We start from the raw sequence: 907,508 nt of genomic DNA on the forward strand, positions 1-907,508 counted from the left end.
TTCTATAAACTACACAGATGGTTCTAGGTCCAAACTGTCAAAGTGCAAGAACAAACATGCAAGTTTTTAAATGTAGCTCCCAATGACAAAAAAAAGGAGGAAAATAATCAATCAACCTATTTGTACTTTTTGCTTGAAATTGCATTTTACATTTAAAGGTTCAAATAAATTTGACTTCAAAACGTTGCTTGTCCGTTGCCTCTAATACTTCTATGTCTTTAGAGTAAATCGGTTGACCAAGCTATTTGGAGACCTTACTTTCACAGCAGCACAAATTGATAAGATCAGCCTTTTCCACTGGAACTCATGGCTCATCTTCAATTTTTATAATTGGTTTTGGCTCACTGTTTAAGCAGGGATTAGTTTATTTACACTTCATAGCTTTAAGTAACAAGCTTTAGCTTCAAACTGATTCAAGTTGTAACTTCTTTAAGCAATTTGCAGGTCTGTCAGCACTTTTTTTATTTTTGCGAAAAAGAAAATTCTGTATCTGAAAACTCAGCAGCATGTGATGAAAGAACTTGCCAGGATGTAAAATAGATATATGGGGGAAAAAAATAATACAACTAACACATTGCAAAAGAAGAGTAAAAAGAACATGAAAAATTGAAGCAAAACAAGAGCTCAGAAGTGCTGGAACAAGACTAAAATCTCCCAGGGGAAGTCATTACAAATGAACTGGCGAGCGGCAAAATCAGCAAAGACCAGATTTGTTACGGCTAAAGTCACAAAGTCAAGAAACATCAAGTTCAGCATATTAAAATGGGAAATAAAGTAAACCAAAGAGCATTTAATACGGTTAAAAGAAAAAAACAAGTTGGAAAACAAAAATCGACAAGGTTGCTGGAAGAAGGTCTTTCAGCTCCTAACAAGTTCAAGAGCTTTGATAGTGAGGTAGTAGGAGGAACGTTTCACATGACAATTAGTGCAAAAAATGTATCTGATAACTGGAAAATAAATAGTAGAAGTACAGGAGAGCAGTGAAGCTAGCAGATTTTAGCATGACGTCGGAGCTGGATGTTCTTCCTGCAGAGCAGGAGCCGACTGATGTATGTATTTAGGATCAGGTGCACAGCAGTGGCTGCTGATCTGATCCCAGTCCGGCTTTGAATACCAAACTGAGGCTTGATAGATTATCAGAAAATTCAGATCATCCCCTGGGCAGATAGTCACATTACATACTTACGCAACTTGGATATCACTGAAAGTAAGGAATTAACACATTAGTTGGCTTACAGTGCAAAACACACTGAGTTTTAAAAGCAAACCAAAAAAATAATTGCATTGTTTCTATCCTTTGACTTTCCTTTATAGGTTTTCAAGGCGCTAGTTGCCTTTATTCAGCAGTAAATGGACAGGAAGAAGGACAGGGAGCAAAGAGGAAGCCAGTAAATGGCCTGGGGTCAGGAATCTAACCTGGGATCATTGAATTGAGGATTGAATTTGTCTGTCACGACAAAAGATTTTGCTGGACGATAAGTAGTTCCGGAAGTAACTGTGATAAACGATAATGTTCTTTTGAGACCATTTTCAAGTAATATCATGGTAATGGCAAAATAATGCAAGAGTACGTTCTAAAAGATCTGCGAACTTTAAATTCTAATGAATTTGACACCGGAAGACATTTTAAATATCCAAAATGAATAAACAAAACAAATCAAATTAATTTTGAAGTCTTTGTAAATAAAATCGTCCTTAAAGAAAAAAGGGCTACTAGAGACCAAAGCACCAAACTGAAGACTTTTATCATCCAGTTTTTGGTAGAAAGAGGGGAAAAAAAGAGAGAAATGATAAATCATGCCAATGGAAATCATTGAGTTTGTTTTCATTTATAACGCGATTAATGGATGTATTGATTATTGTGCATATGTTGGCCCTGCTCTACCACTGATCCATGTGCCTTTCAGAGCAAGAGTTTTTTTGTGGACGGGTGTCAAAGCAAATATGCCGAATCAAAAGGCTGTACACATTGGACCCGTCTTTGGACCACCTTAATCCACACAACAGATCTGTGGATTTCAACCAAGTGCTGTTACCATAGATACCGTGGACGCAGGCTGGTGGGCCCACATTACTGACAAGAGACTCCTGTCGCTGTTTCGGCGTCGAAACACGAGACAGGTGCTGCTCCCGTTCAAAGTGCTGTTTGTTCCCCGACATCTGAAGGGCGACGTTCCTTCTTCTGATGTCCTACGAACGGGAAAAAACACAATTTAAGTTTCATTACAAGGCTTGATATAAAGTGATGCAAGTCACAACTCCATGTAACGAGATCTGAGACTTTTTGGCGAGCGCGCGATTCGTTTTCATTACATTTTCTTTCGCAGATTCATATCAGATTTACTCTCGGATTGGTTGTTGAAATCGAACTCGCGTTTATAATAAGACCACTTGACATTTCGCTTGTTTCATGTTAAACAAGTTGCTGCAACTTACATCATGAAACTGTCCCTGCCCATTTGCAACACTTTCCACGCAGTATCATTTAATTTATTTCTTTTCCTTCCTTCCTTCTTTCCCTCCTGATAGTTTTTGTTTCCGATATAAAAATTTTGTTTCTCTGAAGCATTGGAGCGTGACAATGAAAGCAAAAAGAGAAGAGGATCTTCTAGGGTGCGGACGCTTTTCCACAGCACTTTACAACAACAGGAAGAGCCAATCGTCTGCATTTGTGGTAAAGCTTCGATGTGCCTGACAGGAAAAACTGTGTCATGTACTCCAGCCTCTAAGCATGTTAAACAACCCCCCTCCTGTTCGGAGAAGGCACAGCAGGGAAGCTGTCCAACGGGTATTTAATAACGTGAAGTGTTATCCAAAAAGCAACCCTAAAATTAGTCACCACTTTCAGTTGCCATGGAGAGTATCAGACGGGGGCTTTGTCTGTGTATCTGGGAGAAGCATAAATCCCACAACTCAGAGATAAAAAGGAAGAAAAAAAAGACAACGATAGGTTAGCAACTGTGCTGCACAAGGTGTCCATCTTTCCAGTCTCCGTCTGTCATTTTTGTTTTGCTCGCTCGGTTTTTTAAAGAGCTTTCTTTGAATCTTTTTATCATTTTCTCTGCTTGCCTGAAAAAAATCGACTCCCCAAAAGTGAATCTTTCTTTTGTCGCCGTCCTCCAGCTTGATAATAGTCCCACAACCCTTCTCTTTTTTCTTTTTTAATCTCTTATTTTCTATATTACATTCTCACTTTGTCCTCTATCTTCTTCTCCTTTGATTTTCTCCTATCCTCCTTCAGTCCCTCCCAGGGCTGCATGGGCGCGCCCCTCATGAAAGCACCATCCCACTGTAAAAGAATGAGTCTGTCACACCGCAAACAATCTGCATTCATCATGCCTTATCTGCTCACGCCTCCGCGGCAGCAGTCATGATACCCGGGTCGAGTGAGTGTTTCTGGGCCCTCGGCGTGCGAGGTCAAGGTCTGCAGCTCAGGGAAATAGCGCAGAGGCTCAAGGCTTATTTGGCAAGCTGGTGTTGGATTTAAGCAGCAGGCTGTGGAGGACGGGAACAGCCGGCTTGACTTATCCTTGATCCAGGATAATATTCTTTTCTCTTTTTTTTCTTTTCCTTCCATTTGTCCAGGGACGCTTTGCTGACCATGCATGCTCTTTTCCAGCAACGCGAGGCTTAACGTTCGCGCGGCCGCGGAGCACACATTAACATCTAACAGGATAATAGGATAACCACAGCCTTAAACCTAAACATAAACAAGTTTAAGTGCCTGTCGGAGAGCTTATCATAATTAATTGTTGAAATGAGGGAGGGAAGAGTGCCGCTTAATCACATTCCCCCCCACCCTGAATCTCATCCAGTTATAACACTCTGGAGTATTTTTGATTCGCATCCACCTTTACACCAGGCTGCTCCGACGGATGAATAAAGCCCTGGAAAGTTTCTGTGAGGAGAAATCTGGCTTTTTGAGGAGCAGTGTGAAGGAAAACTGGGATTTATCTAAGCCAGCAAGGCCTACAGAATCAAACAAAAATACATAGAATAGAATAGAAATAACAGTTGCATTTTCACACAAGTTAAAGTAAACAAAAACAAAAAATAAGAGACTGAGTAGCAAAGACAAATTTACAATATGGTTATCAGAGATAGATATGCAATCTACTCTTGTTATAATTTTAAGATTGTACAAAATCTGCCCATTAAAAAAAAAAAAAGACTTTTTGCAACAAACGAATGTCTAATGAAGTTCTTACCGGGGGGCGAAGGCGATTATGGATCAGTCTATCAAAGTCCTTCAGATGGTGTGGTCTTCGGCGCTGGTACCACTCGGGAGGTCTGCCTCGGCTGTGGTGCTTTCGACCGCTTCAGGCTCATGGTGAGCATGTATCCCATGATGCCACACTGTGGATCGGCACAGCGGCTCGGCAGCCCGGAGCTGATGCAGCTTCTTCAGAGTTGCCACGGGCGTCTTTCTGCTCTCGTTGCCCGACTCGTCAGTTCTGGTGGACGACCGGGTCAGATCTGTCAAATTTAGGATGATGTACTCCGCGTGAATTATCCACAGCTTGGAAATTTGTTCCAATAAAAAATGAACACCATCCCTGTGCCTACAATTCACCAAAAAATTGTGAAAATGATCCGCCTGTTGCTTTGGAGCTCCTGGACACGATCATCCCTGCCTATTTTTATTGATGAGCTGCTCAGGTTCTGTGTATTTGTCTCTCGTCCTGTTAAGAGTGTCAAGCTGGTGTTGCGAAACAATTTTCTGTGCAAACAGACAATACAATTTCTTTTCTTATCTTTTAAAATGATGCATATGTTTGCAGTGCTGAGCAATTTGTTAGACTATCAAGTGAAATTCCAATCATATACTTTTCAAAGAGCTCTTCCAGGGAGACGAGAAATGAAAAAAACAAAACGAAACTGAAAAAGTAACTGCATACATTTAGTCAGCTTTCACCAAGCCTGTGCCAGAGACACAATGGGCAATGTTTTAGTGAGTAGGGAGTCGTCTGGGCGCAAGGCAAAATAAAATGAAGGAAGTATGACAATGATTATTCAAAGTTTGGACTTTCATGGGCTGGATCTCACACAGTGTTGTCTGCAAAGCCTCAGGAGTTTCTTTTTACAGGAGACTGAAAGAACTGCAGTCACAGTAGAAAGTAGTTTATACTTTAACACTGACAAAAATGTGCAAGGACTTAAAAAAAACATTTCACTTGTTTTAGGACTTAAAAGCATTTTCATCTTCGTCAGAAAGTCCAATTTCCAGCATCCGAGTCAAGAAAAATGTATACCAAGGCTGTGTATTAAAACAAGTCCAAACCGTTGCACTGGTGTGAAGGTCACCGTGGCAGCGCTGGTGGAGTCGTCGACTCCTCTGACCGCCTGGCTGGTGTGTGGCTGCCTGTCAGTCACTCACCTGCGGGACGGAGGAGCCCACGGCGAGTGGACAAAACCTTCCAGCCAGACGATCCTCTCCATCACTGCCCTCAACACGAGCAAGCGGACAGACGAGAGGGCATGCTGGAGTGTGTCGTCAAGTTCAGGACCCAAGTGTTCCACCAGGGGGGGCTGGTTAAAGGGGAGCAGGGCAGCCGGAGGGCGCCACAGTTGGCTCTGAACGATGGAGAGACATGAATCCACAGTGAAAATAACATCAGGAAAAGAGCAAACTGTTATTTTCAGTGTGATAATTGGAATTCCTTTGATGGATGTCTGCGGCTTATCGTGGAACACACAAAGATGCCAACACATATGTTTGACTCTGTAGTTAATACAATTTAACCAAGAAGACCGAACAGTTGTGGCCGCAAGCTGTCTAATTGAAATCCCATTTAAGTGTTGCTTCTTAATGTCACCCACCATCAAAACAAAACCAAGAGAGGCAGGGACAAGGGAGGTGGTGGGAGAGAGTCTCTCCGTGCATATTTCTTTAAATAAATTTTTTATTCCCCCCCACCCCCCTTTTCCTTTTGCCTCAGAGTAATTTATATATAATATCCTCGAAATACAAAGCAGGAGTTAATATAAGTGCTCTCGCTGTGATGTGATTATTCATTTTGTTGTGTGCTCTTTCTTTTTTTTCCCCTTTTTTAAACTGAAATGGCTGAAAGGAAGCATGAAGCTGCAGGGGTGGTGGGGGGGTCATGCGGCTTCGCACCAGGAGGCTTCCCAGCACCAGCTAATGAGCGCCTTGAACAATATTTGCCTAAACAAATTGAGTTAACTCGCATTTTAATTCCATTTGGCTTTTGACTGAGTTATCGCTGGGTCTTTGTCCTGCTGCAAGAAAACAAACAAAAGAGGGGCACACGACCCCGCCCTCCTCCCCAAAAAAAAGCTACTTTAGTGTTTTGTGAACTGCAAAATGATTCAGTGATTACTGCGCAATGAATGTCAATAAATTGTAGCCAATGGAAATACTCCCTGGCTGCACTGAAACAGTATATGTCACCTTGACAAAGTGGTTAAGTTTGTATTTATTTACTACTTGTCCCTTTCAACTCAATTTAGTCTTTTTATAGTTGGTCATAATGCTTTAGTTTAAGCATCGCTGTTAACTTAGCTTCACTTGCTAACCTGGGTTTGTTTGTTCGTTAGCATTACGTTGCAGTTTACATAGATGATGGATCTGTTTTTTAAAGCTAACACTACTAAACCATTAGGTAAGTATAAATAAATCTTCTGTTATTGTTATACCTATCATCATTTGTCCCATTAGATTCTACACTCAAGATGAACTTCGGGGGTTGTTACATTAACAAAAGAATATGATGTACATTTAACCCAATAATTTCAAACGAAAATGTGATATAACATGTTGGATAAACAAGAATTTCAGCAACTTAACGTTTATGAAATTTAATCATATTGAGATAACATGAGTCATTATAATCAAACTGGTCTTGTGTTAAAAATGACGGTCGAGATCACGCGAGATCATGGGGAATCACACGAGGCCACGCAAGATAATCGTTTTGCGTGCCCAGGAAAACTCCAGCGGCAGTTATGAGAAGACTAAATTTTCCTGGCAGCATATATGCACAATGTTGCTATGTTTGGTCACGTTTCTATGTAATTGATGTACTCAAGTCTGTGGCTAACGTGCTAACGGCGTTTCGCTACCATTTGCACCATTTTTTGCTTGTTCTATTCTTGTGTAAAAAAATTAATTGAGGTGGTGTTGAATTAGAGGATTAAAATTGTTAAACATCTTTGCTCGTTGTTTTCCTCTAGTCTCCCGAATCCGGAGTTCCGCATGTACACAGTGGAAACCACACAGAGAACAACCAGTCGCCATTCAACTTCAGACATATCTAGAGTTTTATTCAGACAATTAAATGCATAGAAAAACAGATCAGCATCACACCCAAATCATCAAGAAGTCCAAACCATAAAACAGACATTAATTACCTGAGAAAAGTAGAAAAGTGAACAAAATGCAAAAATAGGAGAAAAGCAAAGGCAGGAGAAAAACAAAGGTGCCTTTGGGAACTGCTCGTGCGGCCGCAAAACTAAGCAATTTGGCTTGCTGCTGTGAAGTGGAGACTTTTATTAAGAGGTGTATTCCTAATTTTAATATATGCATTGAAGGTGTAGGACACACCTTCTAAACCTCTTAGCAGTTTCAAATTACTTGGATAGGATGGGAGACATATTCAAAAACCAAAGAGAAAGAGAAAGAGAGAGCAAAGGTCACCCTCAAAACAGGATGTTCTCATGCCAGTTACATCTGGAGTCTTCTCCCAGTTCCTCCCTTTCTATACATTTGAACAAAGACCCTAGTTGCCAGAAAGAGATTTATTGTTCACCTAGACCTTGCTCGTTTTCCTGCCTGAGCGATTCCATAATATCCCAAATATTAGTTTTGTTTATCTCTAGATTTTAGTGTTTTTCTTACCTCATAGAAAACACCAAAGAATTTGACCTAGTATGTAAACAGACAGAAGTTATCTCTCCCACCCTGTTTTCCCCATTACTTTTGTTTCTGTGAATTGCCTAGCACAGCATATCTGTTTCCTCTGATAGGAGAAGACATTCTATAGTGAAGGCCGTTTTACAAAACCGTTTGTGATTTTATGTAAGTTAAGAAAATCAGTCGTTATTTTAAATTGAATCATTATCCAAATCTACCTAATTTAAAATCTACTCAAAATATTCAAGCTCTATCTAATATTTCACATGCACCAAGGTCAACTGTTGCTAAAATTAATATAATCAAACTTATGTCCCCAACTATATATAGTTAAATTTAAAAACTAGCATGTTTTAAATTTATTTTCCTAACAGTGGTCATTGCATTTACAAAAAAATAACATGTTGTTTTAACAAAATAATTTGATGTTTCAAAGGCAAACGTGATAAAATCCTGTCACATAAACATAAAATTCAACAACCTAGCATTAATAAAATGTATTCAAGTTGAGATAACGTGATTCAATTTAGTCAGACTGATCTCCCGCCAAAGAGGGTCTAGCGAGATCAGGAGATCACGCGAGATGCTAGCAAGATTACAGAAGATCACGCGACATAACTGTTTTGCGCCTGGGAAAACGTCGAGCGATTTTTCAAGAGAAGAGGGAAGATTCCTGCCGTACATCTAGTTAATTTGAAAAAGGTGAGTGTATCCTAGAGGTGTGCCAATCGATCGGCCACCGATCATAATCGGCCGATTTCCATGAAAAAGTGTATGATCGGTGATCGCCGATCACGGTCTCTTGTTGCTGATCACACAAACAGATCACCTGCATCTCATTTCGCAGCCTGCCTGTGCAGCAGGTCTCCTCTTTCCTTCACTCTGCGCAAAGCGGTGTGGAACTATAATGAACTGAGTGAATGGTGAAGTTTGCGTGTTGCGGCGGAAAATTGAAGCAAGTCAAAATGCATCAACACGACGAATCTAATATGTCATATAAACAATGCCACACTTGACGGGAGTTTAGCTACATCGAGGCTCAGTGCAGTAAAAAAGACATACGGAGGATCAGATAGCAGGTAAAGCAGCGCACAGCTACAAACACTCACCCGGATTAGCATGACGGTCAGAAAGCTAAACAAATAACCTGCAAAATTATTTAAGTCTTCGAGCTGCGATGTAAGACGCTGGTTCTGCTGTCGCTGTTGTACCGCTGCTATGCGCTACAGGTAGTAATATTTCACAGACAGAGCGCCGCTTCTGCTCCACCTGGTAGTGACTCTCACACCGATCCTCTGTTTAAAGCTGCAGCATCTAACTTAAAACATAAATTTTACATATGTATTAAAACTTTCGCTATCCTAAATATGAGACAGATAATCTCTGAAAAAAAAAATCGATCTGTAAGATTATTTGTTCTGCATAATTACTCCGCTCAGTCAGAAACAGTCAATCAGAACTAGCAGTAATCAGCTAGCCGCCATGCTATCAGGAAGTTTTCATTCAGTAACTCAGGATTGTTTATTGTAATGGATCCTGTATTTGCCTATGAATGTTAAGTTTTATACTTGAATTTTTTGGCAATGTTGAGAAGTTTTATTTTGACTCTTTGCATTATTTAGCCGCTTCAGAGGCTCCATATGTTTTCAGTCTGTTAAAGATAGTATTACCAATAGCAGTAGAATTTGCACAATGCCTGTTTTGTTTTTTTCTTGGAAAAAGTTCTTAAAAAGTTTTTGTCTAGGTGAATTTATGGTTCCTTTTCCCATATAATGTAACCAGTAGTGCTTATGATTAAAAAAATAATAATAATTATGTGATCGGTATCGGCAGGAGAAAACCTGATCGGCACATCTCCAGTATTTAATATGTGAATTACAGACATACAGCATCTTCCTAACGTATTCATACCCATGTGTAGTCAGTTTTATGTGGCCAGCCATGTTTTGGTCAAATTACAGTGTTTCCAGATGCTTTAAACATCTCTACAACTTTCACAACATGATACACACATGCACACAGTCGTGTTTTCATCACTTGTGGGGACTTCGTATTGACTTCCATTAACTACAGCCTAACCCTTACCATAATCCTAATCCTATCCCTAACCATTACATACCTAATCCCTACCTTAACCTTTACCATAAACCTAACCACTAATTTTTAATATCTCTTTCTCTTTCTCACTGTTTATTCAATGTCACATGTTGTTTCTATTTTAATTATGTAAAGCACTTTGAAATGCCTTGCTGCTGAAATGTGCTATACAAATAAAATTTGATTGATTGATTGATAACCCAAAAACAACAATTTCCCTCTTGGGGAGCAAGAAAATGTCCCCACAAGGTGCAATGGTCCCCATAACCCCACATTGTAGACAGAAATAGGTTCCCATAAGGATATGAAAACCTGGTACACACACGCACACACACACACACATGTTTGTTTTGCTGTCTTTGTGGAGACTTTCCATTGACTTCCATTCATTTCTACAGCCTAACCCCAACCAAAACTTAATTCACACCTTGGACCTAAACCTTACCCCTGACCCCAAAACAGCATTTCTTCTTTGGGAGCAGTGAGTTCCCACAATGTAGTATGTGCCAGGAAAATGGTTCCCACAATGCATCAAAGACAGAATACACACCTACACACACCCACACACAACAGGCTTTTAGTGGCTTTGATGAACCAGTGATGTCACTCATGCACTATGACATCACTGATGACTCTGATACATCACCCTTTAATACCAAGTTCCACAAAGCAACTCATTTGATCTACATGTCAGAAGACCAAAAATCAGTTTCACATCCCAAATACCTTGGACTTTAGAGCAATCAACGGAAAAAAATGTCTGATGGTAGAGACAAAGATGTGATGGGTGAGCTTGCCAGAATTTTTAAAGAATCATTTGTTGATGATAACATAGGCAGACTGGAGAAGGAAAATCGCGAATTAAAACATATCGTGGAATGTCTTCGATGTAAGCTCGAGCGCTCCAAGTCGAGGGAAAATGCTTGCTGGGAAACAAACCTGCAAGTAAAATACAATATGGCTGCAAATCGAAACAGAGAACTCCGTGCGGAGTATGTGTCGGTTCGTGCAGAACTTGATGACATGGAGCGCGAATACGAAAATACGAGAGATGAGGGGCGTCTTTTAGAAACCGCTCAACAATCTCTCAGAAGAGAACTCCAGGAGATTCTGGTAGATTTGAAGACGACACAGAGGATCATGGATGAGAAATCTGGAGAGCAGGAAAATCTTCATGAAGAACTGAACGTTCTCTGGAGCCTGAATGACTTATGTAGAGAAGATCTCGACACATTAAACAGGCAGAACATGGTTTTGTGGCAGAAAAATGTTCTGCTTAAGTCAAAGATAAGAGAACCAGGAGAGGAGGGCAACCAGGGACGAGGTTCAGCTCTGAGAAAACTAGGTAACTGGGTATGTACCACTTTAAAGACTATGTACCAGTCGGGAACACTGAGGTACTGGGTCCCACCGTGGCTCGTATGATTCCTCTGGTTAGTCTGGAAAACTGCTGCCTTAATTTTACTGGGTTTTTTGAGTCGCTGGCTGGTCCTGAGTCGCTGGCTGTTCCTGAGTCGCTGGCTATTCCTGAGTTGCTGGCTCGTCCTGAGTTGCTGGCTGGCTCTGAATGGCTAGCTGGTCCTGAATGGCTGGCTGGTCATGATTGGCTGCCTGGTGCTAAGTTGCTGGCTCGTCCTGAATTGCTGGCAGTCCCTGAATGGCTGGCTGGTTCTGAATGGCTGGCTGGTCCTGAGTTGCTGGCTGTTCCTGAGTCACTGGCTGTTCCTGAGTCGCTGGCTGGTCCTGAGTTGCTGGCTGGTCCTGAATGGCTGGCTGGTCATGATTGGCTGGCTGGTGTTGAGTTGCTGGCTTGTCCTGAGTTGCTGGCTGGTCCTGAATGGCTGGCTGGTCATGATTGGCTGCCTGGTGCTAAGTTGCTGGCTCGTCCTGAGTCGCTGGCTGGTCCTGAATGGCTGGCTGTTTCTGAGTCGTGGGTTGCTCCTGAATGGCTGGCTATTCCTGAGTCGCTGGCTGGTCTTGAGTTGCTGGCTGGTCCTGAATGGCTGGCTGGTCCTGAGTGGCTGGCTGGTCCTGAGTGGCTGGCTGGTCCTGAGTCGCTGGCTGGTCCTGAATGGCTGGCTGGTCCTGAATGGCTGGCTGGTTCTGAATGGCTGGCTGGTTCTAAATGGCTGGCTGGTCCTGAGTTGCTGGCTGTTCCTGAGTCACTGGCTGTTCCTGAGTCGCTGGCTGGTCCTGAGTCACTGGCTGGTCCTGAATGGCTGGCTGTTCCTGAGTCGCTGGCTGTTCCTGAATGGCTGGCTGGTCCTGAGTCGCTGGCTGTTCCTGAATGGCTGGCGGGTCCTGAGTCGCTGGCTGTTCCTGAATGGCTGGCTGGTCCTGAGTCGCCGCCTGTTCCTGAGTTGCTAGCTGTTCCTGAGTCGCTGGCTGTTCCTGAGTTGCTGGCTGGTCCTGAGTCGCTGGCTGTTCCTGAATGGCTGGCGGGTCCTGAGTCGCTGGCTGTTCCTGAATGGCTGGCTGGTCCTGGGTCGCCACCTGTTCCTGAGTTGCTGGCTGTTCCTGAGTCGCTGGCTGTTCCTGAGTTGCTGGCTTGTCCTGAGTCGCTGGCTGTTCCTGAATAGCTGGCTGGTCCTGAGTCGCTGGCTGTTCCTGAATGGCTGGCGGGTCCTGAGTCGCTGGCTGTTCCTGAATGGCTGGCTGGTCCTGAGTCGCCGCCTGTTCCTGAGTCGCTAGCTGTTCCTGAGTTGCTGGCTGTTCCTGAGTTGCTGGCTGGTCCTGAGTCGCTGGCTGTTCCTGATTGGCTGGCTGGTCCTGAGTGGCTGGCTGGTCCTGAGTCGCTGGCTGTTCCTGAGTTGCTGGCTGGTCCTGAATGGCTGGCTGTTCCTGAACGGCTGGCTGTTCCTGAGTCACTGGCTGGTCCTGAATGGCTGGCTGGTCATGATTGGCTGTCTGGTCCTGAGTTGCTGGCTCGTCCTGAGTCGCTGGCTGGTCCTGAGTCGCTGGCTGGTCCTGAGTCTCTGGCTGTTCCTGAGTCGGTGGCTTTTCCTGAGTCGCTGGCTGGTCCTGAATGGCTGGCAGTTCCACAATGGCTGGCTGGTTCTGAATGAGTCGCTCGCTGTTCCTGAATGGCTGGCTGTTCCTGAGTCGCTGGCTGGTCCGGAATGGCTGGCTGTTCCTGAGTCGCTGGCTGTTCCTGAATGGCTGGCTGTTCCTGAGTCGCTGGCTGGTCCGGAATGGCTGGCTGTTCCTGAGTCGCTGGCTGGTCCTGAGTTGCTGGCTGGTTCTGAATGGCTGGCTGGTCCTGAATGGCTGGCTGGTCCTGAATGGCTGGCATTCCTGAATGCCTGGCAGTTCCTGATTCGCTGGCTGTTCACTAAATCTCACTAAACTGCACACACTAACTGTATTTATCGGCTGATCATAATCGGCCGATTTCCGTGAAAAAGTGTATGATCGGTGATCGCCGATCACGGTCTCTTGTTGCCGATCACACAAACCGATCACCTGCTTCTCATTTCGCAGCCTGCCTGTTCAGCTGGTCTCCTCTTTCCTTCACAATGCGCAAACGCGCAGCAACACATCCTAAGCGATGTGGAACTATAACGCACTGAATGAATGGGGAAGTTTGCGTGTTGCTGCGGAAAATTGAAGCACGTCAAAATGCATCGACACGACGAATCTAATATGGCATATAAACAATGCCATACTTGATGGAGTTTGGCTACATCAAGGCTCACTGCAGTAAAAAATAGACATATGGCGGATAAGATAGCAGGTAAAGCAGCACACAGCTACAAACACTCACCCGGATTAGCATGACGGTCAGAAAGCTAAACAAATAACCCGCAAAATTATTTAAGTCTTTGAGCTGCAACGTGGTTCTGGTCTCGCCGTTGAACTGCTGCTACGCGCTACATGTAGTGATATTTGACTGACGGAGAGCCGCTGTTGCTCCACATGGTAGTGACTCTCACACCGATCCTCTGTTTAAAGCTGCAGCATCTAACTTAAAAAAATACATTTTAACTTTCGCTGTCCTAAAATGAGACAGATAATGTCTAAAAAAATTACCGATCTCCTCCCTGTTCTGCATAATTACTCCGCTCAGTCAGAAACAGCCAATCAGAACTAGCAGTAATCAGCTAGCTGCTGAATGAATTTTACTGAAAATTCACAGTAAAATGAATTTTTATTCATTTTACTGAATGAAAATGAAGTTTTCATTCAGTAACTCTAAATTGTTTATTGTAATGGAACCTGTATTTGCCTTTGAATATTAAGTTTTATACTTGAATTTTTTTGGCAATGTTGAGAAGTTTTATTTTGGCTCTTTGCATTATTTAGCCTCTTCAGAGCCTTCATATGTTATCAGTCTGTTAAAGATAGTATTACTGATAGCAGTACAATTTGCACAATGTCTGTTTTGTTTAGTTTTCTTCTTGGAAAAAGTTTTTGTCTAAATTAAGGTGAATTCATGGCTCCTTTTTCCACATAATGTAACCAGTAGTGTTTATGATTTTAAAAAATAAAAATCATGTGATCGGTATCGTTGATCGGTATCGTTGATCGGCCCTCATGGGTGATTGGTATCGGTAGGAAAAATCCTGATCGGCATATCTCCAGTGTATACAGAAACTATTCTTGAGATAAGTATGTGTAACCCCTCAGGTTTTATGTATGTATATATAACTCTTCTTAAATACAATGCATTGTGGACCTTCTCGCCTTAAGCAGTGATGATCGCCATTTACTTAACCGGGTTAATGTTTACACTCACATATTGGAGGCTTTACACACTGTAAAAGTCCTTAACATTATAATACACACAAGTTTTTTCAGTTAGCTTAAAAACACGCAGTAAATGTAGCGTTTGTTAATAACTGTTATTTACTACCGCCAGTAAATGTATTGTTTTTTACTTGTCTCTACCTTACTGGTCAGTCAAGGGCAAAATCAAGTCTAAGCAATTTGATTGGCTGTGATGGACTGGGGCGAGAACAGCACTGGAGGTGTAAGTGCCCGCTGCTACGTACTGGCAGTCGGCTGGTGGCCATTAATGGACCTTACCACAGGGCCCGCCTTTCATTGGCTAATGCCCATTTTACGTCACAGCCCAGCTATCACGTGGGTTACCGGCTCACAAACTCATGCTAATATACATTGTGGACTACCAGACCGACAGAAAGTTTTTGCGTCAGGACTCGAAAAAAAATGGTTCTCCGTCAGTGGGGTACCTGTACAGGCGATGTCAGGTATCCTGATTGTGTTTGTGGAACTAAAATTCACAGATTTCCAAAATCTGAAATGGAAAGCCTTGCTTGGATCAAAGCTTGTGCACGACCGCATTTGCAGCTCAACCGTCGTAGGATCAATAAGAACAAAGTGTCTGCTGGCGTAAGTATTATTGCTTTGCTTTCTTTGTGTTTAGTGAATGAAAAAAATAGTCAATAATAAACACATCCATTATGAAAACCTTTTAGCCAAGTACAGCATAATGGCAGTAACAATACAACTTCTACACCTTGAAGCCTGTCTGTTACAGTCTTACGTTAGCTGAACAGATCAATATGCAATGTGTACCGTATCTGACATACATTAAAGATTTTATTTCACCTGAAAAGGCATTTTACTAAACTGTAATCGTGTTAGCCACGCTAGCTTTTACTAAACTGTAATCGTGTTAGCCACGCTAGCACCGAGTGTATAAGTCCTAGGCACATTTGAACCCTCTAAACCATGAATGCCCGACTTACCCAGCCTTGCGAGAACAATAGCCATCAGTGATCTTGTCCACAGCTATATTTATGCTGAGGGTCTGAGGATCTGCTGTTTTCCTCATCGACTGGTAGCATTTAGCTGCAACTCGCACAATGTTAGAGGCATTGCGTGGCTAAAACATCTTGATGTCGTCCAAAAAAGATGACATGAACTTGTTGGTTCCCTTGTCCATTGTCGTGGCTGATATTTTGTGAAAATCCGGCAGAAATGCTAAACTAATCGACTCAGAAATACTCTGCAGAGTCAGTTGAAATGAAAAATCCCATAGAAGCTAAGCTCTGCAAGGTGGTTAATGTGAGACATGAAGTCACGTGGGACTTTTGAGGGGCGTTTCTGGGCGGAGCTTGGTAAGGTCCATGGACAAGGTTGGTTCTATACTGCTGGACTGTTATATTTTAGCTAACCAGTTGGAGCTACGAACTTTTTCCTGGCCGTTTTGCCTGTTTTTTGGAGCCACAGAACCAGACCACGCTCAACGTTATGCTTGAATTTTGGAGCTGCAGACCCAAACCACGCCCGTGAACCGGAAAGGACTATTAAAACGGAGTTGGAGAAGTTTTATTGCTGTTCGTTCAAGACTGGTAATCCATGGTGGGGTGAGTAACCCTTTCCTCGTGGTGGTTCTGGAGCCGCCATCTTTGGAACTGCTATCCCGAGGACGAATGCTAACTGAGTCCCTTCAGGCCTGCAACGTCGGTAAAGCTAACAGACTGCTTTACTAATTTCAGAGACTGAATAGTGTGGTTGGTGCATTCAGTTTGCCAGCCTTGCTTGCTTGTTTTTTATGTATATAATCTGTTTAAAGGGTTGTTTTGTACAGTTCTTATACAGCGCAGTTGCACTAAACCTATTTCCATATTCGGTAATCTTCTTTGATTCACTTATTTCCTCCAACTAATAAAAACATGTTCCGTCGTTTCTACAGTATTGCACCAATTACATAAACCAATAAGATATTTCCCGTCTCATAGAGAGTGGCTATGGGAGGGGCTGGCACAACATTTCCTGTTTAAATTGATTTATAACGTCACTGATCGCATCACTAAACCAAAATGGAAGGTTTTCTTTTGGTATTGCATTGTTTATTCTCTTTAAAGTAACCCTTTGAATTTCCCCATAATAAATGTTTTATTTTGCATACATTTTCATTTTGTATCTGGGTCTGTAAATTAAATTAATAACCTTATTCTTGTTTCTTTGTTTTTATTTTGTTGTTTTGCTTGACCTGCGTGTTCTAATAGCCTAATGAAGTTCCTGCACAACACCAAGTCCAGTCAAATCAAAAGTAGTGAGAGCAGATCCGCAGCTCAAATCAGATCTTGAATTTTCTGCTCCAATTCTGACCAGTATTGATGCATCTAAAAGTTGCATGACACCAGCTGTCGAGGATTGGACTTGAACACCCACGATGGATGAGCTGTGCCGCCAACCAGCAGCAGGATTTTTCTAACAAGAGCTAGAAATCATTTCCAATTGGAAAAGCAAAAAGTTGAGATGTGTCCCTCCCTCCCTGCAAGGTTGATATTGCAAATAAGAATTTACTCTGAACAGCTCACATGGCTAAAAGTACATTTCATTTTAATCCGTGTCATTTCCTTTCAAAACAAAATGACGAATTAAGACGCAACACTGACATCAGTCCGGCACCGCTTGCTGCTTTCCTGCACTGTCGTCATGGTTTCTAAAAGCTCACAGCCGCGTTGGATATTCTCCACTTGTGATTTATAAATGGTACACGGCAGCTAATAAACAGCCAGTTAAGTTACAAGTTCATCTTTTTTTTTCCCTGCAACCTGGTTTCAATCCACACCACAGTCTTTAAGATTTCGATCACGAGCCTCGGCGCTCTGATGTATCATAATATCTCCGTTTAGGGTTTGCATCTGGAATTAGGGCGGGCGGCGATGATATATCCCTTTTAATTGGTTTTCACCTCAACAAGTCGAGCTTCACCTCACTACGCACGTGGACCGACTGCGGCTGCTGACAGTGAGACACATTCGTCCTGACGGAGAGGCGCGCTGCTCCGCTAATGCATATTTAATTTTGTGAGCCGCAGCTATACGCTGGAATATTTCAATTACTTGCGTGAGACTTTTCCTGCGAGGAACAGCCCTCCGTTTAATTTGATCGTGTATAATTACTGTAAAAATGAATTTTTAATTGTTATGGCCCGTCTTTAAAATAAATTGGTACATATCTCCTTGCTACCAGTGAAGGTGTCTTCTTTCATGCCAGGGAGAAAAAAAAAAAAAAAAAGAAAAGAAGAGAGACTCCAATCAGAGTATATTTGGCTAAATTAGGAGAATTGAAGTCAGACTAGGTAACCGTGTGAGAGCAGGTCATGAAGACAGAGAGATCTTATTAACCCATTTTTACAAAAGAAGAGCCAAACCTTGGAAAACTCATCACAGAGGGGCCGCCGCTTGCGTTGAGGCAATTTGAATGTGAAAACAAGACCGCTAACCTTTTTTTGTTACATCGGCATCAGGCGGCGCTTCCAGATAAATCCTAACGAGCTACATTGTTCCTCCATCCAGACTTTGTTACGGGGATATTATTGGGCGTCACTGTAGCCGTATTATCTGCCACGTTTTTTTTACAGCTGGCTGCCTGTTCCTGCTCTCAAAGAACACCGGCACCTGGGTTTTTTGTTGTTCACCGTGAACCCCTCTCCCAAAAAAAAAAAAAAACAAAAAAAAAATGAAATATGCATCACTCTCGCTCCTCTGCCTCTCTTTCCCCATCGGTGGCTTCTGTTGTCCGAGTGGATCCGGCGGGTTCCGCTGGGGTGGAGATGAGCTTCGCCTATTCGAAAATCGGGAGACACAGCCGCCTCATAATTAGATTTGCTTTCTGTGTGGCGCCGGTCCCTTCAATCTAATCTATTTATGCATTCCCTCTTTCAGGCCTCATTGAGATTCTATCGCCTTGTATTTGTACCCTGCCTGTCAAAACTGCCTTCTTTTCTTCACAATTTTGGGCTCATTTCACTGGCGGAGATGGGCGATGATTGCCCGCTGGTCTCATCGCGAATGCAATGTGCTGGAACTTAAGAGGCTTCTGTGTTCTCTTTAAAAGGTGGCTCTGCTTGTGTGTGTGTGTGTGTGTGTGTGTGTGTGTGTGTGTGTGTGTGTGTGTGTGTGTGTGTGTGTGTGTGTGTGTGTGTGTGTGTGTGTGTGTGAGGATGACACATAGGCCGTGGGATGTGTTTGTGTGTGCTCATGTTCTTCGGTCTCTCTCATATTGATGTGGATGTCAATAAATACTCTGTATATATTGGTGTGTGTGTGTGTGTGTTGCAGAGGTGTAGGACTGTGAAGCCAATAGGGAAGAGAGAGAGGGAGAGAGGGAGGGAGGGCTGGAGTGTTAAAGTAAGATTAACTTTATTGATCCATGAGAGACAGAAGTGGTTATTGTAGCCACAAACACCAGGCTACGGTTGAAAATGCAGGAAGGTGAAGATGAAGATGTGTGTGATTCTCACTGGAGCCACGTTTCAGCCCCGTGGCTTAAATCAGATCTCAAATTTGCAGACTTGTCTCGTTCCTGGAATGCTAATGTGCTCAAGTTGTCAGGTCCAATTTTTTGCTCTGAAGGTAGTCTCTGGTCAGGGGGAGTCTGCGTTGCCGCTCACACCTTTTGTAGTCTATTAATAAAAGGTAAAGTGAAAGGATTTAACGCAAGACGGGGAATGTAAGGGCAAGAAGACCCTGCTCACATGGGAATCAATAGAAAGGTTTTCGAACACATGCAGAGGTTCTAAAAAGTGAGATGATTTTTCTGATTTCTTTATACACTGTTTCAAAACTTTACTTTAGCTAAGTGAAATATGCTAATACTGAAATATAATTTTATTTGATGGCTACATAGTTTCGGGATCATTTTGCTGCCAAAATTGAAGCTCTATTATTATTCCCAACAACTCTGATTAGAAAAACATCTCCACAGCATGATGCCACCACCACCGTGTTTTACAGTGGTGGTGTGTTGGTCAGGATGATGTACAGTGTTAGTTTTTTTTTACCATATAGTGTTTTGTATACCAGCTAAAATATTTCATTTTCAGTATCACAGGATCAAGTCCAGCCAAGTCAAATTTATTTGCAGAGCACGTTTCAGCAACCAGGAAGTTAGAAGTGCTTTACACTGTAAAAACATAATTCACTAACTAATTGTGAAGCAAACAATAAACATTACATTCTGTCAAATGCCATCATCAAACAAGCAAATATTTCAATCGATGATGAATTTATTCATCAATGTTGGGATTATTATGAAACATAGGCAGCTCTAATCAGGTGAATTTTTTATCTTGATTTAAATGAACACTGTTTCAACGTCTTGGCCGTTTTCTGGAAGTTTGTTCCAGATTTATGGTGGGTAGTAAATTGAAAGGTTGTGTTTATTCCAACCTTTTCAATACACTTTCTTTCAGTGTAGGGGATTCTTTTTTTTTTTTTTTACTATTAAAAAAAAAGTGTTGAATGTGACAAAATTTGGAAAAGCTTAAGCTCTACAAGTACCTCATGTCTTGGAAATGTTCACAGTTTCTCTCTTTCTGTCTTTCATCTTTGTAGTTGTGCCTCTAAAAGAAGAGCTACCAACTGAGCCTGGAAAAGAGTTGAATTTTGTTTCTTTAAAAAAACACTTGGAAGTGTTGTACAGAGAAAGAGACACTGAATGGACCTCTTTCAGCTGAAATCACTGTGTTTTTAAACCAGGTAAACCAGAACGCTTGAATTGAACCAGACTGCCACATCAGCCATTAAGTGCAGTTATTCTGAGATACAGAATGGTTGTAGCAAGCGTTGAAAAGCCTGGGGAAAAAAAAAATAAAACGTGGTTCTTAATGCTGTTAGGGGAAATTACAAGTTTATACAATCTCAGACAGCACATTACTCTTTTTGGCCTTCCCAGCTTCAAAGCTTTCCCCCTATCACCCAGTTTATGTGAGGGGACACAAACATAAGGTAATCACATACTTGGCAGTAAGTGCAACCATTATTCAAATTTTAATGCATGGAAGTGAGTCCTTAGATGTCAAATGATCCAGAGGAGAAACATGTCAACACAGATGTAATATTTTTAAGTTTGAATATTTGTTCTCTGACTGCTGTGTGTTCTAAAGTGCTGAAAGGCAAATGATAAAAAACTAATTATGGACTTATTTTGTAAGTTGGATTAAACTATCTTTTTATTTGCAAATAAGAAAAGGGGGAAAAATCAAAACTAAGATATTTTCAAGCTTTTTGTTTGATTTTCTTTCAGGAATTTCTCTTTTTTTCCTGAAAGGAGGGCAGAAAGATAAGACAAAAATTTTGTCGACAAAATCTGACCAGACCATTACATACAGTAATATACAGACCATACATCTTTCCCACAATGAAACATTTATGTTTTTGTTTTTTTTATTTCAGAAAAAGATTGTGTTATATGGGGTGCACAGTGGCACAGTTGGTAATAAGGAAATAAGTGAATCAAAGAAGATTACCGAATATGGAAATAGGTTTTAATAGGGAATTGACATGGGCTGCACAGTGGTGCAGTTGGTAGAGCTGTTGCCTTGCAGCAAGAAGGTTCTGGGTTCGATTCCCGGCCCCGGTCTTTCTGCATGGAGTTTGCATGTTCTCCCTGTGCATGCGTGGGTTTTCTCTGGGTACTCCGGTTTCCTCCCACAGTCCAAAAACATGACTGTCAGGTTAATTGGCCTCTCCAAATTGTCCCTAGGTGTGAGTGTGTGTGCATGGTTGTGTGTCTCTGTGTTGCCCTGCGACAGACTGGCGACTTGTCCAAGGTGTACCCCGCCTCTCGCCCGGAACGTTAGCTGGAGATAGGCACCAGCGCCCCCCCCCCCCCCAACCCCACCAAGGGACAAGGGTGTTAAGAAAATGGATGGATCGATGGTTTTGTTATGCCTGGAAAGGCAAGTGGAAAAAAAGTTTTTTGAGAGGTTAATTTACTGTAAAGCCCTTTAGATTGAATATTTCTGCGCAAATAAACTTGCCTTTATTGCCTTGTGTTGAATTTTTGCTATTATTTTGTGTTCACAACAAGACAGGGAAGGACGTATAGGTTATACAACGTCTCATCACATAATCTGTTGACTATAGAATAACAGCTAACTGGGATGACATGGGGTAATCTGAACCTAAATACCAGCAGCCAGGGTGTCCCGAGCTGATACTGATATCGGAAATCTGTCCGATATCCATCCAAAAAAATTGAGTTTCGGATTACGTTGACCTAAATCTAAAATCTCAGATTGAAGCACTCAGCATCTCTGTTCAGCAGAATAGAGATGATTCATGCAGACATATTGATTATTAATAAGTGGGTCATTTGTTGTCGAGTAATTTCACTTGATTGAGCCTTTTCTGACATTCCACACTATAAAATAAGTAGTAAAAATATGATTTGTGCCGACATCGTGTCGAAGGTGAAAGGTTGAATTTAGACACACGTACCAGCAGCATTGTGTCAATTTCTCCTCTGTTTCTGAGGTTCATCATGAGGCACTATTACTATTATTCTGACGCCTGTGGCCAGGTGTTACCACTGTGCTTGTGTAACCCATAGCACAATTGAATGGAAGCAGCTGAAAGTCTCACTTTTTTCTCGCAATCACCTTTTCACTCATGATGGTTTAAATACAGCTGTCAAAATATGATCCACTCAAACTCTAGAAGTTTGAGTGGATCATATTTAAATTTGGTAAATCAGCACGCAGTCAGTTTAAGCTTTGCTCAGAATGTGATTGATGCTGAGCAGGGAGGTTAATATACTGCAATACAACCAGAAAGATATCACAATAAAACACTCTTCTTCTTCTGGAGAAAACATAAACACTGGAGTTGATAATCGAGAGTGAAATGATATAAATAGCCTGGATACACTGGTTATTGATTTATTCAATGAAATGATCTGGGGCACAAGAAAGCAAAGATCATTCTGAACAAGTATTCTGGCGAAAGAAATGAATGATTTTTGAAACGCTGTGTTAGTGCATTCAAGTGGTAGAAAGATTAAACACAACCTTCATAGATTACAGATAGTTTGAGCTTCAACTGGCACCAGCCCCTTTAAAGCCAATCCACTTTCTCTGTACAATATAATTAAATAAAAAAATAATAGCACTTGCATAAAATTTGAGGAAAATATTATACTCCGTGAAGACTTTGAGTCACCCTCATCTTTATTCATCTTCAGCCAGGCTCCTCTTTCTTGTAACGAGCAGCACTGATCCTGATCAATAGTTCTCCGGGCTTTCCAAAACTCTTTCAGAGTTTTTCTTTGGACATTTTCTGTTTAATCGCTCATTTTCAGCCGCGTCCTTCTATCTGATGCTGCGACGTTCAATGTGTCCTCAAGAAACTCTGAGGAAACCAGAGAAGTGGAGGGGAAAATAGGAAGTGTCAGGTCTAAAACGCTATCTAAAATAGATGAATAGAAACTGTAAAGCCTGTCCTTAAGAAATGCTGGTAAGAAAAAGAAAAAAAAACTGACACAGGGTTGCAGCTTATATGTTGCTAAATTGCCAGCTAACAGTTCTCCGGGGTCATCTCGTTTGTCAAAGAAATCTGGATGTAAAGATTTCATTTTTGTGGTTCATCTTTAATTAAGTTAGTGGTATGAGGACTGTTTTTTTCTACAACAGTCACTATTAAATTAGCCTCTGGGTTTGCAAGTGAGGCTGATAACATTGGATTTGCAACTGTTGGATTTGCAAGTTTTAATTTGTCAGAGTGATTTTCGCAAAGCTGAAAAACTGATTACTGCTTTGTCGAAATATATTGTGGTTATACACTTACCATGGACGTAAAATAGTTTAAACAACATATTCTTACGCTGTGTTGCAGAATTATTTAACATTTTGTGTTTTTCGTTTTTAGCCAAAACCTTCAAGTCTGGTCCCGTTTGACTGGAACGCCTTTCTTTCTTACACCATCAATGGCTTTCTTCTTTTCAAGATATTGACCACCTCATACATAAATAAATACATTTCACATGATTTTGTTACAGGTTAATACATAGCTGTCTGCTTGTTTGTCTTTTTAGACCAAATTTTACTCAGCAAAATAGGCAAAACTATTCATAACCCTTAATTTTTAACATTTTTACTTCCACAGAGTGTCTATTTCGTACAGGGATTTTTCTTAATAGTCCAAGACAAAAGTTACATATAGGAAAAAGAAAAAGAAAACATATTTTTTAAAGGGTTTTGTCATGATGTATGTAAAGGAGCCTCTCCAGAAAACAGCTGGAGAGGTTGTTTAGTAACAAAACAAGGTTAAGTTACTGAGGAAAATCACTGGAGGAATAGGGCATGGCAGAGTAGCAGATAGGGTAATGGAAGAATCCAGCAAAAACAAAAATATTAAAAACAGAGAGCTTATATGCTGAGGGCAGGGGTTGGAAAAAAACTGATAAACTAATAATCAGAGGCAATGAAGAAAGAAGAACAAAATGGGAGAATGAGACAGGTCTTGGAGAACCAACTTCAAATTTACAGAGAACACGTAAACTGAGAAAGTAAGGACAAAGGAATGAACCTGTACGGCAACACCATTCTAGCAATAATGAAGAGAAGTGATGACAAATAGAAACATGCTTAAAACTGAGACAAAACCAAAACACCTGTGGATTGTAACAGGTTTTTACATACAAGAACTCTTGACGTCTTCATGCTACTCTTCCATGAAGATCAGATTTGTGCGGTCTACAATCAATAGTTGTTCTTTTGACAAATGTTCCCACCTGAGCTTTGGGTCTGTGCAATTTCTCAAACTTACCTTTACCCAATTGGTTGCTTCTCTGATTAATGCTCTCCTCTCTTCTAAACGTATCACAGTTGTGCTATTGTGTAGTTCCACTATTATCTTTCCTTTTGCAGACAATAGCTTGAATATAGCTCTCTGAGGTCTGTAGAGCTTGTATTATTTCAGAACGCTGCACTAAAACTGCCTATGGTGAGCCTAGCTAGCCGCAACGTTAGGTGCACTAACCTCTAGTTGGCAGATGCTTAATCACTAACCTCATAAAAAATTTGCAGACGCCAACCATTAAGAAAACAGCTTGTGCCACACATCTTCGTCTCCGTCCGGCTGATGACTTACTGTAAAATTTGAACTTAAAAATTGAACATTTAAGTTTTCAATTGTAAGCAGAAAACTTTCATCTTGAAATTGTAAGTTGAAAAGCATATAATGGGACATGATCCAAGTCACGGAAATGGGTAACATTTTATGGCAGTAACAGGTTTAAAAAAGCTCAAAGACGGCAGCCATCTTGAAACATGGCCGTCATCCTGAACTTCCAAGTTGTTCATGGGAAATATGAAAAACATAGGACGTGAGGGTTGCAATTTAATTTATCTTTTTTTTTGCTTGTACCCACATTTGAAAGACTTTTACAGTAATATGCTGCACTGTGAAAACTAAGAGTAAAATAATATAAGAAGAGTTTTTTATCCACAGCGAGGAGAAGGAGGGCAGAGGCTGGGTTATTCTTTGGAAGTGAAAAAGAAGAAGGAGGTGGGTAGAGAGAGCAGAGATAAGGTTCATTAGAGGAGGTACCCGGGAACAAAGCATAATCTCCGTTTTAACCTTACCTTTAGACGAAGGCCACAGTTGCTGCTGTGATAAAGGACTAGTACAGCCCTCAGGTATGCGCAGCATACTGATTAATCCCTTACTATTGTTATCAGGAGATGTTGGCTAATGCTGCGATGGGGAACGGCTCTTCTGCTGCCAAGGAGCACATTTTTCTCCCTATACCCTTTCTGTTCCTCGCGCTCTTTTTCACCGTCTGGGTCTATCCATCTTTCCTTTCACGTTGAGTGGAGAATAGCTGCCCGGGGCTTTTGATGGCATAAAGGGGCGTCTGTGTTTTGATAAGTATTGATATCAATCTTTTTAAATCTGAATTTAATGGCCCGATATGCCCGGACCGTGGACATTTGTCTTTCCAATTCTCATATGAGGAATCATGTTAAGTAGGCTTCCTGAATTAGCATTAACTCATTTTTGACAGGAGGTGGCTCGCATGCCGCACGGCGCCAAACAGCGCGGCGCGTTCGTTTTGTTTCGTCTTCGTTTCGGCGTCTCCCAAATGCGCACCGTCGGAGCAGGAGGCACGTCCTTTGTGAAGAAACCAGTCGAGGAAGGTGATGAAGCAAAAGCAATAAGATGAGTGAAAGAGGAAGGGTTTAAAAGAGAGGGAAAAAATACACAAAGGAAGGGGGAAAAATCCAATAGGAAGAGAAACCGAGGCACAGCAGGAGTTCATGCCAACCTCCTGTGCTCCTTCTCCTCCTCCTCCTCCTTCTCCTCCACCTCTGGCTCTTCTTCCTCTTCGCTTCCCCTCAGCCTGCCTCCCTTGATGGATTGGCCCGTCGGTTAGAAATAATTAGGATGAGCTGTACTCTGGTCTTCCTGAATGCAGCGTTACAGGGGAACAGGGTCAAGCTTTGAAAAGCAGCTCTCCACTCCGCCTTTACGTTTCTATAAGCAGAGGGGGGCTTGTACATTAAATCACATCATTCCATTTGCTCTCGTTCGGCTCATACACATAAATATTGCAGTTATGGGCTGAGGATTTAAGCCTCCGCCGCTCCCTGGAACTGCAAAGATGACTTGAAATACTTGTGCATTAATTTTTGAATTCGTGTCCGCTTGTTTGTGCCAAATTATAAAACCATCAGTGTTGCAGCACAGTCGTTGAGCCGCCACATCTCCCTCCTCCTCCCCCCCACTCTGATCTGATCTGCGGTTTCAAATTCAGCTCGTCCTCCTGTCCGCGTCCACGCGCCGGATCCCTCTGAGCCTCTGCCACATGATTGGCTGATAAGATATGTGCTTTAACAAGCCGTCGAACAGGTGCGCAACTCCTGTCACATAGTAAATTACAGAGCCTGGGGGCCACAATCGCGCATGCGTCCTCCCCTCCCGTCTCTGGCTCCGTCTCATCACTATGGAGAGAGTCGCTCGCTCTTCGGCAGATGCTCGTGTCCACCGGAGGCCGACACTCAATTCTGCGGATTGCTGATTAAATCCATTGTCGTACTTGCGCGCCTCAAGTGTGCGCTGTTTATTAAACTGCGTCATACCTGTGTGACTCGCGAGGTGCGTTGAATGTAGAACAGAAAAAGATGAAGGTGGGTGTGAGATATCCGAGTCAACCCTGCTCAGCAAATCCTGTTTGTTCTCGGCTTGTTTGCTTTACAACCACGTGACTTAAAGGAACAGCGCAAAAACACCAATCAAGAGATTCATACTACAACTGATTGTTTGTTTTTTTTTTCTTGTTTTGTTTTGGGTTTTTTAATAAAGGGCTTAATATGAAAATGCATCCAACCGCCAGAATAAAACTCGGTTAGGATGTACGGAATCCTCTATGGGACATGGGATTTTTTATTTTCTTATACAGTTACCTCGCGAGACTTTCGCGTTCTCTCGCAATCCTGTAGCAATCAGTTCATGGGGCATAATTGAATACTGTAAGCATTTCTTACGGTGGCCATCGTAGTTTCGGCTGTTATATAAATTTTTCGTGAGGTTTTTCCATGCATCTTAATATCTCGTGAAATATCTGAAGTTTTACATATTTTTCTTTAGGACAGAAATACACCACAAACCTATGAAATAAACGGAAACTTTCCGTAAGGGAAGACATAAAAATACATCCAAACTATTTGGACTATTTCTGAGTTATCGCGGGGTAAATCAGTCATCTGAAAGTTTTGATTGTGTCTCTATTGTGTTGGTAGTCTGAATGGTTTAAATGACCGTTTCCATCCCAACCTCAAACAAACAGACGTAAACATGCAGTGAATAAATCGATTTTCAATCAGTGTTTTGCACCAAAGAGTTAAGAATAAACACGTTTTCGCAGAGGCTCTTTATACCTGCACATATTTGAATTTTTAAATTGACATTTGTGACTGCATACAAAATAGACCAGCAAATGTTGCAGTAAGCATATTGCGAGGGAATGCAAAACTTACTGCAAGGTAGTGCAAAAGTTTTGAGAGGGAACGAAAAACAAATTCCCCATGTCTCTCAGAGGGCTCCGTAAGAATGCACTATAAAAACAAAATTTTACCAAACATTTTGCAAAAATCTTAATACACTTGAAAACAAAAGTAACATTTCAGCAAGATGTAGGAGTTTCTTTTAACCCTTTCATTTCATGAATTATGATCCTTTATGTCAGAATTTTTTCCATTTTGTTTATTTTCTTAAGGCATAAAATAGGTGGGAAAACAAATCAAACAAATCAGTTGTAATTTTCTCCTAATGCAAAGTTGTTATTTAGAAAATTATTCAGAAAATACATCACTAGTATTAGTCTTTAGGGGTTATTTGATGTCACAATATTTTGTTTTACCTGCAAGATTCCTCTAAAGTAGAAATGGGGACTGGAACTGGGACTGGATATATATATATATATATATATATATATATATATATATATATATATATATATATATATATATATATATATATATATATATATATGACAGTTTAATAAGGTGCTTTATTTTCAAATGGAAGTTAAAATCTCCGACTCGATAACTGGAATAATTGCTCACTTTTAGCAAGTGAGAACCAAAATGTCTCCTGAGTATTACCTCAATCTTTCAACTGCGACATAAAATGTCTACCGTGCGTTTTCACGTTTGTGAAGTCGGTCAGAATGTTTAAAGAATTATGACCTATTCAATAGTATTTGCACATTGATTGCAATCATTTTATCTGAAAAAAATAAAAAATAAATCACACAAACCACAATGTAGGTAAGGTTTAGTCGCCCCGTGACATCTGGGTTCTCAGAAAGCTTTTGACTGAAGTATTTCATTAGACCACCAGGAGATTTCAAACGCTGGTAGTAAAGGCCTGGATTTGCACATTTCTAATTACTCAGACTGCTTCATCGGTAGCCATGAACTTGTCTGAACACTTTTCACACAATGAAAGTAAAACAAAACAGAGGGAAAAAAAAAAAGTAATTTCAGGTAAATGTTTTCACAGCTTTTAATGTGACTCAGACGTCGAGCGATATCGGCGAATGTGAGGTCAAGCTTTGTGACTTTGTGTTTGAGCTTTACAAGTCTCACGGAGAAAAAAACTTATTTTCCTTCTGTGCTGCCTGATTCGAAAGGAATCTTAACATTTTCTGTGCCCTCAGCGCACACATTTAGAGCACATTTTTAAAGCGAAGAGGGACACGTTTCGAAACAGGAGCAACAAAATTGTGATGAATTTTGACGATTTTAACGCGGCGGTTCGCTCAAAGCAGGCAGCACAGAAAACATTGCAGGTATTTTGTCACTTGAAGGAGTTGTTTTACAGAATATTTCATCCGTGATCCTGTTCAAGTCTAATTTTAATTATACAGTGCCACAGTTATGTGTGCAAAAAGCTTTCTAAGAGAAAAAAGAAAATCTATCCTGTTAAATACCAGATAGTGTCAAAAAAAAGAAAAGTTGAGCAGACAAACGCAGGCGTCGTATAACAGAATTTAGATTTCCTTAAACGTACCATCTTCCTCACAAGCCGAACATCCCTGAACTCCTATGGACTGAAATTGAAAGAGCAGCGCGTGCGAGACTGGAAGGAAAATGACAGTCGACTCTAAGAAGAATCAAACATGAACTGAAATGCTTTTAGCCAGCTTCCAAAAACACATTTAAAAAGAGACGCTGACAAAGCCAATCAAACCTTGGCTTCTGGCTCTTTTCCTACTTTATTTTTCAAACGAAAGAATGGAAATTAAAATAATCTCGCTTCCCAAATAAAGGAGAATATAGACATTGTCAGAGTTTGCGCTGGGGGAGAGAGTTTCGGACAGCCTCACCTACTTCTAATTACACCCGTCTCCAGCTGTATGAGGTGTTATTGCTGTCCTGGGGTCGCCTTGACCTGCCGACTGTGTGTTGTCTGCAGCTTTCCTCTCTGTTTTTTTTTTCTTGTTTCTTTCTTTTTTACAGTGATGAAGTTGGAGCCCCGAGGGTGTAATCTACCCTCACAGGTGAAACCTTTTTTTTCATCCAGACAGAGGAGGTTGGGTTTTGGCTCCAACTGGTGCCAGTCCTTCACATCAAACATTTTTGTCAAAATCACGATTAGAGTTCACTGCGAAGGTATTTAGCCCCCTTTTCCCCTTATATTCTGAAATAAAAATGAGTTAAATCTACAGGTTCACAGTGAAGGCCTCAGCGGTTTTCCAGAGAGTATCTATGAATAAAAACGTCACGTAAAAACCAGAGAACACGGCATTTTGTAGTTGGTCATACGAGGGACGTAGCAGAAGATGTTCTGGTCAGATCAAACCAAAATTATGTGGCACTACACCTTTCAACCCACAATCAGTTCAATTCAAAAATACCCTATTGATCCCAGAGGGAAATGAAATGTTGTAGATGGTGATGGGAATCATCTCCTGTAGCGGTCTGTCTTACAGTGAATCTGAAAAAGCCTCTGACTGAAGACGAAGAGGATGCTCAGGGTTGTCTGTACTTATCTAAATGTTATGCATCTCTGTCAGGTTGGTTCCACACAGTGAAACATGATAGGAGCGGTATCATGCTGAGGTTTTGGTTTTTCTAGGGACAGATGGGTTGTTAGCCGGAGCCGTTTGGAGTGTTGACAGAGCTAAATACACAACCTTAGAAGCTTCAGGTGGAGGTTATACTTCTAGCAGGACATTTGTCTAACAAATAAAATCTCCTGAAGTTCCTGCGCATAATGTGACAAACTCTGGAACCGTTCCAGGGTTGTCTGCAGCGTATTTCTCACTTCCTGTCACTTATTTATCCTGGGAGGAGACGACGAAATGTCTTTTTCGACTTCCCCGTTCTGCTGTTCCTAAATGCTTCTGACCGCCGCTGACAGACAACCAAAGCCAACGTTCACACTCTCCGACTTGAGCCGTAGTCCATTCCTCAGATTCATTATTCAAACACGACCTTTCTGCCTCTTCCCTGTCCTCCTTTTAAAGCGGTACCTGCACGCACTTAGTCAGATAGAAAGATTGGCTGGCACCCTAAAAAAAAAAGAAAGAAAGAAAGCAAGGCGGTGGCGCTGCCGCAGACAATCTCTTCTCCACACTTCTCCATTACCGAGATGAATGGGATCCATCAGAGGGGGAAGAGATGGCTGGGAACTGTTTTGTGTTTTTGAGCCCTTTTGGTGAAAACAATGGGGGCGGGGGTGAGCGTGTGCAGGATGAACGCGTTAAACAGAAATAATAATAATAATAATAGTAATAATAATAGTAATTAAAAAGGGACTGTGTGGATGAGTGGCAAGCTTCTCTGAGAATTTGTGTGTTTCTGTTTGTTTTGCTTTTCATGTTCACGGCGCCGCACCGTGTTCCTGTCAGGCTCCGCTTGCTGATCAAACTTTGAGCCTGAGTGGCTCAGTTGTCTGCAGGGGGACAGTGCAGGAAGTCTGCACATAAAAAAAAAAAAAAAAGACTGGTCACAGCTCTCTGGGCCGCTTTTATGTCCCTCGGTTTTTGTTTTTTTTTGCACCAGGTGCAAACTCGGAGCACTCACCAGATTTAAAACACTTACACTTGATCCGTCAACTGCCCTCTCTCCCCTCGGTTTGTCTCATCCTCCTCCAAGTGCATTCATCCAAAAGCGTGTACGCTCAGAGGACAAAGGGAAAAAGGCAACATTAAAGCAAGTGAAAACGTTACGGCTTCGTGCCTCGCATCCAGCCCACGCGCTCCGTCTTCAGTCTCATTTCAGCTTTTTCCTGGGAAAGAGATCCAGCTAATAAATCTCAGCAGTTGTGTCATAAATACATAAGTACAGAAACACGTTCTGTTGTAGATAAGTCTCGCCTTTATATGTTTAAAAACTGCTTGAGAGCGTATCGACTTTGACCTTTAAGACCCGCGTGCGGCCCCGGAGCCACAGGTTACACAACTCTGATCTAAACCGTTTCACCTTTGACCTTTTATCCAGGGTCATTGTCGTGTTGGAAGGATTCACCAAATTTTGGTGACATCTAACGAGAGGATCTCCCCCACATGCCTTCTGGGAAAAAAAAAAAAACTTAAACAGGACTTGCTATTCACAAATAAAATCCCAATAAAATTGTCTACGGTGTGACAAGAAAAGCGTGAAGTTGTTTCGTCTCGTTTGCCAGAAACACTGATTAGGAGAACTATCCATACGTTTTTCTATTATTTAAAAAAAAAGGAAAAAGAAAGATCTGCTTGAGCGATATGGGGCAAAATGTTTTATGAAATCAGTGCCGAGCTGAGTGCGCTGGCATGGATTTAATGGGGGCTAATACGAGCACTCAATCACTTTTGCAGTTAAAGTACTTGATAAACTTGGATTTTGCCAATTCCTTTGTTTCATCTGCTGGTGAGGTTAAATAAATCAAGCTCAAATAATGAGGTAATCCAACGAGTCACATTCGGAGTAATAATTTGAAATGATAAATGTGGCCGTTTAATTCTCAGATAGCGCTTCCTGGAGAATAAAGGAGAAAAAAAAAAAAAGCAGGCCCTACATCAAGTTGTACACATATAAAACCAAAATGAGATCACGGCATAGAAAGCCCTCTAAATCTAAAGTGGATCTTCCCGACACACATTTTTCACTTCTATAGTTCTCCTTTTGACTAAAGCTGCTCTGCAATCACGTCCCAGGCTTCACACTGAGAATTTCCCCTCGAAATATCCAAGACTTTTACACGTGAAACACAGCCTGACACACAGGCACCGAGTGGCTCAGTCAGCCCAAAGTTCACAATGTCTTGGATGACGGATGTTTCGTGTACAAGCAGACAGAGAGCATGTTGTGTGTCTGAGCAGAGCCTTGACATCAGCCTGTCCAGCGTCGTAAGACAGCCGGCGATTCGGCTTATAGATGTGAATTTAACGCGCTTGAGAACGCGTGGCCACATCATGTGAATGTTGACCTGCTCGTTTTATGCCAGCCCGCTGCAAAGCTGCATCTACTCGGTGTAGAGCGTTCACGAGTTGCTCCTGGATTTATTTGAACTTGCTCTGAACTTCGGCTAAAGCAGAGAGCGTTTCCAACGGCTGTCGAAGGTGAAAAAGAACGGCGATGGAAAGATAATCGTAAGCAAAATTATATATTAATGTTTCGCCGCGTTGCAGACTTTAAACAGCACAGCAGCTCGCACATGTATTTATATTCCCCCGACTCTTTTTTTTTTTCCTAATGTCGTGAAAAAAAAATCGGTTTATTCCCCCCGGTGTTTTATGGGATATCTTGTATCAAAGCAGCAGACAGTTGTGAAGGGGAACGACAACAGTACATAATTTGCAGCATTTACACATGGAATATGTAAACCATTATACATATTTATATTTGCCCCCCCCCTCCCTACATACAGCTACTTAGTGGAACCACCTTTCACTCCAATTACAGTTGCAGAATTTTCTACCAGATGCTGATATTGAAAGATTGGAAATGTTACTCTTTTTTTGTTGTTTTGCTAAAAAAAAAAGAAAAAGTAAAGTCAGATTGAATGTACAAGTCTTGACATTAACTGTCAGTTAAATGAGTGTCTGGCTTTTGGCTATGAAGCTCTGTTAAAGTAAACTAAAGTTTGTCACTTATATGACAAAACGTGTGAAACTTCAAGAAGAAGAGCTTCTTGCTTTCCTTTTATGGCGCAGTCATAATATGCTGCTGTAATTTAAGGATGACAGAGTTGACTGTGAAATGTTTGTGCGTGCCTTTTATTCCATTTTGCAGGAAGCCTCAGCAAGGAAGGAGCAGAAGGAAAATAAAGTCAAGGCCAACGATTCGCCGCCGAACTAAGGAGCTGTATATGTCTGACAGCATTCTTGAAGGTGTGGGAGCAAGCTGTGAACGTTGCGGCCAGTGTGAAGCCTCAGCGCGGCGCTCGTGGAGGGTTCATGCGTTCCTGAATCCTACTGCTAAGCTGCAAACAGACAGCTTGGAGTGATGTGAGGAGGCAAGAGTTTTGTGGAGAGTTTTTTTTTTTTTTTTTTTTTCCGGAGCATGTGGCTCTGAAGTCTGTCCTTTAAAGCCCGGTGAGATTTTCAGACTGGGATCGGATCCAAGAGAGACTTCAAAATCCATCTTTTCTCTTTGGTTTCTAATTAGCGGTGAACAGATGACGCATCCTGAAGAGACAGACGGGATGAGGGCATGTAGCTGTGTACAACAAAGCCTCTGGCGGCTGATATCAACCTCGCACGCCACCAAAATGTTCACTTTTTTTTTAATATCTTCCTAATACATTTCTTCCAGGTGAAAACTTCTTTTTTTCTTTTTAGCCTTTGCCTCGGAGAGGCCAGATTTCAGGTGATCTGAGGTAAACTTATAATAAGCCCTCATTTCGTGACACGTAGCCAAGAGATTAGATCCGACAGGGCAAGGCGCTGGCTGCTGCCGAGGCTGCAGATCTGCAAGCTAAGCTCTGGGATTGGAAGCCTTCCAAAGCATGGGAGCAGCTCGCTTGAAACCAAGAGCTCCGCTGCTGCATGACGATCGCAGGCGTGCGACTGTGAGAAATGGCACGCTTCCCTTTTCACCAGCCCACCTGCTGCTGTGACACACTTTAACCCAAGCCTTCGCTCTCCTCCCACAAGGCGCAGCTCCGGCAGGAAAAGGTGTTATAGTTTATACAAGAGAGAGAGGAAAAAAAGAGAGGAAAATACCGAAACTTTCTTAAAGTTGGATGGTGGTGGAGTTTTCCCCCTGCTGACCCAACATACCTTGCACTCTGCAGAGCTCCCTGAGGGGGAGGAAATGCAACCTCGTCTTAGGCGTGAGCTGTCAGCTCGAGCTGTTCCAGCATATGAATCGCGCACTATAGCAGAGGACGTGTTCTTGCAGCCCTGCTTGTAGGCAGGTGAACTGAGCTTGCCATATGGCTTAGAGGGAAGCTTATTAGGCTCGGAGCAGAAAACACATTACCCACAGCGGGCCGAGGCCACTGAGGGACGATTTCCATTCAGAAAGCCTTTAATTCTGGCCATTGTGTGTCGTATAAAGGTGTAACGAGTGGGGATGATGGAAAAGCTTTCTGTTTGCATGTTTGTTTGTGCGCAATGTCAAGGGAGGCGGGGGGGGGGGGGGGGGGGGGTTCTGATTTCACTTAATTGAAGATTGAGAGTAAACTGTGAACTACTGTAACCTTTTCCTTTAACAGACTTCAGGATTCCTAATTTACAAATAATGCACTCATTGTTTTGTTTATATATATATATATATATATATATATATATATATATATATATATATATATATATATATATATATATATATATATATATATATATATATATGAATTTCAACATGGCACACGGATGCTAGCAGTGCAATAAGTCGAGTTGTGAAATATTCCACAGTCGAATGTCAGTTGTGTTACGACCAGGATGAAGGGATTTTAATTGACAGCAACAAGTGTTAGGCCATCGATAATGAGAGTGTGTGTTCGGTGGATGCTGCGCAAAGGTCGGCAACTTTCTGCAGACCTACAAACGTCAGGTGACCTTCAGATTAGGCCAAGAACAATGCTGGGAGCTTCCTGGAAATGGTTTGTATGGTCAAGTAACTTCATTCAAGCCCTACATCACCAAGTACAAATGCAGAGTATGGTAGAGGTGTAAAGCGCCTCTTTGAAACCTGATCTTTTTGCCCATGCGTGACCCATATCCCAATTTTTTATGGCAGTCTGCCCAATTCGGCCCAATTCCAATCTTTTCACTACCCCATAAAAAAAATCGGATTTGTGCGACTTCCATATTTTTTGCTAAATTGTTTGGATAAATATCGGGTTGTTTTCAAAGTCTGAACACATCTTTACGCCACTGACTTGCAACATAATTCTGCACCAAAAGAAGCCAGAATTGTTTAGTTATTCTGTAAGAGCTTCCAGTTCATTTGACCAAAAATTTTTGTTACATTGCTGGACTAAGGGGATCCACCGATTTCCATTAATTTGAATTAATTTCCTTTTTTCAGTTAAAATTTCATAGGGAAATAATTGATCACTTGTTTAGCTTTCAATGTGGCTAAACTACTATGCTGAACTAATGAGGTGCCTTTATATAAGTGGCTGCTTTATCAAGTCAAAGGACTCCAAAGCTCTTCAGATTCCTACATTCAGTAATGTAAACAATGATGATGGTGGTAAGATGTTGTACTGACAGAAGCGAGGCTGCAACGCAACTGAGACCAAAGAACGACAATCCCCAGCAGGCAAAGCGGGGGAAGTGTCTCGTTCAAGGACACAGAAAGGCGAATACTTTTAACAATATGACGTACCGTACGTCTGGTGGTGTAGGGCTTCCACCTAAAGCGGAATTATGTTGTGTCTTGCTAGGCCATGGCATTTCACCTCAATAAAACACATGTAGGCAATTAGTGAAGAGGACTGAAACGACTACATGTCAATGTCAAAGATCATTAGCTACCATTTTTGAGCAGAGATGCTAAAAAAAAGAACATGCAATCTGTTTGACGTGAGACTGTAATTAGATTTTTACATCCCAACCATGTTTCCTGCATAACTTCTGTATCGTTCACTACTCCTGCTGTAAAAGATTGCCAGACAGCCGTGCTTATGATGAGCCCGATGCAGCCAGGTAGCTCCACCTTGCCTGCACATGCCCAAGTCAACACAAAAGGCAAGAGGAAAGAAACCCCATCGCCTGCGAGTCAGAAAGTGAGAGGCTGTTCTGCTTAGCTAAAGTGATGTTAGCTCAGACTGTATTCAGTGCCACAAATCATCCCGTCTGCTTAAGGTGTTACAAGTGAAATCCAGGATTTTCTCGGTTTTTTTGCAGTCATTGTCCTCATCGCCATTCGGCCGTCATTACTTAGGGGTCGTGAGATTCTAACTCTCCATCAGGTAGGAAAGGCCAAACCTCTTTCACCTCAAATGCAACAAGAAGGCATCGGAATACAGGATGGAATCCGTCAAGTCACTTGTCTGCCATTTTGTTCACTAATGCCAGCAGCTGATCACCTCGGATTCTGAGCCTCTTGTGATTTCATTGACGCAGTAACACCCAAACCAGAATCATCTGGGCTTTTTCAAGGTACTTTTTTAGAGGGATAGTATTTTGTGGAAAATCTTGCAATAAAAATCCATTCCTCATCACCCTATATTTGTTCTCAGTGAGCATTTCTTAATGAAATAAACACACCACCCCATTGTGTCTCTGTTACAAGTTATGGTAATTATTGTTGTCTTTTTTTTCACAACTAGTTGAATAATGATCATTGTTGCTCTAGTCGAGGCTTGTTTCAAACTCTGCACGCTGAAGCTCTGCGACGCCTTACCAAGAATGCGTAAACACTGACCCCTACAGGTTTACAGTAGAAACTGCACCTCAAATGAACCTGTTGTCTTCGTGTCACTCTTGTGGTTCTTTAAATGCCACAGTAAAAAGCCTGTTTAATCATGTTTATCTCACACTGCACAAGTTTTAAATTTGTGTAGCGAAGGACAAGTCGAGAGATGCCTCTGAGAGGACGTGTATCACTTACCTGCATCAGCTGTTGACGTGAAGAGCTCTCAGGTGGAGCATCAAATTAAATCTCCCTGATTCTTGATCCCCGAGATCATTTCGACTGTTCAACTTTGCATAGCAAAGAAATGTTTGTTTTGTAATATGCCTGAGAGTCCCGAGTATCACTGGCTGGATTACACAAACGTTGCAGCTTTTAATCGGTTTGCGACTGCTGTGTTTAACTTTGACAGTAACCATGGATGTACTTAATCCATTTTGCACCTGATTAAGAACAGGTGCAAAATGGAACCAAGCAAGGAACAAAATGACAATATGTGGGTCTGATATGGATAACAACAAAAAAATAAATTGTGACTTGTGAGGGCTTGACAAACGTTTTTCAACAGTTACAAAATTTTGCAGTAATCTGTTGGTTGATTGTTTTGATATGTGACAAAAAGAGATGTAATTAATACACTATGGCATGTAGTAGTGAGTGTTGTTTTCACATCTGATGTTGCTGAGAATGTGACCATATCATTTGTGAAATTAGCCAATATAAAAAGTTTACATAGGACCGAGGCGCATGCTGCCACGGTTAAGATGTTGTTGAGATTAACGTTGCTAAGTTAGCTGAGTTTCTTGCCAGCCAGCAAAGGCATAAAGAAGCTGAAGTACGGCAGTCAGAACCTCGAGCCAGAACTAGGAAGAAAATTATTTATGAAAGGGAAATAATACATTAGACAAGAATGGAAGTTCCTGTCTATGCTGTGAATATTTTCAAGATGTAACTACAAAGGAAGCATCACACTATCAGAGGGAGGGGGGAAAAAAACAAAAAACGGTACATTGAGTTGAGAGATTGGCTCTGCTAATGTCACATCATCACACTTTGCACAGCTGTAACTATTTTCCCCACAACAAAAGAGAAAAAATGAGACCTGGGAGACTTCCTATAAAGATATAATTATCCCTCTCCTCTTGCTCTCCCAGAGTCACTCTTGTTGCCTAGTAACCACCGAAGGTAATAAAAAAAAAAGAAAAAGAAAAAAGAACAACTCTGCACAGCCCTGTTCTGCAGCTTGGTACAGTGTCTGCAAATCATCACCATCATCATCATCATCATCATCTCACTGCATTTCATGGCTGCTGATAAACAGAAGCTAGCAGGAGCTGCAGCAGGGCATGTTTTCAAGCCTGGTGTGTCTCTGTTGGTGTATTAGCTGTGGACTGGCTGAGCAGCAAGGCTCATGCAGTGAGGCAGGATGATGCAATGAGGATGAGGCCGACATGTTCACTCTAAGGAAGGTGCCAGGAGGCAGCAGAACGACAGAGAACAAGAAGCTCCTGCTAAAGCCCCCGACTAACCGTGAAGCCTTGTGTGTAGAACGCAGCTTCAACAGACGTATAGAAAGACGAGCGGGACACCGTAAGGAGAGGATTTCAAAAACAGATGGCGTGCAGATCATTTATTTGGGAGTGGGAATTTAAACTTAAAGGAGCAGCATTGTATATTTTTCCAGCCACATAGTGCCACTTTATGGCATAATCAAGTAAATATATTGAGTTCAGTTGTTTTAAAAATACTGTGTATATCAAATATGACTTTAAAAATTTTTACTTTGTAATTTAACGCCTTGAAATTGGGCCTCTGTCTCTTTAAGAAACTCCTGCTCTTTCTGAAACTCCGCCTTCAGGAAGTCATCACAAGTTCTCCTCTATTAACCCTCTAGCAACGTTTTTTATCAGCGTTGCACTGAGAAGGTTATTAGCAACACCAGGTGTTGCTAATTGCTGCCGGTCTAGTCTGAAGGAGCGGAGTGGGGGAGACAACAGGGAGCTGCATTTTCTGCACCTTGAGGACAAAAGTATTGTTTGAAATCTGAAAGAGAATGACTGTAGATTGCAATTTGTGTTCAAATAGCCTCCAGGAAAAGTAAAACAGCTCAATGCTTTACTTAAAGGATCAAATCAATGGCATGATCAACAATGAAAGGAAAAATTTGTAAAACATTAACAGGGTTTACGCATATGTTTAAACAGCACTGCCAGAATGCACAAATCTATATGAGGGTGCAGAAGAAAATCAAAGGAAAACATAACACACAAAAAAAAATGACCTGAACTTTTGTTCTGAATGTGTAAGTATTTTGTTTTGATTGTTGTTTGTGCTTTTGGTTGCTTCTCTTTCTAATGCTCTTCTTTCAGCTTTCCAAAAAAAAATGACTGGGCGGTAATCTCTGTGAGATACCCAAGTATTGTTTTATAAAGTAGTCCTGCTTAAACTTCTCCTGTTCGGTGTTCCTTTGTCCTCATGATGTTTGTTCGCTAGTGTTCAAATCTCTGAGGCCTTCGGAGAACATCTGTGTTTATGTTGAGATAAAATTATCCAGCGGTGAACTGTATTTACTGAACAGGTGGCTGCTGACGGCAGCTGGTTGCACCAGCTTTCAGAAGCATACGCAGTTGTGACCAGAAGTTTACATGCGCCAAGTAAAAGGAGATTCACATTTTTCCCACTATTTGAAGTTAAATTGTCCCTATTATATGTATATATGTATTCTGATCTCCCCTAATATTATTTCACTAGTGCAATCTTTTTCCAGTAGGTGGCAGGGCAAACACAGAGTTGCAATATCATATTTTGAAATATCAAATAAATTCTAATCTAAGACAATGATATATTTTAGTAAATTGAATTATGAAAAATTAATAAAAGGTAAGATTATAAACATGTTTACAGCCTTTGGGTTAGACTTACCCATATATCTTATATATTTTATACACCTAGTTTAGTTAACATTTTATTGGACGTGAACTGAAACACCGTCACTGAGAGGTGTGTTAAATATAAACGTGTTCTGGTGCGGATTCAAAAGGACAGTACGGGAAGGCATCCCCCCCCCAGAGTTCAGAGTTCACCAGCTCGCCTCTCAAAATGGCCGAGCCAGCACGGGAGTGGAGCGATGAGCAGCTCAAAAGTGATGATTTGCCTAAAAAAGACATAATAAAGTTCCTCCAGGACAATGCGGCCCACTCGGTAGGGTTACCACTTTAGCGTTGCCTCGGTGTCGGTCAGAATAGCTTCTTTGTAATTCCCCCGCGTTGCTCTGCGAGCATGCTGCAGAGTTAGCATAGGGGGAGCAGAATGAGAAACATGCTAGCGTCCAAAACACGCCGTGAAGTAACAGAAAGTGTGCTGACATTCTCCTCTGTGGTGCGTGTTGTCTTTCAGTTCCTCAATGAGCACAAACTGTTGGGAAACATTAAAAATGTGGCCAAAACTGCAAAGAAAGAGCAGCTGGTTATTGCGTACAACCAGCTCTTCGAGAGCAAAGTAAGTGAACGGTGAACTTTTTCATGTTGCCAATTCTGCATCCTCCGCTGGCTGAGTTAAAAGGTTTTACCTCTTTTGTGTGTGTGTGTGTGTGTGTGTGTGTGTGTGTGTGTGTGTGTGTGTGTGTGTGTGTGTGTGTGTGGGTGTGTGTGTGTGTGTGTGTGTGCAGAGGTTTAAAGGCACGGACCCAGTGGAGGACGTAACCGAGCAGGTTAAAGCTGTGAAAGTTGAGGAGAAGCCCAAAGAAGTCAAAGCAGAAGTTGTGGACGAGGTGCCCAACTCATGGTTTATAATAATGTATTTGTATATATATATGTGTATTCCTCCTACCTGGTTTAAAGCATCTTTAAGACATCACTGCTTGTTTCAGGGTCCACCAAAATATACCAAAGCGGTGCTGAAGAAAGGAGATAAGAGCAACTTCCCAAAGAAGGGCGACACTGTGAGCTGCTGGTACACTGGTAGCCTGGAAGACGGGACAGTCTTTGACACGAATATCCCCGCAGGTATGACTGCTTCCTCTTGTAGAAGCAAGCACCCCATTAGTGCTTTAATATCACCAAAGTCCAATAAAGGATGTTAAACCGACACTTTTGTCCATCTGCAGGTGCAAAAAAGAAGAAGCAAACCAAACCTCTGAGTTTTAAAGTGGGCCTGGGCAAAGTCATCAGAGGGGTGTGTCATTATTACCTTTTGTATTTACAGCTCCAAAGGTTTGCACTTACTCACCATGTTGACAAATACATTAATTTTGGCAACCAAGACAAAACAAAACACCTGCTCCGAAAGTCCATTGAAGAATGTCTGAAGGAGTCGAGGTTGAGGCTTTCAGATCTAAGAAGTGTGAAGCACAGTGGTGGCACCATCATGCCTAGGGACCATTTTGCTGCTAGTGGTAGTGGTGCTTTGCAGAAGTTGGGAGGGTAATGAAAAATAACTTCCACCATTTTTCTTTTTTATCTTTACCTCAGAACAGTTAGATGGTAGAAAGTGGGATAAAAATAATAAATAACTGATCCCCACACATCAGAACTGGTTTTGTAATGAGTTAAAGCTTAAGGATCAGTTCTGATCTGATCAAATTTGGCTTTTTTGCAACTGGAAAATTGATATTTTTCCAGATAATATTGGAAGTGTATTTACACAGTTTAGCCTGCATGTATACCCGTGATCTCGGGTCGCTTTGGAGAACATGGACAGTTAGATGTGATTATTTCTGTTCTCACCACAGTGGGATGAGGCCCTGCTGACAATGAGCAAGGGCGAGACGGCTCGGCTGGAGATCGAACCCGAATGGGCTTATGGAAAAAAGGGCGTTCCAGATTCCAAGTATCCTTTTCTCTTCATCTGGGAGGTGACGTGGCACTCAGGTTTTGACAGAAGAGGCTTTGTGTCGGCACATGAGTTTGTGCTGTTGGTGATATGCAAATATTTCCTTAATTCCTGCTCCATCAGAATTCCACCTAATGCAAAGCTGATTTTTGAAGTGGAGTTGGTGTCCGTGGATTGAATATTTCCCAACATGCACGAAATGTCTGTTTCTTCCCTTCCCCCGTAAAGATTTTAAGTTTGCACCGTCTTTGGACTGTATTTGTCAGTTTACTTTAAGAACAAATAGTTGCTGAATGGAAAATGGATGATTTTTCAGTGTTTATTTTTAAGAGGTGGAACGAGTTCTGTTTTTTTTTTTTTGCATGTACATTATGAATAATAAACCCGTTTCATTGAACTCTGTGGTTTTTATTTCAGAGGTTACCGAATTGTTTTCAGGTTAAAAAGGACAAACCTTAGTGCTCTCACCAAACTGAGTAGTTCTGCTAAATGTGACACAACGTGCATCAGCTGGTCTGAATTTGAAGATGCAAACCCCATCTTTGAAAAGTAAAATCAGATAATGATCACCCAGTTTTCCACTATTTGCAAACAATTTGATGTGCTACACTTAAAGTATCACTGTGGAAACTGTTTTGTCTGCCAGTTAACGTACGTCACTTGTTCCACACATAATTCACCATTTCAAGTTTAATACAACTTTTTAGGGCAATTAAGTTTTTTTAGCTCCATATGCAAATGAATTAATGGCAACATTACTTTATCTTCAAGGTTTTTCCACACAAAGCTTTTTTTAGTGACAAGTTTAAACCAATTTATGAAATCCTTTCAAGCTGAATCTCGCTATACACTCATCATGGATCATGGTTAGTGGACGGTAGTCACTGAGGACATACTGATTTTAATTACCTGAAGAAACAAATCTGGTTCAAGAGTAGAATATATCAGGATTTACAGCAAAAAGTCTTGATGCTCAGTGTTTAATTCCTCCAGATGAATGTTTCCATTGTAATAAAACCCTAATTCTTCATCTAGAATGTGAAATGCCATAAACTAAAATGAATACTACCACATTACTTTTCAAGTTACCATAAACGGAAACAGCTGTACAGAGAACAATGGAAAACTTTCATCTAATACCACAAAGAAACCCTGTGAAGAGCAGCTGGTTTTCTAGAGAGTCAAGTTTGTGTAACTAAAGACATTACTAGATGAAACCAAGTCAAATATCCTTTATTCTGTACAAGACAACTTTCAACTTGGTAAAAACTGATGGTGTTACTTCTCCATTAGGGAATTGAAGCAATTAGGAGTTGGCGTTGGGTCCCTTCTTCTTTCCAAAGGTGGGCACAACGTTCACAAAGCGCCTGTTGTACTGGATGCGGCGCTTGGCACGGCCAGTCTTCTTTTTCTTCTTCTCCTGCTTGTCAACCTGGAAAAAAGAACAAAAATACCTCAGTTTCTTGAGATAATTTTTGACAAACGATTGCACAGTTACTTCTGCAACAAAGAGAAAAGAATACGGGACACTTTACCTTGGGAGTCTGTCCCCTTACTTTTCCAGCACGGGCAAGAGAACCGTGCACCTTACCTGAAAGAAACAACACACTCATGACTCAACATTATACTGTGATTGCATCAACAACTACAAGAATGCAATTTCAAATTACCTTAATGTCAATGTATCAAACTACAGTTGAATTTAAACAAAAAGCCAAATATTACAGTATTACAACTCCATATGGTTTTTAAAACCTGTTACTGTGGTTCAATATTTGAAGTCATGCTTTCGTGAAGCAAGAAAATGTCTGGCAACAATGTACTGACCTCCAAGCAGCCTGCCAGCCACCTCCAGGGTGCAGTGCTCAGTCACGCCGCAGGTTGCCAGGGAGGCATCGTCCTCCAGTGGGCAGCCAGCGAGCAGCAGCACCTGGTCCTCAACCAGGAGTCCTTCCAGAGCCTGGACATGGGCCTGGAAAACAACCAGAGTCAACACATCTTTAAAATACTGTTCATACAAAAAAAAAAAAAATTAAAGAGCTCAGTTCAAAACAAATCATTCTGGAACCTTACAAATTTCAGCTTGTAATTGTACTGATTGTTGTTTTTTATTTACCTTGATCTGGCCAACAGTCTCCTGTCCGGTCACCTCAAGGGTGTGAGTGTTCTGGCCACGCAAGAAGAGCTGCATCTTTACTCTGGGACAGGGGAAGAAAGCCACAAGGTTAAGTAATTATTGTATTGCTGGCATGTGCCAGTCACTGCATTTGCAATCAACCTCCTGATTGTGCCATCCCCTCAAACTATTTTATATTTGCTATTGTGGGTTAAGGTTTCCGTTTCATCAAGTAAAATTAAATTCACTACGTATTACTTCCTGTGACCAACATAAGGCGTATTAAATGTTAGCTCTGCAAAAGCCTTTATCAGAAATTCTTTGATTTTTTTATTTGATTTTAAGAACCAATAAATTTTTTTTAACCTATAATCCAAAATTCCGTTTATTTATGAGTAAATACTTTACTAATCCCAGAAAATGTGTCCATACCAATAGAGCTAAAAGAATAATGAGGTAAATTGGTAAATTCTAAAACAGTTTTGATTGCTTAATAGATAAAAAAAAAAATCATTACAAAGACTTTCAGGAAGCAATTCAAATTGAATTCATTGTTACATACCAATGTTCTGTTTTAATGGTGAAAATATGCACTTTATATAATAGAGGATTCTGATGAATAAAGGACTCAGTCGATATTTTTTACAGCTGAAATATAAACATCTCTGCTGCTTAAAAATAATAGTTTTAGAGATAAACACTCTGGGGCCACGATTTTTTATTTTATTTTTTGCAAATTGAGACACAACATGCTCCCAATTTACAGATTTAAAGATTCTATTGCTTAATCATTAACAGCATGACGTGGTCTTTGTACGGTCTGTAAAGCCATTTAATGTCATTACACAAGAAAGTTTTTTTTTTTTGTTTCACTTTCTTACAAACAGCTGTTATAACAATTCTTAGTTACAATATTTTTTTTGGATGCTGCATAAAACTAAATCCAATCTTAACACAGTTAGTTAGTCTAACTAATTTCAAGCCATCAACGTAGCTTTTTGGTGCAACTCAAGACTAATCTACGACACAAGAAATTCGTTTCAGCTTTAGCAGTGTTTGAAAATCAACATGTCGGCCTTTCGATCGGAAACTGCTACTGTAGTGGCGCGTTATCCAATAACGGAAAGAAGCATCAATTTGACCACATCACTAAACCTCCACATTCGGGTTTTTTCTTTATAGAGGGCAAAATACACCCTCTTAGAAACACCAGGTAACTAAATTAAGAGAGATGTATCTGCTAGCAAGCTCTATGCTAGCTTAGCTTAGCCACATGGTGCATGCGTTTGAGAGAAGTCGGTCTAAAATATGTTAAATACAGATTTGAAAGAAAAAAACTAACCACGACACACTGTGGCTATTGATTATAATGCTAAATTTGCAAAGTAATATGTCACTGGAGACTTCATAACAAGAAATAATGTCAGAAAACGAAGGCCACTCACCTCGTTTGATGCTAGTCGTTCCACGCTAAGCATAAAAAGGAATGTCTGAGGGGCAGAACAGCGCATGTGCAGATTTACGTAAGGTTTAGCGGATGTAACTGTTACGCCCAGGATATTCAGAGGACGGACAAGTAAAATAACTTGAAACCAATACAGAAAATTTTATAGATATCGAATTTAATTATAAGTATCTTGTATTTTATTTACAAAATATCTATTATTAAAAATTATCCCAAGCTCTTAAGTCAAAATTAGGTGTAAACTGTAAGCTTTTATCGTGTACTGAGCAATAATTCAATCTAAGTGATAATTGGGAGTACAATTGAACTATGCTCGGAGGTGAGCCGTTTTTTATTTTAATTTGATCATTCATCACGTGACTTCACGAATGAAATATTTTTCCATCATTAAAATGATTACTGGCTTATGTATACTCCAGCTAATAAGGAACTCAAACTTTGCTTCCATAGAGAAACATGCTTGACTGGAGGACTGCGTGCAGGTGTGGGTGTGTTGTAAGCAGCTTGTGACATGGTTATATATTGAATACTAAACTGATTACTTCTTGCCATTAAACAGTAAGCCTTGAGGATATCAATTTCTTTATTAGGAAATCAGGTCAAAATAATAAAAAAACAAAACAAAACAAAGAAAACGGGGAGCTCTTCATTTAAACTATGACATTTTTACAAGTTTGGAAAGAAGAAACATGACTCAAGAAACATACAGAAATGCTTCTCTAGCAACCTTAAAGCCGGACCACAAAGAAAAACCAAACTAAGTCATTCGATCTAAAAAAATTAAAAAGTTTGTCTTATACAGGACAAAAAGAAAGAAAAAAAGTCAATTTGCCTTCAACATTTATTTCATCAAAACAAAATTGCTTTGACAACATCTCTAGCAATTGCTGTTTTAAAACCAAATTCTTACATTCCTACCAAATTGTGAACCAAATTTGTTCTTACACAGGGATGTAACATGAAATTCAATTAGCACAGAAAACAGCAGTAGTGGAAGAAGAAGAAAATAAAGGTTATCCTGCTCAGTGTGTGGCTGAATTAAAATCTTCTAAACACCCAGGTAATTTGCTCTGCTCCAAGGTTTAAAGTCAGGGAAAAAAAAAAAATGCAACTCCATCTTCAAGTGCATCATGTAGGAGGAGGAGGGTAGTATTGGTTGTACTGGGCATACTGGTTGTACTGTCCCCAGGAATTTTGTCCCCAGCCGCCATACTGTTGCTGATAAAGAAACAGAAACCCATTAACAACTTCATTTGTTTTGGGGTGGGGGAGTGAGGGGGATAAGCCAACAAGGCATTCTACTCAAACCTACCTGGTACCAGTTGTAGTTGTATGCAGAGCTGTTCGCCTGCATGTCCGTCATCGCGTTTGCTGCGACTGCGGCAGGATCGTCTAGTCTCTGCCTTTTGGCGTCAGGTTCTTGAGAGCTGGAGAAGAAAGATTGAATGAGACAATTCTGGTTTGAACACCATTTAGCTTTAGCGGTTAAACAATGGTTGGTGTTTGAGAGCAACACAGTGAGCTAATGTGTCGTTTCCTCGCCCACCTGTCATATCCATTTTCAGCCGTTCTCTTTAAAGAGTCGCTTTCCTTCTGTAGTTTCTGTTGTTCCTCGTACGCAGCCACAAGCCTAAGTATGGGATTAAAGGAACGTCGGTGAGACGGAACGCTTAACATGTCGGTAACCGTCTACACATTAACTCCCGTTTAACTTACGCGTTGATGTCACTGCCAAAGTCCTCTAAGAATTCAACTTTGCGCTGGGAGAAAATGATGCGGGAGTCCAGGGACAACGGGCTCCTTAGGGCCCGGTCAAAGCAAGCCAAGATCTCCGCCTGGTTCTGCATCACATCGCCGCTAAATTCCAGCTCCAGCAGGTTTAGGTATAGTCTCGAACTGGTCTGCAAAGGCAAACATGCATACATATGTTACACACAACTGATAGAGCGAGTGACGTCTGATGTCCTGAAAGAGGAAACGTTCAACCAAGAAAACAAAAAAGCGTAATGTCCATATTCACTGCGTCGTCCAGTATCGACGGACCCTCACCTGGTCTTTGTCAATAGCATCAAGAAGGACCTTCTTCGCTTTGCTCAGACTTCTCTGCACCTTCACCAGGTGTCTCGCCAGCTTCACGGCGTAGAACGAGGACTCCATGTCGTTATTTGCGGTCTCCATTCCCTCCTTCAACAGGGCCTCCGCTTCGTCCAAGTTGCCGCGGCGACGCTCCAGGCTGACTCTGCGGAGACGGACCATGGCCAAATTCGGGATCGTTTCCTCCAAGGCCTTCAGGATCCCACGAGCCTCTTCCACGTTGCCTAGACAACGACAAGAGTGATACTTTGACCCGAGATCGTTTACTCACATGCCATTACTTTAAATGTCGTTTCACTTTGACCCTTTGAATTCCTAATGACATACATTACTTAAACCTGCATGACTTTGAACACCTTTATTCTGGTATTTCTCCAATCCTGTGGCCAAATTAGACAGACTCCGACATAAAGTTGGGATTAAGGGATCAACACTGGAGTAGATTTAATCTTATTTCAGAGGGACAGAATTGTCTGAGTTAGACTACGTTCAAGTTCTCATCTCTCTTGGTGTCCCTCAGGGATCAATTCTTGGACCTCTCCTTTTCTGCCTGCCATATGCTCCCTTTGGGTTCTACTTTAAGAAAGCGTAGCTTCACATGGTGCAGGTACTTCTTTGAAATGCCTTCTTTCTTCAATGGAAATTACGGCACGAATGGCGCCACATCTTCTAAAACTTAATGAACTCGGCTTTAGAATGGATAAAGCTGCCCAATGTCAGTCTCAGGCCATAACCCCGTTAAAAAGTCTGTGGACTGTGCTAATACTACATTCTATAAAGTTAAATTGACCGGCTTGCTGAATTTTTTTTTTTTTACCTTGCTGCTCCTCAAATGCTGCCCACAGAAGGTGGATGGCAGGTTTCTTGGGCAGGTGTATGGAGCACGCCTTCTTGTACACATGTCTCGCACCGTCAGTGCTGAAGCCTTCTAGATACTTAGCATACTTTAGAATGGAAAAAAAGGAAAGCAAGTTGGGAGAAAGGCAAGAGGACAGAGGAAAACAAAAAAGAAGAAGAAAAGAAGAAAGGCAAGAGAAACAGAACATTTTTAACCTGTAAATACAGTTCGTACACTCAGTGAATTGCTTCATAGACAAGATCGTTTTGAGAAATTTTCTGTGTAAACCCATCAGCACCTTCATGGAACCAATTAGATAAGTTTCTGTAAGGTAGTGGGAGACGAAGAAGATGCAACGTAGTAGTTGGCAAATGCTGCAGTCATATCTTGTGTGGCAAGCTGGCCATCCCCTAATACAACAGATACAGTCACATATCAACGTTACACGCAAAGAGAGTGCAGGACGTTTCTTTGTTTTTTTTCTTTTCTTGTTGTTTTCTTTTTTTTTTTAAACTGAGTCGATGATGTGATTATCAACGTTGATGGGGAAGTGCAGGGAGGCAGCAGCAACGAGTCGCGAGTTCAAGCCCAACAAAAATACCTTGATCCAGAACTCCTCGTAGAGGGCGCACGCGATGAGGCATCGCTCAAAGAGGACCACCACGCGCTCCGGGGTCCCGTTCTCGATTTCGAAGTCCAGGTACTCCTTCCAGTTGTTTAGCTGCGTTCTCTCCAACGCTTTGACATGGAAGTAGGGTCGCTTAATCTGACAAAGGGAGAAATCGTTCAGGAAAATGCCGCTTTCACGAGCTAAACACAGAGGGAGGAAAAGAGAAAAAAAACAATAAAAAAACTTACCCCTTCTTCAAAGGACCAGCGCTTGCTGACTTCATGCTCGTTGTGATTGAACACTTCCTGCCGAACCTCGATCACTTTGTGGCGCATGTTTTCAATTTCTGTCACCCTCTACAAAAAGAAAAAGACAACACACCAAGAACCAGATCAGCACTTTTATGGCTTCTCTCCAGCACAACATTGTCCACTTGTTGAATACTGCTAGTCCTGCAACCAAGGATTTACATCACCATGATGTTGCCAGAGACAAGAAGCCTGTAGAGGGGACAGGAAAGTTTGCACCCTGCACAGCTGGGTTCAAAGGAGCCCCGGTTGATCCTTTTAGTTTAAGGGCGAGTCCCTTACTGGATCTCCTGGCTTGGCTGGTGACATAGAAAAACTTCTTCAAACCTGAGCATTTTCTTTTTTCTTTTCTTTTTTGTTTTTTAACCCTATGTTATTATGGACAACAGGAATGCTCCTGCTAAACCTGCAAGTGGAATGTTGTCAGTTTTGTCCCTTACCAGGAATGGCGGCGATATTCTTACCTTGGCGGGATCGGCGAGATCCTCGGTTCCCGGTGGCAGCTCCTCCTGAGGAACGTTCGACTCTCCGTCTTCGCCGACCATTCCAGACAGGCTGGACTTAGAGAGCTCGAGTCTGAGCTGAACAAACTCCTCTTCTGACAAAAAGTATTTGGGGTGGTTGCCCTGCACGTGATCTTTGAACCTGAGCAAACAAAAACCAAAATGTCATTCAGTCTCAGAGGCGTGACATAAGTAGTTTAACCAAAAAAAAAAAAAAACATGAAATAAAAATTAGCTGCTCGTCCTTCTGCGTACCTCTGAAAGTGCTGGGAGTACAACTGCGTCGGTATGCCTAAGACGCGATCGTAGATGGTGGTGACGTTAGCCAGCTTCTGCTGCTCCGTCTCCCAGCTTATGTAGGCTTCCCAAAGGCGGTCAGATCGGAAATCTGTGCCTGCTGCGAGCACTGCGTGTTCGTATGAGCTATTAAAAAAAAAAAGGAAAAAAATTGATGTTTATTGTCAAAGTCGTGGGTTTTAAGTGGGTCACGTTTAGGCAAAGAAGCCTCTACTCACGCTCGGATTCGTCCCTCCGTCTCTGGATCGTTGGGGTCCGAGTTCTCTTTGATAAAGGTGAGGTAGTGAAGCCAAAGGTCCACACTAAGAGGAATAGCCTGCAAGCCTCTTCTGTACACCTTGGTAGGAGAGTGTTTGAAAGTCATTTGTCAGAAGCTGAAACGGTTTTATGATGCTCTGTAAAAGCTGAACGCTTTGGCGCGCTCAACCAGATAAAGATTTAAGTCCAACCACAAAGTTCAAGAGTTTGTCTGTTTTTGTTGCGCGACTTTTTTCTCCAACTCTGGCATTTGAGGCACTGTCCAGCACGTTTCAGGTTTGTTCCCACTTCTGGACACTTTAATTTAAAGTAATCGGTTACCTCAAGAGCTCATTCATGTCACAGCCAGGATAATTATTAGTCCAATGCAACTGGGTGTTTCAGTTAACCATCTACAACATGCATGTCATAATGGCATGTTGGGGTGGAGAGACACCATGATGCAAACTGTGATAATACTGCTTTCCCTGTGTAGCTTCCCCTCAAACTATATAAAATCATCAAGAAAAAAAAAAGTACTTTTTTTCTTATTATTACATAATGCCCCCACCTTCTTTCTTATTAATGAACCATATTAACAAAAACACTCCACTATAAATACCTAAAGGACTGCACTGGACTCTGTGATTTATTTTGTTTCTGTCTGCTGACCCCATTTCAGTGCCTTTGAAAAAAACAAAACAAAAAAACGACTCAGAGGAACTTGTACCTCTTCTGAAACCTGTAGGTTGCCGTGTTTTTTCTCCATGTCTGCATATTTCTTCCAGTAGCCGTAGCAGTAGGGATAACGTAGGAAAAAGACATCAAACGATTTCCTTGCAGGGAGAAGAAGATTCTGCAAAAGACACACAATAGAAACACAGATTACAATTCTGTTTCTAAATGAAAACCTCAGGCATTACATACAAGCACGACGGAGGCGAGTTGCCGTATTTCAAGTATGTTTTCTTACTTCTTGCTCGACATACTGCAGCAGTGAAACCCAAGCGTTGAAGTCCTCTGGGCTGTCTTCACAGATCTTATAAAGCTTTTCGAACTCTGAGGGTGGGGTTGGTTCTGTTGGAAGAGAAATTTCCTGTGAACCGTCTCGGGCTGGTTCTTCCAGTTCCATGCCATCCTCCATCTGTGTGGCTTCAGTAGCATCTAGAAAATATTTGTAGAAAAGTAAATAAATAAATAACAGAAAAACAGAATATTCAGTTTCAAAGTGTACAGTCTTTTCATTCGATCCAAGGCTTGCTGCCTAACTAAATACCCAAGGATGTTAAACTTAGATTAGCTATTATTAGTTACCTTGACTTCCATCTGGCACAAAAGCCTCTGGCTGAGGCTCAGTAGCAAATTGCAGCGGTTGGTCTGGATCCTCTGCAGGTGGCGGCGGAGGGGGCGGCGGCGGCGGTGGAGGATGCTCTTCTTGGAAAAGAGACGCGCTGGCGAGCTGAAACTGCTCCACAGCCTTCTCCACGGATCCCGGCTCAGAGGAGTTCGTTTGTTGGCTCAGCTGCTGCTCTTGCGTCAGATCGTCCTGAGAAGAATCGGAGCCCTCCGGTGCTACGCTGGCGGCCGGCTGTGGAGGAACTGGCTCCAAGGACCAGTCCGCTGCCTGAGCAGGAAGGTCAGGAAGAAATTCGTTCCCATTACTCTCCATGGCTGTGGACTCAGTGTCCAGCATTCCAGTAAAAGTGGCACCTTTAGAATCACAGACCTGTTGAGGAAAAAGAAAAACAAATTGATTATTTTATGAGTAGTAAAAATACAAGATGCACCTTTTATTTTACAAGCTAGACCAAGTAAAAAGAAAAAAGAAAAAAGAAGTGAAATCCATTTTTTTTAAATTAAATGCTATCTGCACAAAGTCAGAGGATAGGCTCTTAATAGAAAATAATTACACATTCCTAATTATTGATCAAGAAAAGTAGTTTGAAGCAGCCAAAGCACATTTCCCAGAACTCGACTGACGGCGTTCCACCAGGTGAACAAAAACCTAAATTGAATTCCAGCACCCATTCATTACATCTAAAGCAACAGTAAGCTTCAATTTAGCTCAACGTTTACATTAAGATGGATTACTGTACTTTTAAATGATTGGGCGCCGAAAATAAACCCCATGCAGACAGGTGACAGAAGCGCCAGCTGGCGGTGCAACAAGATACTTCCTAGTCCTAAATTCAATTTCGATACAAGGTTCAAGCTGACCTGCTAAAAATAATAGCGGAGATGTGTTAGCTTCATAACATGCACAATAAAAAAATAAAATAAAAAAAAACTTCAAGTAAAAAAAAAAAAAGAAAAAAAACATGATACCAGCGTTACGACTGAGAGGGTTTGCTGAAATGAGGCGATGTCTCATCCGGGTGATCGCTTACTCAAAGTTCAGCGATAAATTGGGCCTCTAAGCCTGTCTACTTGACGCGAATGTTGAGCTAACTAGCTAGCAATAGCATAGAGACATTTTTCCCGATTGCGTTGTTTCCATAATTGCTTTTATACATAATCAAATATCCTCTCTAATAACTGGTCTGAAATACTGAGATAACAAAGCAACACAACTATAAATCTTCCTTTTTAATTTCGTCCCCAGTTGGTACTACACACCAGACTGGCTAGCCGGTTATCGTCTCCACCAGCGTGGCTAGCATTAGCACAATGTCTAATCGTAGTCATTGATTGCAAAGTAGGATGAATGTCGTGGTTGAAAATCTCACCTGCAGCTCCCAAGTCACTGAAGTCAATCCTCTCAAACGGTAATTACTCTCAAAAGTTATAACCGAACAACCGACAGGCGCGCGTCATCCACCATACCTATCAACTTGGGGGGGAAGAACAGACCCAGAGTGCGCATGCCTGCTCAGAACACCATGGAGACACGCTGAACGGGGTTACCAGGGGAAAGCGCAGGGGCGAAGACTTTTTTTTTTTCAAACAAACTTTATTTACACTAAGACAAAATGTATACAATGATATTAAAATGTAAGTACATATATTAAATTAAAACAAACAAGTAATTAAATAAATAAATATATAAAAATAAGAGAGGAAAACAAGCCCAAACTAACTACTGGAGTTACATGGACACTGGTTGGTTAATATCATCTGCCATAATCGTTGGCAGGAAACCTGTGCATGTTATTCTGAGTTATGTTTTTCCTTATTCCTGCTATTACGATATTGGGAAACGTTCGCGACTGTCTGAACTGCTACTGAACAACCTACCTGAAGAACTGAACAATTAGTTTGCAACCAGAAAGCAATATTAGCAAGTGAATAACTAAATGTGTGTTAAATCACATTTGCTTATGTGATTTATTTATTTGGAGAGATCTTGAGATAATCTCTGCATATTGGAAAAAAAAAACATGTAAAGATAAACAGAATATACACACCTTGATTTACATTTTTTTTTACTTTAAAACATTAATTCAGATGCTTTTCACAGACCTAACTTATTTTATTCTGTCTTGACATTCATAAGTGTCTTTATGCATGACCATTCAGTTGTTTATGCGACTTGGACAGAGTATAAAAAGAAAACCACACTAATATTAGCCTGTTCAGCAACAAAATATACTAGGAAACATTTTTTTTTATTCCTTCTATGTTGACTTACATGTAATATTTTAGATATAATGGATCAAATGAGTTATTTAGTCAAATTGTGTCATTGTGCAAGATATAATTAGTGAACTTTCCTTGTGTGACATTGTGGCCCCCTGTTGACCTAACAACTGCTTAGGGACTGGGTTAAGAGTAGCATTTTTAGCTCTTCAAATCCTTGTATAGATGTAAAGTGTCCAGTCTGTGAGTACCTTTAGCCATTTTTATTTATGTTTATTTGTTGTTTTGTTTTTTTAGTTGACATCATGTGAAGAGTTGCCATTAAAAACTGAATAAATATTTTACTCTGGTTGATCAAATGAAACCATGATTATATAAATCACTGAATGTTTATGTTGTAGTTTAAACATAGAAACCTGCAGCTTCAGAGGTCATTTAATTAAACCATGCTATATTGTCCTGTTTTGTTTCATTTTGTTGTATTCTTTTGTTCTGAACTTCCCATTAAAAAAACACTGATCCCACTCTTGACCCCCTGGTAAATTGTTCTGGAACCACCATTTATGGCAAACTATAGCAACTCAAAGTCGGCTTCATCATAGGACACCCAACATTTTTCACGCAGCTGTTTGGTGTGGGTGCTTATACACCATTTCTTAAGTAAGACATCTAAAAATGTAATTTTGACAAGTCCTAATTAAGTTTGAGATATCTTCAGTTGTAATTATGTAGGTGTGACCCTTCTAAATGACAAATCCGGTGATGTGATTTAAATGCATTTTGACTGGTCAAAATGTAACTAATGGGAAATATATTGAATTCCTCTCCTTAGTGGACACAATTTAAATGAAGATATCTTAAAATACCATTCAGGCTGCCGAAAATGTAGTCGTGTCCATTTTACATCTGGAATGTAATTAAAGATTTTACGTTAAAACGGCCTGCCATACCCCACTGGCATTTTGACAGAACAGCAGCGCTGTAGTTTCCCTCACTCACCCCCCGCCCATTTCATGCACAGCCTCCACGTCACGCACTAATCAAACGGAAACTGTTTGAATGACTGATCGGACATGTTGGAAAGAACCGCTTGTAAAACCCATCTTGAAGTCCTTGTGCCGCATTAACTATTTTAGTAGTTTTACTAAAAAAGGTACACGTCACATTGGAGGTGATTGCGTCTGATATGAGCGCTATAATGGCGGCAACACGAGCTAACGGGCCGACTTGCAACTGAGCTGCCGCTTTCTTTTTTTTTCTTGCGCGCATGCGAAATGGCTACGGCGCCTTTAGGGGTAATCGGAAAAATTTATTTCCCATGTCCACATGGCTGTACATGCTGTACAGTAGATAAAGAGTAGTAAATAATAAATTATTTATCATGTTAAAGAATTAACACATTTTGAAATATTGTTTCAGTCTATGTTTGTAGTTTTATTCTAAGATAATTATGCATTGATTTTGACGAATAATATTAACTTGATCTAAATGAATTAGCCTTTGGCTTTAAGGTCTATAGACCGTGCTCAAATAAATTTGAAATTATGAATACAAGTGAAAATAAAAATAGCATATGAAGTTCTGTAATAACAATAAGATTCCATAAATAAATATCCAAGCTTAATATTTTTTAAAGGTCACCCCTGTATTAGTTGTTGATAATTTCAAATTGAATTTATTTTACTTTTGAAGTTATTGACCACTTTATAGATTTACAAAGATACGCTTACCTGTATTTAGTTTTTATATTAAATAATTTACTTTATTTCATGTAAATTAAATTCAGTTAAATATTAATTCCTTTATGACTCTATAGGTGTTCAACTTGTAAGCTAGGCAAATTAGCTAGGGTCTGTTTTTTTATTATTTATATTGTTTTATATCAAATAAAGTACAAGAAAGCAAAGCAAGTGAAATTGCTTTGGATGCTCCACTATGTTCCTTGTCTGACATGTATTTTTATTTTACTTTTTAAGGCCATGCTAATAGTCTTAGCATTATTTCTTCATAATTTCAGATGACGGAGCTTCACTCGTGTTCCTGAACGCAGCATTCCTCTGTGTGTGTGTGTGAGTGCGCGCTGCAGAGGAAGTGGCGGCTGATCTCGGTCCGCACCTTTTCCGGTAACAGCCCCGCCACCGCTGTGCCTGACTGAACGGCTGGAGACACAGAGGGAGGAAGACAAATCGAGAGCGGCAAGAGTGGGGGAGAAACGGCCCGGGGGACTGGGGAATGGTCGCCGCAGACGCAGGTATTTATCCCGCTTTTGCAGTTTTTTTTTCATCTGTTTTCCGTTGAGCTTTTAGGTTTCAGCAGAGAGAGTATTTTCTTTTTTTGTCGGATTCAAAGTTGTCCTCTGTACTAACACCCCTCCCTTCTTCGGACCGCTCCTATGTCACAGGGGGAAGGAAGAGAAGAAAGTCGGATGAATCAATGACCTTTTGAGCGGTCCTCCTGTGGTTACCCCGGTACTGAAGCGGACTCGGAAGGCTCTGAATTGTCGCCGCCGGTTAGCGAAGAAAATCGGCGTGCTTCGAAATTCACCGAGGGGGAATAAGCTAAGTGTGGACAGCCGGCGGCCAAGAAGGAAGTGGGATCCCCCGGCTTGGCCTGGGCCTGATTTATATTGTCCTTAGGTTGAAAGAACTCCTCAAACCAGACTCTGCTCGGTCACCTGGGAGGAAAAAAGGATCTTGTAAGCAGAGTCGACCCATATTTTTGTTGGTTTTGGGAGGGAGTGTGTGGTCTAAGCCGACTTTGAAAGAAGGGAATGCCGTTTTTTCGTCTCACATCGGAGGGCAGTGGATCATGAAAACATATCCCCACCCAAATCTACAAAAGCACCCCATGAAGTCCCTCTGATTCCTCAGGTCAGATTACCTCAATCCAGCTCATTGTACTGTAAAGACCTAAACGCTGCTGCCAGCTCTCAGATTTTTTTTTTGACACTTGTGTCAACCCACTGTTGTCACGTGTGTAGCTTCACGTTGAACCCGGGCCTTCTCTGTTGTCCTGAAAACAAGCTTGGCTCTAATTAGGAGTTCCCCTTCTTCTTCTAACAAAGTATTTATGCACAGTAAACAAGATGGGGAAGATGCTGTCAAAGATCTTTGGCAACAAGGAGATGAGAATATTGATGCTTGGACTTGACGCTGCCGGGAAAACCACCATCCTGTACAAGCTGAAACTGGGACAGTCGGTCACCACCATCCCCACGGTGGGGTTCAACGTGGAAACCGTCACCTACAAGAACGTCAAGTTCAACGTGTGGGACGTGGGCGGCCAGGACAAGATCCGGCCCCTCTGGAGACATTACTACACGGGCACGCAGGGCCTGATCTTTGTGGTGGACTGCGCCGACAGGGACCGGATCGACGAGGCCAGGCAGGAGCTCCACCGGATCATCAACGACCGGGAGATGAGGGACGCCATCATCCTGATCTTCGCCAACAAGCAGGACCTGCCGGACGCCATGAAGCCCCACGAGATCCAGGAGAAGCTGGGCCTGACCCGGATCCGGGATAGGAATTGGTACGTTCAGCCCTCGTGTGCGACGACAGGGGATGGACTATACGAGGGCCTGACCTGGCTTACCTCAAATTACAAATCCTAATGTTTCCTCCCACCCACCAGCTTGGACGTTTCGAGACACACACACACACACTCACTCACAAAAAAAAGTAGCAGAGAATTAAAAAAAAACAAAAAAAAACAACAAAACAAGGATGCAATTTGAAGCAATTAATTCAATTCAATTATCTCTTTGCTTAATGTGTATTGAAGAGAGTCGTAATTTACTTATTGGTTTATTTTTCTTTACGACAAGTATTTCACTTTAATCCCAAATTTTCAGTTAAATAAAAAAAAAAGTGTCTTTAGTTTTCTTTAGTTCTGAATCTGTGTAATCAGTTCTGTTAATCTACACATCTTACTCTTGTGCTTTTTACTGCATTTTGCTTTTGTTTCTTCATGATTGTATCATTTCTTTTAAAGGGGGACTCACCTGAACGGTGCTGCCTCCCACCTCTCCTACTTAGTTCACGTCCTGCGCTCTCACAACCCAGCTACATATCCAAAGGATGGGGGGGGGAAAAGCCCAGAAACCGATTCCTAGATCAGCATATCACTTTTGAAGGCTCGGGGGTGGGGGGGGGTGGATGCCTCCGTTTTCTGTCAGAATGTGTACTATGGATGTGTTATTAGGACCTTTTTAAAAAGTTCAACTGATTGTACTGGGATGAATGAGATGTGGAAGCTCCTCTCTCCTGTGCAGTGGTTCCATCCGTGATAATGTCCAACATGGACACTGGATATTCACACTGTGATATGGATATATAAATATATATATATATGTAAGTTTTTTTGGGTGGGGGGGGTTGTTTCAGGGTCAGAATCTGTTACCAACCAGTCTCTTGTCATCTCCACTCTCGTTTCTCTCAGAGCTTCCATTGAGTGTTTTGTAGTTTTCAGCTGCCTTAGGCCGGACCAGGGTCCCAGGTGTCCCCCCCCCCATCTCTCCCCGTCCTCCCCGAAACTGAGACAGTCGCAACGGCGAAGGGTATTCTCAGCCGCTGAGTTTGCACTTTGAATGGGAGAAGGGAGGGGGGTTGAGCAACTTGCTGGTAGTGCATACTTTTTTTGGGGGGGGGGATTTTTTTTAACTGACTTTTGGACTCCAGCAAGGTTTACAAAGTTCTCCCCCCCCCCCCACTCGCCTCCAAAACAGGTGCTTCTTTACTTTTTTTTTTTTCTTTTTGTTTGTTTTAAACATCACCAGCCCGTTTGAAGTCCTGCAGTCAATTCTGTTAAAAGTTTAAAACCATATTGCTGTTTAATTCTTTCCCCCCAGTACCTTTTTTTTGTTTGTTTGTTTTTTTCTTATGCTAATGCTGTTGAAATAATAAAAGAAATATATATCCAGATCAATATGGAAGTGGTGCCTTTTCAATGACCGGTTGCTACTTTTGCATTACCAAAAAAAAAAGAAGAAAAAAAAAGCAATATTTCCCGTCTGAAAAAGGTTGAGCTCATAAAAGAGGAAATGAGAGCTTAGGGCGTTGCGATAGTTGAAAGAAGGACAAACCGAAGAGAAGTGAGCCTCGGCTTGTTTCCTTTCTGCTCCTGTGAGTCATTTGTTGTGAATAAATGATGAGATCTCTAGTTTCCGCGTAGTGATTGCGAGGTAAAGCGTGCTCCCGTCAAAAGGTCTCCGAGTATCACTTCGTCCAGTCCGGTTCAGTCCAATCCGGGCTGGCAGACTCTTGCATCGGTTCTCGTGTTTTCTTTTCTACAGACTTCATTACTAAGAGAGCGTCGCCGCCAAAAACGCACGCACAGCGGAGAGGAAATCACATGATGATGATGAAGTTTATTCATCACCGTCCTGCCGCTTCGCCTCTTGAGTAAACCACTAATCCTGAGGCACAGATCTGAAGTCGGGCTATACTATTTCAAAAGCCATTCAGTCTTTGTTTGCTTTCCTCTGCCTGCTTAACACTTGATATCGCCGCTTGGAGCGTCATGTGTCACCCATGCCATTCAAAAATAAGGAATAAAGTTGCTTGTGAAAATGCGATCTTAAGAAAGAGGGTGTGCAATAAAAGCCAGGAAAGTTTTTAGTTTTTTTTTTTTTTTTTAGCAAAGCTGATTGTTGGCACTGAGATCAGAGTCACCAGAAGGACAGGTGAAATCCTATAAAGTGTTTTTGTGTGTGCGTGTTTATGTGACTCCATCTCGTAAAAAAAAAGAACTTTCCAAAGACTCAAAAAAAAAAAAAAAGTCTGGATTCCTGTTCAGGAATGCTTGCTTTGTGTCTCTCTCTGCTGCTCTGTTTGCTTTTGTTGTGTTTGCTCTGCAGATGTCGATGTGAAGCTTGGCCGAAAGCAAAGCGCTACTCCGCATGTGTCCGGCTTGAAGGACGGAGCTTGTTCGCCCGAGATAGTCACACAAATGAGACGGGGGCCCAGTTATCTCTCACGAAACCGCCGTCGCTTTTTCTCCAGCGTTTTTGTTGTTGTTGTTATTTAAAGTAGGATCACCAGACACAAGAATTTCCTGTCCTTTTTGTTGTTGTTTTTTCTCGTCAGAGCAGTTGGGTGCCAGAAGAAGTGTCAAACATACCCCTTGTTTTGCGACACTTTTCTTATTGTTTTGTTTTGTTTGTTTTTTTTTTTTTCCCATTCACGACCCTTTTTGGTTTTTGGATGTGGAAACTTTGACCGAAAACGTGGCTCAGAAGGGGGAACCTGTGAGAGGAAATGTGTAAAAGGGAGAGGAGTTTGAAACTACTCCCGATGTTACGTCAGCGCTGGGGCCGGTGAATCATGCTGCATGTGTCACAGGCCTTTTGTACCGCTGTCAATGTGCTCACCGGCACATGCTCCGCACACACGATAGCTGGTGTCAAACCCTGTCAGGCTCACCTGTGGCCCCTCTGTTTAAACAATACAATTAAATGGACATTTTCTACATTTTTGTTTGTTTGTTTCTATTCTTTTTCCCCGGGCGGAGGCTGACTACTCTATTGTACGCCTTTGACGGGGTCGACTTCAAACAAAGCTCACAAACCAAGCCTACTGGTAGTTCCCCTGTCAACTGTTTACTCAGGCGTTCCTCTTTGATTTTAATCTCCCTCCAGTTCTTCATTCAGCTCATCGGAAAGCCACCAATTAAGCCTTACAAGTCGACACAAAAGAGAGCTGACGCCGAATTGAAACTGCACACGAATGTCGACGTTCTCAATGAAAGATACGTGGATGTGGAAGACAAAAACGAGCAGACATGTTTGGGGTTTTTTTTTTCCTCACACCTCGCTGTCTGTGTCGTCCTACAGCTGTTTCCATAGAAGCGAAGAGTTAACACTTGGTAATGCTCAGGGGCTAAAGTAAAAAAAAAAAAAAAGTTTCAATTTCCGAGCTTTTACTCAAGTTTTACTGCCAAACTACAGCTGGTTTGAGAATCCTTGAGTTAAAAATATAGTTATTATCACTGCATTTGTATTATGATTTAAAACAAAGCAGTTAATTGCTTTGGTATTACAGTTATCTATGCCATGGGTTAATTATTTTTGATAAAGTGGAAAGCAATAACTTAAAATACGCCCTTGGTCAAGTTAGTAGCAGTAGTCAATTAAATTATTTAACAAAATATCTCTTTTTGTCATTCCAGACCTTGCTTCACAACTATTTGCCTGCAAGCTACAGTACAGTTAATGGTTGTTTGCTTTAGAAGATGTACAATATGTACCTTGTCAACTGCAGTGTGAAAACAGTTACCTGTTAGGAGTGAGGTCAGATGCTAATTTTGTTTTGACATCATGACTGTCTGAGCTTTTTGTGACAGAAAATATCTTCGGAATGCATCATTTGTCCCCCTTAAGAGTTTGCGGGGAGGCGCGGCCTGCTTTCCAGCAGTGCGTAGCAACAGGTGGAGGAGGGGGGAGCATTATGTTTCTCTATACATGTCACTGAGTTTGGGAAAAGAAAATCCTAGTCTCTCCAGCACATTTTAACGCACCTCGTTAAATAGACTTAAACCAAAAGAACAGGAAGAAATGCTATTGTTATTATGGCCTTCTATATAGCGCTCTGCTTGATATATAGAAAAAAAATTTATTAGAAGGTGCTCTGGGTTAAATGGGACACGAAGACAGAAAAGAAAGGGGGTAATAAGTTAAAAAGCAAAGAGGAAGATGATAGAGACAAAAGGATGAAGAAAACACCCTATAAGTCTTCTTCTACACCTGCAGAAAGTGGGTAAAAAAACAGAACTGAGAAAACAAAGTGACAAAACAACATTCGTAGGATAGAACATCAACAACCTTACTGAAAAAGCACACCGTCCTAATTATTGCAAGATGTATTTTAGTGGCAACTGCAGCCCAAGATAGAGGACTGAATCCAAATCTCTGTCTTAATGAAGCCATTACAAACATAGCTTAGTTTAGTTTTCTGTTCTTTTCATAAGGTCAAATGTAAGAAGAATTGTGCATATTTAAATGAATAGACATCCTTATCCAACACAGAAATCAAGGCCTTGTCAAGTGTCTCTGTTAAATCTCAACTCCTCTGCTTCTTATGTTCATGCGTGCAGCAAGCAAGGCTTCAGGTTATCCGCATCATTTTATTGATCAAATAAATTTAGGTTTACCTTTGTAATGTAAGCACCTTATAAAACCTTCTTAAAACACTCTTCATGTTCTAAAGAGAAACTGTTTCGATCTGCTCACTTATGTGCAGACGGCTCTCTGATTGGAAAGCAGAACTGCACAGAAAGCTGCTGAAACGCTGGTCGTTAAGTTGAACAACGCTCAAAGTAAAGCGTTACGTGTGTAAAGTTAGAGAACAGTTTTGCTCCCGGAGCAGTTAGTCAAATTAAAACAGATTAAATATGTTAGCCTAGCGTTAAGCAAACTGCTTTGCACAAGATGCAAATTTTTTTTGCAAACTGTAGCTGTATGCGTTGAGTGCACTGTGAAACAAAAGATAAAGCTAATCACTTTTAGCTCTTGTGTTGTTGTCAAAACATCCTTGTAACTTTCTTATGAGAGTTAACCCGTGTTTGACCACCGCACTACGACAGAAGTCCAGTTGGGATAAAATATCTGTTGCTGTGGAAAAAGAAACTAACACTGGAGCATCCAGAATATCACTGATAAAAGTGTGATACTGATGAAATTGGTAATATTTCACCAGTAATATTTTACATACTACTTTATTACCTTTAATACAGTATCACACAGGAAGTTGAGATCAGCAAACGCTTTACCAGAAACGACTGATATCGGTGACAAAAGAAATCCGCACCTTTCTAATTTACTGGATACTTTTTGACTGTAATACTTTTACAAAGTTTTAAAAAAAAAGATGATTCGTGCGAAACCCCGCAGCACAACAAACATTTGCTGTGTGTAATTCAATGAGCTACTTTCTGCAGTTCTCTTTTCTCCTCAGCATCTTACCGCTTGTATCTCTCTGGGCCTTTTAAGCTAAAAATTTATTCCTTTGTCACTCGCTACAGGGCCAATAAAATTCCTCCGCATCGACATAATTGTTCTTTCCAGCAGATCCCGCTCAAAAGGACAAAAGCCATGCTATTATTGGACGGGCCAGAGCTTCGCCGTCACAGTTGCAGCACAAAGGCCCTCCCCGCTTAAACGGCGTCCATTAAAGCAACACGCGGGGTGGCATTCAGCTAGCATGGCACTTTTGAGAGCTCCTCCTGAGTCTGTTGCACACTCTGTTCCCCTCTGCTGCGGACAATGTGCTAATAATTATAGGGAGCCCAGAGCCTGCGTTCGCCTTTTTTCGAGGAGAGCTGTGCAATGGGAGGGCGACGTGCTTCTGCCGCAGGCGGCACCAACGCAGCACCAACGATTTAGGGCACACAGTTGTAATTAATGGAGGCGGTGCATTAGCGGCAGTGTTCGCTGGATGAAATCCGTCTCATTTAATCTTTATTGAATGAAATGTATAATTAGACGCAGGCACAGAAAGCTGCAGAAGTATTTATACTCATTTCTGTCATTTTCAGACCGCAAACGGCAACGTATTTTAGTGGGATTTTGTGTCGTCGACCAACACGGCGCTGCATAACGAGAACTGAAAGGAGAACGGTACATGGTCTTCTGAATGTTCCACCAATAAAAATGTTGAAATGTGGTGTGCAACTGCTTTATTATCACACCCATTAATACATTTAATCTTGTGGGAACTATTTCATTCAACTGGACATAAAAGGAGCACGTCAGAACCGCAAATCCGCCAAATCGGACAAAGTTTAATGATCAGAGCACAAATCCGGAGGCCCACTTTGACTCTGGAGGAGTTGGAGAGAATCACTTTGCATTTTCCGACAAAAAGTAGCAAACAAGTGGAAGAGGATTTCTGGTCAGAAAAGATCCAAACAGAACACACTGAACTCGGATTCACCCTGAACACACTGTACAATGGTGAAACATGGTGTTGGCCCTATCAAACTGTGGGTAAAGCTGTTTAGAGACGGTGTGACGATAGATGGCAATCTTAGAAGATGAAGCGATTAGAGGTCCTCCTTCCAGTAAATCTCAAAAGACTTGAGATTGTGGCTAAAGTATTGACTCTAAGTTGACTCAAAGTTTGTAGCATTTTCCTTCTGCGTTAAAATTGCTCACACCATAGAAGCCCATTGAAGTAAATGGAAGTATGTGACATTAACGTGACAAAATGTAAAAAAACAAAAAAAAAAACAAGTTAAGAAATGCAAAGCACTGCACTTGTTTTGTTAAAACAAATTCTCAGAAGCCATTTGAAGAAGCTAAGATACCTCAGAAAAGCCTAGCAATAATGGTTACCTCTACCGATGCCTATCTGAAATAACAGGAAGCTGCGAGAATTTTTAATTATGACAAATCTTTTGTCTTCTATAGACAAAGGCACGATGGGGTGAATAAATGTTGAGTTGTGTTTCGGTTGTGACAGGAACTGACATGTGCTGCAACCTTCCTGTGTGACACATGGCACACCACAGTGACAGATGGACAGACTGAGATAGCAAAAGGAAAAAGGCAATATCAATGAAAGAAAAAGGCTGGTTATGAAGGCATGGGCCCGAAAGGGCACAATGCACTGGCTTTCTGTAAGCAGAAAAAATAATATGGACCTGATTCCGCTTCATAATGTCAGTGAAACAACCCATTCGTGCATCAGTACACTTTTTTTTTTTTTTTTTTTTTTACCAGAGGAAATAAAACATGTCAGAATTAAGTAAAAGGTATTACAGTTTACGTTCTGTGTGATTATTAATATATAAACTGTCGAGGTCTTAACTGACAAGGCCGGTTCTGTCTCTGTTTTCTTTATTTATGGATGTGTTATTTACATCCCTAAATAACACATAGCACAAAATCCCAAAATAACCCACCCCACACACTTCACACACACACTTCATTCACACTCACACACACAGAGCCTCCCCACTGGTTCTTACAAACGTCCCGTCTGAAGAGCCATCTGCTTTAATGTGAAGCACTCGGCAAAGCTTGGACCAGCAGCTGTGTGTGTGTGTGTGTGTGTGTGTGTGCGTGTGTGTGTGTGTATGCTTGGGTCATGTACATGTACAGCAGGTTGTTAGCAGGTGCCTTATTAAAATTGTTTTAACAGTTGTAGAAGGGCTCAGCAGTGCAGGATTAGAGGCCTTCCACACCTCGAGTTAAAAACCAAGACAGTGCCCCACAGATCATTTTAATTCCGCAATAAAAATAGATCTCCTCGCATGTGTTCCTCTTTTTCCGAGAGGCCACGCAGACTTGAACTGCTGCTTTTACGCTCTGCCCTTTTCCCCCGAATACAAAGGTTAATCCCGTCACATGTTTATGAGCTTTATATTTGGTCCGTTTTGGCTGTGATTTTCTGTCCACGAAAAGCTGTTATCTCCAGTTTCTCGTGGTCTTCGGCTTTACCCTGAGATCTGTGTGTCTGTTGAAGCCGCTACGTGCGGCATAGACCAGACAGTCATTTGCTACCACATTTGTTTATTTGGTGTAAAGTGACAAAACTTGCTTGCGTATGCAATTAGATCGCTCCCCAGGGGGGGGAGCAGGCTGAAATCACTAGCAGTAGCAGAGGCTCTGCTACCAGAGAATGGGAATATGCTGAGCCATCTGCGGCATCGCGCCTGCTCATAAAATACATAAAAACATAAAATATGGACACACCCAGCAGGTACACACACTACGGGCAGAGTCGTTTGTTGCTGTCCAGTTTCGCTTGCGTCGTGCTTTAATGTCTCAAGTTCTGCTTTGTTGGTTGCCTTCAAGTTTTCAACACAAACAGGGGAGACGAGACAGTTTGTTTAATGACAGACATACCTTTTCTTTGTTTGCTGCTGTCTCTATGGCAACAATGACAAAGAAACCAGCAGCAGATGGCTGAAGTGTACAAGTGATCTAAAATGACAGTTTTGACTCTCATCTTTTTTTTTTTTTTTTTGCCATTCCCCCACCAAATATTCAGGTGGAAACTTCAATATACAATACAGACTAAATCCAGATTAAGAGATGTGTTTTATTTTTACCCGTTTCTACAATTTACAAGCAGCATTATTTTCAGGTGGAAACTTCAATATACAATACAGACTAAATCCAGATTAAGAGATGTGTTTTATTTCTACCCGTTTCTACAATTTACAAGCAGCATTATTTTTGATCCACATTTGAATTTGATATGGTTTGAAAAAATGTTTTTGTCTGCTTAACATTCAAAAGCATGTGAGTTTTTACAACCTGGCATGCGTGTCAGTCGTCTGATATTTACAAAAGGGAGAAAAGAAATGGATGAGAATAACCAGCTCAGTTGTGAGCTTGAATAAAACCTACGTTTTCTTTGGATTTGTGTTTCATACAAGTAAAGTTATCCTGGAAATATCTATATTTGTGCTCATTTTGCAAAAATTCTAAAAAAAACATCCAATCTTCGCAGGCCAAGCGTCCTGCTGTGGTAGCATAAATAATTCATCCCACATGCTCAAACTAAGGCAAACAATCTAACCTGTGTTTAGTTAATTTAATATGACTTCTGGCTAAATTGGAGGATTTCACATAGCTGTTTCTTTCCGGTTTCGCTGCTTCAACCCTGTATTATTATGAGAAGTTATGCAGACAACATAAATGTCATGGTATGCAAGCTATGCAAACAATCACAACTGAGAAGCAGCCAAGATATTATGTTGTTGTCATTGACTGATAAGGTACTAATACTTTCACGCACATGTTTTACAAAAAAATAAATAAGTCAATAAAAAAAATGCTATATGGATGTTGAAAACTAAAGTACAGTGCCAACCTGATTACCAACAGCAGCAGCAGTGATTCAATCACTTCTTTGTCAAGACCACTGTGCCGGCCAAATATCAAGTCAGACAGAGGGCAGATGCTGCTCACACAAATCATAGCACTGTACTAAAAACAGCTGGTCCAGATGGAACTGTGCGCTGTGGACGTAGCCAAAGTTTTGTCACCATCCTCTGCAGGATCGACCTCAACAACTGCAAAGCATAACTTCAATTTTGAAGAGGCTACACTCTCTTAAACACCAGTCTAAAACTCTTTTCTTGTTGCTGCTTTTATACAGAACAAAGATGGTTGAGCAAATGCCATTATATTACAGATCTGGAACCCCATCAAGTGGTGCAATATATTCCCAAGCTTAAATCATATCCTGGGCAAATTGTTGTCTGTATTTTGACTCTTGGTGGGAACCTTAAAACATCAATATCACCTAAAAGTCAGAAGAAACATGTTGGTAAAATAAAGATGTTGTTTAAAACCAAAATCTGACGAGGGTATAGGTTTGGGCTTTGCTATCAAGACTGATCCTCACCGCTGTTGTGTTTCCCCACTTTGCACAGGAGTCCCACAGGGCTCTGTTTCAGTCTCCATTTTATGCATTCCCAGAACTGCTGGATTAGAAACAACCAAGATTGAGTTATTTTTGCCAAATACATCCTGGATCAACGACGAAGTGCCGAAGTTGATTTACAACAACATTTTGTGTTATTGTTTGCTGAGTCAGCAAACTGCGCAACCCCAAGAAATGTGTCAAAGTGACTAAATCAAATGTCAATCTTACCAAAGAGTGGCTTGAAAGGAATGAGCAATAACCTAAATTACTAGAAAAAGTACTGTTTGAGTTACATTTTTTTTTAAACTTATTTATTTAACTTTGCACTAGAAATTATATACCACCTCAAATTATGTAATAGCACTTTTATTGATAAAGAAAAGTTTAATGTAACACTGCGTACATGTTTATGTTTTCTTCCAAAAATTTCATAAAACATTACATTACCACAGCTAAAACGTCTGCACAATATATGAAATTGCAATTGGAATCTGTAATTTTATAACATATTTCTAACAAATAGCCTACTTGAATCATCTTGTAAATTCTGCATAAACATATTGGACTTTGGACTTAGATGCTCAGTGAAAAACCGGGTTTTCTACAGTGTTTACATCAACCTGCTGGCAATAAGACTACTATATATCATTTTCTTATTTCTTACCACATCCTGGTAGAGGTTCTGAACGATCTGATTTGTTCTTTGTTTTTGTTCAAAATGCTGGACTCCCTTTAGTCTCTTCTCAAATCAAACAAAACACTGAATGATACGTCCAATCCATAGGTAGACGAAGTAACCCAGCAGGGTTTTGTGTGCACCCTCTTTGCACATTCAGCTGTGTTCGTTCTCATCCCACAAAGACCATTACTGAGTTGTCGGAAAGCACAAAAGAAGCTGGGCTGATCAATGAAGGAAGCCAGCATGCCAGCAGAGTGAAGGGCAAGAGGCTAAAAGACCTGAGCGTTAAAAACATCTCAGCTTTAAAACAGAGGAAACGTCTGATAATTTAATTAAGGGGGAAATCAAATTTTCACTTGCCAATGAATATTGGCGTAGAAAAATGGAGGTGTGGGAGGCGGGGAATACCAAGTTTTAGTTTTGGGTATACATATTTAAAAAACAAACAAAAAAAAAACATTCAATGAAAAAAAAACGCCCCTCAAACACTGAATTTCCTGAGAAGTCTGAGGGAAAAAAATAACTCTCTCAAGATCTGTTTATGTCCTTCTGCTGCAGCACCAGTGGGAGTATCCTCTGTCAGATCAGCATCCTGTTAAGGCGTGCAGCTCTGCAGCTGATAAGGGAAGGCACTGTAGAAAGGTGCAGAAGACTGCATTAAGGACATTATCAGCTGTCCGCACTTAAAGACAAATACACATCCCTGTGGGCTGCAGAAAAGACTCTGGATGCTACTGCCACCCCATTAATCCGTTTGTCTAAACTTCAGCACCAAGGCAAACCTCCCAGGGCCCAGCGGAGCATGTCCTGCGAAATAAGGAAAGAAAATCTCAAATTGTTACCACAGAAAGCTTACATTGTGGATGAAAACGTTGTGCTCTTTACGGGTTCATCTACTGAGAGTGACGAGTGCCACTTTACAATAAACAAAGAACTTATAAAAGAAATCATTTAAACGTGTCATTAATTTATTGAAATTGGATATTAAATGCAGAAATAATTCAGCAAATATAGAATTGATTATGTGTGGGTGGGGCCAACGTCGATACTGTCGGAAGTTTGTGGCAGTTTCCTCCACAAGTGAGCTTTCTTGGGAACTTATTAGCGATATTTCAGACCAAACTAGAGACGTAGAGGTTGAAGTTGCTCGCTCGGTGAATAACCAGAAGTTATTTTCACACTTCTAGTTGAAATATTGTCCCAGAGTCGTGGCAAACTTGGAGGAAACTGTCTTGACTTGCCGCCAACCAAACGTCAGTGGGCGGGGTTTGACATATTAAATTAATTTATGATGTGCTTCATCTCATGAAATAAGTTATTAAATGATGGAAAATAAAATCCATGCATTTAATTGAGGCACACATGATTAATTTTATATTTAACAAATTATTTCTGGACTCATTTCCACTTTTGATGACACATTTAAGCAATTATTCCACAAGTTATTTATTTGTATAAATAAATAACTTCATATCTATCACTTACTGACCGACTTTTTATGATCAACATTGACAGTAAGAATTGGTTCTGAACTAAATGCTACTCCACAAGCCAGTAAGTCCTTCCTGCTGCTTTTCTGCGTTTGCCTTCTAAATATGCTCTTTAGCAAAAACAGGAAGTTTTGATGCGCAAAGTAAAGGGAAAATGTTCCTCTTGGGATTACTGCATAGTCTTTCCATACGGTCTGTCCAGCAGAAAGTCCATACATTTGTTCGGGTCATGCTTTAAATTCCTGAGCCGAGAAGTGAAATAAACAACTCCAGCTGTCCAAATTGGATCTCTGTCCTTATGTCTCAACAATGTAGCTATAAACGTTTTATCAATTAAAAGCTTGGAAGATCGTTTGCGTCTTAGTGTTAAAACTCAACCCCACACAACCACGGAAAAGCAGACAGAGACTAAGGCAGAGTAACACAAGGGTGTGACCTTAATCCCACAGTGGGAAAGAAAGAAAATCATACACACACACATACGCACACACACATGCACACACACACGTACACACACACACACACACGCGCACACATCTGGTCTAGCCAGTTTCTACTTTGTATCTCATAGGAAAACTATGTTGGACGTTAAACAAGTGATAGATCCAAGGCAGCTTGTGTAATCTTCTTCTTTATACCCAAGAAGAAGTGAGTCATCATTAAAGGCGGACACTATCTCTGCGGGAGGCTGTCATTCATAAAATAAGGGTGTGGACGCCTGCTTCATTTATCCTGAGTCTCATTGATGAGTCATCACCCATTACCCACGGACGCTACCTTTCACTTCTCTGATTAACACAGACATTTTGAGTGTTTTCCAGCATTACCACTTGCTGCAGAGGACTGTGCAGGGCATGCAAGCCTTTACATGTTACACCACTTTTAAGTCCTCCGTTTCAGCTAAAGGCACTTATACCCAGCTGGCGGACTGAAGAGATTCTGTTACTGAAACTTTGGATTCTATCCAAACAGTCTGTAGTCAAAGTTGAACACTGGAGTGCTTAGAGGCAAGACACGGGACATACTCACAACAATAAAACTTTTCATATATAGTCTGTTGCAAAAAAAAAAAAGTCAAACCATGTGAACCTTCTCCAGTTTTTTGCATCATTATACAACCATAAACTTCTTAAGAGACCATGATCATGCAGATCAAGGAACAAACACCAGCAAGGTTGGGGATACAGTTGTTGGAAGGTCTAAAGATGGTTTGGTTATAAATCAACAAAGCCACGTGAGAGGCTTTGAACATCTCACACGACAACGTTCAAAACATCAACTGTAATTTGAAAGTGTATGGCACAACTAAAGACATACCAAGGCATGGCAGAACTCCTAAACTGACAAGCTGGTCAAGAAGGGCATTAATCAAAGCAGCAGTAAAGACGCCCATAGCAAGGAGGAGCTGACATCAGAGAAACTGCGTTGCACTCCACTCTGGCTCTTATTAAGACCTAAGGAGAAAAGAAGCCAAATTTACCTTGCTGTGAACCCCTCCAGTCAAGTTAAAGATTCAACGATCTGCACTGTGTCTGTTGTTACTTTCTCAAGATTTGGACACAGGTAGTTCCGAAATTGTGCGCGTAAGCCAATGAAATGAATAGATTAACAAATAAATAGCAACAGTCACGTAAAAGAAAGGCATAACCATTTAGATTCAAGAAGAAAAGGGTCAACATTTTAAACGAACAGTTTCTAAAACTCATTGACTGAAATGTCAACTTGCACGAATATGCTAAATGTAAAAATGGAATTTTTGCATAAATGTCAGTTGTTGCACCCAGTAAATGAAAAATAGTGAATACATGCATAGTTAAATCAATAAGCCTCAATATAAATGATTAAAACCAAATACTTCTCATCTTAAATGTTTAATGAGAAAATACAAAAATGCACATTAATAATAAAGAATAATGAATTTGCTTGTAATTACTTACACAATATTAAAATAATAAAACATGACAGCAACCAGAAACGGAAAACACAATCATTTTTAAATCAATTGCAGTAGCCAATCAAACGTTAAGAAATACTTAAGCGAAAAACACCAAAACGTAGTCCCAAGTAGCTTACCAATTATTCATAGCAACAAGAATCAACTAATTTAATAGACTGGCCTGTTTATTTCGCCTCTACACTGCCCTCATGTGGTTACAACGCAATAGTTTACTACACTTTGTGACAGAGCACGAGTGAAGTGAGTAAGTGTGAAAAGGAGAGGAAGAAATGACAGAGATTCAAAGCCTCAAGCTGGCTTATGTTTGTGTTTCAGCTCCCATATGAAATACAGCGAAGAGGTTCTTTCTGGAGCCCGCTAATGTTCACCCACATCTCGCCTCTGCCCGCAAAGAGACTCATTACGTCAGACTTTATAATGAACTACAACAGTACTAACGCTTTATGGTCGGATATTAAATTAGAAGACGTATATCATCAGCTTAGAAACTGCAGAATCCATCAATACGCCTTGGGACACAAGTACTTCCTGTAAATTTCCAAACGCCTCATTTTATTCCATCAGTGGGAGCCAGAGTCTCTCGATGGAAGAAACCATTTGGACTCAGGAAGGTGGCTTTCGCTTTTCAGCTCACTCACTTTTTAAAATACCAGCAGGTCTATCTTTAATTCGTACGAACTAATAGCATTTAAATACGTTGTAAGAAATACGGAATTAATATAAGCGGATAGAACGATGGTTTATAAAATATTTAAAGCCCACTGTGAATTCCTACCCTCCTGAAAAAGTTGGTACGTCTTACACCCTGCCGTTAGCCGTTGTTGTACCCTATGCTACTGAACAGGTTTACCGCGATACAAACTAGCTTTCCCACTGGCCTTAACCGCCAGAAAAGATGCTTCTTCACAGGATTAAAACGATAAAACAAACACCAGGACGTCTGGGAAAACTTTACCCAACTGTGCCCAAACTTTGATAAGACTACCAACCAAATATAGTTTAGAGTGTGATAGCTTTGTTTTATTATCTCCTCACTATTTTTTTTTTTGCCACTGGTCGAGGTTTTCTGCTTCTTTCTTTTCTTTTCTTATTTTTCCTTTTCATTGGAGGAGTCCAGTCTGATGAATTCGCCGAAAAAAGACGGAGACGATGATGTGCCCGTTAAAGACCCGGTGAAATACGGAGAGCTGGTCATTTTAGGGTAAGTCCTTCTGTAACGTAACGATTGAGGGGGAAAAAACGCTCCAGCGGCAAATCATATTAAATGCGTGGGAGCCCCCATTAACACAGTAATCCGTGATGCGACGTGTTAAATCCGGTTTTACTCACAGTATGTCGCTCTTAACATTGTTTTTCGACACCAGCTGTATTGTAGTAACATAGTTAGGCTCATTTATTACACATGCCCGTCGGTTCTGCCAACAGTCTGACAGCTTAACAGTGATATAAAGTAGGTTTAGCGAATAAACCGAGCAGCATTTATAAATAATATCCCAGCACTTAATATAACAATGCAGATTTCAGTGGAAATGATGCAAAATCTGCAGTTGCTGTACTACATTAGAAGGCTACTACGGTGATAGCCGCTTATTCATCAATGGTTGTAGTGGGGGTGAGCAGGCTGAAAATCCCAATGATGTCATCCACTGCTGGATCCGTGACTGCCTAAAAGTAGGTCTGAGGATCAAACCATTGTCAGACATATGCGTGCACCTCACTTTACATACATATATATATATGGGTCTGATTATTAAGAATTGATAGAAAATCGTCTCAGTCTGATTCATGCCAGGGATGAAGGCGGAGGAGGTGAAGTAGGAGGATGAAGAGGAAGAGGAGGAGAAAAGCCCCTTTGCATCACTAGCGCACACATGCATGCAGTGGGCAGGATGTGCTGATGACAGCCACCGGCTTCCACAGCAGCTCCAGCCCCTACAGCTGCACGCTGTGCGGAGGTCTGCAGGGACCATAAATGCCACAACACACAAACACATATGTACACACACATATGTACACACACAGATGCACCATCTTAACCAAACACTGCTAATGCAGGCTTCCTGTGTCTGCCAAAGATAAGTGACCTAATGGCCTATCGCTTCCTTCCTTCGGATGAACATAGAGAGGAGGCTGTGGTTGCTCTCATCAGCATACCGATTAGTTGCCCCCGCCACCTTGTTATCTGTCTGTTTGAACAGAGCTCCCCTTTACATCCTTAAGATCAGGACGAGTAACAAGTGAGAGCCTTTCTCAGTTCGAGCGTGGCTATCTGCATCCCGTAATATAAAACCAGAGGGGGACAAATCAGGCTTTTGCTGACTGATACAGATTTTTAGCGGCCGTTAAGGTTCGACCTGTAAATTCTCGATTACTGTTCAAGAAGTCGCAGGGTAATTCTTTTTACTGAAATACCTACAATGATTAACAAGCACCAGTGGTGAGTTTGCTCTGTGCTGAATGCAGCTCTGTTGGTCAGTTGCTGGCTTAAAAATGGTGTTTCTCTTATCTACAAAAGACAATTTAAGCTTTCAGGAAATGTTTCTAGTCACCAAAAACATTACATCTCCACCAAGCCCTCTTATGAAGTAGTACTGTTTTAAAACTAACAACATAGTTAATGTTATATATAATGATATATTTTTGGTTTTAAAAAATGTGAATACAATGAAACAGTTTTTTTTTCTCAAATTATGCTACTGTGAGCATTTGAAATTGCTCAATTTCAGATCCTGTTATCTTTAATTCAGTGATTATAATCTGTTAATGCCAGGAAAGAAAACATTTGTAGAAGAATATAATAGAAGAGCCGGGTTCCCCCCAGAAAACCTGCTAATGCCGATGGTAGGGGTCGCTAGGCTGGTCATCTCACCGTGTTTTTGAGTTTAAAAATGGTCAAAATGGACAGAAAATTTGAAAATGTCTCCAAGTAATAATTATGTGTTATTGGAAGAAATTACTAACATCAACTACAAAGTGTTTAAAAAAGCCAAACATAAAAAAAAAAAAAAAAGCTAACATAAATAAATGAACAATTCTTTGCCTGGTGGTGGTACAACTATAGCCTGGAGGCCTGCCAGGCTGATAATACACTGAGGGAAACTCTGAAAAGTATAGAAGATTTTATTGCCCCGCGAAAAAGAAATTCAGGTGTAAAAAAATTTCTTAAAGCGTTAAAAACAATTTACTATACAATATTACAACAGAAAATATTGTGCGGTTATTATAGGTAATAATGTTTTTACTAAATCGATCCTAGAATATGTTTTTGGTAGGACTTGTTAGAGACCATTGGTCACACAGCAGCCCCTTTAAAAGTCAGATGAAATATGTTTAAATAGGCCTTTCTTTCTTCTGCTTCCTGTCTGATATCATTACTCCCAGGCCTGTTTTGTGCATGTGTGCTTTTACATGGATAAGGTCAGCCGCTGACGCTCACATGCCCTCTGCAGTTGATGTCTGCCTCACTGCGGTCCATGTGCTCTGTGTAGCCTCGTCCTGCCTGCCAACACTCGTTGTCTTTACTGGTCTCCGTACGATGCGCAACGTCCAGCAGAGTTCGCCCACACTCGTCAGCATTTCAAACGTCTGCCTCCGCGCGCGTTCCCGTCCACAACCCCGTGGTGCCTTCCGACCCGGTCCCCTCGCTCCTGGCCCTCCAGTGTTCTGCTGAGTATCAAACTTTGACGGAAGCAGGCTCCCGGTCTGCGGTGGCTTGCCCTTAACAAAAATAAACCCCGTGTTGAGGGGCAGAAGGAGTGAATATTTCATACGGTGTTTGCACATGCGTGTTGCGTGGTCCACAGTTGCACCGTGAGGATCTGGATCTCCCTGTCTGGTTGTTGTTTACGATTTATGCTTCTGGTTCTGATTTTTTCAAATTAGATTCTGGCTGCTTTTATGCCGTTTCTGTCTTATGTACCCCATTTTCTCTTGTCCATTTTCTCTAGATATTTTCTCTTACAATCTCTGATGTACACATCTGCATCTTGTTACTCAGGCCCCATAGAACTTTGTCCTTATGTGTCCTGTTTTGTCCTGACTCAGAGTAGTTTGATCTGACTGGGCCGGACACGAACACCTCAGGTTAACTTTGAGTCATGCTCCTTGATTTAAACAATGCTGCACTACTGGTGACTTGTTCAAAATGTCGTCTTGGTAAATTCACTTTGATTGGTCTGGTTAAAATTAATTCAATTTGTAAAAGAGAAATAAGATAAATAAGAAAGTTTTGCTTTATTACACTGATCTGAGGAAATGTGTTTCTGTTTAGGTGGAGTTGTTTTTAATTCGTTGCCATACGATGAAATTATACTTCCACTAGAGCTTTAACTGCTTCAGCGCTCATTGCTTCCTTACAGTACAAAAAAAACCTCCTTATTTGAGCTTTTTCATATTTTGCAAAAACAAAAACAACCCAAAACAACTTCTATATATTGTTTTGGAATTTTATCTGATAAACCATCCCAAAAACAGTGGATAGATATTCAGTAAAAAAAGAAAGTGACACTTGAATTTCCAAATTTATTACACATACAAGCACATAGTTTGGTATCCATTTGTATTTGACCCCCTGATTCAACATTTTGCTTTTTATCTTCTAGTTGTAATTTGCCAGTTTATGCATCAAAAGGCTGAAATTGTTTTCACATTATTCCTTAAAGTTAGATAGAAGGTAAACCATCTGTGTACAGCGATTTCAAAACATTTCCACAGACTGCAAGTTTTTTTTTTTTTCTTTAACTAGGTCATTCTAACACACAGGAATATGCTCTGACCTAAACCATTTCATTAAAACTCTAGTTGTAGGGTTAGTGTTGTTTTCCACATAGACAGTGAGCCTCTTTGCCAGTCTCAAGTCCCTCGTAAACTCTGCTTTTTGTTGGTCTATCCAATGAAATACTGAAAATTGCAAAGAGCGTGAATACTTTCCCAAGGCTGGTATCTGTGGGCCGATATGGGTAGTTGATGACTCTTTTGACAGTCTTCTGGTGTGCTGGGTTCCCCCCACCTCAAGTGGTTTCGATAATGACCACATTCTGCTGATTAGCGAAAGTAGCATAGCGCCTTCTGTGTGAACCCAAACCGTGAAAACGATGTTTTACGCAGCTTAAAAAACTGCGAAAGCCGCTTTAGATTCGTCTGTACCAGCGCTCCAACAAAGTTTAACATCACACCAGGCTGGTTTATATTCAGACAAATGTACTTTTATTCTGAAATATAACTTCAATACAGAGAATATAGTAAACATTTTTTTAGACAGTTGATCAGTCAGGCAAAAGTAACGGAGTTAAAGTTTCAGTTTAAAGCACATCTTGATTATTGTATTGGTTTCAGACGGCTGTTCCAGCTGAACGACTCATTGCAACAGCTAGCTGTTTGTCTCATTTAATTAATTTCAAGGGAATAAAAAAAATATACACCACCAAAGATCTGTGTGACTACTCAAAGTTGGCAGCATCACATAGAAAGATGCAGTAAAACAAGAAGAAAACTTGTTTCAGTTACAAATATGTTTGAATCTACGCTGTAACAGATCAGTGAACTGGCCAGGCTGTATGTTTGGCCTCTCTTGTGTCCTTTAACACTGCAGATCGTCTAAAAGAACAGCGATTTATTGCAGTGTTCTGATTTCCCTGTCCTTCTCCAGGTACAATGGCTCTCTGCCGAGCGGAGACCGCGGGCGCAGAAAGAGCCGCTTCGCTCTTTACCGGAGGGCCAAGGCCAACGGCGTCAAACCCAGCGCCGTGCACATCCTCAACACGCCACAGGACAGCAAGGTATGCGTGTGTGCACGCTAAAACGGCTTGTAAGTTTCCTGCCTTTGATCGTCTGTTGACCTTTGTTTGCCTGTCAGAGGCAGGATGTGAACTTGTGAAGAACGGCGTTTTTGTGCCCGGTCCTTTATGTCTTCCTACTTGGGTTTCTTGGGAACTTACATGATAAAAGATTTACCATTATTTGGCCAAATTACAGTAGATATATATATATTTTTTTTACCAAATTGAAACTGTTAATTTTGTTTTCAGTGGTAAAAGTAAAAGTTTTAGCGTACTTATGCTGCTTGTTGCTGCTTCCGTGTTGCAGGCGGTCCACAGCAGAGGGCAGCACAGCATTTCTTTCACACTGTCCCGTAACCAGACTGTGGTGGTGGAGTATTGCCATGACAACAGCACAGACATGTTCCAGGTAAAACAGACAAAATAATATTTTAAGACAAGGTTGTGTTTCTTTTTGAAAACATCCTGTACCTGATGCCTACCGCAAACGCTGTTATGCAACGTCACCGATGCAACACGAAACTAGGCAGATTATTTCAGTTCAAAGTTGTGATGATTAAATGTTAAAAATAATTTTCAAAGAAAATCTATTTTTGTCTTAGGCAGATTTTTTTTTTTTGCCTTATTTCCTGTAAATGATTAAATGGATTGCCATTTCCTTTTTAAGAATTAAAAACATAAACAATCATGGTTCAGATTCTCAGTAAACTTCAGAGACCTAGGCAGAAACTACAAAAGATTATTTATTAACCGATTCGGCAGTCATGTCACCCACTTTTAACAGAGACATCAACAGTAATAAATTGTAGGTCTGGTTTATTTTAACATTATAATGAAACAGCAGCGAATTTTGTTTCTCCTGCAGATCGGACGGTCCACAGAAAGTCCCATTGACTTTGTGGTGACCGATACCTCCGGAGGGGGGACAGAAGGAGAAGACCCCTCCATCGCTCCCAGCACCATCTCCCGATTTGCATGTAGAGTGGTGTGCGAGCGCAACCCGCCCTACACCGCACGCATTTACGCGGCAGGCTTTGACTCGTCTAAAAATATCTTTTTAGGGGTGAGTGTGATAACAGTACGGCACAGAGGCGCTTTCTGTTCGGAAATGCTGAAGCGGCGCTCTCATCACTAGGAGAAAGCAACCAAGTGGAAAAATCCTGACGGTCACATGGACGGCCTCACCACCAACGGGGTGTTGGTGATGCATCCAGAAGGTTTCCCCCAGGAGCCCAAGCAGGGTCTGTGGAGGGAGATTTCTGTGTGCGGAGACGTCTATGCCCTCAGAGAAACCCGCTCTGGGCCCAGTCGGGGCAAACTGGTGAGTCACCTCAGCGACGGTTTTGCTCCGTAGATCTGGTTTGGGTTGAACTGTAGGCATATCCCTGTCTGTATGTAGGCAGAAGGGGAGAGCAGCGCACTGCGGGACGGCTCGCTGGTGGATCTTTGCGGCGCCACTCTGCTGTGGCGCACCGGGGAGGGCCTGATGCGCGCTCCCACCCTGCGTCACCTGGAGGCCCTTCGTCAAGAACTGAACGCGTCCCGACCGCAGTGTCCTGTGGGCCTCAGCACGCTGGCCTTCCCAAGCTTACCACGCAGCCACAGGTGAGACTACTGTCACTTGATTTAGTGTTAAGAACTTTTATCAGGAGTTTATTATTGGATTTCCTGTTTGCAAAAGGTGACAGTATAAATTATTAACAGGGTGTCTGTGCATCCTTAAAAAGTCTTAAATGTATGTATCTGAAATCAAGGTTTTAAAATGTTTTAAATTCATTTTTTTTCCCATTTGGCCTTAAATATATTAATCACAGGTCTTAAATTTTGTTGTGTCAGCACTATTTAATCTCACAAATACTATGTAGTTTGCAGACTTTAGCCTGACTTTTTCTGTCAGGCTAAAGTCTGAGTGACTCGAGGTGGCAGAGGCCACAGGTAACTAGCAGCTAATACACCTTTGTTAGCTAGCTTGCTTTTTGCATTTATCATGGGCAAGAGCAAGTTTTCACAAAATAAATATAAATATATATGCATATTGTACTTTTACTATGATAAGGTAAGGTAAGACTATTTAATCTCGCATATGTTATGTAGTTGTTGTTTTTTTCTCACGTGACTTTTCTATTTGGCAAAAGTTTGAGTCGCACCCAGACATATTCAGTGAGTTGGGTGGTTTTAGGCGGTTGCGGCTACAGGTAGCTTGATGCGTTTATCATGGGTACAAGCAAAATTTTTGCAAAATAATATGCATTATATATATGTATTTAGTGCATTTATAGCGATACAGATCTTAATTTTCATTCATAATAGTCTTATAAGGTCTTAAAAGTCTTAAATTTGAGTAGATGAAACCTGCAGAGACCCTGATTAACACCAATACTTGCCAGTACTGCATTGTTACAAACATACAAGGAATTGCGTGACATTACGTCGAGTTGATTTGTTGCCACAGCCTTGAAGAGCGTCAGCCCTGGGTCTACCTCACCTGCGGCCACGTCCACGGACGCCACGACTGGGGCCAGAGGTCTCAGAGGGTGGAGGACCCCGGGGAGGGTGAGGGCTCCACCAAGCGCCGAGAATGCCCCCTGTGCAGAAGCGTGGGCCCCTACGTGCCGCTGTGGCTGGGCTCTGAGCCTGCCGTGTACGTGGACGCCGGTGCTCCCACTCACGCCTTCGTACCATGCGGCCACGTCTGCTCGGAGAGGGCAGCCAAATACTGGGCCGAGACCCCTCTGCCCCACGGAACACACGCATTCAGGCCTGTCTGCCCCTTCTGCTCCGCCGCCCTCGGTACCCCCGGCTGGATACGGCTCATCTTCCAGGGCCCCATCGACTAGCCGCGCCCTCAGTAACCACCATCCCAACCGCAGGAAGCTACTTGAGCCTCATTCTCGTGGCAAACGTCAATGAGCGATGAATCAATTCAGTGTCGAGCACGGCTGTCAGGGCAGCACGTGCATTCTGAGTTTTCGACCGCGCTCTCCAACGTTGTGTTACAGAATGCAGCTCAATCCGTCCCCTTGTTTATCCTTCAGAGCTTCAAGATCAGGAGGACCTGACAGACTAATCCGTGCTAACAGGTAGATAGTGATTTGTGTAATCTAACAAAAACAGAGTGAGCTAATTTTCGTTACGTAGAACGTAAAGAGAATCTCTGGTGATGCTGCTTGACCTTTTAAAAACTCATCACTATAAGATGACTCAGCCCCGTTGTACTGTAACTACACACTGTCAGGTTCAAACATCCTTTTTAATTCTCTTCAGAGTGTGAAATCTTAAGTAGCTTTTTTGCACATGCAAAACGAATGGCCTTGACCGTCACTTTTCCAGCATTAATTGCAGCTGTGTTCATTCAGTCCACTAGCAGAAGTCGCCACATTCTGAAGACCCTTTTAATTGAAATGGTCTCAGCTTCACTGTGACCGTAACTTTTACTGCCTTCAGTTACTTTCGTCATCTTCCCCAGTTTTTCATGTCAGCGCCTGAAACAAGGAAGGCTTACCCCCTTCACTAAACTAAAACATGAACGTTCCAACTGATCCATTTAATTGTGCACGTCATTCTCCTTTGTCTTCACCAATACTTTTAGTGTTAAATCTATGCACAGATACTCCTGTAAACGAAACCCCTTGGTGACCTCTTAAGCGGCAGAGTGAGCATTACGTACGGCGCCTTTCAAAAGTATTCACACGCGTTAAACTTTTTCACATTGTCATTTAAAAAAATAAAAAATAGGATTTTATGTGACAGACCAGCACAAAGTAAAGAATAATTGGGGAGTGGAAGAAAAATTATGAATGGTTCTGGCTAATTAAGTTATTTTTTACAAACCAGAATTTGAAAAGTGTGGTGTGCTTTTGTATTTACTCCGGTAACCCCATATCTAACGTCCAGTCCCACCAAGTGCCTCCAGAAGTCATCTAATCGGTACGAAGAGTTTAGATGAGACAGTGTGTCGACTGCATATTTGTGTACACCACAAATCTGGCCTTTGTGGAAGAATGTTGAGAAGAAACGTTGGTTTGTGTTAATGTCAGAGTTGATGGAAGATGGTTGGAGCTAAAAACAGGTCAATTGTGGCGCAAAAAATAAATATCAGGCGCAGTAGGGCAACTACCTTCAACATGCAGTTAGAGAGCCATTGGAATGGTTTAGTTCAGAGAATATGCATGTGTCTAAATGTCAATTTAGGCCTCAATCTTTTGCAGTACTTAAAAATATATGATCAGAAAACCTTCCAGTTTTAAGAAGTTGAATGTGGAAAATGTAAGTGTAAAAGGGATCCAGCTTTAAGTGGAGCAAATGGTGGTTCTTCAAAGTATTCACACACAGAGGGGTTAAATACAAATTCATACCACTTTTTTTTTTTTAAGAAGTTTGGGGAAAAAAACTACTTTGTGTAAAACCCCAATGAAGTGCAACGAAGCTCACGGTTGTAACCAGTTGTGAAAAAGTTGAAAGTGTATTAATACATTTGCGAGAAGCCGTACCGTAACCTCAATTATGAAGCAGAATGAGGATAAACAAAGGCAGGGAATTAAAACTGGGTTCACCTCACTTCACAACTCTCCAAAGCAATAATAGCACTTGCATAGATAAGCTACGTGTTTTTTCTACGTCTAGCCAGGCGTTCGATCAGCTGTTCCTGGAAGCTCGAGGGGGGAGGGAAAGGGTTTTCCAGGTTCAGAGGTCAACCAGAGGTGGGATCAGTTCACCAGATTCTGCGAAGCGTCCTCGCCATCTTAAAGGAAGTCAACGGATTCTGAACTGCTTCGGTTCTGAACGCACCTCGGGTCGCTGTACTTCTTCTAACAGGGTCCGTGTTGGTGTGACGGATGGTTCGTCTTGTATGACCTCAAAAATAACAAAAACTTTTGTTTCAAAGGGGGAAAAAAAACAACTATTTTGCTAAGAAAAGGGGGAGGGCTTTATTTTGGGGGAAGCGGGACGAATTCTTTTAGATGTTCAATGTTCAAAACAAACACAAAAAAAATCTAATAACTATTTTTCTACTCGCAGTGGGTCTAGTTAATTATTCCTCTATGGTGTGAGCAAGTTGTGCCCAGCTGTAACTGTGCGGTAGATTAGGAGAGCCCGTGAATGAGAAGACATTACCAACACTGTGTCCACTTCCACACTGCTACCATGAAACATTGCCCAGACAATGAATGTAGCCAAATACTCGGGCTATGTTTAGCCTTCGCTGGTGCTCATACTGAATGGTCTATATTGTGATACTATTTTTGTAACTGAATATTATGGTGTAGCTTGGTGAACTAGCTTGAAAAGATGTGGTGGCTTCAATACATAGCCGCAAGTGTGGAAGACAGTTATACACGCTCACATGGGAAGCCGCGTCCAGCTCGCATGCGCTGGACAGTATTTACGCTACATGGACACTTATTCAGAAACTTTGCACGGTGGTTTGCGAATTCGTCACTCACGCTGAGCGAGTATGTCACAATTAAGATTGTCTTCCGAGTCCTTAAGTTAAACCGCTTTTTTTTCTTTTTTCATTTTCAAAGTTTTGTGCTGTTGTTTCGAGGGAAAAATAAAGAAAACGAGTCTTAAAAAAACAGGGATGCACGGAAATGAAAATTTGGGCCAGTAACGATATCCAATTAATATCGCTGTTACCAATATTTACAGATATTATTTATTATTTTATTACCCTGTCGACACCTTCAACAAAATGACCACACTTTCAGTTAAAATACCCACAATCCTGCACTGCATCACTATGAATGTCACATGACCAACTTTCTCCTCTCCTCTTACCAAAACAAACGCAACAAGATGGGGAAAAAAATCCTCCCAGTTTTATTTATCGCACCAATATGTTATAAAATTACTAATATCAGCAAGTATCGATGTTAGTGCCAATATATCGTGCATCCCTAAAAAAATAATGTACGTAATACTTGATATAACTTTATAAATGACACCTCTTGTACTGCTATGCTAACATTTTCCAATAATTCTTCTGCAGGATGTTGACTGACTTGGCACATGTTTACATCCATCCGTTAAAAGAACGCGTCCTGAAATACTTCAAAACGTACTGTTTTTCGAATGTGATGCGGGTTTTTTGTTTTGTTTTTTGATTTTTTTAAATTTCTTTTTTACCCATTTGAAGCCTGAATGCCGGATTTATTGTGTGGTGGATAAGTGATGTTGTGGTGACAATAACAGTAGCTCAGGATTAGCGATCTCAAAGTCACAGCTGGCAGGGCAGCCCTAGTGAAACATGGAGAGAGCAGAAAATTAGTGAAAATATTCAGCTGTTTTGAGGTGAAGAAGGCTTGATGACCAGTGGTGTCCAGCTCATGATGCATAAATCAAACGAGGCATCAAGCTTTGTGCAGCCTCTGATTCATACCACGTTTGTTAAAACACTTAAAAGAAAATGGAAAACAATTGAACCAAAAATGTTACCTTTTTTTTTTCTTTATATTTCTGGAGAAAGATTTACAAAAATCAAACCACTTGGATTATTTCACTAAAATATTGCGTGTTTAGTTTAAATATAAGCAGGTAGAAATTAAAAATCGTGTGAGTCCTTTCAACTTGAACATTTTAGCTTGTGCGGCAAAAAGTCTGGACACCCCCAATCCAAGTTGATTTTGTGCTGCAGTGCCAGCTGAAATTCATATTATATTGATAAAAACTCCTTTCACACTGGTCGTGATCGCCAAAGACGAGCCTTTCAACAGCACCATACTCAGTTATTGGCATCTCTGGTAAAACCACGTGCAAATCCATTGTGTGGTTGCTTTGTTTTTCCCTGTTTCGAAGAGCGGCTTACAGAAACGTGCCTCTGTGTCGCAACCAGTTTATACCCCAGAGAATCATAAATTACTAATTAAAATGTTCCTGATCAACTTATAAAGTCTAAATGACAAAACTGCTTCAGTTTACAGGAATCCTTAGGAATTCAATAATTGTGTCACCAAAATAAATAAATCTATATATATATATATATATGTATATTTTTTGTAAAACGAATGGTTTCATTCTTTTTGAAGCTATCCAAAAGTCAGAACTTTGGTGGGTTTATTTTCAGGCTCTCTACGCATCTACTTCAATAAGTATGGCCAATAGGTATGAACGGGCAAATATCAGCTGACTGTTATGAATCGTGTCAACCTCAGTGAATTGTGCTCTAGATCTCCGCCTGTAGTTGGCATGTTGATGGATGAACTGTTGCAGCACCCTCATTTTGCTTCTTTCTTTTTTTTTTGCTCCTTTTTCTCTTCTGTAATATTTGCTTACATTTAGTCGTCGTTGATTTATTGTTCGTGTGTTGTTTTCTTTATTTCGTTTAGGCATTAATTTGTTCAGTACCACCTGTGATATCATAAGCTCTTCACAAATGTAGTTTTTTTTTAGTTTTTTTTTTACATATGTGTTCATTGACCCTTATTCCAGATGGCGAAACCTCAAACTCCCCAACTTCTAAGCTCTCCTTAATGTAGGTGAGTAGTTGACGTGTCTAATACAGCGAAAAACCTCACAAATAACAATGCATTCCTTTGACTATATCTTATGTACAGCTATTTTGTATTATTTTATATCATGTTCTTCTGTAATTGTCCGGTGCACAGACAATCGCTATACACATGTCAATAAACCAGATTAAAAAGAAAACAGTTTTTTTCTTTCTTCTTATTTTTCACTTCATGAGGTAGACGTGTTTCCAGCAGAGGGCGCCCTCTGCCAGCGCTGAGGTTTAGGCAGGCACGTCTGCGAGGGTTGCTTTGGGTTGCATCACCGCTTTAAAACACTCATCTGCTTTAATGAGCAGTTTTGGCAGTCAAATACGGTACATCGGCATGGAAATATGATAAGAAGCTGAAAATTACAGAACGCCAGATTCTCAAAAAGCTATTGAAGAGACGGCAAAGAATCCAAGAAGTGAAAGACTCGCTGCGAGTCGTTTCTTTCAGAAGTTTGTTCAGAAATTACGTGACTTTTTGAAGCCCGAGGAGGAGTCTTTTCTTTCAGAGAGGAGTGCGTCATGGCATCTCAGTGATGCATTTAAAGTATTTTAGAGCCATCTCAAGCTATGTGTAGGAGAAACTATCTTAATTTTAAATTTTTTTTAACTACGCGAAGCTGCTGTGTCGATGGGATTTACTGCTAAGATCTGGACCAAGCATGATATTTTCCCCGAGACATTGCCTTCTACTAGAACATAAAAAGACAGAAATTGTTTTAATTTTTATAAGGAAGGGACTTTGGTCAAAACCTGAAGAAGAAGAATTATACGCCTGCTTGCCAAGCATTTTTTGTAAAAATCGACAAAACTATTTTTATATGTAGTAGCAATCAATAGAAATAAATCTCATGATCAGTTTTTATATTTTTCTTACCTTTTCAGCTTTTTTTCTGGTTTATATACTTGTATTGTAAAGCTTGAGTCATATTTCAGGAAAGTCAAAAACATTTGCCAACAAGAAAACCCAAATGCAACTCGAATGCTTCAGAAATCATGTAGTAAGTGGTCAAAAGTTGTTCATCAGTACCAATGTTTAAGCTGACCAGTTTTGTGCACTTTGTGATGTCATTGACCTAAAGTCACCCAAGGTATAATTGTGTCTTTTCTTTTTTAAGTATGTATTTTTGGGAAGCCCTGTAATGGGAGATGATACTTCATTACTCATCTGCGTTTTTATCGTCAGAAAACATTTGTTGCAGAAAAAAATACATTAAATGACCAGGTACTACTAATCGTTTTGTAAATAAATATGTAAAAAATGTTAACATCACATCAAACTAAAATGTTCTGGTAATGTCTTACTGAGTCTGAATAGTGTGGATTAAATCAATCCTGAACCTTTTTGATTCTCTAATTTTTAAGACCCAGCAGATCTCCTCGGATGAAAGAAGTCATACAACCAATCAAAACAAAAGTCACAACTTTCCAATTCTAATAATCAAATGTTTCTGGTACAAAAAGCCCAAACTATTGTGTGGCCTTCGGGTTTGAACAACTTCATATTTATTTTAATAAGACAATTAATGATCAAATATAAACTTCTTGAAAGATTTACATATTATTTATTGAGCGACATCAATAATAGTATTTAAATCCTTATTTGGAAGCTCTTATCAGTAGTTTTCTGTTTACATTATCTTAAAGTGCACAACCCATGTGACGGCCATTACACACTGCTTATTTTAATTCCAGGCCCCCTTACAGTCACACTAGGAAATATGTTGTAGCTTTTATGTATCGTGTTGCGCGTTTGGTGGAGGTACTGTGCATAACAGCTGACGTCTCAGTGGATGGATTCTTCGGTTTTGATCCAGTTAATTATTCTGAATCCCTCACTGGGAGCAACGGAAACTAGAAGGTTTCTGTTACGGGGACTGTTGTGTGTCTTATGTGTGTTAATCAAAGACCCTAAAATCTGAACCCTCAGCGGACTCTACTCTGTTACAGAGGTAGCAAGGGAGGGCGTTTCTGCAATTGTTTCATCTATCCCCCCATTACCTCCATACACTGAGAAACTTTAATTAAGCTGGGGCCGGAGACGATTAATTAACTTTAAGACTTTCATGTCCTTTTTTCCCCTCTTTTTTTGCTTCTACATATTTTACTGAGCCACTGGAAGAAATTAGCTGCGTAATTTCCAAATCCAATTAATGCCAATATTAATGCATCGCAATCTGCTTTCCTGTGTTCTCTTGTCTTAGGGAGCTATTCTCTTTTGTGGCTCCACTGTTAGAGGATACCAGACCAAGTAAGCTGAGTCGGATGTATTAAACAAGGGTTAGGTTGTAATAAGTTTGATTATTTTAAGGAGTTTATTATGCTGTGTTATCCTGTTAGGGTGATGATGATGTTGTGGCTCCGAAGTGGTAATCCAGACGGTCTCGTAGCTCGACAAATGGAGCTTCCCCCTGTGGATTCTGTCATCCCACATCATCATTTTAGTTGGACAGACCCAGCATGGATGTAGGTGGATGAGATTATTACAGACAAGGTAATCTGTTTAGCACCTGTCACACACGGCTCATCCGCTGTCATGGAGATACCTGTTCACTGAGACAGTTGTGGGAACCTAAACCTGACCCATCATCTGTCTGTTTGCTTTATTACTTTAACATCTTAGACTTTATATATGGAAATGTATATAAGGGCTTTAGGATTCCAACAACGTACAATTGTACCTCCATTTGCAGGTACAATTGGAGGTACGAGCTCCAATTAGCAATTTCTCTGAGCATTTTTTTCAAGTTTTACTTTGTTAAAAGATAACAAACATACACAATACATGAATGTGCAGTGGGGAAAATAAGTATTTGATAGACCACCAATTTCTTAAGTTTCAGCACTAAGTTTTATTCTAGCCACACCTTAACTATGAGACAGAAACTAAAAAAGTCATCCTAAAAATTTACATTGTATGAATTTTAAATCATACAATGTTGGACCGGAGAGTTGGGTCGGACTCTTCGGTCCAGGACTCAACTGGTTCGAATCTTACCTGAAGAAAACGGATTTCTTTGTCTCAATATGTAACTTCTCATTGAAGTGGACCTCTCTTACTCAAGCCATGCTCCCACTTGCTCAGGTTATAACAGGAAACAAGATTAGCTACCATAACTACGCAGATGATGCGCAGCTCTATATTATGATGTCACCAGGTGACTCAGAACCCATCCAATCAGTGAACAGATAAATGTGTGGATGTGCCAAAACTTTCTCCAGCTGAACAGAAACAAAACTGAAGTTATTATTTTTGGACCTAAAGAGGAACAATCTTGAGTCAATGCACAGCTTCTGTTATTACAACTGAAACCTAGCGATCAGGCCCGAAACCAGGGAGTAGAGATGGACTCTGACCTGAACCTTCAGAGCCACATAAAGACATTTACAAAGACGGCCTTCTACCACCTGAAGAACATCTCCATGATGTGTCAGCGCGATCTAGAGAAACTCATCCATGCGTTTATCTTTAGCTGCATTGGTTACTGCAACAGCGTCTTCACAGGACAGCGTCTTCACAGGTCTGACTAACAAATCAATCAAACAGCTGCAGCTGATCCAGAACGCTGCGGCTCGTGTTCTGACTAAAACCAGGAAGATAGAGCACATAACACCAGTTTTAAAGTCCCTACACTGGCTCCCTGCAGCTCAGAAAATAGACTTTAAAATATTGTTGTTGCTTTATAAGTCACTGAACGTCTTAGCACCACAATGCATTAAATATCTGTTGTTAGAACCTTCCAGACCTCATAGGTCTTCTGGTTCTGGTTCTGCTCTGCATCCCCAGTACCATCTAGAGTGAGACTTGACATTGGAGAATGGGCTTTAGAAAGCTTGCACAAGTACGGGACATGGCCAGTTTGATTGGTGATCTATGAATGACCTGAGGCAGCTTAGACAAGGGCCTGGTCTTTGCAGGTTCATTACAGAATTGTTTTACAAACGAGATAAGCGGTTCTCATCTGGCCACCCCCCATGAAAACTTTCTGCAGGCGCCTAAGTAAATTCAGGCCAAAGTGAGCCTCTGTTCTCACATCTTTCCCCCTCTTCCCCGACGCCTCTCTCACTGCGTGACCGACAACTGCCTCGAGGTGCTGTTGCTGTAATTCTCTGTAAATGACAGCTAATGAAGATGGTACATCCTCTCATTACTTTGTGTCTTTGAGGGCTGTCAGATGATGCAAGCGCGTGTTCTGGCTTCGCTTTCCCTTGTTTGGGGAAAACTCCTTTTCCATCCCGCAGGCACCTTCAGCGGTCAGGGAACGATAGCGCTTCTCTCCCCTCTTCTGCCGTATCAAGCACACACTCAATTAACACAGCGTGAAAGGTGAGAGCCGTTTTGAAAACATTTCTCATTACACCTTATCGCTGGGCCACAGAGGGGGGCAACACGAAGCAAATTACGAGGGGCGGGATGAGAGATGGAGAGCGAAGAAAGGAGGGAGAGTGCCGGAGACATCAAAGTGTTCTTGCTCTATTTAAATTGAGTGATCTTGTGTGAAAAGATCCACACTACACAAAGATTAACCCCATCCACCCTCCCACTTGCACACACAGCTAATAATGCACCCACATACCCTTGGATTTATGTGTCAAGGGTTAATAGCTGTGAGCAGGAGGACACTGGGGGGTTTGTGTGGGGTGTTACTGCAAAATGTACGTGTGTGCTTATGTGGAATGCGTTCATGTGCGAGGCAGAGATGTTTGTGTGTGTGTGTGAGAGAGAGAGAGAGAGAGAGAGTAGAGTTGGAGATCAAACAGTGAGAGCATGAGAGGCTCAGTTTCATCATGGAGTGACAGACTGACACCAATCCCACGAGCAGCGCCGCTGGAACAGACCTGCCAGCGCTCTAACAGGGAACACACACAAACACTCACAGAGACTGGGAGCTGATCTGTCGCCTGTTTCCTGCCAGTTTCATCATGTCCTTTACCGAGATGCAAATTTGACTCATTTTCATTACATTGCAGAAGTGTTAAGCTGGTGGACTATTTGCATATGTGGGCTTTTTTTTTTTTTGGTTTGTTTGTTTGTCCTTCTGCTGGGATGTGTTACCTGTTTGTTGTGCGGCTCGTAAAGAAAGAGTGTGAGTGCTCCCTCTGTCGCGACCCAAGTCGTCTTCCCCCCTGTAGGTGTGTGCCCGCTCAATCCCGCCCGGTGGATTAGTGACGTCGGCGGAGCTCACCCTCTCGCTCCGATAAGGGCGTGCGCCATTGCCTCCCGCTCCCTGCTCCCCGTGCTCAATTTCAGATAGAGCTAATGGAATCTGTCCCGCGCGATTGTAATGCGAACGAGACTCATTTTCCACGGAGCTTGGAACTGTCAGCTTGGCAGGGTGGTGTCGGGTGGAAGGTGGGCTGTATGGAGGGGGGTTGGTGTACCAACAAGGAAAGGGCTGATGGGATGGGGCTGTAGGAGGTAGAACAGGATGAGGTGTTGTGTTGTGGTGAGTCTCTTTCTTGCGAAAGTAAAGGGGCGTCTCCAGAAAGTTTTCAAAGGGTGGTAAGATGCATTTGACTGATGATCCACATCAAATCACAACCGGTTACAGAACCATTGGACGATACGACGGATTAACTTGGTTTTAGTCTCTTCTGTGAAATGGATGCAGAATTTCCCCAAGAGGCAAAACAAAATCTATGTTTCCTACAGTATGTTGCTGGCTCTATGTTTAAAGTTATTGGTGACTCCAGTGAATCACAGTGGGAGTCGTAATCCACACATGGAGAAAAATATGGAGCAGTTGAAAACTTTCTCAGGAGTGGCCAGACCAGCACAAATTATTCACCAGGAGGTCAATAAGAGCCCTGGACAACACCCAAGGGTTGGCAGGCCTGTTATCTATTAAAGAAAAAGCAGCTTTTAAGTAAAATATAGAGAAAAAATTAAGCCTTGAACAAACTAGTAACAAGCAAGGAAATCTACATGTTTATATGTGACATAAAGTTTACCAAAAACAGCCTTTGATCTCTGCCACAACGTCAACTTAATTACTTTCTCCTGCTCTGCATCAGTTATGATTACTAAACATTTCTCTGCACGTTTTGACAATTTTATCATTCCATTTAATGAGCATTTTAAAATGTTTGCTACACAGAAGTGTTTTTACATGTTGCAATGATTATTTTTATTATTCTAACAGATTTTACTGTAATCAGAACTTTTAATTTTTACATTTAGTTTTATTGTCAGCTACAGTGTCTATCTTTGTACTAGACACACGCTGAGGGTCGTTGTTTAATGATTTCAGACTATCTAAATTATCTGTCTTGATAATTAATTGAACGGAGTTTATCATTAGTGGAGGAGCCCACGGCTGTGTATTTCTCATAGCCGCCTGTAGGTGGCAATGTTTCCACAATGAACACTTCACGAATAAGACCGACCGCTGGCTATTTTTCATTCCTGGACTTTTCTATGCATGCAGCTTTGTTTTACTGTCCTTTTATAATATCTGATCACCTTATTCTTCCCTCTCATTCATCCTATTACTGCTGGTTTTTATTAGGTTTATTTACAAATCACGTCAGCCAGTTTCCTTGTCAAAGTTACACAGTTCCCCATCATTTACAATATTTGGAGCCATTTTCTTTTAGAATTTGCAGGATATATTGCGTTTTGGTGAAACACCAAATAAATGAACGTACAGAGTGGATAAATTCAAGTTGGACCGATGCTTTTTGACACCCTCTCAATCTCTGTGATGCCCAATTCAGCAAAGGGAAAGGAAGGAAATACCAATTTGGCAGCATTACTGGGATTACGGCGGCTGGCCTCTTTAATCTGGGACAGACTGTGGCATTTGTCAGCACTTAAAGCTGTCATCAGTCGCCGTCTCCCATCCAGTAAAAGCAGCAAACGCTGCTGGTGCCGATTAGACTCTGTGAAATAAATAAATGACCAAACAGCAAAAGCTCACAGCCAAGCTTTAAACCTCTGGAGAGACACTCTCCTTTTAATTATTCAACGCTTTCCAAAAGCATTCACACCATTTGTAATGTTTTCACATTTTTCTAGGTTAATACCAAAAACAACCAATGTACTTTATTGGTATGTTGGTTTATATTGTAGACCAGTGTAAACCAGCATGGTTTTCAACTTTTCTTATGAAAAAAAATACACTTCTTAGAATCATCTTTTACTACAAAAGCCGCTCTTCTGAAGACAATCAATTCAAATGAATTTCATTTCAGAGTATCACTGAAATATTTTTGAGTTGATGGGATTAACACTCTGGATCACGTTCTGGGTCCACCTATTACCATTAAACAAAAGGCAACCAATGTGTTGTAACAAGCACGTCCAGGAAGTTATGATGCTGCAACTATTAATGCAAATTCACTCATCAAATTTTGCAATTTTCACCAGTCAAAACAAACTTTTTGCAAATCTAACCAATCACCTGAATGTTTTTTGGCCAATCACTGCACCCGACAGAATTTCAACCAATCACCTTAAAACCTTACTAACTAGCAAACCTGCATGATGAAAGCATGTGTGTGCTAAGTTGTAACATTTTCCTTTTTTTTTCTTTTGCAGACTTTCATGTTAACTTTTAACGACCAACATTGAATTCTTACTTTACATTTTTAACAACTCCTTAGGACACAATTGTATTAAAGGGTGCTATTTCAAGAAGGTGCTTGAAAATATTATTTTCATGTTAAATTTTAACTATTTTGTGGGCAAGAATTTCATCTTTTTTTGTAAGACTATCATGTTATGGCAAAAAAGAGAGTAAAGTTTTAAAAAAACTTTGATCGCAACTTTTTTAAAAAAGTGCTGCAAAATCAGTAATTTCATAGGCTGCAGCAATCACAAAAAAAAACCCTGCAACATCCTAGAAGGACTGTCTAATTACACTTTAAAGAGGAGGAAGAAGAATGTAAATATGCTTCTGCAAACACACAAAAACCACTGCACACATGCACCTATTCTTAACCACTGCTGGAGTTTCCCAGGAAATATTAAAATAACTCGCTGGATTAAAATTCTTTAAACTGAACATTAAAGAAACTCAAAGTTGAGCTTTTATAGAAATAAAAGGCAAGTCATAATATTCCGCAGCGCGGAGGGAAGAATCGGAGGCTGAAGGTGGCAGACTGTGATATCGAGGTGGAAAAGCGTAACGTCGCAAGGAAGACAGACTGATAAAAGAACGAAACCATTAGTGGAGAAAGAGAGAAAGGCCCCCACAAATTGGCAAAGGGAAGTCAGGGTCTCTCTGCTTTGCATTTCATTTACATGGCTGGCCGTATCGACCAATCGGATTGGGAGCAGAGCCCGAGGCTTAGGAAAGCGAATAAAGACTCCAAATGCCTTCACTGCTCTCATCCCTCTCGCTCATAATACCCTGTCTGCCCTTCTTTTCTGTCGCTCCCTCTCTTTCCTCCCCTCGCTGTCATAATACCCTTTCTCTCCCCATTCTCCTCTCCCTGGCGTGGTACTATAAGTAGACCCTGTCCGATGTGATAGCGGGATGAGGAGAGGTGAAGAAGAAGAGGGGAGGGAGGAGGGAGAGCTGCTTTTTCAGCCGCACATCGCAGGTGAAAAGCAAAGCGGAGTGGGTTGGCTATTGAGTGTTTTTAAGTAGAAGCTGTGGGAGCAGATCCACTGTCATCGTGATGTTTTTCTTGTTTGGCAATATTTTTAGTTTTTTCACTTGATCAGGATGTGCTCTTCTTCTGTCACAGTGCAGGAGCAGATACTGGACAATTCAGTGACCTCAGCTCCCCTCACTATCCTTCGCAGGGTCTCGTTGTCTACTGCATTAGCAGCGCATAAACACAACAGGGTTTCTAATCAATCTTCCTGTCAGTCCATTTTTAGACATCTCCATCTTGTCTAAAGTTTTAATACAGTTTTTTTTTTTTTTTGAAGTTTTAATACAGTGTTTCAGCATATTATGGAAGTTTGTTTAATTAGCCTTAATATTGTACAATCTGCTGACAGAAAGTCTTCCAAAACTTCGCAGAAGCCTGTTTTCTATAGATGGTGTTTGGTTTTGGCCAGAAACAAAACTGCCAACATTTTTTATTTTTTTGGACTCCATTTGTTGAGATACACAGATTAAACCAATTCAAGGCTCCAATTATGTGTTTTCTGTAAATTTCACACACAAAAATTGCCTATTTATGATGAACAAGGATTTTTTTTTCTGACATGCAGACGCTGTAGCACGCACACACGCGTACACATTAATTACTAATTGACGCTACACACTTAAACTCATTTTGATCTAAATATGTGAGAAGAGATACTACAAAAACCTAAGAATAACCTCGGGCATTTTTTACAAGACACACGTAATTACTAAACACATGCACACACTTTCATGCAGACATTAGGGGCTCAATTTGAGGCATATTACAAGTTTAGCAATTTACCCCCATCCATGCGTGACAGACGAGTCAAAATTGGAGGAAAGTCTTGAAGAACAGGTCAGTAACCAAATTCATGCTTTTCATGGTCATTCCAAAGCTAGCTAGCTAGCTTTGTAAATTTATAATGCAAGCATGTAGCCCCACCCACATATTGCTCAGACAACACTGTAAGGTTCCCACCCTCCCTCACTGTCCCGCCACACACCCCACCAGCTTCATTTACCGTTAACCATCCATAACAATGACTTATTTGTCGGTGAGGAACATCCACAATGGGAGCCCCCACCCCCAGGCGTGTCAGCACCTCCCCCGACACCACAGTGAGTCAGTATGCCGCCAATTACTGAGCGCAAACTAAATGAGGTCAAAACGGGACGGGGTCATTAGCAAAGTAAACCCGTTGACTCCTTGGGGGTGGAAGAAAGCAAAGAAGTGAGAGAAGGTTGCAGAAAATCTTCCAATCATAATAAAAACTCGCATGTCACAGTTTTAAGGACTCATCACTTGGGTTGGTTGGGTTTTACGTCTGGATCCCGGCACCCGTCAAGATCCATTGCAGTTTTCCTCTGTCGCTTTATTGCATTTCTTCGAATAGAATTGAAATTCTTAAAAAAAAACCTGCTTGTTCAATCTTCAAATCATTGCGTCATTCGTGCGCATCAAGAAGCCATTTTCTCATTTCTGTGAACGCGCTGAAAATCTTTCTGTGTATTTAATCAAGCGATTGTGTGCAGTTTTCTCCTTTTTCGTACATTTTTAACTGTAGGATGTTAATCAAAATTTAGGATATGAGTCTCGGTTTGTTACGTAAGTCTTAACATGAAAAATGCTTGAAGAAGTTATAATAAGTAAAGCATACTTCTGTGCATTTCCATTAGTCTTTTGTTCTAAATCTGTCCTGAATTGGTAAGTTGCTCCCCGGTGAATCCTGACTTTCTCCAATTGGTGAATGCGTGAACATTTAACCATAAAATGTTGCATTTTATGTAACTTTCAAAGTTACATAACACACATTTCAAAGTAATTCAATGGAATATGGAAAAGGCAAACAAAAGACATTTTCTGTTAGGAAATTTGGTTTGGAAATCTGTAAGGTAGAAATTGCTCATTGTTATCTTAGCTGGATCAGAAATGCGAGTCTCTTATAAAAGGAAAGTCGACAAATCAGCACCAGAATCTATAAAAATATGTTGAGGCATAAAACCTACAAAATAATATAGAATTACATTAAATCATACACAACATTTGAGGTTTTCTTCTTTTTTATTTCCTTTCATAATTCATCAAAAAAAAAAAAAAAAACTACCACGAGGGATAAACTGATGCAACTGTTAAGTGTTTATGTCCAAGCTGTTTTGTTTTCAGGTATGAAGTGAAAGTAGGCCGGGAGGAAACGACAGCGCACTGATAAGAAATGGGGGTGTGAATTGGCAAATAGACAAACTGGCCCGTTGCCAGGTGACAAACCGCTTGTTTATGTTGTCTGTTCATTATGATCGCGTTTTGTTTTGTTCACGACTGCCTGCCGGTTTCTCCTTCTTAATGTTAGTGTGTTTTCATGGTTGAGAAAGTGGGACAGACCTGTGTGGGTCACAACAGGAACGACAAAACAATTTCCTAACATCTCCAAAAAAAAATACCCTACATCATCCAAAAGTAAATCTAAGCCCAAAATGAACTGAAAATATTTTCACGTTCACTCAAAAGTGACGTTTTTTTAGCTCAGGTTGCAGATTTTTGTCGTAAACTTTGAAAACCCGGGGCGAAGCTACAAGCGATTAGCGAAAAGGCTGTCTGGTGCGAGAGTGTCCTTTGTTGGCCGGCAGCATATTTGTATTTGTGTATCTTCATTGTGACGCGTGTAATCCGCATGCTCTCTAATCCCGGAGCAGGTGGCCAGGCGTTTGCCGACTGCAGGGGGGGAGTGTGGAGAGGGCACACTTCTCCTGGTCTCCTGAACACACACAGACCTTTACACACACACACACGTACAACTGATCCACACGCTCCCACCGACCTACCACCGCAACATTCAAGGAGTTGTAACGGGAGAGAAACCTGCGAGAAGGCGTTTCCGTTCTAGCTTTCTCTGGACACCCACTGTCTCTCTGCGGGTCCACAACAGACACGCTCCCCTGTGGGAGCTTACTCACCGCTCTGAACAGGTGGGCTGAGACCGGGTGGAGCAGGGAGAGAGGCATCTGTCGACAAACTGTGCTGCCATCTCCTCTGCTGCACCTTCCCACACGCAGTAATGAGGAAAGCAAATAAAACCAGCAACTTATCAACCCCAAAGAGGTTTTTTCTCTTAGTTGTGACGTTCCTTCAAGAAACGCCAAGAACACATTAGACCCTCAAATCAACTACGCATTTCAGCAACAAGTGCTTTACATCATAAAACCATCGTACAGTCACCAGTTATGAAACAACAGCAATAAACATGTTTTATCAAATGACGTCATCAAAATCATGAAGCAAATACATGTCAAGTTTGCTGATCAATGTTCCACTTGTTACAAATCAGAAGCGACCTTAAACGGTTTAACCTCGATTTAAAGGAATTCAGTGTTTAGTCCGTTTTGCAGTTTTCTGGAAGTCTGTCCCAGACTTGTGGTGCACAAAAGCTGAATGCTGCTTCTCTCCATGTCTGGTTCTGGTTCTGGGGATGCAGAGCAGAACCAGAACCAGGAGATCAGACAGGTCTGGAGGGTTGACACAACAACAGCAGATCTTTGGTGCTATAAGCCGTTCAGTGATTTATAAACTAACAGCAGTATTTTAAAGTCTACTCTCTGAGCTGCAGAGAACCAGCGTAGGGACTTTAGAACTGGTGTGATGTGCTCTAACTTCCTGGTTTTAGTCAGGACATGAGCAGCAGCGTTCTGCATCAACCGCAGCTGATTTTATTATATCGATCACCTGTTTAACCAGCTGAAAATAATCTTCAATGTTATTTATTACTTTCCTTCATGAACAGCTCCCCATTTGGGTAAACGCAAATATAATTAAAATAATGTGCAGTGACATCAAAAATAAAATTTCCCGATATAATTCAAATCTGACTCATAACCTCTTATCATGAGTAGAAGGGCAGTTTAAAATCTGAGCTTAGTTCTGGCTAAAAAAAAAAAAAATTGCTTCGCCCACACTGCAGTGGACATCTAGCCGGCGTTCCAGTTGTTTCTCTTCCGAGTGGGAAGTCGGGATTTCTGCGCTCCGAAATGCAAATCGAAGGCAACGTTTCTACCCTGCAACGTTTAGATTCATCCCTGCTCCGACGCACCTGCCTGAACGCCGTCACCAGTAGCTCTTGCAGCTCTGCAGAGGCCCGGTGCCGAACCGTTCTGCTGAGTCAGAGCTTTAAAGAGAGTTGGATATTAAAGTGCTGTGCAGCACTTTAATATAAATGAGATATCTAAGTATGAAGGTCTTTTAAGGGATGTTTTTTTGTCACTTGCAGATAAGAAAGTAGTTAAAGTTGATTAAAAGAAGGACTTTCTAACATGTTTATAAGTGTTAATGTGGGGGTTAATCTGTGTTTAAAGCAATTTAACTGATTAAATTAAACAAGTTGATGTTATCATGGAAACTAGTTCAAACTGAAATAAAAAAACAAAACATTACTTTGCATACCAGGGCCACTAAACTGATACAATCATTGATACTGTTGTGAAACATGTCACTATGATATCTTACGGACATATCTGTGTGACTATAAGATAAAATATTGTTATGACATAATCTGGAAGGTTTTATTACTTGTTTTATGACCAGTTGCTACTATTTTATTACTTGGATGATACAGGATAAAACCTTAGTTCATGTTTTACGCAGCTTTTGTTCCCGTCGTCTCCCATATATTCACTTCACCTCTCAATCATCTCTTCATGTCAAATGCTTTTGGTTTAAGCCTATGTAAATGTGACCATTAAACGCCCGTAATCTCTTATTAAAACCTTTCTCTCTTTTTTTTTTTTTTTTTTCCTTTATAAAAGGAGATTTACAGTTTTTTTTTTCTAATGGTCTGTTTGCAAAAAAGGCAAAATTGCTTTGCTGGCTGAATGTCCACTTTTGGCATAATCCAGGAAGCTGTGAGTCTCAAGCTAAATGGATGCTTTGGGGAAAAAAAAGAAAACATATTAGAACGGCTTTAAATTTATGTACAGCACTAATACTTTAATGGCAAATCATTCTTTTACATATGCTGTATTTTATGTCAAATCTGTAATCAGCTTTCTGCTTCATGTGATATATATATATATATATAACATATTCGCTTTTTTACAGAAATGTGCTACAAAAAGAGCATTATGTGCATTTCAGATTGCATGTGTCTCTCCTTAAATAAATATTATATTTGATATTTTGGTTTTTGTTGAACAAAAACTTCAACCACAGGTGAAAAATGATTTAACTGCAATTAAGCCAAGAACAGATCAAAAGCAAAGTTACTAACATCTGCAGTCTAGAAAAACTGTAATTATTATCTCGCACATGGCCAGGTTGGTTTGGATATTTGTTTTCTCTCTTGCTCTCTCTTAATAATTAAAACCATTGGAAGAAGCCTGATTATTTACATTGTTGTGTAAAATTAAAAACCTTCCTCTGTTGTTGCAGCCACAAAAATATCCTGAACAGAAGGTGAAAACAACAGGGTGTGTTTTTTTTGGGTTTTTTTTTTTTTTGCAACAATTCCTAAGGTAAAGCGAATTAAAGCCAAGGAGATGTTCTGTGCTGTGTCTGGAATCACGAGGAACGTATCTTTTTATCACGAACAAAATAAAAAGGCAAGCAGTTAGAGATAGTTTTGTTCAAACCGTTGAACTTTTCTACATTTTGCCATATCAGAACCGCAGACATTACTGCATTTTATTGGAACTGTGCCTCATAATCCTACAAAATGTATTGTGTAACTGTAGAGGGGAAGAAAAGGGACATAGTTTTTACTTTTTTTTTTTTACAAAAAAAACTGTTAGGCAGTCACTTTTTGTCACACCTTCTTTATTAAAGTATCTTAAAAGAAAATCGAGAGCAACCGATCATCTTCAGGAAGTGTTTGACTTGTAAATCGATTCCATGATGTGTAACTTAATAGTATAAATTGATCTGTTCATTGAAGGCCTCAGATGTTTGCTAGAGCAGAGTTTATGGGAGAACGTTCTGGAGAAGGAAGAAGGAAAAAAAAAAAGTCTCAAGCTTTAAACGTCTCATAGAGTCCTGTTCAAATGTAAAATGAAAAGAGTGTGGAACAAGCGCAAACTTAAAAAGTACATAGTCATCCACCCAAACTAAGTCTTCAAACTGGAATTTATCTCTAAGTGCGCCTTTAACTACTTTTTTATTTTATTTTATTTTTCTTTTTGGAGCAATTACCCAAACATTGGCTCTACTCTCCGTCTTCTTAAGCCTCTGCACGGCATCATCATTTAACGTTTGCACGACGGAATTTGACGTAATCTCACTGGGGTGAGATTACGTCAACAGCAGTAATCCGTCATCCAAAGTGTGCGTCCTTCCGTTTCACCGTGGTCAGTGAGGATGAGGCGGAGCTCGCCGCCTGTCTGACGAGCGCACAGAAACGCCATTGTTTCACTTATTTAAATGAGATTCCACGACTGCTGCTCCTGCCGCAGATGAATTATGTATGCGTTGGTGTGCTTATATGCGATCGGCATCGGCTCCCTGGGAATGTAGGACACATGCTTACGCATAACAATGCTGCTCGGTTGTATTCTCACCGACGGGCCGTTGAGCAGAAATGTTCTTGTTCTTTCTTTCTTTCTTTATTTTTTAAAAAATAAAGTCCATTCTGTTCACCCTGATGCGATGCAGCAAGTATCTGCATCAGCTCCGTGTCTGGCATGGCATTCATAGAGGAGAGGAGAGGAGAGGATAGGAGACCCCGCAGCACTTTCTCTTGCTCTTTTTATTCCTAAAGAACCAACAGAACGAACACCTGCCAGTCAGGGCTGCAGATGATGGGGTCGGGTGGGGAGCGGGGGGGGGTTAAAATGGCGCAGTTCGGAATCGGTTTTGTCTGTCTAGAGACAGAACATCGAGTAAAGACAGTTTATCTTCTATGCAGCAAGCGGGGCGAATTTGAGATATATCTGAGGTGATTAACAGCAGTAACTGCTATGAAAACTTTGTGATCAAACAGCCTCTCCTCTTCCCCCAGCTGGGAGGAAATCCCGGAAATCCCCGGTCTAGCTGAAGTGATGCCGCTTGGGGAAAGCCTCGCCTCGGGGCCACACAAAAAAAAGCGGTCTAATCGGCCGAAAAGAGGGTCTCTCTCTTCCTCTCTCTATCTCTGACTCCCTATATATTTTTTTCATTATTAGTGTTTAACATCCTTAAATGCGATGAGAGGATTAATAAAGCGCGTCTGCCTGCGTGGCCCATATGTCCTCTTTGGGCCGCTTGTGCGTTAATAAAAGGAAACCTGGGAGGGCCTCCCGCTCCAAATGCGGCAGGAAATCTGACTTACTGCTCTTTATTAACATTTATTAGAAAACCCGTTGAAGGCTTAAGTATAATCACCAAGTGATCTGCGGATATTAGTGGAGCCATTTTTTCGCATTTCTTTTTCTACTTTTATTTTATTTTTTTTCTTTCTGTTATGTTGTTATTATTATTTATGCTATTACTATTGCTACATGAATTGTTTTGCCTGTTGTTTATTGTTATTATTAATTTGAAGATGATAAATTAGAAGATGATAAATTAATGTGTTGAGCTGTTGTTCTTGTAGCTTCAGTTCATTTCAAAGGCTGTTGGGGTTCCGCGGTATAATTGGGTCAATTGTTGCTAATTGGCGGTCAGATCGGGACAATGCAAAGCCCTTCAACGGCAGCAAAAAAATAAAATAAAAATAAAAAAAAGTCACGGCTCAGATCCGAGAGGACTCGGTCACGTTTCCCGTTCAGTCCTAATTAAAGTAATATGACGTTCTGCTCGGTGAAGCTGCTTGGGCCACATGCTCTTCAAAAGCTACAAAAACGCGTCCTGACAACTGCAGTTTGTACTTTCGTCTGAGTTAGATATTAATATTAAGTTAATTCATACAATTATATTGCTTTTTTTTTGTTATCTTTCCCATTGAAGACGATTCGATATGTTCCTTGCGCTTTTGCCGCGTGATTTTGCGCGCGAACTGTTCCAAAAGCATGGCCAACGTGTGTTTGTCATTTTTCCGTATTAACTGGGAATATCAGATTGACCTCCTGCGTGAGTGAGGATTAACGTGACCCTTTGATCGGTCACACTTTCCTCCCCACTCAGTGGATGCTGCCACAAAAAGTTAAGGGTTCGAAAATTCCTTAAACCAAACTCTAAATGATAAGGATTTAATGTGCGCCAAGAGGATTTGCGTGAAAAATGTAAATTGAGCCATAGTAACTAATTTTCTGACATTTTGAGCTGCAGTAAACGAACAGAAACATCAAATCTGAGTCAAAAGGTCTTTATTGTTTCATAGTGGGTTTTGTCGCTCTTTACAGTTTTGAATGGACCTTCAAATGCAAGATGTACACTGTTGTTATTCCTGATTTATCATGAAAGCTAATAAAATCCTTCTTTTAGTTAACACTGGGAGCATGGAAATAAAAATGTGAAATTCACAGCTTGCTTTTCCTGCGCATTTTACGCAAGGCAGAATTGCATACAGGTTATACAAAAAAAGAACAACAACAAAAAAATCACAAGTCGGGTAAAAAGAAATTTTACAAGGGAAGAAATGAACATTTTAAAACACATAAAAGACATTTCGGCTCACGCGCGAACGGACTGATTGTCAAATATTCGTATATTTTTTTCTTCTTCCATAAATTAAGTAGTGCATCCAAGTTCGCGTCAGAACTCACTCTCTCTCTCTCTCGCTCTCTCTCTCTCTCTCTCTCTCTCTCTCTCTCTCTCTCTCTCTCTCTCTCTCTCTCTCTCTCTCTCACACACACACACGCACACGCACGCGCGCTCCCTACAACACAGACACTCATGCACATCGCTTTGATCAAAGGGGCGCCCATTCAGCGTGCCAACAAGAAAAAGAAAAAGGAGAGTCTTTAAGGAGCTTAGCAGGAAAAAGACCTGACCAATCCTTCAAACTCCTCCAAGTTAGTCTCTCTTGATCCTTTTCTCCCTTCTTCTTTTCTGGTCAGCAGATTTGTTCCGTGCCCCTGATCAAAGTTGAGTCTCGATGGTCAATAAGTTAGTCCAACAAGTGTGAGACAGTCCTGCGCTGCTCGACCCGAGGTAGAAGTTAGGGCCTGAATTCTTGTGGAGGGAAGAAAAAAAAAAAAGAAAGAAACTTTATTTTTGCATGAATGCAAAGCCGGGTCAAGGCAAGAGCGAGACACCGCTGCTTAGGACCCCCCAGCATGCCACCCCCAGCAGTACCTGACTTTTTCTGCACAGAACATAGATCCAAAGATGTCTGTTAATCGAGAATGAACCAACTTTTAAATTTGGCCAGTGATTTCTCCACAGTTTTACTTGTCGGTATCCCTTTATTTTTAAATACATATGAAATATTATATCGTAATTGTGTGATGTGATCAATCTAACTGTTATGTTAGCAAACTGTGTAAGTGGGAATTTTAAAAAAAGCCCAATAAGTTAATATAAGTGGTGGTGTGGTTGCTGGTGGTGCCAATTTCCGCTCAGGACCGCATTCAGTCTTAGACCGGCTCTGCATGGGTTCATAAAAGTTCCCAATTTCTTCCATTTTCTTCTCTCACAACACTTGAAACTTCCAAGCTGCTTGGTCTTTATAATCCAGACAGTCCGAATTGAAATTTAGCTTCCACGATGAGGCAGTTTGGTCCTTATAGTCCAGACAGTCCGCCGCACCGGTGAAACCGAGCCCCGTCGCTCCGTACGCCGACGAGGAGAGCGAGGACGCCGGACTCAGGTGGCTGGACACCCCGCTGCCGCCCATGGGGCTCATGGTGGAGCCCGCGGCGGACAGCTGGTGGTGCATGGGCGACAGATAGGAGCCGCAGTCCATCCCGGTGAAGTAGGACGAGGAACCCGTGTAGCCCTGGTTATAGCCCGTCGCCTGGGTGTAGGTCATCGGGTAAGACCGCTGCATGCAGGAGGAAGAGGAGGAGGAAGGTGTGGTGGACAGCGGGTCGGAGAGCGGGGAGATGGATGCCGGGCTCCAGATGGAGACAGGCGCCGCGCTGCTGCTGCTGTTGCTGGTGCTGCTGCTGCTGTTGCTGCTGCTCACAGCCGGCATGGAGGTGCTGGAGGGCGGCGTGAACTGGCCGCTGGCTCCGCTCTCAGAGCTGGCCTCTCTCACCGGGGAGCCTTTCTTTTTCACCGGCCTGCTGACAGACTTGTTCTGCACGCCCGCCTGAGTCTGCTGGGCCTGCTGGCGATGCTTGGCTCGTCTGTTTTTAAACCAGACCTAAAAAAAAAAAAAAAAACAAACATATTTAAATTAGAATAGATCCTAAACTACGAAATTAGTACAACAGAAAATATAGTTAACGTAATTTAACCTGCAAAAAGTGGTGTTTTAAAATCTTTGGATTTCGTTACGATAAAAGACTAAAACACGTCTTGGTGGCGTTCAAGAAAATCAGAAAATTCCAGACAGATTCAACGAATTTAATTGCGTTTCAAATATTATGTGCATTTTTAGGACAGAATCGTGTAATTTTAGGACTCACTTGCACTCTGGATTCAGGGAGGTTGATCTTTAAAGCCACCTCTTCCCTCATGAAGATGTCAGGGTAGCGGGTCTTGGCGAACAGGTTCTCCAGCACGTCGAGCTGGGCCCGGGTAAAGGTGGTCCGCTCCCTCCTCTGCTTGCGAGGGGTCCCTAATAACGACACGACAACAGAAGGATGTCGCTGTTGCAATTTAAAACCACCATATCTGGAGTAACACCATCGAAAATCCTTCAGATTGGAGGAGCAAATGAAGAAAATCGAAATAAAAGTCGTTACTTTTAAAGAAATCACTCTGTTACCTTGGTATCCCACTGAAGGATGCAGTAAGTCCACTCCTGAGGTAGATAAGCTCAATCCGTTCACCGTGTACGGCGGTTGTTTCAAATAGGACATCATGTTTGCCTCCGGCAACCCCGATCACAAAAAGTAGTAAAGAAAATGGCGCAAATAATAATATTAATAATAGCGTTCCCCCCACTGGCGTCTCCGAATTCTGAAATGGTCCAGATGAATCTGAAGGAAAGCATAAAAATATTAACAGTAGTGGCTGTCGGCCGGGTTTTACGCGTAGCCTTTACGCACACGCACACACACACACACACACACACAAAGTGGGCGTCCTCAAACTCGCGGGGCTCTTAAAGCAGAATGGAGACCCCCAGCTGATCCCACTGGACTGAAGATGCTCTGTCTGGCTGACAGACGTTTACGCCATCAACGTCGCCGCCCCTCCCTCCAACAGCTTCAATAACCCCGCCTAAAAAAAAAAAAAAATCGCTTCCACCCGTTCCTTCTTTCCTTGAGCCACCAAAAAAAAAGCAACAACAAAAAAAAAAAACATTGTAGTTAAAATGCGCACTCTCGTTGGGCCCCAACTGAGCACTCAATTAGCATATACACCCACAGGTTGGGGACGAAGCAGCTGATTTGCAGAAACAAAGCGCAGTGTTGACCGATAAGTAACGCTGATAACAAAAGACTTTAAGGGAACAAACAATGAGGCTGCAAACTGAGCGCGCATTTAATCACAGCTCTGCATCGATTTTGGTGATTTTGTTTGTTTCCTTAAGGAAAAGTGCTTAAAGATTTCAACTGGAAACTTTAGGGAAAAGTATGAAACATAAAGATTTACTCATTCTGATGCATCCGCATCCTCCCCCTCCTCCTCGTCCTCCTCTTTCTAATGTATTGCTCCCGGTAATTAGATTTAAGAGGTGACACTTTGGAGAAGTGTTGATTAGAGAGGAGCGGTTAATCTAAACAAACGAGGAGATTGATCACTATTTATCTTCGAGTATACCAGGAACAATAGCTACATTTTAAAATGATTTCATGGCACCAATTGAAGATCGAGACGGAACAAATAAAATATAACTCAAAAGCAATAAAACAAATGAAAAATACCACATTTTTGTCTGATTAAGAGGAAAGGTTTTTTTTTCAAAGCTGAATCTCTGTTAACGAGCATAAATTAATCAATCCGAAGCTGTTTTTGAAGGACTTTAAAACCTTTAATAGGGCAGCATGTTCTAATTGTAACATTTCACTGTTGAGTACACTGTTAAAACAAACTGTTAGAACAATTGATATAAATCTGTGTAACCGTCTGCTTGCATTTTCGCTAACGAACATGGAGATAAAGTAGTTCCATTGTGACAAATTAACTTTGTAACTATAAGCAAAATTTCCTCATATGCAAACAAACTACTAGCATTTAACCAGCGGCACTATTGAAGCAATTTGCATGCATTTTATTTTTGGATGATTTTAATTATTTCTTTCTGAGTAGAAAGTGTAACAGAAAAAAAAACACCTATAAAAATAGTTTTGCTAATTAAAACTATTTTAATTAGCAAAACTAAAAAGTCTTACTTTTTGTTAAAAATAAGTAAAAAGTAAGACTTGGTTTGTGACAATTTGTGATAAAAAGAAATTATATAAAGAGTGAAAACAATGTAAATAAAATAAACACAAAAAACATTAAATGTTAACGACTAACAGCTATAAGAAGCTCAGCTAGCAAGTTTGAACGAACATTAGCATTGTTGCTATTAGCTAAAGCTGTGTCATAGTTTTACTAAGCTAAATCTTGCAGTTCTCTGTTACAGGTCAAATAGCTAATGCTTAGTACTGTATGGCTTGTGTGTTAATTAGAATGCACACAATGTAGCTTTTTTTTTTTTGCAGTGCATCAATAAAATATCAAGCCCTGACTTTTTTTATCAGTTGAAACATCTTCTTGTTTTTTTTAGCATCTGCCGACAGGGACCTGCCTGGCATTAAAATATGCACTTCTCTATTAATACTATTATTAGCATTAGTCGCACTCGTCGTTTCTTCCGAAGCCAATAACGGCCGCTCCTGTTCATCCCAAACTCAATCTGTCACTTTTCTCCTCCTCAGTTCCTCCACAATAATAAACACCCCTCCCGCCCCGTTGTAGGCTAATAATTATTATTGGCTCAAATCTTTTTTCTCTCTCTCTTTTTTTTTTTATTTAACCCCCCTCTCCATCCCTCTTCTCCTTCTTTCTGAGAGAAATTAACGCGATAATCCGGACGGCACGCGCTGGCCTGATTACGGGACGCCATGCAGCCGCGGCTCCGCGTACGGGCCTCGGCAATTTTCAGCGTCATGAAAATAAAACAAAGAGTGGCATTGTGTTTATAGGAGCAGCTGACTGGCAGACGACCCGCACACACCCCGACCCCCCCCCCTCTAAAAAACAAAACAAAACAAACAACCAAAAAAAAAAAAAAAAACAGAAAACAGGATTATTATTAATTTTTTTTAATTTTTAATTTTTTTTTAACTGGAATCAAAAATATATTTTAAAAAGAAAACAAGTGCTATAATTATTAAGAATAATTTAAGAATAATTAAAAATAAAATACGTCCTGTTTTCAATTTTCTAAAATAAATAAAGACTTTTATTTTTTAGGAGAAAAAAATTATCTAAAATATTTTTGGGATTTTTTGGGGGAAAATGTTCTAAAATTTCTAAATTTTAGGAAATTTCTCTAATTATTGAACATTTTAGGTACAATAAAATTATACCTAAAATGTATAATTTTTGTATAAAATAAAATTATAAATTTTTTTTAGAAATATATAATTTTATTTTTATATATATATATATTTTACTTTTTTTTTTTTTAGCTGACAATTACTAGCCTTCACTACTTAAATACAGCATATGGAATTAGCTAAGAACTGAATAGCCAGCAATTTGTAAACTGACTGCATGGCCTGCTTTCCTCTCATAATGACTAAATCCTTGTGAATCCTATGAATCCTGCTCTCTCCTGAAATTCATTGCCTGAATGCTCCTTTGGTTGGAAAAGGGGAGAAAAGTTCCCCCCACCTCCCCTCAAACACGCCTCCTCAATTATCTACCCTGTCTGACTGTAAATTAAAAGAAAATCCTAAAAAGGAAAAAAAAAATTTAAAACAAAAACAAGGATCCTACTTACTTCAGTCTGCTGTTAATATAAAACGATCCTTTGGTTGGGCTTATAGACCCATCAAACGGCTTTGATTTGTTTCCTTCCGGATAACCTCGTTGGATGCGGATTAAACTGAGAGATGCTCAGTATTTATTGGGGGAGAGAGAGAGAAAGTGTGTGAGTTTGTTTGAGAGGGAGGAGAGGAATTTTAGCAACCAATGGAAATGAGAGTGAAATTTGATTTGCAGAGGTGGAGGATAGAAACATGTGGCTGCAACACAACTAAAGCAACGATAAACTGGATAACAGCGAATGTTAGGAAGAAAATCTATAAATCTTTTATCTCCTATGACCAAAATTCATCCATCTGCAAAGTACCACAACTTGAAAAGCACTTACTCCAGTCATTATATTTTATGCGATAGAAGTTGGTTCTTTGTGTGAAATGAGAACAGGGCATACAAAAAGAGCAGCTGCAGTTTGAGATAAAAAATAAATGTTCATAAAGAAGCTTAAAGTAAAAGTTTTCATCAGTTAAAATAAAAAAAAATTATAGCAAGACAAAGTTGACAGGGATAGTGATAGAAGTGGCAGACTGACTCACACAGAAATACAAATTTTAAAAAGTGTTGGTCTTATTACAGAGCCAAGAGGGACACCTTTCTACATGAAGGTAACAAGAAGAAAGGCCACTGAGTTTAGCACATTTCAAAGGTCTATTTTTTTTTACTTTGCCTTTTTGGCTGTAGAAAATGACTATTATAATTTTGATCTGTTAGTTCATTAAGCTATTAGAGAAGTAAGTTGCTGCAGAGACATTTCATCTACGGTTACTGCAAACTAATCAGAAAACAAAACAAAAACTTTCACCTCCTTCTTGACATTTTTGTCTACAATTTATCTTACAGATCCAAACTGAAGTTTGAGGTCAAATCAAAGTCCAAAGGTACTGAAGGCTGAAGGCTACATGGTTAGAGTTTGTGTTACCAACAGGGAGCAAAAAGTGGCTGATCCAAAAGAACAGAGACCAGAACCAATGGAATGTTTTAAACCGGTTTTATTCCTACAGAGTTGAGGTTTAAAAAGTCAATAAAGTAAACTTATAAAAGAAAAAACTAAGGTTAGACTAAAAACATTGTCAAAAATCACATTAATTGCTATGATAAAAAGCAAAATATCCAAAGAAGCTCGAGGTGGAAATTTGACTTCTTTTGATTTTGTTAGAAAAATCTACATCAGCTGGTTGAAAACATAATGTCTGATACGGGAAAATAAAGTTCATGCAACATTAGCCCCTTCACACGGTCTCACTGTGTTTTGCATGTCAGGATTATATAAACGCATGCACCAGATTATCAGAAGCTAATTCCACTTCTTCTGTTTCCACAGAGCTTCACTGCTCTGGTTTAATCCAGGTTCAATCTCATTTAGATTCTTTGTCTTTTGTGTGATTCTAGTCGGCCAAAGCTTCAGCCTCGGCGGCGGTTTCAACCGATGCTCTCCAACAAGCAGCAGGTTAGGGAACTAATTAGGAGTCTGCATGCCAGATGAACAGACTGTGAGGCTGTTGGCCTTTTAGTCGAGATGAAAATCAATGAGACCTTTGTGAGCAGACTGTACTCCATGCAAGCTAGTCCTCCAAACTTCAGATTTATATGCTCATATATATTTATTAAAAAAAAATTAATAAATAAGATGTGTTATAGAAAATAATCAAGATATGGGAAAATAGGTATAAAAACATTAATGTCACAGATTACATGTTTTTTCAATATGCAGTATAATGGTAAAAATATATACATCTATTTAATTAAAGCATAGGATACTACTGAAATTGGAACAAACTTAAAATGTGGCATGTAATCCTTTCCTCTGAGAACAGATATAATGTGCTGCTCAATGGCAATAACTGCCTCAGTGTGATGATGTAGCTAACCTAGCTGAAGGTAGATACCAAGTTAAACTCTTGTAAAAACACACTACCTCAACCACAAGTCTTTTGACACTCTATAACAGTGGTCCCTAAACTACGGCCCGCGGGCCGAATCCGGCCCGCCTCCACATTTAATCCGGGCCCCTGAACAATACCAGAGAGCATTTACATTTTTTTTCATATACCGTATTTTCCGGACTGTAAGACGCTACTTTTTTCCTAAGCTTTGAATCATGTGACTTATCTGTGTATTTTTCTTCAACCACCAGGGGGCTCTTTAGCAGGAAGTGAATCATTGGAAGTCAAAATTGGAAATAAAAGAAAAAAGCGCCCATTAAAACGGAATTAGGTTTTAATAGGGAATTAAAATTTGAGAATGTTGTTGATCAGTTAAATTTTTTTTTTTAAATAATACTGGGATTATTATGAGAATTTGAGGCATAAATATTAGGATCCATTAGATGGCAGTAGTGCAACAATAATGGATGCAAGCTGCCATAGAAATCTGAAGAAGAAGAAGAAGAAGAAAGCGCCCATTTTCATTTAGCACATGCTGGTAGCAACACGAAGGATCAGCACTTTTACTGTTAGTTACCGTTCGGAAACTACTGTAATCAGTTCAGTTAAATCTAAACTTAAGAACTTTTCTTTTTCAACCATAATAAATGTGATATTCAATTGACCTGTTATGACTCAAATTTTGGGTATCCGCCCCCCTCTACTGCTGCTGCATCGTTGTGGAAAACCTGGAGCGTCAGAGATATCTGCGGTTTATATGTGAATGTTTACTGAATGTTTACTGTTTTATTTTTTTAAACTTTGGGGTTGCGGCTTATAGTCCGGAAAATACAATATTTATTTAATAAATAGTGGTATTTCCTGGGGTTTTTTCTGTGAAGAACCCAGAGAGGGTTATTTGATTGTGCTTTCTGGAAAACAATACATTTTTACATTTAGGCACTCCTGCAATCGTCACACTTTTTCTGTTACAAACTGACTCCGGCCCCCCACCAGAGAAGGGAAAAGTTATGTGGCCCTCACAGGAAAAAGTTTGTCGACCCCTTCTTTATAACTTCTGTCAAGGTTACATATTCACTCACTCATAACACTACCCTTAGTAAATTATTAGACTCAATGTCCCCAGTTGGATATCGCATCCAATTAATCATAGAAGCATTTTTATCGCGTTAGTAGCATATGAAGGTTGCTAGCAAACTTCACTTAACTCAAATTCTTCAGTAAAGAAAATTTCTCAATCACAAATCTTATAGCTCTTAATGTTTCACTAAGTTGACGTATTAATTCATAATAAATGCTATGTAAACATATTAGCTTGTAGCAAGACATGGTTAGCAAGACATGGTGGAAGAGCCTGAAACTTTTAGCCCTCTAGGGTTTGATTTCCAACATGTCTCACTGCTCATTGCCTAACTGCTGTAAGTAAATGCTACTTGTGGTGCAAATAAAAACAATTGCTTTACCATTACCTCCTCTAAACTTTATGAATGAAAATAGCTAATATTGACTTAACCAATATCTCCAGTTAAATTTCAGTCCAAATATTTAGAGGGAAAATAATAAAGTGGCTAATATTAGAATATGTTTGGTTAAACACATCACAATTTTGATGGCTAATTTTAATACCATTAATAATTTACTTTTATAGAGTATGTATATATATATATATATATATATATATATATATATATATATATATATATATATATATATATATATATATGTATATTTTTAGCATAGTGATGCTAATATTCCCCCTGATTGCAGTTTTACTGTAGCCCCCGAGTGGAGTTTTCCCATTTTCCCTGAACGATCAGAAAACAAACAGCCTAACCAGGCTTAAAAAATCTGCTCCCCTTGTTGTCCCCCCAGCTATGTTCTTGGCTCACACTGAGCGCTTTCATCTTCACCCTCTGATATATAATTCATCGGAAAATATCTAATAGCCCAGGGGAGCGTTTCAGCTAAACGGGGCCGTGCTTGTTAAAAGGTGAAGACGCTTGTTAATGTCTGTGGCAATGTGCCCTCCCCCTGACTCCCGGCGAATCGACGGCGTCACGCTTCTCCTGCTGTCAGGGAGACGAACCGAAGGCTAAGGATCGTGGGACTGACTCTGCCACTACAGAGCGGGCCCGGCTGCTGAGGAAGGCGCTCTCTGACTTTAATTGGTAAACTTGATTATTTCGTCAAATTGAGCAAAAATAAACAGAAAACTTGAGATCAAGACAAACAGCTCCTGTAAAGTGTTGCTTTATGAGTCCAGTTTCTCCTTCATTCACTTCAGCTCAGCTGTCTGTGTCAAGGTCAAATCAATGGCTTGGCCTGCTTTACCGGGCCCATCTGTTCCACGCTGACACTCTCAGAACTGTATCGGACAAAGGTTTCTCTTTAGCCATATGCATCTAAGATTGATAGATTTATTGACAGGAAGCATGTTGGAAGAAGCTGTAGCTACTTTTTGGTGGATGGTCACAAGGATCCAATTGGAGGATGCTGACCCATTGTGTATCTGGATTAGCTGCTGTCACTCTGGAGAGCAGGTGCTTCAGAATATTCTAATCTTTGAGAAGTCTAATTGATTTAGTTCAGATCTAAATTGGTGGTAAGGTAGTTCAGCTGACATGCTGTGAAGTTTTAAGGATGGTGTTCTACCAGTAGAATTTATTCTTCACCTCATTCACTAGTCAACCAAGATGATTTCATCCAGCCACATTGGGATTTGTAGCCCAACAGAGGTGGCGTTTTGGATTAACATTGAGCTATTGTTATGCTCTGAGCCTGATGCTTTGAAACAAAGGTAGATTGAAAACAGGAATAGTCTGCTTGATCAAGAATGTGGCATCGTGACGGTGTATGGGTACAGTGTCACACATCAGTTGTGATTTTAGTTCCAACTTGGACTAAAATCACACTGCAGATATGCTAATCTATCTTGAATTAGATTATAAATAGAGCCTTGAAATGCCAGTTTGATTACTCAATGACTTCTACGGTAGGAGCAAAGGAGTCTGCCATTTTAAAACTTATTGCAAAACTCATCAGATGCTACTGTAGTCCAATCATGTACAGTACTAGTTAAGTTTTTTAATGAAACATCAGACTTTTTCTTGTTATTTATGAAGAAAAGCCCTTCATTAAATGGCTTGGTGGAAGATTACCTCCAGTAACTCTTTATTTTCTACTCCATGCGCTCTCTACTGCTGTCTTATATCTTATTCATGCCCTTCATTGAGATACATCCACCACTTGTGGTTTACCCATGGGAGGGTTTAGTGTCTTGTGGCTGCTGGTACCTCGTTAACCTCCCACAGCCTGTGGCTAGTGTTAGCCAAGCTGAAAAGCCTCATACCTGGGTACTGGTCAGCAGGGACGCACCCCGGGAGCTCGGGACCCCCCACCGGCCAGGGGGAGGGAAGCAGGCGGGACAGAGGAGGGTCAAACAAAAACACAACCTGGCATCCCCACAGCAAACAGCCCACCTACTGTCAGCCGGCATCTGGGGCACAGCACACAGCTCCTCTATTCAAATTCTGCCGATGGCAAACACACAAGTTTATCTATAAAACCCCAAATTGTTTTATATAAATCATCACCACATGAAAAAATGCATTGTTTAAGTTCAACATAACAACAACAACAACAAAAACTCTACAGATGTTGCTTTTTGGGGCCCACCTAAATGCCTTGAATATGTGTCCTTCCAAGAGAGTAGATTGCATGTGGAGAGTAAAGTTCGGAAACTCCACAATGGAAAGAGATCGTGGAGAAAGAGAGAGAGAGAAACAGAAATAAGGGGGAGGAGTGTAAAGTTAATCCCGTCTGAATTGCTAGGCCCGGCTGCAGCACTGCCACTGAAAACAGTTTTTCTTTTCTTTCTTTTCTCTGCAAATTTGCTCTCCCCTCTCCCTCTCTCTTTGCTTCCTCCCGTGCCTCTCGCTATTTCTCTGCCTTCTTATCCTTTTTAATTAGAGGGGCTATTCTGCTGCACAGAGGACCTTAATCCCCAACTGACCAACATTATAAAAAGCCAGCCTTTGAACAGCCGACCCCTCCAGCCCCGCTTGCCCACCACCACCACCGCCAACACCAGGGCCGCCAATCATTACAATATCTCAGCTCACGTTGGAGAAACTTTCCAACATCTTGGACAAAGCATGTGAAGAACTACTTAAGAATAACTTGGCCAATCCTATTTCCACCATGATTATTAGAGATCTGGTTTGAAATAGCGACAAATCATTGACTGAGTGGTAGGTTATTGACTCAGTCAGCGATGCAGAGATTGCTAAAGGCTACCAAGATTGTTCTTAAGTGAATGGAAACAAACCAACTAAAAAAGCATCATTAACATTAGCAGAGTAAAAGAGTGCTTGACGTCAATGGGTACACACTGTGGCAGGTCAACGAGCCAGCAATGTCTTCAAGGGTAAGGTTATTTAGGGCTACAAATGTGAGAAGTAAGATTATAAAATCAATGTTGGCTCTAACTAGGAGGAAATCATCAATGTTTCTGTACTAGTCATAAATCAGGTAAAATTATATTGAACCAGTCAAAGGCAACAGAGAATCCTGACTGACACTGCACTGTTCCCTTCACCTCAGAAGTTGACCTTAGGGTCATTCCCACTTTACTAGTGTTCTAGCTACAAAATGGAAAACTAGTGAAATTTGGTAAATTAAATGTCTTTGCATTTTAAGTATTTAAGCACTGTCTCAACACAGAGACTCCTGGAGCTTACCGTTCAGCTGTTTTAAACCATCAGCATCCAACACAACAGCCATGTTAGATTTCAATACCAGGGTCGGTGAGCTCTTTAGGGTCTGTATTCCGACTTCAGGTGTTTACCTTCAGATGCTTTTAAAAGATTTGCAGGTTGTAAACTTTGTCTCCAAACGTTCTCTGAGCATCACTTCAGACTGAGTTTTAGGCCTGTAAAACACCTAAGACTGGTGCAGAGGTTCATCCTCCCAGCAGGACAACAGCAATATACAAATGAATGGTTTACAGTAAAGCACATTCATATGTTGTAATGTCCTGGTTGGAGTCCAGACCTAAATCCAGTAGAGGATCTGTGAGCAGATTTGAAATGTTGTGTTCACTAGAGGTGTGCCGATCAATCGGCCACCGATCATAATCGGCCGATTTCCGTGAAAAAGTGTATGATAGGTGATCGCCGATCACGGTCTCTTGTTTGTTGCCAATCACACAAACTGATCACCTACTTCTCATTTCGCAGCCTGTCTGTGCAGCTGGTCTCTGCGCAGCAGCAAATCCTAAGCGATGTGGAATAACGCACTGAGTGACTGGGAAAGTTTGCGTGTTGCAGTGGAAAATTGAAGTAGGTAGGGTGAAGCACGCCAAAATGCATCAACACGACGAATCTAATATGGCATAAAAACAATGCCATACTTGCGGGGTTTGGCTACATCGAGGCTCACTGCAATAAAAAAGACATATGAAGGATCAGACAGCAGGTAAAGCAGCGCACAGCTACAAACACTCACCCGGATTAGCATGACGGTCAGAAAGCTAAACAAGTAACACGCAAAATTATTTAAGTCTTTGAGCTGCGATGTAAGACGCTGGTTCTGCTCTCGCTGTTGAACCGCTGCTCCGCGCTACAGGTAGCAATATTTCACAGACAGAGCGCCGCTTCTGCCCCACCTGGTAGTGGCTCTCACACCGAACCTCTTAGAGTTGCAGCATCTAACTTAAAAAAATACATTTTACATATGTTTTAAAACTTTCGCTGTCCTAACATGAGACAGGTATCTGTGATCGGTATCAGTGATCGGTATCGGTGATCGGCCCTCATGGGTGATCAGAATTGGTATCGGCAGGAAAAAACCTGATCGGCACATCTCTAGTGTTCACAAATGCCTACCACCCGATCTCGATGAGTTTGTGCTATTTTGCAGGAAAGAATGGGGAAGCTTGTTAATCTCACATAGCGAATCAATAAACCACGATGATGTTAACGAAAGAATCTCAGAGCTACTCCCAGAGGTGCACCATAACTCTGTCAAGCCATTTTAGACATGTGGCTAATGGTAAAGGCTTTATTTGAAAAGTATGAGCTTCTTGTGGTTGAATTGCATGGAGTCTATTGGAAGAGTCATGTTGTTTTGTAAGATAGCAATACACAGCTGTTGTACATAAATGACCAAATAACTGAGTTTATTCGCCAGAGTGAAGGAGACCATAACTCAGCCTCTACTAAATTAACCAGCCCAGTTATGATGAGTCACTTTGTCAATACTGGCAGCACCGACGTTCAAATTATTACAAACACAATAAATATGTTTCTAATAGTGACAACATCTAAAGCAGCTGGGACTCTTTTACCTGTGTCTTCACTTCAAGCATTTTGCAGGCTTGCCTCCTGAGCACAATGACAGTCCGCAACGGTCACATCCCTGCCCCGTGCCCCAAATGAATTTCCATTTGCTGCTGCTGCAGCTTTCTATTTTTACAACACCGGTTCAACAGTTTCCCTCTTACAGACAGAGGGAGATGCAGGCCAGCCAAGCCCAGTGCCTGGGTAATCACAGGCCCGGTATTTCCACAGCAAGCAATTAGCATCCTGCTTTTATGTGTGAAATGACTGAGGCGAGAAGAGGACTGAGTCGGAGAGAGAGACACTGTAGAAACACAGAGAGAATAAAAGAGCAATTAAGATGTTGGGTGAGCGGCAGACTGTCTGCTGCCGTGTGATTTGAGGCTTGCAGGCCCGGTAATTAGCCCTTCATTGTGAGATAATGGACTTGGCCGATCTTCCCGGTTCCTTGAGCTGCCTAGCTCGAGTCGACCCACAAGAGGTCAAAGGCCACAATGTGCAGTTTGCTCCTGCATTGTTGCGCGCCCGACCAAGCCGCGCGCCGTTTGATGTTAAAGTTCACGCTGGAGAAGCTTGGTGTGGTTTGCGAAAGCGTGCCTGTGTTCAGGTAAGCAAGTTATCTCCTGAAGGAGGCAGCGAAAGCAGCTTTGAGGCGTTGGATCCATAACTCCCTTGGCCTATCGCTCCTTTCTCCCAGGAATCTTTAAGGGAGCGGTAATCTGTGAACCCTGAATCATCAGCTTTGGGCAAATCTATGTAATACGGCTAATTCGATGAAGCAGTATTTTCCTGGTGAGAGGCAAAATCCTGTTGACTATTCAGGGATTGAATCATCCAACAGTAATGCCATTAGACCAGAGCCGCGGATTCCTCAGAAAATGCTGTTTAATTGCCAGTAACCAGCCATTGTTCGGTGACGGGTAAACACTGGCCGGGGGCGTGGGGGCGGCGGTGGTCGGGTGGTGAGTGTTGAAGCGTGTGAAAAAAAATAAAAAAGATGGCCGCTGAGAGACGGATTTACTCGGGCTGGAAGAGGCCCGCGCTGCAAAGTGGCAGCAGCACCGGCTTAACCAAAGTCTTCAAGAGTATAAATACAGAGTAACCCTTTGCTTTTAATACAGGATTTGCTCAACAATGCGATTTAGGGGGCTGTCTATTCAAGACAGACATTTATTTTCTGCAGTGGCAAGGTGTTTAAAGATCAGGCCTTGTTGCTCACGTTTATTAGAGTGGGACTACGCAGCTCAGGGATTGTTTGATGTAATCGCTGTGCAGTTTATCCGCGCTTGTTGTCCCTGTGCATGTAACCCGACACAAAGTCTCATTCTTGAGATCCTTACAGCACAATGCCACTACCTACACTCGGCCGTTTATCCTCACTCATAAGGATTTCGGCTTTTGAGCAACACAGACTTGATAATATCCGTCAAAATCAACATGAGCCCATTTAAAGACACTGAAGGCAGTTTTTTTTTTCTTCTGGTGGGGTTGTGTTTTTTTTTGGGGGGGGGGGGGGGTGATATTTTTTTCAGCTAATCCAATTCTCACCACCCGGGGACGTTTTATGAGAATGCGAAGAATCTGCGCTGCTTTCAGGCCCGTCCTGGAGGAGGCAGATTGGAAGCGAGAGGTGTAGCGGCCGAGGCTGGGCTCCATTGTGAGCCGGAGCCTGGGAGACGAGCAGCAGTGCCAGAACAGACACTGATTGGGTTTGACACTGCGTCCAGGAGGCGAGAAGAGGCTTATCTTTTGCTCTTTTTTTTTAATTCCCCAAAACTAAAAGAACTTCTTCTTTTTTTTTTGGAAGAAGTGCTCCTCCTCTGAATCCCCCTGCCTCTGTTGTGTTTCTCGCCCTCCTTCTTTCACTCCCCTCTTTACATTCCTACAACTAACTCATTTTCAATTCCCAGATTAAGTCCAGGGCACTTCTGTTTCTTTTGTCTTCCTTCTTCATTGTCCCTCTCACACGGATTTGGACAATAAATTTGATCCCCAAATGTCGACATCACAAAACTTTTTTTTTTTTTTAGTTTTGTCTCTCATTCCTAGCAGAACATTGTAACTTCATCTGTCTTTCTTGGGAGATATGCTAAAACTAATCCTGCATCCTTGGATAAAGTGCCTTTTCAAACATCCCTGTTCTCAATGTTTTGTACATGCCACTTTTTTCCCCCCTCAAATATTAATTTGCTTTGATGGGATTTTCCCACCATATTTCTAAATCCAAAGAGTTCTGCTTCAGTCTAAAGATAATTTTAAATCATTATTCTGTGGAAAGAACCACTGGAGAGCAATTTTCAGTTCTGGTTAATCGTATCATGCTCTTCAGTCTCTTCAGTCACAAGAAGCAGGCCCACAGCATCACACAACCCACACCAAACTTAGAAGGACATCCAGTGAGATTTTCCATATCATCGTCCCAAAAAAGCTAAATCCCAGTCCCAGCTGACCACACAAACAGTAGAGACAAGCTCCACATGTTTACATTTGTGATGGTAGGACAAAAAAAAAAATCTTTGATTTACTCTCAAAAGACCAGTCACCAGTCATAGGCGGCAAGTAGACGGCATCCGATGGTTGTTGTGGAGACTTGATGAGTCCACAGTTCCACTTGTTGCTGCTTCTTTACTGCTTATTTGTCCATCTTACTGCAAGGTGTCAATTGCTTCGACTGTAGATGTGGGCAAGAGTAGATGAGTGGAAAATGTAGAAAAGCATTTTTTATTTTCCTTCTGCTTCACGATTATATCCTAAGGTTTGGTCTATCTTGTTAAACACCCAGGAAGCAAATCAAATCTAAAGCATTAAATAGTCCTTAGCTTTCAAGACACAAATTAATGTCCACCGTCGAGTCTTCTTTTTACTAATTGCTTCTGGTAACAGTTGCATAAATACCCGTACTGCCATCAAATTCCTGTTGTGTTACGTTTTACAGGTTACTTTTAGACAGCAGAATGCTTAGAGGAGCTCATGGTTAATTACTGCTAAAAGTCACCAGGAATGAGAGTTGACGTAAAACTCAGCTTTAGATAAGTAAGGCATATTTTAAGACAAGACAAATGCGGAAAGGTAAAGACACTTAAATGTAGCTGTGTGACCTGAGGAGGTTCTGTTCGTTTACATGTTTGTCCCTTTCAGCTTTTTTATGTAGGTGAAAAGTTCTGTGTTCACCTACACAGTACTTTTCTGTGGAAAAGAGGCTGTACTGGATATTTGTTTCATGTGGATCACCAAAGGAGAACACAAAAAATCTCAATCCTCCTAATAGAGCCACTAATGATGGCCTCCATTAGCTTAATGTAAGCTTTTATCGCCTCGCCCTTAGATGACTGTAGCGTTTCATTAGACATGTCTGCCTCATATCTCACTTTACACCCAGAGGAAACTGTGAAGGGATTAATTTTTTGATAGACCCCCTGCCTCTTCCTGCCTACCATCCCTCCTCCTCCTCATCCCTCCGTCCTCTTCTCTCTTTGCCGCCACATCGAGTTTGGGAAGGAGGAGAGGGGGGACCCAGGAGGAATAAGTGTCTTTGTCGTCCTGCCGTTTTTTCGGAGTTGAGGAACAAGAGGAGTTTAATCCTCATTGTCCAGGAGACTGCAGTGGGTGAAGGGGGGGTCCTCCGGCTGTAAAATGATCCAACTGGCCTCGGCTAATCCCTTTCTAGCCTCCCGCCGCTCCCCCGCCTGACCCCCCTCCTGGCCTTAATTCACGCCCCACAGTAGCACACTGGAAACACACTGATCTGTGCGTATAAAGCCAGTTTAGATCACTTTGCCTCAGAGGTGTGCGATTCGGCATTTTTTTGGTATCAGTATGACACCAAACGCATAAATACAGCATGAATATCACCGATATGATATAGTATCGCCGATACAATACCAATATATTTTATTCAACTTTGAACTTCAGACTTTTTTTGTGGACACCAATGCCGTTTAGTTGTTTTGGTGGCTTTTCCTTTAAAATGTTTAATAAAACTGAACACAAATGGCATTGGTGTCCGCAAAATACTTCCATAAGATTTTAACATGATGAACAGAAACAGTAGAAAAGAAAGATATATCTTTTCCTGAATAAACAAAGTGCAAGCAAATTATCCTTTGAGAACAAATCAAAACAAAACCTCGAGTTAAGACACTTCAATATCAAAATTAAAGTAAACTTTAAAGGGGGAATCTGAAAGTAAAGTATCAATCTTATCGATACTGATGTCAGCTTGGTTTCGATGCTGTCGATATTTTTTCCACCTCTACTTTGGCACTCTTCTGTACGTGTGTATAAGCCAGCCGCGTCGTTCTTGGTCATGCACATTTAAGCGGGGATTTACCTTTAATCACCTGCACGAACCCCACCGCTGGAGCTGTCTGATCGACTCAGCTCCTACACACACGTTACAACGCGGCGAGCGCAGATAAGTGTGAATTACAGTGTTGTTTCACATGTCAAAAAGCTTCATTTGGACGGCTTTGACGTCTGCACACATGTGACAGGAAGCAAACAGCCTTGTGTCACCGCGTGCTTGATAAGGAGTCGTGCAAAACGTGGGCTGAAGGCGCGTAAAACCAAACAAGCAGCCTGGTTTTTTTTTCTTTCATTATTATTATTATTCCTCCCATTAACTGGGGGATTATTCTGAGATCAGACGGGACAGGGCCGGACATCTAGTTGACGTTAAGTCTTTAACAAGAATCTGCCACAATCTTCTCCTTTCACTGTACCTACCTTGTACACCCCCCCCCCTCCGTCACTCCCTCCCTCCGCCTCTCTTTCCTTCATCTTTCCAGCTCTCTCCCATTCTGTCTTCATTTCTCCTCCGTTTCCCCTCCTCTCTTCTTCTGTCTCCGCACTCCTCCCTGAGTGACAGTTCAATGCACAGCTCTCCCAGGCTTATCTAGCCCCAGCAGATGGTTGACTTGGATCACTGTTCGTACGCCACGATCTGGGCTGGCGATAAAGACTGCTACGGAGGGAAATATACGCTATCTGTCCCTCGCTGGCGCGTTCGTTCCTTTGACTTCTCCTCTCTTCGCCTCATCCTGATTGTCTCTCCTGATTCAGCACTCTTCCCGCTCCGGCCTGTAGACCTTTCCACGCCTCAGTATCACTCCGCACCTCAACACATCCCTCCATCTCTGTGCATTGAATCTGGTGCTGGGTGATTGTCTCTGATTCCCCGCTGGGCTGGCGCCTGTCTAAAGGGCCCTAGGATTCTCAACCACCGAGGGGGCTCCAGCCATGCCAGAGGGCCCTCCTCTCCTTCCCCTCTCCTCCGCTCTTATATCTCATCTCATCTGGTCCCTCGTCATCTCTGCGGGACAGATTATAAAGGTCAAGCCGTACGTCTTTTCTGCCTCTAAGCGCACGCCCCGTCTACTCGTTGCGGACGCATTTGAGAGGAAGAACAAACAATCCTCAAAGTGAAGCAGCATTTCATTTCTGTGATCACCGCACTCGTGCAACTGATGTACACTTCACAGGCAGCCTTCGCTCGTTTTATGTACACTTCACTAGCTTGGATTGCTCACATGTAGGCTTCTTTTTTTTTCTTTCTTTCTTCTTCTTTCTGCAGGAGCCAGGGAACAAAGGAGAGAAGAAGCGTTTTAGCTGCCACTCGAAGATGAAGAAGGGAGCTGGGAGTGATTTGAACAAGGGAACACCTTTGTGTGGCGATGGGGAAGTGGAACAAAACGTTCCACGGATCCACTCTGTGATGTGGGAGGGAAGAGCGTGAAAGCTAGCTTGAGTTGGGACTACTGCGATTGCGATTCGTTCTGAGAAGTGAGAAGAAAGACTGTTGAAGTTTGTCCTGCGATAAGAACGGCCATGTTGGCATGGACGCTCCTCTGCCTTTGACTTGTGTAAAAGTGTTCATACGTCTTCAACTTTTTTTACTTTGAAATGTTGCAACCACAAATATCACACTAACAGCCGTGATGAAACGATTATTGAAATAATCGTCAACTAATTTAGCAATCGATTAATCGCTAACTGGAGTACGTGTGCCCAAACAAAGGCCAGCTGCCAAAAGATCAACATACTTAGCAGTAGCCAAGCCAAACCTAACAAGCCCAACAAAGCATGGTCTAGTCAAAGTGATGACCTAAGTCCAATTGAGACTTGAAAAGTGATGAGCATAGATTCCCCATCCGATCTGCAGCGTAGTAGAAGTTCAGTCTTTAGATGTCCTAAGAACTACAAAAGATGGTTCAATAAAAGTATCAACTCAGGAGGGACTGATACAAATCCATGCCACATTGTCCTGAATTTTATCGACAGTAAGCTGATACTTTGTTACTCCACTGCATAAAATCCCAATAAAATACATACAAGTGTGAAACAAAATGGGGGAAAGTTCAAGTATACGTTCAAAGGCCATTGTGTTTCTCCGACGCCCCAGATAATCCGCAGCCATCTTAATCTGAACTGTGGAACCTGGCAGCCACTCGGGAGCACCTGCATCCGTCCAGCCTGACCCGCTTTTGTTCCGGTGTAACCCCCCCCCCAACTTTGTCCCTAATTAACCCAACAGAAACTAATTAAACACAGCTATGGCGGACCAGATGCCTGAGTGAGAGAAAGAAACAGGGGGAAAAAAAAAACAGGAGGACACGGGGAGATGAGGAGACCGGACCGGCGTCACAGGCGGAGGAAGGAGGTGGAAACCCAAAAACCTGGGAGGCAAAAACTAGATTGGAGTGTCAGTCCGTGTTCTGACTCTCTGCTTGTAGCGCCTCGCTGACCTCATACCCCTTCACTGGCTTTTTGTTTTTCCAAGGTATTTTGGGTCCTCGCTCGCATGCAGACACGTCTGCCAAAAAGCTGTAATCACAAGCACACCAGTCACATGATGCAACCGACACCCCGGAGATATTTGGAAAACGGTAGAGGCGGTATGGAAACAGCGGCGAATAGAGACAGAAGCGGTGTATAATGAAGGCGGGAGGGAGGAGGAGGAGGAGGGGGGTAACCGGAGGAGCGGGTACAGTGGCGGGGGGTAGGAAGAGGCAAAGGACGGGCATGTGAGAAAGAAGATAGGCCTAAATAAATATAGGCTCAAAGCAGCCAAATGACTCTGGCAAGACACTTTCTGCTCTTAGTCCCAAGCAAGCGCAGCTCTCTAAGTGATAGAGAAAGTAATTAAGAGAAGCCTGCTCAAGTAGATAGGCCTGCAAAGAAGATTTGAAGGGGAACTGATTGTGCATGTCTGATTCCAGCTCTTCAGTTAGTTTTCAGCCCCCAGGCTTAGCCCGTTCACAGATTCGCTGCTCTTTCCGTTCTGTCTTTGTGGTAATTCTTTAGAGACACTGTGTTGCTTTTATTTTTCTCAAAATATCCCATTGTAGATATGCAAGAACATGTCAGAAATGGTTGGGAAATATCTCAATCTAGACTGTTTTTTGTTGGGGGTTTTTGTCCGTGATTTGTAGACATAGGTGTGTGGCTTTGAGGATGAAAAGTTCTCACAATGTCTTTACCAAACTAAAGCAGACTAAAGCAAACAACCCGAGGACAAGTAGAGCAGCATTGCCACCCAGGAAAAACACAGCTATACTGCAAAACAAGGAATAAAACCAGATGAATTGGACTGTTAAAATAAGGGAGATCTTCCTTGATGAACCCAACAACACCAAACATTGCGCTTTTCAGTTTCTGTGCCTTAGAAAAGCCACAGTTTATGCCCAAAGTGCAATGAGTGAAAGGATTAAGGATCAACATCTGATCATGCTTAAAGAAGCATTGCACTGTCAGAGGAGTACTGGACATCAAGTTCACAAGTCTGAGATTTTTCAGAATTTTCTCATTTTTAAGAATTGAAAACATAGAAAATTACATTCAAGTAAAACCTGTGAAAGCCGTGGCATGGATTTGTGCACCAGAGGCTTTTTGCTGCAAACACAGCTGGATGTTTTTAGATCATCTCAACCATCTTTGCCCATTTAGTCTTTTTTTACAGTCTTTTTAAAGTATTTTTGCTGCATTCATCTTTCGTCGCCCGACTTCTCTCCCCAGATGAAAATAAAAAGCATATCCACAGTGTGATGCTCCCACTTCGATGTTTTAGCTTCAGTGTATCATGCTGTATTATGTTTTCAGCAGGCCGAAAAGTTACTCTTGTCCATATCTGCGCTGCGTCCTCTGCATGGAGCTACTACAAATGGTAGTTCTAACATCTTTCTTCCAGCATTGGCTTTTATTTTCTCTATAAAGGTTATATCTCATATTCAAAAAAACTTTACTGAAGGCCAATTAAATAATAATAATAATAATGGTAGACCTCACAGCTTTTATAGTTAAAAGCATTTCCAGAGTTACTATTACCGGTCTCTTGGTTGCTTCTCTAAATAATGCTCTCTTTGTCCTTGTTTATGTGTAAACATTTCTTAAATAAATCCATTTTTGTTCCACATCATAATGATGCTCTAATCTGTGTTGGTCCTTCGCATAAAAACCAAACAAACTGCATTAGTATTTGTGGTAGAATACAGAAAAGATTAAGAGGCATGACTGGCCTACGTTTGCAATGCACGGTACAGGAGGATTTTTCTGTGTATATTCTTTTGCTATTGGCTATGACAAAAACAAAAAGCAGGGTTATAAGCGTTTCAGTTTCTCTCCTTGCCAAGGCTGTGGTCTCTGTCCTCCGCAAAACACTGGTGAAATCAGATACTTACTGTATATATTCTTTCTTCTTTTTTTTTTTTTACCTTAATCTGTAAGGTTGTGTATTTAAAGGTCTTAAAACTGATTCAGATACAGCACGCATTACAGTAAGTTAAACTTTAAACATGGATTTATTTGTGTCAAACAGATCTACTAGTTCCATCTGCTGAAGAAACTGGGGTATTGTAGTAATGGGACTTACAGTGTCAATTTTTCGCCCTCTTGTGGTAAAGAGATGGATACCAACAGTTACGCTGATTTTTAAACCTCTGGGGAAAAAAAATTAAATACATATTCTTCACGAGGGCCAAAAGTCCTGCAATTCAAAACATAAACAAGTAATTAAAAAATACCTATGTATGTGAAAGTTTAAATAAAACTGAAAGTAGATACACTCGCGTTTCAGTGATTGTAAACTTAAAAGTGAAATCATTCACTAAATCTGAATACATAAAAGCATTTTTTAAACTTATTTTACAATGTTTAGGTATACATTTTTTACGTTTAAAGTTAAAAAAGTTAAATTCTGATTAAGGTTAAAATGAACAATATTGCACTTGGAGAAACTTCTGTTTTATTTAAAACAACCTTATGAAGACACTGGTGTTTGAATAAAAGTTGTTTTTTTTTAATGGCAAAATATCTTCTTTGCACAAGAAAATGTATTCAAAAATAAGCTTAAATTGCGCTTCTCTTCAAGAGTGTTAATTATAGTCGGCCATATCAATCATTGAAAAATGTAGTTTTGTAGAAATTCGACTGTAGTCCAAAAGGAATTTTTGTATCTTTATCTAGAGAAACACAGGGCGAAAAAAAACATTTAGATATCTCAAATATGTATCTTGTTACATGTTATGTTTAAAATATATATCTTTTCTCCAGTTGAAAGAAGTGTTGTTTTAATTAAGTCGTAAAAACTACAACACCCATAGGTTACGCAACTGCCGTAAAACGTCTTCTTCTGTTGCAATGGCGTTTGCGGCAGCAGGGAAATCGAGGGGAGAGCAGTGACAAACGTCGCCAACGGTCACATTATCTCCTCAGAAGTGCTCGGATTTTTTACAATATTCGGCTCGCTGTTTCAGATATTGGTTGTGTAATTCTTCTCTTTGTGGATGAGATTGTGTTGGACGTTTCCGAAGCGCGTCTCTCCACTTTAATGCGGTGGGATGGCCACAGTGCCGCCTGGGCCTAGTAACGCACTGCCTTCATCCCCGGTTGAAGTTGCTCCTTTCTCCGGGGCAGGGAGAGCGGAGCCGGCGGTGGAAGCCGGAGAGGCGACCTACCGCGTGGAGGACAGCGTGTCCGCCTGTACGGGCAAGAAGTCTCAGCCGGCGAACGAGGTCAAAGGGTCGGCCAAGAAGAAGCATAAAAACATGCTAGCCCGGGCTAGCCCGGCGGCGCTCCACTTGAAAATGCAAGCCGGAGAGCAGCAGCAGCTAAACGGCTTGGTCAGCCCTTCGGAGGACCCTGACGACCACCAGCGCTCAGGGGGCCGACCCGACAATCTCAAACCGTCCGAGGACAACTGTGACAGCAGCTGTGGCAGCGAGGCTGCGGCCGCCATGAACAGTACGGAGCACTGTCAGCACGAAGGCCACAACCCCTTCTCCAAAAACGGCAACCACTCTCCTGTGACTAACAGCAGCGTGAACGGGATGCCGGCTTTCAGGAGAACCGAGGCGGCCCACGAAGGCGAGGACCAGTTTGACCATACGCAGCCCACAAGAGAACCGGGTGACAGCGACGGGCCCGGCGGGGAGGAGAGTCCGGCCGAGCCGCAGCTGCAGCCGCCTGCCGTGGAGCTGGCCCGGCTGGACCTGAGCGGCTCTCCCGGTAGAGCAGAGGGAGACAGCCACGGCATCCGCTATGTCCGCTACGAGTCCGAGCTCCAGATGCCGTGGATCATGAGACTAATCACCAAGGACTTGTCTGAGCCTTATTCAATTTACACGTACAGGTACTTCATCCATAACTGGCCGCAGCTTTGCTTTCTGGTGAGTACGACCCTGAAAACCTTCCACAGAGATTTTGTCCTCAACTCACAAATGTCTTAACATCCTGTGTTACTGAGCATTTATCACCTGTCAGTTTATTTCATGCGATGCATACAGTGACTTATCTGTTAACAAAAGAGATTATCAAGGTATGATAACTCTGAATAAAAATACCACAGTTTTACAGGATACAAAATATAATTGCATTCACGTAAAACAGCACAGCATTAAGTATTTTACACACATTGATCGCTAGAATTGTAGAAGTTGCAGCAAATAATCATTAATCAGCCGATACTGCAAAATCCAATTTTTATTTTGTAATTTTTTTAAAGATAAATACATCAACCACCAACATTTGATTAATTTTGTTTAGTTTAGTAAAGCTTGTGTATAGTTTGGTGAAAAGAGTACATATACCTATCTGTATGGTTTGAGCATAAATGAGGAATGCCGTTGTAGTTTGTTTGTCCTCTGTTAGGATTACACAATATATATTCAACATTATTAAAATAGGGGCTATAAGTGTTTTAAAAACTATTGCGGAGATTAATATTTGCTGTCTATTACATTCTAATTATGAGTATTTCGAAAGCTTGCATACCAAGCTTTCAAAGCTTGGCATGCAAGCTTTGAAAAATCTGATTATTGGTAAGATTGATAAGAACTCTTTTCCTCATTTACTATTGGTCTTAAAAAAAATTCCCACAGTCAAAAAAATCCAGTTCAAGAAAAATAAAAACCGTTAACGTTCGAGATGCACCAAGTAGAGATTGGTGCATCTCTACCAAATGGTATCTAGATTTAGTAGTGATTTTGAAATGCTTGATGTTGGTTTATAGCCTCCTGCTTTCCTGTTCTGCTCTTTGGAGCGTTAACACACGGTCAGCCAGCTGATATTAGTCGGACTTTCTGTTCGGATGCAGCTGCTCCAGTAATTTTCTGCGGGACAGTTTGAGTCTGCTGGTGGCCGTTGGGGTCGAACCAGGCCTTTCAGCTGCTGCTGAACAGATGTGCTGGAAGCCGCTTGCTAGCTGTAGTTCTAAAACTACACTTTGTTCAGGCTGATGGGTGGTGCTCTTTTGGTTCCTCCACCATGATAGTAGAGTAATATCTCCTCACACGTTTCTCGTTCTTTTACATGAATGAAAACTTCTAATTTCAGTCAGCTAACTTACAATAGGGAAGCAAACAAAGCAAACAAAAAGACATCTTTATTACTAGCTGAAAGTCACGTGTTGGGTTCCTCAGATGTACCATCAGACTCTTAAGTTCTGGACTTTCCCTTCCCCGAAAGGGTCAGAACCGCCACATGAGCTGCTAGAGGAAGCATGATGATGAAATGACAGTCAGAAGGCGACTCGGGATCTGACCGGATGACTGATCCGCTGACCCCAGCTGACACTCGGAGGAGCAAAGTGCTTACTCTGCGCCTCTGTTACAGGCCATGGTGGAGCAGGAGTGCGTCGGGGCTATCGTTTGTAAGCTGGACATGCATAAGAAGATGTTTCGTCGTGGCTACATCGCCATGCTGGCCGTGGACTCAAAACACAGAAGGAAAAGTATTGGTGAGTGGCTTGAAACGCTCAAAAAAAAAAAAAAAAAAACATCTAGTTAACTTCATCCAGACATTAATCACTGTAATTTATTTTTTTGTTTGTTTGTTTGTTTTACTTAACTGATCTTCTTTGTTGGCTCACTCTTGTTTAAAGGTACTAATTTGGTGAAAAAGGCCATCTATGCCATGGTGGAGGGGGACTGTGACGAGGTAACACCAGTCAATCTCTCTTTTAGTTTGAGTCCAAATTTTAAAATAAATCTGTGGGGGGGGGGAATACAGTTTTTATTTAATTCTCACATTTATTGTATTTGTGCAGAGCTAAGACAAAGCAACACATGGAAAATATGATTTTTGTAACATTTGGTAAGAATTTATTAGTGTTTAAAAATATAAGTTCCTACTGAAGTCTGTTTCTGCAATTCTGTTAAATATATTTGTTGTGAAAGCACAAAAATTCAAACTAACTACTTGCATACACTTCACAAATATTTTTTGGAGTAAGAAATGTAATACATTCTTGAAAACACTGTTTTTATTTAATATGGACAGTACTCTACTACACTGTTTTAACTCCTGCATTAGGTTAAACATGCTCATTCTGAAGATCTTTCTTAATGCTTTGAGACATCTTCTGTTCTCCCTTCATCTAGCTTCATTCAATCAACTTTGCACTCCCACACCATGATTCTGCCACCACCGTGCTTCACTGTTGGGACAGCATGCAGAGCGCATTCATTTACACTCGTCTGTGCTACTAGCTAGCTGCGTTTCCATTACAGATGTGCGCAAATCTTTGACGATATTCTGCTGATGATGGAAGAAAAAAAACCACACAATTTCGCAATTGCAATGCTTCTATAAGTGAAAAGTTCAATTAAAGTCACTCATGAATAAGCTTGTTCACGTGATAAGGTATTAGGAATAATGGCAGTCAGTGGTAATTTGTGTGATGCAACAAAAAAAAAAGTGTTTCCAGTGCAGTCTTGCGAAATCCATCAATTTTGACCGACGAACCCAGGGCAGGAATTTTCTATCAAAAGACACAAGTCTTTTCAAAATTGCCGTGTTTCCATTAAGCAAAGCTATGTTCATAATTTCAATTTGCGAGGATTGAAATGACTAAAAAGTGGTGTGAATGTTCCAAAATGCTAAAAAGTCGACGCAGCATGACGTGCTGTACTTGTGAAAATTCAGTTCCACTTTTACCTTCAAGAGCCCCCGCTTACTAAGCGATCCTCTGTGTTACCCGCAGGTCGTCCTGGAGACGGAGATCACCAATAAGTCGGCCCTGAAGCTGTACGAGAACTTGGGTTTTGTCAGAGACAAGCGGCTGTTCAGATACTACCTGAACGGGGTGGACGCGCTGCGGCTCAAACTCTGGCTCCGCTAGAGGGGGTGTGGGGCGGCGGGTCTCCAGGTGCTGCTCACCTCTAACACTAGGAGCTCAACAGCCTGAGCTCTGCCCTTGGTCATTACACACACACACACACACACACATACACACACACAAACACCCCCCCGCCCCGTTTTGAAACGCGAGGAGTTAGCATCGACACAGGCACACCTTCCTTTCCTCCTCGACGTCCGAACAACTATCGCTTAGGTGGAGAGAGACTGAAACGCCAACAGACGTGTTTTATTTTTTACAAAGAGGGGCGGCCTGTTCTCCTCCTCTGCCACCACTTCACCCCTCGTCTCCCGCACTGTGACATGACAGGATCCACGAGGACAAGCGGCACCACACCAAATCATCCTGCAGAACACTGGACCAAACAGACCTGCAGGAAATGACACGCAGGGAAGCAGGAAGCTGCGACCGGGAGGAAAATATTTGTGAAGTTTTTAGTTTTTTTTTTTTCGTTTTGTTTTGTTTTTTTAAGCTTTTGTTTGGTTGGGGAGGGTTAAAGATCCAGTCTGGCTCATGTGTTTGTACTACCACATGATCTTCTTTTTTGGGTGTGTGCGTGTGTGTGTGACTTTTGGTTGTATGTGCTGCTGTTGGTTTCACTGAGATTTAAGCGAACATGTTTTGGGTGACTGCTTGGATGCGTACTGTATGGTTCAGTTTGTTTCTCGTTCTGGCCCCCCTTCTGCTGTCTCTCCCATCACCTGGACCAGAGCCTGTAAACACTTTTTAATGTGAGAGAAAAACAAAGCTCCTTTTTTTATTTTTATTTTTATTTTTTGTCCGGAGCAGTTGTTCAATTCAAATCAATCCACAATCACCTCAAAGTTTTTGCCCAACTTTTTTTTTTTTTTTTTTGATGTCTTTCACGATATCCAACCCTTTCAGGGTGATCTTAGGGAGTTTAATTTCTGTTGTTTTGTTGTTTTTTTTTCTTTCTCTCTTCAGTACACTGCCAGCCTCTGCAAAATGCCCCCAAAAGAGACTCTTTGCCAAGGATGGTGTGGTCATACATGTCCAAGCTGTCTCTGTTTACTAACTGACATGAGCAGTCCCATTCTCAAGTGCCACTCTATCCATTAGGACCGACTGTAGTTAGATCTGCACTTCTGTTCCCTATGCTGGATTCCTGTTTGAGTATGCTGTGTGTATTTAAACTGTTGATAAAAAGAAGAAAAATAGGCAAGTATTCTTAGCAGATAACATCTTTATTCCTTTTGTTTGAGCTCAGTTTATTTAGGATTCGTCCACAGTATGCGTCAGAAAAGCAGCTGGGTCCACAATACTCGATGCACGACTCGCCCCCAGAACCTTCAGAGAGCTCACACTGACTGGCAAAGAAATACTGCTTCAGCTGCTTTGGGGTCATTGTCATTTCCTTTACAACAAACAAACAAAAAAAGTTAAATGAACAAGGTCAGATGCACTTCTTTTTTAAATTGCTGCAGTGTGTACGAGTAAAGAAGAGAGTGTGTTCTGCGACTTTAACGGCAGCGTGGGTCGGTTCTGTTCAGATTTTCTGCATGGCTAAGTCGGCTTTCAGTGCGTGCTTCACCTCGACTTCCGCGGTTTAATCGACAGTATTCAAAGCACCGCAGGAAGCTGGCATGCGGCACTAGTGGAAATGTTTTACCCGTTATTAACTAGTAGGCATGGGCTGGTTTCACGTTCTTCAAGCGATACGACACGTTATTAAACCACATGATTTTTCTTACTTTCTAAATTTCCCTAATTTAGACACCACGACAAGAGTCGATCAGCGCTGTTGAAAGCCGACAACATTTTACAAGAGAGACAAATTTGTCTCCTGGGAAATATTTCCTACCACAAAGAAATTCTTGGTTGCGAAGGTAGAAATGTGCCACCCATATCTAATTAATTGTGTTTTAAAACCACACCTTGCTAGCTCCTAGCTATCCAGTATGGCTAGTCATATAAAACCTAGCAGAATTAGCTGTTTATTAGCATTGTCAGGCAGTTTTTATTACATTAAATTAATGATGGAGTTGTACCAACAGTGTGTCTTGTTTATGTACTCGACAGTTTTGTTTTTCAAAAGCAAGCACACCCCTTGACAAACTCTGTCTCCATTACAGCTACGCGCATCTAAACTATTGTAAACTCTTAAATTATAGTGTTGGCTCTCTTGAGTTAAGCATTTTTTCTTTTATGGTTGGAACACTTTAAATAGAGAGAGTTGCCAGTTGTCGATAGTAGCCCAGTAATTTGCAAACCTCACTGTTTTTCGGAATTAAAACCCGTCAGCTGGGAAGCTCCAACTTCCGACGATATTTGAAGGCATCACCTAATGCCGTCTTGTTGCACTTGTGTTACTCTCCATATAACAGAACAGCACAAATAACAATACCCTGTGCACCAGGAGCACTTGGAATCTACAACTAAATTTAGTAGATGTTTATTTTAAAATGCTCTGCTAATTCCATTTATTCAAACGTAAGATGATTAAAAACGTCTTGAGTAATAATTTTGCAACTTTTAGCAGGTGTAGGAACAAAGGTAATCAGAACATGTACATTTTTGTTCTAAATTAACTTATTAACACGGTGAAGTGTTTATTCAGACCGGCCCATGCCTATTAACAGAACACGTATGTGATCATTTGAAGCTGTCATGACAGTCTATGGCTGAACGCCTCTTTCAGATTTACACTACATGCATTTGTGGCGTTTCAGGTTTATTGTAGATGAGCCTAAGAACAGAGCTGCCACCCTGTCTGTGTGAGTTTGTGTCCGTGTGTATTTGAAGCCACTGATTGGATTACCTATTTTCCTTTATTCAGATTTGTTTAATGGTGTTTTTTTTATCATGTGTGGGGTTGGGGCTGAGTTATTTGACTAGATTTCTTTTTTTCTTTTCTTTTTTTTTAAATTTCTGTGCTGCTTTAACCCACTCGGAGGTTCAGTGAGAATGATGAGCAAACAAAAAAAAATCATAATAACCTACACCCCCAGAAGCAAGGTGTTCCTGCTTGTCTGACATCCTTCAGTTTTATTGGTGACCCTCTCTCCAGAGCTCCAGGTTCATTCTGAAGGTTGACCTTTCCTCAGCCTGTCCAACGGGTTGGTGTTGCTTTTTGACGAAAACGATCCACAACTCTCTCTCAATTCTGCAAATATCGGTCACTTCCTGGAATTTCAAGGGCATTACAGCCTCCATTCAGGCCATGATCACAGACTGAAGGGCTTTGTCATCATCAATTCATAGCCACTGACTGGTGTTGCATTCGCTTCATAAAGCGTCAGCCAGACGAAGTAAGGCGTCCGGCTGCCTCCCAACGGTTCTGACTATATTCCAGCTAAAACCGCCCTCGTTTTATTGGCCACATACGAGAGGTTCCTGCGTCTTTAGGACGCACCACCTTCCAACGAGAGACCCACGCGGCAGGAAGAAAGGGGGAGAGCAAATAGTTTATTTTTGCATGTCTGTTCCACACACACACACACACACACGCTGCTCCTCTCCCCCTCATCTCCCCTCTCTCCTTTCATTTTCAATCTGGAAATGTCCAATAGCTTTTATTTAATGTGGAAAAAGAACACAGAAATAAATTATTTGATTTCTTTTTTTAATGCTGTAAAACTGAATTGTCTTGTCTGCTGTCTGACCTGATACACACACACACACACACACACTTATCCACACACTCGGGGCCATTTCAGTGTTTAAACGAGTGTTATAATTTGGGTCTTTTCTAAATCTCATTTGAACAACAACTAGTTGCACAAGTTTTAATTTATGGCAGAGTTATGCATGCAAGCGCAAGTCTATACATGCTACCCTGTTTATATTTGGATTAGTATACTTGATTAAGTTCCCACCAACAATCGTTTTCCTTATTTCTGGTCATTTCATATCTTATGAGACATAGCATAGCTTTTTCTGGCATATTCCTTACATATTTAGTAGCATTGAGTTGAGAACCGCAGGGAAATCACTCGATAAGCTCCCAGAACCAGTCTGAATTTATGTGTGGAACGTACAACTGTGCTGAAGTCTGTAAAGAAGTCGAACGTTTCAAAGGAATCGAGTTGCATCGTTTCTTTTTAAAACCTTCGGTCATGCATGGAGGTGGTAGTGTCATGCTGAGGGTGTGTTTTCCTGCTACTAATACTGAAACTTGTACATAATTGGCTCTTTAAATAAAAAAAAAAAAAACCAAAAACAATGATTTCACCCAAAACTCATTTGATATGATGTGAAATCATAAACGCTCTGGGGGGGAAAAAATTGGTGGAAATGCATCAATAAAGGCCCATCTCCGTGGTAGCGTATTACTGGACTAGATTTTTATTCTTTTTAAGTACATTTTATTTACACAGCACAATAAAATCCTATTTGCTTTGAACATTACATCTAAAACATTTTAAAAAAGGTGGCAACAAATTAAATAGTCAAATATTTTTTTATTAAAAACAGGTTTGTTGTGGTCAATAAACAAAAACGGACATCTACAAGAAATGTGTACTTGATCACCACTCTTCATATTTACAGACCATAAGCATTTTACATCACGCTCACATCGAAATGGAAAAATATATAAACGGGCAGGAAGCAGGTCACACCGACAAAAGTTTCCACGTGTTTAAATTAGACCTTATTGGTTATTGCTTACAATCATCCCGTGTCTTTAACCCCAGTTCACAATTCTGCTTTTTAAAAGCAGGTTAAGAAAATAAACTGAATCTCCAGAGATTTGGAAAGATCTAATCTTCTCTCTTTACTCTCCCTCGGTGCGTCAAAAAGGTCAAATATGAGAAAATAGTCCAGGAGATGAGACGAGTTTACATTTTAGTTATTTTGTACAATTGAGTGTGTTTTATGCTACATGTTGTAAATAGGATGACGATGTTCGGTGTGTTGCTTTGTTCCAGCAACTTCTGTCAAAAGAATTTGATAGAAATTGTCTTTGAAATAACATTCAAACTAGACATCTTTTATTTAAAATAGATCACATAGCTACAATACACAACGGATGTCATCACTGGAAATGACACATAGAAATTAAATTCCAGTTATTGACACTTTAAATCTCATCATGAATAGAAAGCAGCAGAGAACCCCGAAGGCTTTTATTTTTATTTTTTTAGGTCCAACATTTTGCTTCTATAAGCAATAATAATAATAATGTAACAATAAGCTCATTTCATCTCCTCGTGATAACATAAGGGGATGAAATGAGCTTTAAGTGTTGAAAGATTAAAAACAACAATGTCGAAACTGGCTCAAATTAAAGTTTTTTACAGCAACCTTAACGTCAGGCGGTCACCGCCGACCAAAAGTTTGATCCTCACAAAGCAGCAAATATTTATTTTTACAGAGCAGTACGGTTTCTTGCAAAAGTATTCACACCCCTTGAGCTTTTCCACAGTTTGAACGTCACTGTGTTTTACTGGGGCGACAGAGCAACACACTACAGTGATTATAGTGGGCTGAACACATATATGCACGCTTTTCTTTCATTTTTTTTTTAAAAATAAGTTTATTTGTTCAAAAAAAATTCAACAATTCAAATCTGCATTGAGGTTTGTAGCTGAAACATGACAAAGTGTGAAAAAGTAACATACATGTATGAATACTTTTGCAAGGCGCTGCGTGTGTAAACATTGGTGTGAATATAATCTTGAAACCAAATTGATCTTAAGGGTTTCATATTTTGGGAAATAGCTTTCTAGTGTTTTTTTTTTATATATACATATATTATTTTCTTACAACGGCCCAATTGAATGAGACATCATTCTAAAAGTGTCTAGGTGAGCTATTTACAGTCAGCTTATGTTCTGACTTCGTTTATTTGCACACATACAAAACCAAACTCGCAATAAAAGATAAAAACTGATTAAAGTAGTTTCTCTCATAAATCCTAAAATGATAGGATTAAAGTAGCAGTAAGAATATCTGACTTATATATATATATATATATATATATATGTATATATATATTTTTTTTTTGTTGTTATTCCATGACTGCTTCAGCTCTCAGCTGCTAAACATCCGAGCCTTTCGGAGGCCTCCTGATGTTTTCAGCGTCCAAAGCCCTTCAGGTCGCACTGCCAAGGCCTTCCTCGGTGAATCTGAACTCTGTTTTGGCGTCGGCGTCTCAAGGCTCCGATTCCAGCGGCGCTCTTCGTGTCGGGTTTATCTCTGCAAACTGGACGGCCTCCGTTCCTCTCAGCCAGGCAAGCAAAAGTCTCACCTCGAGTTCTTAAACGCTTTATCGGGACAAACTGCTGAGCAGATGTTTTGGACACAAGACTGTTGCGTAAACCCCGTCAAAGAAAAGGCTATCGCGAGTAAAAAGATTCTGGAGGTAAACATCACACTGTGCGCAGAAATGCTTAGATGGGGGTTTTCTCCAAGAAAACAATAGATAGGAGCATGCAGAAGTTCTAAAAAAACAAAACAAGATGAACATTGAGGGAAAAGTCGTAAATAATTCTGAACTAAATGCAAAAAAGGATGTTTTAAAAGTCTCCCTTTTTGATGTTTCTTTGTCGTTTATTTATAGCCGACAGAAATATATTCTATGAATAGTTCTTACCGCTAATAAATGATGAGTATGAATAACTTTGGGCTGGACTGTGAAAGACTCTGTTGGGTATATCTTGGTTTCCGATTCAAGCTTCCGATTCGGGAAATGGCTAAAGGGCGAGCCCACCTAATTATTCACTACCTTCCGTATCTTTAATCAACTCTAGTTTAAAAAAAAAGTGGAATTAGAGCAGTTCCAGTGTGACCAAGATAAAAAAAAAGGACAAAAATTGTCCTTAATTGAAATTTCACAAATCAGAAAAAGAAATTCACAAGTCCCAAATGTGGTTTTAAATATTCTGCTATTAGAGCAGAATAATTCAGTCCAAGTCTGAAGTATCTAGGTATTGTAGTTTTTTTAACTTGAGTTGATTAAAGATGCAGAAGGTAGTGATATAATTAGGTGGAATCGCCCTTTAGCTACTTCCCGAATCAGAAACTAACATCAGTTTGGTAATAGGTCATGTGAACGAGTGATACCGTGACTCTATTTTAGCCTCATCTTTGCTTTAAAAACTGGGACAGAGTGGAAAATTGATGTGTGTTTCTGTACACTTAAATACCAAGAACTGAAAGTTTGTGCACCTGCTTTCTACAATGACTGTATATAACTTGAGGAACTTTCACACACACACACACACACACCCTGTTTACATTGCAAACAGTGTGTGCCCTTCTTCTTCTTCTGTGTGTATCAGATGAGCCGTGCCCAAACAGACGAGACTGATGGGGTTAATACTGACGGAGACATTTTCCAGACCGCTCCTACTGGAGAGCATCTGCTGATGATCGCTCACAAAAACAAGCCTGAATGGTCTCAGAATTCATCCTCGGAGCTGTCAGCCAGCAGCATGGCCTGATCCTGACAGCTGGTGCCAGGCTCCCGGGGTTGCTGGGCAGGAAGGCATAAACAAGTGTTAGAAAAGTAGGAACCCTTCAGTCAAAGACAAGAAACGACTGGAATACCAACCTCCGGCTGTCTGGCCTTCCTCCTCTGGTGTTTGAAGCTGTTCCTTCTTTTGCGGTGGAGCATTCGGATGCTGTAGAGGGCGCCGACGATCAACAGGGCCCCGGTGATGCCGATGCCCACGGGGGCCAACATCCCGGACACGTAGCCGGCCTGGAGAAGAACAGAGACTTAAATACTTGCCCTTTCTTCTGAGTAAAATAAAGTTCAGTCAGATTGAAAGGAGAGTTTGTGAACTACAGTTTTCAAGTTATAAGGGTGTCAAACTTTCATTTTGGGCCAAATCAAAAATCTGAATGTTCTTAAAGGGCCAGTTGTGCCACAATGTATTGATAAAACCCATTAAATTGGTGTGAGACCAAAAGTTAACTTTTGGTCTCATTTAGGTGCGAACAACAACCTTTCTTGTGCACCAGTACTTCCCTCTGAGCTGTGGATTTCTGCGGCTGTTCCTGGATTTGTATGGATTTCATGGCTGATTCTCCGATTACCTGTCTTCTTCAACATCAGTTTAGGTTAGTCTTTCTCAAACTGGTGGTCCGCGGGCGCCCCTTCCTGGTCTGTGAGGTACTGCATGTAAACGACCGTTAATTTGCCGCGACGTCAGCTCAATGTGCGACGCTACAGTTAGCTTACCAAAGGATTGTGCTAAAAAATAATGATGGAGAACTGGCTTCAAACCGGGTTATTCAAAAGAAAAGCTGCAGAAACCGATGGAAAGAAGACAACTGATCAATATTATATGATCAGAGGAAGCTAAATCGTAGCTGCTGAGCGTTGACGTGTCGTTCACTAGCGATTATATTCCTTTGAACGGTTAGCGGTAGGAATCGCTCCAGTTAGTCAAAACTGTTCGTTTTTTATTACTTTGCTTGGTAATGAACTTTGCTCTGCTTTCAGGTCAACAGCTATTGTTGTTTTTATTTAATAAAAAAAAATATTAAGTTAAATAAATACAATTGATAGAAATGGGTTAATTATTTATTTTTATATTTAATGGTGCAGAAAAGGATTTTTTTGTTTCTGCTAAAGCAACTCAGGTCTATTTTTCTTTAATTGTGCTTCTAAATCACAAATAGTCCTAAATGTTATTAATACACAGCACTTGGTAGTAAAGAACAACTTATTTTTTTATTTCTATGTGTTTGACGTCATTAGAAAGCTTAAGACTCCACACTTTCAGAATCTGTAAATAACTCAAAATGTCCAAGTAGACGTGTTCATGGCGTTGTGGTGGCCAGTAACATTTACCAAACAGTACCACTCTTTTAATTAGGATGAACAAAGAAAACAATAATACGTGAGTTAACAGACTAATATTTTCATTTCTGGTTGAATGATATATTAAGATGTGTTATCGCAGGGGCAATTTCAAGTTGGTCCGTTACTGTTTGTTAAATGGGTTAAGTGGTCATCGGCCTGAAAAAGTTTGAGAAACACTGATATAGATGAACACTCAGCAGGTGGGGGGGTTTTTTTCTGTGTTTTTAAATGTTCTCGTGCAATTTAATCTTTAATTTTTACACTTTGAACTGTACTGAATTAAATAATTAGTTTAATTAACATGCATGGAGACCTAAAAACCAGGTGACATATGAAGACAGCAGGGGGCAGTCTTACCTTTTCTCTGATCAGCTCTGCCCAGCTGCGCACTAGAATAAAAAAAAAGAAGAAGACGATGCTTACATGATAAACATATCCTGGGGCTTTTTTTTTTTTTTTTTAGTTTTGAAAAGGGTGCGTTCCTACTCAGCCCTTGGTTACGCTGGACCCAGACCGGCGGCGGAGGGATCAGGCTGTACGGTGGCTGCGTGGAGGACGTTTCTGGCGCTTCTGTTAGGTCTTCTTCACTGTCTTCTTCCACCGATTCCTCAGAGTTCTCGTCGTCTTCATCCTCATCCAGCTCCTCTGAAGAAAAATAAGCAACGACAACCGTAACAATTTTGCCAATTAAAAAATAAAAATAAAAAATAGAAGTAAAGAGGACTTACCCTCAGAGTCCATCTCCTCTATTCCCGTTCTGGATTTGTGCCGGAGCTGATGGCTCGCTATGGTTGTCATTGTGTTATGGGGGGATGTTCCTGCTTCAGAGTTTGTGGTCCTCACAGTTTCTGTATCAAAAAATAGGCCAAGTAGACTTTGCTTGATGTTTGCGTTTATTGTTAGCTGCTCTTTTTCTGAATATCCAGGGAGATTTCAACAAGAATTACAATTTGCAGTTGATAAACAGCAGCAGTGCCGGATCTAGAAATGTTCACATGGTGGCTGGAGAGCGAAGGGAATCCTCCTCAGTGAACTATGTGAAAAAAACCCTCATGTACATAAACGGAGACAACAAAATGACCAAAACACAAGAAAAACAATTTATTGTACCACTGTTACTTGAAAGTTTTAGGCATAAATGTTCTTTTCCTTTAGTTATTTCATGATTGTTTGAATTATTTTTTTCAAATTTCAGCCTAAAATACCAGAATATGAACATGTCTTTCTACTTTTTCAGTCTAATGACATCATTTCTAGATATTAAATTAGGCTTTGTGATTGAACAAGTACTCATTACTCTTTCTAACATATACTTTTTGACTCAAGTAATTTCTTGGACGGCTGCTTTTTACATTTATTTGAGTAAAAATATGTCAAAGTACTGCTACTTTTCATTGGGTATAATTTTACCCACGTCTGTTTGTTTGACTTGGTAGATTCATTCATTGAATTTGGAATTATAATTACACCTATAAATACGTATTTTTGCAGAATAAATCTTAAATTTGAAGGCTACAGGAGGCTTCTGGACAAAAAAAAGAGTTTAGATTTTTAAGTGTCATTTTTAAGGTCATAAAAGTTGTTAGTTGGTGGTGGTGGAGAGCGCGAGGTGGCAAGGCTTTGCCCCCCACGGCCTCCCTGTAGATACGCCCCTGGACAACAGATACTACAAGCATTACATCCTTTCAGCGAAATGACATTCTGGTGTTTACTACATGAAGTTCTTGGTTTTGTTGACCTTCAGATTAATTTATCCTTCCTCACCTGTCCCTGGATGGTCTTCCTCCTGCTCAGTCTGGACCTGCCGCTGTGAGGCAGCGGTACCAGCGCCCACCGACTCCAGCAGCTCCGAGCCAGACGCCTGCCAAGGTGAAGTCCATTCGGATAGAAGAGCCGGTGGCTCTCTGGAGGGGCCGTCACTGTCAGAGTTCACCAGCTGGTCGGAGTCCGCCTCTGACGTGGGCGGCAGCCTGGTTGCCACGGCACCAGGAGACCCGACTGGTGCCTGTGAGACTACTGCCACCGCCGCTGCTGCTCCGGCTGGTCCCTCCTCTGTGGCGTCTTCGAATGGCTCGAAGATCAGAGGCAGGGCCTCTGAAGACATGGTGGCCTCTGTGGCTTCATCCTGTGAGAGCGGGACCGCCGTGTCTGCTGGAGTTAAGGCAACACAAGAGCAGAAATACAGGGCTTTGCAAAAATATTCATACCACTTGTACTTTATATGTTCACCTCTTACAGCCCAAAAAGTTTAATACATTTTATTTGACACACCAACAAACTGCAGCCCGTGAAATGTAAAACAGATAGTACTTAACTGCGCTCATACTGAGTATAAGTGCACAACTCACTTTTCAGATTTTTGGCATATTAAATGTTGATAGTTATGTAAAATTTGCCTTCATGTTCACAATTATTCACTCTGCTGTGTTGCCCTGTCACATAAAAACCCAAATAAAATGGGACAAAATAAGAAAAAAAAAGTCCAAGGGGTTGTTAATACTTTTACAGGGACACCATAGAGAAGGTTGTTCACATTTAAATCAACATTTAATATACAAAGGTCACATGTTTTTGGATCGTTAAAATAAATAATGCAGTCTGATAATGTGTTGTGATCATTCTAGATTTGACTCTAGAAAAAAACAAAACGAAGTAGCAATGTTCACTAATCCTGCAGTCTGTTGAGCAAAAAAAAAACATCTGACGGCTGAAATTACATATACATGTTTCCTATTTGAGAAGAATAAAATAACTGTAACGATCAGCAGATACATGTTTAGTATTTATGATAGAGTGAAGGCGCTTGGAAAATGTTTCAAAGCACTTTCTACAGGTTATGGCACTCCATCATACACAATAAAATAAAAACTTTAAAATTCTATTTGAGATTTTTTTTTAAAAATAGTGAGCGTAATTATTATTTGCATGTCTAATGTAGCCCTAACATCCATATCATATCCATAATCCTTTCACATGCTGTCACTTTGGGGATTGGGCCATTTTGTCAGCTTCGTTTTGCTTTTCTTTCCCCCCCTTTTTGAAATAAATCTCTCTCAAACAATACAGAAGTGTAAAAACGTATTTACCCCCATACAAATTTCTCTGTTTTAGGTTTTCTCAAAATTAAATGTTTTAGATCGTCATCAAACAAATAAAACAAAATAAGGGGGAAAACATCCAAACCAACCTGATTCTATATAAATATAACTATACGCATTGACAAATCAATCAATTAAAAGTGGTAAATCACATTTTCACAAGCGGACGTTCAGGGGAATCACTAACAGCACCTGTCACACAATGTGAAGTAGACGGAAAAGCAACACACCATGACCCAATCTAAAGAAATTAAAACCAAACTCACTAATGCCTATATATTTGTAAATATCTTATTACATCTGGTATTAAACTTTCGATTTTTTTTCAAGGAAAAAAAAACATGTTTTTATCAAATAGAGATACTGTAACACTTTATCTCAATAACAGTCCCTTTGTTCTCAAAGAAACTTCAAAATAAGGGTGAATTAAAGCAGAAGAAGAAGAGGGGAACACAATTCCTAACGTAAAAAAAAATTAATTCTCTATCAATTCTTATCAATGGTACAACAAGAAGGGGGATTACTTCTTGTTGATTTGGGTGTCATTTTCCCCGCTAATGAACCAAATCCACGTGATAATAATAACAATCTGCCTGGCTCTTGTAACAAACCCTGCCACTAACCCTCTCCTGGCTGTTGTGATGTTCTCTCTTTTCTCTTTTTTTTTTTTTTCTAACTTGAGTCAGGAATAGAAAGTAATTAGACCGCCATGAGTCCCAGCTGGGGTTCAAAGTGGAGCGTGGAGAAGCAGCCGCTTTCTTTGCCAACCATCAAAGCCAATCTCTGCCTCTACACACACTTTTCTTTTATATATTTATTTTCTGCCACGTTTTTTTTAATGAAGCTTCTCAGAGAATAATGAAGCAAGTTGGAAAATGTCTCGTCTCTCAGTGATAATGACTGGAAGATGGAAGCTTTGAAGGCGACTTTAAAAAGAAAAGAGAAAGTTTGACCCAAACTGAAATAAGTTTTTGGGTGTTTTTGCGTCACTTTTGAAGCGTGTTACCTCCTGCAGGTCTCGCCGCCTCGGTCCACAGACTCTCCAGGCCGTCGTCTCTGGGCATCATGTTCAGCGGTCCGATTTCAGGTAGAAGGAGATCTGAAGGGGAGGATTTCGTTGGTGCCTCGTGACCCCACGCTGACGGCTGTGTGGAAGTCCGAGGAGTGACCAGCAACAACGGAGGGACGGGACTAAGGGAGACCGGTTTTGGGGACCAGAAGGGAGTGTTTGGAGAAGACTGCAAGGTCGCTTCAGAGTATCCATCCTGTCCAGAATCAAAAGCGGACGACTTGGTCGCGTCTGTCCCGCCCTGTTTGCTCTTTTGGCTGTAGGAAGAGTCCGTCTGCGGCGCAATGGAGGCCCAGAAACTACCTGAAGTCCGCGTGTGGGTGTTCATGTCGGTGTCCACCTGTTGTCTCCCATCTGTTGGACCCGCAGGCTTGTCCTCCTTTACAAAATCTACATCTTCCCCCTCAGGTTCGCTCTCCGTCTCCTTTCGACCAGCCTTGCTCAACCCAAATCTTCCACGAGCGCTGACCCCGTTTCTCGCCTGCGTCACTGGACCTATCCCCTCCGGCCCTCCATGTGGGCCAGTCCCTCCTCCCGCGCCTACATCCAGCATGAAGCTGGCAGCGAGCTCTTTCTCCAAGGGGGCAGACTCTGTGGTGTGCGCCAGCCGGTCCGTTGCGCAGTGCTCTTCGCAGGAGCTGCCCTGCATCCGGCTGAAGCCGGGGACGTGCGTGGGGGCCCCGCAGACGTAGAGGCAGGCCTCTGCCAGGAGGAGCGTCCGGAGAATGGAGGACATCATCTTCTCTGTGTCTTCTCAGCGCCTGTTGAACAGACAGCAGTGAATTAATAAATGCTAGCAGGCTTGAAGAGAGGTGGGAGGAACGGCTGTCTGCTGGTCGATGGTGGTGTTACTAGGCAGACATGTGGCTCCAGCACAAACCAGGGATGACGAGGCATGACATGTTAGAGCAGGGGCGCAACTACATACTTTCTGAGGTGTATGCGAACATGTCATCGGCAGCCGCCCCAATGACATAAACTTGGACAATTTATCTTTAATTAAAGTATCAATAATAATAAATGTGCATATATGTGACTAGATTGCTGCCTACAGGGCAATTAAAACGAATGAAACAAAAACAGGGCAATATTTGATCATTTAACATATAAGTGAGCCAAAGAGCCACTTCTGTTGGCCTGTGTCTAGAACGTCCTGTGGGCTGCAGGTCTGAGGCTTTTTGTCAGCATGTTTTCTATCATTCTTAGGATACCAGCTCATTCCATCTCCATATCCACCTTGTGTAAATTACAAGCTACTTCTCTCTTTATGTATATATACACTGCTCAAAAAAATAAAGGGAACACTTAAACAACACAATATAACTCCAAGTAAACCAAACTTCTGTGAAATCAAACTGTCCACTTAGGAAGCAACACTGATTGACAACGGGGACCCTCGACGGGTCAATAGATAGATATCTATATATAGATTGATATATATTTATAGAGAGATTGATATATATATATATATATATATATATATATATATATTAAAAAAAAATTCCCTTCTCACCCTCCGCGGGTGGTCTGTTTCATCCTCTGAGCTCGGGTCCTCTACCAGAGGCCTGGGAGCTTGAGGGTTCTGCGCAGTATCTTGGCTGTGCCTAGAACTGCACATTTCTGGACTGAGATGTCTGATGTTGTTCCTGGGATCTGTTTAAGCCACTGCTCCAGTTTGGGGGTGACTGCCCCGAGGGCCCCGATGACCACAGGCACCACTGTGGTCTTCACCTTCCAGGTCTTTTCCAGTTCCTCCCTGAGGCCCTGGTATTTCTCCAATTTCTCATGCTCCTTTTTCCTGATGTTGTAGTCACTTGGTATTGCTACATCCACCACAACGGCTTTATATATATATATATATATATATATATATATATATATATATATATATATATATATATATATATATATATAAGTGAAAGAGAGATCGATAGATATACAGATTGATATCGATATGTAGATATCTATATATATATAGATATCTACATATAGATTTAAATATATATTTATTGAGATATAGATTTATATCTCAATAAATATAAAGAAAATGAGAATTTTAGAAGTCTAAACCTTTACATATGTAAAGGTTTAGACTTCTAAAATTACCTTTACATATGTAAAGGTTTAGACTTCTAAAATTCTCATTTTCTTTCTCTAAATCTCCCTTTAATTAATAAATGTGGTTGCCTGATTTTCTGTTTCGAATTAGAAATTTAAATCTCACAATAGTTGAACATGAGTTCTGATGTTGAACGTGGGGGAAGCCGGAGCACCCGGAGTGAACCCACACCTGTACGGGGAGACATTTCCCACCGTGAAATTCTGTCTTTTTGATACTAAAATACCCAATTAATGCTAATCACCCAAAACACACGTGGCTCCACCCTCCTTTCAAATCTAATATACTTCAGACATAAGGTGATGTCTATGCTGGACAGACTTTACATCTGTCTTTAAATTGCCGCAGAGGTGTTGGAGTTAAGGCCTTTTTTATTCGCCTCCACAGTGAAATCTTTGTGGGTCTTTCTTCTGGTTCAGACATAATGTTCTCTGCTGACTCTGTTCTAAGTTCTTCTGTTATGTCACTCTCCCCTTCTATGGAATCTACAGGAGCGTTACCTGGTAGGTCTTCTGACGGGGTGCAAAGTTTTGTCTCTATTGTCGGGGGGGATCTCTGGTATGATCTCTGAATCTGTAAATGGTGTGTTTGCATTGGGGACTGAGTTTTTATCTGTCTCTGTTTCCTGCTGTGGTTTCCCAATCACTGTTTCGTTTTCATAGAATTCAATTATGATGGTGGCTGTGTCATTCCCAACTGCTTCTGGGGTTGAAACTTCTTCAGTGTTTTCAACAGAAAGGTTTTCCCTATTCAACGGCTCCAATTCAGATGTAGCTCTCAATGCTGCCTTTCTCTTCTTCTTCTTCTGCTTATATTTCTTTGACCTTTTGTTCACTTTTTCATTCCCACTTTGTTGCATTTCAGAGATAATAACCTCTTCAGAGATATGCTGGTGGGTCGAGATTATTGTTTCGATCATATGAATTTCATTGATGGAGGCTGCCTGATCCTCAACTGAAACTTCCTGTTCAGTGTTATCTGCAGAAACTTGATCATTGCTGATGTTTTCCAGCTCAGACATTGCTCTCATTGGGCTCATTGCTGCCTTTCTCTTCATCCTCCATTTAGATTTTCTTGATTGCTTTTTTTTTCTCTTGATGGTCCCCATTTGAATGTGTTGTGGAGGCTGTCTCTTCTCCATTGATCTGCTTAAGTTTACTGATGTCTGTGTCATTTTTGTGGATCTCAAGGAGGTTTATTTTATTTTTAAGTTTTACAAATCGAGTATTACACACACATAGATATTTTTACACACGCACAAATCTTTTTACACACGCACAAATCCTGTTACGCACGGACAGTGGCGCAGCTACACATTATTCAGGTGGATGCGAAAACATAGATCGGCGCCACCCCCCCAGCGAAGGAACGTCAGGGTGAAGGAGCGACGCTCACTCGCTCTTCTACCCCGCCCCCGAGACGACGACACATGAAGGGTAAAACTCGCTACTAATTACCTTGTTATGTGCGCGAGGTGAAGGAGCGTAAGGCGCGCTGAAGTGTATGGAAAAACTTCATCGGCGCGGCCCCTCCAGACGGGGTTTTGGCGCCCCCTCTGGTGCTGCGCCCCTATGCGTTGCACACCCTGCATACCCACCTTTTGCGCCACTGTGTTAGGGAGTTAGGACGCAGAATAAACTTCATTTGAAGGCTCTTTAGTAAGAAGAATAAAAACAAACAGGATTGAATTGCTTTACGACTCAGTTAGCCACAGAATGAGTCTTATTTTTTATGCAAATCCAACCAGTGGGGAAGTTAACCTGTGTCGTCAAGGTGCATACATACTTGTCGCCTTTTCACCCGTCTTGAGGTGACACAATATGCCATTTTACAATTGTTTCTTTGCGTCTACATTCACCATAATAAAATACTTTTGCTTCAAAATCGTTAAGCACAAAAATATTGATTTGTTTATATATTTGGGGAAGGGATTTGGTTCTCCGTTCTCTTAATTAGACTAAAGACAGTAACAGTAAATGTCAGTGTCGTCACAACTCTTTTTTTAAAAAGCACAACACCTATAGTCAAGCTAATTAGCTTGACTATATATGTTTTAGTTCTGTGATTAGTTAGAAATATTTTTTTGTGCGATGAGGTAGAAATCTTAATTTAAATTTTTCTTTCATGGCTTCGCCCAGGTAGTGGCGGTGGGTGTGAGTGAGTGAGAAAACAGGGTGAAAATAGAAGAAAATGAGAAGGAGGAAGAGGAATAAGAAGAAGAAGAGGGAAAGTGGCAAACAGATGGAGAAAACGAGAGGAAATCTGACACAGCAATCCTCAGCCCCGCTTCACTTCTGCTATAAATAGCGCCAGGTTTCCTCTCCTATAGGATCCACTTAAGATGCTTCGATGCAGATCGTTGCAACATATATATAAAAGAAATACACCCTATACCAAATGCAAACGCTAACCCTGCATGATTTGTGCAATAACAACATAACAGGTTGACACCCATTTTTGCTGTCTAAGGCAAAAGAAGAAAATATATATATATCACCCCCATTCGATGCAGCATAAGATCAATGCTTCAATCACACCCACTTACTTTCCATGCCCTTGCAATCGATTGGATCAATATAATCGATCGGCCCTGTCAGAGTGCGCGTGCAGACCACCTCCCACCACCTGACAACATGACCACGCCAGCATCTGGACTGTAAACAAATTCCCCACTGCGGTACTGAGTCACATTTCTCCAGTGTGACAGCTCAAAATCAGCCTCCTCCCTCCCCTGAGACCGCAACACCCTCAACATCGCGAGTTGCGTGTCGAGAGTCGCATGCAGGGCTACAAATAAAACCAGAATACCTTTCAGAGCTCATGGTGGGTCTTCTTGCGCATGGACGCCGCTGAGGTTTCTCTTGCAGTGTGTAGGAGAATGCCAAATTGATGCTGCGTTACCAAACAGGGGCTGAATTCAGTGTGGTATAGGGTAGAAACCAAGCTGGAGAGAGGCAGACTGTCTCTGTCCGTCTGCCTCTCGAGTGCTGCTGCCACTAAATGGTTTCAACCTGCGAGGGAGGGGGAAATCCGCGTCTTTGATTTTCTTTTCTTAATTCTTCGAGAGCACATCTCCCTTATTTTGTGGTCATTCTTCGATACGCCCCTCAGGCGGACTGTGGTGCTGAACGGACAGCTCCTCCACCTCAAATTCCAGGTGGTGGTGGCAGCATCACGCTGCGGGGGGGTTGACCTATCAACAGGGATGTTGAGCGCTGTGGAGAAGATGGGTGGAGCTAAATACACGGGCAACCGTGGAATGAAGCTTAGCTTAGCAACATGTAAAACACTTTGGACAGCCGCTCCAAACATCCAATCAGAGCAGTGCATGGGATGACGTATGACATTGAGTCGTAGTAAAACATAGAAGTCTGTGGTTGTAATTTGACAAAATTACAACCACCTATGGTTGTAATTTTGACAAAATTACAACCATAGATTTAGTTATAAACTAAATCTATAACTAACATTCTTTTTTAGTAATTTCGTTGGACCTGACTGTAAGCTGACAAATAGATTAACATATCATGATTTTATGCATATTATGGCACATGCAATCAATTTGCTCAAATATCTGAGTTATTATCTAAAGTTCAATATTAGGAGGTCAGATACAATTAAGTTTTATTCATTTATTTTGTTAATAAATAAAACTTGCCTTGGCATTTGTTAAATGATAATAAGTAGTTGTGTCTGTGTTTGCGTCTGAAAGAGGTCAGCTCTAACCAGGACACTAAACAGGTGACGTAGCAAAATAAGTCAACCTATTTGAAGGTGTGGAGCTGTTTCTACTGATCCCAGGATTACATCTTAATTACATCTCTAAATCAGTTTTCATGGAAATAATAGTTATCAGGGAAAAGGAATCAATAGTACTTCCTTTTTTTCGACAGATTGTAGAAGAGGAACGTTGCCAAGACAACAGATGCGTTTCAGTTCTTCATGGAAACTAGAGATTCATCGAGTAGGATTTGCTCTTTAAGTTTAAATCTGTAATAGATTCTCTTTTTTTTAGATGGCACTTTATGAAATTAACAATACTATTGTAAAGTGTCATTGCCGGACATAAAATTTACCCTGACTCGTGCCTGTTAGAGAGTTTCTGTCTCCCAGTTAGACTTTTTTCTGCAATCCCTCCGGTCTGTGAAGAGGCAGCCCAGGCTAAGAGGAAGACAATTAGTTTTTTATTATGCGATGTTAAGCCGCGACTGCTAGGCGTTAATAGCTAAAACCATTTTCTGAATTAAATTAGTAAAATGCCAATATTTGATGGGTTGGGAAGTGGAGGAGAGAAGACTGCCATTGTGATTGATTTGGGAGCAGCATACACAAAGTGAGTATGCATTGTTAGCAAAACAGGCTACCGCTACCAGGGTAGCATGCTAACATGTAGCTTTTTTCGCCCATATCGTTGATTCTCTCGTTATTACGATATGTCAAAGATAAGCTGAATTTAAACGTTTGTGGCTAACAATGGAACTGGGTCGTACATATTCAATTTACAGGGTAGAGAGTTCCTTTAATATGCTAAGCCTATTAGCTAATGCTAACGTAGCTGTAGCTGACAACTTTAGCTACAGCTAGGTGGAATTATAAGTAAGCAGAAAACAAAACCCTTAAAAACGCTATCAGTTTTGTTTAAATTATATGGTATGTTGGTCGAAACGTTTTTAATTACGTATGTTTTACACATGTAAGCTCCGTAATGTACTGGCAGTTTTTCCAATTAACCTAAGCTAACACAGCGCCCCAAAAATGTTATTCACATATTTATTTAGCAGAGAAACGTACTTAAAATCACATGCAGATCAAGTGGGCTGCTCTCCTCTTTTATACAATGATTTTCTTTGTGAGTCCAACAAAATGGGGCACAGAGACCCAGTGTTAATTTGTCACTAGCAGATACTTTTTAGTGTTGTTCTGGGTATTTTTTTATTTATTTGGTAATGTTCAACTCCCATTTCAATATGTTTTTTTTTTCCACTGGGTGCACACAGTACTTTAAAAATTTGTGGGAAACTATTACTTCATTATTTTCAATCATGATAATGGTATAACAGGTTAAGGCAGTGAACACATCTTTCTGAATTGTTGTAGTGTGAGATCATTCTACTGCAAGAAAATGTATTTTAAAATGTTTTTATTTACATCTTTGCAATGAGTGGCAGAAGATTTGTGCCATACATCCATATTGTAGTCAAAAGAAGGCTCAGTTGTAAATTTTACAAAATTTCTAACATATATAAACATACATACCAGCTCTGTTGAAAGAATTTGTTTTTTGCAGATGCGGCTTTGCAGGGGAAACGGGGCCCAGGTTCATAATTCCGAGCGAGATCCGGAAACCGGGACAACAGCAGGTAACTCTCATGATTTACTGTAACTAATCGGTGTGTGGGTGGGTTAGCAATGTGTGTGTCCTAATGCTGTGTGCTGTCTCATGCAGGCCACCAAAGTGGTCCAGTACAACATCAACACAGAAGAGCTTTATGCCATCCTCAAAGAGTTTATCCACATATTGTACTTCAGGTGACGTGTTTTTCCTGCAACGAGTGTGCCTATTTCAAAACTGTTGTGTCGTTACAGTAACCAAACACCATAGATGATTCCCAGCAGTCATGATGCATTGTAACTGAGTAATGCAGCCTCATCAAATTAGAATCTGTCCCCCATCAGGCACCTGTTGGTGAACCCTCGCGACCGAAGAGTGGTGATCATCGAGTCCATCCTCTGCCCATCCCACTTCAGGGAGACGCTCACCAAGGTCTTCTTCAGACAGTTTGAGGTACCACAAAAGACAACGATTGTTGTTACAAATGCTTAGTGTAACAGTTAAGATTGTAAATGTGCTTGCTCAGTCTCTCTGCTTCACAAAGCTCACTTATATTAATGAATGGAGTGAAAACATATCTGATGCTGCTGAGTTGCAGACATTTAGACTCGAGTTTAACTCTTTGGCCCAACAGTTAACGTTCTGTTTCATTGTTAATCCAGGTGCCCTCTGTGCTGTTTTCTCCCAGTCACCTGATGGCCGTCATGACTTTAGGCATCAACTCTGCTCTAGTGATGGACTGTGGGTACACAGAGACACTCGTGCTGCCTGTATCCTTTTATTTATTTTTGGTGTTATTGAATAATCCAAAACAACAAACGGCAAGACTGTGAAGTGATTTTTATGCAGATTGTCTAAAGGGAAACAATGAGATTTTTGATATTTGTTAAGAGATTGTTAGTAATCTTGTAATAAGGATTAGTCAGTCAATCACATGTTAAATTAAAATGAGCTCAGAAATTTCCATTCTGATGATTAATTGTTTTTTAAGGTTAATTTTGCTTAAATACATTTTATTCATTGTTTTTGGTTGTGTTTTATTTTGGATATTTATAATATAGTTACAGTGTTGAGTTGTTGTTTTTTTCCATAAAGTTAAAGTTTAGCCGTTTTTGAGAGAGAAAACTTGCATTGTTATGCCGTTATCAATATACTACTTGAAAGTAGTCTCAAATCAACAATATTATCGTTTTAAGTACGATAAACAATAACATTATCGATTATCGTCCAGCAAAATGTATCATGTCAGTAGATCATTTAGGATAAATCCAGTTTAGTTTTACACTTTGACAATTTAATTTTATGAAATATAATTTACTTGTAACATTAAACAATACTCTACTTGCGTTTTGCCTTTCAGCGGCATTTTCATTGTAAGCGTGAAGGCTGGGATTAATTCATTTTCTCTGTTTCTTTTGTGAATAAGGTTGTACTGTTCTCTGTTTCTCTAAAGCAATAACCACGATTTACTAGTGGTGCTTTCCTGAGAACAACCTTAACTTTGCTGCATTAGATTTACGAGTGTACTCCGATCCTCCCGGCCTGGGAGGCTCTGCCTCTCGGAGGGAAAGCCATTCATAAGTCAGTACCTCATTGTCTGTTAATATTTTATTTTGCACTTACTTCACTGTGGCAGTTTTGCCTGTCGGGGTTAATTTAAAACGGCACTGCTTGTTGTTCCCGTTGTGTTTTCTTATTGTAGAGAATTGAACGGGTTTCTGGTGGAGCAGTGCACAGTGGACACAGACACCACCACCGGGCAGAGCGTACCGGCCGTCATCGGTAACGACAGGCAGCTTAGACTAAAAATGTCTGCGACCCATAATGCATCATTCACTATTCATACGAAGAGCTTGTTTCCGCTCAGCGTCCCCGTTGAATCCCTTTCTCTGTTTTTAAATTATGCATTCACAAAGTTTGTGTTAGCGTTTCCTCTTCAGTTTTTCTTAGCAAAGGTAACCAAACTGTATTGTTCAAATCAACAATAATAATAAAAAAACAAATGTAGCATGCTGAATAATTTCTTAAGTCTAAATCGCAACAGATCTCGAATAAATGTATTGATCCTTTTTTATACTATAAAAATAAAGACTAACACGTACTCTGAAGTCCATCTGCTACTATTTAGGAAATGGCAGCAGTCCCAGCTGTTTTTGAATCCTAATTAAATATAACACCAAGTAGTTGTAATTAATCTCCACAGCAGTGTCAGCTTAGATTCTCGTCATAGATTTAAATTGGTGATGCAATAAAAAGTGACGCATTTCTGTCTTTTCCTCAGGAACCATCCCAGAAGAAACAGTGGAGGACATAAAGGGTGAGTTTAATTGGCACTTTCTACTTTTCCTTAATGAAGACCATTGACCAACTACAGGAGACAAAATATTTCAGCCCCAAAAAATCAGAATAACTCAACATCGAGGCATTGCTACTGCTGTAATTCTATCACTGGGTGGTTTATACTGATCATATTGGTATTATCAGTATGTTTCTGCTTAATTCTCTTCACAAATTCTGCTAATAGATGACCTAACCTGTCTGCAAGTTACACCTCAGTTCAGAAGTCTGAGTAGATTGTTGATGTTCACAGAAGTAGTGTGTTGATTTTTGTGTGCTGCTTTGTTTCTTGCAGCCAGAACATGTTTCGTCAGCGACTTGCAGAGAGGCCTCAAGATCCAGGAGGCCAAATTTAACCTGGACGGTACGGCCGAGGTAAGAGGAGTGTTTGCTGCGCTGGTTTCATTCTACTGTTTTGGTTCCTCAGAAAGTTTGGATGCAAAAAACGACCAAAACTAAAGGGGCCCTAAATGTCGTGAGGTTGTACTGAAATCTGTGCAACTTGTGTGTCTTTGCAGCGTCCAGCTCCTCCTCCGGATGTCGACTATCCTCTGGATGGAGAGAAAATCCTGCATGTTCAAGGATCTATTAGGTAATCTGAAGATCTTTTCATCTGCTTTCGGTTTTTGCCGTTTTATAACAACTTAAGCAAGTTCTTGTGGCATTTCTCACTGAAGAACATGTAAATTACTGTCTGGACCGAGTCGTTTTACAGATGCAAAACTTTTAGTTTCTAATGATTTGATCATGATTTTTAGGATCACGATTCGATTCAGAAACATTTTTTTAAATTCAGAAACCAATATTTTATGTTTAGTCTAGAAATGATGGTTAAATTATGTGACTGACAAGGGGAAAAGACTACAAATAAGCGTAAAGTTTATTTAAAACAATTATGAAAAGTTCCATTTGTTTATTTTTAAACAAAAATAGGTTTGTGCATAAAATTCTGCAACTTAAATTGCCAGTAATAGGTTGGCTTGGCTGCCTGACTCTTCCCTAAATTAGAAAAAAATATCCAAAAATAATTTTTTTAAAAACCCCACAAAGCAAGCTAAAATCTAGTTTTGAGTGTTTTCAATTGATTCAGAATTCCCAGGACGAGCAATTATTTTTTATAGAATCCATTTTTTCCTGCCCCTCTGTTTTGTTAACAGTTATTTTGTCCGATCTTGCAGGGACTCAGTGATGGAGATCCTGTTTGAGCAGGACAACGAGGAGAAAAGTGTGGCGACTCTGATCCTTGATGCTCTCGTGAAGGTACGCAGTCATTTAATACATGCAGTTTATTAAACAGATGTTGTAGTTTTTATTTTTATTCATCTATAACTTGTGGGAATCTTTTTATTTTTTGTTTTTGTGTTCAGTGCCCCATTGACATGCGTAAAGTGCTTTCCGAGAACCTGGTGGTGATCGGAGGCACGGCCATGCTTCCTGGCTTCCTGCACCGCCTGCTGGCTGAGATACGCCTCCTGGTGGAGAAACCCAAGTACAGCGATGTTCTGGCTAGCAAGAACTTCCGCATCCACTCCCCACCGGCGAAACCCAACTGCACCGCCTGGCTCGGAGGTACAAAAAAGCGGTTTCAATGTTATTTCCTGCTGACTCTCTGAATGAGCAGATTGGAAAAAAATATGGCTGTGTGGGATAAAATATTTCTTCAAAATCAGCACTTGGGAGAAACAATCAGTCAGCTATTTTTTGGAGTTTCAAATGAGTTCTTTTTAGCATCTGTTTTCCCTCTCTAAACTTTTGTTTTGAATTTCTCTTGACCCCTCCAGGCGCCATCTTTGGGGCCCTTCAGGACATTCTGGGCAGCAGGTCGGTGTCCCGGGATTACTACAACCAGACCGGACGCATCCCAGACTGGTGCTGCTTGAGCTCCCCGCCTCCAGAGTCTTTCTATGAGGCGGGGAAGACGCCCCCTCCACTCATGAAGAGAGCGTACTCCATGGAGAAGTGAAACATAGCCAAATAGTTTTTCACTGAACAGTTCGGTAATCTTTAATTTAACATCGCGACACTTTCTCAGACTGATGATGTGTTGACTTCACACAGATTTTTGAATGTCAACTAGGTAAGACTTTAAACGCTAATTCATGTTGTCCTGGTTTGCATGTGTGTTATCTATAAATTCCCACCATGATGAATGAAATATCTTCACTTAAACAGTAAATGTAGCAACTATCCCTTATTGATTTGCAGTTGCATATACTATTAATAATTAGATGAACACAGGCCTGAGATATCAAATGCAGACATGTCATCAGTCACAACGCTGTACGTGTATCTTCACACTTCAGTATTTTTATTGGCAGTGAATCAGAGGAAATTCTGCAGAAGTCAGCGGAAATGTTGAAGATGACGTCTTACAAGTCATCTGTTTATAACTAAAAGTGTTGCTTATGTAATCATACTGTTATGTCTGTTGAAATGAAGAAGTTACCCATGGAGATTACAGTCAAAACAATTTTCACTTATTTATTGTTTATACCTAGCTGCTGGGAGGTTTTGGATCGTTTTTACCCATATATTAAAGCAATTCTGGATGGATTATAGTTTAGATAGAGTGTTGACTGAAGGTCAAATGTTTGTTTTGCACAATCACTATCATTAAAGGTGTAATCCACAATTTAACCACTCTTGACAAGATGTGTAATTCACTTATGTACCTGGTAATATATTTGTGTCTTGTTTTTGGGCTATTCAAAATGTTCCTTTGAAAATTGCTCTGTAAACCATCATAACTACAAATAAATGTCCAGAATTGAGTTTGCTTCTGATTGGTTGATCGGTCCCTGATGATGACTCCTTCCACTGAATTGCTTCTGAAATAAATATCTCATTGTTTGCATTGTAAGTAGTCCACGTTTGTGTAAAAGTAATCCAGGATTTTGGTTCCCCACCATAAACCACAAATTTATACTCTCAGTAAATGTCACATATGTTTACCTTTCAAAGTAGACAGAATATGTATTGAACATACCGAGAAAAGAGATGGAAATCCAAGGATTCAGATGAAACTATTGCTGCTGCAGAGTGGCAATTAGATCAGCTTGTTTAATATTAAATGATGGATTATAAAAAACAGGTTCCTCACTACCAAAGTATTGCACAACCAGCGACAAACCCCTAAAAGTTTACTGATTGTAATAGTTCCAGATTATTTCTCTAAACTTATGAATAGCTGTGTTTTATGACAAATGTGCACAAAACTTTAATCAATATTCTTCTAATGTAAAAAACAACACAATGATGTGTGATGTGTAGATGTTTCCTTTAAATAACTGCAATTAAAATCACACGTGGATAGGTGTTCAAAAACCACTTCCTGTTGTCTTCTTCGTCTTTTCCACCAGTAGCAACAGACGGTTGTTGATCACATGACTTGTGTAACAAAGTGTTTCCATCGCTTTTTTTTTTTTTTTAATTCGTCATGTTCGGTATTTCCAATTTGCGCTGCATATTGTTATGGTGCATATTGTTTTACACAGTCAGTGGTGGGGGAAAAAAACTGCGCTGCGTTGACTGGAGTTAATCTCCGCCTTCACGAACAGAGTTGCACCTGTTTGGGCCCTTTGGGTCAAGTAAATCACTCGGCTCTGTTACGTCAGACTACTGTGGGCCTGGAAGCCAGTAGCATTACCCACAATGCATCTGCAGCAGCTTAAAGTGTGGGAATTTGGTTGGTTTGGAATTTTAATCGCGGACATAAAAACAATTAACAGAGCATCACAGTGGTGTAATTCTGATTAGGACCCTGTTTGGCTCTTATAGTCAGAAAGTGAGGTGTTTCTGTCATTTTTCTCCTAGACTTCTCAGTGTGGTCCTGTTCAATGCGCGCCCTTTTTCAGGTGATTGCATTTGTCAGCCATGACCTTGCTTTCATACAGCTCTCCTGTCCCACCTGCTGCTCAAGCTGAGGACAGCCGTCCTCCGACTGGAACTGGGACCTGATCCTCAGTGAGGTTCCCAGAGACGGGAAGCAGCAGCTGTCCGACTGACCTCTGCTTCTCCGGCATAGATGGAGATCAGGAAGGAGATTTCCTGCTATGTGGGTGAAGAATAAGGTAGTATCTTTTCAGAAGACTATGAAGATTGTTTTCATGATTCATAGTAATCTGAAATGGACTACAATTTTATTATTAAATATGTTCTTTTTCCATCCCCGCCCCCCAAGCAGTAAGGGACTTTTTCAAAATTGTCATTCCCCTGGACTTTTTCTACATTTAACTTCTACAATTCTTTTCCATTTCAGCTGACCGGAGTTGGGGGAAAAAAGTGAGTGGATTCGTGAATGTGGTGGGTCTGACCCAGAAAAGCTGCGAGAGCTAAAGCAACTTAAACGCACGCAGAAAAAGGCGCCAAACTAATCCAGTATGTTTACCACACAAACTTCAACCTCGGGAGCAGATTACCCCCGACAAAGAAATGTTTAGTTGTATGAAAAAAAACTACGGTCCCCATTATGTTTCATGTTTGTTCTAATAAGCAAATTATTTTTAATTTCTTAAAAGTCTGAGTGACAAGTGACTAAAACCATATGATTGTGGTAGAAGTAAAGAGAGACATGGGAAAGGTTAAGAACCCACTGCACTGAACCCCATTGAAAACCTCATGGTTACTCCACAAAATATTGATTTCTGAACTCTTCCTGAGTTAAACATTAATATTGTTGTTTCTAAGTGAATATGAACTTGTCTTTTTGCATTATTTGACCTCTGAAAGCATCTGAAAGCACTGCATCTTTTTCGCTATGTTGACTGCTTCTCATTTTCCGCAGATAAAAACGAAATTTTTGCTTGGAATTTCAGAGACTTGTTGTCAGTAGTTCATAGAATAAAAGCACAATGTTCATTTTACTCAAACATTTACATATAAAGAGTAAAATCAGAGAAACGATGGCATCCCTGCCACACCATCAATCTAGAGGCTCTTTCAGCGAGTCATTTGGAAATAACAAAACCTGAGATGGGCTCTTCAGGGCAGACTGCCATGGAAAAAAACCCTGTGAACTAATTTGCGCTGTGAGTAGACCTGGTCCACTGGTCTGGCAACAAAACCCACTGCTTCCCTGCGTGAGATTGCACCAGGCTCAAATGCCAAGTCGTCAGAAAACGTCAACAGGGCCACGAACCTTTTGGTTCAAGCAAGATTTGAAAACCTGGTTACTCTTTTTTTTTTGTTTTGTTTTGTTTGTTTCCCAAAGTCAGAACAGGCAAGAACATGTCCAGGTTTGTGGCAATAAATTTTTACAAGCGTGGATTTTGTATAATGAGCGCGCAGCTGACTCAACAGCAGAGTTAACGGTGATTGTGATCAGATGGTGCGCTGCTTCCATCTTTGTTTTCGTCCTCACTGAGATGGACTGCAACAACAAGTCAGTCCAATTATCCAGTAAGCAGCACTTAAACTAATCTGAGTTCATTCTTAGAAATGTGAAAGCAGAAAGAGAGAACAATATGTACACTCACGCAAACCGCACGATAAATCTCGACAGTCACGCACGCCGATATCTCCAATGGAGCATCGCTGGATATAAACATGTCAAAAGAGGTAGATGAAGACTTGTGGGGGGTTTTAGGAACATTCTGATCATTCCTGTATTGATAACCTCAGGTCTTCCGTGCAGGAGAAGAACAAAAATGCTTGAACTAACAACCAGATCCAGATGTGGAGCCTGATCGGCCGTGTGCAGACAGATGTTCCTGAGATCCAGGATCCGGTTACGAGCTCGAAACGAAGAGCTCGAAACGGTTTAAACTCATACTGTGCAAGTCAAACATTGCATGGCGTCTTACGTGTTGTTAGAAACATCGGCGCTCTTTTTTAAATTTTTTATATGATGATTATGTAAGAATGAAATAGAAGAAAGATGATTTATCGCTAACATTGAATCAGGCAGTTATTAAGTGATGACTTCATAGAAACACACACGCCATGATGACCATTTTACAGCTTGGACTAGTCTCAACAGACTCTTACCTGGAAAAGGAAATAAAACTGGTTGAACGCATCTCAGTTTAATCCACACTTGCACATTTTCCATCACCCAGGAGGTGCGTTGCTTTGCAAAAGTAGTGATCCACGGTTAAACAAGGAATAATTTGGAAAAAAAGAGAGAGGCTTATAAAAGAATGGGGACAGGATTAAATAAGTTTATACTTCTACCAACCTAATTTTCAAACAAAAATAAAAAATAAATGATATTACAGTATATGTTTGAAATAAATAAATAACCAAACCATTTTCACATTTTGTCATGTTGCAAATTGTCAGATTTTACTGGGGAGGGAAAAAAAGCCAGAATTAAAAATACCAATAAAAGCATAATCTAGATTTCCATTCAGTCCCCCTTTACTCCGATACCCTTAAATAAAATTCAGCTGAACCAGTTCACTTCTTTATATTCGTAGGGAATATTTGTAATTCAATAAATTGCAAGTCGTGTTTGTCCTATTAAAAGGTTTGAGGATAGCCTTTGAGCATGTGTGAAACATACTTTTTTATTTTAAATATATATATTTTTTAATTAGTCAGATGCAATATTGTAATTTTAAATGTCGTGTCTACATTAGCTTTAAGCAGAAAATCATCATAACTAACAGAAATGCTTACAAACTTACAAACATCCATTAGCTAATAAATAATCTATATAATGTGTTTCTCTTAGTTTCTCTTAGTTCAGGTTCCTGGATTATACTGACTTTTCAATAGCATTGTAATGTTTTTAATTAGTCTGTAATGTCAGTATTAGAAATCTCCCAAAGCAAAACACCTGGCAAACTTTGGCAGAAGAAAATTAATCTGAATAAAAACATATTTTCAGCACAAGCAGACCATCACCGATGGTTGATTGGCTCAATTTTATCCAAACTTTTTAAAGCTGTTTTTGAGTCCCACGCTCTCAGAAACGTAGATTTCATCTGTCGTGAGTAAATCGATGGAAGCTGATGCAATCCCGTCTGAAGAGAAGTCATTTGCTGAAATTTCTGAGGAATTCTGACGGTGGTTTCTGCTTAATCACTTGCTGTCCATATAAACCCTCTTGCAACTGCGACGGCTCCATTTTCCAGCGGCTCCACGCCCCGTTTGTTTATTGGCTTTTCATTTCTTTCTGACTGCCTGAAAGGCAGAACGGCGTAGACTCGTCCTCTTCAGTGGCACCATGTATCTCCTGCTGGTTCCTCTGCTGCTGGTTCCGGTCCAAGTAAGAGTTTTGTTTTTTTTCTTTCTTTAATTTGTAAAGCTCACTCTTTTCTACATGTTTTTGTTTTTTGTGCTGTCGACTGTTTTCCCCATAGTAAAGTAGACCTCTTCAGGTTCTCCGGGTTGTATAAAGCAGCAGTACGAGTTTCTGCAGGATTATTTATTCTGCATGATTTCACACATTTTCTCAGACATTTACAGTTTTCATGAGAGTACAATCACAAACTGTATTTTTGAGCAGATAAAAAAGTCTGACCTGTGGCCCTTGAGGCCCTTCATAGTGGCTCTCAATAACCAAAAATAAGAACAAATTGACCAATGTTTTATTGAACAATAAGGTGATTAAAATAGCTGGTTTTACCAGTTTTTATGTTTTGTCTGCATAGACGAATTATAACGGAGGCTTAATAAACATTTTTCTTGTTCTCTGATTTGTTTAGTTCTGCAATGAGAATGGATTTGTTCTCTTTTTTTCTTCTACTCAAGAACCTTAAATAGAAATAAGATTAGACTTAATCAGAACACATACTGCTTCTTTAGTTTCACAACAGGCATCTAGAAAACAATGAAGAGAATCCAGAGCACGACGCCTCAGAAGAGAAAGCCCACAGCATCACAGATTAGCTACCGTGCTTTACAGTTTTTAGCTTTTATTTCAGTGTTTGTTGCCAAAAAACGCTTCATCTTAGTCTCATTTGACCAAAAGATTTCCATTTGAAGTCCCAGTAACGCTCCGCAAACTTTATGCTTCTTATTATTTTAACATGTTTTCCCCCTACTGAATAAAAGATTAAATCTCCACAGAGACACTGAGTCTCCAAAATGGTGCTTAGGGTTTTCTACTTTGATGCATGATAGTATTTTTATTTTTGCAGCGTTTAGGTGAAACGTGTAAAACCACACCGCTGCTGGACTGCATGCATGTGACGTCTGGTTTTTACTATTATCATGAACGCAGCTGTCACACGCAGCTGGTTTAGGTTCTGTTGCGTCAGACTTGAGCACGATTTCCTAAATAGCCAGGAACACATCGCAACTACTCACAAGAAGTCCCTGAGAGCAGCAAGTACAGGAAGAAATTATGATTTGATTATATGTTCTGGTTAAACAAACAGAAAAATCCAAATACCTTTAATTATCAGATAGCTAGGTTTACCTGAATGAACACTTTATTACATTTTATTCCAATTTTATAGTAATTTTTGGTATATTTAGGTTGGAAGTAATTTTTTTATATAACTAACATGTTTCTTTGACTGGACTTTGTTTTAGCGTTTTGGAGTAAAGAATGACAATTTGATATGCATATTGTATATATTTTTTAAATGTGATTTCTTCTAGATATAACCAATGCGTATTCACAATCAATGCTCTTTTTACAGAATGGTGTTAGTTTTGAGAAAGCGGCCTTGTTTGATTCTCTCTCTCTCTCGCAAAAAACAAACTTACTGCTTGATTTTAAAAATTACTTAAAATCCAAATCTGCTGCGGGGTATGAATAACTTTGAGCCCAACTGAACGCAACAACTTTTTGTATTTTTCCTTTTTTACCCCCCTCGCCCCCCGTAAAATTCCCATTTTGAGCGTCGCTATTCCACCACCGCTAGAGGGAGCTGTGAGACTGCTAAATGCTATTCCTGAAACTCCCATTTGCTGCACATTCGCTTTGTATTTGTAGCCCGATCCTCGCAGAATTGAAAAGCGACACTCAAGTGTATTGCTCTGTAAAATGATCTATTTTTTGTTTATTTATTTATTTGTTTTTATTTAGATGCTCAATCTTCCAGGGAAGGAAAGGCCAACGGGTAGGAATAACACGCTAATTTAATCTTGTTGCTATAACTGCGTATTTTTCTTACCATAATTTACTACCCAGCGTTTATAGTTGTTTTTTATTGTTGTAGTATTTTATGCCTTCTGTAATAGATTTTAATTTGTTTCAAGTGTTTCTGTTCTGTTCTATATATGATCCAAAGTGTCTCCTAACTTTTTTTTTTTTTATGTAGCACTGGGATTCACGGAGGTGCTAAACAAGAGCCTTTGTCGACCGATTGAGCAGTATGTGGACGTGGAGAAGGAGTTCCCTAAAGAATTTGAGGGTTTCTACATACCTCGCTGCGTCTCACTGTTTCGCTGCTCCAGCTGCTGCCTCGATGAGTCTCGGGAGTGCTCTCCTGTCGTTGAACGCAACATAACCTTGGAGGTGAGGAGAGGTCACGGGCGCTTTCAGACGCAGTTGATTGCATGAGACGTTCACTTCCCTCCCCTCCCCTCATGTCTGCAGGTGAGTTGGTTGCATCAGGTCATCAACCTCACGTTTGTGGAGCATCTGGAGTGTGGAGTGAGGTAGACTAATGTCAGACACACCTGGTTCAAATCAGCTGGTATAAAACTGGAATATTAAAGCTGTTCTCCCTTTTTAGGCCGAAACAGTATCAAAATAATACAAGGTCAGTAAATGAAAGGTTTTATCTTTTGGGATCTGAACTTATCTTTGACTTAGTAATATTTTTGTTCTTCACAGCAACGAGGACTCTCTCAGGGACAGACCTCAACGGAGGAAGAACAGAAGGAGAAGATGTGAAAAGTAAGACTGATCTTGCCTTGTCTTGACTCAGCCTGATCATGGTGAACAAAGCGTCCAAACGTCCTCTAGTCCAAAGCCGTTTCCGGAAGGTTGCAGAAACTTTGACACATTAAACCAAGGACAAACATACAGATTTAAAGTAGGAAGAAGAAATCAACTAATTTCTGTCTCTGAAAATCTTGTTTTGGATCAGATCCCAAGATACTCCAGGGTGACTGTTCGTAGAGTGACTGCAGAGTCTTTAAGGAGAAACTTGACTTTTGAACAATCTCCTTTTATCCACATTTCAACCATCTACTGTCTGGAGAAATTGTAGGTAGTTCTAGTTTGTTTTTTTTGTTTTTTTTGGATGACTTCCTTCCTCCTCTTTGTGCAGTTCACTAGAACCGCTGGGACATAGCAGAGCTGCCCCACTTGTGGGTCACTGCAGATTTTCGTCAAGTCTGTTGAAACAGAATGTGGCGAGAGCAGAACAGAGGGAGTATTTTCAACCATAAACTCAACAGGATCTATTTTACAAAGAAAATAAGTCAGTAATACACAGAATCTAATAACTAAAACTTACCTACCAGTCATCCCTTTAACAATACTGTATATTACAGACGCTCACATCCTCAACTCTCAACACGAACTATGAACCATCTGGCAAACGGTTTAGAAGCCGTGCAGATTTAAAACTTAATTGATCCCTGCATCAGTCAGGTTTTAAATAAAGTAGACATGCGGTGTTTTGTCATGCTGCCGATGCTATAATCTGATTTCTTGGTTTGTTTACTCGCTGGGATGTATGTGAGAATGTGCGATATTTCATTGAGTAGTATGTGTTTTTGATTTTATTGTGTGTGGTGTATTTTTTTTTTTTTAAGAACTTACAATTTTATTATTTTTACAGACCAATTACAACAGCCATACATCAGTAGTACATAATACAAGTGTTGACAATATGAAGTTTCCCATAAAATAAACATCTTAGCATGACATCTTATGACCTGAGCATCACATCTGTGGACTCATCACCATGCAACCCTAAAATAAGGACACACTTATTTACATCAACAGAGCTTCTGCTGGCCGTGTGCTGAGTGTTTTAACGCCTTTATTAGCGTACTAAGTCCAAGTTAAATTTTCCCTTGGGGACAATGAAGTGTCTCTGTGTTGCCCTGTGGCAGACTGGCGACCTGTCCAGGGTGTACCCTGCCTCTCGCCCGGAACGTTAGCTGGAGATAGGCACCAGCAACCCTCCTGACCCCACTGAGGGACAAGGGTGATAGAGTGGGCTGCACAGTGGTGCAGTTGGTAGAGCTGTTGCCTTGCAGCAAGAAGGTTCTGGGTTCGATTCCCGGCCTGGGGTCTTTCTGCATGGAGTTTGTATGTTCTCCCTGTGCGTGCGTGGGTTTTCTCCGGGTACTCCGGTTTCCTCCCACAGTCCAAAAACATGACTGTCAGGTTAACTAGCCTCTCCAAATTGCCCCTAGGTGTGAGTGTGTGTGTGCATGGTTGTGTGTCCTGTGTGTCTCTGTGTTGCCCTGCGACAGACTGGCGACCTGCCCAGGGTGTACCCCGCCTCTCACCCGAAACGTTGGCTGGAGATGGGCACCAGCACCTCCCAACCCCACTGAGGGAAAAAGGGTGCAAGAAAATGGATGGATGGGACAATGAAGTATACATCCATGCAAGTTCTTTATCTTGATTAAATAGCAGACTTTTTTGGAGGTATTTTAGTGGTCTCTTCCAGTGCTAAGTAACATCTGTATCTGCCGTGTCACCACCAGCGATTTTCTTTTTGGGGGAACGAGAGAGAGAGGGAGAGAGAGAGAGAGAGAGAGAGAGACAGAGAGAGAGAGAGAGCTTGAGGAATCTGGGTCAACAGCTTGCAGCACTGCCTGCAGGGCGTCACCAGCTCCTCTGCTTCACAAAAGGAGAACGCAGCAGTAGAAACACACGCATTTTCCAAACCACTTCACCTGGAAGCCGGTTATTTTGGGCTTCGGGTCACTGGCAGGGTACTGCTAAATTCAACTGCATGTTTGGTTTCCCAGGAAACGTATAGATGTGTTATTTCATTTAGAGTGATCATTTCGCTACATTTAAACATGATTTAGATCCATTATCTCCTCATCGGCTCTCCAAAACGTCAACAAAAAGTACATTGTATTCACACACCTTGTAAACCTTTTCGCATCTTGTCACGACAACTCCAAACTTCAGCGTAAGACTCTGTGAGATAGATGAACACGAGGGATTTATCAACAGTGAAGAAGAAGGGTTTTGATGTTTTCTATGAATCTGAAAAGTGTGGCCTGGCTTCAGATTCATACCCTCACTCAGAACAGCCTGTTTGCATATCTAGAGAACCACATTTCTGCCCGTCCTTCTCTGCAAAATAACAATGCACAGGCACTATATAAAAAAGCATCTGAACACGTTTTCTATCGCTTTTCACTATACATAACTCAACAGGATCCTGCTGAGAAAACAGAGAATATTTTACTTGATTTGTGCAGGAATACACTGGATGTTTTCCAACCCCCGAAACTTGCGGGGCGGAGGAAGGAAATATTCCTAATTCTGAACGAACCGCCACTTGCTCCATCTGCCTCAGTGTCCAATCTGACCAGTTTCCCTGTCCTGACTGAGCTCTGCCATTTTGGGCCAGAGTCCCATTTCAACTTTTCGTTGCTTTATAGATTCATTTCAAGCATTTCAATGCATCAAACAAATCGAAAGTGTGGCAAATGAACACCAGGTGTTTTCTAAGTGAGTAAGAATCTGAAATTCAGTTGGAGTGAAGGAACAAAAGATGTTATCATGCAGTTCAAAGCGATTTGAATTCATTTCCATGTACTTTGTCTTTCCAGGTGCTAGTTCTCTCACTAGAAGATACGTCTTCATTGACGGAAACGTCTTATGGGATCAATATTTCCGTCCTCTGTACATAGATAACTTCCTGCATTCGTCCCACCAGAGGCCAGTTGTTCGTCTGCAAGCTGCTCTTCATTATTTATCAAAGAAAAAGGATCAGCCTTTGATCCTGGCTGCTGCTTGTTTTGGACCAAAGTCGACTCAGTCTTTCATATTCTCATGTGAAGTTTGGACAATGTACCTAAACTACAGAACACAGAAGACGTTTATTTAAACTTTTTTTATATATATTTTTTTTTATCAGTTGTTAACACAAAGACAATGAATAATACACAATCGGCAATGTGTGTATTTTTAAAGATTTATTTAATTGATAATGAGTTCAGTGAATAAAGATATATGTAAACAACAGCGATTCTCTATGGTCTTTGTCTGAGTGTCAGTAAACACTCTGAGACATTAAGAGTATTTAGACAACCCTTAAGCTTTTTCACATGTTACACCTCAAGTAACAACACCAAACTTTAATGTATGCTTGCGATTTCAGGTGATACGCAAGCAGAAGGTGGGCATAATTGAAAATAGGATTCATAGTTTTCAAATTCTTACCAGTTTAGCACATGTAGGAGCAAAATTTGCATATAAAATGCAATTTTTGCTCATTTTTATAAGCTGACAAGCTCAAATCTAATCAGATCAGATTACTAACCTCAATGTCTTGCCACATATTCCAAGATTTAGGTTTTGACTTTGACTGGGTTAGTCTCTGTGTTCAAAACGTCGAATATTGTTTTGTCCTGGCTGATTTGTTGCTTCGTCTTGATGTGCTGTGCTCACTTATGTTGTCTAACAAAACTTTTGAGACCTTCACAGAAAAGTCACATTTAAACTGAACAGTTGTAGCTCGGCCAAGAGGAGAGGATACTTTTGTGAAGCACTTGGTTGCTGCTTTCCATATGTTTAAAAAGCATTCTCAGTCATTAGCACAGACGTGAAATGCTACAGATGTGGTTAGATTTAACAGCAAGGATGTGTCTAAATTAGCATCACAACAGAGAGAACTTGGTATAGCTTTTTTTTTTGTCAAAGTCAAGCTATTGTTTGATTTTCTGTTTTCAAATGTGGCATCAGTTTAAACTTAAAGAGATTTTAAATATGAAAGACTTTTTCTTTCCAGAGTACGCATTCATAATTCGATAATAAGTCTGCAGTCTTAACCTCAGCGTAAAGACATGCATAAAGGTTGATGCGTGCACGTGTTGCCTCCTTGTTTTTATGGGCAAAGTAAAACAGGTTTATTTACTCGGCGGGACACGCTGCAGCAGAGAAGACTAGTAGCTCTGCTTTGGATAGCGCCAGGTCAAGCAATTATGTAATACACCAGACACTCTCACGTCACTGTTCTCTAAGTTGCCTGCTCTGTGTACAGTTCAAATCCCGATGGCAAGACAAACGCGTAGTCCTTAACTTGCCACACATTTGGCTGCTGTCACGTTTTTCAGCTGCTGGCGGCTCCAGCCAATCAGAGACCCGGAGTGCGGTCACATGGGAAGGGGTGGCGGCCAAAACAATGTGACGTACCGGATGCTCCTGACGTGGCCACGCCCTCAAGCACCAAATATGGAGCCACAGCTGAACTAAAAATATATTATTTTATCCCGTTTTGAGTTTAAATAATTAAAAAAGGTGGACTAAAGAAGTGGAAACAATTTCCTATTATTAACAAATTATTCGTTTTGAAACAAACGGGACAGTTAGAGAACGTCTCCCATCGACTGTCGCCACCGTGCTCCGCATGTGAGCTAGCGGGCGGGGGAGGAGCGCTGGGTCCCGTGTACTGCACCGTGGAACAGCCCCGTCCAGACCGTGAAGCTGGGCGGCTGCAGTTTACCACTGTACTGAGGAAGAAAAAAAAGGTCAGCCGTAACTTCAACCCGAATGAAGGTTCCTATTTTGGTGTTTTTCATACCGCCTCTTTGGAAGAACATCTCGACTAAAAGTACGTGTGTTGTTTTGTTTTCTCTGTTGTGTTTTTCAACATTTTAGACGACACTCACTTGGTGGGAGTCGTCCCTCATTAGCATGTCTTAGCCTCTGCACTGTTAGCTTTAAGTCGCTCACTACAGTTCCGCGAAAAAAATAATGCTGTCGACTTTATTAAATGCTGATTTGTTTGTCCTTGTTAAGTCACAAACATGGAGTTTCACACCGCTTGGTAATTTATGTATGTGAAGTTTGGTTTTCTGCCAACGTTTACACTACCGTCAGGCCTAGTGAAAGACTAAAGACGAGCGTCAAACTTGTGTCCAGTTTCATACGTCAATGTCGGATTATCCAGAAAATATCTGTAAATTAAATAAGGGTTAAATTCTTCCTACATGAACAGTGCCTTGCTTGCGTATGCATTCCTTTTGATGTTTTTCATATTGTGTCACGTTACAACGTTTTATTTGATGTATCAAGACAAAATTTTCAAAGAAAAAGTGGGTACATTGTGTTAAAAAATTGATTTAGAAAAAAAAACACATCTTTTCACCCTGATACCTCTAAATAAAATCCGGAATCCGAGAAGCAGCTAGGAGCTTTGCTGCAGCTTTGGAGGAGCTGCAGAGATCCTCAGCTCAGCTAGAAACAATCAGAGACAACAACAACAATGAAACCTGAAACCTTCTGACATGCCTTTGAGCTCTAAAAATGGTTGGAAAAATGACACATTCCCACTAAGAACCGTGATATTGACGACATCACGCTGTAGTGACGTAGAAAACCTGTTATATCTTGCAGAATAGTTGAGGTAGGGCCAAGGTACACTTTTCAGCAGCGTAAACATCCAGCTAGAAATGGGTTCAATCAAAGCATGTTCATGTCTGAAGAGTGTGGTTTTTATTTTTTCCATTTTATCTATTGTGTGATTTATGTCTTTCGGCTGTCTAAATTATCTTCCGGTTCCAATTCAGTATGTCTCTTGAAAATGATCTCAAAATAACAATATTATTGTTTATTACAATAATTTCTTTGACAGTTTATCGTCCAGCAAAGTTGTTTATTTATCGAGACAGACGTAGCAGTGCTACCTTAGCAGTTCACTGTAAATGGAGATGATAACGTAAAGCGTTCCCAACTGAGCATGGAAGAAAGTATTTGTAGTGTTTTTAGTTTGTTGCTTAGTTGTAACCACCGATATTTACATACAACTTTTAAATGTTCCTGCATGTGTTTTTAGCTACTTGCCACAGTATCATGTGCTGCCTGTTTGAAAAGAGGGTTTATTTAGTGTTGTTTTGTCCACAGCTTTGGCTTTTGATATGCCAAACTAGTTTTGTGGGAGCTTGTGGACAAGAGGACAGCGAAAAAGATGAGCACCAAGAGGAAGGCCGAGAGTCTCCTGAGGGCGACAAACCGACCTTGCATCATGAAGTGCGGAGGCTCCCAGGTGGATTCAGAAAGAGACTCCGGATTCTCAGGTTCTGTCCCCGACCCGTAGGGCGTGTTGAGGAAAACTCCAGATGTCCCGGTGGAACCACAGCTAACCTCTCTTTCTGCCCCACAGACGCCAGCTCAGAACACCTGAGCACCATGGACACCACGGACTCTGAGGACTCTCCTCAGCCTGGAGGACGGCAAAGGGCGCAGGCTGCAGGTTCAGGCCCAAAGCCCTCCCCGCTGGCCGTGGTTGGAGGCTCCTACTCTGGACTCTCGCCTATGATCATAATGAACAATGTTGTGCTCAAGCAGGTAACTTGATGAAACCTCTGCTCTGAAATCTGCAACTTCTGTAGGGCTGAAGCAAGCAATTATTTTAATAATTAACTGATTATTCTATCAGTTAATCAGATTAAAAATTGGCACATTCTGCAGATTTTTTAAAATTTATTCACTTAGACTTATTTAATCCATTATTGGAATTACATAAGAAATACCAATAAACACGTAACTGTCTAAAATGCAATAACATTCTTTTAGTGAACACTTGATCATCTGTAGCAAAAGAGGCATCTGCAGCTATAAAAAATATCAACATATGAAAATCTCTGCTTGACTTTAACATCAATACCGTGTAGGGCTGATCTGTTGAGTATTTATTGATTAGCTGGAGAGTAAAAGGAGATTTTTTCCCCCAGAATTTTAACCAGATAAAGGTAAAACAGCGCCACCTATATATACATATTTGTACAGTTTTGGCTTAATTACTGTTCTAAGTATTTTGTTCTTATGGCCTTTATTGGGTCTTTATAATCCAGTTAATAATCGATTAATCAATTACTAAATCAGTTGACAATTATTTCAGTAATTTATCACAATTGATCCAAATAATCTTCTGAAACTTTTATGTTCTTAATACTTCTCTGCTTTTTCTGAAGGTCTCAACTTTGATATTCAGATCAACTCTTATGTTTTTGTTTTATATTGGTATTTGTGTGACTTTGAGAGCTCTTAAAGATAAAATGTATTAAAATAAAAAACTTTTTATTATGGTTTAGCAGTAGCATGAATGCTCGGCACCCTGAGGTTCAACGTAAGAGCCGACTAAATATTGCATCCAAGGAGTCCTTTGCAAATGCAAGATCAGTTATAATAACACTGAACGACTGTTTGATATACTGTTCAACATTTCTGGGATTAATTTTGAGTAGAAAAAACAGAGATGTCGATGTCGCACATGGAAAATGTATTTATAAAATTTTACTGATTTAATTCCAGTTTGCTGAAATGAATGTGATCAAAATTATTGGAGCTGTTCGGAGGAACAGAAGCCACTTGGAGTCAAAAACTTGTTTAGCTTAATGTTGTGTCTTTACACTGGTTTTAATGAAATATCCTAAACGAGTTATTCGTCCCCAAACATCATCTGGTTTAATTTAGCATTTAAAGATTTTGAAATGAAATGAAGTGTAAAAAGGGGATCTGTGTGTAAACCTGTCGCCCTCCTTCCTCTGCAGCCTGTGGAGAACCCGCCCTCTCTGAAGCCGTGGGGCTTCAGCCCCGCTGTGGAAGTGGTGCAGCCCGTGGGGCCGCAGCCGCAGGTGGTCTTTCTGCAGCCGGTGGTCTCCCGCCAAGCCTCCAAGGAGGCCGCCTCCAAGCACAGACGCTCTAAAAAGTATCTTCCAATCTTAAAGTCCTACCCTAAGATCGCCCCTCATCCTGGGGACAGCTCTACTTCCTCAGGAAGAGGAACCGCTTCTTCTTCTTCCTCCTCCTCTTCATCTTCATCGGGTTCAGAGAAATGTAGCTCGTTGACCTCCAACCTTTGGGAACAATGTCAGAGGGAGAAGGTGCAGAGATCTCTGTGTAGCAGCACCAGCAACTCCGGAGCTGCTTCCCCTAGTCTTCCTGGTACTCCCAGTACTCCCAGCACCATGTCCCCGCTTCTCCAGAGCAGACTCTCCCTGCCCGCAGCAGAAACCAGCAGCGCCACGCCCGCCGCGGAGAGGCCTTCGTCGGCTTCCGATGCCCTGCCCTTCGGTCACTCAGAGAACCAGGCGCTCACGCTGGACTGCATCTCCTCTCTGGAGTGCAGCGCGAGCGACGGCAACCCAGACACCAAGAGGAAGCGCTTCTGCAACACGTACAACATCCTGAGCAAGTCGGGCCTGCTGGACATCACGCTCCGCACCAAGGAGCTGCTCCGGCAGAACCAAAGCACGCAGAACGAGCTGGACCGGTTGAAGAAGCACACGGACCTGTTCCTCCAGGCACTGCAGAGCGGGGACACCAGCGTCTGCATGAAGCTGCTCACCAGTCTCCAGGAGGAGGACAGGGACAGAGCTGCTCAGCTGTGAGCCGGTAGACTCAGGAAGACCAGGACGTGCGGGGGAGGGGAGGGGAGGGGAGGGGGGTGAGGCACTGCGCGGCAGATGGGCTGAAAGTAATGCGCTCTACATTAGCGACCCCTCCCCCAGACGCACAGACACACTGTGGCCTACATTTCAGCAGTCATTTGCCTTCAGGTCGCTTCCTGATGCACCAAACTAACCTAAAAATCATCAAAGCACTTGTCCGCTTACACTCTACTCATACAATGTTCCGTAACACTGTAGCTGGATCCCGCAAATTTCTTTCACTAATGCGTCTGAGGAACAGATTCAGTCCAAAGTCTTCTTGCAATGCACAAAAAGAATTTCTGATATATTTAGTTAATTAAAGCATCAACAAACGTTAATTACTACAGACTCCAAAACTCAACTTTCTAGAACCTTTTTATCTAACCAGGTTGTAAAAGAATTCATTTTAACTATGTGCTAAAAAACTGGGTTGTGTTTATTAGGGATGCACCGATCCACTTTTTTTCACTTCCAATACAGATTCTGATATGAGATTTAGTCGAGACCGTTTCTGATACAGAAAATCAGATGGATTGACTTAAAACATTTCTTTCTTTTAAACATAAACATAAATATACTGAATTACAAATTTATTAGATAACTCTGTACCAGCACATCTCACATAAATGCATCAATAGCTTCATAATTTTAATTTGTTCAGTTAGTGCAATTAGGAGTATAACTGATGATGTAAAATAAAGAAACTTATACAATAGGTTGACTACCTTGGTCAAACAGGTAAAAATAAATTGTAGCAAACCTTTTTTTTCTCTAATGGTTCAGAAAGTGCTATTAGGAATTCTAAATATAGTGTGAAATAAATCCAACATGAAGTTGCGCAGAGCACAAAACATAGAATTAGATTGAATAGATCTACCATTATGGATTAGACACATTTTCACTGATTTCTTTTCCTTAGCGGACCAAATACAAATATTAATAAGGGATCGGTTCATCTCTAGTGTTTATAGATCATGTCCCCTGCTCCTAAGTTGTGCCTCCTCCTGCAGAGATGGTCACAAATGCAGTGTTTTTTTTATTATTATTTACTTTACATTTTTTTAAGATTAACAAACCTTTACAGCTCTAATCGCTTTAATCTGAATGCCAGAATATGAATGCTGGAAAATATTCCAACTTTTATGAGTTAAAATCTCTTTTTAAAAAAGGCTTTGAGAAGAGCTTCACTTGGTCTTTGTCTCCATGGAGACGCTTAAAGAGGAAGTCCACGCTTCCAATGATTAAATTTGTCCACGTCTTAGTGGATTTTGTCAATGTATTTGAATTAGCGTTCTGTAAAACACTTAAGTTGTTTTGAGTCAAATGTTGACTCCAATCAAAACTACAGAAGTTGACTGAAAATGTGAACTTAAAGGAGCGAAAACTGAGAGATGACCGAGTAAAAATGCTGAAAATATTCAGCTAGTATGTAACGATTAGCAAAATCTGCAGTGAACATAAGGGGAGAGGAAAAACTGACGCAGAAACACCTGATATTCTGATAACAGGCCATCTTGTTACATTATCTCTCATTCATTTGACTTTGTAAACATGATTCCACAGGTGTATTTCACTGACTCCATGTAAAAAAATTTGAGCATGTTGAAAATATTACCAGCATTTTGCCTGTTTGTAGCATAAAACAGCCAAACGTGCATAAAGTGTACTTATCCTCCGCTTGTCAGGAGGTTCTGTTTTGGCTGTTTTACGTGTTTTAGTTTTGTGATCTCATCAGGTTGGCAGATATTCATGCTCAAGTTCACTGGAGAAAAAAAAGCGTTTAATAACCAGTTAGATTCCTCTGTGATAAAGGTTCGTTGTCTTGGAGTTAAAACGTGTTTATTGGTCACTTCTGGGACTGTTTTCAGCTTTATTGTTTTTAAATATTCAGAACAGTGTAATGTAAGGTGACTGAGTCTGTTTTTGTGTTGTCTTTTTCTTCTGTATTTTTTATTTTTTTTTGGTATATTTTTTTAAGAGTGTGTATTTAAATTTATTTTTGTTCAAAATGAGAGAAGTATTAAGGCAGCTACTGATGAAAGCCAGTAGTTTTCAACCTCTTTAATCCAGTTTTTTTTTTTACTCTAAATTTAAATTTGTTTTTAATAGATCATGGCCTTAAAATTTTAATTATGTGTAAGTTGAAGAAGAAATGTGCACTAAAATCTAAGAAAAGCTTTGAAGCAATTTGTGGCAGAATTAAATGGCAGCTGTGGCGCTGTAGCTTATTTAAGACGAACATCATTTTTTACTTTTTTATTTTTACACTTGGTGCATTACCAGACATTACAACTGCACAGCCTGAACGGTGTGGTGATTTTTATTTTTATTTTATTTAGCTAATTGTAATCACGGTTTGATATTTGTTGCTTATACTGAGATAAAGTGGTCCATATTTAACATCACGAGTAAAATATGAGTTTTGTAATATTGCCATCTAAACTGCTGTAAATAGAAAAAAATGTTTGTGATGGAGAATGTGAGAAGATATTTTTTTCAAATCTCGAAAGTCATTTTTGTTTGTAAAATACACATGTTATCCCATTTTAATGACTTTTTTGCTTTAATAGATGCGTCAACAACTGTGTTCTCCACACTGTCATTTAATATATGAGGCACAGTTCACACTATGAAATAATTTTTTTTATTAAATATAAAGTGGATGATTTGTGGCTGCTTCACAAAATCGATTCAGCGTGAGCAAAGAGGAGCTTTGCGTTAAAGATACTGGAGGTCATCGTCACTCCTCCCATTGTTTCTCACTGCAGTGCAGCGTTTCCACCATCAGCAGACCAGCTTTATGCTGTACCGTCTTTAACGTTTTACGGTCTGTCCCAATATTACATCTGTTGATCTGAATTGATCTCTATATGTTGATGGATATCCGGAAAACGTCGTGAGTTGAAAGGTTTTCACCTTCTGACACAAAGAAACAAACTTTTTCTGTTTTTCTTTCTGATACTATTTACTTGTCTGGTATTTGTCTACAAACAGTCCTGCAGGTGCTTCCTGACCTTTGACTCTGCTGCTCTAAAAGGCCACAGCTTAGATTGTTTTCCCCGTCTCAAAGCTAAATCAAATTTCTCATTTGTCATTTATTCTCTTTAAAGCCTTAAAATGTCCAAGGTAGAGAAGTAAAGCTTTTCCTTTTGTGAAAACATAAACAGGTTTCACAATTTCAGATTAGCTCAATTGGGTAATTTGTAGAATGTTTATGAGATGGAGATTAATAATCTATGATTTAATTTACTTTATATAGTTTGATGGCCTTTAGCTGACTCAAAATCTTCCAGTTGGGATACAGTATATGTGCTCTTGCAATTTAACGAATAACACTAGTAGTCAAAAGATCGTTGTAGTCGTGGTCGTATTTGGTAACGAGAATTTGCAATGTCGGCTTCTAAAATGTTGATTGAAACAAAGTAGTTTTCATGTACAGTGGGATACTTTTGAAGTATGTTTGAAAATTGGCAGCTTTAAATTCTTTTGTCTGTGTATTTTTAAAATGTTAAGAATTGGGATTGTTCATTAAAAATGCACAAATGGCGATGTAGATATTGCGAGCTAACATTTTTTAAATGCATAATAAATTTATCGAGTCATTCTGACTTGCAAGCAATAAGTTCTTGTTTTCTAACATTTGTGGGTGGTGAACATAGAAAACTGACTAAATCATAACTTTGAATGGGTTCTTAATGTGAACTCACTTCAATAAGACAGTTATGGTTTGGGTCAATATCCTGTTTTGTATGTTTACATTTAGGATGTAATTGCCTGTGTAATAAATATTATTTAAAAATATATCCAGATGAGAACGGTTTCTTATTCCATTACTTTTTCCAGATTTTTCTAAATATTAAAAAACAAGGTGCAACAAGTTGCTAAATTGCAAGCTACAAATATCTAAATATTTTTTTTTTCCTTTCTGCCCGTACTTGGATTTACACATTTGACCGCTGGATGGCGATAGTGAGATGCAAGAGTTTTGCGCGGATGATCTGGAACATTGTACCTCTGGAGCCTCCGTAGATCAAAGCTTTCTGTTTTGAGAACATTCTTAAGCTATTTGGTTGTGTCGCAGTTGCAGCGCTATCGCTATGAGGAGCAGGTAGCTTTCTGGCATTGAAGAGTTAAAATAGTTAAGCAGACACACAGTCAGTCGGTGGCCATGTTTCACAGGGAAAGGTAGCTGTTTTTTGGAAAACTTAGCCCCGGGTAGCTAGTTTTCTCCTGCTAGCCAAGCTAACAAGGTAACCTGTCAGTTTTATCCAGCGCGGTTTTCATTAAACACCGCCGTGGCTTCCTCTCGCCACCAGTTTTGCTGTTAATTTAAAACGTTGAGTGTATGAAGCTGTTTGTTGTTGCTGGTCGTGGGATGAGTCTGACTCAGAGATGACCTACAGCTGCTGACCCACAGGAAGTCTCACCCTTTCACGGTAAGAATCAAGCTTCGCTCTGTTCCTCCATCTGAGCTGATCTCATGCTTACAGTCACTATGTCGGCTGATTGGTTCCTGTTGTATTTGTATTAAACAGCTGAGAGCTTCACACAGGCTGACTCATGCTTTCTGATGAGCTGGACTCTAAACCAGAGGTGGGTAGAAGCTAGCTTTGTCATTTACACAGACTGAAGGGAGTGTTGGAAGAAGTACGTCAAACTGTAACAGCCAAGCTTACAGGTTGACATTATTGTACTATCATCATGATGGTGATGTTTGTTTTTGTCTTGTCAGCTGCTGGTGCAGTTTGTCCAGAATGCCTCCATCCCATTGGTGCAGAGTCTGGAGGACTCGGAGTCCAAACACTCCTGCCTGCCTCTGCTGGCCCCGGCTGAGAGCTCCCTGTGCTCTCCTCTGGAGCTCACAGGTTGGTTCACAGTGTTGCTTCATTGTCGGACATCTTGTTTACACTTAAAGGGGAATTAGAATGCTGCAAAGTTTAACTGCTGTTGTCAATGAAATACTCTATTAATGCTACCCCACATTTAGAAACATAGATTTTAACCCGGTTGTGTTGGTTTGTTTTGTTTCCCCATTAATACTTACCTTTTTTTTTCTTACTCTAAAATAGATCATAATGCACAAAAAAAGGGACTAATAAAAGCACTCACATGTTTCTATCATTCTGACACTCATGTCAAACATATTCTTTGTATTGGGAAAAAAAACCAGAGCTGAAATAGACTAAATGTTTTAGCAAATACACAGAGATGCACCCGTAAAGCTTTATCTGGCATATGCCCGTTTCTATTTTTATTTACTTTATTTTTTAATTGTTCAGATGTTCTTTTTTTTAATGATTATAATCACTGCATAATAATGTTAAATGAAGGTGGAGAACTGTTTTCTCTAGTTACGACTAAAAGCATATAAATTTAATTTCATAATTCTCATAACAGTTGTTCTGAGGTCTTCACATTCAACAATATTATTTATGAAATAATGTAACTTATTTATCCTTATTTGTTTTTGTTGTGTTAGTAATTGGTAGTAATTTTTTTTTCTCCTCTTGATAACCAAAACAGGTGTAAACATACTAAGCACTAAAATGTCACACTTTACGCTTGAAATAGATTTTTGTATCTGTTTAAAATAAATGCAAAAATAATTCAGCAAGTTTTCTAAATAGTAACTGAATATTTTTATCTGCTATTTCAACTGTATGTTCAGTTTGCACTGGTACAAAAAAACCCAATCATATAACCAGAGTTAAATCACAAATTTCAACTAGGAAACACTTTTTAACTTAAATGTAGTTTTTAAATCTCACACTTTTAGAGGGGAATCCAGCCACTTTGACTCGGTTGAGTGAGGCAAATCCAGTAAATCTCTAGCATCATAACAAACTCATTTCCTCCCACTTTTCTGTTAAACTTCAACAGAGCAGCTGCTCTGCAACTTTGTTTTTTTGTGGAACTTCAAATCGTTCTGCTGCTGGCTTTTAGAAAAGTAATTGTTTCTGTCGACGCTTTAAAAACCACCAGCACGCTTTAGAGAATTATCCTCGACTGCAGCAAACGAAGCAGGTGCGGTGAGGCCGCTCTGCAGTAGTGACGCGGGTCTGACTGTGCAAGAGGAAGAAGGTAAATCTGCTCAAACACGCAGCTTTTTTGTTGTATCTGTTTTAGTGAATCAGAGAGAAAAAAAAAGGCTTGTTTTTCTCTAGTAGGAAGCTGCAGTCGTGGTTGGTCTGCTTGTGGATCTCCTCGTTTCACCACGTCCCTGCAGCAGTGCTGCATTGCTTACGCCCAATTATTCACATCGGCTTCTTCTGACTCTGCTTGGTCTAATGAGCTGTTGGAGAGAGAGAAGCGCAGAATCGGGCCGGGATGTATTCAGAGATTCCTAATTTGGTTTAAACCCCCGAACGCCACATTAATAGTTTGCATTCTTGAACCTTTATAACATTAAAGTAGTAGTATTATTAAAACCTGACATTCTTATGGTTTTACAGCCGAGAATAATCAAACATTTATGATTAACGTAGTTAAAATACAATTATCTATACTATAATTATAAGCTCAGAGAGGTAAAATCGTCTTGGCTCTGATAGTTTTATGCATCTGTCTTTTTTTATGAAGCTGGCTCTTAAATGTGTTGGCAGCCTCGTCCCAGAGGTGGTCGTATTATTTTAAAGCCACCCAAAGTAAAGCTACAAACAGAGACTGTAATTAAATAAGACAGGCAACATCTTCTAGAGAACTCCATATTTGGAACAGATGGTCACCAGGAATTATTGACTAATTTCTTCTTCTTTTTTTTTTTTACATCCCAGATGAAAAAAAAAAATGCTTGGAAAAAAAGCAAATCTGTGCGCTCTGAAGTCTAGCTCAGAATGATCGGACGTGTTGTAGATTTAATCTTTTAGTTTTGTCAGCATGTTTCTCCTGACGGGAAGTAAACTCAGCTAGGGCTGCGTGACAAATCATCATTAACTCTGGTATTGGCTGATGGCAAAGACTTGGAGCTAATCCCAGCATTTGGTGATTTCTCTACAGTGTCCACTGGTATTTTGAGCAGTGGGATTTTATTTTTGCTAAGCAGCTTAGCAAGAATAAGAAGAGTTTAATTGCAAAGGTTTCACTCGTCACTTCCTTATTTTCAATTAAGGAAGTGGAAAATCAGCCACTGTCCCTTTTTGTTCTGCTGTGAGAGAGAGCAGCTAACAGTCGTCACCCCACTACTGCCAACTTGGCAAATTAGCAAACTGTCACTTTATTTAGCAACTTTTCAGACAAAAAAAATGGCATCAACCAAAATCAGAATCAGGGTTTTCAAAGATCAGTGATGGACAGAAAACTGAAATCTGTTCAAACCAACTTTTTAGAACCTTTGTGTGTGATTTTCTAATGCCACTATATTTACTTTTGTACATAATATTATCCCTTTATGAAGTTCATCCCTTTATGTTGTAACACGAGTAGAACAAGCTGACATTAGCTGGTTATTTAGCTGGTGTTTCTGTTCAGAAGGAGCCTGCAAGCTTTGTTTGAAACATTCGTTTTTAATTGAACGTTTAAAGAACGATGGCGGCGCTCGTTTTGTTTCCACTCAGTTTCCGTCTCCACTCTTTGAAACTGGGAATATTTCATTCAAGTACTAGAAGCTAGGTGGTATATAATGATTTTTTTTGTCTTTTTCACAAATGCATTGCTTCAATTTCCATAGCACAGAGTAAGATTTGGCTTGTCTTATTCTTTGAATTCAGGTTAACTCAAAGATGAGATGGTTGGAATAAAATCTAGTTTTTGAACACATTCGCTGTCATTTATAGTTTTATTTTTAAGGAAAAAAAAAGTGATTTAAAATTGAGTCTGATTTTATTTTTAATCCACATCGCTTTTATTTGTTGTTAAACCGTTTCCCAGATGGAGGCCTGAGCCACGAGCCGGACAGTTCTTCCACGCTGCCAGAGTTCGGCGGTGTGCCGCAGCAAAGCCCGCTGGTGGTCCAGTCCCACGCTCAGCCTCCGGCGCCGCAGAGCCCCCCCGCTATGCTGCACGACCTGCAGCAACCCGACAGCACCTCCTACGTCCTGCTGAACCTCGCCAAAGGTAGAAACGCCCAGAGCATCGCTCACTGCACTGACCAGTTAATTAGTTATTTACTCGTAACGTTTCCTGGTCGACTCCCAGCTGCTGCATCTGTGGACTTTTAGCGAAGGAAAAAAAACCCCGGGAAAGTTCAGTTCTGAGGCTGACTGTGAATTTATCATCTGAGGCTCAAACAGGTAATTAAAAATGAACAAGAGAATACATAATGAAAGGAATCCTTGGCTGCGGTCCACATCCAGCATAAATAAGTTTCACTGAAGAGGCTCCAATCTGAGCTTGTTTCTGTTCTTCATGTTCTCAGCGCAGCAAAGAAACGAGGTGACACATTTTACGCTTAAAAAAAAAAAAGAAGGAATTTGGCGAGAAAGAAAGAAGATCTCTTTAAGTTCATTAGCCCGTCGCGGTAGAGTTTCTTCACTTGTGTGTATGTGTTCTGATTTTAATGTAGAGCTCTGACCTAGAAGGATACCAAACTCTGTTTTGTGTTTTTTTAATTTTTATTCTCCTCTCACTTCAGGCATCACAGCCTCCTCCGAGTCGCTGATCTTTGCCGCCGACGGCGGCGTGGACGACGAAGACGAGGGCGTCTCGTCGGGAGACTACGGGATGGACGGCAGCGCCCCGTGGTACCTGAGGGTTCAGGAGCTGGCGCACGACAGCCTGATTGCGGCGACGCGGGCGCAGCTCGCACGAGACGCCAAGGCCAGCCAGGACGCCAGAGCAGCGGGCGTCAGCAACGGTGAGGCGGTGGAGCCGTCGCTAAAGCGATTTTCGGTCCCGTTGGTGATTATAAGGGAATGAAAACAAAAACAAGAAGCTGCCCCGCGTTGCTGCCAGCTTCTAAGACCAAGCAGGAAACGAGGTCAGGGAGATGAAATTGTTGCGTAATCAGCAGTGACTAAAACTGAGCTCAACACTTTGCCATCACAAAGGCACCAAATCAGACCGAATTAGTCTCTCTCTCTCTCTATGCTTCTGTCAGTTTGACAGCAAGTATCCCGCGGACTCGTAAATACCGCAGCGTTTCCAGGCATTGATAGTCAGCTCGGCAGCTGCGTATACGGTGGGGCTCCGCTGCTCATCCATCTAATCAACTCGGCGCCGACCACACAGTCGTCAGGGTGCGTTCACGGCTTTTAACTCTTGGCTCGGAGAAAAAGACTTTTTTACAAGGGAGTCGTGAAAACGAAGCGGGGATAAAACAGACGCTTAAACTCTGTCGAGGTCTGAGCCCTAAAAAAGTATGGAGACGATCATGCGTGATTTGACTTTTATATTAGTTTTAGAACCATATTAACATATTTAACCTTATTTAAGTCTCTCAATTTTTATATACCTCATGTAGATGCTGGCTGAAGCTGGTAGGAAAATGTTATCATCCACAGTGAAAAGTCATGAACTGAAAGGCCAATTCGCCAGGAAGAAACATTAAAAGGCAGATTGCAGTTTGCAAATTCTCACAGGGACGAAGATGTTCGTTTTTTTTTTTTTTTTAGACTTGTCCTGTGGTCAGATGAAACTAAAGTGGAACTGTTTGACTGTAAAGACCTTTGATACATTTTGAGGAAAACCATCCTAACTCTGAAGCATGGAGGTGTTGTGGGGTTGTTTTTCCTCAGGAGGAACTGGTGCATTTCTTATGAAAAAGAAAAAGACATCATGAGGAAAGAGCGTGGAAAGATTGAAGCAACGTCTAAAGACATCAGCCAGGAAGTCAAAATTTTGGACACAGATTGGTCCAAATGGCCAATAACCTTATAAGCATCCAGCCAAAGTGGTTACAAAGTGGCTGAAGGACAAACAGTCACATGTTTTGATGTGGCCATTAGGAAGCTCTGATCTGAATGCTATGGCGAAGTCGCAGGAAGGTCTGAAAAGGCATGTGGGGGAGTGAGTCAATCCAAACCTGACCCAGTTCCATCACATTATTGTAAATTGAAAAAAAGTAAAAAAAAAATAAAAATAAAATAAAAAATGTCTGTGCTATATTTCCTAGCATTTAGCAAACATAAACAATTTCAGCAATTCTAATGGTTCTAAAACAAGAGAATTTGGTCCAAATTTTTAAACTTTTGAAAGTGAGGAAAAAAAAAAATGTGTGGGCGTCTCTTAATTTGGTTTCAACTGTACGTAATTATGATTGGCGCCCAGTTTTCTGACTCTTTACTGTTACACAATGTTCCCATCACTGTCTCGGCTGCTAAAAATACACATTAGGTGGGAACATTCTGGACATTTCCTCTGTCCACCGTCTAAAAGTGTTAGCGATACGCAGAGCATGAATGCATGGCACGTGATAAGTAATATACGAGAAAGAAGCTTCGATTGTGATAAGGTCCACACAGATGTTGCAGTGACTTCCTGACTGAAATGGACTCCAGTAAGTCACTCGCCAATAAAACATTCGGATGCTCCTGAAAGACTTTTGGGAAAATATTCAGTTAAAAAAAAAAAAAAAATCTTTTGGATTCATTTCAGAAAAAGGGTGTCGGTGAAACATGGTGGTGACGGTATGCTAGTCACACTTTCACGTTCAAATCTGAAAAACCGGAAAATGAAATCTGTGAGGGGTAAAAAAAAAAAGAAAAAAAAGTCTCATCATCATGTTGCATCTGATAAATGTTTTAACATCTGGTCACAAAAAGACAGATATTAGTATAAAAAATAAAAATCATTTGCTAAGCAGCTAATAAACGTCAGAAATGAGCTGTCCGCCTTTAACTCCTGCTAAAAGCGAGAAGCGTGATGAACGGGCGTCTCTCCCAGAATTTATGAAGCCCATAAAATCGTCAAAATACACGCCAGCGTTCCAGCGCGGTGTCACTGCTGCTATCAAACTGTTTACACAGTCTCTTTCTCCCGTCTGAATCCAATCCTAAGCGTTTTTCTGCGCATTATCTATTATTTATGGCCGCATCAGTCTGCGCATTCATCTCCTCTTGCTGTGAAGCCTCTGCTTTGATTTGAAACAGACCTTCAAGTCTTGCAGCACGCAGTGCCGTTGCAACCTATTGACTCACACCACAAGTCAGCACTTCATCACATGCCGTCCTCGGCTGCCTCCGCAGGCCGCCGTTGAGAGAGTTTACCCGTGACATTTCGGGGCATTATGACTCCCAGCTACATGTCTGATCTCTGAACACCTCCTGAGTCAGTCTGTGGCTGGAGGTTGTGGCGGAAACGTAACGTATTAGGAAGTTTTCGTCCCCTCTCTCCTGCAGGGTTTTTTTTATTTATTTTTTTATTCCCCTCTCCCACATTTTCAACCTTGGATGTTGCTTTTTCTTAAATGCTGTTTCTGATCATTTGCACATGAAACATAGAGCAGAGCGATGCATGTCTTTGTCATACTTGTGTTTTAAAATGGGAATAAATAGTATAATTAATCCTAGACTTTGAAGCTAAACAGCAACTTCCAGATAAAAAATGAGCAGGAAATTATTTTTTTAACCTTTAGTGGGGGATTTTCAAACTCAATTTATTTAGAGCCAACTCAGTTTTTCATTGCGTGTACAGATAAGTAGAACTCAGTATTGTGTACAAAAGAAACTATTTTTGTCACTCTTGTCAAAAATACATGAGTGACATGTCATCTCATCATTTTCATGATTGTGGATGATAATGAAAACCCCAAATTCAGTGCCTCACATTGAAATGTTACAGAAAGTTTTATTAGTACTTTCTTTCTGCAGGTCTATTTTGTTATAGGAAAGTATTGCAATATTCAAACCCGCAATTTAGCAAGATTTAAATCAGAGCTAGACCACCAGACATATTTTGTCTTTACAGAATTACACTATTAAAAATATTAACAAGGGCACAATGCAACCTTTTAGTGGACTGTAATCTATAAAACAAAGAGCTTTAACGATGCAGGGAAGAAGCTTTTTAGTTATCTTGCTTTTCTAGCAGCTAGCAAATAGCACAACAACAACAGCCTAATGTCTGTATGATAAAAATACTGAATTGATAGATAAGAACAGTTTTTCCTCACCTGGCTGTCTCCTCCCGCTCAGTAGTTCATCAGAGAAAGGCAGACGCAGAGGCCTGTAAGTGTCTGTTGTATTTCATTACCTCTCTGCTTAAACCGCTACTCTGTGCTGAAGCAGAAACGATACAACGTTCAATGTTTTCCGTCATCTGACAAGTAGCAAGTCTACTCCACTTTATTCACCAAAAACGTTTTTTTTTTTGTTTTTTGTTTTAATTCACCAAAAACTGTTCTGTAATCTGGAACGTTCGCTACATTGAGCTCCAGTTAGCCGCCTTATCTCACTATGCGAGAGGCAACTGCGTCATGCGTCACGGGCAAAAGGTCAAAGGTAACAAGGTGACCGGAGGGCTTATGTTGTAAAAAACGAAAAACAAAATAATTTTAGTACATATTATTACGTGTCAGAAGAGGGCTTAGGAAATAATAAATCAAAAAAATTATTTGACCAAAAGGGCACTTGGGGGCAGGAAGCAAAAGGGCCCCACCCCCCCTCTCCACGTGTCTGGGGAGAAGTGGACCTGAATGCAGCTAATAAAGCAACCGGTGCATTACTGCAGTAATTCATGCAAAAGGAGCCCAGAAACCTGAAGTTTCTGTTTAAAGTGCCCATTTTATTGATCTTTACTAATCTTGTTTTCAGAAACGCTGCATTATCCAAAAGCCATAATAATCAAAACTGCACAAAATAAATGTCCAGAGTATTTCACTCTGCTTAATGAATCTATATACAAGCTGTACCTTCTGAAACGAGGGAGAAAAATCTCAAACTTTTTCATCACATTTATATATATTATTTATTTATTTTTTTTCTTTAGCAGCACCATACCATATGGTGATGTGCGGCGCTTTTCCGTGCAGTGTGGAACTAAAATTGCTGGATTCAAGCTGCTGTAATTGACGCCCTCCCACTAACTTGCATTACATTAGACAAGTTCCCATCAGCTCGTCACTGCCTGAAAAGTAAAAAAAAAAAAAACACAAAAAAACGTGGTCTTTTAGAGCCGCTCGAAGCGGGGCGCCCGGTCCGGCTAAAAGGGAGTGATTGCATTCAGCTCTGAATTGTTTTCTTTTCCCTGCAGCTGTTCAGCGGGTCGCAGTCGGTGGCTGGTGATTTTATAGAGTCGGGGCTCCAGAGGCCAGCCACCTCGCTCTCGTGGCTTGATTACTGCGCGGCCCCGCTCACTCGTTCCCCTTTCCCCCGGTTGCCTAGGTGACCACCACACGCACGGCTTGATCGACGACGGGGAAGACAAGCGGGAGCTGCCGCCTCGGCCCGGACGCCCCCTCTCCAAGCAGGTCCTGCGCTGCTCGTTCGAGGGCTGCGGCAGGACGTTCACCTGGCGGGCTCACCTCAAGTATCACCTCAAAACGCACAGGTAACGTCAAAACAGAGGAGGAGCGAATAGTAAGCTGGGAAAGCAGGAAAGCTAGCTACAGTGCAACGTAGTTAGCTTTCTGGGAGCTGGAGCACGTCACGTGACTTGTTTAACACTTTTTTGTGTGTGTGTGTTGTGTTGAAGTGCAAGCATTACCGGACTCCAGACTTGTATAGTTTTATTTTATTTAGAAGTTTCTACGCTTCTGAATAGGACAGGTTCATAAGGACTGCTGGGGCGTCCACTGCTAGCAAGACGCAGGAAATGCGGGAAGCAAGTGTTAACACCGCCATTGTCGAGACTGAACCGGAGCGAAGTCAGGTTTATTTTTGTAGTTTAGTTCTTTGCATCGTAAAGACATAATGTATTTAGGAAACAAGCAATAAGCATTACTTTTTGTCAGTCAAGCAAATGCACATTAAAAATGTTGATTGATGTTCCACTTACTACTACTGAAAATTTGTTTCGGAGGCTAATGACTACATATCTAGCCAAAGCTTTAATAATGGAACATTTTAGGACAATGCATATTTGTGTATTGAAACGCCCTAGTCAAATTCCTGACCTCTATCTCACTGAGAATCTTTACTTTGCAATAGAGAATGACGAACTGAAGAAGTACAAAGATGTCAGACATTAGCGCCGTGTTCGTAGGTTTTCCCTTCGCATTTCCTACCAGAACTTCCGGTTATATTTCAAAATAAGAGCAACATAAATCTCACTGTTTTATTAGATACGGTCGTAATTTTTTCTGAGATGTTTAACAGCAGGGAGGGTTAAATGTTGATATTTTGCCATTAAAAAAAATCCAGATTTGTAACTGACATAATGCAAAACTCGAATAAGTAGTTCAAAACAAATAATTAAAAGAAAAAGTTGCATAAACTGGTCTTTATTGTGCCCTTAACTTCTCATTTCTTAAACTTTTTAAAGCAGTAGCTGCAGATGAGAGATTTGTGTCAGTTTCTGTAAGATTTCTGCAGATAGAATTAGCTAATCAGTGTTAGCGCTGTGGAAACGCCTACATTTTTAGGTCAATATTCCTTTATGCTGCAAATTTGTCTGAGTTTACAGGCATCAGTCACACTCTGAAAGTTGTTTATGTTGGATCTAAGCTGGACAGGAAATTGTTTCTGTATTCTAAGTTGAACGTGTGTGTTCCTTGCGTTTCTGCTTATTGTCCAGGAACGACCGGATGTTCCAGTGCAGCGCCGAAGGCTGCGGGAAGAGTTTCTACGTGCTGCAGAGGTTGCAGGTTCACATGAGGACTCACAACGGCGAGAAGCCCTTCATCTGCAAGGAGAAGAACTGTGGCAAGAAGTTCACCACCGCTGGAAACTTAAAGAACCACAGGCGCATTCACACAGGTGGGCAGGCGGGGAGATGGACGCCTTAATAAGTTCAAAGACGCTGCAGGCAATAACCGGCTGAGGTCATTTACTGGTGGAATGCTTTCTTGGCGCAATTAAGCTGCAGATTTGAAGAGTCAGCAGTGCTGATGCCTCCGTTTCACTGCTGCACTTAATTCAGGGTGACATTTAGATCTTTGATGGTCAGTTTTATAGTCTGAGTCTTCTAGTGATTAGTTAACAGACCACATGCAGCAAATAAAGTTCCAAGATGCTGCTTTCTCAGGGGTGTGCTAGGGGTCACCGTTTTATGAAGCATCCTTCTCATAAGCATTTTCTCTTCGAAATGAGGCAAAAATGACTGGAATATGATCAAAAGATCCATTACCGTAGTAAAAGGAGCATTCCTATAGGCGTCAATTTTCTGGCTGGACCCAGAAAAAACAAGTTTGGTTTCTTGCTATTCACTTCAGCACATCTGATTTTTTTCCTAGCTTTTTACAGTGATCACACGGCTGCACCGCATTAGAAAATACTGCTATGTATGCCTATTTTCTCAAATCTGCCTCTGGACGTTGTTTTAAACATGCCAAACCTATAGGGGGCAGTGTAGCACAAAGCTAAAACCTATGTCAACCAATCAGATTGCTTAAAAAAAGGAACACAACTTCCTATTGAGAATTAAACGTAGTGCCAGGAGGTTCCTTTGGTTGAACTACTTTTAAATAGCGTATTGGAATATAAAGTTATGAAAACACAAGATAGGGTCGATTGGGAGTCGTGTTAAATCGTGGCGTATCTTTTGTCACAAACTGGACCCCAAATTTCCATCTTTTATAAATGTTTTTAGTGATATTAAACTGAGAGTTTATGTGGCTGAAAGACCAAAACACATATAAATGTAATTTTACCAGATATGTCTTTTTCTTTTTTCTTTTTTTTTTACTTTTTCACCATTTGTTTAAATGGCAGCTTTCTCTTTTGGTTTTGAGATCATTTTCTCCTCTCTCATGTTTCCCTCTTTACGTGCTAACCAGGCTATGCTGTTCTCTGCTCATTTTCTTCCGATTTCCGAAGAGGAATGCACAACAAGCAGCATTTACAGAACAAATGACCTCAGTGATTGGATTGAACGTTATTACTAACACGTCCCTTTTAATTAATGATTTAATTACACGGAATCAGCTGCTTGCGTGCCACGAGTGTCGGACCCGTTCGTTTTCTGTTACCCCGCTACACCAACAAGCTAATTATTTACCATGTAGAAATAACGTTTATCAGAAACGGCGATTTGTCTCGTTAGCGGTGTTGGTCTGCTGTTATTCTGAATATTTGCTTGCACTGAGTGACACTTGTTAATGTGTTAGTTTAAATTAATTCTAGAAACTTTAATTAGGTTTCCAGTGTTCACAGATGTGGTATTTTTGTTGTCGTTTCTTTCTTTCAGGTGAGAAGCCTTTTCTGTGCGAGGCAGATGGCTGCGGGCGGTCCTTCGCCGAGTACTCCAGTCTACGGAAACACATGCTCGTACACTCGGGTGAGCGAGGCCGCAGTTGTTTCTCCGTGTAATCCTTCAGATGTTTCGCATGAGGCAAAGAGAGAGATGGCATCACTTTGAAACGCCTCCCTGCCTCCCAGGTGAGAAGCCTCACGTGTGTGGGATCTGTGGGAAGACTTTCTCTCAGTCCGGCAGCAGAAACGTTCACATGAGGAAGAGGCACGGGGAGGAGGAGCTGGCTGCTGACGGCAGAGAAACAGGTCTGCATTTCACACATGGTACACACACACACATCCACCCACTCAGTGCAATAGGTGGATATGCTAATGGCTCGACTGTGTCGCTCCAAGCAGCTCATACTACCTGCTCCAAGACGGCATTAATTCAAGCTTAAAGTGAGGAACGGCGTTTGATTTAAGGACTTTTACCTCGTTTTGTAAATCACAAAAACGACACTGTTATTTAGAAACGTGTCTTTAAATCTCCAACTGCTTTATTTAAACACCCTTTTTTATGGTTTCTACAATGTCTTTAAGTTTTTACAAGAATAATGAAGCTAAATACTTTGGCCAATAAAATAGTGTATTCAATGAAGGGAAGAACAAATAAGTTGATAGATGCAATATTTAGGTAATCCAGCACATCCTTACGAAGTTGTAAATTTGTGCATCTAAAATTAAAACCTTAAAATCTCTTAATTTGGCTCTAATTACATCAATTACAGGACTTAAGTCTTTTGTCCTGGCAAGACTATTTAATCTGTATGCAAACGGATTAGGACTGCTGAAAAAAAAAAAGTCAGACTTTTTTTCTCCGAATTTTGACTTTTATTTCAGAAGTCAAAATTCTGAGGAAAAAGTCAGATTTAAATATTTTTCCCCTGCGGTCCTAATCCTCTTAAGTAAATCTTGTATCTTCTGTGTGGTTTTATCTTTTTTCTCGTGGGACCTTTTTGTCAGGCAGAAGTTTGAGTCGCTTACAGTCATCTTCATTACGTTCTATGCTAGCTGCTAACGTGTGTAAACCCTAGCTAGCCAGGTTTTTTGCATCCATCATGGGCAGTTCATCTTCACCATTGGCTCTCTTCTGTCGCCAACCCATATGAGGCTAAGTGAGCTCTGTGGAAAAATCTCTATACTGCAGAGAGCATCTAAAAAATATGCAGTTTTCTTCTGTACGTTTCTGTTGTAATACATTCATAACAGTCTAAAACAGCTCAATTTGAGTTGGTGAAAGTTACAGAAACCTTGTAACAGGAGAGGAAATAGACTGGAAATAAATGTTTCCTCTCTCCATATTTACCCAGACTCTGAAAATACCTGAATCGCACTCCTCCAGTCTTCCAGTCTGTGTGTGTTCCCTCCGCTTTGACTTTACAAATTGCTGACACGTGTATCGTGTTTTCATGAATCTACCGTTTCTCAAGCGTCAGCCGTCACAGATCAGGAAATTCTGTTCCTGGCATCATTTTCACCACCTCTTCAGGATCAAAGCGTCCCACAGTGAGCTCTTCGCATTTTCAGACCAATCGCACAAGACGCTGGAAATTCATGTTTAGACAGAAACAATGACAGCAGACAGCGCATCCTCTCGCCTGTCATATTCGCTCGGTGGCAGCGGGGGGGGGGAGCGTCGCGGCTGAATCACCACAGGAAACGCTGCCAAAGCTCTAATTATAAACAACAGATTTATTCGGGTCACCCTCCCCAAAGAGGCTGGTCGTTTGTAAGAGCCGAGCCAGGGAAGACGCGGTTACACAACAGACGGGTAGTCTCTCCGTTCTACATAACACAATTACCGGATGAATTATTAAACCGACTTTCCCCCGGCTCTAAACAACATGGAGAGGCTAACTCGGAACGACAGTGAGGAGCAAGTTCGTTTCTAAACGCTTACTAAGAACTTACGACTGACTCACTTTGAAGAACGATTCGTTTAAGAATCTGAATAGTTTGTGTAAAGTAAAGTTTGTTTTTCTTATTTTTTTCTTTTCTTTTTTTTTACTGCCTGTCTTGCTCTCCACAGGAGAGGCTCTAACACAAAGCAGCCTGCTGGAGGCAGATGGTGAGAATGGAGGTGGTTTGGTCACCATGACAACAGCTGTGGAGCCCATGAATCTTCATCATGCGATGCTGAGATCACCAGGTAGGCATTAAAACATGAGGGAGAAAACACACACAGTGGGAGGAATTACAGTCAACACGTCCGACAGCGTTACCGTTAATGCACCAAACGCTTATTTGGAGTTAGATCATAAATGTCCTGTTGCTGTCAGAGATGCTGAGTCAACTTGTTACCAGCGTGTTGTCAACGGGGAGTCTTAGTCATGCCCGCTCCTTTTTAGCAGCCCAGATTTAAAGGCTTCTATGACCTTTAATTTGATCAGCAGGCATTCTTTGTGGCATTCCTGGTTTCATTTCATGTAATTTTTAACCACCTGATGTAAACGATGTAAATGTTTTAAAATCTTAGGGGGGGGTTTGTGTAAAAACAAGATTCATTGTTGGGTAAAAAAGTGGTGAGAAATTGTCATCTTTTCATGAGTCAAACAAATTGTCAATTTTTTCTACATTTTGAGAAAGTATTCATTTTTGTACACTTCACACTTCCAATTTTATTGGAAATGTGAAGTGGTAAAGTGGTGTATAAATTGAGAAGGGGAAGGAAAAGGATGGATTTATAAATCTCAAAAGTGTGGCATGCTTTTGTCACAAAGATGAACGCTACCCTTTAAGAAAATCTAGTGCATCTAATGATCAAGCAGCCAAGTGGTCCACAGCCACAAGTAGTTTTTTTGTATCTATGTTGATACAATATGGAGGTAAAATGTGAAATAGGGGAGTGAATACTTTTACACAACAGTTGATCCATAACTATGAGGTGGTGATTGGTTCAAAGATTACTTGACTGATGTGGAATTGTTAGTGCTACTCAAATGTTTTCCATCTTGTTTAGCTTTGCTTTTTTTCTTGTTTCTTTCATTGCAGGATCTGCAGACTCAGTGGTAGTCCTTGCTCAGCCGCATGAGCTGGTGACCATGACAACGGAGGGCCACGCTTACGGAGACGATGTGGTTGCTCTGCTTTAGTCTATTTCAGCAGCGTTGGACTGACAGGCTCAGTGGGATAAACATAGACATGGCGTTTTGTATAAAAAAAATGAATCAGTCTTTAACGCTTGTAGATATTTGTAATTAGCAAACAGTTTTATTTTGACACGTGTGACATGGTGGTGTGTGTGTGAGCCACATTTTTTTCCCCTCATGATTTCTAAAAGCAAATGCTCCCAAAGAAATGCTGAAACGGGTTGGAAACAGTTATAAAACTACGACGGAGGAAATGCAGTAACGCTTGCAGATGTGAAAATGATTACTCGCTAACCTCAGTGGCTGCCCCGACGGTCACACTTGCATTGTAACACACTCGTACCATTTTTATGATAAAAATGTAACTTTTTAAAATAAAAACAATCATGTTTTGCACAAACAGCCAAAGCCCCCTGGAGTAAACATCAATATGAAGCTAAAGTAGTTGTGTCCAGTTCCAGCTGACAGCCTCCACTTAGCATCCAATGCTTCACCCGCTCTTGCTAATGCAGATTTACAGCAGAATATATTGACACCCGAGTGTTTGAATTTAGTCAACGTTATTTCTATCGCAGCAGCTGGTTAGAAAAGGCGGTAAAAACTGAATCAGTTTGAAGACGAGCACCATATAAATCGACCTCTGTTCATTGCTGCTCCTTAGTGGATCTTCAGGTTGTGAAAATGGTCCAACATGGCACCTAGCGCCCAGCTAGCCTCGACATTCTTCACTTTCTTGGTTAACTAGAAGGGGAGAAAATAATCGAGTCACTAAAATATCTGCATTTAGAATACAAAGAATAACGGTTTGAGCATTTTTTGAGGTAAAGAAAGGAAACTGTATTTGAACTAATGCAATGAAAGAAATGCTTAATTTATGCAAAATCACGGTATTGAATTGGAGTTTAAATTTAAATCCTGAGCCGAGTAGGGACAAAATTAAATTTGCTTGATGGTTGGGTTGGCTTCAGGCTTCTGCAGCATGTTTATTAAGTTTGCAGAAACCTAGACAAGAATGCACAATATAAAATCGTGTTAATCTATTTCTTTACATTATAATAAATAAAGTTGCAGAAGCTCATTAGACAGTAACAAGCACAGCCCCGCCCTGTTCTGCTCTCATCAATCACACATCCCAGAAGATTTGCGCTCGACTCACCCTGCGGTTACAACAAGCAACAAAATGGAGCTGGATGTTAAACAAAAGCTAAAAACGGGAGAAGTTAAACTGCTTGCTAAAATTATAGCCTAAAAACAAAAGCGGTAAAAGCTAAATAAAAATATGTCTGGCTTATTTTCAGGCTCTGATCAATAATTCAAGTTAATTAGTTGGATTGGGCCCTGAACAGGTCTGGTTGGATTTGTTTTACACCCAAATCTAAACTATGCTCAACTAAAACACCAACTAAATTCACAATGCTTCACCAGCCTAAAAGAGACTGTTGGGTCATAAAACAAGGCTCACGTTGCTCCCTAACCTGCAGGACGGTGCCGTCCTTGAAGCCAAATCCATCCTTCAGCAGACAAGTGATGTAGGTCAGGTCCATGCACAGGAAAGGACTGACAGCCGGGTACTCGGTCATCTTATTGCACGCTGAGCAGGAGACAAGAAACATCATCTCCGTTAGCTTGGATAATCACTCATTTGTATTCTGCTGACAGATGAGGGCAGCATTTCAGATAGAAACCACTCAGGGTCCATTGAGATGCGCGCTGTGTGTCAAGTGCAGGGAGCAGCAGATCTGTCATCGTAATGATGTATTCCTCAACCGGTCTCACCCTCTTTCGCTCTCTTCTTGAAGTCTCTGACCCGCACCGTTCCTCCTTGGACATTATCTGCGATGGGAAGAGAGGGACAAGGAGGGGATCATTATTTATTTAAAATGCCAAAACAGTAATTACAACATCTCATCTACGCGCACATTTATATAGTCCTAATAACAGAGCTGATGGCCTTTCAGTGCAGACTGGCAGCGGGACGACAATTTCTATAATAACCGCACAACTATGGCTCATCAAATCCCCTGATACAGGAGCAGATGACTCACATTTTTCAGCCTCTGTCTCGCATGCAGGCACTGTATAATTATGTAAGGTGTGGACAGGAAAGTGTGTGTGCACACACTTACTGATAAGGCCCGCATCCACAGCTCTGTCAAAGTAATAGGAGAACGCGTAGAACACGTTGCTGTCTTCGAGCTCGTGCGGCTGATGAATAATCCCCTTCACCACCTGGAGGACTTCCTGATAGCAATGCTTGTATCCCGCACGACCTGAGGGGCAAAACGGAGGCAGGCTTGCAAATGATGTATGTTCTCTTTGAACAATGTTTGCTAAAACTCTTGGAAATGTCAAGCTGGATAATGCTCAAATTTATCACACGCCCCGTTTTAGCCAGTTAAAATAATTAAGGAAAATTAAGAGCAGGATCAAAAGTTCCCGCCGACATCTTCAGTAAGAATCAACATGATGGATTCCAAAAGCTTTGGAAATGCTTTTTATAACTTATGCCTGACCTCTATCTTATGCCCTACTACTTTACTATTAATTAGGGCTGAAATGATTTGTCCAATGATTCGAGTACCTCTGTTATTAAATCATCGAGGAAAATTTATCTACCTTAAAACTTCGATAAATTATGTTTTACTGTTCATTATTTATGGTGGGTGGCGCCACAAGAATGCGCCGCGCTTAGCCTATGAGTTGTTGCTAAGCGCTAGCAGCATGACACTGAATTGTCCGGCTTTTTTTGAGATTTTGGGGGACAAATAAGTAAATAAATGTTAAATTGTGTGCGGCGATGCTTGGAATATGACAGCTTTTCTGCACTTGGAACCGCGTCATCAGGGTTTTGGAGCGAGAGAGAGATCTGATTACTCGATTAATCGTAAAAATATTCTATAGAGTACTCGATTACTAAAATATTCTTTTACAACAGCCCTACTATTAAGCCTCTCATCTGCTCAGGAGAGCGGCAGATGTCACGGTTGGACAGATTAGAAGTAGGGTGGTTGAGTGTCCCATCAGACCGTCAGTTCCCAAAACCACATAATCAAAAAAAAAAAAAAAAAAAAAACCTTGTAAAAAGAGCATGCAGGGTCAGAGGGTACAAAGCTAGCAAAAACTCCAACAGGGTCAAGGTGCCTTCAATAGGCAATTTGCTGCTATGGATTTATATAGGGATAATCTCTCACATTTCAAACCGATCTTACCATCTTGGTCTCCGCTCACTTGGTAGGTAAGACCACCGAAGCTCCAGTCGTCCCTGAACTTACTCGGCAGGCAGGAGCTTTTAAAAACCTGCCACTCCAACCCTGGGAGAGGGAGCACACACATAATTAATCTCCTCAACGGTCCAACAGCTTCACACCAGCTTATCACGGCCCGAGCCCGCTGATACCACACCGCTTCTGCAGAAGCGCTTCCCTGACTAATCTCCGGTTATAACATGAAATGTATATTAGCATGGAAACTGGAAGTACACCCTTTATCTAGATGGAGTGAAGGAAGACTCTCATGAGTCCCTGCAGCTCTGAGAGGCAAAGCGGTGACAATGAAGCTCGGTTAACCGTTTGTACCTTCTGCGCCCAGAGCACCCAGGGTGGAGAGACGGGCAGCCATTAGTCCATTTCCAAGATAACTGCAGGAAAAAAAAAGATACGAAACCAACCAAGTGGATTTAACCGGTCATTGTGAAAATTGTATTGTAGCTAAACTAGTGATTTCTGCTTGTTACCAACATCGCTTTAAGAGGGCACTAAAAGCTGCACTAATTACATCTACATCCTGCGACTAAGATATCATTTGAAGCTTTTGCATATATTGGCATTTAAAGACAGAACAAATCTCATCTGCATAATGAGATCTGTTACCTGTGAGTGTACAGCTCAAACGTTGAGTTGAGGAAATCAAATCTGGCAACATAATTGCCGTCGGGAGCGCTCTCGATCGTTTTCTGCAGCAAATTATAAATGTGATATTAAGATGGTGTCGTTTTTTTCCCCAAAGAGTCCATCAAAAGAGCAGAAAAGTAAGCCGACCCTCAGTTTGGGCAGGAACGTGATCTGTGTGGATCCTCCTCCCAAGTCCAGGATTCCCACAGTCTTTGTGGAGTGAGCGTTCAGGTGACCTGAAAAACAAAATGAATCATCTTAATCCAGCATCTGCAGCTGGGAGCAGCTAATCGCTTCCCACCTGAGATGCTATCATCAAAAGGCCGGCTTCGGCAGACGCGCACCGTCTGAGAAAACATTCTGGCTCAGCTCGGTCCGAGAAAGATCGCAGAAGTTTGCTTCAGGGAACAAACTCATCCTTGTTCTCATCGGCTTCTATTTATGGACGCCGGCGTGTAACGCAGTACGACGGCCGGTTAGGAAAACGCATGCAGTCTGGAGGAAACACAAGTCATCTACGTAACGAAATGTCAGTATTTATAGAGGTGAATGCGCCAGTCGCATTTTTCAGTCAATATTTGTGTTTATTGCACTTTTAAGTTTATCCCGATTCTCATTTTTATCATTTTGCAACAAATACCAAAAACATATTGTTAAAAAAGACTAAACACATATCGACCGTTCACATTGTGAAGTGGAGGACAAAAGACGCATCGTCATTTTGGCAATTTTTTTAAACAAATATCTGAAATCTGAAAAGTGTGGCTTACATTTATATTCAGCCCAAAACCGTGAGTGAGTGTGTTTTCGCTACAAGTACAGCTGGACGTGTTTGGGGTGGGTCTTTACCAACTATACACATTTAATACTGGAATACAGCATGATGCTGCCACCACCGTGCTTCAGCTTGGGGGTGGTGTAGTTTAGCATTGTGTATGTTGTCCAAGAAGTCAATTTAGGCTTTACCCTACTACGCCTGTGCCAAATGGCCATCTTATTGCTTTTTATTATTATCATTTTGCATTGCTTTCTTCTATATAACAATTACAGGTCACTTTGTGTCGGCCTGTTTGTTGTCGCAAGCGGACAAATTGTCAAAATGTTCAAGCTGTATAAACACTTTGATTTACAATACTTGCCTGTTAGAAAGTTCAGAGAAATCCAAGCCAGAATGCCTAGGATTGAACAAAACAGGGACATATTTAAGAAGCTGTCATTTCAGAAGACAAAAAAAAAAAAAAGCTCATTTTGAAACAAATTTGTGAAGTGCAAGCTCATGCAAGGAGAGCCGAAAATGCTGACAAACCAATTACCCGGCCGTACAACAGTCTCATAATTACTGGCTTTTAGGGCTTGAAACGACTCTGCTGAAAAACTTTTGTTGTTTTTAATGCGTCATCGCAAAAAAACATCTATAATCTTCTGTAATTTAGTTAAACGCCTTCATTAAGCGAAAGATCCTGACAGAAGATCCATCGGGCGCATTGTAAAGATGCAGACACCTTCGAAACAACAACAACAACGCAGAGGGGGGAGGAAGTGCTTGCCGGGGCAGACGCTGTACCTTCGCTCGTGCCGTTCATAATGCTGACGCTGTTGTCTGGCACCAGAAACGGGGATTCGTCAAACATGAGTTGGACCTGAGAGGGAGGAGAGGAGGGAGGCGACGTGAGGAAGAGGAAGCGGGAGCCAAATGGGCCGAACATTATCAGCTGTAATGGCAGCTCATCCAGAGGTGCCCTCCGCTGGATGGGATTAATTCATTCCCTCTGGGACAGATTATTAAAAGTATCATTCATCTTCCAAGTTGCCCCAGGGCTACCCCGTTTCCCCCCCCGCCTTATCCTTATAAACGGCAGCCTTTGACACTGAGCTTACAGCTGCGTAAATTTCCCCTGCGGCACCGACGGATAAAAACGTACCGTCCGCACAAAAAAAGGTTACAAGGCCAAACAGCCTCTCTATGTTGAGGAGCTGCTGCCAGCTTTTGCCGAGTCATTACGGTCTGACCTGGTCCAGAAGCGCCTGGGCTTTGGCTGCGGGCAGCAGGCGGAGTCCGGCCGTGGCTCGGAGGACCAGCGGCGTTCTCTTCCAGTCCAGGCGAGGAACCGTCTTCTTGGCGACCTTCAACAGCATCCTCACCGTTTCACCAGCCTGTGAGAACGGAAATATTCACCGCAGAGCAGCGGTGACCCGGGAGGATCTTTGGTGAAGTAGAGAGACTAAACGCGACAGATTTAAGTTGGGGCAAAATGCCGCAGGTTAATTTGGTAGGACGTCCTTTGTTGGGAATTAATGACATAAAAATGATGTTTTTAGCATGAATAATGAAACAGCACCATGAACTTAGACATTTTAGAGACAGAAAGATGGTGATAAGTCAGAGGTGTCAATCATTTAAAAGTACTATACACCCATCTTACAAACGGGACAATTTTAGGTAAAGAATATTGTAGTAAAGTAAAAGAATAAATAATTCATCTATACTGAATATTTTTTCATAGGCAACGGTTTGATTCTCGTCATCTTTGTCAATTCAGTCTTTGATGACATCAACTGCTCCAAATATGAAATAGCCAAACCTCTAACATGTTTCCACTTGCGTATCCACTAGTGATAGACATACTAATATGTACAAGTGACATTTTTGTATTTACTCATAAACAGCTGCATCTGTAAAAAAGCATAATCTAATTAAGCCGATGAAACCGGAGCGCAGTTCAGAGAGGTCTCCTTACTTCACACCTCATTATTTCAAATTTCTCTCCTCTTTATTATTTCCAACTCCCGGTTTTGCTTGGAGGCCATTCCTGACCTTTCACCTCGACGAAAGTGTCGCCGATCACATTCCGACGATGAACTCACCGTTTCGGGGTGGTCGGCGTACGCCGACAAACCCGGCTTTATGGAGTGGAACATCTCATTGTCCAAAACAGGCAGCAGCTCTGGAAAGGCACAACATCCACCCACATCATCAAATATGAAGCAGCTGCTAAAAGCCCTCAAATGCCTCAAACCTCTTAGCATGCATATGCATGATTTATCAGGCAAATTAAGCCCTATGTAACTTATGGCCTCTGAATTTACAGGTTTAATGAAGTATGAAAATTGAGTAGGTGCCAAACAAACTTCTATTAGTCAACCAAAACACACATTTTGGGGAAGAGCCGGAGAGAGAGGGAGAGAGAGAGAGATCTCCTCATGGTTTTACCCGAGTTGCTCTGGATGAAGGTGTAGACGTGAATGCGCGTCCCCGTGCTCCCCGCGTCGAACATCACGGCGTAGAAGATGCGGCTGTGGTTGGCCGGTCGGCTCAGGCTTGGCAGGATCCCGGACAGATCCAGGAGGGACGTCCTGAACTGGGCCTGGCTCGGCCCGGCCGCGGCGAGGAGGACCAGCAGCAGGAGCGGGCCGGACGACTTCATCTTCCCTCTGCGGCATAAGAAGAAGGAGGAGGAAGGGGGAAAGAAAAAAAATGGAGGCTGATAAGTAGATGTTCTGAACAGCAGAAAAGCAGCTGAACTGGCTGAAGACTTTGTTCCGAGGGTTAAATTACAGGTAGCGGAGGCGCGAGAAGACATCGGGTTATTTACGCCGTCGGATCCGACCACGCCTCAGGCGAAGATGATGTCCAGCCAACCAAAAGCGCTGTTTACAGTCTGTGTCGGCTCGCACGGAAAGTTTAAACACGTCGCTTAACAATCAGAGGCGGCGGCTCGCCGGGTTTCAACAATGTATCATAAAAATGTTTCAATTCCCATGGACTCCAGTCAAACACTGCTAAAATTACACGGGCGCCTCTTACGGGATTCACAATTACAGGGTTGTCTAATAATCGCTGCCAAAACCCCTCTCCCTGTACTGCTAAACCCTTCACTGAGGCGTTTGAGAGTTGAGAGGCTTTTTAGATCAATTTCCCGTGGACGGAGTCACACCGGCTGTGTGACGATAAAAATTTTACTTTAAACGGCTTTTCGGTCTATACGTTTGCTCATTAAAGCTGCATCTGCAAAATAAAAAAAACACACGGGGAAAAAAGAGCCACAACAACAATATCCAATTAAATCTGACTGACTGGGAATTACGCCATCTCGCATGTAATCACATAATTTGTCTTCTCATATTACGCCTTTCCATCCATTTTGAGCATTTAGACGAAATTACACACACGGAACGGAGACAGGGGTCTCTGCAGTTTTTTCCAAGACAAAATTTCACATTTTCACTGAAAAACGTCTCCACAGTTCTGTCGCTTTTTTATTTTTTATTTTTTTTTACAAAATTTCCATGTTGAATATGCATCCATGCTGATTCAGCTTAAAAAAAACAACAACTTAATTTTCACACGGCTGCATAAGAACTGTGAAAAATAGACAGAAATGTTTAACAATGTCTTCGCTCCAGCTGTGCAACCTCAGTCCCCTGCAAAATGTGTTGGTGTAAATTAAATATGTGGCTCCGTAGCAGCAGAACACGCTCAGCCAAAGGTCACAGACCAGAGACCACAAAGTGTGTCCAGCCTCAAATTCTTTCGCTGCGAACCGAGCCCCAGAAACGCCAGGCGCTCCAGGATTATAAATTGATCAGATTAAAAATGGTGCCCACAGTGCAATAGGAGGGTATTGGTACTGTATCCGTTTGGCCCCTTTGTTGCCGAATCACTTAACGCAGCAGCGTAGGTAAGGACGCTTTCGTTTTGGTTCTTCAATTTTAAGTCTTTCCCAGAGGTAAATGCATTTTTTTTTTTTTATGTAAATGAAAAGCACCACAAGTCAAGATATGGTTTGTCTACGTTTGCGACACCCGACTTCGACATTTCATAGTTCTCAGTCCTTCGTGCCTCTGTTGTGAATTAGCGCTATATAAATCAATCTAACTGCATTCAGTTATTATCTACAAACATTTTGTAGTTTGTAGTCACAAAAATTATAATTTTCTGTATGTCATACTATGTATAAAATCCAATCTAGAGTCCAGGTTTTACTTGTAGAGTTTCACATTCCAGGATTGTTCTGCTTACTTTATTTCTATGAAGATTATGACTGAAACTACTCGGCTGGGATCGCTAAGCTAACCTGCCAGCAAGCATGGGGGGGGGAAACCAATTTAAAAGAAAAGTGAATCTTTAAGAGGAAACATGACAATTGGATTACAAGCGACAGATATATTGAAGGCAGATTACATACACTGAGATTATAATTACAGTTTTTACAAGCTAACAACTAAAGCAGCATGAAATAACATCAATCAAGAGAGTATTAATAGCATGCTGCTGCATAGCAAATGAGAATTTTGTTTCATTGTGCACTAATATTTGCCAATGTAAAACATACATAAATGTTTATTTAAATAAATTTGCCTTAGTTATACAGTAAATTCATGAATTAATATAATTAGTAAAGTAAATGTCAGGTACCACTTGAAACAACATGAGATTGGACATAAAAAGCGTCCAGCTATAAATAAATTGTTAGCAAATAAAATATAAACTATTTTTGAAATGTGCAAGGCCACAAAACACATAGGAGTAAAAGGATCTATTTATAAAGCTGCACCTCCCTGTAAACCATTTACTTGTTTTCTTTATTTACAACGACACCATACCCTGCAGTAAAACACATTTATGTACACATCATTTAAGAAAGGTGTTATTGAGCCCATAGTTAATTTGAACACAAATTATATTAAAAGTGCAAACTTATTTTAACCCGAGTGCCCCCCTTATCGCCCGTACCCCTCTTACAAACTTCGGTCGCCTCTGTCTGTGAATATCTGTTTACAATTTAGCAAAGGTAGTTTAACGAAAACTGCCTCTAAATTACTCAAAAGAGATAGTCACAAGATAAATGTAAACGCACTGTACACCCTCAGTTTATTTACTTAACATAATTTTATTGGCTACAGCTGTAAGTAAACAGCCATGGTGGTTAGCATCCTTGCTACATTACAGAAAGCTAAAGGTTAAAGTTTGACGAGCTAACATTAGGTTGTTAGAGGTTAAATAAAACGACGGGTTTACCAAACTAAACTTTTAATCATAAACTCTTTAAAACAGTGAAATAACAAAGGGTTAGAGTCTGTAGCTAACGCGACAGAGTGGTATTTAAAGGCTAAACACTGCAGCCTCACCATGATGTCCGACTGACTCCTTCTCGCAGTGGTATAAGGAGTAGTTTGGGTTCGGTGCCGAACTCAAATCGGAACCAACTCCGGGTTCTAAGTAATAAACTCCTAAAGTCCGGATCATCAGCTTACTGAGTCTGTGATGGTTAATATTCCGCCGGAAGTAATTCCTCTCTAATCTGTCATAAACGAACAAAACATCAACATGGGATAAAGTGATTAGCTAGATATATGATAGTTTTGCACTTATGGAGAGCCATAAACGCCTCATGGTCAGGTTATGCCATCTTGTTTTGCTTATTTAATTAATATTAAATCTAAAGCGAAACAAATTCGGGACACACCTTTAGTGACATCACATGTGGCACAAAGTAGAGGGACAGTTCTTTAGCATGCTCACTTGTGTTTTTTCTTATTTGTTCTTAAAAACTACTCCTTTGATTCGGTTAGTTAACCCCCTTCACCAGTTTATAACTGTCACTTAGTTATTTATTTTTTATTTATTTTGCCATTTTAATTAATTGTGGGGCTAAATAGTTAGAAAATGTTCAAAATTTGTGTGCAATTTAGTTTGGTTCTGATCTCCGTTTGGGTCAGTTGAGTCCTATAAAATATGTGAAATCAGAAACTTTGTTCAAACCAAAAAACCTACTCAAATAATTTACTCATTGCCTTTTTACTAATATCTGACCAACTGGATTTTTTGTGCCTCTTGTGATGTCATTGGCCCAGATACAGTCAAATCGGGATTAGCCGTTTCTCTTTTCTTCAGAGGTCCTTTTAAAAACTTTTTAAGTTTTTGTACTTCTGCAGTGGGAATCCATACCTCATTACCCAGCTATGTTTTATTACCAATGTACAATATTTATTTTAAAAAACAGCACTAGATGGTACCTTTAAATCATAATCATCCGGATCGTCAGCTTGGTCATTCCTTGGTAGTTAATTTTACTCCAGAAATAATTTCCATCTATTTATAATTCATAAACTGCTGAAACAGGAGTGTGCAACATTGGTGTGCATTACAGCATGGTTCAGAAGAACAAGTAAAGCACAATAGTGCACAGAAATCAATGTTCACTCCACTCAAATGACTGTTTTTTTATTACAACAGCTCACAGTGCCATCACTGTTTGCTCTCACAAACTCAAAGGGAATCAAGGGTACAAGCTTTTAAAGTGGCTACATGATTAATGTGTTGCTTTCAAAAACTGTAACATGAGTAATAACAGTTTCCTCTCAGATATTTTATCATAACTGGCTGATTTAGATTCTTATGGTTCAAGTTCACGAGATGCAGTACAGTCCGATCTAACCGTAACACCATTCCTGCTACGAACTGAATCTGACAGTAATGCAAATCCGACCCGCAACATGAGACACTATTTAGTGCACTTACAAGCACTTACACTACACAAAGCAAGATTTCCTTTTAGTTTTAATGAAGTAAAACGGCAACTTAGGTCAGTTTTGTGTGTAACAGTTTTTTTTTCACATTTAAAATCAGATTAATGAAACTATTTGTTCATAAACCTGCACAAAGATTCTTGTTCTCCAGCTGAAAACCAGAATTTCTCTCTTTGTAAGATAATAAAACCGACTGGCCTTGACTAACTGACCAACCCCGAGGTCTGTTCAGGACGAGCAAGAAAACAGGTGAGGAATATAACCTACACCTGTGCGTAGGTGCACCATGTGTGAGGAAATAAAATGGCTGTAATTTGTTGTTTTTCAACAAATTTAAAAGTTAAAACATTCTGCATTTAAAAAAAGAAAAAAAAAGGAGGGTTTCATTTTCCCAATCAGTAAAAGAAAGAAGTAACCAATAATAGATTCCTGAACTCCACTCGGTCTTCTTGTTAAGGCAGGTAGGAAGTCAATGAGGTATAAACTGTCTCTTTAGCTTAGCGTCCCATGGTCGGCATGGTGACAGCCGGGCTCGTTACCGTGGCGTCCTCTGCCTTCCACTGAGAAGTCACGGTCTTGATCTGAGTGAAGAACTGAATGCCCTGCAGGGAAAACGGGGCGAATTTGTCGACAGGAAAATACTTTTGAGTCTTTGAGATCATTAATGCAAAGCATTTTGGAAAAAATAAATAAAATTAAAAAAAAAGAGAAAATGTGTCTTTGTCTTTTTACCTGCTTGCCGTAGAAGTTGGTGTCTCCTCTGAAGGAACCTCTGGAGCCGGTGAAGGAGAACATGGGCAGAGGGACGGGGATGGGTACGTTCACCCCAACCTGTGGAAATGCATAAAACCGTCCATGTTTCACTGCCAAAATGACTGGAAATGTCTAAAGCAGCAGGGACAGACAACATACATTTATACCAAACGAATCTCTTTATTCCCAAGCGCTGAAATCTGGATTTAGGGATTTTGCAGAATCTAAGAGGATTTGTTGCAAACATTGACGAGAACCAGACAAATCTGAGAACTCCCATTTATAAAGCCGCGACAGAACAAAACAATCCATCTTCCTGATAAGGGGTCACGTTGGATAATTACGACTGCTCACTGGAGCTCTGCTGAGCCGTTTTGCTTGGCGCCACGTTGCACATTTTGTCGCTCAAATTGGTTTTTTTAGGTCTACCCAACTGCATCCGTAGGCAATTTGGTCCACGTTATTAATAACTCCGCCTAGGAAACCGGCAACAAACGGTGAGGTTCCGCGGCGTCGTGCGTATACAAATTCATCAAGTAATGACAGGCTGAGATGATGATGCAAATGAGCTTCAAGTCATAAACCACTGATGCTTCAGAAATGTTTTCAGCCAGCGGGAAAGCCGATTATCAAGACACAACAAACCGCGGCTTCCAAGGTGCGCGACTGAGCTCGACATCGCTAATTCAAAAGCAACCGCATCTCCATTAAAGCTGAAACGCTTGTTGATTAAACTTAACCCTCGCATCTTTTTACAAACACCTCTCTCTTTCTCTCACCTGGCCCACATCCACCTCGTGTGTGTATTTGCGCGCCGTGGCTCCGTTGGTGGTAAAGATGGCCGTGCCGTTGCCATAAGGGTTTCTGTTGATCAGCGATATGGCTTCGTCCAAGCTGTCAGCTTCCAGGATTATGAGCACCGGCCCAAAGATCTCCTCCTTGTAGCATTTCATGTCCGGCTGAAAAGAACAGGCATGATCAGAGTGTGGGGAAAAAAAACAAAACAAAAAAAAACAATCCTGAGCGCTATTAAAGTGCAAGACTGTTACTAGTATGCTCATTTTACAGAAAATAATGATGCATTAAAAAAAACTGCACAGCTTCCCTATTTTAGGAGGCTTGGGGGGTTTCATTAGTCTGCAATGTCTGTCTAATAATAACCATGCTGGAGAGAAGAAAATCTGTATTCTCCTCAACTTAACGTTATAGTCGGGACTTTTAGGCTGAATCTCCACCATCGTTAAGCTCTGTGAATTTACCAATTCATGTAAACAGAATCAGGAAAGAAATGGGAGGAGCAGGACAAACTTTCTGATTCCTCTGATGAGCAAAGAGGCTGATGGGAGTTTTCTTTCACTTTAGCTCTAAATAGGTTTTGCAGAAATGAAAACTTCTTCCTTGGTGATATTATTCCCTTTCCATTTTCAGAACGCCCTGCAGGGACATGCAGCCCCAGAGGAAAACTGTTCTTCTGTACAGTAAAGAATAATTACAGAGACAGCTGAAGTCCAGTTCATCTATTTTGTCCAACCGATAATGACTTAAAAAAATTATTCAATTATTCACACCCTTAGGACCTTTTACATTTTGTCTTGGGCTGCAACTAATGATTATTTTAGTAATCAATTATTGTGATTTTTGGCTAAAACATATTTGCATAAAAAAGAGTTTTTATCTTAAATGTAAAATTTGTATTTCTTTGTACATTTTTGGCTTAATTGCTGCTCCGAATATGATTCCCCCCCCCCAACAACGGGCCTTTTTTGAGTCTGTATGCTTCAGTAAATTAATCAATTATTATTATTTAAATAATTTATTAATCAATATTAATCCAAATTATCGTCTCAGTCCTAATTTTGTCATGTCTTTTTTTTGAGGATGGAGTGTGATGGACGAAAACAAAGCAGTGCACGATTGTGAAGTGGATGGATACCAAATATAAACCCAACTACCTAATGTTGGTTCATAGCATAAAACTAGGGGTGCAAAGATTTATTGTTGCTGATTTCCTTAATTTTAGGAGATCGGTAATCGGCCGATTTTTACATGTGAGGCCGATCTTATCCACCAATGTCATCAACCTCGGCAAAGGTCTAAAAATCAACCAGTGTGATTTTCTTTTCTCCCGTTAGAGATGTTTGACTGACGAACCGGCCGACCAGGTCATGTCTGCACACTTACAGTTAACAACATTCACCCCATTGTTGCCAATTCAGCAACGTTCTTGATATTTGAGCAACATTTCAGAAAATAAAATGGTAGCGGCCAAAATCAGAATCAGTAACTTAGGTTTCTTAAAAGATCGGTAATCGGCAATCGGCCAGAAAACTGCAATTGGTGCAGCCCTACAGAAAATCTAATGGGAAAAAAATAAAAGCTTAGGGGGGTTGAATACTTTTGGAAGACTGTAAATTCAGATGGCCAGCTCACCTTTACGTTGCTCAGGATGGTGGGTCCGACAAAGTTTCCGTTCTCGTATCCTTTGACGTGAACATTCCTCCCGTCTAGCAGCAGCTTGGCGCCTTCATTCACACCGCTCTGGATCAAATACTCCACCTTGGCCCTGGCTTCAGGGGAGATCAGGGGCCCCACGTCGGCCCCGGGCTGATCGCCTGGAGCAAAACAATTTGTATATTTGAGCAGGGAACGGGCAGAAAATGCCCTAAACGGGCATTTTCTGATAAAATCTGTAATAAGTGGTTATACTTTAGGCTGTTTTGCAGATATAAAAAAAAAAGACACTAATCTTCTATTGACTGCTCCTGAGGGGGAGTTACCTGCATTTACGCGCAGCGATCTGGAGCGCTCCACCAGCTCTGGGAGCCAGTCACGAGACTCCCCAACGAAGATAGCAGTGGAGAGAGCCATGCATCGCTGGCCGGCTGCTCCGAAAGCGGCCCCCACCAGCTGGTTGATGGTGTTCTCTTTGTTGGCGTCGGGCATCACCACACCGTGGTTCTTGGCACCCTGAACGACAAAATTGAGGACAGTTCTCCGATGTGCGAATTATCACTGGAAATAATTGGCTCTTTAACGTCAGAGTGGTGCGATTTGAGAGCGTCCAGCGAAGCAGTGAGAGTACCATGTTGGACTGAACCCTCTTTCCGTTCTTGGAGCCGCGCTCGTAGATGTACTCTCCTGCTCGGTTGGATCCCACAAAGCTGATGGCTTTGATGGCCGGATGGTCACAGATGAAATTCACAGCTACACACAAAAAGAAGAAAAAAAACAAAGTGGTTTAAGGCTTTTTTCTTTTTATCTGTGCCTCAGCTTTAAATGAATGTGTCCAAATTATGATTTACACAGCTGCAAACAAGCATTCCCACCTTTCCACAAGTTGTCCTATTACAGCCACACAGTTTAATTTATTAGGATTTAATTTTGCAGTTATGAAGCCAAAACTGTCCAAAAATAAATACATGATTTATACCAGGTTAACAAATAATAATTTGTAAATATACTTGGAACTTCTCAAATGGTATAGTGTTAACCTGGCTAAAAAAGAAAAATCTATCTAGCACCTTTTACTATTCAATTATTAATTGATTAAATCAAAGAAAAAGTAGTCAATACTGATATATTTTCACTGTATTATTGCATTTTCGGCAAAAATGTCAATTTTCTTATTTAAAAAAATTCATTGAATTGTTTATTTGCACTTAACAGTTTTTAATATTGTATAAAAAATGCCTATGCATTTAAATCAGAAATCTGCAAAATGAGACAATTTTTTAAAATCATGATATTTTATAACCGTTACTGTTTTTCTAGTTAAATGTACGGCTGTAACTGTGTGTCGCAGTTATCTTAGTCCACAAACACAAATATTTGAAAAACATTCCCATCTTTAGGACACGAGTCACATAAATAGTGTTTTTACCAAAATGCACAAAGTTACTTCATTTAATCATATTTTCAAATCTATTAATACACCTTTATTGAACAAAAAGTACAAGAAAATAATTTAAAAAAACAGCAATCCAAACAAAACCCAAAGTTTTACGATAAATCAAAAATCTTATGATGAAAACTTTATCGTGATAAATGACAATTCGATAAATGCACATGTAACTCCAGTTTATATGATTTCGTGGAAGGGAGTTATTATTGGACTCCTCACTATTGTTTACCACAAACTCGCACCGGGAAGCCGTGACGGAGCAGACACTCACCTGCATGCTGCCCATGGATGATGTTCAGAGTGCCATCTGGTGCGCCCGCGTCCTGCAGCAGCTTGGCCAGGAGCATGGTGCATCCTGGGACGCGCTCGGACGGCTTCATCAAGTACGTGTTGCCGCACACCATCCCGACGGGGAACATCCACAGAGGAATCATGGCCGGGAAGTTGAAGGGGGCGACGCCGGCGCAGACGCCGAGGGGCAGGCGGTATGTGTACGTGTCCATGTCCTTGGTGATGGAGGGGAGGGTTTCGCCCAGCATGAGGGAGGTGATGCTGCAGGCGTGCTCCACCACCTCTGAGGGGAGCAGATGAAGAATTAAACTGTTCTGGATTGATCATTTATATAAATACACTGCTCAAAAAAATAAAGGGAACACTTAAACAACACAATATAACTCCAAGTAAATCAAACTTCTGTGAAATCAAACTGTCCACTTAGGAAGCAACACTGATTGACCCGACGAGGGTCCCCGTTGTCAATCAGTGTTGCTTCCTAAGTGGACAGTTTGATTTCACAGAAGTTTGATTTACTTGGAGTTATATTGTGTTGTTTAAGTGTTCCCTTTATTTTTTTGAGCAGTATATATTAAAAAAAATTTTCATGAAATGTAACGAGACAGCCAAACCGCTCTTGTTCTGCTCAGTTATTTACACTTGGAACCAAATCAAAAGCGTCGCTGCTCTGATAAAACGTGTTCTTCACGTTGCATTAGTATTAACACACACGTTAATTACCACACAAGCTACAACTCGACTGTGATTGGAACCAGACGGCTTTGGCAGCCAAAAGTCTTGCCCCCCTCCACCGCCTACCGACCTCCGCTGCGTATTTGTATGCAGATATCTGTTTAAAGAGATTAACCTGCTACCCTGAGCCTGATTGTGTTCATTAGGGACAATTAAGAAGGCTCCCACCTGCCTCTGTAAGCTGCCGTAATAGATGGTGCATGTCAGGGATAAATCTAAGCTGAGACACGGTGGGGAATGTCAGCAGACTCGTCAGACAGGATTGCATTCACTTCCAGGGGTGAGTCAAAATTTACAGTGAATTGCAGAAGTATTCGTACTTCTTCAAATCGAGATTTTAGGTGCATAATTGTGGGGTGCATAGAAAAGATGCAAGGTTTTTGTCTTTTCAAATAATCACTGGGCGTTTGTTTTAAATAAATAATTCCTCCATATTGATTTTACAACTTTTTCCATCAATATTAAGGAATTACTGACTCCTATATCTTGTAAGTCTTATTTCAAGTGTCCTAACATATTTGCACTAGAAAGTAAACCAAGAAATTCTTAAGATTTTTTTTTATTTTTTTATAACAGCATTTAAAAGTTAACCAACTTGTATTCAGGTTCTCCCCTGTGTGTAATTTAAATTCATAATAAATTCAGCTGTTCTGTGGAGGCTTCTGGGGTTTATTAAGAAACCGCTGGTGAACAAACGGCATCGTGAAGATCAAGGGACGCAGCAGGCAAGTCGGGGAGAAAGATGTGGAGAAATTTAGAGCAGGGTTAGGTTATAAAACACTATCTCAAGCTTTAAGCTTCCTTCAGAGCATCTTTCTCTGGTAGTTAATCAAAGAAGCAGTCAATGGGAGAAGTGAAAGGTTTACAATAATGACACTGTGGTTCTTTCTAGTTCATTTCCTGCATCGCCCTGCTATCCAAAGTTTGTATTTTAACTTCTACAGAGAAAAAAAAAAGTTCAATTTCCAAGTAATAAGCTGTGATAAAAACTTGAACAAACTTCAAGCACCAGTGCCCCCCTGTTCAGGAGAAAATCTCTACTCCAGGCAGCGGCGCTCCAAATGGAGCCTGTCTTTCAGCTGATAATGGAAAAGTTAGCACGCCAGAATAATCTGAGCACACAAAAACTGGGATCTCCACCAAGTACCGAAAAAATAAATACTTTTTTTTCCACAGCTCTATCTTGTAGCTACTGAAATAGCTCTTTTTTATTTTTTTAAAGTGGGCAGGACTCTCTCAGCTTCTCAATATGTTTCTTCTTGATGCCAGAAAGACTCAGTGAGGTGAGCTAAACAATTTCTTTTATTCCAAACAGAAACACAACCTGGAAAGACTTTTTCACATGCAGTCAAATGAAATATCCTAAGGCTGCACCGGTACTGTTCGCTGTAGCGGTTACATTTCAGAGATAAAAACCCTGCGACCGCTTGATCGTCAAACTTTGAGCTTTAAAAACGGACAATATTTGATACAGTTTCAGCTGAGGGATGTGAATTTCTGCTGTTTTTCCTGCAGCTCTTAGTAAAAGTTCTTCCAGATTTTTAAGAATGGCACATTCTACAAATTTTTTTTAATCAACATTTCTTTTGTAAATAAGAAAACTTTTTTTGCCTAAAATGCAATACCACAGCATCCATTTAACAAATCTGAACCGGGTGAAGCTAAAACTATAACATTTGAGGAGTTTTGACCTAAACATGTTTACATGCACAAGTGTGTCTTTATTTTAAATGCAAAATATATATTATTACTGCTTTGAATGCGTTGGGATTTTTTTGAGTCTGCATACTCCAGCTAACGATTAATCGATTGCTAAATGAGCTGCCGATTAATCCGATTAATCGTTCCAGCCCTAAAGTGAACACTATACTCACGGAGTCCTCTGAACACATCTCCCTCTGCGTCAGCAAGCGTTTTGCCCTGCTCCAAGGTGATTAGCTTTGCCAGTTCTTTCTGAAACATTAGGAAAACAAGTGATGGTCAGCTCAGCAGATGAGATGAGCATCTAAGAAGGCGGCCATTTTCCCTACAATGTTGTCCTTGATGAGCTGCTGGTAGCGCAGGAAGATCTGCTGCCTGCTGAGGATGGACGTCTCGGACCACGAGTGGAAAGCTCTGGAGCAGGAATCCACAGCGGCCAGCATCTCCTCCTGAGTGGCTTTGGGAACGCGTCCCACCACTTCGTTAGTGGCCTGAGGGGAAGGAGAGACGCTGTTCAGAGCTGACAGGGAGAAAAAGAAGTGATTGCTTGGCATAAAATGCAAGACATTATTCCATTAATATTAACAATAGATTAGGGTTGGGGTTTTTTCTCCAGTCATTTACAACTTTTGTGTTTTTTTACGTGATGAGATGGATCTGTTCCAAGGCAGTAATCAGACACAGCTTAGCTAGAGGCTAATACTTGACAAGCTACAAACTTTTTCTCTTGCTTAACAAATCAAGCAATAACACAAAAGCAACTGGAGAGACTAATTTATCCACATGTAGCGTCTAATGAAACCCCTTGAGCCTTTTCACATTTTGAGAATCACTACAAAAACAACAAAACAACCCTTACCAAATAATTCTGGTCTAGTTTCTAGAGTATATCTGAAATAGGACAAACCTAACAGATAAGTAACTTTTTACACTATATATAGGAGCTTGTTTTAAGTCCTTAATACTGGTGAAAAGTAGCTCCACAGGCAGTTTAGCTCACTTATAATATGGGGGGAAATGTCTTGTTATACAGGGTCTCTGCAGCTTTTACCAACTCAAATTTAAGACCTGTATCTCCACAGAAATGCACAAACTTCGTCCAGCCAACTGGATTTGCACTTACCCAACATAGAAGCAAAACAAAGCTAGCTAGCCAGCAAAGTATGTTAGCAGTGAGCTACCAGTAGCCTCAACCATTCAAAGTCACACTCAGTGTGGAAATCTAAGTGCATCTCAAACCTTTACCTTTGACACAGAGTGCCAAATTAAATAGTCCTGTCAAGACACAATGTTAATTTAAGACGTTTTATGGCCTTAATTTTAGCTATATGAATTTAAGACTTTTTAAGGATACACGGACACCATGTTATAAGTAAAACTAGTGCATTTTTTTGTCAATGTCAGGGAATTGTTTACTTAAAACTAGCGCCTACATCTTGCTGAAAAGTTATTTGTTAGCTAGCCTTTGTTAGCTCGCTCCATTTTGAGAAGTGGAGTGGAAACTATTCATGGTTTATTTTATGCAAGTAATAGTCAATAATTTGTAACTCGTCTGGACAAGCTTTTGGAGTTTGCCCAGAAAACTTGAACTCATTCCAAAACAGCCCAGACTTTATACCTCGACCCAAACCCTTCCATCATAGCTTAGACTGTATATCTGTAGCTGCTACTCTGCCTCATTCTCAAGTCTTTTTCCTCATCCAACAGATTTTCTTGCCACATTTAAAGTGACATCAGCCTCTTCATAACCTGTTATTTTACCGCTGCGCTGCCGTGTCTCCAGACCTGTATGAACACTCACAGGGTTGTGGATGTCCAGCCACTCAGATGAGCTGGACTCAACAAACTTGCCGTCGATGAAGAGTTTGGTCGTCGGCTGGAAGATAAAAGCAGCGTACAATTAACGCCCCTTTCCTGCATGATTACATTCTTAATAACTCTGCTGACAACATCCATCAATCACTACAAAGTGAGCCGAGAATGTAATGTCTCCTTGAAGCGTTTCATAGCTGACTGACTGCCATTAATTGTGCTGACCACGATAATTTGGCTTAATGGTGTGTCTATTTACCTGCTATGTGTTTTATTAAAGAGTGCAAAGCAGCTAGAGGTGAACAAACCAGGTCTTTGTCGCCATCCTATTTTAAACTTGCAACCTGGCGATGGACTCGTCTCCTGCAAATAATTTAGTAGGTTTAATTCAAAGCTTTAATTGAATCTGAAATACTCCAAATATGTTACAAGGTTTGCTTCAATGTCATCTACTCTGATTAAGTGATTTAGCTTTGTGCTTCTATTTGCCAATGAAACATAAAAGCACATCTGGAGGGATGGAAGAATTATGAATAAATAAACATTAAAGACATAATTTATGCAATATTTTTAATTAGATTGAGTGCAATAAATAAATCATTTGTTTAGAAAAGAAAGTTTTTTTTTCACCCTTATAGCTGCAGCTCAGCTCCATAAATCCTAATTTCCAGCAATTATGCGAGTATAAAATATGAAGGTGTTGATAAAATCAAAGGCTGGCCGACTAGTTTTCAATGAATGTTTTTCCAAGGCGAGAAAAAAAATAATAAGTTCAGCTCTTTTACAGCTTATTAGTTTCTAACCATGCATTAGGAAGAAAAAGCTTTGCTTTGCCTACAAAAAAAAAATCAAAGACAAACTGACTTTGATTTATTTGTGCTTCCGTATGCATTTACTTGGTAACAATACATTTAAATTTTCCACGCATTTCCAGACAATCACCTAAGATTGTTTCATAAAACGACACAAACCATAAACAATCAGCAAGCACGAAGCAATCACTTACATGAAACGAGTGAACTCCATTTCGATCGCTTCGTAAGGTTTTCTCAGCAGCTGACGACGCCGCGTCATTTCACTGCGTAAAGTTCTGAAGACGAAGAGCTTTGATTGAACGGAGCCAACATGGCCACAGCTCAAAAAACGACTCAAACGCCTCAAATTAGATAATAATCGAAAATAATCTCGTGAAAGCGATGTTGTTGCTAAATATTGCCATGACGATATCGGTCGTGATAAATCCACTTCTTGACTTTTCTCTAAACTTTAGCCATTTTAAACCCTCTTTGTGGCCTTTAGCAGCGCGTCATCTGTGTCAGGAAAATTAACTACTGACATCTGGAATATTAAACAACACTTACTGCTTTCCAAACAATCCTTGTAAAATCCCATATTAGTGTTGCACATTATGGAAAGGATAATAAATCTGTGATGTATTATTTAGCTCTATCTCACAACCTCACCATGAACTCCCTGAACTATTGCCATCAAGAAAAAAAAATAAAAATGTACCACAGCATCAAACGCGGAATCGTCTGACTGCTACACAGCTTTCCGCCTGAAGCTGATAAACCGCTGTGATTTTATTACCCTTACTTTGAACATTGCTGTTTATATTTTGTATTTTATCTCCTCAAAGTTTTTCTTTTTTTTTTTCCAGAATAATATTTGAAGACCCCAGGGAAACTGTCTCGCTAAGTTGTACACCATTAAGTAAACAAGAACATGAGAATAAACTGATTTGATCTGATGAAGCATTTGACTCAAGATGCGTCTTTGCTGCATTGATTGTTTGATGCTGCGTAGCAGATATTTATAGCACTGCTTTTCTATTATGGAGTGGTCTGTTGCAAGGTGTGCAGGGCAATAAAAAGGTATCTGCCTGCATCTGTTGCTGTCCTGTTGGCTTACCTGTCATACTTAAATGTCCCACATCATGAAACAAATATTGATATTACATTAAGTCGGTCCTAATCTAAAAGGTCTCTGACTTTTAGAATAAAGAAAATCACTTACGTCTGACAACATGTAGTCGGTGAAAAAACGTCAAAAAGCAACACATCAGGTTCCCGATCTAAATAATTTCAGGCCCACACGAGAGACAAAGTCACTGACATTTATCTGTCCAGGAAAGGTTACAAATCCATTCCTAATGCTTTGTGAGTCCAGAGAACCTCCACGATCCAGATGCCCACAGCTGACCAAAAACAACACAAAGACACGTCTCTTGTTTTCTAAAAAGAAAACATCTGGATGATGGCAGAGACTGATGGGAGAATTCTGTATACCGACAAGACAAATTATGGGACATTTTGGGAGGCGAACATCCTGTTAGATGTTGAGTAAAACTGAAGGAAGCATTTATACCAACAGCCAAACATGTTGGTTCTCCGTCATCAATATTCTTTTCAAGATTCGAAATATGTAAGAGTGACAAGAAAACTAAAGAAATCTAGTTTCTCTGCTCTGTAAGGCGCATGTACTGAAAGGCAGGAGATGCTTTGCAGAACACGTGATGTAGTTGGATTTATTTCTGTGTTATAGCAACAGCTGGGTGTCAGTGTCACAGCTTACCACTGAGGAAGAGGAGTAGCACATGCGACCAAGCTGCAGAGGAGCCTGAAGGAGAAACAGTGCACATTAACCAGCTTAAACTTCATTTATCGCCAAAACACAACAGAAAAAATAATAGTCTCTTCTGAATAAATCACAGGTTTGTAATTATTACCCACATGTAGCTACATGAAACCTAACTATCTAAAACTAGGATAAGAGGAGTGAAGGTCTAAGGAGCAAGACTTTGTTAGCTAAATAGCTTCTTAGCTTCGATAGGTTAAACATGCATTAAAAAGCAAACTTCTGTATTAATACTAGCTTTACCTTGTTGTGTAACAGTGGCCGGAGGACAAGCGCTGCCATTGTGTTGAGCCAGGTGTCTATTTTTTCCTTTAACCGACCCACAGTGAGAAGGAAACTTTATCTCCAATGCTTTCCAGAGGACAGGACAGCGTACCTGGAATTTAACCGATCTACAATACATTTACAAGCGTTACAAGCGAAAAAGAGGGTCGCAGATGATTAGTTGATCTGTGAAAACCATGCTTTGCGCCCATTCGCTGGTTTCTCTACATATGGGCGGGACATAAATCGTTAACTACCAATCACTCTATGGCTTTTAAAGCTGTAAAATAAGAAGGCGCTGATTGGATGTGGATCCAAACAAGCTAAAGTTTGTTGATTTCTATGCGATTTGCTGGAATTAGGATTTAGATTTTAGTTTTACTTCTTTGAAATATTAGCTAGATCAAATTTCTTAAAGTCTACGAATCAGATATTTTTGTAAATATGTTAATATTTGCCTTTGCTGCCGCAAATACTATATTAACACTCACGTATCCAACCGTTTCCATAGCAACATTTTTCAGAGGAGACATGGAGTTCCTGAAATGGGACACTGAAGATGTTGCAAACTGGATTGAGTCTATAGGATTTTCAAAATACAAAGTTGGTGAAACCTTAGCTAAAACCAAATAACTTCACTGTAAAGTAATACTAAGGAAATATGAATCAAGTTCAGCTAACTTTCTAATGGATTAACACTATTAAGTCTCTAAACTCTGGCACTTTATTTCTGTTGCAGGCTTGTTTCACCGAGAATTTCATCACCGGAAAGAAGCTCATTCATGTCAACTGTAGCAACTTGCCAAAACTTGGAATCACGGATTTCAGAGACATGCTGGTATCGATAATAGGCAGAAAAGCATGCAACATTTGTGTCATTATAAAAGTGTGTTTATATGATAACGATACTGTCCCATCAGATGAATTTCAACTGGCAGAGTTGATTCAATATAATATTAATGACGGCACTCCTAAGTGCACTTTATTAGTCAATGCTGAAACATCAATGCGTCCCATATCATTTAGTCTAATCTCAGCAAACAATTACAAGTCTCCTCTGAGTGCACTGGCAGCCATCTTCAGGTGTCTTAGTGTCGGCTTGGCACTGTCACACATCCTGCTCGACTCTGTTTCTTTGCATACGTGGCATCCAATTAAAGCTGTAACCAGAGTTTCTTTTTTAGCAGCAATGCCTATACATTCAACTCTGCTAAGAATAGTTTTGAGAATAAGCTGTTGGGATATTTGAGCTGACAATGAAAAGACAGTGAAATTCCATGAAGAAATTCCCAGCATATGCTTTCATTGTTTATATCAGTTTAAAATGTATAGTTCCTCGCATAGATATCAATATCTCCTTAATTTGTTTCACATTTTTTCACATCAGAATCTTAAACTTTATATTGAGATTTTATGTGGTGGATAAAGTGGTGCAGAACTGTGAAGTGGAAGGAAAATATTCATGTTTTAAAAGTGTGACGTGCAGCTTTATTAAGCCGATCTGAGTTAACGCTTTAAGATCCAACTTATGTTGCTATAATATTTGAAAACCTTTGGGGGTTTGCACATATAGCGGTTGAAATTTCTGCCCATCCTTCTTTGGATAGCAGCTCAACTTTAGTCTGAATGCACAGAAAGCATCAGTGGGCAAATCTTGCCACTGATTTTGATTGGGCCATTTGAGCAAACAAATTGATCTACACTATTTTATTGCAGTTCTGGCTGTAAGTTAACAATCATACCGGAATGCGAATCTCCTGAATTTCTCTGTATTTTCCTCCATTCATCCTTCCACAAACTCTGCAGCCTATCTATCCCTGCTGAAGAAAAGCTTTGCCTCACCAAGATGCTGCCAATTCTATGCTCCACCATGGTGGTTGTCTGTATCGAGTTAAATGCATCATGTCGTGTTATTTTATTTGGAGAATTTTGCATCTTAGCGAAAAAGCTAATTAAAAAAACAAAAACAATGCACACCACACTTTGCAGATTTTCATTTGCATTGGCCTGTCACATTAAATTCCCAACTAAACATACCAAAGTTTGTCAATGTGATGTGACTAAATGTGGAAAAGTCCAAAAAGTATGACTTTGTGCATTGCCTAAGGATTCACTTGTGTAAGTCCATGTACTAAACTGAGAGAAAATGATTCTTTTCCCTGTGGTTATGAGGTCTCCTAGTCCCTCCATTCCCTCTGTGGGGGGGCTGCTTTATTAAATAGATTTAAACCGTGTAAAGCCTGCATTTTCAAACGCCTCATCCCTGCTGTGCGTCCTGCAGGTCATCTCCGCTTGCGTACGTGTGCTGCTGGGGATCACGGAGACCCCGTGGAACAACAGCATCGCTGACCCCCGGCGGGACACCATGGCCCTGTTCTTGGAAGTAAAGAGCCGCACGGGAAAATGGACTAACTCCCTCACCTACCAGCAGTTTTTGTACTACTTGGAAGACCCGGACTACACCCCGGAGCCCGAGTCGGAGCACGACGAGAACGAGGAAGCCGAGGACGACGAGGGCGACGAGGACGACGAGGACGACGAGGACGATGAGGACGACGAGGGCAACAAGGGCGACGAGGGCAACGAGGGCAATGAGGGCAATGAGGGCAACGAGGACGACCAGGACGGTGAGGACGTCGAGGACGACAAGAACGACAAGAACGACGAGAACGAGGAAAACCAACAATAAAGAGCAAAAAAAAAAATGTAAATATATATAAACAAAAGCATCTCTGTGTCATTTCCTATCAGTCTCATCTGATGACACAGATGAGACACTTACAGTAGGTCAGAGACGGGCCCTGACATTAACACTTCCCAGCAGCAAAATGCCACTGTTGTCAGTGCGGCCGATAAACAAAAAGAGAAACCTTTCAAGCGCGCTTTCTGCTGGCTGTCCGCGTGTGTTTAACATCGCTTCAAACAGGATTGAGCCGCTGGAAATTTACCGACTAGTGGGTGATCTCACGAAATGAGAGAAACAACAAAGACTGACTGCATTTTTTTTCTTTTTTTCCCCCAGATCTATCCATCAAATTTTGCGAACGTAAAACAGCATAAATCAACTGATCAAAGGGGCTCCTGCCAGCCTGGTTGTGGAGAAATCCCCAAACCACCTGTAATTCTCATTGATCTTGGGTGAATGTCATGGAACTGGATTAGTTAATTGATTCCTGGCGATCCTTGGGGTAATTTTCAGGATGATGTCAACAAACGGCTGTTTCACAGGAAGCCCCATTAGTGGTGACTCGATCGTTGTTCTCTGAAAACACACACTTGTAAAAGTATTTAGACCTATTAAAGGTTTGTCACATTTTCGTCAGACTGACTTTGATGTGTTGTGTTGGAGTTTTACGGAAAGAAAATGACACATGGTTTTCAAAATCGTCTACAAATATTTTACTAATTGGCTTCTTTTAATCTGATACCCCTAAATCACTAAATTAAATCTATTTCCTTCTAAATTTGCCTAATTACTACAACCTGTGTGTAACCCCCCCATGAAATTTCACTCTTTTAGGCCACATTTCCTGTTTATACAGGGCTTACGAGGGCAGTAACCCAGGGTCCTAATTTTGGGGGTTGGCCCAAAAGATCTTTTTTTTTTAAATGAATGCATGTTTTTCAAACATTTTTGCTTTATTTAACACTAATAGGCCCACATCAGGTAAGGTCTATTAATATTTTGTAATTTTTATGAATGTAAACAATACTCAAATACTTAAAAAATGTGAAGTTATGCTTAATTTTTATGTAACAACATGAAGCTGTTAACCAGGGGACGTATCAAACCTGCATCAATTCACAGCTGCTGATGTGAAGGACTAAGGACAGGGCACCAAAACTGGCTCCGGGCCCAGGGACCCACATCCTTCTAAATCCGGCCCTGCACATGTTCAAATTATACAAGGAAGACATTGAAAGTCATGTCTGATTAGACATTAACATTTCAACTAGGCCTGGACCATATTGGGGAATTATGTGTGGCAAAAAGTACACACTTTCCTCTCTCTCTCTCTCTCTGTGCATCCAGCACTCTGTGTGACTTTTGGCACCTTGGGGACTGTCACTCGTGTCAGGTGTGGACATCTACGGCTGCGACACTCTTCATCAGCAAGCAGAAAATGACACTGACAAGGTGTGGGCTCATAACACTTGGAACATTTGACCCAGCAAATTATTGTTTGGCGATATTTATGCTGTTGCATTGCAATTTTTTTTTTCTCCACATTTTTACTTTTGAGCCACAGCTTTGCATTGTTAAAATGGAAGATTTTTATTACTTCATCAATATAAATTATGCTGGGAGATTATTAGCCATGCAAAGGTCTGGTCTTTATTAGAATGAGTCAAGAAGAAAGCCATTGTTGGAAGCAGCGACTTTTAGAGACATGGAGAAGATGAATGAAGCTTTCTGGAAGAAAACCCACACTATCCTTTAACTAGTAGTTTAGATCTAAGTATGTTCAAAAGATAGGATGTCCTACTCAAAGTCCATATTGAGAATTGGAGCTAAGAACTGGAAATGACACACTTTAGCGATCCACCTCAACTCAATCTGAGCAATTCGCAAAGGCAAATGGGAAGAAATGTTGGTTGATGAGCAAAGGTGGATACTTATGTGAAAAACTGAAGATGGGAGGGGAAAAAACCCGCTTCAAGACAGCTACCTTACTGTCTACTTATGCACTTATACAGGCCCATACTTTGCCAACTTGCACAAAAGGCTACGGGGTGGGTGCATCAGATAATGATGGATTCGGTGCCAAGTAGACCCTCGGGGAGCCAGGCCTCTCTGTTTTAGCCAACTCAACACTTTCTTGCCCAAAAAAAAAAAAAAAAAATCTATTGAATACATAAGGGAGTGTTCAGCTTTACAGGCTGCTATTTTTGGGTTTATCCATGAATAAAAAGAAAGAAAGAAAGAAAAACACAGGCAGAGGTTTCATGCAAAAGAAACTGATGGATTTTCAATACAGCTCGACTCATGTTTCATCTCATGTACGTGTGAATCTGATCGACAACCCAGCTTTCTTTCTTTCTTTATAAACGCTCATAGATTACAGGTCGGCTGCGTTTTCTTTCTTTTTCTTTTTTCTTTTCGCGCAGCAGTAGTTCAGTCTACATGAATAAATTATGATGCCTGCCTGCGAGATAGGCTGCGAGCTTCTACTGCTGCTGCATCTGCCTGCTGCACACAAATGGTCTCTGTGCGGCTCGGAGCGCACGAATTACCATTCCGGGCACAGCGCTGCTGCTGGTCAAGAAATGGAGCCGGGTCGGTGGCAGACAGCGGTCCGGGGGCAAAGCGGGGACTACGCCGCCTACAACGGCAGAAAGCTCTCTGTCAGTCTGGATTAAGTCGCTTCTGACTGAGCCCCTGCGTCGCGGACTGGGAGAGAGAGAGAGAGAAAAAAAAGCCTGTGAAAGCGAGACGAACATCTGGTCGGATTGAGCGCAACACCAGCCACCCAGCGCCGCTTATTAAAGCAAGCCTATAAAAAAAAAAAAGAAAAGAAAAAAAAAAGGCGTTTTCTCCTCCTCTGGATGCGCAGTAGAGGCGATCCACACCGGGACCCCTCACGCAGTTTGCGCCCCCCCCTCCCTCTCGACCCCCCACTCTCTCTCTCTCTCTCTCTCTGTGTCCCTCTCTTCCTCCTCCTCCCCCCTCTCCGTTTTACCTCCTTCTAAAAATGAAGACATTTTTTTTTTTTTTTTCCTTTCTGAGTGTTATCTAATGCGAGAGGATCGCTGGAAGGAGGAATTGCCCTTTATCCGCCGGGTATGGATTTCTTGAAGGGCATCGCTCGTTTCGCAGGCCGTCACACATTATAGGAGCCAAGACGCATGCTTCGGGATAGCTACCTGAAATATCTCCAAGAGGCGCCGTCGGTCCCATTTTAGGCGAGCCGCTCCTCAGTATGCCAGCGGAGCTCCTGGGAGGAAATAAGATCGCAGCCAGCCTCCTCTGACTGGGCTTGATGTTTCATTTGCAAGGTAAATTTGAAGATTTTATATCGCGGATTTGAACTCTTTTCATCTTTTTTTTCTTTTCTTTTTTCTTTTTTTTTGAGAGAGAGAGAGAGAAAAGGAGAGAGGGAGACTTGAAGTAGTTCTCATTTGAATGTGACAGGGATTCTCATGACAGTACACTTGTACCGCAAGGTCACAAAAAAAAATCTCTTTTCTTCGAGGCATGCCATCAGATATAACGGTTTTATTTATAGTATGCTCTTGGATGCATTTCGAGCTGGGCTTCTTTCTTTCTTTTTCTTTTTTTTTTTTTCTCCTACAGGTGAAACTGAGAATGGTGCCTCGTTATTCAGTCTTCTCTCAGTATATCTGCAGGAGGAAAAAGAAAAAGGAAAGATTTGTTTGATGGTGTTCTAACAGCCCAGAGGACAGAGTGATGCAGACTGTCTTTTGTGATTATAGCTGATATGCTAATTGCACTCTTTCTCTAGCACGGGATGAAGTCCCAATTAGTCCAAATAGCAAAACTGATGAGTCTGAGAAGAGGTGCATGTTGCCAGGTGACTGAAGCACCAGTGGAACAAAAAAAGAAAAGAAAAAAAGAAGAAAAGACAAACAACAAATATGATCATTATTGACAGATAAGGGTCTTGCCCTCTGTGGAGTGTTAGTTGTCCATCTCGTATTATTCATGAGAGCCCGAGGCCCCCATTGTAACTGCTACCCCAGTGAAAGCAAGCCCACGCCTCATTTTGATGCCAGTGTTTGCTCTCGCTGCTCTATGTGTGTGCTCAGTGTTTTCTGTGCTGCTGCACCTTCCACTGATGGCCGGGATGTGATCGGTGGCTCCTCGGCCGTACCGGCCTCTCGCGTTCACTGACCCAAATTTACACTCGCTTCGAAAACGGGCCGAAGAAGGGCTTCCTTTAAAGAGAACCCTGGGGCCAGACTTCTACGTGGAACAACTTCATCTCCTTTTAGATGTGATTTGTTACATGTGGGGTATTTTGTGGTCAGGTGTTGTATTTTTGCTGTTGTAAGTTGCTATTTATTTGAGGTGAAACGGACTCCTAAAGACTAGCTTCCGAGCGGGTGCCTGTGGTGTGACATCGCAGAAGGTATTTGTGATTTTCTCTTGTTCTTGTTTCAAATTAAATTCCTCCTTCAGAGATCTGTAATTTGCATCAACAAAACGTTGGAGATAAAAGTGTGGATTTCGTGAAAAATGGCAAAAATTTAAAAAACGACATGGAAGCGGTTTGTGAAAACTACAATGTCATTACCAAAGATCTACACAGATCACTCTTAAAATATGTAAAACCGTTAAGTCTAGTTCTTGGAAATAAAAAAATATTTCATAAGAATACTTTCTGCAGATCTGTTGCGTTCCTGGCGACTTTTTCGGTCGAAATGTACTTTTTTAGGAGCCCCCTGCCACCAGGTAGGCCCTACCTCCATTCACCTGCAGTTCAACTCATCCCATCATCATCGCTTTAACAAACACGACAGAGAAGAAATGTGAAAATAATCCCATCATCAAGTAATCGGAACAAAGGAAATTTGTTGGACTAGCAAGAGCAGTTTACACTGCAAGTTGTGTTTTTCACTGGAAAATCAAATAAAGGTGTTTCTGTCAGAATATGGCATTTACAAGTACATTTTATGAGTGGTGAATATACACAGAAACCAATTAGAATCAACAAGAATATAAACAGATCTACACCAGTTATGGTTCCGAAGCTAACTATCGTCGTCGTCTCCCATTTGCTCCACCGTCCGTCCATGGTGGCCTGGGGGTCATCGGAGTCAAACTCTGACTCAAGACACGTAAAACTGAACCCCGTCGTAACTGAATGATGCAGAATCACAACGTCAGAATCTGTCAGAAGTTGCTCATTCGACACCGGCTGATCAGTTCAGCCCCCGTGCCTCTTGTGATGTCGTTAACCCACATAAACACAAAGCACAGTTTGCTGTTTTTGTCTTTATTGTGCTCTATTCTTTGTGAAATCCTGTAGTGGAAATCCATACTTCATTAACCAGGCCAGCTGTGTTTTTTTGTTGTCGTTACTGTTCTGTTCTTAGAGAAAACACACACACACACACACACACACACACACACACACACACACCCACACACGCACGCACGCACATGCACAGACACACACACACACACACCACTGGATATTATATTTTAAGACTTTCACTGGATATGAATGCATGTGCACTTGCTTGCCCATGAGCGTGCATTATATGATATGTTTACAGCCTATTATTATTAAGCTGTTTTGTTGCTGTGCGAGGCAGAAACAACAGTACCCCAAAGGTCTTTGGCATAGAGAAAAATAAACAGTAGGTGCAAAGATGGTTTCTGTTTGCCCTTTGTCTTCTCACATATAAAGAAAACCATAGAAAATCCTACGTGTAATACAGCGTAGCATATTATCCAAATTCTCTCATCTACATACCAATAGAACCACGTTCAGCATGTCGCAATTACGCTAGCTGGCTGCAGTCATTTTGTGTATTCTTTTAAATTGTCTTTAGTCATCTATATGATAATCAGCTGGGTGAACTTTATAGAAATATCATATTTCTGTTTTCACTTAATTTTCAAGAAATTTGCTCTCCTGTCTTTAGCTACGGTTTAATGGCACCGACTGTTTATCTTGAGGCATTCGACTTCAAATATTAATCCGACTGCATTCCGATGGGCATCTACTGACATTTACTTCACAGCGACGCTATAGCTTCATCTGGGGGTTTGAGGCAAATGAAAAAGAAGAGACTAATAACTTAGAACCAATTTGTCAGATTAGTCCCCAGTGAGTTAGGGATAGATTTCAAATTGGGAGACCCAAATGGGTCCATGTTGACAGGGAAGAACTAGGTGTAAAAACTAGCCGAGCAGAAGGTTTTTTTATTCTACTGGGAAAGATCTGCCACTGGTATTCGTCATTGAAAATACCAGTAGATCATGCCTTTCAGTTACTAGCCATTAAAAAGGTGATGTTTTTTTTTTCTTTGTAGACTTATGTGGAGCATACTTTGCCAAATATACCTTTATATATCATGGTGGCTAACTATCAGCAATCATAAAGTACTCACACTAATATTGAAAACTGCTAAATTCATTCACTTTACATGTTTATGTGGACATGAGTGTAACATAATTCAGCCTCACTTTGAAGCCACTGATATTGTCCCAACTTCCCACTGTAGTTAGCTTGTCTGTGGTGCTAATGCTAGCTTGTCTGCAGTGCTAATGCTAGCTTGTGTGCTAACAAGCGCAAGTGGACATTCAGTTTCAGCTGTGTGATTTTTATTTCTGTGCTCTATGCCAACACCACAACTATATTTTTGTAAGTTTATCTTCTAATAAATAAACAAAACATTCTTTACTGCTAATTGTGTAAAGTCTCTCTTAAGCTAGCAAATCTGTCAGCTGCCAACTAAAATACATCGTCCTCTTGTTTACCTGGCATACCAAAAACACTGACCGTTTTCTTTGAGGCATTCAACTACAAACGTGAACCTGACTGCACTGTGTTGGGCATCCACTTCACGCCAATGCTATGGTCTCATTTGGGGGTTTAATGAAAAACAAGAGCCCAATAAAGAAGCAATTTGTCAGATTAATCTCTGACGGGCTAGGCATTGGTCTCAAAATGAAAGACTAAGACAGGACCCTGGTGGATTTAGACAAATATGAGAAAGGAAACACACAAAACAACAAAGTCCAACAGACAATAATTTCCAGGCATTTCTCAATTCAAGGATATGAGTAGTTCTGCTTTTTATTAACATATTTATCAAATTTTGATTCGGTTTAGGACAGCAGTATTGCATGTTTCTTTACCCATTTTTGTCAGTGGAAAGGTACCCCAGACCTCTAGATGCTCATACGAAGTCAATTCAGACAATGTTATGATGCCTGCATATCCAATAAGCACTGCACATGTGCTCTGTTGTGCTCCTCCCCTTGTGCCTGTTCTCCGTCTTATTCAGTAGGCCAACAAAGTCTCGTGACTTCCATTCATTCCCACTTAATTGCTAGATTGAGTTCGTTCTTTATTGTCACGACTGTGTTGCCGTTATTAATACGAACCATCATCTGTCACTTTTCTAACTTCCTTTTCCAGAAGGCTGTGCTGCAGCAACAGCATTTTGTATGCAAACAAGAGCAAATGGAAATTCAGTTTCCAATGTCTTCTTTGTCTATGTTCTCTACAACACTACAGCTGAGTTTTGCTAGAATCTTAGCTAATGAAAAAAATAAAATAAAAACTGCTGCTAATAGATATATTATGTGCCACAAGGAAGGCTGTAGCCTAAGCAATTCTGCAGGTCCTGCAGCAATGAGATCCAAACACAATGAGGCAGCTTACATTTTGGTCAAAAATGAAACCTGAGACCAATCTCACACAAGGCATCATTTTATTACTGCTTAGGAAATCTACATAAAAATGGAGTAGAAAGTCTGGAGCTGCCAAAACCACTGGTGAAACTAATAGTGGTTGAAAATGCAATAAAAACACTTAACTTTGATTGATCTGATTTGCAACAATAGCTGACAAAAAAAAGGCATGCTAATTATCACATCTCTGCCGTTGGGCAAGCAGTTGAATGTTATTCACAGGGATTGTTCAGAGACTCTCCATTTGTCAACCTTGAAGCAAATTCCAGGTTACATCAGGGTGTGTTGCAATGGTGCATCCAAATCCCATTTATAATTCACATTAAGATCCGAACGCAATTTTTTTTTCTTTCCCCCACCCAAACAGCTTGGCTTACACATGAAATGAAGAACAAGAGAAGAGTTTTGACCTACTCTCCAACTGGGAAATATCCCGCAGATCGAGTTAACACAGAATATCTTGTGATGCCGTGTGGAGTAAAACACTTGGAATTACAAGGAGGAAATGTAGATTCTAATGAACAGCACTTCTATTGATGCAGTGGGCTCTGCTTAGTATGCTATCCCCCTGGCACACGCAAATGCCCATGCACACACACGTTCACACACACGCAAGCCTTTCTCACCGGAAAAAATAATTTCAACTGCATCAGGTTTCCCATCAAGTCATTTAAGTTTTTTTTATTATGTGCAAGACTGGGAAAAGCAATTGAGACATTAAATCTAATACAGAATTAGCTGAGTTTGCAGTCTCCTCCTGTCATAAATGGTGCAGCGGGTCTCCGTCATGGCCTTCGACCCTAACCTTTGCTGTAGATCATGTCAGGTCTGCTAGCAAGAAGGAAAAAAAAATCAGCTGCTGATTACTTTGCACCCAAAACTGACGTTTTCTGTGTTGCCATGACATCAAGGCTGTCACCCAGGAGTTATCGCTCTCTAACACTGGCAGACTTATTGCTGATAAACAGGCGCCACAGCACATGCACACATTTACACTAAAAAGTGGGGGTGGAAATGTATGTATGTATGTATGTATGGTAGAAAGTCCACAACAACAGCAGTGTGTGGTCAGAATTTCTCCCAGCTCAGTGAAAACATGATCCTCTACTCGGGGATCCATTTGGCCTCACGAAGCAGAGTCGTGTCACTGCTGCGTTGATGCCGTTTTGCCATCACCGTTGCAGCATCGGTTTACCTCCTTGACGTTCGCGACACTTCCTTCCGGCAGCAGGAGGCCGCGGGGGCCGCAAATCACCGAGTAACCCGGGGTTACACACCGCCATGTGCCGCCATTGCGTCGACCGATCTCATTAACGCACCCCGGCTGCCTTCCCTGATTTCCAGTCCAGAAGATTATACGTCTTCGCATGATCTCCACCATAAGTTAGACCATCTGAAAACATATCCCCCACCCTCTTCCCTCGTGACCTCGCAAGGCTGATTGGCACGCGGCGTGCTGCATAAGGATTTTCTTGGCAAATGCCACCCGAGGGAGACCATGGATATCCTCTGCTAAAGCATGCTGCTGCGGCGCACGAGTGTGTTTCTGTAGCTGGAGGTTGTTGTTGTTGTGTGTGTGTGTGTGTGTGTGTGGTTAGCTTGTGCCTCTATTAGAGCACAAATCCACCCACCAGTGTGCATATGTGGGTGTGGGCTGTCAGTCTGCTCTGCTCTCTAAGGGCGGAAGTACCTGCTCGGAGGTAGTAAGCGAAAGTTTGATTGACAAAAAGCAGGACTTTTGCGGTCCACGCGTTGATACGTTGTCTGCTTTCCCTCTTGTTTATTCCCGGGCCTCCCCGCGTCGCATCGCTGTAATGAAATCCGCAACCTGGACGGTAATGATTTTCCGGGCGGGGTGTGACATTTAAAGATCAAGTGTGTGATTGATGAGAGCATTAATTGATTATCTACCTATTTGTTCGTGTACCTGATGAGTGCAACCTGTTATGCAAATCTCCGTGGAGCAGAGCGGCCATAATTAAATGCAAATTGAGGAGACGGTAACAGATAGGACTATTTCCTGCCGGACCCTCTGCGGTGAGGCCGGGCGGGAAACACGTGGCGTCCTTTTTCTTTTTTTTTCTTTTTTTTGTCCTCGCAGAACAAATCTTGAAAGGATTACCATTGCAACAGTTCCCTTCACGTTCGGCTGGGTTTTTAACAGCAAAAGAAAGAAAAAAAAAAAAAGAAAAGAGAGGGCCCAGTCTCTGCAGAGTGAATCAATATCATGTCTTCAGCGCCATTTGAGACTGGAAATAGCAGGTTCTCTTTGCCTCAGTGCACAACCAGACCATTCAGCAAGGGGAAGAGGTGTTTGGCACACACTGATTACACCTCAGCTGTTGAAGCCGCTTTATTCCCCCACACCCCCTCAGATACATATGCACACATAGATTAAAGTGGGAAAATATTGTGCTTTGCTCACAAATAGCTTCAGCTGTCTTGTTAAAGCCACACACTTGAATTTTTTTTTTTTTACCGGGATTTTGTGTAACAGACCAAGCTGCATTTGGATTTGCACCTGAATCAAACCAGTTCCCTTCAAAAATCAATTCATCTGTAACCAGTTCCAGCTGATTTTTTTCATTTAAATCAGCTATTTTGTGAAGGCCGTGTAGTTTTGTTGGCGCACATTTGAACAAACGGCAAGATAAAGACCAGGAGCACAAGAGATAAACACTAAAACGACCAAACTGTTAAACTCGTCTGACTTCAGCACAACGTCCAGACTCCAGACCACAAACAAACTGGCTTCGCCACAAACCGGCACGTTGGTCAAAGGGAGTATTGATCAGAGGGGAAGCAAAGCGTCCCTCGGCAACTCTAGAGGAGCTGCAGGGACCAACAGCTCAGGAAATAAAACCTGCTAACTGGACAGCTATTGGCCGCTCGCTCCACAAATCTGGCCTTTATGGCAGAGCGGCAAGAAGAAAGCCACTGTTGAAAGGACATAGACAGTCTGGTGGGCAGTTTGTAAGAAGCCATTTACACAGAAAACATTTCAACTGAGGTTTTCTGGTCAGATAAAACCAAAATGAAACTTTCTTTGGGGCTACATAATGATAGCAGCATTAGAATGTGTTTATAACCACGTTTTATAATACTCCAGGTCACTTTACTATGGATGGAGGTGAATAAAAGGCAATTCTGATGGAAATCTTGTAGGATACTGCATTCGTTCATTCGTTATTGTTTATTTGCATGGGGATAAATGTTAAATTTGAACAAAAACAGCTGAGTATAGCATTTATACTCTTAGCTAATTTGAAAAAAAACAACAACAAAAAAAAAACAATAACAACATTGCAAGATAACATATCACACACTATATTTAAATCCACAATGAAAGAAGAGCCATCAGGGAAAAGACAAGGCAAAGTTGGAGGTTTGCCTTCTGGCGTGATGAGTATGTATATCAAAGTCCATTCAGGTAATGGAAGGGAATATTAAAAGTCTAGATTATTCCACTGAATCCAGGAGTTTACAGATGTCAGTCATCCAATCTGACTGAGCCTAAACTCCTTCAATCTCAACCATTTACAGCTACAATTTAAGCAACATACCATGAGATTATTGGCATGCCACACTTTTTAGATAGCCATTTGTAAAAGAAAATTTAAAAAAATCCATCTATCCTTTTAATTCGACCTCACAGTGCTTTGCTTTGTTACATAAACTCCTGACGAAATAGGTTGAGGGCTTGTGGTCTCGGTGTGACAAAATGAGAAAATGTGAACGGAGATGGGATACGAATATATTCCCAAGGCCCTTTAAGAAGAAGGACCCTGGCAGCAGTCAGCGCCGTCTCCCCACTCCATTTCCCTCCTAACTCAAGTCCACGCACCGCCACACAAAATCCACAAATCTTGAGCGATCTGCTGAAGTTGTCCCACATAAAAATGGGTCAGGGGAAGACGTTTATTCCTCGCCGCTTCATCAGCAGCGCCTCATAAAAATGTCAGCATGTTCTCCCCAATAATATTCCTCCCCTCGCTATTATGTGCCATTTAAAGGCGACCTCGTTCCTGCCTCCTTGTCAGGCTGCGCTACTTTTTACCCAGCTGTCAGCGGCTGCCACCGGGCTTCCTTCTCTGCCAACCTCATGTGAGGTGGAAGAAGAAGAAGAAGAACAGGAAAATAAAACTCAAAGCGTGCCCTGGCTTGGCGGAGTGTCACTCTTATCCTGTGTACTGTTTTCTTTATGAGCTTTTCAGCGTACTCAAAGGGGTGAGGTTATTACACTGCGAGCTGTGCGTCGCCACTCAGGTGCAGAAGTTGCTTTCATAGCCTGACTCTTTTTGCTGAAGCGAAAATTTTTATTTGCTCCATCTGAGGGCCAACATTGATATCACGGGCGGGGACGCAGCTATTCTTTCTTAGGTGTATGCAGACACGTTATAGCGTTTGTGGCTCTTGATCGCACAACAAAAATGTCCCAACTTTGATTTTCCAACTTGAGGTTGAAGATTGATGTGGACAGAAAAAACTAAAAGTGAAATAAAAAAATTTTTTTTTAGATGAATTCAAGTTAGATTTTTACTTCAAGTTCACAGTAAGTAAGACAGCAAACATTCAGTGAAACTCAGCTAAATAATCCAATAGTTTCTGGAGAAAGAGGGACCCAAATTATGTTGTTTTATTTTTTTTTGGTGGTCAAAATGACAAAAAAAATCCAAAGATATTAGAAATAAATGTTAGATTTGAAAAAATCCTTGTAATTTTTTGTGTCCCTTTTAAACAAGGCAACCAACGTTGGGAGATTTTATCACATCTACATTGATTTACAGCTCCATTTCATACATAAATCAGACTCTATTTAATTAAAATAGTACAAATAAAACGGAAACATTTACCAAAAAAAAAAAAATCTACATTTTGTTACTCTTTATTAGTTTCAAACTGACAATTTTGACCCACAGGTCTAAAATTTTGGACCCCTCCGCATTATAGGCACAGTTACTGGCATAATTATTACCCCATTGTTTTGGCGCCCCCTCTAGCAGGGAGCCCCAATGCGTCTCAGAAAGTGTACACACCCAGTTTTTGCGCCACTGATTGTAGGTATTGATGATAAACTCTGGAAGGTTTTTAATAATAAATCAGCCGTTCCTCTCTGTATTTAAAGGTTGTCTTTTGGACTTTTGATTAAACTCCTGCACCTTTTATGTGCGCCGCGGGGGCTACCCAAAAGGCTAGGACCTCCGTAATATAATCACTTGTAGTGTCACTTATGCTCTGATACATTGTGGCTCACCTCCAAAGCTGTGATCTGATCTCCAAGGTCTTAGTTTTATGACATTCCACATCCCTGACAGCTTCTTCGGATTCATCAAATGGATCTCATCTTATCCTCTCGTCTCGGCTGTGTCATAACTAAAAGAAGCAGCAGAGAGAGGCGAGAGAAAATCAATAGAGAGGCATAGCACACACTCGCCGATGCTCCTGGCCCAATCATCCCTTCCTATTGGCGATATGATCCGGAGAGATATCAGTCTAATTTTTATGAGGCCCCCAAACTGCCAGTCTGGACTTTCATCCTTCTGTACACAAACATAAAAGCGTTGGCATTATCATATCAAAAAAAAAAAAGTATGTTGAGGGGAGCGGGGGCTTAAAGGGAAAGCTGCCGCAAAAAAATAAAATAAATAAATAAACAGAATCATGCAAGGTTACTAACGATGTTTCACTCACAAGTCAGCAGGTGATTAATTAGCTTAATGTGTAAATGAGCAGCCTGTATTTGTTTGTGCAGGCGTTGACTCGCTTCACTTCTTGCCCACTGTTTGGGCTCCCAGAGCTTCGAGCTGGCGTTCCAAATGCAGCGGAAAAGCTTCAACTTTCCGGGGCAGAATTCCCTCTGTTAAAAGGGAATTATCTCACCATGTGGGTGATTGCTCCAGCAACAAATAATCCACTTAGTTAATGGTGACACAAGTAATATTTCCATAGGTTATATGTTGGTCTGCTTCAGAAGTATGGGGTTCCTACAAATGTCCCAGTTCTCCTTAATGTTCAAATTGGAATAGTTCACCACGAATGGTGAATATGTCTGTAGTGACAGTGTTTAAACAAGAAAGGAAGGAAGGAAGGACAGTAGAAGCAATGAATGGGAGATTGGAAAAGAGAAGAAAGTAACAAACGGACAAACTAAGGGAGTTAGGAGCAATGACGGAAGGAAGGAAACTCGGAACAAGTATCACAAAATGTACACAATCTCACAAGAAAGAAAGTTCAGAGTATATAAAAAGGGATACATCAATGGATGTAAGGATGGAAAGAAGGAAGGACAAGGACACAACTTAGGTAGGGCATATGAGGACGCTAAGAAGGACACAAGCAAGGAAGAGAAAAAAAGAAATGAAACGAGATAGGATGCAAGGTAGTATGGAAGGTCACATTTAGGAATGAAGCTGTTGAGGTAGGAAGATAGATAACATGAGAGAAAAGCACAAAGGGCATTATAAAAAGGGTTAAAGAAACAGCAGAAATGAGAAAACCCAAGAAACACTGAAATCCAGACTCCTACTTTTCCTTCCTGCATATAAACCCTAGAAATAGCTCACCTTCATTGTTTTGCATCTCTTTTTTTAGGTCTGGTAACCTGATTTCAAGTCAAATGGAGTCATTCCTGGTCTACCTGATCGTCCTCGGCGTGGCTGTGAAGGCGCACAAGGTCCAGATCTGCCCCAAACGCTGCGTCTGCCAGATGCTGAACCCCAACCTGGCGACGTTGTGCGACAAAAAGGGGCTGCTGTTCGTGCCCCCCAACATCGACAGGCACACAGTGGAGATGCGGCTTGGCGATAATTTCGTCACCAGCATTAAGCGCAAGGACTTTGCCAACATGACCAAGCTGGTGGACCTGACCCTCTCTCGTAACACCATCGGGTCCATCGCACCGTATGCCTTCAGAGACCTGGAGAACCTACGAGCTCTTCACCTGGACAGCAACCGGCTGACCCGCATCACCAACGACACCTTCAGCGGCATGTCCAAGCTGCACCACCTCATCCTCAACAATAACCAGCTCACCCACATCCACAGTGGGGCCTTCAACGACCTAACAGCGCTGGAAGAGCTGGACTTATCCTACAACAACTTGGAAAGCGCCCCGTGGATAGCCATTCAGAGGATGTCCAACCTCCATACCCTCAACCTGGACCACAACATGCTTAGTCTGATTCCAGAGGGCACTTTCTCTGGGCTGCAGAAGCTCAAGAGGCTGGACGTAACCTCCAACAAGCTACAGAAACTCCCTCCTGACCCCGTTTTCCAAAGAGCCGGGGTCCTGGCGACCTCCGGCATAATGGGGCCCTTGTCGTTCGCGTTGAGCTTTGGCGGCAACCCGTTGAGGTGCAACTGCGAGCTGCTGTGGCTGCGGAGGCTGCAGAGGGAGGATGATCTGGAGACCTGCGCTTCCCCGCAACACCTGGCTGGACGTTATTTCTGGACTGTTTCAGAGGAAGAGTTCCTGTGTGAGCCACCTCTTATCACCAGACACTCTCAGGTATAATCTCCAAATTGAATTGTTCACTGTTAAGACATAACACACTCTACTGTTACAGGCTCTGAGCCAGAAATGGCTTTAGCTAATCCAAGGTGCCACGTCGGGCTTCCCAGTAACTGTCTCAGCAAATACTAGCTCCAGAGCACGAGAAGTCTTAGAGAAACTGCTGGATTCAGTTAGCAGGGTTTGGTCAAATGTTTACCTAAGTGTTAGTCTGTTGTAAGGCTTTTCAAAGAGGCTCTTTTTAAAGAAAGTGCTTGTCTTGATTAAAATAAGAACATGGTTGTAGCAGAATCATGCGGTATGGATGCTTTTTATTCTACAGGGACAAAGAAGCTGGTTAGAGTTAAGGAGGGAGCTAAATACAGAACAATCCTGGATGAAAGCTTGCTAATGGCTGCAAGAGACATGAAACTGATGAGGTTCACTTTCCTCTAGGATAATGAACATACAGCCAGAGATGCAACTGAGTGGTTTAGCTCAAGAGTCTCAGACTTCAGTCCTTACTGGCTGATGTTCTGCAACTTTTTAATGTGTCTCTAGTTCAGCATGCCTGAATCAAACAGTTGAAAGCATGTAATCAACTTTGACAGAGTCTTACAATGACCTGTATATTTGATTTACTTAAGCATCACTGGAAACCGGCCATAAACTCATGTTTTAGGTTAAAGAATGTTTATGAGCTAAAGTCCAAATATAGAGCTAATTCAGAAACTGTGGCAAAATTTGATGCACACAAATTAGATGGACAGACGGACAAAATGCAAAGTTTAAAAAGCACATATCCTTTTCCTTCTGTTTCACAACGATGTGCTATTTTGTGTTGGTCACATAAAATCCCAATTAAATCCTTTGAAGTTCGTGAAGAAGTTAAAAGCATATGAACCTTTTTAAAGTGAAACGTCTTCAGCAAATCTGTGCCATCCAAAGCGACAGAAAATTAAGATTTCCATTTTGAACCATCACAGTTTTCAAGTTCAATTTTACGGGGGGAAATGGAGTAAAGCGGCACCATCACTGACAATAACTCAAATGTAATATCGACTCCATGTGTGTGTGTGTGTGTGTTTACATAACGTATTCCTCTCTACCTCGCATCCCTCTGACTCAGGAGCTGCATGCTTTAGAGGGCCAGAGCGTGACTCTGCGCTGCAAAGCCAGGGGCGACCCGGACCCCATCATCCACTGGATCGCGCCAGACGCGCGGCTTATGTCCAACTCCTCCAGAGCCGTGGTCCACACAGACGGCACGCTGGAGATCCTCATCAGCACCGTCAAGGACTCAGGTCTGTTTACAACCCCCCCGTGGCGGCGCTTGTGATGTTGACAGAATGGAATGACATGTTTGCTCGCGTCACACAAAAAGCCCTAAAGATGAAGTATGCGTCTGCACGGCTGAGATGGCGGAGACTCGACAAAAGCAAAAGGAAGAGCGACTTCGTCTCCACCACAGTACAGTACTCCCGAGCATGTTTGCTCTCGCAACTTAAGCGAACATCATAACCCAGTTTAGAAGAACCCAACTCCTCCCTTGTGGGGCTTCTCCTGTCTTTTAGTTTTACACTATGTAGCTTATGTAATTAAAAATCCCAAATTAGACACCAAAGGGAGTAGTTACTCCCAACAAAAGACACAGTGCTGCTGAGCTGCTAGAAAGCTTTGTCATATCGCCATGAAACACAAGTGCCTGGTCTGGCAGCCCTGAAGAATTACAGTAGAAAGTCTCTTTGAAGTTTTAACCAATTACCTGACCAATCAGAGGAGATTTGTGTTTTTGTTGTTTTGTTTTGTGACCCTTAAGAGAGAAGAGCTAGTATTTCACTTTTGATATGAAAATGTGCAAGCATAATACTCTTAACTTTTAAACGAATTTGCAATTCAGATGAGCCTCCTTAAGGCAAAATACACTGTGTGCAGGAAAGATTTGTAGTTTGGGAACATCTCATTATAGATACAAAGCAAAAAATCAGTTTGATCTTTTCTGAAGATAAAGACTCTTTCTGAAGTCACAGAAAGAAAAAAAAATCTTTTCTACACATTTTCCCAGGCGATTTGTTTTTTTTTTTTGTTTTGTTTCTTGCAGACTTTACTCTTCAACGATTGGACAGCGAGCTTTCAAACTGGCCAATCAGAGAGATCATTGAGTTGCATTTTATAGACTTTTTTTCACTCAAAAGTGTAAAAGAATAAATTTACCAACTTGTTTTGATACTTAATTTCTGTATTGATTTTTCTCTTCAACTAATTTTATGACTGTAATCACAAGAAGGTAAACATATTAGTTTGGCATTGGTAAACGATCTTAAAGGTGCAAAAATAAATCTGTTATGTCTAAAATTGTATTAATCTCTAACCTAATCCTGACTGAGGAGTCATTTACACGTAAAAGAAAGGAGAAAGGAAGATTTTAACAATAACATTTTAATTGAAAGCAAATTTAGAGACTACTTATTAATGAAGGCTAGTAATAATTGAGAGGACTCAAGCTGTAGGGAATAATGGTGACTAAGATTTTAAAAGTTATGGTGACAAATTTTAGAAGCCAAAATGAATAGCATTTTATGGTGCAGTGTCTAGATAATGGATGAGGATTGTGACCAAACCACCAGCAACATTATATTCAAAGACACCTTACTTTGGTCCAAAATGTGTGGAAGCAAAGGATGGAAAACAAAAATAGAGCCATGCAGAACTTCATTCAAAAATAGAAAGCATAGAAAAAAAATATTCTGTGACTAAATGTGGGCTGTGTTTATGCCGTCTAAGAGAAAGAGCTGGTGCAGAGCAAATTATCAGCAGTGACTGTTGTCACAACTGCACAACGGTCAGAAAAACTTTCTATGTTTTGTTAAAAAAAGCGTATTATTTGAAGAAAACTGCTGAAATGACTAAACTCTTGTCTCATTTTATTATAATCACACAGTCTGCTGACATGGTTAAGAGAACAAAGAGTCTCCGGAGACAACCGGTCGAAATTAAGAAGGGCGTCGCAGCAGCGTTCATCCTCAGCTGAACCCTTATTTCTCCTGAGTTAAACTTAATGACAAAATACTTTTTTTTTGTCTTTTTGCATGAGCTAGTTTGATTAGTTGCTGCCCAATTGGTTTTATTGTCCATGCCAAATTTGTCTCATTTTAGTCACACACAGTGGGAAGATAAGTTTATAAGGACATCTACTGCATATCTCATTCACAAACCACTCACTAGAGAATCACCATTATAAATCTTTTCTACACATTTTCCAAAGCATTTCATCTCACAAGTTTGAATTACAAGTATAATCTGTTTTGCCACCTCCAGATGTTGACTCCAGAAACACCTCAGTTAAAAATATAAATAAATAAAATAAGACAAAATAAACTCAATTTACTTCTTAAAAAATGGTAAGTATAGAAATTTGTAAAAACATATTGGACTTGTGAACCTGAGATATGAGACAAATGGCGACTAGTTATTTAAGTTCCTTTATAAGAACCCAAATGTAATACTAGCTTTTCTTAATCTTGTTTTTGCAACAGACTTTAGCTGAGCCAATGAAACCTGCAGAGCTTTAGATGTATTTTTATGTTGTCTTGCGAACTCCTGGTTGAATCGTCTTTGTGGTCCTGGAATAATTTAGCTTGATTGTTCTCTTTTGGAAATCTTCACTAGTGCTTCATGCTTTTCTTGCCCAATGACTCTGAATTTGGTTTGCTGATGTCCCAATGTTTTAGGAATAGATTTGTTGATGTCAACTGCTTTGTACTTCAACTGTGAGATGTTTTTAAGAGTATATGTTGCTTCTTTTTTTTTAGATCTTTCACGTTGTCAGAGAGAGATTATATTTAAATTACTTATCAGCATGTGAGGTAATAAGTACCGTGTTTGGCTTGTGAAACTGAGCTCTGTTCTTAAAAATCACAGTTAATTTATGATTTAACAAGAAGAGCCATTCCCTTTTTTAACAGATAGTTGTATTCCACTAATAAAAACTGCTTTTGTGTATTTGGTTTATCTTTTTTCAATCAAATTTACTTGATCACCAAAAACATTTAAGTGTGACAAACAAGCAAAAACAGAAGAAATCTGTAAGGAGTCGAATTCATGTTCATACCCCCCACACTGAGCTCTCGTCTTGACTGACTGAAATCCCACATTAAGTTAAAACTATTGAAACGCAGAATTTTATTGAAGATATAAATACACATGTGGTGAGGTAGCTGTGCTCTTACATAATCTCCCATTGCTCTCAGTCTTTTGTAGAACTGCCTGAATCTTGGGTCGTACACAAAACAGTCTTGTCGTCAATGCTGAACATATTGACTTTACGTTTTTTTAAAAAAAAAAAAGCTGCAGTCTTTCCCACTTGTAAAGGAAAGCTACATTCTGAAGAATAAACCACACCGTTTTGGGAAAGCCGCAACGTGACGCTATGTTTTCAAATGCCGGGTTTATCCACATTTGTTGGGATTATCTGGTTCTTGTGGGGCGACGGAGGCTCAATGGGAACACGAGCCCTGTTTTACCGGTCTGTGAGTGGATGTGTAAATGTGTGCAGGTTTCTGAGTGCGACTGGGTAAAGGCGGCTTAATGTGCAAAGAGCTTTAAGTGGCTAACCTGAAAGGCGCAATATAAAGCCAGTCCATTTACCATTTTCATAAGGTTCCCTATTCTGTCGTCTTGTGAGACTCAAGAATCAGTCCTCGGGAGTTTTTATCTATCTATCTATCTATCTATCTATCTATCTATCTATCTATCTATCTATCTATCTATCTATCTATCTATCTATCTATCTATCTATCTATCTATCTATCTATCTATCTATCTATCTATCTATCTATCTATCTATCTATCTATCTATCTATCTATCTATCTATCTATCTATCTATCTATCTATCTATCTATCTATCTATCTATCTATCTATCTATCTATCTATCTAATCTATCTATCTATCTATCTATCTATCTATCTATCTATCTATCTATCTATCTATCTATCTATCTATCTATCTATCTATCTATCTATCTATCTATCTATCTATCTATCTATCTATCTATCTATCTATCTATCTCTATCTATCTATCTATCTATCTATCTATCTATCTATCTATCTATCTATCTATCTATCTATCTATCTATCTATCTATCTATCTATCTATCTATCTATCTATCTATCTATCTATCTATCTATCTATCTATCTATCTATCTATCTATCTATCTATCTATCTATCTATCTATCTATCTATCTATCTATCTATCTATCTATCTATCTATCTATCTATCTATCTATCTATCTATCTATCTATCTATCTATCTATCTATCTATCTATCTATCTATCTATCTATCTATCTATCTATCTATCTATCTATCTATCTATCTATCTATCTATCTATCTATCTATCTATATCTATCTATCTATCTATCTATCTATCTATCTATCTATCTATCTATCTATCTATCTATCTATCTATATATATACACGATGTACAAGAGGACTGATCAGTCGTATTACTCGAGCAATGCTCTTTGCCCCCCGTTTCAGTCTGGCACCTTCCAGATGTAAGATTGAAACGATTTATTTCAATTTTTTTTTTTTGCGCCAAGAGCTTTATTTTCTATTAAAGCTTGAAGATTGTGTTTTTCTGCCCTCATGATGCTTATCTTGACATCTGCTGCAGGGCCAAACCTCCTAGGTTGTTGTTATCTCTGGCTTGGAGATGTTTAAAAAAAAAAAAAAACGTGCATAAATATCATTTATATCAATTGTTAGAAATGTAATTTTTAATAATTCAGATAAAATGTAAAGTAATGAATAGCGCAGATCAGGGATATGATCTGCATGCTGATGAGTTTGGTCAAATTTAGGCTGATGGAAAACCTCATTATATCTACTTCTCCGTTATCCAAAGATGACAATGTGTGGATTAATCAGCCTCACATGTTGGAAAGACTAGAACAGCGACTAGAAGACTGTATTTCGAATCTCTGGTATAGAAGATCTGGTGATCTAGACAGTCCATTACAGAGTAAATGTAGTCAGTGTGATTAAACCAACTCTTTTTTTTCCCCCAACTGCTTTAAAGTTTCAGCTTAAATATGCGAGTGAGCTCAAAGGAAAGAAGCTGCTGGTTATCAAATCCCCATCAGCTGTGAGTTCACGTTGCCACGGTGAGGTTAAATGCAGCGCTGTTTCTGACTCAGATAGTCAGGTTTGTCCTGCTCTGCAGCTGCTAGCAGAACAAAAAAAAAAAAAAAAACTGCTAATAATTCACTTTTGTTACTGTGATAAAAAACCAGGCGCTCACTAGCGCATTTTGGCGGCATAAAAAGGAGCCAGGCACGGTAGAAGCAGACTGCTCAGTTTTTATTGGACTCAATAAGGAAGGCTTTCTGTCGTTTAGTCTTCTGGTGCAAAAGGTGACTTTTATGACATTTCTATAGAAACATGTGTGTGTGATGGTAAATCTCTCGGCATTGTGACAGATTAACTCGACCCGAGTTAATCTTTTTATGCAGATCGGCTCAAACAAATTGCATGATGGTTTGGCGTTTAAACTGCGTCGTTATGTGTAAAATCCCAATGCAGGTTAGTTGACAAGAATAGTAAAAAGATATTATAATAATTGCAGTAAGCCTTTTATGAAACAACAAACTTTACTGCACATTAAACTGTCCCAGTAACGATTGCTATGAACAAAAATATTGTTGTTTTAAGACTATTTTCAAGTCACATAATGATAACGGCTTAATATTGCGAGTTTGCTCTCTCAAAGACCGATAAACTTTAATTTTGTAAAGGACACTTAACACTGGCACTGATAGGTGTTTTAAATATCCAAAATAAAACACAACCAAAAAGAATTAAAAAAAAGAAATAAAAACCACGCACAAACAAAGGCAAAAATAAAACGGATCATCAAGACTGGATAAACAAAACTTCGCTTCAAACATGGAAATTAGCAAGTTCATTTTAATTTATCATGCGATTAATTGATTAATTGAGTAATTGCTTATTGTGACAGGCTTAGAAACAACTTCACACTTGGGCAGCAATCTCATTGATAAATTAATTATTCTTTAATAATAAATTAATTCTTTGTTAATAAAAAGTTGCATAAAGTTTTAGAAGCTAATTAAAACAAAGTAATGCACACCAACAACAAATAGCTTTCCAATAGTCTATCAGAAAAGTACCATAAATGTTATTAGCCCAATTTTGAATTTTATGGAACATGATAAATTTGAAGTCAGAAGTTTGTTCTAGCTTGTAAGTGGGTAGCAATTTAAAAAATTTGAAGGTGGAAGGTTTGTTGTTTTCTTTTTTGGTTTAACATATAGAAAACAATACCTGCCAGGCAGCATTGTAGCCACAGACATCTTAATCCCCCTCCGAGTGTTAATCTCCTTGGCTTGTGCTTCAGGTTCCTTCACCTGCGTGGCCTCCAACCCGGCCGGAGAGGCCCACCAGACGGTGGATCTGCTCATCGCTAAACTCCCTCACATCACCAACGACACGATCGCGGAACAAGAGCCCGACCCTGGATCATCAGATATCGCCACGGTGACCAAGACGGGAGCCGAGGCAGGAGGGGTGCCCCTGGGGAACGCGAAGACGAGCCAGGAGAAGAAGGTGGTGATAGCCGAGGCCACCTCCACCTCGGCCCTGGTGAAGTTCAACTTCCACAGGAGCATCCCTGGAATCCGCATGTTTCAGATCCAGTACAACGGCACATACGATGACTCGCTGGTGTACAGGTGAGCAAAAACATTGAACTCGATAGGAGGTTACAGAAGGTGTAGGACGTTTCCTTTGCAGTCATAAAATCGTAATCATTTTCTAATGTTTCACATTGAGCTACGAACGCCTGAAAGTCTTTGGCTGTTAAAAGCCGGACCCGACTGTTTGCATCATTCGCCATATCACTCAATCCCATCAAGAAGACATGAAGACTAATGCACTGCACATGAATTTATCTCCTTTGACTCCTAATCCCCCTTGTGTATTATTTACTATATGCAAGGTCTTGATAATGCCTAATCAACAAAATCAAAACAGAATGTCAGCATTAAGCTGCAGACCCATGGGGAGATGAAAGAGCCGTCTTCTATTGTTTCACAAAGAGCATCAGATGCTTCATGTGAGCCTATCTGAAGACGCACAGCACCCAGCTTTCTCTCATCCCAGCCTGCTTTCACTCCAGATTTACTGTTAATCACTGAGATATGATGGGATCATTGCACCAACTCTTTTTTTCTTTCAAAATGAACTTAAGGGTCAGCATTGCATATGGTCTTTCAGCGGTGGCTGCTAAACAAACAGTCGTACTGCACTCGCAAGCAGGTTTTTACCAGTGATATTGATGAAAGAATAAGTCATATGTCAAATAACAGATTTTGTTTATAAAGATCTTAAGTAGCCCCGTGAGAGTCGTTTCATCCAAACAACAGTCGGCTTAATAATCTGTCTGCTCCCCTTTGCAGAATGATCCCCCCGACCAGCAAGAATATTCTGGTGAACAACTTGGCGGCTGGCACGCAGTACGATCTGTGCGTCCTGGCCATCTATGACGACCAGGTCACCTCGCTGACCGCCACCAGGGTGATAGGCTGCGTCCACTTCACCACCGAGCCGCAGTACCTGCGGTGCCACTTCATGCAGTCGCAGTTCCTCGGCGGGACCATCGTGGTCATCATTGGAGGAATTATCGTGGCATCCGTGCTCGCCTTCATCATCTTCCTCATTGTGCGCTACCGAGTGTGTAACCAAGGGGATGCAGACAAGGTCAGTATGGCAGTTGTTTAGGTTTGACCATGCCCTACATGACTTCCTCAAAGAGCAGTCTCTCAAGAGACTAAGGGGCAATTTCAAGGCGTTATATTACAAAGTCACATTTGATATATTTACCACATTCATAACAACTGAAAGTAACATATTTACTTGATTGTGCTAAAAAATGCAATGTTAATTTTCTGTTGCAAATGGAGTTAGGTGAACCCTGATTGATGACACCCATGTACTTTATGTTGGTTTGTGATATAAAATCCCTATGAAGCACATGCTTGTGGCTGCAGTGCAACAAAATGTGGAAAAGACACAAATCACAAAAGCACTTTTGCAAGGTATCCCTTTGACCAGAGCAGCTGGTCAAATTTCTGCTCTGGTCAAAGAGCAAGGTACTGTACTGCTTTTAAAATGTGGCAGTCTACTAAATGTGTCATTGTTTTTCCCTTCTCTCTTGTGTTAATCTCATGTCGGACCAGGCCCTGGAGATGGGGGATATCCGATCGCTGAGCAGCGATGGACAGCTACAGGGCTGTGGCATCCCCAAGTCCCTCTCTAAACAGGTCCTCCGTCCAGAGAAAAATGACAAGGAATGCGTAAGAGTGGCCCTCCCGCCTCCGGAGCCGACCAAGCAACGACCACCCGTTTCCGTGCCAACCACGAAACCGTCTGTTCCTGACTGCACGGTATCTACCTCTGCTGGCAGCCATAGCTGGCACCCGGCCTCCCCAGGAGCGCCGAGGCCCAAGCGTTCCGGCGCTCCACCAAAACCCTCGGAGGGCCGGCGGGCTGAAGCTCAGACGGACGTTGAGCTCAACAACATGAACCGCAATAACTCTTCGGAGGTCAAAACGGCCACTGCCGTCTCCACCGCTCCCCCAGGGCCTGGCCAACCCCAGAAATGGACTGCTGCTCCGAGAGTCCCGCGACCCCACCAAGCTTCCCGACATTACATGACTGTCCCTGCAGGAGCAATGAGAGTGAACCGCAGGCACTCGCTTAACGCAGACTCGTCGTACAGGGAGCGCTGCTACGTAGCCTACCCCAAAGTCGGGGCCGGCCTGCGCTCCAAGCGCAGCCTGTCGATGAGCGGAGAGCTTCCGCAGCTCGAGAGCACAACAAACATTCATCGAGCCAGGGACAAACTATCCAGGTCTGAGTGGCTGCTGGAGAGCACTTTATGATTTCAACTTCACAACCTGTGCGTCCTTGGCTTTCCTCGGATTGGGCTGGGAAGTCTGCTGTGGAACATACTGAGAATTTTCTGCCTTGTTTCGACATTCCTCTTTGGGGGACATGAGGAAGGCAGGCACACAGGGGGTCAAGGGAGACGGTTCACATTTGTTTTCTACCTTATAACCTATCAGAGTCTTCTTTATATCAACTTCAATGAAAGGCACAACAATGTATAAAACCAACGCCATGTACAAAAATGTTTAGTTGTGTGAGATACCATATATCTCAGTGCAACCATAAGTGTTCATGTGGTTGTGAATGCAGTAACCTGAACATGCTGTATAATAAGGAGAGCATCACACAGGGGGCTTGTGTGATGGTATTACACCGCCTCTAACCTGAGGTGACGGAATCTCTGAAGACTTTGAACGTCGAGACTTTTCAAGAGATTAGGAATGTGCTTTACATCCCGGAGATGCGGGAACAGAATGTAGTAGACAAGAGAGCGCTCCGGCTCCTCATCCCAACACTCCCAGATCCAGCACAATGCAGCATTTCTTTATCCTGTTTTTTTCCTTTCTTGTGGCACAAGTCGACTCAGCCTAATACTGCCGTCCGGTTTGAATCGATACATTTTTATCACGTAATTACATAAAGACTCCGCTCAAATAGGATTCCTGTCACGAGTGATTCGAGCGGCAACCTGAACCAGCACCGGTGGCATGACAGGTGCTGCAACTAATCTGATATTACGTGTGGGTGAGATCCAGAGCAACGTCTCATTTCCATATTTTATACTCGCAGACGTTTATCTTGTCACGCCGACAACCATTGTAAATTAACTTTGTCGATGTAAGAGAGAAAGGGAGAATCACGAGAACGGGAGGCTGACCGCTCTTGATTTTTGCTGTTGTTTCTGTTTGATGTTTACCAGTACAAATAAACCAGTGATAAAACAAAAAAGGGGGAAAAAACTGACTTATCTCTTTTCCAGCTTTCCTGTGAGCTGCACACATCAAATTAGCGAGTAGCTATACAGCTCTCTTTGTTCCTGCACCCCTCATCTTGCAGAAGTGGTTGCAATTTGGGGATTTTCTGTCGTCTTGCAGGAGCTTAATTCCCTTCTCTCTGCAAGTGGCGGACCTCTGACAGATCCCCGAGCTCCAGTGTTTGTTCAGAGAGAGCGGGGAGGCAGATGATGAAAAGAGACCTCGCCAGCCACGGGGGACACCCTGCTTGCTCACAGATCTCCTTGCTCATCTAACTGCGGCGTGTCTGTTCCTCTCTGAAGCCTGCAGCCACTGCGGAAACCTGCGGCAGAAGAGGTTAAACGCAGCCTCCCACAGTGGGAACCCGTGCGCGGCTAATTGTAAGGCTACAGTGGCGGGATTGAGGTGGTATGTGTTATACTCCGGAACAAGATCTTTAAGACCGATTGCTCGTTGGCTTTTTTTCCCTTTTTTTTCCCAGGGAAAACCTTTTAGGATCAGCTACCTAGACTGTAAGTGTGAGACGTGAATTAATTCCCGTCATCTGAACTGGATGCATTCATCATTTGGGTCCTCATTACAGGTGATTAAAATGCCAAGGAGCTTGGGCCAGGCCTTGGTTTAGCTTGTTGGCAGGATCCTAAGGTGTTTGTTAATAATAGATGCTTTTCTGGAGCGGAGAGGCGTAAATGGAAGGTTTTGTGAAACAAATACACCGAGGAGGGTGGGAGGCTGAGGCACAGGGGTTGTGGATGAAGAAGCAAGAGTGTGGAGAAGATAACTCAGAGATTTATAGAGAGACAAGACAGAATGTAGAGCAGGGGAGGCAGAAAATAGCTGCCTTTTGTGAGGCGGCCCCGCAGCCTCTTAGGTATTCTGCACACTTTCTCTGAGATGGTGAGCATGGGGAGGAGGTTGCAGCGGGGTGAGAGACCTCGACTGGAGGTCAGACGACAAGCACAGCTGAGTGTAAGCCTGCGGCAACATCAAAACCGCATGGTTCCCTTCACCAAAGTGCATGAGCCTGACCCACTTTCTAACCCCTGTAATGTGTCTCCAGGCCCCTGGGTGGCCTCTCCCCTCCTGGCATCACCTCATGACCCCGCACTCTATTCAGCTTACTGTCCTGCCTCGTGCCGACAGCTGAAAGGTGCTGTCATGTTTCTGGGGAACACTGAAGGCAACTACCATCACAACTTATAATCTTTAATAGAAAACATTCTGGAGTCGTTCCTCGCGTCTTTAAATGTTGCTCAGGATGAGTCAGGTTCATGTTTTCAAGCTTTTTGAAGGTGCCAATTTCTCGTCGATGTCGTCAGTTCAGTATTTGACTGAGTTTGTCAACTGGGCTAGGTTCTTTGGTTGAGTCGCTCCAGACTTATAAGAATGGATCTTCTGTTGTGTCTCTGCAAAAAATTATGAAAGAACAAATATGTAAAATTAGAGATGTCCCAATTGGGTTGCTGTCAAGACGCTTTTAAATGATCGATATCAGACTGCCTGACTAAACCCAATTTAAAGTACATCAATGTTTTAAAAAGTTTGATTAGAGAAATTAACAGAGCACTGCACTCCTCTCCACCAACTATTAGAATCCTTTCTAACTGCAAGCTCTATATAATCCAATGGCCTAATTGCCCTCATTAGACATAATTAACTGGCTAGTATCAGCTTGTTTTACTCTATAAAAGACAGAATGGCAAATAGATGTTAAAAGTATCCATATTGAAACAATTGAATTGAAGACTACTGCTAATGTTGGCTTGTGTTCATTCTCTGTGTTTGGCTTAGGTTTATGTATCAAAAATCAAAATTACAAGAAGTATTATGGAAGGTATTGTCAGAACTGTAAACATCCACATGTTGATGTAGTTATTTTTGCAGCAGTAGGAATAATTTTGTAATGTCCCTTTTCTTTTTTTTCAACAAAAGCTCCTGAGGGAAAACCAATAATCCAAACAACCAAAACAAAACTGTCATTTTTCACTACAAATTATGGTGCTAAATGTGGCATCTGTTATGCAGCCCTAAATAAAAGGCTCTTCCACACTGCAGTTGATTTATCTGTAACATTCAGACAGGATAAATGTGATTTGGGTTATTTATCATTAAAAATAGATTTTTCAAACATAGCTTAAGATTCGTGGAAGCTTTATTCTATTCTACTTTGAAAGAGTTTCTCAAGGTTTTTTGGTTTTTTGCTTGTTTGTTTTAGAATTACCTGACATTGAGACAAACATAAAAAGTCCTATATAGTACTCCATATACAGATTGGTCAAACCTGGACTGAGTTATTCTACTCTGATTATTGGATACATAATTAATTTTTATGAGGTCCAATACCTAGTGTCATACTGATCAATAGTCTTTCAGTTCCACATTGTTCTGTGGGTGAGGGCTGCCAGAGTGCTGCCAAAAGAAGGTACTTCTCAACAAATCTCCGCTGGTCCCAACAGCCGTTAGTGCTGCTGTAGTGGAGAGCAGCTGAGATGCAAGTTGTTAAATTCTACAGCGTTCGAAGCGCTTAATTAATGAAGCAAGAGAACGGCTTTTTATGTGTTTTGTCTGTACAGAAACAATTTGAGCCACACGAGATATGTTATAACTGAATCTTTAGCAAGTCATATAACAGAGAGGAGACGTGCTAACGTTAGCCAAACACTCCAGCTAGCTGCTACGCATGAAAGCACTGTCAATATAGCTGGAGGAGCAAGATCGTTTGCGAAGAAAAAACAAATTTCATTGGTGTGATGAGGTTATACCGATGAAATTTAGTGCGTTACTGAGATTTAAGGCATATAACATTGATTATGTTTCATATTAGTCTAGGAGTCAATATTGTGGTGAACAAGAAGGCTTGTTGCTACTGTAGAGAAGTTGACCATATTGAAAAATACCTAATCTTATGTGATTCTGAACAATATCTGGAACAAAAATGTCCTACCTGGGAAGTTAAAAATAGCATTTAAACTCCAACATAAAAAGAAAAGCACTACAAAACACAAAGACTGGCAGTTAATGGTCCATTAGCTGACAGTACAGTATGTTTTTCTATTTATTATAGACCTGACTTTCAGATATCGCTTATCTATCACTTTTCTTTTGCCATGCCATCTATTTCGTCTTCCACGTGTTCACAATTGTTCTGAAAACGAGTCTAAAGAAAAGCTTTTAAAAGGTCTGTAGATCAAAGGTTTCATTTCAGTGTTGCTAATTTGGGCTTTTCGTTCCCTAATGGGATTTCCATGGTTAACTTCCACCAACATGGCGTCTGATAACACAGCTTACTGTCGTTAATGGCAATCGTGTTGTGGAGAAAAATTACGTTGGAGCCCTGATGTGTTCACTTTGCGGTCAATTGCTTTATTTAGAGAGATCATCGCGCTCACTTCAGCGAACTGAAGAGCCTTTTACTGGCCCGGTTCGAGGGGAGTAATGGGAGAACTGAGCTCCTTCAACAAGTGAGTTAGCACGTTCCACTGGCAATGTTTCATTATCTCCAACCCAGCAGGCGGTGTTAGTCAAAGTCACACATGAGACATCATTTCTCTGGCAGGCATTGTTCCTAGGAGAACACGTAGAAAAAAAAAAAGAAACATGAGTGTTGAGCACAACCAAAACATCACCGGTATCGCTCTGGAGGAAGTGGTGCCGTTGAGTAAAATATGCACAGGCAATTCCAAAGACTATGCATTATTGAGAGGAGTAAATGGGTCTGGAATGAGCATCATGGCTCATTAATAGTGAATGTGATTACTGTTTCTGGGAACACAGCAGTCTGGACAAGAAGAAAGATCATTTAAATGGTCAAATCCAAAAACTAAAGGTCTGCGTGTTTACTCAGCAGCCAACTGTCGGCATCAAACCCATGACTCAAGCCGAAAACTCGTCCCTGCCAAGTGTCCTGTTGTGATTACTAATGTCTCACCGTGAAAAACCACTCGACTGGTGTTTGCCAGGAGAGTTTGGAGACAGGTTGGAGCCGGGTTTTTTTATTTTTTTGACAAAGCTGACTGCAAACGAGCGAGCAGTTTCATAACATGGAGTCGTCGGGCTGAGTGAAGGTGACACTCCGGTTGGTGCCTGCGGAGCGACTCCCCTCCTGGTTGACAAACAGACTAAGTGACACATCGAGATCCGGAGGCACATTCGGAAGATCTGATTTGACGTGAACTCAAATTATCGTGTTGCCCCCCCGAGGGGTTCCCACGCTGAACGAACAGATGCCTTCCTCGCTTACTTTTCCTCTCTCACAGCCTCCAATCTTTCTGTTACATATGCTTCAGGGTGATGGACGACTGGAGAGGCTGGCTGCAGTTTGCGCCAGGCAAACCAGGCACCATTAGGAACCATTTTCTGCCCATTTCCCTGATAGCTGCTATCTCTTATGGAAGTGATTTGCTCTCCTTCTCTGGACTGTGTGCTTCTCCGCCAATGATGGATCTCCCATTGATTCCCCAGTGCAGGAGATCACTAAAGGAGCAGTGCAGGCAGCCAGGCAGATGTGCCAGTCTGCTCTCAACTATTTATCAACTGCTGGTGAAGGGGGACGTTTAAAGCTTCAATCACAGTGATTTACTTCGAGTGCTAATCTTGTTATCACTTCAGGCTTATGATACCAGGGAATACGCTGTTATTGGGAGGTCTTGGGTCAATATTATTATCTTAAGGGCACTTACAGTGTCTCGCAAAAGTATTGACACCCCCACCCTTTTTCCACATTTACAACCATTTACTTCAGTGTATCAGTGTATTTTGGGGGACTTAATGTGATCAATGATTTTTTTTTTTTTTTTTTTTTAAGTGTGAATTTGCGTTCAAGTTTTTAACTCTGATACCACTAAAAAAAGATCTGAGACGATCTACAATCTAGCTTTAATACAAGAGAGACTAGGGGGTTAAATGAACTAAACAAAGCTATATTAAATCCTGTTTTCAGCCCTGTAGGAGACACAACAAAGAAGATGGCCAAATGAGACTGAACTTAAATTCATTGGCCAACTTTCAAAATACTATTTAAAGGAGCCTGTCTCGCATAAAATATAGTGGCAGTATTGCGTTGAGAGATTGTTTTCTTGGCTAGATTTTCATGGGTGGAGCTAAACATGATGGGAAATTTTGAAGAAAATTTGTTCTATTCTGCCAAATACTAGAGACTGGGGTCAGATTTGATGTTCTGACAAGACAGCAATCCTAAACATACAACCAGAGCTGCCATATTGCTGTTTCGTATAGAGAGGACTCAAATGCAGGCAAGTAGATGGGCAGATAGAATGCAGAGTTATTTTATGAATGACTACATTTTAAAGACAAAGTCCAAAGTAGAGCAAGAAAATCCAAACCTGAGACTTTGTCCAGTAGTGGAGGAGAAGGCAGCAGTAGAATCCAGCACAAAATGAAAGGAAAGATACTGGGATAAGGTGTAGGTGAGACTAATTATTGAGTGAATACAGCTGGGAGAGAAACTTCAGAAAATAGACAGCAAAGGGAACCTTATGGAACTGATAGCTAAACAGAAATAAACATATGGAAACTAGAAAACAACACAATCACACCAAGCAAAATGAAACTCGGCACAAGAACGAGCCAGAACACTAACCCTACAGGTGACTAACAAGAGCAGAGAAATGATTAAACAAAAACTTGAAGTAAATTCAGTAAAGTTCACAGATGAAGTAAAACATAACAATCCACTTACTGGGAACTGAAACTGTAAATGGAAACTTTAAAGGTACAGAACATATAAGATCAACACAGAGTCCTTAACATGATGCCAATATTGGCCCAGTCGTGAAAATGCGACAGCGTTATAAGGGGTACGAATACATTTGAGTACATTTCCAAGGCTGTTTACTCTGTGTTTCTCCTGTTAATCCGTGTCTCCGTTTCACTTGCATATTGTTGAATATCCACTCGCAGAAATCAGCATGGCTTCAGGCCCTAAATAACCAGCTCATGGGGGGATTATGAAAAGGCCATGTTTTTGAGCGTTAATCTTATTTGTTGCTTCGAGTGGAGTGAGTGTGCCTAATAAGATGATACATGAATCCTCAGCGTGACATTCAACGTGAATTGTGCGCCGACTGGGATCTGTCCGATCAGCTGATCGAACAGAGCAGCTGCAGATGGTCCGCACGTTTAGGCCTGCGAAGGCATCTTCATTAAACCGGGAGTCTATTTTTCAATATGAAGTCTGCAGGCTGATCGTATCGCTGCACTGCCACACTGTCATTTGAAATGCAGATGCAGAGGCCTTCGCTCCCTTTTGATGCAAGTTCACCTTCAGCGACCAGCTAGAATGAGAACGTGACGGGGATGCAGAAATACAGCAATAATCAAACAAAGGTGGATTTGGGAGTGACACATGATTGCCTGATGTCAGACTGATAAGGAGAGAAGAGGAAAAACAGAGCGCAGAGATAAGAGCCAGTGCACGGCATGCACATGACATGGATGAACAAGTGCGGACGAACGGCGGCGTTCGAAATGTTTGCACATCTGCAGCAAATCCATAATGTAACCTAATGAGTTTTGGAAGCTCCGAGCAGCACATAAACAGACGAGTGCCTGTTTCCGGGTGTGACCACAACTTTTAATTCAGAGAACAGTTGTCACAATGTTTTCTCTTACTCTCATCAGGGCTAGAATATCCATAAAACCGCTCTCTGAATCCCGTTTAAATAACCGATATCAGTTCTACTGCAAAGAGTGAGTCAAATACCCAACCAGAATGACACCAGGGCCTTGCTCGTGGCCCTTGTGCAGATAAGAGAGAATCTGTAATCAATTCAAACTTGTGCCTCCAACTTTTGTTTTTAAACTTCAGTGAGGTTGTTTGTTGTCTGTTATTCCACCCTGGAAAAAAATAGCTCAGATTAAATATTAAAAAGTCAGAAAGTTACATGATATGGTGATAACTTGTGACTGAGGCTGTGCTAACAGAGAGAGCAAGGACACAGGATGAGGCAGTGATTGAGGAGAAGCTCCAGCGGAGGCAGGAAGACAGGTAAGCTTTCTATTTTTAGGCCACAGACAAGTTCTGGGAGAACCGATAATGGGACCAGAGGTGAGACATTCAGACAGGACGGGAAAACGAAAGGGTAACTTCACAGCCTCTTCTGTAGAGAGAAGAAAACAGCCTAGAAATAAAACTTTTAAGTGGGCTGACATTTTAATTTGACTCAGAGACGTTGATGTTTGCATGTTAGCAAGGTGGAGTACTGCACTCTAGCATCTGCAGCAGCAGTGCTGGTGTTGAGGGAAGGTGGTGATGGTGGGGGAGGGAGGGAGGGCTCACTCAGTCTCTTTCTCTCTCTCTCACTCGCACACACATGCTCTCACTCCTCTGTTACCTTGGCAACATACTTTCTGCATAGAAATAGCATCCCTTGCTGTGCCACACACACACACACGCACGCACACACGCATGCACGCACGCACACACACACACACACGCGCACACACGCACACACACGCACACACACGCACAAACACAAGTATGTCTTTCTATTTTCACAGGGACTTTGCATTGACTTCCATTAATTTTTTCATTCATTTCTGTAGCCTAAATCAGACCCAAACTCTAAAACTTGCCATTACTGCTACATGTCTAACCATAAACCTAATCCCTAATCAAAAACAGCGCTTGTTATGGGACCCGGGCTTTTGGTCCTATGAGTAGTGGGTCCTCGCAACATTGTGTGTGTTAAGGAAATTAGTCTTACAATATATCAAATACAAGACTACACACACACACACACACACACACACACACACACACACACACACACACACATTCCTGTACTTCTATACAAACTGAGAACTTTGTATTGACTTCCATTCATTTTATTAAAGGGGCAATATTATGTAAAGTTGACTTTTTTGAGTTTTACATCACGTTGTAATGTTATGCCTTCATCAAAAACATATCTGAAGTGTTGCCTTGATTCTTTCATACATGTGTAAGAAATCCTGTAATCTCCCATGGCAACCACTCGACTGTGCAAAAATGTCTGGGTGGACCAAGCATCGCCTTAGAGACGCAGCTCCTCATTGGAGCAGTTTCAAGGTTTCTCAGCTTCTGCTTCACAGAGCAACCCTATACCCCAACTCCTTCACTCAGCTCCTTAAGACTAGTCAGCAGTAATTAGCAAACACCAGGTGGTACTGTGCTTTAGCTGAGACCATTATATGAGTTACTTCGCAGTGCAATGCTGGTGGAAAACATTGTTAAAGGCTTAATAGAAGAGCCATGTTGTGATGACTTCCTGAAGGCAGAGTTTAAAAAAGAGCAGGATATTTTTTAAAGAGACAGAGGCCAAATTTTAAGACGTTAAAATACAGTCTATTTTCTTTTAAGTCATATTTGATATGTATATCTTTTTTATAACAACAAAAGATAACAGTTACTTGATTGTACTATAAAATGATACAATATGGCTGGAAAACACATAATACAACATTTATGCCTAACCCACCCAGACATATTCCTTAACAGCAACCAGTACTAGTCTATTCCTAATCCTAACTTTAGCCAAAACTTAATTCACACCAAACCTCTAAACCTAACTAATATAATGCAGTAGCTCTGCAAAAATTAAAAATAAGTGAGGAGTGGAAAAAGGTCCTTGTTTTCCACGAATGACCTCCCTTTGTTGGTAAACATCATTGAAGTGGTCCTCTCCATGCAGTATATACAAGTACACACACACACACATGGGCACACATATACTGTATGCCTTTTCATCTTCACATAGACTTTGTGTTGACTTTCATTAATTTTTCTCTAATTTTTATAGCCTAACCTTGACCTATATGTACCTAACCTAGACTCAATTCACCCCTTAATCCTAAACCTAACCCTGAACCCATAAATTACACTTCTTCTTATGGGGCCCAGTATAGCAGACACACACACATGCCCCCCCCCCCTCCCCCCCACACACACACACACACATGCACACACACACACATAAAGCACACTTCAACAGTTTTAAACGTGTGAACAGATTTGACCTACAGAAATAGAGTTATTACAGTTCAACTTGTCTTACAAGCAATTTGGCTGTGAAGAAGCAATTTAGAAGTTAAGGAGGGATTCTCACTGGCAGCGCCTCATCTTATGTCGAGGAAGGTGTAACCTTCAAAGAAGCTCAGCATTTTAAGAGTGAAGATCTCTCTCTCTCTCTCTCTCTCTCTCTCTCTCTCTCTCTCTCTGTGTGAACCAAGAATCAAGTGTAAATTATTTGAGTGTTAAAACCAGACTGTGTGCAGCTGGAAGCTTCAGCTTTGCAAGGAGGAGGCAGATCCCTTCAGGGGTGTTATTAGGAAGCGTAAGACAAATGTTAAACCACCGGAGAGAGAGAGCTGCAGTGTCTCCACACCACACAGACAGAAAGAGGTTTAGTCTTATCTCCCTCGCTCGGCTTTGGTGTGATAAACCAGCGTTTGCTCGCCGTCAGAGCGGCACAGGAGAGGCAGAGGAACTAATGAAAGAAGATTCGGGAGCTAAGATTGCTGGCAAGATCCCACTCAGCTGCAAATAAGCCAGGACTTGACCAAATCAGAGGATAAGAGGGAGAAAGAAAGAAAGAGAGAGAGAGAGAGAAGCAGAGTGATGGAGATAACGAAAAGAAAAAGAACAAAGGCCAGGTAAACATGTGGGACAACTTCTTTTGTTTTACCTCTCTCTTTAAGAAAAGGATTTGAACTCCTGGGAGAGAGGGAAGCTGTAATGAAATAAGCATCTGAAAGAGAGCAGGTGTTGAAGGCTTGACAGACTTCAGCTGCATAACAAGTAGCGCATTCACTCGTCTCCCCCCGCTTTTGTCAATCAAAACATCCAGTGCTGTAAATAAATGCTCCCTCAGAAGAAGAGGAGAAGAAGAGACAGATATCCCCAAGAGGAATCAGCTTTACATACTCTGACTTGCTTTCTTACTCACGAACGAAAACAAGCGGCGGGAGGAGGGGCTGGGCTCGAACGTCACTTCAGTCAAAAGTTAGTCCCAGGTAGAAAAGAGAGCGAGAGAGAGAGAGAGTGAAACAAAACAAAACAACACTAGGTGTGAATTTAAAGTAGGAACACCGAACTCCTACTCTGAGGTTAAGAAAGCCAATAAGACATCCCAAATGCGCCAAGGTGAAATTATTTGATTTCCTCATCTGGCAGGCAGAGAGGGACAGGAGTTTTCTAACAGGGAGAAGCTCAGGAGGAAACTCTTCAAATATTAACATTTGCTTTTAAAAAAAAAAAAAAAAAGTATTCGTAAACCATGAACTTTTTTTTTCACGTTTTGTCTTGCTACAGTGTGTTATAGTGGAGTTTAAAGGGATTTTTTACGTGACACATCGGCACAAAATAAGACACGAGTGAAGCTAGGTCCCGCCCGCCTCCTTCACGTCAAACAAAATCTGTCAAAAGTGTGTGTTTGTGAAGCGCTGTCATTTTAAAGATATTAATAAATGTTTCCAGAGGTCATCAAAGGTCAACCAGCAACACAGACATTTACAAAATCAAGCAAATGTGGCGTCAATCAACTGTGCTACGAAAGTTTTAGCTGCACAAGTAATTTATGTCAATTTCTTTGGACTAATCTTCTTTGAAAACAGCTATCAGACTGGATGGAGAATGTATGTAAACAGTATGTTCATGTCTCTCCAATTAGACTAAGATCTGGACCTTGACTAGGCCATTGTAACTCATGAATATGCTTTGATCCAGAACCGTAAAACAGGTTTTCTTTCAGGATTACCCTTCCTTCAACTCCAGGTATCTTCTCATTAACTCTGACCACCATCTCTTGGCGGTGCTAATTTAGAAATATTTGCAAGGAATTTTGCAGTATTTGCGCTTATGTGTGACGGTATATGTGATCTTTTGCTACTCGCCACATCGGTCATGGACTAGAACTTGACAGAAACTTGTCAATCAGAAACTGATTTGATGGATAAAATAATATGTAAGCACAAAACTGTTATCTTGAAAGTTTGATTTATGTGTCCTTTTGGAGTCTGGAGGACTACATAAAAAGCTAGTTGGCCCCCAGGTCTCGAGTTTGACCCATGTGACGTCTACTTTTCATGTCACTTAAAAACCTTCTCCTCGTTTTTCACCTAAAAATCCCAGTGAAATAAACTGAAGATTTTTGCTCGCATCGTGACAAAATGAGAAAAGGTTTGAGGGGCTTAAATACTTTTCAAAGCACAGGATGTTTCTCTTTAAACACACACAGAGAGTTGGTGATTAAACATCCAGAGGCTGCAGATCAGCACCACGGATAGTAGCACTGCCGCCGCTGTTTGGGGCCCGAAGGGGGCCACGGGAGCAGGTCTGGAGTCTGCAGCGGGAGGGAACCAAAGAGCGGGATCTTAGCGGGACGCTGACATAGCCGGTTCGTGCTAATCCTGCTGGCTGAGCGGAAAAAGGAATGGACTTATGAGGCGAGTCAGAAAGTGCCAATGGAGCCCCGAGAGAGGGGGATGGAAATCCTCCTGAAGGGATATAGCTTTTAGGACGTTATCCTGAGCTTAAAACGAATTAAAACTGATACAGTCTGTCCTTATGGACGGTTAGATTTAGTTTGGCTTGATCCCAAAAAGAAACACACAGATGCAAGATGTCGTGCGGTGTTCTAATTCCCGCTAATAACCTCTGCTGTTGCACTGTGGAAAAGGCCAGCTTTATAAATTCGTCTGTAAATCTGTTTTCACCCAATGCGGATGAGGTTAGCTTGTTTTATAGCCGGCCTTGTATGAACTGCATGTTTAGGATGTACCTGCAGATTCCAAATGATGCCTACATCAGGAGAGAGCTGCTCCAAAGCCTGCAAGATGTTTTTTTATTATTTCTTTTTAAAAGTCAGCCTTCTGGCTTTAATTCTCTCGACTTACTGCGTGACATTTTCATCTCACCACAGTGAGTCAGTCTGCTCCACCTGCTACAACACATGCAGGAAACTTTGATGGATGCTTTTCACCGACCGGTTGTCTTTTTCTCTCCAAACCTGTGAGGATTCTCGACTTGGCTCCATATTGGTTTAGTACGTGTCAGTCTAAAGCATCGACTCCCATTCCATTCAAGCATTTAAGAGTGCAAAAATACACTCTTAAAAGTTTTTTGCAGTTAGCCATATATCTAGTTATGAAATAAAAATGTAATCTTGCAAAGTTTTCATCAGTTCCTGAAGGGTGCCATAACTTTTTCCTCAGATATATTTTGTTTAACAAGGTTATTTATTTTTAGTGTTTACGTGCAATTAAATGCCCTTCTTCTCTCAACATGCCACATCAATTTTTTAACATCTTTTGTCAAAGAACTAAATATTTAATAGACTGTCAGGTTAGTTACATAAAAGTATGTAACTTTTATTAAATTTTTTTTTTTTACATATTTGCTGAAACTACTATCATGTTGTGACAGTATGACATGAGACAGATCATATTAAAAGGAACAAAAAAAAAAAGAAGCAAACTCTGCTTCCACTTCCCTATGGTCCTACACTCAGTCAAAAACGGCCAATCAGAGCCAGAGGGCGGGTCTTAGTGCTGTCAATCAATCTTCTGCTAAATGTGGTCATGTTGGGGGGGGATTACGTTACAAGAAAAGATGTTCATCCTTTGTTATTAGTAGCCATGCTAACTAGCTGTATATTACTAGAGAGGGGAGAGTGTGGGAAACGTGTACACAAGAATGATTGACAGCGCCAAGACGCTCCTTTTAGCTCTGACTGGTTGTTTCTGACCAAAGGGGAAAAGGCAGAGGAACTAGATTTTTCACACCGTATGTCTCATGTTATACTGTTACAACATACTGAGTTTTTCAAAAATGCTAAAAAACCATATTGTTGATACAAGTTACATACAGCAGTTTTAATAACTTTTTGAAAAATCTTCCTTTGTGACCAAGCCCCTTAGCAATTTGTGCCAACACCTACTTAGAGACCCCTCGAAGAAGATGCACAGAGAGAAACTGTAGTGTAGTTTGACAGAGTTGGAATGACCCATTTTATTGTGGGCAGTTGAAATACATGGGTGTAAATACCAACAAAAGGAAGATAATGGCTGACCTCTGTACATTACATTCTAACAAAGAAGTGATGGTCTCGCAGTCTTTACCACGTACGCGTCAGACCCTTCAACGCGACCGCTGCCGAGTACGATTATATTACTCATTCATCTGTGTTAAGACAGTTAATATAAAATATAAAGCAACTCATGACTAAAAGTTTAATTGGTTAACACTTTAAATCACACCTCTATCTATGTCTACTTAATTTTAATACAGCCATACAATACAAGTATACAAGGTTATTCTGTGGTCAGAAAAAAGTACAACCAAAGATGGCGGAAATGCAAACGTACAGTTGGTTTTTTGACTCCTTCTATGTGTGATTCGGGTGGAACGTGTCATCGGTATGATCTTGTAACGCAGGAAAATAAAAGAGAAAAACTTATTCGCTAAACACGGCCTGAGACAAGTGTACAATATGCACACTTGGAGGGAAATAAAAGCAAAAATAAAAGTACTAATATATACCACTGTTTCTCTGACTTCTCAGGTAAAAATAAATCTCTGATGTTTGTCCTTGGGTTCCATCTTCTGGTAGCAAAGTGCCAATAGAGAAATGGGGACAGGTGGCTGGGAGGGTCGTCTCTGTGTTCCTCATCCAACGTGACAGCAGGGGGGAAAAAAAGGAGGATTTGGGGAAAAAAAACAAACAAAACAACGTAATTTCAGTGTTTTATGTCTTTTAAACTGTCAGAACTTTTCGTTTAGTTTTTTTTTTTTGTATAAATCAATGAGTCTCAAGGTTTTCATCACGTCTTGAAAAGAGGTTGTTTTTCTCGCCTTCGTGGCTCGACGCTGACAAACGGGCTCTCATTGGTTGTTTTTGGCTTTGGCGTGTGTGAGAATGTGAGACTTCAGGTTGGTAGACTGGGCGAATTTCTTATTGCAGCCGTCGAACGGGCACACGTAGGGCCGGTCTCCGGTGTGGATCCTCACGTGTGTGCGCAGGTTGAAGTCCAGAGAAAACCTTTTCCCGCACCCTTCAAAGGTACACTGGAGAAAGAAAAACAACATGATTAATCTGTTGATGCATGGAAGTCCCTCGACTCAGTTTCTGTTTTTTTTTTTTTTTTTACTGTAATCTTCTGTGCATTCAGAAATTGACAAATTGATGGGATAAATTACTGCAAAGTAGTTACCATAAAGAATGAGCAACATGGTCTTATTGCTCATTAGCTTAAGATAATCTAAACAGCGTTTCCTTAAATTAACTGGGTCTTTGAAGGTTTCATCAACTAAACTTCAAGACCATTCTGAAAGAATTTAAGACACGTTAACACAACAGAAATGTGTAAACACAATTGCAAATAAATAGATCATACGGATTGGAAACAGGAGTCAACTAACGGCAAAGACGAACATCTTCCAGCAAACTGACAGTAAATATACATATACTTACCCATGATCGATGTAAAAAAAAAAAACAAAAAAAAAACTCACTAGATAGCTAGCAAAGGGATATTGGCAGCTAATTAGCGGTTGCTGCAACCGCCTCGAGTCACTGAACGCAATGAAGATTCAATTCAATTCAAATTCAAAAATAGTTTATTGATCCTAAAGGGAAAATAATGTCTGTCCAAGACTCAAACTTTCACATAACAGTAAAGTCCCATGAGAAGAAAGAAAACAGCATAAATTATATTATTGCCTTCCTAAAATAATGGCCCAAGTAATTTTGTAAAAAAGAATAAAGGAAAAAAAAATATCACTTTTTGCAAAAGGAAAAAAAAAATGGCTTAGGCCACTATTTTTGACAATATGAGAGTCATTCCACTGCAAAATTTAAGACACATTAACACATTGAAGGCCAACTTATGTTTTGTAATAAATTCAAGACATTTTAAAGCCTTAATTTTAGATACATGAGCTTAAGACGTTTTAAGGATGTTTGGACACCGATTAGTCCCAATACCGACCTGAAAGGGTTTCTCCCCTGTGTGGACGAGCTGGTGGCGCTTGAGTTTGGAGCTCTCGACGAAAGCCTTGCCGCACTCTGCGCAGACATGAACGCGGGGTCCGTGGGTATGCAGATGCTTCCTCATGGCCGAGTTATCCCTGAACATCTTTGTGCAGCCCTGTGGGGGGAGGAGGAATAAAATGGAAGCACGGCGCTGAGTTGACAAACAAATAACGGAAGGTTCGTCGCAGCGACAGTGTCGATATTTTATTGATGTGCGAGCGGGGTTACGTTTCCTTTCATACAAATGTCAGCGACAAGTGCTCTCAGCATCTTGTCGAGCTTTCGGAAAGAGGCTCTGAAAAGAGCAGAACAACAGATCTATACCGCACTGAAGAGGCGATGCTCTGCTAACAGCCCGAACGAAAAAGAGCAGACTGCTCGCAGAGCAAAGAAAACCATTACATTAGCGGCTGCAGATAAAGCCTGATTGTAATTGTGCATCAGAGCACTCAAGTGCTATCAATGCTTTTCAATAGCCTTCAGTAAAAAAAAAAAAAGAAGAAAAAAAAAGAGAGCAACAGGCAGAGCTAAACCTGCGTGAACAGTGAATTTCATTTCAAAAGGGTTCTTGAGAGAGGCAGCATCTTTAGACTCACTTTATGGGGACAGGCTATCGTTCGGGGAGCGTCGTCTTCTTTCACCTTCCTGGGCTTCATTCTGATGAGAGCGGAGGGGGAAATAAACACAGATAAAATCATTCTGTTAAACAAAAGGTTTAAACAGAAGTTTAATGCAACCTATTGAAGTAGAGACGCACCAATCAATAGACCAAAGATTGGGATCGGCCGATTTCCCCCCTGAATTGACTCTGGTCTGTTCAGCAGGTCAAATAAAATCAGATAAAGGGAAGAAATGGACGCTTTGATGCACAAATAAGAATGCTGGTGTAATTATTTGTTCTTGATGGCTTCAAAACTACTCTCCCTTATCAAAGAATATGCAGTCTATAGAGGAAAACCAGAATTTGGAACTGGGAAAAAAAAAAAAGATTGACTGTTGCATCTGCTGAGAAATCAGAGTTCAGCCCTAGATTATGCCTGTTGGTAAAAGAACCAGTTCAGGAAACTTTCTAAAGAAATGTCAGTCATGGTTTTCAGCTGAGCTGATGCTCAGTTCAAAAAATGAGAACAAACTTTACTTTAGACATAAATTGATTGTGTTTTGATGTGACTCGTTCAAAACTGAAACACAATGGACATTTTGAAATGTTTCTTTTTTTTTACTTTACAAAAAAAAAACCCTGAGAAATGTCCACTGTGCTTCAGTTTTGAATAAGTGTGCATTTATCTTCTTGTTGGTGAGAATTGTGAACAAAAACATTGGTGCTAAAACCCCCTCGCACCTTAATTTTGTAAACATGCAGTTGTGGCCTGTCTAAAATTAACTCTACTTGCACTACCTCACACATCAACATCTTTGGTCTCTATGTGTGAAAGCAGGGCTTAAATTCTTTCACACATAGCATTTAGGAGCCGTTGCGCTTAAAACTAAAAACACAAAAATAGGCTCTGATCTCAGTCATGTACCACGTTGTGTGCACCATCAATTTCACCTAACAGGGCTTTTTGTTCGTCTAACCGAAACATTGGATCAAAATTAAAGCGTAAAATAACTCCAACACTTCCAAGTTAATATTTAAAAGGCAAGTTTTGACATTTAAAACTGAAGCAACAGAAAACAGCGTCTTCAGCAGCTGCCTGCTTATTCACGGGCTCTGTGTTGACAGTGTAAACACGTCTGTTTACCGCCGGGAGCCGCTGACGCAGAGACGCTCTCACCTGGCAAATTCAGCCAGCTGTTTGGGGTCTGAGAGGTCGATCCCCGGGATGCCACCAGGGGGCAGCTTCTTCCCCGTCATGTACTCGGAGTAATCCGGAGGAGAGTTCTCCCCGACGATCTGCTCCTCCACCACTGACTCATGGTCAATGTCTTTATTGTCATCTAGGAACACATTACAGAGACTGAACCGATAACATATTGGTGGAACCCTGGCTACAAGCCTCGGGAGTCGAAGAACATCTGCTACAGCATGCAGGCCACCTGATTATGCTAACAAGCACTTCGGTGCGGCATAATTAGTGAATAACATGAATACGTTTATCACTTCCTCACTCTTATAGTAATCACAAAATTGCAGTTTGATATTACACAGCAATTATACTTACCACATTGTTATTTAGATTTTTTTTTACCATTCAACATGATTTTTTTTAAAAAAAAAAAGTAGGGTACATTCTACTAAGAATTGGATGAATTCCAACATAACATTCAAATTAAAAGTGCTGTAAATGAGAACTATATACACATAAGTGTGACGATTTAAATCAAATGCCTTCCGTTATGAAGGTATTGTTTCACTAATTGTTTGATTATAGATTGATAAAGTTTTTTTTTTGCACAATAAGAAAAGCCCGAGCAACAGTAAAATGCTGCATTTAATGGAATGTCTGAGCAAAAATCAATATTGCTTTCTGTTCAAAATGGTCAGTTTTATTTTATTTTTATTTATTTAACACTTTAAAATACTATAAAACAGAATTCGTTAAAATAAATTAATGACAAAATGTATTAATGAAATTGCAAAACATGTCAACGATTTTACATTCTCTATTATATTTACTAAAACAGAGCCATGTAAGGGTAGTTGTTTCCACTCGAGTCATCTATGCAACATATTTTAATACGGGCCTTTAAGCACAAACGTCACAAAGTTTGCAGTCTCTTAATTATATTATTTTTATATTTTATAAATGACATTTGACGTTTATTTCCATCCTCAACATTCGACATTTTTAAAAACAGTTAGGTCAGAAAATGCATTTCTGCTAACATTACTCTTCACCAGCCAGCAGAGAGCACTAAAAATAGAGTAACACATGAAAAAGGTATGGCTCTCACTAAACGGGCTAGACAACTTGTTTTACCAATGTGTTTGATTCAGTAATGGACCTGTTAAATACTAGCTCTGGAGTGTTTTAGAAAGATAATTGTATAATATTGACTGATTACTGACTGCTGTGTCCCTCCGCTGTGTTGCTTTTAAAGGCTTAAGCCATAAGGAGTGGTTAACTGTCAGCCGCAGGAACCAGACAAAGCTAACGGCTAAATAATATACTCAAGAAATAGTTCGTAATTACAAGAAAATCGTCTGTATAAAAGTTAAACCTGAATTAACACAGTCGCCAGGAGCTACAGTGGCTATAATTGAGCTGAAAGTGCGCCACAGTTTTGAGGCCTGCAGATATGTTAGACCCAGCTCTCTCCCGACCCGGAGCACGGCCGCCATCTCTGCCCGGCCGCGTCTATCGCCATCTTTTCGGGGCCGCCGCCATACTTACGAGTCTCGGGGAATATGGCGGCGCCCAGCAACACCTAAAACATGGCTTCCCTTCAAAACAAAAACATTTCCATATGGTATAGCAGGGTTTTGCATCGAAAAACCGGACTAAACGTCGCTTTTCACAACGGCGCGACGGAGCACTCCAGGAAATAGTCTGGTGCAGCAGGACAACGCCCTGGTAATGAGGCCTCATTGCAACGGAGCTTACAGACACTGTATGGCTAAAGTTACTTACCCGATGCCCACATTGTAACAGAAAATTCTCCCTCCAGAGTCTTTATTTGCACCTGCTTTTGTTCCCATTTCCTCCCACCAGCGTCGGGGCCGCTTAAATAGCTCTTTTTGCCTGCTTTCTTTCCACCGGTGCCGCCTCCTCGCTTCACCCGACCCATCGCGCTCTTTCCAGCCACAGTCACTAAAGTCTGCTCGATGTACTCATCCTCGACCCCAGGTGCTGGCACTGGGATGAGGATCTGATCCTCGAATCCACCCCCGCCGTCTGTGTGCAGGTCTGAATCGTCTCCGCCGACCACCTCCTCCCGGGTCTGGACCAGGATAACCTCCTGGTGGTGGTGGATCGAGCTGGGGTCGTCCGTGACCAGAGGCTGCAGCGCAATCATGGGCTGCCCATCATCGTCGTCGTCGTCGTCGTCGTCATCCCCGCCGACCACCGTGGTCTCGATAGTCTCCACTGGTATCGTTTCTACTTCTATTTCGTGCAGCTCCACGATTTCGGCCGGCATCTCCGAGCCGTCTGTCTCAATGTACAGCGTATCTCCGGATGCCATGTTGAAATCCGCCAGTTTGCCTCTCTCATTCACGCCGTGTTGTGCTCCTTGTTTTTGGACCTCACAAACACTCTCACACACACCCCCCTTGGTCCGCTCCTGCCTCCGTCTCCTCTCCCTGTTCTTCGATAACAACTCTCCTCACTGCGTTCCAAGCCAGTTCTCGTCGCCACTATGCTCTGTCATAGGCAATCATCGCGAGATTTCAGTGAGCTCAGTGAGAACGCTTTTGCTGTGGCATGGGGTTCCAGGGGGGATTCCAAGCTATGTGGCTGTAAAAAAAAAATCCGACGAGTTTCATGATGTTCATAATTCATTTTTAAAATATGTGTAAATAAAGTTAACTTGCTTGGCATACCATGTTGATCACACTTCACATCTTCTTTCATTTAACGCAAATAAGAAAAAAGATTTTTTATTTTATTTTTATTTAACTTGGTCCGCCCAACATGTCTGGGATATTTTTTTATGTATTTAATTTTATATATATGTAATTTATGCTTATCCGATATATATGCAGCATGCCAATAAAAATGATCTCTTTTAATCAAAAACATAATTATAGTTAAACGTCCAATGATTTAAAAACTTTCTTTAATTAATATATGGGAGACCATAAGTGCCACACATTAAATAAAAATAACTAAATGCACGTGACAATTTCATGAAATCAGAAATGGATAAATTAAATACACCAATAACATAATTAATAAAGATATTTTTGTATTTTAATGTTGAAGTTTATTATATTTTAAAATCACATAATTATTCTTTAAGAGTTTCTTAATTACTTTGCAAAATATGTCTGCACTTTGCACAGTGCTATTATTTAAACTTTTACTGTTCCTTCTTAAAGAAACCATAACATCTGACTGCTTAATTTGCACAAGATAACAGCCCAGTTACGTTAACAACCAGAGTTTGCACCACTCACTCGACCAAATCAAATCACATTTTCAGGGTCAAAATTGTCACAGATGAATAAATCACTGATTAATTACTTTATTCTATCTTTAGAGAATAAACATTTGACATAAATACATACATTTAATTAAAGATATACTCAATAAAATGTTTTTTTGTTACAAAAACAGTTATTTTGTTGCACAGCATCATTTATTTGTCTGCCAGACTAACCCCTGGGTGGAGCTAAGACTGCTAGTTAAAGGTGATTGGTCTGAAGTGCATGTTAGCGAGTTAGATTTGAGGATTCATTAGTTTATCTTTCTAAAATAAAGTTTCATAATCCACTGCACCCACGTGCACTGTATAAAATTATCAAATGAATGCTGAGATAACTAACATTAAAATATGCCTTTAACATATTTAATGTTCAAATGATTTACACAATTATTTTCTTACAATAAAGTATGTAAGAAAAATAATGACAGATAAATGATTATGGACACACTTGTTTATTTATTTCTTGCATGTGTCCTGTTCCATTTAAATCACCAAGTCACTTTTGTTCCTCCGTACTGGATTGAGTGTTGTTTGTATTTGACTCGCCTTGCCCATTTCTTTATTTCTATTTTATGTAAGTTATTTGCATGCTACTGCATTGTAACGGTTTTCAATCTTAAATATTAAAGACAAAAAGGCGAGTAGCTCAGTTGTTGCCTTCATTGCTGATTTACACCAGGTGTAATTTTGTGATACCCGTTTAATCACCAAAACAAAACGCACAAAAGAACAAGACACTCTGATTTATCCAAGACATTGTTCACAGTTTTATTTGAATTCATTTGAAACTCACTTTGTTTTTTCCCCCTCCTCAAACCAGGAAGCACTTTGTCATAAAGGGAGACAATAAAATTAACAATACTTCACCATATCTTTGCAGCCAATAAACATTTTTTATTAACAACATGATCACAAATACTCTGGTGTTTTGTTTTTATTTTTTTATCTCAGAAGATTGCATTATCAAAAGAAGTTTATTTTTGTTCTTGGTTTCACGTTGAAGGCTATTTTTCTTCTCTCATTTTTTAAAAAGTTTCTGTGGTGGTTCCAAATGTACATGGTGTTGGTGAAAGGGAAAAAGAACTAAAAAAGAAAAATTGAACATAATTATAATATTTCAGGTCAGGTGGTGAAAAGCAAAAAAAAAGAGGGACTGCTTGTGAATGCAACTCAAGCGAAACTTAATATAAACAATGTATAAAATTAAAAAAAAATCCCAGTCTTACATTGATGTGCAATAAAACATCGCTACCATCATAGTACTGTCATAACGTCTCCGATATTACAGTTGTTTTATTTCATCTCATTTTATCATTGGAATGATAGAAATAATATTAATGGAAAAATTATATTATTAACAAAAAATATTTAAAATAAACTCCAAAAAAAGAAAAAAAAATAATTCTAATAAAATAATTTTATATTTCATAAATTTCCTTTGGACCAAAGGCCAAAGAGAGGAGAGACGGGCAGACAAACAGACGAAACATGTTAACAAAACGGAGCAATCAGTGCGAGAATGTGGCCCTTTTTTCACGGTAGAAACAAACAAACCAAATGTTACGCAGACGCGGCCGAGGAGTTACAGAAACGGCGCCGCATCGCCGAACACGACGAGTGGATGTCACAGTTTGGGCCTCTGTTCCTGACTTCTCCTCCTCCTCCTCCTTCTCGTCTTCAGGGCCTCAGCAGCGGCTGCAGGGGGCAATGGTTTGAAAAAGCGATTCAGCTCTCAAAGTTTATGTCGTGCTAACTCGACTGAGTTCATTTCTAATGGCTGTGTGGAGAGAGAAGACGGGGAAATAAGTTGGGGTTAAACTGCAGGCAGGCAGGTTACAGTAAAGACAGACACAATCTATTTTAAAGGGACATTTCTCATGTTTTGATGCGGGACGTCATGTGCAGTCAGCATATTACGATCTTGCTCTCCGAGAGGCTTCGGTAAAAATTAAACAGTTTCCCTTGCATCTGGAGATGTAGTGAGACTAAAGGGAACCCGTTATTCTACTTCCAATCTAAAGAAAAAAAATCCTACCTGTTTATGCAAACACTCTCTAATAAACCTCTACGCCACTGTAATCACTGTTTGACTTTAGGCATTTATGGAACAATGTTTCATATGAAAACATGTTGCAACATGGATGCTGATGTGATGGCAAAAATCTGCTAGGCTTGGAGAAGCAGCTAACTTCAGCCTCCAGGAAAAACAACATCTCTAATTGTTCTTGTTGTTTTTCTTTTTTTTTGTGGCCCCATTTCTTAACAGAAATCCATATTTCTATTATCGGTAAAGACAAGCGAACGCACCACTGAGCGAAAACACTTATATTGCTCTTCAGGAGACTGGAAAATAACAAGATAGTCACTCATCTAAACCTGTCCATATCTGGTGTCGATGTAATTATTTTCCAAAACTTAAAAATGGCTACAAACAAGGCTGGATGAGGCCCTAAGTCTGTGTTGCCATGACGCTCAGTGGAAGGACGACAATGGAGATGAAATCAATCTCCAAATCTCGCTTTAGCGAACTGGGTCAGTTTTTCAGTGGGAAATACAGCTGGAATAAAGCAAATACCTTTGCAGCTTTTTACACGTCTTTACTAAAATGTGCCAATATAATAGGTTTCAACAATAATTGAACAATATTGCTTAATCGCCCATGTTAAGTCTTGATTAATTATGTATTTATACAGATTTCTCGAACATGTTATACTATTTATTATTTATTGCTCATTACAAAAGCATATTTTCTGTCTAACTACCACAACTCAGCTCAAAATAACATCTATTTGATTTTATGACATGAACTGGACTTACTGCAAGCATTTAGACCAAGTTATTAAATTGTTACATTTACTTTTCTAAGTATCTAGCGCAACCTAGTGGTTATAAAAGCACATAACCGGTTAGACCGGTGCAAACCAACCGAGTGTAACATTCCAGCAGCATGGGTGTAAAAATGAAACGCACCATCAATGATTTCATCCTTCACTTTGTGCAGTTCACGGAAAACCTCGTCCAAGATTTCCTGTAGAACAAGAAATTGACAGTCTCTTTATTTATTTTCTGTGAACAGAAGTTCACAGAAAACAAATGAGAACACGTCATGTAATGGAGGTGATGCGTGGATTATCATTTGGCTTTAAAAGTAAATACTGTGGCGAACAGACCGTTTTTACTGTGAATATAAACCAGCGTATTTAGCATCGTGTCGGTTTTCCCTTTGTGCTGCCATGCAGTTTGGTTTTACTTCACCTGCTTCATCCTGTCGAGATCTAACGAGTCTGTGTCGCTGACACTTCCTGCTGTTCGTAACCTGTGGGACAAAAAATTTTTCTTTTTTTTAGGAAATCATCTGTTTCACTGACAGATACTGTTTGAGCTTCCCCGGCTCTCACCTCGAAACCATAGACCTGTCTGCAGAGTTCGCTCGGTCCCAGGGCTTCTTTGCACCGTCTGTGAGACAAAAGCAAAATGTGATTTTTTTTAAAAAAATTTCTCCGCTGCAGGACAATCAGACGATTGGCGAATGAGCAGCTTGTGCAGCTCTAACGTTTTTTTCCTACCTGTGGAATTCTGCGCACCCCGAGTGTTGGGTGACGAAGAGTTTGCATCATCCTGGAGTAAAACGTGAGAGAAAAAAAATATGGCTTTTCAGCTTTGTTGCACTGGAATTACATTTATCTTCATTTAACTCAGCAAGCACTGACAAGTGAAGCCGTTTTGGTTGTGTAATCACCACCATCGTCATCGACTGTATAGCTTTGACCGACATTTAGAACAATTACAATCCATCACTGCTGCTGCTGCTCGTCCACTTACGTTTTGGCTGTCGTCAGGCTTCTCTGAAGCCGCTTTCCTTCTGGGGGAAAGAAGAAGCCTCAATTAAGAATGACATATTTCACCTAAATAAATAAATGGCAATTTTGTTTGTCAAACAGACCGTGGATACAAAAGACAGAAAGAAAGGAAGGCAGACGGACAGAAGAAAAGAAGGACAGAAAGAAAACTATTTTTTATTATTATTATTTTTTAACAACACATTTACTTGTCAATAACTATGATTTATGACATCACAATTTTACGCCCTAAGAGGCATTCACATAAGCGCAGGGTTAAAATCTAACTGTCCATCAACCAACATCATTAAAACCACACTGAGAGAAAAACTCAGTCAGGTCATCACCGGAAAAAACTAACACTTTAACCATTAAGGTGAACATTGTGTCAACTTTTTTCTCCGCATCATCACTTATGTTGCGATTGTTTGATGTTTTGTTAAAAAAAATGTAACAATCTGCAGTTTGCTTCTTTTTTTTTGTATAGACTGCACCAAATTTAAAAGCCACTAGAGACCAATGAACTGAGAAAAAAAGAGAGAAAGGAAGAAAGATAGAGAAGTAAAGAAAGAAAGAAGGAAGGGTAAAAAAAGAAAGGAGGATTTTTTTCGGGTTGATTGCTCTGACCTTCGAGCCAGGAGAGCGTTCATCTCCTCCATCAGTCCTCCACTTCCTCCACTCGTTCGATTGGCTTCATTTTTGGTACCTGAAGAGCCGTCCTCAGGCTGACATACAGAACTTACTTCAGACGGCTTCTCGATCATGACCAAAAGAACAATTCATCATATGTGTCGTCAAAAAACAAAACAAAAACACAAATACGTCACACTCTTACCCTTTGGACACGGCGAAGTTTGGCTCCGGCGATCATTGCGGCGAGGCCGGTTGGCGCGGGGCCCTCGTCTCCCTGGCTGCCTCCTCCTATAGGCAGCGGAGGAGGAAGAGGAGGGGCCACCGCTGACAGCGGCGGGGGGCCCGGTGGCGGCGGAGGAGGGGGAGGGCCGCCCATGTTTACAGGTGGAGGTACTACAGGTGGGGCTACGGAGAGCACAGCAGGGTGGCCTTGGAAAGGAGAGCCTGGAAACATCAAGTCAAGGGTGAAGAAGACTTTTTATTTACCTCAGGATGATGATATTGATGGTTTCAATTCATTTGTTTTTGTGCGAGTGAGAAAGTAGAAACTTTAAGTGTCTTCGGTGTGCGCATGTGTGTGTACCTGAGTTGGAGGACCGTCGTTCCCGCTCCATGTGCGCCTGCATCTGCTGCTGCTGTTCCATCATCTGCCTGAAGGCAAATGGAGAAAACACAGCTGCTAATTCAGCATCCGAAAAAAAAAAAAAACAACATAAGCATTGAATATTTGATTCAATTCCAGTAACAAAATAGTTGAGAGAACTACTTCACACAAACAGCTGAGAATCTGTAGAGCTGAACTCAAGCCTCTTGAATTTTTTGCTCCAGTGCAAAAGAGAGGCATCCCCATAGCATGATGCCTCCACCACCATGTTCTACTGCGGGGATGGTGTTTTCAGGGTAGGTCTGCAGTTGGGCTAAACTCTACTGAGTTTGATGATAATACCGGACTGAGCAAAGCTCCACAAGATGTTCCAAATTTGGATTTTTATTTTCCTATCTCAGATTTAAAGTCTCCACTACTTCCTCCCTGACCCGTCTACTTTGTTTTATGGCCGCCATGACGCTTCTGTTCTCCAACAAACCTCCGAAAATAATTTCCCGGTCTACCTATTGTTGATTTTATCCCTCTATATCTTTTGATAAGTCGATTTAATGTGAAAAAGACATATATCTTTACCCAATGCCACATTGTTTTGGCATTGGGTTAAAGAAACAAGTTAAAGATGAACAACTAATATGTAAATCGTGCATTTGAAACAAAACAGACATTATTTAAAGCAGAAGTGTTTTGAGTAAATCCAGGTATTTCTGCGTCTTCCTGATTTTGGTGTTTAAATAATAATAATAATAAAAAATCTGTTTGCAATTTAAATAAGCAAGATGCTGTCTCGACCATTCTGGAGAAAACATTCATTTAGGTGATTTAAAACGTCCAGTCGACTGGACATTTTTGGAAAACATCTGCCAGCCAAGGCATCGCTCTCCCCTTCACCTCCACAGTTCTTCCTTGTTAAAATCACATTTTCATTCACTCTTTTTGTGACATGCGCTCTTTTATAATGCACAAAGCATATGTATGTCACACCCCAGGAGGGAAGGGAAGGAGACGGCTCGTGGGGAGGAAGCAGAGTCATCCAGCTGCGAGTTGGACGGGAGACGAGCTGAGACAGCAGAGCGTCTGATGTGACAGCAGAGACAATCTCCCGCCACGATCGCAGCTCCGATCCTGGGAATAGTTCGGCAGACATGGAATCTACTCCATTTTCTACAATGTCAGTGTCCCTCTAAAACCTGGAATCTGGCATTCGGATCAGCCAGCGTGCTGGGAAACTGAAACTGAAACGAAAGAAGAGCCAGTTGTGCTTCTGCGAAGAGAGAGAAGAAATCTCTCATTTGCCCATCCATCTTTTTTCTCAATTGCGATTATTACAAGTCAGCGGCGGTGCACGCAGCAGAACACATGAGCTGCGACTGTTTCTGATGTCGGCGCCTCAAATGTCACAACGCTGCTGCAGAGCTCTAAATATAGCCAAGAATCCTTTCTTCCTTTCCAGTTCGGTTTTCTCCGCGTCACTCTGACTGTTTTCCTCTCCTCAGGAGACGGCAGCTTCCTATTAGCAGAGCTGAGCTGCAGCACGAACACAAAGCTGAGGAAATGTCACCGCTGCTCATTTCTGGCAGCAAAATCAGATTTAATTCAGTTTGCGTGATATCAATATTTTTACTAATCATAATGCAAGCTAGAGTCACAGGTACAGCTGGAGCATATTTTAGATCAACCATTTTGTAATCCAGTGCTGGTGTCTTGGTTCAATGTAACTGTTCCCGTTTAGTTTTATTTTAATGTGTAAATTTATACACAAGTAACTGAAAGGATGAGTGTGCACAGAACATGGATGGATAACCTGATCAGGTGTTGAGAAACTAACTACTCAGGATTGAATGGAAGAATGCACACTTAAAGCTGAATGTGTTTATTGTTAAGAGATTGAAAGTGAAAATTTTTTTGTGACATATCTTTTTGCTCTTTTTCTGTCGCCTTCCTGTTTTAATAGTGTGAAATGAATCAATCAGCATCTCAAAAAACGATGATAAAACAAGTAAACGCATCAAAAAAACAGACTCCAAGTTTCCTCTTATCAATATAATCCAGTGAAATAAACAGATTGTTTAACTTTAAGATTTCATTTACAAGACAGACCTGTTTTGATTAAACAGAGGGGAAAAAACACTCAGTAACATTTCATGTAAGTAAGAAATTTGACTCAATTAAACAAGCTAATAAAACAGGACCTAAAAACAAAGTGCAAGTTTTATAAGATTTTTCTTTTTGGTTTTTTGTTTTAGCCTCAAGTAGCAAGTCCAAACCCAGAGGTGTTATTTTTTTGACGCTGCAGCCATCGCTGCGCTGAGGTCGGTGTGATGTGTCCGAGTGAATGTGTTTCACCTCGCTCTCTGAGCGTCGATCTCGTCCGAAGTGGGGCCGTTCTGGACCTGCCGCTGGAGAGCTGGACCTGCAGAATCAAAGCAGAGCAAAAAGACAGAGAGAGAAATATGGATAAGGCAACAACGCTGTGCTCAACAATCCATTACCAGCGCCTTGGATGTTCATAATAATTAGTGCCAGTCGAGACAATTAACCACCCAAGTGACAGGGGAATTAAGCAGGAGTTAACCATTATGTCACCTCTTTGTGGGGTACTGACTAATGCCGGGTGAAAAGCATGCTAATCCGCAGTTTAAATGAGCGCAGATTGATTCATCAAGCTCTTGTGAAGGCAAGTTAAACACCAGAGGGATGTGCTCTTTAGCTTTTTGTTTCACAGCGCGAGACGCCTTGCAGAAGGATTTCGACGTCACACCAACAAAACTTTATTTTGTTCCGCTGGGATTTTCTGCAACAGTCCGACACAAAGCGGCAGATGATTGAGAAACGGAAGGAAAACAATCCGTGGTTTCCAGTTCACGTGGAGTGTGACGGTACGGGGTTTGGCACAACTGCAGACTTACGAAGACGCAGCCGTCCACCTAAGCCAACAGGATATTAATCAGAGAGGAGTTTACCATTTACTTTCCATTTTATATAAATGCACAGCCTTGTGTTGGTCCATCACATAAAATCTCACTTGAACACCTTGAGGTTTGTGGTTGTACATTACTGAAAAAAAAAAAAAAAAACTTCAAGCGGTATGAATACGTTTGCAACGAGCTGCATCGTAGGATGAAAATGACTAATAATTCTGTTTTTCTTTTTACGGTTTGCGCTGCAGGGCCCCTGAAATGTAATCCCTTTAACACCATTAGGGAGATCTACAGATGGAGAACCAGATAGGGTGTGTGATTACTTCAAGACGCGATAAGACGGGAGCAAAAGCCACTTCAAGCTGAGGGATTACAACAAAATCAGAGGGATTCGTCGTCTTTTTACAATGAAGCCTCCAGTTTGACTGAAGTGCCTCAGCGGTGTTATTAAATGTGTCACTGAAGAATCAAGAACACGTTCGTATATATACGTAAAATGCTTCTTTAAAGAAATAAGTATTAGGATGAAGTACGATTGTGATCATTGGATCTTTAAAGTTTTTCACAGTTTCTCTTTTGTGACCTCGTGGATTTCTTTTTCAACAGAGCTGTGAAACAAAGCAGAACTAAAAAAAAAATGTTCACATTCGCCACATCCTGTCCTCGTCTAATGAAAAGTGTTGCTTTACATAATAGCGCTGCGGCTTTCAGGGTCACTACTCTGATGGAAGCGGCTTTGGCTAATGGCTCCCATTGATCAAGTAACACAGATCCGAAAATAACACAGGCCGAATTAAAGGACGCGAGTCATACCTGGTGTCAGGTGATTTACCCGATTGTAGACATGTGAGCACGGTAGGTCTGGTGTTTACCTTACAAACAAACAGAGAACTTTGTTTCCATGTATTTATTCATGCGGAGTCATTTTCTTTCTTGTTTTTTAAGACAGAAACACCACAACATAGCGTTAACAATACATTAAATCCCTTAATTTAATGTCCAACAGAATACAGACGCATCAAGCGATTTGAAAGTGACGTGAAAACATCAAACATCTATTGCCACAGTCATCTCAAGCATGTGTCGCATTTTCCCTTAAAATACTCAGTTTTATCATGCTGGTCGTGGACCCACTGACACCAGGTGAGTCCCATTGCACCAAGACTCAGCTCTTCTCCTTAGGTCTGCATGTTAAGTGCAGCAGTGTGCCAAACTGTTTATTTTTAGATACACATATTCAGTTAAAGGCTAAAGACTTACTATTAAAACACACACAAGAAATGAGTTTCTAACTTTTACCGACACGTTCTTCATTTTGACGCCCTGCCTGATGTACCCTGCTCTAGTCTCTTTGGTATCTCTCTCAAAAGTATGAAAAAATAAGGTTGCATGCTGATGACATGCTGGTTTCTTGATACAACGTTTAGCACTGGAATATTTTAATCTGCCTCCGTTGGTCCCTTCGTCAGCATTTTGAGCGAACGGCTGCACATCTTCTGTTGCATTTTGAAGGATATAGCTTTCTTCCTGCCAGGACGGACTTCTAAATCCAACATGGCTGCCTGTGTTTAGCTACATCTTATTAATAACTTTATTTAAAAAATATTGACTTGTTTGTATCCCATTTTCACAAACAGTACCGTTTTGTGAACATATGAGAAGTGTTTCCAAGAACAAAATCCAAAAATCCAAAGAAATGATGTTGCCTGTATTGCTAATAGTAATTATCCTGCTCCCAGAGCACATCAGATAACTAATTCCATTGTTTTTTAAACAGGAAATTATAATCTAATTAAACTGGGTTTGACGCTATTCTCTGATCCATTTTAGCAGAACTTGTCACCAGCTTTGTCCCAATAGTTTTCTGTTCCCTGCTGCTGTTTTAAACTGGAAGTTCTCGTACTTTTCTCCACTAGACGTCCTTTAATCTTTGTTGAACCAAACATAATTTTCAAAATTTATCTGAGCAATTCATCTTTTTGGCTGTGGAAGCTTACCGACTCTACTTTTTTTTTTCTTTTTGTATTCACTTTGCAAATCATTGATAGTAATAATTACTTCTTGCAAGTTTGAGAACTGTAGTTTAACAGATTTAGTTCAGGCTTGAAAATGTTTCTTTTACTCAATGTCAGTCATGAGAGGCTCAAAAAGAAATCAGAGGACTTCAAATTACTACTTTCTAATTAGGTAACTATAACATTTATCCAAATGTTTTGCCAAATGTTAACTTGGATCTATTGGCATTTTCCAGTAAATAATTTCTGCTCTGGCTCTTCACAAACCAATGTTTTGTTTTGTTTTCTCCATACAAACACAAGCAAACTCAAAAACACAAATCAAGCAGTTTTAACCACAGACAGAAACACAGCAGACACATTTTTTTTTACCTACATGACATCCTGAAGAAGAGGAACCGGCCGTAGCAGAGACAGAGACACTGACAGACACACTCTCCTCTGACCATCTCTTGCCTTAAGCTGCCTTTACTCCTCCTCATCATCATCATCATCTTCGTCCCCATCCATCACCTCCCTCCCCATGTTTCTTCCTCTCCTCACCTGCCCTCCTGTCTACTCCACTGAGTCAACGGTATCGTCTGTCATCTTCATGTAAATGACACCGGCAGCGACAGCAGCAGCCGCGTAGCGAGCAACTCTGGTTAATGTTTCAAAAGGTCGAATTTTCTCTCTGCTGCACAGTGAAGGCGCACAGAGACCCGGCCTCTCTGAATGATATCGGCTTCATCTCACTCATCAGCAAACTACTGGATAATAATGTTAAGAGTACATCATTCTTTTGTTTGCAAAATTAAATTCAACCAGCTTAGAGTAAGAAATATAATGTATCAACATCATGATTCTACGCATACTTGACAAACTCAGTAATATTTCACAGTGGTACAATAAAATGCACATCTTAGCAGATTTGAATGTTAAAAATGTATTACGTAAATTAACGTAAGAGTACAGAAAATGTTGAGAACTGAGAAGTGATGGAAGATTGTTTTATGTCTTTCATCCACAAACAACATTTTTTTACAGCTATATTTAGCACACAATACTTTTGTTGTAATTTTAGAAAAGTCTTAGTCACAACTACCAGTATTATTTTTCTTATATTCTACCAGTCAAATAATTCTTTCAAACTGATTTATAGTCAAATGCATTATATTCATTAAATACACCCAGTTTAACTTATATACTATATTGCAAAGCCCTGACACATTCTCGAAATTTGAAATTGCTTGCTTCATGAAGCGGACTGGTTACTGGATATTTTTACGGAAGTGACCAGGTCATTACTGGTTTTCTTGAATTACAAATCAGAAATGTAACCTTTAAGTTCCTTTAAAGTACAGGTTTCAATATATTCTGCCATCTTTTCTTTTTTTCTTAGTCTGAGCTAATTGTTCTATAACATGAAAGAAGAGATCTTAGTTATTTATACAGATAAGCTTATAAAGGACTAGCTGTAATTTAATTCAGATCATTTACATTTTTGTGGTATCTTATTTGAATAAAATAAAATCAAGATGTCTGTGTGGGTTTATTAAACTTGACTCATGAAGTAAATCCATCACAAACTCAGTGAAGACCCAAGGTCACGCTTGAACCCACCTCACCACTAGAGGGCGGAGTAGACACACCTGTTTAAACAGCAAAGAAACATCTCGTTTTTCTAACTCTCGTATTATAGCATTCATGCTAGGTCAATGAGTTTATGTCTTCTTTTTGCTTCCAGTGCGAAAATACGACTATAAAAATCAAACTTACTCATGTTGTGCTTTCTGTATAGTGCGTAATTTCTATCGGTGGCTGCTGCCACTCGAGCCTCTTTACGCCGCCGCCCCACGTCATTAGGCAGATGAAAAGGTCCGCTCTCTAGCACGGGACCCAGGGGAGATCTTCTCAATGACTCATTCAAATTAAGAGGCTGGAGGGGGACGACGGGGGACACACACTGCTACTGCTGCTGCTGCTGCTGGGGAAATGAGTGGCAAGCTGTGAAAGTCACTCTGTCTCCGTCTCGTTCTACTTGCCTCTCTCTCTCTCTTTGTGACTAACTCAGGCATGAATAGTGAGTTACTGCAGGACAAACTTGCACATCTCACAGGCTCATGCTATGCTAACGAAGTGTTTTAAAAATAGGACTTAACTCCAGCTCCAATGAATTCCTGGTGACTCCCAGTGTAACCAAAGCTTGTATTAATGTTATCAATTGCACTCTGTTCTGTTATGTCAATAAGAAAAAACCCCATTAGCCAGAGTTTGTTAGACCTAGAGGGCACTGTTGCCTAACTTAGCTGCATTTTGACAGATACTATCACACTTGAACAGGTTGCTCTGAACTGCTTAGGTCAGCATTTATGGCCCATTTGCTGAGGATGCTGTGTCATGATGGAGGCAGCAGTTAGGAGATGGTCTAGGAGTTTCACTGATTTATACTTAAGGTCTCAGGATACTGCTGATAACAAATAAAAGAGACTTCAGCTGTTAAAGAGATATAATAGACTGAAGAACGTGTGTGTACTTGAAGGATAAAAGTAGAGCCACATGCACGAATCAGCATGAATCAGACTTTAAAATATAACTTTTTAGTATTTGTGTGTCTCCATGACGACGTATGAAATCTTGCAATGACCTAAGCCACATAACTGCAGCATTTTAAGACTAAAAACTATAGCTATAGTTCATGCTAACATAGAAATAATGGGCTATGCTTTTCTATGTAATATAGAAGAGTTTTTCCCTATTTAGGGTAATAAAGTTATTGTAGGCAGTTTTAAAATGTGGGTTTTTTTTAAATCAGAAAACCAAAAATTCAATGTGGTCCAACAATTGATAAGAGTCTAATATTTCCTAACTTTGTTTTGTCCAGACTACGTACTCCTAGAAAAACATCCTCCCTCCAGAATGAAAAGTTTATCTGGGCACCGGCAGCGAACCCATCCAAGTGCAAAGTGCACGCGTGGTGCAGAGAGGGGTGACCACACCTCCATCCTGAGCGCTGAGTACATTGAGGGCGAAGAGCATGGCGTTGGAGAAGGTGGTGGCCTCCTCCTTGCTGGCAAAATTGAGGCCGTAGACCTGCCTGGCGTCCCTCCATTGGTGAAAGGTCGGGGTGGCTTGGTTGTACTTGAGGCCTTTCACTATGGAGTAGTTGATAACCACCTGCAGGGAAAAGAAGGAGAGGAGTGGAAAGAAAGTTATTTATGAGAAACATCGGAGGAGTGGGGAGTTGAAAACAGAGCATGTAAACAATCTGGCCTGTACAAGTTCCTAAAATAATTTCAATCTAAGATCAAGTGTCCAGAGCATTAGGTTTATGACCCTGACTCATAAACCTAATGGTGGACTCCACCACTGCAGAAAAGATACAACAATGTGGATCAATGTACTTTTTCCATCTTTACAAACACATGTAAATATGCGTTTATGGTGTCTACAATGCAAATTGTAGACACCATAAACGCACAGCAATTCAGAGGACTCTCGGTGTGAGTCCAGGACGGTCTAACTGTGTTGCGTTCCTCCCGCAGCGTCGGAAACGTCACTCCCCGGGCTACCTGCTGGTCTTGCAGCTTGACGCCCACCACTCTGAAGGTGTTGCTGGCAGTGTTGTGGTAGATGTTGATGCGGCTGAAGCCCTGCTGGCCCGGCTTGATGGGGACCCACTTCTTGCTGGTGTCGTCGTAGACCATGACAGAGGCCCGCGCCTGGCAGATACTCTGCTCACTGGCAAGGACAAAGGGACGGAGAGAGGAACGAAAGGCTTAGGAATATTTAAGTGCTTCTGAGTCTCCTTATTAATATGCATGAGGCTGAATCTAATTTGGGAAGATTCAGAGTTTTCAAGGTCTATTTTGGCCAAATGTCGTCGTAAGTTGTAGTATATCTGCCATGTGTGTAGTGATGGACTTCCTAGTGATATCTGTGAGCAAATAAAACAGCATCCAATGCTACTAAAAAAGAGTTAACATTTCTAATTATTTCAATTTCGAAATTAAAGGTGTGTCTTAATCTCTTCCTGACCAAAAACTGCATTTTTCTGAAAAAAAAGTTTAGTTTTAAAAAATTGGTCGTAACCTTCCAAGCATTGTTGAAGCCAATATTAAATATCCACACGTATCAAATATGTTGGAAAAATTAACAGGCGCTTGAAAGGTGTCCTAGAAAGGTGAAAAGAAAAAAACAAAATAAAAAACAAAATAAAAACACTGATTCTCTCCGTGTCGTTTTTTTTCCCTTCCAGACATAACATCTGCTAAGCAGACATATCAGGGGGATTGGGTCAAACACAGTCACATGCCTGAATTAAAAACTTTTATTTTGACTGTAGGATTTAGTCTCATCTCATCTCCACTGCCGAGAGCAGATTTAAAGTCTGTTACGGTTAAAGCTACCAAAAAAATAAATAAATAAATAATAGCTGAAACCCATAGTTAGCTAGTAGAGAGGGAGGACAAAAGCAAACGTTCTTGGCTTCATAAACCTGTAGCCTGTGGTGAAGCTGTACAGAATAAATGTGCCAATAGACTAGTAATAACCACACTTATTTACTTATATTACTATCGCTATATCAGTATCTTTTTCATATCTCCGTGTTTCTATCATGAAAACCATTTCACTAAAAACTATAAAATAGGTTTGAGGCTACCTAAATGATCCAAAGTTTGGATCAGGACTGCATTTTGGTTCTAAAAACAGAAAAAAAAAAGTTTCAAAATACAACAAAAATGGCAGCTTACAGCTTACTTTCTCCCTAAAATTTTAATACGTCAAAAACAGTTCTTATAAATACAAGAAACCGGTTAAATATCTGAGTCTGTTTCATTGGATTACTTGCAATACTCATAGGTCAGAGAGGTTTGGCTTTTGGTAATTTGAAATCAAAGTGTCGGGCCACTTTCAGTACTCCTAGTCTGCTTTTTTAAAACATGTATAAGTCTGTTCAATCAAATAGTGAATGCAGTGAAATTTAAGGTCTGGTTTTTAAACGTTTAAATGTAAAAAAAAAAAAAAAAAAAGGCCCGTTTTCACCATTTTTGTACATCTTTACTGGGGTTGCTAAATGATTTGGACGTTGCTTTATGACTAAAAAGAAAGCACAAGCTTTAAATTGTGAACAAATTATTTGGTTTTCATCTGCAAATAACAAGTAAAGCAGCTGAAAAACACACAGAACCAGAAACAAGCACAGCTCAACGTCTCCTCATCAGTGCACTCGAGATTGGCTCCAGCAGGGCAATGGTGTGTTTAATTTATTTTGGTTAAGTCGCCGAGTCCATTCATTTTTTAAACAGCGTTCGAGGCAGCTGGCTATAAAAAAATAAAAAGTAGGTGCTGCGGACCCGGAAGCATGAATAAATGAGGTTCTTGTGCTAAAAGAGACTGGAGGTGAAGAAAAATAGAGATGAAGCAGAACGAGAGAGTTTGATTCTGACTGACAGCTGCAAACACAAACAGGAACGCTTCGTATATCGCTATACGAGTGCGACGTTCGTCAAGCTGATGTGCAGAGCATGAATAATGAATTAAATACTTATGAATTTACCATGACGCCGCACATTAGCGCACTCGCACATGCATGTGAACTCAAGGCACAACGAGCTTAAGCCGCATCATCCGAGATCAGTCCGCTGCCAAATGGTGCAACAGTAAAATCGAGCCTACTGAGACAGAATCCTTTCCTCCAGTCCGATATATTCAATAAAAAAAAAAAAAAAACAAATCTCCTTTGCATAACAACAGTTTTGAGAGAGCGTGTTATTTTCCGGACTGGATTAAAACGTAATCTGCTTCCTCTGAGAGTCTGAACGCCATAACCTTGAGGGCAGAGACGACGGTGACACCCACAGGCCACAAACACACACAAAACAATGAAAACAGAAAGCGGCTCCAAGAGGGAATCCATTCACAGTCTCTAATGCTCAAATCGCTTTCAGATGATCCCGATGTAGTAAATGCTCTCCAAAGGGAAGCGTCGATCGATCTCTAAAATGAGGAAGGAATTTCAGCATACTCCGCCAAATTCACTAGCCAGTATGTGAAATGTCTTTAAACATTTGATTGTTTCAAGACAACAGAAGGTTTTTTTAATAGCAATTGCGTGCTTATGATTATGTGAAAGTTTAGGAATTGCTAAACTTTCAGATCTTACATATTACAGAGAATAAAAGATGTATAACTTATTTCATCATAATGTTGATTTACTTCTGAAAGGCGTTCAGAGATCTTTGTGCGTTTTCTTGGACTCAAAATTAATCCATTAAATACCGGCGCTGCGAGTATGTCTGTTTTCACAAAGTATTTAATGAGTAAATATAATCAACATTTGAATCTGAACTTGTTTTAATGAACCGACAGATTTTTTTAAAGCATGAAACAAGTCAACCCGCTTCTCCAGAAGTCTGGAGTTTGGTTAATGAGGGCTTGTGATGATAAATATATGAATTATTCATTCAGATTGCTGAATTTTAAACGATTCCTCAAGTTTGCACTTCATTTTCAAGCAGAAGCAGAAACATTACTATACATACACACACAACAGGTCAACTGAGCTTCTGTTTTCCTCGTTTCAGGGGATTCCAGGTGTTTTGTCAAAACCTTTTTACTTTTTTACATAAATTATTCCTGCTTATGGCAAAAATGTTGGTAAAAATAAATATTTTTTTACCCTCAGTCTCTGATTATGCCACCTGGTCCCGCTCTAACCAGTCACGTCAAAGCGTTAGCTTCTTCTCTGTCTCTTATTTCTGGTGCTTCCTGTCTGGTTGCAGTAAAAATGTCCTCTTCCGGCGTCATCTCCTGATTTGAAACGAGCAGCGCAGCCATGAGCTGTCAGACTAACAGGGATATGCTGTTGATTTACAGAAATCACAGGAATGAAAAAAAAAAAGATGTAATTAAAACCTGCATGCATAAAAAAAAAAAAGAAAAGAAAGAAAACCCTGAGGCAGGAGATATAAGTAGCACTTTGATCTTCTCTTCTGTGGATGATTAGGCGGAATTTGAAATTCCCACAATATCTGGTTGGTAATGGTCTGACTGGAGGCTGATTCTTCTTTCACGTCTGCTTAATTTAGAGACATCGACTGAAATCGCACTCGTCTGGGAGTTGTTTTGAAGCCGAGAGCAGTTCTGTTCAATTTTTTTTTTACTATGTAGTCTCGACTCATACAACTACGGCAACTTGCAAGAGTATTTATACCTTTAAAAATGATCAGATTTGGGAGTTTGTATGATAGTAAAGGCCTGTACATTTGTCAGTCATGTTTCTTGCAGTAATCTGCGCTGGTAGGAGGCTCGGCCATCCACTGGAGGACTTGCAGCAGATTTTACAGAGCACTGCCCTGCAGACATCATGGCATCAAAGCCACTCTCTGTTGTGGCTCCACTCTCCGAGGGACGTGCTGCTCAAGGCAAGCGGCGCACAGACAACAAAGACGAATTGGACTAAAATAGCAGCACACACCACTGTATGCTAATTTCTGTTCTCGGCCAAGTGGAGATGCATATCTACACACTCCGGTTCTGGTGCATTAGGACTGGCAAGGCATTGAAAAGCTGGTAGGTGTTGTTAGCTTAGCTGCGAGTTGAAACAAACTTCCAGACTAAGATAAAAGTAGAGACTTAATAATGATTGAAGAAGTAATAATGCAATCTTCGAGATTCCAAGTATGAAGCCGGTTGATACCTGAAAGGACTTTCAACAGGTAGAACATGGCAAATCTACGTACAGTTTTAAAGTTAGCAACTTTATTTGAGTCTAGACAACCCAGAAATGTGCTACCTGCAAATTAAGATATATTAAAAAAATTATTCAAATTTAAGATGAAAACAAAGCAAATTTTAAAAGACAAAGATTTTTCTGATGTGGTTGTATTATTATTTTTTTTTGTCATCCAAAACGATTGACTGTTGCCTTATGTTGCAGCCGTTAGCTAAACTAAATAAATCAGGGATGTGTTTCTTTAGACACAAAACTAAACAAAATTAAAAACATGGAGGAAAAAAAAAGAGTAATTACATTCTTCAACAAAACCTAAAATATGAGTCACTGGCTCGAACAAACCCACTGAGACATTGTCCACAAAACAGAGCAGCAATTCGTTAGAAGTGACACGACCTTTACAAATACAGAAACCTTGAGGCCCAGATATTCACAGCCACCATGAACTGCAAAAACTCAAGACGTGAAGCATCGGACCTCCAAGTCTATCCGTTCCAAAACCAGATAGTTGTTTTATGTGTGAACTGCAGCCATGAAGCCTTGAGTTGAGTGAAGCTGTTGGAGCGAGCGGCCCGGTGAGTCACTGCAGCACGCTGCTGGGGTTAATGAGTCTTCCACAGCTCAAAACAAGCTTATGCTGCATGGTTATGCAGATTCCTGAGTAGTAGTGGGATTCATAGACTTTGACCCATTTCACACAAACAGAAAACCAAAAAGATCCCCGTCTCAAAGAAAATGGACTTTTAAAGAGATCATTTCACTCCTATATACAAGCATTGGAAGCACTGTGCAAATACATTGAAGGGTAAAATGAAAGTTCGATCATCCAGATCAGTTTTCTCTCAATCCCAATTCATTGGGTTTAATATGACACCCTTTAAGAGCTTCAAATGTTTTCACTTTCCATAGAGAGAGAACCGTTTACGGACATTGTTTTAAGTTTTATTTTCCATCAGCAAACATCACTTTTAATTTGTTCAATTTTTAGTTACAGGCACTACGTTTAACATGTATTTTAGATGCACTCTTACAAGTGTGCCTTGTAAAATGAAAAGGCTCCTACCATAGCTTACTACTGTCGATGCAAACATATACGACCTAAAAGGGAATGCTAATAACATAGCAAGCCCATCAGTATAGCAATGAAAATGGACACAAGCATAATGGAAACAAACACTCTTAACACTCTAGATTTGTGAAACTTACTCTGTCTGGCCTACCACATCAAGGCTGAGTTGCTTTTATTCACTTAGTTGCAACAATCCTAACAACTGACTGGAATATGGAGCAGAGACAGAAGCTCAAGACTGAACTTATTGCACAACTACGTTGAAACTCACTGAGGTTTGAAAGTGATCCATTCAATTTAATTTATTTATATAATGCCAACAACTTGGATGATCGAGAGAATATCCCAGGCAATATAGTGCAACTTCTTTTATCAATAGTGCTCTGTCAGTGCATTTTTATTCACTACAGTTAACCTCTATACATCTAAACGCATTAAAGTTTTTCTTTTTTCCAGAATTTGTGGATGAGGAGAAAAAGCCAGATCACAGAGGGGCCCTTTGTGCCCCCCCCACCCCCCGGCTGCTTATAGGGAAACAGCGAAATCTCCAGAGTGAGCGGACAGAACAATCGGCACCATAAATTGTTTGTCTGTTTATCTCAGTCCCTCACAAAATGTTCTCTGTTTTTGCAGACGGCAGGACAGTGATGAAGAACCCTCTGCGCTGGGAAGCAGCCAGAAAAGTGGCGCAGTGAAACTTCTTCTGCATGCCAGCGAGTATGCGTGTGTGCGTGTATTTCTGCGTTTGTGAAGAGCCGACTGCATAAAACATCAAAGCTGCATAAAGCAGGAAGAAGAGCAGCTGACAGCTTAAAGATTTATAAGTGTGCAAAGGCAACAAGACAGAAACCTCAGCTAAACCTGCAGAGAGTGGGATAAATTGTGTTAAAATGTGTCTGCAGTCCCAAACTTTGGGGCAAGTTGGTAACATTTAAAAACGCCTTGATTAACTTCTGAACCGAACATGAATTTACATGAAAGTTTTTGCAGTTGATGCAAAAGTAGAGCTCACTTTCAGAACCTTTCCTGCATCTCTGGAATGAACAATGCCTTGAGGAAGTAATCTCCCAAGTTTTTCACATTTAGAATATTTTAACACGATTTTTACATTATGCAGTTACCAATTATGCACAGGAGGTGCATAATTGGTAACTTGTAGCTGCACCTCTTCCGGCTTAAGTTTCTACCAGCATTTTTCTAAACAGCTCACACTCAGTCAGAGTGTACGGAGTACCAAACATTACACACAGATAGACTTTATTTACTAACTGTGTGACTTCTGATGGCAATTAATTGCTCTAGATTTTCAAGTGAGGGGGAATACAGATGTATGCCATGTTTTGTACATTTTATATGTTAATATTTTTGAAAATTGTGCATTTTTTTTCTTTCCACGGTTTATTCCTGACCTGGTAAAATAAATAAATAAAATCACTGACGTTGTTTGAACTAAAAGGCAACAATACCCAAAACCAGCTTCTCAGCCTCTGTGAAACGCATACACAAGCTGATAAATTGGTGCAGCATAACAGCTTGTGTTTACATGTTCCTGTCCTGTGGGACGAAACCATCCCGTTGTTCATGAGGCCAAACTTAAAGAATGTAAACCATCACGCAAAATGGTCGCCTGTAACATAAGCAGTCTGCCTGCTGTGTTGTATTTCTGATGTTTAGGTGGTGGTGCTGATCTGTGGGAATGAGAGCAACACGGAAAACTCCGGAGAGACAGGGGAGGAAAAAAAAAATATATATATATATATAAAAATGTGCCAGTGCTGACAGCCTGACTTTTACACAGCCAGTCTGCTCTAGTGCAAACAGTTATAAAACAAACCAAATGGGTCAACTTGCAGAGAAGAAGTCTAAAAATAAACTGGCCCCAGCTGAACCAGGTTCCAGGCCTGCAAATCATGCTGGGTAATTTTCAGAGCTACGACAGGAAAACTCCTGAAACGTGGACAGGCTTGTGCTGCGAGCAAAGACTGAAAGAGCGTGATGAAGCAACGCTCATTAACGTTGGATACGATCCCACAGATTATAACAGTGTTTTGAACTGACTCTTTAAGGTTTGCACGGTTTGGACCACTTTAGAGGACACAGATGCGTCTTTTGGAGTGTCAAGTCCATGTTTTAAAAATGGTACATTGCATATTAATTAACATTTACATATAAATACATGTTATTATTACTATCCGTAGATTTTCCTGTCTTGTTATGAGTCAGTTTGTAACCATTTTGTCTAAATAATTTATTTGTTGGCTCTTTAGCATAGTATGTTGGCACATGGTAGTATAACATGGTTTTAATTACAAATTTTGATAATTATTGAGTCAGTAAGGAATATTTTTCATTAAATTGAGAAAAGGGGTAGGATTTGTGTTCACTTCTTCTTACTCCATTTCAAACAGAAATGTAGCGTTAAATTATTTTGTTTATTATTTTGCTTATGTATGAAAGTTTTCTCTGTCCTACTGATTGTTTTTTTCTTGTTAAAAAGCTGTTTGCAATAAATGAATCAAAATTACTATAGGCAAGTGGATAATTTCCGTCTAGTCTAGCAGGCTACCTGCTAACGGGATGTTAGCTAAAGCTAATGTAACGGGATGTTAGCTAAAGCTAATGTAACGGGATGTTAGCAGGTTCGGGCTAACCGGATGTAACTGGCTAACTCTTTAAATAAGATTTTTTTTAAAGCCTCATTATGCTATTAAAAAAATCTTCAAAAAGGAGAAAAGAGGGTAAACAGTTGGTTGCAATTTGTAGTCTCTAATGGTTCGATAATTTTGACTTTAAGTATGTAAGTTGAATAGAGTTAGCATTAGCAGTGCTAAAAATAGATTTCTAAACAGTTCAGCTATGCTGAGGTAAACAGAAGTAGAAAAAGTGGCTCGTGCCCCTAAACCACTGGAACAAACAAATCTACTGCATAGTTTCCGCATGCTAAACAGATCCATGTGTTTTGTTTGGGTAAAATAACAGACATCAGTATTTCCACGGTGCACTGCATGTCAGGCTGAATACGAAAACTCCTTTAACATCAACTTGTGTATTTTTAAAGCCCGGTCCGATCATCCAGGGAGGAGAAACACTCACATTCATGCAGCGTCACATGCTCCCAGTTTCTCCTGCAGCCTGGTGGAACCGCGCTACGGCATGCTAATCTGTTGGCATGACAACTCGAGTGGGATATTAGCTTGGCCTAGAAAATATGGCTATGCAGAAAAGATGAATGAGCAGCGAGACATGAATAAAAGACAGCCTCAGACGGCGTATAGCCTAATTATAGACTCCGCTGTGTTTCTCACAACACTGCACATCGTCATGTCTCAATAAATAACTGTTTCTGCATCTTTGCGTGGCTGTGCTGGATGTGTTGCGGTTCTCCTCTCCGGGTTTTGCTAATCGCCTTAGAGGTTATCTAGGATAGCCAAAAAGGTACAAGATCCCATTTCGGCGCCATAAAACAGATCTGAATTTATAGTTTAATTCCAGCTGAAAGCTCGTGAAGAGTGTGCATCTAGACAGGGTGGGTTTTACTGCTGCTGCGCTTGATTGCATCAGGCATTTGGGAGAGTTCTTACCTCATAGAGCTAACGCTTAGCATCCAAAGAGCTGTGGCAAATCATTTCAAGTAAATGTTTTTTTGGGGGGGTTTTTTATCCTACATGTGGCATATATTCTGCACATTTGGAATCATGCAGGATGATTCCAAGAGTCTGAACACCAACACAGAGGAAACAAGTATTAGTGGTCTTCTACTACAGGTGAAAACAATTTACTGTACATCTGGAGTAGGATAGCAAGACAGAAGCCTTTTCTTTCAAATAATAAGAAAAAGGCATGGATACATTCTTCCAAAATCTTGTGGTTGCATGGTCTGATAAAAATGATCCTTTTCCTGACGCTAGACCTATACAAACCCTGCATGATCCTCTCTGCATATCTGCTTGTTCTGTGACCAAACTAAGCCTCGTAGTGATAGACAAACATATGGGCAGACTGAATAATGGCAGTGTAGAAGCTGACCAGCAGCTCCTGTGGTAGGTTGTACTTCTTGAGTTGCTACAGGAAGTACAGTGTCTATGTGTGAGGACCATCTCAGGCTCCCAGGCAGTGATCCACTGTGTTGCTGAGGATGGTGAGGGGAGGCGGCGTTGAGTTAGTTCTGTGGACGTCCATTGTCAACATCACCAAGATGGACCAAATATAAAAATCTGACCAAAATGTTCTTCAGAAAAGTATTAATTAAAGGGTGTATTGGCTTAAGCATTGATATTACTACATAGCACGGTTTTCAAATTATTTATCATGGTCTGAGCTGTTTACATCACACAAACTTGGGTTTTTAAAAGAGTTGCGTATACTTCCAAGAGCCACTACCCCATTTGGGATTGTTTTTAACAAACTAAAATACAAGTTTTTGTTGTTAAAAACATGTATTTATAGTTCTAGTTTTTTTTTCCCACTTTCACAAAGGGAACCAAGCTTCTTTGTTAAATAAGGTTCCACTGAAGACAGAACCAGGAAGACTGCTGACGGTTTCAAAACAATGGAGGCCTGCTGTGAGCATAAATGCTTCAATAGGAAAACGTCCTCGGGGCGTCGTGAGGTGTGGCGGAGGAGCGGTCTGCCCCCATTCTCTCTTTGCCCATTTCCTGTCTAGTAACTGAATGAAGGCTTCTAATACATCTTCTAGAGTTTATTTATGTCCAATACGTTTAGGGTAAAACAAGTTGACTTACAGTAGTCCAGCTGGAGAATTTATTTATTTAAGACTAACAAAAGCAGACAAATGTTGCAATACTGTATGAACTTAAATGCACCAATCTTCTCAGAAACCCTACTTTCAAATGTTAAAGCAAAGCAATTTCTCTTCAAAAATGCTAAATAATACACTTTCATGGAAATTTGAACGTCACTTTTCGTCGTAGCCAGACATTCCTCTGGGTTGTTGCTTGTGGCAATTTTGATCTTGTCTGAATTAGATTTCAGCAGGACGTTTTATACCGCGTCCAGACCCCTCAGGCCGTCCTCGTCAGTCCAACCGAAGCAGTGACGTCTTTCTACAAACGCATCACAGAAAAAAAAAAATCAAACCTGCCCTGGTGAGCGTACATCGCACAAGTCCAGAATGATTAGTCGATTGGTCCCAATCAAGCCACGCATGGGTTAATGAACCAAATGAACGGGCCGACGGATGGATCATTTTTATTAGTTGAAGCAGAGAGGACAAAACGAATGCACGTTTGTTTTGAAAAGAGAAAAAAACGTCCCAACCATGAACATAGCGGAAGCAGTAAACTTGGATTGTTTTTAAGAAAGAACATGAGGAACAAATGTAGAGTGGGAGCAAATAAAGCTGGGAGACACCCTGAGGCCTCGCTCCTCTCTGGGAGGCCATTTAACTGCTGCTTTTTACTGTGGAGCCTCACACACACACACACGCACACCCCCACACACATGCACACACAAAATGCAGACAGTTCCTATATGGTCTGTTTTACACCTAAACATTTTCTGACAATTAGATTGAGTGTTTTCCTTCAAGGAGCAAACACACAGTCCTTGAAGGAGGGGCTTCCGACCCCTCCTGCTCCGAGAAGTACCCCAGTGTTGGACGCGCCGGCCTTCCTGCTGGTGCTACAAACCATCGGTCAGCGCATCGAATGACCCAGAATGTTTCACAGATTCCCAGCAGTGCTCTCTTTATGTTTGACATACATTCATGGCAGCCTTCATCTCTAATCTGTCAGACCACGGCGCAGTGAGGGGTGAGGAATGATAATGCGGAAATTTCGGTCTCCTCTGGGAATCCTAAAAACCCAAAAGCCCCGGCTCTCATCCTAAAACATAATCCTCAAGCAGTAACTCGCATTGTATCGGCTCTTGAGTTTAAGTCAAAAGCTTTTAAGGTGAATGAGCAGAAAAGGCCTCGCAGGGTAAAATCCCAGGAGCAGCGAGGGCGTTTTGTCCTGCAAATATATGAAACAGCGCTATGGTTGTGTTTTGATGATGCTAAAGCTAATGTAGCACAAGAAGGAAACAATCCAGAGCAAAATATGATTGAGTCTATCAGGAAAATAGCAGCCAAATAAATAACCAAATCTGAAAATTCACCTAAAAAGTATCCTGCTATGTTGTATAATCTTAATCTTTTTAGACTTTTATGAGTAAATCTGAAATAAGCAGTGAGATAAAGTTACCTTTACAGGTAACTCAATTCAATTCAGTTTTACTTATATGGCACCAATTCTCAAACAAAATGCTGTATCAAAGCACTTTGCAAAAGAAAAATCTTTTTAATTAAATCATACAAACATTTCAATTGATCCCAGTTATCAAACAATAATTACTCAAAGTCATTAATTGAGCTTAATGCTTTTATCTAAGGAAACCCAGCATATTTTCCTTACAGAGTGCTTGTTAGTTGAAGCAGAACCAACAAAAGGTGATTTCAGTCAAAGGAAACTGGATGAAACTGGTTTGCCGAGCCCTAAACCAGTGACTGGCTGGTAAGAAACAATAAAATCAGATCTTTTTAATAATTAAAGACCACTCACAATAGCAAGACTGTAAAAAATACTACTATTACTATTCTTATTTTGCTAAACAAAGCATAAACAAGAGCCAATTTGGTGACATCCTATGGGGATTTATTTACTATCGTGAGCTTCTTCGGACAGCAGATTTGGACCTAAAGGGCTTCCATATAAGGAACTAAAATCAACCATTCTTTGTCCAACACGCTGCTGATTTTGACTTAATTATCAACACAATATCAACCTGTTAAAGTGAATTGGACATGTTTGGCAGCAAGCAACATAATGAAGAACATAAAGACAAATTATGATTATAGATAGTAACACAAGGTGATAGTAGTCAAGGTGATGTTTCGTTTCTAAAAAAAAAGATGCAACCTGGATACAACACCGTGTTACAGTTGGATTGAGCTTTTGTGTCTGTAAACGGGTAAATCCGATTTCATAAATGGATTCAACTGGAATAAACTGAGCCGGTTTACATGAAGCCATTTATATCTGGACCTGTTTGAAGATGTGTCATGTTGCTAATTTGTTGAGTAAATTTAATTGATTCGACTTGAAATAAACAGAGCCATTAGCTAGACTAGAACAGAAAAATGGAAAATCAGTTTCATTTAACTAAATTCAACCTAATCAATACCAAATTTCAAACGGACACGTTGCTTTATTTAATGTGACTCAGTCTGGACAGAGCCAACACCTTCGCTGCTGGTAGAGTCCCTGTGTGACGTTTTGTACTTACAGCCACCATATGTTGAGCTGTGGTTGAGTGGATTGGTTGTCATGGTTTTCAAGCTATCATGTGGTGATCCTGTGGTAACCATGGAGCCCCTGGCTGGTGCAAATTTCCCAGCATTCTCCCAAAGCTTTTTCTAAGACAAATGGCACACCCAAGATCCATGTTTAAACATCTATTTTTTTTTCCCTCACATTTGAACCATCCTCTTTTTTCTTCCTTAATTTCACCTCTGTCTGTCTAACGCAGCAGCGCCTTGTAGATGTTCTTTCTCTTCATTTTGCTTGGGTTTTCTCACCATCCAACCCCCTCTCCTTGTTTTCTTCTTCCCCCCTCCTCGCTCTCATGTAATTTCCATCATCTGCTCTTCTCAACCTCCCCGTCTCGTTTGATTTCTCTCGAGAATTCGCAACCAATCTGAATCCCACAAAAAATAAAACCACCCCAGAAACACGTTTAAGAAGGAAATGTTGAAAAAGTATCGTATAGCATTAGTCTGAGGTACAATATCACACTCTTATACAATAACATCATACAGTTGTGTGAAACATCTCCATGAAAGCAAGATATGAAAAGTTGAGTGGAAGGAAAAAGTGTGGATGATGCATAAGGATTAACAAGTTTTAGTTAGCTGTAAACCATATCAAGTAAATTAACAGAAATGAACACTTGAACAATATCAATATGTGCCATGAATCTTAATAATTTATCTGTATTATATTGGTCCTGCTGAATAAAACTGCCCAACTCTTTTTATATTTACACAGCAAAAAAATAAGATCACATATTTTGCAGATAAAGCACAAATGTGATGAATCTGCCTAAAGGATCCATGTGAATTAAAACGTCTCTGCTCCAAATGAGTATCCGTTGCAGTAAATCGGATTTGCTAAACGCGATTGCTTGAATTAGTTTCGTGGAATCAGATATTTAATCTCTGCAGAGGCGCACAAATAACTCTCAGTGTGTTCGTGTGGTGTGAGGCGCAGCAGGAAATGTGAAAACCTTGAGTCCATACAGTCACACGTTCAACGTTGTGATCGTTTGAAAAACTCCACTGAAGGTTACGAATAAGTTCTCAGTAGTGAGTATATTAGATTTTTCTCCTGAGATCGCGCAGATATGGTTTGGTATTGAAAGATGAATTTCCGTCAAGCTTACATCCCTCCCTGTTTTTGAAATCCTGACTCATTTTGCAGACGGCTTCCCTCCTCCTGTTGGTCCAGCTGTGACTTCCACAGCGCCATGAGGGAACTCTGCCAGGCCGTGACAGTGACACGCTTTAACCCAAAATAGCTGCTTTAGCAGCAATGAGGCCTGGCCACCGTTAAAGCTGCTTAGTGGGGCAAAACTCCGGCTGAGTCCCTTAAAGCTGCACTAATCAGAGCTGTTAGAAGAGGAACAGTCAAATGTATTTCGTATTGGATTACGAGGACATCCCAAAGCTGTCGATGCAAAGATTATTCTCCAAAAATTGTACTCAATTGTAAGCGCGGCACCACAACGACGTATTTTTACTTGCGACGTCCAAGAAATTACTCAAGTAAGAGTAAAAAAGTATTTGGTAAAATGGCGACTCAAGATCAAAACAAATGACATCATCAGACGAAACGAAATGTAAAGCTATGTTAAATTTTGGGAAATTTTAAAGACCAAAATGAAAATTATTCATGCAACATAATTACAAAAATAACACAATCAAACACTGTTCCAAATCAAGTTCTTTCAATATGGAACTAACAAAAATTACAGATGTTTGTGTCTGGTGAATCTTTGGCTAAAACAAGCTTGTTTGTCATTCAGTGAAGTTACTCACAGAGCGTAGAGTATCCAGAAATTTATACTCAAGTAACAGTAGCTATGCTTCATAATAAAATTACTTAAGTGAAAGTAAAAGGTGCAGCAGTAAAATACTTCTAAAAGTAGTTTGTCAAAAAAAGTTACTTAACTAAAAGTAACTAGTCACAACCCAAAATCTAGATTTTTGATCAATGCTAACAAAAATATTTTTTTCCAATCAGTAAATTAATCAAACCTGACAACTTTAACCATTTTCAATCTATTGACCATTGCGTACCAAAGTTTTTTTTTAAGTTTCATGAAAATCACACAAATGTTGTAATTCCCTCATTTTCTGTTGGATTCATAATTAGCATCAATCAGTCATCAATCACTCTGCCAGACCTCAAAGAAAATCATAAACCGATATCGGCCTGATGGGTGCATCTCTAAAGAAAACCACCGGGTTTTTTTGTTTTTATTCCCCCTTTCGTCACAAAGCATGACGTTTCAGCAACACCTGAGCGCAACGGCACAATTACATCCCGACAAGACAAAGAGAGGGGAAGCTGTTGCTGATCTGAGCATGCGTGTTCAGCAGCCCTGCGAGCATGACGGCAGCCGTCGGACGCAACAAGCCGCCCCGAACACTTCCAGCTTCGATTGGAGAGAAAGACTGACAAAAGAAGAGAGAGAAAGAGAGAGAGAGGACAAAAGAGCCTCACAGGCTCCCCAAAAAAACGGAGGACTGCACGTCCATTAATGGCAAATCTAACCCAACCGCAGCACTATCTGCCTCTCTGTTGTGAACTTGGCCAGCTCCCTCAAAGGCGATCAATGGGCCCCCTGGTTCTTCCAGGGCCCTGACACTTTTCTGCACAGCTAGCTTATACATAAAAGCATCCAGCCCCATCCCCCTGCAAGGCCAGTCAGGCACTCACAGAAGCACTCATCACACACAGAACTGCCTTATATGCTGCTGCAGCAGCTGGAGGATCTGCTGGAAAAAAAAAAACAATCATGTGGCATTAACTAAATTCTGCATGGAAATGAAAACGGACCGGCAGCGACGAAAGCCAAAAGAAGGGGGGCATGCGGAGGATTTATCGTTAATAACTGACAGATTTCTCATTCACAGAAAATCAACGTCTTGCGGTTTGGAAGCCTACCTGACTTTGAACTCGGCGAGCTGCGGCTGCACGCCGGGTTCAGCGCAGTAGATCTGGGGGAAGTAAAATCGATGCGACTGAAGGTTGATGTCCATGGCGAAGGATGCAGGTAAAGTCCTGTTATGTGCACAACAACCAAACCAACAACAACCAAAAATAAAAAAAAGGAGAAAAGAAACGTCCGGTCTCAGGTGCCCTCTTCTTTGTCTGTCCTGAAATCAGTCGCTGACACTCCCACTGAAGGTCGGGAACATTCCAGTCACCTTCTCTGTGAACGGCCGCAGAGGTTGGAGAGCGCTACCGCCAGAAAGGCAACCCCTTCCTCTTCATCTCCTCCGCGCACTGAACACGCAGTCACCTCTGCTGTCTGCCACTGAACAGGCACACTAACCTATTTCCCCACTAGCAGCTACTGTACACTCAGCAGCTGTGAGCGCAAGAACAAAGATAGCTCCTCTACAAGAGGCTGTCTCCCAAAGAATCGACACAAAACGTCGGATTCCAGTCACCGAGTCATCCTTTAGAGGGTAAAGATGCAATCGTAGGACGAGACAGGAGGAGGGGAAAAAAAAGCTGAATTATGGATGAAAGAATTGCCTGAAATAGGAAGGCACTCCTCAGCCACATACAGAAGACTGGATGGGGAATGAGAGTCCTTTGGGTTTCTTTACGCTTCAGAGGCAGAAGAAAGAGGAGGGTGCAGAGGGAGGGGAAGAAGTGGAAGAGATGGAGACCGAGAGAGAGATTCCCGGTGTTGTGAGGCGTTGCCCTCGCGCTGTCTCTCCCCTCTCTGTCTCATTGGATTACCTCCTCCCTTTCTGTGCCCCCTCCCCTCCTCACATCCCCTCCCCTCCCAGCTGTGACAGGAGGGGGAGATGGGCTACCAGCCCCGGAGGCTGCTGGCCCCTGATTGGCCAGGGCGTGGATGCGTAAGCCCGGACGGAGAGAAGGAGCAGGGGCGAACAGGACGAGCAACAGATTTTAATTCATCTGATGGGCCCTCGTCGCTTCCTCGCGTATGATTTGACGTGGCGTGCCAGGCTGGAGCGGAAAACACACACGCACACACACACACGCAGACACACACACACACGTTTGCATGGCTATCTTTGTGGGGACTTTCCATTGACTTCCATTCATTTCTACAGCCTAAACCTTACCTCTACCTTTATCCTAACCCTAACCATTACATATCTAACCCTAACCCTGCCCAAAACTCAATTCACACCTTAGCCCTAAATCTGAACCCTGTCCCAAAAACAGCGTTTTCCCTTGTGGGCACCAGGCTTCAGTCCCCTCAAGGAGCAGTGGGTCCCCACAACGTAGTGTGGGGAAAATGATTCCCACAAGGTATTACAAACAAACGCACCCACACACACACACACACGCGCAAACACGTATACACACACAGTCACAGACCAGTATGTATGCACACACTGATCCAGCAGCTTATGCTTGAGGTTCATTAACCTAAAGTGACGCAAGTGGAAAGGGAAAACTAAACACGTCCATCTGCTCTGCACATATTAAGTGTAAACAATCAAAATCATGTCGGATATCGCTTATATTAATACTAAGATACATTAAATTAATTGATCGGAACTTAAAAAAAAGAGGAACAACGCTTTCAATATTCTGTTGCGTCTTTCTGGATGAATTCTCTAATCTCCTTGACAGGTACAATTATAAAAGCAGTTTACCAACAAATCCCTCCCACATTAACTGTAAAGCCCAGAAAGTAGACCCAGCTGAGGTTTGTTTCACATCACCAACATGTGTCCCGCTCCGTTCAGCCGGAAGGAGTTTCCATTGATGGCGTGGAATTGCTGGATGACACGTTTTGTGCTGTAATCGATGTGCAGCGAACAGCAGTTTAATACTGTGCCACCGCCGACCCCCACAGCAGTGTCTTAAATTTTCATTTGTGTTGGAAATCCTGAGCGCATCAACCAGTCTTGGATTTTTTTATTTTTATTTACATAGACGTAATTGCAAATGCCTGAATGCCAAGAGTTTTGCTGTGAATGAAGTTATTATAAGGCAAGTTCAGAAATTACGAAGCAAGGTCATTTGCTTCGTAAAGTCATTACGATTTGTGTTGTGGGGCTTTTTAACTCAAAATTGTGGTCACAAAAAAACAAAAACATTAAAACATTTAACCTTTTAGTTAAATGTTTTATTTTTTTTCCTCCCAATCCAAGGTTCCCACTGGAACTTTGGTGTTCCTGTTTCTCGTACGTCAGTGAATGTGACGCACAAGCGACATCCAATGGGCGACAAAAGCCGCTTCTTTTCTCTTGATTAATTTTTGCTTCAAAAACTAGTCTGATGATACGCTGGAAAACACTATTATGTTTGAATTGTGCTAAAAGGAGTTAGCCTATCAGCGAAGATACTACCTAAAACAGAATCTCATTGCTAGCCATGTAGCCGCAGCACAAACGTCCAACGGTAAAGTCAGTGTCCACAGTCCACATTCCTAAAGACGTATCAAATAAGTTACAAGAATAATCTGCAACACTTGAATTAAAATTAAGAAACAAAAATCTTGAGCTCACGTCTCTATTCAATAATTTAACAGCAAATGCTAAATTACCATTAGCTGCTAATTTAGCGATTTAGTTTCACACATCCTGGATGCTGAGGTGAGTGGAGCGTCTTTATAGTGCAGCGAGAGATGATAGCTAAGGTCATAAGTGGATCGTTGTTGTGATATTTGTGTTTCAACTGTGTGGGTTTTGAAGCAAACGTTTGGGGTATTGATGGTGTGTGTTGAGTTTTCAAATTCTCCAAAACAAATACAGCAGCCTGCCTTAGTTTGGAATCAAATTATTTATACTTCAGCGTCCAAAACACACAGCAAGGCGATGCTGTGGTGTTATTTTTTGCTTTTTTCCATGGCGTGTCTTCCTACAGTATTGAACGAAATGAGATGGAGTCGTTATATTGAAGCCGTTATATTGAAGCCGTTATATTGAAGCCGTTCGGTTAAACTGATTTGATAAGCATAAGCTGTGAAGAATATATTTTATATGTGAATTTGGGTTTGAAATTTTTTTTTTTATAAATACTAATGCAATCCTAATTGTGAAGTGGTTGAGTATTTTCCATACTCACCAAGCAAATTAAATGAATTCTGTTGTAACAGTTTAAATTCTCCAGGTCTTTTTCTATCCCGATCACATGTGACACTTTTTGAGCAGTAAACAAACTCACCAAAAAGCCCACTACCCATTTACAAGGCATCCAATTAAGCTAGCAGAAACTCACTCTGGATGGAGGTAACTTCCTCTTCAAACACACAAACTGAACCATTTCTGGCCTTCTTTAGGTTTTTGCCAACAGGGTTGATGCTCTTCAAAATACGATGCTCTCCTGATGGTTCTGTTTCTCCATCCTGCTGACCTCTGGTTTAATCCAAACGACATGAACACAGATCGCCGGTCACAAACATACTATACAACAGGGTAACAAGAAAGGCAAAAAAATGCTGTTTTCTTATCTTTTGAAAAACCAGAATACCACAAGAAAATCAAAAATACAAAGACTAAATTTTTGAAATTGCTGAAACTTTAACAGCAGCACTTCACCTGTATTTATCTTATAAAATGATCCGACTGTTACAACAGCACACACTTTAAAACCATACAGGCCAGCGGCTGAGCTGCAACTCTCCTCAAAGTAAATCATTTTACTTCTTTTCCTCATGAAGCGATGTATATCATATCACAGCCTATGTCTAAGAAGCAGAAAAGCTTGACAGGAAGTTGAGGATGCAAAACGTATGTTGGCAGACAGAAGAGCAAACACGTCTGATTTATTATTATTTAAACACAACGGTTAAAACAAACTAAACAAAGTGCAGCTTTGGAAGGACAGGTCAGGAGACGGTGTAGCGCCTCAGCGAGGAGGAAGTGAGTCGCCTGGAGAGAAGAAGTGGGAGGGTGAGACCAGAAAAACGGAGAAGCAGATGAAGGTAGAAGGGACGTCCGGCTCAACCGGCGCACGCCCATCCCCCACCGTGCGCTGCCAGGTCAGAGCCAGCAGCAGCAGCAGGCTGGGGTCTAATATTAAACTGCACAACTCTGATGGAGTGAGTAAACACAACCTTCTGAGTGAGCATGTGTGCACTGCAGCCAGCGACTCTAACCTGCCTATTAGCGCACGGCAGGGGGGGCGGATGGCCTTCTGTCTGACACACAGCGTGGGTGGGATGGTTCCCCACACAAGCAGAACGTGATCGACCTTCAGGTGAATTAATTTATGAATCATAATGAGGTTATGATGCTGCAAAGTAAACAAGTTTTGTATATTAAGACAAATGAAATAGTGTGCAAGACCCTGAAAGTGGATACTTCAGGGTCTGTTAAAGGAATTATATGTTTTTGGGGGTTTTCCCAAAATTGTTAGCCCCAAAAATTGCTGACCTTTTCATTGAGCACCAGCTGCAGTTGTGCAATGAAGCTTTTAACTTGCTAAGGGCTTGTAAAATTTTATTCAACCTGAAAATTTTCTCCTAGTTTACGCATAAATTAAGACCTTTATCAAGAGTCAGTTGAGAACGAATCATGCAAAGAAGCCGTAGGAATCAGTTTAGTCTTGAGAAAATAAAAGAAGTTATTGCTCACGAAGCAGGAGAAGGACATAAATAGCGACAGCATTTTCAAGTGTCGCAAATTGGAGTATCGACAAGAAATCGGAAGAGCCTTGCAGAGGTAGGAAGATTTGTCTCTCGAGAGTCCAGAATAACTGCCGACGCTTATCCAAGCTGGAAATTAAAATATCAATAGACTCTTAATTTATATCGAGACTCCTGCAGAGACTGGAATCTTTCTTCAAGTCAGATTGAAGGATAGCAACAACAGCCTGGAGAGAGATTATGCAAACTGGAAGAATGTCCTTTGGTTAGATGAGACCTACTGAAACGTTGCTTGTGTTTTGAAGGAAAAAATACAAATCTGCAGAACATCGTCTTCCTTGTGAAACATGGCTGTGATTCCTGTGAGGCTGTACTTGGGATCATAAAAAAAAAACATGAAGATTTTATAGCTTTTCATAAAAGAGCAGGTTGGTGTGTGTAGCTTTTTCTTTCTCTTAATAAATGAAATCTTCAATTGGAAAACTCCTTACTTAATTTACTCAGTCTATATTTGTATAACATTCAAATAAACGTGATGATCTGAAATGGAAGAAATCTGTAAAGGGGCAAATCCTAAACATTGTATTTCACATCTCTAGATGTCGTAGCTGATTTGATCAAATATTCTTAACTACCTCCAGCTGCTCTTGATGGAATAGACAAGAACTGGTTAACACTGTAAGAAGATGCAAAACCGAAGCATCTTCTAACCCCAGGCTGTGACTGGGTGACCTTTAGGCTGTAAATTAAAATCCCAATAAACACAAAATATGAATTAAACGACTGGATGTTCCATGCAATTCGACATGACGTAATCTGCCTTTCATCCCTTCATCTCTGTGAATCCACCCGTAAGCAAAGTGATGAGGAGGAAGAGGCGGATTAAATGATGATGAGAGACGATCTCTGACAATTTCTGTCACACACACACTCTTCACGTCGCGCCTCGGGACTGAATGCGAGTGTGAGCGAATATAAACTCTCTGTGACTCAGAAGAGATGTGTGTTTTTTAATAATTACACCACACACCAACAGGGGGAGAAGCAGAGAGGGGAGATTGCTGCAAAGGAGGTGGGAGAGCTTTCCCTCTCATTCACAAAGATTTGATTATCCCTCTTTGAACATCACAACACACACACACATTTGTGTTGATCGGCCTGCCTATGGATGCCTCAGCATGCCGAATTATGACTCATAAACTAGGCTGCTATCAGCCAAAATGAGCCGTTTTCATCCGAACAGAGGGCAGGCACGTGTACACACACACACACACACACACACACACCCACACACCTGCCGCCGGATGCAGGATAATGTGAAGCATCCTTCTCTATTTTTGGGTATGCCAGGCTGATTTCGGACAAATGTGGCTGATGTTCCTCACAGGTGTGTTGTAGCTTCAGATTCATGCCCAGGTGTCACAGAGAAAGCACAGAAATAGAACATCTGACACAGTTTGGCCTAATTATCTTTCACAAACAGTTCTTTATGAACAACAGTAAAACTAAAAGTGTTTAAAGTTTTAAATGTTTTAAGTGTTTTTAAAATGTCTAAGAGTGCTGTGTGGGAGACGGAGATGACAATTTTCCTGAGGGATCTATCTACACAGCTAGCTAACTTGATAGATAGCTATGTTCTAGCTAGCTAGATAGAAGCTAGCTATTGATCTATCTAAATTAACAGCTATGTTTTGTGAGTCATTATATCACCTCCCTGATTGAACATTGAGTTAATATTTTTTCAATTAATATTCAATATGTCAAATGTATAATGTTTGACGCAAAACTTTGCATCTCGGAGTGAGAAATCTGATATGGTGAATATCAAGACAAACAGCATTATTTCCTGCAATTATTGTTCATATTTTGCCACGTACTAACCACAAATTTTGATTATATTGGTATTTTATGTGATAAACACTAAGTAGAACATAATGTTGTTTGTTCATTAACAGTCAAACATCTGAGGGGTGTTGATCTCATCGGATTTTATTTATGGATATCATGGGGAGGACAGAATACAAATGAGTGTCAGACTTTTCTTTTTTTTTTTTTTTTTTGCTTAATCCCCGCCATCCCAGTCATCCTACTGCAATAACTTCTATTTACAGCCGCTTACCTCCAGCCCAGAGCCTGTCAGCAGCGGCTTTAACCCGCCTGGTAGAAACGTTAAGGAGAAGCAGAGCGAACAGTCAGCAGGTGGTACCGGGGCTTTGAGCTGCATCGCAACTTGAGGGGACAGTCTTTTATTGTGTCTTATATCAGGATATCCGATATAAAGACAGACATTCTTTATATCTGTCAGTGGGACCGACTCAGACTGCCTGTAGAGAACCGGGCATTTAGCAGCCTGATTAAGTTAAAGTCAGAAGTTTTCTCTGCAGCCAAAGTGTTTCTGTGTTTAGGGGCGGAGGCAGGTTTTTTTCCCGTTGCAAGGACTATTACAAAAATAAATAGAAACACCTTTTCTAACTTCATCATTTTTATTCACTAACCAGTGTATAAAAAATATTCTTGCCCATAATTTGATAAAGGGTACAGATCTGCCCCCCCCTCGTCCTCACCATGGACTCCGTGTCTGAACAACATGGAGGCTCTGAGAGTCTGAGGGCAGCCAGAATAGTTTATTTTTTGCTAAATTATTATATTTAGCTAAATATTATTGCTGAGGGGTGTAAGCAGGCCTCCTGACATACACATTTTTAAAAAAGAAAAAAAAAATTGAAAAAAAAGAAAACTTAAAAAGGGCACTAGAGCATAAGGATAGAAAGGGGAAGGGACTCAAGCCCCCTTCACCTCCCCAACCCCTCTGCATGTGCCTGTGTTTATTTATGAGGATGTACAGGTGTTGTCCAAGTGTGCCATTCGAAGTCTCCATTTGCCATCTCCAAATGGCACACTTGGACAACACCTGATATACAAACTTCAAATGACTCTAACTCCTCAGTGCTTCAACATACAGTCATCAATGAGGCTCTAATGAAAGATAATGACCAGAGGAATCCTCTGGTAGACACAACATTACTGATAGAGGAAATGACTTAGAATTATATAAATAAAATAGCATATCTGGAGGGGAGTCAGAGGGGAGTTAGCGTAAAGTCAGACCTCCTCCCCCTTCTTGCAATACACTGTCCGTTTGTCCACCACATCCGTCCGCCCCCCTACACAACAGTACGCTAAGGAGGCCGGTCCTGACCTGGAGGACATTCCTGACTCGGAGTCAGGTCCTGACCTGGAGGACGGTCCTGACTCGAAGTCAGGTCCTCACTCGTAGGCAGGTCCTGACTCGGAGGATGTTCCTGACCCAGAGTCAGGTCCTCACTCGGAGGACGGTCCTACCTCTCAGAGGCCAAACTAAGACTGGACAAAACTCAACATTTGTTTCACTCTTAGAGGGTTCTTGAGTCTGAGCATTGTCTGAATTATCTCCACAACAGAAAGCTTGTTGAATGTACTTCCATGCCTTTCTGAGATAGTCTTGTGGTGGAAGATTAATTTTCCTAGGACATGCCAGGGTTCTTTTGAAACACTGTATAACCTTGTAAATAACTATTGGGTTGTCATTTTTTATCATCTTAAACAGCAGTTCTCTAACTAAATCCTCATTGCCTGAGAGAAGTTAAAATATCTCCGCAGAGTTTTCTTTCCATCTTGTCAAAAAAGACAAGTTGGAGGCAACCTGACTTGGAGGCAGTCCTGACCCAGAGTCAGGTCCTGACCCGGAGGACGGTCCTGACTCTGAGTCAGGACCATCTCTGGGAACTAATTCCCAGAGTTATGGAGCAAGATTTTTCTGGACAGGTACAGGGTGCTTCATTTTGTAAGCAGCATATCTAGGTCTATGACTGGACTTATTCATCAATTGCCAAATAATTTTTTCCACCATATTTCTTCTTTCCTCTTCGGTTCCATGTTTGAAATCCATCTCTTTCACGTCCCTCAAAAATTGTTCAGGGTCCATGCCTGCCTCATGCCTCCCTGGTGAGGTATTCCGGGCACATCCCACCGGGAGGAGGCCTCAGGGAAGACCCAGGACACGCTGGAGGGACTATGTCTCTCGGCTGGCCTGGGAACGCCTTGGGGTTCCCCCAGAGGAGCTGGAAGAAGTGGCTGGGGAGAGGGAAGTCTGGGCCTCCCTTCTGAAGCTGCTGCGAACATTTCACTAAAGTACCAGAACCATGCCTGTTTTTGTGCACAGCTCTCTTAAGCTCTTCAGTGTAGTTTATGCCTCCGACCCTGCAGATCCAGTTCTGCTCAGACCTCCTACCATCGGCTTCAGTTCTTCGGTCCGCTCGGTTTGTAAGCCTATCCCCGGCACACTGTCTCTGTGCCACGGCATCGGCTACCGGCGTATGTGGATCCCCAACCTGCTCGGCCACGACTCCCTAAACGAGGCCCAGCAGCAGTCGACTGCCTGGCTGCCGGCTACTTCACTGGTATTTGTGCATCTCTACAGAGCGCAGGCCGGGCTGTCTTTCAGAACAGGACCGATATCAATTCAGCAAACACTTACCAATTATGGTCGCTGGGCAGTAGGTCACACACACACAGATACCACCAACTGCTTCCGTCGATACGCATCAAGCACCACCATTGAAACCGGCTCAATACATTTCACTCTTTGCTTTTAGAGTTTCATGAAACCGTCCAGAATGAAACCAGTTGGGGGCATCGACAATGAGAGGAGGCCACCGCAGGAGAAGCACGGCTAAATAAAACAGAACGCAGTTTTTATCTTGGTTATTTAAAAAAGAAACAGACCTGAAAACCATTGTGCGACACTTTGTCAATATATATACTAACTTGTGAAAGACAAGGCACGCGATAAGGTATAAAGTCAGAGTCATATTAAGCAGCAAAACACTGTATAATGCTGACATATACACCGAAAAAAGGCCCAACGCCTCAAACTAACAGCTCCTTGTGTTCGGCTCAAACTGAACAGGATTTCAGATGACCCACATGAAGCTGTGTTTTGTTTGGCGGCGCAGTCGGTGTTGCCACCTAGAGAACACCTGCATGTAGTACAGACTGCCATAAATCACAGCAGCCTGCTGCACGGAGAAACACTTAGCAATTTGTTGATGGGTTTTATCAATGCATTCTGCCACAACCGGCCCCTTTTGGGAATATTCAAATTGAAAATGAGTTTGACACCCCTGGTACAGACAACGGATGGATGAATTATTTTCCTTTCACTTCCTACTTATGAGTTTTCTAAAATGTGAGAAAATTCAAGAGGCGTGGATATTTCTCGCGAGGAATATGATACTTCATCCATGACCTTTAGCCTTCACAGTTTAGACTCGGGACAAGAATTCAGAAATACGCCTTTGCACGACTAAACACCAATTAAACAGTTCCGTCCTTCAATTCCACACCTCATGGTGGCGACTCCTTCGCAGTTAAGCTCTTCAGCCCCACCCAACGTCCGTGCAGCAGCACTGCAGCTGATTGGGTGGAGAATTTGGCTCCCAGTTATATTCCAGCTGATAGGTTCCCATTGGCAACCAGTAAACCCAGCGCTTGCATCCCAGAGACAGAGGTGTCTCCGTGCACGTAGGAGTATACTCCGAGCTGATTGGCTGCCAGCCTAGGAGGTGTGTAAAGAGTCCATGCATGCGCATATGATGTTTTTTTTTTTTTTTTTTTAGTTGATTAGAAGCGCTGGCGACTGCTTCTGCAAAGCCATGAAATGAAAATGGGCGTGCATGTAAGCAATCCCAGAGCAATCTGCACGTGCTGACTGATTTCCACGATATTAATCGGTTTCTGTGTGCAGACAGCCTCCACGTGACACACAACAACAGCTGATCTAATAAAAAAAATAATAGTAATATTTAAAAAGAAAAAATAACCTCCAGCTTGTTGCCGTTTTCTGTTGGCTAAAAGGTCGACGTGCTGGTCAATAAACTCCGGTGATGCACCTGTGGCGATGCGGAGACAGGCCTCCGAATAAACCGCACATATATTTCCGCACAGATTTCATCTGATTTATGTTGCCAAACAATCTAAACAATATTTGATGTCTGTGCAGTTGAATTGTAACTCCTTACCTCATCTTCCGCCGCTGTCCGACTGATTTACGTTCCTCTGTTTCAAGTTATTTGAGTCTTTATTTTCGCCTCTAAAAAAAAAATAAAATAAAATAAAAAAAATTGTAGTAATAATGATGAAAAACGATCCGGATCCAACAACGGCCCCACGTCTGGTTGTTTTGAACAGAAGCCGAGAAGAGGAGCGCAGTGTGTGCACAGATGTTGGAGGATGTCAGGGTGTGGGGAGGGGGGTGGGGGGGAAGCGGCTCTGCGCGGATCTCCACGGGTTTTCTCCTAGAAATGACGGCTCATGGCGCGGGCGTGTGTCAGGAGGCTGCTCGGTCGGTGGGAGCCATTTCTCAGAGGGAGGCGCGCCGCTTTCCCAGAGACAAGGAGCCGGGCGGAGTGGCGGACAGCGGCTTCTGAGGTGCCATCTTTCCCTGCCTCCGACCGCTGCGGGAGGGAGGCTGGATGGAGAGGGGAGGGTGAGGGTGTGGTGAAGTGGTGGTGGTGGGTAGGGGAGCAAAAGGAGCTCAGCGTCTGAAATATTCATGGCAGGGTGGGTTTGTGTTGCACGGAAGCGCCCTCTCTCCGCCGACGGAGGAACTGCATGAAAGCGGTGGCGCCGCCAATAGGTGGTAAAGGGGGCATGCTAGTCCTCCTTGGCTAGATAATCATATTATAAAAATATTAATTTCAGTATATTTAAAATAATAAATTGGTTTCAGCATTTATTTATTTTTAAATAGAAATATATATTTACATGTAATGCTGTCGTATCCTGCCAGTGCATTAGGCTGGCAGTCGCCTTTGTGGAAACACCAAAGTCGATGTCTTTTATGTTTTTTATTTGTTGTTGTTGTGAATTATGCGTCTTTGTTTTTGTATGTCTATGTGGACCATGAGTCTATTGACTCAATCAATCATATTTATTAAATATTTTTTAGATTTTTATCTCTAGATCAGGATTCTAAGTTTGTTCACATTTTCTTTCTCTTCTTCCCATCTTTCTTTCTAACTTGATATACTTCAAGGATGAATTATAAACTTCTTACTAAAGCCAATGCAGGACAGGTTTACTCTTCATATGTCTGTTTGAAAAAGTGCGATTTTCACTTTTGCTAACAGATTAAAATTTTCTGTTGGTGGGAAACTCTTTCTCCTTTACTCGTCCTTTGCTTTCATTCGGCTGAGCATATGTAACTTTGTATAACTTCCAAAGGACATATCGGCTTGTTCAGCTGGCTATTGTACTGAACAGTCCTGCTTTAAAAGTCATCAGATATGCATTGAGAGGCTTTTCTTTTCTGTTTAAGAAGTTGAGTCACTTTGACACATTTTAATCAGGCTCTCTATGAGACACCTCACACAGAGACCAACACTTTTTATTGTCTTTTCTGAGTGAGAACAGACATTTTCAGGTGGAAACTAACATCAAACACGCGGAAAAAAAGACATTGGCGCACACAGATAATCCAGTCGTCTTGACAATAAATTGTTTCCTCGTGTACGTCACTGAGAGTGCTCTCATGGAGGAGGCAGAAGTTCAGGAAAACGATGCACAGATCAAAGCACATGAGCAGTGAAGCTATCGCTAGGATGTGGTATGCAGGGAAACTAAAGGCAGAAAAATGTTCAAAAGAAATAAACATAAATCACAATACTTGATGTGGTTAGATGGGATAGTTACAGGTAAGTGGTTTGGTGAGCCTCTTTAGGAGTTTTATGAATTCAGTTGCAGGGAGATTGCCATAAAATTAGTCGCAGATTTTGAAAACTGAAATCTCTAACCAGCGTGAACTTCTTTCAAGACGAGTGAGGAGTGTCCGTCTGCGTCAGTAGCAAATCTGAAAGTACTGGCTGGGCGACTTGACCGGGCTGATGTAGCTGGACATTTCCTGCGCTGAGCTCTGTCCCGTTACGGTTTTCTGGAGGTTCAAGGTGAAGGACGGGGTTGACCTCTTCTTTTGCGACTGGCCGCCCCTTTTGGTCAGCGGGGGCCCGGGGCCGGCCACAGGCCCCCTGTAGGCGGGCACCGCAGACGCCGACTTGGCCTCCTCAGAAGACCCAGTCTTTCTTGCGAGAGGGCTCAGATAGATCTGCATAGTCACTAAGTGAAGTGGTGAAATGTGGCGAGGAGGCCCAGAGAACGGACAGAGGTTTGGGATGAAAAAGAAGGAGTTCCAGGGGATGAAAGAGAGAAAATGGGGAAGAAGAGAGACAGAAATGGATGCAAGAAATGGGGTGATGGTGCACACAGTTATGGTATGATGTGACCAAAAAAATGAAAAACAAAAAGAAAAGCTCACACACAGTTCTGTTGACTACGACGTTTTCTTCTAAACTAAAGTCTTTTTGCTCCAAGAGACAAAGCCTACCTTTGCAATGTGTCACCCGCCTTGTTCCTGCACCAAAACGCCACAAAAAACAGAAACGTCGTTAATTCTGTGACATGTCTTTTGAGTCAATTCTTCTTCTATTTGTCCATCGGCGCTGTCATTTTATTGACATTTCTTTTTTTCCTGATCAGATAGTCAAGTGTTTTCTTACCTACGCTCACAGCAGGCTCACTGGATTGGTTGCTTCTGGTGTTTTTAACATAGAAAAAACGAGGAATAGAAGAGAAAATTAGGGAAAAGAACTGAGAATATCAGAAAAAAAAACTGATTGAAGATTGTCTCACAGACACGTATGTTATAGAAAGAGACAACAAGAACAAATTTAAGAAGAGGGAAGAAAATGGTGGGCAGAAAACGATGCAAAGTTTCCTAAATAGTTTTTTCAAGAAACAATGTATCCTTTTCCTCCCTTTTCACAATTGAACGCTACTTTGACTTGGTCTAAAATCCTAACAAAATGCACTGAGGTTTCTGGGTGCAACCTGACAAAGTATAGGAAAGTTTAAGTATTGCGCACGTTTAAGTGCAAAGACATATTTGGCTGCAACTCAAATTACATGACCTCACAACGACTGATACTCTCTTACTCTTCAGGAACTTTCTTGCAGACCGAGGCTGCGGACGCGGGCCGCGGCTTGGTGATCTTACACGGACTGTCCTTCACACCGCTGGAGAGAACAGAAAGAAAAGTCCATCAGAAAAGAAGTGACGTGAAATCCCAAGAAGAGGGGATGAAATCAATTTGTGGTTGCTAATAAGTTTTTTTTCTCCCTCTCTTTTTTTCTTCCATCATAATTAGACACTAAAAGCCTTAATTGAGTGGAGATTTACCTCTCTCTGTGTAATTATTCCAGAACAGCACAGATACAGCGACAGCAGATTAAGGTACCGCGGAGAGAGGCCATCAGGCTTTTCTGACTAACACTATCTAATGTCAGTATCGCTTGAAAGGTAATTGAGAGGAAGAGGTTGCTGCTTGGAATTAAAGGCCAGGGTAGGGGATAATCACCGAGCCTCCGTGTGCGGTGTCTCTGAGATAATGAAGGGTGTCTGCTGATTGCACCTTCCATAATGAAGAACGAAGCCTCACTCTGATTGGGGCGCTTTCGAATCAGTTATGTATGTTGCAGCTTCCTCTCTCTGCTCTAATTGTGTTCATCATCTGCATCATGCAGCTCTGAAGGGGAGGAAATGAGCAGCTTTACCTCAGTGGTGGCGGCGCGGGGCTGTAATTCCTCGCCGTGGCGCTGGAGGGCACTGTGGAGCTCTTTTTGAGGGAAGCGGAGCTGGAAGTCGACATGGTTCTGGGGGGCAAAGCCAGGGAGACGGGCCTGGCTGCGGAGACACGGACACACAATTATTCATCACAGGTCATCAGTGACGAGTAATTATTCACTTTTCGATTTCAAATTAAAAGGTGAATAGTCTGCAGGTATGAATAGCATGTAAAAACAGAAATTTAGAAGAGACCTCAAGTGCAAATGTACAACATAAAAAAAATGATACAGTACACTTCTTAAAAATGAGTGATGAAAAGAAATTTGCAACTGAGAAAAATGTTACAACATGTCCATGTGTATTTTGTGCATAAAAAAGAACAAGAAATGACAACAAAAAAAAAAGTGAAAAAACATCTCTAGTGTGTCATATTTCAAAAATGATGCCTGGATAAGTTTGGCAAACATAAGTCGATTGATTTAAATGTGAATTAGTTTCAGTTTTCAACTTTCTCCCAATTAGTTACAATCATTACTATTGATTATCAGTGTTTATTGCAGCAGCATAGAGAAACATTGTTTTAGAGAAACAATAGAACTTTGCTCAAACTTTAATACTATTTCTACCATGATCTAGTTACAAATACAGACAAAAGTACACATGTTTGCCTCAACATGTATAAACGTCAGCACTTTCGGCACTTTCAGCACTGCACAGGAGGTAAAGAGATGTTGTGTCATATTGTATGTATGGTATGTAGGTTTAAACATTGGTCCTGAACTGCTCCATTGTTTTGGATGAGCAGGGCAATTTGGGGCTTTTATGGAGAGAGGGTCTTAAAGAGACAGGAGTTGAAGTCATGGGTTTTCAATAGTGGACACTTAATATTTCAGGCATGTTTAAAAAAAAAAAAAAGCAGGGAAGAAACACATTCTTTAATCATGAGAAAATGTAGGAATCTTTTTAAAATGGGTTTAATTGCTTGCAAATACATGCTTTAAAAACTAGATCTCTGTGCGGTTCAGTCCCACAACAGTTTGTCAATTTCTGACAACCTTTAGAGCCTTCATCTTAAAGACCAAACACATGTCTCTGCTCACCTTTGGCGCCCGGTGTTTTCCTTCCTGCAGCGGCGGCGGCAGCGGCAGCTGCCTGGTGCTCTTCAGAAATGTTGAGCCTCTTGAGGACGTCAGCCAGCGCCAACTTCAGCAGCTGGATCTCATCCTCCTGCATCTGCATCCTCTGCTCCAGGTAGGTGAGCCGGTCGGCCACGTCCAGGCCGCTGGCTGCCGAGCTGCGGTCGTCTGAGAGGGACCAAGGGAAATCAGGAAGATGAATGCAAGATTGCACGTCCAGAGAGTGTGCAATCTTTAAACTGACTGAATGAGATTCACGCATTTTCCATCATTTGTTATGTCTCGCATAGCAAGACAAGAGAACGACTGCATTAGAAAGAACATTTGAAAGCATGCAAAACGTCTGTTTAACCAAAATAAAAATCAAACTTGCAGAATTTATCCTGGAGACTTTACCAAATGACTTTTCCAAAAAAGATCCATAAGGCGTAAAATCCCTCAATTCAAAATGTCTGTTTGACTAAAATCTGGACAATGATGTCACAAAACATTTGGACCTTAGCGCTGTCAACACTCAGCAGCACGGAAGCAACAATAACATCAAGCATCAAGCAAAATCTCTTTCCGTCGCTGACATTTTTCTGCTACAAATTCCTGCTCAGGTCAGAGTCGGGTACCATATGAGCTGCTGGATGCCGATGAGAAGCTGGGGTATCTCGGCTGACCGCTGGCTCTGTCCTCAACCAGCCCAGATGTCCTTCTCCTCTTCTTCTCCTCTCTCGAACAAACCCTCTCAGTCCTCTGCACTCCTCTGCCGCCCATCAGGTTTCCCTGTTGCTCCTCCATCTTATCGTTTTACCCTCTAAGGTCTCATCTCTCTCACTCCAGTCATGTGGCATTCACAGATTTCTGCGTGTACGGTTTTCAGGTTCCAGCATCCGACTTTCGCTACAGCTAAAAGGAGGGTACTGCCGTCCCGGTGCCTGGCTTACTCTAGGACTCGATGGTGATTTGGTGAGGCTTTAAGCCTCCAGCTCAGGATGTGTGTCTATGAAGGTGGGGGTTGGTAATGCTTAAAAACTAAGAAGTCACCCAATTCGACCTGAATTGTCCCTGCCCTTGAGTACACAGATTTGCATGAGTCTGATTGTGTGTGGTTGTGTGTGTGTATGGTGTGTGTGTATGGGAGTGGAGAGTACAATGTTAATCCCAATCCCAAAGTTAATCTCTTTGACCCCGCCCACACAGATAATCCCATGTCACTATATGAGGGAGGGGCAAAGTAGAAGCATCGGAGCTGGACCTGAAGCTACATTGAGGGATGTAAACAACTTGAGATTTCACATCACAAAGGTTTTTGAAACATTGCGTGGTCATGAAGGGGAGCAACATAAACATTTAGAGCATGTTCTTATTGATTTGGGTAAAAAAAAAAAAAGAACCACAGTTCCTTTTTCAATTATCTGAATCAGAGCTAAGTTTTATCTACAGCTGCTAAACAGCAGCAAATCCACTTTGTCACCAAAGTTCTCAAACTTTGGAACAAAGACCACCTGGTGCTTGGGGTGGTGATTTACAAGATATTTTTCTTATTAATTATTTGCAAACTAAGTACATCTAAATTGTGAAGAGGACAACGTGGTGATCAAACCCAAATTAACTGTATTCCAGTAGTCTGAAGAGCACTCAGGTGGGCCAATTGTCCTGTGATCACACCAACTACTACAATGGTCCCCCCAGTATCCATTAGGCTTAGTAGCTGACAAATAGTTAAAATTCATAAATGTCTTAATAGCTCAGACACCAAATATACACACAGTGGAAGCGGAGTTAGCACAGCTGCTGAATGTAAAATCTTCAGTCTCTTATATTTCCCGGATACAGCCAATCAGCACCACGAAAAAATGATTGGCGCTCCTGGATTGGCTGCTTTGCAAACGCCAGCTGGTAGCAGCCAGGCAGCTTTGCACCACGCATTTTCGTTCAAACATTTAAAAATATGCGCTACAACACAGGTGCAGGCTTCTAACAGGTGAATCTGAGCAGCAAATATGTGATACAGAATCATAGCAATTTATGTCTCCAGTGTAAATTAATTATTATTATTATTATTATTATTATTATTATTATTATTATTAATCTGTACCGCACCTAAGACAAAGTTTTATAATATCCATCCATCCATTTTCTTCCGCTTATCCGGGGGGGGGCAGCAGCTTCAGAAGGGAGGCCCAGACTTCCCTCTCCCCAGCCAACTCCTCCAGCTCCTCCGGGGGAACCCCAAGGCGCTTTACGAAGCTTTATAATATCAGCTTCGTAAAACGTGAATCTTTCAGTCAATTAACTAAAAAATATCAGCTTGTCAACATTAATGTAACGCAGGCTTGTAGTAAGAATATTTTCTTGGTAGTTTTTGAAAAATGTTTGTATTTACCAAGGTGGTACTTGCTATAAAAAAGTTTGACATTATTAAACAGAAAGTTTAGTTTGATAAAAACTACATAATTCGGTCAGCGACGCCCTGAAGGTTGTTAGCCAAAGTAGCTATTTGATGTTTAAACAGAAAGCTGAATATTAAAACTAAAATAAATAATTGGATACATATTTACAGTAAATGGATAAAACTTCAGATTATTTTAAGAGTGCATGCGTACAACAGTATTAAAGAGATAAATGTTAATTAAATAAAAAACAAAGTTAGTTAAACAGCTAGCTAAAGTTGTTAGCTAAAAATCCGCTGAGATTTCAAGTTTAAAGCAAACATCTAAACTTTGACAAAGTGATACAAGTGGATTTTTTTAAACCAATAAATAATGTGTACATAAAAAATAACACTAGGAATAGCACAATAACACCTGAATAAAGTAATGTGTGCAGAAACAGTCATGGTTCATTGCTAATTGAAGAGATTTAATTACTGTATGAATAATGAGAAATATGAAAAGATAGATGTTAGATCGTGGGATTGGGATTAGAATCCTAAATGTTAGAAGTCTTTCTATCCACCCTCTTTGTGCCTCTTTTTAGACGTAACTTTTTCCTCCCAATAATAATCTGCTGCGTTTGAGGACTTCACGTATAATTACTAAAGCATTCAGCCAGCAGTAATCTGCCTCTCACTGAGGCCTGTGATCCTCTGCTGGCCCGTGATCTCCTGTGTCTGTTCCTACCCTGGCCGTGACTTCATCCTCGTGCCGCGTCCATACTCTCCATATGGGATTGGGATTAGAATAGCACAATAATCCTGCTGCTGTAAAAGAGAATTAGCGAACCCCGTGCTCAAACTCTGCTCTATAACTCAGCAACAAATAGCATATGGTCGGGCTTCTCGGGTGCATTTCCTGCAAACGCAATGCATTTAGGAAGAGATGCATGTAAACATTTGTAGATGTGGGTTTCCTTTAAAAGTGAGTGTTTTAATCCCTGTTTGCAGATGGTGTCATTTAAATGACAGAACATCTGTCTTCCCACATCAGCTCTGCACAAAAACAGACGTTGTAGGCAGCTTTGCAAAAGCATCCTTCATTTATCACTTCACTGATATGCAATTCCTGGATCTTTTAAAGTCATCTCATCTGACACAATTTCTTTGGCTGGGTGTGGCACATGAGACGAGACTTATCACCAACGAATTAAATGCAGAGTATGAAAATGTCAGGAATTTTATGGTTCCTGCTGATATAAATCAATATGCAGGGAACAAATAATACGATTAACCATATTCAGAGTAGAAGTGTTCAATCCTCTCTGTTGAGGACTTGAATTTCAGGAGATTTGACCTTTTTACTTTTCACCTTTTAAAACTCATGTCATTGATTACTCCTTCTTTTATCCCTCTTAAGAATCACAACTGCAATAAACCAACATGAAAACTTCCAGCCACATGCGCGTGCAACTTTTGCAAGTATGAACACGTCGGTTATTTTGCCCTCTTTGACGATCCTAGAAACAAACCAAAGCGACTGATCTCGCGTCCTTCCACGGAGGCGCAGAGGAGGAAGGAACCAAACGTGTTTCATTTATCTGGCGGATCTGAATTCCCTCAAATCCTCTCAGTTTTTACCTGTCATGAAATCAGTGTCGCTGTGATAGCTCTCCTTCAGCGAAGGCGTCCTCAGCAGGCCCTGGGCCGTCTCCTCCATCTGCAGGTTGTGGTCGTCCAGCTCCTCCATGCTGGCGTCCTCTTCTGCTATGATTGCCTGCATGTCCCCGACTGAGGATGCGAGATTATTTTGGTCTGAACTTCCCTGGAGAGTTGATTTACCTTCCCCAGTCCAGCAGTGGTTCCCACCTCCTGCTTCCCCCCTCTCCTCACTGTCACCTAATATCCTGTAAGGAGTATGAGCACAGGGTGATGTCACTCAAAGGACAGATTAAAGACCTGCTAATCCACCTGAAGCTCAAAGGGAGGATAGGAGTGTGCAAGAGTCTTTATTTTCTTAGTAGGTGGAAAATGCTGGTGGGAACGACAAAACAAACTCTCCCATCAAGAGTTCCAGCTGCAAACACACAACTGCCGGTTCAAGGAGGCGCCGAAGGGTCCTGACCTCCGTCCTGAAGAACGGCATTCTTCCGACAGAAAAATGAAACGTGGCAGAGTGAAGCTGGAGAATCTGCTGTTGCATGCAAAGTTTACGACAAGCACACAGTCACACACTCCCCCAAAAAGAGCTTACACAAGGCCGCCATCCGGTGTGGTCAGCCTGGGCCTACTGTAAGGATGACGAGATCCAGAGATTAGGGAGCAGAATTTGATTAATTACAGTCATCAGGAGGACAATAAGCCGGATGTGGTAATTAGACTAACGGGAAAGAAACAGTGCGAGATGAAAAGCTAGATAGGCGATTAGGTTTGCCCCCCACCCTGGTGTGAGACAGGTTTTGTTTTTGTTTTTTTGTGCCTCTTTTGCAGTTTATTGGATTGATTCCTTCTCCAGCAGATGTGTCCGTTTGCTGATGCGTCGAGGCTTTCTGGTCTCACAGAGGAAGTCATAAGTCATAAGAACGAATTAGAAACTTTAAATGAGAAACAAACATGTTCATCTATTGAGTTTAATCCAATAAAGTCTTCGCGTTCTAACACGCTCGCGTCTTCTCATCCGCTGTGATGAATGTCCGTTCTCCCCAGTCATCATTTCTCATCATCAGACTTCCTGATAAGTCAGCTTGCAATCTGTGGTGACAGAAAACGGTTTCGTCGGGAAATATTCCGATAGCACGAGCTTCCAATTTTGACAGTCAGACGATGGCTTACAGTTTTGCCATTCTGCTTTCAATCTTCATATGAAGGATTTAACTGTCAAAGCTTGGGATCTTTGTTTCATCAACCTTTTAAATCTCTTCACCTGTCTGCTGTGTTCCCTGATTTTCATTATTCTGAACTAATGTTCTCTGGGGGAAAAAAAACAACCCTGGGATCTTCAGAGTTTTTACACGATTTTTGTGAAAACCGTGTCTTTGTCCACTTCACAATGATTTCTTTCTTTTAGATATACCTTAATAAAACAGCAACATAAGAGACCAGACATTTTAGTCTGAACATAGAAACGTGTGTTTGGAGCCATCTCAGGCCAAAGGGTGTGTCTAGATGTGTTATTAAGTCTAATTAATGAACTGCTCAGGCTGTTCTTACTGCTCGAAAACTTGGAGGTCAGGAGAGAATTTAACAGCCATCTGGTGCCAATGTCTCACTACTGCCCTCACGTGGACATGATCATTATTACAGCTGATTGGAAGGAAACTTACCCACTTCCTGTTGATATTCACGCTGTGACCTTTGGTTCCCTTTTCTGTCTACATCCACAGTCATGTTCCGATAATTACAAATAGCAGATTTGCTTTTTCAAATAAAAGTAAATTGAATAAACTAAATACAGGTACCATTTGATCTGATCTGCCAAGTTGGCTGTAGGTTAAACAACAAGCAACATGCGATGATTAAAACAAACAAAAAAACCCCGCAGAGTCACCGTTTTCACAAAGGACTTAAATTTTATAAATATTCTCTCAACATTACATTAAATCAGTTGGGATGATATAGTCTATCAAATAAAATAAAATAAAAAAATCCAAGAAATCTTCAGAGAGCATGACAAAGTGACAGTGATCTGATACACATAACTCTTTCTACTCCAAAAATATCTAAACTGTATATCCCACATTTTCCAAATATATCAAAATATATGCCAACAATAAGCATCAATACAGGCCACAGAGAAAGCTGAATCTCACAGGTTGGTCGGGTGCTTTTGTCTAATGGAGTGAACACGCACACACACAGAAGCGCACGCACGCCCAAACACACACACACACAGACCCACACACACCCACACACCTACACGCGCACGCACACACACACACACACACACACACACACACACACACACACACACACACACACACACACACACACACACACACACACATCAGCGAAGGTTACTCAGTGTTTCACATCATAGTTCGCTGAAACTTCTTATTCCTGAGTGCTCGCCCAACCTTGTTGCCATGGAAATAAGGACACAAATGTCTCCATGCAAAAAGCCTGTGGCTGATTAGGTTACTGAATGACAGCAGGCTATCTAAGTCCATGCGTTTTGCAAGGCTGGCCAGCACTTGGGAGGGAAACACATGGCTGTCTGAGCTTTCCTCGGCTGCTTTTCCAGGAAGTGCCTGCATCTGGCTGGCGAATAGATAAGGGACGTTGGTGTGACAGCATCTGTAATCTTGCTTTGCCTGACCTCTAGGGGGCAAAAAGACATCTTTATGATTAATGATTAAGCTAGCATTAGCTTAAAAGCTAATTCTCACTTAAAAGCTAAAGCTGACTTGCTAAGTGGAGTTAATGCTAGCCATCCAGCTAGCGAAAGCCAACATGATAATGATACAATTTATGCTAACGTTAGGATAATGTTTCCTCTATCCACCAATTGACCTGAACAAGACAGACAAGGGCAACCGTTTTGAAATACTGTCAGCCTACATCCAATAATACTTTCCATCTTTCGCAAGTGACCAGGGTTTCTGGTTTCAGCTTAGGACCTCAGAGGAACTTCCTGTCCCCTGTTTGTCTCGTTTTGACTACAGCTTGTCAGTGAAAGCTCAGGTGACCCTTCTCCCAAACTACACGCTAGTTCAGGATCAACGCAGAGCGGATTTGTTGAAGATCGCAAGATATGAACCGCTTCTAACATTTACAGAACCTCAGTTAGGAAAAACTCCCAACCTGTCCCGTTAAGGTCGGTCTGGTTTCGGGAACCAAATGGAGGTCCTCCAGAGCGAAGGTGCTTTCGGAGAAAATTGCTCAGGTCTCAATGAAGCTAACCTATGGTTACATTTCTGCTATTAAGATTACAAATAAACAAAAAAACTGCTTTCTATCCTGAAGCACAAATACGCAGGATCTACATAATTAGTCCCAAATAACTTAAAACTGACATCTTAATATATTCAATTGTTTTCTCCATTTAAATATACTTTAAATATAATTATTACAGATCTTGGAAGGGAAAATAATAATTTCTACACTGTGCATTGGCTGTCTGCTTGTTTAAAGATTGCCCGGTGCTGGCTGGGGTTCAGATATGTTCTCCTTATATTTCTCTTTCGTTTGGTCAAACATCGACTCTAGACCGACCTGATATCTACTGAAAAAAAAGAAAAGAAAAGCAAAGCATATACTTTGTCAAGATTTCTTAAGTTCATTCTTCAAAAATAGTAATTCTAAAAAATATATTGCATGTGCCATCTTAGCAAATCGACATAATAAAATATTCTTTAGGAGGAGGAGAAATTGTAAAGTAAGGAGAATATATAGACATATCTATTTCCTTTTTGAAGATTCCAGCGGGGTAGAGATTGGGATGTAGGGTTTGATTTAGTTTTGAGTCAGGATTGATGCGCTTCAAATAGAAGAGGGAGAGAGGAGATAAAGATGGCTTCAGAGAGTGGGGATCTTTTACAGCTGGAACTCGAACGCACGCAGACGGGGAATAAAGTCGCAGGTTTGGAGGCAATGAGAGGGCGCGTGGTTTGTAATCGGCAAAAGCTTCATCTGAAAGCCTGGGACACCCCACACCTTCAGTCCTATCACAGTGCTACGATTGCCTGCACAGCAATTCAGGCCTGAATCCCGAAGCCTCCTGCACATCTAGCCACATTAACAGTGTGGATACATACATAAATATATACCGAGTATTTATAGGACTATATGTGAGGGGAAAAAGAAAAAGGAATGACTCTAGATCCATACCGATTTCATCCAGTACGAAGAGCGTCAAGTTACAATATGGCAAACATGTCTGCCGACTCGTCTCTGCTCATCAAAACGAATAGTTTGCACAATAATGTCTACTTCGCAATAAAAACGGCAACAAATGCGCTACACTAAGCCCCGTCGCTCACATCCCGCCAACGCCTCAGCAGCTCCGATACGAAACAAAGAGGTGATCGTGTGTTTTCATGAGGGATTGGTTTTAGTGCAACAAAACGTGGGGACAAGTGCTGACGACGAGACGGAGGTTCGGGGCGCTCATCCTCTGGTTCGAACTGGACGGGCTGCGGGGGTTAAGAATCAGGCGAGAGTTGGCGACATGAAAACTGTCCTAAACACGGAGACTTGAAAGGAACTGAAATACAGCACGCTGCAAAAGTGTTTGCAAATTTTACGTCTCGTCACAACCACAAACTTAGATGTGCTTAACGCTGATTTTAAGTGGAAGACCAACACGCAGTAGAGCCAAATAAGTCAAATTTATCTCACAATAGAAATCTCAAAAGGTGACAGTTTGTATTCACCGCCCTGCAACAAACTGCTTTCAGAACACATCTGGTTGAACTGAAAGTTACCCAATCCACAAACGAAGGAAGGAAGGAAAAGTGACAAAAAAAAAAAAAAAAACATTAGCAAACATTAAGGAGTAAGTGCTCTGGTTAGATTAATTTAAAATGAAGCTTTTTAGAATATTTCAAAAACACTTTGTGTTAAAAATTGCATTATATTCACTGTTGAACACAGTAGTGGAAGCATCATAATAAGCAAAAACAATACATGCCAAAATATTTAATCTGATTTTAGTTCGTAAAAAAAACACAATTTACATGACAGCTTTTCTACTACGTGCAACTTTGTGTTGGTCTAACGCATTAAAACCTGCATAAACATTAAAATCCACGGTTGTAACACCGTGGATTTTAAGTGGGACACGCTGATTTTAAGTGATTGCTTAAGGGGAATGAATACTTTTGAGAGGTACTGTTTCTGCTTTCTGGTCTCTTATATTAAGTGCATAAAGTCAAAACATCGGTCTTCATGTGCAACCTGACATCAGCGTGGTCTCGCCATTTACCTCAAATAAGGACAACACCCTTCCTCTTCAGACGGTCGATTAACAAACTCGACTGACTGGGATTTCTTTTCTCACCCTATAAGTAATAATCATATGTTATCAGAAATACACGGTGATCTTTGCCCTCAAGCCCAATCAGTTGCTTGATGTGAAACTGTTTAATTCAGTGCCAGGAAAAAAACAACAAAAAAAAAACGCTCCACTTCCTCTAAAGCTGCTTTCTTACTTGGTTTGATTACCTAAAAGCCTCCTAAATGTCACTATATTTAACCTCAGTGAAAACACTCAACACACAAACACACACACACACACAATGTGTAGAGTCAAATCAGTGGAAAAAGGATGACACTCTCCATTAGCTGCTCTTTCACCCATGCTTGTCGAGCGGTGTTAACGTGGAGCTGACAGGACCGGACTCGCGTTTCCCTGGAAGCGCCGGAGCGGCGTGCCGGACCTTCGCTGTGCCGGCGGCTCTCAAACGGAACAAACATGATTGTTGCGCTAACGTGCTTCAGAGGGGGTAGGGAGGGGACACGGTTTTTCTGGCAGGGAAGGCGAGGTGGGGAAAAATCTGAGCGGATGGATGGAGTTTAGCTCTCTGACAGAGCTGAGATTCCCTATGACATTCTAACTTCTTGGTATGTAACTAAAGGGATCTGTGCTTCATAATGTGTACATGCAGTCACCCCGCTTTTCACACTGATCGCGAACGGGGGTTTAGGTGGAGGTCTTCAGTCTTTCAGCTGCCCCTCCTCTGCGAAGGCGGACGATTGCGACGACTGATTCAAAGGTGCGACGACAGGGGAGAAGAGACGGGGGAGAGGCTCCCGCTCTACTGCAGGTTCTTCAAGATGCGTCCGTATCGGAAGTCGTAGACGTGCCGGCAGAGGTACACCAGCTCGGGGTCGACGTCCGTGGGCACGCAGCGGTGGGAGGGAGGGGCGAAGTCAGGCCGGAAGGGCACCATGCTGGCCCTGCCAGGTGGGGCGCCTTCGGCATGCCGCTTCACCAAGGCACAAAATCTGCAAACGAAACGGTGAGACGAGACGACGTGAAAGCAAATCTGTGAGAGAGACGCCGAGATTCGACATGGAACAAATGACTCGTCAGTGTGTGTGTTTTTTTTTTTTTACTCACCGACAGTACTGGGCTAGAGGGAGAACATAGCATCTGTCTTCTATGCAGGCCACACTATTTTCATCCTGATGCCGAGAGGCGAAAATCTCATTCTGAAACCAACAGTGGGTGTTCAGCGTCACATCACCACAAGTGTTTTTTGTTTTTTTTTAATGCTGTGCCCTGAAAGATGACACGAGAAACTGCAACACTTTGCAGCAGTGAGCACAAAGGAAACTACAACTGTTCATGAGAGATTTGTTGGGGTGTCTTTTTGTTTTACCATGCTAGAAAAAAAAAAAAACACTCTAGTGAGCTCACACTGCCGCTGACTTTCACTGGAAACATTTTCAGAGAGTGAAACTGTTCCTCTCCTTGTTCTAGGGTTTCTGCAAGGCTGAGGTCGAAGAGATACCATCGTTTTTTTTTTGTTTTTTGTTTTTTTGTGGCAGTGTGGTTAAGCTGAGGAACCAAACAGCTATCGACAGTTTCAGGGCTGCCAAGGCAAAGATAATGAAGTCTCCAGCAACAGCCACTGTCCATGCTATTGTGTGTAAACAACATTCCCCCTCCATATCGCTGCTACTTGTAAAACGTATATTTATGCACACTTAAAAAAAAAAACAATATGTGCTGCATTAAGCTCGTCCTGTAACGATAGATGTATTCGTGGCCCAGAACAGGTTGCACAGCCGTCGCCGTCCCACTGGGAGAAATTAATTCCTAGCTGCAGTCTGCCGAACACCTCACCTCACAGTGTGCTCTGGGATCTCGGCCTCCCTGGGTGTGCTCAGGTCTGTAGTACCAGAAAAGGCTCATCATCAGCTCTCCTGAGGAAGACCAACACACACACACACACGTCAGATGAACACACTCTGCCGTACATTCTCGCACAGGACCGATCAAACCAGTCGGTCATCTCCACCTCTGTCTGTCAGATTTGTCTCTAAAAAACGAACCTCTTTACAGATGTGACACAGTCAGCTGATCTAAATTAAGTTATATGACTATTTAAATGTATTCACTTTTTTTTTTGTTTAGAGTTTTTTAATTACATTTTTCAAAGTGTATGAGAGTAAATGAATGGAATTTGGTGGAGCATCAAGACTAGGCAAGTCTTCTGAATAGTGCAGGTGTGCTGGGATGCAGGATGTGGAGTTCAGTGTTCAGCTGCATCAAGACTCGGTTCAGTTTCTGGTTGTTTATGCGAGTTGTTGTTCTTTTTGGCTCATGGCCTTTATATTTTTTTATCCACCGCAGCATCCTGACAGTGTAATTCTGATTAGAATAAGTCTCTGCTCTGTTTTTGTGTGATTTATAGATAACCTGCACCCTGACTTCCACCTGTCTACTTGTTTTTTTATTCTTACCCGTTTTGGGGTCCTCCCACAATGCCGATATCTTGGCAACATACGGCAGGGACTTCTTCCTGGGACCGGATCGCAGCAGTACGGTGTCTCTGATACGGATCACTTCGCCGTCCCTCTCGACTCCCTCGTAACACCTCCGCATTACGGCCTCATCTTCTCCCTGGCATTACAAACACGCAAAGTTTACTTTACAAAAGAGGAAGAAAGCGGGAAGATTTACAAACTTTTCTCCCGACAGACAAGCAACCTACCGCAACGAAGACCTCCCTCTCTGTTGGGATGCCAACAGGCCGCCAGCCATTCGTTGCACGTCTGCGGCTGATCTTCTTCTGCTTGCCGCTGCCGAGGCTTGTCACCGGGGTCGCCTGTTTCGTCAGGAGCCGGGTGTGGCCCACGGAGGAGCCGTTGGAGGCCTTTGTGCTCTGAGGGCATTCCTTAGCTAGCTTTAACATGGCCTGGGGCTGATCTCGGCCAGACAGAGGGGTCAGCAGGCGGCTTTTAGTCTGTGTGGAAGTGGGCACACTGGACAGCGGACACTGGGTGATTGGCATGGTGGGGGAAACCAGAAGGGAAGGGCTGTGGTCGCCTTGTGGGGTTGTGTAAGCCTCTGGAAAACAGCATGGAAGCACACATTTATCATCCGTCCCAGTGCTTTTTAATTTCACCTCAGAGTTTTATAGAACAGACTTAGGTGGTCTGGTCTGATCGTAATCCTAACTCAGACAATGTTAGCAAGAATAACCAACACAGAACCCAGATTAACCTAGAAATCATCAACCATGTTGGATCTTGACCGAAACCATTTATAGTACCATAGAAATTATCTGCCTCATCACAGATTTCCCCTATGTTTTGGCTCAATTGTTTGACTTTTGTATTTGCTCAGATTATTTATGTTATAATTTTGTTCAATGAGCTGAAACTTTTATGTCTGTGTGAAACTGATGATTTCCCAAATCTACCTGGCCAAGGTTTCCTCCAGAAAACTTAATCCCGGTGGTTGGGCGCTTGGCAGTCAGTCATCTAGCGGGCCCGTCGTGTGTTCGAGTTAAAAAATGTTTAAAGTTGACAGGAAATTTGAAAATATCACTTGATAATTATGTGTTATTGAAAGACTGGAAGATTAATACCTGAACACCAACTATAAAGTCTTAAAAAATGCTAACATTTAAAAAGACTTACAAAAATCAGTAATGCTAAGAATGGTGGGGGCACAAGTAAAGCCTGGTGGCCGGCCAGGCTTATAATACACCGGGGGAAACCCTGCTGGACCTATGTGGGAACACAATTACCCCTATTGTTACATCATGATAATTTGTGATTAGCCAAATTTGTTGTGTTGCTTACTAACAGGTCTTTAGATATAAAGGTAACACTTTATTTGATAGGATGTGCATAAGACTGACATGATACATTCATAAACGTGACATAACATCCGTCATGAAGGTGAAGGAGTTTTCATGAAGTGTCATTCAGTAATGGCACTTCTAATGCAAAGTTGACAATTTTAATGGACTTTTAATACAAGTTTTTATTAATAGTGCCATTATTTACTGGTTTAAACCAGGTTTAAAACGACCTAGTCAAAGTCATTGCTGCATTAAAATTAAACAGGTGATTTATGCTTGAAATCTCTTCGATGTGACTGAACTGAAACAGTTCTGGATTCAAGGAGTGGGACAAAATCCCAAAAGTCACGTAAAATTCTCACTGCCAGTTGTTGCCGTTGTTAGGCGTAGTGGGCAGATTGTTCTAGAAAACTTTTTCTCCTTAACTAATGAAATAATAATTGGAAACCTAATTCTCGCATTTTGAATGTGATCTCCTCTGAAGGCATTTAAGAGTAACAAAAAACAATCAAAACAAAGGTGGTAATCTTTCATCATGCTGTGTACATATTGGCAAAATATCAAAATCACAGTGAATGATCTTAAGAAGGCACTGACATCTACTTTATGACAAATAAAGCTGTTTTAATGCAATTTTTTTTATCCCTGAGCAGCTGAATTGGTTCAATCAATAAAACAAAGCAATCAGTTCTGACCCAGGCTCTGATAAAGACAACCTGCTGCCCAACATCATCAGCTAACAGGAGCATGGCCGTGAATTTGCTCAAGGCTCGACTTCCAACACAAACACGGCCAGTTGAAAGCATCTACAAAAAGGCTACTTTAGTTTTGAAGTGTGCTAAAATCACATCTTGATTTACTCGGTCGGAAAAAAAAAACCCCAACCTGACAGATTTAAAGAGAGCTTTTTATTACAAGACGTGGTGGAAAAAAACGTGGAAGATTTTGCCTCCAAGACAGCAGACTTGCAATTATTTTGGGCTCTCATCAACATTTCTTCCATCCATTTAATTTGATTTTTATCCATTAAAGATTTCCTGTCAGATTATTTTGATGATGTAAAAAAACAAAACAAAACAAAAAAACACTAGTATTGGGTTTAAATTTATTGTAAGTCTGAAAATTAGACATACAACTTTAAATATATGCCCAACTATTCACTCCCTTCTTTTTTAACTGGCTTGTTAACTTCTCTTCATTGGCCACAACTAACAGCAGCTTTCCTTATTTTATGGTGAACAATGTGGTCATGGTCAGAGAGGCGCAGTAGACAAAAAAAAAAAAAAAGAAGCTACAAATCTGCCAACGTTTAAAGAAAAACCTAGAAGGACTTTCAGGGATCCTGGAGAATTATGGAACAAGGCCACTTACTTCATCTTAAAAACGGAGAGCTAAAACCAAACACATAACAACAAGATATTACCTCTTTATCATACGAGCTTTATTATACTTTTCCTCCTTTTTTTGTTTTACTGCGATGTCGTTTTCTGGCACTTGACATATAATACAATCAGATATGGAAATATGGACGTTAAAGCTTGGGACCAAATTAGGCTTCCAAACTGTCAAGACCATAAGCACGCCGACAAATTAGCTATAAAAGTCAATCTTTTATAGCAGCCATCACAAAGCCCTGAATGTTGTGAGCAGAGCTGAGACTGGCTCGGTGAGCTACAGGGCCGATAATCAGACTCAATCACAGCCATTCTGTCAAGAGGACTGGGCCAGAATTTCGGTAAACTAATACGAGACACTTGTGAAACCAAAACATTTTCATTCAAGGCATATGTAATACATCTTAACTTCTAAATTTGAGAAAAGTTCAGTAAAAGTCTAATAAATTCTGGTCATTCTAATTTTAATAAAGCAGGAAAAGTTTAGTTTGCTTTAATGTCACCAATTGCAGTTTTCTGGTCTTTGATCTTTTAAAAGCTTGACATGCTAATCCCGATTTCGCCTGAAAAGTTAAGTACAGTGACAAATCTGGCAACAGTGGGGTGACTATCGTTAACCTGGTGACCTGGTGGGTGGGTGTGTCAGTCAGTCAGGCCTTTCTCATTACAGACTAAAAGGGCTGATAAGATCGGTGGACAAGATCAGTTTCACATTTAAGTATCGGCCGATCGTCAACCACCCAAAACTAAGAAAATCCAAGCTGTTTCATCGGTTTTCATTTTTCCACTCACCTGTCTTGATGCTGTGCGTACATCCGGTACATCCTGCACTAAAAGAACAACCCCTGCCGGTCACTGGAGGCAGCGCTCTGTAGCTGTAGCCACTGATCCCGCAGGCGTCTCCATAACAGGGGGAAGCCACAGAGTTGCAGTAGGCGGGGTGGCCTAAACCAGACGGGTGCGACACCTGACCCCCCAGCAGCTTGGATCCGGTAATGCGACTGGGGCACAAGCCGGTGGAGCTGAAGTTGAGAGGCCGCGTGGCCAGGGCTGCTGAAGTCTGTCCAGTGTGCGTTGGGTGGGTGATGTGGACGTAGTAGCCGGGGAAGCAGTGGTCAGCGGTGCAGAGGCATGGGTGGGGGGTAAGGGCGAGTGCTCGGTGTGGGTGGGAATGTGTGAGAGACGGAGAGGTTACTAGGCACTCTGGCTTCACGGGGGTCATGGCTGAGTTCAGAGACTGGTCATTGGAGTCTCCGTACGGCTGCTGGCCGAGGAAGCAGGCCAAGCGGTGGCAGTACTCCACAGAACCCTCTGGGGGACAGCAGTAGTATGGGCTCAGTTCGGTTTCCAGTTGCTCCTCCTTCACCTGCTTCAGCGGGAAACCTAGCATGCTACGAGACTGATACCCTGGTTTGGTCAGGCGGTGGGTGCAGCTGCCCGTCTCCCATTCCACCTTCGGTTCAAAATCCGCTTTCTTCTTGCAGGCAGAGCAACCGCTGGGCGGCGGAGGGGGCTTCTTGCTTTTCTTGTGTAAGTGGTGCTTGTTTTGGAGTTGGACGCTGTGGTGCTGCTTTGGGGTAGAGGTTGTGGCAGGAGCCGTAGAGTTGGACGTAATGGTTGCGGTGGGCGCTGCCTTTACTCTCTGCTTACTGGTGGCTGAAGAGCTTGTTAACTTCAGCAGGGCTGCAGCATTGAGTCCAGCTAGTCGTCTTGGTGCAGGTGCATCTAAACACTCCTGACTCATCCAAACTCTTTCATCGCCTCGGCTGGTTTTAGCCTTCTTGCTCGGCTTAGGACTTTGGCACAGTACAACCTTGCTGGGTGGAGAGACTTTACTAATGTTCCCTCGTGAAGCTTTCAGACTTCCAGGCAAAGAACTTCTGGCTGGATCCAGAGAAGTCGCTCCGTCGAGAGGATCCTCCTGCCTCCTGGCCTGCTTGGCTGCTGGTTGGGCGTCGGTGGGTCTTTCAAGCAGTAAACTATTCACTGCCTCCGCATTGAGAGACGCCAATCTGCGCTTGCGTGGCTGTAGATCTCTCAGCTCAGGATAGTCAACCAGACCTTTGTGTTTTGATTTTAGTTTGGCTTTTGGTAGTGACTTTGCCTTCATCCTGTCTCTGGTTTTGCCCGTTTGGGGTTTGGTTTTGGGCCCGTCTTTACCTCCTTTGCCTTTAGACCTGCCCTTTTCATGTGAGCCTTCTTCCAATCGGGTAAGGAGAACATGGCAGCTGAGCTCCTCCTCTGGATTCCCACCCCTACCACGCAGCGGGTACAACTTTCGGACCCGTTTCTTGTCTCGCCTTTGGTCAAGCTGTCTGCTCTTGTCCGACTTTCTTCTTCCTTCTCTCTTCTCGTTCATCCTCTTGGGCTCTTGGTCTTTCCTTTGTCTTGTGACCCCACTTATCTTCTTTGTCCTGCCGAAACGTAAGGTACGCTCAGGCCAGTCGCCGCCCATAGTGCCACCATGAGGCCAGGTGTGGCTGGTGTCCCAGCAGTCAGAATTAGTGTGGTTCTGCCGGAGGGAAGAGGTCTGCCTTGCGTGGGTCATCACATGTTTCTCCAAAGCGCCTAAAGAAAAGGAGCAGAGTTTAGGTTAAAGCGTTTTGCACATACAACTGAACATTAGGTTTAGTTGCAGTTTTAAACATAACTTGAAAAGTTGTTTTTTTTTTTTTAAAGAGAAGACATAAAAGAGTTGAAGCAAAAAAATAAAAAATAAAAAAATCAGTCAGAAACTGGATGGACAATTTTTCATATCAGTCAACTAGTACAGTAGTTATTTTTCTCAGAAAAAAATAAATCTTTGTTTTAGCTTTAAGCCACAAACATCAAGATAAAAAAAATGAAAATCATTGAAATATATAATTGAATATCACCGTGTGTAATGAGTTTATATACGGGTTTAAATACTGATTTTAATTGCTGTAATAAATGAAGTTTCAAAAAGATTTTTTTACTTTTTACAGTGCGTCCGTATTACCGTGACTCCAAAAAATATACCAAGCTAGGGGAAAGATCTGTCTTTATTTTGTTATGACACAGAACAAAAGCAAAACAAAGCCCTTTTGTACAGTTTTATGTAAACAACAGCAGCAAATGACTGAGTGCTTGAAGAGGCTTAGTAAAATTCTTCACCCGAATGATTTTTAGGACCTGACCGTATAGTGAGCTCCAGCTATTAAAGTGTTTCTGATCCTGATTTGTATGCTTATGATGCAAAAGCTGACACACTCCCTTCTTATATTTATTTCGTTATCAGCCAGAATACACACACAGCATGTAAAGCAAAAGCTTGTTAGGACCAGTTGTTTAGTCTCAAATGTTTATTTTGATAAGTGATCGACCCCTCCTCCCCCCCAAAAAAGAAAAATCCTTCCTCAAATAATTTCTCTCAGTGGAGATAATTGACACCAACAAACAAGCTGACTAAAAGCAAATTTAAGTGGTCTCACATTTCTGGTGTCAACAATTAAAATAAATTACATCCACTAAAAACTTACAAAAGATATATATATATATATATAAACAAACAGCTTCAATAACTAAGCAATGGATTTACAAGACAAATTATATGAGACTTGTTGAAAAACAGACAAATAATGCCCATTCATGAATCAATCCTTTAATATTGGGTAGAAGGTAAAGTGAAGTCATAAAGTGGAGGTTGTAAAGGTTGGTTGCCTAGCAAATAAATGGGATGTTTTATTTCGAGTGAAACCTGTTACAAAAGCTGACATTGTTAGTAACCCAATTTAATCAATACCTTCATTTCCTTTTTCATTTCGTTTAATGGCATTGTTATACAAAACACCTTCAGATTAGCAGGCTCACCTGTTTTATTAATCTTAAAGGGACAGTTCAGATTTTTCAAGTGAGGCTCTGGGGAGTTGTTACCAGAAGGCAGCGTTCAGCAAGAGTCCAGCTGAAGACTGGTCAAATCTGCAAAATGTTGTCCAAGTCATTGAAAATTTCGATTAATTTATTTTACACAACCCTATGTTTACCCAGGAGTCGAACTCAATGCGACGCCCACTGACGTACATTAAATCAGGAAAAAGACAAAAAATAAAAAATAAAAAAAAATCTATGAAATCCAGCCATTGGTACCATATTTTCTGGACTATAAGGCGCACCGAATTATAAGGCACACCTTCAATGAATGGCTTATTTTAAAACTTTTTTCATATATAAGGCACACCGCATTATAAGGCGCATAGAATAGACGCTACAGTAGAGGCTGGAGTTACGTTATGCATCCACTAGATGGAGCTGCACTAAAGGATGAATGTCTAAAGCCACTTTGTTGACATAAAGAATGTCAACAAAACAGTCCGACTCCGGTTGGCAAGGAGAGCCTTCCGCGACTGGGCCGGACGATGGTCATCCTTCTCCGTTCTCGCACAGCATGTTCGTGGAGAACGTGGTGCTCAATGGCCTGCAGACGACCTGATTATAGACGGTCGGTAGGTAGATACATAGACATAATATAAGGCTTGTTAACTTAAATAATAGTTAAATTAATATAATATATTTCTAATGTTATGTCTATGGGTAGATAGGTCAGTCAAACTTTATTAACAAACCAGGTTCTGATAACTATCCCAGCATGCACTGCGCGCTTCTTCTTCTACGGGCGAAAATGAAGTCGGTGGCTGCTTACCGTAGTTACTAGACCTGTTGTGGCTCAGTATTGGTCCATATATAAGGCGCACCGGATTATAAGGCGCACTGTCGGCTTTTGAGGAAATTGAAGGTTTTTAGGTGCGCCTTATAGTGCGGAAAATAGTAGTTTTATTTTCTAGATTTTGTGAAACAAGAGCTTAAAAAACCCCCCCAAAAAACCAAAACACTAAAACTGGCATCTGAGCTACTGCACTTTTATAAAAGATTAACTTTATCCATAGTATTCACTTAAATTTTTTTGGTTTGCAGTATAATGATTTTTGATTTAAAAAATAATCTACCTAATAAATGATGGCTGCACTGGAGCAAAAAGCTTTTTCACTGTTTTTATCAATTATGAACTGCTTTAGGACTGAACGTGAACTGAACTATTCTGCACAAAACAGTGACTTTTTATAAGACCACATATAGAAACATCAAGACTTTATTATTATCCAGTTCAGCTAAAATTCATGTTTTGCCTGACGTGCTCTGTATAAAAATAAAATTAAGCACCGAAATGACCGTTTGTTTTTTCAAAAACAACATGAATCTTTATTCTTAAAAGAAAAAAGATTTTACTTCTCTTAGCCATTTTAGATTTTGAATTAGAAAAATTTTATTTTTTATTTTAAATTACTGAGATTTTGTACAATATTGTTGATACTGAAGCCTGGAAAAATGAGGTAAAACATGTAACCTCTACCGAAAACAGAAAGCTTGCTCACAGGAAGTAGAAACAAATTAAATAATGTTGAACAATTGACTAATCTTAAACATATTGATGGATGGTTTACTTGAGTACATATTAGACCTCAGATGCTTTCATTTTAATTTCAGGTCACTGAAATCATTTCTAGGGTCGCCTGGAGTAGAGCTACTCTACAAATCGTACCTCCACAGAATCTTATTTTAAAAAACCCAAACATTTCTTTCCAAACCAAACCAGTGTTACTTCAGCCAGCTAAATCCACACATCTACAAGATTGTCACCAAAGTTCAGCACCTAAAACTAAAAACCATAAAGGAAGTCTGGGAAATGACGCAAACAATCAAAACATTTATGGCAGCCTGATATTCTTCTTATTTTCATTCAGTTGTCTTTGCTCTAGAGGGCAATTACAAAAACTGAAGTCCATCCCCTTCAAGTGACAAAGCAGAAATTGAGACAAACCTGCCAGTAAATGAATTTAAAGGGCTCGTCTTGTTTTCCACACGCAGCACTGGAACAGGATTTCATGCTCCGTTGTTCCGAACCCCATGCTGTACACCACCGCCACATTTATTGCCTCTATTTGAAAAGCTTAATTTGAGCCGTGTAAGGTCCGACTCTTATTAAAAGACCCATCTGCTCTGTGTTATGGTAAAAAGCACTAGTGGGTGGAGATAGCAGAAAACCAACTGGTTAGTAGGTGCTTTTAATATCTTGAGAGAAATTTCCAACAGCAGAATGAAGAAAATGCTTCCAGAGAGCTAGTGTGTAAAAGATTGATGTGCTTTAAGGAAACAGTCACTTACAAACACAGCTGTCAAGCAGCAGCGCGGCCTGTTTTCACAGCTCTGTGTGACCCTAACTCTTGTTGTAATGTCACAAGAGAAGCTATATTTTAAAATACCTTCCAGAAACATTCATTCCTCTTCAATCATTCAATTACACTGACTGGGGTTTCATATGACAGAATAGCACATAATTGTGGATAGAAAATTATTCATTTGGAAATCTGTAAAGTGCGGCGTGTAAATATATTCGGCCCAGAGTAATTATTCAGCTGCAGTTAGAGCTGCAGTTAGAGCTGCAGGTCTCCCGCAGTACGACTCTTTTGGCTTCTTTTTGCCGAGTCCTGCCACAGATTCTCTACTGGAATATGGTCTGGACATTGACTAGGCCTTTCTAACAGATGAATAAGTATGCTAAGGTTTGTTGTCCAGCTGGATGGTGAACCTCAATGCCAGTCTCAAGTCTTTGGCAGCTGCCAACAGATTTTCTTTAGCCCTGGAGCTGGACGATAAGACTGATAATAGTTTCATATCAGATGATATCAATAATCATTGATTAGTTTTTTTTGTTTTTAAATAACTGACATACTGCAAAAGCTGGCTACGTGATTTTTTTTTTTCAGTTTTATCCAGTCTCTTCTTGAGCTGCTGTATTAATTTTTTCACTTTACTCCATGTCATTATTTGTTTTATTTTTGAGAAATTATGACGTAAAACCTGAAGCAAGTTACTCAACAGGTTATTGCTAGGTAACCAAAGAGCGAGTGAGTTAGTTGACGCCACCAACCTTGCTTAGCTGACCAGAAGAGGTTGAGCGGCTAAAGCCTTTCCTCTGCCTACATACCCCAGAATGCTGTGCAGTTCTGGATCAGCATTCACTGAAATCATCAACTGATATTGATCACGCGTTTATCATGATTTACATTGTTATTGATTTATTGCCCAACCCTAAACTCCCCATCTATGGCTTCATTCATCTGTCTTTTTCTACTGTGGAAAAGTTAATCTGTACAGAATGATGCTGCCACTACCATGTTTTATGAAGGCTTTGAGGGGCTTTTTGCATGAAGCCCTAAAGGTTTGACTTTAACATGACCAGAGCACTTTCCTCGTGTTTCACCACATAAAACCTCAACAAAACACATCTAACGTAGAGACTGTAACATAATAAATTGTTTAAAAAACTCAACTAGTGTCACTTCTTTTTTAATTGTACTGTATATTGGCATTGAAAATCATTTTAAAAAATTATTTTATGCAAAAATTAACTAATTGGAATAGCGCCTTCCACTGGACGTTTGCAGACCTTTTACCAGACCATAAGTCACTTACAGATTTTTGAACCACAAGCAAAAACTTTCTACATGATAAAAATTTACCTTTGTTCTACTTTCTCTTGACTAATTATCTTTTTTCCCAACTTACAAGAGCTTTTTGTCCTATGTCATTATGTTCCATAATTAGTCTCAATAGGATAATGAAATCCTCCCCCATACAGGCAATTGACATGCATTTTTATCCTCACGCTCGTCTCTGTTCCCCTCTTGTTCGAAATGTGAGCAGATACAAAAGCTGCCATTAAAATTTGCTTAAATGAGCTTTAGATCACACTTCTGTTAAGAACTGAAGAGAATCGTGAAGAGGATTTCATTATGTTTCAGGAGTTTCATCTGCGGCGGAGCAGGCCGAACGCTGTCGACTGCTCAAAGTTCACAGCGGATCCAGATTTGTCTGCAGTGTAAACACATTACAGGCCAACAACTCCAGCTGAAATGATGGCTCTTTACGAGTCGAGCGCTGGCAGGATGACTCAGACATGTTAGATTCTGTCCGCCCCAATCTGACCGGGCTTGTGCAGCCTGAACAAGAAAGATGAGTCCGGCGTAAATGTGCAAAGCTGGCAAAAAGTGAGGTGAACATTTAGCTGCAGGGCTTCTGAACCAGGTTGTTTTGTAGGGTTTGAAACCGAACCGGTGAGATCCCAGACCGTCTGCGTGGTGCCCCACCTTACTAAATATTTACAAAACCAAAACGGCTTCAGGAAATGATGCCCTCGCAATCTCCTCACAAAGCTTTTCTTTTGAGTGTTTATGAGTTAAAACAAACAAAATAAAAAACAGGTAGTGTACAGATTTAAGCATTTTTGTAGCGATGGCATTTTTACCTCTTGGCCAAGATGTGGAAAAAGTATTCACACCTCATGGGATTTTGAGTGATTTTGTCATAAAAATTTAAAGTATTTCAATGCACAAAGAAGCACATTAGCATGAAGTAGAAAGAATAGAGTATGCCAACTTAAAATTTAAGTTGTTGCAGCTCATTAGGAAAATCCGTTAACAAGACAATTACTAGTTGTGGTCTCGTAAAACCTGGTCTTTATGAAAGAGTGGCAAAAAAAGTCGTTGGGGAAAAAAACACATCAGAAATCTGATTTGCAGTTTCCTACAAGCCATAGGAGAAGCTGAAGTTGAGTCCAACAGCTTTGTATCCTGCATGCAAAACAGGACGTGTAAGAAAACAAACGCTGCGCAACACGCCAAGCGCTCCACAGTGAACCATGGTGGTGGGAGCATCATTCTGAGGGGTCAATTTTCTTCAGCAGAGGGAAGACAGTAAGATCAATTCAGTTTATAAGCAAGCAAAGTTATCTGGCTTCTATAAGAAGGTAGTGCCAAGTAATCATGTGTTTGAAAGGCCTAGTCAAAGTTTTGAGACTTGAAAACCCTAACCCTTTTTGGACACCAGACACTTAACGTGTGACTTGTGTCAATAAACTACACGCAGTAACTGAACTTATTCAGATTTTCATCTTTATTGATTCTCTCACTGGACAAATGTGGGAGAAAAAAGTAAAACTAACAATCCCAACAATATGAACAGCTTTGTTTTGTTTTTAACATTATTAACTGGAATTTGTGACAATGATAAATCTAAGTTTTTATAAGACATTTATCATGATAAATGATAAACAATATAATTAATACCCACGTCTGTTTATGGGTATACACTACTTTGTGTTGATTTTTCCACATAAAATCCCAACAACCTGCCTTGAGGTTTGTTGTAAGATGACAAAAAAGTGAAATTATGAGAGAGAATAAACATTTCTGTAAGGCTCTCTAGTGGTGCGAACCTTGTGGGCTGAGAGTGACAATCGGGTCTCCAAAGACATTTTTTAAGATGCATTTCGTTTTCTTTTTCTTGTAAAAATGAATTAAATAACCTGCCAGATAAATGACTCTCAGTACCCGAACAATCAATGCCCCATCAACTTCTGCTATTTCTGAGAGCCTCTTACATATCAGTCAATCACCAATCTCCAGTGTGAGCCCGGCCCAATCAATCACTCTGTTTTTACACAGCGATCCGCCGTCCAGCAGAGCCAATCAGGATTCATATGCAGCTTAATATTTTATGCTACATCCTCCATCCCCTGCGTGGCATTCTCTCTTGTGTGGAGGCTCTCTGACCAAAATGCAATTTAGTTCTTTAAACACAGTTGGGCCTGGTGATCCTCAGGAAGTAATTTCCCTTTTATGGGAAGATCAATGACCCTGTGCTCTGTCTCTAATTGGTTAGAAAGCGGAGCATTAGATGCTCTCAGGGCATCAAACAGCAGACGCACCAGGACTCCTCTGCTGTGCTCAACGCAGTTTCTCAAGACTCCACTTGAGATCTAATGGTCTCTACGATAAATGGACACTCTGTTCGGAAAACGCGCCAATTTCTGATTATTGCAATGATAATGAAAGCCGGCAACTGCTAGAAATTGACATTGTGCTTCGGAATTGAAACAGAAAGTAACGCGACGCGACGCCAACTGCGCATGAAATGTGATAACATTAGTTCAAGGTGTTATCTGCAGAGTGTTTGAGGACGAAACTAAAAAGAATCATAACATGACTTCCACAAGCAGAGATGAAAACAATGCGGCAGAATCTCACCCCACTTTTCATTATGTCCCATTATTAACCGTTTTTTTTTTTTTTTTTTTTTTTTTACATCTTTTTATCGTTTTACTGTAACATCTACAGTTTATCTGGTACATTTAGAGAATCCATGAATATTTCACGAAGGACAGCACAATATAACATCATTAATAAATAAACATGTGGTCTTTATATGTGGGTTTCATCGTAGATTGGCAGTTATGTTCGGACAGATTGGGAGGTCCAGATTTAATCTTAGCAAAGACCAACTAACAAAAACAAGTAGGAAATTTGCTTATTATGGGGTAGAATTACTATAAACTACGAGAATTTCATTTTAACAGAGCAAGGTGTTCCGATCATAAGTTAAAAACATGGTAGAAATAATTATGATAAAGTATTTAGTATAATTTTCAGACATAAAAATCATGTTTTAACTTCTTTCTTACAGCCCATGATTGACTACAGCAGAGTGGGTAGTTTAGAGATTTCTCTAATGTCATAAACTGCGTCCCATGTGATGAAATAACAGCCACAAATAAAACAAAATGTGTAAAAAAAAATTACTAAGCGAGTTTCTGGAGATAAAAATCTTACCAAGGCCTTCTGGTTTTACTGTTAATCCTCATCTTTGCTGTTCCACAAGAACTGTCCTAGGGATTCTTAAACAAGCTGTCGACATTTTTTTGTTCCATTTTTAATATCAAAGTAACAAGTAGGCAGATAAAAGTAATTAAAACGCAGCTAACAACTGACACATTTACAAAAGCTTTCCAAAGTTATCCAACTCATTCGGGTTAGTTCTAGAGAGCTGCATTCATGCAGGGTGAAATGGTTTGCAAAAAGAGTGATTCAGGAGATAAATCTGAACACAAAATGTTAATATTTTCTGAAATTTGTTTTAATATGTTGCGGAATATAAAAAAATGGCCAGAATGGAAGAGCTTTGGTATGGTTTTGTCAATTAACAATGTCACATATTAAGATTAGACAATAGATACAAGGTTTCCCCCAGAAAACATGCTAAGCCCAGTGGTGTTATTGAATAATTTTTTTTTAAAGTTGACAGAAAATGTGAAAATATCACTTGATAGTTATGTGTTATTGAAAGATTAATACCTGAACACCAACTATAAAATCTTTAAAAATGCAAACATTTTAAAAAAAACTTAAGTAATACTAAGCCAGGTGGGAGCACAAGTAAAACCTGGAGGTCGCCAGGCTTATAATACACTGGGGGAAACTCTGGCATAGATACGATGAAACCACAGGAACATGGTCGAGGTTGTTTATGTTTAGCAATTCTCTCTTAGCAATTCTGTGCCAACATTTGATAATAAAAATCAACTTAAATCACTTTGTTGATGAAAAGACAAAGTATATGAGTTATCTCCCAGCTATCACTTAAGTCTGTTATTTGGGAAAATTATAGTCGCTTGTTCTGCTATATTGATGATTAGGGTTGGAAATCGATAAACACAGAATTAATCTACTTTCCTGGCCAACTCAGGCCCTACACACACACAAAAAAGTAATTATAAAGTTGGATTTTTCTACATTTGCAACTGCGACATTGTCCTTTTATAATGAAATAGTTTATTTTAAGCGCTTTTACCTATCTGTTCAAGAGGCTCTAATAAATGGTGCTTGAACTACTTTCCTCTAATGTTGTGAGCAAAAGCGGTCCCTCTGCACGTCTTGTTTGAAACTCCAAAGCTCGGCATCCACATTTATCTGACGCGGGTTACAAACGCCGTCAGACGTTCAAAAGACGATACTTCAAAACGCTCTGTGACCCGATGATGAGATCTGAAGCCAAACGCCGGCGGCGCGTCAACCATCCCGTCTCCTCATTCAGGTCGGATTGCGTTCAGCGAATTAAGAGAAAGTGACGGACATCTGGGCTCCACATCTGTCCAATATTGATTTGAGAGTCACCCCCGCCTGTTGGACTCATGGTGACGCAGCAGGTTGCCGTCAGCTCGTGTAGCCGTCGCTACACTGTACGCGTGATGCACCGCCGGCTCATGCAATAAAAAGGAAACGCCGTCATTTCACAGAGATGAAGAATGAAACTGAATCTGATATTGGTTTTAACATCTATCTGATGGTTGCTGTGTTTAAAATACTCGGTGAGTGTACATTTTCTGGTTTCTATGGTTTATATCTGCGTCATCTGACCTGAATATGACATGTGCACACTGAGCCTACACAGTGCATAACAGAACTCAAGTGCTTACTAGGAGGGAGGATCAACTAAATGACTAGAGCGGAGATGTACCGTGAAATCACCGTGACTTCAGGAGCAGCTGCTAAAAGGAACAAGAGTCAAGACTTGCTATAAAAAAATATTTTTTTAAATAAAATTTTTCCTCAATGTGACTAATTTCAACACTTCAAATTGAGATTTTACAGAATTGTGCTTGCACAGCAAACAAAAAAAACACATGTTGGAACATTATTTTCATCATGTTCTCGGGTTAAATCAGGCTAATCTTTTCTGTTTCGGATCAGTTAGATTTAGCAACATTTAATTCAAGAGCTAAGTGACAGAAAAATCCAACTGATATGTTTACATACTTTGTTTACATTATGTTTACATACTTTCAAATCATATTAACACAGATAATGACATCATGGTTTTGTAGGGTCAATTCACAGACAAAAAACTATTTTTATTTAATGCAGCCCTTCAAACAAACTGCTTCCAGTTTGACATAATGGAAAAGAAGAAAAAAAAAAGATATCAAGCAGAGAACTGTGGACACCCACAAGTCTTCACATGTCCGGTTTATCAAATTTCGAGAATCCTGAAGGTGCCACCTTCATCTGATCAAAACATCAACAGCATGGGGATTTCCAGCTATTGTGCTATTCAGACAGGATTCTGTTCAGAGATTAATGTGTTTTGGTGTGAATTTTGTGTATAATCCCCATTAAAAGGGCAAAAAAAGAAAAACCCTTGTGAAAATACTGACTGAAGCTGATGAGAGAAGATGATTATCCTCAGCAAAAGGAGTCCAGAGAAAGTTTAGACAGACTTAATGCCAGAATGAAGAACAAAACAAAACTGCATACCAACATCTGGTTTCAACTGCGTTGCATATTGAATTGTACTGTAAAAACTAAAACGACGATATCAACTATCAAACATTTTCCTGACTCTTTGCTTTCTTTACGCCTTCAAACGCTCCCCCTTTAAAAATATACGTTCAGAGTCCATCTGTCTGGAGTATATTATCAATATATCTGGTGTGAATGCCTGACACTTGAAATATAATATCCTAATAAATATTGCAGCCAAGCAGTCGTTTGATATTGCAATATAGCACACACTGAGAAGCGTTGCTGACTCTCGTCCCAGCTGTGAACTGCATCGTCTAACCCTGACAGTCACGGCTTAAAGACACCAACAGAACCAGAAAGCAAAGACAAAACCTTACGGTTCTTGAACAAGGCGCCCCCCCTTCTCCATGACTACATCTTGAAATCTCATTTATAAGCGCCACAAAAAGGAACAGCCTCGGCCTCATGCTGAGTAAGTCTTTGGTTCGCCCACGAACGCATCCCCAGGTACATTGACCTCTTGTAGCGCCCCCAGGCAAAGTAATTCTAAGTATTGTATCCTTAGGCTGTAATAGATATAGATAAATCAGTTCTGCTTTGTTAGAAAAGCACAACTGTCTCTTCTGGTTAGTCTGTTCAGAGAAAAATCGATCAAAATAAAAGATCTGCCGATAAAGATGGCTGACCGATCAATCAGCGCACCCCTTTGTTAGTTCTCACTCAACAAAAGAGAAAGCAACAGCAGGGGAAAGGAGAGACTAGAGAGGATATATGGAGTATAAACCACATAAGAGTTATAGTTAGAAGTCAGAGGGTAGGAGTGGGATAGCAAGAGATGCATCTAATCTCTGACAAGCGAGAGGAGAAACGCAGTCTGTGTGTGCGCGCGTTTCGCACAGAGAGCACGAGACAACCTCATGGTCACACACTTTTAATAACAGCAAGTTCTTGAGACAGACAGCAATCAGGGAAAATTTTATTGTCAGGGTAACAAGTCCTGGTCAAGCCTCGCAGACCCCGTCCTGTGTAGGTAGAGGTTGCCAGGCAACGGAGGACGGAAAAGTATGCCGGTGTTTTAAAAAAGCAAAATAAAGATTATCCGCATTTATAAATCAGTGTGGGACAGATTACGCTTGTGACTGGCCCCCCCGGCAGAAGCCGTAAGCATTAATGACACTGAGAGTAACAAGTGCTATAGATGGCAGCGGTGGAGAGTTTCCAAAGAAACATGTTGACTTGGTAAAAGTGAATTATTAAATCTAGAGAAATGTTGCACCAGGCAAACGCAGGAGGATGTGATGTGGTATCTTTGCAGTTTTGAACGACAATTTGGACAGTATTCAAAACTGTGACTGAAAAAAATACTTAAAATACAGCAACTATTCACGTATCGACTCAATGAGAGAAGATGTTTGGAGTAACTCTGTTCTCCATAGGACTGAATGAAAAACTTTGAGATGGCTTTTTAAAGGCCATTTTTCTGAGTTTATGTTCAATTTCACGCCATTTTCAAGGCATTTAAGTCTATTGTGATTTAAATTAAGACCGTCTAATCCAGCTACAGTAATCCGGAGAATTGAACCCCCCACAAATGGGCAGATTATTGGTCTGAAATCTACATTTATTTTTAAATATCTTAACCACCAACTTTGGTAGCAGATGGTTAGCACAATGACACCATGGTTTTCAACATTTTTACAGAAAAAACAATCTGAAAAATATTTGTTAGTGGTTTAATACACAAAATTAAACATTGTCATGAAAGTTATGGATAAATATTTAGAAAAGTTCAAAGCAAAGCTAAGTTGCAAAATAGTTTCCCAAGTTTAAACCTCTAACAATCAGATAAGACACAACCTAGCAGACAGGTTAGACGTTATTATAAATATTTTTATTACACTTACAATTCTGCACTACATTTTATTTATTTATCCTATATAAAATAAATCAAAACGTTAAAACATTTGAAGGTGACCTTTTACAGTGAAGTATTCCTGAAATCCCTGTATTCAATATAATCTCACAAAAATAAAATTACTGGTAGTGGCGGATAAGGCGCCAAGAAGAATTCTTTTTTATTTCAATTCCTTAAACAAACTATAATAAGCAACTTTCAAGAGCAGAATACCATCACGGGTTCACAGACAAGGTTAAATACACAGTAATAAATTCCTTCCGACGGAGCTGCTTCCTACCGTGCATCATGGGCCTTGTAGTTTTTTTATAGCATAATAACACCGGACTTCTATTTCCATAAATACAAAGCAGAGAGCAAATTAAGGCTGGCAGTGTGTTTCTCACAGTAAGCAAAGCAATGAAAGCAACAGTGAAAGAAAGATAGACTGACTGTACTTTAAAGTGTGATATGGAAAATCTAAGACATCTTAATGCCTAAAATTGAAATTGGTAAATGTATTTTGACATTTTAAATCTGTCCTACTACCAGACATGCTGCTCACTTCCAACATTTTAAAAGCAAATATGAGTTTTCTACCCTTCCTATACTTTTGCATGACCATTGTTCTGCAGGGGATTGCTTGGTGTTGCCCAACCAAGGGTGATGCAGTCCAAGAAAAGCAGAGGCGAAGGAAGACAAGCCTGCTCACACTCATACCTCCGCCCAAATCAAATCAAGAGTCGCCGATTGAGCCCCAGCCTGATTTATGTCTTTGGAGTGGAAATCAGAAACCAAAAGAGTTCAGAGGAAGCCAATGCCAAGCCAAGAGATCTAGCAGATTCTTCACAGACAGGCCCCAGCTGGTAGCAGGTTCAAACCTTAAAACCTCTGTCTTGTGAGGTAGCAACACCCAACATCCAGCATTTTAAATGGCAGCCAGTAAATTGGAGTCTAACTTAACAGATGACAGGTTTTCCCAGTGTGGGGCTAAGCTTAAAGAGTGGCTAGTGAAGGAATAGGTTAAAGGTTTGTGATGTGGTGAAGGAGCGTGGATAGATCAGCTTCGGGTTGAGTTCAGAGGCTTTCCAGGAGCTCCTAATCGTGACTTTCGTTTTTCCTGGGATGCAAATATGACAAGACAAAGAGATCCATTCTTAAAAATTGGAAGGACAAGAGAACATGACATTCACAGTCAGATGTTTGTGACTGTGAACCTCATATTACTCATAATCAGCCCATATTGGAATTGAGTTTTGTTTTTAGAAGAGATTTGGCTCTGATTAAATCCTTCTTTTACCTCTTATTTATTATGAGAGAGAAAAATCACTTTTCCGTTTAACTAAAGACAAAAATAAAAGTGCAGTATGCCACCAAATAGAATAGTTTGCACGATTAGAACAATAACCATAAAACAGTTGGTGGCTATCGCACCACCCTCATCATCACCCAGTATTACACCTGCAATTAAACCTCATCTACTCGGTTCTGCCTGGAAGTTTCAGGCTTTCATGTGGAGCCACGGCAAACACCCGCAACGCACGCATCCAAAATAAATAACCGGCCAGGTGAGGTTGCCGAGAGCTTCTTACTTCACATTTTCCGTGCCAGGCGAGCTGAACCCGAGCCGCCGCCGCCGCCGCCGCGCTGGCTGGCTCGCCTGGCACACACCGACCGAGCCTGATCCAAAGAGGAGGCAAGAACCTGAAACATTAGGTCACCGCTCCTGTTTTCTCCGGGACTGTCTCTGCAGCATTGATCCGGATTGTGCTACCGACACAGACATCGTTTGTATTCAGAGTGTAGAAATTATCCAGACGAACAGGGCCCAGTAATACAGCAGGATGGAGAGAACAGTACAGCCTGACGTAGCTGCCCATCTGAAGTAGCCAGCCAGGCTCTAAATACGGGTTAGAGAGAGGACGGTGTGGTGGTGGTGGTGGGGAGGGGGAGGAGAGCGCTTTACCCCAACACACACAAACTAAAGGGCAGTCACCCCTCTCCTGGTCACACACTTATTATTGTTCGGGTTGAGTATTACTCACACGGCGGCTGGTGCGGTCGCGGTCCTGGCGGAGCTCGGCAGCGGCAGCCCCGTGTGTCGCTTCTACTGCACGAAGCGGAAAAATGGGCTCCGCGCTCCGCTCCTCTCCGCTCCTGGCGGTCGGAGCAACTTCAAACATCCAGACAGCGACGCGATACACCGAGGTGTGTTAACTCCTTCCCCTTTCCTCCTTCTTTTTAACAAGGCAGAGGAGGAGAGTGGGGGGGTAGTGGAGGAAAAAAAAGCGTCGAGCGAATCCGCAGGGAAGGAGGGAGGCGAGGCGGGGAGGTGGAGGGAGTCGGGACTGGTGCGGCGGCGGAGCTCCGCAAACTGGGAGAGCTGGGGAAGAGTGGAGCAGAGAGGACGGTCGGTGGCGCTGCCTGCGAGATCTTCTCTCTCTCTCTCTTTCCCCTGTTTGTGTGTGTGAATGTTTGCTCTTCCTGGTTGGGCTTCCACAGAATGGCAGAAACTTAATCTAAAGGCAACCGCGCCAGCACGGACCGGCCTGGCTTTACGGACCCAACAGCTGTTCCAGGGTCAGGAGGTGCGGGGCGACGGGGAACTAAATATGTGCGGGTTTCTCGGTTCCTCTCTACGATAGCGCTGCGCTACATGATGGGAAGATTGGCGTCAGGCCATTCTCCCACCCCCCGCACAACTACACAGAGCCTCACCCTGTCATTTCGTCGCGACCAAACCACCGAGAGTCAACCACCAGTGTCGAAAACACGTCCAGAGAAAACGCATTTAGTTCAGTGTTAACAGTGTCGCATGTGGTGGATATATGGATATATGACAGCTTTAAAGGCCTCTGGTGTCTCAAGAGTGTGAAACTCCGCACAGTGCTTTTACTGTAAGCGTTAATAAAGGTCAATCCGTTCCCTTTAATTTGACCGACAATAAGCTGGCATCGAAAACAAAATCCCACGACTGGGTCTCCAAACTAGACGAGTTTCTGTAAAAAGAAAACTAAAGACTACTGTGTTGATGTGGTGAAGCTCAAGAGTTCTTTCTTTCCACACTTTTACTAACATGTCTTGCGCTGCAATAATTATCACAAGAGCTGCAACCCCTTCCAGCTCCAAGTAAGAGAGAAAACAAAATGTGCTGCAGCTTCTTTGATGACAATATCGTTTGAAATCCAACAGAAGAATAGATTGCAAAATCATCCCCATTATTTTGAGTTTTAACAAAACGTTTATTTACAATAATTTAACAATAAACTGTCCCCATTATTGCATCTAAGCATATGTGTCTAAACCTTATCCAATTATCATTCAAATAAAAAAGGCACATCAAAGAAAATTCTGCTCTTTGATGTGTTTATAGCCCAAGAATGAAGAGATTTTGTAGTTTTGATGCACTTAGTGGGTAGAAAATAAAATCTGATTTTAGTGTTTGACCTCCCAGTTGGAAGCAGAACAGGGGAACGTTTCGGAATAAGATCTTTGGTAAACTGAACGGAGCATCTGTTCGTTCCAGAATTTAAACCAATGGAAACAGCATTGCTGTCCTAAAAAATGGCAACAAAATAATAATTACAGGAGCTATGAATTTAGTTACATTTCCTAAACTTTTTCACACAAACTAAACAGACTATAACTTTTTCTGACTTTTCCCTATCTTATAAGAAATTCTCCAACAGCTGTCGTTCTTCCGTTTTCTCCCGTTTTCTCATCCACGTGTGAACCTTACACCAACTGTAGGCAAAAATGTTCAACAATGTTTTACGTTTGTCCAATGAGCAATTCAAAATGTGTTTTTTCATTAAATTTGCTTTATGCGGACACAAAATTGCATGAAGTGTCTTTTTCTTTGGGCTCAAATCATTAATTTTCAATGACTTAAAACTGAAAGAACATCTGTAAAATCCAAGACATGAAAAGCTATAAAAGATGTTCAAAACTTTTGGAGAGGTGAAACAATGATGGATTATTATTTTAAATTTGCGGCACTTTGAAGGTAAGAACTTTAGAAATTAGGAAAACCATAAACACTACTGATTAAATATTAGAATTTTATTGTCTCTAACATTGTTAGAATCTCAGCCAATCTCATGAAATTATATCACTTTCACTTAAGTTTTTAATCAATATAAAACTTTATAAGTTTAAGTAAAACAGGTTACTGAAAATTACAATTTCTTCAACAATAAGAGAGTTTTTGTGCTGGACTCAATATGGATGAAAAGTTTTATTTGTTGATGCAAACACATTTATGGATTACTAATTAAAAATTTGAAAAAGTAAAATAAAATAATAATAATACAAGTTGCATTCATAGGAATTTTTACGGATTCAGATAATTGATGCACCAGAATAGAAATAGAGCAGATATATGCTTTAATTTCCCACAGTGGTGAAATTCTGGCGTCACAGCAGCAACAACAATAATACCGTAGCCATTTAAAAGGAACATACTCAAATTAAAAGTATTGTGCAGCTGATTTGGTTAATTTAGAGAAGCTGGGAGGAAGAATCTGTGGTGATGTTACTTTGTGCACCTAGGATGCCGTTATTTCTGAACATATTTCCACTCCATTTGAATACATTTACAAAGTTACTCCAGTAAAAGATGAATTTATTTTACACATACTTATCATGACTGCCAAAAATGCACTTTAGAGACCAAGTGGTACTAATCTTTATTGAATCGTCACTTTTTTTTTTTTTTTTACCCCAAATCTTAAATTTAACCTCTTAAAACATACAGGCATTGATTATATTCCATCCAACCTGCATGTTGTTTTTGTTTTAATCTTTTACTCCTGCCACAGAAGGTTAGAAAGCCATTTCTTTGTCCATTGGTAAAAGTGTTATTTAATCTGAAAGAATCAAACCCGGCCATCAATGAAACAGCCACTTTGCCACTTTATGCAGACACCAGACCTCTTTCAAGACTAGAAATGGAAAACATCGTGATGAAAAATCAGACATGCTGAAGGGGCCAAGCTGCATACGCACGCAGCATGAACCTGAACGTATTCAGACTGAATCAATCCAAACTCGATTCACAAAGTATAGGCTGAGCTCTTAGTGCTGTGGGGGGAAGCAGTCTGAATGATTCTGTCATTGTGCAACATCAACGAACCAATATGTCAAATTCTTTACAGGAGCTGATCTAATCAGGCGTTTTATAACATATAAATAGATAAAAACAAAAGTGGAACAGTGGTTTGGGGGCCAGCGCATTGCCTCGAAGCAAGTAGGTCTCTGAACAGGAACGTTTTAAGATACGGTGCTGTGAAACAAAGATTGTGACTTTACAAATTTCTCCTGTCTTTGCTTTATTTTTTTGTCACGCACACTTTTATTTTGTTTCAGGGCATTTAACTAATTTTACAATTAGACAAAAATAATCAGCTATCCAAACCGACCTGGTCCTTTGTGAAAAAGTAACAACTTTACTTCACTGTGGAGAAATTTGCACTCAAATCTTGACTTGGACTAGGTCACTCCAAAACTTTTGGACCGTTTTTGTTTGTTGTTGGGCACTTTTAGCCATTCATTTGTGGACCTGCTATGCAACGCGTGCGTTCTTGAGCATAAAGTCAAAAACCGACAGGTATAAACCAGATCTCATTTTGGCGAACATGGAACATTTTTGTCATCAGTAGTTTTGGACTGTAGACTCTCCTGGAAGCAATTTTTGTCCTGTCTCTACATCTAACTGATGAAGGATAAACACGGGTCTTAACGAAGGCAAAGGAGGATGCATTGTCTGTGCATTCTTGCAGTAAATCTGGGCCAGTCTCTAATGAGAAGGTTCCCCACGGTTTCATGTTTTCTCCACTTGTGGATAATGATTCTCACTGAGTTTTGCTGGAGTCCCAAAGCCTTAGAATCAATCCAAACTCGATTCACAAAGTATAGTCACTTCAGCCTTAGAAGTGACTTTTCCAAACTGAAAGAAGCCAAAGACCTTGTTTCATCTGGTTTTTGTGCTGCTTTTCGAGATGTTTTAGCCTATGCCACGTTATAAGACTGATGATTTTTAAAGGGTTTCTTGACTCTACATGTCTGACTGATTATAGAGTTGAATTTGGACTCGGTTTTCCAAAAGTCTGCCATTAATTGTAGTCGAATATCTGAGAAAAAACAACTATGTCTAATCTTATCAACTAACTCCGTAAATACTTTTCCTGAGATCTGAATATAAAGAAAGCAATGCAAAAAAAAAGTTAACTATAACACATCTCCAGTACTTCTGCATTGTGAAAGAGGTTTTCTTTCACAAACACCTTGTCAAGCAAAAACTATCTAAAGGCTAAGGTTAACGTCTTTAGCAGTGGTGCCAAGAATGTTAGCAAGTACTGTAAACACGTCTCAAACAACCTTGAGTCCCAATCTGGGCGCCGGCGCTACAGGAAACACAAATCTTATCAGCGTATCTGTCAGAGGTGATTTTTATTTCATCCAAACGTTCATGTTGTCAATTTTAGAGCGTTCATAAGGAAACAGAGTCGGTAAATGTTTGAAACGGTGAGAGCTGTGCTCACTCTTGTAGGCTACGGCCTCACTGGAAATTAAAATGAACACCAGAACGTTGCGCTTCCATTAAGGCTGATTGAAACAGTCCATATGGACTCATGAGTCGTGTGATTGAAGCTGAAGCTATCCTTTCCAGATGATAGTGATTGTTGATGTTAGTTATTGACGGCAGAGCGGATGAAAACATTTCATATTAAATGCCATCATCTCTGGTCTTCAGCAGTTGTATCATTACACACAGACTGGTTTTATTTTAATTGTATTCGTAGGCTTCTTTTTTGTTACAACATAAAAACACATGGAGATGTTTTCCGTTTTCTCAGACTATTTTGGTATATGCTGTACAATAATAATGCATCCGTCTTGTCATAGTTTGTATTCACAATAGTGTCAACTCTGTCTCACTAACCCCCTTGTTTCACAGATATACACCTAGCTCAGAACCCAAACACACACACACACACACACACACACACATAAACATTTCATTCACCTCAGAATCAGATGCACACGCACGCACCCACACACAGTTGATTTGTTTAGACGGAGTTGAAATAATACACTTGCTACAAACTTCTTGAGGACACGAGCATTGTACTGCGTTTCATTTCGTTCCTTTCCAAAGAGTAAATAGAGTCTATTAAATTTTTAATTGACTTGATCTGAGACACTGGCTGATTTGGAGATGGAAATGAAATTATCACTGTGGAATTGTAGTTATTTTCCGACTGTTCATTTGAGTGCTTGTATTAGACCAGGCGATGAAATTTATAGGCACATCAGCCCCACCAAGAATAATTTTTATTATTTTTTTCCCCACTAGCCGCCTCTAGTGGTTGAAGCTGAACAAAATGCTGAAACTATGGAAACTGGGACATTTTCAACAATTTCCAGCAGAACTTTATAAGTAGTCTCTCTCTGTGTATCTCTGCTCATCCACCGAGTAAATATAGAGATGCCCAAATGCCTCAGAAAACAAACCAAAAAAAGCCAAATAGAAATGTTGACTCTTTGTTTTTTTTTGCTCGGCTGTACCAGAAAGGCTACATAACTGTTTTAACACCGAGAGAAATCCTGAATGATAGGATTCCGACTCGCTCAGTATGTGGAGAAATTGTTATTGCACTAATTGTTTGCTGAACAGTGTCATCTAAGCTTACCAAACGAACAAACAAAAAAAGAAAGACAAGAGATAACCATCCACTCATTAAAAGCACAGCTTATTTAGCAATGGACTCGCGCAATACTGAACTCGATGTCCAGCTTTGCCAGCCAAAACGCTTCATTACCTTTTCATTACGACAGACACCATCAATTTGTGTCTGGACGCCGTCTTCCGCCCAGATACTGAGAGAGCCGGAATCCTATCATTAGAGGACTATTACACCCTGTCCGATGCTGTAACGTTCCCTGCAACAGGAGGAAATAGCATCCAATCAGCCCCCATCCTCAGCTGAACAGGTGAATCCACTCTTTTCTTCCTTAAACTGCCACGTCAAAGATGCTCCTGTCTTCCTCAAACCCGGACCACAAATACGCTGTGCCTAAACTCCTGCTGAGAAAGACGCTGCCGAAACCGGCTCGAACTTGGAGCCGTGCATTCGAAGGGTTATTAACAACAAGAGGTTATAAAAGAGCAGATAATTCACATAAAAAAAGTCAACAGAATGTAATTTTTTTTTTTGCACAGCTCAATCTGTTTTTAATATTCAAGTCCACAGAAAAGTCCACAGAAATGACACTCGGGAGTTATTCTGCTGCAACAACTGATATTTAGAGGGTTAGAAATAGCTATTGGTTATGTTTTATTAGGAATGTAATGGTGTTGTCACTGCAGGCAGAGACTGTCACAAGGGAGCAGAAGCATGTTACAGATGGGGAAAAATGGTCTTCTAACAGGAAGAGGACACTGTGAAAAGGTCAGCATGACGGCACAGTTTCTCTAATAAATTAGAAGCCCGAACATGATCAAACGAAATCAAACCACAATAGTTAGACACGCGTCCTCTGTGTTTTGGTCCCTGCCACTGAAGAATCCAGCTCTTTTTTCTTCTGAGCTATTTTTTGGGATAGCCAGCCTATGAAAAAACTTTCCTACACTGTAGTATTACCTTAATAAGAGAGAATTAATTTTTCTTAAAACTTTGGTGGTACCTCGGTACCAGTAATCACTTTCTGAAAAAGTCAAAGATTTTTTGTGTTAAGGAACTCAATGGATCCAGGTGTTGAAAGAAGCCAAGTAGGCAGCTATTCTTCATTTTTTTCCAGCAGTTCCAAGTTTTTATAAAAATTTACTTGACTCTGGAAAGTTTCTCTTTCCAAAACATTGTTAGAATTTCAATTCTTTTTCCACCACATACAAAATATTGTAAAAACTGATAATTTGGGGAGAAATTTATGCGTTCTTAACCTTTTAAAATTTGGTGTGAAGGTCCAAAAGCAGTTGCTAGGCTAGACAGGTTTTACGGAGCTGCTTAACCAAAAGGGATTATCCCTCTTTTTTTTCTTCTCCAGATGTCAAGGAATGGTTTCAAAAGATAAAAGGTATAAAAACTTGTGCTTTTAATTCCCTTAAATGTCAAAGTTCACTCATGTTGTTCGAAGTGCAGATTAATGGAGGGCTGTCTCCATTAATCAACAAGGATCTGTAAACCAACGATGCAGCTAAGGCAGGAAAAGCAACAGTAGTGTCCATATTGGAGAAATAAAAAATGAATGCCCTTTTAAAAACATCATAAAAGCATAAGTTACAGATTACGCACTCAGGTATTTTTTTAAAGTCTGCTGAAATATGGCCGCTGCAGCTTTTTAGAGCTACTGATTAAACAGAGTGGTGCAGGATGTTTCATACAGACAAGACAGATTTTATAAGGAGCAGTCAGTTCAAAGCTAAGAGTCTTACTTTAGTCTGTCACTGACTCTGATTAACATATTTCCCACCAGTCAGAGCAGCTAATAGAGACAAAGTACGCCACGCTCCCAACAGCTGCTCAGCCTCCATAGACATATGCTTTCGTCAAATCCCTCTTTCTGAAAATCTGCTTGGAAAAAAATAAATAAAATAAAAATCTTTGTCTGAGCGTTTCATTATTTCACAATGGCTCATTTAAAACTTGAATTACCATTTCGTATCACAGAACTCCCAAGATTACTCAAACAGAATCAAGACGTAGACGTCTTCTTTGATGAGTTGCTTGAGTCCTGGGCCTTCCTAATTGTCCACTTGGCGGCATGAAATACACAAATCAGAGTCCAATTTTAGAGCTTACCAACAAAAATCCTTTTACAGAGAGGAATAAGAAGAATAGACAGTCTTTTATTTCCTCCCAAAGGAGAGCAAAGACACATGAGCCTAAAAAAAGTGACACACCCAGGGAAGACTCAAAGGTCCAAGAGCGGGATCTCTGGCCCAACAGACTCAGTTTAACCTCACCTACAGATCTGAACCTCATCACAGGCATGACAGCGCCAGAAGTCCCCCGGACCTGGCAGGACAATGAACATAACTTCAGCTATCAGGGCAGAGCTTTAATACCAGAGAGGCCGCGGGAGGTTAATTACAAAATTACAGCTAAAACACAGCATCGTCCCTGTTAAGAACATGACCGAGAGGCCAGCTGCCAACACTCGCAAGGTAAAAACAGGAGCTGCAAAAGAGGGCTTGACAGATGAAATCAGATTCACTTAATGAGCACGAGGGCAAACAGATAAGAATAATCTTTTCTCAATGAAATTAGGCAACTGTGACGGTAATCTTGCTCTTCATCAAGAGGTGCCTGTGTACAGAGCTGCAGCAAACAGTTGAAAGAAAATATAAAAGTGGTGTATGAAATATCTGACAGGTACTGAAGAAACCTTAATATAAAGTTATTTAAGCATAGTTTTGTCCTTGAAGCAAAAACCTTGGTGGGTATAGATGGCAGCATTAGATTTCACTGACAGAAAGTCAAGAGAAAGTTAAAAATTCTGCTTCAAACGCATCCTCAAAAATGATTCCAGACCATATTTTGTTGCAAACAGTCTCTTCACATGACTGCTTAATAAAAAAAGACACCTGTTCCTGTGTCATCATTCTGAACAGAACAGAAGAGAACTTCAAAACGACTTAAGAGACAACGATTGAACTTTATTGGTGTGAATGTTTGAACGAATTGCCAGAACCAACCCTACAGTGAAGCATGGCAGTGGCAGAATCATACAATGGGAATGTTTTGCAGCAGAAGGAAGTGGAAGACCAGACAAGATGGAGGAAAAGATGAATGCAACGATGTACCCAGACATTCTGGATGAAAACCTGCTCCGGAGCGCTCTTGTCCTCAGATTGGGGCGACGGTTCAATGACCCAAAGCACATGGAGCCGATCTTAAAGGACTGGTTCCAGAACCACTCCGTGAATATCCAGAGCCAGAGTCCAGGTTTGAATCTGATTGAACATCTCTGGAGAGATCCGATAACTGTTGCACAGATATCTCCCGTCCAACCTGATGGAGGAGGCGAAACACTAAGGAAGAATGGGCAAAGTGAGCTAAGTTTGCAACATCACCGTTAAAAAACCTGAGGCTGTAATCTCTTTTTTTCCCCCACATTGTCCTGAGTGTGACGAATAGGATGTGTGTAGAGTTATGAGGAAACAGATTAATTTGACTAAATTTGATTTGGAATAAGGCTCCAACATAAAATGTGGAAAAAGTGAAGCGCGGTGAATACTTTCCAGATGCATTGTGTCGTAGTAAAATCTGAACTATTAATGGAAGTGATGGTGTTTTACTGAAAATTTCCCTTTCCCAAACACAAAGACTTATTTTTTAATTTAAGAGCACAGTCCGTGTTTTCTGAGTCAAATGTTCTACTGCTCACAATCTAAACGTCCCTCACAGGCTAAAACATCCTTCTAGCTCACAAATATGCACTACTTTTCATCAAAGCTTTCTTCTACTTCGTTTTGTTTTTTTTACCTTTCTTGTTGGACTCAAACTTCCTGCCTTTGCAACTTAAATCTGCTTACTCAAGTCCATCATCTGCTCACCAATTCCCTTTTGCGCAAATAAGGATGGAAGGACAAACTCTTCCTAGTAATAGTCACAGCAAATTACTGCCTTCTTTAGGGTGCGTTTGTTTTATTTAATCCAGGTGATGGCATACAAACAAAGTCCAACCATGAGAACTGCTGACTGACAACAGTTCCACATTGTAAACTTTGTCTTTTTAAATTTGTATTTTTATTTGTCGTAGCTGCCTTTAGAGGGCGGTGCAAATCTGACTCACACCTGGCAGCGAACACATCGACAGACAAGAAGTAACCTTGGGTTGACGAAACAAAGTCGGTGGGACGTTTCTCTGCACAAGGCAGGTTTTGAGGGAAATTTGAGATTTAAGGAGGGAAATAAGGTGCATCTCAAATTGCAATCAACGAATGTTGCATTGAAAATGTAACCTTTTGTGTAAGACCGTTATATTCAAAGGCTGTGGTACAATCGGCTCTCTTCCTATGGCTGTTTAATCTTCTACATCTATAGAAACATAATACTTCATCGATGTCCTCCAAAGAACACAGAAGCCATTTTCTTTCATATGTTTTATGGACCGTATACAAAATGACAAATTACTTGGCCTCTTTAAAGACCCCTTTACAAAAAATGCAAGAAACTCCATTTCAGATCAAAGTAGGAACAACATGAAGGAAGACTCAGAACTTTTGCACCATATGTTCTCTACATCTCTCAACCACCTTGTATGGATAAAAATGTGAACAGTTGCCAAATTCAAACTATCGTTGAGGTTTAGAAATCTATACACAAAGATGGGGGGAAACGAAATGAAAATAAACCCATGTTAAATACCTTTAGCATAATAAGTTAGAATCGACTCTAATTACACTATTTTGTATTTTATTTGAGCTTTGAATTTGTGTGTTGGCAGATTGTCTTTATGGCTCACTCATTAGCACAGTACAGCTATTAAATGGCAGGTCTAGGCGTGAGTCATTAGAGGACTTCCACATTAAATTTTACGACACTTATGACAGCTCAGTAAAATGGGGAGCGGGCTGTTGGCTCAAAGTGAAAATTTGGTAAAGATTCACTATGTGGTGAAGAATAAGCCAGCAAACAATACCCCTGAAAGATTAATGTTCAACTACAACAGAGATGTGTGACACAGAGTCGGCCTGCCAAGATCAGTGCAACGCAAAACTGTTTCATGTCGGCTCTGAAAACTACGTTTGGCAGAAAAAAAAAGAGCTTACAAGTCAGGCTAAAAAGAGCTGAAGCTCTTCAGATTGAAGGGTTTTAATATCAGGACAGCACATACAAAGCAAAGGCTGCCCTGTCATTATTTATTAAACAAAAGCAAAACCAAAAAGAAAAGCCATAATAGCCACCTATAGCAGCAATGACTTAAGTAAGTGGATTTCTGTACAGAAAACCATGTATTTAAGATAACTCTTCCAAATTGTGGTGGAGGAGGTTGGACCCACTCTTGTTTGTGCATAGGTCACTTACAGTCCTACTCCAGGTTTTCAATCGGGTTAAGGCTGTTATGCTTGAAATAACTATCCAGCTGCATGTCCAAAGTTCAACTGTCACACAGATGGCTTTTCAGGTGACATTAGGAAACTTAAATCTATCCATCCTGGCATTGCGTGGCATACCTGATCAGCAACCTAACAAAACTCATGCGTTTATCAAAATCCTTACTCCTGACAAGTGAGCATTTAATTAATCAGGTGCATTTAACTATTACTAACTAACTGCTTTTTTTTTTTTCATTTGAAACCCCAATGAAAGTAGATAGGGTGTACATAGTTTTTACAAACACATTGTTTACATCTTGGCTACTTTTCTTTGTTTATTAAATTACATTGAGGAATCTGATTGAGAAACAAAAAAATTCAGATAAATTCAATTTACAACTGGTAAATGAGTCCGACAAGGAGAAAGGACAGAGGACACTTTTAATATAGCCACCAACTTCATTGTATTTCACTGGATTTGTTTGTTTGTATTGGCATACCAACACAATGTAGCGCATTGACGAATATCCATGCGCTCCAGCAATCTGGAATTTATGGAAGAGTTTTAGAACAATTTAAGAAAGAAAGCCATAAGAGGTACAAGAAGTTGATCTGGTCAAATAAGACCAAAAATATTCCTGGTCTAGTGGAAACTAATGCTACAGATCATCCAAAATACACCATCACCATGGTGAAAGATGCTCTGGATGTAGATATAAGAAGCTGTGGCGAAAAGGAAGCTGGTCAAAGTGCATGGGATGATTGGTAGAGCTAAACCAGAGTTGAGCAGTCACTGGTGTTTTACCCAGGGTGACTTGTAAAATGTGGGACACTGGTGCTTAAGGCCCGACTGGGTTATTACCCCTGGATAATAACCTGCTAGTGTTCAATAATGGCCCTGTCAAACCAAAATCCAAAATAGAAGAAAAGTGACAAAACCTGAAAGGTGAATTTCACAGATGCTCTCCATCAAATCTGATTGTTTGGAAAGATTGAACTGGGTTAAAAAAAATGCCGTTATTAGAAGTTAGAAGAGGTCTACTTCATGTTAATGGACCAAAAGAGAGAGGATACAAGTATGACGCACAATTCATAAATAAAGTGGCAGATATCACCTCTTCGTGGTTTAAGTGATAAAAAAAATAGTGTTTTAATAGTTACCCCATCGCAAAATAAGGATTATGCCCAGGTTCTCTCGTTAGCCCCACGTAAAGAAATAATCCTTTTCTATTAAACCTCTCTAAGGTCTTAATTTAAAAACAGCTAGAGGCCAACAAAAGATTAATTACACATAATTTTAACAAGGAGAATGTTCTGCCCCCCACCAAAAAAAAGAGCTAATTTCCTTTACAGGTCAAACCCTTTTCTGTAGAAAACCACAAAATCCACCTCAACACCTTAATCGAGCCACTATTAAAGCTAAAAGTGCCACAATTACTCAGAAATGTCAAATTTCGTTGACCGTACACATAAAATGTAATTCCTTTAGTACGTTTTGCCAAACACTTTTGCGTTTTAAAATGAATAAATGTCTGTTAGCTTTAGACAGCTTATACAGTGCTGTTCCAGTATATAAAAAAGGAATCTAAATGCTTCGGGTATTAGTTTATATAAAATAAAAATAATGAAATCGTCAAAATCTTGCTTAATCATCTACAATTTAAACTATTTGAAAATTAGGAGAATAATTTGACATCGCATTAATGCAATAAGCAGATTTCCATCATATCAAATGCATTATCCCCCACATCACAATTTTCTATATGTAATCCTGAGCAGCTGAACAGCTTAAGCGACAATCAGTTCAAACAGGAATTTCAAAGCCTGTTGATTATAAGTTCTGTATGTCTCTGGCCTAAACAGCTCCACAAAAATCATTTTGTTTCTCAAAATATGTCTTGGCATTTCGCAGTAGTTAAACGTTCAAATGTCCTGACATCAGCCAAAAAATTGAATTAAAAAGTCCACAATCAGTCTAAACATGTTGTTTTTGTCTCCCTCTACTTTTCTCTCCCATAATTCACTTGTCAGCTTTCTTTACCGAGACTAAAGCTTTTATTTAGTCATACAGTTCTGCTTACAAACTGAAACTTGTCTGGAGCCTTGCAAAGTCACATTGGCTTACATCCCGGTTAGAGACCAAACCGTACCTTGGATTTCAACTCTGTTTTCCCTAATTACGTCTGAGAAAGCCAGACATCTAACAAAGCAGGTTGAAAATGTAGCTGCAGAGAAAGTTTATGGATGTAATGATTAAGGATAGAATATTAATATGACCGCATTGAGCCATTAAAGGGATCCCACAGGGCTCGATTCTTGGGCCTTTGCTAAGTTTTTGTAAGTTCTGCTCGTCAGTTCCATTCCTTAAGCTCTGCAACAAAAAAACTGGGTCAAATACCTGCAAAGACGAACCCCACTCTGGTTTATAGCTATATAATCAATCGCAAATCAAGCCAGTGTGTCCTACACATGCGAGCTTTCAAAGAACTGGCAGAAACATGGAGTGAAAGTGAGCATACTCCACTCTATATACAGATTTTTCTGTTTCATATGTTTTATTTGTACTCCTTTATATGCTATTTTTGAATTCGCTTTATTAAAAAGAAGCTGGTTGTACTCGATAGAGGACGGAGACGGAGTGAGAGAGAGGCAGACAATTTGCTGTGGTCACTGCACAAAAGGGAACAGCCAACAAACATTAGACAAAGCATTTTTCTTGCAGGACTAAAGAGTGGGAACACCAGCAGATGTAGTCTTGCGCCGTTCAGATTCGACAGATCTCACAAAGAGCTCTTGGGTCGCATCTCGGTTTTAGTCCGGAAAGAAAACGAAGTGATCAAAAGGAATAACTCCATACATCACTTTCTGCGCTCGGTGCCGAGAATCAGCCGAGGCCCCAGGGAGGTTTTATCTGTCATGTCTCATAACAGCACAACCCGTTTATATAAGCTCACTGGCAGAACAGACAAACTAAAAATGTGGGCTAATTGCTCTGGCATTTATGAAGCATCTTCATTCACCTGAGCAAAGAGAGCTAAATCAGCATCCAGCTACTCCGGTTTTTGTTCAGTGGATTCACAATAGCTCGTTATAGGCTCCACACGAGTCACACCAGGTGAGAGCACACCACACTCTGAAAATGCCACAAACAAAGTGCCATGTGAAAACATTAGCGTCACTTCAAATTCCACCCTGAAATACAGAGTCTAGTTGTTTTCCATAATACTGCAGTTTCAAGAAAACCGATAATTAACGTGAGGTACATATTTTGTATTTTTATTTTCATTTCTGTCAACTCTAAATGAGCTGTAATGTTTTCAAATGTGTGTATTCCAAAGATTCCTGTGCAAGGTCTCGTTTTTAATGTGTCTCATCAAAATATTGGTGGGATGTTGTAACTCAAGTCTCCACCCATTATTTACAATTCGAGAAAAAGTTATTGATGGAACCACGAGTTTCATCGCCCAATCACTACAGGACAATGACCTGAAGCACACCGGCATGTCTGCCTCTGAATTACTTTTAGTTTCTCTTAATTACATCAGTTGATAACCGTTTTGTGTTTATCAATGTTACATTTAAAATTTCTTTAAGGATGTGAAACATTTAAGAGCAACAGAAGCCAAAAACAAGAACTCTGAAAGGGAGCACTTTTTTTTTTTTTTTTTTTTTACCACTCCGAGTCTCTGACACACAACATTTTTGTCTAATTTCATTTGTGAAGAAAACAAATGAATCATTTCCCTTCCACTTCACCATTTTTATGTTGGTCTACCATATAAAAACCTCAATAAAACACGCTGAGGTATGTGGTAGGAGAGGGACAAAATGCGAAAAAGTTAAACACTTCTATACAAACCACTCTGTATGCACCATAAAGTTTCAATCCCACGTGAACGTGCACCGCCTTTCCACGTCAATACTTTCCCACCACCAGCCCACACACCCACCCCCCTACAACAAGCAGAGACGCACGTTAAAACTGGAAACACGCCATGCATCCTTTCAGGTGATCAAAACATCTGTCAGAGAAGCTAGGGTCCCAGTAGTTGACCTTGTTGGACTCCTTTTTTTTTCGGGGATCCAGCGGTACTATTATTGCTTTCACTTGTGCTGGTGCTGGAAGTGGCAGCAGAGGGTAGGTGGGGGGTGGAAGGGGGTAGATTAATAACAAACGCATTCAACTCCCGATTGTGCAACAATTCTGCTCCCTGGGAATCTGCTCCATCATCCTGGATATTATCTGCCCTTGCAATCACTGTTTAGGAAAATACACAAAACTGGCCGCGCAACCCTTATCCTGGCGAATAAAGCAAACAAATAAATAAATAAAACAGCACAGCCAAGAGAGAAGGTAATGTGGAGCAGTCGCTACTTACCCGAACGTAGGTTTATGTGGCTCCACTACCTCTCCTTGTTTTCGCAGGCGTCAGGGAAAAAAATAAATAAACACCTTATTTATGCCGAAAGGTAACCCTCATCCGACTGATTTGCCCACGCAGCTCCGGTAAAGGGAATTAGCTCAGATATCACCGATGTTTCGCAGCTCCACTCGAGAGACAGCCTCAGCTGAAAAGAGCCAGCAACTGAGTTCCCGTAAGAGAAAAGAGAAGAGAAGGCAACACTCCTTTTTTTTTTTTTCCTCCTCTCTCTCTCTTCCCCTCCGAGACGAGCCGAGCTGGTGTTTCCCCCCCCCCCTCTCACACGTTATCCCGTCCACTCTTCCGACAAAAACCTTTAAAGAGTTCCCGTTTCGGAGAAGGTCGGCACACGTCGCTTCATATCCGCCACTTAGCATTAACACGCAGCTTTCAGTTTGCGCACCAGCTACTGAACAACAACTAGCAGCAGCGGCGGCGGCGGTACAACACGGCTGGCTGACAGACTGGGTGGGCTGAGTCTCCCTTCCTGCCGCGCGAAGCCCAGAAATCCATAGAAAAGGTCTTCACGCGCTTCTTTTAAAACATAAGTGACAAGCGAGTTTCATATTGCAACAACCAGAACATCAACATCCTACTTTTTTTTTTTTTTTCGTGCTGAAGCATGTGATAGCAACATGGTGTGTGTTTTTAAAGGGGAATCGCAGGCGGGTGGGTGTATCATCGGACCCTATAGATTTCCCTCTTTAGTTCCTGGGAAGGATGCGCCGTGTCAATAATTGGAAATGTTTTTTGTTTTTTTGTGTGTGAGGAAAAGCGCAGCGGCATCAGCGTGTCTCAAACAGAAATGAAAGCCAACTTTACCTCAGCTTAGACCCCGAAAACCTACAAGCCTAGGAGCCCCCGGTGAGCCTAGTCAAGGTTAGATCAGTGCACCAGATCCAAACAAACAGGTGGAGGTAATATAAATAAAAAGTTATTTTTTTGTTCCAATATTTCAAATCAGAGAGGGGAACTAGAAAACAACAATATTAAAACATTTTTTTTTCAGTCATAAGAGATCAGATGTGAGGTTTTAGAAATGACTTTGATAATCCTCCATGACTTGAAATCACAAAAGGTCAGTATTAAATAACCTGGATGATTATACGATTTTTTCACAAGTCAGAGCTTGGATCTGGGAATTACATCAATCCCAACTTCAGTTCATTTTTGCTGCAAACCAGTGCGATCGATAACAATAGATTTCCGAGCATTTTATGGGTTTCGATACTAAAGGAACTCGTTAACAAATAAACTTCAGCACACCATGTGAGCGTCTGGTTTACCGCCAGCAGAGCTAACAGCTTATCATTACAACTTTCACTATGACTTATTCGTGTAGCAAAGTGAGTAATACAGTATTACTCACTTTCTTGCTTTGTGTCTTGACACAAAGCAAGAAAACTATAGAGGCCTATATTTAAATGAGTGCAACTGTAGGAAACCGCACTGCAATTTTTTTTACATGACATTTTTATCAGGTGTTTAAAGATACAGACTTTAAAATCAATCTACAATTTGTCTTTTGAATTTACAACTGTGATCCATATTGCATGGACATATGGTCTATAAGTATGACAGCTTATGAGAATTTGTCTTGGTGAAATTAAAATAAATCATATATTTCATTTATGTCTTTTCTGTAACTCTGTATTTAATCCTCAATCCTAATTAACATCAGCAGTGAAGCTATTTACTAGCCTCCACAAAGGTAAGAAGTAATCACAAGAGTCAAAGACATATTTTATTTTCATTAATGGGTTATTAAAAATGTAATTCTTCCATCAATCAGTGACTTCTTGTACAGTGGCTGAATAGCAAACTATGTATTTAATAATGGCTTTCCAGATTAGCATTTTAATTAAAGTGTGCGTGGCAGTATAGCAGTTTCAGACCAAATTAAATATTTCAATAGATATTTAGAAAATGTCATGTGTTCCTGATTAGCAATGTAAAAAGAGGTACATGTTTCCCATTTGTCAGTAAATGTTTAAGTTGGAGAAAAAAAAATTGAATAGTATCAAGGAATTGCCAAATTTTAGGATGTTATTTTGCTAATTTAGCTTGTTAGCATTGCCAAATTAATCATCTGGATTTTGAATCTTTTTGCCTAAATGCACAAAACTCTGAACATTTCCTCTGCGTTTCAATTTTTACATCAACACCAAAGGAATTTTTGATTGCAACAGTTTGTGCAGTAACCTCGTGGCTGTTTGCGTTTCCGTCAATACAATCCATCAAATGTTGGATTAAAAAAAAGATACTAAAGCATGATGCAAAATAACAAATACTTTGGCTTATCATTGTAGTAACAAGTTTTTATAACAGTCCATTGTTTAAATCCGTGTTCAGCAGTTGCTAGATGGTGGTAAAATGATTACAACTTCCTCCATTGTCCAGGCTCATTGTGCAACACACACAGATCACCAACTTGCTGCCAGTGTGGAGCTTTTCCTTAGTTACAGGCGCTCTCTGGGATTCACAATCAAGCTGAATCAGGATGCAGGGCTTAGTTAAAGAAAACGAAGACTAACAAGACAGTACCAAACGCAAAAAGAGACAAGCTGGAACATGACCTGGTCCTGCGCCAACACCAAGGGTCCAGAAGCCCCTGTCCCATTAAAGTGCTTCCTCCATTTGTTCACAACAGCACACACAAGGGAACATGCGGTAAAACTGCCATTCTCTTTTATTCAGTAAAACTTACTAGCTTACATGATAACTTATTGTTTGTTCAAGCTATTATATCGTGGTGTGGAAGTGTGTGTTGTAATCCTATAGGAAGCATAGAATGCTTCATGTTTCCACTTAGAATAAATTGGTTCTTTCAGTTTACAAATTAAGGAAGAATTACCTGCTTCTATTAAGCTGAATCCATCCATTTATAATACCTGCTTTATCCAGGCAGACTGGTAGAGAGGCTAGTTTCTATCCCAAATGGTCAATGGGTGGGAGGTGGGATACAACCAGAACAGGTGGCATCTGTGAAATACATGTTCACTCTTTGATAGGTTAAAAGTGTAATATATGTAGGGGATGTTTTGTCATGTAAAGTATTATGTGTCACTTTTACGAGAAATGTCAAGCGGTCAAGGTAGTAGAAGACGTCAAATGATATAAGCAAGTTTTTTTTAAGACCAGTTAGTTGAAAAAACATGTCGCTCTCTTAAGTCAGACATTGGTCTCTAGATGAAGTGTTGAAAAGCTCAGAGGTAAGACTTTAATTACTCCCAGCCTTCTGGTGTTTCCGACTGCCTCTTGTTTCCCTGCCTTCATAATCAACACAGCCAATCACCAACCTAGACTCCTGCCCTCTTTGAGAACTGGATAACAAGGTTGTGACAAAATTAATTTCATGACTTTGCTTCTTGCAGGAAAGATATATCGTCGCCTCGTTTCTTTGAGAAGAGCACAGAAGAAAAAGAGAGATTTTATTGGATCCGGCACACTTTGAGCAATGTCTGACCTTTCTGTTGACCTCCTGGGCCTGAGAATGTTTGTTTCTTGCATAGGACTTGTAGGTAACATCTTCCTCATCCTTTCCATCTTCCAGACCAGAGTGTCCAACATTAAATCCTTTGAGCTTTTTCTGCTGGGACTCGCTTCAGTCAACCTAGAGGAAATTGTCATCATAAACGTCTATGATGTTATCATACTTGACACCGTTTCCACCACTACCGGTGCCTGGTGGTGTCGCTTGCTAAAGTTCATGACTACCTTTGGCGAAATAGCCAGCATCCTCTTCACCGTCGTCATTTGCATCTTCCGCTACCAGAAGCTGAGAGACGTCGACCACAGGGGCAGCCTCCCGATTTGCCTGGACAGCATCGCATCTGCGTGGATGTTGAGTGGAGTTTGCGTGACGCTCTCCACCCTCCTCAGTCTCCCGATGTTTGCCGTTACCTTTCGAGGATCCGTGGAAAACGTAACGGAAAACAGAGGAGGCTGCCCTACCGATTTCTTTCAGTGTGGTGAGAATTACTGTCCCATCCTCAACCATGTGTACAAATACCTCATCATGCTGCTGTGCCACCTGCTGCCCTTGATCATCGTCACGGTCACCAGCTGCTTGACCATTGTGGTGCTCCTGGGCCGAACAAATACATTGACACCGGCCAATGATATCATATCCCCCGATCACAACCATGGGAAGAGTCACGGTCTCTATCGAAGCACGGTGGCTGTGGTGGCAGCCATGGGATTGTTTCAGGTAGACTGGACTCTCTACCTAATCCTTCAGTGGACTTTTAGCCCAAGTGACTGTCCTATTTGGATTGAAATTGAGTTCTTTATCTCAGCTTCCTACATGTCTATTAGTCCATATGTGTATGGCATAGGGGGCCACTTGTTTTCTCTTGAGAACTGCAAACATTTGCTTAAGCGTTAAATAAGGTTCGCTCTGAAGTGCTTAATCGTTGCTGAGCTCTTCTTTTATTTTTTCTTATTATGAAATGGTAGTGAGCAAATTAGTATTTGCAGCAGCTCAGTAAAAGCTTTAACCTTGAACTTTGAACCATTAATCCTATAAGTGGATAATGAGATAGATTTACATTTACTGCTGAATTATGCCCCTGCTTGAGGAAAATATTTTCTCTGATTTGCTAGAAAGATTCCGGCCCCTATGTAGTGCATTAAATTTAGTCTAAACTGAGCAGCCTTTCCAAACAGCCCACCAGGTGTATGCGGTGCAGTTTACCTTAAATGAACTGTGTCTGCCTCTCGCCAGAAGATGCTAATTCAAACAGTGCCTGCTCTTTTAATGCAGCGCTCAATACGGTGCAGAGGCTTTCAGTGCTGTGAACAGAACATTGTGACCTTAGCGTAAATGGAGAGAAGCAAATCCTTACATACAAAGACCCAACATCAAACAGCTGGAGACAGCTTGGATGTTTCTGCACATTACTGACTCTTCAGTGCAAATAGCTATAATGTTTTCATCTAACGGTTCCCTGAAAGCATCAGAGATTAGACTCATTTTGGTGAAATTTGCTCCACATAAATGTCCCAGCAGCCCAGTTAACCTGGTCGAAACTTTGCCAATGCAAGTCACACCTAAACCCAGATATCAAGACATTATCAATCATGTTTATTCCGTACTGTTGTGTAATCCCCTGCATATTAAACATGTACCAATGACTAAAAATGCAACTTGTGTTTGAATTTGATGACTGGATTTACATGCATTGAACTAAATCTTTGTAAGTCTGTTCGGCACCTTTACTCCCAGAATCACAAAGCTTTGTGTATATAAACATGGGTGCTTCATGTTATCAGTAACTTACATTACATTTTTCTGTCTTTAACTAAAACAAGAGGTATTATGCAAAATTGACTTTTTGAGTTTTATATGAAGTTATTCCCTCATCAGAAACATCTTGGAGTGTTGCATTTCCAGTGGCAACCATTTGGTGGAGCCTGAACACTTAATCTTACAACGCACCGCCTATTTACCCAAAGCTCCATCTTGTAGATGCAGCTTCCCCACTCAACTCCTTCAGACTAGCAGCAGCAATAGCAAACACCTAGTGGAACTGCGCATCTGCTGAGCTCATCATACGAACTACTTTTCAGTCCAACGCTCCGAACAAATGACACAATGAGAAGCATTGTTGTGATGACGTGTCTGAAAGAATAGGAGACTCTTAAAGAGACAGGGGCCCAATTTCAAGGTGTTAAATTGCGAAGTCAAATTTCTTTTAAGCTATGCTTGATATACAGCATTTTTATAATAACTGAAGATGACAGTTACTTGATTGTGCTATAAAATTGAACAATGTGCCTTGAAAATACACAATATCCCCCCTTTAATTTAAATTATCCTTGAAAAAAAAAACTTATATATATATATATATATATGTAAAGGCTTTATCTACGAGTAGCATCTCAGATTAAACCAAAATAGAATATAGGTAATATTTATAGGTATAGGTAATATTTAGTGGAGTAAGCTATTAGTAATATATATAAAAAATAACCTTAAGTCATTGATTGTTAAAGGTAATAAGTGCCATGCCCATGGTTCTACAAATTAGCGTGTCAGTGTACACACACTGACTGGCTGGGTCAGTGTGTGTACCTACCTGATAGCTAAAACATGTTATTGCGGGTTACAAGAAAAATACATGACTGATGCCTGATGAAGTTTTAGAAAAACAAGAACAATCAACAATACTGTATTTAGTTTCATTAAACAAGGCAGCAGCTGCAGAGCTGATATTAATTTTAAAAATGTATTTATTTACACTCAATTTTAATACTACTGTACTAAAAGTTTGGATGAATTCTAACAGTGATTCTTGAGAATAGGGACAAAATGGGTTTTAATTTTCCCATATTTTTTGTTGTTGTTATTTCTCAACCTTATGTATGCAAATATGACAATTAATGTTTTGGAAATGTAAAGATGCTAAGGTGCAGGCTCCCAGTTGCAACATTTAAAAATAAAAATTACATTTTTAATCGACCTGACCTAGAACATTGTCATCACCATCTGACAAAAATAAATAAAAAATAATTTTTAATGACCCTATTAGTGATATTTTTACTCATTTTACAGACAAATGCTTCTCAAGAAACAAAATAAATATTATTTAAAACACAAAACAACAAAAAGTCCATCTGACAGAGTGAGATTTGACAATTTCATTGAAAGAGTCACAAAAACTCTGATGGAGTTGACATCTGACGGAGTTGACGAAATGCCAAACTACCTCAATTTATATGATGTTATTCTGAAGGAGGCCATGTTGTAGCTCATCGGGTCCATGAAATCTTTACATTTTACCAAAATTAAGCTTTTATTTCATAAAATTTCATCAAAGATTGTCAGTAAATTGTCAGTTATGGAGTTGACACATCATGGTTGTGACAAGCAATTTAGGAATAAAAAGAAGAAAAATCTAAAGAATAATATAAGCTAACTAGAGCTAACTAGCCCTCTCAGCAAAAGAAGAGAAAGGAAGTGGTCATGGGGTCCTCAGAAGTTCTGGTGCCCCCCAATAATGCCTGATTTTTTTTACATTCTTTTCATTTCTGACGGTGTTGACAAAAACTAGGGACAAATTTCAATGGAGTTGGAAAATATATAAAAATGATTTTTAATTCAATTTATTGATACCTTTATAATTATTTATATGACTACTTATACTTAATTGTCATAATATATAATTTTAGTATTTCTTTAATTGTTTTAAACTATTATAATGTATTGAGTTCTGCTCCTGGACAAGGGCTTTTACAGGCATCATCCACCGACTACAATGTTTAAAATAAAAAAATATTCAGCAAATACCTGGAAAATATACATTGTTGTGCTCACATGACCCAGGTTAGTTTAGTCAGATATTTGAAAAAATTATATTTTGTGTATATTTTATTCAAATTTTGTGCTTTATCCATAGGACCTGTTTTGTCCCTATTCTCAAGAATCACTGCTAAATTATTTTCTCTGCTGTTTTATGGTTACATTTATTGGTAGCCTTTTCCTTTTCTAAACATTGTCTTAATAGAACACCTTCAACTTTTGGAGAATATTTATGTGACTTCCTGTGTGATAAGATGGCACAGAAACAGAACTCGTCTTAGGAAGGTCATTGGTCAAAGCCCAAAAACCTTCTATAACTAAACAGGTCTATCAGGAAGGTAACAAACACTTCCACACGGAAAACTACAGCTGGTTGAGCTCATGTAAGCTCTACACAGCCTATTCTGTTTGCTAAACTATAGCTGACTTGAGGAAATCTTTAAGTCAATACTACTAGAAGGAAGTTTATTTGTTGTGTGTTTTATTTATGGATATTGCATTTCAATAAAATTGTGTAATGTGACGCCTATCATGCAAAGAACTGCGTTTAATAGTGGGATTATTTTTATGGAGTGTGTTAGCATAAAATATGTCAAAATTACGACATGCAAAGATAATTCGGTGTTACTCTAGGTGACTGACGGGGTTTTATAATATATTTTATTCTTTAAAATCAACCAAACAGAAAGAGAATTTGATATTTTCCCAATAAATAAATTTGGTTGATGATTTTGTTTTTATATTATTATTTATTTTTGCTGTATCCGCGCGCCGCCATCTTAATAAATCCCCTAGGCCAATCAGCTTTGACGGCATCTTGCTTAGGCTTAATACTTTAAATTTAATTATGGTGCCAAACGCTGACTCTTTGTGGCAGTTACTTATTTAAGATAGCATATGAATGTTTGCGCCTTTGCTTAGAATTACTTTATAAAATACGTTTGTCTTGTTTTTAGAGGTATTTACACCACGCTACAATGAAGGGACCGACGGAGTTGTCCAACGGGAGAAGATTGCCCATTGGCTACTGGAGCTCTACGGCTTTGCAGAAAGTGCGACGTCATAGCCCCGGAGCACGGATGTGTGTGTGAGTGAGTGAGTGAGTGGGGCAGTGAGGATTGTGTGTGTGTGTATGTGACTCACAGAGGGTGAGAATGGAGATGAGATCGAAAAGGTTGAAGAAGTAAAGGAAACCCACAGGAAGAGAGGCGAAGTGTCACGCCTTTTTACAGTAAAACCCGGGAAGCAATCAACGCAACTTGCACAGAGTTGTACGTACCGGCTCGCCGACCGGGGAGCGCGAGGTGAGAGAAAAGGGGAAATAGTCAGAACAACCATAATGAGCTCGTGGATGGTGCTGGACTCCCGCTTTCCTCGCTCTGGCGGGTCGGGAATCACGCGCCATTGGAGGGGGTGATACACACCGTGCATGCGCGTTTGGCTCACAGCAGCGTGCACGGGTCGATCGATGCGAGCACAGCGGCGTGGCTTTCGGCCTCCATTTGCCAGTTTGTGTTTATGTTCGAGGAATTTACCGAGGTTCGTCTTGGCGGCCAAGGCGACACTCAACAGTTGGGGTTTCGCCGCAGACGTCATTGTTGCACGGTGCTTGTTTGACACGAGGTATCGGGACTGCGCTGGGAGGTGAGGTTTTGACGAAACGTGCAACTTTTCCAACTCTGTGAGCGGCGGAGCGGGCGGCCTTCCTCCCTGCTGCAGCGTGTGAGAAAGAAAGCGCTGTTGTTTAACTACTGATATTAAAAGCCCGACTTCTTCTTTTTTTGGACGGAAAAATACTAACGCCAATACCATTTGTGAGTAAATGTCGTAACCAAGATGGTAGTAACCTGTGTAATCCTGTCTTTGCCTTTATTAACACCTTTATTGTGGAGCATTTATTTGCCTGCTGGTGTGATTACACCAGTGTTGGGGGCAGGATAACAACAAGAGCAGGTCACCTTTCTGCTTGATGACTGCCATTCACGAAGGTGATTTTATTTTTGTTTTATTTTATTTTTTATTTGTTTACGGAATAAAAACAGGCCCGCGTTTCAGCTTCGGACTTAGCAGGGTGACACCAACCAGCCGATTGGTCGGGCAAATAAAACACTTTTTGTTGTCTATTTTTAAGTCTAAAATTTTTGGAATGTAAAAAAGAAGTTGTCATTGGACACTTAAAATATTTATTTCACATCCGGTTGATGGATTTTAATTTAAATGTTGAAAGTGAAAATGTCGCCATCGCGTGAAACTCGTGGCCAAATGGACTAAGCGTAGCATTAGAGCTATGTTAAGTTCATTTCCTATATGTTGGATGTTTTACAAATACAGATTTCACATATCAAATGGTAGAACTAGTCAACACTGGCTGGTCCCAGAGGAACCCATAGTTTTAACGTTGTCGCCGTACTGATTTTTCCAATGGTGTGAACTAGTCTCTCGTAATGGCTTTGCTGATATGCATAAGTTAAAAAAAAAATGCAGTTTGAACATTTTTTTCTTGTGGGAGCACAGCATCTCCAGTTTTGTGCTTAATTTTTGGGTGTAATGTCTGCACTGCTTGGCTGTTGGGATGTCAGCCCTATCTACTTCCTGCTTTGTCATCCACCAACTACCCACCTTGTAGTTAACATTGGCTTATCATGGTAGGGTTGCTTTAGGTTTCTTGTGCTAGTTTCAGTGCCTTGCAAATTCGTTGTTGCAATTGAGCTTTTCCGCATTTTGCCACGAGAAAATGTATGCAATGCATGTCAATACTTTGTCGAACCAGCTTTTGCCACAGTTGTAGCAGCCAATCTTAAAACGGTTTCTCTCTAAAGGCTTTGTACTCCGAGAAACTAAACTGTTCTTCAATGCCAGTCAGATTGGATGGAGAGCATCTTGGAACAATAGTCTTCATGGCTTGGCGCAGATTTTTAATGTTATTTTGGGTTTGGGGTTGGTCATGCTAGCAGCTCCACTGTTGTCCAGGATGAATGTTTAGGGTTGATAACCTTGTTGAAAAATGAAACCTCTTGTTTCCTGCTGAAGAAAGCATTCCCACAGCATGATGCTACTGTCACCGTGTTTGACAGTGAAGATGGTGTGCTCAGGGTGATGCATTTCTCATCCATTTTTAACTCATTTACATATGGACTCATTTGCAAAACATAAAAAGCACAATTTAAGATAATTATTGTGCTTTTTATTGTTATCAGTCAGTCATGGGAAATTCAACTCTTTTCAGAGAACCGGCTCTTGTGGCTCCTCGTTCGGCCCCTAATTTATCATCATCTGTTGCATCATATTTCAGGTTAACTTGGCAAATGTGAATGTTTAGTTTGTCAATAAGTCCTTCTGCATTTAGTTTTTTTTTTCTTTAGAAGCCTTATCCCTGCCTAATTTTATGTATTTGTGCTGTTGTGAAAACAAGCATTGTGACTTTAATGTAATACAAGGGTCACCAAACTTTTTCCTGTGAGGGCCACATAACTTCTCCCTTCTCTGGTGGGGGGCCGGAGTCAGTTTGTAACAGAAAAAGTGTGATGATTGTAAGAGTGCTTAAATGTAAAAATGTATTGTTTTCCAGAAAACACAATCAAATAACGTTCCCTGGGTTCTTCACAGAACAAAAGTCAGGAAATAAATAATAACACTATTAATTAAATAAATAATAACCAAATAACCCTCTCTGGGTTCTTCACAGAATAAATCCTGGAAATGTTATAGTCCATATTTTCTGAACTATGAGCTGCACCGGATTTTAAGCCACAACCCCAAAGTTGTTTTTTTTTAAACCAGTAAACATTCACATATAAGCTGCAGATATATCTGCCTCTCCAGGTTTTCCACAACGATGCAGCAGCAGAGGGGGGCGGACACCCAAAATTTGAGACATAACAGGTCAATTGATTATCACATTTATTACGGTTGTAAAAAGAAAAAGTTGCCAAGTTTAGATTTAACTGAACTGATTACGGTAGTTTCCAAACTGTAACAGTAAAAGTGCTGATCCTTCGTTTCTGCTACTAGCATGTGCTAAATGAAAATGGGCACCTTCTTCTTCTTCTTTAGATTTCAACGGCAGCTTGCATCCATTATTGTTGCACTACTGCCATCTACTGGATTCTAATATCTATACCTCAAATTTTCATAATGATCCCAGTATTATAAAAAAAAAAGAAAAATCTTCTTTTTCCCCTCAATGCCATTTAACTGATCAACAACATTCTCAAATTTCAATTCCCTATTAAAACCTAATTCCGTTTCAATGGGCGCTTTCTTCTTTTATTTCCAATTTTGACTTCCAATGATTCACTTCCTGCTAAAGAGCCCCCTGGTGGTTGAAGAAAAATCCACATATAAACGGCTTATAGTCTGGAAAATACGGTATATGAAAAAATCTGAATGCTCTCTGGTATTGTTCAGGGGGCCACACCAAATGTGGAGGCGGGCCATAGTTTGGGGACCACTGGTGTTATATTTTATTCAAAATTTAAATTTTTATTCAACACTGAAACAAATAAACAAATGTATTGTAACTCCATACTTTGGCTTCTTCTTTGCTATTCCCAATATTTAAACCGCAGCCAGATGTTGCTTTGTTTACAGGCGCTGGTCATATTTAGGGTTTTTGCGACACACTCTCCTCATCACTGTCTACTGACTGAGGTGACAGACAGATTCTCCACCTGACTGTCGCGTCTGTCCCTGTCTCTGTTTCCACATAATGGTATGATCCCATATAATCAGGGACCGAAAACAAATGTACGCCACACTTTACTGGTTTCTCTTTTTCGTAAAAACTTTGAAAACCATCTTTTCCTGCTGTTCTATTAACTAAAATCATAATAAAACACATTGAAATTTGTTGTTGTCACATGACAAATTGCGAAAACTATCAAGAAGTGCGTTTCCTGTCGCGTATGGATAACCTCTGAACAAAGCCGTAATGTTCCAGTAACATTATTATCCTTGTTTTCTTTTTTTTGTTTTTTGTGTTTTTTCAGGAGCAGTGTGATGATCAAAGCCGTTGGTGATGCCTGCCTCGGACTCTGAACTCGCAGCCATGGAGGTCAACCATGAATTGGAGGAAGAGGAGGGCAACTTGCCCAATGTTCCGCTCGCAGACCCCCCTGCTCCTGTCCCTACTTCACCTCCCTCCTGTTTAACCACTGCAAAGCCCAGTTTCGCCACTGATGCCACAATGGAGGGCAAAGCCATCTCCGTGGCAAGCAATGAATGTAGTTCGGCTCTTTCTTCACCTGCTGAAGCTAAGCCTGCTGTTACGCCCCCTCCAATACTTGAACAGACTTTCGACCAAAGTCCTGCTACCTCGCAGATGGCGTCTGCACCAGACCCCCTAAAAAGCCCAGGAGCAAGTCTGCTTTCCATTTCCGATCCTCCACCGTGGGTTCCCACGTTGCCGCCTTCCGTGTTCGGCTGCCAAGACCAAGAAGAAGATTTCCCCGCTGTGCTCACCTTCAAGGGCGTTTCTGTCACGTTGGAGAACAACACCATATGGAAGCAGTTTTGCCAGTGTGGAACCGAGATGATTCTCACTAAGCAGGGTCGCCGCATGTTCCCCTACTGCCGCTATCGCCTGGCCGGTCTGGACCCTAATCGGATGTACAGCCTCGTCCTGTCCATCGTTCCGTCAAGCCCGTTCAGGTATCGGTGGAACATGTCTAGATGGGAGGCCAACGGGCCGACGGAGCACCAGTCTCAGGGCCTGATCCGAGCCTTTCCCCACCACTACTCGCCCTGCCTGGGCTCAGACTGGATGAGCTGCTTGGTGTCGTTCTATAAGCTCAAGCTGACGAATTGCTTCCAAGATCAAGAGGGTCACATGATCCTGCACTCCATGCATCGCTACATTCCTAGGCTTCACATCATTCCGGTTCTGGACGGGGCGGCGCCGACAGCCGACAAACCCGTCGTCATGGGACCCGAGAGCATCACTTTCACGTTCCCGCAAACGGAATTCATGGCGGTAACGACTTACCAGAACTTTCGGATCACGCAACTGAAGATCAACCATAACCCTTTTGCCAAGGGCTTCAGGGAGGACGGGAACAACTCCCGCCTTCAGAGAATCCATCCACCTGCTGTGAGTTCAGAGACCCAAACGAATCTCCTGAAACCTGCTGAACCCGCTGAGCAACAGGAGGAGGTGATGGATCTGAGGTGAGTTGGCATGGCTTCTCCTGTTATTTCTCTTTGTTATTAAATTAAACATTTTAGACTACTGAAAATGTTTAGAAGAAAAGCAGTCTACATGTTTGTGTAAGTGAAAGAGAAGTGACAATTATAATTCAACTCACAGAATAGGAGTCGATTACATATTATTTTGTGTGCGTGTAATTTTGTGTGTTTATTTTTAATTTGGTATGACTTGTGTATATCTTCATTATCTGTTTTGCTTATGGTTTATTCTGATGACACAGAAACATAATTGCATGTTAAAGTGACACAATACACTTCCGGAGTTGTTCACAATCCATTAATAATGAGAAGAAGAAGTTAGGGTTGGGTCTAACCCTAAGTTTAATAAAATGTTTCAGAAGAAAAAGTGTCAGTTTTGGACATATGTAATCCACTGAATGGGGGGGGGGGAATGTGGTTATGATTATGTTTTTCACTGTTTTTGTAAAACCAAGTTTGACTGAAGAGAGTTTCACCCACTATTGTTTAATTTTGTAAACTTATTTTCATCCACTTTTGAGTGTAGTACAAATCAAATTATGCAATTTGATTTCTACATGGGGACAGTCCTGCCTTTATTTCATTTTACGTTTGATTTTGCTATAGTTGGACTCAAAATCGCCGCTTCTATCAGAGAACCTGCAGGACATCTTTTGCTTTTAACTTTGTGGTAGTCTTTGGATTTTAAATGTTAAAAAACTGGCCTGATCAGTGCGTTGCTACAATATATTGAAATGGCGTCGGATGGCTGTGTTATTGGGTAGTAATCGTACAAGTTGTACCTTAAAATACGGCAACTTATTCTTGCTCTGAGGAACAAGCAATAGCTTTTGCTAACAACAATCTGATGCTGAAACTAATTGCTGAGAACACTTTCTACTTCACAGTAGTAGAAAGATCTTATGATCTTATGTGATCATAAGATCATAACCATCTTATGCTGCTTAGTTAACTGATAACCATAGCAGATTTTTATCCATTATAACTAGTCTGGAATGTACTGGCAAAACCAGGGACGCATGCGTGTTGCACGCTGTTAAAGACTTAAAATATTTGATCACATGTATACCAAAAACCTGAAACTGTTGGCAGTTTTAGACTTAATGGTGATCTTTTAATTGGGAGTTTAATGTTGAAAGCACTGGATGATTTGCAGTGGGTACAACTAATGAAAAATAACAAATAAATCAAGAAGAGGTGGCAGTGAAGCTTTCTAAATCTGTTCAAACAGCTTCATAACATGCAATTGTGTGTGGACGTAGTTAGCATTCATCAATAGTTTCCCATCATACTCTGCAGGTGTCGTCAACCTGCAGCCAACCCTTTGTATGCATGACTCAGATCATTTTACGTATCGTTTTATTTGCTTGGTATTAATGATCATTCCTTTATTTGTGTAGCACGAAGAGTCAGGATCCCTCCTCTTCATCTGCAAATGCACAAGAGACCAGACTGGTGCTGAAGCCTATAATGTCCCAACCAGCTGGCGTTGGTGATGCATATGTGCCCTGCATCCGGGGCAAACATGCCCTGGGTGAGATCGTTCTCCTCCAGAACCAGCCTGCTGTTGAACCCAAGAAAGACGACACAGCCATTGTTCTTCTGAAGGCAAACTCAGGCGTAAGGAGGCCGCCTAAAGCAAGACCCAATAAGAGCAGCTCCTCAACGGGAACCCCGGTACGATCGATTGGGTTTCGCAAGAGGAGAAGGAGGAAGATCAGGAGTCGTTGGACAATGTACTATGCAAGGGCTTGGAGAAGGGCGGCTGCGGCTCCCAAACCGGCCCACAGCCCGTCATTGACTCTCGCCATGCAGCCGGAACTGGACGAAATAGAAGGCCTGCTGTTTGTGTCGTTCACATCGAAGGTAAAACTGCTAATAGGCGCATGTTTAGAAAGAGTGGAGATGGCCGTCTCTGCCACAATGAGGAAATATTAACTAGTTGGGTTGTTAAGATTATTCTCCTGCAGGCTTAATTGTTTTATTTGACAGGAAGCTCTTGAGGTTCACGTCAAAGACAAGCTATCAAACGCCTCATCGTCAGAAGCCGCCGTTACCACAACAGAGCCGATGGAGACAGGTAAGGAATTGAACAAGCTTTTTTTTAAATTCACCTATGCAAGAAATGTAGGAATTGCTTGTGTAAATGCATTTTTGTTTTTTTTACGTTTCAGCTGTATGATCTATGATTTTATTAATGTTGATGTAGGAGACTTGTGTAGCGTTTCTGTGGAGGAGAATCCAGAGACACAGGGGGAGAAAACAACTCGGTTGGAGTCTTTCCTCCTGGATGACCTGAGCGCTCTCAGACACAGACAGGTCATCCATCCAGTGCTGCAGGAGGGTGAGTTCATCTAAACGCCTAAACAAGCTAAAGTAAGACCATGTGAATTTATTCACTGGTTTAATCTCTTAATCTGCATCCAGTGGGCTTGAAGTTGAGTTCCTTAGACCCAGCCAAAGCTGTCGACTTGAAGTATCTGGGTGTTTGTCTGCCACCGCCTCCTTCAAATCTGAAACTCCAAACCAGCACACCAGGTTCATCGCCTGCTGGTAAGTTAGACAGATTGTGGTTTATTTTTATTTAAGCGAAAGCTCCAAATTTGATTAAAGTAGAGTCATTTGAAATGTAAGAATGTCTGTAAGAATGTCCAGCCACGGCTTAAAGTGAAAGAAAACCTACATTATCTCCAGATCTAACATTACAACAACTTGACTACAGTTTGAAATTTTTAAGTTTTGTCCCTATATTCGATGGACTCCTTAAATTATCTCCGAAAGTGGAACATTTTCTTTCCTTATCCTGAATCTTAGAGTTTTTCAGATAAGAAGGAGAAGTTCATCTGTCTTTATTTAATCCATAAAACAAAACTCGACAGCTTTGGCAGGTGTTGGTAGTAGACTGACTATGACGAATAGCCGTGCTCAAGGCTGAATGGATTTATGAATGGAGAAATGACCATCGATTCACAAATAGGAATTATAATTACTTCACTGAAGGTAGCAGATTTTTTGTCCACACAGGATATAACCTGAAATGTGTGGGTGAATTACAGTTTGCCCTTTTAAATTTGTGGCTCCTAAAAGAAGAAACTGACCTTAAATGTCAGCCTATATTTTGGATATCATGTAAATTACAGCCAAAGCAAATGTCAGATTCTCAAAAGACCAATACTGTTTTTGGCACAACGATTACCTGAAATAAACTTTGTCCACTAGAAGCTGATGAGGTGCATGTGCAAAATAATCTGGCAGGGATTGAAAATAACAAGATTGCAGATGATGTGAACTAGTTTTGTCCTAGGTTTCTTTACGTTTTTTTTCTGTGGCGATGACGATGTAGCTAAGCTACCAGAACGCCATCAAGTTCAGCTATCCGGTGCTGTCACGCAACACTCAAAATCAATGAGTTATGGTCAAGAAAGAACAAATGTATATTTTTTTTCCTTTTTTGATCTCAAGTGCAGCCTTGATCCGCTGGTACTCAATGCAATCTGCTTTGTGCTTCCAGTGCAGAAACTGGGCTGATAATCTCTGCACAACACGGGGATAAAAAGAGACTGTAAAGAATGAAAATGAAATGTTGAGAATACTTGGCAGATAAATTTATGCCTCGCCAAAATCTGCATAGATGTTACAGACAAAAATCTCTCTATTAGCTGTGTGTCCTCTCTAGTTCTTGCAGGAGACACAGATAACATAAAAATACCTTTTTCCTGGAAGCTTTTATTTTCACCCTGACTGTCAGTTTTGTACTTTCGAATTGGTTTCCACAGCCTGGCAGTTGTACGTAGATTACATCTGACGCGGCGGGGGTTTGCTACCGTCTGTGGACACACATCTCGGCCCAAAAAGAAGGGGCCAGTATTCAGCTAAAACTATAAAATAAGACAGATATTGAATTAATATTGTTTCATTGTGATTCTAGTGGCTCTCTGGAAATGGGTACCTAGAATTGATGTCAAATTAGGTGTACTGATGCTCTGGGTGTGTGTGCGTGTGAGAGTCGAGAGATCCAGTTGAAGGTGAAGAAGAAAAAATTTGTTTTTCAGTCGCAGAGCTACAACTTGGGTAGTCATTCCCAATCTTATAGAAAAGTGCAACAGCAATAAACTTTAAATGCATTCTGCTGACACAGACTTCTGTGTTGTCACGCCTTTGTAGAGGGAGGGGAGGAAATGGGGCTCGGGTCGGGGCTACGTGCTGTGATGTAAAGACATAAATAAGACGGACTGTTTCATTTACTCTCAAACTGAACTACAACTTCTCCAATCTCAGAGGAAATTTGTAATAATCCGTAGATCTGTAATAATTAAAGCCTGCAAGGTCTGTCTCAAAGGAGCAGTACCTCCACACACACACACACACACACACACACCGCAGCAGCAGCATGTCGGCTATTTCCGAACCTTAAATCGTTTAATGATGTACGTTCCTGGGTGGTTGGGGTGGTTTTAATTTGTACCTCGGTATGTAAATGCTGTAAAAATAATCGCCAGTTTAAGTCAAGTTTATTTGTATGGCACGTTTCAGCTAATGGGTAGTTCAAGGTGCTCGACATCATAAAAACATAATACGGTAACCAATTATGAAACGAGCAATAAACATTAGATTTTCTAAAATGCCACCATCAAGCAAATGTAAATAAAATATGTCAGCCAATGTTCCAGCTAGTGGAAATCAAAGGGACTCTAAACAGGAGAGTGTTTAGCTCTGACTTAAAGCTAAACATTGCATTTCTTCTACTGAAAAGTCTTCCTCACATTAAACGTCTCATTTTATTCATGTAAAGTTAAGCGCTGCAGCTCTTCAGTTAGTCCTCTGTAGATTTACCGGCATGTTTTGGTCCACCTGTGTGTCAGATTTTGTTTATACTACAAATGCTCAAACCATGGACAGGTGAGTTCACGGTGGGTGCTGAGCTGACCTGGTCCTGCTGCAGCAAAGCATCCCCAAGCCATGACACTTCCACTGCCATGCTTCACAGTCGGTGTGATCCTGTCTTTGGTTTAGACTTTTTTTTTTCCCAGAAGCCCTTGTCTTCTGGCAAAGGTTCCAACATTATCGCATCAGATGCAAGGACCTGCTGATGATATTTTAGCGTTTGAGACTTTTTTTTTCAGCATTGTGCCTTTTCCTCTATGGTGAACTTCATTGTACAGCCTAACTGGGTCATGTTGGCAGTACTGCTAAATGTCTCTTAGTTATTTACCATTTTTCATGTAGTAGAACGTCTGATTTTCAGTTCTTTTGAGTTCTCTTTTACTCCTTTCCCAGGCTGATAACCTGCTACAATCTTCTACCTGAAGGTCCCAAGTGACTTTTTGAGTCTGACCACAGTGTTCACTCTCACTTCAACAGTCAGGAGCACAAACCAAGCAAACTGTGTGACACTTAAACTCATTAAAAATGGGGAGTGGCATTTGGTCTTGATGAGTTAAACTTGTATGTTGTTTAAACCACAAATGTCAAATTTTAGTACCTTTTGGAGGGGACCCCCCACAAAAATAAAATCATCTCCATTTTTTATTCTTTTTTAATATACCTGTGTTTCAGACTACTGCTAATGCTGTCTAATTATGTTATAGAATCTCAGATTTCACAGGGTTTTTTCTTTCCCCACATAATTTTGTATTAATTGGGGAGAAAGCCAGCTTAATGCCTCACTGTTTCCTGCTGATTCAGTAACCTCCATCCTGTTGTCACCCCCTCAACCAATTAACAGCACACTTAATCTCCTAATTAGTTTTACCATAAAAATCAGCTTTAAAACATGTTCAGGGTGTCTTTAGCAACTGATGCCACTGGTTTAAGGAGATTAATGGAGCCACTTATGTTTTTTTTTTTTTTTCCTTTTTTTTTTAACGTCGTGTCTGAAGTACCAAAGATTGCTCGGAGTTGTAACTCGGCGTTTTGTCTTCCGCAGATGAGGAATTGCCCTTTATCTCCAGAACAGGAAAAACAAAGGATGTGACAAAAATAAAAGGATGGAGAAACAAGTTCGCAAGAAGCCAAGAAACATCTGCTTCTAACAGCGAAGGTAAGGCTTGTTTCTCTTGCAGCTTCGGGGGTTTCTTTTATCAAGCAGCGGGATTAGCATAGTCGGTCTAATTACCAAAAGATTAACTGAACTGAAACCAGCAGCTTAATGCGTTTGTGTCTGATTCATTATTCTTCCTAAATAAATTAAAATTTCCTTTTTTTTTTTTTTTTTTTTTACTCCCTTCCTGAAGGATTACAAAAGAACATGTCTGCTTTCTGCAGCAACATGTTGGACGAGTACTTGGAGAACGAAGCTCAGCAAATCAGCGAGCGCGCTGCCGCGTTCTCCACCAACCCAGAGGACGCTGTGGCCTACCAGCTGCCCGCCAGGGGCTCCAGCTACGTCAAGACCCTGGACAGCGCGCTCAGGCATCGGAACGCCGCCTCCAGTGTCTCAGGCAGGCCCAGGAGGCCGTGCCCTCTCTCTCGTAAAGCCTTGGCTCAGACGTCTCCAACCACTTCTGAAGCCCCAGGTCAGGCCTCGGATCCAGACGCTGCTGCTGGGGCCGGTTACGCTGACAACTACTCACGAAGGTAGGAAGGAGGCATTTGTCTCCGCCTGATGCTCAATATTTTGGCACATTTTTTCTGCTTAGTGTGTCTTGAGAGAGTAGCTCAATTGGTTGTGGTGAGATTTCTCTACTGTCTTGCTTGTTTCTAAATCCTATGAGGGATAATTTATGTCTGTGAACTCAGGTTTGTTTAATACTTGCCATTAAAAAAAAGAAAAGGACAGTTTATATTTCTGTTTGCTTTAATAATAAACCTGCTGCAGCAACGAAGCTCTCTACCATATTTCTATCGTAGTTCAAATCATTTAAATATGTCGGTTTCTGAAATAATCAAAATCAGAAATTTACATTAAATTCAGATTGAAAAGAATCTTTTTTTCTTTTTTTTTTCTTTTTTTTTACATCTCGATTCCTTTTCTGTTATTTAAGTTGTTAGTTGGTACATCTAGGATACCAAGGCTGTAAAAAGTTGTGAGTTCAAAACTTAAAATTTCGAACAAACGTATGTTAGTTTCGAAGCTCATTTCATGAGCTGCTGGTGAATGACTCAGAGGAAGTGTTGGCTGGTGCAACTCTTAGCTGCACACTGCCAGTCAGCTGGCTAATGGCTACTTTGACTTTTTCTCTCTAACAAAAAGACAAATTTCTAATTTCAGCTTCTACCTTTTTACTTCTTAACTTATCAGATTCCAGTGTTAGCATATTCAGTCTAATTACCAAAAGATTAACTGAACTGACCATATAAACCAAGCTTGGCTTATATTTGGCGTTTTAATTAATTAATTTTTTTCTTCACTTCAGATGATTATTTTACGTCAAACTTTGTTCTGGCTGTACAAGTGGAACATGTTAGAAATTGAAAAGCTGTAACTTGTTGTGTCTCTCTCTGCCTCAGGCTGCCGTCCAGCCAGTCGGCAGCCAATCAGAGAGCTGCGGCGGAATTCGGCCAGAGCCAGGGTCCGACCCACAGAGCTGCAGGCTTCACAAAGATCCAGCTCAGGCTGCTGCAGATGGAAGATGCAGCGTTTAACCAGGGCCTGAGCAGAACACATCTGACTTCAGAAAGACTCTCGACGGCTCTGTCTGTCATCATGAGCAAAGAGGTAACAAAGACCGGGCAGAAAAATGTTTGACCTCTGGGGTAGAAGAGCCTTTTCTTACCACATCTCTCTCTCCTTCAAAGAGGGGATTGCCCAGTGAGCTCCCATTTCGAGATGACTCCGTAGGACCAAAGTGTGGTCAGGACTTCTGCAGGCTGGGCTGTGTGTGTCACAGTGTGAAGCAGCTGAACACACACCCCGACCACTGCAGACAGCCTGAGTGCATGTTTACCTGCAGCTGCCTCAGACGTAAGATCCTCCAGATGTTAAATCAAACCCACTCTGATTACTGCAGGGTTTTTATTTAATTATTGTACTGACCGTCGGAGTAATAGGCAGCGTGGATACTCCTTAAACATTTTCACATTGTGTCACAACCACAAACTTTAACATGTTTCAATGTTAGTGGGATGTACAAACACAAACTGGTGCAAAATTGGGAAGTGGAAGAAGGTTGCATTGTTTTTTATCATTTCAGACATGGCTCAGGTGTCAAATATAAACAGAATGCCAGACTAGGTGTAGCTTCTGTGAAGAGTAAAAAAAACAAAGAAAACATAAAATTAAAAGCTGAAATAACAGTAAACACTTGGCGTACGGTCGCAGACCTTTTCTCTGCTAGCGCTACATCTCTAGTGATAAAAATATTTTCCCTTTCTTGGAAAACAGTCAGATAGGATACAAAGTGTCTAAGCATGACTTTCAGAGCTGTGCCACAGATTTTTTTTTTTTTTTTTTTAGCATTCAGCTCTGGACTTTGACTAGGACATTCTAACTCTAGAAAATGCTCCCATCTGAACCTTTCCTTTGTTGTTCTGCCTGCCTGATCTGTTCCTTTCATGAGAATTTTTGTTCACTCTTGTTCTCTTAACAAACCTCTGAACGTCTGGGTTTATACTGAGAATAAATCACACACAGATTGATCAGTTTTCAATATTTTAGTTTCTAAAAAAATCTTTATTTTAGATCAAGTTGTATAAAATCTTCAGCAAAACAGTTTCTAAAGTAAATGCTTTTATTTAAAATGTCACATTTTCCCCTCCTTCAGATATTTACAACCTGCATTTGATTCTCTTCCTGCTCTTAATCCAGATTTAGTAGAAATTAGTTTAATTCTGTTTTCTTTTGTCCCTTGTCATCCAGCTCTGATGAACGCAGAACAACCGGCCCAGAATCGCTTTGGCTCCTCTGCTGCCAAACTGTGGAACCGCAACATTCATGACGCAGATCTAGAGCCGCTTTACACTCCCAAAGTGGCTTCGCCTCCTGCCACTGTGAAGTCGAGCAAAACCTGGACATTTTGCCCGGCACCTCCGGTAAAATAATGTTTGTTTGTTTTTTTCTTCTCTTGAAGCCAATTGAGTTCCACCAATTTTTCTTGATATATTTAGTAGTGATGGAAAAGAATAAGTTAATTAACATAATTATGATTTCAGATGCGTGAAGAGGACAAAGATCCCGTTTATAAGTATCTGGAGAGCAAGTTGACGTGCGCACGCGTCAGGGCGTACAACAGCCTGCCGCCTCCGGTCGTCACCCTGAGCACCGCCCTTTTTGATCAACGGGACAAACCGGCGCAGAACGTCGGTAAACCCGTTGATAAGCCCGTCAATAAGCCCGTCCTGAATCAGGAGAACGTTGCTGACCTGACCCATCAAAAGCCAGGTAAGGAAGTTAAATTAATACTTGGACACTTAAAGACTGCTCTGTGACTTAGTATTTCACCACCCACTGTTATATTTGAGATATTAAACGTATGAGTCGATCCATATTTCTGTGTTTATGCAGCAGATGTGGATACAAGGCCTGTTGCAGCGAAGGTGAAGCAGCAGATCCAGATCCAATCCTTGTGTCTGTGGAAGGCCGACCGCAAAATGGTGCTGGAGGGTTTGTGCGACCGCATGAACCAGAACCGGCTCCACCGGCGTTTCTACATCGGGCCCTACCGCGTCAACCCTTTGACCAGAGTCACCTTGAGGAAACCCAGCGGCACCATCATCACCTACAGGGTGGGTTTGTGTTGTCGCGTTGCGTCAAATGGAAAAGCAAGCCGAGTGTTTTGCTGTTGTTTCTATGGATGTTTTATTGGCTAAAGGCTAAAAAGATTTTTTTTCTTTCTTTTTTTTAAAATCCAAATGCTTTTAGATGAAGATCAGTAAACCGGAAAAAGTGAGCGACTGTGAGGATGAAAGCGAGGAGGAAGAGAAGTGTGATGGAGATGCTGAGGAAGAGGTTGCAAAGGACCACGGGAATCAGTGTGGGGAGACCTGGGCTGGGAGGCTGAGGGCCTGGATAAAGCAGCCAGGCCACCAACTGTCCGGACTCATCCAGGTACATCAAGGCCTATAATGAACGCTGTGTTTTGATTTATTTCCCATCATCCTCTTTTCATGTAAAGATACCTCTTTAACCTCGTGTAGTCAAACTCTGAGAAATGCAGGACTAAACGTCTGAGATAAATGTCAACATTGAGTCAGAATAATATGTCGGCCATCTTACAATAATAAAACATGGACATTTCCAATTCATATCCTATTTTATTTTTAGAAAGAGAAAAAAAAGCAGTTTATAATGTGTGAAACATTTCTGTTATTTTCACATGAGTGACATGTATTTTTGTTTATTTTGAATTTTTCAGCATATAATAATTAAATATTCACCTTATCAAGCCCTTTATCTAAAAGGTAACAGAGACTGTAAAATACAGCTGGAAAAATATGTGAGGAATAATTGTTTCTTTTTAGAGTTTTACAGAACTAAATTTATTTAAATTTATATTTATAAAGGTTTGTACATTTCCTTGGATTTAAATGATTTATTAGGATTTTGTCATGATGTTTTAAAACACATTCGCCTATGTTCCTCCATTTAACCTTTAGCTGTAATGAAAGTCTTATTTTACAAGAAATTGTAAAACAAAAATCTCTCATATTAATCTGGCATTTATGAAAGAAATAATTTTGGTAATCCTGACTGCTCCAAATCTGAGTAATGGTTAGCCTGGCAGTGACTTTTATTGGTGGATGTAATGAGATGGTTTAAACTGTACCATCTGTATGCAGTAGGTAATGAGTTTGGTAGGTTATTTATAATTGATGATACTTAAATTGATAAGTATTATCAATTCTGCATAGTTAGTTGTGTTAACAACTTAATAAATTTATGCCATGGGTTATAGCAATCATCCCTGATGGATAGATTATTTATTATTTATCTGTTTGGTTTTGTTTTGCTTTCAGGTAAATGATAAGTACTACAATCGGGCCATGCTGTCACTCGGCAGCATCGGGTCTCTGCATCCAGCCAATCGTCTTGCAGCCCATGTCACGGGTCGACTGTGGACCGATAAAATCTCTCAGGTGAAACAATCAGAGGACTTCAGCTCCACACCAGAATCCCTTCATGTAAAAGCCACAAAGATATTTGTTCCTCCGGTTGTGGATGAGAAGACGACACAGCAGACCAAAGGTGAGATTGGTCCCAACAAAAGCACTTTTCTGTGACGAGTACAGGAAGTCAGCAGTTCAGAAAGCATCAGGCTGCTCTCAAGTTTCAACCATCCTTTTGTTTTTTCTTGCGTCTTGTGAGTCAGGGGTGTCCAACTCATTTTCATATTGGACCACATATCAACATTATGAACATTCCCAAGGGCCACTGCTGCCAGAATGTAATGATGAAGCTCATTTACAAACTGTTTAAAATGTTAATAAATAACTGTTTCTGTATTCGATGAGTACTTCTTAAATAAAAATATTGAACATCTTTTCAAATGTTTTTTTGGGGGTTTTTGCTGTCAAATTATGGATTTTGTTCTGATTAAGAAATATTTTCAATTTTTCAGTATTTTAATGATGTTTAATGTGACTTTTTGATGCTCGCCATATTGATCCTTGAAATAAAGAGAGGTTAAGGCAGCAGTGTCAAATGTAAAAAGTACTGCCACCTACAGGTGGGAGGTGGCAGTAATTTAAACCCAACCCATTTTCTTTACAGCCTTGTCCCTTAGTGAGGCCGGGAGGGGTTCTGGTGCCTATCTCCAGCTAACGTTCCGGGCGAGAGGCGGGGTCACCCTGGACAGGTCGCCAGTCTGTTGCAGGGCATTTAAACCAAATATTTTTGACAATTTTTGCAGAAAATTTGCAATAAAATAAAATTCCAATTATGCATAAGCTCAAAAAACTGTAGGTAACTGTTTATTTTTACATAAATGCCTCAAAAAATTGCAAAAAGCTATAGAGACTGATTGATGTAATTTGCCATTCAGAGAATAAAGGGCGACATAAAAAGCTATGGCGGGTCTTGAGTTTCACACCTGTGTTATAAATTATCTTGTGGTTATTTCCCTAACTGCTGCTCCATGTTCTTTGCTTCCTCAGCCGATTTACACAAACCGCACTCTTTGAGTAATGGCTCCACGGCGCAGGGTTCTCAGAAGTCCCAGCCTGTCCAGTCATTTGGCCCAATCCAGCAGAACATCCACAGCAGCTCCACTTCCTCGCCAGTCTCCCTCACCGTCTCCCCCTCGCTGAAAAGCCCCAGCTTCCTGGCTAAGAGTGGGACTTACTCCTTCAGGATCTGTCCTCCCTCCACCCACGCCAGCGAAAGCCAGAGCCCCGCGGGCGTGGCCCTGCCGGGGGGCTTCACCCTCATCCAGCTCCTGAAACCCGGAGCTGACAAGGCCGGAGGGCAAGCGAAGCCCCCCGACGTCACCAGGAACCCTCCAGCTGAGGACAAAGTTTCTAACCTGAGCCACTTGGCCAAGGAGTGGGTCGGTTTTGACACCTTCAGCAAAGTCAGGACCTTACTGAGCAGCAGCGTGCCAGAGCCCGACTCCTCCTCTGAGAGGAAGATGTCGTCGGGGTGGAACGATGAAGAGGGCGACCTGGAGAATCAGCAGGGATCGCTCCATGGCTTGTCCTCAGAAGAAATGAGCTCCGACTTCTCAGACTCTGATGAATGCCAAGAAGACGTAAGCCCTTTTGTAGCCCTTTTGTTCCCCGCAGTAAATGTTTAATGTTTGGTATTGTCGATGGAACAGCTCTGAAATCTGTTTATTCAGGAGGAGATGGTGGACATTGAAACTGTCGAAGGGAAACAAGGAGAAGTCGTTTCTAAAATGAGGAAAGATGCTTTTGCGATATCACAAGCAAAGTAATGGGTTTGGACGTTTTCTCATTGAAGTTTCAAATGCTGATAAAAGTCTAATCGGGCTGATCTGCGTTTGTCTTCAGGGATTCTGCAGATGAATGTGGAGAAGTAAAGGATCTCAACGAACTGGTAACAGTTATATACTGCTAACAAACCCTTTTCTGTCCTATCAGATAGCAAATATTCACAAATACTTACGTTTCCTCTGAAAGTGAAGCACATCCATTGTCTTACGTGCATTTATTATCTCCTTTGTGTCAGATTTTAAATTATAACACTGATTCTGAAAACCAAAGGCCGAGGACACGCAAGAACCACTCGGCGCTGGAGAAGCTGAGGCGCTGTGAACAGCGAGTTCTGTTCGACAGACTGCAGAGTCTCCTCAAGGTGGAGTCCAGATCTTCCAAGCATCAGGTTCTCAATCTGGTCAGTAGTCATCCAGCAGTCCAGGTGGAAACCAGAGTTTTACCGGCATTTGTTTTAAAATGATGCCTTCAGTGGCCAGTAGTTGGAGGTTTGATTCATTCATGCATGTTTAAGAATCCTTGGCTCTCCAGTGGCAACCATTTGAGATAGCTTTACCATTTCAGTCTTGAAATTGCCTTGAAATTGGGCCTCTGTCTCTTTAAGAAGCTCCTGCTCTTTCCCACACGTCGTTTTCAACACGCCACAACAATGCTTCTTATTGGGCCATTAACCATTCTTACGAGCGTTGGACTGAGAAGTGGTTCGTTTGATGAGCTCAGCAAACTCAGTTCTACCGGATGTTTGCTAATTGCTGCTGCCGCTAGTCTGGAAATGGGGAAACTGTGGGGTGGAAACTCGGCTGGACACTGCTGCTCTGAGGTGGAGCTTTGTGAGAGCAAGTGTTTATGCACCCCAGAATGGTTGCCATGGGAGATTCAAGGATTTCTCAAACATAGATGAAAGAATCAGGTATGTTTTTGATGAAGAAATAACATTGTAACACAATATAGAACTCAAAAAAGACAATTTTACATAATGTTTTTCACTTTAAAGACAATTTCAAGACATCAGAATTCAAAAAGTCAAATTTCTTTTAAGGCATGTTTGATATATAACAACTGAAAGCAACAAAATTACTGGATTGTGCTATAAAATAACACCATAACCATAGAAAATACATAACAACCCTCATTTAAAGCCCACCCTATGGAATATGTAATGCATATAAAGAAATTATTTACTATTACAAGGATTTTTGCTTGCGACATCTACTCTTGGAAAGATCGTCAATATCTGAATATCTTCATCCTTCGTTTTCTTTTTGCTGTTTCTAGGCTGTAAAAGAAATTGAAAATCTGGGCAAGACAGCCAGATATTTTCAAGCAGAGACAACGAGGCTGCTTCAAGCTCAGTCTGTCTATTTGAAGAAGCTGTCTGTACTGGCCGGTAAATACATCGTGTTTGATTTGAGTACATGTGCAGGTATTTGTCAGTTCATCAGTAACTAACTTTCTGGTGTTCAGGGAAGCCCGAGAGCCTGATTCAGAGCAAGCTAAAGGAGATCTTTGAGCGGCAGAAGCAGCGCGAGAAGAACATGAAATGGAAGCCTTACTTTTCCCAACTTCTGCAGAGCAAGGCTGCTCTTCTTCAAGCCACCGCCCCTTCTTCTGCCCCCCAGCCCTCGTCACCGCCGAAGCCCGACCCGAGCCCCCCGGGTCAAGCCCATCTGTCTGAGGCGGCAAAAAGAAATCTACAAAAGCTGATGTCTCTGTACCATCCTTCAAAAAAGTTGGAGAAGACTCCGGAGCAGTCCGTCAATAACATATTCAAGCAAGACGTTCCGACTAAAGTGTCCATCATCGTGCCACGGCAGTTTGTCAAAGCGGCGCCGAAGACGGAGGCTCAGCAGAAAGAACCCGGAGCTTTGGATCAACCGGCTTCGAAGTCGGAGGAGAACCAGAAAGCGTCTGAAAATCCAGATCAGAACGCCGTACCCACTTCTGTAGCAAACGACCCACAGCTCCAGGACAAAATGGCCGTTGAGGGAGCGTCCACTAAGCCTGAAACGTCAGGAGCTAAAAGAACAACCATAGTCGTCCCTTCAAGGCCGCTTGCTCTTCCTCTGATTCGCTCCAAAACCGGCAGACTCATACTTCCCTCCTCCCTGAAACCACGTAAGCTAACAATAACATTTTATACTCATACTCTCATAATATGTCTGCCTCTCTTTTAATTGCAATATTACTAGTTATTTTATTTCAGTCTTTCAACAAAGTAAAACTCTTCATACATATACACAAAGAAATATATCCTGTTTGTTTATTTATGTTTGTTTTGATGATTGTTGCTTTTGCTGCTAATAAAATAACAAAATTCAGTTGAAGGTTGCTATGAAAGCAATCTGGGTTTAGTTAACGCCACAGCAGGGCTGCAAACGGAATAGGTGTACTTCTGTACAGTTATTGTGAACTATTCAGATTTTTTGATGAGACTGAATTTTGGGATTGTATTAGCAGCAAGTTGGAATTAAAAAAAGCTGATTTGAATTATAGATGGTAATCTTATTTATTAACATGTACTTGTTCTGTCAGTTTCATAAATCATATTGCATCTTCTCCCAGTTGGTCAAGGTTACTACACCGTGATGTTCATGGACTCCAAGATGAAGGGGGAGGGAGACGAGGCCAGCTCTTCAGCCACTGCAGAGCAGTCTCTGGCGGACCCTTCCAAGAGTTTAGTGAAAGCCTCCCCTGATTCTGACCAGCCATCAGATTCTGATCCAAAGAGTTCAGGCTCAGCGAGCCCCCTCGCTGATCTGGCCTTCCTCAACAAGGCGATCGCGTTACCTCCACTCGACCTACAAGTCAATGAGGCGAACCAAGGAAAGCCTGTTCCAATCTTGGTTAGAACCTCATCGGGTCACATATGTTTGAAGCCGGTAGGTCAGATCCGTCATCCTCCTCCTGCCAACCCCGAGCGAGATTCCAACCTCGACAAAAGCCGGCCGTCGAAGAGCCAGGTGTCCCGTCTGACTACAGACGCTACCAGAACCAAGTTGGCACAGACCAAGAGGAGTGACGCTTTTAAGCACAGGCTAGCTGAACTGAAGCAAGGAGACGTTACTGTGGAGGACATGAAGGTCAAACGAGGCAGAGGAAGGCCTCCGGGAAAGAAAACGGCACAGGGACGAGGTGCTGGTGTAAAGCGAGGAAGAAGTCAAGACTCCGACGACGACTCTCCGGTTAAATTCGCCATCGCGTCTCTCAAAAGATCCAGTTCACCAAACTCACAAGGGGAGGGGTTCACTTCCCGACCGCAAACGCGTGGCTCTCTGGGAAAGGACTTCCCCAGCGAAAAGAAACGCTCGTGGATAGACGTGGAAAAGGAGCTGGAACCGGACCTCGATCTGGTATAGTCTCTACAGGGTAAAGTTGGACTCATTCCTTTTGGTACCAAACAGCTCTCTGTCGCAGCAGCGTGATAGAACCTGACACTTTTACCTCCTGTACTGTTTATTGGTGTCGACATGACATGCAAGCTTCACCACATGTGCCTGTTTAAAACAAAAAGAAAGGGCCCTGGAAAGGTACCTAATGCTGCTGCTATTGTTGCTGTAGAGAAAAGTCGAATTCAAAGAGCATTACCTGACCTGCTGAATGTATGAAGTCTGTGCTTAAACTACCGCAGTCTGCTTTCATCAGGCTGTTTTCAAAATGAAATCGTCTGTAAATGTGACATGTTTTTTTTGTTGTTTTTGTTTTGTTTTTTAAATGCCTTACTGACTCGATTACGTTGTACTTGAACTTGTTTGTTAGCGTCATGCATAAGAGAATCAAAACTGAATAAAGCCTTAGGAGGGGAAATTGTACCAAACCATGAACTGCTACAATGACTTCTCATTTTTTACATTTCAAAAAATAAATGTATTTTTTTTTAGTTGCACTTTATATTTCTGGTAGAACTCAAGCAATAAGACATTTATTATTCAGCTCGTACAGAAACGCTACTGATCTCTACTGTGGGATGTTAGTCAGTGGTATTCCTTATGTATAAAGTTGATCTATAAGAAATAGTTTGTGAATATTTAGTTTCTTTGCTGTTTTTTTATGGAAGACTTTGGTTATGATTTTTTATTTTTTTTTGAAACACTGGTTGTTAACCTGACTGAGTAATAAAATATCTGATATTAAAAATGGGGAAAAAACTATGCTTACTCTTTTTAATTTTACAAACACTTGCTCAAAAATAGTCCATGTTCAGAGACACTATCTTAGAATTATATTTAGAACCCTGCTCAGTTGGCAAGTTTTTAATATTAAAAGAAATAACACTATCGTAAATAATAGGTAAACTTTTTTTTCACTCATTACATTTATGCTATAGTTCAACTAAGTAAAACGGAAAACAAAGGTGGTTGAATGCTTCAGTGAAGGTGTTTCTGTCACCTTTTGTTCTTTTTAAAATGGCGGCCATGGTTTCAGGTTTACTTTTATCAAACTGGAACATGCGTGAGTTTAAAAACCAATCAGTGAGACAGTACTTTATGCCGAAACATTGAAACAACCTCTGAATACATCCGCCAGGAAGTTCAAGCTTTCAGGTAGACGACGAACCAAAGTATACAACGTGTCTTGAGGAGAACAGATCCATTGTTCTGGTGTGATCAACACAAAGTCTCAAAATATGTACCGAGATAAAAAAAAAAAAAACGTGCGTAAAGCTAAGCTAAAGTTAGCTAAGGTTCAAAGTAGCTAGGTCTTTGAACCCTACACCTGGTATGTCAGGAGGAATGGGCCAAAGTTGTGGAAAAATACATTTGTAACACCATGAAGACATATCAATCAAAAGCCAAATATTAAATAAATTCAGAATTTAAATAACATTGGTCAACCTCCTCACATGAAATCTTTAATTGGATGCAAATATGCTAGCTACAAGCATTTTCTGTATGTTCAGATACTTTTATGCTCGAGTGCAGGTTATTCATAAAACCACATCCACCAGTTTAATCGTTTCACAATGAATAATGATAGCTTTTAAACTCTAATACCCTTTATGCTCCCTCGGCTTATAGAGAGTGGCACGTAGCCTTTCATTTCTGAAGGAAGTGCAAACATCGTGACCCAGAAAAGATCTTTACTAATCCTGAAAGGTGGTCCAACATGCCAAGCATTAAAACTGGCCTAAATTCCTTTGATTGCGTCCAAACATATTGAGTGGGTCATTACAATCATTGTGCAACTATACAGGGAACTAAATTACTTTAGTTCATTAAGGGCGGACTGATGTGTGAGAGATTAGAGCATCTTTTTCTGGCCAAAAACAAAAAACATCCGCCAATCAGCAGCAGAAGTGACCACCCCACTCCCCCCTACCACCTTTTACTCCCCAATAACCCCGTTAAACCAACAATAGGAATCCTTGACGTAATCACTGGGCCTGCAGTTTTGATTGAAACTGTGATGTGATGCCTTACGGCTCTCCATTCAAAACGCAGCGCCGAACAGAGAGGCGCGGTTCGGGCAGAAGTGAGCGCTGTAGAGCAGCTTCGGATATTTAGTGACCACACGTCCCTGCAGCAGCAGCAGCAGCAGCAGCAGCAGAGCTGTCCGACTTTGTAAAGATCTACAGATTGTTGCTGGAGGAGGATCTGTCGCTTGGTGTTGCTTTTATTACCTGCGCAAGGACTCAAGAGAGCTGCGCTCAAAATGCCCGGCGACGGCTTCACCATCACAAGTCGCATCAGGAATTTACTTCGGTCGCCGTCAATCAAGAACAAGAAGAAATGCAAGGAAAGCCTCACCAGCAAGGTGAGAAGGACTATGGGGGGGGAAAGTTGTGTAAAGTTTCAGATTTAGGACACACACATTAATTGCATAGAATAAATGTTCAAATCAAAGATATTTTCTTGTTACTGTAGTGTCAAAAAGTGTGGCCCGAGGTCCCTTCTTGATAACCCCTTAACATGTGAGGTGCAAGACAAATGATTTATAGTTTATTAATAACGTTTTATTCATTTTATTAATCTGTACATACGAGCATAAACAATCGTGTTTTTTTTGTTTCTGCTTTTTGCCTTATAAGCAAACTTTAGTGTTCCCACTCATTAAACCGAACCAAATTAAGAAAGTGTTTTATTACAGGATGAGTGACAAATGTCCTACTTGTTGTTGTTGAGATAAATAAATAAAGAAAACTTTTAAACCAGGAGAACAGCAAATGATTAACCTAAAAACACCTCCAAACTAAAAACAACAACAAATGAACAAAAAATACAAAAGTTAGGAAAATGTAAGTCTTCTTTATAGATAAGCAAACATGTTTTAATTATGCAGTGATTTGAAGATCCTTTCTCATGTAATTTTATAACATTGCTCATTTAGTTCATTATTGAACAGGGAAAAATTAGAAGTCGAAAAAGTATTTTCTTGTGTTTTGGAAATAATTTTGTTTGTGCACCCCTAGTGTACATCCAGCAGTTAGCATCTCCAAGGTACTGCTGTCAATTAAATTTTAATTTTTACTACTTTTCAAATCTGTTGCAAAGATTTCTAAAAATAAAATTTTCTGTCTCGTGCGTGAACGTGTCTAGTTCAATGAAAAAGTTAATTTATGTCAATCTTATGGCAGTCTGTTGCGTGAAAAGGTTTTAAACTGAGCCGCCACACGATGGCTGTGCAAAAAAACCCATAAACAAACATCAGGATTATGAGGTGTTTTTATGCTTTCCTGTTTGTTATGAATGCATGTGTGTTATTAGGACGTCATAAACCCGTCAAGACAGACAGCGAGTTTGGAGCCAGCCGACTCGTCCTCTACTGATAGAACGTCAACATCACACTTTTATACACGAAAGAAAAACTAAAATCACGTTTTCTCATTTATAAAATGAAAGTGTCATTTCAAAAAAAACAAAGTGTCACAAAGGTGCTACCGTACCAAATTCAGCATTTGACTATGAGGAAAGTCTTGAGTCAGAGACGGTTCTTCACTGTTTCTAAAAGTGAAACATCAGAGAAGCTCAACGAAATTAAAAGTTGTGTAGACATCCGAAATGCTTTCTAGATTTCTGCTGACTTTGAACAGGGTCTTTGTGTTTCGCTCAGCGTTTCTGCACCTCAGTTCTGTCGCACTAACTCCCATCTGCACACGTGTTGTGACCTGCCTCTCTCCTCTTGCGTTTCATTCATTAACACAGATGCTTAGTTACATCACTGTTGGCTGGGCTCCCGTCTGCCTGTCCACCAGCTGCTCTCAGAGATCTGTAGAACAGGAAAAAAAAGGTCTCCGTTATGTGTCTCTACAGGTGACTTTGGAGAAGGTGCTGGGGATCACTGCCGCAGGAAACAGTGGCCTGACCTGTGATCCCAGATCTGGACTTGTGGCCTATCCAGCGGGGTAAAGACCCTTATCCCGACATCTGCTCTTTGTCTTATCAGCGGTGCACGCATGGCCTCTTATCATATCTGCCCCTTGCAGACGTTTAGTGTGCAAATTTCTGTGATCAAGTATCATCTGTCAACTATTTGAAGAGGAGGAGGAGGAAGAGGGCCCGGCGGGCCTCCTCAATCAGAGAAAGTTCAAATCTTATTTGTGCCATCCTCAGGGAGGCTTTTTATATCCGTCTGTGATCTACAAAAGGCTCAGATTCTGGTGAGCTGGAAGAGTTTAGCTTTAGCTGACGTAAAATTGAGCCGTTTAAGCACGGTTTCTGATAATTGCTTCACATCTGCGCTGCACAAAGTCAACCAACCTGTTAAAAAAAACGACATTTTTTTCCCCTTTAAAACAAACTACATATTATTCAACCGTGTAACTTTTTGTCAGTTTGAGAAGTCTACGTGTGTCCAGATATTTGTACATGACCCACAGTGTCTGTCAAATTAAGCACAAATTTCCTAAATTGAGCCCCAATCTGGCATTCCACCTGCTGTCCCAGTTTAAAGCCGTACAAGCTGCGGTACCAGCAATGCAGTTTCCTGGCACGCATCTCAAGAACTTGCTGTTCTGCAACAGGAGGAGCGCTAATCTGCGAGCTGCCAATGGGCAAAGTGCAGAGAGAGGAAGTGCTTCTCACAGGAGGCATTGTTTCTGTCTGAGCAATTTGAATATGCAAGAGAGCATTTATGAGAGTATGAAAATTACAGATAGATTAGGCTACATTGTTTAGCTACATAGCGTGGTTTCAGTTCAATAGGCTTGATTTTACATAGCCTTAAAAAAAAATCAATATACATGACTGATCTCAGAGGGAAATTTATTAGGAGGTTCTTATTTGCTTAGTAATATAAAATTTTTGTTAGCTATTATATTAGCCGGCTCTCCCAAGAACTAGAAAGGTAACATTGCTCTACAGTGTGAAAGGTGAACTATGCTACGTATTGTTGTCTACAGATAGCTGAGCAGCATTTTTATGTTGATAAAATAAACCAAAACATGGCTGTTTGTGATTAATGTAGGTGGGGTAACAAAGACCTCTTGTCCTTTCATTCCCACTTTCAAGTCTGAAGCTTCTTTGAAGCTATGTAGCCTAGCATAACGTTAAAAAGCTCAAATGTTTCAACATAAGTTGTGATTTAGGACACTTTGTCTGACTTTGCTTAAAACTAGAAAACTCCAACACCGCTTCACAGCTTTGAGACACAGTAATTACATGAATTCAGTGACAATAGTTAATTTTACTGTCTGAACAGACAGTAATTAGCTAACGGTTATAGCTAATTACAGGAGATTTTTATGCCGAACAACTAGTGGGAAAGTATCAAGTATCTACATTTTCTAAATCAATATTCAGCATTCACGTAGCAAGTCCTTTCTAATTTTATAATTGACCATTGGTTATATTTGTGTCTATACGGTTTTAATGGTAGCTAGAATGGGAAGCTACGTTGTCAATATGACTCTCTTTAAACCATTTATTCACCTGGATTTCTTACTTTGTCTTGAATTCAAGTTTTAATATAAGTAAATCTTCAGATATAAAACTGTCCTAACTTGAGAGAGATCTTGTTTTAGTTTGCGGAAAGTGTTTTATCCAGATTTTCATGTAAATCAGTTTATTTTACTTTGTTTTAAGTGTGTTTCAGGTTCTCTTTCACGTAACATTTAGTTCTGTTAGGTAAAGCCAAACGGGTTTAACTATGTCAGCAAATTATGCAAAACAAGCGTGTGTGTTTGAATAGTACACACATAATATTAAACTTCTAATAAATATACTTCTTTAAAACCATTTTTTTTACTAAATGGTCAATCTGTAATGCTTTATAGTTTCACTTGACTTCATTTCAGTGAGAAATATTAGACTTTCTATATCTTTTATTTGTCCTTTTACTTGTGATGGAAAAGAAAATGTTGATGCCTCTGCTCGTTTTCCTTGTGTCGCTCCTTTCTTTCTGAAGGTGCGTCGTCGTCTTGCTGAACCCCAAAAAGGACAGACAGCACCACATTATCAACACTTCCAGGTGAGCTGTACAGAAATTTGACCCGCATTCACAAAGGAGCAAAATAAACTTTAGACATCTCCCAGAATATTGAATGAAACTAAATTCTCTGCCTCACTTTCACAGGAAAACTATCACAGCTCTCTCATTTTCCCCCGATGGAAAGCACCTGGTGACGGGAGAGGTCAGTTTCCTCCTCGTCGATATTTTATAATGAGCACGATTCATTTTGCAGTAGAAATGTGACTGCTTTTTTAGCTTAACTCAAACAGACTTCAGTTCTGCTCAGAGTTGGTGGTTTGCATGCTTTATCCCCTGCCAGACACAGGCTCGTTGCTGAATACAAATTCACGGATGTCGACCCATCTGTCTCCGCGGGCTGGTACGAAGTGAGCTAAAGCCTCCCCACTTTTAAGGCGTCCAGGTTGCTGTTGCTGTTGTTGTTGCGTCTCGGTCCCACATGTCCCGTCACTGAAGCGTCTTCAGTCCTCTGTGTCGGCGCTACAACGTGGGCCTCGGCTCAACTCGCCACCTTAATCCCCCCCTGCCTACCAAAGCCGATTACCGACTTCGCCGTGCAAGTGGCTGGACACGCAGTGGTTGCTATGACTACGGGAATCAAAGTTCAAATGACCAAAACGTGCCAACTGTTGGCACCTTTTTTAAACATTTTGGTACCGTTTTAATCTGGAACACCTGAAGGCCGCTTTGCTTTGCTTTGCTTCGCTTTGAGGAATTCAATCTGAGAATCTGTTTGATTTTAGGTCAAAGCCGCACAGAAGCATCACAGCTTTATTATGGGATTTGATTCAAGCATTTAAAAAAAAAAAGACCCTGAGTAAATTATCTGATGTCTGTGACAGGCGCTCATTCATCAAACAGAACTTCATTTGCATACAAGGAACAGCTGCCAGCAGATGGGCTATCTGTCTCGTTTTTTCCTTGTTTTCTGTCTCTTTCAGCTCAGATTTACTGGTTGTCTCAATTCCCATTGATTGCAGCCTTAATAAAAAAAAAAGGACAACACAAATAGTCTGCTGACCTTTTGATCCCTTGGAGGCAAAGTAACTATTCTCAGTCAGAGGACAGGGAGGATTAGCTCTTAGCGAGACAGGATAGACAGATGAGCACTGGGGTTAAGCTAGTGAAGTCAACTTGATTTCCACAGTGGAGATACCGTATAAAATGTTATATTAACGACCACATACTGTTGTTTTTTCTTCCTTATTTTTTCATCAGAGCGGTCACCTACCAGCAATCAGACTGTGGGACGTCGCCGAGCGCAGGCAGGTGGCCGAGCTGCAGAAGCACAAATACGGCGTCTCGTGTGTGGCCTTTTCTCCCAACAACAAATACATAGTCAGTGTGGGAAACCAGCATGACATGATGGTCAACGTCTGGGCCTGGAAGGTCTGTGTCGTTTGCGGTAATCCTGCTTTCGTGCAAACGTTTTCCGTGTCGGTCTAAAACGGTTTTATCGGAGTAATTGTGGGTTAGATTTCTTAATTTACCCAAATTTAATGAAAAGGACCAGGAGGGGTCATGTTCATGTTGCAACATCAAGCTGAAAAAGAAACCTGCAGCTATAGGGGAATAATAATAATAAAAAAAAAAAACATACTACAAAATTTCAACTGCATGTTTCACACGTAAACAGACATTTAAGCTGGCAGCAAGCTGACTCAGCTTTGATTCAGTGACAGCGCCGAGTCTTTCCTGGTACGAGGCAAACAGCATGCCACGTCTTGACTTGACATTTGCTCACTCTGATGTGCCAAAGCTCTTGAAATCTGTTAGATTCTGAGGAAAACCAGATTGTTGTCACACGCAGAACCCCGCAGATGTTAAAACCCCGTTTCTCTAACACTTAAATTTGCTTCTGAAGAAGCACAATTTAAAAATTTTTTTGGTTTGATTCGGAGGTAGCGGGACTTTGAAACAATCTGTCTGAAACCGACCCATTTCCTCCTACTTCCAGTCTTTGTGCCAAAAGGCCAAGTGCTTGCTGACTGCCTTATTGTTTGACACAAACACTGAGCGGGGGCCGATCTCCCATGAATTGCTAAACAAGCACGGCGGCGTCAAGTTCGACCTTTCAACCGACTGCCAAATTTGACATAAAAAAAACTTGGGTTTTACAGTCAATATGTGCTTTAAAGTCGTGTCTGGGCTCTTGTCTTGCAGAAAGACGTCGTTGTCGCGGCGAACAAAGTGTCCAGCAAGGTGACAGGCGTGTCTTTCTCTGAGGACAGCTCTTACTTTGTGACTGTGGGCAACAGACACGTCAAGTTCTGGTATTTGGACAACTGTAAGGCCAACAAGGTACGGAAGGGTGTTTTTGGTTTGTTACACTTTTTTAAGAAACCGGATTCTCATACTACATCTAAAGAGAAAGTGAGCCTGATCTAGCATTACCCCTCTCTGTCGCGTACAGACCACAACCCCCATGCCCCTGCTGGGCCGCTCGGGACTCCTGGGAGAGCTGAGGAACAACTTCTTCTCTGACGTGGCCTGTGGCCGAGGCTCCAAGTCCGACTCCACCTTCTGCATCACCTCCTCCGGTCTGCTGTGTGAGTTTAACAGCAGCAGGATGCTGGACAAGTGGGTGGACCTGCGGGTGAGTGACACCAGCGCAGGCTCGTTTTGGCCCAGTAGGTCCAAACACAGAGAATATCAGTGGTACTCTGTTAATCTGTTTGGCTAAATACGACATACTGGAGATTTTTTTTTTTTTTTAAATAATGGCAGATGCATAATTTTTTATTGATATCTGTGACGTCTTTTTCTTCCAGTGGCGGTAAACCGCATTTGCCCGTCACAGATCAATTTCTTCTGGTTTTTCTTTCTTGTTACACATGCTTAGTTTGATTAAAGTCTTTGATGGATCATTTTACTTGTTTTCTGCCCTCTGGTGGAAGATCTAAGTACATCAATTTCAGTCAACAGCCAAAAATGGCAGTGCACATTTGAAGAAGCAATTATTATGGAATGCCAAATCCCACTTTTTTTTTTTTACCACCAGTAAATATATATTTTCCATAACAGTTTAGACTTATAGAGTAATATGATGTACAGAAGGACGTAGTTTTATGTTTTACTGCTTAAAATGATGATTGGAATTTGTAATGCTGTTGGATTTCAAATGACTAATTTGTTTTTTAAAAGTGGTGGAAGTGATAAATGCTATGCAAGTTAACCATGATGTGTTTTTATGGGTTATAGAAGGAACAAAAAAGAGTGATTTTTAAAATATATTTTTATACATACATATATTTTTTTTAAAAATTTGGGGGTTTTTTTGTGTGTGGAGCAGACTATACAGGTTTAAGCAGAGACAGTTGCCAGCTTCAGGATTTGCAACTCTGGATCTCCAATAGCTTGTTCACATTGGTGCTCATTTTTTCAGCAGCAGTGCTCCGACCGCACACAAAGCTGAGTATTGAGTTTGTCTCCCTCTCAGACCGGCGCGGCTCAGTCCTTGTCTCTGTCCGAAGACGCCATCTTCTGCGGCTGTGCCGACGGAACGGTGCGGGCTTTCAGACCCGCCGACCTGCACTTTGTCTGCACGCTGCCGCGGCCCCATCCCCTCGGCGCTGATGTCTCGGCCGTCACCGAGGCCAGGTGAGGACCGGATCAGGAGCGGTGCTGCGCTCTCTTGGCAGCGATCCACTGCAGGGCCGAAATCGAAGGATCTATTTATAGAGCTTCCTGTCTCGAGTGGCATCTGTCGGCTGTCCCGACGCGCTCCCAAACGCCTCCTGTTTGTGTTGGAGAAGTCTAAGCTGAAATCTAGTCTATTGCTTCTAATTTTCAGTCTTTTTTTTCCCTTCTTCCAACTTTTCTCCTTACAGCGCTCTGTTTCACACCAAAACAGAAGACAGATACCCAGACGTCATTGCGGTCACCTATGATCCCGTGAGCCGCTGGCTCAGCTGTGTGTATAGTGACCACAGTTTGTATGTGTGGGACGTTAGAGAGGTTCACCGGGTCGGGAAGGTGAACTCTGCCCTCTTCCATGCTGCGTCTGTTTGGGACCTGGAGGTAAACACATTCAGCGTTAGGCGATTGTGTAAACGGAAAAAAAAAGAAAACTCTCCTGACACAATAATGACCTCTGGATGTCCCCTTAACAATAGAAAAACAGAGTGAATTATTAGGTTATTGATGGATAACTGAAACTTTAGGAGACTTTTCACATTTTGCCATGTTTCAACCACAAAAATAAATGTTTTGTTTTTTTATCTTTAATTTTGACTAAACCTATAGTTACAGTATCATAAAGCCAATTTCAACACTTGAGAAAAAAATATAAGTAAAATGGTGAATTATGATGAATAAAACAGCTTTATTTCCCAGAGAAAATTTACAACGATCAGAAAGAAAAATAGGATAATGCAAAATAGAAAGAATTAAATAGTAAGAAATACAAAGAAATAAATAAAAATACACAAACTAAAACCATAGCATTAAATAATGATAAACTGTATCTATTATAAGCAACTTTGATCACTAAAAATAATTTGGATCTCCTGAGTTTCACGTGATCTACCTGCCTTTGCCACCATAAACAAAATTGTTGAGTCTTGTGATCGAGGCAGGCTGTTATTTTTTCCTTTTTTATACACGTTAAATGTTGCATCCATTCAGTCTGTATTGGGATTTTACGTCATAGACCAGAGAAATACAGAAATCCTTCCTGCTGTCGCAACTTCCTGCCGAATTTGAAGTAATCCCGTCATTGCTTCTCAGGTATTTCCTGACGTTCCCGGAGGTTTGGCCTCAGATTTGTCATCAGACTCGTTCTTCACTTGCTCAGCAGACGGCACCATCAGAATATGGAGGATGGGAGACTCGACGCAGAACATCCTCAGCAACGTGAGTTCGCCTTTTTACAAGTCTCTTTTTTTTCTTCTTTTTTGAGTGGGCATTTATCGTGTGGTTTATTGTTTATTTTGATAGATTTCTTATCAGGATAAGAATTACTATTTATCGGTGTCGATTAACGATGCGTAAAATCACAAATTACGTCATTCCTTTTTGTGACTGATGTTCTATAAAAGCGTACTATAAATGGGAATGTTTTTTTAAGCAATATTTGTGATGGTGGGACTATAATTGCTATGACATACAATCACAGCCACGCAGTCGCCTAAAAAAGAAGTCAGAAAAGGCTCTTATCATCACTTTTATCGTAATCGCAAAGGCACCACTAAATATCGTGATAAAACATCAAGTCTGCACCGCCCTCCACTACCTCTGACATATTGAAGCTTTGAGGTATATAACCATCCCTCTCAATGATTGATATGGCTCTGTTCTCATCGTTTTCTCTGCAGGATCTCTTGAAGATAATTTATGTAGATGGAAACGCGGGCACGCTGCTGGATCCAGAGTGTAACGCGATCACGGACAAATCGGGGGACGGGCAGACGGCAGAAACCAGAGCAGGCGTCAGAACCATCTGCGTGAGTCCAGACGGCAAACACCTGGCGTCCGGAGACCGCAGCGGGATGCTGAGGTGATTTACGGCCGGGGACCGAACTGGCAGACCTCGAGTGTTCGTCTGTCTGTAATGTGACGGCGTTGTCGTGCAGGGTTCATGACCTCGGCAGCATGGAGGAGGTTCTTAAAGTGGAAGCTCATGACGCCGAGATCCTCTGTCTGGAGTACAGTAAACCAGAAACAGGTCGGCGCGTGTTTGTGCGTGTGTGTGTGCACCTGTGACTGCAGTGGCAGTGTGTTTTAGTCCAATCTGCCATGCATTAACACGGTTCCTTTGCTCTCAGGCCTCAAGCTGCTCGCCACGGCCAGCAGGGACCGTCTGATCCACGTCTTGGATGCGGACGACGGCTACAGCCTGGTGCAGACGCTCGACGAACACTCCTCATCCATAACAGCCGTCCGCTTCGCCGGTGAGCCACTCGAGACGCCGCCGACATCTGACGGCTAATCTTCTCCTAATCCCCGCTATTATCGCCCCGCAGTCACACATGCACACACGCACACACACACACACACACATAAAAGTCCCGCTTCTGTGAGCTTATTTACATAATTAATGAAATGTACACGCATTGTCAATTTGGGATTTTATTTGTTTGCCGGAGGAAAGTCCTTCTTTTCTCTCATACTCCTAACATATGCGCATCTGTTGCTATCGTTGATTTATTATTTAATCCGTAATTTACGATGTGCTTTATGATGCGCCCCGCTTTAGATTTTTTTATTTTTTTCCCCCATTGGTTGTAAATCAGGATTAAACACTAATAAGACCTTTTTGATAAGACCTTCCACATTTATGTTTTTTTTTCCCAATCATAAAACTTTGACCATGAATAAATCATTAAGTAATGTTTTTTTGTTTGTTCTCCAGCCAATGACAACAAGGTGAGGATGATTAGCTGCGGAGCAGACAAGAGCATCTACTTCCGCACGGCGCACAAGGTAACATCATTACTTTTTATCTGACATTTACCGTGGAACATGCAACAGGCGCTCTCGTAAATCTGATGCTGAAAGTGTTTGCTCAGCAAGCTCAGGATAATTATAATTATGCTTACACAAACACTTAGCAACAATATTTAAGAAGGGACATTTTCCCGGGAACTTTCCGTTTGTGCTGAAAACCTTCGAAAGCCCCAAAGCTCCCCAGGATAAATCAGAGAAAAGAAAAAAAATAATTGACCGAATATCGGTTTACTAATCTGCACTGATTGCTGCACAATAGGATCGTTTCTCCTATCGTGTGTTTAACAAGGATTCTCAAAGTGTCTCATAAAGTAATCGTTGTCCCTGCAAAAAGAAAAGCATCCTGCCACAACGCTGCCACTGTAACGAGGAGGGTTTGATCAGATGGATGCGCGGAGTTGGTTTCCTGCCTCAAATGCCGATTTGCTTTTAGGTAAAAGAAAAGAAAAACAAAAACACCTTGGCCCCGTCTGAGCAGAGATTTTCATTCCACATCTTTTTTCTGGCAAGCTGCAAAGAGGGTTTTCAATTGATTTTTCGTTTTTTTAAACAATGTGTATTGTTCTTGTCACTCCGCCATAAACGCAACACTTTTGTAATGTGCAACCAATACAACACAAAGCCTCACTAACTGTCTTTGGTCTAGGTTCTTATCTACGAATAAGATAAAAATGACTCACAAGTGACTTTTCAGCAAGATATAGGAGCTTGTTTTAAGTCAATCATTTCTTAATCTTGATCAAAGAGTACTTCTTCCGCTGACATTATTTTATTTATAACATGGGAAAACGTTTTGTTGTTAGTGGAATAAAATGCAAATGCAAACTAGTACTTTTTTCTATCGATGTTAAGAAATTATTTACTTAAAACAAACTCCTGTATCTTGCTGAAAAGTAACTTGTTTTGTCTTATTTCAAGTGTACTAAAACATTTACAATAGTAACTGGAGCAAAAATACTTTATTTATGTTAGTAGGTGATCTAGAGTTTACACAGTGCAGAGTTTTATTCAGTGTGGGGAAAGAATAACTGTGCTCCTTTCTTTCTTTTTTTCTTTTTGACTTTTGCAGACCGACAAAGGCACAGAGTTCAAGCGCTCCCACCACACTGTGAGGAAAACCACACTTTACGACATGAGCGTCGACGCCACCTGCAAGTACGCAGCTGTTGGCTGTCAGGACCGCTGCATCAGGTGCGTGCGCGAGCGTGCGGCTACTTCGCTTAAGGCTGCCGGTTGGCAGTTTGAAACATCCTGAGGCCTGCTCTTCTTCCCGATGCAGGATTTTCAACATCAGCAGCGGCAAACAGAGAAAGCTCTACAAAGGATCGCTGAGCGAAGATGGCAGTCTCCTCAGGGTGACTTTTCCTCCTTCAGTTCACACTGCAGTGGTTGTTTATATATATATATATATATATATATATATAGACACTTCAGGAAATAAGGAACTGTTTTTATTTGCTCTAAAAGGTTCAGATCGATCCTTCGGGTCAATACGTGGCCACCAGCTGCTCCGATAAAAACATCAGCATCTTTGACTTCTGCACTGGAGAGTGTGTTGCCACAATGTTTGGACACTCGGGTAACAGAACCAGACTGAAGATGATCTTCATCAGCTTTTGTATGAAAATGAATACGGTTAGCCCAGGTACCACGGTGCTAATGACTGGCTTTTGTTTTGCAGAGATTATCACTGGGATGAAGTTCACCAGCGACTGCAAGCATTTGATTTCTGTATCAGGAGACAGGTGAGAGGATGGTCTTTACTTGAGCTCACACAGGAAAGTGACTCAGAACCTGTTGACACTTAATATTAACAGTGAGCTGATATTTCACAATGTCTCTTTACTAAAAAGGCTGTTTGTGGCTTTAGGTGCCTGACTTGCTGAGAGATATGACGCCGTTTTTGATCTACGGGAGACAAGTCAACCCTTTGTTTTGGAAGTTATGCCCCACAGATAATCTTCTTATGATTTTTCTATAATGCCCTAAAATACATCAAAAGGTTTTTCTCCATTTATGTTTTCAAAGTCATGATATCGTCATCTGCATGTAGATAATCTCGGTGTATGTAAACATTTGATCTGATAATCCAATTTACCTTAAAAGGAAAAAAGTTTTGTCTGATTCAATATCAGATTAAGAGTTTAAAAGATTTTGGATCTTTTTGTACAGTGTATATTCATTTCTGGTTTTGGTTGTATTTAAAAGTAGATAAACCACAAATTAAACTTTTTATTTTGCAGATAAACTATAAACTTAACAGATGCTATCTTTTGTTACTGCGCAAGTTGTGACATTTTCATGCGAACTTGTATACCAATTTGACATAAAACTGTCTCAGTGCTGCCCTCTTTGGGCTGAAGGGTGGCTACTGTAGTTGAATTTTCCAGTTGCTTATAAATGGAAAGCGAACGGCTTCGTTCACATACGGGTATTTGCTTGTAATGTGGCACTGCTGCTGTTGGCTCAGAACAGTTACTGAAAAGTGATTGGTTCTTTCACAAGCCTCCAAAAACACTAAAAAACGTCGCTAGATTTGTCGCTAGCAGCAGTTTTGAACCCCTCGTTAGAAGGGGTCTAAAGTGTAGCAACAAAGATGGCGACGGCGCTTTCCCTTTCGGCTCCGCCCACTTTTATGGATTTTTTTTTTTCAAAATGGCGCCGGGAGTGGGGTTGTGCTTTCACAATCGGGTTTGGTTCCACTTTAAAGTAGCGTGAATACATAATTATTGTAGTCATGCTTTACATTAGACCGTTGTTTCATATCTGAACAAAAACTAAAGCCTAGTGGGTGTTAATCCCGTAATCTAAGCAAAACAACATAAATTGGAAAACATTATTAGTGGTCTCCTAGCACATCGTTGTCTTTAGCTGATAAAATGTCTCTTAATCTTCCGTACATTATTAAAGGTGTTTGTGAGTGCCCATTAATACTATAAAAACCTGAATTGTAGTACATGGAACCAAAACAAAATTAATGTTTACACATGAAGAAGGATTTTTGTGCATCAGGCTGCCTTGCTGCTCCTCCCGACAGAACGTGATTTTCATATTTCCTATCATGTCAAAGATTTATTCTTTTGTCCACCTAAAGCACAAAAAAGAAAAAACATTCAGAGCGAGAGTGTTAGTGCAACTCGCCTTCAGTCGCTTCATGTACTTAGAAAATAAATTATTTAAATACAAATTGCAACAACCTGCCATGTGGTAGACTGATGTGCAAGATTTAATGAGAGCTTTGCTTTTGGATCATCTACTGTAAAGAATGATAAAAATACATCCAGGAGTCACGTGGAATCAATTTCCAGCTCCTCGTGCGAGAGGAAATGACTCCGGGAATGTGTTTGAAGACGGTTTCCTCGGTTGTTACAATGAGATGAAAACCTAAATATTTAATGCTTGTATGCTTTTTCTTCCCCCAGCTGTGTCTTTGTCTGGCGCCTTGCTCCAGAACTTACAATGGCCATGAAGGAGAGGCAGCACCAGCTGGGAGAACACCAGGACTCACCTAGCTGTGGGACCTCTGGAATCAGGTGCACACACACACATGCTCATTTTTAACATCTACAGCAGAGCCAGCGACTCTTTATAATGAGTTCTGTGCTTTACATGCTGACGCTCCGCCGAGCCTCATCATTATGAATCTTTTTTTCCACAGGCGGGAGGCGTACAGCGCTCCGGCTCTGGTTGGCCTGTCGTCTGACAGCGACCAAGACAACGAGGCGGAGGAGAACGAAGACACTAATGATGCGGAGGACAGCAAAAGCAGCGGCTCCTCCAACAGCTGCCACGGAGAGGAGGATACAGGTAGTTGTCTTAATGTCAGGAGAGCAGCTTTAATAATGAACGCCTTGGCTAATAAAAGGACATGAGAGAAGCTGATCAGCTCTTGTTTTGACCTGATCCATGTGGAGGTAAAAATGTCTTCATGACATGATCTTTTTTTTATTTTTTTTAAATCCAATATTAGGTTCAGATGAAGAACAGGACTGGGAGCAGAGAAAGGTAAGAAAATCAGAGGCTTTAAAGAAACTACCAGCCACGCAGTTAAAAAATACCTTAGCATTTTTGTTTGTATCTTAGCTATTAATTTGCACAAACATTAAAAAAAGAGAATGCATTCATACCAATAAAACGTTTCCACCTTTAATCAACTCGCAACTAGAAACGTCGGTGCATTTTATTTGGATTTTCTGCAACACTAACTGGAGTGCAGCTGTGCAGTAGAAGGAAAGCGACGTTGTTTTCTACGTTTTATTGTGCGTAAAAACATGTAAAGTGTTGTATATGTTTCTATTCGCCTTTTCTTCTCTCTGAAAACTCTAAATGAAATCCACTGACTTCAGAATTTCAATAGTTAAATGTATTAATATGTATTAAAAACAATTCATGTAGACCAAAGAGCTTCCTCAGCAAACTATAATAAAACAGAATAAAACAAAGAAGTAATTAGAATTTGACAATGTATGTAAAAGACAAAATTATGAACAATGATTACTTTTAAAACTATCTTACGATGAAGTATTAGGGCCTTACTAGAAAAAAAAAGAATAAAGTCTTAATATTACGAGATTAAAGTTACAATATTATGACTCTATTCCCGTAATTTTATATTTTTAATCTTCTTAGCATGGCTCCAAACACTCTACACGACATTTACAGGACTCTGCTGTCTGTGAGGTGCAGACACGTACAGACTTTAAAGTGCATTTTGACAACATGACGGTGTGTAAAGCAGCTGCTGTGAAGCCTCGTTTGTTTCCTGGTTCCTCTCCAGCACGGAGCGGTCAGCCAGGTCCTTCCAGACCCCACCAAGCGTCCGCGGAGACGTTGGTCCCGTCGCATCGGTTCGCTGGAGCTGATGGTGAAATCCATGCTGGACCTGAGGCAACTTGAGACCTTTGGTCAAAAGAAGAACCTCAACTTCCCCACACAGAGCATCTCCAGCCTCCATGACCCCGAGGTGAGCAGATTGGGTTTTTAATTGTTCTCTTTTGTTTTGGTAGTTGTAGGAATTTGGATGCATTTTTTATTTTAAGAAAAGAACAACTTTAATTTTCAGGAGCAGCAAGTGGAAGAGAGATCCAGGAGGCGTCTGGCTTGGTTGCCCTCGGCAACGTCCAACTGTGCCGCGCCGACGGATGGACCGGTGTTCTTCCCCGAGGAAAACGAAGACGACACGAGTCCAGTGGATGGGTAACTCATCAACTCCTCCACACTGTCTCACTCAAGGGAACGCCATTTTCTCTTTTTTTTTTTTTTTTTTAGAAGTTTGACCGTTTCTCTCGCCCTGCAGCGATGATTACGTGGTGACGGAGCGGCCCTGCAGCCCGCAGAGCCAGAGGATGCACGCAGAGAGCCAGGACAGCCGCAGCCCAGACAGCGCCTGCTCGCTGGGCTACGACAGCAGGGAGTCCAGCCCCGATCGCGTCCCGGATGGTAAGAAACTGCAGAGGAGGTTCAGCAGTTTCCCACATCGCAAACACAAACTACAGAGCAGAGTAGAAATGTTCTGTATTGTCCCACAATGGGAACATTTCTGTGCAACAGCAGCTAAGTCTCAGGCAATCACAGCAAATTGACTGACGCGAAGATAGAATATAGACTACATATAAAGACAGAAATAAGAGTAAAAATACTGTCCATTAAGGGCAAAATTTCAGCATAAATATACTGTGTAGTTATAAAGAAAAGAGTATACTTCAGTCTAAATGAATGTGCAGCTGAGTTGGTTAATTAAAAAAAATGAACAAAATGTTTAAAATGAACAAAATGTCCCAATTTTTAGCTGAAAAGTTAGTTAAAAACTTCAGTTAGTTTGACTATTTGAGCCATTAAAAGACCAATTAGTGACAATAAAAGACAAACAGCGTTGCTTGGTCATACACCAGCAGGGAGGTAAACACACTCCTTGACGGTTATTCAGTGTATTTTACCGAGGTTCGATGTGATAAATGAGCGTTGTTAGGAAGTGGAAGGACGCCGTAACTCTCGAGGAAAAGTGGCGAGAGGACGGCCGTAAATCACGTCCGTGGTTTGGCAAAAGTTATGCGGGGAGCGCAGTAAAAATCCGGTTGTTCCTGTCCGACGTTTATTTTTGCTTAGATTTGCTTTGCGTTTTTGTTGTTTTGTTTGTTGAAGCAGTTTTGTGATTTGTATCTTGGCAGGTGCCAGATAAATAAAAATCACTTACTTACTTTTTGGCCTACACGCAAAACCTCTTTTCAAAAAGAACAATCCACATTTCAAAGTGAAACCTGGTGATGGCAGCATCATGCTGTGGGGTTGGTTTTCTTTACTCTTACAGGAAGAGTTGAGAAAGAGTTTATAACTCTGCTTTTGTGTGTTGTTCAATTTTACACCATTCAAATGAAACGCATCAAAATTTCTTTATCTAACGTGACACAATATGGAAAGGTTATAAAAATATAAAAGCCGTATTTTACCCAAATACCGAAGGCAATGCGTGCAGCAAAGTTAGTTTTTTCCCCGTCGTCTCCTTTGTGCTTCACTCTGAGTCCGTTCCTGGTTTTGCTCTCATTTCCAGCAGACGTGGAATCTCTGAGTCGGTGCAGCTCTGACGAGGAGGAAGAGCGGGCTGCGAGGAAGACGGCGTTGGTAAGGAGCATGGACAAAGCTCTGAGGGCGGTAAACGACTCCCAAGAGCCCGGTGAAGAGGACTTCCTGCGGCAGAACTTTGAGGCGCTGGCTGAAAGCTGCAGCTCAGGTGGGACTGAACAGACGCTGCCGAATTAGCCACAGCTCGGCCGATTCCCCTTTAACTCTCATTTATCAGAAGAAGGTGGATTCAAAGATTTCTGTTTTTGTTCTTTGTTCCCCCGTAAGAAAAGTAATCTAGATATAAACCGCAGCGTTCTTCTTTTCACACCTCAAACACTTCCAGATATCAAACAGAAAATCCCGATTCAGGCTCGGCCTTGGGGCTTTTGTGCCTCAGAATGCCTCCGTGTTGCTTTCAATGACCCCACAGTCGAGCTCAGACAGACATTATTGATTCCTCTCCTGGTCTCACTTCCACTTTCTGTTTCTGTTTTTTTTTTTCTTTTACTCCTTTCTGCAGCCGAGCAGAGCAAAGTCCCGGGGCTCAGCATGTCTTCACACTTCCTGGCCAAAGGACATAATAACAGGTAGTGCTGACCACCTCGGGTCGGCGCCGACCCTCGACTATAATTATAAAACCCCTGTGGACGCCAACAGGCTGCTCTGTTAAACCATCTGCGTTCCCTCCTCATCCAGCTAGCTGTCAGTTTGATGTTTGTCTTTACATGGAAGCGAAGAATGAACGACAACAAAAAAACTGGTTTAGTAGTTTAATATAGAAACGAAAAGAGTGCTTTTTGAATAAGAGAAGCAGAGTGTTGCGTATTGTTACAGTAAAAGTACAAACTTTTATGGTTTTTTTTATTATTTTCTCTGACAGACTACACATAAAAGTGAAAATTTGTGAAGTGGAACAAATATGTGTTTCCATTTTTCTTTTTTTAAATATATTTTTTATAAATAAGGAAAAAATCTATTCAGACAGAATTGAATTTACCCTCAGCATGATGCTGCCACCACAGTGCTTCATTCTGGGGATTATGTTTGTTCAGAGCGATATGCAATGTTAGTCCTTTTTTTGTCAGAGAATATTTTACATGTTCATATGTTTCAATAAATATTCAAAAAAAAAGGTGATATTTTATAACCTAACCCCATTTAAAGCGTCAGTTTGCTCAGTTTTTATTATGTTTCATCCTTAATATTCTCTATTATTTGTAAAAAAAACAAAAAACATTAAAATTTTACTTCCATTTTGCAATATTACACTACTTTGTGTAAAAAAGACAAAAAAACAAACAAATTAAATACACCGCAGTTTGCAGTTGCAACATGACAAATATCGGAACGTATCAAATCATCCGTAGCAGATCCGACTTTAATGGAGCTCCTTCTGCTGTCCCATAATCAGTCACAATGCAGGAAGTCGTTTTAATTTGGGGGTGACTTAAAACTGTTTGCCATGAATAAAAGGATAGCAGCTGTTCAAGGGACAACTTTTTTTTTTTTCTTAACCTGGTACTTGTTGCTGCCTTGGGCGACTGCCATTATACTCTATGTCAGAAACTGCAAGAGAAGCTCTAAATTTCAGTAACTAACACGCAATGACCTTAATATTACTTCATATATAGTCAGCTTTGCTACCAAAATGTGCACAAGGAAAATAAATGTTTGCCTCCACCGCCCGCTGTGTAGACCAGTAGCTCCACTGGCCAGAATGACTGAGTCGGGAGAAGGACAGAAATCCGCCAAGCCTCCGGTGTCAAAGGTTCGGCCCATGATGGACGAGAGGAGAAAGACAGAGGACAGGACCGCTGTCAGAACTGAGAGGTAACGAGAAAACCCAGACTTTTTTTTGTTCCTCATAGAAATCCTTCAAACTGTGACAGAAAGATTTAAATTTTTTTCTCAGTCATTTAAAACTATAGAATCAAACGTGCTTGTTTTGAAATGCTTTACTCAAAGCTGCTGTTTGTCATCTCTGCAGCGCTCCAGAGAGAAGTTCTCCCCCTAAGCTCCGGCCGCTGAAAAAGAAGACGTCCTGGTCCCCTGAGTGGAGGAAGTCCAACCCGACATCGACGACCTCCTCCATGCTGGACATACCGGCTGCTTTCCAGAAGTCCTGCTCTGCACAGAACTTATCTTCAGACTGTATGTTTTTCTTATTTGATCCCGTTCCTTAAATTTCTTTGCATTGACACTTGCTGTTTCCTCCAGGTTGCATTTTTTTTTGGTATGGATTTCTTCATCTTTAAACTGAATTTGTAACTTTGTTTGAAAAGGAGGTGGGCAGAAGTCTAAACCTATTATTGAGAAAAAAATCAGCTAAATGAATCAACATACAAATTTTAAATCATCTCCACCAGCATGTAAAATAAAAAAAAATTTCCTAGAAGAATTCATTTTATCTTTCCATTCCTCCTTTTCTAGCATCTCACTTCCCGGTGCCCCCTAGTGTCCAAAGGGAGCAGCAGACGAGACCTCAGCAACTGCTTTGGACGACCTCCACCTCCAAGCCTTCCTTTTACTTCTCGTCCCCGTCCTCCGGGTCACCACACACCTCGCCGTCCCCCCCGCCATGCGAGAGTCCCAAACTAAAGCCCCGCCACTCCTACATGAACCCCACAGCCAGCTCCAACGCCAAACGCAGCCGCTCCACCTCTCCGAGGGACTGTGTCCAGCCTGGCCAGTCGCCGCCTCGCTCCCCGGGCTTCCCCGAAGACAGGAGGTCACCCGGCGAGCCGGAGGTGGAGCCAAGCCTCTGTTTCCCATCCTCCGTCTCGTCTGAGTTGTCCATATCATCCAGAAGTTCTCCTCTGGGTCATCAGGCAGCCGGTCGGCTGACCCAGAACGCCGCGGCCTCGCGCATCCCGCTCCCGAAGCAGCCTCTGAGCTCGCGGCGCAGCCTGTGCCTGGACGCCGAGCCGACCCCAGGCTGCTCCGCGTCCAAGCTCAGGGCTTCTGCTTCCACCGTGGATGTTCGCTGTGATGTTCCAGATAAAACACAAGGTTAGACAAGAAGAGAGGCACACAACGTGGAAACTACACAAACACACAGCTGAGGGGTTGAATGTGTAATATGTTTGCATCTCTCCTGGTTTCAGCGCGATGCAGACAACTCTCCTTATGTCTGGATTCTTCGTTACCAAGTTCGCTGCCAGTGAGGCAGAAAAGAGACGCGCTTCCTGAGAGGTAAAGTTAAACTGGATTTTAAAGAAGCATAAGAATTTACGCCTCTTTTGCTTTTACATGTTTTGTCACATTACAACAGCAAACTTCCACGTTTCTTACTTGGATTTCGTACGAGGCAAATATAACACAAAGTAGACTAGAACATAATTGTGACATTCAAGACAAAAATATTCATGGTTTCAAAAGTCCAAGAAGTGTTGAGTGCTTTTGGTTTGAACAGGATTGCTGCAGGGTTGATGTGTTCAGGGTGATGAACACATCAAGCCAATGATTCAAAATGTTGAAAACTATGTATCATTTCACAGTTGTGCCCTACTTTCTGAAGGTCTGTCACATAAAATCCCAATAAAAAGAGGTCTGTGGCTGTAAAGTGACACCATGTGAGAAAATCTCCCTTTTTGTTTTTCGGTATGCTAATTCCCACGTAAGATCAGCGTCCCGTCTGTAAGTAACATGCATTTTTAACGTTTGTTCCCAGTGTTGAGGGAGGTCAGGTGGCTAAAGAGCGCCCTCTGGTGTTGGGAGAAGACCGCACATCGAGCCCACAGCCAGGTTTGCTCTCAGATTTCAGATTTTCATCATCACTGCAGTCTGTTTGTGCCCAGTCTGTTTTGTCCTTTATTTCTCACTGATGACTCTGATGATTGAACACGGACCTCGTTTATGTCAGAATCTGCACGCAGGAGACATTTCATGCCTCCTCTTTGTTTAGAGAGAAATACATTTGTGTTTAGTTTCAGATTTTAAGTGCCACTAATAGTGCTGCATATTACTGTAAAAAATATTTTAAGTGTGGATACGAGCACAAAAAAGTGCATGTTCTCCCCTCATGTTTTTCATATTTTAATCAGCAACTTGAATTTCAGGATGATGGCCATTTTCCAAGATGGCCACCATTTTTGAGCCTTTCGAATCAAAAATGGTGGATGGGAAACATCGTGAAAATGTTTCCCATTTTCACGGCATGGATGAACTTTATGTCACGTCATGTTTTCGACTTGGGTGATCCTGTTCATACAACTTTAAAGTAATAAGTATTCAATTCAGACGTCAAAACTGAAACTGAGGACTGGTAGAGTTTCACACCAGTCGTCCTAGTGGTTAGCGTTAGCTTTCGCTACATTTTTTCTGCTAATTGTTTTGCAGTTTAGTAAAAGCGGACCTAAGATTCTTGTTTAGCAAATTAATGGTTAGTGAACCTAACATGATAATATGTGGCTAATAAATGCTGCCGATTTTAGTGTGAACATATGTTCTCCATTACAAGCATGGCATCCATTTTGAAAAATGTCCACCAGAAAAATATATATATATGATTTCTATGGTTCAAAAATATGTATGATGTGAAATCAAACACATTAATCAAATTTGCGATTTTAGTGCAAAAAAGTACTTAAATAGGTAAATATTACCTTTATGGGTCCAAATATGAATGATTTCATCACAAAAACATTCATCTGTGATACACTGGCAACATTAGAAAAAGAAATTTCCCTTGACAATAATGGCGGCCATCTTGAAAAATGGCTGCCATCTTGAATTTTTCAGCAGGTAACATCCAAGCCACGTTACGTTCTTCCATCCACACGTGAACCATCTTGCTGAAACATTGAATTATCTGCTGCACTATCAGTGATAACTGTGTCCTTCTGGAGGATATTGGGTGAAAAATCAATTGTTCTCACCCTTTCCACCGTTCACACAGCCACTTCCCTCTTCATTGCACTGCAGCCTCTCTGTTCTGTTTTCTCTGCTTTGCTCAGCGGCAGAGCGTGCCTCGGTGCTTGTGCGCTCGCTCTGACGAACTTGAAAGTCATTCTCTCCATCTCCTCGCTGCAGATCACTCCATCACCTTAGAGACATGCAGGCAATCCGTCACCGATCTTCGACGGAGTCTGAGGGAAGCCGTCGTTTTGTACACTGCGGTGAGTAAGACGGTCGAAGGGACCGGGCAAAGAAACCAAACACTCGAAAAATTGAAAACGCGAGTGAAAACCTGAGAGATGGCTTGTTTTCTTGAAGAGACAAAGTCGAATTTATCTGATCTTTTCTACCCGAGTTTTATTTGCATCTTTGAATGAAAGAAGCTGATGTGCTCACTTCCTGTATTGAACACACTACAGGAAAGCTGCTTTTGAAAACAACTCACTTGAGGTTTTCAAGCTGCCTAATTTCATTGTCTCGAATCAGATTTTTGCAAACACATCTCAGCTGATTTCTATACATTTAAAAATATGACTGTCAGCTTTATTATCCCTTTCCCTAGAGGTTTCACTTGGAGCTTGCCTGCAACTTTAACACTTGTAGAGATGTACTTTGTTTTTTAAAAATTACTTTTTTTATTTGCAGATTTCCGCCTATATCTTGATTTTTATGTCATTTTTTCCTCATTTAGACTGTTTATAAAATTGTGCTTTGAGGGGTCTCTGTTTTCTGAATCTTAGACATTTTCACAAACCATTTTCACACTCAAAAGACGCTTTAATTTTTCTGCCACATTGCTGCAAGATTTAATAAGTTGAAGTGTTCCAGCACACTGAGTTTTTATTTAAGATGTTTTTCATCTGAATTTGTGAACACACTCTTGGTGTTCTATAATCTAAAAAACAAAAAAACAGAAGATATAAAAAATATTCCACCCGATTGACAGGTTTAATGTGTTTTCCTGACACAGTTACTGAAAAGCAACCAGCCGCAGCGCTCAGACCACCAGGAGATGAGGGGCCTCCTGTCCGAGGCCCTGTTCAGGGTCAAGGCCGAGCTGGACTCGCTGCCCCTCGGCTCCTCGGGGCCCCAGGCGGCCCCTGTGTCAAACAACGACGGAGACAAGGCCCTGGCTCTGCTGGAGCAGTACGCCGAGCTGCTGCTGAAATCTGTGGAGAGGAGGCTGGACACCAAGACCTGAGTGGACGGCATCGGCGTTTTCAGTAGCCGCGCAGAGACGTGACGAGACCGATGCGTGCAGGAGCAACAGAACGTGAACAGCACCTTTTTCTATTTGCACATTTGCACAAAAAAAATTTAAACAATTCACGCCAACAGTGGGGAGCTGGTCGTGTTTAGAGCTGGTAGAACGACGGCTGAATATTAAGCACTGAAATAGTATTTAGTTTTAGTTTTCTTCCGTAAAGTGCCTTGCTTTTTATTCAACCCTAATTTGTCTTTTGTATGTGTTGACTTAATGGCAGATGGTTTGATTTTTACCCAGGATAAATATGAAACATTTAAATCTTTAAAGCGTCGTGGAGTACGCCATATTTGAAAAAGGTTTTTAGGATGAACTGAAAGAAAATTAGTTTATCGGGATGTCACTGTTATTTACAGTACTGTAAATGTTTCTGCTTTTTTTTTTTTTCAGGAAAAAAAACTTAGTTTTATTATTGACTGGGAATTAATTCATGAAAAATTAGTAATGATTTCTGACTCATTTGGCAGAAATCCCTCTAGAGCAAATGAATTATACGTCAATTTTATATCTTTTGTGCCAATACAATCTTTAATATTACTGAAATATGTGTAGTGTTTAATGTCTACTTTTATTCGTCAAAATCCTGGTTATACTTTTGTTTAGATTTATTGTTTTTAATGCCCTGAGATTTTGTATTTTTCTGAAAGAGTTTGTTCCCTTTAAAATAAACTGAAAACTGAACGATTTCCTGCTCAAACCTTTATTTAAGATTCACTTTACCGAAACATCGTAGTTAGTGACTTTTTATTTAATAAATAAAATAATGTTAACAATTAAGACAAACTCTTCAAACTGAAAAATGAAGATGAAATAAAAGGTTAAATCCATTACAGAGGCTGTAATTTGCGCTTATTTTAGCTTTGTGTAACATAAATGTACATAATCGTCATGAAAGCATTATAAAAAAAAAATCAAAATATTTTGCTAAGTAAACATTGCATGGACATGCACATTTTGATGCTTTCCTCTTGCTTTTTGCAACAAATATTCAGAAAACAACATTCTTTTTTTTTTACAGTTATTCTGTGACATCATTTCAACTTTCATTTACATTTTCTATGGTTAGCTGGATTTTATTTTAGCTAGTTTGTCCGGGATTGTTATCTGTAAAAAAACAGCAAAAAAATATTTTAAAAAACATCATCCAAGTTTGTATTACTTGCGTCATAAAACCTGGAAAAAGACCTGGATATGTAAATCGTTAAAAAGCAATAAATACTACCATTAGTTCATACCGACCTCTAGAATGCTATTAGATTTTTTTCCCCCTCCCAACAGATAAGTTAAAGCTTCTTCTGAAAACAATCTAAGTTGTTCACCATTTTTTTTAGTCGGTTGTTTCAGAAAACTGCAATAAAAATGTTTAGGTTTTAAGCACATTTCTTGAACTTAGCCGGTAATCCGTGCTTTATTTCGGAGTGAAAAGTTGCACAAGAATCTAAGGAAGCGTCTCCACGTTGACGTAGGTGAGGACGACGTCGTTCAGGATGTTGATCCGATCGATCTGGTTCAGCTCTCGGATGCGGTGGCGGAACTCGAACAGCGGGATGTTGTTAACCGCCACCCTGAACGTCTCTGGAGTGCACAGGATCTTCATCTGGGGGGGGGGGGGAGGAGGAAGACAAAGCAACAACAGAGGCACGTTTTTTTTCGTGAACTCGGTGAAAGCAAAAACATCCAAAGACATCCGAGCCACTGCTTCAGTGTGTTCTGTCGTCTCTCAACGCCACAGACGGACACACGGCGTCTGTCAGGTCAGACGGCTCCTGGTTGTTACGTGTGATCAATATTCATGTTTCGCGTTACGTGAGAGCCCCACTGACCTGCAGGAGCCTCCCTGCAGTAAAGCAGCACTCTTATCTAGGATCCGGCTGCACAAACGACCTTCCAACCTTTTCCACCTTTTCCAAACGTTAGCCTGACGTTAACCATGAAAAAGTAACCTGGAGTCAGTTACATGCTGTTCGGCATTGATAGCCTGTTGCAACTTTAAGCGATAAACTCTTGCACGTTCTGCTGGCAGTTAAGAGATCAGAAGAGTATCGTTGAGTTAGATTACCATATTTTGTTTCACGTAAGCAGCGTCTCAATCAGTTTGGTATGGCTTCACAAAACAAACCCTTTTAGAGGAGTAAAAAAAAAAGATCTATAGCCGCTTAAATCCCCTGACTTTAATTTTCTCACCTCAAACGGGCTCCCAGGAGCGAAAGGGAAGGGTCCCTTAAGGTCCCTCTCCTCTGGGCCCCAGCGATCACCCAATTTGTGGTTCCGGACGACCACCTGCTTGGCCCCCTCGTTAAAGCGTGGGTTGATGTGAAAGGCAATGTCGTTGCCTCTCAGGAAGTTGACTGTGAACCTACAGGGGGGGGGGAACCAGGCCGCTCATATTCATACCCTACATTTACATTTAAGCGTTGTTGCACAACAATCATGCACGCCGTCCATTGTCACTTCAACCACGCATGCTCTTGTGTTTTACATTTGGGATTTAATGAGGTAGACCAACACGTACTAATCCAGATGCGCAGATGAAAAGTGGAATAAATGCCTTCAAGATTAGATAAATTAGTAGTGGGACTGTTGGAAGACGGGAGGATCTTTAAAGCGGTGAGAAGAAAACCATTTTTGAAAGAAAGCCATGAGAACCTTAGTTTACAGTTTGCCATAACTCATGTAGGGGACGAAACAAACAGAGGAAGGTCCTCTGGTCACGTGAGACCAACATTTTACTTGTTGGGATTTTTGGAAACAGCTGGAGAAATATTGCAAATCCCGCCAAGCACACCACCCTCCTCTGAGAAATACGGTGATGGCACCGACATGAGTTTTATTAACACTACTTTTCCTGCGAACGGGTGCCAAGTTTGGATTTTAAAGAGTGCAAATGTAGATGTGGTTAAATGTGAATGAAAAATTATTAATAATTCATCTATTTTCAGCATATTTCTCTGGGCCAAATGAAGAAGCAGTCAGCCTGAAATAGCCATTAGACATCTATGGTCATCCATACAGGTTTAAGTTGAATGTACATCTTGTGTTTGGGTGGCTATGTTGGTCCATCACATAAAATCCCAACAAAATACATTGAAATGTGTTCGTAACATGATAAAATGAGCTGTGAACACTAATCATCAGATAGAGGCTCACATTTTGGCATTGGGTTTGACATAACCCAGGATTGTCATCATCATTTTGTCATATACTCCTCGAGCCAGGTTTAAGTTGTACGGCACACTCTGCACAGTGAGAGAGAAGCATAAGAAAGCATCATGATAGCGCAGCAGTAGAACTGTGGTGCATATGTTCGCTGGATGCCTTGTATTCACTGACCATAGGTCCAGATGTGGGGGGAAGCCAGTGGGGCGCCATCATAGACGGATTCTGTCCGGGCCATCCTGACTGTCCCGGGTTATAAGGCCAGCCAGGGTGAGCAGGCCAGCCGGGTAAGCCCGGGTGTATGGTGGCGGCGGCCGGAGGTGGAGCAGGCACCTGGGTTTGAATCGGAGCCGGCTGCTGGGACGGCTGGTACTGCGTGGCTGGCCAACATGGCTGACAGGGCTGCTGGACTGCGGAAGTAGGAACCTGAACTGGCGCTGGTACCAAGGTTGCGGTCGGTGCTGGTGGCGTTATAACTTGAGTCGGTGCGGAAACTGAAATAGGAGCGGGAACTGAAACCGGAGCCGGTTGGGGAGCGGGCCAGCACGCGGTGTTTGGTTGGCCGGTCCAGCACGGCACGGACTGGGTGGGCTGCCCGGGCCACGCAGGGAACTCGGCTCCGGACCGCGGCAGAGTTGGCCAGAGGCCACCGGACTGCGGAGCAGAACCAGAGGGCGGGCAGCCGCCACACAGAGCGTCCGCATGCTGAGACGAAGGAGAGGGGGGAGACGGAGAGAGAGGAGGGTCAGGAGCCAGCAGGGAGATACGCGGAAGAGACAGAGTGGACAAGATGGAGGAAACCTACTTGGAAATGCAAACATAAGCAAACAATTAAGCATTTATTCACGAGGGGAAATATGAAAAAAGAAAAAAAAAACATGTCATTCTTACCAGTGTGGGGATCTGAGAGTTTGATGTACTGCTTACATCCATGCTTCCTGTCAGAAAAAGACTGGGTTCAGTTTATTTATTTTAGCTCGTGTTAGCTCTCACAACCAAAAAGAAAGAAAGAAAGAAAAAAAAAGTCGGTGAAGTATATGGAAATATCAATTTCTTTGATATTTTTCTGGTCGTTAAATCATGACAAAAAAAATCTCTGTCTCAATATTCTGTTATTTATGAAATAGAAATTGGTAATATTACCTAACCTAAACAGGAAGAGCTTTGTCTGTAGGAGAAAAAAAGGCCTGGTTATGTGTCTTTTTATACATTGCATGTAAATATTTGGTTTCAACAAGGCTATATTTGTTAAGTCTGTCTCTTAAGTTTTATATTTTTGCCATTCATATGCTTTGATTTAGCTGTTTTCCATTTTTACTCTCACTGTAATAATCTTAGTAGATTTATGTCGCCACTGCTTTCCATTAGTTGAACCTTTCTTCTCTGATAGCAGTATAAAGCTAAATACTTCTCTGCATATGCTTACACAACTTATTTAAGACCGACACATCGATAAAAATTTCCGTTTTGCTGGAGAATTTAAATACAACAGATTTAAAGTTATCTTCCAGACTTGTAGAAAATCTGCAACAGAACTAGATAAGAGCGTTGGTTACCTTCGTTTGGGTTTGGTCCTCAGGTCTAGATGGGAGCAGGATCTGCTGTGGTTCAGGATGTTTGGCTGTGGCCAAAGAAAAAGCCTTTTATAGCCCCCTGATTCTCACAGCAGCCGACTCCTCCTCACCCCATCGTCCAGCTATCAGACTACAACAGCATGCTGTGAGTACAAACACACCTTTCCTGTTGTCTTACACAAGTTTTACAGCCTAACAGTTGTCACATTTTACTCAAACTTAACACAAATGAAAGATGTGCGCAGGGAAAGAAAAAAAAAAGGCAGCAAAGTGGAATCTACAACTTTTTATGCCCTGATGTGAATCATATAAACATGGCAAAATTGAACTGTTCTTCCAGAAGGTTTCTCTTTCTTTCACCAAACCAAGTCTGGAAGCAGAACAATGGATTGTTTTTTTCATGCTGACGATGGTCCGTTTCTCCGTTGAGCAGTCATGGGACTGTGAAACGCTCGAAGAGTAACGCAATTACCGAAGATAGACGAGGAAGTCAGGACCCGGCGCTGGCTGCTCGACGATCACGTGGTTCACACACACACACACACACACACACACACACACACACACACACACACACACACACACACACACACAAATGCTGATGGCTGAAAAGGTCACACACTACCTCCTGTGTCACCTCCACATTCATTTCATAGTTTCCCTTCTGGTAAAACTCCCACTTCTGCTTTAATATTACCCCCCCACCCTCCTCTCTCCACCATGCAGCGCCACTCTGCTCTTCATAAACATGAGCGATTGCAGGGTCAGACTCAACCAGGTACATTTTTCCTGCGATTATCCAATAAGTCCCCATGGCAACGGCATCACAACAACACGTGGATTCACACAGTTTAATGTGCTTTGCATCACCTCGTTATTAGATTACCTGTCATCTGAGCTGAAAAATGTCTGAAACTGCAAATGCTCGGCGAATGACATAATCTGGCAGCCAGATTGCCAGATTGCTGCTGGTTTTATGTTTTTTTTTTTTTTTTCCAGCTACAGACGGAGAGCTTTACGTTACGTTTACCGCAACCCTTTTCTGTCGCTGATGGGAGTAATCTCTGAGTCCAAAAGCCTTTTGGCTTCATGTCAACAACTGAAACTTATAGTCCCACGACAATGGCCGTTTGCTAAGCAATGAGAGTAATGCACTTTTACATTGATTTGCCTGTTGTGGCGAATGGAAATTTATAGTCCCCTGAACGAGTATTCATGAGTTCTGAAATTTCATCATGTTGCAACAAGGAAATTCACTCGATTTTAGTGGGATTTTATGTGAAAGATCTACACAGAGTGCTGCATAATTACAAGGTGGAAGAGAAAGATTTTTTGCAAAATGGTTCAAGGCAGGAGAGTTAAATTGGAGGAAGAGGCTTGGGGTTAGCTCTGTGTTTAGCTGATTTAGAATGAGATGTTTTGTGAAAAGCAGTCCTCAGGTGAGCGAATCGCAGTGAAGATATGCCAAATCCGCAGCGGTCACTCCGCTAAAAAGTTGTTTCCAAAGTGTTTCCCTCAGTGACTCCAGACACACTCACCAAACCTTCCAGATGTTTAACCAATAAAAATGTAAAAACCACAAATATTTGTGTTTCTCTGTGTTGAATTGCCTCGAGAAATGACACCGACGTTCTCAAGACGTGTTGCAAAATTTGTCAAACGTTTTTACGCGGCACTGACACTGACTTTGCTGGCCGACATCGTCCAGAATGTTCCTTTCTTCTTAAGTATATTGTCGGCAGCATGTGGCCTCCGTAGAGCCCAAACCGACAACACCAACATCCTCAACCCATCTAAGAACTCAATTTAGCCTCAGCTGCACGACTAATTTGATGAATAGCTGGGACACACACACACACATACACACACACACACAACAAATATAGCTCAGTTTCAACTTGAGAGCAAATTACAGTGCTCCACTCCGGTGGATGTTTGCCATGTGGTCCTGACATGTTCCTGTCGGCGAGAGGCAGAGAGTAATGATGTCACTCGCAGGAGATGTTCTTTTGTCGCTTCAGCCAATGGGAGAAAAAGGAGGGAACCGCGAGGCACGCTGCTGTGAGGCAGAAGACGGCTCTCTGGCAGGAGAAGGGCTCTCCAAAGTGACGACGGAGGCTTTAGCCTCTGATAAGCTCTGGGCCTCGTTCCAGAAAACCCGTAAGCCCCAAACTCCTCACACCCTGACGCCTTCTATCCTATCTCTTCATCGCGTCTCTCTCTTCCTAAACGCACAATAACTGAATGAGTGTAGCGCAAACAGGCAATCCCCGCTGTGACTGGCGTTTGCTATTTGTTCTTTTTTTTTTTTTTTTTTTTTTTTTTTTTTGCTTTTGTGCGCTCAAAGACTGAGTGAAAGATGAAATCAGAGGGAGCGTGCGTGTAAGAGATAGTAAGCGTGAGGGAGATACAATATTGCTAGTTGCCATGGGGACACAGCGACGTGTGTTTCTTTCGTTCTTCTTGTTGTCGTTGCAGAAACCTGAGTGTTTACGTGTGTTTGTGGGAGTGTGTGTTTCCCTGGAGGCAGATTACTATCACAAATTACAACACAGTTGTTCTCCTCACATGAGCTTTTGTTGACGTTTCACCCATAACCATCATCATAGTAAATTTGTAAAGAAAAAAAAAAAAAAGTCATGCACCTCCATAGTCCACCACTAGATGGAGACAGTAAAATTTCCCCTGAGGTGGGATTAACGCTCTTGCTGTTGGCACAGTGAAATGTTCCGTTTCTTCTGCACGGCTGACATCTACAAGGCAAACATTGACACGTATGTATAATTCACTAAGAGGCTTGGTGATCACAATCAGTAAAAATGTGTTTTCACTTCCCAAACCGTTCTAGCAGTTTTGCCACCGCCTCCGTTCAGCCCGTTTCTCCTTTCATCACCCTTCACAAAGCTTTAAAGGAACCTGGAGCTTTTGCTTTGTTTGATCTCAGTTCAGAGCTCTTCTGTGCCAGGCTTTTGCACTGGATTTCGCTCCTTAAATCTTTTTTTGTTTTCTTTATTTTTCAGCCACAAGCTACTATATGTTTTACTGGGATCTCATGGGAGGTGTGTTGGAGCGTGTGCGAACGTCAGTTTTCAGGTTTGGCCAAATGGATTTAATTGTGGATTTAAAGGCCGCAGTAGCATATAAATACAGTTTGAGCTTAATCATTGGATTGTTGCTCTGGTTGCAGGTTCCAGGTCGCTGTTCTGCGTTGAGGTTAACCTTTTCTTCAGGTTTGAGTCCTCTGCAGTTCTCTGACAGGTTTTCCGTCCCATATTTTGATCCTTCCGTCGACTTTTGAGATGTTTCCATTTTACTGCTGAAGAAAAGTTTTCCACCACGCAGCATTTTGCATGCAAGTCAGGAAACAATAAAAGACGATAAAAGAAAATCACACCCACCTTTTTTCTTTTTTTTTTTAAGTACAAATGTATGCCACACTTTTCAGATTAAGCAAAAAGCAATACCTTCCGTCCTTTTTGCTTTCTCTTATAACCAAGCTGTGCTTTCGGTTGCTCATATCTAACAATCCTAATAAATTACGCCGTGATTAAAACTGCTGCTGCTGCAGCCAAAACCGATCCCACTCTGTAACTCACAGTGTGGGTGAGAGAACACCATCTCCTCCCCCTGACGACTCCCCCTGCGCCCAAATGTGAAAAATAGATGTGGGCGTCAAGAAAGCCCATGATAAGTTAGGCTTCAGCTGTAAATAGTTCTGAGCCAGAGGGGTGTTCCCTTTGCTAGCAGGGGTTCACGTTTCCCAGGAGATTTTTTTTTTTTTTTAGGCGGATAAAAGAGGAAGGAAGACGGTGTCCGTTTCCAAGTTGCATCAGTCCGCCGCGTTCGCACCAGAGGTTCAGGAGAGAATTTGAAAACACAACGATAACTTCCAATGTCTACCAACAAGACGAGATGATCCCAGAGTGTGTTTCACCTGGAGCTCATTGCCATTTGCAGAAGGAGAGATCACACGCGAGGAAGTTGCAGTCACACATTTCTGTGTGAACACTGTGCTTTAGAAAACCATTCAGCATTTTGTCATCCAGCACAACCATAACTTAAACATGCATGGCCAGCACTAAGTGCACATGGTATCTGGAAGTGGCAAATGCTGATTGAAACCATTTTTTCGCGTAGAAACCTGAAAAATGCAGGAGGCAGCTGTTTTTAGCATCAACACTTTCATGCCCTAAACAACTTCCAATGGAAACAAGCCATCTTTAATTTTGTTATGAACACAGCCAAGATCCAATTGGTGGATTTTAGTTTTTGTCTTCACTTGTATTGGTGTTTTTTAGTCATTTTATTATTCCGAGTTTGATTCCTATCTCTGTGTTCATCAGTGCTGTTTAGGTCTTGCCTTATTTGTTCATTCCTTTATGTTTAGCTTCTTATTTCTTGTGTTCTGTTTATTTAATTTCTTAGAATATATTTTGAATTGATTTTTATTTTTAAAAATAAGAAAGAAAACATTATCATTATTACTTACCAAATAATGATTTTGGCAAAAAAAAAAAAAAAAAAAAAAAAATTGCCATTATTTCAGTAAAGTCTCGATATCTTCTGTAAGTTCTGACCTATATGCTTTCAAGGAATTAAAACAAAATAAACACTTGGGATATCCAATTTCAGTTTTTTTTTTCCTTCTTCTTTTAAATACTTTCTTACTCTAGTAAGAATCACCACATGGTTAGCAGTTTGAACCTCTAGTGCAAACGTGAACCTTGTTGTTGTGCTGTATCCATGAGTGGAAAGTGTCCGTGGTGCTGCTGCACAGTACAGGTGCTCCACATACCCAGCCAGCTCTCCGCCCTGCTCTGCGCTCATTCGCTCTCCCCAGCAGCCCGGATGTAGCGCACAGGACCGCACAGTCCTCCACTCCAAAGAGATAATAACATGGCGCTGGCAGACACATAACGGTGCTCATCCCTCTAATAACATCAACAGGAACAGACCAAATACAAGCCGACGGGACATGTGAGCTCTTCGACCCCCAACACAAGCAGGTAGGTGCGGAGGAGGACGTTGGAAAGACGCCGTTTGACGATGCGTTTACGGTTAAATCAAACAAACAAACACACAAAAAAATAATGAATGTGTCTGCCTGCTTACTGCTGCTGCTGCTGCTGCTATCTCATTGCACAGGAGGGTTTTTTTTTAAACAAAAAATGAGAAGCAGCAGCAGCTTTTGCTGAGGTGAAATTTTTGTCCGATGATGGTTTAGTTTTGTGTCTCCGGTTCTTGTTTCCGCGGGGTTAGGGTTAACCCTCCGCTCCACGCTGAAAACAGCAGTGTCATACTGGGCTGGTTTGCGTCGCTGCTTACGACGCGTCCGTGCAGAAATAAATCTGTCATTTTCTTTTTTTTCCCTAGTGCATGTGTGTGATCATGGCTGTCAGGCGCTCCGTGCGTCGGCCGCTGTCCTTGGTGTTGAAACTGGTGGATAGCACACCTAAATGCACGATGCAAACACGCCCCTCGACGCTCTCCTTTAAAAAAAACAACCTCACTAATGCTCACTCACCAAGAGTGCTTGGAGGTCGAAGGTAAAAAAAAAAAAACAACCTACAACATTATAGTACATGTATACGTCTGTCCTTGCAGCTATATGCGTTTATTTAAGCCTAAGAGCGTCTCCTATCCTGATTCACTCTGCAGGTGGATATGACGGTGTAAGGCATTTGATTATTTTTATTTATTTATTTATTTTTTAGTGCTAAATCTCGCAGACAGCCTTGGTTTGACTGTGCTGTGGCTAATGCAGGCCAGGTAGGAGCAGGAACAGATGGCCTGTTTTTTTCCAACTTCAGCCCTGATAAGAATGTGTAGACGAAAATTAAAAGTGGTGGCTTGGCACTCTGAGCAGGGGTTCCTCTCCCTAAGCTCCTAATTGCCCTAATAGCAGCACTGATCATAGGGGAGACAATAACAGGCTGTCATGAGCCCCTAAACACAGCGGAGAGATCACCGACAGTGATGTAAATATAAAGGAGGCTAACTCAGACTTCCAGTCAGGGCTCTTTCTAAGGTGAGGGTCTTTTAACAGGAGATGATAGTACTGTGAATTATTGCAAAACTGCTGTTGTTAGGCATCCTTAAGCTCAAAAAGTTCAAGTGTTTTGTTTTTGTGGCTTTTCCGGGACCCGATTGTGGAACACGTTAGCCAAATTCCCGCACAAATTAGTCAACCAGAAATAGGAAATGACATTAAATTGGCTCTGATAAAGGGGCTGGATTTTTTTTCCCCCCTCCTCGTTCACTAAATGGGTCCAAACTGAATCAACAAGAAGTAGGAAGCATTTTTAATATATATATTTTAAAAAAAAAGCCTTGATGTTTAATTGGGGAGAGGGTTTCCCCCAGTGTATTATAAGCCTGGCGGGCCACCAGGGTTTTCTTGAGCCCCCACCAGGCTAAGCGTTTTTTTAAGTCTTTTTAAAATGTTTGCATTTTTTAAGACTTTATAGTTGGCATTTAGGTATTAATCTTCCAATCGTTTAATAACACATAATTATCAAGTGACATTTTAACATTTTCTGTCAACCTTAAACATTTTTTAACTCAAAAACATGACGCGCCGCTGTATGAATGACTGCCCTACCGCCCAACCACTGGGATTAGCAAGTTTTCTGGGGGAAACTTTGGGGGGGCATCATGTTGCAAATCTGCTGAAGTTAAACTAACTACTTTTATCGCAGTGAATTGTTTCTGGTCAATGTTGCCGTCTTTGGACACAAATTGGAATCAACACGTCAAGGGCAAACTCGCATTCCTAAAGTCAGATTCCCCCATAATTCACCATTAAGCAACCTCACCCACTGCTAGCCAAACCTCCAAATGTATGACAAGCTTTCCTTCTGGTTTAGTTTCATTTATGTTTTTTCTTTTATTATTGTTGTATCTTTGAATGCCCCTTTTCTCTTTGTTAGATTTCTGAACAGAAATGTTTTTTTTTCTCCCCCAACTTCTGATTAAAATTAGCCATAGCAAAATTCCAGTAAGTAATCTGTTCTGTGTCGGCAGGATGCGTCCGGTTTACGTTAAAGATGCCCAGTGATGCGCGTCTGTTGACGGGGTGCACGGCTGCTCTCCCTTCACATCTAAAAGAACAGAAAGTGGCATTAACAGATCAGAAAAAGCCTGATCAGGGCATCTTTAATTAAGGATACAATGTGATTAGATTTGAACAGTCAGTCAAATTTGTCCCACAACAAACCAAAAACACCTGTCTCTGAAAGCATCCAACACTGGCAAATTTCAAGTGTTTCCAGAGATTTAAAAGAAAAAAATCATTGAATGAACATGGCGTGGACAAAAAAAAAAAAAAAAAAAAATGCTAATACACGGTTTTGTGGCAGCGCAAACACACGATCTCTGGTCTTCGTTGTGAGATGTTGACATTTGCCAACAGGTAGTTTGAGAAAACCATTCAGGGTTTACCTGGGATTGAAGGTCGCCAATTTCTACACAAAGTTGTTTTCAGATTTTTCCAGTCGTTCAACAGGATTCTGCAGAGATTGAACATCAGCATCCTGTGGTTATAGGAAGATGAAGTTGCTCGGAGATGGTATTACTGTTGCACGTTTTGACTCGGGTGTCTATAATTTTTTTGCCGAGTTCTCTCTGACCCATTCCGTATGGATCACACATTGATACAAAACTACCCAGAAGCCTTCTTGTTCCCTCCAAAATAAGCTGAATGGATGAAGAAAGACTTGAGGAAGCAAAGTTGAACACTTCTAATGCGAGAAGCAAGAATCAAAGATTTGTAGGAGTGCAAGCAAATCATGCTACAGCATAGCTTTGGAAATCAGTAAATTCGATTTTCACGTTTTCTTTGGTTTACTGTGTCACAGTACTCTTAACATTTTTAATTTTTAATTTCTTTTCTTCCAGAGGAAGAAAAGAAATCATTGACCTGGAAGAGTACCAACAAACGTGACTCGTTTCTGTGCCACATAAAAAAAAATAAAAATAACGTCAAACTGATAGAAATGGCGTCGGGACGAAACTCGTCGATTTGACCGCGTGCCTCTTTAAGCGCACGGTTTGCCGTCGCTCTAGCCCTGCTGAGTCGCCAAGGAGGGATTTAAGGGCGCTCTTTGCGTCCTTCATAAAACGATTGGGTGTGTTTACTGTAAAAAAAACAACAACAAACAAACAAACAAAAAAAACCAACCTGAAGACGCTTATGAGCTGAGTCAACATGTTGGTCTGCGTTCGTTCGCCTGCTCGCCACCTTCCCTGTTGAACTGCAATCTGTAATGTATTCAGCCCCGAACGCTGAGCACAACAGCTTTACATAATGATCAAAGCTTGAGGGATGCCAGAGCATGGCTTCAGCCTGCAGTTATAATAATAATAACCTTTGAAGCTATCACAATCCCACAACCTCATCCTCATCATACATCATACTCTTCTTCTCCGTTTGCAGCCGTCGTTCTCCCTCCCTCTCTCTCTACCCGCCTCTCGCGCGCACACCCACACATGCGTGCTCGCATGGACCCACTCGACAGGCCTCTTGTGTTGAATGCTTCTGGATGTGGGGTGAGCACTTGAAAGAGGAAAGTGATAATGAACACATGACAAACTATTTTAGTCCCTATGGCTCGGCACTAGACTGCTCCGCCGGCGTCTGTGAGGAGGCAGCCTCTGCTGTTTCCACAGATTTACAATTACATAAGAGTCAGAAGGAGTCGTACATTCAGTCACCAAGCCAGGAGAAGATGAGCTAAGGCTGTTATTTTTTTCTGTGCAAGTACGGTGGTTTCCACTGACTGACAATTATGTTTTGCTCTAGATATCCTTGCACGACTTTTACATGCAAAGTAGTGCGTAGTTGCGAAGTGGAAGCAACGATATGCATGTTTTTTTTTTTTTTTTTTTTTCACAAATAAGTCTAAAAAGTGTGTATTTGATTTAATAAAGTAGTTCGTAATTTTGCTTTTAGATCGTAAACAGAGAAATGCAGAAATGCCACGCTGTCTCCACATGTCACAAACGAGCAGAGTTACAGCTGGGACTGAATCAGGGCATCTGAATGAAACTGTGAGTCACGCATTTTTTTCCAAACATTTTTGGTTGTAAATAGTTTTATGAAATGACATATTTTTCTTCAGCACCATGTCCTACTTTGCGCTGGCCTATCATAAACAATCATAACCAAGCAGATGAGGGGAACAATTTAAGTTGCGCCGATACTGATGTGTTGATCAAAAACGGACGTCCAAACCTATGCAACAAACGTTTTCGGTAACGTGTAGGAGAGCGTTAAGGAGAGGATGGTTAAAAAAAGGGAGAAGAAGAAAAAAACACAAGGAAGAAAAACGAGAGAGGCAGTCAAACATGAGCACTGATGGTTGGATAAGGTAGCTCTGGAGGTTAAAGGAAAGCAAAGATGGATGAACAGAGAGAGAACTAAAGTAGTTTACTGTGTGTGTGTGTGGAGGATGATGATCAGGAAAAGGATAATGGGAAATAAGAGCATCAGAGGGCCAAAGAATAACAAAAAGAGAGCCATCCACAGAGGGAGCAGCTGCCAGTTTCTCTTCGCGGAGGGACTCGCTGTGTCCCACTTCAGGTGCAAGCAAGTAGTCTGAATGCCAAACTCTTCCTCAGATGTCAGCTCTTTTGTCAAAGGTTATTGCATCCTGCTGTTTTTTCATTAAAAAAAAAAAGCTTGTTATTTTTTCTGGCAGAAACAAAATAGTGCATATATTTCTGTCTGCTACTATAGACAGACACAAAGTGTAGATATTAGCATCGCATTTTACCATGTTTCCAAAAAAAAAAAAAGTAGACGCATTTCTCTTCGCTCATCTTGTGAGTTTTTACTCACAAGATGTGAGTAAAAACTCACATCTTGTGTTTTTACTCACAAGATGTGAGTAAAAACTCACAAGATCTCTCTGCAAAATGACGGTTTGAAACCTCCATCTCGGTTCGTTTTGCTGTTTACGACCGGAAGAGAAGTGATTGGCACTTTGCTGGAAGTGCGTACGTGTGTGTGTGTGTGTGTGTGTGTGTGCGTGTGTGCGTGTGCGTGTGCGTGTGTGTGTGTGTGTGTGTGTGTGTGTGTGTGTGTGTGTGTGTGTGGGCCGGTCATAAGGTTAAAGCTTCAGAGGGCGCTGATGAAGAGGCCTAGTTAAGCTTGATTACCCGTTGATGCCCGGAGGCGGCAGAGTGCTGCATCTGCCTCTTCTGCTGTGAGGCCCACAACGCTGGGCCTCACAGTTTTGTCATCCGCCCTCCAGGCTGAGGGAGCTGCTGCGTTTCGGTGGCCATTGTGTTTAGGGAGTTTGTGTGCTTCATCTCTGTTTTATTTTTTAGAGATGTTCCATTCAGGATTTTCTTGTCCCAGATACGGTTATTAAAAAATTAGGACAACCCCATTAAACATCCACTTCTTGATTTATTTCTGGGAAGGAAAATTAATTAATCACAATCAAACAAAAAAATAACATCCTTTTTAGTCATTGGGCAAAAATATACCATTCTCCAGAATGAACAATCTATCTTAGTGTAACCCTGGTTGGTTTAAGTATTTTTGGTCAGATCCTTCTTGTAGCCATCTACCAATCTCACCCAACAGCTGCGTTTCCCTTACAAATGTGTGCAAAACTTAGTCAATGTTCTGCTCGTGGGGAAAAAACAAACAACTCGATTAAAATCACACATGGTGATCCTCCTGCCACTTTCCTGTCGTCGTCTTCGTCTTTTCCGCCAGAAGTAACGTCCATTTCTTCTGGCACATGTGACTGGTGCGACATGGAAAACGTTTTTCAGTCATACTACTTATCCACATCCTGACAAACGTTACAAAGACACAGTTTGCTGTAGGGTGTCCTAATTTGTTAAGCATAACTGCGTTTGGCCCGAGGAGATTTTCTGCTAATCAGATTTCTGTTTCTGAACATATGTCTCTCTCGGCAACGTTTTGATTCTGAAAAGTTAGCTGAAGTGCTAATGCTAACATGCAACACTAGTTTTTCATCTTCGTTGATTTGTTTTATTTTTCAAATCTACCACAGATTTTTTTTCTTCCTTGCACTTAAAGGAAAATTGTTGTCAGCCCTTCTCTGTTTTTCCTGTTATGTTCTCTGCGACGCACTGCGCAGTGAGCGACAGAGGACACTGCGATCAGCAACACGACACAATAAAATACTTTTTTCACAATGAGCAGAGGCAGTGCAGGTAGTTTGACTTATTTATAAAACTTGATAAACCTCAACTCCTGTTCCAGATGATATCTGGCTACAACAGACTGATTATGTCCTTGGGTTTGATTTTAAACCTTCAAAAAGTTTTGATATTCTGAATTAGCAGATTTTAAAATCCTTATACTACAAAAATGAGAAAAATACATCACAGAAATATGGAGATACACAAATTTGCTCATTGACATTGGGCTCAGACATCAAGTCGAACATTACAAATGAAGTAAGTGCTGCAATTTTTATGATTCTTTAATGCTTGTATGTTGCACATTTTAGCAGCTGCACAGGGACTTCCTGTTACTGACTGAAATGTTGTCATCAACTCTAGGTTGCCAGGCAACCAGATGATGTTATCATCTACACCTGGGCATCCTGACAAAGAAGCATAATTCTCATGATGCTGAACTTCTGCTTGAATAAAACAGGACTGTAGTTTAAGGAAGTTTGTAAAAAAAAAAAGACAAACTTCATGTAAGCACACTCCTTATTTTGTAATACATCGACTTAATGTTTTCTTAACCTATTATTTTTTATTTATAAGCTGAGTTTTGTCCTCACAGCACTGTTTATTTATTTACTGTTACTGTTCTGGTAAAAACCCAAATGCTGCATGTCAAGTTGAAACCTAAAGCAGCAGGGCGGCTCATGGGTGGTATACTTTGTCTACATAAATTCCTAAAAAACACTTAAATTACTTTTCTATAAAGAAACGCTCCATGTTGGTAACTCAGGGCAACATAATGTGTTCACAGCTTATTCAACCTAATGTGGAAAAGTGAAATTTCCCTCATTTTCCTAGCCAAACTCATCCCTCTGGGAGTTTGTTTTGCATTTGGTTGCTGCATTTGTAATGATTAACGGCTGCAAAAGTATTCATGTCCCTTAAACGTTTTTACAGTTCGTGACATGAGAATCTCAAACCTCAATGTAACCTGATGGGATATTATGTGATAGACCAAAAGAAAGTGACGTGATATGCAAAGAAAAGCGAACATGCCTCACTAACAATCCTGCAATTTAGATTCATAAATAAATGCTGTTCGTCTGTCTTCAGAAATATTTGTTCACTTCACATAGGCGTGTCACGATAACAAATTTTACTGGACGATAAGTTGTTCCAGAAGTTATCACGATAAACGATTATATTGTTGTTTTGAGACCATTTTCAAGTAATATAATGGTAACAATACAAGAACAAATTCTAAAAGATCAATAAACTTTAAATTCTAATTGACATTTAACGCTGGAACTGGAAGACATTTTAAATATCCAAAATAAATAAACAAAACAACAAATAAAATGAATAATGACTACTGTAAACAAAACTGTCCTTCAAAAGAAGGGCTGAGTGAGACAAAAACACCAAACTGAAGAGTTTAGTCATCCAGTTTTAGGTAGAAAAAGAGAAAAATGATAAAACATGCGAATAAAAATAATTGAGTTTGTTCTAATTTATCATGCGATTACTTGATTTATTGCTTATCGTGACAGGCGCAGTGCTCTATTTACGACAATTATTTGCATCACTTTTTATATAGAGAGAGTAAGGTTGTGTTTGTTTTAACATACGTCACAATTATGCACAACTCTTTGTGGGTCTATCACAGGAAATCCTGCTATTGGATGAGTTCAAGGACACTACATGATTTTTTTTTTTGCTTTGTCAAATGAATGAAATGGCTAAGCTATTGTAAGAAGGATCACTCCCCAAATTACTTCTCCTTCTGAACGACACTCTGTTGCAGTTTAGCAATGTGTCATGTTGTGTTCAGGGTCTGAAAAACAAATCAGTCTGGCCATTTATTGCCTTTATTTAACGTTTAGTCATTTAGAGCCACACCGACTATATTATCTGGCCAAATTGATGGTCGGCTGTGCGTAGAGCGATGAACTTTCAGCTCCAGACTGTTAGATGATCAAAAGGATACAAAGAGATAAGAAGCGCTACTCTCGAATGAAATGTGTGAATTCCCACCTTTTCGTGGACAAACCATGAGTCACTTTTGCTCACTTTTTTGTTACGGGTGACAATCGGGATTAGCTGCTGCGAGTGCAGTGCGGCGTGTGCTGAAGATGCAAGACGTCGGAAGCTTTTACTTTGAAATGCCAATCTAAAACCAAAGACAAAGCGTCTGATTTCAGCTTCAAAAAGTGATAACAGAGTAAGAGCGGAAGACGCTAGGATGAAGCTGAGAGAAAAACGGAGAAAAGTGTCCTGGGGGGATCTTTGGAGTTGCTCGGTATTCTCCGTCGGGTTGTGAGTCAGCACGGCGTTGTCAGCGGCCTCTCACTGTTTTGTTCTGTGATTTGAGATCAGTCAGGTGGAATTGCATCAAAGCAGACATGAATAGGGACATTCATTATGGCTCAGCTTGATTCATCACCGACACCCATATCCCCACACCCCCATTGGGAGACTTCAAAGGTTGATGATGCAGGCTGCAGTTGCAGGAAAGTTTGCATCGCAGCATCCTCTGCGTATCCACACGGCATCTGCCATCTGGGAGGTACTCATGGAAAAAAAACATGCAGCAGCAGTGGCTCAGTGTGACCATCATGTATCTGATCCTGTGCAAACCAACCTTTGGCCAGGACGATTTTGAAAGCTTAGAAGTGACTATTAATTTCAAATGGATGTAAAAAAAAAAAAAGTAAGAATAGCAAGGGTGAGTCACTTCAGTCACATTTTAAATAGAACTGAAAAGACATTGATGGAGCAGCAGTGGGCTTTTACTGTTTTATTCAGTAATCTCCAGTCACAGAGCGAAATAGTTGCGTGCTCTGATTTTGTTGCACAGAAATCTGTGAACCCGTTACAGACGTTGTCTAGTCTGTAATCGGCTTTTGGGGTGTAGGATTCACAGCGGTTCACTTTTGATGCTTGCTCCCCATTTCCTTTTATATATATATATATATATATATATATATATATATTTCAGGATGAAATACCTGATGGTGAAAGTTCACAATGTTTTCTGAGTATCCGAAATTGGTCATGTGATTATCAGCTGAAATAATCAGGAAGTACGGCCGCTCTCATTAGGAGCCACTTCAAGCAATCCAGCTTTTGGGGGAAATCTTCATCAGTGCAGACAGAGTGTTTGCATATCTTAGCATGAGTGTAAATTGTGTTATTATTGGGTCACTGCTTTGACATTTGAACTGAACTCATATAGTTTATCTTGCAGTGGCAAATATGGCTTCTCTGAATATTTCAACATGTCCAAAGATTTAGGACTGCCCTGCTTAGTTGGATGTCAAAGTTCATATTCTACAGTTTCACGTTTAGAAAACCAATGTTTTAACATTATTGACCCAATGGTCTGTGTTCCTAAATGCCTGAAATCCAAGACATTTATAATTTTTTGATTTTACACAAAGGAAATATCCCAATTACATTATTCTAGATTTGACTTAATTGTAAACTAAAGCAATATTGTGTCCTCTGACATGACGCTGGTATTAAATAAGCAGGTATGATTTGACATTTGCTGGGTCAAGCACAGATACAGTTATGGATTTTACATAGATTGAGAAACCTCTTTTGCAAAACAACAGCTGAGACTCGACAAAAGCCAAACATTGCTCTCACACTCACCAGAAAGCTCTTGGAATCCCATTTGTACAGACTAATAGACTAAAATCCTTACAATCAGCATTACAGGCACCTTAGAGCTCCATTTTGGTAAACTAATTATGCAGGATAGATTACCCTCTGACTAGATTAGGTCAGTGGACAATGATTTATTTGAGGAAAAGCAATCAAATCTGCCCTAACATTTGATTTGTGGCTCCATAAAAACAAGTTCCATTCAATTCCCAGTTTGAGCTTTCAATCAGGATTCCTGCCATGCTTCTGGTCAAACACAGAGAGGACGGGTTCACATGTCAACACCGAGTCGGCATACTGGACAAATGCTCTGACACATTTATGATGTCGGTATTTGAGGGTGGAGAATGTTGCAACTTGGATGGGACTCATCTCTCGTCTTCAGATGAAGAACGAATGTCTTGATTTAGTGTTTAGCCTGGAAGTCAGGGGACATAATAGTCCCCCACTGGAATGTTTTGTCATAATTTGTGTGAACATTTTTGTGTGCTGCATAATTGCTGCACAAGTAGACGCATAAACTCACGGGCCAGTGTTGGAAGCGTTGCAAGACTAAATAAATATGCACCAACATGACACGCACACACTTTTAGGCAGGCAGCTTATGGCGTTCTGTAAGAACAGAGCTCTCGTACGCACTTGCTCAGTTGATTAAAGCATTCAACCAATGGCACGGCATTGCACGCCGATGTTTTCATAGAAACCTTCAGGAAATTTCTCAGGGCTAAAGATTAAAGCAGGGCTAGGTTATGAGAGAATATACCACACTTTGAACATCTCAAAGGACATCTTCGAAGCTATCAGATACAGGAAGAGTGCGAAACAAGAACAAACCTTGAGATGTGTGGCAGTCTGCCTGACCAGACAGAGGCAGGTACCTTTGAAGAGCTGCAGAGATAAACAGCCGAGGTGAACAATGTCACTTTTAGGGATACGCTCCACAAATCTCAATGACGTACTGGCAAGAAGGGACGAGCTGGACAAAGATGTAAACATACAGCCATGTATACAGGTCATAGATAACGTATGTTAAAATGGCGCCTGAGTGAAGTTGACCCCTCCACCTTCTTCAAGTCAGACAAAATTGTGCTACGTTTTCGTTTGTGCCAGTATCATTTTAAAGATGTTAAGAAAGGTGGTGCGACCAACTTCACTCGGGTTAAAAACACAGATCACCCAGACACACAGATCAGATTTAAATCTTAAAATATGTTGCCAGATTTGAAATATACAACTTACAGGCAGCTTTTGTGCCATCTGATATAACTGGCGCTATTTTGCACAGAATTGACAAACCTTTTAGTTTATTAGCAGCCAGTTTGTACTTATAAAATGACTTATAAAACGTCATTTTGCCCCCAATAAGATGCTAACAAACTGTATTCTAGTTATTGATTGTAACTTTACAAAAACATAAAATCCATCTTATTGTCTGAAGCAGGACAGTCCAGGTGAGATGGTGTCACACTGATTGTCCATGTTGACTTACACCAGCTCTCTGGAAGTGTGCTTTAACAGGTTTATTCACTTGTTAGCTATTTGTACTCCAGGGGAGTTTGTTTTACACCGGCTTTTGGTTTCATTGAAGCCGCTTCATTGTTGAGCAGCTTTAGTTGTTGAACACTCGCATGTAGCTCCAATTAATCCTGGCAAGAGCTTCCTTTGAACCCCCTGGCGTGTTTAAGAGGCGCAAGTCCTCAATCAGCATTAGAGAGGAGAAGTGAAGGAGGAAGGAGGAAGGGGAAAGTGTATGCCGCTGTAATATAAATGGGCTGCTTTTCTTTGTTTTACTTCTTTGGCTGCCTGCTAACTGCTAATGAGAGAGAATCTACTGAGAATTGGAATAAATCACTGGAAAGATGCATCGCCAGAAAGTTGATTCAGATGGTTTGGGTGTGGTTTGTTTTGTTGTACCAACAATTTATCAGTTTTACAACAAACTAAGGCTTTTTTTTTATTAAAAAAGTTCATAGCAGGATCAAGGTCTCTTGCCCTCGTTACCCTTGCAGGGAACCGTCTTACTTCTTTTGCTGTGCTCCATTTATAAAACAGTTCTCCTAATTGTGTGTTTATGCAGCACGCTACAATGCAATATGAATTATTTGGGTTTGTTTTTCCCCTTGAAGTACTATTACCCTTCCAGCTAAGCCTCTTTATTTCCTCTGCCTCGTGCGACTGTGCCACAGAGTATTTCATTCCCTATAATTTATCCATCTGCAGAAATGGATCATGCGTCAATGCATGTGTGCGTATGAGTGTATGTGAACTCGGTAATGGGAAACATTCTGTTTAAGGGGGTGTGATTACTCTGCCCCTTGTGGTTCACAGGCAGACGAGGCAAATATGGCTGCTAGTTTGTCAGCTATCTTCACTCGGTCCTCTTGGTGTGAGTCGGTGTGTGTGTTAGTGTGTATGTTTGTGTCTCTAAGTAGTGCAAAATGAATTTCAAAGCTTGTGGGTGTTGGTTCGCGTCTTCACAAGCAAACATTGTCTCTGAATGACAATAAATGACTAAGCCCATTCAGTGGCTCAGCGATCTACAATCATTTGTTTTGCTGACTGACTATTAATTTACATCCTCGCTTATTAGTTAGACACGTCCCAATCACAATACCAAGCCAACTCATTTAGGAATAGGTGATGCCAAGTTCCACTGCTTTACTTTATTCCAATCAATGCTTTGTATTTACTGTATACTAATACTACTTTCCAGCAGTATTCACTGGACCACTTTATGACTGCAAAACTGCGGCACTTAAGTTCCTTGTTGCATGTAGACTCTCCAATCGTTTTTTGTTTTTTTTCTAGATGACAGGTGTTTTGTCCCAACCAGAGTTTCACATCTGATAGTCAGGTAAACTCTGTTCGATTGGTCACCAATTGCTTTAACACTGCACTGTTTCAAACAACCTGAACCACTTGGAAAAACCCTGTTCTGCACCAAGAACCACTGAGGGAAACGACGTGAAGAAATCTCTGAACTGTGTGTGCGGGCAAAATTGAGAGAAACATATTTCTGCTTTATAAGTATATTGGTTTAAACATTATAATTTTTAACAACTGGTGTGTCAGCTGCTCTCTGAAAAAGCCCACATGACACAACTGGGCAGCAAGCAGGTGCAGTCTCTCTGTTTTTCACCATTTGTCCTTGTGGTAACCCCTGTGGCCCAATCTAGGATCCAATAGGGAATCTAGTTGACCTGATCTATGATGCGGTTTGGCAAGGCGTGCACAGAGGAGCAATCACAGATAGTAGACGATAAACTGGTATCTGGAGTTTCTAGAGGGACCTTCATGCTGATTATTTAAAAAGATTTGGAACTATGATGAATCCAAACATCACCCCCAATATGTAAAAAATCTATTTCAGCATGAAATTTAAATGACAATTTTTCAAGCACAGTGACACTTTCTGATACCTCGTAGAGCTTGATATTAATGACAAAGCAGAGTCTTTTGAAAATGATCTTTCTCAGCGTATTGAGTTTGAGATATAGGTGGCTGAACTGCAAAGTATTTACAGCTTTTACGTTCAAGTATCTGATGAGCATTAAGGATCAATGAGTGTGAAATGAATGGACATAAATGGAAGGATAACAGGCAGCAGTTGAAAAAGAGATTGTACCTTGGTGTACAAGTTAAGCAGCAGAGATGGCTCGAGAAAGTGTTTCACAATGTCAATGAAGAAAAAAAAAGAAATACGATCACATTTCAAGAGTTCTTGGAGTTTCCTATCTGGGGTAGAAATGTTTGGGATTGAGAACAGACTCGATCTTTCTGCACCCCTCACATCCAGACCCACCGTGGTCCTAATTCCGGTATGTTATCAGCAAACATCAGCGTGGGAAGTCATGCGGAATGGTATGAGTCTGCGGCTGAGCCTCAGATGCCGCGCAGCTCCGATCCGCTGATGGGAGCGTCTCCGCTGGACGCACGTCCTCTTTTCACACCAAGGCCCACCACTGCCTGGCGGCCCACATTAGCTCAGAAGTTGCGTGCTGAAGAGAGAAGAAAGGCTATATTTAGTTGTGCATGTAGTCAAGAGTCTGTGTTGTGAAAAGACTAGTGAGGAGTCAGATGTAGTTTTCCAGCTACACTCTGCACCTAGAGTTTCATCTCAGAATTTTTTCTTCAGCTAAACGTGCTGCGTATGTTTTCCGTCCAGAATGGAGATATGTTGTTTTGTGTTTATTGATTTATATTAATGACATCAAGCGAGGGGTTGACGCGTTACCTACCACGGTTCTCCATTATCTTACTGTGTGTAGTTTTAAATTATTCAGCACGGGAAACAGCAGATCTAACTCAACTTGTTGTCTCTGCCTCTTGGACGTAGATTGGTTGTGAGAAACACGACCTACCTGATACCTCAATAAACTCTATTACAAGGTGTTGTTCATTTAAGATAGCAATGTTTAATGTTGTATTTGTGCCAAATTTCTTCTATTTTTTTTATTTTTCTATGAATAACCATCGAAAGGTTGGTGGTTAGTTTCATCAGACCATATAGCCCGAAGTGGATGTTTTCATTCTGTCTTTCTTATTTATTCTATTTTCTGGAAGTGTGAAGATTACAGAAGCTCCAGGTTACTCCACGAATTATTGATTTCTGAACTCTTCCTGAGTTAAAACATTAGCATTGTTGTTTATAAGCGAATATGAACTTAGATGCAGAAGCACTGCATCTTTTTAGTTTGATCATTTCTCATTTTCTGCAGATAAAAACAAAATTTTTGCTTGAAATGTCAGAGACATGTCAGTAGTTCATTGAATAAAAGAACAATGTTTATTTTACTCAAACATATACCTATAAGAAGTCAAATCAGAGAACCTGATCACTTTTAGTGGTCTCAGTTTTTTCTAGAGCTGAAGATATTTGAGATTCTAGTTTGGAAGTTCCTGCTTGGCTTCATATGGACATAGACCGCTCATGTTGGCAGCATTTTGGGAATACTGGTATATGCTGTGTGCTAGCTGCTAACGACACTTGAATTCTTTTCTGCACAGAATGTGATCGTCTACTCTATTTTTCTAACGTTGGGAGCGTTGTGTATCGTCTTGTCTTGTGAACTGGTCATTGCTGTGTGAAAACGTCTCTAACTAAATTAATGTTTTTTTTTTTCACATTTTAACCCCCAAACATATTTGTTTGCTGTTCAGCAAAACTGTGCAAGACATATTAAAGGTGGTAAATTCGGGGTTTCGCGTGGCGTAGCGGTCGAGCAGACGCCCCGGAATCGTCCGATGATCATTTCCTGCATGTCTTTGTTCTTCTGTCTCTACCCATTTCCTGTCTAATATATTGCAAATAAAGGCCACTTTTACCACAAAAAACGTTTTTTTTTAAATTTATTTATTTTTAAATAAAAAAATCAAATCCACTATAAATGAAAATCAACAGTGGAAATCAAATCCACTGTAAAATCAAATCCACTGTAAATGCAATCTGTAGAGTCCTGCTGAGTCAGGGGCATTTGCTTATTTGGACATCTTGAGTTTAGATGTAGATTGTTGCCCATGTTGACCATCTACTGTATATTGTTTTTGGGCCTGTGCCTAAATTGAATTGCCATTTGTCAGATCAATACGACTGACACTCTTAACCATTCGGTGCTGATTTTCTCTGCCTCGTTTAGTACAGTACTTGCCTCATGCATTGTGTGTGAGACGCAGCGTCGAGGCACCGCAGATATTACCGCCTGCAGAGAGATAAATATTGGCCTACATGCATTCTGAATCCCTATGTATCGTTTGTCCTGTGCAAAAGCTGCAAGAGGACCTTGCAGAAGCCAGTAACATTGTGTAAAAAGTGCACTTTAGTCAGATTTCAGATCCAGCCTATGGGGAACACTGTTTATACTCAACCGAAAGCAACGAGCATCGATTATCTGCACATAAATGGCAGTGAAGCCTGTTTTCTCACAGGTCTGAGGGATAGTTTTCCCCTCGGCTGTTACCAGTGAGATACGCAAGGCCTTTTCATTTCCCCACAATTTTTCATGTTACAGCCACAAACTTCAATGCATGTTGGATTTTGTAGTGGTGGATATAAAAAGATACATGTTTTTGATTCCTAACAAACAAAAGTCTGGATATAGTGGCAAGCATTTGTAATTAGCGACCCCTTTAATGTAAAGGAGTCGAAGATCAATAAAAGAAATCTATACTACAAATTGCCCCTGGAAGTGACCTAATCACCTGTTTTGTAATTTAATCTCAGTATAAATTCAGCTGATCACTGAAGGTTTGTTGGACACCATTATTAACTTCTAAGGACAGGAAATTTGGGTCGTTGTAAATAATGTCCAAATAAGAAAATGGACGTAACTAAATACTGACCGATGCCTGTCAGCCTTCAAAAGGTTTGAGACTGGGGTCAGAGTTCACCTTCCATCGTGACGACAACCACTAAGCGTAAAGTGAGAGCTACAATAAAATGGTTTAGATCAAAGCATATTCATTTCATATCCATTTTAAAATACATGGCGATACTAAAAGATTGCAGTTCAGGTTTACTCTGAAGCCAAGTCTGGCTGAACTTGAGCTTTGTTTTAAAGATAAAGTGCCATAAAATCTACCTAATGGTATAAATATAGCTGGTTGATTGATTGAAGTACTTATTCGGGAGTTGCTGAATTAAGTTCACACCAAGGTTTTCTGATTTCTGTTTGTATCTATTTTAGAAGCGTGCGATGCATTGTGTCGGCCTGCCACGTTAAAGTCCAGTAAGATATATTAAAGGCGTACGACAAAATCCTAGGCAATACGTTTTCAATGCAATGTAGATCACATTTCGCACCACCCTTCGTCTTATTAGAGGCGCCGTTCCATCACAGGAAATCTGTGACAGAGCAGGCGGATGACCTGCTTGATTTACCTTCATTCAGTCAAGAATAGCTTATCTGCGTCCTTTTTACCCTGAACCTTTGACACCTTGCTGTTTTACATAATCAACACAATCCTTTGAATGCAACACTATACAGACCTTCTAACAGAACTGCATGCATTTTACAGCTAGCCTCTGTTCCCGTCGCTCAAGTCTAGCCGAGGGCTGCTTTCTACACCATATTGTGTGTAGAAGTGACCAGCGGCAATGTAGGTCACCAGGTACACGCTTCCATCTACTATCTGTAGCCACAGACAAATGGAGGGGAAGTGAAAGTAGTCAGATGTTGGCTCTGAGTGACTGGTTTAAAAGTGTGCAGCAGGGGGGATGATTTCACGTGATTGGTCCACTGCAGCGCTACTAAATCAATGTTTTATAAGTATCACTGCTCCGTTTGTAGGTTAGACTTATCTCTCTGCTCCCATGTGTGGTCTATTGTTGGAGCCGTGAGTCACAGTGGGCTGTCTTACGGAGATAACTCCCCCCCCCCAAACTGCATTGTGTCTGCGCTGCTGTTTGTTTCCACTGCAATTACCGAGCAATGCTATTAGCAAACCTCGCTTTTAATTTGGAGCATGAAACTATTGTGCTTGCTGAAATTTAAGGCAAGAACGGCAATCGTTGCTGGCAGATTCGTTTACGCTGATATGCTTGGAGTTCAGCTGTGATATAGAGCACGCATACATGGGTTTACTCATGCCTTCCTGCTCTCGTGTTTCTATTTTTTGCCCTTTTTTTTTGGCATTAGCTTTTAATTCATTTTGAGAAATAGCTCAAACCTTTGCAAGCGAACACGGCACACGTCGGCGGCTCTCGCAAAACCAAACATGTCTGACCCCCGATTGCTGGACTTTCTCATCCCTTTTCCTTTCTGTCCATGAGTGCAGGGTCACATGGCCTTTTGCTCTTTAAAACGAGGCCACACTTTGCTCCATCACTGCGTGCGTGCTTCCTCGGGATTAGTTGTGACACTTGAGGTGGCTCCAAGCAGTGGCATAAACAGCACAGTCTACTGCTGTTATCTCGAAATATTCCGACCAGCATTATCTGCCAAAATCTCACATTCCCCCCCACTCCTCGATGCCCTTGACTGATTTGTCGTTGGAATCACGTGACCAACAGCAATCCTTGTCACAGCTTGACCTGGATGAAGACGTTTTCACACACCTTTATGCGTGGCTTTGCAAAGATGTTAAGTGATGGTAACATCTCCATGCTGCTAATCAGAGCATCGAGTCCCAACGCTGTCATTGTACAGCAAGTTTTCACTGGATTTAGACACACACACACACACATACACACACACACACACACACACACACACACACACACACACACACACACACACACACACACACACACAAAACACTGAAAATGTGAATTTAGAAATGTAGAGTGTCTCTGCTTTTGGTTAACACAGGATGCCATCGGCAGAATCATTCATGTGTTTGGAATAAGCAAAAAAAAAAAAAACACCTTTTCATATTGGCTGGTGTACAACATGGAGTACTTCTCTGTTTTGTGGAGTCTACTCTGTAAAAGCTCAGTAATTAGCAACCTGGTTAGCTTACATTCCTGCAACCAATCCAAACATTGCCTCCAATAAGCGTGTCATTTACCAGACTTGGCGCTTTCTCCTGCTGAAGGGCATTTTTACTGTAACGGCTAGGCTAAAGCTCAGTACTTGTCTGTTTTGAGTGATGTCATTTTAATTTTTTCACTTAAAATATAAAGGCTTCATAGATCTAGAAAGATTTGAAACCTTCACAATGGCGTCTGGATATTTTTTCCACCTAGATCTTCATCCTTGCGATAAAGATGGAAAAAAATACAATCTGAAATAGTTGACTGTTATCTTGGTGTATCTCAGGGATCTACACGGGGTTCTCTGTATTTTAGCATTAATATTAATGATGTATTAATACATTCATGTCAGCTGAACGCAGGTGGCTGTTTTCATGAAAATAAAATAGCCGCGGGGTGCAGAAGAACTGTCTGTCGTGATGGTTGTGATATCTGACTGGTTGCATAATGCAGTGTTTATATTGCTGTGTGTGTGTCTTCTTAAAGTCTGTAAATAGAGACCAGATCTATACATAACATTGGAACCTCAATAGTACAGGGTGATAAGTGTTTTGGTGTAACAATAGATCGATGGATTGCTTTTAAAACACATGAACCAATAAGGATTAAGTTTATTTTGATTCATTAAACCAGTTCTGTAAATGATTTCCTGAAGCAAAATCTAAACTTGTCCATATGAAAAGGGACATGCGGAAAATGTCCAAAGTGCAGCAGAGATTTTTATTTTTTTTTTTACTGCCCCTTATATCCGTTTCCCACACAACACTGATTCATTTATTGCTTGATTACAATAATTCAAGCTTAATTTAATGTTGAGCAGGTAATAATTTATTGTCTTGCTAATATAGTTATTTAAAAAAAAAAAAGAATTATGGCCTACAGGTCTTGAGAAATTAAAAAAACGCGACAAAAGGTTTGAGGAACGCTGTGTTTGGGAAACTTTCTGAATACTGTACCAACAGAATGAAAGAGCATGTTATTATTATTATTTTTTATTTTTATCTTTTAAAACCTGTTATTATTCTATAATTTAACAAATTGTGCGCTTTAATCTTTTTATGTAATTTATGCACCACATTTTGTGGACTAAACATGAAAATTAGCCTCTGTGACTAATTCCCTACCTTGAAGGGTCTAATTTCCTTAATATCCATAGTAAGGTTTCAATAAGTTCTTGATATTGATTTCTCTGCGTGGACTTTCACCACTGTTTACGGCTGTAAAACACACATTCCCACTCCCACTTTGGAGCAGCGACGTCTCCTTTAAGGCACCGCTGTCCCAGCCTGCTGCAGCTTCGCCCTCTTAAATTCAGCCACACCACGGAGCGGCTGACTTGACAGATCCTTAACCTACATTTTTACATCTCACCGTGAACCATTTTCCCATAACACCAGGAGGAAAGGCTTCTTGCTGAGTTTTCAATAATGAACGATTAAGTCAAGGGTTTAACATGCTTTGGTGGATAATGGCCTGCAAAGGAGAAGGCTTTTAAGCATTTGAGTGCTTTTAGCCTAGAAAAGCACTAGTACATAAGAGCTGAACACTGTTGGGTCCGGTCTATTGTCCAAGAGACATCCGTCACGTTACTGTTAAAGAACCGTTTCATATTATGATAATTATGTTCAATTTACATTTTTCTAACAAACTGCGTTTCTTTAAAACTTCACATTTAATTTGTTTCTATAACTTGTGGCCTTAAAGGGTATACTTTCTGTGTGCTGTCTATCTTCCAGGCACGTAATCCCGTTTTATAGCACAATCAAGTAACTGTTACCTTCAGTTGTATAAAATGTTGCATATATCAAGCATGACTTGGCTCCAAGGTGGAGCTTTGTGGAAACAGACGGCGCTTTGTGAGAGCAACCCCAGAATGGTTGCCACGGGAGATTCAAGGATTCCTCAAACAAGCATAAAAGAAACATCTATTTTACATAATTCCCCATAATACCCATTTTAAAAATTTGAATCAAGATGAGGAACATACAGCAATGAATGTTCTTGATGTGGCTGTATTGTCAACGCCTTAGACACACACACACGTACAGCTGGTAACACAAAATTGTCAATGTTTGCCCTCCAGTGCTGTCTATCAATCTCTTTTTTTTATCAGGCTTGTACTCTGAAAAACCTGCTCTTAGATTCAAAAGAAGAAACATTTGTCTCTGCAATCTGGCAGCTGACGGTGTCTGCATACAGATGTTAGCCCTGGAGCGCTGAAACTAACACCATGCGGCTCAGGCTTTGTTTGACATGCAAGTTAGCTTTTGCTATATGCTTTTATCCCCCACTACTGTTCACGTTCCATTGTTGAGGTACGTCATCTGACTGTCCACTGCTACCGCATAATGGATGCCAGTTCTTTTGTTTTTTTTTTATTTAAGCGTGGGGTTTTCTGTTGGAGTTCTGCTTTTCAAGAACAAAATGCTTTGCAAATCCACTGGCTTATGTTTGCAAATGACTGCTAAGGGAGCCAAATATTGCCAACTGTCATATACTACTGATTGTTTTTGGGCTTTCAAACAAATACGTCCAAGTAGTTGGGTTGAAGTTTGCAGATTTTTACTGATATTGATTCGTTTGTTTGTTTATTTGGTTTTGCAAGCAGAACTAATGTATAGTCTTCCAATGTTGCAACATGGACTACATATATACTTATATGTATGGTCGTGTTCTGATGCAGTCAGACGTGTGGCTTGTAATGATTCTCTCGAAGAGGGGAGGAGGTTTGCAGAGTCAAATCAGCCTCAGCTGCCATAATTCTAGATGTCTCTTTCTGTATTTAGTCTGCAGCTCCCCACCTCCACACTGCTTATCTAAGTCCTCTGCATGTGTGTTTCTGCTCACTCAGAGAGGGAGAGAAACCCTTAAAAGTGGTGTGTGTTGTTTTTTTTTACGCAGAAGTGTTTCTTTTTTTTAAAGGGTGTCTCCCGATCATTTCATTTCTAAGACATACCCTGACTAAATTCAACTCCAGTAGGTTGTGTGACCAACTTTCTGTGATATTATTTTTAGTCGTTTATTCACATTTTAAAATGAGTGCCCTATTTCAATGTGCAAAAATTGAACAAATCTGGATTTCCATAACAAAGTATTTTACGGTGATCTTCATAGTGAAAGAGAAACCTATTCTGAAGGTTTATGAAGCAGAAAGTCAACTGTTTATGTGAAATTTGTCCACAGTAGCTGGAGTGACACTGAAACGAGATTTCAAAACCGAGAAGAAACTTGCTAAATGTAGCTTAGCACTTCAGCTAACTGGCCGAGGCACAAACTCTTGTATATGTGCTGTGTGTCTGTTTTACCTGACACTTTATCAAAACTTTATAGTAGCTTTCTTAACTTTGTTGAGAGTGAATGAACTGTGTCACCTTAGTGCACTTTAAAACTGTGGCGTTTATATTTTGCACTGACTTTACTGAAGTATCTGGGACTTGGTATGTGTAAGTGCTTCTTGTTAAGTGGCTGATGAGCATTTTGTGTTATTAATACTGGGTCAGTACAGAGTTACATAATAATTGCCTCACACTGTAGACAAGAGTGATGCATTTCTTGTGGTTTTAATTTAGACTCTGTGCTCCAATGAGCTGAAGACTGTTTAATGTAAGGTCAAAGTCTGAGTTTAAAGTCTCATTTACTTTCTTAACTCAGAAGTTTGCATCTCCTTTTAGTTGAATAATTGACAGGATCTGTTTGAACTGAATAAATGATAAATGTTTTCACCCTCGTACAATTAATATTTCAAATGATTTAATAATTTACTCCTTTTTTCCCATGAACCTAGTGGCTACTTGAACCTTTCACACCGTGCTTCTGTGCTAACTAGACCTCTGACTTCATCAGCTGGAGAAATGCGCGATTCTGAAAGTCTTTTTCTGCTTTTTGTTGGAGTGTTTGTCCTCAGCTCAAGGCCTGTCTCTGGCTGTCCTCTCAACGTGGGCGAAAGGCCAGACTGCACCAGCTGTTTCTTTCTCTTTCTTCCAATTTATCTTCTCTCTCACACTTCCCGTCACCTTGCCTCGTGAAACAGGCTGTGATACCCCGACCCAGTGGCGCAGCTTGTGACACTAGAGTTGATATCCACACATGTTGGCATCAGAGGAAGACCGTTTTTTTATTTATTTTTTTGTGCAGTGTGTCTGCGACAGACTGGCGACCTGTCCAGGGTGACCCTGCCTCTCGCCCGGAACGTTGGCCTGGAGATAGGCACCAGCAACCCTCCCGACCCCACTAAGGGACAAGGGTGTAAACAAAATGGATGGATGGATGGATGTGCAGTGTGTGTGTTTGACAAGAAAGGAGGTCTTATATACTGTCCTATAGATTAGGACAGTATATAACTGTCCTGCTCAAATTCATATGTGTATATGAATTTGAGCAGCACATTGTAGTGCTGCTCAAATTCATATACACATAGTCATATCAGCAAATTGTCATTTTATTGTGTGCCAAATTGCAAACAAATTAAGCAAAACAGCATTTCTGCTGGATGTAAAAAAAAACAAAAACAGTGGAAGGTTCTGGACGATATCACCATATAAGCATTTCATATCAGTCGATAATAATTAATGATTAGTTTTTTGTTTTAATTATCTGAAATACCACCAAACTGATGACATGCTCCTGTTTTATCCATAGTTTTCACTCAGTGTTGTTCGTTTTTAAGCAGTTATGAGGCGCGGTGGCAAAATATGAAACTGCTGCTGCGCCACTTACTCAACGGGTTGTTGCTAGGTAACCACGGAGTGAGAGAGTTGCTAGGTAACCAAAGAGTGAGTGAGTTAGTTGCTGCTAACAACCTTGCTTAGTTTGCCGTGACAGGTTGAGCATCTAAAGTCTGTCTTCTGCCTACATCTCCCAGAGTGCTGTGCGGTTCCAGAGCTGAGTGAAATGTTTTAATATTTTATGAGACATTTTATCTATTGATATTAATCATGTGTCTTAATTTACTGTCCAGCCCCTAAAAGCAGATAAAAGATAAATCAATAAAACACAAATAGATAAAACAAGTAAGTCCAAAAATAATATTGCTTCTGGTAAATAATTTTATTTAGTCGTATAAATAAAATAAAAATAATGGCTAAAAGTAACATAATAAAGTTAACAGAAATAAAATAAGTTAACAAACCCAAATGATGAAAAGAAAAACAAATACAAGCTCTTATCAGTTCTAATACTGATCCTCTGACGGACTCATAAGTGAATAGTGAAGGTCTGGCGGGGTGTGGGTCACAGCCGGTCAGACCCAGTTAGCCAGTGAAAACAAAACGGGCTGGGTCCAGGCTTAAGCCGCCTGGCTGTGCGTCGGCACGGGCTGCTGGCGTAGGCAATTTTTTATTATTTTTTTTCCCCTTTCTGTGAGGCTCACATTGGGAATTATCAGAGCATGCAAGCAGGGTAGTAGTGGCAGCAGTAGCAGCTAACATTTGGGATTGTAGTGGGTCGTGGACTTGACCCGATTTGTCAGTTTGATGACTATAAACAACCGTCGCTCCTCCGGGGATTTTATTGGCTCGCAATTCAAGGAAAGGACAGTTTCCTTGTTTGGCCGAATGAAAATCAAGATGCGTAATTGCTTTATCAAAGGAGACGTTTGACATCAAAGTGCAACATCTGTGGAGGCTCTAATTATCCCAGCTTCACCATGGACAATCTAGAGCACTTTGATATCTCAAAAGAAGCAGGCAGTTTGTTTCCAGGTAAGAACAGTGAGCGCGTTTAAAACAAAATTAAATAAAATAAAAAGAGCGAGATTAGACACATTCATCATCAGGGCCTAAATCTAGGATGCTAAAGCTCCCCGATCATGTCGAGTCTTCAAATGTAATTTAAATACGGGATGCTGTAAACCTCCCAGCGTGTTGTGGAAATTGTGCGAGAATGATAAAAAGCCTCTTCATCTGCTAAAGTTGTTTACGACTCTGCGGATCGTCTACAGGGAGCGAGGGGTGAAAACGCGTTTCTGTGTAAACAGTTTTCAGCCAATTAAATCATCTGAAGGAACGGGGTCTGGAGCGAGCAAATGCAAATGGGGAGGAGATACGAGCTGACGAATAAGCTTGGAGTAATGGGATACAAAGAGCTCACCTGATGATGATAGAGAGACAAATAGGTGCATGTTCTGTTGCTCGAACCAAATTAAGTTGCCGTAAACGAGCGCTGACCCAAAACTCTTGACCTTTATGGCTCCCATTCTTCTCTCTTCAAAGGAAGATGACAGCCTACCCCCAGCTCGTTTGATAGAAGAACTATTTCACTTTCATTTTGCTTTCCAAATTATCCAGGAAACCTGTTTTGTAATTTTTTTTTTTTTGCGTCTCAACGTCAAAATCGTGCCTCTAAATCACAACGCCGGGCGTACAAAAGGAATATGCCATGTTGTTGCCATGGCGTGTTATGCGCGCGTGTAGCAACCAGAAATAGACAACACAGATAACCGGAGCACACACATGTGCAGAGTTCATGTTCTTACCGCAGAGTGTGTGTCGAGGTGTTGTCACACACAGAAGGGGAAGTGCCTGTGGAGGCTCAGATGGTGACAGATGGTTTGGAGACAAATCAGCCTGGGAGTCAGGATCTCCGTCCTGGGACCAGTAGCCCCTTTAAGTATCTTTGGAACAGCATTTATTATTATCTATAGAAAACATTACTGTTTAATAATCCCTTTGTATAAATTCCCTTAGCGGGCGAATGCTTGCTTTGTGTGTGCACAGGGTGTTAAATGTTATGTAAGAACAGAATATTATACAAGTGAAGAGAAAAAGGTTTTTTTTTTTTTCTTTCTCCATGTTGTACAACACAATGCATTTTTAGCTCTTCAAGCTGTACTTAGTGCCAAGGCCCTACAGCTGTGATTTATGACTTAATACGTGCACGGTTCAAAGATCTACAGGATTTTTCCAGCGCATGTTGGTTTGTTTGAGCTGTACTGTGAAGAACCAAAATGACATGTATTTTTTCTGCAGCCTAATTGGAGCTGTGCAGGAAAAAGGGCATATTTTTACTGCATAGGGACTTTAAAAAAAAAAAAAAATCTTTTTACCCATTAAACAAAAGAAAGTTATGACATCCTACCAAGTTAAAGCTAGTGTTTTAGGTTGAAACAGGTTTAGTGAAATACTTCTCGTAGACATCCGCTAGTCGAAGGTTATATGGATCCAAAAGGGAAGTTTGGCCCACTTCTCTTATTCAGCAATGAGATATTTAGGGGTTTCTTGCACATACAGCTTAATTCAAGTTACCCGGTAGCATCTGAGCTGGATCAAGATCCGGACCCGCAAGTTTCCACTCATCAATTCTCAGCCAGTCCCTTAATCCGGCTGACATTTTTGGAGACTTTTTTCAGCGTCATGTGGTCTGCTTTTAGGGTAAACGTCCATGGAAAGCCAAACATAAGCATTTTGCAAAGTCCTCCACTTGTTAGCTATAATTAGTCAAATAGAATGATAAATATGGTATTTTCAAACACCTCTTCTCGTTGTTTATCAGATTCATGAGCGGCTGAAGTCCCAAGCGTACCGGGGCTCTGTTCTCAGTGGGACATGAAGAGAAAACCTCCAAAACGAGCAATTTTTGCACAGAATATCCTTTTTTTGTTATTCTTTTCTGTATTAAGTATCAGGAAACGTTTATGTTAGCTAGTTAATTAGCATGCTATCTTCTTGAGTAGCCAGTTTGGAGTTGGCTATTCAATAGACATGCTACTAAAAGTACCAGCTGTACTTTTAGCCTTGACTGATGCTCTTGCAGTTTCCATGTAACGACTGTCCGTGTTTTACATGACTGGATATATCATATTTACAAACAGCCAATTTTTTCTTCTTTGCAGCAAAGTGTAGAAGCAATACAATGTCTAGCATATCATTAAAAGGCTTTTCAACTTTTAAGGACTACGATGGGACATTTCCACCATCTTTTTGTTAATTATGTGTCTGTTTCAAGTGTTGCTTTTTGGTGCATTTTTGAATTTTGTTTTTTTATTAATGTTTTTGTTGCTTAAGTAATTTGTTGTTGATTTATTGAAGTAGTTTTTATGAAATGGCAACAACTTTATAGCATTCAGTATATGCAACATATAAAGATTTTCAAACATTTTATGAATCCTGGTGTAAACCTGCAGACTTTTAATAGCTTACTTACTTTTGTTATTAAGAAAATAAGTTATAAAATGTTTTCCAAATTGAAACATGTTGGGGGGTTTTTTCTCCCCCTTTCCGTGCTGTTCAATAGAAACTGCCTGACTAATCATTACAGTTTGCTGATGCTGTCACAGCTCACTCCAGCTACACGCCCATAATTATGGGTTCGCAAATCTCTAATCCCGTCTACGTATGTCCAGACGCAGTGTTATCGATGAAGTGACATTGTTACTCTTCCGTAGAAACACCTCTCAGGCATTAGTCTGAACTTTGCAAAAATGTTTCTTACAGTCCGACCATAAACTTAACCTCAAGAGGTGCTTGTGTGGCAGAAGCTGTGGAGTTAGTAGCTCCTCCCAGAGGCCTGCACAGTCAAAGTACCGCCTGATAAATGTTTGGACTGGTGTGAAAGAGGAGCTGCTAAAAGCTCTGCAGGAGTAAATTTGGACCGGGCACGTAAACAGGATCACCAGTTGTGTTACCAACACTCAGATGTACATTTGTTGTTGTGTCTCCTTGCAGCTGAGCTTGGACAACAAGACTTAAGCTTTTAATAATCTCAGCCTCATGTAGGTCAGGGGTCACATTCTCGCTCCGGATGCTTACAGACCACAATCAAATCTTGTTGCACTGAAAGCAAGGTGTTGTAGGTTCTGGTGTAACATGAAAGTTTTCTGAAAGTCTTCCTTTTTTCTTATTCCAAGACTCCTACCTTTTTATACGGTTTTATCTTGTGTCTCAATTGATAGATCTCACTTTATGCCATATTGCTGAGTGGCTGCAGAACATGCCATTTGATTCAGATCTCCTCCTCTCATCCTGTCGTATCTCCCCAACACGCTGCACGCTCACTCCTTGCTACAACCCTTTAGCTGTGGTAGTGCCACATCTCCGCTCACCTTTACGTTCCTGCTGGGCATTCCCAATCTGCAGCCGTAGATCCCTCAGTCTAACAAGACAATATAGATCTAAGCTTCTTTTCTGCCATTTTAAAGTTTTACTTATTGTTCCTTTTTGTTTTTAAATAGGTAGGTAACTTTTGTAAAAAAAAAAAAAAAAGTGTTTGTTACACGTACACAAGCATGATTGATAGAAGACACTCGTCCTGGCTCTGATTGGTTGTTTATGACTGAGCGGTGTATTTCTGCAGATGGCAGTAGGATGACAGGGCGGACTCAGAGGAGATTGATCTTTTTACATATTACCTGACTCATCTTATAATGCCATGACATGAATATGTAAAGAACATATTGATTATATAATTTACATACTAAGGCTTTAAGCGAAAACTGCTAAGAAAAGTGGCTCAAACGTTCTTCACTGCACTTAAAAGCAACATAGTTAGTTATCATAAACTAAAGCAGTTGTTTTTTTTAACTTTTTTATTGATCGTCACCCAATTTTCCCCCCTGATATAAAACTGTGTGTGACACTAGTGTGACTTGAAAGCAAAAATAGAAGAAGTTTGAAGAGAGCGAATACTTTGACAGAACTCCGCATGCAGAATAAAAATCTATCCCCGGCTGAAGGTTTCATCTTTCTAAAACATTATCTTCATGCACAAGGCCTTCGTCACGTTCATTGTTAATACTCACACATCCTCACTAAGATCTGGCAGTCGCTGCAGCAGCAGGTTATTTTGGACCATTTGGTCCCCAGAGTTAAATTTTCTCCTGCCGCGGTCCGTCTCACCCAACTTCTCACCTCATGATCTGGACTATTTTAATAACCATCACTTATCACTCGAGAATCTTCTTTAAACATGACCGTTCGCACTGCTGACGCCTTCATATTCACACTGTCAAGGTGAGCTAATCTACACCTTCCATCTTTACTCTTCTTCTTGCTTGAGTTCACATCCTCAGATGGTTGTCTTTGAGAGCTTATTTGATGCAGGAATTTGGTATTAACAACCCCCCCCAACAAATTCTTTAAATTTATAGCGTAAGTGTTTTAACACTGTGCCAAAGCCGCGGGTGTCATGAGGAATTAAGCCTTCAGTTTGCTGATCATCTTACATTCATCGGACGTAGTGTTGCATTTTGAAACATTTTGAAATTTTAAAACAATAAGAATTTTTTTTACAGGCTTTCCTTTAGTCTTTTGAAGGAAATGCTATAGAAGTGACTGTATTGAGCCCAGAGTAGCTCAGTGCTGCCCCTTCCTGGTCTTTTGCTATCATATGGTTAATAGCAGCCCTTTGTACTTTTCATTCAGTTAAAAGAAAGGCTAATAAAGCTGTTTGGAAACACTAAATACTGTGAGAAACATAGACAACCATGAAGCTAAAAAAAAAGCCAGCCATGAATTATTGAAGCAAAACTCTAGCAGGTACACTACACCGGCCTTTACTGCTGAGCAGCCAAGTTGTCACTGCTCAGTTGTCTAAAATCCATTTTTCACTCCTGAATCTTTAGCGATTGTAAATTGTGATGGTTGTTTTTTTTAAGCGCACACGTCCAAAAATGATCCTCAATCTTAAATCCATCCATCCCTTCATTTATTCCAGGTGTGTGTGACCCACTCAGGACTCAATTCTGTCCTTTAGACTCGAGTCGTACTTGAGTTACAAAAACGAGTTGCTGCGTCTCAGACTTTTGCATGCCTTGACTGTTCAAATTCGAGTCCTTGCGTCCAATCTTTACCTCGGGTAACCAAGAGGAAGTCGGTATGTAAGCAACAGATGCAGGTCTAACTGCATGTTTTACTGTGAAGGGACTTGATTACAAGCCGTATTCCCTTCTGATTCAGTTGTAGTGATTCACTCCACAACTTTGTTTTAATGCACTGACTATGAAGGGATGCCTGCAGAAGACTCCTCCTAGCTTAAATCACAGCAGTGTCTAAATGTCTGTATTTTATTTAGCACAGTACACCTCAAGCACAGGCTCTGAAAATAACGAGAAGGTCAAAATCTCTGGGTCCGTTTGTGGATTTCAGCCAACAGCCGAAATGGCTGCATATGTGTCTATATCACATTTTTCATAGCTAAATGGATTGAATTAATAAAAAAAGTGTCACATTTCTTTTCTTTTTTGGAGCTACAGTTAAATCAGCTTCCAATATAAGTTCTCTTATGCTAATGATCACTTTTCACACGGATGATTTGAAATTATAAGTAATTTTCTTATGACTCATAAATGTATGGTGAAAAGTGGCTCATTGTTTAAATGAACCCTAATGGATTTTTTAAAATTCGAACTAAAATAGCAAATTTTTACTTTAAAATGATAATTTTACTGTATTGAAACCGAGGATATGTAAACATGCCTGTGTGATAACGGGTCTCTCCGTACTAAAACACCTTTTTGAATCTGCATTGAATTCTTGAAGCAACGTTCTGCATATTCATTTGTTGCCGCTCAGTTTTGTCTCCTCATTTTCTTTTTCTTCTTTAACCTCCTGCTTATGTTCCTCCTCAGCTCTCATGTTCTGTCTTCATCAACCCCCCACATCCTGGTGCTTTCCCATCAATTTATCTCTCCGTCTTTCCTGTTTGAGGCCACTAATTTAGCCTGGCTGGCTCTCCTCCCCCGGCAGCAAAGGAAACGACAGAGAACGATTTACATGATTGCATTTTTGCCACGTCTGTTTAAAGTTGCTCTGAGAACTTTACTCGGGTGACTCTGCAGTATGTGCATCTCTAAGAGAGTCCCTGCCAAGGCAGAAGAGTTAGTCATTCTCTCAAAGCAGATTTAATGAACACTTCGCAGCGAGTGACCTCTCTGTTACTAAGAAGGTTGTTGCTAAACTCTGTTTACACTCAATTGTTTCCTGGGTCTGCATATGTTTTAATCAGGTTTTATAAAAGCATAGATGTTTTAAAGAATGCAATTTTGTAATGTTTAAAAACGGAAATATTTGAACAGTCGTGCAGTTATCATCAGTGTCCAAGAACTTCCTGGGACTGTTTGGAGTTTTAATGAATGCTGTCAAAACTATAAAAATTAAAGATTAAAAATAATTAACCTTAATGGTATTGTAACCTTAAAATGCCATTAAACCAAAACCGACAAATTGGAAAGCCCATGAAAAGTACACTTTTCTCCTGCCAGTGTAAATGTTTCTGGTTATTTTTTCTGTCTCTTTATAACTCAGAGTTATGAGGAGAGGCAGGAAAAAATTTTATATTTGCAATAAGTACATATATTTTATGTCAGATGCTAATCTAACAAATAAATTCTTAAAGATTTATTTGTTTTAAAACAAACAATTTACCTGATTTTCATTTAAATACTGGAAGATGGCGACAGAGGGGGCAGATGTTTTTTATGAGGATTAAATTCCAGCGATGTGCCAAAGCCGTAGCAGAGAGCGAGAGGGAAAACAAGAAGGTGGGGTGGACTGTTGTCAGGAGACAGGGCTTCCTTGACCAGACTGGCACAATAGTTTTCTTTCACAGCTGCAACAACAGAGTCATGACATTTTGTTCTTGTGACCGGGCACTGCGCAAATTCCCAAACCAACAGAATCACAATAGGGCACACACAGAGGTCCCAATCACAGACAGGACGCTCTGAGAGCAGCGTACTTTCAACCTCAAGCTGGATCCAAATGTGAATGGTGGAAAATGTTATCATTTGGTGGCTGCATTCGCCCATATGTGAAAAGACGGTAAATCTATTTCCACTTGAGGATTCGTTGGTTTCAGCTCTTGCATTGTTGCTTGGCGGTTTCCCAACATCAGCTTTGGAATAATCTCCAAACCTTTTCCCTGCCAAACCGATAAAATTTGTTCAAGAGACAAAGTCTAACACTTAAAAAAGAAATAGTTTATTTTGCTGCCTTCACCTTTAAATCCTCACTTTTAACACAAAATGAGGAATTTTTCCATTGAGTCAAGCAGTGGCGGTTCTAGCATCCATCTGTCCTAGTGCCGCCCTGGGCAACCGCCCACATGACCCGCCACTAGAGCTGAGTATAACATTTTCACAGAATTGTTGATGAAGGACGCAGGTTTTACCCTTTACCGTCCGTTGTTATTTCGGCGCCATGCTAACGTGCCTTTCCTCTGGGTTGCCAGGTTTGCCAGGGTTTTCCAGCATGTTTGGGAAGAAGAAGAAACGGCTGGAGATCTCAGCCCCGTCTAACTTTGAGCACCGGGTCCACACGGGCTTCGACCCGCGGGAGCAGAAGTTCACCGGGTTGCCACAGCAATGGCAGAGCCTGCTGGCCGACACCGCCAACCGGCCAAAGCCCATGGTGGACCCCTCCTACATCACCCCCATCCAGCTGGCGCCAATGAAGGTACAACACGAAAGTGCAGAGGGCATCTGGCCTGGGCGCCGAGGACAAGTCATTACCAATGTCTGCGTCTGTTGCTGTCATCGCCGTCTCCACTCACTCATGTCCCTCCTCTTTCTGTCTCTATACGCTTTTCGTTTTTGCTGTGTTTTCTTGTTCCTGTCTTGAATCTTTGCTCTCTCTCTTTGTGTAGGTGTCGGTCTGTTCTCACCTCTTCTCTTCCCACCTGTTACCCTCTTCCATTAGAGAAACAAAATGGATACTCCTCCAATCTGGCCACCATAACCAATCAAATATCTGAAATTGTAGCAGTGTTGTCTCCATTTTAATGTTTTAAACCTTCACTAAGTAGTTTCCTCTGACATTATGCGATGCACATTTACAGATCAACAAAGCCATCGAACCAAATATTTATTAAAACGTGTGATAAGACTCCTGCTAAAACTTAATTCTTGATTTGATATTGATGGAAACAATTTCCCTGCCTCTCAGTGTTGATCTAAAACTATTTTTATCTCTTCGATTTAGGGAGCTGCTACTCATAGAAAATTGCTGATGTTTTCAAAAGTCTCTTAAAGAGATATTGCCACTACAGTGCCTTGCAAAACACTTAATCGTAGAGTAGAATTAGAAAAGCCGTGGTGGAGACTCTTCTTCCTATATCTGCTCAAGCTCAGTCAGATTAAGTGTGGCGTGTTGGTGCACATCAGTTTTGTCTTGCCACAGATCCTCAGTTTGACTTTGAGCTGGACTTTGACTGGGCCATTTCAGGATTGCCTCTGTCCATCTTCCCACCAAGTCTAGCCAGTTTCCCAAAACTGGGAAAACAAAAACCAAACATGCATAATTAAATCAAAAAACCAAAACAAAAGCAACAGCAAAATAGTCCAACGACAAGAGTAAAGTCAACGTAACATGTCCGAAAGGGAGTAGGAAGAAACATGTGCTTAGTTGTTCTTATTTTCTAAACTACCAGTTACTAGTTGACATCAATATCCTGTCTCTTGAGCAGTTTTACTTCAGCCTTCACAATTATACACTACCTTATTGATCTTTTATAAACAAATCTCAGTTTTAAAGAAGTTTGCGGTTGGCAAGGCACTGCACATGGCAGACGACGCAGCGCTAAATCCGGTGGCACTTTTGTCCCAAAACATCTAAATAAAACCACTCTCAAAAAACCAAATTTTCTGGAATTGATCTGATTTACTTCTTTTTTTCATCTAACATTTAAACCTGCCGTCATGTGAAACCATCTTGCATGCCAATGCTCCTCTTCAGTCTGTGTTACTCCTCTGTGAACGTGTTGTTTCCTCTCCTCTCTCTGAGTGTCTCCTCTGATGTGTTGTTGTTCATTGGTTTTCCGCTTAATACGTCACTTTGACACGTTCAGTCCATTGAAAACAGTCAGTGACTATTTATGCCTTCCCCGCCCTCCCGTCTTACACATGGGAAGATTTCTCAAATTGCACCTTGATGCTTGTGCTCAACTTTCAGTCGGTTGCACCAGAACAAGGTTTTTGTTTGCTTAAATTGAGCCACAGTTTCTCTGCTAACGTAAATCTTGTGTCATTTGTAACTGAGCGCTCATACAGGAGCCCGTATTGCTTAGAAGCACTTTCTCCCACCACATTGTCTGTTAGTCCTAGAGGAACCGCTTTCGGGTCCTCCTGACAAGAACACCTGAACTCAGTGAAAATTCAGTAGCGGAGAACAGCAATATGCCACAGGAGATATCTCTGAAGAGGGGGAAACAAGAAAAATAATTCTCTTGCTCTCTTCACAGATATCTCCCCAGAAAGTCCGGTCGTCTGAAACGCCGTTGCCCAAAGTATGACCTCCTCTTTCCTTTCTGTTTTCAACCCCTACCTCCCTCCTGCTCCTGCTCCTCCCCTCCTTTTATTTTAATTTAATTTTTTTCCTGTCCTAACGGCCACCTTCACACAGTCCAAACTCAGCCGTTTTGTTTCCACATGTCTTCCCCTGCTGCCTGCTGCCATGCATTTTCAGGTGGAGGTGGAATGTCAGCAGGGACAGGGAAGAAACGGAGAACGACTCCACCCATGACATAACCACATCGCTGTGCCGAAAGTCTTTTCTTAGAACTCCATCCCCACTCCTCCTGTGTTGTCTTGCGCATGTAAACCTCCGTAGGAAAGATAAGACTTAAACTCCGGCGGCATGCTTCCCTTTTGTTTTCCCAATTGCTGCAGAGCACCATTGAAAATGATGATGAAGATAATCATGATGATGATGATGATAATGATGGTTGCTGTGATGTGAAGTGCATGTTGTCATGGCAGCTGATTCTGCTCTGACGGAGGCCAGAGCTCTGTAGAAAATGGGTCACGGAGGGTTTGCATGTGTTAGAGGAACCCTTCGTTTCATGTCGTCTTTGAACTCGAGCTGCTCAAGCTTGGGGCGGGCGGAGGGACATTTCCTGTCCTCTTCTTTTCCTTTCTCTGCTGTTTCCAACGCATTAAAACACAGTTAGCATGCCGGATCATGACGGCACACGACTGTTTGCAAGTTGAGGGAACCATCGGCAAATTTGTAAAAGGGGGGGCATCAGAGATGTTTTTTTGTCAGGCTCCACTTTCTTTTCGGCATCTTCAGGTGATGATCAGACTGACCTCAACTCCTAAAACCGAATGAACAGGTTAGGATGAAATCAGAGCAAAGCATTGCTTACTCCAAGCAGATGGTTTGCTGAGACATTAATTGTTGTCCAAGCTGTTTCACAAAATGAAGGAATTAGTTTTAGTCCAAAATATTCTCCCAAATCTTGCAAGTCTTTGGAGCCACTAAACTTCAAATGTGTCTCAAGATGAGCTTACTTGTCTTTTCTTTTCTCCAGTAAAAAAAATCATGTTTTTTTGTTTTTTTTTCACACCGTCACTGTAAATTTGGGAGTTGGACCTTTGCAGTGTAAAGCCACTCAAGATAAAGTAACATCATTTCTGTGACGTAAATTCATTTTAATCAGATTCCAGAGAAAGTGCTGGAAGTTTTAACCAGCTTTCTCTTTCCAAACCATAAAAAAGATAGCAAACAGCTGTCCTTGTCCTGTATTTGTGGTTTTATATTCCTTGCACTTGCCATTTATTCCCCAGTCTTGCCTCTTGAATTTCATTTGTGTTTTTTGGGGTTTTTTTTTTTACTGTTTTTTGTTAGTTTATTTTATTTTTTGGACTAAGTGTTTTCAAGGTTATCACTTACCTTACTTTGTTTTTCTCTTCCAGGTAAAACGATCTTATTCTCCCCAATAAAATTCCCGCACATTGATGTAATGAATATTTTACATAAATCATTCATGCTTTTGTTCTTCAGGGCGATTTATGCTTCTTTTTTTTTTTTTTTTACATTTAGTCATTATTACATCATGTTGGTTTTCAGGAAGTAATTATGTGTAATCCCGTAAAATCTATGTAATTAATATCTATCCTTTAATGCGTTCATTGTCATCTTTAGTCAGTTGGTTGGATGGTTAAACTAACGCTGCTTAAAAACTGTTAACAAGCCGGGAGCGACTTATCTCTTAACCAGCTGACTTCAGGTTTGCTATCAGCTTTTTATACTTGTTGCTCTGTTAAAGTAAGAAGAACAAAAAGGTGTGAAATACAATTATAAAAACTACTAAAAAAAAAAACTAAATTTAGCAGTGAGTTATTTTCTATTTTTGCTATCATACCACAAAATAAGGTCAATATTATTAGAGCAGTTGTAATAAATATGTCACAAATTAACAACAGTTGGAAATACAGTTAATATTTTTGCTTTAAATAAAAACTATCATGTCATGTTTGAGTTTCATACTTTGAAACTCAAATGAGTTGATGGCTGTTACAGCCTGATGGCTACGTGATTCAATTTCACTTAACTTGCTAAAGGCTGAAAAAAGAAACTGCAAATGCTGGAAACAAAATATTATATCATGTCATCATTAAAGAAGTGCCAACCAAAATGACTGATTTATTTCTACAATGGGATCAACAAAACCCTCAGTGGAAAACCCTCAGTGGACTTACTTTAAAAGTGGCGAAATGTATGCTCACATTGTGCCCTGAGGATAAAAAAAAATCTGGAGAAATATTCTGATCCTCCCAAAAATCTTGAAGAAACAAGGAAAAGTAAATGTGAAAAGATGCATTTGTTGGGCGGAGAAAATGGTCAGAGGAAAATAACAAAATAACTTACAAGGTGTGAGATTTGCCAAGGTTATTCCTTTTATAACCTTGGCTTTCCCTTATTGACTTTCCCGTTCCCAACATTTTTTTTTACATTTTTCATTTCAGAATTGTAAACAAGGGGAACATAAATGCAATCTCTCAGGAAGCATCAGAAATACATAATATTCAGTTTAATGTCATGGTTGGATTTTGTTCTCTTGGTCTGACAGGTTTTAACCCTTAAAATATTAAATCTGGGTCACTCGCATCTATAACCACCTGCTACCAGGAAAAAAAAGTATTGACCAATCAACATTTTTTTAAAATCCCGCAGTCTTTGTAAGGTAATTAGAATACTGAAAATATTTCTTTTGAAAAAAAAAAGGTTTTATTTTTGAAATATGATGCGTCCACTACAGAGGACAATTTTTCAACTTTTAAATACTACAATAAAATACAGTCAAAACAATTCATAGAATGTTTTTAGTATGCTGCTAAAAGACTTATTTAGAATATTCCAACAAAATTTTAAACCAAAAAGCCATATTTATGAATGAGAAAAAGGTATGTACCAAAGTCCCACCCCTTCACATGTATCATTGAAAAGCCCTAAATGTCCTCTCTAGATACCAAAAGGAATTAATTCAGTAGAATGCAGGGTGTGGGAGATATTCAAGTTTAGAAATGTCCTCTACAGAGGACAAAAATGAACTACTGGTAGTCAGGAGGATATGGAAACCCACAGATTCGTGGGTCAGTGTACAAGTTTCACTCTACAAGATTAATTCTTGATCTATATTTTCGAGATTTGTTTTATTAGATGTACGGACGGTTTTCAGGAAATCAGTACTGGTGTGCGTGCGTGTGTGTGTGTGTGTGTGTGAGACCATGGCTTCCAAAGTGGGCTCTGTTATTTATAGTGTCCCACCCGTGGCTCGATATCTTCGCCTGGATGCTGTGACACTTAATGTTAGCTTGTTCTTCGTGGCAGACTCTCTCCCCCCACTGCCTCCAGCTCTTTCTACGTCGGCTGTGTGTGAAAGTGTTTATGCTCACCCCAGGAGGGCGTGAATAACGCCGCCTCAAGTCTGGCACACCTCCGGAGATGTCTTCATTCAGACAAGGGGCCGTAAAAGGCTGGCATATTGAATGCGCATATTAACCTGTCGGCGTGTAGATGCTACCGTTAGACGATATCTAATGAGCATGTAAACACGGTCAGTGTGGCCTCAGGCTCCCTCGCTCGTTGTTTATTCGCAGGTTTGTAGTTTTTGTCGCCGGACTGCTCACCTCAGCCGATAATTTGTATAGCTTAAAGGCCTCACTCTCTCGCATCTACTCTTTCACCCAGTCTCCGCCAGCCGTTAGCACACATGCTAATCCAGAACTCAGCAAACTAAGCAGCCGCTTAGGGCCACCAAGGGGCCCCCCTCAGTGGAGCAGATTTTTTATTTAGCAACGATTTCTATGCCATTATAATAACAAAAACAGACAATTTCACCATGAAGTGATTTGTTTCACAATAACATATTTGATAATGTATGTAGAAATTCTTATTTTATGGACAAAGGGAAAACAATTAAATTGCTCTTGGGTGCCATCTGGTGGCCGCGGTAGGTACCGCACGCTTCGACGGTAACGAGCTCGTGCAACGTCGACGTAGAGTATCCAAACGTCCACAGCTCCGGTCAGAAGTTAAGTTAGCAAAACAATGCCTCAAAAAGGACATATCCTTCAGGGAGGGAGAAAAGAGGGAGAATAGAAAAAAAGCCAAGATAAAGGTTTGTTTTAATATGTCTTCGTAATGTTTATAAAGAGATTTGTGTAGCTACTAATAGAAAATTAGCTTTATAGCTACCTTGAAGGGTTCATTTCAACAGCCAAACATTTAAGCCAGCGTCTTTGTGTGAAGCCGAGTTTTAACTTGAAATGAGTCGATTCTCCTGCTTGGCTCTGTATAGTTCTGAGTTGTTTTTTTGTTTGTTGTTTTTTTGCTTCAAAACGGCGTGTTTGATAACGTTTGATAAGAATAATTAAAACCTCTCAATGTTTGACATTGTCTAGCAAAATGTTTTCCATCAGGCTACATGGCTGCTGCATTAATATATCAATGAGCTATTCTATGCAGTGGTTGGAGATATGTTGTTTGCTGCTGATAATTTTGTGGCTAAAACAAACAATATTTTTACATAAATTTCTAAGTTATGGTAAGTTCTGTTAAAATCTTTTTAAGACTCAGAATCAACCCGGTACCGGTCCACATTCTCAGGGGATTAAAAACTCCCCTGGTGTAAATTAATTTTTTTAACTATTGGAGTTACTCTTAAGAGAAATTAATGTAATCATAAAATGTCATAAATAGTATGTGTGTGTATTCCATCTTAAAATGGGCTGCACTGATTGCAGTTTTCTGGCCAATTACCGATCTTTAAAAAGCCTGACCTGCCGATTTTGATTTTCTCTGATAACAAATTTTTTTTTTATCTGAAATGTAGCAAGAAAGTCACTGCGTTGGCAAAAGAGGGGTGAATATTGTTACATGCAAACATGCAGACCTGACCTGGTGGGCCGGTCTGTCACTGCAGAGCAGAAGAGGACAGAGGCTGATTTTTGCAATGAAATCGGGATAAGATGGGTGTAAGTATCGGCCAATCACAATCCCCCAAAACGAAGGAAATCGGCACCCAGAAATCGACTGGCCAATAAATGTAACTTATATTACACATGCATAAGACATAATGCAGGGGTGTCCACAGTCGGCCCTCATCATGTATGTTTTAGTTCTCTCCCTGGTTTGACACACCTGCATCAAATGATGGCTCATTAGAGGCCTAAGGAGAACATTGACTTGCTGAGGAGGTTGTTACAACCACTGGGGAGAGAACTAAAACATGCAGGATGGGGGCCCTCGAGGACTGACTTTGGACATCCCTGACATAATGTAAACAGCAATGCCAGAAATGCAATAAGTTTATAGCAGGTGTGTGAATGGTCTAATGATCGGACTGCTGACTGCTGCCAGTCCACATTGCTAGCAAAACTAGAGGGCCCCAAAACCAAATTTCACTTAGGGCCCCATGGAGGCTTGGGCCGGCCCTGGACAGAATGCCTTAGCAACGTCTCTGTGTGTCTCTAAAAATGTCAGCAAATGTTTAGTTAGTGCAACCCCCCCACCCCCAAAAAAAACCTACTGCATAGTGTGATTTATAACTTAAAGTGTTATAATTTAAATGTGTGTTATAACTTAAAGTGTTTTAACTTAAATGTACTTGAGCTAAAGGCCTGAAGCAGATGTCCACACACTTTTTCATCAGGACTTTCTGGTGAAGAGCAAAATGTTTGGCTAGATCGATGTCAAAGTTTGTTTGATAAACTATAAACGCCAGTCTCACTAGCAAGGGAGAACTTGAGTTAGTCGTCTACTCCTGGGAGAGCTCACAAGGGTGCCAATGTGCATTACAGCTCTCAATTTGGCACAAATGCATCCTAATGCCTTAGAAATTGCTTGGTAGTCCATTCCATTGTTATAAATGTTATTAATTGTGCTGCTTGATTCTTCAGCCTGGCAGAAATATTATGCCTACTTATGGCTAGTGAAACTGAACAAATAAATGTGGTCAAAAACATTTAATTTCTGAAATAACAGCAGAGGGGATTGCTTTTTCCACATAAGGTCAAGCCGGTCAGGTTTTTTTCTTCTTGGTAAATAAAAAATCATTAATTAAAGACCTCAAGATGATCTCTGCCTGATATTAACACTTTAAAGGAACAGCACCGTAGCAAGCCTGTAGGTGTGTGCGTAGGTAGCTGCGTTAATTCGTTGCATTCATTAGCACTGCAGGTGGAGAGCAGCGTCTTATATCAATATCAGGTTTGTGTTACGCTTTGGCTTTGGCACCTGTAAATCGCAGGCTCCTTTGGAGCTGATGAGGCATTTACCACATTGACATCTGTGTTAGTGTTTGTCTGTGCTGGTAGATTGATGTGTTTGTGCATGCCTGCACGGATATTTAGGGCTATTGGCTTGTTAATGCCGTCTGCTGGACCCTGGTATCTCGTGTTTCCTCAACACTAAGCTTGTATTACATTTCTTGGTTCGTTTAGGCCAGTGTTTCCCCAACCCTAGCCCTCAAGACACACAGGGCAGCGTGTCTTGAGGGCTAGGGTTGGGGAAACACTGGCCTAAATCTTGAGGGCTAGTGTGAATTGATGGTTGATTAATAGGCTTTTGTTGAATTGCAATCATCTGAATCAGGTGTGTTAAAGCAGGTAAACGTCAGAAATATACAGTGACTTAAGAGACTGAAAGATGGGTAATCAGTTTAATACAACTAACTAGTACCGTTTGAATAAATCTTTTAGATTTGAGATGCACCAATCAGCATTCTCTTACTTACTTTTTAACTTATTCTTTTTGAAGTTTCAACCTGCTGATGCCAGTTTGGGCTGATCAGTTCAGCTTGTCGTTAAGAACCGTAGTATAAAATTATAAAAACGGCATTTTAAATAGTCATTATAGGTGTGCGTCCAGTCTATAATTAACTGTAGATGTAGACCTGTAGAGAAATGCAGTGTGTACAGTATATTACCTAGCATTTTTTTGATTTGCAGTAATGTCATTGTGAGTACGTGAAAGCTGTGCTTTCAGACTTGGAGCGAGATCATAACAGGTAATTTTCTTTGAAGGTCATGTTGGCACAGCTTGAATGAGGCGGTATTCTCAGCTGGTGCTGCTTAGCGCTGATGACAGTTAAGGAATGAGACCGATTGTTGCCGATTCTCATGGATTTTTTTCTTGTAGTAGAAAATAAAAAGTTATTCTTAGTTTGACACATCAAGATAGAGACCGTCTCCTGGAAGTGCTGACTTGATTTCCTTACGGACGCCTGCTCTTTCCTTATATTCCCCACTCTATGTGCAATCTTTTAATATTTTTTAAACAATCTGCTGCTGCTCCCCAGATATCTGAGCTGTAGGTTTACATGTAGTGCAGGTAGAGTGTAGGTGGAGATGGTGGGGATATTTTAGGGAGCTGAACAGCTTGCTGCAGTAAGACCCATTATAGCTCCACTGAAAATATCTCGACTTACATCACGTCAGAAATATGCACTTGAATGCAGAATTTTGAGGCAAATATGCAGAAGATCTTGTTTACGTGACACATTGATGTCTGTTTTATTTTAACAATGTAAAAATATGAAAGGAACAAGACATTTTCTTGTTGATGATCTCACAACCAAGGCTTTTAAAAATAATTTGTGGCCTAGTCCGTGTCTGAATGAGTTCTTCTTACCTGTTAGGTCTACCGTTTGCCAATTTTGTCAAGTGTCTTTCTGCTTATTGCACAACCGTTTTCAAAACAACATCCTATTTTGAAGTGCAGGAGCAGCGTACAGGGCTGCACCAAATTAGAAAAAGAAAAATGCAATATGTGAAAATAATTGTGACTGTTATGACTGATAACAAATGTCTGAAATATTCCACAACTAACAGTCAGTTAGCTCGACATGTATAAGTATCCTTGGTGCTGCTCTAAATGTCAGTGGGTCAGTCGTCCAGCTTCCCCCACCAGTTTACTGGCAGGTTATGGAGAGGGGAAACTTGATCATTAGGTTCCTCAGCAGATAGTTTCAGTGGGCTTGGGGCCCGGTTTACAGTAAGCTCATGCAGCTGCAGACAGACTTGGGGACTTATTAGGGCAGGTGGGCCAGGGGTGGCAGTTTTTTGGGGTTGTGGCATGCAGGGGGACTCGGTGGTTGAGGGGAGCAGTGGAGGTCTGGTGAAGCTTTAAGGCTCGAGACGAGGACAAGTCAAAGGAAGGATGAAGACCGAAGAGGCAGCAGTGTTAAAACGCCGGGTCCACAGGCAGCTACAGGTGGGCTGTTTGACGTGCCAGATTTCCTCTGATTCCAAACTGCATGTAGGCGTGGAGGCTATACATAGCAACAGGTGCTTACTGCTAGCAGTTACGTGCACACCTCAAGCCAAATGGTAGCTGCAATGGTGAACGTTTTTATTTGCATTTGCTTCGAAGGGTTATTTGTTTTTTTGTGGTTGAACACAAATGTTGCTCTTCATCTTGGCATTTTTTGATTTACGGTTTCTTGTTCTCGTGTTTCGCGATGCGGTGCAGGCTTGAGCCCAGAGCAAAAGCAGTGCAGATGTACGTATGGCCAGAGAAAGGGGAGCTTCTAAAAATAGCCTTCCTGATTTCCGAGGGTCACCCAGTCCTTGCTTCAGAGGTTAAAATGCAAACCTTTGTCTCTACAGAATAAGGAAGGAAGAATGAAGTCGCTGATGTCGACATCTGCTAAGCATTTTATTGGAGTCTGTGTTGCAAACATTGGGAGAGAGCTCCAAGATGGTACTCTGTCCTGAATGAGAATAGAATGAGCTGAAGGAAGTCCAGAATCTCCTAATACATCTTGATGCAAGGATGATTAAAAAAAAAACCACAACTTTTTTCTTGAACACAGCACTAACCACATTTAATAACGTATGTGCAAATTATTGTATTTTAAAGAATAACATGAAAAGTTAGTACATTTAATTAACATCATTATAAAATAATAAGAAACACATCTTCAAGCCTATTTTTTCCACAACATAAGGCCTTTGGATACAAAAATCTGTGCAAGTTAGAACAGTGTAAAGACTTTTAGTGAAGTAAGTAAAAATGGATAGAGTAGCCAGAGATTGGACTCAATTTGAGAAATAATATTACTCAAGCAGACAAAAATATAGTAAAATTACTCATGGAAGACAGGTAATCTTTTTTTTCAAAACGTTATTCCAGTAAATGAATCAAGATTTGCTAAAGGCGTCTTTTGTTGCTGTACCTTCATCTCACACAGAAAATTACAGGAAAACACAGTCCTTAAATTATCTGTATTTATTTGGTGGGAAGGGAAAAAAATCTGTTAAAAAATAATAGTTTTCAATAAAACCAGCAGTGGCATTTTTGCCTGCATGCCTAATTATTCTCAGAAAAGATGATTGCATACTTGAATAATCAGACTTTCTAGGAACTTTTAATTAGTCATACATGACTTTGAGTTTCCCTGGGGTAAGTAAATAAAGTGACATAAAGGCCATTGCTTTTATACACATGCCACCAGACTGGTCTTATCTTGCCACCACTAGTGAGCATGATGGTGAAGTAGGTCAAAGCTCAGTGCTTGTTGTCAACGAGTCTCCATGACGACCATTACAGGCTATCTGCATGCCAACCTCTAGTTTCTTTTTCTGTCCTACCAACACAAAAACAAGCATGTTCACAACACCAGCTCTACCGGGACTATAACCGGACTCATGCAGTTTGGCCAGATTTTGAACAGCAAAACACTCCAAGTGGCGTTGGCATTGAAAGGAATATAGTGGAGGATGTGTGATGCTGTGGGCCTGATTCTTTAACAGGTTACTGGGGAACATTGTTAGTCATTGGCTCTTTGAAACAAACGAAGATGTTGTAAATAAAACATCTGCCGGTCTCTGTCAGATAACTGGAAATGGGTAATCCCTGGGTCTTTCAGCCGCACAATGTTTTTTGTTTATTTTTAGTGTGGGATTATGCTACTGCACTAGACTGTGAGCTTATTATTTATTTATTTATTTATTTATTACATCTTTACCAGAGGAGCCGAGGAATGTGACCAGCGCTTTACATAAGAATGTAATTCTTGGTACTTCTTTGCTCCAGATCTGTCAAACACACCGACTCTTTCAGCTACTGAACTTTTTTATTTGACTAAACTTTGGGGGTCGGGGGGTTGTGATCAACGTGCATTTCATTTCACGTTTAATTCGATTTGGTCTCCCTATGTATCGCTTTCCCCACTCGCATTGATCCGGGATTAAATTGGTCGTAGCAGAAATAGACTAGAAGAAGGAAAATAACTCCTGATTGATGTGTGTGCGTGTATGCGTGTGTTTGTGTGTGTGTGTGTGTGTGTGTGTGTGTGTGTGTGTGTGTGTGTGTGTGTGTGTGTGTGTGTGTGTGTGTGACATCCCCTCACACAGACAGAGGGAGCATCTGTCTTGCTTGGCAGTGAGCCGCAGTGAATGGCGTTGATTTAGACCTCACTTGTTCCTTTCTCCGCTTCTCTCCACTCGTCTCTTCCTCCTCCTCCTCCTCTTCTGCTCCGTCTCTCAGTGTTGACATGCGCCTGCCACTCATGGTCACATTGTACCAAAAAAAAAAAAAACAATTTTAAAATGCCTTCACAGAGGCTTCAGAGCCAAAGTTGGCAGTGAGGCTTTTGGCTTTCAGCGACGTGCTCTGCACTTTGCCAGGGGAGCTCAAACTGTCCTGGCACTAATGCCATCCCTCAATGTCTCTGTGTAGACTTTTTGGAAGGGCATTTAGGCGGTGAATTTTAAACAAGCGAAAGTGTTGCTTAAGATGATGTGTCAAGAGTTTAAGCACTGCAATTTGGTAGCGGCTTTACGGCGCAGCCCAAATTTTCTTTTTGATGAGAAACTGCAAAGTAACTGCTAATCCTCTTGAACGCGTGACGGCAGCTGCCCAGACAGCTCGGAGGAAGGCAGCTTTTAATGGCCGAACCTGTGGTATCCTCATGTGGCCACACTGCAAAGTGCAGCTCCTGATCTTGAAATGTAGAAGACTTAAACGTGACCATTTGACTAATGTCTGTTGCATAAATTTACTTCTTCTTGCAAAAACCTGCAGTTTATCTGCTCTCTCTTTCACGTTAGATTAGTGCAGCTTTGACAGCATGACTGCAGCAGGTTGCTGGATCAGGATAAAACGTATTCAGAATGTGTAAAGCAGGAACGAACTCGCGTTGAAACGTTTGATTTGAAGAAAAGCAACTTAAGTCTGGGATTTTCCAGATTTGCAAAAGAAACAGCTTCCTCTTTATTTAATGAAGCATGTTTGCCGTCTTGCAAGAAACAGACAATATTGTGGTTATGAATAAACAACAGGTGATTGTTGTGGTGTATAGCTACAAAGTATTTTTTGGTTACAGCATTGAATCATAAAATAAAATACAATAAAAACCCTGCACTGCAGGTGGGGCAAAATATTAAAGAACATTAATAAAAAAAATTATAGTAAGAGAAGAATCTATGAATTGCATATTCCCAGGTACATATTCCACGTTTATCTGTTAGAAGACAAATGTAAAACAGTCATGCGTTTTATTTATTTATTTAAAATTAAGAATTATATTGATACACATTATATTAATAAATTTAAGTTGTGCCCAGTTCATTCTATTACCCAATATTTCAGAGTATTAATGACATTTCTGAGATTAATCTAAATATTTTGGGGGGGGTTTTGTACAAATTTTTTCAACTTTTCAAACTCAGAAATGTCCAAGTCATTTCTAGTTTTTTGCCAGAAATTTTCTCCTCCTTTTTTTTTTATTTTTATATCTATAATGGCCCTAATACATCGTCAAACAAAAACTGCCCTTGTTGGCTTCAGGCAAAATAACTTTATTCTTTCTTTTTGATTATTTTCTTCTTCTCTTGTGAGTAGAGTCAAAATCAGTGCTTTATTGCCCCCTATGAGATATTAGTGGTAACTGCATGTCTCTGAGTGGAAATTTGTTGGTTCAGATCAGCAAAAAACGGTAACGAGTACAGGTTATTTTGTGTTGGAGTGGATTTATTTATTTATTTATTTAGATTTCTGACCATCAGAGTAAAATACGGCTCCACGTACATGTGTGTAAAACTGTTATGTGATAGTCGGGAAACGGAGTCGAAGCTGAGAAGCGGGTGACGGTTTTCTGTAGGGGCTGACAGGACTCAGATTAATGAGCTCTGCTGTGTAATTAATCTTTGGGCAGCTGTCTGTTTATCTGTCTCTAAGTTGACAAGAAGATAAGTGCAGGACAGACAGTTTGATCTCCACCTCTCCCTTCCAGCTTTCTTCTTCCTCTCCCACTTTTAGATCTAAAACTTTCTCTGACAGTAACACACTTAGAGCCTCCTCAGAGAAGGATAATCTCTCTGACTCATTGGGATCATACACATGCTCATACTGTCACAGCAGATGAATTTCTTGGCTATTATTTCTAGTAATTTCTGAAGGCTGCACAGTGTGAGTCTGCTTGAACTTCTCTCAGACGACCAGATCAAACGACTCGTAGTCCGAGATTTGCTCCAGTGATGAACTAAAGCAGGATTTGGTTAGACTCTGTGTTTGTGTTTTATTTTGCTTTTTCCACTAATCCTGTTTGCTGGAAATTGCTGGTGGTTCCAGCCGCTGCTCTCTGTGCGATTTGTTCACCGTAGCCTTGTAGCTGAGCCACTGCCCGACTGAGGTCAAAGGGGACCGGGTCACGCTCCTCTAAACGGCCAGCGATGGAGATCTGGGCATTGCATGAATCATATAGCTGAAGGAAACGGGCTCAGCTTCCAGCAGCATGATACATACAGCATTCTCTATCCAAACTATAATATCTAAGAGGATTACTGCATGAAATCTATCTATCCCACATTCTGCAACCAAAAATGTATGTAAAAGATGTAAAGCACACTAAATGTGTTGAGACAAACACATTTAGTGTGTTTGTCACCATAGCCTTGTAGCTGAGCCACTGCCCGACTGAGGTCAAAGGGGACCGGGTCACGCTCCTCTAAACGGCCAGCGATGGAGATCTGGGCATTGCATGAATCATATAGCTGAAGGAAACAGGCTCAGCTTCCAGCAGCATGATACATACAGCATTCTCTATCCAAACTATAATATCTAAGAGGATTACTGCATGAAATCTGTCTATCCCACATTCTGCAACCAAAAATGTATGTAAAAGATGTAAAGCACACTAAATGTGTTGAGACAAAGATGATGAAAGAGGCATAAATAGTTTAGTTAATTAATAAATAAATGCTACCTGTAATGTCACATATTGCTTTTAGTTAAATTCTCAGAACATTGACCTTTTCAGGTCTAAGCAGCCTGTAAAAGTTCCTGCAATCCTGGTGTGCTGCTAGCTAGTTAGCTCTTTTTCTGTTTCTGCTTTGTTCATTATGTGACTCACCAACAAAAAATTAGCCAAAATTAACTAAGTGCATAGCAACACATTTTTTTATTCTGGACGACGTATTTTTAGAAGATATTTGATATTATCCATAATTAGAAATTTTACGTGAAGTTGTACCATGAAAACACGACACCCCTGGTTTAAGAGAGCAGATAAAGTTGTAACCCTTTCTTTAGACACCAGAGGTCGCTGTTGTCTTAGCTACAAGACTGCAAGACGCTGATTTGTCTTTTAGCAACCCCTCTTAATCACTTTATTTCTTATGTTTATGATTATTTTTCAAACATATACTGTTATTAAGCTTTGCAGACTTCTCTATAGTTAAACCTATCTGTTAGAATTAGTAGTGTTTGGTTTACAGCAGGATGACGTTGTTTAGTATTGTAGCTAACAGCTGTTAGTGGGACAGCCTGAGGAAACGGGTCAGCAGCTCGAAGCCTTTTAATCATGAACATGTAGCTAAAGCCTCTTCTCTGTGTTGGGTAATAACATTTAAAGGAATCTGACTTTGTAAGTCTCTTTCAAAATATTACAGGCGAGCCTCGTTATCAGGCAGTATTGTAATCCAAAGTCTCTATTTTACTGCATCTGAATTAGGACTTTTATCAATAATTTTAATGTAAGGCATGAGCTCCAGAAATCTGGCTGTTCTGTATTCCTTTGTCAGTAAAGTTATTTCACCCTTATTATTTTTATTTTATTTTCAGCTTTTAACTTTTACATATATATTTTACTGTAATAGATTATGTTTTTATTTGAATTCGACAGAATATATGTGTTTGTGGAAAAAGACTGGAAGGCATTCATGCTATTGTGTTACATTGCAAAAACCTGGGATTTTAACGTGTGTGGAGGCGTCGTAACTTCAATCCGGGCAAACAATTAAGGAAATACTGCGCTTGACCAGCAGAGGGCAGCAAAATACAAAACATCGGATAACAAGTCAATGGCCTAACCTCTGTAATTTTGCCTTTTAAACTTTTAAGAAGACTTGATGTATATTTGGCAAACTTCTCTGGTTTGTTTGCTGATGATCCGCTTTTATATCTTATTTTACCTTCAAAAATGTTAAACAACAGAAAACATGATACTTTCCCTTGATTTTATGTTAAGAATAAGCTTTATAGCTACATAAAAATTTAGCTTTTTTTAATAGTATAAGAGTAACTTCGTATTATATTTTAATATATGAGCTAAGAAAAGAAAGTATAAAGTATAGAAATGTGTTATTGCAGCATGTTGCAGTACAATTTCTGTTCAGCAGAGGGAGGTAGAGTACATCTTAAATCTTTTGAAATGAGTCAAGTTTTCATCTTAATCTCGTGTTTTTTGTCAAGTCATGCATAAGAGTCATTTTACTATCTAAAACTACTTGAAGTCTAATACACATTTGCTTCTGACATGATTTTTCTTCTGTTTGTGTATAGTCACAGTTTGATCTTGTATAATTCCTTCTTAATCAGCAGTGTAATATGTCTGCTCCCGTACATTTTCTCTCTGATATCATCTTAGTCATGAAGCAGTCAATGAGTTTCATAAAACGGTCACTGGTGCAGTAGGATAGTGCACTACAGGAAGAGCACAGCATAGTAGCACACTAGTGTTGTTTGTGTGCGAGTAAAACCCCATGCGTGCCTTTCCTTTCTTTCTGTTTTTTTTTCCTCTGCAGCCTGAGTCGTGACAGAGAACCACAGACTTGTGCCTGCGCTGGGTTTATTACACAAAGGCTGGGAGAGAGAGGCAGAGTTGAGATGCAGATGGTGGTGGATGAATATTTTTGTTGCACCAACGTTCACTCGTTCCGCTTAAGTGCATCAGATAATGTCAAAAAAAAAGAAAAAAAAAAGAAAACATGGTGTGTGCAGCTACTGCTCCAGCAGGACTGTGAGAGTTGGGAGTGGGTGTACTGAGTGGGCAATGTTCCTGCAGTGTGTGTGTGTGTGTGTGTGTGTGTGTTCATGTGTAACTATCCAACAGGGGACATGCGTGTCATTTTACACTGACCAACAGGGGACTCACCGTTGAAGAGGGGACATTTTGTAGGTCCCCTCTTGGAAATGACCCTGTTTTAGGGTCAGGGGTTGCAGTTAGGACTAAGGTGTGAATTGACTTTTGGTTAGGGTTAGGAAAAGGGTTAGGTATGTGATGGTTAGGGTTAGGAAAAGGGTTAGGGTTAGGCTGTAGAAATGAATGGAAGTCAATGGAATGTCCCCTGTTGGATAGTAGCGTACGACTGTGTGTGTGTGTGCGTGTGTGTGTGTGTGTGTGTGTGTGTGTGTGTGTGAAGCAGAGATAAAGGCTTGAGGTGGGGTAGGTGATGAGCTTTAAGAGCATGATCACACGCTAAAAAATATCTAGCCACTGAATGATTAAAGCGAAGCACAGGCATTGTTGTAATCCATTTTAGAGGCGCAATATTACACAAATTTGTGGTGCTTATAAATGTATTTAGCTTTGGAAGCCAGTACTTTAGATTCACTGTGTTTAAAACTGCAGCCCTAATGACTGCGACTCAATGCAGTAAGAACTAGGTCATCAAATTATATTACAATCCACTTTCTTTATATGTCCCGAGTATGGTCAGCTGGATGTTGATTTCATAAAATATATTGCTTTTTTAATCTTTAAACCCCTGCGACAGGCTGGCGACCTGTCCAGGGTGACCCCGCCTTTCACCCGGAACGTTAGCTGGAGATAGGCACCAGCACCCCTCCCGACCCGACTAAGGGACAAGGGTGTAAGAAAATGGATGGATGGATGAATCAAGTACATATTTATTCTAGTATCAGTCATCACAGCTTCTTTTACTTTAGTGCAAGGATTTATATTTGATGTATGTTTAATACATAAATACATATTAAATTCACAATCTAGGTTCAAAAACGATGTGATTTTGGAAACGTTTGTCATTTAAATTAATGATCAGTACTGCTTATTGTCCACTTTATAACTCTTTAAGCAAACAAAATGTTTCCCCCACACATTTATTTATCACATCTGGGAGCACAAAGTGAAAAATAAATAGGAATAAAAATGAACTAGTTAGCAAAAGAATAAAAATAAACAGTTACAAATAAAATTAAATAAATGTGAAAATATAAATTCAAAATTTTAAGCTCAAAGGACACAAAGTGAATAGATCTTTATTGTTGGAAAGACGATCCATAAAACAGGAAATAGATGCCAAAGTCTATTGTTTTTTTCAGTTGGGATGAAGTAAATATTTTCCCAAAAGTATATGTGTAAGTAAAACAATCACAAAGTTCTTCTGCATCATGTCTGGTTTGTAAGAAAATCTAAAGTAAATGCTTTGAAGTAAAGCAAACTAAATGATTAATGTACATTCATAAACATAGATTTTAATCAGACGCTTCTTAATATTCACCTCCCGTATTCATTTCCGTCGTACTGAAAGACTTTGGAGCAAATTGAACAAGGTGTGAGTGAATCTTCATCCATAAATGGCCTCCAGATCTTGTAGTGGTGGACTGGGTCGCGTTAGAAGCTCAAACAAAAGCTGCAGTGCGGAGGATCTGAGCAGCAGCTCTGCCGATCGGCTCCTCAGCTGTCCCGGGACCCTGCTGGCCAGCCAGGCGCGTCCGCCCAACCCGGGTTCTTGGAAGGAGTCACGGGAAGGGCAAGCTCATTAATTATCTCCCCCTCTCTGCCTCCCTCCATCTTCTCGTCACACCCTCCCTTCATTACCAGCAAGGTTAATCCCCCTCTTATCTCTCAACGAGCCTCATTTTTCATGCTCTCTTTCTACGTCACTCCCTCCCCTCACCTCCATCCTTTCCTATCTTTCTTTCTTTTTTTTTATTGTTTAAGCTGACTCAGTTTCTTCCAACATCTCCTCCCTTTGTATGATTACCTTCCTAAAGAAAGTCAGTATTTTTCCTTCTTTTTCCTTTCCGCCTTTCCTTTCCGTTCCCGTGAAAAGGCCGTGCTGAGTTGAGAGAGTAGATCTATTACAGCTTATCACTAAAGGACAGGCCAACGGCGCATGCTGGTGAAATATAGCCGCTGTCACCGCCGCCGCTGAAGGCGACCCGTTCACAAGGCTCGCCAAGCTGTAAGGACGACGAAAGACGGCGACGGAGGAGGAGGAGGGAGGGCGAGCCGAGCACAGGAGCCAATATCAGACCCTTAATTCAAATTAATGGGAAGATTTCCAAGCTTGATGCTGGCGGTTTGACAGTGATTCGGCACACAATTAACCTTGTCTCTCCCTCTCGCCTTTGCACCTCGGTCCTCCTCTCGGTTTTAGTCGCCTGCCTTGTTCGTCTTGACTCTTTTCTCCCCCCGTTCGCCACCCCGTACTTGTCATGCTCCTTTGACACGGTCCTTTTGATTACAAACCAAATGGGGATGATTATGTCTTATGAGATAACCGGCACTCCCTGATCTTGTTTGCCAATTGAATTAGTTCTGAATCACCAACATCCTCAAGTAGCGTGACTCGATGCGGTAGCCTCATTTTGAAGATTTTCACCTAAGTAGAGTTGAGGCGAGAGGTGAGACTCTTAGTGTGACAAAATTTTAAGAAGCACTTTTTGATCTCTGACCATTGTGACTTCAGTCCTTATAACGCATATAGTAATACCACAATACGTAATAACGTAAAAATTTTTTAAAAAATGTAATAAAACTATTTTGTAATATGATGTAAAATGCACTAAAATCCTTTGAATCTTTTTGCCTTGAATGGCATGTAGGTTTAACACCCAGGGTTCTGGCTATGAGTGTGAGAAGGCAACTAAATGACCAAAAGTTCAGCATTTGATTTAATTGTGTATAGAATCTACATCATGATTGTTATGATCGCAGTATGATGGCTAAGATGAACACAAACCGTTTGTGATTGTTCATTACATAATGCGCTACATTATTACATTATCATTTCTAAATAAAAAAAAAATAGACATGCCTCTGAATTTTTTAATAATCGACGCAAAATGTGATGATTTTATAGGATTTGTTGCAGAAAGTATAGCGCAATGCGTTCAAGGATTTTAATGATTTTATGTTTTATCTTTATTACGTTATTACATAACTTGACGCTACAGACTCATGTTTACCTTGTGTGCTCCCTGCAACATCTGTACCCAGCATGATAGATTTCCATTTGGTGACCTGTTTTAAAGACCGTCCGCCCTGCGGCTAGGTTTTACTCTCTGCTTTTATGGCCCTTTTCACCTTGGGTTGCAGTTTACGACGTCATGCAGCCTACAGCTGTCAGGCAGGAGAGAACAACTGGACTGTTAAAGTGAGGGAGCGAGGTTTGCAAAAACAATGAAGCCAAAGGGAGAGGAGGGTGTGTTGTGGAAGCACAATTTCTGTTGGATAAATAATGACTTGTAAATATCGAATCCCCAGTTTGGCTCGTACCTAGAAGAATAAAGCACAGAAATTCTCCCTGATGTCTAAAAACTACACTTCCATTGACATTTTTAAAGTTGAGTGTCCTTGAGCTCAGGAAACATACGCTGAAAATTAGATATTTTCAACCCAGAGGTCTCGTCCAAATTGACTAAACAAAAACACTTGTTGAACTCAACCCCCTTTAAACCACTTTTAGACATGAATAGACGTCTTCATGTTTATACCGTTTACTTTCAACCACAATTTCACGTTATTTGCACATAAAGCAGTACAGTTTTCTAGAATTTGTTGTCTTATTTCAAGTCAGATACTGTAATTTGATGAGCTTCTTGTATCATTGATACTTCACTGCTCTTTGCTTATCTGGATAAGCCTTATTGTTGTCTGCTGATGCATATGATCCTTAAAAAGCTTAAAATTCATGTATCTGAAATCAAGGCCTTAAAATGTCTTAAATCAATTTAAAAAACGTAAGTTGGCCTTAAATATGTAAATAATTGGTCTTAAGATTATTTAATTGTTTATTCTATGTTTTTTTTTTCTTGTGGGACTTTTCTGTCAGGCAAACTCAGAAATCTACGCCGCGGTAACTGCTAACATACCCTTGCTAGCCAGCTACACACAATTCATTACTACTGATTTGCATTGCTGCCAAAGTAAATTGTAAATCCTGTCAGATTTCTGACTTACATGTAGAATTATTCCCAGATCTGAACAACATCTTTGTAAGTGAAATCAGGCGTATCCTTTGTGCAAAGTGTTGGAGTTACTGGCAGGGTGTGTTACCTGGTGGGAAAAAGATCAGATTTCAGGGTTTCCAAGTAATTCCAGAGTTGAGTTCATGGTGACTAAGAGGCTAATCATGAAGGAAGTGGAACGAGACAAAAACGCCACTTCAGGAGATGCCTGAGATCTAATTCAATACTGAGATATTACTCGACTGATGTTGACTGATATTGTCTAAAATTAATTTCTATTTCCCCAAAAGTAATTTTCCACTTTGATATTGTTCTGTAATTTAATGCCTTTGTGATTTATTTCTTAGTTACTTTTTTTGTAACTTCAGTGTTTTCTGTTTCTTTTTTTCTTTTCTTTTCTTTTTTTCTATTTTTATTTTTGTCATCGCAATTAATATGACAGACATGAGTCTGTGAGCTCAGAGTCAAAACCATCCCGCCACAGATGAATGAGACGAGGAGAGCGGTGTGCGTTTGCCATGACCACTTGCAGTATCTGTGCCAGTAGAATACTGTTGAGGAATCGTCGTCTGGGGTTTTCTGACACTCTTCCTCAGCACATGTGACATGAGACGCCACAGAGTGACAGCTGCGTGACTGTCAAAGAGTAAAAACTTGCTGATGCGACGCTCCTGCACTGAGAGTTGGGTTTAACAAACACCTGCATTAGAGGAAATGATTGACAAACATCCATGCAAACAGTTTAGGCTGGTTTGTTGCTGTAAGCAAGATTACGGTTGCTGTCCAAAGAAAAATTACTTGGTTTAAGTTTAGTTGATGTTGAGGTTTTCTTTCCAAAGACAGAGTATTTCAAAGATTATGAAATGTCGAATATAAATCAGGACGCTAATTATTTTGACAGCTCTGATGATTAAGCCTCAGTCTATTTATAGTTTAGTTAGCTGAACTTTTAAATCTGCTCTGCAATCACATCAAGGAGAAATGATTTGGGTGATTCTGGTGATTAATGGGGAGATTTAAAGTTTTGTGTGGTTGTAGATACTCAAGAAAAGAAAAATTGGAAAACCCGTGACATGTATAGAATTTTGAAGTCACAGTTAAATAAATACTTTTGATTAAACACAATTGAAAGCATAGTGTTGTGAACTAATGTGAATATCCTGTTTTCCCTTTTTTTGCATGCTTGTCACACTTATTTTTTTCAGAACATCAGAAATATTTAAATATTAACCAAAGACGACAGAAGAAAACACTAAAAGCAGTTTTTAAATAAATGTGTTTATTATTAAGAGAGACAAAAGTCCAAACCTACATTTTCAGTTTTATGGCAAGTTTCCACTTGTGCCACCCTTTTTGCATTTCTGAGTAGCAGTTTGAACAGTTCTCTTTGAAATGTTTCATTTTTGGGATACCGTTTTATTTGAGCTTGTCCTTATCTGTGTCTCCACCCAGTGTGGTGCGTCTCTTAGTCTTCATCATTATGTTTGTTCACTGAAGTTCTCTTATAAATTTCTGGGGTCTTCAAAGAACATCAACATTTTTACTAATTTTGTGATTATGACTCCTGAAGGAACGCACCTCTCGATAGATGACATAACAGTTTAAATTTTTTAATAATCCCCACGGCTCAATGATTCCCTAGTCATTTGTTGTTCAAACATACTGTTTCATGAAATATTGAGACAAATTGAGAGAAGTGTGTGAACAGGTTGCTTTCATGAAGTGAAAGTACTGAGACTCAGCATTGTCACTGTATAAACTGTGTACAGGCACACACACCATGCATGCACGCAGATTACATTCATAGGTGCAAGGCTGCAGCTTCGGTCCCCACATGACTCACGGCACAGCCTTGTAAAAAAGGCTTAGCAAGGTAGGAGGGGATAAGCAGCACTCTTCCTGCGCTTTGAAGCAGATGCAAGCATGTCGGCCCTTTCTCCGCTCTCTCCCTGACTTACTCATTTCTTTGTAGGTGCATGTTGGTGTGCTCATTTGACTTGTAAGCATGAAACCCCACTTCACGATTATTAATGTAACCTGATCAGCCCACTGGAAATGAAGCTAATCTGTTGCGAGGGAAATGGAGCAGGAATTAGCTCCTTTAATCCACAGAGCCTTTTTTTTTTTTTTTTAGCTCATGAGGTATTTCGCCATTTATCTTAATGCACTTCTTAGCATGCTATTTTAAAAAATATATTTTTTATGTTATTTCTTACAATTAGTGGTTCCATAAACTGATGCCTGCCGTTCTTTGAGATGACATTTACTGCAAGTGATGATTCATTTCATACTTGTTACAAAGCCCCGACACAGATGAATTGAAATTCCATCTTGAAAAATGTTTGCTGTAACGAAGGTTGATTGAACAAGGATTTCAATTCATTTTATTCACTTTCCAGTTTGGAATGAATTAATTATAACTTTATCTACTTACCCAATGGCTGTGTCCCTCTGCTTTCAGGCTCTCTTGTGTGTTAAATGTAAATGTCTTTGTTCTTCCTTTAGACCATTGTTCGAGGGAACCGGCCACCCAAAGATGCATCTATTAACGGCCTGCTAGAGGAGTTTGACAACATTTCAGTGACACGCTCCAACTCCCTGCGCAAAGAGAGCCCACCGGGCGTCCAGCAGGCTGGAATCAGCTCCAAACCTCTAGGCAGCGGACATCTCGCTGCTCTAGAGGAGAATGGATTCAACCACTACTACTCCCGCTACTCGTGCGATCTGGATACCTCCAGCAGGGACTTTTCCCTGGAAGCCGGCAAGCCAAGCTTCTCCATAGATGGAGACTGGGCTGTTGGGAGGCATTACCGGTTCACCAAGCAGAATGGCCATTCCCACCCCATCCGCAGCCCCTTCTACCCCGACGCCATGCCTCAAAAATCTGACTATGGGAAGCTCCCGCCAGACTACCACACCTATTTGGAGAGCAAAGGGCGCTCGGCCGATGAGGTGGCCTCCACGGTCGGTAGCGGAGTGGGCTCCAGCGGCTACTACCGAGCGTCAGTTGGGGGCTCGTCCAGTCAGGACTACCGGGACACTTCAGTCGGCACGCCTTCCCGGGCCTCTCTCCACAGCGAGCAGATCAACTACCCGGACAGCGAGTGGAGCTACGGCGGCTTGAGGGACGAATATGACAAGAGACCTAAGAGCTCCTACGTGACCCAGACGAGCCCGACACCAGCTATTAGGCAGCGATCTAGGTCAGGGTCCGGGTTGCAGGAGCAAAATGTTCCCTATGCCACCAGCGGGACTTTGAGGAACCCTCCTCAGGCCCACCCGTACAGCTCCTACACCTACCCTCGTCTCTCCGAGAGTCTTGCCAACTCACAAACGATAGGCAAGGTGAGCGTTTAAAAACACAAAAGCTGAATATTCTCCTAGTGAAAATCTTAAACATTGACAGGGATTTAAAAAAAAATTTTTTTTTATGGTGTTTGCTTTAAATTGTCCAGCGATCAAATTATAGGAAACACGTTTCATCACGCCCCCTGACGAGCCTGTTGCAACATTTCAGAGAAAATTACACAGAAGTTTCCCTACAGTTAGTTCCATCTCTCACCCACCTCCAGTTCTTTTGAAAATCCACTCCTTCTCACTTTCCTCATTGTGATCCTTAACTGTAGTCCCTAGGCCAGATAGATGGTGTCAGCTTTAATTTACTCTTCCCTGAAGGAGGCAGGAACTGACACATAAAGAATTACTCCTCTGCAGTGGCCGCTGTCGCTGCAAACAGATCAATTAATGCTGATATCGACTGATTGGACAGGAACGTAGAACAAAAGGAGTGGAGGAGAGTCGTTGTTCTGGACGGAATCAGACAGACATGAACGTACGAAGGGAGAAATCTCAATACAGAGAGTAAGACTGATCTTTCTATTCTTGTCCAGATACATTTGGAAAACTGTAATAAGTTCAATAATGCTGCATGATGGGCCTAAAGGAAAAATAATTCCTCTCAGCACCGAGTAGAAAGAACCGACAACTTGCAGAAAAACTTTAGATTAGGTTGATTGTTTTTTGGTCCATTCACACAAGCATGTCATCTGCAAAGAAGTGGCACAATAGCAATGCAGTTATACCAATGTCATGTTGAGATTACGCAGAATTAGAGATGGAGCAGATATATATTTACATTGTAGTGAATATAATTGTCAATAGGAAATGTCCACTCATGTCTGAGTACATGAGTGGACTCAGACTCATGTATACAATCGACTCACAAGACCAGACTATACAGGATGTTAGACTCAGGAGAACAAGGCCAGACACGAATTTAACAATATTATTTAAACAACAAAAAACCAAGAATACCTTTTTTTTCTTCCCTACAAATATTCAGTGTTCATCAAGCTACTTCCAAAAGTAATTAGTTACTAGTTTCTTTAAAAAAACTGGTAACTATATCTAATTTACCCACTTAGTAACTGAGTTACTATACTGTAAAAGAGTAACTACTGCATTGCTTAAAATGAGAAGAATATGTTTAGATAACACCCAAAATGCTTTTACCTATCTTACTAGAACTTGAAAATGTATATGTTCAAATGTTTCTCATAAAGCTGAATCAATTAAATTGACACTGAAGAGAAGGGACTAAAACAGAAAACTCTGCTTGGACGGCGTCGCCCATTCTGCATCCTACACTGAGCTTATGGCAATCAGTTTTAACATACAATTTGTTTCAACTCACTACACGTAATTACGTTCCAGATATCTGACAATGCATTTTGAAGCCACACTTTGATTCTCTCCAATGGTGACTTAAGGTATCGGCATTCACAGTCTGACTAGTAGGAATAATAATTTAAGATATCGGTTATATTTTGGCGAGTCAAAATCGGATTCTTCATTTGGAAGATATTCAAAATCTCTTGAACGTAATTATGATGAATCAAAATTACCATTTTTAGACATTTGAGCTTACTACCTTCATATTCATAATAATAATAGCTTGAACTTACAAGAAAAGGTCACCTGCTGAGAGCAACAGGATAGCGCTTTGCTACACAGACTTCACTTTGACAAAGAAGTATTCTTGCGTATTTTTTATACTTCTAAAAATAATGGTTGTAAACTGCAGCAGCAAATCCAGAAATCGCCTTTCACAAATAACAAAGTATCTCAATATTGGGTCCAAAAATAACCGTCTTTTCCTTGAATGAATTGTCCTAAGCCAATCTCTCGAGGAGTTATGTTTTCCTTTAGTACAAAACAGTCAGATAGTTGCAACATCAGGGGGTAAAATATGATTATGAGCGAGAGAAAAGTGGTCATTTTGTAAGGTGTGTGAAGTCTCCGCATCACTCTTCGGAGCCATCGAAGCCTCATTAAGCTCATTATTATCGTTATCACAGCTCACCACTTCGCTCCCTTCCTCACAGTAAGTCGGGCGGCGGAGAGGGAAAACTGGGTTTGCTGATGTAGATCCCAGGGTGCCGCAGTGAAAACCCATTTAACCTGTGTGCCTCAGTAAATAGCCACTCTGAGAAAAAACAGCCACAGAGAATGCAAGAGTAGCAGAAAAGTGATTCGGGAGAAGGTCATTTCTCCGGGTTTTTTTGTTGTTTTTTTTTGACGCAGCGCAAGTTTGGCCATTTATATTTATCTATTTATTTTTGCACAGACTCACAAACTGTGCAGCAAAGGTATAATGTTTCTAATTTCATTTGAAAGCACAAAATATTGTTTAAATGTTTCAAAGGTTCCATAGATATAAAGGCTTATTATAAAACTGCTGACGTGGCATTTTCCTTTTTAGAGCATTATAGTAGCAGCATTTTTAGTTCTTCTCCAAATGATGACAATGTGAGAGTTAATGCGCTTAATGTTTTCTTCGATTGTTTAAGATCCTGCTCAAAAAGGAATAAAGAGGTAAAAAAAAAAAAGAGTAGCGCAACCCAACCTTTTCTTCCCTCTGCAACCATTTTTTCGTTTTCTCTCCGTCAGCCCACTCACACCCCCACACACCCTTAAAGTAAATCCTTCTCTTTCCCCGCTATTGTTGGGAGCTGTTTGGGATGTAATCGTAGACAGCATGGAGTCTCCTCTCCCCTCTCTCTGCCTCAGTGTTTCGTGCCGGAGTGCGAGAGCTCGGTGCGGCAGCTCTCGGTGACAAATTGATGTTGCGGCACTTTCCCTTTCTGCAGCCTTAGCATAAAACTGGCCGAACGATGTTCCACCGCGGAATTCAATTTCACAGTTGAGTTGGGTTGTTGATTACCCTGCCAAACTCAGATTAATGTGCGTTTAACCAACATGGATCAGGAGACCCTTGGCTGACAGCCAGCTTACAGCGCCGGCCGACTCCGGGTGAGGCTGGGGAGGAGACCGAGGGGGGCAAATAAGTAACGGGGGGCTCCCGGCTCCCCCTCCAACACCTGCCTCGCACAGATTGATTGAAAGAGTCCAAACCATGTAATTATACACCATCCCAACACATCAGGACTCCTCCTCCTGCCCTGTCTGTACACATGTGGGAGTGTATATGTGTCAGGGTAAAGACAAATGGCACAGAAGGAAGCCAATAAAGAGGAGGATAAAGGGGTTTTTAATTTACCCTCAGTATACTTGTGAAGAACAAAAAAAAAGAAAAGAAAAATGCTGGTCGAGCATCATTCCTGGAAGGTGTGGCGTAAGTAATTTAATTTAGTCTGAGACTCACAGCGCCTTCATTTTTTTTACACAGTGCGGTTTTTACGGCTGATATTTGTCATATTAATTCCTACATTTTTTCTTTAAACTTGTACACGAACGTTTATAACACATCACACTTTTATATATGCTTTACATTTTCTCCATCTATCCATATGCTTACATTTATTAGGTAACTTACAATAAAAAAAAAAACATTTCACTCTACCTCAGGCTCCAATGAAATGCTTGTAAGTCATGTAATCGGCATCAGTTTGTAACTCGATACTTCTATTCCAATACTCATTTTCACATTTTTTTATTTAATATTTAAACATGTCTGACTGAGTCAGTCAAACATGAAGATCCCGACTATGAATTGTCTTTTCATCTGTGTGTTAGGTTTAAATCACCGACACTGGCCCTTTTCTTTCAGGGTGATTATGAGCGTTCATCGCGTGACGAAAGTCCCCAAGTTGCAGGTGGCGACACCTACCTTCGAGGGCCTCTCAAGCTACCTCAGAGCCACACCAAACCGCCCGGCTACCCACCAGCACACCTTCCTTACCCCCCCATGTTTCACCATTACAAGCCCTCTCCGTACCATCATCCCCCCTCCCAGCCCAGCCCACCGTACACCCCGCAGGTACAGTATGGTCCGGTCTTCTGACAAAAACATGCCTTTCTTCCCCACATATATAAATAACATTTACTGGCTGTATAATAATAATAACAGCATAAACTGAAATAACTTTTTCCCTTTTTTTATGTGATGATCATTTTCTGCCAAATTAAGACCGGAAATGAGTTTTTATTAGGGTGTCCACACACATCCTTGAAGAGTTTTTAAAAGTCTTAAAATCGTGTATCTAAAATGAAGACCTTAAGATTCAAATTCACAAATGCTTTATTGATCCCAAAGGGAAATGAAATCTTGTTTTAACTCATGTCGATTCAGATTCTTCAAAGAGGGTGATGGCTGTTTGTACGAAAGATCTCCTGTAAAGGTCTGTGTTACACCGGATTTGGAAAAAGCCTCTGATTAAAGACACTCTGGTTTTCTCAGATGATCTCATGAAAAGGATCAGAGTTGCTCATAATTCTCTTGAATTTAATCTATATAAAATCAATCCCAGAGGTTTCACATTTAAATTTCTTAAATTTATAAAGAAAAGCAAGTTAGCCTTTATTATGTCAATTACAGGTCCTACGTTTTGTCTTGACAGAGGTATTTGATCTGTATGTTTTTTTTTGTCTGGAAAAAAAATTTGAGTCGCAGTCAGACATCTTCATTGCATTCTTCTGACTCGAGACAGTTGAGGCAAAAACATTATCTAGCTAGTGTTTTAGCTAGATACTGTTTTTTGCGTCTACCATGCTAAGTGTAAATTTGCCACAAGTTGCCTGGACAAAGTTTGCACATTTCTGTGAAGATATATGTTTTAAATTTAATTCATAATGATCTCAAAATTGCCTTTAAAGACACTTAAAAGTGAGTTGGCGAAACCTACCAAAACCCTATATTAATAACCCCTTCAACCCTATATGGTATCAGCTCACAAGTCTAATTTTGGCTTTTTTCTTCTTTTTTTTCTGTGCTCAGAACTTCCTTTAAAAAGAGAATCTCACCAAAATTACAAAAGCGAAACGTCTTTATTCTTTCTGTTTTGTCTCGATTTGCATGTGTCTGTGTTCATCCAGGGGGCCTACTCGCAGCCTTCATCCCCTTACATACCCCCAGGGGCTTATCCTCCTCCTTCGTGGGGGTCAAGCTCCGACACGCAGCCTTCCAGAGTCTCCCATGAGCAGTTCAGAGCTGCACTCCAGCTGGTGGTCAACCCAGGTGAGAACGGCAGAAAAGAAGCACGGAAGCACAGGTGGATGCTGTGGCTTCCTTCGGAGTGGGATTTTTTTTTTTTTTTTTTTTTTTGTTAAAGAAAAGGCTTTGCTCGCCAACAGGCGACCCTCGGGAATACCTGGACAACTTCATCAAGATTGGCGAGGGCTCCACGGGGATCGTGTGCATCGCCAGCGAGAAGCACAGCGGCAAGCAGGTGGCGGTCAAGAAGATGGACCTCAGAAAACAGCAGAGGAGAGAGCTGCTCTTTAATGAGGTGAGGGGGGGAACTAATACTGATGCAGCTCAACCTTACTGCTGTCTTTAATGTTCATGAGGGATTATCCCGGTAGATTTGTTTCCAGGAGGAATTTAATGGTTTCATTTTGGATTCCTGCACGGATATTATTTGTCACAGATTGTTGACGACTTCAATAAGCAGCAGCAGAACTGGAGCTGGTCTGTGTAGCATCATTAAACATGCTACTTGGTGTGGAACACACAAAAAATAAATCTGTTTTGTCAGGTAATAAAAAAAATAGTTAATCTTGCCACTTTTTTATTTTTTTAAATAGCGAAGGCAATTCAATTACTAAGACATTTCTGCATCTGTAATTGCACTTATTTGCAAATTGAGCAAGTGTTTACTCCGATAGCATTAAGCGAGTAATTTATTCAGAGATGTGCATGCACACAGTAGACGTAACTGGAAATTTTAGTTAGTTTTTTTGTTGCTTATATATGTACAAATTGGCACAAACTGCTCAGTGGTTCTAATGTTACACGGAGGCTGAAGTGGACCTACACACAGGTTCTGGTTTCTGTGTTTTGGAGAGACAAAAAGACCGGGTGCATGGATGAGCAGCGCTTTGAGGCAGTGGTTCTTCACTTGGGAACCAATTTGCCTCATGTAATCCCATTATTTCTGAATGTAATCCCATTAAGGTTAAGCCTGCATCAGAAGGGAAACGTTACATTTTATCCAATAAACAAGTTATAATTATTAAATGGCGAAACTGTAAGATGTTTTGTAGAACATATTTTATTTTAACTTGTGAAAATTCAAACAGATTTTCTTTTAACACAATGGATTTGACATTGATTGTTGAATATGTGACTTCTTTAGTGTTGCAAATTGGATTTATTTTTATTTTTACAAACCTTTGAACAAACGAGCAATTTCTGAAACATTAATTTACATTCAGCTTTTTCCATCCTTCTCTGTTGAAGGTGGTGATCATGAGGGACTATCATCATGAAAACGTCGTGGACATGTACAACAGTTACCTGGTGGGAGACGAGCTGTGGGTCGTCATGGAGTTCCTGGAGGGCGGGGCGCTCACCGACATTGTGACTCACACCAGGTGACCAAACACGCTTCACAAACATGGCTTAAAAATCACTGCTGACATGTGAAAAGCTTTGGTCTGAGGCTTAATATCAGTAAAGACTTGTGGGTTTTAAATATACTCCACAATCTTTTTATTTCTTTCTTTATTTTTTATTTTTGGAGCCAGAAAAGTGAAATATTTTGAGTAAAGCCAACAGAATAATTGGTTTATCTGCACTTTTAATGCTATTAGTAACAATTGTAATAGAATAGTAGTAGAAGTTGCATCTTGCCTTTCCAACCAAGGCAAGATGCCTTGGTTGGAAAGGCATCTTAGGCATCAAATTAAAAGAAATCTTTTAATTTCGCTAACATGTTTATTTTACCTGGAAGTAATTTTGAACTTAAGTGTATAAATGTTCCTATTGAGAATAGGAATATGAAAATAGAGGAGGTAATATGTACAAATATATATTTGTCCACGCACGCACGCACGCACATATATATATATATATATATATATATAAGTTAATCATATTTTGTATTTTTGCTGTCCTACTATAAGCAGATAGTCCTGAAAATCAAAGTCCTTAGACATCTGGCTAAAGGTTAACTGACTTCAGATTATGTTACATATTTCATTTCATTTCCATTGCAATTTTCTTTAATTTGGCAATAATAACTACTGGAAATTTGATTATGGTTTTCAATCAAATTGGTAATTGTTCTATAGTACTTTTTCCACATAAAAATGTAAGAAAACAACAACTTACAAAAAGAATATAACTGAACTCTAAAAGAAACTGTAAAACAAATGACGGGCTCAAACCATAGAAACCTGAAAACGTCCGTCCAATCTATTTGGAGGAAACATAACAAAGATGGATAAGTTCAATCCAAAACCAGCTCAACAGTTTAAGATGATTTTTTTTTCCCACTCACCAACTTTCTAAATGGTGATAGTGTAGCTGAGTTGTGTTTCTAAGCGGCTCTTCCTCATTGTTTTAAGCTTACTTTGTGCTCGGTGTGTAATTACAGTCATTTGCGTTGAGTGTCAGCAGTAACGCTGCGCGGTGTCGACTGCTAATAACACGCTTTGTTGGGGCCGAGCGCCGCTGCTGCCGTGAAGGACTTTGAACGCTCTCCCACGCAGATGTTTGCCTGTTTGTGTGTCGTGTGTGCGCACCCGCGTGTGTGTGTGCGTGCGTGTGTGTGTGTGTGTGTGTGTGTGTGTGTGTAAGGGAGAAAGTTTAGGCACACATGAATGCTTCTGGAAATACTGATGGAGAGATTGGCAAAAAAAAAAAACATTACCTCACTCTCTCTGAACTTTATTTTTGGAAGTTGTTTCAGTGAACCAAACCAAAAATCTCAACAAATCTCATAAATCTGAGGAATTATTTATCATTCTTAGATTTACTGCCCTCTCTGAAATACTGAATGATTTCGCCTAATGGAGTTTTGCTGAAAACTATAAGAGTAAATAAAAAAAAGATATGTATATTATAGTGTATTTTCAGTCCAGCTGAAATCTTGCCAGTGTTTCTGTGAAGCTCTTTGTTGCTTTAATAACAGCTGCAGGTTGCACATTGTGGCCTTATCAGTTTCTTCTGCTCTTTGCAGCCAGCTTACACACTCAAGTGAAACACACGCACACACACATTCTTTCAGACATGTTACCAGTGGCACAATTAAATGTCATAGTGTAGATTTCAATTAGAATTTACCTCATTTAATGAGATTTTTTTTATTTTTTATTTATATAATAAGCTGCATTTTTTTTCGTCCATGTGTCATTCTCTTTTCCCTTGACAACCTTTCCAGGCTCATTAAAGTTGTTTTCTACATTGTCAAACAATTTCCTTTTTCAGTGAACATGTTTTTCCACTGTTCACCTGTGTGTTCGTGCATGCGTGCGTGCGTGCGTGTGTGTGTGTGCTAAAGAGGGAGCGTATGAGTGGAGGCTGGGGGGGAGATTGCAGAGGTGATTTGTTTTTGCGTACTCCTCTCAATCCTGTTCATTTTAAGTTAACCAGATGGTGTTTTTTCCCCCCTCTATTTGCTGAGAGCTCATTAAACTCCTGTGATTGGAAAAGCATACATGTGTGACTGAAATACAATAACAAAAAAATAATAATTAAGAAGGAGGAAATCTGCACCAAGCGATGATGTATATGTGTGTGTTTCTGTGTATGTTTTTGTCACAACAAAACTTTTTTTTTTTTTTTGAGTAAACCCTTTTACAGTTGGAGGAGAAGAGTGCACGCTGAAGGATTCGCTGCATTTGCACGCAAACATACAGGCGCAACGCATCTGCGTGTCCCTCCGTGGAGTTTTTCACAAATATAAATGAGGAGAGATCAGCATACAGTCTCTCAGAAAATGCACAGGATGGCCAGGCCAGCTGGGTCTGGATGTTAATGTTCAGTCAGGCTGTGTGGGCTCAGTCAGATGAACTGCATCGCCCTGTCTCTCCATATGGGACCCTCCTGCCTGCTTGAACATCATGGCTGCAGCCGCTCTAGGCTACAGGGGGATGTTTAGCAAACTGCATCTCTTTATTCGGCTAACGTTCGGTTTTTACAGGACTTTAAAATTAAGACTTTCAAGTCTGGAGATGTGTTCTATAGTCACTAATTCAAAGAATGGTTAAAATGTTTGCTTTGCTATAAAAAAAAGTGTAATTTTTCTGATGGATTGCAATGTGAGATTCTAAGGGTATGATATGACTTGAGTAAAAAACAACAAAATTGTTGCAAAATTGCTGGATTCACATCTAGGACCTTTTTCCTACAAGGCAACATTATATGCAGCCTGATAGCCTGATACTTCACACAGTTATGCCCAAAATTACATTTACAGGGTTTTGTTCTCAAGAGAAAATGCATACAGTCAACCCATGGCAGATTATTTTTATTCAGCAAAGATTCTTCTTTTGGAAAATCTCGCGTTTCTCAAAAAAAAAAGTCATAATATTCATATTATGTCACATGGCATGTCAAAACTGATTTATATCCTTATCAGTAACCAATATAAAAACATTTGTTGATTTTATAGCAATAGATAAATTTCTCAAAACAAAAAACAAACATTAATATTACTTTTAGTCAAAAAAAAGTAATGATTTCCTTGGCAGATTTCAGTTTAGCTGTAAAATAATAAAGTTAGTGCCTCTGCAAGAGGTGTGGAAGTTATTTGTTACTCAAGATGGCAAGACCAAGTTCATCCAAACTCAAAACATGGCAACTTTTCAGCTTCTGTGCATGCAGCGTGCCCACTTCAAATGTCTGACCCATTATAGCTGTCCGACATCACAAAACAAAACGAAAAATGACTTGATGAAATGTTCTGCTTTCTATGGAATACATAAAGGTATAAGACGATGAAATTAGCAGGTATTAGCTCAGGTATTAGCTCACATAGCCAGCCTTCAGTCACCTGTGTAGCAGAAATGTAGATGGTGGCTTTGTCAACTGAATCACTTGGCGTCTGATTCAAAGGGCTGAAATCTGCAGAAGTATGACGTAAAACCGATAGAGTATTGAATGCGTAGCTTTTTTTCTTTTACCTTTGTGGTCTGGTGGGTTACCTACCCGCGCCTACAGCTGCGTTTGCTTCCTGCAGGATGAACGAGGAGCAGATTGCGACGGTGTGTCTGTCGGTGCTGAGAGCTCTGTCCTACCTGCACACACAGGGCGTCATTCATCGAGACATAAAGAGCGACTCCATCCTACTGACCAGCGACGGCAGGGTAAGTGCAGTGCACACGATCTTTTTAGGCTATCAGTTTGTCCTTAAAGGTACTCCAGGCTTTGGCCACTTATTGACATTAATGCACTCTGACCCTTCTTTGTGGGTGCAGTACAGGCAGTGTGAGAAACTCACTCATTCATCAATTACAACTCGTGCCCGAGTAATTAAATCCTACATAATGCCTCCTAACTACTTGATAAGACATGATTAACTGAGGCATAATTAACTGCTAATAGGAGAGATTAGTGTCTTCTCTCGAAGCTCTTCATCACATGGGGTCAGGATAATTCTGATCTAATATATTTCCCACTACATGTCCTGATGGCATATCTGCGTGTGTATGCGTGTGTGTGTGTGTGTGTGTGTGTGTGTGTGTGTGTGTGTGTGTGTGTGTGTGTGTGTGTGTGTGTGTGTGTGTGTGTGTGTGTGTGCGTGTGCGCGCGTGGGTGTGTGTGTGCGTGGGTGTGTGTTTTGCAGATCAAGCTGTCAGACTTCGGCTTTTGTGCCCAAGTTTCCAAAGAGGTGCCGAAGAGGAAATCTCTTGTGGGCACTCCCTACTGGATGGCACCGGAGGTCATCTCAAGAATACCTTACGGGACTGAGGTCAGAACATGTGCACCCGTGTTACCATATCCTCACAGAGGTGGTTAGTGGTGAGAGGGTTTGGTGAGCAGTAACACATCGGTTTCTTTGGGTGTCCAGGTGGACATCTGGTCTTTAGGCATTATGGTGATCGAGATGGTAGACGGAGAACCCCCTTACTTTAACGAGCCCCCTCTGCAGGCCATGAGGAGGATACGAGACAACCTTCCCCCACGGCTAAAGGAATCCCACAAGGTACGGAAAGAAACAGTTCAGGGCTATTCAAGAAAAGATGGAAGTATGTAGTCGTAAGTTCAATGGTTGTTTGGTTTGTTTACAGTTTTATTCGGCAACATTTAGCCATTGGGTTAGCAGAATTTGACTCAAACTCAACAAAAGCGGGAATAACAGTAACTAGAGTATGGTAACGGTAATCAATATGAAAGGGATTAGGAGAAAATGGAATGTGACGCAAAAATATGCTAATCAGTGCACAATGGAATTATTTAGCCACATTCATAAACCTTTTCAGCAGTCTTACAGACATTAAATAACATATCAACCAAAGTAATGTAGCAATAGCTCACACTAAAGAGTTTAATGCAAGCTATGACAAGATAAAAAAACAACTTGCTAATGAATGACTTTTGGCCACATTTAGCAATGCTTTTGGCAGTAAGGCTTTGAAAATGTGCAATTATGAAAATAGAATACTTATAAAAGAACATTTAAATGTTTTTGGAAACTGGTGGAGGCTTTGAGACGAAGTAAAAGTAGGTGAGTTCAGTGGAAAACGTGACTCGGTCGTATTGGATGTCGTCATCGCAAATTGCAATGTAAAGTTTACCTTAAATCGTGCAGCTCTAGTTGTTAGGTGAACGATCAAAACTAGAACTTCATCCACATTCGAATTAATCTTTTATTAGCTCTACTGTTTGTTCCCTACTTGTTGAGCTAAAACAAATCTAAGCAGCTCTTTTCTAGTCACTGAACATTCTCTCGCAAGTGTTTCTAACTTTTGAAAAACGTAATTAGCCTACTGCAGTTTACTTTGCAGTAAATCAAAAAGCTAAGAATAAACACAAGCGTGTCGCATCCTGCAGGTATCGTCGGTGCTGCGGTCCTTCCTGGACATGATGCTGGTGAGGGAGCCGTCGCAGAGAGCCACTGCCCAGGAGCTCATCCAGCACCCGTTCCTCAAGTTGTCCGGACCGCCGTCCTGCATCGTTCCCCTCATGAGACACTACCGCCATCGTTGATCTCCTGGCCTAATCGCGTCCTCTTCCACACTAAAAAAACAAACAAAAAACCACATGCTTACTCACCCCCCGTTAAGGGTGGCACCGCCCTCATCCAGTCAAAACAACCTACTGCGTGATGGCCCGCCACTAACACCTGTAACCGTAAACGTAGATTAGCTCGAGGAATATTTAAGAAGTATGTTTATAAAACACATGCACACAGAAAAGAAGAAGGAGAAGGAGCTATCGGGACGTTCTGTTGAAGCGTGAGCCGGTTCGCGACGCTGCGCTCTTCTTTCTTCCTAGACTCAAGAGTCTCCAGCTGCACGTAGACTCATAGTAGCCATCAGCCTTCCACAGCTTCTGAAGGGTGCACTGAGTTGCTGGCGAGGCAGAAGGACCTAAGTGACCCCCGCTGCTCCAAAGCAGAGCAACAGAGGGCCAAACAATCAGTGTGACGAGAGAGGCTTCTGACCGCCATCGGTCCATCATTTAGAGAGGGACAGGCTGCGTCCTAGCAGCCGAGGCTAGCGCCGACAAGGTCACTCGCATCCCTCTCTCTTCTCTCTCACACACATACACGTCAAAACGCGAAAATGTATTTTAGAAAAACCTGTAACATTTTCTGTACAGTTTTGATAATTTGCAGTATTTTATCGTGTCGTAACTATTGTGATATGAGCAGTATTAAATAGAATTTCTGCAGAGATCTTTCCTACTGTTTATAATCCAGTTTTTGCTTAAAGATATAAGAGATATTCCAAATAAATCCAGCTAAACCTAACTGTTACTAAAAGTACTTAATATATTTATGATCTCAACATTTGTAGACAGAACTTCCATTAAATGTTTGAAAAAAAAAAAAAAGGGTAATGTCAGAATTTTCTATGACATTTTGAAGTATTTATTTATTTATTGGATTTGGGGTGATATTTTTTATTTGTAGTGTGGCCTTTTTTTCTTTTTTTTCTGTTTTTTTTTTTTACTTCATGTTTTCTCCACGATTCTTAATGCACTCGAGCAAAAACAGTGATATCAGTTGTTATGTAATCCAAGCAATACCCCAAACCTATTTGTAAAACTATCAAGCCCAGCTTTTATGATACTGTAACACCATGAATTTCAATGTAGCACAGATTGTGTGGATTTGGCAACAAAAAAAAAGAAAAAGAAGGATATTCCTTGCCTTTTTTTCTTCTTTCATATTAGCTTAATGGGTTTCCTTAACTACTACTTCGAGTTAGCTTCACACAGAGATCAGGATGCTGACAAAAAAAGTCTTACTTTTCACTCGCATCCTCATCCCACCTCTGTCTCTTGTCGTCACTGGAACCGTGCTGCCATTCTCATCTCCAGTCGAACCAGAGCAACAGTGTAATCCTCCTCCCTACATCCCCTTTACCCATCAGTCACTGTGATATGTACATATGACTGTGAGCGTGAGTCTGTGTTTGTCGGAGAGCAAAAGAGTCGTGTCTCTGTACAGCATCTGAAAGCGTGTGCCTGCGTGTCGTGCGCCCGCCCGCTAATCCTCGACACTGGGTCAACATCTGAATGAGTATACACTGATTTGTGGTTTTGGCTTGTACAGTGATATTGCATGTTTGTTTTCAGTGAAGCTGGTTTCAATTAAAAAAAAGAAACGCACATAAAAAAAAACAAAAAACATCAAGTTGTGTTGCATGGATTTTTCTTTCATCGCCTTTTTCCGATCTACCGTACTTCTCTCTCGGTGTGTCATATCAATCAGAGCTGATTTTTGTTGTCGTTTATCAGCACACTTGTCGGTTTGCTCCCGGGGAGCTTTGTTCAGTCATCATCAGTTTTGCCTCTTTTTTTTTTTTTTTTTTTTTAAGTCTTTCATGTTCTCTAAATTCAAAAGTTCTCATTTCAAACGACTCCACCCAAACTTGGCCGCTTAGGAGAGAAGCAAAACGACACATTCATGGATTGGTGTTGCTATAATATATTATGTTTTTGGTCTTTCTTTCCTATAAGCCATTTCCCACTGAAACACAGTAATGGGATATTGATTTAGTTCAGACAAAGAATGGAGCTTCTTTTTCAGAGAGGAAGGCTTGAGCCCAGTGAGCGAAAACGTGAAAAGTATGTGGGAAAGGGTGGCCACAGCGAACCTTTTAAAATGTTGTTAAACACGTTTAAATGTGTAATTAGGATAAAGCCAGATTGGATTATGCAAATATTCAGAAACCATTAATACGCTCCGAATCAATCAAAAGAGTGAATTGTTTTCCTTTTCAGGGAGCTATCTATGTTAGACTGAAAAGAAATTACTATGGGAACGACTCATGATTCAGAACTGATGAAAATCAACAAAAAAATGTGACAGTTTCATTAAAAAACAAGTCATAAATCCACAAACAAACTTAATTAATACACTACTTTTAACCCAACAATGTACGTATTAAAATAATACTGTATGAAACTTATGAGTTACTCTGAAGCTCGTAAGAGTATACCTAAAATTAATTAAAGAATGACGATTAAAAACCCAAGCTGACAGGCTGGGCAAAGACTAACTGGAAGAGCTGCTGAGATTCGTATTTCTGGGTTGTGAATTTAACAGACGAACTACTTGAATGGAGGAGAGGCAAGAGGAAAGCCATTTCCAACCTGGAAATCTCCAGTTAAGGTGCTTTGGTCATACGAAACCACAAGAAAACTTTCTGGCCCTCATGCAAAACACTTTGTGGAGGAGAATTAACGTTACACATCAACTTTGAGACATCACCTCTGTAAAACACGGTTGTGGCAACAGCAGGCTGTGGGAAAGCTTATCTTCAGCAGGTAAAAGGAAGCTGGTTGGAGTTGATAGAAGACGGATGGGATGGAGCTAAATATGCAGCGCAATAATGGAGATAATAAACTCTTTAAGAGTCCTAAAGGCTTGAGACTGGGGTTAAGGTTTACCTCTACAACTTTCCAGAACATATAGCCAAAGACACAATAGATCAAAGCATACACATGCATTAAACATGAAAAATCCAACCAAGAACTTTTGTCATAAATATTAAAACTGAGGGTCATACATGATTTCTGTCCATTCTAATCTTTAGCGATTGTACAAAGAATGATGGTAGAGATCCACGTTATTCTCGTATCACTTTACAATTAAGTTATTTGTTTATTTTTAGGGTCTTTGAGGCGAAGAACTCATTTCGACGCGTGAATCCCAGTGAACATCATCTGGTTATCGGCGCAGCGCAATGACGTCATATTAATTAGATGACGCCTGTGAAGTTCACTGTGAGCGAGTCAGACGGAAAACACCCAATATGTCGACATATGAATTGCAGCAATATTCTTTTAGCAAAAACTATTTAATGTACAGTCTCTGCCGCTTCATTAGTATACTTTTGAGTGTAAAGATTTTACGTGTTTTTCAAGAGAACCTGCTCTCAAGGTGAAGGAAGTTGAAGGTGAGGCTCTTGTCTCTGTTAAGATATTTAACTTTTTTTTTTAATCCAGCAATTGACGCAGTCTTGTATTCTGGACACATTTACAGTGGGTTAAACAAACGGAACGTCAATTGGAGGCTAAGCTACTGGGTGAAACCCGTCCGCTGGACCACAGGTGAGGTTAATTGCTCTAAGGCAGGGGTGTCCAAAGTCGGTCCTCGAGGGCCGGCGTCCTGCATGATTTAGCTTTCTCCCTGGTTTAACACACCTGCATCAAATGATTACGGAAGAGGATTAGGGCCACCGAAAAAAATAAAAAATAAAAAATTCTGATTTTAAAGTCAGAATTCTGACTTTAATGTCAGAATTCTGACTTTAAATCGCAGAATTCTGACTTTAATCTCAAGTCAGAATTCTGACTTTAATCTCAGAATTCTTTTTTTCTTTTTTCGTTGGCCCTAATCCCGTAAATGATGGCTCATTAGAAGGCCTAAGGAGAACACTGACTTGATGAGGAGGTTGTTACAACCACTAGGGAGAGAACTAAAACATGCCGGCCCTCGAGGACCGACTTTGGGCACCCCTGCTCTAAGGAATGTGCAGTTTTGTTTTTGCTACATTTATGGCTACATAAGAAGGACGTGAAGCATGTCTTTTGTTATGAGGTGAAGGTGGTGGCTGAATTAATATGAGTTGTGTTTGTTTGTGTCTCATTGTGTGCAGAGCCCAGCAGTGCTGTTTAGCGCAGTGGGTTTACCTTTAAATGTTGCCATAGCAATACTTTAGTTTTTAACTATAAAAACGTCAATTAGACTTTATGTTCTTTCATATCTATTACAGTATCATCTTTAGTTGTCTTTTTTAAAAATTGTTTCCTTTTGCATGAAAGACTTGTACTCTGCTAGAACAGTGATGTTTATTATTTTATTCGATAAAGGAATGCTAAAGTTCTCGTGTCAGAATTTAGATCTCTATTGTAGACGTAAAGGAGAGTCGTCCCACCAACTGCAGTATTTGTCAGTGTTGTAAGCATTCCTATACTCTAAATTTCTTACAATTATACCATCTCTTAGACACCATAAACAAAAACAAGTCCTGCCTTGTTGGTGTGTTAACAAGCTGCACAAACAAAATGTCCTTTCTTTTTTCTTTCTTTCTTTTAGTTCTGGGACAGAAAACAAAATGTTCTCGTCCTGTGGGGTATAGATTATGAAATTTTATTGAAGGTCATGATCAGAGAAGGCCCCTCTCATGTAAAAATGGCTATTTGTAATTTGTGTTTCCAATAGTAAAATATTCAGTGAGTTAAAAACTTTAGTAAATGGCTTGGTGGATATGTTGCAATTAAAGATATATGTGGTTTATGAAACGTTCAATAAGTCTTGGTGATAAACATGGTGTTTTCAGTTAGACTTTTCTTGGCTTATATTTTCTCTCAAGACACAGATTTAGAGGAAAATCAATACCGTGCTTTCCGCACTATAAGGCGCACCTAAAAACCTTCAATTTCCTCAAAAGCCGACAGTGCGCCTTATAATCCTGTGCGCCTTATATATGGACCAATACTGAGCCACAACAGGTCTAGTGCGTCCTGATCCACACTCCATACCAGTAGGTGGCGGTAATGCACACCATTAAGTTGCTTGCCAACCGCCATCAAAACAAAAAGAAGAAGAAAAAGAAGACAACAGGTCTAGCAACCATAGACATAAGATCAGACGCCTCATGGACCGCTCTCGCCTATTGTCGCTGACGAGATTTAGGGCGGCCATCTTGGAGCGGTCCACCACTCCACTCAGCGTTATGTGTTTAGCAGGCACAATGACGTATTTGCGCATTTAATCGATCATAACACGCTTTTTTGTTACTGGAAACCATATTCAAACATCTATCAAAGCTACATTTATAAACAATGGTATTATTTAAGTATGTTTTTAATACATAGTTCAGCATATTTAAATATGCTTAGTGGCTATAACAATAGAATAGGAATGGAATATTCTGGTATTGATGTATGATGAGCATATTACAAAGCACACAGCCGTTCATAATTTATTTAATACATTATTTAGTAATATCGGAAGAGAGACAGTCTGCGGCGGCAGCGTGTCAATTGGTCTGTGTTACCCAGAAAGCAGTTGGGCACAATATTGCAACACCAACACTGTGAGTGAAACGATGACTGGGGCAGCCTACTATATAAAGTACTCTGGGACCATTTCTTTATTATTTCACATCCACATTTGTATGGGACGGGTGGCAACCCTAACTGTAGTGTCTATTCTTATAAAGCGGTGCACCTTATATATGAAAAAAGTTTTAAAATAGGCCATTCATTGAAGGTGCGCCTTATAATCCAGTGCGCCTTATAGTGCGGAAAATACGGTACTTCATCCTGGCAGTGTCTTCTCTGATATATATATATATATATATATATATATATATATCAGTCAACAATTCCAGTTAACCTGCATTATTTATTAGCTAGCTGTGTCAAAGATCTCGATCTGATAGCTGGGCTTTCTCTCTCGTGGTTTTCTACTTGATGGAAGAATTCATGGATTCATTAATTACATTAAGCAGCAAAGACGCGCCAAAATATCACTCTACCACCATGTTTGGCTGCTGGAGTAAAGTTATTTTTCTGATATGTCAGATTTATGCCAAGTTTAACATGACACACAACTGATGGGAAGTTTCACTTTGTTTTCAAGAAGTCTTTTGCAAATGTGAAGTGGGTCAGCAGTGGTTTTGGCCTTTGACCTCTCCCATGGTTGCCATTTTTACACAATCTCTTTGTTACTGTTGAATCATAAACACTGACCTTAACTAAAGAAGTGAAGGCTGCTTAGTTGGTGTTGTTTTGTGAGTAATTTTGATGCTGATAATTCTTGGGAAGGTTTTACAACTGCTCCATGTTTTCTCTCGTTTTTTATAATGGCTTTCACCATGGTCAGGTGCAATCCCACAGCTTAATTGCTACATAACTTTTAATAGACTGATGGGTGTAATTGACTTTGTGTCTCAGATCGGAACATCATGGGATCTTTCAGCCTGCTTAATGTTGTCTGTCTGGTTCTATTTATGTAATTTATTTATGTATTTTATTCTAGAGGTCTGGCAGTAAAGTCCGGGCAGCAAATTTGAAAGTGGAAAAATGTGAATCGAAAAAAAGTCATAATTTAAAAAGAAAGTTATGACTTTCTTTTACATATTGTGGTATTGTTTTGTTTTGGACAGCTTTTTCCCCTTAGTTAAAAAGGCATGATTTGAAAACTTTCTGTAACTACTCAGGTTAACTTTGTCTGAAAATAAGTTATTTGATGTGAAACTACAACTGTCAAGGGAGAAATACTTTTTTTTTTACAACATTCCATTGAATTAAAATATATTCTATGCAATAACTGACAGTTTGAGTAGTGTGTAGTGTGATAAATGCTGAAATAGAATAATTTGGTAATTGTGTATCAGCAATTTATTTCAAACAGAACAGAGTACTGCACATGATTGCATCAGCAGAGGTTTATGCATAGACTTTCACTCTAAAAATAATATACACACATTTTTATTGACCTCTCCACATTTCCATAAATACTTATTCTGACTTTTTTCTCAAGTTTTGTAAGTTTTGTATTTGACTTTTTTTTAAATATCTTTCTTTCTTTCGTTGATCTGTGCCAAGAAAAGGGTCTGATGCCCAGGCAAAACTGCACTGTACACAACAAAACAGTCCACTGTCAACACTATGGCTGCATTCTGGATGTATGAGCACAGAGATGGGAACCAAAAGAAAGGAACAAAGTTTACAAATACAGATGGATTCCAATAGCAGCAAATTCAAACAGAGAAAGAGGGAGCAGGGTAACAAGGAATTTAGAGATGTTTTGAAAGACAAGTTAGATCAAACATTGTGCAAGTTACAAACCATCTTCGTTAAAGTTTTTTTGGGGAAAAAAAATCCAGAAAATTCAATTCACTTTATTTGAAATTACCTATGGCACAATCCAGCAGTCAATTTAACTAGATTTGGGTGGGTTTACTCTCCAATTACACTCATGCTGTGTCCCAAACTGTCTAAATAACTCGTAATTTTAACAGTACAAAAGCTCCAGCGGGCAGTGCAGACTATTCGCTTTTTCCAATCAGGGACACAGTCCAGTGTGGGGGACGCAATCCTCAGGCCCAGAACTTTGAGGAGACAAATCTGTCATGAGGAGAGCTTTGGAGGGAGTCGGGGGCGCCGCCGATGCGTCACTTGACTACATGTTCTTGTACATAGAGCGATCTCTTGGGAGCTGTGGCTGATTCGCTGTCAGCTTGAGGTGGAAGTGGTAGATGGTGAGCGTGATGATGATTATTAGACCAAGAATGAGGCCCAAGATAAGGGGGAGGATCTCCTCTAGGTGCTCCCGCTGGTCTGTGATGCACTTATAGGCTGCAAAGAGAGGAAAACACAGGAGCAAAATGTAGAGATGGCAATATCTGTAGAAATCTAGTGCTTTGAAAGCTTATTTGGATTTCCTGTGTGACGGTTAGAGTTGGGCCAGGTTTTGGTTTCTGTGTTTTTTCACACGTTGAAACAAATTTGACTGAATTGCAATTTTTTAAAAATTGGTATTGAAAGATTGTATCCCTATAAATTATTCAGAAACTTCAAGTTTCTTTTAATCGAACCAAACTGATAAGACATGAGGCTTGGTAGTTAAGGGATGCTTAATCTCTGCTGTATTGACCAAAGTAGTAGGCCTGTCACGATAAACAATAAATCAATTAATCGCATGATAAGTGAAAATTATCGACCTCATTTTAATTTATGGGCTTTATCGTTTCTTCCTGCCTTTTTCTCTTTCTATTGATGACATTGAATGAAAATAGGGCTCAACTCCGGTACTCTCCACTGACCCCTTCCTTCCTCATTTCCTTAATGAGGAATGCCCTCATTCCAGCGTAATGCCCAGTTCACACTACACGATTTTGGAATTGTCGGCTGATCGTCTGCCCATTTTCAAAACCCGAAACATACACTAGCTGATGAAAAAAATCTTAAGTATAACGAGTTCGCTCGGGTTCGGTCGTGCCGAGTGTGGTGTCCAGCCACACAGCAAGAGCAGTACACCCACACACGAACCGATTTCTCTCACCGACATTAGATTTCAGACAGAAACTCCCGTAAAAACCCACTATATCACACGTGAACTGAATTGCCTTATCATAATAACCTATCTATGTCACGTTAACGATGAACAGCTGAAAAGTTACCGGGTATATCAACTGCGGTAACAATTTCACTCCATCTTGTCATTTCTGTGGCTATTCCTCTCACGAAATGTTAAATAAATATTAATGTTGTTTCCAATGTCCGCTGGACTCTCGTTGTGCCGTGTCAGCTGTTTGGGATTCCCCTCCGTGTTTTCCCCTCAGAAAGCACGGAGGGGAATCTGCGCTTTCTGATTGGCTACCTGTCACATTCAACAGGCTGCGTTCTCGCTCCCTGTCTGGGAAAACCACACACGCTGCAGTGATAAACTGGCCAAGACAATCCAACATGTTGAATATGCCTGATTTTAGATCGGAGCGGTCCCGACGTTCTACCGACTGGACCCGATCAGTCGTAACACACCACACACTACAGGATGATCGGTTACGATCGTTGGACGTTCTAAGATTGTCGTAAGCGGAAAATCGGGGCAAAAAAACAAAAAATTGTGTAGTGTGAACTGGGCTTAAAGGAGGAGCGAACTATTGCATCAGGTAGTGGGATATGCCGTCTTCTCTATCTAAATCCATTATTGAAGGGCAAGATAGTGTACAGACTTCATAATCTGTACTTTTTTGGTTGAATGTAGTTTTTATTTCCAATTTGGTTTATGTTGTGTTTAGTTTTTATTGAAGTGCAGTTTTTGTTAACAGAGACAGAGTCCATTTTACTTTAGTTTTTGGTTGTTTTATATAGTTTACAGACGGACAGTTCCAGTGTTTAGTGTTCTTTTGAAAATAAAGTGTATCTATTTTGGCAGGATGTTGCTTGCATTATTATGTCATTACCATTACATAAGTTAAAAATGGTCTTCAAACAATATTATCGTTTATCGCAATAATTTTTGAGACAATTAATCGCCCAGCAAAATTTATCGTGACAGGCCTAATTCATAGTACTTGAACTTTTCTATTTCGTCATGTTACAACCAATGTTTTTTAAATTTTAATTGTATTGTAATTGTGTGAAAGATGAGGATAAATAATGGAATGCACATAATCCATGGTTGTGGATCTTGGTACTTCCTTCAATTACCACAAGCCTCTTGGCTGCTTCTCTGATTAATGCTTGCAATGTTTAGGTGGAGGTCACCAGATTTTTGTTTTTAAAAGAATTTGAAAACCTTTATGTTGATCTGTCACATAAAATCCCAATAAAATACATTCAATTAGTCAATTAGTCTGGGCTCAGAAAAAGCTTAAAAGTTATTTTGCAACAATATAATGCATCTTCTCCTTTACACAGTGCATTTTTAAGAACTGCTAGGTGGTTCAGAGTAAGGAGGACACTTAAGCTCTGCTGAGAATAGAGTACAGTGTGCATATGGGGTCTGAAGTTGAAGGTGTTTCTCCCCGTGGACAGCTGTAATGCACACAAGGAGAAAGGCAGTGAAGCTTAGCCCAGTATAGTTTACTGCAGCTGAGGCCACATGATTCCTCCAAGGTGATTGGATGATGAAATGCACGCAGTGTTCCTAAAAGCTGCATCCAGGGCACAGATACCATAAAGTCCTAATGACCTCAACCTCTTTCCTTTCAGTCGTCCTCCCGCTGCGCCTATTGTCTCTTGTGCATCCCCAGCCTGTTCTTTTTCTCATTTCACCCTACATGCTCCCCATACTGCAGCAATAACCTGCCTCTCCCCTGCGATTTGGATGTTAGGAAGAGACGTACAGCTCACCCCCCAGGATTTCTCATTACCGTCTTCATCTGTTGTTTGCCTACAACACGAGCAAACAAAAAGCTGCTGAATGTCTTCGTCTGTCCTTACGTGCGCTGAAGATGAAGTCCGAGGCGATGTCAAAGGGCTGGATCTGGATGTCGTACATGGAGAACGTGATGCCCTTCTGGTGATCGCTGGAGATGAGGGTGACGGTCTGCTGAGCCGTGCACAAATAGGAGTGCCCGGCTGGGGTCACCAGGGCTGAGAGCTTGTGGGTGCTGGCTGTGTGCTTTCCGGCTATAGACCCAGAGAGATGAAGGACTTTTTAATAAAACAAAACTAATGGCACTGATGCGTGTTTTAAAAGTGTTTGTTTCAACAGAGTGTTGAAATTTGAAATAAAGTTGTAATAGTTTAATGTCAAGAGAAAAATATGGGCTTGATCAGTTGTATTATAGACGCAACAAAACGATTCAAATAAAAAAAAATTATACTAAAATTACTACTTCAATTTTTCTGTTAGACATTTTGATAAAAAATAACGATGATGATAATAACTGTAAAATATAAATTAATACAAAGAAAATTGTTAAAAATTAATGTTTCACATTCAAAAGCTTTTATTAAAGGTTTTTATGTTCTTACACCTTCCAGTGGTATTTAAATAAATATCTGAGAACTTCCTAAATCTCTGCATGAGTCCGTCCTTAACTTCACCCGATGGACTAGCAGAATAAACGCGGCCAAGCTGCGATCACAGCTGTGGGACCGGAAGCAGTAAAGGAGCCGCTTCATTGTGCTGCTGCGGAAGGGACACTCACGGTTGTATGCGTTGATGAAGTGCGAGGTCTCCGAGGTGTCGTAGACGAACTGGATTTTGTTGATCTTCCACACCTCGATACCCTTTTCGCGGAACTCCTAGATAAAAACAGCCAGAGTCAACACGCTGGCGTGGATTGTGTCATCCAGGACCTGACATTCCCAAGTGCTCAAGGATACAAGTCCAGTTGCTTCCTGCTCAAGCATTCGGGAATGCAGGAGTGGAGATTGGCGTGCAGAGATTTCTCTACAGGTTTTAGTCAGGAAATTTTTTTAAAAAGTAACCTTTTCTATTTTTAATCATATCATAAAAAAGTTCACTACTCAGTTTTATAGTGTATTTTCTGTTTGCCGTTGATGCACCTTGGAGAAGTAAATGCGGAGGATGTAGGCGTTGTTCTTCCAGGAGATGTGGATCTCTGAGTCGGTGCTCCCACATTTCCCCTCGATCTCTGCCCCACGGGGCAGCGTGAAAGAAGCCTGCTCTGTGATGAGCTATAAATAAATAAAATAAAGACAAGTTGCACGCTGGTACGTATTAATAAAATTGGTCTGTAATCTCTAAGTGGCATAAGTAACCTTTTTTTCAGCATTTTATGCACTGCTGCAAAAACTGCTTTTCATGGTTGCAATTTAAATGTATCCACAAATTTATCTTAACATGAATTAAGATAAATGTTAATATATCATTTTAATATATAATTTACTCCAGGTTTCAGTGCGTCAAGCTTATTTTAAGCACAGCTTGATCCAGGGAAAAAAAATAAAAAAAATAATCTTGATCAGTTTTATGCAACGTGCATGTTGTTTTTCTATCTTATTTTGAGAAGCTAAAACGAGAATTAAGATGCACGCGAGGGAAATCCTTACGTCTATCCCATTAAGCGCGAGCACGTCATATGGCACGAGGAATCTGGCGGCGAACTCCACCATCAGGCACGTCGTTCCGTTCTCGCGGACCGCGAAGATGGCTTTGTCCGGGTTGTCCGAGAGTCCGGACAGGTTCTCCCCCTCCTGCTCCGCCAGCGCCGCGGGCAGCGCCAGCACACCTGATATAACAGCAGAAACACACCCCGTGGAGAAACGAGCCTGGTGTTTTGCCGGGCAATAAATGGTTGGCACACACTCATGCGCACAAGCAGCTGCAGAACATGCAGAATCAGCAAGAAAACAGAAGGACTGATCAGAGGTTAAGAGAGGGGTGAAGTCAACGTCTACATAACACTAAAAGTAAAACCTGCAACGTCAGGGGAGCAACAGCTCACCCCTCAAACGTCAGTTTGCAACACTTTACACTTTAGAAAAAAAAAAATAAGCCAACTCATGAAGATGAAAGAACACATGCACCTTATGAGGCACGCATACATGCAGTTGTTGCATGCGCGTGCACGTGTCCGCTCTGCAGAGAGTAGTCACGACATTCCGACAGACACTCAACACACTCACGCTCTTACCACACACACAGAGCAGCAAAAGTCCAGCGCTCTCCTTGGTGCTGAAACTGAGCCGCCCCATTGCTACCAGCTTCCCCGGCGCTGGGAAAAAAAAAGGGGGGCTGACTGACTGGGCAGTCTGGGCTGAACCCGCGAAAAGAAAAGAGAAACGCGGACAGGGAGGAGAGATTGTGAGAAAGAAAGAAAGAGAGAGGGGAAGGAGAGAAAGTGAGGGAGGAGGGCTGTCTCTTCTTAGCGCCAAGAAGTGACGCTCAGATGATCGTGAATGCACCAAAAGATGCCCCGAGATTGGCTGCGAGATCCGGCGCCAGCGAGTTCCATCTGTCCTCACTCCTTCAAGGTGGACAGGTGTCAACCCGGTGACAACTGCAAGTCCGAACCACCTCTACATATCATCAGCCACAAATAACGATCCTTCTTCGTCGAAAGTCAGAAACTTATCTCCTGCGAGGCGGTGGTGGCAGCTACTCCTGCAGTGCTGTAGTCTCCATCTCTACGATAGCAGCTGGAGGTTCAGCTGAAATGATGCATGTCTAGAGGGAAACGCCGACAACTCCCCCTCTCTCCCTCCCCTCCACTGAAAACCTCCACTCCCTCAAGGTTGCAGCTCGGTGTGTTAGTGAGGGCTGACACCAGATGGTTAGACTTGCATAAAAAAACAAAGTAAACACTAAAGCCTTAAAATGATGTTTTAATGAATGCAAACGACTAGGTTTTTTTTATTTTTTATTTTTTATCACACCATATTGTATCATTACTGACTGCTAACACAAATCAGATCTTTATTTTCAGCTCTTTACTACAGTTGCACTAATCCATCTCGCAGACCGGAACCGACCTATTTTCCGTAAATTTGCTCTGATTGACAATCCACTGATCAGATCCAGACAAATACCGACTTCGCGCTTTTTTGAGCTCAGTTAAAAATTAGAGGTGGTCGGCACGTTTTGATGAATTATGTAAATTATGTAAATCATAGATGTATTCCTCTATCAAGTAATAGCCGCTCATATTTACGCTGTTATGCATTACAGTTCTTCAAATGAAAATACGTTAGACTGGATGAAATCACAATCATACCAGAATTAAAAGAAAAAAAAAAACTCCACAGAGACTGATGTGTCTCTATGGGTGTTCAATAACTAATAGTATCTATCACTATTATACATTTATTGAACACGAAGAAGTTACCAATTTTTACTAAAGTATGTTTTTAAACACAAACTTTTCCGCCACTTAAAGATGGATGCGTAAGTTACGCAAAAAACATTATTACGTAACATAGCATTCCTTTCCTCCCTTTTGCACATGGCGCGCAGTCTTAAGAGTTTGTCTGTCTGAACTGAAAGTCAAACTCGCACTTAACGGAGCTGATGCTGTCGATGCTGGGCGAACTGTCCACCTGCGGATGCCTCGTCTCCCGAGGGAAGGTTTCTGATCGCGGGATGCAGCCTAAAGTCGGCAACGGATTCTGTTCCAGATCTCCAACGACTTTCTTGAACTCCGGGGAGGTAAATCTTCGGAAGAGTTTATTAGTCAATGCTGAGAAAGTTGTTGGAGTCGAGGCAGAAGCTGTTGTGGCAAATTGAAGCGGTTCGGTGAAGCTCATCGACTCTTTGCGCCTCCTCACCGTCCTGGATTTACGCACAGGCACCAGAGTGCGCTCTGGAGGTGTGGGGCTAAGCATACTGGTTGGCAGACTGCATCTTTTCCTGTAGTAGCACTCGTTAAATCTTCCCACGCGGAAAGATTTCTCCCTTCCCCTCTCAGCCTCACATTTGTTGGGAAGAATGGGAGTCAGTAAGATGCCAAGAGTGGATGGCGCACAGGGATGCGGCATGTTTCTGTTTGGCTGGGGGGAGAAGAAAATGGACTTTTTAGCATCAAGGCCGTTTAAGAGAGGGGGCAAGTAATGAGTAGAGCAGGGCATCTTTTCCTGGGAGGTGCATTGTTTAGAAATGGGTTGATTGTAAATCCCTGGTCGGGGCACAGGAGTGCGTGCTCCAGAGAAGATCATATCCTGTGGACTCAAAGAAGATTTATTATTTTCTCTTTCAAACTCCATCGGTGGCAAACGACTGGGCTTTATCTGAGGCATTGATTGCAAGGTACAACTGTGAGACATTTCTGCACGGCCACTCATTTTGAGGACTTCAAGTTTACTGGCCAAACTATCAACTTTTCCCTCAAACTTGCCTTCATCAGCCTCACGGCTCCTCTTGGAGATATTGGTAAGCGCAGAAATGCACTCTGTGTGACCGAGAAACTTTGCCACTTCAACAGCAGAGTTGCCAGCTTTGTTCTGCCTGTCTATCCGCAGACCTAACCTCTTGAAGGCTCTCACCAAGAACTCAACAACTAAGGTGTGATCCGCTACAGCCGCGTACATCAACGGGGTGTTCCCCCACGAGTCCAGGTTCTCTGGATCTGCGCCGTTCTGGACCAGGATCTTAACCGCGTCCAGGTAGCCTTTCTCGCAGGCGTAGCTGAGCGCTGTGCGTCCGTTCCCATCTTGATAGTTGACACTGGCCCCCCTGTGCAGCAGAAGCTCTATGAACTTACATCGGGTCTGGCTGTCGGGCAGCAGAACGGAAGAGATGAGGGGCGTCTGCGCGCCGTCCGCTGTGGAGTCAACGATTTCTCCATCCAGCGCGTCCAGAACAAACCTGGCCAAGTGGACTTTATCCTTGGACATCGCATCCAGGAGGATTTTTGTGCCTGTCTGCCCAGTAGTTTTGAGCATGTTTCTTCAACAAGACGAAGATTTAACTAAGAAAACTCATGTCTGCTTGTCTGCTTCCGGGGAAAGCGTCCCGACAGACCCAGCGATCCTAATATATAGGCTAGAGAAAGCGAGATTTCCGGGGGCAACTCGAGCATAATTATCGGGCTTTGTTCTGCTTTCTAATGGAAATACTATGTTTATAATAATAAAGAGACTCTGCGATGGAGCAGCCGGTGCTTGTGAGGGGCGCTGGCATATAAATTCACTCCACACTTGTTGAAGGAGATGAAGGAACATAAATTTGGACAGTAAATAGGAGCGTGTGGGTTTGGAGACATCAGGTCACCATCAGCTTGAACTGTTACAAAACAAACTTCGGTATTTATGTTTTCAATTTTACTTGATGCAAAGTAGTGCATAGCTGGAGTGGAAAATGAGGCACTGTACAAATATTTTTTATACTACATACTAATCTGAAAAGTGTGGCGTGCATTTTTTTTTAAAACCGATCTATTTCAGACAATTTTGCAATTGCAGATGGAAGTCTTTGTCATGTCTGCAGCTTTTCACATTTTTGTTTGAAGATAGTTTGGGTTCAGTTAGATAAGATGGATTTTCTGACATTAAACACCCACATCTTCCTACTGATTCAGACTTAAAATAAATCACACATAGATATGCACACTCATTCTGCAGAGTTAAGTCAACACTATGCCGAGTTTATTTTTTTAAAATTTCAGCAGGAAATCTAATGTTTTTGATTGCTGATTCAATGTTGCATGACTGTGTTTTTGTGTTTAATGATGTAAAGCAATTTGAAATGCCTTGCTGTTGAAATCTGCTATACAAATACAATTTGATTGATTTGGTCCTCCTCAGAATTAGCATTAATTTAACTCTTACAGAATTATTTCAACAATAGTTTGAATAGTTTTATAACCATTTCAACTATTCAAAATTACTCTATTTCTTGTTGAAATAACTCTGAAAAAGTTAAATTGACACAAATTCTGATAAGGACCAAACAGACTTGGCATAGTGTTGATTTAACTCTTCAGAATTCCAGCATTTTATTGTTTCTCTCAGTCATAGTTTTTTTTTTTTTTGCAGTCACCAATAGGTTTTCTTCCTCGGTGCTTTCTGAAGAGAAGCTTCTCATCAAGCTGAGGTGGTGTGTTCAACACTACCAGTTCTAGTTTAGTTGCAATACAGGGAAGAAAGTCCTATGTGGGTCTGTAAAGGTTTTTCTGTCATTCTGTTCTCCTTTCTGACTCGTGAATCTCTCCAGCTCCTCCAGAGTTACCACTGGCCTCTTGGCTGCTTGTCTTAGTTTATAGGTTTGTGGTTGAGCCATGCTGTTTTCAGATGATTTGTTAAACACCGCTCCATGACATCCTCAGATTGGATATTGCTATATGCTTAGCCTGATTTTCACATCTTCCCTTTTTCTCTGACCTGTTCAAACCTCTGAGGGCTTCACACAAGATCTGTTTTTATAAGATTAAATTAGACACAGGTGAACTCTATTTAATATAATTAGGTGACCCCTGACTTGCAATTTTCTTTTATTGAATTTATTTTTGGAGAAAGGGGAGTTTGATTACAAATGCATTCCTCAGTCCTCAGTTGTAATTAGAAAATGTATATAGTTCCACTTCACAAATATGTGTTAGTTTCATAAAATCCCCACATTGCAGTCTGTAACTTAAGTGTGATAAAATGTGGAAAAGTTATGCGATTACTTTATCAAGGCCCTGTAAAATAGACAAATACACAAATCAACCAAAGGTAATTGTCTCTTTTTTACACCTGGATTTATTGATACACGTACTATAAAACAGTATTAAAGGAGCTGGATAACAACAGTATTGTTAATGCTATAAGTCCAACAGTACAATATAAATACAAAAACACACACACAGAATGTCTGTTGACAAGCTACAGTTCAAATAGAAAACAAAGAGATACAGTAGAAACTAAGGAAATGAAATCAGGGATGTTGCTCTGCAAAAATAATGTGTTTTTTTCTTTTAGGACAAACTCAAAATCCAAGGTTACAAGTTTTCACACAACAGAAACAACTAGTGCAAAAAAGCCTCTAACATAATAATCATAAACTACACATTATCTAATATATATATAATATATATTTATTTATATATACCTTCATACAAATAACCCCTTAATTTGGCATTTTATCATTCATAAAATAATTTAAACATCCTAGCAGACACTGAGTGGCACATCTGAAAGCGATGGAATAAACTTTAAAAGCACTTTTTACTCATTTTTATCTCTGTTCTAGATATGTGGTGAGCTTTAGATTGTGTGGTGTGGTGCAGTGAGAGGAAACAAAACAAAAGGATAACAAAAAAAAAAGAGGCCAGTGCTTGATAAATGTCCTTCCCCGACATGACAGTCTGTCCCCAAGCTCTTAAAAGAAAGAACACTGGTCAGAAAGACAAGTCATTTAATTACATTCCATCAGAATATATACATAAGCATCTCTTCTACCATTATTTATTACAGCAGAATAAAACAGAAAAAAAACATTCTCTATAAAAGGCCAAAATCCCAACAAGTGCCTTTGTCCCCCTTTAACATCTTATATTAAGTCTTTGTATTATTTGGGTAAACATTTGGATGCTGTTTCTTTTCTGTATTCATGTTGATCAGGGTTGTAGATAAAAGCCATCTAAAACCCCCAAACAGTATTCTGGTGCAATTCGGCTCAATTTTAAAGGGAGTTTTAAGTCTACAAACTAAAACAAGTGTGTAATGCAAAACAAAGTTCCACTTTATCTTGAAATAGCTTTTATTGCCTCTGGTCATGTAAAAACAAGTATAAAAACACACCACTTTTTGGTTACTTCTTTCTGTATTTGACCCTCTGTTTGGGTCACCTTTATCTATCAAACTATCATTAGATCTTTTTTGGGGGAAAGATGAATTTACTTTTGCATAGTACGTATGATCCTGTGGCCCCAAAGAATTTATACAGACATACTCAATAAATTAGAATCTGTGATACAGCAAACCTCATTTGACAGATTGAAAGTAGCTTTAGAAAATTAGCAACCTTTTAAGCAAGTATTAAATTATTCTTTTCATTAAGCCCACTTTTCTGGATTAAAGTTCTTTTATTGGTCCAACGTGATATTCTAATCTTAAATGTCACGTTTTGATTAGCGGCAGGTGGAAAATCATCATAACTAACAAAGGTTTAAGCTTTAGTGCGTCTCACTTGGTGAACTGAGTTACTAAAATAAATGAGCTTTTCGACAATATTCTGATTTACTGAATATGAGAGAGATGTATTCAGCTGGAATATGATGAATGAAGTCTGTGCGAAAGTTATTGCACCATCCATTTGACTTTCTGTATCAAATAGTAAATCAACAAAAAAATCTGACTGAATATTAGCAATAACTGATTACCCGTCATCCCTTTACAGGTATCCAACTCAAAAAGACATCAATATTGGTGAGGAAGGGGTCCTCTCTCTAAGAGTTACCTTTTAAATAGTTTGGTTTTTTTAAGATACATTCTTACTGAAAGACAGAGAATCATACAGTAGTGCACTGCTACATTTCCCACATTGAACAACCTATCATATACAAAGTGCTCAGGACAGGACTGGTGGTGTGTGTACAGTGTATTTCACAAAGTTTATTCACTTCTGCTGGAGTAACAGACTCAAACACCTCCTCTCCCCTCTTTACACACTGAAACTGTGAGTTTATTGGGTGCCAATTAAAACAAAACAGGAATAGATATCTGCTGTGTGTGAACCATGATGCGTGTGTGTGCTTGATTCTACCAACAGCTGAAGCTTTTGCTGTGTAGAAAACTCACTGAAGTCAGCGACTCACTGAGACCTACGTGCTGCAGAGGAGGAAGGGATGTGTCTGTTTTTGTTGCTTGATCCGTAAAGTAACGTTTCCTGTCCCCGATAGAAGGGGTCGCGCCCCCGGTGGAACAGCGACAAGCAGTGATGGCTCAGTGGTACAAAGTTGATTGGCAGGATAAAAGGTGCAGAAGACACGGGGCGTGGCTGGAGTGAACAAAGGAAAAAAGCTTCCACGTGTTTGAGTCAAGATTAGATTAACATTAGACTGTTTAGAGAGAATAATCTCTGCACTGTAGAGGTTGTCCTGTAGGGGGAGTGTTTCTGCACTGCTCTGTGTGTGTGTGTGTGTGTGTGTGTGCGTGCGCGTGAGTACGAGTGTGTGTCAGTGTACATGTGTGGGCCCGTGACTCGGTCAGTCGCTCAGACCACCGTGGCAGGTCTGCGGTCCATCTCCTCCTCCAACTTCACCATCTGCTGGATGTCCTTGGCCTTTGGGGAGATAGAAAACAGTGACTCAGACGCAGATGTGACTGGAATGTGGAAGCTCAAACATTTTGCAGAGAATTCATCCGTCTTATCCTGCAAATTCCCGTTTGCAATCTCAGTCTGCCGTTTACGACTCTCGAGTAAGTTGTTTCGCTGTGCAGATTATCAGAGTAAAACAAATCCTTTCATGCTGGTGATAGTTGTCACAAAATGTCAACAGATGGATGTTGTCACATGCTATGAATGTAAATGATTGTGAGCTGGAATGAGAACGCATCACATCAGGTTGTGAGCTGGCTTTTTTTTGCTTCGTAATGGCTGGTGAGTCATGGTGATAAATGAGTCAAGCTGCTAGTTGGCATGCCTGACACCTTCAAGTGCTACAGACTGAAAAGCAGGATTGGATTTCACAATAGAGAAGTTTCTTTTCTTTTAAGCCGTGCCTATTTTCTGCTTTAATTTGTAAAGTCATTTCAAATAGTTGGGAGAAACAAAAGCTATATCAATGAAAACAAAGTCAAATTTTGAGAAGGCTCTCCAGATATCACCACAGAGAGACAAAAGAGATGCACAAAGGGAAACATGTCCATGAAATGAAGCACAAAGCTGGTATCAGAGGTAGAGCTGACAGATGATGATGCCTACCTTGAACCTGTTTGTTTGCATGGTGTGATTTCAAAAGCTGTGACGGAAGAAGCAAATCATAAAACAAAAAATGAGCATACATGTTACACATGTACAGATATTGTGACAGATGGTGAAAGAAAATGGGACATGACCTCACACAGCCAGCATCCCTCACATTTTTGCACAACCATGGTAATAATGTATAAAAAGATTAAATCTTGACATGCAGTAGCACAATTTCACAATCAAATTACAAAAATCCAATCTCTTGTATTACATTTATCATTAGGGCAAGTGTTAATGTTTTTAATCACTGATTCCAAAAACAATGACAATAATTCTTACAAAATTGATGTAGCTGTAGTATTTTTATGTCGCCTTTATAAACTGATTAGATTGAGAATCTTAGATTGACATGACAAAATCTGGACGATTTATAGTAATCATCTAGCTTAACCAAAATGTTTCTTCTGACAATAAGTAAAGCTAAAGTAGGGTGATACCAGCAGAAGCATGCAAAACGAGGTAGTAAGCACTTATTAGAGGAGTTTAATTGCAAATATAAAAGCCTTGTTACTGAAAACACACTGATATCCTTTCCACTTAAATCTATGTGAAATTCAGGCTCCTTTAGTTCATTATCATCTGCTTACCTGCTCGTTGTGCTTCTCCAGTTTTTCCAACTGCTCCCTCTGATTTTTCTGCAGCTGCTCCATCTCCTTCTGTTGTTTCATAGCCAACTGGAAGCGAATCAGAACACAAACGTTTCATGACTGGAATACAAAATTATCTAGAGACTTACTTGATAGCACTGCTTTAACTTGTTAGTTACTTATGAACATTTTCCATGATGTTATAAATGTATATAAAGTTGTATTTTTTACTAGCGTTTGTTGTTAAGAAAGTAGTTTATATACATCATAGCAAACATACCCTCTTCCTCTCATCCAAAAACTTCTTGGTGTTGCTGCTGTTTAACTCCCGCACTCTCCTGAATGTCAAAAGCATTCATCTCATAAGAAAAACAAGTAATCATACGGAGCTTTGCAAAAATATTTCTACTCCAGATAATACTTTTATAAGGCTTTGTATTGTGACCCACCTCTCTCGCTCTGCCTTGTTTTTGATACTTTTGTCTTGGCTGATTGCTTTACTGTTCTCCATGGACATCTTGGCCTGGTTGGCACGCATCTCTTTGCTTTGCCTAAGTCGCACATTTCCAGAAAAAAAAAAGACTAAATGCCACTGTTGGTCCTCTACTGTGTTTGGTAGAATTCTGAGACTATAGCAAGTGAATGCGCAGTGTGTGTGTGTGTGTGTCTTACCTTTCATGAATGAGTTTGAGCTGCAGGGTCTGCTGCTCCTGAACACTAGAAAGGAGCTTCTTGAGGTGCTCACACTGCTGGGTAACATGACTGTCCTTTATCTCGCGCTCTTCGTTGCTGTGACTACTGATCAGCTCTGACCACTCCTTGGTGTGTTGTGCTGTGATGTCTTTCACCTGTCCACACACACACACACACGCACACACAGGCAGACAGACAGCACGGTTGAGTATTGATTGTTTTCCAAGTATGGCCATCTCTAGGAGACGTATTAGTTTTTGATACCTTTGCTTTATGATCTGTGGTGAGAGTTTGGGTCTTATCTTCTGTCTCCTTCTTCAGCTCTTGACAGTTGTTCTCCCTGTCAGTAAACAACACAGAAGTGAGAATCAAAGTCATCTGGAACCTGCAGATTCACACTGTGCAGGTTCCAGAGTGTGAATCTGGAACCTGCACATAATAATGTTTTTATTATGTGAAAACATTATTATGTCATTATGTTTTCACATAATAATGATCTTGCTTGTCTCGTGGTTGTTTCCTTACCCTCGTTTCTTGATGGCTTTCTCCAACAGTTTCTCCAGATTAGTCTTTTCCTTTTCATGGAGGGACACCATCTTATCCACCTGAGTGCAATGGGCTTTCTGCATTGCATTTTGATCCTGTTGTGTACATAGAGTAAAACCATAAGTGGATGGATGTTTGCCTTTTGCACCAATATAGCTTTGATTTAACAACATTTGAGACAAAACAGGCAAGTTGTCATCATCTTTATTAGTAACAGATGTTGCTAATATTCATATGTTGCATAACAAGAGTAATACCGTGATAATAATTAATGAGGTAGCGTGACTGAGCTAGCATCCACCATGGTCTCCATGGAGATAGCTGGCCAAAACAGAACTTTAGCAAGTCTAATTTCTTCCTAAGCATTCGTCACGTGGTTGTCTTCTGTTTGTTTACAAAGGATTGTCTGTGTTTATGTGAGCAGGCATAAAATGATGAGGCAGAAGATGAAAGGTTGCAGCATTTCCCTTGTTCTGCTTCTGGTTTTCTGAGCTTCAATCGCCATCAGGAATAAGCAGCAGCCACTTTGCATTACCAACAAACTCCCACCTACCTTTGAGTGTTTCTTCTTTAAAGCGTTGAGCTCCTTCTGCTGCTTTTTAATCAGCTTTAGGTAGCTCTGCAGAGAGAAACGCAGATGTAAGGTCGTCTTATGCTGGCCATAATGAGGGCTGACACTGAACAGCATAGTACTATGTACAAGGTCTTGCAAAAATATTCCTACCCCTTAATCTTTCCCACATTATAACCTCAAACTTCAATGCATTTTTGGTGGGATATTGCAGCTGTTTTTCCACTGTACACTTTTAAAAAATGCATTTTCACTTTCACCCTCTCATACCCTTTTAACTAGAAAAGCTTGAATACTTTTCGTCGTTTAAGATGCAAATTTAGGCCATCACAACCTCCCAGGTTTAGCTTTCAATGATTTTAACTGCAGCTTCCTTAGGTATTTTTATGACAAGACACATCTGGTAGGCTCTAATTATTAGAGTTTATCACAAACGTAATTTGAGTTAAGTGATTTTATTCCCAATAAAGCCATAGTATTTATGGCTCAAATACTATCTATAGTATTTGAGATAGTATTTGAGCCATAAAACACAAATAAAATTAACTATGGATGATTTGATTCCAATTTTTTAAATCACATTCTGTACTCCTACATAATAACCTGGGTTTCATACCAAACTATGGAAACTTGACCTAGGTAGATTAAATATTCAGGTTAGTTAAGCTGTGGAGAAAAAAACCCTCATTAACCCAAAGCACAAATGCTTCTTAAGCAATAAACTAACACAAAGTAGGACATAATTGCTGGTTCTCAAATTTTTTGTTGTACTAAAAGATCTAAAATGTGAGACATAAATATGTAATTTGCTTCTTTTATACCAACATTCCATAAAATCCGATGCATCTAATGGCCTTCAGAAATCAGCTGTGTGTAACTTGATAAATGGTTCTGTTAAGGCATCTGAGGTTTATTAAGAACAAACAGCAACACAGAAGGTGGGATTGGGTTATAAATCAATACTCTAACAAAACACTTTGAAGATTGAGGTAACGTGGAAAAGGTTAAGGGGCAAAAATCCTTTTGCAAGGTATTTTTTTTATTTAATTAGGCTTTTTTAAAATAATCTTAAACCCTGAAATCCACATTAATCACAAATCTTTCAAAAGTGAAGCAGATGTTGACTAAACCAATACAAACCTTCATTTGCTTTAATTCATCAATGCTCACATTAGGCACAAGCGCAGCATCTAAAACAGCCGCAAAAAAACTCAGTGTTTACAATAAAAACAGGGTGAGTATGTTTAAAAAAATTGATAAGAATTCAGCGTTTACCCTTCTTGTTCTCGTTTGTGTTGTTCTGGACAGAGTTGGAGGTCTGGGCCATATCTGAGCTGGCTTGTTGTGTCACACTGGCTTTCCCTGTGTCTCCTTTTCCCTTTCCCTTCTTGTCGTTCTTTGAGCTTCCATTGGGAACATCTGCTATGTCATTCTGTGAGACGATGGGTAAAGTTAAAATAGGAAGGTGTTTTTATTGTGAAAAGGCAGTTACTATTTCCATTTGTTGTGTGTACCGTGTCGATCCCCAGGGCCTTCATCTGGTCGGCTCTCTTCTCCGCTATGGTCAAAAACTTCTTTGGATCTGATAGAGCATCCACAATTGCTGCATGCAAAAATATTGAAAGAAAAATGCAGTTGTAAAAGTTCACTATCCTTCAGATAAAACAAGTGAATAAACAGGGGAGGGGGAAATACAATCATATCAAATGAAGAGGATTCAATTTTGAGCAGTGCTGTACTGGATAGGGAGAGAAGCTAATAGTCTCAGTAATGGCTCCACACTCAAAGCCTCTTGGCTTTATTTAATGGCAACTCCAATTGTCCAACTCATTTGTATGCTTGTGCCCGTATGAAGCAGTCTGCAGATTTACTGTCGTCATCATTTGTGCCGTGCCATTACTGCAAATGTTAAAGCTAACCCACCCGGGGCACAGGATGAGAAGAGACTTGCTAAACTTTCCATTTCTCCCCTGCTCTCCCTGTAGGCTACAGACGCCTTTTTATTATCAGCCATGAATAATCTGAGGGGAGTTAAATACTGCAAGTCAGAATGAGGGCCACCTGTAGTTCTCTGTTAAAAAATAAAAGACTTCAAGTGAATAAATGCACATGTCGCTGCGAGTGTGTGCGAGTGTAGTCCTGCTGCCCTCACCTCCAAAGCCGTCGGGCACGTACGTCTTGAGGATGATTTGGCAGAAGACGGTAGGCAACGACAGAGGGTTGTTGCCTTCGTTCCTCAGGGAGATGTGACGGTAGCCAGCCTGCAGGCCGTCCAGAGGCAGGATGCGCTGGCCAATCAGCTTGTTGTTGTCGTCATACACCGCGATGCGCAGCACCGCCAGATCTGGTAAGATTACCTAAAGGTAGGGATGTTGGGAAAAAGGTTGGGAGGGAGGAAAACATTTCTTTATTTAAATAACGGTGTGAGAAACACAGAGCGCAAATAGTGAATCAAGTCAAGCAGCCAAATTTAATTTAAAGTAGTGAGTCAAGGATGAAACTGGGGGCATTACATGAAGAGATGTAGAGCAGTGCGCTACCGATGAGGCCATGTGTTGTGATCAGTGTGTCTTTAAAAAAAAAAACTAGGGAATAAATGTGTTAACTGGTTCTGAGTTGGGAGATAACTGCACATAATGGGAGGATAAATGGATACAACGGAGATGAAGCTGGACATCAGTGGTTGGAGGCACTGTGTGTGCGTGTGTGTAGGGGTGTGTATGCTTGCATTTCCATCGACGTAGTACGAGTACTGCTGATGTGTACTGTTTGCTCAGTCATCTTGACAGCAGTATGTAAGCACTGAATTGTACAGCAGCATCTGCAGGCATTTGTAAGCGTGGACGCAAAACGAGAGACCCGGCAGCAGCTCCGGGTCTGATGGCCCTGCTTTGATAGCAGTGTGTGTGTGTGTGTGTGTGTGTGTGTGTGTGTGTGTGTGTGTGTGTGTGTGTGTGTGTGTGTGAGAAGGAGAGAGTAAAGCAGCACTGCGGCAGGGTTTGATGGATGGTGTGTGTTAGAAAGCTGGAGTCACAGTCATGGCTGAGAGACTTCCTATTCTGCTGAGAGCAGCACTATTATCTACACATGGCTTTCTGTCTCAGGTCTTTCAGTTTCTTGTTTCTCTTCTTTATCTGTAATAATTTTTTTCTTTCCTTGTTTCTATGTCATTTATTTTACCCTCATTTCCATCTTCATCTTTGCTCAGACACAAACTAATGTACACCTCACAATTTGCCCCACGTTGCCCAGCGTTGTTTTAGGATACTAGAAATAAAGACTGTTCAAGCCTGCAAAAGGCTCTACTACAAAATTATGAACCATTTTGCGTTGGTTTATCACAAAATCCCCCAAAAATTCATTGAAGATTGCCCTGAGAATTGGAGGATTTTCAAGGTCTGGATATGAACTATTTGTATTTATGCCCTCTCTCATTGCGTAAATGTTGTATTCATAAGTAAACCAATCCTTTTTTCATTCTTCCCCTCCTTTCAATTTGATCACAACTGGACAAGTCTGCATGCTTAAGGTGTTGGATTTTATGTACTAGTGGGAGATGAAGAGTTTGCATAAGCTGAATTCATGGATGTAGTGGATCAGGAGTAAATTGATAGTAAACTTTTTGATTTTTATTTTAAAAATGGACAGAAAAAGTTAATGTTTTTGCAAGAGCAGTGCAGTCTAATTCGAGAATGACAGCATCTAGTCTTGCTTCATACCTTTCTGAAAACAAAGGGCTCTTCATTGTAGGCTGGATTCAGTCCATTGTTCATCACCATGCGTGTGCGGAACTCTTTCCGGATTGTATCCGTAGGCAAGCCGTACATATCAACTTCAACGTATGTGCCAATTTTTTTGTCAGACAGAAACTGTCCTGAGAACACCTGAAATTTAGCAGGAAAACACAACTTAATGCAGATTTTACAAAGAAATGTTAGTGAGGATAAAAATGATAAATATGCTGCTGTTCCTGTTGTAATAACAGCAGCCGGTATTCTGATGGACTAACCTGGACGCTGCAGGTTGCTGCAATGACGCCATCCACCGGCGTCTCAGAGAACGGGTCAAACGTCCTGTCTGACCGACGCATGAAGTCTGGCTTCAGCAGGTACCTGAGCACAGGAACAACAAAATCACCTATGGGTAAACTCATTGAATACTAATATTTTGAAAATCACACATTTCTACCAATATCAGAGAGAGAAAAACCATTAGACACTCCACATTAGAAAATATTAATAAAGATGGTTGTCTGCAAATGCCCTGCTCTCCTCACAGATGACATTCCTAGTATTAGCAGTACAATCCCTGCCCTCAGGGACAGTATTAGCCGAGGAATGGAGACGGCAATGGGAGGAGGAAGATGTAAATGAATTCAGAGACGAGTGAAAGGGAGCGTCCTTTTCCAAAGCACTTATTGGCTCTCAGGGGCAAGTAGTAGCTACTGGCAATAAGTAATGAGATGTGACAAGTTGTAATTGATGAGCCTTAGAGAGAGGGAGACGGAGGGTGTGTGGGGGGTTTCTGCTCTCACCCACAACAGCCGTTGTACTCAAACTTTCCTTGGTTCAGCTGCATGGCCAGATCTGAAAGAGCATAGGGGAGAAAGAATAGATTTTACTAGCAATTTCTTACATTAGAACCACAACAAATCTAAAATTATGAAGATAAAAACCCAACATGCAAACAATAAATTAGAGTACTGGCAAATGTTTTAGATTTTTGTCTGAAAAGCAGAGAGAGATTTATTTCTTTAACATCTTTGCTCTTAAATAATCTACTTCCAAGAGCTCCACCTCCTGTGTAAAAGGCCTCCAGCTCTGAACATGCCCTGCACACAGCGGACCATATGGTCAAGCCGCTTTCGCTTCCAGATACAGAGCAGCAGCTGCTGTTCAATAGGCATAACTCACAATATATATGTGTTTGTGCACAATTTCAAAATGTTAGTTTCATAAGAGACTTGCGCAGTCAAAAGCTGAAAAATAAACAGGAGCAACTGTGGAGATGAGACAAATATATAAAGTGTCAGCAGGTTGGTTGTGTTAATATTTGCACAAGAGACTCAAACAAAACGCTGCTTGTTCTTCCTAGCTAGGAATGTAAACCTGAAAATAAGTACTGCATATCGATTCATGCAACAAGAAAATGAAAAACTTGACAGTGTGATGCAAAAAAACGCTCCTCTTGCACTTTTCCATATTTCCTCATGTAACAAGTACAAACTTCAAGAATTTCAGCAGGATTTTTTGTAGTAGACTGAAACAAATTAACATGTAATTGTGAAGTGGAATTGTGAAGTAAAATTATATATTTTTAACCATGGACTCTACAGCATCTATTTGTATTCACCCTTTCTGAGTGACTATTTTGAAGGAACACATTTTACTGCAATTACAGTGAAGCTTTGCACATCGAGAGACATAAAGTCGAAGACCATTGACCTGCTGGAAAATTTACTTAAACCCCAGTTTTAAATTTTGTGCATCCTCTAAATGCCACTTTTTTCCCATGTGTTAGTTCTGTTTATTAACTGACCAGGTCCTCTGTTGCTTGTATAGACAAGCATCCCCACAGCATGATACTGCCACCACCAGGAGTGAAACAGAACTTCTTAAGGTTTTCTTCAAAACCATTTACTTTTCCCCACTCTTTCATAAATAGATTTTATTCATGGTATCAAAGTATAGTGGACTTATGCTGCACCTTTTAACTTGTTTTTTTATGAATAAGGATCAGAAATCTTGTCATTTTTCTTCCGTTTCACAGTTATTCACTGTTTTGCCTAAGTTTGTGGTTGTAATGCAGCAAAATGAAAAGTCGAGGCACTGAAAATCAAGTAATGTGATTTATGTGAAAGTGATAATACTGTATACACTATAATACTAGTACATATAATAAATAACATGCAGCATAAAACATTAGGTTCCATGTGACGTCTGAACAAAAAGTGTTATCAAACAGATTTTAATTCAAACTAGGTGCATGTCACGCTCTTATTCCTTTCTATCATCTTTAGCAGCTGATTAGCGTGTCCTCCTTCAACCATACCATAAGATCAGAGGTGCTTTTCTATATTTCGGGAAAACAATAAATACACATGTGTGTGTAAGAGAGGGAGAGGTCAGAAGTCCCATGTTGGATGGTACCTGGGGTCTGGAAGTTGAGGGAGACCATCTGGCAGCCTGCGTTCCAGAAGATCTGAGGCATGTAATTACTGGAGTCCACCCTGCCTCCTTTGGGGTAGATACGGCTCATCTGACGCTTGTTGTAGCTGCACTGATGCTCAGGAAAATTTCAAAAGGGATTAAAAAAAAGAAGGAGAGCATGTGTGTTTCTGCACATGTGAGTGTGTGATTAAAAATGTGTGCATGTCTGTAACGGCAATGGAAAATGCACAGGATGGTCGAACAAACCAACATAACTTAGCAAAGACATAAAGCTTGAGACGCTGCATGTTCTGTTTGAACAGAAAACACAGAAAAATATGCAGCTGTAGTAACCAATGATTTATGAGATCTCCATTTAGTTTAAAGAATGAAGGTGTACTTAGTAGCGCTGATCATGATATCATAAGGTGTGTCCATTAAGTTTTTCAAATCGAAAGGAGCAGTAATCTCAGTGGCTCAAAGGATACTTGACAAACTCGATGGCGTTGGTCTTCAGATAGCCCAGGCCCACTGACTCGTTAAAGGATGACATGTTGTGGTGGATATTCCTCTCTGAAAAACACAAAATAGGACCAGAAATGGTAAAATCAGGCTCTTTGTCTTGGAGGCTGTTTTTCTGCTCTCCACATCAGTGTACAGAAAACAGACAATTAACCTACAGAAGAGGGACAAACTGTAATGATCCTCACCTTCTGCAACATCAAAACCCTGGAACTTCACCGGCTGTGCATAGTTGACCATGGCTGAGAGATATGGGTGGATATTTGTGGTGGCTGACTCATATTTATATTGCGCTATTAGAGCCTCCTCAGAGTCCTCTGCCACGTCTCCGCCCTGCACACAACACAGCAATAGTTACAAATTACTTACAGTGTACTTAAATATCTTCCAAAGAACTCTACACAGTAAGGAGAAACATCGGCGGGTTCTTGCCTTCTTGTTGTTGTCTTGATCAGATGCCTCAGAAATATCTGTGGCGTCTGTTGCTTCAGAAATCTCTGTGACCTCATCATCAGGTACCTGGGAGGGAAAAAAGGTCAAATCATGAGAAGCCCTGTAATTTTTACAAATATGGCTAATCTGACTTCATTAAAATATTTATCAACATCATTTGCTGCAACTTCATGTAATGTTTACCGGAACTAAAACTGAGGCAGGAAACATTTTAATGACATTTTCAAGATACAATCAATGGTTTGTTTTTTTTGTACCTCATGAATAATTTAACATAAATGTGATTTCCTTCCCCCTATTAGCTACTTTTCTGCAGTGGAATGTGAACAACTTCTGCTTTCAAAATAAGAATTTGAGGAATTAAACTGGAAAAAAACGGCGTAAAGCTGTATAATCCGTGTATCATTTGTTCTTTCCATTTTGAAAACAAATAAAAAATTAAGCGATTTGTTCTTGAATTGTATACACAAAGTAATTCAGTTGGCGTTTAAATGAAGTCAATATATTTAACACATTTTTTCTTCCAGTTTTTAGACAATTTTATTCCAAACTGCTGTGAAGTAAGCCCTTAGTTTTATTTTGAAGTGTTTGATAAATGCAAAAGCTTACTGTGAAAATTTTGAAAAATGTTTTCAAATCAATTGAGGAATCAAAAAAAACTTTGACAGAAAACCAAATCAATATTTCAAAAAGTTGATTCTACAAGAAATTTGTCAGCATTCAGGTGAGGAAGAAAAAATAGCTTACCTAAATATTGTTTAATGCTATGAACTTAGTATGCATTATTTTCTAAATCAGCCACAAGCACACAAATATTGAGACAAGCATGTTGTACAATAGTTGCAGGTATATTAAAAATCACAAGAGTAACATCATAAATGTTTAAGCTAATTGCTTTTGCTTCTGTAAGATTTCATTTTGGTCTATGAAATGATCTGAAAAGTGCAAACTACAAACAGCTTTTTGATCCTCAATCTACAGACTGACCTTTTTGATGCTGTTGCTGCGCTCTTCCTCTTTTCCAGAGCTGATGACGTTGCTCTGGGAAACACTGTTCGTCTCTTTGTCACTGGTGACTTCTGACAGAATGCTGGGGGCCTCTGAATTCAAATCTTTATCTTCAGCTTCTTTTTCCCCTAAACCAAGATACATAGTATGAAAAAAAATGTAGTTACTCAAATGTATATCAGTCCCTTTTCTTTTAATAAACAAATTAGCTATATGGAGTTTTTCTTTTACACAGAATCAGACATTTTTTTGGAGAACTGGTCAGAAGGGAACATACAATTAACATGGCTATAAATGTATTAATTCAATTTCAGTGCTACAACGTGTTGTATAACTCCAAAAAATGAAAATTTAAAAAAGCTAAACTGATTTAAATACATTCTGGAGAAGCATTTTATATTCTGACAAGACATATTTTTTAAGAGCAATGTGAGGCTATAAATCTTAGAATACTGTAACAAGCATGGAAGGGGAAGCATGATGCTGTGGGGCAGACTTACATGTGGTATTGGTACATTGCACAAAAGAATTATTGCAATTGTATCATTATGTGACTGAAACAACTACTCAGCTACATAATTAGAAGCTGAATATAACATTTATAGCCAAGATAATCAGTTATATCCAACATATTGACTATGCCTGTCCAATTGATCAGTTTACACAAAAACAGTTAAAGTTGTATTCAGCTGACCGTTCTCTGCATCGTCCTCATTCTCCTCTCCCATAATGATAGCAGGAGTGTTGGTCTCGCCGGCCTCCATGTGCTTCTTTAAAGCTTCAAGTTGCCCTGTGTCACACATTCACAATGTTTATAGTTTCCAAACTTAACAGCACATGATGATGAAGTTAAGCGTCTGCACTTTATACGTACTCTGCTCCACTTCAGGTTTTAATCGCTTATTCTTTATTAGGATTTTTCTCTTCAGGTCGTTTGGTGAAGGTAAAGGATGCCCAGGATCCATCTGAAGACAGGCAGAGAGAGACATGACACAATCCCAATTCTATGACTGCTTGTTTTATATAGTGGGAAGACATTTCAGTGAGAGAAAGAGGAAAACTTTACTGGGTAGTTCTCTAGAGGCTGCCTGAGAAGGAGGTCGCCAAAGAGCTCCTCACAGTACTTGGCCATCTTATACTGCTGTAGTTTACTGGAAATAAACAAAAATAAAATACAGTGAATAAACTGACATGTTATTACAGTAGATATGCTAAAAACATCAATGGAGAATGTACCTGCAATGATTTTCAAAGGATAAAATAACAGGATAATCAGATGTGACAAACGCCGTCTCCTTGATTGCTTGGATCACATCCTGTGGGGATGAAAACAGACATTAAGGAGTTAGGATATGCAGTTTCACAGTATGAGCACCAGGTGGCAGACAGCTATAATAAGCGAAAACAGCAGCACTCATTTCTTTTCTGTCTCCTCTGTGTGCACATCATTTGAAAGTCTTTTTGAGCTTGGCTGGCTTGATACATTCTTTTATGATGGTCAAAACCAGATATTTGTAAAGACTTTTATTTACCAAACAGAATATGTTTGGTAATCCTAACTTAAAGCAGGAAAAGTTTAATTTGATATGATGTCAATGAGTAAAAAGGTTATTCATAGTTTTACATAAGTAGAAGTAGTTACCTGTTTATGCATGTGACAAAAGTGGATCTCTATGTTTTGCCCCTAAACATACTGGAGGATACAGTAAACAAAAAAACTTTCTGAAGAAATGTAAACGGGGCCTGCCAAAGTGTGCCCGTCGGTTGGAACCCAGCCTACTGATGCTAATAATTAGTAGAAATGCTAAAGAAAGCTACAATGCACTCAATAGCATGTGGAGAGTCACAAGCATGTTGAAAAAAAATATGGACTTAGTCCATTCAGTATGTTAAAACTACTGCCAAAATTAGCCAAAATGTTAATGTTAGCCTAAGTGCTGCCAGTGGCATGTGGGGTATAACTAGCATGTTGTCTCCATTCGGTGTAATAAACATGGCTAATAAATAAACAAAATAGCTAAAAAGCTTATTTTAGGGAAAAAGATACTGCCAATGTGGGCAGTAGCTACTGCTAATGTTTGTGCTGATGTTAATGCACTGCCTTCGGATTTTTACTTCTGCGAAAGTAAAAATCTGATATAATTACTTTGTGGCACGTGGTTACCAGAAAACACGCTAATCTCTTAGCAACAGATTAACAACAAATACGGTTATTGTAAAAAAACAACATAGGATTTCTTCTGCTCTTTTGAAATACTACTTATTGTATACTGCTTATCAAGAATTGTGCAGTTGGTGAATTTTTCAGAAAAGTGAAAATGTCTTCTTTTTTGTCATTGGTGGTAAATATATTATAAAACAGACATTCAACACAAAAGTAAAATTTGGATTTATAATTCGTGGCAGTTTGTTACCAGAAAAAAACACTCATCTATCAACACTAAATTAATTATCGTTTATGAAACATAAGCTCTTTTGAAATACTGCTTATCTGCTTAGACACAAGAAATTTACAGTCTATTAGATACAGAAAGCAGAACTTATCTATGAACAGAACTGACTCTTGAATATATTAGCAAGTTCTCCACTGCTGTGGGGATTTACCTTGAACAGGATGTCTGTGCACATGGCCTTGCCATGAGTAATGATGGGTTCCTGGTCCTCCCCTTTGCCATCCCAGCAGTCCAGCTCCACACATCTGATGAATAAGCAAATAGAAATCTTCCTGAAGTACTCAAATTGCACAACGGGCCCATTACAAATTATAAACAGGACATTATGTACATGCATAACCAGATTTTAACTTATTTTACATCAATGCAGTTTATGAAGAACAATAACTTTTTCTGCAAGTTGTGTTTATGAATGACTGACTGGAGCTGTATAAAATATGGCCCAAGTCAAACTATCAGGTCATATTGAAACAGAGTGAACATGCTAGCATTAGTCTAGCATTTCAGCAAACTGCTCTCCATATTTAGTGTGTTTCTTACACTGCTTTGAAGTTCAGCTCTGGAAAAAATTAAGAGGCCACTTAACATGATCAGTTTATCTGAATTTACTTTTATGCCATGAATTACTGAAGTATCTGTGAAATTCAGTATTTAGTATGTATTTGCAGAAAATGAGAAATGGCCAAAATAACAAAAAAGATGCAGTGCTTTCAGACCTCAAAGAAAACAAGTTCATATTAATTTAGAAACAATATTAATGCTTTAACTCAGGAATAACTCAGAAAAAAATATTTGGTGGAATAACCATGGGGATTTCAATGGGGTTCAGTGCAGTGGACTCTTAATTTTTTTCAAAGCTAATGTAAAATCAATACATGGCATTGATTTTAATGCGTCAGATTGAGACTCTGAATCAGAAAATGCTTATTTTTAAATTTTATAGGCAGAGAAACATGCCTATTCGTTATGCTTAGACTGTGTCACTGTGTAATACCTGCATCCTGACAGCAGGACCTGGCGGTACATCTCCACTGATGACTTCCCTCCAAACTGCCTTCCTGTCAGGTATGTATTGTGGGAGGAGCTGATAAAGTAATGAGCCAAAGGCTGATCCATGTCTTGGTACAGCTCTAGTCTGTCCAGGAACACCGGAGCATTTTCGTCTGACATTAGGTACCGACAGAACCCGTCACTCGACATGCGGCCTAGGAGGAGAAAGACGAGATGAAGATGGCTTTGTGATTATAATAAATTAGCCAGGTTTAAATACAATAAATACCCGTTTCTGTAGCTTCAAGATTACACAGGCAGATGGCAGCAGAGACAAAGAAAAGGCTGTCTCCAGATTTCATTCATACATTGCTTTTACCTTTTTTCTTCAGCTCTTCGTCCCTTTCATATTTCTCGATGATCTGCATGGCTCTTTTGGGGTCGTAAAATGGAAACAGAATCTCATTTAACCTCGGGTCACGTTGGTTCTGCAGAGCAAGACACGAGCACAGGTGTACATCACATCATCACATGTACCTTGCGTCCAGATCCTCCCAACATAAACGCTTCTTAAAAAAAAACTTGAAACTACCATGCATGTCAATACTTTCAGTAGAATTTAAAACTCAAGTCATATTAAGAATTAATTTTGTGCAAATGCTTGGAGAACTTCTGACTTTAATTTCAGATATTTCTAACACTAGCATGTCTTCAACAGGATGGCATTTAGATCGTAGGGCAAAACCAATCACTACAAAAATAAGTGCAGAGTTAAAAATGATTCATAACAAGGCAGTCATATGTGCTGGAAGGGTTGAAAGGAGCTCTAACAAGACGTTACAGTGACGGAGCACATTCTTGTAGGCAAAGCGGGAATGAATCCAGCTGAGTCCAGAGCATGGAGCAGCACAGACATGACTGGACAGCAGATGCAACAAGCAGGTACTCAGCCACACACAGGAGAACGGCCGCAAAACACAGACACACAGCAGGAAGCGAGATGAACCAAGCCGGACGCAACAGGATGGAAACCTCTCCTCCTGTTGTCATGACAACACCAATCAGACAATGGAAGGCAAACCTCGCTAAGGGAGAGCAGGAGGAATGGGATGAGAGGGGGCATGCAGAGTTTGGTAGCTGGTGGAAGTTGCCCCTCCAGGCAAGCTAAATGTTGTTTAATTGGGTTTTAATGATGGCCGTCGTGTCGGAGGGCAACTTCTATCCACAGCAGGAAGGGAAGAGGAGGCGGGGAAGGGGGGCAGCAGAGAAGGGCTGGCTGAAGCCAAATACACAAAGAAGTTAATGAATGATAAAGAGCTTACTTCATTCAGAAAGCTGACTAACTGGTCTACAGTTAAATAATCTGTTTTGTTCCCATTGCTGCAAAGGAATTATTGGAAAAGAAAAAAAATATTGTTATAATTCTTAAAACGGACATCCACACACTCATCCACACAGTTAAAATGAGAAAGTGTTTTGTGTTGCACTTTTTAGTCCAAATTTGTTAAACATATCTCTTTATGTTCGAATGTTGCCAGTAGGTTGATCCTAATTCAGTGCTGAACTGAAAGCAGGTTAGGCTGTCCAGGCGTAGTTAGTGCAGCAGGAGCAGAAACATTTATCCAAATCAAACCCAATGTCACCTAACAGTTCTCACTTTTATTTCAGAGTAGATTATTGAAACAACAAAGTGTTATTTTTTATTTTTCTGTTGATCCGTTCTATTCCTGATTATGCTCAAAGCCGGTGAACTTATTGGCTACACAAACAAGCATGCAGGAGAGTTTAAAGCAGGACAGCTTACATTTTCTTGAAGAGCTCCTCTATGTCTGTGCGAGGGCAGATCTTCTGTGTCAGCGCGTAAAAAATGTCAAAGGTGAAGTCTGACGGTTCGATCTCGTCATTCTGCAGCCATATACAGAAACACCACAGACTTTAAGATTCATTGCATAAGAAGTGATCAAATGGAAGTACCTGGCTTTCGCTTTTACCTTTCCACTGGGAAGACCTAGATCCTTCAGAGCCTGAAAGATCCCTTTCTCTGTCTTCCCTGATGCAAAGGTTCTTGTGATACTAAAAAGGAGATGAGAAAGTTAAAAGTAGCAAATCAAAGAACCAGTTCTCAGACACAAGTGATGTAAAAACTGTGGCAGAGGTTTGTTGGCAAAGTTCAAACCCTCCAAAAGATCTCTCAGGGAACAAATGCTCTATAACATAAACAATGTTTAGAATAAGCTATTCTACAAATAATTGGCAATTATCTACTTTTTTTTAATAAAACAGTTTGAAATACAAAAACAACTTTCCTTCCTAGTCTATCACATGAATTCCCAATAAAATAAACATTAGGGCTGCAGTGATACAAAAGGTAAAAATAGCTAAAAGTTTAATAAAAATACTTAAGCAAGGCATTGGAAACAGGTTGAGAAATGCATAAAAATGATTCTTACCCTCTAACAGGAATCTTCCCGTTGACATTGGTCAGGAAACACATCCTCATCCAACTAAATAAGTACATTTAAAAGCACACAAAAACAAAACCAATCAAAGAAATGTTCAAAAAGAGGTCATGGGTATAAACCCATAGACTTTGCAGGCGGATCGATTTCTCTATAAACACTCCAGTGTAAAGGGTTTACAGTGTTTCCCAGTATTTGGAGCAGCATAAATACACTCACTGTTTCTTGAGGCATGTCATTGGACACACGTTGTTGGCCTTAAAGTTGTGGATCACCGACCTCAAACCCTCAATCCATTTCTGAAAATAGTCAAGTATTAAAAATTACATATGAGCACACCGCTGCCCCCTACAGACAGTGACCCGCAAATAGAAGACACTAAAGGTCCTAATTGTATTGTGTTGAGAAAAACTGTCAATAAAAAAAACTCAGTTTACACAACATGGGCAAAACATCCTAGAAATGTACTAAGTAGTTTAAATTAAATCAGACAATTTTCTCGTTATTAGCTACTTTTCACAGGTTGAATACTGAAAAATAACAGCATGTAATGTCACACACCTGTCCTGAGTTGAGTAAAAATCAGATGAATGTTTAGGATTTATACTTTGATGTTTCATGATTCTCTGGTGGATTCAAAAATCACATTCTCTGTTAAGGAACCCACATTGCTCTCTTTTCTGTGCTACAGTCCAGAGAACAAAAAATGAGAACCAGTCCAATTGGATTTAGCATGCCAGACTTTTAAAAAAGATTATATAGTGGTACCTCTTCTTCATGTACAATAATTTCCAAATCACAAAATACTTAGGCGACAGTTGGCGCCCATCTAAAATCTAAAACATAGCGGTAAAAATAAGTGAAAACTATTAACAGATAGCTTGGTGGAAGTTGCTCCTCCAGGCTCTTTTGTATCGCGCCTCAACAAGATACAGAAGAGAAGCGACAGAGAAAACGATTCATTCAAATGCATCTCTATCACAATGACTCAAGGCCGTGTGTAGGAGGGGGAATATACATCATCCTGCATTCCCTTTCCCTTCATTCTTAATTAAATAGTTACTCTGTGTGGGTGCTGCTTTGGCCTTTATGTACAGTAGATTATTGAATTAATTTAGGCTACACTCCAACTGCTGAAAAGCCTTTAGGATGTTTTTGTTGTTGTTGTTTTTTTGCAACATGCTTTGTGACCCTTAGAGAATTTTTGCTTTGTGCATTATTAACCAAAGTGCCATGCAAAACAGATCAGGTGGGATCCCAAATATATTTTCTAATTGACTGAGACAGGATTATATTGTTTCCTGTTCACTCCTGTATCTGCACCGTTTGTGTAATACGAATGTTTTGAAAACAACATTTACCCTGGCTGTGTCGGGGCTCTCTGCCACCATGAACATGAAGCTCAGGTTGACCAGGTCAGTGCCACTGCAGATGCAGATTATGCATCCCTCCAGGTCGGCCTCCGTCTTTCCTAAGGCCTCGAATGAGGACAGGATCTTTGGGTCCTGGGGAAATAAGGAAAGATCAACAAACTGAATACTGAACACGTCATCGAAGGTAAGCAAAGTTAAGAACGTGACAAAGAGGGGCAAAGAAATATCCTTAAAAAATAATTTAATGTGCTTATTTACACATTCTAAATCATAATAAATTACAAAATGCATACAGGCAGTCTCACATTTTTACGTCATTATTGTGATGATTTTCTTAAATTTCTATTAACTGCCTCCTAATTTTATGACAAGGTTGCAATGTAGCTCATAAGTTTACATGTTCTTATAGGAATGAATGTCACTAATTGTGGCCCTTTAATGATGACTTTGAACAGTCATTTTAAATGTGATGATAACATCACATTTCAAAACATTAAAAGTTGCATCACCAGGTTGAATTTTATGTATATTTTCCTCTATACCAAAAGTTATGCACACAACCTCAAGTATATACATGCACCCCCACTAATGTCTACATAAATATTACATCTTGAAAGCTATACTTTTTGTAGCAAACATCAGGTTTCTGCCATAATTCTGGCTGGACATCCAACCCTGACTTTTAGCATAATTAGTAGAGTTAATATAAACTGGTTATGAACTCTTTATTTTCAACAATATTGAAGTTTGGACCAATTTAGAATCTTAATGTTAGTCTGAATTATGCATTCCACAAACCAGTTTCAATGCACTTCAGTCATTGTCCTGTTGGAAACACCCAGCTACATCCAAGTCTCCACAATCTAATTTCCACCAGTTCCTGGAAAGTACAATCTCCAGCCAGAATTATACGAGGCAGCATGTGGTTTCTCTGCACCCAGCAAAGAGACATTTATCAAAATTGTGCAGGGGTATGCCTATATTTCTATGCATAATTGTCAACTTGAGTAGATTAGACGAAAAACTGGATTAAATTCAAACATTGGCAACCAACTTTACCTCACTGTTTACAACAACTCCAAAATTAAATAGCTAAAATATGTAATTAAACTGCCAAATGATAACTGTTAATACACCAACAGGCTGGGAATGACTATCCTTCCAGTGGAGAGTAAAATCCATCCACAAAAAAAGAGAGAAGAAAATCACAGCATCAGTTGTCCTCCTCTCATGGTTTTAATCAGACATCAGCTTTGTCACCGCAGGAGAAACTAATGTGCATTTGTTGTATGATTGAATTAACAGCAACAGGCGTTGCAGCTTTAAAATTCCAGCCGGCTATCTCATCCATCTCCTCTTCCTCATTGGATTATTTGGAACAGCTGTGCTGTCCTTTGTGGAGAAGCCCCGCTATCGCCTTCCTGCCACTTATGAAACACCATGCAGCGTTTGAACAAACACAAGGTGCTGCTATCGAGCTGCAGCATCTGCATACGTGTCCACACATACGCAAGGTGACCGTGGACCAAATAAACAGGTTAACATCAAAACGTCTGCACCCGATCGGTAACGTTTGCAGCACTTCTCTACGCAGTCTTTAGCAGACTTTCAGCTGCTTGATGAGTTTGTATCCAGATATTGATATAAAGCAGGAACCCTACCCCTAAGTTTAGAAGCATCTAATAACAGCGTCCATAATTCATACAGTTGGAAACGAGTCAAATATTATATTTGATAGTGCAGCGAATGAATCAATATTTAATATACAGAGAGACCCTAAAGGTTTATATGTGTGTGTCTGGCTTGCTGATTGGTTGCCAGATGCAGTGAAGAAGCCGACTACTGGTCAGAAAGTCTCTTCAGAATCACCTCCTTATTATAGGACGAGGATGTTTTTTCCTTTTTTTGTCCTGACAGAGACAGAATGTCTTATACCTGTGAGCTGTTGATCTCCTTAACCCAAAGGTTCTCTGGTAGCGTATTATTACAGAGGCATCATTATCTATTTTTCCTCTGAGGGTCAAACAAACACAATAAAACATGATTCAAATACAGCCAGTGGCCGAACTCGTCCAGGGTTGTATCAATATTGAACTGTTAAATATTTAATGTTTATGTATAAGTCATCAGTGAGAAGTCAGTCAGGATTATTAGGCAATGCTGAAATGCGCCACTGAAGCATTGGCTAATTTTAGACATGAATTATGACGCTTAAAAAGCGGCCTCCCCAGATTTGTTTTAAACATGAGAGTCGCAGTGAGAAAACAAGCCTGTGTCGTGGGATGAGAGTGCAAGTTTCAGTGAAAGCAGAAGTGAGAAGATTGTCTTTCCAAAACGTCTCACCTTAGGGACGGCACCAACACGGATACTGTTGATAAGAGAACACTCGAGAACCTGGCCCTCCTGCGGGACACACACATCGTAGGAGGGTTAAGAAAAAAACAAAATAACTGCATTCCGATATTTTAGCTTCAAATGTAAGCTAACAAAAAGTTACTGCCTAAAATTTAAATTAAAACTGTGTCAGAGGAAACGAGACCTACAAAAGTATTTAGCTAAGCTTAGCATCGTCTTGCTGTGCCAATTGCATTGTTAGTGACGCCTAGATTTTACAGGTATTACAATATTTTTGACAGGAATCCAACTGGCAATTTAAATTGATTTTTTTCTAAACTCGAAGAAAAAAACTTTTAAAATTAGAATGTCAAATTTGGATTTTTTTTTTTAAACAATACCCAGAATAGTGTAGAGTCGTAGAACAAGAAAATTGCTTATCAGTGATCATATAGGACTGTGTAACATTAAGAAAGAAATAGTAAAAGTAAGGATTTACTGTGGATTTTGTTTATTTCTGTCAAATATAAGTCATACCTTTATCGTATTAGTTAAGGCTGCAACTTTCCGTACTTTGCCAGCTTTTCTATTGACTTTATTTTTTTCAGGAACCAAAGTGCGGTCTGCTTCAGGATGGTAGACCATTTCTTGAAACATAATATAAGAAGCTTTATGACTGAGGACAGAGTCTGCAGTGTCTCCTGACATAAAAAAAAATATAGTTGAAAGACAGATGAGAGGAAGATTGTACCTTTCCCTCACTCTTCCATGTGATAAAGAAGCCATATTCATCCACCTTCATCTGACAGTTGGGCTCAAAGAGGTATGGGTCCTGAAAAGGAGAATTGGATTTTCATATTAGAGGCTTCATTGATCAAAGAGTTTCATTTGATGTAGCCTCACATTACACAACCTGTAAGGATTATACAATCAGACAAGAGGATTAAGCCCTAATATATTCTATAAGGCAAAAACCTTACACACACACACGTTTGCGTGGCTATATTTTTGGGGACTTTCCATTGACCCCCATTCATTTCTACTGCCTAAACCTTACCCCTATCCTAACCATTACATACCTATCCCTAACCAAAACTCAACTCACATCTTAGTCTTAAATCTAACCCAGGAGCCAAAAATTGCAGCCTGGTCCCCACAAAGAGCAGTGGGTCCCCATAATGTAGTGTTAGAAAAATGATCCCCACAAGGTGGTACAAACAAACAAACAAACAAACAAACAAACAAACAAACAAACAAACAAACAAACAAACAAACACACACACACACACACACACACACACACACACACACACACACACGCACACACGCACACACGCACACACGCACACACACACTCACACACACACAACCACACACAGGTAGAAACATTTCCTTCTAAAATAATGCACAAAAAGTAGAGATGTGACGATCAGGTTTTTTCCTGCCGATTCCAATTCCAATCACCCATGAGGGCCGACCACCGATACCGATCACCGATACCGATCACATAATTATTTTTTTTAATCATAAGCACTACCGGTTACATTATATGGAAAAAGGAACCATAAATTCACCTTAATTTAGACAAAAACTTGTTTTTAATAACTTTTTCCAAGAACAAAACAAAACAGGAATTGTGCAAATTGTACTGCTATCGGTAATACTATCTTTAACAGACTGAAAACATATAGAGGCTCTGAAGCGGCTAAATAATGCAAAGAGTCAAAATAAAACCTCTCAACATTGCCAAAAAATTCAAGTATAAAACTTAACATTCAAAGTCAAATACAGGTTCCATTACAATAAACAATCCAGAGTTACTGAATGAAAACTTCCTGATAGAATGGCGGCTAGCTGATTACTGCTAGTTCTGAGTGGCTGTTTCTGACTGAGCAGAGTAATTATGCAGAGCAGGGAGGAGATCGATTATTTTGTTTAAGAGATTATCTGTCTCATGTTAGGACAGCGAAAGACGTATGTAAAATGTATTTTTTTCATCCACCTTAGATGCTGCAGCTTTAAGCAGAGGTTCGGTGTGAGAGTCACTACCAGGTGGAGCAGAAGCGGCTGTCTGTGAAATATTACTACTTGTAGCGCGTAGCAGTGGTTCAACAGCGAGAGCAGAACCAGCATCTTACATCGGAGCTCGAAGACTTAAATAATTTTGCGGGTTATTTGTTTAGCTTTCTGACCGTCATGCTAATCCGAGTGAGCGTTGGTAGCTGTGCGGTGCTTTACTTCTGCTGTCTGATCCTCCATATGTCTTTTTTACTGCAGTGAGCCTCGATGTAGCCAAACTCCCGTCAAGTATGGCATTGTTTTTATGCCATATTAGATTCGTCGTGTTGATGCATTTTGACGTGCTTCACCCCACGTGCTTCAATTTTCCGCCGCAACACGCAAACTTCCCCAGTCACTCAGTGCGTTATAGTTACACATCATTTAGGATTTGTTGCTGCGCATTAGCGCAGTGTGAAGGAAAGAGGAGACCAGCTGCAGAGGCAGGCTGCGAAATGAGATGCAGGTGATCGGTTTGTGTGATCGGCAACAAGAGACCGTGATCGGCGATCACCGATCATACACTTTTTCACGGAAATCGGCCGATTATTATCGGTGGCCGATCGATCGGCACACCTCTACACAAAAGCATTCAATTTGTATGAATAGATAGTTTAATCTAGATAAAAATGATCAGTACAGTAAGTGAGATGTACAAATGTAAACATTTGGTATATAGGATTAGTGCTCCACTTCACATAAAGGAAATATAAATAGGAGCATACCTGTATATGAATAATTTCAATACTGAATATCCAAGGCAGAGCATATTAACATTTTTATTCCCTAACCCTCTGATCTGAGATAGCCAAAAAGATTAAAAGGGGGGCAGGGGGAAACAGAAGGGGGTTGATGCTGAGAGGTCACTCTTCTTCTAATATTAGCAATGGGGAACAATGCCACACACAAGTGCACACGCACATCTACACGTAATGCATTATTTTAGGATGTCTGCTGCCGCTATTAGATACGTGGCCACAAATGGGACGACGCTGGCCTGTTTAGCTGACGCGTGTCATCTGAAACCACCAGAAAATGAAGAAAACATTCAATCTTCCATCCAGGAAGCAGCGAGGCCTCTGAGAGCTCGGCTAAAAGCTTTCAATTCACTTTCATCTGAATTAAGGCCGACAGGGACTTAATTTTACAAAGTAGCCAGTTCTTTGAGGGAGATGGCAAAAGGGTGTGCTACTGCAGTAGGACTGGAATACTAGATCTTATAATGATAAAGGAATCAAATATTCAAGGGGTTGACTTTCATCTCTAAATGGATGGATTCTGTCTTTCCTGTCCAAGATGCCACATCAATGTGTGTGTAGGTGTGTACGCACAAAACTACATTTAAAATGGAAAGCACAAATCTAGAAAGTGTGGCATGCACTTGTATCCAGTCCCTATCCTTTCTGCTGTGTTTCTTGGTCTCCATAATGCCGTTTGTGCACTAATGTTCTCCAACAAACCTCTGAGGCCGTGACAGGACCAAGCATTCGCCAGAAACCCATGCTTACGAGTTTTCTGCGTCTCGCAGTTCTGGCCTGTCACTCTCTGCCTCCAGCAGCTGTCAATATGAGGCTGCCTGGTCCCATAGAAACCAAACACCAGCCACATCTTCAGCGATTGATTTCCTATCAGCGAGATAATGAAAGAAATACGCAGAGGGAAGAAGCGCTTTGGCTCTTAGCATGATGAATTGCACTCCATCTCTTTAACCTTTCACTTCCATGACTGTGGACTGTCAGAGAGGGGAAAATACATTTGAAATGTCTCTCATAGGCAAACACTTTGTAATTACTGCAGATCTATAACCCATTTAAAACCTTTCCATTGTACTTCAGAACCCTTAAATGTTGTCAAAACAGGGAGGCAGAACCTCTATTAAAGTGGTGGAACTGCATTCTAACTGGAGTGAACATTTGATTAAAATTCAACAAGCCACTTAGAACATGTGCGCATTACCTGCCTCCACCATCTGTCGCTCAGTGAGGTTTCAGTCAGTGGGGAATGTTTTTGTGTTGAAACAAAAAAAAACAATCTTTGCTGTTTAGCGTGGTTCTGTGCCCTCATCAGTGACATGTTTATGTTGTTTCAGTCGACCTTAGATGTACCCTGCAATCTTTACAAAGTTCAACTTTCATCAGTTTTGTTTTTTCAGATGTAAATAATCCCATTCTAGAATATAATTAGTCCTTAATGAAAAAGAAAAAAAAGCAGAGGTGAGATGAAAAGCTGACCTTATTAACATTCAGGCCGGTTCCATCATGTTCTGCCTCTGCTTGGCTCAAAGTTCACAGCAGCAACACACTGAGGACGCTCATCAAAAGTACAGCGACCCAGTTTTAATTGCTCTCTTTGACGTGACCGTGGATATGATCATGGCTCTCCACGCACGCTTTCATGTTTTCCACTGTGCTCTGAGAGGGATCCTCCTCCCCTCTCTGACAGCTGCATGGATGGAGAGGACTGAGGGAATTTCCTGGTGCATGCAGGGCGACACGCGTGTCTTTCTGCCGGGTGGGTGACACACTTTCCTCCCTTTGCCTGTCAAATGTCCTACCTAAGTGCCCTCATTAAGTTAATCAGAGGAAATAGGAGCCAAAACAAGATGTTTTTTTTTTTTAGTCTGCTGTTATAATTAAACTCGGAGCATGTTTTCATCCAACTAGAATTATTTGCAGATAAACGTTTACCTCATCAAACCTGTCGAAGGAGGCACCTTCTTGCATGAACTCAGGCAGGTGCTTCTGCCAGTTGAACTCATAGGACTTTGTCATGGCTGCTCACAATCCTGAGACACAAAAGAAAAGAAAAAGAACAGGTTAGTCTAAAAACAAAATGTGCATGACAACTGGTAGTTCTATCTTGCCCCTTTGACTGACACACAATCTGTCCAAGGTGAACCTCACCTCTGGCTCAATTACTGCTGGAGGACAGTAAAAATAAAAAAATAAAAGCATCTTTAAGGACTTTGAAATTGCACTAAAACCAGTGTTTCTGCAGGTTTCACCAACTCAAATTTAAGACTTTTTAAGACCAATTTAAGCCTTGTATTTCCACAGAAAAGTACAAACTATGTATAGCAAACTGCCGATACTTCTGCACTTACCATGACAGACTCAAAAAAAGCTATCTAGCTAACTAGCAAGGGGATGTTAGCAGTGAGCTACCAGTAGCATCAACTGTCCAGTCACATGCAATGTCTGAGTGCGACTCAAACGTTTGAAGCCCCGCAAGAAAAAAAATACATATGATTATATGAGTCCTGTCAAGACTAAATTTAATACCCGAGATAAACGTATTTAATGCAAACTTATGTTTTAAAAAAGAAATTTAAAACATATTAAGGCCTTAATTTTAGATAAACGAATTTAAAACACTAAGGATGGGCAGACACCCAGTAAAAGTCCTGACCAACATGACCACACAGTACAAACATCTGCTCAAGAGAAACAGCTTTATAATGTCAATTGTTTGCTTAAGGTTGGTTTATTAACATCCAATCAGGAGTCTGAACTCATAGGACTGCACCACGCTGCACCACTCTCAACAGCAGCGACGTTATGCCCAGACTGTTAGTACAAGGCCTACAAAGGTTATAAAGTAGCTGAGAATCGATAACACCAAGGATTGACTAGTACATCCATATTGTTCCCATGTGAATGACCCAACTGGGTTTACTTATGCAGTTAGTCTGAGAGGGGGCTTATTTGAAGCCATGCATATTGAACACAAGAACAGCACTCATGATTCCTGCAGCAATTCATCAGGTCAATATAGAGCAATTAGGGAGCCTTTTTTTCAGTCTATCAGGCACATAGATCTATTGTTAGGTAATGACAGAAGCAGGTTGAGGAAGCAACACTCTACATCTTAATCTAATTCCTGGATGGGATTTGAACAACATGGTTTATAGCTTTTTTAAAATCTTATTTTAAATGTCTGCATTTTAAAACAGCAGCAACAAAAAAACAAACATCAAAAAGCCATTTGTTTCTTGTTTTTAATACCCATTTATAACAGGAAACTCAAATGACCTGGGTCACTGTGAAAAGACACAGTGACCCTGAACACACACCATGCCCTTTTCCAAACACAAATCAAGTCAGTTTTGATTCAAAAGACCACAACTCGTGTGCCAATTCACAGGATATTGTAATATTGTGGATGACACTACCCAAATGTGGTTTTGTCTTACATAAGTCTTAAATGTAACAGGCAAAACTGTGAAGGAGCCGCTCACATGAGGACGTGACATGCTATGCAGTCTGAGAGCTCAGCTAATATTAAATTATTATGGGAATACTGAAAGGTTTGGTTATATTTTGATCAACTGTACACCAGTATCATTTACCAGAAAATATACTGCACTACTGTAATATATTATTGAACAGTCATACAGAGTGATTTCTATAATTTAACATTATGCCTTCACTATTTGTTCTAGAAGTGTAATATGTGTACACTTGGTTGAGTGTGGATCTGTTGGACTTGTACACATGCATGTAATGCAACATTGCTTTGCTAGTTTAAACGATAAATTAATGGAAACGGAGTTCAAGAAATGCACAAGAAAAGGCAAAACGTCAGAGATGAGATACAGCTTCTGAAAATAAAGTGTTGTTCAGTTTAAGAAAATGTTTATTAAGTTGTTTCTAAATGTACAAAATGAATGAGCAAAAAGGACAATAAATTTTATAAAACAGAGTACTTTATTGCATCTCATGTGTTTTTTTGTTGTTTTTTTAAATCACAGCACAACTTATGGCTAACTCTTGAAAAGATGATTTTCAGAGACAGAATATCCAAGCTAGATCCTTTTCATGGACTGTTTTCTCACCATGTCATTAAGTTAGCATGCCTTTATAATGGATTATTTTAATGATCTGTGATAAAATACATCCTCATCTGGAAAAACAATTATAATCCCTGAATCAATATTTAATTTTTGCCTGTGCATGTGCTCTGAAAGTCAGAACAGCCAACTCTCCAGGTCTTTGACATTACAAACCCTGATGGAGAGGCACTTTGGAAATTAGCCAAGGAGTTATCCAGAAGAGGTCGTCCTCAAGTGTGCCATGCACCAAACACAGGGTGAGGCAAAATCATATTGGTTTTTCAAGCTTGAGAAATCCGCTTTTGTTGAGACATACATCTATTACGGAGGGTATTGACGAAGAGAAAGATAGGAGGTAAACAAGAAGGCTGAAAAAATTACAACTCTGTAATCTACTCTATCCTATTCTTTTGAATGTCTTTGGAAAACATTTTTCTTCCTTTCATTGTGGCATTAAAATTTTTTTGGTGTTTTACTTTCCGACTTCCAAAATCTGTGAAACCCTCTGAAGTCTTTCTTGGATCGTCTGGAAAAAAACGTTCATGTTTGCTTGTTCCCGTAAGAAATTTTAAACAAACATGACGGGAGAAAACTGATATGTTTTTGCTGCCCTCTAGTATGCCTCACCTTTTTTAAGTGGTTACATGATCTGCTCAACAGCTCCAGCTGACAACTCCTATTGTAACCACGTTTCCAGCCAGTCAACAGAGAGCAAGTTGTCTGTAACAGCTGACTATCAATCTATTTCATCCTCTACCTTAGCTAAGATAATGGCAAAAACAAACATTGCTTTTTTAAGTAGAGGACAAAATTCTTAATGACCCCTAAGAAACGTATTTTTCTGAATTTATGGCGTTACGGAGAGATACAAATCTCTATTGGAAAATGAATAGAGAAAAAACAGCTGTTTGTGACTGGAGAGGCTGTGACTGATGCATTAAAGGTAGTAGGGGGGCATCTGGTTTTGATGTGTGAACACTGATCAGACAACAACAAAAGTCAGAGGAAATACCTGCTGGGTGGGCTACGGCCTCCCCCACCGGCAGATGAACTGAGAATGCTGAAACATCTGAGTGCCGTCATGATGAAAACACAGAATAAATCTGAAAGGCTGAACAACTGGACAGCGGGTAGTAAGAGCTGATCTCACACCTACATAATGGCTCCAAATATAAAAAAATAAAAATCTGCATTGGAAATGTTCAATCCTCCAGTGAACCAGAATCCAAGTTTAATACGCCCACTGATTACCAACGAGTGAGACTGAATGTTAAGACCACAACAAACAGCCGCCGGATGAAGGGAATGGAAAGACTGGGGACAAAATGTCGCTGATCCCAAATTCAGACAGAAAGCTGGTATAAATAGGCTGCATGCTGTTGAATATTACTGAATAAACAAACTTCAAATAAGTCTTATTAATTGAAACATTTTATTATGAGTTTGATTGCCATATTCATCACCTGCGGCATGTTTTTTTTTTTTTTGTCCCGCAGTCCATGTTTTATATGAACATCTGAATCTGAAACTTGTCCAACAGGCATAAGACAAAACTTTAAGCCTCTGGCTGCAATCTTGTATATTTATCTTCTAAATGTTTATCAGTATACCCCGTCCACATTTTAAATACATAAACTTAAAAGAATCTCCATCATTTCGCCAGTTTTTTCGTGTTCTGTGAAAATCATCAGAAGTGAATTGCTGGCACCATCACTAATTCTTATCACAACAATTTGTTATTTTTTCTCCCTGGTGGACTATGTAAACAATCCCATAGAGCCCAACCCTGCTTGTTTCCCATCCACACAGTAACAACTCCAAAAACAAACGACACGATTGAAGGAGCTTTAACAGCTGCTCAGTGCTACGGAAACAAAAACAGACAAAACGCAAGAAAGTTTGAGTCAAAAGACCCAAAGGCAAATGCAATGAAAATACATGAAAACGTTTTTATTCTGATAAAACGATGAAATTATAGTAATATAATTACAGTAATTAAACATTACTGAAATGTTAGCTGCATAATTAGTTTTTTTTTTTTTTTTTAGATTTGCTTCTTTGACAACATTTTACAATACTGATGCTGAGAGATAGTTCCCGTCTCTAATTCAAACTAATTGGGTTGTGCCGTCCTGTCTGCCGTTAGCCTAGTTCTCACCACGCTGCACAGTATGCGTTAGGTAACATTTTACTCAGCGGGATCAAATCCGTCCAATGGCAGTGCGGCGACTGATCCTCTGCCAGGCTAGCCTGCGCACCGGGGCCTCGGAGCGCCTCGATGTGCGAGTGCGCACGTGAGGAGCCAAGGGAAGCAGGTAGAAGTCGCTGAGGTCCGAGCCCCCTGTCCAACCCCTGACAATGAGATAATTACGACAGATCGGAGCCCCGCGAGGACCTCGCCTAAAATTGCAGCTAGGGTAACACCCAGCGGTCCCACACCTCATAAACTAAAATTAGGTTATAGCTACATCAGTTAGTCGGTGGTGGAAGGGTTGACTGGGGACATGCTCAAACGGACACATGTGACAACAGAAAGAGCGCGCCAATAACCAAATGTATGTGCATATCATACAGTAAAATACAGATAAATTAGTCATTAAGCACAAAGTCAGAACAATGGAGCAAGATAAGTCTGCTGTTGTAATACACTCCAAGTCTGCTCCTTGTTTATCTTTTCTCATGTCTGAGAGTCTGAAGGAAAGTGGTTTCCATGTTTGCGGCTCACGTCGCCTTTTGCTGTGACATTAATGAGCGACTGAAAAGTATCAGCTCTAAGTTTTACAGACTGTAAATCTATTTCGGGAGTGTAGAGTATGGTGAGATTAGATGAAAGCAGATGTGTTTCAGAAGCCTCTGCACACTCACATGAGTATTTTTAGTTACGCTGACTCATTAGACATCTCTTCAAGTTTGGCTTGAATGTAGTATTCAACAAGGGATTGATAGTCAATGAATTTAACTAAAAACCATGTGTGAAGTCGGACTTGAATAGATTTTGGGCCTAAAAATAACCTTCTCAAGAACAGGCTAAAATATTTCTCGTCACTGAAAAAATTCACCTTATATGACCTTATTGTAATGATCTTAATACATGCTTAAGGAATTTCCTTGACTCAGTAATGCAAAATCACACATTTTATACACTGATTACAGATTTCTTTAAGGTCTTCTTTGTAAGTGAAGCTTATTTCTTGAAAGATATATTTTATCTTCAATCCTTACAGATAGTTCCCACATGACGTCACACTTCCAACATCCGGGTTCCCTGTCGCCATCTTGATAGAACGGAAGCAGCATTTTACTTCACTGATTGAACGTAAGAGAACTGCGTTGGTTGGATATTGTGGGATTGAAGGATGTAAAAACAAAGGCGATAAAACAGTACAGAGAAACGTTCATTCCATCCCGTGAATGTGAGCAAATGTTAATTATTTTTGTTTTGTGGGTTTGTTTTTATTGATCTGTACAGCAATTTGAGCTGCTTTTAGTATGAAGGGTGCTTTGTAAATAAAATTGATTGATTGATACTAAGCATTGAATGTCTACCTCGGTGGCTGGCTGATATCCAGAAGAGACAAAAGCCATCTAATACAGTACAGATTTGCTCTGATCACTTCATTAGAGGTAAGGATATTAGAGGTGTGCCGATCATAATCGGCCGCCGATCGATCGGCCACCGATCATAATCGGCCGATTTCCGTGAAAAAGTGTATGATCGGTGATCGCCGATCATGGTCTCCTTTTGCCGATCACACAAACCGATCACCTGCATCTCATTTCGCAGCCTGCCTGTGCAGCTGGTCTCCTCTTTCCTTCACTGCGCAAACGCGCAGCAACAAATCCTAAACGATGTGGAACTGTAACACATTGAGTGAATGGGGAAGTTTGCGTGTTGCGGCGAAAAATTGAAGCATGTGGGGTGAAGCACGTTAAAATGCATCAATACGACGAATCTAATATGGCATAAAAACAATGCCATACTTGACAGGAGTTTGGCTACATCAAGGCTCACTGCAGTAAAAAAGACATATGGAGGATCAGACAGCAGGAAAAGCAGCGCACAGCTACAAACACTCATCCGGATTAGCATGACGGTCAGAAAGCTAAACAAATAACCCGCAAAATTATTTAAGTCTTCGAGCTGCGATGTAAGACGCTGGTTCTGCTCTCGCTGTTGAACCGCTGCTACGCGCTACAAGTAGTAATATTTCACAGACAGCCGCTTCTGCTCCACCTGGTAGTGACTCTCACACCAAACCTCTGCTTAAAGCTGCAGCATCTAACCTAAAAAACTACATTTTACATAAGTATTAAAACTTTCGCTGTCCTAACATGAGACAGGTAATCTCTGAAAAAATAATCAATCTCCTCCCTGTTCTGCATAATTACTCTGCTCAGTCAGAAACAGCCACTCAGAACTAGCAGTAATCAGCTAGCCGCCGTGCTATCAGGAAGTGTTCATTCAGTAACTCAGGATTGTTTATTGTAATGGATCCTGTATTTGCCTTTGAATGTTAAGTTTTATACTTGAATTTTTTGGCAATGTTGAGAGGTTTTATTTTGACTCTTTACATTATTTAGCCGCTTCAGAGCCTCCATATGTTTTCAGTCTGTTAAAGTTAGTATTACCGATAGCAGTACAATTTGCATAATAACTTTTTCTTGGAAAAAGTTATTAAAAACAAGTTTTTGTCTAAATTAAGGTGAATTTATGGTTCCTTTTTCCATATAATTTAACCGGTAATGCTTATGATTAAAAAAAAAAAAAAAATCATGTGATCGGTATCGGTGATCGGCCCTCATGGGTGATCGGAATCGGAAGGAAAAAACCTGATCGGCACATCTCTACTTTTGTGCATTATTTTAGAAGGAAAATATTCAGAATCGTTTTATGCCACACGTCCTAAAGAACAACTCAAATTGGCTAAAAATTGAGTGTTTACAAAAATGAGAAATCAGTCCTAAAATGATTGATCTATTGCCAAAATCAGATCAAATGAGGTATTATTTATATCAGCATATAATAATCCCTTTTAAGGATTCAGTCCTATGATACATATATATATATATATATATATATATATATATATATATACACTGCTAAAAAAAATAAAGGGAACACTTCAGTGTTCACTTAAATGTTAAAGTGTTCCCTTTATATTTTTGAGCAGTGTATATTCTAAAAGCATTTTTTTCATGATTAAATAAAAAAGACTAATTATTAATTTTATCACTAAAACCTATTGTTACACAAGCTGCATTTTAAAGAGAGGAATTTTGATATCTTAATTAATGACACTGCTGCTCTTCCCAGCTAAATTCAGGATGAGAAAATGAAACATGGCAATGAAGATAAAGATGGAGAACACTTTCAGCTGTCCGATCAGATGATTCATTTATTCATGCATCTGCATAGCGCTTGTCTACTTGTGCTTATGTAAACAAAGTTATTGCTATCTGGAGTAATGTGTTTGGAGGGATGCTTGTGTTGTGTTTACAGCAGTAAAGTGCATTTTAGCCGCAAGTGTACAGATCCACTGGTCAGAGCTGGTTTCCACTGAAACACAGGCATGTTGCCTTGCAGTAAGATGTACATTTTATTCTGACTCTGTTTGTGATGCCTGAAAAATATCAAACCTGCAACAGCATGCTAATGCTTGCACAATGCTCTGGGTGGGCACACTTAAAATGGAGGAGTGTTAGAAAATTTGAAAAACAATAAAAGTCTTAAAAAGAATTAAAATAGAACGTGTTCTACAAAAAAAGCACTGTTTGGAAGTAAGCTCTGTTTAGCTAAAACAACCACTTGTTTTGATGGTTATGGATTAAAAATTGTTATTATAATTTCTGGTAAGAAAGATGGGAAGCTATTCTGATTTAGTCAGAATTTCTATAACACCACTAACTAGGACACACACAAAAAAAAGAACACAGTGCTCTATGTCTTCCGAGCAAAGTACGACAAGCTGCTGCTCTGAAAAAACAGCTTCAACATTCAAAATCACAAGCAGGTTATAAGGCCTTCTATTTATTCAACTCAATTATCATGAATTAGATTCAACCCTAACATCCACTTCAGGACAGAATCCATTGAGTATTCACTTGTTTTCACATAGTTTTCTGGATACATCAACGACATTGCTTCAAGTATAATAGCATAAAATTGGAGTGTTCACACTGGATAAATGGCAGTCTTAAATTCAATGCCAGACTTGGAAGACTTGTATTTTTACTACACCTGTTCCCTGAACAAACAGCACAAATGAAGGTGAGATCATTGCAAATATCGCTCAAGTATATTTTTACATTGACTTTTAAGGGATTGGATACGAGGTTGGTGTAGAGAGAGCAGTGTAAATAAAGACTTCATCAGGATGAACATCCTGTCTGGTTTGTGTATTCACTGCAGAAGATATCTAATTTCACAGGCTATCAAGTCTCGCAACGCCTAACAAAACTCAATGAAGCATGCAGACCTGGGAACATTTACTCAAAGTCAGGTAGTGAAAATGATGAAGCAAACATCATTTACTGTAAAAATGGACATCAGGATTATCTTTAATACATAATAGCGGATCGACAGTTTAACCAGCAGGATCTGATTGTACAACACACTAACAAAAGTTTTAAAACCACCTGAAGTTTTCCATAAAATTGACCAGCCAAGCAAGAAGATTAATTATCAGAAAAGCAACGAATGTGTGCAGAAAAACTGATACTACACATGTGCAGGGATTCAAGGGATTTGCAGAAAGACTTAAAATGTATGTTCCTATAGTCTCAATTCAATACGTTTAAACTTAAGAGATTCTGCAAAGAAAGGCAAAATATCATGTTTCTATGTGTGTAAAGATGGCAGAAACATCCTGAAAGATTTGCAGCAAATGGAACCTCTCTAAGACCTGGAACACTTTTCAGATTCGTCTTCTTCGTTTGACCGCCAAGTTATGTCCAATAGCAAGTTGGATAACTTTATCTGCTGTTAAAAGACAGCTAACGTAAAATTAGCAAATTTTGGGAAAAACAAACATTTACGAAACCAAGAAACAAGAATGACTCTGTATAACTTAAGCCTTGCTTCAAATTAGTGAGCAACTTACTGTGAGATGTGAACATAAATTGTTTAATTATTGAAGTCATTGACTCAACATAATTCAATTGTGCAAAAATAAATCTAAAGCAAAACCAACTTGCAGATCACTTGATTCAAATTAGAGCAACGCGCTCTACATCCTAACTTTGGTTACATCCTCACTTTCATCTCACTATGTTTAATTTCAAATTAAACTCCACTGCTCAACTGCTTTTCATAAATGTTGAGCTTTATTTAACCTATCCTAATTTTCCACATGATTTGAAATTAGTTTAAATTGCTTGTAAATGGCCAAAAATCAGGGTAATTGACGATGAACATTGGTCTCCTACAGTGATAACCAGCTCAGTTTTGCAGTAAAAATGTAGAATTATAAACTGATGTTTGCAACACAAAATGCTTTGTCGAAAGCAGCTTTTAGTCAGATAATCTGTCTGCAAATTATTTTGAAATTTAAATTTCATGGAAAGTTTAATTCTGAGGATTTTGTTACGACATACAATGTAATTACTAAATAACTGAATTCTTCTGGCTTCGGGCTGTGTTTTCACTCGACTACAGGACATGAAAAATATATTAGTTACTCTGGTCAGACGGCTAAAGTAGTATCACACAGCTGAAAGTAAAGAATGTGTTTTCCCCAAAGTAGAACGACCCTCTTCTACCATCCTCTTTCCCTTTTATAGTTGAGGATCACTGTGCTCACTCACGCTCTGCGGCCACAGGTTACATAATTAGCTTAAGCCAGAGATGGAAACTCGCACCACACAGACTGCAGCGCCCAGCTGTGGCCTGACACAACACATATGCACTAACAAGCATTTGGATATGAATGTCAGTGGTAATATATGATTTTCCTGAGGCAAATATTTCTCATTACTTTCAGCTAAATTGTTTCTAGTTCACTTTCCAAAGTTAGCAATGAAGGACTGCCATCTCCAACAAAGTCGACAGGCTGTTTAACAGGTACAAATGTATTTTCCTGCAAACTGTTTAAACTTACATAGGGTTAGATGTCGGCCAAGTTTCTTGTTTTAACACTTTCTGATGCTTGCAACACTTTCCAAAATGGGACAGAACCAACAAAAAGACAGGATAAATTATGTAAAACAATAATATTACACTTGATCAAACATATTACAGCTTATTAAATAAGGGCTTAAAAATCTGTGTTTTTACCAAGAGAAAATGAGGACTAGTTTGTAAACTTTGTGATGAAGAACTACAGACGAAAAGTTTGAACATAAAAAAATGCGTCTCTTAATAAAATGGAAAAGAATGTAAGCACCCTTTGAATGTTGTGCCCTGCCTGCATAGCTCAATACTTTCACTCTTGGGGACTTTCTTGTCAACCGCAGCTATAAGTGGCTTCTTTGTAAACTTTCACAAATAGTGAAGCTTATTTAAATCAACTTTTAAGGAATCTGAGATGAATCTAAATCAAAACATTGCTTAAACAGTTTACTTCTGTGCAATGGCGAATAATGCTAAACAATAACAGTGCCATCAATGTCCTAACTAGGACTTAGTACCAGTCTAAAATTTGCTCTTTCCTTCACTCAGAAGCAAATTACAGTATGAAAATATTTAACTCAAACATTTATTGTATTTTTGAGCTGCTAACTTTTACAATCAGGATGCTTTTCAATAATATTGCAGTTCATAACTGTCCCACCAGGTTTAGTTAATTTGACTTTCACTCCACTCGTTATTTACCTAAAACCATCATCTCTTTCCTCAGTTTTCTTCTGACATTAAGCAAAAGGTCATCTGATTTATTTCAGATATAAAGTATACTCATTTCTCAATGAGACTAAAGAACTTCCCTACTGTAAACATATGAAGAATAACTTATTTGTGCCAAGACACAGACACACACCTCCAAAAAGCAACAGCTTTGGTAGCACAAATGTGGAAGGAGACAGATTTAGAGATTAAATCTAGATGCAATAGGTTTCATGTCTTTGCAAATGCTAATATTCATCCATCCATTTATTTCTGCCCATTTATTTCATCTTGTGAGCCAATTGTCTTGCTATCCGATATTCTTTGTTAAAAAGCAGTGAGTGCCTCAAGAAGCACGGGTAAGAAACTACAAGCTGAAGATGATGGAGGCAGGAGAAATACATGCACTATCCAACTATAAATCAACATAAGTAACCTTATCACACACTTCAGACTGGGGCATGCTGTGAATGTGGAGGAGTTCATCAACCTCGGGATCAAGCGTGTCGAGCAAGGAGCACTAATGGAGAGCAAAGTATTTACACTGTTATGATGCCTTCCTTTCTAATAGCTTTGTTGTTCATAATATAGAAAATGGATTTTGCCTAACGAGTGATAAGCACACTGCACAAAGCCTTGTTAGTTCTGACTAAAGTAAGTCAGAAGTTACACAATTAGACAAGACCTGTTTGTGAAAGGTAGTTATTTTATTTGATTATTAATTAGGTTTACTGAACTATATTACTAATATTACTATTACTAAAATATATGTATTTGAAACATTTTTGATTGATTGAAATGATTTGTGATGTTATGAGAGGAATTCAAAACACAAAAATGATAAGGAGTGTTTATTTTAAATTTCATGCAACGCACAGTAAAGAACACAATAAGTTCTCCCTAAATACTAATTACTAACATTACAGCTCACCTATTGGGACTTAATTAGAGGTTGGGGACACATATTTAGCTCTTAGTGGGATGTATAAATCCCTGTTGCTGTAATTAACCTCTATATTAGGCGATGCACAGCAGGAAAACAGGATAACCTACCGTATATCTCCCACATCAAAAGCCAGAAATCTTTGCAAACTACTCAACCTTTAAACTCTTACATACCACAATGATCAGCAAGTCTTGCATTGCTGCCATTATGAAAAGTAATTTCATCTGAAAATGTTGTTATTGCTTTTAGCACAATGCAATAGAGAGCAGCAAAGATGTACCATTACATCTTTCCATCTAGCACGCTGGCTTATATCGCTATATTGGTCAGTCATCTTCTATAGCGGCTGATCTAAAGCTGTTAGCAGCAGAGAATCACAATGGAGGTATAATCCTCCCCATTTTTTCTGTTGGATGTGTTGTCATGATTTCATTTGCATCTTCTAATATTACAGATTAGTCATGGAACAGTGACAAACCGTGATGACGTGTTTGTTCAGAGACCTAACTGGTTACGAGGAGAAATAACAGTAAAACAATGGCAGAGGCCAACAATTTTTTGTGAACTTTTATATGGTCATCTATCCTATGGTAGCAGTGGTTGAAGGGTTGAAGCTGCCTTTAGGTACACATTGTAATTTCTTGGTTACTCTGACGTGCACAAGAGGGAGAAGTGGACCTGTGTCGCCACAATATGATAAAGGCAGGCAGTGATCATGAAAGTCTGATTTTTCGCCACTTAGTCCGTGTTTCACTCAACATCTTAAATACAATATAGTTGCATTATTAAAATGCTATAAGGACACAATAGGCTACATTACTAAAACACTATGTATTTGTCTACAGTTTAGTTGCTTCACGTTAATGCTCCAAATGCTGGTTGGAAGAGAAGTTAAAATTATCAGACAATCAGATCTCTTCTTTATTTGGATCAGACACAGAGATAAAAACGATGCTGCAAGAGCCAATAAACAAGCAGGACAAAAGTTTAAACAAAACAGATATTAATCTGTTTTTTTAAGGTGATTTGTGGACATCAGGAGATGCTTTCTACTAACATATAAAAAGTTTAACCAAAGGAAAGAAAAAGCTTGATAAACATTATGTTCACAAACACAGGTGGTTCCTCACTGCTGTGGCTGCCAACTCAACGCTTGAGGCGTTTTGTCCAAGTTGTGGCATACACTGTGTTGTGTCCTCTTCCTCGGTCTCAGGTTTTTCCCTTCTTTAAATATGAAATTTTAATTTCTCAATAATAAATCTGAATCTCTGTTTCTTCCAACAGAGAAAATGTTTTTAGTGGATAAGGACAAATTAAAACCTCTGTGCTTACCCACGTTTCCTGTGTAGATTATCTTTGTAGCAAAAGATGCCTAAAAAGGTCTTGGTTTCAGAACATTACAAATTAAAAATTACTTGAGAAACAATAAACCACCCATGATCATGATTTATTTATGCTTCATACTTTAAATATTTTTACGGTCTCCAGCTATGATTTTAGCTGAACTTCACTGGTAACGTTTGCTGCTTGAGGAATGTGGGGACACAAGCACTAAAGCTTTTCCTAATTTTGGAATAAACGTGGCTTGAGATGATGACGGCAAATGCGGAATAAGCTGGGAAACAAGAGTTAAATTTTGGACGAAGTTAGATAACTGGCATTTGGGAAGAGATGCTTGCAGAGTGAAAATAAATTATTTCAAAATGACTAAGTTACATCATGGGGTCAGAGATGCACTGCTCCGTGCACCACTGTGCTGTGACAGGATTATGAGGTTAGGGTTCATTTTACCGGGACACACATGCACCACACAAGGCTGTTCGAGGTAAGGTGTACCCAAATATGGTAAAAACAAATAGTAGGATACATATACACACAGAATATGCTACAGAAGGTTAAAAAATCTATCTACAAATTATATAGATAGATGCAAATAAGTATTAAAGAGAGCTAGTTGGAATACCTTAACGTGGAACAATGCTTCAAAGAAAATGAAAATTAAGAGTGATAATATGGGACATTTTTGGCTTAGAGATAGTTTTCTAATCAGGATATCCATCCATAAAGGGGTTCCAAAAGCAGATAATTTAACCAAAACAAAAATATGTGCAAAATAATTAAAAAAAAAAAAACAGAAGGTTGAACCAGACAGTAGGAGGACAGACGGAGAGAGTGGGGGCTGCTGAAAATTAACAGAGTTTGCTCATTGCCCAAATAAGTACCTATCAACAGAAAATCTGTGCCCCGCTGAGTTGTGGATAAGCAGCCAGAAGAAAGAAGCTGTGGAAATAGAACATGTCCATATAGAGAGGGAAACCAAGGAGAGAGGAAAAGGGAAGGCCAAGGGGTTAAATGCTTCCCCAGAATATGAGCTTTCCACTAGCATGAACCCAGTGAAGAGCGTCCCCCCCAGTCCCAGATGACTTACACCCTGAGGGTCCGCTATGAGCATGACTGAGCACGGGCAGCTGAAAAACTGCCCAAAAATAATACAGTTTTACATGATCCAACTGCCATGTTTACAAGTGATCTAAGCACTAACGACAACAGACATGGGAGTTTTATGAACCCTAATACAGAATTTGTCTTTTTTTTTTCCTGTCAGAAGTAGTGACTTTTTAAGTACTGGTCAAAGATGGGAAAGGAGGAAAACCTGTCTTGACAAACAAAACACCCCACAGATGTTGCGCTCCTCTTTGATGCCCCTGGTCTCCATAGCAACCCTGCCGACCAGTAATAGCCTCCAGCCCGGCCGACTGCAGTGGCGTCACGAAGACGCGCACTCACATTAATCCTCTGAATGGGATCCCAGTGTGTATTTATAGCGACACAGGGACTTGCGAGGACCCGCAGGGGACCCACCCAGTCCCACCACCCTCCCTGAGGCATTACCAGAGAACATCCATGTGTAAAAAAACGGACTCTGAACTCCTGTCATTAAACAGCTTGGACCAAAGAGACAGACACACACACGCAAACAGAAACACGCCCTTAAAAACAGATCTGCCAACTCCCATGGTACAAGTAAACAAGCTCTGTAATTGGCAATAACAGATAGCGGGAATTAAATATTAAAGCTGGCTTGTGTTTTGTCCAGTACATGCAAAGAACACCGATCGAAAGGGCTTAAGAAACCTCTACTCTAATCCAAGGCTCTAGCTCGTTTTTCCAAGTCAACATTTCATGCTTTCCCTATCTTACATTTCCAGTATTCTCAGGCAATCTTTAGCCAACGTTAATGTAATGAGCAGACAAGATAACAATGAATTCACGGCATATTTTTTTAGCTAGCTATTTTGGTAACTAGACTTTAAATGTGGACCCTTCAAAAAACATAAAATAACAATGATGGACGGATGGATGGCCCAGAAAACAATATGTCATCACTGCAATATCAGTGTGTACAATATCGATATCGCAAATGAATGTTTGGAGAGCAGTAATTTTGTAATATATTCTAAGTGTAATAAGCACACAATTTTCTCATGTTAATGTAATATTTAGGCAGTTGGACAGTCCAAATGATATTGCCCTAAATGCTAAAGGTCACAGAGTGATTGAGGCACAAAAGATGAAAATAGGCTTGTATTGATTAATTAATCACAATTTTTAACAATATTATCGCCATAACACTCTAATATCACACAGTCCTAAATAAGCTAAATACCTTATTTTCAAAACTTTTTCAAATAGGGACAGGTCCTTTTGACCTATAATCCATCAGAAATACCAAACGATCAATTACTTCCTTAAATACATAAAATCTGTTTTATTATAAGACATGTTGCATTACGTTCCAACCACAGAACGTATATAGTATACCTTCTCCACCGTCGTTCGCTATAATATATCCACTTTACATCACGGCCTTTCATGGACATTAGCAAGAAATTCTGCTCCATTTTGTAAAGGTGAGAGCAATTTGCAGTTCAAGCCAGGCAGTGAGATGATGATTACATAAAAGACTGAAATACACTGAGAGCATCTGCGATGGAAGCAGGAGGTGAATCCGAGAGTACTTACCAGGTGACAGACAGTAGGACAGAACACTGAGGGGAGGGGAAACACTGGAAGAGAGCACTGGTCCACTCTAAAGAAAAGAGAGAGAGAGAAAAGGAACGTGTCAAGTCATTTGCAAGAATCTGATGTGCTAACTTCTTTATTAAGCTTCACTTTATACACTTACAAGAATATTACAAACAGTTGCTAGGCCCTCAGGGGAGAGAGACTTACACACAAGCACACTTGCAGCATTGTAATCACTGGCTCAGAGAGATTCTCCTCATCCTATTTGGCCAGAGCAGATTTTTTAATTATTCTTCTGGCCTCTCCTAAATAAACCTTTAATAGGAGGCTGGTTTCCTTAAGAAAGGCAGCCTTCATCAAACCGAGAGCTGGAAATGAGCTGGCAAATTACACAAACCGCGTCCGCCTCCGCATCTGGCCTGCTGTAACTTCTGAGCGACAGGTACGCGAAGCGAGAATTACAGAGTCTGTTAAGAGCTTAATAAGCAAAGGCGAAGGCAAAGCGGGGGGTATAAGGAGGGGCAGAGACACAATATGGTTAGGCAAAGAGTGGAACAGTACAAATGAGGGGGGGGGGGGGAAAGACACAATCTTCTTCTTAGTAGGACAAGGATTTTCTCAATATTTCCGTTAATTTGCAGAGATCTGGATTTGGCTCTCCTGAACTCATTGTCACTGTTCTGCCTGGGTTTACACGAAGCAGGACCAGAACAAGTCAGTTATGGTTTTGTAATACAATCGCTTTGCAAGATAAACTTAGTCAGATGGTCATCGACACTGCACAAAACTGTAATTTTTTTGTGTGTGTCTTGAAATAACCTTCCTTATTATTATTAAAAGTGAGAAAACAGTTCTGTGCCTCAATATTATTTGATCAATCAAATCAAAGCAGTTTTTATTTGAACACTGCCAAATTACATTAATGTAACAAGATGCTCAATATAATTTAACTTTAAGTAGTACTAACTGAATTTGTTTATATTTTAACTGTTTAATGGGTAATTTTATCAATACATTTTGCCACAACTAGCCCTTTGAGTGCATTCATGATCTTGATGTGACCTGGAAGAAAAACGACATAAAGCATTTTCCACTGGACTGCTATGAGAGAAATACTTTATAATGACCAGATCCATTCATATCAACCAAAAAAGCTGCAAGATATATTTGATGTAAATAATGTCATTAATAACTGCTACTTTTTTAACATGCTTTCAGATGAAATAAACATGTTTAGGCCAATTGACAGGGTTGGGAACCACTACGAAACATATGACTTAAATCGTACACTGTGCAGCAACCTGAACTGAAACTGTTAACCCAAGTTAACAGCAGATGGTAAAAAATAGTAAAGCTTAATAAGACTGGCTTGTTTTTTTCTGGTATAAACACAACTTTTAAGCATAATGCATAAATTTGTCACAGGATTGAGACTGGGATCATTTCAGAAATTTAATCGCTTTCCACATGTTTGGGAACATTGTTATGTAGGTGCCAACTATCATGATGACAAACTTGTCAACTGAGAAGCATGTGCATTTGAGTGTGAATTTAGGAGAATGAAGAATATTTTATGGAAAATAAACTGCAACTGAAACCATTTATTTTGCAGCAACACCCATTAATACCGACATAATGTTACTCCCACCTCTGCACACATAACACCACGAAAACAAATCCTGCACTGTCATTAGGATCCATCATTGTAACAACAAAACTGTGATATTTATGCTGCAAACCCTGCGAAACCTAAACAACTTGGACTTGTTCTGGATGCTGAATGTAATTTAGGAAAACAGACCTATAAAAAGCAGGATCCTTTTGTGAAGAAAACAAAGCTAAAAATGAAGGAATAAGCTGCTTTTTATGATGTTCGCCTGCTCCTACTGCCTCTCCATTTCCTTTTTGTCTGGACCAGCCTCTCCCACAGCTCATGCAGATCAAGTATTCCACATGTCAAGTGGTTCCACTAGACGAGAACTGTTCACAGGCCTCTCCAGCCAGAGCAGAGAATGGCTGGGTGTACTACTCTGCGCCAAAAAAGGTAAGCCATGTTTTGTATACACATAAACATATAAAAATATACTCAAATAGTGATACAAATGCTATTCTGTTGCTCTGAAGGGACCAAACCAGAGTGAGGAGGGGACGACTACCTCACCAAAAACACATCTGGCGGGTTGGAGCTTGCTTATTTAAACAGTAATGCTTGTTCTGCATCCAGTGACCTGGCAAATTGTTTGCAATTTTTTTGTGAAACAAAAAAAGCCGATCACACAGATTTCTAGTGCTGAGGATTCATCATTTTTCTATCTTTTATGTAGTACTGGATAGAATTTTAAATACACATACGAGCCAGGTCGTATTAGTCATACTAATTTTGGACTTCAGCTGTGCAGTGATTAGTCTATCAAGTAAGAGGGGGGTAGGGGGAAAAACACATATTCATTATTTCACTCTCAACAACATGGTTTCTGGCTACATTTGCTGCTTTGACAATGAAACAACTTAGTTGGAGTTTCTTACTGACGTCACCAGAACATTTTAATGCCCCATTAAACAAGACTTTCCTTATATTTCCAATACAGAAAGAATAAAAGCATGGTACTTACCCAAATGGGCTCATATTTATAGCAATTTAAGCAGTTATTCGTCTGTTATAATTCACTTGCATACGTTGCTTTTCTTGCACAAACTCAGCTTTATCCATAGTCATTAATTCTCACAAGGTCTTTATAGCAGCTAAATATCTGCTTTATCTAAAAAAAAACTGAGTTTTAATGAGTTTTGGGGTGAATATACTCTTGTATAACTAAGTTTCAAATCTCTGACTCACCCTCACAGTAAAGGAAGCTGGTTGAATTCAGGTAACCAAGTGACCACCAAGGCACACAATTATCATTAACCGGAAGATGCTGAAAGATCCGCATCACTGGCAATGAAGAAAATTTGACAAACATGAACTGAGAGGTTGATAACCAAGAAAAAAAAGCTCATGCTCCAAGACAGACACCTTCAAGTTTGACTCAAATCTGCAGTTATCCAATCTGGATAAAGCAAACATCTTCTGGAGAAATGCTTTATACTTAAACGAAACAAAGACTGAGGTATTTGACCAAAACAAGAGGAAGAATGCTGTACCAACAGTTAAGTACGGTGGTGATAGCATCATGCTGAAGGTCTTGCAGATAGTAGATGGCATATTAAGTCAGGATGACAACTCCCAATTCTTCAACTTCACCTCAAACACAGTTGGGTCATTCAACAAGACAATTGTTGAATGACCTGTTAAGCTATGCCACCTTAACAGGTGGCATAGCTTAACAGGTGGCATAGCTAAACCAGGCCAACACTAAACCACTGGAATGGCACAAAACTTAACCCAAATGAAAATTCATATATATGCCTACAAACAAGTCTGTGAAAGGAAACAATCCAATTGAAATTCACAATATCCAGTCCTGCTGAAAAGAGCAGTCAAATCTTAAGCCAGAACTATCAAAATCTTGTGGTTTCTCTGCCTGTTGGTAGACGCTTCTATCCAAAAATTACTGATGAGCAAGATATATATTTGAGCCTATATGTGTAGTTATCATCATGAGTGGATATGAGCAGTAATCCTTGTCCTCAGGGCTCATCGTCCTGTATGTTTTACATCAGGAAAAACTACAGAACAGTGGTCTTTGGGGACCAGAATAAACTCTGAATTAGTGAAACTACTGAATTATTTAAAACTGTTTTCAAAAACACTATAACTGTATGTTATGTCATCATTCTACCACCCATAAAAGGAAAGTCAAATTAATTAAAACCCCCAAATTATAGTATTTTCACCTAGGATGAATGTACATGCAAAATTCTCATCTGAACTATATCTAACCTTTCAAGCCCAGGTAGGCATTTATAAAATGTCTATAGACATCTTATAAATGTAGTTCATGGGAACTCATAAAATGTCTTCATATTTCAACAATTACTATTCAGTAGCAAATAAAAATCTAAAGATTTAGCTACCCGATAGAATTGGCCCCTTTTCTACCGTCTGTCGTGCATTTTTAGAAGGTTCTATTCCCGGTAACACCCAGCAGTGTTGTAATAATACCTTTTGATCTGAGCAAGAGGTAAGAGTCTAGTAATCTCCCCCCTACCTTTCACAGGATTTAAATGGCACAAACAGTGGCAGGTCTACCTTCGTCACTCAGCTAAGTAGGGGTAATACACAGGAGGGCCTGATTAAAAGGATAGCAAGTACACACAAACCCTGTAGTATCACAAGATGGTATATGGCAAGGGAACATACACAACGCATGTTGGGTAAAAATATCCTTAAAAACAAACCAATGGCCAAATGTTTCATATGCAAGATTACTGAGTGGCGTTTGTTTTGAATCTAGAAAGGTTGGACTTATCAATTAAGACTTTTGACACAATAAAGAACACCGTATACAATTGAGCATATAGTTTAAAACTGTATCAGTGAAATAAAACTATTTTGGTGGATGTTTTCAGCAAATCCAATAAATATATTGGTTGAGAGCTCCCTCCAATCAAGCTTAGGGGTAAAACCAGTTTTCAGATTTGCAGACATTTTTATTTTTTCCTCAGGCAAATGCATTGCTCAGCTGTCTAGACTACACTGTTCACACAAATCTTATAAGTTCTTCCTGCAAAGTTTCTATGAACATGAGCTCAGGAATTTGTGATAATCCCTCCCAAATATATTCTTTATATCCCTAAGCCACTTGTAACCATCTGGATGGCATGCTTTACGTCATTTTCCATTTGGAACCCGTTTTTTGCCCAAGCTTCAATTTGGTTTCAATACTGTCTTTTCCTTTTTTCTGGGACCAATACACACATTTCATATAAAAACACTTTCACCATTCAGACAGAAAACAGTCTCTTTCCAGAACTGTATAAAGGCTGGGCATCTTTGTGGTGTTTATATGAGCATATATTAGTCAGCAACTTGGATGTTGTGTGTTTAAGAGGTTGCCTTAAAAGTCTGACTCTATTTAACAGAAATGTGGTGAAATTACAAATTAGAAGCTGACAAACTATAGAGTTTTCCCGAATGGTTTAAAGGGCTAGTGATCTTACTGTTTGTAAATTTCTGACTTTGAAATAATAATCTTTAAAACAAAGTCAAAAAGCTTTCTGGCTTCATTCTGCAGACTTTTTTTTTAATCCAAACTAATTAAAAATGAGAACAAAATATTTCATCTTCATATACTATAAATGTTAAGATGTTATTTCAACTGTATAAAAGAGAAAAATGTTTATTGTGAAAAAGCAACACATGGTGAGCTACGATGTGCCATAAAAACATCTATTTTTATGTTATAAAGTCAGAGTAACTGGAATTTTCACAGCTTCCAGGATGTGTTTTATAGGCTGTTTTTGAAGTGAAGAAAATGACAGTTCAAGTGCTAACAGCATATGTTCCCTCCTCAGGAAATCGACCCAACCCAAAGTCTGACGCTAGGCTCTCTGTGGGTTTCACCATGAGCTGCTCTGATGCCATCAGCAGCACCTGCCAAGGTACAGAGAGGACATGATCATTTTGTCCCCCACGTCAGCTATGTTCATCCTCAATACTGCTCCTTTGAGAGTCTCAGTGAAAGCACATCAAACAACATCAACTCCCTGAGCAGTGGAGCACTATGAGAAAACCCCTCCCCTTGTTTATCATGCAGCTGTGTCCCACAGAGTGGAGGGGGTCTGGCTGGAATCTGAAGGATAAACATCATAGGAAGCTTTGCCCACAAATTACTAAATTATCCTATTTGAATCTCTTGAATTTAGAGCTGTGTAATAATATCGATATTGTGATGTATATCGATATTTTCTTTCCTAGAAAAAAAAAATCTATATTCATCCGCAAGTATCGTAACATCCAACTGTCACCTTGCTCACTCACTGCTTGCTTCACCAGGAGTGTCAAGGTTAAAAAGGTATCAAACTATTCAGAGCAGGGTACTTGGTGCACTTTATTTACTTTACAAATGCATGTAAGCTACAGTTTGTACTGTTTCAAATAAAAGAAACATGTTTTCTCACCACTTCTTTGATTCATTTTGTCCAGCTGTCGACTTTAAGTCTGTGTCCATGTCCAACCAGAGCCAGGTATTATGTAGTTGGTGCTTTTAATCAGTTTTCAGTTAAATTAATTCAATCCAACTCTATAACAGTCACAAAATGTCACCAAAATCACTCTGTCCCTCTAAAATATTTCATAAAATTGCAAAAGTGTATTGAATTGTATTGTTTGCTGAATATTGCAATATATATCGTATCGTGGGCAGAATATCATGTATCGTATCATGAGATTATTGTATCACTACAGCCCTACTTGAATTCATATATTTAATCATGTTTCTTTTAAAAAATATTTATACCAAAGCTACCATAAGGAGATTTACCTTCGACTACATCCAACTATTGCTTTTATGCCACCAGTTTTTCAGCCAAGCCCTTTTCTATGAAAATAGTTTTTATCCAAAGCTAAAAGACAACTTGAAATAGCTTAAAATTTAGTGCCAAAAAGCAGTATTTGTTTCAAAATTGTTTTATTAGTGTTTGTTAAATGGAACCAAATTGGATTGAATACAATAAGGATCAAAAATACTTGACAGATGATTGGACACATCTGCCTTCTGTTGTCAATCATATTTGAATTGTGCAATGCAATCGGACTCATTTTTATCTATACCTACGAGTGTTATTCACGAAGGAAATAACACCCAATACACGCAGGAACAATTCCACCAATTGTTTTGGGAGCAACAATTTTTCCATCAGATTGCAGTTGTCACTATAGCAATAAACACAACAGTAGCAGAAGTGACAAAAGAGATAACAATTGTTTGGATGAAATATTGTTTTAAATTAATGATTGCACAGCAGGTACAAAGAAGCTTTACTAGCCTACCCCCGACTGGGCTAAAACTAGTTTTATGGCTGATGCATCAGCTCCTTTTCCCAGTTCGTTGTAATATCGCCTGGTTGTGCACCTCTAAATTTATTTTGCAACTCTACATGAATCAAATACGCCACTTTTTCCTCAAAACGGCCCATTTGGAAAGTGGTCTTGCAAAGCAGGTTCTCCTGCACCAGCCATTATGCGACGCCTCTATGAAAGCGGTCTTTTTGACTAGAACTTCTCAAACGTAGAAGTCAAAAATAAAAAACCTTCACCGCTTGCTCAGCTCGCACGCGACCAAAGCAAACTTTTAAAAGCATGGCTATAATTCAGCCTTTAAATGTTTGTGTTGAGCATGCAGTGAGACTGAAGTGAGCTTATATCTGTGTGAACAAAAAAATAATGTGGGGCTTGTATTCTGGCACTTGCTTGGCTCTGAGGGTACACTTGCAACTTTATAAAGTGCATTTAAATTAACCACACCACCAGCCAATCACAGACAGGTCTTTTTCATCAACAATATTCCTGTGAAATAACAGCCAATCAAAGCCAGCTAAGCAAAATATTGCACCAAGCGGCAGATATTACTAAACAAAATGCTAGGTTTTAAGGAAAAACAAGAAAATGTAATATTACTTTAATTTTGTACCCTGTGAACATTTTGTGAAGTATACAAATATGCTGACTCATCATTGTCCATTTTAGTATCTATTTCTTTTATTTTAATAAAGCTTGTTCTATGAGCCAAGACTCATAGAAATCTTGGCTCTATGAGTTAAACTTGGATTAATCCAACTTAATCCAAGTTTAAGTTGGATTTAATTCCAACTTAAACTTGGATTTAAGTTCAGTAACTTAAATCCAAGTTACTGAACTTGGATTTAAATGAAGTGCATAAAATGTAATTTTTTTTATTTTAATTGTACAATTTCTTATTATTTTTTTGGATCCTGTCATTGGTGTTTAAGTACTATCAATAATTTCTTCCAGCAACACATATTTTTCTAGTCATGTTTTCAAATTTTCTGTCAACTATACAAATTTTTTAAACACAAAAATGTGGGAGCCTGCTGGTGGTTTACCGGGTAATCGGTAAATCCTAGTTTAGAGCATTCATTTTATGCAGGCAACAGTAGGGAACCCTTCAACATACTATAAACATGCACAACCAAGTATTTAAAACTGAGTATTGTATTAATTAAATCACCAATCACTTAAAAGCTGCAACTTACAGAGGTCACACAGGTTAAAGCCTGACAAGAAACATTCTCTTATGATGTTGATCTCACACATTTTCCAGGAATCTAGCTATATCTCACAGTGTTGAATGAAAAGTACGCTGCGAGACCAAAGAACGTGGGAGAAATTGAAACAGAGGCAGAGTCAAGCGCGAGGTATCCTAAGCGACGCAGACAACAATGCATGAAGAACAAAAAGCAGTCGAACAATGGGAGAGATGCACAGACAGCAAAACATTTCACATACACTTTGACTTTTCAATTTTATCCTTTCTGTGTGATGCTGTCAGGAGCCAGCTCCCCTGAGGGCTAAAGAGAGACAGGCAGCCAGAGAGAGTAAAAATGCAGGCAGAGAGAAAAGGTGAGAGGGAGATTTTTTCCTGCTTAGTGAGTCATAGAGAAAGAGCTCAAGAGAGAATATTGCTTCTTTCGCCTTGGAGAATGATGGACGACTGTCCTTAACGAGGACAAAATTAGGTCAGGGTCTCTTAGGACATGCACATCTCTCACACACGGGGAGAGCACTTCTCCCTTTCCACCATTATTCTGGCTAATTAGAGGATTACATTAGCGGGAACCAATAACAGGAAGCCATTCAACCCCAGCTAATACTTGTAGCCATTAGAAGGTATAATTTGTGCTGGTATGACATGAACACTGTAGAGATGTAGTCTCTGAACAGAGCTGCAGACATGCACTACTTTAATGTTACTTAAACCCTTTGCAGACCTTGAATCTCTAACACAGGATGAAACCAGTAATTTCATTTTGGATGAGTGTGCTATACATATTCCAATTATGACTCTTTGCATATATGAAATGATGGCCATACAGCAACAGCATTTTCTGTTATGTTTATGATCTGGATTTATTTTCCCAGCATCCATCGTCATTGCATTTACAGTTATGGGCAAAAAATAATTTATTTAAAAAGGTTTTAAATCCATTAAACAAGACTATTGCTTAAAGGCTTGAGTTTTATACAGAGGCAGGAGTTTTGGTGAGACACTTGAATAACATTTGCTGTTTGTCATTTCAGCTGCTCAACGTTGGTGCTCTGCTGTTGTGCAGTAACCTTTTCATGCTGTGTGCAGAACGAAATCAGATTGCAGATGCAATTATTTTTCGCTCACTATTCAATCCCAATAACATGCGGTTCGTTACTCCAGATTTAACGCCTTAGTATAAACCGAGAAACAAGTTGCTTGTTGAATATTTCCCATGGCATAACAGAATTGTAATTTCACCACCCTAAAAATCCACCAGCATTATAAGATAGTTTTTTTTCCAACTTTACTAGATATTCATAAAACGGAAACAGATCTCCAGGTTGATTCCACACCTTTTTATCCAAATTAAGTGTGACGGCTTTCTATTGCTAAGCATTGATGTGGGTTAGGAGTTCTAATCAATACTCTTTATTCTTAGGCCTAAATTCAACACCTGAACGATGGCAGATATCTTTTTATCTTTCAATATTGTTAAATATTCATCAATAATTTTCTTAAAATTTCTGAAAAAATAACTCTGGTGCAAACAATTACTCCATTAGTAACATAAATATGAATCTAAGTTCAAAACAAAAATGATAAAACAAGATTTAAACCTGACAATGTCTTATAGATTTAAAACTAACAGTAAGGTTAATAGTAAAATGTTCAAAGTGAGGCGCAGAGAAGAACAGACAACAACACATTTTGATTGTAATCCTTTCACAGCTTTTAGTCTGTGTGACAAGCTAATCATCAAGGGCAATGAAACTTGCGAGTCTCAGGTCTTTGTTTTTGCGACTTAAGTGTGACTCAAGTCTGATTCACGTTTCACTTCCTGTAGTCACTGTTTATTTATTTGTTTCAGGTGCAGAGATTAGTATACAACTGTATTTTTGTGAATTCAGAGAAGAATGTAGATCCATTAAAAATAAATTATTTTTGACTTTTCAACTGTTTGGTCACCAGACAGGGACAATCAATTGAACAGCATCGATCAATTTCTCAGTGCATATATAACATTTAGAATAATTGTCCCCACAAAAAAGGTAATAAGTACAGAAACGTAAATTGTGGTTTGAGCTATAAAGGAGAAAGCTGGGGTCAGTCCTGTACACCTCTTAAGTCCTAAGTATAAACAGAGTTGATGACGTACTATATCTGTATATCTAATTTTATACGACATTATAATGTCACTGTAGGAATAACGTCCTGCAGCATCTGGCAAAGTAAGATTTAAAGCACTCCTCTTATGATATACTTAGACTGTGACACTTTTCTAAACTTCGTCTTACTCCCACAGTTTGTTATGATGGCCCATCTAATGGATGTCAATGAAAAGCCAAGAGGTCTGTTGACCGGTATTTGAGAAGAAGTTTTGCGAACTGTGGAAGGAGTCCTATTGCGACTATCAGATGGTGGTTAGAAACATGTGTGTGCCTGGTTTTTCTGCATGTTTATTCTCTCTAAGCAGTTGTTTGTTTCTCTGTGTGCAATTTTTACTTTATGAAGTGTAAACGTTAAAGAACGCCTGACAAAAACAACATTAAAACTCACTTTGTCTTTCAAGAAATAAAACAAATAAGACCATAAATAAAATCCAGTGTAAATACTCAAGCACATTCCGCCCGGCGATTTCTGCAGGAACTCCCCTCGGGGTTATTAGATCTTGCATTGAGAAAAGTGTACAATGCCTTGTACTCATCACTTCAACTTAGCTGAGCAAAACTGTATGGCGTAATTATCGTCTTGTACACCAATTGGCTCATTGCAAGTGCTGCTCTGACAGACGTGCACAAACTATGTTGCTTTCTTTTTAGCAGATGTTACATGCAAACGCTCATTTCTGCGATCAAAACTGGATCTGAGGCTCAACTTCCCCCAACCGTCACCCATCCAGCCTTAAAAATGCCAAAGCATAATCGATGCAATTTCACAAAGACACATGCCATCTCTCTCTGCCTTCCCAAACAGATGGGAACAATGCTGCAGAAAGAGGAAGAAGCAACATTCCTGCTGTTTATCTAGTCATCTGATCTGGCCAGCGAGTCATGTGTCGAAGGAGAGTTAGAGGCTTGGCAGGACGCTTTGGGCCAACTCTGGCCAGCGTATTCTGTTATGTTTTCAGCATCCAAGCTTATTTTTTAATGGCACCCTTTGTTATAATCTGAAATGGGTTCTCACATTCATAAAGTTGTCAAAAATATCTCACGTAAATTTAGACAATGTACAAAAATGCTGTAAATGTGCTGACTTCAATGATCCGGTGTTTTGTAAAACTGCTATTTATACGTCTTGCTGTGCATTAATAGCTATCCCACAGAGGACAGTACCAAGCCAAGTATCGCATTCTGGAGCGAAGGTCAACAGTTTAATTGGAAGTGCAAATTATGTTCACAAGTAATCCCAAAGTGGATTGAGCCACGGGTAAAGTGAATGTGCACATTGCAAGAGTGTGTGCATTTAGCAAAAGGCAAGGGAAGAGTTCTGATGTATTTTTAGACCTGCACGTGTAGCCAAACTCTGACTTTTATTACCACAGCATTGTTTTTGGTCGTCAAAGCCTTTTTCAGTCACACCAGGGTACTTCAGCTTTATGCCTGTGATTCAGCTAAACTACCACTGCCAATTTTTTTTGTAAGAAAAGAGTTAACATTGATTTGATGACTATGGCTCTCATCTGTTGGCTTAACAGTGAGTATTTCCCCCCCTCTTTCTGTCCATGCTGCCTTCATTTGTCGTATCTCTCTCCCTCTGTCTCTCTCTTCCCTTGTTATTCCAAATCTGCTGCAGGCTGATAGTCTGCAAAGAGTACCCTGTCACTATATTCTCCTTGCAGCCACACTTACCCTTGCAGAGCAGACACAAGCTCTCATCATTGATCTTTCTCTGTGTCTCTGAGAGGCAAAAAGTGATGCTGCATATCTTATAATCGTCAACATCCGAACGAGTCAGGGTTGGAGCCGGATTCAGTGCAGAGGCTGTTAAGTGGAGCCGAATAGAGTGGGTTATCGGTGCAAAGAGCAGGGGGCGAAACTGAACCTTTTAGCTGTGTCACGGGCCAGTGGAACTACACATCCACAATGGCACAGTGTTCGTATCTTAGATACTTGTCAGTTTGAGTTCACAAGCCAAATGACCCCGTTAGCTATGCCTGATATTTCTTGGCATGGATAAAACTAAGCCTGCATTTAGGTATTTTTAAAAATAATTTCTCCTCATTGTAGAGACTGTAATAATTCGATATGTTTGACATAATACTTTTATAAATGTATGAATTGAATTGTGACACTATTCAATTCAATAGTGTCACAATAAAAGCTGTTCAGCAAGACGTGTTCTTGATCCTGTCTGCTTGCACCATTAAGTGAGACTCACAAATACATTTTCTGCCAATGTCAAGGTCTGGAAATTTATCTGCGGGTGGGACAGAGTTCCAGGGTGTTGGATCTATGCAAATATTTGCAGTGCAAGATTAGGTGTGTTGACTCTGTGGCAGGTCCAGCCAACACTGATGCAACATTGCAGCTGCTGCAGATAGCACTGGCATCTCAACTGTTCAGAACGTCCTCAAGTTGTCTGTTTTTATATGAAGGACTGACCTTCATTAGTGTTTTTCTCCCCTGTTTCTTGAAAGTAGGGCTATGCCAATTGGGCTTTTCTATTTTTCTATGGTTTTAAAGAATACAAGATGTTCAGGAGTTTGTTTTTTTTGATAGAGAAGTAGTTTTGGTTCAAACAGAAAAGGAAGGAATTAGATGGTTCTTTCTATTTCCACATAAAAGCGTGTTTACCAAAGCTTTATCTGATTTTTGTTAGTCAAAAAATTTGCATTAAAGTAGATAGTGGTGGTTGATTTGTTTATATATTGAAAATCGAGGGAGTTCTCGGCATCCGTGCATTGAAGGGAAGATTCCTTAACGATCCAAAATGTTTGCTTTATCGCTTTTAGCAACAAAAAATATGTCATTCCATTGATTTTGACAAATGATTTTTGGATAATTATTCTGCACAAAAATGTGATACTCCACTCAGACCTTCCTCTTTATGAGTGCTGCATTGCAGAAGGATTGAGTTGGTTGTTCAGTGGGTTTCAATAATAAATAGAGCTGGTCAAAGAAGCTTACAAGACTAGCAATCACCTTTTACCTTGGTTCTAAAAATGCACCAATCAGGCTTTAAACAGCCAATACTGACACTTTTTTTCTTTTCCAAATATAAGGAAAATAAAAAAATATGCAGTGGAAACAGAAGCAACAACCAACCAACCAAAAATAAAAACAGGTCAAGATAAGATTTGCATAGTAGGCAACAGAACAACATACTGCTTGTTTTCTGGAGGTGGATGTGTTGATGTTTCTCATAAAATCGGTATTGAACCTGGTTAAATTTTCATAGCAACCTGTGCCGTGTTAACTTTACCTTTGGCAAGTGATTACAACATTTAAGAACAACAGAAATAAATTCATACATAAGAAGTCCTCCAAATGTTTAGTTGACTTTGTCGAGTTGGATCTGCCGACACTAAAACACTAGAGCAACCAATAGGTTTTCAATTTTTAAAAAGGGATAACCAATTCTAAATTTGTTACCACTTGAAACAGGAAATGCAAAAAGGAAAAACATTCACAAGATGTATTTTATGTATTTTTCATATTATGTAAAATCACATCTTTTGATCTTTGTATCAAGTTATAATGTTATTCCCTCATCAAAAACATGCCCAACGTGTTGCTTTAATTTTTTCATGGATGTTTGAGAAATCCTAGACTCTCCTACGGCAACCATTCAGGTGTCCCTCAGTGTTTGCTCCCACAATGCACCACCTATTTTTACAAAGCTTATCCTTGGAGTTGCAATCTCCAGCTGAGCTTCCTCCTCACTGAGTGCCGGAAAGAGTCAAATTTCTTTAAAGTTATGTTTGATTTATGCAGCATTTTTTATAACTGAAGGTAACTGATTGTTCAATAGAAAACATATAATACCTTTAATTAGGCAACTGTATTGCCTAATTAAATGGGCATTTCAGAATACAACAGATTTGAATTGAATTTGGATTGATTTGTATTCAGTATAACTGGATATAAATTGAACCACTTTGTCTTGTAAAGTGCTCTGCAATTAAATTAGTTGTAATTTTGTGTTATATGAGCAAATCAAATTGAAAATCATTAACTAAATTATGTTTTTGAAGCAAACCAACATAAAAATAACTCCATTTCATTTAAAGAAAAAAAAAAAAAAGAAAGATAAAAACATAAAACACATCTAATGCCAAGTTAGTATTGGGACTACTATTGATTTTTTTTCTAAGGTTTATTAGATAAACATCTAACCCATTAGACAATAAGAAGATTCGAGCTACTTTCTCAAACAACTAGTTGGAACAGGGAGCTCAGGCAACTGATTGAAGCTGCTACTGAAGGAGACTGTTCCTTCTCTGAAAGGTTCTCTGGGTTCTGCTTGTAGCTGTTTGGCCAACAAGAGGCTGTATCAGCCCATGTTTCAAACAAACCTCATAGTACTTTATCAGGATTTTATCTGCTAGACCAACACAAGGTAGCACATAACTGTTAACGAGGGGAAATGGGACAATTCCTCACAAAAACATGAACAGTTCAGTGTGTTTATTTATCCCCCCTTACTCTGATGATTCACTAAATAAAAGCTAGTGCAGTCAATTTATAATCACAAAATAAATAGTCAACTTGTGCAATTTACATAGTGACTCTCTGAAAAGGCAGAAGGTTTCTACCTTAAGCAAGCTTAAGGTACAAATAAAAATTACACCAAATATGAAAGACATTATGCAGCACTGGATTGTTCAGCATCTGTATGCAACCCTACAAAGATATAAATGTCTACCAAGCTGACAGGCCAAGTAAGGACATCTTTAGTCAGAGAAACAACCAACATGCCTTCGGTAACTCTGGGGGAGCTGCAGAGATCCGTAGATCAGTTAGTTCTGCCCTCCACGATTCAGGTCTTTATGAAAGAGCGGCACAAATAAAAGTAATCAGCAAACAGGTAGTCAAATGGACACATATTGCACAATTAAAAAACACTACAAATCCCACTTAAGACACCATGTCTACAAGGCATGAACCGATTGCAGTGTTCTGTCCAACTTGCCAATTCATATTTTGGCCTATACCTATTTCTTTTATAACTCAAGACCTCATGAGTGGTTAAATGGGTTTGAGGTGTCTATAAATATAGTTGGCAACAGCAGGGTGAGTATTGTTAACTGCACCCATGCAGCTATGATCTGGAGGGCAGGTCTGTCAATCAGTTTTTTCTCATGGCAAAGCAAAAAGAGACTGGCTGATTTTTTGTGGAGTTAGATAAGATCAGTGGGCAAAATCACATGCAAGTATCAGCCGATCACACAACGTTAAGAAAATTGGGACCAATTGATTGGTGCATCATCCCTAAAATCAACAGAGAAACATGGGGCAGCAATATGCTATGGAGATGCGATTCTTTGGATAGTTTAGTTGATCCGAACATTAATAGAAGTAACCCTGGCAGAAAATCATTTTGAGGCTGAAAGCACTTTCATAAACCTTGTAAAAGTTTGCACAATTTTACCAAAAGATGTCAAGCAAAATTAACATTTATTACTTTGGCATATTTAAGCACAACATGCCTCAAACATGTTTTAAATATTTATCAGCTCAAGTGATTTACCCTTTCTACGTTAGAAGTATGTAACAATATTAAACTTTTGTGTTTGCAAAGACGTCTAAGTTATAAGATTACCTTTAGCAAAAACATTTACAGTCAGAATGTCTAAGATGATCTGTTCAATACACAAGCAAAAAAGTAAATGAAAATGGTATACATTATAATTATATTCATTTTATTTATTCACCCACCCTTAGGACAGAGTTTCACCTCCATAAAAATCCATTTCAATGCACCGTGTGCTCAGGAAGAAAATATTGGCCTAATTTATCAACAGGCCAATATATTGACCCACCTCCAGAGGAGATACTTTTTTAATATAGGAATATAAGATATTTTTTTTAAAAACAACCAAACACTGATGCAGTCACATTTCCCTCATTGATCGCCTCATTGTAGTAAAAAGGCCACTTTCCACGAACCCAGCACGATTTTATTCCCTGCTTAAAATAAATAAGCACTCGAAGCATGTAACAATTAATCAGAAATAGCATTCATGCTACACACCATTAATGTAGATTACATCATTAATTCCAAACGCATTACAGAGCACAATCACATCTCAACTTCAGCACACTGAGCTTGGCACGGGGGAGTATACAGAGGCATACAGCAGCAACAGCTCTCATGCAACCTACTTATCAGTGAGTAATGTCTGGCAGTGGATCAGCAAATGCTGCACATCACCCTCACATGAATGAGACTGAGAAAAATGAGCTTTGTTGCTTTCATCATTCAGTACAAATGTAATAAACAGTGCGTTGTCTCCAGGATGTTTAATGCAGAAGAGCAAAAAGCACAATAATTAGTTAATGGGATCTCTGGAAAAGAGTGAGTAAGATCAGAGGGATAAAGTAGATGGTTTTAGCCGTAGAGAAAAGGATGAAGATCTATGTTACATCTATATTATGCATATGTTTTAATCAGATGATGACTGATGCAGACTGGGTTCTATGCTAAGCCATAGTAGAAGAAATTAATGTTGCAGAAGGAGAAAAGAGTCCTTTAGTCAATTGTTACCAGATGGCTTGAAGCCCTAACCAGGGCTGAGGGGAAATAAAACAAGTTCTCACCAGTTCAGCATTAATATTCTTCAGCGGGAGAGGTTCATGTCTCGGCCTACAAGAGACAAAAAAGGGACATACTGTAAGATTCGGAGGGACTTTTCACAAATCGCATTAACCTAAATCTGGTCAGGCTTGCGACTGCACTATGCAATGTCCTGGTATTATCCCTTGCAAAAGAAAACACAAAGGGTAGACCTGACAGACTCAAAGTCTGTAATTCAACGTGTTTTTAAAATACTACTCCAACACTGAGTATGTCAGTCGGCGTGCCAGGCTGCTCGTCTGCCGGCCTTTTCCTTCAGCTGGCTGTCGGAGCTTCTACAGTCCCAGATCCTTTGGCAAGGTGTTAACACATCCATAAGGACGACTGGCAAATTTTTCAAGCTTCTGCTGAGGAAAAACTACGCTGATGATGCGCTTTGCTGGATTTGTGCCAGTGTGCAGCATGCCAAGATTTTCACACTTATTGTGGACTGGAACCAATGTTTATACTGATACATGGGCATACTTTTACAACATGATGAAAACAGAATCACATCCACGATTACGTAAGCTCTTACTGTAAAAGTAATGTCATATTTCCTGGGCAAAGACCCAGTTTTGAAGCACAATCCATACATTTCCAATAGGTTATTCTGGACCCATAGACTTGGCCCGCTCTGTCTGATATTAAATCAGATTTGATGTGTTTGGGATCACAGTCATGTTTGGAACACCCAAGTTGGTCCAAGTTTCAACCATCTAGCCAATTTAAATATATGCTAAAGAAAAAGAAAAACTTCCACTTTTGTGAAGCAGAAAATACTGGTAGAAAAACAAACCATTGGATGATGCCACCATGTGAGCAGTGATCTTAGGTGCAAAACCCATATAGCTTGATTCCTCCACACAGTTTCTGCGATTGCTGCCAAACATCTTTTGTCTTATTTGGCGTATCCATGTTGGTAGCTACAAATTGTATCTATTAACGTCTTGAAAATCCAAGCTTTAACTTCCTGGCTGATTTGTTAGTTTTCTGTGTAGCCCACAGACTTTCAACAGGGCTGAAGTTAAACCTTATGGAAGATTCCCCAAGCTTCAGTTTGGGGAATGATCTTCTGTATAAAAGCCTGCTTCTATGCGTTTTCATCATCTTTTGAACTATAAGGATGGAAAGGAAAGATGATTAAGAAGTTTAAGCACAACCACTGAGGCTCAAATATGAAAATTCAAGTGTAAATCTCTGACATATCCTTTGACTCATTGTGGCGTTTAGCAAATAGAAAGTTTGGTGATGACCTAAAACAAGAGTAGTTTGGCTTCCTTTATCTTCAGATAGTGAGAAAAAAATAAAGTATGCATTTTTATTCAGTGTATGTATTCTTTTGTTTTCAACTATATCTGAGATTTCATATTAAAAATTTGACTCAGATGGTTAACCAAAAAACAACAACAACCAAACACTCAACTTTTGCATTATCTTTAAAGCCAAATCTAAAATGCCATTCATGTGTATGGCAAGATTCTGACCATAACTATAATTTGGTTAAAATGTATGTTATTTATATATATTCATATGCATACTTGGACATTCACAAAATGCAAATTGGGAAGGCTAGATAAAACGGCACAGGATAAATATTGAAATCAACCAATAGGTGTTGTCAAAGGAGAGCCTGTTTTGACTGAGCGCTCCAACTCATAAAAGAAGCAGTGCGATATAAAAACAAGGAGAGGAAATGAGCAATAGAGCATCTTCTGTAAACTGCCATGAAGTGGAATTCAATTTAAGTGCCACCAGTAGAAAAACCTCCTGGCGAGCAAATCAATAAAATGTTGGCAAGCTCACTATAGCGTAACCACAGAAAGAAAAATTATTTCCCATCTTTTGCAGAGCATATCCCTTAAAGCCATTTTATAGTACAAACTCTAAAATATCTTTAAATATTTCTCAGCTGTCTTTTCATCAGTAAAACCCGGCCTCTAAGTTGTACTGTTTGGTTTGTAGGCAAACAGTACTCAGACGATAAGTATTGTTAATATGATTGGCTGAGTGGAGACGGAAACAACCAAACTGCAATAATTGTTCAATCTGTACTGCTGTAAATTAGGTTAGATTGCATCACCGCCTACTTTGTTGCACTCCAATTTGATATATCTCTACCCTGATGTGCTGGGGTTATTACTTTCTCTTTATTGTACAGATGCAAGATGCATATCTGTAATCACATCAGTCAGATGGAAATTGACAACAACAACAAAAAACCAACAACACAGAAAACATTTACATTAACCAAAAGCTGTCTGCTTCCAGACCGTGTTGCAAGCAGAAAAAATGTAAATAACCAAACCTAGAGAAGGTATAAAGTGAGCAAGACTTTCAGCAGATAACAGGAAGGCTGAATGGAGCAAAGCAAAGTTGAGGTTTCATCCTTTTGAGTTGTAAACCTAAGTCTTTGCATTTGGAAATCTCAGGATTAAAGTAAAAATCGACATTCCCCAAGGGAGAAATAAAGTTAGCTGCGCTAATAATGGTACTTGCTAATATAAGATGCTAAAGGCTAGTTTAAAAGGTCAACGTTGTTGCCATTTTAGAATTGTTGCACAATGTTAAAATCCTGTTTTTCCTGTGACTGCTCCCTCTCCCTCTCTTTCTCTCATGCACACAGATTGTGATGTCAACTCTGCTTATGATATAAATAATTAATCAGCACTCACATCAAGTGAAGCAAAGAATATTAAAATCCAAAACACATGGATGTTCAGTAAATCCAAAACACTCTCAAAAGGCATTATGTACATTAAGGAGAAAAAAACAATTATAATGCCATCTCCTCTGAACAATAAAAGAATATAATAAAAACACATGAATGCCCTCAGCTAGCTTTTAAGCTCCTTAGTCCACCTCTATTCATCAAAATGCCTCCCAGTCTGGTTATAAGCCACAGGTAAGGGATTGGGATTGCGTGTGTGTGAGAGCGTAATGTTTGCCTCTGTAATCACCGGCGAAACGTTCATGTGGCAAAGTCAATATCTCTGAGAACAATTTGTTTTCCTTCACATAATCATGCCAGGCTTCCACAGGTAGAGAAGGATGCACGCGCTTTTCAAGGCTGGCAAGCGGGAGGCCGTTTTCAATTTTACAATAATGGCTACCGACACGGTCTGCGCCACTTGATTAAAAGCCTGTTGCCGAAAACGACATTTATGACGCTCCGTAGCGCACCTGTGAGCTGCAGTTTACGAGTGGGGAACCGGGTCCCTCTGCAAATATGGCTTATGGCTCGTAATATATAGGTGGACACAGCAAATTGGACACAACATGTGGAGAAGTCCTTTAGGTGTCCTCTGCGCTCGTTCATCAGTTAATTTTAGGAGCTGCCAAGCCGGGTCAAAATGACGCAGTGTGTTCTATTTGCTCTGCAAATAGACAAATGGAGTTACCTGCTACGCATTTCTGGACAAATAGGACTGTACCTTCAGCATGCGTGTGATGGAGCTTGTATGGAGAGAAGAACACTGTTTTCTCATTAACTGAAAACTAAAAACAGTGGTGACTATGGTTCTGGCATCAATAAATAAATTCATCTTCCCTGAACTAAAAATGCTTCAAATAATAATATGAAACCAAATGAAGACAAATCCTAATCATTTAATTAATGCAGAGAGAATAAAGATAAAAGTTAGGGGCATGTGGTGTGACGTATACATGGAGAGAATCAAACCTTAGTCTGAACCTGAAAAGAGAAAATCTAATCTGCAGCACATTTTTCTGTTGTATGTTTGTATAGTCATAAAAAAAAGATAAGAATCAGGTGGTCAGACCTTAAAAAAGTCAAGAAAAAAAAGATTTCTAATCATCTCTATTGTGTGTGTATAATTAAAGTGAGCAAAGTCCTCTTGTTCCGTCATCAGTCTCAGGATGATAAAAGATGTGGCGGACAATAGTTTTGATTTTTTCAGCTATATGCAGTGTAGAGCGCAGCGCTGCCTCTACACCACCTGTTCCTGTGAGCTGACTATAAGATGGCAAAAGCAGAAAAAAGAATGCTCCTACATTTTTCTCACTTACAAAAAACAAAAAACAATTAATTTGGAAATATTTACCTTTGCAAAATCCATGTAAAGTCATGACTTGAAAACTAAAGGAGTGACACTAATCAGTTTTAATGTATTAAGTGTTGTTTTTAAATTACATCTGGCTAAAAGCTCCATGTAACTGCAGTGATTAATGTAGTGTTTTTTTTAAAGATTTAGGAATAAGCGTTTCTTTTCTGTTTCAAAAATAGATGCAATTTTGTTTAACGTTTACATGTAAATGAGTATTTTCACTCAAGATTACCAAACAAGCCAACACATCCCAAAAATTTGACATTAGAACATGTTATCAGGAGGCTGATGTGAAAATAAGATGAAAATACAGCACAAATTCACAACCTTTAAACCCTTGAGGAAAACCGGAACGTTTAGGAAATGTGTAACCTGTTGACCTGTTGTTCCTCAACCTTATAATTTCACATCAGTATCTTGCTGATTAAACACAACCTAAAAATAGCCACCAACATGTGTTTAAAATAAAAGAAGGAACCCTCTTCTTGTAGTTGCTGCAGCAGCAGCAGCACGGAACAGCATGCAGCCTGGGATGGATGCACAGCAGCTGCACAGTCCTGACTCATTAAGCAGTCTTGGGACAATTTCTGCAGGTTATATTATTATTTAATCATATTTCTAACGGCTCGACATACAGTAAACCCTGAGAGGGAGCAAAGTCTGAGTTTTATATGTGTGTACATGTAAGAAGTAACCCGGGCTCTGCCTGTCCATTAGTTGTCCCTGCCTGAGTGCGCTGTGCTTGTCGTCCCTCTGCTCTGTCCCGCTACAGCTAGCATCTCTGGCTAGCCTCCCAGGCGCTGGAAACATCAATAAACCCCTGCATTTCATTTCAATTTCAACCCGCAGCGGCTCTCTGCCGTATTTACCTGGAAGAGGGGCCAATTCCGCTGAACATAACCAGAGTAAATTCGACATGTCCCAGCTAAATGTTCATTTTAATGCGTCTGGCTAGCTAGCTGTGCGATGCTACAGTCTCCAGCGGTGTATGTGACAGAGTTAGACAGACAGAGGATGAGTGGTGTCTGAATGAGGAGAGCAGGATTTGGAGGGAGCCTCGCGCAGCCAGTGTGATGGAGTTCAAATGAAGGATACATCATTCGCCTCGTATTTAAACTCAACAGTTTAACGAAGCAGACGACACACCATTAACTCTTGAGTGTTATAATAACAGACTCGAAATACATTTCGGAAAGCCTCATTTGTTCCTTACGTGATTTCGGCGGTAGACACTGAGTTTTAATCCGTCGGCGGACAGAGGATGTTGCGTGGCAGAGTCCTGCTGGGGATTTCTCTCTCCCTCTCTCTGTGCCTGTCTGCCAGTGTGTCCTCCAGCTGCTGCTCTATCCCGTCTCTCCAGCCTGCCGGAGAGTCCCGGTGCTCTTGTAGCACTCGCCCTCCAGTGGAGAACGCTTTGATTAGGGGAGCCTCTTCTGATAGGCAGCGCGCTCCCCCCCCCCTGCACCCACAACCGACACCGAAAGACTGAATGAGTGTGTCTCTGTTTGACAGAAGAGTGAGTCATCCAGCAGAACCACATCCAGCTCCTCCCACTGTTTCTAACAGCTGACTACTGTAGCCTCCATGCGCTGATAAAAGACAAACAGTGCCTCCCTCTCCTCCCTTTGTAAAGTCAGTAACACGCTACTATGTGAAGCCACTACTGTGGCTGAATGCACATAAATCTACGAACTGTTCTTTTCAGCATATAACTTAATTACTTTATTCCAGTTATAAAAAAAATTAGATGGACGGGGGCTGACATCTTCAATCCCCTCTACACAGCAACACCCCAAACTCATTCTGGGAAAACGTAATGTGTCCCTAGCTATAAAGGACATATAATAGTGTCATGTTTTGCTATCCAGTCATGAAATATGACTGTATCCAATTGTTTAACATCACCCTGATGGTTCAGTACCAGATGGTTCAGTGTGTTATTTCACTGCAACTTGCTGATAGATTTATCCAAGTCCTATATTTCGGATGAAAATTTGGAATATTGATTGTGCATGTAAATAATCTTTCTTGTTTTCATTTATTATCTACAGACCATCTCACCCAATGCCCCATGTCAACAAGAGAACGTGTTTACCTGTAGATTAGGTATAAATAAAAAAAAGCAATTCTGAGACAAAGTTTTCGGAATTTGAATTTTTCTCTCATTTGCAGATCAGAGAAAATTCACAAGAAATTCAAACTGGTGGTTCCACAATCTTGCTTTAAGATAATTAAATCCAGTTGCATGTTGCTATCTGCCTATCCTGAAAAAGAGAGCTGATTAAATAATCTGCAAGATTAATAACGTTCAGGGACAAGACGACTGCATGTAAGCTTCTGACCCGATCTGTCAGTACTGTAACAGAATCTCTGTCTACAACAAAAGCAGCCTTCACACTGAGCCCCTGGCAATGGAAGTGACATCACTGCTGATTTCTATCAGAGCTTCACAAACCACTAAGCTTAAATACTAAACTTGAAAGGTATTAACTAATTTGTTACTGTTTAAAATCTAAATTCACCAACAACAAAAAAAAAGTATGTTAAGCTGTAAATACTAATGAAGTCTGTATATTAAATAATATTGTTCCATATTATTTAATAGTCCTGCATTGTCAGAAATAATGTGAGTATTATGGTTTGAGTTTTGTCCAACACAGATTAGGGATTTTTGCGTTGGCATTCTTGGCTTTAAGATTAAGGTTAGATTAAATTCACATGTCGGTGGTTTGGGCAAAGATTGCATTTAGGGACCAAAGGCTGGACCACTCACGTTCCCGTGTCTCCCTCTGTGTGTAAGTGTGTGCGTGTTTGCTTAGTGTACCTGCCCAGTAGCACTCCGCGGTCCTCTCCTCTTCTGCTGCCCTGGTGTGCCTCATTAAAGCTCGGTTACAGGACGCCTCCTCCTCTTCATCCCCGCAACAGATGGACAGACACGGGGCGACAATATTCCACGGAGTTCCATGGAGGGGCGTCACTGTTTATATAACTCGACGAATCTTATTAAAAAGTCGCCCTCCTTCCGTTCTGAACTCGAGGTTAATTAGCTCACTTCCTAGTTGCCGGCGTGCACAGAGGCCTCTGACTGGACACAGCGGTTGCTACGGGCGACTGGGCTCGCCCTTATCTCCTGTTGCCTGTTGGGATTCGAGTGAGGAGCTGCGGCTGAGAAGGAGATAGTGTTTATGAAATCTGAAACACGGCAAACGGCATGCAGTGATAGACACAGCTGAGGAGCATGAAGGACATGAGCTGCAGGTGCAGACAGACCTATTGGGAGAGACTTCTCCCACCTAAAAAAAGAAGATAACGTGTTTAACTCTACCCTGGTATTAGTGTAAAGATAGCGGGTTTGCATTATATACGTGTTTAAGAAGGTCCCCAAAAACAGAAATGTACCGCTTCTCAGTTTTTCATAGCTCTGGCACTTAGTCCTCACATTGTTACCTTGGAGTTAATAGAAAAGTAGGTTGTGAAGACTGTCCCCTGCTCCTCATTGCCCTTGAATGTGACACACATGTATCACAGACATGGAAACACTACATGCAGAGTCTATTTGCCTCAGACTGGGTACTGCCAAACTCTCCATAACTGGGTTGCTTACTGCTTCATGAATGCCCTGCTTTCTTTAAATGTGGCCCAACTATTTCATCATTTCCAGCACATACTTTAATGTGTTGGAGACATGTTCCAAACAGAAGTACCTCATCTTTGCCGTGCTGCAAAGACTGAGGGAGTACATTTTATGCCCAACAATATTTTAAAGGGATAGTTTTGGATTTTTGAGTGTTATTATAAGGTTGTAAGCAGTAGTATCTTTTTCTGCGGTAGATACCGGCATCTTTGTTTTGTATAAACCCACGTTAGTTTTACTTATGGCTTCTCAGAAGTGGATTTCACTCAACAACTTCAGTCTTTAAAAAAACATTATAGTGAAGAATGGAAAAGATATTTTTAGAACATTTGCAACTTTACCAAGTTTGCATTGGATATATACACAGAAATTGTTGGTTGTTTACACAGGAAAAGTAGTTATGAGATCATGCAAAACCAATGATCATCCTGAGTGAAATTTGGTTCCTGAACAGAGAACAATAAAACAATTTCGTATTTGATTTAAAAACTAAAAATTTTTTTTTTGCATTTTACACCACTTTACTTTTAGTTACTCTGAACAGTAAATACATTATGTTCTGGGTACTTCTTTCAGACAGAAAAATAATTGCTGGTGCAATACCTCCGGCATCCATTTCCTGTGTCAATAAATCATGATGTCTGTGTAAATTAAAAGCCAATCCAAAAGTGATGATTGTTTCAAAGTTTAGAAAATTGCATTTTCTTAAACAGTTATATTTTAGGTGTAGGAGTTGGTTTAGGATGGTACAACTCCACCTCGCTCTGCACCATCTAATCTGGATTTATCCTAAATAAAGATGCCAAGAGAGTTATTTACTGCAGATAAGATTAACTGCTTCTAATTTCTTTTAGCAGAACCTCTCTTCAAAAAGGCTGATCTATCCCTTTAAAGCACACAAAATGAAAACTCTGGATCTGTTTCTCATTTGAAATCAGAATGTAAATTTATGTATGCAACTGAAGCACAAATTGCATACATAAAACACACGGCTTTAGCATAGAAAGGAAATCACAATACTGAATTGACAAACTCAAAAAGACACACAAGTCCATTCCGGCAAAGTACGATAAAAGCCACATTTATTTTAATTACAAGCAACTTCCCTTTACACTATTTTTTTTTCTCAATTCCATGTTTATCCTGAAAGTCATATACATTTACATTTTCTGAGTGCATACATTTAAGTTAATATGGGCCCTGTCAAATAAAGTGGTTCAAGGCATAAAAAGAAAAATGTCCCTCCTTTCTTTTGAGACACTGGTCAAATACTGCTCATCACAAGCATCATCAGTAGTGGAACTTTACTAAAAAGTGCACACGGTCTATTCAACACAGCTTAGAATGTCAATTTAAACAGTGATGGATGTCATACAATCAACATCAAACATGACAACCCCATTCAAAGGCACAGGACTCTCACGCCAATCATCTTTTAAAAACTGAATCAAATGTTCGATATTTCCTCACTATCAGTTTGTTTTATTTTCAGCTGGGGAAAAAAAATCATTTAATATCATATGACACACTTGAGAGATGAATGGCACCGGGCAGATGGGAAGTCAAAAGATACTTCCTCCATGTGTACTGAATGTGCATACTTTACATGTGAAACAGGAGGAAGCTGAGCCTTACAGAACAGGTTCAGGAGTTGTTTTTTTTGTTTGTTTTTTTTTGTTTTTTTAAGTGAGGTTCTGGCAAATAATTGTGATCTATTCTTATTTTAACTGCATTTGGCAATTCTTACTTCATTTCCATCTTCATTAGCATAGGTCCATATTGCTAGCTCTCAAAGGCTGAAGCTAATGTCTGACTCAACAGGAGCAAAAAAACAACAAATAAACAGTAGATTTTGTAATCTTTAAACGAAAAGATTACGAAATACGAAAAAAAATTTTGTATCAAAAAATTTTTTTTCGTATTTTTTTGATACGAAAAAAAAATATCTGGGAAAAAAATTGTTTTCAAGTTGTTATGAAGTGATCGCCTGGCGGGCATGAACTGAGGCATGGTTGATAAAATTTAGTAGAAGCTGACAAATATTTTCAAGACAAATGGAAGTGTGACACCAGTGATCTTCCTGTGTGAAACATGTCAAGAATAGAATGTGTAACGCATTTCAGATCAGAGTAGCCATCAAATAGAAAAGGTTGTGTAAAAAAAAAATCTATAAAAAATGTTTACTAAAACCACAAATATATATTTTCCAGTTTCTCTGACTATTAATAAATATTCAGTTGTTGATCTGTGTTTCACACAGGACGATTACTGGCGCACAGTAGCCCACCTCCACCTGTTTGCCATGCGATTAGTCGCTGGCTGCTGTCTATAAACTCTTCTATTGCAAACCTTATGAGAATTTAGAGGTTCCGAAAATAGCAATTGCACAAACTTCTACAAGTTTTTGAGATTAGAGTTATTTTAAGACCGCGAAAGTCTGCTTTGTTGCAGGTCACTCTCTGACGTGCTTCAGCCACTTCAGTCATTTCATGGAAATCGGGGAGAGAGAGATTCATGCTCATGTGATCCGCATGGTTTTGCTTGGAGTTCCCAGGTCAACAGCGTAGCACCATTACATAATTAACTAAATGTTCTGATGTTATTGGATTTAAAAACTGTAATACATTATCGCCAAGTTACTATGTTGTTTGCTGCATTGCATTTAAAATGGTCAAATGTAATTTGTTATTGGCAGGCATCACGTTACTGACAGTTATTACGTTATTGATTTCTACGTCGTCTGTTGGGACAAAATGAAGCCATTTCTCTACTGTTTCCTTATTCCCAGATAAAACCCCTCAAACTGGGTGAAGATTAAGAACGGAGGCAAAGGGACATGTTCTCTGTAGTCTGAGGCGTCTGCTCTGAGTTTTGAGTAAATACAGCCACAGCACCAAATTATAGGAAGACCACTTGTTTTAGGCTAAAACTGCATCTTCTTGTGATAATTTTTCCTTGGTTTAACAGCTTTAACTGAAGGGGAGCAGGGGGAAATGTAAAGAAAACAATAAGCAATCTGTTTACTTGAAAACTGCAGCCGTTGGATTTTAGACACAGTCCCATTTCCACAGTGTTAAAGCCACAGCTATTTTGCAAGTTCAATCAAAAACGTACCAGGAAAAAAAGTTGTTTCACATAAATAAACATCTGTGCTACACCGCTATTGTAACATTTACAGTTGTTCAAATGCATGCACACACTGTACAACATCCTATCCCTTCTCATTCTGGTGCGACAGAGTTGGCAGTAAACAATGTAAAACTCATTAAAAACTGGCCAAAACATAAAAAAAGAATAAGAAATGACTGCATCGTATTAAGCAGAAGTTTACATTACACAAATAATAGCTAAAATGCTGAGTAAAAAAACAAAAACAAAACATAAATCATAGCAGCAACACAAAGGCTTAGTTCTGTGAGAACAAAACAGCAAACCAGAACGCCACCAGTGCTTCTGGGTTAAAGTAGAGTTATGTAGTTTTAAAGAGTTATGTAGTTTTATACAGGGAGGCGTCAGTGCAAACATGAAGGGATGAAATTCAACCTTCTAAAGATAGAAACTCTAAAGATGTTTAAAGTTGTTTTTTTTATGGTTTTTTTTATGTTTTTTTTTTTTTTTTTTACAGTGCAAGTCGACTCAACTGAAAATCCACCCTAAGACAAAGCAGATCTTGGCACACCAAACCTCTCTGACTGTCACAGCATCATGATAACATAAACGATAACAAAAAAAGGAAACTACTCTGTCTGTGCAATAGTTCAAGTAAGTTATTTCCTGCAAATAATTAATGTCCAGTAAGACGTCCTGTGGTCGTACCGAAAGAGAGAACAACATACAGGGTTAGCATACAAATACACAAAAAGAGATATTTACATGAAACAGTTTTCTGGACAGGACTTCACGGTAAGCTGAGAGGACCTCTCTACTCACCCGTTCAGGCTTAGATTTGATCTAATCCTCCCATTGGTTACAAGTTGGAGCAGTCTCATCCTAAGTCTGTGGTCACAAACGTCAGCGACCAAACAATGTCTCGGTGTGAAGCAAGACGTCAGAACCCTAAAGGGGCGTGTCGAAAGCGTGTTCCGACGAGCCCTCCTCCATGTCGTCCTCAGACTGTGACGCCTTGTGGTTGAGCCTCTCCGTTGTCGAGGACGAAACGAGGTTTCCAGGGAGGCTGTCGTCGCAAAGCTTGGTCTTGCTGCTGTCCTGAACAAACTCCTGGATCTCCACAGGCAGTCTGCGAAACTTGTCCTGGTACTCCTGGTCCAGATCACTCTGCAGCTGCAGAGGAAGAAAACGAATGTCAGGTAAGAATTTGTGCAAGGGCAGAAAAATGAATTTTGTCAGAGGACAGCATGTCTGTGGCTTTACTGTTTGGTGAGACAATCAAACCCTTTTTCATCCGTCTGAAGTTATTGCCAACATCACAGCTGCAGAACTTTGCTAAAGTATTCACACTGCTTAATCTTTTCCTAATGCAACCACAGACTTTCAGGGATTTTGCAGGGATTTTATCCAAACAGAGCAGCACAGCACAGATTAAAGGTACGTTCAAGTCATGACTGGAAGTCGTAGGTCACCAGCCTTCTCGAAAAGACAATCTAATGATGCTGACTTGCGTTACCGATGCACCAATCTGCTACATACTCCTTCCTCTTTCTGAGTAATAGAAAGAAAATGTTTTCTCCGAGGCATAGACGTCCCAAATGATTACAGATGACAAGATTGTATTCATTTCATTGTGAGCCAATAATTGCCGTAATGCTGATTTCTGTTTAACTACCCAGCAAGCTCCCAGGGGAGGGCAGTAATTAAAAGAAAAAAGAAAAAAAAAAGCTCCTAACGTGAATGGTGTCAGCGTCTCCCAGTTCACACCAGGATTCTGAGGAATCGAAAATACCTGAATGTCCTCAGAACCTTCGGACTAAACTCTGACTGTAAACAGATTTCAGTACCTGTTTGAAAGAAAAATCTGCTTCTCAAAGATCCAGACATGAACATAAAACTCTGACAGAGAAACAATTATCACATATAACCGCAAAATGCTTAGTGAAATGCTTTTTCACAAGACAAACCTGAATCTATACCACAGGTTCTCAATCCTGGTGCCCAGGATCCATAAATCTGCATGTTTCAGGTGCTTCCCTGCCGCCACACACCCAAATTAAATAAATGAATGACCAACAGGCATCAGTATTGTGATATTTTTTCTTAACTTTTTCTAAAAATACGTGAAGGACTGCCAACAAAAAGAAAATCCTTTTTATTCAATGTGCTGGTGGGTAGGTGGCATAAAGTTCATCCAAACACACCAAATTAGATTTAACAGGATATTTTTGATCATTTTCCTTTAATGACTCAGTATGTTAAAGCAAGATGGGTATTTTAAAAGTCAAATGATGACAGCAGAAACCGGCTCTCTACCCTCCACTGTCAGCTGTCTCACATGCCGTCTGACCTCATCGCCCCTCGGCGCAGGTGATGGGCTCACATACTTGTGCAAAGCTGCAAGGGTGACGGACGGCTTTTCTAATTCTGAGGCCAATGTTCTTTTTTTCTGGTTTTAGATCAAGTGTAAAATTGGGGTCCTGTCTGATAATATGGGTGATGCTCCTGTAAGTTGGACGTTAAAACAGGATGCTTGATTTATTGGTCCGCCTGCCAATGTGTGTCACAGATGTTATTCTGTGACACACAGAATAAGATCCCAGATACAAGCGGGTTCGCCGTATTCTACAGCGAGGCTCACCCTTACAGATCACAGGAAGAGCTGCATGATCTGAGGAGCCTCTCCGGATATTTTCAGTTTTATGACATGCCCTATTAGGAGTTTAGTTCATGTGCAGTCAAACAAGAACATTCACTAAAAATCAAGGGAGAGTAGTGTGAGTATGTTTCTCTGGTTTTTGAGCACCTTAGTTTGAGTACAAATTATTTTTCCTCAGCACACCAAAACATTTTGCATTCTAACATTTTGGACAGCGATTGCTTCTTATTGTCCCAACATAACTGGGCTGGAATGCATAAACATGGATGGATGAGTCTGATGTGGGCTTGACCTCGAAAACTGCCAGCCAAGCCTTCTCGTCCAACATTAGTGTCTGGCCTCACAAATGTTCTTCTTGGGAAAAATGGTGCGAAATTCCTTTGAACACAATCTACATTAAAACATTGTGGAAAAGCACATCTTTAAGCACTGCAGCGGGGCAAAAAATGTAGCAGGAAGGTTGGGCCCATATACTATTAAACCTTGTGAATTAATAATAGGTTAAAAGGTCACTCCAGTTCATGTGAGTGAAGGCAGACAGAAAATAACTTTTTGGCAATATGCAGTGCTTCAATAATTTTAGTTGGTAGATCAAATGGTGCAGCAAAGCTTAAATACTGCTGTGCACTGCCTGTTGGAAATTCTATTAAAACCAAACGGTAATTAGTAGTAATGGCTAAATATCCCATTTTTCTGGCAGAGAGTCAAATTTTAGTGAAATTTCCTCACTTTGCATAAAAAAAGGGATGCTCTAATAATATTCCTTAAAGCTCCATTGGGCATTTTCACATTATTCCCTCTGTTTGATACACTAATCTGTCTGAAAAAAAAAACCCCTGATGCATCATTAATACAATATTTTTAAGCACAGGCAGTAAAATGTAATCAGGCAGATGATTCAAACGTCTACAATATACATGGTACAGATTGGCTTTGAATCAAGGCAGCTCTTGACTGGAGTGTCCCTGATGTTTTGGAGTGGCTGCTCAAACTCCCACCAAGCACTGCATTTCAAAGTCACCTTCTCCATTTCCTCCTCCTTCTTCCATGCTTCTTTAACTCTCTCTTTCTTTCTGTCTTTGTCACTCTCTCTGCGGGTCTCACGGACCGGACATACATCATGTCAAAACCAGATGGGCTAATCGCGCATTGCAGAGACACACGGTTTCCCTGCTCTGCAACGTGTATGACCTACTTGAGCGTGGGACTGTGTGCGCACACACACACCCGCGCACAAAACCTGGAGTCTTTTATCTTTTTCTGATGAGGCACAAACAGCGTCTGATTAAAAGCCGTCACCTTCCTCCCAGCTGATTCCACCCTGCCTTATTAGAAGGAGCCGGAAAGGAGAGGCTGGAGAAGTCTGGGAATATCTCTTAAAAAAAAAAAAAGCCAGTGCTCGTCTTCTTTGTGTAATCAACAACTCAGGGGGAAAAAAAATTGAGAGTCTTCTGTTGGAGTTCGGATGCTGAGTGATGAAGACAGCACTTTTCTTTTTCCAAAGCAACAGCTTGAGTTAAAAATAGTCTCACTGAATGACACGGAGACGGCTGGAGCAGGAAACAAGCAACAAGAGCAGCAACATTTAGAGTGTTCTCATGATGTGCCTAAGCTTTCTAACTGACATCTTCTCAGTTTGGTGCTTGTATAGATAAGGAAAAAGACAAAGTGAGCATGTGAAACATAATCTTTGATACAGTTTTTTTTTTTTGGAAGGTTCAGCTTTTTTAAAACTGGAAACAACTTACAACATCAGACATTGTTGTTTTTGCATAAATGATGCATATTGAAAATGTACAAAATATGGTGGCTAGCAAAAGTTTTCATACTATTTAACTTTGTCCACCACCTTTCTTGTTTTAATGACACCAACATCAAAACTTTAGCAGGAAGAAAGCCCTAAGAAATCCCATTTTCAGTTTGCTAGAAGCCACTCATGTGGAACATGTGGAAGAAATGAGACGGTTTTAAACACAGCAAACAGAGAGCAGGAGTCACAACAGCAGTCGTTTCCATTTAAAGCACGCTGAATTGTTTGTTTGTCGTCAGAATTTAAAAGGCTGAAAGTGCTTTCAACTAACAATCGCTTAATCATCGGCTTCATCAGCTCACACGGGTTGAAACTTTTGTTGCTTTAATGTGTTATTCATCATCTGCTGTTTTTTAAAAAAAATCTATTTTATGGGTTAGTAGTTCTAACGGTTTCACTTTTGAAAGGTCCAATCAGGAGCAAGATCTCCAAAATATAGGCCAATGTAGAGAAAAATAAATTAAATTGGTGGCAGAAAACTGATACCATCTTCAACATGAAACCTACTGGATGATGTGTCATGATGTTAAGATGTTTTTTGTTTTTTTTCCAGCATGGAGAGGGAAGCTGGTCAAAGGTGATGGAAGGTGCTAAACACAGGCCAAACTGTGGAAAACAAAAGTTTGAGGCAGCAAATAACTAGGGGTTTGTCAAAATAACCTCCTGAGGTCATACCATTATACTTTCATGCTGAAGATTCTAGTTCAGCAATAAAACCATAATGTTTGAAGGAGTAGGGACTGCATGCTGGTATCTGAGCAGGGATAAAACATAAAATAATATTGCATGTAAAAGAAACCGGTAACCCATATGCAGGCTCTCTAGTGAAGGACTAATTTGCAGAACTAGCCTCTGATGAGGCTTTTATAAGTTAACCTTTAAATACAAAGAACTTACAGCAGTACAAGACTTCAATGAGGTTTTGTCTTATTTTCTTTCTCTGTCTAATCAAGAAGAAAATTGTAATGATGGAAAGTGTAAATTGTAGGCAGTAAAAAAAGATTGTTTTTTAATATAATTCTGTGGAATTAATCATTACTAATATCAAAAATGAATAATGATGAACAATGGTTTTTCTTGAAGTAAGTCTGTGATTTAAATGAATATTCAATTAGAAATGCTTAAAATGTATAAATCGGTAAGATAGGGACAGGATGTGACTTATGTGGTCAAAAAGAAGAAGTTAACTGAGTCAGAGGGGAATGAGGGAGTGGATAGCAAGGTAAAGACAGGTTGTGTTGAGTTATATGCAGTTCATAAAGAAGAAGTTCAGCTGATGTCAGGGATAATGCACCTGGCAACAGGTGCAACAGGAAGGCAACAGCGAGATCTTGCAATAATGTGCAGAACAGTTCTAGTGTGATGCAAAGGTGGGCAAAAAGGCAGAAGGTTGCACAACCACAAAAGAAGAAGCTAACAACGGTTGAGCTAAAAGCAGAAACAAGGTTCCAGTAAAACAGGTGCATGCTTTAAGGTCACAATTATTTGTGATGGGGTTAAAAATTTCAAACAGTCACGTATGCAACAAACCCCAACCTTTTGAATCATCTTGATTCAGAAGGTATTGAATAGAGATGAAGTAGCATTTACATAGCTTTCAGAGAAGAAATAATCTCGGCCAGACTGGAGCTGTGAAGTTTTGAGAGGTGAACCTGTGGGTTTCTGAATATGGACTGTATGTTTCTACGCTCCTTCGTGGGGGGGCGCCGATTTATGTTTTCGCATCCACCTGAATAATGTGTAGTTGCGCCCCCGCCCATGGCACTTCAACAATATTATTTTACCTTTTATCTGGAAATAGTGTCTGTTTATTCTTGCCATACAGTCCTCTGTATTAATTATTGCTCTAAAGGTCTTGCCATACCAGTTTATTCCTCCGTATTTACTTTAGTTTCTTAGTTTATTCTTGCATTTTGTTCTTCATTCATTTCCATTTAGTTTCATTTGATTCGTATTATCCTCTCTCGGTTTATTGCTATGTCCACTTTAGTTTCTTTACTGTTGCTAGATTTATTTTATTGTTTATTGACGCTCAGTAATTTTCACTCATCACCTGCTGCACCTCCTAATCGTCATGTGTTTCACATCATGTGTTGATTTTTCACTGTTCAGCGTCGGGTTCTCTGTTTTTATGCCGTAATTCACATCTAGTTCGTCTCTCCGTTTTATGTCCCGCTTCTCCAGTTTCAGAGTTTTGCGCAATGTGCGCGTCGTTTTTTTGTTTGTTTTGTTTTTTTAACCCCCTAAGGTGCAGGGCGGTCGGGAAACATATCGATGGTGAAAAGGCAGACTGACATAAACCTTTTAAAACAACGGAAACAATTTCGATGTTCTGATTATTGAAATTTAAAAGTGCTGTGGTACCGTTGTTCCATCAAACCCGTTTCATGTCGGACCCCTTACAGCACCGGTGTTAACGCTATAAAATGAACGCTCTCTATCGTGGTATCACCCATGGAGGGATTTCTTTATTTAAATGGGTTCATTTTTCAGAGGGATACAAAGTGAGGGCATCGTGATTTTAGTAATTACATGTTTATAAGAGCGATTTTCGGTTGTCCTTCCATGGAAGCGGGCAGCCTTCAAACGGACAAAAAAGAAAACACTTTTTAATATAAGTTGCTGCTTTGACATGATCACAGAACTGCCAAAACATATGTACCCTACATAAATACCAGACAAAGTGAATCATAGCAGCGTCATCAGCCGGTGAAACGCTGAACTGATGAGGAGCTGCGCTGCGCCATGAAGCTACAAACACTGAATAGAAGAAGAGCTGCCATCGTTGCAGCCAAGCATGATTTAATGTTACACAATACAGTTTTACCAAGTTCCTCAAAGTCTAAACTGGCATTGTAGTGGATTTAAGGTGTAAAGTTTACCTTCGACTAAACGCCCCCCAAAAGCATCCCAGCGCCCCCCTTTTGTAAAAATGTCCGCCAGCGCCCCCTGCCGTCCTCTGAACGCCCCCTGGGGGGCGGTACCGCCCACGTTGAGAACTGCTACTCTAGAGGGACAAGTTGAAGGATTTTTTGTTTGTTTGTTGGATTGCTGGACTTACAACCAGCAGTTGTGGGACGCTGGATTTCCACGCATTTTCCCGTCCTTTGATAGACGGGTTATCAAAGGACGGGACGAATCCCTGTCTCTGCCTTGGATTAAATTTAATACATCCAAAGTTAAGTGAGCCCCGGTTTTAGGAAAAAATGCTTAAAATAAGTCTGAACTCTTTAAATGGAGAGCTGATTTGGACTGTGCAAGTGAGGTAAACTCACGGATAACGAAAGGCTGTGATGGAGATTCAGTCTGTTTATATCGAAATGTGACACGATGTGAAAATCTTCAAAGTGTCTAACACTCACATAATAGCTTTAAATATATGGTAATAAAAAAAACATTTTAGAATATTTAGGAGGTGTATAAAGCAAGCTTTAAAATGTTATTAATACTTAATGAAGAAACCCTAATCACATGGATTTAAAGAGAATAAAGTCTCGGTTTACCCCTGACGAGTGAGTAAAAAAAAAAGAAAAAAAAATGAACAGATCACAATTTTATGAACAGCAGGGAATTAAACAAGCAAATGGCAAATAAATACCAGAAGCCCCCTTAACTCCCTTATCATCTCCAGTTTATCCAAACCCCAACTCGCAGACGTCATGTCAGTGATGTGTGCAATATTTGTCTGAAACTTTGGTGAGCTATTAAAAGGACAATGCATTTATTCTGTGCAGTATTTTGACCACTTTGCACATGCTTATGTGATAGAGATGCTACAGTTTGCTGAAAAAAGTGCAGAGTGAGAGGGTTAATCGCAACAACTGTCATAGAAAAATAACCAGCAATAATATTATGTTCCAGTGCACTGAAAAATCTCACGAGACTGGTAATCATTTGCAAAATAACTAAACAAATATAATTTGAACAATAACTACACTAGACCCTTTGGCGGGAACAATAAAGATTTAACTGGCCACCAAGTTGCCCCAATATCTCATGCAGTAGTTTTTTTTTGGAAATGAGGTCATCATCAAAGCTTTTCCCAGGAACAGAAATTTTGACCAAACTTTTCTGTTTTGTTGCAGCGGCGCCTTCGGGTCAGTTTCCATCCTCTACGCCGACCAGCAGCTGCAATTATTCTGCCCGCTTTTTTGAATCTGTATCTCGTCTCTGGAGACTCGTCATCTGTCAACAAGCCGTGTGCACACCCTCACAAACACACGTCTGTGCAGGCGCGTGCGTGCGCATTTCTAGTTTTCTTAAAATACAACACTCAGTGACCTTCTTCACCAGCTGTCCTCATTCTGAGAAGCTATCGAGGGAAGCAGGGAAGGCCTCCGAAGAGCCAAATTAATTCTTTGCTTTGAGCGGCGACATGCCGCCTGCTGTAGCACCAGTAAAAAATTTTTTAAAATTGTTATAGTTAACCTGTGTTAACTATGCTTTGTCTCAGGCCAATCAGCTCACAAACTTAAAGGTCTTTAGAGACATAAATTAAAATGTTTAGGCTGAGAATTGTCCAATGTGATGTATAAAGGTGTGAGCTCTCTGACCTCGAGACGAACTAAGAAACCTAAGCAGACTCCAATTAAGCTGAACACATGTCCAAGAGAAGAGACGTGGTCACAACCTTGTCAACGTTACAGGCTTTTCAAAGAAAAAAAAAAAAAAAAAAAGACACTTTGGGACGGTTGCAATTAGGAGATGTGTGAGAGACCAGCACAGGCAGAGAGCACCATCTTTTCATTTATATCGTCCTCCTGTAGTGGTGATTACTCAGAGATAGCAATAAAAACAAGTTGGATTCTTCTTTTTAAACTCCTGTCTCTTGCCTTGTGAGTGCGCGTGTGTGTGTGTGTGAGACACTGACCTTTCCTGACACTTTTCAGATATTTTATCTGCAGCTCTGCAGGCGTTTTTCTTAGGTCCCGCTCTTCAGGTCCAAGAATGTCAAAAACACTCTGCCACGTAGGTGCAGTAATGAACGTTTCCCCTAAAAGGTTTCCTTCCAAAGGGAGGCTTAGCTATAAAAATCTGCTCCTCGGTATTTCAATGTTTTTACTTCAGATGCCGTTTTAAACGGATGACGTTTTCATCTTACTTATTCAACTAATTCTTACATTTTTAAATATATCTTAACATGTTGCATGCCTGCAATCCTAAATAATATTATGGTAAAACTCCTAACACCCAGTTAATGACACATTTATTTACAACTTCAGTAACTCAAGCTACTCTTGATTACAGGGTTTATGCAGGTGGATTTTGAAATAATTTCTCCTCCCTGACGATGTCCAGGTCTTTTAGGTATTCCATGCATCCATCTGATTTTTAATTCCTTTCTAAGAGTCTGGCAGAGATTCAAGCTTAAGTTCAAAATACTTTCTGTTATTCGTTTTGCTGCATGTTTCTTATCACTGTTTGATTATAGTAAGTCCAGTGTTGCAAAGTGTCTCGAGACAGCTCATCCAAAATCATAATATATTCCATTTTCCTCATCACAGCAATAACTCGGGTGCCTGGATTAACTGCTGAAAAAAAACAAAACTGTAAGTTGAAGGTCGCAAGCTGAACACAGATTTAACTGTAATTTCTTTCCATCCTTAAACTTTCATCTTATTGAACCATTAACAAAAGATTTCCTTATTGCACATGAAATGTTTTACTGAATCTACTGCCCTGTTTTTTGTCACGCCCATAGGATCCAATAATGTGGAACGTCTGCTACAGTGTCTGCCTTTATGAAGGCCGATCCATCGCAGCGGCCTTGACGATGTACCTCAAAGCTTAAATGGCTGGGAGTTCACGAGATTTAAAAATTTTTTTTTATTGAGAGTAATTATACTTTACAGCAGGAAGAGAAGATGTTGACACACAGTGTCTTTCAAAAGTACTCATCTGCCCTAAATCTTTTTCACAATTTGACAACTTGCAACAACAAACTTTAGCATATTTCAAAGGAATTTTACGTGAAAGACCAAAACAAAATAGGACATTATGAAGTAGGTGAAGTATTGTGATTCTCAAGATGTTTTATAAACCAAAAATTTTAAAGAATGACATTCATATTCAGAACTTGTCCAACAAGGTTTCTGGTTGTACTCAGAGGCGGAGCCAGAGGGGGGTTCGGGGGGGCCAGTGCCCCCCTGTCATCTGATTGGCCCCCCCAGCAGAGGGGGGCCAATCAGAGGTTGCGCTAGAGTTTTTTTGTTGTCCGTCAAAGAAAATAATCATTTTATTTCCAATTTGTAGTCATCAAACGAAACATTTAGTATCTCTCTGCGAGAACGTTTTTGAAATCGGGTAACATTTCACGAAATGACGTGATTAGAAGACGGCAGAACTCTAATCGTTTCCTGATCCCGCTCTCACTTCCCTCGACCCGCGGGAGAAAAACCCCGCAGAAGCGGATCAGCTGCGCTAGGCGCTTCAAAGCCTCTGGTCCGTTAAAGCGCCCAGATCAGAGAAGATTCTCTGATCTGGGCAGATATTGTTCTTAGATATTGTTCTTAGTTTGATTAATAATGAGCTCCACGATATTCTCTGTGCGTAAAGTTGAAACTGCCTGCGCACCAAGTGGTCAGCTGCGCTTGATCACAGTCTGGACACGAAACCAGTGGACTGCTCTCTGTTCTTATCAAGACGAGGGTGAGGAGGGAATCTGACATTATTAACTCAGTTAAGTTTTTACAGGTTTTGTTTTTAAAACACCATTAACGTAAGCAGTGTAACTATATATTGTATATTTGGCGTTTGTCATCTCACGTGTGATTAATTGGAGCGTAACAGTGGAGCATTTATACGCATTTATTGCCCAGAGCACTGCGCTTGTTTCTGCCAAACGGATCTGCACTTTAATTTCTTTCCTCCCTCAACAGTCAGCTGCTATTCCTCTACTTAAACTACGATAAGTAGATCAACACAACTAGATCACACATTCTGTGTGTTGCAAACTCATTAAATGTAAACTCATTAGAAGCCTACCATGAGGCAAATAATTCTGGTCCGACCCGAACTATTTTTACCTGTCAAATTACCTGTCAAAACATATCAACATAGACTATTTAGCCACATTTTTATGCGGTTTAGTTAATATTCACCTAATTGAATCTAGATCCCATCACACATAAAGCAAATAAATGCATCTAACTTTTTCTCCGTAGTGACACAAACTACTGACTGTGGCTCCAATAACTTATAACAAATGAAATTAAGCGACTCCACTTAAATTACCAGCACTTCACCCGCTGTGATCTGAACGCTCAGCTTCACAAATTCTTCCTTGTCGCATCTGCAGAGAAACCTGTTTAGACTATAAATGGATTAAAACAACGTTGCATTATCTTTAGTTTTCTCTGTTCTGTACTGGAGACTGGAGTTAAAGGCACCATTTCAACTAAAGATTTGCAATGAGCTTCTTAACCAAGGTGTCTTCAACACGCTGTCAGCTCACCGAGACGCTGTCACCTCGTCTCGGTGAGAAAGACGCATTTAGTTCAGTGCCCATGAGTTGATATTCAGAAAGGATTTTTTTATTGATTGATTTTAGTTGCCTCTGTGATGAACTCTTTGCGTAAAGTCCGTCATATCTCCATGTGCTCCAGTCAAAAGTGTTAATTATAAACTGTCAAATGACAGAGGGGCTTAAAAAAGTAACCAAATATTCAGTTTGGTTATTTTATTTTATATATATATATATATACTAGATAGATATATAGATGTGCGCGCACACATTTTAAATTTTGCCCCCCCAGAGGTAGTCCTGGCCCCTCCTTGGCCCCCCCAACTTTAAAAGTCTAGCTCTGCCACTGGTTGTACTGTGATGAAATGTGAAACATTTTCAGGTAGATTAGCATTTTTTTGCAGACACTGTGTAGAAGTAAACTGAAGAAGTAAAAGCAGAGTTGCTAAAATTAATGTATAACACTCATTTTATTCTTATAACTTTTAAATCAGACATAATAGATTTATTATATAATGGTTCATTAATTGCAGTCTTTCACTGTATTTGTTGTGTTTAAAGTTAAGAAAAAGCCTGAGCTTTCTGACTAACAGGTCAAAATATCTATCACCACTTTTTGTATTTTTTTGCTGCTTCAAGTCAGTCTGCCATCCATTTTCTTTCTATTTACCCCTTCATCCTCACAGGCGCGGATTGTTAAGTGCTCTTACCTTTTCATCACCCTCTCTCTGCTGGTGCATTGAGAGCAAAAACCGCCTCTACGAGCTGGTGGCAGAATTCTCAGAACCAAACTGTGTTTTGGGGAACGGATTTTAGCAGGAGTTCAGCAGCGGCTGTTTCTTAGATGGAGCGCAGCCCAGGAGAGTGTCATTAGCACATGTGGGCATACATAATGAACACTCATGCACGGATCTAAAATAGCAGCTAGCATAATAGAGCAGAGGCGCAACCAAGCGTGCCACATGCACGCGCGCTCGCACACGCACAATGGATTTCACCTCGCCGCCTCTGGTTTGTACTCGGTGTTCCCTGTGGCTAGCCGGTGTGTGCGTGTGCAACACAAGTGCATTATTGATGCAATTGCACACTGGGGAGCGCTGATGCAGATCAAAGTCTGTGATGGGGGAACATGGTGGCTACCTCTACAGCATCCAGTGGAGATGCAGGGAGAAGGTCATATACCTGCTCAGTGTGGGTTCCACTTGAGACCCCCCCCCTAGTCTGCTCCAACCTGTTTGAGCTCCTTCTGCTCCTACTCGTACTTCGGGTTTTCTCTACTACCAGTAACCGTCCCGAAATCGCGTCACATGGACTCGGCTCCAAATTAACAGATTGCAGAGAATCATGAAGGAGAATGTGAGAGGTGGTGGTGGTGGGGTGGGGGAGAGATCAGAGTTTCCATGACGACAGCACAGGACTCCTGCTTGACGAATGAGGCGGTGTGTGCGCACCTATATGGGTGTTGATTTGAGGCTTTCTCAGCAGGGAGACACCATGTTTGCCTTTTTACCGTTACAACAAATACACAGGTGAACCCACTGCAACCCCACGTGCATTCAGACAGCACACATAGCGGGATGCAAGACCCAGAGCCGTGTCACTGCTGCATTTTACACCTTTGTCAAATCTATAAAGATATGAAAGGAAATTATTTACAAATAACTTTCTCTAGGGAATTCACAGTTTTGTTTTGTTTTTAAGAGTCTAGCATGTATTTTTCAGTAAAGATCCATTTTTAGATTGGATTTCCACCCCGTCTGAAAAAACTGACTTATTAGGTAATCCAACCTTTAAAATCTGGCCTGAAACGAGGCTTGAGGAGAACAACACACCATGACATATGGTCCTCAGGTACAGCTTGCATCGTCATGCTGTGCTCTGTTGATTCCTACGGGGTGTTTTGATTGGCTTATTAACAGGACCTGAGAGCACATCCTGTGAGTGACAACCAGCCGTGCCATCTCTCTTTATGTCCAGCTCGGCTTATCAAAAGAGTCTTAAAAGTAGAAGATGTGGAAAGTGAAGAGCTTTCTCAAGATCAATAGTGCTTTGCAAAAGTATTCCTACCTATTAAACTGTAACATATTTTCTTTTGGGGGTGTTTTTCTACCAGAAAGTGAAGTGGTTGTCTATCACTATTTGAAAGATAGTTCTACCTCAGTCGGACTGAATGGAGATTGTTGATAGACATCAATTTGTTTTGTCACAGAATCTCAACTGGATTTAGTCCTAGAATTTGACTGCCCCAGTCATTCATAAAATGGCCCATTTAGAGAATTTAAACGTGGCATGCTTGTTGGTCGCAGATTGGCTATGTTGAGTATTTTTAGAAACTGATCTACTGGGATTTTTATGCACAATAATCACTAAGGTTAAAAGAGAATGGGCCAAAAAAAGAGAAGATATTCAGTAAGTAGCAGCAGCTGTGTGGACAAAAGTGTCCTGCTGGAACTAGAGGATAACGGGGTTGATTTGACATGGCAGAAAGGTAACAGCTGCTCAAATAACCACTTTGTTACAACCAAAGAATGCGGAGTACAATCTCTGAATGCACCGCATGTTGAATCTTAAAGCTGAGGAGCTGCAGCAACAGAAAATTACACCTGAAACCCATCCTGTCGGCTGATATGAGGGAACTGGGACAGTTCACACAAACTGAGCAAAAACAACGCTGCCTGTCCCAATATACAGATGGTATGCTGATAAACTCCACAAAATAAAATGAATTTGTGGATCCACTCTGCTTTGAATCAATGATTCAGGATGGGGTGGTGTAATGGTGTGAGGAATATCGTTTTGGGACAATCTTGGCCTTTTACTGAGAATTGTATAAATGTCACAACCACTTGAGCAACGTTGCTGACCATGTCCACCCCTTTAGGAACACAGTGTACTTATGTCTGATGGATAGTTTCAGCAAGGTAATGCAACAGGTAACAGAGTTTTAAACATGTCAAACTATTTTCTTGAACCGAATCTCACATAGCACAAACTTTGGCATGTGGTGAACTGGGAGATTCTCATCATAGATGCACATCTGACAAATCTGCACCAACAGTGGGACGTCACCATGAAATTTCCAAGCTATGTTTCTGAAACACAACTTGGAAATATCAATTTTTAAAGAGTTAAGGCAGTTCCAAAGGTAAAAAAAAACACAAAAAGAAACGGCCTGTGTGTGTGTGTATTATATGTTTCTGAATGCTAGTTTGTGGACACACAGACTATGCTGCAAAGGGTGGTGTCAGACTCAGCTTCCACCAGAAGTCCATTAGTGGCCGCTATGAGTTCAGAGAAGAAAATGGGTCAGAACTTTATGTTAAACTGAGTTAATCTAATATGCTATTTAGAAAAACTAATACACAACAGAACATTTTAAATCAGCGCAGCAGCTTATATCATAAAATTTACTATTTGCTAAAACTCCCAAAAATCTACATCTGTGAATTTTTGCACTAATCTAAGAATAACATGACAAATATGTTCTTTCCCACTTAAAATGTCAATTAATTAGAATATATCTTGTTGATAAGATTAGATTGTTACCTTGGACAGATGTTGCTGTCTCTTAAGAGGCTCTTTTTAAATAACAGCAAAGCTTTCCATAATGCATCTTGCCCTCTGGGGACCCACATTCATAAACAGAAGGAGAAGTCAATGAAGTTCCTCAAAGAAAATGGTTTTGGAGTCAGTGACTCTCACAAACACATTCACGTCAATAGAAAGCAGGACTGAAAACGCTGGAAATAAAGTTAGCATGGCTAAAAAAATAAACAACAAGCATATGAACAACCGGTAAGAAAGCAAAATGGGAAATTAAGTCGGGCAAAAAGGGAGCATAATGTGAGTGGCGGTGGCAAAAATGCAAAATATATTAAGTCTTGTAAAAGATATTACAACGTAAAAATGAAAACTAACACTAGTGTCTACACTGGGGCATTTTAGCTCTTTAATGACAAGGTTATTATATTCTTAACATTTTTAATTTCAAAGCTCCTTGATTTTACAGATTCACATTTCTCACAGTTTGGTAAAAATTTCTTTTTAGATGCAAATACATTCAATCTAAATTTATTTCGGACGTTAGTTTGTACAGAATTTAAGTTCTACGCTGTTAAAGATTTTACATGCAACTTTAAAAAACCAAAGTGTGATCCTGGATGGATTATATATATATATATATATATATATATATATATATATATATATATATATATATATAATTGGAGCAAACTATGTTTCTTTCTCCTTTTTAATTTAGATAAATATCATGTAGATGTAGACATGTAGACACAGAATAAGGAGTTCAGAAAACAGAACATTTTTCCCATCTGGTGTTATCGTTTTCCATACATTTCCTGATCTGGAAAATTAAATTCTAGAATTTTCAAGTATTTTCAAACTCTACTACAGGAACCTGCCTTTAGGCTAAATACTTCTACCACAAACGCTTGCTTCCCCGCGGCTGCAGCTCTCACGCTGTGGACAGCATTCTGAGCTCCATATTAACATAACCGCAGGATATCTTTGCTTGCTGTCTCCAGAGTTGTGTCCTCTGACACCTGCCCATTTTGCCTGCTGATGACTGCCGTTCTGCGAAAGCTGGAGAGATTGTCGATTACTATAACAGCCCGAGTCAGGTGATTTAAATTCGCAACGGCCTAGTTTTTGATTTAAAACTGTCTGAGACAGATGGCTAGGTGATGGATAATCAATTCAGTGGGGAAACAAGAAATGCTAACAGGTTGGAATTTCTCTCCCTGATGAAAGTTACAAGACTGGGATGAATAGATTTTTATAACTTTGATTTATACAATTTATTGCCAGTAAAGATAGTGCCATTAAAGCACTACAGCAGTCATAGGAAGATTACGACCAACAGGAAATCAATAAAAACAGTTAAATAGCTTCATTCATTCACGGTTGACATCAAAAATCAGTCGAAAGAAATCCATGATCACTTCACCCTACCACTTTCTATAGAACACTTTATTCCTCTCCAGTGCACTTTTATGGAAAGACATAGACAACTGAATGGTTGTGAATTATTGGACTGGATGTCTACTCTTCACCTCCCACACTCGAGTCCAGGTGGTTTCAAAGAAATGAGGAGCTGTCACTTGGAGTGTGGGAGTTTATGAAGCTCTCTTCAGCAGAAGATTTGAGATTTAAGATTCTCTTTAAAGAGGAGGAGGCGGAGGGGGGGGAGCAGTAACTCACGAGTTGAAATGGTGAGCATGCACTCTGCATCACATCACGTCTCCAGTTCGTTGTAACAGAGCTTTATGAAGCACTTGATCGAGTGCTTTTTAAAGCGAATAAATCAACACGGGCAAAGGAGAGGAGAATAATGCAACAATTCTTACATTAGTATTTATATTTAAACAAAAGTGAAAATTACGTGTTTGACTTTGGTTTTTTATGTTTGCTGCATTTCTAATTTAAAATATGCTGCAATACTCAGATCCTTTATTCTGTTCTTATGACAGACATTGAGTTTGACCTCAGTCTCTATACATTGTTTCTACACAGTCCAGCACTATTTACGAGAGTTAATACTTTGTAGAACCACCTTTTGGTTATTTCTTTACCAGCACTGCATGTGAAAGATCAAGTGCACGATGATAGATTTGTTTTATATAATAAAGGGCTCAACGTTGACATGACTCTTTAACCCTATAGTTCCAGTGGTACCTTCAGGGTTGTTAACAAAACCCTTAACAGGTTTTGTTCCTCCATACATACTCTAATTAACTCTCCTCTTCGCAATTTTCCAGTCTTTTCCAGCTGAAGAAAAGCAACCCAACAGTATGATGTTGCCACCCCCATGTTTTACTGTGGGGGGCCGTATGTTCAGTGGGATGATCAGTGCTGGCTTCCTTCAACAAATGGTGCTGCACTTGCATAGACAAAAAGTTCTGTTGTCTATTCTGTGGTCTGGTCTCAACTCATCATGTTTGCTGTGTTTCCTACATGTCTTGAGTTAAACTTAACAAAACCTCCTGCAGCTTGCTTTCAAGAATGATCCATAAAGTGTGCAGTTAATAGTTGTCCTGTCTATTTATCTGCCAACTTGATTTATTTTGTCAGGGCTGTAAAGAAACACATCTACACTGTAAACGTTTTTAGGATAGAAATTACATTGATACAATTATTCTTATTCCAGTAAAAACAACAAAAAAGGACTGACAAGTAATTTAAAATGTTAGAAAAAAACCAATAATGTCTTAAAAATACAATCTATGCCTTTTTAAATGTAATATCCTGATTCGGCTTCCCCGAGCAGACACACTGGTAGAACCTGACGAACTGTGTTATTACAATAACAGCATCAATTCCAGCACATTTTTAGGATCTCATTAGAATCTGGAAGGTATTGGACATTAGCGTTCCGGATGTTTATGGAAATGTGTACAGAACAGAAATTATATGGTCAAAATGATTTGACTAAAGGATTTTTCTGCCAAAGTAGTGTGAAGGATGTTGCCAAAGGAATCATTAACAGGGGCAGCTGAATCCAGGCACTCTGCTGGGTTGTGATCTCACAATACACAGGCCAGTCTGCTGGTCCTTATGGTGAAAATCTGCCATGATATCCACTACAAATGCTGCAATTAATAATAACTCGTAATAGCTCATAGAATATTGGCAAGATAAATAAAAGTTGTAGTTGCAATTGAACTGTTGCTTGTTTGCCACAATTTTGCTGAATTGGTGCTCAACACCAGAATGCACGGATGTTCTTACCACGCTCTGCAGAAGCACAACCGTCCTACGGGGAAGGTCACAACAACAAGTGAAACTGACATGCTGACCACTGCATGTATGAACCAGAGTAACAAACCCAAACACGCAGAGAGTAAATCAATAAGTATCACAGCATTAATAACCGACTGCTTTCATAACAAGGGCCACAGACGGGCCACTTCCTCTTCCACATCCACTTCCTACTGCAGGGAAGTGGATGTTATAAAGCAATAACCCAGTTTTCAGCAAACATAAACGGAACATTTACAGCCCTACAATAAAACATTCACAGACATAATCTGATGCTAACAATATAGCATAAAACAAACCAGCAGTGGTTAGTAAATGCCCTGGCTGGGCTCACTTAAGGTACACTTTCAGCACAGACAGCGCAGCAGGAAAATGTCTGACTCAGATCGCCACCTAGTGGTTGAAAGGTTGAACCACCTTTTATTTAATTGAGTAGAGTCACTTATGAGATAAATACTACACAATATTGAGTTTTTATTCATATATTTTTAATCTACATAAATAAAGAAAGCCAAACAAAATGATACTTTTGATTGGATTATTTACATGTTATGTTCTTTTTAGAAAGTTAAAGACTATTGTAGTGTCTCTGCAGCCATATTTGATATATTAGGGATTCATTATTTTTTTTACTTATGAAATACCTACACATTTGCTCCACAAAGTAACCTAGCACAGAGGAAATCCTGATGAGTGTTCATGCTGTCCAAGAGTTGTGTCCATCAAACTCTACTTTGCTACTGTTAATTAAAAAAAAATTCCAGCACATATACTAAACTTTTTTTTTTTTCTTTTTGGCGTCCTTGTAAAACAAACAAAAAATAAATCCAAAGCTGATTCATTTCTCCTTTAAAAGACACAAGTGTACTATGATGAGAAAATAGCTTTAACAAACTCACCTTTGGTTTCTCATCCAAGATTTGCTGCCGAATGTCCTTGTGCTTCTCTTGTAGCCTCTCTTGTCGTTTATTCTGAGCATCTTCCATCTACAAATGCAAACACACAGTTTGAGATCTTTAATCTACAGTACTCTGAAAAAGTTACGCAATAAAAAAAATCTGTAAAGTGTGGCATAAATTTGTATTCAGCCTCTTCATTCAATACTTTGTATAACCACTTTTTTCAGCAATTATAATTACAGTTTTTGGGTATTAATCTACCAACTTTCCACATCTAGTGTGTGAAATCTTGGCCATTTTTGTTTGGAAAAAGCTTCAGCTCAGTCACACTGGACAAACATGGTCTGTGAACATCGCTATTTAAGTCTTGCCCCAGATTCTCCACTGGACTCACATTTAGGCTTTGAATGAGCCATTCTAACACACACATGCACACTAAACCCTTTTCATTGTAGCTCTGACCATACCTTTACAGTCATTTCCATGTTGAAAGATGAATGAATGAATAAAAATGTGAATCAGAAATAACTGGAGGATATTGACTGTAACATGCCTGCTTACCCGTTTAATGTACTGCACCACCTCGTTGACAAAAGATTTGTTGATCTCTAACTTCTCTCTTTAGGGAACAAAACATTTATCAACACATTTAGTCTACAGCGACACCTAGTGGACAATAAATTATTACATCCCGTTAAAAAAAACACTTAGAAAAACGTACTCTTCTGTTAAATTCTTGTCTTTGGCTTTCGCCTCGTTGATCTTCTCTTGTCTTTTCTTGTCCATTTTCTTTTTCAGATCCTTCTTCTCTCTGTCGGTGTTGGAATACAGTCGAGAGACGTCAAAAAGAGAAAGGGGTCGCACTGTATTTGTTTAAGTACGAGTGATAAACCCAATCTTACTTTTCACAGATGTCTCTGATCTTTTTAAGCTGAGCGCTCTGGCACTCCTCTGCTATAGTCGTCAGCTTCTCGACCAGCTGGGGACAAACAAACACATCCATTCTGCGACACTAAGAAAGCGCTAAAACATCAGATTTGATTCTTTCAGATAAAGCTGCACATGTTGCGTTTCTGATTATAATCAAGCAGCAGAACAAGTAAACAACTGCTGTTAGACTTGTTGCTCATCCTCTTCACTTGGCATAACCGTTCCTGTCTAACACCTCAGCTGTGTTCACCGCGCAGATGCACCGGACCTGAACACATTCGGTTTTCCACATCATCCAACAGAACACGAGCAGAAGCAGCAAAGTGATGCCTGTCAAACCCTTCAGGGGGACGACCTGGAGCTGATTGCAGCGTTCGTTTATTCACTTGTTTGTGCTTGCTTTTTCCAAAGCTTCGGGACAGCAGGAGGCTGTCAGCACATTGTCCGTCGACGGCAAGTCAGGGCAGGCTGCGGTCTGAGTGTGGCGCATCTGTTTATCCCAAAGAAAGTAGCTGCTTGTTCGTGTTCACGCTCTGCATGTCGTTGCTATATGGGATCAACGACTTAAAAACGCTGGTATTATCCACTTTAAGAGACACGAGAACATATTTGTATGTGTTTTATATATGGTTTTGTTTTAATCTACAACAGCTTGATGAGAAAAGCCACCAAGCTGATCATTTTACAGAAGCTTAGATGCTTCTTACAATGTCTATGGTTGAAGAGCGGCCTAACAAGATGAAGTGGGAGTTGTAGCCCAGGTCTTTATGTGGAACTACAGCTGAAGTCTCCTTAAAACTCATGAGCAACTTTAGCTTTATAACATTAAGGCTTCTCTTATCCGTGATGCTTGTGTAACTTTTTCTACCTTATATTTTTTTATCACTCATCTTTCCATTACTATTCTTTCTTATGGCACTCTAATGACCTTTTGAGGCTTATCTTTCTTATACAGGGTGTTAATGACTTTGCTGTAACAAAGCAGTCTTTGTTATGAAAACTCCAACAATTCTGGGTTTGATTAGACATAATCATTAATCATAAAAGGAATAAATACTTAGAATATATCATTCTGTGTTTAATCTATCATGTTTGCCTTTTGAACTGAATTACTGGAATAAAGTACTCTTAGATAATATTCAGATTTGCTGAGATGCGCCTGTATGCGTGGTGTGTGTTGTGCGGGGTGCGTACCTGTTTTATGTGTTCTCGTTTCAGGTATTTCTCGCTGTAGTATTGCTCTTGGCGGAGTTTAAGCAGCTGCTGCTGTTGCTGCTCCTTCAGCTCTGCCAGTCTCTGGCCGCAGTCCTGGTCCAGCTCACACAGTTCTTGGTCCATAGTCGACAGGGAGTTTTCAGACCGACTTCGAGACAAACATAAAACAGAGTGAGACACATAAACAGACTCTAATTAGAGTCCCTGCAAAAATCTTTTAAGGGGGGATTTTACTGGTAAAACTAGAGAATACATGCAAACATACAAAATCAAACTATTGATTTTGATGACAATATTAGCAATATTAACAAAAAAAGCTCAAATAGCTGCATTAGAAAAAGTCAAGAAAAATTTTATATTTCTTCTGGAAGTGCCTGAAAAAAACATGTATGAGAATAAACTGATTCCAACATGTATTAAACTGAAAAAGTTCATCCATAAATCTTCATAATTTCTAAAGGAAATAATATTTGGACATTATTTTAATACACACAGTGTATTAAAATAAAACAGTTTACCAGTTGTTTACTAAATGCATCACATCTTTCTTTATGCTGAGATCTTACAAATTATTTAATTGGGTAACAATTCAGAAAATAATTTCTTTACATTAAAAACGTCCGTCATTATAAACTTGAAGCCAAAGGTTACAACGGGTTGGAAATTCAGCTATTGGACGTTTAAATGAACTTGATCGTAACTTAATCAAGTTTACATGAATTCAAACAACAAAGCAACTAGGAAGTAAAACAGAAGGAGAGCGTCACCTACCTTTTCTTACCGTCACGTTTGTGGCTCTTCTGCAGGGTGGAGCGTCGCCTCTGATGCTGGCTCTGCAGCTCAGAGACGCGGGCCGTTTGCTCCTTGATCAGCTCGCTTGTTTTGCGGTGGTGTTTTTTGACCAGCTCCTTCATCTCCTTGTACTGCTTCCGCTGCTCCCGGACAAACCCCTTCTGCTGCTTCAACTCCTCCACTGTCTGAGCCTCCAGCTCTGGAACACCGCCAAAACGGTGACGGTGACAATAAAAGTAAAGATTAAAATTTGTCCGTTCGTGATGATGTTTTTGGATGAGTCAAGGAAGGTTTACTTACACGAAAATAACAGGAATAGCATTGATTACAGATTTAAGCTGAGAAGTTACTCGTGAGCAGTGGAGATCATTTTGAACCCTACCAGTGAGGACGCTCTGTATGATGTCCTCTGTCTTCACTGATGGTTTCAGTGAACCTGTTCCCCCAAGCACATTAAGTAAGTGGCAGAAGACCTTCAGTTATTTGCAAATGGCTGAGGAAGTCTCGTACCTGCAGACTGAGGCTGATGTCCAACAAGTGAAGGAGGTTTGGGGGCGATAATGGGAGTGTGACTCACTCCGTTCTCCGCAGGTATTGCTGCCCCCTGGTCCACTTTAGATTCCGAGGGTGCATCACTTCCTGCCTCCACCTGTTTGTCAAATTAAGCACAAACATGCAGATCAGCTTCATTTCAAAAGAGTCAACTGGATTTCAGCAGAAAACTATGTACGGATAGCAGTGAACCTAAAAACAGCTTTAGATTTTTTTTTTTGGTGGGGTTTTGGGGCAAAAGTGAAATATTTATCTCCCTTTTTCTTTCTATCTTCAGAGTTCACTTGTTTACCAGTGCTGAGTGGGCCAGTCTGTAGACATAGCGTTGGTAGCCCACTCTTAGCATTGCAGATGGTATCGAGTGCCAGCAGGTCTTACTTTGCTCACACGGAGAACGTACCACCTAAACTTTGATGCAAATCACTCAAGCCTGATCTTTGCTCTCTTTCTGTTCTCTCGTCACATTTATGCCCTGCCTTTCCACGCTCTAGATCATAAAGTCCCTGTTGCCATGGTCACAGCATGAAACAAGAAATCCTCTCGGGTAATCATATCAGCTGGCAAAGCAGATGAAAGAGGACCCTTAGGGACAGCCGTCCGTTGCAGTTCCCTTTGCTAATAATCTGGGTCCTGCCTCATCTCGCATGATAAATGTGTCCCCATTTTAATATTTTAAATTCTCATATTTCTCTCAGAGATAATCCCCCTTTTCCTGTCTTTTCCCCATTGCTCTGCTTCTGCAGCTTTAAAATTTCAGAGCTTGAGCTTTAAACTACAAAGGCAGATGTTACAAAGCTGCACATATTTCTACAGTCCTGAGATACATGGTGAAACAAAGAAGCAAATCCAGTTGAATAAGTGAGACGTTATGTGTGAGCTATGCTGACACAGAACTTGCACATGAGCAGCAGCCTCAACAATCCCTGGTTGCTTATCCTCATTATGTCAGTTCAAACAAACTACATCTACACGCTGATTTCTACTTGTTTCTACCCACAAGTTACTCTAAGCGCCTGATTTAATAGTTACCACTTTTAGTTTAGTTCTAGAATACAGAGACATGTCTTTGGTTCAGCTGGACAAATTAACACATTTTGTCAAATGTGCACATGTAAAGTGTTTTGAAACTACTCATCACATGAAGTTATTTGACACAAACAATCAAGGGATCCACTAATGAAATTAGAATTCATTATACCCAACACTTAAATTACAATTAAATTCAGGTTTACAGTTTTAAACTAGATGACCTCGTAAGATTTTATATAAAAGTCACAACAAAGCTGCTACATAGCTGGCTAAAGTTCAATTTATCATGGATGGCCTGGAATTAAAGTGGGGCAGACAGCTGGCTAATAGTATCCGTAGGTATTTGTGGTACGAATAAGATTAAGATTAATTAATTTATTCTTTCATTACATGGTTTAGAACAGCTTAAACTCTCCTGGTGATAATAAAACACTTCCTACATCATTTCGATCTAAAGTGCATCTTAACAGTGCTTATTTGAAGAGGAAAGCTGTTCTCTCTATAGCAAATTTCCAAAAATGTGCTATTTGCAGAGGGAGAGATAAATATTACTCTGTAGCAGACTCGAGTTCCTAACAAGATCAAAGTACTCCTCAAAGACTGCAAGAATAAAACCTCTCTGTGGGAATCTAGATCAGGATGGTAAGGATGTGAACGACGACATTTAAGTCAGTCTTAAATATAAAAGAACAGAGATTGTGTTTGAGGGTATTTCTCTGATCCTCAATTAAAATCATACACGAAAGAATTTAGAAAATTGACTTTAACGTGTGACTAGCTTCACTCTGAGCGGTTTGCTATGCATATACACAATTTCAAAAGAAGTTTAGAAAGCTAAAACATCACCTAAATGTTTCCTGTGCATCATAAATATATTATGAAGAGAACGAGAGAGCTAAAGGCGTCAGCTAGAAGAAAACATTTGAAGTACCTCTATATATTTTATCAAGCTAAATTTTAGCATATAAAGGTTGGATGTCATGTGAACTGTCTAACAAGTCAAAACACAACTCAAAGCTGCTTTATATCTCCTTTCTTGCTTATCTCAAATTGTTATCAAAATAGTCAATTGTATAAAAACCTACATAAATCCAAAAATATCAATAAGACATTTATGTAAAATAAGTTGTATGTGAGGCAAAGCGTTTTTTTTTATATTCACATACCTCTTTGTCACCCTCCTCTTCTCCTCCTTCCTCTAAGGTGAGAACAGCCAGCTTATTGGCTCTCTGCTCCATCAGGTTGACATAGCGGATGGGATTGGATAAGGCTTCAATGACGTCTGAGGAGCAGGGAGAGAAAAAAAAAATTGGTAATCCCAGATGACAAAACAAGATTTCTATTTCCTTTCTCTCCCAATGACTTACCTGCAAACGTGTCTGGGACGTAGTCCTTCACTTCAACGTAAACAAAGAGGGCGGGCAGCATCAGCGACTGGTTCTTCTCGTTCCTTAGACTGATATATCGATAACCTGAAACACAAATGAGAGATGTTACATTTCTGCAAAGGAAGAAAATGATGCGCTTTAATGTCTTGTTCATTGTTCATGACCCAGTTTGGTTAATTCATTCACATTTGAAAATGTAATATTCTTACGCATGTTAATATGTAATGTTTACTTTATAGCATTTTTAAACATGGCAGCATTTATTATGGTTTGAAATGACATTGAGAAGAAATGAGTTTTGTCACCTGGACGGATGGCTGAAACAGGCATGATGCGGTGGCCAATAAACTTTCCTCCTTCTTCAAACACTGCTATCCTCAGTGAAGCCAGTGTAGGAAGGACGACCTAAACAAAACAGCATATACAGCGTCAGATGACATCATAGGAATAATAAAAGGTGATTTAAAAAAAAAAATGTTCTAGTCCAGTTTATATTAAGATCGAGCTCATAATCTGGTTTTTCACTGTTTACTTTGATGCATATGCCAGCATTTCTAAACAGAAAGCACTGTACTGTGCTAAATTAAATGATTTTCCCCAAACAAAAAAATATGCTATTCTGGGATATTTAAAATTACTCTCTAAAAGTACATGTTATAGGTGTGAAAAAAAAAAGAAGATAAAAGATAAAACTGAGTTGTAAAGGTGATGATGAAGAGAAGTCTATGAAAGAAGTCTTACCAAATACCTGTATGGTACTTAGAACATTTCAGTGAATAAATAAATAAAAATAATAATAATAAAAAAGAGTATGCATTATTAAGCATGATCTATTATTTATTATTACAGATTAATAAGACCCAATTCTATGGAAGTAATTATGTGCCATCAGAATTTGAATAAAAAATGCATCTGAAATTTGAATGTTGTATATTTGTTCTTACTTTTTCAATTTAAAAATTAATTCAGAATATATTTTTGACCTAAAAAAAATTTCAGTGTCATTATTTGTACATGTATGCAAATTTCATTTGTTAAAAAAAATTCACATTCCTATTTCAGAGATCAAATTTTCAATATATATATTTTTTCAGTGTTAAAAAAATTCAACATATAAAAAAATTCAACTTTTAAAAATTCAAATGCAATATTTTCAGTGTCCTACAAATTCAACTTGCTCAAATTCGCTGTCTCAAATTCAACATCTAAAAATTCGCTGTACAAAAATGGCGAGGTTACTTCAGGTCACAGACATTAGCAATCGTTGTCAGATTTCAACACTGAGCTAATCACATGACCTAAGCGTCATATTGAAGAAATACCAGCATCACCGAGGCCAGCGACTATGGAGGCGAACGCAAACCCAACGGTGAGTCTATGCTTTCATATTTCTGTAGTACATTTTATTTTGCGCATGAACTTTGATACATGACATTAAAGCTTGATTTAAAACACGGGTTTGGGCCGTTGTTAATCTTACGCCATGTAATGCTGGCATATTAGTTCTCGCTACCCGCTAGACCTCCACCCCCTTCTCTTGGCTGTCCTACGCCCAATTTTCCCCTGTTTTATTTAAAAAAGGAATATCACTTGCGCCAAGTCTAGAATCTTTAAAGATAACTGAAGGGTGGCGACTTTCCGGGTTGTTTGTATGTTGTCTTAGGTGAGACTGATCAGGCGGTCTTAGTAAAAGTCGTAATTTTCCAGGAGATGCTACTGCTAATGTAGAAGCTAATATGGCTGCCTTGTGTGCTTCAAGGAGGGGCTGTGAACTCTTCCGACATTAATTATAACCACAACCCCATTCTGTTCATCTACGGTATTGTTCATGTGACTTCATTTATGAATAAATTTATACATTTATGGTCATTATAGCGTCATCCAAACGGCTGCTTCTCTTATCTGACAAGTGTTGATATATATTAATTTACATTCTTTTACTTTGCGTTACAAAACGTCGTTCTGTTACCTAGCAACATTACAAACAACCTCCCTTGTTTTTTCATTTGATTTTAACTCATTTTGAAGAAAATATATGCTTGCAAGTACAGCTGTTAACTTATTAAAATCATTTTAATCCCCACTACTTTGTATCTCCAAAATATATCTTTGGTTACAAAGAATGTTTGAGCTATGCTAAAATTTGTGATTAATGTTGTAATTAAAAGCAAATTCTGATTAAGTTACACACCATTCAATTCCTGAACCCCACAGTGCCTTGATAGAGGTACATTTTAATTGGATAATTTAATGTGTAGCATGTATACTATCATTCATTTAATTTATTACATAGGAATCTGCAATCAAGTACATTTTGAGTTCTCTTGATCCCTTCTTTGTGTTTTCCAGGGTGTAGATTCCCGAAATTGAATGGGAGGAGAGCGGGCTTCCTCTTCAGGAAGAGTCAAACGTCACAGTACCAAATTCAAGTTGTGCAACTGACTGACGAACAAATGGACTTAAGAGACGCAGTAAACCCAAAAGGCACATCACTGTCTTTTGGTTGTGACATTTATATTGGTGCAGTTCTGTTTTGTGAACAGTTCTTCACTCTGTGAAACTTGTCCAGTTTCAAAATTCAGCATTTATGAAATGTAAAGCTAAGTGCTGATCATATTACCACAAAGGTAAAATTTGTGATTTGGAAAAGTGAGTCATAGTGCTTTTATGGTAGACATGTTAAAGAACTAAAATGTTCTAAATTTGTGAGTTGATTGTTCTTTTTTTCTCAAAAGGAACCTAGTGGGTACAGTTGTGTAGGACCTTAATTTTCTTGCATTATAAGAATGGAAAAGTTAAGTTTGTCTTATGTCATTTATTTTCTAATACTTCAAGCATAGATGAATATTCAATAAAATATTGCATAAAAACAGTTTCCGTTTCATATTTCCTGTACAAACAGTGCTGACTCAGAAACTCTGAACATAGTTACTCTAACATTTAAGATTTACAGGGATGCTTGACAAACATTTCAGGTACTTAGTCGTCACTTCAAAGAACAACTTAATGTCAAGACTGCGGTGAATGATGAACAGTATTTGTAAAAAAAAAAAAAGAAGCTAATAATAAAACGACTTTGTAATTTTACTTAATTGCCATATTGAAATGCAATTATTGAACAAATGAAACACCAATGCACTGAGTTCTCAAAGAAGACCAAAGCCAGTCCCAACCGATTTAAGACACCATCATGTCAGCATACAGAGCCTGGTAGGTAGAATAATGGCTTGGAAGGCGTAAACGTTCACTGCAGGTGGATGAAGTGGGCATGTGGTTTGGTCCAGTTGACTGCACTACTTCAGGCTTCAGTTCCTGCCATGGAGCCTCCCAGCCAACCCAAAATCTCATGAGCTGGTGCAGATTGTCTGAAAATGCTAGGAAAAGTATAATTTTTTTTAGATACATGGTGAGTTTCCTGTAGATGGAATCATTCATAAAGCTGACTTTGAGATATGACTTTATGCGAATGTCTTTTCCATCTAAGAAACTAATGAATATGAATGTGATGTCCTTCAAAAATCATGCTGGTATAATACCAGCATAATACATTTGTTATTTATCATTCTCAAAATAACAAACATTGGCCAAATGTTTATACAGACATTTTACCTTCTTTGAGAAACTGATGGAGAAACCCTGTCACCTGCAGTTTCTGCTTCCAAGACATCATCGCTGTTGTCACCGTCATCACTTTGCTTCTTCACCTGTGGCCAACTGATTGACTGCAGGACCATCTGTAATTGTAGAAATAGAAATGGCTCCAAACGATCATGGAGTCTATCAAAAATATGATCCATATGTTCCTTGAAAAGAAAAAAGAAAAAAAAATGTCAAAAACATTGTCAGTAAAATAAAAAAACTATTTTGAAATCAGTAGGTCGGAAATCAATTAATGTCGGAAGAGTTCACAGCCCCTCCTTGAAGCACACAAGGCAGCCATATTAGCTTCTACATTAGCGGTAGCATCTCCTGGAAAATTACGACTTTTACTAAGACCGCCTGATCAGTCTCACCTAAGACAACATACAAACAACCCGGAAAGTCGCTACCCATCAGTTATCTTTAAAGATTCTAGACTTGGCGCAAGTGATATTCCTTTTTTAAATAAAACAGGGGAAAATTGGGCGTAGGACAGCCAAGAGAAGGGGGTGGAGGTCTAGCGGGTAGCGAGAACTAATATGCCAGCATTACATGGCGTAAGATTAACAACGGCCCAAACCCGTGTTTTAAATCAAGCTTTAATGTCATGTATCAAAGTTCATGCGCAAAATAAAATGTACTACAGAAATATGAAAGCATAGACTCACCGTTGGGTTTGCGTTCGCCTCCATGGTCGCTGGCCTCGGTGATGCTGGTATTTCTTCAATATGACGCTTAGGTCATGTGATTAGCTCAGTGTTGAAATCTGACAACGATTGCTAATGTCTGTGACCTGAAGTAACCTCGCCATTTTTGTACAGCGAATTTTTAGATGTTGAATTTGAGACAGCGAATTTGAGCAAGTTGAATTTGTAGGACACTGAAAATATTGCATTTGAATTTTTAAAAGTTGAATTTTTTTATATGTTGAATTTTTTTAACACTGAAAAAATATATATATTGAAAATTTGATCTCTGAAATAGGAATGTGAATTTTTTTAACAAATGAAATTTGCATACATGTACAAATAATGACACTGAAATTTTTTTTAGGTCAAAAATATATTCTGAATTAATTTTTAAATTGAAAAAGTAAGAACAAATATACAACATTCAAATTTCAGATGCATTTTTTATTCAAATTCTGATGGCACATAATTACTTCCATACAATTCAGTTCCACACACTCATCGTATTTTACATCAAGGTATCTGTAATTTTATCCTTGAGTAAATTTGTACTTTGTGATTTTGTACGTCAGGAAAATCAACTTTATTAAATTTCTTGCATATGAAATGAAGTTTTAACACAAAGTTCACCTTTTTGAAAACAATGGCCTCTTCTTCCCAGAGAGGGTTGATGGCATTGCCCTGAGATGTCTTGGTCTTGAACGCTTTCCTCTTGGTGTCCACTGGCAGGCCAAACATGTCAATCTCCACGTATGTGCCTACTTTCTTATCGGTCAGGAACTGACCTGAGATGATCTGCAATAAATGAAAATGAAGTTACTGCATAGACGAAGGACATTCAGGATCCAGAACCAGATCAAAAACATAATCGCATTCTACAAACCGGTCGTGCAACGTTTTCATTGAACCCTGACCTGATTTCGAGTGACACAAGCACAGATAAATAAACCGCCCTCTGCCACATGTTATTCAAGCAGGTAAGCATACACAGCCAAACCTACAGAGGTTGAAAGGGATCAATATGAACATACACACACCTTGACAGACAGTGTGTTGGCGACTATCCCGTCTACTGTGCTCTCAGTAAAAGGATCGAAGTGTTTATCCGGCCGTCTCATGAACTCTGGTTTCAGTCTGTAGCCACATTTCCCATTGTACTCGTACATGCCCAGGTTCAGCTGCATCGATAAGTCTGAGGACGACAGACAGGATTTTTGTTTTCTGCACGCTGTAGACGAATAAAGCTTTTAGCCAATTCGATTTATTAAAAAAGATGTTGCTGTCCCTCACCGATGGTTTGGAAGTTGAGAGCCACCAGCTGACAGCCGGCGTTCCAGAAGAGCTGGGGGTTGTAGTTGGATGAATCTACTCGGGTACCTTTAGGGTAGATCCTGCTCAGCTGCAGCTTGTTGTATATGAGCACAATCGGTTAAGTAAAGAACAGCTGCATGTAAGTGCACAGCTTAGTCATCAAACTACAAAGCACTCCACATTGAATTGTAGGAATAAGTTAAAATAATAATAAAGGAGGAGGAATGCCATCAAAGTCCTCAGCTTCACCTCAAAACAACAACTAGACCCTAAAACCTCATCCGAATGCTGAGTCTCTGTGATGGCTTCAATGTAATCTGCGTCAAAGGATTTTGGACCGTGAGACACAAATTTAACCACACGCTTGTTCATAGCTGGAAACGGTCAAAGAGACATACGTTCACATAACAGTGAGGTATGTAGATATTTGAGCCTATATGTGTAATTTTGACCTTCTTTAAAGTGAATCTACCATAAAATCAGACTTCTGCACCCAGTTTGTATTTAAAAATAATTAAAGTTGTATTTTGCATCATCGGTGCTCTCCAAAACGAACTGCTAAAATTAATAATTCAAAAGCTAAATGATTATGACTATCGCGTCACAGATGCACACATGACCTGTCGTTGCTGCTGATGATGTCACTGTTGCTGTTATGGAGTGAAATCGCAACACAGAATAAAAGGGAGATGAAAAAGCACAGAAGCAGAGCGAAGTTGGCCTCTATCTGCTTTAAGTCATTACCGTCAGAGCGGAAACCAGACGAGCAAAACAACAAATGTTTTCCAGACGGTAAAAAGCAGAACGCTGTGCTTAAAGAAGGATACTCCACAAACTCGACTGGAGACTTTGTCAGTTGCTCCAAAGCTTTGGTCTCTACGAAGGAGGACATCTGGAAGCTCCGGTTGATCTCTGCAGGTCAACGTAGGAACATTAAATAAAGCAGCAGCAGTTTTTAAACGCAAATAGCTTCTAATTGTGAGAATAGGCATTTAAACTGCATTATTTCCACACTTCTTACAAGAAACATTCATTTTTATTTAATTATCTTCTAGTAAAGCAAAACATATCACTGTTTACAGTTATATAATACAGAATACACGAAAAGTTAACATGGTTGGTTTTTCTCAGTATGCCTAAATGAAGGCATACTGAGAAAATTGTTTCCATTTACTATTACACTTGTGAAATGTTGATGGATCTCGCTTACTTTTGGAAGTCTCGAAGCAGTAAAACTTGACAGGCTGGATGTAGATGACCAGGTTGGACATTTCCTCTGTGGCGAACGCCTCACTGCCTGCTGTGCCCTGTGCATGAACAGACACGACATCTTTAAGCTGTTCTCACACTCTTTTGTATTTGCCAAGTATAACAGAATATTGAAAATGTCGTTTTATGTTAATTATTCGCAAAGTTGGTCTGGCTGCCACATCGGCATGCTGAGGTGCCAAGATCTTCATCGCTGCAGACAGAGCAGCTGCATAGTGTAGCATTAGATTAAGTTGTGTTCTGATGAAAAGTATTTATAATCCAACTTTGTGGCAAAATTTTGGATGTAGGTGTGTTAATTCTGAAGCAGTGGCGCTTATGTGTAGATATGGCATACTCTGGCTTAATGTTGGAGTAGTAGGAGGGCAACACTTGAGTGCTGGAGAAGCATCCAGCTAAGGGAGTGTAGTCACCATGGAAACGCAAGGTATAAAGTAGTGTGACGAAGGTCAGGAAACAATAGAAAACAGCAAATCTGCTCTACGCAACAGGGGACCAGGAGTTCACTTCAATTCAAATAGGTAAGCAAAATAAAACTCTTTATCAATTGGAGTTTAGCTTACATTGATTCATTTTGCTGTCATTTTAAAGGATTGAAATCCAGCTAAACAACATTTCTATCTCGGTAAACAGACAGTTTTTAAAAAGTACAGCTACACTGGTGTTCACCTGTACAACAGATTGAACTGGAAATAAAACTGATTTGTTTTTTCCCCAAGTCGGCTTTATGGAGTTATGAATGGTGAAACAGCAAAGCCAGTGGTTCAAAGAAAGTGAAGAAACCAATGAAAAGAAGTGTGGCTTTGAGTTAGGGACCCCTCTGAAGCCCCTAAAGCTGTTGGCAGAAAATTGCTCAGATACTTCTTCTAGTCCAGTGCGGTAAAGACCAATACAGAAGGTCACTGTTGCACACTGCAATAACCTTCAACAAAGCCTCTGCGACGGAAGAGGAGACCCCTTGGGGCTGAAATGCATCACCTCCCTGCTTTGGACACAATCTTTTATTTGCTTTTCCTTTTGGTTAACAATAACCTGCACACATCTTTTTTTTTCACTTTGGAAATATTGAAGTATTTTTCAATTTCAGTTTGAACTATCTTTTAAATACAACAATGACTTATTGAAAAGGGGTTTTACTCGAAGTAAAGGGAGGCAAATATATATATATATATATATATATATATATATATATATATATATATATAAAATCAAACATTTGAGGACAACCTCAGATGTGCAAATAAAAACCTATTCAAACAATTATAAATTATTAGCACTATTTAAAAACTGATACAGTGGCTCACAGAAAGATTTACACTCCTTGAAACGTTTCATGTTCAGTCACATCACGACCATACATATTTACATCCTGGTAAATATTCTTGAAATTTTGTAGCTGAATGTAAATTAGTGCAAACATTTTTAGAAATTAAAATCTGAAAGGTTTGGCATTGCTATCCAATAACCTCAATAAAATTTAGTACAAATAAAATAGTAAGTAACTAAACAGAAGCCACATGTGTATAATTAAGTCTCTGACAATATACAGGAACAGTATCATGAAGTTTTTTCAGATAGAGTTAGATTATAAAACAACTACATGCAAAACAAAGTGTGTTGCAGAAAATCAACACTGCACACAGTTTCATCCAGATACTTGAAAAAAATAAATTCATTACTTTCATTAATGAAAGTAATGAATTTTTTTTAATGAAAGTAATGAGGTACTTTTATATTTGCTGATAATTAAAAGTATTAGCAAATATACTACAGGCAAAAAGAGCCTGAATGCAAGGTAATTAAATAAATAGTTAATATTAATTGCAGTATCTTTGCTATAAAGACATTGCAGAAGACATAGCATCCAGTCAGGCTGAGCTTGAGCTGTTTAGCAAAGAAAGAATGAGCAGAAGTGTTCCTCCATCAAAGTGCAAAGATGTAGAAACGTCACGTCGAAGAGCCGGTCGTGATTCAGTTGGAGATGAACGCAAAACGTCGGAACAATTTTAAGATTTTTATTTGTGACATGTGTGCCACGTCCCCCCATACACACCTCATCCATGGAGCCCTTTTTACAGTCATCATCGTCGTCATCCTCATCTTCGCTTTCGGCCTCCACCTCACCTTAAATACAAGTTACGGTTAAATTAAAATTAATTGCTTCAGTTTGTTTGGCATTGCCACAAAGACCAAGCAAATGTCTCACTGACCTTTTTAAATATTGATCATGTTTTCGTAGCTTTATTTAGTAAGAAGTTCTATCCATTAACCTTAAAATAACAAGGCGAGTCTTCCACCAAGAAGCTGTAACTGATGGAGCTCAGTGACAGATATTTATTTTAATATCACTAAGCTGAAACTCACCCAGCCTCTCTGCATGCACAATGAGCGACCAACTCAGTATCTTCATATATATCTTAGCTCACACTGAGACAGGAAATTATGTGCAAGGTAATGGTCAAAGTGACCTACAGCTCCAGCCTAATGAGGACCACACAAATGATTTTAAGCTTAGGTCATCACTCACCAATAGACTTCCTGCCATGTGGTCTCAGGTTGAGCTCAGCGCCGTCAGAGGGTTGTGACGAATCGGCCATCTCTTCTTTAGTTGAACCTGGGAGGAAAAAAACCCCAAAAAACAAAAACAATTTTAATTTTTGTTGCTGTTTTTTCAAACTCCATTTATTGTTTTCACTTTATTTTTGATTCGCTTGCTAAAATAGATAAAAACTGAGTTATTTTATTCTTTCAATGCCACTACACAGATAAAAATATTTGTAGTCTTTACAGATTCACCTAATTATTGCTTCTGAATGTACCGGTTAAAATGATCTTGGATTAGGTGCTGCGTTGGCACAGGAGTAGAGCACAACCAATGTGTGGAAAGTCCTCAATGTGGCCATCACAGGTTCGAGTCCCGGATGTCCCCTGATGACCTTTGTCGCATATCTTACCCCTCCCTCATTACCCACTTTCCTGTCTGACCACTCTCAAATAAAGACTCACTATTTAAAAAAAAATAAATAAAAATATTTGGTGCTGGCATACTCATGTTCTATCACTAGGGGGCAGTGTGTGCAAGAAATACAGCACGAATTCTAGGAATAAGAGGTGGACTTTACAACAAGGCACCAACGCACACACACGCACGCAGCCCCCCCCACACACACAAACTTGAAAGACCAAATAAAATGTGCGGCACACTACAGCCTGGCTGTTAACAAATTTGAGAAACCTCAAGCCAGGGAGCAGCTGTGATACAGTTACAACATAATGCACACACAGCTGCATGCACACACACACACACACACACACACACACACACACACACACACACACACACACACACACACACACACACACACACACACACACACACACACATGCACACACCAACACACACATTGACAAGTTGATGGCTGCCACTGGCTAGTGTTTAAGGAGCCCCAGAAGGTGTGTGCAGCAGCCAATAATATTCTGGACTGATGGAAAGAGCCATAAAAATGATAAAATGCAGAACAACAGTAGGGTTTTGCTTCGCTGCTTCAGTCTCTGAGCACCAAAGAAGTTTTGGTCCACAGCACATTTTGAGCCAGATGGTTACATTTTACATCATAAAACATATGCGACGGTGTCTCTTGCTAAGAATTTTTTTTTGGTGATATCTGAAAGCTTGTGTGCGGTATCAGGTGTGCCGTACCTGCGCTGGGGGAGGACGGCTCACATACGCTGGAGGAATCACTGTAAGTGTTGGAAACCTGTTCAGAGAGCTTTTTCTTGGTGCTTCCTTCGGTTTTCTGATGTTTCTTCTTATTCTTCACCAGGATCTTCCCCATCAGCTCCATGGGGCTGGGAAGTGGGACTGCAGCGTCAAGCTGAAAGGAGCGGAGACGAAGAGACAGAGAGATGACTGTGAAAACGGGGGAGTGTGTTTCAGTTCAGAATGCCTAAAAATTGAAGTGAAAAACCGAAACGTAAACAAAGTGCAAAAATCACTTATGATGTCTTATTTGAGGTTGTTCAAAAATGTAAATTCATGTTAGTGAGAAGAAAAAAAAGTTCTCTGGAGATCCTAAGAAGCTGTGTTGATCATTACAGATCAACACCTCAATCAGCGTCTTGGGAGGAAACTGAGCATTAAACCCAAACTCATAAGAGAGCGAGCCTGAAGTCGGCAGAGTTTTGAATTATTAATGGGATGCACTGCTTTAGGATCACTGTGTTTAGTCTTATCAATAATTAATTTCTTTAAAAAAAAAAAAAGAGAAAGAAGTTTGCAGTAATGATGAGTACATGTACACATGCACAGCTACAGTGTTAACAACTTATCAGTCATGAAGATATTCTTGTTTCCTCAGTCTTTCTGAATGTTTACAAGAAAGGGGAGTTTGGTGATTCACGCAGCATATTAAGACAAGATTTAACAGCCTAATAACCTACTTTCTACTCGATACCTCTCTGCTGTTGTTGAAGGGAAATGATGCTAAAACGATTAAACATCCTGTTTGCATCGGCTTCAAATGGTTCTACTCACACCACTGGAAGATGCATTAAATCTTGACTCCAAGCAGATGCAATAAAAACATACAAAAAAAATATAACTTTATTGAAGTAGAGCTCAGCTGTAATCAGGTCAGCTTTCTCTAGAATCCCTAAACAGTTATTTGTGCGCTCTACTGGACGGTTCTCTCCAAATACCAGACACTTTTTGCTTTAAAACGTCATAAGCTGCATCTCTTGAGAGACCGTTGCCTACTAGCTTTCACCTGTCACAACATGCCATGAATAATCGTGGCCACAGTTATGAAAAATGCTGTATTTACACTGTGAAGGATCAAATAAAAGAAATATTTGGTTTTGCTGCTCTAGGTTACTGTTTTCCTGGCTGAAAAATTGGAATCAATACTTATGCACAGGTTTGAACTTCTGTGGTTGCAGACTCTGCAGGTAGCAATTTACATAAGCCAGTTAAAAAAGGGACTCTCATTATATAGATTTGTTTGCCAATTGTAAGACAAAGTGATTTAAATTACAGAACATTTAAAACCCAAATTCTTACTTTGGACAAATAAAGAAGGATTTTTAGGATGGAAATGGCAATCGAGTGAAATCATGGGTGGGTTTCCTTTTGCATGAATGACTGGGTCATTGCAGTGTGGCGTGGAGACGGTCAGGATCTGGCTCTGCTGACGGGTTAAAGAAACTCAGGTTGCTTTGATAGGAGCTTTAAGCTTGTCTGCATTGTTTGCACATCTTCCTCTCGAGAAAACCCCTTTCTTTGTGGGATTTAGTTCAGGAGAGTTTGTTGGCCAGTCAAGCAGAGTGATACCATTCTCATCAAACCGGTTTATGGTACCTTTGGCAGTGTGGGCAGCTGGCAGGTCTTGCTCAAAAAATGAAATCAGCATTTTCATAAAGCTCATCAGCTTTTCCTGGTTGAATGCCGAACACAGCGGACCCACATCAGCAGACGACATGTCGCCACAAATCATCACCGAGGTCCAGTGCGATGGATGACCACTCATCCATCGCACTGGACCTTCAAGCAAAGTGAATTCTGGGCCCCTCCGCTCTTCTCCACTTAATTTGGACCTTGATTTCCAAATTAAGAGAACAATTTATTGTAAAGAAGAACTTTGGACCACTCATCCAGAGTCCAGTTGTTTTTCTCTTCAGCCCGGAAAAGACATTTCTAATGCTGTCTCTAAGTGATTTAACAGAGTGGATGCGACAGTCTGTGTTTGGTAACTCCTTCAGCAGCGACTCCAGCAGCAGTCCATGCATCATGAATCCCCTTCAAGCTCTTGAAAGGGATTTGGTTTATGATTCTCCCAATGATGTTATTATCTCTGAAGCTTTTGGACCATGTTTTTTAACCCTATGTCAACATTCAATTGACGTACTCGGATACATCCTTAACTGAACAACCAGCAAATCCCTTTTGAGGCTTGCAATCTTAGTGGAGAGCGTTACAGACTGTCAGCAGAAAAACTCTTAAGGTGCCATCTTCCTCTTGATTGTGAAGACTATGTGACATATTTGTTCTGTATTTAAAGGCTTTTTAAAATGTGCCTTCTGTTGTATTCAGATTTTCTGAGAAACTGAATTTTGAATTTAAAATCTCTCTCTCTCTATGTAATTAATGGCTCTATATAATTAACAGGTTACTTTTTGACCCGGATCACAAAAATAAAATTAAACTTGTAACAATAGTCGCTTATATTGATTTTTCACCCGGAGTTTAACCTTAATTTCATTTTTCTGACATAACCTTTATACTGAAAAACAAGTTCCCCTTTAACTCATATAACAAAACTAATGTCAGATTCTACCTTTATGTTGTTAGACTTTGCAGGAAAACAAATAATTCAATCAAAAGCCAGGTGATATACAGTGTGGCGAGTCAGACCAGTGGCAGTGATGGAGAGCTGACATTTCAGCTTGAAGCTGCGTCGTCTTCCTCTTCGGTGGGTGGAATATTGTTTTGCAGTCTTCTGTCTGCACTCGCTTCCACGTATTATCCTCAGTCCTGTCTGCTTTCTGCCTGAGTGCATCGCTGCTTGCCAATTCTGGTTTGTCGGCTGCTTCCATCAACAGGATTGAAAAGAACTTCAAGACAAACACTTTCATTTCTAAAACAACGAGGTATATTTTTCGGTTATTGTGACGAAGATATCTGCACTACACGACCTTCACGAGTATTGTAGCTAACTTAATGAAGCACCATTGTTGTTTACTGAGCAGACTGCTTATAGCTTCAGTGTAAAAAATTAATAAATGTAAAAAAATTAATAAATAAAACTAATAGGCAGTGATGAATTTGTTGGAGTTCATTGAAAAGATGCAGAATTTCTTCTGAAAAGTGATTCAAATGTAAATAATTTTCTCATGGGTATCTAAAAGCCTTTGATATGTTAGATGCATCTACTAAAAAACACTGTAAAATGAGATTGCTTGTTTTAAAAATATGCTAAATACTATTTTTTGACATTGTGTCACATGTTCTAATTCAGAGTTTCAAAGGACTTAACAAGCTGCTGGGTAGTTTACGCCACACTGAACATGGATAAGAGAAGGCAAAGCTGAGAGCTGTTTGAGCATGAAGCTGCTCTCCAAGTAACTTCATGTTCGTGTGGCCATAGCGGCTAATATAATTAAAATCTTTAAGATTCATGGAGCTACAGCCAATCTCCTAGAGTGGACCGAAGAGGAAATGCGACCCAGAATGATTACATGGATAGTGCGGAAGATAGAAAAACCACACCACTAATGGCTCCATGGAGGAAGACCATGGAAGTCTGACCCTAACTGGTTTTAACAACACCCAGAAGAAAATGGATGGAAAATGTAAATCTAAAGCGAAGTTTTATTTGTGTTAAATACTGAATAATCCACAAAGGGTACAAATCAGCTTTAAGTTTTCAGCAGTACAGAGATAATTGTGCTTTTTTTTGTCTCCTGCTTTTGTTCATCGTGGAAGGAAACCAACAAACTAGTCTGCATCTGTAAATGTAGTGAAAAAGATCTTTGCAAAGAGGAGATGAAGGAGGAACTTCAGTTCTACGAAATCTTAATCCTCTTTATCCTCACCCTTGGTTGAGCTGGAACCAATCTAGCTACATTACCCTATCTGACAGTGCGCCTACGGACTCACAGAGCTGATACTCTATTCGATATGCTGTATACATGGCTGCCTCATGCCAGAGGGGAGTGGTTGTCATTGCTCTCACCTTTCCCAGTTATTACAAACTCAGTGGTAAAAAAAATCTCATTCTTCAAAGGTACGTTCGCTCTCTGTTCCTCCGGCTCCGCCTTCGGTGTGCCTCTCGTTTTCTCCCTCCCCTTCACTTTCCCTCCTCCACCACTCTATTCAAAAGGCTTCTCCCTGATAATACTTCAATGTCAAACCCTGTCAGAGGGCTGTAATTCTCAGATGGATGTGTCTTTGGCAGGCGGCAGGACTGGTGGAACTCCCTGCGTGTGTGAGATAATGCTGCCTCAGAGTGGTGGGAACTTTCGCTCCTCCGCGGTGTTATACCAACAGGGACAGCAATTTCACCGCTGAAAAATGTGAGGGGAATAACTTCTGTGCTAAAGTGTGTGTGCTGCATGTGTGTGTTTTCAAGTTCGGAGAGTGTGTGCGTGTGAGAGTTTGTACGACAAGTGTCTATATTTGCCTCGCGCGGGATGCCTGCGTCATCACACACAAAGACGTCTTTTGGGTGGAGGGGGTACTGGAGGGAGGTTTGAGCATTTGGCCACAAAGGGACAATGCAAGCTTTTCTCCAGTAGCCATGGCAACAGAGGGAAGGCTGATAAAGGGCTGCCAAGGAAAGCCATGTTGTGATTACAGCATAAAACACTTTCATTTAATCTTAAACGCCCGTCATTTCCAGTCTCAGTGATGGCACAGAGGTGATGCAGTCGAATAGGAGTGATTCTGCGATGAGTCATCTGAAGTTGGCGTCTGTGGCATGTAAACAGTCGCTGGTGTGTGCGAGCGAAAGAGACAGACGTTCTGGAGAGGCTATGAGAATTTGCAGTAATTTCTATATTTCTGCTTAAATAGATCGGTCTACATGTAAACACATGTTGCTTGAGTTCCTTTCACAATAATACTCATATTGGCTTGAATACATGTAATACTTGGAATAACTGTTTGAAGGAGTTGAAAATCACTCTAGCAGGGATGCATTCGATTACCATTTCCATGTTTTCCTTCAGTTACTTTGAGTTGAAAACAGTCAGCTCTTACTTTTCACCTCAAAATGCCACCTTCTAAGAACCACATGCAGACACTCCTCTGGCTCCTGAGTGCACTCTTCCGTGGGTTAATACCTTCTGAACACTTCACTGCATGCCATGTTTTATGTATCGGGGTGCGTGTTAAGAAGAGAAGGAGCTGCCGAAAGTGTGAATGTCAGAGTGAGAATGTGCACATGTAGAGTGTGTTCGAGCATCCTGTGTACTCACAGGATATTTCTCCAGTGGTTCCATCAGTAATGCGTCTCCAAATATTGACCGGCAGTACTCTGCCATCTTCGCCTGCTGCTTTGGCCTGGGATTCATCCCACACACGCACACGCACGCACACGCACACACACACACACACGCGCACACACACACACACACACGCACGCACGCACGCACGCACGCACACACGCACACACACGCGCACACACACACACACACACAAGCACAGAGAAACAATCATGATTTCTCTGCTAAATGTCAATACACTGAATATGTATGTTTCTTCCCTGACATCCCTTAGGAGATATTAAAGATAGAGCAACCAATCAAAACATTCTCCTCATCCCCGTAACTGACAGCTGGCAAATGCTCTGCGCTCATCAAAAAGGTCAAAACTGGTAGGTGCCGACTCGAAGCAGATCGCCGACTTACGAGTCCACGTGGTTCTCGAAAGACAGGATGACAGGAAACGGCGAGGTCTTGAAGGCACACTCTGCAATCGCCTCGATCACTTCCTGAACACAAAAGAGGAATAAAAACAGCAGTGTGTCAATTTACCCAGGTTTACATGTGACTTTATTTTAAAGCATTCTTGACAGTACAGTAAATACAGTACAGTCAATACAGTAAAAGGGAATCAGTATCAATAAAATAATTTTAATTGATTTCCCAATCATTAATGTCTGTTTTATATGACTGATGAGGTTCTGTCACATTCAGAGGAACCAGGTCTGGAATCAGACTTCTGAACCACCGATCAATTACACCGTTGTTAACAACAGTGTCAGTTAAGCTAATGCCTTCATTTCCATTTGCACCATGTCTTTCAATAAAATCAGCAGCCTTCTTTATCTTTAGCTCTCCTCCATCTTTCTCAGCTCCCCTCTTTTTGCATTCCTCTTTAATTCCATTAGGCTCCTTCTCTTAGTCAAATTAGATTTGAATTTCCAGTATCAATCAATTCACCCATTTATTTTTTTTCTCTTGACATCTATCAATTCTTAAGAGTTTAAAGCTATATTTTTTCTCCTTTGAAGAATTGTTCCTTATTGTGCTCTCCCCCTCTTAAGACCTTGATAAATTGCTCCCTGGCTCTTCTCTTTAGGATGATTCAGTGCATCTGTGTCTCATGCAATTTGCAGCATGCATGTCCCACTTTTTGTTTTTCTTCATATTTTTAAATCCAACTCTGCCTTTCTTTGTCTACTCTTGACCCTTATAGTGTTTGTTGATGCTGTCAGTCTTTCAATACCAGCTGTATGCAGCCAAATGGTATAATACAATTTCTTAAAAATAACGTTAAGTTATGGATTTACTGCATTTTCCAATTTAAATGTGTTTTGGTCACATAGTTGGTATATTTGGAGTTAGGAGTATTTTACATTTTCAGATTCAGACAACTAAACTAAAAATAAGACTTCATGGATGTTGCAAAAGAAAAGAAAAAATGTTTTTACAAATGAGTGTTCAGAATTTACACTTCCACAAATCATAAAATGTGTTTTATTACTGTGTATTATGTCTAACAGAACGTATTTACTTAAATCTATATTTAAAGATATTCAAATAATACAACTAGACATCACAAAAAATGTTTACAGATTCTTAAAATGTACAGTACTGTGAGAAAGTATTTACTGTGTTAGAGATTTAATCCGATTTTTTTGTTGCACCTAAAAGCTTCACATTATCAAATTATTTTTACTATTGGATGAAGTTAACTTGAATAAATACAAAAAGACTTTTGAGGTGGCCTAGTTAAAGTCCACCTTCGTCCTTCTTCCAATTAATTAACTGTTGAATATGTCACATAACGATTAAAACCGTGTATTTGTTTAGGGAGGTGGGTCAATAACATTTTTAATAAATGAACACTGGATTTAACAGTTTTTTTTATTAATAAATTCAACTGTCATTTGTATTTCCAGTAATCCTCTACTCACACAAACTGTGCAGCGCCGCATTCGCAGCAGGAGTAGTGCTTGAGGTGGAAAGAAAGACATGCACGGACAAATTGTGTTCGAGTTTGGTACTTGTTGCTTGGAGACCAGAGGAAGTGGTGTGTTTTTAAGACTGCGGTTTGATGCCGCATACATCTGTCAGATGGTCAAAGAGAAGCCTTGAGATTGCATTTACAGATGATGATGACAAGGAGGAAGAGCAGCCTGCTGCTAGAAGGAAAGAAGGTTCATAAAATGCTCTGATTTAACAGTTTAGTGTCATTCAGAAGCGTCGTTGACACAAATGTTTCATTTTTCAGAATAAGTAAAAAGGGATTTGAAAGCTGCAGAACCTTGAACTGATCAGCTCATAGTGACCAGTCAGCAAATTGATATTTATTTACTCTTTCCACAGCTTACTTTCAGTCCGCTTTCTCAGAAAGTCAAGTCAGTTCCTATAAAAGTTCATGTTAATTTAATTAACAATGCAGGATTTTTTTGTTTAAAGAAATAACGCCAAATAACAGGAGCTGAACATACTGATCCTAAAATGATGGAAAAACTGATGAGGTGCAGCAGTAAGGATGAAGTTTGGACTATTTTACTCTTTTAGTTCAGTTGATTTTGATGTTTTTCTTATCACTCTGTGTGTGTACTTTCTCTGTGCACTTTGTAACATATGATTGTGAGGTAGACATAAAACTCACCAATGGTATATCAGTAGAGTCATTTTACAAATTTAAAAAGGTGTTTTCTTTGTTCTTCAGTTTATAATAATTAATCATTAAAAGACTGTGCATGAAATAAGTAATTTTTAGGGCCTCAAGCCGTGTTTAGAAACATACATGAGTCTGTAGTGAAAAGCACAGCAAGGGGGCTTAAGTCTCAAAAGAACATGAATCATACAACTTCTTAGGAGGCCCATTAGTGCAGAAGGCAAAGTTTGCTTGAACTTCTGTGAAGATAGCATTAATAAGGAATGATAAAATGGCCTGCCTGTGTTGCTGTTGCCCTTTTCTAGCAAAGCTCATTTAATGCTTTTCAGCACAAAACACGAAAAGCAAACGTTTTTCACAGCAGAGACCACAAAATAAAATAAAAAAATTCACTTTATGAATATGTTTCACAAAGCAATTCGGATCAGACCAATGCAACTCAACACATTTGCAGTCCTTTGGCAAATATAAAATTGGACACAACTTACATTTTCAAATCTCAATAATTGATCTCAATGGCATTGCAGTAATTGATAATGCAGCACAGTAGTGTCCTGAAGTACAAGCTGAGGATGGAGGAGCTCTAAAAGGTTTCTCCGTGTTAAAATGAGGCCATGATAAAAAAAGTTTAACTCTTCTTTTATATTTTTTTTCAAATATCATAAGAATATTTTTCCTGTATAGATTGACAGAAAACTAATTTGTTGGATAGAAAATACTACAATAACTAAGTTATACTGATTTAACCATATAGCTATTTTTGGGGCTTCATAACACCAGCCATCAGTTACAGTCAATTTGACGAACAAGAAAGTTAATATAGGATTTTGACCAGTTCTCATTAGATAAAGCTATTGTTTAAGCACAGAAACAATCTCACTGGATAAAGGTATGAGACAGGATAAGGGTGCAAAAATTCATAATGATATACAGTGGCGGATGCCAGCCTTGTTGTGCTTGCCACCAAAAAAAGGTCACAATCTAATGTTTCATTGGACGATCACCGAATTTGCCTTTCAGCAATCATTAGATTGGTTGGGGTGAAATAAATTGGTAACGATGCTTGTTCCTATTTTCTTAGTTAAATCCAGGTGGTGACTCTGATTCCAGGTATTGTCAACTTAAACACAGAGCATCTTCTAGTAAAAAAGCATTTAGGTAACCCAAACTGCACTGACAGGAACACATTTCAAAATCATCTTCTGCTCCTACCCCTGCATTAAAGGTTTCAGCTTTTTCTTTTTCTTTTTTCGTCCGTACCTTAAAAGAGATTTCAGTTGTCATTGTAAACCCATGAGTGATGACAGGCTCTTCCTCTGTGGTGCGTCCTTTCCAGCAATCCAGTTCAATACAGCGGCACCCAGACAGGAGGACCTGTTTGTACATCTCAACCGAAGAGTTTCCTGCGAGCTGGCCCGCTGCACAACACACACAAACACACACACACACCGGCTCATTAATCCTTTCAGTTCCTGGCAAGAGGTAAAAAAACAGAAAAAAACAAAAACAGTAGAAGTGTCTAATGCAGGCAAATCTATTTAACATGTCGCCATTAGTGAAGCAATTATCACTTTGCATTAGCGCTTTGCTTTCTTGCAACATTAAAAGCAGCTATGTGAAAGCGAGAGGCTCTCACTTCGTTATGCTGATCTTTTCCAGAAGCTCTTTTTCCTCAATTGTTTTATTTTTTCTTTTTGGTTAATATCCTTTTAAAACCAGCAAGGGAGGTTTTACCAAAACGTTATTGCATTAGTCACTATCAAACACATGATTAAGATGCCTCTGCAGCAATGACACAAACCTGCCCTTTAAAGGTGCACCTCCATGCTCCCCACTTAAAAACAGCAAAACTTGTTTGAAAAGAAGTAAAGGAAGCTGTGTTCGTTAGAAGAAAGCCAAACAGCCCTTGTTTGTTTTTCTCATTTCTCTATTTCGTAGCCTATGGGGTTGGGGCATTACAGCAATTCCATTTTTTTTTTTTTCCACTGCTCGAGAGGTCTGATTCACTTGAAAGATTCAATGCACTTCGGTTTCCTCTCAGAATAGATTTGAATAGATGAATTCTAATATCCATTGAGGAGAAAATGCCCCCCCCCTGTATCGCAAACGCCTCCCGTGGCACGCTGCCAAGAAGCAGCTACTGTGACTACCAGTCGGCAGAAATATTTAACTCATGAATGACAATGAAAGGAGTCTCGGGCTATGACTTGATTGGATAACCTCTTGAGTGGTAACACGGGAAAGGAAGGCTTTAGCTGCACCACCAGATTTGATTGACTGACCTGCGAGGTATAAAGTTGAATGTTCTTGCTCGCGGCACTTTAATTTTGCTTCTCAATGCATGACTGATCCGCTCATTTGTGGAGAAGAATAAAGGATGCACCTGTTGCAATTAGGCCGACTGAGCGTCTTGCTCTCTGACTCGCGTCTCCGTGCACGTACCTGTGAGGTATGTGTTGTGTGAGGAGTTGATGAAATAGTGAGAGAGTGGAAAGGTCATGTCTTCACTCTGGTCCAGCTTCTCTGGGGGAATGATGCTGTTCTCTTCCCCGTTCAGATACCGGGCAAAGCCTTCCATCGAGATCTGACCTGCATGAGAACAATACATTGGAAGTAGTCAGGGTGATATATTTCAATCATTTTCTCTCTTTCGTCTAAATAACGTCAGAGATCCCGGAGTATAAACTGTATACGTAAAATTTTAGAAAGTGATTTAGATTATAATATATTTGATGAATTTGGAAAAGAATTTACACTCTTTGAATTTTTATAAATTTGTCCCATAACCACCACAAACGTCACATGACCTAATTCAGGTCAAGTGGACTAAATCTATAGTGAGACATGAAAATGGTTGTACGACGCACTGACACGCAAAGGGAGATTGTAAATCTCATCACTCTGACAACCAAATTTAATTAGCTTTTTAATTCTCAATTGTCATAAAATATATTGCAATAAAAGCATTTAAAAAAGAAGAAAATCAAGTAGTATGAGTGATTTTGCAAGGCAATGCATCTATTCTTAGACAAGTTACTCAAAACGCCCAACTCATGCATTTTACGTCAACTTCTTTGGACTTTGAGCGGGTGTTATTCTGAATTAGGAGAACGATCGCCCGCTCAAATGTGTGAAATGGCCTCTTTTTCTAGCCGTAGATCAGAGCACAAAGGTATCTTTCTGTATTTCAGGCTCCACTGACTTAAACAAACATTGTTACAGGTTGTAGGTAACACAAAGATCTGTCACAGAGAAGCTCCCCCCTGACTCTGTTCTTTCTTTGCTTTGAGTCACTGTCGACGACACGATTCTTCATTGAGCTGAAGGAAGCACATAAAAGCGAATCTGAGATTAAGTGAAAACCAGCTGTTGTCATCCACTGGAAAGACTGTGATCTGCAGCTACATGACCACAAACTCCACACACAGAACCTGTACTGATTCAATGCCGAATTCAAAGCGACCGCTGTGGCGAACATGCCTACTCCACCTACACACTCGCTCTCCCATAACGTTATTCCAAATATGCTAAGTAAAGTGCGAGTTGGATGGGTGCAGCAGGTCCCTCCGGCCACTTTATGCTAATTAATGCGGTACCACCCTCTGCAGAGTTGCTGAGCTAATTAACGCTGGCTGCTGTGCGTGACATCTGAGTTCGGTTGCACTGGGTGTATCACTCCTCTGTCGACTGCCGGGATGTCTCTGTGCATGACTAAGGTCTGACCTGCGTCACACCGACAGTCCCAGTCAAAGGGTTTCCTCAGCTCTCAGGACATTTGTGGACCACAGGGTGGAAAAATATGTTAACTTAGCTGGGATCACGTCTGTAGTAGAGTGAGACTCTACTGGGGTTACAGCAAAGGTGAGACTTAAAGGTGAAACTACACCCGGGTGGACAGGGATACTGCTATTAGACTGAAATAATGACTTGAAACACTCATCTTTCAACATCTGAAAATGTGACAACGGGCCAGTGATGCTCTGTGAATGGATAATACTTTAAGAGTCTCTTCATATTATATTCAGCATTCTGATCGTAGCATTAAAGTCAGCATAAACTGAAGAAGTACAAAATAATGAGAGAACTGAAAAGCTGAATGAAGGATGCAAAATTCAAATGCATATTCATTAGTTTTAGATCATCTGCAATGAGCGTACACATCTTTATACAATCTCTTGCAAACATAAGTCATCCCAGGATAATGGCAGTACAAATAAAGCGGTGAAAAGTGGAGGGTGCGTCCTTTGACTAGGGAAAACACCAGACAGCACAGTGATAAATCTGGAAAAATGTTTAAACGGGGTTAAGTTATAAAACAATATACAAGCTTCGAATATGAGAACTGTTCGGTCCGTTCCCTGAAAATGGGAAGCAGCTGCAAATTTCCACATCTCAGGTGGGGAAGAGCAGTTTTTGGTCAAAATGAGATCAAAACTGAACTTTTTACCTAAATAGGAAATGTTAATGTGTACCAACATATTAAGTTGTGCTTTTTGTCAGCAGTGACAGTGAAACTGGTCAGAGTTGATGGGAAGATGGATGGAGGTAAATATGGATGGAGACTAGAATGACTTCATCTTCTGTAAACCAGATCACTTGGGTATGATTGTTTTGTTTTTTTCTGTATTGCTTAAGTAATTCGATATTTTGTGTTTTATACGTTATCAACATCTTTTGTCCAACAGTTTAAACTCATTTCCTGGTCTGTTCCTTCACTTAAAGCTAAATTCTGCTCCAGTAGTCGTTGAACCGTACTGGATATTAGCATATCCAGGGGCTGAACACATATGTATGCTGGACTTTTTGTTTGTTAAATGAAATATAGAAAGTCATGCATAATTTCCTTTCCACTTCTTAATAACGCACTACTTTATGTTGCCGTTTTAAATAAAACCCATGTAAAATGTATTGCAATTTATAGTTAAAACATGCAAAATTTGAAAGAGTCAACAGGTTGTGAACACTTTTACAAGGCACTATATTAGCTTTAAATCCTAATATAGGATTTAAAGCTATATTAGGATTAAATTAACTTTAACAAATTAATTTAATTTGTTAAAGTTATGACACACGCACATATATATATATATATATATATATATATATATATATATATATATATATATTCATTCAGTGATATATATATATATCACTGAATGAACAGTTTTAAAAATGGAAATGACCTTAAGAGCGATAAAACCATGTGGACGAGTCCATGAAAGTGAATGTGAAGGTAACATGTGGAGTTCTGGACGCGTCTGCAGAGCAGATGGCAGCACTTCCTCCGGCTAGATAAATACTTCACAAGAGGAAATCTGTCACGAGGAAGGGGAAGGGCACGCTTCCAGAGAGTCCAGGACAGGATGAGCACACAAGAGCGGATCGCCGCGATCAGAGTCACTAGCTGGGCAATGAAGCTACAAATTCAAGTATAGTTTAAAAAAAAAAAAAAAAAAAGGATTTCCTGTAGTTTCAGCCATGCTCAATTATGTTGGAATAAATGTAAAGTAGGTACTTTACTCTGGAGAGATTATTAAAATCACACCCAATTCTCTGCCTCAGACAATTAGGGCCAATTTATATTCAGCGAAATCCGAAAGAGAACATGCACATCAGATTAACATAATGTTGGGACGGTGGAGAGATTTGTAGCTAAACAGCCTCTTCTGGACAGATTAGCATTTTTTACATCCTGAAACAGAAACACCATTTTTCAATGGAAAAAAATTAAATAATTTGTTCTTTAAATATGATCAAAAATGAATAAAGCCGTGTAAATAGGAGAGGACACGGTAGAATTACTACTTTGAGAAATGAATTAAGGATAAAATGAAGAGGCAGTACGGAGTAAGATGACCAATTCAACATGATGTTTTGAGAGTCTTAATAGGAAAATCGACTGTAAAAACCTCCATCACAAATAAATTATATGCAGTATTATTCTGTGAATGTAAAAATAAATAAATAAATAAATAAATAAATAAATAAATAAATAAATAAATAAATAAATAAAATGTAGGAATGATTTGCTCGACAATAAACAGAACATGGTGTAAAATAAGTCCCTCGTTTTGGCACAGTTATGCAGCATACTTTCCAGCAGAGATAAAATTTGAATTGGCATGCATCCGAGCTTGTTGCCTGATATCTGGGGTGGGATGTTCTCCAGTTCTGGCAGCGACTGGTCCACTGACACCTCAGAGGACATGAAAGCACAGCATGTCCATGAATGTTGGCTCCTCGAGACACATCCGGTCCTACATGAATCATTCTGCAGTTCCTGATGTTTTCATTTTACCCCTTAAGCTCGTCTTTTTCAGTAATTTTGAAATAAGACATTTTTTTTCTGAATGTATTTATTCATGATGTATGTGTGCTTAGTAGAGTTTCGTCAAGCATCCCACTAGTTTCCTGCCTCCAGTACTAAAGTTGTCTTATCAGCACCTAAAATGTAGTAAGACATAACGACATTTGAAAGCAGCGTTTTGACATCGGAACCATAAAAAAAGTCCAAACAATGAGGGTTAAGTCATTTCTTTTTTTGTTGTTCATTCAATAATGAGAATTTTCTAAAATTCCCAGTGACTCCTAGAGTGTAAAGTTAACACGTTTAATTGTCAGCTAGTACTGATGTGTGTAAAAATGGGAAAAATAAATGTGCTGAAATTGAGAAGACAATGTCCTGAACATAAAATCTGCGTAATAGTAAACTGTTGTTTAGTAAAATTTGTGCAATAAAACAGGTGATATACAGCAGCTTTAGAAGAGTTTTCAATTCTGTGGGGGATATTTACTGAAGTATTTGAAATTGCATGTGTGCATTGACGCCGTCTTCCCACAGTTAAACGATGTGAAGGTCCACATGCTCACACTGAAAATGTTCGGTGCAGGAGTCTGTCACGCTTTTTTGTGGGACCAGGGTGAGATTTAACCATACACAGGTGTACCCATTTTATTTTATTCTCGAATAATCACAAGCAAGTACCCTACATTTGTGGAGATGGTATCTAATTGTTATATATTTTGATTAAGATTAAGCTTCAATCAGTGTTTGTTTGTTTGTTTATCTCTGAATGAATCGGTTAAAGAAATGCATCACATTTATTGTCTCATACATATCATGGCCTGGAGTTCTACCTTCATGACTAAAATAGCCATAGAAGGAAATTTGTTTTTTGAAAAATATGAATCCAGTGCATCGATAAGGCAAACAGTGGAGGCAAAACAACTTCAAGAAATGGAGGACATGGCAACGTGTGTTGAATTCCTGTTAGTATAACCCTAACGAGTTATGTATATCTTTTCAGAAAGACGTTAAAAATATATTTTGCACTCACGAAGAAGGCAAAGCACTGAGCTGAGTGATGGGTGTGTAGACCCCCCCCACCCTCCCACCCCAGGCTTTAAGCCATGTAAACAAAGAGATGGATTCGAGGTTTATTAAAGATTTGTTTCACACTCGTGTATGCAACACCAGGAAATTTCCTTCACCGTGATTACTTTGGGCACCTAATGAGCTGGTGAAATATTCTGGTGATAAGGATTTCCTTGGGTGTATCCCTGTGATTATGAGGTACTGTATGTATAGAGAACATTTTGGTGTTGAACACAGTGGACAACATGAAAAGATAAGAAGAGATTTAAATCAGCAAATGCACTTTTTAAAGCAATTTAGTAATTATCTAAATAACTGACTTTTAAAAGTAGGAAATGTGTGACCTTTCTGTGCAAGCGACATGTTGGGTTCATATTTGTCCACCAGCAGCTGAACTTGCTCTGGTTTGAGCGGAGGGTAGAGGATCTCGTTCAGACGAGGGTCTCGCTGCTTGCTGTTAATGAACTCTGTCATCTGCTCCACTGTGAGGTATGGCCGACTCTTTGCTCCACTGTGGACATGAAATCATCAAAAGATTTTACAAAAAGTTGTGCTTGGGCAAAATGCAACAAAAAAAGAATAAAAAAAAAATAGAGATGTGAGCAAAGGACAAAAGGGAACATCATGAAGGGCAGGAGCAGTTATAGCAAAGTTATAGCATTTATCTTGATTAAATTGTTATTCATATCTAAGAGTGTGAAAGTACATTGTGTTCCCCGTCTCCTTCTGTCTTCTTCTGTCTCCTGTCCCCTCACTCTTAAGGGTAATAAAAACCTAGATTAAGTGACACTGTTTACTGGCTCATCTAATGCTCTGACTAACTCGAGGTCAATTCACAGCCCGCAGCTTGGGACACTCCAAGCTGCGGGCTTGGAGTGTCCGCAGCTTGGACACTCCAAGCTGCGGACACTGCGGCTTTGGACTGGTTGTACGCATTTCATTTAGTAAAATAATGAAACACATGTATTATTAATGTATGAATATTGGTAAAAAGAAATTTCTGAGATATTCATTTACTAAAATGAAGTGAGTAGGAAGGCAGGAATACAATATTAGAAGATCATTTATGCAGATATAAGCCATTTAAAGTCTGATAAATAATTGGCAGAAAATGTATTATTTAAGCTAACTTTTTTGGGGGGTGTAAAGAAATAGCAACATATCCTTAATATAACAGGATTTATAGAGTAACTGAGAAAAAACAAGATCTCAAAAACATGGATAACAAATTAAACATTCGGTACTGATTGATAAAGTTTTTTTCCTCAACTGTGAATTAGAAACAATAAAGTTCTTACACTTCAGAGAAGATGTTGTCCAGCTCTGGTCGAGTGCAGATGTTACTCAGGAACATGCTGTAAACCTCTGGAGTGAAATCCTCCTGGGGGACGGAGTCATTCTGCAGACGACAGCAGCAGCAGCAGGGTCACATGAATGACATGCACATTTTATGTATCAGGCAGGAGGTGGGCTACTTTAAAAAACCTGCAAAACAATTAGCATTAAATTCAGACCCACTAACTTTAAAATAAATACTGCTTTGCTTTTAAATGTGCTGTTTTGGAAACGATAGAAAATAAAGATGCATTCCAAATTGTCCTTAGAGGGTAAGCTACACATGTAATGTTTATTGTTGTTTGTTTTGTAAACAAGATGTAAAAGTTGTATTTTTGATTTTTCTTTTTAACAATTAAGCAAAGCACACAGGTTTTTCCTAATAGCATAAGTCTGGGGTTGAGATCGCCAGGGAAGAATGTCGTTGAAGGTTAGTTTTCATAGAAAGGCCAGCAGATGTTTATTTAAAATACTCTGGATTTTATAAGAATTCACGATGCCGTAAAAACCAGAAAACAGGTTTTCTGAGCCTTAGGAAACGAAACATGCATCACAGATTACTAAGAACAGCCATGAGTTGCTTTTCACATTTTCTTTCTACTCCTGATCCACCTGAAGTGTTTGTGGCCTCTGTTTTAATCTGTTTTCTTATCTGACTAAAGCACACAAACTCAGTAAAAGTGCCAGTAGAGTCCAGCCAGTTCACATGTTTACATTGGTGATAGTAGTAGAGGTTTTAGTTTTGCCCGTTATCACTGTCGAAAAACCAATTGGCATTAGATAGCGTCTAGTGGTAGTAATGGCGAGCATGTTTGAACATTCGGTGAATTATTTACACAGCCAATCAGCAGCAAGGAAAATGAATGACGCTCCTGGATTGGCTGCTTTGTAAACATAATTTGAATTTGCGCTTCACCGGAAAAAAATGGGTAAATCCCTGAATACTAAACAGTGAATAGTCAGGGGTCCATTGAAGTACTAATAGTAACAGGCAACAGGGAAATAGATGAGTTATTAAAAGACACTAATATCTGCTTCAAACTGAAACTCCTCAAAGAGAGGTGAGGTGGAGAAAATTCAAGAATTCCAGGTCGTGGAACTGGAGCAACTCCTGTTCCAAGTTGGGAAACCAGTGGGTTTTAATACATTTATGTACAAATGTGTTAGAAAAGTATACTGAAATTTATATATACAATTCAGCCATGTTGGATTTTTAGGCCAGGGTTGGTAAGAGAACAAACAAATCTTAAATTGTCTTTCTTGGAATTTCAAGCTGTAGGAACCTTTCGGTCAATTCTTCTCAGTCAAGCAATGTCAATGAAAAAAAAGTTTCTTTAATACTCTGTTTGTTTTGTGATGTAAACAAAAGTCTTGTTCCAATTCTGTATTAAAATGTCTGAACATGGACGTACATGGACGTAATGTCTGTTTTGTTTTTGTTTTTGCTTGAAGTCCATCGAGTAATGAAGAAAAACTTTCAAACAGAATAAATCCTGCGTGTGCCGATCATTAAATACCTCAGCAAATTAATGAGTACATTCTATATGAGTCATGCTGTGTGGACGTGCCAGATACTTACTGTACCGTTTCAATAAAATTCTTGTGTCCAACTCCCTGATGTGTCTGCGGGAAACGCCGATCTCTTACTCATCCATTCAGTTTTCTTTAGAGGATCATCTCCACGTGGTCGCGGCTTTGAGAATTCAAAACATCAACAGAACCGCTTCCAGTTTGCACCCACAGAGCGGGCACCTCACCGAGCTATCGCAGCCGAGCAGGTACGATAAAGACAGAGTGTGCTCGGCTCTGTCTGCTGGCAGGCGTGCCAACAGGAACCGGAGCAGAACCGGAGGGTATTAGAAAAGAGTGGGAGAGGAGGGAAGATGCACAGGGAGAGGGGGTGGAGGTCAAGCCTTGCTAAAACTCACTGAGTCATTCAGGAGACCTTGATGTGAACCATGTTGTGAACGCACCTCTGCCTGTCGGGGGTGTGTGTGTTTGAGGGATTAACAGCGATACCATTTAGCTGTAATTACTTGCACTGTGGAATAACAGCAAATCCCAGCAGACCTGCACTAAGCAAAACACCCCCCACCCCCTCCCCGTCTTGATGCTGTTCATTGTGCTAATTATGTATATCTTTTGGTGTGTGGGTGCGTGTCTGAGTGTGCGTGCTTTTATTTTCAGTTTACATTCAGAAGCCAATTATTACAGCCTTATTGCCTGCTCTCCTGTGTCCATATGTTTCGGCATGTGTTCAGAACTTCATTAAACAGCATTTTGCCACTTTCTGGGACAAAAACTGCTCGCTGCTGCACCGTCGGAGGGCAGTGCTGGTGCTGTGGGACGGCTTCCATGAGAGGGCAGCTTTTGTCGTGCAAAGTCTGAAAACGGGTGGAAAGAAAGCAGCTTTTGTCGTCTTTATTGCTCCCGCTGGGTCCGTTTGTTGCATCACAACAATCGGTTTAAGAAAGTATGACTCCAAACAAATGAGCGATGCAACAATCGGTTACCTTTTCGGGAGAAAACGGGCTAAATAGTGACAGACTGATAAATGAGGGGGAGAAGATTAAAGAGCGTGTGGCTAAAAACAAGCAGGAGGGGAGATAAAGAAGAAGCAACACACGTGGACGTAGATTCGTGTGACAGAGGAAATGCGTGGACCCAGTCATAAAAAAAAGGAAACTCATGTATTTTGCCGTCTTACTCTGCCAGAAGGGAGGTTGCAGTTTTCCAGTGCTGTCTCCACTCGCTTCCTGTCTGCTGAGAACATCCTGAAGATACTGCAGGCGGACAGAAACAGCCTCTTATGAGTAAAAACAGAAAGTGTCACTGATCAGAGAGGCTTCCTCTCTGATCAGCTGCATGTCAAATCACAACACTTTCAACCAATGCTCATTCAGGATATTCTTCGAGAGACTCCCATTGTCCTGTGGGGAGCTTCCACTGCAAGAATAAGTCACAGTAAAAAACCTAGAGTAGAAAAAATATAAATAAAAATAAGCAAAGAGAAATAAAAAATTCCAATGAGCGTCTGCAAACTGGAGGGGAAAAAGTGGGGCACAAATAACACTTGAATAAAAAATGCAGAAGAAGACATAGAAGAATATGAGAGGAAGGAGAGTAAGAAAAGCTGTGAGCTTTCCTGAGTGTAGCCTTGCAGTAAAGTTGTTATTTTTGTTACTGATTCAGTTTTTGAAGCATAAGAGAAATTTCACCAAGCTGCTCTTCAAAAGGTATTTGGTAGATCTTTAGCACATATACCAGATTGAAGACTGTTGCCATTTCAATTCAAGATTTCACAATAAATATATTACTGTCAAAAACAACTCTCTATTTTATTTCTGAGCAAATGTGAACAAAGACTTAAAATGTTTATTACTGATGATATAATAGCACAGTGACCAACTTGTAACACCAACAATGACAAATTAACTAATAAGTAACTACACTGAATGAGTCTTTAATACAAAAGGAGAATAAATCAATTATTGTTTCAATATTAAGTCTTTTGAATTACACACATCTCAGCTTAATAAACATGCAGAAATAATTCTACGATAAGCTGACATAAACATGAATAAAGATTCAGAATATTTTAGCTTTTCTCCTCCTTTATAATTGTTGCTGCTGTCAAAACATTCTAGTGATAAACCAATAAATAAAAATGCAATACAGTGCAATCAGCTTGAATGGCTCTGATAGATAAAGTGGTAAATATTCCAATTTTACCAGTAAATTAAATTGATCAAAATTAAGAAATTCCACTAATGTATTTTCATTTTTAAAGGGGCTGCAGCGTCTTTCTGTTCTCTTTTATTAAGATTTTCAAATCCAGCATTATATTACTCCAATGTCATATTATTGAGGAACCAGTTAGCCATTTAGGCAAGTCAGCTCTTTAGAAATGTTCCTGATCAAATGACCTCCTGCTGGTAGAGTTTATATCTTGGAGGGATATAGCCACATTTTCTGTAGCGGTCTAGGGGCAAATGATAGATATTTGAAATAAATGATTAGAAAATTGATAGAAATTACAAATACCCACTACAGACTTTATATTGCCTTGTTGCTGAAAATGTGCTATATAAATAAAATTACCTTTACTTTTACTGACATATTTTTATTTTTCCACAACACAACGAGTGTACAAGCATCACACACAAATAGAGATAATAAAAAAAAAATGCAATTTCCTAATTCATTTATCTCTCTAACAGCACATATCAGCCATCTGTGACTGAATTAGTTTTTATCAACGCTGTTGAGTTCTCACCTTCAGTTTCTTTTACACAGATAATAAATATGATTTACCGCAGTGAAGTCTGCTCCATTACAGGTGGCACATGAGTGTTTAGACATGTTTTCATATGCCCATAGTGTGTTTTATTTATTGTTTGACGTATGCCTGTGCAGATCTATGAGGACACGCTGTATGCTCAGTGGGAGAGCACTGTCAAGCTGACATTACTCAAGCAGACATGCCTCCCCAGCCAGGAGGTTAATTCCCTAAACGGTGAGGAGTGTGTCGCTGGCTCTGTGTTTTGACACCCGCCGCTTTTCCATGGTGGCTCTGAGGGAGGTTATCACAGAAGTTCACCATTGCTGCCTGAGAGCTCGACTTGAGTAATGGCAATGGAGGGAGTTCGTTTTTCAACGAGCTGATGACAAAGTCACAGACGAATGAAACTAACCGGACAGACACAAAAAAGATTATTTTTCTGCACCCAAAATTGTGGTTGTGTGAAACATGCAATCTAGAAGATAATATGAGTTGCGTTAAAATATCAAGAAATATCGCAATGGAAAAGTATAGGGATAATATAGTCCAATATATGCAGACATCCACAGTGGATCCGCTGTGGATGTCGAAGTGCACTAATGCCCAGAGTAAAGTGTAGAGGCAGAGCAAGCTACAGTGTGCACTGATCAAAAGAGCTGAAAGGTGCCAGGGGAGAGGAGGATGAGTCAGAAAGACTTACTTCTTGACAGGAATTCGTCCCTCTGGGTTGAGCTGCAGCTTCAGTCGAGTGTATCTGCAACGGACAGAGAACACGTTTCAAAACCAGTTGCAAAAGCAGTTTCTCTGTGCGAAATTTCTGCACTGGTGTGTTGTCTTTCACTGTGTGCTTGTTTTGTCACCAAATGTTTGACAGCATGTTTTTAGTTTGATATGCAGTGGAGCTTTCCATCAGACACAGTTAGATTTGGGTCTAATCTGATCAAAGAATCTTCTTCATTGTATCATTTGGTAAATTCCTTCATATTGTAGCAGTCAGACTTGCATTGAATCTGAGGAGACCTCTGACTGAAGACTGTTGCTGGATGACAGTATCATGGCTGTCATGACATGTTAACAGGGCATCAGAGACAATATTCCACAGTAACACATCCTGGGTTTTTGGTAAGCACTACTAATCCACCTCTTTAAATCTTAGTCCGGCTGCGTGGTTCGAAAGCCAGACAGGGAGATGTTGGAGTCGAGGTTATGATCCTTGTCCATCATGATTGACAGAAGTGACAATTTGATCTTCCTCCTTCTCTTTCTGCTCTTGTCTGCATCCTTTTCAGCTCCTCTGGGATTTGGGGTCAGAGTTCAGGTATTATTTGAACTTTTGAGATGCTAATCAGCTACTCCCAGTTGTAAACACAATACCCTGATGCCATGGTTACACATCATCATGAGCACAAAGAGAAAAAAAAATCCCTACACCTGGACAGCATCCAAAACCATAATTTTTTAAACATGCAATGCTTCAAGAACAAAATAGCAAAAGTCTACAAAAAGAAAAAAAAATACGCTCAAATGTAACAGAGCTAATTTAACATGTTGTAACCATAAGCGGTGCAATTCAAACAAACAAAATAAAAACCACGTCAAAACACATACTCTACAAACACTGTTTGTGTGCACATACAAGCTCTTCTATCAGCACAGCCCCCAGTGAGTGTACTTTGCATGCCATGAATGTCTGCCTATGTTTACACTGCAGGTTTGAAACGCGGTTAATTCCTGGAAGTCTCAAGAGTTGGCAGTGCAGAGCAGTGCAGCGGCAGCAGCCACGCGGGGCAGAGTAACCTGGGCTATAAATAGCTCAGCTGCAACAGGAGCTATCATTACAGCTCGGGCTTTAAGTGGCTGCTGGCTAATAATTAATATCCATTATAGTGTCCACTTCTTAGGGCAGACTGGCTGCCTGAGGGAAAGTCACAGATGACTTTAATGGTTAATAAGGGACAGACTTGTTTTGTCATGCATTTTTTTCTAAAAAAAAAAAAAAAAAAACGGGAACAAAAACGTCAACTGAGAATAAACTTTATCCAAACAGCTAGAAATGGCTGGCATAGGAGGAGAAACAACAGAGACAACTAAATAAAACAGGAGGAAAATATTTATATGTAAAGTTCAAGTTTCCATGTGACTGTCCAGTTTTCATTGGATGTGATCCTATAGTCAAACATGTTACTCCTTTGTTTTATTTGTATTACATGTCCACCCACTAGGGGCACTGTTATGCCAGGAGCATATGTAATGGGTTTGTGTTCTTCTTCGTTGCTCTCTGCATGTCTGTGCGGAGGATGCACATGGCGGAATAAAGCTGAGTAAAGAAACTAGTTGTTTCTATGATTTAACATTGGTAGCAGAGGATGGTTAGTAACTACAGAGTTCCGCCAACGTTTGAGGAAGGAAAGCCTTATGAAAGCTGGAAGAATGAAGTCAACATTTGGACGAGAGTTACAGATTTGGAGTCGAAAAAGCAAGCGCTGGCTGTCGCCCTGGCCCTGTCTGGAAGAGCGCGGGACACGGCGATGGAAATTCCGGTAGATGATCTAAATAAAGACACTGGAATGACAACGTTGTTCGCTAAACTAGATGACTTGTTCTTAAAAGAGGAAAAGGACAGGATCTATGAAGCATACTCAAATTTTGATCGGATTATAAAAGAAGTTAACATGTCGATGGCGGACTATATTATTGATTTCGAGCAGCGTTACTCACGGATGAAGAAATACAACATGGAGCTGCCTGACCCAGTTTTGGCTTTTAAGCTTTTAGACACCGCGTGTTTGGATATAACGGACAGACAGTTGGCTTTAACGGCATGCCCAGATGTAACATTTGCTTCAATGAAGTCCGCTTTGAAGAGAATATTTGGGGGGGAAAAAGGTGCGGCAGCAGAAGGCATTAGCCAGGAGTCCGTGTTTGCAACAGAGCAATGGCGGCAAAAAGGAAAGTTCTGGCGGCAGAGTCCCCATAAGAAAACTTCACAGCTCAACACTCCGCAGCCCGGTACAAACCCGCTGGATAAGTACGGACGACGGTCAAAATGTGCAGTGTGCCAAAGTACTTTTCACTGGGTTAAAACTGTCCGCATAAAGCTGATAGTGTTAAAATTGCTGATGATACAAAAGACGTGGAAGAGTGCAATTTAACTCTGTACACCAAAGAATCAGCAACAGATGCAGAAATATTCATGACAGAATGTCTTGGCTCAGCAATAATAGACACTGCTTGCACTAGGACAGTTTGTGGACAAGAGTGGCTGGACAACTATAGTACTGTATTACAAAAGAAAAGTATGAAGTCTATGAAAGAGACAGAAACACAAAGTCACAGGCCCTTCAAGTTTGGAGATGGAAAAATCGTCTACTCCATAAAAAAGGTAAAGATACCTGCTAAAATTGGCAACACAAAGTGTAATATAGAAACTGAAGTAGTACCTGTTAACATCCCGCTGCTACTGAGTAAGACCTCATTGAAAAGGGCAGGGACTGTTTTGGACATGGAAAGGGACAGTGTAGTGATGTTTAATCAGCCTGTCAAACTGGACTTTACTAGTTCAGGTCATTACTGTGTAAACATTGTGGACAGTGAGAATAGAAGTTTCATTCACTCTGATAAGCTATTGCAAGCTAATGAGGAAGAAATACTGACTACAACAGACAAGATGAACACAAGTGAAAAGATGAAAGTTCTGGAGAAACTTCATAAACAGTTTGGACATGCCTCTGCTGACAAAATACAGAGACTCTTGACTAATTCTGGCAACAAGGACACAGAATGTGACAGTCTGCTGAAAAACATTGTGAACCAGTGTGAAGTGTGTCAAAAATATTGTAAGACCAAACCAAAACCTGCTGTCGGCTTACCATTGGCATCTACATACAATGAAACTGTTGCTGTAGATCTGCACGAACTTGAACCTGGGGTTTGGTACCTACACATTATTGACCAGTTTACCCGTTTCAGTGCTGGTAGTGTCTTAACCACCAAGAGGTCTTCTGAGATAGTCAGACGTTTTATTCATGATTGGATCAGTGTGCATGGCCCACCACAAAAGTTGTTCAGTGACAATGGTGGTGAATTCAATAACGAGGAAGTGAGAGACATGGCCGAGAACTTTAATATTGAAGTCAAGACAACACCTGCTTACAGTCCATGGAGCAATGGACTGTTAGAGCGCCACAATCAAACTCTGACAGAGATTTTGCTAAAAGTCAAAGCAAGTACTGGATGTGACTGGAGCACTGCCATGGACTGGGCCCTGATGGCAAAGAACTCTATGCAAAGTGTCCATGGATACAGCCCACATCAGCTGGTGTTCGGGCAGAATCCTAACCTGCCTTCTGTATTAATAGACAAAGCTCCAGCTCTAGAGGGCACCACCAAGAGTGAATGGGTTGCCAAGCACATTTCAGCCTTGCATGCTGCAAGAAAAGCTTTTACAGAAGCAGAATGTTCAGAAAGGATACGGAGAGCACTAAAGAAACAGATGCGGCACATAGACGAGCGATATGAAACTGGAGACAAAGTTTTTTACAAAAGAGTGGATTGTCCAGAATGGAAAGGACCAGGAGTGGTGATTGGTCAAGATGGTGCAGTCGTTTTTGTTAGACACGGAGGCACCTGTGTCAGAGTCCATCAACTCAGATTGAGGAAAGTTACTCATGAGAATGAAGAACCTCAGATTACCTGCGTTGAGAAGAACAATCGAGGACAACACACAGTGGACATCATTGAAGAGGATGTAGAAGGAGACACTATTGCAGTAAATCCTGAGAATCATCATTTGCTTGCTCCTGAAAATACAGAGGCTGAGAGACCGCACTCTGAGAACACCATCATAAAGACAGGTCAAATTGTGACATTCAGAAATGCAGAGGGTGTACCACAAAAAGCCAAAGTGTTGGGACGTGCCGGCAAAGCAACTGGGAAATACAAGAACTGGGTTAACTTGGAGCTGCTTGAGCCAGCAGAAGTGGCTGGCAACAGTGAGTCAGCTGACCTGTCACAGTTGGAGGATCTTCACATCCAGGCAGATGCTGAGGTTACAGATATGCACGAGGATGTTTTTGTGAATAAGGACATATCGTTTGATGAAGCAAAGGAAAATGAAATAAAAAGCTGGAAACAAAATCAAGTGTTTGAGGAAATTGAAGACAAAAGACAAAAGTGTGTCTCTACTCGTTGGGTGTGCACTCTGAAAGAGACTGAAAATGGAATAATGCCAAAAGCAAGACTTGTTGCACGAGGATTTGAGGAGCTAAAGGTTTCTGACCTACAAAAGGACTCTCCAACCTGTGCCTCGGAGTCACTGAGACTCTTGGTGGCAGTTGTATGTCAAAAACAATGGGAACTTCACTCTATGGACATTAAATCTGCCTTTTTACAAGGAATGCAACTGTCCAGAGACATTTTCATCAAGCCTCCTCGAGAGGCTAATAGCACAGGTGTGCTTTGGAAACTGAAAAAATGTGTGTATGGTTTAGCTGATGCTTCACTGTATTGGTATAACAGGGTAAAAAGCATCATGATTGAAGCAGGAGGCATCATGTCTAAGGTTGATCCTGCAGTTTTCTATTGGCTGGATGAGCACAAAAATGTAACTGGTGTACTTGCTTGTCATGTTGATGATTTTATATGGGGTGGATCACACATGTTTTCAGAGTCAGTCATACCTCACCTGAGGTCAAAGTTTAATGTCGGTCGTGAAGCACACAATAGCTTTTCCTATGTGGGTGTAGATCTTGTTACTGAAGGTGAGAAAGTACAAATACACCAAGAAACATACATTCAGCACCTGCAGTCCATACACCTCTCACCCTCACGAGCAGCAGAGTCCGCTTCACCTCTCACTGAGAAGGAGACAGAGCAACTTAGATCTAAGATAGGCCAACTTCTGTGGGTGGCAAGACAGAGCAGGCCTGATGTCATGTTTGATGCTAGTAATTTAGCATCCCGTCTCAAACATGCTACAGTACAGACCATTAATGAAGCAAACAGAGTTGTGTGTAAGCTCAAGGCCAAGTCTGTTGAATTGAATTTTCAACACCTTGGGGACGACGGTAACTTAAAGATGGTTACATTCACTGATGCATCTTTTGGAAATCTTTCAGATGGAGGTACTCAAGGTGGCCACTTCATTGTTTTGATGGGTGACAACGGGCGGTTCTCTCCCATTGCATGGCAGTCAAAGAAAATTAAGAGAATTGTCAGAAGCACACTGGCAGGTGAAACACTCGCCATGTCTGAGGGGATTGATAATGCCATTTTTCTTTCCGCACTCTTTTCTGAACTCAGTGCTGGTAATACTGCTTGTACTCCACCTATAATCTGTGTGACTGATAATTTCTCTCTTGTTGATGCACTTAAGTCAACTAAGTTTGTTGCAGAGAAGAGGTTACGCCTGGAAATGAGTTCAATTAAAGAACTGATGCAAACTAAGAAGGTTCATCAAGTGGTGTGGTCTCAAACAAAAGACCAACTTGCAGACTGTTTAACAAAGAAGGGAGCATCCACAACCTCACTCCTTAGGGCTCTTTATGAAGGACTATGGATTCTTCAGTAAATTCAGTCATAAGATGTTTCACATTCTGTTACTTTGAGACTGTTCTGACAAAAATCTTTAATTGCTATGCTTTCTCATAAGTTTTTTTTTTAGAAAAGTGGGAGATTGTTACTCCTTTGTTTTATTTGTATTACATGTCCACCCACTAGGGGCACTGTTATGCCAGGAGCATATGTAATGGGTTTGTGTTCTTCTTCGTTGCTCTCTGCATGTCTGTGCGGAGGATGCACATGGCGGAATAAAGCTGAGTAAAGAAACTAGTTGTTTCTATGATTTAACAAAACACGCCGCTCATGATGTGATTAAGTCGTTCTCTTTGTGCTATACAGAGCATAAAAGAAAGAAATTGAAGGAAACACTCATTTAAAAATCTGCTGGATCCTGCAGTTTCCTGCTGCTTGTAACATGTCTTATTCCCACTATTAAAAAAAAAACACAAAAAAAAACCTCTCACAACCTTGAGAGCTGGAGAGGATCGACCGCATGCGGAGAAACATCAACATCATTTCAGGGATAAAGCCTCCACATGCTGAAGGAGTGGGAGTAAAAAACTATTGCCCGATTTGTAAGCAAGCGGTGCACAACAGCCGCTGCTGTGAGCAGCCGTCGTGACAGCAAAAGCCGCTCTCTTCAATTTTATTCAACCCTCTCCATGCTATGTGGTCGATGGCCACCTTTATTGTCTCATAAGTCAATTAGCCTCCTCAGGGGTGCCAGTTAATGGCTTCCATTCGCTGATAATCATCCGACAGCAGGGAGATGTCACCAAACACAGCTCTGGGTATTTCACTAAAAGCCGTGTCTCACATTTATGTTTAAGTTCACTTTGCATGAACATCGCTCAGTCTCGCACCGTGCACAAAAATCAGCGTCGACGCGTGAGTGTGTCTCGCGGAGACAACCGTGATGTAGTGAGCCGTTTGACACAAATAATCCGCAAACATTGGTCAGTGTGGGAATAACTGATTATGAGTCTGTCGTACTGGAGGCGCAAACATTTACAAGGTCAAGTGGTTATTTTTCTACCTTTGCAACTTCAAACTAAAGCCCAGATGCTCCACAATATTTGTTGCTTGTGTTTTATTAACGTCTTTCTTTCTGGTGACTATGTGATAAATAACTTTCAGAAGTTTTAACATAAAAAAACCTATCTAGAGTCAGGCTGAGATAAGGTCTGAGAATAATGACGATGCAAGAGATAGAAAAATAATGTAAATTAAATATTTTTTTCAACAATGAACTAAGTGAAAACTTCATTAAGTAACTCAAAACCAAAATGGGTTAGGGCTACTCAATAAGAAGTCTATTGTTGAAAGAAAGCTTTAAGAAGTTCAATTTCTTCTTAACCACAAGAAATATAGAGGACACAGCAAACAGGTGGTAAGAAGAAGCTCTGTGGTCCTCGCTAAGCCAAAGCGTCGGCTACAAATACATGCCGCAATTTCCAGATTTTTATTTGGAAATTGCTTTGAAACTGACGTTTCTCTTTCCTTCCACTTCAGAATTGTACAATACATTTTATGTGTGGCTGTAAAATAACAAAACATGCAAATGTTCAATTGATATGAAAACTTTTACGTCGCATTTTACGCAAGTAATGAAAATGCAAGCGTAAAGACCGTGTAAATGCCATTTACTCTTCTCCACTGCACAGCTCATAACTTCAGTGGCATTAGAAATGTCTGGCATCTTTGTGGCACCAGAAAACCTAATTTTCATGTCTGTATTGGGAGACACAAGCTTTTACATTTTCTCTGAGGCATGCTTGCGGGTTCAAATGACGTACGCTTTCTCAAGGCAGGCCTCTCTGGACATGTTCTGTGCCAAAAGGTTAGACGCCAGGCTGAATAATTCCTCTGCCCATTCCTGCAGAAAGTAAACCAACAATACATCACGTTAGCATATTTGTATCTCGTAATTTTGCTGTTTCTTCAGTTGTTTGATTTGAAAAAATAGCAACCTTTGCAATCTCCTCTTGAAAAGCCATGAAGTTCAGGTAGGTGATGTTGACCATGTCAGTGCCGCTAACCACAGTCAGCATCCTGTTCTCCAACTTCCCTGCCAGTGTGTTGACGTCCAGCAGTTCACGCAGCTTTGCATCCTTTGGAGAAGAAACACACAAGGAAGAAGAAAAGAAAATTGTTACGAAGACCTAAGAGAAGAAAATCAAATCAATGTTTTAAGGTGTAAAATGCATTTTTATTATCATTTTTTTTTTTTTTCAAACACTGTGGGGGAACCGGTCAGCCAAACATGCATCCAAAGTCCAGCAGGGATAAACAAAGCTTCAGTGGAAAAGAAAATGATGCTAAGCAGAACACGGAAAAGGACGAGGAATGTTCTCTTGAGGAAGTGAGAGGCAGTCCTGTGCTGTGTCATAAGATTTTGGATTCCAGAGTAAAAAACCCCAAACGCTGAAACAAGACCTGTCAGCTTTTGGAGTATTCGCCTCATCTGAGACTGATTTGGCTGATTAATGAGAGCTCTGCTATCCGCACTGACACTGTGGCAAGGTGGGAGGCATCGAAGTACAAGAAGCAATCATTTGATGTTTCAAAGCACTGAAACCAACAAAAAGCTAAGTCATAAATGAAGAATAGTATGACATTTTCAATCGGTCAGCAAGGATTGGGCTCCTGTGATACGATTTTCCTATGATTGGCTTAGATTGGTATCTGGCTGGTCAAGAAATGAAAATCATTTTTCTTTCCCTGTAGTCAATAGCTGGATCAACACAAATAACTCATAACATTTTCAGTTCTTTTAAGGCACTTTATTTTGGGTTTAATGAAAGTCTGATAAATATATATATAATATTTTGATGCATGAACAAGGGTAATATTGTAACGTCTTTCCTTTTTTGTTGGATTCAAAACTTCAAGATCTATCAAATAATCACGGTTTTATATTGTACCTCTCATAGAAGCTGGGGGAAAAAATCAGATTACTGAAAATCTGAATAAAAGAACGAATCTAAAAAATCTGGGGCATCTTTTCCTGTTTTTTTCCTGTCATTCATTCATTCGGATTTATGGACAGAGAGAAAAATATTTCTCTGCACTTTGAGAAAAAGCAGCACAACACTTCCCCGTGACCAGCAGAGCAATACGTTTTCTCACAAGTCTTTTATTTTTTTAAACAAAATCTTCAAGCTCATGAGAACAGACAGTCTCCACCTTCAGCAAAGCAAAGTCCAGACTTAATTCGCCTCCACATTTATCATCTGACAAATTCAGCAGCTTGTTTCAAGAAATCTCCTCTCTGCCAAAACAAAACAGAGGCTGATGGCAGCAGTTCAACTTGCAGAGACAAATACTCAGAAGGTTTGTTCTTTTTTTTTTCCCCTCTAAGAAGGGAAAAACTAATTTTAGCAAATATACATTTAGGTACCTAATCTACGGTGCAAATTCTAAAATACAATCTACAATGCCTTAGAGGTACAAGAGATGAGAATAACAACCTTCTTCCTCTCCCCTTTGTGGCTTAGTACGCAAGAGGCATGCATACTGGGTGCTCTGGCTTAATTAACACAACAAAAAGCTTTGTAAAGGATTCTGCAGAGAAAGCAAATGAGCTCCCATTAATTTAAGCAATCAAAAAATGAGCATTGTGTCCTGTTGATAAATGTCCTCTACACGTCCCTCACGTCCACAAATCAAAATGTCCCAGAATCACCCCACCCCATCCAGCCCATTATTACATTTTAAGACGAAACATTTCTCGATTCGCAGGAAAAAAACCAAACAAAAATACAAATATTTTCTATGGCTACCTCTCGTTTCTAAGCAAACCACTGCTGCTCACAAAATGTTTGTTGATCATTATTTTGCATGCTCGAATTGCATGGTGTTAAAGTGTTAAAGCGATAAAACAAACACATGTTCTCATTCAAATAAGAATCCAACAACCTCCACTTAGATATTCTGTAAGCCACCAGCTGCATGCGACTGTGTAAAACCCACTTGCAATTTGCTTCGGCAAACAATGCTAAAGCACACATTGAGGAGCGCCGTGGACGGCTGCCAAGTATGAACGGCTTCTGAGAACAGACAAGATGACAGCAAGATGCATATTTCATTTGTTACGGCACTCGAACGTCAATACAATGCGATTCTGTTTTAAATCTACTTGTAGCCATTAGCCGGACATGCTGCCCGTCTCCCGGTGTGTGCAGTCAGTGCAGAGTTAGGACTGGCAGGAAGCTGCAGGCACTTAAGGCAACCTGAGAAACCTCAACAACCGTGATGGAAAAGATGAAGTCAGGCAGGTGGACCGTGCGGGGGAGGAGTGAGGCAATGCAGAAAACCTCGGATAACGCTGTGGTCTGAAAGCAGCAAAAAGAGAGAAAGGGGGGGGGGCTCATTCATGTGAACGAAATGTAATTTCCTACTGGTGCATTCGTAGAGACTGTGGAGGCAGGCCTCAGGTCCCAGTTACCACAAGACTGGAAGTTTGGATCAAGCAGAGGGGGAGTGGGTGGGTTGGGAAAATTTCTTTGAGCGCTTTTTAAGACGCATCCATAAAGCTTTAAATGTCCACAGTCTCCAGAGTGCATGTGCACGAGTACGTTTGGTGCATCTGTGTGTCCGTGGACGCCGCAGCGCAATCCATCAGGTGCTCGTGACGCGGGTTAGCAGCTGCTGTGCTTCAGCGTGTGAACTCCTTTCAGAAGAAAACAGACTTCTTCCGCCTGCATTGGTTTGTCACAAGGTCCCACCTGTCGCCAGGTATGCACTCAAACTGTGTCAAGCTCTATCGAACACAAGGAAGGGATTCAGACCGGCAACGGGAAATCGGGAACACAACAGGTCACTAAGTCCGGAGCGCGGCACTTGTCTAGACTCACACGCAGATACACACGCACGTTCACAGCAGCTCTGACACACACACACACAGAAACAGTCACACACTTTCAAAAGACTAAAACTGTAACTTCAGAGAAAGGCAGTCACACACACACAACTGAGGATGCTATTTGTGATGCTAAATATACACACAAAGGCATCAGATCAAAGGAAATGTCAACATGAATGATTGATTGACCCATCTTAGAATACATATGGCACATCAACAAGAGGAGCACACATATAAAATGGCACCAATTTCAAGTTTTTGTGTTAAACTTTACAGCATCTATTCAGAAAATATAGGGTTATGAGGTGTTATTTTGAAGTGCATTGAAAATGTATTGCTCTTCCCTTAGCAGGAACGCCTGTTTAAGGCATGAACAAAGTGTGATCACTGCGGCTTATTATTGCAGTGTCTTGATTGGTCATGCTGACCGGTGCTAAAATGAAAATCCAATTTTTTTTCTCAAAAAAAAAAGAAGCTCTACATGGCACAGGGTTACTTCTAGAAAGGAAGAGAATACACTTCCAAATTGCAAATAATTTATCGCTGGGTTTTTCAAGCTGCAGCACAAGTGCAAAAAAAAATTGACATGCTGTCACCAAGAAATCCAGAGCTGATATTTAGTGATGAGAACGGAAGAAAACTACGAGGAGGAATAAAGGGAAAAAGCACAAGCAGCGACTTCCAGGGTTTAGAATTATGCAGAAATTGGAGCGCGCCTCAAAACACAACAGACCTCGAGGCGTGGTGAGATCAACTCAGAGTGATCAGCACGCAGATAGGGATTTTGTGTTTATGATTCTGACTACTCTATCCAATATGCACACTGTGCAGGATGAAATTAATCACACGGCACATTCTCCTTGTGCTGCTGGAAACCTAATAAAAGCTGGTAGAAATACAAATGTGCAAATATTTACTTGGAACATTCCTGGACTGCATGAAAAAATGTTTTCATGCAGATGTGATGCCAGTGGTGATACCACTGCTGACCAGGAAAGCAGCAGAAGATAAATTGAAATTCTGAATGCTGTGAGTGGGGTCACAGTAATCTCCATAAATTTGCCACAATCGAGCATTGTTCAAACAACTTTGGAGGTCCTGCAGGCTGGAGGCTGGCTGGAATCTGGGGTCAATGGGGCCTCAGTAGGTTCAGCGTAAGGAAAGCTGATTGTTTTTCCTGGAAGTTTTTCCCAGAAGGTGTTAGTTTTGATTATTTGCAGTGAGGTTCTAAAAATTACCTTCCTACTAGTAGGAAGATGTCATCTCTCAGTGAGGGAGCTGAAAGGAAGGAAATCCTCAGAGAGGTGCAAAGATATTCAAAAACTGTCTGATTTTTAGTCAAATGAAACTGTTCATATTAATAGAAAATAACCATATGTCGTTGAACACGAGCAATTTATGGTTCCGCAAGAGCTTGTGTTTACCGGGATAAGCTGGATAAACAATCGAGCCTGCTTTGGTTGCCATCCAGATCAGCTGCAACTTGCCAAGAACAGAGGCAACTTTTGGATTTTAAGTCAGATGTACAGCAGCATCGAAAACATATTCCCGACTGCTAGATGTCATGACAGCTGATTTGGCAAATTAGCATTTTGGTAAAAACTAGGTCTGACTTGCAAATTAGCTTCCACTAGTCTGTGAATGTACTTATGTTCTCCAGAAGGTTAACAGAGGTGATATCGTTCTAAAACTCGTAACAGAGCAAAGCTGTACTTGTGTAAAAAAAAATTACATTTCTGAAATTGAAAACAGTATGAGTTCTACAAAACAGTTTTTTTTAAAGAAATATTTTAATTTGATTACCCTCTAGAAAAAACAACAATCTTAAATGACAAGAAAGCGAAGCCGCTTTCATGCATCTGTGTGGCGTTTTGCATTGCTTGTTAACCAGCCTGCGTGACTCACAGAGACTACAGAGCGTTTTGCACTCTGTAAAGCTAATCCTAAAATGACTCCCTCTCTTGGTGATGCAGTCATTTATTTAAGAGGGTTATGCTGCATCTGCAGAGCATGTTTTAAACATTAGCCACATCATAACTTACACAGACAGAAAGCACTGAAACACTAATCCCATTAAAAAGACAGAGCCCCCGTTTCTGCCACCATACCGAAGCTGGCCTTCCTTATCATGCACATGAAGCCACATGGACGACCAGTCATGTAGGTGTGTCCAGTCAATGACTTCACAATGTCCATGCACGCGAGATGCAAATTGCTGCATCCGAACTGCATCATGTGCTGCTTTGAGTACTCTGCTAAAATGCAGAGCTTAGCAATAAAAGGTCAGCGGCATGTCGCATGTAAGGAATTTGCAATGCTTCAAACGTTAAAAAAATAAATAAAAGCCTAAATGCAAACAAGTTGCTCGCATAAAATAGGGCGTATGTCAAAATTAGACAAAACAAGACAGAACTGAGCGTTTCAGCTGCGAAAGGACACCATGTGAAAAGCATTTTGCTGAACAAACAACTCTGCGGTTCAGCCTCCGTAGTAGCAGCGTTTTGTACCAGAATGCTGCACTTTTCCTACCGTAAACTTTCTCAGTGTGAAAATCACTTCGCTAACTTTTTGTGTGTCAGGGGTGGAACTCGGGCATAAAAAGCTGCCTAAGGATAAAACACAGATGAGAGGCTCACAAACAGCTGTGTTGTAAACACGATCAAAGAATATGCATGAGAACGAGAAGGGGGTGCAAGGGAATCAGAGGAAACCGAATCAAAGACTGCCTGTCTTTGATTTCAGGGCTTTCACCTCTTTCTCTCCGTTGCTGCCTGAATCCTGTATTCAGTCCCAGCGCCTTATCTCTGAGGCAAATTGTTTCTGCTTCTTTTCATTATTTGCGTGTATTCATAATTCATTTGAGCCGTTGAGAGTCAGAGGAGGCTGACCACCGCAGTTTTATGAGGCGGAGAATTACCCAGAGGGCCAGGAGTAAAAGGTCAGAGCCAGTCAAGTCATCAGTCAGTTTCTCTGGTGATGCATTGCTGACCACAGAAGCGGCCACTGGCTGGCTACGTGGCCGGCTACGTGGCCGGCTTTGTGCGCGAGTGCTCTGCAGACTTAAATGACAAAACGTCTTTTCTTTTCAGATTTTTTGAGTTTTTCAGATGTGTTTTTGTTTAGCAACATTGTGGAATTTGAAGTAAAATCTGCTTTGAAGTAGTAAATTACTGAATTTTGCAGAGAAGAACAAACATGGCTATTTAAATTACCCATCATGGAGGTACAGTGCCCGGAAAAACTATTTACGCTATCTGACAAGTCTTTTTCAGGAATTTAGTGCAATGTACCAACACAAATTACTGCAAAATTATAGAGAGATTTTTTTTTTTTTTACAAGTAAAAATCTTAACAGTGTTCAATACATTTGTATTTGCTGTTTTTATTCAGTTCTTTGTCAAGCTGCACATGTTTTAAGGCCTGTCTGTGAAATTTGCACACTAGAGGCTGAAGGTTTTGCACGTTTGTCACAAATTATCAACCTTCTCTGTCGCTGTTGAAGAAAATCACCTCCCCCCACAGTATGAGACTTTCACCACCATATTTCACAGATATGTTCAATTTTGGTCTGAACCAACTAAAACAGTTTCTTCCACCTCTTTTCTGAGCCCATATGAGTTATGGCAAACTGCACAATCTTTCTTTCAACAGTGTTTTTCTTCCTGCCAGTCATCCAAAAATGATAGATTAGTTAAACACAAGGACAGCTGTTCTGTCAAGAGATTTGGCCACCTGAGCTATAGATGTCGCCTCTCTTTTCCTGGATGGCAGATTGAACATTGAAAATCTCAAAACTTTTATTATTTCCTGATAATTCAAGCCCGTTTTAAACTTCTCAACTAATTTCTCTGTGACCTGTCTGGTGTGTTCTTTGGTCTACATGTGACTATTTGCTCTCTGCTCAGCAATACTAGTTAAAATCCCAGTAAAATATATTTGCAATTTGTGGTTGCAATGTGACAAAAATCTAAAAGCACTGCACATACTTCCTCTTTCTTTGCACAAAGGCAAAATGAATAAGGAGGCATTTAAAATAGCATTAACCCAATCATAATTAAAGTTACCCTCTGTCTCATCATGAGCACTAAAGTTGAATGCGTTTGCTCACTGTGGTGTGTTAGTGGTGCTCAGTCAAGCATCGATGCACAGGTTGAGGAAATGCGTGGGAGGCGGCTGGAAGCTCATATAGACTTAACAATCCCTCATTGCGGCTCTTCAATCGGGACATTTCATTAACCCTGGCCCACCGAGACATGAAACATGAGATGGAGGGGCGGACAGACAGGGGCGCTGGGGGCAGATAAGCACACTATTTTCAAAATGACAGAGTATCAGCAATAAGTTGTCCTGACAGCCACTCATCTACATGTGTTGGGGAAAGATGCCTAATGTTCTCCTCCTATGATAATCAACTCGTGGCGCAGCGGAGCCGAGCGTCGCAGACTTTGATGTTACAGTGGAAAGCAAATTTTTTTTTTTAAAAAGACGAGTTAAAAAGCTCAGTATATCTTCCGCTATCATGAATATTTCAATAACAAACTCAGCGAACTTATTACAGTCATCTCTCTTGCAGATCAGACTTCATTCGAATGTACCGCCAGGCTTCGGTCCCACTTTCATTACATCTGCAGTGCGGCTGGACCAAACACTCTAGGTAATAAAAGAACTGGTGTCGTGGCTCCAAAGTTTTACTCCAGGTGCTTATGAATTTGTAAATCCACTTATTATTCCACTCTGCGACAGAGGGAAAGAATTTATTGCACGATCATGATAGGATAATTCATCCGTTTGAAGCTCTCTTCTCCTTTCAGATTCCTCTTAGAAGACGCTGTGAAGCAGATTCATCTGCTTTGAGTGACTAAAATAGTAAATATCATACTTAGTGTTACTACAAATGCAAGAATTATGACCTCAAAGGATCAATGAAGATCATTAAGCAAAAGAAAAATGTAATAACAGGGGATAAAAACATAGCTTATCACTTAAATCCAGGAGTCGACCTTAAGAATGTTAGAAATATTGATATGGTGCATAAACAAGAAATAACTAATAATTTACTAAAATTGCATTCCTGTGTAAATAAATAAATAATTAAATTTAGAAATTAATAAATAAAATTACTTATCTGTATTTCTCAAGATCAAGTCTATGAAACAGAAAGTAATATGAGGCTTAATTTGGAGAACATGTAACATCAGTATAAGCGCAAAATGCAGAGAAATACGTTGCTGTTTGCGGTTAATTTGGAGCAAACTTCAAAGGTAAATGATCAGAGCACAAGCAGCTGCTTCTCGGGTTGCATGAGGAGTTGTTCTGTTACAACTTCTCAGTGAATTTCAGTAGAAAAATGCAAAGACCGCAAAAAAAATCCAAGCAGACAGCCCCGGACGGGGATACAGAAAATGGACGGTTTAACAAGAAGCACAAAAATGAACAGTGCAAACACACGGCAGCACAGAGAAGAATCGGAAGTTTGAAAAGGAATCCAAAAGTCACCTGGTTTGCTATCAAAGTGTTTCAGTGGACTCAAAACGGCTCACGTCTGACAGCCGCTGACAGCTGAGTGTGCAGCCTTGGCAGAAACTCTTAATTCAGACTGCCGCCTCACATAGAAAAACCCTGACGTCTCATTCAGGCAGCTTTGTCACACAAGAGAAACACATTCTTTAATGGAAGCACAGAGAGACGCCTGACAGCATCTGATTGCAAATCACATCCCCCTCAGTAACGACCATATCTGACTGAACTGTCAACCAATGAATGCTGCTGAGACATGATGGCCAGTATGGGCTTTATCTCTTTGTTTGCACGTATCAGTACCAAGGTAAACCCACAGCGAGATCTAACCCCATCATTCACACTGTTTTGTAAATATGTGTGACTGAGTGATGCATAAAATGAAGAAAGAACAAGAGCATGGTTCAAAGTCCATGTCCTAGTTTTTTTTTTTAAAACAAGTGCGTCAAAGTACAAACTGTTGGTTGTTAAATTATATAGAAAAAAATAGATTTTTCAGAATTTGACCTGTTGAACAAGGTAAATTTGGCCCATCTTTTGACAACTGATTGGTTAATCGCTAGTAGCTCTGTTGAAAAACTACTAGAAAATAAAAAACAGATTAACAAATATTAGCTAGTTATAAGTGTATGATATTTAACACCAATCTGAAAAATTCTTAAAATTGTATTATAATTTAGTTCTTTTAGCAGAAGGAATATCTCCTGCTTTTCTTTTTTTTAAAAAAAAAAAAAAAAAAACAGGCCATTAAATTGTGTTTTACACTTTTAATTTATAATTCTGTAAAACACTGATACTGTGAATCTGTGTTTTTATATTCAAAGCTATCACACTATGAGAATCTCATGCCTACCTTAATTCAATCCATCTGTGCATGCAGCTCTACAACAAATTAGCGTTTTAAGATTGTAGCTGGTACAGCTCCAGAGATCTGTAGGAAATCAGGCTGCCAGCTCACATTAAGACACAAGCTTGGAAGTCAAGATGTAAAAATAATGAAACAGAGGAGAAAACTGTCATATATGTGACAATGAATCCCGAAGCTCTTCTGTTCTCGGGAATGCCACCTGCATGAAAACAAAAAAAAAAGCTGTGACAATGCTTCTTGAGTGCCGCAGCAGACCAAAGGCTTTCTTTACACACACTCAAGCATATGTTCACATAAAAAGCTGCAATTATGTAGGTTTGTGTTCACGGCGATTCGCAGGAGAGAGAATAAACAGAACAAAAGCTGGAGGACGACTCCCACTGCGTGCGAATCACTTTGAGGGAAAGACGGAGAGACAGGAGGGGGCAAGGGGCAAGCTTGATGAGGTGGAAGAAGTCTACCTGGCATGCACTCTTCCTCTATCTGACTGAGCTCACATGAGGCGGACAGGAAGGGAAAGGCAAAGACAGGAGAGAGCTGACCTCAGACATGCATGCCACACAAACTCCAGCAGGAAAAAAAAAAATCAGCTGCTGTGATTCACAAGTTTAGCCACTCCTCATTAGAACAAGCACGGAGCAGAACTTGGAGTGCAAGCAGCACACAAGTCAAACAGCCAAAAGAAAAAAGAGAAAACTCTTACACCTCACTTGGGTTACATTTTTAATGAGGTATGAAAAGTATAATGTGCAATCAAATCCGGTTATTGCCAGAAAATTGTGAGACCTTTAAAAAGACAGAATGGATGCTGAAGTGAGGGAATGTTTAAAACAGCTATAATGAGTTTCTCCACAATAAAAGACAAAAAAAAGGGGGGGGGGGAACTTGAGTTAAGTACGTTTTTAATTGCGTCTTATACTTTTTTAAATTTGTGTTTTGCACGTCGTAGGTATTCTGTTCATTTTTCACCCACTCTGTCGAATGCAGTCCCATCACTTTGTAAGGTGGATGAACCCCATTCTGTTCAGGCTGTCCACGGCGCCCCGCTCCATAAGCAGGGGCGCCAAAAACGTCTCCCAGGTGCCAGAAACCGGCAGGTATGCAAATATGGCAATTATCCTGTAGTTACACAGAAGCTCTAATTTTGTGAAAGCAGACTTCAGTGAAGGTAGGGAAACGCTAACTGCTGGTGAGATTACATACGGTGCCTACACATAGGGAATGACACATGAATGGCATTCAAGAAGACGCAGATTCACGCCCACAAGAAGACTAATGAACACGCTCGATGCAGAAATAGATATGCAGCAGAAGCAGCCAAGTTGCTGGTGAAAAAAATCCAAATTTCTGGTGCCTCGTTTAGCCCTCCCCAGAAAAACAAAATGTTCACACACAGAATGTGTGTGAACAGAAAGCTACTGAAATTCAACATTAGTAGATGAAAACCATTTTTGTGCATCCAAATGCACTAATTTGCCTGCTGTTACATGAATCCAATTTTCCCTTTAGAATATCTACTACAATAAGTACATACTCTTTTAACGCCTCTAGAGTTTTTAAGAATTATAAGCACTTTTTTATGGCCTAATAATGAAAAACAAGACTTAAATTGTAAATCATATTTGACTTTAATACAAGGATCTTTCCCGGAAAAGTTAAAATAATCCATAATTCACACAACCAGTTTGCATTACAGTTGTCCTGATAAAATCCCTATTATGTTCTTTTGTTTTATTCATAATTGGTATTAGAATCCTTACACCTGAGAGAACGTGGTAACTGGTTAAAGAATCTGTTTTTTCACTATTTCTAATGACTGTGATAGTGACTCCTAAGACAAAATGATACACAATGTTGGATTTATGAGAACAAGATGATATTTTTGAGGGACTACCAGCTAATGCTTTCGACAATTGAGCTATTTTTACCGTTGTTACAAATCATTCTTACCCTGTATTAAAGATAAAAGACCCTAACTGGAATAATCTGTATATTACAACGCTACACTGGGAAAGTAACGAGGGGATTTAGGTGTACAAAACAGAATTTTCAGAGTTGTGAAGAGAAAGAAAAACACAAACATCTGCACAACAAACAAAGACCAACATCACAATTTTGAGAAATGGAGCCAACAGGCTCGTTTAAAGAGCATCTCTGGTTTGCGTTAATGTTATTGAAACAAGTCAAGTGTCGTCACACCCCTCCATCAAAAATACCTTCTATTCTGCTGAATGTCCTGGAAAAAAAGGGGCTTTTGCAGCATTTGTTCCTCCCTCTGGCACTGCGCTAGGGGCCCTACCACACAGGGGTCATGTAGAGTCAGTCCCACCAGGGAAAATGTACACAGGGAGGTCGGGGAATTAATAATTCATGAGTCCCTTGCGCTTCGGTTCAGCCTTAAGGCTATGAATGTTCTGCCATTGTTGCTGCAGTGACGAGGAGGCATATGTTTTCCCCCTTTACTCGTTTATTTGAGCTACACTTCTCCATTTTGCTCCATCTTACCAACAGCAAAACATGAGCTGTGCCCTTACTATGCAGAGGACACTAAGCAGATTCCAGACCCAATGACAACTTCAGTAATTCTGGCCAGAGCCAATTGGGTTTATTTGGAAACATTCCTGCAGGGATCTAGTGGAGGGCTGCGCAGCATCAGGAAGAGTCGGTGTTCTGTTTAAAGTAATAGTGGAGCTGAAGAGAAGGAGCTGTGCTTCGTCTTTCTGCTGACGGTGAATTTGGAGGTTTCCTCTGATTTGTACTATTGTGCACAGTAGTGCAATAGTGCAATAAAAGACCAGTAATTAATTTAAGATATATTTCAGTAATGGACAAGTTGATTACCAGTATGAAGATATACAAAGATTTTTTATCGAGTTATGGTTTTGAAACGGCAAAAAAAATAAATATTTCCACGGCCCCAGCATTGAGAAAGTGCCAGAGTGATCAAAGTGGTTTATGAATCAAAGAGTGATATGACACTGACAGTCAGCTGGCTGAAAGAAGACCAGTACATTTTCCCGTTAATTTAAAAAAAAAAGCAAAAAAAAAAAAAAAAAAGCGCAGTGTGCCAGTATTCAAGGTATAAAACACAGACTGATAATCATGCAACATTCTGCCTAACAAGTACTTCATGAGATCAAGTCAATGTTCAAAATGCAATAAATAAATTCTAGTGACAACATTATAGCAGTAAAAAAAGTATTTTCTTCAGATTATATTAAACAATTTTATTTTAAATTTTAATGTTAATATAGTACTGTGCAACGTTGGTATTTTTATATAAGTTTATCATAATTTTACACAGATAATTGCACTCATGCAGGCCTGTAATTTTATACAAGCTCATGGATTTTGTTTGCATTATTGGAAACAAAATTGTGTTTTCTGGTGTAAAGTTTCATTTTAACAATGTCTGTCAAGCATTTAAAGTGGTAATTATTGTATTGCACTTTTTTCAAATTACATGAGTGCAAAGAGGAACCTTAATCAAAGCTTTTACATTTCCAAATGGAAATGTGGACGTGGACTCGGAGGACGACAGTGCCATGTTGATCTCCACACATCCTTGGCGTTGTTAAAATAAGACAGTCACTGCAGGCTTTTGTAATATGAAGTTCAATTGACAAAATGATGAGCTGCGATATCACCAGTGCAGATACAACCTCTGCAAGACAGCTCAATTCGATTCAATTTAATATTATTGGCAGCGTACACTTCTGCTCGTAGTTGTTCAACACCGAGGACAAATCCTTCACTCGGAACTTTGAAAAAGTCACCAAATCTCCGAATCTGATTTCTAGTCGCTATTTTTCTAACAAATCCTGCTGAAATTGTTTTATGTCAGAAACTGACCCGTAGATATAAAAAAGAGGGCGGTTTAGAAACGCACAAGCCAGCTTACCCACTACAGTTCCACGTACTGGTGAAGACATTTATGATGGGATATGCACTAGCTCTACTAATTTGTCCTCAAAATCCCTGACTAAACATTTGAGAGTCCTAGTTGAGAAATGTGCAGCTGCAATTGTAGTCCTTTGTCTATAGTCATCGTTTAGCCTCTTGCCATCATTAGCTCCCCTGTGACACAAAGAGCCTGCTGTCCTGATATCCTCAGACCATCTGCCAGCCCAGGCCATGCCAGCCGCTAACCAACCAGCCACCTTCCACCCTCACATAATGCTCCATTTGGTGTGGCATCTGTGTGCTCCACTGATGCGCCAACAAGGACTTACTGAATGTTTAAACAACCCTTTGGATATTTTTACGACACTCAAGGGTCACTTTATCTGTGGTCTGCGTTTGGGGGAAATCCTGTCGTGACGACGCATTCCATGTTGAAGAATCCGTCATTTCTCATTGGTCACGATGCTGGGAGTGATCTTTGATCAAATATGATTATATTATGTGTAACATGTGTTTGTTCTCTGTGAGACACAAGAGAGACTCATGGCACCAGTCTGAAAGTCTCGAGAAGTCGACATGGTCATTCTTTGGTGCGTTCCCTTATAGAAGTCATTTCGTTGTGAGAAATAGTTTCTCACACAGTGGAATAAAATGCTTTCTCTCCTATTTCTCAGTTTCACTAATATACGTGGAAATGGCTGGTCTAGTACTGGATAATGGAACAGATACTGACAAAAAAGGAAAAAAGAAACACTAAGAGAAAAGAAAAATCCTTTTTGGCGTGTTGGCTTTTCTGAACAAAATAGGAGCTTAAATTTCCAGGAAGTAATCATGTTTTTTTTCCCCTTTCTTTGCAAAAGAAAGCTGTCAGACTTTCTGCAAAGTGCTACATTTCAGATAAAGAATCTTCAGTCTCTCAGCTTCCACAACACGTGCTGTCCACAATGGAAATGGAGCTATTCTAACAAAACAAATGGCTGCACAAAAAACTGCAAGAGCTTTCAAGAAAAAAAACAACAAAAAACAACATCACCTGAAAGTAAAATCATTCAGAAGAAAAACAACCCAGTATTGAAGTTCTTGGATTCAAAACTTTCTTAACTTGGTATTTATCTAGTTTTAAAATGAGAAATTCACAAAAAAAGGCAAATGGTCTTCCACCTTCTTTTACCGAGGACCTCCAGAAAGGAAATAGTTCAAGAGAGCTTTGTGGTCTCTGGGGCAACAGCGATAAAAGCCAGACATTTTCTTTACAAACCCTTTTGAGATTTACTATTGAAAACCAATTAAGTCTTTGTGCTGATGTGGTTGGAAGGGACTGTTGGTGGGAGTGAGAAAGGTCACCTGTCGCTACACGTCTCGGAACCAGAGAGGTTCTTTCTAATTGCACGCACGCACGCACGCACGCACGCACGCACGCACGCACGCACGCACGCACGCACGCATTCCTTCACATTTGTGAGTAAAGCCATAAAATGATTATACAAGAACTCTTTCCCATGTGTGCTACATCTAACAGTCTCACTTGTGTGATTGATGAAGTTAGGGAATGACCTGTGCGACAGAGGCAGCAATTAAAAATATTCCCCCAAGCTCCTTTCTCATCTCTTCCACAGTTCATTATCTGTGCACATATCTGTAATTCAGAGATGGAAGATAAGAGTATAGATGAAACCGTGGTGAAGATATTGATCATTGCAATTAAATCTGAACAAATTAGAGGGGAAAAGAAAGAGAGCAACCTGTTTTTGCTTACAATATTACGTTATCTGCCATTGAAGTCTGGTTTTCAAAAAAATAATGAGATATTTGCAATTTTACTGATTGCAAATGTTCTTTCATTAATGCTGCTTTAATAGTATTCATAATCATTGCCAGAATAATTTAGATTACAATTCTCAGATAAAGATTTGAACCATTTAAGTTGTTTGCTTCTCAACACTACTAACATCTAGAGATTATTTTTGGAAACATGAGACAAAATGTAAATGACAAAGTTCAGTCTGGAGAAGACTGGAGAATTACACAGACCTGCATAATAATGATCCAGAGTGACCAGTGGTTTTTGTGGGAAGAAGCTGGAGTACCCAGAAAGAACCCAAGCACACGTGGAGAGAGCATGCAAAGTCTCTGCAGAAAGACTGCAATGAACTAAACCCAGGACCGTCTTGTTGCATGGCAACAGTGTGACCACCCAGGATAGAAAAACTCCTAATTTGAAGACAGACATATGCACAAAGAGTTAGTCAGATGACATTTTGTCTTTAATTTCTGTCTAGTTTTATAAGCATAGGTTGCTAAAATCACAATTCACAATATTTGAAGTTTTTTAAAATTATTATTCTAATTTTCCTTAAACCAAGACGTTTGCCTCTGATAGATAATGATAATAAAATTATTTAAAATGAACTCCAATTAAAAATGCACATTTGACCTATTTTAGGTAAATTTCATAACAAAAAACTTATTTATACCCTCGTTTATAAAAACAAAGATGGAAAAATTGGCATTACAGCAATTGAATCCCTCTCATCATTACTGACCAGCATTTTGAATGTGTCCACTGGAATTTTTAAAATGCATCTTTGGTGATGAAGGCTTCTGTACCATCACCCTAATCTTGAATACATCCACAGATTCTCTACCAGATTGAAGATGGTACTCTGGTTAGGCTAATACAAAATGTGATTTTATTTCTTTTTTTAATTCAGACAAAACGCATTGATAAAATTAAAAATGACTTTAAACCTAAAAGATTCAGCAGTGACGCCGTTAAATTAGATGAAAAAAATTACAACATTACAAAGTATTGAAGGAACATTTCTTTCTGCTCCTTTGAGGGCGAACCTTTGGGCACAAACCCACTTTTAAACTCTTCCTAATACTCTCCTTAGACAGGACGCCTGCCGAGTAATTCCCTAAAAACACTCCAGCTGATCCCAAATACATCGGCACACATATTCATATTCACACTAGTCACAATGAAATCACATTTTTCCAATGAAAACTTAATTCCGCTGTAAAATTTACAATAATGTTCAAATGTCCATCCATCCATCCATCCATTTTCTTGCACCCTTTTTCCCTCAGTGGGGTCGGGAGAGGTGCTGGTGCCCATCTCCAGCCAACGTTTCGGGCGAGAGGCGGGGTCACCCTGGACAGGTCGCCAGTCTGTCGCAGGGTGTTCAAATGTCCTACATGACTAATGATCAGTTCCTTCATATGTACTAGATGAAAACCCTGAATCACAACAGCTTTTGTTTAATCATCAATAAATCCATCAAATGTCAATAACTTTAACTTTTGTATACTGTCAATCTTATTTGATTTTTCTCAATGCTAATATTTACTGATGTGCAGCAGCTGCTGAAAATTTTAACCTGTTCAAGGATGGCTGACAAATTCATTTTGATTTTAGGTGTCAGTGCATAAAAGATCCTGAGATGACATAAACGTTTACGTAGAAACAAAGTGTAGAGATTTGTACGTGAGTTCGTCTTAGAGGTTAATCCTCTATTTTTGAAGGAAAAGCTCCCTTTTACCTCTGGTTAGCTCTAATAAGATCAGGCCCAACAACACAACAGGCAGGCTGTGAATATTGATGCGTCCATTGTTGTTTTGGTGTAATTTTATCAGCTGTTATTACAGAGGGATAATTATCCAACATAATTACATTGATTGACCTTTTGAAAAGCTCATTTAAAATCAGGTCCTCCCAGTCACAATGTGACCATAATAAAAACCAACAGCACAGAGCTGAGATGTTATTTATCAAAAGTTTGTAAGGTTAAATCACTAGGCGCTCACATAATCAATTAGGAGCCCCACCTGACTCAGAAAACACTCAGTTGTTCAATATATTGATGATGACGTATTGATCGAACTGCACGGAAGAACATTCACATTGAGACCAGTCAATAAAATGTCCCCCAAATGCCACTGATGGTGTATTTTTAGAACATCACCTGTCTGAAGACAAGACCACACAAATGAATGGTAAGATTAATGTCTGTTCTAGTCTGCAGGACTGACTGCCAACCTAAAGAGATAACTAACCTAACTTATCTGAGGTTTGTTAAAATGAAAGGAACAGTGTTTGAACATGGCGACCAGAATGAATAATAATAAAACAACATGACCGGGTTTGTTCCATCTAGACACCAAGTATGGACCGAAATGTTCCTGCCACCTGGAATTTAACGAATCATGAATTTATGTCTGTATTAGTTTCTTTTTATGAAACAAAACGGCGACTTTCAACTGGCATCAAACTTCACGGTCTAGCCTGAGAGCTGCTGCCTTTCCTGGTTCTTATTTGATCAGCTCCTCTTCCACTGGGATGACTGTTTGCTGGGTTAACAAAATGTCACATCTGATTTTACTGCAGGCATCAAGTGACTTGAAGAAGGGTACCAAGTCCCACTAGAACAGACTGACGCCAGCATGGTGACTAAAGAAAAGAACGATGGCGTACCAGGAGCCCAACAGACCGGCGCTGCATTTGTTTAAACCTTAATATTGCACAGTTGTGTTCAATAATCGAACAGATGCTCGCAGAAAAATAAAAAGTGAATAATTTAATTGTAAATAAAACCTTTTTTGTGTGTGAAAATGAAAAAGGGGAACTCTTAGATCATGTAATTTAAGCCTCATGATGAGCTTTAAAGCATTGCATATAAGGTGTTTGTTCAATAATGTTCCCCCAGAAACTTCTAAAGCCTTCACACACACAGCCGCAGTTAAATTATACACACGTAATCTCTTTACTAATTTGTTTCACTTCTGAAGACAGCTAAGTGCCTTGGTTTTTATTTGGGGGTATCAGAGTGAAGGAGACTAAACTGTGCATTATTTCTGTTCCACTTTGAAAGGCATTTCTTTTCTATTAGAGGCAGCCAGAGTGCAGAGTTGAAAAAAAAAAATCCCAATGTGGTTAACAAAGACAAAATCAAACACAATTGTGAGAAAATCTTAAAATTACTTCTCATTTCTGGATGTTACTGCGCATTTGTAAGGTTATACAATTGTTTTTTTAAATCAATGCAAAACAAAGAATACATATTTGCAGAAGACTTCCTTCCATGCTGGATTTATAGGTGATACCAGCCTCCTTTTTCATCCTTCTTAACTCTTTTTCAACCGCTCATTCATTCTATCAAGATTTTGCTCATTCATCTTGATCCACCAGCTCACTGTTGTGTTTTGCTGAGAACAGAACAGCTCCTTCAGAGGTCCAAAGAGAGGCTGCAGACGTCGCCTTCGATTTCTCAGTGGGTGATAATGAGATGGCCTGCTTCACACTTGGGGGAATTCATCTGTGTGTGGGAATTACCTATGTAATTGACTGAGGAATCAAACCCAAACCCATCAGGCTCCATCACGTTCGCCGCTTCTTTTCTTCTTTGCAACATTGCCTCTGCTCTTATCCTCTGCTCACCGGGAGCCGACATCAATCCGTGACGCTGATCAATTTCCTGCCCATGGCTGATGACGAATGGATGCAGTTTCTTTAATGAAAGTCCATCAGTCAATGTGCCCGTTTACTTTAATCACCTCTTACTGCAACCTGCCATTTGCCCTGTGGCCAGACCCGCAGATGGAAACGATGGCAAAGAGCGATTATATCCAATCTCTTCTTCACATATTGGCACCGACTGAACTAACTCGTGTGTCAGATTGAAAGTGACAGACTAACTATGAAGCGGTAAAGACGGCCAAATGGGATGAGACGATACATATTTTTACAACGCGACGCATGCTTGTGATGGTGACCTTCACCGCCAAGAGACGTAAGTAGGGTTGTGTCTGTGCCACCTCGTGGGTGGTTAGAGCAGAGCATGCAGACTTGCAAACTCTCAGAAAGTTTAGTGTGTTTATCTCCTAAAGTGTTTCGTGGCTAAATACACAAGTAGAAAAACAATAAATGATCTATTATTCATTCATATCCCCCACAATTTCTTTCCCTCCTCATAACCTTGGAGGCCTTAAAGTCTTAATATTTTTTTATAACTTAATATGATTTTAATTTAAGGAGCCACCAATATTTTCTCATCTTAAAAACTGTATTCATTGGATAATGTTGTATTTGTTGCACTTGTGATAAAAAAAAATGGACAGATGGCTTTCTTTAAAGAATCATTTAAAAATTTAATATCACAGTGTTTACCATTAGGGAACATTTGTAAAAGGTTTCTTACAAAATATAATAATTACACTGAGTTACCTTGTAATTATTTATGAAGGTAAAGAGAAGCAAGCATGTTCAAATTAAGGTGTATAAATATTTGAACTATAAGAGTGTACAGAAAGAGAAAATTTGCAGCATAAGCAAAAAGTTATCTAACATTCAAAAAAAGATGTGCATATTTGTGCACAGAGAAGAGCAACACTATTTACAAGAAATGTAAAAACTATGCAAATACTGTATCAGCAAGGTTGTGCAAACTACAGCAGCAATGTTACTTGAAATAAAAAAAACGCTCTTTTTTTACACCTAGGATGCAGCAGTCTGCCACTAAAAATGGAGAAGGGGGAGGAGAAGAGGAACCCTCATTACTCCTCTATTGAGTAGTAGAGGAATTAGCTAATCTTAAACATAGTATTGGTAGAAGAAATGTTATAGAATCTCTTTAAATTGTTTTTTTCTTGTAGACTCAAACTGATGTTGATGAGCATTAATCAAAAGTCTATCCAAAACTCAGCAAAAAAAACATGGTGCAACATGACCAGAAACACGGAACTTGAACCAGGCTGTTGCTGAATGCATCTGAATCGACTAGATCCTTTTGCCAAACCTGTTTCCCAATTAATTATTGAAATTATTCCAAGATACAGACTTCGATCAGTGATATCAACAGTTCTAGAAAGTATTATGTTATCTACTAGCTTGCAATGCAGGAAACTCTTTATTAATCTAAATAGATGCCTATCCCTTAGTTTAGCCTTCATTAAGACAAAACTGTCTCTTGCTGTTGTTGTTTATATTTATCTGATCTTTAATAGGAACAACCCAATGCCTTGAATTAGATCTGTTTTATTGAAAATGGTTCTGGCTATCAAATATTTTTTTTCTTTGGTTGTGTTTTAAAATTTAAGACAGTCCTAATACAAATATAAAGATAACCTCATCACTGCTGGTAGAATGGATCAGAGCTGCATTTATGTATCTTATATAACTGTGTCTGCTGTGTGAATGAGACCAGGAACTGGAACTATTTACATTTATATTAGTGCTACACATTACATTACATTTTTGGCATATACTGAAACACATGCACAGATACAGTAAATCAATCGTCATCTGAGTGGCTGGTCTGTAATATGGCCCTAATGGATTTGGTAAAAATCCATCATATCGTATAATTTGGCATCAGCAGCACAGGCATAATTTTATAGCAAGAGAAAATAAAGCATGATTTTTTTTTTCTTCTTCTTATGACAGGCCGTTGCAAAGCATATCTCCCCTTTTCCCTATCAACTACACAACAACGCTCATGTTTTCACACATTTTCATGCAGTTTGAATTTTTTTTTTTTTACAGTGCGGTCTTGTCCAGGGTCACACAGAGGACCTGCCCACTCTTTAAATCAATGAATATGAGAGGCTGTGATTGTTGCAGCTGAGGCTCGTGCTGTGACCCTCTTCCCGGTCAATACACACTGGACTGATTAGATGATGGAATAAACAGGCACACAGAGAGCTTTGTGCATCTTAAAAACACGAAACAAAGAGATTAAAAGCATTTATGTGCTGGTTCTTGAACATGAAAAGGAAAATAATTATTTGATCTTGTTGCAAAACACGGGTCTCTGAGTGGTCGACGGACCAAAAAGGAAATGCCAGGACAACGCCGTTTCACCGTTGCATGGTTACTGCGAGCATGTTTTAATCACTATTCAAACATTTGATAAAAACAGCTACTTTGGATGTGAAATGAATCGGCTTGTTAGCTGCAAACCCGACAGAAGCTTTTTGTATTTTCAATAAACTCCCTGGTACTTGTTGCTGTGGTGGATTGAGCTTTAGTTGGCTGGCCATACAGAGCAGGAGTGATAAAGACTTGCTGGCCTCTCCCAGATCCTGTTACATTCTCAGGGACACACAAGCTGCTCTCTGTTAAGAAGCAGCCCTTGCTGTTGTAAGGTTAGACTGCAACAAAGGTAGCAGCTACTTTCTCTTACCTCACAGTCAGAGACGAAGGAAACTAACAGCTTATTAGAGGAGGAGGCTTTCCTGCGTGGCATGGAATGCTTCTTTAAAAAGGAATAAAGAACGGCATTACTCATTTTGGATGTTTTTAAGTTTTTCTTCAAAGAAGGCACTTTTCATCCTTATTTGTTCAACAGTTCTTCACCAGAACTTAATTTCCAGAAAGATTCGACTTTACGTTAACCAGTTTTTATATTTTCCTGCACTGTGTGGGGTGAAAATCTGAACTGTCAATGTATTTTACCAGTAATGCTAAGGTGGTACTTCCTCCTACTGCAGACCTTTTACTGATCTTGGGGGTAACTTGGGGGTAAGGTATTAGTCGTATGCCCGCATGCAAATAGCATAAATGTGTGCCCTAAACAACTACTGTACCCAGGATATTAAAATGTTTGTTGTCTTTTTATCCTCAATTCATGCAGCAGAACATCTCCTGAAAGCAGAAGGGTAACAATACCCTCACACGTGTGTAAAATACCACACTGATATAGCAAAGCTAAGCTAGCTGTAATTAAGACGTTCATAAAAGCTCGGAGATGTACTTTATGGTTAGCGCTCAAGAGAAGGGAACATGTTGTGCAGGGACAGACTAATTTGTTGATTTAATGTAACGTCACATAACCTCTCGGGCATTTGCAGACTTTTCTGAGCTCTCACCCTGACTTTAACATTATGGCCTGAAATTATTTGAAAAATATCGAGGAGATGCAACAACATTGCTGCTTTTCTAAGATCAATGCTAAAGGTTTCTATTTCTGGCATTAAAATCAACACACTGTTAAAAGCTGCCAGTGTGGAGGTGCTAATACAAAAAATCTTTAATTGGCTACTTTAGTGAGAGTGTAATTAGTTGACAGAAAAGTGCTTAATTAAGATTTTCATGTCATAAAAAGTTAACATCCCAAACCAAATTTTCAGCATTTTTTGGAATGTTTTCCACCAACTCTTTGCGTCTACATGAAATTAATGACGGGTGGTGCTGCGCTTTGATCAACCAACGTAAGCATGTGTGCCTTATTTAGGAAGCTATCAAATATAAAGCTCCTCTCTTTTTGAAACTGGCTTTTTAATCAGCCTTAATGAAGACAGAGGGAGGACACATGCTAATTAGCAGCCACAGCCACTGCTTTGTTAAACAAAGGACTCCAATTTTCTCCCAATTTATTATTTTCCCCAGCCCACATATTTTTGCTCCCTGTGTAGGAAGAGCTTCTGGAAGCGTAATCGGAGTGGGGATAACAGTGAGCATTTCCTGCCGTGGAATGCGTTTGCGTTGTTTGCCAGTCTTCATGTGGCGAACGCATGAATCACAACGAAGCCGAAGCTGCCGGTGGGCAGGGTGGCGGGAGTTCATGTGAGGTCAGGCGAGATTTTCACACACTGCGACAAGCCAGTGAACGCACTTGTGCATTCCAAATCACGATGGTGCTCAGGCAGAAATTCAGATGTTGCTCAAAAATAATACGTGATGACTTGAGCCTCTGGAGACGAAGCTCTAGAAGACAGAAGATCGATATAAAGAGATGTAAACAAAGCAAGCCTTTTCATGTGGAGCTCATTTCAGGTTCATCTGTTGGTAATAACGGTGCCCAAGTCTGGCGGCAGTCAGCTGAGACACAGGACCCTCGAGAGGCACAATAAAAGCCCTTCTGAAGCTTTCTGTCGACATGCCATCATAAGTCAAACCTCTCATCTCGCTCCAGTGAGTGTGGTCCTTTTCTGTAATTTGCATAAATAAATGAATGCTGCTACAGCAGCTCCTAAGTGAAATCAGAGAGAAGCAGATGGTGACAACAGAGCAGGGGAAAAAAAAAAACAGTCTCTTAGTTTCTAATTTGTCTATTTTTTTTTATTTCAGCCGAGTTTTTTATGCCTAATTTCTGTTTTTATTGAAAGGAATGGATGAAGATGTTCTTTCTATATAAACTACTTTTGCTGCTTTGTAATTTTACATTTTAATATCAGGAGAGTGTTAGCTTGGCAGATGGGGATAATTAGGGATACTCTACAATACGATTTTTATTCAGCTCAAGAATAAATTGGGCAAGTCAGCAATTTGTAATCTTTGCCATATGGTTAAAAATAAAGAGAAAACAAGAAAGGTGTAAGAGGATCCAAACTGGAAAATGGAGTCTGTATCTTTTCTTCCTAAATGACACTTTGGACACCAGGACAGTTTATGTCAAACTGACTTACTATAGAGAAAATTGGATTTTCCTTTTAACTGTTGCAATTTCATCTTATGAAGTCAGCAGTCAGAGCGCTACATATATAATGTAAATGAGATACAATGTTTTTGTTTTTCAACCATATTTTTTAAATATCTATGCCTGTATCTATGTCTGGGCTTTTTCTAACACTAGTGGCTTCTATTTGCAGAAGAAAAGCAATAAATAGGCAGAGAAAAAAGGGGAGAGACAAGTAGCAAAGGTCCCATCATCAAATCTGTTTTAAGGTCCCACTTCTATGTGCTGATGATGATGGTGTCTTTGGTCTGTTAACTAAAAAACTGAATAATCATAGGACTCTGTCAAGTCTCTGATTTAGGCCTGTGGCTGAGAAACTGATGGGTTGTTCAAGGGAAAGTCATGTGAAGATGAACAATGTCCGTGCTCCTCCACTGCCAAACAAATCTGTTCCAGTTATGTTTCCAAATGACTGACTGAAGATCTGCACTCCTCATTATTGTGTCTCTGATGAAAGCTAAAAGCTGTAGCATGGAATTGACAATGATGTTAAGAAGGAGACTCATTCTTTTACGGTACTTGTTACTCCTGCAATACAAGTGTGAAGTTCAGCAAAGCTGGATGATGTGCACCTATGTGACAACCAGTGAGAGTATTAGGGTAAGATATTGTTGGAAGAAGAGTGAAGTGGTTTATTGTGCCTCTGTATCTACTGGAAGTGTTGATTCTAGGTCTTCTAGAGAAATCACAATCTTGGGGGGGGTGGGGGGAGAAGCTGAAATGGAATAAGTTAAGCTTACCTTCAAAATATCTGAAGTTACTGTGATATTTGTGCATCTTCTAGTGTCTTAAATTTCGCTGTTTCACTTTTCTAATATGTAATATTGTACAACTAATAGGACCCACTTCAAAAGGAAAATGTGTAAAGGGGTCCATCTCTCCAGTAATCGTCTCACAACCTTCATTTTAACATGCTTTTTAAGAAGTGTGAAGGAGACGTCTAAAAAAAAAAACACCATGAAAGTGTGCCACATGCTCTCACTCATATCTGTTTTTGACCTCACATAATCTCTCTGTGTCCGTCCTTCGTTCCTATAATCCTTCCTATAGCCTTCTGCTGAGCCGGCACCCAAAGGAAAAATCTCTCAGCCTTTGCTTTGACTCTTTGAAATTGCCTTCATCTTCAACAATCTCCTCAGAAGTCCCCCTTTTCTTTCTTCCTCCTCCTCTCATGAGCTCCTGAGACACTGTCTCATCGGTGCTCCCATTTCAATGGGTCCACAACTGCTTCATCTCCTAGTAATGGATTTCCAATGCTTTGACAGTGAAACATGTCACATGGTCATGCCTTCTCTCTTGCAGTATCTCTCCGTAAGCTGTTTAGAAATGCATGAATCTTCTCATTCCCTCAAACTTCCCCTACACAAAGTGCTTTCCAATCAACCTCCACTCACCTCACTTTCATGCAGAGACAACCTTATAAAGCTGCTGCCATCCAGTCTCAACCTAAGAATGCAACATCCAAACGCTTTCTGCAACTTCATTTTTTTGGGAGGTGGGGATTACGTGTTGTGAATTGTCATGCTGTGCCTCTACAAAATGGGTTTGTATAGGTTTATGGTACTTACGATCTACACACAAAGCTATGGACATAGCGAGAAGATTCAAAATGTATTTATTTTTTTCATTATGCACTCCAGGAAGTCACAATCTTTAGTTTCATTTCAACACCACCACCAGCAGAGTAGCGCTATTTCCTGATTTAAACCAGGAGCTCCTTGTTAAATATCAGTTATTACATCCGCTTGAACCTATTTGAGTCTCGTCTTATTATAACTCTTTGCTAGATATAGATGCAGACAGTGTGTGATTCATGGTCAGACTGACACCTACACATGAAATTCATTTTCTCTGCAAAAATAACCATGTCAACAATGTGGTTTCACAGGGAGACATTGGAAAAAAAGTTTTAATCTCTACACATCATCACTGTAACATTTGCACCCGGAATAAAAAAGTCTGCAAAAGTCTTAAAAGAAGTGGTTGTTATGGCAACTGTGCAACTTGAAGATGCCATTTTTTGCTGCAGTTTGTAAGGGGGAACTTTGGAGAGCTACTCACTGGCAAGATAAATTGAGATTTTCCTGTAGTTTTTTTTTTTATTTTTTAAAGATTTTATTGTTTTCAAGTTTTTAATTAATGCCCTATAATAGAAGTTTAAGTCAGTACCTATTTTCCCACACTAATAAAATGGCATTTTCACTCGTCTTTCCTATTTTGTTATTGAAAAAAAGAACAGTTACATCTCAATAGATGTAATCAAACTGCTTGGTTTTTCTAAAACTTTCATTGGGCAGTTATCTTACTACACTGAAGGATTGGTCGATTTTGAAGGCTTGTTACAAAGGGTGTTTTGGGGTTGTTTTTCTGGCTTTATTTAGTAGTTTAGTGCAAAATAAAAATACATAGACATGGTAAACAACAGAAATCATTTATCTTACCTTTGGTGTTTTAGTGCACTTTCCATTTCTGGCATCTTTTATGTACGTAATATCCAGCAGGTCTGTATCCTGAAAAGTAGCAGAAAACAGATACATACTTTAAATATGGATTTTTAAAGGTTTCAAAGATGTTTTAGAGTAAAAGGAAAATGTTATATGTATTAAAGATACTATGGATGGTTGAAATCATTTGAGGAACCCTTGTCGAATTCACCAACCACCTGTGCATGGTGTCCGTGTGTATGAGTGTGTCCGTGCATAAGTAAAGAAGGCAGTTGTATTAATCACGTAGTTTCAAAATCCTAAGACATATGAGAGGAATTCAGTGAAGGCAGACACTGCTCAGCAAATGCATAAAACAGAAATAGAATAAGCTTCCCAAGTTCTACAAATACTCCCGAGTGCAGATACAATGACGTGCAATAAATATTCCCGTTAACTATGCAGAAATATAGATAGATGCAAAATATTTTAAACAAACAATGTTCAGTTGCTGCATGAGGCGTTGATGTAGCAACAGCTTGGTTGGACTCAGCTGTGCAAGTGGTTGTTTACACTCGAACCTTAACGAAGTCCGCTCTAAACGTAAACTGTAAGATGAAATTAAAAAAGGTCACTCATGGTCCCATCTTGGGCCCTCGGAAGCCTCGCTTTTTCATCTTCCAGAGTTTCTTAAGGACCCTTCTCACATAGCTTTTCAAAGAAACAAACCCTGGTCCACTGCAGCAGTTAAGAGTTAAATAACTTCCATATTATTTAAAAATAACTTTTTCAGCAGGTGGCTTTTTGTTGGGAAAGCAGTGTTTCTTTTTTTGATCTACACATTTTTTTTCCAATACATTTTTAGCTGACGACACAAGTCAGAGTTCCATTTTTCATCTCAACATTGACCCCACATATAATTAAATTACATATTTTAAAGCAATGTACTAATAAAAGATTTTTTTTTACCACTCTCACATTAAATAAGACTAAATCTTTCCTGTCTTACTGCCAAAATAGAGTTAATATGTTTTAAGGCTTTCTTTAAAGTCTGAAGTTCAAATACTTTTTAAATATTTAACAAAATTTTCTTTTCACTTGGTTTAAACATATTATCTACACATTAATACGATTCGTAATTGGAATGGTGCTTTCCAGCTTGCAATTGCAATTTTCTGACACTGGTCATAGTAGCCAAACATGTCCACTTTAGACCACTACTTGATTTAATTTTGGTCCTTAGCAACACTGGTGAACAATTTGTTGCATTGGGATAATGGTTTTGAACGAACTCGAGCTTTAACTTTAATTTGAAGACTATCCCTCCATAAATTAGCTACCAAGCTTTGAAAGAATGAATGCTAATATCTCTTTTAATGCACCATTGATCTATCTATTCACCCGTACTCTAAATTTGTTGGCATTTTTTCTGGCACTGAAAATACCCAAAGTGCAACCGCCAAGACTGCAGTGTGTACCTTCCTCCAGTAACCACTTCCTAAATCAGTCTGAATTATCATAGTCTCCATCTCTCCAAAAGGAAACCAGGACATGAGGTGGAAAATTAACCAGAGTCAACCATGAGTTCCCTTAGCATTAGCTGACGAGACAAGAGCCAATGGAGGGGCGGCTGACTCTATTTCAAGCCACGACATGTTTATCTGATGAACTGTGTGAGGTGGGTGGAAAATTGCACCTGACCATACTTCCTTATCTGCAGATGCATATGTAGTGCGAGTCCTCAGCACATAATTTCACGTTTCTATCTTTTTCACATATCAAAGTGCCTGGAAGATATGAAAAACACAAATAGTTGCAGGTATAACAAACGTCACTCAATCATTTTTCTTGTTACAATATCACAAATATAATAAACCCTGAAGTAATACTGAATAACTGCGAATTATTATTATTTTTTTATCTGCATAACAGACATACAGAGGAAACAAGGTTTCTAAGGAAAAGTTTCCAGTTGGCCTATTTTAGATGCAGATATTTAAGATGATATGAATATTTGCTTCAAATGATGCGATGTAAAAGCTCTACCGTTACTGCAGCATGTTTAGCATCAACTAATCTGTTCCCGTTTGACCAGAAAGAGCCTTTGAGTCAAAGGTTAACACCTACACTGGGCCTGCCTTTGAAGTCTCTTTAGAGAGATGAAGCTCCACAGGGGGTCTTGGTGCAACCGTGGAGCTTCAGGAAGTATCTTGCTGATAGAGTTGTTTTTTTGTGCTTTCTAGCCCCGTAGAGTTAACACAGCCTTTAATCTGGTCAAACGTCATCTGTTAGCCTCTAAAGTTGACTTCAAAAAAACGGTAAACAACCTGTATGGGTCACAAGCATCTTGTGTGGGTGACCACAATTATATTCTTTGCACCATTTCCAGGATATCAAGCTCTGATTTTTGATTAAGGGTGTGAACTCTTACTAGTCATTAAAAACTAAATCTTTTTACTTGACTTTGTAGTAGGTTAATTAAAGCCAAACTTGATAAAAATCAAACTAGTTCAAACTTTGCTTCTCGGAGATGGATTTTTTATTTATTTATTTTCCAGTTTCTTGAACATATGTTCTTTATGTTTTCATTGAAGTCATCTCTATTCATCACTCTCCCTCTTGTGGCACGGTCTCTGATTTCCTTTCAGCTCTCTGGGCCTTTGTGTCTGTAACAAAAACTGTGAGCGCAGTTCAAAAGCCTATTAAGAACCACGGCACGTCCAGGAAGCGAAGCAAGGCCAGTGGGGAAAGAAACAACAGAAATTAATGAACATGCTTAACCTGCAATGGCCTTAGGCGCTGTTTTCTACGCCTGTTTGTGTCTGCAGCGGTACGCACCGTTTGCAACGAGCTTCCTCCGAAAATGCAACGCTCAACAAGTGGCAAGACTGTTTCCACTGACCCATTTTGAGACAGAATGTTCCTTCTATTCGAACTCTTTGTGTATGTTTTCTCTTCGTCGGGATGAATGCCATACTAATTTTTTTTACTTTAAAATACTGCATTTTCTTGTCTTTGAGGAAGGAACTAATTAATGAACAGATGTGGACCTTTAATGCGCACAAGATTAAAATATTCGGCTAAAATACACACACACAAATGACAGTGAAACCGCATACACTGTTGTCATTAACACAAGCAAGGCATGACTCACACTTAGTTTTTTTTTTAGAACTCTTCTCGTCAGAATTTGCCAAGCTCATTAAATTGGTTGGTTTTCTGGCGCAGACAAAGCTTTTAAGAAGGGCTGTGGTCAGGGTTATTCCAGAAACCTATTGTTATTACTATCTATTCCAGAGACACTGTTGATGTGCATATGAGGTCATTCTCATGCTGAAAAACATCCAAGTGTGTCCAAGCATGTAATCATAGATGTCCCACTTTGATGAAAGGAAATGGATGTCAAGCTGTCTCACTATACTGTAGAACATTATGAACCAAGAGGGTGGCATGCACAGAACAAACCCTGGCTCCAACATCGACAGATTAAATCTTGACTAAAAGTTTCAGCTCTCTCCATGGACAAGCTGTTGCACTGTGGATGAAGGTGAGAGGAAAATTAAGCTATTTAACCACAATGAGAGGATGCTGGGCCACTGTACCATTTATCAAGCACGGTGGTGGCAGCATAATGCTACCAAACTGATTTACTGCCAATGGTGCTGGTGAATTGGGCAGAGCGAGTGAAATAATAAATTGAGAGGACTACCTCCAAATTTTCTAAAGTCACTTCAATTCAATAACTAGATTGTCGGAACTTGTCTACTGATTGTCTGCTGGGGCAAGGATCCCAAAAACATACAAATTTATTTCCTAATGGATAATTCTGGATAAAATAAAGACTCTGAAATGGCCCCCATGCTCAATACTAACAGATATTTGGGATCTATGTCGAAAAACTGAACCTGTAGCAGGTAACTTCCCAATTTCATTTAGCTCTACCATTATTGACGGCAAAAGTTGTCAAATAGATATAATTAGATCAAAACAAGCAGTTTCTTTGCAATTTGCTGAAGAGTGTTGAACCAAGCAACAGTGAGGGTGTATGTTGATACTTGAGCTTAAATTAAACATTTTGACTTTGTTAAAAGTATTCATTATTTGTTGTTATTTTTTCTGAAAAATGAACCGAATCTAAAGAAATTTGGTGTAATTAATTTGTCTCCATGCAAAAACTACAACCAATCGCTTTAAATAAATCTTGTCTGACAATATACAGTGGTCGTGCAAGCTTGATAGTTGGATGACAGAAAGTTTATCAGCCCTATGAAGCTAAAATTGTTCACAGCTTTACTGGTACAAGTGGTGAGTGCATGAACGGATGGTACAGAAAAGGGTAGAAAACGTCAAGAAAACATGAGGTGGAAGTCTAAGATTTAGAGAATTATACCAGAAAAGTAGGGAGAATGACATCTACTGGTCAGCTTGCTCATTTGCCAACAGCAAGACTGACAGCCTGCAGGTTCAGGATGTGCTGAACAGGGATCTAAAGCTCTGCCGAGAAAAGAAACAGACAAGACGCAAATGCAGCAAGGGCAGGAGGAAGGCAAAGGTGAAAATACGTGCAGAAAATAAAGGGTTAGATGTCTGCTCCAGAGTCGGTGAGCCCAACGGTACACACAGCTGTCACACCGCCTGATGTCAAAACATAGCAAATCAATGCGCATCGCTTTAATTGCATTTCTAATTAAAAAACGATATTATCCATCAGCTGGTTAATGTTCATGTCTTGAATTAAATAAATGCACTAACTACTTTATGCAAACTGGTATAACATAAAGAGGACCCCTAATGCCCTCATGCTACGGCTAGGAACATAATAACATAATAATTTGTAAATGAATTATTCAGACAGGGACTGCGTTACACAGGCAAGAATATATCCTACAACCATATTTCAATATAGATTATTTTCACAGCTTCTTAGTCAAAAGGTCAAAAGATCCTTGCCATGGAAGTGACCCCCGTTATCATAAACAGAGCTATTACTCTTATATAACAAAAGACACTAAAGCTGTGCAGGTGCTGTGCCCGTCTCTGTAAGTGGTCCTCCACTGACACTCAGCTGCCTGGAAACATCCTGTTATGAGGGGAAGTGGCTCATGGAGAGTTGTACTTGAACTTGTTTAAGAGTTGCATCCTCTCTGCTACACCACTCATAGATTCCTATAGAAGTGGGGTTTGCAAACTTTATGGTCAGAGATCAAAATGTGATTTCTGGGTAAGGCTAAAAGTCCCAGAACCCTGGTGATGAGCAAATCTTTTTATTATATTTGTTTACAACTCACAAGCAAAGCAAAAATTATGCTTGCCTGAGCTGTTTAGTTGTGACTCAAAGCTGCACTTATTTTTGGCAGGAAAATGCAATGAGAACTTTTAACTTTCTAAGAAATTTTTACTTAAAATTAACCACCTTAATTCATTTTCATCCCTCAACATATAAAAGTGTCTTATTATTTAGTAAATTCTATTTTTATCTTCAATAATTCCACGCATTACAAAATAAACGCCAATGCCTTCTGCACATAAAAGTGGCAAAGACAATGGATGGATGGATGGTTTAAAAATGAACCCCAATTTATTGGGAATTTAATACATTTGCAAAGCTCCCAACAACACCCATCACTTATTCCTAAGGATTTTTTTAAATAAAAGTTTTACATGAAAGGAATGAAAAAAGTTATTCTCATAAAACACAAACTTTCTAGACATTGTTACGTGATCCACAGTTGTTTAATAAATCTATTATAATTTGCAGACAAACAGCAGTAAAAGTACGAGGGTTTTCTTTTCCCTTGTCCTTTTATTTCTTCAGAGTTTCTGGACATTGTTCTTTGCTCAGGTAACCAACACACGATTAACTCTGTGTCACAAAGCCGTTGTAATGTTTCAGCATTTTTATGTCAAATTCCACGATTCAGCTCGGTTTCTGCACCGTCAGCTGGGCTTGGATTGACATGCTGTTCAGAGCGGACCCAGACCAAAGTCCTGACTTTGAGAAATGCTGCTGTAGAGCAACTCCAACAACCTGTCAGTGATAAAGTTACATACCTGATGTGCTTGAGTAACATAGGCCAAAGAGCATTTATTTTGTTTACTTTAAATTTCTTCTATTTTGCCTCAGGTTTTGGTTTCCTGACTTTTGAAAATAAATAATAATATAAAATAACAAAGCATGTACTGCTTTTTATTTTCAGGTAGGGGTTATGTGCTGTATTCAGACTACGTACATGTGAAAGCAATGAGACATCATGAGCCAGTTTTATCTGCCTCCGCTGAGTCTGATTCTGTGACATTTAAAGAGGTGGGAAAGGCAGCTGCTACTGTCTTATTAAAAGAAAACAGAACTCGCATAATCTTAAGCAACCTTAAGCATACGGCAATAATCAAGAGCAATGTGCATTTAGCATAAATATGCTTTTTTACCTGATTCTACTTGTAGTTCTACAATACAAAAAGTCTCATTCCTTGTAAGGATTTTCAGTTTAAGTTTTAGCGTTTACATCTTTTTTTTTCTTCTTAAGAGTCTTTTAAAAATTCATATCCTTGATTCTCTTCTATTGACAAAATATTAACATGACATTTTATCTACAAGAAGAGCTACTAACTTGACTGTATGAAAATAAGTCAGCTTTGTTCTGAATATTGTAGCTGCAAGGACTTGTGGGAGTTATCAATGTCCCTTTAATGGTTGACTGTTTTGTGTGTAAAATGCTAAAGTAATTTAATCAAAAAGCAACACTGTGGCTCATTTTCATAATATCTTGACAATTTAAAAAGCTTTTACTGTGTCTCTTACTTGGATCCGTCAGGGTCACTTCATTTAACTTGACCCGTTTCGACCTAGAAACAGTTATGCAGCTTAATAATAATCCTGATTCTTGTTTTCAATAGCTTATGATTCCGAATTAATTGGAAACGGCTTTTTAGCAGAAATAGACATTTGTGATGTTAAAAGATCCATCCATCCATCCATTTTCTTGCACCCTTTTTCCCTCAGTGTTGTCTATTGTTAAAAGATCATTATTGGCACATTTAAATAGAAGTATTCATACCACTTGAACGTTTTTTTTTTTTTTTTTTCCAGGCAATTACAAAGTTTGATCAATCAATGGTTACTGTTACTACATTTGGGCATTGTTTGATGTAGGCACAGTGCATAATCTCAAAAGTGTGGAGAGTACAGGAGCAATCCCATGAATGCAATGATATTAATATTTGACTAATATGGATGCAGTCTTACAACCCTTACATACTTTTCAAAATTTAATGTCACAGATCATCAGAACATCATTCATAACTGTGAATTGGTTTAAAATGTTTAACACTGAAAAGCCAGAAATCTCTGGAGAATAGCTCAAACTCAGTCAGAGAGTGTTTGAAGAGGAATTTGTAAGACTTCTCTATAAGAATCAGGTCTGGACTTTGACTGGGCCATTTTAGCACCCATAAATGCTTTGATGTAAATCATTTTCTTGTAGCTGTGGTTGTGTGTGCGCAGGGTTATTGTCCTTTTGGAGGAAAACCTGGGACAAAGATCTCAAGTCTTTTGCAGCATCTACCAGAAACTTCCAGTGCAGTTCCCACAGAAAAGCCTCCCCTCGGCATGATGCAGCTACCAAAACGCATTCACTTAAAGGAACAACGTGTTTATTGAGGCTATGCAGCTTTTGTTTTCCACAACGCAGTGACATAAAAGATTGATTTTGGTCTCATCTCGCAAGAACAAGTCCATCCAAATGTTTGCTCTGTCTTCCACATATTAAGGATTTTATTCAACAATGGCTTTCTTCTTGCCACTCTTTCCTAAAGGTTAGACTTCTCGGTTGTTGTCTCATCTCAGCTGTGGAGATGGGATGTGGGAGCTGCCATACTGTGCCGTATTCTTTCTATGTTGGATAATTGATTGAATCGTGCTTTGCATGATGTACTTGGGAAATGTTTTGTAACCAAACCCCGGTTTAAAGAACTGCATCTCCATTCAGTCTTTCGTTTGATTTGGTCTTCATGATGCTGTGTGTTCGCTAAACCTCTGAGGCCAAACGTTCAAGGAGTATGCATACTTTTGTTTGATTTGAGTTTTTTTGTTTTTAAATGTAGTGTGCAATATAGTGCTTTCATGTCAATTTAGACAGGGAGAAGAATAAACATGTATGCAGTGAAGATTGTTCTTTCACTACCTGTGTGTGTACCCTCAAACTCTAACAAACCACATTTCAGGCAGTTTTCATGAAATATTCCCCAGAAGAGATTTTTTTAAAATATTAAAATGTTTTTTCACCACATCTCCATTGTTTCTACTGTCACATCATATCCTGTAATTTAACAGCAGCACATTAGTAGTTAGTGGGAAACAAAGGCAGCGCACACTGCCGTGCCACTCATTCACTTCATCAGCAAGAGAATCTCCATTTACCGACAGCAGAAATAATGAGGTTATTAGAAAATTTATCTTGGCGGAATTGCAGCAACTCAGTTCCATTACAGTCTAATTGTTATGAAACTTGCATATAAATGCAGATTAAATTTTGCCGTTCTATGATGCGGTTCAGTGCAGATAAAAAGACTTGGGTAGAAAATAAGGCATGGAAAGGTAGGCTCGCTTGACTTTGCTAATCAGTTTGAGCTTTTACTTTCTTAAGAGAGATGAGAACAGGACAAAGAGATTAGGGGTCAGAAGAAATGAAGACCAAAATGAGAAAACCTGGAGAGGAGGGACTGAAAAGAGGAATGGTCGAAATAACAGAGAGGCTGAGCAAAACAAGAGCGTGGCCACAGCTGATAATGGCTATCAGCAGCCAACACGCTCCACAAAACAAACCAGCGTGAAGATAAAGGCTGCAGGAATCTTTGTTCCATACATAAGAGTACAAATTCCCGCTCTCACACATTCACCTCGGTAGGTTTGCTTGAACTGCACACATACATACACACCCACACACACCACCTTATCTCTATCATTAATCTGCAGTGTCCTCAGTGCTCAGTCACTGGAAACACCTGAAGACTGAGAGCGATGATGTGGGCTCGCTCTGGTCACACTTTTCCTTACTTACCAATCAAATCTTGGACACACACTTGTATGCGCAGTGACGGATGGAGTGTATTGAGGTATGAAGGATGGATTGTGCTCCTCTGACAGATAAAACTGGGATCGAGAGTGGGACGACAAAGAAAGCAAAGCCGTTTGATTCATCTGCCCATCATCGCTCACTGTTCTCTCCTGTCCAGTCTTTGCTATGATTTTAGCTTCCTCCTCCTTCCATGGCTTCCATCATATTGTTTGTCACATTTCTGCTTCCACTGTCTTTGAACGTTTGCCTCTCTTCCTCATTTGGCTCACATTTCCTCTTCATGGATACGTACCTGCTCAGTTTCTTCTCATTTTCTCTCCCTCCTGTCTTCTCACATCTTAACAGCAACTTTCTAGTCTGCAGATGGCAGTTTAGATAACACACACACACGATTTCTCCCTCCATCTTTCTCCATCCGTCTCCAGTGCATCGTTTAATTCTGCTCCTCATCTCCTCGGCATCCTCCAGGCACAACAGGGAACGCTCTTATCTGCTGCAGTGGAACAAACATCTGACATCCCACCTCCCCGGTTCAATAGTGGGTGACACATGCAGGAATGTATAAGCTGAAAATACATGCACAAAGTCCCCAGAGAAAATCAATCAGAGTAATTGAATGACAGATCAGATACAAACACAGTAGGTCCTCATGTAGGCCGTTTCATTCATAAGTGCTGGACCAGTTTCTACTTTCTTTCATCATAAAAAAAACAAAAACAGAAGATCCTGGTGGCATCTGCACAGCGTAGCTTGATCTTTCTGCCTGTGCCTGAATATTTTACTCTCCACAGTAAAAGATCACAAACAAATGAAAATTTCCAGATATTTGTAATTCTATCACATATATAGTCACTCTATAAGCTGAAAGTGAGCAATGTGTCAATGTGTTACTCTGCTCGAATCCGGTGGCATACACAGTACAGTGTTGGCTCTCATCCTTCACATAACCTCATTTAGATGTGTTTTAAGTGCAAACTGCAGGGCCTTTGAAGTCAGGACAAAAGCAGGCTACTAAAAAAAATGCATTCTTATTTTCTTTCTACAGGCAAATCTGTCTGTCTTTCTCTTTCTCTCTGCGACTCTTAAACATTTTTCTTCTGATCCTCCCCTTCTCCTTTTACTTGCCTTTTCTCTTTTTTTAAATCAGCACCACACTGCTGGAAGGATAAAGACAGAGAGCAGAAGATAGCGCGTTGACTGAGTGAAAAGAAATAAGACATTTCTTACAGCACCAGAAATGCAGTAGTGTTGTACCGTTTCTGATAGAGGCCTGTCTACGTTTAAGACAGCAAGACTGAAGAAAAACAATGGAACATACATAAAAACCTAAATCTAAAGTGTACAACATAACCTAATAGCTTTTACAATTAATTGTATTGTTCCTAATGGTTAGTTTCATACAAATGTATTTACTGTGGACACAGAGTCAGTAATCAAAACTCATGCTTGTTGTGAAAGAGATTATTCACAGTTCTAGTAGAAATGTAGTCTTTTATAACAATGTATTAAAGAAGATGGATTCTGACAAGGCTCCTAAAATGATATGAGGGAGAATCTTGCTTCGGTTCAGGAAGCTAAGGTTCTTATTTTAGAATTATTCTGACCATTAAATAGACATGGTTAAGGACACCTATAAGAAAATTGGATATATTACCTTATTAAAAGAAAAAAGGGAATGACATTGGACGCTTTCTTCACATTTACCCTGCCTCTTATGGCTGATGTTGACAGGACTGTGAGTTTGCCAAGCAGCTACAGAGGCAGTGATGAGCAGATGGTTAAACTAACCTGCCAAAAATCTCTTGAAAGTCATTCAACAAAATGTGGTGGAGCAGCAGACCGTCTGGCATGACAGGATATACACGGACGGCAAAGACGGCTGCTTTAGTCAGCACATCAAATCATTTTAAAATTGCTTAAGGTTCTGTAATAAACACATCTACGATGAGGCAAAAATATTCCCTAACGTTGGTTGCATAAACAAAATAACTAGAGCAGCACCAGTGGAGCCAAATACTTCCAGTGTGGTATTACTTATTCAAAAGAAAAAAAAACATTTAAGTTATCCTTATAAGGTGTGCTGTGGTGGTGCAGGGGTTAAGCACAACCCACATATGGAGGCCTTAGTCCTCAACACAGCTGTCGCAGGTTCGACTGCCAGCCTTGGCGACCTTTGCTGCATGTCTTCCTCCTTCTCTCATTGCCCACTTTCCTGTTGATTAACTATCAAATAAAGGCCACTAGAGCCAAAAAAAAAGAAAAAGAAAAGTTATCCTTATAATTACCAGTGGTGGAGAAAGTACTCAAAAAATGTACTTAAGTAAAAGTACAAATACACAGACAAAAATGTACTCAAGTAAAAGTAAAACTACCACATTAGCATTTGCACTTAAGTAAAAGTAAAAAAGTACTGGCTTTTAAAAATACTTAAGTATTAAAAGTAAAAGTGCTTGCTGAATGGATTACCTAATCGCTAATATCATTAAGTGTACCAATCATATTTAATTTTAATACATTACAAAACAACCTGCTGAATACTATTAATCAATCATTAATCATTTTGTCTAGATTAATGTCAAGTTGTCAAAACAAAGACATTTTCAATAATGTCAACTTTGTATTAAAAGTGTCATGATTTACTGAATGACGCTTTATGACAACAGTCATAAATATTTATGAAGACTTATTCATGTCCATGACAGATGTTTATGACGGTGTCATGTCAGTCTTATTCACCTGCCTTCAAATAAAGTGTTACCGGCTGGGTTTATGCAGCATTTGATTTTTAACAAAATATTTATACCTGTATTTCATAAAAATAATGGTAGACTTTCGGCATTTATTTTGAAGTATGCTGATCCTGTTTACAACTATGATTTTCATGTTCAAAAGCAATTTTTTATGTTCCATCTTATAGTAATAACTTAACAAAACTGTTTCTTTGACTTCAAAGACTAGAGTCAAAATTGCTTTACATTTAATTTATACGTTGAAAATTTGTATAGTAAAATGCAATAAATTAGTTGTGATGTACAGAAGATAAACAATAGCAAGCTCAAGAATATGTTTAGCTCTTAATATATAATAGTAAAGGTTAGTTATAAAGACTAGATGATGTCAATTTATAGTCTTAAATTGCAAAATAAAGTCTGCAAATTGATTGCAGAATGGTTTCATTTTTACATCACTTTGCATGAGCTACTTTCAAACTGTTTTGTGTTCTACAACTACATTTCCTGTGGACTTAGAATTTAATTTTGTTTCAAAATTATGTTAAGAATATATTAAATACATTAACTTTAATATATTTTACACTATAATTAACATATGGTATAGAATACAGACTTCAATGGTTTGGAGGACAAAAGTATTTGGAAATGTCCAAGGTTTTTTAAAAAAAAAAGTTTGTGAATGCATCACAAAAGACAGAGTAAAAAGAGAATTTCTGTTTTGGATTAACAAAATATTGGTAAATTTGACATAAAAACTGTTAAATTATGGAAATATTTTTGATGGAAATTCTGAAAAAAATAAATAAAAAATAAAAAATACAGAAAATGTCCTGGTAATTCTCTGCCATGATATTTTCAGTGTTTTTTACAGAATTTCCATCAGAAGTTTCCCGTAATTTAACAGTATTTTATTTCAAAGTTTTCCATAAAAAAACAGGGAAATGTCCTGGTAATTTCTGCCAGTACACTTTCTCGTTTTTTATGGAATTTCAGCAGAATTTTTCCATAATTTAACAGTTTGTTTCCCCATAATTTAACATAAACAAACTGTTAAATTATGGCCCACCACCACTTCAGGTGACATTTCCCATATTCTCAAACTCAAAGCTTGACATGTATGGGGCAACGTGAGAGCTCATCTACTGACTGACTACATAAACTAAAAGCTGGATCATAGATATTTTTAATAAGCGTATTTGTGAGCCTGCCTCTTTTTATTAAATTGAAATTAATTTAAAATTTTTGTATGACTTTTTCTCAGATTAACTTAGAAAACGAGTTGTTATTATTACAGGTTAGTTTTCTAAACAACAAAAAAGTATCTGTTAGGGAAGCTCAAAAATGAAAAATTGGACTGATATTGATATCCGATAGTAACACTGCTGTTATGCCAGATTTACCAATTCGTTATTTTGTCAGTTTTTTTATATGATTACTCGATTAATAGTAAGAATAATCGATAGATTACGCGATTACTAAAAGTTTTGCTTACAATAGCCCTAATTATATAAATAAAATAGCATTTATAGGTGGATCGGGGGGATTAATTCTCTCCTTCACCCCCCTCCTTCTACACCCAGACCTCCTCCCCCTTCTTGCAATTCGCTGTCCGGCCGCCCCCCCCCCACCCAGCACTCAACGGTACGCTAGACCGGCCCCACCCTCTTTGACCCCTCACATATACCTCTACATTGAGGGGGGACTAGTGTACCTCTCCTGGTACACTAGCCCCCCAAATGTCTCTCCTTCACCCCCCTCTTTCTACATACAGCCAGACCTCCTCCCCCTTCTTGCAATTCGCAGTCCGTCTGCCCCCCAGCACTTAATGGTTCGCTAGACTGGCCCCACCCTCTTTGACCCCTCACATCTACCTCTACATTGAGGGGGGGCAGAGTACCTCTCATGGTACACTAGCCCCCCCGAATGTCTCTGCTTCGCCCCCCTCTTTCTACATACAGCCAGACCTCCTCCCCCTTCGTGCAATTCGCCGTCCGTCTGCCCCCCCCAGCACTTAATGGTTTGCTAGACTGGCCCCACCCTTTTCGACCCCTCACATCTACCTCTACATTGAGGGGGGGCTAGTTTACCTTCATGGTACACTAACCCCCCCAATGTCTCTCCTTCGCCCCCTCCTTCTACAGCCAAACCTCCTCCCCCTTCTTGCAATTTGCCGTTCATCCGCCCCCCAGCACTCAACGGTACGCTAGACCGGCCCCACCCTCTTTGACCCCTCACATCTATCTGGTGCATCTATCTATGTGGTGCATGGGAACTCTGAGCTGCCAGTTGCTCTGCAGTTTCTCATAAGCTGAGAGAAATTGGAGTAACACAGACTGCGTCTCCCGTGTGCTAATTTACTTGAGGTGAGAATAACCCTCAAGTTTATTTTAACCAGTGGTGGAGAAAGTACTCAAAAAATGTACTTAAGTAAAAGTACCAATACACAGACAAAAATGTACTCAAGTAAAAGTAAAACTACCACATTAGCATTTGTACTTAAGTAAAAAAGTACTGGCTTTTAAAAATACTTAAGTATTAAAAGTAAAAGTGCTTGCTGAATGGATTACCTAATTGCTAATATCATTAAGTGTCCCGATCGTATTTAATTTTAATACATTAGAAATGTGCCATTTTAATGAACAATGCCACAGATAAAGCATGTTTTTATTATGTTTACTCTCTGTAACATGGCTTAGACTTAGATATGTGATTCTATGCATCATAATTTCAGGGATGGAAACATCTTGTCTCCTGTCCTAACATAACATGAACTTCACTTTTTTTTTTGCTACTAGTGGCTTTTATTTTTTAAAGAAATCCAACAGAAAAGGGATGGAAAGAAGGTGGGTGGGAGAGGACAGGCAACCAAGGAGCCAGTAGCAGAGTTGTACTGCTACTGGCAGAGTTGTACAAGTCAAGACCAAGACCAAGTCTTGGGTCAAGACTTGGTCTTAGAGCTTAAATAAATACAATCAGTAAAGATCCGTCCAGAAGAATTGGATCGTTCCTGAATGTACCAGCGTTGTCCCATATTTGCAACACCTCAGTCAACACCTCCACACAATAATTCAGTGCATGAATGACAACTTTTTTTCATCGCAGATGCAACAGGTGTGTCTATGTCAGTACAGCTAGCTTTGCTAGCATCACGTCCACAGATCTTACTTTTCTTTAAGCTTTCCTTCCAAGTGACGCTAAAAGTTGGACGAAGTCCCCACCGTCTGTGAAAGCGAAGCGCTCCTGATTTTACTTGTCGCCATACCAATTTATGCAGCGCCATTATATTACTGACGATTAGACTCGCTCAGAGGAAACCACTGCGCATGTCTGGAGCTTCGCGTGCGAGTAAAGGTGGAGGCGATGGGTGACAACAGACATATTGCTCGGATTTTACGACATATTGCTCGGATTTTACGGCGCCACCTTAAGTCCCTGAACTTCACATTTTAACGTAAAAAAAGAACAACGCGACTTGGATGTAACGAGTAACGCGACAGTTTTGTAGAAATGTAGTGAAGTAGAAAGTACAGATACTTACTGTAAAATGTAGTGGAGTAAAAGTAGAAAGTATCCATTATTAAATCTACTTAAGTAAAGTACAGATACACGAAAATTGTACTTAAGTACAGTAACGAAGTACAAGTACTTCGTTACTGTACTTAAGTACAGTAACGAACTGTACTTACCACTGATAATTATTAACTCATCAAAAAACTTTTGCAAAGAGAAGTTATCATTCTGTTAACTTTTAGCAGAGAAACTGAAGAACGGTGGCTTAAGAATGGGTGCTGAAATTGAAAAACAAATAAAATGTCAATAAATCAGAATGCACATTAGTCTCTAGTAATCCCTATGCTCATGTAGCGGCCGTGCTTCATAGTCCGCTTACCGCCACTCGGAAGCCGGATAAAGTTTATTTGTTTTCCTGTCAGAGAAACCACAGATAATTATGTGTGGTTGTCATCAGATTCATAGGAGACAGAAACCTCTGATACACACAGAGTAATTATTAGAAAACCGTGATGTGGTTATAAAGTGAAATCTGCTAGAAAGGTTTTAATGGCCCTTTGGTTTTTTGCTGATGTACAGTTAAAAAATGGGTTTGTCCAAATCCGTCTCTGTCTCCGCTATAAGGGGGCAGGTGTTGTTCCTCTTCCTCCTGTTATGCATCTGTCGAGGAAGGCTCTCAGGGAGGAGCTGGTATTTTAAGTGTGGCCGTCTGCTGTGCCTTTTGTCTTGCCCCTGAGCACCTCAAAGCTGTTTAAATTTGATACCTTCATATCAGTTCACCAAATTGAATTGACTTTAGTGAGGAGTGAAGACAAGTGACCCACATTTGTGACACACTTAGCTGCTCAAGCGGAAATGGAGCCGCGCTCGGAAAAGAGGGGCATCCAAAAGAAAAAGTAATATAGAGATGGACCAACAGCGTTATTGACAGAAATAATTATTATGTCAACCAACACTGAACCGAAATGTCAAATCTTACAGAGCGTAAGTACAGAGAGTAAGTAAGAACTTTTGCACATTTTGTGACAGTACAACCCCTAGCTGCAACGTATAAATACAGTTATGTGCAACAGGTTTTCAAAAGTCGATCTGTGTTTAATTTAAAGGGAAAGCTATTTGCATACAACACTTTTACATTCTTATTTGTAGAGATAAATAAAACCTTGGTTTGTTTTCCTACCACTTCACAATTGTGCACCATATTGTGTTGGTAAATAACATAAAATCCCAAATAAATTCACCGAAGTTTGAAGTGTAAGATGACAAAATGTGAAAATGTTCAAGGGCTTTGATTACTTCTGCGAGATGTTCTTTAGTACAAAGCCTAGTACCGTAAAGCTGTTTAAGCACATTTAATTATTTTCAATAAATTTGGTAATATATCAAGGTTTGTAGATGCTATGTTCATCTGTGGCATTAAATGCAAAAAAGAGAATTCTGGCATGTTCTTAAGCATTTTAAAAATGAGAAACTGCATGTATATGATTTTATTGAATTTTTCTTCAAATGGAAACAGCAGATGCGTGTAGCAAGAGGACATTATGGCCCCATTTGTTACCTGTGGTTTTCTGTTCTAGCAATCGAATTGACCACTCTAGGTCTTTGCAATGCAGTTAAAACCTCTTTTCTTTGTTGCTCATTAGAGCAATTGGTCATTCCTTTATGTGCAGGAAGCCCTGAAGATTGTTCAAAAGCAAAAAGCCTGTAATTGCCTTATTAACAAATTGGGACTTGAGTGTAAGCCATCAATTGTACTGATGCCTCCAGCAGAATGAATTCACTGAGGCCTTGCAACGAATGTGGAAAAGCATGTCTTACACATCAGTTAAGAGTGGAAAACATTAGAAAAGAGAAGGACAAAGAGGCTAAACAACAATAGCACCAAGGGTAACGAATCAGTGCAGTGTGATCATCTGCACGACAAACAGGACAGCGAGAATAAAGTGAAACTCAGAAAGGCTAAACATGTTCATCTAAAATTATTTAAGACTTTTTTCATTTTCCGGATAAAGCTTTTGAACTTAATGAAATCTTCATGTTGACTAACAAGACACGTTATCAGTCTCATTTTGCTCATATAATAAGGTTTACGCCGGCCCTTGTAAATCAACAAAAGGGAAATTTTGTCATTAAGGAAGTAGTTTCCTAAATGAAAACCACCGGGCCCCTAGAAGTAAAAATAAAAATAGAGGTCAGACAAAAATGCAAAAATGCTGCTCACTTATTCGCAACTATTACTTATTCTTTCCAATAGTTACTCTATTGAATATCAGATTGCCCATTATTCAAGTTTAATTAATTGTGAATTTGTTTTTGCCATTTTAACTCCAAAACAAACAAGGAAGTTATTGTAAATCCCCAATAATTTACAAAAAAAGCATCTTCAATTTAATCAGAACAAAATTACAAAAAATTTTACTTTTCAATTTAAGACTTTTATATGAGACATAAATGTGATTTTGCTGATGCGACAGGGCACAGACGATACAAAATATTAAAGTCAGCTGTAAACATTCCCTATAATGTGTTAAGCAATTCCTGCCACTGATTATCCTCTGTTGGATGTTTCCCTGCTTGAATCCACCTGATTTAAAAGGATTGGTCATTAGCAGACTCGTGCAGTGCTTAGTGACAAACTGCGAGGATAATGCAACCATTTACATCTGGAGTGTTTAGGCATAAACAGATCTAAAGCACGTACGTAGGTCGGAGTCCTATGATTGGTTTACTCTCAAACAAAACATCTATGCAAAATTATTGCAAATCTATATTTTTGATTTACTAAACCATGGAACCTGCTGCAAGAGTGTCTGAGGTTTTGTCTCCTAGACGTTGATGAGGTCTGTGGAAAAGAGTCTTAAAAATAAAACAGTTTGAACTATATCGACAAACTGAACTGACCAAAAGCTCATTTTCCATCCCCACAAGAGAATGAAGGGAACTATTCTTTGGGAGGGACTGGTATCTTCAGGGATATCTAGATTATTTTCAAGCAAATATCCATCCATCTGATGATTTTACTATGTTCAAGAACCCATCAAAAAAAGCTTGTGGGTCACAACACTCACATTCACTCCTCTGGTCAAATGCTGTTCCCAAAAGTCATTTAAGCAAGTGATCAGACAAAAAGATAAAACACAGAAACAGCTCGTGAAGGGGTACACAATATATCACAAAAATATCATCATCGCAAAGTCAGTGTGCGCAGTATTCATATTGCACACTGGCTAATAAATTCAAAGTGTTATGAACTTGGATTTTTCATGCTAATGTAATATTTAGCCAGGTGGGCAGACTCATACCGACACTTGATTCATCTGAAGATGTGCCCAGATTAATGTGCAACACAATTTGTAGAAACTCTGGAATTTTACATGCATTAGTGTTGCTTCTAAACGCTCCTAAAAATTGGGTTTCTTCTTCTTTATTGGATCCTTCCCGTAGCACAAAGACAAAAGCAGCAAAATTATTTATACTGGTATGAAACAGTAGTAACATTAATGATGAATTTCCCCAAGGCTTCCTGCAGAAGAAGTGTGGATAATTGAAAGTATAGGGTTCTGACGACAAGACTCCTTCAATTCAATTTTTCATCTTTTTCCCTGTGACAGCGCAGATGAAAAACTGAGAGAAAAAAATAAGAATGGAAGAAATTAATTACTGAGACAGAAGTGTGGTCCACACTGCATAGTTTCAATTACAACAAAGGAAAACTGAATTGCGTAACAAAACGGGGAACATTTGCTTCTCTGCTTAGTTTAAAACCCCTTGAAGAAAAAGGGAAAGAACATTGATACTTGTTTTAATTGAAAAATGAGCAGGATACGCATTTAAAGTTTCTTTTTAAGTTTTAAGAGCCACATTAACACAAAAACAAACTGATGAGCAACGGAAGCCATTAAAGGTCTCCATCAAAGCGTCAGATAAAAGAGAATGGAAGTTTGATCTGGGCTTTAAAGTCTTTCCACTGAATGCTTTAATTTGAATGGGCTCTCAGAGGAAAGCAGCCACCTGGTTTGGAGCAGGGATGGCAGTAAAATCCTTGCCGGGAGGAGGTGTTACGAAAAACAAGCTGTTGGATTGTCATAGCAACTGGGCTTGGTTATTGCTTTAAGTAGATAGGAGGAGAAGGACGATGGAACAATTAAACCTTACAGGATTCTTGTATCTTTTAGCTAAATGCATTGAGACGTAGGGCTGCACAATATATTTCAAACATATCGTCATCGCAATGTCAGTCTGTGAAATAATCATATTGGAAAGGACTGTTTGGAGTGCAATAATTGTTGGCCACTATAGTTAGACAGTCTCACAGCAGCAGATGCTTACAGTGAACAAATTACATTGTCCAAAATGCTAAAGGCTACAGCAACATTTACTAATGTTGCCATTCCAAGATTTTGTACACCCTTATCCCTTAGTGGGGTCGGGAGGGTTGCTGGTGCCTATCTCCAGCTAATGTTCCGGGCGAGAGGCGGGGTCACCCTGGACAGGTCGCCAGTCTGTCGCAGGGCAACACAGAGACACACAGGACAAACAACTATGCACACACACTCACAGCTAGGGAGAATTTAGAGAGACCAATTAACCTGACAGTCATGTTTTTGGACTGTGGGAGGAAGCCGGAGTACCCGGAGAGAACCCACTCATGCACAGGGAGAACATGCAAACTCCTTGCAGAAAGACCGGGGCCGGGAATTGAACCCAGGACCTTCTTGCTGCAAGGCAACAGCTCTACCAACTGCACCACTGTGCAGCCCACAGACTAACCATTAATGAGTAATTTAATCTTAGTATAAATCCAGAGAAGGCCTCAGAGGTTTGTAAGAAAACAGTGAAGACCAAGAAATGCATCAGACATGTCAGGGTCCTCAGTATACACTTTTCCAGGCATGGGTGTGTAATTCGCTGAGTGAGAGAGCGGTACACTATGAACAGGTTGCCAGATCATTGCAGGGCAACACAGGACAAAAGACCCAGCGTCCACACACAAACCTGAAAACCCTTCTCCATTTCTGAGGTGCAGATCACACAGATCCCTATATTTACAATACATCTACATGTGCTTTGCATCATGCCTTTAGACATAGCTTGAAGATAAGTTGAAATATCAGATAAGGATTAGCATGAGACTTGTTCAGGAAAAATTTAACAGCTCCAGTAATTTAAGTTATTATTTAGAACTACTCCTGTATTTATAATATTAGCTGGGTGAAACCCGCAAGACAACAGTCGCAGAAGGACAATAAAGCAAAGAAGAAGCAAAGAGGGAATAACCCTGCACAGGCTGAAGTCGACTGGTAATGTACAGTTCTGCTCACAGATCAGTTCTGTCTCTGCCATGCAAATTTATAATCAACAGCGACAGGAGCAGCTTGGGCTCCGTTGCACATTTAAATCTATTCAAATCAAGCTTGGTTTGGGGGATTTTTTTTTTCAGTGTGAAAACTACAAACTTGGGCACAGTTAGTACATGGATGTTTTTTGAAAGTTCATGTTGGTTTAATTTATTTACGTTCTACAGGGTTCCTAGAACCCTGTCGGCTTTAAACTTAAATAGTTGTATTCCTTTAACACTGTATTCGCGCAAAAAAACAAGTTTGCTTAAGTGTTGGCAAATATTTAATAGTTTTTAATAAAAGCTGATGTGGTAATCAGCTTTTATTAGACAATAATAAGAAACTAAAACAAAAAAATAGAGACAGACAGAAAGAGAGGAACAGAAACAGACAAAATGAAAGTGTATCAGACCTTTCAGTTGAATCAATTTACCGTAATAACTGTTAACGATGCATTTCAGGGAGCAAGATCAAAAAGTCCTTACAGCGCAAACAGTGAGGCATCCTTAGAGAGGATTTTCTACAGATACAGATGCTATAATCCAGAAAAGACGGTTTATGAGAGTTGTTTGCATCTGAATCAAGTCATACTTTCTCATTTAATTCTTTCTTTTCCATTCCCTTCCTTGCCTCACAGTGGGCTTTTATGTCATTATAGAGCATTAGATTTTAGCAGACAAAGTCAAACTGCAATTTTTGTGAAGAGAGATGGCTGACATGAATCCACATATCAGAGATTATGCATAAATAAGTGGTGAAAAACAGGCCAGTGTAAATGTTATAAATACCTGGACTCATGAGATATTGAGAGGATTAATCAACCTCTTCATTCTTCTGTCGTTTTTAAACAAGCAGCCAAATATGTTATGCTTGATTAGACTAACACAAGCTGTTGTCTTACAACAAACAGGCCTCTAATCCAGAAATATGATCTATTTATGTAATAAACCTGTAAAATGGCTTGGCTGATTTAATTTTAGGAGTCTAATTTTGTTTGTCTGGAAAAGGGTTGATTTTTATTATGCACGACATGAAGGGAGGTTTCTCCTGCAGCTTGTGCTTTATTAAGGTTATTATGATGGAGAATTTCTGGATCAATTCAGACCCCACATGGAAATGCTTAATATGAAAGTTAAAATATTCTTTTTGTTCCATCTCACCTTTTAAATCTCTAATTTTCAACACTAAACTCCCTAAATGTTAGAGGCAAAAACATTATCAGTAATTTCAAGTTGGGAGATAACAGGTTCCTGTTGTTACTTGGATTCGGTGTCTTACTGTTGGTGCTGTTCTTTGCTGCCAAGCCTGAGCTGCTTGACTGCTGCAACACCTTTGTTTCTGTTACCGTGGCAGACTTTGCTGAAGCTTTGGGAATCACATTGAACAACTTTGGCAATGGGAACCGTTTAATCAACCAAAGGACTCTAAGACGGCATAAAAAAAAAGACTCCCTTATGCAGCTGCAGCACAAGGTTTTGCGAACAAACTCTCGTCCTTCTCTAAAGTGTTTCTGTGTGGCTGCCTGTTTGAGCATGTATTGTTCAACAACCCAATAGAGGAGAAAGCTCCTAATCTGCATTCAGGGAGAAGTTGTGATGCAGACAAAGCTTGCTTAAGGCACTCAGGAAGTTTTTGGTCTAAAACGTTTGATAATGTTTTCCTGCTTTTGATTCTGCATTTTTCAAAATGGCTTTTCACTCATCACAGCCAGCAATATGACGAGCTATCCAAGTTTACAGCTCTTCACTGCAAAGACATTAAATGATGTTTTTTAGAATGTTTTTGTTCAGAAAACTTAACCCGACACTAAACTTTAAGACATAAAATCTTAATCTTACACAATTTTTTTTTAAAGTTCAAGATTGAATACTTTTCATCCAGCAAACAAGTATTGTCTCAGTTTGTTAACAAAGCAACTCTATGGACAGCTGTTACTTAATGTTTGGGTGTGGCTAATATCAACTACGCAACACCAAAATAATAATGTCATTACAAACAAGGAAAAAAACAATCACAGTCTGTTATTTCAAATAATATAACTACAAGCTTTAGTAACTAATTACTGAGCTACAAAAGACAGAGGAGGTTTTAAATGTAGTCCTGGTATCTTTTAAGTACCTGATCCAGTCATTCTGAAAACAAAATGTCAGACTAACTGACGTCACCAAAATGTGAAATATGATGACGTTTCTTTTCCAAGAGCTTTGTCATATTCATTTCCCTAATATTTCTTATCCACACTCACTCCCTTTCGCTCACTACCAATACAGGTGAAATATGGCCTTTGTGTGCCCAGCTATAATTTGGCAGAGGCCGCAATTCACTTTCAGTCGATTGGCTGCAGATTTATACCTTGTCTGTCCACCCCATATAGTTGCTGACCGAGGTGGAGGAGCAGCAGCCTCTGTAATCACGGAAAATTGCTGTGTGGGTAAAAAACAGATGTGTGAGCTCTGCTATGACAGAGCTGGGAGGAAAAGGTGTGTGGTTTTGTTCAAGTGTGCATTAAAGGGCTGGGCTCTTGCTGTGCATTAGCTCAATTGGAGCTACATTCAAGAGTCGGCCGTCACATACCAGCTGCCAACTGTGTGAGTCTGGTTTTGGCCCAGATTGGCCTGTGTTTCACCTCTGAACATCATTCAGTGCCATACGCTGAGTGCTTGTCAAGGGAACGTCCTGAAATTGGCACACTCCCGAAACATAAATCTCCCGAGAGAAAGTGTTTAACCTTTTGTTACAACCACAGCCTGCTTAGCGGGATATATACACGCGCGCGTACACACACGCAGACGGAAACAATGATATCAGTTTCCAAGTGGCAATGTTCCTCAGAAAATGAGCGGGCGACGAGAGAGAGAATGTGACATTTCCAAGGTGTATGCTGTCACAAGGCAACCATGGCAACTAAACTAAAAGGCTGTTAATTTAACTGAGTCACTCCACCTCTCGGTGTTGTACTGCTCCATTGCTCCTCCCACTAACAGCAGCCACAACCATTAGACGTACGAGTGTATTTTTAACCTGTGCAGCCACCTGTTCGTGCCTGACATTACCACAGCGTGATTCCAAACAAGTGGAGGACTTTGGGTTTACAGCAGCCTCCGTCAAGCTAAATTTGTTAAGCTAAATATAAGTGTCCATCTTAAAAATGGTGCATACAAATGTGGTCATCTGAGCTGAATCAGAATATCTAAGAAAATACTTCCTCTTGTTTCCATGGCTGTAACTGCAACAAAGTAATAAAACAAAAAAAGAAATCGAATGCAGCTTCAAATCCAGATAAAAATTAAGTGTGAGGGTTTTGTTCTTAGCAAATTTTCGCTGGTTTTGGATGAATGCTTTATACACCTTTTAGAGCTGCACAATAAATCAAACTATAATCCTCGTCACAATGGCAATGTGTGCAATATCAAAGTCACAAAAGACAATCCTGATGCAATTTGTGGCACATCAAAATATCGTGAGCGCCATGCATTTACATTTTGTATACTGATATATTTGGCCAGATGAATGGATTTGGCCAAGATGTCATCCAACATAGAAAATAACATCTCCTGGATAGTGATGGCTGAGAAGAAAAAAATGCAATCTATTACTTTTCTAGGTAAAAACCTTTTTTTTCAGTCACAGAAGCAGAAAGGGCGAAACGTGGGAGGAAGTATTTTATTAAGTTCTTAACACTGGCCCCCAAAAATATTCCTGTTTCTGGTTTTCTAACTTAAAAACGACTTCTTTATGAGGAAAAAAAATCATGAGTTTTATTAATAACTGAGAAAACTATTATCTGTGAATACACAACGCTGTTAATACATTCCTTATGTGTGACGGGACATCATCTATTTGCTTTTTCCACTTGTGAATTTGTGAAAATGTTTACTGAAGCCAGTCTTTCAAAAGAAGAAAGAGAACCTGCAGAAACTAGAAAGAAGTTGTCCGGATGAACTATGAACCAAAACACATGCAAACGTGGAAAATTTATTACAGCAATAATTTACATAGCCGTGTCCTGAGTGAGAATTTAGCAGTGTGAAGCATAACAACACAGATAGCACCACACTCAGCTCTAAACAGTTTACACCTGTTACCAAGCAGAGAAAGTGAAACACCTTGGAGCTACATCAGACTGCTGCATTTGAATTCTCCGCAACAGAACCAGCTTTGTCAGAGGTTTTGTTTTGGCAAGAGTCCAATAGCAAAGGGAGGGACGTGAAAAATCAAATTAAGCTTATCATTAGATCCAGGCTCTTTAAGCTCATGTGGTGAGTTGCTACCATTGACAGGTTAACTACATTTCCTTTACAGTTACCTGAAAAGTCATATAATGGCTGAATATATGTGTGTTTTTACACTTCGACAGGATTTACCACAGGATACTTGAATACCACAGTACTAGAGAGAAAAAAAGAAACACTGACGATCAGAGATGGGAAAAGACGTAACAAGACCAAGTATTCAAATATTTAAAAAACTCTGTAGTTTGGGAATGGGACTTTTTTTTCCTGCCAAACTGGTTTTAGTACTGGTTTAGAAAAGTAACCATCAAACTTTCACTACAAAACCAGTCCTATCTTGGAACCAACTCTATGCTGGGCCAGACAAAAATAAATGTTTATGAGTCACTTGAAATGTGTCCGCCACCACATCCAAGTAAAGATATTAGATTTATTTCAGCCATTGACTTTGCAGGTGTTTTGAAAAAAAAAAGAGGAAAAATTCAGATTGAACATCTAAAAACAAAACTGAGAAATATTCAGCCCTGACTGCACTCACTTTTCCATATTGAGACCAACCATATCAGTTCTGACAGTCAGTAAAAACACAGAGTTGTACGTTTAACTAGCTGCACAAAGCCGATATTTCTATAAACAGTGTTTGCATTTACAATTCTAAACACCGTAGGGTCTTTCAGTAGCAAGAGTTAAGAGTCAATAAATCCTGCCTAAAACTGTGTTTTTAACATCCATTTGCTTTGATGTATTAATCTACCAATCAGGATTTTAAACAACCTTCAAAAACACTGACTAGGTCCTCAAATCTAGGATTGAGGATCCCAGGTATGACTGCAAATCATACTAAATGACAAAAGTAATAGCAGCAACCCATATTCTAAATTTTAGAATGGGTGAAACATAGTACCGTATTTTCCGCACTATAAGGCGCACCTAAAAACCTTCAATTTCCTCAAAAGCTGACAGTGCGCTTTATAATCCGGTGTGCCTTATATATGGACCAATATTGAGCCACAACAGGTCTAGCAACTCCGGTAAGCAGCCACCAACTTCATTTTGCCCATAGAAGAAGAAGCGCGCTGTGCATGCTGGGATAGTTGTCAGAATTATGGTTTGTTAATAAAGTTTGACTGACCTATCTACCTACCGACCTGATAATCAGGTCGTCTGCAGATCATTTAGCACCACATTCTTCACGAACATGCTGTGCGCGAACGGAGAAGGGTGACCATCATCCGGCCACGCCCCGGCCCAGTCGCAGAAGGCTCTCCTCGCCGACCGAGGGGGGGGGGCGGGTTGGGGCATGTAAGAGAGACAGAGACTGCGGCAGCAGCGTGTCGGTTGGTCTGTGTTACCCAGAAAGCAGTTGGGCACAATATCGCAACACCAACACCGTGAGTGAAAAAATGACTGGGGCAGCCTACTATATAAAGTACTAGGGGACCATTTCTTTATTATTACACATCCACATTTGTACGGGACGGGTGGCAACCCTAACTGTATCGTCTTTTCTATGTGCCTTATAATGCGGTGCGCCTTATATATAAAAAAAGTTTTAAAATAGGCCATTCATTGAAGGTGCGCCTTATAATCCGGTGCACCTTACAGTGCGGAAAATACGGCACCTACATTACTTACATTGTCACTAAGTCTATTTAATTAAGTCATAACCACTAGAAGAAGGATTTTTAGTGACAAAATGGTCTAGCACCAAGTGGGTTATCTAGTAGTGGGAAACTTTTTTTTTCATACTCTAGCATCAGGTTTGGTTTAGCACTGGAACCACTTTGGTTGCCCTAAATGAGTGCTGCTTCAAGACGTTCATAACACAGTAAAACATTAAGTACAGGAAATGCCTAAATCCATCAGCGGTAATGACAGTTTAAAAGTCAGCGCAGTTGGCACACTGAGTACAGTTCTGCTTTGCTTCTGAAGAATCCAAGGAATGCTTTTACTCTGCAGGCCACCACAAACACCCATAACAACTGGACAGAGCATTACAGCTTGCTCAAATCGGTCTGCTGCACAGATGTCTAATACCATAATGAATAAATGTTAACAAACACACGGGACAAGGCATCTTCACAAACGCATACAAACACACAGTGGCGCAAAGCAAGATAGTAGATGCCTTTCTTTATGCCCTAATAGAGTTTTGCCTAGGCTTTGCTTGGTATCAGCTTGAGTTATTATGTGCGAGCTGCAGGATTGTTCTCAGTGCTGGGAGACTGAGCAGACATCCACATCCATAAATACACACAAGCAGATCCAGACACATTGATGCAAAAGCCTCATCATTCCAACTCCCTGCCTCATAATGGAGGGACAGGAAATAATAGTGAACTAATGCCAACCTGTCCCAGACTCTCTCAATTTTCTTAGCGAGTAACACTCGCAGTTTATCTCTCACTTGCTCTCTTCCCTTGTTAATTGCTTAATAGAACCGTTCACTTTCCCTGCAGACACTGCCTCTTTTTCCACAGACAGTGTATTATTTACATTAGGCTGGCAACTTAATCACATCCTTTGCCTGTTACAAAGCAGGAGCTGGAAGACTCCCTGTGTGCCGAGGTTAAGTCTCGGTCAGCACTCCTGTCTGTGCTCTGCCATCACTGCAGTAAAATATGCTCATCTAGGAAAGCATCAAATCAATTCTTGCTATTAATTAGTCTCCGCCAGACTAACACTGCTGATAAAGTTCTACACATAAATAGAACAGGAACACATTATGTCTATCAAGCTGTTTGGAGGCGTTGGACAAGCAGATCTATGTTCAAATCACTAAAGTCCCTGAGCTCAACAGCTGTACTGCATATCCAAATAAACACAACAAACTTGGAGTAGTGCAAATTATGCCCACTTTTACCAAAGTAAGCTAGGAGGAAGTGCTTTGTCACAGAGGAACTGCTAAAAAGCCCATCGAGGGACAAGAGCTGCGAATTAGCTGTTGCTATTGCACTATGACGCAGACATGGGACTGATGTTCTGTTCAGTTTGTCTATGTGTATCTGTCCCTAGCAAATACACTTAATAATAATCAACATTTAGCATTATCAGACAGAGGTAATTTCACAACATTGCTCCTGGTGTCTTTTGGTAATAACTGAAGGCACAAAACAACAGAGTATTCTCACAGGTGTCATGTTAAGCACTCTGGGTGAAACAGTTTTCTCAACACCGTTCTTTAAGTCACATCTTCCTTTGTGGGAACGGATCAATTTGGCCAAGCACACAATGGCAGGCAACTGGAAGGTATAACCTTAGAAAGTGCAGTCCAGTCTGGATCTGGTTGTGTGTGTGTGTGTGTGTGTGTGTGTGTGTGTGTGTGTGTGTGTGTGTGTGTGTGTGTGTGTGTGTGTGTGTGTGTTTTTATATAAACACAATAAAGTTACCCTGTGTTTGTAGTAAACATAGCCCAAGAGTTTGTAACAGATCTCCAACAAATAAAAGTGTCAACGAGATAGATTAATGAGGCCACAACGACAACAGAGTGCCACCACACAGTCCACTTTTCAGTACTGTATTCAACATAATGACCGGACAGTGGATTGTAGTGGAATAGCTGAAGTTACTGCTTGTTACAACCAGATCATGATTTTTGATTTGGTAATGTTTCAAAGAATGAAGCACACTATCATGGTACAAAAAGGCTTCTGAAATTATGGTTTCATGGCGCTGTTTTCTTACAGTTTTGACAGTTTAAGGCCACAAAAAGTGCAAAGAGGACCAGTGGAACACATTTCTGCCACTCCCCCACATGTTGCTGCACACTACCGGCCAGATGGCTGAAAGAAGAATCCTGCACTTTTCTTTCCTCACTTAAAAGACAAATATAGTTGTTTGTAAAGACTTCCCATAGCAAAAAACACCGGCACTCGCTGTACACAAACAAAAACAACACAATTGATCTTATTTAGGTAGATTAGACCGACTGATTAACCAGCCATTATCCACTTCTTGTTACTCTTTAAAGAGCAAAATACAGAAAAGGTATAGACCGTCCTTCTTAACTGAAACGGTAGTTTGTCCATATGCCTTCTTATGCATGCAAATCAAATTAGTAAAGCAAGAATTAAATGCTTTGTACAGCAGCAATGTTTTGATAAACAGTAATGATTTTTACGTTAAAAATAGTTTAGCAATAGGAGGGGAATTTGTTTCTTTATAGTTTAAAGAAAAGCAATATACTCTGAGGTTTACATTTTTTAGATGAAAGTTTTCTAACATCAAAAAAATATGGTGTGTCTACCTTTTTTTATCATATTGTGAGAATCTCATGACAGCCACCTATTATTTAACCTGCATCATGCCAGACTACATTATAGATGGTTTGTAAGCACAAAGGGCTTTTTTTGTAACCTGCAGATAAATGTTTACATTACTTCCTAACTTTGACACTTGTTCAAATTTAAGCCTACGAGTCAGATTTTTTTAAAGCAACTGCAACAACTGTAATCTGTTCTTCACAATTTTGCAGTTTTGCCCGTAGTCAGATTGTTAACATTGTAACAAATGCCTGTGATGGTTTGTCCTTGCTTTGCATCCATCAAAGCACACACAAAGCCTTCAGACTAGCAATAACACAAAGAATACACAAGATTCCAACCTAATTGTAAGTTTTGATCATTTCACAACAGAAATGCGGAAAACAACTGTTTATGCTGCTGCTGCAACAACAACTAAATGTTATATAAACCTAATAGAAGAATTTTGTTTTCTTGCAGCTTTGTAAACACATAGGTCAAGATTCAGACTAAAAACCCTTTGACAGACTTAAAAGCTTGGTGTTTTTACCTTGTTCTGGTCAATCCAGTACAGGAAGTAGCCTTTGGGGTCAACTGTTAGAGTCACAGGGGTCACAGTGGTGGAATCCTGTAGTAAGAAAGACAAGACATCTGGAGTCAATCGGTGTGTCACCATGTAACACTGCATCCCTCTTGTGGTTTATACGCAAGTACCTATGACGGAATATTCCCTGGGGTAAACCGGTTAATTTTTCTGTCAGCATCAAAGCATACTTTTTTTTTCCCCCAACAACACTTGCATTCCAGAGTCTGAAATGACATTAAAACCGCTGTTTATGTTGCACTTTACACACAATCCTTTCCTTATAGGGTACTTTTCAATTCACGACGAAGCACTGCCACAAATGACCAGCTCAATGGTGTTTGAGTGTAATTGCTGCGGCTGCACTCATGGCTGCAGGTTGTTTTAAAGCTGATGTTACCATTTTCTCGTCTTGCAAAAGGGGAAATGCTTTCCCACAGCTTCTACAGAAAGACGGTCCCATGTTTCACAGACACAGTTTGACCCTGAGGCGACATGGCAACACCAGATATTATTGGATGCCTCTATAAAAAGAAAGAGGCTTTGCCCTTTTTTTTTTTTTCCCCCAGCATCGCATTGTGGCAGCAGTTCAGCTGAACAGCAGCATATTATTCTCTTCAATCAGACATATCTGTGATATCCGGGAATCATATTTGCTGAACGGAGCAACAAAACCTTCAAAGTGTCTTCACGAGGCAACTAATGAGGTCCCTAACACAGCATTTGGTGGCAGAGCTAATGGCAAGAATGTATTTATTTGTGTGACCCCATGGCACTTAATGTTCAACATATCATGAAACCATTCGACTGGGAGATTGTAGACCTCGGATTCAACTGTACTGCGGTGCAGAGAACAATAATACATCATTTTATTGTGTTGAAATAAAATTACTTCAACAGAAAAAAACATTGTAGAAAAAAAAAATCACACACTTACTCCGTGACTGAGCAATACTAAGATCCATGTGGACACTGAAGAGGTTAGAGGGAAAAGCGAATACAGGAAGAAAAGAACTGAGTGAAAAGTGAATGAATGACATGTTCTGAGAAGCATTTTGCTATAGGGATGCTCACTATGGCAACTCAACATTCATTTGAAATCCAATAAAGACTCGCAAGTATCAGTTTTGGTTGAGCACGCATGATTGCACAATCTTTGTAGGCTTGACTGAGTGAGAAAAACCTGCATGGGGTGATGGCAGAACACCCCGCTTTATGCTAGTGCTTAGTAAAGGGGCATGCAAACCTATTCATACTTTTTCTTTCATTTGTTGGTGCGTCACATCCACCACCCCAAGTTATTTAAAACTGCAGGTGATAGAAAAAAAAATACAGAGAAGAAGAAAATTGTAAATGGTGAAAGAAAATTATTAATAGGAAATTTATATTTCTTGTTTATATGGATATATATTTTGTGGGGCATAAGAATAAAAGAACCATCACTATTTAGATTTTAATTCTCCCGATATGCTCATTTGTGTTACTCTATTACATAAAATCTTCATAAAAGTACTGTCTGCCTTTAAGTTACTCCACCTCCACTTTTACAGATAAATATAAATTTCCCGCACTCAATAAACACATCAGTGATTCCTAGAAAATGAATTAGTAATGAAGTGGATCAACAACTTTTCGTCAAAACGTTCGCATTTCCATTAAACCAGTTTGAGCATTTATGCAGTGGGACAGGATGTGGCAATTGATGGATTGGTTCTGATGTTAGTGGAAGGAATAAAGGATGGTTTGTGAGCTCTGGGAATCAACCTAATGATGTGAGAGCAGTCATTTTCACCAGCTTCTTAATGTCTTAACTCTCCACGGCCACCATAACAAACACATTAAGTTATTATGGGCTCTAAGTGAAGATTTTCTCTTGGGATTGAAAAAAACGCCACACAGAAACTTCAGGTGATTTGTATTATTGCGTTTAATTTTTCTAAGAAAAACCAACTGTTGTGTGTTCCTTTTGTTTTCAACAGATTTCTATTGTTTCTGGTGAGCCAAGAATGAACATTTCTGCTTTTAGTTTAGCTTTTTTTTCCTTCTTCTTATTAATGTCATTTGTCTGGACAACCTTAGCAAGCTGTGGTCTTATTTTTGTCAAACGAAGGGCAGAATGAATGACAAAAGTACACACCCTGAGGTCACTGGTCCCTGCCAAGAAAGACTGTCATTATTTTTTTTTAGCGAAGCATCTGTGCCATTAGCGCTCACCTAAGGGGGAATGTTATTGAGGAGATTTGAGTTCTGCACATTTCTGGTCTGTCTCCTAATGACATATCCTGCTACTTTCACTGGATTTTAAGCTCCCTTGTGCAGACAGATAAGATATCTTTCAGAGTGCATCATACAAAAAATGGGGATGATTCCAAAGTAACCTTTTTACTGATCCAGTAGTGTGTATATTTATATATATATCTTCCACAAATCATAATGACAAATTAGGTCTTGCCTTAGCCTCCATTTGTTAGTAGAGATGCCCATAGAAATCGACTAGTTTTTAGCTTCAAACCCTGATCAATAAATGACTAATCAGATATTGATTACTGATTAGTAAATGCATCAAAGCAGTATCATGTCCTGATGACAAAAATGCTTTAAAATGTGAAAGACGTTACTAAGGGAAGTGCAGTGTTTAAAAGTTGTTAGATAAAAGAAGTTTTTTGAAATAAAAACTTTTTTTTTGTAAAATGTCTTCAGTTCAGTCAGGCAATGGGATAGTGAGAGTAATACTTCCAGCAGATAACAGGAAGACTGAATTTATCACAGGAAAGTCACTCCGTTTGATCATGTTGAGCTTTCAGCTTTTGTCTGAACTGATGACAGCTTTTTGAAAGTCATTATAGTCAACATTTCAATTTAAAATGACTGAAACAGTTCAATAGAAGTGTAAAACGTCTGACCGACTTAGTTAAAACAAATAACATGCCTCTAACCTTTCTGTGGGACTTTGACAAACATTTAGAGGAGATCAGATTGTCCTTTCTTTCCCCCAACAGTCTTGCGGTGGAGTTTACCTCAGTTTCTCATACTGCCTGCTTTTCCATAAAATCAGAGCTGCTGTTCATATATAATATTATTATATGTGATTTCTGCACCATGAACAAATTTTACATCATTCGTGAGCCTTGCGAGAAGCACAAAATGTAATTTTCAGCAAAGTAGAAGCATAGATAAGTAAAACCCACATCAGAGGAAAGCAATAAATGAAAGAGGCACATCCAAATCTTGTTTCTTGTGACCTACACAATTCCGTGTGGGGAAAAAATTGGAGAGAAACCCCAAACCCAAAGCTGTTATAAGAAAAAAAAAAAAATTATATAATTCTTCTCCACTTTCAATTTCTTATAGTTCCCCACTCTTAATTGGGCTTCCTATTCCGCTGTGATTCTTTCCACGAAATGGCACGGGGAGGAAATGGGAAGGACCTGGATGGGAAATGACCCAGAGAAAGTATCTGTGGGTATGTCTGTATTTCACAGGAAAGGCCTGGCAGGCATTTGGCTCTGGAGATACAGCTGCATGTGCCAAAGGCTGCAAACACGGCCGTTTGAGGAAACAACTCACACTTGACGCCCCTTTACAACAAAGACAAAGCTGATGGAATGACCACTCTTTGGCAATTAAATTAAAGAGTTTCACAAGTCCTCTGATGATTGACAGAGTGGAATATTTGCGAATGTGCACGATTTCCTCACTGCCGTCTGGACTCACTGTATTCGCACTTCTGCAACCCTCATCCATCTGTGCTGTGCTTGGCTCACCTGGAGTCAAATAAGATAACATGCATTTTCACCAAGAGGCTCGTGAATTTATATTTCAAGATGGCCATAAATTAAAAGCAAGATCATTTATTAAGGCCACAATAAAGTATACACGAACTGTGAATTAAACAAATGTCAGATTTCTTTCACTAATAATTAGAGTGCCCACACCACTTAAAGCTCATTTCCAGGTGTTATTAGAGGAAAAATACTCCAGGAAAAGGGAAAAACATGTTTTAAATATAAATAATCACATGCAAATCCTCACAGTGTGCACAGGCCTGCACCCAGGTTGAGGAAAGAAGAGAAAAGCACAGTTATTCAAATTGGTTGTAACTGGATCACAACAAAAGTCCCTTTCCATTTTTACTTTTGATGTCAGCAACTTGAACTTAATCTTAAGAGTGGCAGCTTTATCTGAAATCAGTGCAAGATTATTAGAGGTGATTGTTCATCTATTTCTTGAGAAAGGTGATTCAGTTTGGAATTTTACTGAACTTAAGTCTTTTCATATCAACTACAGTGCTGGTGTTCAAATAAACCCATAACAATTAAAGTGAACAAGCAGAAGTTAGATAAGCTGTGAAATGTCAATTTCATTGACGCACGAGCTTTGGAAAAGGCACGTGCACTCACTCGCGTGTACTCCTACAAATACTCTGCATTAAGATGTAAACAAAGCGCATGTCGGGGTGCTGCATTCTTGCAGCATTCCTAGATTAAAGCATGAAGGGAAAGCTCTGAGCCCCAGTCACTGCAGTCCCCACTGCAAATACATCTACTCGCTGTGTTGTTGCATGAGTCGCTTATAGATTGTGTAACATGCTACATTGGACCATGGGCATGCAAATAAAGCGCATAGAAATCATGCAGAGATGTCGTCATAATTTAAAAAAATATTACTGGTGTTTCTATTCATTACTTACATCATCCCATTTCATAAATTTGCTGCCCTTTCGGAGGCACTCCGGCACGGACACTGGCTTGAGCTGCAACGCATGAACTCCAGGCTGTGCCCCAGCCATTGACTCATCCACTCCTCTCGACGCACGGCACGGCCAGAAATGTATCTCTTCCCTCTGTTCTTCTTTTATGTCTCCACGTCTCCCCCCCCTTTTTTTTGTTAAATCCTCTCAAAAGCCGGGAGATGGAAACCCACTATCACTACTGCTTGTAGTATGTCATGCCCGCAGTGGCGGCGGCGGCGGCGGCGGCGGTAGCGCGTTTCGGTTTTGGAGAGCTGGAGAGACAGGCGCAGCGGAGCGGAGCCACTGACTGACTGACTGAACGACTGAGTGACATGCAGCTAAAAACGAGCTCCAGAGAGAGACAGAGCAGCGGAGAAAGAGGGAGGCATCTGAATGAGTTTCACGTCTGGTTTGAAATTGGAGCTACAAGTCAATACCAGGACAGGATCGATGCTTTAAGTGTTCTGGCGCCTCCGTGTGTCCGTGGCAGTACGATGCGCGCGCACTGGCCCCAAGCTGATAAATTAGATGTTATACAAGGCTGACACTATAATAACGCTATAGTACCAGGAATATTTATCCTGTTTTGGTAGATGGCAGGATGTGCTTTTATGACTGTAGAGGGGGAAATGAAAAATTATTTTTTTCCTCCAAATTTTCATCAAAAATTAGATAATGAAAAAATTTATTTCAGTAATTCAAAAAGTCAAATTCAGATATAACATATACATTTATCATACATATAATAAAATGTTTCAATGAAAGCTAATAAACCCCCCAAAAAACAATTTCTCAGAAAACGTTCTTTAAAAAGTTTGTCTGTGTACTGAGTGTTTGCACTTAATGCCTGGTTGGTGCTCCTAGAACGTAAGGCATGGAGGCAGTCAGCCTCTGCTGAGGTGTTGGGGAAAATCGGGTTGTTTTCAGCTCGTCTGCATTGTGGTCTCTGGGATTTACATCAGAACAGATTGAAGTCTACCAAAGCACAGTGGTAACATGGTAATTAAATCAGACACGGGTACCTTGGGCATCATGAGCAGGTGGTAAGTCTCCCACTAGCAGCTGCACCAACTTTGAACTTGATGAAACACAGTGGACCAACACCAGTAGGTGACAACGTTCCATCCTCTACACTCCAGACTCTCGGGCCTTTATTTAGCATGACATGCAAATTTGTCTTTATCTGCAAAGATAAAGACAGATTTATCAACCCAACCTGCATGCTTTGTGCACTTTTCAATCATTTTTGCCTTTCACTCAACTTTCCATTAATATGCTTTGAAACAGCTTGCTGTGAACTGCCAGCTTCATTAGCATAGCCCTTTGTGGTTTTGTGTCATATGTCAACTGTCTCCTTGATAACTATGAAAGCAGAAGTCTTGCCCTTGATTATGTGGGCCATGTTATGTTTTCTATTTTTTACATCATTCATCAGAAAGATTGTATTTTCATCTAATATTCTGGCTCTCACTGACCGTAACCCATCCATAATTAACAAAATTTCAACCAAAATAAATGCTTCAAATATATCACACTGTGTGAAAAGGAAATACAAGAAATCCACACATTGAAAGACATTACGATAAATAAGCCCATCAATTAAGTTCCAAATAAAAATGGAAAGGTATAGTAATGAACATGCTTTCTAAAATGTATTAGGAGAAATAGTGTCGCCCATGAGTAATTCTTGCCCAGTTTTTCACACATATTGTCTTCAGATATTTATCTTCTGTCCTCTCTGACCTTCAGTTCTTCTCATAAATTTCCCCAAAACACTTACAAAAAGTATCTGGTCCTGGATGACTTGTAGTGAATTTATTTTTCTTTCCACTTATATTTATTGGCTCCAATGGTGCTCACTGGAATATTCCAAAAGTTTATATATGTAACCACAGCCATTTGTATGCAAATCAGCTTAGGAAGGCCTTCTGTCATTTTCAGATGCTTTTTTTGGGGTCACCATGAGAAATAATACAAAACACCATCAGTTGTATAGGGTTGCTAATTAAATGCAAAAACCTATATTTTAGCCATCTTCTATGCCTCTTTGGTGCCACTTTTCAACACCTATTCCAAGAATCATTTCACTTTATTACACATTCATGTTAAACTTATTTATATTTCTTTGCATGTGTTGAATGGTTGGGGTTGTTACCAGTATCTGGGGTGAATTTGAGGTCAGCAGCCCCATTAGAATTATATCGACTGAGTAAAACATTACCATGTTCAAAAGGTTTTGAGCTGTTTTGAGTATTTTCTTGGCAGAGCTTGGCGTCCTTATGATTTTTCATTCTGGATTAGCACTAAAGTGCAAGAAAATCACGCTCCCTCTTAATTGAAGAAGTCACTGTGCCCCCATTAGACAGAACGCACACTGACTTTTGTTTCAGTGCCCACACACTGCTCTGAGCGTCTTTATTTTTTCATGACTGACTTCTTCAAAGTTGTGCGAGTCAAGGCAGTCTAACTGCCTTTGGGACTTTTTTTGGGCTGTAACTCTCTTTTTAAATAAAACATTAAAGTCCTTGAGGCTTTGCACCACCAACTGTTTTTTTTCTCTTTCTTTTCTTTTTGCTATTTGAAAAAGGAGAGAAAAAAAATGATGTTTTACTTCATGTATGTTGCTCTCCCTTTGTGTCGTTCTGGTCAATCACTGCCTGACTGTGAAACGGCAGCCAGTTCAGCACTGCTGAAAACAAACTTTTTACGCTATGTCCAATCCTTCATTACCTGAATGTAAATGAATGTGACAGGACAAATCAGATACTGAAGAAAAACATCTGGACAGCAGTATAAGAAAGCAGGAAACTGATGTGGAGAGAAATGGAAGAAAGCAATGTCACGACTACAATATTCAAATAATTTTGTACTGCAAATGATTCAGTATCCTTTCTGCATCAAAAATTGATATGGAAGATGTGTTTTCTTTTCAGCCTTGAGGTTTTGAGAAACTTTTAAATCCACTGCAGCATTCACACACACACACACAAAAATCTAAAGAGAAAACCTACAAAAGACATCTAAGAAATTTCCAATGTATTAGTTCTGATTTTCGCATCGACTTGGATACTTTCATTCTATTTCATCCTTTGGATTGAAGAAAAAAATGTAGTCTGTGCAGTTTTTATGTATGACTTAACACTTATTTTAGACATGCTTATTTTAGTGCATGTAAACATCTGGTATTGGTGGTATTTCTAATCTGCCTTCAAAATATACCTACATACTTGTCTGTTAGAAGGGAAACTTCACTAAGAAGAGGTTTTCAGCCTTCAAATAGGACAGAACAAGCAAGATTTTCAACATTACAGGGACCTCAAGCCAATCTTGCTGATCAGGCAAAGGCCTTTACTGCCCATCCAGAACAGTGGAGCGCTTTGTACAAAGCAAATCATAATTACAATTGGCGAAGACTATAGTCTGGAGCCATGAAGCATGCAGCTGAATAATGTTGTTTTCTGTAGGGCTTGTGTTAATAAAAAAAAAAATCCTTTTGTGTGTACGAATCAGAAAGTGCTGATTTCTGACTTCTGTTTGAAGTAAAAGAAAGAAGTTTTGACTGAACAGAAGTAATTTGGAGCAGATAGAAAAGACTGATGATCATGACAAATAATACGAATGCTACTACATTTTTATAGAGTAAGTAACTTTTCAGCTTGCTTCTTATTAAATCCCCCCAACACCCACTGTTATGCATTTAAGTCAAGGTTCAATCTTTTAGATTCACGTGTGTCAGATTCTCCACACTGTGAATGACTCTCCCCCTGAGCAGATCCTTGGAATAGAGAGCTAATGTGATGAGTAATCACTCATCAAATATGAAGATAGCTTCATATTTGGAGACAAAAAAGATGAGCAGTGACAGTGTGCTATTGTTGCAGGAACACAAAGAAGCAGGTGTTCTCAAACAAGCGGCTTTCAGCACTTTCAGTATCAACATTATCTCAGGAAGCCGCCCATTTAGGATTCCTTTAACTAACGGGGATTATAAATTCATCATGCAAACCCATCATATTACACCGATGTATGCTGCTGTCTCTTTAGATTCAAAGTATTTGGATCTATACAAGAATAATGCAGTGTTGAATTTTCCTACAAAGAGTAGCTTTCAGCACAACAACATTTCTCTATTAGCTACACAACATTTCTCTATTAGCTACACTGTAAAATTAATCAAAATAATCAATTCAACCATTTGTTATTTCTGTTGTTTCCGACAGGGGGTCGTGGAAGGAGACTGAAGCCAATCACTGCTGACACAGAGGGAGAAGAAGAGCAGTCCCTACATAGTTTGACAGTCAACCGGGGTTGACCCAGTAGTATACATGTAAGCACAATGTATGAATAATGATTTATTTTACATCGTTTTAAGAAGAATAGGCCAAAGTACCTTTAACATCCAGTAAAAGACGCTTAAAAATGCTTGTTGGGCTTTGGCACGGCTAAGTGTGACACATCAGTAATGTTTGCTGATCTGAGGTAGTATTTCTATTTGCCATTTACTGAAGAAATTTTTTTGCATGAAATATCTGTGCTCGGTGTTTGAGTTTCTAAAAAGCAAGAGCTTATTCATTGTAACTGAATGAAATAGTTGAATGAATGTTTCAGAAAAACGTTTGCATTCAGAAAATAAAGAAAAGAGACAAACATATTTTTGAAACGCTTGTCTGACAGGAGTTTGAAGCAGATCCACGGAGAACAAACAGACCTGGCACAAAAAGTCCAAGCCAAATTAAAAGCAGATTTAATCTGTCTTTAAATTTCTCTAAGTAGTGAGAGTGGGCATGTGTGGCTGTTTATCTCTGCGCTGTCCTGTGGTGGACTGGAGACCTGACCAGTGTGGCCCACCTCTTGCCTGACGACTGATACAGGCCAGCCCTTCGCCCCTACAACCTTGTAATGACAGGTGGGAATAGAGAGGAGAGGGACGGATGGATAGCAGATGTGGCATAAGTAATCTTTCACTATGTTATTGACTAATTGAAGTATTTTAAAGGAAGAGCAAGACGGGTCTGTTTGTGCCGAAACCCACAGTGTCCTCATTCTGAACCCAAACACAAAGACACAGAACAAAAAAAACATGTTAGCAACATCTACTGGCCAATGCATGGCACTGCACCCTAAACTGGATTCGGCACATTTGCAGCAATTACAAACAGCACATTATTTTGATCTTTTTTCAGTGCAGTTGCCTCAACTTTCACTTTAATTACAACAAAATGTATCTGAGGCAACCCATTTTTGCTTGGTAGTAGTTGCATAACTTGACCAGTGGGGGGTCTCGACTAACAAACAGTTTAGATTGACTCTTAAGTAGAAATACATACATTTTGAAAAACATTTAAACAAAACTATTGGTTTACACACTAAATAGTTTGTTTTAGTCAAAACTTTCATTATGTTTGTAGTAATCTGTATGTCTATGTGAAATTTGCCTTTATGTAATGTAATGGCAAACTGAGCCTGACTGTGTTGTTTTGTTCTTTAAGTGCGTTGGGGTCCAATTGACATGGCACCACCTGTCAATCAATCCAGTGGGTTTGTCAGCCACTGACCAATTGGTGGTCACAATTTGTTCTGAAGTAAAATGCTCCTTTTCTGGAGAAACTGAACCTGCTTTGCCTCAGACAAGGTTATTGGTGGTTTATCATTACTATCACACTGATAGTGGTCATAAAGATTTGGAGAAAAATGAGCAGAAAACATGGTTAAACATTGTCAATGGGGAAATAATAATAATAAAACAAAAATTAAAAACACCATGATTAAACTCTCATTTAGTGTCATGTTATTTAACAAACAAAAATGGATTTCAACAGCCACCAGAGAGCAGAAAAACCCATCAAAGAGCCATTGGGGTATTGAAGATAAAACAATTCCCTCCTTGACAAACTTGTATGAAATGCATTCATGTTTTTGGACAAGCAATTCATTATTTGGAATATTTTAATACAGGACATAAAATGTCATATCTTCTTTGCCTTGATGTTGGCTAAATGAGGGAGAAATACCTCACCAAATGTCTAAGGTTATGCTGTGGGTGTCTCTAACTTCACCATTATAATGGTGTTGGTTTGTCTGATGTATGTTCGAATGGAGTTACACTTCTGCTTTAGTGGAGCAAACTTGCTATAGTGTCAGATCATATTTTTCTGATTTATTTCTCTCTGATTTATTTCTCTCACTGCCCATAGCTCTGAGTCCTGGAGGCAGCTGGTGAACACAGCTGACAAAGATGTGAATTTTAGCAGCCAGGATAAACTTTGGTTTTGCTTATTAAACAGAGGAAAGCCCAAAAAGACATATGGTCTAAGCAATGTTAACGAGTACCATAATGACAGAGCATTTCTGTCAAGGCTGGGCCTCAGAAAGCCCAGAGCTAATTTAACCTGTGGTACAAATTTCACTAAGAACGGATGGTTTATTGGATTAAAAGTTAATTGTTCATGTAGACTTTCTGAAATGCTTTTAGAGATCCAACAGTGCCTTGTCCTACTCGAACTACACCGAACAACCAAACATAAGTATGCTCTTATATAAATTGCCTAACAGAGTATGCATACCCTTAAACTTTTTTGTTGGAGTTTAGGAGTAAATGGTGCTTACAGTAAATGCAGGCCACACATTTCAGATTTGTATTAGTAAGAAATACAGAAAGTCATACAGTGCATCTTGTTCTTCTTCATAGTTATGTTACCTTCTTTGGTCCTCCACATAAAATCCCAATAAAAACTTGTCGGTTACGGTTGTAGTGTGACTACATGTTAAAGAGAAATTAGATACTTTTTAAAAAGTACTCTGCTGGTTTCTGTGCACTATGACAGCAAATTAAACATTTTCCCTGTTGTGTGCCAGTTACAAATGCATGCCATATAGCATACACAGTTAAACTGGGTGCATTTAACCATTTCTGTGATCCATCTGTGTGAGAGAAACCAATAAACAGCTTTTCATGATCAACACTGCTAATTATCCAACTATAGTTTATTTTCCTCCGAATTATAAAGTCCTCAAGTCAGGGGAACCTAAATGGCTGCAGTTCAAAGGCTTCCTCCACCACTCATACTTATAAAATAGTGAGTATGTGCTGGCTGCTCTAGCTACTACTTAGTGAGGACAGTTTCTTCAAACACACCAGGGATGTGGTTTTTGCCTATAAAAAGACCAAAGCCTTCCTGAGACTTTCAAGGCTTTAAATGGAGCAGTAATTCAAGTTCGCCAACAGAGAGTGCTGTGGGATAACCTTACGGTTACCTGGGGGTTCTCCTCTGCTTACAATTAGGAATAATCCTCCCAAGGTTTAGGAACGTTATTGTCTATTCTATTGAAATTCTTGGTAACTAACATAACACGGAACATATGCAGTGAAAAATGATATGTTAAAAACTTAACAGCTTGCAGAGGGGCCCCAGGACTTGCGACTCAGGTCAAATTATGAGTCCAGAGAAAAACGCTGAAGCTCTTTTCTTCCCCAATGTGTCTCCACTCACATGCATGTGCGTGAGTGGGGTTTCTTTTTCTTTCTTCTTTCTCTTTTTTCCCCGGACATGATTCACACCTGGAGTTTTGCTGTGACCAGAGGAGTTTTTTTTTTTTTTTAATGTGTCCCGTTCCATGGTCTGTTTCTGTGTGTAACCAAACACCTCTACTCTACCGCTTCTATTGTCTTATTTCAGATTGAAGAGGGAAAAATCTGGCAGGTGTTCCTCCCCTCAGGCTACAGACTTCAGAGTTCGAGGAAAATAGAGAGCGCACGCTGAAATGAAATGAAAGGGAACATGTATACAAGTGTACACACACAAATACAAAAAAAAAAAAATTGCGAGCATAGGTTGACACGCATGTTTAAGTGTGTCACAAGATCACACAACCAGTGCTGTTACATGCAGTGTAAACATGTCTGAGGGTGTGTATTAAATACTCATTACAGAGGACTGGGCAAGCTCTGGGAGAGACTGGGAGAGAAAACAAACAAACCCCACAGGGTGGCTGAGAGGGTTGGTGAAGGCTCGAGGGAGGCCTCTCCCAGAGTAATTCAAGTTCAATAACTGACCCTTAACCTCACTCTAACTCAGGTTACACTTCTGGTGAGACAGATTATAGGCACAGTTTCCTCGCAGCTGTGGATACTATGCCTCTACAGAAGCTTTACGCACACAACGCAGACGCGGCACCAATAACAAAAAAGGTCAGTTGGTAATGTCAACAATCAAGCGAGTATTCTTGAATATCAAATGGCAACATGGATGACAGGTTTCCAGTCTGCACACATGTTGGTATGATGTAAAGAAACTTGGGACCACACAGAGGCCTTTCACAGCCAGGAAGCAGACGACATCATTCACCTGCAGAGCCGCAGCTGGGCCAGTTTCACTCTGTCAGAAAGGACTCATTACGTGAATGTCAAAATTATCAGAGAAGGAAAACACGGCCTCCTCAAACTACTGATGAACACAAGGGATGTTTCAGGTTGCACTGGTGTGAAGCGAGGAGGATCTGTGGAGGCCCATTACGTCAGGAAAGTCACCAGATTAAAGTTTTAAACAATACAAATAACATTTACATGTGATTGACATAACTTGCAAGAATATTCTTAGCTCTTGAGTTTCATTAGCGAAAAGACTATCTGTACAGAAAGTTTCAAGTCATGCAACATTTTCTATTGATTTATCTAAATTACAGCATAGTAGTAATGCTGTTATATGAATCGGTGCCCTACTCTGACATCTTTAGTAATGCTGACTATTTTTTTTTCTTCTAGGACTGTCCGTTTGTAGCTCCATCTGTCTTCCAATCAAATCTCACCAGCTCCCCTCTTCCTGCTGAATCATTCCCAAAGCATCCATCACCGTGACATCACCATGTTTCACTGTACTGTTGGTGTTCTCAGGGTATCAGAGTTACTTTTTGACCATTGAGTTCTTCATATAGAACTGAAAGTCACATGTTTTGCTCTCATCAGACTAGGTCACCCTTTCAACATGTTTGTTGTTTCCCTTACATAGACATGCCATACTGTGAACCACCCATCTTATGGCTTTCTTTCAACAATGACTTTATTCAGGTCACCTTTCATAAGGCGCAGTTTGTGGATTTCATGCGCAATAGCTGGCATTTTTTCCCCCATGGAGTTACCATGGGCCTCCTTGAATAATTTAGCAAGACATTATAACTGTGCATACTACTAAGGCAGCTTCCTAGTCACAAAAGTTATCACGACGCATCAGACATTCCATTTCCAGAGCAACTAAAGGTTTTCCTGTGTTCGAATGAATATTTGCTCAACAGTATATGTCTGTTGCATGAATATAGAGTTTGCAACTTGGAGAAGAGGCCAGCAGAAGGGTTGCAGATGCCACGGTTGTGGCTGCAGCCTAAAAATGGTTCACATCCCATGCTGTGTTAGCATAACCACTGTCACGTGTTTGAGGCGGACACAGGGAGGGAAAAAGAGATGGTGCTATTTAAACTTAGCCTTCACAACAGAATAATGAGCAACAAATACTAAATGAGAAGGAAAAAAAAAGACTGTGCAAATCAATTGTCATTCTTTTCATCTGCTTCCCTCCCAGGTAATGCTTTGACTGAGAGACAAAGTCATTCCAGACATCTGTGCCTCAGGCCGTCTTTGGATCCATTGTGAGGCATAACAGCAGATGGGGCTGCAGGCCTGTCACAATGCCTTTATTTTATCTTTTCTTTTTTATTTAACCGCCGCCAGTACAGGATGACATAAAAAACTGACTGAAATGTTGGGTTGGCAATCAGTGAAGTGTGCAGATATTGTCAAATTCGGATGATCAAACCTTATCCACTATGAAGATGATACATTAATGCAAATCATTCAGAGTAGCTGGTGATCAACAAATATGTGTTAGAGTCTCTGGTGTCTGTTGATTTCAGTCCCTATAGAGATTTTGCATTCATCTGCAAGTTATGCAATATCCAACTATAAACAGGCAAAAAAGAAACTGGTATACTTCTGTAAAAAAAAAAAAATGAGACAAGGATTGATTTAACCCTCTCTCTCCTCTCTGTGACTTTGTTATTTAGAGAGTTTGTTATGAACAGATCTGCCAATCAGGATTGCACAGTGCATCTATTGTCCATCGCCTGCTATGGCACATTTCCAGCAAGTCCATAAAACTCCTGTCTGCTCTGATAGCAATCTGTAGAAGCAACTCAGCACTGGGCAAAAAACAAGAAGCTGGTTTATGGCCAGTTTTTCTTTTTTTTTTCTCCCCTGAAACAGTTTTAAATAAGGATTAGTTTGGGCTAAGCTGGACATAGGTGTGTGCCTAGGGCCAGGTGCTAAGGATCAGGCTTTGTGCTGCGGTAGAGCTTTTTTCCCCCCTTCAAGAGGGGCTAAATCCTTTTAAGAGAGAAAATGTTGATGTTTACATCCTTGCTGTGACCCTATCTTGGCCTTTTCACTCAAGCATTCCTGCCATAGCTGTGACATCTAGCTAAGCTTCGGGACACTGGAGGGATAGTGAAAACAGCGCTTAATCACAGCCACAGGGCAGCTCCCCCATGATAACAATGAGACCCTTTAACCTCCCTGTGTTTGTGTGTGTTCCCTAATGTAAGTTTGCATGCATTTGTTTCATTGTTGCAGAAAACGGATTTCCAGAGAGGCACCCCCCTCATCCTCAACACTCGGATTATGCGGTCGTTCATTGCGGAAAAAAAAAAGTCACCTTCTGTTTCTCAGATGCGGCATGGAGGTTGGGCAGGAATCCTGTCCAGATAATCACATTTTCAACACATATCCACGGATTTTCTGCAGAAAGGCTTACTTGGTGAAGGGGAGCGCTTACTCAGTACGCTATTATTTAACAGGCTCTGAATTAAAAGGCACAGTTCCAATTTTAAAACATCATGCAGCTTTGGCTGTTTTAGATTAACCTGTAATGTAAAAGAAATATCATATATTCATTTCTTTTTAATGACGTCAGAAGAGCTTTGCAGTATCTACACGTTCTTAGAGGTAAATTCTATTTTTAAAGATTTTATAACCACACGTTTTGTGGCGTGATGTGAGAGGAACAGCTTGAGCTTTATCTAAATCTGTGTTACCAAAAGAGTTGTAAACTTTAGCGAGGAATAGATGGCTGTTGGTGCAAGCTGAGGGAGGACCGTGGCTGCGCAGTCCTGAACTTGAGAAGACAGGTCAACACAGGTCAACCAAGCGCAGCTTAACAAACATGTGCTATCAAAGAAGAAATTTCCTGTCTGATCTACAAGTTTTTGTTTCACAGTTAGAGTATGTTCACTAGGAGATCCCAATGGACTTGTGCAAAAATGTGTCTAGTCAGGGGAACGTCGCTAACTAGTGATCATGTCTGAAAATAAAAAAAGAAGGTTTTATCAAGTTAAATAATTGCAATCAACACAAATATCAACACTTGCTGTACATTTCATTCCATATGCACTTTGCATGAGTATTATATTTTAATTCCATGCAAAGTTAGACCCAGCAAAATAGCTGCATGCAGCTTTGTCACACAGCAATTAACTACCAGTGAGGTTTTGGCTCGAAGTCCAGGCAACGTCTCATCTGCTTTGCAACCATAATTCATCCATCCTCTTTGACTCCATTACCTGTCAGCCTGCCAGACAAAGGACATATTCTGAGGCGCAACTGTGGTTATCTTGACATGCACATACGAATGTGCCTATACACGTGTGCACTTTCACATGCCTCTCACACTTGGACCTGCATCACAGAATGATTCTTATAGTTACTTTTGTAATTTACTATGTTACAACACGATAGGACTGGCAGCATAGCACCATTGTGTTGATGTGATAAGAAATTGCTTAGAGGGAAGCGTCCTTTCCAATCAGGTGGGGTAAAGCTAACAGTTAAATGCTGTGTGTCTCTTTGGCATATAAAGTAAAAAAATAAATAAAATAAAGTAGGAGGTTCTTTTTGTCTTAAGTAAGGTTGAAAAAAATTTACAAAATCTCATTTCAAGTGGAAAAACAGCAGTATAAATTTTGAGAGTTGAAACTGCCAGCTATAACAAATATTTTATATTTTCCTCATTCAATTTTCAAATCTCAAACTACACTCATTTTGCACGCTGCGTACATCTCGGAAACCCTGGCTAATGTTTTAAAAGCATATGTGTTTGGTAAATCACTGCTACGTCTCAGTGGTTGTGTACAAAAGTTACTCAAACTACAAAAGCATGTGTTCATGCTGTATTAACATGAACAAGAATGGTTTATGAGTGCTTCGCTGAAAGGACCTCCCCCACCATATTGTAAAGATTTTTCATCACATGAAAACCAACAGGGGGTGGTATGCATACAGGGCGAGTCGCTTCCATGTGCCATGTCCACCTAAATTAGCTGGGCCTCGCATCAAGCAGCATCTGGTTCCAATATGGAGCCAGGCGGAAGGGAGGGTGCCTCACTGTGCAGCGGAAAATACAGCCTACTGTACCTTTAAATAGCCCTCAGGAGGCTAGGGATACAGGCGCTATCGGCCTGTCCCAAGAATCTTTCTATCTGGCTTTACACTTCTTCCCTTTGAAAGAGGACAAATGTACAATTAGGCAGGAATGCCTGCAATGCTGTTTTCCAAGCCTATGTTCGCAGAGCTGGCTTGAGCGAATGACGGATTGAATAGTAGGAGGCTACATGCCATAAACCTCCTTCACTGTTTCGTGGTGAGATGCACCATCGAAGCCGAGCCAGGATGGGTTTCTCCTGCTCTACTAGTCCATGTTTGGGTTAGCCTCTTGTTGTTCTGGTCCTGCAGCAGCTCACCGAGCCAGGTCTCTGTCTGCGCTGATCTGTGGCTCGAGTCTGTGAAGATCCTTCCTCCTCCTCCTCGTCTTTCCCTGGACAAGAGGTACTTTAGAGCTTACCCATAATTCAAAGGTTTCCATCTCAACCATAATTCACACTGCACTCTACCCTAACTAAAGGGGCTGTCTGTGACTATGGTGATTGCATGTTTGTCAAGCGAATTGTCAGTGCAGCAGTCTCTGTAGGAGGAGGAGGTAGGATCAAAAGCTTGACGACACACTGTAAGAATAAGTACAGCAGTATCATCCTCTCTACATATAGCCAATCCGAAGAATAGGAGATGTGCACCAAAATAGATACAATTGTTAAATAAATTACTAAAAGATAATTTTCGACTCAAAGGGTGGAGCTCATGAGTTGCAGTTTAGAGAATGTGACGGAAGATCAAATTCAGTTCCCTGCAAATGTATTAAGAAATCTTCCATCACATTTTGTCACATTACAAACTCAAACTTTAATGCATTTTTATGGCAAAATATGCAACCTGCTTTTCTAACCTGACATCTGTGAAATATTTCTGTATTCCATCTTCTAGGTATTGAGATACTTCTAGATAAAATCCGGTATCCAATCGGAGTCTACCTTTATGTAACTTGGTCTCAGCATACATAAGGCTACTTTGTGTTACGCAACTGCAAACCTATCAAAAAAATGCCCATGAATACAAACTGAGAAGTTGGACATGAAAAGCATCAATCAGATAAGGAGCCTGGAGAACCACGATAACGCTGGAGGAGCAGCAAAGACTCAGCTCAAGAAAAAATTGCTGAGACAAGAGTGACAAGAGGAAAGGTATTGTTGAAAGAAAGCCTGTTTTCAGCTGGCAACAAGCTAACAGGGACACAGTAACCATGTGAGAGAAGGTGCTCTGGTCAGATATAACCAATATATATATATATTTTTAGCCTAAATTCAAAGTGTTATGTGTGGTAGAAAACTACCTGAATGCACCTTTAGTAAAATGTGGTTGTGGAGAAGATTTCTTCAGGGAAAAGTGATAAAATGTGATAAAGTTATAAATACTTCAGCGAGGCACTGTGTACTTTCTTCCCTTTTCTTTTGCATAAAAATACTTAACTTAGCATATTGTTTTTAAAAAGCTAAAAATGGCCGACCACGTGTTTCAATGCATACTGATGAATTTCATCAGTCAGCATGGGAAGTTTGTTTATGTGTGCACCAATCTTGGTTTATCTGAAGCTTCATTGACAGACCAAGTCTTCTCTGTTCAAAGCACATTAAAAAAATTATTAGGATTCAAAAAAAGGAAGCAAAGAGATAATTGATTAATATTTTAGCATTCTAACGCACGTCAAGCTTTTTCTGTAAAGCACTGATAAAAATATGCTAAGAAATAAGCCATGTTCAAACTCTTCTGGAGGGCAACAATAGGAAATCTTGAGCACAGTCAGTCTGTGTTTCTATCTGAAATGAGTGCAGGGAGTCTAGAGCGAGTGACACAGTGGGATCAGATAAGACAGATGACAAGGCAGAGGGAATCGATGACAAACTTTTGACAGTTTTGGCCCATGTCTCCAGGCCAAGCCCTCCTGCTGACATATAGATCGCAGCACAGCTCTGCAGATACCTGGGTAATGTGTAAGTGATTAGCCTGGGCGTCCGATGGGAAAAAGCAAGCCAGAGACGATCATCTGAAATATCTGGTGTTTTTTTTTTGCTTAAGACGCACATAGATAAAACGTGACAAATTGACTCTGCGTATCTCATTTTCACTCTCGCTTTTGTTATGAAATCCTTGCTTTTAATCTTACATTTTGGAGTAAAACAGATGCAATGGAGCAAGAATCCAAGGACACATCCGAAACAGCAGGCAGTCAAACGCTATCCAAGTGATAACCAGTAAAAGTAATTTTATTAAGTTGTGACTTCCTCCCTTTTCTTTTCCTACATCAGAAGTTCAGAGGTCAAGAGGATCTGTCAGCAGTGACAGAAAGGATTATGGGTGAAGGCATTCCATTTGCAGTCATTACTGCTCTCCATCAGCACCTGGTACTCTGTCTACCCCCTTATTTCTCATCCTCTGTCTCTGTCTGTTCTCTCTCATGTCCTCTGATAGACTAAGAAGCAATTAGTGTCACATTAGCAATTTCCAGTGTACAATTTGTTACTCCTGTCAAAGTTGCAAATCCTAATTGATTTCTTTTTCTTCATAGGTAAGCTAATTTTATCAGCTGTTCTGATTTTATTTAAATTCTAAAGCTTGCATGAAGATCAGGCTGCAGCGCCCCTGTGAAATTTATGAGCAAAGTCTCAACCTTGTCCACAGCTATTCAAAGTGTTACTCCAAATTCCTGGTACATTACAATCACCTATCCAAATACAATACCATAAGAGAGAAGGAAAATGAGTAAAAGCAGCAATGTGAGGTTTGGACCCCTGCACTAGAACCCCAGCCCAGTGGGATTCTTCACATTCCAGGCTGTGCTGGAGCTGGAGCTGGTAATAGATCTGAGCAGGCCTGTTGGGCTCAGCGCACTGTGGCCTGTCCTCTTCTCCGCAGTTTTAAAACTTTGGAACAAGACGGCTTCTCTCATCGAAACACACGTTTCTGTGAAAAACTTTCTTCCCTGTGTCATCAAAAAAAAAAAAAAAAAGCACCCATGAACACATTTCAACCCTTCCTTCTCCCCAGCTTCCTCTCCTGCAACTGTACCGGGATTGTGGGAGTTTACATCACGGCTGAGCAAGAGGCTGGGTCTTTTTGACAGTAATGTAAGGGACACTTGTTTACCTAACCTTATGGGTCACGGTGCAGTTTAGGAGGGAATGAATGACTTCATTTCAGGGTTTAAATTAAAGGGTTCCTCCTCTCTTGAACTTAAAACAGATTTGTGCATACTTTGGAATGAAGCAAAGTACTCACTCTGTACACATGGCTTTCTTTCTGTGGTTCCAACTATAAAACAAAAAGTGGCAAATGATTCCACTGGTGGCAACAGGGTCATATACCGCATCTGTTTAGGCTCCTTACCTCAGTGTAGAATTGCAATCGCATATTTAAAAAAAAATTTTTTTTAAATATACAGTGCCTTCCAAAAATATTTACATTAAAGGAATGCCTACATATTTTATACACATAAATTTACATGGTATTTTCAATGGGTTTTATGTGAAACAGTGCAGAATTTGACAGGAAAAGAAAAATAAACCTGGCTTTTAATAATCTTTACAAACAAAATCTGATGTATTATATTATGTTATGAACTCTGTTGTGCTTTCTAGAACCAACTCTTGCAATTTTATCAGCAAGTGGTTAGGGGAATAATTCTAACGTCATAACTATTTTCCTCAAATAGGTATCTGGACTTTGGTTGTATTGTAACTTTGTTATTGTCGTTGTCTTGCCAGAAGGATAATCTGTATTCTAATCTCATGTTTTTTGCAGCCTCAAACAGGTTCTATTGTAAATTCATGCTAAATAAAAGCATTCCTTCATCATAATGCTGCCACCACCACTAATGTTTTCTGACAAACCTTTGAGGTCCATCACTAACCACTGTATTTATACTGAGAATAGATTACATGGACAGGATTTTATTTTAGGCTTTTCGACTAAATGAGGCTAAATACATATGCACACCACACATTTCAGATTTAAATTTAATAAAATTGAAAACCATATTTGATTTTCTTCCAACTCATGATTATCTAGGCCTCACTTTGTGGCGCTGCATTACATAAGTGGAGAGGGAAGCTAGTCAAGCTAAATACAAAACAATCCAGGAGGAAAACTTGATCCAAAAATATGATGAGATCAAAGTGTGTACATTTGTTAGAATTGTCTAATGAAAAAAAGAAATGTCAAAAATAAGAAAATGCAAAAAAGAAAAACTCTCTGTACAAATTAAGCTAGAAAGTAGCTGCAGCAGGCTGAGAGTGAAATGTTTCAGTTTTTATTTGGAAGCAAAATATGAAAACAATGTATTCTTTTTCTTCCACCTCACAACTAGGCCCTACAGTGTTCTGACTTATTACCTAAAATTTTCAGTAAAGTACAATAAAATTTGGTGTTCATATAATGTGGTTGTGATATAATAAAATGTGGAAAAGAGGTATCCAGTGCTCTAACATGGTGCCGTAGCTAAGCTCCACAGAGATAGTACCACATTTCTTTCATTCACTCTGACATGGTGTCAGTTACTCCAACAGCTATTGGGCAACACCATATTTGAAGAAAATTGCTACCTCATGTGCCTTAAAAAAAAAAAAACCCACAGAGTTTTGAATGGGGCCTTTTAAGAAGAACGTAGTGTTTCATTTAGAGTTGGTGGTCATTTTGGTAATGAGATTTTACCACCAAGGAGCCTTGGAAGCATTTACACTCACACATGGCATCAAGGCCTACTGTGGTGGTGATCAAGTGCTTTTGGAGATGCCTGGACACCATGAGGACACAAATTAGAGCTCATCTCTGCCGTGCTTTCCCCCTCGCCAAAAAGTTCAGAGCTCCAGGAGAACGCTCTCCGTCTTACTATAGCCTTTTACACCACTTGCGCACTAAAAAGGAATTGATTAAAGGCCATTTTAAATGACTTCCTTTTCAGAGCTATTATTTCTCAATAACCAAAGGGGAGCAGATTGAGATCAGCAGTCTAATCTGTTGTTTCCCTCTCCATCTTATTGGTGTTTTTGTTAGAGCCTAGCAAAAGAGCTCACCCCGTTTTTCCTGTCAGTCATCAGGTTGTAATACTGGGGCTCACGGCTGTAACTTAAGACTGCTAAAGAACTCATGCATGGGCCTTTTTTTAGGGAGCAGAGTGAAACAAGTCACTCTACAAAACCCTCTGACAAATAACTCATGCCACAAAGAGCCTGTAACTCTGCCGGCAGGAAAAAAAATGCTTTGAAGCTCAAACAGAAAGGAGGACTTCTTCACTGCAAACAGTGCTGTGCCAAAAACAGAGGTAGGAGCAGATTTAGGTGTAATAAAAATCATTGACTTATTTATCAAAGTAAAAGAAGCAGCCTCTGATATGGAATATGGCGTGACGGACGGCTTAATCAAAAACAACGCAGTAATGATTTGATGAACAGCAACGTATAATGCTTGGCTAATGCAAAGTGACTAGAAAGTCCAGCTTGGTGATAAAAAACACACATCAGGATGGGAGGAAGGCAGGAAAAACTAAGGAGGGATGAGAACTTATCTATCTGTGTCAGCAGAAACACAAAGAGTGTTGCCCCTTCCTCAAGACTCTAATCAGAGCACACCATCTCCACTCCTCTTCAAACGCTCCTGCAAACACCTGCTTGTATTTCACCTTTGCATCTGTGTGGATAAAGACCACCCATTTTTGTTCGCCTGCGCTCCGACAGCCACCTCTGGACAGTCATCTCTTCTACAGCTGTGCATCACATCTCCTCTCAAGATGAAGAGCTTGACAAGATGAAAAGCAGACTGTCTGACTCTCGGGGAGGGGGAAACCCGTTGCAAAGTAGAGGCCTTCAGGTGAGAAATGTGCGGTTTGGAAGAAAACAAAAGTTGCATTCTTCCAGGTGGTCCCAGACACCCTGTCACAACAGAGCTCTCAGATTGAGCGCCATCGAGACTGCGTTAAAAACAATGCGGCAGTATGCTCCTATCTCTCGAGCTTTAATGATTAATCTGATCAAACCGACTTTTCATGTGTTGACATCAATGTTCTCTGAGATTTTTTTGCCTGTCACACGGACAAGTAATAACAAGAAGTGTTATGTCTCGCTGCAGTCTCACGAACCCCTCCGAAGGCTGAGCGGTCTGGTCTCTAAGGCTTGTTGTAATATACGTTAGGCCAGATACATGACTGGAGCATATAATCTTCTGCAAGATCATCAACATAAAAACGTCTCATGTTTGGAAATATGGCTTCAAAAGTTACAGGAAGGGCGACTGAAAGGCTGAATGTTCGTTCTGGACGGGAAATCATGCGTTCAATTAATATGTTGCAATACCTTGTAAGCATATTTATACATGTTGCAATCTTTCACATTTTGCGACATCACTTGGTTGGATTTTATGTGATAGATCAGTATAAAGTGCACAATTGTGAAGCAGAAGGAAAAAGCAACAAGGATTTCCACTTTTCTTTTCTTTTTATTCAGAGAAAAATGTGAAAAGTGTGTTTTTATTTTGTCTCATTTACTTTAATATCTATTAATAAAGTTCCATTCAGAGGTTATCTTTTAAGCACAAAGATTCTGTGTGCAATCTAATCTCAGTTCATATTGAGATCAAGTTGTTCTGTGGACGCCTCAGAGATTTGTTAAAAATTAGTGAACAAAGAGCATCAAACCAGAAAACGGCATATAAATACAGTTCTGGAAAGGTTTAAAGCAGAGTTAGATTATAAAATATATCCCACTTTTTTGGACATCTCACAAGTCTCTGGTTAATTCGTCATCGGAAAATGGAAACTGTTTGACACAAGACCTGAGAAAGTATGACTATCCATTCAAAGGCCAAAAGGAGCCAGGAGGTCAACAGTGACTCTGGAGGAGCTCCAAAGATTCACAGCTCAGGAGAGCCTGTTGACAAGAAAACAATTAGCTTTTGCACTGAGCAAAAAAAAAAAATCAGGTCTTTTTAGATTAGTGCCAAAAAGAAAGCCAAAAATGAAGGAAAGTCATAAAAAGTGCCATTTGCTATTTTCCATGAGCCATATATCAGAAAGCTGAACTAGATGTGCTTGTCGGATAAGAGCAAAGTTTATTTTTTTAATCATATATTTTTCTTGTTTAAATCCTTTAATTTTTATTTAAACACTGCATGTCACCATGGAAGCACCTCATCACAGTAAAACATGATGTTGGCAGCAACATAATTTTCTTCAGCAGGAATTAAAGGTGGAAGGGTTTGATAAGGTTGTGAAAATTGCAACATATTGAACAATTCTGGAAGAACAAACCCTGTAAAACACTGGGATGAAGGTTCAGCTTCCATCTGCATAACAACCCCAACCTACAGCTAGTTACAAAGCAATGGTTCCGATCAAAGGATATGCATAGCCTAGTTGGCCCAGTCAAAGTACAGCACTAAATCCCTCTGAAACGGCGTCACGAATTGAAAGTTGACGATTATGTTGCTCTACATCCGATCTGAGTTGGAGCTGCTTTGCAAAAAGAATGAACACTTTCAGTCTTTACATCTGCAAAAAACTAATCTAATACCATGCGCTAATTCCTTTCACTGCACCAAAAGAAGCAACTTTTATTTGGTCTATCATGTAAAATCCCTATGAAACGTGAAACATGAAGTGTGTGGTTGAAATGCATCAACATGGAAAAGTTAAATGGAAACAATAAAGATTTGTAAGGCATTACATGTTGCTTTGAGGATAGTTAGATAATTTATAAGCTCTACCTCTAAAAATCAAAATTTTTTAACACATTTTGCATCATATGAAGGATTGTCAACTTATCATTCACATTTTCACTCGGCCCTCTGTAGGCTCTGGCCCCGCTTTCATTCATGTTTTGTGCCACTCTATCAAACATGTCCTGCTCGCTCCAAGAGTCATCACCTCATTGAACGGAAATGTAAACGCTGAGCCCACTGTGTCGATAGGGAGCAAGATGTGACTTTTTCCCCCCAAAGTGCTGCTTTCAGCGTCGATTTCAAGTGTCAAAGACCTAGCCAGTTTTCAACCAGAACCCACAGATGACTTTTCTAATGGGGAAACAAAGCTGGCTTTTGTGCCTTGGTTCTGGGAGACTGTTCAGTCTTGTCATGTACATGTGAAATTAATTAGGAGGAAATACTAAAACACTTGGGTGGAAATTGCTTTTCACCAGATGTGCTGCATATGAGGATCAATTTAGTGTTCTTAGCATAGCAAAATGACTATATAACTTCTGTGCTCGCCTCTTTGATGAAAGCCAATCTGTCACTCAATGCACATAAAAAGAAGTTAGAGTTGTATGCTACTGTTTGTTCCACTTTATAGAGTCTTAGGTAATGTGATTATTTAACCAGGTTAGAAAAACACAATGTTTCATTCTGGGGCAAAATCTGACATCCTGACAAGAGGCCCAGTGTTCTTCGGTGATCCATGCATAAACCAACGAGTGGCCCTTTCCTTTTCCCTCACCCCAAACATAAAGAGGCCAAATAATCACAGATAAATCATTGTCGGATGTGAGATAGCCATCATGACGGAGGTGTTTATGCAATTCTGCAGCTAACATCTCGTATGTCATGCATATGTTCTATAGCGTGCATTTGGAAAAGAACCAGACTTCACACACTTCTGTGGATGTTGAGGTAAAATATACAGGCCACACTGACTAGAGAAAATTAATTGGGAGATCAGAAGCACAAATGTCTTACACGCTGCTTGTATTGTCACCATTGCTGCACAATGTCAAAATGGGTAAACAAGTTACCGTCAGAGCCTTGCAAAAGAATTTAATTTTGCAATGTCAGAACCAGAAATATCAGTGTATTTTTTGCCATTTTTTGTAACATAACAAGACAAAGGAGTGCATGATACTGAAGTCAAATTATTTTCAAAGTAGCACAAGGTCAGCAGGACTTGATTAAGAATATCTTTGAAAAACCAATTGACCATTCTTAAAATTTCATCTCAACTAGATCAGTGTAACCCTGCCTGTATAATTAGCGTTAACATCTTGGTGAAGCACAAAGTCTCAAGTTGTTTAAATCTTCTAATGGCTTTCTTTCAGGATTACCCTTCCTTTAGGTGCATCCTTTGGTTCGTTTTCATCTTATTCGACTTGGCTCAATTAGCTTTGACTTTGCTCGTCTCTCCTGAGCTCGATTCTAAGGATTTTCCACTATGGTTTTACATGCTCCCTTTTTAGAGCATATTTTGTAGGGATTCCCAGCAGGTAAAGTCAGGCTGAAAATGCTAAAGACTGCCAGCCACTGATTGGCTAGGAGGTTACTAGAATCTGACCCGCCATTTGTAAAAACTTCTCTAGAGTTTGGTTTTAAATGTAGAAATCCGGTCACATCTGAAGGCAACTGGTTGTACTAGGTTTTATTTAAGAGCACCGGAGTGAAGGGGATGAACGTAAAATCTGCACGCCTTTAAAATTTCCGTTAGTGAAAACACTTTTAAATAGTGCTCTTTTTCCTCTGAATTCACAGTGCTATTTTGCATTAGCCTAGCATAAAATCCCAATTAAATTACATTTAAACTTCAATGTATCACAACTTGTGGAAAAAGTTACAATGAGACAAGTAGAGTTATTGCAACTGACAAAACACACACTAATCTCTCCAATTTCCAAACCTTATTAAAATTCTCGTGCCCGTTTCCACGTCTGACTTTATGAGTTTGTGTTACCGATTTGTCAGAAAACATACATGGCAGCTGAAAGGGAGCTGGCCAGAACGTCTGAGGTAGGTGACTTTACTGAAAAATAAAGCAGCTCTACTCGTAGCTTCTGTTGCTCTGTGTGTATTTGAGAGAAACCAAGCCATCTGGAGTCTGTTTATCATATTACAAATGACACATAATGGTAATCTGGCATGTGATGAGAGAATCTGAATTACAGACAGGCAGCATGAAACAGGTATTAACCTTCATTTGATTTTCTTTAAGGAGAGCATTTAATTTAAGGCTAGATTTTGTCTACCTGATTATTCATTACAGTAAGCTTGCCTATAACCGTATGAAACAGGATAAACAGAGGAAACCGCCAATTAAATCACATTCCAGGGAAGATTGGGGGGCTTACTGTATACAGAAGAGTTAGTTTAGAGGCATAAATATTTACACAAACTGCCACGAATTAAGACAAATGTTACCAGGAAATAGTCTACATTGAGAGAGGCCAGAGCAAGGGTTTGTCTAAATTTATTGGTGTGTGTTGAATCCTACATTTTGTAAAACTCCCTCCCCCCCCCCATGCATGACTGGATGAAACAAGACAACTACTGTAAATTATTCCTCTTCTACCAGTTCAACCAACTCTGTTGTGCTTTTCTTTTTCAAATGGCTGAAGCTTAATGCAATTTTAACATTATTTTTCTTCAATATTTACAGCAGCTTCTAACATGCAGAACGTATCACAAGGAGAGAGAGAGAGAGAGAGAGAGAGAGAAAGAGAGAGAGAGAGAGAGAGAGAGAGAGAAAATGCGAGACAGAGATGGGCGGAGATATGAATAGTTGCATCAGACTGGCTCTTGAAGAAAAGTTAAAGATATATACTGCATGCCCAGGGAGTGGATGTCAGTTAAATGTTTATACAGCTGCTGGGAAGATTATTATTATCATGAAACCACACAGCTATAATGTCATTCTGTGGATGCCAGAGCACAATCAGGTCCTCCCTATAGCCTACCAGGCTTCTCTCTGCCTCTGTTGGACATGCTGGCCCTCTCTGTTTCCTCAAAACTCAATGACTGGGATCAGACGCAGCACAACACCAGGATAATCAAACGAGACAGTGAAATGGATATGCACTAGAATAAATTCAACTAGCGTTTGAATTGTTTCTATAACTGTATACAGTATTTCTTTTTCCCTAAAAGAGTAAGAGACAAGTCATATGTTACACTTTGACATTTTGCTATACCTTCTTTAACTTTGAATGTTTTGATACAGTGTCTTAAGATTTCGACAGACTCTCAGAAGGATTACGGTCTGTTAGTGATTAGTACCATGAGAGAAAATGATGCCTTCTGCTCACTGAACCAGTGTGAGATGGTTGATCTCAAAGAATCAGTTCGGCTCAAATAACTTGCAGCCAGCTGGAGCACATCACGTCTGTCTATATTATCTTGGTCATATGTCTTGGCTTAGTCGGATCCAGACTCTTTCATTACACAACAGCAATAAAAACATGACTAAATCTTTAAAGATACTCTTTGACAATAGCAGGAGAAAAGGTTGAATATCCCTAGTTGCATATGGTGATGATGGTAATTATTCAAGCATAGACAAGGCTGCAAAGGCAGACAGTAAAATTAAGTGGGGAAATATTGCGTAAGATGATGTGTTGACGAATGCTAGGCTTTATTAGAAATCGTGTAAACATAAGGAATAAACATGGAGCAATGACAAAGAACAACTTATAAACTGTGACTTTTGTGGTGGTAACCTAAACTAGTCCTTACGGCTGTTAGATATCTGATATTGTCTCTATTCAGCATCATAGCTTCTGCAGAGGCTCGGCAATGACCCATTCATTTCATGCAGGTGTTCTGGAGTTGGAGCATATCTATAGCCTTTAGGGACTAGACAAGTGATTTAAACCATGTATACACAAGAAGATAAGGATTCAGATGCTTCAGTCACCTGATTCTGTTTTATGTGGAGGAGCAGCAACTCTACTCATTACTCACCTTACTTAGAAGCAGAGGCTAGACAATCAACATAGGAGCAAAGTTCTCTTATGTCTGAGAGATCATGTTCCCTCAGACATGATTCATAGTTCATAATCAGAGGAGAGTATTGGAACATGGATGGACTACAAAATCCTTCACATTTGCTTATGATTGCTCAACTGTGCACCAAGTTCAATAGCTTAAATATGCCAACTGAACAGATAAATCCCTGGATGATTAAATCCCAGTAAGCTCCATACTGTAGTCCATGTTTGCTGTGTGCTCTGTATAACAAAAAAAAATCCAAATGTTAGATTATTTTGGTATTTAAGGGCATTGTGCCACGCTAGTAAGGCCTGGCATCTGTTTAACTACAATTGATGCTACTAGTAAGTTGACATCAAAACTATTACCATCTCAAAATGTTTCATCAGATGTGGCTTTTCAAGAGCCAACACAAAATAGAAAAGAAGAACAGTTAAGTAGCTTACCACAGTGCTGCTATTTACTTAAAAGTGAGTTAATAGTACATGCATCAAACTCTGTTTGGTCTCTCTGAGCCCATCAATTTATTTTTGACAGCCTCAGAAAATCTGTCATCTTCCTCTTGGAAAATGTTCTTTAAAAATTAATCAGCATGATGATCATCCCAGCTGAGAAGAGAATCCTTTTATAAGAAGAAAACAAATATTTTATCTTTATTATGCTTATTGTTTGTCATTTTTCTAACTCTGTGCTTAAGTTATTCCAGTTATGAATGTTTGGTGTTGATTACAACTACCATATCTTTATTTCACTGCAGGAGCTGGACTGTGACATACTCACATGGTTCAGTATAGATGCATGTACGGATGTAAAAATCTGATAAAAGACTAAGGTTTCCAAACTAGTCGCTTCTCTGTCCACAACTCTTCCCAGAGGTCCTGGGCATGAACAAAGTAAGTCGGCTTTGTGATGAGTCCTACTGGTCCCACCATGAATTGTGCTGGCAGACTCAAAGCTCACTGGAGGAACCATATATCACTAGAACTGCTTTGAGAACTGAGCAGATTTTTATGGAGCCCAGGTGAGAGTCTTTTTCAGTAATAAAATGTGCCACCATGAACCCTCCGCTTGCCAAATCAAACACAGTGTATCATGGTCATTTAAGCAGGTAGTGGTAGTGTGGGCATGTGCCAGATCCTGTTGGAAAATAATAGTAGAACTGCACAGATTTTGGACTTTATAAAACACAGTGGACCACGATCAGCTAGATTACTCCCCAAACCATCAATGACTGTGGAAACATAAAACTGGACCTTCATACAAAAGAGGTTATGTCCTTCTCCACTTTTTATATGCACTCTGGAGCCTTGATTCCCAAATGAAAGGTAAAATCTATGATGACCTGAAGAAAGGACTCTGGATCTGAGCCCAGATCCAGAGTCGATGTGCGTTAAGTAAGGAGCCTCTTCAAGCACCAACTCCAGTGGTTGTCAATGTCTTGTGCATCTAGTCCAAACTCTTGAATGAGCTTTGCTGCACAATGCTCTCAGGGCAGTGTTTATCCACATCCCTATTGCATATTTTCTGTCTGCTTATTTAGCATTTACTTTTCATAGATTACCTTCCGTCTAGAGGGTACCAATGAGTGTCTGCTGGAAAATTGTTAACTAAGCAGTGTACAATATTTTTGTATTAAAAATCATTTTCTGAGAAGCTTAGCTTCACTGGCAGTAACCATAATCAAAGAAAAAAATTTAAAACTCTGCAAGGAATTAATGTGGGTTACAGTTTTTCAACTAAAGTACTGAAATAACAGAAATCACATGAACCAGTATTTTCTGCAATTTAGAAACTACTGAATTAATGATGCTTGCTTATTATACATTTCAGCTGCATCAATAATTGACAGGAAGCAGATTTTGCACATAAGCAAACTTTTATGGAACAAACTGGCAAAAGTGCCAATACAAGCCCTGTTCAAAATATCTGCTTGCATTTGATAAGATGAGAAAGGAATTTGCTCTGATGTGTGAGATCCATGTGAGCAACAATATTGTTTGTTAAAGAAAAGTCGAAAAATGTTATTGTACATACCTTTTTATCCTGACAAATATTGATATATTTTACATGCTACACACATTAGTGATGATGAACCTTATAATATTTAGCTGGTCATTGACCGACCTTGCTTTTTATGATACGAGATGTTTTACTTATCTAACCTTCACCATATCTCACACAGAAGCAATATCCAACGTCATCCCTTATCTCCTATGATGTAGCTAAAATGTTTTTTTTTTTTGTGAAATTGAAGAACAGATGGAGCTACACTGCGTGGTATTACTTACCCCAGATGAAGTATGTGAAGACTACTGCTCTTTCATCTTGGAAGATATGTGATTAAAAATGGGGAAGGACACGAGGCTTCAATCATAAAGTTTCTATGCGTCATTTTGGCTTCCTAAACATTTATAGGGCATCAAATTGCAAATGAGTCACTTTTATTTTAAGCCACAGTTTAACAAAAATCCAATCCCATATGAACATGTTTAAAACCAACAAGCACCAGCGCTGGGAGTTTAAAAAGCAATCTATGTCTCCAACCAAGTGTTGCATTAGAGCGGCATAAACAACTATTAACTGAAAACATCTTCGTTGGCCATGTTAGGCCTTGGTCCTGTCAGGCCTTGGTCCTGTCTCATGTATGGATACTTCCGCAGTGCTTTCCCTCCTTCCTTAGCCTGTAAACAGCTGCTTGTGCTTAAGTGGTAAAATGTAAATCTTGACGTTGGTTGTTTACATAGTACAAGCTTCTAATCATGCAGAGGTATAATTGAGTGACACGTGGTGTCTTTATGAGTCGAGCTGCATTCAAACGAACATGTCCCTTTATTTAACAGTTTGTTTTGTTTCTTCTTTAAAATGTATGTGACTGCTTCTCATCCAAATTAACCTGCTAACTGGAAACATATAAATGATTCAGATAAACTGTATTGCCTACATTTTACAGTCAGAGAAGAAGGCATTTATATGGGCAAAGGACACCATAGTAGCATCTGATTTTATGAAATGCAACATGAAAGGGAAAAAAAAACATCACACAATAATGATGATTACCATTATACTAGTTACACTGATAATTACAAATGTAAGTTCTGGATAAAGGAGGTACATGGGCTGTCTGATCAAAGCTATATTGTCCCTTATTTACACCGAAAATTGGAAGACAAACAAATAAACACTGAGCCAATTTGCTAAATTATTCACAGCTTCTCGTCAGCGACCAACCTCAGTGCAGCTCTCAGCCATGCGAGCAAGGTTTAGACCCTCGCTTGTGATCTCTGAGGGCCCATATAATCTGGAGGTGGACTTGTTGCTCAAATTAGTGGGTAGAGAAGTGTGCCACATGTTCGGTATCCATAAATATTGACTCTGGCTTTCTTGTTGCCCATCTTTGACCTTGGTGGGTTTCCATTTTGGGACAAACCTATAAGAAATGTGTCCCGTTTGGCCACAATCTCTTTCATGCACCATGTGCGCACGTGCTCGCCGTAGTCCAGCAGTCGTGCTTCTGCTGTCAAACACATGTGGATTGATGAAGATTTTATTGGTTCCTAAATTAAAAAGGCAAGTTTGCTCAGTGGCTGAATTAGAAGTGAGCCGATACGCCAAAGTGTTTCCTGCTTTCAAGCAATATTTCTGAAGATCGTCTTTCTGACTGCATGTTACTAAGTATTAAGACTACATTTAGGTCGTGGTAGAGGAATGCAGGCTCTATGTCTGGCCAAGCAACTGTTAACAGCAGGTGAAAGGCTAATGGTTGGATCTGCAGTGTCATCTCAGGGCTTTGTCTGGCCACTGACTCAGGGAATGTATGTGATGACAAGAGGGGTCTTCACTCTCCACATCGAACTCAACATGAACACATTTACAAAGCACATACAGTGGCATACAAAGAAATGGGCTTGTGCAGGGCACTGCTGAGGGCAACGAGCTGTTTTTCACCAGAATCTACAATACTACACAATACATTTGAAACGTTGAGTGGTCTTAGGACCTGATCTTTGAAAGGTTTGAGCGTACAAAAGCAGGTTCAAACTTGATAGCAGGTGCAAAGTTGATTGTATGTCAGCTTTGCATGTGGAAACAACATGCAAACAGGATTGTGTCAGCAAAATGAGGATGACGGCAGGCGCAGTCCATTTAGGATATCTGCCTTCATGAATATGCTAAACAAATGCCGATCATCAGAGAGCAAAAAAACACTGGGAAGAGGATATGCAAATGTCTTGAGTTACCATCCATTATGCGGCTTATTAAACAAGAATGAGGCACAGATACATTGACAGGAGATATTGCTCGTCAAATATTTGGGAAATTTAAAGAATATAAAATTAAATTAAATTAATAGAAAAAATGTGGAACTTTCATTTGATTAATTGTATTTAAAACTCTTTACTGTTGTGTTGTACCACTTTCACATACTTAAATAAACAAAGTATATTATTGTTAATATTATTATTGTTATTACACCTCCAGCATACTGACTTTGCACTTAATTTTTTTTTATGGCCACTCAGCTCTGTGGCACTTCTCGACAATGACAGCCAGTAGCACACGCAAAAATATTTATGTGCTACTGGCTCACTAGAAAACATGCCACACTTTTAAGATTTGATTTGTGAAACCTCTGAAAACTAATGTTTTCAGAGTTTCCATCCTAGCACATGGAAGTTCAGTAACTTCCATGTGCTAGGATGATACATCAACGTTTGTAGATGTATCATGACAAAATATGAACAAGTTCAAGGGGTGTGAATACTTCTAGAAGCCACTAGATGTGTTAAATCAACAACATGTCTTCTTCTCTTATAATCTGCCTGGACCTCAAGTATTTGCTCTTCAATGGATTCTTTATACTTTTGTCAGAAATTTATGTGTTACACATTGTTCTCCAGCGAGGGGGTTTCCATACAAAAAAAGGAGATTCATGCATTAGATGAAGCATTCGTACATGACGGTGACTTGACTGTATATTATTCTTTTGGTTTAGTGCAGAGGATTTCCTAAGGTGAAGGCTGTTTGGAACACACTGTGCAAGGGAAAAAGGTTGATTCATATTTCAATTAAAAATGTGTGATCGACACAAAGGATCCTATGTGCTTCATCATGTAAGGCCTAGAGTGGTGCAGGTCCTCGCTACGCCACTGACCTCGGTTTTGCTTATTATTCTTTTCAAGTTGTCAACGAAAGTGTCAAAGTATAATGACAAATGTCAGAACATCACATTTAGGAACACAGGTACTAAATACAAAAATTAGAACAGAAAGCCCCCCACCATGTACAATCAGAATGTTTTTGGTTTAGCGAATGTCAGTTTTGTCATTTCTCAATGTGGATTGTCTATAGATTGTACCTTAGAAATTGACTTCATGGCCCTTATTGTTAACAGCAGTAGTTTATCTGATAACTATAGAGCTAGGTAAATGATTGTTATGAGAAGGTCCAGTCGCTCCACAGCACCTGTGGGTCCAGAAACGAAGAAAATAAATAAAAAAAAATGTTCTCCTGGTTAAATCTGGAAGCTAAATTATAACAAAATATAACAAAAATATAAAAAGTGTTATTTACTCAAAGCATTATCCTTCTCAAGCTGATGTACTGACGTTGTCTAAATTCTAAGGCTGTATATATTTGTCAAGACTAAATTAGACTATGTGTGCAATAAGGGGATGTCTGTTTGGAGATGGATGCACCGGAATTTATTTTGGCATATCAGAATATAGGGGACTGAATACAAACACAAACCGAATCTGAAATGGTTCTGTGGGACACACATACTTTTTAAAGCAACTACAATTGATCTCACATCTTACACTTTCAATTATGTTTTTCAGTTAAAGTAATGTCTCTACTCATATCAGTACTGAACCAGTTTCTGGAAATATTGCTAAAAATGGTTGTAAACAATTGCACAATTGACCAGGTATGTCCCACAGACATGTCTGTTCCGGTGTCTGGTTTCCTGCCATGGCTCTTAAAGGCTGTTTACAAATATCACTAACAACACATACTTCTTCTGTTTGTGGTGAGCTAATACTGTCTGGTTGAGTCATAATCTATCCCCGTAGAAATCCCCACATCCCCCCGAACAAGTCACTCATTTATGCCTCTGACAGCGTATCTCTACCTACCCTCTCTGGCCACAAGGGTTTCACTCTGCCATGTTGTCTTTTCAATCAGCATGTAATTGGATCAGCAGCAGGGAAGTGATAAGTGTGATGTATCGGACTGAAAACAATGATTTATTTCAGTATCAGGACCGCATGATCTGATCAAATCCTTCAAAACATTCCTCAGTGCCAGCTTGACACAAACTGTGCCAAATAAAGCACACACACACACAAATATTACAGAGATGTCTGTGCTCTCTGAACCCTCTCATGTTCACATGGTCATTCATTAAAACCACACACACACACACACACACACGCACACACACACACGCACACATGCGCACGCACACGCACACACACACACACACACACACACACACACACACACACACACCACACACACACACACACACACACACACACACACGAACAAACAGAGAAAAAATGGGAGAGAGCATCAGACAAATCCCTCTCTTTCTAATCCTCTCACTTCTGTAATTAAAGATGCTCACAGCTTGCTGTGTGAGGGCTTATCCTCACACAGCAATCTAAAGTATCTAAATGCCGTGCAGCTTTTACCTGGGCTTGGGTTTAGAGCACTAGGTTCACCGAGTGGTGTTTTGGCAACAGCGCAAACCCAGCTATCACTGCCAACAGATTAACAAGACAATGAGGTAGATCTTTATGAATGAATTAGCCGTCGTCAAATTAAGTTGAATGGAAAAGATAGAGCAGGTTATTTTTAACTGTGATAAAAAGAAAACATACTAGAAACAGAGAAACATGTTGAATTATTCTATAATAGTACTGAAAATAAAAGCACAATGAACACTGTGATGCTTGTAATGGCACGCACCCAAGAACCTCTCTGTATTTTAATTGCCAAGGGGATGATCTGGGATTATCCCTCATATAATTATATTGTACTGACACAAGACAATGATATCTTGTGATTTATGTGGGATTAAATTTGTGGCTATCTTGAAGAAAACATACCGCCTGCCCCACCATCATCACCTAATGGATGCCACAAAAGGAAATCAATGAAGCCTTTTCTTATGGAGATAACAAACAGGAATGCTGCTTACTTTAAATAATGAGGTCTTTAATAGTATGTACTGCGAAACCTACTGTTTCATTTTGACCAGAATCACCATAAGCAGTAAATATTGTGTATTCCAAGGCCTTGTGCTTAAAATATTTGACAAAAATATTTCCTATTATTCTTGAGGCTTTCTCGCTTATAGCTTTTTAAGTTTCATAGTTATGAAACAACCATTAATACAGCAAAAAAATCTGCTGATTTATCTTTAGGAAATGTAAATACTAATTTTTTTATACTTTCTCAATAAATTTAAAATCAATTGTGCAAACAATAGGATGTGAAATAAAGCAGCTATGCTTCAAAAACAGCATGAAGATGTGATTCTCTCTGAAACACAAAAAATCTACATATATGGGAAAATGATAATGGAAGAAACGTATCTAAAAAAAGAACATTCACAGTTCAATGACCTACTTAAAGGACTGATAGTAACTCAATTCTAACCTCTCTTGTCTACCATGTCACAAGATAGAGATATTATACAAGATCTATTCAAAATAAATATCAGCGGTGTCTACTTTGATTTTTTAGGGGAAAAAAACATTGTAATTTACTGTTGTGGTAACACTGTTAAAACATTGGTTCAGTCATTGTAACTGTAAATGAGATTTCAGCAGCCACTCAATCATGAATAACAGTTAAATACTACCAAAGGAGATGTCACACTTTGTGTGGGAGAGAGAACAATCAGTGAAACACGGCTGAGCAATTAAACATAATTGAATAAATATTCAAAAACAAAATAGATTTAATGTGCTGGGCTATCTTTTGCAACGTTTGTTTACATTTAAGCATGTATTTTTCTGTTGTTTTTTTTTGCAATTAGCCTAATTATCATTAGTAATCAGACAGGTCAAGTGTAAATAAGAGTGATTCAAGTCTTTTCTGTGCATCTCTAATGAATATTAATTGATTACAGTTGACACACTTTCCTTAGTGCGTTTCATTGGCTTTTAGAGCTATAACGATTATTCATATGAGTAGCACAATTAGGGTAATTTGCTTTATTACCCTTTCGACCTGGGTAAGTTAGGTGTAAAATTGGGAATGTAGTCAAGAGAAAGGGATGTTACCTCCTGTATCTAAAATCACACATACTACTGGCATTGATGAACATGTTAATTTAAAAGAGCAAAAGAAAAGGTTTGATGAGTGCATTCATTATGTTGATATGATCTAATTTTTCATGTAAAATTCCCATATTTTGAAAGCTTTTCCTTCACTCCTGACTCTGCCTTGAAATAATAAACATATTTGGGTAAGAAATGAGTGAAAGTGAAAGAGTATTTTAAAATCATGACTACTCTTTGTGGAGGCAGAAAAGATGGTAACATGTCAAAAGTTTTGATTTTTGGTATGCTGGTGCCAGACATAAACTCACACAATATTGTTGATTATTAGGTTATTAAAAAAAAAATAAAATAAAATCCTAAAGTAGATTGAGGTTGTTTTTTTTTCTTTTTTTTTTTTTTTTTTGGCACAGTTTTGAATTTTGGCGTAACAACATAGTTCAATGTTATGCTGTTATGGCTTTTTGTTTTTGCTGTGCCACCTCAAGGTTATTAGTGGCCCCAATTTGGCCAAGATTTATGGAAATCTTTGGAGATACCCCTGGCAACTCCTCATTCTGCTTTTATCAGTTTACCAAAGTCCTACAAATACAGAAAATTACTTTCGGACAATTTATTTTATTTGTAAGTGATTAAATATACATAGTTTTCTAGTTTAAGATCATGTTGCTGATGGCTTTTAAGGAGGGAAAAAGTTATTGATGTTAGAGGGTAAAACTGAATATTTCACATTTAAAGGGCAATTATTACTTTCATTAACAGTTCTCTGCGGAGTTATTGTTTTTCTTTTTTCCAACAATGATGTTTCAGTCATGAAAATTACTATAACACTGATGCTCAGTGGGGGTCTCAAAAACGTAGGTGGGTGGGTGCTTGATGTGTGACATCATTATAGGACAAAAAGAGTCGCTGGAGGAAGAGAAGGCACCAATCAATAGAAGCACTGCGGTGCGGCGCTCTCCCACTCGCAGCAACAACTTCTAGAGGGCTGACACTTCAGTGCGCTTCTCTCTCTAACTTTCAGCTCCGCTTCACTTTGACTCCAGCGAGCTCTTCGTCTCTCTAAGATGTGCAGACAAGATTCCTTAGACTTTCATCGATTATGCCAACGAGTTTCCACATAGACTTAACATAGACTGTTTCCACCCCCCCTCTACGTATATAACTGAACAAGACCTAACTCAACTCACAGCTGGTGAGAATATGTGGCAATCGGTGAACGGCATGGGCTGTCTTTGGTCCCCCAAGGATAAACAGCGTGGATTAAACACGAATTAATGTGGAATTTATCGGAGCTCAAAGGTGGAACGACGACCGGACACAGCGCTTTCTCGTCAGGTAAGGAGGAACCGGTGAATTCGTCAAACTACTAAAATAACAGTTTTGAGAAGTTTTTAAATAATTCCATGAAGAAAATTTCTCTTTACAATTTGTACTTTGCTCCCTTTTTCCTAGAAAAGTTACAGGGCGTTTTTATTGAACAATAAACAGTAAAGGGACAGATGACAAAAACATGTTAATGTAAAAATTGTGCCGCTCGGATAGTATTCAGTTTTAGAAGTTTTTCACGAGCTTTACCAGGATACATCTGGCTTTGGTACGCACGTCAGATCTAACACCTGCAAGCCTCTTGAAGTAACTCTATCCATTATGATTACATGACCGTCAAAGCCTCTGCAAACAATGCCGTCTGACTGTAATGCTGCTGTTGCTGTGGATATTGTAATCTCTTGTCCCTAATACTCCTTGTGATCTTTCGCTCTGCACGTTTTTCCTTTTCTATTCAAATCACATCATCGAACATGGTTTCTTATCTCTCCTATCTGGAGACCGTATGTCTGCAGCCTCCCCCATCTAAAGAGCTTTGAATTTGGTTTGTCCACGCCTGTCATTAATTTTTCGCCTTGATATTTTTATGAATGAGTTCGTGTTAAGCCCAAACTCCCGCGGCGCAGTGCAGCCGGTGGGGCTTGTCTCTGTTCTACATCAAAGTGGGAAAAGGTGTCTCCTATTCAAACTGTATGGAGATCACAAAGTGTTTGGGAAGCCCCAGCATGTCAATACTTCCGTGCCAGTGTGCTGACAGAAACCAACTCTTTCCACAGGGACTGACTGATCATGGTCGCCGTGGTCCGCTCTCTCATGGTACTGCTGCTCGCTCAGGTGTTGCTGGAAGGTGCTGCGGGACTCATCCCCGAGGTCGGCCGGAGGAAGTACAACGAATCTGGGAAGCAGAGCCCGGAGCGGTCGGAGAGCTTCCTCAACGAGTTCGAGCTTCGGCTTCTCAACATGTTCGGGTTGGGGCGCAGACCCACCCCCAGCAAGCACGCCGTGGTGCCACAATACATGGTGGACCTTTACCACATGCACTCTGCGAACGGAGACCACAGCACTAAACGACCCAAGAGCATGGGGAAGCACGCAGAGAGGGCCGCCAGCAAGGCCAACACGATTAGAAGCTTTCACCATGAAGGTACGTATTACTGACATACCTTCACCTGTCAGACAGCCCAAACCCATATTTAAACATGACTCAGTGCGTCAAGCTGAGCTTCAGAGTCTTCGCTGTTTTATGAAGGTTTAGTCATTTACGCACGACATGCATTCAAGTTATTTGTAATTCTTAAGAAGAAGAAAAAAAACTGTTAAAGTGACTCGATTTATAAACAAGCACCTCACGCACAATTTAACCAGCTCTCTTACATGCAGTGATGCAACGGCAAAGCAAACACGCCTTTAGCAGCTGTCACAGGCTTCACAAACATCAAGGGGCAGCGGTATCCCTGGGGTAATTTGTTTCTTAATAATTGATGGTGTTTGCGTGGGCTGTGAAAACAGTTTTTCCAGACACGCACCACAGGAACGGGATAAAGGGCGGTGTACTTTTTGCGCAGGTGATAGACATCACCCTGTAACTTCAAAAACAACCCGCATTAAAGCAGCACGAACCGGGACAAAGTCATCGTGTCAGACTGAGTCATTTTTAACAAGACTGAAATTATTTGTTTGTAACGGTGGAAAGGAGGGGGGTTGCCTCCTTTTTCCTTCCAAATCGGCTCTCTCCGTCTCCCTCTCTCTCTCTCCGTGATGTGCGCAATTACGCACCTTCCTGTATCACCATAACTGCTCTCTCAGTCTAAGGGACACGTGGTGATTTCTGGAGTGAATTTTTCAGTTTAACTCCATAATAAAAGGGCTGCTAAGATAAAAAAAAAAAAAAGGAATAAAGCAATAATTTTGTTACATTCTTAAAACACTCTTAAAGTTGTTTTTATTTAACCATCTCTTGATGAAATTTTAACAAAAATATGTTTTTGATATTACATAGTTTTGTGTACGTCAACTAAAGCCTGGAGTAGCTTTGTAGGACTATTCCACTTCCTATGATCCAAGTAGTTCTTTGTGCAGCATACACGTTACTAAGTCCATTGGGGCCCTACACAGAGTCCTCATACAGAGTCCTGTGTTTGACTGCAGAAGTTTCCATCAGGGGTGAGTCAGAGGGGTGGTTGAGTGGTTGCTTGGGTGCTCTCCAAAGCCCTAGTGCAATGACACCAAGTGGCTAAACTGACACACTACAAACAATCCTGGCCTGAGTGACTGCTCCCAGCCGACTTCTGGAAACATCTGCTCTCAGCCAACACACCTTGACACCACTGGCCATTACAAATGCGTTTAGACTGTTTTTACACATGCAGCCCCTAGATTTTTTTTTTTTTTTTGCCTTAACTTTCAGGGTGACATGGTTCCTACTCTCCTCGTGTCATGTCAGTGACACTGTCGTGTTTGTTGTGCCATATAATAAGCATGCATGTACAAATGTTAATGCAACGCATCAAAGCAAACAACATGAGCCGATCATCGCATTCACCATTCGATATCCATTTCTCTTGGATAATGAGACTTGCTGCAATCGGTTTTCAAAATTTTACCGATTTCCATGCCAAACAACATTTTCACGATTACAAGAGAAACGATTGCCAGCAACAGATCTTAAATGAATGACCTGACGTTAGCTTTTATCTCGTATTTTGGCACACAGCACAAAAAGAAATTAGGAATGCCGATGCACTCATATCTGTGGTTCACACGCTTTTGACAAGTCTAAGCATGTTCACAAAGCAGTCTCAGAGAGACTGAAAATATTGTAGCAGAACCAGAGAACACAGTGACAAAGGAATAGACGGCAAGAAAAGAGGATTTGGGGGCTAAGAGAACAGAGGGAAAATGGGATTTGGGTGCTGATGAAGGAAAGGAAGAGCCGGATCGAAAACCCGAAGAGAGGGAACGAGACACAGGGGGTTTTCCCACATCAAATGAGAAGTGATGAGCCTAATTGAGCTCTTTGTGCCTTTGGAGGGAGGTTTAGGATGAGATGGTGGAATTTCCTAAATGCCTCCTTTGAAAAGCTAATAGTTTTAAGGTTTGTGTTTACTTTGCCACACCAAACAGATTAAAATGATGGGCTATACATTTTCTATGATCTTTATAAAGTAAGAGTTCAAAGCAGGGCTGCCTGAAAGAAAATTGCAGCTTTTACTAACACTTCTGTCATTTACCGTATCCCATTGAGGGGAATGCCGGTTAACTTAAGTATAAGTGTTACTTTCATTTGCCTCAGGACTGTTAAGAGCAGATATATAAACGATAGAACAAAGAATTTGCACGTTTATGGACAATTTGTTTGTAAATTCCTCCCCAGAGCAACAATCACATAAAAAGGTCATAAGGATACTGGCAGCTTCAGCTTCTTTTGCATTTTTGAGACTCATTTTTACATAGACTAATTCTTGACCGTCAGTAATCATCTTTGATCGTAACTCATTGCGTACGCAGGAGGAAGTTTTCTACAGTGACCAATTGTCTATGCAAATGAGCCATATGACGGCTGGCAAACTGTTCTTTCTGATCTTATCAGAAAATGTTAGCACACTGCTTTCATCCTTTGACATTTAGCTTGACGATCTCAAAAGCTTGACTTTAATGATTGTTTTACATAATTGTCATTTGCCTGAGTCATACCTGATAGACTGATTCTAATTGCTTAACAGTGGCCCACGTCCACACCGTTTAATTGCTTGGCGTAGCTTGAATCTACTGATCTAACAGTGAGATCTTCATCAGTGTATATCTAGAATGTGAGGAAAATAATTATTTTCATGCCAATTTACTTGTTAATTTAACTTTTGCTTGCATAATCTTACACTATGGTTTTCTATGTTGTTTCCCATAGAATCTTTGGAGGCACTGGCCAGCCTGAAAAGCAAAACAACCCAGCAATTCTACTTCAACCTCACGTCTATCCCTAAAGAGGAGCTCATAACCTCCGCAGAGCTCCGCATTTACAGGGATCAGGTCATTGGAGCTGCACCTCCTAAGAACAGCAGCTCTACTAGTGGTGCTCTTGCTGGAGGCCTCCATCGTATCAACATCTACGAGATCTTCGGAGTTCCAATAGGCTCCAACAGCACAGAACCTCTGGTCCGTCTGCTAGACACCAGGCTGGTTCAGGACTCTTTGAGCCGCTGGGAGAGTTTTGATGTGAGTCCTGCTGTATCTGAATGGACTTCAGGGAATGGCCGGAATCATGGCTTCATGGTGGAGGTGCTTCATCCAGAGCCGACGCAGAAGGATGCAGAGCATACCCGGAGAAGAAACGGGCACGTCAGGGTGAGCCGGTCCCTGCACCAGGACCAGGACTCATGGCCTCAGGCTCGGCCCCTGCTGGTAACATATGGTCACGACGGCCGTGGGGACTCGGTACTCCATACACGGGAGAAAAGGCAGGCAGCAGTCCGGAAACAACGTAGGAAGCATCAGCCAAAGGCAAGCTGCAAAAGGCATACCTTGTACGTAGACTTCAGCGACGTGCAATGGAACGAGTGGATAGTGGCACCCCCAGGCTACCATGCCTACTACTGCCACGGGGAATGCCCCTTTCCATTACCAGACCACCTTAATGCAACTAATCATGCCATTGTGCAGACACTTGTCAACTCAGTAAACTCAAACATCCCCAGAGCCTGTTGTGTGCCCACCGAACTCAGCCCCATTTCGTTGCTTTACTTGGACGAATACGAGAAGGTGATTCTGAAAAACTACCAGGATATGGTGGTGGAGGGCTGTGGTTGTAGATGAGAAACAGGTTGTGTGGACACAAAGCGTGAGTGAGCAAGAGAGAGAGAGACACTAAGTGTTTAAGCTCTACTATGGACACCCAGTTTCCCAATGAAGACATTTATTTATATGAAAGAAACAAAGTAATAGAGATATTGAGGAAGAAGTGAAAGTATATATGAATATATTTATGTCTACATAAAGTTGGGAAAAATAAATGTTTTAATCAAAGGAATATTCCTTTACTGGTTCTGAAAAAGCATTTCTGTTGTACATTTTGAAATGGGTGCAATACCACATGAAGTATAATGCTCAGATGTTTATTTTGTATTTATTTCTATTATAACCACTTTATTTGTAAATAAATAATGTGTATTTATCATAAAAAACATGCAATTAGTCCAGTTTTGTAAGATCAGTAGCAGCTGTGTACGAGCAAGGGACCGTAAGGCAAAGACGAAAAGATGGATTTTAAATCCTAACACTACACTAACACTAACACTACGAAAGCAATGACATATTTAGTTAAATGTAATTAGAAACTAAAAGCAAGGATCACTAGCATAACCCGCTGCAGTATAGTGCAGAATCACACGACAATTTACATGCCCACAAATGTAATAGACTCCCATGGGAGGATTATGAAAACAGCCAAGCATGTTTTTATACATTACATGTCACTTCAAAGATTCCTGGGAACAATCTTCCGAGAGCTAGCTCTAGTGTTTATTCTTCTCCAAACCAATATTATCAGAGGAAAAAAGTGTAACTGCAGTGCTTCTGTGGAAGCTCTGACAGGATTTATTTACAGTACAATTTGACATTGAAAGACTGCACACTTTGTTGAGACAGGGACAGCAACAAGAACAAATTTTACCAGCATTTTAATTGATTTGGATAAACATACACCTGCACCTGTCTATATGCGGCACATGCTCAGACAAATTGCCACCACGATGTCTGTCTCTCTTTCCTTTGACATGTTTAAATCATGAGGTTTTTATTAGTTTAAGCTTTCAAGAAAATCTATTGCTTCCACAACAACACAACTGAAGCACATAAGGCACAGTAACAGCAACAGACTCGTGTTTTATATGAAGTATCTGAAAACTTATAATGGGCATTTGAGCTACATGAAAGAACAAATATACAATCTGAATGAAAGAGAACGGTTCAGAACTGCTCCAAATGACACAGAGGAGATATCTTGTGCTGCCATAACATCACATCAGATAATAAGAGACAAAAGAGAAACCCAAAAGAGTTTTGCGGAGTAAGAATGAGTGCGCTGGCTGCTGTGTTTGCATTAGAAAGGGTTTTGAGGGATCACAGTGCAGCTCAAAATACTTTAAATAGAATGTTTTAATGTGAGTGCACGTTGGGACCATGGAATGTTGGTTTTCAATCTCAGACACATGCATATGCTTGCATGGAAAACCAACGTGGTTGTTTTTTCAATCATCTATTCAAGGATTTCCTGGTGGGCTTTTTCTCTTCAAAAACAAATGTGCATTAAACAAAGATATGCTTGTTACTTATGTTGGGAACATACATGAAAACATTAAGAAGCCCTGGTGCTTTATATAAAAGATGCAGAAACTCAAAGAAGCAAAAAAAAAGTTGCAGTCTACATGAGTTCACGATTCCTCCGAGTAATCATGCCGACTGAACTACTCCACATTCTGTCACTTAAAAAAATCATACGCCTTAATGTAATTTATTTGATGTGACAGACAAAGTAGTGCATTACTGTGAAGTAGAAGGAAAATGATAGATGGCTTTCTAATGTTTTACAAATAAAGATCTGAAAAGTGTGCTGTGTGTTTATATTTAGAAACTTTGAGCCATTACTTTGTAGAACCACAGTTGCGGCAATTAAAGCCGCAAACCTTTGGGGGTATGCCCCAATGAATATTAAATATGTATAGCCTGTAGTATTTACCCAAACTTCACTACTAAATATCTCAAGTTCAGTCAGATTGGATGGAGCAAGCCTGTTAACATACACTCTCACCTGGATTTAGATCTGAACTTTGATTGGACCATTTTAACACATGAATGTGCTCTCGTCAAAACATCTCCACTGTATCTGACTGAATGTTTAGGGTCATTAGAAGACGGAGAGACGGTCACCCATCAGTTGTAAGCAGTTTCCCTGTCCCTGCTAAAGAAAAGCATGCTAATAGCAGGACACTACCATTATGTTTTACTGTGGGGATTTTGTGTTCAGGGTTATGCACAGTTTTCTGCTGCAAAAAGTAACATTTTAATCTAAAGCAGTTTCTTAAGTATATATGTTGTATCGCTTACATTTGGTGCAGCATCTACATACGTATTTCTTCTTGGCATACTTCTGTTATCACCCATTAACTATTAGGGCAAACATTAGTTAATCAGCAGATTATTCCCAGGCTGTGGATCTCAGTAGCTCATCCACAGTTAACATGGGCATATAGACTGCTTCTCTGATTAATCCTCTCCTTGCACAGCTCGTCATTTTAGGTAAATAGCCAAGTGTTGTTAGGTTTGTTGATGTACAATTCTCTACGTTTTTTGGATGATGCTCTGAACATTGCTCCCAGATATGTTTAAAGCTTTAGAATATTGTTTGACAACCCAACCCTCCTCTAAACGCGACGCCTTCGTGAGCTTTATGATACCGACTTCACTAATGTTCCTTAATTAACTTCAGTGACGATCACAGAGCAGCTGTATTTGTACAAACATCAAATTACGCACAAATGGAATGGATTAAATAATCAGGTGATTTTTGGAAGAAGTTGGCTGCACTGGTTTTTAGGAGTATCTGATTAAAGGAGTCTAAAGACAAATGAATGCCATCAGATTTTTATTTATTAAAAATGGTGAAAACCATGCATCCTTCTCATTCCACTTTCCACTTACTTTGTTATCTACTCCATGTAGTCCTAATAAAATCCATTATTATTTTTGGTTGTAGTGGGACAAAATGTGAAAGAGTTCAATAGGTGTGAATAATTTTCCAAGGCACTTTATCAAAGCATGTAACTAATTTATTATCTTAACATTCAAGCTCAAACTCTTTTCAACTTCAATTTTCTGCACTTGTTTTTGTTCTGTCCTCCTCCTCCACCCCCTCTTGGTCCCATCTGGTGTCAATTTTTTCTTTGTAGATCCCACCATACCACAACACTACACATGAGCTACACATACATCCCCCAGTAGCTGCCCTATTTTAATAGACTTTAGGAGGAAGTCACTTTGTTGGCACACTTAGCAAAAAATCAACACAGAAAATCTAAGCTCCACAACAGTTCCTGCCACAAATTCCAGCAGTAATGGCAAGAGTGGGATGTGGGGATTTTTTGGAGTTAAAAAAAGTGTTAGATTTAGTGGCTTTATAGTTCAAGTCCATAAAGCTTTCATTGGGTTGGGTGGAAATACTGCTCCCAGAGTGGGCGACACATGGGCAGCACTCCCAAAACCCTACTTCTGCACCCCATCCCAGCTGAACTGAGTTTCAGTTGTACTAAAACGCGACCACTGTTTCACCACCTACTGGGGTTTCTCGTTTGGGAGCCCTGTTAGTATCAGAAAGCTCCTAGGGGACCACTTCTAAACTTTTCACTAAGAAGAAGGGATCAGAGGTCAAAGTAATAAGGACCAATTATCTCCGCCCATTCTGACTGACTTCCAGGCTCATCACGTCATCATGGTCTAGTGGCTTCGAGTGTGGTCAGCCACTGGATGGAGCTGAGAATGTGTTTGTTTTTTACAATCCATTCGTTTTATCCTACTTAGAAACAATCTTTATTTTAGCACCATTTCACCAGAGATGATGATTCAAGATTGAGCTAAAAAACACAGCTGTTAGTTTAGTCTGTGTATGTAGCAAGTTTCTTTTCACCTGCTGCACAGACGTGGACAAAGGCACTTTTAGAAAACAGATTTTTTTTCCCCCCCTTCCCTCTCCGCGAACATCTGGCAAATCAGTTAAAGGTGTCCTTCACTGTCTTTGTTTACACACAACAGAGTAACCACACAACTGATGTACATAACACTAGGAGCTGGGACCCACTAGCATGGCAAGACTCATTCATTTTGTTTGTTGCGCAGCAAACCTCACCAAAACTGTCTGCAGTCACAAACAACCTGAATCTTAAGGGTTATAAAATCAGATTTCCAGATTTCTGGCTGGCCCAGAATTGGAAAATATGTGGCTGTGCTGTGCATCTTTGATGAAACAGAGGGCTCCTGAGATTTCAGTGGGCTGTGTGCCAAAGTGGAAGATGAAAATTAGGAGAAATATAAAGAGAAAGCTGCCACTTTAGAGTCTTCGTTCCAACTTTGGATCTTTTCTTCTTTATGTGCAGAACACTAATTTTAGAGTTGGTGTACATGGTGTTTCTGTATTCCGAGAACAGCCCGTAAGATGACGTCCGGCATAGCTAAGGCTGTAGCATCTGTGTAGCAGCTCTGAACACATCAAACAAGCAGGCGTCCACAGTTTCTGGAGCAGAGCAAAGATGGAAATTACTTTTCCAGAATGACTGTATGGTTGATAGTGCCTTTGAGTTTATATAATTGTTGTCCTTCATTTTTTTCTAAATCCATGTTTCTACAAGCATGTGAGAGCTAAAACATATCTATAAGACCTTTGCAAAAATTAAGAATTTTTATTTAATAAATTTAAGCAACTTCCTATTATATATACGTTACCACTGTATGATTGTTAGTAATAAACCTGGATGCAAACTATGCTCTGGTACTCTTATTTCTGAATTTGAGAGCAACATACAGTAATCATTCTCTTTTCTTATATAAAGTTATATAATCATTTGGCGGAAGCAAGTAAATTAGCAAATAATTTATGATACTAGCAGTTATAATGCCAGATCCCTTTTGATCAAGAAAATGATCAAAAGGGATGATCAAGAAAATTAGAATATTATTTTTTCTCATTGTGTCAAGCATATCCTATCATCTTGAGTTTTAGTACTCTGTACTCAGTAAAATAATAACGGTTTATTAGAATGAAAGTCAACAGTAATTAATTTAGATATACAAAAAATATGTACAATTTTTTAAATTACTTTAACTCTATAATCAAGCAGGAATGAAGTTCAAGATGTGTACTTTGGACTTTGAGGACTCACACTTTTCCACAGATGACATGGAAAGACTTCCATATGGCCCACATGTGGACAAACAAGCTTGAGGTTGGATTTGCCTCTAGACACTGACCTTAGATCAGTGTCGCATTTTTGCCTCTCGTGGTTACAGTTAGGTTTGGAGTAAAGGGTAAACCCGACAGATCCTGGAACCTTGCCGTAGGGCGTCTCCTACGCACCAAGCTTGAAAGAGTTATTGCGGTTACACGAGCAGCCTCCATCTTTATAAGAGGAAGTGAATAGATCAATCAAAGGGAGCAGCATGACATCCCCCGGCATGCCTGTTAAATAAATGTCAATCTCAGACACTGTAAATCTCATGCATCGCCACAGTTACAACATCAAAATAGTGTTTGCATTTAAAGTTGGCAATGAAAAGAGCTACAAACATAGCTGTCTTGTCAGATGGAAGAACGGTAGCTAAAGATTGAAAATGCACACTATATCTAATAAGTGCAACACTAAGACAAAACAGAGACTTATCTTAAAAAGCGGATACATAAAGCCCTAGTCAACAAAAACACAACTTATCAAAATGCTGTACTGCTGAGGTCTTTACCTGCAGTCTCAGAGCACAACTCTCATGCTACATTTAGTTGCACATATGCTCCACCACACATGAATATTGTGACTGAATTACCTCGTCAACATGAAAGCATGTTCTAAAGAAGTATGTGACTTTAGTGTTGAAAGTAGTAAACTCATGTCACACAGTTTCTTACCTTGCCACATATGTTATCATATTTGGTTTACCAGAGTCTAAACATGAAGCAATGCATTCCATTTTGTGAAACATAAACTCTGGTCCACACGCAGTATGTGTGCTACTTAAGATAGGCTCCTTTTTGCTAACTTACTTTTGCTGTTCTGACATCATTTTGTTGATTTTTTTAGTGTTTATGAAAACTTTGTGCTATGCTACCAAACTGGGAGATGTGGGAGACGTTTTTGAAACACATATTTACTCACTTGCCTCAGATTTGTATCTATTCAACTTAGGATATTATGGTGAACTCAAACATTGTCATATCTTGCATTGTACATCAAACATGGACGATAAATTTTTTTAAAGACAATAAATTACAGCTGATGCTGTTATAGCTACAACTAATGAAGAGCACAGCGATATGCCTGGAAAGTGTTGCTACACTGATCTGTTGAAATAATAAAAATGCAAACAGAAATAAAACTGCATCAATGGGATTTATTTTTAATGTAAAACATTTTCTACCATGAGATTTGGTAGAAAAAAGGTCTTAGATGGATAATATTTTTTAATAAAGAACAATCTCTCCACAGCTAAAGTCCATGAACCTTCTATTCTGCAGATCACCATGGTGTGCAGAACCTTGAGTGCGTTAATACAATTAGGACCGGTTTGATTTTCATCCTAGAGGCACCAGAACCAGTTGAACAGAGCTCTGAAATAGGTTCACTTGTATTTTACTCTGTACCAGCAGTGGCTGGTACAGAGTAAATCCCCAGTAAGTGAGTTCACTGGCTAGGAAATTGCTTTGATATAATGGTACAAAATAAATAATTAAATAATAATAAATTATTAAATAAAATATATGTGCAAGGCAAGAGGAGAAGCATGTCATTATTACATTCTAACATTATATGCCGTTATTGTAACATTATTATTTGGTTTCTAAGGTATTTGATTAGCACTTTTAAATTATATGGTAAATTATATTACACTCTACATGGGGCGTTAAGTCACTCATGCTACAAAATTGTTTGCCTAAAAAATACATATAGTAGCTTAGCTTAGCTGAAAATTAAATTGTGTACGATACAGTATGAGACAAGTTAGGCAGGTGTTGCTGGAGCATTTTATACATTAGAGTATCAGTATGAAACTTAAGAAAAATATCTCTCTTTTTACATTTTTTGTAAAACTGTCACTATGTTGTGACAATATAGTATAAGACTGATGATTTGTGGGGGGAGAGGGGGGGTGACAAACTCCACTGCTTTCTCCCAATGCTGCTAGTACTAACTAGAAACAACCAATTAGAGCCAGGATTAGGGTGTTAGTGGTGTCAATCATGCTTGTGATTGACTGCTTGCTCACTCCCTCTGCTATGCTACAGAGTCTTCCCGTCAGCCTGTCATGAATGCTCAGGCTAGTTAGCAGAGACTCCGATGACGGCAGATAAACAGTTTTTCTGGAATGATAAGTTGTTAGCACATTGAGCAGTGCATACATGATTGACAGTGCTAAGAGCATACTTCTGGCTCTGATTGGTTGTTTTTGACTGGGGGCAGTGCATTTCTTCAAATGGCAGTAGTAGTAACGGGAGGAGGTGGAGGAGATCAATCTTTTAGCACATTTTCTCTCTCATATCATACTATCATGATGTAGTGACAGCTTTAACAAATATGTAGAAAACTTTTTTTAATAGAAGTTACATTCTGCAGTTTTAAGCAAAACTGTGCTGCTGAAAGACACTTTAGACAAGCTAAATGAAGAAATAACACAAACATGGTTCAATCACAAGATAGAAGAACAGTCCCCAGGGGTAAGAACTCTGTATGCTTTAGATCTTTTTCTGAGTCAGGTGGTCCACACGTGAAACAAATGATGGTTCATTACCAGGCCTCTGCAGAACGGTATAATGAACGGTATAATATACTTAGGAAGTAATTCCACCATTTGAGACAGCTGTGTTGGCACAGGGAAAGACACAAGTATGAACACAATTACCCTGTACCTTTCACAAGATGCAGCAGTGCTTCCCTCTCTAATAACCCTCTACAATATCTGTCTTGTGGAATTTTATGAGAGGTTCAGTGCAACTCAATTAAATAATGAGAGAGTTGTCATAAACCCAAGACAAGTAAAGTCTTGAGCTCCAACAGTGTTGGCTATAACCTAAACCCATTTGTGAAAATTCATGTGAAAATTGCAGCGGTTGGATAAAATTTGTATAATTTTGCGGATTTAATTCAATTCTTTTGTCATTCTTACAGTCAAAACATAATGCTATTGGGAATGGGGAATATTTATTTTACTACTCATCAGTAAAGGACTGGTGTTTAATTTCAAAGGTCTCTGGACTTTTTATGGCTATAGAACATTAAGTCTCTTTCAACAAGTGCAGTACACCATTATACCCAGTGATGCTGTTGTCACGCCACTGATTCCCCACTGCCATCTTGTTGTGTTTAGGCACACACTGGCACAGTGCTGACCCAGTTTGTGCTGTGTTTGTATAACCAAAGAGAAACAGTGCAGACTTAGTGAAAACATCTTTTTTAAGGCATAACCAATGTGTAAAAAGGCCTCAGACAGAACATGGCTTATGAAAAAGAAAGTTCTCCAGTTTGTTTGTGTCTTTACTTCTAGTGGTTCTCTCTGAACTCTTTTGCAATCAGTCTCTGTTCGTTTTGGTTTTGGCTGGGAAAAGCCTGCTTGTTTTAAACGTTTTGAAGTTTTGCGCAAATCTACCTGCTTCTCAGGTACATAGAGAAGGCAAAAAATCTCAGCAGGTGAAGACTTCATCAACACTTGGTATTAATAAAGCAGCTTGGATAACAGCCTGTTTTTTCACTTGTACCCTTAACAGAAGGCCTTGAGGGATAATCCTGATTATTGTCACATCTGGACATGTTAAGTCAATTAAGTTTTGTTTTTTTAGGCCTTAAAGTCACTTTGAAAATAATCTCCAACTAATTTGACAGTGTTACTATTGTCATTACCCATTTGAAAGACCAATTTACACCCAAACTTTTGACTTTCTGGCTGAAGTCTTTACATCCTGCTTTAATACTTTCCCATTATGTTTTTCCCATCTCTCCTGCAACAAAACATAATGCTGTGCACCAGCCCAATTTACAAATGGGCTGGTGCTCTCAGGTATATGAGCTTCCCCTTTTGTGCTAAAAAAAAGTAATGATGGCTGCTATAACACTTTGGAAAAAAGAATACATCTGCTTCTATAAGATGTTGATATTTGTGGGAAATGATGTAAAACAAAGTCTTTTCCACCCTAATGACAAGAAAAATAGAGCTAAATAGATTTTAGTATTATGATTTGGAAGTTCAGTGTATTAATTCCACAAAAGAAAAAAACAAACAGCTAAAACATGCATTTGTCCATATTTAAAAGCAGTAGTTGGTTCTTTATCATTTTTAGGGGAGCTTTTTAAGAGCTATTTTGGAAGATCCAAAGTGCCACAATTGCAGACCACTGGTATCGGTGGACAGCAGGTGATTAAAATACGGAATATTTTGATAAGTGGTGGAAAAGACAGTTTGCCAATCTATAATGTTTGACTAAATCTCCAGGCTGTCCAACTAATCCCGGCATGTGTAAAGAGGTCACACATGCCTGTTTACCTAGAAACCCATTGGGACACTGTAGGTCTTCATTAAATCCTACAGCTGTTTCCAAGGTGGAATTTTAAAGTTTGAATATATCAATTCTACATAGATAGCATTGTGGCTATCTAAAAGTTAGCCACAGCTAACTTTTAGATAAAAACAAATCTGAGCTGTCACCAAAATTAGAGACAATAAAAGGCCTCATATATTTAGAAGTTTCAAGAAGCACCTTGAGTTGTCAACAAACCTCAGTTCCCAAAGCAAGAGTTGATCCTAGCTAGGAAAGTCTGAGACCTGTTATGAAGTTCAAGGTCTCACTTGGTGGTCTATGAGAACAAGCTGGTGCTGAACCTTTTGTTCTTAGAGCAGATTACCAGGAGGCCACTTCCAGATGCAGTACACCAGGGTAAACAGACTCCACTTCCCTGGGTGGTATGGAACCAGCCCATTCCCCACACTTTTCTCATTAGTGTAATAAGCTTTGTGTAAACTACTGGACTGCCATTGTCAAGGACACATTCACATCTCCTTCATTCATCCATCCATCTGTCAGTTTGTTACAAATCTCCATGCAGGGGATTTGCAGGTTATAGTAAAAACTTAAATGACAAACTGACAACACGTACTTCTGAGGCTAAACACCTTTTAAAGTAAACACTCTCTGAACGAAAACGCAGATGATAAACAAATGCGAGACGTCCAAACTAATATGATAGTTAAAATGCGGAGAGACATCAGATGTCTGAAAAGTAAATAGCATTTGTTTTTGCACACCACACGCACCCTTGTTGAAAAACATGTCTGTTATTCTGGAAGGACCGAGACGACAGATGCCTATAAAGCAGTTCCAAAACCTAGGGGACTCAGCCAATTAAGCCACCAAGTATAACTCACAGCTCTTCACATCGCACTCCCACAGCCTGTCATTGGCATGGCAAAGTCTGCCTCACCAAGCTTCCTGTGACTCACTTCCTGTCCCGGCCCTGCACCTGCACTCCCCTGGGTGATGTCATGGCAGGTTTTCCTATTAAGAGTCTTACTAGTGAGCACTCTCCCCATCTGGCAAAATGTGCATAAGCACGTATGCATGAATGTGTTTATGCTTGTAAATCAGCATGCCTTGGTGCAGACATCTTTCAGAAAGCGCGTAGCGAGTGTGGGCCTTCATAACTTAGGTGATGACCTATACTTTTTAGGCCAAGACTTTGGTGACAAACACAAATCAAACAGACATTTAGAGAAAAGTACAGCCTAAAGCCATTTAATTGTCATTACATTCTCCCTTCCATTTTTTGTACTCCCATATGTCAATGTGTTATTTAAAAGGCTTTATGTCTGTAAAAAGAAAAAAACCCCAAAAACTTGACATTATTATTATTTTTTTTAAACTCAGTGAGAAAACTACTTTTTCGGTTTGAATAAAAAAGGTAGACATCTCTTCCATTTCTATAATAATGAATGTAATAAATGTAAGATATTTTTATGATTTAATATAAAAACTGTTTTGGGGAATTTGAGAACACTGTTTTAGTCCCAACCTTTGCCTTGGAAGTTTTTTTAAAGTTTTTTTTTTTTACCCTCAGACAGAAGGTGTTTGTCAAAAGACATAGAAAGACTTTTATATTAGTGCAATGCTTTGTAAATGTCCTGAGCTTTTCACATTCTATCACGTAACTTCCATCAGCTTCAGTGTATTTCTTGGGATTTATGTAACAGACCCAACATGATAAGTTAATTCTAAAGTGAAAGTAAAAGAACATAAACCTTCTTAATTTTTGTTACATATAAAAGTCTGAAGAGTGTGATGCGGGTCTTTATTAGAGGGAAAGTGGGTTGGGGAGGCAGTTCATAAACATGCACTCCACAATCTTATTCAGATTTTAATTCATGGAAAATCTAAAAACAACTCTGTGCCACAACTATGTGCCACTAAATCATAATAAAAGTGCAATAAAATACACACAAATTGTGGTTTTAATGTGACAAAATGTAAAAACTTCTAGGAAATAATTTTAGAAGTGTTATAGTTTCCTCTTTTGCTCTTTCCACCCCTTTTTAAATAGTTATACATTGTGTTGACTATCTTTTCTGTACTATTTGGGTTTGATTGCTGTCAGCTGACATTATAAGCCATCCTAACGGCTATCTATGGGACACTGCACTCTGTCCTCCCTGTTAGTGTGTTCTTACACAACAAGTCATCTGGCTGTCAGTTTGATAAATGATAGAGTAGAAAGAGTTGAGTGTAATGTAAGGTCAAAGTCAGACCAATGTGTTTTTATTTTTGCCATTGGTTTCTCATTACCTGGAACATTCTTCATCACCTGCACAAAGAAAAACACTCTTTGTGTATACTATACTTTTTGATGGAACAATGCAATTATTTAGTTTAGCAACAAGACACGATTCTTTACTTCTACAGTAAATCTACTGTATGTATACTTAGAAACTTCCTTCCTTTATTAGAATGGGCAGTATTTAGAATACCACAGTTTACCAACATTCAAGGGTTGACATTGGACTTCGTCTTCATCGTGTCACTGAGCAAACACCGGGCGTTCTGTTGACTGGGGCATAAAATAGTGCTGTTGGGTTTTAGGTTTCCAGAGCGGATCAGGGCTGCAGTATATTGAGTCCATGTGGGGAGTACGTTTTTAATCTGAGCCTTACCCACAGTCCTTCCTGTTTCTAATTTGGCGCTGCAGCGGTTTTGTCCCGAGGCCAAGAGCCTCTCTTCCACAGAGTGTCTATTTCCTCTGAAGTGAATAGTAGCAGGTGTGCTGGCCTAAGATCCCTTGGAGAAGTCTGCTTATGAATGGCCCACATCTCACTCTTTCTCGCTTGTCTTTGTTTTCTTTTTTCCTCCTTGCATTCTTATTTTTCAGCACGTCTCATGTTCTTTTCCTTTTTTTTCGCTTTCTGTCTTCCTCAGCTGTTTTGTCTTCACCACTTTGTGGTTTCTTTTTTGTCTCCTTCATCTTTCATTTTATTGTTCTCCTTTGCTGTATTTGCTGTCTTCAAGATCAAGCGGAACACTTTGAATAAGTCATAAAGATGTATAGCTTGTCGTGATAAAGCAACAGAACGACATAAACAAGGGCAGCTCAATAACATCTCCACATATTTGAGACATCTGACGCAATAAAATATAAAAGTGTCAAGATCTAAATTAGTATTTGAATTAAGTTTAAAGAAATCAGCTTTTGATTTTCAAAAACACAACTACTTGCGCAAACAACATTTCCATCAGGAATTAATTTTGCTTATGCAACTGACAAATGTGCACATGCAGTGCAGGAGGAGAGAAACGTGTATGGGTGTTTGTGAGAGATAAAGACACAGAAAGGCAATCATCTCAGTAATGAGCCTCTTGTCATCAAGTCAGCTTGATGGACAAAAATGCATCCAATCTTAGCGGAGGAGACATGTTGTCATGCCGCTTGAAGGAGGCTCTGCATCTGGAATTAACCTTTAGAGACCTCCAGTCCCCTCCCTTCCGTAAAACACACGCTCTAATGAGTCGGGCTCTAAAGGGTGCAGCGTTTTAAGGCAAATGAATCCTATCGAGCCCAAGTCATATTCTTACTTATCGCTGAGAGAAAAGCAGCAAAAGAAACAATGTTTGGGGCCAACGCTGTGTGACTAAGCTCAGGGGTGAAATCCAGCTGCAAAGCCATTAAGGAAATGAGAGTATAACTAAAGGGTTGTTTAACAGAAACACATGAACTCTTAATGATGTTTGTGTTTCTTCAATTTTGCTTCCACATCATTGTGCCAAGTTGAATTTGGTGTAAAGGTTATGAGCGGATGTTGCAGACTCTGTTCCCAGTAAATGCAAGAACATGTGATTTAAAAATTTTTAAATGTTCAAAGTATTTTCATAAAAAAACAACTGGGAGGTACTTCATACGATATTGATACAAGACAAATTACAACACTATTACTAAAATTATTAATCCCCTATTATAATCTTCCCACCACATTACTCTAAATCAATCTATAAAATTTCATTGCAGTCATTCAGAGCAGCCTTTGACCCTCTAGCAAACAATGGACACACTCCTGCTTGTGTTTATGCTTCATCCCTGTTTCTGCTGCCCTGATTTTCTGCCAAAGTCAACTATGGGCATTTTCATTTCCAGCCGTGGCATTTCCGGCATCTGCACACGCTTGTGTTTACACAGGATGTTCAAACTCGATGCAGATTACACAAATCCAATTTGGAGGCTGAGTTCAATCACCTCCTTTATTTCAACATTAAGTAGATGAAGCTGGGAGCCAGATCACCACATCCATTTCCAGGAGGATTGGGTAAGGGTAATGAACTGTACATCAGTAAGTTCAGAAAGTATTTTGGAAAAGGCAGATGGATGTCATCCACGGGTTCCCACACGATTGCATGTGGTTGAATTTAGTCATTGTAGTTAAGATTGTTTCTTTTTCATATATTTTTGCAAAGGTTCTGGTCCCCTGCTAACAAAAAACTGTGAAGAAACTAAAGGAACATGCAAAATTTTAGTACAATTCCCACACTTGAGGTATAGGTCTCAGTTTATGCTCACATGCCAAGACTAAACACACGTAATGCAGCTCTGTGTTATGAACCTTTTTTCATCTTAAATCAGATAATCACTGATTACTTAAACTCAGGAAACACAGTATAGGTCAGACATCAGTTGTGCCAAGTTAAGTTTCACATATTGTACAACGAATTATTTCCAAGTTTGGCTGAGGGCGACCTACAGGCGTGCTGGCCCATTCGCTTGTTTGAGTCCAGCTCCAGCTCAGGACGGAGATGGGAAATGCAGCGGAAGACTCAATGGTCTCTGACCTTTTCACAAGTACAAAAAGACCTTCTTTGTGTCCAGAAGGGCAGTCATTTGTTCAACAGGATTTTAATTACTGCTCACTTCAAGCAAAAGTTCTTTGGCTGGTGTCTGTGCCCTCACCTGGCTCCTCTTGTGCATTTGGGAAGGGCATTGACCTTCCAAAGCACCTGTTTGGCCAGAATAGGGCTGCCAATCTGTCCTGACTGAGGTAACCATCCCACAACTTTGGAGAAACTCCATTCATTGCAGCTAGTTGTCTGCCTAATTGTATCACATTCTGCGTCTTTGTGCTAGCATTCCCTGGGCAGCTAAAGGTTGCCAAAATCTCATCCGCCACATCAAAAGGGCCCTATTAACCCCTGACCCATGGTTGGTGTGTGTGGACAAGGTCGCTCCTCACACCCAACCGGGCCCATTAACACGTCGCCCCGCAGCAGAAGAACTATTTTGACGGGCTGTAATTGGTGCTAAGTGATGGTGGACAAAGGCCCCCTCTGTGCTGCCTACTGGACTGAGCAGTTCTGACCACTCTCCGAGCTTCACGCTTGACATTTCCCTTCTGAGTCCAATGTGAGGAGAGAGGAACTGGGGAAGCCCCCTTCCTGGACAACCACCTCCTAAATTTCTTCATCTTTTCAACCCCCTTCCGTTTGCCATGGCGCTCCTTTGAAAATGTGTGATAATGAGGTTTTAGAGGGGAGAACAGGCTGGAGCAGAATTGCATGGTCAAGATCAGTGGAAGCTGATTAGTCCAATGGCAGACCATTCCTTTCAGAGCAACCCTAATTAGTTTATGTTAGCTAGTGAAGGTCAGGGGGCGTGTTTGACTGAGGCCTTGTCTTTAAATGCAACAATGGTGTGATGATCTGTCGATGCAGGTGCAGCTTTCGGTTGTTTTTATGTTGCTAATCTACTTTAGGTATTGCTTGTATGGTTGAGCTACAAAATGTTGTAGACAATAAGGTATTTTACCAGTGATTATATGACATTTATGAAAACTAGCCTCCAGCAACCTAGTTTTTTTCTGTCCCAGGATTACTACATTGATTAGTCATAAACTGCAAAATTATAACTTGACAAAAAACCAGAAAGCATCTTAATTTTACATGCGATACTTATTATTTTAATACTAAAGGCAAGCCACAACGTCTAAACAAGCTAAAACTAGAGAGAAATATTTTATTGTCCAATTTGTAGTCCACCCAGTAGGTTGAGCTCTTTGACTGAATTATTGTCATTTCACTGCCCCACTTCCATTGCCGTTTACAATCACTGAATATATGTTTGTCACAAATTACAATTCTTTCAATCTATAACTGCAATCCCAAAAGCCCCATTGTTGTGTATAGTGTGAGTCCATGGAAACAGCCCTGTGGACCCAAGCCAAGGCTTCTCTTACACAAAACTCTATACTTAAGACAGGTCTAACTCTCTATCCCGTAGGCCATGCCATGCTCTCATCCCCGTATTTAACATTCTGACGTCAGACAGGAGCAGAGGAGGGAGCAGAGGCGACTTTAATACTAAATCTCTCACCCTGTCATTATCGGCCTGTGTGACCGCCTATCAGGGGCCTGTGAGTGATGTGGGAAAGCCTGGGCCATGTCCTCCCAACTCCTGCAGACCAGGCCGCCTGCTCTGTCCAAACCAAACTGAAAAATAAAGGATAGGCACAGCTACAGCTGACATCAATGAGATGCTGGGCTCTTTATGCCCACTCTGTGGTTAGAAGGAGAGAAGCCTGTATATTAATCTCTTTCTAGTCTTTACTCTTATGTTTTCTTCCTCTTTTGCCTGCTTACCACACAAATGATACTTCTGGGCCCTCCATTCCATTACTGCTAACTAAAACAAAGGCAGATAATATAGTTTCTAATATCTACTGCCTGTACAGTTTCTCTCCACTTCTAAAACACTTGCACAAAAGAAAAGAAGAATAGACTGGACTTGCACCGTTACTGTGATGGATAGTCGGGTGCTAATCTAATGCCCAAGTAATGTTTTAATGTTAATTTGCTCAATAATTGTTAGGTTGTTCCGCTTCAACTTGAGCAAATGAATCACTATATGCTTCACATTCAAGACTCAAAAAAGCCAATTACAATTCATGTTGGTAAATGGCCTGTACTAATATAATGTTTTATCAAGTCAAGAGGACTTCAAAGCACTTTACACTACATTTAATCATTCACCCTGTTGAGAATAAATAATTCTGTGTTTTCCTCTATCTCTTTTAGCTATTTGCATGCTCATATACACATACATGCATTCACATAGATCACATGTGCGCAAAGGTAAAGCTAAACAAAACACCCTCACAGTTATGTTCAACATTTTGTTGATCTAACACATAAGACTCCAATAAAATACATTGTAGTTTGTGGTTGTAGCATGACAAAATGTAGTAAATTTCAATGGGTATGAATACATTTGCAAGGCACTACAGTGTGTAAATATAAAAGTGCAGAAAATGGGGTCTAAAGCAACAACTGAACAAGTTGACTGTAAGTTGCCACAGCATTGTCTTGACACCTGTGGTGGTGAAGAAAGGAACTAAAACATGCCAGCTGAGTCAGGCCAACGGGCCATGTGATGTGGGTCTTTATGAGAGGACACCTGCAGCACCCAGTGCCCCAGTCAGCTTTGTAAAAGCTTCGATACTGGGTGGGGGCAACAGGGGGCGAGCAACAGGGCCAGTCCCAGGTTTGGCCCTGAGGGCCATAACTATCACTCCAGTTCATGGGTTGCCTTTGGCCTTGCTAACTGTTCCATGAAATGGGCCCCAGAAACAGTGCAAACCTCCCAGAAACAGGCTGCTCACTGTTAACCAACAGTGAACTCTTTGTGTGAAAACTGTCAAAGCTGGCCTTTTCAGCACCGGTCCTGCCTTTCTTTTGAGTCTCAGCTGTGAGCAAACAAAACAGCCTTAAAGGTTTGCATGATGGTAAACTAGCTGGTCGGCTATTTGTATCTATGTTTGTGTCAGTGAGAGCAATGGGCTTTCTCTGTTCTGTCAACTGGCCTTCGGAGGAGATAAGAGACAATTGTCATACTTTAGCAAATGCAAAGTTAATGTGCAGTATGTTATTTGTAGTATTCTTAATTAATATTTTCAGAAATAAACTGACAGTAATGGTGTATATTGTCATATAAAAATTTATTTCTTTATGCTGGCAAATCCTGCAGTATAAGTGGTTTGCAAGTTTGAAAATCCTATTTGTTTAAGCAAATATTGTATGTGTTATTGGGTCTCTGTTTGCATGTAACAAGTTTCTGATTTGTTCCCTACATACAGTTATAGAACCAAAACAATAAAAATTAAAAACATTGAAGAAATATTTTTGTCACTCCGCTACACAGAAATATAAAGCACAGTTTATTTCAAAAGATTTTGACAGTGTTGTCAGTGTAGTGAAAACAAAAGAAAACATTAAATAATATCTGTAGTAGGGCTTAATTTGAGGCTGAAATGGACCATCAAGTACCCCAGTGTTAACAAATTCCCCAGAAGCAATGTTCACTCTTACAGCTGCATGTAACACAAGGAAGCTATACAGCATGGCTAAAATGAGCTACAGCTACAACTGTCATGGCATGAATAAATGCTTCAATATATTTATTAAGGTGGATAAACTCTGCAATAACAGCCTTTTTTTTTTACTTTTTCTCCTGTTGGATGGAATGGAAAACCAGTAGCACTGGGCTTAACCGCGTTTCACTTTGCATAATCGTTCCCAAGGTTGCCGTTTTTTACTTCTAGGCATTCTGAGCCAATATAATTCAATTTTTGTGGCAAGGCCAAATTTTTGCAGCTCGGCTTTTGCTTCTAAACTAAGACGTAGTTTGGGTGAAGGAGGTTTGTCTTGCCGCCACCACCGCTATATAGTCAAAGCAATATTCACATGCTGCTTCCCATCATACAGTCAACATGCAAAGTTATGAGAATTATAACTTTCTCTGTTGCACTATAAAATATTAGCAACAAGGTGAACACACATAATCCTACGCAACAAGGTTTCATTACACCTAAATCAACATATTATTATGCACAAAGCTACATACTGGATGGTTTGATGGTAATGTGACTGTTTACTACTTAGGAACAGATGACACAAACTAAATAGAGTCAAAGTCATTTACAGTTAGTTAAAATTCCCTGCTGAGAGGCCCTGTTAAATGTTTCTTCCACAGACTTTGCTGGGAAATATTTGCAATGGTTTCCATCCAAATATGGGTCACTCAGTTCTGCATTCACGGCACAGGTGAGCTGGACCAGGTTTGTTTGGCTTTGGTCATTGGCTGTCCTTTCCTTTCCACAGGACTGGGAAAGCAGCACCACAAACAGCTTGAGACAACAAGAGATGCTTTTGTCCGACTTACCACAGCGAAATGACACCGCTAATCTGCCTGCTGCCAATGTTGTCCAGGTCTCCTCGGACAGTCCCTAGGGGCCACAAGACCTGCTGCAGGCCAGTCAAAGACAGGCAGGAGAGTGAGAGCCCTCAGGAGAATAGGTAACACTGACAGCCAGTCATTCTGCAGTAGCATGCAGATGAAAACAACCTCTTTCACATGCCATGTTTTTTGGCTCCCAAGCCTATAATCATGCATGATTAGCTTAAGAACTCAATTCCGAGCTGGGTCTATTTCTTATTCCTGTCACACTGTCAGAAAATGTATTTACCTACAATTTTCCCAACTGTCTCAAGACATGAAGGAGGCTTGAATGATCCATGGAAATTACGTTGGTGCGTGATATTTATTTTAAATATTAAAGCTACCTTTCAAAATGTGACATTTAGAAATGCAGAACTGATGTTATGATCAATTTTAAATTTGGATCAAATTGTTGAGATCTGAATGGTTAATACTTATTTTAGAATTTGCAAAAACAGTTTTGTTAAACAATGCAATATCATCCAAGTGATTCATTAGATCCTTCCTCCCTACCATTTAATCTCCCAACATTTAGAAGATGTTATTGATCAGGTCAATCAGGATCAGCTAGTGATCAGAATCAGTCGGTATTCCACTTTACCAGCAAGTGATTGGTGATCAGCCAGCCAGAAATAAAAAACAATCAATTTTATTCCCTGCATATCACTTGTAATTTGTAACATGTCACAGTAAGTACAACACTCGTCAGTGTGGAAGTTGTTACTGAAGAAAGAAGAATCAGTTCAGAGGTCAAACTTGCATCAAAGGAAGAGTAAAAGCTGATACAAGCATGTAGAGAGGAATCGGAGTCCTATAAAGGGTGCCATTGGATTGAAACAGGAAAATAGATTAAATTAAAAGCAAGCCTGAACCTACTACAATAAAGTCCATAATTCAGTCCAATTTTATCTGTGATGAAACATGTTAGGTTCTGTGTAAAACTAGCCACTCTCTCTCCCACAGAGAGAGATGTCTCTCCTGGTTCTAAACACGGTGGTCATTCATTACAAACTGATTAATAAGACTAAACTAACAGTTCAACGAAATTAAGGGATCTGCTAATAACAACACAAGATGGCAAATCAAAAATTTTTTCTTAGATATTATTTTGTCAAAAACGTTCAAGTACAGTTGGTATTACAAAGGAGTAAAGGAGATATTATTTTAGTTATGTTTGAAACCTCTGTTAACTTTCACCTTGTCTGTAGATGTCTAGTGAGGCAGGCCCTCACTAGGTCCTGGTCCTTTTTGCAGAAAAATAATATTTTATAAAGAACAACAAAAAAAGAAATTTGCTTTGACTGGCTGATTTTTTCCTGAGTGTGCAAAAGCTTCCTACTACAATTCACTAGAATTAATAAATACATTACTTAAAGTTTGTAACGTTGTCCCCATTTGTTTTCTGCTATTTTGGCTTATTTAAAATCCAAACCTTTTTTTATGACTATTTGCAATGAATCTTTCAAACAAAGTAAAATTTTGTTAGCTCAGGTCCACTTGTTTTCTGCTATTGACAGCAGTCACCTTAAGGTTGTCTTGCTGGACCTTGCCATTATTCTTCATGTGAAAAATATCCACAGTCAAGTCTTTTTCTCTCTGTACCCATCAGAGCTACATATATTGTTTATTTGTATTTTTAAGGTTAAAAAAAAGAAAAAGAAAACTGGTGTATTGTGAAACTCTAAAGGTGTCACTCTTTAAAACATGTAAGATATATTCCTGGATTTGATCACCTTTCTAAAGGATATGCTTATTGTGAAAACCCAAAATTGAATAAGACAGCCATACACAGCTGCTGGTCTAATTTGCTTTAAGCATGTACAAATAGGACGGCCCACAGTGACCATAAAAGTAGAGTGGAGGTTTTGCTCAACGCGGCACTTTTGTCTAACCAGAGGCATAGGGACGCCTTCCAACAAACAAACAGATCACAAAAGGAAAAAGTAGCAAAAACGCACATAGGGACTCTCTCACATGATAGTTAGAAATACAGCAAAATAACTCAAGAGGCTCACAGTCCTCTTTTGCAGCACTGTTTGCTAATAAAAAAAATTCTATACATGTTAGAAATGTGCAATTGAGCTTCGTTGACTTTTTTAGGAGAGCGTCGTCTACACATACTAAGAATATAAATACAGGAAACTTCAAAGTATTCATACTGCCTGAACTTTTTCACATTTAATTTAATCCAAATTACAGCTGCAAATATAAGCATATCACATGTTTCATTAGTTGGTCACAGACCAGCACAAAACAGTGCTTAATTATGAGCAGAAAAGAAAGGAAAGTGAAACCCGATTTTCAAATCGTGGCGTACGTTTGGATTCAGCCCTTTCAGTCAATACTTTGTAGAACTGCATTTTGATGGAGTTACTGCCACATGTCTGCTGGGATATACATCTGCAAGCTCTGCAAGTTTAGCAAAATTGTATCCATTGCTTTTTGTTGAATACACAGGCAGCTTGACTGGAGAGGGTCAGAGAATTACATAAAGCCTGCTACACATTTTTCACTTGATCTTACATTTGAACTTTGGGTCAATCTAACACTATGTTTCACAGTGAGATGGTGTCTTCAGGGTGGTGTGCAGTGAGAGTTTTGCTCTCACTGCATGCTTAGTTTTGGTCTAATTTGATCCGAGCCCGTTCTTCCACATGTTTGCTCTATCCCCTTTGACACACTTTAAACTGCACTTCTTCATAATTACCGTTTTCTTGCTACTTGTCATACTGCATTACTCTGTGTTAGTCTACCACATAAAATATTATATCACAAAATTGAAAAGTTCACGAGGCGATGAATACTTTTGCTACACACTGCAAAGGCCTGTATTTTTAGGCTTTTGTGATAAATATTTTCTGAGCCCCTATGAATATATTTTTTACCACATTTTCAGAGTTGTTTCTCAACTTAAAACTGGCACCAATGTACCTCCTGTGTGTTGTCTATACAATTTATTGCACCATGAAAAGTTTTATTTGCTCTTGAACCATTTGCTCTGGAAACCCCCTGTGGATACGATGTGCCTTGTACATTTATATAAGTACACACTATGTTCCTGCACATTAATAGACATGCAAGGAAATATGCAAAACGCACACAATCACACACACACACAGCTGGATGTATATCTGGGATTTCCCTTTAGATACCGGAAAAATAACCAACTTCAAACAGTAAACTAGGTGCTAATGAACTGGATCCTGACAGGGTTTACTTTCCGCTAGCAGAGACCCAACCCACAATGGATCTATTCACGGGATCTCAGCCATGGAAAGTGTTGGTAAAGTAATCTCACTAGAGTTTATGTGACCTTTTCTAACTCTCAGTACCGTTTTCTGTCCTCAGGCCTTTAAGGTCGGGCCAAAAACAACACCAACCTGCATCAGCTGATACAGGCAAAGGCTACTTATTTTGTGTACCAAAATGGCACCCATTCACAACTAGTTTGCAGACTGATGCGGGGAGGAAAGGAGCACAACGCCCTGCTTCCTGCTACATCGCACCTGTGAATTCAGTCACGGTTACTCCACGCTTACTTGTTTCTTCCAGGAAAGGCCATGGCTGGGAGGCATCTGACTGCTTTCGTGAGCATTCAAGAACCTATTAAGAAGAACCTGCAACAAAAGGAGACAATTTATAGGAAACAAAGCATGGACTGTTCTCCACAAACCTAAGAAAAAAAAATAAAAATCACAGTGCTGCATATGGCTTTATTCAACAAGTCTTCAGATCGGAAATGTCAGCAGCTGCTTCAAACTTTCAGGTACACCTGCTGAAACTAACAAAGAAGGACAGAAAGAGCTTTTGCTATAAAGGACACTGAAATTATCAGCTGAAAATGTCATCCCTTCATGTCTTAGTATCTGTCTGAGGTACACAATTACAATCTATCCATAAGTCTCTGTACATTCACACATTTCTTATGCTTTAGACAGAAAAACATAAACAATATGAAATACAGTCAGTGACAGGTAAAGCTATACTCTGCTATGAAAGCTGTTTTACAGTAGCCACTTTTCAGAAAGAAGCACAATATTTAAATACCTGATATCCTGTTCCAAACCACACTTCAGAAAAAAGCCTCTCTTTTAAATGTGAGGGTCACACTGCACTGACAACCTGCATTTATGGCTATCTGACCTGACACCATGAAAAAGTTTTATTTCTATCTGATGTTTCCAAGCAAAGATAAGGCCAACATGGAAAAAAAAAGTTAAATTTGAGGGAAAAACCAAGATAAATGCACAAACTTGTATGTTTCAGCTTCACTTTTGAAATCTATTGAGAATATGGTGGCTCTTGGCCTCGTATGTGAACACATGCTCCTTTCCATAATGAATAAAATAGCCTTTCTCCAGAGACAGTCCTTCGTCACAGTCCGTCTGAGGAGAAGTATGAAGTCAGGCAAATACTTGCACTATTATAAACTTGATTGATGGAACTATTTTCTTTATTTTGTGTAGAACATATATAAGAGTCTGCAGCATAAGAATAAAACAATTTTCATGAAAGAAAAGTAGGAAACAGACACGCAATGATTTTTACAGCTTCAAAGAACGAAACTGAATCCGACCTGTAACGCTTTCCAGCCCATAAGGCAGTGTAGCTTTGTTTCCCCAGAGCCCTGTGCTGTCAAGAGCCGCACTTCAAATACTGCTTCTCATGGTTTCTGACCTCCTCAGCCTTCATCCCCCTGGACAGAACCTGTGAGGGTATTTTGGACTGTTTCCAAGGAGATGCAGGAATTGACGTGAACCGAGTATAAAAGGTCAAGGTGAGCGGTGCTCAGTAACGCTATGAAAACTACACCTTTGGACAATATTTACCCCTAAAATCCACATTAGGTTTGATAGAGAGCCCTACAGTCACGTGTCAAATAGAACAGCGAGGTAAGGCGGGGGAGTTTTTAATATATCCATTTCTCAGTTTCATCCATCCCACCTATCCAGTATGGGCCTAAAAGAATAAATCCCCCCCCACCAACACCCCCAATTCACCTAACCCCCAAAGCGTAAGGCTCTGCAGCATGAATGGAGCATTGTGATGCTTCTCCGTCACGGCAGTGAATGTTTTCACTTCCATTTGATCCGTCGGCAAGGCTGCTAATTGGGTAAGCGTGTTCCCAGGTCACCGGGAGGTTTCTCTTTCCATAAATACAGAGCGCCAGCGAAGGCTTCTACAGATGTTGTTTCCCACCCGCTTCCAAGTGGGTTCAGACCAGCTTCAGGTAGTAGATGTAATTTATTGTGTCTGAAACCACACTCCAAAAGTTTTCCTTTCCTCGCTCTCCATCATCCCAAAGAGTGCAGTTTATCATTCTCCCAGGCACTGAAATAATGTTCACTATTGTCCTTATTCTTGTGCTTGAACCCTGTACCAAGTTGCCAGCTGAATCCCTGGTGGGATGATGACGTGGACGTGCTCTCCAGATCTTAAGGGCCCAAATTACTCTATTTTCCATGTGCCGTTACATCAGTGTCAAGGTTTATGAGGTTCAAGGTTTATTTATTTGTTTTGTCATGGAATTTAAATTTCCTCTCTTACGCAAGCACTCAAGACAACCGTATGTGCCAGCACTAAACACAGCAAAGAGCAGAAAGCTCAGACGCATTCACAGGCATGTTTGCTACTCCCGTTCTGTAGGGTGTGGTCAAATGGTCAAATTGTCAGAGAAAGTGTCCTTGAACTTGAATGCGTCTCTGGTGTAGTTTGTGTGTTGGCGAGCAACCACGAAGCTATGGTGTCCTTGAATACTCACCAGTTCTAGGAGTTGTTGTTTTTTTCCCCCAGCACTGGCACTGAAGATTGTCCTTCCTGTACAGGGAAAAAATGAAATAGAAAATCTAAAAAAAAATGTCCTGAAAATGTTTATGGAGATGCTTGACTAATCTCAAAACTCACAATCAAGATGGTTAACGTGTTTGTGTATATACACATGATCTCCATAACCGATTGTTTTTTGTATTTTAATGGAAAGGGATTTATAGGAAGAAACAAGATTATTCTTTATACAGACAAACCTGTGAATAAAAACTGTTCATCCATCTCAAAGTAAGAACAGTGAATATGAAGGAAGCTGCAGGGTTGCCCTGTTTTTATTGGAAAACGAGAAAACTTCCACTAAAATGTTGATACTTGGGACCCTTCAGTGACTTTTGTATGAGCTAATGGCGCCACCATGTGGTTGAAAAATGAATAAATTCACATTTTTTAATTCAGGTCTCTCTAAAAGAGTGGGCAAGTGCAAAATGTTTGACAGATTTATGTGTAAAGAGAAGTTTTACTAAGTTAGTTTGTATTTCACAAGAATACCATCTAATTATTCACCAGAATTTTTATAATAATCAGCTGCACTAGTAGGAATATTATAACAGTTCAAACTCCTTTTCGTCGTTACTATGCATCATATTCAATAAACAATGTGCAACATTGTTTGACAATGCATACCCAGTGAGGTAAATGCAGCAAAATAAGTTAGTACAAGTAAAAGCAGATTGTGGAACTTAAGCCAATAATACATGAGTTGGTTACATGATGTTAGCTGTACAAAGACGTAGGTGCATTTAAATATATCTGAATCATTTAAATGTTGAATTTTCTGCTACACTCAGTGCAATACGCACACAATATATTTTAAGCATTTATTTCTATTGATACTGATAATAATAGATTACGACTAATGACAACCCAAATTGTGTTTCTCAAAAAAAAAAGATAGAAACAGAATATTACACAAGACCAATGCAAACATATTTTATTACATGAATGTTGTGCTTATGTTATGAATTAAAGAAGAAAAAAAAATACTGAAAACCGTGCAGAGGAAAGTCATAACACAAAGTAAATAATCCAACAAGGTCATTTTTGGAGAAGCTGGTGGCTCACACAGAATGTAATCCAAACATATTCATGGAATCTTGAGTTTTTAAACAAAATTTGCAGACACAAAATGCTTGAAACAAATCAATCTGCATGTCATGAATCTGTGTAAGACATATATTCATTTCAGTAATTTCGTTGCTGAAATTAACGACCTTTTTGATTATTTTCTAACTCACTGAGGAGACCTGGAGGGTAGAAATTTCACTTGAGTACAAGAAAATGGATAAACTCTGTGGTATTCCCAATTTAAACCAGAAGGTGGCCTCCTCGTCACATGTGTTAGCATAAAAAGAAATTACTACAAAATAAAAAACAAAAACAATATGACTGGCTGATTATCTGTGGGGAAACAAATGCACACGCAGCATCAATGTGACTTAAGTGTTATTGTTTATAAGCAAGCAATATAACATGGAAAAGACTAACGAAGTGATTCATGGGATTTATTCACTGAAGAAGGTGTGGGCATTAAGAAGGTGGGCTGACTTGACTGAAGTTAAACATTACTCATCCTATTGTAGGCTTTTCTCTTTCAAAACAATGAGTTTTCAACCTTTCAGTTCCTCCATTTTAAAGGTGTGAATTCCAATTGCTTTGTGTTTCATATACACCAAAGAGAAAACCATTCAACTTCAATAAAAACACACTTTAAAATACACGGCAAATTTATGCTGCTGTTTAGTCATGTTCAGTTCATACAAATTAGTATATGCTTCTTCTTCACAAATGGTGACTATGACAAATGACAAAATAAAATAAAAGTAAAGTAAAATAAATGTGTTGGTTGCATGCCTACTGAATTGCCTCTTATAGATTTGGATACCTGGTAAACGAGGACTGGGTGTCCTGGGTTGTGCAAAGTACTGTCTGTCTTGTATTTAACAGTCCACAAATTTGCTATTTCACTGTTTTTCGAAGTATCTGGAATATTTTATAATCTCTAGTTCACAATTTGAATTACTTAAAACTAGTCAAGTCTGAACTGGGTACTTACAAACCAAATAGAAATTCTGAAAAAGTTCAAGATTTATGAAGACTATTTGAGTGAAAACAAAAACAGTTCTGCATCATTTCTTCTATCAAGATCTAAGGTAAGGTTGCTTTGCAACTCTGACCAAGTGAACTGAACCAATTTAATAAGTAACTCAGTCTCCCACCTCTATACATACTCCTTATCCTATTTCACATTCAATTAAAATGCGTACATAAACAAATAGCTTCTTTAATAAAGATGTCACTGACTTTCTCCTGTAAGTTCATAAGTTTCTCCCATGGTGGATGACGCTTCTGGTTTTAATGTGCACATTTTCTGAAAAACTGAATTTAACTTTTTTTTTATTATTTAGTAAAAGTCATAGGTTAATAGTGAATATTAGCTGAAACTTATGTTTCAAATGTATTGCTCAATGTGGATTTCACTTTATTACTTTACTACAACTTTTTGAAGTCACGATTTTCTTGTTTATTGATATCTATATGTAAGAATTATTTATAAAACCCACACATAATTATTATGTTTGTAATAACAGTATGAACAGTTAATTGGACTTTAGGCCAATACACTTCCTTTCTACATATTACCTATGTGTTTTGATGCGTTTCAAGCTAGGATTTAACGCATTCTCGCCTTTACCTAGTAATGTCCTGACTTTATTTAACTTACAGAAAGTTTTTAGACTCGAATGACATTGCTTTTAAATAAACTCACCTTTGTGACTCGTTACTCATCTCGGTAACGTGTCTGTTTGGTCACTTCCTCTTACGTTTCCACCTTCTCTCCCTTTCCTACCTGTCTCAACTGGGCGTGTTTTTCTTTTTTTTTTCCACTTCCGAGGGACCATTATTCCCCGATTCATTTCGCTTGAAAAGAAATATTCTAAGAATAGTACACCGGCCGAAAACGTAAGCTAAGGTAAGAGCTCTTTCATATTCAAAGTAACTTCGACGTAACCGCGGTCCCCCGTTATGTGGAGCAGGGAATGCGCAGCTGCGTTTGATTAGAGCGGGACTCCTCCACACCTGAAGCTACAACCCCACCGTAGGTGTCGTGAATCGGAGTTAGGCCAACAGTAGAGGAAGTACAAGCGCATTACTGCTAGTTTTTAAGCCTAGTCTGGAACTTCATATTATGTTCTTGGAAAATGAAAATTGTTCATGTGGAGTTTTACTGGCGTCAACGATTGGCTGTAAAAGAAGATTAATAGTTCTTAACACCTTTTACACGCTGTGCTTGTTATGTGTAGTTCTACTTGTGTGTCATTTGCTTTGTATACAAACAAAAATATTTGATAAGTGGGTATTGGAGGCATCACCAAGTATGAAATCCATAATGTTCTTTTCAACCTCTTTTTTTTTTTTTTTTTGTGGCTCTTTTCCTGTTGGTAGTGCAATATTCTGTGTCCCAATTCATCATGCTCTAACACATCTCAACAAGCCTTCCCTCAGCAGGCTCACACTTTAAAACTGTGCCCTGCAGCTGCACACGCTACAGCAGCACAAAGAGAATAGAGTGTGTTCATTAAATGTAGCCTCCTTGCAGTACAGTTCCACACAGCACTCTCTTCCAGTGAGCTGTGTGGGACAAGACTGAAACAACGATGATCACATTGCTCTAGGTTGGGTTGTGTGTGTGTGTGTGTGTCACAGTGTTTCAGACATCTGATTAACAAAGCCTGGTGCAGTGTGGGCTGATTGTTGTTTTCTACGTTCCCTCTTGCACCAGATTCGTGTCCCTGCTCGTCACATTCCACAGCCAGGCCCTCTGTTCTCCTCTCCCCACCCCATCCTTCTCCCCCTACTTGCACACTTCAAGTCTTTTGTTTGTTCTCTTAGTTTATTTAAAATCAGTCAATTGTCCCGTAGATCTGTGCCCTTTTGGAAAGGGAATTCTGTAGCTTCATCTCCTTTTTTTTGGTTGTACCACCCTGCTTCTATGTTATACTGCTATTAAAAATGTATTGGCTAATACTGGAGTAGTTAATGGGGGGCTGCAGTATCATTGCAGAGACATTGCAGTACAGTGAGGCAAAGTTGTTTCACAAGAGGCTGGATACAGACTGCATGCGTCAGTGGTAATGTTAAGTTCATTTAATCCACTAGCACTGTTTGTTTTTTATTTTGTTCAATTTTTTTTTTTTTTTTGCCTAAGGAATTTCGTATTTGCTTCCATACAAAATAGCTCAAGGAAAGACATATTTTAATAATAAAATAATAAAAAAATAAATCCCAAAACATAATTTTTTCTTCACCTTTTCTATGTCTTTATAACCAGGCCATGATCAAAGGTTCAGCGATTGAAGAAAAACCATGGCAGCTGTCTATTCAGGTGGATCAGAAAGAAGGCGACGAGTCCATGAAATTCAAACTCAGCGTGACAGGTGACTTGCACATCGGAGGACTCATGCTAAAGCTGGTGGAAAAAATTAGTAAGTGTCTAAGATCAATAAGAAATTGAACAAGCTATGTTCATATTTATATAGCTAAAAAAAAACTGCAGATATTTTTTTTAAAACTGCTTGTGTTCACCATTTAGAACTTAATTTGCTTCTCATACATGTTGTGTTGAATTTGGCTTGTATCTGCTGCTGCTGCAACAGCTGTGTTTGTCAAGCCACGCCTTTGTTTGCACTGCGTTTTTCTACAACGCCGTACCGTTGTTCAATCACAATGCATCGGCATGCGTAGCCTTAGGGGGCAAAGTATATTCAGAGCCTTATCTGATTTCTTCTCGCAGTCCTCTGTAAACATAGTGGAGCTCATGAGTAATATACAAGGGGACATTTTTTAGTGAGGTGGTTTAAAAATTATGAGACATAAGCAGATGACTAAACATCACGTCATCAACAGATGGATTTAAGCCCAGTATTACAAGATGATATCAGGTAGACTCATTAAACCACACCACCTACACACCAGTGGGTACAAAGTATTTCTGCTGCTAGCAGTTTTAAAGCACAATTCCAAATAATGTGCGGGTTAAATAAAGAGTGGTAATTCATGTAAACTAGCAGGCTGGGCAAGAAGTCTCGTCTAAATTCTGCCTCAAGTCAAGTACAGGACACACCAAGCAAGAAGGTTTTCTTTTCAGACGAGACCAAGATGGGAACTTTTTGACATATGTGAACTGCTATGTGTGGTTGAAAACTAACACCGCTCAATCCACACCACGGAATGTTGTGGCAACGTTATGCCACGGATATATGGAAGTTGATCTATGAAGGATGACCCTACGAAGCTTAGTAGGTTATCCTGGTTGAAACTTCCTAGAAGCTGCAACTTCCATAGGCAGAAGTGCGAAAGTCGTAGAGACATGCCCAAAAAGTCTTGGAACTGCAGGAGCAAAAGGTGGTTCTGCAAAATACTGACTTAGGAAATAAGGAAACAACGTATCCCTTTTTTCCATCTTGACAAATGTGCACTACTTTGTGTTGGTCTAGCACATAAAATCCAATTAAAGTGCATTGAAGTTAGTAATGTGACAAAATGGAAAGGTTTTGAAAAGGATTGTAAGCAATCCTTTACAATTATGTTGTAAAGGATTGTTTAAGTTATGCCCTGATCCAGATTTCACTGAGCTAATAAATAATTTGAACTACTAAACTAAATTACTGAATCCTCATTTATACAAGAGATAAAAGGATTTCAGATCCTACATGTTATTCTGCAGATAAAAGTTGCATGACAGTAAGATAAAATCGAGATTATGCGTTTGCCTACAGAGACTCAGCAGGACTGGTCCGATCATGCGTTGTGGTGGGAACAGAGGAAATGCTGGCTGCTCAAAACTCACTGGACATTGGACAAATGTGGGATCCAGGTAAACCGAATGAAATAGCAATTCACAGTTCCTGCAGTTTCCCTGAAGTGTGTGCAAGCAGTCAGAGAGCTATCTCCTTGGGAATGTCCCTTTAGTCAAAGCATAATAGATAAATCCCATGTGCGCTTGCAGGCTTGAAATGTGTGGAGTTGTTATTTATAGCTGACCTTGGAGGCTGCTAAGCAAAATCATATCCACCTTCCAACAGAGATAGCTCTTTTATAGCCGTTTAATGGAGCAAGAACCGTCTCACGTTGACATTTATGTCCCAATTGTTCTACAGTGGTTGTTTAGTAGCGCACATAAATGAAAAATAAAATGTTTACCATGGCAAGCCCATTATATTTCAAATAATTCCAAAATGAAATTCAATAAATATGTTTGAGAAAAGTTTATTTTTATTTTTTTATCTAAACTTTGTGTGACTTTCGTCCACAGGCTGATGCTTTTCTCCGCTACACTCCCCAGCACAAACCACTGTTGCTACAGCTGCCCAACATGAAAACCATCAGAATGGAAGTCTCCTTCTCCAACATGGTGTTCAAGGCAGTGGAGGAAATCTGCAGAATTCTCAGTTAGTTTTATTTGGTTCCTGAACATGGGATTTTCCTGTCCTAATTAAAAATAAATCTGGACACATTCTACTTTGCATATTCTTCCTGATCGCTCACAACTTCCCTTCTTTGTTCGATTATAGACATCAGACGATCAGAGGAACTCTCTCTGCTGAAGCCTCCAGAGGATTGGAGCAAGAAGAAAAAGAAGAAAGACAAGAACTCTCCTCAGGAGGACATCTGGGATATATGGGACGCACTTAACGTAGGACAGGGAGGAACAGGTACTTCAGATTTTATGTGCTGGAGCACATTAGGTTCTGCTCAGGTGGAACAGGATAGCAATTGGATGTAAAAGTGGCGTGAAACGATGTGAGAGCATTTATGTCTAAAGGACACTTATCTTTTCTTTCAAAACAGTGCAATAAATATATATTTAAATCCAATAAATTTGTAAAAGCTTGACTAAATGTTAGGCTTAATGATTTGATGCTCCAGTGTCTAAATTCAGCATTACTGATCAACAGAATTTTTGTTTTTTTCCTTTCCTTTACACAATTTATGCACCAAGACTAAACCATAGCTGAGTTTTGGTTTGGAACAATACTTTATGAATAGTCTTATTACAAGAGACCAAAACTGAACATGCAGAATGCTTCAAATGGAGGGAACCCCACACTGCACCCTAAACAAACTGAACCCACCTTGAAACACGGTGGTGGCAGCATTATGCCGTGAGGATGCTTTTGTTCAGCGAGAACAGGGAAGCTCGACAGAGCTGGTGTAATGTTAGAATTTAAAACTTGAGATATAAAGCTGTTGGGGCATTTGATTGCTGTTGCCTTTTACATCATCGTCGTGCTTTGAACTGTTAACGTCAAATGTTTGTTGTCAGTGTTACTTTTTCTTAAGAATTTTGTTGTCTGTATTTATTTCTGCTAGCATTCACCAGATGGCTAATCTAGACTCCTTTGAATATAAGTTAATAGGAAGTTAAGTTAAATTTTACTTTATTTTCCACAATCTCACTTAGACTTTTTAATGAATTAGGCCCTCTGTACAATAAGACGATGACAGCAACCTATGACCCAGAGAACGGGATGCCCATGTCTGCCACCAGCCTATGGTTTGGAGAAAACCCCTTGGCTGAGTCTCAGCCAAACCTACCGCCTGAGGAACTGTGCAAGATATACAAGCCGCTGTCGCTTGTGGACAAAGCAGAGAACAACGCAGGGTATAATCAGAAACCCTTCTGCTCGATGTATTAGTATTTTTTTTATCCCCACATCATCTGACTGCTTGTTGTGATCGACAGGTGGCTCGACTCATCTCGCTCACTCATGGAGCAGGACATTCAGGATGATGACAAGCTGTTACTTCGCTTCAAGTACAATGTCTTCTTTGATCTCAACCCTAAAGTAAGATGGTGTTTTCCATTGGGGGGCTGGGGGGGAACAACAACAACAACGAAAAATCGTGCATTTTATGTTGGAAATTCCCTGAAACAAAGAATGAAATGTGTAAACGCGAGGTCGTCGTCTGCGTGTTGGTTTGTATTTCAGTACGATGCCGTCAGGATAACCCAGCTGTACGAACAGGCCCGGTGGGCCATCATGCTGGAGGAGATAGACTGCACCGATGAAGAAATGCTGATGTTCGCTTCTTTACAGGTGAACCTGATGACTACAGTTATTACAGTAAAATAGCTGAAGGATGTTGGTGTGTTTCCATTTTGCAATCTTTATTTGCAATTGCAAATTGCAAATAAATACTGTTATAAGAATATAAACATTCTCTTTATAATTTAACAAATATGAAAAAGTGCATCCGGTATCCAAATTTACTGCATATTTCTTGATTGAGATGTAATTTCTTTCTTGACACCTTTCACCGTTAATGCTCTCTTTTAAAAGGTACTTGTCTTTTTACTTTCTAACAAATCACCCATTTGTCTTACAAAATAATCATCTCAAGGTAACAAGAAATGCAGTGTGCAGTGCCTTGCAGAAGTACTAAAACCTGTCAATCACAGTGTTTTTATGGGAGAACACTCTGATCAGCGGCTAAATAATGGAAGACAACATTTAGATTCATGGAGACTCTTGTACAACTCAGGCAAATTTGTTAAAAAAGGTCAGAATCTGGGTTATTAAGATGCAAATGCACAAAACAGAAAATGACACTGCACAACCTATTAACATGGAATTTACACAGCAGGGGTTGCTTTTAAATTTTCTCTTCTACAGACACTGGAAATAAATTACTACAACTCTATTTCACGCTAGTCCATCAGTATGCATGATCGTTCCTTAGGGCTGCTGAAAATTGAACCAAATTGGGAGTACATTGTTTTTATGCCTTGAAGCGCAAAGTGAAGGGTACTGAATTTGGTATGTAAATATGTGAATAGGCCTGTTTGGACATGTGTTAAATCACACTGTGTGGGAAGACAAGACAAAGGGAGAGATCAGATCAGAATGCAGACATGAAAAGGAGTAACTTAAGCTTGTACATTCATAATTTTTTCTCTCCCACAAAAAGTGCTCGAAGAACCCGATAATTACCTAAAGTTTTAAACCTAATCTTACCTGTAAACGAATCTCAGCCGTCTTCGGCTGTTATTCCGTGGCAAAGGTTAAGAAAACAGTAAATCTAATAGAGTGCATCTTGACCTACACACTACTACAAAGGCTGACATGGACAAACAGTTCTCTGACTCATGCCAGTGTCTTTTAATTACTACATTAGTCCCATGACAGAAACTCCTCGGGACTTTGAGCTCTTCCACTTCTCTAATAAAAAAAATTATGTCTTTCTCAGTATCACATTTGCAAACTGACCATGTCAACTGAGCCGCTGGACAACTCCAGCGAGCCAGAAATCGATGAAGTGGAGGCTGCCCTGTCTAACCTGGAGGTGACGCTTGAAGGTGGACACGCAGACCGAATTCTGGTAAATATATGTTTGTGAACCACAAACCACCAAAGCCAAGTAAAAATTTTGGTCTTATTTTAATCTTTAGTTCCAGCAGAATGTTTGGTTTCAATTTGCTACTATTAGGCATGACTTTACTAATTTGTTCCAAGATGATGTAAAACAGTGACTGAATGTAGTTTTTTCTTGCCTCCAGGAGGACATTACAGACATTCCAGAGCTGGCAGACACCCTGCGGCTATTCAGGTAAAAAAAAAAAAATCTCCTTCAAGCATCCTTACTGAGGCCATTTTCTGCTTGGTTTGTGTTTACACATTTGTAGGGGAAGTACAGCTAGTCTCATTTATTTGCTTAAAAAGTTGTCAAAAGATTCCGAACTTATTATGTAGACAAATCGAATATCATTCACATGCATGCCTTGGTTTGTTATAACACATTGAGCAGTTTTGAGAGCATTTGGGTAAAAGTTCTGCAGATGCAGTTGGTAGTTATTAAATAAATACTTCAATCTTATAAGCTGTTCCATGTTGCTTGGGTTCCACTGGTGTCTGTGTCTTGTCAAAACAGGCCCAAAAGATTGACCCTGCGATCATACAAAGAGTATTGGTTTGTGTTCAAGGACACCACTATCTCCTATTTTAAGAGCAAGGAAGCCTCCAGCGGAGAACCAATCGAGAAGATGCAACTCCGAGGTCAGTGGTTAAAAGAATTAGAAACTAATTTATCAGCATTTTTGAGTTAATGGCATTTACATGTAGGATCACCGAAACCGGAAAAGTCCTAGCGTTGTTTTTTTCATTTTCATTATAGAAAAATTATAGATTGGAAAAAATTATTTCAACGTGGAGGTTTAAGCTCAATACATCTGTTTTTTTGACAGTTTCTTGCAAAACATTCATACCATCAGACATTACAACAACAGATGTCTGTGTGTTTTATCAGCATCTTTTGAGACGGAACAACACAAAGGGAAGCATAATTGTGATATATAGGAGAAGCTATGGAAGGTTTTAAAAACCTTTTTTAAACATCTGGTAAACGCAGCGTACATATGTAGTGAGCCCACTTAGCTCTGATACCAGCTATTATTGCCTAACTATTGAGTAGAGTGCTTTTACTATTCTCTGTATTACATTTCTTCAATTTAAATTAACAGGATGTGAGGTGGTCCCAGATGTCAATGTCACAGAGAAAAAGTTTGGCATCAAACTCCTGCTTCCAGTCGCTGATGGGATGAATGAAGTGTACATCCGATGCGATAATGTAAAAGCCCACTTGCTTCCCTAAGCGTTTTACTCTATCTATTTTTAATAAATACCTTACGCAAGTATCTCTTCATGAATTATCTTTTTTCCTGTGTAGGAAACACAGTACGCTAAGTGGAAAGCCGCATGTGTCCTAGCATCTAAAGGCAAAACAATGGCATACAGTTCCTACAAGACAGAAGTGAAAAATATCCAGTCTTTTTTGCAAATGAAGAGACTGGCACCCCCTCCTGGTCAGGCGGCTCCAGACCTCGATGACATGGAAATGAATGCAGAATGTTTTGTTTCCCCTCGCTATTCCAAGAAGCTCAAGACCAAGCAGGTTTGCTTGACAGACGCCTCACATTTATCTGATTTTCACCAGCAGCCATGCTAAATGTTATTGCTAAATCTGCTTTGCATGGTTGCGTCAAGTTGACAGCACGGATCCTGGAGGCCCACCACAACATAGCAAAGCTGTCCTTGATAGAGGCCAAGATGCGCTTTATCCAGGCCTGGAAGTCACTTCCAGAGTTTGGCATCAACTACTACATCGTCAAGTAGAGTGCAAAACATTTTTTTTAACGACTCTGCAACTGGGATCATGTTTTACTTAAACCATATTTTCTGAATATTCTATTTACTTGCATTTCAGATTCAAAGGTAGCAAGAAGGAGGAAATTCTGGGGATTTCATATAACCGCATGATTCGTATTGACATGTCCTCTGGCATGCCTGTCACCACATGGAGGTTTGCCAACATAAAGCAATGGAACGTCAACTGGGAAATAAGACAAGTGAGACTTCATTCCTCATATAGAATATTAACGTTTTGGAGTGTTTACTCCCGCACAACACTGTCTCATGGGATTAAAATAAATCCGTAATATGTTGCATGTAATTTCAGGTGACCATAGAATTTGACCAGAACGTGGTAATAGCCTTCTGCTGTGTGAGCTGCGACTGCAAGGTGGTCCATGAGTTCATTGGTGGTTATATCTTCCTCTCCACACGATCAAAAGACCAGAATGAAACACTAGATGAAGAATTGTTCCTTAAACTTACTGGAGGCCAAGAATGACCCAAGACATACACGATTATCTATTTTGTACTGAAGTTCTTGTTCGTATAAGCATGAAACTACCACTGCAATATTAACGATAAGCCTTGAACAAACTACTGCAAAAGAAAACAGTTGGCATCACAGACACATATTGTCCTTCACAGAACCATTTAATGGGTTTTACCACTTTTTTTGTCATGTATACAGAAAATAATGATGTCAATGTAATTATGCTTGGATTGTCTTTCCAAAACGTGGATGAGCTGACGCCTGAGAAGCTAGCTCTTTTTTAACGTCAAATATTTCTTATTAAAGTGACAAAATTTGAAAACATTGCAGAGCCTTAAATTGAATTATGTTCTGTTCTTCCTCAAAATGTGTTTATTTCCTTTTATTCATCAGTTTTGTTGAGCTGTGTTTACATTGATGAAATATAAAATGTCTTCTACTATGTACTTTGAAGCAGATATAATTTGTCTTATTATTTCTCCCACTACAGAGTTGAAACAAGATAACATTCAGTGCCTGACATGAAATCATAATAAACTTCTGTTTTAGGTTAGCTAGGATTATTACAATTATTTCTATTTGATAGTTGAAAGAGTATGATAGTATAACTAACAGCAGGACGTGGATGAAATGTTTTGGGTAATAAAATATAATAAATATAAAATTGTTATATTTATTCATATCAACTTTAAAGCTGCCCCAGCATAAAGCCACATACATCTCTAACTGCAGTCTATTAGAGAAATATTGTGCAAATTTAATGTCAGAAATAAATGCATGAAAACTTAGAAATTATATATTTACAAATAAATAAATGCCCCCAAAATAAAATAGTTTAGTTTATTTTATTGGACATCAACACATATATTTAATTAATGTCTTTTGCATGTTTAAATATTACAGCTGGAAAAATAATTTTTACAACTTATTTTATATTTCTACTCTTCAGTTTTAGCTCAAAGGAAGCTGCAGTCCTACACTTTTTTTCTTCCGTTTGACTCGCACCTCGCCCCTATTGGACAGAAATATGATTGACGTTCACTCGGCCAATCAGTGGCACTTATTCTGAAACGTCATTCCGCTTTTCTTTGACACGTCATTAGAGGCTAGGGAAGTGAACGCTAACACGTGTGAACATCAATTTAAGACATTTTTGTTTACGGCTCAGGATAATTCAGTGCCTTTTTATACTTCGCCTTACTTAGAGCGGTTCTAAATATTAAGCTGAAGGTAGCGTTTCTCCAGCAGCTGTGTTTTGAGCTGCTTTACACAGTTTGTCATGGCTCAAAACGAAGATGATTATGAGTACAGAATCAAAGAGGGAGACCACATAGTGTTAAAACGAGGGGATGTCTACAAAGCGGTGAAAATTCAGCGGAAGAAGTAAGTCTGAAATGTTAATATACTCAACTTAAACAGGGAAGCAACAGCTTCAGTTTATTATGTGATAAATTCTTATAGAGAGGGGTAAGCTGAGCTTATCTGGTGCTGGAGTGAATGCTGACGATTGACAGGATTTGGCTGGTTTACTCAGAAAGGTGATCTTTGAGAAGCAGTGGATCTTGCTGGATAACGTAGTGGGACATCTGTACAGCACCACATTTGAGATTGCCTCTGGAGGAACGTTGCAACCAAAGGAAGACAAGGAAACTGAAAGCTCCACAGGTGTGCCATACATTTTCAACCATTGTGAGATTTAATTTTTCTCCCCGTGCCAAATATCCAAATTGGAAGATTTACGCTAACCTGTCTTTTCCAAGCTGAAAACTGAAATTCTGAAGAAATTTCAAAACTAGGGAATGAAGAAAATGTGCAAATCAAATAAGACTGGTGGAGAATAAAATTAATCTGTTTAAAATAGAAGTGATCAGCACATAAAAAATGCTCAAGGATCAGGTTGCTTCATTTAGTTTTAAAGGCGTATGAAGGAATTATTGCGACACATTCATCAAAATTCACAACTTGGCCAAATTTGTAATTTTCCTCAACAAAGTCAAATTTACACATATATTACATTTAAAATAGAGAAAATCTGTCTTTTAATCCAGCTATTTTTAATGCCCTTTTACAGGTTGCGTAAATATAAATATGCTTAAATGCAGAGATCTTGTTGCGCCTTTCTTTTAACTTTGTTTCACAGTCTCTCTGTGTGGCTCCTAGATGTGAAGGTGGCAGGTACAGACAACAGAAACATCGTCGATGATGGGAAATCACAGAAACTCACCCGAGACGACATTGAGACGATGAAAGAGCAAGGTCTGAAGAACGAGGTACAAATGTAACTTGAGCAAAGTTACGATTTAAACATTTCAGCCGTCTTTTGCGGACTTTGACCGAAGCTTTTCTTTTGCCCTTCATCTCTAAAGATCCACAAATACAGTAATCGCATTTACTCATTTATGAGGGTGGTTTTAGTGATTCTTCTTTCTTGCTCACCTAAAGATGTAGAAGAAGAGCCAGAAAAAAACAAATCAATAATAATCGATATCAACAGAAATGAAACGCTTACGTCTTATGTTTTTCAGCCGTATCGTTCAGCAATAATTTTTAAGTCTTGGTCCTTCAGTATCAACGTCAGCTCCCAGGGATATTGTTGTCAATCTAACCCATTTCTGTCGAGATCAAGCACATTTACTAATCTGAAAAAGGTCAGTCTTTCCCTTTCCAGGTAATCAATCCCCAATTAGAATTGGTCATGCAGAAAATCGTTCGATATTGATCACCAACTGATTTCTCAGCGTATATTTGGTTAATAATGAACTGAAATGATGAGAGTTAATGCATTTTTTTTTTTTTGGTGTGTGTGTACCTCAGGAAATCATTCAGCAGCTCATAGATAACAGCTCGACATTCACTAACAAGACTGAATATGCCCAGGATAAGTACATTAAGAAGAAGAAGAAAAAGTGAGTCACAAACACTGAAAACGGTTGCAGGCCTCAATCGGTGTGATGTGTTCATGTTCCTGGTCTCATCTCACTCACTCCCAGGTATGAAAACACGGTGACGGTTCTGAAACCAACTTGCCGCATCCTAGCCATGATGTACCACGGCCGCGAACCGGGGAAGATCTGGTGAGGCTGCACGTTGAAAATCGGCAGATTTTTGAGAGGATTAAATGTCGGTTTGATCGCAACGATGATGTGCGTTTCCGTGTGACGCAGCCATCTGCGGTACGACACACTGGCACAGATGCTGACTCTGGGAAACATCCACGCTGGCAGTAAAGTGCTAGTGTTTGAGACCTGTGCTGGACTTGTGCTGGGAGCCATCATGGAGAGAATGGGAGGCAAGTTTTCTTTGACAAGCTGCGTGCACCGTCCACGTTTTAAACATTTTGTCCGTCTTTGCGGACTTTGACCGAAGTCTTTCTTTTGCCCTTTATGTAATTACTCTCTCTTCCCTCCCTGTCCAGGCTACGGCTCGGTGATTCAGATGTACCCCGGAGGTGGGCCGGTCCGGGCGGGGGTGGAGTGTTTTGGCTTCCCCGCACACTTTCACGATATGCTGCATGAGTTTCCCATCTGCCACGTCAACGCTTTGCTGGCAGGCACATTGGACACCGGTGCCAAAGACCCCACTGCTGGTTGGGCATTCTTTTATAATTTTTGACAGATTTACTACAAATTAGAGCTGAACTGCCAATGACATCCAGGATTTATATTTCTTAATTCTTTTTTTTTTTACTTGCGCAGCTCTACAAAAAGTGTTTATAACTTTTCAAGTTTTTCTCACATCACAGCCACAAACTTCACAGTGGCTCCTCCAGAGAACTTTCACAAGGGGGGGCTTAGCTAAAAGAAGTATATATAATTTATTTATGTTAACGCTTTTTTATTCTATTCTTAATGTTATTAATGTATATATTTATTTGGGTTGGCTTTGGAGCCAGTATGGTGGCCACTGAAACTTCACTGTATTTTATTGGATGTTTGTGTACAAATACAAAATGGTGCATAATCATAAAATAGAACACAAACTGATTGAATTACCTTCTGTTGTTTGCTTACCATTTTTGCACAGATATGCAATAAAACCTATAGGACCTGCTACAGTCAAAACAAACTGCAGACGCTCAGCCACTGTGTTTTAAAAAATTCCCTATCTAATGTATTTAGGTTTTAGTAGGTAAAAGTGAGTTATTTTCATTGCTCTGTTCTCAGAACCCAGTTCAGAATCCTCACTCTGTTGCCCCAAATTGTCTCCATTTATGTATGTGGTCGCTGTGCTTTATCTCTTCGAACATTGCAGAAGAAAAGGACTTGAATGCGGCTGCAGAGCAGGAGCAAGTCCAGCCTGAGGCAGAACGGCAGGAAGGCAGTCCAGCCGACGAGAGGATGGGGACAAACACCGGCGACGACGCCGGCCAAGACCAGGAGAAACTGGAGCGGGAGAAACGCCAAGAAGCAAAAGTATTTTAACGCCACGCCGTATTCTGCTGATTATCTATTGAATTAAAGCGATTTTGCGTTTTTGTAACCAGAATGCATTTCCACTTTTAGGCTCAGGAAAGAAAAGTGAAGCTGGAGGAGAAGCGCCGGAAGCTGGCGGCCGCAGCTGCCCTGCTGGAAGCCAGGAACGCTGACGGGTTGGTCTCCGATTCTTCGCCTCTGCGTTCAGATTCGTTTCTCTGCAGCACTCTGCTCCTGTCAGCAGCAGCCTCCTCCTCCTCCTCCTCCTCTTTCTCCTCCTGGCCTGGCTCAGTGTACCAAGCAGAAGCCATTACGACACATTCACAGAGGGAAAAATTATGAATGATTAAATCATTAACTCCGTCCATAATAGTCGTAAAAAAATTATTTGCCTTTCTCTGGGCTCAAAGTGATTACCGTGCAGGGCTCTTCCAAGGTGAACAAATTGATTGCTTTGTAGTTAACTCCCACGTTAAATAAAAGACCTTATAGCTTTTTTACGATTGATGGCTGAGCTATAAGAAGCTGACATCTCTGCCAGAAGTACAAGTATTGATCTTGTTCGCTCATAGACTTTTTTATAACATACCGGCTTTACTGGAAGCTGTAAACAATAAACGGAGCACAGACAGTTTTCCTCTCTGTCCTAAATCAACCTTTTCGGCAGCTTCTCGTGCAGCTGTAAGACGTTTTGTGGGTATTATGTTGCTTGAAGCACTGATGAGCTGAATTACCATCTTGCCTTGTTGCACATTTCCAATTACAGAATGTGCTGTTGACTTTGCTTTCTTTTGTTAGACAAGTATGCTTGATCATCAGTTTTGTTTTGTTTTTTTCCCTTGCTTGCAGGTTGGTGATAGCGAGTCATTTTCACCCTTGTTCTGTTCTCTTGGGCTTGATTAAATTCCTCTCCCCTTCCCGGCCTTTCGTAGTCTTCTCTCAGTTCAAAGAGGTAAGAGAATTCATGTCTCAGTTTCTACTTCTTAAGAATAAATGTTTATGTTGCAAAGATATTCGTATCCGTTGGACTAGAAACCGGCCTTTACGGAAGTTCAACTTTTTGAACAAAAGTCCCGAAAAATCGCTTTGCAATTGTAAAAGAATAAATAAAAAATGAACACTGCACATCATCTTGAACACACCATCATCTGTGTGGAACATGGTGGCGGCAGCGTCATGCTGTAGGGATGCAGAGGAGGATGGAGATAATTTTTTCATCTTCAGATGTGCGAAGCTAGTGGAGATATACCCCCCAAAAAAACTTGAAGTTACACTTTTCAGAGGTTTTAGTTACACTTTTCAGAGGTTTATACTTATTTATTTTTTTCTATGTTAAAATTGCACACTATTTAATGTTGCTCTGTCACATTAAAATACATTGAGGTTTCTATTTCTAAAGTTCAAGATGTGACTAATTATGTCTTTTGAGGACAATTTACTATAGGGGAACAATTTCCAGTAAGAGCTGCAGATGGAAACGATACAGACTTCTGTTTTTACAGAAGTCTGGCTGAATATCAGTTGTCTTCCTGTGAACGTACCAATTAATGCATTTTCTTATTTAAATCCTTTGTTTTTGTCCTTTTCTGACTCGACGTCTTCAGACACTTATTGAGTGCTACACGAAACTAAAGGAACAAGGTGGGACTGTCAACCTCATGCTCACCGACACCTGGCTCAGGCATTACCAGGTAAATGCCGCCACCGTGAATAACTACTGTATTGTTTGGTGTAAAATCCAGTGTTTTACTTGTCAGGGTTCCTACATGGTCAGGAAAAAACAGAGGATTTATTTTAGGTGGTTTCCTCATCTGAATACTTATCGAAGAGAGTTTGTGAACTTATTAGAAAAATGAACATCTATCCATTCTGTGTAGATTTGTCTATCTAATAATCCATGTATCCACTGTAAGCCATGGTGAACTTTTATGTCCATTTCAAAATGTACTGAGAAATGTGTGAGTACATCTAAATTGTAGAATTCTGCATCAAAAATATGTAGGAAAAATATGTTTTTTGTTAATAGTCTCCAATTGTATAATTTTGCATTTCTGATGTTTAAACCAACATTGGCATCATTGGTTTGCAGAGCAGTTAGTCATATTTGTAAGTCTATCATGAAGTGTCCTAATAATTTCTGCATTTAGTGGTAGAATTAGCAAACTGACTGATGAAACATCAAGCTCAATCATTACTTCTCATTTTCTGCCACCTCGTTAATCTTTTTACACTTGTGTAAGCGCTCCATTCCAAGCGTAAGAAACTTTCCTTTGCGCCAGTTTGAGGTGCAAAGCAGACAACAGGCGGACTCGTTTCTCCCAGAGTTGATTCCTCCCGACTCGTCTCTCGTTTTGTCTCCAGGTGTTGCCTGACAGGACACATCCTCTGCTCCTGATGAGCGGCGGCGGGGGCTACCTCCTCTCAGGGACGACCGTGGCCACGGACCACTCTGAACCGGCAGGCTCGCCGCCGGCTGAGGAGCCAGCTCCAAAGAGACAAAAAGTGAAAGACTCCGAGGGGTAAACACACGCAGAAGGATCGGATCTTCTCCGAGGCACGGTGGTGTCACCTGCAGGGATTTTACTTCAGACTCTGTTGAACTGAAGCGACACTGCTGCAGAAAAGGAGACTGGGTGTCTGGTTTGTATTCATCAGAACACTTTCTCCTGTCTTTGTCCTCAGATCAGCTGAGAGGTAAAAAAAATCAGGTCATCTCAGCTCCATGTGCTCCTTTATGTAAGAGATGGCTGAATTCATTTCTTTTAAGTGACAAGTTTGTGTTATATCCCTTGACAGCTATTGTTAAAGCTGTTGTATTTTATTTAGTAACTCGCTATACAAGTAAAGTTACTAATGTAGGTTTATTTTATCTACTTCTGGATTTACACACAATAAAAATGCCTGGAAAATAAACTGTGGACTGTGAACCGCATTCATTCTGGAAATAAATTCAACTTTAATTTGGTCCCAGGATAAATCGTTTTGTTTTTTGTTTTCTTTTTATTGAGTGCCAACAGAACGAGAGCCGTCGAATACATTTCAATAATTGGTCTCCGTTGACATTTTCATATCGTCACAAAGCATATATAAACATCCAAGCCGTTCCCATGCTGTTTTAATTTTGACGTAACATCACAAATACATCGAGTAAAGCAGGTAGAATGTGAGCTTTCTTGCAATTTTTTTTGTTTGTTTCTTTTTTATTTTCTTTTTTACACAAAGCCCATTAAATAGGTAGATGCACAGTAACTTGGCATGGTTCACAGGCTGTAGTGAAATGCTCCGGGTTTATGCGGTCTTGTCATGCAACTTGGCTGCGATTTTCTGCAGCTCCATGTCCATCGCTGCCAGGTTTTCCAGCTGTTTCTCCTGTTGGGGAGTGGAGGGAAATAAAGGATTTATTTGTAAGACCTGGAACCAACAAATGTTATATAATTACTACTTTATGCCATTCAAACATTGTTTATGGAATATTAAGCGTAGTTTGACTTCACCGGCTCTTCAATAAAAGTTTGGTTGAGTTGGGAAGAAGGGTCCCAGTTTAATTTGTTGGGCTTAAATGTGACGCAGGAAGCTGGCAATTATGAAGATATAATTGCCCACAACTGTCCAAACTGGCTTTTTGTTGTTTTTTTTGCTATCAAAATAGCAATTTACTTTGCACACTTATGAAATGTATTGTTATATTTTAAAGAAATCTGACATTACATTTAAACCTCTCCCCATGTCAGGAGGACCCCTCTAATAGGTTAATAACTCGCCTGGGTTACATATTCCCTTCTTATCCTGCGAGATGCAGCGTCGTGGAACGAATGAATCACTTTGACGCTGCCTCAGTAATTTGTTTTTCCCCGCTCTAATGTATGAGATGAGATAAGCCTCTGCAGGCAGAAGTCCTCCACACTTTTATGAGTATCTTTGGGCTGATTTGCTCTCAGAGACTCCAATCATTCGCTCCTCGGTGTGATTACCGCAGCAGTCATAAAATACCGGCGCGGGGAAGTCGAACGGGGTAAACAAGAAGACGTGCCGTAGTGAGACCGAGGCAGAGTCAACCAAATACGGTTTGTGTCGTTTGCAGAGACGTCATGTAAAATAAATGCGCTCTGCTCAAGCCTTGCAAATATGCATAAACCCGTCATGTTTTGGCTGCATCCCGGTCTCAAATGACTTTCATACAGTTGAAATGGTGCACTTCAACAAAATGTGTTCTTGTGTTGTTGTCTTTGCATAGATATTCAAACATAAAGAAAGCTGTACACTTGGACAATTAGTCAAAAAACAGCATGACTGAACCTCCTGGGGTGTAAGCTCTCTCTGCTGCGAACTCCTCTTATCCTCCTCTTTAGTGGATTGGTTAGCCAGCTGGTTTAACTTGTAACTAAGCAGCTGGGTCAGTTCATCCATCTGAAACAATGAAAAGGAACAATTAGACATCTAAGCAATGAGCTCTGGCATGGCAGTACTTACGGGCATCAAAGGCATGTTCTAAAACTTTCGAAAGCTTCATTAAAGTTTAATGCAAACAGGTTAAACTAAAATGATCATTCGAGAGGCTCACCTTAGCGGATGATGCAGCATGTTCGTCTGAGTCTCTCTTATACCAGGCTGGGTGGTAATAGCCTCTGTCAATCCAGGGATTGCGTTTCTCAGCCAAGTACCTAAAAATGATCAGTTTACATGCCACAAATATTCTGTTAGTTCATCCCAGCAGGTTCATGTTGGTCCATTTGTGTCGTACAACTCAAAATAGGAAATCTACAATCCGCTGCGTATAAGGGAAAGAACAAAAGAATTGGGTAAGAATACCTCAGGGCTTCATCTCTGTCCTTTTCTTCTTCTGCGTTCTCTTCCGAGTCGCCAATCGGCTCAATCTCTTCCTCTGACGATCCTCGCTTGTGAAGTCTCCTCTTGTGGTGGTACCGGTGTGTGGGCTTCCAGATCCGCTTTTCTATCTCTACGTCTTTGTCATCTTTCTTGTCAAAATCCCAGTATTCCTGACTGCGCTCTTCCTCCGGCTCTTCCCTGCCATCCTCTCCGAGCTCTTCGGCGCGCTTGTGTTTCCTCTGGTGGTGCCTGCCGGGCCTCCAGTTCCGCTTGGCTCGTTCTGTGTCAAAGTCCCAGGCTTCCTGGCTCCTTTCTTCATCAGGCTCGTCTCTGGCTTCTTCCGAAATCTCTTCGTCACGTTTGTGCCTCCTTTGGGAATGCCTGCCCGGCCTCCAGTCCCTCTTTTCTCTTCCGGTGTCAAAATCCCAATATTCCTGGTTTCGCTCTTCATCAGGTTCTTCCTTTGCTTCCTCGGAAAGCTCCTCATCTCTCTTCTGCCTCCTTTGGTGATACCTTCCCGCTCTCCACTCTCTCTTTTCTCTCCCAGTGTCTATGTCCCAATGTTCCTGGCTTCGCTCCTCCTCAGGCTCTTCCCTCGCTTCTTCCGATAGCTCCTCATCGCGCTTGTGTCTCCTCTGGTGGAATCTGCCAGCCTTCCAGCTCCTCTTGTCAACATCCCATGATTCCTGGCTGCGGTCTTCGTATCCCTCACCCTCGGATGGTTCGTCGCTGCGCCTGTGGAGCTTTATCTTGTGATGATAGCGATGTGTGGGTTTCCATATGCGCTTCTCTCTCTCCCCCTCCTCCTCGTTCTCCAGCCTCTTGTCTGCATCCCAGTACTCTTGACTGCGTTCCTCCTCTGCCTCTTCCCCGTCTTCCTCATCCCGTTTACTTTTTCTTTGGTAGTGCCTTCCGGGCCTCCAGTTCCTCTTCTCTCGTTCTTCACTTTCTCCGTCCTCTTCTTCTTTGTCGTTGTACCTCCTTTCAAGGCCTCCCCAACTCTCCTGACTGCGGTCGTAATCTTCCTCTCCTCGTTTGCTCTTCCTCTGGTGGAATCTCCCTGGCCTCCAGCTGCTCCGCTTCTCTCGTATTTCTTCCTCCTGATCCCCATCCCGCTTCTCTATCAGACTCCATGATTCCTGGTTCCGCTCCTCTTCGGGGGTTTCCCTCTTTTCCTCCACAGATTTCAGCAGTGCCTCAATGTCGTTGACGTCCGCCGTCTTTGCCGTAGGGGCTCCCGCGTCAGAGATTTCCTCCTGTGTTGCAGTCCCCTCTGTAGTCTTTTTGTTCACTGGGGCATATTTGACACCTATGAAGGAAAAACAAAGGGAAAAAAATGATTGTGAACTTCGACTGGATTAGCTGATTTCAGTCTTTAGAGTATGTAAGAGGGTCTTGCAAACTTAATCTACGGTGTAACATCTGGGAATAGATCAATATCTGTAGAGTGGAAAGAAAGTTGAGTTACTTAAATCTGAGCTTTATGAACAAGAAAGCTTTAAGACGTCCCTTTGTGCAGTTTGGCACAAAGGGGTGCAGTAAAAAAGATGCTCTAGTTAAATGAAACCCAACTGAGGGTTGCTCAGTATGGAGGAAAACTGACACAACAATCTGTCCATCTCCACTGTGAAACATGGTGGTGGCTGTATAATGGTGTGGAGATGCTTTGTTGTAGCATAGTAGCCAGGAAGCTGATCATAGTTTTCAGGAAAAGGTTAATGTAGCTAAATGCAGGGACAATCTTTTAAGAAACCTGCAAAAAACTGAGAAAAAGTTGAGATTTCAGCACAATTAGCCTCCTTAAACATACAGCAGATTTAGGAATCTGTGGCAAGACCTAAAACATGCTTTTCATGCTTTTCATTCAGTTCGACTAAGTATGAGTTATTTTTTAGAAAAATCTACAAAAAAACAACAAAAAAAAACTGAGTCACTTGCAAAACCCCTACAGAAATACCCCCAAAAGATTTGCACATGAAATTTTGGCAAAACAGTGGTATTGGATACTTATGCCTCTTTTTTATTTATTTTTTCATTATAAAAAAATGATTAAAAAAGCAAAGTACTCTTTTTTTCCCCCACCTCATAAAGAAGTCATTGTTACCTTAAATTAACAAACAAATTACAAAAATAAACACATGTATAGTGTGTAAACCCGATTGAGAGCAAAAAAAAAAAAGCATCTTTTGCATTTAGCTATATATATAAACACCTGAGTTATATTGTTTTTCCAACAAACCTGCTTGGAGAATGTCTTTGCATTCCTGATCCAAATGAACGTCCGGCTTGGACAGCGCTTTGGTCAAGACTTCGACCAGACATCGTGCAACCTGCAGAAGTCAAAGAAATCATCTTATTCTGTTCAAGATACTGACGTGATCATGTTATGAGTTGAAAATGTAAAAAATAAAATAAAATAATTCAAGCATACCACATCTTTTTGCCCCTCTTTGCCAACTGGGAGCGCGACAGTTTCTGCATAAAAATGAAAAAGTAGGATTTAGTCAAATGCGAAGCTGCGAGACTCATCTCTGTCCATGGTGCTGAACTCTTTATCAACTGTCTGTACGGATGCAAAAACAAAAAACGCAAAACAAAACGAATAAAAATAGAAAAAAAAAATTGTGAAATAAAAAAATAATAATTCACCCTTACCTGCAAGGAGAGCAAAAACCACGATTAGCGCAGGCTTCATTTTGCCGTAGTGAGGGTACGACGGGAGAAAAAGTGAGCCAGTTGTACCATCAGGCTCTCGTCTCTCGTCCCTCTGCAGCGGCAGGAGAGAGCAGCGCTGACTGGGGAGGTGGAGCGAGGAGAGCCTTCAAATAAAGCAAGGGGAGTGGGCTGGGGGAGCGTGGGAGGAAGACATGATGTCATGACTCATTAGACCCGCAAAGGAAAAGTGACCTGAACGAAAGTCGATTCACAACTAGGTCGATATTTATTCGGGAGTGAATTTCTTTAATCTAGTCAGTGTCACGATGCATCCAGGTGATAGCTTGCATGTTTGTTTTTATTTATTTATTTATTTTTTATTTAGGGGGATGTTGCAGTTGGAGTTTTGCTCATCATGAGAAGCCTGGTGGGACAGGGGGGTGTTGAACAACAACAAAAACATCACGAAGACTTATATAATTTGGTGCCTAATCCCTGAATAACCTGAATAGTTGGAAGATTCATAAGCAGGGGAACTGCTGAAAATGAAGTTTGGCGAGGGGATAATAAATTATAGTTGAAACAGTAACTGGTAGAAATAAGCTTTACAATTACTCCTAATTTTAATTTAATTATTGGAATTAATAATTCCAATCAACCCCCGACACTCAAATATACTTTCCCAGAACTTAAAAAAAAGAAGCTATTCTCGTGTATATGCACGATTTGGTTTGTTTCAATAAACCCTACATGCGGGTCATCGATGACACTGCCACCCACTGTTTAATCTGTGCCATTGCACACGCCACCCGGTTCACCCTTTCTTACTGTAATCAGACACACACAGTAAAACTGACTTACTACGAGGCATTGAAAGTTAAATTAACTTGGGGGAAAAAAGAGCGTGTGCACTCACTCCCTGCACTTTTTGAAATTATTCTACAGCCTTAACATCAAAAATACATCAGAAACGTCCATATAATTCTGGTTATGAGAGGGTTAGAATTTGCAGAGAGAAAGGATTCAGATCCAAAATGAATACTCTGCTGAGAAGGAAATAACTTTATTTGCTTTTAATGCGTATGTGTCAGATTGCATTGCACTAAACCTTTATTCACCTCATGAGTCACTGAGTTGCCCCGTGAATGAATGAATGGATGGATTTCTGACTTTATTTTAACATAAAAAAATCTAGATGCTGTGCTTCAAACCTCAGGAGGTTGAAGCACAGCATCTAGATTTTTTATGCTTGTTCTGATGATGAGAAAGCATTGAAAATGATTTTTCTTTCATAAAGCCACAGCAACATGCTTTGTTGCTATGGCTTGATTTTGATATTTGTGTGACATTACATGGAAACATAATAATGCTTACATCTGCGAGCATTGCTCTAGGAAAAAAATAATAATTATTGAACTGTCCACTCAGCTGAATATCATGCATACAAATCTGAGCAACAGATTTTTCTCCATCCATTGCCAGATGGAGAAAAATCTAACTTTTTAAAAGCAGAAGATGTGCCACCTCATGTCAAGACTAAGAAAAGAGAAAACAAAAACAAACGTTACAACACTTTCCTCCATTTTAGGATATTGTGAACTGAACATTGAGAAAATCAAGAATATACTGATTTATTCATGTTTGAAATGAATAATGCAATGTAACGTAGCCTGGACAAAATTAATGCCCTTCCACACGAAGCCATAGCTGATTTGTAAATGATACAGTTAGGAGATTTTAGTAAGCTACTGAGTTGGAATTAGGCCTGCGCTTTTAGTTCAATTAAGAGTGGATGACGAAGAGTGAGAAGAACGAAGAGCCACATTAAGGAGCCGAGTAGGCCCCAATTTCTTTTTGCCAGAAATTGAATGTGTTTGAGGGCATATTTTCAATCTAAAGTCAGAAGTTTTCTTTTCTTACCAGCTTTTTTACGTAAAACTGTATCATAAATTTGGGATTGGACTGGAACAAACTGAAATGAGCAGCTCAAACATACTGAACCCAAACGAACATTTCGTCTGACAGCGTCTCTTTTGGCCACTTCATGTCTGCCTGCTCCCTCCTGCAGCCGCCTGTTATCCCCCATTGCGCGCACCTTCATTCACAAAAGTTAAAATAATTCAGCCTCAAGTGTGGTGATAAGCGTGTGGCGATGAGATGTTTTACACAGCGACCACTGACCTTTCCTTTGTGCCAGAATGTGCACATACAAATTCAATCATGTCTTGGAAACCAGGAGCCCAGAAACTGCAGTGGCTGCAAGCAAAACGGGAGCTCCGTGCTCCATAAATCTGCCTGGGTGCGCTTCTCATGTGTAACACGACCGGTTACGGATATTTGTTACTGCAGACGGCCTCCGCTGTGGTAAAATAATAACTGATCCGTGCACGGAAGTGTAATGCTCGATGGCGTACTGTGCATTCAAGCAATCCGTGCTCATCTACAGCTGTCGATAGGCTCGGTCTTTGCTGTAATTTATAGGAGGGCCACTTCAGTTTTACGTGCTGTGTTCAGTGAGCAGGAGCAGAGTAAAGTTCTGCTGCGGATAAAATCTCTTGAAAAGGTCTCGTCACGGCTCGCATGATTCATCTACTCGGTATTAAAACCACTGAACCGATGAATCGGACACTTTCCACACGCAGCCGTGTCCTGCACGTTTCTCTAAATGTGCGCGTTTGGCATGTGGTCCTCTGTTCCTTTGTGCTGTTCTGTTCCAGCCCTGATGAATATTTTAGTGAGCCTCAAAGACATAAAGCAGAGTAAAGGTGGTGCAGAAGGGATTTGGGATGCGCAGCCCAATATGTTTGCATTGTCTTAACTTGCAACACAGTCGCTTTTCTCACAGCTCATTTTTCATCCACGAACAAAAGACAAGCTGCTGACAATGAACGCAATGTTACTGATGCATGAAAGCTTTGAGTGAGCTTTGATCTTTGGTCAGGACGGGCTTTGTGCTTGGCTTTTAACAACCCGGCAAAATTTTGATGACAGTCCAAAGAGAGCAGACGAGCCTCTCTGGTCAAAGACGCATAGTATTTCTTATTTATTCCAGGCCATTTTTTTTTAACTACTTGACGAACATTTTGCTGAGACGTTTTTGTCTTCACTGTGGGGAGAGTAGTTTTCTCGTGACCGGAAGGTCGTAGGTTCGATTCTGGCACACATTAATGTGACCCTGGGCAAGTTGCCAACTTATCTGCATATCTGTGAATAAATGCATATGTGAATGGGTAAAGCGTGGATTCAGCTTTTAGACATAATGGAAAGCGGACATTCATTATATTGTCTTCAAATTTAAAATCTTAGCGAATTTTTTAATTTCCTAAGGTAAAATTCTTCATTCCAAGTGAAGAATATGAGCTTATTCTTCACTTTGAACATATACATGTGCCATGGAAAATATGATGGTAAAATATAAAATCCTTAATGCGTGTTACATTCTTGACACCATTTCCATGCTGAACGCAGTCAAGCTCAACACCACTGCAGCACATCCGATAAAAAAATTCCATCTTGTTTCTGGAAAACTCGTAAAAAAAAAAAAAAAAGGAATTCCTGAAATCCAGGGCCTGACGTTTACGTCAAACCCAAAGGTGTCATTGAACGCCACACTAAAAGTAAGAGAGAAGTCCCCCTAAGGGAGTGAGCTGAGGTCAGCGTGACTCTCTGAAGCTTTACACCGATTGACAACAGTTGAACCTTTGAGCCCGAAGGCAAACTCAGACAAAACAATTTAATTCCTCTCTCGCTGCTGTGCGAACGCTGACTTCAGCCAACTTAATGCTATCACTCCTGTGAGGAACATTTAACATCAGCGTCAATTAAACCGAGAACAAGAAGGTCACAGAAGTGAAGGCACTTTAGGGCAAAATTAGTCATCTTTACTAATGCTGTGGACCTTCTAGGAGAGACCTTGAGATATCGTTTTCAAACATCTTTCTGAAAATGATGGACATATTTTATTACTCTGAAAACTTGCACTGTACATATGATCCCTGCTTTCTTAGTCAAACTCTACTAAAGTGTTAAATTGAGACTCAGTATAAGACTTGACCATTTAAAATGTATTCTTCAACATGAAAAAGATATTTATACATGCATTTTTTTTATATAAATTAGAAGCTTATTCAACCCTAATATACAATTGTGGGCTTACGTGAAGAGAAAAAAACCCCTATTAATCCAACTTTTACTTCCTTACCATTCTGATTCTGGGAAGCTGATCGGAATTTATTAATGGGTGGAGCCAAATATGAGACAATCCTACAAAAGAAAAAGTAAATAAATAAATTTAAAGGCTGCTAAAAACTTGAGGTTGGGATGGAGGATCACTTGCCAGCTGGAAAACAACGAGTACTAGTGGAAAGGCTTAAAGAAAGCATTTTTTGTGGTAGGGTGGCCCAGTCAAAGTCCAGACCTGACTTCAACTGAAAATCTGTAGCAAGCTCAAATATTACTGACACTCTCCATATAATCCAACTGAGGTCAAGCTATTTTACGAATAATTGGGGGGTTTCAGTGGGAAAATACACCAAAAACACTGTGAATATTAATTTTATATTAATTTTAACAAAAAATGTTTCTAAAAAAATCATAGGCTCATGAGAGATTATCAGACTCAGTCCACTCCTGAATAATGAGCTACTCTGTGTTGTTCCATCTTACGTAAACACATCGCTGACTACAGTCGCAACGTGACAGTGTGGAAAAAGTCGACAACTTTTCGTAAACAAGAAAGTTCATGTTAAATGTCTCTTGCTTGCAGCAACTGTCAGAGTTACACTAGTAAACAAAGAGCTAGCTCCCTGCTAGCCCCCGGCACCTGTAGCTCTCAAACCTCCCCAGCTTGACATCGCTTCATCTGCTCTCCCTGTTCTGGCCTTACCTCGTTTTACGGCCTGCGTTGGTTTTGATTTGTAGCTATAAACTCCCACAGGGCAGAGCCGAAAGCACAAGCTGCCTGAGAATATAGCGAGGTACTGCGAGTTTCAATCAGATTCTCCATTGTTATACTGGAAGATTGATCTCGCTCCTAATGTTTTGAAAGGCATAAAAACATATTATAGCCATGTTAATACGGTTAGTTTATAAGAAGGAAGCTTTGATGTCTTGTGCTCTTGTTTTCAGTTCCAGATGTATCCCAAATGTTTTTTTTGTTTGTTTTTTTTTACGACATATTAAGTGATTTTGTCTGACGGCAGCAGCAGCAAGGGATAATGAGGCAGCAAGAGAAACTCAGAGAAGGAGCAAATTAAGCAGAGTAGGACTGATAGGAAGATGTTGTTTCTAGAGACTTTAAATGTGGATCTCTGGGTTTGTCCGCATTGACTTCTAACGCTAAGGAATATTGGATTGTGTGTCTTTTCTTTATGTTTGAGCTCAACACATAATAACTCATTATGAGTTTTAAGCTTTGTCAATGAAACTTGCCCAACTCTCCCAGATTTCAACAGATCTGTATTGAAACGCTAGTGGTGCGTATGTTATTAACAAGAAGAAGGGCACCGAGTCAAATTCTGCTTATGGCCCCAAACAACCTTGTGTCAGCTGTGATAAAAACCGATATTATCTTAAAACTTTATAGTACATGTATGAAACTCAGAGGGTTACTTTCCCGAAACTTCTATCGGACTTACTGACTGAGTTTAAAGAGCTTACCGTATTTTTATGGAACATTGTTGGGACTGTTCCTGAATAATATAGAGATGGGCTTCCAAAACGCAAAAGAGAAGTAGAAGGAGAATTTTCCTAGAACTTACCAGGTGCTTTTCTGGAAACCACCAGTAGTAATTCCCCTCATAACATAGCTTGCTTCCTCATCTTCAGGAAAATACACATTAGGTACACATTAAGAATGTTCCTGGTAAGTTCCTGGAACCTTTTTGGAAAACTGAGCTCCAAGTTTCAAGAAAATATGAGCTGTAGATTTTGCATCCCTGCTTGATCCTTCATATCAACGTGTGACTAACTTGAATTCTTACCTGAATGAAGAGGAAAGAGAAGGATCAAATAATTTGGACCAATGGGATTCATCGCAAAAGGCAGCGATAAATATCTTTGCCGATGGTTCATATTTTAAAAATACCAGGGCTGTGCAGAGACCACTAAAGGGGCAGGTGCTCAAAAAAAAGGGCACATTCAACCGCATTGTAGGTTGAATGTGCTCTACATTCAACCTACCCCGAGGTAGGGGTAGGTTGAATGTAGGTTGAATCAACCCACGCACCCCTGGGGGTGCGTGATTTATTTAATTAAAAAAAAAGTTTTTTAAACAAAACTTTTTGTTTAAAAAAAAAGAATCATTACAATTCCAAAAGTTTTGATTACAATTTTATTTTACTTAACTGAGGTTTTTTTTTCATTGAATAATTGGGGGGAAAAAATTAACTTCATACTCTGTGAACCAGACCCTAAACTTACTTAAAGTCTGGATTGAGTTTTTTCCCCTTCATTAATGACACTTTTATTACATACATTATATCTGTTATATAGTTCAGGGTGAGTTATTTTTAATTCTAAATGAATATCCTTGGTGGACTTTTAAGTGTTATTCTCCTTTAAGATACATTTACCTAACGCCTGAATAAATGCAATGTACATTATGCAGCAAAGGAAATTAGAAGACATATATCCATTATGGAGATGATCGGTTTTGGACGGGTGATGTGCTCCTATTGCATAAGCAATACTGAAGAATGATTGATATCATTAAAGATACAGGGGAGAAGCTTTTTAGTTATTTTGCTTTGCTAGCAAAGTCGTTAGCTAGCAGCTAGCAAATAGCACAACAACAACAGCCTAATGTCTGTATGATTAAAAATACTGAATCGATAGATAAGAACAGTTTTCCTCACCTGGCTGTCTCCTCCCGCTCAGTAGTTCATCAGAGAAAGGCAGACGCAGAGGCCTGTCAGTGTCTGTTGTATTTCATTACCTCTCTGCATAACTGCTACTCCATGCTGAAGCAGAAACAATACAATGTTCAACGTTTTCCCTCATCTGACAAGTAGCAAGTTTACTCCACTTTATTCACCAAAAACGTTTTTTTTTTTTTAATTCACCAAAAACTGTTATGTAATCTGGAACGTTCGCTACGTTGAGCTCCAGTTAGATGCCTTACCTCAACTGCGTCATGCGTCACGGGCAAAAGGTCAAAGGTAACAAGGTGACCGGAGGGCTTATTATGTTGTACTAAAAACCCCAACAAAAAAACAAATAATTTTAGTACATGTTATGTGTCAGAAGAGGGCTTAGGACCAATGAAAAATTTTCCATTTGAAAAATTTTTTTTCAAATGGATCAAAAGGGCACTTGGGGGCAAGGAGCAAAAGGGGCAGATGCTCAAGCACCCCTAGCCCCCCACTCTGACCGTGCCTGAAAAAAACACAAGTCATTCTGAGTTGCGCCCACACCTGGCTGCATCTTCATAAGCGGCGCAATAAAACTGACGCATGGCGATTTGTGCAGCGCACCACCGCAGTCATAATTCTGCAATCGTAATTATGACGAGAGCTCAGCACAGCAGCACAATTTGAGATGTATGACTTGGGACAGATTACTGTTGGTTTCTGAGAAGAAGAAAAAAAATCAATAAAAACAAGCAAGCATGGGCTCTGCTCACTTCAAAAACGTAACCCCAGGTGCAAAATTACAGTATAATAGCATCATCAATACCGTGTCTCTCTCTGTAAACAAAGTGCAGTGACAAAGTATCGCCCACGACCATGTGGATTTTGTTAGGACGTTTTAGTGGACTACTAAACACAATAATAATAATAATAATAATAATAATAATAATAATAATAATAATAATAATAATAATAATAATAATAATAATAAAAAATGAAGTCATCCAGCAGTAGAAGTGCTGGCGGTGCAGAATACCTCAGCAGGACACCCACAGGTGTTCTGCCTTGGGGTGCGTGGGTTGATGCTTCCCCAGGTACTTGCTTCATTTTTGCTTTTGTTCTAGACCCAGGACTTCTGCAGGTGAGCTGATTATAGTCTATCTGAAAACACCCCCAGAACGGAAGACGTGTTTGATATGCCGGGTGAGACTCCTGCAGGGTTTTCTCCAGTTTTATGCTTGCCGGATCTCATTGTTTGCAGTGCTTCTTTGTCATTTTTAGACGAGATAAGATACTTTTCTGCTTTTAGATACTTGGCTGCTTCGCCACAGTTGTGTCTGATGATTGAAGTACCTCTTCAGCGTGCCAAGTTTGGTAAAGGTCTGGTAATGAGCAATTTATCAGGCGAGTTGGATGTATCAGGGTGCTAGCACCCTTGTCTGCGAGAGAGAAGCAGGATTTCACTCTGAAAAGGACACAAATCAAACCTTAGGGCAACACAGAGACACAAACAACCGGGCAGTTTCAAATCAGGCTTTGTTGAAGGATAACTAGAATAAGCTATGTGCTCAAAAAGTGTTGGTGCGGCAGGCACAGAAATCGTTACACAAACTCGCTTATTTTTCTCAAGTTAATATTTTCACAGTTTGTATTATTTTATATGTGAATATTCATCAGGGATGGCTCGATGTTCTTCAGCTCCAATTTATTCAGCTTCTAATTTATGCTCGTTGTGATTCCCCCCCTCCCTTCCCATTACAAAACTCACTAGAATCTTAAATCATTTTTTACTAAAATCAAAGCATTTATTGAAACACTTCATGAATATTTTTATATTTTTTGGTTCTGGAAGATTATCCCCTTATTCGATGTTGTCGTCTACTTCGGGTTCTCTTTATAATGCTTGATTATCAGTCTGAAATTTATTGCATAATGAAATCAGATGATTCCCTGCAGGACAAATGGAATTAAGAAACATTATGATGAGCATTACTAAATAAGTTGGTGCTGTATGTCGTCTTTTCTTTTCTCCTTTTACTTCATGTTTGAGCATGTTGTTCCGGTCCGGTTTCCAGTTTCGTTGTGCGTTCCAGCTTTTGATATGTCCAGTAAAATCTGTCCGTCATTCAGTCGCCGGATTAACAAGTTTTGACAATTTCCAACAGAGAGAGATCCAACAGAAAGGAGCAACACAGTAACACTTCCATCTGTATCTGTTCAGACCTTTGCTAAAAAAAAAAAAACATGTCAGTGTATAACTGATGACTCATAGCTGAAAGTGAATGATTTTCTTTTCTTGTGACAATTACATTAACCTTCAGTATACTTGATGGTGGGCGAGTACATTCACAGAACGGCCTAAATTGATTAATTTTTTCTGTTAATTGTACATATGTAATGAGGGTTTGCATACTTTCCAGAGTTACATGTTTACACCCGCCTTCTCTACTTTTAGAGAGAAGCTGTTGTTTCTCTCCTTTGTGTGTTTACTTGTCTATGTGACTTTCTGTGACAATTTCTGGCTTTAGTACATAAGAAAAGTTATAAATTAGCTGTATTTTAAGGAAAGGTATGTCTGGGTTTTGCTTAGGTTAAAGGCAGAGTTTCTCAATTCTGGTCCTCAGGCCTCCATAGCCTCGCATGTTTCAGCTTCTGCCACACACCTGGCTTCAATCTGTGGGTGATTAACAGACCTCTGCAGCACCAAATGCTGCAGAATCGCATTATTAGAAAAGTACTTTCTGTTGTTACACAAGCAGGAGACACACTCCTGCTTGTGTAACAACTTAATGTTCAGGAAACAGTAGATTAGGAGGCACACTGCAGTTTGCTTTAATGAACGTGATTGCTTTAAAAAAAGAAAAAAAAAGAGCACTTCTTACTGGAACACTGCTACAAACCTTAAATGTGACAAACTAAGCTGCCGTTTGGCTTCGAAATGATACAACCATATTGTCTAAAAAAAGACATGTTGCCCAGTGTTAATGATGTGCTGCACTGCAGCGAGAGGCATTAGAGCTTAGTGTGCTGCAAAGACTTTCACTTGGAATATTAATGACTCTCAACATGCAGGATCAACAAGAACTTTGTAAGTAAAAACACAACTATAGGTGGGCTAATGTGAGCAGAGTGCTGCAAGGCACTCAGTAGTGCAGGTGTCACGTGTGTTGCTGCACGTCTGCCCGAATAATTCATGTCACTTTGACCTGCTCTTAGCCCGTGGTGTTCTGTCTTCCGCTGTTGTTAACCCAGATCAGCGAGAAAAGGTGAGTGTGCACGACTCCCCCCGTGGACTGTACTGAAATATGCTTCAGAAAACATCCAGGCGTCGGATTTTGTGACCTGAAGTTTACCTAAGTACCCACAGGAAGTTGCAGAGAACCCTTTTTTTCTCCCTTTTTTGGAAGGCTTTCACATTTTTATGTTGCATCCACTGAAGCAAATCTGATCAGTGTAAGGTTATTCAAAGGAATTTATGTTCAGCTCGCCAGAGTGTAAATATTGTAAAATCACCTTTTACAAATTACAACTAAAAGGAATTGAGCTGTTTGTCTTATTGATTGTTTTTTTTGTTTTTTTTTTCAGGAGAGCATGATGCTGCCACCACAGTGTGTTACCATGGGGACGGTGGCTTCAGGGTGATGTTTTGGCTCAGATACGAATCTGATTAAAAGTAATGTGTGTTGTTGTAACTGTGCCGAAGGATCGTCATTTCCTCCAACGACTTATCAGCGGTCGTAAAACATACAGAAGAATCTATCTTGTAAATTCAACAGGATTGTAAAAATGAGTAACAGTTTAGCTCCAAGATAAAAAAAAACAGAACCTGGGATCGTTCCAGTATAAGTTCCAGTTAAAAAAAAAACAACTTTACAGCTCTCGGTGTGATCAAAATTCCTCCCCTTTCCCGGTTGACTCACCGGCTTATAAACCTCACGCTATCAAAGGTTATCTCTTGTGTTTTACGTTATCTCTTTGCAGAAAAGCAAAACGAATCCTGCAGTTTTGAAGTTTGAAATCGATTGCTTAGATTTAACATTTGTTTTAAGACGGTTCCACTTTTAAACTTCCTTTTAAGTGTTACATGCTGTGTTTAAAACGGGAACGCTGTCCCTCCCTGCGAGTCGGTGGGAGATAAGGAAGGTGAGAGACTCGCACCGGTTTTTCCTGCTGAGTTCATGTAGCTGAGGTGGATCTGTTAATGATTTTGAGAATCTGTGGTTAGCGTGTTTTGTTTTGGGGTTTTTTTTTCCTGGGATGGGAGCACACCGATTAACACCTGGGTAATAGGAGAGAACAGAAGAGACTCTCTTTTCACAGAATCACTTTATTGACTACTTCCTCCAACAGTTTTTGGTTTGATTGCGATGGATTCAGTGAAGAAAAGCAAAGGACATGACAACCTGGCATTTGATGTGAGTGCAATCACTACTTCATGTAAAACCAAGAGGTTTTTGTTCACATGTATGTATTTGTAGTTTTCCCATGTATGCTTGTGAGCATATCTTTACAAAGATGAAGATTTGTGCTTCCATAGATGTTCTATTTACCTCTTCAAGGAAACTTTAGCGATGCACAAGCTTCTTAAATATATTGTGCTCTATGTTCAGAATCTACAAGGATTTATTGATTCAAAAAGTCTACTTTTAACATTTTTTTTACTTTAAAAACAACTTCTTCACTCCTTTAGACATATTGAAAGAGGCATCTCTGAATTCTGTCCCGTATAATAATGGCAAAGTACACTTTTAGGATCTGCACGTTTTTGTCAGGTCATGGAAAAGTAACTTGCTGTCGTGACAAATTTAGGGCACATATCAGTAAACGTGTGTCTGTGTACGAGTCTCCAAGTAAGCTTTGACGCTTGTTTGTGTAAAAAAATTTTTTTTAAATTGACAGTAATGTAGATTTAGTGCAGAGTCGACAGGTGAGTAATCGTTTGACTTGGTTAAAAGTGATTCCTTGTCATTTCTTAGTCTTCACAATTTATTCTGCTTGCTTGCTTGTTTTTTTGTTGAGTTTTTTTTTTTTTTTGGATGTTGCACTACAGTTGCAGGAGCAAATCCATGATCAGGAGGAGAAGCCGAGCTGGAGCAGCGGTGTGGCAGAGGAGGACAGAAATAAACCAACCTACTGTGTGACTGATGTCCCTCCTTGGTACCTTTGCATTTTCCTGGCTGTTCAGGTGGGTGTACTGCATTCTGCAGCACCGCAGACAACAAATCTCACTGTATGTAAAAAATAAAAAAATAAAAAATCTGATAATTTATAAGTTAAATAAGTGAAATTAATTATTTTTACAACAAACACAGGGGATGTGTAATAGTTCGCAAAGAGATTTAAAGGAATTTACCCCTAATACTAGTTGGCGGTTTACATAAGCGGTTAACAGGAATTAAGGTAAATCAGCTACTAACTTCCTTCTTGTGGAGTGAAGTATTTACTGATAAATAGTCTCGTTTTCAGTCAGCAATGGGCTCCGGGTCAGTTCAGCTATTCATCAATTCTGGTATGTACTTGTAGACTGCATACGCAGGGATTTAAACTAAAAAAAAAACAAAAAACATTGCGGTAGAGGCCTTCTTCACTCATGCATGCTATTCATTTCTGTACTTTTATTTTTGAGGAACAGCAATTTAGGAAATACCTGGTAACCAAAGTGGCTAGATGTGATCAGGTGATGTCTGCTGGCTTTGGTGGAACAAATTGCGCAGACAAAGCCGGGAAAGTCACGAAAACTCCATATTTGAATAAAGAAGAAGCATAAATGTCAACAGGCTACTCGGACAGAGGCTCAAAAAACAGTGGCAGAGTGATTTCTCATGAACCAGGAGGTATTTAGGCTAGGGAGGTTCGTTACACGGTTGCTAGGCGAGATTAACTCATGACGGGAAAAGGAAACGTGTGTGAAGCTAATCTTTATCTCCTCCACAGCACTACCTTACGGCATTTGGTGGGATCATTTCCATCCCCCTCATCCTCTCCGAGGGACTGTGTCTGCAGCATGACACCCTGACCCAGGGCCTTCTGATCAACACCATATTCTTTGTTTCGGGCATCTGCACCATTCTGCAGGTCACCTTTGGTGTCAGGTGAGAACTCCTGGTTTGGGAGGGAAAAGGTCCAAAGTGTTCGAACGTTTTGTAGTTAAATAGCAGCTCAACTGCGTCTGTTTTTGTCCAAATAGCGTAAGCCAGTAAGTAAGTAGAATGAGTCAATGCTAAAGATAGTTAAACGTCCATGTTAAACATTGGCATTTCGAACAAGTGCACACTAAAATGACTGAAATGTTCCAGAACAACAGTGTGTTGACCCTCTTTTTTAATAAACTAAATGCAAATTTTCCTAAAAAAATCAAATAAATCCATAGATTTAAGTTTGAAATAACACCTTGTTCTTTTGTAGCGTTGTGACCTGCTTGACTTTTGCTGCAGATTGCATTGCTTTTCATTTGTGTTTTGTTTTCTTCGTCAAACTTGGAGACTTCCTATCCTGCAGGGAGGCACGTTTGCCTTGGTGACTCCAGCCATGGCCGTGTTGTCTATGCCAGAGTGGCAGTGCCCGGCTTGGACGCAGAATGCCAGCTTGGTCAACACCTCCTCCCCGGCTTTTATCGAAGAGTGGCAGGGCCGCATGAGAACAGTGAGCCAACACCAACAGTTTCATTCTCTAACGCAGATACTGCATCTGCAAAGCTGGCAACTAAGGCGTTTAGAATACCCATTACCAATTGTTCTTTGCAAAATAAGTCAAGTCGGATTGGATGGAGCGTGTCTGAGGGGAGATTTCCAAGTCTAGTCACAGGTTCTCTCGGTAACGTATTCTGATACAACCGACTCCATTGCGGATGAATTTTATTTACTAGCAGGGGATTGAATGCATGTGCACACCACACTTTTCAGAACTGCACAGGAAAACTGAAAATCATTCCTTTCCTCCACCTTCATAATGAGGTGCTACTTTGTGTCGGTCTGTCACATACGGTCTAAATGAAACAGGATCACTTTTGTGGGTTTAAAGTGACAAAATATGAAAAAAAAACAAGAAAGACGAGTACTCTTTCGTGGCACTGCATGTGTTTCCTGTCCTGGGGAACTACAACAAGTCATGGCCGTTATTATTAAGAGTGTTAGTGCTCATGCTTCTGGTTCTTGTGTTTCTGTCCACAGCTGCAGGGCTCTATCATGGTGGCCTCTGTCCTCCAGATTCTCGTTGGTTTCTCTGGCCTCATCGGGTTCCTCATGCGCTTCATGGGGCCCTTAACCATTGCCCCCACCGTGTCTCTGATAGGCCTGGCTCTGTTTGACTCGGCGGGAGTAAAAGCTGGTACCCACTGGGGCATTTCTGCTTTGTAAGTAGCTCCTCGGAAAGAACACTCTTTAATTCAATAGCTCGGATTTCCAAAAAGACAGAACATGACGTCTCTCTACAAGATGCGTTTTTTACCACTTAGAGAGCAGCATCTGCTTGTCTCGAGACTGGTTTACAGTTTGAATGTTATTCTGTTCCTTTTGTCGTACTCGCAGGACGACAGGGCTGATCATCGTGTTCTCTCAGTACCTCCGTCTCATACCGATCCCTGTTCCCTTGTGCTGCAAAACCAAGAAAAGGAAAACCGCAAAGTTTTACATCTTCCAAACCATGCCTGTATGACGTCTCTCGCTGTGATTCGCATGTCGCTTGGGGCTAAAATGTCGACATCAGAGCTCTAATCCATACTAATTTTAGATGTCAATTAGATTCTGCTGGGCATCGCCATCTCGTGGTTAGTCTGTTACCTCCTCACCATATTTGATGTCCTGCCGTCTGATTCTACTCGCTACGGTTACCTGGCCCGCACTGATGTGAAGGGAAATGTGGTGAGCAAGGCCTCTTGGTTCACACTGCCATACCCCGGTGCGTAGGTTTACTAAAAAAAACCAACAACAACAAAAAAAACGCAGTTTGATTGGTCGATTGATTTAAAAGACCAATTCAGCGATCAGCAGTTTGACTTGTCGTTCAGGCAGGTGGGGGGTTCCAACTGTGAACCTGGCAGCTGTGGTTGGGATCTTGGCTGGAATAGTCTGCTCCATGGCAGAGTCTGTGGGCGACTACCACGCCTGCGCCAGGTTGTCGGGGGCGCCTCCTCCTCCGAGGCACGCCATCAGCAGGGGCATCGGCGTTGAAGGGATCGGCTCTTTGCTGGCGGGGGCCTTCGGGACGGGCAATGGCACCACGTCTTTCAGCGAGAACGTGGCGGCTCTCGGTATCACCAGGGTAAGTGCAAAAAAGGAAAAACGCTGATCGGATGCTTTTACAAAGTAGCTTCAAAATAATCCCCTTTTTGCACACTTTGATGGCAGGTGGGTAGTCGGACTGTGATTCTCCTGAGTGGATTTCTCATGATTCTGATGGGAGTGGTGGGCAAAATTGGGGCCATCTTCACCACCATTCCCACTCCTGTCATCGGAGGGATGTTTCTGATCATGTTCGGTGTCATATGTGCTGCTGGGATTTCCAATTTGCAGGTGAATAGACAAGTCTATATATATATATTTTTTTTTTATTGTTGAGAGACAAATTTCTAAAATCATGACGGTTTTTCTTTTTTTTTTTTTTTTGGTAATCCTTCGTTTTGGACAGTTTACAGACATGAATTCTTCTCGGAACATCTTCGTGTTTGGGTTCTCAATTTTTTCGGCACTCGCCATCCCAAACTGGATCATGAAGAATCCTGGCGTCCTAGAGACAGGTACGGTTCACGCGCTGCTACTTTAACCTTGAATTACGACGCGTTTAGCCGTTTCTGGTTTCAGCGGGGAAACGGTGAGCAGGTTTTCCCAAAAAGCAAGCTGTTATTTCACTGTCGTGTCCTCTGTGCGTATGACTCAGGTGTCAAAGAGGTGGACCAAGTTCTGCATGTGTTGTTCACCACCCATATGTTTGTAGGAGGGTTCCTCGGCTGCTTCTTAGATAACACGATTCCTGGTAAGCTGAAGTGGAGAGCTGTTGCTCAGTTACAATAACTTCTTTCTTTCTTTGTTTCTTTCTTTCTTTCTTGGCACTGATACATTCAATCACAATGTATAATTTTTTCCCCACATATTTCTGACATTACTACAAACCTCTTTTTTATGGTCTGTTGTATTTTTATGGATTTTATGTAACAAAGTCCTGCACAATACAGAAGTGAAACAATGAAAGAAAAAAGGAGAAAGAAATCAATTTTTATTACAAACCCAAAAATCTGAAAAGTGTGGCATTCAGTCCCCGTTGGCAAATATTTAGCAGACACCTTATTTTTATTTTTATTTTTTTTTTTTTGCAATAAGTCTATTGGGATATGACTCTATCACTTCTATACATGGGAACCACAGTTTCTTCCAAAACGGCTCAAAAAGGAATGGAGAGCATCAGTACATTCAAGTATGATCTTGACCTTTGTCTTGGTCAGATTAACATAAATATGCTTTCATCTAACTAATTAGCTCAGGATTTGATAGGTGAACCACTCCCTTTCATCCATCTGATTATCATATCTGATAATCTTTTGAGCCTCTGCCATAAAAAAAAAAAACAACATCCAGAGCATTTTGCTGCTACCACCATGTTTTACTTTGGGGATAACAAGAGAAGTGTTTGTTTTTCACCAAATAGATTTTCTATTTGTGCAACTCCTCAATATTTACTAATGCAGTTCCTTCTGAAGGCACTTACTTGCGATGGATTTCATTTAGGGGTGTTTAGGGGCATGCCACACATTTCAGATTTTCTTTAGCAAAAAAAAATAAGAAAGAAAGAAATTAAACCCATAAATGAGTTTTCTTCATCTTTACAACTGCATGCTGCTTTGTGTTAATGTATCACACACATAAAATACACTGAGATTTGAAGTTCGGGAGTGTGAATATATATATATAAATTTTTTTTATTTTTTGTTTTTCAATATTCTGTTTAAGATGGCTTGACCAGAATTCATTCCCACCACACATCGTAAACACTTATCTGGCGTATAGTGCCAGAACCGAAATCATCAACATAAAACTGTAAGCCACTCTGCATAAACATATATATATTTTTTTTTACCTCGTTCAGGGACCAAGCGTGAACGTGGCATTCTCACCTGGAACGCAGGACATCCGGAAGATTCCAGTAACGACTTGGCGTCAGAAGAGGTTTACAGTCTCCCGTTTGGGATAACGGCGTGCCTTCAAAAGCAGTCCTGGGTCCGCTACGTCCCCTTTTGCCCACAGAACGAACCTGAGTCAGGGGACGGCATGCCACAGAGCGAGGGGACTGAGCAAATGACAAGAGTTTAAACTTAAAAAAAATAATAATAATAATCGTGGTTTTAGTGTAATTAGGGCACAAATTAAAAGAAAAAAAATCTGAAATAATTAATTTGGTTTCAGTTTTCATTGAGCATTGATTGTTATAGCCCATTTGATTCAATGTAAATTGCTGTTGATGTTGATCTGAGTAAAACCGTGAATGGTGTCCTTATTGTGTTTAAGTTAAAATGTCCAGGAACCATCACAGTGTTTATTCTTGAGGAAATGACAGCTCAATAATGTTTCTGTTCCACATGGAGCAGACTCGACAGCCTCTGTCAACACTTGGAAAAAAACAAGTGAACTACTGAATGATTAAAGTGTTAAAGTGATCCGCCATTTTTTATTTTTTATTTTTCATTTTCCTTCAAATAAGTCATGGTGCTGAAGCTGAACAGCATAACAGGTTGCTCCTCAGTTTCCCCTTTGAAAGGAAATTAAATACGGCCTGAGGATATATTTATTATCGCATATCCACATCTCCAATCCAGCAGCAGCAGCAGCAGCAGCAGCGCTCCAAATGTCATTATATTTCCTCTACAAACACAGATAACGCATCATCTCCATCTCCACTGTTTACCTTCCACACTGTCAGCTCTTTGTCTCTACTTTCATTTCCTCAGTCTAACCACCTCTGACAGGCAGATGGGAGACGGTGTAATGTTTGGACCAGAGGCCATATGAGGGTGTGTTTTGACTATTGGTCAGTGGTTCACTGCCCACTCTATGAGGCTATTTCTGGATCATGTGGCATCACCGGGGGAACTGCAGATTCATCTGCATACAGTACCTTGCAAAAACGTCGACATCGCTTAAAGTTGTTTGTATTTTATTATCTTGCTAACACAAACTTTCCTTTTTTTTAATTTTTTATCGGGATGGATAGTTATGTAATGTCACTTTAAGCCACGACTACGACCAAAACATACGACGGCGCGCTTTACATCTAAACATGTTCCTATTTAAAAACGGTTCTAGTGCTCAGAGTTTTGATTCAAAGGTTCTGAATACAAAAACACAACATATGTCAGATTTTTAAAAATAAATATTTAAAAAAACATGTTTCCATTTCCCAATTTTCCCAAATTGGGAAATGTTTCCATTTCCCAATTTTACACTATTTTATGGTGATCTATCGTCCTATAACAACATACAATGTATTTTATGGTTGTAATGTGGCCAGATGTGACAAAATGTAAGGGGCGACAATCATTTCATAAGGGGCTTCACGTTTCAGAACATTTTACAGCGTATAAAACTTTACCTGCTGATGTTCTGGAAACAGGATTCTCAGCAGGGTTTTATACAACACTCGGCTATTTGCATTTCAAATGAAAGAGATGCAGAAAGTGAGTCCTGCTAATCTGGGAGAGCTTTAATTTGTTATATCACAAATGCTCTTTCTGCCTGAAACAGGAACTGGTTTTATTTTCCCTTTCAGCATCCAAATTCTATTCACTCCCTTTCTGGCTTTGAAGCCCTGAGTAAGGCCAGTTGTGCACAGGCGAAAACAACAACGAATACAAGTCGTATCTGTTTGGCATAAGAGGCAGAGCGTTGAATCATCCGCAGGAACCACATTGCACTCTAATGAGCCACGCAACTCTAGATAATCTCTGCAAACAGAAACCGGGACATGAAAGTAATCGTATTCCATCTTATATGTGTTAATGCTGATGTGGCAGATTTGCATTTGAAAACTCCCCATCTGCTTGGAGAAGCGCTGTGCTGCCTTCATAATACTTTCAAGTTTTAAGTAAACGTTTTCCCAGACGCATCCATGATTGTGGAATTTAAAGCTACATTTGGGACTCTCTGCAGGTGAAACTCTCCACCGTTGCAGATATTTACTCCTGTTGTCCACAAGAGGTCATGAGGGATCCTTTAGACAGCTGGTATATCACTGTCTCCAGCTTAAACATTCAAAATGCCATGAGTAGCATTTTTGAATTATTATGGGTTTTGACTGGCCATATTAACACGTGAAGATACTTTGATCTAAACTACTACCTTTGACAGTAGTAGAGGCAGGCTGTTCTTCCGCCAAAGAAAGTATTTTACAAGCCGACAAGTTCAGTTTGGGTCTCAGCTAACAAAATTAGCTTGTTTCATGTTCCTCTGCATCTCCTGTTAGAATCTGTGAATGAAACATCTATGACTTTCTTTCAATTACATTACCATTAATAACTTTTGCTATATATATATATATATATATATATATATATATATATATATATATATATATATATATATATATATTTTTTTTTTTTTATTTTTTTTTTTTCTTTTCAGATAATGACTGAAATTGTAAACAAACTTAAACTCTGGAAGAGGGATTATTTTACATTTATGCTGCAGTGTGCACTCTGTTGTATGGTGTTTAAACTTCGTATAACCACTAGGGGGTGCTGCAGACCAAACCATGATTTTAATTCTTGTAAATATCAACATGGTGCTCTCGTAGCAGGAAACACAAACAACAGTTATTATTTCCATCAAACACACATCAAAAAATGTATCATAATTAATGAAAATTTGTAGCTGTATTCATTGATGTTACGAACTCCGCTCCACTCAAGGCAGGGCTGCAAAATACTGACGCTTTTGTCACAATTTGGACATTTTCACTTAGGGGTGTACTCACTTTTGTTGCCAGCGTGTTTGAGTTGTGTTAAGGGGTTAACAGATTTACACTGTCAAACACTGACTTGCTTTGTATAAAAGTACATATCTTCAGTGTCCTGTGGAAACATAGCCTAAGAGATTTACAAAAATGTGACGGGAGTACTCACTTTTGTGAAATACTGTATGACCATAAAGAAGAAAAACAAATCAAAGAACTAAATCCTGAATAAGTGTTTAAGCCACCAGCTGACTTTTTTTCTTTCAGCTGACCAGATGTAATTACATTACACATCTATTCCCCCCCCCCCCACAGCATTATAAACGTTTAAGTCTTGTACGATGGTGAAAGAACAAGGCTAAATTTACTGCGTAATACGATAGTGTGCCATTGCAGCCAAAAACGACTGACTCATATCGTCTATATTTTTAATCGGCTTTCAGACGCTTTCGTAGAATGGAGATATAAAGATACGATTTCTTAAGTGTGTTGGGTTGGGAATGACAGCAAACATCATTCTGCACTTTCGATGAACACCAAGGGTGCGGTGTTATTGACTTCACCCACTATTAAAAACATTTCCTCCTATTCAAATCGGGCTTATCTGCAATGAATTCCAAAACGAGTCATTTGCACGACAAACCGATGTGTTGGTAAAATGATCTCTGTGAATTTCATGTTGCATGTTGTTGTCGTCACTTTTGTGCAGTGCAAATAAATACTTTCCATCTGTTAATAATCCCCAGACAGACACGGTTTGGGCAAACCAAAACAAACTTAGTTTGTGTTGCATTGTGAGAAGCACGTAAATTCCGCTTTAATCCTGTAACTTAATCTATGAGAAACTCTGTTTTTAGTTTGAGTCTGACTGGACTTGACAAGGAAGAGTGACATATTCAGTTAATTTTGTTCAATATGCCATCTGAAGTCCACATCTAAAAACGATTACACCTGCTATTAAAAGAGGATATATATCACGGAACGCTTTTGGGGGAAATGCAATGTTCTTGGTTGGGAAAAATGTTCATTCTTTATAACAAGAAAGTATGTTTCTCTGTGTTACCACTATCCTGTTTGAGATACATACATATATTCTAACTGTTTAAATACCTTTTGGTATTTATAACATTTTTGATAACTGTTATTGTAAAGGAACTTGAATGCATCATAGGGAAACGCCGCAGATCCGGAGCAGGGCGGTATGAACCAGTTCAAGTACGCAGCGGAAGCAACATGGAAAGTGTAGATAATGCTTTCAAAGTAAAAGTGAAGTAAAAGGTAAAAGTTTTTTTGTTTAGTTAGTCGAATTGATTTAAAACAGTACATTTATTTTATTTTATTTTGTTTTTCTTGCTAAAATTTCGTTAAGTATGAGCGTGGGGGTTAATGTTTCTTTGTTTTGTGTGTCTCTGTGTTGCCTTGTAATGGACTGGAAATCTGTTTAAGGTGTACCCCACGTTTTCCGTCAATGAGACCTGGAGGTAGGCACAGGGATGATTTCCTTCCTCTCTAGAAAAAAGTCTTCAATGGGCTTTTAAATTACTTTAAAATGTTTAAACGCCATCTTAATAAACACAACGTTCATATAGTGTAGAAACACATTTGTGAGCGTTCGGCTAGATTTTAAGTTGAAATTCATTCACCGGAAGTTTGTTGTTCGATTCGGTTCAATTATTAGATGATGATTATTACACATTCCGCGAAGAAGAAGAAAAAGCGGTTTGTTTCGCGTCTTCGTTCCACTGCTGGGGATAAACGTGGGGGATGGAAGGTTTTGATTAAGCGTGATCATTTCCGGGGCTCAAATCTGCTCTCGGAACATCTTTATTTGTTTTCGGTTAAAGCCGTCTTGAACTGAAGGATGATGAACTGAACGGCGATGGCAGTGGTTGAGGCAGCTGGTCCAAACCGATGCTACTCAGCCGGATAGAAGAACCGAGGTTTGCTGTGAATCCCTCAGCAGTGCCAAGAACCGGGCCGGAACTTTAGGACTTAAGAAGGTAATGGATATATCCGGGTTTGCAAAGTTCTCTGTGATGTGTTTTCCAGCCGTTTCTATTTTCGCTCCATTTGGTATTGTATATAACTGTACAATTTGGATGCGACGTGTTTGTCTGAAGCTGTTGGAGGAGTTGAGCTGTCATGAATATTATTACTGGGAAAGCTGTTATTTTCAGTCTGCAGTAGACACGTGGCCAGTATTGCAACGTCTCTGTCCTCTCGGTGGTCTTATTGGGGAAGAAAACCGAGGTTGTTTTACTTAAACCCTGTTCTTGTCTTGCAGCCTTTTTGCATCGCCATTGTCCGTGTTTGCCCGTTTCAACTATGCAGACCAGCCAGGTGAACTTGACTATCAGGGGAGAGACCACTCCAGGTATGTCTGAATTTACTCTGGTATTTTAAACGGGTAAAAAAATAAAATAAAATGAAAAAAAAACCCTACTTTTAAAAAGCAGAAGGGTTGTTGTTTTTAAAACTTCATGGCTCCTACACAATAATTCTCCTGATGTCAGGCTGGGGGGGAAAAGACCAGAGTAAAAAAGAATAATTGAGCAAAATCAACAAAAGTGTGAAAGGATACAAGGAAAAAAGAAACAAATATTTAAGGACACACTTCCAGGCCGCATAGGAATAATTTAGAAATTTTACTTTAGTTGTCTTATGTTTGAACACTCCCTGCTCTTCAACAGATTGTCTGAATAAATCCTTTTTGTTTTCTGAGAAAATTACAATGGTGTAGGGCTGGGCGATAAACCGAATTCTTTTGTTTTTTTTGAAGATTTCATTTTGGGAGTAACTGTCACCACGCCTGACATTTAAAGCTTCTATTTATGTGGACTTTAAATTCAGGTCAACTCTGTGAGTAAAATATTAGGGGTGGGCTAAGGTTTTTTTTCTTTCTTTCTTTTAATTTCTAGAAAAAACTCATAATAATATCCGAGTAAAGTTGTTATATTAGGAGAAATGAAGTAGGAATTTTATAAGAACTCCCAACATGAAAAATAAATGAAAATGCAGGACTTTGAAATGATTGTGCAAACAACTGTCTATTTCGAAAAAAATAACTACACTAACTGAGCTGGTCGCGTCACCTTCTGATAACTCTTGAGCTTTTTTTTCTCCTTGAAACAACTTTTATCTTGAGCTTTTGACTGTATTCTTGTAATCAAACAACAATTCTCATATCTGGCCCTGGTACTCTGTTGTATATCTCACAGAAGGGATGACTGAAATAAAAACACTTTTTTTTTAAAAGATATTTTATGTGATTTGTAATTTGTCTTTCAGAAAAGAAAAACGAGCAAAGAAAAAAAATTTAATAATTGAAATCGGATCTGGTACGAAGGAATCGGATTTAATTTTTAATCTATGTCGCCCAACTCTGCAGCATTGAAGAACTTTTAGTACAACGTGCTTTCTATTGAGAAAGTAATAAATACAATAGCATCTATCGGCAGTCATGACGTGCTCCATGTCTTTATTTATCCCATTCCTAGGTGAGGTGATTGCTGTTGTCGGCAGCTGTGAGGCTCTGGGAAACTGGAGCTATCAGAAAGCTGTGACTCTTCATCCTCTTGGCGATGAAAGGTATGTGAATCAAGATTACATCTTGATTCGTTTTGAAGTTTGTTAATAATATGTGCATTGTATATAGCTTACCTTAAACCCTCTCTGATGTCTTGATTTAATCACAGGCACACATGGGCAGTGACGATCTCTGTACCCAAGGGGGTTGTTTCCACGTATCGTTACTTTAAGGGCTTCTTCCTGGAATCAAAGGTGAGTTTTTTTTTTCTTTGGTGTTTTTGTGTCAGGTGCACGTACGCTTTTATAGCCGTTGTAGTTGATGCTTTTCAAAAAGTTTTTTTGGGGGAAAAAAAGGAGCTGACGAGGTTTATATTTCTATGTATGCTCCATTATATTCAATCCGGTATGACTTCATGACATAATTTCTACTTTGGCAGATCATCAACAGAGATAAAGGCAGTATTTTATTACTACTCTATGTCGAATTTATTGATTTTTTTTTTTTTTGCTCAAAGTCACCACTAACTTGAAATGGATTCCTCCTGACTTGGAATGAAACGATGTAAGGTGGTAGGATTGTTGTCAAGTCCTTTTATGTCTGTCTCTGTTTCACACGTGGCAGTGCTGACAGCGGTTTAAACACCGGATCCAAGATAGAGTTTTGTTGTTCCTTTTTTTTTTTTTTGGTCATTTTATTATCAACGGTGGAACTTATTTTTATTTAAGACTTCACAGAATTTTATTAAGTTTTCTTATTTTTTGTGTATGATATCTCATTATATTAGGTCTGTGTTGTTTCCTACCAGTTTCTGCATTTAAAAGTGGTGTTTTGACTATTCCAGCAGTATAGCAGGGTGAAGTCACTTTTTCTATTATTTTTTTAAAGAACCTATCATTTTTTTTAACTTATAAAGCTAGTGGCTGAAAATAATTTCCATATACCTGCACTATTGTTGCTTAAGTACATAAAAAAAAAAACATACTGTATTTTCCGCACTATAAGGCGCATTGGATTATAAGGCGCACCTTCAATGAATGGCCCATTTAAAACTTTTTTCACATATAAGGCACACCACATTATAAGGCGCATAGAAAAGACGCTACAGTTAGGGTTGCCACCCGTCCCGTACAAATGTGGATGTGTAATAATAAAGTAATGGTCCACGAGTACTTTATATAGTAGGCTGCCCCAGTCATTGTTTCACTCATGGTGTTGGTGTTGCGATATTGTGCCCGACTGCTTTCTGGGTAACACAGACCAACCGACACGCTGCCGCTGCAGTCTCTGTCTCTCTTCCCCCGCCCGCCCTCCTCGGTCGGCAAGGAGAGCCTTCCGCGACTGGGCCGGGGCGTGGCCGGATGACGGTCACCCTTCTTCGCTTGCGCACAGCATGTTTGTGAAGAATGTGGTGCTAAATGATCTGCAGGCGACCTGATTATCAGGTCCGTAGGTAGATAAGTCAGTCAAACTTTATTAACAAACCAGGGTTCTGACAACTATCCCAGCATGCACTGCGTGCTTCTTCTACCGGCGAAAATGAAGTTGGCAGCTCCTTACTGTAGTTGCTAGACCTGTTGTGGCTCAATATTGGTCCATATATAAGACGCACCGGATTATAAGGCGCACTGTCGGCTTTTGAGAAAATTAAAGGTTTTTAGGTGCGCCTTATAGTGCGGAAAATACGGTAATCTGAACAAAGATACAATGCTAGGATTTTTTAAATTTTTTTTTTGGTATCCTTTCACTAACAAATCCACCTTTCAGATTTCAACCCGCTGCCTGCGCTTGATCCAGCTGGCGGATCGGCGACTGTACGAGCTCTAACCGCTTTCTGGCTCTCTGGTCCAAAGGCGTCTTTGCGACCAGTTTGAATGGTAGTTCATGTGTATCTGACTTGAAAATCCTAACATTGTACCCAACGTTGGAATTGCAGAGTGCGGGTGGCCCATGTCAAGTGATAGTCAATTTATGGGAGACCCATCATCAGCCTCGCACGATGAGCCCCACAGGTATAAACCAACAACAACAACAAAAACAATTTGGTTTTGGTTGGTAAAGTCTGTTGTACTCAAACCTCTAATTCCTGATCCACTGTAGCTTAATCCACTCAGGAAAGGTTTTTTTTTTTTTTTGGTTAAAGTTTCAATGAACTGCAGTGTTCCCCCTTTAAAAAAAAAAAAAAAAAAGGTCATTGTAATTCCTAGCTGTCTGCTTTTTTTTTTTGACGCTGTGTGGATGCTTTGGGAGGGATTGGTGAGAGCGCTTACTTGGTAGTCTACAGCCACAGAGGAAAACACTGCAGTGCAGCAGAATCCATCGCCTGTTATTCTAGGTCTTTTTAGTTAGCCAGCCATTGTGTTGGGCTTTATGCAAGCAAAAAGCCATTTGAACATGAGCCAGATAGGAAGAGTAGCTGCAGCCACGTCCACACCCTGCTCGGTGTCTATTGAGTATCGCCTTGCTACTTGCTGATGTATCCTTATTTTAATTTGTCTGTTAGTTTTACAGTAACCTATGCCGTATGCTGACTTTAAATATGGAAGTTCTTATTAACATAAATCGATTTTTTTAAGTTGAGGCAACTCAAATGCAGAGCGATTGAATCCGACTTTTTAAGAGTTAAAAAAAAAAATGTTTTCTTTAACTACCAAGGTTGCTCTGGTTTGATGACCTCAACTGATGTTGTATTGCAAAACCATAAAAAAAATTTGTTTTCTTTTTTTCTTCATTTGCAGTTGCACAGCAGAACATTGACGATGGGGAATTTGGATTTCACAGTAAGTCTGCTTACTTTGATTTTTGAGTATTGGCATAAAGGGAGCTGAATACAAATAAAGGAGACACTTTTCAAGTTTGTACCACAAAGCCACGTATTATCTTGCTTCAATTTTACAATTAAGAACTACTTTTTGTAAGTCCAACGCAAGTACCGCCCAATGAAACTTGGGATTTTTGGTTGTTTGGTGACGAGATGAGGAAAAGCTTCGTTCACGATGGAGGAAGTCTGTGCGCTGCTGCCTCAGTTTACAGGCCGTCTGTCTGCGCAGATGGGGTGAAATGCGTTGACTCAGGATGGCTGACATGCCAGACGGACATTCGACTGCGCTTGCACTATTCCAAGAGGCCTCCCGTGTCAATCACCAAGAAGAAATTCAAGAAGTCCCGTTTCAGGTGAGGATGCCACAGAGTTCAAATTTAACTTGAGTACATCATGAGACGTTCCAAACTACTGACCCGTTACATAAGCGTAACAGGACGTGCATGCAGTTATATTTAAAATGGAGCAACACTCTGTCAGGTTTTGATTTATTTATTTTTTTAATTCAGTGTGTGATTGTATTTTGACATTTTTATTTTGCATGTAGGATTAAACTTACGTTAGAGGGTGTTGAAGAAGAAGAGGAGGAGGAAGAACAGGAACTCAGCCCTTCCTCTTGGCACAAGATGACCACAACTCTGGAAATCAGTTTAATCACTGCCAACGACTATAAGTCGCGTCACTCTCAGCCAGAGTGCGGCTACGCCCTGGAGCCCTGTCGGTGGACCGAGTACAGCATCCACACCATGGACCCGGACAACCTGGAGCTCACTTTCGAGTTTTTTGAGGTACTTCCACATTCTGATAACTCCGCGAAGAGTCGTCAGAATGTGCTGTAGAGCGTATAGTGACCCGGATTGTGATTGCAGGAGGATCTGGGCGAGCACGTGGTCCAGGGAGACATCCACCCTGGACACGTCGGGACAGCCTGCCTCCTGTCTTCCTCGTTCTTGGAGAACGGCAATGACACGGGCGTAGCCACGCTTCCCATCATGGGCCGAAACTCCAGGCAGACGATCGGGAAAGTCAGAGGTGACGGTTCTTTGAAAGTACTCGGAATATGCTGCGCATCCTGATTTTTGTCGAGTCCAGCCTCATTGACCGCAGCTTATGCCTTCAGTGGATTACCTGGTGATCCGCCCTATCCAGAAGCTGCAGTGCGACATGAGCTCGTCGTACACGAAGCACTGGAAAAAGAGAAGCACGGTGGACGTGGGTCACAGAGGAGCTGGAAGCACACACGCTGCCAAGTGAGACCGTCCGTCAATCTTTATCGATGGCAGAAGTAGTTTTTGTATCAAAAAAATATTTCAAATCCACTCAATTTGCTAGTTTCAAACGTATAATTAATTGCGTTCCACAAAGTGAGGAGGAGTCTCTGGATGTGGAAAAATATACACGGGTTCAGATGTCTCATCAGTTGCTCCTGTTCTTACTTTACAGACACCACAAAGTCCGGGAGAACACGATTGCTTCTTTCAAAAGCGCCGCCAACCATGTAAGTCAGCGAGATGATCATCTCAACAAATCCAGCCATTTGCAGAACATTGAAATCTTCAACGTGTTTGAACGCGCAGGGTGCAGCTTTTGTGGAGTTTGACGTTCATCTCTCCAAAGATTCGGTGCCGATCGTATACCACGATCTAACATGTTGCATCTCCACCAAGAAGGTCCGTTAAACGTCTTTTTCTCTTTTTTTTTTTTTCTTTCCCACAGTCGTAGAAGCTTGTCTGACGCTAACTGTTCCGTTTCTGACTTGGTAGAAAAATGACCAGACTCTGGAGCTCATTGAGGTCCCTGTCAAAGACCTGACATTTGATCAGCTGCAGCTGTTGAAGGTAACTAGACAAGTTTGTTAGAGCGCCTGTAGTCAATGTGCTGCCATCATTCTGTCTGTCTGGATGATTGTTGAAGTGAATTTCTGACTGAGAATATAACTGCACTAAAAGGACCTGTTTTAAAAACTATCTTTGCTTGATTAGCGTCTGTTATCTAACAACTTGTAGGTTTTGTGGTTATTCTGGGTTTTATTGTGATTTTTAGCTCTTCCTGTGTTTTGGTGGTCGACCCAGAATGACCCTGTTCTTTAAACAATATTTGCGCAGACAGCTGGAAGGTCACCAGACCGGGTCTGACAGAAAATCTATCACACCCAGATGCCTTCGTACAATCCTTTTGAATTCAGTTTTAGTGATTTTTCTTCAGGTAGTTAAGCAGGATTCCTTGACCATCGACTCAACAATTATAACAATGTATATATATATTTTTTTGTTTTTTGTCATGTTAAGATATGGCTAAGGTATTAAGTTATGCTGCTTTGTGCACTGAAGATTTTTTTTTGTGTGCGTGTGTGTGTGTGTGTGTTTATCAGCTGATTTAATCGTTGGTCTTATGATCAGAAAATGGTTAGTAGGAAGTGGTTAGGGTTATTACAGTAATGTTCGATTGACAATTCTCTAGGTCGGGAGCTGACGATTGTTTTAGTGATCGATTTTATTTGATCAATTAGTCAGATTAAAAGTAAAAATTGCTACATTCTGTAGCTTTTTCATTTAACCACTTAAGCCTTTTTATGCGATATTAGAAATACTTTATAAGATGCAAATAAACAAAAACAAGCATCTTTTTTTAAAATAAGAGAACACGCATCTTATTACCTAAAATCCAACAACATATTCCTGTAGAGTAACCTTGATGATTTGTGGCAAAATATGCATTTGCAGCTAAAAAAAAAAGCACTTCTAACATCAGCAGGTGAAAAGCTCAGCCCTTTCTGCTTGACTTAACATCAACACAGCTCAGGATTGACCCGATGACTGTTTTTTGGGATTAACCAATCAATGGTTGATTAGAAAAAGGTGTTATATTTGAACCAGGTGAGTTATTTGAAGAGTTCTTGGTAGATCAGATGAAAATATCAACAGCGGAAACGACCTCATGGATCATTGATGACATGAGTAATATGTTTCTTCTTTCTTTAACAGTAAAGCATGAATATATATATTTTTTTTGTTTGTTTTTTTGCCCAGCTGGCCCATGTCGCTGCAATGACAGGAAGTGATCACAAAGGTAAGCAGTTCCTCACCACTTTCTTTTTGTTTTGTTAGAAATACAGCAAAGATTTCATTAGCTTATCTACCTAGTGCTGTTTACATAATAGTTGAGCCGTGTCATAGGAGGCGGTTTTGACCGTGCCATGCAGTGCAGAGGTCAACATACGGCAACCTGAGATCTTTATTAAATCTTAAATGCGCCCGTGTTTGTCGTCAGAAAAGACCGAATATCTATTTTTTTCACACCTTTATGGTAATCTGTTTTAGAGTAGTTTTAATGCTTCCTTCAGGACTACAGCAAAATCCATGGGCTTAAAGAGAGGAAGAATGATCAAATCTATTTTGCAATACTGACTCAATCACAAACGTCTGGACGTTTGAACTTGGAAAAACATTTGATTGCACATACCTCACAGACGTGGTAGAAAAATCCCCCTTTGTAGTGACTCCAATTCACTTCTGCTTAAAAGCTGCTTTGTTTAACTGATGTTGCTTCACACAAACGAGGAACGGCCGATATTGCGTAATTGTTTGGACGACGTGTGAACGCTACCCCCCCCCCGTTCTGTTTGTTTTTTAAGATCTCCTGGAGGATGAGGATGAAGTTGACGAACATCAGCCGTTCCCCTCCTTATCACAGGTAAGGCATGTTGTAATGATCATTTTTGACCTAAAGGCAGCCCACATCTGACAGTAGCCGCCTTTCTCTGTGCGCTTTCTCCAAAGATTTTCCAAGCCGTCCCAGAAAGCGTTGGCTTCAACATCGAACTGAAATGGATCAGCCAAATGAAAGTACGTCTTGTGAACCAGACTTTGAAACAAAGTGTAATCGTTGAACATAAGCTGACGTCTCTTGTTGCGCCGTTTCTTTTTTTCACAGGACGGAACGTGGGACGGGAACCTGTCCTCGTATTTCAACATGAACACCTTCCTGGACATCATTCTCACCTGCGTTCTGCAGAAGGCTGGGAAAAGGCGGATCATCTTCTCATGTTTCGACCCAGATATCTGCACCATGTAAGTGCACGCCGTTGCCGCTCGCGTTTACAGTTGAAACATCGCGGCTCGTTAACGATCGCTGTAAAAGCAGAGGCACTTCAAATATATATTTTTTTCCTTCAGGTGCCACCTTCTGAAGGATCTATTTAAAATGCTTAAACTGCCCGTGTAATCTGGTTCACAGGGTGCGACTGAAGCAGAACAAGTACCCCATCCTTTTCTTGACTCAGGGCATTTCAGAAAAGTACCCCGAGCTGATGGACGTGCGCTGCCAAACAACGCAGATCGCCATCAGCTTCGCTCAAAGCGAGAACATCCTGGTGAGTGATTTTTATTCTCTGGAGGTTCAATAATACACTTAAGGGGAAAACTGCAATCTTCTTATTTGCTGGACTTTGATGTTTCGCCCTCGCAGGGAATCAGCGCTCACACCGAGGAGCTGCTGAAGCACCTCAACTACATCGGCGAGGCCCAGTCCAAAGGCCTGGTGGTGTTCAGCTGGGGAGACGACAACAACGAGCACGAAAACAGAAGGAAGCTGAGAGAGCAGGGCATCGACGGGCTCATTTACGACAGGTGAGGTTAAAGTTTAACATGAGTTTACGGTGATGATTAGCAAAGATCGCAGTTTGTTTGTTGTTTTTTATGAAGATAAGATTCAGACAGTGAATCACTGCTGCGTTGGTGAGTCGTTGAGATTACCGTCTCCACCCAGGAACGGCGAGTTTAAGAAATGATTGCACACGGCTCCAACTCTGCCAGATTGCAAAGTTATTTTTTGTAGCACGACAGCACAGGAAACATGATATGCACAGTTTGTCAGACCGGCCATGAACGCTTTAACAGTAGGTACTCCTCGACATAGGATGTTATTTTAACATTTGTGCTTTATTTCCAACGGTAAACGCCTTACAAATTTATGCACTTTTCCAAAATCACGTAATGGTTAGGGTAGGTTCTTTATATAATTGGATTTTACTGTTGTACTAATACGTTATCCTCATATTCAGAAAGCCACTATATATGCTACGGGCTGCTATGTTTCAAATTTCCATTTATTTTATTTTATTTTTTTAAATGCAGCCTCGCTTGAGTAGCAAAACGTTCTTTGCCACACTTATTTTATTTTATGTAGGTTAAGGAAAATCCTGTTGCTAAGCAGCCAACATCCAAGTGGCTGCTCCCATTCTTCCTGGTTTACATAAACAGGGTTGTTTATTATCTTTTTCAAGGATTACATACTTATGTAATCCACTGGCAGTGTTTTGGATCATTTGGCACCTGTTTGTCTCTTTGACTGAAAAGGCTCGATTGTTTATTGACCAGTCATAGCGTGAAATGAACGAACGCGATGTGCCAGGACTCTGTTATGTAAAGTATTTGAAGTTGAACAGATTCCTCTGCTTCCGGGGGAGAGAACTGCTGCATCAACAGCAGAGCCGACTCGCCAGGCAGTTTTACTTCTCTGTGTCTCCCGTGCTGTGTGACATTTGCTCTATATTTATGTCTGCTCTTCGGCCCAGATGTTTGCAGACTTCTGCAGAAAGCAGAGGGAATCGTAGGAACCGGAACGTTTTCATGTGTTACAGCAAAAAAACCAAAAAAAATAAAACCAATCTCTTACATCATTGTGATAACTGCCTCTTTTTTTTTTTTTACAGAATTTGCGAAAGCTTGCTGCCATATTTTGACTCGAGTTCTTCAGATTCCTGTAATGTCTCTCTCTGGTTCCTGTTTTTTTTGTTAATTTACTCACGTTGTCCCCCTCCGCTCGTCTTTGGTCGCTCGTCCTACATGCTACCCGAGTGAATCCTGCTCATCTAACGTTGCCGCAGCACAGCAGCGTTTCTTGACAATGATACATGAGGCGGTTGACTTATCGTATTTCTTAAGACCTTGGACGATGATATATATATATTTTTTTTTAGTTTTGAAGCGATTTAAAAAATTCTTCTTCCAAACACACTTGTGTTGTCTTCGATTGGTCAGCTGCCATGGTTATCATTTTGAAGCTTTTTTTGTTTATTTTAATGATCACAAGGACCCTTCCTGTTACCGTCACATCTGCTTGAGAATGCTTTTAAGTTCCTCCGTTTTTATTCTCGCTGTCGTTTGTCATGATTTTTCAGTTTGAATTTGTATCTAAAATTGGCACAGAGAGCGAATGGCTTTTTTTTTTTTTTTTCTGCATGAAACTAAAGATTCTGAATGACGGACTGCTGCTTGTAATCGGATTTACAGAAAGCAGACTTGCACCAGTGTTGCTGCAGCAAACCATGTGTGCTCACTTGCAACTGGTCAAACTGCCTCGGATGCATCTGCAGGACTTTTATCTGCTTAATTGCAGGCGGTACAAAAGCTAATCAGCCAAATAAACCAGACATAAGATGCCACTTAGTCCAGAGTAAACCTGCTAATCCCGGAATGCTATTAAAAGTTGTCATTCCAGCTTCATTCCTGCTGGCAGAACAGCAACCAGTGCAATCACTCACCTGCTTTAACATGCATGAGAAACGATGGGTGATTTACCATCAGCTTTTACAGAAAATGTAAGACGATAGTCAAACTGGCCAGCTTGCCTTTTTTTATTTTTCTTCAACTTTTCAAGATATATGATTGTTAAATCTGCCTAGCAACAGTGTAGATTCATACGACTTGCAAATTTCACCAATACTTGGATGAATTTATGTAAAGCAACGACATTGTGTTTTCCTAACAATCTAAAGCAAAACTATTTTATGTAGCACAACGCATTTGTGAGGATTTTCTTAGAATGTCGGGAATGATTGGGAATTGATCCTAACTCCACAATTGTTTCCTTCTTTCCTCCACTCCAGTATCTGCGATGCTCAAGGAGAGCAGCCAAACATCTTCCAGGTAGAAGAGCAGCACTCCCTGCAAGAGGTCATTACAGAGGAGACCCTAAAGAGCTCCGCCTGCTCCTGTTACTCCATTCCCTGCTCCGCCGTGCCGTGCGTCGCCCCCACGGTCCACCACGGAAGCGTGGAGTCCGATTCCGGGCTCAGCTCCTCGTAGAAACCCGACCGCGTCGACGTTTCACGACGTCATTTTTGCACGCGTCCTTTGAGGTTGACCAAAATGCGATTGGTTGATAAAATTAACCAAAAAAAAAAAAGAAAATTTACAATTGTTGGCTAGATTCATTCTTCTATGTCCCACACGGCCCTGGAGTTAAATGGAGCCACGTTTGGGAAATTTAGCCAAAAAAACAACAGTAGTCCATGCAGGTGTACAAGTTTGTGGTGGATCAAAGTGAAATTTAATGCAGATGAGACTTTACATGCTGAAAGAGTTTTTTTTTTTTTGCTATTTATGTGCCATCATCCTTTGAACAATAGAATGGAAAAAAAATGTGACAATGTGTTTTTAGAAATCAGTGGAGTGACGGGTCGCATTAGCATTCTGCAAACAGTGCTGGTTGCCAATATTTAATACCCTTTTTTTTTTTCTAGTGGAGCAACTTGATGCACTTTAAAAACCACCTTAGGAATAATTAAATTCCTCTTAATAAAGTGTTATTGAAAGCACTTGTTCCACCTTTTTTTTAATTTTTTTTTTTTTAATGGCTTTAAGCTTTTATTGACTTTAGTTATTATCGGCCATTATTCTGCATTGCATATTGTATGTACTGTATGATTTAGCTTCATATTTACTTGAGGTAAGCAGATGAATGTTTTTGCAACAGTGCACATGTAAACCACAGCCTTATGGGGGATTTTGTGTTGTTGTGCTTTGTTTCAGCATGAGCAATCTGTCACTTTGTCATTTCAAATAGACTTGTGTAAAAAAAAAAAAAAGAAAATGTTTGGATTGTCGTTCCCACCTCCTGGTGAATCTGTTCCACCGGTTATCCTCTGGTTGGGCTTACACAGCTTTGTAATATGTTTTGTACAGAACCCGTCTTATGATCAGCAGCGTGTAGACTGCCACATGCTTTCCTTGAATGTATATGGATGAATAACTGAGCCATGTGTACAATACTAACACATGGAATGTAAATAAACTCGCACATTTCCTCATTTCTGGTCTCCGTGCTGATTCAGCTCAACTTGTCCTGACGCTAAACCGGCGAGTTGCAAACGCAAAGCCGGAGCCAGCATGTTTGTACGGTTTTTGAAGTGGTTTCAATTTAATATGTCTGCAGGTGTTTTTTTGTAAGACCTTCAGTCACTCTTTACAATTTCTTTACGCTGCAAATGTAATCTCTTCAAGCATCGGGTGTTTTAAAACCAGACTTGGACTATATAATTCATTGTGCAATCAAGGACTAAATGTTGAATGCACTTAAACACATACCAGACACTGCTGACACTACACGTTCTACAAAACCCCAGTAAAAATGAGACATGCCTTGAATTACATTTCTATTTTGTGTTGCACCTTTTTATATTTTCAGGTTCTTTAAAGAATTCAGAGATATTGCATAAGGAACAACCCAACTCTAAAATATTCTCTAATGTAAATTTATTTCATAAAAAGTTTCATAAAGTCTCTTCTTATTGATCATTCTTTCCTTGCTTTGTGTTCTTAATTTTTTACTTAATTCCTTCTTTTCCATTTGTTTCTTGCTTTCTGTTAATCTTCCCTGTTTTACTTGCTTCCAGTTTCTGTTTTTGTTTTTTTTCTAAACCCTTCCCACAGCAGAAATATCTGGCATTAACCCAAAGTGATATTTCCTATTTTCCATTTCAAAATGTATGTGAAGGATTGGGAACTCTGGAAAGTTTGGATCAATATTACATTTCTAACTTAAAAAAAAAAAATCTGCAGGAGCAGTGGTTATGAAACCACTGAAGGTGCCGTTAGTTTACCAGTTTTTATACTTCTGGCAACCATAATGAAACTTTGACTTTCATCATCAAAAGTTGTTTCCATGGAGTAGTTTAAGTCTTCTGGGACAGATCAACTTGCTTAGTTCTTAACTTGTAAGTAACAAAAACTGACATTTTACATGAATTAGTCATGTTTGATTTTTTAATAGCATGTATTTTGATATAATTGGTAAACATTATATATAACTGGTCAAACATTCGCCATCCTCCTGTCGCCTTCAGGCTGTAATCTTAGGATCCTGGTCACAAAATCCGATACTGAGTGTGGGCACCAGTGGATAATTGCACAACGGCTGTTGTGAGTGTGAATGCTAACGCTTGAAATTCAATAGTCTCACAAATATTGCATGCACACAATCCTTTGCACACATATTGATATCTGATCTTGCAACTCTAACGTGAGTACGACGTTACGAGTGCTACCAGTGACGTGTGGACCACAGTTTGAGAACCGTGGGGGTTTAAACCTCTCGCACAGTAACGCATGTATCTTAAATGACAAATGGTTTGACAAATTCTCGGCAATGAGGTCACATCTACCAGCTCTGCTGCTTCATCAGGCATGTGAAGAACATAGTTACCATGTATCTCCAGTTTCCAGAGAGCAATGAACTTTCAAAATGCAGCTAAACATATCACCGTGCATACTAAAGAGGCATAAAATGCAAGTACTAGTGCCATTAAATAATCCATACAACTTGGTTGCTTTCATTTCCTGAAGTCTTTAAAACCACTATCTCCTGTGACACGTGTGTCACAGGAGATACTGTCCACTTACACTTTACTACTAATGTGCAGTAAAAAAATGGAATGATTTACTCTTGTACACATTGTAGACAGGCCATTTAAAAGTCATGAACTAAATGTTATGCTGATATTGGTATGAGTAGAGTGGGAATGCCAGCAGTTTTTATTGCAGACATTTGCAATTTCATAGTCCTACAGCATAAAAATATGCACTGGTACATCGAGGTCAGACTAAAAGATTCTCAGTAATGTGTAACTAAGGAGGAAAATAAGCTAAATTTATGCTGAAAATGTATGTAAACCGTAAACTGTTTCGCAGTTTACTGTGATTTCACATGAAAATTTAGGCTTATTGCTGCAGGCAGTCAAATCGATACGACTGAGAAAATAATGGTGATGATTACAAATGATAGGACCGGGGAATCCTTTGCTCCAAAACTTATGGCATCGATTTGCATTGACACGCTGACGATAAGAAAAGATAAACTGCCTCAGTCAATGAAGTTGTGCACGTCGTGGGTCATGATTCGGTTTGAAGAAACACGATCATAGTCACCAGAAAAGTTGATGTGACATGCACAGATGGAATCTATCTTTCTTTCTTTCTTTCCTTCTTTTTTATTTCTTTCTTTTCTTCTTTGTTTCTTCTCAGAAATTATAGCTGTGGTATGTGTGGTTTAGTCATTTACATAACAGCAAGAAGCCCGGATGGTGTGAGGGTTCATGTCGTCTGATGGTTGTCTGGCCAGTATCGCCGTGAACTTTGGTTTTATCATCACTGATCTCTGTTTATTTTTGCAACACCCTTAGTTGTGCTTATTAGCTCAACAATATGTATCTGATAAGGTTTTACAATTTAGATTGAAGTTCATATTGCTGACACATCCCCCACAGTCTTTCTATCAAAAATTATTTAAATATGTCACTGTGAAGAGTATATCAAAACTTTATATTATAAACAACACTCTAAAAGATCTTTACAGACATTTAAACAGATCATACTCACTGGCACTATAATTGCAGTTAATTTCTCTTGATAGAAATCAGAATTTGATTATAAACAAAACACACACTTAAAAAATGTTTTAACTTTGTTGGGATGTCAATGTTGTGGCTACTGAAATCGATCTTACTACCTGAAGGCTGTTGAGATTCACTACGTTAGAAACAAAAGTCTCTCATGGTGTTTTAGCGCCCTCTGCTGACAAATAAACCACTTGCAAAACCGCAAGCTGTGCCTTTTTTTTATTTTAGTCCAGATATACATAAATGTTGTATTTATCTGTGGAGAAATTGAAAACACACTATTAATATATACGCCTAAATATTATTCATAGTACTGGAAGAAGTCTCTATATTGGGAACTGCGCCGACGTGTTACGTAAAACGGGGGTGATAAAAATCCAGATTCTTTCCCATTGGGAGTCGTAGTTTCTGTCACAATGACACCAAGCGTTGTTGGTTTATAAAGAACTCAAGCTCCCATGATGCCACGCTTCCTAAAGCCACAAGCTGGGTTACGCCTACGCTAAATCGACTGTAATCCTTACTGTACAAAACTGAATCCTCTGCGGGTATTTTAAATTTTTCCTGCGACTACAAGTTTTCCTCTAAATAGGCTAAAGAAATGGACAACTCCGGCAAAGAAAAGGAAGCCATTCAGCTAATGGCGGACGCTGACAAAAAAGTCAAGTCCTCCGGCTCCTTTTTGGGAGGGATGTTTGGAGGGTAAGACAGCACTGCACCAAAGAACAGCTAGCAAGTGTCAGCAGCAAACTTGGCACGAAGCCCAAATCTACCTTTCATATTCTATAAAGCCAAATTATAATACTAATAGTGAAATATTGTACTAATGTGTTAAACCAAGAAGGTGACCTGTGACTTTAGTTGTGAAAAGCCCTGTAAATCAACTTGCTAAGTTAGCTGTTATCAATGTAAACAAAGCAGTAAAGCAAGACTTTCTATTGCATTATGCGCAGCAGAGTCACCATATAGCCTCAGAGGGTTACAGTGTGCTACACTTTAGCTGGAATATTCTCTATTATGTAAATAAGTCGTTTAAAACAATGAGTGGCGTTCACATTTAAGTAGCTTCTCTCTGCATTAGCTGATATATTAGAACAAAACGCCTTTAAATGCAAACCATTGCCCCAAATCTATACATAAAAAAAAGGAATTCCTGCATAGTTTAAAACCCAGGTGATCCCCGGATCTGTACTTCTAAACCAATTGATTAAACAAAAGGTGTGTTAATCCCTAGAGGTGCTATAAAGACGTGGCTCTGCACAAGAGCAGATTTTCTTCCAGAGAAAATAATGTAAGGCTTCCAAGTTTTTCGAAACAAACGAGCGAATGAAAAACCGCCTGCCTTCAAATGTCACCACTCAAAATTTAAAGCAGGTTTAGGCTATGTAGGTATTTAAGAATGGCGAAGGAGCAAAACCACAAAGACACGACTGCCCATGTGCACTGAAAGGTCAGATAAGAATAATATTAATCAAAGAAGCAGAGAAGAGGCCCATAGGAACTTAGAAGGAGCTGCAAAGATCCATTGATCAGATGGGAGAATCTGTTGCAACAACTGTTAGCCTTTCATTTCACAAATCTGGCCTAGAAGAGAGCTACAAGAAATCCTGCATAAAGTTTATCACAAGTCATGCAAGACATTCAGAAAACATGCAAAAATTGTGTTCTGTAAAAGTCAATCCTAGAAGGATCCTTAATGGAACAGATTTGAAAATAGCTTTTCAATTCCATTCAACCTATCCAAGCTCGTGCTATTTAGCAAAAAAAAAAGAAGCAATTTGGGCACACTTTTTTTGTTTTGTCTCCAGATGTACACAACTTGTAGAGAAATACTCAGAAAACAATTGCAATTCCATCAAATGGTGCTTATACAATTGTCTCAGGGGGCAGATTGGAAATTATGGTACTCCTCCTTGCATATAAACACCAACAATATTTGTTTTCTTCTTCCTTTTCACTTCCCTAGAGGACATCACAAAGTGGAGGAGGCCTGCGAGATGTACTGCAGAGCTGCCAACATGTTCAAGATGGCCAAGAACTGGAGCGGTAAATGGATGTCCAACATAACAATTTTAAGCCTTCTTTTAGAAGGGTATGGGATAAATGTGACATTTGTCTGGTCAAGATTCAAGAAACCGCATGCCAAAGTCAGAGAATAGGCTAGATAGTAGTGTGTCAGTTTGAATGCCAGTTCTTGCTGGGTTTTTTTTTCAGCTGCTGGAAATGCCTTCTGCAAGGCTGCACGTCTGCATATGCAGCTGCAGAACAAACATGACTGCGCCACCAGTTTCATTGACGCAGGAAATGCTTACAAGAAGTCTGACCCTAATGGTAAGATGTGAATACATCCACATGTGATATGAGCATGGGGAAAACCTTGCTAACATTCTTATATATATATATATATATATAATCTGACTGTATCCCTGTGATGAACTCTTACACTCTTTGTATAACAAAGTATTTAAAAAAGACTTTTTCTAGCTATAATAGCTGTTAGTCTTTATTACCCTCCTGCTCTCATGTTGATATGTCCAGATTTTGAACCCAAAATTGTCAAGAGTGAATTTTTTTTTTTGCATCTGTAATTCAATAATTCTGATCTGTCAGACTGAATTGGTGGAGTCAAAACATTTTAAGAATTGCTTTAGTTGCTGTTTTCAGCTTAATGGGCACCAGAGGTCCTTAGAAGTCTACTTTGATAATTCAGTTAATAAAGATCAACATTGATGTTATCCTTCATATCTCAAAAGCAAAAAAAGTAACTTTTAATAAATCTGAAAATATCCGATTTTCTAATATTCACCCCCATTTTATTCATATGAAACAGAAGAGCCGTAATGTATTGTCTAACTGTTCCCTCCTCTTTCCTTTATGCTGCTAAGAGGCAATCAAGTGTTTAAATGCTGCCATCGATATATACACAGACATGGTAAGACGCACTTGGAACGTGACCACCGCTGTTTCTGCTTCGTCTCCGTGTGTTTTGATGTTTCGGTTTCTGGATGTCGCCTGTAATTTCCTTTGTGTAAACGGCGCAGTGTGTGACGTCACCTGGAAGTTTACAGGTCGCAAACACAAAATATGGTTTTTTTTCATTCAGTTTAGTTGTCGTCTCTGCCAAAAAATCTGGATCTGATTTTTATTCCACAATGTTAAGAACGCAAAAAACCTTTTAACAGCGAAGTCACAAGGTACTTCTTCCATGATGATGCCCTGGATTAAGCGTGGAGCTCTTCCGTTGATTGGTGTGGCGTCTCCCGATAGATCCGCTGTGTAATGATTTTTTTCCTCTTCCTCCTCCAGGGAAGATTTACCATCGCTGCCAAACATCACATCAGTATCGCAGAAATCTATGAGTCTGAGCTGGTGGATATCGAAAAGGTGATGCAATCAGAGGAAAAGAAATTCCGACAGCCGTTTTAATACATCTGCTGTAAATTCTTTTATTTTTGTTTGTGTTTTTTCTTTTCTTTTCTTTAAAGGCTATTGCTCATTATGAGCAAGCAGCAGACTACTACAAAGGAGAGGAGTCAAACAGGTACCGTTCCCACAGTCACACAGTCTAAACAGTCAATGTGAAACAGTTGATTGTTCAAATCTAGACTGTGTTACTTTACGTAATCGATCATGTATCGGTGACGCCTCTCTCTTTAGCTCTGCAAACAAGTGTCTGCTGAAAGTGGGAGCTTACTGCGCTCAGCTGGAGCAATACCAGAAGGCCATAGAGATCTACGAGCAGGTGTGTACTTCACATTCCTCCCCTTTGCTTCCAACAACCCCTCGACTCTGCTAACGTTTGCCTGATCTGACTGCCATCGAGGTCGGAGCCAACACGATGGACAACCCGCTGCTGAAATACAGCGCCAAAGAGTATTTCTTCAAAGCGTCCCTGTGTCATTTCATTGTCGACGAGCTCAACGCGAAGGTAAGTCCACACCTCTGAGGTTCACCGATGGTTTGGGGGACTGTGTTGCCGAGGCTGATATGTATATTCTGCCTGAACAGATTGCTGTTGAGAAATATGAGGAGATGTTCCCTGCTTTCTCGGACTCCAGGGAATGCAAGTTGTTGAAGGTAACTCTGAGTTAAACCTCTGAAGGATTCAAATTCAATAATACTTTCCTGATCCCGAAGGGAGTTATCTGGTTAGCGTCTGATAGTAACTTCCTTCTTGCGTTCGGTTGAACAGAAACTTCTGGAGGCTCACGAGGAACAGAACAACGAGGCCTTTACAGAAGCCGTGAGTCTTCACATTCCCTATTTTAACCAGTTTTTTTTTTTTTTAATTTACATATCGTCACGTCACAATCACAATCTCGCAATTTCAGCTCTGCGCATTTACATTTGTATTTGTAAAGACAATTGGATTTTATTTCTTCATCGATTTATTTCTATTTCAGAGTTGTTGCTACTTTGTGTGGACTTGTCGCACAAAGTCCCAATGAAACTCTCTCTTCTTTAATTCGGAAGGGTTGGGAGTGATTTTTGAAGGCGCTGTGGGTTATTGTGTGCCTCTTCTTAACCTGTTTGCAGGTGAAGGAGTTCGACTCGATCTCCCGTCTGGACCAGTGGCACACCACCCTCCTATTGCGCATCAAAAAGACCATCCAGGGTGATGAAGGGGATCTGAAATAAATAAAAAACAAACAAAAAAACTCAGGTTAGGGTTGCAGCATGGAGGGGATGGTTCCATCACGCATGCTTTCACACACACACACACACACACACTGCAGAGCACTCTTTCACACTCCCCTCGCTGTTACCGTACTGGTTCGGGAGCGTCCGCTGACTTTTTTTTTTTTTTTTAACTTTTCCACTGCTCACTGTTGTAAGAAGCGCTTCATGTTTTTGTTACCAGCTTATCCAAATCCAGTCAGAATGTAAATCCTCTCGCCCTCACCTCTGAACAGAGGATTGCTGCATACCTTTCTCAGCTGAAATCCTCCTGGAGGGGGTTTCAGAATCTGACGCTAGTACCGACAGGAGAGGCTCTGCATGTTTTCTACCGTTTCTTTCTTAGTCGGACGAGGCTTTTTTTTTTTTTTTAATCCGTGTCGGCGTGCAAACCTGTTTGATTTATGCAACGGGCCAGTTTGTGATCATTTTCAGGAATCCTGTTACATAGCGCTAGAGGAGACGATCAAACCCACGCCCTCAGTACTGAGTAATGCATTGAAGCCGTTTCCATTTCCCCCTCCCACCCTCTCTCTTGAAACTTGGCAACAATATGCACAAGTTTTGACTGTTATATATTTGTATCTGAACAAATGAAATCATGATTTTATTACTTCTTCTTAAAACTCTAGGATGTGTTTGCTGTGGCGAGACTTTATTTGCACCTGTAAGTTTGAATGTAAAATGCATTCCTTACTCTTAAATAAAGAGCACCGGCACGAGGCCCCTTCCTCCTTACGTCACTTGAATGTGTATTTTGATGTAGTGCACCTTCCAAGCAGCCGGTTGCTTAGCATGTCATTGTGTTGTGTACATTCACTAGTGTTAGCGAAACCAAAGTTTTTACAAATGGAACAGAAAAAGAAGCAGAAACTCTGTATTTACCTTCTTCCATGTGGAACAATAGGCTGTGGATATGAAATGTATGCCTGTTAAAATTAAGAATAATAAAGATCAAGTTCAATACCATGGTGTTTGTGAGCTTGCATGTCAATCACCTGTTTATTTTTATTTCTTTTTTTTAAATCCAGACATACATGTTGGTCGCTCTCAATACCACACTCTTCATCGCCTTGAATGTTGGGGCTAAATTGTTATGCAAGCTCTCACAATTAAATTATATATGCATGAAATGTAAGCAATTTTTAATATGTAGCGTCATAATTCACTAAAATGCTTAAGTGCATGGGTAAGATATGACAATAAGAAGAAATTAAATGTACAAAACAGGTAAAAGCTTACACAAAGGGAAAATAAACCAGGACCAAAAAAAATCAAAGCGTCACCTACTACCTGACAACTATTACAGTCTGATGCGTAGAAGCAATACATTGAAATAAAGCACTGCTGTTATCAGTACAACAGTGATTTTAAATGACACCAAAATCTTTACATGAGCTTTTGTGTCATAATGCCGCAAAATCCTTAATCACAGCACAAAGAGTTTATTCTACACAGAGCTTTGGTTTTTGGTGGTTTCTGCTTCATCTGCTGTCTTGTTCTGTCCATCGCCCAGGAGTTGTTCCTGTTCTTTTCCATGAAACACCTCCCCAACGATCACAGTCTCTATATCTGGGTGCAACTTATCGCTCTCGGAGGTTGTATTGCTTTCCGAAGATGGAGCTAGAACCGTCTGTGCGGCAGCCGCTTCCAGCAGAGACGTCGTGGAGATGTCTGACGCCAGCAAGGTCTCAGAAACGGGGACGGAGAGCGTGGGAACAGACAGAGAGCCGGACGGAGCTTCAGAGGACAACGTCTGAGCTACGGACACCGGGATGGAAAAGGGCATGGCGATGGCCGAACCGTCTAACGTGATGGTGCTTGTGCCGATGGGCTGGATCTGCGTCCCCGGCGGGACCTCGGTGTGGATGACGGCGATGGCGCCGCCGCCGCCGTGGCTGACCAGAGTGATGGCTCCATGCCTGGCCCAGTCAGCTGGGAGAGTCAGCGGCTCAGTCGGAACCACCACGGCTTCTGTGCTGCTTTTGTCTGCATCGTCAACGGCGTGGACGGTGGGAACCGGGGAGGAAGAGCTTTTGCTGGCCGTGCTCCTCTTCTCCTCCGATCCTCCCTTTTCTTTTGTAGGAGACTTGGGCTTCTTCTCCTCCACGTTTCCCTCCAGCACAACCAGGTAGGTCTTCCACGGCACATCCGAGCCATGGATCTGTTTCAGCAACCAGAACAAGAGAATCAATGCTCCCGCCTCAAATGCGGATGCTTCTTTTTTTGCCGTTTGGCGAGAGAAGCCGTACTCACCATAGTGTGCCTGCGCAGGGTGGACTTGTCAGTAAAGGTGCGTTTACAGAGCCCACACATATAGGGCTTCTCTCCTGTATGGATCCGCTGGTGCCTCTGCAGCGCGTTGAGCTGAGTGAAGTGCTTATCACAGGACTTGCAGCTGTACGGACGCTCTCCTGAGCAGCAAAATTTAGAAAGTGAATCAAGTAAAAAAGAAAAGAGTGAACGAAAACAATTCCTTGTACTCCAAATGTGTCTGAGGAACTATACCCGTGTGAATTTTTAAATGCTGGTTGAGAGAGTTCCTCTGGGCGAAGCCTCTGCCGCAGTGCTCACACTTGTACGGCTTGGAGCCCGTGTGGATGTTGGAGTGATGCCTCAGGTACTCCTTGGATGCAAAGCTTTTACCACAGGATTCACACATGAAAGGTTTTTCCCCTAAAGCAACAGAGGATTTATTTAGTCAGCCGTCTTTGTTCAAAGTCAAACTCAAATCCGGAAAAATGTTTGTGAAATTCTTCTTTTTTTTTTTTTTTTACCTGTATGTGATCTCTTGTGATAGGCCAACATGTGCCTTTGAGAGAACCGGGAGTCACACAAGTCACATGCATAGGGCTTCTCTCCTGTATGTGTCCTACACACACATGAACACACTTACTGAACACTAATCATGATTCCAACCTTCGGTGACTTGCAAATGTGATCTGATCCACTTAATCAAAACCCTTCAAGGAGATTTTGGAAAACAAGCATGGCTACCTCCAAGTAACTTTAAATTACAACGCGAAGATAAACAGAAGTCGCATTTTAAGGCTGAAATCCTAAATATGAGCTGGAAAGAGGTCAAGACTGCTACCTGTGATGCATCTTGAGCGCAGAGTTCTGGGTAAACTTGGCCCCGCAGACGGTGCACTCGTAGGGCTTCAAGCCCGTGTGCGTCCTCTCGTGAAGCAACAAGGCCGCTCTGGAGCTGAGGGACTTCCCACATTCGGCGCACACGTGTCTCATGTTCCTTTCGTGTACCTGAGACACAACAGGAAATGTTGAGCTTATTATGCAGATGGAAAAGAAAAGACAAAGAGGGGGCACGCAAGGTTTTGTCACTCCTCACCTGTCGCTTATGGCGGACGACGTCCTTCTTCCGTTTGAAGGTCTTGCTGCAGGAGTCGCAGGCGAAGAGCCTCTCGTTGCTGTGGACGTGCTTCTCGTGGATCTTCAGATTGCTGCTGTTGGCGAAGGTCTGCATGCAAGTCTCACAGCGGTGGATGACGTGTGCTTTCACTCCGTGGTATGTGCTAGGGAAAGGAACAGGTCAGCTTTGGTGAAAGTTAGTAGGACACAGGACAGCGATCCAGTTACCTGATGTGCTTCAAGTAGCTTTTCTCATAATGGAAAGTCCGCTGGCACTTGTTACAGCTGAACTGGGCCTTGGATATCCTTTTAACTTCCTCCTCAGACTGTCCTTCCTCATCTTCGTCGTCCTCCTCCTCTTCGTCCACATACAACGAGTCTTGAGGATCGTTACTCTGTGCGTCTTCCTCAAAGTCCAAGTCATGCGCCTCATCCGAGGCTCTGCCCTCGATGTTCTCCTGTTCCTCGCTTAAGTCTTCTTCGTTCTCTGGTTCAGAATCTTCTCCGGTTCTGTCCTCAGATTCATTCGCTTGGTTTTTATCTTTAGGATCGTCTTTCAAAGCGTAACGCAAGCGCCTCTGGAGCACCTTACGGCCCGCCAGCTTCAGTTTCAACTTTTTTACTTGATTGGTTGTTTTCCTTTGAAAGGTTTTCGCCTTCATCTTCTTTTTACGGTCCCGTTTCTTGGGGCTCTGCGGCGAAGAGGCAAGAGGTTGCTTCTTAGCGTCGACCTTTTCAGCGCCGGGTAATCCTCCTTCTCCGTCTTTGACTTTGGAGTCACAGGTTTTACTTTTGGGCCTTTCCAGAACTCCAGCGCTCAAGGCGTCGCTGCAAACCACCGACAGGCCCTCGCAATCCAGTAGCCGCGCCACTTCTTGAACGTCGCCGATCTTATTCCTGGCGACCTCTATCTTACCTGTGTAGACGAACTCCAGGTACTTTGAGAAGTCACTCGAGTGCATGTTTGAGAGCTGTAACTTAGCCCGGTTTGCGTCCTGAGAGAGGAGAATCTTCTGAAAATACCCACTGGACGCAGCCAGAATCAGCTGGTGGGCTTGAAACTCCTCTACCTCTTCCTGGTAGTTCACTTGGACCGTTACGTCACACAGTTGACCCTGCATCCTCATTTGATGCAGGGAAGCCAGAAGGTTTTCATGGTGAGACTTTGAGGTGAGCTGGATCACCTTGATCCCCATTTATCACTTCTGGCGCTGAGAAAAACACAAATGTGGGACATGTTGTTACTCTAAAGATGTCCTATAAGATCTACAGTATGTTTTTTGTTTTTAAATGCGTGCCCCCCCCTCCCCCCCCCACCCACAAGTGTCTGATAGTGACCAGTTTGGGGGAACACAGAATTTTCTTTTCTTGAGGTTGAATGTAAAAAAATACCAAAGACAAACTTCCAAATAATTCAAAAGGGGAGTATGGAGGATCATAATCATAAGGTTTTAGTGAACGATGTTAAAGTGTTGAAATACTTTAACAGAGGGAGATTTTGTTTTGTTATAATTTAAATGTTGAAGAGCACTCTTGAAAAGTTTCTTATTCTACTTCCATAAATCAGAGTTTTAGGTCATATTTTAATAAGAAATAACTTCCGTATTTACACTTCTTGAAGTCTCTTTTTTTTCTTCTTTTTTGGATAAACCACATAATACTGATCCAAAGCACCCCACGAGCATAAAAGAAGCAAGAGCATCGAGAAGACAAAGGGACACACCAAACAGAGCAGAGATTAAATCATGGAGAGGTTTAACACGAATTTGGAAGTCATTTTCCTACTTTACCACCACAACGGCTAAACATGGTGGTGGCATCATCATGCTGAGGAGATGCTCTGCTTTAGCAAGGACAGGAAAGCTGGCTAGATGGGAAGATGAGTGGAGGTAAATAAAATACTTCAACTTTGTGGCTGCAAAACAGCAAAATGTGACAAAATATGAAGGGTATGAACACTTTGTGACGTACTGAATCTTTCCTTATCCGTTTCTGGTCTTCGCTGAATCTTTTTGATATGTTTTTACAAAACCCTTTTCAATTTGATTATATTTTATTAATCCTCAACTTTTACAGTTTTTTTTTCTCTCGTTTGTTTGTTTTTACATTTTTACACACGCCCATTTCATATCGTCCTGTAGAAGACAGAAAGCGAGTGGAACAAGCACATTAGAAAAACATACTTCCTCGAAGGACGACTCATTTTTTGTGATGCTTTCAACACTTTTACATGCACAACATGAATCCGGCTAAGCAATAGTCGTATCTCAAAAGTGTAAAAGGCTGCCAAATATTCCTGTAAAGTTGCATTCTTCGTGGCATTCTGTTTCTCTCGCTGCATCTTCACATGAGCAAACACTCATAATCCATCACTCTGAGTTGACACCACTGACTCAAGGTAAATGCTAGCACTAGCATCGCAGACAATAGCTAAATCAGATCTAAAGGCAACACTCGGCTCTTAATGAAGGTACGTGTAGGTTGTTACGCGAACTGACTCCACAGTACACCGCTCACACAGTGACCGTGTGGCATCCAGCAAAACCATTCAACGCGAGTTAAGTTTTCTTACCGTAAGCTCGGTAAAATGGCAGCCCTTCACTTCCACAGCGGAAAGGCACTTCCTGCTCAAGTCCCTCGCAAAGACCGCTTCCAGGCTTTTCACAGCAGTGACATCCGGTGGCAGAGTCGCTGGTTTTGGATTAGTCCTCTGTTTAACCTGTGAAATACCGACTCCAAAAGCTTCCTTCGTTTGATTTTAAAATATAATATATCGACCATGATGACGGCGTTACGTAACCGTTACGAATAAAACGAGCGCGTGTAATAATGAGCTGTAGTTGTTTTAGCGATACACGGCGAATCATCTTTGTTTGGGCCTGTGTCGAATTAATTATTATGCAGAAATTTGGCGTTTCTTTTATGTGAATGCATTTTGTTTCAGTACTAATCGTTATTAAGCGTGCTGGACGGGGATTAGGAGAGAAACACTGACTAGTACGACAGCTGTTTAAAGAACACTTAATGAGTAAAGTAAGGTGATATTACCGTAACGTTCAACACAAATAACAGGAAAATTGGTGCGTTTTTCACGCATTGCTCCCCAGCGTCCACACGATGGCGGCATTGCGCAGAGAGGCTTTCTCGTGCCGTAATGACCAGGGAGACGCGAAGACAAGCGAGAACCTTTCACGTGAATTATTACATGTAAAGTTTTTTTCTTTACATGACATGAATGGCTCTTCCGGAAACCTATGCAACGGGTGCCTAGTCCAACTTCAAAATCACATGTTATGTGAATTGGTTAATTATTATTTTCTTATTTGCTCTTAGGCATATGAGTGTGTGTGTGTGTGTGTTGCATCATTGTTGAATCTAAAAGTTTGATCCCGTCTCTTGAGATGTCCTGATCCACTGATGTTTGCGCTTGGTTTTCGCCTGTGCTTGCACTCTAAACATTTCTGGGTTGTTTATTGCTCTTGTTAAGGTCTTACCATATTTAGTAAATTCCTTTGTGTTGAGTTGCTCGCTTATTACGTTTGTTCTATTCGTTTTGTATTCTGGATTAGATTCTTATGTTAGCATAAGTCTTTTTCCCTTTGGGTTTGTAGATCCATCTGTGTTTGGTTCAACTCTCCGTGTTAATTAGTCTGCTTCCCTCGGTGTCCATGCTTTGTATTCTCCCCCATGTGTGTCTGCGTCCCTCTGATTAACTCACCTGGTTTCAATGCTACCACTCCTCCTCCTCCTTCTCAGTATTTAAGCTCCTTGGCTTTCATTGTTCTCTGCTGATTTCTTTCATTGCACTTGCCCTGGTGTTCTGTGCAAGTTTAATTTTTACTCTCATTAAGTCCGTCAAACTCACCGTGTTGCTCTCAAGTTCCCGTCCTATTTTACCTTAAAGTCCTATTAAGTCAGACCCATTTGGTGAACTTACTTCTCAGCACCTCATCAAGTTTTATTTCTGAAATCTTAGACATTTTGATAATAAACCAGGTTAGCAGGGATTACCAAAACCGGTTTGGTTTGCCAACATGGCAGACTGAGAGTGAAAACAAAACCTTAGAAAGAAAGTAATGGTTTATACTAATGTCAGGAAAAGCCAGGATGATTATGTCACTTCTTCAGCTTCTGATTATAACATTTTGAGTGAAACGGTGCCACAATTTGCACCTCCAAGCCACTGCTTCCTTCTGGAATATCACTGAAGAAGTCAAATAAATCAGACTCAACATGAGAAAGAGAAGTCCGGAGCTCCACAAAGCTGCTTTCTCATTGGGTACCATTTTCAGATGAAGGTGCAGCATTCATCTGTTCAAACTGGCCAGGAAGAATTGGGTTCGATAGAGGAACTTTAGTCCAAAATGAGTAAAGGTAATTTTATTTATATAGCACATTTTCAGCAACAAGGCATACAAAGTGCTTTACGGGATTTAAAAGGACATACAAACAAAATAACAAACCAAAAGAAAGAGGAAAAGAATAAAAAGCTAAGAATGTTGATCCAAAGTAAATAAACAGAAGCTAAAGTATGCATGAAGCTAAAGTTGCTGTAAGAATAAATAATTTTTTTAAACGATCCGTTACAGTTTCCATGCCAGCCAGTGCATATCAGCTCAAGAAACTGATTTTGGCGTCATTTCGTCAGCACAGGGAGCAGAACCAGTTCTACAGGGACACTGGGCCCCGTTGGCCCCTTATAGAACTGGTTGTAAAGACGCTGCCTGAAGCTACAGGAGTGTCATTATCCATTGAGAAAAAAGTCCCATAGTGGACTGAAAGGCCACTTACGTTGTAAATGACCATTAAAGCAGTTTACAAATGCATTCTGAGACAAAGACTTTGTCAAATTTCTTTCTATTGAACTAAAATTGCAAAATTGGAGCACAACATTCCATCTGTGAAGGGCAAGAATGATGGAGCCGGTGAACTTTACGAAATACACAACCTCCCGAGGAGAGAACGTTACGTGGAATTATTAAAGCGAGCATCTCGAGACATGAGCGAGGAAGATGAAGCTCGAGGGCTGATGGGTCTTCTAAATGTGCGATCTGTCATACCACCAAATTTGTTAATACATGGCTTAAGGGGAACGCAGTTATTGCTTCAGCTGTCACAAAGGTAAAAAGTGTGTGTGTGTGTGTGAAGAAGGCGGAGTACAAACTTGACTCGGCTACAACAGTTCTGCCTGGTTTAAAATGCAATTCCACCAAATTCTGCAGCACAGAATGACAACTTCGTATTTGAAGAAAGTGTAAAAAAAAAAAAAAAGTTTTAAAAACTCATAATTTGGAATTTAGCAAAACAGAAACAATTCTGGTCAACCCTACTGATCTTAAAAAAAGAAAAAGGGAAAAGTTTAGGGTGATTTAATATCAGAGGAGAAAAAAAAATTATACATTTCTGAGATGCTATAAAACCAATGTATTTCTCAGCCTTTTATGCATTTAAACTGTAGAAACATCGCGTAGGAGAGGCTTCACTGTAGGCAAGGGATTTAACGAGGCATAAAACTTTAGAACAGTAAAAAAACTGTTCATTTCTGCACCATTGCGTGCATGAATTTTGAGCGTTAGGTCGACTTTCCAAGTCAAAATCCCTGCTTCGGTGGGCATTCCGTTTGTAACAAGGTAACTCTATCAAGTACAAATAGAAAACACGTGTTTCTACTGATGGAAACGATAATAAATCGACACCGAAAGTACTCTAGTTACAGTGTTGTCAACTTGACTGGGAGTGCAACGGTAACACAAACATAAATTGGGCAACATATTTTCAGACCAAGATATATCATCTGACTGCAGAGTTGCAAAACGCTGTCATTCCAAAGGTGTATGGAAAGCTACTTGAGGTAGTCCCTGGGGAATGGCTTGGGAGCTGCCAAGTGTGTGTGTGTGTGTGGGTGTGTGTGTGTGTGTGTGTTTTATTTTATTTTTTTTCTCCTCAGGATATCCATATACCTTCCATTTGTCCTAATGAATTCTGCAAACTCTCAATCTGCTCTGTTCCGGTGAGTCATGCTTCTCCCCGGACCAACTATGTGCAGACTTCAGCTCTGACCTGGAACACCATGTGCAACCAGAGTTTATTAGAATACTCCAATGCCACACATATTTTTCGACAGATGACACTTAACTTACTAGCTGGTCACCAGAGTGCGTCGTTTCCTGGACAAAAACTCCAGACACAAATGTTATGACGTTCCGAATCGCGGCGTCTCTCGTTGTGAATGTGGTGCAGACCGCCGGCGGGAGTCTATCTAGGAAGGGTTTTTATTCGATAAATCACTGGAATACAAAACAAATGCGCTTGGCTCTGAATAACTGCTTTTGCTTTTTGCAATTTTTGTCGACACATAAAAGGTCTTCTCCCGCTTCCTGAAAATGTCAGAGGCAACTATTTAAGTCATCTTGGTTCAGGATTTGCGGCCTGCAGTGCAGTCACAGTGCGCATCGTCAGAACGAAAACAACAGACAGGAAGCGGCTCTGTTCATCTCTGCCTGACATGTGTAATCAAGGGGATAAACATAATGCCTTATCGTTGAAAGAACTAAAGGTCAAACAGTCATTTCAGGAACATGCCCCTTCTAATTCACTTTCAGCAGTGGTATTAGCTGGCTTTTTTTTTTTTTCCGTCCCTCGAGGGCATCTCGTGTCACTCAAAGGTGCACAGGATGTTGGCTTGTGAAAGTCAAGGTTTTGACATGTATTCTCCTTGATATGCGAAACCAGTCGGGTGTGCGAGCGGGCCAGTAAATTCCCAGGTATTCGTCGTGAGGTCGCCTTGTGACGGAGGCAGCGAGTAAAAATGCGTGCTGCAAGGTGAAGGCGAAGGCGAAGCATTATTCTCATCTACTGAAAAATATCGTTGCACAAACGGCGAAACAAAAGCTGCAAGGTGCAATTGAAAAGCGGCAGATTTCATTTAAGCTACGAAAAACAAAGTGAGGGGGAAAAAGCAATATGTTTTCTTTTTTTTTTTTCTGGTGATGATTGTGTCTTGGCTTGAGTTTGTGTCCAGACTGCATTTTTTTTTTTTTTAACACCAACAACAACAACAAAAAGAAAACACTCCTACATGATTGCAGTGAGGCTAGGTTTGACGGTCGGTGTCCTTACGGGACCTCTTCGGCAGCTCTTGAACAGGACTGGCTCCTAATCGCGGCAGACAAACTCGACCAGTAATGGTAAACACCAGCACATTTTATGGAAGTTTGGACAGTGGAGGTCCAAGAATAACCTCAGTCTCCTCTTTGTGCTTGCCCCAAATCACAGCACGGTCGCTGCCAGACCATCGCGCTGCAGTCCAACGCTGCACTCTGCGGTATCCTTCCCATCCCGGGCTCACTCGGTGAACCCTGTTAGCAGAAAAACACATTTAATGCGTTCTGACTTGTTTCAACAGGCATCAGTGTTTTTCTCGTTGTTAACGAAGTGCTCCGGTTTTCATTTGGTCCAAAACCGGAGAGTGGTTTCAGTTGTTTTACGAAAGGAAAAATAAATCTCCTCTTATATTTACTTAAGGAGGAGAAAAGGGGGGGGGGGGGGAAAGGGGGGCCTCAAATATTAACACTTGTTTATGCACTCCAGTGGAGGTCAAGTTTATTTTGCCAGATTACACAGAGGATCCCAGGTGTGTCTATAAAAGTATGTCCTGAACCTCTCTAACTTAACACCCTAACCATTTTCCTCTATTCTTTTTCATTTTGAAGCTGGCTCCACGCCTCGCCACAGCAGACCAGTCCAACGTAGTGGTTGAATCCATGAAACCTCATGGAAACGCAATAAACCAGCGATTCGCAAAAAAATATATATATATATTGCGAAAGCTTCCATATGCGCTCGGTGACTCCATAGATGGCAAAGAACCTTTTTACCAATAAAATTTTGTAGCGGCTGGAGCGAGACCCAATTTTCTCTGCTCTGACTTTGTGTGGTATTCAAGGCCGACTTCATGTTTTCAACTGGAAGCTATAAATAAAAAAGAAAGTAAAGGTCAAAGGGTGAAGAAAGGGGGAAAGAAGTTTTTTTTTTTTTTCTAAGCAACCAAACCCAAAAAGTTGAATATGTTCATTTTTATACGAGCTGTGGTACAGTTTAAGCATACAGGCCGACGCATGGTTCAATAGATCAAAGATAAAAACAATACAAGTTTAAACCACCATCACCACAATGTTCTGTGGTGACCATCTTCAGGTCATCACAGAACATTTTGACAGTAGTATACATTTATTAAATCTGATGGGTTTTTTTGTAGTGAACATACGTTTTTAAGCCAGCAACAGCATTTGGCTAATGCATAGCAAACCTGTGTGCTTTGGATTGCATAAAGTGATGTAGTGATAAGATACAAAGTAGAAGCAGTAATAGCGAGAGCATCAGAGGAATGCATTATTCAGCAGAATAAAAGTTGTGTAACATGTTGAGAGTGGTGCACATCAGTGTCTTCAATTCAGTGTATTTGCAGGAGGATCCCAGATATTATAGTTCAGCGTCTTATACCTGTAAGACTATCTATGGAGCAACTTCTGGTAGGACAGCAACAGCTGAGCGACTCTCTTTAATAGCAAGATCTATTCTTGATGCAACTTGTGTGCTATTTAGCTGAATATCTTCCTTTTTTCCTGCATCTATAGCCACACAGCTAACGGCATACCTTGGATACGTCTAAACAGGATGACTAGTTGCAGTGTTTGCTGCCGTATCTGTCAAGCTATTAGGTTTGCTCAAGTTGTTAGGATGTGTAGGTCTTCTTGTTTTGTGACTTAGTGATTCAGGTTGTTTTTGGTTTTTTAACACAGTTTTAGTGTGATTTCTTTTGAGCTCCTTCTTGTTGTTCTATTAGATTGTATTAGATTTAGAATCTAGTGTTACCTAGTTAGTTATCTAGAGTTCAGTGACGACCTTTTGTTTCAGTTCCCTGTGATCGTATCTATTCATCACTTCACCTCTTCTGTTTAGTCCCTCATCCAGCTGCTTTAAATTTGAAATGGTTGGTCTCACATAGTTCATATGGCATTCAGTCATCTGTTCAGCAATAAAAATACAGTCAGTTTTTTTATTTTTTAGACCTTTTTGTCATATTCTATCACTGTATTTTTCATCCGTGCCAGGGTTTTTCCCCCCTTTTTTTTCTTTTGTAAGTTTGTATTCAGTTAATTCTTCCTTTTTGCTCTGCCTGCCTCACTGCAAGTGTGTGTGAAACATGATTATTTCATAAAAAGCAGATTATTTTTAATTGAGGAATCAAGACAAACAGAGCGTCTAAATCGGAGGCGTACCTCTGAAAGCCATGGATGTTTGCTACTTTCGCTTTGTCAACAACGACAACAAAAAAAAAAAGTTAAACGGCAAGCCCTGACTCTACCTTGAGCTTCAGCTGCGACCAACCACCAGGGGAAAAAGCAACAAAAAGGATCACACATCACACTTTCATGATGGGCTTCAGCTATGAGGTGGACTGGGAAAATACATAACACCTATTTGTGAATATTGTTCAAATAGATTCACTTATACATCACTCATGGATGGATGGATGGATGGATGGATGGATGGATGGATGGATGGATGGATGGATGGATGGATGGATGGATGGATGGATGGATGGATGGATGGATGGATGGATGGATGGATGGATGGATGGATGGATGGATGGATGGAGACGGACTTGAAAGACAACGCAATGTAAGCCAGTGTAAGTGCAATTTCAGCATTGCACCTTTGCAGTCATGCTAGTAAGCTTATCTGAGCGGTGCGGTTTAGCAAACAATTTAATCAATATTGAATAAATAAGCAGCAAGAACAGCCTATGAATGGCATCTGTTCTTCGCCCACTGAATGGACTCGGTTTCACAAAACAGAGATGTGTTTTTTTTTTTCTTCTGTCTTCTGCCTGCCTGGTTTAGAAAATACTTTCCTTTCATTGATGAAAAGATATACAGCATTCAGAGATGAAATTACTTTCCAAATGGCCTCTGACTCACCATCTCTATTCCCAGTGCTCTCTCCGTCTCCCCCCCTCTCCTCCAAACAGTCCCCCCCCCCTACCTCTCTCTTTCTCTCCCCACCTTCACTTGTCCTTGTGAATGTTCTGTCTATTGTAACTGTATACAGCACTTAGCACTTCAGACGGCAGAAAACCAGCTCAAGGACTACCGCCCACTCTTGTGATGCTCATAAATAGACTATTTGTCCAGGCTTACCAAGCACCTTACCCACTGAGCCTGTGTGGGTGCATGTGGACATTGTGTAGCTCGCACTGAAATAGAACTTCGCTGCTGTCGTGTGAGGGCGGATTCGAGCATGTAGCGAGAGAAATACCAGTTTGAACAGGAAAACAGCCTGTTGTGTCGCTAAAAATCAACTGCGGTGACTCAAAGTCTGTCCCCCTTTTGAGACGTGTGAGTTATTCGCGTGCTTGCCATCCGCGGCGATCTAAAACAGGTGTCGCCTCTTCGAAAGTTTTATCTTTCTTGAGGGTGGGAGGATGGGTGTAGATGGGGGGGACGGCGTGTTTTTGAGAGCGCAGCACTTTTCTAAAAGGCGTGGGATTTGACCATCAGCACATTCCTGGATAGTTGGATCCCCAGAAGCAACAATTCCTCCTTCCCCTCTTCTCTCCCTTACTTCCTGCCGCCCTCGCGTCCTCTCCTCTCTTGCTTCCGTGGATTGCATCACTCGTCTGCTTCTTGGCCTCCTCTTGCTCCGGACCCTTTAATCACATTTGGCACACACAACGAATCGCACAACTAAATATGCGCTCACACACACATCCACGTCGGGCAGGAGGCACCCTTGTCAGTCCTCGTCCTGGTTTTGTGGCTTCAGCTGGAATTTTATGGTTGGCTTGAGCGAAGGATTCTGGAGGTTTTCCAGCTGCCCCTCTGAAAGCTGTTCTTTCCTCTCTCTCTTTCCATCTCTTTACTTTTTTCTCCTTCTCTTTCCTGGCTCCTTTTTGTTTTTTACCCACTTGCCCTCAAGGTCAGAAATATCCAGCGGTTTAGGTTTTAATCCCCTTGGATATGCCTTTGCCTGACTCCCATTCTGCCTCTCCCTTCCTTTTTTTCGCTTTTCTTGTGTTCGCTCAAACACACATCCACACACAGACACACTTACAGTAAGCGCACTAAGCGTTCCCATACAGGAAGCGCGCTGGAAAGCACTGGCGGTCCAAACAGTGGACTGCTCAGGTCTATCCGGTGTGCAACGTTTATAATGGAGAGGAAATGACCGCATTCCTTGGATACTAGAATTCGTACATATTAAACACGGTCAAATCTGGTCATCCTGTTATTAGAAAACGAGTGATCCTTCATTGTTCCTTGTGGTCCTGCAGGTTAACCAAAGAAAAACAACCTTTGGGTTCACATTTTGCCTGAGTTGTGCAACATGGCAGAGGCCCAGGACTTGTGTAAAAGAACACCTTGCAGGTTCTGTCCTACAACAGGACTGGACCTCACTAGTTCGTAAAAAGCATCTCCAAAACTTCATACCCCCATAGAAAGAAAACACCCGTGTGAAACGTGAAATTAGCTTTTTGTAGTTCTACAAAAACCCATGTGGTCTGGAAAGTTACGCTCCTATGCTTCTCATCAACTTTGTGAAGGTAAAGATTTGGCCGACTGTTTCAGATTTGCATCGGTGCATCAGATAAAGAGCAAGTTATCGATTTTTTTTTTTTTTTTTTTCAAAATTTCAAAACCTTAACAGACCTCTCACAAAAATGTGACGCAATCTGTGAGATGTGGTGGATTAGTGTAAAGTATTAAAATTCTGTTGGCTCCAAAGAAAGCATTTATCCCCATCATCTCTTTTGTCTTGATTCCCAGTGCTGCAGTTTAAAGGTCAAAAAAGTGCAAATAGTCGGTATTATCTTTTGCTTAATCCATCCAGAAAATGTTCTTTAATCTCAAAACCTAACAAAAAAAGGTTTGAAAAAGATGAATATTGTATGACTATTTTATCTGTTGACATGTCCTGGAAAAAAAAACAAAATAACAACTCACTCAAGAAAACAAGTTTGAAAAGTGCTAATGGATTTTATTAAAACACAACTTTTTAGGTGACAGATTTTGTTTTAGGAACTGGAATTTATAGAAATTAGTTTGTTTCCTGGCCTTAAAAAATGTAAATCAAATGAAAGGGCGTTGTTAAAAGATAAAAAATAAAAACTTCTGGCTCGTTATATTCTCTTGTGCTCCCGGATTCAAAGATTCCATGCGTGGAAACAAAAGCCACACAGAGAGGACAGTCAACGCTCCACAGCATACATTTTCAGAGTTTATTCTAACATTTAAAAGTATAAAATCACATTGACAACACAGTCACTTCAAACACACTAAAACAGACATTCATTTACCTGAGATAAATAGAAAGAAGGAAAGAAAGAAAGGAAGAAAGAGAGAAAGAAAGAAAGAAAGAAAGAAAGAAAGAAAGAAAGAAAGAAAGAAAGAAAGAAAGAAAGAAAGAAAGAAAGAAAGAAAGAAAGAAAGAGAAGCAAAGACATTTTTAGAGAATTGCAAGAGCCAAATCTAATTTGTTACTTCTGTGTAGAAAGTTTTATAGTAAAGGTGTATTCTTGTCTTTAATTTATTCAAATAAGGCGTATCTTTGCTCATTCAACCAGGAGCTGTCTCTGACCCTCTCTCTAAAACCCTGCAAGTCACAATCTAAGACCATTTGTCCCCTTTATCTAATTTAAGTGGAAGCAGAGCTTCTCCTGAACTCCTGCTGTTTTATGGCTTTTCACAGATCTGTGTGAAAAGCTGGAACTTCTCCTGATTGTTTTCCCACACAGACAAAGGGCAGATCAAAAGATCTTAGCAAACAATCTGCTGTAACTACAGGTAACATAAAGGTCAATAAGGCAGAATAAGTTACTAATCTGAAAACTATAACTAGGCTATTTTAATCAAGACATGTTAAGTTTTAAAACTAGCATATTATAAATGTATTTTCTTAACAGCATCTAAGTAAAGTCTCCGTCTTTGGTATGCCATATTCAAAGTCGTAATTTGTCAAATAAAAAAAATGCGTTATTGTCTAACTATTTTGGATTTTACTTAAGTGAAAGATGCTTGCTCACTATCCGTCCTTTGTCTGTACCCACAAATCCTTCCAGGGTACATGTAGGGTACATCCTGAATGTAGGGTACATCCTGAATGTAGGGTACATCCTGAATGTAGAGTACATCACACAACACAGTGTTTAAGTGACTTAACATCGACATGCGTGGTTTTCTTAAGCTAATCTTTCAGAGTCTATTCGTTTTATGACCTAACACTATCGTGCTAGTGGGAATTATACCCCCAACTTTGCTTGTGTTGGAACTGCGTACCACAACGCAGTTGTATAATCTCAACTAAAATAATACATCCTGTGAAATAAATATTTTTTTAACATTTCAAATGTAATGAAGCATTGGACTTATCGTTCAACCAAGCTAGAACAAACTTTGTAACTGTTTATTGACTTCCAGTCTCTTTGAACACTTTCATCATACAAGGTCTCCACGGCATATTGAATATCCTGTTAATATGTCTGGGTTTGAGCTGGGTCAGATCAGTTCCAGGGCTTTAAGAGGTTTGTGATTTGAAAAGAATTTCTAAGTCAGATTAATTTTTTTTTTTTGTCATGGGGAAAAGAGGCTCCCAGTAAAATAAACCACAGAAACGTCTTGGTAAGGGCTGCACCTCACTGCCCGGTTTGGGCTTGTTGACACAACTGTTGAAAACAGATTGGCTTTCAAATATGCAATTGGCTGTCAAATATACAGCGTCAAATTAACTTCAAGGTTGCCTACAAAAGGTCGACGTTCTCAATTTTGCATTTGTCCATTTTCTTTGGGTAGTCTCCCAGAAACAGAGGAGACCGCAGATATGAAAATACCTTTGCAAAGTGGGGCCCAAACATACAGCCTGGCCGGCTCAACATCTCCAGCATAAAGTCACTTTATAACATGAAACTGACATTACAAGATGTTATATGGAGCTTTTTCTTTGGCACTAGTGAACTTTATTTAACAGTCAGTTGACAGGAAACTGGATAGAGAGTGACTGAAGATGTACAGCAAATGGAAAATGACCACAGGATAACCGTGTCGAAAACTGTAGCCTCTGCAGATTGCGTGCATGCTCTGAGCTAAGTAGTGCCACTATGACGTTTTTACTAGCTTCAATTGGTCAAATATAAGACAAGGGGCTGGTAGGTGTTTAATATCAGTCATAAATATGAATAATCTTGGAAGGAAAGTCAATGGGATAACACATCTAGGCTCTGAAAGAAATCTGGAATTGAAAAATAAATCTTAGGTACCCTCATTAAGATGAAAATGAGAATCTATGATAATAGTAGATTAGAGTTTAGATTGCCAAGTGGAAAATTGAGGAGGTTTCATGCTGAAAAGATAGTTGAAACCTTAAGATGCTCTTGAATTATAGATTTACAAATGTACACTTTAATTTAAAGCGTTGGTGTTGTTTTTCTGCTACAGAATTTCATTTGAGTTAGTGAGCACGGACAAGCATCTGCTTTGAAAAAATTGTGATCCAGTCCCATCTTAGTCTTTACAGCTTACCACAAGATCCAAATAATCTAAAGGAGCAAAGCCTTAATGCAAGTACCACCTTTTCTCCCGCAGTATGAACTCTGCTTCCCATAAACATCCCCCTGGAAAAGTCCAAATATGGAGTTGAGAGAGGAAAAGAAAACGAGGGCGTAGGGAAATGATTTTCCTGGCCATTCCCGCCTCGAGATCCATGACTGACACATTTCCTGTGAAACAAGACAAGCAGTGTGGAGGTTTGAGGCTGATAGACGAAGACACGCTAAGAACAAGATGGAAGTAAACGACTCTCTGTCAAACTCGCACTGACATGCAGAAACTAAAAAAGTTGACCGATTGCACGGCTTTGTCTGCTGACTGAAGTTACCAGAACTTATTTTGCCCCAACCGGGATGAATAGGAGTTTTTTCAGGGCCACAGCAAGGACTGGGGTCTCTTCATAGCCCAAAACTGTAATCCTCGGATGCTTTGTCACTCTTTCCGTAATGAACTCCCATTTGATCTGCTCCCATCAAAATGGTCTTTCGTCTGAGACGACTGTCACTGTTTATCCATATTACAGAGATAACAGGACCATCTTCTGTGTTTTGGTGGTGTCAGATGAGCTGAGTGGGGAGGAGACTGTCAGAGGAGAGGAGAGTGATTCATTGTGTTGCTCTCTAATTGAATGATCCGGCATTCATAGTGGGCATAACGGTGAGATCATCGTCCATCATTAGACGCGCGGGTTTTTGCGACCGAGCTGCAGGACAGAGAGCGTTGTGGGCCGCAGACATGGTTTGTCTCTAAGTTTAATCGCAAACGGCAGCTTCCTAATTTTCTTTGACATTCTCAAAAAGGGAAAGCCAATGCCTCTGGAGGCCCTAACCTCTAAAGACCTCAGCTGATTTCCATTTGTTCCATCTGCGTGTGAGGTAGAACTTTGCGTTTCAGTGTATCTGCTACTTGCGTCAATGTTAGTAACATTTTTATGTTATAAGACGCACACATAAGAGTGCATCGAAAATCATTTACATGTAGTGGCTGCAAACACCACAATTAAAAGCGGTGTTTGGTTATGGAAAGTAAGTGCTACTTGCTCTCTTGGGGTGTGGCTTCATGAGATGATGGGGTACAGGTGAGTGTGCAGAAGAGTAGAAGCATCCTCAAAGATTTACAGCAGCATAGAAAAGAAGAAGAGGAGGAGGAAATCGGGAATTGGAAATTAGGACAATATGGCAGTGACGGGGAATCTTTTAAGTTAAGTTAAAAGTTATGTTGCCATATCACTTTTTGGAAAAAGTTCAAAGATTGGAGATTACATCCTTAGCAGCAACACCCAATCTGTTATATCATAATGAGGGGGAAAGTTTAGCACAGCAGTAACTTTAAAGGCTATTTTTCATGCTAACCTTCACTGTCAGCAGCGAGTAGTGACTGAGGAATTAGAGAGCTGACACAAATGAGCTTTGGCAGGGCGTCTGGGCTCTGCCTGGAAGATACGATGTGCAGCCAAATCATTTGGGGAAGAGGGGCGGATTCACAAAGTATAGCTGAGGCTCTTCTGTGTCAAAAGGAGCAAGTGGAAAAGGTTTGGGGAATCTATCCAGGGTACCGCCAGAGTGCCTTTTTTCGATGCAGGCATGTTCGACTAGTAAATGACCAGAGGGCAGATCCAGGACAGGATCGGAAGATTATGTCTCTACTGCTGCAAATCCAAGGGGAGGGAAGCTCTGGTAGCTCTGCTTGAACTGCTGCCGTCTTTATCTGATCTGCATGGGAATTAAGAGTCAGACGGGATGGAGTGGATCTGCACTGTGCACAAGAAATGCGTTGATCTAAAGGTGGTGGATTTGGGAGGAATGTAAACAGATTCAAATCAGTACTTTTTCCCCCAAACATTTGGTGCAGGGGAACACGCATGCAAAAACATTAACGCCTCTTGATTGTTTTTCTTCATATTTCGCTATATTATTATAAGTTTTGTTAGTGTTTTATGTGACCAGGACAAAGTAGAGAAGCCTGTAGTTTTTATTTGAATGAAAAAGGATGCATGGGACTTGATATTTGTACAAATAAAAATCAGAAAAGTGAATGGTCCTTTTGCATTCAGCCTTTTCCCTGAAATTATGCCTGCTCTTTTGCCAGATTTGTACATCTAGAGACAGAGATTTTCACCAAGCCTTGTCAAATTGAACGGAGAGCATCTGTGAATTATAGTGTTTACATGTCCCCACAGACTCTAAATTAGATTGAGTTCTAGACTTTGACTAGGGCATTTTAGTATTTTAACATATAGCTATGTTTTCAGGTGGAATTTTACAGACTCTTCTTCAAGTTTTTTTTAATAGTCTCTGAGTCTCTAGTCCTGTTTTTAGCTTGATGCTTCTTTCTAACCATTTTTTTTGTCCATTCTGGAGAGAACAGAGTACAAATTAATATTTTATCATTTTTATTCATTCATTTTCTTCTTTTGTAGAAATGTTCAGAAATCATGCATCATTTAATTTCTGCTTCCCAATGATGTACTATTCGGTGTATCATGTAAAGTCCCAATGAAATACGTAGAAATCTGTGGGACATAATGGATAACACTGGACGAAAGTTATTGCACTCTTGAAATGATTTTTTTACAGCACAATTGATCTGAAATACTCTATTAAAATGTCCCTAAAAAGTTTTTTAGGCAGTTTTTTTTTTTAATCATCAATCAAAAACATAAATCAGTTATAACTTGTAATATTCTGGTATCATCCTCAGTGTGTTGGTCAAAGAAAAAGTTTAGTAATTTAAAAACAAAAATATCATTAAAACACAGTTGGTGCCTAGATTCAAAAACATTTGTTGTTGTTTTAGAGCTGTGCTGCACATCCACAAAAAAATAAATGATGCAAGTAAACCACTTCTGGCTGAGCAGCGCACAGAGGAGGATTTGGTACGAGTGTCTGGAAGATTCAGAAAGGAGAGGGTACTTGACCTCCTGCAAGGACCTGGTAAGTTTTTAGCACAGGTGGTTCTGTCAGCAGCAGCTTCCAGTTACTTTTATACCTTCACAGATCAGCTGCAAAGTCAGAAATGATTCATGGGAGCTAGATCCACGGATCTGCTCCGGAACAACCAAAAAGAGAAGTCATCAGCTCTTAACAAGTTGGTGTCATTGTGACATTGCATACCTGGTTGTGTTTCTGTGGGATGGGGGTGTGTGTGGGGGGGAGAGGGGGCTGGGATGAAGGGGGTCACCTTGACTTTCCCTCTGCAGTGCAAATCAGTAAGTTGGAGCAGCCAATCTTTTCCAAATTTGTCTGCCGAGTCTCACATCGGAGCACAGAGAGGCAATTTACCCTCCCAGAGCTGCAACAAAGTAAACACACAGGCTGCGGCGCCGGCCTCTCCTCCAACCCGTCCTCCACGCGCACGGGTGATAAAAGACACGAGGAGCGGCGCGCGGCTGCTGGGTACACAGGTAAATGGACAAAATGATCCAGTTTGCCTCATTAGAGCGAAACGCTGTGTTCCCGGTGACACCAGCAGAGCTCGGTTGTCATGGAAACCAAGCAGTTTTTGTCACAGCCTCTATCCACATCTCTCTCTTTTTTCTCTCTCTCTCTATTTTTTTTCTTCTTCATTGAGGGGACAGTCGGATCACTGATACTCTACACCACAGGGCTATGACTCATGCACATCCTCTTTTGCATCTGGAACAAAAAAGGGGTGGGGAGGGGGAAAAACAGAGAGCCATACACGCATATACACAAAAGAATTCACGCATACATTCTGCAGAATTCACTGTAATCGCGAGCAAACTTGCACTGAAATATTTATTGATGAGACGGGGACACTGTACACTTTGAAGGCTCCGTCGGATTGTCTATTCTCCTCATCTTGGGGAAAGTAAGAATATTTCTTTCAGCCGGTGGGATCTGGACCGTTGTGCCTCATTAAATATCAGGTAGCTTATGTGCTTTACTTGCGATTCTGTCCCACCGATCAGATAGATGATGCGCTCAGCAATATTCCCTCTTATATCTAGGCCACTGGAGAGCAGAATATGAAGGACTCTGTGGAAAGCAAGGCCAGAAAGTGACTGAAAAGTGAAGGAGGACGACAAACGTAGCAAGCCAAACCGGATCTGATCTGCAGCAGGGTATCGACTTGAAGCGAGGAGGTTCGCTTTGCAATTGCACTCGGGTTGTGTTTTTTTTTTTTTTTCCATTTGATCTCTAGGAAGTTGGAGCTAGTGCAATCCACATGACATACAAGCGCACACCCTAAGTTGCGAGGTAGAACAAAGAGATGACTGACCCAGTGTCGCATTGTTCTCCTGCCACCGCCTGCAGCTGTTTCATCAAAGTCCCTCATCTGGCAGCTCTTTATGCACTTGCCTGGCGCAACACACACACACACACACACACACACACACACACACACACACACACACACACACACACACACACACACACACACACACACACACACACACACACACACACACACACGCAGTCGGGTTTTCATCACTTGTGGGGATTTCACATTGACTTCCATTAATTTCTACAGCCTAACCTTTACCATAATCCTAACCCTAACCATAATCATCACATACCTAACTCTTACCTTAACTTTTACCCTAAACCTAACCATCACAGACCTAACCACTAACCCAAAAACAACTATTTCCCTCCTGGGGACCAAGAAAATGTCCCCACAAGGAGCAACGGTCCCCATAACCCCACATTGTAGACAGAAATAGGTTCCCATAAGAATATGAAAACCTGGTACACACACATGCACACACACACACTTCAACGTGACCATTTATCTATCCTGCCAGCTTCATCTGGTTGTTTATCTCTTCAATCTTTTCCTAACTGAGACGGACATGCATACATTACCCGCCTTCTTTCCATTCCTCTCTCTCTTTTTCTTCTTACGTCTGGCTTAATATATTCCACACATAGATGTATGGATAAGATCTAAAAGCACATTTCAAGAGACTGGATGATTTCGTATTGTCCCATTATTTCCTAGCTGCTGCATTGCGGTGCATGTGCAATTATTCACCGAGTTGTGCATTTTAATTGTTTTTATTGCATTTTTTTAAAAAACTTTCTCTGCCATCATAAAATTTAATCTGATAGACTAACACAGGGTGGTGCATAGTTTTGAAGTAAAAAGACTTGAGACTGAACAAGAGTGAGCAACACATTTAATCTGTAGATGGACAATCCAGATTGTCCATCACGGCTGTAAATTCACCGAAAGGTCGCCTCCGTCTCGAAGACCACCTGAGTCAACAGCGCCGCCTCGGGCGGGATGAATTCAAATGCACGCCACACTTTTCAGATTTTTACCTGAATCAATTTCGTTCCACTTCACGATTCTACGTTATTTGGTGTTGCTGTATAGAATACATTGAAATTGTGTTTAGAACATGATCAAATGTGTGTGTGTGTGGGCGGGGGGGTGATACATTTACAGAGGATGGATACTGTAGAGGATAAACGTGATATGAGATGCAAACCGTCTCACGCCAGGAATATTTTTCAGTTATATATATATATATATATATATATATATATATATATATATATATATATATATATATATATATATATATAGGGAAATTAAATTTAAGTGGTTGAGAAGAACGTATCACATTGAGGGCTTTTCTATGCCTACTATTAGGAAATCCAAAAAAAATAATTAAATTGTTGGTCATTTTCTTGGAAAAATACATAAATCATTGTGCTAAATTATGCCTGAAACTGTCTGTTTTCAGGTTTTTTTTTTTGTATGATTAATCCCTATTTATTGAAGAAGAAGAAGGATGAGAACTCAACAGGAGCAATGATGATTTTGACATATGCCCATTTTCTTACTAGCCCCGGTTCCCTGCCTTGCTTTGTGTGGTTTTCAATCATTATTCAAGTCATTAATGTTCACTGCCTCCCTGCCTTTTGCAAGCCTGCTCTCTGTGTACCCTTCTGCACACACTGTGACACGTTTAAGTAATTAAACAAATTATGTGCACCCTCACAACAGCGCTATCCTCCGCCCCGACGGAGCAGAGGAAGGGACATGGCACTGGCACGCACGCACACACACGTGTTGGGAAATTTGCCGGGGTCTCTTGTTACGGGCCCGGTTTCCAAAGCCATCTGTACCCATCTTGCAGTGCATTAAATGAACTAATGAGATGTGAAACTGGCTGTTAGAACGTCCGCGATTGCAACTGATCTCACGGCGGAGCAGCGCGAAAACATAAAACAGGCAGCTATTTTCTGGCCAAGTGGAAATCAAACATCGGTTAACAAGAAAGTGGGAGAGCCTTGTATTCGTCTCGCTGGAGTCTGGGGCTCAGCGGTGCATAGCTGATGAGTTTCCTGCTTTAGAGCTTCCAACCAGCCAGCCAGTCAGCCAGCCAGCCGCTCCCTGGCAAAACAGCCCGTGTATGAGTCATCGTATGGAGCGTGTGATCCTTTTCTTAATGCACGCTCACACTCATACGGCTCCATTTATCTGCCACGGGGGTTCCCTCCACAACACACTGCACGCCACTGCATAAAGACATTGCTGGAAGAAAACTAGCAAAAAAAAAGAAAAGAAAGAAGAAAAAAAAAGAGGGAAACCCTGCATATCTGCCTGCGTGGGTGTGCATGTTTATTCTAGCATGTCTGCTAAAAATGTTTGCGTTCATTGCAGGCTGAGTGGATGTCTGAAGGTGTGTGGGGGGTGGAGAAGGGGTGAGGGAGTGCTGATTTTTCCAACAGGCTATGGTTTGATGAGGGATGAGTCATCCGGATGGAGACCCTGAGGAGGAGAGGCAGGTTGGTGATTCACCCTGTTAAAAAAAGAAAAATCACACTCAGGGAAGGGGCTGAGTGGATGCATATGTGTGTGTGTGTATGCGTGTGTGTGTGTGTGTGTGTGTGTGTGTGTGCGTGTGTTTGTGTGTGTGCAAGATCTTTGCATTAACAATTCTCCATGCATACACTGTCATTTGCAAACGCCAATTAATGGGCCTAAAATGTTTTGATTTAAGGTGTTTTTGTTTATCTCTCCATGGTGTGTGTGTGCGTGTGTGTGTGTGTGGAGAGTCGGCGTAAACATGTATCACAAAAATGCCACCGGGGATTGTTGCCTCCATTAATCCACCAGCTCTCCACCTCTTTTTTTTTCTTTTTATCAGCTTGCTGAAACAATACAAATGGCCAAATCCAACATGACTGCAAACATCTGCAGTTCATATGCAAATGTGACATAAATGATCTCATTATTTTCTTGTCAGATACATTTTGATCCTTGAATACCAATGCAATGAGAGAGGTGCACCAAAGTATGTTGAGGCTAAATCAATATTCCGGTGCCACCAGATCTGCATGGAATTAATAAATATATACCTTAAGTGCCCTCAAGTGTGATGGTTTTGACAAATTTGCTGTTTTTTTCCCCCCCAACCTTAAAGGGTTGTCGCTCGTCTCCAACGTTAAATAGTCAAAGTGGCAGTGGAAACATGCAAAAAGGTGGTTGGCAAGTAAATGAAGGGTTTGATTGAAATTTTGAATGGACTATTGGGAAATGTCACGTTGCGTCGAAATTAGTCGGCTAAAACGGAGAGTTTGTCTTCTCACGCTCTGGGGATTTTGCAGTTTCTATAAAATAAGAATGGAAATGTTCTGTAATGATAAGGAAACTACTTGTTCTAGAGAACATCACTGCAGAAAATCAAAGCAATCTCTTTTCAAACATCTTTTAAAAGCGGAAATCATTTTAAACTAAAATGAATTTTGTTGGGCTTCTGTACAACAACAATAAAAAAAAGCATTCTGATTCTGATTTTAATGTGCAGTATTAAGCATTTACTATTCCCTACGTAAGGAGAAAATACCAGTAGCTGCAACTTTCTCTCCGTATAATCACTCTTTAAGGTAACTTAAATCATTTCTGAGGCGCTAGGGACATTCTGCATTCATGAATGCAATGACATTCAGAGGAGGAGCTCTCAGAAAGCCAAAAGGAGCGATCATTGTCACCAATGCTGTGGTGGTTAAAGCAGTCAAAGCCTATCTCCCAACATTAAGATGATTTATCAGTTGGGCGGCATGCTTGGCTGATGATGAGGCAGTTATCTAGAATAGACAACAGCAAGATCATCAATCTTCCCCTCCAACGATGATGATACAGAGGTCTTCGTGTGTGCGTGGGTGTGCGTGTGTGTGTGTGTGTGTGAATGAAAATGGATTTGTGTTAGTGGGGCTTTTTGTAGGTGAAAGTAGGACTTGCTCTATCTCAGTTGTCTACTAAAAAGAGAGCACTCTGTCTTCTTCATTGCATCCCTTGCTATAGACACACACACACACACACACACACACACACACACACACACACACACACACACACACACGCACACACACACACACACACACACACACACACACACACACACACACACACACACACACACACAGATCTGCTCCAAAAAGGGTAACGTACGGCCATGCGAATTAGCTTTGGCTTAGTTCTCAGTGCCGGTAAATTAATCACATCTCTTTGAAATTCTGAGACTCTTGGCTTTTACTGCTCCTTGTCTTTCATCCGTCGTTCTTGTTTTCGCATTTCTTACAGATCCCCTTTCTTTTTCATTCATTAAATCGTAGTCTCACATTTTCTTTGTCTCTCTTCCTCCACAGCTGATGAGCGGAGTGGAAAAGTTCTCCCACAGTATCACCAAACACAGCTGTTGTGTTATCCGTTCATTAAGTCCTTCGGCAAGCTTTCCAGCATGGTTCCGCTTTCCAGTATTATTCTTGCTTTGCTGTTAATGTAAGGCATGACTCTGGTTGCACTTACTGCTTGCTTGGTTGAGAAGTAGAGCCTTGAAATGCAGCTTTCATTAAGGAAGAATGACATCAGTGTTCCCAAGATGAGTCCATTCATTTCCAGAGTGCTGCACAGTCTCAGGGAACAAGCACTCATTTTGGGACGCATTACCCCCAGTTAATATGTTTAAAAAAAACCTTGGAGTAAATTCAGCTTTTTCAGTCCACGCTGATTAAGGCAATACATTTCCTCCATCTCGCCACTGATTACCACCATAATCAATCTGAAATCTGCCTCTACTTAAAACACCCACACTTGATCCAACTACGTTCTTCTGTCGCCCCGTCCTCTCAAAAATTATAGTAGAGCTGTCCAACTGCTGAAACGTTTCAAATCCAACCTTCTGTTTGAAAAGCTCCAGATTAGACTGAGGCCAACAACCTCGACTGAAACCGCTCTGCGTTGGATCTCCAACAATTCATCGATGGCAGATGACTCATGTTGTCTGTCCCCTCTCATCTTCCTCAACCCCTCTGTTGTATTTAGCACGACTGATCACAACATCCTCCTCCTCCATCTTCAGTACCTTACGCTTAGACTGGTTTAGGTCCTATCTTACCAGAAGGACTGAATGCGTTTCAATTGGAGAAGCCCAATGAAATGCTCTTGTGGGGTTTCTCAAAGCTCACTGTTTGGTCCATACCCTTTCTCACTCTACATCAGGAATCTGCAACTCCAGTCCTCGAGGGCTGGCGTCCTACAGCTTTTAGAAGTGTCCCTGGTCCAACACACCTGAATCAAATGGTTGAATCACTTCCTCAGTGTGCAGTCAAGTTATCCAAATTCTGATTACTTGACTTGGGTGTATCGAAGCAGAGATGCATGTAAAAGTTGCAGGAGTGAAGTTGCAGACCTATGCTCTAAATCAGTGGTCCCCAACCGGTACCGGTCCGTGGACCAATTGGTACCGGGCCACGCAACAAATAATTAAATATTTCCATTTTATGTATTATTTGAGTCTGGAGGATCTTTTATTTTAAAAATCCTTTAACCGGATTCTCTCGGTTACTTGCGCACCAACACTGAGCCCACAAGCAGCAAAATGAGTAAGAAACAGATTAGATGTCTTTGGAAAGTTTCTTTGCAAAGGGGAAAAGGCCCAGAGAAGAGACAGGAGAAGGGATTTATCCCGGACCGGTAGGTGAGTCCCACATTACAAGTCCACTCTGCGTAACATGCGGCGACCGGCTGCTAATGAGGCAATGAAGCTTCAAATTGCTTCGCCACGTGGAGACCAAGCACGCTGTGCATATAAGCAATACTTCGGGTGTTATTGTTTCTCGTCACTCCTTGATGGGACCGTCTTGTTGCAGAGAAACAAGCTCAGGGCTCCCGTTAGTCATTATCGTGAGTTAAAATTTTCACGAAAGTAAAATGTTCGTTTTTGTGTCGCATCTGTATCTTATTTTGAAGGGATATGTAATCGTTACCATAGCGACCAGAGTCAGAGAGCTTTTGGCAGTGGTCGAGAGGAGATGAGTAGAGCTTGTGAGTCTTAAGTCTGGTTTAGACAGCAAGATTTAAGAATTATCTGTCGATTCTCCAAACCTCTGTGACCACAGAGCTGATAAAAGTCCAACAGGTTCGATCGGTTCGTGTGTCCAAGGCAGGAGCAGCACGAACCGATTCCAGTCACAAACATCCCGATTCCAGAGGATAATCCAGTAAAACCCCCAACATAGCAGGAATTTAGAATAACCAAACACGGATGACGATGTAGAAGCAATAGTGATGGTTTGTGGAATCATTTTAAGAGATAACAGATGTAACAAAAAGAAAAGTTGGTGGATAGAAGACGACGGGAGCAGCCGCTCTATTTGCTGCACTATGATTTGGAGGGGACTATGCTTTTTCATAGTTAACATTAACTGAATAAACATAATAATATATAATAATGACCTTTACATATAATAATAAACATTTCCACATATCATCTCCAATATCCACAGGACTCTCAGTTGCGCGATATGTCAGTATGTCAGCTGTTTGGGATTCCCCTCTGTTCTTACGTCACCGCGCTTTCTGATTGGCTACCTGTCACCACGTTCAACAGGTTGTGTCCCCCGCCCCCGCAGCAAAATTTCCAAGTCTTGACCGGTCCGCAGGAAAAAAATGGTTGGGGACCACTGCTCTAAATGCTTCAACTTGGACATGTGGTCACCAGCTACGGAATCTCAATTCGCTGTTATGCCGATGATACCCAACTCTACATCTAAACCACTCACCATCTGCCTCTTCCAGCATCTTAACGCCAGCACCTACCTCCAACCTCACTTCACACCTTCAAGCAGTAAAGGCACAGAAAATGAAAATTTTTATTCAACTCAACAACTCAATTTTGTACCCTTAGTGTGAGGTTTAACTCTCACATCTCTCATGTCTGTAATTCTGCATTCTTCCATCTCAAAAACATCGCAAGTTTCTGTAGTTTTCTCACCCACCCCAGTGCTGAGAAACTGGTCTATGCATTCATTCCCTCAAGGCTATGTTACTGCAACTGACTCTTAAGTGTTTCAAACGGCAACCTTCAGAAACTTTAGCATGTGCAGCTCAGCTAAATTGGTCGCAAAAACTAAAAATTATGATTAAATTACACCTGTAATGCACCATCTTCACTAGCTATCAGTCATTGCCAGAATACTATGTAAAATTTGTCTTCTCACTCACCAGTGCATCTACAGCAACACACCCTTCCAAAGTACACTGTACTTCCAGCATGACTAAGCAATTTGACTGTCTTATCCATACACTATTACACAAGAGACTTGTCATTGTAATGGCACATGCTCAACAACACCGATACTTACTATTGAGTAAGGATTTTAAGCGAGAGACTGGCTTCTGCAGGTAATCCAGTGTTTTGTCTGTACATCATTTTGAGAAATGCACTTGCATTTTTGCAAATGTCGAGAATGACTCGAGAAAGCGACCTCGAAAGGCTGTAGAACACCGAAGGGATACTCATCTGAACTCCAAGAAAACCATAGTGCTGACCTAGAAAAGTCACCTCCGGTTTGCTCTCCACTACATAATAAGGCCAGCAAGGTTTTGGATTTTGATCTGTGATGCAATAACTCAAAACTGGAACTTTTAGGGGCCTTTTATCACAGTGGTTTGTCTGCAGGAAGTACACAGTCAGAAACTGTTTTCTGATAAGAGCTGCAGAAGGGGCTTAAAAATGCTTGACATAAAGAGGTGGAATAATTTTAAGACTACAGTGGTCATTCAAAGTGTGATTTGTTTTTTGTTTCTTTTGGGCAAACCATTTGTAATGTCAATTTCACTGACACAGACAGCTGCTAGTTGGTACAATCTACATTTTATTTACTTCACCGGAATCTTAAAATCATACGTACTTCACCTCATAATTAAAATTGTTGGCCGATGTTTTACTTGTACTCTTTTGTACTATTCTGTACAAGCAACTGAGGAAAGCATTTCCTCAGTTGAGAAAACGCTTTCCTCAACTGAAAGCATTTTCAGTTGAGGAAAGGTCAGAAAGCAACGTTCTGCAGTAGACTCTCCTCGCTTACAACTACGGGCACTCTGTTAGCTTGCATGCATATCCCGTCTAGCAGAGACAACACACTGACAAAGTGCTTCCTTTGATGTCGACCGAGTGAGCCCTCATCCTTTGTTTTGCCACCGGCCGAGTTGGCATGGAAACCGCATCTGAGTGAGGAACGCCGGGCCCGATCAGCAACTGGGTCACACAGAGAGCCTAGCAAGCAAAGACCCGCACAAGCACCCGGAGACACACAAAGTTGTGTGGCAACCCCCCTTTAGCTACAATTGCAGCGTTACAAAATAAACAAACCTCTGACCTATTTCACCACCAGGTTGAAAAGAACAAGCTCCGCTTCTTTTTGCACAACATCTATGATGCAACACATCACATACTTGAAGTATAATCCATCAGCTATATGGCTTTTTTTTTCTTTTGCTGAGTTAGACCTCATGACCTCTGTGTTGGAAGGTTTACTTCTCTTTCTTTTTGATATTTTAGGTAGCTATTAGGTTGACGGTGTAGGCAGGAGGAGCAAGACGGGGTCAAAGACAACCCGGTGATTAATCCGTTACTTGACCATGCCTCTGCGCAGAGAACCAGCCCAAGGTGTGCACAGCTCCCCTTGCATTTCTGATCCACAAACCAGAGAACGATTTAGTGCTGCAATAGTTTTGTGAGTGTTAGTCCACTGCCACGTCTCGGTGACCTCGTAAAAGTATTTGCAGGGCAATGTGATGAAATAAAAGATCATGTTCAAAACTGATAGAATTTCTTTAAAAAAGTAGCTACAGCAAATGACTTCTGTTTTGCCGTCCAGTGGTAAATGATGGTGTAAGTGATGTGAAGAGATATAAACAGTGTGCAGTCACACACACCTGTTCGTTCCAGGGTGTCTGGGCTGCCTGGCTCTTCTGCTCGGTTCATGACTGGCATTCAGTTACATCATTCTTCAGAGAACGGAAGCTCGGATTACAGGAAAGGCAAACACAGGCCTCTGGGGTCTGAACGAGCTGCGTGTGTGTGTGCATGTGTGTGTGTGCGTGCGCGTGTGCACTTGCTTTTCCTTCGTGCTCCTCTTATATGACAAATCAGGATGTCTGACACGTTTCTCTAGGCGAGTGCAATATCACCGGGCTTCAGATTTCATCATTTGGTTTGACACTCGGTTTTGGGGCTGTTTGCAGGGTCTGTGTTAACGCAGTGGCTTGGAAAAGTATTTGTGCCCCTAAAACTTTTTTCCAATTTTTCTTTTTTTTTTTTATCACATTGCAGGCCCAAACTTTAGCTTTTTCCTTTTGAAACTTTGGTGATAGACTATCACAAAGCAACACATAATATAGTTAAGTGACAGAAAGTCTGAAAAGTAAGTTCTGCATTTTTGAAACCACTAAATAAAATCTGGTGCAAATTCAGAAGTCATCTGATTACCACATTAAAAGCCCTGTGTGTGATTCAATCTCAGCATCAATGAAAATGTTCTTTGAAGATCTTTTTATTGCATATCTGAACTCACGTCACCCCTCAATGTTAATGAGATAGATGAACATTAAGCTAAATCTTAGTCCACATCCTACCAACATCATGATTCCGCAATACATTTCTTCAGCACTAGGTCAGAGTTGTTGGGACAGCGCATGGAACTAAATACAGGACAATTCTGGATGAAAACCAGGAAACTTGAGCCTGGGGTGAAACTTCAGCTTTCAGCTGGGCAATGACCCTAAAAATACTGCCAAAGCTTCAATGAATTGATTTAGGTTAAAGCTAGCTTTTGTGTTTTAATTGTCCAGTCAATATAATTGAGAATCTTTGGCAAGACTTGGAAATAGCTGTAAATAGATATTAGAGGCACTTCCTAAAAGACTTGCTAGTTAGCAGCTGCAGCACTAGCTGCAGTGAATGATGGTTGTACTAAGAAGTGACTCCATGAGGCTGGATACTCACTTCCAAGGTTTACGTTTGTGAAATATTTTTTTTAATCATCTTTTTCCGTCAGTTTTATGATCATGTACAATCTTGTGTAATTTTACCTTATAAACAAATAGTAAAATATAGATATTTCTGTTTGCAATGGTACAAAACGTAAAGAAAAACTTTAAGGATGCTAACACTTTTTGCAAAGCCCTGTATGTTTAGCCAGAACCCATTCAGCTAAAGGAATACTCTTACTTACATCATTCATGCAAAATGTATGTTTATTTCTAAAGGCACTTTGTTTTCATTACCTCTGACGTGGTAACTGACCAAAACAAGAGATGAAGTAATTGATGGATGTTGAGTTTGGGGGCTCTGTTTCAAGGCTCCAACATCCTCCTCCTAGAACCTCCTTTATTTCCCTCGCTAACAAGCGTGTGAGCTAAACCAGAGCTCTGTAATTAACGAGAAGAAACGGGCTCGCAGATGTCCCAAAGTCAATTGAACGTCAATAACTCCAAGTGGGGTCGGTTGACTTCGTCTGTCTCCATCTCGTCACTCAATCACATCCTCCGTGTCTCTGTCTGTCTCTCTCTCTGGCTGGTCTGTCTCCTGTTGTGCTCTTTGTCTATAATTCAAACTCTGTCCCCGTCAGACGCTGGGGCTGATATGAATTTCACAGCCTTGTTTGAAGCCGCTTCTCGAGCAGGGGGGCAGATGCGGGGCCTCTTCTGTGCGCTGCTGCTAATGCTGCCGTTTCTTTCTCAGCGCCTTATCAGCGGCCTTTCCGCTCCCTGCCAGTGATTTTTAACCAAGCCTTTCTCATTCTTGCTGGAGCACCTCCAGTAACAACATGTCCATCGGAACACTATTAAAAATCTTTTTAAAAAATAATTAAAAAAGGAGTGAAGATTCTACGTGTTCATTTTGTGTGTCTGCGTGACGGTTTGACTCGTGCCTTTTCCGAGCTTGGTAGGTAAGCTAGCAGATACAGTTTGACATTCAGCTAGGGGACCATGCATCGTTGCCGCGCTTTGTTTCTAAAGATCATTGCAGCCCCATACTTCACACACCATTTGCTGCACACTCTGTACTGAAACAGGATGATATTCAGAAATACTCTGAGAAATTTAACCAAACAAAAAAGAGGGAAAAGCTTTTGACCTGGCTTCCAGTTTGTTTCACACACAAGCATCATTGAAATGTCCCAAAAAAAACCTTGTTAATGGATGACTTGCTCTTCTCTACAATTTATACCAGATTACAGTACATTTGTGGAGGCCTTTTTTTATAGAGTCCATCTCTCATGGTTCAATAACTTCTCTGACAAACAGAGAAATTGGTTAAATATTTGAGATTGTGAACTATTAGTCAAACCAAGATGTGAACTAAAGTCACATCTTGGTACCTTGCAAAAGTAACACGACTGCGCGAGATGTTTTTCTTTACAACCACTAATTACAGTGTATTTGATCCGGATTCCTTGTGGTAGACCAACATGAAGCAGTGCATAATTGCGAAGCAGAAAGAAATTGATGGATGGCTTCAACATTTTTTCACTATTTATATTAATAAGTCATAATATACCATTCTCTTGAAACAGGTTAAGCCATGTGTCAGTTTCTTTCAAGTTGCTATTATGCACATCTCGATCTCGTAAAACACTTTCAAGTTTGGTTGTGACATGATGTAAAACTTCTATGTTTTCCTCTGAAGCGTTGCAATCACAGTGTCATAAACAACGTGCTGGATGTACATGCTGATGCTTGCTGTTTAATTTTCCAGTAACCGCCTTTCTTCACGTTTGGTCTCCTTAACCTCGCAGTGTCCCAATAAAAGTCTGGATTTCCATTCACATGTTCACTTTGCTGACTTAATCTCTCAAAAACTAGGCCAACATCCTACGTGTCTTCAGAGGCTTGAGGAAAAGGAAACATCCACACATTGTGCTTTTTTTTCCCCCTCTTGGCTTGTTTTCAAAGCGCATTACAATCTGTTAAAATTTTAGCTTGAGCAGCAAGTTCTTATTTTCATTAGTTAGAAAAAACAGTGCGTTTTTTATTTTTTGCCTTTAGGCTTCAGAGAGCTGCAATTCTCTGTGCTGTACACGTTAATTTATTTTTATTTTTATTTTTTTTGCTTTAAGACACAAGCTTGTTGAAGTCTGAAGGCTAATTAACAAAATGGCAGGATAAAAATCAACCCCCTTCAGTGATGGCATGTTCATTTTAGCTTTGCCTGCAAAACATAGCCTCCTCTTCTTCTTCTTCTCTTTTTTTTACTATGTTGCTGAATTTCATAATGCGATTCAGCAAGGTGACTATAATGTGGCCAGTAAGCACAATGCGCCGGCCGTATGCAAAACACAGTAACTCAACTCGGAGGAAGACGAGGCTGATAAGATAGCAGTGATGAGGAAGAGCATCCTAAATCATCCTCATTTTAATATAGCGGTTTTTTCGATGAATCACACACTGAGGCTGTTATCTCTTAAACCGCCGGTGGAGATTTTGCTCTTAACCTGCTGAAAACAGATTGCCTTTTTGTTTCGACACTACTATCATTTTCTACGGAGAAAAAACAAAAATCTGCGTCTGCATTTTAAATAAAAGAAACGTAAATCGTCTTTTAGATTCCACGGACTCAAGATATTGTTGACGGCAACGGACGACGGCGCTCCCAGCAGTGAGAAATTGGTTTTCATTAAAAGATATACATGACGCTAAATGATTAGAATTTTCCCAAAAGAAGATGCTTGAAACTTATAATACAAACAATTTTAAAAGTGAGAGTTCAAAGAGAGGGGGGATGTGATCATGTAAACCTGGAAAACTTGGGCTATTTTAAGTTTTTTGGTATCTCCACAAAAATATTTTGGTGCTTCTTTTGCCTTGACGGTAAAAAAGGAGAAAAAGCACAGAAGAAATCTTAATTTATCATATAAACCAAGTATTAGAATTGTCTGAAGTCGTTCACCTGACATTTTCTTTCCATTTCGACTTGGATCGTAACAAGGGTTTGCTAAGGAGTTCTATTATATGGGTGTTTAATATGATCCGTCGACTCTATTTGTGTTTTTCCAACGACAATTAGGGTCCAATTTATCTCAAATCATATTTTTAAAACAATCTATGGTCATTGTTAGTCAAGAATAACTTACCCCAAAATTGTTGCCAGTCAAAATATTTAGGATTTGAACAACAGATGGTAAAATGCAGTCCATACTCCTTAAGAAAAAAGTCAAAAATCTTCCTTTTAATTTAATTCTAACACAGAAACCAACTTCAAAATTATTAGAAATCTGTGGCATAAAGAACATTTTTTCCTCTTATTGAGTATTGGAAGGAGAAGAAGCGAAAGCAGATCTAAAACTGTCACTGACTTGTTTCAGAAGATATTGAAGGGTTAAATTATTAACCGAGGCATCCTGATGGAAGCAAAATCTCCCAACCAAAGCAGAGAGATGATGAGGTCGAGTGGAGTTCATAAAAATAAACACATTTTTCCTCTTTCTTTGTCTTCATTTCTCATTTGCTCGATCAATTCTGAAAAGCAGGCCTTTCCTCCTCTACTGTAACTAGCAGAAAACAAGCAAAGCACCTCAAATCTTTGAACTCAATCAATTTCATATTCGCAACAAATTAGCTTTTTATTGAAGCGCCTCTGCTGCAGTGCATCATGCTCGAGAGCTTCCTCCCATTTGTCTTTTTTTTTCACAAGTTTACCTGAAACCATCAACGTCTTTCCAGATCGATCTCTTTCAGCGCGATTACACGTGGACAGACCTGGTTTCGCACTGTGGAGCGGCGAAGATTAAAAAAGAGCAACTTCTCCTCATCCATCAGGTTGTGATGCATGAGCATGGCTCTAATTTCTGCTGCACAACAGGTCTGATGTCTGCAACTACAGACTCATACTTTTAGCATATGAAACCCACATCTATTTATTTATTAAACTAGGTCTGCTGAGTCATAGACAGACACACACACACACACGCATACACACAGAAAGCTTCAAGTTTTCCCCACTACCTCTGAGCTGTGACTTTCTATGGTAGTGTAGGTGTCAGTGAGCTTGCATGCAATTGTGCAAACATGTGTTTGAACCTTGAATTCCTCATTTCCCATGAAACACACACACACAGAGAGATCATGCAATCTGTTGTAAAGCATAAATTGCAGTGGCTTGTAAAATCTCTTTGCACCTTTTCATATTTTGTCAAATTCCCACCACAATCTCAGTGGATTTTGAGGTTTTCGATGGCAAATCCAAACTTTTTTTCCCAGCTCCTTTCACTCTGATGCACTTAGAAGTATCTTATCTAGTAAATAAAGTATCCATGAGTGTAGTTTAATTGCGACAGGCGCATAGCTTGTATCTGAAGCCTTTAAGAGATTTGACAGAGAACCCCAGTGGCCACACTGCATCACAAAGACCTGCACGCGGTTCACCACAACAACTCGTGTATGAGACATCGCAAACGTGTGGCCGAAGTTGCGCTGCTTGGGTGGTGACAAAATAGAAACATCGTAGAGCACATGCGAACCCTGAACAAGAGATGCCCCTGCTGTGAAACATGGTGGTGGCGGCAGCATGCCGAGGGGAGCTGGTCAGAGTTACTGGGGCGATAAAAACTAAACGTGAGGTAATCCTGGAGCTACGGAACTTTTGGGGAAGTGACAAATCCCCAAACACATCCAGCTGAAGTTGCGGCAAAAGATTTATATTATAACAATTTAAAACAATGTTGATACTTGTTGGGGTGTGGGGTTATACACGGGAGCTTGTGTTTGCATGGTCAAAAATCTTTGGAAAAGTTGCTCTTAATGAATCTGCACGGTTGATAATGTTCCCTACGGGAGCCACTGGTTGTTTAAAGAGCTTAATAGCGAGCATTTCTACCTACGTTTTCTTTTTATTTTATTTTGTTTTGTTTTAAGAGAACAAATCCACCAGTTTCAAGCTGTGAACCTGACCTGTTCCCACTGCCTGCACCAAGAGTGCGACCGTGACAAAGCAACATTACGGACTGATGGCAGGAAGTAGGGCGATTATGATGATAATTGCTCGGGGAAAAAAAACAGAAAAAAAACACACACACACACAGAGGATGCTGTGAAATGCCAGGATGCGTACTGGTGGGAGGAGGCCGTCGTGTTCATTTTGTGCCCAGTAACCACATCCACCTCTGCGCCCACCTCGCTCACAAATAGGTTCAGCCGCTCCAGCTCATCCACTCCTACGGTCCAAACATCCGCTTAGCCGAACTGCTAAATCTGTTTAACCTCTTTTGCTCTCGGGCAGCTGTTTAATGTCCTCCTTCCCCCTCGCTGGTGAAATCAATCAAAAAAGAAGAAGAAAATAAAATGTGCAGGCATTAAAGCCGACCTTGAGGAGGTCATTTGTTGCACAAAATGACAAATATCCATGGACTCTTTTTCTTAATGTAACGGTCCGCTCATCGATTCAAGTGAACCTCCTCTGTAACACTTTATTTGAAGGGGTGTGCAAAATAAGACTGACATGACACTGTCATAGACGTGACATAACACCTGACATGAACACGAAGGAGTCTTTATGATTGTTGTCGTGAAGCGGTAAATAATGACACTTTTAATGCAAAGTTGACTCTTTTAATCGAGTTTGATGTAAGTGTTAATGCAACTTTGCTTAAAAAGAATTTTATTATTTGCCAAACAATGCTAAGTTGACACTTTTGACGCACTGTTAATGCAACTATTAATGCAAATTTTCTTTAAAAGTGCCATTATTTGCCGAAAGACACTTCCTGACAGCAGCCGTAAACGTTCATGACAGGTGTGGTTTACGACAGTGTCAGGTCAGTCTAATTATGCACACCCATTCCACCTCCTCATTGCTAACTTTGGCGAACACGCCGCCATATTTGCATGCTTCAAGAGAAGTCAAACCTAATCAGCAAAAAAAAAAAAAAAAAAAAAAAAAAAAAGAATCAAGGTGAGGTTCTTCTCCCCCTCCCCAACAGCTCCCCTCGGGCGAAGCAGAGCCACCAGCTGCATGTTTCTCACTCACCGCCCTGCCTTGCATCATGCTCTGATGATAGCCACAACAAGAGACCTAACACTGGAGAGAGACGGCGGCGTGCTGCAAGGCTCCTGGCTGAAGCAAAAACTGCAAAAGTTTGCATCAGAAGTTTTTTTTTTATTTTTTTTTTAAGAGTGGGTGTACCCACGCATGTTCAAATCGAAGGTTCCACAGAGATAACTGCAAATTACAAAACCGCAAGTTTGGAGATTTCCTCGTGCTAAATTTGCACTTTTTCCCTAATGGAACACACAGTCATTGATCACCGCCTTTATAGATCCGTCTGCAGTGAGTTGTGATGAATGGAAGCGGGCCCCACCACCTCCACCACCGGAGAGAGCAGCCGGGAGGGAAAGAGAGAGAGAGAGAGAGAGGCTTTCCCGAGGCCCTGTCCATTAATGCATTATGAATGAGCCCTCGCGCATCTTTTGAGAGACATGTGAGGCGCGTGTGAGACACCACAGACCAGTGTTTCCTGTCTTCCAGTAAGGATGCGCACGTGACCCGGCCAAGCAGCGTACCATGTGATGCACAAGTCCAGACCAAAAGACCTCAATGCAGACTTCAAAGGCATGCGAAAAAAATGTTTGATTAAAAAAAAAAAAAAAAAGGAACCGTATATCCTGATATATTTCAGTTCCTTTATTTCCCACACGGTTGCGCAAAATTGCTGAACAGTTCAAAAGTTGCGAAGAAACACGCAACCCTGGGAATGAATCACAGAGGCCACAGAGCGCGTGAAATCGTCAGATTAGACATGTTTTGAGTCCTATGTTTTTCAGAGTTATGATGAATGCCCCTGATTTTTGGCTTCCAGCTTCATATCAAAGTCTTGATTTCAGTGGTTTTCCACAAATATTAGAAATAGAGGGGGGTGGGTGGGACCCAAAACATCCTGTGCTTTTCATCCACAGTACAGCAAAGTTACAGTGATGCTACGTTTGAAGTCTCAGCCAAGAACTCTAAAGCTGAGACCCGGCTGCACTTTGATGTTGCTTGTTGTGCAGGCACAGCCGAGAAGAGAACTCACCTAATGCTGAGATAGTTGCAACGTGCCACATGATGAGTCTAATTATAGAAGTAAAAAAAAAAAACGAAGACATGCCAAGCTGGAGAGACAATATTCTCCACTGTTTCAGTAGCCGTTACACATTTCTTTCCTAGGGCCTACAGAGCTTTGCAAAATTATCTACGGCAATTTTTTTTTTTTAAAAAAGAAGAAAACATTGTTTGTCACGTTACAACCAAACACTTCTATGTTATTCGTGAGAATTTGATTACATGAAATGGCATGAAAGTATAGCTTTTGAAAAATAGCGTCAGCATTTTCAGATGAGATAGATGATACAGCATTAATCGTCTGTCTGTCTTTAAGTATCAGGACAGATTCTCCGTTATTTGACTTGGCTACTTCACCAGATAAACATGCTCGTTTTTGTTTTTGTAGCTGATGTTGTGCTGAATGTTTAGGGATTTCATAGTGTGAAGCTTTGTGCCAATTTCAAGTCTTTTGGACCTTCTGACAGTTTTCCTTCCAGGATTTTATTCATCTTCCAGTCACTTATAACAGTCTTTCTTGTCTCTGTTGAAGGAGCTCATTGTTGCCATGTGTTACCATGGCAATGGTCCATTGATGGTGACATGCAGCGTCAGCTTTCCTCCAAATCATTTGGTCTCATCTGATCAAAGGGATTTCTTCCTTTTTTGTTGTGTGACCTAAATGACTTGTTGAGAACTTTAAATAGGCCACCTTATTATCTTACTTAACTTTTTTTAATGGTTTTCTCTTTGCCATTCTTCTATAAATGCCAGATTTCAACAGTTGCCCCATCTGCAGACTCTTCTCCATAAATTGTGGATCTCTACGGCTCCTCCGGTGTTTCTACCAATCCCTTCTCCGCTTCTCTGAATAAATGCTCTTCTTCCCTGACCTGTCAGTTTTTTTTGGTGTAAGCCGTGTCTTTCTGGTGCCATGCTCTCAATTTTATTTTTTTATGGTGGATTGAGCAATCCTCGGCGAGAAGTCCAGAGCTCGGGATGGCGTTTAAAAAAAAACGAAAAACTAAAGCGGTAAAAAATTCTCAACGAACGCAATCCTGAATACTGCGGTGCGAGTTGCACTTTTCAGATTGGTATTCGTAACAGAAACCCCCCGTTTGTTTCTGCTTAACGCATGTTCACTTCTTTATTTTAGTTGATCACATGAATACATTTTAAGCTTGCACAAAAATAAAGCATGCCAGACAGACAGACAGACTAGCCAAAAATGGGAAACCGAGAGAAAGCACCGGGCTGTGACCTTCCTTCACTGTTAAAGCCTCGGTGCGTGCAAGCTCAGTTTTAAAGCAACAGTACACGCAAATACATTATCACACACCTGTGCACGCACACACACACACACACACGCACATACACGCACATACACACACACATATGTATATAAAGCTGCTCTCAGAGAGCGGGACTTACAATGGAAACTGTGAGTCATGAGCAGTCCTTTGCTATTCGGAACCTAAATTATTGTGGCGGTGAGTCACAACGGGGGCTTCCTGTGTGTTCACTTCTATGCCTAAATGTGTGAGCAATGGAGGCAAACTCACACTCAGTCTGTAATCTCTACTGTACATGCATGCATACATGCAACAGCCCCGCATGCACCTACAAGCGGCCCGTTCGGCTGTAAATAGCAGCACAGAGGGGACCGTTTTAAATATTTTTATTTTTATTTCTTGCTTATTTGGCATCTTTACAGATTGCTCCTGTTGTCACCTTTCACATCTCAGATCACGTACTTGCCAACTCAGTGCAAGAAGCTCCGTCTCTGCAGATTGTAAACATAGTAGGGTTGACATGTCAACATGACTCTGGTTAGCAATCACACAATTTCCAGAGAGATAATGGGGGCTTTTAACATTCCTGTTGCACCAACAAGATTTTACAAACACACACACGCACACACACACACACACACACACACACAGATGAGCATGTACGCAGAGGGCATAATGACCTGTCGCAGCACTGAGATGTGTTTGTGGTAACAGTGGCTTGATAAGCAGGACGCCTTGATGAAAATGAATGCATTGTGCTTCCTTGTCACGCTCTGCTTCGTCTCCAGTGCTATCAACACGACTTTTGGCAGCCAACTAGCAGTCATGGTAATGCGCTCGCCACAAGAACTTAAAGATAGCATTTACAGAGCAGTCGCCACCCATGCATACAGCAGTTTGTGGAGGCCAGAAAAAAAAAAAGCTGGTGCATTCTGCGGGTGGGATGGAGCTGCTTGTGGAGCTCGCGTCGCAGCTGGCCGTTTTGAGCAATCACGGAAAATTATGTGGACGCCAAAAACATCCGCCCCGAGACCAAAGTTTAAAATTGTCAAGGCGTCGCGATTGCCGGTTGTCAGTCTGAAGCGTTAAGTTAGTTAGTTAGTTAGGACCCAAATTGATATGAGAAAAAAAAAAAAAACAGAGGCTGTGGGAGTGATTATGAGACAGGAAGGTGGGAGGACTTGAAACTGAAACCGGCCCAAATGGAATCAGATGCATGTTCAGTCAACCGCTATCGGCCTACTGCTGTCTGCCTGTGAGCGCCTGACCTTTTTGGCGAGCTGAGGGATGTGGAAATTCTTCATTAAGAGGTTTAAAAAAACACACATGAACACAACCATCCAGCAGCAGCAAAGAGGCAAATGCAAACTGTAATCCGCTCTTTGTTGTGCCACAGTGGTGGATGACTGGCTTTCTAATAAGCTAGAGAGAAAGAGAGAGAGAGAGGGTAAAAACAGAACATTTTGACTTTCCTCCACTTCAGGCAGGCAAGCCAGGAGGAATGAAGCGGCTGACTGCCTCAGATGACTCATCCCCATTGATGAGCTTAACAGCCATCAATTCCTCACAGGGGAACTGGGCCCGGCATCCCACCCGCTCGCTCCCCCTAAACGCTGCACTTCTTTTTTTTTTTTTTTTTTTTGCCTGGGGTAGGCTTCCTCTACTCTTGCGCTGTCCCAGTAGAAGGCCTGGAGCTTAAATTAAAGCTCTGGCAGGAGGCCATGTGAGAGAGAAGCAGGCAGCAGCAGCCGTTCATCCCCCTGGAGTCTCCAGTCACATTCAGTGTAACAGAGACAGAGCTCAGACTGAGCCTGTGAGTGTTTTTTTTAATGTTTTTATTATCATTATTATTTTAACACACTGAAGTTGAGCTGAGGTTTCTTTACAGTTTAAAAATAAAGAAAAGAGGGCTGTGAAAATAAAACTAAGCTTAATTTTTTATTAGTTGCTGCCTTTTCCACAGTGAAGCCAGTTTTATGCAAAGGGGCGGGTACGGTACACAAAAGTTTGAGCTCAAGTCAAGAGTAGCACTACTTCAGCAGCATATTTTTACTCGAGTAGAAGTAAAAAAGTGGCTGTCCAAGAAACGGTTCGAGTTAAAAAGTACGGTAGTTGTAAAAAAAAAAAAACTCAAGTACTGAGTAACATCTGATTTAAGATTTTTTAAATTTCATCAGACAAACATGTAAAGTTACGACATTCTGGTATTTTAAAGACTAAAATGGGGGAAAAAAATATAACTTAATGTGTAAATGTATAGATAACTTACATAATTTCAAAATAACTTCATTAAAGGAAACAATATGGGTAGGGGATCTAAAGATTTTACTCAAATAAGGGTGACGATGCTTCAAAATATTGTCATATCTCACTTTTTACACTCAAGTGAGAGTAAACAGTACTATAAAAAAGTAATTCTTTCCCAAACATCACTCAAGTAAATGTAACCGGGTAAATGCGACAAGTTGCTACCCACTTCTGGTTTTATATCTCACTCTGTCAAACAATAGAACTTCTGGAAAAAGGCTTTATGTTCTGTGGGAACAAAAATAATGTCAAACAGTTATGATAACGGTTAAGACTTTTTGGAGTAAAGCTGAGGCCTTCAAACTTGTGAACACTGGGCCAATTGTCAAGCATGGTGGTGGCAGCAGCATCATGGTGAGGATCTGTGCCACTGCTAGTAGTTCTGGTGTATTTATGCACAGCAGATGAAATAATGACAACTACCTCAAAATTCCTCAACTTTTATTTAGATATGTATTTCAGACAAAAAGCAAAGACAAGAAAAAATTTAAACAAAATTTTATGCCCAATTGCCGTGCAATTTTTTACACTACCTGTTTGAACGGAACAGGTAGAAGAGACAAGATCTTATCATTTCCTGCCATTTGGAGATTAAAACAAACATTTAAATCTCCAAACACCAGATAAACGCAAATTATTCCCACGTTGTATGACACGTAAAATCTCACATTCTCAGCCTTAAATGTACTTTTTTTTGTTTCAGTTTGGAACTCGCTCCAGCAGCCACTGGAACTGGAACTTGCTACAAGACATATGCCAAAATGATGGTCAGGGTCTACGTGTGTAAAAATCTAACTCTGTTATGCATTGTTTTGACTTTGAGTACATGAGAGAAAATCTACAATAAACTCACTTTCTTCTTTTTTTTTTTTTTTAGATATTATTTAAGTTGTAAGTTTTATCACTATTCCAACCTGGGAAAATGAAGAATTCCAACAAATGAATAAAAGCTCCAAATTTGTATGGCATTTATTCAATAAGTGCATGTAAACGTCTAGCATTTCTATCAGTGACTGCCAAAGGCCCATTTCCAACTGAATCATGTCCCTTTATTCAGAATAAAGCAGCTGAAATGAAAGAAAAAAAATAGCTTCCATCATGTCTATTACCTTTGATCAGGTTTAGCTGCTACAAAAGAAATCACCTTCTTGCACCAACAACCTCCAATTAACAGTTGCAGGATATTTACAATTCTCATCCCTCTCCAAAACGTTCGTGTAACGTGCTTCCAGACTAAGATGTTACTGCCGTCCCAGGAGATTGCCTTTTTTGTTCGCTCTGTCATTTCCTTGGCAGTTATTACAGCTGGAGTCACAGGGGGTCACCTCGACATATTGTTCAGCTTGTCGAAAGCCACCTGTTCTTATTCGCTGTGATGTAGTAGCGGCGCACACTGCAGGGCGACAACGGCGCGCCAGCTCAAACCGCTTCCCCTGCAGTCGATTTTGCAGAGGAACATCTGCAACAGGCGGACGATTTGTGCCGTCGCCGTGCCGTGTCGGATAAAGAGCCCAAACCCGACCTGCGCCGCAGGGGTCGTTTTTCCAGGAGAATGTGATGCCATTAGGTACAAAATGTGCTCATCTCCGTATGGAAGCCTTTGTGGCTTTTTAAAACGGCACCTTAAAATGCCCCGGCCTTTCATTGCTCTAATTATGTTTCTGAGGAACACGATCGTTTTAATTGTCATCTGTTGCAGCAGCAGCAGCAGCGGCGGCGTACCTCTTGGAGTCGCAGCTCCTGCTGTGATGCCTTTTATCGGTTATTATTGCCAAGAAGAAGCGTTGCTCTTGGGCACTCTTGTTATTTTTCCAAAAGCAACTTAGCTTTAAAATGACACCCAGAGGTTTGAAGTTAATGGCTTTTTTATTTTATGTTTTTTTAAATTGGCATCCAATTAAAAATAAATCAGAAATTATGGTGAGTTTTTGGTGCAGAAAATCCCCACTGAAGTTTGGAGGTGGAAAGACAAAGGTTGCCGTTGATTTCTCAATAACCTTTTGCAAAATCACAGCAGCTTACCTATATATTTGTGCAAAATTCAAAACAAAATGTACACATAATCTAATTCAAACAGAAAATCAACAGTCATACTTACTGCTGCGAATGTAGCAAATTATTCACTGCAGCTGTTGTAGTCTGTGACCTTTATTTTGAAGGGTAAAGTTGAACCAAAGGTTTTGTGATTGTTGCACAGATACAGGAAGAAAAATATTTCAAGGTAACCAGTTTCAAACTGAAGCAGACCACATTAAATCAAGTATATACACCCAGTTTATAACTAACTTTACCTTAATTCTTTTTTGGTTGCGATGTACGTGTACGTAAAATGGTGGAATGATGGGGGTGTGCCAAGTATAAAACGTTGCCCAAGGTGCCAACATGGCTAGGGCTGGCCCTGTCGAATTTTCTGGCATTGGGGATTTGCTAATTGTGGATTCTATTTATACTCACAAGTGGTATTTATAGAAGAAGGGCAGCACAGCATCCATTCTTCATGCAGCTGGAGAGAAAGGCTGGGACTTCCTCTGGCACCTCATAAAAAAAAACTGAAAACTTTGGAAAACAGCAGAATGACTCTAAAAAAACTTTTTAAAACCTTGTTAAAATTTGATGAATGTAACCTAGTGCTGAGTACCACGAGTACACTGTGAAGGAGAGCTTATTTGATTCTTTCACTCTGCCATGTCTAAGTTCCCATTAAAAATATATATTTTATTCTATATTTCCAAGAGACTAAGAGAAGTAACAGCTTGCATTGTCGAAATTGTTCCTATTCGTGTTATGAGGCGCTCTTTTGCAGGTCACATCCCAGCAGGAAGTGGATAGAATTTGCCAAGGCTGCAATAATTGCATCACGCTAGTATTATTTGCATCTGCACGTGCGTGTGATTCCTTTTTCTTCTTCTTCTTCTTTTTTTTTTTTTGGAGAGCGTGCGCACGGGAAGCGTAACGAGATGTGAGGAGGAAACTGTTATCAAATGAAAATGGAACGTTCATCTCGAGACGGACGGCTCAGCGGGATGGGGAACACATCTTTGCGTTGTGCTTTTCAGTCGTCGCGTGAACGCGCCACGTCTCTTAATCCGAAGGGGTTGCATGTATTTGACTGTACGCAGCAGTAAACACACAACCAGACACACACCTGTGAGGTCAGCACGAAAACATAGCTCCAGTCAGCAGGAGAAAAAAAAAAAGGCGACCCTAAAGCGCCGCGCTGAGAAACCGTCTGATGAGCTGTTCCCATCCTCGGCTCCTATCTCTTCATCTGTGCTCTACTTGTGGAGGTGTGGCACTCGAGGGGCTGCCCTCCTCTGAGGAAGAAAAAACATGAAAGATAGAGTCAAAGATGATATCTCAAAGATATGATACACACAATTGCTCCTCCTAAAACACCCATTTACAACCTCTTATTGTAAAAAAAAAAAGAAAAGAAAAAAACAACATAATGACACGCTGGTGAACTAACTGAAAGCAGACTTTGTCGGTCTGGTGAAAGGTCGAAGTTAGGGTTGTCTGAGCAGCCATTTTGGTTTTGTTTTTTTAAGGCCTGACAAGGAAGTAGAGAGAGGACCGAAAGAAGGCCACTTTTCTAAGCAAACAGTTGAAGAGAACAAAGGGTACAAATCCTGATTATTGGAACAATGAACAAGGGAGTCCAATTAGCTGAATGTGTTGCAGCAGTGTAAAATGACTGGAGGTGGGGCTGAAACTTTGTGGAAACTAAGTCAAGAAGAACGTGAGACAAGTAAATAATAATAAAATAAAAGCTGGCTAAGCGTCAACATAGAAGAACACAAGACTAAAAGTCAAAAAGCAACTCGGGGACACACCCAAAATGTCAATTTAGCTCGACTGGTTTTTATTTATTTTTGCGTTGTAGATTACAATACAGCACGCTACAATCATGAAGGTCTCACTCCGGCTCGTTTTTTCATTGCTAACCACTGTTTAGAGTAAAACCTTGTTTCTTAGACTTCATCGCCATGCCACGTCATATTGAAATTTTTCTCAGACCAACAAGATGTTGAACCAAAAGAAGGGCTCAGAGGGCGTTTGGTCAACTTTCCCTTCACTTCCCTGCCTCTGTCACAGACTTGTCTTCGAGTTTGTGTCTGCTGTGCCGCAGGACCGATTGTTCTGTACAGTGGCGTTAGCTCAGCTGAGTCTACCGCTGCCATTATTGTTTGTTAATGAACAAGAAGAGCCTTTTTTTTTTTTTTACAAGGATTTCATTTCTACAGGTTTCGCTTTTATGTTTCACAGTTTAACATTTGTTCCATCCAATCGGGCGAAAACATAGGGGGGAAAAAATGTATGAAATGAGGATGGCATAAAGAAGCTGTAATTCACTTCAGAAGATTGAAGTGGCAGTAATCCGACAATAATCATGCACGGATAGAGTCGCGTGACTGCACCGTGATGCGTGGTTTTGTAATAGTGAAGTGAATCATACTTTTTTTTTTTTCTTTCTAAGGAGGCATGAAATGTACCTTTTTGGCACAAAGTGTTCTTTTCCCTGGAGATTAGAGCATGGGGGTGCCTTAAGTGTAATTTACTCCGCGTGCACGCGCGCGTTTGTGTTTATTGCTGGTGGGGTCCTGTGTGTGTGATATTCTCTTGAAGACAGAGACGGGTTGCCATGGCAGCAGCTTGAATGTTGCATGAATTGCAGTGATGTACGAGAGTGTGTATGAACTTGCGTGTGCGTTCTCGCGCGGAGGCCAGACCGGGACAGCATGTCCTCGTCTTGTCATCTCTCGTCATGAAAGGTATAGCGAAGGCGCTGAACAGACTCGTTTTCGAGCGACTCTGTAACGGGAACGAATGTCCCCTCGGTGGGAAAGAAAAGCAGAGGCATCAGGCACAAAAGCCACCTGCACAGACACCGTATTTCATCTGCGAAAGTCTTTCAGTTACAGTCTTTCTGCTTCATTCAGGCTTTTGTTTCTGGAGAAACAGCCTGGAGATGAAAATCGTTTCGTTTGTCTTGCGTGTTGCCACTAATAAGAGGTGTGTGTAAGACAGAATGGCGCGAATGTGTTGACAGTGCATTACATGCTAAAAGGGCGGTACAGATTAAATAAGTATTGAGCTCCCTGGTGAAGTATAATGAAAAGACATTCAGTGTGAATCTACAGCATGCATATTTGAATATTTCTAAAAATGTCTTGTGCTTTTTAAAAAAAAAATATATATATTTTAAACATGTTTTTAAAAGGAAGAAAAAAGGCGGAGAAAACGTGCATATAACTAAGGACAAAATAATTTGCTTGCCACTAATTTTCTGTTTGAAAAGGACTAAGAAGAAGTGAACATTTAAGAGACACTTAAATGCTACCTCAATTTAATATGATATACTACTTACCGACTCAATAATTATCAAAAGAATTGTAATTAAAACCATGTTATAATATTCATGTGCATGTTCAATATACTGTGCTAATGTCAAATGAAATGGCTACAAACTGACTCATAACAAGACGAGAAAGTCCATGGGTAATAATAATAATAATAGTAATAGTAATAGCAATAATGACAATTGTAAGCACATCCGTGTGTTAGATTGGTCTAGTCAAAGTTCAGGTCTAAACCCAACTAAAAAACTGAAGCAAAACCTGAAAATTAACGTTCGCAGAGGCTCGCTGTTTAATCAGACTGAGACTGGCACATTCAGCGAGAAAACTAGGCAAAAAGCGTGTAGAAAGGTAGACGATGTTTAAAGAAGAATGAACGCTTCTACTTTTGGAGCTCCGTTCATCAGCGAGCACCGACATAATTTGTCTGTGTCGAGTTTTTAACTTAAATCTGCCCGGTAACAACCAGAGCATAAAAGATCAAAGTAACATTCCTCCACAACCCCGCATGACCGGAGCGCTCTGATTTGCGTCTCTACTTTAGCCGCATCTTTGCACTCAGATTGCTTTACCAGTCCTAAAGTTTGTTCAGTTTTTACATTTTTTTTAAATTTATGCTTTTCCCCAGGAAAGACGTTCTGTACTCATTCAGTTGTCACAGTTATATCATCTATGGAACATGTTTTTATAACTGTTTTCAGCATAAACCACGAGAACTTCATCTAAGAGCCTCTCATGGTCTGACCTTAGGGTGAACATGCTGCTATGTCCATACTTTAAAAGTCTGGCAACTATCGCAAACATTTTCCACATTTAAAAAAAAATCTCTTTCTGTGGAGGTGATGGACTGCTTGGAAATGACCTTCAATCCCCAAATTGATGAGCAGATAGACGTATTTATCTGCAGTAATTCTTGCAATTATCCACAATGCCACAAACCATTTGCCACACATTCGGTTTGGAGCCTCTTGGGCCCTCTGTGGTCTGAGACTGTATACTTATCCAGCTGTTAAAAATCTAGTTTTTGCTTTGTTAACTGCTTCTTAATGTCACTGCTTTACTTTACCCCGGAAAAGGGATTATATCCCTTGAAAAGACGCGGAAAAAGAAAGAAAGAAAAAACTAATTCAGCTCGTAATGTGAATAATCCTAACTTTATTTTGACTTCATTTATTCCATTATGAAAACCCACCCAGCCCACTTTTTCCCAATGCAACAGAAGTTATTCTTTCCTACAACGTTTTAGAAGCTTGGGAAGAGAAACAGATCCACAGCATCCCAGATTCTCCATGATATCCAGTGATGGGTTTGAGGTGTCATTTCACATATTCATCATTTTTCAAAAATCTCAATATTCCAGATGAAATCTACATGTTTATATTTGTGACAGTAGGACAGAAAAGAGCTGACTCACCTCACAACCTACTATTTGACATGCAGGTTGCATAAAATGGTTGTCATGGAGACTTGGTGATTCCAGGATGCCACCCTTTGCTGCAGTTTTCTGACCCGAAGGGTTCCCAGGCCAGCTGAGCGATAGATTCATATTTTCATCTGGGGCCATATCAAAAATCTGAATGTTCTTAAAGGGCCGGTTGTGCCAGAATTTATTGATAAAACCAATTCAGCCATTAAAATATCAACAAATTTAGCTGTTCCTCCAAGATTTTGTGATTGTTTTTGTGTTGGTTTGTGTTTTGCAATCAAAATAACAGATTTTTGTGGTGGCAATTTAGAAGTGTTTGTAAGGAATTTCTAAATTTGCTCTGTAATATAAAAGAATGTATGAGGCTAAATGTGGTTTTTAATTGATCGCTGTATCAATTGGGAACTACGACTTGACATCCAATAAGGCCGAGGCAGCAGTCAGTGACGAAATCAATGTTTTTGACCAATTTTGAGAAAATGTTCAGTAAAATCAGAAAAAAATATGTGGAGATTTGTTGATTTTGTGTGAATTTAGAATATTTGTGGAAAAACTGGAGCAGCATATTGATGTAATTGGGTGTAGAGAGACACATAAAGATCTACAGGGGGCCATGTTTGGCCCCTGGGCCTTGAGTGTGACACAAGCGTTCTAGGGAGTTCTGGGTCTTCCTCTGGGTCTCTGGGTTGTTTGTCTTGTATGTTTCTGTGTTGAAGTAGGGAGATTTCATCAGATAAATTCATTTATGCTGATTGTTAGAAGTTTTAAAAAGTGTGCCATTGTGATATTGTTAAAAAACAAAACGTGGAATTGCATTTCAATTCAATTTATATCAATTTAGAAACACTTTGTTAATCCAATAAGGAAACTGTGAATGTTATTGTTATTTACTATGTCAAAAATTGTGTTGTATCAAGCTTAAGTTTTGTTCACTCTTGCTTTTTTATCAATGGCCCAATTTAACCGAACACAGAATTCATTGTCCGCACTCCCAACGCCTCTGCTAAAACCGAATCCCCTAATGTGTATTTGTACTTTTCCACCACATATTTGCAGATTGAGCATCTATGTGGTGACAAAATAATCCAAAAAGATTACTTCCAGGCTGCCAAGGTTTGCAGAAACATCAGCATAAACTGGAAACACTGCCATAAAAGCTGGGGAGAACATGTGGTTAACATCAGGCCACTCGTCCTCTCACAGCATAGCACTGCATTTCTTTGGTAGACCAGAGAATGAAGTCCTTTTTTTTTTTTCTTAATCAAAAGTGCGCTGCCAGATCTAAGATTGATGAAGTGTAGATGCATTCTGTTTGAAATCATACTTTTGCCAAATCCAAACCCAGAAGTTTTACTGCTGTAGGAATCAGGGGCTAAATCAATTTACACAAACACATTAAAAGTCAGAAAGATCCATTTCTAACTTGAAAAATTCTGGGAAGAAAAAGTACATGGAAATATGCTAAAAACAACAACAACAACAAACAAAACACCTTCAGCTGCAGATATGCATTAGGTGGGAAATCTTTTCCACACATATGTTAAAGGCAGTGACTGCATTATTAAATGCTTAAATTATTTATTGAACCGTGACTGAAGTTTGGTGCTACAATAGTCTAAAGCAGCATAAAAGATACATGAGTAAAAGCCATGACTGTATAATGTTACATTGTAACCATTAAAGATTCTGTAATTACAGTTGCAGAGATAGTAATGCTACAAAGTATCTGCAACGCTTTAGTGATTACTGTTGATCATTTCTTGTACTTTTAAGATCCTTCAGCTTGCTAGTGACGTGTTTAAAAGTTCAACACCCAGTCAAACTATCGGATCTAATCCTACAGACTCATCTCGCAAAGGAAACAAAGAACGCAGCAATGCAGCTTTTCTTTGCTGTAGGCCCTCTTCAAAGCGGCTAATGTTGTGTGATTTCACTTCAACAGCCATAATACACGACTATTATTAACCTCTCTGCTTCTGAGCGGGTGAGTCACCCTGTCCGGTGACGGGGGCTGCCACAATCCCTCACTCAGCTGTCTGACTTCACCGAGCAAGCGATCCAAACCAGTGACGCCAATGCCGTCTCCAACTCGAGCCAAGATCCTTCCTCTCCAAGCTGAAGCCTTCATGACCTCACACACAAACAAGCCGCTAACACTTCCTGCAAGCCTCCGGGTGGAGAATGGAAATGTGTAGCCGCTGTGAGCTGCTTCGCGGGCGCATGCACATCCTGAATTTATCACAACAGGACATATTTATTTCACTTTGTCTGATGAGGGCAGCAGATTTACTGTTTTGAATGAGGGTGGCGGGTTAAGCGAAGGTCAGTGGAAGTGGCATTGTTTGTTTAACCCACTCAAGGGTCCCCTTGGGTTTTACTGTTGCTGCTGACAGGATATGTTTTACAGCCACGAGTCTTTTGGGGTATGTCTTCACTGGGTTTGAAGGATTATACATTCCTTTGGCAAATGTCCTTTGCGAAATATCTTAAAATGTTTTGCCCATTCCTCAGCAAAAGGAGGGCAGGTTCCTCAGTTCAGTTGGGCAGGTTGTTTTCAGGAAACTGTTGTGGATTTTCAGCTTGTTTTAGATCAGAAGTTCGACTGGAGCTTAACCCATGAATATCTGTAGATCTGACTGAACATTTAGCTTCGCTGTCTTGCTTGAATGTGAACTTCCATCTCGGTCTCAAGTCTTTGGTGGCCTTTACAATGTTTGTCTTCTATTTGGCACCGTCTATCTTGTCATCAGTGCTAACCAGTTTCTCTGTTCCTATATAAAATAGCATAGTCACAGCATGATGGTACCACTACCATGCTTACAAGAAGATTTTGTTGAGCCTGGTTTTATTTATCAATGACTTTATTTTATTTGCTGTTCGCTTTCTAACTTTCTCCTACACCAACCTCTAAGTTGCTCTCCCGACCCCACTCAGGGACAAGGGTGCAGGAAAATGGATGGATGAGTGTCCTTTTCCTTTCCCTTAAAAATTATGCATCGCTTTGTGTGTGTTTTTTTTTTTCACATAAAACAAATGAAAATAATAATAATTAAAAAAAAAAACTTTTTTTGTTGGTATAACATGAGACAACACCAAAAGGTTGAAGTAGCAGCAGGAATACTTTTAGAAGGTCTGGAAGCCTATTTGGCACAGTCTTATCTGAGATGAGCTGGAATGAGCATCAAAGTGTTTTTCCTTTGGTGTTTCATAAAATGCGGGACGTTTTATCACTCCTCACCTGAACGCCCGTTAATAGACTAAATGTGTCGCATCACAAAGAGTCATGGAATGCGTTCGGTCTTCAGCGAGAACGCTTTCATTAGCGACGCATTGAGTAAGCCTCGCAGCTGCGAGCAACCCACCTTTTCTCTTACAGCAATTGTTGAGCAACAAGTATATCGACACTTCTTTGGGAATTCTGAAACAAACAAATGCCAAAAACCTCTGATGTTTTTCGACGTGATCACTCGTGCAGTCGTTGAATGCTGTGCGCTTTGTTTGCCTTGTTCCAGGGTTTGGTCTAAAGCCGTTCACTCCAACAAAGATGTTTGGTTTCATCATTGTTCCACAAGATTTCTCTTTTATCCCCCCCTGCAAACATTGCTCTCATTGTTCCTCATTTTCCACAAAAGTCTTTCTTTATTATTCTCTGGTATCGTCTTTACCTCTTTTTTTCTCCTATCTTTTGCCCAACTGCCTTTCTCACACTGTATTCCCTCACTGAATGTTATTCCCCTCTGCCTCTACATCCTGGTTTCTCTTGTACGACTTACTTTTTCTCGTTGGAAGTTACCTAAAGGGATCGGCTGTGACAGCACTAAATGATTCTGGCTGATATCAGGGAGGGAGGGCGGGAAAGCTGCGTTGCTATGTAACAGCAGGGAAATTGGCCACTGGCTGAATGTAAAATTGGAGTCAACTGACTCTCATCTGAGGTAGTTTTTTTGTTGTTGTTGTTGTTGATTGCAAACAGCAAGATGAAGCTGTACTTGGAAACAAAGCAGATATTGACCTCTGAGCAGTTTTCCTACAATGTTTGAGTAACACGGATGAGGGAATCGGGGAGACTACCCGTCCAAGTTGACCTTTCTTTGAAGAGGAATCCTGTTCCAGTGGCACACAGAGTTTAACAGGCAGTGTTTTGGTGTGTCTAGAGACTTGATGGATATTCTGCAGTGCTGGTCTTTGTCACAACCAGAGAATCACGGAATGAGCACAAGAAGGAACCTTTAGGGATTATTATTTTCAAATTGTGCACAGCTGCGGTTTAGGCTTAGCAGAATCCTTATTTTGGGTCGTAGCCATGGCCAAATGCAGATGTTCAGCCGCATCAGACAGACACGCACCATGCTAAATGAGGATCCAGCTTGTTCCATGCTAGGCTGTAACATTTCCACGGCTGAGAACCGCGTTCCCATCCATTCTTCTTCTCTGCAGAATTTGTGAAGTGAGAGTGAAGCTACTGTAAAAGTAAAGAGAGTTGTTCCAGCATTGTAACAAAGAACAAAGTGGGTGGCTCACTGAGATTGTATCTCGGAACATGCATGCACATACACTTGAAGAGCTTGTGGGTGCAGCCACATTCAGCAACTGTGAGCCACTGTTTAGAGATGAGAGGCTTCTATGTAAAAAAAAAAAAAAAAAAAAAAAAAGAGAGAAAAATTATGCATTTCCATGCTGCGGGGGTTTATCTGGGCAGAGAGAGAAAGAGAGAGATGAAGGCAGAGACCAGTGCATGAGAGCAAACACACGAATACGGGTTAAATCAAACACTTCTGTCAGTGTCTCAGGATCCAGCTGCAGTCATTCCTCTGGCCGCCCTGAATTCCTATGCTGAATTGCACAACCCTCCTGTCATACCTTGTGGTAATCTAGGATGAGCAAGCCAGGGAATAATGAACCTCCAATATTCTGTTCTTTGCCAGATGTTAATGCTGTCTTAGGAAAAATTACGTTTTGTGAGTGATCTTTCAGTCCACAGCATGGCTGAAATACAGATCAAGGATTTTTATTTTGAGGGTAAACAAAGGGTCAGCATCATGTTTGGGGAAACATCCATCCATCCGTAAGCACCAGACAGGCACCAGAGAGATTTTGCCGTCTGTTGGAGTTTCTCAAACTAAAACAAAAAGAAAAAAAAAACACTTAAAATAGATATAGTCTGTACGGAATTAATACATTCTATGTAAATGGAAAATATCATATTTATTGAATTATTTACCCCTGTTCATTGTCTGCTGAAATGTCATTGATAAGGCAGCCAACAAAATATGTATCCATTTTTTTAATAATCCTAAATTTAAAATACAGTTAAAAACTATACACTGCTCAAAAAAATAAAGGGAACACTTAAACAACACAATATAACTCCAAGTAAATCAAACTTCTGTGAAATCAAACTGTCCACTTAGGAAGCAACACTGATTGACAACGGGGACCCTCGTCGGGTCAATCAGTGTTTCTTCCAGTGTTCCCTTTATTTTTTTGAGCAGTATATTTCCATATGTTTTAATGTTTTGCTCTGTGGGATACTTTTGACATGTAAGAATACTTATCCAGCTGGATTATAGGAATCATTTGGATCATGAGAAACTAACATCCAGTTTCACTTCACAATATTTTTTTTTCTTCTATGAATTACACACAACTGGATAAATATTCCTTATTTTTCTCGGGTTAAAGTACAAAGGCATTGTAAATGTTGCCATGGTGTGTGTGGCGCTGTTCTGAGGAAGGGGAGGATTCCCTCCCCACTTCTGCTTGAGTGACATTTCAGGGGGAAACACATTTGTAGCGCAGCATGTACAGTAGCTATACTCTGTTCCACCAACGCTGCATTTAGATTCCTGGGGGTGTAGCCACGGTACACGGCTCTCACATGACCTCACTGCAGGCTGAAAGCCAATAGGATTTCGTTGTGAGCGTGACGTTGGAGGCGGGTTAGGTAGCTCGTGTATATGTGAGTGTACGCGCGCGTGCGTGTGCATTCAAAGCTTCCCTTCCTCTCCCCCCTCCTTCGCGCTGGGCAGGAACGCAGCTCTCTCTCTCTCTCTTTCTCTATGTACAGGCGCAGTGTGTGCAGCTTCGCTCTGCACTGAATGAACTAGATTCCCGGCCACGTAAGAAGCACAGCGGTACCACGGGAGAGAGGATGTCCTGCTGAATCAAGGGATTGGCCTGGGAAAGTCGGCCGTCCCTTCCTTCCTTCCACAAGCTTTGCAGCGGCATTCACAGGCGACAGACGGCACATTTTTTTCTACTGGATAAGTTCAAGCGGAGGATAGAGAGCGCCGACCCGAGCAACACAAAGAGCTCCAGCAGTCTCTCCGGATGGGGCTCTCTCCTTATGACAATCACCGTGCATGGATGTGATCCCGGGGAACAAGGCCGTGCACTGACCTGGTACTCGTTAGCCCATCAAGCTAACTAGTTAGCTCTGCACCTGCTAGCAAAGCCCTGACTAATTTCAGCAGCTATTATTAGCTCAGAAACTTGCTTAATTTGTTTGGCTTGTGCATTCCTTAAATGCGACTGCAAGCCGCGTAAAAATATATTGTTTCCGTTTTACGAAACGTCTCAGCATTTCACCGGCGAGATAAGCTAGCGGACCGTTGACTTGGCAGCCTTCATTCATTTTTAAAAGCTAACTTTTGGTAGCCTTTGTTGCAGCTTTTTGTCTTGCATCGACGTTAATGAAACCACCTCGTTGTTGAAGGCTTTCAGAGAGCTTTGGCCTTACAGTCAGGTATTTAACACAGACTTCATTCCATGAATGTATGACAAAGGGGAGCAGATGAGCTGTGGACAAATTAAACCCTTTTCGAGTTTAGTTTCTTGCCTGTTGACACAAAACCAAAGCACGGTACTTTAAATTCACATTAGTTTTGGATCTTTTTTTTTTAAATATATTATCCATACATATATACGGGACATAATTTAAAGTATCGTGCAAGCTAGAGGTGCACTAACCGAGGAAGAGGAGAACAAGGAGAAAACTTCATATATTTTTTTTGTGCGCGTGTGTGGAGATTTCGCACTTATTCCTCATGAACATACAGAGGTCAAATCCAATCAACATTTCACGTTATGGGAGATCGCGACACAAATCGCACGATTTTGAAGAATTGTCTTGCCTAAGGACTACAGAGTCGAACCAGAGTTTCAGCCCGAACCTCGGTTCCCCCAGCCCGCCGGAGACCCCGGACTCCTCGCACTGCATCTCCCGCATCGGGGACTACCTTTTGTTGGAGCCGCTGGAGGGAGACCACGTTTTCAGAGCCGCCCACCTGCACAGCGGCGACGAGCTCATATGTAAGGTGAGCAGCACAGATCTTCACGTTCCCCCCACCCCCCCCAAATAATCGACCTACATTTTTTTTTTTTTTTTCTACGCACTTCATTCAAAAAGTCGTCTGTTAAACATTGCAATTGCTTCCGGTGCTGAGATTATCGAGCACGCACAAAAAAAAAAAATGCAGATTTGTGTGGGGGTTTATTGTTGCAGGATGCATGTTGCATCAAAACCTGCCACCTCAACTTTTTTTTTTTTTTTTTTTTTTTTTTTTAAATTATTGCTTGCGTTGTAAATAGAAAGCTGGCAGCCCAGCCTGGTGGAAAAAGTGAATGGAGTGAGCTGTGTGGTTTGGATTGCATGATGTAACGTTGACAAAGGAGTGAGTAACCACGTACACACACACGCATACACACACACACTCCTGTTAGTGCCATTCTGGCTTACCCGTGGCTTCTCCCTTTCACAGCACAATGCTGTAATCAGTATACCTCCGAATGAATGTTTGGCATGCGAGTGTTACCATGTGCTGCACAAAATTCTCAGGGGAACTGAATGTTTAATGAGCTGATGAGTTTGGAGGAATATACCGCCCTTGAAGGCAGAGATGCACCAATCAATCGACGCACACAAAAAATGGAGCCGGACGAGTTTTCCTGATCTCTTTTTGCAGGTTTAATGAACTTTTTGTTCCCTGACCCCTGTTTGCTCCATCCGGTGACCCCCCGCCCCCTCTCTCTCCCTTCTTTGTGACTATTAAATTACACAGTTCTTCAGCTCGTCTATGGCACATATCGACTGTTGCATATTACTGATTACATATAACAGCAGCTCTTGTCCCTGTGCAGCATTTATCTCCTGAGCTGTCCTCGTCTGGGATGATTAATAGAAACAATGGCAATGTCCACCCTTGGACCCATAAAGCATGACGCACACAGCAACCTGCCCCTTCTGACTTGTGATAATGTTTTCTCTGCCATGAGAAATGAGTGACCTTTGGCACTGGTTATGAGGTAACAGCTGTTTGTCCTGCTCCGCTTGGTGCCGACCTCGATACGGCAGCAATCAATCCCCCCTCCTCACTTCCAGGATTGATCATGTTTTTGTTTTATTTTGTTTTTCTGTTTTTTTGGGGGAGTTTTTTTTTGTCGAACTCGAAGGCCGGGTACCGTCGTAAGACCCGCAGGGTGCGCTTTGTATTGAGTTGCGAGCAGAGGAGCCTTCTCACCTGAACTGGTTGTGCTGAAAGTCAATTGGGGGTTGCTATGGAAACAAACAAGACACTGCAACCTCAGGCTGCAGGATAATACCGTGCACTATTGTGATGCTTTGTTCTGCCCTTACTTTTAGCAAAAAGAAAACGAAGCAAGTTAGGTCCCCCCCCTCCTTTTTTGCTGTTTTTTTTATTTATTTTTATTTTTTTAAGTTAGAACGAATCTCTGCTGACACAAACAAACTTTCCTGTCGCGTTTGCAGGTTTTCGACATCGGCCGGTACCAGGAGTCACTGGCGGCCTACTTCGCCCTGGGCCAGCATGAGCACATCAACCAGATCCTGGAGATTTTGCTCGGCGAGACGCGAGCCTACGTGTTCTTCGACAGGAGCCACGGCGACATGCACTCCTTCGTCCGCACCTGCAAGAAGCTGCGGGAAGACGAGGCCGCCCGGCTCTTCTATCAGATAGCCTCGGCCGTGGCGCATTGCCATGACAACGGACTGGTCCTCCGTGACCTCAAGCTGAGGAAGTTCGTCTTCAAGAACGAGGACAGGTAAGCCTCGGCAGACCTCGGCCATGTAAGCACCGCGACTTCTTTCTCTCTCGCTCTCTGTCTGCTTCACATGCTGAGAATACAGTGTTATGTCACATCTTGGCTCAAACAGCGATTGGTGGGAGCTGAGTCAGAACAAGAGTGGCATGGTTCTCCTGAACACATCTGCCCCAGTTCTTTCTAAGCGTGTGGTTTTTATTGGTGGAAATGTCTCACGCACTGTGTATAAATAGATGCAATGCATGCAAGCGAGTGAGCGAGCGGGCAATCATTAGCCAAACTGGAAGGCCAGCTCCAGCGCTGGATGGAACAGCACGGTCTGATAAGCTGCCGGGACGCGCATTTTGGATGGCAGATCAATCGAATCGAGTCTCCAGACTACTGTAGTAATACGCTGAACCTGACACTCGCACTTGGAGTACAGAGCCTGACACCTGCTGGCAGCAGTCGCTAACTGCAAAACGTGGCATCTGTTGCTGCTGCAGCCCCAGAGCAAGATTTACTTTAATCTTTTCATGTTTTTTCTAATGAATGGAAGTACAAGCGACAACTCCCAAGTTGATGCTTCGCACTTCCTCGGCTTTTAGGTTATTGCTTTTTAGCCGCTCTGCTTGTTGCCGTCTGAGTGTGAGGTGTCATTTATTTGGCACGTACTGTGGAAACTAGAAGTTGAGCTGCTTCACATACTTAGTGCAGGTCCAGTGACCTCCGGTGGTCCAGGACGGAGGCATGCATCCCATTTAAAGTGGTTGGTGGTGAGCGGTTTTTACCTCCGAGATATATATATATATATATATTGACCGACTCGCAAACCTGTTCTTGTTTTGTTACAAAGATGTAAACAATACTTAAAAAATAAAAAATCTCAAATGAATTGTAGTATAGGAGTGTTACTCAGATTATACTACTCTTTAATTTTTCGGCGCTCCACACAGTAAACACAAGTAGCTCTCACACGTCATCAAACCTCACTGAGCCATAAATTGTCCCTGAAGTTATTGCAATAAACAGTAATATTGTTGTTTTGAAACCATTTGAGTAGTATAATGGTAACGGCACAATAATGCAAGAATGCATTCTCAATGATGAACATTTGAAACCAGTACTGGAAGATGTTTTAAATATCCAAAATACATAAAACAATAAATCAATTATGACGTCTATGTAAACAAAATGATCCTTCCAAAGAAATAAAGGGGGGCTAGTTGAGACCAAAGCTGCTTTGGTAGGTAGAGAGAGAAGCGAAAACGATCAATCTCGCAAATGGAAAATATTGAGTTTGTTTTAATTTGACATGCAATTAATTGATTTATTGCGACGGACCTAAACACAAGTTGTAAGATGATGTAAGTTTGAGTAGAACCTGCCACCATGAGACTTAATTTCCATACAAACCCTGACTAAGAATGTTGCCCACAAAAAAGTTTTTGTCGGAGGCAAGTGAGACGCGCCGCAGCTTCAGTTCAGCCGAACGGCGTGCCGTCTGAAACCACAGGTTGGGTGAGGGGCAGCGCTGCGTCGCTCCAGGCTCCACGTGTGATTAGGCTCAAATATGTTCCAGTGAATAATGTGGTTTTAATCTCTCTTATTGTGCATTTAAGCCTTTTGAAAGCGCGGTAATAATTATTCCTGTTCCCAAAATGAGCAAGGAGCAATTCAATTAAGCATGCTTCTAAATATCACCGAGGAGGAATGGGTGTCCAGACGGCTCAGGAAAACAGAGCAAATATCCATATTTGAAAGCTGTGCTGTGCAGCATAATAATGGGATTATTAATATTATTATGCTCTGGTTAAATGTTTTTGCACACTTTTTTTATTAAATTTTTTTTATCCCTTCCTTGGTTTCCCCTTTTTTTTTTTTTTTTTTTTTAATTCAGTTGCTTTGATATAAAACTGATACTTTTTCGTGTGAAAGTGTCTCGGCTTATTTTCTAGCCTTCTAGCTGCTGATCCCTTATAAGTCGAAGACTCATTGTGTGTGTTTTTTGCCTCTCCTTTGGTTCCAGAAACCTTGTTAAACTGGAGAGCCTCGAGGACTCTTACATCCTTGCTGGTCTTGACGACTCGCTGTCAGACAAACACGGCTGCCCGGCCTACGTCAGCCCAGAGATCCTCAACGCCAACGGCAGCTACTCGGGCAAGGCGGCCGACGTCTGGAGCCTGGGCGTCATGCTCTACACCATCCTCGTGGGGCGCTACCCTTTCCACGACGTCGAGCCTGGCTCGCTGTTCAGCAAAATCCGCCGGGGCCACTTCAACATCCCCGAGACGCTGACGCCGAAGGCCAAGTGCCTGATCCGCTCCATACTGCGCCGGGAGCCGGCGGAGCGCCTCACCTCCCGGGAGATCCTGGAGCACCCGTGGTTCGCCTCCTCCGGAGTGCTGGGGGGGTTCCAGGCGCACGGCAGAGGGGAGAGGGAGCAGGAGCAAATGGTGCCTGAGGTGAACATGGAGGAGGAGCTGGAGCTCTTTAGCTGAACCGCCACCACCGACGGAGAAGCACAAAACGGAGAACGCCGCCACGGGGTCGGCTCGCCACGGTATCAGCAGAGCTCCACCTCCTTGCCCTCCCCGCCTCCCCAAAAACAACCCCACAAAAAAAAAAAAAAGAACAGTAGTGTAGAGATAAATAGATGAATTTGTCACTCATAATAAAGGTGTTTCCATCGTGTTTTCCTTTTCCACCACTTCATGGAAAACCTTGAGCCTGGCATGACAAATGGCATCTATACACCACCTGGCGACGCGCTCTCCCCTGTTTGGGGATGTTGCTGCCAGACATGCAAGTTGCAAACAATGTAGCAATTTTATTTTATTCTTTTTTGTTTGTTTTTCTTTTGTGTTTTGGTTTAATGTGGTGCTCATACGAAGTTGATGCATTCACCAATTTTTTTTATTTTTTTTTTGACACTATTAAGCGCATGAAGGGACATATGAAGACGGTAAACCAAGGACAACCATACTAAACGAACTGCAGCACCACATTTTGTTTTCTTACAAATTTAGCTTTTTTTTTTTGCGTCGTCATGGCTGCGGCCAGTAACGGAGCAGCGCCGCAGACCCAAAGTTGGAAAGGGCAACCCCACATTCTGTTGCTAAGCCAATACAACTGACTTGGGACCACTGGGAAACAGAGCATCTTTGTCATCATTGCATAAAAAAATGTCTGACCTCAGTTTTTGTTTTGTTTGTTTTTTTCTTTGTATCTCAATGCTGACAATTCTGACAGTCACTAAATTCCTTGGTGGCCTTTTTTTCTTTCAGTCACGTCTCTTAAGCTTCTACCATGCTTTCATTTTCTGTACACCGTCATTTATCGCTTTTTTTTTTTGTCTCTTAAGCTATTCTAATCTGCTCCCTGCTGCTTTAGTATTTTTCCTTAAACCCTTTTTCATCCATTTTCTGTGTGATCATCCCAACATGGCATAAAGCACTTGGTGCGTTAGGTTAATGGACACTTCCACCTTCTTGAAATTAGCTAACTTTTTTTTTATTATTATTTAAATTTCAGTTGTAGAAGCGATGACGTTTATTTAAATTGTAACAGCTATAAAAATATATATAAATGAATATAAATATATATTTAAAAACTAAATAGCAGGGTATTTCTTTACCAAGAGATTCCTTTTTTTCTCTTTCTTTTTTTTGTTCCATGTATGATGTAGGCAATATTTTGACACAAGACAGGTGTGAAAAGAAAACGCGTCTGTCTGAAGTTTTAGAAGGAAAAAAAAAAATCAAAACGCCATCTATGCCAGTATTCCTGTACCCCCAACAGGCCATGCCACCCAGTCTCTCCCTCATTTCTTTTGGAGGAATTTAAAAAAAAACACACAAAAAAAACAAAACAACCTTGATATGGGATATTCAGTAGTGGTATTGCTATTCCATAATCACTCCATGACCTCATGTTAGTTTTTTCCTACTGCCTGTGTAGGTTCTGTGAAAGGATCATGCTCAGATCGGGTAGCAGTGGACATGTTTCGTCGTATCTCAATGTTACTTGAATTTGTGTTTTTTAACCTAGTCAGTGGCATGTGCTCCATGAATGCTATAGCCTGCCTAGCGAGGGGTTACGGGTGGGTTGGGGTTTGGAGGATGCTTTTTTTTGTTTTGTTTTCCTTTCTTTTCAAGAAAAGCTATTTCTAACAGGAAAAAAAAAAAACACTCAATTGAGTCACTTTTCAGTTTAAAATACGGCTATAACTTTCATTGTTTCTGTAGACTGAGCTACCTTTTTATTTAAGTTGGTGCTGATTTGGTGCTAATGTTTAGTTTTTTTTTCCTTTTTATTTTTTATTTTTTCCTGTTTTGTTCCTTGGCGGGTGGGGTTGTGCATGGTGGGATATCTGCCTCAGATGTTCAGATTGTATTGTAACAGATTCTGGTGTTTTGTCCAAATTTATTCAGTAAATAAATTGTGAAATGATATTTGACTATTGTTTTTTTTTTTGTGGAACACAAAACGGTTTTTAATCTGGAAGGCTCCTTGCGAACAAAAACGTTAACAGTTTCTGAAATATGTCCGTTTTAAGATGTAGAAGACTTTATAGAGCTATTTGACAGACTTTTCTGTAACAGCAGACTTGCTTCAAAGCATATCTCATAAAAATATGTTTTTCCCTCATGTTTTTGTGGAACTTTATCAAGTTTAAATGAAACATCCCCAAAACAAGCTTCAACGTGCTTCTAAGGCAATAGTTCACATAAATATTGCCTTAGCGGAACATGAGGCAATATTTTGCCTTCAGTTCTTGTCATCTTGCAGACCACAACAGAACCCAAATGCTTTAGTCTTCCAAACATTTCTCATCTGCCATAATGTTCACAAATGGTGTGTTTGGCTTGTTTTATAGTGGTTAGATTTGTTACACCAGAGCTGTGCATGTATTGGCAAAGAAGAAAACTAGTGGGATTAATTTTGTGGTGCTAGTTATTAGCTATTAGTCTGTCCATCGATGACGGTGGTTTTCTCGCTTGTGCCTTCACCGCTAAAGGGACATTCTAACAAATCAAGTTTTTACACTACAGCAAGCACAAGTGGTTTCACAGGCACAAATATGTGCATTTTACTGCAGCTTTCACTTTGTCAAACGGTAAACTCATGACTTTTCAGTGACTCTTGACTTCTCAGGTCACAATTCTGACATTAGGAGCCTTGCATTTCTTATGTGCAAACCCAGAAAATATCCAATCATAAGAGATCAGACCATGTTTTCCACTGATCAGTTGACAATCTGGTCTTATCAGATATTTAAATTCAAGTCCAGCTTGGCAGTCTTCCCCAACAAAAGCACCTCTTGCTTCTTAATGAGATTGCAATCGCTTGTTGGGAGAACTTGACAGAATCCCAAATGAGTGAGGGGCCGCTCTGTCAGCTCCACTCTTTCTAAACAACTGCACACGTATAGCTGGCAAAGGCTCTTGAAGCTGATGTTTTTCCAGTGGCTCCGTCATGACAGACCCCTGCAGCCCTCTGCGTCACAAAGCAGCAGCATTACAAATCTCTTTGGTCTTTTAATCTTTCCCTGACAAAGAGATTTACCTTTCCCCTGTGTTTTTAACATTTTAATTGTGTCATGAACAGGAATCTATTGAGTTTTTGCACAAGATGGGAAGAATACATACTTCTTATTTTTCAAATTATTTTACAATTCTGAAAGAGTTTGTTTATCTTACTATGTTGCTGCCCCTGAATCAAGACATATGATAACCATATTTGGCTTTAGTTACAGCCTCAGTTTTTGAACCATGTACATCTAGTGTGTGAAATTTGAATCAGATTTTCTGTCCGTTCAAAGGAGAAGCATTCCTTCAGCATAATGACGGCACAAAAAATGCTCTAAGGCGTTTTTTCAAGGCAGTAATGCTTAGGGTTAACTCTCAATCCTGATTTTTTTTTTAAACATAAAATAATCATAACCAAAACAAAGCCTTGCTGTGCTTTTTTTTTTGCGCTGTCTTTGTTGTGATTTTCACACAAATCCCTCTGCGGTATTTTCTCTAGCTCACAGATTACTGTGATGTGCATTCTGCGTTATGTCAACATCTAAACAGAACCGTGTAAAACGTGTAAAGATCTATCAAATCAGAGTGTAGCTGACTGCCAGGTTCCTACACAGATGTGAGATATTAGATATACTAGTCTGACCTCTAGTGGCACCATTAAAGCACTGAATTTACCTCAGTCAGCTGCTTGTTCAGGGTGAAAGAAAAACAGATTATTAGATGCTAATAATAAAGCAAATCAAGTTTTGGAAAAGAACACGTCCACTATGGTCTGAAATACATCACTGCAAAGATGAATGGCAATAAGATATGAATATATGAAGCCAATTATTTAGATCAACCATGATACACAAGTATTATTTGACTAGGATGTGACAATTTATTACTACAGTCATTCAGAACTCAAATTATTTTCAAAATGAATTTATTTCAGCAGGCAGAACTGATAAAAAAAGGGATCTAAATGAAGGGAAGAATGCTACAAAAGTTAGATGCTATGAAAGGTTTGAGATGGAAAACGGAGGTTCACCTTCCAGCAAGATGATGACTGTAAACAGACAGAGCTGCAGTGGGATTGTTTATATCACAGCATGCGATGTATTAGAAGGACAGTCAAAGTTCAGACTCGTGTTGCCACCACATCTGTAGTGACACCTGAAAAGTAGCCCTCTCCCCCCACCCCCCAAAAAAAAATCACTTTCTAGATTTCCAAAGCTGGTAGGGATTAAAAAAAAGAAAGAAAGTGAAAGCTTTTTATCTATTTCTTTCCACTATTTCATGTTGCTCTAATTATAAATCTAATCTAATAAAATACACTGACGATAGAGGTTTCAGTGTGACAAAATGTCAAAAAAAAAAGGTCAAGATACACGAATAACTTTGCAAACTGTAAGTTCTGCTTGTAAGTTTGAAGGTTAAACATGTTCTGATGTTAAAACACAACAGGAGAATGTTTAAAATTCATTCTTTTTCTAGGCCAGCAGTCAAAGCAGAACATTTTTTTTTTTAAAAGAATATGATGAGACCCAAAGATTTGGGTTTGGATTTACCCCGGAGGGTTGTTCCAGCGCAGCCAGGCACAGGGCTTTCAGTTTCAAGACGAATGTGGTTGTGGAAAACATTCCATGCTAAGTAGCAGCGAGACAACAGGAAATCTGGCACCAGCTCTACCTTTGCAGAAGCAACTGCAACGTTTGAAAAACAACCGAGCAGACGAGCCCTCAGAGGACCGGCAGCAGCAGCAGCAGCCTTTAAACCAGATTCACGAGGATGCACGACTCCAGGAGTCTGAAGGAGAGAACGCCGGGGCTCCTTCTTACGGATGGAAACAATGAAACTGCGTTCATCTGATGGAGGGGAGAAGAAAAAAAAATGGTTAGAAATCTCCCACCAATTGACAGAGCGTTGAACGCGGACAATATGTTTTTAAATTGCTTTAGCTGTCTGTGTCTGTGGATTCATTAAAGCAGCACAGTATGTAATTAGGACTGTGACTAATTAAAAATCTGTTGAGGACGCAGTCTTGGCAGTAAAGCATAATCCTGCTCCTGTTTTTTTTTTTTTTTTTTTTACACAATCTGTGAGGCTTCATAAATCCAGAGAGTCCTACCTGCAAACGTCATTACCGGTTGCAGAGATAGAGATTTAAAGGCTCTCCGAAGGCCAAGAGCTGCTCTGCGAACAGCCTCCCCCCACCCCGTTTCCTCTGCCGCTCGCTTGTATCGCCTGTGACAGCGATGATTCATCTCTTGTTTACACTATTCATTCACTGCCACGCTCTTCCACAATCTGTCAAAAATGTTGACACTCACAAACCATCGCAGGGCCCAGAAAACACTCTTAAAACATCCCGCATTCCCGAGTCTGTTTGGGGCTAAATATTTTATGTGTTGGCTTCTTATCGTGGCACCAAAGGAAATGCTGTAGCCGCTTGGTCGAACGGGAGGAGGAAAGCGGCTGGAATTCCAACCAAACCCTGCGGCTGTTTGGTGTTTTTTTGCGTGTTTTCCCGATATCCCGATATCCTGATATCCCGATATCGCCATGTCCTCAAAAAAGGGAGAATTTCAAAACACATTCTTGTATTTTTGTTGCCTGGAATTTATTAGCCAATAACTTGCATTAAAAATGACTGCTTGCAAAGCATGTGCAGTGACCTGCTGACCCTTGGGAGAAAAAAAAAAAAAAAACTACAACCTGCTGTCACAGTAATCTTCTTTCACGATCCAATCTCAGCGGAGCTTCATATCAGTATGAGATAACAGATGTAGGGAGGAAGTACTGTGGGCTGTTTTCTCTGATGAATGAGCGATATTAATAATCCTTTCTGTTTGCTGCGGCAGACGGATAAACTAAAGAGTCTCAAAGGGGAAATGCGGAATGCGGAGCAGCACTTTTAAAGCTATTACCTGTTTTTATTTTCTCCGTATCTGTGGAAATTCCAATAAAAGCCTCTGCTTTTATTATTGTTATTATTATTATTTATTTAGCCTCAAGGCAAAATTGGACCATTTAAGGTGAAAGAAATACAATCCAGCACTGTGCAAAGAAATACATTTTAGACATTTTGAGCCACGACTAGCTGAAACTTTAATGTTTTTAAATGGGATTTTATGTGATAGGCCAGCAGAGAAGTAAATGGAAATCTGGATTTTTTTATTTTTTATTTTTTAAACATTGCCACAAATAAAAATGTGTACACAAATAACAATGTGAACAAAGTAGACCATTCGGGCTGTGTGAGTCAGTTTTTAGTAAAATAAATGTTAGGATCTGGGGTTGTTTTAGTTTGATTTTGGATTTTTGTCATTTCTTTTCCTTAGTTGATTTTTTTTGTTTTCCTTTAGTATTTAAAGGAACACCTTAGTGCTTTGTTCTTCCTTAGTGACTATACATATGTTTATTTCTTGATTCTAGTTGTTTTCTTTTTGTTCTAGTTTCATTAGCTTCAGCCTAGTTATTCTTTAAGTGCTTGTTTTTTCCCTGTTTACTATCCCTCTCTTTCCTGTGCCCTTTTTTCTCTCCTCCCTCTTCTCGCCCTCCACTCACACCTGCAATCAGTTAGCTCATTAGCCAAGGTCTATTGTTCCTATCATCAACCTCCCAGTATTTAAGCTCTGCATTGTCAGTCACTACTTGCCAGATTGTCTCATCACTTCTCTCTGGTTTCCCCAGGATTTCCGTTTGGCTTTGTCTGGATCTTTTGTTCCCCTGGACTTGCATATTGTTGTGCGTTTGATTCTTGGTTTTTTCATTAAATATTCACAACTCAACTACGTCCCTCGCCTGCTGCGCTTGCGTCCGGATTTAAATACATTATGACAAAACAAACAATACATGTTTTGCTGCAATTCCAGGAGCGCGCTTCCATGGTCATTGTACATCGATGCTTTAATAATTTAACAAAATCCATGTCTCTTCTGAACACAGCATAGTACTGCCACCACCATGTTTCCCAATGGGGATTATGGGTTAATGGTGATGCGCACTGTTTGTTTTCCGTCACACAAGGTATGAATGCAACACACTCACTTCTCTTTTACCTCACTTTTCAAAGCAGCGGACTGTTTTCCTTCTATTTCACAATGATGCATTTTCGTGTGTTGGTTTTTGTCACATAACATCCCTCAAAAAGTATATTGACGTTTGTGATTGTAACACGAGAAAATGCATCCTGTGTTGGTTTCCTTCCCGCACCACCAACACAGGATTTAATAAAACGTTCTTCTTGTGATAACAGGGAAATATGGAGGAGGAGTCATTCGTGTCACGTTGCTGTGTACATAATAAATTTTGCATCCCTGCCAGAGCACAGAACCAGAGCGGGAGAGAGGGGTTTTACTGTACAGCATTCGCTCCTCAGCTACTCCTCCTCAGCCGGAAGTTAAGTATTCTGCAATTCAATTAGCTCAGCCCGAGATCAGTTTCGATTTTATATAACTCAGCCCTAGAAGCTTCTCTGTCTCGGAGCACTGAAAGTTTGTCTCTGTTCCACCAAGCGGCTCCAATTAAGGTCAATGGCACGGTTGTGCAACAATCCTGCCTCGACGAGGCCCCGATTTCAAACACCACCGCCATTGTGCCCCATGCTTCGGCGGAGTCCAGGCATGCCCCAGTGGAGCCAGTCTGCTGTAAAGGTGATTTAGTGAGCCGGTCCCCAGTGAGCGAAGCGCACCGCACATGGTACAGTACCCCTGGGCCTTTCTGGCGGTGGAGTTTTCGGTGGCAGGGCACCAAAGAAAGCACACAGACAACAGATGGCCTCTGTTGTCCTCCATCCAGCCATGAGGCTTCTACTGGCTCGGCGTTCCGGAGCCCTCGGAGCGACAGGAACACAGAGAGGCCAGTCAGGTGGACACAGGAGTCGTGTGTGACATGCCAACGTGCTCTTGTACCACAGTGATGTTTTTCATCTGACCAGTAATCATTTGTAGAATCAACATTCTTTTTTTTTTTTTTTTCTTTTTTAGCAATTGATTTAGTAAAATATTTACATGTTCCATATGTCAGAGAAATAATCATGCATCCTCCGCAATAGCCTGTATACGTAATGACACAATGCAAGAAATGTTCTGCTGTGGTAGAGTGTCTGCAGGGTTTCCTACTTTGATAACTAGAATCAAGTGACTTGCATGTATGATTGAATTGAAGTTTGTCTTTTTTTTTTCCCTCCTGTAAAGTGCCTTGAGACTATGTTTGTTGTGAGTCGGTGATGTATAGATGCAGTAGAATTGAATTGAATTGAACTAAATTGAAATCAAGCAGCCAAAAAAAGTTGCATTTTTGAAAAAGATTAAAGACGATTTCTTTCAACACTAGAGGGCGCTGGGATTGTTGCTTCCTGTAAATGCTGGCGGAAAAAAGGGCGGCTTTATCCTGGTGTTTCTAAGGGACAACAGTGAAAGATTATTTCGCCACAGTTCAGTTATATTATTTTCTTCCTGTTGTTTTTGCGGGGGACAAAAGGGTGTTGTGAAATTAATAAATTAGTCAAATATTGTGGATCAGCTGACGGGAAGCAATGTGTGGAACAAGATATGTTGGCCAGGAGACGGTGGCAGCATCATGTTGAGGGAATGCTTTTCTTCAGCTGTACAGAGCAGCTGCTGCCGTGGGGATGCATGGAGCTATAGCAGCAACAGTGGAAAACTAGGAAAGGCTGCAAAAGATTTGAAACTAGGACCTGCTTCGAGAAAGACAACTCTAAACATGCAACCATCAAAGAATCTACTGTGATGCGCAAAAACGAGGAAACAATGTAAAAACTCGGGTGTACAAAGCTGAAACACTGTATTCAAGATGTATTTAACAAATGATTGAAATTTGATGGGCAGACCTTTCAAAACTTAAAAAAAAAAAGATTAAAATTGAAAATGCCCCCTCCCCCCAACCTTTATTTTCATGTACAGTGGCTAATGGATATTCCATTTGGTGCGCCTAATTAAAACATTTATAGTTTAAATGTTGATAGTGAAAGAACTGTCTGTGGCCTTCAGGGAGCAGAGTGCATGAGCTGAACAGACTGGTAAAGCATTTAAAGTGATCTCAAAAGAATTTAACTTCAATCATTCCACTTTATGGAAAACAGGCAGAGGACATTAAAAAAAAACTAAAATGTTCATCATCCCTAGGTCTGGCCATCCAAAACAAAGTTCATCGTTGAAAGCAAGAACACAAGATACTAAATCTCTGTAAGCCATTAAAATGTCCTGACTGGATTTCCACCAGGCTTATTCTGCTACATCTACATCTCCTGTAACTCGAAAGCGTCTGCACAAGTTTTCTTTCATGGGAGATGTAAAAACACGAAAGTCAGACTACTGTTTGCCACATGAGAACAAAGGCAAAGACAGGGACTTCTAGAATGATGGCTTCTGGACAGTAGAGTCTAAAGCTCAACGATTTAAACATCAGGAAGGGCGATATTATTGGCCCAGTGCGACCTTGTCGATGCTTAGAGCTAAATAGAATGTATAAAAATAGATGTCTATAGATTTTTGCCCTCAGAGATCAGAAAACATAATTATTTTAATGCTAAAATCTAAATATCTGGCTGTGCGGCGCTTCTAGAGACACACATAGACAGGAGCCGGAGTGAAAGGTGTTTGCTTTTATAATGTTTTGACTTTGGGGAGCTAAAGTCAAATCCACGCCACACATTTTAGGTCAGTAAATTAAAAACAAAAGAAAAAAAAAACATTGTCATTTGTGTCACTCAAGACTTAAAATTTGTTCTTCGACGCTTTTATTTCAGTGGTTTCAATACGGAATCCTAAACAAAGTTCAACGATTCAACGTTCAATTCGAGTTCGTTTACATGTTTTGTATGGTTACCATATTGTCGTCCTCTTCCTCTCTGTGTGTTTCCGCCGTTCTCTTTTCACCTCACCGCAGGTCGAAGAGAGAGTTTCGCTCATCACCACAGCGGTGTTGTGTCGGAGTCTCTGGTTTTCAATTGCTCCTCGTCAGACACTCCTTATTCTTTTGTGTTTTCGTGTCGAGTCCCAGTGTTCACAACCGCCCCAAGCCCCCCCTTTGTTTTCTTAAAAATAGCATTTAGCATTGTTCTTTATTCACCTGTACCTGCATCCTGGCCTGCGTTTGCCTCTTCCCCATCCTCAAAACAACTGCAAGTGACAGATTCAAGTGTGTTTCAACGCTAGTAAGAATGCTTGAAAGCACTTAATGGAGTGCTGATGCAAAATAGTAAAAAAAAAAAAGTTAAAAAAAAACAGTTCTCACTTGATTTAACAAAATCTCTTCTCTTTTATGCTTTGTAGGATTATTTTCTCCCACGTTTAATACCAATGAAAGATGCACTTATTACTTCGCCTTAAAAGCCTCTGCAGTGGAAGTCATGATGGTTTCATTATGGTAATTAACTCTTGACTGTCAGTCAGTATCAGTTTATACCCACGGAAGCATGAGTGCCTTCCATAGTGAAAAAAAAAAAAAAAAAAGCAGGATCAGCCCAGTGATTAAATGAACATTAAGTACAAGAGGTCACACGTCAGTCAGGTTTGCACGAGTTGCTGCGGAAGGAAGAAAGAAAAGCACAATTTGAATTAAGTGCTCGGAATATTTTTATGCCAACATGAGAAATTGCCCTCCAAAAAAATGTTTGTTTGTTTTTTTATTGACGGTTTCACCAATTATATGGTCAGTAAGCAGCATAATCAGAGGCTTGAGCTGACAGGTTAAATTGGAGAGCCGTAATGCGTGTTGTCTTCGCTTTTCAGACTCTTTTGTCAATACCAATTATCCTCTTCTTCCCTCAGAAACTATCTAACTTAAATAGCTTTTTTTTTGGCTGTATTGTTCTTTAATTACAACAATTCAGAGTGACACGACTCCTCGATCAGCTGCTGATGGCTTCGAACCCCAAATAGACGGGGGTCAAACCGAGGCCGATGGGAGATCAAGGAGCCCCGGAGGCTCGCTGCAAAAAATACGTTTCTTCACTTCGTTTGTCATTTTTCTCATAAATGGCAATAAAATGGCAGAGGGATGCTTTCATTTGGGCCTGACATTTTTTGGCTGATGCGGCCAAGGAAAGTCAACAGCAAATAGAAGATGGTCCTTTCTCTTTTAAGAAAAAAAAAAAAAGGCCTGCCAGGAACTCTATTCTACTCCGAAATAAGAAACCGCAAGAAAAATGACGTGCTATTTCTGTCTCTGCCGGTCCTTAGTGGAGCAAGTCGCATTGCTAACTATCAGCTGCGAATCATGGAGCAGTTTCGGCGCTGGCGTGCTGACTTGTAGCCCCCAAAAGGTTTAAAATCATCTGGCTCAATGATTCAGTGTCTTGACTGAGCCAGATTGGCCGACTGTGCCCAGTGGGAGAGATAATTGGGTGAAACAGGTTGTTTTTGTGCCTGTGTTGTCGTTTTTTTTTCTCCTCTCTCCCTCTGCAGCCTTAACAGAGGTGAGAACGAGAAAGGAGAAAATGTGGACTTCTCATTTTAGGAGAAAAAAAAATAGCCATGCCGTGAGGAGTGTCTGGTAAAGTTGAAGTTTTTTTTTTTACTTCTTTTTTTTTTTTTTTTTACTCAAGCTGGAGCAGCGTAAAATCCTGCAGTGCTGAACGCTGGTCCAACAAACCCTTATTTAGGGGCATTGCAGTGGTAGGGGTCAATTAAAGACAAATGCCACTCCTTTCAGATGAAAACTAGCAATCATTTCTTTCCCCACCTCATAATTACGCACAATGTTGTTGCGCTTTCAAATAATCTCCCATTAAAATTCCCCTTTCAACTTAGTTTTTTTTTGAGGCCATGCAAGAAAATGTGGGAAAAGTTCCAGAAGCAGGAAGACTTTTAAGTGTGACGGTGGATTCTACTCTGTGCGTCTCTTAATGGAGCCCGTTGGGGATTTTGATATGTGTTCTGATGCAGAAGTCGTGCTCTTATGCTCCAGAGATCGCCGTTATTTAGTCGGATCCGTTCTTGCATTTTCCCCGTCAGTGAAATATTCCCAGTTCCGTTGCTTTTTAACACCTTCTTTTGTAGCCTAGTGGGCTTTGTTTTATTTGTAAAGAGAATGCTTCCTAGCTAATTTCCATTCTCATTTGCAAACTTCTGACGCTAAACTTCACGAGGATGCATGAAAGGATCCCTTCCTCCCTCTGGAAGGTGGTATTTGTACAGATGGCTCCTGCATTATGAGCTGAGAATACAGCTGCCTGAAAAATAATTTGCTGTCTTTCTACTTCTTCCCCTGCCTTTGGTCCCATCAGACATTTCACTTCTCAGACATTTTGTTATATATTTTTTTTCTTGTAGGAGCTTACAGGAATTAGTTTGCTGAACCTTGGCACAACGTGCAAAAGGATCCATAATCTGGTTGCTGTTTTCATCATCTTCGCTTCCTAAAAGTGACGGTGAACAATTTGTTGCCTTAACCTGATAAAAGCCTACGAGTTATTTTACAAAGAGGTGATTTTTTTCTGGTCATGCTGTAGTTGATGTTTCATTGATTTTATCGAGAAACCATGTCTTATGGTGACTTAGATACAAAGTGACCAAAACCTAGCAGTTGGAAGAGGTCCAGCACATTTTTGATCAGAAGTCTTTTGGAATGATGGTAGAAGATCAGACTGCAAACACTTTTGAAAACAGGAATTAGGGGCAGAAATTCAAATTTAGTTTGGATTGTCAAATGTATCAAGACAAGTTTGGGTGCCATGTAGTTCAGTTTGCATTCACAAAGACTCTCCAGAGTTCAACTACCAGTTTTTGGCCATTTTCTGCACATCTTCCTGTCCTTTATCCACCATCTTCTTGTCAAGTTACTGTCAAATAAATGCAAATGAATAAATATGGAATCTAGTACATTCCTAAATAATAACTTTGTTTATTATTATAACTTCAGTCAGTGGCGTTTTAACAGCTTCCAGTTTAAGCCGCACTTAAGTCTCGCTTCAACATCTTATTCAACTTCTCTTCATCTGAGAGTGACAGACAGTTTTGGGCCTGACGATTCTTTTCCAATGAAACAGTTATCCCTACACACCAAAACAATTTTTTGGAATGGATTAAAGAAAAAAAAAAAAGTGGCTTCTGGGATATTCCCAACCTCAAAAGCTTAGAAAATGCATCAAATTGAATAAACTCAACCACTTTTGATGAGAAAGGGGATAAAATATCCAACCACAGTTATGTCAGAAGCTCTGACTGCATCAGCACATTGCACAACTTCAATGTTGTGTGAATTAGACAAAAATAACAAAATCTTGTGTACCCGATTCTTGTTTTTTTTATTTATTTTTATTTTTTTACTTAAGTCAAAGGCTTTATTAGTCCACCCTGTACAAAGGAGCCTTCAAATGCATCACTAAACTCATGTCCACACTGACGAGTGTACGTATTTTTCTGAGCAGACCGCAGCCGAGAAGGCAGACCCTCACCGCCGACCACCAAGATGCAAACAACGCTTTAGCTGCTACCTCTTAAATAACATCTAGACTGTGTAGTCTGTGACTAATTTTCATTCCAATTATGAAGCCAAGTAAGAAATTTCGTCTTGTCCCTTAATCCCACTGATCATTTAGCTGCATTTTTAAATTCACACTCCGAGATGAACAGTTGTATGCGCACACACACGCGCACACGCACACACACACAAACAGAAAAAAACACCTACAATCTCACACAGACACAGAGACACAATAGATGGCCCACAACTCTGTGGAGCTGTGATGTAATTAGACTTGGTAATTGGAAAAGAGCGCTTCACCACCTGCGGCAGTGAGAGTGTGAGTTTTGTGGTCATCTCTACAGAAATAGTCCCGATAATTGTTTTGGATTCCAGAAACCCATGGCAGAGGACGGATTTGACGGTACAATTTCTGGTGGCTCTCAAATTACATCTCAAACTGCAACAATACAACCAAAAAAAAAAAAAAGAGAGAGAGCGAGCGAATATGCTGCTATAATAGGAACCTTGAGAGTATTTGCAGGGTTTACATTCGCAGGACTTTCAACGTGTAACTCGGCTTCGCCCGTGTTAAGAGTTTCTTCCATATCTCTGCGAGAAGGACGGGAATTCATAGCCGTGCAGGAAGCACAAAGCACGGCACCTGGAGAAATGTTCGACATCTGTAAATCCGTGTTTAAACAGAGACCAGACAAGAAGCACTTTGATAGCTTCTGAAGGTGATGTCATTATGAATTAACACAGGCCAAGAAGCAAAAAATCCCCAAAGGTCCTCCTGTAGCCGCATTTGCATTTTTGGAACGCTTCAAAGGTGAGAATCATCCTGAATATAAATGTTGTGCCCGTCTCGACGTAACACAAAATGTTCCTGAAGGTGTCTCGTTGAGGATATTTGCTGCGATCCACGTATTTAACGCGCGGCTAATCATGGAGTCAAAGCTCCTTATTAATGATTTAGCAACTTCTTTGCTGACCACGTTTTTGCAGAAGACGATGTTCTGAGACAGAGGCCCGGCTGTTTCATTTCCAGCCAGATATGGATTTCCTAATGGATAAACACAGACTCGCTGTCTCCTTGTTTCCTCGTAATAGGATAAATGTGTCGACTCTCCCCTTTTCTGTAATTCTGCTCACAACAATGCTGCCAGTATGAGGCTCCTGCTCTGTGGTTTTTCTACTCATATAGCTGCTGAAATGGAAGCCTATTTTATTTTTATTTTTTAAATTGACTCTTAACTACAAAAATTAAAACATTAATTTGATATTATTTGATTTTACTGGACAGATGTGAGTCATGAAAAGTGCAAACAAATATTTTTAAGTATAAAAATGATCTTGTTCCACTGCGAATGCTGATTTATTCACGTTTTCTGTATTAAAACTGTATAAACTGCCTTATTATGAAGGTTTTATTTGAATTACAACATTTTTTTAGAATTAGTGTTGAATGTATTCAAACAAAAATGTGAAAAAAATGAAATGGAAGTTATTCTCATTGCACTCAATGACCAACTACACTGCAGAAAATGCAAATATGTGTAAAATATGATAATAGCTCTACAAGTTTTGTGATTCTTTTTTGTTTTGCTTTCACCTTAGTGTTTTAATTTCATAAAGCAATAGTTAGATTTTTTTCCAGACATTGTTTAGCAGAACAAAAAAACAAAAACAAAAAAAAAAAACACCAACTGTACAGTCTCTTGTGAGATTATAGACGGTTGATGTATATTATAGACTATTAAATACCTGCTAACATGGTGTTCTCTTCCATGGCTTTGAATATTTTCAGTTTAAAATGTTTTAAGTAGCTGCACTCTCCAACAAGCTCACTTTGGTACCACAATCTTCTACTACATCTAAAGGAACTCATGCTGATTTTATTACATTATAGAACCAGAAATTAAAGGGATGCACTTTTTATTGATTATATCCACTGATATAATCAGTGGGCATTCAGAGCTCAACATTTTAGCCTGTGGATTGTAAATAAAATATATGAAACTTAGGAATCAACTTGGCAAGATAGCCCACCTCAGAGGAGAACAACCACCTACATTTGTTTATTCATTTATTTACATATATTTTTTACAAACCAATGCTCATAAACAGTGTGTGTGCATTTTCCCAGCAGCCTAATCTCCCCCTTCTAAAATCTGTTGCTTCTATGCAACCCATGATTAAGAACATCTCTCAAGCCTTGACTTTAGTTCCCTTAATAAACCTGACTTGAGATTCGCTTTTTGCATTTCACACCAGTTAAGGTTTTTTTTTTCTTTTCTTTTTCCAGCACCACTAACTGCAAATGCAAATGACATACACAGTTTTACTTGGTCTGATTTCGCATGCATATTTTAATGTCTCGCGCGCACAGAGAGAAGTATTAAGCGAATTAAAGAAGCACTAAGGATGCAACGCTATGCTTAGAGTATAGACACAGAACTACTCCATTAAAGGAAATAGGACGAGTCATTTTTTTTACCCCCGTTCTGTTTCCATTTCGTCCTACTGAATTATGCAGAAAAAAAAAGATACGACCTGCAAAATAAAGTGAAACTCATGGAAGCCATTTGTTTTTTAGCCCACTGCCCCCTGAGCCCAATTACCGCTGTTTACATGTTGCAGACTTTGTCACGTAGAGTAAAGGGCATGAATAACACAATGCCCTGCAGAACCTCTGGCACTAGTTAAATAGATGCTGAAGAACCTGCAAAAATAACTAAACTTTCTTTTTTTGTTTTAGCACTCCAACACAAAATTTCATAAAGACCTTATTTTTTATTCAAATATGCATCTTATTTATTTTCCAGAGATCCTCTGGTTTAATTAGAATTTATGTCACAATTATTGGCAACATTTTCATCGGCCTATAAATTTGGCATGGCCATACAAACTTGTTGTTTGAACACAAAATAGTTCATCCCAATGCTGGCAACAAAAAAAAAACTAAACAAAAAAAACACACAGAGCATATCTTTCTCCTGTCTCCACAAATACAAATACCCTGCAGCGTTACTTAAAATTAGACAACAAAGGGACATTGTGCTGTTTCCTGCCTCTTACAAATCTCATATTACATT

The 907,508-nt window shown here is 40.2% G+C and overlaps 37 protein-coding genes and 4 long non-coding RNA genes across 82 annotated transcripts; 21 read left to right on the forward strand and 20 right to left on the reverse strand.

The window, feature by feature from the left end:
• Nucleotides 1–22,597: 22,597 nt before the first annotated feature.
• Nucleotides 22,598–27,651, reverse strand: LOC145549770 (uncharacterized). The gene is made up of 2 exons (XR_014085617.1): nucleotides 25,317–27,651; nucleotides 22,598–25,213 (listed from the first exon to the last, which is right to left on the reverse strand). It is a non-coding gene; the product is annotated as an uncharacterized LOC145549770 (long non-coding RNA).
• Nucleotides 27,652–40,074: 12,423 nt separating this feature from the next.
• fkbp3 (FKBP prolyl isomerase 3) lies at nucleotides 40,075–42,255 on the forward strand. Its single transcript, XM_008398382.3, has 7 exons — nucleotides 40,075–40,229; nucleotides 40,425–40,526; nucleotides 40,696–40,797; nucleotides 40,897–41,032; nucleotides 41,134–41,201; nucleotides 41,758–41,855; nucleotides 41,982–42,255. The coding sequence occupies exons 1-7, from the start codon at nucleotides 40,128–40,130 to the stop codon at nucleotides 42,034–42,036; spliced, it is 663 nt and encodes a 220-aa protein (XP_008396604.1). The 5' UTR covers nucleotides 40,075–40,127; the 3' UTR covers nucleotides 42,037–42,255.
• Nucleotides 42,256–43,075: 820 nt separating this feature from the next.
• Nucleotides 43,076–45,571, reverse strand: faua (FAU ubiquitin like and ribosomal protein S30 fusion a). Its single transcript, XM_008398381.3, has 5 exons — nucleotides 45,420–45,571; nucleotides 43,975–44,056; nucleotides 43,686–43,830; nucleotides 43,394–43,449; nucleotides 43,076–43,290 (listed from the first exon to the last, which is right to left on the reverse strand). Exons 2-5 carry the CDS (start codon nucleotides 44,047–44,049, stop codon nucleotides 43,165–43,167), a joined length of 402 nt encoding a protein of 133 aa, XP_008396603.1. The 5' UTR covers nucleotides 44,050–44,056; nucleotides 45,420–45,571; the 3' UTR covers nucleotides 43,076–43,164.
• A 433-nt stretch (nucleotides 45,572–46,004) lies between these two features.
• prpf39 (PRP39 pre-mRNA processing factor 39 homolog (yeast)) lies at nucleotides 46,005–53,208 on the reverse strand. Its single transcript, XM_008398380.3, has 15 exons — nucleotides 53,053–53,208; nucleotides 51,641–52,052; nucleotides 51,300–51,490; nucleotides 51,057–51,182; nucleotides 50,308–50,426; nucleotides 50,048–50,215; nucleotides 49,754–49,934; nucleotides 49,230–49,337; nucleotides 48,973–49,137; nucleotides 48,351–48,477; nucleotides 47,489–47,757; nucleotides 47,156–47,340; nucleotides 46,986–47,069; nucleotides 46,752–46,866; nucleotides 46,005–46,657 (listed from the first exon to the last, which is right to left on the reverse strand). Exons 2-15 carry the CDS (start codon nucleotides 52,017–52,019, stop codon nucleotides 46,568–46,570), a joined length of 2,307 nt encoding a protein of 768 aa, XP_008396602.1. The 5' UTR covers nucleotides 52,020–52,052; nucleotides 53,053–53,208; the 3' UTR covers nucleotides 46,005–46,567.
• A 2,745-nt stretch (nucleotides 53,209–55,953) lies between these two features.
• arf6a (ADP-ribosylation factor 6a) lies at nucleotides 55,954–58,828 on the forward strand. Its single transcript, XM_008398379.3, has 2 exons — nucleotides 55,954–56,153; nucleotides 56,304–58,828. The coding sequence occupies exon 2, from the start codon at nucleotides 56,988–56,990 to the stop codon at nucleotides 57,513–57,515; it is 528 nt and encodes a 175-aa protein (XP_008396601.1). The 5' UTR covers nucleotides 55,954–56,153; nucleotides 56,304–56,987; the 3' UTR covers nucleotides 57,516–58,828.
• A 13,394-nt stretch (nucleotides 58,829–72,222) lies between these two features.
• LOC103457902 (E3 ubiquitin-protein ligase pellino homolog 2) lies at nucleotides 72,223–90,739 on the forward strand. 3 transcript variants are annotated; one of them, XM_017302291.2, is made up of 8 exons: nucleotides 72,223–72,605; nucleotides 77,052–77,181; nucleotides 77,489–77,590; nucleotides 78,047–78,244; nucleotides 78,317–78,502; nucleotides 78,581–78,786; nucleotides 86,881–86,927; nucleotides 87,017–90,739. In XM_017302291.2, exons 1-8 carry the CDS (start codon nucleotides 72,526–72,528, stop codon nucleotides 87,019–87,021), a joined length of 954 nt encoding a protein of 317 aa, XP_017157780.1. In that variant the 5' UTR covers nucleotides 72,223–72,525; the 3' UTR covers nucleotides 87,022–90,739. The 3 variants fall into 3 exon arrangements, with proteins under 3 accessions (XP_017157780.1, XP_008396596.1, XP_008396597.1); XM_008398374.3 differs by lacking the exons at nucleotides 86,881–86,927; nucleotides 87,017–90,739 and adding an exon at nucleotides 79,634–84,828; XM_008398375.2 differs by lacking the exons at nucleotides 72,223–72,605; nucleotides 86,881–86,927; nucleotides 87,017–90,739 and adding an exon at nucleotides 79,634–84,828 and having other exon boundaries at nucleotides 77,081–77,210.
• A 10,767-nt stretch (nucleotides 90,740–101,506) lies between these two features.
• On the reverse strand, nucleotides 101,507–107,315 carry LOC103457903 (homeobox protein OTX2-like). Its single transcript, XM_008398378.3, has 4 exons — nucleotides 107,208–107,315; nucleotides 104,034–104,247; nucleotides 103,732–103,883; nucleotides 101,507–103,466 (listed from the first exon to the last, which is right to left on the reverse strand). Exons 2-4 carry the CDS (start codon nucleotides 104,128–104,130, stop codon nucleotides 102,792–102,794), a joined length of 924 nt encoding a protein of 307 aa, XP_008396600.1. The 5' UTR covers nucleotides 104,131–104,247; nucleotides 107,208–107,315; the 3' UTR covers nucleotides 101,507–102,791.
• Nucleotides 107,316–124,994: 17,679 nt separating this feature from the next.
• On the forward strand, nucleotides 124,995–130,285 carry naa30 (N-alpha-acetyltransferase 30, NatC catalytic subunit). The gene is made up of 4 exons (XM_008398373.3): nucleotides 124,995–126,130; nucleotides 127,575–127,698; nucleotides 127,843–127,898; nucleotides 128,944–130,285. Exons 1-4 carry the CDS (start codon nucleotides 125,303–125,305, stop codon nucleotides 129,079–129,081), a joined length of 1,146 nt encoding a protein of 381 aa, XP_008396595.1. The 5' UTR covers nucleotides 124,995–125,302; the 3' UTR covers nucleotides 129,082–130,285.
• A 3,215-nt stretch (nucleotides 130,286–133,500) lies between these two features.
• On the reverse strand, nucleotides 133,501–147,342 carry armh4 (armadillo like helical domain containing 4). Of its 3 annotated transcripts, none has more exons than XM_017302251.2 (8): nucleotides 146,970–147,342; nucleotides 141,980–142,803; nucleotides 139,640–140,023; nucleotides 138,604–138,723; nucleotides 138,362–138,520; nucleotides 138,233–138,264; nucleotides 136,616–136,765; nucleotides 133,501–136,537 (listed from the first exon to the last, which is right to left on the reverse strand). In XM_017302251.2, the coding sequence occupies exons 2-8, from the start codon at nucleotides 142,779–142,781 to the stop codon at nucleotides 136,463–136,465; spliced, it is 1,722 nt and encodes a 573-aa protein (XP_017157740.1). In that variant the 5' UTR covers nucleotides 142,782–142,803; nucleotides 146,970–147,342; the 3' UTR covers nucleotides 133,501–136,462. The 3 variants fall into 3 exon arrangements, with proteins under 3 accessions (XP_017157740.1, XP_008396594.1, XP_017157739.1); XM_008398372.3 differs by having other exon boundaries at nucleotides 139,640–140,026; nucleotides 146,970–147,338; XM_017302250.2 differs by lacking the exon at nucleotides 146,970–147,342 and adding an exon at nucleotides 146,707–146,844 and having other exon boundaries at nucleotides 139,640–140,026.
• A 939-nt stretch (nucleotides 147,343–148,281) lies between these two features.
• Nucleotides 148,282–154,601, forward strand: actr10 (actin related protein 10). The gene is made up of 13 exons (XM_008398371.2): nucleotides 148,282–148,494; nucleotides 149,449–149,521; nucleotides 149,608–149,690; nucleotides 149,838–149,946; nucleotides 150,156–150,263; nucleotides 151,007–151,074; nucleotides 151,196–151,275; nucleotides 151,775–151,810; nucleotides 152,126–152,205; nucleotides 152,349–152,422; nucleotides 153,009–153,090; nucleotides 153,198–153,399; nucleotides 153,612–154,601. The coding sequence occupies exons 1-13, from the start codon at nucleotides 148,418–148,420 to the stop codon at nucleotides 153,791–153,793; spliced, it is 1,254 nt and encodes a 417-aa protein (XP_008396593.1). The 5' UTR covers nucleotides 148,282–148,417; the 3' UTR covers nucleotides 153,794–154,601.
• Nucleotides 154,602–158,722: 4,121 nt separating this feature from the next.
• Nucleotides 158,723–164,897, forward strand: LOC103457897 (vascular endothelial growth factor A-A-like). Of its 2 annotated transcripts, XM_008398370.3 has the most exons (7): nucleotides 158,723–159,040; nucleotides 160,811–160,844; nucleotides 161,046–161,242; nucleotides 161,324–161,385; nucleotides 161,463–161,489; nucleotides 161,564–161,626; nucleotides 164,485–164,897. In XM_008398370.3, the coding sequence occupies exons 1-7, from the start codon at nucleotides 158,999–159,001 to the stop codon at nucleotides 164,489–164,491; spliced, it is 432 nt and encodes a 143-aa protein (XP_008396592.2). In that variant the 5' UTR covers nucleotides 158,723–158,998; the 3' UTR covers nucleotides 164,492–164,897. The 2 variants fall into 2 exon arrangements, with proteins under 2 accessions (XP_008396592.2, XP_081458705.1); XM_081602579.1 differs by having other exon boundaries at nucleotides 161,463–161,626.
• Nucleotides 164,898–166,163: 1,266 nt separating this feature from the next.
• Nucleotides 166,164–174,113, forward strand: cipcb (CLOCK-interacting pacemaker b). Its single transcript, XM_008398369.3, has 4 exons — nucleotides 166,164–166,487; nucleotides 167,780–167,952; nucleotides 168,039–168,223; nucleotides 169,429–174,113. Exons 2-4 carry the CDS (start codon nucleotides 167,844–167,846, stop codon nucleotides 170,266–170,268), a joined length of 1,134 nt encoding a protein of 377 aa, XP_008396591.1. The 5' UTR covers nucleotides 166,164–166,487; nucleotides 167,780–167,843; the 3' UTR covers nucleotides 170,269–174,113.
• A 185-nt stretch (nucleotides 174,114–174,298) lies between these two features.
• znf410 (zinc finger protein 410) lies at nucleotides 174,299–190,066 on the forward strand. Its single transcript, XM_008398368.3, has 11 exons — nucleotides 174,299–174,746; nucleotides 174,846–174,903; nucleotides 175,043–175,175; nucleotides 178,177–178,362; nucleotides 178,880–179,101; nucleotides 183,567–183,732; nucleotides 184,918–185,099; nucleotides 186,529–186,618; nucleotides 186,720–186,839; nucleotides 188,605–188,724; nucleotides 189,567–190,066. The coding sequence occupies exons 2-11, from the start codon at nucleotides 174,871–174,873 to the stop codon at nucleotides 189,665–189,667; spliced, it is 1,353 nt and encodes a 450-aa protein (XP_008396590.2). The 5' UTR covers nucleotides 174,299–174,746; nucleotides 174,846–174,870; the 3' UTR covers nucleotides 189,668–190,066.
• On the reverse strand, nucleotides 189,764–219,134 carry entpd5b (ectonucleoside triphosphate diphosphohydrolase 5b). Of its 3 annotated transcripts, none has more exons than XM_081602578.1 (14): nucleotides 219,044–219,134; nucleotides 196,766–196,986; nucleotides 196,420–196,499; nucleotides 195,565–195,708; nucleotides 195,119–195,194; nucleotides 194,694–194,729; nucleotides 193,702–193,790; nucleotides 193,534–193,616; nucleotides 193,240–193,301; nucleotides 192,874–192,975; nucleotides 191,791–191,934; nucleotides 191,441–191,497; nucleotides 191,140–191,255; nucleotides 189,764–190,405 (listed from the first exon to the last, which is right to left on the reverse strand). In XM_081602578.1, the coding sequence occupies exons 2-14, from the start codon at nucleotides 196,977–196,979 to the stop codon at nucleotides 190,322–190,324; spliced, it is 1,287 nt and encodes a 428-aa protein (XP_081458704.1). In that variant the 5' UTR covers nucleotides 196,980–196,986; nucleotides 219,044–219,134; the 3' UTR covers nucleotides 189,764–190,321. The 3 variants fall into 3 exon arrangements, with proteins under 3 accessions (XP_081458704.1, XP_008396588.2, XP_081458703.1); XM_008398366.3 differs by lacking the exon at nucleotides 219,044–219,134 and adding an exon at nucleotides 199,684–199,987; XM_081602577.1 differs by lacking the exon at nucleotides 219,044–219,134 and adding an exon at nucleotides 197,111–197,328.
• On the reverse strand, nucleotides 200,764–219,135 carry LOC103457893 (methylmalonate-semialdehyde/malonate-semialdehyde dehydrogenase [acylating], mitochondrial-like). Its single transcript, XM_008398364.3, has 13 exons — nucleotides 219,044–219,135; nucleotides 213,158–213,306; nucleotides 212,852–212,896; nucleotides 210,267–210,341; nucleotides 208,795–208,956; nucleotides 208,639–208,717; nucleotides 206,010–206,312; nucleotides 204,920–205,041; nucleotides 204,615–204,804; nucleotides 204,268–204,449; nucleotides 202,617–202,796; nucleotides 201,817–201,915; nucleotides 200,764–201,686 (listed from the first exon to the last, which is right to left on the reverse strand). The coding sequence occupies exons 2-13, from the start codon at nucleotides 213,194–213,196 to the stop codon at nucleotides 201,582–201,584; spliced, it is 1,581 nt and encodes a 526-aa protein (XP_008396586.1). The 5' UTR covers nucleotides 213,197–213,306; nucleotides 219,044–219,135; the 3' UTR covers nucleotides 200,764–201,581.
• LOC103457892 (sterile alpha motif domain-containing protein 15) lies at nucleotides 212,859–216,500 on the forward strand. Of its 4 annotated transcripts, XM_008398363.3 has the most exons (4): nucleotides 213,313–213,506; nucleotides 213,690–213,781; nucleotides 213,918–214,016; nucleotides 215,460–216,500. In XM_008398363.3, exons 2-4 carry the CDS (start codon nucleotides 213,710–213,712, stop codon nucleotides 215,865–215,867), a joined length of 579 nt encoding a protein of 192 aa, XP_008396585.1. In that variant the 5' UTR covers nucleotides 213,313–213,506; nucleotides 213,690–213,709; the 3' UTR covers nucleotides 215,868–216,500. The 4 variants fall into 4 exon arrangements, with proteins under 4 accessions (XP_081458707.1, XP_008396585.1, XP_008396584.1 ...); XM_081602581.1 differs by lacking the exons at nucleotides 213,313–213,506; nucleotides 213,690–213,781 and adding an exon at nucleotides 212,859–212,990; XM_008398362.3 differs by having other exon boundaries at nucleotides 213,454–213,781.
• lrfn5b (leucine rich repeat and fibronectin type III domain containing 5b) lies at nucleotides 219,086–241,989 on the forward strand. The gene is made up of 6 exons (XM_008398361.3): nucleotides 219,086–219,175; nucleotides 230,160–231,075; nucleotides 232,187–232,361; nucleotides 238,479–238,812; nucleotides 239,539–239,839; nucleotides 240,319–241,989. The coding sequence occupies exons 2-6, from the start codon at nucleotides 230,185–230,187 to the stop codon at nucleotides 241,021–241,023; spliced, it is 2,406 nt and encodes an 801-aa protein (XP_008396583.1). The 5' UTR covers nucleotides 219,086–219,175; nucleotides 230,160–230,184; the 3' UTR covers nucleotides 241,024–241,989.
• A 1,205-nt stretch (nucleotides 241,990–243,194) lies between these two features.
• LOC103457889 (uncharacterized) lies at nucleotides 243,195–249,236 on the reverse strand. Its single transcript, XR_532494.2, has 3 exons — nucleotides 247,347–249,236; nucleotides 245,394–245,569; nucleotides 243,195–243,410 (listed from the first exon to the last, which is right to left on the reverse strand). It is a non-coding gene; the product is annotated as an uncharacterized LOC103457889 (long non-coding RNA).
• Nucleotides 249,237–254,980: 5,744 nt separating this feature from the next.
• Nucleotides 254,981–261,404, reverse strand: yy1b (YY1 transcription factor b). 2 transcript variants are annotated; one of them, XM_008398359.3, is made up of 5 exons: nucleotides 260,609–261,404; nucleotides 258,812–258,974; nucleotides 257,630–257,690; nucleotides 256,990–257,148; nucleotides 254,981–256,066 (listed from the first exon to the last, which is right to left on the reverse strand). In XM_008398359.3, exons 1-5 carry the CDS (start codon nucleotides 261,159–261,161, stop codon nucleotides 255,884–255,886), a joined length of 1,119 nt encoding a protein of 372 aa, XP_008396581.1. In that variant the 5' UTR covers nucleotides 261,162–261,404; the 3' UTR covers nucleotides 254,981–255,883. The 2 variants fall into 2 exon arrangements, with proteins under 2 accessions (XP_008396581.1, XP_008396582.1); XM_008398360.3 differs by having other exon boundaries at nucleotides 258,812–258,962; nucleotides 260,609–261,399.
• Nucleotides 261,405–262,867: 1,463 nt separating this feature from the next.
• Nucleotides 262,868–302,574, reverse strand: evlb (Enah/Vasp-like b). 9 transcript variants are annotated; one of them, XM_008398354.3, is made up of 13 exons: nucleotides 301,847–302,574; nucleotides 275,688–275,856; nucleotides 275,115–275,292; nucleotides 269,547–269,613; nucleotides 267,180–267,247; nucleotides 266,799–267,040; nucleotides 266,591–266,715; nucleotides 265,947–265,986; nucleotides 265,691–265,742; nucleotides 265,523–265,580; nucleotides 265,380–265,440; nucleotides 265,095–265,152; nucleotides 262,868–263,819 (listed from the first exon to the last, which is right to left on the reverse strand). In XM_008398354.3, exons 1-13 carry the CDS (start codon nucleotides 301,849–301,851, stop codon nucleotides 263,749–263,751), a joined length of 1,194 nt encoding a protein of 397 aa, XP_008396576.1. In that variant the 5' UTR covers nucleotides 301,852–302,574; the 3' UTR covers nucleotides 262,868–263,748. The 9 variants fall into 9 exon arrangements, with proteins under 9 accessions (XP_008396576.1, XP_017157735.1, XP_008396571.1 ...); XM_017302246.2 differs by lacking the exon at nucleotides 301,847–302,574 and adding an exon at nucleotides 291,149–291,952 and having other exon boundaries at nucleotides 265,947–265,983; XM_008398349.3 differs by lacking the exon at nucleotides 301,847–302,574 and adding an exon at nucleotides 291,149–291,950.
• Nucleotides 302,575–303,195: 621 nt separating this feature from the next.
• Nucleotides 303,196–311,597, reverse strand: LOC103457885 (uncharacterized). Of its 2 annotated transcripts, none has more exons than XM_008398348.3 (7): nucleotides 310,585–311,597; nucleotides 306,546–306,749; nucleotides 305,433–305,562; nucleotides 304,815–304,895; nucleotides 304,379–304,413; nucleotides 304,207–304,233; nucleotides 303,196–303,938 (listed from the first exon to the last, which is right to left on the reverse strand). In XM_008398348.3, the coding sequence occupies exons 1-7, from the start codon at nucleotides 310,724–310,726 to the stop codon at nucleotides 303,664–303,666; spliced, it is 894 nt and encodes a 297-aa protein (XP_008396570.1). In that variant the 5' UTR covers nucleotides 310,727–311,597; the 3' UTR covers nucleotides 303,196–303,663. The 2 variants fall into 2 exon arrangements, with proteins under 2 accessions (XP_008396570.1, XP_017157779.1); XM_017302290.2 differs by lacking the exon at nucleotides 310,585–311,597 and adding an exon at nucleotides 307,199–308,629.
• An 895-nt stretch (nucleotides 311,598–312,492) lies between these two features.
• LOC103457884 (bromo adjacent homology domain-containing 1 protein) lies at nucleotides 312,493–354,190 on the reverse strand. Of its 2 annotated transcripts, none has more exons than XM_008398346.3 (7): nucleotides 353,567–354,190; nucleotides 321,887–323,662; nucleotides 318,603–318,958; nucleotides 318,352–318,511; nucleotides 317,732–317,811; nucleotides 317,003–317,094; nucleotides 312,493–316,887 (listed from the first exon to the last, which is right to left on the reverse strand). In XM_008398346.3, the coding sequence occupies exons 2-7, from the start codon at nucleotides 323,640–323,642 to the stop codon at nucleotides 316,698–316,700; spliced, it is 2,634 nt and encodes an 877-aa protein (XP_008396568.1). In that variant the 5' UTR covers nucleotides 323,643–323,662; nucleotides 353,567–354,190; the 3' UTR covers nucleotides 312,493–316,697. The 2 variants fall into 2 exon arrangements, with proteins under 2 accessions (XP_008396568.1, XP_008396569.1); XM_008398347.3 differs by lacking the exon at nucleotides 353,567–354,190 and adding an exon at nucleotides 338,188–338,588.
• Nucleotides 354,191–354,615: 425 nt separating this feature from the next.
• ora6 (olfactory receptor class A related 6) lies at nucleotides 354,616–359,401 on the forward strand. The gene has a single exon (XM_081602855.1). The coding sequence runs from the start codon at nucleotides 357,066–357,068 to the stop codon at nucleotides 357,993–357,995; it is 930 nt and encodes a 309-aa protein (XP_081458981.1). The 5' UTR covers nucleotides 354,616–357,065; the 3' UTR covers nucleotides 357,996–359,401.
• Nucleotides 359,402–361,786: 2,385 nt separating this feature from the next.
• Nucleotides 361,787–384,070, forward strand: mgab (MAX dimerization protein MGA b). Of its 4 annotated transcripts, none has more exons than XM_008398341.3 (22): nucleotides 361,787–362,215; nucleotides 365,900–367,076; nucleotides 368,495–368,960; nucleotides 369,087–369,174; nucleotides 369,304–369,438; nucleotides 369,522–369,647; nucleotides 373,021–373,134; nucleotides 373,328–373,670; nucleotides 374,544–374,751; nucleotides 374,832–374,997; nucleotides 375,892–376,064; nucleotides 376,185–376,413; nucleotides 376,537–376,757; nucleotides 376,894–377,079; nucleotides 377,988–378,216; nucleotides 379,125–379,717; nucleotides 379,808–379,899; nucleotides 379,980–380,025; nucleotides 380,158–380,322; nucleotides 381,198–381,309; nucleotides 381,387–382,037; nucleotides 382,485–384,070. In XM_008398341.3, the coding sequence occupies exons 2-22, from the start codon at nucleotides 365,929–365,931 to the stop codon at nucleotides 383,276–383,278; spliced, it is 6,285 nt and encodes a 2,094-aa protein (XP_008396563.2). In that variant the 5' UTR covers nucleotides 361,787–362,215; nucleotides 365,900–365,928; the 3' UTR covers nucleotides 383,279–384,070. The 4 variants fall into 4 exon arrangements, with proteins under 4 accessions (XP_008396563.2, XP_008396565.2, XP_008396566.2 ...); XM_008398343.3 differs by having other exon boundaries at nucleotides 376,540–376,757; XM_008398342.3 differs by lacking the exon at nucleotides 361,787–362,215 and adding an exon at nucleotides 362,242–362,555.
• Nucleotides 384,071–385,347: 1,277 nt separating this feature from the next.
• Nucleotides 385,348–409,177, forward strand: LOC103457881 (mitogen-activated protein kinase-binding protein 1-like). 2 transcript variants are annotated; one of them, XM_008398340.3, is made up of 33 exons: nucleotides 385,348–385,673; nucleotides 387,170–387,261; nucleotides 389,262–389,324; nucleotides 389,430–389,487; nucleotides 390,543–390,713; nucleotides 391,488–391,625; nucleotides 391,738–391,920; nucleotides 392,764–392,924; nucleotides 393,155–393,344; nucleotides 394,053–394,178; nucleotides 394,640–394,821; nucleotides 394,898–394,989; nucleotides 395,090–395,215; nucleotides 395,677–395,747; nucleotides 396,841–396,962; nucleotides 397,051–397,126; nucleotides 397,239–397,350; nucleotides 397,453–397,516; nucleotides 399,194–399,304; nucleotides 399,430–399,578; nucleotides 399,742–399,776; nucleotides 400,549–400,734; nucleotides 400,834–400,967; nucleotides 401,068–401,210; nucleotides 402,319–402,498; nucleotides 402,853–402,919; nucleotides 404,028–404,162; nucleotides 404,320–404,483; nucleotides 404,763–405,341; nucleotides 405,437–405,524; nucleotides 406,003–406,076; nucleotides 407,364–407,449; nucleotides 408,199–409,177. In XM_008398340.3, the coding sequence occupies exons 1-33, from the start codon at nucleotides 385,572–385,574 to the stop codon at nucleotides 408,427–408,429; spliced, it is 4,491 nt and encodes a 1,496-aa protein (XP_008396562.1). In that variant the 5' UTR covers nucleotides 385,348–385,571; the 3' UTR covers nucleotides 408,430–409,177. The 2 variants fall into 2 exon arrangements, with proteins under 2 accessions (XP_008396562.1, XP_017157686.1); XM_017302197.2 differs by having other exon boundaries at nucleotides 402,322–402,498.
• On the reverse strand, nucleotides 409,177–413,335 carry LOC103457880 (uncharacterized). 4 transcript variants are annotated; one of them, XM_081602074.1, is made up of 7 exons: nucleotides 413,205–413,274; nucleotides 412,792–412,816; nucleotides 412,540–412,586; nucleotides 411,823–412,353; nucleotides 411,640–411,728; nucleotides 410,677–410,848; nucleotides 409,177–410,089 (listed from the first exon to the last, which is right to left on the reverse strand). In XM_081602074.1, exons 3-7 carry the CDS (start codon nucleotides 412,579–412,581, stop codon nucleotides 409,931–409,933), a joined length of 993 nt encoding a protein of 330 aa, XP_081458200.1. In that variant the 5' UTR covers nucleotides 412,582–412,586; nucleotides 412,792–412,816; nucleotides 413,205–413,274; the 3' UTR covers nucleotides 409,177–409,930. The 4 variants fall into 4 exon arrangements, with proteins under 4 accessions (XP_081458200.1, XP_081458199.1, XP_008396560.1 ...); XM_081602073.1 differs by having other exon boundaries at nucleotides 411,823–412,449; XM_008398338.3 differs by lacking the exon at nucleotides 412,792–412,816 and having other exon boundaries at nucleotides 413,205–413,335.
• Nucleotides 413,336–417,829: 4,494 nt separating this feature from the next.
• pak5 (p21 protein (Cdc42/Rac)-activated kinase 5) lies at nucleotides 417,830–488,214 on the forward strand. Of its 5 annotated transcripts, XM_008398331.3 has the most exons (13): nucleotides 417,830–418,228; nucleotides 422,173–422,270; nucleotides 449,680–449,903; nucleotides 451,687–451,731; nucleotides 473,676–474,515; nucleotides 478,240–478,449; nucleotides 479,505–479,646; nucleotides 479,763–479,917; nucleotides 480,871–481,004; nucleotides 484,595–484,721; nucleotides 485,201–485,326; nucleotides 485,426–485,560; nucleotides 486,409–488,214. In XM_008398331.3, the coding sequence occupies exons 3-13, from the start codon at nucleotides 449,700–449,702 to the stop codon at nucleotides 486,562–486,564; spliced, it is 2,274 nt and encodes a 757-aa protein (XP_008396553.1). In that variant the 5' UTR covers nucleotides 417,830–418,228; nucleotides 422,173–422,270; nucleotides 449,680–449,699; the 3' UTR covers nucleotides 486,565–488,214. The 5 variants fall into 5 exon arrangements, with proteins under 5 accessions (XP_008396553.1, XP_008396552.1, XP_081458197.1 ...); XM_008398330.3 differs by lacking the exon at nucleotides 422,173–422,270 and having other exon boundaries at nucleotides 417,832–418,228; XM_081602071.1 differs by lacking the exons at nucleotides 417,830–418,228; nucleotides 422,173–422,270 and adding an exon at nucleotides 441,753–442,217.
• On the reverse strand, nucleotides 427,360–444,235 carry LOC145549657 (uncharacterized). The gene is made up of 2 exons (XR_014085497.1): nucleotides 442,606–444,235; nucleotides 427,360–432,046 (listed from the first exon to the last, which is right to left on the reverse strand). It is a non-coding gene; the product is annotated as an uncharacterized LOC145549657 (long non-coding RNA).
• A 5,203-nt stretch (nucleotides 488,215–493,417) lies between the features above and the next one.
• Nucleotides 493,418–501,104, reverse strand: lamp5 (lysosomal associated membrane protein family member 5). The gene is made up of 6 exons (XM_008398327.3): nucleotides 499,158–501,104; nucleotides 498,574–498,752; nucleotides 498,067–498,198; nucleotides 497,706–497,802; nucleotides 496,993–497,181; nucleotides 493,418–494,400 (listed from the first exon to the last, which is right to left on the reverse strand). The coding sequence occupies exons 1-6, from the start codon at nucleotides 499,216–499,218 to the stop codon at nucleotides 494,225–494,227; spliced, it is 834 nt and encodes a 277-aa protein (XP_008396549.1). The 5' UTR covers nucleotides 499,219–501,104; the 3' UTR covers nucleotides 493,418–494,224.
• Nucleotides 501,105–503,671: 2,567 nt separating this feature from the next.
• On the reverse strand, nucleotides 503,672–570,250 carry plcb4b (phospholipase C, beta 4b). Of its 4 annotated transcripts, none has more exons than XM_008398322.3 (40): nucleotides 569,934–570,250; nucleotides 564,638–564,683; nucleotides 547,726–547,792; nucleotides 531,795–531,892; nucleotides 527,801–527,881; nucleotides 527,059–527,118; nucleotides 524,704–524,847; nucleotides 523,562–523,641; nucleotides 523,334–523,387; nucleotides 522,875–522,956; nucleotides 522,688–522,788; nucleotides 522,206–522,263; nucleotides 521,263–521,371; nucleotides 520,888–521,098; nucleotides 520,045–520,138; nucleotides 518,677–518,756; nucleotides 518,507–518,591; nucleotides 518,315–518,405; nucleotides 518,135–518,230; nucleotides 517,420–517,568; nucleotides 516,412–516,498; nucleotides 516,168–516,312; nucleotides 515,946–516,030; nucleotides 515,458–515,582; nucleotides 513,843–513,894; nucleotides 513,318–513,420; nucleotides 513,028–513,192; nucleotides 511,461–511,665; nucleotides 510,823–510,911; nucleotides 510,584–510,740; nucleotides 510,449–510,498; nucleotides 509,291–509,356; nucleotides 508,717–508,832; nucleotides 508,456–508,531; nucleotides 508,171–508,346; nucleotides 507,948–508,049; nucleotides 507,779–507,836; nucleotides 507,499–507,585; nucleotides 506,864–506,900; nucleotides 503,672–506,221 (listed from the first exon to the last, which is right to left on the reverse strand). In XM_008398322.3, the coding sequence occupies exons 4-40, from the start codon at nucleotides 531,876–531,878 to the stop codon at nucleotides 506,145–506,147; spliced, it is 3,717 nt and encodes a 1,238-aa protein (XP_008396544.1). In that variant the 5' UTR covers nucleotides 531,879–531,892; nucleotides 547,726–547,792; nucleotides 564,638–564,683; nucleotides 569,934–570,250; the 3' UTR covers nucleotides 503,672–506,144. The 4 variants fall into 4 exon arrangements, with proteins under 4 accessions (XP_008396544.1, XP_081458195.1, XP_008396545.1 ...); XM_081602069.1 differs by lacking the exon at nucleotides 569,934–570,250 and adding an exon at nucleotides 569,590–569,608; XM_008398323.3 differs by lacking the exon at nucleotides 564,638–564,683.
• A 3,169-nt stretch (nucleotides 570,251–573,419) lies between these two features.
• On the reverse strand, nucleotides 573,420–701,960 carry plcb1l (phospholipase C beta 1-like). Its single transcript, XM_008398321.3, has 33 exons — nucleotides 701,493–701,960; nucleotides 696,770–696,847; nucleotides 667,110–667,178; nucleotides 641,033–641,173; nucleotides 640,859–640,938; nucleotides 633,205–633,258; nucleotides 630,930–631,005; nucleotides 628,186–628,286; nucleotides 627,232–627,398; nucleotides 621,955–622,101; nucleotides 620,773–620,930; nucleotides 617,289–617,371; nucleotides 616,857–616,941; nucleotides 611,584–611,758; nucleotides 610,411–610,497; nucleotides 609,937–610,007; nucleotides 607,825–607,921; nucleotides 607,442–607,526; nucleotides 606,594–606,718; nucleotides 606,341–606,495; nucleotides 605,934–606,098; nucleotides 601,281–601,380; nucleotides 600,955–601,059; nucleotides 600,754–600,869; nucleotides 598,517–598,655; nucleotides 598,389–598,442; nucleotides 597,986–598,205; nucleotides 597,194–597,362; nucleotides 595,972–596,048; nucleotides 595,791–595,880; nucleotides 595,631–595,688; nucleotides 595,070–595,156; nucleotides 573,420–576,635 (listed from the first exon to the last, which is right to left on the reverse strand). Exons 1-33 carry the CDS (start codon nucleotides 701,589–701,591, stop codon nucleotides 576,411–576,413), a joined length of 3,738 nt encoding a protein of 1,245 aa, XP_008396543.1. The 5' UTR covers nucleotides 701,592–701,960; the 3' UTR covers nucleotides 573,420–576,410.
• LOC145549656 (uncharacterized) lies at nucleotides 603,862–605,549 on the reverse strand. Its single transcript, XR_014085496.1, has 3 exons — nucleotides 605,283–605,549; nucleotides 604,585–604,778; nucleotides 603,862–604,349 (listed from the first exon to the last, which is right to left on the reverse strand). It is a non-coding gene; the product is annotated as an uncharacterized LOC145549656 (long non-coding RNA).
• Nucleotides 701,961–734,860: 32,900 nt separating the features above from the next.
• bmp2b (bone morphogenetic protein 2b) lies at nucleotides 734,861–741,916 on the forward strand. The gene is made up of 3 exons (XM_008398320.3): nucleotides 734,861–735,323; nucleotides 736,091–736,458; nucleotides 739,219–741,916. Exons 2-3 carry the CDS (start codon nucleotides 736,104–736,106, stop codon nucleotides 740,121–740,123), a joined length of 1,260 nt encoding a protein of 419 aa, XP_008396542.1. The 5' UTR covers nucleotides 734,861–735,323; nucleotides 736,091–736,103; the 3' UTR covers nucleotides 740,124–741,916.
• Nucleotides 741,917–767,485: 25,569 nt separating this feature from the next.
• Nucleotides 767,486–776,677, forward strand: fermt1 (FERM domain containing kindlin 1). Of its 3 annotated transcripts, none has more exons than XM_008398316.3 (16): nucleotides 767,486–767,645; nucleotides 769,005–769,158; nucleotides 770,452–770,549; nucleotides 770,988–771,123; nucleotides 771,247–771,387; nucleotides 772,154–772,337; nucleotides 772,419–772,521; nucleotides 772,666–772,773; nucleotides 773,924–774,055; nucleotides 774,234–774,283; nucleotides 774,605–774,729; nucleotides 775,194–775,300; nucleotides 775,400–775,624; nucleotides 775,717–775,841; nucleotides 775,937–776,078; nucleotides 776,189–776,677. In XM_008398316.3, the coding sequence occupies exons 2-16, from the start codon at nucleotides 769,008–769,010 to the stop codon at nucleotides 776,360–776,362; spliced, it is 2,001 nt and encodes a 666-aa protein (XP_008396538.1). In that variant the 5' UTR covers nucleotides 767,486–767,645; nucleotides 769,005–769,007; the 3' UTR covers nucleotides 776,363–776,677. The 3 variants fall into 3 exon arrangements, with proteins under 3 accessions (XP_008396538.1, XP_008396539.1, XP_008396540.1); XM_008398317.2 differs by lacking the exon at nucleotides 767,486–767,645 and adding an exon at nucleotides 767,678–767,771; XM_008398318.3 differs by lacking the exon at nucleotides 767,486–767,645 and adding an exon at nucleotides 768,693–768,804.
• Nucleotides 776,678–777,441: 764 nt separating this feature from the next.
• On the forward strand, nucleotides 777,442–783,678 carry trmt6 (tRNA methyltransferase 6 non-catalytic subunit). 2 transcript variants are annotated; one of them, XM_008398313.3, is made up of 12 exons: nucleotides 777,442–777,736; nucleotides 777,888–778,018; nucleotides 778,514–778,623; nucleotides 779,168–779,259; nucleotides 779,344–779,427; nucleotides 779,518–779,642; nucleotides 779,769–779,939; nucleotides 780,605–780,765; nucleotides 780,856–780,941; nucleotides 781,615–781,717; nucleotides 782,370–782,456; nucleotides 783,127–783,678. In XM_008398313.3, the coding sequence occupies exons 1-12, from the start codon at nucleotides 777,633–777,635 to the stop codon at nucleotides 783,286–783,288; spliced, it is 1,416 nt and encodes a 471-aa protein (XP_008396535.2). In that variant the 5' UTR covers nucleotides 777,442–777,632; the 3' UTR covers nucleotides 783,289–783,678. The 2 variants fall into 2 exon arrangements, with proteins under 2 accessions (XP_008396535.2, XP_081458403.1); XM_081602277.1 differs by having other exon boundaries at nucleotides 777,632–777,736; nucleotides 777,815–778,018.
• Nucleotides 783,679–783,863: 185 nt separating this feature from the next.
• On the reverse strand, nucleotides 783,864–788,406 carry chgb (chromogranin B). Its single transcript, XM_008398315.3, has 7 exons — nucleotides 788,248–788,406; nucleotides 788,024–788,067; nucleotides 787,832–787,922; nucleotides 785,575–786,901; nucleotides 785,327–785,426; nucleotides 785,062–785,172; nucleotides 783,864–784,134 (listed from the first exon to the last, which is right to left on the reverse strand). The coding sequence occupies exons 1-7, from the start codon at nucleotides 788,285–788,287 to the stop codon at nucleotides 784,054–784,056; spliced, it is 1,794 nt and encodes a 597-aa protein (XP_008396537.2). The 5' UTR covers nucleotides 788,288–788,406; the 3' UTR covers nucleotides 783,864–784,053.
• A 6,756-nt stretch (nucleotides 788,407–795,162) lies between these two features.
• On the forward strand, nucleotides 795,163–805,740 carry LOC103457866 (solute carrier family 23 member 1-like). 2 transcript variants are annotated; one of them, XM_081602275.1, is made up of 14 exons: nucleotides 795,163–798,548; nucleotides 798,681–799,238; nucleotides 799,446–799,510; nucleotides 800,146–800,280; nucleotides 801,030–801,187; nucleotides 801,578–801,737; nucleotides 802,265–802,446; nucleotides 802,622–802,742; nucleotides 802,835–802,991; nucleotides 803,101–803,354; nucleotides 803,441–803,605; nucleotides 803,721–803,829; nucleotides 803,970–804,065; nucleotides 805,173–805,740. In XM_081602275.1, the coding sequence occupies exons 3-14, from the start codon at nucleotides 799,463–799,465 to the stop codon at nucleotides 805,394–805,396; spliced, it is 1,809 nt and encodes a 602-aa protein (XP_081458401.1). In that variant the 5' UTR covers nucleotides 795,163–798,548; nucleotides 798,681–799,238; nucleotides 799,446–799,462; the 3' UTR covers nucleotides 805,397–805,740. The 2 variants fall into 2 exon arrangements, with proteins under 2 accessions (XP_081458401.1, XP_081458400.1); XM_081602274.1 differs by having other exon boundaries at nucleotides 798,681–799,510.
• A 3,939-nt stretch (nucleotides 805,741–809,679) lies between these two features.
• On the forward strand, nucleotides 809,680–822,470 carry gpcpd1 (glycerophosphocholine phosphodiesterase 1). Of its 2 annotated transcripts, XM_008398305.3 has the most exons (21): nucleotides 809,680–810,031; nucleotides 810,316–810,405; nucleotides 811,529–811,619; nucleotides 811,727–811,811; nucleotides 813,494–813,569; nucleotides 814,296–814,337; nucleotides 814,608–814,731; nucleotides 814,926–815,166; nucleotides 815,248–815,410; nucleotides 815,499–815,628; nucleotides 815,822–815,876; nucleotides 815,956–816,048; nucleotides 816,142–816,216; nucleotides 817,408–817,447; nucleotides 818,013–818,071; nucleotides 818,158–818,223; nucleotides 818,312–818,448; nucleotides 818,615–818,750; nucleotides 818,846–819,006; nucleotides 820,092–820,141; nucleotides 821,268–821,548. In XM_008398305.3, exons 2-21 carry the CDS (start codon nucleotides 810,357–810,359, stop codon nucleotides 821,309–821,311), a joined length of 1,917 nt encoding a protein of 638 aa, XP_008396527.1. In that variant the 5' UTR covers nucleotides 809,680–810,031; nucleotides 810,316–810,356; the 3' UTR covers nucleotides 821,312–821,548. The 2 variants fall into 2 exon arrangements, with proteins under 2 accessions (XP_008396527.1, XP_008396526.2); XM_008398304.3 differs by lacking the exon at nucleotides 820,092–820,141 and having other exon boundaries at nucleotides 821,268–822,470.
• Nucleotides 822,471–825,505: 3,035 nt separating this feature from the next.
• Nucleotides 825,506–830,702, forward strand: napbb (N-ethylmaleimide-sensitive factor attachment protein, beta b). The gene is made up of 11 exons (XM_008398298.3): nucleotides 825,506–825,758; nucleotides 827,023–827,102; nucleotides 827,271–827,387; nucleotides 827,942–827,988; nucleotides 828,363–828,440; nucleotides 828,542–828,597; nucleotides 828,714–828,798; nucleotides 828,880–828,984; nucleotides 829,065–829,133; nucleotides 829,249–829,299; nucleotides 829,593–830,702. The coding sequence occupies exons 1-11, from the start codon at nucleotides 825,658–825,660 to the stop codon at nucleotides 829,692–829,694; spliced, it is 891 nt and encodes a 296-aa protein (XP_008396520.1). The 5' UTR covers nucleotides 825,506–825,657; the 3' UTR covers nucleotides 829,695–830,702.
• gzf1 (GDNF-inducible zinc finger protein 1) lies at nucleotides 830,703–836,843 on the reverse strand. 2 transcript variants are annotated; one of them, XM_008398303.3, is made up of 8 exons: nucleotides 836,597–836,843; nucleotides 833,331–834,313; nucleotides 833,083–833,266; nucleotides 832,828–832,994; nucleotides 832,511–832,605; nucleotides 832,242–832,409; nucleotides 831,990–832,147; nucleotides 830,703–831,897 (listed from the first exon to the last, which is right to left on the reverse strand). In XM_008398303.3, the coding sequence occupies exons 2-8, from the start codon at nucleotides 834,296–834,298 to the stop codon at nucleotides 831,184–831,186; spliced, it is 2,454 nt and encodes an 817-aa protein (XP_008396525.1). In that variant the 5' UTR covers nucleotides 834,299–834,313; nucleotides 836,597–836,843; the 3' UTR covers nucleotides 830,703–831,183. The 2 variants fall into 2 exon arrangements, with proteins under 2 accessions (XP_008396525.1, XP_008396523.1); XM_008398301.3 differs by lacking the exon at nucleotides 836,597–836,843 and adding an exon at nucleotides 835,675–836,360.
• A 48,295-nt stretch (nucleotides 836,844–885,138) lies between these two features.
• Nucleotides 885,139–892,920, forward strand: trib2 (tribbles pseudokinase 2). The gene is made up of 3 exons (XM_008398297.2): nucleotides 885,139–886,743; nucleotides 888,195–888,487; nucleotides 890,496–892,920. The coding sequence occupies exons 1-3, from the start codon at nucleotides 886,474–886,476 to the stop codon at nucleotides 890,965–890,967; spliced, it is 1,035 nt and encodes a 344-aa protein (XP_008396519.1). The 5' UTR covers nucleotides 885,139–886,473; the 3' UTR covers nucleotides 890,968–892,920.
• Nucleotides 892,921–907,508: the final 14,588 nt, after the last annotated feature.

The sequence above is a fragment of the Poecilia reticulata genome, chromosome 21 (genome assembly GCF_904066995.2).
Source record: "Poecilia reticulata chromosome 21, P_reticulata-male-v2, whole genome shotgun sequence".
Taxonomy (NCBI): Eukaryota; Metazoa; Chordata; class Actinopteri; order Cyprinodontiformes; family Poeciliidae; genus Poecilia; species Poecilia reticulata.

Bases quoted from the DNA above. Each gene is read 5' to 3' on its own strand.
- fkbp3 (XM_008398382.3), top strand. From the start codon at position 40,128: ATGGCCGAGCCAGCACGGGAGTGGAGCGATGAGCAGCTCAAAAGTGAT. The intron at 40,230-40,424 runs GTAGGGTTACCA...GTTGTCTTTCAG, and splicing joins AGGACAATGCGGCCCACTCG to TTCCTCAATGAGCACAAACT. The intron at 40,798-40,896 runs GTGCCCAACTCA...TGCTTGTTTCAG, and splicing joins AAGCAGAAGTTGTGGACGAG to GGTCCACCAAAATATACCAA.
- faua (XM_008398381.3), bottom strand. From the start codon at position 44,049: ATGCAGCTCTTCTTGCGTGGCCAGAACACTCACACCCTTGAGGTGACC. The intron at 43,450-43,685 runs GTCAGTACATTG...TGTTTCTTTCAG, and splicing joins GGCTGGCAGGCTGCTTGGAG to GTAAGGTGCACGGTTCTCTT. The intron at 43,291-43,393 runs GTAAAGTGTCCC...TCTTTTTTCCAG, and splicing joins TAAGGGGACAGACTCCCAAG to GTTGACAAGCAGGAGAAGAA.
- prpf39 (XM_008398380.3), bottom strand. From the start codon at position 52,019: ATGCTGGACACTGAGTCCACAGCCATGGAGAGTAATGGGAACGAATTT. The intron at 49,338-49,753 runs GTAAGAATATCG...TTCTTTTTGTAG, and splicing joins ATCTCGCCGATCCCGCCAAG to AGGGTGACAGAAATTGAAAA. The intron at 47,070-47,155 runs GTAAGTTAAACG...TCCCATACTTAG, and splicing joins TTTGGCAGTGACATCAACGC to GCTTGTGGCTGCGTACGAGG.
- arf6a (XM_008398379.3), top strand. From the start codon at position 56,988: ATGGGGAAGATGCTGTCAAAGATCTTTGGCAACAAGGAGATGAGAATA.
- LOC103457902 (XM_008398374.3), top strand. From the start codon at position 72,526: ATGAATTCGCCGAAAAAAGACGGAGACGATGATGTGCCCGTTAAAGAC. The intron at 72,606-77,051 runs GTAAGTCCTTCT...GTCCTTCTCCAG, and splicing joins GGAGAGCTGGTCATTTTAGG to GTACAATGGCTCTCTGCCGA. The intron at 77,591-78,046 runs GTAAAACAGACA...TTTCTCCTGCAG, and splicing joins ACAGCACAGACATGTTCCAG to ATCGGACGGTCCACAGAAAG.
- LOC103457903 (XM_008398378.3), bottom strand. From the start codon at position 104,130: ATGATGTCCTATTTGAAACAACCGCCGTACACGGTGAACGGATTGAGC. The intron at 103,884-104,033 runs GTAACAGAGTGA...TGTCGTTATTAG, and splicing joins TCCTTCAGTGGGATACCAAG to GGACCCCTCGCAAGCAGAGG. The intron at 103,467-103,731 runs GTGAGTCCTAAA...TTTTTTTTTTAG, and splicing joins TCCCTGAATCCAGAGTGCAA to GTCTGGTTTAAAAACAGACG.
- naa30 (XM_008398373.3), top strand. From the start codon at position 125,303: ATGGCCACAGTGCCGCCTGGGCCTAGTAACGCACTGCCTTCATCCCCG. The intron at 126,131-127,574 runs GTGAGTACGACC...CCTCTGTTACAG, and splicing joins GGCCGCAGCTTTGCTTTCTG to GCCATGGTGGAGCAGGAGTG. The intron at 127,699-127,842 runs GTGAGTGGCTTG...TCTTGTTTAAAG, and splicing joins ACACAGAAGGAAAAGTATTG to GTACTAATTTGGTGAAAAAG.
- armh4 (XM_008398372.3), bottom strand. From the start codon at position 142,781: ATGATGTCCTCCATTCTCCGGACGCTCCTCCTGGCAGAGGCCTGCCTC. The intron at 138,521-138,603 runs GTAAGTCCTCTT...ATTTTTCTTCAG, and splicing joins AGAGGAGATGGACTCTGAGG to AGGAGCTGGATGAGGATGAA. The intron at 136,538-136,615 runs GTTGGTATTCCA...CTTCCTGCCCAG, and splicing joins GGAAGGCCAGACAGCCGGAG to CAACCCCGGGAGCCTGGCAC.
- actr10 (XM_008398371.2), top strand. From the start codon at position 148,418: ATGCCAATATTTGATGGGTTGGGAAGTGGAGGAGAGAAGACTGCCATT. The intron at 149,947-150,155 runs GTACCACAAAAG...TTGTTAATCCAG, and splicing joins TCTTCTTCAGACAGTTTGAG to GTGCCCTCTGTGCTGTTTTC. The intron at 152,423-153,008 runs GTAATCTGAAGA...CCGATCTTGCAG, and splicing joins CATGTTCAAGGATCTATTAG to GGACTCAGTGATGGAGATCC.
- LOC103457897 (XM_081602579.1), top strand. From the start codon at position 158,999: ATGTATCTCCTGCTGGTTCCTCTGCTGCTGGTTCCGGTCCAA. The intron at 161,243-161,323 runs GTGAGGAGAGGT...TCATGTCTGCAG, and splicing joins AACGCAACATAACCTTGGAG to GTGAGTTGGTTGCATCAGGT. The intron at 161,386-161,462 runs GTAGACTAATGT...CTCCCTTTTTAG, and splicing joins CATCTGGAGTGTGGAGTGAG to GCCGAAACAGTATCAAAATA.
- cipcb (XM_008398369.3), top strand. From the start codon at position 167,844: ATGAGCACCAAGAGGAAGGCCGAGAGTCTCCTGAGGGCGACAAACCGA. The intron at 167,953-168,038 runs GTTCTGTCCCCG...TCTGCCCCACAG, and splicing joins AAGAGACTCCGGATTCTCAG to ACGCCAGCTCAGAACACCTG. The intron at 168,224-169,428 runs GTAACTTGATGA...CTTCCTCTGCAG, and splicing joins ACAATGTTGTGCTCAAGCAG to CCTGTGGAGAACCCGCCCTC.
- znf410 (XM_008398368.3), top strand. From the start codon at position 174,871: ATGCTTTCTGATGAGCTGGACTCTAAACCAGAG. The intron at 174,904-175,042 runs GTGGGTAGAAGC...TTGTCTTGTCAG, and splicing joins AGCTGGACTCTAAACCAGAG to CTGCTGGTGCAGTTTGTCCA. The intron at 188,725-189,566 runs GTAGGCATTAAA...CTTTCATTGCAG, and splicing joins TGCGATGCTGAGATCACCAG to GATCTGCAGACTCAGTGGTA.
- entpd5b (XM_081602578.1), bottom strand. From the start codon at position 196,979: ATGAAGTCGTCCGGCCCGCTCCTGCTGCTGGTCCTCCTCGCCGCGGCC. The intron at 195,709-196,419 runs GTGAGTTCATCG...CCGTTCTCACAG, and splicing joins ACGCCGACCACCCCGAAACG to GCTGGTGAAACGGTGAGGAT. The intron at 193,302-193,533 runs GTAACAGATCTC...TTTTTCCTGCAG, and splicing joins TTTGAGCTGTACACTCACAG to TTATCTTGGAAATGGACTAA.
- LOC103457893 (XM_008398364.3), bottom strand. From the start codon at position 213,196: ATGGCAGCGCTTGTCCTCCGGCCACTGTTACACAACAAG. The intron at 208,957-210,266 runs GTGAGTGTTCAT...CCTTCCCCTCAG, and splicing joins GGCTGGACATCCACAACCCT to GCCACTAACGAAGTGGTGGG. The intron at 201,687-201,816 runs GTAAAAAGACAA...TTTTCCCTGCAG, and splicing joins CCAACTTCTACGGCAAGCAG to GGCATTCAGTTCTTCACTCA.
- LOC103457892 (XM_008398362.3), top strand. From the start codon at position 213,623: ATGTTAATATTTGCCTTTGCTGCCGCAAATACTATATTAACACTCACG. The intron at 213,782-213,917 runs GTTGGTGAAACC...TTTCTGTTGCAG, and splicing joins TAGGATTTTCAAAATACAAA to GCTTGTTTCACCGAGAATTT. The intron at 214,017-215,459 runs GTATCGATAATA...TGCGTCCTGCAG, and splicing joins CGGATTTCAGAGACATGCTG to GTCATCTCCGCTTGCGTACG.
- lrfn5b (XM_008398361.3), top strand. From the start codon at position 230,185: ATGGAGTCATTCCTGGTCTACCTGATCGTCCTCGGCGTGGCTGTGAAG. The intron at 231,076-232,186 runs GTATAATCTCCA...CCTCTGACTCAG, and splicing joins TTATCACCAGACACTCTCAG to GAGCTGCATGCTTTAGAGGG. The intron at 239,840-240,318 runs GTCAGTATGGCA...ATGTCGGACCAG, and splicing joins ACCAAGGGGATGCAGACAAG to GCCCTGGAGATGGGGGATAT.
- yy1b (XM_008398359.3), bottom strand. From the start codon at position 261,161: ATGGCATCCGGAGATACGCTGTACATTGAGACAGACGGCTCGGAGATG. The intron at 257,149-257,629 runs GTGAGTCTAAAG...CTCCCCCCACAG, and splicing joins CGATAGCCTGTCCCCATAAA to GGCTGCACAAAGATGTTCAG. The intron at 256,067-256,989 runs GTCGGTATTGGG...TTCTTTCTCCAG, and splicing joins CAGGGGAGAAACCCTTTCAG to TGTACCTTTGAAGGGTGCGG.
- evlb (XM_008398349.3), bottom strand. From the start codon at position 291,243: ATGGACATCAACCTTCAGTCGCATCGATTTTACTTCCCCCAGATCTAC. The intron at 267,248-269,546 runs GTGAAACACATT...ATTTGCCTTCAG, and splicing joins ATCGACGCTCAGAGAGCGAG to GCAGATGATGGAACAGCAGC. The intron at 263,820-265,094 runs GTGCGTTTCATT...TGCCCCCTGCAG, and splicing joins GAAGGATGAAATCATTGATG to CCGCTGCTGAGGCCCTGAAG.
- LOC103457885 (XM_017302290.2), bottom strand. From the start codon at position 307,367: ATGGAGGAGCAACAGGGAAACCTGATGGGCGGCAGAGGAGTGCAGAGG. The intron at 304,896-305,432 runs GTAAAGCTGCTC...TGTTCTCTCCAG, and splicing joins CCCGCGCCGCCACCACTGAG to CGGTGTGAAGGACAGTCCGT. The intron at 304,234-304,378 runs GTAAGAAAACAC...GTTTTGGTGCAG, and splicing joins TGAGCCTGCTGTGAGCGTAG to GAACAAGGCGGGTGACACAT.
- LOC103457884 (XM_008398346.3), bottom strand. From the start codon at position 323,642: ATGACCCACGCAAGGCAGACCTCTTCCCTCCGGCAGAACCACACTAAT. The intron at 318,512-318,602 runs GTAGGTTGCTTG...TTGTAATGCCAG, and splicing joins AGAGGGAGGTCTTCGTTGCG to GGAGAAGATGAGGCCGTAAT. The intron at 317,095-317,731 runs GTGAGGTGTTCG...TGTTGGTTTCAG, and splicing joins ATCCCAGAGCACACTGTGAG to AATGAGATTTTCGCCTCTCG.
- ora6 (XM_081602855.1), top strand. From the start codon at position 357,066: ATGTCTGACCTTTCTGTTGACCTCCTGGGCCTGAGAATGTTTGTTTCT.
- mgab (XM_008398341.3), top strand. From the start codon at position 365,929: ATGCCTGCCTCGGACTCTGAACTCGCAGCCATGGAGGTCAACCATGAA. The intron at 374,998-375,891 runs GTAAGATCCTCC...CTTGTCATCCAG, and splicing joins TACCTGCAGCTGCCTCAGAC to CTCTGATGAACGCAGAACAA. The intron at 376,414-376,536 runs GTAAGGAAGTTA...GTGTTTATGCAG, and splicing joins CCTGACCCATCAAAAGCCAG to CAGATGTGGATACAAGGCCT.
- LOC103457881 (XM_008398340.3), top strand. From the start codon at position 385,572: ATGCCCGGCGACGGCTTCACCATCACAAGTCGCATCAGGAATTTACTT. The intron at 391,921-392,763 runs GTGAGTGACACC...TCTCCCTCTCAG, and splicing joins ACAAGTGGGTGGACCTGCGG to ACCGGCGCGGCTCAGTCCTT. The intron at 400,735-400,833 runs GTGAGCAGATTG...TTTAATTTTCAG, and splicing joins CCAGCCTCCATGACCCCGAG to GAGCAGCAAGTGGAAGAGAG.
- LOC103457880 (XM_008398336.3), bottom strand. From the start codon at position 412,581: ATGGATGTAAGCAGTACATCAAACTCTCAGATCCCCACACTG. The intron at 410,849-411,639 runs GTGAGCCTCTAT...CCCCCCCTGTAG, and splicing joins GTCAAACCCAATGCCAAAAT to GTTCACAGTCAACTTCCTGA. The intron at 410,090-410,676 runs GTGAGAAAATTA...CCCCCCCCCCAG, and splicing joins CTCCTGGGAGCCCGTTTGAG to ATGAAGATCCTGTGCACTCC.
- pak5 (XM_081602071.1), top strand. From the start codon at position 442,163: ATGGACAATCTAGAGCACTTTGATATCTCAAAAGAAGCAGGCAGTTTG. The intron at 449,904-451,686 runs GTACAACACGAA...CTCTCTTCACAG, and splicing joins TCCAGCTGGCGCCAATGAAG to ATATCTCCCCAGAAAGTCCG. The intron at 484,722-485,200 runs GTAAGTGCAGTG...TGTGTTTTGCAG, and splicing joins TACTGACCAGCGACGGCAGG to ATCAAGCTGTCAGACTTCGG.
- lamp5 (XM_008398327.3), bottom strand. From the start codon at position 499,218: ATGGGGCGGCTCAGTTTCAGCACCAAGGAGAGCGCTGGACTTTTGCTG. The intron at 497,182-497,705 runs GTGAGTGTCCCT...CTGGGTCTATAG, and splicing joins CTTCATCAACGCATACAACC to CCGGAAAGCACACAGCCAGC. The intron at 494,401-496,992 runs GTAAGGACAGAC...CTCTCTTTGCAG, and splicing joins GGACTTCATCTTCAGCGCAC to CCTATAAGTGCATCACAGAC.
- plcb4b (XM_008398323.3), bottom strand. From the start codon at position 531,878: ATGACAAAGTCCTATGAGTTCAACTGGCAGAAGCACCTGCCTGAGTTC. The intron at 510,499-510,583 runs GTAAACGCTGAA...CGGCTGTTTTAG, and splicing joins CACAAACGAGAACAAGAAGG to ATGCTGCGCTTGTGCCTAAT. The intron at 508,833-509,290 runs GTAGGTGGGAGT...TGTACACAACAG, and splicing joins TAAAGAAGAAACACTCAAAG to GATCAAAATGCAATGCAGAA.
- plcb1l (XM_008398321.3), bottom strand. From the start codon at position 701,591: ATGGCTGGGGCACAGCCTGGAGTTCATGCGTTGCAGCTCAAGCCAGTG. The intron at 616,942-617,288 runs GTAAGTCGGCGA...GATGAATCCCAG, and splicing joins TTCGAGAACCACGTGGACTC to GCCAAAGCAGCAGGCGAAGA. The intron at 600,870-600,954 runs GTAAGTCATTGG...CCTGCTCCTCAG, and splicing joins CGTCCCAGACACGTTTGCAG to ACGTCATTGAAGCCTTATCC.
- bmp2b (XM_008398320.3), top strand. From the start codon at position 736,104: ATGGTCGCCGTGGTCCGCTCTCTCATGGTACTGCTGCTCGCTCAGGTG. The intron at 736,459-739,218 runs GTACGTATTACT...TGTTTCCCATAG, and splicing joins TAGAAGCTTTCACCATGAAG to AATCTTTGGAGGCACTGGCC.
- fermt1 (XM_008398316.3), top strand. From the start codon at position 769,008: ATGATCAAAGGTTCAGCGATTGAAGAAAAACCATGGCAGCTGTCTATT. The intron at 771,124-771,246 runs GTTAGTTTTATT...GTTCGATTATAG, and splicing joins GGAAATCTGCAGAATTCTCA to ACATCAGACGATCAGAGGAA. The intron at 774,056-774,233 runs GTAAATATATGT...TCTTGCCTCCAG, and splicing joins GACACGCAGACCGAATTCTG to GAGGACATTACAGACATTCC.
- trmt6 (XM_008398313.3), top strand. From the start codon at position 777,633: ATGGCTCAAAACGAAGATGATTATGAGTACAGAATCAAAGAGGGAGAC. The intron at 778,624-779,167 runs GTACAAATGTAA...TGTGTACCTCAG, and splicing joins AGCAAGGTCTGAAGAACGAG to GAAATCATTCAGCAGCTCAT. The intron at 779,260-779,343 runs GTGAGTCACAAA...ACTCACTCCCAG, and splicing joins ATTAAGAAGAAGAAGAAAAA to GTATGAAAACACGGTGACGG.
- chgb (XM_008398315.3), bottom strand. From the start codon at position 788,287: ATGAAGCCTGCGCTAATCGTGGTTTTTGCTCTCCTTGCAG. The intron at 787,923-788,023 runs GTATGCTTGAAT...TGACTTCTGCAG, and splicing joins AAGAGGGGCAAAAAGATGTG to GTTGCACGATGTCTGGTCGA. The intron at 784,135-785,061 runs GTTCAGTCATGC...ACTCCCCAACAG, and splicing joins GAGAGCTTACACCCCAGGAG to GAGAAACAGCTGGAAAACCT.
- LOC103457866 (XM_081602274.1), top strand. From the start codon at position 799,463: ATGGATTCAGTGAAGAAAAGCAAAGGACATGACAACCTGGCATTTGAT. The intron at 802,447-802,621 runs GTAAGTAGCTCC...TCGTACTCGCAG, and splicing joins CACTGGGGCATTTCTGCTTT to GACGACAGGGCTGATCATCG. The intron at 803,355-803,440 runs GTAAGTGCAAAA...CTTTGATGGCAG, and splicing joins CGGCTCTCGGTATCACCAGG to GTGGGTAGTCGGACTGTGAT.
- gpcpd1 (XM_008398304.3), top strand. From the start codon at position 810,357: ATGCAGACCAGCCAGGTGAACTTGACTATCAGGGGAGAGACCACTCCA. The intron at 811,620-811,726 runs GTATGTGAATCA...ATTTAATCACAG, and splicing joins CATCCTCTTGGCGATGAAAG to GCACACATGGGCAGTGACGA. The intron at 818,449-818,614 runs GTAAGTGCACGC...TCTGGTTCACAG, and splicing joins GACCCAGATATCTGCACCAT to GGTGCGACTGAAGCAGAACA.
- napbb (XM_008398298.3), top strand. From the start codon at position 825,658: ATGGACAACTCCGGCAAAGAAAAGGAAGCCATTCAGCTAATGGCGGAC. The intron at 825,759-827,022 runs GTAAGACAGCAC...TCACTTCCCTAG, and splicing joins TTGGGAGGGATGTTTGGAGG to AGGACATCACAAAGTGGAGG. The intron at 828,441-828,541 runs GTGATGCAATCA...TTTTCTTTAAAG, and splicing joins AGCTGGTGGATATCGAAAAG to GCTATTGCTCATTATGAGCA.
- gzf1 (XM_008398303.3), bottom strand. From the start codon at position 834,298: ATGGGGATCAAGGTGATCCAGCTCACCTCAAAGTCTCACCATGAAAAC. The intron at 832,606-832,827 runs GTAGCAGTCTTG...ATGTGTGTGTAG, and splicing joins GCGCTCAAGATGCATCACAG to GACACATACAGGAGAGAAGC. The intron at 832,410-832,510 runs GTAAAAAAAAAA...CTGTTGCTTTAG, and splicing joins TCACAAGAGATCACATACAG to GGGAAAAACCTTTCATGTGT.
- trib2 (XM_008398297.2), top strand. From the start codon at position 886,474: ATGAACATACAGAGGTCAAATCCAATCAACATTTCACGTTATGGGAGA. The intron at 886,744-888,194 runs GTGAGCAGCACA...TCGCGTTTGCAG, and splicing joins GCGACGAGCTCATATGTAAG to GTTTTCGACATCGGCCGGTA. The intron at 888,488-890,495 runs GTAAGCCTCGGC...CTTTGGTTCCAG, and splicing joins GTCTTCAAGAACGAGGACAG to AAACCTTGTTAAACTGGAGA.